The following is a 1,079,598-nucleotide window of genomic DNA, read 5'->3' as shown; positions in this document are numbered from 1 at the left end:
CCATCTCCATCTGGCGTGTGGAAAATCCAAAAGCAATGTGGGCAATCATTGCCCTATAAAAGCAGTTACAATCAACTATGATCCTTTGGTTCTGAGACTCCATTGATTTTTTATTCTTGCGAACAATGGCCAAGTTATCCCAAGAGAGTATATCTACTATTTCAGCAGCCATCAACTTGTTCATTGCCTGGCTCAAGAAAGAGGGCCAATCTTGAACTCTACAGGAAGATTCAACACCGAGTCCCTGTCTAAGCAATTCCTGCAGGGCTGCTATTGCCCCTCGTCTACGCTCAGCATTATCTGGCGTATGAGCCATACTTAGCAGCTCTAATGTGCAAGAGGGTGCAAACTCCTCTAGTGTTTCTTCTATCTGGAACAACTCAAAAAAGAAAGCGTCATTTAAGGAACATCTGTCAAAGACTCAAAAATGAAATGAATTTGGCTTAACGATTCTTGCCTGTGCAAGCAGGGGCATTTTCCCTAAAGAGGTGTTGCTCCTTAGAAGATACTGAGCACGAGCTAAAGCCTCGAATCCTTCAGATATTTTACTCTTCTCAAAACCACCCTTTGCAATTGAGCACTTTAAGAATGCATCCAAAATATAAATACATTAGAACTTAAAATGAAGCTCCTAGATATAATATTACTCTCTTCTTCTTGGTTAATTTCTTACTTCAGCTAGTGCCATAGAGAGAAGCAAATCATGAACATATGGTTTGGAATCAGAGAGTTGAAGAGCAGAACGGCCAATTTCCAACACCAATTTCTCTTCTCCAACCTGCACTAATAATGAGACCATCAATAAGAAGAAACGGCCAGGAAAAGAAATATATAAGAAATAAACACCTCTAAATTCTAATTAGCAGAACAAAGAGAATATCCACATATTTTTTCTTTTACTTTTCATGAAAGAAGTGTAAAGTACCTCTTGAAGAAGGCATAGAGCACTGGGTAACCAATTCCATGGAATAAAAAGAGAAGATCTTGGTGGAACTTTCTCCTTTATATTGCCAGCATACTCTGGTTCAAAGAGAAGTTTATCCCTCACATCCATTAACAGATCCTAGAAATCAGCAACAAGTTTATCCCCCACATCCATACTACTTCTGGAATTAGACATTATAGCAAAAAACTAGAACATTAAACATTTCAAAGCTACCTGCCGAGATACATTAACCCCTGTAGTGTATCCATCTTCAATCTCTGTATTTTTCAACTCCATTGCTGCTTTAACAATCTCATCCTTCTCAGCCTTTTCAGAAACACCTAGAATCTGTGTATTTATTGGGAAGATTGACATCACGACATACAGAAAATTGACATCATATAATTATGGAAATAAAAGATAATATTAGCTCAAACCCTTGTTTTGGATAGCTATGTCCAAAAATTATTCTGTAAAAGGAAGCACTATAGATAACATCCTATCCTCATGAGTTGCTGCCTTGATCCGATTATCAACACAACAAAGGTATTATACAAGTATTCTGCAAAGGATGCAGAAACTCCATCTTATCATTACAAGTTGATTTCATCCCAATCACCAACAAGCTAGAGGAAGTAGTATAGATACAGAACAATACGTTGAAACAACGACCAACCAATTAATTTACAGATAGAGAGTATTCAAACTGCTGGGATCAGGTCTGTACAAGAAGTCTTGACCTACTCTAATTTGGTTTGCCACTGAAATGGTGTTAAAGTCACTAGCAATTAGAATTTAATTCACTGTGACTGCAAATTATGTCATGGCACTAATACCAACAATCTATGCACTAATAGATAAGAGATCCTCCAGAGTCATCGGAGCTAACGTTTCTGAGAGTCCCATCCTCCTCCTATCTATATCTAATCCGTCAGCTCTTAAAGATGCCTACAGACATCTATTACACCGACGATAAGCATATCGATTACCAAATTATTAATTACGACGACCCAATGTAATTTTAGGCTCCATCTAAAACCGAAGAAATAAATCAAAAAATAGTCAGAGCTACTCCCGTTATTAATCCATAAAATAACAGCAAAAGCAACAAGAAAGTCAAACCGAATTCTCACCTGATAGCAAGTGACCGAGATCTCTACAGTGGAACGAGTCTGCCCGCGTTCCACAGTAGACGCCTCCGCTACTCTCAGTCTCGCCGATCCAGACACATATCTACGTCCAGATCCCGACCTAGCCCCAGAGGAGATCTCCTCAAGATCTCCTCCGCTACCTTTACCGGCGAAAGAGACCGCTCCACCGCCCCACGCGAGTGGTCTCTTCCGCTCTTCCACGACGCCATTCCCGAAGCCACGGCAATGCAGCGACAAACCGATCACGGGATGAGCTAACGCCATTGTCAGAGCCAAACCCTAATCAGCTCCACTCCCGAAGCAACACCCGCTATAACAATATGAGAACGAATGGAGATAGGGCTACGGTTAGGGCTTCGATTTCCTTCATTGATTTGGTCTCTCTACGGAGATTTTGGAGATGGAGAAGAGAAAGCGGAAGGAGACGACCGTAACGGAAAAAAAGAAGAAGAGAGAGAATAAAAGGAAAATAAAGCGAACAATGCGCTTTTCTCTAATTTATCCCGCGTTTGCTTTCGATTTTTCCTATAGCTATGCAAGGACTGATAAAGAAAGAAACCATCTTCGCGCTTTTCAAGGTTAGCTCGCATCGAACAAATAATAATTTCGCGCTTTAAGTTTCGCCATATTACTCGAACCTATTTAGACAAAAAAAAATTACTTTCGCCATCAAAATAACTACCTCATAGACCTTGGAAGTAAATTTGACTAAATTACAAATCCACCCTTTAACTATCTAATGGTGTAGGTGGAAGTGTTGTTAGCTTAATCAATAATAAGTTGTCAAACATCTAATTTAGCTCAAAAAGTTTTGCAAAGAAAGGATTTAGGATTGTGCATGTACAGAACCCAGTCTATATGCTACGTTACGTATTACCTCTTCAACTTGCTCTTCCTTTATGAATCGTACTTACTATGCAACTCCACAAAAGGTTCACTATTTGGCACGAAAACATAGATATATGGGCAACATTGCGTGCTGGAATAACTCAAGCTTTAAAAAGAAACAATACCTCCTTGTAGGCAGTAGAGAGAGAGCTTTCACTTGAAATTGGCCAAAATCAGAGAGAAGTTGAACGTAGATATACGAAATTTACGAAGACAAAATGTACAAGGAGATGACAAGAACCTTAGATTAACTTTACAGCTATTGTCACAACTGCAGAGAGGCTGCAAGTCTACATGAGAATACAACATCTGTAAAGATTAAAGAAATGGAAAGGGAGAAACTACAGCGTGGAAACACCGAAAAACACGGCTCTCGAGACATCTGATATGATAACCGTATGATACAAATTCATGATATCAAAACAAATTTTGAGGATTAAGTGTTAGGTAATTCAATCCTCACGCTGCTCATCAAAATGGGAAGATGCAGTTGGTGGTACTTGAGATTGATCTGGATTATCAGGCTTTCCCCTGGGCTTGGTCTTCAGCCAACTTTGGCGAGTCTTCTATTATTGATTTTTCTTCAACTTTGCTCTCTGTCGATAGTGTTTGTTCTTCAGTCTCCGATCTAATCAAGCAAGACAAAATCTCAGGTATGGCTTGTGGCTTCTTAATAAGATTAAATGGGATCTACTCAGAAATTTAATTTACCAATGTAGCAGTCTGCAAAATCTCTTTTTGTGATGCCAAGATATTAACTCACCTTAGTTCAGAATAACAATCCGTTAAATCCTTTATGGCTTTGCTAAATGCATGAAAAGCCATTTTCTTAACCTGAGGATTCAGATATAATAAAATTCCATTACAAGAGATCATATCAGATATGTAAAACATAAGAGGGAGAAAAAGAAGAACAAAAAGGTATTACATAAGCAGGTACAAGCATGCGGATTATAAATATAAAGAAATTGAATTAGAAATAGAAAAGTATATTAGTAAACCTCCAGCTTATCTTCGTTAGCCCTGTGCTTCTCAGGAAGTAGTCGAAATTCTTTTGTCAACCGAATGCACTCAGGGACATTTTCAGGGCTGACAAAATCAAGTGCCACTTTTATGCAGGACTGGGCAATAGATAGCAAAGTCAAATATCAGGGCAGAATATTGAAACCAAGATTAATTGAGCCAATACAAGAAATAAAGCAGACTTCATGTTCATCATACCTTCAAATTTCTCACTTGATGAGGGCACCCAGCTGGAATGAAGACTGCCTCGCCAAGCTTTTGCTCAAATGTCCAGGGCTCGATCCCTACACAAGCACAACATTAATCACTGGTTGAGATGCCTAACAAAAACAATTATCAACCAAATATGATGTCATTTGGTAAGGATCAATTAAAGCTCAACTCACCATATTCAGTTTTCAATTTCCTTTTGTGTTCCATTGTTAAATAGAAAGATTGATCATGAATAGGATGAATAACCTGTCAAAAAGTGAGTATTGCACCATATTCATAATCAAAGAGATGAACTGCTGTATCAATGTCCTATAAAGAAAAACAGGTGATACCTGTTTCACTGGTTGACAGAAGACAGTCCTAAATTCTTTAGCATGCTTCCTAAGATATTCTTCTAACTTGGCAGTATCTTCCCTCCGGAAAATATCCCATAAAGCACCACCTTCAGACTTCCTTCTATCCAACTGGTCATTGGATACAACAGATTCTTCAGTCTCAGTTTTACCTTCTAATGAAATATCAGGAGATTGGTTTAAAACTTTTATACTGGTTTGCACCTTATCCACACTATCTTCAGTTACTTTCTTTCTGACCTTGTTTCTACTACCAATGGGCCTCCCCCTCTTCTTCTGTATCTGACTAGTTGTCTTTTTTATTGAAGCATTCTCCTCCACATCTTTCAATTTTTCTTTATTATTCTCAATTTTGGTACACGACTGATCAGCATAATCTCCAAAATCTATCCCTCTGTGGCAAGATTCTACATTGCTAGTTTCCAAAAGAGAAAACGGCACATTATCATTGCATGGAAGTTCAATTTCGGCCAGCTTTTCTCCTCTCTTGGTTTTCATAAATGTGTCATGATTATATTCTTCTTCCTGCAATCTGATGCTAGGATCAGCAACTCCCTTCAAGAACTGAGATTCGGACTCCGTATCTGCAAAAGAGAGAGATACAAAATTAACTGGATTTGATTTGCACTGGGAGACAGATAGGTCTACACTACAAGTTTCATCAGTTTCTTCAGGATCATCAGAGGTTAAAGTGGAATGCGTATTCTTATTTTGGAAAGCATGCCCGAGATACAACCCTTCTTCGGGAAAATATTGACCATTTGCATCAATTTGTCCCATTTTATTATTGTTGAAATCATGAGATGAGGCATGTGACTTACTGGCCCCAGCTGCAGGACCTTTCATAGCTGCTACTGAACAAGTTCCTGCAGGTACTTGATGAACCTCTTCAATCTTCTCTCGCTCTTTTTTACACCCATTCCTATCAAACTGCTGGTCTTCCACTGAAGGAGGTCTATTTTTTTCCTCTGTTTCATCAGATAATGTTCCTTTTACTCTGTTGCCTCCAGATTTATCGGCACAGGAGCAACGAGATACAGGCTTTCCAGAATCAGGTTGATAAAATCCAGCAACTGCATTTTTGTCAACAACCACTTCTTCACCAACTTCAGGAATTAATCTTTCTCCTTGAGTTCCACAGGTTGAGCAAGAATTTGGTTTTTGCTCCTTGAGGGCATCTTCAGATCTCACACCATTTGCATGACAATTTTCAAGACTAGGAGATTTCTCAGAGACACACACCTTAGTAGGAAAGGTGACATCTGAATGAGAGACGATAGCATCCTTGAGTGACCCTGGCAAAGATAGTGACAAGTTAATTCCTGGATCTGCTTCTGCGGGATAAAGGTTTTCTTCTATATCTTGATTCCTGTGTTTCTTTTTCATTTCCATTATCTTGGAAAGCTGAGAGTCGGTGAGAGTTACTTCAGCTGTATGTGTTAAGATATTCACCTGATTGAGTGATAGAATAACACATGAAAAGAACTTCCTAATTAACACAAACAATGTGCCACACCAAACTAAAGGCAATAAAAATGGCAGCAAGAATAGCATCATGCAAACTAAACCTAGAAATATCAGACAATGCATTACAATTGTAAATGACATGAAATCAAAAATAAGCACGGCATATAAATTCCATAATTATAATGGCACAAGCAACAGCAAACAAAAGCATAAGCTGTCAAACTGCCAAACCTATCACTAGATATTAGATCTCATGAGCATTGATTAGGGCCCAAAAGAAATCATGGCAGGGGACAAGGTACAAAAGAAACAGGTGCTTTAGTATCTTAATTGACTAAAATCAAGCACTCAGATGCTTGAAGGCCCCGCTGACTCCCGAAGTGGGGAGGGCGGGCCAAATATTGATTTTGAAATGAATTTGATAAACAGCGAGAGGTGTAACCTCCAGGAAGAAGATACATACCGCATCAGACATATCACAATGAAGATTGGTGACAGAATCACCCCTGCCTAGCTCTTCAGCGAGTCCATAAGCAATGTAGGTTTTTGGCCCCATATCTGGCTTTAGAACACCTTCTGGAAGCATCTTTGCAAGATTAAGATGGCCATTCCTAGGATTTGTGTATTCAGGAAATGGCAAGGCAGTAATGAACTCAGCACCATGACGTGGTAACCGCTCCTCAAAGGAACTGGCTGGGGGCCAGTCTTTGAGTTTAAGCATCTCAGGCCATTGATTCTTATGAAACCGCCCTCGGGAATATCCAGTGAAAAACTGGTGAATGTTTATCTCAACCTGCAAAACAGCAAACATGTATTGTGTATCATATTATATTCTGCAGAAAGGATAACCAAACAGCTGGTTAACAAATATGTTCTCTAGAAATCAAGTGATCTCAGATAGAAAAGATCGCCAAAAATGGGGAAAAAATGCATGCATAAAATGATTCAAAAAAGGGATGCTCACAATTAGATATGGACTACTGTCATTGAATATACCCATCCTTACATAAACCACCTTTTGCTACGCGTAAAACAACGGTAATAAAGCAGAGCTACAATGAAACAGAATTTACCATTTCCTTTCAAACTCAGATTCTCATTCTTGTACAGTAAAACGCTTTCCAGATAAATTCATCTGAAGATTGACACAATTTCGAAATGATACTGATGTAACAATATTTCCAAACAACTAATTAGTTGATAAGAAATACTGTAACCAATAATTTTTATCTTTACAACTAAATTTAGCAATTAGCATAATTCAGTTAGCGTGAAAAATACACAGGTACAAGAAAAAAGTATTATTTAGACGAGCAAATGGCTTTCCTGTAACAAGACTTTCCAGTGGAGGCAAAAGAACAAATTTTCTTCAAGGGAGACAATTAATTTAGTTTCTCATGAATTTCATGTTCAAACTTAGTACCAAAAGGATATCATCTTAATCTCAAATTTTTCAGTATTAAGACATCGTAACTGACCTCACACCAGTCCAGGCAGTCAATGGACTTTACTGCCAAATTTTCAGATTTCGCCTTGTACCTTTTCTTCTCCCTCAATGCACGCCACATAACCATTGGTTCCCAGCTCAGGCCATATGTTAGCTCGAGCACATCACGAACGATAACTGGCTCACCCTTCATCCAATGTTTTTGAAAGTGTTCTAGTTCCCCCTGTTCAATATCTCTAGCAGTTGGACAATACAAATAGTTATCATTTGAGCCCTCCCTCGAAGAAGCTGGCCGCAATGATCCACTACTAGAATTTCTCATGTCAGATCCGGCAAAACAAGAGCACGGACTTTGAATATCTTGAAATTTGGTAAAGTTTTTGCTATTAACTATTGCATCAGCTTTCTCTTCTAATTCAGAGAGCAATGTCTCAGGAAACATGCATTTCAGCTCCAAAAGACAACTACCACAACCACCCAATTCCTTTGGTGGGCAAGGTATGCTGCCATCACCATTTGCTTTCCATATTCCCAGAGCACCCTTGTGATCTTCACCATCTGTAGGCATGTCAACATGCCTGCTAGAACTACCTCGACTTGCACGCTTGCTACGTGCAAGTTTCCCATGCAAATATTCTTTACCTCTGTCTTCATACTCCACAAGCACTATCTCTTCACCTCCAGGCATAAGACCTTCACGAAGCTCCCGACAGCAGCTAAGGCATAGATCATATGAGCAGCTATGGCAATTTCTGTGAAAATCAACAATAGACGTTCTGCAATTGTTGCTGATCAAATTAATTAAAAATCAGATGCTTGACGCTATTTAGATAGCCCAATCATATAATTTACAAAAGAAAGAACTTTACCAGTACATCCGCTCATTCTTTGCACACACAGCTTGCGACAACTTAAGTTTGCTAACTGGAGTATCTGTTAAAGGCTTAAAGCAAATGAATCACAAAAAGCAGGACAAACAAAACTCCATATTAAGCAGGCAACTTTACATCTAGCTTATGTTTTTTAATGTCATACCTCGAATTCTAGCCTCAATTTCCTTCTCTATCATTTGCTCCTGGTGGAGTTCTTTCATGCAAGGAAGTAGTAAGCGTATAATATAATAAGAATATCGAATTTGGTCGGCCTCTGAGATCTTCTTACTTGGAGGCTAAAGTTGAAACAGAATATGTCAACAGATAAAATTCACATTTGGCAGTTAATTCTAAGAAAGGAAAAATAAATAGTTTCTTCCTCAAAACAGACCTCGGGAAATCCTATCATGCGCAAGCACGCCTTACAATTGCAATTAGTACAACAAACTGGGCATTTTGCTGCAAATTCATCCTCCGATAACTGAGGATACCTATATACCATCAAAAAAGAAAATGCGCATAAACGAGTCAAAAATCAAAATATGAATCACGAGGGCAATTCAAGTCGATATGCATTTTACATTGCTAAGATGAAAGAAATATTATTGGCTAACTTTGATGCAGCAAAAAATGCAAATAATTGATAGGGATGGATTACTAACGTACCTGACCTAATGAACAGTAGGGCAGACCAATTTCATGAGTTGATCTAGAATGTTTTTCAGTGCAGATCTATTTTAGCATGGAGCCATGGATCAGACTTTACAAAAGATTGTAGGTATTGCAATCTTAATGCAGATGCAAATTCATGCTGCCCAAAAGAAGGGACCTGAGCTTAGCTATGTTAGGATTTATACAGCACTTATTAAAGGAGCTTCCTGTGGCTGAGGAGATTTTGGATTTGAATATCTCCTGCAGAAAGCTCCCTTTCCCCTATGCATACATTGCATCTCTTGGTCATATGCCTCTACCTCTCGTCCTCTTTATTTTCCTCCCCTTCCCCTTTCCATCCTTTTATCTATTTCCCTCTCTCCTCTGTGCAGCTAATGCGCCTCCCGCCATCTCCCTCTCTTTGCAGTTGCAACTGCTTCTTTCTGCCACTGCCCCCTCTTTTCCCCTGTGGCTGTTATACTCGTGTTCAACAGTCAACGACTACTGCTGCAGTTCTCATCAGTTAACATCTGCAATTGTTCCTGCAATCTTGCTCAATCTAGAAGGTCCCAGTTACATTTACAACTCTTTAAAGCAATTTTGTGGATTATAACGTGTTTCAACATCCCTACATTGCTCAGATGACTAGCTGAGATCCAAGCCTAAAATATTCTCTTTGAAGTCAATTTACAGAAACTTAAAATTCCTTTTTATAATTTCAGAACTCAAGGCCTCTTTCTTGGCTCAAGTTGAACATTTATGTTATTCATACCTGATACTAAAAAATCCTTTTTTTTAATTTAAACAACACATTTTGGATTTTATGCACTGCAATACGGTTTTTGGTAGGACAGACATGTCTAGGCTAATTACTAGTTCACCTGGTGATTGAGTAGTCAGCAAATTCTTATTTGCATAATTGCATCAAGAATTCATTTGAAAAAGAAAATGCAGCTGACACGCACATCTTAGGCTACTCACACCATTACACAGCCAGATTTGAAACAAGTAAATAAACAAGATATATTTCCCGTTAATCAAACAAACAATTTCTATTAAATTATATTTCAGGCATTTAACCCTCTAAAAGAGCAAACTATAAAAACAAAGAAGAGAATAATAACTTGGAAACCAGGAGGAGATAAATAGAAGATTTGCACGCACCAGCGAGTCATACAGGGCACACAGAAGCGTTTCCTCTTGCAAAGCTTGCACCACACCACCCTTCCTTTGTCATTCCTCTGACATTGATGGCACATAAGGGCATCTTCCCCAGTCAATTTTCCTTTAGGCTTTCCAAGATTCTAAAATCCAATTCCAACCACAGGAAGATGAACAAAACTGGATCAAACCAAATTAGACAAGAAATACAAAGAACAGTATACCTCATTCTTCTCTTCACCATCTCGGCGTCTACGAAATCTAGTCCTAGAAGCAATAGACAACTTATAGGAATCCTCCTCCACGGATCTCTTCCCATCCTTCGTAATCCGTTGAACACTTCGGTCATTGTTCTCCGAATCGTTCCTCTTGCGCTTCCTCCTGGACTTCGAAATCTCGTCCTTTTCCTCTTCTCCGTCGATCTACCACCAAAAAGATCGCTAAATAATCAAAGTTCATGAAAAAGAAGACACTAAAATATTATCAAAAACCGATTGTCACCTCGTCGCTCGACGATACATCGTGCAGAACCAGCTTCACGGGCTTCCTCCCACTCATATGTATCTCTTTCGCCCCCTCGACTTCCAGCTCCTCCGCTGCCTTCCCTCGAAGACGGAACGTTCGGTCGTCGCTCTCCTCCTTCCGCTCCGTCTTCTTCTCCTTCCCACAAGAGGCAAACCTAGCCGCGGGCTTCATGGAGCCCTTCATGTAGTACTTCTTGTAGTGCGCCTCGCAGAGGTCCACGCCGTCGGCCTTCCGGTTCTTGCACCGCCATGACTTCCCGTCGTTCCTGATGCACCGATCCGGCGATGGCGGCAGGGAGTCCGGCGAGGGGCCCATGTGTTAGCAGAGTAGTAGCAAGGAACCAAGAGACTTGGTGACCGCAAGGCGATAGGAAGAAGACGACCCTCTTATTTCGAGAGGGTTGAGGTTTACCAAATAGAGGGGAAACGGAGTGGGTTACGGGAAACGTGGTTACGTGGGATAGCTTTTTGCCGCCCCCTATTGGCGATTTGGCGGGCGATTTTTGATTTAGACGAATCGGGAGTCGGGACTAACGACGACGACTTTTTGAATTCGGAGAAAACCAGAGGCCGAGCCACCGGATTCATTCCCGCGTTCGATGGTTTTGGGAGCGCCGCAAACTGTATTTAATCAATCTGGATATTTTTTACAGATAACCCCCTAGATTAAATTTATTACATTTTTTAATCTAAAATTACGGTTCAAAGGCTCGCCACCTTTACCATACACGTTACCAACGCAAAGGTGCGTAATCCTCGTGCAAGGTGCAACAACAGATGGGCACCGTATCATCGGCAAATTTATGCGTTTTAAAACCTGGAGAATATAATAATTAACTCGCATGTCCACATCTAACAAATTACATAGTAATGAACAAGGCATTAACATTACTACTACAAATATATAATATATAAATCTAAGTCCACATCAATTAATCGCTATCCGATGTAATCTAACTCATAATAGCAAGCAGCTGCTTGCGCGACTGGCGGCTCCAGCGGTCGAAGCAACGCTGGAGGTTGGGCCAATCGGATTCGGATGCGGCGAAGTCTTCGACCCAATTTCGTAGTATGATCTCCTGGTCTTCCACGGGCAGCCCCGCGATGAGGTCTTCCGCTGCCCGCTCCGTCTCCCACCTCTCCGGCCCAACCACAACCGGACACGTCACCCCGTTGCTCGCGTAGCACAGGACGGGCAGCCACAGCGCCAGGATCCCGAACCGCACCTCCCTCGCTGCCTCCCATTCGCCTCGCCCCAGCTCTCGTATTAATATAACTGCCCATAGAAAACATTAATTTGCACATTGGCCCTCTCAGAAGTAGCAGTAGAAGTTATTTCTTAATTAGGCACCTGTGATTTTGACGATGGGACCCTGGACGCGCGGATGGGCGGTGAGCGCGAGCGGCGCCAATCCCGAGGCGAAGGCCCAACGGACGATCGCCTCACACGTGGCCCCGCACGCGCGTAGCTTGTTCGCGATCCACAGCAGCTCGTGCGCCAGCTTCTCCGCCTCCAGCCAGTCCTGCGGCCCCACCCCCGGCCCGGCCACGGCCGCATGCCGGTCAGGCTTGTAGCCCTCGAGCCACGCGTCGGTCGGGGGGAGGAGGCCGTTGAGGCAGAGGCGGATCCCCTCGTAGAGGCGGCGGGGTCCCGGGGGGAGGAGGCGGAGGACGCGGGACTGCCACGCGGAGAAGGAGAAGGAAGAGGAGGCGGAGGAGGAGACGGAGGAGTGCGGGGAGCGGAGGGAGCGGCGGAGGAGGTCGCACGTGCGGGAGAAGGCGGAGGAGAGGGCGGTGCTGGTGACGTCGAGGAGGGACGCGTGGCCGGCCTGGAGGTTGTCGTTCACGAGGCGGTCCGCCATTGCCAACACGTATTCATACTTGCGTGACGTGGCGGGGATCTCGTTTAAGATCCCTAGTATCTAAAGACAAATTAAACGTATATAGAACCAGCTCAAAATTCGGACAAAAGAGCAAAATCTATTTCTTTTCCCATATCACCGCCTATATTTTTTATTTTATCAGCAAAAACTTATAAATTTGATGTATCCTTATTAAAATTAACTAAAAACCACAATGCATCATAAAGACGAGTTTATCCCACCTCCTCAATTTGAGATAACAAAAATATAGATAAATTCAAGTTATGTACATTAACCACGATTATATATTCAATCGAACGACGCTCGAGTAATTTAGTACAAAAATTTCTGAATCTTAGGGTGTTATCTGAAAATTTCCATACCGAAAAACGAAATAATCACTTACATGTGTGAGAGATCTTCCAATCGCCGTAGCACTTGGATCCGACCCGCTCATCCCCCTACTCCCAACCCCACCATGATGCACCACCAGCTCCGAGGAGGACGACGAGGAGGAGGAGCACTGCGTCCCCACCAACCCATCAACGCTGAAGTCGATACTGGAGAAGACGCTACGTGGCGAAGGGAAGACATCCACCAACACGCGGAGAACCCAAACGTTGGCCCAGATGGTGAGCATGAGCAGGTGACGCACGTGGTCGATGGGCCTCCACCTCTCGCCCTCTCCGACCGCAGCCTCCGAAGCCGAGGAGGCGACGGCCATCAGCATCTTAGAGGCCGTGCCGGCCGTCGACACGAAGATGGAGTTCATCACCCCGGTTGGTTTCGCCACGATGAGGGCTCGGTCCATGGACATGGGTGGTAGCCTAGAACTACGAGATGCCATGGCCAAGCCTCTTTGTTACATTTTGGCTTTATGACGGGGGATTTATACTCGGGAGGCGCTAAGATAGGGACAAAAGAAGGCTACTGGCTACGTCAACGGTTCTTATTTTTTTCTTATTTATTGGGTAAGCTCGGTGGAGTTGTAAATAAGCTGGAAGAGTGCGGAGAGGAGGTGAGAGCAGGCTAGTGAGAGGCTTTTAATTGCATGCGTTTGGAGGAGGATGGGCGGTTGCAGACTTGCAGTGCAATGCGGTGGCCGACACGCTTTCTTGGAATAATTTACACAAGCACTTACCGCGAGAACAGAAGAAACGTGGGGCTCACCAACTTCCCACGTAGCCGATTTGGCCCCGTTCTTCGGCTAACCTGCATCTCATAACCTCGATCATGAATAAACAAAACTTTTTCTTGGCACTATCAGTATACGTGATTATATATTATATACACACACACACTCATCTACCCTACCTTTCTTACCCTGACATACAAATTTTTACAACCAAATGACTGTCTATTTCTTAAATTTGTAATTGAAGGGATACTTGAAAATCAACAGTATATAAAAAAAAAAGTGGGGAGAGCTGGGTCTATTATCTGTACGACTAACATTACGAATTAGACCATTATCTATAAGACTAATTTTTTAAGAATGTTTGTAAAAAATTTACGACGGGCCTACCTTAGTGTCGAACTAATATGCTTGCTTCATATAAGCTGGGTCAAAGCGTAAAGTTATTGCACCATCGGACTATTTCTCTAACCAAATATCGGGGAGTTGGTCTTTGAAGTCAACGCGATGCCTCATCCCGTTTCGAATTGATTCTGGCCTTGTGTGACAAGGTGGTATCTTGGCCGCAGGAGATAAGTGGTGTTTGATCACTCAATTGGTGCAGATAAATTCCAAAATCTTCAAATTGCAATTGTGGTACATTTTAAGGATGGGTACATCGTACATTCTCTCTATTATTGCAGTACAGTTTAAAGTTCATCGTACAATACTCCAGTAGTAGAGACGCGGAGATTTCTATTCCTGAAAAATATTTCACAAAATCCTACACTCGTTGAGTTGCTCTTGTGGCTATTGTTCTACAAAAGATCTAGAACTGAACCGATCAGCTACATTCTGTCAAACTCGCACCATTCTCCATCAGCGAGCTCATCCAACGACACGTGACCGCGCCCACGAGTTCGTCTACCTCTTCTCAAACGAGTGGACTCGAACGTAACCACGAAAACCAAAATCCGATCTCCTCCCTCCTCCCCACAAATCCCAACCCTTCGTTACGTCTCCGCCAATGGCGACCGCCTTCTCTAATCCGACCACCTCTTCACTCCGGCCTTTCTTCCCCTCTCTCTCTTCCTCCCGCCGTCTCGGCGTCGGCTTCTCGACCCGCCTCTCGCCGCCTCCTCTTTCTTCTTCCCAAGCTCGATGGCTGCGGACGCGGCGATTCCTCGACCACGTTGGTGTCCGAGTTCAGAGCCGAGGCGAGAGGAGGCGCCCGGTGCGGTGCGCCGCCGTGAGCACGATCACGCAGGGCGAGTTCGCGGGCGAGGTGTTGGAGTCGGACGTCCCCGTCCTCGTCGATTTCGTGGCGGATTGGTGCGGGCCCTGCCGGTTGATCTCCCCCGCCGTCGATTGGGCTTCCGAAGTTCGAATCTTGCCTTCAATCTCATTTTATCTTTGAGTAATTTATTGTCTTAGGGGAGTAGAGATCGTGCGGATTGCAATTAGAATAGAAGAATCCGAGTTAAATGAGGAGACATTCAATTGATTGGAATACAAGATTCCACTAGAACTAGACAAGCTTTATTACTTTGCTATTATAGTTGTAAAGCAAAGCTCCTACTTTTACTTCTTGAAGTATCATTAATTGCTAGCTTTGGTTTCTGCACAAATAAATATGATTGCAGAAACTAAGAAACACTTCTTTTTTTCCAATTTGCTAAGAATTAAACAATCAGGAGATAATTTCCAGGAAAAAAAAACCAGTACAGTATGGTTCTAATTGTAGAGGATATACTATGCACTACAAATGGTTTGGGTATATGAATAAATTCTATGTTCCTTAATGATGTTTGGAAATGCTGCTTGTCTCTAATTGGTGGCAACGACTGGATTTTGAAATTTCAGGAATACAAAGGAAAACTGAAGATTGTCAAGATTGATCATGATGCAAATCCTCAATTGATTGAGGAGTATAAGGTTTATGGCTTGCCAACCTTGATTCTCTTCCAGAATGGGAAAGAGGTTCCGGAAAGCCGAAGAGAAGGTGCAATGACAAAAGATAAGTTGAAAGAATACCTGGACGCATTGTTGGAGCCAACAACTGTAGTCTGATCTCCTTGTGTAACAACTGCATTTCAGTGAATCTCGATGAATTAATCATATCTGGTGACAGTTTGTCTTGTTCAACTTGCTGAGTCACCTTTTCTGAACCCATTGTAACAAGTTTTTCCTACAAAAGTCCTGATTGAATATGTACTTTTTGTGCTCTATTAATGGTAATAAGAAAAAGTTTTGTATCAATGGTGGACGAGTTCTATTGCATGTTTCTGTTTCATCTTTGAGCCTGACTAACTGATACATTATATTGGATAAGGTGGTGGTGTCACCATTGTGATCTCTGGAAGATAATGCTATTGTCTGAGTTTGTTGATGGCTGTTATCTACCATTTAAGAGAATGTTGATCCACGGATCATCCACAAGTTTCTTGTACTTTGTGAAGGTGAAGACACTGACTTAGGATTTATCGGCATTTCTTCAACTCTTCCAGTGAATATCTGATATGTCGTCAGATGTTACACAGATGGATATTGAAGGCCTCATCTAAAAGAGGCCATCAACCTTCCAAGTCCCGTGAAGTACACAGAAGCTCCAAGTTATGATAGCATGACTATGGACCACTGCCTGCCATGACTTGAATCCAACTAGACCCTGGCAATTTCTTTACTTCTCTACCTTCCATAAGTTCTCGCACCCTTCCTACTGCATCCCAATTGGATACATTAGCAAACATGTTGTACATCAAGACATATGTTGATGGGTCCTCCTCCTTTCCCAGTCCAAGTGCGTGCTTTGCTGCTCTCATACCACTATCTACATCGCCATGCAGCCTGCAAGCACTAAGAAAGGTTTTCCAAACTAGGGTTCCTGGTCTGAAAGGCATCTTTTGTATTAACTCTTCAGCCTCCTTGATGCGCCCCGCTCTTCCAAGGAGGTCTACCATACATGCATAATGATCTTCTCCAGGGTTAATGCCGTGATCATGCGCCATGGAATTGAAATATCTCCAACCTTCGTCAATTAACCCTCCTTGACTACAAGCATACAGGACACAAACAAATGTAATGTAGTTCGGTATAACACGCTCTGAAATCATCTCATCGAAAACCTCTAGAGCTTCCTGAGCAAGTCCATTATGTGCCAACCCCATGATCATCGTCGTCCAGGAAATGATTGACCGCCCTTTTATTGACCAAAAAACCCCCCTTGCACAGTTCATTGATCCACATTTTGCATACATGTCTATGAGAGCGTTATCGACACATACATCCACATCTGCTCCAAGCTTGATCCGATATCCATGTGCCTTCTTTCCTTCTTCCAAAGAAGCCAAGTTAGAGCAGGCATTAAACGTTGTAGCCAGTGTGAATTTGTTAGGTTTTATTCCAGCCAGCTTCATCTGATTTATGATTTCGAGAGCTTTAGCAGCCTGACCACAGTATAAGCAACCTGCAGCCATCTGGGTCCAAGAAACAACATCTCTTTCTGCCATCTCATTGAAAGCTCTAAAACCATCGATGAAATCTTTGCTCTTCAAGTACATATCCGCCAAGGAATTCCCGACACAAACATCATCCCCAACACCATACTTAACAAGCTGACCATGAACTTGCATACCACTTCTCAAGCATGCTTTTGCCGCTGACCCCGTCAACACACTACTAAACGAGAATTCATCAGGATGCACCCCTGCATGAATCATTCTGCACCAAAACCCCCAAACATCCGAGTAAGAGAACTGCAAGAAGCCTGCCATCATTGAGTTCCACGAAACAATATCTTTTATAAGAGACTTCTCAAAAAGTTTGACTGCATCCGCAAACTGCTCACCTCGAATCAAGGCGCTAAGGAAAGCATTCATCAAGAACACATTAGACTCAAATCCAAGATGAATAACTAATGCATACAGTTGCAGAGCTTGACCGGAATCACCCGTAAGGGAACTGCCATTGAGCGCTTTAACAAGTGTGTACTCATTGGACCTCACGCCAGCCCGAAGCATCAAGCGGAAGAGAGACAAAGCCTCATGAGGTCGGTCACACCGGACGAGGCTGCCAATGACAGCACACCACGAGATCACGTTTCTCTGAGGCATTTCATCGAACAACCTTAGGGCAACATAAGGATCACGGATGCACTTGAAGTACATATTAAGGAGGTGGTTCTGGAGGAAGAGGGAGGTGGAAAGGAGGGGCCTTTTGAGGAGATGGGCATGGATGGAACTGCCAAACTCGAAATGGGAGGTGCGAGTACAGCTCTGGAGGAGCTTGGAGTAGTAGTGGTCTAATCCAACTACTCCTTGGTCTAAAGGAAGGTCTGTCGTGCAATAAACACGAAGCAGAGCAGTTGCCGTCGATAATGGAGGTCGGTGGAAGAGGTAAGACGCGGCTGGCCATTGTGGCATTTGCTTTTCCCCGGGTCTAGCCGTTAATGGTTCGGAATGGTGACCGTTGGGTTCTTCTATCTTTTTCCAAAACCTAAAAGAATGGAGGATTTAGCCAGTGACATTGGTAGAGACTAATTAGAGCTTAGAGGCAAATGGTAAAGTTGTCAATGGGCTAAGTGGGCCAGGCCAGGTCCATAAATAACGTCCGAGGGTCCGGCTCAAATTTATTAAACGAATAATTCCACTTAGACCTATCACTATTTTCTACTTATACTCCTTTAAAAAAAAATTTGTTACCGTATATATAATTATTTTATTCTTAATTTAAGAAGGTATCTATATATATTCTTTTACCTTAATTTAAAGGTTGTATATGGATAATAAAAAAATTAGGAAATACATACGTAAAACAGTGATAATTTAGAAATTTTAAATTGAATTATCTCTTTATTAAAAGTACAAATTTTTTATTTATTATTATACAAAATCTAGATTATATTCTTTTATTAATGAGTAGTTTTTTTTTTTCCAGGAGAAGTGAGAATTTAAACCAAATAATATTAGGATTTAAACGACGGAGTACTCATACAGATACAGGTAGCCTATTTAACTATTTGAGCCTATCTCAAAGGATTATCTAGAGGGTAATTACTATAAGGATACAAAATGATCGAATTTTAATATTGACCAAGGAGTATGTTTATTAAAATTAATTCGATGAGTATTTTTAGGTATAATAAAGGCAAAAAATATACGAAGTTTTCATGAGTTTTACAATAATAAAATATAAAATTATATTTTCACTTCATGAAAACTGTGACTTAGTATTGCCTTCCATGTCCAAATAATAAAAGCGTATAATTTACCTCTTAAGCTATCTAAATCAAACTCTCTCTACTCTTCTGCTATATTACTAGTTGTTACATTAGATATTAATATAAGGTGATACCACGGGGTAAAATTGTAATTAACTAGAAATTAACTGCTTAATACTATTTGCAAATTGTTGAACACATTCGAAAATCACTGTACATTACTTATTATTTTATGTGATGCAAATTTTAATGAAACTTTTTGTCCTCGATAATCACACTTTTTTTTTTATTATTCATGAGGCCGAAGCTAAATATGAGCTGAATAAATGATCAATTCTCATTAGATATAAAGGTACTTAAGGTTTCACTAAGCTTTTAGTCAATATAGTAAGATATCTAATTTAGACGTCAAGTCATATACGTCGTCGAATAATTGTTCAAAAACAAACGTCATCAAAACTTGCTCCAAATCGTTACACTCCAAGCTGCTCCTCTAAGTCAACTGCGCTGTTAAGCCGTTGAGCCAAGCCACTAAATTATCAAATAATTTTTTCACAATATTGTTTAACATTAAAATTAATCAATAATAATCTCCTTAGTTATAAGAAAGATACGTATCAACTGTACTAGAGTTAGTTGGTCCACCATCATCACACTTAACAACTACTAGTGCTAAATGCTCATAGGCACTTAACGAAACTTACTCTTCTTATGATACCTAAATTACATAGCATACAACTAACTGCATTGAATTAAGCAGCCTATGATGACGATGGATGATCGTAATTAATAATTATTCTATATTTAATTTAGTTTAAATCCAAATCCCATTAAACAATAACCACCAAAGAGAAGATGATCCTAAAGTTGATTGTCCGCAAATGACGCGATAAGGACATAAATTCATGATTTGTTCTTAAAGTAACGTGATTAGAATAATGAGTAGTTGGCTGGTAGTGGGAATATCTTTTAAGATAGCAAACTAATACCCACTAAAATAATCGTTATATGTGTGATTAAAACTTATATAATTAATACTCGTGACATCTTCCTCCAGCGCGTAGAATTGTCGTCATTCCAAACGTTTTCTTCGAAAGACGACTTCAAATAAGAAGCTTCGAGAGTATAATCTTAATTCTTGCTGTGATTCTGTGACTAATTACGTAATATTATAGGAATATTTACAAAATCATCCTGTATTTTATTATTATTATTATTATTATTATTATTATTTACATACTACCGTATAAGTATTTATCATTAGACCACTGTATTTTATTTTAAATGTCTCAAAGATACTGGGAGTTAATTTTATCATATTAGCAATTAACGGAATAAATAATAATCCATTACATTTGAAGATAAATTTTAAAATACCTAAAATACCCCTTATTTAACTATAAATATAATTTTTTAAATGATCTTTTTTCTTCTATAGTTATCTTAACTCACCTACATGATAACGTACCATTAACAACATTACTACAGGGCATTTTTTTAGGCATTTTAAGCTAGATATTGAGGTTGAATGATAAATATCTATATAGTGTAATCGATACTAAAAATAAATGTATTACCACTATGTTTTTAAATTGACTATTTAAGTTTAGTTTTATTTATAATTAGTTATATTTTATTGATAGAAGATAATTTTAAAAGAGTTTTATAATTTTGGTGTCAGTTATGTTAAAATCTCATCATCAAAGGTCATGAAATAAAATTTATTTATATTTGAGCATGAAATATTATTATGCATCATTTACTCAACCTACGTGAAGATTGAAGAGAGAAGATTACACGCCAGTGATTAATTACTAATTATTTGCTGGAATCCAGATCATATTAATGGATCTCATGGGCCCATCCACTTGACCCATGTTTTGCTCTTAATTTATATTTATTTATCCACTTGCCATATGTTAATTACTACTGTTAAAGTGTCAACACTTTAACAGAGAAGCATAAAAGGACCTCATAAACTCTTATTAATTCATAGTTTATCCTCTAACAAAATAGTTATTAAATAACTGCCTATGTGTGAATGCACTTGCAAAAAAGAATACTTGTTCTTGTAGTTGTTGTTTTATTTGAATATTAAAAAAGAGAGTAAATTATAGCTTATTCTCTTTAATATTATAAAAATTAAACTCGTCATTGTTTATTTTAAACTTAAGCGCTTAATTCTCATGTGATTTCATATCAAACTATAATTATTAGTCGGTTGTTAACAAAAACATAATTTGATGTGAAAAAATAGTACATGCATTTTAGTCGGTTAGCGATAAAAAATATAAAATGGGAAAAATCTATCGAATTTATAGCAATTTATTTACTGTGAAAAATATTTGAACAAATGAATTATATTGATTCCAACATTTGCACCATTCCTCTCAGAATGAAAAGATCTAATAATTGCATCTTAATAAATATATACACAGGACAAATCAAAATTACAGAAAAATAAACTACAATTTGCTCATAGAAAAATGGGCTGACTTACTCCATACTAAGTATTTTACTAAAACAGAGATAAAAAAAAATTAAATAGAGATCTCAAGGCTCCACCTTCAAAAGATTATAACTCATTTGAGATTCTTTGGCCCCAGTGTGGAGTAGAATCATAGATTATTAACAATAATTCTATGTCTGAGAGAGTGATTAAGGAAATAAAGAGATGCTGCATTTGCTTAATTCCATTCAAAATAATATTAAACATTATTTGCTTCTTATACATATAATCCCTTTAGTGTATATACTACATGCACGATAAGAATTTTGACCAATAATGTCATTTCTCTATCACAGCAGTCGCCTAGATGCCGCTAAACCTAGGTTTCACGGATCATAATCGATCTGCAATAATAGACCACTAGTAATAGAATTTTTATTAATTTTTTTAGGGGAAAAATTAAGCGTTTGACTCACTCTATAATAACTAACTAAGACGGTTAACTAAATAGTTACCATTTTACCAAAGCCTATCGTTGTCATCCGACAAGAAAATTAGCCACCCCCAACCAACCACCAATCAAAATGGTCCTATCCATATTATATTTTATCCAAACCAACTCCCCCCTCGTCCCTCCTTGTAAGTGAATAACTACCCAAACTATGGACCCCCCCACCCACTCTTCTCCTCCTCTTCCTCTATGTGTACCCGAAGCTCGTGCGTACACCCAACTTTGGACCACCGGTACGGGACCCAACCGGTGGACCTATCGGACGCGCACCACATGTCAGCGACAGAGGTGGGTGGGCCCCGCGCTCCCTCCTGTAACAACTGGACCAGCTTTGTGTGGGTGGGGATGGACGTGGGTCCTGGATCCAGCGACCGCCACGTCACTGCTCCAGTCCAGTTAAAGCAGCAATCCCAATGGTCGCGTTTTCCATCTGCCTTAGAGAAAGAGCTTCTTCTTCTTTTATTTATTTATTTATTTATTTTTAAATTCGTCCAGTTCACTTTAAAGTTTAAATATGAATCACGACTTTTATATATAAATTGTCGAGGTGAAATTTCTGAGTAAAGTCTCTGGAGAGAGAGAAATTATCGAAGGACGACGACTTAAGTAAATTAGGTTTATTGAGAAAATTAATTTATACCTAAGTTAGCAGACACAAAAACCATCTTGATTAATTTATAAATTAATCATAATGGTTTAAAAATACCTTATTAGTATCGGAGATTAAAATCTGTAGAAATCTCTCACAAAAGGATCGTTCCTAAGTGCACTTGAATTACAATTATCTACCAGAGTTTTGCCACTAGTTAGCAGCATAATTGACCTCTTAACAAGTTTGTCAGATTTTATATATTTGACAGTATTTAATGTAAATTATAATGTAATCATAGTAGTATCAATTGTCTACTATATTGACATTGTGTAAGATGTTAATCAAAAGCTAGGAGCCCAATTGAATTCAGAGTGTTTTTTTAGCACTATAGAGCCTCATAGATATCCCAAATTTTTACAACCAGCACCGAGGAGAAATGCCCATGCCTGAAGCCAGTAACAAAAGGGACAATATTAGCTTGTTGAGCGATGAATTCACATTTTGCCTCTGTATCCAAGCGGTGGAGATTTATGCCTGATTATAAGATTAGTATGTGTATGCTTTATTAGACCGACATAAAATTGATAAATAGGAGCATGATTCATATCCATGATTTAAGTTTGATAATTTTTTAGTTTGAATTGAACTCAACCCAAAATGGGTTAACCATTGTAGCCTAATTATTGTACTCTACCACCTTAGCCGTCATTGGAGTTAATATTTGCTAAATTTTTGAACAAAACATTATGCTATATATGGAGGTAACTTTGACTCCATTTTGACTTTTTTTAAAAAAAGTATAGTTAATCCATGTCAAGGAAGGGTTTAGCCCTACTATGTAGCAGATGACTAGTCTAGACGTGTGACAAAAATAAAATCAATCGAAATCAATTGAATAATATGGCCCACAATTTTCTTAATTATAATTAATTTTTTAATTGTAATTGAAATTATGTGGGTCCCAGCTGTTGACACTAGAATTGGAACTTTTACAATATTATCCATCCATCCATTTATAATTGAAAAGCTTCGGCCTACACCTACCCCCTGTTCCGATCCGGGCCCCGCACTGAAGCGGGTCTGGACCAGCTGGACCCGGATCCAGTGGCAGGTGGGTAAATTTCGAGAAGCACAGTGCCCATTTCGTGACGTAGGTGCTCTCCCTTTACTTTCCGACGTCTGCCAATATCGTGGGTCACAGTATAAAGAAGCCTAGGTCGTGGGTCCCATTTCCCCATGTGCCCTTCCTCCTTGTCTCCACTGTCTCCTCCCTCTCTCAATCATTAGTCCTCTCCCTCCTCCCCTTCTCCAGCTCACTTATCTCCTTTCCTCCTCTATTCCGCTTTCTTATCCTAATCCCTGTTCCTATTCCTATTCTTATTCCTTTTCCTACCGGAATAAGCTATGACGACGCCGGATAGCGGGAATAACTTGACGGGGCCGGCGAAGAAGGCGCCGTCGAAGGACCGCCACAGCAAGGTCGACGGACGCGGCCGCCGCATCCGGATGCCGATCATATGCGCCGCGCGTGTCTTCCAGCTCACGCGTGAGCTAGGGCATAAGTCCGATGGTCAAACCATTGAGTGGCTCCTCCGCCAAGCCGAGCCCTCCATTATCGCTGCCACCGGCACAGGGACCACCCCGGCCTCCTTCTCCACCGCCTCATCCGCAGCCATACGCGGCGGCGGTGGCGCCGGAACCCTCTCCTCTCCCTCATCCACCTCTTCCGTTGCCCCCCCGGCCGCACACCTCGTCCCTGCACCGTTCATCCTCGGGAAGCGCCTCCGTGTCGACGAGGACTCTGGGGACAAGGACGAGTCCGCCGCTGGCGGAGGCGGCTGCGGCGCGGTCGGGGGGTTCTGGGCGGTCCCGGCGCGGGCCGACTTCGGGCAGCTGTGGAGCTTCGCCGCGCCGGAAATGATCGTGCCGCAGGCGAGCTTCTCCGGGAGGTTCGCCGGTGGCGGACAGACGGTGGCGGAGGCGTCGGCGGCGAGGGTGGGGAATTACTTACCCATCGCGCAGGGGCACCTGAACCTGCTCGCCTCGTTGTCGGGGGCGCCGCCGGCCACGACGGCGGCGGGGAGGAGCGAGGAGGAGGGGCGCTGATTTGGGGTCCTGCTTTCTAGGGTTAGGGTTAGGGTTCGGAATTTTTTAGTTTCAGAAACGTGTGAAAAGGTTAGAGCTTTGTGGAAGTTTGGTAGAAGTGAGTAGAGTCTTCTCATTTGTTCTTCTTGCCCTCTACCCTGGATGAAACAAGGTCGGTGGAAGGATTGCTGAAGGAAGGCTTCATGATTGTACAATTCTTTCTTTGCAAAAACTGCTGCTTTGGAGAGTATCAAGTTTCTCTAAAAGAGAGAAGCTATTTTGTGGGTCAGAAGGCTCTTTGTTTGCTTCAATTTGGAAAAATACTTCCATTGGAAAGAAGAGTGGATTGCATCAAGAGGATGAAATCAGGAAGAGGGGTTGGGAACTTCAATGTGTTTGTTTGTAGATTGGTGTGTGTGGCCTTCAGTGTCTCTGTTTATTTCTATGCTGGTGTGTGGAGAATTTAGAAGAAAATGCCTGCAGAAACCTTCTGATTTAAGCCTGTAAGTTCTCTATATTCAAGTCCCATATGTATTCTAAGTCAATTTTCTTGGATTTATTAGCATTGGGAATAACCATGTTGTCTTGTGTATTTATGGATTGTTTCAAGTTGTACGAGGGCAAATAAGAATGTACTTTCTCTTGTTCTCTTGTGTCATATATATATATATATATTCCTCTCTTATTGCACCACTTCTGCTAGCTATAAATGATCATCCTTCTTTCATCTACTGGTATTACAAGTAATTTTGTTTCGACTATGAACCATGACTGAATTAGGACACAACATTATTGCGATAGCTAAGTGGCAAACAAGTTCCATTTTGAGGAATCTCTTTTCATTATTGTTAGTGGTTTTTGTGATGTCAGCATTTCATAAATGGGACAGATATTGTCTTGAAGCCTTTCAGTTAGAACTTGTGTGGAGTCATTTCTTATTAGATGCTTCAATCTACTTTCTCATTTATCTTGTATTCAAATGAAGGAAGTGCCACATTAATTAGGTCGCCCTTTACATCTATCACACTTTATATTTATATTTTAACTTTATCCTAAACTTTGCTTTTAGTTCTGTACTTTCTAATCATGCTATATATATATTGGGCTTGTTGAAGATTGCACTCAAAGCCGCCAATGGCTTTCTGTTAAGAAGTGTCTCCTTTTGGACTAGTTTTCCCCCTCTCTGTTCAAGTTTCTACTCATTTCACATGATCGGTATGTCAATTGCTAGTCATTCTAATGGAAGATCATAATTTCCATGCCCGCGGCAGGACCAATAGCATCCTTAATTAGTATGTCAACCAGTTCTTTTTTATCTGGGCAGGCTTCTAAATACTGGTTCTTTCGTGCTCTTTGGATAAGGTTGGAAGTGCTAATAGATCACAATAAAACTTGGTATCTAGGAAACCACTATATCTCCTTTCATAGTTCAACTCTTTTTAGTGTCTGGAATGTTGGATGTAACACTGAAGAGTCTGAACATTACATATGGAAATTGAAATTTGGTGTGCAGCACCAATGCAGTTGGCGACCTTCAGGTAGATCAAGTATATCCTCTTGCAGTGTAAATAGTAGATATTGCCACTTTGCATGAATTTGGTTCCAGGAAATCCCAAGGCCATATCATTTATAGTCCAAAAATTTAATGGTAAGCTCCAACTTTAGACCCTTTTCTCGACTGTTATAATGTTTGTAATCAGTGAATTTTTAAGGCATTTTGTTGGGAACGAATGTCTTTTCTTCTCTAGTTCATTATGTCAATCATGGCCAGTATGATGCTTAATTCATTCTGCTCATCCTGACGTGCACACATTGAAGTGCGTGGAAATCGTGTAGGTCTAAATTTGTGGACAAGATTGGTATTAAAGCTGTGATCTTTATATCCTTATTTGCTTGTAACTTGACAGCGACCTGCATCTATCAATCGAACTTGTGAAATGAAAGCTGCTACAAAGTTTCGTATTTCTTATTTGATATTGGAACCTCTCTTGTATGTCCTATCATTTCGCATGCGTATCTGAGTATTTTGTATACATTTTGTTTAATTTCTTGATTAGTTTTATAAACTGTCAATGGACTAGGAAACATTGACGTGTTAACAAAATTATTTCTTGGAATCAATAGATTTAGGACTCAAAATTAATTTCGAACAAAGCCTGATCAGATCGGACCCAGGTTCGATCAAACTAACTCGGCTCATTTACACCCCTACTTAATTATAACTTAAGATTCGCATATTTTCTTATTCAGAGAAACACTACATCCACTTAGAGTAGAGGAGATCGATAGTACTAAGCTATTAAGCAAGGATCTAAGAGTTCACATATGATCCTCGATACATGGATCAGAGCAGCCTCTTCTTCCTGCTCTGCACCGTGTTGGTCGCCCACACCGCGGCACCGTAGATGACGACGTTGCCGTCGGTCTGCATGATGAGCCGGTAGCTATTCGGCCCGCGGGAGCTGTTGCTGGTCCACAAGACATCGCCGGAGCCGGAGAAGACGACGAGGTTGCCGCTGCTCTGCAGATCGGCGTGGCAGGAGCTGCCCTTCCTGCTCGTCCCGGACGCCCACAGAGCCTTGTTCTTGTTCACGTACAACACCAAGTTGCAGTCATCCTGCATGATGAACGTGTAAGGCCCGCTCTCCAAGAACTGCCCGGAGGCGAGGCTCTCCCCGCTGAACATGGTATCTTCGGCGGCGACGACGGCAGCGCCGGCGGCCACCGTCAGGACGACGAAGGCGAGGATTGTGGATGTGGACTTCATTCTCAGGCGACCAGGTATTGAGCTCTTTGGTTGGTTTTATAGTTTTGAGAAAGATAAGCTTCGGAGAGGGGATTGGAATAATTTAATTAGAGGAGCGCCAGATCACACAGGTTACTTCCGCTATTAATGCGACGCGTGTCTACTTAACATAATTAATCTCTAAAAAGAGATACAAAATTTATCTTTTAAAATACCTAAAATATTATTGCCTTTATTTCATACTCTATGGATAAACTATTTGCAAGATGCTGCTGGCAGTTATTGCTCGAATCCGACCAAAGAGCGTTGTCATCGTTAGGTAGTCAGTTAGATGATCATTTCTCAGCATTGGATGTCATTTTCTGTTGTATATTTTAATATTCGTATGTTCATCTGCACATGATAAATATTATTATTTTAGACTTAATTATATTTTCTTTATTTATATTTTTATTTAGTATCATTTTATCCCATGTACATTAAAAATATACAATGTCTCTATTCTCCCAATAGATAGTTAATTTTAATTTATCATCTAAGAGATAAAAAAATATATAAATTTTTTGATATATGCTAATTGTGTCTAAGGACTAAGGACTCTTATAATATAAGGACAAAATATTACTGGTCAAAATACAAGGAGGAAAAAGTATTTAAGTTATTTTTTTATTAGGAATAACTTAAGTTTTTAGATTAAGATGACAAAAAAGTTTAGATATGAAGATATATTCTGATTCAAAGTCCAATGTTAGTGGCCGGCAGGATTATGCATATGAAGAAAAAATATATTTGGTTAAATATATTTGACCCAGTTTATTTTGGATAAAATTGTTAAGAGTAAAGTGATTCTTTATTCAAACTTACATGGTTGAAACCAACACTTGCAAGTAAATCAAAATTTCAAATGGTACACAATGTATTTTAATCTAGAAATATTATTATTTCATGTGGTGGCAAATTGGCTCAAATAAATATGCATCTTATATCCAATTTCAAAGGGGCTATTACATCCCCAAAAAAATAGTGTTTTTTTTTTTTTTGCATGTATACTCTTAAATTTATTTAGTTATTTACTTACATGCAATCCTATAAAATTGATATTTAAACACATATAACATACCCTTTACAAATATGTTATTCGCATAAATCTTCTAATTACTTTTCAAATTTAAGTTTCAACAATTTAATAAGAATGAAAATATCCTTAATTAATATAAATAATCGAAAACCAGAACATTTTTAATAGTTAGTTAAGTCCGCATGGTATTCACACAAAAAGTAATTATTTTAAAGGCTATAGATGCAAGTATCAACTTAATGGGGGCTTACAAGCTAAAAAGGATTTTTTGAATAATAATAATAATAATAATAATAATAATAATTCAGTGCTCAAGCCTGCAGTCTTGTGTCTTTCGGGCTACCCAATAGCTATAATTGGGCCGGCCCAGTCCAGGCTTTATTCCAATTTCCAACCAAAGCTACAACCTTTTCCGGCTACCTCTACCTCGGTATAAGCCGATACCTCTCTCTCTCTCTCTCTCCAAGAAGCCCTTCACGTCATCGCCTTCTTCGCTCTCCACCGCAACAGCAGTCGCTAGGCCGGGCTTTATTCTCTTCTCGCCCTCGCCGAAGATTCTCCTTCCATAGCTAGAAAAGCTCTTCCGAGGAGGACTAAAAAAAAATCTCCCTTTTTAAATTTTTTTTTTTTTCTTTAGCTTTATTCGCCGCCGCTGTAACAGAGGAGATAAGCGAGATCCTCTGTTTGCCTTTGCGCTCGATCCGAAGCTGCTCTAGGGTTTCTTCTCGTACATGGCGGCTAGGGCATGGCGGAGCTCCGTGAGGGAGAAGTTGTTGAGGAGTCTGAGATGTAGAGTAGTGGAAGGTGGGTTTGGGTCGAGGCAATCTAGCTCGGCCACTGCGGGATCTGCTCCGAAGATTCCGCCTTCTTCTAAGAAGGTTTGAGTCGTGTTCTCTTGTTGGCATTTCATCGAATAGTTGTCGGGCTTATTAGTGTTCTTCTTGGGTAAGATAATATTAACGAAAGCTGAGTAATATGAAAAAAGACAGCTTTGGTCAGGGACCAGAGATTGTAGTCGTAGAATGGCAATGAAGGAGAAGACTTGCACTATTCCACTTTGTTCGTTCATAAGTTACAAACTTGATCTTTTGTCCTTCCACTTCATTATTTGGTTAGAAGTTGACCTCGTGTTTGTAAATTGACTTCTGTAAAGATGTTGTTTGGGTGAACCTGCCTATTAATTTAAAATACGTTATTTTGTACAATTCATAACACGTAGATCTTTTCTCTAGGTTTGGTTTGAATCTATTGGCCCAATTCTATAAATATGAAATCCTCTTTTTGTTGATTCTGTAGGGAAGGCTTTTAACTGGAGCCATGATAGGCCTGGCCATAGCTGGAGGTGCTTATGTGAGTACTGCAGACGAAGCCACATTTTGGTACATTACATTCAATCCTCAGATTGATATAGATGCTTATCTTTAGGAAGATCCACTTTCATTAAGCTTTAAATTGTATGATCTTCAATGTTATGCCATTACCATGTTGGCTTCAATTGGAGATTCTACTCAGGAGTTACAGTAAATGAGCCTTTTCTTGTTGTGGTACTCTTTTGTGGCATTTAAGAAATCTATATTGCTAGTTCTGTAAGTTTTAGTAGTTTTAGTTGCTCTATTTGATGTAGAAATTGGTTACAAGTCAGTTTATTTTTAAATTTCTATCTAATTAGTAATTGTTTACTCTTATTATATTTTGCAGTGGGTGGTTATTTAAGGCTACAAAAGTTGTGAACCCACTTTTTGCATTGCTAGATGCAGAGGTTGCTCATCAGTTAGCCGTGTCAGCTGCAGCTCATCGCCTTATTCCAAAAGAAAAGAGACCTGATCCAGAAATACTTGGACTAGAAGTTTGGGGACGGAAGTTTACGAATCCAGTAGGTCTTGCTGCTGGTTTTGATAAAAATGCTGAGGCAGTAGAAGGTCTTTTAGGGTTGGGATTCGGTTTTGTAGAAGTTGGGTCAGTGACCCCTGTTCCTCAAGAGGGAAATCCCAAGCCTCGTATTTTCAGACTGCGACAGGAAGGGTAAGCATGTATGTTGCATCTAATTTTCTGAAGAATAGTTTGTTACCGTTTGACCTTGTTGTATTTTAACTGTTCTATGGTAACAGAGTTCCTTTTTGTCAATCTGCCTGGACATGGACCTCTTATTACTGATCTACTTGTTCTTTTGCTTGGTTTTGTGACACTGGACAGCGCTATAATAAATCGCTGTGGGTTCAATAGTGAAGGCATTGTGGTGGTTGCAAAGCGTCTAGGCGCCCAGCATGGTAAGAGAAAGATGGAAGAAACTTCAAGCTCTTCATCCTCCTCCACTAATGAAGTAAAGCACGGAGGAAAAGCAGGCCCTGGCATTTTGGGGGTCAATCTTGGCAAGAACAAGAATAGTGAAGATGCAGCTGCTGACTATGTTCAAGGAGTTCATACTTTGTCCCAATATGCAGATTACTTGGTAGTTCCTAAATCATGATTACTTGCTGACAAAATCATCTTCAAAATTAACTACATGATGATCTTTTACTTCTTCCAGAGTGCATGCTTCTCTTTACATTTGGCATAACTGCATGGTCTTATGTTGTGATGTCATCAGTTACATCCATCGTTTAACATTCCACTGAACTGGAAGGGTAACCACGAAAGAAGGGTTGACTTGAGCTTTCTCTGGTTAAAAAACCTTCAGCTCACGTACTTGTTGGGCATATAGTATATGATTTGTTTTGTTCAAATTTGTCTCTTTTAATATAGCTTATCAAGAAGTTGATATCTTATTAAAATTCAGGTTATAAATATATCTTCTCCGAATACTCCTGGTCTTCGTAAACTTCAAGGAAGAAAACAACTGAAAGATCTTGTTAAAAAGGTTGAAACTTAACTTCTTTTTGTGCTTGCCCCACCAAGTGTATTTATTTACTAAAGGATTCTCCGAGTCTTTGACTATATGTGCAATATACAGGTCCAAGCTGCTCGTGATGAAATGCAATGGGCCGAGGAAGGTCCTCCACCATTGCTTGTGAAGATTGCACCAGACTTATCTAAACAGGACCTTGATGACATTGCCGCAGTAATAAACTTGGATGATACTTTTATTTTCTAGATGTACATTTTGTTTTTCAATTTTATATGTTGCATGATACTTTTATTTTCTAGATGTACATTTTGTTTTTCAATTTTATATGTTGCATGTTCTTATGATTTTTATTTCAATATATCTGTAGGTTTCTCTTGCCCTTCGCTTGGATGGACTGGTAGGTTCTCTGCATTGCTAGTTTATATCCATTCTCTTTCCTATCCACTACGTTCAGAGGGCATTATAACTGCATCTTCTTTTCCCTTTTATTCGAGTTTTTTTGTGTTCGACTTTTCTGCTGATTCTTTTTATAGTAACAGTGCCAAACCTAACCTGGTTGTTAGGCATACCATATTGCATGATGAGCATCACAGCTCTCTATTTCATCTATTAAGTGATAATTCTGTTGGAAATGATATTTGAATCAGCAATAAATGTCAGACTTGCACATATTGCCATTTGGACATTAGTAATACATTGCCCTCTTCGCCATTGCGGGCTTTCTCTATGCAGTAGCTTCAGTGATTCATTTTATTTAATTATTAATATCTCAATGTATGTGCAGATCATATCAAATACAACTGTATCACGACCACCTCCTGTAGAAAGGCACCCATTAGCTGGGGAATCTGGTGGTTTAAGTGGAAAACCACTGTATGATCTGTCTACCAGCATTCTCAAGGAGATGTATATCCTCACCAGGGTATTTTCTGCACTCTTGATTCAACTGAGTATCATTAATGCACTTCTTACATCTGAAATTTCATTATGAAGTTTCCTCTCGTTTTTATTATTACTATTATTATTATTTAATCCGTGGTTCAGTACTTATCTGGCGATTGCAATCTAACTCTGGACCTTTAACCATTGCAGGGAAAGATTCCCCTCATAGGCTGTGGTGGTATAAGCAGGTATTTGGTACTAAAATTACTTCTAATGATCTTGCATACATTGAACTAAAAAGATTATCAATTTATGTTTCTTAATTATGCAACATCCCAGTGGCGAAGATGCATACAAGAAGATTCGTGCTGGAGCAACACTTGTTCAACTTTACACAGCTTTTGCCTATGGTGGGCCGGCACTTATTCCCCAGATAAAGGTTTTTATCACCACTGAGCCTGCTTCAGTTTTTATGCAACTTTTTAAGGAACAGAGATATATCGTAGAAGTCCAAACTCTTTTTTTTATACACGTTTGACAGTTTATGTTAACGCTTCCATTTCTTCAGGCCGAGCTTGCAGAGTGCTTAGCAAGGGATGGTTTTAAATCTGTCCAGGAAGCAGTTGGTGCAGATTGCAGATAAGCTTTGCGGAGAATGTGTGCATTATTGCGGCTTAAATGTAGTTTTGCTGAAATCCAGCATATTTATTTTGAGGAGCAAGCTCACCCTAGTTTTATTTACAGACACTAACTTTTTGAAAAGAAATCCGGAGATGCAATTAATCACTGTTAAACATCAAGTTTCTCTAACCAGGCCTTACCCACTGTGGTCTGTGGGGCTGTCTGGTTTCTTATGTTTAGAGATAATATGTGTATTAAGACATGCATGTTTCTCTAGATATTAAATTTTAGAGAAACAAATGAATTGTTTGGTTGATTGTATTGTTATAGTATTTTTAAACACTTGCTTAATATGTTTTATTCATCATGATGCATTTGATAAATAACTTTTTGGTCGGTTGTATTTTATAATACAATTTTAAACATTATAATTATATAAATTTTTGTGAATTTTATATTTTGTAAGAATAAAAACACACCATACTTTTAGGAACAGATAACATTGCAAAATCTGGTAGTCATAAATTGCTCTTGGAGATCTAAAGGACTATTAATATGAGTCATTACAAACATAACAACAAAGATGGGAACTCAAACAAATCGTATAATAATAATCAACTTCCTAACGAAAAAAGAAGAGAAGAAAATCTTCACTTGGTGAAGAAAATAATTTCTTGCAACTCATGCCTTGTTACTGAACAAAATGGATTCTGGCAACAGATAAAGATTACCATTGAATATGCCAGTTTTATTCTCGCAGCTCATGTCCTATTTCTAATAAATTATTTGATGATAATTTGCCTCAAAACTGAAGAAAGCAAATGAATCAAACTATGGAGGTAATAATAATATACAGGTATTCATATTTTTGAAACTTATTAACTGGATTTTAAAGTATATTATATACTAATATAACATGATAAGTACATAGTCTTAAGAAACAAAATAACAAATTATTCATGGAATAGTAAACTTAGTTTTATAAAGGGTATACTTTATAGATGAACTTGATGGAGGTGAACTTCCTAAAAAGTAGGAAGACGTCTTCCTACGATTAACAAGTGTCATTAATATGATGCTAACCTTTTACTAATGACCGAATTTAACAGAAGAAAATTATCATAATCCACAGCGATAAGATATTAAGGCAATTATCTATCGTTCCGTGAATTGTGTCACCATAACTGTTATTAATTTCACACATCTTCTTTGAATTTTCTTTTGCGATATATAAACCTCTTGGATTGTTAAAAACACATCAAACACCCCTTCCATCAGTATTTTTTTAAATTTTATTCTCTAAATATTCTTACCTTTTGAGAGGTGATATTTTAGTCTTTTTTTTTAAAACTTTTTCATCTACGACATTAATGGGGGTAGTGAGGTTTATGCATAAAAGAAAAAGTTCTATGGAATAATAAGAGGGAGGTTGTATCTCTTTTATTTGCTCTTTGTAAGTTTCTCAGAATTGCACAACTATGACATGAAGTTTAAGCAGGGTTATGTGCTTCCACTGCATCTAAAGATGAAGAGAATGCTTAGTTTTATAGCTGCACAAAGATATCCTGTGTATCAATACGAATGAGAGACTCTCAGCAGTGCAAATTAGAGCTCATAGAGGTGAAAAGCTTCTTTTGGAGCACTTCACAACATCAACATTTAAACAAAGCAGCAACTGCTAGCAACAAGCTATTATCATCTCCTATCACACTATTAGCAGGTAAGCAATGCCTCCATTTGACGTGTATTATGGATGTTTGCTGGAAATCGCAGTGAAGTTGGTATGCTAATTGTTCGATAAAATGCCACAGAGACACACACAACATTCATCCGACTAGATTTTTCATCGTCTTGTTTGCTTATGTTGTCTTGGAATTTCGTGGCCAAGCAATTAAAGATGGATGGCAGAAGACCATTTACGTGACGAATCTAATCGAAGCCATTATATTTTTCTTTTTATTCTTTTGTTCAAACTGGTGCCCTGGTGTTGCTTATATCAATATTCATGAATAATTTTCGTTCAGAGCTTATCAACTGGTGTAACTTCACTCAGTATCATAAATCTCTAATTAGCAGTTTTTTCTTTAATTTTTTTTGGGAAAAGTGGGCCGGGCTAGTTATATCATGGGTTAATTATAATTTAAAATATTAAAAAAAAATTTAACTAACTACTTTGATCGATAAAAATGCTCTTACTTTCTCTTCTCTTTTTCGACTATTAATAGATTTTGAAGGAATTAGAGAAGATTATCTTAGAATGTAATATTTGAAGAAGTAATTATAAGGAGAAGATTGAAAAATATAGAAAGACTTTTATCCATTTATTAAATTAGTCAAAATCTTAAGATTATTTTTATCAGAATTTTTAGTGAAATATTGACAGTGATATATTTAAATAATTTAGACAGTGTATTTATGATACAGAGTGATATATAGTTTAAGGGGTTAAGATGTAATTAGCCTTTAACCCTTATTTTATTGAGTTCAAACTTAGCAGTTATCAGTAACACTAAATGTCATAAAATCATCTTTCATCTTCATAAAAATTTAGGCCATATAGACATAAATTGGAAGTAAAATATATGTGCAGATATAAGCTGAATAGAGATCTATAAGATGAAGAAACATTGTCAAAAGAAACCATCGATTCGAAAATGTTATTCTTTACTGATAGAAACATAGGAAATCAATCATCTCAAGGTTTGTAATTGTTACTTTTATTGGCCCAATAATTCAGACAAAAGAGAAAAGGATCTTTTGAGACTATAGTTTATGAGAAGAGACCTTAGAGAGTTCCTCTCTCTATGCCAATCCCTGATTGAGATTGGGAAGGCTAAGAATGTCTATCAGTTTTGTTCTAATATTATTCAGAAAGCTTCTGTGCAATTCCTTTAATTTTCTTTCCAAGGCAATTCGTCGTCGGAAGGTGGCTTTCGATTGATAGTCTTCTCTCCTGAAACAATCTTCAGAAGAAAAAAAGAAGTTAGAAAGATTATATTTGTGTGAAATAATCAATCGATATGGAATTTTATTGCTTTCATCTACAAAGAAAGAAAAAAAAGAACTTTGACATACAAAATTTCCAGATGCTGCATCTTTGTAGACGATGAAAAGATCCCCTGCTTCAAGTTCATGTGTCTTTGCAAAATCACCTGAAGAGAACATAAATACAAGGCAAAAAAATTGAATAAGGATTTCAAATAATGTGTGGAAATATATTTTAGGTTCAGAAATATATACCAGTAGCTTCAAGAACATACATTCTGCTGTTGTTGTTAGGCCAGAACCTGAGATAAGTAACATAATAACTTCATGAAAATAAAAGGAAGAGAAGAAGAACAACATGCAGAAGATTTATGCTCTATATTAATGCGAACTTACCGGTACTTAAATTTCCAAGTAACTGGAAGTATTAAGTCATCCATATACAGAGTCATTCCTTCTCTTTCAAATAAAGTAGGAAGATTACGCTCTGCATCCCTCTAAAAATTTAATTAAGAAGAAAGAAACATTACTCAATCATAGTATAATGATAAAAAAGAAAATTAGAGATTTTGATATGGGGATAGAGAAAAGGTACTTTGGGAAGTACTATTCTCCCAACATTTCCAGCATCACTCTTTGTCATTTCTTTGTACAGAACCATTTTCAAATCTCCAGCTCCTAACTTCAGCTAGATTATATACAGCAAAGGAAAAAAAGAAGTAAATGTATATATATCTAAGAATAAACTTATATATTACTCTCAGATATAGATAAAACAAATAAGCAGGGAATTCTGATAGCAATTCAGAACACAGAAAGTGAATTTATTGAGAAGTGTCTTACTACAGCGCTACGCCCTTCGAGGGAAGTCTCAGAGATTTGTTGCCCAGGAATCTGATCACTTGCTAGTTCTTCACCTTCTCTGGATTGGGCTAACTTATTTATCAGGATCTCCTGGAAAACAGCTTCTTTATGTATCAAAAAATTGATTTAAAGTAGCATAAATGACCTCAAAAAAATTTCTGATACTATTAACCTCTGAATTCTCTGTTCCCTGCGCAGTTAATGGTTGGTTTTGGAAAAAATCCAGATATACTGGAGATTCTTGAGTAGCAGTTGGCAGAAAGTCTGAGCTAGGCATAAAATTTGTAACATTTGAAGCTTCAAGAAGTTGATTACCAGTAGCAGTTAGTATGAACAAATTCACAGTAATGTTTAACACCAAAAGCAAAGAGGAAAAAAAAATATATATTGCGTTTGCAAACTCATACCTGATTGATCATATGCAGCATTATTTTCGACATGATGCATTAGAGCAATATTAGAAGCATTGTTGAAGTTGAACATATCAGTGTTTAAATCCAAATTCGACTTGCTTTTTGGGTAGTATCCATTGTCATATGAAGAAGAATTGAATGCATGTGGGCAGTTCATCATCTCTGATCCCCATTCACTAGTCACTGCTGGAGGAGCATAATTATCAGAGGGAGTTCCAAAGGAATTTCCACCTGCAGAGCCACAGATTTTTGTAGATAAAACTATGGAAAATGATAAATGAGCATCAGTTGTTATATGCATAAATTTCTACCCAAATATCAGCATAGGTTTTACATCTTGCATCACATAGCCTAAATGTGAAGATCATACATTTTTTTCGATCTAATAATTTTTTTTTTTTAATGCGTGTCGAGTCTAACTAGGAGGCTAAGTGCCGACTTAATAGACTTAAGACACCCGTTTTAATAAGGATAATATCTAGTCGTTGTCTTATTAGATTTTTATCGTATTTACTTAATAACTATAAAGCTCGCTCTGATACCATGCTAACGACAATTAAAAAGACATTATTATTATTATTATTATTATTATTACTATTATTATTATTATTATTATTATTATTATTATTAATGTTATTATAGCAAATATTAACCTGACGACTGTGACTGCAAGGCATGATGAGATAACTCTCCCTGCTCATGGTAGACTTGGCTGGGTATAATTCCACTACTTCCTTCTATACCATCTATTTCCTTCTTAACTCCCCATGAAGGCTCCATTGCCGCCGAGAAAGAAGTCGGGAAGAGATTCAGATAAGTAGATGTCCATGGTGGTGTCTGAACTGAATCATCCACTGCTCCATTCCTAAGTTTTTTTTTTTTTTGGAAAAAAAACACAAGTAGAATCTAATCAAGATCTAGGAATTAAAGAGAAGATTAGGACATGCACTGGTACAAGGAAGTGCATGTGGTTGCATGTAGTGCATGAGTTTTGCATGCGATTCTTACGTATAAAATAGAAGAAGAGTGCAGTTAGAGAGGAGAAGAGGAGGAGAGGTTTTGGAAATGGCTTCCATATATATATATATATATATAATGTATATATATTGGTATGGGATTCAGAGGAGAACAATAACCTATGCGAGATGCTTGGAAACGAAACGTACCAGCCGTTATTTTCCGAGCCAGTCGCCATTAATACACGGGAATAGCTCTCGGTTTTGAAGCCAGAGGCGAGAGTGGCGAGAGATTGATGAGAGAGAGAGAGAGAGGAGAGAAAGGAGAAGCCGAAGCTTATATGGAATGGAAAGTAGACCGCCAGGGATCCGCTCCTCTGGCGTCTGCAGCCTACGGTGCTTCTTTTCGCGTGGGAATTCGCCACGTCACTACTCCCGAGGCGTTTGCGATTTCCGCGCGGGGGGTGTTTCTGGAAGGAGGAGGGAGGGATAAAAGGGATGCTTTGATGGTGGCGCAGCTGTAAGAGGGACACGTGGACGCGTGTGGTTAGAGGGGGTGGTCTGTTGCTGTTTCTGGAGCGGGTGGAATGGTGCTGGCTGTTCGCATGCTGTCACTCTACATGCCTAAACTGGTCGAGTCAAATACATTCCAAATGGATTTTGTGTAAATCTTTTAATGGATTTAGTCGGATTCGAGAAGATAGGATGCACGAACCATACGAGCCACACCTCTTGCATTGGAGTCGTGAGTACTGTGGATGTTGGTAATTTCTCCTATGGAAATTTTATAAGAACTATATTTTTATTTTTTGCTTTTATTTAACTCACTTGAGGGCTATTTTAATTACTTTTTTTTTTTTGCTTTTAAATACAAAACGTGAGGGTGTTTTCTAAATATTTTCACTTATATAAGAATAGCCCCTTATTAGAACAAGAGCTCCATAGCAGGAATTGGGCTCACTATCTGGCCCGCACCAAGCCCATTTACTCCCTCCCTCCCTACTACTTCTGCTCGTGACTGTAATCGGATCCAAATCATCTTGGAGACGGATCTCAATTTTTTGATCCATTTAGTAAATCAGTTGGATTTGGTTAGAATAGCTTCGGATTGGACCTACCGGATCCAGATTTGGAGTAGATCTTTTAAGTTTTTTTTATAATTTTGTAGACAATGACTATGTTTTGGATTATTCTATTTCTCATGTAAAATATGATTAATCTCCGAAAACAACCTTCCAGCTATTATTATATTAGTTTAATATGTTAAGCTTATGTCATTCTTTATAAGATGATTAAAATATCATGCTCTAATTTTTGGCTGATAAATTATTATAATTAAATGATAAAAGTTGAAACTAGTTGCTTTAGAATAAGATCATTAATTTTTTTTAATAATGTACTAGTTATTTGTGAGGAATTAAATCTGATTTAATCGAATCTTATTCGAACCCGTACGAATATTGCAATTACCTATCCATTTAAAAATATAATTCGAATTTGCATCTCACAAAATTAATTGGATATAGATCCAATATCGGACCGAATCCGGTTTACACCCTACTCCGCTTATTATATGATCTTATCTCCTCCCCCATCTCCTCCTCCGCACCGTTGCCAAAAGGAAAAGGTGTCTTCTTCTTCTTCTTCTTCCTCAAAGCGAGGAGAGAAGGGAACAAATGCAAAGCGAGGCCATTGACCCCAAAAAGCTTAGGTAAGCTCCTCGTCTACACAATGGTGAGCTCCATTATTTGAAAAGACGGGTCGGCCTTGATCTCTCCCGCGTTTTCAGGATCCCTTCCTTTTCGTTCGTTTGGAATATTCGTGGTATTTATCCTTCACAAGGGATCTTATCGTCGGGAACGCTATCTTCGAATAACCTTCTGTTATTCGGGGATAAGTGGTTTGGATATCCCTTTCTTTATCGATCCGCGTTGGCCCCGCTCAGTCTCGTGCTCTTCTCGCTCTTTCCGCCGCCCATTCCCCTCTGTCGCCATTAAAAACGTTGCCTTTATCTAGAAGCTTGTAGGTCGGTGAGGTTAACATATCCCAACTAACGGAATAAGATGGTGGATTAATTAGTGTCTTTTGTTTTGCATATAAACCCTTCTAGAACTTCTTATTTGCATGTATAAGACCCAAATTTTCGACCTTTTCTGTTGTTTTGCAGTAAAGCTGTCAATTTGATATTTATCCGGGGCCAGGCTGTCAATTTGTTTTTTTTTGGCAGCCAACCTTCCTCCGGAAACATTGGGAGGTAACTTTGACCTTCCCAATTCTTTGGTCAACGCAACTCGTCATGGTAAGCCGAATCGTTTGACCGAACTGAGTTCGAACTGATTGACGTCTTCTTCTCTCCTCGGTGCTCTATATAAAACTCGTAACGGGGACGACTTCTACGACTACTCCTCCGATTTCCCACAATGGCGTCTCTCTCCGGTATCCTCCACCGCCCCCTCCCGGCCGCGGCGGCCGTGGCCGTGGCCGCCGCCGCCTCCTCTGACGCCCCCGACCGGTTCTCTCACCGTGGAGCATCCGACCCCAATTCGTCCTCCACCTCCACACCACCCCCACCCTCCACGTCAGCGAACTCGTCTTCGTGGCTCCGCCGCTTGCCGACTCCCAGCCTCTCCCACGTGCCGAATTCCATCTACACCCCATCCTCTTGTCCATTTGCCTCTCCCCCCGTGATCCAATCGCTCTACCACTACGCCAATCTCGTCAAACGCCACGATCGCAAGCAAGACATCGCCGCGATCCCTTCACAGCCGTCCGATGTGATGTACAAGTGGCATCTCCCGGATCCGGCGGCGGGTGACCGGTGCTCGTCGAAGACGGTGGTGGTGCTCCTCGGGTGGCTCGGAGCGAAGCAGAAACATTTGAAGAGATACGCGGATTGGTACACCTCGAGAGGCTTCCATGTCGTGACCTTTACTTTTCCTATGTATGATGTGGTGAGTTATAAGATTGGAGGCAACGCGGAGCAGAGCATTAGATTGCTTGCGAAGCATTTGGGCGACTGCGTCGCCGAGGAGAGCGAGAAGAAGTTGGTCTTCCATACGTTTAGCAACACCGGATGGCTGACGTATGGTTTCCATACATGTCAATGTGTTATTGTGATTAGTATTGTTGTTTGCTATCATGTGATTGAATTGGTCAGTTGTGTTTGTTTTCTTTTCAGATATGGAGTACTATTGGAGGAGTTTAGGAAGAATGAACCTTCTGTGATGGAGAAGATTAAAGGTTGCGTTTTTGATTCGGCTCCTGTCGCGGCCCCTGATCCACAGGTATTTACTTTTCTTGGATTGCTTGCAATTAGTAGTTCAGAATTTTGTAGCTCTTGATTCAATACGATTGCATTCTTAGCTTCTTGAAGGCATTGCCATCATCTCTTTTGCATTTGTTTGGAGAAAGTTAGTATTCTAAGAATTCGGTCCCTCTATATATTCTGTAGGTTTGGGCTTCAGGCTTCTCTGCTGCATTTTTGAAAAAGCAGAGCATAGCAACAAAAGGAATGCTCAAATCAGAAGATTTGAGGACAGACGTTTTGGTTGCTGATTCTTTCTTTGAACCTAAACCACCAGTTTTTGAGGCTGCTTTGTTAGTAGTCCTTGAGAAATTTTTCGATGTGGTTCTAAACGTCCCTGGTATTAACAGGTAGTAATTTTCTTCAACAGTACTATTTGTATCGAAGCTAAAATGTTATGGACTTTATTCATAATGTATCTACTATTTTATTGACAGACACTAACTAGTTATTTACTGCATCAACAGGAGGCTCTGTGATGTTCTCGATCTTTTGTCATCGAAGCAACCAAAATGTCCGCAGCTGTATATATATAGCTCAGCGGACAGAGTTATTCCAGCAAAATCTGTGGAATCATTCGTCGAGGCACAAAGGAAAGCTGGGCATGAAGTCAGGGCTTGTGATTTTGTGTCCTCGCCTCATGTGGACCATTTTCGAAGCCATCCAGGTCTCTACACTTCTCAGCTTACTAAATTTTTGGAGGACTATGTGCTCAGCTGTTGCAAAGATTCCTCATGAGAGAAAGTCTGCATAATATTCTGATATTGATTAATTCTTTCCTGGCTTGTAATCAACTCGCGCCAGGCATTACATGATTCAATAGGAATACCTCAAGTATAAATAGTGTATAAATCATGTAACTTCATTGTGTGATCAAACATCTATTTACAAAGAAAAGAAATGGAACTTACTCAGTTGTTCCATTTTCAATATTTGGTTTTATATATCTTGTGCAGTAAATTTAAGCCTCTGTTTATATCACCTTGCCATCAAATTCCTTTTTGTTTGAGAAATTTAGGGTAAATCTTGCTTAGCATCAAACTATTTGTTGGAAGACCAGCTACGTTCCAATTCATCTGTATGCCCATGCTATTACTACTTTAAGCTTGAAATTCCAAGACTATTTGTTGAATCTTGATCCATTGCCAGTTGTAAAGTATATCTTTTTCCGCCATTAAGCATTCAGATTGCTGGTGTTGCTCAAATAGTTCCAAATCTATAGTTGTTAAATGCTTGACATTAAACTTTGCTGGATATATATATATAATTTTTTCATTCTTCTGTAATGTCTATGCTTGCTCTTATCCTAACAGTTCAGAATGGGCTTTAATATCAAACAGTTATTGCCCATCCTGCCCAAAAAAGAGTAGTGTCTGACAATAATTGACTCGTTCCAATTCAGCATCTCTTGATTTCTCTTGCTATGCGAAGATATGGAAGTGAATTGCATTCATGGTCACTGTTAATTAGTTGACCATGTGTCATGAAGCAGCAGGAGCATTCAGCAGAGACTCATCAAAATTTCTGTCAAGTAAGGAAGATAATTAGTATGTAATGTCACTAAAGAGAGCAACAGTTGCAGCAAGAACAACAAGGAGCAGTGCAATTGTTGTCGACAGCACAACTAACATTTAAATTCCTTTCTTTAACTGATGCATCAGGTCTTTATCTTTGATTTGTTTTTATCCGGTTCATTTAGGGATATCCCTTTATGTTGAACTGCAGTTATTATCTGATAGCTCCTTGTTATGAACATGATTCCTCTTCATTCGGAATTGATGCTATCTCCATCTCTTGATGATCATCAGCATCAATTTTTCCAAATGAGGTGCATAGAAATTAATTGATTTCACCTGCAAATTCTATTCTATTCAATTTCGTCGATCCACTATACTTTGTTAACTGTAAAACAACTCTCCTTGCCAGTATTAAAGCAGTTATCGGTTACTCTGAAACTTTAAAATTCTTGAGAAAGTTACAACAGTGAATGCACAAAATTTGGACTAATATTACATTATAAGGTAAATTTCCAGAACGCTGTCGATGATGAAGGTTCCGATTTTGAGAATATATTCAAACTGGCTCTTCTACAAAAATTAAGAGCAATTTTACTGGCTCTTCAAACTAAAATTGAAGAGCAGCTTCACCCAGTGATTACAGGACTTCCAATTTCTTCTTTTCTTCTCATTCCACTCCATGTACAAAATTCTGCATAAGCCCCTCAACTAAAGTTACTATGACTAGAGTCAGAAATAGCTTGTTGAAGGTACTTTAGAGATCTTTTGTAACTAACAAAACCCATAAACCAAAACTCAAAGTCATCCACTGTGACAATCTGGATGTACTTCTGGTTAGGCTTATTTGAATTCTCACTTTGGCTGACTCTCTTTATCCTTCTCAGTGGGATGATAACCTGCCATGAAGTTAAAATTCAGTCAAGATCTGCTAAATGATTGCATGATTGGATTGTCTACAAGCAATCAAGTATGTTGGGTGGAGGATCATACACTTAATTCACTTTCTTGGAGCAATTAAGATCATAGCAGTAAAAATCTATGTAGGTTCTTTAAAGATATACCTTGTAGGGGATTCTGACCAAGTTTTCTTTGGAAGAAGTGATTGCGATAGATCTATCACTATGGAATGCAACTTTCTCATTTGAAACAAAGAGCATCCCTGCGATAGGACCAGCTGTGGTAGACAAATAACACTGGAAGGCCTTCAGCAACTTCTCCCCTTTTCCAACAGAGAAATTTTGTCTGTAGACACTCTCAATGCCTCCAGCTTGAAGGATTCTTGCACCAAGTTTCAACTTTCCTTTTACAGTTTCTGAAATTTTTGGTCCTAAACTAACTGCAATTCACAAAAGCATAAGAGATATATCACTTATTGGCTATGAATTATCCTGAAATATACCCATATCATATTTGATTAGCTAGTACTGGTTGGTATTTTAACATTTACGTAAAAACAATAATTTGGCTCAAGAATCTGGTTTACTATATGAAGAGCGGAAAAGTTACTGGCTTACCGTGATCTCGGATGCCTTGCGCAAAGGTGTCTGCTTTTTTGCTGAACTTGCTTATCCAATTAATTGCTGATTCTACCTTTCCTGCATATGAAGAATCCTGTTAGAATATTTCCCATAAACATGTAATGAACACTAAAAAACTTATAGTAAGATCATTAATACAAATGTACAAAGTCAACATGTAGATAGGCTGAAATATGGTTATTACTCTCTTTGATCTGGGAGGACTTATATGAAGTGGAATGTACGTGTAAGCTACACTCAGGAAGAGCAGGTCTCCTTCGCAACTTAGACGCGGAACTAACATTGCTCACTGGAATGCCAATGACTTGGTCGTGGCTAATGTTCTTCATGATGAATGAACCTCTAACTGTGATGCTTCAAATCCCTGGAAATTTCCTCTAGGAGAAGTTATTTGCCCAGGTCTACAGCAGAGAGGCCCTTTATAATGAGAAGAACCACTTCAAGTAAAAGGTAGGGTCTCTAAAGAAATCATTACTTTATGATGCACTATCACCATCATATCATCAATAAAGGCATTATCATGAAGCAATGAAGCAGAAGGGGGCGGGGGGGAGAGGAGGAAAGCTTCTGAATGCTAAATGCTTTTCTGCATCTTAGCTTTAATATGAACTAAGTGCAGCAGATTTCTTCACAGTACGAGGAGCAAAAGTAAATTTTAGCTCATAAACAACTGACAGCAGATAATCCAGTTAGGCATAAGAAATTGTATATATTGTGTGAGTTGAGGTGGGGGCAAATCATTTGCATGGGCTTCTTATTGTGGCCATAAACAAGTGTATCATTTTAATGGCAGGCCATGTGCTTAGTTGGTATGTGGAAGAGTACAGGACCCACCAAATCTAGGATTGTATCAGGCAAGATTCTTTTTTTTTTTTTTTTTTTTTGCAACTCATCCTTCTCACTGGATCGAAATGAGATGTGATATCCTTTAATTTCTTTTCTTCTCTGCAAGAAGCTTTGCTATCCTACAAAGGTCCATGCCTACATCCAGCATATCCACACAGCTCCGAGTCAGCGGCCTTTGTGCTGTCTTTAATCTTTATTTGGTGGGTGTCTTTGGAGAAGTTCACAAGAAGGCAAACTTTGGAGTCGGTATAGCTGTAAAGTGGATAGAATTAATAAGAGACCAACAGACCAACCAACTGATAGATTAAATCAATCATTAAAGGAAGGGGAACATAGCAACCTTCTGATGTAAGGAAAGCTCATGGAGTTTGCACTCATCTGGAGTGATCACTATCTGTCACAATCTATTGAAGGTAGGTTTATCCAAAGCCAAGACACTTCTGAATAGCTGTTCTTTTACTTAGTTCATGAAATCATTAGACGATTGATTGTCACCCAACCAAACAGCAGAGCATCAACACCAGACAACGCGGTGATACTTTCGGATTACAATAATACCAGACACATTCCTCAGAAATTATAGAGCAACACCAATTTCAACTGATCGATAAAGATATGCAGTCAATACAAATGCTAACATCGATATATCTTACATTGCATTTAGCATTTCGGATGATAGCGGTGTGCTTCAACAAAAATAGGTTGAACAGATAGACCATAAAACTAACTATACTAGCTGCCAGTGACATTTAACAGCCAGAACCAGTAGGTGTGGTCTACATAAATCTATCTGCTGTAACTTATTTAGAGACGACACATAAAAGTTGGATAAAATCCTAACGTGAGACTAACAAGTAAAAATAAGAGTCGATCTTACATGCGTGTAACAGCCACCTTATTACACAATGAGGAAGAGAATATAACAAGAACCCTATTTGTACCAGGTCTTCCTTTTTCTTTTCACTGGTTGAAAGATTTGAGCTGCTGCTTATCTGTGCGATGAAGTAGGATGCATTTGATAGGTCATCGGAGGGAGGTTCACTGGAGCACCAGGCACTACAGTTCCTGCGACGGGGGCACGAACCCCATAAGCCATATGAGGTGCGGCAGTAACAGGAAGAGTAACAGGAGTGCCAACTGCAGAAACTAGAGGGCCACCTACTGGCTGTCCAATAGTAGTGCCGTACATATTAACTCCAGGAGGCCCAGCCGATGGCTGAGAAGATTGCTTTGTAGGCTTCCCTGAATTTCCCACTGGCACATTTGTTTGACCAGTGATTGGGCCCTGAGGAGTTGATACATCTCCATTGCCGACACTGGTGATATCATGGATGCTTGATCGCCTCCTATCTTTGTTCATCGAGTTCAGACGAATAAAATACTTTTGTGCATGACTAGCCACCTGTGTTGGTGTCCTTGATATTACAAAGTTACGTGAAATGCTTCTCCAATCACCTTTTCCGTACTTGTCAAGACCAAGAAGAAACAATCTGCAGGGATCAAAATCAGGTGACCAATTCTGTAAGTAACAGTGATAAAATTCCTGGTGCTGGAAATCTATTCAATAAGATTGAAAATCTATCATCCTGGAGAAAATGATAGTAAGAGAATATAATTTTAAAGGTTCTCTTTTTTAAAGATAGTGAAATGCAAATCTGCTGCGAACGGATGGCATCTAACATGGTCATACTGAATCGGCTGACTACTTTTCATCCTTCAAAAAGAATACAAGACTATAAATGCAGAGAGAATATTCAGTTTAAGTTGATCACCTCACCTAATATAAGTTTGTTACAGAGAATATTACTCAACTTGGAACCATATCTAATTTTCTTAGCCTGAATAACATTAGCACATCTTATAGCTGCAAACACATCATAAAATCACTTCTGGAATACAATTTCGTACAGAATTATTCTAAAGGGTTAAAAATAAATAAATAATTAATTGATAGGCATGGAATATAAATCGCAACAAAATAGTGCATCAGAACATCGAAAAAAGACATGACAAAAGAAATATGTTCATTCTTCAGTTAAAGCAACAGATGCAAAATATATTTTGGATCCATGAGACTAATATTAAGCAAAAAAGTGAATCCTCTTGGATAAAAATCAGGTCCTCAACAAGACAAAAAGGATAAGGAAATCTTCTACCTTTCTTTATTATAGAAGGCAAACTAGGTAGATTTCGTGATTCAAATTCTAAAAGTGTGATTACCATGTAAACAAAGTGATACAAAGATATTACCTGGACTCCTATATTCTAATGACAAGCAAGAACTAGAGAAGCAATGCTAGTTGGGCTCCTCAAAGAGATTAAGAGAACATATTGTTCTATCTGTGTAGTAGTAGAATTCTAATGAAATTCTACTGCTTCCTTTTTCTCTTCTCTCTCTCAAAAAAAATGTGTTCATTAAAATTCACTGGAGGTCAAGACAAATAAAATATATTCCCTCATTGAAGCGGTACACTTGATACAACCAAAAGCACCAAATAGAAGGAGAGCAGTTGGGCAACTCTTTACATGCAACTGACTACTGTCATATCAAGTAGAATGCATTACTAATTTATAGAAGAAATGAACAATAGGATGAATGGGTGAAAAAGGTTAATCACATACAAAGTACAAGTCAAAATAGGAGTGCTTGAAAAATATAACAGATTACATGATAAATTTGGTACCATTAAAAAGGTGTACTGCACTAGAAGTAATTCAATTCCACCTTGAAATGCAGGCAGAGTAAATTGCTTTATATGGAGAGAGTCTGACATAGGAATTAAGTAGTTCGATACACAACTATCCAAGTTCTTATCAACACTGGCATGTTCTTAAGAGGAGAAATCAAAACAAGCTGGTTTAAAAAAAAAAGATATGTTATTAGCTCTGACTAGCCCTTCAGGCTTAATGTACAGTGCAAGAAGACCACTCCAGTGCTACATTCATCGGTGAAACTAGTGAGATAAGTGCCCTTATTGTTAGTTGATGCAAACATAATATTTGACAACTGTTGTTTTTGTCAGGTCATATTAGGCCAAAATCATAGGATGATGCGGCATATACAAACAAAGGTCCCCTACAACAACTTAGCAAATTCAATCATTCGTGCTGAATAAATAAGGCAAAGAAACAGTTCATTTGATTTCAACTTTGCAACTACAGTCTTTCAAAGGAAAGATCCTCTGTGTTCATATCTCACTTCATACACCTAATTCTGAAAAGATGCAAGTACCACATCGAAAATCTTGGAAACATAACACCCAAAATTAACAATAGTAAAACTTTATATAGTCTTTCGAAGATCAAAGCTGGCATTGAATTCAAGAACTGAATGAAGCAAAATAAGGGGGCACAGTGAAAGCCAGAAATCTTGTACGACTAACCTATATGGCTAGCTAACTATGTATAAACTAATTTCCCAAAACTGCAACAGTAAAACACGAATTTTGAGTCATCTAAGACTAATTTTCAAGATAAACTAAGCAAATTGAATAGAAAAAATAGGTCACCTATGCTCATCTTCAGTCCAAGCAATCCCCTTTCGGCGTTCCTGATCGGCCCTCGAGCCCTTCCCACCATGACTCGAATCCCCATGCGAGTGCCCGCCTTTTTTACCTCCGCCGCCGCCTTCTCCGCCTTGCTCGCCGCCGTCCGAGGCGGACGAATAGCTCGGCAACGGAACCCTTCCGGACTCGATCCCGTCAACGTCCTCGACCAAGAGCTCGTAGTGATTCTTGATTTCCTCAACACTCTTCCCGGGCACCGCCGCCGCAATTTTCTCCCACCTGTCACCGGAATCCTCCGGATTATCCGCTATCGCGTTCTCAAACGCCTTCTCCTGCTCCCTGCTCCACGACGAGCTGCTACTACTCGCCTCCTCCATCACCATCAATAACCCCGGATAAACTTATCCAGCGCACAGATAGCTATCGAATAACTTCTCGGATAACTAATAGCTGAAAGAAAACAGCTCAGAAGAGGCAGGGGAGGTAATAATTTCCGGCATGGAGATGGACAAATGTGTCAGAGGATAAGCGAGGGCGGATAACGCAACGGCGACGCAAAGAGCCAAGATTCAATCTTTGCACCAAAAAGGAGGAGAACGAAGCGAAAAAAATTAATTAAAAAAAATTTGGGTCTTTCTTAGGGATTCAGTATTAGGGATTGGAGATTGGAGATTGGAGCAGAGAGGAAAAACAGAAAGAGGGATGGATTCAGAAGAGACTTGTGAATAATTTGGAAGGCCAATTCCAGTACAAACCAAATCACATAGCAGGAGGACCAGGGGAGATATTTATTCCCATTTTTTACATTTGACTGTGCAGTAAAAAGTAATCGAGAATGCAGTCAAAACCCGGTAGTAGATACCAAAATTGGTCTTCACTTGGTTGAGAAGGAGAGAGCATCAGGTGGTAGCCAAATGATTTGATAAAAATAAACTATACTCCAATCATTTAGAGCCATTCATATTTACTTTGATAGCTACTTCTGTTTGCTTCTTTTGGACTTTTTAGAAACCAACCAAACTAGTCTAGTGTAAGATGACAATATTTATTTATTATGTATCATGTCTAGTGTCTATGTGGTTTAGACAGACCACATCAATGGAGCCTAGATCCAACTATCTTGTCACCCTTCCTATTTTCTGAACTCCTTTTATAGAAGGGCAGAGATTTAGTGAGAGCTGATCTATTTGAATCAATCTGGATATGCTCTTAGGTTTTGTTTTATTTGGTTTGAAGTTAAAGCCCTAAATTCGATTAACCACTCTTATTTCTCGGTCTTAATTTTTTTGATAGTAAATTTGATTAGATATGAAAATGATAATAAGATATATGATTACTAAAATGAATCAATTTATAGGGGTTCTTAAACTCAAAGCAAATAATGCCTTAGATATTCGCGATCCTTATTATGCTCAAATTGTAATAATACATAGCGTGGTTTTAATAGTGCACTTGAGTTAACTCATTCGAGAATAGTTTAATTTCACTCTATTAATAAATAGATGAAACTTTGGTAAAAATAATTTAAAAAATTTAACTAACTAAATAAATAAACAAAAATATCCCATCCTCTTTTCACATCCTTTAATCTTCTTAATTAGTGACCTTTACAATAATTTTTTTAAATATCAAACTATAAATCGATCTTCTAATAAGTTTTTTTAATAAATTTACTTCTATCTAGAGAGTAAAAGAGAAAGTAAAGGCATCTTTATCGATCTAATTAGCTGATCAATTTTCAAAATTTTAACATGTTTTTTTTTTAAAGGGGGGATGAAAGTTATATAATTAGCTCTATTTTTATCTTCCGGAGAAGAGGAATTTCGCCAGATAAATTAGTGCCCAATTCTGATAAGAGTTTGGATTTGGTCCGTGGATAAATCAGGAATAAAGTAGAATAATTCCATCCACTATCCGACAAGATTTAGCACCCTCTGATTTAGAATAAATGCATTAATATATTTCTACCATCCGAAGGGGATGTATGATAATTAGGACGTCCAAGCGTCCGAATCCATTAATATATATTACTCGTCATATCTCATATCCTGGACTTAAGTAGGAATAATCTTATCTTGGCTTATCCACCCTGATAACTTTATTAAACGAACAAAAATCGATAAGTTTTATCCCGATAAAATCGCGGGAATAAATATTCCTCTGTAGATATTACCACGCAGGAATAAAAACTTCACACCCACACACAACCCCCTCGGTGTCACGTGTGTCACGTGTGAATTAAAGCGGAGCCACCAGTGACCGTGGATGGTGGACAAGTGGACAAGAATAGTTGCGAAGAGGACAAGAGAGCGACACATTCCATGTACCAGGACCTAGTGGGGAAGATGGATTGTAGCAGGGGTATATTTGGGAATCAAGACGTAGTTTTAAAAACTTTTAATATGTCACGTTAACGTCTTCTATTTTTCTCTGACGCCTGAATCAGTGAAAGGCTACCGTATTCATGGGCTATTTATTTGCATAAAAAGAATTTATATTTTAGTAAATAGTAAAATTAATCTTTTGTATATATTTTGTATATAAATTATATACACTCTGTTGAAAAATTATATATATGTATTTAATGTAGAAAATAGATGGATTTAGTTTTTAAAGGTCTAAACTTATTATCGTTAAAAAACTGAGGGTTATTGATGCAAATGTCTTTGTATTTATATAGTTTTTTGTAGAGAGAAATTATATTTTATTACAAAGTGGTTAGGTCTAAATTTATTTTACTTATGTAGTTTATTTGTGTTAATTTATTTATTGCGATCTAGACTAAAGTGTAACAATTATTTTTTTAATATATTCGACTAAATTATATATCGAATTTAAAAATTCTTATAAAAATAGTTATAGATAATTAAATAAGCTTTTTAATGCATCTAAATTAATATGGATGAACTCTCGGATAAAAAATATACGATAATATATTATATTTTTTACTATATCTTTATCATATAAAATTTAATTAATATATTAAAGTTTATGAAAATTTCTATAATTTTATTTACAATAAGTATCTTGAAATTCAACCTATATTATAATCAAATATGATGAAAAAAATAAAAAAAATTTATATGGAAATAAAATGACACAAATAAAACTATAAGGGATAAAATAAATTCAAGTTCGTTTTTTAGAAAATAAAAATAAAATAAAAGTACGAATAATACCTTATATTTTCACTGAATTATAAATAAAGTTTTATTACTATTATTATTTATAAGTATAAATATCTATTTAACTAAAAAAACTAAGTTATACCTCATCGTTAAATAAATATATATAATAATTTGACATGATTGTTACAAATTAGACCTTCGAAAACAGCTTGGGGACAACCCAAAACTCTTTATTTCTGATAAAATATGATTAAATTAAGTCAGAGTGTTGCTCAATATTTTGTAACAAATGTGAGGTTTCATTTATGATAATAAAACATATAACTTTAATTATTCCTCTGTTTTTTTTTTTTCTTGACATTTAAGAGGAGTGTTAGTGGGCCAATTTAGATTTGGAGTTATGTCAGATGACCACAGCTCCACTAGCTCTGTCAGAAAATACTCTCAAGCATAATTTGCAAAGATTATTAGCTATTCTTAAACTATTCTTAATCATTTTTTACATAGATTCAAAAACCTTTTTTTACCACACTTTGATTTTTTTTACTATCTAATATCTATCTTTTTCAACGATGTTAGTAAAACATATTAGTGAATGACCATCTTACCTTTAAATTTTTTTTTTCCTTTTATCCACTATAAAATAAAATTAATATAATTTTAGAGAGTTAAAATTGATCACATAATAGTCAAGTAATACTCTGTTACAAATCGGCCTAATATGATCCGCAACGGTTCTGAAACTTGGATCCTAGTTTGATAGCTATTCAATGGCTATATGGATGCTAGGGTTAGATCTTGGTGTGACGGGGGAGAAATTGTGGAAGAAGGTGGTTAGAGGTTGAAAAAAGCCGACCAAAGACTTGGGCGGTGAAAAAAAGAAGATAGGAGAAAATGCCAATGACTAGAGACAAAGAGAAGGAGATAGGGCTAAAGCCAATTCTAATAACAAGATTAGATCCCAATTATAGTTTTCTCCACATATATATAGAAGCTCACCTTAAGGGCTTCTTAATTAACATAAACCCACTCCAAACAACCATAACAATTCTTAACTTAATCCACACTTTCGCCGCGGTGCGTTCGAACGCGGAATTTCCGTTATTTGTCGATGCGAACGTGATGCAAGCGTTCAAACGCACCATAGCAAACATTAATTTTATTGCTTCTACATACTCAACTAGATAAATTGGCTCATTCCCATTAATCCAATGTCGTGCATAGAGCCAATATAGATCGAATCGTATCATACTCTTAAGCAAAAAATTAAGATATAGGCATGTTTATTTGATATTTTTCTTAAGTAATATTAGATAATTCGGAAGGTCAAAGTGCTATAAAAAAATAAATAAAAGAAATTATATAAAAATGACCAATAATTTAGGGGTTAAGGTGTAATTATCCTAAAAATATTAAAATAGGAAAAAAGAATTAATACATTCGATAACGGGCGAAACGGAACGGGAAAAAGCCCGTTACCGGAAAGGACAAGGAGGCGAAGAAAAAGAGAGAGATCCCAAAACCCTTCAAATAGCATCTCTTCCCTCTTCCTAAATAGAAAGAAGCAATACGGCAGTTAGCTTCCTCGATACTTCTCCTCCCTCTCTTCTTCCTCCCTCTTTTCTTCTCATCCGTCTCGTTCTCGATGTTCTCGGGAAGCTCGGCCCACACCAATGGCTACTCCTCTCACGGGCGTCGGAGGCCAAGGCAACGCTCGAGAATGGCGAGAGACTATAATGGCGGAGGCGACGGATCATTTAGGGTTTGCTCTTATCCGGCGGCGTCTAATAGTAGCACTATTGCCACTGTGTCCTATGCGCAGCAATCCGATGGAGATAGGGTCGCCGCTTCGCACCGTGGGGAGTACGATAGGGTTTACTTTCAGTCGTATTCCCATATCGCGATCCACGAGGAGATGATCAAGGTATGTTCAATGGTCTTCTCCTGTTCTTGATCTGGTTTACCATCTCGTGGTTCCTGATTGCCATTGTTGTCCCAGTTACTATTGAGTCTATTAGCGGGTTAAAATTCTTGCCCTTGCTAATCGGCGCAATGCGGACGATTTCGATTTCGTTTTCCAATTTTGGTGGGATTTTGGGATTTGATCTAGGTTTTCTAATTTCTGTCAAATAGTATCCTAAATCTTTAATGTACTACAAACTTACCTCTTGGTTCTGTACTTGAGGTGTTCCGGTTTATGAGGATCTTAAGTAGTAATTGCGGATATTGAAGTAAGTAGTTTTGTCTTGATGAATGAGGAAAGGGAGCTTTAGAGTACATCATTGCACTATTTTGTTTCGTTAGATACTGAAGTTAAATTTTGATATCAACTAGGAATTACCGACTACCCAGTGTTATAATAACTTGAATTGCTGGCTTATACTTCATAGGATCATGTGCGGACTGATACTTACAGAGCCGCAATCATGCGTCATCAGAATTTTATTGCAGGCAAGGTAATGTTTTCTGCAGCATATGTAAAACTTTTAGTGGGAAGTAAACTCAAAGCATAACACTGTTAAATTGATTATCCTTCATCTGTGTAAATAATTTTACTGGCAGGTTGTCATGGATGTGGGTTGTGGAACAGGCATCCTCGCCATATTCTGTGCTCAAGCTGGTGCTAGACGGGTAAGCATGCTGCACTTCACAATTATTTTTTCTAATAAAATAACTGGGATATTGTACTACAAGGATTATCTCCGTTCATGATTCAGGCGCAATTTATCATGTCATTCCTTTAATGTTACATGGCAGGATCTTTAGTAACTGTAAATTTTTTTGTGATTTTGGAAATGTTGCTTCTTTTATTTTTTTTTTTAAAGCATCGGACTTTTTATTTCCTTTTGACTCCATTGGATTTGCTTAACCTTGCAGGTATATGCGATAGAAGCCAGTGACATTGCTATTCAGGTATATACTTGTTTTGCCATGATATTCTAATCTGAGGACAACAATGCTTTTCAATTGTTATTTTCGTTTTTCAATATTCTCTACTCTTTAGCTTATTGTAAATTATGTTTCAAATGTTTAAGAACAATCCCAAGACTTAAGAGTACTGATATAAAATTCTTACATAAATCTAGAAAACCTTAAGGCATGATTAAGATAATATTTTAAGTAGTGGAATTTGATCCATCATTTTCTGATAAATAGTTTCCTTAGTAGTTATTCACTTATTCTACTTTATAGTTATTGTAGTTCCCTTTCAGGAAATTTAATTACCTCTCTCATTGTAATAGGGAAGGTTAGATGAGATGTGTTTCTGATTGTTCCATTTAAATGATTTGCCAGGCTAATGAGATTGTTAAAGAAAACGATTTATCTGACAGGGTCATCGTCTTCCATGGACGAGTTGAGGTAAGGTTTTGTAACTTTTTTGCTGCTCCTATTCATGAACAGTGAAAATTATCCTGTTCATGATATAGTGCTGTAACTGGTTGGATCTTTCTGAGAAGTCTTATAATTTGATTAATTTCTAGACTTTAACATTACATAATCCATGTAGGAAGCCATACATTTTGTTCTTGCAAGTGTGAAGAAGATTCTTCTTTTTCCTGTTTTCTGTGGGTTCCTTTCTTTTAAATTTGCACCATTTATGTCAAATGCAGGACGTTGAGATTGATGAGAAGGTTGATGTCATAATATCTGAATGGATGGGTTATATGCTTCTGTATGAGGTATGTAATAGCCTCACTTCACAACTATGTTGAAGTTCATTATAGTGTTTTCATGTGTCCCAACACGGTGGGTTTAAACTAGAGAATCACACATGTAGAAATTCAAGTTTGAAGGTCATAAAATCAAAGTTTAAATACTTGATTTGATTACAAGGTCTAAAACTCTTGCATAAAAATGCCAATTTTTGAGGCTCTGTTGGATCTAGTACGCTCAAATTAGAATCTATATCCCTGAAAATGTTAGGATGCTTTGCACATAGAGCATCCTTATACATGTTGTAGAGCAAATTTAACCGTTTAGATTCCAATTCATGATCTTGATTCCTGAAAATAGGCTGTGTAAAATCTACGAATTTCAACTTATGCTTATTTCGAGCTCACTATAACTTAATTAACACCTGTTCGTGTGAAATTCATATTGTTCATCAGGTCATCCACATCTTTTTCTTTACTTCTGTAGATTTCTGATATCATTGATTTTCATTCAGAGTATGCTAGCAAGTGTTATATTTGCAAGGGATAAATGGCTCAAACACGGGGGACTTATCCTTCCTTCTCATGCCACGGTATTATTTTCTCACACTAGCTAATTGATAGCTGTAACTTATAATTTAAAATGAGGAAGCAGACATTTTTTAAAGGCTCAAAATGTGGGACATTACAGACATCAGCTCTGTAAGCAGCAAATAACTATAATGTCGCCATTGCCAAAAAATGTCTCCATGTGGGTACTAATTGCTTTCATCACCTTACCAGCTTATAGATATGAGAGGCTGATCTTATTTTGTTATATCATAGATATTAATTTAATCTTCTACAAGATCTTTTCTTTTTCTTGCAGCTCTACATGGCACCTATTACCAATTCGGAAAGATATCAAGAAAGCATTGATTTCTGGCGTGATGTTTATGGGATTGATAGTAAGTGAACACTAACCGTTACCTTAAAAGACTCTCTTCTTGCTGTTGGGTATCTTGGATGCATGACCATTATGGGGCTGCTGGAATGTTCAACATTCAGATGATTTGTTCATGACAAAATTGTTTAGTTAATAAATTTGGAGGTTCATGATGAGGGCTTATAATATGTGCTCTTCCTACTTCCTAGTATATTGTCAGCATAGAGGCACACGAGATTCCAGAAAAGAGATTGTATAATCAAATTGGAGTTATGCTAGTGAATTACCCATTAGCAATGGCACAATTAATTTTTGGCTCATGACTGCAGTGTCTGCTATGCTGCCACTTGCAAAACAGAGTGCATTTGAAGATCCCGTCACTGAGACGATCAGTGGAGAGAATGTTTTAACCTGGCCGCATGTGGTGAGTTCCCCATTTACTAATTGATTACTTCGAGCACATCACATGGTCAACCTTTTGACTCTTTTTTTTATCATAAAAAATATTGTTATCAAAATTTGATAGTCTGTTTTCAGACTTTCAGTTAGTTACATTACATTTCCTAGAAATGTTCCTTCCACACTACATGTGCTGCTAATATTATGTTGATACCTTATTAATTTCACGAATCCTGTGGAATTTGTGAGCAGGTAAAGTATGTCGACTGCTATACTGTCATGGCTCAGGAGCTTGAATCTATTACCACAAAATATAAACTTGCTTCAATGATGCGAGGTAAAGCTATGAATTGCATGCCATCTTTTAGTTGTACTAAAACACTATATACTTTAATTTTAGTGTTGTGTTATTATAATTACAGTGAGTATATCTTATTTAGTTGGCCTTTAAGAACTTAAAGGGTGAGTTTTGATTACAGAGTGGTTATGGTGCATAATCAAATGATATAGTAATTTATTTTTGGTTTATCTAATGCTATCTCTTATAATTGTAGTCTCATCTGTTAATAGAAAATATGTGTTGTTGTTTTGGTAAAATCTAGCTATTTTAATTTTCAAGTACAATTACTAAAGTTCTTTTATCTTAGGAGTCTGAATAAGATGTCTAGGATTTGTAATAACAATTAAGAAAGGCACAATATCCTTTAATCCAGCATCCTCAGTTCCTAAGTCTCTGCTCATCAGGAAAAATAGTCAAATCCATTGTTAATAGAATGTTTAAACATTTTCTCTCTTTTTCTGAAGCCCCTCTCCACGGATTTGCTTTCTGGTTTGATGTCGAGTTTGATGGGCCAGCAGTATTACCTCCCAAAAACCATTTGCTCTTCCCTCCTGGAAATTCATCCTCTGATTTGTATTCACATGGCGGCTCTATCCAGAGGAAGAGGCGGTGTAGAGCTGATGAAACAGTTATACTCTCCACTGCGCCTGAGGATGCTCCAACACATTGGCAACAAGTACTTCAAATTCACCTTATAGCACTATTATTCTCAATCTTCTAAAGCATAAGATTAACATGTTATCTTTTGCAGACCATTGTCTACTTTTATGATCCTATAGAGGTGAATCAAGATCAAGTAATAGAAGGTTCTGTGACATTATCTCAGAGCATGGAGAATCCTCGGTTTTTGAATATTCACCTTGAATACTCGTATGTTCTGATTCCCCTCTGAAGTTTGAATGATAGTAGTATAGCAGCCCGATTTCATGCTGGGCCTCAATGGCGAAACCCTCAAACATTCACATCAGCAGGAAGATCTATTGATAAGGATCACTTGATTAAGTGATGCTTAACAAATCTGATGAGTATTTGATGCCTCGCATGAAATCTGGCCTTATTGTATTACTTTCTTTTCCCTTGTTATGTTCTAAATTAATCCTCTAGGACAATTTGTCTTCTGATCTCACACGTATGGTATTCTGTGCTAGCAGTTCAGGTGGTCGATCCTTCATAAAAGAGTCTGTGCTACGATGATTGAACAGGGGGCAGCTAGTAAGGATTTCTGGTTGCTTCGTCTGTCCCACAGAAATTGTCTGACATCTTGCAAGAGCACCATCCAAAGGGATATCATAGCTTTTTGATGGAGATTGCTAGAACCAGGTGACTCTTCATTGGGTTTTTGAGAGATATTTATTGTAGAGTTTGAGCTTTCATCTGCAAATTTCCAAGGAAGATCTGCTATAGAGCATTCCTCCTGCATGAAGGGTGCTAGAGTTAGTGAAAAAACATAGGGTACGGTGGAAAAAGAAACGGGATTTGAATTGACCTAGAAAGTAGAAATAGATCTTTTGTAATTTTCTATTGATTTTACACGAAGGGAAAAAAATTCTTTAAATAGCTAAAGGTAGAACCTTTGATCTTTTTGTTTATGCTAAAAGAAAAGTTTTTGATCTTCTTGCTTTCTGGTGAAAACTTAATTTATTTAAGCTCTCTGCAACCAATATGTAAACAAGTGGCAGTGGCAGGTACTGGCAAGTAGACATACATTTTGGTAGATTAATCAAACTTGAAATGGGTGTTAAGAATCCAGTTCCTTCTGAGCCATTGCCATTCCCAAAATTCATGAAGAGAGATGTTGAACATGTCAAGGTGCTTACTGGACAAAGCGTTACTGTTGTCATAATGTGGGCAGAAGAGTGGACAAATCCCTTTGCAGGTAGGTTTGTGTCACCACCAGCCCATGATGTTCTCAGTGTGGCTTTCAAGGATAGACTGATGACAGTTGGAGAGATAAGCTTGCACTTTATGCAGCATGAAAATAAGGTACCTTTGAATCAAAGCAATTGATCCTAAACATAGGTGGTTTGGGGACTAAAGGAGAAAAGCCTGAATGACTCAGCTTGATTTCTTACCTTAGCTTTTTTAGGCAAACATGACATGATTATCTCTATATTTTTCCCATATGCTTTACTTTTTGATGTCTTTGATGAGCCACCTTAATAGATTGAGCAGGCATGCAGTGGTGAGATATAATTTATATCTCAATTCACAGTAAGGTGTTTTACGTGTGTAGCATTAGTTAGATTGTTGTTGCTCTTTTAAACTTGGTAAGGTAGGAATTTGAGTCATCACTTATCTTTGGTGTACCTATTGAGGTATTCGAAGCTTTATCTTTATTTATATAGTTGCTAGCAAAGAGGCCAGTTAAGATATTCAAATTATAACAGTGTATCTAGTGATGAAAATGAAATCTATGTTTCTATGATTAAGGATTATTAAAGTCCTATTTTTAGGGGTGGCCAACTGAGTATATATTCGACATCCTTAGCCTTGTATCTCTTGTCCTAAGGAACACCATCCTTTTAATGTAATAGTTGGAATCATAGACACGACTAGCTTTCTCAGTGCAGCTCTTTTGGAAACATAAACTCCACTTAGTGACTCTTAATAGATCCAAAAGCTCAAAAGGGCTCTGACCTATTCATGACTAAAGGAGGAAGTATTTGTATATCCTTAATGATGCTGATGCCACTTGGTCCAAGGACATGACCATGACCATGACCATGTCCATGTCCAAAGCTATTGTCTCTTCTTTGCATTCCTTGCTTTCTTACAGTGTCACCAAGGCTTGGCATTAGTGGGCCTTAGTCATTGAAGAAACCCAGGAGCTTGCCTCAATAAAGTGTGCCCCAAGACCTCCTTGGGTATTGGACTTGAGATGTTTGCTCAAACTTGGAGGGAGAGAGAGAGAGAGAGAGAGAGAGAGAGAGAGAGAGAGAGAGAGAGAGAGAGAGAGTTGAGTTTGTCCAGGCTTGGCTAAGGGCATCATCCAAAATGGCAGCAGTGTCACATGCTCTCTCTGGACTTCTCAGCTCGATCATGATTGTACATAGCTTGGAGACTCTAAGAAGAGTCCAGAGCTCACTAAGGTTTATATTTCACTTGATTTAAGTATGTAAGAAGCTTCTTCCTTGCAATGTATTACCTAACATAAGTAGATCATCACGTCAACCTCATCTTTCTTATATATAATAATCTCATATTGAGGTTTCTAGTATTAGTCTTAGGCAATAGCTTCATTTATCTCTCTCACTTGCATAGCCCCTCAAAACTATATATAATAACATCAAACTAAGCTAACACACTTATATAAATATATATATATATTAGTCTCATCATCACCTTAACAAGTATTGGGTCCAAATCCTACGAACCCATTTGCCGCGTCGAAGGTGATCTGGATCCCTTCCTGCTGTATATTTCCCATTATGGAAAGCCCCGACGACGCCGGCGCGAAGGCGAAGCAGTACGTGCCCGAGTCGTCCACGGGGATCATGTAATTCCTCGCCGGCAGCGTCAGGATCGCCCCCTCGCTGAAGTAGAACGATACCGTGGGCACCCGCACGCTCTCGAAGCCACCGAGATCATAACACGTGTCGAATATGGACACCTGCGGGCTCCTGGGCAGCTCCGACGTGGCGCCCACGAACGCGTCCCGGAGCGCCGCGTAGGCCGAGTCCGGGAGTCTCGTCACCGCCGTGCCGGTGTCCATGACTACCCCGCCGCCGCCGTCGCCGTCGAGCTGGAAAAGGTCCTCGAGGAGCGGTAACCTTACCCCTCCGATGCCGAGGCCCATCAGGCCCACGTAGTAGAACGAGGGAGCGCGCGGGTTGCGGAGGAGCGGTACCCACACCGCGCCGACCGGGACAGCGGCCGAGCGCCCGAAAACGAGCGAGCCGGTAGCCGACCCGCCGGCCCGGCTCACAAGGCAATAACCGAAGGCCGAGCCGGCCGAGCCGCCGAGTTGGCCCACCAGGGACATGGGCCCCCAGCCGAGGCCCAATAACCCTGCGGCCCCGACGAAGAGCCCCCTGTTCCGGTGCCCACACCCGATCGCGACGCCACTTACGACGGCGCCGTCAAAGGTCAACGTCTCGAGGGCGAGCACGCCGTCGGTGTACGACCCGTCCCCGTAGGACACCTCGTACCGGCACCCGCCGCCGTGGCACCTGCTGTCCGACACGGCGCTAGACATGAGGAGCCCGCATAGTTCCGAGTCGCACGGGACGCCGGCGAAGGAGGCCGACTCGGCCGGGTCGAAGACCGGGTCGGACTGGGAGTAGCACCTCTCGCAGGGCTCGCACTGGACCCAGATGACGTCACTGCCGGAGTCAACGACCATGAACTGGTCCTCCGGCGGGGTGCCGACGCCGACGCGGACGAAGTACTCGCCGCTGCCCGCTGTCAGCCCGGACACCACCTCGGACCCGAAGTCCTCTACCTTGTAGCTCGGGGAGAGGCGGCGAGTCACCGCGGCCGCACGTGCGGCGTCACGTGCGAGCAGTGAGGCGATGCGATGGCCATGGCTCCGATAGGCGTGGTTGGATAAGCTATCGCGGTGGAATAAGTTTACGGATAGGTTATCCTCGGTATGTAATATGTCGACATGGGTGTGGTTGTGGTGGTGATGATCCTTTGGATGGTGAGATGACTTGAAGGAGAGGTCATGGAGGTTTACGTGGTGGAAGTCGAGGGAGGAGGAGAGCAAGGGAGACGTCGATAAGAAGAAGAAGAAGAAGAAGAAGAAGAAGAAGAGTTGTCGCATTCTCTGTTACTTGGTTTGTTCATGGGATCACGAGGTGGAGAAGTGTGAATTTATTTAGGAGGAAAGGTGGGTTACGGTTTTGGCATTGTACAGTAATGTCTTATTTATATTTTAGAAATAAAATTATATATAACACCCTATATTCTAACTATATTATAAATAGGACTCTCTCTTTCTATTATTATATAAATGAAATCTTTTTATTTGCTAAAAATGTCGAGTAACACTTTTGAATAAAATTTAATTAATAAGAACCCGACAGAATGGAATAAAGTAGAATATTTCATTATTTTTCAAATGATATTTTTGTATTTTCTAAACTACTCTTATTTCACTCCTTTAGTTTGATTTTTTGATATTAAACAATAATAGTTTTGAATCGATTTTAGTTTTCACCATCTTAATTTGTTTATATACTGTTAGAAATCAATATTTTAGTTTCCTCTAAGTCATTTTGGAGGCTTAATTTAGTTCTAGAGTAAAGTTAATCTAACAGTCAAATATATCTATATATTAAATAATAAAAAAATAGGACTTTCTTTATAACATAGTCCAAATATAAGGTTTTATTTATAATTTTACCTATTATTAGAAATAATTTTGCGATTTAATCCTTGGGTTCCCACTATCTACAATTAAACCCTGCCCTATATACAAGTTTAAAGTGCAAAATCTCTTAAAATTAAGGTCCTATATGCAAGTTTCCCTCCTTGGGGTCATTAGCTGGGACCGGATTGTCTGCAAATCCAGTTGCATGAATTCCTAAACTCAGGGTACCCGCCGCGGGTTTCCATTCTATCCCATTCGGCAGCCAACGAACGGCTGATAAGTATCAGGATGCAGCGAATTCCTCCATTCGGGGCTGCAGATGATCCCTAAAAGATCAGTCTTTCTCTTTTCCCTCAAAATTTCCGAGAGTTGTTGATGGCAGCGAGTGATGTGGGTTTAAAGACTCTTTTCGATTTCATTTGCCGTCTGGTTGCTTTCATTAGACTGTCTTTTTGGTAAGAGACAGAGAGAGGAGATGAGGAGAGAGCTAATTGTTTCAGTGCATCAGTTTGTTGTGCTCAATGGATCTCAAAAGAAAAGTTGATAGCAACGTCAGCTGGTTGGTGTTTTAAATGTGATTGAGATCTCAGTATATATATATATATATATATATATATATATATATATATATATATATATATATCTTGTTAGATAACTAACTAATCCAATTGATGAAAGATAGAAGATGATAAAAAAAAAAGGAATAAATGAGGATAGATGATGTTTAAGCTCTCGACATTTATGAAAGATTTGCTATGATAATTTATACACGAAATCCTATCGTAGATAGAGAAGTGTGATAATGATAGACTGACAATCTCTTGTAAAGTTGATAGGTATCATTTCCTATGACTAATTATGTTATACGATTGCCTTCAAATCTAAACAGTTATCGTTAAGAAAATTGTTTAGTAGCTTTTGTGATTTAGCTCAATGGCTCGGCTGATGGACTCAGCAGTGCAGTGGCTTGGGGAAGCAGTTTGTGAGCGTGACGACTTAGAGCAAATATCTCGATAGCGTTTAATTGGGAGCATAGTTTAGCGGTGCACATAATTTGAAGTCTAAATGGTTTAGTAGTTTAGCTAAAGTTTGGTGGAGCCTAAGCATTTATATATCTACGAAGAGTTAGCCTTTTTATCTATCCCATATCTAACATTCGAGCTCTCGAATAATAGTAAAAATAATAATAATGGAGATAGCTGCAAATTTAATCCTCTGTGATATCCAAAATAATAACTATGTTCTTATAAAACAATAAGTGTAATATCTTACTATAAACTAATAAATATTATTATAAATTATAAATAAGAAGATTATTATGAAAAATAATATACCCTTTATCAAATTAACCTTTTATTTTTTAAAAAAAATTCATGACAATTATTTTGGAAACACTTCTATATTATCATATAATATATTTTATTGATAGTATGATATTTGATAATTTTATTATATAAATTAATTTTATTTGTTTAGTTATACTAATTATTTTATGGCAAACCAAACACTAAAATATGTAAATTTTAATATACACCTAATTTACATATAAAAAATACATATAAAGTTATCTTCAAAAGATCTTTTGCATCAAACAAACAAGAGCTAAACATTATGGGGGTAAAAAGTAATATTAAAAAGACCAGTCTCAGTTGGAGAACTGTACATTATATATGGCCTCAGGCATTGCAACTATTAAATAAAGGGTCTTTTTGCATGCCATCTACTAGCCATAGGCATGGCAGCATTATAATATACAGTTAAATGTCAGCATAATCTTCTGTGACTATATATGAGATCCTCTAAGTGGGTGAAGTTAGAAAGGCATCTCTCTTTTGTTTAATACTAAAGATCTCTTCCCTCTGATCACTGCCAACTTTTTAGCTCAATGAGTGCAAAAGGTTTCAATTAATGCTAAGCCCACAAATATATACAATGATACCAGAGCTTAATAATAAGTTTAAGCTGTAAGAGAACGATAACTCGAGAAATATATTTAAATTCGAACTTAGAGACTCTTCCTACGATGGTTTGAAGTCAAATTAAGGTATTGCAGTGCTAGAATTAATTTGAATGAACGAGCACCTTTTCTCATTCACTCACACTTTTAACCTGCCCAACTTACTAATACATTGATTAACCTTTTCAAATCCATTAATGGGGGGTTGAAACAAGTGGTCAGAATTTTAAAAGCCATGCTTAGAAAGTGAGTCGGATTAGTGCTGAAACAGGGGCCATGGCAGAGTTAAAGAACAGAGGGTGATAAGAAGACGACAAGATCAAATTCTGGTAGGGCAAATTAAAAAAAATAATTGAGTATTATTAAGTGGAGATGGAGTTTGTGGGATATGCACAGCATTCCAATTATTGAGGCATTAACAACAAGGAATTATTAGTTACTTTAAGCCCTAAAGTGCTTTCCTTCCCCCCCCTTTAAATAGTTTGGGGATATATGTATCTCTCAAACCCTGAGATGATGACACTGCAAGGACATTAGATATAGATTTTTGATGTCTATTATTGGGTCCTGATTCATTGCAAGCCTGAGCGCATCATTAAATATGTGTCAATGTATTAATTACATGTATCTGATAATTTTAATCGTGCTCGCTTTCATTCTTCGACCCATTGTATTTGATTTCTAGCACTATTTTGATTCAAGACGAGTTAGTTGCACCAAATTCTCTCCCTATATTATATGCATATGCAATCTTGTTTTAAGGAAAATAAAAGTGCTAACATGCAATTCAATTTAATTAATAGGTTTTCCATGATCTAAGAACCTTAAGGAGCTCAACAATGAGGCCCAATGAGTCGGCCCAATAGTAGGCCCATTCCGAGTTGGCCTTTCAGATTTTAGAACCTAAACTTGACTCTACTAGGCTCAAGCATGGGCTCAATAATTTTATTGGCCCATTCCGAATTAATTACTTTTCAACTCTCTCAATTATTACTCTGCATTATTTTCACCATATATATACCCTCTGAAATATTAAAACATTAAACTAACTAACTAGATGGACAAAAAATGCACTTACTCTTTCTTCTTGTATTAAAGTAAATTCTATAGGAACGGAGAAGATCGATTTAAAGTTTGATATATTGAGAAGCTATCATAGAGGCCGTTAAATGGGAGATCGAATGGTATAGATGAAGATAGAGACATTTTTGTTCATTAAATTTTAAAATTTTAAGATAATTTATATCAAAATTGCTAGCGAAACATCAATTTTATTAATACATTTAAATAGTTTAGGAGATGTATCCTTTAGTAGTATATCAAATAGTTGGGTCTGATTAATTCAGTCAGCACAGGAAAATATTTTCTTGCAAAATTCTCACTCTTTAGGGAGCTTCGATTCTTCAACCTCTTGATCGGAGAGATAAGACCTTACAATTGTGATGAGTGGTTTGGAAATCTTCAATGCTAGCTCTGAATTGGGAGCTATTAGGAATCTTACACTGTTTCAATAATAAAGCAAACACAAGCAGCACAAGCAAAACTCATGCTAAGGAAAGTATCAAAGCAAACACTCTTTTGTTAACTAAAATGGAGACTGGTGGGAATAACTTCTGTTCAAAAGTGCAGCACAAAAGCCATAATATGAGCAACATATCTATCAAATCAACATGAAAGGAAAAAGCCATGAAACCAGCAAATATGCTAACAAACCAAGATGAACACAGATGGAGAGAATAAAGTAGCAATCTTGATCACTAACTATGTTTCCTTTTGCAAACCATTATTCTAATGGCAATAGGGATTCTCTACAAAACCAGACTGTTGGAAATTTTTATTTTTTTTTGCACCCTGTGTATTGGCTGGCAGCCTTAAGTAGGATGTTATCCATCCCCTCATCTTTTAAGAAAAATAATCATTTTCTCATGTTTACATTAGTAAATCTATTTACAGAAAAAAAATACTTAGTTTTTAATTAAATACAAAGGATGTTATATTCTTTTTCTTAATAAAATACACATAATTTATATAAAAGATACGCATAAAGATTTATTTTTGCTATTTTAAAAGATAAATAGTTTCCGAATTCAAAAAAACTCATACAACATGAGCACTATCCCTTTGGCGTATCTATTTGTTATATTAATAAAGTGGAAAAGGAACAGAGACCACACTATCTAATTTGAGACAAACAGCTAACTAACCTCCCAAAGGAGGGACAGCCATTGCAGACCTTATGATGCATATTCTCTTGTCTAATGGACCACTCCTGCCAAACTTTTGTCCAAATTTGCACAGCTACTAGCAATGCTAGGAGTTAGTAACAGCATTGTTTAAAAACGAATTTTGTTACAAGAACTGGTCACCCAACTGGGATGATGAATCCGCGTAATCTCCACTGGTGATTGATCCCTGAGTTGTAAAGCTTGTAGGAATACTAATTTCATGTAAGTCTAGGCAATAATATGCTGCAAGCTTTGATAACATCCAGTGAATGATGAAGAAGATGATGATGATAATAGTCTTGGAGCAATCATCTCCTGCTTCCTCTTGGCGTGCAATTCCTAATGGAAACTTGAGTAAATTGTAGTTTACTCTTAGTGATTTGACTTGATTTTAACTTACATATCTGCATTTTAATGTTGGCCGTCATCAAATCAGACTGTTGTCGGAGTAATTAAGTCTTTTCATATGTCTGTTAATGGTCGACTAACAATTGCAGCTTAGTGAGGATGAATGAAAGGTAAGTTATAGATTTATCTTGGGAGCTTATAATGGCAGGGTTTTTGGTTCAGATGATAAAAAAAAATGAACAGAACTGCAATGTAACAAAATAAATTAGCATGTGAGATTCTCTCATCACCATGATTAGCGCAAGGAAAAAAACAAGCAGTGGTGGAAGTATAATTGAGGAAAAGTTTTTAGAGCAGGATAGTAAAGCATTTAATTTGTCTGTTCTTCTCAAGGAGAGGTTAGATTGGACTAATCAATTTTTGTCTGTTTGACTAGTGTTTTGGAGAAGTTCTCTCTCACATCCAATTTTGGTGCATGCATTAGCAAGATAAGATAGAGAGTCTAATTGCATTAATTGCTCATACAACAACTAACAAAATGAAAAACATTCTGTTACTTTTGAAAATAAAAAATTAAAGAACATACTCTTATTTAATTTTAAAATCTAAATTTTTCTTTTGTTCAAGGCCTTTAAAATTATTTCGCATCTATAGTTTTTTGACTCATCTATATGGTACTGGATGATTTTGATAAATTTCCCTAAATTTTAACCATTAATTAGTACTGTCTCTCTCTAAAAGGAATTTAAAAGAACAAAAAGAAGATAAAGAGATGATGAGTCTTGACTTTTTAAAATACTTACAGATGAAGTTATATGCCAACCAATCCATGTGAAGTTATCACATTTGTTAGTGCTGTTTGTTGCCTAGATTTCAGCATAATGAACTAGGTTTAATAATCACTATTAAATCACTCTTGTAATCACTGTAAAATTTGAAAGGCTTTCCATTCATATGACATAACATAGCAATAAAAAAACACTGCAATGAAAAAGAAGACAACAATGTTGAACAAAGTTGTCAAAAGATCTTCTACTAGTGAGTTTTTTTTACTTCTGAGCATCTCTACATTGCTTTTCTCTGATCATATTATATATGCTAAGTACACAGCTTTTGTTGTAAACAACTCTGTTTCAGCACTAATCACCAATTCCTACAGTAAACTCTCTCTCACTGCATCTCCCAGAAATGGATAGTTTTCAAACCAGTGTGCGCTCCAACGTTCAGAACCCTTTAAGGCCCCCGTGAGGTCTACATGTGAGCAAAGTAAAGGGAAGCATCTCCTCCCTAACTCTATAAATAGTTGGCAACTGCATCTCATCATCATAAGTCCTTCCTCCCCAAGTTAAGAAACTAAAAAAGAGCCACCTTTTTTATTCTCCCCTTCCACTTCCTTTGCTTCTTCTCCCAAATTCTGCAACCAAACAGACAATCTGATCACAGCCCAACTCCAGAAATGAAAAATTGTAGCAAGAATTTGGAGCTCTGGCATCTTCTTCTTCTTCTTGTTCATCTTTCCTTGTTCTCATCTCGAGCAATGGGTGATGGAAGTGGTGAGAGTCCAACCCCACCTTGCTCACCAGAGGACAGATCGGCCCTTCTCGGCTTCAAAGCTAGCATCATGAAGGACACCACTGGGGTCCTCTCCTCGTGGACTGGCCTAGACTGCTGTGGAGCATGGGAGGGCATAGAATGCCACCCCACCACTGGAAGGGTCATTGGCCTACAGCTACAAAGGCTCCAAAGTGGAGGTGGTAGTTCTCTTTTCATGAAGGGGGTCCTTTCTTCTTCTCTGGGTAGTCTCCATTTCTTGGAAGTGATGGTTATTAGTGGGATGAAGGAGATAAGGGGCAGTGTCCCTGAGAGCTTCTCAGGGTTGAGCCATCTCACCCAGCTCTACCTTGAGGACAATATGCTTCAAGGACCCATTCCTTCAAGCTTGGGCAGGTTGACCTCTTTGAAGGCTCTCTCACTTAGTGGGAATCAGCTTCAAGGGCAGTTGCCTCCAAGCCTGGGATCCATCTCTGGATTGCTTCAGATTAACGTGGGGAGAAATCTACTAGTGGGTCCTGTCCCATCCACGTATAGAAACCTCCATGGCTTGCAATCTCTTGATCTTAGCTACAACCTTCTATCTGGGGCAATCCCAGGTTTTCTAGGACAGTTTCAGAATCTAACCTTCCTTGACCTCTCAAACAACCGGTTTACAGGAGAGATGCCCATGTCTCTCCTTAGCTTGTCTAATGTTTTGGATGTCTCATTGAGTCATAACAAGCTCACAGGTGGAATCCCAAGTCAAATTGGAAGTCTAAAGTCCCTTAACACCCTCTCTCTCAGTGACAACCTCCTCACAGGATCCATTCCAGAATCATTTGCCAGGTTGCAGAAGCTATGGTATCTTAACCTTTCAAGCAACGGGCTTTCAGGTCCCTTGCCTAGCGGACTTGGGAAAGGCTTGCCTTCCCTCCTATCCATTGACCTGTCACACAGCAAGCTAGAGTTAGAAACCATTCCAGATTGGATAAGAAGCAGAGAGCTCAGAGATGTCCACCTTGCAGGATGCAGCATTAAGGGACCCCTCACCACATTCACAATGCCAGAATCCTTGAACTCCATAGATCTCTCTGATAACTATCTCACTGGAGGGATTGATCACTTCTTCACAAACATGACAAGCTTGCAGGACATCAAACTCTCCAACAACATGCTGAGCTCTGACATCTCACAGATATTGCTGCCAGATAGCCTTTCCTCCCTTGATCTTCACACAAATCAGCTACATGGTTCAATATCAGGTATCCTTGGCAAGGCTATCAAATCTTTAGAAGTCTTGGATCTCTCAAACAACAAAATCACAGGTGGGCTCCCAGAATTTGATGAAGGCTTGCGTCTGAAATGGCTTGCCCTGTCAAAGAATGGCATCACAGGCCAAATACCAAGTTCCATCTCAAAGCTAACTGGTCTAGAGAGGCTGGATCTATCTAGGAATCAAATTAAAGGTGTGATCCCTGAAAGCATGGGAGAAATGGTCAATTTGCAATGGCTAGACATATCATGCAATGGGGTTATAGGAAGAATACCAGATAGCTTCACTGGGCTATCCAACATTAGGCATGCAAGCTTCAGGGCTAACAGACTTTGTGGGCAAATACCTCAAAAAAGGCCATTCAACATCTTTCCAGCTGCAGCTTATGCCCACAACCTCTGCTTGTGTGGCCAACCTCTGCCACCTTGCAGGAAAATCTAATCAGTGGAAAGGTCAGCAAAGTGCTGACTAAGATAATACAAATCATATATGAGATTATAGCTTTGTTTAATGCAGTATTCTTATACATCCTTTTGCTTTTATATCATCTTGTACCAAGATTTATTAAATTCAAGATATCAAGTATAATGGAACAATTATTTCTTGTTATCACCCTAATCCTTGGTGGATGCAAATGCAGCAAAGTAGTTGTTGACAAGGTAACTGCAATTAGAAAACAATTCACTTTTTAGAAATCAAATTGTATGAACTAGATGCCACATTACATTATCCACCTAACAAAATTTTACAAATGGCAAATCAGAAAAGTTCCCTGCTTAACTGAGAAATGCCATATAGTTAAGCACTGAGAAATGCACATAGAGCAAATTTAATACAAGGCATTAACAAGAGTGCCATATTATAAGGATAAAATGTCATAGTTTGGAGATTGATTCAGCTCATGTTGAGCAATTGGTTCTTCAAAATTTACAGATAGAAATCAGAATTACTGCTCTAATTCCTTATCAAAACAAATCATCACATCTTGAGGCACATCACTCTTCTTCCTTATCAGCTCCTTCTTTCTCTGCACCTTCCTCCTCAGTCTCTTCTTTCTCTTCACTTTCCTCCTCAGTCTCTTCCTTCTCTTCACCTTCCTCCTCAGTCACTTCATTTTCCTACAAAATGGAGATAAAATTACTGTGAGTGACTATAAATACAAAGTAGGCTAAATATAATTAAAACATTACAGCTTTTAACAGTTTTTCACATACATCCTCCTCCCCATTTCCTGAATTAAGCTCCTCAACTGCTTTATCATACTCTGCTTTCCGCTCTGCAGCTTTCTCAAGGTAAGGCTTCTTCTCCTATCACCATAAAAATGAAACCCAATTAGCACATCGATATATATATATTATAGCATTATTACAAGGACTGTAGACATATACCCACCTCCTCTGTCATGGATTTCCACTTCTCTCCGCCTTCCTTAGCAGCCTTTACCCAAAGAAATAACACATAATTATAAGGACACATTCTAGATAATTAATACCATCAAAGTTATAATACAAGATAGAATTCACGGGATGACTCTTACTGCAGCTACTTTCTTTGAATCAGGATTTGCTTCTTTGTATATCTTCCTGAAATCATCCCTGTACCATCACATTTAAAACAAACTTAAAACTTCATGGTAGAAAATTATAATAATATACACATTAACGGATAGAAGAGTAGGAATCAATACATGAAGATGAAGAAAGCAGTGGGCGGGCGCTTGGGCATGTTGGGGTCTTTGGATTTCTTCTCTTTCTTCCCCTTCCTTTCCTTCCTGTCGGTAGACGGAGAAGCCGCTCTCTTCCTAACAGTCATATGAAACCGCCATGAGAAGACACCAAACTATCTATATAAACTAAAATAGAAATCGCTTACTTCTTGGCTGGCTTCTTAAGCTCAACGTCCTTCTCCACAACCTGAGCCTCTGATCCCATGAGTAAAAGATAATCCGTAAGAAAGCCATTTGAGATTAAGGTGTAAAAAGTGAAAATAGGTGATTGAGCAGAAGAAAGTACCCAAACTCATTCTGATCTTAGAATCAAGACTACAGCTGTGCATGTCGATGAGAACCACGGGGACGTCCTTATGACACGCTTCACTGCGACAATACCACAAACAAGTTGTAAGCATTACGATAACAACCTATTAGAAAAAGGAGATTAGAGAAAGAGAGAAGATGATACCATCTTGTAAAAGCGCTTCCATCTCTTGCTCGCTTCAGAGTCCCTGTCTCGGCCTCCACCCTCTTCCTTGCCCTTGGAGGGTTAGACTTTGTCGACGACTTCGCCATTGCTGCACACCAAAGTGTAGAGATCGAGTAGAGAGCAAGAGGTGGAGAAGACGAAGCGGACGTTATTGTAGGCTAATCGTGCGGCTTAAAAGAAGTGAAGGGGGCTCAAATTATTTCGTATTTGGCGCGAATAATTTTGGGGGAATTGGGGATTTCGAACTCGCGGGAAATACTTAGTTTCAAGGCGCCAATCCGAAGAGAAGGCTTCCTCTTCTTCCTGACCGTCGATGCCGTAGTAGATTGACGGCCGAGATTTCTTTTGGTATTTGCATTCACGCGCGAGAGCGGGAGGCGAATCGAATTAAGGTGGCGCGGGGTTGTTCCTCTTTCACGAGTGATTATGACCGTCCATTCTCTACCAAGATCAACACCGTTCATTCCCACCACTCTTGTTTACAGGACCGAAATGGATGCTCTTGGCCCATTTATTTATTGGGCTCTAATTGGGCCTAATCTCATGTTATAAATGAATTGTCACATTAGAAATAAATTATGGTGTTATAAACCTAAGTAAATTACTCTTTCTATAACTTGTTTAAAGCTTTCGAATTCGTATGTACTACCCTTGGAGGCTACGACTACGAGGTGGAATGCTTCTGATGCGACAGTGGACCCCACGCCATCTCGGTGACGTCACATCCGAGTCACTGCGACCTGTAGCGGTAGGCCACGCGGAGTCCCTAGGAAGCTCGGGCGGTGACCTGTGAAGGAGCTGCCGCCCTCTTTCTCCTTAGCCTTAGGGGTTTTGGATTCGTAGACGCGATTACCTCCACGCAAGGCTACGTTGCTTTCCCACACTATCTAGTAGGTGGCCATCTTTTTGTATATCTTAAGATTTTTGGCAAGCATTGGAAAATATAAAACGACTCACAACTAATTCATTTAATTGTTTTCTTGATAAACAAAGATATAATCTCATCTGCGGCATTAGTTTAATAAAATCCAAGCGAAATGCTTATGATGGGTGGATTGAGACATATTTTATTAAACTATCCATGTGATAGTTTAGACTAATAATTATTAGATATAAAAAAAGAAGTATTCTAAAATAAATTACTGCGATTTTAGACACTAATATCGATGGTAATTTCCTTTTCTTTATAAAACCCCGCGAGTTGAAGCGCCGTTCGATTACTATGCCGCCGCCTCTCTCTCTCTCTCTCTCGTCTCTCTACTTCCCCTGTGAGACCTCTTCGAGAATTGCGTGAAGAACCCCAGATCTAGGGCGCCGCCGCTTTTAGTGAGAATTTAGGGTTCCCTAAGTGGGGAAGTGGATTCCATGGCGCCGCGTCGCTGTCGCGAGCTTATCTATTCTTGTGAATGGAACCGGGATGAGATCGATTACTCCGTAATCTCCTGATCCCGATCTCTTTGTTTCGTTTCCATTTCGATAGTTTCCGATTTTGTTGGATGATTGCTTAAAATAGTTTGTTTGGAAATCTTCCACTCGAGCACAGTCGCGTACTTATCTCCAAGTATTTGTTATTCTTTCCTTTTAAGTATTCTTTTTTTGGTTAGTTATGGCGTCAATCAAAGTAAGCAGATATCTATTTATCTGTTGGTTTGTCTTTAACGTTTGAATCACTGTTGCAGAGATCAAGCAGAGCTTTGACGGTTCAAAATTAGCTTCTAGTGGGTGGAGAAAAGGCGAGCAAACAGTTGTCTCACAGAAGAAATTTCGATATTCTGTGAGTTTGGACTGAGTCGAATATCTTGGACAATATTTTGTGATGTGATACTCATTTTCTTATATTTGGTTGAGTACAAGCTAATTATCCCATGTGTCAGCTTTCTCCTTCGATTGCATACTTATAATTTCATGCATCAGAGTCATATACTGAATGAGTCGTCTTATAGGTTTGGGAAAAAAAAGTTTCCTTTGCCAGTGGTATGTTATATTCTCGAAATTTGATGGCAATTGCTGCCCTCTCTAATTACCATGCATACCTTTTTTAGTCTTAATTTTCATTGCCTGTGCCTTCATTTTCTTCTCTGTATTTCGTGTTCTATGAGATCTCATCTCCGTTTACCAGAGTGCTCCATGTAACTGCTACATAACCGGGAAACTTTTTAATGTAATCGAGGAATTATTGCTCTACTCTTGTATTCTGGATGACTCACATATTTTCTGTTTTCTGTTGGCTTCTTTGTTGGCGTCGTTGTTGGTCTTCATAGAAATTTGAATTCATCAATGATGCTTATCAGTTCTTGTTAAGTTGCAAGGGATGTCTAATGTTGTTCCACTGATCTAATAAGCTGATCTATTTTGGCAGAAATAGTTGAGGATATGGGATGCTTGGTGTCCACACTAAATGATGCAGGAGGAAATGGAAGAAGACCTGGAAAAATTGGGGAACTGGCTGTGTTTGTTCCAGGTTTACGCATCCCCAGAAATGTTGATTTCTATCAGCAATTGGGTGATAGCATACCAAAGAGTTTAGTAGAAAGCCTGGCAGCTCTTAGAACTCGGGTAGTAGCCATGGTTGTGCAGGCGGCACCGGCAGTTACAAGGCCTCAGCGCAAAAAGGCAATGCAACATGGTCCGTAAATTCTTAATTTCTTGATTATCTTTCTCACGTTTTTCTGAATATAGAAAATGAAGTATTTTTTACAATTACAGGAGGTTCCACATTGTCCAACCTTTTGCAGGCTCTGGAAGACTACTTGCCATTCCTACTAGGATTGGTAAAAGATGGTAATTATTAATTATTTATTTGAAAATTGTAATTGTGTCCTCTAAATCATTTCATTTATCATATCAGGACTACTCTGTTCCCCTTTCTATACCAGCTCTAATGGTTGGTAAATGCCAATCCATAATTTGCAGGTTTGAACCACAAGGTACAATTTGTGTGGGCTAACCAAGAAGATTATTCCGAGGTATGCCCTCTTTTTTAATGGAATTGTGGTGTCCCCTTTTGGACTGGAAATAATAGGCTTGGTTGTTGATACTTATATGTCTGCAGGAGACTGCAATGGCAAATGCTTGGTACGAGGTACTGTCAGTTCTGCATGTCATGGCTATGCTATGTTTATCAGAAGCCAATTTATTGCTCCTTCCTCCTACAAGATCTACTGATGGATATCCGCGAGATGTATCTAACGGTGGGTGCATTGATATAGCCTTCTCATATTTCTCCATATTCACTTTCTTCATGTAGTTTCAATTTGTAATAATGTCTACCCATGTTCTCATTCAGTTAATTGGCATATCTAATCAGAAGTTTGATAATGTCGTCTTGATCTCAGTGCCAGCTTATCCGAAGTGTCTTATATCATAGAAAAATTTCCCTTAACGTATATGCTGCTTCTAGCAATTTGGAATTTGTGGCTTCTGTTATCTTAGTAAGCATTAGATACTCCACTGACGTCGTCAAAATTACTAGTAATGTGCTGTATATTTCATTTAATGTCAATCCGGATGAGCATACCTACACTTCCAACACTTCCTTAGGCCAACCATCAATTTTTAAAGTTATATTCCTTTATGTTTATTAACTGAGATAATGTGATTCCTGTTTTCTGGATGCATATCTAGTCTCTGCTTCTGGCCTAATGACCTTATATAAATTTAATGAGTGCAACATGTCAAATCGTTGATTATTTTGTTTCAGAGAGCAGACAGGGCTCTATTGACAATTTCTTGAAGGCAGCAGGATATTTGAATTGTGCCATTCGGGTTGTCCTTCCTCAGATCCCACCTATACAGAGGTTTGACCACAAGTTTGTGTTTAAGTCCCTTACTGCAGCTAGCCACATTACTAATTACTTGTTTGAACATTTCATTTTCCAAGTGCTTCAATTAATAATCTATAAATAAGTATGTTCTCTATGATATTTTGTTATATAAATCCATGATTGCTCATGACAATTTTTCACTATTTCTATAACTTGCAGGAAAGATCTTCCGACTGACCTATCTGAAGGAGTCCTTCAGACTTTCTGCATGCAAGCATTGGGTCAGGTATGTACTTCTTTTTGTATTTTTTACTTGAGATGAAACTTCCAGATGTTTTCTTGAATATCTTTCACATCACTCTTTTAGATAGCCATGTCCAAACTGATGTTGTTTACCTGCTTCAGTGAATTTCTGGAAGCATTAGAATAAGATTTCTTAGTTGCTTGTAGAAGTTCAACTTTCTTAGTCTCTGAACAGTAACTGTGTAACTGGCATCATCAATATAGTTTGGAAGTGGTGTCAAATCTAGGAAGTAAGATCAGTAGTTAGATGTTTGATGGTATAGATAATCATAGTGTTGGGCAATTTAGAAAGTACATGCTTGAAAATTTAGTGTAGATCCCCAAGATGAGAATAGTGAGATAAGTACTTACATAGATGATCTAAGTACCCAAAGTTGATGTTTGTCATTCTTCCTTGTATTGGTAGATGATCTAAGTTAACCAGGGTGAACATGAAGTAGTAGTATCCTGATCCCCAAATTACGATTTAACACTGCTGCATTTTATCCAATTTTGAAGTTCTCCATGTTGAATCTATGTTAGATTTCTCAGCATGGACATTGACATTATATTACACTTTGAGAGAGGAAATCTAGGCTTGCTTCTATTGTTTCTCAGAACTCATTGGCCTTTTACTTACTTTTCTTGGAAATGATTTTATAGAGTAGTGATATCCAACTTGGGATAGCAATTGATAGTCCCAAGGCCACACTGGCAGTGAAACGGAGGTTAGCATGCGAAATGGTTGAGTGCTGGCAGCAGGTATTGAAACATTTATTACCCTACCCGAGATTTCATGGCAGTGATATAACTAGATGGATTTTGTCATTACAGGCTATGGATAGCATTGCAAAGGTTTCTATCACAGATGGTTGGGTTGAGAAGCATCGACTCTTTGTTAAATGGAAATATGTTGAAGCGAAAGTATGTTAACTATTTGTCTTCTTTTCTGAAAATGAATGAAGCTTTCTATCACTTAGAAGTGCTGCTAGCTTCACTGAATTGTCTTAGTAAGCCTACTTAGCCTGAAAATTTTCATCCGCCACAAGATAGCGCTTGCACATTGTCACATGCTAAGACTGGTGTGTCGACTTTGGCTCAAAAGTTATTGACACGGAGAAGTATGTAGGAGATAGCCATAAGTTCCTTTAAAAGTCATCTGATTCCGACCTATCCCTCTTTCTTCTTTCTTACCAACCATCATTAGCCCAACCCTGCCCCAAGGTCAATTTACATAGACACCATAAACTAGTATTCTTTTATGCTTTCCTTTGTCTATTTCTAGACAGTATTATTTTATCTGAATGCATTTTTTCAAGTTCCAGTACGTTTGTACTCTGTATCTTTTTGGGAAAATTGTATTTAAGACCATACGTTATGCAGTTATTATAGTTTATATCCTACATTTTGACCTATTTAGTTCAAACCCTACATTTTTAATTTATTCACCAAAAACACCCCTAAGTTAACTTTAACCCAATAACCCTTAACAGCTATGAATCTAAAATACCCTTATTGTTTCCCTTCTTCCCATAGCCCTATGCCTACATTCTCTAGCAAAAACCTATTGTCCCTGATGGTCTTCTTCTTCCCTCTTAGCACCCACCATATCCTTCTTTTTGTCTTCTTCCCTCTTTGTCATTAATGGTTTTTAGTCAAACAGATTGAGGGTTGTAACTTTGTTTGTGTGGTTAACTGAACCAGGGACTATGGTTACTTTTTGTTTGATTAACTAACATCAGGGTGTTTTTTGGTGAATAAATTGAATGTAGGGTTCAAACTAAATAGATAAAAAAAATGTAGGGTATGCATTAAATATAATTTTTCCTACTTTGTGTTGGAAGAGAAACATATATATGAGTTATCCTAGTAATTTTCTCATGACCATCAGGCTGCTGCATATTATTACCATGGACTCATCCTTGATGAAGGAAACACAGAGAAATCCCATCAGATGGCTGTTGCTGCTTTGCAAGCTGCAAAACAGTTCCTCATGGAAAGCAAAAGAGCCAACGAGACCTTCAATGCTATGGCTCCTGTGTCAAGGTAAAGGTCATGTCCTCTTTACTTGTCGTGGACAGATAGATTTTTCTTTTCTGTAGTATTTTTATCTGTGATAAATAGTTATCTAGGTTTTCTTCTGCATCATTATGGTATAGCCTTATTTTAGGGAGTCACTGACTTTTATTCTGAACAACTTATTATGCACACTTTGTTTCCTCATGTCTTTGTCCTTTTCACTTGTCTTCTCTTTTATTCTGCTGCTGCTTGCTTCTGACTCTGAACTGATTAGTGAATGCTTTGCTTTATTTCATTGATGCTATGAGCTATCAAGGTCATTAACTCATAGACAGTAAATAATTAAATATTAATTGCTTTACAGGAATCCTAATGGCTGGGGATATATGAAGCATCTTTCAGAGAAGATCCACAAGGATTCCTCCAGCATGATTCCTATTAATAGTGACCTCTACAGTCAAGAAAGGTAAATCCATCCCGAATGATTTTACTCTTGTCAAATATCTCGTAATTATTTGAATTGGGTCCCCTGATGGTCTTTATAGTTTGTACACATACTAAAATTATTCTTTAGTTAACATGATATCATGAATAAGTGCAATCTACTAGAATAATTTGTTCACATACTAGAATAATTTTGATGCTCTTCCTTTCTCTTCTTTTCTGTTAACTTTGACTTTTGAACCTTTTGAAAAAAAATTACTCGCAAATATGCATTTCCTTTATCAAGCCTATGATAAATTTGTTTCTTTTGTGGGATATGCAGGGTCCTTGAGATGGCACCAGCATTACCAGATTTTGCATTGGCTCTTAAACCTGATGACTATCAGCTCCCTCCACCGAATTCATCATGGAATGAATATGGTGTCCATCACTAGTTGCAGGAGGAAATGGAGAAGGATCAAGAGCTTAGAGTTTTCCCTATGATGTGAGGATGCCTTCAAGCCCCGCCCCCCCGCGCACCCCATCCAAAAAAGAAGAAAAAAGCTCGGCTTGTAAATGGGAGAGATTTGTTGTATATGGTGTGCGCAAAATATAATGTACAAAAGATGAAGAATGGAAAATCTAGTCAACTGAGCATGCTAACTGTGCCAAGGTTATTATCTATGCTTGACAAGTGATGCTTTCCAGGTTAGAAAGATATTCTTACTTTAGGATACAATTTTTTGTATTGATCCATATGCATTAGGATTGCCAGCAATCAGTGATAAAACGTTCATGTGGATTCCATGTGCTTGATGTTTACCTGAAGAAATCAAAATAGTAGCATTTGTATCTGATGCCATCTTGTGATTGCTATGTCGCCCAGATGTTCTCTTCTCTCTTTCTAATTTGATATATTGCTAATAGGGTGCATGAGCCGAACTAAAGTCCAACCGAGAATGTATATTTTTCTATTGCAAGTAATGATCTTTCCCTGATTAGGAAATTGATACTAATTTAGAGTCTTGATGTGTTCTTTGCTTGTCCAGAAGCAGGCATCTATTCTCAGATACTTTTGACCCTATTTGGATGTGATTGAGGCTTAACTTTAAACTAGTTTGGTGAGCATTAACTGATCGTCAATCTCAAAGCTAGTAGTTTAGGACAAATCTATTTTAATCTAATCGTTCTCTTTCTAATTTGTTTGTATCTAATATTTTCTATTTTTCAATTGTTATTTTTTTTAATTTTTGCAGGTTTGCAGAGTTTTCTTAGCGTCTCTAAGCTATTTATTTAGAATTTTGAATTAATTCTACCAATATCAAAATACTCATAAATATCTTATACCATGTTGATCACTACCTGTATTTCCGAGTTTAACCCCGGCACCATTAAATTTTCAATGTTCTTTGATAGAAGACACTTTGGAACTTATAACTAGTGTTATAATGTCCACCAATTTGTTCTGCTTCCACCTCTCTTATAATGAAAAGGAAATAAAAAAAAGGAAAAAAGAATAAAAACAACTTATATAAACCTACACGCATATATGATATAGCAATAAACCAAAATTAAAATAAATTTAATCTTATGTGTGTTCACCTCAAAACGTGCTAACTGCTCGATCTAAGGTTAATCGGCCCGACCAAACTATTCATCACCACGTTGGAGGGTCCTTTACCAAGTTGGTTGTGAAATCTTACCAACCTCTTATATCTCAATCTTTAATTTTGTCAATTTCACGGGAAGATTTCTGATGCTCTAGGTAACTTAAATTCCCTTGTTTATCTAAACTTAGGATACAATAATTTGGAGGGTCCTTTACCTAGATCGATTGGACAATTATGTAACTTGAGAAGTATAGACTTAAGCTATCTTGGCATCGGTGGAGATATCTATGAGTTGGTGGGTATGTTGGGTTGCAAATGGAACGAAATGGAGGAGATCATTTTGTCAAGTAACAATCTTCAAGGGAATTTATCGAACTGGCTACAGCAGATGACAAATCTAAAACATCTTGACCTCTATAATAATTCCCTCGTTGGGACAGTGTCTCTTGGGATTGGGAATCTTCACAATCTTAATTTCTTAGATCTTTTTTATAATTCTTTGCGTGGTGTCATTTCTGAAGCTCATTTTGCCAACCTGACAAAATTGAATGATTTTCTATTATCCTCCAATTCCCTAATAATATCAGTGGGCCATAATTGGATTCCTCCATTTCAACTTACCGCCCTTGCTTTAGGCTCATGTCAAGTGGGACCTCAATTTCCAGCGTGGCTCAGATGGCAAAGGCAAATAAATGAAGTAGATCTATGCAACACAAGCATCACAGGAATTTTGCCACATTGGTTATGGAGTTTACCTTTATGGTTTTTAGATCTCTCTTACAATAACATTACAGGGAGATTAGCGGTATATTTGAAATCCATAAATATTTTTGCTCTAGATTTGAAATTTAATAAATATTTTTTCTCTATTTTTGATTAACACCTGTATATTAGAATTTTATAATCTGACATTAATCTTATTATATAATTTATATGACTACTAATCAATTACTAAAATACTCTTAAAATAGTTTTGATCTAACCTACACTAGCCAAATTAAAATCATCTTCCCAAAATTAAATCATATCTCGTTAAACCTAATCCTCTTTTTGAAACTATACTCACCTCACTAAATCTAAATTCTTTTCTCCAAAATTAAACCGTACCCTACTAAATCTAAATCACATTCGTAAAACTAACTCTTACCTTATTAAATCTAGATCTTCTTTCCTAAAATTAAATCCTATCTCGCAAATTTAAAATCTCATTCTTCAAACTAAACCCTCTTTCAAACAGAATAATTTATAGTCAGTGTAATTTACCAAAATATTCTTTTATTAGTACTCTTCTGTTTGGTTATGGTTGCCTTAAATTATCTCTAAGTGTTATATAAAAATTATAGAAAAAAAAGTGTCAAATTATAAAATCTTCAAAAACATGGTGTTACTTAGAAAATAGAGAAAACAAAAGGTTTGATTTGTAAACTTTACTTTTTTATTTACGATGTGTTTCACCACCGTTTTCTTTCGTTCGTTCGTTCTTTCTTCTTCGCTCCAAAGTGATTTATTCGATAATAATAATTTGAGAATTATCTAAATTATTCAGCTTTCACACGTGATATAGACTTTAATAAATATACGAATCAGACTCAATTTTACTACCAATCTCCAGCCACATTTGATGATGGTTAACACCTCAAGTGAGAATTCCAAGTCTCTTGGTCAACATTGGAAAAATCTAGCTTCATGTCCATTCAAGAGTTTTCCCTCTCATTTTCAAGAAAAATAAACACTTGGATTACTGCAACTATGCATCTTCTCCCCAAGTGCAGGGATTTGAATTATAGGTGCCAGCCGTTCGGGCACGTTAGCCCACGACCGACGTCCAATGGTCACGGTTGCACTCACGCTAATTCTACGAGACTTTTATATACTTAAGTTTAACCGCATCTGTGATCGTTATTTGACGTACATCTAACGTTATGATTGTGCTTGATTTAATCCAGTGAGGTGATCGGATATATGTTTCAGACCAATTAGAATAATAGGATAGTAGTGAGTTAATAAAGAAGACTTCAATAGTTGAGATTTAATTTTGAGTTTTCAAACATCACTATACATATATAGTGGAAATTACATAGAAGCAGTCTATAAGTAAGTTGAGATAGTGTTAGAAGGATAGGATGATTTATCTACGTTAGGAAGAGTTTCTTACATCTGTGACATATAACTACTAATCAAGAGAGCTATGTCTTTGTCGATTTGTATAATTTGGTCTTCATTATTATGGAAGTCAAGAGAGTTTCCTACATCCGTGACATATAACTGCTAATCAAGAGAGCTATGTCTCTGTCGATTTGTATAATATGGTCTTCATTATTATGGAAGTCAAGAGCTTGACGAAAACTCCACTGCCTATAAAATAATGCAATTCGGAGCCATTAAACACTGAATACTGAATTCACATACAATGGCGACTCAGCATCACTTGCATCTTCTTCACTTCATTCTCATTCTCTCTATTATAGCAATCCAAACTTTCCCAGCATATGCTTGCATTGAGGACGAAAGGGACGCACTTCTCACCTTCAAAGCCGGCATCTCCGACGGCATCCGGCATAGCTTGTCTTCTTGGGATGAAGGTCAAGACTGTTGTAGATGGAGGGGAGTCGTGTGTGATAATACCACCACCCACAATATTTTAGAGCTCAACCTTCGCAACCCATATCAAGATTGGGATAACTGGACTGATTATGCATTGTCCGGTGAGATCAATCCATCTTTGCTTGCCTTAAATCACTTGACTCGCCTTGATCTTAGTAATAACAATTTCTCTGGCATCAGCATCCCTGAATTCATTGCTTCTTTCAACAATTTGACGCATCTTAATTTATCATATTCTAAATTTGATGGTAAAATACCTCATCAGCTTGGAAATCTCTCTAAACTCCACTCCCTTGATCTCTCTCGGTCAGCCTTTATTGGAACAGTACCTCCTCAGCTTGGGAATCTTTCTAGCCTACGGTATCTTAGTTTGAGTTGGGCATTTAATGATACTAGTACACTTAATAATGACAACCTTGAGTGGATTTCCCAATTAGCTTCTCTCAAGTATCTTGATTTGGAAGGAACAAACCTAACAAATGCTGTAAATTGGCTGCACATAATTAGCAGGCTACAATCTATAAAAGTGTTACTTTTGTCATTTACTAACCTTCCTAGTATTCCAAACTCTCTATCTTATGTAAACTTCACAAGTCTAACAACCCTTGATCTTTCAAACAATTGGCAGTGGAATACTACCTTACCGAGTTGGTTGTGGAATCTTACCAACCTCTCATATCTCAATCTTGAAAGCTGTCAACTTCACGGAAAGATCCCTAATGATCTTGCTAAATTGACTTCTCTCACCTACCTAAATTTTAAAGATAATAATTTGGAGGGTCCTTTACCAAGTTGGTTGTGGAATCTTACCAACCTCTCGTATCTCAATCTTGCATACTCTCAATTTCATGGGAAGATTCCTGATGCTCTAGGTAACTTGACTTCCCTCATTTACCTAAACTTAAGGGAGAATAATTTGGAGGGTCCTTTACCTAGATCGATTGGAAAACTACTTAACATAGAAGAGATCATTTTGTCAAGTAACAATCTTCAAGGGAATTTACCTAACGAGCTAGAGCATATGATGAATCTAAAACATCTTGACCTCAATAATAATTCCCTCGTTGGGACAGTGCCTCTTGGGATTGGAAAGCTTCAAAATCTAAATTTTTTGAATTTTTCTTCTAATTGTTTGCATGGTGTCATTTCTGAAGCTCATTTTGCCAACCTGAGGCAATTGAACAACTTGCAATTATCATCCAATTCCCTAATAATATCGGTGGGTCGTAATTGGATTCCTCCATTTCAACTTAGCATTCTTTCTCTACAATCCTGTCAAGTGGGACCTCAATTTCCAACATGGCTCAGATGGCAAAGGCAAATTGATGAACTATATCTATCCAACACAAGCATCACAAGCACTTTGCCACATTGGTTATGGAGTTTACCTATACAAGTGCTAGATCTGTCTTACAATAACATCACAGGCACATTGCCAGGATATTTGAAATCCACAAGATTTTTTGTTCTAGATTTGAAATTTAACAATTTGGAAGGTCCATTGCCCCCATTACCGGATGAACTCGTGTTCCTCGATCTCTCCAACAATTCTATATCCGGACCTCTACTGGAGTTGTTGCCATCATTCATATGTTATTTGTCGCTCTCAAATAATTTGATCAATGGCAGCATCCCATCTTCTATATGTGAACTTGCATCTCAGATGGTGGTCTTGGATTTATCAGCAAATCATTTGTCAGGAGAACTCCCACGATGCTGGCAACAGGGTTCGTTGCTGGAGATTATGAACTTTTCAAATAATAATATCACCGGAGAAATTCCACCTTCCGTTGGTTCATTTACTTCACTCCTATCATTAGACCTTAGCAACAACAACTTTTATGGGGAGCTTCCCTCGGAGTTGCAACATTGTAAGAATTTAGTTCTTCTTAACGTTGGCAACAACCACTTCTCGGGAAAGATACCGATGTGGATAGGAGAAAAGTTGTTGAATTTAGTATATCTTCAACTTCGCTCAAATATGTTTGATGGCAGCATTCCACCACAGCTTGCACAACTTACTGCCCTCCAAGTCTTGGATCTTTCATATAACAAGTTGTCGGGATCAATACCACGTTCTTTTGGTAATTTCACTGGGATGATCTCTTCTTCAGTATGGGATGGCAATAATGAAATTTCTATTGGGTATGATACTTTCATCGATAGAGATAGTGATGACTATTCTATGGGTTCTTTCATCTATAGAGATAATCTGCTTCTTGTAATGCAAGGAAAAGTATCTGAATACTCTGAAATCCTCTATTTAGTCAGGACAATGGATCTTTCAGGGAATAATTTGAGTGGGGTAATTCCTGAAGAAATAGGAGCTCTTCGGCATTTGAGAAATTTAAACTTGTCCGGGAATCATTTAACTGGAAGAATCCCAGGACAGATATTCGACATACTATATTTGGAATCTCTTGATCTTTCATCAAATAACCTTTCAGGTGCTATACCGCAAAGCATATCAAAATTAACATTTTTGAATCACCTGAATTTATCTTATAACAACTTGTCTGGAAGGATTCCATCCGGGAGTCAATTGGAGACTCTTAATGACCCATCAATCTATATCGGCAATGCTTATCTTTGTGGGCCACCAACTAGCAAGAATTGCTCTGGAGATACTGCGGCTCCTAACAGTACGTCAAACTATGCTAATGGATCAGAGACGTCAATATGTTGGTCATATCTTGGAATGGGAGTTGGATTTTGGGGTGTGTATGCTGTTTTGTTGTTCCATGGGATTTGGAGGTATGCTTATTTCCGGATGATTGACAATTTCTTTGACAACATATATGTGGCAGTGGCAGTGAGTATGAATAGGTTGAGAAATAAATATGGATGAAAGACCAAGTGTTTCTACGAGTAAGATATGAAACTGGAATACCTCTCTAATTCTCAATTTGGAAGTTCTTTGTAATGTCTACTTTTGCCTTGGTTTACTCCTTATTGTCACAATGTTTAATTTCAAAGCCGGTAGCATTTGAACAGTACTATCCTATGTTCTAAAAGAATGTAATAGCTCTTATTATGCAATATTAGTAAGTAATTACTTTTGGTTTATGACTCCTACCATTAAGCTTTATATTTTTATTTCTATCAATGTATCCTCATGGTTTCCTGGTGTTCTTTTTGTTGGCAAAAATGTCATTTTGGCGTTCCAACCTACCTTTTTTTTTAAGGTACTTGGCAAACAACAATAAGTGACGACCACCGAGTTCTTAACCCCGAAACTCTCAAAGGATCTACTTCTATTCGTGTATTATTAAATATGATATTCTACATCTTAACTATATTAAAGTCATCTCTTTTCATTATTAAAAAATAGAGCCTCATATTTGCTAAAAAATGACAGAACAATGCCCTGAATTAAGTTTAATTTAATATATAAATTAAAGATAGAAATTTTCATTAATGTATTGAGGACGAAAGGGACGCACTTCTCACCTTCAAAGCCGGCATCTTCGATGGCATCCAACATAGTTTGTCTTCTTGGGATGAAGGTCAAGACTGCCGTAGATGGAGGGGAGTCGTGTGTGATAATACCACCACCCACAATATTTTGGAGCTCAACCTTCGCAACCCATATTATTGGGATTCGCGGTGGCAGTGGACTAACTATTCTAATTATGCACTGTCCGGTGAGATCAATCCATCTTTGCTTGCCTTAAATTACTTGACTCGTCTTGATCTTAGTAATAACAATTTCTTTGGCATCAACATCCCTAAATTCATTGCTTCTTTCAACAATTCGACGCATCTTAATCTATCATATTCTAATTTTGGAGTAAAATACCTCATCAGCTCGGAAATCTCTAAACTCCGCTCCCTTGATCTCTCTTGGTCATACTTCATTGGAACAATACCTCCTCAACTTGGGAATCTTTCTAGCTTACGGCATCTTAGTTTAAACTATGCATTCAATGATACTAGGACGCCTAATGCTGACAACCTTGAGTGGCTTTCTCAGTTAGCTTCTATCAAATATCTTGATTTGGGAAGAATAAACATAACAAATGTTGTAAATTGGCTGCACATAGTTAACAGGTTACAATCCATAAGAGTGTTGCTTATGTCATCTTCTAGTCTTCCTAGTATCCCAAACCATCTGTCTTATGTAAACTTCACAGGTCTAACAACACTTGATCTTTCATTTAATAGCCAGTTCAATACTACCTTACCGAGTTGGTTATGGAATCTTACCACCCTCTCATATCTCAATCTTGAATACTGTCAACTTCACGGGAAGGTCCCTGATGATCTTGCTAAATTGACTTCTCTCACTTACCTAAACTTAGGATACAATAATTTGGATGGTCCTTTATCTAGATCAATTGGACAACTATGTAACTTGAGAAGTATAAACTTGAGCTATCTTGGCATCGGTGGAGATATCCGAGAGTTGGTGAGTAAGTTGGGTTGCAAATGGAATGATACGGAGGAGATCATTTTGTCAAGTAACAATCTTCAAGGGAATTTATCGAACTGGCTACAGCAGATGCCGGATCTAAAACATCTTGACCTCAGTAATAATTCCCTCGTTGGGACAGTGCCTCTCGGGATTGGGAATCTTCACAATCTTAATTTCTTGGATCTTTCTTATAATTCTTTGCATGGTGTCATTTATGAAGCTCATTTTGCCAACTTGACAAAATTGAATGACTTTCTGTTATCCTCCAATTTCCTAATAGGTGGGCCGTAGTTGGATTCCTCCATTTCAACTTAGCACCCTTGCTTTAGGCTCATGTCGAGTGGGACCTCAATTTCCAGCATAGCTTAGAGGGCAGAGACAAATAAATGTTGTAGATCTACGCAACACAAGCATCACAGGCACTTTGCCAGATTGGTTATGGAGTTTACCTTTATTGTTGTTAGATCTCTCTTACAATAACATTACAGGGAGATTGCCAGCATATTTGAAATCCATAAGTATTTTTAGTCTAGATTTAAAATTTAACAATTTGGAAGGTCCATTACCCTCGTTACCAGGTAAACTCGAGTTGTTGGATCTCTCCAACAATTCTATATCCGGACCTCTACCAAAGTTATTGTAGACATCAATATTGTATTTGTTGCTCTCAAATAATTTGATCAATGGCAGCATCCCATCTTCTATATGTGAACTTGCATCTCCGGAGGACCTAGATTTATCAGGGAATAACTTATCAGGGGAACTCCCACAGTGCTGGCAACAGGCTTCATGGCTGCAAATTATCAACTTTTCAAATAATAATATCACCGGAGAAATTCGACCTTCCGTTGGTTCACTTACTTTACTCCAAGTTTTGGACCTTAGCAACAACAACTTTTATGGAGAGCTTCCCTCGGAGTTGCAACATTGTAAGAATTTATTTCTTCTCGGCCTTGGCAACAACAACTTCTCATGAAACATACAGATATGGATAGGAGAAAAGCTGCAGAATTTAAAATATCTTCAGCTTCGCTCAAATTTGTTTGACGGCAACATTCCTCCACAGCTTGCACAACTTACTGTCCTCCAAGTCTTGGATCTTTCAGATAATAAGTTGTCGGGGTCAACACCACGTTCTTTTAGTAATTTCACTGGGATGATGACCTCTTCTTCAGTACAGAATGAGAATTGGGTGGGGTTTTTTGATATTAATATATTCACCTACAAAAATAAACTGCTTCTGGTAACGCAAGGAAAATAATATAAATATATTGAAATCCTCTATTTAGTCAGGGCAATGGATCTTTCCGGGAATAATTTGAGTGGGGTAATTTCAGAAGAAATAGGAGCTCTTCGGCAGTTAAACAGTTTAAACTTGTCCAGGAATCATTTAATTGGAAGGATCCCAGAAAAAATATTCGACATATTATCTTTAGAATATCTCGATCTTTTATCAAATGAGCTCTCAGGTGGTATACCGCAAAGCATATCAAAATTAACATTTTTGGATCATTTGAATTTACCTTATAACAATTTATCAGGAAGGATTCCTTCTGGGAATCAATTGGACACTCCTAATGATCCGTCAATATATAAAGGGAATGCTTATCTCTGTGGACCACCAAGTGGCAAGAACTGTTCTGGAGATCAAGCAGCCCCTACTACTACTTCAAACTACGCGAATGGATCTGAGATGATATGATTGTACCTTGGCATGGGACTTGGATTTGTCTTCGGATTTTGGATTGTGTGTGGTAGTCTATTATTCCGTAGGACTTGGAGGAATACTTATTTCCAATTGATCGACTATTTATTTGACAAAATATATGTGACAGTGGCTATAACTATGAATAAGCTGAACAAAAAATGGAGATGAAAAGACCAAGTTTCTTCCGTGAGTAAGATATGACAGTGGTGGATCTCGAAGTTTCAATTTGGGCAGCTTATGATATGTGTACTTTTCCCTTGGTTTACTCCTTATTGTCTGAATGTTTAATGTCAATGCCTGTAGCATCTGAACAGTACTACTTCGTGTTCTATAGTAATGTAATAGTTCTTATTATGCAATATTAGTAAGTAATTACTTTTGGCTTATGACTCCTACCATTAAGCTTTGTATTTTTATTTCTATCAATGATATCCTCGTGGTTTCCATTAACTTGATAATTTTATATTTATCAATTTACAACCTTCTTAAATTAATAAGTCTTCTTTCTTCTATCAGTAAACCAAAAGTATGAGACAACAGAGGTGTGCTTAATTATTTTGTTTCATATGATTATAGCCAAACTCTTCTGTGAGTAATATATTAACAATGGAGGATCTCAACCTATTTTTCTCTTTGGATACTCGGCAAGCAATAAGCACGGCCACCGAGTTCTTAACCCCAAAAACTCTCAAAGGAGCTACTTCTATTGGTATATTATTAAATATATTATCCTACATTTTAACTATATTAAAGTTATCTGTTTTCATTATTCAAAAACAGAGCCCCCCATATTTGCTTAAAAATGACAGAACAATACTCTGAATTAATTTTTCTTTTTCCTGGTATTTTTAGCTGTGATATATAGTTATCTAGGTTTTCTTCTGCATCATTATGGTATAACCCTCTTATTTCTAGTCTGAAATAACTTATTATATACGCTTTGTTTCCTCATGTCTTTATTTCTGCAGCTGATTGCTTGCTTCTTACTCTGAACTCATTAGTGAATGCTTTGCTTTATTTCATTTGATGTTATAAGGCATCAAAGGTCATTAACTCATGGACAGTAAATAATTAGATATTAATTTGTACAAATAATTTTGATGCTCCTCCTTTCTCATCTTTTCTTAGCCGTTCTATGAGGTTTATATATATATATATATATTTCTATTGCAAGAAATGATATGTTCTTCGCTTGTCGAGAAGCAGGTAGACATGATTATTGGCCGGATTCGAGCCGGGCGGGCTGGGCTGGCTAGACTCATCTTTTAGCTATTTTTAAAAAAATTAATTATTAGCTTATTTTTTAAAAAATATTTCTATTCCTTCATTTAAAAAATTTAATATATTAAAAAAATTTAAAAGGTGTGTTAAAAATTGTAAAACGGTATAGTACAAAAATTTTCGTTGATTTTTATTATAGCAGAATGGGCAAGCCTAATTGCAGACTAAACGGGCGAGCCAAAAGGACAAGCCAAACTAGTGGGCTTCCAAGCTGGGTCGGGCGTGCAAAAGGCTGGCTCATGCCGCTCAGGGGTAGTTCGGGCTTGGGCCGGGCCCGGGGCGAGCTAGGTCGATTGATAAGGTCTAGAAGTAGGCATCTATTCTCACATACTTTTGACCCTATTTGGATGTGATTGAGGCTTAACTTTAAACTAGTTTAGTGAGCATTAAAATGATAGTTTATCTCAAAGCTAGTAGTTTAAGACAATCTATTTAAATCTAATCACTCTCTTTCCAATTTGTTTACATCTAATATTTTCTAGTTATCAATTTTTATTTTTATTTTTGAAATTTTACTTTAGTTAAGAAACGAGCGTAGCTAATTAAGAGTTTTACCGCTCCAACGCCACCTATAATACGTGTTTTGTTTCTATTTTGAATTTTCTTGGCGTCTTCTAGAAGTGCAATCGTTTAGATAATTAGATTTTCCCAAGACCCTCCTCAATGACGTCCTTTTCTCATCATGTCCATCTCAAAATACATATTATTACTTAACAATTAAAATTCTACCAAATATCAAAATATACTCACAAATATATTATACCATGTTGATCCATTAAACCTTTAAATGTTCTTTTTATAAAAGAAAATTCGGAACTTACTACTAGTGTAATACAAAGTCCAATTTATTTTATGGTTCTACCTCCACCTCTCTCATAGTGAAAATAAAAATGAAAATAAAAAAAGAATAAAAACAACTTATATGAACGTATATATGATATAGAATTTAACGAAAATTAAAACTAAAACTTATAAATTTAATCTTATGTGTTTCACCTTAAACGTGCAACTGCTCGATCTAAGGCTAATCCGACTCCCGCTAGTCAAACTATTGACCACCACGTTGCACCTAACTTTGGCGGTCAATTTGACCAACTTCCACGAACCAAACTTCACCTTTATCGGCACGTCACCCTTAACGGCCAACGGTATGAACCCCTTCTCCTGCTGCTGCTGCAACTCCGTTATTAGCCCGCCGTCCAACTTTGTCTCTCCGTTCAGTATCACGTCGACCACCGTCGTGTTCCGGTGTCCCTGGTAGAACACCGGGAACTCCCCGGCGCAAAGGCTCGTGCCGTTGTACCACGCGCTAAGGCTGCTGCCGTCCTCGTAGTAGATCCCGATCCGCCTGTTCGGATTCCTCCCCGTCACCGTCACGTTGAACGTCGCGTGCGCGGTGAGGTTGGCGTCGACGCTGAAGTCGCTGATGGTTAGGCGGTCGACGGAGTACTTGGGGATCTTCGGCCGGAAGACGAGGTACAAAATCCCCACGATGGCGCCGATGAGGAGGATAAGCAAAACCAATGCGAGAAGACTCCAACACAAGCATTTGAAGCAGCGGCTCCTCTTCTTCTTACTGGGTGGTTGCAACGGCGGCAGCCGGTCGGTTGCTCCGCTCTTTTGCGACCGCGAGAAGGCGTCTAAGGCTACCGGAGCTGAAGGCGGGGGGCTCTCGACGTCGGCCGGATGAATTCTCTGGTGGTCTCCCATGTTTGAGAAGGGGGATTACATTAAGAGGTTATGATAGGAAGGTGGATGTTATATATATGATGATTCATACATGGATGGTTCTTGGATAGTGCATGGGGAGAATGTATAGAAATAGGATGAGAATAGCATTACGTCTTCAATTCCCAGTCCGATTAAAATGTTAGAGAAGTCGTTATTATCGTCTAGAAGAGTTTACACATGAGAGTTGGTGTTTTTAATAACTACTTTGCAAAGTAGATTATTTTTTAAAGGATATGTACGAAGAAGATATATATCATTTACTTTGGAAGCTTCTGCTGTTTGTTTGTTTGAATTTTAACTTGGCGTGGGTTGACCCAACTCTGTGGTTGGTTGGAAAGTAACGGCAGGAGATCTAGAAACGAGAATGGATAAATTATTAGTCTTTGACTAATTTTGATGATCTAAGCGTGCATGAGTTTCTTGTACTCCTGAATTGAGAAGCTAATCGACGTACTGTACGTGGTCTTGAATTGGCCTACGAGGGCTGAGATTTACCACATGTGGAATATAATTTTATTTAGATGCATTCAAATGCGGAACAAGTGTGTTCTAGTTTATCACTTTTTTTTTTATTTTAAATTTTATTTTTTGGCAAATTATAGAGGACATTTTTTTTTAATTTATTTGCACTTGATCCCCTTTGGTTCACATCAGTCGCAATCGTTAAGATTTTTTAATTAAGAATTAATAATGCACTCTTTTCTCTATGGAGTAGCTTGCTAAATAATTAAACTGTCTCGATCGATCGACATTAAATTAAATTACATTTTTATGGAAAAAAAATTAAATATAAAATAGTTAGGTGCTTAAGTTTAAGGTATAAATAACAAATTAAAATTGAAATTATAATGAAGTTCCAATTAAAATAATATCGTTGGGATTTGAACACCAAAACAGTCATAATATACGAGTTAATTCCTATCTCACACTATATTATTTACTTATCCCATATATTTTTTGAATTTAATATTTGAAAATATCCAAGTTATCTTTTGAAAAAAAAAAATACTCTTCAAGTGTATACAGCTCCAGAAAATAAACTTAAATTTATTAAGAACTTTTAAAATCGAAAATAAAATGAAAGCGAAACTAAAGCACACCAAATGCACCTCTGCTTCGAGTTGTTCTATGGATTTTCTTTTTAACTTCTACGCGTTTGAACTTAGGCTACATATGAAGTTTCATGATAGTGAGAATTCATGCATCTTAATCATTAAATAATAGCAATAAAAGTTATCTTTGTATTTTTTTTCCTTATTAATGTTCTTTTGTCAATAAACAAGAAATTTGTCTTCCAAAGAATATGGATGCCAATTCCTACTTGTCCTCTAAGAAAAGATCTCAGGGCGACGAGGGATAACGGGTCATATTTGAATCATCTTTTCTTCTAGTGAATTAAGTTTTTAGAAAATTTCTCAAGCAATTCAAAGTTTTTAAAGAAGTTGGTGAGTTAATCTTATTTATTTAACATTGCATAGTTAGATCTACATTAGGCATAAAGAAACAGTTTACTTTTTTTTTCTTCTCTTGAAATCCTAATTTTTTATCTATTCTCAATTGTGCATAATGTAGGCATGTCTATGATGATGGTCCCAAGTTGTTGTCTTAGCTTCTTAATTGTAGTAATTTGTACATATTAAAGCAAATATGTATATTGAAATGGCTAGTGGAAGTTATGTGTCTACCTATAGGGATTAGGATGCAAGCCTTAGCCTGAACTCCAAAATGCAACATGGGTGGCATAATGCAAATTAAAGAATGAGAGCGTAAGTTGGTTGCCAAATGATGAGGAGAAAGATGAAGACATGGCAAAGATTCTGAGATTGGCACTGGTTGTTGGGTGGTTCTGTTCTTCCTTTCTCTCTCTAGTTGGTAGGGAACCACAGAGCACCAACCAACTTATTTTTCTTCACAGAGCACCAAACAACCCTATTTACTTGTTTATTTTTCTTCTGTGAAGATCAAGCAAAAAGACCATGAGAGGCATATTTCTGATATAAGACACCATTCAATGATAAGCTGAGAATAAATATTACAAGGACATGATAGTTTTATCATATGATAAACCAATTTGTTTGATGCACATAGCCTATTATTAAGTTTTTATAGAAGGAAGGATACCATATTATCCAAAGAAGTTGATTACATTTTGAACTTCAGATACTACTTTTCAGGTAAAAAAGATACATTTCGGCAAAAAAGAAAAGACCCTCTTTTGAGGGCAAAAGCACTAGGTTGTCTCTCAAATATCGCATCCGTCATCAAGGACTTCGCATCAAAGTTGTTTTACAAAATTGTTGATAAGCTTCGACTACATCTTCAGCAGCATTCTCTCGTACTCATCGTGACGCCTGATATATTGGAGACAATCGTACAGCGAAAACTGCTTAACAGAACTCAAAAAAGTTCTGGTTGCTCTGATTTCGCTGGCTTCTTCATTAAAACAAACAGTGCTACGCGGTTACTGTGGAAATCAGGATGCCACTGTGTTTGATCAATGGAACCAACAAGGAATTCCTCCATTGCCGCCTCCAAGAAGCACTCAAGCACAACATCTACCAATCAAAGTGGCTACTGTTAGTAACTTTCCTTGTGCAAAATTAAGTTCCACATAAAGCTTTGAAGATTACCATTTCGGAGCTCTCCTGCAAGGAAGATTGTTGTGTCATACCCCGAAAGTTGGCTCAGAGTGATCAAGAGATCCTTGACTGCTGCTTCACTGTATATAACATCTGATCCCAGTACTGAAACACAAACTTTTGCTAATGTTAACCATTAAAAGTTCAAGAATGTCATATGTATAAGAACTTGGTTTTGAATGAATAGTTGTTTATGTGTTATATTCATCTACAAGATGTACATGCTCGTGCTAATTAGTTCTGAAGTTGACAACATTGTACACCTTAAATAAAAGCACAGATATGATATAGTTTTGCCAATGGAGAACAATACAAGCCCTACCAATCTCAGGTAAATGCTCTGCAATCTCGGGATCCAGATCGTCGCCCCATGTCAACTCACTCACACTCGCTCTCCCTTCTCCAACGTTGGCCTCCACATTCTTCTTCAGAAGCTTCAACCGATCAGGGAGATCAGTGAGCACAACCTCCGCACCCAGAAGTGCAGCTATACATCTAAACACGGAGAAAAAAGAAGTTACATATGGAAAAGAAAGAAAAAAAAAGAATTCTTCCTTTCTTAGGAATTATAACAAACATCTTGTACGCAAGAACACGTACCCGACGAGTCCACACCCGGAGCCAAGCTCGACAACTCTTCTACCTCGTAGAACGAGCCTTTTCGTATCGACTGCGTGCTCCAAGAACTTCCCAAGGACGACTCCACTATCCCACATCACCGCCCCTGTAACTCCAGGCGTGCTCTATCTCAGGAAACCAAAAAAAAAAATAGAGAGAATAGATGAGGAATCTAGTCGCGGAAAGTGGGACTTCCGGGAATTAGATAAAATCTTTCTTCTAATCTCTCACCACCGCTCTATTAAAAAAGACCAGTTTCTTCCCCCAAAAGTCCCACCTTTTGCAGCCGAATGTTAAAGGGGAGGGGAAGGGGAAGGGGAAGCGAGTTTCTGACCATGGAAGAGGGGGATTGGAGGATGGTGAGGTGGTGGCCCCAGGCGTCGAGGCGAAGGGTTTGAGAGGAGTGGCGGACGAAGGCGTTCTGCTTTTGGAGAGTGGGTTGCCGCATCGCCCAGAGTAGTAGTATCTCCTCCGCTGCTGAGTCCACCATTCGCACCGTTCCTTCGTAAAAACCCAATCTTGACGCCACCACCGCGCCGTCTTCTTCCTCCTGCTCTGCTGCTCTTTCCATGGCTCGGAGTCGAAGACGACGAAGCTAGAGTTTATCTAAATTGGGGTTCGGGTTTTTCGTTTGAACGTAATTTTCATTTAACACCCGAAATTTAATCACCTTCTCTGGCATGCAAATTTATATGCACACTAGTGTTTGTGTTCGTTATCTCTATTAGGGGGTTTTGTGTAATACCTTCTTGCAATGGGATTGTATTGCAAATACTCCTACATCATGTATTTACTTGTATATACGCCCTTATACCAATGAATATGAGTTTTTTTACATGTACACCCCTCTAAAGTATTTTATTCATGTGAATACCTTCCAAATTTCAACCTTTTGCATCAATATCTTTTAAGTTATTTTGATAATTATAAGTTAGAATATTAATAATCTAATTATCATAAGTTACATTAATACCAGTATATCTTAAGATGAATTAAATGTTACTAATAAATGACTTGCGGAACTCCCTCTCTCCTTTTTCATATTGGATGAGAGCAAAATTAAAAGAAAATAGATTATGTGGACATCAGTTATATTTTCGTTTTACACCCTCAGTTATGTGTTTATTTAGTTTAAACTCTTATCTTCTCACTACTTTTAATTCTAACCTTTTTTTAATTAATAAAAAAAAATCAGAATCAAATTAAAAATTAGAAAAAAAAATTAAACGCAATAAACACGTAGGAGTATATATATTTATGGTTGGGAGAATGCTAATTAAACAAGCAACGAGTTTTCCATTTTCTAATCTTTGCCAAAGCACATCTTTTTAATAGGTTACACAATAAAACATGCGGAAGGAAATTAACCAACCATGGGACAAAATAATCCCAATTTTCCAACCATAAATATCATATATCCTTTCTATAGCCCTCTTTATTATATAATTACTATCATATAGATCCATCATCATTTATGTTATATATGTAACGACTACGTACCATCCTACATACTCCCTTGCACCAAATCCAAATCCTTATTCGCTACCACTTATTCATCATCCGTCCTCCCATGCATGCGTGTCTTTACCGCCGGCAAACCACCGCATATCCGCTACTCATCTTACTGGTGCAATCTAACGTCGACGGCGAGACTTCGATCACCGGCGTCGCCTCCTCCGGCGAGAAGATGCAGCGGTTGCAATCCGTCGAGAGAAGCGACGACGCCGCGTACTTGTCTTCGCCGCCCATCACCGGCATCGGCACTCCCCGCTTCACAGGACTCTGGAAGTCCGGGCGGTAGGTCTGCCCTAGCACTCCCTCCACCTTCTCCGACAGCCCGAAGAACTTGAACTGCACCTCGAGATGCGCGAAGCAGTCGTCGGCGGGGACGCCGTACCCGTGGATCCGGTCGTCCTCCGCCGTGACCGGCACGACGGCGGCCATGAGCTGGAAGACCTTAGGGAGGGTGATGATAACGTTGTTGACGGTGTCGGTGCGCTCCACGTGGAGGCCGGAGGAGGCGGAGGACCAGGAGGAGAGGTGGCCGACGTCGACGTTGAGGGGCTCGCCGTCGAAGGAGAAGGCGAGGTGGTCGGCGGTGGGGTCCCAAGAATCGGCGGGGACTGCGGAGAGGGTGAAGGAGTGGGGCCCGAAGCGGACGCCGAGGGCCTGGATCCAGGTGAAGTCGCGTGGGCGGCCGGCGGGTCGGACGCCGATGAAACGGGCGTTGATCTGGAGGTCGGAGTCAGATACGAGAGCGAAGTGGCGGTTGGCCTTGCCGTGGAAGTAGAACATGACGCCGTCGCCGCCGACGAACCGCGGGTCGTAGCAGCCGGCGCCGTTGCCCTCGCAATTCGGCTTCCGCTCTGCAAATTAATAATGTAAATGTATTACTCTTTCCACACCATACAAGAATGAATGATTCAAAATATAAATTAAATAGAGTTACACGCAGTTTAAAATCAAGAACTATAAAAATTTAGCTAGGCTCTAGCACTACCGTACATCGACATAACCGATTGGTCTAAAAGCTTAAGCCGATGAATAACATACTAAATAATATATATATATATATATATTAAAACCGTTAGAAAGCGAAATAATCTTTATCTCATCGTATATGATCCAACACGCATGGCAAAAGTCAAGTGTTTTAAGTATAAGCTGCAGCTGTTGCTGCTGCTACTACTCACTCAGGCAAACTCCATTCTCGCACGTAGGGTTGTCGCAGTCAATGAAGCAGCCCTTGGCCTTGGGATCGGCTGGCTTGATCTGCGGGCACTGCGGCGGGCACGTCAGCGTCTGGTTGAAGCACGCCGTCGCCGGGTCGTTGCACACCATCGACTCGGGAGGGAACACCTTGCCCTTAACCCTAAAAGGCGGCGGCGGCGCCAAAATACCCGGTCCAGAGGGCGACGGCGGCGGTGGCGGTGGCGGTGGCGAAGGATTGCCGTAGAGGTCTGCATGGCTCAAGGCCAAGCATGCAAGTAGTAGAGATAAGAGTAGAATGGTCTCTTGATTGCTCATAGTTAGCAGTTAACCAACTCACAACACTCTACTAATTATGAGAAGGTTGAGATTAGGGTTTGAGGGAGGGGATGCTATTTATAGTAGATTTTGAGGAGTGAGGAGAATCTTTGAATAATTTCAACTGGGCTTAAGAAAGTCAAATGGAGTTAATTGCAAGTCTCCGCGTTTTGGTTATGTGATGGTTTTAATTTGTTCATCGTAATATGAGAGGAGTTAATGAAAGCATGTGGGTGCAAGTGGGTTTTGAAAATTTTTTCTTTTTCTTTTTCTTTTCGACGTGATTATAGAGGTAGAGATCCATTAATGACTCCCAAATTATAACTTGGGTGTTATTAATGGTTAAGAGCTCCCTCTAATATAACCTCGTACGTACCTATTGCAAGCTGTTTGACTATTTTTTTAATCTACATTATTTGATGACCGAATAACCTAATTAGTCAAGGGCTAATCATATAATCTGGGGGAGATAAATGAGGATTAGCACGGACTTTTAAGGTTTGAATTCATTATTTTCTTATATACTTAAGAATAATTATACATACACCTTTTGAAGTATCGCTTTGATCTCCTTAACTATATAATATTCCTTGCTCCCCAATAAAGTTAACAAAAAAACAAGAGATAATTATCTTATATTCAACTGGTCTCTTTTTTCTACAAAATAAAAATAAAATAGTCTCTAAAACACCTCAAAACTAATCACTTAATATTTTAAAAATATGTGCCATGGAAATTAAATTTAAAAAAGCTATGTGAAATTATGCAAACTATCCTTAAATAAAATACTTCTGTCGATGCACTTAGTCAAAGCTCGTAGATAGCCTTATCTTAATGCATCAATATATGGAGCCTATGTTAATTAACGTTTATAGAGAGTAATATAAATATGGCATTAATGGCCAAAATTAGTCAAGGGCCAGCCATAGCCTTAAAGCATTTTGATATGAGAACGTGAATAGTTAGCTGTGTCTTGATCATCACGAAAGATTGTTAATTCCTAGGCACATATAAACATAATCCTGGGAATTCGTGTGACAGGGTTAGTATACAAATTGAATCAAATTTCTCATGATCCAATGAATAAAAGAGAGATGCTTCCACTGTGATGATTTAATTTTTTTTTTAATGCAATTTTACAATGAATGGCATGTGATCATGAGATTAGATTTATTATGCAACGCCGTGGCGTAAATGCCATTGCTAGGTGAGCTATTTGTTTAATAGCTTCACAATTGACTACTAATCAAGTCCTCAATTAAGTGGATAATAGCAGCTATTAAACCCTAATTTTACTCAACAGTTGAGTGAAGAAATAGTTTTAGCCATATTACAGGCAATTAGTACAATCTAAAGAAGAATAACAGGAAATAATTTTAATAGCTTTGAAATGAAATATGTAAATAGGAGTGTAAGGGAGCTGAGCATGAAGCTTAAATTAAAATTAACTTTAAATCTAAATATTATATCAAGCTTTAATTAAAATTATTTTAATTTCAATCTAATTTTGAGTTAGAGTTGAGCTCAAAACTAAATGAGCCATCAATAAGTAATTTTAAATTTAAATTGTTTAAGCCTAAATTGAATTAAATTAATTTAGACTTAAATTAAAATAAAAACTAATTTGACTATATAAATATAAATATTATAAAAACATAAATTATATTATTATTATTTTAAATTTTATTAAGCTGAGCTTGATCAAGCCGGCTCATAATCAAGCTCGATTTGGCTCACTTTCTGGCCGAATTTAATCTAGCCTTATTGAGCAGACCTTGAGCAGTCTTAATTATTTTAACAGCCCTATATATTAATATAAAATAAATAACTATTTTAGGGCACGTTGTGTACTTCAGGAAAGCAAACCAAAAATGATTTTATAATTTTGGCCGGAAAATTATTGTAAGAGTATTCTTATATTAAAATCTCAACGGCACTTATTTAATTAAGACATAATTTTATGACCCGATAATTCGCAATCTCATTGAATAATATGGCCCATTAAATATGTGAATCCAACCCGTTTGTTTTGAAGCCGTTAATCACGAGGGTCAATTTGGTTAGACCAAATTTGATCAATTACCACACCTTCGAATTTAGATTGAATCAGATCAGAAATTGATTGATCCACATTTTACTATATTTTGTGCCGCACATAAAAAAATTAACCAAAATTATAGTCTAGATCTAAAGGTAGGAACAAAAAGAAGGGATCTAATTACAAATAACTCCAAAGACAGAATCATAAATTATTAAAACGCATGGAGTTAGTTGAAAATTTCACCGCATGATATACCTCATACCCACCTCCACAGTCAATATACAGGGCATCACTGTGAGGAAAAGCACCTGCACTTCAGATCACCATATAGGAATAAATTTAATTCATCAACCTGTTTGAGTTACTCATATTGATGCAGGTCCAAAACAAGCAGTATATATAGCAGATCATTAAATGACCTGAGATAATCTGAAAAACACAATTGCATTTCACTGAGAAGTGGACTGATCTCAGTTTAGACACTATCAATGAAGACTTCACCACATTGAATAGAAAACCTACCACTTGATCAATATCAAAAGATAGTAATTGAAGGCAGAGAGTTTTGGACCGACAACAATTGGCATGCAGTAACTTAAACTTATGATATTCCAAAAAGTGTAAAATAAAGCTCTAAACATATGGAGCTCTTTCTCAAATACCCAACTCATTATAGTGCATGTTGAGGTTGGAGAATTAACTGTTTCGGCAAAACAAAACAAGCAGGAAAATATGAAGTGCAGCATTATTGAAATCAGCGCCTGTCAATCATCTTCATTTCACGGTACAGATCTTTATGACAGAAGCAACACCGATGCGGTGCAGCACAACAACGGCATCGCCAGGCTTGCATAGCTCTTTCTGTACGGCTGACTTCAGTGCAGCCTCCAAGATCTCCTCTGTTGATTCTGAATCACTAGCCTTAGCAGAACCCTCAGCCAACAGTGGGATAAGGCCTCTATACATAAGGCTATGCCTTGCTGGGGTCTCATCACTGACCGCCCAGTCGAAGGAATCAGTAGTGAGTACCGGAACCACCACTGATAGGATCGGAACTCTAGGTCGATACTTTGCTACTAACTTTGCTGTTGTACCACCGCGTGTCAAGACAACAATCAGTACAGCCCTGGCCTTGTTCGCAGTTCGGACAGCTGAGGATGCAAGACTCTCCAAAGGACTCATGGGGAGAGGAGCAGACTTTATCATCTCCTTGAAGATGGCCTCATAGTCGAGGGATGACTCTGCCTCAATGCAGATTCGAGACATGATTTTCACTGCCAGCTCAGGGTAGGCCCCAGCTGCACTTTCACCACTAAGCATGACACAGTCGGTTCCGTCAAGAACAGCATTGGCAACATCAGTAGCCTCAGCACGAGTAGGCCGAGGGGACTTTATCATTGATTCAAGCATCTGGGTGGCAGTAACAACTGGCTTGCCTACAAGGTTGCATTTGTAGATCATCATTTTCTGGGCAAGGAAGATCTTCTCTACTGGTATTTCCATTCCAAGATCACCACGAGCAACCATAAATGCATCAGTTTCCCTTAAGATCTCATCAAAGTTTATAACACCCTCCTGATTCTCAACCTGCAAAATAACACAGAATGATCAAAAAATAAATTACATTCAACATCAGGATCAATTCACCAGAAGAACTTCAACATCAGTATATGAACCTGTTTCAAGATATCAAGACAATTGGGCCACTCTAGTTGTCGAGGTTTATGAAAAGAGGTGCTTAGTAGATCAATGCCAAGGTTCTAGTTATAATTTAGTAGAAGACAGCACGATAATTATGTAATCAGAAGTAATAATACTGTTAATTGTCACCATAAATCAACGTCTAAATAAAGAATTGCTGCTGAAAAAGATGTCAAAATAGAGAATACATAAGAAGAAAATAGAACAATTTGCTCCATCAAATACCAATAAAACAACACATTAACTCTAAGTAAGTTTCTAATAAAAACAGCATTAATGTTTATAGAGCTCATTGCTCAGATCAGCTATCACCTTATGAGAATTAGAACAGGATAAAACTATATGATAGTTGTAACATGAACGGGAAAAATAAAGTAAAATACAGAATGCATTCTACTAGCAAAAAGTACAGACCTTTGACATCAACTTTATTCGCTTTGCATAGGGCCCAAGAACCTGTCGAACATTTACGAGATCTGACCCTTTACGCACAAAGGACAGCGCAATTATATCAATGTTATTTGGGACACCCCATCCCAGGACATCTTCCTTATCTTTCTCAGTCAGTGTTGGAAGATCCACTACAACCCCTGGTAGATTGACATTCTTCCGCTCCCCTAACATCGCAGTGTTCTCACAGCGGCATCTCACCGTTCCAGCAGCCGGATCACAGGACAGGACAGTCAGGGTTATGGTACCATCGGAACACAATATTGTGTTCCCAGGCTTCAGATCAACAGGAAGCTTCTTGTAACTCATAGAAATCATCTTCTCATCACCCTTGATGTCATAGTCAGTAGTCACAATGAGTTCTTGGCCCTCCTTCAGCTTGATAGGTTTCCCATCCTTCAGAAAGCCGGTACGAATTTCAGGTCCCTGTGTCATCGTAAGCAAGAGAATAAGACGAGAATCAGCACATCATAGACCTCCAAATATAAGAATGGATGTGGCTCGCTCACTTGAGAATAACATATAGAAAACATGCTCAGTTGCAATCAAGCTAAACTTTATCAGCTCTCAAACATGAACTAACTTCAAAATTTTGCATGACTATAGAAGCTACCAAAATAATATGTCACAAATTCTTGAAGGAGAATGCTAAAGTGGTTACAAATCGACGGTGTTCATTTTAGAATAACAATATGTCGTGTTACTAGCAAGAAAGAAGTGGAGAGACAAGGATTTATACTTAAGATCCATATAAATATGTCATGTAAGTCTTTCCTGTTGGAAAATAACATCAAAATCAAAACCTTTTCCACTACAATCAAAGAAAAGCGTGCAAAATGGACAGACAACGACTCGGGTAACGAAACGGAATGGAAATCACAGCTCCCGTGCAAGAGAGGAGATACCTTCGTGTCGAGCATGACGGCGCAAAGGATCTGGGTGTTCTGCATCGCGATCCGAAGGTTTTCGAGCGTCTCCTGGTGGTACGCGTGGGTCCCGTGCGAGAAATTGAACCGCGCGACGTTCATCCCCGCCCTGAGAAGCTTCTCCAGCATCGGCACGGATCGCGACGCCGGCCCGAGCGTGCACACGATCTTAGTCTTCGGCAGCCTCCCGTCGTTCGGAAGCTCCTTGAGCAACCCTTCAATGTCTATGTTCGCCATCTTCCACTCACCAAATCAACCAAATCAACCCTCTTAAAAAGAACACGAATCGGAAGCCGCAATCAGATCGAGAGGTAGATGAGAACTTGAGATCGGAAACCCTAGAAATAATGGAGTAGGGTTTTGGATCAGTGGAAGCTCACCTCACCTACCTTTCTCTGTTTCGGTGGGCGTGAAGTCGCAAACTAGCAAGGAGGAAGGGGAACCTAAATCGCGACCACTGTCCGCCAGGCCACGTGGACGGAGGATATGCGGCGACCTAACACGAAAGCCGTCAACATGAGGGTATTATTGGAAGGCACCTCGGATAAAAGATCGATAACGGGGGGTTTATTCGGGGAATATGCCCTCGATAAGCCAGTTATTCCAGCGCCTTTAACCAGTCAAGGCGGCCCGCTGGATTTGTCACAGGTGGTCCTCTAGAAAAGTCACATCCGCGTGATGCCAATGATATTTATTTATTCTTTTATTATTCTAGATGTTGGAATAGGATCTTTGTGGCTTATCAAATTGATAATCTCCTAAATTACTGGGTAACATATTTATTTTTATTTTAATAAAGAAGGAAATTTTATTAAAAACACCTTATATTTTTGTCCTTATTAACATAGATTTTTTTCTCCTTCATATTTCCCAGTAAACAACTATCACGTAGATGAGTTAAAATAAGTAGAGATTAAAGTATTTTTTAAGGTAATAATAAAATGAGACTCCGCAAATGAGAAATATTTTAGATATTTTGGTTTTTATTTTGAAAACTTGAGGATAGAAAATGGGGATAGTTTATAGTAAACTTATATTCTAATTAGTAGTTGATAAGAGTTAGAAGTCTTTAGTAAAAATAGATAATTATTGTAATTAATGATGATAATGATGACACACACTCTTTCTCTATGAGAAAAATTGGAATGAGTCAAATTAGAAAAAACAGTCAATTTTAGGAAAATAGAGAAACTTCTAGAAAGTTGACATAAAGCGACTAGAAAATTGTTGCTTTCCGTTTATTTTTCCACATACCGGCGAGTCAAAATGTTTTTAAGATATTAAATATAAAATATAGAGGTTGAACAATATAATAGAGTCAAAATATAGGGTATGTTTAATAAATTGGTTAATTGCACTTTGGCTCCATTTGGCTCAATTTCATAGAACCCTTATATACTATTAACTTAAGCAACTTTTATCTCCTATCTCTTATAAAAAAAATTTAATTCAATCTCCAATTTAATCAAATATGATAATAAGAATACCGATTAGAACCGATCTAATCCGATCCGCAATGATTTCGAAACTTAGATCCTAGCTTAATAGCTCTTTAATAGCTATATGGATGTTAGGGTTAGTTTGTGGTGTGAAGGGGGAGAAGTTATTGTGGAAAAGGGAAGTTAGATGTTAGAAGAAGTCGACCAAAAATTTGGGCGGTGAAAGAAGGAAATGAGACTAAAACTAATTCTAAATATTTAACCCAAAATAAAGTACACATATTAGTTTGTTATTAACAAGAAGGTGAAATAACAATTCTATTCCTATACAATAATTTATAGGTGAATAGTATTTTCCTTTAGCATGAGAGTACTTTCGTCGTATAAATATGGTATAGTCATACTGAGGGTAGTAATTAGTTCTAGTTAGCCGAATTCGGGTCGAGTTATTGCAAACACGAATACAACCAATTTATTATATCATAATTTCTAAACATAAATACGACTTATTTATTAAATAAATTATATGGGTAACATAAGTTATTAAAATTTATATAAGCTATTTAGATTATAAATGTATTTGTTTCAAGTTAAATACGAAAACAAATTATCATATTATAAATAAGGTATTGTGGCATAAATGAGTTGATGAATCTGGTCATAAATTAATTGAGGTAATCACCCGAACACGACCTACTTAATAATCAGATCAGATCAGACAAATTGACCTATTTATCATTAAATTTGATTAAACTAAATCCAAACTCATTTAAAAGTTTGGGTTATTATGTCTGATTATTTGGTTGGATTAAACTTATACAACATCCGGTCCACACGGTGAAGTGCAATTTCCCCATAAAATAAATTATACTGTACGTACACACCTAAAGGAATAAGGAGGCAAAGGCGGATCCGGGCCAGGATTACGAGGTTGTTGGATTTTTCCGAGTAAGCGGATCGGATCCGAATCGCGACATTCGGTATGCCTTATTCCGGCGGCGGAGTTTTATCCACCGTTTTATTCCCTCTCTACTCCCATTCGCCTTCTAGCTATTCTTCCGAGAAGCAATGCTATCCAACTACTACTATCTTACGTCTCATCCTCCTCCCTCCTCCTCAAATGGAAATTTACCATCTTTATCTCGATCTACTCCTCTTAATCTTTGTCTCCTCCCTAACATTAGAAGTAGTAGATGGACCGTGAGTCGTTCGGCTTTGCCAAGGCGAGCAGGGAAGCCGAACGAAGAGGGAGGGGGAGAAGGAGAAGGAAGCAAGGGAGATACTGGAAGAGCGAAGAGTTCGGGGACGACGGCGAGGGGGAGGAGGCTGCTCAAGGTCAGGGAAGAGAAACGGAAGAGGGAGTTTGATCGAACGCACAACTACCCAACTTGGGCCAAGTCCGTAATTTTTTTATCTCTCTTTTCTCGTACTGTTGTGGTTCCACTGAATCCACAATGCACAGTAGTTGTTCGACATAATGCCTCACTCGCCTCTTTACTTTTTAGTAATGTCTTCGTCTTGAACGCTGTTGTATTAGTATTTATTCAAAGCTGTCACCTAATTTTGGTTAACAGGAAAATCACCTTTAGCTTTGATCTTGAGAAATAGAGGAAAAGGCCTTGTCTTTTTATATAATCTTGCTTATCGTAATAATTTTAAGTGCTGCTATGATGTTATTTTTCTTATTTCTTCTTCCCTGCTCTAAGGATATTGGAGGATGCATGCAAGGACGACACAGAGCTTCGTGCAGTCCTAGGGGATAGTATCGGAGACCCCGAGATGATGAGGAAAAGGGTGCGAAAAAGTATTTGGTAGAACATTCTTCATGAAATATAGCTGCACGCATAGCTGTTTTTGACAAGAAGTTATCTCTTCAAGTGACAGGTTGAGGAGAGAGTACGGAAGAAAGGAAGAGACTTTCAAAAATCCAAAACAGGATCAGTTCTTTCTTTCAAAGTTAGCTTTAGAGAGTGAGATAACAACTTTATGTTCCTTTGCTTCTTTGCCTTAAATATTGACATTGTCTTTACAGGGTCTCAATGCATATAAAATTGCAGTTAGAAATAAAAGAGGAACTTTTAGTTTTATGTAGCTCCTCCGTATGAAGATATCTACTTCTCAGTTCTTACAACCATAATCAGATTCTGAGAGTTCTCCATAGGAAGTTTGGGTATTTTCAAGGGTTCAATTGGCATAGGTGATGACATTCGCCTTCAAGTTCTGTTGAACTAATACATTCTGGTCCCATAGCTTTGAAGTGAAGAAACACTTATAATCACATCTCCTTGTTGCATATCATGGCATGTTTAACGCAATGACATTGAGATTACCTTTAGAGGCACACTTCACTTAATTCTTTTTATCAAAGGGACAGCTGTATTCGATCGAGACCTTTGCTTGGTGTGCTGCATTGCTACATGTACCTGCAGCCCTTTTTTTAATTAAATAGTGGCTTAGTTGTGTCCTAGATTTCGACATTAGTTCTTTCCAGCATTATTTTTCTTATTGTTTTCTTTTTGCAGCTTTAATCCACTGGATTCTTTTATATGGTTTGAACTCTATGGGGCTCCATCAGATCGAGATGTTGACCTTCTTGGGAGTGTAAATTTATTCGTCTATCTGTCTGGTTGCATTTTTTTAACTGGTTAGCAAAGAGTGAATGCTTAATCTCCTTTTGCAGGTAATTCAATCTTGGTATGTCATGGGGCGTTTGGGAGCCTTTAACTCTTCTAATTTGCAGGTTAGATTTCTCCTTCTTTAGATTTAGAAATATTCAGACTGGCCATCTGTTAGAACTGCGTAAGAAGAGAGGAAGTAGAAGATGTGAAATTTATGGAGTAATTAAGCCACCGAGAAGATCCATCTATAATGTCATTTAAATATGTTATGCATACATTCATTCATATATTTACAAGTATATCCTTATATGGAAATTTGAACCTCATCATTAGAATAAAGTTCTACCCGATGAACATATATGATGAAAACTTTTGAAGATAAAGAATGTAAATCATGATTGACATGCATGTTACTAGAATCAAAGGGCAAGTATATGGAAAGTGCATTATTGACACCTGTATGCTTAGATAGCTGTTGTAATCATGTTTTGTGTCTTTGATTTATCGTCACCTGTATGCATACAGCTGGCAAATTTGTCAATGGATTATAACCCCATGTATGATTCTGATAAAGCTTCTGGGATGATGCCTTCATCTTTCCATGATATCAGTGATGTTGAGTTTCAAGACAACTGGGGCAGAGTTTGGTAAGAGATCTGTCTTTGAATAATCTGTAGTTATTTACAATGCTTATGTAGCCTTAAAACAATCTGTTAGTACTTCCACTACAGGGTGGACCTTGGAACATCTGATTATTTTGCCGTGGATGTATTGCTCAATTGCCTCACTGTGTTAAGCTCAGAGTAAGATTGCTTCTGTGAAGGTGCATCACTTTCACTTCAGGTTCATGCTTCTAGATACAGTTGATGTTTACCCTGCTATGCTACCTTGATTCTCTGTCTCCAGATACTTGGGCATTCAGCAAGTGGTTTTTGGTGGTCGACGCATGGGTGATTGGGAAGAGGGCATGACAAGCCCGGAGTTTGGATACAAGCACTTCAAGATCTGAATATGATTCCTGGTCTCCACTATCAACTCCCAACAATTCAATCTACCATTGAAGAAATGGTACGAGGAGAGATGTCCTTATACAAGGGTATGACTGGATCAATTTGAGCTTCTTTCCTGCTTGCAGACATGCTTAGGAGGTTGCGGACTGATACGATGAACTGGAAGCATAAGAAATCTTACACAAAGTTAAGGAAACTATTCTGCCATAACATTGCATGGAATCATCTGGCCTACATAATGGAGAGTTCAATACCAACTTGACAACTGATCTTCTTCTGGGGTTTCTGAAGTAGACCTGTTTGTAATCTAAAGATGACTTTGAAAGATTTGTCATCTAGGCCTGTCTGTCTCTACTATGTCCACGAAGTTACCCCCTATCATACTTAAATTAGCAGTGCTAAATGCTAATTGGTCGGTTTGATGTTTACATATGTTTCAGCAAAACTCATATGTCAAGCGAAATAAACTGGCATCAAACAGTTACTGGTGTTGGGACTGAAATGTCTTTTGCTTAGTTACTGGTGTTGGGACTGAAATGTCTTTTGCTTGGTCAATCAATAGCCTGCTCCCTTATATAGACAGGAGATTCTTAATCCAACTTTGCAACATAGAAATTCTCACTTGACAGTGCAGAAAGGTACTATGGCATGTCATATGGAATCATGCAGATGGAGCATCAGAATAAAAACATATTGTTAATTTAATTCTGAGGCCTTCCTGTAAATGACTGGAGATGATCTAATCTGGAATGACAGGTGTAGCAAGCTGCTGTTTTGTTTCTAAAGCAACTGAGAATGCCTGAGGTATCATGAGCCGAAGATATACATATCAGGTGGGCGTAAAAGGCTCTAATAGATGAAGCTCAGGAGAAGACCATAATGTTTGACATCTAGTACCAAATTTCCTTTTTCAGGAATACTCTGCGTGCAACTAAGCTTTAGAAAGAGCCTCTCCTCGTCCAAGTTCAAAATATTGTTCAAGTGTTTGTATAATTAAATCCTTACATAATTTCCTTGTCCTTCTGTACAGTTGCTTTTCCAGAAAATAAGATGAATTGAAATGAACGTCATATAATAAATACATTTCAAAAGGGTGATTCGTGAAAGAGAAGCAGTAAATCATTTGTACGTATTTGTGATTCAGACTATACAAACGTTCCATATACAAGGCTACTTGGTATGCCACCACCTCTACTACTCATGCATTGGATTAAAGCGTTTTCATCTTTAACCCTGAAGCAGACATAAATCAACTTTCACGACATTGTGTTCTGATAAAGTGGAGACTCGATAAAATGGTGATTCTACGTAGTTGTCACGTTTCATGTCCTTGTGTTATCTAGCATTTTTTCAACGATATGCTTGCTCTTTTCCTCAATGTGGCGTCTCTTTTCTTCTAACTTGTCCCCCATCCTTTTCCCAAAATCCATCATCCTTGCTCGCCTGCCATTTTTTTTTGGCTTTGTATCGTCTTCGTGATGTATCACATTAAGCTCCTCCACTGTTACTATCCCCCTTGATGATGAAGCCATGGGAGGTTCCTGTCTGCTTTGGATACTGCTTTCTCGTGAACTCTCTGTACTCAACAGTGGTATCTTCAACTCCTCATTTGTGCTGCTATAGGAAGGTTGCCTGGATGAAACTGATGAACCATGAGAACTGGAGGACTCGGATGGGGGTTCCTTAGGTGGATGTTCAACATGTACTTCTTCCTTGGTGTCAATATAAGCAGAAGGCCCATTTCTTCTGTTGCTACTGTCCAACTTTGACTTTGGTTCCTCAGGTTGGGAGCTAGATATAACAGACCCTCTTGCATCAACAGTTTCTTGATTTCCCCATATAAATGGTGCACCCTCGCGTGAGATCCAATCGCCCTTATCTGCTAACATCCATGGAATGCAAACACTTTCACAGTTCGGAAGCACCAAAGTTTCACGGATTGCAGCCTACAAAAGCAATGTCGTTTTCAGATAAGATGTTTCTCATGATGCATTGCATCAGCCCGAAGAACCAAATTTAACGTGATAAATGACTGCCAAACACATAGTAGAAGTCCGAATTGCTGATTGAACAAGCAAATGATGAAGAAATAATTCATATGCTACCTTAAACCGACTGCCGATAAGCGAAGCAATGTGGGTATTGGTTATTTTTCGGTCCCCAACTGAAGATTCGAGGTTCCAAACAATTTCTGGCATCGACGGAAACCCAAACCACAACTGGTCAGAAGGTGGAGGCTTTATGTGTAGACGCAAAGTCCCCCGAACTGCCGTAACCTTTAGTGCCAAACAAAAAGGTACCTTTCATAGAAAATATTGATCATTGTAAGCCGCTGTCACTTCTTAGGGCATGTAACCCACATATGGAGTTACACAACTGGACTGTCAGCATATCTCCAGCATAGAGGTAAATTCATATACAAAATACTTATTCGTGAACTAGTTACAAGCTCTACAAAGAATACAAAGAAGTGCCAAAAGGTAGATATTCTTTTACTGCATCCAAAAATATATGGCTGCCATGGTTATACCTGTCTAATTAACTCCATATAGTAAATGCTAGATCATGAATCTAGCAAATAAAAAAGGACAGAGTTAGTGTATGAAATGAAAAAAAAATGATTTAATGTTGATAGTGCATTGCACAGAAAAAGAAAGGAAGAAATGGAGGCATCATATTTATCTACAGGAAAATTAACTATGAAATAGTTACTTCTGCGATTATGTAAAAGACCAGCAATTCGTTGAAAGCAAGGGATTTCACAACTACCAGATTTAACCCATTTTAAAAACTACCCAAATTTGATTTTGACTTTGTGGGCAAAAAGTAGAATTTATACAGCTGAATCATACCAGATCTTTCAATGTTAGCTGATGCCTAATGGAGCTCATAAAAGTTACAGTAGGCTGAATATTGCATAAAAATATCCATACTCTATCGATCACAGTTGATTTGCTTGGATCTTGAAAGATTCTGATAAACATAAGCTTTGGAAGCATTTAATTTACTTTCTCGGACTAATCAAATTGGATAAAGGTTCTTGCACCTTCTGTAACTACTTTACTCCAACAATGTGCAATAAGGATCAAAAGAGATGAAGAAAGAAACCTGTGAAACTTGGTCAGCAATAGAATGTAGGATAGCCTTCCACCTTGACATGTAAGTTGACGTCCAACTGGAGCTCTTTGTTCGTCTTAAATCATCTGAAAAATAAACAAAATTTCTGTTTGTACTAGAGATTATAGAATGAATTCTATCATCAATTTGGGTTTAGAGTATGACCTTTAAGGCACAAGTTTAATTGCAATCTATGTTAACATGAGAAAAATATGCATGTGGTAAAGTACATGGGAAAAACTTGAAAAATAAAAATGTCAAATGATGAAAGTCAGAAACAACTTTACCAGAAAGAAACGCTTGATGATACTTAAAGATTTGAGATATCTGTAGATAATAGAGTTCTGAACCAAGAAAGAACACTACTGACGTCATATGTTCATAGCAGTGTAAATACCAATTGGGCAAAAGTTCAAAAGGTTTTGATTCTATTATTATTATAATTATAATAATAATTATTATTATTATTATTACTATTATTATTATTATTATTTCAAGCCTTATCGAGCCAGCTCATGATCAAGCACAGCTCAATTATTTTCGAGCCTATTTTGAAGATCAGCTCGGCACATTTTCTAACCGAGCTCAAGCCGGTTTGATTACTTTGATTGGCCTACTACGAAGTAGACTGATATTTAAAAATTAAAGTTTTTACTCACTAAAGGGGTCCTAAAGGTGCAAATGCAAGTTGTTAAACATTTTAGATTTATAAAAATAAAAAGAACAGGAGAACAAAAATAAACTGCATTTGGACTCACCTACTTCCTCTTCTTCACCTTTGTTCTCTATTTGAACAGTTGAGTTACTTGAAGATTTCAACTGATTGCCATAATGCTCAATGCCCTCAAGAAGATCTGAATTAACATTGGCAATAGAATCTGTTCCAAAACTTGTGTTCATTATATCATTTTGCAACTCTGGTTCATGAACTTCAAGCCTTGTCTCAATGTCCAATACTACTCCATCAGAATATTCAAAATCAACTTCCACAGCCCACAACTCATTCAAGTTCATCGGGAGGAGCCTCATTTTATGAATATAAGGCGGAAGATTTCCAAGATCTAATTGAGTGCATGTAATTTCACCAATGTAAGTTGGGGTCCTCATATTTGACAATGAACGCTAATCAAAGGAAAAAAGTGAGAAAAAAAATCAGTACGGTATACAAGGATATAATCTATTTTTAGAGACGTGCAAGTGGCAATAACCTGAATGCGTGCTTTGATGGAATTCCTAATCTCAGAATTTCTCTTGACATCAAAAAATAGCCTTGAGACCAGTAAGTTCAAACAAAGTGAACCCTCATCTTGAACAGACTTTTCATCACAAACTGCATCAGGAAACATGGAAGGCTGGCCTTTATCACTCAAGGTAAAAGAAGATGGCGAACTAGGTTGCACCAGATCAGGTAATGAATTGCTGGAGGATTTTTCTTCTTGAGATAAACCAGAATAGGAATGCAATTTCTCTCCCATCTTTCTTTCAGCTTGTAGAGATGAACCTAAACTTGTTTTACTTTCTAAACCAGTCTTCGTAGAAGCCTTCTTAGCAAGCTTTTTCAGGAAAAGGCGTACTCTTGAAGATCCATCAACCCTATTTGTTTTGTCCATAGCCTCACCAAAAAACATTGCAGGCTTGAGAAAGCAAGGGTATTCAGCATTCAGAAGAGCAAGATAATTGTGGAACTCTTCACTCAACTGGGCATACCAGTGCAATTTTACCCTGTCAATACAGGATGCAAGACGAAGTGCTTTGCACCATGATTCCTTTTCCCAGGAAGTGTCAATATATAGATAGCATGTCTTACTTCTATCATAAACCACTGAATCTTTGCTTTCCAGTCTAATGGGATACCTCTTAGCCCTGAAAAAAAAGCAATATTAGATCTTGAAACTTGAAAGGCTATTTACCTATCTTTAGTTGGACAGAATGTGCTCTATAAAAATAGTTTCCAGTGTTTATCTATATTATGTCAAGCTAGATTTTGACAGAACTATTTACACAAAGATAAATGATAAATGATAAATCCAGATTAACTATTTTAATAGGCATTACAATATGTTTCAAGGGAAAAAAATGTTCAAATTTAAACATCTAAGTAAACTCTGTCTGTATCACAGGCAAACTACCTATTTGAGACATACTCTAGAATACACTCACCATTTCCGTGAAGATAGGTTTGAAGCAGAAACGGAAGCAACTGTACAGCCTGTAAGTTCAATAGTTGCTTGAGAACCATCAAGATCTGTCAAGATAAGCGAGTGATCTTTCAATTTAGCATACTTTTTGACAGGAAAAGCATCCATAATTTCCTTTTTCTTCCTTCGCTCTTTGGAACCTCCAGTTGCTGATACATCGCTACTAATCTTTGGAACGCTGTCTGGCTCTAATACCCAAACAACACCCTGTTCTCCGCAAACACATAAGATCAGTATATCCGGTCCACATAAGTACAGAAACAACTAACTCAACGTGCGTGGAGAGAAGAAGGTTACATAATCTTTATAGATAAAATAAAAACAACCATGTTCATATCCCGATACTAAATTTAGGTAACATTACATATGTTTTTTCATTTTGCTGTGCATGTCTCTAGCATATTCTCTTTAACAATTTCTGAGAAGCCAATTTCTCAAGTGAGCTTAAGCTTACTCTTATTGTGGCATGAGTACGCATGTTGTATCCACGAGGACTTCTACACTACTTGCCAAAGTTTTACAAGAAACACCATCAAGTTCCAATCTTTGTAGTAAGAGTAGAAAATTTACAAGCAGAAACCCAAGAAAAATTATCCAAATTTGAACGGATAAGTAGAAGAACACAAGAACGGAGCAGGAAAAAAAAACATCAATTGAATCTCAAAACTCCTGACCTGCTTGCTATACGGGAACGTAACGGGCCTTTCGCCATCAAGATCCCGTCCCTCTCCCCTTTCCGACACCTCGTTAGCCGCCTTCTTCCGCCGCAGCCGATCGATGACCCAGACAATAGCCAACGCCTCGACCGCCACGAGGCCCAGGAACCCGAAGAGGGACCCGAGCAAGAAGGCGGCGAGCATGGCCTCGAATCAAGGAAGAAGCGAGAGAACAACTCGAGAAGACGTAAAGAAGAAGACAAACTGAGGGAGAAGGAGAGAGAGGAATCGGAAGAAAGGGAATCGCTTTAATAATGGCGGGGAATGCGCGAGTCGCATCGGTTTATTCGTCAACGGAAGTCGAAGGGAGGAGAAGGGGATCGGGTACCGTCTCTTAGTTAGAGCTGAGGAAGGGGGGGACAGGGAGGGTATTATGGTAAAAAGAGTTGACTGGTTTCTTTGCCGTGGCTTCACAATTCCGCCGCTTTGGCAGTTATGAAGCGTGAAATGGAATGGAATTTTATTTTGGGTGGGAATTTGGGATCGGGAGAAGTGGAGAGCAACTGAGCAAGGCGAAAGGGATGAGGTGGCGCCGTGGGACGAAGTCCACCAGCTACTCCTTACCAACTTAGGAATTTAATTGATTTAGATTTAGAAATTAATGTCATATGACAAATGGATATTAAAAATTGGAATAAAAAAGAATTTAATGCCATATAACAAATAGATTTTAAAAAATTAGTTTCGAACGAAAATTAGTACAGCTAGGTTCCATGTGGTTGTGGGTTTGTTATCTTAGTAAATGTTTTCATTTATTAAACTGTTTTTAAAATTATCATTTCGCTCCTATTATATTTATACGGATTACACCTTAGCATGGTATTTTCTATGATTTAATGGAAAACAGGGGGTGGATTGTGAAATGGAATAATTCCTAATTATTATGCTCCGTGGGATTGGATTTAAGATTCGAAAGTAGTTGAGTTATATCATGGCAACACAGTAATAAGTGTATTTTTCAAATTTCTTTTACTACCAGACAAAGATATTCGCATCTAAGTGCATGAGCCAGGTTACTGTACAAGCATTGAGAGAAACACCAAAAATAAGAATTAACCAAAAAAATAACTTGGTGTGTGGGTAAAATTCACGGTTAGTTTGGTCGGCGTTGTACGATGCCGCCTCCACATCGAAAGAGAAAAAAAATGTGGGGGAATCCAGCGAAGAATCTGCAAGGTTATGCCCAAAAGGAATCAGGAATCTAAGATTAAGATGGGAGAAAATAAGACTTAAATGGTTAAAATGTTTACAATTAAGCCGCCGTGATGGACGCCACCGAGAGGGGATTCAATGATTAATTAACACTCTGCCTTGGGTTTTTGAATGATTTGAGTCGACGAGGGTTCCTCATATCCTCAGACTCTTCTTTCATCAAAAGGATCGGTCCACTCCTTGTCTTCCTTCACAGCTTTATTCCACCGATGCTTGAACTTTTCCAGCTCAGCTGTTGACTGCCTTCTAATCTGTCAAACAGGAGCATGAAGTTGATGACGCACACGAACTACTTTAAAAATTTAAGCGGTTAAAAAACGATAATTTTTATAATTTATATTATAATATTTTTTGTTTATTTCTGGACTTAAATGAATGGAGCCTTCTTAAATTTTACTGACAAGGTAAGGCAAGATTTGGAGCCAAATTTTTGTTTTTACATCATAATAACTCACCAACTATTCTAAAAGGAAAATTATTTTTCTATTTTATATTTTAACAATGATGATAAACAATTAATATCACATTCTAGAAGGAAGAATTATGTTACTGGTACTTACCTGGGATCTTAAATCCAAGGATCTTGTCTGTGCCTGAAATAAGAAAAATAGCGATCTGAAGTCATACCATGATGAAGTCCAAGAAGTGATAAAGAGAAAAAAGTTATACTAGAGACAATTTTTATTAGTGAAATGTGATGAAGAGGAATAAGATCAAATGAAGCTCCAATTATGTTTCAAAATTTCCTGATATTAATAAATTCTTATCAGTGAATAAATTCAAAACTGCCGGTAGTGCCATCCTTAGAGGATAAGAAGGGGTTAGCATCCCTCCAAATAAAGGAAACTAGATAATTCCTGAAGATTGGGGATTAACCTTAATAACTGATGGTCCTCCTAAAGATGGTATCCCTTGGTGAACAACGAATTCACTATCAATCACTCCAACTTTCTTAGTTCGATCGCCCTGAAATCCCAAATCTCATGATAAGTCCATTGTAAGTGCTTGCTGTATTCCTTGAATCATTTATCTTTATTACCTGAGCACAATAACCAAGTCTCATGTCCAAGCCCCATCCGTGAATCAGGTCATTCTACAAACCAAAAGGTGATAATACGTAAGTTTAACTGAGAATGAAAATAGTGCCTTAGATTATCAAGAAATAATAATATAACAAGAATTAGAAGAATTTTGCAGGAGGAAGCAAAGATAATAGCATTTGTCAAGCCCTTGAATGTAAAGCTCACGCATATATTGCATTCTATGGTAAAATTTACTACAGAAGAGAAATGATGAAGATAATCTATCATGTATGTCATATATATGTAAGAAAACACTTTAAACTATATTTGTCTAAGCAAAAGATAAACAAGATAGCACTTCATATAAACTGTCTACAAAAGAGGAACTTCTAATGGATTCTCTTCGTAAACAAATAGACCAGTAAACATTGATGTTGCACCTGAATGAGATGCCACACACAACGCCATGCTGCTCGAGAAAAAACTGGTGCCATCCCTTCAACCCACCTAATGGAAAAAGAATAAAAGTTAAATTTCAGATTAATGAAGGATTGCATTGGCAGGAAATCAAACTGTAGAAGAACTAAAATATATATCACAAACACACAAGTACGATAGATAATAAATTCGTTCAAGAAAGAAAATCATGAATAATAGTAATTAAACTGAGGAAAAATCTAGCAGCTAGACTGGCTGGCTATCTGATTAACAATCCATGTTAGTCAACCATATTAATTGGTTGCATCATTATTATGTTGCAGTCGAAAGCTCATGAATCTTGCAAGAAATTGCGATATATAACAGCAATCAGCAAAATAAGCAAGGAAATCTGGAAAACAGCAGTGTCAAATAGACAGCAACAAGAGGGGTAAAGAAATATGGCAAAGACATTAAACTTAATGTGGGAAGCCTATATCAAGTCAGTCAGGATGAGAATAACAGGTCCTTATAACAGACATAAAATCATAAATGAATATACTTGCAGAGGCAGCTATTGGCAGTTAATTTTTCATGTTCTACATGAGACCAAGTAAATCACTAATGGCTGCTAGGAAATTAGAGGTGCTGCAGTTTCCTGCGAATCAGAGTATAAATTTCTTGCAACAAGTTATCCATTATTCATGTATTAGATAATTATCAAAATTAGCAGAACCTTAACCAACTCAAGCACACTAGGTTACTAGTCTTGTGATACTAGAGTTACAGAATATCAATGAAAGAATTACATGCCACCCAAGTAGAGATACTTACCCTGTGCATGGAGGCCCTTTACTGTCATCAGTGCAATTGACACTCCCACGGAAACCATATATGCGCCTAGATAACACGAGAAAAGGATGAGAAATGCCACAAGAAATATCAGCAAACTTGTAAAGATTGCAGGAAAAATAAGTTAGTTATCTCTTAATTTACCGGTGGAGTTTCAACATTTTATTTCGGACTGTAATCCGGTGATGAATATCAGAAGATAGATCAGGGTCCAGTGCAGGCTGTGAAATTTCCAATCCTTCAGAAAACATTATCTTCAAATACCTGAACATTCCATCATTATAAAAGGTTGAGAGGAAATTCAAACTGAGGCAACAAAAACAATCAACCCTTAGTTCCAACTATTTCACGGCACAATACAAAAAGACTTGTAACTTTCAGCAGAAACTTGATCCTTTTAAAACCCTATATTTAGGGCTGCTTTCTAGAAAACCACAAGGAAAAACTTAATAAAAAGTTTGTGATAGATAGGAAAGGATGCAGGTAGATCCTCGTTTGCATGCTGCATTTTTTTAACCCGCCTAATAGTTAGTAATGCAAGCCTTTTCAGGCCATTTGTTAAGGGAATAAACTCACAATCAAACTAAGCACAAGCAGCCTAAACCATTAATGTGCAGAAGTGACAGTGCCTGCCTGATCAACAGAAACTTGCCTTTCAAATATGACATCTCAAAGAAATTGTCAAACCATAAACCTATTGCTTTCCAGTGCGGGAGTCCATTAATGGGAGGGGCAAGGATTCTAACATGTACTTAAATACCACTAAAAGATAGTTAATTATCACATTGTAGTGCATCCAAACAGTAAGTTCACAATAATGAGCACAGTTATACCTTCCTGGATGAAAATTCTCCACTCCTAGATCTTCATCCCACAAAAAGATATAGTCATAGATATACATAACATCTGGATGTAAAAAGCGTTTAGCAAACCACCTGGACAAGTTGCATCAAAAGTGTATCGATTATAGCTTCAAAGAATCAAAATGACATATAGTTAAATCATTCCATATACTCCACTCTGTCTCATTTGGGAAGAAAAGAAAGAACGGAACCATAGGTCAAATTTACTTGACAAATTGCAAAAGACAGCAACTCATAAAAATAGCAACCTCAAAAACAGGATAAAGAATAACCCTCCTAGTCGTTTGGTCCTCTCACAAAGATATCGTTCGATCTAAGTTACTATTTGATAGAAGAAAGTAGATTACCATTTTGTTTGATTATAAGCAAGTATATGTATTGCCTTGTTACTCCACTTGAGATCATGCCATCCATCCACATTCCCATCGTAATGAAAAAGTATAATGGAGCAATTTTCCATAAGAAACTGAAGTATGAGAATTAATGAAGTATTCATTAGCATTCTATAATATGTTGGAGATAACGAAAAATTAACATCTCTGACTAGATTGTCAAAAAAAATAATATATTATTGATGTACAAACCTTACTAACTACTTTATCAACATTCTGCTTCTGTGAAATGCCAACTGCCATTGCAAGGAGAGCAGTGTACTTATCACTAGTATCCTGCAAAAATGAACATAAATTATCTGGTAACATCTATTGCTTGAGCAAAAGGCAGACACCATGTATTACAATATATCTTAAGTGTCTAATAACCACTTTTACGGAAATTTTCAGAGACATATCTTTCTTCTCTCAGCTGTGAAAGAAGAAGAATCCAAAGGTGGTAAAAGAACAGACGAAATGAAACTAAAGGATCTTATGTTTCCAAATGGTAAAAGATCAATCGACAGACAAAATCCATAATGTGATGGTAAAAGTGATAGCCTTTTTTCTGGATTATAGGATCCTATCAAGAATCACATTGAACTATATAAAGCTTCACGAACATTTTAGTATAAAATTCTGCTATCACAAGCCGAAAATTCCAAAGTGATCAGGTCAGAAATATTGCACTTGACGAAAGTGCAGAAGAATCACACTTAAGAGCACCGAAATATTTAATGACTTAAACCATCAACGTACAACATAGATCGAGGGTTGCAAGTAGTTACTTTTAACCTTGAGGTCCGAAACAGAGGCTTCAAGTCCATATCAGACGTCGACTCCACGATCCCACGAGGCAACCCCTCGAGCTCGTTCCTCCATTCCCCCTAAACTCATACAAATTAATCACAGTAAATCACTACAAAAGAATCAAAACGCCAAAACTATGGGCTTCTACGGATCCGCACCTGGGTCTGCATCGATGGAGTTCGCCTCAGAATTATCTGATCAAAGATCGAGGTACGTTAGAAGACAGCGTAAATGGATTAGAGAGAGAGAGAGAGAGACCTTGAGGTGGTCGTGTTGGATCTTCATGGTGGAGAGGAGGAGGAGAGCAATTAGCACGGCGACGAAGCCGAAGGAGATGGGCGGCTTCATGGCGGACACGCGGAGCTAGGGTTTCTCCTTTTGGCTTTGGTTTCTTCTCGCTTTTAGAGAGAGAGAGAGAGGAGGAGGAGGAGGAGGAGGAGGAGGAGGAGGGAAGCGAACACCTCGCTTTGGTTTCCGGGAAGGTAGAGAGAGAGAGAGAAGGTAAAGGTGTCCGGCGCGCAAACAAGCAGAGAAAAGAGGCAGGGGATTGGCTGTACAGGGTGGTGTAAGAAAGGGTGGTCGAAGGAAGCAAATGGAGACTTGCCGCGTGGAAGAATGCGCGGAAATTGGTGACGTATATGGCAGCAATTAGCGGACGTTGAACTCGGGGTGTGTCCAGATTTTCTCCCAATTAATTTTAGGGAAATTTTATTTTGCCCCCTTATTTTTTACATTAATTTCAATTCACTTCCTTCTCTGTTTGCCTCTTCAATTCAATCCTTTTTTTTTACTTTTATTATTTTTATAAGATACTTTTATTATTTAGAAAGTACCTCCGGGCATATCTAAGCTGTGTAAAAGTATCCAATAAATAAAATATCAAATTTTTAGAAAAAAAATTGTTAAGAGATTAGAGGAGGAAGAGTTGTTTGGTTTTTATTAGGTGGCTTGCCACTTGCCAACGAGGAAAACCGAGTATAGTTTAAAGAGCTTAAATATAACTAACCTAATAATAATTATATAATGACGAGTTATTCGATAGACCCAAAAAGCAGGTATTTAATATAAAAGTAATACTATGCTTATAAACATTCTACAAACATGGTTACGAGATGGAGGGGGAAATAATTTTGTAGAATATTTTTATAAGATAAATAAAAAAATAGAAAGGTAAATATTTTCCCTTTAAGTTTATTTTGTAAAATTTATTGGAGAACAGGTGAGGCGCTAAATTATTTGGAAGAATAGGTTTCGTTAGTGTTTTAATTAACAAGCCCAATGGGCCGAACCAGGCCCCAAGTCTACCCCAATCTTCTTAGTTCCAACCCTAGAGTCGTGTCTCGGGTCGGTAGTCCTGCGGTGAAGGAGACGTCGCCGTCCTCCGCCGCCGCAACAAAGCTGACGGCATGAGGGTAAAGAAGCAGAAGCGTCATCGCAAGGTGGTGCGCTTCTTCTCCGCCTGCTTCGGCTTCCGCGAGCCCTTCAAGGTCCTCTGCGACGGCACCTTCGTCCATCACCTCCTCCTCCACCGCCTCGTCCCCGCCGACGACGCGGTGTCTCACCTCCTCGGTGCCCGTACCCTCCTCTTCACTACCAAGTCCCCTCTCTCTCCCTTAACTCTCTCTCTCTCTCTCTAACTCTTCGCTTGGACGCTAGCTCATCTAGTAGATTTTGATTTAGGTGTATAATCGCGGAGCTTAGGAGTCTCGGGGAGTCGCATAAGGAGGCTCTTGATGCGGCACAACAGCTCATCACTGCGAGGTTTTTGTCGGATTTTTTGTGTCTTTTGATTTGGTTTGTTCGATTGGTGGCGATGGTGATGAGGGTTTTGTTTTTTTTTTTTTTTAAAGGTGTGATCATGAGAAGAGGGTGAATGCGGCGGTTTGCATACAGTCGGTGATCGGAGAGGGCAATTCCGAGCACTTCTTTGTGGCCACGCAGGACGCCGATCTCCGGAAGAAGTTTCGCGAGGTTAGTGCTCTTTAGATACTTGAATTTACATAATCTAGGAGTTTATATTTATACTTCTTCTTTTTTTAACTCCGTAATCATACCTAGATGCGCAAAACTTTTCAATAATACCAGATTTTTCAAACTAATGTTGGTTTACTTTCAATTCTGGTTAGACTTTAGAGAAATTTACGTCGGAAGTAGTAAAACAGTAAAGATTGCTTATTTATTCATTGAGCAGTGTACCATGTGTTCGATCTATGGAATAAACTTTTAGTATGATTTAGTTGTTGTCTATCGAGAAACCATAGAGATAATTTTGGTGTAGTCAAACAGATTTTTATCTTTGGTTGGCAAGCCTTTGTGGCTAGAGAGGAGCTCTCATGCAAGTTTGCAATTATGCTTCAACATATTATTTATAGAGTGGAGAGATTTTTCTCGAGCATATTCAAATGGTGATGTATGTATTGTATAGGCACCTGATTTGTTGAGAGGAATATTTGACAATGAAGAGGTGGATAATCCACCATGACCTGTTTTTAATGCATAATGTGCCTAATGGTTCACATAGTCTAAATGTTTAAACAAGCAGCTAAATGATTTTCAAATTTTTGCATAAAAGATCATTGTGCCTTGTTTGTCAAGTGCAGGTACCTGGTGTTCCTGTGATGTATGGTCTTAGGAACTCCTTGTTTCTCGATCAACCTTCTTCTCATCAACGTGAATTTGTTAAATCTACTGAAGAGAAGCGTTTGCATATGAATGAATCAGAGTATCAAAATCTATATAAGAAGGAGCTAAAGGAAAATTTTGTAGATCAATCTGATGGAGCTGTTCAAAACCCGTCTATTGCACGAAGGGCGCTTGGTGTTACAGGGAAAAGCAAATTCAAGAGGAATAGGGCAAAGGTTAGACATTTTGATTGTCAATGCTCTTTATTACTCCTCCTAGCTGCCAATTTCTGAGATTTCTCAATATGTTACAGAAAGTATCAGTAATTTTCCTAGTGCAAACTATGTGGAAAATTATGTCGTTCATTATCAATTAAGACATGCATTAATAATATGGAGTTCATAAATGTTTTTCTCCATTGTTCTTTTTTAAGTATTTAGCATAAATGTATTGATGATGTTTTGTAGGGCCCAAATCCACTTTCATGTAAGAAGAAGAAGCAAAAATCTGATTCTTCTGTCCCTCGACCAAATCAGGTGTGCTATTGTCATTTTTCTGGACGGAAGCAAGCTTTCTTGTTTTTCTTTCTGTTCTGTTGTCATGTTGCTATCATTTTTATCTTCATAGGCATTCAAAATCTGATGAAATTACTGACATTGCTGAGAGCTAACTCTACATACATGTTCATTTAATTTTTGTTCTTCTGTAACTAGTTTGTAAGTAAGCAGGAAGAAAGGTCTTTGCTATTAGCTCTATCACGCCAGTAGAGGAACTATTGTATATGCAGGGTCTGAAGCATTCCAACTTTTAATTTCTATATCCAGTCCATAACTTGAACTCATATCTATTGAATGATCCGATTGTTCATGTAGTTCGTAGGTTTATACTTCATTATAGTTTGGCGAGTCACCTGTCCTTTTACAATGGCTTACTGTTTGTTCATGCAGGCTGACACAGCAGATGTTACTAAGAGAAAGAGGACTAGGAAACGTAAAAGAGGCGACAAGGGCAACAAACAAGGGGAGAGACGGAGCTAGAAGAACAAGGCGGTGCTCATGGTGCAACTAGTTTTCTTGCTTGTGTGGCATTAACTCGCAGCTGACATAAAATTTTCGCTGCGGCAGATGCTTGATATTGAGAAGGCTTTATCGGATGGATCGAAGCTGCTTTTTTTTTTGTACTAATGAAGATGGCTTCCAGAAAGTTTTGTTTGAGCCCTACAATTTATTCCTTCTTACTATGTTGCTTCTGAAACTAGCAACTAGAACAACTCTGGCAGTTGTGCCTGCTGATTTCGTTCAAATGCTGGTCTCATTTTGGTGGCAGATGTATGTATATTAAATATCGGTCCCCAAGAGAACGATTTGCATACTAACTCCTCCTCGTTAATCACATTAGCAAATATAGACCCAGAACTCATGTTTGCAGTTAAGGTCTTTATATGGTAACCACTAATCATAGGCATAAGCTCTGCGGAAAAGCACAAAATGCAAACTATAAAACCAAAGTAGTCCTTATTTGCAGGTAACATATTTTGGTCCATTCTTAATAAGGTTATTCTAAAGTGGATTTATCTTGCAAACCATTCTATCGCCAATGTTTGCTTAGTCTAACAAAGAAAAACCCCTACATCTAATTATGTACAGGAATCGCTGCTTTAGAAAAAGCTTAATGAAAGTTAAATCTTCATACTTATTTCCTTTTTAAAATATTATCATTGGATCAATCAGAAATAAAGTTCCAATAATCTCCACAGTAAACTTTAAAGCTATCAGTTACATAATGAAGATAGATACAGGCCTTAGGCAGCTAACCTTTACACACCTTACACACCCTAAGCTGGGTTCATATATTCAGAGCAGTTGTATAAGTCCACTCTTTGGTCAGCTCAACTGAAGTTAAAGTGTCTGGTTGATCTTTTCCACCGCCGTTAGCAAAAAAAAGTCGAAGTCCCAGTTCATCAGATCTTCTGATTCTAAGCTCCATGGATCACACAGTTTGGTTAGCATATTTAAGAGACATGAATAACAGGAGGATGAGTCTGTTAAGCTTCAGTGCCCAAAAGCTGCAGCTGTGCTTCCAGAGCTCAAAAGACCCCTAGCCCCCGGAGATGTTAGAAGGCTCACCGGATGCAGCTGAAATCTCAGCTGAGCGTGGAACAGAGAGAGAACCAAAAAGTATGGTTATCTTGTTTTGTGTTGCATATCTGTAGTATATGAGTCGGTCAATCAATTATAGAACTTCCTGAAGAGCAAGGTTCAGCTCCTGTGCACTCTTCCCTATGGATCCTTTTCTTCTGTTGAAAAATGAAACAAGACAGTGCATAAAAACCATAAACCTGGATGGACTTATCTAGATTTATACAATCAGGGTGACAAAATTTGTTCAGCAAACATTTGCAGCCAGAAATCTTACAAAACCAATTATGTTCATTTTTTAATTTGTTAGGTTCATATACAAGGAAAAGAGTTGCAGTACCCAACTCTTCTTCCTGCAACCTTAATTAACCTAGTGACTAGATTACTCACCTTGTGAGAGAAGAAAGCCTATGCTTGACCTTTTCCAGTTCAATGAAGCATAGATTGCATCGCTCCAGTCTGGAATGGATGGAAGATGAAGTATATAAATTAACAGCATACAAATTGAGATAAACGTACCAGCCAAATGAAACCAAACCTTTGTTCTCCTTGAAGGTCTACGCCAACAGATGGACCAGCTGATAAAGTTGAATGGATTACAGGACCAAATGTTCTGACAAGCTTTAGCAGCATTTCCAGGGAAATATCCAAATGCCTAAATTAAGGAGAGTTTGTAAGTATGGAACTGCACCACCAGTTATCAGAAATAGAATACCGTAAAAAACAAAAGCATTTTAAACATGTGGAAAGTCATTAAAGGTATTAAACATTAAAAGAATTATGTTCGATGCAGGCAACCTGTTCGTTGGACCACTTAAAAGTCAAAAGAAGATAAATTGATTGCAAAGTTGTGAACTAATGAGTGCTCATCATCAAGTTTGTACAATCTGGAACAGGAGAGAGTGATCCAGAGTGTAGCAGCCTTTTTGCTTAGGGTATGGAATGACTATCAGAAGGATGAAAATCAGGAAAAACAGAAGTTCAAAAGACACCTGTGAGTAGGAGTCCAGAAATGTAGCAGCCTTCGCATCATTCTGTATGTAGCTGAAACTCAGAAGATTCTCATATATAATTATGTCCGTCATGTGCCATTCCGCCGATAAAATCTTTAGGAGTGTCGACGTTTCATTTAATACCATTATTAATCTTGACAATACTTTCCATGTAATAGAAAATATATGCATTATGTAAGTTCACTGAACTTACTAATCACTTTTTGCAACTACTAACTTTCTACTGTTGAACCTAGAAGATATTTTCATATTCCCCCATAAACATCTTAAACTAACTAAAAAAGATCTCATAAATATAAAAACTAAAGAAACCACTTTTGCGTACATAACATATTGTGGCCAAGTTGTGTGCAATATGTAACAGAAAACTTAGACAGATGTACCAGGCATCAGTACAGAACAATGCATTAACCAATATTTGTTAGCAACAATGAGAACATGCAACTACCCAATTTTTTGGTGCCATTGGGACTGCATTATCCTAAAATATTAGATATGGGAAGGGCATAAAGCAGTAAATCATTCATGGCCTCCAAAATATACTATGCTAAAGAAAAGGTGATTACTGCAAGAAAGATGCTGCAGAAGTACCTATCCATTTTGCTCTCTAGAAGACTAGTGAGGAGCGGTAGGAGACAAGTGCATAATTCAAGTGTAATCGTATCACTTTTCTCCATCAGAACACTTAATACATCAGCGGAGACCTGCAGTAGATATATCAACATGAAAATCAAACTCTTCTTTAACAAAAACACAAAAGATCCACATAGAAAACCTACAGCATGATCAGACATCTTCTCCACTGCATTGAGAACACCCTTGATATCATTTCTCCTCCAAAGTTGATGGACTACCTGCCAGTTATGTAAAATATTAAATATCATTATCATGGTAAATAGTATATAGAAATGTTGGATGTCCTCTGTCAATCCAAGAGGCATCATGTATCCATTATTGTATCAAAATCATTGAGTCCTCTCACCCCTTGCGTCACCTTGAATTTCTCCATTATTCTACTATTCATTGTGGTTCTTCTTTTATCTCGTTATTTGCTTTTTAGCAATCCCATGTTCACTCAATAGATACCAAATTCAAATGATATATTGGACAAACAATTTGGGACGTATATATTCAAAATACTAGGATGACTAGTCTTTATTTGGATAAAATATTCGAATCCATCTTCCAATCGAGATCCGCAGCCACAAATAAACTTATCTGACTAAACTTGGATACTGTAATCAGATAGAATGACCAGTACATGGAACTCCTACAGAATATCTCATGGCTAATTGACACACAACCTCATAGCTGATTAAAGAGCAGCGCCAAGTGCGAAAGTTTATTCCTCAAATTTGAGGTTGCAAACTTGCAACAGACCTTAAATAATAACATGAAACAGTAAATGTTAATAAAAGTATCTTAATCAATCATTCTTTGATGGACAAAAATTTTATATTTAACCACTACTGTACAAAAAAGGGAATGCAAATATTATTAATATGTAGTCTAAAACCAGACGCTGTCATGTTCTTTATTCAAACCCAATGGCATATCAACTCTTCAAAGATGAATCTCATATAATTATGATCTACAAGGGTTTGATACTCTTTTTCAGAAAACCGATGACATCAACATCTCTGCTGAGTGCTGAGTGCTGAGTGCTGAGATGAATCTCATGTAATTATGATGTGCATAACCTTAACATCTATAGATCTGGGACAAATGTACGGATAAGAATTGTTAGGACAGCATAGAGTTTATAATCTCCAATGGACCAAAGCACTGATATCTGTAAGCAAATTGACCATTAAAATTACCTGTAACTTCGTCAACCGAGACCGTGCCACGCTGAGAAATAGTTCATGCTGTTCAATTATATCAGCAACGGCATCCGCAACATTTGCATAAACTTCTTTTTGACCAGATGGAGTCCTCTCCCTCTGTTGTAACAATATTATTACTTTGAGAAAAAGGAGTGTGTGTAAATTATGGTTTATAGAGAATCCATCTAAGGAAGATGACAAGAAAAATAAAGCCCAAAGTAAATTAAGGTTCATATTAGTGCATCCACATAAAGAAAGGAAATAGAAAAAGAAACTAAAATTTGGCTTTTAATTTACAACTGAAACCTAAGGTAGCTCTGGCTCATCATCCAGTATAAAAAATCTGTATTGAGGACTTGTAAGCAAATAAAAAACCCAAATGGTGCAAACTTTACTGAAGCTCAAGACCATAAAGATGCAGAACAAAGATTACACAGGACAAATTCAGTTAGTTCATATATGAGACAGATTAGATGAGAAGATATCCGCAATAATGCAGCCAACATTTGTACTGCATTCAAAATAACAAGTATGATTGAAGGACGTAATAAAGAATTGTTGGTTAACTATTTAAATCAACTAAACAAGAAATCAGTAAAATATGATGAGAAGTTAAAAGTAGTCTAGGCAGAAAACGTACAGAAGAATACGACATGCTTGCAGCAGCCATCATCACAGAAGAATTGTTTGGCTTGGGTTCCTCATAGCTAGGAGACTCCTCCCTGCCTTCCCAACTTGCAACTAGTGACCTTGTTCTTCCTACAACATTTTCAGAACAGATATGTGATATGTCAAGCCAGGCAATTTTGTACAAGCACAACCTCACAATAAGAAGTGAAAGTATACCTCCTCTTGAAACTTCCACAGAGCAGGCATTCCTAGGCTTGTGAACTCTTATGTTATCTACAAAACAGTATATAAGAAACTTTAGCAACATTACATTGTTTAAGTGATGTAAGTTATACCACTTTTGCACCAGCAAAAGAAACAATTCAATGATTTCACATTATCACATGTCAGAACTCAAGACAAAGAGGCACTTTTTCATCCAAAAATATGTGGAAAACTACGCAAAGTAGGAAGGAGAAGATAGCAAGTGTAAGTTCCATTATGAATGATCGACACCATGAAAAGTTTAGTTCATATGCTGCATTAATATTTATCTGATAAGAGAACTTGCAACAAAAGGAAGTTTCAAATGTAAAATCAAGTTCAAGAACCAAGTACATTTTGAAAAAGAAGTAGCTTCAAATTTTGCATGCATCAAAGAAGGATATGTAGTGTAAAACGAGCACATTAAAGAAGATTATCCTCTGTTCTTTGTTGAGAATCTAAGGTAATTTTTGGTTTCTTAAAGATGAAGAGTAACAATTAACTAGTTGGTTGCACACAAAATCTAACAAATTATATAGTTAATATCCTTCGTGCAGCATATTAGGAAGCATCAGAGAAGGCAGTCAAACATTATCCTCTGTTCTTTGTTGAGAATCTAAGGTAATTTTTGGTTTCTTAAAGATGAAGAGTAACAATTAACTAGTTGGTTGCACACAAAATCTAACAAATTATATAGTTAATATCCTTCGTGCAGCATATTAGGAAGCATCAGAGAAGGCAGTCAAACATAAACCAGATGACAAACAAAAAAAAACAATTAGGTGACATGATAAGGGGTAGCATCTAGAGCAACATATATAAGAAGATATACTCCATGTTGTTATTGTAGGTTTTCCACATACAATTTTCATGGTGGTAACTAGATCCCAGCTTCCTTGCAGCAATATCTTTAACATCACCAATATAATCTTCTCCAGTAGCCATTGTTTGGCTGACACCATTTCCAAAAGAAGAATAATTTTGATTTGTAACTTCATTTGATTCAGTGATTCTATTGCCCATATCAGCTCTATCTGAGTCATCTTTGATGCTTGACAACTTTCTGAAATCAGAGAACTTTGACTGGAGACTGTATGGTAATGTTCTTCCAGCAACGAGTTCTTTTCTGGATTCAGAGGCCAGTTCAACTCTTGAGTTAGTTCTGGGGGCAACCACAGGCACCACATCACCAATTTCTTTTCTACAATCGGGGGCCAGATCCATCCTTGAGTTTGTTCTTGGGACAACAACCGGAACTACATCACAAGCATCTTTTCTAGAATCAGATGCCACCTCCACTCTTGAGCTAGTTCTAGGGATGATGACAGGTACAGGTACCACATCGGCCTTACTCTGAATATTTGCTGTGCCATGACTCCTTGAAGAGTTCCTCTTTAGGGTGCTAGCATTTGATGCTATTGCTGAATTTGCAGTATTTATTTTAGCACCAGTGCTAATTCCAACTTTTTGAGGAGTACCAGGAGCACTTCCAGCTGCTTCAGTTTCAAAAATATGAGAAAAAAATGAAAGAAGGTCCAAACAGTCATACTACTTAAAGCATTAGTATGCATATATAGAAAACTCAAGAAGAAATCTAAAGAAAAGAACCTACAAGCCATAGATTTTGTCTCCTTTGCTGCATCTGAATTTCGTGAAACTGACGACTTCCCCACATTGTCCTTGATACTGCTGTCTGAATTCTGTGAAAGTGACAGTCTCCCCAGACTAGACTTTATGCTGCTGTCCTTTAGCAACAGTGGGTTAGAACTGGAATTAAATTTTGATTCTGAATGACCATTTCGCTTTGCAGAATTAGCCAATGCATATGGCTCAACATGCTGTCATTTAATAAGGCAGGGTTAATTCATCATGAAATATAACAAAATACATTCATAATCAGGTTTATATTTTTCTAAACTGGACATTAGCACACTCAAGCATGTTAAGAGGAAAAACAAGTTACATTAGACGGTACCGAGAGATCAATGACCCAAACTCCAACAAAACTTTGATTGAAAGAACATCCTAGAAGTTTCCCTTCATGGATGTTCAGATCTGATAATTTAGACCATCCCACATCCACAGCATCGTGACATCTTATTGGTTCCCAAGAGAATATCTGCACAACAACAATTAATGTTAGAAGTCAAATAATGTCCATCAGCATTTTAAATACTGCTTACCTTCAAATTTTCATGTAATCCACAGAGCAGAGTTCTTCCATCAGGACTGAACGTCATAGAACGTACCCCTGTTGTCTGTAGTTATATTTGAAAATCAGAAATTCTTTCATCATAATTTGATATAAAGTAGCAAAGACTGAAATTAAATACTTCTAAAACATTGGTTTCCAACTAAAAGTGATTTTATGTCAAGCTGGACAAGTCAGATCGAAATTGTTTGGGACAAGTATGGTAAAAGATAGGGTCAAGATACTCTGGCTTCAATCAAGTTCATAAGGTTGAAAATATCAAAAGCATCTAGAACACTCAACTATTGAATAAGGATAATACTTTATTGTTTTCTCCATCCTGCTTACATAGGCAACCCCAGTGGACACCAAACGAAAAAGGTCTAATTTTGTGGGTGCGGGTGCTCACATGTGTGCTATGTGTAAGTGTCACATGTACGGTTTTACTTATGAGTAAAATGGACAACTTACCCCAAAAATAGACAGTCCAAGCACACAAAGTTTGCGCTAGTGCCAAGGTCTCAAGAGTGAAAGAAAATATGTGCAGCCTTATCCCCATTTTTTGGGTGGTTATTTCATAGCTAAAACTTATGTGTTAAGTGTACCGTGTAAGAAGACAAACATTACACCCCTCCTTTAGAATATGTACACAAGCACAAAAGTATATAAGATGAAAAGTGGGGAAAAAAGAAAGAATATGATAAGCTTGTTCAAAAAAAAATTACATAGGAAGATCCACCATTACAAGAACGAAGCCTATCATGCAAGACTATTTAAGTTCCAAGGATCGAATATGAGAAGCATATTGGCTGAAAGACTTTCCATATAACTTCAAGTTCTTCAAAAGTCATAAATCCATACTCCCAAATAATGCTTTCTAATTCTAACCACCCAGTCACTTGTAACTTAATCCCTACCTAAAGAACTTATCATTCAAAGAAAGTTAGTTCAAATGGCACATTTAAAGAAGGGATTATTCCATTTAGGCCCCCTAAATTATTGTCTATTTCAACATACACTTCCTAGACTCTTTTTTGCTACAGATAGACTTCCTAAACTATTGGAAACCTTTAACCCCCATGACGCCATTGACGAAAAAAATGAAAAGACAAAATGCCCCTCCATATTCACATTCCTCTTTTTTTTTTGTCATGCCTCCAAAAAAATAAAGGCATAAAGGTCAAGAATCTACTCACATGTGAGTCCCGTGATAATTTATGGACGAAAAATAAGGAGAAACTAACTGAAAAGGGATTTGAGAGGTTTTCAATAGTTTAGGTGGTCTATGTACCAAAAATAATTTTCAAGAGGTATATGGAAAAATTGGGCAATAATTTAGGGATTCAAGTGAAATTATCCCTTAAAGGAAATATAAGTTAATACCAATCAAAACAAGATGAAAATTTATAGCCTAAAGGCTACAAGTCTTGAATCAATAAGATACCTCAGGCCCAGCAGATCCAATTAACTCAAAGGTTTCGAGATCCCAAAATTTAACAGTTCTATCAGCTGAACCTGTATGGGTTAATAAATATAAAATTAAGGAAAAATTAACAATGTTCTTGACAATTGAAAGCTATAGATGAATTTGCTTAAGAATAATTGAACCTACGTTCATTTCACATATGCAGCACAAACAGAATAGTGAATCTCACAGTAATAACTCCAGGATAGTCAAACTATAGTTACTTAGAAAAGAAAAGAATGCATGTTCCTATATTGGCGACAAAAAAGGAGATACATGTATATATTTTAATCCAACCCACGAGATGTACAGTGAATGAATTGCATATGTGCATAGCCCAACGGAAGTTATTTGTTTGACTAAAGGAATATCTTTTAGGTTCCCACATGCAAAAGTGTATGTATTCACTGAATTATATGGTAATCCATGCAGAATAAATTTTACCATTTACAAATCCAGAAATCCAAAATATGTGCAGAAAATGTTTAGGCTATTAGGCATCGTCTGAAAGCTCATCTTCACTGCTCTAGCTGATTTACATGCATGTATCCAGATTCTTTTTATCAATGTCGGTACGTATCGAAAATAAAATAATACATATAAAAAATGAATGAAAGGAAATTGTAAGGGAAATGACAGTGACCTAATAAGCATCATCTTTTTCTGACTAGTTTTATGCATCTGAACAGTCCAATGACATTGATAATACTCTCATTTTAAGACAAATCGAGATTCAGTCTAACCTGTTGCCAAGAGAAATTCATGGGGATGGAAATCTATGCACTGAATCTGACCCTCATGGCACTTGAAATCATGTAACATCTTCCCAGCTGTCAGATCCCATAGCTGTTGAGTGTTAAGATATAATTTTTAGCATAACAAGTAAGAAACTAACGCAATTAGGAATATCTACATGATTAGTTATTTTACTATATGCTATACAAAACATGATAAATATATCAGATAGTAATGGACTATGAGAAATATTCAAAAACAGTAAATAAATGCAAAGAATCTGTGAGCTTGCATTTGCAACCTCCAAGCAATAATCAAGGAAGAACTCCCAAGTATCACCTTCACGGTATTATCTTCCCCACCAGAAACAACCCACCGCCCATCAGGCGTGAATCTAATAGCATTAACCCCTCTAGTGTGGCCTTTGTAAGTGTGGATACATCCCTTCCTTCTAATATCCCATATCTTCAGATTTGTATCTGATGACCCTGAAGCGAAGAACTCTCCAAATGGATGGAAATCAACAGATATACAATTTGATCTGTGTCCTGTAAGAGTGCGAACAACTGCACAAAAAACAAGTCAAAATCAGCTAAACGACAGCAGATGGTCCTCCTGTAAAGGAAATGTTCTATAACCTGGAATATAAATTAAGCATCCATACTCTTTGCCTCCTCCAAATCCCACAATTTTATCGTGCCACTGGCTGCTCCCGCGGCAATCAAAACTTCTGAGGAATCAAAACTTACTGACTCAATTGCACTTGTATGTCCAGATAGACTCTACACATCACCACCGCAAGAATTCAGAATGAGTTCATTCTGCTGCTGAGGTATAAAGACTATATTTGTACAGCTACGTAGAAGCATATTTTGCAGACAGAGGGGATAAATACACACCAGTATGGAATTGGGTTTGCCAATGGCCCAGAGATTGACCTTGCAGTCCTCTCCTCCGGTGACAAGAACCCTAGAAGTCTTCCTCCCAATCTTGAGGCAATTGACATTGGAAGAATGCGCTACAAACTCCTCTAAATTTTAATCTTGGTCAAGGCATCCACTTTTAATCTACTAAAACCCAAAATTACTAAAACCCGTCACATTATCTACTCATACCAAGAGAGAAGTGCCCCAAAACATACTCCATTTTAATCAATCATATTCATAACCAAACGAACAACCAATCGAGAACTAACAAGTTTCTTTCCTCCAAATTTGATTCAAGAAATAACGCAAACCACAAAGGATACGTAGCTTGTAGGCGCGCTTGGTGGTCGTCATGAAGCCCTCGTCCCCGACGGATCCCACAAAACCTCGCCCCTGGTCTCGCCTCCACTTCTCTCATCCTAGATCCGAGCAATTCAAGAGCCCACGGATCCCAGCAAGAGCGTCCACCATTTCGGCCCCTTCTATAACCCTACAGAGATCTTCCTCCCTCCACGGAACCGCCGCCACTTAGCTATGGATCTCGGGAGAAAAGGCAAGAAGATATGCAACAAAGAAGAGAAGATTCCAGAGCTAGAGATATATAGAGAGAGAGAGACGAAGGTAGAGAGGTATCGGAATGCTCCTTTTTCTTGCCTACTTTCGCGTTGCTCGAAAGGTACACTAAGAGAGCGAGCAAGCGAGAGAGAGAGAGAGAGAGAGAGAGAGAGAGAGAGAGAGAAAAGAAGTGGAAGGAGGGAAGAAGAAATGGAGCTTTCGTTGGAGTAGTACTAAGAAGGGTTTGGGTCCCGATAAAAGAAAAAAAAAAGAATAAAATAAACCTTTTGCCCTCCTAACCACCTTTTCCTCTCTTTTTCAATAATTCACAGTAGGTGTACGGACTTTATCTTCTTCTTTTTTAAAAGGTAATTAAAAATTAATTATTCAGCATCCCTTTCATCCCTTGGAAAAAATACACCTTTTAAACTATTTAAATATATATAAATAATTTAAAATCTTTTACTAACTCAATAGATCCATAAAAATACCCTTATTTTGCTTTCATATATTATATATCACTTTCTCAATCATTAGCCTATATGACAGCTTCTATATTTATTATTCCAATTGTTTAGTTAAAATTCTAATAACTTTTCCATGAGATATATAACCATTCTCAATTTTTCCATTAATCTCAGAGCAAATGAAGCCTTGAGGCATTTATTTTATGATCATTTTATTTAATAGTTCAAATTATTAAGCTTTTAGCTGTTGATATCAGGAACACTTTTTATAATCGAACAGTTAATTAGTTCACTTATATTTAATTATTACTACTACTATTATTATTATATGAATAATTTATGCTATGAGACAAAGAGATTGTGAGCTAAAAAGAGTCTAATCATACTGTTGGTATGTCTAAATCCTGACCCCCTTCTTTCCCTCTCCCTGCACAAAAATATGAGAGGAAACGAACCATCAAAGAAGTTGACATTGCAACATATACGTAGGATGTATACTAAAAGAGAATGGTAATTAAGAGTTGGTATGTTTGACCTGCTTAATTATATGTTTAAAGATATCATTAAGGATAACACTATACCATATTAATATCCCTATATCCTTATTCTTCCCTCTTTTCTTGAAGAATATAGAAGAGAATGAATTGTTTTAACATGCCACTATATATCCCACGTCAAGTTTGGAACTCTATTTCTCCATAAAAAAATCAAACTCTAATATCATAATTTTGGTTCTTATATAAGATTTTCTAAGAATAATTTTATACACATCTTTTAGATATAAATTATGTATGTTTATAATTTTATTTGTATTTTAATAGTTACTTATAAAATGTAATAATTATCTTAAATAAATTTATATAAAAATATATGTTCGGTTACTACACTATAAATAAGTATATTAATTATATAAAATATGTATAATTTTATCGTATTCTTCTATGTATGATAAGATTTTATGCATAGTATATTATTTTACTTATATTATACTGAGTTTAATCAATATATATATATATATAAGTGAACGTTTGATTGCCGAATGTATTCAAAAGAAACTTAACTTATAAGTACCTTTTATGTATGAGGTAACCAGGAAGAAGGATTTGAGCCTAAGATTAGAGATATGTATCATAGTCTTATTATTCACGTTTGAGAGTAGGAAAAGGAGAAAAATACTCAAAATCCAATATGGTAATTTGGGCTGAAAGGGATCTAAATTGTTCTACCAACTGAGCAAGATTGCTAATAATTAATGAGAGTTGCAATGGTGGATCCATCTAACAAAGATGCCCAATATTATTAAAATTTAGGGGACCTGGATCACATAGGTCTAGGGTACACCACATATATGAAATCAGTCACTCATTTAAGTGTGTGCATATATATATATATAATTTAAAATTGATATGTTTATATATACTCCTGTAAAACATTTAGTTTTTATATGGATAAGGTTACGAGGAAATTAAATTTCGATCCATTCAACAGTAAAAAAATAAAATAAAAGTATCATTACTCTTTTTTTAGTACTCTTAATTAGGGGCATCTTATTTTTCCTCTATTAAATAGTTCAAAGGTTAGCATATATATTTTAATATATATATATATATATTTAAACTATCATCATTTTCTACGTATGACATTTAAATATATTTTTTATACATAATGATTTTCAATAAAAGAGATCAAGTAAAGTATTTCTGATAATTCAAAAAATTTATTATATACTAAAAATAAATTCAGGTTATCGTTATGGAAAAAAATAATAGTCCAGAGATAAAAATCTTATATATATATATATATATACGAAATTTAGAAGGATATAAAAAAAATAAGGTGTTTTTAAGGGTGTGTGTATATATAAGATTTTCCTGATGAGAAATTATTGGTGCCATAAATTTTCAGAATTTCTTGCAAAAAAGAAGTTATGAAATTATTCAATGGTTTTTTGTTTCTTAACTCAATTGCTCAGAAAGTATTGTGTGGCTTTTGTTATCAATGTGTCGGTGAAATATACTCATTGATCATACTATATTTTTTTTTATTGAATGGACATCATAAACAGGGGAAAATTTAAGAATATGACACCATGTACAATGAGATTTTTGTCATATTTTGACATCACCAGAGTGACATGCCAACCACTTAGAAGAAGCCATGCCGACTTGGTTAAGTTTTATTTTTATAGTAGTAGAAATATATTCCAACTATTTTATCTCAAATTTGAGTCACACTCTCCTCACTACATTAATCCAAATTTATCAAAAGTATTGTACTTATTATTGTTATTATTTTTAACACTCTGCTTCATAGTTGTATTTATTAGAACACTTATATTTTTTGTTTCACAATTTTATTAAGATAAAAGTACTCAGAATAGTACTTAAAAGTTATTTCATATTAAATACACAGCATGCTTTTCTCTCTCTTCACAAAGATAAAGTTGAAAGAAAAAATAGAAAAAAAAAGTCCGACATGCAAGCGAAACCCAAAATAATCGAGCATTACCCATAAAATGAAAAATTGGACAATGTATTTAATAAAAAATATCTAATTCATAGGATGGAAAGATATGAATTTCTCCATTTGGTTTGGGACTTTGATGTCTTATGATGTGAATAAATTATTAGGGCATGGAATGGAGTGGGAGGGACTGCAAAGGTCTGCCTTCCTGCATGGAAGCATTGATGATGAAGGTGTGGAGAGTTGATTATGAGGCCCATGCCACATACATGATTGCCATAAATGATATGGTATGTTTATTGTCATAGACCTGATTGATCGCATGAAATGTCTCAATGTGGATGTTATCATCATGCTCATGGCATGCACAAGATTATGAGCAAGAGAGGGATTACATTTTTGTGACAAAATTACCATTTTTACCCTTCAAACTATGACTTAGTATTACCAGTATTTTTGAAAAAATGAAAACATATAATAAGCTAAGAATATTAGATTGGTTGTAAATTAGACTAAGATTATAATTATTAATTTTAGCTAGAACATAAGGTTATATAGGAAAATATACTAACTTTCGATAGCAAAACTGATCAAGAATGTAACGGCAATTATGATATATTAAATGATTTTTGTGGCGGTATATAAAAATAACAGACTTTTTTTGAGAGTATGGTGTGATATTGGGTCGTGGTAAGGGGTAAAATTGTAATTTAGTATTTTTTTTAATTGCATTTATATGGATAACTGGGATTGAGTAGTTGGGTACTTGGGCTGGATGCCTGGTGGATTGAGGCCCAACCCATCTAATATTAGTCTGTGGAGAAATCGAGGGCCAAACCAAATATTTTGGAGAATGGAGGTGTGAAATTAAAATATTTTTTAAATAAAAATTACAAATAACACCGTATATTTGTCTGAATTATAAACACATAATATTATTTTTATTATTTAAAAATTTTCACTTAGACTTCTTAGCTAGCACTATTTTTTATATACACTCCCACTAAAAAAAAATTTAGAGAGTGTACTTAGGAAATGATAATAGTTTAAGAATTCTAAGTGAAATTATCTATATTATTTATAGATATAATGCTTTGTTTAAAAAAATTATAAAATCAAAATTATCAATTGTTAATAAAATAGGATCAAATTAAGTTTCTGAAATACTAAATCACATCCAACTATTGTTATTTAATCTCAAAAGTCACTAGAGGAGTGAGATAAGAATAATTAAAATAAAAGCAAAAATTGCATTTGAAATTAATACAATATTCTACATTTATTCCATTCCTTCAGAGTTCTTTCTAAAAGGCTTTATTTATGAATAATAAAAAGAGAGGACTTTATTTGTAATTTTCTCCGAAAAAAAAAACTTTATTTCCTTGGAAAGCATATCAACACGGTTTGATTTCAAAACAGCCTTGAATAGCACGATTGTTGGCGCGTGGGAAGAATTATTCTCGACTCTTTATTCGACCGATAACTCTTTTATCAAGCAACGGTGCGAATAAGTTGTTGGTGGCCTGCTTAGGGAACAATAGCTGTCCGTCCGAACGTGTTAATTAAGGAATATTAACATATCGAATCTAACTAGTGATTATAATGGAGAATTGGAATCTATCCATATGACTTATCCACTCAAAAACTTATATTTTTATAAAAAAATTTATTTATTTATTATTATTATTATTTTAACTAGACAAAGAGTCAACATTTTCTAGATACATACTTAGGCTCTATAAAACTTTTATCTGTCTAGTATAGGCTTTAAACTATATGCGTTGCTGAACAATTGCTCCGAACCATACGTCGCCGAGACTTACTTCAAACCGTCGCGTTGCCGAGCTATTTCTCCAAGTTAACCGCACAACCGAGCCATCAACTGAATCGAGCTCAGTCACAAAAACACCAAACAATTTCTCCACAATATTATTTAGAATTAGAATCGAACTCATAATCTCCTTATTATTTAATGCTTTGTGTTATGTTTAGGAATAATTATACTTAGACCTTCTTAACTATTATTTTTTTTATATACATCTCATGAATTTTTTTTGTGACATATAGAATTTCTAAACTATTAAAAATATCTCGCCATGTCTTCAAAATATACAAGTAAACATATCATATAACTTCATAATAATTTATGGATGAAAAAAATAATCAAAATCTAATGAAAAGAGCATACGAGACATTTTCAATAGTTTGAGTAGCGAATTCAAGAGGTCTAAATATAATCATCTCTTATTTTTATTATGCTAGAAATAAAAATAATATTAGAGTAAAAATTAAGACACATGAAATATCTCTCATTAAAGTTGTCTATATAACTCTATAGGAAGGGGCAACAATGCTATGGTAAAAGTGAATTTTTATAGATTAACTTACAGAAAGGTATTATAATTATTGATATATAATTAATTTAACTCTTACAACAATAAATTTTTTTAAGACAATAAAAAAACTAATACCGGTATTGTAATGTATTAATAAGATATCTAAAATCATATTATCCCTTACTTTAGATGATCATACTCAATAACCCAAATGGTAGAAGGCTCACATGCTTGGCTTTGGTAATGGCATCCTCTTGCAACCGACCACTTTGCTCTGTGTACAAGAAAAGAAAAGCAAAGGAATTGCACATTAGAGGGACCATAAAATACAGTCATTTTATCGGTCATAAACATTCGACGATTTTTAATTTAATTTAAAAATAATATAGAAAGATAGTTTTGAATAAAAATAGTTAGTTAGATGTATATAATCAATACGTTAATGTGTATTCAGACATTTAGCACCCTGCAATGGGTTGGCCGGCATTGAATTCAGTTTTCAAATTAAGCATCCAGTATTCTTCTCTTGGCTTAATTATGAAATAGAATCTAAATTAGGGTAATATTATTAAGCTTTTATTGGAGGCAAGATAGAGAGGTCCCCCCCCCCCCCCCATATGACAAACTTAGTTGTCATTGTACAAACTCACATTCTGGAATCTGGAGTCTTTGAGATCAAATCATCATTCCTATGTTTATATTTTTGGACCACCTAAAGAAGAATAGGGACAGGAGAGAACCCACTTATTGAATTGGACTGATCTAAGTTATGAGAAGGCTTAGATTAAAGTTCACTCTTCCTTTGAAATTTCTCTTTCAAGCATGGCCATGGTAGATAGACCTAAATTATAAGCATATAAATTTTCTTTTTATAAAGAATTCATCAAATATTCAGAGAATTTGAATCTGTAATTATTCAGCTATTACGATCGGCCTTACCTTTTCTATCAATTGATTTTAAAATATTTTTAAAAAAAAGATAGAGAAGTTGAGGATAAGATGATCATTTTTCGTCTAAGTCGCCGGAAAAGATAAATGAGGGGTTATATATAAAAATGGTGATAATTTAGGAGATTTATATGTAATTAATTGATCATAAGACAAACATAAAAGCTACTATAGCTTTCATTTAAGTAGGATAAGAGCATCAAATAGTACAATCAAAACCATCCTATGATCCTTTGCTTGAGCTCTGGTCCTCTGGACCACCTGCCCCTCAATGTTATTTTTCATGCCTTTCTTGCCAACTTTGTTATTCTCCATCCTTCAAAGGAGGCAGTGTCTGAGGTTGTGAGGTGTCAATCTGCAAAACAAATTTGTACATTATGGTCCCTCTGCTGCAATCCAATCCAACTTTTATTTTTCTAAATTGTCTAAATTATATATAGACCTAGTTATTTATGACATATCATAGAACGAGGTTCAAATTTTGAATTCAAAACCTTATATAATAATATTGGTTGAATATATTTTACTCACTTATAATTTTGATTAAAAACTAATTTTTGATTAAATTGTAATTGTTAGAGTTTTTCCTATGTACTTATATTCAAAATCACCTTACCTTCGTGTAATTTAAAGAGTCTCAAATCAGTCACTGTACTTATAACTAAATTAAGACCGTTAATTTTTTCATCCAAATTAATAGAGTGAGCCTAAAAAATTTAAAAATTAAATAGAAGAAAATACATTTCTCCTCGTATATAAATATTTATTTATTTCCAAAATATATTTATATATATATATATCTCTTACTTTCTAGATTGTGCCGAATATATAATAAATTTTATTAAATATGAGTTTTTATAAAGTTTAATAATTATATCACATGTAGCAACAAGATAAATATTCATTAAAAAATTAGATAAAAAATCTATCTATTTTGTTTAATAAATTTGGTTAGTTTTAGTCGTAAATTTTTGGTGCAAACTATGAGAGAGTAAATTTTTTTTTAATCCCAATAAGTATCCATCCATTAGTAATTATAAAATATTGGCTCTAATATAATATTAGATTATTAATACAAGAAATTAAGCTTCAAGTACTACGATGACAAGTCACCGTGGTTCCTAATCGATGCCAATAAGACCAAAACAAATTCAAACCCTTTCAAAGATTAAATCCCAATTCCCAAAGTTAATATACTAAGTTGACCTCCAACCATATAAATAAAAGCTCTGGGAATTAGCCAACCCCGTTGACTAAAACACCACAACGTGCTCAGGACTCCGTTCCGTTATTTCTTTGTTTCTTTTTCTCGTGTGACATGCAAAAGCCAGCGTTACAACTTACACAACTCGCCTCTTTTTCTATTATCCCCCCTCTACTTTTCGTAACGTGTAAACGCTCCCTCACGTATCAATATTCGTGCCGGCATCTCAAGTAAAGCCTCTCCACCCCTACGTCTCTTTCTTTAAGAAGACCTACATCGTTTAGAAAACAAAATATATATAAATAAATAATTACTCATAGATGCCTAAACTATTATTTATTTTTGTATAGGATTTATTTATTTATTTTGACGCTTTAGTCCTTAATTATCTAATAAAGTTCTAAATATAATTAAAATCTACATATAACACCCTACATTTAAGGGAATTAATTCCCCAATTCAATCCTTGCATTTCTAACTCAGGGGGATCAAACCACAAAACCGTGGGGGTTTGATTTTGCGAATATCGGAAGCTCAGGGTTTAAAGCGTAAAAAATGTGTTTAAAAAAAAGTAGGTTGGGCTGTTATTGGGTAGTTATTGGGTAGATGGGGGTGGCTTTAGTTTGGAATTGAGGGGACGGCAACAGAGGGATAAAAGGGCGTGACGACACCCGGCCGGCCATCCCCACGCGCATATTAGCGCACAGTGCTGCGATATTTCTACACCGTATCGGGTATCGGTATCGGAATGCCGTTGCGATAAATGAGGAACTCTGTAGCGAATCGGACGGTGGAGGCTGAGGGAGAGGAGGAGGAGGAGTTCTACGAGTCGTTGGATCGGATCCTATCGTCCTCTTGCTCCTCCACCTCCGCCTCCGATGATGACGCCGATCACCACCACCCCCAGCACCACCACCTCCGCCGCCGCTCCTCCCACCGCCTCCCTCCTCCGTCGGCGGCATCGTCGGCTGCATCCTACGACATATGGATCTCCGAGCCCTCTTCCGTCGAGGAGCGCCGCCGCCGCCTCCTTCACCAGATGGGCCTCGCCCCAGCCACTACCCCTACGGTGGACGTGGCCAGCACGCCACCTGTCGTCCCCCTGGATGATACCCCTTCCAGGCGGCAACCGGGGAGGTCCGTCTCGTGCGACGAGCCGCACCGCCTCCCCGATCCACTCGAATCCGCTCCATTTATTCGATCCAGATCCGACGGCGCAGTCAACGATCCCAACCTCGTTGCGCCGCCGCCTCTCTCGATCGAGTCCTTGGCGAGATCGGAGGGATTAGCGAAGAATCCCTCCAGCGATGACGGCGGAGATGGCGGTGATCAAGCGCAATGCCGCATCAAAAACCTGGACGACGGGCGGGAGTTCGTGGTGGAGGAGTTCCGTGAGGACGGAACTTGGAACAAGGTGAGGGAGGTGGGGACGAATCGGCAACTCACAATGGAGGAGTTCGGGTTACGCGTTGGCCGCTCGCCGATCGTCCAGGAGCTCATGAGGCGGCAAAATGTGGAGGACTCTAGCAATGGCGGTGGCTCCGTGAACCCCGGCATGGGGATGAAGGCCGGATCGAACCCTGCCGGTGGGAGATCGAAGAAGAAGGGGGGTTGGCTTCGGAGCATCAAGAATATGGCAGGATATCACAAGCATAGCCAGAGCAGCGACGATAAGGATACGTCGTCGGAGAAGGGTGGGAGGAGATTGAGTTCCGCCACCGATGATAGCTTGGAAGGGTCGAGATTCGGTGGCGGACATGAGAGGATCAGGATTAGGCAATATGGGAAATCATACAAGGAGCTCACTGGTGTTTTTATGAGCCAGGAGATAGAAGCACATAGTGGTTCCATTTGGTGCATTAAGTTTAGCTTGGATGGGCGATATCTAGCGACTGCCGGTGAGGATTGTGTCATTCATGTATGGGAGGTTGTCGAAAGTGAGAAGAAAAGGGAGTTGTTTGGAGAGGGAGCAGCAGGGGAGAATGGAAGTTGTAATCCATTTTTGTTGGCAATGGGTGATGGATCGCCGGAAATGGCGTTGTCATTGAGTTGTATTGAGGGGGTTCATGGGGAGAAAAAGAGGAGAGCAAAGGTCCCCAGTATCAGGAAATCTGTGAGTTCTGACCATTTGATTGTGCCAGAGAAAATATTTGCTCTTGCCGAGAAGCCTATCTGTTCTTTCAGGGGTCATGTCGATGATGTTCTTGATCTCTCATGGTCGAAATCTCAGGTGCTCTCACTTTCTTTGACTCTGCAAGAAGTTAGATTGTTGCATGCTAGCCTGGTAGTAACTCCCTTTTTATTCTGATCATGCTGAAAGTTAATTTACAGAAGCTTTCTCTCTTGGCAAATAGATGCTAGCTTGATATTAAATTTGAATGATTGTTGAGATTCATAGTTATTAATAAACAAGATTTAAGTTTCTTGGAAGCAACCGATGTAGAGTAGGTGGAACAAGTTTTAAGTTTCTTGGAAGCAACTGATGTTGAAAACTTATGCTTGATTGGATTATCTCTCATTTTTATTGCTGGGAAGCCATGTGCTGTACGCATCATCTGCATACATAATTACATTTTCTGGATAAAATTGTCAGATTGTTCATTAATATTCTTCTTGATAATCCTTAAAATGTTACAACTTATATATGGTATAGCGTGTCTACCATATTTGACTTGCCGATGCCAGTGTTGGCTTTTTTACTTCACACTGCCTTCAAGATGTTTGTCGATATATGAGGGACACCTAAGTTTGTGCTACCCAGTCTGGAGAACCATTTTAGAGGATCAAATTCGTCATGTTTGCTAGGTTATCAATTTAAAGATTGTCAAAATCTCATGGTAAAGAGCATGCAACTGTTCTTTACATATTGATTGCAAAAGGCATCAATATTATCACCTGCAGCATCACCTTAATTCCGGTAGCACAGCTGCAAGTTGAACAAGCATAATATACTAACTTCACCTGAGTCTTTTGCTTTTATAGGTTTATACCTTTTGCTTTTGTTCCTTCTAGTTCTTGCTCTTAGTTATTTATGTGTACAATTTGATAGAGAAATTGCTTTAAAAAGACAAAAGGATCATTTAGGTATTTAAATAACTGGATGTTCATTACTCATTTGTAATTAACTGAAATAAGCTTTTGGATTTTGTAATGCTCTATTCTAGTTGGTTAAATTCTTGTGATCACAGAATTTGCAAAAGGAAGTGCATTTGATTGAACAGTCTCCCAAAGATTTAGATACAATGACCACAAAAAAAAAATCAAGTTTAAATAAAATGAATTGTGGGAACTTAATGGTTGTCTATTTTTATGCGTACAGTACTTGCTTTCGTCTTCAATGGACAAAACTGTTAGGCTGTGGCACATTACTAGCAATGTGTGCTTGAAAGCATTCACTCATAGTGACTATGGTGAGTGTATTGGTGAAATTGTTCTCCCCTTGTATGTTTGTATTTTCTGATCCCATGGTTTTAATTTATCTATCAGCTAATGTTGTTCCCACTACTTGTTTTTGATACAGTGACCTGCATCCAGTTCAACCCTGTAGATGACAGATTCTTCATTAGTGGATCCCTAGATGAGAAAGTTCGCATTTGGAGTATTCCAGACCGACAAGTTGTTGATTGGAATGATCTTCATGAAATGGTCACTGCTGCTTGCTATACGCCTGACGGAAAGGTTTCATTTCTTCAAATTGCAATACCATTCAGTTGCCTTGAGCAACATTTAGATGCCTAAATTTACATTTCTTTCTAACACATTGCTCTATGATGTATCTTTTGGTTTCTGAAGGGTGCATTAGTGGGTACACACAAGGGGAGTTGCCACTTATTTGACACATCGGGTATGAGTAATTCCACTTATTTGACACTTAAATATACATACCCAGTGCCTCTTTCTCTTGCTTTTTTTACCGGAAGAAATATATGCATAGCTATTTGAAACTAAAATTGCAGAGAGGATATTTTTTTTTTCCTTCTGTTTAGGTGATCAGACAATGCAAAAGATGAAAAAAGCCTATTGATTTTCAGAATTTTTTTGTCTACCTCATTGCTTGGTTTATCTATTATGTATGATAGATCACATCATCTGTTTTCCTCTTACCTTGGTATTTTATTTCAGAGAATAAGCTACACTACAAAAGCCAGATAGACTTAAGAATCAAGAAGAAGAAGTCTAACCACAAGAAGATAACTGGCTTCCAGGTAGACAATTTTTTAAATGTAATTCTTTTATTTTTGAGGTCGTGTATGTTTATCTGTATTCTTTCACATTTCATAACTTTAAGCTTATAGCTCTGAATGAATGCTGATCAATTTCATAAAACAGTTCGCCCCAGGAAGCTCCTCAGAAGTTCTTATTACTTCTGCAGATTCAAGAATCCGTGTTGTCAATGGTGTTGAATTAGTTCACAAATTCAAAGGTAGAACTTTGGACATGACACTTATGGTTCTCTCTTCATTAATCATTCACGCTTCGTTATGTAACTTCCTTCAGTTCATGCTTTAAGATGACATAAACTCTATTCTACAGAGACTACATAGGAACAAATCAATATGTCACATCAACTGTATTAATTTCATAACACATTGATGTTAATCTTTCACGTATTTGCTTGAACAAAGGTTAACACACTGCAACTACGATAGTGGTTGGATCAGCATTTCTTGTTCTGTTTCCTTTCTTATTTGCCTAGTAACTTATTTAAGCTGGAATCATATTGGAAATAGGGTATATTGATCTATTTGGTAAAATATTAAGTGCAGCATTAACTAGTTTTTTCAATGAATACAGCATATTGACCTTGTATTGCTGCTCCTTTTCAGGCTATCGCAACACAAGTAGCCAAATCTCAGCCTCCTTTGCTTCAAATGGGAAGTATGTGATTTGTGCAAGTGAGGATTCGCATGTCTATGTCTGGAGATACGATCATAACACTCAACCAGGCAGAAACAAAGGTGTTGTTAATGTCACGCAGTCTTATGAACACTTCCACTGTCGGGATGTCACAGTTGCAGTTACTTGGCCTGGCAGCAGCACTGGGATTTTGCCTGGAGTCCATAGCTCTAGACGGAACGATCTGGATGGCATAGCAAATTCTGAGCAAGAGGTCCTTGCAGAGAATAATGAGCTTCATTCGCTTTTGCCTGTGTATAGGTGCACTAATAGCCCACTGCACAATAGCATCATCAACGCAAGCACCAATCACCTTGGCGATCGGAATTCTGCGACTTGGCCTGAAGAGAAGCTGCTAGCAAGCAAGTGCAACACCGAAAGCACTCCTGATCTCTGTAGTGTGGCTATGGACATGCAACGGCGGTCTGCTTGGGGACTAGTGATTGTGACTGCAGGTCGTGGAGGCGAAATTCGAGTATTTCAAAACTTTGGCTTTCCCGTGCACGCATAAATGCAATTTCTGGAAGAATGATATGTCCTGGTCCATTGACATCACAACATGTGTGTATTACTAAGTCTGTATAGATGGGTAGTTTTGAGTGAGGATTGTAATATTTTGTGAGTTTTCCATTGTTGTTCTCATACTTGTTTGTGCAATCAGCTCGCGAGAGCGAGATCCAGTTCAAGAACCACACTTCATATTTCAGTAAGTATCGGGCTTTCCGTAACCGCAGTGCAACCTATGAACAATGTAATTGTTCATATTTGGTTTCTCCTACATGAATGTAATAGAAAATTTGGTGCAATTTAAAGATTCATGTTTCTGATAGGAAGTGGTATGTTTGTTTTGACTCGTGTGAGAACACCAATGTTCACTAAGTTAAAGACTCACTCTACTTTTCTTTCGCATTTAGTCTCAAAATTTAGGTCTCACTTTGATTAGTGCATAAGATTTTATAAATAAGTGCAACCACGCCTATGTTCTTAAAATTCCCCAGGAAAATGGTGCCAGTGTTTACTGATAATAAAGTTCAAAACATATCAACGTAGAATCCAAAATATAAATACAAAAAATACTAGGGTGTAAGATGTAATATTACGAGTTGCCAATTGTCTTCCCTCTCTCTCTCTCTCTCTCTCTCTCTCTCTCTCTCTCTCTCTCTCTCTCTCTCTCTCTCTCTCTCTCTCTCTCCATGAGTTACAATCTTAGCAAATAAAGCGGATGAAACGCATATCACGAATACAACGATCAAATCCTCCTACTTCCTCGTAAACACAAACCACTCTCACAGGTACTTGGTCGGTTCCTCCGATCCAAAGCTATTGAACTCACCGATCTCCTCCCAGTAGTTTGGCGGCGCTTCCCATGCGCTTATCAAACTCGCGGCGTTCAAATCATAGCAAGAGAACAAGCTATTCCCCAAATCGTTGTTATAAGCGCTCATGAAATCTAAACCATCGCTGCCAAACTCGTCCGCCAGCGAAGGCGAAGAAGACCCCATCAACGGCAACTGAAGCGGGCGAAGCATCATCGGGACGCTCCCTGACTCAAAAGAGACTTCGGGGGTGGCGGCTGCGGCGGCGGGCGATTCGGAGATCTTGCGGCGCTTGCTCTTCCGAGCGCCCCCCAACGGGACGTCGCGGAGCGTGCCGCCTGCGGTCCAGTGGCGGCGGCAGGCTCGGCAGTAGTGCCGCGGCTGCGATCGGCTGTAGTTGTTGTAGTAGCAGAACTTGGTGTTCGACGAATCGCACCGCGGGCATCTCAGCGGCGCCGCCTTCGCCGGCTGTTTCAAAAAAGGTACGACATCCAAACATCAAGATCGCATCTCCACGCACCATTCGGCATGTAAATCCATGAAAAAAAAAAACAGAGAGAGAGAGAAAAAAAAACTCACAATTACCTGATTCCAGTCCTCGCCACTGTCAGAAGCTTGCTCCGGGTTGAGACCCATGGAAGGCGATTACGAGCAACTCGGAGTTCTTGGAAGCCGAAGGATGTGGATTCGCAAATCTGAGGCCAGAGGGAAGAAGAGGGCATGTCGGATTTGGAGTACGGCTGCTGCTGTTGTCCAGGTACGGGATTAAAAAAAAAAAAGTTATTCCGCTTATTATTCTTCCTCCTCTCCGGCTTCGTGCGCGCTAACCTACGTATATATAGACACGGGAAGGCGAGATTTGGGGGAGTTTGGTGCGAGTGGGGACCGTGGGGTTCACAGTGAAAAAAATAAAAAAATAAAAAATGATGCATTTCTTAAGCACTAAGGCGATGGCGTAGAACCTTTGCATATATATATATATATATATATTTATATATATGCAAATCTAAAAGACGGATAAGCACGATCCTCAAAGCGCGCACACACAGTATTCACTGAGCGGGCTAAGCATGTGCCGCGATTGTGAAAGGTCCGACGCGGCGCGCGTGGGCTTATACTACGGAAACGGAGTAAGCGAGGCGAGTCGGCTAATTGGGCGGACGACCGATGCGCCCCCCGCCCCGCGAAAGCGACCCGATTCGGGTCGCCGTACAGATGGGCGGTGGAGGATCCGGTGGTCCTGTCTCGAGATTGTGGGACCGCACACCCGATCGCCGACGTCGGGCGACAGACGTGACAGCTTGGGATATGGGTCGGTGGCGTTTGTGGGCGACCGCGGGGCCCGCCGTAGAAAAAGATAACGACAGGTTGGCTAATTTTGTCGTCTTCTTTGATATCTTTATAATCTAATATAGCTACGCTTACCTACGCTCAGAGAAAATAACTCGGGAGAGCTGTTGACCATTCCTTGATGGCAATTGCTGAGCTGGACAAAAATACTTATATTTAATAACTAAAGCTAGGTTTAGTTTTAGGGGTTCAAATGTTTCTTTGGAGAATTTTATTTAGATTAGTTTAAAATAATTAAGAACTAGAAACAATAAATGAAAACCTGCTGTTTAGTGGTTTGTGTTTGGTGGGTTCGAGGGCTCGTTGGGAAGTAATCTAGTCACTCAAGTTGTTTGTCTTGCATTGTTTTCTTTTCGTTATGCTTGCGTGGCGATGCGCAGGAGATCGAATGCAATTAAATTGTCGGCGCGTGTTTGTGACTCTTTCCCGGTTGGATCCACGTAATCTAGGGGTGTAATTGATTAGCGACAATATATATATATATATATATATATATATATATATATATATAGGTATCAAATTCGAATCAAAGTTTAAATATATCGGATTCGGATCCCTTGTGAATTTCTAATATGATAATCTTATTGTAAACCACTAAATCGTAATTCTTTTACACTCAATTATAATAATTTAGTAGCTCAAAATTAGAGCACAGTATGTTAATTATCTCACTAAATATAATGCAAACTTAATATATTAAGTAAACTTACGAAGGTTATTTCTCGATAGACTCGAGATTATTCATGCTATATAAGAAGTAGAGTAATCCATAGACTTCTAATAATATTATTTAATTATTGGATAATATAACCATTGTCTATAAATTTAAATAAAACCTTAAATATCCATTAGAATTCTATCTGAAGTCGAAGTTCGAATTCGTTAGGATATGGACCTAAATCTGATCCATTTATTAAGTGGACTGGAAAATTAAGATCCAAATCCGAGATAATTAGATTCAATCATTTCAAACCAATATATAGTGAATCCACATCCCATAATAAAAGTATGAAATATCAAATTTTTTTTAGTTAATTATGAGCCCATATATTGTAGGGTAGACAAAGTGCCTAGACATCAATGATATACACAGCCATACTCAATTTTTTTTTTTTATAATAACGAGTCTAAATCATATGCAAATAACACTTCATATCAATCACAATGCATCAATTGGGGGATATTGAACCCATAATTTTTATCATAAGTTAATAAGACCCAACTACTAAACTACAATGGTGGCTTAAATATATTATTCTTTCTACCTTCCATCTCCTTAGGATTCAAACTGTTTGTTGCAGTACAAAACACCAAATCAAACCATTTTATTTCAGTTTCAAGTCTCGGCCCAATAAAAAGTATCAAGCCCACATATAACTAGTTCTGGGTTCAAGTTTGAGCTCGAGGATAACCAAAATGAGTTAGCGGGATTAGTCGACACCTAGTTTGACAGTTGTTTAGATAAAGCAGTGAGGTGATTGAGAAGCTCATTTAAAGTCGACACGTCACCAAGAGAAAAAGGAAAAGGAAAAAGAAAAAGAAAAAGAAAAAGAAAAAGAAAAAGAAAAAGAAAAAGAAAAAGCTCATTTAAAGTCGAGGCTTTTTTTTTTTTTGCGTGTATAACCCTCAATAATTCCTTATTTATGTGCACTAGCTTTCTAAATTCAATAATCCCTTTTAACAACTATGAGTCAAATTATAAATCATTCTGTGTTTTAGAAGATTAAAAAAATATTCTCAAATTTAGAAATATACATATGAAAATTAGAGTTTGTTTGGTTTGAAGCTAATATCTGAACTTAATTAGTTGGTCTTATTTTTTAATCTTAATTTTTAAAAGAATAAACTTGATTAGGTATAAAAAATATATTTAATTACTGAACTAAATTAGGAGTTCAGAACTAGTTCAGGGCCTTCCCTAAACTCAAACCAAATACCTCTTGTTTGGCTCAATTAGTTAGTCTTAATTTTTAATCCTAATTTTTAAAGTTTAAATAAATAAAAAAAATAAAAAAATATTTTGGTTACTGAAATCAAATCAAGGGACCATAAACTCAAAGCATACAAAGGTAAGAACTAGAGGAGTATAATTAATGACCGTCAGAAACTATTTAGTTCTGCAAATTACTTTCACAGAGATTTTTTAATATAAAAATATAAATATTAAAAAAATATGTAAAGAGAGAGAGGACTATAAATTTTAATAAGTATAATTAAAATTATTAAATACGTGCAATTAATTGTTTTCGGGAATAGTCGGTTGTGAAGAACGTGCGATCGTCAAAATATTCCATCCCATTTATTTGGAGATACCTCAATTTATGAGAAGTGAATTCGTCCTTTTGAGGACTAAAATCGACAGTAGCTAGGGCAGCACTTGATCCTCCGATAGCATTATGCCACGTCATGAAAAAATATCTTGCTACTGCCGGTTTGGGTTCGATATGGAGCTTTGTCGGAGAAAGCAGCAATAAGCAATGAAACGATGAAGCCCCTCGTAGAAACTCTCATCCCATTGGTCCAGAGATCGTGTCTGTCAAATAGAAGACATTTTGAACTCGTGACGTGAAACCTCGCCTTATGTTTGGTCTTACTCTCGCAATTCGTTTGTTCCCTGATAAATATTAGGAGAAAAAAAAGGGAGCATTACAATTCGCACCCTAGTATTTGCCTGTTTACACTCCGGTCCCATGTTTTGGATTTTATTTTAGGAAATTCGGTCGGAATCACCTTAGTTTGCTGAAAATTACCTATTTACCTCTCATATTATCGATATATTAATATCTCTCAAAGTTTAATTTGGGATGTTGCCCGAGAATAGAGTTGCTGTAAATGTTAAACATTATAGGCCGTGATCATAAATCCGCGAGAATATAGGGTTTAAGATATAAGTTTCCAGAGAAAAAAAGAAGAGAACGCGGGGTCAATTCCTCTCCGCCGATTTCCAAGAAGGGCGCTTCTTCCTCTTCTAAGTCCACCCCTCTTTCGTGACTCTCTCAACTCCAGATCCGGAGAGCACCTCTCTCTAGACCTCTCTCTAGATCTTTCTCGGCGAGAGAAATGGGGTTGGTGGATCCCGAAGCGATCAGGAATGGAAGTGCGAATGGCGTGCCGAGATTCCCGGGACTGGGAGGTAAAGGGAAGTATAGGAGGATGGACGCCCAAGAAGAAGAGGTAGGAGAAGGAGGGGACTTAACGCTTGGGGAGAGCAGGAGGAACCAAACGAGGAGATATGTCCTCGCTTGCGCCATCTTCGCCTCTCTCAACTCCGTTCTTCTCGGTTATGGTGAGCATAGCCGCCGTTTAAAGTTGGAAATTTGGAATCTTTCGATCTACTAGTGCCTCGGAGATGAATTTGATCAAAGGAGAAATGCCCATGACCCATCTTGTGATTTGGTCTGTTTGATTGGACTTTTATTCTTTTTGATCTTTGATTGTTCCTTGGGTGATTGATTCGGAAAGATTCAAACTTTGTTGGTTCTCCTAATTCTGGTCAAAATTGGCAAGTTGACTTATCTAACATCATGTTGTAGTATTATCTGATCTTTTACTTTGCCTTGAGCATTGGATGTTTTATGTACTTTTAGCATGCTTTTTTTTTGACGTATACCATAGTGTAGAAAGAAGATGCACTATTAATTTGAACACTAGAACTCTTTATGTATGTGCTAATATTTTTTACAGAAAAGATTATGGTATTGTAGAATTATGCTGAAAGTTATGATGTATGTTCTGCAGATGTGGGTGTTATGAGTGGATGCATTCTATTCATTCAAAGGGATCTGCACATAACAGAAGTACAACAAGAAGTTCTAGTCGGGTGTTTGAGTATCATATCGCTTTTGGGTAGCTTAGCAGGCGGAAGAACCTCAGATGCTATCGGGCGAAAATGGACTATAGGTTTAGCTTCCATTGTGTTCCAAAGTGGCGCTGCTATAATGACTTTTGCGCCTTCTTTCCGAGTATTGATGATAGGTAGGCTGTTGGCTGGCATTGGGATAGGATTCGGAGTCATGATTGCACCAGTATACATTGCAGAGATATCCCCTGCTGTTTCGCGGGGTTCTCTCACCTCTTTCCCTGAGATTTTCATAAATCTGGGAATCCTTCTTGGTTACATCTCAAATTATGCCTTCTCAGGCCTGTCAGAGCATATAAGTTGGAGAATTATGCTTGCTGTTGGAATCCTCCCATCAATCTTCATCGGTTTTGCGCTGTTTGTCATTCCAGAGTCTCCTAGGTGGTTGGTCATGCAGAATAGGGTCGAGGAAGCAAGATCGGTGCTTCTGAAGATAAATGACAATGAGGAAGATGCAAAGCAGAGACTGGCTGAGATAGAGGAAGCTGCTGGAGTTGGAAGCGCTGACAAGTATGTGGATACAGCTGTATGGCAAGAGCTCCTTAGGCCTTCTCCAGCGTTATGTCAGATGCTGATAACTGGATTAGGCATTCAATGCTTCCAACAGATCACTGGCATAGATGCTACTGTATATTACAGCCCAACTATATTCAGAGATGCAGGGATCGAGTCTGACAACAAACTTCTTGCTGCAACTGTTGCTGTTGGATTTACCAAAACCGTGTTCATCTTGGTTGCAATCTTTCTAATCGACCGAGTTGGTAGAAAACCATTACTGTATGTTAGCACAATTGGGATGACTGTTTGTCTGTTTGTATTGGGCCTCGCTCTTTCATTGCTTGGACATGAGATGGTCTCAAAAGAAGTTGGTATTGGGTTAGCAATATTGACAGTCTGTGGAAATGTAGCATTCTTCTCTGTTGGAATGGGCCCAATCTGTTGGGTGTTGAGTTCTGAAATTTTTCCCCTGAGATTGCGTGCTCAGGCCGCTGCACTTGGAGCAGTTGGAAACAGAGTGTGCAGTGGCCTGGTTGCTATGTCCTTCCTGTCCATGTGCCGCGCCATTTCTGTTGGGGGTGCGTTCTTCATCTTTTCAGCTTTCTCAGCCCTTTCTGTGGTTTTTGCACTCATGTTTGTTCCTGAAACGAAGGGAAAAAGTTTGGAGCAGATTGAGATGTTATATGGATACGAAAGAGAACGGAAAGGACGAGAAGTGGAGCTTGGTGATGTCGAGTATCTGGTAAGGAAGGAATAACCACTCCTAGCGGTTTCACAGCTATCTGGTGTCTTGTTTGAGCTGAGCTAGATCCTCTCAGCTCTCCATTCTTTCTGAAGTTGCCATTTCTTCATCGGAATTGCTTCAGATACTCTTTTATGTAGAGAATATCCTATGGGCATTCATTCGTAGTATACAGAAGTCAAAAGTATTATTATTTTCTGACAGAAATTACAATTATGCAATTTCTCTGGAAACAGGCATTACAGTCTAAGGTATATGCATCCCTCCTTGAATATATGTAGTCGTTTACATTTATACAGCTTATACAGAGTAATGGTTTTTGAAGGTCAATAGCTCCATAGTTCATGGAGCAGTAATATCTCACTCTTATCCCTCATGTTTTAGTCCAAGCATTGTTCAAAGTGAAGTTGCCAGATAATTTGTAAATCAAATAAAGCCATATCAGATTATAATGGTCATTGAGAGGTAATCTTTTGCTCCAAATAAGTAAAAGGTTTTGAGTTAACTTTCTGAGGGGAAGATTGTTGCATGGCAATTAATTTGTATCCTGTACTTCTGGGTTTTTTGTGCCCTGATGTAAGCTTTTTTTTTTCTTGGGTCAATATTGTAGCCCTGTGCCTGAAACAGTTAAGCTCCTAAGAATTTACTGGAAAATCTTAGTCAATGCATGATAGATTTCAAATGTTTTGCAATCATCGTTGAGCCTTTTGCTTGCATATTTCAATCAGGTTAAGCCATTGCAAAGAAATGAGATGGACTAACTCCGACGTACACAAAATTTCATTAAGCACAGAAAGGAGAAGCTGTATGACTTCTTCTTTTTTTTTTTTTCTGAAAGAAAGGAGATACTCAGTTGTGCTGCTTCTATTTATACTTTGAAAATGAAATTGACAAAAATAAATCAAGTAATAAACATATCATCACAAACTAATAAAGACTAATACCTAACACAACAGAAACAATACAAAAAAAATTCTAATCCTCCCTCTCATCTCTATAATTTTCCTTGTCTTCTTTTTGTGATAAAACTTGGAAATCTGGCTTCTTGTTTGATGGCAGCTATGATATGTGTTGTTGACTGCAACTCCAGATAAGCTCCTTACTGCAGTGGCTGTGTATCTTGAAACATGGATCTCAACCTCATTTCCAGAGGATCAGCTAGCTTAAAATTAATTGCGACTTGTTACTACATGCATATTGTACATAATAAGGTGGAGTTGCATTTAAGAAAAATACAATGCAATCAACAAATGGTATCTCTTTCTTTCATTGAGCTAATGTAGGACAAATTAGTCAAAAAGAGAGAGAGAGAGAGAGAGAGAGAGAGAGAGAACAGAAAGGTAGAAACTAATGTTGCAAGGTATAACTTCCATCTGGACAAGAAGCTTGAGGACCCCCCTACTTAATATGATGCATTGAGTCCATCACTGCAAACAGTTATAATGTCAAAATAAGCATAGTTATAACCAGGGATTTATTGAACATCTATATTCTTCTAACTATCGAATCATCAATCATTTTTATAGGAAACAAGACAACACTCATCAAACTATATTTGTAAAATTATAGTTTCAAAAACCACATCATTTTATAGTTGATTACTAAAATTTTACAACAAAAAAAGAGACCACTTTTCAGCAGGTGAGTATCTCCCTAATCAGTACCTGTAGCTCGGAATTTCAGATCTTATATTCATGGACACGCATCCACTTCGGAGATGACCACTTATTCCCTTTAATCACGGGGCATGCACCTGCAAGAATCCAGTCATATTATATATTAACAAAATAGATGCTTGACATTTTTTTTTCAGTAAAAGATGATCTATTAACATGATTTGTAGCTGTTGCGCAAGAACAGTATAAATAATGAACAAAGAAAATGCAAGAAAGCAAACATGTTGTCGAGCATTACAACTAACCATGTAAACTTAATGGGTCAAGGGTGCCATCTGGCTTCATGCTCCAGAAGAGCACTGCATCTCCCATCTTTGGTTTGACAGAAAGGCCTCTCTTGCCACAATCAGATAGCTGATCATACCATGGTAGAGAGCTACTGTTAACTTTTGCATTAGGGAAAATTGTCTCACCCCCTTCTTCAACATCTGAACTGTAAATGTTTATAAAGACCAAACAATCAAAATGAGCATTTCCAAGAAATGTAATTTGATACAGACATAACTGATGGTAAGATGCGATGAGACATACAGATACATGAGAAGGGTGGCCATCCTCTGACCACCATTCTTCGTGTTGTATTCATCCGCAAAGTAGTCATAATGAGGCTCATATTTCTGCCCAACTTCATAATGCAGAATCTGGAGGCCCTCCCCATGATCTATGAAACACAAGTTGGTAAGTATTTAATATCTTAATCCAAGCACAGGACTTAAGGAACATAATGCGAGTATCTGCATCCAAATATTCATCCAAGAGAAAGAAAAGGAAATATTACTTATGTAAAAAGACAATGAAATAACCCTTGGACAAAATTCAATGGGATTCATTATTTCTCTATATATCTTCATCTTTCAATTTAATTCCATTCAAAATAAATCTTTCATTACCCTATATTAGGCGATTAAATCATACTACCAAGCATTAGAAACAATAACTTCCACATTCGTTTATGTATGCACACAGACAAATCACATACCGACAGGTATAAAGGTATAATCTGCTATCCTTTTCTCAATGGCTCGGATGATTTTGTCCTGTCCCCTTTGAAGAAACATGCCCGAGCTTGTGCGAACACTGGTCAAGAAAAAACATTCAGTACTAAATCAAAAAAAAAAAAAATTGCAGAAAAAAGTTTACTCTACACAAACCTGCTGTCTTTACTCTTGCCAGTACTGCTATCAACAACTGTTGACTTCATCATGCGAGGCGTTGCCGATGCAATCAGGTACTCACATTCCTCCTTGGACTGATAAGAAGTACACTAAAGATCATCCTTTATGACATTTTAATCAACTAGCATTCCTAAAGGCTAGTTCTATTTAGAAGGGGATTTTTTGCATGCATTACCCTCCGAATTTAATACCTCTATAAGTTCTTATTCGAAAATATACCCTCACAATTCTCAAATTAGGCTCTCTTTTTTGCGGTGCATATCCCTTAGGCTTAATGTTTTGCTCACCAATAACTAAATGCAGATCATTGTAAGAAAAGAGAGAGTGAGAGAAAGAAAAGAACTAATCAAAGTGCCGAACCAAGAAGTTGTGGTAGATGAAGGCTCTAGGCTCCCACGAAACAATCTCCGTCCATTGCTTTCCTCTCTCCCCCAATCCACCCCTGTTTGAAGTTCCAACCAGACATATACCAATCCAATCATCAAAATACCAAATCAAATCCAAATTGAAGCAAGCCAGAGATAGGAATCGATCTCACATCGTCTCAGTCGCGGATCTCCGGAAACGGGAATGCTCAACCTCTGCGTTTGGGGCATCAATGGTGGCAGTAATCGTGAGGGAGAAGACACCAAATGCGAGGAGCACGAGGAGGACCACCGACACCACCAGCATCGCCGCTAACGCCACCGCGTACGGCGAGGATTTCCCCCTCGGGAACACGTGGGGAAGCCGCATGCCCCTCATCGACGGCCGAGACGAAGCCATTTCAAGACGACGACGAGAAGTAAGATGAGAAAGATGTTTTAAATGGTAATTTCGTAGGATTTGATCCAATACGAGTAATATATAGGGGGCGGAGACTTCGTTCGTTTCCTGCGGCGGTAGCACGAGGTTTCGGGCAAACCGGAGGCAGAGGCGCGAGATTTCAAATCAGACCATTCTTTGCCGTTGATGTTGAAGAAGGTGACACGTGGATATCACCCAGCCGTTAAGGTGCATTATGGATGTTTCACTTTTGGAAGACGTAGTTTTGTTCGACGGTGGCATGTGGATCGGGTTTGAAGACAATTATCACCTGGATCCGCTAGGAGACGGGGCCAGCTGGCAGCTGCGGGTTACTCTCTCCGCGGGCTAGCCCGCCAGCAGTATGGGAATTTGACATGCATTTGAGAATTTGTGAAAAGAACCCTGCATTATCACTATTTGCAAATTGGGGCCCAATTTTTGTTATATAATAATTAAAAATAGAGATGGTTATATGCAAATTCTTTTTTTTTGGGGGGGTCCTACGTAACTAGGCAAAGCCAACATTGAAGTATGATATTCTCCACAAGCTAGTACAGTGAGTGGTTCCTTACCGTGAATGCGGAAATTTATTCAATTATTTGTTTACTTGGCAGTCATTTATTGGCTTCGAAAGAATCTTTTTTTTACTTTCACTCTGACAAGCATATAGTATGCATCAAATTCCTGGATAGCTGCTACAGGCAATCCACTACCCATCTTGAGGATAATTCCGTCATTTCGGCTCCACTACATAGTGCATACACCGCCCACCGTCCACATCGCTTTCCTCTTCCTATCTCCCAAATCATGGCTTCCTCCTTCGATTCCTTCTCCAACGACGGCGACGAGGTGATGCCTTCATCCACCCGACCCTTCGACGACGGCGGATACGTAGGATACGACCCCAGCCTCCCTTCTCAGCGCTTCGACGGCTACGCCTCCTTCGCTGGCGCGGACGAAGACGATTCCAAAGATCCGATCGGGATCTCCGACGATCATCCGGCCACCGGATTCGATGAGATTCACGTCTCCGGTGGCGCCGGCGGCGGAAGCTTCCCGCCCTCGCCCGAGGGTTACGGGTTCAGATCCGATCCGGTTCCGGGATACTCGGACGCGCCGTCGCCTTTCTCGATGCCGGATTCGAACGGCACGGGATACGAGGAGGTGGATGATGGAGGGGTCTTTGCTTCCAATGGCCCGATCCTGCCCCCTCCCACTGAGATGCAGCCGGAGGAGGGGTTTATTCTTCGGGAATGGCGAAGGTGAGGGTCTTTCTCTGTATATTTGGTTCTTCCATGCTCGATTTCACCTAGGGCTCTTTTGCGACATGTTGATTACTGCCTAATTAATGGGGATTTAAGATGATATGCTTGGATCTGCTTCTTTCTTGCTCGATTTCACCTAGGGTTTCTTTGGTGACGTAGCAATTTCTACTTAATTGCAGATGATTTAAGAAGATTTGGTCAGATTTGTGGGTTTTGTGTTCTTTGCTTTCTTCTGGGGTCCAAGAAAATTGTATTTAGTGTCTGCTATGTTCATTTCCTTGAGATATATTGTAGTTTCATCCGATTTTATTCTGATCTTAGGATATGTAGATTATCTTCTTTTGTATTGCATTGCATTATGGTAATATCGGTGCGTATATGCACGTTTAAAACACAGTTTCCTTTTTCCTTCTTTCGATTCTTATGTTCCTTTTCTTGGGTGTTATCCATAAGGTTCGATTTAAGTATATAGACTAGTAAATAGAATTTCGGAGTTCTTAAACTATCTACAGTATAAAATACCTTTTTTTTTCTGGTAGTAAGACTGTTTTATGTCTTGAATACTGTCCATGAATCACTAAACCTATGATAAATGAATGGATAACATTCTAGGATTTTTTTAGAGCTATAGTTTGGCTATTTCTATGTACACATGGATCGCCAACAAATACGATGCAGAATATTTCATTTTATGGCTTGTGAGAGCTGGCAAATAGGAATTAGCCTGTTCATAGGTTCAGTAATATATATTTTTCGTGGTGTTCTACTAACCATATGTGTTCTAGCCTGATGATTGTATTGTGTCTTAGACGAGTTTATGCTGAAATCATGTTATGCATATGTTCATTCATCAGTGGTCAGTGGTCTTCTTAGAGATGCATAACTACTGTAGGATCCAGTTCTTAGAGATCCTATCAGTTAGGGATTGTTGAGGCAAGACTTGTATTTCTAAATGTTAATGAAGCACAGTAATAGCAAAAGGTCTTGAGAGTATATTGTTTCCGGAGTTAAAAGGATGCTCATAGAATCTTAAAACTGTTGTATTATACGTGGAGGCACATGGTATTCTCTCTCTTATAAACTGCATACCAATTTTCTTGTTATTGCATAATCTCTTTATATTCATTGTTTGGGAAAGAGAAAGAGCAAGCTCCAACGTGTGAGAATAAAATGGTTTCATGGTGCCCACCATTCATATAAATGAAAAAGTTTCTTTATTGCATTCTGTTGTAGCCTATTAAATCCTGATACTAATTCCAGTTACCACATGCAGGCAAAATGCCATTGTTTTAGAGGGGAAAGAGAGAAGTGAGAAGGAGCTGCGAAACCAAATAATTGTTGAAGCAGAGGAGTACAAAAGAGCTTTCTACGAGAAAAGAAAACTGAACAGTGAGACGAACAAGACACAGAACAGAGAGAAGGAAAAGGTAATTAGCCTAAACTTTTGTCAATGCATGGTCTTTGTTTTCCCACCAGACAGTTCTGATGTTTAGGCTGTGCGTGATTTGTCTTCTTGGTCATCGCGCAGTTTTTCCTAGCGAACCAGGAGAATTTTCATGCTAATGTCGACAAACAATACTGGAAATCAATAGCAGAACTGATCCCCCATGAGATTGCCAACATTGAGAAGAAGAGGGGGAAGAAAGATCAACAGAAAAAGCCTTCCATCGTTGTCGTTCAGGGCCCTAAGCCCGGCAAGCCCACCGACCTCTCAAGGATGCGTCAGATACTGGTGAAGCTTAAGCACACTCCACCGCCCCACATGAAACCTCCACCTCCACCGGCAGTAGCCATGAAAGAGGGAGCTCCTGCAGCAACCACCACTGGAGCCAAGGGATCCCCGCCCACCAAAGAAGGCCCGACTAACAGCAATGCCGCTGGTAAGGAATATCCTTCAGGCCAGGCAGCTAAAACCACAGAGCCAAGCTCCAAAGCCTGAAACCGCTTTACACTGTAGGAATGCAACTGGCTAATGGAAATAAGACGGCATGGCAAAGTTTCAAGCTCAAATGAAACACTTCTCATATGGTTATTAAGTCCTGAATTATGTAGCTGTGTCTTGTATCATTTTGTAGAGATCTGTCCGTAGTATAGTGTCCTATCTTAATCTCCTATTAGGACCAACGAGATCTGTTATCCTATTTTGGATACATGTATTATGAGATATCTTTTCGTTGGATGTGTAACTTGAGAACTTCGAGATTATGTTTGAAATTATCCCTCGTTGTGCTTCATACCATGTAAAAGATACAGTCTTGCCTAAATCTACACGGCGGTATCAAATGCCTAACGGGTCGGATTGGCATATTTAATGAACCACAAATCTAATGGAACTAGTGGCTCAGATTCTTCCATGGATTCCTACTTTATTGGGCCGCAAACGTCGTTAATAGGCCATGCATGTTCGATAAATTTATGACCGAGAATTCCGATCAAATAGCTTTCGGAATCCGAAATTCAAGGGCCGAATAAGAAAAGGTATCGGGCCAGGAATTGTGAAATTTTATTTTCTTTTTGGGATAATGCACGATTATAGGATAAGTTGCAAGAAAGACCCGAACTAAGTGGGAAGTAAATATTGGCTATGCGACGATTCTATAATAAAACCTGTTAGAAAACAATCAATTAATAAGCCTTGCAAAAGGCTGATTTATTATATTTTCTCCTGGTAGGATTAGATAGTTTACATCCAGGTGCATTTCCTATTAACATACTCTGCATATCTTGTAAATAGTACTGAACACAAATAATTAAGCAGGACAAAATTGAATGTTTCTACTAATTCCCTGAAGACCACTAAATTCCGCAATAGGTAGTCAAGAAATTGTCATGCAGCAAACTTGCTCGCTGTATGTTGCGCGTCCTCAAGTTCTTCTCACCTTGGAATCATATCACTGAAAGTAATAGCATTAGAGGTGAATGGCGCAGTTGTCCCGCGGGAATACGAGTCCTTGAATCTGGAATTGCTTGAGTTTGTTGCTTTAGAAGCTTTAAATGTAGAGTCATCAACGTACCCCGGTGGTGTCAGCTCTTTCTCATTGAGTTTGATAGTTTTGGACATCATCTCTACAACCTGCTGTATGGATGGCCTACGTCCGGCTGCCGCTTGGGTGCAGAAGAGGGCAACTTTGATGTACTGGATGACTTGCTCTTCCGGATATTCTTTGAGCACCGGATCCACCGCTTCCTTAAGCCTCCCTTCTTCGTAAAGTTGCCATATCTGTACATTTGCATTTTGCATAACTGAAACTTTAGTATCAGAGGATAAGGGCAGCGAAGATAGTAAAATATGCATGACTCTGCAAGCAATGTTTTAACTGAGAAGTGATAAAAGTGAAATATGCAGACACTAAAATGTATATATTGAGATCTGCTCTCCCCATAAAAGCCTTGGGTTGCCCCAGCATAAAAAGCCTATAGAGGAATAAAAGAGCAAGATTGAGTTTATTAGCAAATGTTTCCCCTTATTTTCTCCCTGCTTTGAACCGGCAAGATCTCTATCAAGAAGAAAAACGAAGTATTGAGCTCAAAAACCAAGTTGTTTCCCTTATTTTACCCTAATAAATAGTATCTTCTGAACATCAGATGTTCACAATGTTTCCAATTCAAATAGCTGATGATATATATGTCAAGACACCTCCGAGCTGTAGAATAGTATTTTAGATACTTTCATTTCTTAATTCCTCAAACCAACGATATTTAACTTCAATTTGCAAAGACAGACTCCTCCTTCCATAAGTCTTTAGCAAGTGATGTTTAAACAAAATGACAGAATGAACAAATGTTTAGGAGTTACCCATTCTAAGAGAAGCTTGTCCATTTCTGTCCAGAGCATCTTTGAGCTACTCCTGCCACTCACTATTTCAAGTATAAGAACCCCAAAGCTATATATATCAGCCTTCCTGGTTAGCTGCCCGTGCAATGCATATTCTGGTGCTAAATAACCACTGCATTTAGATGAACAAATTTTAGTTACTGCAGGATGATAATCATCAAAGACTCTTTTTTTTCTTTTAATTATAAATCCAGTTACATTAAAGATTGGTTTCCTTGTCCTTTGATGCGAAAAAATAATTCAAAATCTTCCTTAAATTTACCACCCTTCATCTAAATATCCAATAGAAAAGAATTATGTGTAGTAGATGCTTGCATTCTTTCAAGTGTTACCATAAAAAATCCATTATGAGAGTTGTCTATTGCATTGCTAAGCAAACAATATGCAGCTTGATTCCCCTTTATCACAAGATGTGTATTTCTTATTGATATATAGATGCAATTTCTGTTTTCTTTTATAACAATTTTCAACTTAGCAATTTACAACTCTTGCATTATTTCAAGTATTACCATAAAAAATCCATTATGAGAGTTGTCTATTGCATTAATAAGCAAAAAATATGCAGCTTGATTCCCATTTATCACAAGATATTAATTTTTATCAATATATAGATGCAATTTTCTTCTTTCTTTTATAACAGATATCAACTCAACACTTTACAACCCCCTCAAGGGCAATTATTCTATGTTGCATTTCTCATTTGTTTTAACAATCTAGCGAAACCATGACAAAGAGAGTAATAGAGTATGCTACAATTTTTAATATTAATATATGAAAGTAAATGCAATTGCGATTCAGCAATGATCATCATTCCACATGATAAATGCATTTATGTACTCAAGAACCAAATGGATTCCATGTACTGAAGTGTTAAAGAACCAACTGCATCTTCCCATAAAAAATCACAATGAACATAGTTGCATTTTATTGCTTACGTTGTTCCAGCAACGCGGGTACTGATGTGTGTAATATTGTCTGGAAATAGTTTGGCTAAACCAAAGTCTCCAATTTTGGGGACAAAATTTCTGTCAATGAGAATATTACTAGCTTTGATGTCTCTATGCACAATATGTGGTTCTAGCTCTTCATGAAGATAAGCAAGACCTTTAGCAACACCCAGGCATATTGCAGATCTTGTGTTCCAATCCAGTTTACTTGGGTCACTATTGGGACCTGCAAGGTAGACAGTAATGAAAGATGAAGCTTCAACTGACTCCCAACCAAATGGTCGATCATTTGAAATAATCATTCTGGTGCATATTATATAGTTTTACCTAATAATGCATGATCGAGGCTATTGTTTTCTAAGTACTCATATATCAAAATTCGATTATCGGCTTCGACGCAGCAACCTACTAGTTCAACAAGGTTTGGATGCTTAACATTTGTGATGACATCAATTTCAGTCAAGAATTCCTTGACCCCTTGCCGTGATTCTGCAGAAAGTACCTTTACTGCAACTTCTTGTCCACTTCTAAGGGTTCCCTGACATATACAAAAAGCAGAAAGAAGTAAAAATAATAATCAAGTGCTACAGAGGGTACGCAATTGACTTAGAGTATGACAGAGAGACCCTGTAAACATATATACTTTGAGTTTTGACATCTGAAAGAAAAAATAATTTACTACTGATAAAAATATTACCAGAAAGCATTTACATAGCAGCTCAACTAGTGAGTGTAAAATACCTCATGCTCATGCTGCATGCAGGTGATTTATCCACAAAACTATTCTCTGCTAATTAATTCTGAGCAAAGTTAACTTATAAGTAGATAAATGGGGGTGAGTCACTAAAACAATTGGGGAACTCAGAATACACCAGATCCTGGATAAAGTCAAGTGTAATATTGAATTACCGATAATACGGATAATATCGCATACATGGGCCTGTAGAGGGGCCCCAATATTCAGGGGAACCAGTCTCATGAATTTCCACAGGATGACATGCAGTACTTTAGCTAACGAAATGTCTATATTTGAAAACTTAATATAGATTCACCGAGTGTTTCAAACACAAGAGCTGTATCATCAGAATATTTGAGGTAAAATGGGAACTATGAGACATGTATTAACCAAATTGGACATACTGATCTTACATTTTGAGATGCAATCAAGAAAAGCAACTTTGATTTCAAAACAAGTTCCAATTACCGATCCATGGACTTCATTCATAATAAATGTATCTCTCACATGTCACCATGTAAAGAAAAATAGTTGTCTAATATGCCTAGTTGCAAGGATCCAATATCAACGTTTACAATTCATATATCGTATTACATAACGTCTGACTAGACATTTAGACAGTCAATCAACACCAAACACATTTTAATAGTTAAGTAAAATTAGTTTTCCAATCTTCTCTTAAGTTAACTCGGCCAGGTAAATCAGAGTAAAACTGCTTACAGTCAACAGTTGCAAGTTCAGTGCCAATTCTATTAGTTTCTCAAGACACATCAAATGGCCAATTTACTGAGATGGCTATGAAAGGAAGGAACAAGAAAATGGAGTAAATCATGCGTACCTTGTACACTGTTCCAAAACCACCACGACCTATTTTATTGCCCTGGTGAAAATTATCTGTCGCTGATTTCAGCTCACCATAGGAGAAAAGCTTTATATTTTTATCCGAAGAAAAAACTGAAAGAATGAGGTTAAATCAATAAAACTACAGTATGTTAGCCATAATGGTGTCAAATTAAATGGCCTCATCAGCAAAATATCCAGAAAGATGTGGCAAGATGTGCTGTATCAACTTAAAAACAACCAAATGAGGCAATCAGATGACAAAAGTTATAGTAAAAAAGATTCTATATTCAAGAAAATATCCAAGGCATGGGTAGAGTCAACTGTAACCAAGGGAGGGCCACAAAACCCCATTAATCTTAACATATGAGTAGCTTTCTACAATAGGATTGTGAGTAAATTTCCATTGACTTGATTGGCCCTCCTTAGGATTTAATGACATTAATTGTCCCCCTTGACTTGAAAACTTTTCATCTTTTAGTGTCGTATAATAGCCTATGTTCTTGCATATTGTGATAGAGCATGTCATTTGGATAACCAGAGTGAAAATAAAGATCTTTTGGAGATCCATTTCATGTTTTGAATTGCTAATGAAGATGGGCATGCATTGGCAGTTTCTCCATAAGTTTGCAGTACGAACACTCAACAGAAGTTCAAGATGGATAATAAACAGTTGATTTTATTACAAATGGAAATAAATAAGTCCTTTTTTTCATAATTCGAGTAACTCTTATAGCAAATATCAACCACTCAGATATTGTTTCTAGCCTCTCTCTCATTGTTCTCTGCCAAATCCATGACTATAGTTGGCATTTATATCCTCCAACAACCACAAGTTCACGGACATTACAGTTCCCTATCACTGACTTAGTCTTTCCTCCTTGTATAGCCTATATTTCTTGGTTTCATAGGACACTCTACAAGCATTGTTTCTATCTACTATTATCTAAAAATAATCAAGTTATTAATGACTTGATGAATATGCCCCTTAACTTTGATCTGCGACAAGTATAAAATGTCATTCGGCAAATCATTGTAATTCATATAACTACTAAAGCTTAAATAGATCATCTTAGTTACTACCAAAATCAAAGTATAAAAAGAAATTTCTTCACGAATAGTTTACTTAATCTATCATCACAACCTTCCTTCCACTCATATTGCTTTCCAGTAAGCAAAAAACATATTAAGAATCTACCAAAATTTTCTTACCACGTAGGCTTTCTTGATGTTGGAGATCATTCCTTCTCTTGATAGGACGAAAGCAGCACCAACTCATATCAACTCGTATTACAGAACGTTATCTTCTGAAATTCTACTTATGCCACTTTTATTTTCCATAAAATTGCATTCTACAAAAACAAAAACAAAAAATATTACATATTACATATTACATAAACATCACAAAATTTCTTGAAGAGAAGATATACTAAGTATTTCATCAATCATTCCTCCATTCTCCAAGGGAGAGACATGCAAATTTTCATAAATCCAAGAACTCAAGAAAAGCGTAGTAAATTACTAAGTGTATCAAAGTTCTAAAATGACGCAATGGATTCCATTAAGACGAAGACAATCCACAGAAAGCTCTTGCCCATACAGAGCAGAGCCATCAATTTTCTACTCCATTCAAACCCTCACTTTGATCCATTTCAAATCAAAACCTCTTCGAAACCTTACAGATCCAAACCTAATGCGGACCGCTATCGCCAGCATTTCTCAAGAACATTGCACAGCGCGAATAATTTCACCAAAAAAAAAATCAAAAAATTTCAGATCAAACAGCAATTCGAAGAAAGATCGAACCTCTTGAAGACGGATCGTCCCCTCAGGACCTCCTCCTCTACCAAACTCTAAAGTCTAAACCCCCCCGAATCGTTCACCAACAGATCGATTGGAACCAAGATCAAGCGACCGAAACGAGACCCTAGCCTCCTCCTCCTCCTCCTCCTCCTCCTCCTCCTCCTCCTCCTCCTCCTCGCTTCGTGCTTCGTCGTCGGTGTGGAATTATTGGTGATGAGAAAGCAAAGAGAACTACCCCGCGAGTCATCGCACGCTATTTCGCTGTTTCTTTTGCACCTCTCGATCGTTCCCACGAAAGCCCGTCGACTTGAAGAGGACAACAGCGATGGTTCAACAGCCAACAGCCAAGGGGTCGGATCCATCTCGGCCGTCCGTTTTTGCCCAAGTCTACGATCATCGTCCGCTGCTCACGTGATATTATATTTTTTGTTTTAACAAATATTTATTTTAACTAAAAAAACCTCGTATTTGTCTTTATTATCATTAGTGCTCACTCTGCCGTATATTTATTTTCGACCCTAACGTTCGGTACTTTATCACAAAAACACCTTCAATTAAATTAATTCAAAATATTTCACCATTCTATATTTTATATACATCCAAAATCACCTTATTTAAAACAATCTCAAAATCACTTCTCCTACTTAATATTAAATTGTGATTGTTAAATTTCTTTTTAAACTTAACTGAATCAGAATGTACTAAAATAACCATAATAATTATGACTACAATAGTCCGAGGACTCAGTTAAATTTTATAAAATAAACTAAAATATATTATGTAAAATAATTTTGAGCATAAGTTTGAAATGGTAAGTTATATTTAACCTTAAATCTGATTAAAAAATTCAACATATTTTTTAATAAAATTATAATCTATATCTTATATTTTTATTATTTATAAATTAAATCATATAATTTAGCATTAGATTTGAACTAATATTGTTATGCTGTTAAGCATCTTATTAAGTCGGTTCGCTCGGTCAGATTTAATAGAAAAATTAATATTTTTATTTTAGTTATAAGTATAAAATTTATTTTAGTCATTAGTACGGGAACGTGACTTTTTACGTTCCAGGTGTAAACTAATTTTAGATATAAATACATGATAATAAATATATTTAAATCCAAAATTTAAAAGACTTTTACATAGTCAAAAATTTCGCCCAAAAATGATATGCATTTTGACCATTGCATTTGTGACTTGACAGTAGCATGCACTTGGACTTTTTAAAGGTTATAATTACGACACGTTACACATTTCCAGTCAAGTCGTGACTTTTTTGGTTTTTGCTTTCAGAGAGAAAATTATTAATAACACTTTATACTTTGACCATAGTATTAAATAACACTTTATTCTTTGACCATATTATAAATAAATCTCTGTTTAGTTTGAATTAAGTTTAGTTTAATAAATACCCAACGGAATAAATTCAAATGAGATTTTTAATTTTTTATTTGTCTCTAAACTGTTTTTTGTAATCAAATTAATCTGATACTCGGATTAACTTAAATATATCCATTAAATAATATGGTGTAGCTTAGTATTATTTTTTTTTATCAGAGAGAGTGCTCTATTTCAAAAAATAAAAATAAAAGGAGAGGTTTTATTTATAATATAGTCAAAATCTCTACGCTTCTAGATGGAACTTTTATCTTCGAAATTATTACTAATGTTTTTGTATATCACTAAATGTGCATCATAAATCTTTTTTAATTCTCCTTTAAAAGAATTTAGAAAGCACTGCTAAAAATCTTAGTGGGTAACGAAGTGTCTCAGCTACTATGATACCAGTGAAACAGCCACTTAATACCTTCTCGCTATCTTCAACAATGTGCCATTAAAATGCAGTGAGTTCAAACATCTATTCACCTTTATTAAATGAATACAAAACAAGTCCAAAGTCCAGATTCAAATTATACATTGCAAAGGAGTAGTGAATATGAAAGCATGCATGTATATATATATATATAGGAATGGGAGACACACTAATTGGTAGTAGATATCAATTAATGTGAGTCATCCCACGAGGCCCAATTGGCTGCACTTCCCACCCTTGGCATGGAGTTGATCTTGGTGTAGGTGTCCACCTTGAAGTTTGCACCACACATCACACCCTCACTGTCCACTCTTGGCATTGCCTTCATCTTGTTCATGGGGTGCTCAAAGCTCTTCAAACCTCCCTCACTGTGAAACATGCACCCTGCACCAAATACCAAATATACATGCATGTAAATACTTCATTTATCATATATACTTCACAAGATCATTGATTTGAATGCTATCCATTTCATATGAAAATGGGGCTGATGCACATTTTATTATCATAATAGAAGGCATATAATTTAGTAAAAGCCCCATATGAATTTTACTTTATTAATAAAAAAATAAGAAAATTGTAAGTAGAGTAATAATAATTGGATGATGTATAACATAGTGGGGATAATTAGTTATAACATAGGTAGCTCGCAGAAGAGGAAGTGAAATGAGCTAAAATTAGAACAGTCGAAAAGGAACTAGGAGTTCTTGATTCTACTTTTCTTTCACTCAAATTCTATAAAATGGAAAATGTCTCGAATATTTGATAATTATATTGAATAGAAAAACCATTTCATTTATTCTTTGCACACAGTCCTAAGCTATTTGAAAATATATAAGTTTTCAAATAACATTCTACATTTTTATTATTTTTTGATTAATATCTCTGAAGATCTTGTAATTTGACTCTCAATTTTTTAACTATAATTTTTTTTATAACAACATATTATTACTTTAACTAACTATATATTATTAATCCTAATTTAGGCTTACATAATTCTATTAATTAAATTACTAAAATACTTTAAAAATGTATAATCTTGCCCCCCTTTTAAGTCATAGCCCTTAAATCTAACCACCTCACCACCAAAGAGTAATTAGGCATTTTAAGAATTACATTAAGTATTCCACCAGAATATTTTTTGATTGGTACACTTTTATTCGAAAATAGTTGATTAGATTTAATTACCTTATGATCTCATGGATAAAAGCATAGAAAAAAGGAAGATCAAGTTACAAAATCTATAAAAATGAAATGTTAATAAAAAAAAAGATAAAATATAGAATGTTATCTGAAAATTTCTCATGAAACACATACCAGTAGGGAAAGGAGCATATGACTTGCCACAACCTCCCTTTACAATATCCCTATCGTCACAAATAACCACTGACCCATCTGCTGCAATGCCCCAATACAATGGAACTTCTCCCTCCGAACTCTACAATAGTATTAACATGCAAACGTATTGTTAATTGATCCCAAAACTTAATCTATTAAGTAATCATCGATCTTATCCTTGTAACTACGGATAAGATCGAACAACTGGAAGTATCCGGCAAAGGTATCATGCATGCAGCGTAATAACGTACCAATGCGGCGAAGACGGCGCCGGTCTTGTTGTCGTAGACGACAAAGGCGAATGAGCCGGAAAGATCCTTGACGACCTGGTCGGCCGGATAGGGCCCCCGGTCGCGGAGAGTCCGGTAGGCTTCGATCACCAACGTGGCCTCGTTCGTCGACTTGCAGCAGAGCCCGTACTGCTTTATTAGGCTGCTCAAGTTGTGCAAGCTCCCCACGAACACGCAGTAGATCTCATCGAAGCAACAGAACAACCTACGTGCATGGTAGAAGACGACGCCATGCACGCAACATTTATTATTATTATTACTCTTAATCATATTTATTATTGCACCAAAATCTCATATAATGATTTCGTGGATCAGGAATATGTACCTTTGGTGGAGGGAGGAGGGGCAGGTACTGTGGGCGGCGACGCAGGCGAGGGCGGCGCCGCCGCTGAAGGTGGCGGAGAAGGATTGTTTAGGGTGGGAGGAGTGGAAGTCCCTCAAGATCTCGTCGGGGTTCTTGGGCGGTCGGCGGACGGAGCCCGGCTTGCCGGAGGGGATGTTGCTGGATGACTCCGGGCTGTTCAGCTCCTGCGGAGGGTGAGCAAATTGCTTGTGGAAAATGGCCAACATCTTTTAAAACCTCTCTCTCTTTTTTCAAGATTTGAGGAGGAGGAGGAGAGTGATTGGAAGGACTAAGGAGCTTCTAAATTTGGGAAATTTTATGAGGGATTGATTGGAATTGGAGGCGATGATGGAGATGGATAGGTTATTGGTAGTTTTATACTGTGGATAGAGGTTGCACTTATTCTATAATAAAAGTCTAGCTAGATAAAGTTTGAGGATAAGGATCACGAGAATAGATGAAAAATAAAAAAAGGGAATAAATAGCTAGCAAATGGTTTCGTTATCCTTTTTCTTTTATAAAAGCAAACGGTTTCCCTTTTCGTAACGCTTAAACTTTATAAGCTTGTAATTAGAGATGTAATCCATCAAGTAATTAGATTTTTAACCTCCTAATAAAAAGTTTTTAAACTCTAAGCATGCAGTCTTACACGTGGAGCCTACGGTCGTGGCCTTATCCGTTGACGGAGATCCACGTCACCGCCCACCGTTTGAGGTCAGAGAGGTTAACCCGTGTACAAGCGCCACGTCAACGGACTTCGTGGGTCCCACTTTTCGGGTTTGGGGAAAATAGATTAATTTACATCCTAAATAATTAATCTCAATATATAAATTGCTTTCTTATAAATATTTATTTCTATCACGTCACAAGTTAATTTTTTTTTTAATTATTCGAGTAGAATATAAGACAACTATATCAATGCTTCCAAGTGTGAGTTAGTTTAGGTGTGCACAGTTAAATACAATACACGACAATAGGTTAATCATTTATATTCGACGACGCCAATTGTGTCTGAAATTAAATACTGGTTCGTAAAATTAAAGCAAGTGTGCCCAAATTTATTTCGGCAGAAATATTTTTAGGTCCTCTATTATAATTGTTATAATATGTTTTTATGTGTAGTATAGTTTTACTAGTGTTAAGTTATAATTTTCTCTATGGTTTATTACACTTAATTTTCTTTAAACTATCATTATTTTATATATATATTTTTTTACTATAGACTCCTAAACTAAGAAACTTTTTATAGCAATGACTCTTAAATTTAAAGGGTTTATGTAGACATATATTTTAATTTAGAGAATCTATGTAGATATAAAAAAAAATTATAGAGTGCATGACGGAAATTATGATAGTTTTTTTTTTCTGATAATTTAAGTGCGTGAGAGACCAGATATGAGTTGGATAAATAGTCAACTATTTTTAGATATAGAGACACTTAGACTCTATTAAATTCTAACAAATATATTAAGTCGTGTAATTTAGGTTTCAAGCTGTGTGCATTGTCGAACTATTATTCTGAACTAAATGCCACCGAGAAATTACTCTAAGCCCGAGCTAAGTCAACAAACAACTAAATAATATTCTCTATAATAATTATTTAAAATTAGAGTATATCTTATTAACTTCTTAGTCATAAGAAATGGACATAAAGGAGTCGTTGTTAAACAGTGATAATTTAGAAGCCGTAAGTGTATTATCCGATTGGGGATTGCATGGAAGATTGAGTTTAAGTTTGAAATACAAACGAAAAGGGATTCTTTTTTCAGAAAACACCCTGTTTCATTTAAATTTTGGAAGTGGTGTATATTCCGAGGGGGATAAGGATGGTGTCCTTGGAGGATACACGTCAGCTTGCCTCGATTTTTGGTGATCCGTTTTTCGTATTTTGGCCTTTTCCCGTTTTAAGCATGAATTCGTCCGTTACGTTCTAAGATATTTGTCACACATATTTTATTTAATGCTACAACAAAATAATTGGGTATACCAGTTCAGTTGTCGGGACTCATTAATTTATACCGAAATTTGCATATAACACCCGCTCTTTTAATAAAATTATAATTTATATTTTATATTTTTAATATTTATAAATTGAGTTTTATAATTTTATAAATACCTGTCGCTAAATCAGTTAGTTAAATTTAATTAAATTTCTGAGTTAAATTAACTATACTAAGAAAATTAGAAAAATAAACCAAGTAGGGCAATTTAGTTATTTTAGAAATAAAAATATTTTAAGTATTTTAGTTATTTTAAAAATAGGGAATTTTGTATATAACACCCTGCCTTGTAGCTAAATTTACATTTACACCCTACGTTTTCACTATTTATAGATCGAGCCCTATGATTCAATTAATATTTGCAGAAAATACCCTGCTGTTAGTTGTGTTAGCTTAACTTAACCAAACCCCACAGTTAAGTTAACTACACTAATATGATAACCGAAATACTCTCGTCTAAGTTACTCAACATATATACAATTTAACCCAAACCCAGCTTAACCTAACCTAACCTAACCTAACCTAACTTAACCTAACCAAACTTAACCCAATAAATACCAAAATCTATCTCAGATTTCAGAAAACCCTCAATGCGATCATTGTTAATTTAAATTTTTTTATTTTTGTTCTTCTTCGTATTAGAAATTCGAATTTTGCAAACACCCTTACCACAAGGGCAACTAAAGTTTTTGCCCACATCATTGCAACTCAAATTTGAGCTCATTGATGATAATATTAATCCTCTTGGTAGCTACATAAAAATTAAATTTGAGCTCATTAATTAGCTAATAGCTACGCCATTTTTGAAATCCATACTTTTAACATTTCAAATAGGATGTAGGTTTAGGGTTTAATCAAAAAAATTGTTGTAAAAAGTAAAACTCAAGCTGTGTCATTTCTAAAAACAGAAGCTATGCCATTTCCTAAATCTAAAACTAAATCTAAAAAAAATATCAAACCCAAGATAGAGGAGGAGAAGAGAGAGTTGTTAGAAGAAAAATCCTACATTTTCTTGATCAAAAGAAGCTATAGGGTTCTGCCCTAAAAGAGAGGAAGAGAGAGGAACTAGAAATAGGGAGGAAGAAGTAGAAGAGGAAGAAGAATAAGTGTAAAGGTATTTTCATCATTTAAGAAAATTAATTTTAAATTTGATAGAATATTCCCATCTGCCCAAACGGTGTTAGTTAAAATCTAACGCATGATGTATTCTGTAGATATTAATTAAATCATAGGGCTCGATCTGCAAATAGTGAAAACGTAGAGTGTAAATGTAAATTTAGCTAAAAGTTATGGTGTTATATACAAATTTTCCGTAAAAATAAAATATCTCCACTTAACGAAATATTATCATAATATTAGTTCAAATCTAACTAAGGTGTCTTTTTTGCAGATATTCGCTAAATCATATAGCTCGATTTATAAATAATAAAAATATAGGATGTAAACCACAATTACGTTATAAAGCAGTGCTGTATATAAATTTCTCTAATTTATAATAGATGTTATAAAATTTTTATTTCTTTATAAACATTAGGGTTAAATATTTTTAATATTTCTAATATTCAAACTATTATATATAATGATATATATATATGTATAGTTTGAATTCATTATAATAGATGTTATAAAATTATTGTTCGTTTCTTAAAAAATATTTATCTAGTTGTCCAATTTTATTTATAAAAATTATTAGCACCATTATCTAGCTTATAATCTACGGGCCTATAGGCTACCTCTTGACTTTTTATTTAATATGGAAAAATAATGTGAATCTTTAGCTATTAATCAACAATATCAATATATATATTAAATAAATGAGCTCGCCATTACTATGTTAAAAAAAATAAAAACTAGCCCACTGGCTGGCCGTCCTAAGTTCAATTTTTTGAATAGATGTTAAGACTAGTATTTTATGAAACTTTTACTATAGCATTTTATAGGGTATAATTTGGGTATATTATGACCATTTTATTAGTTAAGAGGGTTTAATCTAATTGTCAAGCTTATATTTGTGGAAGGGCTAGACTATTTTGTTTAGCTTACGAGTAATCTATAAACTCATAATCTAAAAAAATGTGATAAAAAATTAATAATAAATTTACAAGAAAGAGAAAAATATGCTCGAGAGGCTCAAGTTGATCTATGTCGAGCTTTTGTTGAATGATAAATTTAAACAATGTTTTTAACTGCAATAAAAAATATACGTCCATGCTTTCTATAAAACAATAGTGCTAATTAAGAGTATTCCAAACATTTGAATAGTGATATAACGAGAGGTAGACTAGGATCGAGAGAGCCGGGATTCGATACAGCATCATATGTCAGTCTAGTTGTGATGTTAGATGTATGATGCATTGATCCCACACATTTGACAATTTCAATCACGCGAAATAGGTAATATAATGGTAGGAATCTCACGGTGCACCTAGGCTGACATGTATAGAGAGTCGGCTCATATTGAATCATAATAGGGCGGGAGAAGGAGAGAAAATTGAACGGACTAGTATTTTGGGCCAGGCCAGGCTAAGGAACATGACCTCATTCTGGGCCCAGGTAGGGTTTGGTCAAATTTGGGCCTGAATTGGGTCAAGTTCCAATTATTTGGTTTGTGGGCATTCTTGAGCAACCCTAATTTCTTTCCAAGTAGCCCTAGGAATTGATAGTTATTTCCATACTCTTTTCAAACCACTAAAGGAGGTTTATTTAATTATATTAAATAGGGCTTAACAAGAAGCCAACGCTCTCTATTATTCCATGTCTCATACCATCCACAGCTATCCACTGGTAATGTCAGAATGTTGACATCGAAAGTAAAGAATGACCAATGTAAGTCAATGGAGATAAAGACACTATCTCCGTGAATCTAAATTTACGATCAGACCTAATTCCTTAGTCCCTAACAATTCCTTAGTTATATCTAACTAGAGTTCAAAGTAAATAGAATTAATTACACTTGGACTTCTGAATTGTTACCTATCTTGTCTCCTTAACTATTTAATATCTCCATCTCATTGAAGGAACAGCAATATAATAAAGTTTTAACGACCATTTTACCATTTAACTTTACTCTTATATAGATCATCCAAGAACCGCCATAGTATTTAAATAGTTTTATATAATTATTAAGGGTGATATATGCGAGAAGATCTACATGAAAATGTATAGTAATTTATTCCAACAAAATAATTAATTAGTGAGGTGTCAGTGAAGATGAAAAAAGAATTTAATATCTTAATAACCCAAATGCTCACACTGGGATTAAAGGCCAAGACAAGTCAAACCCTTATTATGAGACAGTCAGAGATCTCTCCAGTCTGTGAACAGAGTAAGCTATATATAGTTTATGCACTTATAACGCACAATTATTAAGTTAATCCGTCGTGCAAACATATCATAATCCAGCAAAGCAAAAAGAATTCAGACAATGCAGTGCATGTCGAATGTCATCGGCCATCTATTAGTAGCAACAAACAAGCCCTCGAAGGACAGTTTTTCTGGTAAATATCAATCGTGAAGAAACTGTCCATAAAGTGTCCTTATCGATCGGTAGTCCTTTCCACATAAAATATAAGCAATCATGAAGAAAAATATAGTAGTAGTACGGGGAGACTTAAATTTCGTCGCTCTTTTAATTTCTCATTACAAGACTTGTTGCCTGTCCATTGTCCAAAGGAGGAACAAACTGAGGCCAGAAGGGAAACAACCCTGATGTTCTAATACCAGCGGATGTTGGAAATTGTAAAGAAAAAACAAATAATTGTCGACGAGGCTGACGAGATACAAGTTCACCACCTCCAGATCCCAGAGAAAAGAGAAATAAAACAACTCCACGTTGATCACTCAAACCACGAGAGAAAGATTAGAAAACATTTCCAGAGCAAATTAAATTGTATTTCTTTTATAAAGAGAATAGTCATCTCTAAAATCATGCTGGTCACATTCAGGAGAAAAATTCTTTTAAAATATTTCTTAAAATTAAACTAGTTCGGACTCAAAACTGTGAGGGATATTCCAACAGCTGGGACGTACGTGCATGAGTCGCATTAAGAAAGAAAGCAAACTCTGATCAAAAGAAATACTTGAGGTAAACTAGTTCAGAAGCAAAACGGCATGGGATATTCCAACGGCTGAGACTGCGTTTGGCAAAACTTTCCGTGTCACAAACAACAAGGAAAGAAAAAAGATTAAACTCAAAGGCATCTTTCCAAAACATAGTAGAATATATTTGAGAATATATGTTAATAGATGATATTGAAAAAAAGACGAAGATAATAAGCAAAAAGTAAGGGAAAAAGAAGAAGAAAACAAGTGTGAATAATAAGAACAGAAGAAGAGCACTAAATTGAAAAGAGAGAGCATACATTGAAAGAAAATATCAGGTAGTAGAACGCAACTATTCACAATCCCTCGTCCACTCTTCCCTCCTCGTCCTCTGCTTCCTTCCCTCTTCGGCTAGACGAAGGATTGCTACGCCTCTCCCTCGAATGGTTGCTGCAAGTGCTCTCGGAAAACCCTAAGCATGTCAAGAAACCCCACGATCCCGACCAGCCGATACTCGTCGTCGACCACCCACACGTAGCTCACCCGGTGGGCCAACGCTTGCACCATCACCGCCACCAAAGAGCTCCCCGGATGGCACACGATCGCCTCCTCTGATCGTCTCCCCATCCTCGCCGAGTAGCTCCCCGTGGACCTCACCCTTCTCGCCATGGCCGGCGCCGGCGGAGACTCCTCGTCTGACGACGAGCAGGACGACGACGCCGAGGTTGAGGAGGAAGGCGAGGAGAAGTCGGACTCGAGAAGCTCGAGCATGCCGACCAGGCCGGCGTCGGCGAGGCTAGCCTTGACGGCGCGGACAGCGGAGTCGGGAGGGGCGCCGCCGCAGTCGATGAAGGCGATAAGATCGCCAGCGGAGAGAGTGGCGAGGGCGGCGGCGACTGACTCATCACAGAGGGCGAGGGTGGAGGGGGATATCTCGCCGGCGAAGCGGCCGTCGTCAGAGAGGACGGCCACGGAGATGTGGTCTGCGAGGGCGGCACGGACGAGGGGGAGGGCGGAGAGTGCCGGGTCGCGGTGGAGGACGGAGAGGTTGGCCCGGCTGACGACGCCGAGAGAGGAGACGGAGAGGGACGAGGCTGGAGATAAGAAAGCGATGGAGTTGAGGAAGAAGCGGACAAAGTCCTCCGGCGTTAACCAGCAGAGGTCGCCGCCGCCGGTGAGCTTCTTCCTCGATTGGATCGGGACCACCAGGGTATGCGCGCCGTCTAAGATTGCGTCTAATGCTTCCAATACGCTGCGAAGTCCCCAAATTAGAGCTCCAATTAGAGGTGAAATTAAAATATTAAAAATTTACTAAAAAATCACGTCAGACATTGTCCGGAATTTAAGATCAAGTTAGTGATTGGCGGTAGAATTCCCAAACGAACGAATATCGAATAAACGATCGTTCAAAAAATAACTCCGATCGAGAGGTTGATCGTATCGGAGAGGTACGAGAAGCTACAAAACCTCGAATGTGGCTCGACGCGGCAGACCAAGGCAGGATCCTTGGGGAGGAGGGCGGAGACTGGAGCATCGAGCGCGGCGGCCGGCGCGGATATGTTCTCCTCGGCGCAGAGGAAGCAAAGGACGTCGACCATGCACACCTTTCCGGTGACAGCCTTCTTCTCCGGCGAGTCCCAGACCCCGACGACGGCGTCCCCTCCTCTCTTGAGGGCGATCAACGCCTCGACGACGGTGGCAGACGAAGGCAGCGATCTGATCGCCGGCTTCCCGATGCAGAGGTCGGATACCTCACGGGACTGCAGGAGACTCACTGCCATGCACAAAAGAAACCCTACCTGTTGAGAAATTAACAAAGAAGTAGACGACGACCACGAGGAGAGCGAGGAAGCCGATAAAGGCCTCGTGAATCGTGAGGGAGACAGTGAGAGGAGGGGCAGGGTGGGTGGATGGGTATATATAGAAGGGAGTCACCGGAAGTGGCCGGTGGGAGATGGGACGTGGCATTGGCGATAGGCGGTTGCAGGGGCGTGTGGAGATATTAGATACGCGAGAAAAACGGTTACAGCTCAGTGGTGTTCAAGTATCTGGTAAAGTTTATTCAGGTCTTTTTAAAATATTTCATGATGGGTAGAATTTTCTAGATGCCAAGGATAATAATAATGATAATAATAATAATAATAATAATCGGTTAGAAACCATAAAGAATGTGAGACCAACTTACTGTCTGCGACACGTGTACAATCCACTACTCCGACGTGCCTGCCTACGCGTCTTACGACAACTCAGCAACGCCACGGGGCCCACTTACTCATCTAAAGCCTATGAAGTAATGACATCTCGGTTCAAAGTTAATTTCGAGTCTCAATCAGCTTAATTCAAGTTGAGCTGAAGCCGAGTCTAAGTGAGTATGCTTGGAATTCTTGTTTTATGTATAGATGAACTATATAAGAATAATTAGTTATCCCCCTCTTATCGAAACAATATATATGAAATAACTTAAATGAAAATTTATGAAGCATACCTACTTATAAAATATCCAAAGTTATTTTTAACTAATTTGCAGCCGAAGAAATAAAGAATATTATTTCACGTTTGAAAACAAAATGCTAAACTATATCTTGCTTAATATTAAAAAAACTATTTAACTTATTTATATAGTAAATATTTGTTAAAAAATTAATGTTAGAGATTATATAAACAGAATTTAAATGATAATAAATACAAAATGTAAGCTAATTTTAATAAAATGTTAAGAATGAGAGGAAATTTTTTACAACAGCGCTAGTGCTATTTTTTAAGATTTTAAATCCATGAGCTAATTATAAGTTAAAAGACGAAAAATTAATCTTCACAAATATATATATATATATATAGAACAACCTTTTCTATATAAATAAATAAATAATATATATTATGAGTAGGTAAGATCCTTGATATGGATAAGTGCTTTTACATTTTAATCCCCTCAATTATCATTATTTTTTTTAATTTTAAGAAGAAATTTTTTTCTTCTTATTTTGTTATAAGTAGATAAGAACAATTTAAAATTTAATATTAGGAGATGTTGATATAAAAACAACTATAAAAGTTACTTATAAATTTTAAGATTATTCTTATAAAATGTTTTAATAATTCAGAGAGTAGATATATATATATATATATATGTTTATTATTATTTTCAAAATAAGAATTGTTGAGGTTGGTAAAGCGTCATTAAGCAGATGGATAAAGTGGGTAGAGTCAAAGAGTGGTAGGTGGGCAACAAGATCGAGGTATGAATAAAGTTAGGGTACAAACAACATAGGCTGTCTCTATTTTTAGCTTACGGCCTACTCGAGATGATGAGCTATTGAGCCAGACCACCCATCGCAGTGCGTGGCAGTTGGGAGTCACGTGATGTGAGGACCACCGACTCCCGTGATATATGTGAAATAGTACTATAGGAGAGCACAGGGATCTCCCACGTGGGGGTTTGCAAGGAATGCTACTCTTTTGTACACTCACTACCTTTGCTTCTAGCAACTATAGAAAAAGATTTTAAAAAAAAGTTATTAATATTTTTTTGTTAATATTATAACATAATGAGAAATATTACATAGTTGAAGAGATTAAAATGCTATTAAAAAAAGTAAATAAAGAAAGACTGCAGGAATTGAGAAGAGTTGGAAGTGTGTAGGTATAAATTCATCTAAGAGATAAATATAGATGGCTCTGACGTTGTCATACCTCCTCATCTCCTCTCGCTAAATTGTTCTGGAATCAGCTATTCTGCTACCATCTGTTTGTCTTCAAATAATTAAAAAGCACTGCAGCATCTCTCCTTGTGCTTGAAGGGGAATAAGGGGCCTTTTAAATGGGATTCCAACACATGGGTAACTATTCAATAGGAGCATCTCAGGGGACATGGAGTTATTATCATCTGAGGATACTAAATTTTGACAGTAGACAGTGGCTAAAATGTTTACTTCTATCATTCAATGAAAGGCTGTAGTTGTTGACAAGATGCCATTTCCGTCCAGTAGATTCACGTCAGTCTTCAGGATGATGCAATTGTTTCACCAATCATTGATGTCTCCATCTGGACCATCAACCACAAAGCAAAGATTTCAGAGTGTCTCTCAGCCCACAAAAGATTTATTTGAAAGTTTATTGAGGCCAAGAATACCATTTTGGCCACCTTTGCCTGCTGCTTCACTATGGGTGGTAGGCTGCTACATCGATCATAATGCAGGGGGCTTGTATCAGATGCAGACATTCAAAAAGAGCTTGCAAAATATAGGATTAACACTCAAGCATGACAGATCTAAATGTCCTGTAAGACAACTGATAACTTCAAATTTTATCTATCATACAGAGTAGTATATCTTTTTACTGGATGCCACAACAAAGATTACTGCACAAAATGCCACTTCATATATATGGAAGATCATCAAAATCATGTGACTAGTCATCCTCCGGATCAAAATCCTTTATCTTCACATCAGCATCTTCTCCATACTGGATGCAATTGTCGATGTATGACAGTACATATTGTATGCTGCAAAGAAGGGGAGAAAGCAGAAGAATCAAATATGACATCTTTGCTGTGTCATTATTCTACGCGGAAGAGACCAATACATCTACTAATGTATTAGACCCTATCAGTGGAACACTTAGCAGTCATAGAAGCGATATTTTAAGCATTAGATTATGCTATCATAATTGGGGCAGAACTGCCATTAGTAAAAAAGAAGAGGAAAAGTTTATTAAAATCTTAAAAGCATTACAATCAAACTTGATCATAGTCCTATGTGATTTACAGCCACAGATAGAGTTCAAAGCACAATAGTGATTTTGATCTCTTAAGCAAAGTAGGACTTTTGATAATAAAGTTAGAGTGAAATACAAATGGAGACTGTCAACAATGATTTAAAAACTTTAAGACTGTCTGATTCAGATCACCCAATCATTGACTCTGCAAAACTCTATTAGATCCTTGAAGGCATTTAGGATAGGAGGAACAAACGGGGACTGTCATGAATGATTCAGAAATAATATTGGAAGGTTTCAATGTAGATAACTGTGCTTCTACTTTCTCGTGTATGCACCTCAATCAACTGGTGGCTCTCAATGGTAGTCAATCCAATTTTGTAAGAATGACACTCACGAAAATAATGAAGCACACTATATGTGAACTTCAGGAAAATATGTAGTGTTTGGCAATTATCTAATGGATTGGTCAATTCTAAAAGCAGAGGCCATAATGGGCGAGTCATTCAAACATCACGTTTCAACTTCACATATCAAAAGTGCAGTTGAAAGAATAAGTTGTTTAAATGAGAATATAATTAGCTGTAATATTTAAATCACAAAATGAAAGATTCTAATGACATCAAAAATACCTGCTCTCCTTTCTCAAGTCAAGGGGTACAAAATTCACCATGTTGAAGTCATCAACCTAAAATAAACAATGAAGTTATGAGGTACCATATAAAATTGGAAAGCAGGACTGAGGACACATGATAGCAGCAATATAAACATCAGTCTATGCTGCAGAGCCAAACTGCCACATATGAGGTGTAATTTATGAAGGGAATGTAAGATATAAAATTCTTCAACAAGACATACCAATCCGGCCAGTGCTTTATTCAGTTTTGCAAACTGAGGTGCCATATGCTGATTCAACTCTGACAGTAAAAATTCTGCCTCCGGATTTAGATACCTAACAGCAAACAATTGAATAAATATCAGAAACAAACATCCAAAGAAAATAACACTTGTACAAACTCTAGAGAAAGAGAACTTACTCCTCAATATCCCTTTTATTTGTTACCAGGTCCATTTTGGAAAGGATGTTAATATGAGGAAGTTCAAGCTGAACCATAGCAGAAAGAGATGCCATGCAACCACTGATATACTTGGTTACATCAGTGATGAACTGCAGCAGAAAGGAATATAATAAATTTAGGGTCTTTAGATGGATGCCAGATAGTTTCGAGGGATATCACACTGTAGTTTTCAAATCTACCTGTGAATCAAGCAAATATACAGCACAGACATTGAAATTCTTGCGTTTTAGATGGTCCACAAAATTCCGCAAAACTGGGACATGTGAAAAGAGTTCTATCTGACCTGCCAAAGAGAAAAACCAAACTACATAACTCACCACAATTTGCTTACAAGCCAAAATGCTATAGTGGAGGCACAGGAGCCTATTAGATTTACTTGCACAAAGTCTTGAGCAACTTAACTACACAAAATAGCATATTGTTTGAGAAAATGTATCATAGGCATGTTCTAACAATGGTTCCATTTATGATTATGAGCATTATTTTCAATGTAATAGAAGTAAAAAAAAAAAAGGGTCATGGGAAAACATATAAAATAGGATAACATGTCCAAAAATATATATGAGAAGATAAATAAAGGTCACTAAAATTTACCTGGACAGTCAAATACAAGATAATCATCATCCAAATAGTTGTCTAGTTCTTCCTCCAACCAGTCATCCAAATTTTCTTGAAGGGTTCTAATAGTTTCTTAAGGAGATCAATATTGAAGATAAAAACATAAAACTCAGCTGAACAAAACATAAGAAACAAGAAGAGATCCTATATTGAAGAATAAAAACATGAAATGCTTACATTCTCTATTTACCTTACCACGAAGCAATTTTGTGATAACTGATAACCAAATCAACAGCAAGATTATTAGAAGATTCAAACAACAGGATACTCCATACAGTACATAAGCCCTCCGTTTGGCCCTAATTCAAGCTCCTCCATAACATCATCCAACGAAATAAGCTCTCGGATATCTACATCGAGAAAAATAGCATCTTTAATAAATTTTCCACAAAAGAATCAATCAACAAAGGGAAAAAAAATCTTGGAAACATCATGATCACCCATAGCAACAGGATAGTCGAAATTCTCCGCAGCAGGATCAAGATTCACTATATGAATTCTCCTCCTCAGAGCCTCGCAATGCTGGTATAAGCTCGAACAATACGTCGACTGCATCGAAGAGGAGAATAAGTCATACAATAATACCAAGTACAATATCAAATAACTTCAAGTAGTTAGAAGAGATGCATCACCTTGCCGCTTCCGGCGGGGCCGATCACGAGTTGCGCGTAACCCATGGCGCACGACAGAGAAGAGGTCGCTTTTCGGAGTTATGCGATGGAGAAGTCGCAGAGGGAGGCGGAGTTAGAGGAAGGCGTGGAGTGCGGCGGCAGCGTAGGCGGTGCACCAGACGAAGGCGGCGAAGAGCATGCTTATAATAGTGGAGTATGCCATATCAAACTCCGTTCCGATTCCAACTCCCGACTCCCCGAGATCGGTGATCCTAGCGGTCGATCAGGGCCTAGGGCACGGATATATACTATATAGAGGAGAGAAGAAAGGGTTACCGGAGGCAGTGGTGATCCCCGACCCGATAAGTATTAACGGGTTAAAGGATCTAGCGTGTTAATGGGCTAATAAGGGTTTGAAGAAGTATATAGAATGGGCTGTAAGCCTGTAACTGTAAGCATGTAATCCAAAGCGGAATATGAGTGCAGTGGAGTTGGCTCACGATGGATAATTTTTATCGAAAACTAACCTAATTGTTTAACATAATTACTTTAAGTTTATCCACAAGCTAATTAAATTCGAGTTGGGCTTAGATTAATTGAGTTTAAAATTTGAGTTCGAGTTCGAGTTCGAGTTGGGTCGCATTTATACGCGCTTTGAAGTTAGGGGATCCTATGATACCAAGTTATTATCTTTGTGCCAACGACTTAGTATGCTTAAAAACAAGATTAACGTCGTTATTAGTCCTTTCAGTGTAATCTCCATTCTATCGCCTAGTCACCATCGTTACTGCAACCACTCTTTAATAAATTCCAATAGAGGTTCTCTGATAAACCCCCACCATCTACCTGAAATAGAAACATACGATTAATTAGGTAGTCTCGATATTTTAACGAAGCTGCGCACGAATAAGAGACTTTTGTAGGGACGTAAATGTAAAAAAAAATCCAAGAGAACCGTCCAAGAAAAGTTAGGCCGTGGGCCGTGTTCCACTAATCTGTTTCCAATTTTTGATTTTTTTCTCCCTATATTACATGTTATTTTAAATTGCACCTCCTTTTTATCTTTTAGTATATTCTTTTTATAAAAGTGCGGGAGTCGAACTAAATAAAACCGTAATAAATGAATAATATAGGGTGTGAAATTAAAAGCTCTCTTAAATATTATACCGACAAGGAACAAGCTACAGCGTTGTACGTCCACAGTGGTCCACAGTGGCATTTACGATATTATTCTCTGGACTAAGGATAATGATTTGCAGATCAGTAACCGAAAGAAGCCCCACTATCATCATACAGGAGAATTCCAACTTTCTACGACGGCAAGTAACGCGAGGACAATATTCGAGACCAATCCGCAACCAATAGAATCTCTTGCTCAGGTGGAGCCCGCAGAATGGATGCGCTCCTACGCCGGTAATTCAGTCGCGATGGTTCCTTATCGTCACCGCCCTACTGTTACAGTTGACGCGCGCGAATTCCATTGGGTCCACGTGGCGGCGAAATAGCTTTACTTTGCTCGGTCGTGTCACGCTTTCGCCTCCTTCCTAAGCGACGAACAAAGGGAGAAAGGTAAAGGTTAAAAAAAAGAGAAATTTTAGGGTATCGGAGGATCGAGAAGCTAGGGTTTGGGGGGGTTTCTTAAGGGAGAGGAAGGGACTAGGTTACGGAGTTGGTGCTGGATGATTGGATTTGGTGGAAGTGGGAGATGTTCCTCGTTTCCATGCGGAAATCGTTCAAGGATTCCCTCAAGGTGCTCGAAGCTGACATCCAGCATGCCAACACACTGTAAGTGACTCTTTTACGATTTGATCGCTCCCGATATGTGGAATTCTGTGGATTTTTTTTCGAGAAATAGGAGATTTTGTTGTCTAAATGGTTGTTGCTGGTCCAAATTTCAAAATATTTTGGTGCAATTTTGGAATTTTTGTCGGTGTTGGAAGAGAGAATTCTCCGTGCGGAGTATGAACTTGTGGTTTGGTACTAATTGGATGCAGGAAGTCTCCGAATGATTGATTTCTTAGGGCTAACTGTCGTAATCTTTCCAAATGCAGAATGACTTCTAAGCTAATTTGTACTTTGAGCTGCTGTTATTTATAAGATTGTAGAAGGATTTGGAGCTATTTGTTGAATTGCTCTGCTCTTCCAGCTAGAAAGGAGTTCAGCTCTGTTATTTGGCGCTCTTCCAGTACTATCAGTCACCTTAAAAAACGAAATGCAAATTGTTATAATCGTTGTCATCATACGCAGAACTTTTCTTCTCATCCTAATTGAGCTTTGTAATTATTTGAAATCGTCTTATCTTTAATCAAATATTTATTCAAGCATTGGGATTTTCATGAGGTTGGATGTCTTGACATGTTCAAGTAGTTTTTTTTTCCTACAGTAAACTTCTTGGTTAATATAAGCCATTGACCAACAAAAGATTCTTGTTGTGAACTTTTAGTATATAAATTAATATGATTAGGCCCGCTGGTGAGGAATATAGTTTATATATATATATTAAGGAATCTAGCTGATTGAAGAATCAAGTATTGCATATCATACCACCATATTAGAGGTTGAAGTATATATTCTTTTCTAAGAGGTTAAATGTATGATATTCATTACAGACTTGTATATCTTCTAAATTTATTTCACCATGAATTGCCTCAGTTTAGAAACAGAAAGCCATAAAGTATTAATATTCTGACTTTAAGAGAATGTTTGTATGGTCATACAAAAGTGATTATGCTATTCTCGTTGAATTAGTGAGGATACTCCTTCAATTTTCTTTAGTTGATTTGCTCCCTTCCGTTTATTCGCCCTGTTAAGGTGATTGCATCTCATCTTGTTTTTATTCTTTTTTTTTCCCCCTCTTTCAATTTCCTGATGTTACTTATTTTATTAAGTGGGACTACTCGTATTGTTTGAAGAGAGAAAAAACAAAAACACTATGTTTTGCTTCTCACTTATATTTGTTGCTACTTCTAATGTTCCATGCAAGGTGCAGGGCTTCAGATTTCCCAAGAGAATATGATGGTGCCTGTCTTCAGATGCGAATGTCATATAGTCCAGCTGCACACTTGTTTCTTTTCCTGGTGCAGTGGATGGACTGCAGCCTTGCAGGGGCCCTTGGATTGTTGAGAATTTTAATATATAAGGCAAGTACTCCTCAACTGTCCAATTTCGATGTTCTATGTTGCTGAGTTGCTCTCGATGAATTTATGATATTATTCATGTGTTGATGGAGCTTTCTTGTATAGGTTTATGTAGATGGAACTACCACCATGTCGACCCATGAAAGGAAAGCGAGTATTAGAGAATTTTACGGTATGAAATTCTGATCTTTAGTACTGTGATTTGGCCTCCTGATTTATATATTTGTGTGTGTGGGGGGGGGGTGTGCGTCCAAAAATGACATCAAATAATCACTTTGAGGCGTTGATAGCAGGCCCCTGATATGATATGTTCCATTTGGTACCTTTGTCTTATTCCATTCGTCTTTTGGCAGCTGTCATATTTCCATCTTTGATGCAACTGCATAAAGGAATCAGTGATATGGAAGATAAGAAGCAAAAGGCAGTCTGTATGGAAAGGTACAGAATAAGAGATGACGATAACAGGAGGCAATTATCTGAGATTGATGTTGAAAGAGAGGAAGAATGTGGGATCTGCATGGAGATGAACAGCAAGGTTGTGCTCCCAAATTGCAGCCATGCTATGTGCATGAAGTGCTACCGTGAATGGTATAAATATAATTACTCCCTCTCTCTCTGAGTTCTGCATCTTATAGATCATGGATATACCTTCTAAATATCTGGAAAAAAGAACCATCAGTCATTAGGGATCATACTTAACATCCCTGCCTCGCGCATTTTAGTATCAATTTACCTAAGTTAATGAGCTGATGAGTTCAGTTAGCTATTCTTATTGTAAGGACAATGGAGCCATGTCAAGAAAATGGTTGCTAAACCATTCTTATTGATTAATGGAAAATTGACTGAATATGAATTTGTATCGTTAGAGCCATGTAACTGCCTTCTTTTCTTTTTTCTAATTTTATGACACAGAATTTCCTATGATTCTGTCATCCTTACATTTATTGGGCTGCTCATCTGAGAATTTGTAATTTGACATCCAATCTGGATGTGTGAAATGGTTACTGCCATTTGTAAGTAAAGACCAGGATGTTGTGAATGCAGGCATTCAAGATCTCAATCATGCCCTTTCTGCCGTGACAGCCTCAAGAGAGTAAACTCAGGCGATCTGTGGATATTCACTGATACCAGAGACATTGTTGACACAGCAACAGTGACAAGGGACAATCTCAGGCGCCTGTTCATGTACATAGATAAGTTGCCTCTCATCATTCCAGGCTCTGTCTTCGAAGCCTATGATTCTCATGTGAAGTGATTTCCCGTCGGCGAACTTCGCCGGATTCTTTCTTTCATCAAAGTGAATGCCCTCTTTACTGAATCATGCAGCAGAAGATGAGGTCTCATTCCTTCTTCAGAGCTGCTGCCAAATTTTGAGCAGCTTGTGTAAATTGTACTCAGATTTTGTATATATTTGTACAGGGGTTTGGTTGGTCATGTAAGTTAACAAGCTTTCCTTTTATAATCAAAATGCTGAACTTGTGATGACCAAGTAAATAATTTATACTACTCACTGATGGCTTTGCTGTTTGTTTGTTGCATCATAATTTCGTCCCTGCCCCATTTTTGCATGTCTTTTGAAAACTGCATAGATACCTCCTCAAATCTAACCGTTTAGATTTTATTAAATTAGTTGTAAATTAATTTTTGAAATTAGGCATCATTACTTCCTTCGTATAAAGTTATAGAGTTCATCCCAAATTTATGAACAGCAGTACCATTTCTCCAAACATGATAGTTATAGTAATTAATTCTACAACCCCTTCTCTCCTGCTAGTGTAATAAGAGCTTTAAACTTGTACCCATCGGCAGAACACCATTAAAATGGGACTGCATATATTGTCTACCAAATCAAATCCAATTGTGATATATATTGGAAAGCAGGTTAACTACAATAGCATAAAGATACATATGATGCATAAACAGTTGCACGTATTTCGGATTAGCAATTCAAGCGCCATTTACAGTACTTTTTCCTGAAAATGTAACAGAAGTACATAACTGAGAACTCTCCTAACAAATCATACATTGCTTTTTTCTTTTCTTTTCTTGAGATAATGTAAATTAGTGAGATCGCGCTGCCTTATTTGTTAACCTGCAAACAATTACAGAGAATAAAAGTCATAAATTGGGTCATAAAGAAGCCAGAGCAGAAGAAACAATCAATATTGAGTTAAATTTCACCTTGTCATGGATTCTCACAGCCCATGAATCATTCTTCCTAGACAAATTAGGGTCAGGGGTATAAGCAGCATGTTGAGCCTGGTTTCTCAAGAGAGGCAGCCTTGCAGGTGCAGAATCATCATCACTGTCATAGTAACTTCCAGTGTCTGGTCCAAGAGCTCTGAGTACGACGGCGAGGAAGACGGATAATGCCTATAAATTAAGGTCAGATCATTTGATCATTAGAAAGATTAATCCACATGGAGCATTTTTCTTGATCAAAGAAGACGGTCACACGAGCTGACGGCTTTTGTACTGTAGTTGGTAAAATTTTCTCAACTGTTTGTATGTCGCATGATTACAGGAACTAAAGTGGGTGTATTTTTATAACAGGATTGTGTACTTCATGAAGACCTTGATCAAGGTAAGAAAACAGAGAAGCCTGAAGGAGGTTACAGAAGTTTGTTCAATGCAATCTTTAGAGTGGCATCCACATGTTGTATAAAATAATTAGTCGTGCTTGTTGAGGATAGATCTAATATTCACAAAGATTACCTGTGCAGCCACAACAGATAATCCTATCCATTTGCACATCTCAAAGTTTGTCCTGACAAAATTCTTAAACTCATCAAATTTCCCTGATGGGTCCTCTGGGAAATCCTGAAAGATTAAAGAAGAAATGTCAAAAGTGACCTAGATCATATGCATGAGATAAACAAAAATATTAATTTAACTAGGTCCATACCTCTTCCCAGTTCCTGTTCAGGAATATATCTGCGGTAATTGCAGCTTCCAGTATGATAAGCAAAAATACGAACACCGTGTACTAGATATCAACTTAAGGTAAACAAGAAGTATGTCATATGTCACCATGAGACCACAATTATGAGATAAAAATGATGATATATCACTTTCTGAAAAACTCAAGTACTTCGGAGACTTCAGTAAAAGTTGCCATCTTTCTAATAGATCAGGTGAGTGTATCCTTATTGTCTCTGACATCACTTGAGACAATTTGTGGTGCACATTATTATTGATACAAGCAACAACATCATGGTCAATTTCAATAGAAAGAACCAGAGAAACCAGATATACACAATAGAACAAAGACCTTCACAGAATATGATCATGGAAATGCAATTTGATGGAGTGCTACATAGGTCGCAAGATAATGGTATTAAAGTAAATCTAATAACAATGTATCTACTAAAGCAACTATGAAAATCTTGAAATTTATATACCCTACCAAATATAGAGGCCCATGATAACTTTAATTACCAATCGAAGCAACACGTAACAATAAGCAGCCTAAGTGAGTCAAGCGCAATTATAGGATTAGAGAACAAAAGTCTAGTAATTTTACTGTTCCTAAAAGGATACACAAGACAAACAATGACCATTTGCAGTTTCAGCAGCAATATGGCCTGAGCAAGTTATCAAACATACGAAGACTCCTAGGCCAAGAAACGTGTAAATAAACCTGCAAGACAATATTGACTAAGTCAGGAAAAACCAGTCTCCATAAACAGACATTTCTATTTGCTATCTATTATCTGAATGAGCTAAGTAGTCTCATGAAGTGGAACACTCATCCTGAAAAAAATTGCATTGCAAATGAAGAACTAGCATAGCAGATGGGAAAATCTACAGTATCTGGAAGAACAAAGATAACAAACTGCTAAAATATTTACTCGTAGACAAGCTTATACTTTCAAATATAGACCTCAAGTGAACTAGGCAATAAGATAACTTACGTAGCTTGAAGAAGTATCAGATAGCAGAATCGTGCAAATGAGTAGGGGTGTCAAAATAAACGAGCGGCTCGAGCTATGCTCAGGCTTAGTTCGGCTCGGCTCAGCTAAAGCTTGGGCTCGACTCGGTTTGGCTTGAGCTGAGCCGAGTCGAGCCTAAACCAGCTTGGTCAGGCTCGGTTTAAATATACTATTTATTAATTATATATATATATATATATAACCATTAGATCTTTGATTCAATGGCTACTATTATTCTATCTCTATCTAACACTAAACCTAAATCTAGTAAAAATCTTCCAACAAAGCCAATGCCCAACCTCCTCCTCCATCAACCGATTCCTCTGGCCTTTTCTGGCGGCCTCCATTGGTGTTGGCCTCAATCTCGACATCGGCCTCCTCCTCCATCATCGTCGGTCCCAGCGTCAGCCTCCTCCTTTATTGGTCTCCTCCTTTGGCAAGCCGTTGTCCCCGTCGGCCCCTCTCCTCCTCCTACTCCTCCTCCTCTAATCAAGCTCGTGTTCGGCTTGGACTTGGTTTGGCTCGGCTTGAGTTGAGCTGAGCCGAGCTTAAGTATTTTTGAAGGGCTCGAAATTAATTTCAAGTCGAGCTTGAGCTAGAGCCAGTTCGCTCAGGCTCAGCTCGTTTACACCCCTACAAATGAGGTGGAAGAGGAGATATGTTTTCGATTTCAAAGTGTCCAAAAACAAACAAGATTTGGTTTAGGGAAAAGAGAGTTCCTTTTAGATAAAAACCTCCACCGATATATTCCATTCAATACGAAATTAAAACAAAACAACCCACCAACTATACACAAGAAAAATCCAGAGTGAAATCTGAGATTTAGAGACTTATTTGTGCTTAGTCCCTTCAATTTCCTTCTCATTTACTACCATTTTACCACTGCCCTGCCCTTCAAGAAATAGAACATAAGCGACCATAACTTTAATAATGTTTCCACTTCATCTTTTGAATCTGATATCTTCAGTAATTGATTTCAACCTCATTAATAAAAGAAGCTATCAAGTATGGGCACATTACCTGAAGCAGAAAATGAGTAAAAAAGGGAAGCAACTAAGAATATATTTAATGCATGTGCTGTAATATCTCAAACATCATCTGAATAATGAGGCACCGCTATCTCGATTTTTGATTCAACTAGCCCTCCCAACCTCTTTCTTTTGCGTGTCCGGTGTACTTCAAAACTTAAGTACAAAACTAAGTGTATGTTACCACACTAGTAAAACCGTTGATGGGGATGACGACTTTCAAATATAAGTAGCTTATATGAAAATTTAAAAACTGCTAAAAAGATTATTAAGTCTAAGAGGAGAAATTTTTTATAAGTCGTTTTCAAGTTATAAAAACTTTTTTCTTAAGATTTAGCAATTTTATTAGTTTCCATATAAGTCACTAACCAGTAAGTTGCCGCTCCAGTTAGTAGTTCTGCAACTCACATAGTCTGGCATTTAAGTTTCTAGGTGAATTAGACACTTAATAAAAAATTTTGGCAGACTTATAATAGTAAAAACTCCAGCTGTCTCCATTATTGTCTAATTCAGTACCACCACCATTCCCCTCCCTCAAGTCCGTGAAATCATTACTACAACTACCAACAAATGGGAAATAAAGGCCAGAAGAACATATCGTACTCGGCAATGATTACTCTAGACACCAAAAGGGCTTTTTTCCGCCATACAAAGGCTACCATGGATATCCCCTCGTACAAACAGCACTTGAAAGAGTATTCGAAGTAACAGGTCAATTGAATCTAACACTACGGGACACTGAAAAGTAAACTATCAAGCATGGAAAAAAACCCTAAATGAAGCAAATCTATTTACCAGCAAAAAATTCAGTTTCCCATCAATTATATTAGCATCCTGAAATAAGCATAGAAAGCAGAACGGCGTAGAAAGAAGCAGATAAAAAACAAACAAAACTATCTTTCTAAATTGCCTGAAGCAACACGATGAAGATAAAAAGAAACGCACAAAAAAGAGGAAGAACCAAACAAACCATGGAAGAGGGGAATCAGAAGCGCCGGGCCAGTCCCCGTTGATTTGCCTATACCAAACCCGAAGCATCCAAAGGGAGTAGAGGATCATCCCCATCCCCACCAAACCAATCACCGAATTCACCAGCTTCAGCAGGGACTGCGTGCAACTCCTCACCATCCTCCCCATCGATCCTTCTCGGAGGGAAAGGATCAGTAGATTCAGTACCCAGATCACAAAATCGAAACTTTAAGGGGAAACCAAAACAAAATCGACCAGAAACCGATCGAAATCGAGATGGGTCGGTGGTCGAGGGTCAAGGGGCACTATTCCTTTCTCTTTTTTCTCCGAGAAGATTCTTTTTTGAGACAAAGAGGGAAGACGCGAGGTTTTCCAAGAAGAAAGGGATGTGCTATCTAAAGTCTGTTTAAACAAAATATCCGGATTATTATCCGTTCAAATATTTATCGGAGAATATATATGGGTTTATCCATCTGTTCACCCAACTCTTATTCGAATTCTGCAACATGATAACTACCCAATACCTACCCCAACATCAGTAGGTCATAGCTCATTAGCTCGTTCCACAGATAACTGGGGACGTTATTGGTACCAAGAACTACCCTTTTAGTTTTCCTGGATATTTTTAAGAGAGACAAAAAGGAGGACTAGAAAGTAACGAGTAACTTTTTATAGGGTGTTTATTGTAAAGCGGCTCTAAGGGCTTTTCCTTTGTCTTCGTCGATGGTCTCGTCGTCTCGTCTCTTTAGCGGCGTGAGAGAGACACTTGGACTTGTCCGAGTCCAGGAGATTCGTGCCACGATGACGTGGCATGAGATGATGAGGGTGTACTTTGTCAAAAAGAAAACTTTTACAAGTCACAAATATTATAGTGACCAATTTGTAAAAAAAAGTAAAAATAAAACTTTATTAGGGTTTAATGGTATCAACGTAATTATATCAGGGATGCATTCTCACTTAATGATCCACATCACTTGAATAGAATCCTTAAAAGATAAATTTGAATCCATCATCACTTAATTTTATTACTTTTAATAGGATACATGTGCCGAAACAATCATAATCATGCTTAAATATGAACAAGTACAATCCACAAATATCATTACAAGTCCAATGGGTGAACAATTGTGAGGCATGACAAAATATGTCAGCATGTTACATTTGGAAAAGAATCGCATACAATGTAATAATTTACACAGTACAACCCAATAATGGAAAAATTATCACTTCAATAATCTGTTTGTCACCATATCATTCACGGATTGAAGCACTCACATTTACATGTACAACAAATTGTCTGCTTCCGATCTCCTTTCCATGAATTCATGATGAGAACTGCTTAGAACTCTCGGAATAGGTTCAGTAGAATTCGAATGCCACTGCCATTCCATATGGGGAAGATTCCAAGATGTTGCTGTCTTATAAGTTCTTTTAACTTAAATCTACTCTTCCGTTCTTAATAAGATGGTAGAGGAAACTGCAAAGTGCAATTATTCTTTCATCTTTGTCGACGGAGGAAGTCCCGCATTTGTTGGTGGAGTTCTCCTCTTACTATTACTCTCATTTTCTTTGAATCCTCCCAAAGCAAACAACCATTCTCCCTTGCAAAATCAGAGCATGCTTCAAATAGTTCCTGCATATGGAAGTAATTGCAATAATTTGGAGAGTGCAGAGAAAAGAATAAGCTACAGTAGCTATGTGTCCAGGCAAAAGCAATCTGAAATTTCACCTTTGATGGGAAATCTTCATAAAGATGTGAAGGAATCAAGTCAACTCTATTCCGATCAGCTTCCCATAACCTAATCTGCATTATGATATGTTTTCATTTCGTCACATTAAAAGATTTAGGAGAATCTAATCCCCATAAGTATTCACCATAATGCAAAGAAATGACAAAAATGAGCTTAGACAATGCTACATAAAAATAAGAATAATTTATTTGTTCATCTCTCGAACTATCACCATATTTCACAATAATCTTCTGAACTTTTTTTTAAAATATATAATAACCCTATGAACTATTAAAAATACCTTATTTGACTTCTTCCGTTAAGGAGTTATTATGTAAAAAAAAAATTCAGTCATTAAGTACATAAAAAAAAGTTTAAAGAGTTATTATAAAAAATGGTTATAGTTCAAGAGGGTGTAAATAAAATTATCCCTAAAAAATAAACCTGATCTGTCACATTCTCTGGAACTGTGGGTGTCTTTTCTGCAACGCGAGGATGAGCATTCTGCTGAAGAAATGATATTATCTGAAAATAAATGTTAAAAGTTGATTCAGGGGAAAAATGTTAAAAGCTGCTTCAGGGCAAGAAGAACAACAAAATTAGAACCTGAATTCTCAGTTACAGGAATTGCTTCCATAACATGACTAACACAACAGATGTCTTGCTTTTGGAGTGAAAGATAAGAGTAGAAGAACTAACAGGTCACAATATATTACAGTGGAATTTGCAGAGATAAAGAAAAAGTAACTATTGTCGGAGAAAATTAGGATGCATTTACAATCAGAACTCCCAATTTATGCAGCATGAACTGAATAATTTAAAATGCTTATCTATCAGTATTCAGGTAGTGAAACTCACTAGCAAAAGACAGTTTATGGTACCTGATCAGCGCTGATTCCATTCTCAAATGCATTATAGAGACTTTCTTTTGTAATAGCTCCAACTATGAGATTTGGAAGTTGATATTCAATCCTGCAAAACAAGAAAAAGGTTTCCTCCATAAAAGTCACGGCTGTCACGCAGAAGTATGGAATTTAATATAACCATGGATCTAATAAGGTACCATATTTAAATAAGAGCGCATCCTGAAAAAAGTCTACACGGAACAGCATTCGTTGATTAAGAATAAATTCTAGTATCTATAAGGACCTATAAATTTCATATGACCACTGGACTTGAAAGATGCCTCAAGAAAAGAATCTTATGTCAAGCCTCACATACCTTGAGAAGAGTCGTAAAATTTCACAATGCAACTTGGATGTAGAGTACGCATACATCCTGAAGTTAGTTTCCACTACTACAAATCCCTGGAAAAGAATGGCACAGCAGTATTTACTATCAATGTATAATGAGAAGAAGGAGAAAAGAAATAGTACTCCATCCCAATAAGTAAATGTTGCCCATTTATTGCATGTAGTATTAACTTACAGGTCACTATAAATTTCATCAGTTGATGACAGAATGCTACACTAGAGGTTGGACTGTCATTTCAAATGCTAAAAGAAGATATGGGAAACTCCAGATAAAAATGTATGTTCAAGGCCTAGAAGAGCACATGAAGCCATAACCTGACTAAAATGTAAGTTGTGGAAAAGTATGCCAGAAGGTGATTAATATCAGATTTTGCTCGCTGCCCTGAAAGAGATACGTGGATAAAGATTCACAAAAGCAACTCTAGAAGTTGGAAAACATATCAATGCCAATGGTCATGCAATAACTGGGCAAGCAGAGGAATACACATATACAAGACCAGGTGACTATGAAAAAGTAAATCAGACAACTGTATAAAAAATAAAATGTCTTCTGCATCATAAAAATTATAGGCATAAAAAAAAACACAGAAATTCTTACAACATATTATAACAGCTTATACAAGTTGTCTGATAGAATGAAAAAAATTACCTCTTTGCGGGATGATGAATCTGAGAAGCCTATTGAGAGATTAGTAGCCAATTTGGTAGGTATGAACCAACTTTCTTTTCTTCCCTGTAACACATTTGGAACCTCAACTTTATGGTGCATCTAGTAACTAAGAAAAATGAGATATTTAAAAAAAAGAAAAAATAGATACCTGTTGCAGTTTCACCAATCCCAGATCTGCAAGGTCCTTAATGGCACTTCTTTGAACATCAGTTAGTGTATTCAAGTTATAAGCCTAGAACATAGGAGATAAGCATGATGAAAACTCACTAGCCACTACAATAAGTATCATGGGAAAAAGAAACTACACCAGAAGTGGTTTATTCAAAGAATATGAAATAAAAAATGATGTTCAGGACTTCTGATCAGCACTTGAGGATCTGTGTGTAACTATTTTCTTGTGCCTTACTCTCTAGTCTCATAGGACGCCAAAGCAGGGAGCACATCACATATATCCTTCTTATAACTTAGTTGTAAATAAATCAATACTAACAATTTAGGTAGGTAGAGAATTATATGGTTCCAAGAGTACCTCTCCTAGGGCATGAAAACTAAGCTCAAGGAGGAACGATATCAAATCTGTGGGGTCCACTCCACGATCCTGCATCATATTGCAAGCAATGAGAAAATAAGAATCTCAGTACGTGAAAGATGATAATTTTCAGTGAATAGATACAACAATAGCATGTCACCAATACCTCAGAGGATGAGATATATTCTCTTATTATGTACCACAATTGTGCATTAGTATCCATCAGCTGTTTCAAGAAAATATGTAAGAAGGTAAAAATGGAAAGTTTTTAAAAGTATTGCTAATGTCTAAGCTGACGCACAAGAAACTGGAAGCCATTCTCGGTTAACTTGGGAGCTTCATTTTCCCTGCAGATATTTATAGTTGACAACAGTATGTGAGTATTCTCAGTATGTTTGTCTTCACAAGCTACATGTACATAGCCCCAGTTATAGTACAGAACAACACATAGAATTTTACAGTAGAGAGTCTAAAGCTAGCACATAACTAGTCTACAAACATCATAAAACACAACTTTCAAGGCATTAATTAGATCTAAGTCTGTAACAGATCTAAATCACCTAAGAAGAAAAATTAAATGCCTAAGACCCTAATTCTTATGCTTATAAGTCTCACTACAGATGTGTTATATCCTGCAAAAAGGTTATTTATTTGAGATATGCATAAGAAATGAATCTCAAATAGTCTTCCAAACCATATAATTCACATCCAACAGTTTGGACTTTGCATTTATGACAACTTTTCTCTTTTCCCTAGAACAAACATAATACAACAAATAAAAACAGAAGGAACCTTGCACTCAAAAGTCCCTGCTGGAAAACTCTCATCATGGATGAATGGAAGCTGGTTGATCTTTCCACTTGAGCTGAATTTATAAGTTGCAATAAGAAGCACTGCATTTGCCACACAATCAATTGGAGTTTATCAAATAATTAGCTTACAATATTTAGAAGAGTGAATTACTCTGAACAACAAAATGATGATCACGTAATAATGAAATATACTGACACAAGAGATACATGGAATTAAGGAAGACAACAATTCAAGAAAACATAGTGCCAGAATAGTAACCTCCCATTGCTCCAAGGCATAGGCTTCTAGATCTTCTAATGTTGGCAATCTGACTGTGATATTTGAAGGCATTGGTTCTCTTGGTAATGTTCCACTGTAGTGACAAATGTTAGTTTTTGATTGAGAAAGAAAGAAAAAGTACATGCAGATGAAATCTTATGAAGATTGCTACATTTTGAGCAACTTTAAGACATATAAATGAGCGAGCTTAATACAAGTTTTGAGATGGTTCTATCAACAAGCTGAGCTCAAGCTTACATTGTCTCAAATTTATGTTTGAACATATGACAGATAATACTTAAAATGTTAGCATGGAGCTCAAACTTTCTAGCAAACCATAATAACTTAAAAAAATTGCAACACAAGCAAAACTGAGACTTACCCATATATCAAGTATGTTTGCATATTGCTCTGAAATTTCTGATTCATTTTATAACTCATCTCTTTTTTTCTGTCAACAAAGTTGAAATTAGTCAAGTGTAGAACAGATAATTTCCTTTTGTGATGGTAGCAAAAGATCACCTGATAGTTAAGTTAATAGCTTCATTTCCTAGACATCCTAGTTGTTTATTTGATATCACAATACACCAACCAAAATTCACCTTCAAGCTAGAGTACTAGGCAAGCCAACAAAAGAATTCTTCCAGAAAACAGCAGTCTTGTACTCTGCTGAGTTATTACATAAACATGGGTGAAAGATCTATTAATGCATGGATTCAAGACATTTTCTTCAAAAAACAATCTGAAAGTTTGATACAAAGAATGTCAATCCAATTCACTTGGGAGTATATAATTGTTCAGTCACAACAAGATGTCAACCCAATGCTTCCATTTCCTTACATTCCTAATGTAAAAAGGATTAGCTTAATAATTTGCTTGTGAGATACCTATCATTAACCTCAAGAATAACTCTTAGCTGAAGTAACTTGTCAATAGCTACTTTGTGTTTGGATAATCCATCTGCAAGCACCCATTCTTCCATTGATTTGGCCCCTACAGGAGAGTCGATGAATAACAGTTGCAAAGCATACTTCTTAGCCAGCGGCGGCAAAGACCTAACCAGAAGATCAGCCATTATACTTAAATTGATAACATTGTACTGGTAAATTTATGTCTATAACTAGTAAGCAAGTACTCCACTAATGGAATATCATAGTGGTGAGCATAGAGAATTCAGATAAATCAAGCCTATCATAAAATAAGAAGTCAATGCTCTATCTTTTTCGACTCTCTTTTTTATCAAATGTACTTTAGTTCAAAATATCTATCCCGTTGTTCGTTAAGCCAGAAACCTAAAATTTTCACTCTTTTAGATACTTCCAAAGAATTTTTTTAGCATTCCAGAGCTCTTGGGCAATGATCTCACATTCCTAATTGCCCAAGTACCAATAAGGAACCTAATCGGTGCAAAATATATCTCCGAGTCGCATTGAGCAAGAAACGGAAGCCATTAATCGACCTGAGAACGGCTTCGCAGATGAAACTGCTGTCGTATAGCTTGTCCAACTTCATGGCCGGCAGCGCCGCCACCATGTCCATGAAGTTCTTCGCCACGATCCGCACCTGCGGCATCTTGCTCCACTACAAATTTCGATCGGAAGGAAGGAGGAGATCGGGGAGGATTAGGGTTTTGAGTCTCCAATTTAACTTCTCTTGCAACTATTATTTGGTAGCTTATCGAATTCGCTATTCTCGGGGTCCGAGTCCAAACTTAATTCGTATTTGCAACTTGAACCCTATTTTTTTCGTATTGGTACTTTATGCCCTGGGTCTGGGTTTAAGTAGGTTTAATATTAAAAGCCGCGCTAGGGTTTCTCTCTCCTTCTCCCACTCCTTCTCCTCCTCTGCTCCTTCTCCTCCTCCTTGCGGCGTTTCCCGCTTTAGAGGATCCAATGGCGGGTAAGAAGAGGAAGGGAACCCAGCCACCGCCACAAAAGAAGCAGAATTCCAGCCGCGCCGCCCTCGACGCCGACGACTCCGTCGTCTCCAAGAAGCGGTCTCGCCTCCCAAAGCAACATCAATTCGAAGAGGAGGCAATCTCTCTATCTGTCTCTAAACTTACCTCACTTTCTCTCTCTTCTGCATCTGATTTCAAAGACGTCTCCTTTTTTTTTTTCCAGAAGATATCTTCGGACCTCAGCTCCAAGATTCTGAGGGAAGCCATAAAACAACAGAAGGAAATTGAACAAGAGACTGAGGATGGTAATCTGACTTCATTCTCGGCTGTATCCGATGCTCCCTCTGTTCACTCGGAGAGTGACGAGGAGGAGGAGGACTTTGATGGATTCGATGGGTTCTCCGAAACCCAAAGCCAGTATGATGGTGGAGAGGTGCGTTTTTTACCTCGGACTTTATTCCAAGATTGCTTTTTTGATCTCCTTATGGTACAGGATTAGTAATAATTGCTGTTTTGTTTAGTTGGAGATTGACGAGGAGGACGAGAGGGTTTTGGCGGCGTTCATGCCTAAAGACGCAGGCCCGCAGCAGACATTAGCGGATCTCATTATTCAGAGAATTAAGGAGAAGGATGCCGAGGTTACTTCTGGTTAGTTTTTTGTTTTTATGATTTTATCCTTTTGTTGATCTTTTTGAGGTTTTGTGATGCAGTGAATTGAGGCGTCCCTGTAGAACCTAATAGTTGACTCGATTTTTTTCTTCTTTCTGCACATTCTGTGAAAAAATTGAGTTTATTAAACATCGCTATTTGTTGGTATAGACTGATCTTATTATAAAATGATGATGTCCTATCATATTGCCTTCTGTATATTGCAGAAGCACGGCCAGTTCCTAAAATGGATAGTACTGTGATTGATCTATATAAGGGGTATGTGAGTCTTCTCTTTTCAATGATTGCAACTGTGAATATCTAACATCCTAGTTTTACTAGATGCTTGTGACATCTCATGTCTGCAGGGTTGGCAAGTTGCTACGTCGATACACTAATGGCAAAATCCCAAAGGCATTTAAACACATTCCGGCACTTGAACTTTGGGAGGATGTGTTATATTTAACAGAGCCAGAGAATTGGTCCCCTAGCGCTATGTATCAAGCAACAAGAATATTCTCTTCAAACATGAATGCAAAAAGAGCACAACGTTTCTACAATCTTGTCCTACTCCCACGGGTCAGGGAGGACATCAGAAAAAATAAAAGACTTCATTTTGCTCTCTACCAGTCACTGAAAAAGTCCCTATATAAGCCAGCTGCATTCTTCAAAGGAGTTCTACTACCACTATGCCAGGTATCTGTTGCATGCTCTGGCATAATCATATTATTGGTATAACTAAAGAAGATTTAAATCCTCATCTCAAGATCTCAAAGTGCCGTTCTAATTTACTCTTTTTAACTTTGCCTGTATGTTTCTTTGTGCTTTTACATGTTTTTTCAGCTTAGCCATGTACATTCAGACATACACAACAGAATGTTCTAGATTTTTTGGTCAAATTTTGTATAGGTAGCAACACGGAAGAGTTGGTGAAGAAATAACTAATTTTTGTATTGATACCAAAGTAGCTATTCATTTACGTAAGTTCCCTAATATTCCCTTATGCTAGTCATTTAGCTTTGGGAAACATCTTCAATTTTGAGACATATCCTCATTTTTCAGGTTAAACAGACAGAAGAAACAAAAGTTGCAAGATTTTATTCTCACCAATTAACACCATGTTGATTTTCTGTCTGGTCACTTTTTACATAGAATATGTATTTATTATCACTTGTGCGGGATGTCGGGACCATTAGTCAAGCCACTACTATAACTTTTATCATGAAAGTACCTTTTGCTTCTTTGATCCTATGCATCACATCAATATAGAATACTTCAATTAGTGGAAGCAATACCTCTCTTTCTTCGAGGCTCTTATGAAATCTATATTGTGGTTGCTAGTCGGGGACATGCACTCTTCGGGAAGCAGTTATTATTGGAAGCATTATTGAGAAAGTCACAATTCCTCCCCTTCATTCGAGGTACTATCTGCTAGCATTTTTTGTTAAGTCCAATCTTCGGGTTGATTGGAGGAACTAAGTAACAAATGTCAATTTGTTGGTGGATCCACAGTGCAGCACTTATGAAGCTGGCGGACATGGATTATTGTGGCACTACTAGGTAACCAAGTTTGTTTTGAAGTTTATACCCTGAGCTTTTTTATCCAAATTGTTTCTTCCATAAATGAGCTGAAGACATATAATTAGCACTTAAATATTCCTTGAAGTTTGACTTGTTTAATATTTTGGTGATTAATCCCTGAAATTTTGGATGTATGCATCTAAGTTGCTTTTCAACCATAATTTGTGATCAGTGGTCTTTCAGAGTTCAAACCCTAATCCTACATTTGAATCTGAATTACATTTATTGTCTGTACTGCAGATAATGTAATGGTATTTTATTTTGTAATGAGCTTGATCTTTTTTGTATCCCTTGTAATTGCAGTTATTTCATCAAGCTGTTTCTGGACAAGAAATATGCATTGCCTTACCGGGTGCTTGATGCTGTTCTTGCTCATTTCATGAGGTTCCGTGAGGATAGGAGGGTCATGCCTGTTATATGGCATCAATCACTTCTTGCCTTTGTGCAAAGGTTAGTAGTCAAGATTTGTTCTCTTATCAATGTTACTACTAATTGGCAAGGGCTTCAAGATTTAGCTTGGATATCATGTTAGTATCTCTGATTCCATGTGGAAGTACTTAAAAAACTTGAAGGGAGCATCGTCTATTCTACAGACTTGGCAGAACATTTACTTTTCATTTTGTCGAAAGTCCTCAGAAGTGGAAAACTAATGCTGTATGTCCCAATAAAGAAATTGACTTCTCCTGTAGTCTGTATAAGGTGTTATTAATTTCATATTTTATGTGGGTCCAAGAACTGGAAAAATACTTTCCTTTGGGGGGAAGAATTCTACATGGAAACAAAGTAGCGGCAAAAAGCACTTTTCCTTTTCTATAAAGTGGTATTCTCCATGGATTTTTATTTCCCAAACATTCTCTGTGGATCCAGATGCATTTAGATGAAAAGTTGCTATTGTAGTCTTAATATAGAATCTATTTTCTTTTTTTCAACTATGTTATCAATTAAAGGGCATATCATGAATGTTGACAATCCTCTTACTCTTGATGCATTTATTGTTAATCCATGGCAGGTACAAGAATGAACTGGAGAAGAAGGATAAGGATGCTCTTGATAATTTAATGCAATACCAGAAACATTATTTGGTATGACTATACTTTGGTTAAAAGATATAAAGCAAAAAGTGCAATTAGAGAAAAGCTAGCTGAATTATCTGATGATGTGATCTATCTTTGTCTCTGAATAGGTTACTCCTGAAATTCGTAGAGAACTTAAAAACAGCCGCAACCGGGGCGAGAAGGATGACGATCTCATGTTAATTGATATCCTTGATGAAAATACTCTTACATAATCTGTTGGGGATTACCTTTTACCTGAAAATCTTTGCTTACAATTATAACATTGTTTTTTTTTTCTCTTTAGATTCTTGTTCTCTACAATTTTTAGTCGTCATTCTTTTTTCTTTTCTTTTTTGTTTATGGAAAGGTATAGTTTGGATTTTTGCTCTCCACCTACCATATTAAACTGTTCCTTTGAATGAATTATCGGCACAACTCGTTTCCTTAACGGGCCTGCCTTACCTTCACCTATTTCGGTGATCAACAAACCAATTGAGGAAGATCGATGGGACTTCCCAGAAGTTCCGATGGAGGAGGATTAAAAGGTTTGGTCTACATATATTCTAATTCAGACTTTCTTTATTTTTCTCGTTGCTACGACAATATAATTATGATTTGTCTGATTCTCTTATTGCAGATGCTGTAGATGGCTCCTGTCCCTGGGCTGCTGTATTGATCATTCAAACAAGAACCGATTCCTTCATCCCTAACCACGGTGCAGAGTTAGCGCCAGTTCAACGGCACATTCACCAGTTATCTGTGCATTGCTTTGTTCATGGAGTATCAACAAGAAGGAAATTTATAATTTAAAAGTTATTTTCCATTGTACGATCATCATATGAGAGTTTTGTCCATCCAAATTTTCAAAATGTCATATATTTAGAAGGTTTTTTTATTATTGTGAATTAAATTGTTTTGAGGCTTTAATTCCAGCCTTGGCTTATGTTGTGTGCAAATGGCATCTTAAATCTAGAGGTATCATGCAGGATGATCAAGCCTGCAAGGAAACATTATTCACGAACTTACATCAACAATTGTTACTCTTGCTTTGGTGTAGTAATATTTATAAAATTGAGAAAAAAAAACATTCCTTACACTTGACTCTGTCATGCCATCAGGGTCCGTCATATCACTGGGATGCTTTAAATATCCATGGTAAACGTATACAGGTTTCTCCATGTTGCTTAGTATGCTTCCATGGAGTTGCAACCTGATCACGTTGCAATGCTCTAGACACTAAGATATATTAATTCACACTCGTCAGCAGTACAGTTTTATCTTCAGTAGGATGAATATACTCTCCGCCAATATATTATATAGTTAATTACACTAAGCCTCCCTACTATTATCATTATTCATATACACCCCTTGAATTTTTTTTATGACATGGAAGAAAATACTTATTTTTAATAGTCTATATAGTTTTTCATAGTTGATTATTTCATAGGAATATTTTTCTTAATTCAAGTATCCATGTGAATAAAAAAAAAAAAAAAAAAAATATATATATATATATATATATACAAAATAGTGATAGTTCAGATAAGCTAAGTATAATTATCCTTATATTATAAGGGAAGCATTGCTCTTTTGTAACACTAACATGCATCTAAATGCATTATGATGCATTATAACCAATAATACCAGGCAAAGGAAGGCAAACGATAAAAATATTTTATCTTCCTTGATACTTCATTTACGAGAATACATAACAGAAGCTCATGTAGGTTGCTTAGCCTGTTCTTCATTTTACCAGTGAAAGGAAGGAAGTTGATATGCCATTCACAAACAAGTACAATAAAAATCTAATGTAGGCTTAATTTATGCTACAATCTGGAACCCCTTGGTCAACCAGTGGTGTAAACTTGAGTTAGCAAAAAGTGTGGAAGCTTGGACTAAACAAAATATAGGCCAGTATGGGTGTTCTCTGTAGGAAAAAAAACTGATTGACTGAACACCATTATGCTTCCTCTGAATGAAGTATGAGCAATACAATGGTAACTCTATGCTGAAGTGCTTGGTAGGTCATCAGTATCAGTAATGGGCTTTGGATGCAATGGTGCTGGTTTGCTCACAGGGGGTGGCCTAGGCGGCCGGTTCGGTTTAACCTGCTCAACTTTCTCTGCAGGGATATCAAACTGCATATTGCGAAACAAACAAATTTAAGAACTCTGGAATGACAAAATTATCTAGACAAATAGCCTCCTACAAACAAACAAACAGAAAAGAAAAAACATGGCAAGACATCCACAAGTCAGTTACCCATCTGTCACTTTAGACACGTACCAAGCTCTTAAATATTAAAATTTCAAGCTTGGATAGGAACTAGAGAAATAAGTATAGTATATAATAATATATCCTCCAATTATGACAAGTGAAAATGCACTAAAGGGATTAAAATCTTAATGGAATGCCAAAGTTTCATTGCTTTAAATTAACCATGAATAATTTAAGTTCATGTCACAATAACAATATTTGCTACTTGTGAGTATACATAAAAGAATAGAGGATCTTATAACTCAAGACTTGTGCACATAACCATGTTTCCAAGTATATATTTCATTTGATTGCACTAAGAAATCAAGTTACTAACAGAAGAATTTTCTTTCCTTTTGCTACTTTTAAAACTTCTTCAAGAGAGAAGGCATTCCAAGCTTAAGTGAAAAATCTAACCTTAAAACCACAGCCAGAAACACAAGCATGAAAGCATTCCTGCATAAAAAAGACAATCGATTAGTACAAAGGATTAAAGTAGTAATATCAGGATCATTGATTGTTAATATAAGAAATTCACTATACTCGGAACTAGACGCAAGATCTTATTATCATCCCTAGGAGATAAAGATGAACTTCTATTGTGGCACCAAAAGATGACGGATATTAAATGCAGAAGTTATATTGGCCACTCTAGAAATAGATAGAGCCTACTTCAGTAACCACAATTCCATATGAAGAAAAACTGGCAATAATGCAGCCACGTGTTCTATCTAATGACAAGAGAGTAAGTACTAAATCGGTAGGACATGTAAGCACACAGATATTCCAAAATTAAATTTCTGATGTATTTCAAACCAGTCATAAATCACTTCAATAACAACCGAGCGAATAAGAAGACAAAACCACAACGACTGCGTCATTAATGTACAAACATGCTTAACTTTTCATTTCCAGCCCACAACTGGCTTTGCATTTAATCAATCAAAATATCAAGCTTAGGTACTTTAAAAGTTTAAATGCAATGCTAGGTCAATGCAACTCAAATTTCTTTGATTTAATTTATGTCAACTCTTTCTCTTTCTGAGCTTCATTCTCAAAGCAGTTTTACTTGAGTTTCAGTTTTTATGGTTGCAGCTACCCCTTATCGACATAGTTCACTTTTCTATACATATTTACATTCTGAAACGTAAAGTTTCATAATGTAACCATTAACCAAGTCCATGTAAGTAGATTCATGTAAATAGTCCACGTTACTGAACCCTAATAGCAGGATTGATTGATTAATTGAACTTGTAACTTTGTGGGAGTACAAATTTCTCACAAAGTATTGAGAAGATACCAATACTTCGTCATCTACTTTCGTGATACCAAAAAACAAAGAAAAAGAAAAAGGAAAATGAGAAAGAAGAGAAAACTAAAAAAATAATTGGTAAAAATCATTTGTAAAGATACATGCAAATGAATATATTTGACATAGCCTCTTAACCGTTTTATGAAGAATATGCAGTGCCTAAAACAGAATGGAGACTATTTTTGGTACAAGAATTGTCGCATATATTTCTAAGCTAAAGTTAAGGAACAAGATGTGGAAATCCACTATACAAAGGGACTAATAGGACAATTTATTTATCTTCCAAACAGGTCAAAAGTGAGCATGATGTTAACGACATGCAAACTGGTATCTGAGCATCATAAAGTAAGATACAATAAATTACTGAAGAGTAAAACAGACATGTAATAGTGAACCCATTGATGTCCAAACATGTTATGCGCACCCATATTTAATACTTTTTACCGATCCAACTTTTTCTTGCTCAAATAGTGTAGCATACAAATTTAACAAAGTTAAGAATTTTCATTAAAAATATGAGATTCTATATCCACGAAAAAGAAATAGACCGACTCACCAACGAATAACTATCCTCTCCTGGAGACCTATCAATGTATGCACTCCATTCACGGTCCTTCAAAACAGGATCTTTATAGCATATCTCGTTGCATTCACTAATACCTGGAGATTCAGAAAAAGAGTAATTATCAAAATACAAAAGTAACAGAAATATATAGTAGATAATCTCTTGCAAGTTATTATAAAGTCAGAGCTAAAGTAGAAAGGGCCACTTTTAGAAGGCAAGAATAAAAACCATATCCAAATAATGCTCTTCTCTTACTTCATTTTATACTCTTCTCCTTGAAAACGCAAGCGCTCCATTTAACGCAAATCTGGCTTTGAGTAGTAAACTAGTTACATGAAGAAAGATCTATTTATACTAAATCCTGTTGTTTCTAATATTCCCAAAAGAAAAATTCATCTACTAAGTTCTTTAAGGAAAACATACGTATTCTAGAGAAAGGGGCATCATCCTCTCATTCTTGATCTTACGTGTCCAGGATATATTAAGTATGACAACATTCAGACGAATGTACTCTTTATATGGAAATATATAAGCACCAGAAATTTCACGAACACAGGAAGAACTAGAAGAATCATGTAAAGTACGATTAAGATGCTTACATTCTTCCCAAGTCTCCCCATCCGTATCGCATCCTTTCTTGCAGAAGACTCTCCCTACGATAACCCAAATCACTTCAAGAATCCAGGACCAGAGAGAGAGAGAGAGAGAGAGAGAGTACTAACAAGGGATTTGGATGAGGTTGGCGTATTTCTTGGTGCAGCGATTCCCGCACGGGGGAGTCCAGTCCTCAAGAAACATCGTCGCCTCCGATGTCGCCGCCGCTGCCGTCAAGCGATCGGATTCTCCCCCTCGCCCTCGACCTTAGCTCCAAGAAGGGATTCGGATCGGCTCGCTCGTGGGAGGAGAGCGAGAGAGGGAGAAATCTCAAATGCGGCTGAACCGTATATTAGTTACCATGAGGAATATAAATAGACGGGTTTGGGTCCCAAAACCCGAAAGAAACGAGATCCGGCACGAGCATCGCATGCGCTTTTGCAGGTACTCGGGTCCAGTCAGAAGATACGCAGTAAAAACAAATAGAATATTCTGATTACATATGGTAGTTTTTGTAAATATATAAAATGGAGGAGCCTCCATGTAAATAAACCCGAATATGAGTTTATTTGCAAAAGCGACCCTTTTATTAATTTGTTTGTTTATTTCTTTTCTCGTCTTTCATAGTTTCATACGGTTGCTTTTGTAAATATACCCGTTAAAGAATAGTGGAGGAAGTCTTTTGTAATAAACCCGAAAATAAATGAGTTTATCTGCAAAAGAGACCCTTTTATTCCTTTATTTTACTTATTTCTCTAACGGTTGTTTTTTGTAAATATACCCGTAAAAAAGGTGGAGATGTAAATCACTAGAGTCGAGGAGGTTTTTCATAATAAACCCGAAATATGTGAGTTTATTTGCGAAAAAGACCCTTTAATTAATTAATTTTTTTGTTGAAATATGTGCTGGATTTAGCTAGGGTTAAGGTACATGGGTGAGTTAATAATTTGGAAAAGAGCAAAGCAAGGATTTGCACTCAGCAACTAGATTTCGAAGTTTCCACGGACAGCCGAGCTCTACCTTCATGATCTAGTGAATCTGTCTCTACCTCCACCGATCCTTGTTCCCTAGCCAGGGTCAGCCTGAGCAGTACAGCCCTGCTTTCGGCTAGTAGTGCCGAGTTCCCTGGCGTGGGCTCTTAAGCGACTTTCAGGAGTGCGCCTTTCGTTGACCTGAGCACAGCTCCAGCTCCCGCTTGATAGTTGCTCGGCGAGTAGGCGTCGTCCGCGTTCACCTTGATCCAGCCGGGGGTGGGGTCAACCATCTACATTCTTTCCTTGGCCTGGTCATCTTGGTCTTCGACTAGGTTGGCTTGGCGTAGTCCCGTGCAAGTTGCACCGCTTTGCGCACCACCATTCTCGCCTGGTCGTTGTCTCCCCGGAAGACCCTAGCATTCCATTATTTCCACACCGTCCAAAAGGTTGCTGCGATGCCTTGCATGCAGTATCCTTTGCTCGGTCCCTATCCCATTCCTAACAGAGCCAATTCGGTCCTACATGGCGCCCTTCGTTGGATGTCCAGCCCTGTTCACTTGCCATTTGGGCCCACACCTCCAACACGTATTTGCATGAGAAAAAAAAAGGTGGTATATGGTTTTCGGATGGATGCCACACAAGGTGTAGTTCTCGTTAGGCTCGATTCGGAGCACATGCAGATAAGCCCGAGTGGGCAATCTGCCCCAGCAGAACTTCCATGTAAACATGCGAACTCTCGGCGCCAACGGAGCTGCCACAAGCACTTGCCATCCTTGCCATCTAGGCTGACGGCAGGGCTGAAGGTAGGTGTAGATGGCTTTGGCTCGTGGCTCGCCTTCCCGGTGCGGTCACCAAATCCATTTGTCCGGCTCTGTGGTTGGTATATTCAAGGCCATGGTGATTTCGAAGGCGAGATCCTGCATCTCAGCCACTAGTCTAGCATTAGGCCAGCCTTTCGCCGGGATCAGGTCGCTCACTATCACCACGGCAGCTGCGAGACCATCACCCACCAATTAATTAATTTTGTTGTCTTATATATGGCTGATTTTTGTAATTATACCCTAAAAGAAGAGTATGGTGGTAGATGTATATAATGGAGGAGGTTTCTCGTAATAAACCCGAATGCATGAATTTATTTGCATCAAAGACCCTATTATTAATTAATTTGTTTTTTTCTCTGATCATCTTCCCTCCAAACTAACTGGATAAGAAAACGGCAATCTTGTACTCCGCTCGGTTGTATCACAACCTTGGTAATCTATTTCGCCATGGAAGCTCTCCATTGCTTCCTTACGGTACCAAAATCCCCTCCTATGCTCTGCTCTCCCGATACCCTACCCATTTGCACCTATCCCAAATCGACCGTTTCAAAACGCACTGGTGCAATTAGGGTTAGGACTTCGAAGTTCCTCAGCTTCCGCGTCTCCCATGTCCTTCGGAAGTACACAACCGAAGCTAGGTTTTCCGCGAATCAAGTATCAGGAAGCGAGAAGGATTGGGTTTCGGAGGATCTCCGGAAGGAGGCGGAGGAAACCCTGGAGTGGAGCTCCGTCTGCTCCCAAGTCTCCGCCTTTGCTTCCACTAGCGCAGGCCTCGCCGTGTGCCAAGGAGGGGATCTCCCGATTGGAGGAGATAGGGAGGAGAGCGAGAAGCTATTGGATCAGACGGCTGCCGCGGCGCTCCTCCCGCAGCCGTTGGATTTTTCGGGTGTTGACGATGTCTCGATAATTGTGAGGTCGGCGGTCGCCGGAGAGATGCTCGCCATTCGAGAGCTTTGTGCTGTCGTTCGGAGTTTACGTGCTGCAAGAAGGGTTTTTGAGCAGTTGGAGCAAGTCTCACGCGATTCTGATAGGTGCCAATCGCGGTACTCGGTTCTTAGTTTATTCTTGATTGGAGACTGGGATTCCTTATAGAATAGAGTGGAATAAGTGATGTTATAGATTATTATTTTTTTATTTTTTAGTTTTTAGCAACTTTATTTGTTTGGTTCCTACCCGCTTCCTGTGTTTTCATTTCTTCATGATTCACAATCTAGAGTTGATAAAATTTCCTTTATTTTTTGTTCCAACAGGTACTCTCCTCTTCTTAAAATACTGCAAGATTGTGATTTTTTGACAGAATTGGTTGAGAGTATTGAATTTTGTGTTGATTGCACCCTCTCTATAGTTCCAGATCGGGCTAGCAGGAAGTTGGAATCAATTAGAAAAGAAAGGAGGGGGAACATTGAGAGACTAAAATCTCTGTTGAAAGAGGTGTCCATGAAGGTATTCCAGGCTGGTGGTATTGACAGCCCTTTAATTACTAACCGTCGCTCTAGAATGTGCGTTGGTATTAAAGCTTCACACAAGTCTCTGCTTCCTGAAGGTATTGTTTTGAGTTCCAGCAGCTCGGGTGCGACATATTTTATGGAGCCAAGAGATGCAGTTGAACTGAACAACAATGAAGTTAGACTTCTTGGGGATGAGAAAGCTGAGGAGCTTGCTATTTTGGGCTTCCTAACTTCAGAAGTAGCAGCCTCAGAAACAAAGATCAGGCACTTGATGGAGAAGATTCTGGAGTTGGATCTTGCTTCTGCTAGAGGTGCATATGCCCAGTGGATGATTGGTGTGCGGCCGCATTTTAGTGAGGAAAGTGAGAAAAGTAAACCAGACACAACCCCAAAATATCTGTCAGTGGATATTGAAGGTCTCTGTCATCCTTTGCTCCTTGAACCTTCGCTTAGAAGGTTGCCTTCTTTTGTAGTGGCAAAAGATTCAAGCGCAAAAGTGTTAGATACAAGAGGAATGGTGGACTCTGAAGAATCTCCTGGTATCGAGACTCCTGTTCCTTTGGATATCAAGATAGGACATACAACAAAGGTAGTTGTTATCTCTGGACCTAATACTGGAGGGAAAACTGCCACTATGAAAACTTTGGGGTTGGCCTCTCTTATGTCGAAAGCTGGGATATTTCTGCCTGCTAAGGGTAGTCCTAGGCTTCCGTGGTTTAATCAGGTTCTCGCAGATATTGGTGATCACCAGGTAGTTTCTCTGTTTCTCTGAAGAGAAGGTATCTGTTGTGTTTTGGTGATCAAATTTGGTTTATTAATGAAACTCTTATTTTCTCGATTGAAGTCATTGGAGCATAATCTCTCTACCTTTAGTGGGCACATTTCACGTCTTTGCAAAATAATACAAGTTGCTTCAAAAGATTCTCTTGTTCTCATTGATGAGATTGGAAGCGGTACTGACCCTTCAGAAGGTGTGGCTCTTTCCACCAGCATTTTGCAGTATCTCTCTAATCATGTTAATCTAGCTGTTGTGACCACACATTATGCTGATTTAAGTCGTTTGAAAGCTGTTGATTCTCAATTTGAGAATGCTGCAATGGAATTCTGTATGGAAACCTTGCAACCTACATATCGTATACTATGGGGGTGTACTGGTAATTCCAATGCCTTGAGTATTGCTAAATCAATTGGTTTTGATCAGAAAGTGCTTGATCGTGCACAAGAATGGGTTGAGAAACTAGTTCCTGACAAACAGAAGGAACGCCAGGGCCTGCTTTATCAGTCTTTATTGGAAGAAAGGAATGTCCTAGAGTCTCGAGCAAGGGAAGCCTCATCAGTTCTCTCGGAAGTTAAGAAACTATATAATGAGGTATGCTTTTATAGTATGCCATGAATGCTTTTTGCATGTTATACATGTGACATAAGGCCATCTATTGCCAAATTATTTATGGGGAGAACGTTAAGGGCCAGTTATCTAAACATACTTTTTCTTTATGAAAGTTCCTTTTCCAAGCTTTTCCAAGCTTTTCCAAGCTTTTCTGCTGTCATGGTAGTGATGTTAATACCATATTCCTTCAAACTGTAATAATTTGTTGTAAAGTTTTAATTTTTAATATGTGAATCTTGGTAGCATTTCCTCAGTCATTATTGAATTGGGACTTGGGAGATGATACTGATTATTTTCTTGTGGACTTGCTAAATCAATAAGATTTGCTCTGAGGCCGAAGATCTCGATAGGCGGGAGGCAGCTCTGAAGCTAAAACAGTCTCAGTTGATACAGAATGAATTGAAGGTTGTGAAGTCCCAGATGGACTCTGTAATTAGGAGCTTTGAAAATCGACTCCAGAATTCAAGTCCCAGCCAATTTAATTCCATAATGAGAGAAGCAGAAGCAGCTATTGCTTCTATTGTTGCAGCTCACAGTCAGACTGATAATTTGTTTGATGAGGAAACAGAGAACCAGAGTTCATATGTACCTCAAGTTGGAGATAAGGTATATGTAAAAGGTTTAGGAGATAAGCTGGCAATTGTTGTTGAAGCACCAGGTGAAGATGGAATAACTATGGTTCAGTATGGAAAGATCAAGGTCCGTGTTAAAAGAAATGACATGAAACTGGTGCAGAAAAGCATAAAAGATACATCATCAACTATGTCTTCCTATGCAAAAGGAAAGGTTCGTTACAAAATTTCATGGAAGTGCTTATAATTTTTTTCCCCTTCACATTAAAAAGGAAAAACTACCTCTTTTCTCTTACTGTTTATTCTTCCCATATCTGGAGGAACATTTACAGACAAATCATCTATCTTGCAAGTTAGAGTAGTCTAGAAATCTCATGCCGATTGAAAATTTTAATACGCAGCAGCTTAAATATAAATATTTCAGAGCCCTTTGGTCCAATTTAGTTCTTACGTCTTATGATATCATTTGTATTTAGTCTAATAAATTGATCCTTGATTGGCCTTGGAACTTAAGGTTGCTGGATGGTTGCTTCTGTAGATTGTACAATTTGACAACTTTTGAATTCTGTCAGCATGATGAGGTTAGACAGCTTACTTATTATTAGTTTTGCTTCCTTCAGGAGCAGAGGCAACAGTCAAAGAGACCTATGAAGGCATACAAAGATAGGGATATTTCATTTGGGCCAGTTGTGAAGACGTCGAGGAATACGGTTGATCTGCGAGGCATGCGTGTTGAAGAGGCATCCCATCACCTTCAGATGACAATTTCAGGAAGCAAATCATACGGGATTCTCTTTGTTATCCATGGGACGGGCACTGGTGCTGTAAAAGAATGTGCCCTTGGTATACTTAGAAATCATCCTCGAGTGGCCAAGTTTGAAGAGGAAAGCCCAATGAACTATGGATGCACTATTGCTTATATCCAATGATATTCTGTTATATCCTTTTAAATGATGAAATTGTTGCTCTTACAATTTCTCATTGAGTCATAGAATTTTAGTTCTGACTTTGTGTGCTGCCTGTCGTCGAAGGAAGTCAGATGAAATCATAATCTTGCCCTGGAAGTGTAGGGTGACATTCAATGTGATGGAAAGACTTGCCCAGATTCCGAATGATGATAAATATGTCACTGCAAATCTTGTACATTGGAACATTTTTGTAAGCATGAGAGCATGACCCAGAATAGGAAAAAAAGTATGGTACATGTTTCAGAGAGTGATATTACTGGTGCCTTGATCCCCTTGTATTCATCTTCTGAGAAAGAGTCAAAAGAGGATCATTCATCAAACTTACATTTGGTTGCCTGCATTTGGACTTTTCTTTTTTCTTTTTTTCCTTTTTCTTTTGGGGCAAAAGACAAAAGTCCTATTTCATTGAAATATAAATCTGCATTTGGACTTTGAGAATGATTAATGTCACAACACTTGTATCAATCAATACTTTTTGTTCATTTCCATGATCAAAGACATCCCACATGATGTGTTAATATGCTCTCTTTATTGGTCTTCTTAGCTGAAATGTGGTAGGGTGTGACCTACCAGCATAATGGAGGATGTGAAATGCCAATAATTGTATGCTATCATCCCATGTTAGGGGTGCAACTTCTCACGACAGACATGTATTCATGGGGTCCCCCTAATCTATGATCTGGTACATATCCAAATTTTAACGTGGTAGGCCATCAAAGAAATGATCAGTTTGGCATATCTCAACTTTTCTTCTTTTTGTCTCTCACTAGAATAAAAAAATTAGAGGCCAAAACTTAGTTTTCTTCTTCTCACCATCTACTCAATTTCCGTATTAGTTCTATAACATAAAATTAAGAACAAAGTTATCCTAAAAAATTGAAAACTAGTTTAATTACTATACAAGAAAGAGCTCCAACCTAAATATCTCTTATTTATTTTAATATAAAATAGTGCTAAGTTGTTCTCTTGCTTTATTATCATTTTTTTTCCTCCTTTATTTCGGAATTTGAATATTAGAAAGTGGCCTAATCGTGAAGACCGACTCCCTGATCCTCCTCTGCAAACGACGTGCACCGTCCATCCTCCTCGTGATCCGCGCCTCGTGATGGGACAGGAACTACCTACCAGCTATGGATCCATCTATGTTGATGGGTTCATGTTCTGATGTAGACATAGAATGCCATAGTTTTTATTAAGATATTTGCATATTGACTCAGTTATTTTTAGATAATTATTTTCTGAGCAAATTACATTTTATCCCGCCAGGTTTGGACTAATTACAAGTTAACATTCAATTATTTTCAACTGAAACATTGAAGTGCTACTATATATTTTTTTTCACTCATAGTTAAAAGTACCATCATTTGACCGTACGTGAATTCTTAGCCTAAAATTTTAAATTATCTTTTTTTGTGAGTTAATTAATACATTGGAGCAAAAATACTTATTATTAACTCTATAATCTTTTGATCATTGTCCTTTTTTCACGCGGTGGATCATGTGCATTGCACGAGTGCACAAAACTAGGAGATTAGTGCCTAATCAAAGGAGTAAACTCTCCTGAAACACTGGTACTGGTCAGCTTTATGTTTTTCTTTTTGCAGTTTGACCCTTATTTTTACGAAAAAGTACTCTATAAAGTAGTCACTATTTATTTACAAGTCGCCAAACAGCAGGAGATCGAGGTCAGGTGGGATTCACAAGGTTTGACTGGGGAAGTGAACTCTCGACAGTCTCAACACACACACACACACACACACACACACACACACACACACACTCTCTCTCTCTCTCTCTCTCTCTCTCTCTCTCTCTCTCTCTCTCTCTCTCTCTAGATCTCGTGTGTGTGTGTATGTGTGTGTCAGAGGAGGGTTGCTGGGAACCAGGAATCTTCTCCTACTTCGCCGTCGCAAGCTCAGAAGGATAAAAAATCAAAATCAAAGAGAATATTGCATTTGGAAGAGCATTCGAGATCCCCTTTTCTTTGGTAAAGGTCTCGTCTTCGCGTGACAAGCCTCTATGCCTCTCTCCCTCCATCTCTGTTTGTCACTTAGTCCGTACTGTAGCCAATTGTGACCTTTGTAGAAGAGTTCTCGAATCCTTATTGAAGAAAGTTGCGATCTTCCATGTGGATATATTAGGGAGCAAAGAAAGTTGCGGTATTTGCTTGTGGGTTTCGTGAGAGGTCGAGGTAGAAGAAAAGGTTGTCATTTTGCATCTGGGTTTCTTCCTCTGCTAAGAGATCTTAAGGTTTGTTGGAAGAAGAAGAAGAAGAAGAAGAGGGGAATCATTCAGATTTTATTTTATTTTATTTTTTGCCCGCTTAATGCTTAAGGAGCATAAATATGGAGATGTCGAACCATGGGGGAGAGTTGCGGTCTTTGGCACTGACCCCTACTTGGTCAGTTGCTACGGTGTTGACCATCTTTGTGTTCGTTTCTTTGCTCGTAGAGCGATCCATCCACCGTTTAAGCTCGGTAAGTTCATACACTGCTCCTTTTGATGTGATTTACTATCTTGAGCTAATTATGTATCAATGTTGGATTATTATTCTGTTGTTTGAGTTTCAATGAGTAGAAGATTTGGTTGCACATAGTATGTTCGTGATTTGGTGTCGCGAATCATATGTTTGATTCATTGCATGTATAAGAATCTACGCAGTTGGATGATATATGAATTTTTTTCCATCATGTACTTCGTTAGTAGGACTTGTTTGCATTAGTTTTTTCGTTTTGTTTTTCTTTTAGAATAAGATATCGTCCTCCTTAAGCTTTTGTTTCTGTCTAATTGGGAAACATATTTGGTATTAGCTGTGGTATTAATCATAAGAAACTTGAAAAGTGAACATTTTTTTTATTCCTTTTTCTTCATAAAAAAGGAGGAGATAGGGGGCATAAAATCCTAGCACAAAATATATTGACATATTGTGCCACCCCAGATGTTTTGTAGCTTAATAGCAGTTCATCTCATTGAACTTAGATAATGGATATTGAGTCCTAACAGCTGCTTATTGTGTGTTCTGTTCTTTTCTAGTGGTTGAAGAAAACACACAGGAATCCACTTTTTGAAGCACTAGAGAAAATGAAAGAAGGTATACATTATTTTCATAATATTGGCTGCTCTTTTTTAGTATTTGAAATTGCATTCTAATAGTCGATTAGAAATGCTGGCAACTAGTCTCTCTCTCTCTCTCTCTCTCTCTCTGAGTTATTGCTTCAAGCTTGCTCTTGCTATTCTCGTTCTGCTTAATCAACTAACATTTTTGACTCCTGTGCTGCAGAACTGATGTTGCTAGGTTTTATATCGCTGCTCCTGACAGCCACTTCCAGAATGATCTCAAGTATTTGCATTGACTCAAAGTTCTATAGCAGTAATTTCTCTCCATGTACCAGAGCTGAGGTCGAAGATAGTACAACCACCGAAGATGTCCCACCTCTGGACCGTAAGAAGCTAATGAGTTTTGTTCTTCATCACGCATTTAGGAGGAGACTTAGTCAACTTGATCGGCCAACCTGTACCGAGGCATGTGATCATAACTATAAAAATAATTGAGATTCACTAGAAAATCTCTCCAATTCAATATTCTCTTATATCATAATGAATCTGAGATATTAGTTTCCTAGTTGTTTTAAGTTAACTTTTTGTGTATGCCTGCAAGTATTAAAATATAGATTGAGGGACTTGTTTTGCTTGATAGGATTTATCTCACTTTTCTTGCTAAGTTTAGCAGTAATCATTTGGTTTAATGTGCAGGGTCATGAGCCATTCGTTTCATATGAGGGTCTGGAGCAGCTCCACCGATTTATATTTGTCATGGCTATAACTCATGTATCATACAGCTGCTTAACCATGTTGTTGGCCATTGTTAAGGTGTGTTTCTCAGTGTATTGTTATCTTTCTTCTGGCTGTAATTTGTGCAAGAGCTTTAAATTACATGCTTCTGTCTCCTAGAGGGAAGACAAACTTGACTCATAATTGAAGATCTAACTTCTGAGATTACTTTTTTTTTCGAAATAATTTCTGAGATTACTTAAGTCTGTCTAATCCTCAATTTGCTCATAGATCCATACTTGGAGGAAATGGGAAGAAGAAGCCCGCAGGGATCAACATGATTCATATTCAGGTAAGATCTTTATGCCGTCAAAATATTTGACAAAGTGAACAAAGAGCATTTGCACTAGTAAAATGAAACAAGTGCATCAGGACATAATCAATGTTGCCTTAGATAAATCACTTGCAACAGACAAGAGTATCACTGTATCAGAATTGATGTGGACCTTCATTAGTTCATTCAGGATGTCTCACTTCAGTTAATAGTCTAATTTCATTTTTCAGTAGCAGCATATCTTTTTTTTATCTGTTCTGTTCTCATTATGGAAGTCACTTATGAAGAATCAGTGACAGCATATCTCTTTTCTCTGTTCTCTGTTCTATTCAATTTTAAGTCTCGTCCTGTTCTAATTCATTTTTCTAACAGAAATTACAAGAGCATTGACGATGAAGAGACAGTCAACATTTGTCAAACTTCACTCATCCATTTCATGGAGAAGAAATAACTTTCTTGTTTGGGTGGTATGTTAGATTTTGCTAAGCTATTGTGATAAATTAACTTTTATATTTCTAGAGAAGACAAGATTAGCTCTGTTGTCATTACCAATCAAAAGGAAAATAATTAATCTTTTACATAATTTGTCTTATTATTTGCTTGTATTGACGATATTTGTAATTGCTATTATTGGACTTGCAGACATGTTTTTTTCGTCAATTTGGTAAATCTGTTGTTCGAGCGGACTACCTTACCCTGCGCCAGGGTTTTATCCTGGTAAATGATATCTTGAGAAGTGACCTTTCTTGTGTTCCTTTTTTGGCTTATAAGGATATATTTTGCGCCATTACATTGTTTTTTCTTGCTCCTATTTTGTCGAATTTTAACACAAAAAGGAGCTGGTCTCCAATTTTAAACAAAATATAAGCAAAACAAGTTTTTTTTTCTTTCCTTTTTTGGTTGGAGGGGAAGGGGATGTAATAGTGGGGAGTCTGTTCCAGGCGAAGGACCCTCGCATATTGAGAAGACTATGTTGTAAATCTTCACTCGTATTTTTGCTTAGCTGTGTTGTTTGATCATTCCTTTTGCTTATCCATTGTTACAGAACCACAATCTTACATCAAGATATGATTTCCACAGCTACATGATACGCTCCATGGAAGAAGAGTTTAAGAAGATTGTTGGTGTGAGGTAAGATGCATGTCTTTTTGTCTCGTTATTTTATACGAAGCAGAGTATCAGTTTCTATTACTGCTATAGTTTCTGTCGTCTTGACTTCTGTACCCTTTACAGACTGTTCATTGTCTTATTACTACCATCCTGTGATGTTCTTGTCTCTAACTTTTGTACACTTCATTGAGAACTATCAGCAAACACCTAACCTCCTATGCTGTATTTCTTACTCTTGTAGTGCACCATTGTGGGGTTTCGTTGTTGCTTTCATGTTGTTCAACATAAATGGTAAGTCATGATTTTCTTTTAGACTGTTCTTTGGTTTAAGCATCTTCTATTAGAAATTTGTTCTGTCAAATCTTCGAAGTGTGCAGGCTCGTCTAATAAACACAATTTTTTCTCTAGTTGTTGGCATATACATCCTTGTTTCTGCACTCTTAAGTGTTTGATCATTATTCTAACTAAACCATCTTGTGTTGCAGGATCTAATCTGTACTTTTGGATAGCCATTATCCCTGTTACCGTAAGTACTGATTTGGAAACTGAAATGACCTTTCAGACAAATAATGTTTCTGATAGATTCTCGGTTTAAAAGAACTTATAATTTTTTTTCCTATATAGCTTGTTCTTCTGGTGGGTACGAAGCTACAACATGTCATTGCAACCTTGGCATTGGAGAGCGTTGGCATTAGAGGGTTTGAGGCCAGATTAAAACCACGAGATGATCTCTTCTGGTTTAAGAAACCAGAACTCCTGTTATCTTTGATTCATTTTATTCTTTTTCAGGTATGCCCAATTGCTATCTCCTGATTTGGAAAATATACCTGAAAGGTCATTTTAGTTTCTTTGGCATAATTTTCAAGTAGAAAATTGAATCCAATATCTCTGATATTGTTAACTCCTGCAGAATGCATTTGAGTTGGCTTCATTTTTCTGGTTTTGGGTACTTACTCTCTATCTCAAGTCCTTTTCTTGCTGCTAATTTTTAGAAACTTCTTAAAAAAATTGTCTCCCTCGTTATATTACTCCAAACAAGTTCCTGGCTGTAGAACTGTTTAGTCTAAAAGATTATTAATCTTGTGTTAAACTTGCAAACCATCATTGCTTACCTTTTCTTTTAGCTGATAGTTTAATTGTATTCATCTGCAGTGGCAATTTGGATATGATTCATGCTTTATTAGGAACCATCTTTTGGTATATTGCCGCCTTATATTGGGGTATGTGAATGCTGAATATGAAAGTTTAAAATATCTTTTTGTGATACCTGAAATGTTTTCACATCTCCATAGCAGTACAAGTACTTTCCTAAATCTACACATACTTGTCAGGTTTGCTGGCCAGTTCCTCTGCAGTTACAGTACATTGCCACTCTATGCCCTTGTCACACAGGTAGTAGATCATAATATATTATATACTCTATATTTCCTCTTTCCTGATGAGAATGGTTCTGCTTCAGCTGTTAAATGCAACTGTCTGAATTTGAATACATAGCTTCTTAGTCACAATTTTACAAACTTATGTTGGTTGATGGAATATCTAATTCATATTAGGGTCTATATGTTGGTAGACATTAGTTGGATTGAGGCTTTAACCATATGAAATGCTCGACGAACTGTCTGCCACTCCAAATATTGTTTGCACCCGTAGATCAAGACCGGACTGATGTAATTGAAGAAAGGGTTTATTTCAGTTCTTACATCCTTGTTTGCCGATACTTCCACATTGTGATTTCCATGATATCCTCTGATCTCTGTCATTGTGCTACTTTCCCATATTGTCAAAAGTTTGATCCTCTGACTTCCTGATTAATCTGATCATATAACCAGATGGGATCAAACTACAAAGCTGCATTAATTCCTCAAAGAATTAGAGATACGATCCATGGATGGGGAAAGGCAGCGAGGAAGAGGAGGAAACACCAACGTGGCATGGACGAGTCAACGATACGCACAGAAACTAGTACTGTTTGCTCCATTGAAGAAGACGATCAGGTGCTGTTCGAGGATCCCTCTTATATACAAATCGAGTTGCAGCCTACTACCACTACTACTACAACCGCTACTGTTACTACTGAGAATTCTCCTATCGGCGATGGTTATCCCGTGCATTGTAGCTACGACGCACCTCTCCTTCATTCCTCGATTTCTGTACCCTCCTCTCCTTCTCTTTCAAATCATTACAGAAATGGAATATCAAGGTCACTTTCGATGCCCGCATGGAGAAGGTAACTAACTGCATGAGGTTGTATACATGAAATGTATATGCTTATAATAGCTACCAAGATTGTTTGAAACAAGTTTGGTTAGACAATACTTTTTCTCTTCATTTTTACTTAGAAATATGAAAGGAAAAAAGGAAGGGTCAAGGAAAATTTTCCAATATCTTGGTCCTTTACTCTTGTTATTTCCCCTATGTATTTATATATGCATGTATGAAATGTCTCACTTGCAATGTCTTCATAAAAACTCAAGAGTGAATGATATCAACTCATGAACCATAAGTAATAATAATCTTGCCTTTTCTTTTTGGTTGACAAAAACCAGCAATCTTATTTCATTGAAACATAAAATAATTAACCCCAGTGTGAAGAATAACACAAGCAATCTCTTATATCAACAAGATAATACTGACCAAGCCAAGAGCAAAACAACTTGAATCAGATCTACTAGAAAAACAATAAATGGTAAACAAAAACCTCAATTACACCAAGGGCATATAAAATGTACTTAGACTCCTAAAGAAAAGAAAAAATATATATAGAAATTCTACTGCTGGCTCCAAACACTACAGCAGCCTCTGTATAAGAGCAGCGAGATTATTCGATGCTTCACAACCTTCCAGTCTTTAGCACAGTCTGTAAAAATTCTATTCTTTCTTTTAAGCCAAATACTCTATATCAAAGCCGCCAGCTAGATTAACAACTATATTCTTTATGCTATTAGAATATGAGAGATATTAGAGGTTCTAAGTGTAATTAACCTTTATAAATTAAACATTTTTCACCTTATAATGGTGGATTATTGTCTTTTTACAACAAAAAAGGGTGATAACAGTATTAAGGTCATTACCTCTTAAATCTTAATATAATAGAAACAATCCGCAACTAAATGCTAAATTAAGGCCGTTGAAAGCGCTTAAGCAAGCGGTTACCGTTTTGAGTCGTCGGTCAACGGCCCCAAGCGAGACACGTCGCAATCAGAACACCCTGGCAACCGTAAGCGCGCACCTCGGGATTCGCTACTTTCCACGCTGTTTCCACCTCGATCCAACGCCTTCTCTTTCGGTGCTCCCCCATAAAAAGGGGGCAACCCTGGAAGAAGAGAAATCAGAGTGACGAAAAGAAAACCCTAACCCTAACCCTAATCCTAATCCTCCAATCCCGGTCTCCTTTCTCCTCTTGCGCGAAGGTGATCGTCGAATGGGGGGTTTCGAGAAGCAGGTGAAGGAGCGGGCGGGCGAGCTGAAGCGCGCGTTCAAGAAGGGGATGAAGGCGGTGGGCCCGCCTTGCAAGAAGGGGATGAGCGTGGTGGGGGCCGCTTGCAAGAAGGGTTGGTGCAAAGTCCGCAATCTTAAGGCTTAGATTTCAGACGAGATCTCTCATCTCGTATTTCCTCTCCATTATTTGCTATCTTTTTTTTTATTATTATTATTCTTTGAGGTTTGTTGGAGATAAAATGTAATTTGGAGTCTATTAAGCGTCTCGTTGTAATTTTTTGCTTCTTTTTTTTTTGTTAGGAAGTTTGCATTTAACACCCTACATTGAATAGAAGTTGAAATTCCACCTTTGTTGACTTATGAATAGTCAAAATACACGATGCAAATTGTAAAATCGCTTAAATGAGGGGTTTGTATGCAAATTTGTCTTCTCCTTCTTCCCATTGGTTCTAATTGCAAAGTGGACAAAAGGGTGGTAGCTGGTTGGATCGACCGAGATTTTTTTAAAAATTAATTACAATTGTTAGGCTTAGTTTGATTGAAGAATAGAAAATTTTATGAATTAATTAAAAATTATTTTTTATAATTTATAATTAAACATCACTAAATTTAGTATAACTAATATTATGATAATTATTCTCCCATAGTATTACTACTGACATCATGGATACCAACCAAATAAGGCCTTAGAATTTCCATCCTAATTACCAAAACGTTTGGGGCTCGGTAAGATGCATTTAACCCTTTAAAAAAATTTAGCTCTTCAAGATCTGAGAACATAAGGAAAAATAATAAGTTATAAGTTGGTGGAATAATAAGAAAGTTACAAAGCAAAATAACTTAAGACTTGATAAGGCATCAAATATTTTGTTTCTGATATCAAACACATATAAAAGAGCATCATTGTAACCTAGTAAGAAAGAAATAGCGAACTCCTACAACAAAGCAAAAAAGAAGACCAAAAAAAAAAGGAAAAGAAAAATTGTGGCACAGACAGGAGGTAAATAGGTGATCCTTTTCTATCTGCTTGTGGATCTGAGAAGCCTAAACAAGGAAAAACAAGCAGGTTCTTAAGATCCTTGAGTTAGTCTCTGCATCTCGCCTTGGCCATCCAGTGTTTCCATGAGAAGGGGAGGAGCATACTGTGCATTTCCTTGATGCTCTTCTGCATCTTGGCAGAAGGAAAGTATGATGGTGTCAATTGACATCTCCACAACTGCAAAGAAAAGGGTTGCGACGATGTAACCAAGTCCCCAGGATACCTACAGGCCCACCGCCCACGCAAAAGAAGTTAGTCTCCAGTTTCCGTAAATATATGCACTTGTCAGTAAAAATAGTAATAGCGTATCGCGATTATGTTTAGTCCAGTAGGCAAGAATGATAGACTCGCCACCAGATATTAGGCGTGTGAAGTGTTCCATGTTATCTACAAATCTTTCAGCAAGATACGAGGAAGTCCATTTCTCTCTCTCAGAAAAAAAAGGAAGATATGAGGAAGCCAAAAGTACATTAACATGCAGGTTTCAGCATATTCTCACACAGACAAACTATTATGCTAGCACACTCGAGGAAAGGTTAATTGCAACAAAGTGGATATGGGAACTTACCAGCACAGGGAACAGAGGTGATGAGATCTTGTTGTGTGAAGATTTGTATTTGTGAGTATCCAACATAAGAAATGCGAAGAGTGCACAGAAGAGGCTGACGCACAACTTTCCAAGAAAGAGAATAACATCCCCAATGACATTCACTTTTCCAATGCGCAATATGTTGTTCATTATCAACCCCGTTGCAATTGTAGAAGCTTTACAGAATCCCTTTCCAGTGATAGCTATCTGTTACACCGAAAAAGGAAAGTAGGTCAGTTGGCATGCATTTACATCTCAACCATTCATAGTATTGTTGAAGTTTCTGGGAAACAAATATGCAAAATAATAATTTAAATACTTACCATAATATAAGCATTTCGATTTACAGACTTGATAGTCCAATCTATGCACCCTAGGCAACATTGAGAAGAAGAGGACATCATTTTCCCCATGCAGCTTTCTGGGGCAGTATCAGTAAGTTTCAACCTGCGACGAAGCGACTCAAGTATAAATCGTACCCACTCTACAATGGATACAATCAGCGAGCCTAGAGCCACAGATCCAAGACTGTACCGCAACAGCCTCTTCATGGAAGAGAATACAGGAAGAAATGGAATCTCTGGCTGCATTCATATAATTTGAGTCATTCAGTCAGAAGAGTTGGCATTTAAACTTCATGCATACAGATGCGGAACATTTCAGGAAAAACGTTTTCCCTTGTAACATTTTTCATGATTTCAAACAGTTAAAAATGAATAAACATGTAGTTCATGGCTTGCTAATGCAAGGAAAATGACCTAACCGCCTAGAGATTTATGGCTTCCAAGGTAGATGCCTTTTTGCTATTAGGCAGTATACAGTTGTATGACTATTTATTTTCCATGTATTGTGATTGTGATCATGATCATATGAGGCATCAACTAGTTGCCAAGATGCATGAAGCATTAAAAGGTCACGGATTACCTCATTAAAATTAAATTTACTTTTAATTCTAATACAGATCCAAGATCAGTGATTACCGATATTTCACCACGAGTCCAGTAGTACGAAGCAACCGATCCTGCTATTATCGTAGAAGAGCAAGCTATGATGAATTGTGTTGCCCAGTAACACCCAAATAGGTGAAAAAGAATGGAGATGCCAATATGCGGGGTATAATGGATGCTATAGCCACAACAACTTTCACAATTAACCCTGTTTGTTTTGAGGTCGTATGAGCAGCAATTGCCATTGCAATCATTTCTGAGAATTTGACCTGAGCTGAAAAGATGGAGCGCAGCAGAAAACCAGAACATGTAGAAGATAGCAAGGATGATGTAGGGCAGAATTGGAAAAATTATAAGAGCCTGAACTTCGCCTATAACCTTTGCAGCAACCTGTAAACAGGTCATAATGATCATTTTCTGTTCCTAAGTGATGACAAATACTCAATGTATAAGGAGATCTTGAGAACAAAATCTTTAATCTAAAAATAGTAGAGAACACCGTCTTCCCATCTCTGACAAATACTATTGTAAACATACAAATCAGATAAAGGTTTTGTTTGAAGAAACATTCCTGCTTCTGCACATGTCCCTGCTTGTCGAATGAAATCTAAATTTACACTGTAAATTCCTGGTAGGTGGCATCGTGAATTCCTTCTACTTACACATATCATGCTTACCTTTAGGACAGATGTTGCTATCAGGATACGTCGGATAATGGCTATTGAAGAGAGGAAGGCAACAATCATTATAATTGTCATCAGAACAGCTGCAGCACGAAGGTGATTTATTTCCTGGAACAAAGACAGTTCAGTTGGTAAGACAAAAGGGAGCAGATTTGACTAAAAAAGCGTTGAAGAGGAAGAATTTACCCGTCCACTTATGTTGACGTATGGGTCAGTTTCACCAATCACAACTGATAAGGCATCATTCCCAATCCATCCAGCTGAAAGCACAAAAAAGTTGATAAGAAGAAAGAATAACACTGATCCATTTAAAAAGAGAGAACATAAAGCATAAATTAAGGAACAATTTTCATTTATTAACTGCTGCTTATAAAATATTTGATCTGTGAAGATCTGGCTTGCTGGCTTCAGGTAGTCTCAAGACTATATATACATCACATGATATAGTATCTTTTCTTTACATCATATATCTCAAGGATTTAGGATACCACATAACTAACCTTTTGTATAGTAAAACATTGTAACAGATATTATAAGGGCATTGAAAAGAATCACTGTTATCCATGTCATCCCAGCAACAAAATGGCGAATCATTAGTAACCAGATTACAGATAGGAACAGTGGCAAGATTCCTCCACAAACTATCAACACAGGCCAGGACTTTCCGATATCTGCAACATACCTCTGTGCACCATACAACAGTTCATTTGTTAAGTTTATTTTCAGCAAATAATGAGCATCAAATTTAATAGCGACATGCATGCAAATCCAGAAATATCATTTAAAATGCAAAGCTACTCTGTCATATGTTTAAATTTTCAGACTGGCTGCTAACATCATCCTCAACAGAAGGATAAGAACATAAATTTTGGAAGTCTTGCGGATTTTGACAGATGGACTGCTTATAATTTTGGAAAATGCAAGAATGGAGATATGACCTCCATATAAAATTATAAAACAGTTTCATCTTTAAACAGAAACAGAAGTATGAGAGGAAAAACAAGAGAAGACCAACACGGTGATGTCACATATCCAGGAAACACTTGGTTGATTAAATATGTTTTAGCTCAATTTTCATAAGAATATAAAAGGAAATTACATAAAAGACACATTTTTATTAAGAACTTCCAGACCTTTAAGACAGCTGACCGAGAATTGATGGCCCTGTGGATATTTTTATCTATTAATATGTTCTCATCTATGCTGACACCACCCATCTGCTGCCAATGTCTCAAAGAAACATTAGATGCACGAGCAATATATTGGCAACTCCAGAAAACTGCATAACAGTAAAAGTATTTAGGTTAGATACTTATTCCTAAAATGTATCCGAAACAGATGCATCATTGGAAGAAGGGAGGTTATTCATTTGGTGCCTACAATCCAAAAAAACTAGAACACCTTCATCATTCTCTTAGACTTCCAAGAAATAGAATTATCGCAATGGATGCCAAAGAGCAAATACCCTGGATGGCAGATACATATTCACTCTTGAATTGGCAAAGCCATAACAAGATTTTGTCCCATTGGCTATAAAGAAATCAAATAAAATATTTAGCTGCTTCGTCAACAGCAGCTTAGGGGTCTTATGTAGTTCAAATCCAATCTAATTCCTAAATTTTCAGAAAAAATGAATCAGAATAGAAGAAAGTTATTTGATGTGCAAGTATTATATTTCAAGAGCTGCTACACTAACCATTTACACTTGGAAATATGACAGGGTAGCATGGGCCTTGCAACTGAAGAGAGCTATTCCTCATCTCTGGTGTGAGAAACTCAAAATAATCATAGTCCCTGTCAATCCAGTCATCAACTGAGAGGTGGATGTCACCTTCTGGATAGTCACAGACAAAGTTCACCCCATCTTCTGCAGGAATGGGGCATTCCATTAAGCAGATGGTTCTAGCATCAGCCAGATTGAAATGGCTGCTCTTCAGACCACTTAGGTAGACTTGGTTAGGATTCATCCAGTATTTAACCTCTAGTTCGCGCAAATCTGGGTCACCATGCCTGTTGCCACATATATTTCCTTTATAATCTAGACCATACGTCAGCCTGCATAAGATATTGCCATTTATTAATCACAAACCTCAAAAGGTAAGCAGAAGGTAGATAGACTAGCCAGTGGCAATAATGAGAAAATGTGGAATTCATGTTAAGCTAGACAAATACATAATCTTGCATTTTTATTTTATTGTTCATCTCAAAAATTGTTTTAAAGAATAATCAGAACAATCTCAAGCATAGAAATACCAAACCAAAAAGTAGAAAGAATAAATATGAAAAATCAACCACAAATATCAGCATTCCCAGATCCTGAAGACCACAATTAGAGAGAGAGAGCACCATAACTTTGATAATTTGCATATAACAGAAAGAAACCAGATCACCTCAAGAAATCAGAATAAATAATATTAACTACTGAAATCAACAAAATTTGGTCATCGCTATCAGCGTAGAATTTGCCCATCACAAAGCTTCAGTTAAACTGACCAATACATTCTCTCTGAACATCATAAGATTGCATAATATAAAGGGGCCCATTCCATGTCCGAAACCCCTCATAGTAACAATGGCCAACTTTTGACCAGGAAAGGTCACCATCTTCCACAACAACCTCTAGATCGCCTTAAATCAAACAAGTAACAATATGCCCACGGCAGAGCAAAATGGATATCTTGAATCCCAGATGAATTGACAGACCACCACCATTAGATACCAGTAAATTGTTACGATAAAATCCAGCAAGTTAGCGAATGCCACTTATAGGTATGAATCACTAAAGGTCCAGCATATTTAAATGGGGGACCATCTGAAAAAAAAATGCTTCAAGAACAAGAATGAGCTCATTGTGCTAACCAATCTAGCAGATAAGCTCAAACAAACACCAAAAACAGATTAAAAAACATCCTTTTGGATCTCTCATCTCAAGCTCTCTAGCCATCAACTTGTATAAAAAAAAAAGATGCTTCCACAGAATGCAATAATTCAGTCATACACAACACATCATTGCCAAAAACGCAGACGAGTAAAAAGAAGAAAAATTGGGAAAGAACCATTTGAAATAACCCAAAGAAAAAGGTTCAGAAAAGGCCATTTTTACCCCAAAAGTCGTTCTTTTTTAGTGGGTTTTCAAAGTAAGTAAGAGAGATTCACCTCAATGGGTTTCCTTGGTTGAATCCGAAGCTGGAGTTAACGATCATGGCGACCCAGAAGGCGATGAAGACCACGAGGAACACTAAATCACGACATTTCCGGTTGTGCCTTATGATTCCTCCTCCGACCTGCCCTTCACCGTCACTCCCAGCCGTCGGATACCTCCCAATGATCGCCCCCAGTGGACCCCCCATTCTTCCTCCTCCCTTCTTGCCCCAAATTTAGAGAGAGAAGAGAGAGAGAGAAGAGGAGTGAAAGAAGAAGTGAGTTGCGAGGTGGATTTGGTGTCTGAAAGCTTGAGAGAGGAAAGCAACTGCGTTCCGTTGTGCCGCAAGAACAATTTTATAGAGGAAAGCGACCGGGGTAGCCTTCGGTGGCCAGTCTTTTTTCGTTATTGCACTCACACCCTTCTCAAATTTTTTATTTGTCTATAACCCTCTAAATTTAGTATGTTAGTGTTAATATCTCTTAAAATCCTTCTTCAAGTAATTTTCAAATTTAAAATTCAACCACTTAAATTTAAAGGATGAAAATACATTTTTTTATGTATATATAATGTTCATATTGATACAGAATAATTACTGTTAGATATCAAAAATATTTGCATAAATATCAAAGTTAGTAAAATTTAATGTAAATAAATTAATTCAAAGGGGTATAACTGCAAAAATTCTTTTGGGGAATGGGGCATGGGGCTGCTTCTCATTTCGCTGGACTAGGTTTAGTGTTGCTATTAGAGAGTACAGTGGAAGCAAAGGTGGTTTGGGAATGGGATTGGGAGGGGCAAAAAAGAACTGTTTTGGGTTTTAGTATTAGATTAAGACAAGGGTTTGAATGCGTTTAATAAAAAAATCTATCCTAGATCGCTGTCAGCATCTTTGTTCTTTCACGTCACACGGTTGGTTTACTAGGGAATAAATTGAGTTAAGAACTCGACCTTTATCCAAATCTTATAAGATCTACTAAGATTTTAAGCTAAAATAGAAGTGTATTAAGTAGATCCATGGGAAGATTTCCATAATTTAAGTTACACTAACCATTTTGCACCAACTAAATCTAAGAATTTGTTATGTGCCCTCATTGAGTCGAATCGGGCATTTTAGATTTCTGACAGTGACTTCAATAGTTTCTAATCATTGGTGGTTGATGTTGGATGCAGTTAGTTATCATCTGACTCTTGATTAATTAGATGAGAGGGCAGTCCAATGAAGAGTTTTCAATTTAGAATTAGGATTAAGATTTCACGAGAGAGATTTGATCCAAGGATTCAATGGTTGTTCACAGTAGATGAACAACCTAACGAAAGTATAATTATCCAAGGGAACAAATACTGCCGGAAAGAAAATATTTAGACAAATACAACCTAATGTAGATATTTTCGAGCTCCTAAATTAGAATTTAGGCCTAGTTTACTTTAGCGAATAAGATTCATATTTGTTATTACTAAAATAATATTTTTATTTTAGAAATAATCATGCTTATGTTTACTTGTGTTCTAAAATAAGTGAAAATTATCTTTGATGTGATATAAAGTATAAAAAATAAAAAATAAAGTTAACATGAATACATTTTGATTTGTGTAGTATAAAATATAATTTTAATAAATAGTATTTGTATTCTAAAATAAAAATATTATAATGTTTAACTGTTATTTTAAAACAAAGAGTTATATTCTGTAATAAAATAAATTATTTATAAAGTAAATAGAGGCTATAGTAAATTACAACATAAGACAATGACCTTTGCAAAGACTACCTTCTCACACATCATTTACATGCATAAAAGAATTCAAAAGAAGAAGAGGAACACAACAATAAAGACTACGAGGAAGAGCCATAAATCGTTCAAAGCTTCCTCAATACGTCGCTGCCGCCGCCTCATCCTCTCGCCACCCATAGCAAAATGATATGGGTCAGCATTACACAATTCACCCATAGTGAGATTTCTAAACACCCACGGTAGATTTGCGGCCGCCGTCAAACCGATAACTCCCCTAGTGTGGTAAGGACAAAAGTGGAGATGACTGTGAGAGTAGTCATGATACCGTGACTGTTGCATTGGTGGATTGACATCTAAGTATGCATCCATGTTTGGTTGAGTATGAGCTTCTTCGTTTATGGTACAGAGCGAAGGTTGACTTGGTATCTTTGGATTTCGGTTAGATCCAACTTTTGAGCTGAGGCCTCGGCCGTAAAGAGGAATGAGAGAATTCTGTGAGATTACGGCTTTACAGACAGGGCATCGTTGTGAGGACGTGGAGTCCACCTGTAGCCACTTATAGATGCACGGCCAGCAGTAGAGATGGCCGCAGAGCGTGATGACTGGATCAACAGCGAACTCTAAGCAGATGTTGCAGTCGAAGTATGCAGCTGCCGATGATGCAGACAGCTTTGAGTCATAGCAATTGTTCAATGAATGCTGCTTGTTGAGTTCAGGCACCTCTGCTTCCATTATGCTTGGAAAAGATTAACACACAAGTAAAAGAGCAGATAGTCATTACAACTGATAGCTACTAGTAATAGCTCGATAAATCGTAAACATAGTTATGGTTTGTTGTTCTTATCCAGTAAGAGCTTGTACTACTTCTTAGAAGAAAGATGGAGGAGATGCAAGAAATAAGTAGCACGGAAGATAAATCTTTTCAAAAGAGAATTAATGCTACTCAACTTATCCAATCATTTGCCTGATAAGCTATAATGTCCTGCAATAAGAAACCACTGCAAGGCCTTTATCACAGATTCACAGTACCCTCCAGTTTTTACTAAAGAAACACTTCTTATGTACTTCAAGATTCATCTGAGAAATTTTTAACAATCCTATGTGAAAACAATAGTTTAATAAGATCCTTGCATAAGTCACTCCTTATCAGATATGAAGTTTGGCTCCTCGTCTGCCTCATGAGACCCTAGATCTCCAGATAATTGTGAGAAAATATTCTAAGTTTATACCACAAGAGACCCTTCCTCTGATAAGGGTAATTCCATCTTTAATTAATAGTAATTCTTTGCATGATTACATTGTGCAAATAACAATGCGAAGCATGGCGAGCAGGACAATTTGTGGTCCACTATAAGTGCATGAAAAGTGGCACAAAAAAAAAATCATCTGACATTGTGGTCCAAAACTTTATTGCTGAAAATTTCTCCACTCCAAACAGTAACAGGGCAGGTAATTAGTGTCTTGGAAGAGCCCACCTACTTAGAGCTATGTCTTTTCTTGCATGTCACCAAGGTTGGCATATCAAAAAAACAAATGGGCTTACATAGAGTATGCATTATTATACTAGCCACAAACCATAATTAGCACTTGTAAATGAAAAGTTACATAAGAGTTAACTAAGATGATTTAGATATGTCAGATAGATCACATCTTGCATTACGAGCGATTTCATTCAAGTAAAAGGTTTTATTGCGAAGAAAGGGAAGATCAAAGACTGATGTGATATAACACCTAAATTTGACAAGTATCCTTACATTAAATAGAGATGAGTGGAGGAAATAAATCCATATTGACCACAAGTAGTTGGAACTAAAAATGGGTTAGATGTCACATATGGAAAACATTACATGCTATGGTTGAAGGCACTTTTCGAGCTAAATCTACCCATTAATACCGAAACAAGAACAATTAGGTGGGGACTCAAGCTGCCAGCTGAAGAAATTAATGCTACTCACCTTTTTTCTTTTTTTGCGTGGATGGAGACTTGGCTCTCTGTACGGCTACTTAGAAAAGTCTGAGGTTTTAAAATACTGTAGGCGTCGTGAGATAAGCCAACCGCATAGACGCCTACGTCAGTGCCTATACGGATGCCAACAAATTAAGATGGTTCAAGACAAATAAATAAATAAGTAATGGTTAAAATTAGAGATATTTACATAATAGTCACCGAAAATTTCTAAGATATATTACGCCCCTATATTCTTCAAAATTTCATAATTATCACCAAAATTATTATATTTTTTTGAAAAATATTATTTCATTGGTTAAATCTGAATTATGATTAAAACACTACTTAAATCCAAAACAAGACTATCTTACTCTTATATGAATTATTAAAAATTGTTTAAAGACTATCCAATATTATACTCATTACCATTATACAATATAATATATCTTATTTTATGCAGACAAAATTGATGATAAATATTTTTATACTGAATATTTTATTTAATTATGTGTTTATTAATTTTAATAATAATATGTTAGGATTTTTTATTAAAAATTAATCATAATAGTTTATTCTTTTAGAAAGATTCTAGTGGCAATTTTGATATTTTAGAGAATATAGCGGCAATTATGATTATGTAATTTTTTTTTAATTAAGGCATAAGATAGTTAAAATAATATATATATATATATATATATATATATATATATATATATATATATATTCAATAATATTTATCTAAATATTTCTGTTGAGAACCATAGTAACCATCCACAAATTTAGTGAGATCTATGAAGTATTTGAATTTGAAGATCAAACTAAACAGTAAAATGGGTGCCTATACAGCAAGATGGTTATTTTCTAAACCAACTTTACACAGCTCTAATTTTTAATTTAGATTTCATTTGTGGTAGTCTCATACAGTTGAGAATTACTATGCATATTCCTTTCATCAAAACATTGCCATAACAACTATCAAGAATTATTTTTTCTTAATATTAAATTGCAATCAAAAGAGTCGACATATAGAAGAAATCTTTAAGGACAAATAATTCATCTACGTAGAGATTGACAAAATAAAACAAAACTAAATAGACATAGATTAAAATAAGTAAACCAGAACCATGATTAAACCCTAGCAATGCTACTAACTGCTATCCGGATCAAACCAATTATCCAAACTACGATCTCCACATAACCGAAATAATTCACAAAAATTAAAATAGATTCCCGCCGCTACTCTACTAGGACAAATTTTGGCCATTAACCCAATCGAAGAACTCAAATCAACAAAGATTCATCTCATCGTGCTATCTTACAAGTAACGACGCCAAAAATTAAAGCTAAAAGAAGAAAGAATTGAAGAAAAAACGACAACCTCAGCAGTACAAATCCAAAGCTTAAGGAGCTACGTAGGCTTTTCGATCGCATACCGATTAGACTTCGAAAGGGCGAAGAGGGATTAATCTCAAGTCCGGCGAGCTTTAACGCCGGAGATAGCGGAGAAGGACAAGAGAGGGAGAGGGAGAGAGAGAGGTAGAAGGAGGAGTATAATAACCGCCGTGGAGCTTTATTCCATTTCAACCCATATAGCCGAGGGTTGACGTATAAAGCCCGGTTTCCTCGTCACACGTGCCGGTAAACTCACGCGAGATGTAGCTCTATATCGTCGCCACTCGCCACGGGGTGGAAACGCGCGAGAAGGATACATTTCTCCGTGTTCGCATCTTTATCCGGAGCAATGCCCGGATAAGGACCGGTGAGCGAGAATAACTGTCCTATCCGCTTCGATCATCTTCATTCAGCATGGATAGCCGACTCTTATTCTTCGTGGTTAGCACTATTCTATCCACGCACTTAAAAGAGAAATGATATAATAAACTTCACCAAACCAAACACTGCAAGTGAATAATATTTTTCTGAGCGTCGTCGAGTCGAGAGAAAGGGAAAGAGAAAGAAAGCATCTAAGAGAGTCAGTTTGGTAAAGAATAGTGAGACTTTTAATCAAGTTAGGTGCCAGCCAACTACTCACATGTGTTAATTGTGTAGATTAGTCTACTAAGAAGAACAAAGTATGGGCGCACTTAAATTAAATAGTCTACATCTTAGTATCTTCTTAATTTGAAAATTTTATCTACTATATGAGTATTTATAATTTGACTCTTAAATTTTTTTAATATGACAAAATACTCTTGTCTTTAATTTTTTTGACGGAAATATATTATATAAATGGTAACTTTAATATCCTTAAGTAAATTTTTTAAATTAAATATATGCTTATTCTAACATTATACTCGCGACGATTGGGCTTTCACCAAAGGCCCAAATCGAGATCTAAATCCAAATGTGGCCCAAGTCAAAACAAACTTCGCTCCATAACGCTCTTCTCACTGCCGTCTCCTTAACCAAATTCCACATCCATCGATCAAACCCGCGACGATGGTGAAGACGGTGGTCGGCGAAGAAACTCAACTGAAGCCCTTGGAAGACCGCCTGTTCGGGTCTGGAATCCCTCCCGCGGAGGTATTTTTGTTATTTATCTGTCTATCTTCCACCCGCTTTTTCTACGATCCTTGTAACGATTTGAGTGATTTCTCGAACAGGTGGGACTAATCATAGGGAAATTAAGCCCCAACACGGATCGTGGACTGGTGTACGCTTTGATTGCTACGCCGCCCACGGATGGCGGAGGACCCGCTTGCTCTCTTCGATCCGAGGGGGAGAAGAGGAAGGCTGGATCCAAGGGCGGGAAGAGTTCGATGGAGACGGCGCCAACTCTTGTTATTGATGGGGATTGGGTTGCCGAGCACGCGCGACAGGTGACGGGAATTACTTAAGCGTGATTTGGTATCTAAAGTTTTGATTTTTGTTCTGAATCTTTAAGATCTTTAAGGTGTCGAGGATGCTGTTGGGTGGAATGGATGTGGTGGGTGTCTACGTTTGGGCCTCTGAGGGTTCGTTTAAGGCAACTTCACCTGCTGTGCTCTCCCAGGTTCGAAGTTCGTCTCTTTTATTCTTCTTTTTTCCTCTTCGTGGAATTTAGTAAGAAATGAAGGAATTGAAATAGGTGGTATTAATTTTTTTACCTCATAAGTTTCTCTTGATAACAGTTGATTTCACCTTTCATCCGCTTGCATACTATTAGTAGATTATGAATCAATTTTTTATTTTTTTAGATATATTAGCTCTTTTTTGTCCCAGCCTTTTCTTACTCGTTTTGTCAAGCTTTTTTTTACAGGTAGTTAGGGGGGTTGCCCAAGCATCTCCTTGGTATGACAGTGGATTTGATGAGAGGCTGCTCATTCACATTTCATATAGCCCAAGAAGGTGGTCCACAATGTCTTTCTTTCTTTATATATGTAACTTAAAAGTTTCTTATCTTTTATGTTTTCCCAATTCTGATTGTTCTTACGATATTTGCTTCTTAGAAACTAAGAGTAAAGTTTGCCATTTTTTTGTTGTTGCTTTTCTTGGAAAGTATATGAAGTGATTGTATCCTTGAAAGTTGGAAGCATTCTGCGGATCTTCTTTTCTGTCATGCTATGCAACTCATTGTTTCAATTGTGATTCATTCAACAAAAATCCACTTTCAATTTTATTTCTGAAGTGGTCATTTATTATAGTTGGATTGGAATTTTCAGTTCTTGTAGTTTGATCTATCTTGACAGGTGGGTATGTCGAATCTGTACATTGGGATCAAGTAGTCAGCGACCATGTGATTTCAAAATGGGCAAGTTGTTAGCTTCTGTTCAAGCTTTCAGATGCATGTATAATTTTGAAATAAGGTATTATTTGCATGTAAATTTCATGAGATTTGCGACTTTCCTGTTATTAGTATTCATCCCATATTTCCATGTTATCTTCCATTTTTGTCAATAGACTTCTAGCTTTTCTGCAGCCACAGTCAGCCTTGTGTAGAAGTGCTAGAGTATGTTATTGATAATTGCTATCACTTGATGTAGACCTCCATAAATTATATGAATGATTGATGTGCTTACTTACAATGTAGAAGTTTTCTTGTTTACTCTCATTTACTTGTACATGTTTTGCATAGATTACCCATTTTTCAGGTTGGGCCTTTCAATTCCAATACTTTTAAGAATGCTATTTTCAAGGGAATTAATCATCTTGCAAGAGAAGTACGAAGTGCGAAAGCCTTGGTAGATGGAGATCTGGTATGACACTCATCATTTTTCTATTGACTTCATTTTATAGGATTTTTATACTATTCAGGATGATGTCATTTCAACAATAAATAGGTTGTACAAAGAATACACAATTCATTATTTCATCAACAGAAAATCTTAATTCTGAATGGTGTATGGTTAAATTGAAAATTAAAATTTAAAAGCCTATGCCAGTTAATCTGTTGACTACTTATCCAAATTTCTATCTTCCCTTCCCCTACTCCTAATCCTCATGTATCAGAATTCATTATGTAGCAGTAGTTAGCATGGTTAGTTTGTTTAATGTTTCCTTTGTCAAAGGTAGCAGAGAAAGTTTTACACAGACTTCTGTTTTCTCTGTAAAACCATCCGCCCATCTTTCTTCCTCATGCTTGGCTTTTTCTTGTCGTGCTATTTGTATTATGTCATCTAGGTGTTGGAAGATCTATGCACCAAATCAGAGGGCCTTCATGAAGTTGAATTGCTTTCACCATTCAAGGAAGATGTGCCAGTGGAAGGTGTGTTGGCACTTATATTTATGAATGCCATACACTTCTTTTTCTTTGCATTGCATTTGAAACATAAGCATGAATATAGTAACGAGGTACACATATTTTTGTTCTTGTGCTAGTTAATTTTCCTTTATCATCCTGAGGGGCTAATAATATGTAATTCATGTAAAGCATGCAGTTCAGAGGAAGTTGCCGGGCTTGTGGTCTTTAATGGATCTGTTTGTGCCTCTGCATACTTGGGTCCTCGAGAACCTGTTTCAGAAGCTATATCTAATATAAAGGTACTTCATCAATATCCTTTTTAAAGTAGATGTATGTATCCCCACTATTTGGTACCAATAAGTGCAATTAATGTCCTGATTTGAAGCTATCAGAAGGTTTAAAAATGAATGATGTAATGCAGGCGTATTTCAAATGGTTTTCATCAAGTAAACAGTTGTGTTGCCTTTTGGAAGTACTTGGCTTCTAAAATCATCTTCTTTTGTAAAATCTTTTTGTAGTTTTGTCATATTAATAGTTCTAAGCAACCTTGTTTTTCCTTATTTTGTTAAGGCGGACATCATCACTAGTTTAAGAAGTAGACTAGATATCATTGCTGATGAGGTAGAAGGACAAGAGGCCAGAGCCAGCGAAGAATGTGGTGATGCATCAGCTGAAAAGCCCATTCATCAACTTATTTTACATGAATTAAGGTAATCCTCCTCAAATAATTTCGAGAAATATTATGTGCTAAACAATGTCTTATATTCAACATATTATATTCATAAACAACTTTTGAAGAACTTGAGCACTTCCAGCACTAATACTTTTGGACATGTCCTTGCCACTCTTCTTTTCCACTATAAATCTCCATTATTGTCTTCCATTTTTAGCATTTTATGCACAATAACTTCAGAAGATATAAATTTTTTGCAGTTGCGTTACTTGATTCAAGTGGTTATTTTTTGGAAATTTTTTCTTCATTTCCTAATCTTGCCCTCAATGTGAGAACAAAAGAAGAATATACTTTCCACTTTTCCAGGCACTAATACTACATGAGTGGCTCTTAACGACAAATTGTACTCTTTTGGAAACAGAAAACCTTCCTCTCTCTCATTTCCTAGAAGAGTTCTGGTCCCATGGTCAGCTGGCATCTACGTTTGTGACTACCTACAACCATCAGAGACTTTTGAGGTTTGGCTGTTCTTTTTACTACTTATAAGCTAAATGGAGTACTGATATCCACGACTTAATTCACTGCAAATAAAGTGCGTGTAGTATTCTAAAAGCTCATATTAAATGAATGATTTTGATAGGACAAACAATTATCTGAATGACTGAAACTAAGAGAAAAAGGCAAGGGACAATCATTGTTGATCATCTGCTGTCTCACACTTCCATCTTGGTTGCAGGATACAAAGGACCGCTGCAAAGAGATGTTATCCATGGAAGCTCCAATAGAGACATCTGCGATATTAGAACCAGAGACCGTAATGGCACCAGTTACGATACAGTCATTCTGGGACGTGGTCAATGGAGATGCAGCGACTACTATCAATTATTCAGAGAAGGGAGAAAGCTCAAGTGAACAAAAAGACATTGGGAAATCAAAAGGAAGGAATCTAAACTTTCTAAGTGCTATATTTTTCCTCTTATTGGCCCTTCTAGTTGGATTTGTAATCACTTCCCGTTGATGGATTTTCCCCACTCATGTAACAGTCTTCATGTTTGTTCCCTTTTTCTTAAAAAATTTTATTTTCAAATTGAAGTTGCAGAACTAAATAGTTCAGTTTATCGTTGGTGTTATCTGTTTCTTTGGCAGTTCTTCCTTGCATCATATGTTCAACATTCTCTCCCCATTTACCCCAGTTTCCATTGGTTATTTATTAAAATATTTCTACTTTTCATATTATATTAAATATAATACTTACACTATTATACCGATTTATAACTAAACAGCATATAATATAAACCAGATAAGCTCTTTTATGTAAATATAAAAAATAAGCATAATTAAACTAGCATGAAAGTTATTTCACTGTGAACACCATATTTGTTGAAAGTTGTATCAAGCTCAACCTCAATTCAATGCAATCAATTACACACACACAAAAAAAAAACCAAAATATACATTAAAAAAAAAACAATAATAAAGAAGTTTATTATGTGAAATCTTTCAGACCGGACCCTTGTTGGGGTTTATTTTACCAAAGAGTCCAAGATAGACCAATCTTTTGTGTGGACTAGTTTGAAAACCTAATACCACCCATGTTGACCCGTTTCAAACGGTCACAAAAGGCGCGTATCCTCTCATAGCCGCTCCAACTACCATCTCTTCATCCACCCCAACTCTCCACCCACCACCACCTCAGTCTAAAAATGCCAAAGCCGGCGGTGGTCTTCCTCCTCCTTCTCCCCCTCCTCCCCCTTGCCGCCTTCCACTTCCTCTTCTCCATCCCTCGAACTCGAGACCCAGCCTCCCGGTCCCGCCCTGTCCGCCGTCTCGCCCTCCACCGCCACCACCTGGCCTTCGACCCCTTGGTCGACCAACTCGAGCGGCGGGCCCAGGAACGCGGCTTGCACGAGAACCGAGGCGCCGCCGGGGCCAACAAGGAGGAGATCAAGCATCTCAATGAGATGCTTGACTTGGAGTACTACGGCGAGGAGGGCCGGCTTAATGCAACGGAGAGGTTGATGTCTCTGTTTCCTTTGATAGATAAGAATCCCAAGGACGGCATTGTCAACTTTGAGGAGCTTGAGGATTGGACTAAGAAGCAGGCCATAGAAAGACTGTTTTATAGCACAGAGACGGAGATGTGGAAGCATGACAAGGATAAAGATGGCATGATCACCTTATGGGAGTATTTATCTTACCTACCTAATCAAGAAATAGGTAATAATGGCCATCTTATTATTATATCCAAGGTTGCTTAACAAATACGGATAGAACAAAAAAAAAAATGCAAACAAAGAATAGTATCTTGATTGATAATAGTGAGGTTAGAATTTTGACTTCTCTTATAGCACAAAAATTATACGCCAATGCATTAGTCACACGCATATCTAATTATTCTTGAAAGATGTGAGCGAGTAGAATTGATACCGTCGAATGTGCAAATTTATGGTGCATCCTTATATAACATACATAATGTATACCTATACTATATGTTATCGCAGCTAAGTAGACTTTGGTTATAATCAATACAATAGTATGATTATAAAGTGGAACTCTAATTCTCTTTTACAAAGATTTAACATAAAATTGTGGTCCAGCCTTCTCTCTTTCGAACATTAAAAGTAAAAGAAACTATAATTCTGTTGCAAAACCAGTTAGTGTAAGATTGTAAAACAGAATCATTTGAATTTAGTAGCACTAGAAAGTTTTTCATATGTTCAGATTGGAGCAGTACTGGACATGGTAAACCAGGGTGGTGGAAGGAGAAGTTTCTGAATGCTGATGCAGATGGCAATGGATCTCTTGATCTCACCGAATTGAATGAGTAGACATTATTGATCTCCTTTCTGTTTATGGATTTCTAATTAGTATATTAATAAGTATTCTGATAGGGAAAATTAAAATTTAATTCCCTATAATTTGGCTTGATTTTAATTTACTCTCATGCACTTTAAACTTAAACACTTAAGTAGATAGATGAGTAGTTTGGTTCTTTTGATATCTATTTATGGTGGAAAATATTAGCACTTATGAAATACTGATAGTTTAAGTGCTTAATTTTGAAGTACAAAAGAGTAAATTAAAATCGAGCTAATGACAACCAATAAATTGTATATATATATTTTTTTTCTATCTTATGGAAATATTAATTTCCTCTTTGTTTAGTTTTCTGCATCCTGAAGACAGCAGCAACTTGAAAGTCCAATTCTGGCTGCAGAAGGAACAATTGAGGTAAAGGTACATGGTAATTAATCCATTACTGCAAATAAATTATATAATACCACCAGTGTTATGATGTTGAGAAGAAATAATGGGGTGATATGAAGAACATTGACTGATCTTTGCTTGTTGGATATAGACAAATGGATCGAAATAATGATGAGAGACTAAGTTTTATCGAGTTTCGTGATCAATTTCATGATGCATCTGAAACTGAAGAAGATGGTGATCTTTATGATCATCTCTCCAAGGCTGAGAAGAAGTTCCAAGATCTTGACACTAACAAAGACAAGTATGTACTATGTATTTGAAATTTCATGAGGATTTTAGCTCATAACAAGAATAAGTCAATCTGTAAATATGTCAAACATGAAACATAGGAGGTTTTACAAAATATTGGCTTCTGAAATTAGTGTTACAGATTTCTGACAGCAGAAGAACTCAAGCCCATCATGCAGAGTATCCACCCAGGGGAGCTTTCATATGCGACCTATTACACCAAGTACTTGATGAAAGAGGTCAGAGTTATATATTCTCTTATTAGATAATAAACTTTTTTTTAAAATAAAGTTACAATTTTGAAAGAAAAATATCATTCTTTGTTATTTAAAATGTGATCTAGGTTGACGATGATAGAGATGGAAAGTTGACGCTCGAAGAGATGGTAAAACATTATCTTACTTTCTATAACACAGTTTTCGACGATGATTCAGAAGATGACGATGCTGATGGTGACTATGATTATCACGAAGAACTCCGCTAACATACACATACATATATATATATATATATATATATATATATGCAATTTAATCACAATTTTTTATTAAGTCTTCTGTTCAAAATATAGGATGTTAATGGCCATTTCATTTACTTGTAGAGATTTACATAATTGACTAGATATTGATATATTTTTCTCTATTTTTAATTCCACTAATGCATTTATTTAGCAAAATACCAAAAGCACCTTGAACCTCGCTTATATTTGTCATTGGATTTTCAAAAAAATACCTCTAAAAAGGTTTTTTTATGGTCTAATAAAAAGCATTGGTAAAACAGACAGTGTGACTGGAATTAGCAGATAATGTAAGGGTGTGAAATACAAATAAAATAAAAAGGATCTCTAATATATATATTTGCCGGCTTCTTTACGAAGCCTGCGACGATATCAAAAGAAGTCGCCGTTTTAGACCAAATATCCGAGTTCGATCGGATCCCTAACGGCCGCGAGATCGATCAAACGGACGGCTCCCATCCTCCCAACAACAAGTCGCGCCCCTATTGGCAGAAGCCCGTAAACTCGTCTTTCCATTGGTCCACGTCATCCCGATGATGTGTTGTTCCCTCCGAAATGGACGTTGTGGATCCCACTGTGACTTCTCTCCCTTCGCTCCCTATAAAGCGCAGTGCGATCACTCTCCTTCTCGCAATAATCTGAGAGAGATCGAGAGAGGGATCGAAGAGGGAGGGAGGGAGAGAGAGAGAGAGAGAGCGCTTGGAGGAGAAGCCATGGATCGACCGATGCGAGCTCGCGGGTCCGCGATCTTGTTCGGACTCTTGCTTGCAGGTAGGTGGTGAACTGGCGATTCATAATCTATTCGAGTTCATTCTTGAACCGATCCGGTTGTTTCGGATCGGTCGGTTGCTATTGGTTGGTTGTTTTGGTGAATGTGATGATGCATGTAGTAGATCTATATTGGATTCTAGGTTTCGTTTATTTTCTCTAGATCGGCAGAGTTTTCGATCGATTTCCCGGTTTAGTGTTATGTCCCGACTCAGATTCCTTTATATTGGTCGACTAAATTCGGTTTATGTAGACCAGAAGTAATATTCGGTAGGTTTGTGCTTTATTTGCAATTATTCAGAGTAAGGAGTAAAGATGAGAAATGCCTTTCCATTTTGCGATATGTGAGTAAACTTCCTCTCTGTTTATGGAGTGTGAAGTGCTAATAAGAGTAGATTAATTTTGTTGAGTTATTTGATGCATTCTTTTATGCGTGCAAAAATGATTCTTTTTACATTTTTGGGTTATTATAGTTACTAAACGGTTGAAGTAAAGTTAATCTTGCTAATTTTAGCCTTTAGTTGGTTTATTGCAGGATAACTAGTGATTGGTTATTTATTAATTTATGATGTCTCTACTTTATTCTTGTTTACAAAGAAATAAAACCGTTAACTTTGAGTTGTACCTTATTCCATGTATAACGTTTATTGCCTATGACATGCCTTAACTATGATAAACTTATTGAATTTGTTCCTTAGGTTCTTTTTAAGGCAGAGATCTGCTCACTGCTCTTGCCCAATCATGGTATCCTTTGCATGATATACTCCTTATACGTTTGATCTATTTACTTCAATTATTTAACCTATCAAGTGGAATATTCACTACCACATGCTAGTCTACAGTAACTATGCTGTAGAAGTTCCTTATTTGATATGAATTTGTTCATACATGGCATTGAAGTTTTTGTAATCGGTGTTCTTTGCTTCTTGGGTTTGGAAAAAAGAAAGGTGTGTTCATTATTATATATTTTTACCTGCAGGATCATTGTTTGCATTTTCCATTGCAAAAGAGGAAGCGACCAAGCTTGGAACAGTAATTGGTATAGATCTTGGCACCACTTATTCATGCGTTGGTGTCTACAAGAATGGTCATGTGGAGATTATAGCTAATGACCAAGGAAACCGTATCACCCCGTCATGGGTGGCATTCACGGACAGTGAGAGACTGATCGGTGAGGCTGCAAAAAACCAGGCAGCTGTGAATCCTGAGAGGACCATTTTTGACGTCAAGCGTCTCATTGGAAGAAAGTAAGTCCAACTGTCAATATAACTCTTCATAATGTTCTAACTTTTATAGCCTTGCAACAATGTAGAATGGTAAATAATTCTTAAATTTCTTCCTCTCTAGGTTTGAGGACAAAGAGGTGCAGAAGGACATGAAGCTTTTCCCCTATAAGATTGTTAACAAGGATGGGAAACCCTATATCCAAGTAAAAATCAAGGATGGAGAGGTTAAGGTTTTCAGTCCGGAAGAAATTAGTGCAATGATTCTCACCAAAATGAAGGAGACAGCTGAGGCATTTCTTGGGAAGAAAATTAAGGATGCTGTTGTAACTGTCCCAGGTAAGAGAAATTATCAAGAAATTTACCTTTTTTTTTCTGTTATCATAGCACCACTAATCCTCTCTTATCTCACTAATTTACACATTATCTTCTCTGCTTTCTGTCATATTCCAGCATACTTCAATGATGCTCAGAGACAAGCAACCAAGGATGCTGGTATTATAGCTGGTCTGAATGTTGCTAGAATTATTAATGAACCAACTGCAGCCGCTATTGCTTATGGTCTGGACAAGAAGGGTGGAGAGAAGAATATCCTTGTTTTTGACCTCGGTGGTGGAACTTTTGATGTCAGTGTCTTGACAATTGATAATGGAGTCTTTGAGGTCCTGGCAACCAATGGTGACACACATCTAGGAGGTAGGATTCCTTTTCATAAGCAAATGAATCCATTAAAAGCAGCAATATTTCGTTTCAGTAACTGCTATATCACGAGTGGAGGATATAAACTCTATGATCTTATTATGATTGTTTTTCAGGTGAGGACTTTGATCAGAGAATCATGGAGTACTTCATCAAGCTGATCAAGAAGAAGCATGGAAAGGACATTAGCAAGGACAACAGAGCTCTTGGGAAGCTCAGGAGGGAGTGCGAGCGTGCCAAGAGAGCCTTGAGTAACCAACACCAAGTCCGCGTGGAGATTGAATCTCTGTATGAAGGGCTGGATTTCTCAGAGCCACTGACTCGGGCCCGGTTTGAGGAGCTGAACAATGACCTTTTCCGGAAGACCATGGGACCTGTCAAGAAGGCCATGGAAGACGCTGGATTGGAGAAGAACCAGATCGACGAAATCGTTCTTGTCGGCGGGAGCACCAGGATTCCCAAGGTTCAACAGCTTTTGAAGGACTATTTTGATGGCAAGGAACCCAACAAGGGAGTGAACCCAGATGAAGCAGTTGCATATGGTGCTGCTGTACAAGGAAGCATTCTGAGTGGAGAGGGTGGTGAAGAAACCAAAGGTACTATCATAACCTTGACAGTCTTTTACAGAAGTTAATTGATTAGGATTATCTACTTGAACTTTAGCATTAGAACTCACTTGTTCCTTCGACAAAATTTGGACACAGATATCCTTCTCTTGGATGTGGCACCTCTGACTCTGGGTATTGAGACTGTTGGCGGAGTGATGACAAAATTGATTCCAAGGAACACTGTGATCCCTACCAAGAAATCTCAAGTCTTCACCACCTACCAGGATCAGCAGACTACTGTCTCCATTCAGGTATAAACAATATTTGTGCTGAAATTTTTTTTATGTTGAACAATGCTGCTGATCAAAATACCATGCCTGTACACCATTAAAGTTCGTGAATAGTAGATTCACTGCTCATGAGTGAGCAAACTAAGTTATTACAATTCTGTAGGTCTTTGAGGGTGAGAGGACTATGACAAAGGACTGCAGGCTGCTAGGGAAGTTTGATCTGTCTGGCATTCCACCTGCTCCAAGGTTCGCAATCATTCATTTCATATATCTTTAAGACTTAGAACTCCTCAACCTTTTAGTTCAACTAAATAATTCTTCAATGTGATCAAACAGAGGCACCCCTCAAATTGAAGTCACTTTTGAGGTTGATGCCAATGGTATCCTCAATGTCAAGGCGGAAGACAAAGGCACCGGCAAGTCTGAGAAGATCACCATCACCAACGAAAAGGGTCGCCTGAGCCAAGAAGAGATCGATCGCATGGTTAGGGAGGCAGAAGAGTTTGCGGAGGAGGACAAGAAGGTGAAGGAGAAGATCGATGCCCGCAATCAATTGGAGACCTATGTGTACAACATGAAGAACACCATCAATGACAAGGACAAGCTTGCGGACAAGCTCGAGAGCGAAGAGAAGGAGAAGATAGAGGAGGCAACCAAGGAAGCACTGGAGTGGCTCGATGACAACCAGAACGCCGAGAAAGAGGACTATGAGGAGAAGCTAAAGGAGGTGGAGGCTGTGTGCAACCCCATCATTTCTGCTGTCTATCAAAGATCCGGCGGTGCACCTGAAGGCAGCTCTGACGAAGGTGATGATGACTCGCATGATGAGCTTTAGATGATTACATTCCAATCATCTGATGGATGCCAGAGATGAGACATGAAGCACACATGGAGTGAGTCAAGAGGAAACAAGGGAGAGCATTGATTGATTACATGCAACCTCCTTATGCATGATTTAGTCTTAGGATTATGAATTTTTATTCTTATTTTTATTTTTGAAACTAATATATAGTATCCAATGTACTCTTGCCTTGTAGAGATGCCATTTTGATACAACATTGAAATTTGAAACTGATTGAGTTCCAAAACATGCATCCTCTACTTTCCGGTTTCGTTTCTGCGAGTTATTATGGGGATTGATGGTTTTTCTTTTTTAAAGATATTTTTATCCCCGAATGTTTGTTTTTAATGCATTGAGCTCCTAATAGAGTGAATGCCAAATTTAAGAAAAGCCAGAGGCCGTTAAAGTACCTTACATCGGTAGAATATTTACAATAGACCTTTCCGTGATCAAGCATTAAATATTTGAGTTATGCTATCTATTAGTTTGGGATTTAGAATTTAAAACATCCTACGTTTTAAAGTAAAATAAATATTTGAGTTATGTTATTGTAAAAATAAATATAAAATTAAATTTTAAAACCAAATGAAGAGTATTTTAGACTTTTTTATTATTTATTTTTAAAGTAATCAAATATTTTCTATTCCATGTGTTTTTGAGACATTAAATATAAGATGTAAAAGTCAGACAGTAAATATCCATAGGTGTGAACGATAAAAAAAATTAAAACATTCTGATAAGTTTCCCTTGAATATTAAACTGTAAAAAATCATACATCAAAGTAAAACATAATTCTCATACAGCTAGTCTATATGACAAGTGTTACGGCTTGAAAGCCAAATTTCTTTCAGTTACTTGAGATCAGAGTATGAGCAACAGCATTCTCCTCATCATGAAAGCATTTTGACATAGAAGCTGAGAAGGTATATACATATGACAGCAGATTCCTTAGCTTCCAGGCTTCCAGGAAAAATTATTGCTTCCAGGAAAAATTATTCACTTATCTGATGTCATAAAATTCCATTGCGATTCACAAAGATCGAGTGGCGAATTCCCGTCATGATCCTTTGTAAGACGAGCAGCATGGTTTTTGACAAGCAACTCAGCAACCGCCTCCCGTTCACAAACAACAGCATAATGCAGTGGCGTTTGACCTTCATTGTCCTACAAGGACATATAAAGCAACGTTACTAGTCAGAAACAAAGTCAAAATTGACATAAAATTGATAAGGAGCTTAGGAGAAAAAACAAAACCATGATGGAAAAACAGAAAACATGAAGGCTATAGGCATATACTGTCATTCTTCAATAGAAGCAACGCATTTATATTCTCCAATAGAAAAAACTAATCAACTTTCCATGGACACAAACAGCACAAACAAACAAAATTTCAGCAGGCATTAATCGAGAGTTAGTCATCAAAATTGCGACTTCAGATACAAGTATACATTCTTTATTCACTTGGCAGCAGATGGATATGGCAAATTAGGTCCATCCACTCTCCTTGCCATCTGTAAAGCCATTTTCTTTTATCATTGTCCCTCCCCTTACGAGAAAACCAAGGTATATGCTATAGACAACACTAACTTATAGGTTCTTGTTCTATGAACCAAGTTTATGCATATACCTTGGCATTCACATCAGCATACTCATTAAGAAGAATTTCAACAGCATTAAGATGGCCTCGGTCTACAGCCCAATGCAAAGGAGTCCTTCCTTCACTATCTGCAAGAAGCACAAGACAAATCATGTAAAGAACAACTAATACAATAAAGGACTTCTAAGCTACTTTGAGACAAGGTAACATTTAATCCTTTGTCTTTTATACATAGACAAACTGGATGATATGATAAGCAGGCAAAAATATTTTTCTGGAAGAAAAATATTGCAGTAGTAACATGGCTTATCATAAGTAAAGGTCTGTCCTGACAATATGGGTTTCTATAGGGCACAACTCAAAGATAAGGCTCCAAATGATTTTTTTTTTTTTTGGGGGGGTGGGGGTGTGGCAGGATGGCTCTGAAACTAAATTAGACTTCTATCATTGCACAGTTCTTGCCCAGAGAAGAATCAGACAAGAGGAAATTGACATGAAAACACAAGGCCAGTTGGCAGCTGAATCATCTGGCTTCGTGACAGAAAAACAACTTGAAGGCAAACAGCAGCAGGTAGAATATATTAAGGCATATCTTTTGATCAGTAAAACAAGAGCCCTTGAGAAAAAGCAAACCTCTCAAATTTACAGAAACACCATTGCTGATATGCTTAAGTAAGTCGTTTCCAGCCCCTTCTCTTGCAGCAATGTGTATTGCATCTAAGGTTCTGGAAGAAACAACAAATTTTAAAACACTGATACTGCTAAAATCTGGAAATCACTACGCAGTGAAACAAGGGTGCTTACATAGGACTCCATCCTATCAACAAACTAACCTTAAAAAGCTCTTCCAAATGGAGATCAAAATGTAATTTGGGCATTGCATTTAGTTGCAAGGTTATTCCAAATCTTTAACATCCAATAGCAAGTTAAGCTTGTTTACATGTTACCTTTTAGTATAAAAGCAAATGAGAGAAGATTGCTGGACCAGTAACAAAATGCTATACAATTCCTTTTTTTAATGTCAAGGATGTCTATGCTTATTCTTTATATCCCTGATAAATACCATTAAATAATTCTGGCAAGACACTCTAGGAAAATGGACTTGGTTTTCGTGAAGAACCTTACAAATCATTCTCTGACTCTTCCTCATGTATAAAACTGCTGAAAACAGGGCCCATTGTTCCTTTTGCAGTTGAACTAGAAGCAGCAGCATCTTCATCTTCCCTTTTCTAGTTGGTAATAAAGAATGAGAAGTCTACTCGTAATAGAGAAAAGCAAAATATATGCACAAAGAAAACGTTAAGAGGTAAGAACTCACAGTAGAGGAACCATATGCCCAGGAAGGGTATAGCTGATTCACGATCATAATGTACTTCTGCATAGCTTCTTCTGGAGGCATTACACCCAATCGCTGCCACGCATTCCTTGCAGAGAGAGGTCACCAACATAGAAAAGAAATGAGCTTGAGTCACCTCGAGGAGAACAATGTGAAGTATTTGTGATGTAAATAACGAATAAAATTGGCCTCCGAGCATACATTTCGAACTAAAAAAAATAGCATTCAATCAGAGAAAACTATTGAAGCCGATATGAAAAATTAGGTTCAAAAACGATTTTAACGCAATTTCTTTTCCTGTTTTGGACCGGGATTATGATACAGGAATCCTAATTTCATCATCCAATATTTTAGCACTCCCTTGTTAACCATAACTAAAGCAGACGCAGCAAAAAGAATGAAATCTTTAAAACAAATAATTTTTTGGACTTGAATAAGTCTACCACTTGGCTCTCGCCGTGATCTTGAGCGCCGAAGGCTGCGGTGCCGTGCACGGCCCCTCGGTGGCAATCTTATATAGACCATAGAGCTCCAACTGCACCTCATTGGAAACCTTCGCCGACGCCCGGTCCGCCGCCGTGGCCGCCACGAACGTCGTCGCCGCGCTGAATTCCTCATCCAGATCCGTGCTCTCGATCCCCTCCCACTCGCTCTCATCGCTCTCCTCCTCTCCCCCATCCACCGATCCCTTCATCCCCGGGTCTTTATCTTCGTCAACCCCGCGATCGTTCCTGGATCCAATCTCAGAGGCATCGGGGAGAAGCGTCTCCTGGCGGACGACCTTGAGGTTGTCCTCCTTGAAGGAGATGACGGTGGAGATGAGCTTGGCGACGAGGAAGGAGAAGACGAGGCCGATGAACACGGCCTGGCCGAGCTCTTGCCAGTCACCCATGGTAGAAACCCCAATGCCGAAAGGAATCAAGCAGTACCAGAGGAAAGTTCAAGATCTGGAAGTGGATTGGGGAGGAGGAGTCACAAACCCTAGTAGGAGATTTGGAAGAGGAAAAGAAGCCAGAAAAGAGAGAGAGAGAGAGACGACGTGACTGTGACGAGAGGGAGTTACATATCCAGGGGGGGTTTTAATCGCAAAAGTTTGTAATTACTAAAATATAGGGTACTAGTTGCAAATTTTCCTAAATTAAAAGCAAAATATCAGCATTTGGAAACTGTTTTTTTTATGACAGGTGAAATTTATATTAAAGTAGTAAATTTGATTATATAGGGTTTCCTTATTGTTAGCGAGTATGATTCACCCTAAAGGGAGAGGGAAAGGGAAAGTTTCTTCTTGCCATCATTTCTATTTCTAACTCTACATGGGTGTGGCCTTGCGTTCGAACCATAAGAAGCCATTTCTTTAGAGCTGTGGCTTCTGTTGCAATGGTGGACTAGAAGCGCACGCAGCGACTGCCAATAGTTATCGGAATAGTTACACTAATAAGGAGGAGCATTTTATAAATTAAAATAGGATAATTACACTAATATGTTTTTAATTATTTCTCATTTTCACGTGCGCTAATTTATTTTTTTGGTCACATATTAACTCTCTAACTTTAAAAAACCTATAAAATACTCGTTCTTTATTTATTTTTTATAAAAAAAATACATGCAAGTGTCATATAGGTAATTATAAAACTATTTTATTCTTATTGTAGAAGAAAATTAAATGTAACATAATTATTTAATATTTCTTCTTAACACGGCGAGGTGAAAGATTTTTTTATAGTTTAGAAACTTAGTGAGTATTAAAATAAATAAGAGGGTGCATATAGAAATATACAGTAGTTTAGGAGTTTTAGTGTAATTATTTCAACAAACATAACGAGGAATTCATTTAATTCTTTGTAATACATGATACAAAGAATAGAATCATAAGATCCAATTCATTTGTGTCAAGAAAGTGATTCAGATCCAATTAATTTAGACCTAATCCAAACACATTTAAGTGATCAACCATTAAATATGTCTCTTGCAGTAGAAATCAAAGCAGTACCTCATTAGATTTGCGCCTAAATATTTGTTTCATTAGATTTGGATGGATGTTTTAAGAACTAATCAAGAAGTAAGCATACATTTAATAGGGATTTGGGGAGGTTAACAAATCCCTTGATCTCCAAAAGCATCTATAATTGTCATATAGTTTACTATCAAGGATTACCACCAAAAAAAAAAAGATTACATGCAGCAGCTTAACATCTAAATCATCATTTGATCTCTTCTTGTTCATGATTTCCTCCTCACGGGTTATATTTGCAGTTCTCGTAGCCTAACGAAGACAAGCAAATATAAACACCAAATTTAGTCAGATGCTTATCTACACAAATTCGATTAAAATAGATCAAAATATGGAGATAGATTGCTTTAAGCTTACTTGGGTCAATTGAGGTTATCATCCCCGTTTGTCCAAAATCACAGTCGAATGCATTCTGCCCAGAAGCGTGGAAGTAGGCATTCATGGCATAAGCTGCATGGGCTTGCACTGTCTCAGGAAAATAGCATTCACCTCCTGGTTGTATTGGGCTACAGTTGATCCCTTGCCCACAAACGTAGTCTAAGTTCTCCTGCAACGACATTACATCTGCGTTTGGCTTCGCAATGCACCAGTGCTTCACGTCGGCCGGGAGAGGGTTCATCGGATTCACCGTCGAGCTCACCGTGTTCTTGTCCGGGGCCTGCTCAATATTTTTGAATCAAGTGAGTTAATATCAAGAACTGACGAGTTATAGTGAAGTAGTGAAGACTTGAGACCTGAGTTCTTAGGAGACCAATGTCGTAGACAGGCAGCAAGTTAGTGTGGAACAGCCCAAAGTTCCTCTCCGACGAAGGGCCGGGCTTGAGATCCTCATTGAACAAAGAGAAGATGTATATGTCGAAAGTGCGGCCTGGCATGAGCGGCGTGCCGATGCCGGAGGCGGCATGGCGGATGAGGTTCTTGTTGTAGTCCCTTGCAAAGTCTATGTTCACGCCGAACTCCCATTCGTCTCCGACCGTCGGCCACCCGGTCTCGGATACGACGATGTCGATGTCGGCGAAGCCTAACCGCTTCATCGCGGAGTAGACCGCGTCGAGCTGCGCGTCTAGCATGTTCGAGTACGTCAGCCCGGTGTCTTTGTCCACCACCCCGGAATTGAGCCGGAAGAGGGCATAGTCAAGGGTGTCGACGGCGGAGCCAAAGAAAGGGTAAGCATTCACCATGAAGGGAGAGCCAGTAGCTCTTAGGAAGCTCAGCAATGGCTTAATAATCGCGACGTCGTAGCCGTCCCGGAATTTTCCGGCGGAAGGGGGAGTGGTGGAGGCGGAGAGGATGCCAAGGGAGTGAGGAGTGGAGACTTGAATCCTGTGTTGCAGAGAGACGCTTACAAGAGCAGTGTGGATGTTTTGCATGGCGGGAACAAGATTTTGAATTAGACTTCTATTGGCAGTTGAGATGACTTCATTGCCGACCAAGATCCGGGCTATGTTGGTGGCCGAGACATGAGGAATTATGTTGTCCCGGACCCAACGTTGTGCGAAAGCAAGGTCGGTGAGGTCCGGGATGAGGCGGTTGGCGACCGCCACGTCGACCGACAGTCCGGTATTGGCGAAGGCTTGCAACGTCCAGGGATCGGCGTCGAAGAGCTTGACGCGGTCGAAAATGGTGCTTTCGGAGAGGAATTGTGCGACTTGGGTTGGCGGCGGAAGATTCGTGGCGAGCTTGCCGTAGTTAATGCCAATGCCGGTTACCTCTGCAATTGAAATAAGAAGCTCTCAAACTGGTTTCAGAAGTTAAGCAACGTTGGCAAGAGGAAGAGTGGCACTAATTACCTTTGATGACGACGAAGGAGACTAAGAAGAGAAGCGAGAGAGTAGAGATGGCTGTAGGCATGATGAATGTGAGCAACCAGGAGGAGAGAGAGCAGTTAATAGAATAGGGAGGAGGTGCAGGAGACATTGTGGAAGAGGGAAAGTTCTTCTGGCAGATGGATTCTTTTCTTTGCGTTGGGGATGATATTGATGCTGCAAGATCTAGTCCTTTTGGATACTGGAAGTACTTGCTTTGGCCCCTTTAAATTCTTCCTTTCTTGACAAGCACTTCTAAATAGATCCATTGCCTCCCTCGATCCAAAGTTGTCAGAAGGAGCTGAAGTGAAATGGAAAACACAAAGTCTGCAGACAAAAAAACTATAGCTAGCCTTAAAATGGCAGAGCAAGCTTTTCCCTCCACCAATGAGAAATTGATAACAGCAATTGAGATTGCAAATGTCTATAAATGCATTCATGAGTCACTCATCACAAACGTTGCTACTTGGAATTTCAATCAAATTAGTTTTGTAACCTGGGTAATTTGCCAACCACTTAGGAACACAACTATTTTATAGTTCCTGAGTAATAAAAAAGCTTTCTAATTTGTACAAGGCCACTGCTAGCCTACAAAGAATAGATTACAAAGAAAGGAAAAGGAAATCAACATAATTCAGCTTTTGAACTGATCTAAGTGCAAACGAATTTGATATTTTTAGCCAGTGACAGCTTAGAACATTTGTGTCTGTTCCAGCTGCAATGTGCATGTGGCTGCACGATAGCAGCTCTTTTAGAGGATCTGCCACTCATCTTCACCTGTGTGGCTACCAATATCATTGTAGTTCTCCACACCAAAACTTTCACCCATTCCACTGTTGCTTGAGTCACCAATATTATCTGCCAGAGGATCTTGGTGGTATATTGGTTTTGCAGGCAGAAGAGACTGGGCAACAGTAAATAGCGGGGCTCCATTTGCCTTCTCTCCAAGCTCAGAAGCACGAGTGCAAAAATCTTCAAAATCACCTGGAATAATTAGAGAGAATCAAGTTCATGCAAAGCTTCTAACTAAACAGAACACCCCTTACTATGGTGCCCATAATCCAGGAAGATGAATAAACCTTTATCGTGGCAGTAGAACCCAATGGCCAATGAAGGGTCTATCTGGTCTAGTGGCAGATGCCTCACGATGCTGGAAGATGCAAAGCAAACATAAATAATGATAACCAGTCCAATAAAGATGGAAACAATATGTCTAGCTACTCGTAGTTCAAGTTGCCTAAATTTATCTAAGATTACAAAAATGTACCTGCAGTGATACGAAGAGGTATCAGCCTCCAAGTTGTCCTGCTTAATATCAACTGCCTGTGATTGCAGATTAAATATAATATCAACTTTGTACATAAAGCACAGGTGATCATTGTAAAAGTTTACTTTATTATTTCATACGAGCAAAGAAAGATGGCATACCATATAGGTTAATTATATCAGCAATCAGGCTGGTCAAGAGTCTCATATCCACTTTAGTTAATGGGTCCGGGAAAAACTTATTTTCACTTAGTTTAAATTAAATGATTACAAGGGTGAGGGAGACAGACAGAGGAGGAACTCCTCCACCTGCCATGCTAATGCCAATGAAGGCCGGTGCAATGTGCCAGCATGGGGTGTTTTGTGGCAGACATACATTTGTGCACATGCCAAATGATACCAAAATTAAGAAGCCAAAGACAAGTTTCAGCTGAAAACAAATGATTTCAGCATACTTATAGTATATCAAGATATCAACGTCCTACGAGACAACCAACTTCTAGGACACAGGATTTCGCCTAAATACAAGTAAAGGTAAATCTATTGGATAATCTGGCATTAGGATTATAACTGCGAAAACTAGTGAATTTATAGAGACAACCCGTATCATGGGATGAATATTATACTGGTCCCAGCAGCTTCTGCCATACATTTCAATATTTCTTCTTTCTATAAAGACTCTTAAGAGAATGAGCAACTATGGGAAGTACAATTAGCTAAATTAATTAAAATGACATGGTTATATATAAAAATATGACAAAAGACAAATAGAGCATATTAAATGATATACCAATTGGACTTCATGTGGATCCAGGTACAATGCTTTGTCATCGTGTATGCCAACAATGTAAGTTGATGCCCCAGGTTTCCCGCCTAAAATTCCCAGACTCTGGGGGAATGTGAATGTTTCCTTTAGAAATGGGATATACCTGACAGAATAATATAACAAAAGAAACATTAATGACAGCAGAGTGCAAAAGGCAAAAAAAGTTCTACAAATCCTAGATCTACGTGAAATGGTGGGAGTGAAGTCATCATTTGTCTATTAGATTATGAAAGTAAGCCCTCAAAGGCACTGCATAGTAAGTGTTACTGGAATCCAACTTATGGAGTTATGATTGCACAAAAAGTGTAGAATCATATAAAAGTTTGAGTGCTTTTTTTTCTCCTTAAAAGAAATATAATTGATAGTACATAAATTAACAATATTTTGAATCTGCTAAATTACCTTGGATTGACTTTGTCAAGTCCAAGAACCAGAGGAACTAACAAAAGAATGGGCGCCCAGCCTGATTGAACCTTGCTAAAATTAGAACAAAGTCTGGAAGCAACATCAAGACAAACAACAGGAGCTCCACCTCGTTCCCCATCCTCATCACCAGAAACAACATATAAAACCATAGGCAAGACTTCTTCTCCCTTGTCTTGGTCAACCTGATCCCTGTTTGTACGAATGAGGGTCTCCCAAGTACGACACACGGCATAGGGACCCAACCATGATCCAACAGCCAAACCATAACCCTTTCCAGTATGAATCAGATTGTGAATTGAAAAGGCACAAGCTTCAGAATCACCAAAGAGATGTAAAATCTCAATGTACTTTGGATCATATGGCTGCATTTTAACACAGGACCACCATAAGTAACCATACATAGCAAACTAATGATATTCATCACCCAGTCGCCCTCCGCAAGAAAACATAATTAGGTGCTCATTTTTGCACTCAATAAGCCTCACCTTCTCCAAGGGCTTCCTCCAAGATCTTCCCAGATGATGGAAAAGCAATGCCTGTGATATTCATTAAGGAACAACATTCTTAAGTTTAACAAGTCCATGCCTACTAATATATGTAACTAGCAGTAAAACAGGCACCTGGGCAACAATCATCTGACTGCTTCTGATCATGCAACCCCAGTTGACGTCACTAGTAAACTTCGAATCACCAATGGCGTTGAAACCTGCAAAAGATCCATGCTTACAATTACATCACCCATTTTATTTTTCATCCCAACAGTTTGATGAAAATCAGATTCAGCAGACACTAACCTTTGCGGTAAGTAATCCAAATTCTTGATGAAAAATCTTCTAAAAATTCAGCATAACTATTAGAAGGATCACCTCCGCTGGATGACTCCTCTGGCGAGAATCTGTAACACTTCCCAAGAAGCCATATTTCACCAGTCAAGCTTAGAGCATCAGCCCTGCACGTCCCTAGAAGACGCTCCTGGAGCCTCCTCATTGATCCACCACTCACAACCCTCTTTACAGCTGTTGTCCAGCCATAGTTTCTGGACTTTGCTACCTTTTTTTCACCAGAAAATGAGTCAGAGTGTGTCCCAAATATTGACAAAGTTGATGTGAGGACACTCGACAAGAGGGAAGCCTTCAAATGTTTTGAGCGACTATCCGTCTGTTCAGAATAAGAAGCTTCTGTCTCTCTTTCACCTGAATGAGATGATTGCCCTGCAGGAAATTTTGAATCCTCAGCTCTCTCAGGCAAGCTCATCATTACCTAGGAAAACATGCAAATATGCCAACTCTTACATCACTAACAAGGTTTAAAACCAAAAACTGGAGTCTGAATTAACTCTTCTAGAAAGTTAATGAAGCTGTTCTTGCAGCAATATCTCCAGATAAATTAAATAATATAAATGGCAGTAAAGCTCCAAAATTTGAGATCCACAGATCATTGGAGACATGATAGATTATACAAAAATTTATCTGGAAAATTCTTCTTCAAGATCCAAAAAAATTATACCCCCAGTAGTTGGTCTCACGCAATCTATCGGACAACATCTACAATCATTCACAGGGGGAAAATGCCCCAAAACTTCTCACCACTGACAGATTCAATACTTGTACTAGCTCTAAATTGCTATCTTCTCCAACAGTTCTATGATTCCTTAAAAGTAAATACCACAAGATAGGAAGAATTTGAAGCGTATGATGCTAAGAAAACCAAGATAAATTATACAAAATTTGACGGCGAACTAGATTGGAAAGGCAATAAGAGGAACTACCAGGGGAGAATCGACGATCCGATCGCGAGGGCTCTTAAGAGAAGTCTTCTCCGCCTCATGCTCGCGCAAAATCCATGGATGAGAGCGATCCCCAAGTTTAGTGCCCCAAAAGAGAAGCAAACTTGCGAGATCTTTCTGATCAGAGGAAGCGATCCAAGGAATCTCGAGATCTCTCTCCCTCTCTCTATAGAGAATTTAGAGATTGGGGGTGGGGGAGGGGGGTGGGGTTGGGTTTGGTCACACGGAAGACAAACTTGGATCGGATCCTCTCCAACCTCTCTTGGATCCTTTTGCCACGCAATCGACGGTCGCCCTTTTGCCACGCAATCGACGAACTTTATTGGTTCGGATTCAAATCAAGGCGGTATGTATCCGCAGCCCGTAGATATCATATACATATGTTTATAGTCCAAAATCCAACCTTTGCAGTAGTTATTTTGCCCGCATACCATTCTTATTTGCATGTATGTCACTCAATATTTACATATATATATATAGATTTTTACATAAATGTTGGTATTAATTAAAATTCTTATTTTTTTACGCCCATATTCCTCAAATCTAATTAATGAAGAAATTTAATAAACTTAACTACAAAAGCGGCGCTTTCTCAAAAGTAAAATTATATATATATATATATATATATATATATATATATATATATATATATATTTGCATACATTCTCTTTGCATATTTTAGCAAAATAAGCTCATAGATATTGATTGGATTTAGATTGAAAAAGACTCTGCTTCTTGTCAACATACTGTGTGAAAATACAAAGCCCCTATAGATGATAAGGACTATCACCGAAGACGTGAAAATACAAAGCCCCTATAGATGATAAAGACTATCACCGAAGACATCACTCTTCTACTAAAATGATACCAAGCATACAAAATTACTCATATTTTTCATGAGGCCAATCGTGCATCTGATTGGCTCGCAACTTGGGTCACTCTCAAGGCTACAGGTGCACCTATGTGAGAATTTTTCCACCTAAGCTTTTACAGTTCTATGCCTCATAGGCTTTTTGTAATCGTGGAAGGTAATCAATAAAAGTTTTATTCTCTATTATAAAAAAAGAAACTTTGAACTGGGTATCTATATTAAAAAAAACCTAACTTGGGATGTGATTAAGATTTACTTTTTTTTTTTTTTAACAAAAGGTCATAGCCCTATTTTGTTGAAATTTAAAACAGTAAACTGGTTTAATATCCAATTAAACACTAGTTTTAAATATCATAGATTTATGACAACTTACTTAAATCAATTATTCTCTCTCCTCTCCTCTTTCATTCAACTATTTTACATTTATTAATACACTTTAATATTATTTTATCAATGAAAAAAGACATCAATATGTGTAAACAGCAGGTTTTATCACCCTTTATTCTTAACATTTATTTTTGTTTGATTTGCACCAAAAACACCTAGATTTTTTATTTTGTCACTTAAGCCCACTTTATATTTTTATTGCATATTAAATATTTTCCCATTTTCTCTTCAAACTTTGCCTTGTTGAGCAGTAAATAGAAAGAATTATATTATACATTTAATACAATCTGACTTTCTAGTAAATTATACTATTCCGTGGCTTTTTGCCTTGAAAAGATACGAGTTATAGTAAATAATTATGAATTATATAAAATAACTGTGAATTAATTTAACTTTTTTTTAAATATACTATTATATCACTTTTGCCTCAGAAATACTTGGACAGTAATAAGTATTTACTAATTAATACAGACTACAAATTATTACATAACTTAACTAAGATCTACACCAGTATAAATTAGAAACTAAGTAAATTAATTACGAAATTCATAAAATTATAAGTGTTCAATGACGGTGAATTACATAATTAAATAATAAAATAAAATTAAGTATTATTTAATAACTACGAATTACGTAATAAAATTGTAAAAATTTAAAATTTAATGACTAAGAATTACGTAACAAAATTGCGTAAATATAACTACAAACTATCTCTCGATCATTAAACCTAAGAAGATGTAGATCAATTGTCAAATTTCTAGAATTATTTATTTATTTTTTCTCTAGTTTTAAAAATATTCACATTTTTAATCTCATCCCTTACCAATATTTAGTCACTATTAGAAGTAAATTCAGAATAGATATTTGTGATGATAAAAATAAGTCATCAAAAGTGATAGGAAGACAAATTTAGAAGTAAGAAAGAAAAAAGTTTAAGTTGAAAGAAAAAACCAAAATTAGCTTAACCGGTAAAAATAAAAATAATTTTTCACCATTAATTCTTATAACCACTGGCTATCTGGGTAGCTAATGGAAGCAGTCTAAGTTACGTAATAAAAAGGATTCCTACTTTTAAGCAGCACTAACAAACGAATAGTGCAGAATAATCACTTTAATTAATGGGGATAAGGATTTAAAGTGATCATATGGAGATGTTTCTAACACTATAATCCACCAAAGTGAGAAAATATTTTCTTTTAAATGTTTAAAGGTCAACTCTTACGATTCTTTCACGCCACCTCCTCCTAATTATAAACAATTATTCTTTCGAAAAGGACTCCTAATCATAAACACGCCAACTTTAACGTTTTATTCACAAGCTACCGTGGAAGCAGATTGTCTAAAATGCTCGTTGCAGGACTTTAATGCAGTCAATAATTATTTATTTATTTTATCATTAATACAGTGGATATATTATTATTTAAGAACCTAAATGCTAGATATGAACTATAAACCGTCGAGATTTGATCTAAGTCGTTGCGCTATCGATATGCTCCTCTTCTGAGCCAACCGTATCATCGAGCCACCAACCTAGTCGAGTCGTTAAGCCAAACCACTAAATAATTTTCTTTATATAACTGTTTGGAGTTGGAGTCGATCCGATGACTTTGTTGGTTGTAGGAGATAATATTCAATATATATATATATATATATTATTTTAGGGCCTGAATACTAGATATATGCTTGACAAAAAGCTAATTCTTTTTGGATACAAAGACATTAAAGCAACATCAAACTTTAGCCAATATACTAAGTGACATAGTTTAGACTTCAAGCCGTGTGCCTTGCCAACATTATTATTTCGAACCAAACGTCGATGATACATTGCTCTAAATTATCGTGCTGCTAAGCTACTCCTCTAAGTCAACCGTACTGTCGAGTCATTAATCGAGCTAAGTCATCGATTATTGAGCCAATCCACTGCTAATTTTCCATAATAATTATTTAAAATTAGAGTGGTTCCTGCAACCTCTCCTTGTTTGAAAAATACCTAAACTCTATGAACAGTGTAAGGTTGGTATTCAATATTTTTTCTTTTTTTTAATCATCGGTTGGTATTCAATATTCTCCGTGGAAAAGGACGGGTGCGACCACTCCATTTTGCAGCAGATCATCTGCAGCCCCGATTGCAGGACTGACTTAGCCGCCGGCCGTTATCTGCCAAATCATCCAGAATCAAAGTTTTTAGTAACAAATTCTTTCTTTTCAGAAAAAGAGAAAGTAGCAAATTCCTGCAGTATGAGATACAAACGATCTCTTTCCCACCGCCGGATCCACCCACACACTCTAATTCCGTACTCTTTCTGACCTATGCAATGATGAATTACAAAATTCCAAAATGCGTTGACAATAGGCTCTAGGGCTTTGAGATGTGCACATAAAACCCTATTTTAAGTGAATTTGCGGCTTATTCTACTAAAAGAAGCAGGATTCAAATAGATAAATCACTTAAATGTAGGAAGTCATAGGGAAAACTTCCAAGCGTCATTACCTCCGTCGTTTATAATAACCATCACTGACCAATGCTTTTTAGCAATCCCAACCCAAAATTCCCATGGCCAGCAGCAGCACCATAAACTCCCGTGACCCCGAGGTCGCCGAGATCGGCGCCGGTAAGCCCGAGAGGCCCACTTGGTCGCCGACTTTCATCTTCTCCAAAGCCCGCACCAACCTCGCGTTCCGCTCCAAATGGGCCGAGCTCAACGGCGCCATGGGCGACCTCGGCACCTACATCCCCATCGTCCTCGCCCTCGCCCTCTCCAAGTCCCTCGACCTCGGGACCACCCTCATCTTCACCGGCTTCTACAACGCCGTCACCGGCCTCCTCTACGGCGTCCCGATGCCCGTCCAGCCCATGAAGTCCATCGCCGCCGTCGCCATCTCCACCCCAACATTCGGCGTCCCGGAGATCATGGCCGCCGGGATCTGCACATCGGCAATCGTCTTCCTCCTGGGCGCCACCCGCCTCATGGAGCTCGCCTATTGGCTCATCCCTCTGCCCGTCGTTCGCGGGATCCAGCTGGCCCAGGGGCTCAACTTCGCCATGTCCGCCGTCAAGTACGTCAGATACGACCAGAATCTCGGAAAGGGCAAGTCTTTAGGCCAACGGCCGTGGACCGGGCTCGACGGGCTCATCTTGGCAATCGTAGCGGCGTGCTTTATAATCACCATTAGTGGCGCCGGTGACGAGGAATCCAATGACACGGCAACGACATCGTGGCGGCGGAGATGGAAGAGGGTGGTATCTTCCATCCCGTCAGCCGTGATCGTGTTCGTATTGGGCATAATTTTAGCTATAATCAGAAATCCGAGCGCGGTGAAGGAGTTAAGAGCCGGGCCGTCGGCTATCCGCGTGGTGAAGATATCAAGACACGCATGGAAAGAGGGGTTCTTGAAAGGGGCGATCCCCCAGTTGCCCCTCACCATCCTCAACTCGGTCATCGCCGTCTGCAAGCTGTCGAAGGACTTGTTCCCCGACAAGACGGCGTCGGCGACGTCGGTGTCGCTCACCGTCGGCGCGATGAACCTCGTCGGCTGCTGGTTCGGCGCGATGCCCTGCTGCCACGGCGCCGGCGGCCTCGCCGGGCAGTACAAGTTCGGCGGTAGGAGCGGCACCTGCGTGGCGGCGCTCGGGGCGGCGAAGCTGACGCTTGGACTAGTGCTCGGTGCGTCGATGCTTAGAGTGCTCATCGAGTTCCCCGTAGGATTGCTCGGAGTGCTGCTGCTCTTCGCGGGCGTTGAGCTCGCCATGGCGGCGAGGGACATGTCGTCGAAGGCGGAGGCGTTCGTTATGTTGGTCTGCGCCGCCGTGTCGCTGGTCGGGTCGAGCGCGGCGCTCGGATTCCTCAGCGGGATGGTTGCTCATGGGATTATTGAGCTGAGGAAGAGGGTGCTGTAATGAGATCTTGACCTTGTTGTCTAATTGTCTGGATTTTGTAATAAAAGTATTGGATGAAACTTAGTTCAAGAAGTCTTGAACTGTGAATTGATCCTTAGTTTGTTGAATTATTGGGCAATTTGTGTCGCTTTTACAATCTTATTGTATTTGATTTCTTATTTATCCTAACTCCATAATATGGTAGACGGAAAACATAAAAATACCAAAACACTCTTATTATTTATGATTGCGGTGATTTTTTTTTAAATATAAGAGTAAATATATCATATAGTTACCTATAATATTTGCATAAAATAATTTTTTTAATACAAAATATAATGGAAACTTAATCTTAGAAATATTTAAATATAATTATCATAAGGGTATTGTGGAAAGAAAAATAATTATTCAACGTGTCTAAATATGCATATATACACTCTTCGAAACATATTTATTTGCATGCATACTCTCCTAATCACTTTATAGGAGAGTATAGAAATATCATTAGAAGAGGAATACTTGAAAATATTATAATAAAGATATTTTTATTTTTTTATATTTAAAATTGTATAAATTTTAATACGAATACTTCTATGCATGCCAAAGTAACCACCTTATTCACAAACTACCAAGGAAGCAGATTGTCTACAGCCATCATTGCAGGAATTGCATACAATCCAGAGTTTTAACCCTCTCACCGCACCATTCCCCTGTTATGGAATGCCAGATCATGTCTCTCACCATGGATGGAATCAGAAGGACGTCTTCCAAAACGTGCGTGCATGAGGAACGCCCGCGACTGCGACTCGCATTAAAACCGTTCGACTCGCCCAGCGCCGGCATGGCCGGGGGAGTTTTATTTGCTTTATTTATTTCAAGAGGACAAGTCTCGATTTCAATCGAGAAGGGAGAAGGGAGAAGGGAGAAAGGAGAGGAGAGAGCGAGAGAGGAAGGAGGCGAGAAAGGATGGTGGAGGGGACGCTCGAGGTGCTTCTCGTGAGTGCCAAAGGCCTCGACGACGCCGATTTCCTCGGTAAGATCGAGTCCTTCCGCTCGTTTGTTGTTGCCCTAGTCAAGATTTTGGCCGCAAGTTTTAGATTTTTCTCGTCTAGATTTAAGTAAATAACAAGGGAAACGAGAAATGGAGAAGGATTGGAAGTATATTAAAGACTAATTAGAGTGAATTGTTTCATCTCTGATGCCTATTTATTTGTGTAATCGTTGAGCAGGTAAGATGGATCCTTATGCTATCCTTATATGTCGGACTCAGGAGCAAAAAAGCAATGTCAAATCAGGTAAGATTTCAGCAAAAAAAAAAAAAATTTGTTGGAAAAATGGCATCTTGAGCATTAACTTATTTTTCATTTAGAGTTAGCAAATTGAGTTTTTGCTAGTGGCATGAGATATTATGAGTTACTCTCTGCATCTAGAAAATGTTTGCTCTTCTTCTTGATTGATATAGGAGCAGGCAGTGATCCCGAATGGAATGAGAGCTTTAAATTCACTCTTTCTAATGATGTTGAGGAACTCACTATCAAGCTTATGGACAGTGATGCTGTTTCAGCCGATGATTTTGTCGGTGAAGCAAAGTGAGCGTTTCTCGTGAATATTAAACTTTACATTCCTTGATAAATTTTGTAAAATTGCATGTTGAGTTTGATGCAATAGTACACACAATGACTATGTTGATCTTGTACTTAGTTCAAGATGATGTTTAGCATTTTTCATATAATCTCAGGATTCCCTTGGAACCACTGTTTACTGAAGGCAGCATCCCTTCAACTGCTTACAGTGTGGTGAAAGATCAGGAATTCCGCGGAGAAATCAGAGTCGCCCTCACCTTCACTCCCACGGTATTCTTCGCAATCATTAGTGGCATCACGACATCATGAGTCTTATGCACTTGCAGTGAAAAGTTTTGTTGTCATAAAATAGAAAATAACTTTCTGACAAACAGAGCTGCTCTATTCCTCATTTCAACTTATGCACTTTACTTTCTGATGACCAGATAATGAAACACATTTTAGTGTTAGTCATGAAATCAGATTTCATCTTGGCTTATTTTGAATTTTTTTTTTCTATACACATAAAAAAATTTCAAAGAAATTATGGTTTTCTAAGGGACATATTCTGAATCCTTAATGCTGACATACAAAAAGGTTCCTCATTTTGATGAACTCAGTTTGCTGCCACAACCTTTTTCTCATGTCGTATGAGAAGAAGTTCTTACCTTTAGGACTAATCGTCAACAAAGTGACTCGCTTTGTGTTTCAGCACAAAACCTAGACAAGTTTGCGTCCTGCTACCTTAATCTATAAATCAAAGAATGATATTACTCTTGATGCTTCAGTCAAAAATCAAGTTAATTTATCATGAACTTCATATCATATTTTTCTCTTGCAGAAAAATTATGGGGGGAGAGTGCTATAAAGAATGCAACTATGGCGGCTGGAACGAATCATCATGAATGAATCATTTATTTTCAATATTCAGAATTTTTATGTTTGAATCCAACTGAATGGCTGTAGAATGGCCTTAAACTTCAAGTGACCTCTGTTTGTAAATGGTGTCCGCATGATATCTACTATTGAACATGCTGATATTTGTATACAATTGATGTACAACAATCTTCCTGCATTCTTAATGTTGTGAACTTGCTGGTTTTTGGTGCTTTTCTTGAATGACAATGTCAAATGATGGTTAACCTTTTAAAAATAAATTCTATGCGAGCATCCTCAAACTCTATACATCCAAATAGACAAAAATTCTATATTTTTCTTCAGACTGTAGTCTTACAGATTGAAGAACTAACCAAATCACTTGGAAGTTTCAGATCTGAAATGCTTTACTTTGGTAACTTTTGAGAACAAAATTCTCTAGCACCTTGCAGTTTGAGCCTCCAGAGATCTCCACTTCTCTTCAACTTAAGAAGAAGAAAACAATTGCTAAATATCAATTTCTAGGATAGCTTAGTATACATGCAGAATATTAAGGGCAAAGAAGAACTTGCATATGAGTTTATATATATAGGAAATATAAAAGAAGTAGCCCTTTATCTGGGTAAATATATTTACACCCCATTAGGGGCTTTTTGAGCTGGGCCCAAATCATTGGAAGCCGAACTCGGTGGTTGTTGGTAAATCTTAATTAGAAATTTAGAATACATATGAAGTAGTTCTTTTGTCTTTTGAATTAAGATTAACATTCTCATGTAATTTCCTATGAGAAAGAAACTTTTTTTTTTTTTAAATTACGGATTAAAAGCTAGACATACCTCTCATATATATTTTGCTGCATTCACACAATTCATATAAGAACTGATTACATTCCTACAAGTGCTATCATACATTATTCAGTCCAAATGAAACTTTAACTAAAGAGTATAAATACATTTGGGTCATTCAGCCGGAAAACCAAAATAATTTTCCATTTTTCAGATCACCCAGTTTTTGTTTCACTTTGCAGAACTAAACAAATCCAGTTATGCATCGCTCGAACTACTATTGTCGTGCGATAATTCTGCAAAGTGAAACAAAAAATAGTGCAAATGACCCAAAATACACTTTGGTACATACTTCTAGTATACACCATCTAAGAAACAACAACTTAAAAACACCTGCACTGTTACACACCCATATGCCATAGCTAGTCTTCATCTGGAACAAAATCAGTTGTGAAGAGGGTTTGGACCTTGAGGAACCATCCTAAAAGAAGCTCCATAAATCTGTTCAAATTCTTCATCACCTACTGCTTGAGATGGAGATATTCTTGAGACATGAACAGTACTGTATGCGGAAGGATGCTCACCTTTGTAGCTAGTCTCCATCTCCTTCCTGATAATTCTCAGCCCATGGTTGTAGCTGGATAACTGGCTTACAACAAAAAGTATCAGGAGGATACAAGACATAGGTGGCAAAGGCAAACTTTGATACTTCATGGTGTGAGAGTTTAAGAGAGAGAGATTTGAGAAGGGAGAGAAAAGAAACAGTTTGGAATAAGCTGAGCAAGTGTGCAGGCAGGTGGGAGGGTATAAATAGGGGGGCATATCACTTTTTTTTTTTTTTTTTTTTTTGGTGGTGAGAAGTTACTAGGTGATGAGGTCTCTAACATTGCTTGTACTTTTCCCTCTGGTATCATCTCTCATGGTAGAAAATTTAAGTCAAATAGGTGAAAGACTTTAAAGTTTCATAGTTGTATGACTCTCTTACAATCTTGCACCAAAGATATGTCCATTATTTTTCTCCAAGGGGAGTTGATAATTGTGCACTTAGGTGTGAATAATCAAACAGAGAACCCTCCAAATAACTTAAATTGAGGATAAAATAATTATATAATATTTTCCCTCCATGTTAGAGGAAAGAAAGAGAGATAAACTTCATCACATACTAAATGCATTTGCGGATAAAATCCAGTTGTCTGTTAGTATTTATGCTCCCAAAATAAAATTTAAAAAAAAAATACTAAATGCAGGTAGCTGGCAATGGGTTTGTGAAAGGAAAATTGATGGCAAATAGGTGTTGAATACACGCGGTGTTTGAATGGACCACCCATAAATAAATTAAAAGCTTCTTCTGTTAATTGCACATGCCAAGTGTACTAAATAATATCGCCATGGGAGGAGGATGCCATGGATGGCGAGAAGCAGGTGAGATCCCAAACCCCTGCTTTATAATTGGATGAGCATTTCATCAATGAGTGATGTTTGACATTCTTTCTTTCTTTCTTTCTTTCATGGAGAACTTATTCTAATAACGTATCTTATCTAGATTGGCTGAGCTAATATTTCCTAAATTTATCACAACTTTGTTGGCAAATTATAGTTTGTCTTCAAACTGAAGAACTACTAAAGTTTTCATTCAAAACTAACGATACAAATACCAAAAGAAATATATGATTTTTATCCAAAACTAACGATACAAATCTTCAAATTTTAATATAAAAAAGATGATAATACTTTCAAGATGTTTACCATGAAGAAGCTTTACAGTGATGTAGGATTGGGTAGTTAAAAAGTAGCCGAATCTATTGACATTGATATCTTTGGTGATTGGCCTAACAATTCCAGCATAAGAAGTCTCATAAGGATATATAATATTAAAGGGAAAGGACCTACTTGGAAAAGAAACCTCTTGAGAAGTTAACATATGCAAGACGTGTGGGTTTTTTTTTCTCTCTTTCTTCTAACTATAAAGTCCACATCTGCTTCCCTATTCCAAGTCAAACCACCAAACTTATATCCTTGGCGTGAAATAGTCTTAAGCATGATGATATAATTTTAAGCCTTCTAATTATTAGATAACTGATTGATCTAAAACTTAACTTAATATATAATGAAACAATTCCTATATTTTCTCGCGAAACTTCTTTTTATATAGTTTATGTATTTAATACCTTAAGCTTTTAGATCGACTAATTATATTTTAGATAGCAATTCTTGAGATTGGTCGTGATCGTAATACGCGTTGAGTTCCTTAATGCAACCAATTAAGGCATCCAACCAATGCCAGTTTGCAGTGTCTTTGTCACATACAAAGTAAGGTCTTAGTCACTATTTAAGGCTTGTTTGCATTCACATAAAAATCCCTAAAAGGTAGGTTAATGCCTCTCTCTCCAAGCAGTTGTTGGAAGATTTAGGCCAACAATTGAAAACGTTTTGTCTCCAATTCATCCATAGCAATCCAATATTTCATAGTTTTTTTAGTGTTTTGTTCAAGCAAATAAATACCTAGAAAGACATCCTCATTGTTAGATATTTTGTTGTCTATATTCATAATATTCTTTTCTCTTTTTTGGTTGTAAATATGCCATTTAGAAGGTTGATTTGCAATGTGGAGAAAAGGAGAGATAAAAAGGATATATTTTGCACAAAAAAAAGAAAAAAAAGAAGAAGAGAGAAGATATGCTTAGAATTGAAAAGTGGTGGTTATTTGAAAAGATACAGGTGGCCTTTTGCAAAAAAGTTTAAAGTTAGGAAGTTATTTGCAAAAAAAGAGGAAGTTCAAAGCACCTTTTTTCCTAGTAGGATGGTCCTATCGGCATTCAGCACCACTTTATGTTGATGTTTTAGCCTACATGAGAGGGTGTTGTAGTCTTGCAACACTTGGAACAGCAACATTAGCATACCTACCTCAAGATTTCTTGGTAACTAGTTTCTTTTTTAAAATTAATACTCCCTTAATGTTTATTGATCTAGCTTAGCTTAAATCTCATTTGGGTCTTTGATGAACATTGCTCAATTAATGCCTACTATTTGGGATAGCCTGATCATTACACACGCACAGATGTACAACTATCCTAGTTTTTTACTTTATGCACATGAACATAAACAACAGGTATATGGAAAAATAAAAGAACAATCAAAGCCATTCTCATAAAAGCTTAAATAGAGCACACAACTGGACTTGTGATAATAATTGCCACGGGCAACTGGAATTCAACTTGAGATGTGGACACATTATAGATGAGTTGAACTGGCATCCAAGCAAATATTTATTAAGAAGACATACAAATTAAAGGCACTTAAAAACTTGGATGTTATAGAACAGGTAATATGCATTACCGACATAATGAATCTACAACAAGGAATACTTTCTCAACATAATTAACGGTAGCTTAATATAGGTCTCCTTTGATGCTATCTATAAACGATCTTAGTTCTCTTGCCTTCTTCTCATGTTCTGGTGATGCATCATTTTCTGATTCACAGATATCTATTACCACTGTTTGACGAATAGGATTGCGACAAGTCACAACTTTACATGCACGAAGAGGAGGGGAAGGCGTGGACAGATCAATGACATCAGGTTCTACGTTTTCTATGTCAGCTGGCTTCTGGCAGTTAGTTGTATCAACAAGGGAACTGCTTTGTGATTCAATGCAGAGTAACAAGTCTTGGAGCTGTCGATCAACGTCACTTAATGTAACTTTAGCTGGTTTTCTTGGCCTTGGTCGTCTTTGCTTCTTCCCTTCATCCTTTTTTACTCTAAACTCGGCTATCTTTTCTGGGCAGGCACTGTAAGAAGAACAACAAAAATAACAAAACATGTTCATATGACTCAACAAGCATTAGGAAAATACTTGCAAGACAACACATGTCCTGTCTAGGAGACATCTTGATCTCAACACCAACTAATCACTGTGATTCCCTTGATTCAAGTTAATGTTTACCATATTTTATTAACACAAAAATTAGGAAAGCTCTGATTTGTGTATGAAGAGAAAAGCACAAGCTTAACGTTATTCTGAATTGTTTTTCAGATCACAGCAAAGCAGCCATTATTACCTTTCAATCAAATCGGAGGGAACTACTGAACTTTGGAGACCATCGATGCATTGCCAAGAAACCTCATAACATTCTCTTCCCTGAACTTTTCTCTGCTTCAGAATAGCAGATACAGGGCATGGAATTGGAATCTGCAGATTAGCAGGCCAGAGAAGGTAAACAACAAAGTTAAAGCACTACCTAGAGTTTAGGCCCAAAAAAGTTGCATATCAGGTGAACATTGAGTAGTACTCCATGCAAGGGAATTCTAACTCCCAAGGCTGATGATGTGGCACGCAGATTTGCAAACCGCCGTAGATCTCTCTCAGCGACCTTGGGAAGGATATATTGATCTGAAACAGAAATGGACCATTAGTGCAAATACATTTATGTGTGAGAGAGTGTAGAAGAAACTCAGCATAGTTATGCAATTCTATTGACAAATGAGCACAATAGCAAACAAGTTTTATATGCACTAGTTTGGGAGTCGGATAAAACCTGTCTTTTGAGGGCTCCAACCAAAGTATTGTTCACATATTTGTTGAAGTTGGGTTTGCAGAAAAGGATGCTGGGAGCACGCCCTACAAACAACAAGCAACTCAATTACCACTTACCACTTCCATACATTTAATAAGGGGAAACTTAGTGTAGTATGTGGAACTTAATGATTAGCTCTTTACCTTAATACAGCCTCAGAATCTGGTGAATGACATTTTGGGTTCAGATATGCATTGATGACTTCCAGAAACTGACCATCAGATACTAGATTCTGGACAGCTCCTGCAAAATATTTTTGTATTGAAAGGACATCATACTATAATAAAGGTTAACAGCAAGCTTTCATTCTGGAAAATGGAAGAGTTAGCTGTCTACTATATTTCCTCCTAGAGGCCTGTTAAGCTCAAAATATTAAATCCTTCTGGTAATGAGATTGTTCAATCCAAAGTATAATCAGAGATATAGTTGTTCATACTCTACAATTGACCACTTGGTAAAGCAGTGAAAAAGCAAAATAAATAGCAACAGAATCATAACATCAAGACCAACAGTTGATAAAATCTGTGACAGCAGGAAAGGTGATGCTAACTCACCAACATTACTTTTCTTTAGGCATATGTCATTTTCCTTGTTCACATCGTTGCTGAAATTCTTTTCTTTCTTCTTTTTCCCTTTCTTCTTTCTTGTGATTTTTAATATCTCAGACATAATCTGATCTAGGATAGAGTCATTTCCTATAGATTTAACAATCCGGCAAGCTGTTTCCTGCAGCATCCATACATCAAAAGTAAAGGAGTTTCAGAATAATCTAGTTTATACCAATTACCAAGTGGTTGATTGACAATAACGTACAAGTATAAAACAGAAAAACAATCAAGTGGAAATTCTTTAAATATAATTGCAGTATGGCTAAAAATTACAAAGACAGGATTCACAATATTCACACACGCTCAAACCCCCGTCTTTTCAAAAGGTATCTTAGTGTTGCTTACCGGTCCAAAGCCATGAACTCCATTAGAATAGTCACTGCCGAGAAGAAGAGCGAGACATATCTGAAGAGTCAAAACCAAAGCAAATACATCAGAAGTGAGATACAATAAATCACTCTATTGATCACATACAAATATACGATCTATAGCAGAAAGCCAGGAATCAGTAAATTACAGTGTTCTCCACTTTTTATCTCATATAACATGAAATAGCAATCAAAGAAACCCTAGGTAGCAAAAAAATGATGAAAAGGTCAATGAGGTCAACCTACCAGTGAATTCCTTCCATACCCAAGTTTCCTCTCTATATCTACAATCTCATAACAGGTTACATAGCCACCCTCTGCTAGTTCAGAAAGAGAAAAAAAGTAATAATCAAAACATCAAATTGCAAGATGGACTAATGGGCAAGATCAAAATATAATAGGTTTAAGAAAATAAAACTACAAGACCATAGAAGTTGCTACATGACACAGTATCTACTTTCCTAACTTCTCTTGATGTTCAAAAACTTGCCTAGGATTATATCTCTATATACTGTTTTAGCTCCAAAAAGGAAGATATCTGAGTCTGAAGTGAAGCATCCATCCTGAAAATGATGATAAATATTATAAAGGGACACACCAGATTGTCAAAATTACAGAAAACAAAAGCCACTTACACATAAGGATGCTGAATTCAGCAATGCACATTGTGCTTCTCCTTCCTCTATCCTGTTAAATGAAAAAAACAAAAAAAGATCTCTTGAAAAGCACAGACCTTCCTTGAAAATAAATATTCAACCTGCCAAGTGCCATCCTAAGAAGTTTTGTTTCTTTAATGGTAGTAAGAACATATACCCATCTAAGCATGGGATGCCGAGAGACATCCCAAGAAGTTTTGCCTCTTTAATCATACATGAGAATTCTGAACCCATGTTTCTACGAAGTGATGGGACTGCTTGTGAATTCGCCTCCTCTCGGGCGACCTGAAGAAATGAAGTTCTTGAACTAAATAGAAAAATGAAATTCAGAATCGTAGCTTCCAGGAGGTGAACTGACCTCAGAAGACAAACCCAATCGGCGCCTATAAGTGGACAATTTAATGGAAGGAATTGATCCATCTAAAAGATGCAGAAGGAAATTCGCAATATCATACCAAGTAAACAAAACAAAATTTATAGTAGACAAAAGGAACAGTTCATTTATAACTAAAGCTACAAACTTTAGCCTTCCTCCATAGATACACATCGATCGCCACATGAACGGCGTTCCCAATACCGAGAAAAACACAAACCCCACCTAAACTTACTCCAGAAAAACAAAAATCCACGTCCTAAATCCTCAAAATTTGAGAAAAATCACAGAAAAGTACCTGTAACAAAGATAAGGCTACAGTTCAAAGCAATTAGCGCCCTAAGCCTGTGAAACAAACTCCTGAGGTAGAGCTTCTCCTTGACGCAAGCCGGCGACCGACTCGCGTTCTGGAATTGGATCAACCAGCACGAGAGATCCACACACAGCTTCTTGTTCCTCCGAAATCAAAAGAAGGGAGTGAGGTGAGGGAGAGAGTGACCGGAAAAAGAATGAGTATTGCTTTAAACCGGGGGGCTTTTGTGTTTAAAAACTTACTGAAGATGATGGAGGGGGAGGGTCTTCTTGCAAGATTCCAAGATATCCCAAAGATTCTTCACCCCCATGGTTCGATCAACTTCGATCAATAAACGAAGTAGCGAAATTTCGAATCTTGCTCGTCGATGGAAGAGGGAAATCTCCGGGACTCGAAAACTTTTGAAGAGGAGGAAAAGATTAACTACTATTAACTCGCGAAATGACTAAGATACCCCTAACTTTTGGTCTAATTTTCACGTTCACTCCAAGGAAGAAGCATGTTATTATAGTCTCGACCAGGCCTAATAGTGTCAGTTTCGAAACTTTTGTAGGCATTATGTTTTTATTTTATTTTTCGGATTATTTTACACAACTAAAAGGAGTTATTTACAAATTTCTATCTTCTCGTGGATTTATTGCCAGAAATCATTTCAAATTGAGCTGTCTATTAAATAATAGAAGATATGAAAGAAGGAACAATAAAGACCAGCTCTATATTTGATCAAGTTATAATTCTTTCTAATAATTTTATTATTATAGAAATTAGCTTTTGCAATAAGTTATTTATCACCTGGTAGTTCTTATTTCTTGTGGATTTTAAACAACAAATACACCAACTTCATCATTTATAGGTGGACAACTTCCTACAAACCAAAAGTAGCATCAAAGCAGTTTTCTGATTTGCTTCTGCTCTTAAATCAACAGTCTCCTGGTCTGATTTCATCTGGAATTGCCAAATCCATCACCAAAAATATGGCAAAGTAACTTTCTAAAGAATTCAAACTGCGGTCAGCGACAATAAATCATCAAGAAGAATCGAAAAGATATCACACAGAGGAACAGGAACAATTGACATTATCTATATAAATTATCAAAACAACCATTAGGAACAACAAGGAAAAGAAAGTTACTACAATGAACAGAGCAAAAATGATATTACATCTGCCAGACCAAAGCCAAATATCAAGATCAAATACCTTCGATTTAAGGTAAATACTCTCTTCTACAAACGCAACAGTATTAGACATTTGGGCCAAATATTAGTAGTGGCAATTAATTTATGTCGCCGCAAAACTTCTTCTAACTGCCTCTCAAGCATCTTCAGGACCATAAATACCTCAGGCCTTAACTTGGAGGCTTCAAGTGACTGAAGAATGTTTGGTGCTTACTAGAAGACACGAAGCTTTTCAAATAGCCTGAAAATTGCTCAAGTTCCTTGGATGGTGCGATAGAACCTGAACCTGAAATTGCAGGAAGAACAGGAATTCGGCTTGGTGCAGTAAAGGTTACAGGTTGAGAGTGCGGTGATAACTCATTGCTCTTAGTAAAAGAAGTGTAAGGCTCGGGTCGCATAAATCTTGCAGGAACAGACCCTAGTGAAGCAGGTTTTCCTTGAGCAAAGGCTGCAGGATCTGGATAGGTAGGCAGCCTGGAAAAACTTGGAGGTACCGCCGCCATCTCCAAGCTGCTTTTAACAGTAGATGGCGGTTGGTGTGCTACTTTAACAATTAAAACTTTTCCATCAATCCTGTACCTATTCATACATGCCACAGCCCCAGCAGCAAAGATAGGATCAGTATATTTAACAAAACCATATCCTTTGCTTAAACCGGTGGATTTATCCGTGACCACTTTTGCCTCAGAGATGCGTCCAAAAGGAAGAAAAAGCTCAATTAGCTTATTAGTATTCACAGAATGGGGAAGGCAACCAATAAAAAGGTTAGCTTCATCAATTTCTTTCAGGTGTCGGCCATCAGACCCTGGCAAAGCATGCACTGGGGCATTGACTGTTGAAGTGGAAACATGAAGAGTTGAATTAGCTGAGGGAGGAAGGCTGCAATCCCCAACATCTGTAAGGAAGTTATCTCGATGAAGGCCTGTGCCAGATCCTGATAAAGTGTGTGTTGATGAACTAGCTATCCAGGATGAAGTCGAAAGAGGAGCCTGCACTAGTAGATTGGCCTTCCAGGTTAAAGGGGAAACAGGACTGGATGAACAAGCTAAGAGGGGTACTCTACAATTCCCTACCTCATCAAGGAAGTTAACTGCACGAGGGCCTGTGACTGATCCCGATAAAGCATGTGTTGGTGACCTGGCTATCTGAGAGGAATTGGGAACAGGACATGGTGATCTCGAAAAGAGGGAAAGGCCAGAACTCCCAACTTCTGCAAAGAAGTTAATCTGACGATCATGTGTGCTAGTACCTGGGGTGGATGCAATCAAAGGGCAACTTGAAGTAAGATGACTCGCATCACCACAGACATCACATGGGTCACTTGTTTCTGCTTTCTTCTGGACCGCATTTGAGTTTCTCTTTCTCCTTTTTATTTTCAACAAATCAAACTCTTTGAGTTGTGCACTCTTGAGTTCACCTGTTTCTGCAGGAACCAGTAGCTTCTCCACCATCTTCTCTGCAGCATCTATAGATAGTTGGGAATCTGCCTCTATGTACACATGCAAATCTTCATTCATCCAAAGCTCAGGTTTCTTATCCTTATAGTACCTGCGTTTTCCTTCCATAAGAGAGCTTTTACCCCTTATTGAAATCCTAGCCCCAGTTTCCTTCTCCATCATCTTTTGTCGCCGGCCACGGGGACCAATTATAAGGCCCACAAAGTTGTAGCCAGGATAATCTCTTTCAGGTATATATATCTTCTTGTACAGCTTTTGAGGTTCATTACTTGGAGGTTTAGAAGTAGCTTCCGTAGAAACCAGTAGCTTCTCCACCATCTTCTCTGCAGCATCGATAGATAATTGGGAATCTGCCTCTATGTACACATGCAAATCTTCATTCATCCAAGGCTCAGGTTTCTTGTCCTTATAGTTTTGGTGTTTTCCTTCCATAAAAGAGCTTTTACCCCGTATTGAAATCCTAGCCCCAGTTTCCTTCTCCATCTTCTTTCGGCGGCAGCCATGGGGACCAATTATAGCGCCCACAAAGTTGCAGTCAGGATAATCTCTTTCAGGTATATATAGCTTCTTGCACAGCTTTAGAGGTTCATTACTCGGAGGTTTAGAAGGAGGCTTCTTCTTAATCAACTCTGAAATGATAAATTGTCTCTGTGCAATGAGGTTTGCATGAATGCTAACCTCTGTTGAATTTACCGTGTTGCCTAAATCATTGTAAATTGGTAGTGGAGATGGAAACCTTGCATTCTCTGGTAGGTCAGCAACTGGAACTTCCTTATTTAGCTTCTGATTTATCTCATGAAGTTGTCTATATAACTTCTGATATTCTGGGTCAGAAAAAGTTCCAAATACTGAACTATTTGCAAAATCAGGTGATTCAAAGCTGGACCATCTGGTCTTCCTCTTTTTTGTGGCAACATTAGCTGCTTGGTCATTGATTCCTTCCCCCGTTGCCCATCTACTTCGCCTTCTTTCATCAGAATTCTCACTTGCCTCTTGCTCCATCGATTCAGTTTCAGCAATCTTTTCACAGGATTCATCTTCACTAGGTTCTTCCTCATCAGACTCCTGTCTTTCATTAAACTCTATTTCATAAGGTTCCTCCTCTTCATCAGTTTCTCCATCAGAATCATCTTCTCCAGATAATTCTTCTTCAGATGGCTCTGCTTCCTCACTAGGATCCTCTCTCTCATCCTCAGCATTCTCATCATCATTATATGAAGCTTTGTACCTCATCATACCGGGCTGCTTGCACTTTTGTAGTATTAGATACCAAACAAACCATTGATTCTAATGATGCTATATTCGTGTAGCAGTAAAATAAGCACATCTAATTTACTGATTTCTGCAATAAAACACTAACCGTCCTCCATATATTAAGATATCAAATCTAACTTATATTACTTGACAACCAGATAGATGGCTATCCATCTCTCGGAACAAAGTAACTAGGAGCTCCATAAATTAGGATTTAAGAAGAGAATTTGAAAAGCTAGAGAAGAATTTGACAGCCCTAACAGTTCCATACTCTGGAAGATCAAATTTTGCTTTCAGAAATCCATAAGCATATAGCGTATTCTCAAGAGAAAAACAGATCACTTCGAAATGGTAGAATGAAATCGAGTCATGAGATGAAGCCAACAGCCAAGGAAAAGGAAAAACAAATGCGCGCGCACGCACACACACACACAAATCACAATTTGGTCTTCTAAGAACAAATCAAACCTTGTAATCGGCGGGAGAGAAAAAAAAATAGAACGACGAAGAGAGAATCGAGAATTGTGTGTTTGGGCAAGACGAAACCCTTTTGTCGGTTGTCGACGAGAAGAGAACGGAGACGAGCGTCCTAATTGCGCCGTGCCATGGAGATGGAGGCCGTCTAAAAGGTCTGGCGAACAATAAAAAGAATGGGAAATTACATTTTACCCCCTTAGGCCTAATTCACTTCAGATCTCTCCGCATGGCTTTATTTGTGGCACTGCGATTATTTTAAATATATTAAAATTTTAATAAAATTTATTTTCTAACAAGAACTTTTAATTTAGATAAATACATTAAATTTTAATTTAAATATAATTATAATGAGGTACAATAACATAAATAAAACTACAGAAATATTAAAAGGTAAAATATAATTTCTTCTAATAAAAAAGAGAAAAATAAAGCATTTATTTTGCAATGACGCCCTTGTCAAAACTCAATTTTGTAGATACTCATATTTTTGGAATTAGTTTTTATATATAAATAGCTCTTAAAATCCTTATTTTTTTTTAAGTAAAGATATCTTTCGAATTTAACTAATCTTACCTACTTATTATAATAAATTATAAATACACTTATTACCGTTTTTATATATCTTTCCTCGTTGTTACGGATATTTATGTCTTTTCATATATGAAATTAGTAAGATCTTAATTTAAAATTATTAAACAGTAAGCTTAAGGTGTAACGTATTTTTTTTAATTATAATAAAAATAAGCTAAAGGGTATCCACACAAAATATATTAGTTTTTCAAGGCTATGTACTCAACAATAAAATTCTTGTTTATTAGTCAATGTCTTACTGTATTAAATCCACCTAATTAGATATGAATCTTAATTTTTTAATCCATATAACAAATGAGTCGATATAAGTGATTCAGGATCCAAGAAAATTATTCAGATTCCAATTTCCTTTTTCTTTTATGTACTTAAACAATGAATATATAATTTAATACTTAAATTATGCAAATATAAATACTTGACCACTCTAACTCCCACATCATATGGATAATTTCGAGTCCCTCGAAAAATATCTACAATAAAATTAATTTACTCTAATTTTTAGCTTATCATAATTGAATAATAAAATATGTGAATTGTGAGGGATTTCAATTAGGTGTATTATTTGATTGAAGTTGAATTCGACTCCAGTCCTACAATACAATTCGATAATAAATAAACTAAATATAGATTTTACAATTAACTTTTCGTTTATAGTTCGATTTGAATTCAAATCCAATAAAATTAAATAAATATGAATTCAAAATCTTCGTACATTTTCACTAATAAATGCACACCTATATAAGGCTATAAATTATAAAACCAGAGGGAGTTTCTCTAATTTTTAATTATAATTAATGATCCAATTTTATCTCTTAATTAATCTATATTTGTTATTTATGCCTCTCTACATGCAAAATCCTAGTCATCAACGACATTCTGGGTACGTTTTCAATAGATCTCCTCCCATTTCTTCTTCGCCTCGAGCTTGGAAGAGAGAAATGGCGGGCGATAGCGAAGGAAACGCTAGAAGGTTCTTCGTCGCGGTTCACGTAGGCGCGGGCTTCCACTCCCCTTCCAACGAGAAGGCCTTCAGGCGAGTCATGAAGCGTGCCTGCCTCGCCGCCGCGGCCGTCCTTCGGAAGGTTGGATATCCCAAACTCTCAAAATCCTAGTGGTCGCCTAGGGTTTTGCGTCCATGTCAGTGTCGAGTGGAATCGCTTCTCGTGATGCCGTGTCCCTCGTTCTTCCTCTCGGTGATGCTGTTCTCGCTCTTGGATGCGATCTTGTGTTTTCCAACATAGTCCATCTCCCATACGCCAAAACCCTAATGTTCTTCTAGGTTTCCCATTCATGTCAATGTCGTGTGGTTTCGCTTCTCGTGATGCGTTTAATGTGTTCTTGATCTTGGATGCGATCTTAACTTGTTTTCCAGCAATAGTATGTTTCTCAAACCCCAAAACCCTAATACTCTTCTAGGGTCTGGATTCGCTTCTCGGTGTCCTCTTATGAATCTCTTCTTGATTTTGGATGCAATCTTAAATTGTTTTCCAACATTAGTTCGTTCTATTTTTGAGACTACAATTTCTACATTACGTGGTCATATTTCTATGCCAAGTCTCATCTACAGAAAACAAGTTTGTAATTATGCATGTATGCTCTTCTTTCTTTTGACTTCACTTCTTTTTTTTCTTTTTTTTTCATTGCTTGTCTTTTCTCATTAAGGTATTTTTTCCTATTTTTAATTTCCGTAATATGTATCTTATTTGGCTCTCTTAGTCAAAATCTTGTCGACGTTCTTCACCGTCGTTGAAGTAAGGAGTAATTATGTATAATATATTTATGCATACTTCTAGTATGTCTGCAATCATCATTCTGCAGATACATCAAGTCTTGACTTCAATACTTTATAGCTAGATTAATCTGCTTAATTTGGAACTTTGTTGCTGTTTCCACATAAGCTTTGTATCATTCTGTAATATAAAAATCAGTTCATGCTTATGCTTTAATGAAATTTGAATTTTTTTTTGAATTTTGAATACAATCTATATGACATCGGTCTCAGATTCATATTTTATCATCATGCGACATTATTCTTTTATCAACCGTTAGTGTAAAAGCTGATCTCTTTTTCTTCTAGGATGATGGTGGAAGTCTAGATGCTGTTTCAGCTGCCATTCAAGTGTTGGAGGTCTGTACTTAGCTCTACTATCTAGTTACAAGCCTTACATTTCTTATCTCGATCTGGGAGTTATAAATATTTTTGAATCCATTATATTCTGAGTACGAGGAGGAGGATGAAAATTAATCCACATGAATACATGCTTCCATCATTTGATGCAAACCAACTCAGTGAAACAAGACAATTCAGATGATGAGAAGGTTATAAATAAAACCAATGGAGCATCATTTTGTGTAGTTCTCACGTCCTACATATTGCATTGGCAGGGAAACTTCATGTTATCTTCCTTTTGGTGGCAAATGACTACCTACAGTAAATTTTGAAATAAACTTGCTCACTAGTTCAATGTGCTAATACAGTAATACTATAACATGGAAAAAGGAATCCAATTCTTACTGTTCCATCTGCTTATTGTGTTGGAAAGTATTTATGGTACCAGCTTTATGTGCTTTCTGAAGTAGTAAGATGGCTGATAACCATTAATGATACTTGGTTGATATTTTATGTACTCTTCTCAATCGACTAGCTACTACATGGATGTTTTGTGTAAAAAAAGTATTTGTATCTAATCATTTTTCCTTTATTTCTTGGTCAAAATAAAATTTAAGCTTATCATTATGATACTTGGTTGTCTCTTTAGGATGATCCCATCACAAATGCTGGTCGAGGTTCAAATTTGACAGAGGGAGGTCATGTGGAATGTGATGCAGGTATCATGGATGGCTGTTCTGGAGCATTTGGAGCTGTTGGAGCTGTACGAGGTACTCTTAGATGGATATTTTGAATTTTCCCATAAGATATCTTAGGTGGCCTGGTAGCTTAAATAATATCCAGGGATGTAGTAAAATTTGTTTCTTGCAGCTATTGAGGAGATGCAGTTACAGTGCTGCACTGAGAAAGCCTTTTATTTATTGTAGATCAGGTGTAAGAAATGCCATCCAAATTGCTACGTACTTGGCTAAAGAGCAAATAGTGGGATCTTCATTGCTTGGTCGGATACCCCCAATGTAATGAAACAATTGTGAACTCCTATAATTTTTCCAACATTACATTATTTCTCAATTGTTTTATCATGCCAGTGTTTATAATTTGTACAGAAGATTTTTGTCTTAATAATTCATGCAAAGGCAAATTTTCCTAAAATCTTTCCATGGATGTCATGCTAGAGCCGAACAACTTGCTGCTGTAGTGCTCCATAAATTACTTCAGGGAACAGTCAATAGATATACAGTTACCTGATGTAAATCTAATTTGTGGGGGTTGCGCTCTCTGACTTAATGGAGTCATGAGCATTCATTGATTTTGATTTGGTTACACACTTACAGGAGTTAAAAATATTTTTGATAGGGATATTAAGAGGCTTGGTTACTTTGGTTTGCTCTAAAAAGATGATATACATTACTTTGGGGGAAAATGTAGCTGGCCTTATTAGAGCATCCTATGAACTACAAAATGACCGGTCACCTTTTGAGAAGCCTTTCTATCTGACCAAGTGGGATAGTCTTTTTATTCCAATTAGGATTTCCGTCGTTGGCCCTGTGACTTGGGTACATCTCACTTTTTTATCTTTCGGCTGGGTCAGTCCTACCTCACTCCCCAATTGCTTCAGATTTCTATTACGATAAATAAACTTGGAATGATATTTGTTCATCTTTGATCTGTCCGATAGACTACTCATCTATGCATGCTATCATGCTGATAAAGCTCTTTCCTTTTTGGGTACGGTTAGGTTTTTAGTTAGCGAAGGCGCACGTGAATGGGCAAAGTCTAGAGGCATCAGTGTGCCAGCAACTATTTCAGAAGCAAATGCGGTAAAAAATTTATCTCATCATTCTTTAACTACCTTATCCACTGTTAATTTACATCTAATCATATTTTAGATAATATTTAATACAGTGACCTCCTTCTTTCTTTTGCTGAGAATAGGCATTTTGGTTTCACTAGCTAGTTCTCTTTGTTTTCTAAAACAGTGGTTGGTGACGGAGAGGGCAAAAACACAGTGGATGAGGTACAAATCCATGCTTGCTATTACTAATAGACAGGATGAATGCTCTAGCACACTATGTCTGTCAAATTCTGAAAGAAGTGCAGTACCGTTGGCAGGATCAGGTATTATTTTAGTTTGATGAGAAAAATGATGAAGAAAGATCTATCCACCCATCTTTCATCCTTCAATATGTGACTGCATGCATACATATGTTCGTGCTTACACATATACCGATAGTTACTTGTGCTATTGCTTTGGCCTGGAAATTTGTTCACTCAGCCAAGTACGTACATGCATATTACGGTCACTCATCTTAGTTTCCCTTTTTTGATGAAAAGCTAGTTTTATACAAGACAACATTATGTAATTAACTAATTATATGAAGATTCTAACTAATTTCAGTTGTCTTTCATTCAGCTATTGAAGTTCAACCTTCCACTGATGTAAAGAAGACAAAAGTCACAGAAGCACATTCAATTGTGCAAGATGTTATTGAAGAGGATTGCATAATGGATACTGTGGGAGTAGTATGTATTGACACCTCTGGCAATGTAGCATCAGGGGCATCAAGTGGGGGTATTGCATTGAAGGTGATGAACTGACGGTCTTATGCTTCTGAATTATTTCCTTTCATCCTTTGCTTTTATCTGAAATTAATGCACACTTCTAAGTTCACTGCATCATGAGGTTGGTAGCCATGCCATCATGGTGGATCTAACTCTGCCCCTGTATAAAAATATTCTTATCATATCTCAGTGTGTTGGTTTAAGATGTACTGTTCAGCTAATTTTGTTTTTTCAGTATTAGATCGTCTTATCAGATATTAAGGTTCCACTGCAGGTTGATGGACGTATTGGATTAGCTGCAATGTATGGTTCAGGATGCTGGGCTTCATCTAGAGATCCATTTGGAGCTCCATTCATAGTCGGTTGCTGTGCAAGTGGTGCCGGTGAATATTTAATCAGAGGATTTGCAGCACGTGAATGCTGTGTGTCATCATCACTGTATGCTGTTATAACTTTTCATTACACTGCATCCTATTTAAGTTATTTAAGTTTATTCAGCGTACTTCTATGTAGAATTTGTCAGCAGGGCTCCTTTTTGGCAGATGTAAGCACCACACCCGAAACTGATTGTGTCCTTCACTATTACATAATTTCCATACTTTTTAGTATGTCTTTTTTTCTTTATAAGCATAGACATAGTATATCGTGATGGATTTGAGCTCAAATTGAAGATTGTCCATGTCTTTTAATTTTAACTTTGCTGTCTACTACATGCTACTATGCTAGACATGTTTTTTGCATTCTGTTATGGTTAGCACTTTCTAAATGATTTTCCTCATCAACACAGATCGCAGTCTGGTCCTGCTTCAGCTTGTAAGAAAATTTTGCATTCTGTGGTACAGAACAGCAGTCAGAAGTCCCATGACACAGGAGCTGGGGTGTTGCTGGTGCAGGCTGACACTCTTAAGGTGTTTATTTAACTTTCGACTATTTTCTTTTTCTGGATGATCTGCAATGGACTTGCTACCCATGATTTTTGTCTTTCAGATGGCAGAAAAATCATCTGCACTAAAAGCAGTCGAGCTTGTTGCTGCATACTCGTCTTCATCCTTTGGAGTAGGCTATTTTGGGAACTCTATGGATCATCCTAAGGTAAGTATACTCTCTCTCATCTCTCTCTCTCTCTCTCTCTCTCTCACACACACACACACACACACACACATGAATGCGTTCACATCTTTGTGTTCATGTGTTATACGTACATGCTTTCATTCACTCAGACCATAGTCTACCATATACATGTTTAAGCATATCTTTTCATGTATACATAGATATGAAACCGTGTCCTTGTGAAGGATCCAACTGAGTATAAGACCACAGCAGGATTCTTGTTACTTGAATTATAGACTCTTGTCCTCCCTTTTGCAACCTAAATTGTTGCAACTGTTTTATTTGAGGACGGGACTTCCACGTAGCACACCATTAGGATAAACAACTGTCTGTAGCATGTAAGTGTAAGTTGCTGCCTACAGCATATTGATATTAACTATCAATGTAGACAAACTTGATGATAGACTAGAGAGACTCAAAATGACAAGTCATGTCAGAAGTAGTAGTTATTCAACTCGCTAGAAAGTTGTAGTTACTTTTGAACATCTTTCAGTTGGTCAAATTTCTTGATTTTTTTTTTCTTTTCTTTTTCCTAATGGAAGTCACAAGCTATATATTACTTTTATTCCCAGGTATCTATACTTAGAGCTGCAGGAAGTACGGGTGACACCAAAATCAAACATTTTGCAGCTTGCATTGATCTTGATACTAAAAAATTGTAGGTGCCCAATGACCGTAAAAATCTCTGCCTTTTCTATGGTAAGAAGCTCAGACCTTTTCTCTAATGGGGTAAGATCTTGTCCCAGCGTTGTAGCTTTCAGGCAAAACACTGAGCAAGATATCATGATATCCTAGTTGGCTTAAAGATCTTAAGCGAAAGATGCCATACACCTCTATTGACACAAAAAAAGAACATTTTACAAGATCATGCTTTTCTTCACTCCTTATTTTCCGCATTATCTGTTGACTATTCTCATACTGTTATTTATCTATGTTGGCATTTGATATTTAAGTTACTGTACTCCTGTTAATTATGTTTTGTTTTTTTATTTTATTTTTTCATTATACAAAATGTCCTTGTAAAATGTTTAATAATAATATTTAAATATTTTCTCTTTATTTTGGCATTTGATATTTAATATTTATACAATTATGTTTTCTCTTTATGTTGGCATTTGATATTTAAGCTGTATAATAATATTTGTAGAATCTTTCCCTTTTCTCTTTATTTTGTTTATCTATGTAGGCCTTTCTCATGGCCATATGGAGATTGGGCATTGTTATAATTCATGTATGTGATGAAGATAAGAAAGAGCAAATTTATTACGGAAAGTTCTAAAAATCCTGCTGCAAGACTTGGTTAGCTTTTTATAGCATAGCACTCATGCCATAAGTAAAGCTGTACACAATGACACTACTTGTAGAATCATGCCATCCTACAAGATTAGACTCTAAGCACAAAATGATGGGGTTTTTTTTTCTGCTCAAAAAGCTGCCGAAGTTAAGAAAGGAGTATCCAAAACATATGTTAGATAGCGATGACAACACTTGGTGATATAAAATTCCTAACTTTTCTCTTCCCAGAACATAAGTCTTTCAAGATATTGAAGGAATATGTTTATTTGCATGATATTGAAAGAAAATGATTTTTTTTTTGTTGAGAAAATGTGAATAGCCAGTATAGCATAATGACAAATATTCCTATTTAATGAATTATCAGCTGTACAATTTTCAAAATTTGTGCTACGGAGTAGCTTCGTATACGTGTTCAGATCGCCAATGTCCCATCAACTGTATCGCTTTCATCATAATCAGTAGTCTGAGGTTTCGGCTTAGACATAACTCGTGAAAACCCATAACCAAGGGAGCTTCCACTTGTCGCACATAACTGCATAGATAGGTAAATAATCAAGAAGCGCAGGATGTAGTCACATTTTTTGGGGAATATTTGCGAGGGCTTAGTTTAATTTGTTTGCAAAGTCCAAAAGCAAAAAAAAAAACTACTGTGATGATACAGCAAGCAGGTAAAACATCATTAAATAATTAATAAGATCTCTAGTCGTTGCAATGATTACACACCTCTGTGAGCTCTGAGAGATGACGCGTCCGAAACTCATTGATAGTTGCGGCGATCTCTGATGTCGGTAATTTGGCCTGAAACAGGAGCATAAGTATCTTAATGAAATCTAAAAAGAAAAAGAAAGGTGCAGCTAATAGGTTTGACACTCAAATAGGAGAAAGAACATGTTGTATTACCTGTGCAAGAACGGCAGCTGCCAACTGGAGACTTGGTTCCAATGTCTCTGGGACAACCTTAGAGTTTTGAATGCTTAATCTTGTTAGAATAAGAAATATGACTTCAAACAGTATCTAAACTAGATAGGAAAGGACATCCTTATGGCCTTCTGTAATCAAAGAAACCATTGGAAGCACCACTTACCGCAGTTGCTCCGGCCTTCTCCAAATTTATACCATGATCAACATCATGAGCACGAACAAATGTCTTTATGTTAGGAAAATATTTGCTCAATGCCCAAACTGTTCTGTAATTGGCACCTGGAGTATCTAGAGTGATAGCAGCAGCACAAGCTCTCTCAGCCCCAACTTTATGAAGAACCTGGTAATATTATTTAAAAAGATGAGTCTAAATAGGATATAAAAAAAGCTCATCATAACTTTGAAACACTTCTCACCTCTCTGCTTCCTGCATCCCCAAAATAAACGGGTAAATCAAGTGCACGCCCAACAGCCACTCGATCACTGATATCAATTACACCAGAATCAATTCAAACATCACAACAAAAAGATTATTTGATCGGGGGCAAAGGGAAAAACCATTGAATGGATCCTTTTATTCACGCAAACGAAGAAGCAATTTCTCATATGCCAAATCAAAGAAACAACTAGTTTCCTGAATCTAGTTTGACAGACCATGACCTAATTTTCTTGATCAACTTGACCATATTCAGCGTACTGAAATGGATACAGATTAGACATGTCTGGTGGCATTGCCAGCACAACGAGTGATGCTATGGGTATCAAATGGCAAAGACATAGTCACTGCATTATTACTAGGTGACTCCAATGTATAAAAAATTATATCTATCATTTCTATATAAACTCTGGGCATGTAATTGATTTGAGAATCCATGCTTGGTCCAATTCAATTCTGCCACCAATTACCTAGCAAGTTTGATCTGCATGTCATCACTAGCCACTGGCCTACATCATTCACCCAGAAGCATGGACTGAATTTAGCATCCACCTCTACTGGTGGATGTGATAAACTCAAATATGAAGTCAGTATGTACTACATGGTAAACAGAGTTTTATAAGTATAGTTCATAGTTATTGTTGTGGATAGTGGACCATACCTTCTAACATCAAGTGCCACAAATGGGATTAAACGCTCTGAGAGAAGTTGGGCTACGATCTGGAACAAAAAGGTCAGTAGTTACCAATTCATTTAATAACAAGTATAATAGAAAACCAGCGTACTGATCTCTCCGACTATGGTTGCAACTCGATGTAAGTAAAATTGTAATGCACCTGCCCCACACGTCCAAATCCACATATGATAATATGGTCTTGCAAATCATCAGTCTGGACAGTCACATCAACAAAAAGAATTAAGAGATATAGGAAGATAACAAGTCATTTAACTGGAATTTAACTTCATACTAATTGGTAATAAAGCTAAGACAAGAGAACAAAACATAATCTCCAAAGATAAGTTCACTTTTCCTGGTACAAACTGTTCAACAGCTAATGATCACTAGGATAGCCAAGCTAAGAATATATTACTTCTGTGTAGGAACATACCTCACTTTCTGCTGGCAATAAACTTCTGACATCATGCTGCTCAAATTTAGAAGCAAGCAACTGGCCTCCCGCTGCTAACCATGGGGTGAGAGCCATCGAAATACCAACTACTAAAAATAACAAGGATGATAGTTGAGAGGACAGAATACCCTGCAAATATTGGTTACAAAACAGAATAATTAAGCTTTTAATATGCAAGGTTAAAGTAGCACAATAATTTTTCATCAGTTTTCTTGACTTATTGTGGAAATTAAATATCATGAACCATGATAGTCTGTACTATCATGCAGAGAGAGAGAAAGAGAGAGAGATGCACTACGATAGAAGTTCTCACTTAACCTAGCAACAGAGAGTGCTCTCTCAATGCATAGAGGAAATAGAGAAAAGCACACAAATTTTACATCTGTTGTATAGGTCACAACCTGATTGACAGCTTCTCCAAAAGCTACAAAAGCAAATTCTCCACCAGGTGCAAGTAGAAGACCAACCCTAACGGCAGCTATACTTGAAATTCCAAATATTCGACCTACTAAGACAACCAATATAGTCTTTCCAATAATCAAGAGACTTAATGTCCCTAGAATTACTGGAAAGTTTGAGAACAGTAGCTTTGGATCGATGGACATTCCGACCTGACAAATGACACAACCAAGAAAGGAAGATATTAAATCCAAGTAGCAAGCTTTCCAAAGAAATTGTTAGAAAGTTATGGAACAAGATGCAAATTATGGAAGACATGAAAAAAGAGCAATATTAAATTACACTATCAAAAGGTCATGGAACTTCTTGGCAATTCAAATATATATTTTCAAGAGAATTATTAAGAAAATGCAATGTTTGCTAGCAATTGTGAAATAACTACTAATTCACAGAATTATCACATACAACACTTACCGTCATGAAAAAGAGGCCTAATAGAAGGCCACGATATGGAGCAATATCTGACTCAACCTGTAAGGAAAATTCTGTTTCTGCTAACAGTAGACCAGCCAAAAATGCTCCTAAGGCCATTGAGAGTCCAGCCTGTTTGGGAAAGAATATCCAAATCAATATTTGAAGAAAATGCAAGAAGACAAAACTAGAGTGTACATACCCGTGCAGTAAGAAGACTCGTTCCAAGAATAACAAGGAGGGTATTAGCAGAAAATATCTCCGCATTCTGGTTTTCAGCTATTTGCTTATAAATTGGTCGAAGAAACTGCAGGTAGCAATACTGCAAATAGTCAGCAAACGCCTTGCAATGTGGACTAAGGACACTTTTATGTTCTTTCTATGGTTAAATTGGCCAAAGAAACTGCAGGTAGCAATACTGAAAATAGTCAGCAAATGCCTTGCAATGTGGACTAAGGACACTTTTATGTTCTTTCTATGGTTATATATATCTAACATAGCTAACCTGATGATTTCAATTAATCAACTGTTTGTCATGGAAATCTATTCCATGACCGGAACAAAGGGGGATAGAAACAATTTGTTAATGAACACAAACTATGAAGATACAAAATTTGCTTGATATAAGGATAAAAAGTCATTCATAAAAGCATCACTATATCGTAAACTATTGACTGCAGAATCCTGTTAATTGAAACAAATTTTCAACTGGAGCACATATAACAGTTATAATAGTGGTCTTAACATCAAGAGATCAAACGCAATTCATATGCAGAGGATATCAGACTAGTGCTTAAAAAGAACATTAACTAACATAAAATATCAAATTTTGTTGGGATTTTAAGCAAATAAAACTCGCACACCATTAACGAGATGACACTTATACTAAAGCATAAATTACCGCAAGCCAAGAAACAATTGGCCCCTTAAATTAAAATGCAAACATGCTGAATCACTGATCAAGATAGAGAAAATGTAATATGTCATTTACATCAAACAAGTGATAAGCTCACCAAGCGGCCTCCAGCAATTATAGCAGTGATGGCAACTATTGCCTTCACAGCAGCCACTCCAAGAGCTTCTGCTATTGCTTGGAAACCAACCTAAGAGGAGTGAGAACTGTTATGTCGACAGAAATAGAAGAAAAGAGAAACACAGTAGAAATGCATGGCCATAACATAGAAGGTACAATCCATAAAAGAACCAGCTTGATCTGAAATATTAATGTGTGCAAGTGGACAAAGCTTAGAGTTCATCTAATCAATGTTTATCAGTAGAAAACACTTTTCAATGGAGAAACGTAGTATAGTCCATCAGAATAGTCACCAAATTTTCATAAGTTTCTATAATACTCGGCCAATATTATATATGATAATATGAATGAGACCTAATAATTATCATTGCAGCACAAAACGGTATTGAATCTAGCTGATCATAAGTTTAACCATAGATACTCAAAACTATAATTTATGTGAATCCACAACTTAGCCAAGCAGAAAGATTAAAGTATCAGTCCATTGGGAGACCACTTTATGAAATGTGTCATGCTAACAGCCACCCGTCTTCAAAATAAATTAAAGGGATGATAAGTGTTGATATAAACACAATAGAGCAAGGAAATACAAGATAAAGTAGCAAATTTTACTCTAATAGATTGGTTAATGACTGTACCAGTGAACACGGTTAGTACTTAATAGGATGACCGCATCACTTACCTAAATCTTTAAATCAATTATGACAATATTGCTTTAATAAGACAAAATATGCAATGAACAAGGAGAGATTGATAATGTTAAATTAAAAATCCAAATGAAAGATGAGATAAGAATGATACCCCTCCTTTGGAAGAGTTAGGTGAAATAAGAGGTATCAGTATCAGCAAAACCACCACCACCAAATCCTGTAAAAGCACAAGGTACAAGAAGTCATTGAAAACACTGATCATGTTTATAACTTTCCAATGGTACAACAGTCAACTTCAACATAGATGAAAATAAAAATCAATCCACAAGGTGTCCTCGTAAAATCTCTCACCCAACAACAAACAATGAATAAGCAGCAGAGAAGTGAAAATTCAAATAGGATGTATTGAAGTGTGCATGTTTTGGAAAAACTGTGACTAATACACAAGTTGTGTGATCTACAAATTATGGACGACATCATACAAGTAATGTGCCTCCCAAAATTTTGAGGCCCATATAAATAATCTTAAAGCAGTAAGAGGAAATTTCAATTTGACAAGAATTAGTACCTGAAAGAGTAATACAGAAAAGGTAGCACGACCATGGCGTGATGTGCTCTCTCCTCGTTCTTGCAGCACCTGCAGAAGCACAAGTGAACAGATAGGATTATGTAAAGTTCACTGCAACTAACTAGAAAAGTTTAAATACAAGATACTTCGGTACGTATAAGATAGAGAATGTTATATGTCATCATTATTTTGACTTTAAAGAACAAATTTTAATGAATTATATATGATCTCATGATTCTCATATATAAAAAATAAAACAAAGCTCGCCCCATAATTTCATGCAAAATATTGTTCACAGAGAAAGGAAAATTATTGCCGATTGGCAACTAGTAAGTGTAACTTTTGACCTTAAATCACCAAAAGTACCTTCAAACTTCATTTGGAGAAAATTAATGAGTAATTTTAAAATTGATCGACCAGAAATAAGTAGCTAATAGACAAAAAAGACCCCGATAATCTGGAGATGGTTTATACCTGTAAGACAACGGCTGTTGATGACAAAGCTAGGCCATTACCAATAACAATTGCCGCAGGGCCTGGTTGCCCAGCAAAAATGTTGGCAATTAAGCCAACCGCTACTGCAGTCACCAGAACCTGAAAATTTCCATAAAACCATGAATGAAGAAAAAGACTTGCATACAATCACCACAATATAAAGGTTCTAGATTGTAGGATTACCTGAGCAGAACCCAAACCAAAGACATACTTTTTCATCGAGCTTAATCTTTCCACAGATAGCTGTAAATGTCAATTGAATATTTCAAATTTCTTTTCCTAATGGACAGCATCTGCAAAGAGCTTTCATGATACTACCTCAAGCCCAATATTGAATAGTAAAAATACTACTCCAAATTCAGCAATCGCCTTTGTCCCGTGAACATGCCGGATGATAGAAAGCCCATAAGGACCGATAAGAATGCCAGCAGCCAGATATCCAAGTACAGGACTACCTAGAAAAAAGCCACTGAGATCAAACACATGTAGAACATGAAATAAAAGCATTCAAACATGAACACTTTAACTTTTAGAAATCAAATATGAGAATTTTTGCTTCTATAAACAAACTAATGCAATGTGACCAATGAATTTACATTTTACATAATATTCTCACGGAAAGGTAAAATATCTCAAAGTGAAAGTAGTTAATCTCATGAACTTAATCTTCTATGCTTAACGGATCACGCTTTCACAGCAGAAAAATATGCAGTAAATAAACTACACTTAATAATGTAACAGTTTGTCGCTTACTTACAGAAAGTTTAGTAGCTTTTATTTATCTAACTGTGATTGAGATCAACTAGCATAATCTTATGTACTTTGGTCCACCCAATTTCAGTCATATAGCCCATAAGACAGTAACATTAAGAATTGAATTTGAAATTAGATGAAAATGTGATTTCTTTATTTATTGTGAGTAATGTTTGGCAAGGGTTTGTCTTTTGGTAAATTGTATGCACGGAAATTTCTTCTTAACACTGTCATTACCTATGCAAACCCCCTATGGCTTTCCCTTCTTTTGATATTTCTAGATAAATTAAACCCTGTATATATATATATATATATATATATATATATATATATATATATATATATATATATATATATATATATATATATCTGAAGGTTAGACACTTAATCCAGCAATGCTGAAAATGTTTATAAATACAACACACCGAGGATGAGAAACATCAAAAATTAAGATCTCAAATACAATGCTTAATATTAGCTCGCAAACTTGAAGCTCCCTAATGTAAAGGAAATTACATTTCATAGTTACCTACAGCATATCCAGTACCAAAATGGTTTGTTATAACTACTATCAAACTGCCTCCCTCGATATTATACCATCCTAAGGTATTATTTTTTAGCTTTTCCCTATAACACAACCAATTTTGAGATTAAACCTCATCATCAGCAGGTCAAGGAATTGCCATCAACTGCCTTATTACTTGCTAACAAGGCAGACAAACATATGAACACTGTATCTCTAAAAAGCAAGCTAAAAATAAGGAACTCCTAGAAATAGGTACAAAGAAAGTAAATGCATAACCACTAGTTTGGAGAGACAAAGAAATGCTGCACAGATATTGACATGGAATTACATAATGTACCATTGTTTGTGATAGTATTCACAGAGAAAATGCTAGCTCACCTCCAGGTATTTTCTGAAATGTAGGTACAAAAATAACACTAGCAAGCAGTAACCATAGCATGTCAAAAAGCGAAGCTTCTTCTTCATTTATCTGGAAAGTCATGAGAATGGCTTGTAAGGATTATATCAACAAATATATATACACTGCTAACATCAAAATACTAATATAATGATATATAGTGATGATAGAAACATTAGTTACAAACCCAAGGGAACAGAAAAATGAATACCTCTTGATGTGGTAAGAGATCAATGAGTTTCCTTATTCTCTTTGGAATCTTTCGAATTGCGTGAACAACAGGCTTTGCAGATGAGGTTACTTCCTCAATACCTGTGACTATCTCTGGTTGATGAAGCAATTGAGTGTTCTTGTCTGCTCGATTATTCAGAAAGAAGGCCCTAGGAGACCAAAGAAAATGTCAATAAAGATGGTGATCACTGAACTAATCTTCCATTTGTGATTATAGCTATAATGAGTGGAAGCACCAAATGCAGTGAAGATAGTCCATGAGTTAGATATTCCACAAGATATTTGCAATACTCTTAAAAAAAAGGGGGGAAATAAGATTTTCACTGAGGCTCTAAAATAATGAGATGAATAAAGAGATAAAGAACTTCTAATTGTAAGGTAGCTAAAATCAGCATACTTCTCAGAGAATATGTAACCGTTAATCTCATATATAGAATTACACAATCATTGTATTTCAAGCCTTAGCAAGTTGAACTTTTTTCAAAGTCCAAATGAAAATATTTTATAGGACCCATAAAGCATAAAAGAGCAAAAGTGATCCCAAAGCTAGGATTGGTATATTAATATTTGGTCCTTTGCCCATAAAGAATTTTGTCCTGAAACGCAATGATTTGTTAGTATAGGCACAAGCAATTTAGCAAATGTAGAAACAAGGTTTCTACAGCATATAATGGTCACACAGTATGGACAGATTCTTGAAACAAGAAGATAATGAATGAGCATAATTGCAAAAGAGGGCGATTCGTGCAACTTACCCCATCCCAAGAAATAATATCCCGAGAATAAGCTTTGGCGCCTGCTTCCTTGCGGAGGAAATGAGCTCATGGAAAATAGAAGCAGGAGTCAATTCTTCATCTTCTACCTCAAAAGAAAAGAAGGATGCAGAAAAGAACCGAGATGATTTCTTCAGCAATGCTTTTGGGGAACTTGGAGATGAAGAATTTTCTTTAGTCAAGTCCTTTTGCTGTACTTCTTGCTTCTTTGCCTGTGACACATTCTTTGCCTTCTCCAGCTCAGCCTCAGCTTCCTTTTGAGACTCCAAAATCAACTTGCCATTCTCTTGATCATGTAAGTCATCAAATGATTTGAGCTCTTCAACACTTTGGGCAGCTACATCACCTGTCAATAAACTGTCACCATTTAGCATTTCATCTTTTACTGTAGTAATATCACTCCCAGCATCTTTATTCAATTCCTCCAGAACGGACTCCTCACTGCTTAGCTGATCTTCGGAAGATGGAGATTGCAGCTCTGCAGGCTCAGCAGAAGGGATGGCCTTATCTGCTTTCTGCAATGCAAGCTCTGCGTCATTTACACGCTGTGTAGCCTCCAACTCAAGAGCCACTGCCTGTTCAGCCAGAAGCATTATATTTGCCACATCCTCCTCAGCCTTCAAAGCATTCAGCTGAGCCTTCTCAGCAATCTCACTCAACCTGTCCACCTCCTTCTGCAGTTCTGCTTTCTTGGTCTGTATCTGTCTCAACTCATCCTCACAATTCGCCAAGCTAGCCTGGCAATCTTTAATCTCTTCTTGAGCAGATCGAATTGCTTCATCTTCGTCAATCTGCAGAGCTGGTTCAGAAGATGCTGATATTTCCTTCATAGCTTCTTTAGCTAACTGCAACCTGGCTTCAGCCATGGAAAGTGCCATGGTGGCTTTCTGAACAGCTTCCTTAGCCGTGGTCTCTTCATCAATTATTTCCTGGATGACAGAAACGGAGGTACTTACATCTTGCCAAGCATTTTCTGCTTTGTCTTTCAAGGAAATTGCTGTTTCTGAAATCCTCTGTGCCTTCTCTTCAAACATTGTACTATTAAGCTGTGCTACCTCCAACTCCTTGCGAGCCTTTTGGAGCAATTCCTTCAGGTCTACTAGCTGGTGCGTGTCCTTTTCCTCATCCACTGAACTACTTGTCTCTGCATCACTCGCTTTTGTATCCTCATCGGGAGGCCTTTGCATGTCTTCGACATTTTGATTGTTACTTTCAATGAATGCTAAGGAATCATTACTCTGGCATTTTAGCAAGAACCGCGGCTTCACTGTTTTCCGATGGTTGAAGAAATGAGAATTTTCCAACCTAGCTGAACTCAGAAGAACAACCCGACCAACAGCTCCACCATTTCTCCTCCTCAAAGAACACGATCTATGGGCGACCTTAGTTCCCCCAATAAAACCCTGACCGATCCCTAACCACGCATTAGATGCCCTAGTAGTCGGACGAACGCCACACTTGACCGCACTCGATTGCCTAAACCCACATGACAAATCCATCCCTCCACTTCCCAATCAAGCAGCTCTGCACCTCCACCGCCTATTTGAAAGGGAATCCAATTCAAGAATGTCAACAGGAAACCAAGACAAACGCAAGAAACGGAAGACGAATTTTACATCGACAAGTAGAGCAAGTCAAATTTTCAGGTCAAGTATAAATTACGGAACCCTAAAAATAAGAAGATAACCGATTCAAGAACTGTGGATTCTAGCTCCAGAGCAGCGACTGGAGAGCGAATAAGAGAGGATTAGAAACGCACTCACCGAAGGAGGAGAGAGGGAGCTCAGTCGGAGGAGGAGAAGAACCGATCCAGGAAACTTAGTATTCGAGGTGGAGACTTGGGAGACATCGGCGAAAGTTTTGGGGATTATTTTGGGGAGTTGTTGGAAATGGGGAGAGCGGGAGGAGGAGAGAGAGAGGTGTCACGGAGGAGTGGAACGGAGCTCGGGAAGAAAAGGGAAAAAGAAGATCTTATTGGTCCGAAAGGCCGTTTTAAGAAATGGAGCAACCGTGACCCTGGGAAGTAGTTTATTTACGAGGGGGCATGGGGCATCTCTTCTATAATTCTATTTTATGCTTCCGGAATCCGGATTCGTTCCCTCCCTCGTGTGGTACTAACGGGAATATTCCATCGATGTGTCTCAAATTGATTTCGTTTATAATGATTTGGCCTTGATTTGTTTTCAAAAGGGCGTTTGGTCTAGTGGTATGATTCTTGCTTTGGGTGCAAGAGGTCGCGAGTTCGATTCTCGCAACGCCCCCCTCTTTTTTATTGCCCATCGGATGATTCAACTTATTTTTTTATACAAAAAGTCACTTTTTACATGGGAATAGTTCGCTAACTGGAGAAGTCATATAGTGTTACACCAAGATTCTCCATTATGGTACATTGAAAAGGCTCCCTAAAATTTTCAAAATCAGAAGCTCTTCTGGCAAAACTGATAAAGGAATGTCGGAGCATCTTCTCACCTACATTGTTGAGGATCAAGGGCAGTTTTGCTCCTCTGCTTGATGTAAAACTGCGACACTACAAGAAACATAAATAATGCCAGCTCCAGCAGGCAATACTATAAGACATCCTCCCCACTGTCAGACAGCTCTGGAACAGACCAAAGAGGTTGAATAATCAAAAATTTACATATGTATTGACAGAACACGATTCTCGAGTTTTATTCTTCCAGTACTGCAGCTACTGTGTGTTCAAACTTCATACTTCAAGTTTCAGGAGCGCATCCAACATAGCTTACCGCATTAAGTCCTGGGAGGTTATAGACAGGCATCTCCACTGCGACAACCCTATGGTCACTCAAAGTTGAGTGGCTCTGTTGAAAATGTTCACTGATGCGTCAGTAAATGTACTACACAGAGGTGCTACGCAAGGAAGCATTTTCCTGAACTGATGATAACTTGTAAATGACAAGTTGCAACAGAAGTATACATTCTGTACTGACAAAGTTAACAAAGAAAAGCCTAGGGAGTATAGATTTGCTGCATTTAGTAATAAACACAAATGAAGTACTATAGCAAATTAATAACAGCAACTTATGAGATGATAGAGCCTACCACCAATATTCGACCCAAGAAGGTGATTACCCTTTCAGCATCTTCAGTGAAAGCTCCCTCACTTCCTTCAAAGAAAATGAGATATTTACACGGTTGGTATCAGCCAAAACAAATGTAATGTTTGATATAATGTTGTGAAATGCTTCTTCCAATTCTTCAAACTTCATAGACAGAAAATAAGTTGAAGGATTCAATAAAGCTCCCCATGGTTCAAGCTGAGTCGGTATTTCTATCAGCTTATGTTCTTTGTTTTCCACGCGTTCACCCAACTCTTTTTCCAATTTGGCAGCCATAACAGCAGCCCGTGCAATGCATGTAGATGGAAGCTGCAAAGAATAAGGACCTCTCCTTGATGATCAATAAAGCAATAGAACAAGTGTATTAAAAATGCAATTTTGGTAAAGCATATTTTCCTGTTGGCACAAATACAGCTTATAAACAAAAATAAGCACTTGAGCTCACAAATTGCATCACCAAATTTTTTAGTGGTACACAATCAGCAGAATCTACAAAGACATATGTTGGCTGCTTATCGACGAGAATACCAAACGAGTTTAGAAGCGCTTTCAGTATGAAACCAGCTAACCAGACATATAATTGAGCTCCTATTGACCATATTAATAATATGCGCACCTTTATAATACAACCTAGCAACATCTGAGCAAGTTGCAGGAAAAAGAGGTGTAGCTAGCATCGAGAACTAAGAGTCCAAATTGGAAATGCACATTGTTTTCAAAAGTTTAAAGTTCAAACCAGACTAACCTGTGCGAGTCGGGCAACATTAAGTCCAAAGCTCTTATCTGATGCTCCACTGACAACTTTATAAAGGAAAGTGACTTCTCCTTGGTCTAGCTTCTCAACGCTGAACTGTGTCTTTGTATCTGTAACTTCTAAGGATTTCTGTGATGTCAGATAGGATACATGGTATGCCCCGACCGAACATTTAAATTCTTTCTGGATATCCATTATTTTAGGGTAGTGAGTGACAAAAAGAACCATGCATTTCTTCTCCTTAAGAAGATAATGTAGAGTTGCATAAGCGATGGCAACACCATCGTGCGTGCTTGTGCCTCGCCCAAGCTCATCAATAATAACCAGGGAGCACGAGGAGCAATTTTGTAGTATGTGAGAAGTTTCACTCAGCTCTTCAAAAAAGGTGCTTGATCCTTGCTGGATACCATCAGAAGCACCCATACGAGTGTAAATTCCATCAACCACATGCAACCTTGCTGAAGATGCTGGTACAAAGGAACCAACCTAGAGAAATCAGAGGCACTTCTTTGTGAAACAACTGTGGAAATTCAGATCAAGAAACTAAAAGAAAGAATGCAAGATGCCTTGTATATCATTTACTTCCCTCATTCCCATTGAACAAAGAAAAATAGGAGATAGAGGACAACCAAATAAAATAGATTGTTGCATTCATATCACAAGGAAATCAACCTCATCAACAAATATTAATTCCAGATATGAGTGCATTATTGAACTTACAACAATGGACAGATATCAGCAGAGCATCTTTTACAGAAATGTTTTCAATCAGCAATATCAAAATGACTATAAAGCAATCTATGCCTGGATGACAGTGCATCTCAGGTACAAAATATTTCCATAAACCGAAATTGTTTACACAAAAACTAAATCAGGTGCTCACTTGTATGCATAATCATGCAGATAAGAGACCTACATATACCTGGGCCATAATAGCTATTAGTGCAACTTGGCGAATATAGCAACTCTTGCCACCCATGTTTGGTCCTGTAATGATCTGACAATACTCACCATCTGCATGCAGGTTGGTGTCATTAGGAACAAAACTCTCACCCAATACAGAATCCAGAACCTGAAGGGACAATTCATCATAGTCAGAATATGTTTAACAGATTGTGTAAGGCAAAGATTGGAAAGTTTCTATGTTAAAACTAATATATGTTACCCAACCAGACGACCTTGACATTTTCTTCATTATCTCCTTTCGAAGGGAAAAAAAAAAGAACTCTCCATTGACAAAAATATCAGGTAGTTAAAGGTATCGACCTAACTACGGTTGCCACATTGAATGCCCAGTATAATACCGAGACTAAGGTTGCCACATCTTGCCATCCCAATTTCCATATTAGCAGAAATCTTTGCTTCCCATTTCTCTTGGTAGTTTTCTTTTCATTCTGTTTTTCGTTCTTGTAGTTCCTTCACATTTAAAAACATTTAAAATCTAAACTGAAGCATTAGCATATCATCTCCATTTCAATGGCCACTCATCTACTGCACACAATCTTTTAGAGCAACCTCAAGAAAAGGCAATTCAACATTTAAAAATGAACTTATGGTTTGCTTCAGAAGGTGAAGATAGGGAGATGCTGCAAGAGGCCTTTGCAGTCCAAACTCGTGATTTCCAATAATTCTACATACTATATACATTCACCGTGTTCTCATAGATGGGAAGGTCATAAATTTTGTATAGATGCAGAGACTGATGAACAACGATGTCAATTGTGCTTCAGAAGGTGAAGATAGGGAGATGCTGCAAGAGGCCTTTGCAGTCCAAACTTGTGATTTCCAATAATTTTAGATACTATATACATTCACCGTGTTCTCATAGATGGGAAGGCCATAAATTTTGTATAGATGCAGAGACTGATGAACAACGATGTCAATTGTGCATTTTCCCTCGCCCTCAGATATTGAAGGCAAATAGAAAAAACAGTTATTGACTCACCGGATGGCGACCACCTTTGATATAAATTTGACTTGGCTCTTCATCATTAACAAACACTGGTCGCACATAATTCTGCCAATATCATTACATAATGAACGTCAATCTGGAATGAACTGTGGTAAGAACAGTCTTTAAATAATCTTGACTTAAGATTACCTGGTTTCTTGAAAGAGTAGCAAGTGAATACAAACAGTCCAAGGCTGCTAGAGAATGAACAGCTGCTTGAAAATGAGAGTAGTATTTACCAAATCCCATTAAAAAGTTGTCCCAGGTAGTCCTGCAGACAACTGCAAGTTCTTCTTTAGCAAGCAATAACTCATCTAGGGCTTTTAAGACTTCAGGGGGATGATATCGAGTAGTTTTCTTGGTGCTACTAATTTTTACCCAATTTGAAGGAACCCTTGCATCTGAAGTCAGCTGCAATCACAACGGGGACATCATTTCATACCAAGGGAGAGAGGAGGTAAAAAAGCCAGACAGAAGCTGTTCTGAGCTTTAACAACTTAACTTAGCACGTGCAGTTGTGTATATCAGATATAAGAAGAGATGGAAATCTGGAAATTCAAGCCATCTAGCAATGAGCAACTTCAAGGATAACAAACAGATCATAGTTTATTTATTTAACTACATAAAAACAAATAACAATTGTTAGTTCGAACCTGTAAGAACAAAGATACTTCCTTAGGGAGATCCATTATTAGGTAATGCAGGAAATTGTTGTTACAGGTCACAAACAAATTTAACTTTGTCACTATACAATTAAAATAGTACTACCAGCATCAAATTTTAACCTTGAGAAATTCTTTAGATAAAAAATGCTCTGATCACGCGAATACCAGAACTCCTTACTCATTGAAATGGACCAACTGTTAAAGAAAATTTGATTGCATGAAATACGAGTCTTTCACAAACATTAAGAAAATTGAAAATTGAGCATGTTAACAAGAAAACAAGTTAGCATAGGATAAAATGAGTTAAAAGATTAGGACCAAATTACATATCTAACAATAAAGTAGAAATTTCGAATTGGTGGATGCAACATGCTGGGCATATGTCAGTTAAGATTAGATGATAAGAGAAGTGTTTGCTGTCACGCCTTTACTTTAGAGATAATTTAATCATCTTAACAAAATGTTAAACTTTTTTTCTTAAAAAAAATTGAGAAATAAATTACTTCTATCAAGTGTGTTGTCCCGGATATTGTCTTAAATTCCAAGTTGCGAATACCAAGCTGCTTTCGGAACTGAACAATTAATGCGTCCAACTTCTCTTTTGCCATATTGACAACTGTATGACCCCTAGCAACCTGGAATAGGAAACTAGGGTCACGCAATGAGAAAATATATTTGCTTGATCAAAATCAACACTCTATACCTCAGGAAACTGATCGTCGGAAGCAAGAAATAAATTCAACAAATCGCCTTGATCAGCAGCATCCTTGTTAAGACAAGATAGAAGTTTCACAGCATTAGCAATTATAGCAGAAGATGATGCCATACAAATTAGCCTTCTTAGCAGAGCAGACTTCACAGTTCTCTCTTGTGACAACACATGTTCATCATCCTCAACATGAAGCTTCTGTAGTTGCTTTCCAGATGCCAACATACCTTGAATGACCCCAATGAACTGTAGTAATAAACTTTATGCATCAGTAAGAAAGTAGCTAATGTAATACTGGAAAGATGCCAAATCATGATACTGTAGTAGTAAACTTTAAGCATCAACAAGAACGTAGCCAATGTAGTAGTGGATAGATGCCAAGTCGGCGAGTCATGATACAAAAGTATCATGAATGAGGATAAGGAGGATGGGAATCAAGTCTGGAAGCTATTTTCTGAATAGAACCAACTTATATCGACCAAGATCAAAAACTGGTGAATACCTAAGGTCCTAAACTGATCAGTTTTAGCCCATTTTAACACATTATTGATCTTAAAAAGGAAAATTTAGGCTGGTAAGACTCATTTCAATGACTCCCAACTCCTAAGATTCACCAAGTAATAGTCATTAACTACTGGGAAGACATGATAATCATATATTCAGATTACCTCTGTTGCTGTAGCTGTGCAGTGAAAAATTCTTGTTATTCCTCTTTGAACATCAGGTACCTTTCCTAACATCATCAAGACAGAGGAAAGAACAAAATTCAGCTCAGGTTGCATAACGGGATTGCAGGAACTTCCCACTTCTAGTCCAAGTCTGTTCTGTGAATTTCTACATGATCCCATAGACTGTGCAATCTCAGAAACCGCATCAAGACGAGCAGATATCAAGTTTCTATCACGTAAGGGATGAGTCAACTGCAAGAATTTCAAGCTTTAACAAATAAAAGATACCATATTGGAAGAACAGCACAACATATGCAGTCAAAATCTAACAGTACGCGTCTAGCCACATGAGAACTTTAAAATTTCTCCTTTTTTTCACATATAGTCATTGTTTTTTTTTTATAAAAAAAATGCCTTAATGCCTGGGCTCCCTCCTAGGCAGAATATAACTAGGATCCCCTTAGACTCAGCCTAGGTGACTGTCTTATCATCTCATATTATATTTTAGTATGTAGATTGACTTTAAAATTCAAAATTATTGTGCATGTTAATAAATTAGTAGATTCTAATGGCTTATTATAGTTCTTAACAAGAATGCATTACAGCATTAGTTTATTGTTTAAATTGTAGGTATTAATTTGAATTTTGCACGTCTTCTCTAACATAAATTTCTTTTATATATTTATTTTTAACCGTCTTGAATTATGGGTGTCTGCCTAGCGCCTAGGTTCTACATGATCCCTTATCCACCGTTTACCACCTAAAATCTTTTAAAACCTAGCTTATAATGTTAGTTGCATAAAGTTTGATACGAATGCGCATGCACGAGTATGTTTCTGCAGGTCCATATATCTAAATAATCTTACCCAGTGTTTAAAAAGTCTTGAACCAAATGATGTACATGTGTTGTTCATGGCTTGGAGAAGTGATCCTTCCATAGAACCATCATAGTTATTCTTCAGTACCTGAAAATAACCTCTTCATGAAGATTTCTGGAACGATATCAAACCAAGACTAATAGTAGAGGAACCAAATATCAGGTAACTTTATGATATATGTGAATGTTAAATGTGCTGTAAAAGTTTCAAGCAAAACAAAAGCAAAAACTAAAAATTAAAAAGAAAAAAAAAATTATATCCCTTAAGAGAACTCAGGTGCATCCTTTGGTCAGAAAGCACTTGCTACAAGTTGAGATATAATTCTAAAATGGAGAAAGCACGTAAATTCTGAAATTGAAGAGATTGATATATTAATTGCATTTTTTAACAAGATCTAACAGAAAAAAGCTATGCAGCAAAAAGTTCTGTAAAGAGGAAATGAATTTCACAAAAATATGGATGGTTTTAAGGACTACCTCGAGCTGATGAAGCGCATTTGCTGATAAAGTCATCTCAATGTTACTAGAAAAGGGCCGGAATGAAGCACCAAGACATATGACCCTTTCCAGACCAAACTCCTTGAGGTGCCGAATAGTCAACGCCAGCGCCTGAACAACTAACTCAGGCATGGCCAAAATGCCCTGCAAAAATTGTTAAAGTAAGAAACACACAGTCCAAGTTGTATCAAATAATAGCATGAGAAAAGACGTTCATAGGATATGAATATTAGAATAATTAAATTCAAATTGAAGAAGTTATCATACCTCAATTCCATAAAGATTGTTTTCCTCTTTCCTTATCCCTACCATTTCTGTACCATGTTCAGCATTCACAGCCTCATCACTTATTCTCTCATATAAAGACATCACATCAGCAAGTGCACCACCATCATTAAAACAATCACGTGAGGTGTGCTCAACTCGGACATTCGATGTAGGTCCAGCATATGCCAACAGTAACTATAAATAATTAGAACAAAAATTAAAGCAACTAAATAAAACCTCCATGAGCAATGAGCAAAAGAGAGCTCAAGAAAACGCAATAAAAAATAGCACATGTGGCATAATTAAGATGATCAACCTCTAACAACTTGGTGGAAACGTGATAAATAAACTTATAAGCATTGAACCGTAGCTTGTTTAGCTCATACAACCATACAAGTCAATGGAGGACAATTGCACGATAACAAATTGTAGGGTGCAACCCATTCAGGTGGGGAGTGGCACCATTCACAGTAGTCGTGAGTGGGGAGCAGTTTTGAAGCTTCCTCTGTTAATATTTAAAGCAGTTCCGACAGAAAAGTGGTACTTTTGCCACTTAATCTTTATATGGAAAAAATTAAGTGAACATTATTAGCTAAAATATTGCCTTACTTTTTACATCTAAACCATCATGCAACAGATCAACTCAATAAAACTTTTGAAATGGTAAGAAGCAACTCGAAACTCTGGAAATGACCATAAAAAAATTCTGGCAAAAGATAATAGCAATAATAATAGACACCTTCTCTGTTGCGGTCGAGAGTGGTTCCCCTAGAAGAATCTCAGCAGGAGACAAGCTCAGAATCACGGCCTCAAGTCCCGATCTCATCGCATTGTCATTAAACTCCCCATGAATAACTTCCCCAGTCGAAATCTCCACAGCAAGAATCCCAACCCGCACATCAAACTCCTTGCTTCCAACCAACACCTCCTTCTCCACAACACAAAGAAGGTAATTCCCGCCCTCCGCCCCTGCCCCTTCCTCCATTCCGGCCCCCATGTCCTCCGCCGCCTCGATTGTCGCTTTCGTATACAGCGCCGACAACCCCCTCGAGAAGGGCCCGAGCCGGTTCGCCCCGTGCGCCTTAATCGTCGCCGTCTCCGTCTGCTTCACCACCCCGACCTTGTACCCGGCCCCGACGAGCCTCCTCACGTGGAATTGCAACCTAAACGTCGGGACGCTCGCGGTGAGGAAATTACGATCGACGTGAGCGAAGATTCCGAGAACCCTAGCGGCGATCTCGGCGTCGTCGCCGAAGAACCGGTACTTGTACCCGACCTCGATCATCAAGAGGACGTCAGGATAGGCTGACTTGAGATCGAGGACTTGGAGTTCGAGGGGGGTGTACTTAGGGTTTTGCGGGAGGGTTTTGGGAGAGGAGGATGAGGAAGGGGGTTCGAGGAGTTTGGCGAGGAATTTTTGGTGGAGGGAAGGGTTGGAAGATGGGATTAACGTTTTGGGTTTCTTGGAGGAAGGGGAAGGTGTTAGGGTTTGGAGGCGCTTGGAAGGGGAGAAGGAGACGGTGCCGGAGATCTTGGGGGATGATTTGGGGAGTGGTGGAGGAGGTGGCGAAGATTGGGAAGCTACGGACGAGGGTTTGGGGGCGAAGAAGCGGGAGATGGTTTGCTGCTTTGGCTTCCCCATGGGAGATGGGAGAGAGGAAGAAAGGGCGGGAAGAGCAAGGGCCAAGGAGAGGGGTTTAATACAAACGTCGAAAGGAAGAAGGCGGTACGTGAGCCGGGGAGTGGATCCGCTGTGGAGGACCCAACCGCGTCCACCAATTAGGTTGTGCATGAGTTTGGTTTGAATTATCCCAACCTAGCGCGGATTCGGTGCAGACCGGTCGGTGCGAGTAGGTCGGACATATGGGTACGTGTTCACTGTCAGTTTCATATCATCAACATACAAGAAACCATTCGATTGTCGCTAATACTTGAGGTTAAAAGTTCGTATAAAATAATCATATAACTCATGAGAAGAGCAGTATTTTCTGATATTCCTGAACAAAATAAGATGAGCTTTATTTATGCATATAAATCAATGCACGAGCAAATAATAAATTTGTCTCTTGAGTGGTATTTAAGTGAAAATTTACGATAATCATTTGTTTTATTCTACTCACTCTGCTGCTAGTCCACAATAATGAGTTTAAACAAAATAGACATTATAGTTTTGTTTTATATATCTTCTCTTTTGAAATGTATCACTGAGTTGCCAACTATGTTCAGCTCAAGGAAGTGTAGAGACTTATAATATCCGAATGATAAAACTAATAAAATAGTGTTAAACTAAAGGATCATATTGAATGACTGTATATTTTACTTGATAGAATTTTTTTATATAAACAACAGCGTGCATGACTGTATATTTTAGATGCCTAAATTTATAAAATATCGTCCTTAATACTCAATAATTTTCTAATGTCTTAATTGTAAGTTTTTTAGCCGAATCTCAATTCATTCTCTCCCAAACCTAGCAATTCACCATTGATAATGTGCTCAAGAATAAATAAGAAATCAAATTTAAGCAACAAAATATAAACCAATTTGAGATTTAAATGAAAAGACGTAGTTATAACATAGACGTCAAATGCTATTTTATTTGATGCAAACTCACACAATAAGAAGAAACGATATATATATATATTAACGAACAATTTCCAACGAACATCGTATCGAACAAATAAAGATGAAGAAATAAATCAACATTATCGTGATATATAACTCAACTCCCATCCCCACCTTCTTCTCTTAATAAACGTGGCTTCCCCCCAAACCTCACGTAGCTAAGCAACTGCACTGAAACCCAAGAGGATCGAACACAACAATGGCGACGAAGAAGCTTCATTTCCTTCTCAATTTTTTTTAAAAAAAAAAAGAAAAAATATTAAAAGAAGTTAAATAACTTACTCCAATCCTTCTATTTTCCTGCACGAAAAAACTTGCAACACCCCATTGGATCCCCCGGCCACGAGCACTCCGTCCTCATCCTTCTCCCCTATTATCCCTTGCCTCCAAGTCACCGCGCTCACGAATTCGTTCCTCTCCCTCCTCTCACCGAAGCTTCGCACCCAGATCGGCATCCCCCATCTAAGATCGTACACGTACACCTCGTTGCTCTCGGACCCACTCGCGATCAGGCCCCCGGCCCTCCACACGCCCATCCCCACGAAGCTCCTCCCGTTCACGTGACCCCGGTACTCCCTCACCTCCCTCCCCGATTCCCACTCCCACAGCCGGTGGGTTCCGTCCGCCGCTGACGTCACCGCCTTCCCCTCCCCCGCGAACCGCACGTACGTCACCGCCCGCGAGTGTCCCTCGAGATTCGCGACTGGACCCCTCCCGATGGATCGCACGTCGTACATGTGGGCCTTGCAGTCCGCGCCGCCGACGGCGAGCCAGGGCCCGCCGTCCGGGTCGAACTCGACGCAGCATACGGCGGCGCCGCCGCCTGCTCGGGCGACCTCCCACCCGGCGGCGGGGCTGCGCGTGTCCCACACGTGGGCGGCACCGTCGTCGGATCCGGAGGCGCCGAGGCGGCCGTCGGAGGAGTAGTCGACGCTCCAGACACGGCGTCCGGCGTGTTCGTCGCGCTCCGCGACGACGGCGCGCCGCTCCAGGTCGTACTCCGTCACCACCCCGTCGTAGTCGCCGCATCCCACCACACCGCCGCTCCGCCACCGCACGCTGCTCAGCTTCGCCGGCACACAGAGGTACGCCTCGCAAGCCGACGTGTGGTCTTTAAAAATCGTCCCCGGTTCCTCCTCCTCCTCTGGTAGTAAACTACCGACGCTGTAGACTCGTATCCTCCTGGCGATGCCGCCGGTGGCGAAGAGGCGGCCGGAGGGGTCGAAGTCGATGGAGCCGATGGCATCGGAGGAGGCGATGGACACGGAGGCTTCGGAGGAGACTACGGTGGAGAGGTGGAAGTCCCATCGGCGGCGAGGCGGGTCTTCTAGCAGGTCCTCAGCAGGAGGAGGAGGTGGAGGAGGAGGAGACGAAGAGGACATGGACCATTCACAGAGCGGAGGGAGAGGGCGGTGGTGGCATGAGGAGGTGTTTGAAAAGATCGTACTAGCCATATAATAGGGAAGAAGAGAGATATAGTAAGAGGAATATTATACTGATTGATATGTTGGAACGGAATGGGCGGATCTACGCGGTGTCGTTGTTTTCTTAGTTTGATCTCGCTCGGATGACTAGAGAGAAAGATGTGTCTTAATTGAGACCTTGTTGTTGTTAAACAATTATCTATTGATAAATAATTACCTATACGGTACGAGAAGAATCGCTCCAATTTTTTTCTCCAATCTCGTAACCTTCACCGTCAAAATTTATAAATCGCGGCGTCAATCTTATTTGTAGAGTGTTTATAAATATAGCATTGCAATCCTTTTTTTTTATTATTTGAAAGTCCGAAATTTAAATATGAGCTAAACAAAAAGTTAACTCTCTCTAACATTAAGACTCTTTTGAGTAATATATTAAGCCGTGTTTGTCGCCAAACTAAATAACTACAGTCATTATTTTAAGTTATCGCGTCACCGAGCTGATTCTCTAAACTAACTGTATAGTCATCAAACGAGTCAAGTTATTAAGCTAAGTTATCACCAACTACTAATAAAATTTTTTTTATAAAAATTATTTACAATTAAAATTGATCCTGTAACCTTTTTAGTGAAAGGTACCAGTCAACTCTCTTATGCGATCTCTAGTTATATATCATTTCTTACATGCATGCATTGTCTCTGGATGGTGTGCAACTTCGGATGCATGGATTAATACTCGAGAGAGTTGTACTGCGAGGTACGTCAACATCCTGGAACTGTTACTTTGATTAACTAATGATATTGATAACAACGTAGTTAGCACTAACAAGGAACGAGGAAAGGAAAGAAGAAGAGAATAATATATCCTTGGAGGAAGTAGTGGAAACTTGTGGGCCCCAAGTCCTCCGGATTGGTGGGCCTTCGGAGTGGAATCGGAGATGAAGGCAATGGTCCACTCTACTGCAACACGCCGGACACCTGTGCCCCACCTAAGTAGAAACTTATTATTAGGCACGCGAAAGAGAAATTCGAGGATCTGCTGCAACCACGGGTGCAGGAAACGCCTGTCCTCGATCGTAGCTCTTCTTCGTTTCTGGACGCGGTGAGCTCCTACATCCACGGGCGCAGAGGGCCGACGTGGAGAGAGGGAGGAACGAGAGGTGGACGGTTCTGCGCGGCGATTGCAGTGGGACCCAACTTAGCGATATATATATATATCTATATCTATATATATATACACACTGGAACTATTAATTTTATTTTAGTGGTGAGATTTTGGTAACGTGGGGAAATATACGCCTGTCGCAATTCTCCTACCACTACTTTCTGGGCCCTCTCTCTCGTGAACGTAAGATCGTAGTAAGTTACATTTGACACTATTTCTCAACAAATAAGTCTATATGAAAATGAGTTATAGTTAAAAAAATAATTAACTATTTGACACTAAAAAATAATGATAATAGTAATTGAGAGTTACTATAATGATGTAACGACTAATTGACCACCCATCCAACAATTACCAAGGCGTATTTTGAATATTTATGTGTTTTTAGAAAATATTTTGTATTGCGACTGTAGCTGTTCACTCAATAGGTTTTCTGATGGAAAATTAATTATTTAATAATAATAATAATAATAATAATAATATAAGCAAAACGTTGGGTACTTTTTGTAAATTTGCATAATAGTAATATTAATTAAGAAGGAAAAGAGACAGGAGAGACCCACTTGTCTCGCTGTCGGGGGATCTTTCGGCGTATAGTAAAATAGCTGAGCTGCCAGTGGATCCACAGCCTTGAATATTGGATGCTGCCAGATTTATTGCAACAAAAAAGTTGTGACCTCTGAGGCCAAGCCTTTTTCTACATTTTTTTTTTCTCTTTTTTTTTTAATATTTTTGAGGTTTAATTGAGTTTTTGACTAAACTAAATCTTACTCCCAACTAAAATGCCAATCAATTAATTGTTATCTTAACTGCTGAAAGATTAAGTTAAAAAATTATTTAATCAGTACAGCATTTTTATTTAGGCTACAGTGAATTAAATCTCATTTAGTGATAAATTTAAATAGCAGTCAATTTCGATTAAAAAAAAATTTAGTGAGAATTATAAAAATATCCATCTTATATATGTATATATAAGATGAAACTTTAAGATACGTGAACGACGTGCAGGCACGTACGTGAGCAAGATGAGAACCATGGAATAATGGAGCAATTAGTTTGACTGGGTCTAACTAAACTTGCCAACCTAATGGGAGGTTGCAAGTGATCAACTAATTAACTAATTAATAAAGGGGGGCATAACTGTAGCACGAAGGTGCTAACCTTAATTAGATGAGATTTCCAACTACAACCCGCCGGCCACTAAACCTCTCGCACGTTTACGAACTGCCGTATCCAATTATCCATACCATAGATAGCAAGAACTTATTCTTAGATTGTATTCACACTATATATGGATGGATGGTATTTTGGAAAATTACAGTAGACTCTTCGATTATGGGAAGAGAGGAATATGGAAAATATTTTTTTATATCTATCCATAAGCATATCCCCAAAATAGAAGCGAGTGTAATGGTCCGAGTTGCTCGTCTTTATATAGTTTGTAAAAAGCGAGTAAAGGAGTGTACGTAACGGCATGGGCATATATATTTGCATTAAGTGACATTATCCAATCTCGTTCAAGTCGATAGATAAGACTGCCATGTAGATAGATATATATGCATGAGATGGCTAATGGCGTGGAGGTGTATATGTTCTCCTCTCTCATGGCCTCTTAACACCGACAATTTAGAGGCCTCCATTAGAAGGCTAGGTGGCATCTTCCATTACCACATAGGATTTGTGGCCAAACCTTGGTCTCTCTGTAGATCATTAGGTGCAATGCATGGCAATTTTTCTTAACTCGTGTGCAATTAATTTGTTGATCTCTTTCTCGAGAGCTTATTAATGAGTCACTGCTCATCATCTAATATCTGAAAAATGTGGGGAAAAGAGCACAGTAGGAGGAGTCTTCTATAATGTGGTTCATACTTAATGGTCTTAATTCCAGTGTTGTCTCTCTTTGTTGAGGTCAAATGAGAACATAGAAGAATGTCATAAATTTCATAGGAAAAAATTCCACCATATTTCTGGTTTTATCATCTGTAAATTAACGGTTTGCCGACCGCTGGTTATGCCTGATCAAGGTTTGATGCTTATAAGCAGATGATATTTCAATCTCGTACGCAAAAATTTGCCGTCATATTAAGTAATATTGATACATTGTAGTGCTTGTCCAAATATACTGAAACTGAGATGCTTAGAAAAAAAAATAATAAGTTTATTTTGTCAGAGAAATGGAACAATAATTTACAAATTAAATCTTGTGCTAATTGGATCTATTGAGCCTCAAGAACAACACTATGTCCAGTGCTCTTCCATATCCTTTTCTCTTCCATTTTTTCTCTTGCACTGACAGCCTCATTCCATTGGTTTGAAGCTGCATACAAATTTGATACAAGCGCATAAACTCCACCCTCACTTGTTTCTGAATGCATTATTCTCTCCATCACCTTCTCAGCTGATTCAATGTCATCCCAAATTCTATAACCACCAAGCAAGGCTCCCCACATTGCAATGTCAGGTTTATAAGGCATCTCCTTCATCACTTTCTGTGCTTCTTCGATGTGCCCACTGCGGCAGAGCAAATCAATCAAACACCCATAGTGTTCAATTTTCGGTTTGATGTTAAATTCCCTCTCCATTGAATCAAAAATATTTTGGCCTTCTTTGACAAATCCTCCGTGACTGCATGCAAATAATATGCTCATAAATGTGAAGTCGTTAAGCATTAGACCTTCCTTTTTCATCAAGTTAAAGAGTTTCATGGCATCATTGATCCTTCCATGTGTTGCAAATGCTTTGATCATCACGTTCCAGCAGAAGACATCCTTTCTGACCATCTTGATGAAGATCAGAAATGCTCTGTCTATATCACCACACTTGGCATACATTTCAACTAATGAAGTGCCAACTATAGCTCCTAGCTGAAGCCCATCAGTTACCAAGTTGAAATGTATCCATTTCGCAATCTCTACTTCCCCCAGGTGAGCACAAGCGGATAGAGCAGAGACCAATGTGAAACCATCTGGAATTATTCTCTCTGATTGCATCTGCAGAAAGAGATCAAGCGCTTGACGAAATTTCCCACATCGAGTATAACTCGAAAGCATGCAATTCCAAGACACCACATTCCTCTCCGGCATTTTGTCGAACAGCTTCCGTGACCCACCAAGGTCACCGGAATCAGCTAAAATTCTCAGCATCACAGTCCAGGACACCACATTCTTAGCTGGCATTCTCCGAAACAAGTCTCGCGCACCTTTGACATCCATAGCTCTAACACAACCAGAAAGCATCGAATTCCATGACACCAAGTCTCTCTCCGGCATCTCATCAAACAATCTCTGAGCAGAGTCAATGTCACCAACATGAACATACTCCGATATCATCTTATTCCACAACCCTACTGATTTCACCACCAACCCATCAAAAATTTTCCGCCCATCAACCAATCTATCCAACTCTACATAGAAATTTAACAGTGAAATCCCAATTTCCGGAATGAGGTCGAACCCCTTCTTTATAACCCGGCAGTGAAGTTTCTTTCCGAACCCAAACCCTTCAAGGCGAGTACAAGCATCCAAGACATACGGGTAGGTGAAGCTATTGGGCATAAGACCTCTCTGAGTCATTTCGCCGAACAGCTTGATGGCATTCTCGTGGGGGCCATTGTAGGAGTAGCCCCGTATCATGGCGTTATAGAGAAGGACGTGAGGGTGGCATCGTATCGTAGAGAAGAGGAGCTCCGCGTACTCCATGGATCCGAACTCGGTGGCGCGGCGGAGGAGGAGGGAGGAGAGGACGGGGAAGTCGAAGAGGGAGGAGGTGAGGAGGCGGCCATGGATCTGCTTCAGCTGTGGGAAGCTGCAGTGGATTAGGAGATGTGGGACTAATCGCTCGAGGGAGAGGAAAGAACTGCGCATGTAATGATGCCTCGGAAATCGTGCTTACTCCTTCGAAAACGATCCGGACTTTGAGGCCGTTGCTTTCTCCGGCGATTAGAGATGCAAGGATTTGGTAATGGGCTGCACATCTAATTGGGCCGCAATTTATTCGATATTAAATATTTTTTTAAAAAAGAATCTACTAATTACATCCCGATGCCCACTAACCGTGGCTTGCCAACACAGATAGATATACAGGATATATATATACCTGGCAAGGGGCATATCCTCATCCTTTGGTACGGCTCTTGTATTTTAATGCCATGGGTAATCCAGTACCACATGCCCCCCCATTAAAATTTATATATATTTTTATACCTGCACTCTCATTTATTTTTGTGGTAACTCCTCTCAATCATTTAATATTTTCTACTTTTAAATGATCATCTTTTCCTCAACTGCTCTTTTTTTCCCCTTTAAAATAAGGATAAAATAATCATCGAAGCTTCTAAAAATTGATAATGTGATGTTTTCTTAGTTATAAAAAAATTAAATGAATAAATGGTCGAGCAAGTCAATATATGATAAAAAATAAATGAGAGAATCTAACTGAAAATAGGCAATAATTCATAGGTAAATTTGGAGTATTGAAAGCGCAATCAACCCGTCTCCATTATACTAATTTAAGCTTTAATTTGTTGAGATCTCATCTGTCACGATATCATGGTGGGAATTTTTAATGTTTATTACCATATATCATGTCAGCCTCCTATCAGTTTAATTTATGTCAAAAACCACATTAGTCTACAACTATAGCACATGGATTATAGTAGGCATTAAATGCAATTAGACCATGGAAGCCTAGTTAATTTCCTATGCAAGGGAACCAAATAAAAATGAATTAAAAGCAAGAAATGGCTTCCTCACCTCCTCCTGTTTGATCTCTCCTTCTTGGATTCAGTGTTTCCATCTTAGTTTTTGTCAGCAAAAAGTATAATGCGACCACTTAATTTTGGCATAAATTAATGATAAGAAGTCTAATGCAAGACTTCTTATAGTTAGTTAATAGAGACATGGGGTGCTTGTGATGAGTTGTATTATTTGCAATAGCTCTTTCTTTTCTTTTGTATGTTTGTAAAGATTTAGAATCAACTTGCCTTTCTTTTGCATTTCTCAAGCAGACGACTTTCAATTGTATCATATTTAGTTCAATTTTAATCATAGGAGTCTTCTCGTTTTAAAGCCACGTGGTTTATTTGCTTGAGAAATAAACTATTTCTTCAATTATATGACTTCTTTTATCCTTAACAATTCAGAAGGCACTTTGATTCAAGAAGAATGCTGAAGTACAGAGGACAATTAATCTAATAACTTCATGCTCATATTTTGCTAAGAAGTTTTATTAATCAACTCATTGCATTCTGACGCAAATAATTTTTTATTGATTGAAGTAATATGATTCCTTTGATATTGAGTGCAATAGGATAACAAGAAAATGATATCATTGTCGCATGCCAGTCTAGAGAACAATTCCTAATAGGACCAAATTGGATACTAGAATTATGAATGTCATGCATATGCTTATTGTATCAAATTGCAAGTTTTCTTTTGCTCCTTAAACCAATAATGAGCTCATTATGTCGGTTCATGTATCAGCTTTCAGTTCAAAATGGAGATTTTTATATTCCTCGCCGCATATTTCTACTTTAATTCTGTTATTGTGCCGACAAATGAAGTGTAGATCAACAACAAAGAATCTTGTTAATTTTATGCCAATGTAACTGTTGTTTGATGCAATACTAACATGCATGCATTTGCGAGTTAAAAGTGATAAAAAAAAGTTGCAGATGATAAAAGAGTTTCTTTTTCGCGCATTTGAGTTTACTTTGGATGGATGGAAGGAAGGAGTTTACCTGATAAAATGTCATATTTAAGCATGAGAAGAAGGCGAAGACCTTCACATGCATGCATTCAAGTTTCTGAATCGCGTTTTTTGTATCCAGTTTGTTGGGCAATTTTGGAGGAATGATATCTTCAGACCCTCCAATTAAACAGTGCCAATCTTTTCCTTTACTTTGCATTGATTGTCTTCTAATTCCTAAGGCTTTGATGAGTCTTACCACCAATCATACCCACAATTTTGTATTCTTTTAGTCTCTAACTGCCTCTGACTGTCTGTGTTTATTCTCTTTACAAGAATTTATCTCAAGTAGGATACACTTAGCTGTCGGTTTTATATGCCCTCTGTGGAGGGGCATTTCCTTTTCTCGTCACTTCTTTTCCCTCATTCATTAGTGTAAATTTATTTAGCCACAAGTTTAAAAGTGGCAGGAAACCATTGACTTCCAAGCTACCATTCTTTGTTTGGATTTGGATATAGATTGCCAGATAGCCCACCTATGATTGAAGCATTGGTAACATATGACTTATTGGATGAACAGCTCATCCTTCATCTTCACCAGATAACTTTCATTACACGAGGCAGTTAGGCCTTGATTAGAACATTTGGATTCCATAGGTAAAATATTCTACAGCAGGAGTTCCAACAAATCGACAATTTGCGGACAATTGTCGATTCTTTAATTCCTTATGCATCTAGTGTGCTCTTTAAATCACAGTCCTCTTACCCATATGAAGCATCTCAGAGTCAGAGTCAAACTTGTGTTTCATGGGTCTTTCCTGAGTCCTTTCAGTGATAGATCTGAGAGCATTAGAAAGATTGCTAGAAAAAAGAAGATAAAAATGGTGCGTAAAACATGCGAAAAGCCTAAGATGAACTATAGAAAGGGGCTATGGTCTCCTGATGAGGATCAAAGGCTAAGGGATTACATCCTTCAGCATGGGCTTAGTTGCTGGAGTGCAGTTCCAGTAAAAGCTGGTGAGTTCTTGCATTATGCTCTTTTGCACTCAAATTCTTATTATCTTTTGCTTCTCAAACTTGTGATTCTCTTTCTGATTGAAAGTTATTGTATTCTTTTATCAGATTATTATCTGAATTTTCTGTAAAGATTTGTCGATTTTAATAGGCTTGCAGCGAAATGGTAAGAGTTGTAGATTGAGGTGGATCAACTATTTGATGCCTGGATTGAAGCATGGAGTGTTTTCTGGGAATGAGGAGGAGATAATAATAAAGCTTCAGGCAAAGTTAGGCAACAAGTAAGAAATATATCTGCATAAGATCAATGAATTTGACTTCCAGTATAACTTTGTTCTTTTCCTTTTTGAAAATAAAAAAAGAAAAAGATAGAAAAAAAGTAGCCTAACACTTATAACATTTGATCCCTCAGGTGGTCACAAATAGCAATGCATTTACCTGGAAGGACTGACAATGAAGTCAAGAACTACTGGAATTCTCATCTGCGAAAGAGAATTATAAAAGCTGAAGGATCTAATCCTCATAGCTCAGCAGTATCATCTCTAATAATTCCTAAAGAAGAGAACAACCAAATCTCAACTTCTGCATCCATTCAGACACAAGAATCAACTGCAATAAACTCAAACCAATCCATCAAGCCTAAGATTCTGTTTTCAGATTGGTTATCCTTCGACGTCATTAAATACCCGAGATCAGCGAGCTCGGAGTCGAGCAGTTCAGACATCAGTGAGATTCTAAAACCAGAAGCTTTACATGCAGACATGCAGTGTGATGAGAAATTTTCAGCTGTATGTGGAGATTGCAACAGTATTTACAACAGTGAGCTTCAAGCACAGTATGAATCGATTCAGATTCCAGGAGGGGAATTCTTTGATCTCATATCCATGGGAGATGCTTATAGCAACTTCAATTCATGTGATGATGTATTCTTTTGATTTTATATTAGGAATTTTATGAGCATGTGTAATTTTCCTTATAGTGGATGGAATTTTATGTAAATTTTAATTTGTAGATCAATCCGGTACTTATCGGATCCGGGTTGTGGATGTATCCAACCCGAGTCCGACGCATTGTCGACCGCCCTTAGTCGCTAACCAAACCATCAACCAACTATGTACAGCCGTCCGATCGACTCAGGCGAACTCCACGAAGTCCAAATCTGCGGGACTGGAGAAGTGATCCTCTCCATTATCGTATGCAGTAAATCTGTATGTCTCACTCAACATCCATTAAGAGGCTGCCAAGTATAAGGACGGATAAAAGTTTTACGTCTAGAATGCAGAGAATCCACTCAATTCGGTACTGGGACCCACCCATCCCTCGATACATCTTCGTAATCGTCGCCCAAACTCTAACTCGTTGCTCATCGGCATTTCTCCTCGATCCATCCATTTGTTTTCGCTTTATTTAACCAGCAATGGGGACAAACCCTAGCGTTTAGCTCCAAAAGCCCTCGTCTCGAGATCTCCAGACCTCCCATTTCTATCTCCGATCCGCTCCTCATCGATCCAAACAGGGAGTTTCGGCAGGAGAACACTAGGTGAGCGCGTTTAATTTCAGGGATTCACACCTTTTTCTTTTTTTTCAGTTCGATCTCGTTTTTATGCTTCAATCGACAAATAACTCCTGAATTCCTTGAATCTTACGAGCGTCGGTTTTTAAATCTGAGAAATTATCTGCCTGAAAAGGTTTGCCTTTTCCTTTGAGCTGTGTTATTGTTAGTGGATCTTAATAGAGTTTAGTTACTAATTCGAGTTGACTTGGAAAAGGAGCGCATTGATCTTTTTTACTGTTTGATTCTTTCGATAGTTTACTCTTGGCATTTTGGATTAATTTCTGTCAAGAATAGTTGACATGCATGTGTCTTCCAAGAACCGGTGTACTCTTATCACATATATATTCTTCAGTAAATAGCATGTGTAATCTTTCTTGTGTCACAGTATGCAAGGATAGATTTCTCTATTTTCCAACCTCGTCGATTTTGTTGATACAGGAATGCGGCATTAGTTGTCCAGTTAGTTTCGTTGTGCAGAACTGATAACAGCTTCCGAAGTAAGAGTGGATTATTGAGATGAATTCTTTAACGGTTTCACCGGCAATCAGTGGAGGAGGAGAGAGTTGCAGTTATGTATCTGGATCAAAGATTCACTTAAAAAGGGATTTCCTTGGGAGTGATCTGCAAAGAATTTCATTTCAAGGAACTAATGGAGTTTTGTTCAAGCATTTTGGGCAACCTGGTGGTAGGGCTTGGGGTAGTTTTCGTATTGTTGCAAAGATAAAAAAAGGGCAGAAGCATGAGTACCCATGGCCAGATGATATTGATCCAAATTTGAAAAGTGGACATTTAAATTACCTATCACACTTCAAACCTCTCACTGAGAAACCAAAACCGGTGACTCTTGCTTTTGAGAAGCCTTTGGTTGATCTAGAAAAGAAGATCATTGATGTAAGTTCTTTTTATCTTTGGAGTAGTCATTTTGACATATTTACCACATTCTTTACAGCCAGTAACACTCACCACTCACCAGAAAGCATTGTCGTTGATATATTATTTTTTGAAAAGGTGGTTTTAAACAAGAATGCTTATTTTTCCAACTGATAGCTACTTTTATTTATCTGATTAGTGTCTTTAGCCATTAAATAGCTCATAGACTATAGACACAAAATGTATTATAACATCATTTTGTTATATGATTAGAAATAATAATATTTGTTGTTCCAATGGATATATCTGCTGCAGTATAAAACTATGCTGCATATTGCTGTAATTTATTTGTGTACATCATGATCTTTCACCCTTAATTCATGTTAAGCTCTTAATAGATCATTAATAGGAAAATAAAACTTAGATGGTTAGTAACCATGCATAATGATTGACTGAAGTGGTAATATTGCATTTTCATAGCTTTGGTAACTAGGTTCTATTAATGAATTTACAGGTGCGCAAGATGGCTGATGAGACTGGCTTGGACTTCAGTGATCAAATCAATTTATTGGAAAGCAAGTATCATCAGGTTCTCTTCAAAACCATTTCCTTCTCTATCTCCAAAATCATATTTGAAACAGCAAACTAGTTTTGGTTCACTTGTATTTCATAATGACAAAAGCAAGTTGTTTAATATATGATTCCTTTTCATAAGGGAAGGGAGAGTGAACTCTAAACTATATTAGTCAAACTTGTAATTGAGAGAAGTAATACTTGTTCTGATGATATCCATTCTCATTTATAAATTTTGCAGGCTCTAAAAGATCTATATACACATTTAACTCCAATTCAACGTTTGAATATTGCCCGTCATCCCAACAGACCAACATTTCTTGATCACGTCTTAAACATCACTGACAAGGTATCTTCTCCTATCTTGTGCTTTCCTTTGTCATTTTCCAACAGTTTGTATGTTTGTGCACTATTGATGGCCTTTCTTGTTCCTTCTTTTAGTGGGTCGAGCTCCATGGTGACCGTGCAGGGTATGATGATCCTGCTATTGTTGCGGGTCTTGGAAGCATGGACGGGAAAAGCTATATGTTCATTGGTCACCAGAAAGGCAGGAACACAAAGGAAAATATTCAGCGGAATTTTGGAATGCCAACTCCCCATGGGTAATCAAGCTTGTCCTAGTTACGTCTAGAATTTAGATTGAAAATTAACTGAGGTTTTATGAGTCAAAAGTACTATGCTGCTTTCTATCTGTAGGCTAAGAACAACATATGTTTTGTTGAGAGCGTAAATATAAAGAGCTCTGTATCTTTCCCAATTTAGTTCTTTCATTCAATTGCATTTGATTCGTTCTTTTATTGAATACACAGCGAGCTGACTGGTATAATGTTTTGTTGCATAGATATCGGAAGGCCTTGCGCATGATGAGGTATGCTGACCATCATGGATTTCCCATCATCACATTTATCGACACGCCTGGAGCATTTGCGGATCTAAAGTCTGAGGAACTTGGCCAGGTATCATACTCTTCTATCTTATCTTGAATTTTGGAGTGCATTTTAACATCCTCATAAACAAATCAGCACTGGTAGTGCATTTAACATGGTTCAGTAAATACAGGGTGAAGCAATAGCATACAATCTAAGGGCTATGTTTGGCCTGAAAGTTCCAATTGTCACTGTTGTTATTGGTGAAGGTGGATCTGGTGGAGCCCTTGCTATTGGCTGTTCAAACAAGATATTCATGATGGAGAACGCTGTCTTTTATGTTGCCAGGTGATACAGCATTTTCTTTTATGTTGTATAATGGTGATTTACATATAATTTTGTAAGCACAATTTTTTTTTTAAAGAATAAGCTGTCTAAGGAAGGATGAAGATTTGCTGGTTGGGGGCCATCATGCTACAGATCTGAAAAAACAATGTTTTGTGTTCTGTCTTTGCTATATATCTTTACCAACTTGGTTTGTTTTGTACAGTCCAGAAGCATGTGCTGCAATCTTGTGGAAGACCTCTCAAGCAGCTCCTAAAGTGTGTAATCTGTTTGATTTTTTTACTTCTTGTGATGAAAGGCATTTCTTTTACTTCCGTACTGACATTTATTTGTTCAGGCTGCTGAGAAACTGCGAATTACATCAGGCGAACTTTGCAAACTCAAAATTGCTGATGGAATCATCCCGGTAAGATTTTTAAGTATACTGCCTCTTTGCTTTTGGTACTTGCTGATCTCTTTTCCTGTGGGAAGTTAAAATTATACTGTCTGTACTACTGCTAGTCTTTCTTTGTTTCGTTTATTTATTGCTAATTATTTGAGGATCAAATGTTCTCAGGAACCTCTAGGTGGTGCTCATACTGATCCAACCTGGACTTCCCAACAGATAAAGCTTATGGTGACAAAGGCCATGGAGGTATATCTTATTTCTCATTCACTTCTGATGAAGCAAAGAATCAGTTAAAATTTTCTTAACGAATCATGTTTTTAGCCCTGCTTTCATCCTTTTTTTTATTATCTATTCTCTTTTTCTGAGTACTGTCCTTCTCCCCTCCCTAAAACAAATAACTCACAACAGGTTCAATTATTAGAATTTCCCTGGTGCAAGCTGCTTGTTCTTTCAAGTCTTCGCTTTTAAAAGTTTTAAGATGAAATTATGGCAGGCTTGCGCTTAAATTATTCTCTGAGCTCCTTTATTTTTCTACTTTCACTTAGAATCCTTATCCAGTGAGAACTACTTGGGAGAATGATTGACAGTCATATCCTTTGAAATGGTTGAGAAGAGGCGCACAGCCCATTTTTTGGATAAACTTTATCTATTTCATTAGTTTTCAAGATATTGCAGAAACTTTGTCCTCTCATATCAATTACACAGTTCTCAGAAAATTAGAAATCCTTTTCCATTTAATGCTGCTGTAACATTCCATCTTTGACCTTTTAATGAATATGTAAAAGCAGTAAGTTAGACTGATTTTCTTTCTCTTCCCCTGTTCTCTTAATCAGGAGCTCTCAGCAATGGATGTAGATAGTTTGCTTGGCCAGCGGCATCAAAAATTCAGGGTGCTAGGGGGCTTTGTGGAAGGTGAACCAGTTGATCCAGAGAAGAAACGCAACATGAAGATGAAGGAAACTGATATTTCTCAAGTGACAGCTGACATAGAAGAGGAAATTCAGAATCTCAAGAATGCAGCAATAAAAGCCAAAGGCAAGATCCCAGCTCCTACGATCTCTGACGAGGCAATCGAGAAACTGAGACAAGAGATAGACAAGGAAATGACAAATGCCTTTATAGCTATGGGTCTGCAAGAGAAACTAGAGGCCCTTAAGATGGAGTTATCCAAATCCAATGCTTCTGATCAAACCCTTAGTCCAGCATTGAAGGAAAAGGTAGACAGGCTGATGCAAGAATTCAAATATAACCTATCTCTTCCTGGATCACATATGGCGTTAAAGCAGAAGCTTGAAATGTTATCAGATGCTGCCAAGCTGCAAGAGAAGAGGATAAATGGAGAGAAGCTGAAGAAAGAGATTAATGAGAAACTCCAAGAGAAGGTGAAGGGTAAAGTGGAGATCTTGAGAAAGGCACGGGAAAAGGTGGCAAAGGGAGAGAAATTGGAAGAGGATGAGATAAAGGAGGTCGAAAAGGCTAAGGGAGAGCTAGAGGAGATGTTGAAATCAGTGAATCTTGAGGTAGTGGGTTTTGGTAAGAAGAAAGTTCCTACAGCCCCTGCTGCACTAGAGGAGAAGTTAAAGAAGGCAGACTACGTGGTAAAGAATGAAATAGAGAAAGCGATTGACACGGCAGGTCTAAGATGGAAGATAGACGAGATGAAGGAAGAGATTTCCAGTGGATCAAACAAGGAAAAAGTGGAGCAAATGGAGAAAGAGATCAGAGAAGAAATTGCTGCAGTATTGGATATGACAGAGCTAAAGAAGAAGATCAAAACAGCAGTTGAGGATACTGTTGGAAGTCATGTAGAAGTGCCAGCACAGGAAACTGTTGCCGCCGGTAATAATTAGTAATAGGTTTTAAGGAACAATGTTGTTTATGCGAGCATCTTTTATAAAATCCATTAGTCCTGAAATAACTTACGCAAATTTCTCTGTTGCACTCTCTAAATATATGTGGTGGATTAAATTATTTGAGACTGTAATGAACCATATTTTGATATTTTGACTCTGGTAAGTTAATAAATGTAATTGTGAAATTTTGCATCTCAAAGGGCCAACATGGAGATCTAGGCATCTCAGTGCTGCTTTTCTTTTGGATCTTGTGAAATAGTATCATACAATGCTTTTCATTAGAATAAGTACCGAGCTATCAATTAGTATACAAAGTAAAATGCCTGTAGATTGTTGTTTGCAGTTTTGGCGAATATGAATACAATGCAATTTACAATATGCACACAGGGTTCTTTGCTCTCACTCATTATACTCCAATATTGTCTCATTACTTTTAATCTCTTGTTGCTTTGTTTCAATGCTCTAAACTTCTCTCCCTTTGCTGCTGATCAGCTTGGCTGTTCATTTGAACAGATGTCATGAAGCTCTTAGCACACTGTACTCTTCTAGGACAATGGTTGTCCACAAAAGGAGTACAGCAACCATTACAAAGATGGTAATTGGCATCCATTTCAGAGCAATTCCCTGTTCGTATAAAAGCCAAAACAGTATAAGAATCCCCTAAATCCTTCTCTTGCTCATCCCTACAAAAGATCAAATACCCTAATAATAGGACGCTTGTTTATTCCAGTGACAAAATCTTACTCACCTCAAGAACCTCAGAGCTCCATAAAGTGGATTTTGTTGAATTGACTTCTGATGAACTTACTGCAAAACCTTCTTCAAGGTGGGAAAAAAAAACTTCTATTATTAATCCAGATAAACTTCAAATTGGCGACAAATTTCATTGGGTATGTATCCTATCTCACCTGCTCTTTGATGCTTGCTGATAACTTTGGAGAATTCTTCTGTAACTATATCAAGATCTTGCTGTCTATCTGACTTCAACTTATTGAGATTGGCCTGAGTTCTTGTATCCACATACCTTCTTCTGACATTTCCAATCACATAATCTAAAGAAGATTTATTTTAGCAACATATTATTCCTACCAAAAATTCCAATAAATTCACAGAAGAAGACGTATGCGAAAAAGAAAAAAGAAAAGGAATTTTTTTTACCAAATCTTCTTAATGCATAGGGCATCAAGACTGAGTCCACCACCTCGACGTCCACCTTCTCGAACTCTTCCTTCAGATCGTTAAGATAATGGAATGCTAATTTTCTCGGATACCATGACTCACAGAGGGTGATGTAACAAACTCCATTTCCCATCAGGTAGCTAGAAAATTTGTAAATTAGTTTATTTTTTCAATCTATAATTATAACGATAAAAACAACCTCTTCAGTAACGAAGAAAGATACATGGAAACTTACTGGAAACAATGGTGATCGATGAGGATGGACATCTTGGAGTATTTTAGAGCTCCTCTAGAGATTTCCTTGAGAACAAGCTCAGCTTGCTGCCTATAGAAAGAAGAGACTCCATCCTCTTCATTCAAGTATGTGGGTGTTTGAGATATAGGCATCCCATCACTCAGCCTACCAACCAAAGTTAGTTTGACCATCTTTGAGATCAAAGTTTTCTTCAAATTCTTGTAATTGGAAACAGTCACTCTTGATTTTAGAGATGAGAGAGAGATAGATATAAGAGAAACTTCTATGTATGTATGTCTATATATATATATATATATGTAGGAAAGGAAAGAAGGTGGATGTTTTAGAGAAGGTAAAGAACGAAAGGGTGGCAAAAAAGTTATACCTTTTTTGTACCGAAAGAAATCTTCCAAAAGCCACTTCTTTCTAAAGTATTCATTTCTTTTGTTGCTCTTTACTTTTTAAATAACCACCCATGTTTCAGATTTATTACGAAATAAACGCCTTTTAGATGCTTGTAAATTGAGTCCTTTTTTTTTTGTTGAGATATATAGTCAAAATATCTTTATCTTTGTCAAGTGGAAAAATAGAGAAAGAAGAGGATATTTTTGTTAAAAGAAAATATATGCTTACAATATTTCTTATGATCTAATTAGATGGTTATTTGCCAATTTGTAAATATATAAGCAAAGGAGGAGTCAAAATAAATTTTAAAAAGGAATGTGGTTTTTTATAATAAGGTTGAAAATTTGGTAGTTATTTGCATAAAAACTCTTAATTTAAAGGATGCATGTTCACTAATATATGGTAGCTAGCTAAGAGACAAGAAGCAAGATACTGAAAAAATATATATATTTTAATCCTATTGGAGAGGTTGGGGCCAAAATAATATTACATGTTCTTAGAAAATAAAAAGAGCCATATTAAAGCTAAGATGCCCATTGGGTTTTATGAAGGGTGAAGGAAACTACAAAAAATTTCTACAAATTATTATTTAACTTTCATATCATGCAATTAATTTCTACTAGCATTCGTTCTCTTCTAAATTTTATATTTATGAATATACCTTTTAAAAATCTATAGTTTTTTTTAATAAAATATTAGATATTTATTATCCATTAAAATGGATACACAAACAAAGCACCATAAATTCACTACATTTGCACAAAACTGAGATCCTAAATAGACATTAAACAACGTAGAAAAAATATCATTTTCTACATCATCAGATGTCATCAAAGTTGTTGGCCTTCTCCTGCAAGCGAGTAGGAGTCACGGTGGAGATGACAATGGATGCACCTAAGAGAATGACGACTATGGCGGTGAAGTTGATCAACAAGGCTTCCATGCCATACTTTTGGAGCATACCCGAGCTCTCGAGGAAGGTGAGTTTTTCAAGAAATCCTAACTCAGCGTTGCCTACTGCTAGGATGAAGACGAACAGCCCGAATAAGACGTGCCAAGGAATGAGAGATCGTCTTATGGATAGCGTGCCTCCCGGATAAAAGAATGTGGTAAATCCGAGAATCCACTGAAAAGAAAATTAAAAGAGAACAAGATAAAAAAAAAATGTTAGATATTATTTATGTACATATAAATTGTAATTTTAACATTATATAAATTATTCTTTTGGACTCCTTCTATTATTAAGAAAATATTCATTTTATATCACTACCAAAATTTAAACTTTATTGTAAAAGCAAAACAGTTCCTCATTTTCTAAAATACATTGCAAAAGTTGTGATTTAGTATATAAATTAAGTGTATATATTTTTTATAATTAATATTTCTTATATTATAATAAAATGCACATAATTTATATGTGCAATATATACTAGAGTTTATTATTATAAATTAAAACTAAATAAAATTATATTACAAAAGCTCCAAGAGCTACGAAAAATATAATTTAGTCAAGCAAAAAAGGAGTCATGACTTATTTTTATACCTTACTTATCCCTCATTTTAAATCAAATTAAATTTTAAAATAAAAAATCAAATTATGTGCAGCATTAAACACAAATTAAATTATTTACCTGAAAGCCATATAAAGAGATAGTGCCGAGTCCGACCCATGAATGCAAACTATAGAGATTTTCAATTCCGCTCTCGTTGTGAAATTTGAAAACAGCATATATACCGACGCAACCAAGCACAAGAGCAATTGCATGAAGGATCAAATGGATCAGCTTTTTTGCATCTCTACTGCAAGGAAGAGCTTTGTAGCTCATTATTCCTGCAATTTATTGGAATTTTTTTGCAAAATAGATGATTAGAAACACTGCAATTTTAGTATTTTTTATTACCTCGAGCGTCTTAAAAAATAAAAGTGAATTAAGAAGATATATAAACTCACCTTCGCCACCCATGATAATAAATCCAATTAGCATTAGAACTGGGTGGACCTGAATTGCCAAACAAAATATGGTTAAATCAAACATAAAATTTTATACTTTGCACCCCGTTTTTAGTTTTTTTTTACTGTTACCTCCTTATACTATAGATATTTATTATTTGACCCCTAAGTAGGTAGGTCAAGTCTTCTCAGGATTCTACTCAACTCGGATTTGGTGTAAGTTCGGGGTGAACTCTATAAAAAACCACTTAACCTGTGGATGAGCTCTAGAAGGAAAAAGAAGAAGGGAGAATTGCATTTCACACCTCGTACTTTTAAGAATTTATTAGAGTCCCATGTTTCGGACTTTTATTCTTAGGTAATAAATGTTAATATGATTATTTTGCTCTAAGAAATTAAATTAATATAATTATTTTGAGAGTAAATACGCTGGAGTAGAGTTTTTTTTTTTTTACATGTATAAGCCTCTAAAAATCCCTTATTTATGTATACATCCCTCTGAAATCTCTTATTATATAGGTACCCTTTAAGGCCTTTGTTTTTGCATAGATACCTATAAAATTTAACCAACAATTAAATTTTGATCTATTTAATAATAAATAGATAATAATAGTCATTCTTTTTTTTTTGGATACGCTGCTCTCAAATAAGAGAATCTATGCCAAAAAAAATAATTAAAAAAAGAAAACAATCCTTGGCTGCAGCAAGTTCCTGCAACCAAGCCTGCAGCAATCCAAATTTCCAACTCTATAATTCTACAGACCGGAAGAGAAAGAGAGAGAGGGAGAGAGAGAGAGATACGTTAAAGATGAGTGATTTGTTTGTGGAGTGGAAGGCGAGTCCTCCTCGGAAGTGGATGCACCAAACCAACACCAATATCGCTGAGACCAACGCTAGGACGTGCGACACGTATGTGAACATCTCCATCTTCGTCTTCCCCATCTCTGTGTGTGTGTGTGTGTCTCTCTCTCTATCTCTTAAAAAGAAAAGGAAGAAGAGAGAGTTGTTTAATTAATGGAGGGAGGAGGGGGTTCGGAAATGGTTGCTCCTCATAATCTCTTTTTAACAGCCAACTACTGACCATTACTCGCCCGCCGATGGATTGGGTGCGGCGGGACCTCGTGTCCACGAGTGTCTTGCTGACGTCGCCGGGGCCGGGATCGCAACTCCAGTCCACGTCGAATTGATGACTCGAGCCCACATCGGATGGCTGATTGAAGTTGAGCGCCATGGCTCAGCCCAAGCCCGGCCCATATTGGCTGATTGAACTTAAATATGGGCTTTAAGTTTAGCCTTAAATATAGCCTAAACTTTGAGGCAAAATGAAATGGCTAATGACGGTGATGAAAAACATCTAATAATAATTATACCTCTACTAATTAAACGAACTTATCAATTTAGCCAGTAAAATAAAATAAAATAAAATTAGTAAAGTTCTTTTTAAGCGCGCTCATATCCCCACCTTCCTCTCCTCTCTCTTCTCCCCCATCTCATGTTAGGTCTCGAGGGGCAGCATCGATGGATCTGTTTGCCGACTTTAAAGAGGAGCTTCCGCCTGCGGCGATCGAGGGCGATGAGCGTCTTCTTCCAATTCCTTGTCTCCAACCACGACCTCGAGCCATTGGTCCGGTTCGCCTTCCCCTAGCTCTAGTTCAAGTTCTACCACTTTGGCTTAAATCGGATCCAAAACCTCATCTCCACCTCGGTCCGCCGCTCGGTTGTTAGTCGTACTATTTCAATACGGGGGTGACGGTGACGGATGTCTAGGTACACCCAACGGATTGAGAAGTGGATAGAGATCCACAAGGCCGATCTTGTCTAAGAGATGGGCTCTTTGCCGATATTCTAGCACTTGTTTGCAGGACACGTGGCACCCATCGAGCATAGGTAGAACCAACACGACGGGAACGGCCTCGCCCCCACCCCCCACACCCCACGGCCAATAAAAAAAAAAAAATATACAGTGGTTAACCATGGCCAGCCAATTATTGGTCGCAGAAATAACTTAGTAAAATTATGAAAGGAAGATATCACTTGTATAATATCTTCAATGGTGTTTTCCATGTTCCAACTGTCACTGCCATTGTGTATGGTATGTATAAAGACTTGCGAGTCAGTTTTTAATCAAGTGAGTCAAGGCTGCCATTAATCTTGTTCCAAAACGAGTTAACAATAATAGCAAGCATTAAATTTCTTCATCTTCTTTTAGGACAATTATTCCTCTCATTTAACCATAGACTGACACGGTATGATCCCAAAATTGGTTAGCCTTATCACATTCCAAAACTCACACACACACACATTTATAAATATATATATATATATATATATATATTTCAATGTCATGTTTGCAAATATAAATCGCTAATAGACATCCCTGCTTCACAAGTATATTCTTAGTCAGCATTCGGTTTGAAAGTGAGTTTCCATAGAAAAGTTCGAACTCTAGGGCCACTATCAACTCCTAAAGAAGGGTCCATTTAGTATCTCTTGTGAACTCAGTGCTCTTTTTCTTCAAAATACTATAATTGTCATTAAGATAATAGGATAAATTTTAAATTATTAAACATGGATAATATACGAATCTCACATGTTCTACTCTTGTTTTTTACCTTTTATTTTGTTTAAAAGACAGTTTGATTTAATGGACACACTAATCTTTTCAAAATGGCATGAATGCCATGATATGGGTATAGTAGTCATGTTGCTAATGATTGCTATGAGGATATCACTTCCCATTTGTTTTAAGAAAAGATTAGGAATTAAACATCAATTAATTACTCCTCTCTTTGGTTGATCTCGGATTTGGGGCACTAAACTGCAGGACTTCCTGATTGATCTGCATACTGCATTAATGCAAATAAAACCTCACTATTTTACCTTCTAGATTACAACTATCGAATCACTTAATTGCGAAACTTCGTATTATTGACTTCAAACTTCAGCGTCACAGATTCCTTATTTAAGAATATGTCGAGAAATAGCTCGAATAGACTATTCCTCCCACTTTATACATATAACTTATTCTCTTTATAGTGGCTTAAACAAATAGAGAATAGAGAGAGTGCTCACGTTATTCAACTTGCATGAGAGAGAGGCTACTTCCTCTGCTGCTCTTTATCGACCCTTCTTTCTACTACTCTTCGTCCCGATAGGGAGAATATATAAGGGGTCTCTACTTATCTGAGAAGGTATGAAGGGGTGGTTTGGTTCCGAGGGGTTATTCGAGGACTTATCCGAGAGGATTAGGAGCGGAATAGCGAGCATCAAGTCGTCCTCCTCCAAAGGAATTGGCTTCGTTATCTTTGCTCTTTTTATCCTCGTGGTTTTGATCTCCACGAGGTGGATCGACCGAGTTGTAAGTCCTCCTAAACGTCTTCGTTTGATTTGATTAATTTGGTTTAATTCCTTGGATTAAGATTAGTTAAAGAATTTAACATAGAAATGAGAAATCCGTTTGAATCCTTTATAATTTCAGTTCAATTTGCAAACCAAGGTAGGTGAGGAGGGAAAATTTTGTCTTTGCATTTATAGTCTCCTAATTTTTATATTTGCTTAATTTTTTTTGTCACAATCTTTATTATTATTTAAGAAATAGAATTTATATACATAAGAATTTTTTTTTATTACTTGAGGCAATTACACTTAGATCCCTAAGTTATGACCTATTTTTGCATGGACCCTTTATTTATTTTAGGATTTGAGTGCCTATATTTTTTTTTTTTACTTTTAGTTTAGTGCACATAATTTATATATAAAATTAACGCAAGAGCTAATTATTGTTAAGGGTGTAAACTATAAATATTTTATTTAATTGAGGGCCACTAGTGCTGTTCCATTTTCATTTAAGCCATCATTCGCCGAAGAAGACTACTTTTGGTCACTTATGACAGAAACATTAAAACGTAGATAGTCTAGGAATTAATGGAGTTTTAGATTAGGCTCTAAATAATAAATTTAGGATTTTTTTTTTAAAATAACACCTCGACTCTCAGCTATTTGTAGTTCCATCCCTCTTTTTGATCTACAATTTTCGTTTCACTCTTAATTCTAGACTACGATTTAACTCTGCAAATGATGTTAGAAAAATATTCTTGAATTCTTTTTTCTACTGTATAGAAGCAAAATTTGGGTATTTTAAAAGATAAAGTTAAAGTAATGTGTTAGAGCATAAAATCACACTAAAACACAGGGTCTTATTTGAAATCTTTTTAAAAGACTTTATCATAGAAATCTATCTGAATCCTTAAAGTAATAATTTAGGAAGGAGAAGTTTCTAAGTCAAAGATAAGTGGGGTTGCTGAGGTCCAATTTTGGCCACACGTCCAAGGGTCTTAAGATGCTAATAAAAAAGATATAGGAAGAGTAATAAATAGATTACTGGGTATAATTATATTAGAAGAAGTGTACCCCTTTCATTGTCACAATCAACAACACATTGCCCTTGATTTCTACAACGTCACTGCCAGTCTTCCATCAGGAATTCAAGACTTTGCTCTGATATCTTGACAACTGCCACAAGAATCTATGGTGAGAATTTTAGGTGGATTGGGATGATGAGATTATCTATTGAAGTGACATAATCTTTAGCCTTCATGGGCCATTTGATTGTTTTGTTTCTGTGACTCATCAAACAGAGAGTCAATGATTAAAACCCAGAGCATCATATTCAATTTGAGAGTTCATTATTCTATCTGAATTTAGACATACACCAACGTATTAATTATATATATTTAATAAATTTAATTATCGATCAATTTGAACAGTTTGAATGATAGATATGATACAATGACACAGATAGAGCACAACCAAGGGTTGAAAATTTTGATCTACTATGCATAGAGTCAATGAGAGTGGGAGACTTTTGTTGTGTGCTATGTGGGGGCACTAAAAACTCCACAAAGTGGTCCAATGTCCAAGCAATAGCAACAGGACTAGGTTTATAATTCTAGAGAATTGGATATTTTTTTTAAGTTAAATAAAAGAAAAGGAGGGGAAAACTTAGTAGTTTAGATATTTTTAAAGGTATGGTATATTATATTAGAGATGTAATATAAAAACGTCTTTCATAGTATAAGCTTTTCTATAGTTTTTTATGCAAATATATAACAAGCTATTAATTTTATTAATTCTTGATACCTTAGTTTACAAACTGCTCATTAATTGTATCATGAAGTAATGAATTCTTGCATGCAGCCTTACGTAATAAGCAGTATCAGTGGCAGCAACGCCGTTGCGAGCAAGCAGTACTTCCATCATCACACCTCTCCAAACTCACAGCCAATTACACTCAGATGCCCACTGAATGACACAGTCAAACCAACGTGCAAGAGAAGAACATCAACTGCAACCTCTCCCTCTCCCTCTCCCTCTCCCTCTCCGTTTTCGTCTCCTAGCTCTTCCTCTGCTCTACTATCCTCGCCCTCCTCTTCATCCTGCCCAGAATACTTTCGCTACATCCACGAAGATCTCCGGCCGTGGAACGCCACCGGGATCACAGTCGAGATGGTGGAGAGGGCGAAGAAGCACGCGAATTTCCGGCTCGTCGTGCTCGACGGCCGGGCCTACGTGGAGCAATACAGCAAAGCATTCCAAACTAGGGACGTCTTCACTCTCTGGGGCATAGTCCAGCTCCTTAACCTATACCCCGGCCGTGTCCCGGACCTTGACCTGATGTTCAACTGCGACGACATACCCATCATTAGGTCTTCCGACTACGGCCCATCGAAGCCGCCACCGCCGCCGGTCTTCCGGTATTGCAAGGATGGAGCCACTCTTGACATCCTCTTCCCCGACTGGTCCTTCTGGGGTTGGTAATATACGTCAAAGTTTTTAACACTTTCGAATTAAGATTATATAATTACTAGTCTAATAAGTATATATATATATATATAATTTTTTTTTTCTTGGTGGGGGGGGATCTATTAGGCCAGAAGTGAATATAAAGCCATGGGTGAAATTGGCAGAGGAGATCAAAGAGGGGAATAAGAGGATAAAATGGGAGGATAGAGAACCGTATGCCTTTTGGAAAGGCAACCAATGGGTGGCGAGGACTCGGCAGGATCTATTCAAGTGTAACGTCTCCAACGGCCGGGAATGGAATGCACGGCTCTTTACGCAGGTACGCACGCGGCTTCACGGCTCGTTTCTTTGTTGAAGTCGGCGACGACGAGTTGTTGCTTCGGCCGGTATAAAGCTGAATTCGGCGATTGGGTGGATGTTGTAGGATTGGGAGGGTGCGAGGCGAAGTGGATTCAAGGGATCAAACCTAGCTGACCAATGTGACTATAGGTATTCTACTTTTGGACTTTGACTAATTGCCGAAAAATTGCGAATTATAAATGTGTGAAAATATAGGGTGTAAATTGTAAAGCATTGATCCATAATGTTGATAGATATAAGATATACATCGAGGGACGAGCATGGTCGGTGAGCGAGAAGTACATCTTGGCGTGCGATTCGCCGACGCTGCTGGTCAACACTCCCTTCATGGACTTCTTCTCCAGAGGATTGATGCCAATGCAACATTATTGGCCAATAAGACCGGACCAAAAGTGCAAATCCATCAAGTTTGCCGTCGACTGGGGCAATAAAAACCACAAAATGGTAAGCTAATTCTTGCTAATTATTATTATTATTTTTTTGCAGCATAATACAATAAGTGATGTCCCATTTTGATTTGATTTGATAAACAGGCTAAAAGTATAGGAAAAGTGGGGAGTGATTTCATCCAAGAAGAAGTCCAGATGGAGTACGTCTACGACTACATGCTGCATCTTCTAACCCAATACGCCAAGCTCTTGAGGTATAAGCCCAGAAAGCCAGAGAAAGCCACCGAGTTTTGTCTTGAATCCATGGCTTGCAAAGCTTCAGGGTTGGTGAAGACTTTCCTGACGGAGTCCATGGCGAGATCCGTTTACGACTCGGAGCCATGCACGATGCCTCCTCCGTTTGATCCGAAAGAGTTGGAAGAGATAGCAGAGAGGAAGCGTAAGTCCTTGAAGCAGGTGGAGATGTTGGAGAAGAGAGATTAGTTTGGGAAACTTGGAAGATAAATTTGTACTACTTTTTGCAAAATTTAGGGCTCATATCCTGATAGAAATAAAAAATAAATAAATAAATATATATATATACCAGATTCTAAAATCACAACAATTTAGTTATGTGAGCAAAATCAACCTGCATCAAATCTAAATCCTCTTATCCTATTTAAAATATCATATCTTTAGCTAATACCACAGAGTCACGTATACCTATGAAATATCCAGAGAGAGAGAGAGAGAGAGAGAAGAGAACAATGGCACAATAGATATATTGGATGGAAGCGAAACCCTAGCAGAGAGCACTGGTAGGGCCGGTCCAAAAAAAGGCTCCCCCAAATTACCATTTCAAAATTCGAATTCCGCCTTAAACGTAAACTTTCCGTTATGCTGACAGCGCATCGTCGTTAAGAACACCCTGTCACGGGCAAACGGCAGACAGATAACCGTTAACTTCGCCCCCTTTTTATTTACTATTACCATCCTCTTCCCCACAAGTAGTCGCCTTCTTCCATTTCCAGATCTCCCTCTCTCTTCCTCCTCTTCCTCAGATCTCATCTCGATCCCGACCGCTCACCGTCCGATCTTGTCGAGATGCGAGAGATCCTCCACATCCAGGGCGGCCAATGCGGCAACCAGATCGGCGCCAAGTTCTGGGAGGTGGTGTGCGCCGAGCACGGCATCGATGCCACCGGCCGCTACGGCGGTGACTCGGAGCTCCAGCTCGAGCGAGTCAACGTCTACTACAACGAGGCGAGCTGCGGCCGGTTCGTTCCTCGCGCTGTGCTGATGGATCTCGAGCCAGGGACGATGGACAGCCTCCGATCCGGTCCCTACGGCCAGATCTTTCGCCCCGATAACTTCGTCTTCGGCCAATCCGGTGCCGGGAATAACTGGGCGAAGGGCCATTATACGGAGGGAGCGGAGCTCATCGATTCCGTTCTTGATGTGGTCCGGAAGGAGGCGGAGAACTGCGATTGCTTGCAGGGTGAGCTTTTAATTTAGTCGTTAGATTTTTTTGATGTATTATTGATGATATTTTTTGTGTATTTGCCTGAAGAGAAATTTGTTGCTTAGTTATTTATAGTTGTGATTCATACGGTTGTATTTTAGTTATCATCCCTGTTTCATACAATGCTAACATTCTAGAAATAATGTCTAGCTGTGCATATGGGTGTGTAATCACTGATGGTTTGTTATCATGGTATTATATACATTAACATTGAAAAGGAAATACCATTAGGTACTCAAGCTGAAGTTCTTTTTATTTTTGTTTGATTGATCATACCTTATGGTTTTGCACACTTTAGACAAACTCAGAAGTGTATAATCTCGGATGCATCTTTATTCATTTGTAGGAAAAATGAAAATGCTGGCATGTTGCCTATAATCCGTTTATGTTGCATAAGCTTTTGTGTTACCACAGAAGTTTGCATTTCTTGCAATTCATTCTTCACAAACATTTTTATTGCTGTTATGCATGATATTGTATATAATATTCACTTGCGCCTCTTTCAATTAAGTCATAGATGTCAAATGTAATAGTAAAGAGAGAGTGTTTGTGCCTTTAGTTTTATACTTTTGCTTTTGGAGTCATCTAAAATTAGGCTAAACATGAGAATGTTTGCCAATTAGTTGCATTCATTATTAAATTGTTAATCTGTCGTTGAGGATTCTTTTCTTGATTGCTGGGTACGGCTATGTGGTTTCTTACATGACTGCAGTATTGTTATCTATTCTCCTTCATTTTCTATAGTTCTATGATAATTATAAATAGATGATAGGAAGGAGTTGATTAGTTGTGTCTCAAGTATTCTCTTTACTAGTACTGTCTGTGGGTTTTGGGATCATCAATAGAGCTAGATACTTCAGAAAAACAAGATAATATCGGTAGATGTTATAGCCTTCTTAGTATGAGGTATTGCTGATGCTTTTCTTTTCTTGGTTTCTTTCAGGGTTTCAAGTTTGCCACTCACTAGGAGGTGGAACTGGTTCTGGCATGGGCACACTGCTCATTTCAAAGATACGGGAAGAGTACCCTGATCGCATGATGCTCACATTCTCTGTCTTCCCTTCTCCAAAGGTGTCTGACACAGTTGTTGAGCCTTATAATGCTACACTCTCAGTTCACCAGCTTGTTGAGAATGCTGACGAGTGCATGGTTTTGGACAATGAAGCTCTCTACGACATATGTTTCAGGACCCTTAAGCTCAGTACTCCAAGTTGTAAGTATCTCAACTGTGGCCTTCCTTTAATCAATTGAATTGTTTCCATGGTGTCTGAAACATAACATGAAACACCTTGAATGGCAGTTGGTGACCTCAATCACCTAATATCAGCTACAATGAGTGGAGTTACATGCTGTCTGCGCTTCCCTGGGCAACTCAACTCTGATCTAAGGAAGCTTGCAGTGAATCTTGTCCCCTTTCCTCGCCTTCACTTCTTCATGGTGGGGTTTGCTCCTCTAACTTCCCGCGGATCGCAGCAGTATCGCGCCCTCACTGTACCTGAGCTCACCCAGCAGATGTGGGATTCCAAGAACATGATGTGCGCTGCAGACCCACGCCACGGTCGCTATCTCACTGCTTCTGCCATGTTCCGTGGTAAGATGAGCACCAAGGAGGTGGATGAGCAAATGATCAATGTGCAGAACAAGAACTCATCCTACTTTGTGGAGTGGATCCCAAACAACGTCAAATCTACAGTGTGTGACATCCCCCCGACAGGGCTGAAGATGGCATCCACATTCATTGGCAACTCAACATCGATCCAGGAGATGTTCCGCCGTGTCAGTGAGCAGTTCACAGCTATGTTCAGGAGGAAGGCTTTCTTACATTGGTACACCGGTGAAGGTATGGATGAGATGGAGTTCACTGAGGCAGAGAGCAACATGAATGATCTTGTGTCTGAATACCAGCAATACCAGGATGCAACAGCTGATGAAGAGGGTGAGTATGAGGATGAAGAGGAAGGTGATTATGAAGAGGCTTGATCATCCTCCTCTTTTGGGTGGCACATCTCTTATCAGATATATCTTGCCAATTTCTATTTTATCGCTTTGCTGGTTTCCTTGTTCTTTTCAATTGCTTTGTTGATGTGTCTCTAGTTTAAGAAGCAGCAATTCTTAGCTGCTTCTGCTTTGATTGTACTGAAGTAATTTTGGCAAGACTGCAGTTTTGGAATGTAAGGATTTGAACCTATTGATAATAGGATGGCTGATGTCTTTGATGTGCCGCCACCATTATGTTTTTATTTCCTGGAAGGCTTGTCTTTAGCTTTTCATACTTCTTTTCTCCTTGTTTGTATTTGCCTTAAATACTACTGCAAATGTGAGGTGGCTTTACTACTTGCTAAACAAAGGTTAATTACAAACTGCTTCACTAATCATATAGAAACAGTGGAATGTGATGACATTAACCAAATAGTTGCTGGAACTATTCTGCATCTATTTTGAGAAGCCGAGTATCATTTTACTACCATCGCATGAGTTACTATTTGCAAATCAAATTCAGCACGGATGGGTTATGTTTGCATGAAATTGGTGTGCATAATATTATCATTCAACATTTGCTGCTGAGGATCGAGCTGTTCTTTACGCCTCCTGTCTCAAATATTTGAATCGTGACAGATTCCCCAGATACTTTCAGACATCCTCAACGGCGTGGGAATGATTCTTACCATTGATGACATACTCTTCCATATTATACAATTTCTAAATTGTAAAGTCGCATACGTAGGCCAGAAAGTCAATTGCTTTCGTAACCGTGTTGATTAAATTTGAAAAAAGAAAAAGATATACCAAGCCCAAGATAGTCAATACAAAGAGAAAGGTCTCATCTTCATGAAATCTAATTTAGGAGTTGGAAACACTAACAAGTAATCTTTCAAGGGTTTGGAGAATTTGTAGGAATAACCAACCATCATCCATGTAGGAAGTCATCAGAGGGATGGAGACAGAGAGAAACCTTGAGCTGGGTCTTCTTAATTTAGTAGCTAATTAGAAAATTATTAACAACTAGTAAGTATTTCAAGCAAGTATTTGCTGGGTCTTGTAACTATTTAAATGACGGCAAATACGTTTAACAGAACATAACATGCCAATTAAAGTATCTTATCTTTGATATTTGTTGGGCCGATCACATTGTTATCTTTTATTTTATCTTTTCTTACAAGTACTTGTACATCAAAATATACAACTCAGCCTCTCTATCTCCTTTTTTTTGTGGTCAAATAGCTGACATTCATTCACACACAGAGATTAGATGTCCCCACCGATGATATTTGTCAAGAAGCAACAAAGTTTGCTTGTAAAAGTATCTAATATTTAATAAAATTCTTGTCGGAGTGCTGCTATGTATGCATGATTTAACTTATTATAACCTGTTCTTTGAGAGTAATGGTCATTTTATTTATCCTATAGGTACAATGGACATGCAAACAGTGGATTAAAACCTAATAGTTGTGTTTGTTTTGTCACAAACTCTAAGGCCCATTAGGACCAATTTTTTCTTTTTTCTCTCCAGTTAGAAAAATAATTTGGGGTTCCTTGTCAAAGCTTCCTACTACTAGCTCATCTCAAAGGAGCTAAGCAAACTAAACTTTTTTAACAACAATTTCACTTCAAAATAGATTCTGTTTCAAGTCATTTACCTGCCTCTTTTCTCTCCCATGAATGGTATTACCATTCATGTAATGAAAACAACATGTTAAATTATTATTTTCACCATAATAAACAGAAAAAAAAATTCCCAAATTTCATGACGACCATACAGGTATGGTGATGATTTTTCTTAGCAAATTCATCCCTAATTTAACCTTCTTTCTATGAACCTTTCTTTTGGCTCGCCTGTCAAGTGTATGACTCACATCATTTAGTTTTAGTTTTATTCTGGCGGAGAATAAATCAATCTTTTTTTAAGGAAAATGATGTGTACCGTAATTAAGGAGACAGCACTAACAATTAAGCCAATCACCTATGTCTCTATTTAATAATTTCCTTTTGGTGGAGGTATCACATTGCAACATTTACTTACAGGGTATATGCTTTGAGATATTTCAATGATGCTTTTGAAAGTACTAAAAGAGTTTGGAATTATGCGTCTGTTTGAGAAGACCATAATCAAATTTTGTGGAGTTAGTCCTTGTCACTGAGTAACAAATAATGACATGCATGACAACTACTAATTAGAATTATTAATTTGCTTGGTAATTTATATGGAATCAGTTTTCATGATAACATTATGTTAAAATGAGAGGAGTTTGTTTATTATAGTTTCCTAGCAAATTTTTATTATTAGGAGGCCAAAAGGATAATTGGGTCAAATTTCATCAATGATGTCATGAGTAACAACTATAAATTAGGGTTTAAGAGTAACTCATTTCTTTTGACATTTCTCTCTTTATTATTTTCTAAGTCACTTAATTAAACCTAAACAAAAAGTCCATTTTAAAGATATCTTTATTTACTAATGTCTCATTTTCTGGAAGCAAGTTGGGGTCGACGTTGCTTTGGAAACAAGAGATTCTAAAGTTCCCAAAAATCTGGAAAGAAGCAAACTAGTCTTTGGTGTTTGAATAAGTCAATGTAAAAACGAGAACAAAGTCGTAAATTGTATTAAAAATTGGGCCACGTCTACTAGTTGATAAGAGATTCTAAGTTCGACGTGGTATTTTTTCTTCTTCTTTTTTTTAAGACCATTTTAATTCATCAGACCACACAATACTGAGGGCCTAAACCATTTTAACACACAGATCTACTTATGAAATAAAAATATTGTTAGAAAAAAATTAATAATATATATAACCAAGAAAAGCTTCGCATTATTTGAGCTTTTATAAAACCGAGGGCTAAAATGAAAAAAAAAGAGAGTGCGATGCCCCCCTATTGCTCTTTACATTTAAGCCCCTGCCCTGGGGGCTTTCGCGGGGGCCACAAAGTGCTCGGCCACTATCCGCCGTTGGATCTTACCGGTGGCAGTCTTCGGCAGCGAATCCGTGATGAAGACCTTCTTCGGAACCTTAAACGCCGCGAGATTCTTCCGGCAGTATCGCAGCACATCGTCCTCGCTGATCTCCAACGCCTCCCTCGGGATCACCGCACAATTTATCTACACGTATATTATTTATCAACGGCTCAGATGCTAAATATATATTATTTTTGCATATATAACCTTGTGAAATAACCTATTTTACACTTACCTCCTCGCCGTACTTATCGTCGGGGACGCCGAACGCCACCGCCTGCGCGATATCTGGGTGGCCCAGCAGCACCGCATCCACTTCGATCGGCGAGATCTTCTCACCTGCCAAAATTCCAAAAATACCCTTTTAGATCAAACGGCCAGAATCAAACCAAAATCAACCGTGTATTTCGATCAAAGCTCACCTCCCCGGTTGATGAGTTCCTTGATCCTTCCAACGAGATGGAGGTACCCATCGGCGTCCACGAAGCCCACGTCGCCGGTGTGGAACCACCCGAACTTGAACGCCGCCTTGCTCGCCTCCGGGTTGTTCTTGTAGCCGCTCGTCACGTTGGCGCCACGTATGCACACCTCCCCCGGCACGTCCGGGGGGAGCTGCGCCCCGTCCTCGTTCAGCACCGCCAGTTCCAGGCCGGCGGGCCGGCCCACCGACCCCGGCTTGTGCGGGCCGTCGGATGGGAGAGGGTTCGACGTCATCTGGTGGGACGCCTCCGTCATCGCGTAGGCCTCCAGAACCGGCGCACCGAAGGCCGACTCGAGCCGCTCGAGGATGGACGGCGCGAGCGAGGCGCTGCAGCTGCGGATGAACCGGAGCTTCGGGTAGCCGTCCGGCTCGGGACGGTTCGAGTGGCGGTCCAAGACGATTTGGTGGATCGTGGGCACGGCCGTGTACCTATCAGTATCAAATAGAAAAATTAACCAATTGACCAAACAATTAGGGGAAAAGTCGAATTAGAAGTAGTTGGTAACTTACCACGTGGCGGCTGCGGACCGCATGTCTGACCAGAAGGAGGATGCGGAGAAGCGGCCGGAGGCGGGGAGGGTGACGGCGGCGCCGGCGGAGAGGGAGCTGAGGAGGGCGGCGACGAGGCCGTGGACGTGGAAGAGGGGGAGGACGATCACGGTCGAGTCGGATTCGGTCAAGTGGTAAACGGACCGGATGTTGCTAACGGACGCCGCTAGGTTGCGTTGGGTGAGTGGGACCCCCTTGGGCCGGCTCGTGGTCCCCGAGGTGTGGAGGAACAGCGCCACGTCGGACGGATCGTTGGAGGATTCCAGAACAGACTCGAACCTCTCCGGGAGGGAGATCTGGAGAGGGCCGGCTGGGGAAGAGAGGGAAGCCGTGGCGTGGGGGATCCCGACCACAGCGGCGGCGGCTTGAGCCGCCGCGTTGCCCTCCGGGTTGGTCAGTAACAGAACCGACTCCGAGTCGGAGAGGTAGAACTCGAACTCCTCCTCCGTGTACGCCGGGTTGAGTGGCGCGGCCACCGCCCGCGCACGGATCACCGCGAGGAAGGCGATCACGAGCTGCGCGGAAATTTAAGCACGTCAACCAGCCGTCAGATCGCAAAAAAAAAAAAACGTGATCGTGGATCGAAAGCACGCACGTACCTCGACGGTGTTAGGGAAGGTGAGGGCGACGACGTCCCCACCGCGGACGCCGGCGGCAGCGAGGCGGGCGGCGGCGGACTCGACGAGGCCATCGAGCTGGGCGTGGGAGAGGTCGATCCTTCCGGGGACGGAGACGGCCCGCCGGTCGGGGAACTCCCCGGCGACCTTCTTCAGAATCCCGGTAAGGGTTTGCCCTTCCATGTTTACCTCACCACTTTCTCGAAACAAAGCGAAAACAACCCCGAAATAGGAAAGCAGACAAAGAGAGGAAAGTCGAATTAGAGAACGAGGAGGAGGAGGAAGTGGGAAAGGAGTCGAAGCATATAAAGGTGGGGTGGAAGACACGGGATACGAGGTAGGGACTTGGGAAGGTGGCGACACGTGGCGGGATTTGGAGGGAAGGTTTGGATTGGGAACGTTGGGGGTTGCGGTGATACCTTGGGGCGTGAGCAACCCGGTGGTTTCTAGTGACGCGTGCCGCTGACACGTAGGCGGATGAAGTCAAATTGGGGCGACGCTATACGGAGGGAATTGGGATTGGGAAGTGAGCGGGAGAGATTTGGTTGCAGTTTGGAGTTGTGACCTGCACCGAGTAGGCCTGTTGCCTGTGTGGCTGTGCGGGGAGATTTGGTTCATCTTCGGTAAGGAATGAGAGGGATGTCATGGGATTTCTCATGATCCATGTGCATGCATGCATGTCTGCTAAAACCAATCCCAGTAAATTAGGGCTGTTAAAAAAGCCAACGTAATCGACTCAGATCAGCTTGACTCCGACTCAAATAATAACTCAAGCCGTGCTGATCTCTAGACTCGAAATTATAACCGAGCTGAGCTAAGCTGAGGCACTTGCTCAAGCTCGGCTCGATATTATATATATAGTCATTCAAATTAGGTACATTATAATATATTATAGTAACTAGGATTCTTCATGTTATTTTTAATAATTTGTATTACTCTATGTGTTAAATACATTAGGATTCATATTTTTTAGTTATCTAGTTTTTAGAACTTGTTGTATTATGTATATTAGTGTTAGTCTAGTAAATTCATCTAACTATCGGGTTGGAGTTTAGTTGTGTTGAACTCGAGCTAAAAAACTTATTAAGCTACAGATGAGTTGTTCAGAAAAAAAAAATTCAACTCTCAAGCCAAGTCGAACTAAACCCAACTGGCTCAAGCTCCATTAGTTTACACCCTAAGATTCTATGCAAGTTAATGGATTGTCTTTTATTGAGGGAATCCACGAGACTGATTGAAGAAGATAATATGAGTCGGCACATCAATCATGCGTATAAACACTCTTGCCATCAATTTATTAATTAGCCACATATGAGACGCATGAACCTTTCATATCTCTAAAGTTAAAGAGAAGAATCCTCCTCCGAATCTCGTAAAAGAAGAATATTTTTTATTGGAGAATAACCCCGTTTTTAAATATTATCTTTTAGAAAATAATTGGTAATATCGCGAGGTCTTTATAGAGTTCCCTCGTTAATGCCTTCTAACACAATACTGGGCCCCCCAGATGCGTCAACTTAGTAACCTTTACGAATATAATAAAAGAGGAGAATAATAGTAACAATATATTTTTGTCTGTTAGCAGCCCAAATGGCCACTCGGCTAGTTCTAGTGACCACATGACATCAGCAACTACGTGTCGTCGTTGTCGGTAAGTGATAAAAAGTCGGTCCACTATTTAACACCTGGGCTCAGGCCCAAGCCCACGTGAACCGGCCCGCACCGGTTTGGTCCGCGTCTATGGGCCAGCATCAAGTTAGACCAAGCGTATGGTGAGGTGAGTTATGCTCGCCTTCGCAGACTTAACGTACACCTCGAATAGCGAGATGGCAGTACAACTTTATCCTCGCCTTCGCTGACCTAGTCAACGTACACCTCGAATAGTGAGACGGCAGTATAACTTTATCCTCTCTCTCTCTCTTTATCTTCCTTCCTACGTTGAGAAATCCATGAGAGACACGTAGACAAGGTGCACAGTAATGCCACAGGTAGATGAGGTGACAATTTATAGAAGGACCCAGAAATTTTATATATATTTTTTAAATAAGAGTAAATGGAGTGTAATTAGTAGAAAGGACCAGGGTCCGCGGATTGGACGACAAGGTGAAGTAAACGGTTAAGCTAAACCCTTATTAAATTATTAAGCAAATTTATCTACAGTAATTATTTACCGTTAAGAGTCTAACTCTACGCCCTCTTTTGTAATAGGGGGGAAGTACATGTTCTTCCATAGGGTGTTTCATGTAAAATTATACCAAGATCTCCCCTGTTACAAGAGGGTTCTCTGAAGTCCTAATTGCAGGAACCTAGTACAGTCAAAATGTCAGAAACAAGCTGATTGGCTGGCAAGAGTTCTACAGCAATTACTCATACAATGGAGGATATAGAAGATCCCTTGACTGCCCAGTGCTTCCACGCCGCCGACATCGCCACGTGGCGCACGTGACTGACCGACCGACCGACCTCGCCGACATCGTTCACGCTCAACACCAGGTTCGATGCGACTCTCGTCCTCATCCCACGTGGCTCTATGCGAGCCTCGTCGGCCGATCCTCCCTGGATATTTGACTATCTTTTCCGTTTCTTTTTTCATTTTAGCCCTCCATCTTTGTTTTTTTTTTTATCTCAGCCCTCCCATCTTTTGACATCGCTAAAATTTACTCCTCAGCGAAAGGAAACCATGTATCTATCCTTTTCTAATATTTTTTTTAAAGAAAGAAGAACGTTTGTTTTAACACGCGAAAAGACGCTTCGTTGAATGTGAGGGACAAATCCGTCATTTTCTACTCTCCTTGCGTGAAAGCATCGCGCTGTGAAACTTACCCGTTGCTCCGACTCCCGCACGTCGAATTTGACCCTCCTACTGATACTTATTTACATTTTTAAAAGAAAAAAAAGAAGAAAAGTAAATCCTTTCTTTGCAAATCAATTTATTTACAAATAGGACCCTAAAATAACACTAATTGTTAATCACCTAATCTTGGCTCGCGTCAGCATTAATTCCGCTGTCCCTCGTGTCCATACTATTCAAATTTCCTAACGTTGGGAGGACGTCAGTCTAATCCTTTGATCTTCTTTACATATCACTACCTGTATCTTACGCTTTTTAGGAATATCTCCTTGTTGACATATTTGCAAATCACCGGCTATTCAGGGGGTTTTGTTTGCAATGTGAAAAAGACGAATAAGGAATTATAAACGAGAAAGATTAAAATTATAACGTGATTATTCTTTTCGCAATATAATTAAATGTGAGGAGGTCTTTCGTAATAAGTTAAGACGAAGGTGGCAATTTGCAAAACAAAAGAAAAAACTCGAGCCCTCTAATAAAGATGAGTCGAAGAGAACAAAGAAAGGAAATAAAGGAGAAGAGACCAAAATGGAATTAGCTCTCACGAGTACGAGTAGAGATTAAAGTTTTCTTCTTTCCTCTTTCTCTTTAGGCCTCTAGGGTTCCTTGTCTTCTCCACTTCCACCTGCTCCGTTGCTTCCTTCTAAGCCGGTGTTGGCCATTGTTGACAATGCTTGCATCTCCATTTGAGAGGCCTCAGCTGGATTCGTAGTGCAAGGGAAGCTAAAGATCTCGAGATCGGCTTCAGATCGAGATCATAGGACGCGACTTTGAGCAGAGGGGGAGAAATTTGAGCGATCTGAAGGAGTTTAGCTTCGGAGGTGAAGAAACCAGCATTTTTTTTGGTTTTTGGCTTAGATCCTATCCTTTTTGTGTTGTTCTCCTTCGGAATATTCGATCTTTTTGGCATTTCTTCTGTCTATGTGGGATGGAGATGGATCTGAGCTTTTATAGGGGTTTCGGATCTGGAGAGTTTCCATCTTCAATTGATGCTTTCTATATCTTTCAGGAATCAATTATGTGATTAGTAATGAATTTTTTATTAGGCTTTAGCAATTGAGCACTTTATCCCACTAAAAGCGAAAGAGAAAGAGCCGTATCCATTCACTTTACTTTTCTAATTATAGTTGAAGTTTTAATTATTATCTCACGCTAAATGTTCGGATCTGGCCATTGCATCTTACAAAAAGGGTGTGCTTTTTTTATTTTTTTTTCTAAATCTTTTTAATTGCTTGGATTCAAGTTAATTGGCACTTATGTTTTTATTGCGCCTCTTTTTACTCCTTACACTTCCCTGTCATGCGAACTATTCTAGTAAGCACTAGGGTTGTCCAGGTTGTGCAAATCAGAGTTGAAGTCCTACATCTACTTCTTGTTTCTGATCAGTTGATGGGTTTACCCTTACAAATATTACATCTGCACATAATTATTGAAACTATCTGTCAGTAACTTAGCATGTCCTGATTTTTAACTAGGAATTGTACAGATATTTTGAAGAGTAAGCAGGCTGTTATTGCTTGATTCAGTTGCTCTGACTTGATAGCACCATTTTATTTTTTCTTCTCCTTTAACTTCATGTGCATGCTTAGCTATTGATATCTTTTTTTTTTATAAAAGTTTTTCAACAAGAAGCACCAACTGATGTTGATCATATGACGATATTGCTAATTTTTCTCTCCTAATCACTGTTCTAAAAAGTGATCTATGCGACCACCTAGGTATTTGCAGTCCTTATGCCCTAGGACCGGCATATGAATTACTCTATTACTATGGTACACCTATCTTGCCATGAGGTTATGCAATGCACATGACATGGTCAAATTGCTTTTCGTAGGATGTTTCTTTGTTATGTACTGTTTGCTGGAATTCTATTGAGAAATCTCCGGTTCAATGATATTTTCATTAGTTGGCTTAACTCAAATATAGGTAAACTTTTGTCTGTTGGCATTTAGGGCTTCTTCTCTTTTGCAAGTTTTTGTACTCCTATCCATGTTATTTCCTTTTCATTAGCAATTTTAGTAATTTAAGCATGAAATCCTGGTTATGCTCTTTGAATTTTATGTTTTATGGTAACTTCACCTTAATTCTTTTGTATTAGGGAGGAATTTCTTAATTGAGCACTGTCGACTTCCTGCCAAAGATGAGCAATTACAAGCTGGGTGTTGAAGTTGTAAGTGCACATGACCTCATGCCCAAGGATGGGCAAGGTTCTGCTAGTTCATGTGTTGAGCTTCAATTTGATGGCCAAAAGTTCCGGACAACAATCAAGGAGAAGGACCTTAATCCTGTCTGGGATGAACGTTTTTACTTTAATATTTCAGATCCTGCTTCTCTTCCCAACCTTGCCCTTGAAGCCTATGTGTACAACATCAACAAAGCCACACACTCCAAATCCTTCCTCGGCAAGGTCCGACTTGCCGGGACCTCATTTGTCCCTTTCTCTGATGCTGTTGTCATGCATTATCCATTAGAAAAACGTGGGATATTCTCCCGTGTGAAGGGAGAGCTAGGGCTTAAAGTGTTCATTACTGATGACCCCTCAATTAAACCTTCTAATCCACTTCCAGCTATTGATCCTTTCTTTAGTAATCCTCCCCCTAGCCAAGCACATCAAATGGCTGCTCATGACCAACAGTCTACAGTCAACCACCCCAAGGAAAACAAGTCTGAGCCAAGACATACCTTCCACAGTGTTCCAAAGGAGATCCATCAGCACCATTCTACGAGTCCAGTTAGTGAACAACCAGTTCAATATGCCACTGACCAGATGAAATCTGAACCTCCTAGGATTGTCAGGATGTACTCATCACCGTCTTCGCAGCAACCAGTTGATTACGCACTGAAAGAAACAAGCCCATTTCTTGGTGGTGGGCAGATTGTTGGTGGCCGAGTTATACGTGCTGAGAAACCTACCAGTACATATGACCTTGTAGAACAAATGCAGTATCTCTTTGTACGTGTGGTCAAGGCAAGAGACTTACCAGCTATGGATGCCACTGGGAGCCTCGATCCATTTGTTGAAGTGAAAGTTGGTAACTACAAAGGCATAACAAAACACTTTGAGAAAAAACAGAACCCAGAATGGAACGAAGTATTTGCTTTCTCCAGAGATCGGATGCAGGCATCAGTCCTTGAAGTTTTAATCAAAGATAAAGATTTGGTGAAGGATGATTTTGTTGGGATTGTGCGCTTTGATTTAAATGATGTTCCAACACGTGTCCCTCCGGACAGCCCGTTAGCTCCAGAGTGGTACAGACTCGAGGATAAGAAAGGGGAAAAGAAGAAGGGCGAGTTGATGCTTGCAGTTTGGATCGGTACTCAAGCCGATGAGGCTTTTCCAGAAGCATGGCACTCAGATGCTGTGACACCTACTGCTGGCATAAGCTCTCATATTAGGTCAAAGGTGTACCATGCACCGAGACTCTGGTATGTGCGTGTCAACATTATTGAGGCTCAAGATATCATTATACCAGATAAGACTCGCTTTCCAGACGTGCATGTCAAGGTACAGATAGGAAACCAGTTTGCGAGGACGAAGACAGTTCAAGCACGGACATTCAATCCTCTTTGGAATGAAGATCACATGTTTGTGGCTGCCGAGCCATTTGAGGATCACCTCATGCTCTCTGTTGAAGATCGTGTGGGGCCTAACAAAGATGAGGTGATTGGTCGTGTTATTATTCCATTGGCTACAATAGAGAAGCGAGCTGATGATCGCATTATCCATGGTCGGTGGTTCAGTCTTGAGAAGCCAGTTGCAGTTGATGTGGATCAGTTGAAGAAGGACAAGTTTTCGAGCCGGATTCATCTCCGTGTCTGCCTGGATGGAGGATATCATGTACTTGACGAGTCTACGCATTACAGCAGTGACCTTAGACCAACAGCCAAACAGCTATGGAAGCCATCAATCGGATTGCTTGAGCTTGGTATCCTTAATGCAGAGGGTCTTCATCCTATGAAAACCCGAGATGGGAAGGGCACATCAGATACCTACTGTGTAGCAAAGTATGGTCAGAAGTGGGTTCGTACTCGGACCATCATTAACAGCCTAAGCCCAAAATTCAACGAGCAGTATACATGGGAAGTCTATGATCCAGATACTGTGCTGACCATTGGTGTCTTTGACAATTGCCAGCTTGGCGAAAAGGGGACAAATGGTAACAAAGATGCCAAGATAGGCAAAGTTCGCATTCGTCTCTCCACTCTTGAAACAGGACGTGTGTATACTCACTCCTACCCACTTCTAGTTCTACACCCTTCGGGTGTCAAGAAGATGGGCGAAGTCCACCTTGCTATAAGGTTCTCATCCACATCACTAGTCAACATGATGTACATATACTCACGTCCCCTGCTACCTAAGATGCATTATGTGCGTCCATTAACTGTCATGCAGCTTGATATGCTACGGCATCAAGCTGTCCAGATTGTGGCAGCACGTCTGAGCCGAATGGAGCCACCCTTAAGGAAGGAAGTTGTGGAGTATATGTCAGATGTCGACTCTCACTTATGGAGCATGCGCAGAAGTAAAGCAAACTTTTTCAGGCTCATGTCAGTTTTTTCAGGCTTATTTGCAGTTAGCAAATGGTTTGGAGATGTGTGTGCATGGAGGAACCCTATCACAACCGTGCTGGTGCACTTACTGTTCGTAATGCTAGTGTGCTTTCCAGATCTGATACTCCCGACAATATTTTTATACATGTTCCTGATAGGTGTCTGGAACTATCGGTACCGCCCCCGGTATCCTCCTCACATGAACACCAAGATCTCTCATGCAGAAGCTGTGCATCCAGATGAGCTGGATGAGGAGTTCGACACATTTCCTACTAGTCGTAGTGCAGAGTTGGTAAGGATGAGGTACGATAGATTGAGGAGCGTCGCTGGGAGGATACAGACAGTTGTGGGAGACGTAGCAACACAAGGAGAGAGGTTGCAAGCACTGCTGAGTTGGAGGGATCCACGGGCCACAGCAATATTTGTGCTCTTCTGTCTCATAGCGGCGGTTGTGTTGTATGTGACACCATTCCAGGTTCTTGCTGTACTTGCTGGGTTTTACATCATGAGGCACCCAAGGTTTCGGCATAGGATGCCCTCAGCCCCACTAAACTTCTTCCGGCGGTTGCCAGCAAGGGCAGATAGTATGCTGTAAATAAGCTGACTGATGGGTAAAAGCTTCAGTCAGTCTCGTGAATTAGTCTGCTTAATTTGTCTTTAGGTTTTTATCATCTTCTGTTTATTAAATGGTTATAGAAGTGCATATTAGTGGGTATAGACCACAAACAACTTGTCTAAGTACTTGTGCATTATATAGTGCACTCGTTATGGATTATAGTGATCTTTCAAAATTTTCCACATGCATTATTATTCTTGACAGCGTTGAACTTCCGTGATTATGAAGTACTTGCAGGTTACTGACAGTGAGCATCAAACCTTGAACTACTTCTTTCCAGGTCGATCATGCTTGTGTGTTTTAATGCTTTTGTTTGTGCCTGATCTCCTCTTCCATCTTATTTGCTGCTATTATATTTGCAGATGCAGAGCTCTCAAACTTCCCAGGTTGAAACTTATGCAACAAATGGACCGATTTATCTATATTTGTAAGAAATTTTGCGAAATTGTTTGGATTCCAGTAATTAGCTCTTTTGCATAATTTTTTTTATTAAGATAAATTATATTGCTAATGGTGTAGAGGCTTCCAAAGAAACAATTCTAATTGTATGCTGATGAGGTTCTCTTTTTCCACTTAGAAGTGATAATTTTCAAGACCTTATCGAATAAGGTCTTCAGATATTCTAGAGAGATTAAAATAATCTAGACGAGGACGATAACATCTATTTTGCCACAAGAGCAAGAAGGCAAGGTGGGGCAAGAAATAATTATATGTGAAAGATGCACTTGACCTAATTTTTTTTTTTAATCTCATATTTATTTTTATTTATTTTTCAAATCTTCCAAATTGCAAGGCTTAGATATGCAATCCGAGTCCGAGTGGCTCTCTTGGAGATTTTGAAGATAAGATAGATGGATGGATACCTCTTACCTTCCAGAGATGTGCAAGTACTCGATTTTGGTAACTTTTTACTTCTGACCCTATCTTTTTAGCTATTTTCGATTTGACTCGTGCACTTTTTAGAAAAAAAAAATGGAGAAATTTATTTCGCTCCTTGTGTTATATTTCAACTGAAATTATTATTATTTTTTTAATTATATTTGATCAATTTATAAGTCGAATTTAAAAATATTTACTAAAGATAAAGTTATAAATAATTAAGATAAATTTTTTAAACATATCCAAAATAATATTAATTGGATTTAAGATGTTCTGTCATCCGAAATCTAATTGATATTATTTTAAATATTCTGAAAAGCTTATCAAATTATTTAAAATTTTGTCTGTAATAAATATTTTTAAATTCAACTTTTAGGTTAAGCAAATATAATAAAATAAATAACTGTTTCAATTTAAATAATCATAAGGTGTAAAACGAAACCAAATGGGTAAAATAAATTTAAATTTAGACCCAACGACAGACTTAAAATGTAATAAGTTTCCCGAGAAAAAAAAAACACCTACTGTCAGGGGGGGGGGAGGGGGTGTAAATTGAAATAAGCATATCATATAGGGTGTGAAATAAAAACAGAGTCCTGTTTTAAAATTTCCTTACCAAAGCAGACAATACCTAAAACTTGAATACCAAAAAAGTTATATTTTACTGTAGATCCAACTAAAGTAATTAACTGTTAAATATTTTACTTATCTAAAATTAAAATGCTGATAATATTAATATTTTCTAAATAAAGAACTTAGAGGATTAGACTAGAATATCGTTTTAATAAAAATACTAATTTATTAAAAAAATAAATACTCCCGGAGAGTAAAAAAGAACCACTTTACTAACCAACTATCGTAGAGAATTGGTAGGTACCTTCCCTCAAGGAGTTCAAAAGTTCTGACTCTAATCCCAAACAATATTGTGGAGAAATTATTTTGTGGTTTGACTCGATTCGGTTGATGGCTCGGCAGTGCGGTTAGCTTGAAGTAACAGCTCGGCAACGCTACGGCTTGGAGCAGGTTTCAGCAGCATTTAGTTCAGAATAATTATTTGGCTACGCATGTAGCTTGAAGCCTAGATTAGACAGCTAAAAGCTTAGTAAGACCTAAGTGCTCTGTATCTAGGGAGGGTTGGTCCTTAGTCCATCTCATATGTAGCCTTCGGACTTATGAATGATTAAAAAAAGTATTTATATTTAAATTTAGGTGTTATTTATTTTGATAAATAAATTTGAGAATAAACACCTTAAATATTAAAAAGCGGAAACTATTCTCGTAATTACATAGTACGTCGTGTAAACGCCGCAATTAAAAGCGCGGTTTACTCCTTATAAAATCCCAAAGATTCCAAACAAACCCAATTAGTCTCGTAGCTTTCCTCTCTCCTCCTCTCGTCCTCTCATTTATCCTCCTCTTCTTCCACGAATGGGCGCGAGTTCTTCGTCCAATATCGCTCGATCAATCCACGACTTCACCGTCAAGGTTAGATTTTCTTACATCCGAATTGGGTTTTGTTCACGATTCATCAGCTTTTTCGTCTAAAAAACCTTGATTTCTTCTTCCATTTTATTACAAGTTCCTAAATAGCTCTCTTTTTAAATAGTCTTCCCCTTTGTTTCATTGCAAACCTAGGATTCCAGGGGAAACGACGTGGATCTCAGCATCTACAAGGGAAAAGTCCTCCTAATTGTTAATGTTGCATCTCAGTGGTAATTCTATTGGGAAGCATTCGATTGATTTCTTTAGAGAATAAGCATATGGTGGTAATTAATATCTCCGATTGATAAAAAAAATTTATCCTACTTGTTACAGTGGATTGACTAATTCCAACTACACAGAGCTAAGTCAGCTATACGAGAAGTACAAGGATAAAGGTTTGGATATAAGTTTTAGGATTAAAATAACTATAACCCATTTTTACATAGATTCTCAACGTTATTAACAAAAAAAAATGTCGTCTTTTTTCTAAAATAAGGGTAAAATATTTTCTAGAGAATTTAAAATTAATCATGTGACAATTCTGATACTTTTTTATAGAAAAATCTAACGGATAACTAACGAAAGATATTTCGAAAGTTTTACATAGTTTTCTCAAACTTTTACGATTGCAATCTAAATTCTTATTCAAGTTTGATCTAAGTTTTTTTTTTCAATAAAATAGGTTTGGAGATACTGGCTTTTCCATGCAATCAATTTGGGGGACAAGAGCCAGGGAGCAATGAACAGATTGTAGAATTTGCCTGCACTCGATTCAAAGCTGACTACCCCATCTTTCACAAGGTAACTCTAGCTAATTCTACTCCACTTAAGTCGAACAATATAAAGTTTACAAAGCTAAGAGGAGTATAGTGTTAGAATTGGCACCCAAGAGTGCATATAATTCCTATTGGTTTTTATTAGGTTGATGTGAATGGGGGCAATGCTGCTCCTATGTACAAGTTCTTGAAGTCTAGCAAAGGTGGCCTCTTTGGAGAAAGCATCAAGTGGAATTTTACAAAGTTTTTGGTTGACAAGGAAGGGAATGTTATAAACCGATTCGCCCCGACCACGTCGCCGCTGAGCATCGAGGTATCGCCGCCAACCATCTGAACTTCTCTTCTTCCACCATTAGAGGTTGACGATAATCTTCTAATTTGTTGTTTACCTATTTGCGCAGAAGGATGTCAAGAAGATATTAGAGCTCCCATGAAGACAGTCTCTGTGAAGCCTGCAACATTGGATTTCTGTCATGAAGTCTCAGAGAGAAAAAGAAACTATCTATGTAGAATTGTTTGCAATTAGGGAGTGAAGTTTTTAAAGTTTGTTTTGGTGTCTCTATTGATGATAATGTATTGCAAAGTGTTTTATGGAAATATTGTGTAACATTATTTTGTTGATCAAAATCTAATAGTTATTATTATTTTTTAATGTGTAAAGAGCATGATATGAAAATTTGGAATACAAATTTATTTAAGTTTTTAAAGCCAGCGTTCGAATGCCCCAGCTCGAGGACAGAAGCTGCCTAATGGCGTATGGCCAAGGGATAGAAATCACAATAAGGTGTTTGAATGCTTAAACCTAAGGCATAATCACATTTTTAGGTGTTCAAACGGCCCCCATGGCGTTTGAGTGCATTTGACTGAGAGCATAAAATCCCATTAGGCATGCAAATGGCTTATCAAAGCCAGCTAATATGGGCTTGATCTTGCAAGTCTATAAAAGTCTTTGAATCCTAAAAGTGGACGACTTAAACCCTAAAAGCGGATGACTTAATGGAAGAATAAAAATTGAAGCCCCAGCAGAGAATTATTTGAGAGTTCTTCATTGATCAGAGACGAATACTACCTAATCGTTCCATTATCATTCATCGATACGACTGACTATCTCAAAGATCACTGACATAAGTTCGTTTGATCTCAATGATTATAGAGATCAGTTGAATTAACTACATGAAGCAATTTATTACGGGATCTAGCGAATAAGAAAACTTCATATACAATATTCAACGGGTAATTTATAAGCCATTCTTGTATTTGTTCTTTTATTATAGTTAATTTGATCCAAGTAAAAAGGATCAGTAGGTTTTCCACATAAATTTTCAGTGTTTGCATTGCTTAATATTTTTTAGCTATTATTTATTGTTAAATCTTCAAGATCATATTGTTTGTTCATATTAGGGTTAGCCTTAGATTTCTCATATTGATTGGTACTTTTGGATCAAGCAATCTGCTCCTTGTGATGTAACTTGCATGAAGACTGGATACAAATTTCGTAAAGACGAATGCATAATCTTTCAGAATCTTAATATGAAACCAATGTCTCCCACAAGCATTACCTTTTTATTAAAATATCCCTAAGAGCTGTCAATGGCTATGATAGCACTAAAAATTCAACATCAGGACACAAAAGGCTCAGTCAAGCATCTGATGCCTTTGTCTCGCAGCCAAGTTTTTTTATTAACAAAATGCGATCGTGTAAGCAAATGACGCGCTAATAGCAACGCCGACCTTAATCCATCTCAGTAGCAGAATGTTCACGACCTCGTGCGAGTCTATCCACCGAAAGCTGATCTCAAGTCAAGCTGAAAAAAAAGTTGGAATTTCTCATGTTCATCCACCTGGAGCCACAAGTGATCCATCAGACACTGAAGGTATTAGATTTTGATTCAGCGCAGTGCTGTCTGACATGTCTCTTTTGCCATTAATACGTTCATAATCTTGCACAGATTTAGTTTTGACCTTTGTTTTCAACCGTCCATAGATGAAACTACCTACTATCACCTGCATGTGTTATGTAAAAATAATAGGTAAACAAAAAGGCAAAGTAAAGATACACTAGCACACCAACGTATGCAGGACTTGAACGTAGCAATCACCTGAACAGTGGTGGCAGCTACAAGAGCTCCGGCTATGCCACCGCCAAATACTCGATTATCAGCGGAGGAGAGGGCTATACTTAGACCACCGCCCCTGACACGCGAACCGTCATTTTCAGCTAACAAATAAGAACCAGACAAGCCCAAAATCTCAAAGTGGCCCTGCAAGAGCAATAAGAAGAGGAGAGCACTGTCTCTAATATTAAAGATAGAAATGGAATGGAGACAGAGAGAAAGGAACAAAATGGAATTTCATCATCCTTGGGTCTAATGATCACTTCCAGATAATACGGGAGCTAATATAAAACAACCTATTTCAAACTATAACTACCAGGAAACAGGGAGAATAAAGGGGCCACCTCATAAGTAGCTATGCCACTAGAATTTGTAGGTTGATGGAGGCTAACTGTGGAAACAGCACCATTTGCTGAGAGGATGCACACAACCCTTGGACCCTGCCGTGAGAAGGACATTATCTTGGCTGCAATGTCCTGCAATAAGAACAAAGTGAATGGTAGTGCATCGTTTCATTCCAAAAACTATCTGCAAACTGTTGGGTTTAAATAAGAATGGGCTGACATATATTAAGAGAGAATAGTCAACAAATTATGATTTTTTTTTTCTTGTACTGTGTGTGTGTGTAAAGAATCAAAAAGAAAGGATGGCATAGTATGGAAAAGGGTAATCACTCTGAAGTATCTAAACAGAAGAGAAAGACATATAATAGATCATATTTTGTCTGCCTACTTTGAAAGACTCTTATCAAGTGATCGAGGTGAGGGGTACTTTGTCGCGGGACTTCCCGAGTGAATAAATCTAACGATTTATTATTAAGAGGCGGATAAAAATAGGGAATTGTTGTTTTTATCTATTTACTATTAGATATCAAAAGTATTAGTTCAATAATGGAAAAATGCCTAACATAGACACTAGCAAGATATATGAATTATTCCAACAGAATGGATTAATCAAGGCATGTCCTACCTCTCCTGGATGGGTTGTAATAACATGAGGGGTAAAGCCCATTCCAGCTGAACCAGCAATCCATTCCCCTAAAGAATTAGTTACCAAAATTGGTGTTACATAGTGCCAAAAAAAAAAAGTTTTTGTTATAAAATATAGATGCTTGCACAGTTGCACCATGAAAGATTGCTATGACTAAGTGACAAAATAGGATGTCAATTATTCAGAAAGATTGATATCAAATCTTGGACAATATTTACAAGAATTGCAAGGCAAAAGGATCTCCCAATAGATCTGGCACATGAGATAGATCATAAAAGAACACGGGTTTTTCTTCTAAATCATTTTCAAGCAATTGTTTATGGTATGGTAACTCACCTGACAAAGCCAACTGCTGCTTCTTTCCTGTTCCCGGCGGCCGCCCTCTACCCCGCTTTTGCAATTGACCACCCAGCCCTGACACCGACGCCGATGCAGATCCCGACAAAGAACCTGACCCAAATGTTGGACTAACTGAAGACAATGGAGAGAGCCCCAAAGACATATTTCCCTCCGGCCTATACTTCCGGGGTCTCCCCCTCTTCCTCTTCACCGTCTCCCCTTTGCCCACACTATTCGCGCTATTCTCCGACGACAATTGAGACAAAGATTCCACTCCAATTGCCGATCCCATGAACCCTCTAATGTCCGAAGATTCAAGCGGTAATCTCGAGCTCGAAATAGGCATTTGATGGATACTAGAATCAGCTCCATATATCGCCGGCTGTGATCCTGAACCAGAGCCACCTATTCCACCACGCTGAAGCAAATATGACAGACCAGATGCAAAAATGGCTTCCCTCCCATCCATGCATGGATTAAAAAAATTTCAGACACCAAAACGACTACTATCTCAATGTTCCACACTGAGAAAAGAGATGGAAAAGACTGCCTTTTTCGTCTAAAGTTGGGTTATTTGCCAATGTTGTTGAAATTTTTCAAAAGCCCACAAGATGAGAAGCATAAGATTGATACGAAACTAAATATTAAACCAAAGCCTTCAATAAATAAACACCATCCAAAGGAGGAAGTAGAGGATGGCAAACGAGAGAAGAATACCAATCGCGGTCGAATACCTTCGAAACGAACCCTAAAACGCTAAACCTTTTCCGTACTTATAGAGAGAGAGAGAGAGATGCGAATACTGTAATTGAATTGAGAGAGAGAGAGAGAGAGAGAGAGAGAGAGAGAGAGAGAGAGAGAGACCGAGGAGGGTACAAGTGCAAACCTGTTTCCGATAAGATTGAATGAGGATAAATATCATATCGGAACGGACGATATCTAAACGACAATTCTGTTACGGCTGACAGGATCCTCTGCGATCCGGACAGTGCGAAATAAGTCAATCCCACGTTGCCACTACTCCTCTTTGCGTGTATTTGTTAATTGTTAGGGATCCCTACATCCAGACCCCTGAACTATCTTAACCATTTTTTTTCACTTCTTTTTGTTAAATATTCATTAAAAATAATACGTAATTCCTAGTGGAAATCTGTAATTTTCTTTATCGAGTTAAAAAAAATTAGTTTAAATTATGGGGTAGTAATGGCAAATGACCTTTTAGCCAACTTGCTGCAAAGAATCAAAAAAATACAGCTTCTCATGAAAAGGAAATACCATCCAACCTGATGAAGAAACCAAGTCAGTTGACAGTAATTGCCAGATAATTCTGCACCTCAAATGAATAGGAATCCACTCCTTTCATGCCCAAATGGACTTAGCCTGCAATTGCTTGAGCTATTGGTTTCTAGGAACTCCTTATCCTAAAGCAAAAAAGGGTCCACAAATTTGCAATTCTGTAATCCATATCAAGCATTCTGCACCTATCAAAATAATCTCACACTCTTCTGCATGTCATCCATCACCAGGCTTGCAGGTTCAACCATTCAGACTTTGAAGAAGAAGCATTGCAAGGGACCATGAGGTCCTTCTCAGCTCCTACTTGATCCCCAAGTGGATAATTATTCACAAACAGGAAAAGAGAGCAACAGATCATGGACCAGGTCCCTAATCCTCAACTACACACTTCAAACCAAAATGAGAGGAGATAATGAATTTGATTTTGAAGCATTTGATTTTTCATACATCAAAAAGATGAGGTTAAGCTGCAATACAACTGACAATTATTAACACGCCATCCCGATCAATAAGTTGATGAGGCATATTGATGCCCTTCTCTGATATTGAAGCTCTACAAAGAGAACATATAAAATTCTAGCAAATGACTACTAAGAGTGATCAAATTTGGATATCTGACCTCTATACATAATTTAAAGAAGCAAAAGTTAGCCATGCACAATTCAATCTGACCAAATCACAAATCAAGTCAATTGCAACTATAGAGACCACAAAGAGGAAAGGGTTAGAAAGACTGGACTATAGGAAAAATGGCCATATAGGTCATAGCATTTTTGCAAGCTCTGGACAAATTCCAAACTTCAAGAGACACGAGTTAAAAGGAGAGCCACATAGCCACAATCCAAACACCAAAGCAGCATTGCCAGCCAACAACAGAATAGGATCAAAACTGCTGCAACAGTTTAAATTAAGAGTTGTCACTGCATCTACGACACTAGTGTAATAATTGCACCTAAAATTAAGCTGGGAAATAGCGAGAAGTTCCACTGCATGTGCACCACTATATAAAGAGTAATCAGTGCTACACAATCCAAGCCGTCATCGATCGATTAGCGATGCTCATTTTTTACAGTAAGCTGAGATTATTTATCAATCTCCATTGCTTGTGCTGCCTTAGCCTTTGCCAAAGCTGACAATTTAGTCTTCACCTTCTTTTTTCCAACCTTAAATTTGCCTTTGTTCTTGCCTTTCATGTCACTACTATCGACCTGAATCAAGAGGAAAAAAAAAGGATACGACAAAATTACCAAAATTATGAATGAGTGGTTCACCACACAAAAATTCCAAAGTTACATATCATGAATGCAATGTGCGGAAACATTATAAAGAAAACAAAATGTCTCATTATTCCGGAATCTTCTTGACAAATAACTAAGGAAGCAATGCAAAAAATAATAGTGGGAGACCGTTCAATTATGCTACCAGCATCTGATATCACTGTCTGGCATGTCAACAAAGGAGCATATTAAGACATTAGAAAAAAGAAGGCACAATAGATTTTGCATTTGTAGTATATCATATTTTGCAATACATGATACATCATTCAATCTTTCCAATCAACAAAATTCCATCTTTCTGTGCTTTTAGTTATAAACATGATCTATGAGATGAATCTAAATCAAAAAAACGAATACACAACATAAAAGAAAGAAAAAAACAACTTAATTGAAGTCCCCTAGTACATAAAAAAGAGAAGCGATTTACTACCTTCATCTTTGATTGCTTTGCTTGCAATTTCTTCGCTAGCTTTTCCCTTTCGTCCTTTTCTCCTGTTGTTCCACAAAAGGAGCCCAAAATTACAAATAAATCAGAGAATTTTTTTTTTAAAAAGAAAGAAAAAATAACTGGAATCAAATTAGACAGGCAAAAGGATATGATCGTTCGGGCGCTCACTTTTGAGGTCGAATTCGTGCTGTTTTTTTCTCCTCCCGAGATTATTCTTCTTCGACATCTCTCGATTTCGCCTGTCCAACAAAACCCTAAACTCTCGGTGAAGAAAGAGCAGCGGCGCACTTGTATTACGGAATTGCCACTATAAAAAGTCGGGTCTGTGCGAAAGGCGGTTTCGGGTTGGTCCCGAATAGTTCTGTGTAATAAATCCGACCCGATAAGCTAAATTAGGTCAGCTTATGACAAGATGAGAAGGAAACAAATAGATAATGAGAGAAATTTATAAAAAAAACAATCTAGGTTTTGCTTTTATTATCATTCAAACCCAATTATGAATATTTATCCTTTCACCATATATTTTACTTTTAATACCTCAAAAAACTATGTTATTAGTTTTTTTTAATAAATATTTATCAATAGATGAGTTAAAAATAACTATAATGTAGAATATCCTCAATATCCTTTAATAAGTTTTCTTTAAGATTAAGACAAAAATAAGACCAAATTTTGAGGTCAAATGAGATTTTTTGTTTTGAAATTTTAGTTTCTTTTCTGAAGTAATGGAATATTATCTATTCCATAAGTTTCTATTAAGTTAAAATTAACTTAGGTCTTTTAAGGTGTATTGAGACATTAAAAATCAAAATATATGGGTTGAATTTAAATAGGGATAGTTATCGTCAGCCTCCTTGAACTATCATCATTTTTTACGTACAATTTATAACTATTTTTTTTATTAATGCATACTCTCTCGCTTAAAAAATTCTTACTTTAGATAGTTTATACAGTTATATTTTTCTTAGGGATTTGTATAGATATTTTTCTTAGTTCAGGAGATCTATATGAATAATAAAAAAAATTCAATATATATACATAATAATAATAATTATAATTTATTGGGACTAAGTGTAATTATCCCTTATAAATATTTATATGATCGGGCATGAATAACAACAAAGGCAAAATGTAGGGTCTAATTTGGTAAATTTCCCTGAGCTATTATACTTAAAATAAAAGTATATAAATGGATAGTCTTTATTCTAAGCTATGACTTGGAATTTATACTTCAGATAATTGGAAGTATATAATATCTTTTTACTTTTATCACATCAAAAGAAATGATATATTTTTCCAATCCCTTGGAATTGGACCTTTGTTTGAAACCCACAAATCTGAATTAATAGTAATATGAGATATTTACGGTTTAAATATAATTAATTATCTTACATTAAACACGTACAGCTATAATATAGATGTATCCAGGAAGCAAATTATGGTCAATAATCCTCATTTTATAACCATACAATAGTTCCCATCAGAACCATTGACAAAATTTAAATTTAAATTTAAATTTAAATACAAAGAGAAATATACAACGATAACAACTTTTATTAATAAAAAAGTAAGTTCACGTATAAACTCAAACGTATAAAACTTCTTGGCAATATTTATATTCAAACCTCAACGAACAAGCCAAGATTTGAAGGACATGAAAAAGAAAAAAAAAAGTAGATTAATCCTAGAAAACCCTTATATTTTTCTAGGTTATTCTGCAAACCATAATAATATTAGGTATTTTATAGGGTTTTTTTTCGCATTTTTGATCACACTGGTGGCTCTGCCGGCGAGTTTGCAGCTTGGAACTTAGCAGGAGAAGTAACGACTAGCTCTCTACGAACAACTTTCTTCTTGTTGTTTTCGCATAAATTTGGGAGATATACACCTATAAAAAATTAAGAAAAAAAATTATAGAATTGCATATATAAGTAATATTTATAATATTTGTTATTCCATTCTATTTTGACTTAAATTTTTGGAGTAACTTTTTTTGTTTAGCATACCTTCGCCGGCAGCAAGATTGAAATAAAGATCAACAATGTTAGGGCAACTATTGTAGCACTCCATGGAGCATAACTTTCTTATGAATTTGGCATCGAGCAGCGAGTCTGTGGATATCCCCACAGCATAACGATTAAGTTGGCAAGCCTTTATGCACACATCGGACTCGATATAGTTCTTGATCCCCTCTGCCTCGATCCTCGAGGTTTGGCACACCAACACCTCTTGCAGCCCAGCCCTCTTGATTTGCTTCTCGAGTAGACACCGCAACCCTAACGACGACACTGCGTATGCACATGTGCTGACATCTAGCCTTTCACATGCGATATCTACTACTCCTATAATTTTGCTACAAAACTTAATAACATTTATAGATTTATCAAAATAGCTAAGCAATGTACACTATTGTAAGTATTACGCTACCTGATGCTCTTGACAGAAAACCGAGGAATGCAAAAACTAGAGATAAGAAGAATTTGGAGGCCATTCTTCTTTAACTGCTGAGAGATATAAGGAGAGAAAGAGGGGAGGAGGAGGGAGAGATGAAGATGAGATGCAATGCATAATTAGATTAATTTGGTTGGGTATTTATAAGACTTAGAAGAAGTGGTTTGCTTGTTTGGAACTATGGTAGAAGTCTTCCTATTAGGCATCTGTGGGTAAAATTATTTCTTCTCTAATTTATTTATTTGTTTTAAATTAGAACTGGCAATTTCTATGACCAACTCCTATGGGACCAAAATGAATAGGAGAAATGTTCAGTTGCCTAAAAGCTTAGCTTTTCATAATTTAATTCCTCATGATATCTTTTCCAAAACTATTATTTTTATCTCATTACTCATTCTGATGATATTTTCTTTCTTATTTCCTTTTAAATTTTTCTGAGGTATAGAGAAGATAACTGAGATGCCCATTTTGATATTTTTCTCATATTTTCCCTTTTTCTGAGGTAATTAACAGATGGTTAGTTCACTGCCTCAGATAACCAGAATTAAAAATAAAATTAAGCCAATTAAGACCAAGAAACTAGTAAACATATACCAATCAGATGTATAATCCACCATCAGAAGAGATACAAATTTATGCTTAAAAATGAATAGAGTAAAATCAAAATAATATCAAAATTATCATTATTTATACGAGAGAGAGAGAGAGAGAGAGAGAGAGAGAGAGAGAGAGAGAGAGAGAGAGAGAGAGAGAGAGAGAGAAAAGGAAAGAAAAAAAAAATCATACCGGAAAATGGATCTGCAGAGTTGGCAACAGATGGAAAATTTCAAAGGAATCGCATTGATCATCTACTACTTTGTTAAAAGAAGAAGAAAGATAGAGATAGAGATATTGATTAGAGAGATCAATGCGATCCCTTTGGAATTCTCCACCTGCTGCCTCTATATATATCTTCATAAGATGAACACATGCACCAACTTACTCTCTCTTCTTCTCTTCTCTTCTCTTCTCTTATAATGGAGTTGGATTGGAGACTTGGAATGGCTTAAAGTCCAAGTTAGAAGACAAAGGAGGAGAGTGAAAGCCACAGAGAGAGCTGAAGCTTTGCTGTTGCTGCTTTGCTTCACGCCTTGGACGTGAGGTGGGTTAGAAACAGGGAGGGCCCAACTGACCCAAGGTGCAATTACCCAAATGCCCTTCTTTGTCTGCCCATCGAGATCCATTGATTATTGATTATTGATTATTGATTAGCAGGGGGGGTAACTTGGTCATTTTAACGTGTGAAGGGTGGAGATAGCAGGACCGATGAAATATATAATAATGGAGAAGTCACTTTCTCTCACAGTTGGGGATTCCTTTTCTCCAAGCTTGCTGGTGTTTCGGTGCCCATTGCCATGGCGAATGGGGTCTGGCCAGGACGACTCTGGGGAATTAAATGATAGGAAACATTTGTAGCCAGGCATGCAAGCAAACAGAGACTGAGAAAGGGACCAAAAACTAATAAAGAAAAGAAAAAAAGAACTGTGAAAAGTAAACGAGTGTCTGTCTGAGGATTTCATTGCCATCTTTCTATTATATCTCTTAATGTTTCTGATCGTTAAAAAGTTTTGAATTTAAAATTTAAAACTTTATGGATATTACTCACTATGCTTACGTCACCATGCAGCCGTCTTGAGGTCCACGTGGCCTTTAACCTTTTTTTTTATTTTTTATAAGGTATTTGGTCTGGGTAACTCTTTTATTTTTAAAAAAAAGAGTATTATATATATGATTTAAACTTTAGAGACTCTAAAAAGCGTTAATGAACCCTATTATATGTGCATTGATCTATGATTAAGTCTTTTGTGCCCAAGTTGCAAAATTTTGTAACATTTTGGTTGGTACGACGGAATCAAATCAAAGTTCACGGATCCACTCGTGTTCGTGTAGTACCAAAACAGCAAAATCTCCAAACTCCTACTTTTGTCGTAAAAACCCCTGAAATTTTAGAAATACGAACGCGATTTTGTGAAGGAAAGAAGTTAAAAAAAAAAAAAGTCCAAAAGGAAAGAAGAAAACCACGAACACTACTCTCTCTTCAGTGAGGCCAAATCTTGGAACCGGCGGTCGCGATCGATGGCGGATTCCGCTGCCAACTGCGAGAAGGAAGCTTCACGACATCCAAATTGCGGCGCGGAAGAGAGGGAAAGCAATACGACTCGAAGGCGACGACGGCGACATTTTGTCCACGACTTACGAGGTTTTAAATTCCCCCCCATCAATTTCTACTGTTCATGATAAAATTCTACGGCGGTAGGAATACGAGACCCAGGTTTTAATTGCAGTCGAGTACGCAATAAAATATTTATCCTCTAATCGTATTACCATAATTCTAGGGTTTGAAAGGACGGCATGTCGGTACAAAAATACAAATAATTCCACCAGAAAAGTTTCTCCTTTTTTGCCAAATTATATCTCAGCTCGAAGCCTAGATCCCGATCCCTTCCTCGCAACCCCGATTCGATTCTAGAAGCAGAGCCAGGTAATTCCTATCTTCTTACTCTTCTCTGATTGAGCTCAAATTCGAACTCTTTTAGATAAAGATTGGAGTTTTTAGCGTGCTTTAGTGGATTCGGGATGGGTGCTCGGGTGTCCAAGATCACATGTAACTACTGCTGCTGTGCTCGGTTGTCCTGGTCCAAGATCACCTGTCGCTGCTGCTGTTGGGGATCGCAGTTCAAGAACACGGTACCTGAAGTTGCTGAGATTGGTGAGCATTTGGAATTACTATCTATGGAAAGTTACGTTATTCGGAAGCTGTGGGTGGTGATTGTGGTGTGTTCTTGTAGAGGTTGAGGAGAAGGGCGAGGGGTATGAGCTGCCTCCCTTTCAAGAGTTCACCTTTGAGCAGCTCAGATTGGCTACTTCGGGCTTCGCCGTGGAGAACATAGTCTCGGAGCATGGGGAGAAAGCACCCAATGTGGTTTACAAGGGAAAATTGGATGCACAGAGGAGGATCGCCATTAAGCGGTTTAATAGGACTGCGTGGCCCGATCCGCGGCAGTTCTTGGTATCTTGTTATAGATTGCTAATTAGTTCTTCCTTTAAATCTTTGCCATTCACGATAGGGAGGGCTTTATTGGAGATGCAGCATTGCTTTGTTCAAATTAGGAATGCTTGTAGTGTGATAGCAACCCTCTATAATTGTCTCTAGCTCGATATGGGATAGATACATAGTAGATGATCGCATGTATTTAGTCTAGTATTTTTTTTATTTGCACTTTGCAATGTCACCACTATCATTGGCTTACTCTTTTACTTTAGGAAGAGGCAAAAATTGTCGGTCAGCTTCGGAACAATAGATTGGCAAATTTGCTTGGTTGTTGCTATGAAGGTGAAGAGAGGCTGCTTGTGGCAGAATACATGTCCAATGACACTCTTGCAAAGCACCTTTTTCATTGTAAGTCACAGGCTGGTAGCGCTGCCATACCACCTGTGCTATTTCTTTCATGCTTATCCATAAATAATTATGCAGTCTGTAGGTTTTTTCTTTGATTAATGATGAAATCAATAGATATTTTCGAAATGAAGATCATGCTTCACCAATTTCTCTTAATCTGCTTCATTTTACAGGGGAAGCGCAACCAATGAAATGGCCTATGAGATTAAGGGTGGTACTCCATCTTGCCGAGGCCTTAGAATATTGCACTAGTAAGGGGCGTGCCCTCTATCATGATCTTAATGCCTATAGAGTTCTATTTGATGATGTAAGTGAGATGCCAATTGCCAAGTTATGCAAACATCATTGTGCATTTGTAACTCGCTAACTTGTATTAGTTTGGGGTGTTGCTTTGCAGGATTGTAATCCTAGGCTTTCATGCTTTGGCCTCATGAAGAACAGTCATGATGGCAAAAGTTATAGCACAAATTTGGCATTTACCCCACCTGAATATATGAGGACTGGTTGGTATCTCTTGAGATTTGTAATTTTCTGCTGTGAGAGAGCATGTGGATTATCTGAATGTACCAGTATTCTCTTAGTTGCCTTTCTTGTGAGCTTTGTAGAATCTAGACTGTGTTTCATTATCATGTTATACTGATTTTTATATTTGAGGCAGTCATACTTTGTCAAAACAGTTAATAAACCTTTAAACAAGACATGAGATTTTTTATATCTTTTCTGTTGACATTACATACCTTGCACTGTGTGCAAGATGATGAACTACGCATTTTTGTAGTTGCATTTTTAGTTCAAGAGTAAAGAGTTAATGTGTGCCCAGGTAGAGTAAATGATTATCTGTTTCCATTTCTTCTCACTTGATCTGCAGGAAGAGTTACACCTGAAAGTGTCATATACAGCTTTGGTACTTTGTTGCTAGACGTTCTTAGTGGAAAGCACATTCCCCCTAGTCATGTAAGTTCCATTTTCTATTCCCTTTTGTATATAAATGAAGTATATTTACTGTTGGAGTCGTCAGAAAGTCTTTTTTTATCTTATATATTTACAAGATAGCAGCTTGGCATTTCTAAAATTACTATCCAGATATCATCTATTCTCTGAAGAATACAGATGCACCTAAAATGTATCTTTCGTGCAATTGATGTTCTTGTCTCAATCTGTTGCTGTATGTGATTTGCTTCAAAATTTCTGTGCAGGCCCTTGACTTGATACGAGATCGTAATTTCAATATGCTGACTGATTCCTGTTTGGAAGGACAATTTTCAGATGAGGATGGAACAGAAGTAGTCCGTTTAGCTTCAAGATGTTTGCAGTATGAGCAAAGAGAGCGACCTAATGTAAGGTCGCTGGTGAATGCTTTGACTCCACTTCAAAGGGACCTTAATGTTAGTTTATCCATTTTCTCTGTCTTTACCTCGTACTTTTTGTTTTAGTCTAGATGAAGTTGAGCTAGAGTATCAAAGCTTGATAATGTTGTTTTTATCTTGAATTGGATACACGATAACATGATAGCATGTGCAGGTTCCTTCCTATGCTTTGATGGATATGCCCCCCGGTGGTACTTCTTCTTTGGAGTCTCTATCTCTTTCTCCACTTGCTGAAGCTTGTTCCAGAAAGGATTTGACAGCAATACATGAAATTTTAGATAAGATTGGTTATAAGGATGATGAAGGAACAACAAATGAGGTTTGTGCATGGTGTGGGTGGCTTGTTGATTTTATTATTTATAGCGGATATAGCCTCTTAAATAGTCGTCGCGATCTTCATCTTCTTATATGTAATGTGCACAATATTGTATAATGTTAGCCAGTAACAAGATATCGTACTTTAATTTGATAATCTCTTATGGTGTTTAAATTGCAATGAAAGATATAGAATGCTTTTAGAGTCCATAGTTGTACAATTCTTCCTCTTCTTTTACCCCTCAAATTTCCCTTCATTTCCACATTATGTACTGTGTCAATTTCGAGACCCTCGCACTGAGTTTTTTTATCCATATATTCCACTTCCATTGCATATGCACTCTTTCCGAGTAGAATGAACGTTTTTCCTCCATTTACTTTTTCTTTTTTTGAGAGTTGGATACTAATTATATCAAATCATTAATTTATCTTCTTGTAAATTTAAAATTTTTGAGATTTGGGAATGAAATAGAGTAATCAGAAAATGAACCAAGGAATTTTGTGCCACTCAACACTGTACACGCCGGCAGCACATCTCATGTCAGTAGCATACTGTTATTGAGAACCAGCCCTAATACAAGAAGGAGAGGCGGGTTGGAGAAGCACACTGATTGATGGGAGATGAAGGGTGAGAGAGAGGGAGAGAGAAGCACACTGAATGATGATTCATTACCTGATATTCTGCCCCTCTATTACAATGTAGTTAATCGTTCTTGGATGATACTGTACTGGTGTACTCTAGGGATCTTTATATATTATTTGATATTTCTTTCTTGTTTTGCAGCTCTCATTTCAGATGTGGACAGATCAAATGCAAGAAACACTGAACTCAAAGAAGAAGGGTGATGCTGCATTTCGACACAAGGATGTAAATACTGCAATAGAGTGCTACTCCCAGGTTGCTTTTTGTTTACTTACTGTTTGTTTCCTTGATCTTTTTAAGATGCTTGTACATCTGGAAACTTACTAATGATGAACATAATATGCATGTGTTTACTTAGAGAGACACTTCTATTGTTTGGGTATATCTAGACTTGTGTGTATTATTTAGCATATACCTGGGAGTTGGTGGAAGCCATTTACATGTTGGCTTCCCAGAATCATATTATGCATGTCATATATGTTTGTCCCAAATGATATTCCGCTTTTTTTCCTTCTAGATGTTACTATATATATTCTAATAATTCTAAGATCCTAAACTTCTAGAATGTACTAGGTAGTTGTAATATCATGTGAATGACATCAACAGACATTTAAATCGTGTTGCTAAACCAGAATTTTCCTTCCCTAGAAAATTCATGAAATTTAGAAATGTAATTGAGTGGATACAATATGCTATATGAGTTACGAGTCTTACCTGCACTACTCATCATCTGTAAGGGTGGAGGAGTGAAGAAAACCAGTAAGGTCCTTATACATAAACTTCCATAAAGTTATTCTTCCTGGATCTTTTTTGTATGCTATGCCTCTCTGTCTTGTTGTCAACCTTGCTTCTTATTTGGCAGCTTGTGGAAAAGAATATGAAGGCCTGTATATTGATGTTCTCCTCTGACTTGCAGTTCATTGATGCTGGAACTATGATTTCTCCAACTATTTTTGCACGTCGTTGTTTGTCATACTTGATGAGCGACATGCCCCAACAAGCGCTCAATGATGCCGTGCAGGCACTAGTCATATCTCCGACGTGGCCCACTGCATTCTATCTTCAGGCTGCTGCCCTTTTTGCACTTGGGATGGAAAATGAAGGTCGAGAAGCACTTAAAGATGGTTCATCCTTCGAAACAAAAAAGCACGGGTGACCTTAAAACAGACAAATCAAATTATGGTCGGTAAAATGTGTGCCAAAGTTTTAGGTCAGTGTCCCTACAATAGTGAAGTTGTGAAGGAGATTTTAAGGCACTTAAATCTTTAAGAAAAGTCAGTGATACACAACTTTTTGATACATCTTATGGATTTTCCTGTTCCTTTTTAGGTGTATACATGAAGAAAATCTTTTGGATACTGAAGCAGGTCTTGGTCATTCGCCAAGCGGCTCAGAGGTCTAACAACCTTATAATTTGTGTGAGACCCCTCCAGATGTATTTTTGCATGTATATATGGAGGAAATGACTGCAGTGCTACGAAGGAGATTCCAAATGAATAAGCCTATGTTACGAGGAAATATGAGAAAAATCTCCATCCTCTCTGCCCCTTGATAGCAAGTGTTGTTTTTTAGAGTGGCATGTGATTATGTGATGCAATATGTCTATTGCTGGTAGAGATGTATATCTTGTACAGCAGTGGAATGTTTAATTTGTCGTGTTTTTATTTCATCCTTTTGGATTTTTCCTAGAAACTCGTCTTAAAGGGCATATTTCTTGGACAAGTCAAGAATAATAAGTATTCTCTGGAAATGGCTGTGAAATTCTCTTTTGTATCTCTTTGATAATACTGAGGTAACACTTGGAAATGCTTTGAAATGATAAGGAGCTAGGGGTGAAAATGGGTCGAATTAACTACAACCCGATCCGCTATTCGATCCGACTCGGATCGGATTCGGATAAAAAATTTTTATCTGATTCGGATAGGGATATAATTTTTGAAAAAAATTTGGATACGGATTCGGATACGAGTCAGACATATTTTTTTGATTCGAATACGGATATTAGATATTTGTTTACTCGTATATTTTTTTAAATGATTTACAGTTTTTAGCTCGCTTATTTAAATAGTAAATATTAATATTGTTACTAATAATACGTTATATATTATTTATAGAGATTAATTTCTCTAATTTCATATATTTGACCTACAAAAAAATTATTTATTGTAAAACTCTTAATAATTTTGTGTTAATTATATCTATCCGTGTAATATTCATATTTGAATCTATATCCGGACTAAGAATATGGATCCGGATATGGGTTGAGCACTACCCGATTTGTATCCGATCCGTTTTCACCCATATAAGGAGCACGTCCAACCTGGATATATTAACAACGTTTGCTATCTGAAACTTTGATCTAGCAGAGAGTTTATGTTTATTTGTTCCTTTTCTTTTGGTATAACCTATTTAGTTTATAGTCCTTTTTAATTAGATGACCTGCCAGGAATATTTATTAATTTGCAATTAATTGCATTTAATTTTTTGATTTAGTATATAAAAGTGAGTGTTTATATTTTTCATAGTTGATACAATCCTTTTCTTTTGGATAGTAGACCAGTCGATACACATTTTGAATGCATACTAGAGTTTATTATTGTAAATTTAAAAATAAAATACTCTGTGGTTTTTGTATATTATTTATTTATCCAATAAATAACGGGTCCATAGCTCAGTGGTAGAGCATTTGACTGCAGATCAAGAGGTCACCGGTTCGAACCCGGTTGGGCCCTTCTCTTTTAATATTGCCTCCGTTGATAACTAAGATCTATTCAAAACCTTTTTCCTGTTGTCAATTTGTTGCTATTTTAATTGCTCCTAAATGGACCATCAATTTTCCTTTACCCAACTTTTTGTAATTTATTTCCATTAACTAGCATTAAATAATTAATTTCTTTCTTCGCTCTAGTAGCTATTAGATGATCAACATTCCAACAAAAGAAAAATTTTGGTAAAATAATTAGTTGCACTCTTGAGACAACAGAAGCATGCATCATATTGCCACAAAGTCATTTACATACAGATGCAGAATGTTTATTCTTTGTACAAGCATGTCAAAAGTTACAAACAGTACAAAAGAAACTTCCTACATGAACTAGGATCTCTCCTTCTTGTCTTTACGAACTTCCTCATCCGAACTGAAGAAAGAGTTCTTCAAGGAGACTTTTGCAGATTCTATAGCTTTCTTGATCTGAAATGAAACCTTAATGTGATAAGCACACAAAATTTAGAAGAGCAAAGTGGAAAGTTCTCCAAATTAGTTGAATTTGAAAGCCAAACTAATACATTAGTGTCTGACTATAAATTATGGGTGGAAAAACACCGCATAAATAAACTGGCCTCCGACTAAAAGTTCAGAGAGTGTGATTAAGATGCACAAAAAAATGTCGAGGAATTGCCGTTGATAACACCTCACAAATTGAAAGCTTTCATTATAGGAAAATGAAATAGATTAGGTCAGTGCATTTCCCTGAAGATTATATAGCTTTCTCTGAAGATTATATAGTTGAATTTGAAAACCAAACTAACATTAGTGTCTGACTATAAATTATGGGAGGAAGAACACTGCAAAAATAAGCTGGCTTCCAACTAAAATTCAGAGATAGTGAGTAAAATACACGAAGAAATGTCGAGGAATTGTTGTTGATAACACCTGGCAAATTGACTTTCATTATAGGGAAATGAAATAGATTAAGTCACTGCATTTCCCTGAAGATTACATAGCTTTCAGCATAAGGAAATAAAACCAGATGATGCCAGTGCATTCCATGCAAATAGTGTAATTGTCTGAACTGCTGTCTATGGATTCACATGCGCAAACAATGCAGTTTAAAAGCCCTAGATAGGAGCAAGATGCATAAGACTACTGAAAACTATCAGTTTTCAACTACAATCTCTTTCTAAAAGAATAGCATGTCCATGTACACAGACTTCAATATTTCTTTTGAAGGTTCCTTTTGTTTCGCTTCCTAGCATTTTTTTTATACATTTGTGAAATTTAAGTACTTATCTTTATGCTTTCTTTCACTCTATTTTTGCACCTCCAATTCTCCTTCTTCTTGAATTAATTAGATATAACCTACTATAACTTAATATTTCTAAGATCCTCTTTGATGGTAGCATCCAATTCTAGACTTAAATTTCATACATCAGTCATTGGCCAAAGCCATTCCCCGCAGATGATTAGGAAGATGATACCCATCATCCAATCCAGAAACCCTACCTTGAATCTTCTTTCTTCAACAAAATTTACTTATTTCTCAAAATATTATCACGAATTAGTTTTCATGTCTCTTATAAAAAAACAGACTTACTAATTCTACTGGACAAATTTAAGGAAAAAATAAATAATTCCTTTTATCAATTTAGGGTTTAGGGTTTTGCTACAATATGAAATTAACACAAACTAAAAGCACAGCCATCAACTAGAAACAAGACATCCACACGTATCGGACTAGTAAAAGTGCAAGAATACCAGCAACAATTCCAAAAATTAGAGAGTGAAAATAACAAGAAGAGGGGGAGGTAAAGAAGGGTAAGAGGAAGAGAGCTTACGGGATCGAGGACGTTGGGCTGTGGGCCGTAGTCGGCGGTGAGGAGAAAGTAGGCGGCGGTTGCGGTGGCCACCATGGTGGTCCGCCGGATCAGCTTGTCGGTCTTCCGATCCACCGGCATCTCCTCTCGTCTTGGTCGCTCATCCCTCGCGCCGTTGGTGCGACTTTAAAAGGGACGTTTTCATTTCACACCTTGTATTAGTGTATGACGTGTTTATTGCGTTTTACACCCTATCGTTTCACTATTTTTATTCAAGCCGCCCTTTCTATCAAATCACGGGTAACACCTTCTGGGGTGGTTTTTGAAATTCAATTGACAAATAATGTAAAGATAGTTTGTGGTTTAGGGTGTTATTAGGCATTTTAATAAAAATAAATTTGCATTTATAACCCTGCTTTTTAGCCTTTTTATGATTTAACATATTTTATTTTAAATATGTGACAAAATTAAGTCCTATATTTTATTTAAAATGTCTATAAAACAACCGCTTTAGATAAAGATCGCAAATTAGACTAAAATGTTAACTACTTCCTTCTCCTTCGTTCCTTCCTAGATACGAGATTGTTTTTGGCTCATTTTAAGGCTCCGGGACTTGATCCCCGTTCCGCTCGACTTTGAGTAATAGATTTTTAGTTAACTTAAAAATAGCCTAGTTTAGGTTTCTACTCGGGCTTAGTTCAGCTCAACTTGAATTTAAGCTCAGCTTAGCTCAATTTGAGCTGAGTCAAACCTAAATTCTAAAATAGGCTTAAAATTAATTTTAAACCGAGATTGAGTCGGACGACTCACTTGACTTAGCTTAAGTGAGAATATTTTGATAATTTTTTAGTATAATTAATTTATATTAATTAAATTTAACTATGACATATTTAATATAAAAAATTTGTATAACTCAATTTACAAATATTTAAATATTTAGCGTAAAATAGATTAAAAAATACAGGGTGTTGAATAAAAATATTCTTTATTAAAAGTCCAAGGGTCGAATTAAAAATAACAAAAACATTGGATGTAAATTGAAATAAATGTACAACGTAGGATGCAGGAAAATCCCTATATTTTTCAGGACGGATCGGACCTTATCAATTTTCTGAGCGAGATTTGTTAACGTTACCACTTAATTGAGTCAGATTTGTCAATCTAAGAGTAACGGACTAAATAAATGGAGTAAACTCACAATACATATTCTATACTGAAACATTGACTTGATCCTCTAGAATTAATAGTAAACTTTAGAAATGAGAAAAAAAAAAAGAAGCCTCAAGTTCCATCTTTCATTCTTAATTAAATCGAGTCAAGCCACTAAATCACCAAATAATTTCTCTACAATATTATTTAATGTTAGAGTTAAACATATGACCTCTTTAGTCATCGGGAATGTTCTAAAATATTATGAAACATCTAATAATTGTGCACATAATCATAGAACCCGCTTGGATTTGTATTTGTTATTAAGCATGAAATTATGGAATCAAAATCACCCACACCACACTTCAATTAATTGCGACATTTGAAGGCCACCCAGATCCAGATGAGGAGAAAAGATGAAATGAGACTGAGCTGCAACTGGGAGCCACTTGAGTTCTCTCAACTTTCCCAGTTGTGACGAGTTAGATTCCATCTCTGCCGGACACGGACAAAGTGAGATGATACGTGCAATGACGTTTTTACCCTTGGAAGGTGGCTTCTGTGGTCAAACAGATGAACACTCGTCTCTCATCTCATGTGGTCAAGATTTGAGCAACTAGACTTGAAACCTAATAATATCTTATATAATTATATATATATATATATATATATATATTGGATATTTCTCTACTCCACCACAAGATTCTTCCAAATTGCAGCTAGGCAAATCCCAACTCATAATGGATTTTAATTGGGGGAAAAATAATTCTCTCGGATGATGGGGTTGAATAATTGGATTAGAGCATGATGAACTCATAATTTTTTTTAATTAGAGTTACGATCACTTGTGCTAGTTGTTTGACATTTTTTTCTTTATATATGTAAAGAATGTAAAATTAATTGTTATAAATTTGCCGCTTATAATATCGTATTCATACATAACATTTTTTAGAATGTTATTAAGAAAATCTAAAAAAGTTCATCCATTTTCTAAGTTGCTTTAGGGCCATAAGAAACCTAGTTGCAAATAAAGAATGCAACAACTACCGGTCATTGGTGTTAATTACTATTTAACTAATTGGCTACTTTTAATGATTTAATTTTAGTGTTAATTTTTTTTCACCTCCTGAATTATTAATATTTTTCACAATGACCTCTTAAAAAAAAATTTTGATACACAATGAACCCTTAAATTATCAGAAATACTTCACTTGACTCCTTCCGTTAAAATTAATAAGTTGTTCACGGAACAACAATATAATAACAACAATACCCTAATATGCATGTGTAGAAAACACTTTTAGATCTTATCATCTTCTCCAAATTTCCACAGCATCCCACTTTTTCTCTAAAATTTTCAAACTTACGCCTCCATTAAAATAACTTCCATTTTATTCTTCATGATGTAACATCATATAGACCCGTTTTCCCTCTTTTTAGATTTTTAAATGAAAGTTAACCCAATGACATCTACTCGTATCAATCATATAGACCTTAAAAGCTTTCAACTAAAAGGAGACAACCCAAAATAAAAGAAAGCCGGTGGCTTGCCAAATCTTTATTTCATCCTCCTTCTCCTTGAGATTCAAGTTACTCCACGAAGACTCCTTAATTTGGTAAGCTTTTAAAAAATACATGAAAATGTAGGGTTTGAGATGATGGAAGAATAAATTAACAATGAATAGTGAAGGCTTGAGACCTCTCATTTCTCTTTCTAATATTGGGAAAGAATTTAAAAAATATATATTTAATATTAGCTAAACCACGTATCTCTTTTGCCATTGTAAATGGACGGGGTAATTTAGTCAATTCACTACTTTCGTCAATAGCATCGCGGGGTTAGTGTGTACCTAAAAAAAATTTAGGGAGTTATTGTGAAAAATAGTGATAATTATCACTTCAGGGTGAAAAGGAAATTATCCATTGATTTTATTTATGATGATAATTTTTTTATTTAGCTCTAAAATAAAGTTTTTTCGTAAATATTTCATAAATTGTGAGACGTGGCATCATCCTTTCTAAGGGCTGAAAAATTGATGCAGTATTTTATTTGTAGAGTGTTCATAAATACTGTTATAATATTGAACGCAAGCAATATTAATAATTTAAAAAATACCGAATTGCAAATATAGTGAAAATATATAAAAAGAATTCTTAATAAAGCTAAATATAGGTAGCTATATGCAAAAAGAACCGTGTTGTACTATTATCCGGCAGCAGTTAAATGGCATAGTAGGAAATAACATCATGTTCGAGCGCAAAGTCGTTTCCAAAGATAGATAAACGAAAGTCTCAACCGGCAGGCTCCTCCTCACAATTCCCAGGATGTGATCTCAACCCTCCGATCCGATACCGCCTCGGCATCGCGCGACACGTGTTGCCTGTTCCAATCCGCGAGAACCAAGAGGAAATAAAAATGTAACGCGAGGACGGGAAAGGAAGGCAGCTTCAAGAAGAAACCACCCCTCTCTCTCTCCCCGAGTCGGTTTCGTGGCAACGCCGCTACGCTTTTGACCGCGCATTGCTTGCTTCTTCGATGGTTAGATTCTCCCCAGGTTCCGTTCTTATCCTTTTCTCCCCCTCGAAGATTTTTAAAAGGACGAGTTTTTGTTATAAATAACGAGAAATCTCGACTTGGACCCTCTCGATTAGATGGTTGTTTGCGATTTTTGAGGTGGGTTTGGCTCGATTTTGGTTTGAATTGGCTTTTTTGCTTGATTTTTTTTTTGGGGGGGTGGGGGGTCGGTCCTGCTGTAATGGATAAATATTTGATTTTTATGCCTTTTTGTTTTAATTCCGTGCCTTTTTGATAGTTTTGTAGCGTCGAAGAAGGAGAAGCCCAAATTGATCAAAGAACGCGTTTTGAGCTTAGATTACTAAAGTTGGATCTGTGTAAAAGTGTCATTTTTTTGGTAAATTTTAGTTTGGTTTGGGAGATTCATAATGATGGCTGATTCTATCGGTGCGAGCACATCTCCTATTGCCCACCACCTGCTCTACCAAAAGATTAGCTACAGAGATTCCCCTCGCAAGCACAGATTGATGCCATGCCGGCTCCTTGTCAGAGAATTCGCCGTCCAGCGGTTGATTAGCCGTCCTACATCAAGAGTAATCCCCAAGCAGCGATCTTTTCGTCTCGCAGATTCTACCATCAAGTCATTAGCCATGGAGCTGACGAAGGAGGCACACCCTCCCAGGGACTATAGAGGAATACCTCGTGATCTTGACTACACAATTGATACTGGCTCAAGTCGTAGTGGGTCATGGCCACCTTCGAACAAGGCTGATAAGCCGAATCTCCACAACCCCTTGCTTCGACAAGAGCGGATGGGTTGCGGTTGGTTGGCCGTGATCTTTGAATGGGAGGGAGTGATCGTTGAAGATGACCCTAAATTGGAAAGGCAATCATGGTTGGTGTTGTCCGAAGAAGAGGGAAAATCGCCTCCTCCAGCCTTTGTCTTGAAGAGAATTGAAGGAATGAAGAACGAGCAAGCCATCTCGGAGGTTCTTTGCTGGTCAAGAGACCCCTCGGAGCTCCGTAGATTAGCCTCTCGTAAGGAGGAGATACACAAGAATCTTCAGGGCAGCGCGTTCTATCAGATAAGGTCTGGGTCTCAGGAATTAATGAGCACTCTTATGAATCACAAGATCCCCATTGCGGTAGCATCAACACGATCGAGAAAAATTCTCCAAGAAGGAATTGAGGCCGTTGGTGTGAAAAGCTTCTTCGATGTGATTGTATCGGCAGAAGATGTATATAGAGGGAAGCCTGATCCGGAGATGTTTGCATATGCAGCACAGCTCCTAAATTTTATTCCGGAGAGGTGCATCGTGTTTGGGAACTCTAATTCGACAGTGGAGGCTGCACATGATGCTTATATGAAGTGTGTAGCTGTTGCGAGCAAGCACCCAGTTTATGAGCTTAATGCTGCAGATCTTGTGGTGAGGCGTCTCGATGAGCTCTCTGTGGTTGACTTGAAGAACCTCGCCGATATTGACTCTCCAGAGTTTAAATCTGGAGAACCAGAACTGGAGATGGAGGAAGAAGACCAGCCTCCATCTTCAGCAGTAGGTGTTGATGATTTCTTCTGGTGACAAGTAGCATGTATAGTGTATTATTTCTGTGATCCAGTGCTTAATTGTGATCTCATCATGGTAAGCAGGAAATTGGGGCTTACTCTTTTAGACTGTAAATTCATTCTCAAATATATGCCCCATTTAGACATTGTATATATTGAATAAAATAAGGATATACGAATTGATTACAAGTTGATGATCTACATTAGGCTTCCTGATATGTCCAAATTCTTGTGCTATCTCTATATTTCTTTTCTAACATCAGAACGGTGCATATCATCTCTCTTTTATTCCGGGTTGATAGCTCTTAAAACAGAATATTTACTAGGTTAAGTACTTGAATACTTCAATGTAACCATGCTAAATCTCTGAAACAAAGATGTTCTCCAGGAATTTGTGCATCATCATGTATCTTATTGTTCTTATTGTGGCATGTTCTGATGCTTCATTTCCCTTTTCAGTGCTTATTATATATGTTTTCTTTCGTGTGAGATTACTTCTTGTTGTGCCTCAAAACATAATAGAATAGCCACCTGAGCTGGTCATTGACATGCTGTGTAGAATTATATCAATACTAACACAGGAAAGCTTGCTTATATTTCTTATTTAAGTTACACCGTATAGTTTTTATTGCATGCATGGCTGGAGCTATCTAGTTCTTCACATAAATAGGTTAAACATTTTCTGGTTCAACTTCGCAAACTTTCATTCTCAGGAACTTCATTTTATTTGGGTCTGTTCAAGATCAGACTTGCATATAATATATGCTTTATAAGTAGAACTGAGATTATCATATTTATATGGTTCTATTGTCAGTTGTGACAAGAAATTGATCAAGGAGCATGTTGTTTAATTCTTATTTGCTGCACTTCACATAAACAGAGACCAAAGGATGCACATTATGAGCCATATGGTAGATCTCAATTATTTGTAAACTTATCAGCAGCATTGATTTCATGGCGACGTAAATGATAGCACCTCTGGATGATTTCATGAATGAATGCAGGTATTATTGAGTGATTGATCCATGAGCAAGCATTTTAATTAGTTGTTTTTGAGCTGTTCTCTTTTTCATAATGGATACATGCGATGCTTCCATTTGCATTCTCAAGCATAGGGGTGAAAACGGGTCGGATTAACTCCGACCCGACCCGCTATCCGACCCGATTCGGATCGGATTCGGATAAAAATTTTATATCCGATTCAGATACGGATTTAGATACGGATAGAATTTAAAAAAAAAAAATCGGATACGGATTTGGATACGGGTCAGATATATTTTTCGGATTCGAATACGGATATCGGATATCTGTTTATTCGCATATTTTTTTAAATGATTTACAGTTTTTAATTTCCTTATTTAAATAGTAAATATTAATATTATTACTAATAATACATTATATATTATTTATAGAGATTAATTTCTCTAATTTTATAAATTTGACATATAAAAAAATTATTTAGCATAAAACTCTTAATAATTTTGTGTTAATTATATATAAATAAAATATTATAATTATTTTAAATTCAATCAATATCCGTTTGAGATTTGATCCTCTATCCGTTTAGTTAGGATATGGTTTTAAATTTTGCTATCAGTCTAATATCCGTATCCGAATCCGTATCCGGACTAAAAATATGGATCCGGATATGGGCTGAGCACTATCCGATTCGTATCTGATCCGTTTTCACCGTCATTACTTACGCTCACTGTGCAGGTATCTAGTAACTAATAACTTGCAGGGCAAAAGAGAAAAGAAGATTAGTTTCGAACTCTTGCAGGGCAAAAGAGAAAAGAAGATTAGTTTCGAACTCGATTAATTAATCTTATTTTTAACTCTTGGTTTTTTGAAAGGTAAATTTGATTAGATATAAAAAGTTTAAAAAAAATATTTAGTTACTTAGGGGTACTTGAAATGAAAAGAGTAATGAAGTTCTAATGATCTACTATTTCTGATCAATTTTTATTTTTAATAACGCTATTGTTTCTAAACTACTTTTTAAGTTACTATAATTATTGTCATGTAAGGACCACGTCAGCTAAACAATTTAATAACTCATTTTCTGAGATAATAATTTCTATTTAATATATCTTAGAAGAGAATCTTGCCCTAATATGAATTTTCTGATTAATAAAAATATAATTTTTTATTCATATTTAGTATTTGTTTGAAAAGAGATAAAAAAAAATACAAAGAAAATCCCCTGCTTGACCATTATTATTTTCAGATTCAAGTTGCATTTTAAAATTTATTCTTTCATGTGTAACACCAATTTTGGCAATTTCAACTCCAAAAGAGTGGACTAAAAATGAAAAACGAAACGATGGCAGATGGACGGCTACGATTTCCTCGAGATGCTTGGACAGTAACGACCGCGTATAAATATCTGAGCGAGGGTTTTGTTTTCCCTCCATATCCTCCTCTCGGCCATAAACCCTCAACCAACCCTAACCCTAATCCTTACCCCCTCCGGCGACAATGACTAAGGCTGCCCCTCCTGTCGCCGGAAACCTAGTCCTCATACTCGACTATGGCTCTCAGTATACCCACCTCATCACCCGCCGCATCCGGCAGCTCTCCGTACTCTCCCTCTGCATCTCCGGTACCTCCCCCCTTTCCGCCATCACCGAACTCCGCCCCGCCGCCGTCATCCTCTCCGGAGGTCCCTACTCCGTCCACGCCGACGGAGCCCCCTCCTTCCCCGACGGCTTCCTGGAGTTCGTGGAGGAGACCGGCACGCACGTGCTTGGCATCTGCTATGGGATGCAGCTCCTAGTCCAGAAGCTTGGCGGCGAAGTCACTGTTGGGGAGAAGCAGGAGTACGGAAAGATGGAGATCGCGGTGGAGAAGGGGGAGGAGTCTGGGCTTTATGGGAAGGAGGCGGCGGGAGGGCAGCAGACGGTGTGGATGAGCCATGGGGATGAGGTGATGAGTCTGCCGGAAGGGTTTGAGGTGGTCGCGAGGAGTTTGCAGGGCTCGCTGGCAGCGATTGAGAACCGGAGCAAGAGGTTCTATGGGCTTCAATACCACCCGGAGGTAAAAAGTTCTTCCGTAAGTTGTATGGATTTCACGTTATGATGCAGTTTGGTTAATTAAACTGTGTTTTTGGAGAATTTTTTTTACTGTAATTTGTTATCTATAATACCCTGATTGAGAAATATATATTTTTGGATTGTACTACTAACTTCTCTATATTTGCTGCATATTGGTCTCTAGAAGGGCAAATTAAGATTGTTGCACATGTTCATTATTTCTAGTGGCATTCCACTTGGGAAATCTGCCGCATATTGGTCTCTAGAAGGGCAAATTAGGAGTGTTGAACATATTCATTATTTATAGCGGCTTTCCACTTGGGAAATCTGGATAACTATTTTTTGTTTGCCCTTGTGGCCTCAGTAGGTTTCCACTATTAGAGAAAAAGGTAGATGTGTTAAAGTTTGGCCCTTCCTGGCATTCTTGAGTGTTACTGTGCCCTTAGTTGTTCTGCATGGCTTTCCCTTTGTACATCATGTGGTATGTATCTTTTACTAGTTAGTAGCTGATAGTTGTTGCCAAAATGTTTTCTGAATTACTACCCTGTAGAATTTGGTTGGCAATTTGTATTATTTCCATCCTGTTCTCTATTCAACTGGCTTTCTCTGTCTTGGTAGGTGACACATTCAACACTAGGAATGGACACATTGCGGCATTTTCTTTTTGATGTTTGTGGGTTAACTGCTGACTGGAAGATGCAAGATGTACTTGAGGAGGAAATAAGGACCATTAAATGCATGGTAGGATCAGATGAACATGTAATTTGTGCATTATCTGGAGGAGTGGATTCAACTGTGGCAGCCACTCTTGTTCACAAGGCAATTGGAGATAGGCTTCACTGTGTTTTTGTTGACAATGGTTTATTAAGGTTGCATCTTTATATAACTAATAAAACATTTGTTGAAGAAATGCATCGCTCATCATTTTCACGTTAATTATTTGGTGAAATCTAACATGGGTATCTGTTCTGCAGGTATAAGGAGAGAGAGAGAGTGATGACAACCTTCGAAAGAGACTTGCATCTACCTGTTACTTGTGTTGATGCATCAGCTCAATTTCTGAGTAAGCTAAAATGTGTAAAGGACCCAGAGGCTAAAAGAAAGATTATAGGTAGAGAGTTCATAGCCATTTTTGATGACTTTGCTCAAGAGTTGGAGCAGAAATTAGGAAAAAGACCCAAATTTTTGGTCCAAGGGACATTGTATCCTGATGTAATAGAGTCCTGTCCACCCCCTGGAAGTGGAAGGACCCATTCTCACACAATCAAAAGTCATCACAATGTTGGAGGTCTTCCAAAAGACATGAGGTTAAAGCTTATTGAACCGCTTAAGCTTCTTTTTAAAGATGAGGTATAGCTTGTCCTGTTCTCTGAGCACTATTTAGCTTATATAACTATAAAGATTTTGCTTGCAAAAGACATGAGGTTAAAGCTTATTGAACCGCTTAAGCTTCTTTTTAAAGATGAGGTATAGCTTGTCCTGTTCTCTGAGCACTATTTAGCTTATATAACTATAAAGATTTTGCTTGCAATTTAGAATTCTTGTTAGTCAAAAGAATCTAATACCAAAATTTGGTTTCTCTCTTTTATTGTTCTTGACCAGAATTCATTTATTTCTGTTAGCTTTTTGAAAAATATTTACTTCCATTATTTTGTAATACCTTGGTCCTTTTCCCCCTTGGAAGGTACGAAAACTGGGAGGTATCTTAAATGTACCGGAATCTTTCTTGAAGAGACACCCGTTCCCTGGACCTGGCCTTGCTGTTCGTGTCCTGGGTGATGTTACAGAAGGAAATGCTTTGGAGATTCTTCGTCAGGTTTTGCCTCAACTTAACTAAGTTCTGCATGTAACAACACACTAGAAGCAGAAGATTGTTTATTTTGGCTATTTGAATATTGAAGTTCAATTTCTGACTAAATTGGTGTTCCTAGGTGGATGAGATATTTATTCAGTCAATAAGAGATGCTGGCCTTTATGATTCAATCTGGCAAGCTTTTGCTGTATTTTTACCCGTACAATCAGTTGGGGTTCAGGGTGACCAGAGAACTCATTCTCATGTCGTTGTTCTTAGAGCAATTACGAGTGAGGATGGGATGACCGCAGACTGGTGAGTGATTCTTTACTTCCCCCAAAATATTCCTGTATTATTCTTTGTTTTCGGAACTTTACTTCTACTACTGTTTAAGTGTTTTTGCTTTACATGCTGAAGAGTACATTTTCTGTTGGTCAACGACCTAAGACAATTAGGTGATAAAATTATTTGAATTTCTAAAGACTACTTAAATAGAGAAGATATAAAGAAATGATAAATGGAGTGCTTGGAGGAGTGGTTCCCCTATACTTTGTTACCATTTACCAACAATCTATATAGGTATTGCTTTTAGCAATATCTTGGTAATTACATGCAAGTTTTAGCGTGTTTTATTATTACTAAATTTCTGCATTTCTACATGCTCTAATCCCTGTGTTAAGGATATCTGTGATATGTCTAAGACAATGCTTTTTTCCCTTCTTTTTCATCTTTCCAAGTTCATGTTCATTACTTTCACCATATGCTTCTTATCTCCATATGGCATTTTCTTTCTACCTTCAATTCTTATTTAAGTTTTCAACATTCAACTTGTATGCAGGTACTATTTTGACCAGAAATTCCTTGTTGATGTGGTTCGAAAGATCTGCAACAATGTTCGGGGCGTAAACCGTGTCTGCCAGGATATTACATCCAAACCACCAGCTACTGTTGAATGGGAATGATCTTTGCTTGCAATAAAAAATCACATTAGCAGTTGCTATCTTTTGCCCTCCACGATATAGCTTAGATCCAGCAATAAAAAAGAGTAAAAAGCTTGATCAAGTTTTAAATTGGTGATTTTTAAGTTATGTTAGTCGCATTTGTATCATTTTCTGCAAAGGCAGATTCATGTTTCTCTCTATTCTATATAGATAGTCTACTAACTCTGGAGGCTGGAGCACATTTATTAAGTGAAGTTTTTGGCCGTTCTGAAGTTCAAGCTGCTTCTTGGCTCTCCTTTTTTTATTTTTTGCCATACCAAAGGAACCTAACATTTTTGGGGCATGGGTTACTCAATGATTAACTTGTCTCACCAGTTGCCGTTTGATACATGTATGCTTTCATCAGTTGATGTGAGATATTGCTAATAGTCGGTGGGAACTTACTTAAGAAATTGTTATATTAAAATCGGCTATAAGAATTCTAAATTACTACTTGCCAGAGAAGTGACACTGTCAAAGAAAACCTGTGGGCATGAAGTTGATGTAAATATTTTAGAATGAGACTCATAAGTTAAACTTCCAGTCTTCAAAACTAAGTATTTCCATGCACATCTTGCAGTACAGTACTTGGAGCAACTCATATTCATGTCATTATGATGAGTTGTGATTATTACTCTATAAAATTTTGTGAGTATATATATATGCCAAACCAAAGAATAGCTCAAACAAACCATTCTCACTCTCTATCTCCTTCCACAAAAGATGTTGGAATTAAAGCAGAGTACTCTGCAGCTCCCAATCTTGGACATATCACAACCCCTGCTCCCTTCCACCATCTCCTCCATCTCACAAGCATGCAAAGAGTGGGGTTACTTCCACATATCCAACCATGGCATCTCCAAAGACCTCCTTGGGAGGCTCCAAACTTCTGTCAACTCTGTCTTCAATCTTCCATTAGATATCAAACTCAAAGCAGGGCCCTTGTCCTCCATTAACACTTACACTCCTCACTTCATAGCTTCCCCTTTCTTTGAAAGCCTTAAAGTCTCTGGTCCAGACTACTTTATCTCTGCTAAGAACTCAAGTGATGCCCTCTTCAGCCAACCCAATGATGAGTTCTGGTACGTGCAATACTCTTTCCTCTGTCCAAATATTCACGCACATACTTTCACACTGCTAACTCACGAATTGCTTAAAAAACTTAAGCTATTAGAGCAATATGTCTTCCTCATCTCTGGGCTTAAAATATTTTCATAGATTTAAGATATAGAATTAGAATTAAATAGGAGAAAGTTTTATATTTCAATGACAGATAGATGTGGCAGGATTTGAACTCAGAATTTTCTGCTTTCATAACATGTAAACTGGCTAATTACTCTAAAAGCATAAGGTAGCGATAGTTTTAAATGACTTGTTTCTCTTATGCGTCAGCGATGTGCTACAAAAGTATGGAAGCAGGATGATGGAGCTATCTAGAGAAATTGTGCTTATTCTCTTGAAGTGTTTGGGTAAGGGCCTAGAGACCAAGCACTATGAATCTGAATTCAGCAAGTGTCATGGATATCTTCGGATAAACAAGTACACGCCCCCAAATGACGTCGAAGAACATGAGGTTGAAGGGCTAGGGATGCACACAGACATGAGCTGCATAACCATCCTGCACCAAGATGAGATTGGGGGGTTACAGGCAAGAACCGGGGAAGGCGATTGGGTTGACATAATGCCAAGTGAAGGCACACTGGTTGTCAATGTTGGAGATTTAATGCAAGCTTGGAGCAATGGAAGGATGAGATCCTCAGCACATAGAGTCATGCTAACGAAGCCGGTTACGCGCTTATCGCAAGCTTTTTTCTGGTGTTTTGAGGATGAGAAGGTGATCTCAGCTCCTGATGAGATTGTGGGAGATGGAAATGAGAGGATTTATAGGTCATTTGTTTGCCAAGAATACATGAAATATAGAGAGAGCATTGAGCCAGGAAAGTTCGACACTGTTAGCTACACTGTTGATGGCTTTGCAGCAATCAAAGTAGACGTATAAGATGCTCATTATAAGGCTTTTATGTAATAAAGACTTGTCCAAATTCCAATATGCCATAGCAATCTCTATCTATGAGTGATGATAACTTTGCAATTGGGTAACTTGTTCATTATTAAGTCTCCAACATACACTTTCCTAACGTGCACTCAAAACACTTCGGCTTGAATAATTGTTCTTGAATGGATACCACCCTTACAATAACAATGAAATATGGGTCGAAAATATTTCCAACTTTCTGACAATATGATTACTTACTATAGTTTTTATTACAATTATTTATATGATATTTTCCTTTCCGAACATCACGTGTTTTGCATGTGCCCGGTACAACGAAGGTCACACTTAAGCTGCCTTCGTGTTCGTCACGTGTCTTGCATGTGCAAGACTAACCACCGCAAGGTCACGCTTTCTAAACCGAGGGGGAGTTCTCAGAAGCGTGCCTTGGTATCCACCCACGCTCGCACGATCTCAGCCGTCCATCGTCCACACGTGCCGCATCCTAGCCCGTCCGATCGCCAGCCCATCCCATGCGAAGGCATCCGTGCCAAACATAAACGGAAGCACGCGGCCGCACACGAGCGAAACCCTAACGCCCAAACCCGCTTCACACGAGCCTCCCTTCCTCCTCCGCCGTCGCCGGATTCCGACGAGCCTCCACCACCGCGATCGGCGATCTCGCCGGATTAAGACGGCTGGAAGGTCTCCGCTACCTTTGCTCCCTGACGCCGGAGATCGCCGGAGGCGAGGTGCCTCGCGACCTCGCCGGAGAATCCAGTTCTTGTCCAGGAGGGAGGAGAGGCCTCGGCGCTTAGGAGAGTTCTTCCCTTTCTCCAATTCGAGTCGAGCAAAGAGGAAAAGTTTGATTCTTCTAATTTATTCGTCTGTTCCTGCTCGCGTTCTCGTTCGATCGACCGAGATCCGGATAAGATTAGCAGGCGGGGAGCTCGAATCATAGTCTCCGTGCTAAGATCGAGCTATTCAAAGTCCTCTTCCCCACTAAATCTACGAAGATCTTGCTAAACATGGCAAAAAGGCGGCAGCTGCAGTAAGGATTTCTCTTGATATGGCGCAGGAGATGGAGAAGCTAGGAGGAACGAGCGATGAAGAGGACGACGAGCTAGAGGAGACGGAGATGGAAGTGAAGGAAGAGGAGGAAGAAGACGGCCGAGGGATCTCGGCCGCCGCGGCAGCGATGGGCAACAGAGGCGGCGGCGGCGGTCGGTACTTCCATCGGCTGCCGGATGGCGCCGGAGGTCAGATGGACTCGGTGTCGATGCCGAGTAGTCCGTCGATCAGGAGGAGCCGCCCGAAGGAAGAAAAGGAGAGGACAAAGCTTAGAGAGCGGCGCCGGAGGGCGATAACGGCGAGGATACTCGCCGGACTACGGCGGCACGGGAACTATAACCTTCGCGTTCGCGCCGACATCAACGAGGTTATCGCCGCCCTCGCACGTGAAGCCGGGTGGGTAGTTCTACCGGATGGAACCACCTTCCCTTCTTCTCAGGTTCTTCTCTCTCATCTCTATTCCTCTCTGGTCTTTGAGGTGAAAAAGCGAGCACAGAGAGTAGAGGCGTATACTTTGGCCTTTTCCCTTTTTTTATTTTTTCTATATTTTCTTCTCTGAAAGCAATTTTTGTTAGAGATAATAAACTAATTAAAAAGAGAATTTTACGCAAAATATGACGTCGGCGTAGGATAGTATTACTAGCAGTAAAAGTATTTTCTATTTTTGCAAAGGGATGGGTAATTTAGTCCAAGGAAATATTTGTCAATGTCAGTTACGGTTACAGTCCGACTTGGCTTTCATTCAAGAAACTGGCTTGTCTCCATCATCATCATCTTCTTCTTCTTCGAGAAAGAGAAGCCTCGTCCCCGTTTATTGGAGTCTCTCTCTCTCTCTCTCTCTCTCTCTCTCTCTCTTCCGAGATAGTAATCCTTAGAACCTTTCTTGGATCTGGCAATGTCGTCGAAACTAATCATGACCTCGCCTCGAATCCTTCTACAGACTGGTCGACCAACCGCAGCTCCCCCGGCGACGCCCCACTCTGCTGCGCCACCTCTCCGTGGCGTCTCCCCCGCCACCGCCGCAGGGTTCCGCTCCGTCGACCACCGGTCGGGACGCTTAAGAGGCATCTATACACCAGCACGCTGCCACGTGTCGTCTTCCGACAGGGCTTCCGAGGACTCTTCTCTCCTCGGCGGCTGCATGGACTCGGGTGCCGACAAGCAGGTCCTCCTCCTCCCTTTTCGCCGCTCAAACTCTACGATTTCAAGTTCTTTCTTTACTTTTTAACGACATTCTCTTCTTTCTTCTCCAGGTGATCGAGCGGGACTTTGCCGGAACGACTTCCATTCCGGTCTACGTAATGCTTCCGGTGAGATATTCTCTTTCTTTTGATTCTTCTTGGATTAGAATCTGAGGGCGCTTGGGCTCATCGATTGTGGTTTTGGTATGGTGTGATAGCTTGGAGTGATCAATATGAAGTGCGAGGTGGTTGATCCTGAGGGCCTGATGCAGCAGTTGCGGATCTTGAAGTCGATCAATGTTGACGGAGTCATGGTGGATTGCTGGTGGGGAATAGTGGAGGGTAATAGACCGTTGGAGTATAACTGGAAGGGGTATAAACAGCTCTTCCAGATGGTGAGAGAACTGAAGCTTAAGTTGCAGGTGAGTTTTATCGTCTCATTCTTGCTATCTGATAATGAACAGGTGGATAACTAGAATGTAAGGTGGTCTAGAAGAATCTTTCCACGAGAATGTCGTATTCGAAAGATTTATCCTGTTGGGTTGATAGATGATGGAATGGTCAATATTCCTGTCTAACTGTTCTCTTGTCTTAAATGGAATCATGACATATTTTGTCGTTGCAAAGTTTAGGTAGTTATGTCGTTTCATGAATGTGGTGGTAACGTCGGCGATGACGTAAATATTCCTCTTCCTCATTGGGTGTTGGAAATTGGAAGGAGCAATCCAGACATTTTTTTCACGGATAAGGAAGGGAGACGTAATTATGAGTGTCTTTCTTGGGGAATCGACAATGAAAGAGTTTTACTAGGCCGAACAGCACTTGAGGTACTGGTCGATCATAACTTTCTTATATGCTCTCTGATATTTCTTTTACTGATAGTTAATATTTTACTTAGTGTTCTACCAATCTTCACACAGAATCTTTATGGTGTTCTTGTTGTAAAGTTTACTCCAAAATTAAATTGGTAGGGAAATACCGTTTGCATGTGCATAGATCATCCACATTATTATTTGAAGTCTATGTTACATATTTAATTTCCTAGCACAATACAAAATTTTCTTTTTTCTTTTCCTATGTGCAATTAAGAAAACTGACATGTAAATTTTGGTCTCTGAGAAAGGGGAGAAGAGTATTGAGAAAATTTGAAGTGCAAGATGCCCAATGAATTTGTTAGGAAAATATGAAGGATTATAACTATTAATTGGATTTCCATATAGGACCATTCCAAATATAGATTCATGTGCAATATTTATTGATTTGACCTTTATCATTTCAAGGTTCAAGGGATAGCTGAACTGCATTGAAACAAAAGTTTGGTTTTCTGGCTTTGGCAAATATTTGGATCTTGAGCTTAGCTGTTTTAACATTTTGATTATTCCATATGTCATGTATTTTCTTTTCTTACAGCATGCTGAATGTTGTTGAGATTTTCCTATTTTGAAATGTCACTCAGTTTCTTGCATTTCCCACAAATGTACTGTAGGTCTACTTTGAGTACATGAGAAGCTTTCGAGTGGAGTTCAATGAATACTTTGAGGATGGCATCATCTCAGAAATTGAAGTTGGATTAGGCCCTTGTGGAGAGTTACGGTACCCATCTTATCCAGTAAAGCATGGGTGGAGATATCCTGGCATTGGGGAATTTCAGGTGAGTTCCGATTCCAGAGAGAAATCAGTATCACAAAACACACATATCTCCGATGATTTTGGAAATTTACCTTCTGGTGTATTCTATATGATGTCCTTATGAAGGCGCTTTTACTCTTTCCCATTGTTATAGTTTGTAGATCACTTGAAGAGTTACTATATTGTCCTAAAAGCAGTAAGATTATATTGATCAGAATCTCTCTCTATTTCAGTGCTTTGATCAGTATCTGCTCAAAAGTTTGAAAAAGACAGCAGAAGAAAGGGGCCACTCCTTCTGGGCTAGAGGACCAGAAAATGCAGGCTCTTATAATTCTCAGCCTCATGATACTGATTTCTTTTGTGATGGAGGAGATTATGATAGCTATTATGGTAGATTCTTTCTTGGTTGGTACTCTCAGGTTTTGGTGGATCATGCTGCTCATGTGCTATTGTTTGCTAAATTGGCTTTTAAAGATTCGCCCCTTGCTGTAAAGGTCAGTTTACACAGTTCGTGTATGGATGAACAGCTTTTCTTGATACTTATGTTTCATGGTGAATGAGAATATAAGTGTGGCCGTGCAGGCACTCACCTAATAAATTCATTTATATGGATTCTTTTTGTCATTCAATTTGTTGGTTGATATCTCTGGCCTTACAGGTTAAATGTAGTAAGCAGTAAGCATGGCTTTGCTTTTCTTCTTTTCCTTTTTGTTACTGGCACCATTTTCCGGCCAGAGTAGAACCTGATATCTCTCTGATACTGTGTAACTAGACCAATTCTGTATGACAACAGATTTTTTTAATCATTTGTTTCACTATTCTTTTGCTAAATATTATTATTTCCTTGATCCCGTTTAGAGGCCAACTGTATTTTTTGAATCATATATTTTTGTTGAAGTTTTTACAAAATCTTCCTTCTATTTGCACCTATGGTTGATTTAAGACTGGCAGAGCAAAGCTTTGTTATTTGTTACTTAGCTGCTTGTTTTCTTTATATCATTGTATTGAAGCTGATGAAAGAAATACATTTCCTTGATTCCATTTGTATATGTGATTGTTTTTGCAATTGGAGAAGTAGATTTCATTACTCATTAATAAATTGATTTTTTCTTCTCTTGATTGAATAGATATCAGGGGTTCATTGGTGGTATAAAACAGCTAGTCATGCTGCTGAATTAACTGCGGGGTTTAACAACTCGTCTAACCGCGACGGTTATGCTCCAATTGCGGCAGTGCTAAAGAAGTATGGTGCAACTTTGAATTTCACCTGTGTTGAATTACGAACATTGGATCAGCACGATGAATTCCCTGAGGCCATGGCCGATCCAGAGGGTTTGGTCTGGCAGGTACCAAGTTGCAGAGCTAGTTCTGGGTATTTAATTATATAAGTTTCTGCAATTTTTAAAAGGATGATTATCATCTTCAGGTGTTAAATGCTGCATGGGATGTTTGTATACCAGTTGCTAGTGAGAATGCCCTTCCCTGCTATGATAGAGATGGATACAACAAGATTTTGGACACTGCCAAGCCATATAATGATCCAGATGGACGACACCTATTAGCATTTACCTACCTCAGGCTTAGCCCAGTTCTTATGGAGAGAGAGAATTTTTTGGAATTTGAGCGCTTTGTCAAGCGAATGCATGGTAAACATCTGAACCTTTCTTCACTTGTCTTTTAAGAATCATTGTGCAATTCTTCTGTAGGATACATATCGATAGAAGTGTCCATGCATGCTATTGCTCGTGAGGGCTAGAAATCAGCGGCCTTTGTCAAATGCATTATGTGTGCTTCTGGTATTTGCAGATAAATATTCCTGATTTTGACTCGGCCTTTTATCTGTGAAGAAACTTCCCTTGGGACATCGAATTGATATTTATTTGCTTGACCAAAGGATAGATGAGTAAATAGAGAGTTTGACCCAGGATTTGGTGGATTGAAAGTCGAAGTTACAATGGGAGTTAATCAGAACAGAATACAACATGATTTATCTAAACAGGGAAGAAAAATGGCTCGTACAATAACACTACATGCATTTTGAACATTAAAATAATTTGAAAGGAACGTATCTGTTTATACGTGGAATTTTAGTTAAAAGCCAAGTAACCCTTCAACTGGTGGAGGACATTATTGAGTTTTGGACAAGTTTTGGACACAAGTTTGTTCTTGTTTTTTCCATGGCTGATCTCAAAAGGATTCAATTTTGACAACCTGAACTTTCTCTAAATTGAGACCACCGAGGAAGTTCAGGTGTGGCCCACCTACTGTGTTAATATACTTTTTCAGTAACAGATGGTATACACTTCCAAGTAAATTTGGGATGGCGAAAACTGTTTCCATCGTTTAATTCTCCATTCATCGTTGGGTCATTAAAAGTTGTACTTTGTCTTTCATCAGGTTTCTTTACAACTGTTAAATGGTTTGGGTGCTCTCTCTGTTACAGGCGAAGCAGTCCTTGATTTCCAGCTGTAGATTTAAAAGTATGAGGGAGAGTCAGACATGACTAATATATCCTAACGAAAGTTACCTTCCTCCACAAGGATCACATTTGCTTCTTTATAACTCTGGGACAATTTTCTGCAGTATTAACTTGAGGGGATGACTTTCCCGTGTGTAAAGAAATTCGATAACAGAGTAGAAACCTCAAACTTTAGTCTTCCTCTGCTGCTCTGCTTATTCTCTGGTAATCCTATCATCTTGTTGTAGCAGTGGTTGAATTAAATGCTACAATTGTAAAGGTGTTTCAACTTGGCATGTATCTTTTCGAAGCCAGATATGAAAGAAATCATCTTTTTTAAGATATATGCTTGTGTTTTTTTCTTTGAGCTTCGTGGAAGATGTTCTGCCCCATACTTGCATAGAAGTTCCAAACTAATTAAGTTTTCCTTAGAAATGCATACAAAAGAAACATTTGTCTTCATTACCATCTTCAACTGGTATACTTGAGATAAATTTCTCATATTGCAACTGCAGATACATGTAGATGTCTCTCAAGCTGTTTCTACTCATGGTATGCTCTTAAAAGACTCAAAAATCAAAAGTAATTGTAGCTCTTTGTATTCTATTTCTTTTGGTTGAGTTAGTCAAATTAAAAAGGCGTTCTTGTATTGTTATTTTATGGTATATACGATGCCTCTCATCAGCAGAGAAAACAGAGGAATTAACCGTGTACAGCTGAGTACAGGGAAAGTTTTATATGCAGACAAAAACCTTCATGACGACATTGAGCGTTTATGCAGACATAAACGTTTATGTTCTTAAAACTACACCAAAAATAAATTAAAGACCATGCGGCCTTCTTTTTATTTAACAAATCTCTTGAACCAAACATCAATATCACCAAATCAATGAAAACAGCAAAAGCACTGGTTATGAGCTACCAGGAGAGATTGACTTCCGAAGCACCATATGCCCAGATTCATCCTTCTCAAACACCCGCTCTATCAACTCGTCCCATCTCATCCTCTGCCGGCTGCTTGCTGATAAGGATGGAGAACCCTCTCCTCCCTCAGCAGACTTCTCGTCAAATGTACCATATGTCGACGGAGGCTGTGCATCCGGGACAGACAATGTAACAGCTCTCCGAAGTGCTGCCCTGTGTTCTTCATTGTGCTCTCTTTGAAGTGTCTCTTTTCGCTCCATCCTTTGCTTGGCAGGTATTTCCATTATCTCTTCCTTCTCTAGCATCAACTGCGCATGCAAATAGAAGGCGTTATAAATTTCTTTCATGTTGTAGTATGTTGAAGATCTCTAATCTGAAGCAATGTAAGAAAGAATGAGGTAAGACTTACATCTAAGGCCCTCTGGGCTTCTCTCTCTATCCAAATTATGGCATGGTCAGAAGTGGCATTGCAGGAAAGAACAATGTGTTCAAACCTTCCATCAACTGGCACTGCTGTTCTAACAACTGGTGGATATCTTCCACATCTGTAAGCAATACGGAGCAAAAAAAAAAGCTCTCTAGTCAAGGGGATTGAAGAGCATCTATATAAGCTTTGAAAATTTTGATTCTGCTTCGTTGTAGTATATATAAAGTTATAAACCACAAAAGGCACCAAGACCAGTATTCTTCTACTATGAAATTTTGCTATTGAACGTAAATGCGTAGAGCAAAGGGGCATTTTTGTTTTTGATGGTCTATGGAAACTGACTGTCTCCCAGTGGATCACTGATAAAAGAATCTAAAGAAATTGGAGTCCTCTTCCTTCGCGAAAAAGAATATAAAATTCATATGTGAATTTACTCAGTCGCACAGTAGTACACAATCAGGTGGACATTACAAAACCAACAAGCATGCAAGAGATGCCACTGCGAAGACTTGCACATTGCTTTGGAATGAATAAGAAAACAAAGTATTCGATAAACCAAACACCAAATTAATAGTACAGTTCTTGTTTTACTCATGGTCACTGTTGGAAACAACATGATCAGATTATTGTATGACATGCAAATACGCTTCCTCATTCGTGTGCCAGTGTTGTGAATGGTGTGGGGGTGACTGGAGTTGAAGCTTATGGAAAGTACAAGAGCAATCATACCTCAATGGCTTTCTCTCCACAATATGATATAGCCGACCTGGTGCATAAAGCCTCCTTGGATCTCTTAACATGACATCTTCTGGTATGCATGTATCTCTCAAGCATCTTAGACATAGCAGGCATGGCAAACTGTCGAAACAGAAAGATCATCAATCATAAACATGAAAAATGGAAGACAAAATCACAAGACAAATATAGCATCAACTTCTGATGATCGAAGATTCAAAGGTCTGCTAATCATACTGTACTACTAAATGATATTTGCATAAAGATTGAATTCGAAAGTAGCTGCAAAGAAAAGTCTTCCACTACTTACCACAGGATTGACTTGAATATATCTTCAAGAGGAGTAGCCGTCCGAGGCAAGAAATCATCCTGATATCAAAATGATTGACGTCAGACCATAGTGCATGCACTGGATAACCACAACTGGTATAAAAAGAATCTCATGTTTCAATCTGAGACAGTCAATTTATCAAACATGCCATTAGCAATTTTGTGATTATTAAGTAAAGAACCAACAATGAAAGGCCATGGATATTGTCACTTACGTTCAGCAGCTAAGGAAATGTTTAATTATGTACCTGCTGTAAGAAGAAGTAATGGTGCAGATTAACATTTCATTTGGTGTATAAAGCTAATTGACTAAGTTCAAATTGCCAAATAAGGGACGAAAGATAATTGTCTTATGATCTCTGACATGGAAAAATGTTAGTACAAATCAGGGAGATGTAAGTAACTGGCTTCAATTCATGTTTGGAGCTGCTTGAACTTTTCTTCAGTTCTTACAATTAAAATCTATTGCCATGGAAAACTGTCCTTATATATAGGACAAAAGAATTAAAATAAAGAGAAATTAGTGCAGCAACTTCCACCAGCTACCAAATGCTTCAAAAATATTATTGTGCTCTGTCTTCCTGAACTAAATTCACCTATTCATCTTGCTTAGATAAAATTTGCAGTTTGGAATTTGGTTGTTTATCCAAGAATATACTCATGCTCAGAAGCAACCATCCTATGACATCAATTCGAACATGAAAAGGATACCAAATTAGTTTACTTACTTACTTGAAGAACTATCGAATTGATCACATCGGCATATCTAACTGCCAAATTGAGCGACATACACCTCGCCGGCGCTATCGCAAAGCACCTAATCCTCTTCCTCGCTATATTCCCCATCTTATCCCTATTCTGCACCACCAGCATAGTAAGCATCGCCGCCACGCCGGACCCGAGGGAGTGCCCGGCGATCGTTAACATATAATTGGGATACCTCTCCAGCAATTCCTTCAAGACCTCACACTCTTGATCCAACAACCAAGCAGCTGCCCTCAAGAGACCATTATGCACATACCCACCGTCGAACTTCCTCTTCCCAAGACTGTTATCCAACAGCACGGCGTAGTCGCTCTCCTTCGCAAGATTAAGCCCTCGGATTGCGAGAACTATGTCGGAATGCTCGTGATCAAGGTAGATCAAGTAGGGGCTGACGCGGCCACGCGTGTCCTCGTACTTCTTGCGGCAAACGACGCACTGGGGATCCATGCCGTAGCCTTCCGGAGGAAACCATTGCGGGTTCTCGAGGTCATCCTCGTAGTTGCGGAGGATATAGCGGCACATGCGAGGCACGGGCTCGAACTCTTCCGGCGAGGCGAGACCCCAGGTCTCGCTGTCGTGGCCGGCGCTGTGGAGGCAGCGCTTCCATGCCCAGCGAGCGCAGGCGAGGCAGTAGACGCACTCGAGGAGGGGGAGGCCACAAACGATCGACATGTGAGCATCGAGAGAGATGAACTCAGGTGTTTGGGTTTCTAAAAAGATTGGATTTTGACGAAGATAGAGAGATTTGTATCAATCCAATACTAGAGTTCGATGAATCGAATTGGGCAAGAAGGAACAAAGAAATGGGTTCTGATTGAATCCTGAGAGCTGGAAGAAATCAAACAAAGATGATATTTTTAATGAAGAAATCTGTAACAAAGGACTAGTGAATCAAAAGGAACGGATCTCTTAGCAGTGGAGATTGGCATCATGGGAGCATATCCCTTGAAGAAAAAAAATCCATTGACTGGGATTATAATACTCTAGGATATGAATGCTAGTACCAAGATCACTCAACAATTTCAAATAGGAAAAAAAAATAGATTATATTCCTACATGTGGATCATGCATACGTACTGTTAAGGGGGTTGGTAGGAGCAGTTATGAGAAGCCGAAGTGTTTTAATCCGGAGAGAGAGAGAGAGAGAGAGAGAGAGAGAGACAAGTAACAACTCTCTCTCTATGATTAGTTTTTTGAGCAGCTTTGGATTCCACAACAAGTTGGTTTGTTTAAGAATTTATTCTACAGCTTGAAGAGAATATTCTCATCTGTCCAACTCTATGGGCCGCCGGGGCTTGAATCCCTTGGTGGGCCCCCAGTTAAATTAATCATAGTACCAGGCCCACCATTGGCGTTGATGCTCTCGTTATATTCTCACTTATTTTGCAGCAATTTTCCAAACTAGGGTCGTTTTTCAAACTTATTACGTGAATAGTTGTGTTTTTAAAAGATAAATTAAAATGGCTTTCTGGTGAATATGATTCACTCTCAAAGTCACTGGTCTTACACATATAATAAATGTATTATGTAGATAACAACACTGAAAGAATAGTCAAGTAAAGAATTGTTGATCTTAAAGGATAAATATTTCATCAAAAGTGATTTCATTTATTACTTTAAATACTTTAAAAACTCATCTATTTACCTAGTAAGATTAAAATATATTACTATTTTACAGATTTTTTTTTATATAGTCTCTAAATTTTTTAATCTAAATATTAAGAGACTCTTTTCAATTAAATCTATTTTTCAACTTTACTAGAGAAAACAAGTAAGTTTTTAGATTTTTTTTAAAGAAATACGTAAAATTATTCTCTGTAAAAATTAATTTTTTTAAAAGTTAACAATTATTTATTTGGGTACACTGTTATAAGATTATAACTGTGTGTTAAAAATTCACTGAAGTTAAAATGATTCTCTTTAACGAAAATTGGTTTAAGAAGTTCTGAGAACACCTATTTTTCTAATAAATTTAAAATATGAACCTGTTTTGCAAAAAAGTCAACATTAAGCATGCAATGCTGTACTGCGGAACAAATACATTTAAATACATCAATCGGTGTGCCCAAATCCCAATATATTGAAAAGAGAGTAATAATATTTTTATCCTTTTAATACTAAATAATCTTAAACTTAATTATTAGTTAATTATTGTAAGTATCTATATTAAAATAAAAACCAAATATTTTAAAAGATATATACATAAATAAACAAATTTGAGAGGGGTATACTGGAAAAACTCCCTTTTTATTTTCGTTTGATATAATAGAGTTTAAATCAGCTCCTTATTTTCCCCATAATTTGCTCTACTGAGTGAATTATTTAAAGTCGGACTATATCTTTGATTAAGTACTGGCCTGATATGTTGTAAATTAATACTCTCAACTTATGTGTTATATGATTAAAATTAAAATATGAATTTTGATGGCATCACTCTCCTTTCTTCATCACGTGTACAACAAATAATAAAATCATATAAATACAAACAATTAATAGTAATTAATCAATCCTACATCAGTGCTTAGTAGTATGATTACTTAATTAGCTTTAGATATTTTCAAATAAGTCCCTTATATTTTAGTAATTTCCATTTTGCTTTTAAAAAGCTAGAAGAGCCCGTAAATTCGATTTGATCTAATTTAGTATCTGAGTTTTGTCGATGAAATTTTACTATCCATCCTAATATACGAATTATAAAGCCAGTGATATTAAGTACTTATATATATATATATTTAATAAATCTCTCTAATCTTGTTTTTGCACATATTTTATTTATTTTTTTATAAGTTTCGTAATTATGTTAATACATTAATAAAATAAATACTATACGATAATTAAGTTTAATATTTGCTCACTATCCGTATTTAAATACGAAGAAAAAATATGAATAAGTATATAAGTTTACCGCCATTTGAGCCATATTGGGTCTCTTTTCACTCCTACAAAAACATCAAAAGATGGGGTATTAATTACAAAATGGGATATTAATTATAAAATTATGAAAGTATAAGGTGTCTTTTGAGAATTTTACTTTTGCCTCGAGTTGGGGGTTCGGTTTCTTGTTTGGTTTAATCTTTTCTAACACTAGCTTTCTCTTTCGATGGGGGTTTCGTTCTCGGCGCACAAGAGAGAATAAGAACGGCGAAGAAACCCAAGAAGAAACAAAGAGGAGAAAAGGAAGAGAAAAGGAAGGAAAGAATACCTTGACGACTCGATTCGGGGAGGAGGAGACGAGGATTCACGCTACGTAATCGGGTGAAAGGTCAGTTTCTTCTCGATTCCTCTTGCATCCCGACGCTTCGTAATCTCCATGGAGTCCGATCTCCGGTGTTGTTTTCTCGAACCGATCCGTTCTCTATTCGACGATCGAGAGATACTGCCATCCTGTTCTAATTCGTGATGGTTTTGGGCGAGATAGGACGTGTTTCCGTTTACTTGCGCGGTGTGAGGTAGAAAGAGAAGAAGAAAACCCTAGAAATGATCGAGTTAATGAATAATTAGGTTTTTGGATGGAGGGAATGTGATTTGGCCGGATTTTAGGGGTTCTGTTTCTATGCATGCAGCTCTAGTGGCTGCATGTGGATGTGTGGTGCGGCGTTGTGAAATTTGGCTGTGCTGGCTCTTCTTTATTTGGAAATTTTATGGAGGTTGGTGTCTTCCTTATTGTGCTGTAGTTGTTTATTTGAGGATGGGCCAAGTCTAGATTTCTTGAATGTTATATAATTTTGTGTGGTCCTACACCAATCAAATAATTGATGCAGCGATGAGAATAGGGGACACCAAGACAGTAGAAAGAGACATAAGAGTGGTATAGTAGTACAGAAAGGAAGTTTAGAGCTGTACAGGAATAGTTCTTAATCATGTTTATCTAAGGATTCGTCCATTGAAGAAGTCAATTATGTTAGTCAAACTCTTAAAATGACAGATTCTTGTTTTCCTTTTATTTGACTCGTCATATGAGTCTCATGAGCATCTCAAGTTAGTAAATGTATGGCAATTTTGTTACTACTTTCTGTGGCTGAGATGATTAGAATATTTTGCAGATTTGTAAAATCTTTTTGGGTTACTTACTATCATGATGTTATTCGAGTAAGATTAGCCAGTCAGTGCGTCTAATCATAATTAAAATAGTTGACTAGGAATCTGTTAAATGAGAAGCTTGCAAGTAGTCAAGTTTGGCTTGAAGTTAATGGAGCTGGACTTTTTTTACTTTGAGGAAGGTCTAGTCACTCATCGTTAGGTTATTTACAAGCCTTGTCACCTGTGCCCTTCAACATGTGGCATGCTCATTAATTTACTCGGACGTTGGCATGCTGGTGACAAAAAAGGTGGTTTTCAACTCATCATTTTAGTGTTAATACTTTTGATCTTGGGCTTAAGATAGTATTGGAGTTTAGGAACTTTCTTCCGAACATGTGCAGTTAGATATTTTTTCTCTAGACATGGATTCAGGATAGACTTGATATTTATCCTTTTATTTTTCTCTTAAGCATGTCATATGGTTGTTTCACATGGAACTTTCATTTGTTTACCTCATTCCTTTATTATAAATCAGTCAAACTCAGCTAGCTTTTCTATTTCCTTTTTCTTCCTTTTCTCTCAATTGCCTTTAGTTTTGGTTAGCACTTGTTGATCATGTCTAACAAATGCTGTTGGATGTCCTTTTGTTTCGCATGCTGGGATGAATTGTCAGTGACGTTTGCTGTTTTAATTACTTTCAGGTTTCTTTGCAGTGGAAGAAATCCATCTGCGAGCTGGATGTTTTCTGGAATGCAATGTTAGGAAGCTTGTTTAAATTCAACTGGTCTTTCTGTACTCAGAGATTGTATATCTCTAAGTAAAGGACAATCATCATTTTTGCATTTCTGTTAGTGCTATAGTCTATCTTGCAAGGAGTATTGAATTCTTTAAGAGTGAGGTAGAATAAAGGGAAAGATTCAGTGCTCAATTTGGATTTGGAAGTATGATAAACAATTTGAAGCACCAACCCAAGGATTGTCTTCAAGTGGAGGCTCTATAACCAAGTAAACATTCTGCTAGTATGGCACGGAAGATATCCTTCTATTTGATGTTCCTGCTGCTTCCTCTAGCCGAGTCTTTTAGCCAATCAGTGACAATGTTTTCTCTCGGCTTGACTGGAGAGTCGAATATATTATCCAGCTGGCCAATCTCAAGTGCAGGATCATTTGTGACCGTTGCACTTGTGCTGTCCTTATTCCTCATCTTTGAACATCTTGCTGTTTATAGTCAACCGGAGGTATTCTGCTACTGTTCTTTCACAAATTTCCGTTATTCTCATGAATTCAGAAAATGTGTCCTTATGTTGACCTAATGCCCATAAGGTATCATGTCGAAGATAGTTGCAGATTTGAACAGATTTACTGCTTTATATGTTTCAAGTTTATTGTTGCCTGTGCTACCTGCCAATTCTTCTAGATTCATTTGGTGTTTGCAAATTTCAGGAGCAAAAATTCTTGATTGGTCTCATTCTAATGGTTCCTATCTATGCAGTTGAATCGGTATGTAATTTGTAATTCAGATTTTATGACTCTTCTTCATTTCTTCCTTTCATATCTCACTAGTTGCACTAGATTTCATATCCTTCTTATGCCGGAATAACGGAAATGTATCCACTACATTTGTTTAAACTGTAAACCAGGGTTGTCATCTCCTGTTTCTATATGAGTTAATAACAGAAGAATAGTATTTTAAAAAATATAAAAAGAATAGTATTTTAGGAAATATAATGACAGACTTTTGATTTTTTTCTCCTTATTGGTCCTGTCAAGTGCATTTGCTATTCCTAAAATAGTATGTTTTCTTTTTGTATAGATTTTACAGGTCCTTGCTTATTCTTCACTGAACTATGCATCAGGATAGATCTATTTGTATTTTTGCCCAAAGTACTTGTATTTATTGTACTGTCAAATGAAAACTGAATAGCTGATGTCAGTGGTCTTTAGGGTGAGAAGAGAAGCTAAGCTGTATTCTTCCCATTTGACTTTCAAAAATGGAAGTTGAGTTGATAATTCAATGAATTTTTCTGTATCATCCCCCTTCTCTTGCTTGCATCATGATTTCACAAACTTTGAGGATGAGAAAACAGTACATAGAAGAAAAAGTTTCTGAAGACTGAAGAGTACTCCAATGTAGCCTACATGGTATAAACTATAAGCTAGCAATATCTTTTTTTTCCTTGTTTTAGGAGACGTACTTCTTTACTGCAACATACCAGGTAATTATGGTAAGTGCAGTGGGACAAACCTATGATCCCTATCCAAAATCATCTTTTTTAATCCAAAATCTTTGGATATCAAAAAGACTTGATAACTTCACCTATTAGCTTAACCTTTTACTGCTTCAAAATCTTAGTTTGACCTCATGCTAACTTTGTGTTCATTTATATATCGTGGATATTTCAAGTTTGATATTATGCTATTTCCCGAATCTTATTCATCCTGCAATTAAAGATTTAGCTTGTCAGTTTGTCTTAAGTACCTGAAATGTCTTCCTTTTAATCTTGAAGAAAAATTAAGAGCCATAGGCTTTTGCAGCCCAAGCATCTTATACTGTGTGCAAATGCCCTCTTGCTTTTCCTCGTTCTTTCTACGGAATGTAATGCATTATATGTCTGTAATATTCTGGAACACTAGCATAAATCTTTATTGCGTTCTTATATTTGAGTTATGCTGGTCTCTTTGAACTTCTCTATTTATAAACTCAATCATTTTCAGCTTTAAGTAATTTTTGCATTTATTTAATTATTCTGTTAGCTTTTATTAACATCAGATTAGTTATTGTTGCATTAAGTACCTTATCATTAACGATATTTCTGTTTGCAGTTCTTGTCGTTGCTGGACACAAATGTCGCATTCATTTGTGAAATAATGCGGGATTGTTATGAGGCATTCGCTATGTATTGCTTTGAGAGATATTTGATAGCTTGTTTGGGTACGTCCTTTTAACTTTTAACCATTTTGGTGGACTTCAATTTGATGTAGTGAGCTTACTCTATATCCTTCATCAATTAGCTATATCTACTTGTACACCCCCGGCTCAGTTTCTTTTCTAATTTTCCTATTGAAATGTGCTCATTTGTTTATAAGTTGATTTTGGTTTCCATTCATCTTGTTCAATTGGTAAATATTTTGTTTAAGGTGGCGAGGAAAATACAATTAAACTTATGGAGGCTCAGATTCAGACAAGTTCAAGCGCACCTCTTCTTGATCTTGAATATGGGGATGGAGTTGTAAGGCATCCATTTCCTTTGAATTGCTTTTTAAAGAACTGGTATCTTGGTTCCGACTTCTATCATGCTGTAAAAATTGGAATTGTTCAGTATGTAAGTATATCTTTCACATTAAGAAATTGTTCTGTCACACTTCCTGCATCCATCCTTTTCAGCTTTTGTGATCAAGCTTCATATTGTTTCAGATGATACTAAAGCCGATATGTGCTGTATTAGCTATCATCCTAGAACTCTTTGGGGTTTATGGAGAAGGAAAGTTTGGATGGAGATATGGGTAAGATTCTTTTTGGTCAATGTTCTCTTTTCATCATCAGTCTGTGTGATTATATCTATCTTTTCTCAACATTTATTTGATAAATTCTATCTCTTGCATGTGCCAGAGTTAGTTCTTGGTTTCAAGTATGACATATTACTTCGTGAACCAAACTATTGCAATGATTCTTGTGCTGACAAATATATTGCCTTTGTGCAGGTATCCATATTTAGCAGTTGTTTTGAATTTCAGTCAGACATGGGCTTTATATTGCCTTATACAGTTCTATTCTGTCACTAAGGAGAAGTTGGAACCTATTAAACCCCTGGCTAAATTCTTGGTGTTCAAATCTATTGTATTCTTGACTTGGTGGCAAGGTGTTGCTGTTGCATTTCTCTTTTCAACAGGAGCTTTTAAAGGCCATTTGGCACAAGAGTTGAAAACACGCATCCAGGATTATATTATATGCATTGAGGTACGATTTGATATATGTGTTCATCATTTTGGAGATGGCTGTCTCTTATGGTCATTTTTTTTTGGAAACCTTAGAGATGAAAATAATTCCTTGGAGTAGATTTTATCATCTACTTCTGTGAATAACTCTCCCTGTCAAGCCTATATTTTTTGTATGTCGCCTCTCTCTCTTGCATAATTTTTATTTTACTAGGAAGTAGCTACCAATTTCTGGGTTGATGTTAGGTTGGTAGGTTCATAGCTTGAAGTTGCAAGTCCAGCCACCTATATTGAAATCATCTCTGATCTCTCTCTCTCTCTCTCTCACTCTCTCTCACTCACTCACTCACACACACACACACAATCTTTTATATATATATATAAGGGATTGTGAGAGAGGTTCATTAATGCAGAAGACCAAAACAATCCAGAAGCAAAAAATTGATATGGCCATTAATATCTCTGTTGCAATTTTTGATCTTGTTGACCAATTATTGCATCCCAGATATGTATGTACTTGTAAAATTGATAGACAATAGTATATCTTTATTAGAGGAGGGAGGGGGAGATTAGTTTCTAGGTGATTGGCTCGGTAAAGTCCTTGGTAACAAAATTCTTGCTTAACAGATGGGGATTGCTGCAGTGGTTCATTTGAAAGTATTTCCAGCTAAACCTTATCGACGTGGAGAAAGAGGCATTCGTAATGTCGCTGTAATGTCTGATTATGCATCACTAGGAGCTCCTCCAGATCCTGAAGAGGTAAGAGAGAGTGGAATGTTAACAAAAATGCTGGTTGCCCGTCCTGATGATAGAGAAAGGCGGTTGAGTTTCCCTCAAAGTGTTCGTGATGTGGTCCTTGGAAGTGGAGAAATTGTATGTGATTATAAATGTATATTTTGTATTTGAATTTTTAATCCTTTTTCTGCCAGATATTAATATTCTGTACATATGGTGTACTTCAGATAGTCGATGATGTGAAATTTACTGTCTCACATGTGGTGGAACCGGTAGAGCGAGGTATCTCAAAGATAAATGAGACAATTCATCAAATATCAGAGAATGTGAAACAACACGAGAGGCGAAAGAGAAAAGCCAAGGATGATAGCTATGTTATTCCATTGCATTCATGGAGCAAGGAATTTTCAGAGGTTTATGATCATCTTTCTGAAGGAAGCATTAGCGACAGTGGATTGGCTGGGAAGAGTCACCAAGTGACAGCAAAATTTGCAGCTTCACATATCAGGAAATCAGATGCATCTTCGGATCGCGGATCGTTCGAGTTCAGTGGTAGCAGATGGTCCTAACAGGACCTTTCTGTTGATAGTAAACTGACCTTAGGACTAACAGCCAGTAAGTTTGTGCCTACTTTTGCTATCAGAGGTTCAAATCATTTTGATGTGATGTAAATATCCTGAATTCTTTGTGCAGATCGATGACCTTTAGGCACCAGTAATTTTTGTTTCAGGGGTTCCTTTTGGTTTTTCATACTGACGTGATTTGTCCATACGCCTTCTGGAAGTGATAGTGCATATATGGAATTTTAACTTGGTTACACTATTGTAATACTAATCTTGACAATTTATTGTTGATCACGTGAATTGTTTCTGATTTAGCTTCCTGGTCTCTTAAGGGGCTTGACTCATTTTTTTCAATAACTTGCCAGCCTTTCAAGGGAAAAATGAAGCTGGTTAGTTGGTCACCTGTTCATTTGGTGTTTACAATTGACTGTTGTAATTCCAAAAGAAGCTCTATATATTCAGAAACTTCTTATTGTAATTTAATGGTGAACTATTGATACACGTTGAAGCTGTCAGATATGATGGCCTTTTGATATTTTGCTTAGCTCTTTTTTAGAGTAATTAAATTGCTCAAGCTCTTTTTGTAAGTGAAATTGAGCATTTGGTCTCGTGACGCCTGTTTGCAATGCAAACACCTTTGAATTAGATCAGTAAAAACTTGGATTAACTAGAAGCAAATGAGAAGATTCTCTTTCAAATTCTGTGATATTAGGATTGGAGAGCTATACCTACCAAGGATCATTCGGACTGGACGGCATTTACTTTTGTGGTGTTCTGCATTCTAGGAGATTTTGAAGTGATGTTTATTGTTATTATTATATTACACAATTATAAATACATCTCTTTGGCAAGTCAACTAGGTGGCTATTTTCCCAATAGCGTATGTAATTTCTCATTCTTTTATTAAGAAAAACAACTCTTGTTTTCCACTGATAGAAAGGTCGTGACAGATTTGGTAAGGCTGAAATTTATGTATGTGGGCAATGTGGCGAGGTCATTTGGGTGATTTGATTTTATCAATATCTTGTTTACGAAGTCAGTATTGCTTTGAAACAGGGCTGCTGCCCACGAATTGGTAGAATTTGCCAAACAAGATTTAAATTTGGTCAGAGAAAGGTCTGAAAGACGGTTGCAAGCAAGTCTCTCGTGCCCAAGAAAAACCATCAGTCGATAATCTTATCAGAAAGAAACATCAATTGATAGGTTAGCCTAATATATCATACTTTCCAGTAAAGTATATGTAATACATGAAACACTTTGTAAGTGGATATCTATAGCAAGTAAAACTGTGAATATAGATGCTCCCGAATTTTGTAATATTCTTCACACAAGGGGCCTTCAATAACTATTTGTTGAGCACCACCAGAACCACCCTACAGACAAGGTCAGTTATGTTAGATATCAACTTATGACAAGTTTGATGACTTAATATTCAATTCTGCAGGTTATCGCTGTCTGATACATCTTAATAAACGTCTGAAGGTTGCAGTAGAAAAAGTGAAAACGCAACTTGCGGAGCAATGAACCATGTCCATATGCACAAGGAATAATAACTATAGCTTACTTACCTTCTGGACCGAATCACTGACCTTGCGCAGGGTGACGTACTCACCACACCGTAGAGCACCTCCAGCAAATTCTACCTGAAGAAAAGCACCAGATTAATTTAATGGTCGAACAATGTATCGGCATGCAGACAACTATATAAGTACTACATCAAGTGAACATGGAAAGGGACTGAAGAGATTAGAAAGCCACATTGAATGCCTTTGAATAAGAGTATCTATCAAGATAAATAAGTGGAAAAGCCAAACATCATAAAAAAGGTCATTTGATTATTTAAAGATTCATGTCATGCCTATCCACATCGAGTAGTATGGCTCTCAGTGGGTATACTTGCAAGAGTGGAGCAAACTGTGCTCCATCAAGTCCGTACTTGAACTTTGTCCTGTTTTCCCCATAGTACAAACTTCAACTTGAGGTTGTTTACAGTGGACGAATGTCCAATGATAATACCCGCATTAATAACCAACAAATCAAATGAAACTGAGTACCAAGACATACCTGGACACCTTTGTTTGCAAGAAACTGCTTCAAATCTGCCAATTTCAGATCTCCCACAAGAACAGATTTGTGAGTTGGGGCCTTCGATGTAAGAGGGAGCAGTGTAAGCATGTCATTTGTCTTTCCTACTTCCGCATCTGCCCATGAGATCTCATACTCACCTAACTGTAAAATAATATCTCCATATCTAAGTTCAAATGCATTAACCTTGATGATAGAAGCCAATAGAGATTGATTTATACGAACAGTTAGATTACTATAATTATTAAATATTTACTTAGAAACAACTATTCAACAATCTAACTGCAGACAGCCTTTTGATTACATAATCATGAAATGAACACAACCAGAAATCTTGTTACACTTATTAGATCTTTGATACAGGGTAGGTGTACCTTATCAATCACATAAGGTATATTGTAACATGTTTATAACATTATATGTACACTATATATCAGTAATGTGATAACAAATTATCCATTTTATGGATATACAATATCACAGTTTTATCAACATTATAGCATATCAAAGTATATGATTGATGACATCAGTACGGATTATGCAACACATAATATCATACGAATTATATTGGTAGTGAAGAGGATGAGTAATAAATAGGTAAAGTAATCCATGAGGGCAAGTAAACTGGAAACTTGACGACTCATTGGCTATTAAAACTTGGGGCAAAAGGTCAGAATATCTATCTTGATGACCTGTGAGCATTTGTAGGATAACTGAAATTGAACCAGAACTCAAATAGTTGTGGACTTGTCGCACAACCAAGCACATCTATATATGGTAGAGAACCCTCTCAATTGTTATTTACCTGCTTACTATCTACGCACTACTTATAAACATCTACACACTACTTGATGCTCAATGCCAGTGGCAGACAAAGAATTGCCAGTAATACGCCCTAATATTTTACTCAATCTGCAATAAAGGAAAAAATTAAAATAAAGCTGGATATGATCAAAATGTCCAAAAAAAACTAAATTTCTTACCTTCTAAAACAACATATGATCAGAATGTTTCAATGCAACTAATATTTCTCACCTTCTAAAACAGGATACAATTAAAGTTTCACAATAGAACTGATTTCTTTACCTTCTTAAAAAGCACATTACTCATTAACCTCTCTGAGAGCTGCACCTGCAGTTGTATAAAAGCATAAGCAGAGAGGATCTGTGAGCAACTTTCTGAGATACTTACTGACTATTCATCATCAATAGTCAATGCAATCCTACTGAAACTGCAGCACCTTAATGAACTAGTACCTTGTAAGCACACAAATCAGAAGTCACATCAATAGTTTCTTCAATTTGTGGGGCATAAACATGAGGGCAGACATGCTTCATGCAGTGCATCTTCAAATGCTCAGTAGCTTCTGCTGATCCATGCACTAGAACCTAAATAACAAATGCGAAATTTCAGTACAAAGTTGTGAAATACATATTAGCAAATAATAGAATAGTCATGTATCAGCTAAACAACATGAAAGCACTGATATACCACTAGGGCATCCAGTGCAGAAAGCTCTTGCATGGGGAGGAAGGATATATGCGGCCTTATCCTCATTTTCCAAAAGATTGTTTCCAAGAGTTAAACCCATAACCTCTTGGATGCAAGAGGCACGAATAGCAAGTGATGTCCTATGCTTATAGATTCATCAGAAGTTCAATCTATAGCTGAAATACAAACTAGTATGTCTTCAAAAGTGCTTACAAACAAGGATGGCCGTGCCATGGCAGAGCACGTGCCGGCCGTGCCACAAGAAAGGGAGAGAAAAAGAGAAGAGAGATTAATAATGCTTCACTTTTCGTTGTCACTGCTCGTCGTTGCTGCCGACCTCGTCGTCGCCCATCACAAGCCAACCCGAAGTCGCCAATGAAGGCACCCATCACAACGTCGCGGATGCCCTAGCCTCTGCTAGCTCGAGGAGGAAGGAGCGAGTCCGCAACTTAAGGTTTTATTCGAAATCGACTCGAGCTACTCCACTCGAGTCATCTTTCTTCTCAAGCCAACAAGGGCTAAGGCATCCGCGATGTTGTGATGGGCGCCTTCGTCAACAACCTCGGGCTGGCTCGCGACAGGCAACGATGACAATGTGTGAAGCATTGCTAGGAGAGGTGTCGTGTGGCACCCCTCGTACCACATGCCGATATGTTGTTGACACGGCTATCGTTGCTTACAAATAGTGCTGATAAAAGGATATTTTGACCACATTGTAGAGTTACAAATTAATTTTCCATAATTAACTCATCAAAATTAGTATTCGCACTATAGTAAGGAAGAAATCGATCATCGTAAAAAGAAAAGCAAAGTACTATCAGAGAGCACAATGGCAAGTATAAGTTAAAGCACTATATACAAGTTTGGTTCGAGTGGCATACAAGTTTCAAGGGAGCCACATGAGCTAAAATTGATTTTAGAGAACGACCATCAGACCGACCTTCAAAGTCCATGTAAGTCAAAGCACACTTCACTTGCACCTGAAATGACAAGAGAAAGCTTTGATAATTTTAAATATATAAAATGGAAGTGTACCACTAATTTCCAAGTAAAGATACATTCCTCTTTTAAACCATAGAAAAGGAATATCAGAGATTTGAAGCCAAATAACTAGCACTTTGCATGCACTAAATGGGAAATTACTATTATGTTGGATTCCACAAGTCAATCATAGTTACCTAAGCAAAAGCCTAGACAACCTTAAAATATTTTTAGCAGACTTTACTGGACACATGAAAAGAACAATAAGAGGGTATGGCTGTGACAGAAACACCATGTATTAATCCTTCAAAAAGATATAATCGAGAAGAAAGCAAGCAATTTGTTCTTCTAACATGAAATTATCGGTGTAAGATTGCGGAATATGAGATATACATAATTTTTGCTCAACCCAAATAATTTCAAATCCTGTTTGATGCAGGAAGTTACAAAGCTACCAAAACATGTCAAAAGAGTAACGGCTGGCAAGAATGAAAGGGTTTGATAATCTGAAAGATATTATGCCTTAGGGAATGAATTTTCAAGATTAAAATTAAGGCATTAATAGTCTAAGAAGTACAGTTATAGAGACGTAGCGGACGATTGAAACCACATGAAAAGGAAAGGATGCTACAAATTGACATAGAAGAAAAGTTTCACAAGCATATATGTTGAAGCATATTAGCTGGATATGGTGCTTGCAAGCAGTTTATATGGAACCAACATGCAAGGCTGGAATATGGAATCACAATAAATTGGAACCTATCAGCTTAAGACAGTATCAATCTCAGTTAACAGTGATGATCACTTGAAACTCCCCATCCAAGCAGCAATTATGGAAAGCCAAGTCTTGTTACAGTGGAACTGAAAACTTACGGTCATTTCATTTGAAACAATTTTTGATGGTGTTGAATCCAGGAGCAAGTGAGCTGAGCCTTCATCAAGCTTACCATCTAAACCACCACCAGTTCCCTGAAAACAGTGAATACATGATGAGAAAACCAACTTAAACAATGGAATTATATACTACCAATTGATTTAAACTTATGACTAATGAAAAAGCAAATTGTACTCTATGCAGGAGGTCGACAGAAGCAGTGTAGCAATAGAAAACAACCCACATTAGTTCTAGTTGTCATAATATGGAGTGGTAACAAACTTTAGTGAGATGCATGTGTGTTGTTTAGTGTTTACTAAAGAACTCTGCATATGAAACACTCAGAAATCAAAAGGGAGATCAGTTTATCGTGTAAAACAACAAGAATATAAATGACTTGCTTATCAAAATTCAGAAAAAGAAAAGAATGGGAAAAAGATCTCCCATCAGAGCCAACCCCCACCTCCACTTGGTCCAACTACCAGCATCAGGATTTCCATGTTCCATTTATAGCTCAACTCAATAGACAGACAAGGCTACTGTCGCTTATATTTGTCCATGCCAGTTGAATGAATTTTAAGCATTAAGTTCCTCTAGTACTTCTTGTCGGTATTAATGCAAAAAAGCCTTCATAAAATATCTATACATCCAGCATGAGGCTAAAACTTGTTAAAAGAATTAAAACATATAACATAGAAAATGAGCAAGAAACCATACTTGCTATAATTGGGTAGGTGGTCCACATTAAATTGTTCTGCTAAAGAAAATACCATCTATGAGCACATTACCATACTATGTAAAAGTGGGACTTACAAGCATGGACGCCTGATCCATGTCTTCTTCTTTAATAATGTAGTTGTCAGGATTGATGACCTCACCATAGTCATCCCATTCAGCTTTATTCTCAAAGAAGGGAAACATGGGAGCAACACTCGTGGATGGAGCGACAAATCCATCAATCAAAATGTCCAGATGCCCACCAAACCCACCAAAGCGCGAGCCAGCTACTGAAAAGTGCATAACCATGTAAATTTACGAATCTGACAACAACAAAATTAACTCAAATGCTAAATTGCCTACTAAAAAACAAAACCATATAAAATTTAAAGAGACCAGATTAGCCACTAGTGCTCAAGTTTATTGATTTTTAATAACCTAGAATCCAAGGAACAGTTTCAGTAACCATATGTCAGAAGTTCAAAGATTTTGCCGAATCTATGGACAAGAACTTAAATTGATCCACACCAAATGTGATTTGGGTTAATCATCTACCACTAACTTTCTCTGCTAAATGAACATATTTCCAATATTCTGTATATCAGTGCATGTAGTCTCAAAATACTAGAATATCTAACTTTTCTTGTGAATAACATTTCAAAAAGAAAATGGTAATAATGTCTAGTAACTAGAGCTTGAAAGAATTAGAATTCCTCAAGAACTTCAATTCCCAAATTATTCACAAAAGTGATTCACCTGGAAAATGAGAGTCATTCCCTTCCAAGTCAAATCATTTTAGGAATGACAGTTATAGAACAAACAAGAGTGATCGTCCTCATATGTATGGTAATATGAGCAGAATCATGATAGCATATAAAATTCAAATTAGACAACAATAGAGATCATCAAATAGACAAGTAATGCAAAGTAACTGCTCTTACCAGAGGATGAAATATGAGATGAGATGGCATCGATCACCATGGGATCAGCTACATTAGCATCTGATACATGAGAAGCCCTTAATTCTTCCTCTTTGCTGAGACTAGCCTTTAAGGCTTCTTTTTTTATTCGGCTTTGTTCTTCTTCATAGGCTTTCAATTCATCGCCAACTAAAGGAACTCTCTTACTCATATTAACCTTTACAGCTTTTGGAGGCGGATCCACTTGAAGCATACGAGCTAGTGTGCCAAACTACAATATGATCAACATAGAGGAATCAAAGAGCTGCTGAGAGAAGGGATAGGGGTACTTAGCAAAATTACGCGTAGATACATCATGAAGATGATGAATGGAGTTGATGAATCTGTGTTTATTATGTTTGAGTAATCATAGGTGTTTAGTCTACTTGAATATTTTAGCTGCTTGTCTTGATAATTGAGGGAGAAAAACAAATTGATGAGGACTCAAGATCATGTACCTAAGGCGAAGGCACACCACTGGACCAATTTCACTTTGGCTTAGTTATTAATGTGTCACTGGGTCTTAGTTAGACTTTGATTAGTTTCTTTATGTCTTTTTTTATCTTCTCGTATTTTCAAAGTATTTTCGGGCTAAATTCCAGTCCTTAGTTGTTGGGTTTGTTTTTTACTTGTGTTTAGATGATTTTTTGATGAAATAAAGACGGCTTGAAGCTTTCTCCAAAGGTTTCATGAAGATCCCTCCCAGTGTGAAATCGGAACCCCGAAGTGTGAAACCTAAGGTCTCTTTCCATAGATCTAATCTTTTTACACTCCTACTTTCTTCGACATTTCCAGGATATCATGAGACTTCTACAATTCTGTTAAGAGTCAGACCTTTCATATATTTTTATCTGGATGTCGTCAGCTTCCAAATGGGATCTTTCAGATTAGATTTCAGATTTCATCTTTAGATCCAGTTTCGGCATGGGGTTCCAAACATGGATCAGATTTCATCTTGTCATTGTTCCGGTATCAATTGACGGGTATAATGACTAGTAATATCCTTTTGGACCACACATCTTATTTATTATCCTTAGATCAATTGTTGCTGGTAGACTTATTCCATGCATCAAAATACTTGTTCTCACATAACCTTCTTTTTACAATAGCCTTTGCTGGAATTTTCTAAAACGTATCAATTTTCTGCACAGAAACCCATAAAATTGGCTATCTGTTAGCCTTAATTTCCCCATCTTCTATATTAGTAATTTTGTCTCATAATGAGTGAAGTATTCTAGTCAAATAAATTTCCTTGCTTCCAATGAACTAAGTCATTCTCTTGAAATCTAGGCATCTTGCTTGTGACCTTAAAATATAGCATAGTTTCGTATATTTATTTAAAGGACTTCCATTTGTCTAGCTTGCAGTTCTTTAAATTGTTTCTTTGCTGATTTCTCTTGTTTATTTAAATTTGTCCCGCATCCCATATAAATCTAGAACAGTTGTTCTAACATATGAAGTTTGCTCTTACATACAAATCAGTGTTGAAATCAATCGCAACTAGGACAACTAGAAATTTATGCAGGTCCCAACTACATGGTGTGTAATTCTACATTCTACAAATATGTGTCTTGTCATATATTCTTGTCAAAGACTACATGAATCACCTGAGTTATTTCTTTCTTTTACTTTACATTTTATGCAGGTCCCAACTACATAGTGTGTAATTCTACATTCTACAAATATGTATCTTGTCATATATTCTTGTCAAAGACTACCTGAATCACCTAAGTTATTTCTTTCTTTTACTTTACATTTTTGTAACACCAATAAGCACATGTATCAACCTACTAGGAAGACTCTCCTAGGATTTAAAGAAAGAACCTCTATCAGGGACGACTGTTAATCAATGGGCAACAACCTTTTTGACCGTTACTGAAATACTTCCAAGTTACCAATATAATGAAAAGACCAATAAAGTGAGTATGTCATCCGAAAACATACCTGGCCCTTTTCGGTAAAAAGCACTAGATTCTTTGTGTCTGTCGCCAATTCAACAAATATATCATGAGAGAAACCGACCTCCAGACTAGCCATGGATGCTAAAACTACCTATAAATTGCATATCAGCTTCGGACTTCAAAAGGACAACAAGTACAAGACAATCCTAACCTTTGGAACATCAGTCAATTTCTCAAGTTCGTTCTTGTTGATTATGAGATTAACATGCCTGCAAGATGCATAACAAAAAGTTGCAAGAAAGGGAGACATCAAAGTTAAGATAACATCAGAACTGCAACTTAAAGAAAGATAAATAAAGTTACAAACTTTGCCAAGAAATAAGGTGCATGATATTTTAAGTTCAAAAATATTCTTTAAGTAGTTCAATTCAGAAACATTCTAGAACACAACAATATTCCTAGCATCCAAGTTATTTCAATATCTTGTCACGTTATTATATGTTTATTATCAGTAATTGGACTTACAGCTCCAGAATGCTCAGAATAGCACCTCATCATCAACCGTGTTTTGTACAATAGGAAAAGATAGAGAGAAGACAGAAAAAAATTGCTACTATATAGAAGTGCATATTGAATGATGTAATAACAATAAGGAAGAAATAAATTCAAACTTACTTCAGTAGGAATGCATTGTCACGTGTATGTTCAAAGGACTTTGCTATCGAGTCACTCATCCACTCAAGGAAACTCTTGACATAATCAATTGTGCTTGTAGAAACATTCGTCAAAAAGAAGATGGGAAAACTTAAATGCTGCTGAGCCCAGTACTGAAATTTTCCATCAAATATAAAAACTATCAACTTAGCACAGATTTAACACAGATTTAACACAAATATAAAAAATTTCCATCAAATATAAAAAATTTCCATCAAATCGGAAGAAAAAGCACAGATTTAACACAGATTTCACCTGCTCCAGTATCAAAATAATTTCCAGTGCTCTCCCGGCTGTATCAACAGGAAGCAATACATTGCCATCAGCTGTCAGTGCTTTCAATATTGTATCTGTATGAAATATGTTTAGCTATTACCAACTATAGTTTGGGTAAAGGTTTGCCTGAAATTACAAATGCCAAGATAATAAAACTTGATATTTATTAAAATGCCCATAAAATATTGGAAATTAATAGAAAAGATGGAGCTGTACATGTTGTATCTCATCAGAATTCAGAGGTAAAGCATTTTTATTGCAGTCTAGTAAGTAACATATTAAAGTTTCATAGTTACAATTACACATGAATAAATGCTATCCAAGGCTATGCTTGCTGCCAGGAGCAGGAGAAAATTAAAAAAAAAAATCAGAATAATATAATTCTTTCATGTTCTCATTAAAAATTGTAGTATAAGTCCTGTGAAATAGCACAGAAAGTATACATGGGCATGATCGAGAGTGTCAGAGAGAAACGAAGATCCAAAAATAATTAGAACAAGTAGACAAAACATAGAAGGGAAGATTTTATAAGCTACCAATGAATTCTTGGTCCCTTTGACGCTTGTAAAGCTGATTGTTTAATGCGTTATATGCATCAGTTATCAGAACAGCTGGTCGTACAAAAGATTCTAGAACAGTCCCATTCAACTGCCTGAGAAGATTTCAGTGAGCTTAACTTCTATTAAACAAAATAAAGTTATCGTACTAATAAATTCCTAAGGAGTAGCACAAAAGAGAAATCCAACCGCTCTTTACGATGGTTGAAGTCAACTGCATATACTACATCTTCTCCATCTTTTGTTATCTTCCAGACGGTACCTCCCAGAAGATGTCCAGCCACATGAGGAGCAATAACAATTCCCTCTCCTTTATCTACTAACAACAAAACAAGTGAAACATCCAAAAAGTCTTAGGCTGAAGAATCATTAGAACTTTACCAACCTGAAAGATGATAATTCTGTGAGTATTTCAATCTAGTAACATTCTGAAAAGCAGCATCAACATCATCCAGACTATACAAGTCAAAATCTGAAACTTGCTGCAAAAGATGATTTCAAAATAATCAAGGTTCACTATAAAACAATACCACATAGTGGAAATTTTATAGATTATTATACAATGAATGCATCTTAACAAAACTAAGAAACAGAAATGTATTGATGTCAGACATTGAAAGAAAGAGACTAATAGTCTAATATGTTAATACGAGGCATAAATCAAGCTAAAAGATTTCATGAAACAATATTGATGCCAATCAGATGTCAGCAGGAGCTTACTTTTCGAGAAAGATAGTGATCATACATGGTCAAAAGACCAAGCCTATACACAGGTTCGGTTGAATAAACTGGAGCAGAGAGTCCAAATTGTTTCATAGCATATGGCAAAGCACCTAGATGAAGAATGTCTGGATGTGATAGCAAGATGGCATCAATTTTTGTTGCAACCCTGAAAAACTCAAACAAATTAGACGCTAGTGGTCTAGCTAAGATATATTGACATAGTAAATATTTTTTCAGATAACAAAATGATTTGTCTTAAAGCATGCTAATCAAGTCTGATGATTGAGGCTCTAAGGCTATTTCCATCTTTAAGTCCAAGAAAAGGGTGGTCATATATCCCTCCAGATCCTATTTTGAACCTTGAATTACCAGGAGTGCAAAGCAGTCCTATTTTGTCAAATGAGCAACAGACCTATCTTCTATCACTAAATCATGCCCAAATTTCTTTTAGTTCATTCTATGACTTGAGAAAGGTTTGGCACATGAATCTTCTCATTGGTTTCCAGTTTCTTAGGTTTGAATCCCTTCAGTCCCTAAATGTTGCTCCTCTTTATGGCCACCTTTGTTGCCAGACTAGGCTTTTTATATGTCCGTTCACAAACCCTATATCGGTCGTTGAAATCAGCCAGAAGATGCAATCCGAACCCAATTTCTTGTCCGTCGTACAATTTTTAGAAAGTTCACGCATATGAATCATCTTGATTTCTTCTCCGGTTCGAGTACCTTCAAGATCGAAACAGGTTGCCTTCAAATATCAATGCAGGTCAGATAAAATCTCACAATGCGTATCAAAACTTTCAACGATTCCTCCAGATCCGTCGCGAAATGGAAATAAAAAGGCCGAACTGAACAGATCGGATGGGAGAGACAGAGAAATGGAGAAATTAACCTGGATAGGGGTTGGAGGAGGTTGGGGTCGAAGAGGTCGTTCCACCCGCAGTCCATGAGGAAGTTGAAGCCATCGATGGAGAGGAGATAGCACAGCGGGTTCTCGCTGTAGACGCCGCACAGTGGAGTCACCTGCACCGATGTACCCATCGGAGAGAAGGTGAGTGAGAACTGAGGAGAGAGAGAAGGAAATTATTTCGGTGCTTCGGCGGGATCGAAAGGAAGAAGGGGTTTTGCGGAGGGTTTATAATTATACTTTATACAAAAGAAAATAAAAATAATAATAATTTGGGGTGTTGGGTTATTATTGTACTTATAACTCGCATGTAGATAATCTTTACCTATAAAGTGAGGTGGTCTGTAAGGAGGTCGTGCAAATTCGATTTATTTTTAAATATATTTTACAATTAAATATTTATTTATATATATTTTAATTAATTTTATATAAAGTAAGTCACACGACAGTAAAACTGTACATATTTTATAAGGAACAATTTTATTATAGTTAGCATATTTATTCATAATTAATAATTAAACACAATTATTTATATAATTTTTTTTAACATAATTATTATATTTTATAATCAAATAATAAAATTATAGATAGAAGTGTACATGAGCCGAATCTAAGCGACCAAACTCAAACTTAGCTTAAAATTAATTTTGAACATAACTTGAGATTTAGTCTTAGCACAGCTCATCTAAGCCAAGCCCAAGCATGAAATTTAATTATTTTTAAGTTAGGCTAAACTAAGCCTAATATTTAAGTCAAGTCAGACTAAACCCAAACAGCCAAACTTTAAAACGAGTCAAGAAGTATTTAATATATATATATATATATAATATTAATAAATATTAATCCCTTTTGAGCCAGTCAGGTTTGAGTCAGATTTGGCATGAAATTTAAATCGAGTTCAAAAATAAAGCTATGCTCAAATTTATTTATATCTTTTTATCTATTAAATTACCAATTTTTTTATTTACAATTATTGAAAAGTAACTTTAAAACATCCGCTTAAAAAACATGAGTTTTAAAAGATGTACTTATAAATTTAAAATTTAAAAGGGTAGAGAGATGCAAATAAGAAACTTTCGTCAAAATATAAACTATTAGATGTGTTAGTTTTGCTATCTAAATAGTTTGACATATTTACATCTTTTAACCATAAAGAAATTAGATTAAGATTTCGGAATAGACTAAAAACATATAGATTTAAATGGTCGCAATAGGGCCCAATTGAGAGAATAAAGCGAGAATAAAAATATCCAACTCCAGACTTATTCCTGGCCCCGCTGTGTCGGCACCGACAAGTGCTTTACTCGCCGACTTCCGATATCGTCTAGGAATCTCACAATCTCACCTAAAGTCGGCGCTCTCTCTTGACTCTTCCCACGATTTCTTCGCCCCTCTTTGCCGATCTCCTGTTGCCTTCTCGATCTCGGGTTTGGAGAAAAGCCTCAGCAATCTCGGAGGCGATAGCAATCACCCTATAGACCTTAAAACGCTTCTCGATCCAAGGTATCGAGATAGAGGTTTACTTCTTCTCTTTTCGAGCAATTTGGCGGTTCTTTTTCGATCTCTATGCTCAATTCTAACCCTAGATTTCTGTCTAATCGAGGGATTACGCTAATTATCTGACCTCTTTGGTATTGATTGGATGTTTGAAGAAGGCGTTACCCTTCTGATGGATGCGAAGGATGATGCTCCTGAGCAGCCTTCTACTGCGGTGGAAGAAAAACCTGCTGAATTTGATCCGAGCCGAAGTAAATTTCCTCTCTTCCACTTGTTGGCTAAGAAATTCGAGTAAAATTGTTATTGCCGCAATCTTAATTTCTTGTGCTCGTGTTTTAAGAGGTTGATTGGTTTCTTGTTTGGATGAAGATATGGAATGCAGGAATTGGTGTTAGATACTAGAAAAGTTTGTTTGATTTCTGCCAATGCTTTAATCGTTTGAAATTATGAAGATTGAGAGTTTTAGGATTTGATGCAAGTAGTACTTCTTTCGAACTATCATTTGAAAGTGGCCATGCTAGTGTTAGTAAATATGTACAAATACGTTGAAAGTAAAACAAGGAAGGAAATTACCCGATTAATATCTTCTGGAGTTCGGGTTTAGTTGATATAGATTTATTGCATGATGTTGCTCTAGACAACCTAATGAAATATCTTGAGTTTTAAGGAGCTTATGCTCTTTTTTTTTCTATACAATTAAATGGCTTCTGTCTGAACTCAAACCTAGGAGAGACTTTTATCTGGTTAAACTTGTTCTTTCTTAAGCCCTTTTGAATATTTTAGCAAAACTAAGATGTGAACTTGTGATCTTCTAACGCCATATTCTTTTATTCTTTAAGTGATTGGGATCATCAAAAGGAAGGCCTTGATTAAGGAACTTGCTGCTGCTTACCATGCCGAGTGTCTTTCCTATTGTAAGGAACTCCTGCAACTTCAAAGAAAGTGGGAAGAGGTCTGCATTATTTTTATACTAAGCTTCCAAATTTTTCTGTGCTATGCTTGACAAATCTGGAAATCTGAATACTAGATGACTTGTAATTATGCTGTACATTTAGCTGCCTTTTTGTATTATTCATGGCCATTTTTAACCACCGCTCCTTTTCCATTAAAAATGATGATAATTTTAATTTGATAAGCTCAACCATAGAGGATCTCTATTCGTTAAGGGATGTAGGTCTCACCTCAGGTATTTCTATGTAGATGAATCTCTAGCACATAGATCCAGATGCTGTATTCTGACTTTAACATTAATAAGTAGAGATACAAGAGAAATTGCCTCCTGCGCAATTGAGTTCTGTATATTGTATTTGTTTTATCTCAAGGAAAACAAGAGAGTGCTGTCAGTCTGTTAAGATTTGGTATTGAATCAGCATTCTTTTCGCCACCCAGTTGTTTACAACTTTCTGTCAGTATAGCATCAGGTGTCCAATTTTTGTGAGAGCTTGAGACATTCCTTGGTAATTTTTCCATGATAGAGGAGATGAACCCATATATCTGACTCTTATTAAAGTCAGTTGTATTACTTATAGCTTCATTGGCGAGGAATTTCAAATGTTCTTGAGAAAGATGCTCCTGATTTGCTTTTTTTCTTTTCTTTTCTTTTTCTTTGACATAGCTTTTACTAGTTTGAGTAATGTTTTCAACTTTTGTATTGTCACATGCCCATTATTCGTTCTTTCGACATTCCGCTGCTAGCTGCTCTCTCTCTCTCTCTCTCTCTCTCTCTCTCTCTCTCTGCTTCTCTTCCTCCTTTTGATATTGCGAACATGTTCTGCAGGCATCTGAATCTGTATAAATAATTATATATCAAATTTAGGATTACTTTTGGCTCAATCTCTCCTGACTAGATTCCAGGATGTTGGGACCTTCAAATGCAAACGTATTAAACTGGCGTTTTTGCATTCTTTTTCTTTTCTGCTCACTACTAACTGGTACTTCTGTTCTCCAGCAGCATTACTTTGAAAGAAAAGCTCTTGAAGATGCTAAGCCCTCTAAACGCCGGAAGAAGGGACTCAAAGGATTATAGATACTATTGCAATTATTTGTTACGGTTCCTGCTTGTATTTGCAGACATTTTCCTCGCTTTTGCAGTGACATACATGATTGTAAGATTATATTCTCGTACATGAATACCAATTCTGTCTTAACCTAATTTTATTTCAATTTAATTTTTTTTTAACCATTGTAGCCTGGTAAAAAATTTCTCTTTTCTGGAGATCTGTACCTCAGTATTCACAAATTAGTGTAACAGCTTACCTTGACCTCTATTAAATTTTGAACGTTACACATAGTTACATCGATCAAATCCAAATTTAAAACTCCATGACCACAAATATTTAGAATAGATTTATAGGGTGGATTCCTAATGAAAGGAATTCCCTCAAAAAATTGGCGTATGCTGCTTAATGTGGCGAGCACACGGTATTCTTTAGTAAAAGGCGAAAGAATAGTTCGCTTTGCGCTCACCACGCAGCTGCGTGAATCTGGAAAGTGGAACGACGAACACTATATATAGTGCTCTGATGTCCCTATGTATAAAATCTTGGCGATGTGGGATTAAAAAAAAAATCATTAGAGTGAATAAACTTTTGATTAATAAAAGATTAATGTTTAGAAATCGTAGCAAATAGCCAGTCTGGGTGGTGTAGTTGGTTATCACGCTAGTCTCACACACTAGAGGTCCCCGGTTCGAACCCGGGCTCAGACAACCAATTATATAAATTTCCTTTTTGTTTTGGTCTTTTGCTGCTTTTATTTAATGTTAATAACGGGTTTAAAATATATACAAACTTAAGTTTCTTTGTTTCCATATAGGATAGAGATTAAAACTATTATTGTTTTCTTTTAAATACATAGCTTAAAGTACTGAAACTTTATAAGTGAATTAAACTGAAGAGACGGAGAACACTTATCTTAGTTAGATTGGGTTAGACTTGTACTAGTGTTCCAGTTTTATCATCAATTACCCTCGGATTTTACTTAGTTTATCTCTCCATCCTCCTCTTATTTCTAACCAAGACGGCATGTAGATTGCAAGTAAAACTATTCTTCCAAACTACAAAGAAAACAAACAAACAAGTAGGCATTTCTAATTTAACCGGCTTAAAGTTATTCTCCAGTTCCTCGATTATTTCTTCCCAAACAACCAAAGTCCAACATATAGATCAAAAGAGTCCAAGAAGACTCACAGGGGAATACTACCAAACAGATACCGTGCATGAACTGTTCCAAGTCATTTGCCATCGCAGCTACATACTTTCTTGAGCTTATCTGCCGCCGAGTGATCGATAGAGTACTGAAATCAACCAAAAAATTCGACCAAAAAAAAAAGAAGTTTACTTCGTGAAATCTAGAGAGAAAAAGCGGTCTCAAGTGAGGACCTTGTTGAGGACCCAAGTGGTGTGGGTGTAGGCTCGACGGAGGAGGTCGGAGAGAGAGGTGGAGTCGTCGAGCTCGCGGTAGTTGACGAAGTTCTCGCGCGCGTACTTGGCGTAGTACGGGCGCGTCTCCGCTGGAAGTCGCCGCACCAGACGCATCACCTCCATGTACGCTCTCAGCCCTTTCTCCATCCCCTACTCCGCTTCTAGCGACTTGGGTTTTAGTTAATAAATATCATACAACTAAAACTCCTTTATTGATGAACCACGTAACAAACCATGATCATCTAATCCAAATCCCGACGCTCTTTTATATATAAAGTTGCAGTGTTGCACAGACGAGTCAATTCTCCTACAAATAAATCCGAGCCTAAATTTTTTACATAAAATGCTCTATTAAAAACTTAAATATTATCCACAAAAATTCGATTCAAATTCATGGATGGGTACTAGGACCATGATATAAATACTTCACTTACGTAGTAGCTCCGAACTGTATGACGAGCAAATACTTTAACACCCTATTATAATTCCCAATGCTTTTTTATTTACGAATTTATTAAGCACTAGAAAATCATGCAGTAGCTATGTATGCCTTTTTTTTTTTTTCAAAATATCTCCTTTAGAGTAAATCTATTTTATCTGATTCAGAATGATAAGAACTACCTCTCTGTTCAATCCATATATATCTTTTTGTTTATCCTATGATATACTTAAAGTCCAAATTCAAAACTTTTTTTTAAAAGATAGGATTCGAATATAATATATTGATTCAAAATCTATAGAGAGTATAATTTAAATATATTAATCCTTCTCAGTATTCAAAATAAAACCCAAAATAACAACATTTCTTTTATCACTCTCTCTAACAGGTTTTAAAAGGTAAGGTTTTAAAAGGTAATTAGTATAAAATTTTCTTTATAGTCTTAGATCTATCAGTGGGAATATTTGTATTTCATACTAAACATCTGTATGAAAAGGAGAGCTCTTACGATAGATATATGAAATTGTGGGGTAACAATCTGTAAAATATATTTCTAGACAGTATAGCAATTTCCTTCTTGAATTTAAGGGTATATGACGATTAGATGATTCATTCTTGCAAGTATAAAGCAAACTTTTACACACTGCGAACTGTAGAAACTAGAAACTTCATAAATAGCTCTAAAGCATAAATGTTACATTTGTTTTTCTTTAAATAAAATTACATGAGAAAAAGCCCTTAGCTCTATAATTTGTCTTGTGGAGTTCAAACCTCCATTAAATGAGCCTTTTCGTTTGACATTGGCCTGGAACCTTCCCATAGTTCTGTTAGGTCATTTCTTAACCATGAAAGGAAGATGACAGGTCCCAAAGTTGATGGCACCTGTATGACAAATAAAATTAGAAAGTTGGTCTTCTGTTGACATCAAGCCAGTGGAACAAGTTAGCATCTCTTAAAATTGAAACTAAAATGTAGAAGCAAATCATTTGGTCTTAGGGTGCATTCATTTATAAAAAGAAGAATTTGAAAAGAAAGATGTTAAAAAATCCATAAAAGGTCACAGATTCCCAAACAAGTACTAAGAACAGAGAGTAAGGAGAACTATCACACTTGCAGAATATTACTAAATAGCCTAAAAATTTACAAAAAAAATGTGTTATGAACTTATGATGTTTCGTGTTAAGCAATGCTCAGTTTTTTTTTTTCTGTTAAAGATAAAATATAAAAAATCATCTTTCTCTAATAATTTAAGTTTTTAAAGTAATTTATGAGTTAACATGCTATCAGAGCATAAATCCTAAGTTCGAATGATGTCAAACTCATCTATCATTTATAATATAAACATCCATTCAATTAAACCAAATTTATTACTTAGGCCCATCAAAACATTCTAGCTACAAAATGAGAGAGTATAAATATAAAATATAAAAATCATCGTTCTCTAATAGCTTAAGTCTTTAGAATAATCGGTGAATTAATATTTTCCATCCCTATTTGTAAAAACAACAAACGAGTTCAAGTTTCACACATCCTATTGAATAACTATTTTAAAACAACAACCAGTTTCACCAAGCCATTCGATGATGCTCACCAGATAAAGAAGAGCAGGTTGAGGAGACTGAGATAGAATACCAGCAGCTAAAGCAGTTACCAAGCCAATTGCATACCCAGATACTGCATACCATATATATTTCTGTCCTTTGGAGAAAGATGTATCCACTGGAATAGCCATTTCTCTATTTTTTTGGTGGTCAAAGCAGAGCACCAAAGCTAGAAGCATCCCTGGAATAGCCTTCAAAACCAACAAATAGGTGGTGATTATGAAACGAAAGCAAATGTAACCACATAAATGCACAGGTAGGACCACCACGCAACCAGTATAAGTTCTAGAAAGATCACAAAACTGACAGAAATAGATTCCTCTCTATTTTCGCGCAAAGATGACACCTGATGTCACTGGAGTTCCATACAAAGCAGAGGTTACAATGGAAAAGGTAGAAAGTATGCAATAGAGAATCAGTAGATAGACTACATGTTAACCTTTTGTGATCTATGAAATTTTCCAACAGTACATGAACTAGTAGTATTAGGGTACAAATGGTTTTGGTACAAAGGAGCACCCGTTCAGCGTCTACAAGGACTATAAAGGGCTCTGTATGCTGGAATTGGGTCAGGTATACAGATAGTAATGAATCATGAGGAAACATGATGACCTTAGGCCAGCATGGATGACCTAAGTGCTTCAAATATTGTGAGCCATAGCATGGCAAGGTGCAGTCCACTGTGCCATCAACACTAACTATAGTGCAGACTTTTGGCAAGTGTAGGTCTCTGGAAAAGTAATCCATTAAATTAGGAAAAAGCAACTCTACAGATAAATAAACAGAATGACCACTAGAACAAATAATCAATGTGTAATAGACAAAGACAAACTAGAAGAATAAAGACGCACAATCCCTGTGATGTACCAGGGGAAATATGCAGCACATTACTCAAATGTCTAGCTGGCAGGAGGGAAGACATTAAATGTTCACTAAGCAAATTCAGAATTAAGAAGTCTAACAATCATAAAATGCATGCAGTAAGAATATCATACCATGTCTCCAAGGCCCAACATCATGTACTCTCCGGCACTGCTCCCAGGAACTATCCCACCCATCAAATTCCTGGGGAAAACAAGCTTAACTGGAAGCTCTAGCTTTTTTGTAATCAGCTGCAACCCTGGAAGGTTCAAGCTGTTTGCGACTGTGTGAACTGGATTAGACGCCTTCTGAGTTGCAACTGAAACCATGACATTTGCTCCAAAAAACCTTTCGGAGAAGAAGACCCAGAATATATCGTACACGAACAAGCAAACAAGAAGCAAAGCACAAATCTTAATATTTGGTAGCCTCACGTGGCTAACAAAGGCAATACATATAGCAATTCCCAACAGATTGTTTAGCACCCAATTCCCAGAGACTAGCCATACCACCACAGTTCCTATACAGAACAACAATAAAGTCCCCTGCATTCGTGTGAATGATTTGGCACAGCACCTCGATACAAACGGGTCCATCAAATTGTATCGGGATTTGACATACGCAACATAAGGGGACAAACAGAAGAAGAGTGCCGAAGCCGATGCAATGGCTGTAAAGGCCGTAACAAGGTGGGATACGGATGAGAACAAATAGAACATTAATAAGAGGCTACAAGAGCTTGCAAGAGGGATCATAAGTGCTTGGGACCGGTCTAACGTGATGGAAGCCTCAGAAAAGTCCAGGTTCCTCTCCATCTCTTTGCCGTGATCTAGAGCTCGTGCAGCCGATGCATAGGTCACAAAAACCGCTGTTGCAATGAGAGTTAGCGATGCCGGTTCGAGCAAGTAGGTGAGCTTCCATATCGACTCCATAATAGTAAATTTTAGTACTAAAATTAGGTCTCCGTCCCTTCTCCACTAGAAATGGCAGATGTCAACGGAGGTTCTTCGGACTAACTTTTCTGCATAAAAAAAGTTCAGTGACTTGCTTGCATTTATAATAAGAAATAAAACCCTACGTGACAACTTCTCAAAATTTCTCTGAGAGTATAAAGTAGTACAAGTAGAAGATCGTGATTTATCTTACTATCTAATCGATCCCACTTCGTAAAAATTCAAAGAAGAGGCTCTGATTTAGCCGCCTAATTGGGTAAAAGTAATACCATTAAGAAAAAAAAAATCAAAGACCTAGGAGCGATCGAGAACCCAAATCAGCACCATTTAACGCGAAAAGAGAGGCACTCGAGTAAAATCTACCTCCAGATCTGCAAAATGAGAGATCGCTCACTTCAACGGCCATCAACCGAAGGAGAAAACTCAGCTGCGATCGCGGAATCGGGAAGCAAAAGGATGGATTAGGGTTTGGAGTCGAGGTAACGATCCGGACGGAGAGGGAACGTAAAAGGATCCCTTTGTTCCTCCCCTTCCGGCGAAAGGGGAGGAGTTGTTGTTAGAGGAGGAGAGAGGGGTCGAATTGGATCCTCCGACGACCACAACTGGAATCCGACTTGACCCCGGTGATGAGTGGATTGATTGAGTTATGGTGCGTGATATTATCACCCCCGTGCTCGGAGAACTGCACTTCAGGCGAAGTCGGCGGAGTTACAGTGTGTGATACATTACCTACCTGCCGAATTCTCTCTTCTTTACTTTTAGTCGGTATCTAGGCTCCAATTATTTGAAACCGGCGCAGGCTTCACTATTTGGTCTTCTTTTTGGAGAAAGAAAATATTTCCTTAGCCAAATACTTCAGTACTAAAATTTAGAATCCTAACCTAACGTGGTGATAGAAATAATTAGACCTTGATTGTAGGAGATATTATGGAGATAGAGTTCAATTTTAATTTGATCTCAATCTCTATATATGTTATCAATTTTTAGATTAAATCAAATCTTAAATTAATAAGAGATACATGTAAGTACTTAAAAAAATAATCCAGGAGATAGAATCTAATTAAACTTTCATCAAGTTAAATATAAAAAGCCATAAATGCTCCTATTCTGATATACATATATTATTATCAGTCAATAGTATATATACCTTTTGTCTGATAAATTACTAACATAATATATTGTCAAAAAATAATATAAACATATAAATATGCAATTTAAAAGAATATATACGTGCAAATATCAACTTTAGAATATTATATATATATATATATAAAAGATGTTTTTATAAGGATATACATACAAAAGAATACTAATTTTTAAACCAATAAGAAATAAATAATCATCTATTGAACCAATTATAGACAAAGTTTTCAATTTTTATATTATAATTTTAAGTATACCAAATCGTAAAAATTTATGTTTATTACAATCTCATAAACAGAGTATATAACAGAACTTTATTGTTGACATTATTTCAAGGTTAGCAACTAGAACAAAACTCAAGTACGTAAAACTTCGAGTTAGGTTTAGGGAAGACTGGAATGAATAAGGCAATTGCTATCAACGCAAGCATATTAATGTGGAAATTGAGTTCATGAGGAAGACTGAGATGACGACTCAGGTGGCTTTTTCAAAGAGCAGGATGACTTGAAGGCTTCGATCTGAGACTGACATTTCACGTAGTCCCCTTTGTTTTCCTCCAAGCATTTCTTAAGGGCTTCGACGTCGCATGGTGACAGTTTTTTCACACTGCTTCCTGGTTTCTCATCCATGTTCTTTCCCAAACAACCAACAAACTGCTCTATATATTACCAGATCTCAACTGTTTAAAGAAAAAGAAAAATGAAGTCAGAATGATAGCAATTATCAAATCACTAGTACTATTTTCTGGCTCATCTTTCAAATGTATTAAGAAATCCTCTATCAGAAGGACTCAAATGCTGTATAATTCATTTCTAGTAGATACTGATACTGGCAAATTTGTTTTTATTCGTGAATCATTCTATAAAGCTAAACTTGCTACACTATTAAGACAAAAAGAACAATATTTGTTGATATAACGGAGCAGAAAGTCAGCTAGATACAGTTCTAGGCTGACCGGCGCCAGAAGTATCAAAATGAAGGAGACAAAACAGGTCCTGGGGAATGGGGTCACCACCCAAACAAGAAACAGAAAGACCAGAAATTCCGCAAAAGTTTGCAGCCCAATTTGCCTCGCCATTCTGTTAAGATGACTAACTCAAAGTCCTTGAGCAGATTAAAAAGTTTCTGATAATGTTATGAATTCTCCAAGGAGGGCTTCCTCTAGAGTCTAGAGAAGCTGAGTCACCCTCAAACAACACGCATGAGGGAGACCCCTTGACTGCAAGCAAGCCATTGTAGACTGCCCAAGCTTCAGAAAAGAAGACAGAGAGCAACATGGTTTTGTTTGCACACATACACAGAGGAGACCACCATGGGGTTTCTAACACAGACCACACGATCATAAACTGAGTTCTTATCAAAGGAGCCATCAGAGTTTACTTTGATCCACCCTAGAGAGGGTGGTTCCCACCAGAGCCAGACGGCTCTGAACACTATTGAAACATTGAGACACCCTATTAGTAAGGTGATATCAACTGTTTCATGGGGGAAAAAAGATGAACTCACACTACTAAGAATTCAACAAATCCGAAGCCTATTCCAAGCCCAACTTTTGTCAAAGTCATAGGCTTCAGAAAAGAGCACATCATACAAATAAAGAGTACATCTTGTGCATATGTAGTGTATAATATCGTCAATCCTTTATTCAAACGCATTCGGATATTAAAAGCACTCGAGTCGGTGATTAACATTACGCCTAAGTACCATCTGTTAAATATACTGACGGAGTTGCGGAGAGCACATTAGGTGTTCGATAAATGGACTAAGCAAATTTGGCCAAAAAGCCTAATGAAACACTACGCTTAACACCTATTTCGAAGCAACTCCTTCAAAATCGATGGATTGAGGAAGATAACACCTTTCCAACATAGGAATCTATACTCTATCAATAGACACGAAAGGATGATATGAACTTCGAGAAGGAAAAGAACCCAAATAGATGAAGATAAAGGAACTCCATGATCCAAATTTGAGCATAGAATTTCACGAAGGCATAGATTAAAATGGAAAGAGAAAAAGGAACGAGAGATCTAATTACCTTTCTTCTTTTTTCTCTTCTCAACTCCTCTTAAGAAAAAAAAATTCCTCGAGCTCTTCTTTTTTCTCTTCTCAACTCCTCTTAAGAAAAAAAATTCCTCGAGCTCTTCTTTTTCAACCCTCGAATAATCATTAATCAATGAGCACTTTTTACAGAAAACCCCCTTAAATTCGTCCCTTTGGGCCTCGAGCCCTTGGTTCAGTTTACCTTTTACAGAAAACCCCTCCACTTTTAACCTATTTGGGTTGATGAATAATAGGGACATGTGCATTTAAAACTTCAAAGTCCAGATTTGTTAACTGTTATGTTTTACATTTTGAGCATTGCCATGATGTGAAACTTAATAAGCCTAAATGATGGGGTGTTAGTTACAAAAAATCTTGACCGTTTTTGATCTTGGAGTTCTTATCCCATTCGAAAAGGTCTCTCTCAAAGAGTTCCTCGTAAGTTACGTATTAGGTAATGTTAGGGTTTGCCATTGTCTTCTCTCTCTATATTACTACTTTGGTAGTGACAACATCGAAGGTTGCATAATTCTTGGGTTTTGCTCTTGGTTCCCTAGCGATGGCGACGGAGTCAACTGCGAAAGGTTTTCCTAAAGTGGTGAAGCTGGACAAAGCCTTCAAATTGGTAAAAATCGACTCTATAGTTGTAATTTTCTGTTTCAATTTTCAATATTTGTCGGAGAAGAATTCAGATTGGAAAAGGAATCTAGATGGTTTTGATCTGTGACTACCTCGCTTCTTCTTGTTTGTGTTCTTATGTGTGTTCTTTGTCGCATGAAAGATGTTTGACAAAATGCTTATGCATCCGTGCTCTTGATAAATAAAAAAAAGCATTTGCGTATGCTTGAATCCTTTCAAATTGCACAGCAGTTTGTCTATAATCATTGATGACTCTATTGAATTGTGACTTTCCAGGCTGAGGCATGGGTGAATAACATGAGTGGTTCGACTGCAAATGAACCAAGTGATAAGGAAATTGAGGGTCGGCCTTCAAGGTTTCTCTTGCCTTGTTCTTATTTTTCAATATATTGATGGTCAGATTATACTTGTTGTTGTCGAACTTAAGGATTTGCTTCATGGATGATTTGAATTTTGAAGGTTGGGTCTTGGAGCCAGAGTTACACCAAATGCAAAATTTGCACCTTCAACTGACCCAGTTGAGAGGAAATTGCTTGCGAAAGTGAATGCTAAGAAGAGACAATCTTCCCCAGATGTGGGGAAAACTAGTGGTACCAAAGAAAATGACAGTAGCGATGATGAGGCAGATGAACCAGAGAGCAGAACAAGTGCTTTTGTGAAGAAGAAGGTTGCGCCTTTGTCTACCTCCTCGTCGTCAGTGAAGAGAAGAAAATGACATGTTCAACTTTGTTCAGCTGTTAATCTCTCAGTGTAGAAATTCAAAATCAGAACCATATTTGCTTTCAAGTGTTCACCTGCCTGGATTTTGTTCAAGTAATTGACCTCTAGCTCTATTGATATGTATTTTGGTGTTTAACATTCTCTTTTTGGATCATTCTGCTATACTAATGAAATTGGTGCAATTATATTTGTGGGCCAGTTAGTTTTCGATATGCAGACTTTTGATTGAACTGCACAATGTTTGACTCTTTATGTAGATACGTAGTAGTATATCTGAAATTGAGACATATTGTATAGCAAATATAATACCTATTAATCATGTGACAATACTGATTAACCTGTGAATCAGCACATATCTGACAGCTTTAGAACGACTAAATTGGACAGTTACTTTAGATGTGTACCATGGTGCTTACTAGGCATTAACAGGGTAGTGCAATACAGCATATATACATAGACTTTTTTCTTTCTTTCCATAAGATGTACAATGATCTTGTTAATCACAAGAGCTTGAACTTTTATGTCAATAAATATTGACCTTATACAATAAAACATTATGATTACAAGCAGACGTTGAAAAGCAAACTTAACTGAGGCCAACGGAACTGAACTTCAGATTCTGATACGCAATAGAGCTTCCATTTCTGGTAGAGTTTTACGGGTCCTATGGCCACCCCGTGAAGCACTTCGAGTCGCAGTTGGTGCAACTCTAAAGCCCCGCCAAGGCCAGCAGACATACCTCACTCTTTGGCGGCTGCCACTGCTCTCCCTTCTGCTGAGGCTTTCCTCGAGCTGCCTTGTTAGCTCTTCGATCTGCTCCCGTAGCCCTGTGGACCTGCTGTCTGCCAGCCGGAGGCACGTTTCTGCAGCCGCTTGTGCAGCCATTGCAGTGGATGCTAGCTTTTCCTTCAGTTGTAGCTTGTTTTCTGCAACGTCCAGTGCTGCCTTTGTCCTTTCCAGATCTTCTCTGAGCAAAGCAACCTAGAAGAGAACGCATCAATCTACAGAGACAAGTTTGTAATCGTACCTAATTCACTTGATTACATCATGGATAAGTATTTCTTGGAAACGGCTGCCCACATTCTATAAGTTGTTTATTTTGGATACCAGGAAGTGCAAAAGATTGGGTTTATGTTTCTTTGCGCCTGTAGCCTCTGGAAACTATATATTTCAACAGCTGCAATTTTCTATATTTCTCTGAACATGGATTCTATTGAGGAGGTCATGAGTTAAAGGACATCAAAGAAAATGAATGTGGATTCTATTCAGTAATCATATACATAAGAGGGAAAAAATACGAGGTTTTACTGATCAGATTTCCAGCTCACCCATTGGATATCTGGACAAAACTCGTGCAAGTCAAGTGTAGTAAATCCTAGGATAGCCAGACATTACCTCCTTGTCGCGTTCCTTGATTGCAAGTTTTCCAGCTTCTACCTCCAATTCGCATGCCTCTCTCCATCTTGTAACCTCTTCCCCTGCTTCTGTTATCTCCATCATAAGCTCTTCAACCTTTGACGCAGTAAATGGAGAAGATTTTAAGGCTCTACTTAATTTTACAATTAGCAGGTAGGTGAAAAAAAAATGTTATTACATTATGAGCCAAAAGGTCTTCTCTTTCTTCCAAGTCTTTCATGTACTGTTCATTCTCGGTTATCTTTTGAGTTTGCGCATCCACAAGAATTTGCAAGTGCTCACAATCAGACCTGATGAAGGTTAGACAGTATAGAACACAATTATCTAACAAAACTAAAAGGGGCACAAAACAAATTTGTTTAAAACTATTTCAGGATAAGGTGTCTACTGAGTTCTTCTACTAGCTGGCGCAAATTTATAGTTAACAACATCCAATATAAGAAGGAAATCTCATTTTTAAGGTTGTATGAAAAGAGTATCAAAAGACATACAAGAACCCAGTGACTTCAGAAATGGAAGACAAAAAAAAAAACAAAATAAAGATATCTCCTCGAATTGGAATGCAAAACTTAAAAGTAGACAAGTAATAAGATTTGAAAATGAAGTACAAAAGACGAAAGATCCCCAAATAGAACCTAAATTAAGACACTATCACAATCGTGAAAGCTACAATAAATGTGGCAGACTATCCTAGTAACATTTTCACAACATACCATTCAGGCAATTGTGCACTTTAAGTTTGTTTTTGCTTCTAAAGTTCCCTAGACTTAAAGGAGAATAAGATATGTATAACTCTACATTGCCGATAAATGCTATGCGAAGATCCAGGATCATAAAACACAATAGAAGATTAGCATTGTTAATAAAAAAAAATCAGAGACTATCTTGTTTCAGTACTTAAAAGTCCAAACCGCTAATGGAAGTTACAAAAAACAAAATCCATAATTACTGCAATGCAGAGTACCTGGATTCTTCCAAAGCTCGTCTTAGATCATTGATCTCAAGCCTTAGATTCTTTATTATCTTTTCGACCATTGAAGCCTGTCACAATAAACTCCAAAGGAGTATAAATTATTTGAATACAACAGAAAGGATCTATACGTCCATTCCTAAATGATCCGTTAGCAAGCAAAGAACATGTTTCTTCCCTGCATATTGACCTTATGCAACATGTGTCGAGCATTCTTTACACATTCCATGGAAGAGCACGAATTTCCTAAACTTAGTTCTACAAGTTGCTTGCTCACAAGCTTTTTTGTTTCTGTTTAGTTGTGTACTAATATTTGCTAGATTCACTATGATAAGTGTATTGATAGGTAACAAGTAATGCTATCGACGAAGAACGCTTCAAATAAATTTCCACAGTACTTCATAAGTTTGTGAAGTAGATGAAAAACATACTATGAGGCATACATTTTCCATCGTTCTACTATAATGTCGGCAGACAAATAAAACACAAGCATATTCATTTTGTATCTTACAGATTTCCAATTGGACCTACATTACATGAATTTAGGAAAGCTTATGAACAACAGTAACTTCATGCTTAAAAGTTAAAATTTATGATCTCTCTCATAAGACATCTCCATTAACTAAACTAGATGCATGAGGTGAAATCAACAAAGAGGGGTGAAGTAGTCCATTACCAAACTAACAACCTCCGCCTCGCATTCACTCCCATCAGATTTCATGCAATCATTAGAACTACTCAGCTGATCAGGCTGTGACTCCCCACCAATCACCCCCATCACAAAACCAAACCCCACCTTCTGCAACCCCTTCTCAGCTATCTGCAAGATTGCACCTTTCCTCTGCTCAACACCGACCTTCAACCTATTAAGGCTCTTCTCTACTGCTTCCTTCTCCATAACAGCTATTCTTAGCAGGCTACTGATATCCCTATTCTCCTCTGTCAAACTTATAATGCTGTTCTCCAACTCCCTTTTCTCCTTCCTTCTAATCTCATCATAGCCGTAAAACTTAGATTCCACCGCAATTCCAAGCTTTAAAATCGATTCCATTTCCAAAGCTATCACTTCCAACCCTTCCTTCAAATCAGATTTGACTTCCTCACCTCCCTCTAGTTTCTCCTCACAAATCCTATACCCGATACCCTCCAATATCTTCCGCACTGGATGAACTGAACTAAGAATCCCACTCACAAGATACGACCTTTCCTTGGCAGCGAGCTCCGCCTCCCGGATCTTAATTCGGAAGTCGTCGCGCTCACTCGATACCTCCTCCAAGGACCGAGAAAGATCAAGATTACTGGCTCGGAGATTGGCTAGGGTTTCCTCAGTCGCCAAGGATCTGGACTGGAGATAGTTGTAGGAAACCCGAAGGGAATCGAGCTCGGCGAGGAGGGCATCGTAGGGGAGAGGAGGTTCCGAAGGAGGATTAGGTTCAGAGTCGTCGATCGGGGAGAGCTCAGGGGATCTATCCTCGGACGAGCCTCCCATGGTTTCAGGAATCCATATGGTAAGAGGAAATTAGGATTGTCGACCGCCATATTGAAGAGAAAACACTAGATTTCGCGGTTGAGGAAATCGCAGCTACCAGTCAAGAAGACGAGGAGAGCAATTGTTTATGGCGGGAAGGGTAGTTCAAGACCAGTTGAGAAGAGGAATTTACATATAAAACCTTCTATGTGGTCAAAATTTTATTCGGATCGTGCTTTTCTTTTTCTTTTTTTGTATAGGTTGGGATTGTGTTTAAGCCTAAATTTAGTTCTGTGGCTAAAGTTTTATTTGTTTCGTTTTACTTGTTATATTTTTATTGTCTGAAATATAATTGGTGTTATTTTTAATATATTAAAAAGCTTAGTAAATACTCTATAACTTTGTCGAGAATTTTTTAATCTAACTTATAATTTAATAAATATGGTAAAAAAAAATAACGATTTCAAACTTTGACCATAACCATAATATTTTTTAATCTACATAACTGTTTGCAAATTATATGTTGCTTCCTCTATAAATGATTAGACAACATTTGTAGGGGTGTAAACAAGTCGAGCTTGAGCGAGCTAGGCCCCTCCAGCTCAGCTCAAGCTCAACTCGACTCGAGAAGTGGAAAATTTTAGCTCCACTCGAGCTCGAGTTGGAAAAGTTGAGCTCGGCTCAGCTCCACTCCAGCTCGATGAGACTCAAGCTCGGCTCGACAGCTCGACTCATTAGGAAATATTTGGGGCCAGGCATTGATGAGGCGACAGAGTAGGGAGAGGGCCTCAGTGTTGTCACTGCAGCCTTATTGAAAGAAGCCCTCGCTGGTGGTGAGGAGAGATTGAACCACGGCCCCGCAAAGGCTTCTATTGTGGCCAAGCAGATCTCTCACACTGTCATCCTCGACCGCATTGATCATGCCTTGCTGCGACTCCAATGAGGCCGCTCGGTGCAATTCTAGTGAGGACGCTTGAGTGGTGGAGATAGGTTTAGGCGATGAGTGGTGACCGATGAAACGGTGAAGAGTGTTTGGGGTTTTTGGATTTCGATGTAGAAGGTTTGGGGTTGGGGTGTAGGGAGATAGCTCCGATGGGATTGGAGAGATAGAATTGGATTAGAATTTTTTTATATTTATAGTAACATTCAACTATTGGTATATATATATATTTGAGCCTAATCGAGCTGAGCCTAAGAGAGCCAGTGTCTCGGCTCGATAATACTTTCGAGCCTGAAATCCGGGCTCGGCTCGGTTTATTTAGAGCTTGAGCCGAGATTTTATCGAGCCGAGCCCACGAGCCTCACGAGTCCACGAGCTTTTTTGACGGCCCTAAACGTCCATAATATTTTTAATTTATAAATATAGAGGGTGCCATATAGTGAAAAATGCATGTTTAGAACTAAAAACTAAACAGGAAGCTACCTTTTTCTTTTCCTATTTTCAATTGAGTGATTTTTCAAAATTAAACCGTTGTATCGCATGTCAAGACCTTGTTTTATTTTTAATTTTCTAGTGCTCTCTGACTTTATACTTCATACTCTGCATATTATAACCTAACCAAGTGTCAGAACTTGTCTAAATGAATCATACGGCTTCCCCTAATAAAATAAATAAATAAATAAACAAATAAACTTTGGATACTGTATCACTTCTCTTTGTCCTAAATCCAAATGGGATTAAATGTGACAAGGACGAGCTAGCTAGATGCTCCATGAATCATAATTCCCCCAGCCTGCGAATGTCCTCCAACTTATTCTCCGCGTTGTAGTCCTCGCCGCATTAATAGCATGATTAGGATTTAGGACTACGGGAAGTGAGAGAAAGGAGTATCCAAAGTAAACATCTTGGGAATCAATGATTGGACTCCTCGGCGTAAAATTTTATTAAATCGAGCTACTTTGTTGTCTATTAGTTACATTTCAATCTCTCTTTCTCAAATTTAGACGACAAAATAAGAGTCGTCGACCGACAGTGATCTATCGGATAACACCTCAACTTAAATACTTAAATATTTTATTTATTTAAAAGTATAAAACTATAATATCAAAATTTAAATTTTAGGTGTTGTCTATTTTAATAAATAAGTTTTAAAATAGAGTTAGTTTGATCAAAAACTCCATAAAATAATGATGTTTTTGGGCCTATTTGTATAAAAAGCTCATTTTACTGAAACTGAGGGTTTTTTTTTTAAATGCTCTGATTTTTTTTTTAATCTGGATCAAATAGGAGATGTTGATCTCGTTTACTTTATTAAGGTAATAGATGTTCGTTTTTATTATTTCTAAAATAAGGGTTTTATTTCAGTAATAATTATTTTTATGTTCATTTATATTATGAAGTAAGAGTTTAATAATTATTTTTAATATGATATAAAGTGAAATAAAAATATAAGATTATTTTATTTTATTTTATAAAACTACACTGAATAATATATAAAATAAGTTGATAAAATATAAGGGTAAACTAGTAATTAGATTAATACGTGGTATAAGACATAATTTTGATGAATAATTGTATTATAGAATCAGATTATTACCATATTTAGTTGTTATTTGGAATAACAAAAAAGTTATTCATAAATAAACAGGAGATAAATAGGGGAGGGATCCAACTGCAATAAAAATATATATAAGGGGATATATGAAAATGACAATGAAAAGACGAAATTATGATTAGTGATTTTAGGAGGGTGCAGGACATAAAAATCTCCCGAACTGTAGACTTAAGTTTGCCATTATAATGTCCTCAAATGTAAAACCTTATTAAACCCAAACCGAGATGCTTTGGACTTCCTTTCTCTCTCCGTTTTCCACATGCCATTCTTCTCTTTTATAAGCTTTCCAACCCGAAATCTACCTCTAAAAGTTATTGCGAATCTCTCATGGCTTTCCCTCTCCTCTCCTCCCTGCTTCCACTCTACCAACCCCCTTCTCCTCATCTCTTCACTCGCCAAGCCGCTTCGCCTCCTTCTATTGCTTGTTCTTGCAACAACGAGCTCTTCGTTGGTTCTTCCAACCCCCAAGTTGCTTCCTTTCTTGAGCTCCATGAGGATTCCACGGCCGTATTGGAGAGACCCAGGTCCCAGATTCTTGATACCAACTCCAATCCCACTCTTGGGTCGTCCTCCGGTACCAAAATTAACCACTCTTTAGTTTCTCGGGGTAGAATCGTGGAGCCCGAGTTCCAAATGACCCTAGCCGAGCTGCTCCACGAGAGTGGAGTTTGCCCTGTTTCTATGTATGGTGATCTGGGAGTCTCCATCACTGGAGTCCAGAATGATTCAAGAAAGGTGTGTCCTGGGGATCTTTTCATTTGCTGCATTGGGCGTGAAACTGATGGACATCTCTATATCATGGATGCCATTGAAAAGGGCACTGTTGCAGTGATCTCATGTAATGAGATCCATTTGGATGAGATACCAAGTTGTGCTGCTGTCGTGGTGGTGGAGAACACTAACTCTCTCCTCCCTGTTCTTGCCGCGGCGTTTTACAAAAACCCGTCGAAGAGGATGGGGGTTGTCGGGATCACTGGTACTAATGGAAAAACTACGACGGCGCACTTGGTGAGAGCAATTCATGAGGCCATGGGATTGAGGACTGGAATGTTGGGCACTGTGGGATATTACATTCATGGGAACACCCAATTGGAAGCCCCTAACACGACCCCGGATGCGGCGATGGTCCAGAAGCTGATGGCAAAGATGGTGCAGAATGGGATTGAGGCAGTGGTCATGGAGGTCTCTTCTCATGGACTAGCGCTCGGAAGATGTGAGGAGGTAGATTTTAATGTTGCCGTTTTCATGAATTTAACTAGAGATCACTATGACTTTCATAGAACTGAGGAGGAGTATAGAAATAGCAAGCTTAAGCTTTTCTCGAAGATGGTTGATCCTAAACAAAACCGAAAAATTGTTAACATCGATGACCCGCATGCCCCATATTTTATAGCTCAAGGGAGTAGAGATGTTCCTGTCGTGACCTTTGCTTTGGAGAATAAGGATGCCGATGTATACCCACTAAAGATAGCGCTTTCATTAATGAAGACAAAAATCTTGATATACACTCCCAAAGGGATACTGCAGATTTCATCAGGGCTGATTGGGAGGCACAATGCATATAACATCCTTGCAGGAGTGTCTGTTGGGATGGCTGTTGGTGCCTCACTGGAGGAAATTGCTAGAGGGATTGAAGGGGTCAGCGGAGTATCTGGGAGATGCGAGCCAATAGATGAGGGCCAACCTTTTGGAGTCATTGTTGATTTTGCCCATAGTCCAGATGCTCTATCTAGACTTCTGGATAGTGTTAGAGAGCTAGGTGCAAGAAGAATTATCACGGGTATGCTGCTTCTCTTGGATATACATCCTTTATATCTACTTTTCATTTATGCCAATTTGAAGAATGGATTGATTCTTTCTCATTCATGCATTAGATATCAACACATTAGCCAACTCTTGTACAACTAATAATGCATATCATGTCAAATGTATCTTGGCTTAGATAATGGAACTTGCTACTTTGTTCTCTGATGCACATTTTCAGTCTTTGGTTGTGCTGGTGAAAGTGACAAAGGGAAGAGATCCATAATGACGAAGCTTGCTGTCGACAAGAGCGAAGTGGTCATTTTGACATCTGACAACCCAAAGACTGAGAATCCATGTATATCTACTTGTTTTTTTTTCTAAATCTGATCAATTTTTTCCTCTTATTATTGTTCAGATATTAGCCCTATTATCAAGTAATTCTACTAAATTTTTGTTGTACTTTCTTTACATTTTGTCAGTGGACATCTTGGATGATATGTTGGCCGGTGTTGGATGGACGATGCATGATTATGTACAGTATTGTAAGAATAACCGCTACCCATCTCTTGCAAATGCCCACAGGCTTTTTGTTCACGATAATAGAAGAGTAGCAATACGCGCTGCAGTAGCAATGGCAAAGGAAGGTGATGTAGTTGTAAGTTGACTTCCCTGCTGATCTCTATTCACCCCCTTATCAAGTCTTGGCAATATACATTTACAGCTTTTCTATAGGCACTTATATGCTTCTAGAGCAATCTAAAGACAAATAAAATCAAGCCTTTTCTTGAATTTGTCTTTCCTGCCCTTTTGTAAGAATGTAAGTTTTTTAAATCTCGTTACTGTCTTTTAAATAGGCCATTAAAAGAATCTTCTAAAGGCTAATAGCATCAGAGCAAGCTTTCACTATAATGATATTGCTCTCTGACATGGATCTCATGCTGCAGGTTGTTGCAGGCAGAGGCCATGAAAACTACCAATTACAAGGTCATAAGAAGGTACACCTCGATGACAGGGAAGAATGTAGAGAAGCTTTGAATTATGTTGACAAATTACACCGGGCAGGTTTGGGAAAACGAATCCCCATTGTGGTAAGTGAAGAGAAGTGCATTTGCTGCAGTTCTGTTGTGGTTTTGAAATAGTCTCTCAGTAAAGTGTTTCGCTCATTCTATTTGTACCCAAAAATAGTAACAATAATAGCTGCTTGAAATTTCTATCATTTCGCTATACCTACCACAGGTAATCAGGGAGCCTCTATTGTCCTTTCCTAGAGAGATTGAGGACTGGTGTACACCAGAAAGAAAGGAGTCATTTTATGCCTCACCTGTTCACTGATTGCTCCTACTGAACCAACAGTAGTGATTCTGGTATATGTTTTCCCCTTTTTATTTGAATATAAATATGCTTATGGTGTCTGCCAAACTAATGGTAAATTGCTCCTCTCAGTGTTTTCGGCACTTGATCCGTATTGGTTTTATCTGCTTGCAGAATCATGAACCACAGGATATCTTTTAGTATCCCTGCTACTACTGATGTAATTTGCGAATGCATCAATAATCAACTTTGACAAGTTGTTCTTCACCTCTTAACCTCACCTCCCAACATCATCTCTTGAAGTTGAGGTCCAGAAATTTTCTAATGATATTAAATGTAAGAGGAATCTGCTAATATATAATGTACATCTCACTGTTCCTGTTTTGGCTCATATTTTACAGCAGTAAATTGTATCTCATCAATGAAGTTAATGAAGTTCACATGTTACTGAAGACTGAGGAAGCTCTGCTTCTCTTATTCTCTGCGTGACGTATTGATGAAACACTTTTGATTGTTTTCTCTGTCAAAGGAGAGCTTGTAATTCCCCATATCACTAACATATATATATACATATATTGCGCCACTACCAAGTAGCCAACTGTCTGTATATCTTGTACAAGACTTGCTGCATTTACTAGATTTCACCATCCAGGAGCAAATGACACTTTGACATTGAGGTACAAAAGAAGGGGGAAAAGATCAATTTTTATTGGGGTTATATGAATATGTATGTATTGCTATTAAATACTTTCTGGCTTCTAACTAGTGATTGTAAGTAATAGCCATACAATAATGGAGGTATCTGTCAACAGATGATGATATCCACAAAGTGGAAAACTAAGGGCAGATCAATATTTTTTTTCAAAAAATGGCCAAAAAACTCTTGTAAAGAACTGGTGGTGTTGGAAGAGAAAAAGACAGAGCAAGGTATGCTTGAAATGGCTTGTCTTGCTCTATCATAGTGTTCTGTTACATGAGCATATCAAACAGTGGTAGTCTTGTTAGAAGAAGCTTACAGGCCTCTATATTTCCAAATTCTCAACATGCATTTAATAAATTTAATATATATATATATATCCTTTTCATTCCTTTCCATTCTAGAACATCACTTCTTGTTAGGTCTTACTATAAAATTAGGGAAGCATAGCTGCAAATGACCATAAAACTTTTAATTAAACTAGGATGAACTGCTAATGGCATGTTATCCATATTATAATTGCAATTTTAAACAGATCAAGTTGCTCAAATTTATACTCTATGTGCATGAGGAGTTACGGGCAAGCACTACTTTTTTTCTTTTTTCTTTTTTCTGATAAAGGCAAGCACTACTTCAGATCAAGTGTTTGACAAATAGAAGTCTAGTAGATTTAAATTTCATTTTGCTCTTCTGATAGCTCTACACTATAATGAGAGATTCCAAAAGACTGGGAATTTCAAAGACAATCTCTTCCTCCCATCACATTAACACTAATATCATTTGCTTAAGATGAAATAGAAATCAATTAGTTAATAGAGTTTATTAGGTTTTAAGATTCGAGAATTTATTTTAATGTTCTTTCTTCAGTATAATAACACAACAACACTATGGACTAAATTGCCAAGCTCGTGATTAAGTCAAACTCACGAGGAAAAGGTTTTGAGCTTTGAGATGCATAAGCATCGAAGTGTATGAGGAAATTTGGAGATAGCAACCTACATTTAAGAGAATTTAGAAATTGAATCCTATATATTCTTTTTTTTTCTTTTTGAAAATAGTCTCAGGACTAATATTAATTTGGAACCGAAGCCTATGAGAAGAGAGGGAAACACGAGAGGAGAAACTGGGAGGGGAGAGAACTGGAGAGTGCTCCAGGGGAAAAACAACTACTTTGAGAAGTTGATTCATTGAACGTGGACACTGGAACATTGTTTCTGGCTTTGATTTAATAAAATCACGTTATAGAAGCTGTAAACTGATGAAATATCCACTTTTTTTTTTTTATGCCATCTGCTAAAACCGAATTTTAGCGCTTCTTCCTCTCGACTTATAAAGACCGGAATGTGAGAATTGTGGTAGAAAAAAGTTTTTGGCGCTTCCAATCCCGCAATGGCGTTGAAGGAGGAGGAAGAGGAGAAGGTGGTGATGAAGGAGGAGAAGGTGTACGTCGCGGTGGGGAATGATGTGAAGGAATGGAAGGCAAATCTCCTCTGGGTGTTCCACAACATTCCACGGTACAAGAAGATAGTAATCCTTCACATCCATCGCTCATCCAAAACTATTCCGATTGGTATGTCTTCTTCCTTTGCTCCTACCTTCGAAAACCCAATTTAGAATCGTAGAAATAGTCAATGATTTGGAATAAAAATCACATTTTGCGTTCGTTTTCTTGCTATCTCTGATCAATCCGAAGAGTACCCATGTTTCCGTTCTGCGAATTGATGCTATGTCTCCATGGAAAGGAGAGTTCCTTTTGTTGGGTTTCAGTTCTTTATCTTTTTTATTTCTTTTTTCATATCGAGAACAGATTTAAAGACCCAAGAAACTGTATTCGATCTGAGCTGAGGAATGAGTTTAGGAACCTTGTTCAATAATATTGCAAGCAAGGTTTTCTCCAGTGGTCTACGGGGGGAGATAGATAAGGGAAAAGGACAAGTTTTTTTTTTTCAAGCTCTAAGTGATTCAATTATGCTTGTTTGTTTGTACTCGGAACTTTATTATCAGTTTCACTGAGAACAAATTCGAATTTTGCTTTTCTATTCCTTTGTTGGGTTGCAGCGGGAAGAATTTTGAGTCGATTTCTTATATCTTTACTACCTTAGAATATGTTTATTGTACATTAGCTGTCAAAAATTGTTTGAGTAAATCATTGTGGAGTTCTAATTGCAGTGGAAGGTTGTTGTCCTGCGGACCAAGTAAACGAGCAGAAAATTTCAGCATACAGAACGATTGAGACCCAGAAGATGAATCAAATTATTTCACACTACATGATGATATGCATGCGTGCAAAGGTCCATTCAATCTTCCATATTGTTCACAATTTTCCCTTTCATTCTCTTTATGACCATCAATGAGTTTAGTCTTTGATTAGCTTGATGAATGACTATGGTATCCATCTCTTTAATTTTAAAGTAAAGATGATGAATCATTCCTAAACCAAGATGCTACCACTTGTAGAAACTAGAAATCATCACCTAACAACCTTTGATGTCGCAGGTGCGAGCTGAGAAACTAGTTATCGAGATGGATGATATTGATAGAGGGATAGTTATGCTGGTTGCACAGCATGGGATTGCTGAGCTTGTTATGGGAGCAGCAGCAGACGAACATTGTACAAAGTATGCATTAGATACCCTTTCTAAATCATTTCATTCCAAAGAGCTATCAGATCTTTCCAGTGTTAGAGATTGAATTATTTCATAGAAGAATGCTATCGCAACATAAGAGGTGTTTGTATGAATTGATAGTTACGCTTATTTTAATAGTCAAATGCAGACAATATTGTTAGATTACTAATTAAATATGGAACTTTGGTGCACAGTGAAATGAAGATTCCATTCTCTAAGACAGCACTCAGTGTGCAGCAGCAGGCAGATCCATCTTGCAAGATATGGTTTGTCTCCAAAGGAAATCTGATCTACACAAGGCATGCCTTTAGTATAATTACTAGAAACTTATCTGATTTGACTTTTGCAATTTGCTTTGCCATTATGGCATATGACTTTTCTAATTTTGATAAAGAAAATTGTTTACTGTTAACTTTGAAGTAAAATTTCAGTTCTTATGAACCATACAAATTCATTTCATGCTCCACTTTAAGCTTTATCATTTGCCTTGCTGAATGCTGCATGTTATCGTGGTTGTGTCAACACTCAACAGGGAAGCTTGTCTTAGCGGATCCAGTACAGAAAGATCACAGAAAGCCAGACCAAGTTATACAACCAGCCAATCTGAAAGATCAAGTTCAAGATCCTTACCTGACGGGCAGGTTAAGTCGATCGACTTGATGTATGGCTCTACGCAAGAGGTTGTAAAGCATGAAACTGTCCAATGTAATTCAGAAGGAGGGACAATCAGGGAAGCTTCTCCTCATGAGGTAGGCTAGAGAAAGTTGCTGAAGTAACATCAGAAGCAGCTAGTAATCATAATGTTTGAGAATTTTAAGTACATTGACCAACAAACTGATAACAAGTGTATCCGCCAAGTTTTATTTTGAGTAAATCGTAGTTTTGCTTCTGACTAGTGCCTTGGTGAAATATGACCAGAGCATCAGAAGGTAATCATTTCCAGTTCAATAGTTTTAGGGTATAATCCATTATATTGTTTCTGCAGAAGGATGTTGCAGCAGATAATGTGAGGCATAACAATTCTCGACGCGTGAGTACTGTCACTTTTCTTTTTCTTTCTATTTTTGTTAATATCAATTACAAATTCACATTTTTTTCACAAATTCCAAGACAAATGTGAGGTTCCAGTCACAATTTGTTAGTGACTTAGTGTGTGATTATTGGTTAACTGTTCATAAACAGTATAAACTATGATAGGTCATTGCATAAGGAGCTTTGTTCTTTAATCTCGTATTTGCTGCTCATTTTGCACAGGGAAAAGAAATAGATACTCCATACACCAAAGAGATGATACAAAAGAAGACTGAGGAAAGGCTGACAAGAGAAACAATGGAGATTGAACTTCTTATAAGACAGAGACACGAGATCCTAGAAAAACTCCAAAAGGCCCGTCAGAAAAGGGCTGGTTTGGAACTTCAAGTCACCAAATCTACTCACATTGTCAAGGATCTCCAAGATAAGCTATCAATGGCCCATCGACTCCTCCTTACACTCGAGCAGGAACAGGAGGAGTTGCAGCAGGAGCGAGACAATGCAGCAAAAGAAGCTGAACAGCTTCATCAAAGGGTACAAGAGCTGGAAAACATAAACCTTGTAACAGAAAGCTTCTCAGAATTCTCCCATTCTGAGATAGAGGAAGCAACTAACAACTTCGATGAATCACTGAAGATAGGAGAAGGTGGATATGGAAGTGTCTACAAGGGGTTTCTTCGCCACACGGTAGTGGCTATAAAGATGTTTAATCCGCAAGGCATGCAAGGAAAAGCAGAGTTCTACAGAGAGGTAAAAGTAGTTCCAAAAGTGAATCTTGCTTGTAGAAATGCTTCTTATTATACCATTACATTGCACTATTACATTCATTCAGGAATGTGATATGACATAGTTGAAACGTTCATGTCAGCAGCTGGATGTTCTTAGTAGACTAAGGCATCCAAACCTTGTCAATCTTATTGGAGCATGCCCAGAAACCTGGGCTCTGGTCTATGAGTTTCTCCCCAATGGAAGCCTGGAAGACCGCCTTAACCGCAAGGACGACACACCACCTCTGGATTGGCAGGCACGCATGCGGATTGCTGCTGAGGTCTGCTCCGCACTGATCTTCCTGCACTCAAACAATCATCTGACCTTGATGCATGGAGATCTCAAGCCATCTAACATTCTCCTCGATGCAAACTTTATAAGCAAACTCGGTGACTTCAGTATCTACCGTCTTCTACAATCCAATGCCAAGACAGTCCTCTTCTGCTCCACGAGTTCTATGGACACATTTGTCTACATGGACCCAGAATTCCTTGCATCTGGAGAGCTTACTCCATCCTCCGACGTGTATTCCTTCGGTGTAATACTTCTACGCCTTCTGACCGGAAAACCTGCATTGGGGAGCATCAACGAAGTGCATGATGCAGTGGAAGAAGGACGGTTGAGTGAGATATTGGATTCATCTGCAGGTGAGTGGCCTTATGGGCAGGCCATGCAGTTGGCAGAACTGGGTTTGAAATGTTGTGAGATCAGAAGAAAGAGCCGTCCAGTTCTTGATGAGGAAGCTTGGAAAGTCCTGGAGCCCATGATGAAGGCTGCATATGTGAGAGATCCTCCGGATGGATACATGTACGACATTTAGAACACCAAGTAGATATGCATCATACCCATATTGTTCGTCTTTGAAATCCAATTGATCTCAATCTTAAGTAGGTTTTTCTCTCCTAATCTCTTTCAACTGGCAGCTCTTAATAGGACAATTCTGAAGTGGTTAGAGAATCTAACTTATTTATAATAAACCAATGGTATCATTCATTAATAAATGCTTACAGGATTATTTTTGTTTTATTCAGTATTACAAATTCATATTTAAATCGATAAAAATCCAAATTTATAAATTCGTAATATTTAAATCAATTAATAAAAACCTAATATGGTTTTAACCTTACCAACGAAAATAATGAATCACTAAGAGCATCTCCAATGCTTGCTCCAAATATGGAGCCAAACATGGAGCAAGAGCCATATATATTATAATAATAATATAATATAATATATATTATTATATTAGCTATTTTAAATTGATTAATAGATCATCTTAGCGTTATTATTTTTTATTAAAAAATATATGATTAGAAAACTCTCATCGAGATCTTTAAAATAAGATTAATATATAATAGTTTTAGAATTAATTTTAAATTACTAATTTTTTAATTAAACACATCGAAATAATTTAATATTAGACTCATTTTTATAAATAATAAAAAAATTAAAATTAACTCAAAAATAATTTAATATTAGACTCATTTCAAAGTTCTCGATGAGACCTTTCCAATGGTATTATTTTTGTTAAAAACTGATTAGTAAAACTAATTATATACTCAGTTTAACTAACTAAATTATTTAACAAAGGATAGAAATGAAATTAAAATTATTAAATATAACACTTATTGGGCAATTTTGGTATTTTCAAAAAGTTGATACGACAAATGGAGCCCGGCTCTATTTTCATGGTGGGGCTCCAAATTTGGAGCCCCACTATTCATGGCTCCAAATTTGGAGCCCCATTTAGAACTCGGTTGGAGCTCCATCGGGCTCCAAATTTAGAGTTTTGGAGCTCGGTTGGAGATGCTCTAAAATTGTAATGCCAAAATTATTAGTTGGGAACTAAAAGGATAGAATGATAAAATAAAATACGCATCAACTAAGAAGGTTCTTTTCAGGAGTTTGAAAGAAAGATCATAAAATTCGTTGGTGAGATTAAAAATCAATAAGAGAAAGATTAAATTTGAGTTTGCGGAAACGAACAAAAACTAGAGAGAAATAAAAATGATAATTTTCTGTTATCACCCGTGAATTGAAAGAACAAAAAAAAAAAGATAATAAATTGTTTATCAATGAAGCCAATGGAAAAGAAGGTTAAAATCGAAGTCGGCGCGGGATATCACGTAGGTTGCTTTCACCACCGCGTTAGGGATTCCCATCAAGGCATTAATTACTAAAATCCGAGTCGGCGTGGCGTGGCGTAACGGGAAAAGGTGCTTGCGGTAACGGATTAGGATCCAAAACCCATTATTAGCTAGAAAAATGGCAAAAGAACACTCTATTATTATCAGAGCCAGGTTTCGATCCTGGGACCTGTGGGTTATGGGCCCACCACGCTTCCGCTGCGCCACTCTGATTTGTTGAAATTAGGAATTGGTGCGGTATTTCATTATATAAGTTTAAATTAAATAAAAAGAAATACATAATGGAAGCACAGAACCCAAATCAAGTTTATATAATCTTACCAACCAACTTACCTTTGCTCAATAATTTAACTCGGTTGATGATTCAACGGTGGACGAGCAGTTTGGCAACGTGATGGTTTAGAGCAATATCTTAACATCGTTTAGTTCGGAGTAATAATTCGGCAACACACACGACTTAAAGTCTAAACTAAGACGAATTAATATATTGGCTAAAGTTTGATGAAGATCTTAGTGTTTTTGTATCTAGGAAGAGTTGGCTCTTTGTCCAACCTATATCTAGCGTTCGGGCTCTTGAATGTTAAAAAAAAATTTACATAACCTTAAAGACTAAACCAAGAGACAAAAAAATAGAGTTTATTATTTTCTTTTTTTGCACTGGACCTGAAGTCAGCCGAATTCTTTATAATATCACCATTGACTTTTTTTCTTTCAAAAATGCTATTTGATTTAGATACTAAGAGAGCTATTTTACTCTTAAATAAATTGTTTAGAACACTATCTAATCTTAGAATATATCATATCACAAGAAAGTATTTTTTTATATGGAAGAAATCAATGAAACATATCTTACACTCTAAACTATAAAATGTAATATATTGTAGTCATATATACATATGTTGATTTTAAAAGTTATCTATTATGAATATTCTATTAGAAAAGAGTCAAAAAAATTTGAGTGGCAGGCTGGCAACATAGTTTCACAATCCGAATTTTAAGAAATATAATATATTGGCAGCCATCTATTGGGAAATATTTTGTAAATATTCATTTTAATACTAATCTCAATAATAATATTAAAAAGAGTCAAATAATTGTAAGGTAAATTAAAAACACCCTACGATTTGGTGTTTTTTTTTTAATCTTAAGAGCCAATTGCCATCTAAATAAGTCAAATTAATTAGAGATGCAACATGACCATAATACCATTAAATATTTTAAGTCTGAGTAAAAATAGAAGATAAAGAAGCGATAAACCATAGGATTGGGATGATAAAATCCAACCTGTAAAGTGTGAATAATAATATAATGAAATTATAGGAGTGTTTTTGATAAATGTTCTTATAAAAATACAGTGGCCATTACGACAATATAAAAATTTCAGCGGCAATTATGTAAAAGTTCCAGTAGAATAAACGGGAAGTATAAGTAAAAGTTTGTTACGGTTGTTATATTATTAGGTTTCGGTTGACATTTGACGAGTCCTTCGGCGTAGTCACATGGTATGGTAGACAAGTTCATGGGTGGACGTGCTCTCCAGTAATGGACCTCCAGTTATTTTAGGTTTTTGTCAACTTGGTGCTTCCCTCCTGTTACCCTTTTCGCCCTCTCTCTCTCTCTCTCTCTCTCTCTCTCTCTCTCTCTCGTCCGCTTCGTCTTCGTCTTCGTCTTCGGCATCTTCCCGCTGCTTCGTTAATAAGGTTGCAAGGTATTGGGGAGTGATGGATTGGGGAAGGTTGTGGGTTGTCTCGTACGTCGTGCTCATCGTATTGCCGTTTCCTTCTTTGGTCAACGGGGGAGACATCATCCACGACGACGATAAGGCCCCAAAGCTGCCCGGATGCTCTAATAACTTCGTCTTGGTGATTAATCCCTGTTCTCTTTTAGATGTTTCCGTTTCCTTTGTTAGCTATGATTTCTTCGCTTTTGCCCGATATTTTGATTCAGTCGCGGGTTAACGAAATATTAATTTGATTTCTCTTATTTAGTTTGATCGGTTCCGTGCGCAAAAAATTAACTGGAAACACCGTTTAGGGTTTTCTAGCATCAATGTTTTTGTAGATAGTTATGATTGATTGCTTGTAAGTATTCGGAGGAAAAGAATGAAAGAATGGGAAAACCTGATGCTATGATTTAGTGATAGTTTTTTTTAATATGGAATTTGAGGTAGACTGTTTGTGTTGATTTTTGATATTAGCCAGCAATCTTTGAGAGTAGAATGTTGCACAAGAATTTTCCCGGTGGTATCTAGCTTGCTATACGTGTAAGTTGTGTGCGCGTAATTTTGTAAAGTTACTCAAAAGGAGGATGTTAGTATGCTACATATGTAATTTGTCCTTTTCTTTGCTTTGATAAAGATTACTTGGGTATTGAACATGACAAGCTTCTTAACTGCACCTCATTACAATCAATGAGGTCATGTCGGAGTGGATTGATGATAGACTTTGATTAAGAAAGGATGATAGACTTTTCTTCATGTATTTGTGAATATAATTAAGAGGGGACTTCTACCAGGATTCAAAATATTAAACAAGTAAGAGAAAGGATACTCAGCTACCCATTTGGTTCCGGCTTGTGAAACCTTGCCCTTTTTTATTGTTAATGCATTAGCAAAATTTGATTTTTGCCAACCGCTTCTTCCCCTGCATAGTTGGCTGTGGTGATTATATTTCGTGTTGTCTTCGTTTTTGTTAGGTAAAAGTGCAAATTTGGCTTAACAACACTGAAGAGAGTGAGTTTGTTGGTGTTGGTGCTCGCTTTGGTCCTACGATAGAGTCAAAAGAGAAAAGTGCCAACCGAACAAGGGTTTCCTTATCAGATCCTCCTGATTGCTGTACCGTACCTAAGAAAAAGGTTGGTCCATCTGAATTTATTTTGATAGGCTTGTTGCATTCATTTCTTTTGCAATCTTAAAATCCCCACAATTTCTTAGTTTGCTGGAGATGTCCTGTTAGTTTATCGAGGAGAATGCAAATTTACTACAAAAGCAAAGGTCGCAGAAGCTGCCGGTGCTTCTGCTATTATTATCATAAACAATCATAAAGGTATGCACTGCTTATTGAATGTTGTAGATAGAAGGAATTAAAAAATGCTGATTGTATCGGTGATATTCTCTATTCCTGGACATTTTGCATTTGTCACCATCTTTGACCTTACTCTTTCTAGTTTTTTTTTCTCTTTTTTCCACCTAAGCTTATTGCGACCCTCAAATATTTTGCCTCTATCCTGCAGAGCTATACAAGATGGTCTGCGATGAGAATGACACAGATCTGAATATACATATTCCTGCAGTTATGCTGCCACAAGATGCAGGTGCCAGCTTGGAGGAAAGTCTTAAAAATGGTGATTCAAGTAAGTCGTAGTATTTGGCGAGGCTCTGTTGTTTTTTGTTTTCCACTATGAAATATGAAGTGGTAAAATACAACTTCTAAGAATCCTTGTTTCATTTTTCATATTCCATGCTCAAATTAGTAAAGGAAAATTTTAATTATAACTTCTCAATGTTTGGAAACTTGTTATTCACCCTCTAGCAGATCATTTGATTCATTTCTTCTGTTCTTTTTGAATCTCTTGCATGTTTACTATGCAGAGCAGTATTCTTAGCTTTCAAGAAACTATAATTTAAAGCATTAATAACTAATTGAAATGCCATTTCAAAGTCTTCCACATGATAGTATGATACCAGTGGCATGATGCCATTAAAAATCTTATTTGTTGCTATTTAGTTATGGTTCTTATGTTATTATGGTTCCTATCTATTATCTTAATTCAATTCTTTACATTTCCTTCAGTTGCGGTGCAGTTATATTCTCCAGATCGTCCACAGGTTGATGTAGCAGAAGTATTTCTCTGGCTTATGGCAGTAGGTACAATCCTTTGTGCATCATATTGGTCAGCATGGAGCTCTAGGGAAACATTTATTGAACATGACAAGTTACTAAAGGTATCTGTCATTGAGTTTAGCACTTTTTTTTTACCGATTTTTAATCATTTAAATTTTTAGAGTAGTTGATGAGTTAATATAATACCAGAGCAGAGGTCATGAGTTCAAATCCTATTAGACTTGTATGTCATTCAAAGTATAAAAATCTTTAATCATTTAAATCAAGTTAACTTGTTGAGCCATCAAAATATCTTGGCATAAAAGTGATGGGGAGTGAAATATAGAATATAAGAACAACTGATCTTTAATAGCTTAAGTTTTTTAAATTTGTTGATTAGTTAATATGTTTTCCTTGGAGTATGTTACTTTATTCTTTTGTAGGAGCATTTTCAATCCTTTTGCAGTTTAATTGGTGGAATAAAGCTTTCAGGATGCCCAGGATGATGTATCAAACACGGAAGCTGTAGGTTCCAGCGGTGTGGTGGACATCAACACAACTTCAGCTATTTTGTTTGTTTTGATTGCATCCGGCTTCTTAATCCTACTTTACAAACTCATGTCTTTCTGGTTTGTGGAGGTTTTGGTGATTCTATTTTGCATTGGCGGAATTGAGGTTTGTTTTAACCTTTTTTATTGTTTCATACCAATTTCTTTTCTCATGACGATATGATGAATATATCACTATGTAATAGTAAATATTATGTGAACTTATTCATAAGTAAATAAATCAGTATTTCTAGCCATGTTTCTGAAGCACCTCAAGCTTAGGAAGTAGAAAGTTTATTTGTTACTCATGTTACTTTTAAAGGTGACCTGTTCATCAGAACTAGGGCGAAGGATTTTGTTTAAGTTATGTTGTTGATATGTGCCAGAGAACAAGGAATTAGCAAAAATTCTTGTCCTGAGTTGTTATATCCGAAGTGTCTGCGCTATATTCTCTAAGAAAATTGCAATAGATTTTGGTTTAATTTCCTTGCTCTATTTGTATTAGTGGCATTACTATTGAATGTTTGATACTTTGATTTATATAGCTGTTATGACTGTTTCGCATTGTTGTATACCCCTTGAGTTCAGGGCTATAGCCTTTTTGTTTATATATATATATATATAATATTTATACCACTGAATTTTTTTTCTGTTTTTTTTGTTTTGTTTGCTTCATATGAAGGAAAAATTAAAGGGAATACTACTTTTGCATCAAAAGAATTGAATATGTGTTGCAAAAAAATCCTTACTGAATCAACTAGCTTTGTAGTGAAAAAGGGGTTTTGCAGTTGTGTTTTCACTTTCATGCATATTACTTGCTCTTCTTTCAGTAATGTCTTTATCAATTGTGTATTCCTTGCTGCTTCAGGGCCTGCAAACATGCTTGGTGGCTTTATTATCACGGTATGTTGTGTCAGTTGATTTCTGTTGAAAATTGTTATGTAGTTAGTTTGAAGATTGAACTGGCAAAATATAGTGTTATAACTTGAAGAATTTAGTTTGTCCTGCACATTTACAAGTCTTGTTTATCCAAATTAATTGTACTTAATTATTGTTGGCAAATGTATTACGTAGGTTTTATTTTCCTCTGTAAGGCTGGAGTTATGTTGTTAGATGTCTTACTGAAGAGCATCCATTAGTGCTGCAAGTTTCCTGATCATTGCATTTTTTTTATTGGTCCCTTACATTCTCAGATGTCAATGCCATATATTTCCATTTTTTGTATAGGAGCTACCAGATCACATTTCTCCTGGTATCTGTGTTACTATGTCATCTCTAACCTAAGTCATGCATTATAAAAAGATCACTAATGTAAGGATGCAAATACAGAATAACCATTTAATATTAATATATTATCATCAGTATTAGATGCTACATGACAAGCCGGAGAACCTACCTTGATTACCTAAAGACAACTAGGTTGTAGTCTTATAGGTTGTCATCTTAATATAGTGCACATACGTTTTATTAGATTGGACCAAGTTACTGGGATGTGCAATCTTACATCCCCAACCATGAATTTTGTTATTCTATTTCTTCCAATTTTATCACTGTTTACATCCGAACTCCACAAAATAGAATTAAGTAGCAGGTTACTTTGTGATTGTGAAACATATTACCGAAAAAGCTGAACATTTTAGTGACATTTCAGAGAAAATATTTGATAATTGTTAAGGTGGGATTTTTGAACGTTTGTCCTCTATCATTTCCTTGACACATGTAATCAAAGATCAAGGTGGTAATTGCAAGCAAAGATTTCATGCTCATGAAGATGACACTGTTTCAAAGAATGCTTTTCTTTATCTATATGCTGACTTAAAATTCAAGATGTGCCTAAAGTAGGAATAGACTACTAGAACTTGTGTTGCATACTTTGGTTTTGTGCTGTGCTGCATCTTTCCTACTTATCTGGTAGATGATGTTATTTGTCTTATATTTATGGTTGCTAACCTGAAACCACTCATAACTTTCAAGACTGTGTGCTTTGAAGTGTCATTAACATAAGGTGGATTTGTATTTCCAGATGGTTTAAACATGCTGCGGATTCGTTCATTAAAGTACCTTTTCTTGGAGCTGTTTCACACCTTACCTTGGCTATCTCTCCGTTCTGCATTATATTTGCCGTTCTATGGGCGGTTTTTCGCCACATATATTTTGCATGGATTGGCCAAGATATCCTGGTAAGGATGTAGTACTCTTGAATAGCTGAGTTTGTCTACTACAATATAATCAATTATAAGCAGCTGCGCCATTGGCGCATTGTGCATTTTCAGTATAGTTTCCGCATTTCCTTTAACTATTATAGGTTTGGGACCGAACTATCATACGATACTACTTGTTCTCATCTGTGCTTTTGGGCACAGAGAGGAGATGAAACTTCTTTATCTCATACTGGCAATGCACTTATCAATAGTTAGGAAGAAAGGGTTGGTTATTTGTTATTATTGGTTGTAATTTGTTTCTGTCATATCTTTTGAGACATCATATTGGAGGTGTAACCTGGGCCATAATTTTCTCATCTTTGAGATGTCTCTGGCTAACTTCATATTCTTGGGAAAAGGCTCACATAGCCGGTAATGATGCACCTTGCTGTCTGGTTATACATTACTATGTGGTAGAAGACAATATCCAATTTAAGCTAGAAATAGTATCTTTTGCTGAAGATTGTGTTGTTCTGTCATAATTTGTGTAGTGTGGACTATTCTGTGCACTGGCTTATCAAATTCAATGCTGCTTATTTTGTAAATTTTACTGCTTTGACAAATTCAAAGATGGCTAAGTATGTGCCATCTGAATTCATGTTTTACATTTCAACTGATTATGGGATCATCACAACATTTTGTTCTCAACCAAATGACTTCACTCCTTGTCATCCAACAACAGCAAAGCTTTCAGTCCCAGCTATTTGGGACTATGAAGTGAAACTTGATTCTTAAAATGTTGTGCATTCCTTTTGAATCCTGTATCCTTTTAGATCGTTATTCTTAATTTCATGTGGGTCAATGCTCATTATTTTGCTTAATTTTTCCAATCAGGGTATTGCTTTAATCATTACAGTTCTTCAAATCGTGAGAGTGCCTAATCTCAAGGTATGCACTTTTGTCAAATTTTATGCTTTACATAAATCATACAGGTGCATTACTTATAATCTTTATGCATCTTTGATGTGAGGCAAATTTTATGTTTTTGAATGTCAAATGTAACATATCTAGTATCCTTTGCATAGTAAAGTAGGTTCAGAGATTTTGAGGTTTTATGTAGGTCCCAAAGAGAAGGATCTCCTATTGACATCATAGGCATTTTAATGGGCAGTTTTGCACTGAGACTCATTTTGTTTCAGCAATGAGCCATACCAAGGTCAAATGTCCTGAACATACTAGCTGAAAGTTTGAAAGACAGCTCAGAGCTGCCTACTTCTCAGGCTAGGTTGGGATTGAGTTAGATCATTGTTACATGGTTCAGTTTTCTTGGGCCCTAAATTTTAGGTTGAGAAAATCAGGCGGCTCGAGGCAGCTCATTGGCGACTCTGCGTCTACATACAGTAAGCACTTTACTTGGACTACCAAGTCAAATAGGCAGTAGTGAACTATGGAAGCAAAGGTGAAGCAGGGGAAAGAAAAATAATGGAAAAGACAGTTCATACTAATTTGAAAAGTTGATACTGGCCCCAGTGAAGATTGATGGATATTTTTTAGAGGCAGAAGAATAAACATTCTATTGGACCAGTCTTGTTTCACTTGGATGTTCATCCGAATTGTTTACAAAATCATGAGAAGTTTGCCCAGAAGCTTATTTTATTGATTAATAGTGTTAAAATGGATAAGCTGTATCTCTTGAGGAAGATATTAGTGTAAGATATTATTGTGTCTTCCCATACACATTATCCTTTCCTTGTCATTGGTACCGAACATGTCATGAATGTTCACTATTTGAAACCATTGTTGTTGGACATGACAGGTGGGCACTGTTCTTCTTGGTTGCGCCTTCTTGTATGACATATTTTGGGTTTTCATTTCAAAGAGATGGTTCCACGAAAGTGTAATGATTGTGGTAAGTGTTATCAAAAGATCGGTCTTATTCGTTAAGTGTGACAGTTGAAAGGTTACCTTACTTGTAGGCTGTTCTTAAAGGTTGCTCGCGGTGATAAAACTGGAGAGGATGGTGTGCCCATGTTACTTAAGATTCCTCGAATGTTTGATCCATGGGGTGGGTACAGCATAATTGGTTTTGGTGATATCCTCCTACCGGGCCTGCTAGTTGCATTCTCATTAAGGTTGATTTCGAATCTTATCCTGCAGTTCATTATCATGAATAAGACTAGTAGCTGACTGAAATTTTCCTTCATGTTATGCTGTTCTATCAGTTTCATTCCTCTGCCCTATCAAATTGTTTTAACTACTACTTGTATGAGCGTGACACAATTTGGATATTGTAAGGATAATAATGGTACTGTGGGCTTTCTAGTTGTATGGTTTAGTAGCTTAATATCATTCATCTTATTTATTTCCAGTTTTTCTGAAGTATGCATATTTTAGCTGGATGCCTGCTTTAAAAGGTTTAATGATCTTAAAAGATATATCACTTCAGGATGCTTATGAGGAACATTTAAGAGTTTGTAATGAATGTCTGTTTTGTCATTTCCAGATATGATTGGGCTGCAAAGAAAAACTTGCGAGCTGGATATTTCTTGTGGACAATGGTAGCTTATGGTTCTGGTAAAAGTTTTCTCTTTTCTTCTATAATAAGTAATGACTCTCTGAATTTGAGCATGTATGGTTTCGAATGGAAAATAAAATGGGATAATAGCAAACCTATTCTTTTAGTTGCTTTACAGGCGATTAAAGCTATTCTTTCTCTAAACATTGATCTTATTGTTTTGTCCTTGTTCAATAAAGAGATGAAGCTAGTAGAGATAAGTACTTCTGGATCATTAATTACAAAGTAAGAGTGGTTCCCTATTCTTTCCTTGTTTGACATGGCAGCGTAAAATGTAAGATAGTTCTGATTAGCTATCTGTATTCAGTTCAATACAATATAAAGATATACTCCTCCAATACTTTCTGCAGATATTACAATATTCTTCCATGACAAAGAAAATTCTCCTTTAGTTTCATTATTCTCATTAATAATATTAGCTACAATGATTATACTAATGCTAATGATAAATTTATAACAAGATCCTAGTTAGCAATTCTTATAATGCCATGTGCCTGAGCATTCACTCCATGTTCTTTTCTCTCAGGTCTTCTCGTAACATATGTCGCCTTGAATCTTATGGATGGACATGGTCAACCAGCTCTTCTTTATATTGTGCCCTTCACATTGGGTAAGTAATGGATTGATAAGCTAAAAAGGGACTGCCTTTATATTGAAAGTATTAAGAGATAGGGAATCCTATGTAGCAATGTGATTGTACTGCTACTCATGGGTGCCAATGGTTTGAGCCATAACATTTAGACCCTAACCAACTAGACTGTTAAATAAAGCCCTTGTCTGGCATAGGCCTGTGGGGCCAATAACCTTAAAACTGAATGAATTCAAGCTAGCTCCTTGTTTATAGCTTTTAGATTTAGCTAACTGATCTCAAGTTTGAACTGGCCCATATATTAAAAAAGAAAGAGGATTTCGACATTTTTCAGGTATCTCTTTTGAGTGCTAAACTGCTTTGCTGCCTAGTGGAGGTCCCCAGCTGAGTTCCATGGCTTATCTCATGTTAACTAGTTCTGAATGCTATGCAGGTACCTTTTTAGCGTTGGGGCTGAAAAGAGGTGAACTCAAGAGCTTATGGGCAAAAGGAGAGCCATATAAAGTTTGTCCCCACCTTCAACCTGCACAATAGATGTCTATACTTAGATTAAGCTCATGATATAGCGGATTGAGCCAATGTAATAATTTTACTACAAAAGGATTGAGTGCTTGATTTATGATCTTTGTGCATGTTCAAAGTGGTAGCAAACAATTACAGTGATGGCATATATAGAATTAGTAGTCATACAGATAAATCATCCCAAAATAAATTGTGATGGTAGACAGAAACATCAGCATCTTCCAATTTAAAGCCTATAGCTTCTGAAGATTGTAGGTACAAGTGAAGGATCAGTAAAGTTATGCTCAATTAATTGCATTTGATAGTTGATTGAAACTATTTGAAGGGGCCCATAGAAGATCAAAGTGCAGGGTGTTGACAGAAGCGTTATAAACAAGTCTTTCTTGTAAGAGTTATATATAGAATACTTCGGAACAGCATCATAATTAACTATATATATTCTTCCTTATCTCTTCGTAACCTCCATGATTAGTGAATATTATTAATAGTCTTCGATTTCTGGGGCGTCATCCAAAGGATGAGTTAAAGATAGACAATTCTGTGAATGTTACATAATTACTTGAAATAGATGAAAAGATTGGACTTTCTATCAAGTTCAAAGGAAAGCCGTAAAAGATATTGGAGAGAGTATTAGCTTGTTAATCCCCATTAATGCGATCATAAATATATGCACAAGGCTTACTTCACGTGCTACTAAAAATTAGTCGTCTGGCCCTTCGAGAACTAGCTACGTGTCGAACAGTAATAGGCAGGGCGGTTAGCGTCGTGAGGTAGTGCCACGTGCTCCTTAGGGAGTTGGTTTGGGCGGTCGAGTAGTGACGTGTCCTGTACGGTGCGAGGAAATTTTAATTGCTCCTTTTCTTTAAGGGGAGTTTTTCATTTGACTCCTAAATTTATGATAAAAATATCAAAACCCACTCCTCCTCCTATGTCATCCTTGTGGATTTATGAAACGATAGGACGTAAATTGTAATAAACACATAGTATAGGGTGCAAAATAAAAAAAGACCTTTCCTTCGTTTTCTAATGTTTTTTTTCTCATGTAGCTCTTTTTTCTCTTCTGATGTTAGAGTGGGTCCCAGCAGTGGGGGATCATGTGGCCAGAAATAGAGGAGCGGCGAGGTGAGCTGTCTGATATGATTGTAAGCTTTCTTTAGTGCTGGGGTTCTGATGCCCCACCTAATTGACGGTACATGTACCGCAAGATTCAATGCAGCGCCGGATGTAGGAAAACCAAGAGAAAAAACACTTCTTTCATTCTTTGCTCCTCTCAGTGGAAAATGACGACATTTAGGACATAAATTAGTCTAAGATTAGGGGACGCATGCATGTCGATATTTGTTTTTATATTTTAACGTGCAGTCAAATTTATTAATTTCTTTGACTTAATTGGATTAGGTCGGTTCGTTTTTCTAAGGAACTTGATTACGATGTGCTGAAATTTGAGGAGGAATTTTATTTTATTATATTTATATATATATATATATATATATATATGTAAATAATATAGTTTCTAGTTCAAAACTTTACCAGTGAGAACTTTTGTAACAAAAAAGCGCCATTTTTAATAAAATTTTAATCTAATTAGGTTTAGGATTTTTACATAATTATCAGTTAAAACTTTTAAAATATTATAATTATCAACAAAAAATTTTAACTCTTTCAGATGTACTGTTATAGTTAATTTATAACAGAATATCGATAAAAGATTATTATTACTATTAAAACACGTATAAACTTATGCGAGAAAATACTCTCTTTTTAAATTTAGAGTATAAAATATTTATCAATAATATTATAAAATAAGATAATATTTTTTATATTATGGCATTGGATATAATACTAAATTTATACAAGATAAAAGACTTAATTAACTATTTCGATAGCAATTATAATATTTTAAAATTTTCAGCGGTAATTATACAAAATCTCCTTAGGTTTTAGTCGACGAGGACTCAAGTGAAAAAAAAAATATATATATTAAGAAGAAAAAAAGAGAGGATATATAGCCGTTGGCCAGCATGCGAAGTGAAGCAGGACTTGTAAGTTGTATCACGCGCGTTACCCAGATGTCGCTTTCCGTAACGGTCGGTTCGCAGACGAGAACCGAATTCGCGGAACGGATCGGCTTTTGGGCACTCATGGTGAACATAAGGGAAATTTCACCGAAAATTCAAAGTTTGTAAACATATATTGCACATTTTATATGATTAGACCCTGGAATAATTCATATTCTTCTTATAATATTTCACGTCAAACATCTTTTGCCCTTCCCTTGGCCTTTTGCCACCCAATAAACCCCCCTAAATAACTCTTTAACCCTTCAAATCATTGGATGTTAAGACTTAAGACCCTAGTGTAATTGTCTGGACTAATTACTTCTTGGTTTATATGCACTTTTAGCCATCTATATTCTATATATTGCATGTTAATGTGCAGTTATAGATGGGACTAATAGAAAATCCAAGAAGAAAATTGGAAAGAATTTTAGGCATAAAAATTAACATAAGTCTACAAGAAAGATAAGACCAACCGACCACCCTGTCCACATCCTACTCTCCAGAACAATCTCTAAACCACCAATCCGAAAAGATACCAATTTTATTACTTTTTAAAAAAAAAATCTTATCTTTTGAGCCTTATTAGAGCTTGCTAGAAATAATTGAAGCTTAGTTTTAAGCTTAGCTTAGCTCAGGTAACCACAAAACAAAAGCCCACTTCTTTTTCCCATCTATTCCTCTATAAAACGTTCCCACTCAGCTCTCTTTATTCCTCACAAGCCTTTTTGTTATAGAGAGAGAGAAGAAGAAGAAGAAGAAGAAGAAGAGAAGGGAGAGATGGAAGGGAAAGAAGAGGATGTTAGGCTTGGAGCAAACAAGTTCTCAGAGAGGCAGCCCATAGGAACAGCAGCACAAAGCGATGACAAGGACTACAAGGAGCCCCCACCAGCTCCCTTGTTCGAGCCAGGGGAGCTCATGTCCTGGTCCTTTTACAGGGCTGGGATTGCAGAGTTCGTGGCCACCTTCCTCTTCCTCTACATCACCATCCTCACTGTCATGGGTGTGAGCAAGTCCACCAGCAAGTGCTCCACTGTGGGTATCCAAGGGATTGCCTGGGCCTTTGGTGGCATGATCTTTGCCCTTGTCTACTGCACCGCTGGCATCTCAGGTAAAAACCATCTTCCCTTTATAATTTATGGTGATGTTTTGTTTTGGTAATTGGGCAGGTGGGTCTCTTCATGCTCATGTAGATTTCTTCTTTTTCTTGAAAAATAAAAAATAGAAAATTAACATCTTTGATCTCAATGCTTTAAGTGCACAATCAAACAAGTTCTAAAATCTTTAGCTATCTTTATGATTCTTGATGCATTTTGTTTTGGTAAATGGGCAGGTGGGCATATCAACCCGGCAGTGACCTTTGGGTTGTTCTTGGCAAGGAAGCTGTCCTTGACCAGGGCAGTGTTCTACATGGTGATGCAGTGCCTGGGAGCAATCTGTGGAGCTGGGGTTGTGAAGGGGTTCCAGAAGGGGCTCTATGAGAGCAAGGGTGGTGGTGCTAATGTTGTGGCTCCTGGATACACTAAAGGTGATGGCTTGGGTGCTGAGATTGTTGGAACCTTCATCTTGGTCTACACCGTCTTCTCTGCCACTGATGCCAAGAGGAATGCCAGGGACTCTCATGTTCCTGTGAGTAGCAATCCATTTCTGACCCCATTTCACTTTACAATATTTTCCCTTGGAAGAATTTGTCTGATGATTCTTGAAAATTTTCTTGCAGATCCTTGCTCCCTTGCCTATTGGGTTTGCAGTTTTCCTTGTTCACTTGGCCACCATCCCCATCACTGGCACTGGCATCAACCCAGCCAGAAGCTTAGGAGCTGCCATCATCTACAACAAGGACCATGCTTGGGATGACCATGTAAATTTCTCAACAAAGGCCACTAAATTATTAATTTTAAAGGAAAAATTAAGTCCTTACTAACTACATCCTTAATTTGTTGGTATTTTTCTTCTCCATTTGCAGTGGATTTTCTGGGTAGGACCATTCATTGGAGCTGCACTTGCTGCCTTCTACCACCAGATAGTAATCAGAGCTATCCCATTCAAGAGCAGGCCTTGAGCCCATCAACCCACTCTGTGCTTATTGTGTTGTGGTTTATTTGAGATCTTAATCTCCTTTGTTAATCTATCTATCCTGGTGTTTATGGGCCTATCTATCTGTCTATCTATGATGATGGCCTTCTTCTCCAGCTTCAGTTTCATGTATCGCTGCACTCTGTGGTTGTTAATCAAGTGTGTAAATTAAGTACTACGACTACTTTTATAAAGTTTTCTTCAGCAGCTTCTAGAGTATATTATTTTTTGTTGATAGCCTTATCTTTCTACCTAATTCTATGATCACAAGTCCTAACATCGAGTTAAATTAGCCAGAAAATGGTACTAAAGAAAGATATGGATGAGAGAGAGAGAGAGAGAGAGAGAGAGAGAGAGAGAGAGAGAGAGAGAGAGAGAGAGAGAGAGAGAGAGAGAATATTATTGTTTGTTTAGTGAGGGGGTAAAGATGGTGGTAGTAGTTGGTAGGACAATGATGGCAAGTAATGGTGGCCTGGTGGGGGGAAGTGTTGCTGGATAAGAAAGGTAGGTTTTTTTAGGCAGACTGGCCTTGCACTTGCATTGTCTACTTTTGAAAGCATTTGCTCCTTTTTGTCTAGTCTTCAAGCAAAAGCAACGGCCCCATGTGTGTTGCAGTACACAATTCGAGAGAGAGAGAGAGAGAGAGAGAGAGAGAGAGAGAGAGAGACTATTGGGCTTCCAAAATTGGGCCTGGAGAGTCATCCTTAGTTTTTATGGTGACAAAACCTTAGGGTTTTTTTAAGGTCCAAGTGATACCAATAAGAAGTGCTCCAGTGAGGTATTTTATTGGCTAACGGAGTGCCTTCGGTCAGTGCCTCGTTATGTTGTGTTCTTCCTCTGTCCTGTTGGTTGACATTCTTCGATTCCAATTGTCACGTTGCCCTCATCCTCTCGTTCTTTTCCTATCACGACGGCAACCTGTGTTGCCGATGCTTTTGTCAAACCCTAGGATTTTATTTTATTTTGTGTTTGGCCTCGTAGTAAAGGTTTTAGTTTTAGGTTTCCCTTTTCTTGATTAGCTAGCTCTCACTCTTTTATTATTCGAAGATTCACGAGGTCACATTGTTAACTATTGATTTGACGGGATCTATTGGCCGACTCAAGGCTCTCCATTCTTGCGTATCTACCTATATGCCCTCGAGCTTGATACATTGTATTATTTATAGTGATGTTTTATTATAGATCGAGCATGAAGCTTGTGACAAAGGACCGTCTCTCTATCCTGCTCTATTTTGTGTATCAAGCTATATTGATGTAATCTTGAAAGCGCCCGTGAGCTTTTCACCAAAAGAAGAAAAAGACTAATATATCTAAACATATTCTCATTGAATTAAACATAGTTAGGTCTCATTTGTTTTGAGCTTAAAGACTTCTAAACTGGTTCAGTAACTAAACATATTTTTATCTTTTTCATATCTAATTAGAGCTTAGTCTCAAACTAAACAAGGCCTTAAAAATATGGTGTAAATTGAATAACTGCCGAGAAATCCGTTTTTCTTCTTCGGTTTTCTTCCATGTATTCCACTCCAAATTTGGCATATATTTTTCAAAAGCAAGTACTCTTTATTTTGTGTATAAATACCTTTCAAATATAACTAATTATTAAAATTTTACAAAGTTAACTGTAAAAAAATTATAGAAATACTCTTATTCTTATTTCAAGTAAGTGTATGTATGACTTTTCATCTGATAAATTATTAAAATTTTTGATTTATAGTTCGACAAAAAATAACCCGAAGGGTATTCATGCAAAAACTAATTTGGGCCTCCTGAAAACTATTGAGCCCATTCATGCTTAATCCAATCCTAAGTTAATTCTCTCGGCCCAGCACTGCCTTGCTGCTCCAATTTGGGCTTAGAAGGCCGAAATTGGATGCTTCATATCTAGGCTTTGAGCCCCATAATTCGGCTTTAAATTAAGCCAACTAAATTAAGCGAGTTTAAGCGTATTAAGCCGGGACCTTTTTACATTAAAAAATAATAATAATTAAAGAATTTTATAAATCATAACTCTCTCTTTTATCTATTTTGTGACACAATAATTTTATAATTCGGCCCTTATATAATTTTATTTAACACCATATATTAATATGAGCGGTAACAGCTAAAAAATATTTTATTATAATATATTAAATATTTTATAAAATACTTAAATTATTCATATCTCATTACTCCTCTCATTCTCTTCGACTTTGTTATCGAAGCGATTGAAGAAGAGGAAGGGAAAAGACGTGAAAATGTGAAGATAACATATGATAGAGAGGTGAGTGATTTTAGTATCAGTTAGTCAAAATAACGTCAATATATTAAATATAATTTATAAGAAAAAGTAAGAGCTCCGGGTACAAAATTATTAAATAAATTATAAAATAGTTATAATTTAGGGCAAGTCTAATGATTAAGCATGGCCTATTACTTGCGGGCTTGTCACATTATTATCAGTCACCTTCATGATGCTATAATGATAATGGCTTTTATCGTCCAAATTAGTCCACCTTTACGTGACATTTAAATAGTTTCCTTCCATTAATAAAAGTTGAGATTGTGATATGAATCCATAGTCCATACTCTGTTCACATATTTATAATATGAATCCATAGTCCATACTCCTTATAATTTGGCCACAATTTAAAATGTTTTATGGACTCGCATTTATGACACACACACCCTATTTGCATGTAGTTTTGATGTAATTATTAATTAACTTAGTAATTGCTAATTTAACATCAAAAATATTAGAATGTCTTTTTTTAATTTATCGTAATCACTTGAAGATGTTAGTTAGTTTTACACTTGTTACATCTTAGAGGCCAAAAATATTAAAAATTTAACGGTGATCTTAAATAGAAAAAATTAAGCAAAATTTATAAAGAGTTAATGTCACAACTTAGTCGGATTATAAGCGGATAAAAATAAAACCATAATTATAACAAAGTTCTCATGAGTTTAATTTTTCTTAAAAAATATTAAGTTTGATATCCAGTAAATATTTTATTAAAACATTATATATGGTTGTGATGAAAATAAAATCATTAATATATATAATGGATCCTATAGTATGCAGACTTGTGATGAATAATAATAAAAGAAAAAGATTAAAAAATAATTTTCCCTATTTATGAATATAAATAAATAATGGACCAATAAGTGCAGAATAGCCACCAATGGGTCCATAACTCCATCCCATCCCATCCCATCCCATGGAGGCATGGGCTATGATTCAGATGTCATTAGGGATGTCATCTAGCCGACTTTGATTTTGCCAAGCTTTATTTAAATTTAAATTTAAATTAATTTCAAGCTTAAATTCGAGCTCCTAAGTCAAGACTAATTTAATCCTGAGTCAAGTCAATTATAAAAAATATATATATATATTAAAAATATATTTAAACTAATAGAAATCTTTATTTTAGAGAAGATTTTTTATATAAAGTTTCATATTACTCATATATATTATTATCTTGAGGCTTATTAAGCTGAACTCGATCCAACCGGCTTAATCGAGCGGAGCCGAGCTCGAGCCGGCTCATTTAGATGGCACCCAGGCTAGTGAAGTGGTCGTCCCATAGATGGGTAGGCATAGTGTCAGTATGCATTACTTTTATCCTCACATCACCGACGTCTAGAAGGATATCGCTCTCTTATTCCATTATTTTGGACGGATAACTCTGCCCAACTCCGATATCTCTATTTATTCTTCCGACTCGAATAAGATTGTAACAGAGGAGAGAAGAGAGATGTGGCCTTTTGGTAGGAAAGGGCCGTCGGGGTTCTCATGGTACTCGACGGCGGAGGAAGTCACGGAAGGAATAGATGGCGCCGGTCTCACCGCCATCGTCACAGGTATCGACCTCTTTGGATCAGTACTTATCCTTCTGCCCTCTTTTCTCGGGATAAGATTTGAATTCTGTGATTGTGATTTATTGCAGGAGGATTTTACTTGAATTTTTTTTCCCCTAGAGTTTTGAACTGGAATGGATACTTCGTTGAAAAGATTCCTCTTTCTCTTTGTTAATAATTTGGATTCTGTTGAATAGACTTAAGCTGAGATTAGAAGTATGATGAGTGCCTATGATCGAAAACCTAATCTTCTATTTCTAAAAGCTTCCAGGATCAAGAGAAGAGCATACTAAACCCAAGTAAGATTTTGAGAGGAATTCTAAATTGGGCCATGGTTATTATCCAGGAGGGCTTTTTTTTTAATATATTTATTTTTTATATAGTGGTCATATAACTTTGCTCAATCCTAATGAGTTAGAAATATGCAAAATAACTACTTTGGGTGAATTAAGTTTATGTAGCTTACCGTGTCATGGTTTTCAGGAGCATCCAGTGGAATTGGTGCTGAAACAGCTCGTGTTCTTGCATTGCGTGGTGTTCATGTGATCATGGCAGTTAGGAACCTTTCTTCTGGTGCCAGTGTGAAAGAAGCAATTTTAAAGGAGGTACCCAATGCCAAAATTGATGTCATGGAGTTGGATCTCACCTCCATGGCATCGGTGAGGAAGTTTGCTTCGGACTTCAAATCGCGAGACCTTCCATTGAATATCCTCATGTAAGAATACTGTATAATGTGATTCAATGGGAAACAATATTTAGGTGAATGTTTATATTGATAGAACCATCGTGGTATCTTGCACTAATTCTAAGAGTAATGTGATTGTGGGCCTTCTTTTATTTTTTAACAGCAATAATGCAGGAGTTATGGCAACTCCCTTTTTGCTTTCGCATGATGGTATTGAGCTGCAATTTGCAACAAACTATGTAGGTATGAACCAAATTCTTCTCATCATTTAAATTGTTTTCATAATAAAATTCTAAGATTTTTTTTTGTGAGCTGTTGTAACGCTGTTTTTGGGTGCTTTTATTATCATGCTGTCCCTGCCTCATTAAGCAAAATAATAAAAAAATTATTTTTTTGCAATACAAGCTTTAGGATGACTTGGATCAGCATCAATCTGCTGAAATCCCAGCTGGTTTGATGATTGTTTAGGTTTTGAGCTTGATTGGAACCACTGAATGCGTTTCACTTCAATTTTGGATATCAATTTGTACAGTAGGAACCATGAAGTATTAATTAGGACGTATAAGCATTATTTGGAGCTGTGCCTATTTCTTGTATCTGTATGCCATCTGCATGCTTATTCATTGGTTATAGTTGATACTTGTTTGTTCTATCAAGTATTCAAGTTTGTGAAATTCTTCTATCTCTGCATATTATTTTGCTGTTTGTTTTCTGCCGCAACCCTTTTTCGTTTTCTGCCACCGCTGGATCTTTTTTAAGTGATGTTTCCAGTCTTTATGTGTTTGAACTTCAGAATTTCACCTAATATAGGTCTTCTCCAATATCTACTGTGACGTAGCTAACATTCCATCACTCCAATTTCCATTTACTTAGGTTGTAGATTTCTTTAGTTGAACTCTTCCTAATGCAAAATTTGAAGGTAGCTGATTTGACTGCCATGATTTTGCAGGTCATTTTCTTTTAACAGATCTTCTTTTGGAGAACATGAAGAATACATCCCGTGAATCAAAAGTAGAAGGAAGAATTGTTAATGTTTCATCAGAGGGACATAAGTTTGCATATAAGGAAGGAGTTCGTTTTGATAAGATAAATGAACAGTCAGGGTATGCGAAAAGTATAATTCTTTTCTAGGAATTGCTTTTAATGTATGTGTGTGTGTTTGCGTGATTCTTCCGTTTCAATTTATCCAGGTGATATAGTAGCTCGGACAATTGACTTATTTACTGTTATTAGTTTTTGACTGATTTATTAATCTACAGGTACAATAGTATTGGTGCATATGGGCAATCAAAACTTTCAAACATTTTGCATGCTAATGAGCTTTCCAGACGCTTTAAGGTATATGCACTGTGCTAGGAGTTCATCCAGTTATGTCACTGGCCAACATTTATGCATCTACTTTTCTCTGGAGAGTGATTCTCTATCTGATACATAATTGATTAAGAATATTTTTATATTTGGATTCTGATTCTCTATCTGATACCTAATTGATTCAAAATATTTTTTATATTTGGATTCTTATTTATTCCTGCATTCTGTATTTATTGACAAGCCTAGCAGGTCCAGTTTCCTAAAAGTTTAGATCTGTCTTTTTTTTTTCTAACAGAAACTAAAGATATGAGGTAGCTTTTGCAATATCAGTATAATTAGCTTTCTATTACCTTATTTGTTAGTATATAATCAGTCAATGAACATACAAACTTCTTAGTGGTCATTTCTGAAGAGTGAAGAACTTTTCAATATGCTCAGTATGACACCTTTATGTGAAGTTTCTCCAGCAACTTCCCCAAGCATGGTCACTAGTTTATGGTCGCTATCAAGAAATTCTGACACAACTAAGTGAATATAATATATATAGTAACCCCAATATTTTTGCTACATTATGAGGAATTGAATCATATCATCATGTTTGCAGAGTCATATCAAGTTAAAGACACAAAGAAGTTATATTTTAGCATATTTTACTATTTATGTGTTACCTTTCTTTGGCCAATCAGTTGGCATCTAGTGGGGCAGTCAAAAGATAATGGTTGGTAGACTGCATAAATGGCTAAATGATGCATTTGTCAAGGCTGTTTAAGAGTATATTTCTGCACTTTGATAGTTTAATTTAAATGGTCGGAAGATGTCATAGGTTCCATGCAAAGACATACTGTGATACTTCCTTCAGGGAAAATGGAATGCATCTCCATGTACGAAATCACTTGATTTTCTTTAACCTGAATAGTTCTTATATGTTTCTAGAATTGATGCTTTTGTATCTTCAATTGATTTTTGGTTAACTTTTTTTCCTCTAGGTGGATCGGTAAATTAGCTTGTGTACCTATAGGGATATGACATTCTGCTTGTTTGCTTAATGCAGGAAGAAGGGTTGCAAATTACTGCAAATTCTCTGCATCCAGGATCAATCATTACAAATCTTCTGCGCTACCACAGTTTTATAGATTGTAAATAACTCTAACCAACATACTAAGCCATGTCATTCTATCTAGTGTTTCAGTCAATTTCATGGAATTATGATAGTGTGATCTAAACATTGATTGCGTAAGTGTTTTTAAATGCTTTGCTTTCCAAATCCTCAAACATATATTTTTGCTGTTGTGATGCAGCTGCAAAAATTTCAGCTCTTTGAATATATGTCTTTTATGCATTTTAATCTACTTAACTGTTTGTAACTTTTAAGTCAAGTTTTGTATCTTTATATCAATGTTCTCTTGCATTTATCTTGTCGTGCCGAATGTAAAATTCCTGCTGATTAGTCCTATCTATGTTTTTATGCAGTTCTTTCTCGCACCTTTGGGAAACTTATCCTGAAGAATGCTCAGCAGGTAAATTAGATTAAGAATGCCACGAGGGAAGCTTCTTATAAAGCAATGTTTTAATAATGCTGCTTTACATTGAATGTGTTGCTCAATCATTATAGAACTAGTGTAAATAAGACCTCAGTTGCAAATCTCTTTACCTATATGCAAGACTTACAAGAGAAGAGGTAGCAAGCATATTTTGATTTCGAGACAAAATTCTATTCAACTTTACTTCTTCTAAGAGATCATCATATCGAAAGAGAAGTCCCTTTAAATTCCATCCACTGACCACCCAAAGACACTCTTATTTCTTCTACCCTGACTTGACTTCCCCTCACGGAAGTTCTTTTAGAAAAAGATATCTACTTATACTTGATAGAATTTGAGAAAGATGGAAGACCATTATGCGGTAACGGGTAAGACAGAAGATAATACTTTTAGTTATTTTGTAATGAGTTTAGATGGTTTTGTGGATGTTAACTGCCATCCTGCACCTTTTTTTCCCTTCTCTCACCTAACATGACTAATGATCATCATTTTTTTCTTAAATTTACAGGGCGCAGCAACCACATGCTACGTCGCGTTGCATCCTCAAGTCAAAGGAGTTGCAGGCAAGTACTTTTCCGACAGCAATATAGCTGAGACCAGCGCCAACGCTAAGGATGCCGATCTTGCAAAGAAGCTGTGGGACTTCAGCATTAAATTAGTTAGCTAAGACATTCAAGCTTGTGAAGATGTAAGAATGCCTACTCTGGCACCTTCTATTGTGTCTTTGTTTGCCGAAGAAAACTAAGCCCCAACATTAAATCCTACTGTTACAGATCTTGTAATGGTTCCTAAAAGCTTATCTTTTAATTGAACAGTTGCATTGAAGTGAGTCTGATGCTATCTCTATTCTCTACTGTTTAAAACTATGTTGCTCTGTTTAATAATGCCATGTTACAAGTAATGCAGAGTGAAATGTATAAGAATAAATTTAAACTAGGATCGTGCCACGTGGCATGCATCAAACGGAGTTCTGAGATGATTAGAAGAGCGAGGTAGGAGGCCCGCAATTTAGTCCCATATCGGCTGGTTCAAAAAGAGGGAGGACGTGCGACATCTATAAGAGGGAGGGATGGGGTAACGTTTCTCCATACTTACCTGGACGGGGTCGATGGGCGATCAAGAAGGCTCATGGCCTAGGGCAGCGGCCTCCATTGCACTTGGGAGGAGCGCTGGCTTACCATCTCCCCAAGTGGGAGAGTGGACGTCATAATTTGTGGTCGAGGGGGTACGCGCACGCGCGGCCCCTACCAACTCTAATCTAAATATTTTCTAGACTAATTTAGCGAATAATCTATGATTATTCGTGCTATGTTCTTTCTCTAATTTAAATATTTTCTAAACTAATTTAGCGGTTAATCTATGATTATCCGTGCTATGTGCTTTCAATAAATCCTAAATCTAACAGTTTTAAATTCAAATTAGAAAACGATATAATACTACTTTTAAATTACAATCTGACATGAGTCTACCTTCTTAACTCAAATTTAGCGATAATTTCAGATAGTATCTTACACTTGTTGTAATTTTATGATTAAGATGCTGATGTTAATATTGCTCATTATATATATTAAAATTATTTTTGAACCTCTAATTATAAAAATTCTCACACTCTCCGACTATTTATTTTTCTTAGTGTGATAATATTTAAACGGCTAAGGCTAATGAGTGTATGTAGGTTTATATTCTACCGACACTGATTTAATTAGAAAACTATTAAGTTCCTATTTCTCTAAAAAAAAAGAGGTTAAATAGGAGTGAAATAAATTCACCTAAAATTAGTTATACGACACTCGTATCCTATTTTAAATGAAAAAATAATAATATAAGGATAATTATAGAAGAATATTTTAGAGATTTTTATAGCTATGGAGGTTAAATTTATAAATATAATAATGAAGGAGCTCTATATATAAAATGACCAACAGTTAATTTATTCTAGGTGCAGTTATCCTCAAAATTAAGTTGTTGAATTCCACGCTACTCTAAATTTTTTTATTATTTATGAGCCTATATAAATTTGATAAAGAGTCTGACTTTTTTTAAATACAGAATCACTTAAATTTTACTAAATTTTTAACTAATATAATAAGCTGTTTAGTCTATACTTTAAGTCATATGCGTTGTTGAAATAATTACTTCGATCTAAACGCCGCCAAAATCTGCTCTAAGTTATTGTGTTGTCGAGCTGTTCTCCAAACCACCCACACTGTTGATTTATCAATCGAATCGAGCCGTTGAGCCAAATTATCAAACTACTAAATAATTTTTTCATAATATTATTTAGAGTTGAAATTAAATGTATGATTTTTTTGGTCATCGACTCTACTAGAGTTGGATCGGTTGCAACTCTAGGAATTACTCAGCTGATTACTGATCAACGGCTACGATTGCCTCGCTGATCCACTACAACGAGTGGCTGTTACGTCACTGATCTCAGACCCTCCCACCCTAATCCAACGGCTCACAGATTAAGATCGTCATCTCCGAGGTGAACCCAAGCAAACGGAGACGTGGCGCGACGAACAGCCGTTCGTTGGACGGTTATTAACAGGTGGTTACACATCGGAGCGTAACATCGTCGTTTTTTTCTCCCTTTTCTTTTCTTTTCCTTTTTTTTAATATTTTTTTCGTTCCACTTCCCGCTTTTGGAGGCCAGATAGTCCATGTGTGCTCGAGAAATACTTCCATTTATCCTCTCTTCGCCTCTTCCGCACCGGAGAAGACGACACCACATGACGACTTCTCCGAGATAAAATTCTATGATTTATCCCATCTAGGGTTTATTCCGCTCCTCTATTCGGGTTCCGTCTTCTATTCCTCGGATCGGAGCTTCGACCGGGTCCTTTCTAATGGCGATGGGGGCTGTGCTCTCGAGTAGGAGCTTCGGCTCGCCTCTCGTATCAGGTACTTTGATAACCAATTTTTTTGTTTTTTTCCGAATTTTGTGCAATTTTAGTTGGATACTTTGGGGAATTTTGGCAATGCATGATGCAGGTGGATGCTGCTTGACGATTGCTTAGCTTGAATTTGTTAAGAGAATAATTTTTTGATTACAGTACCTGTGATGTTTAGTGTTGAGTTCATGCTATCCACGTTATGCGCTTGATTGGAAAAGTAGACTTTTTTCACACTATTTTAATCTGAGTTTTAAGTCAATAAGTTGACTTGATGAGCATTTTTAATCGCATTCAGACAAGTCCCTTCGGAGTCAAATGAACCATTGCTTACATTGAAGGTTCAACAAGTTGAATTGAAGTTTAAACCTTGCTCTAGAAAGAAAACATCTAACGTTGTGCTTAAACAATTAAACCATAACGACGTGAAAGTAGTGCTGCATAGTGCATATATGGTTATTTTCATTTTTCTGTCACACTATAATTTCATCTGAATTATTCACTTGTCGGATAATATACTATTTGCTGTCCTGAATCATCTCATCTTTCCTATTAAAGTTCGATATGATTGATGACATAATTTGCATCCTGGGGATATTCCAACAACTCAAGCTGAAAAAGAGTGACTCCGAACTGATTTGATTTATATCTATCCAAATTAATAGTGTTAAAGTTATCTATGCAGGAAAAGAATATCGATTGAAGCGCACTACCGCATATGAAGGAAAAACGTATCCCTCTGCTCCTGGAGAGAAGTCTGGTTCGGGCATGATGCGCATCTTGTCTGCTAGAAAGGGAATTTCCTATGTAACTAGGAGTTCCTTTTCTGCAGTTCATATTAGTTGTGCTTTAGACCGGATAATTGCAACAAAGAGGCTCACGTTGCAAAGGGAAATGGCAGACCCTCTATCAAATTCTTTAGGGAAATTTTATATGGGAAACTTGCATAATATCAATCTCAAGAGAAGATTTCCCTCAAGAACGGTATGCTTTATTTCCTCAGATCCAGTAAATAATGGTTGGCTGCAAACGAGAAAGTTGGAAAATTTTCGTAAATCAGACAACCTGCAAGATCAATCAGAAACCCGGTTGGTGACTAGAACCCGCGTTGACTTCACACCAGAGCAGTATGAAATAACAGGATCACAATTTGATTCATTGAATTCCTCAGATGTGTCTAGTGAAGCAATTCTTGGTCCACTCAGTTCTTCAGAAGAGCAGAATGAAGTATATATAGTTGGAGGGGATGTGAAGGAAACATCTCCTTGGTGGGAGCAGTTTCCTAAGCGCTGGCTAATTGTGGTGTTATGCTTTTTTTCTTTTCTTCTCTGCAATATGGATCGTGTGAGTTAATCTTTACTTATCTATACCCATTTCCTTCTAGCATATTCATGCTTTTCACGTTTCGCCCATCCATTGAATTTGGTTAAAAATACGACCTGTGTTCTCCAAAGCTGATTGGATGTGAACCAGGTAAATATGAGCATTGCCATCCTTCCAATGTCAGCAGAGTTTAATTGGAATCCAGCTACCGTTGGCTTAATTCAGTCATCTTTCTTCTGGGGATACCTTCTTACTCAGGTCAGTCTTCATCCTTCAGCAGCGTCTATGCCACACAAACATGTGCACATAAATGTTCTTGATCTCATAGAGGCACTCTGACATTCCAAGACATTTAATCTTCCATCGATTCTTCTTGTTAAATGCAGTGTTGCTAGATGTTATATGCAGAGAGACATGATAAGGGGGGGAACTTATTGCATTGCACTTTTCTTCTTTTCAATGCAGATATATATTTTAGTCTTGACGAAATTATCAGCATGCTATTTGTGTATAAATTGTTCTGGACTTTCCTGGTGTCAATAATTTTTGTCTTGAGAAGATTTATCCTTGCCAACAAAGAGAGCATAATCATCCATTTGATATTTCTAATGCGTATTACAGGTTACAGGCCTTTAAGCACATTTTCTACAGTCTTTATTTAAAATAATAGCTTGATCTCGATTATTGGATTAAAAATGACTTGAAGTGAGCGTGTATTCTTGTTCATAAATAACTAGATAAAAATCTGCTTGCTTATGGACATACTTCTTAATTTAAGCATGATGTACTTCTTATGGACATACTTTTAAGTTTATTGATCATCATGACACTTATGCACAGATTGTTGGAGGCATTTGGGCAGACAAGATTGGTGGCAAGGTAGTACTGGGATTTGGAGTTGTATGGTGGTCAGTTGCAACAATTCTCACACCTATGGCTGCTAAACTTGGGCTTCCTTTTTTACTTGTTATGCGTGCTTTTATGGGGATTGGTGAGGTTGGTTTCTTCTCTTGTCTGTTCCATTCGCTGTTTACTCCTTTTGCTCTTAAATTGTTAAATTGTTAATCTTATCAAGTCTATCTTAATAAGTAGTTTCCCATCCACTATAACATGCTATGCTTTTATTGTAAGTACAATGTTTTCTGGCCTCTCTCTCTCTCTTCTCCCCGCCCCCCTCTTTTTTTTGGATACCTATAGATATTTGAAGAATGGTTTGATTTTTTTCTTGCAGGGTGTTGCTATGCCTGCTATGAATAATATACTCTCAAAATGGATTCCAGTATCGGAGAGAAGCAGATCCCTTGCATTAGTGTACAGTGGCATGTACCTTGGTTCTGTCACAGGGTTGGCCTTCTCCCCATTCTTGATACACAAATTTGGCTGGCCATCTGTTTTTTATGCCTTTGGGTCCCTTGGAAGTATCTGGTTTGCGTTGTGGCAAATCAAAGTAAGCCAATTTTTTGTTTAAGTTCTCAGGACTCCTACTCTATTACTGTGGCTTTTTTCCTCTGTTTCTTATGCATTTGGATCTGTGTGGTTTGCTTGCGACAAAAAGTTCCTTAGTGGATCACTAAGATATGTCAAGATGGTTCTTTAAAGATTTTATATCATGACTTCTCACAAATAGTAAACTAGTTTCTTCACTTGACTAGATGATCTGGTAGGTTTTTGCAGTCTAGCTCTTTTCTCCCCTTCGCCCTTGCTTCACATCATGTCTTTTTAATTTCTTTTTCACTTTATTTTCTTCTTTTGTTTCTCATCAGGCGCACAGCTCTCCAAAAGATGATCCAGAGCTTACTGCAGAAGAAAAAAAGCTCATCCTAGGGGGAAGTGTGTCGAAAGAACCTGTATCCTCCATACCATGGAGACTAATTCTATCAAAAGCTCCAGTCTGGGCCCTCATAATATCTCATTTTTGTCATAACTGGGGCACTTTTATCCTTCTAACATGGATGCCGACATACTACAACCAGGTGTGATTAACGATTCAAGCTTTAGCTGTATAAATTTTTTAGTAAATTTATTGTCCTCATTGTGCTGATATTAGAAAGTAACATCTTAATGAGGTGCAAATTAGTAATCTTTTGCTAATCTATTTGTTTCCAAAGGCTGTCAGATGTTTGTTTTCTTTCCTTGTTTTGTGTAATATTGATTTTTAATATGTGATGTGGTGCAAGCCAATGATATCCTATCTTCAGATTCAAATAGAAGTGATTTTCATTTTTATTTGTTCTTTAATTGATTTTATATGCATTTTACAAGTTTTGACTTTATTACTTTGTTCGCATTAAAATTGCTTGGGACTCGAGTTTTTCTTTTCGTGGAGATAACTTCCCATTCCGTAGACTTGACAAATGGGAAAAGGCTTTGTGGGGACTGTCATGTTATGTTAGCTTTGGTTATCTTAACTGTGTATTTTTATGTTATGTCAACTTGGTATTGCTATGTTATGCTGGCATATAGCATAATCTGTAACCCAACACCACAAAATTATATTCATAATCAGCAACTGCACCGCACCCTTATGCTGTCTTGCATCCTACGAAGGCTGCAACTTCTTACCGATACAATTAATAATTTGATAGATTAATACGACTAGAATCTCAAGTGAGTAGATGGATATTAACAAACTTAAGAAGTCTAATATGTTATTATGTCCATGTTGGTTGAGTACGCTTACTAACTCTGAGGAGAATAATAAAATCTAATCAAACATACTATATTGAAATTTTTACTATTGGTAGAAAGCACTTTTTACTTGTTCCTGTCTTTTATTAGTAATAACTCCTCGAGAAGGTATTCAGAGAACACCATTTTCTTTGTCTTGACACTTCCTGATACTTCTGTCTGTATGATGAACAATGACTACCATGAATCTCAGATCTAGTTTGTTATAAGCAGGTCTTGAAGTTTAATCTCACGGAATCTGGACTTTTTTGTGTCTTACCATGGTTAACCATGGCTGTATTTGCAAACATTGGAGGGTGGATTGCAGATACCCTAGTTGGAAAAGGGCTTTCCATAACAACAGTTCGGAAAGTAAGTATTTTGATCTAAGTTATTGTTTATTTTCTTGCGGATAATAGTAATAGTGGTTGGCACCAATTTAGTTTGAAATGAGCCAAGAATATATTTCTTTTAGTTGCACTCTTCACTTTTGGACATGAAGTGGCTAGAGTTCCAGTTCTTCATAGTAATCTGTTAATTCTCGATATCTGGTATTCATTGAGTTTTTTTATCTTAAATCTCTCCCCTCCTGACTCACTTGTGTTGCCTTGCCACAGATAATGCAATCAATTGGTTTTCTTGGACCAGCCTTCTTTCTGACACAGCTGAGCCATGTCCGCACTCCAGCTTTGGCGGTACTATGTATGGCATGCAGTCAGGTTTGATATGCTTAATATACATCCTTATTTTTTTTATTGGTCTTCAGCATAAGTTGGGTACCTTTAACTTGTTATTTGTTGTAATGCATTTACACTTCATTACTCCATCTTGGATGCTTTCGCTTTCGATGGAATATTTATTCTTCTTTCCCTAAGCCCTTCTTGAATGTTCAGATATCTTGTTTCTGAAATAAATCGTGGCAACTTCTCTTTTACCTCATTCTCCTTGGCTGGCTTGCTTCATTAAATGCATTTATCCCTTGTAATTTTTTTTAATGATATAAGTTCTCTAAAATAGCATGTAAAATTAAATATTCCATTTTTTGGGTGCAAGTTCTGTTTCTCTTTGGTTCATAAGGCAAATAAGCATTCATTTTGCTTTCTTTTCAGGGTAGTGATGCATTTTCACAGTCTGGTCTATATTCCAATCACCAAGATATAGGACCAAGATATGCGGTATGTTCTGTTTGATGTTCAGTTCTTTGTAATGAAGTTTTAAGTTTTTCAGTCATTGTCATGGCTGTAATGAAGTTATTTAATAGTATCTTTAGAAAAGTGAGATTATCTATCCTTAATCCTGGATCTTCTGTGATTATTTTTTTCTACTGAAATCACAGGGAGTGCTACTAGGACTATCAAACACTGCTGGGGTGCTTGCAGGAGTCTTTGGCACTGCTGTCACTGGCTACATTTTGCAACGAGGCAAGAACATTGCACAAACCGTATATTATTGTTTTCCTATCTTGTCAATTTACCATGGTTTCCATTACATATTTTTCTGTTTTATAATGACTATATTTTGTTTATTTCTCAAAATTTTAACTTGACAGGCTCATGGGATGATGTCTTTAAGGTTGCTGTTGCCCTTTACATCATAGGCACATTGGTATGGAATATCTTTTCGACTGGAGAGAAAATTCTTGACTAAGGAGCACACATCATAGATGCAGCTGCAGCTGTACGAAGTTTAACTATGCAAAGATTTCGGAAGAAAGAAATACAAGCCATATTCGGCAAGAAAGATAGCCATATTTGATTTTCTTTTTTCTCTTTCGCCATTTGAAAACACAGGAAATGTCATGTTACAACACCAGATTGGCAGTTCTACTGGCACGAGAAAGATAGAAGACTTTTCAAGGAAAGAAATAAATCCGAAAAACTATCGCAGCTAAGAAATCTTGTTTCTTTTGAAGGTTTCAGTTTTTCAGCAAGCCTCTTTTCTTAGAATCAATTAGCCTCTTCTCTTTTTTCTTTACTCATTCTAGGACAGACAGGCAATCGTGTCTCTTGACTCAGACTTGTGTTATGAGAACAAGCCGTCGCCATAGGGCATGCTTCCCTGCTATATTTAAAGCATATTGTGTTAGGCCTGAGAAGCTATAAACTTAATTCGCATGTAATCTCCTTTGGAGATAACACTGACAGCTAAATCTTATTGATAGCTTTATATCTTCTTTATGCTCTTTTGCTATTGAAATCTCCACAAATTTTGATGTTCTATCATCCATGTAAATAAAGTATTGAATCACTGAAAAAATTGTTCTGCAAAAGGCTAGGCCCGGCTCAAGCCTGGCCCAATTCAGAAGGACCTAACCACCCATTCACAATCTTAGGATAGAATCTTTGTTTGAACATTGCTATTCAACAATATCTACTCTATGCTCATCAAAATGCTTATGCTAAAAGATGAGATAAAAAGGCGGTTGGCTCCACCACCTGACCCATCACACTCCAAAGAATCCACCACCTGCAAGTAATCCCAAAGGGTGTGCTACATCGTGTTCCAAAATTCCCTTTGGCTTCTAGGTTTTGAGTGCTCTTCCTCAAAATGTCGTCTACTAGTGATGGGTTGCTGGGGGGACAAGCGTACATGGGTAATGTATCAATGTGACAGATCACCAAACGCACGCACCGGCACCGGCACCGGCACCGGCCTCGTCTTCATGCAGCCAAACAAGCATCAAACCGGACGAGGATTGCAACTGGTCCTGAGCCCACCTTAAAGTGCCAGATCGATTCTTGCTCGAGTTTTTTGAGATCCAATCATTCTCATTGTTCTCGTTGCAGATCACCATTCACCAAACACAAAAGCAATGAAAAATTCCACCCCCGAGGGCACCTTTCGCTTCGGATTCTAAGAATACGAGTCGCTCTCTCTAACAAATTGATTAATATCGTGTACATCATATAGTCAAATCATATAATATGAGCCTAACTATCAGAGCACATTATATTATTGAAGACTAACTAGTAAATATCGATCATCATAAAGTGATTGATATGATATCTTCTTTTTCTTTCTTTTCTTTTTTTTTAAAAAAGAAAAAAATCTCATTAGAGAGTGTTTTTAAAGCTTATTCAATGAATTTGCAAATTGACTCCGCTTTATAATCATATTAGCAATTATAGACTAAAATTCATGTTGTTTGCAAACAAGGTCTTTTATATACATTGCCCATAAACACAATGCGCACGTCTAAACCAAACTAGCCCTTGTTTCCAGTTAATATGGGCTTTGGTCCATCATTGCTAATGGGATTATAAAGTGGAATTATCTTACAAGTTATTATATTCTCGTAAATAATTTATGCCTGGTTGGAAAAATAGATATAAATTCTTTATCTCCACGTATTTTAGAGCTAATATTACTTTTATCCTTACCATATCTAGTGTATCAAATACAAGAGTTACAAATGGGATAGCACTCGGACGGTTAAAATAGCTTACATTTTATAAACTGGAACACTATTAAGTTTTCATTTTTGTTTTACAAATATATATATATATATATATACATATAGTTTGATGATTCCAAGAATGGCAAAGGCAGCCATGGCTTATCTGGCAATGGTCCTCCTGTAGACCCATCCCTTAATTGAGACTGTGGCCAAAGATGAGCATCATATAATAGATTGGAGCACTTTCAAAGTGTAGTCATCTCCATGATTAATTAGATTATAAGATTCTTCTTATATCTAATGTTTATATATATTATTGAGCCAAACAGTTGAATAGACCTTGTCATAATTCCACCATTCCATCCTTTACTGCCGACACCCAGAACTTTTCATGGCTCATCAAGTTCTCTTGCCTCACTTAGTGGATGCACTTTGTTTCAAATAAGGCAACTTAGGTTGTGAGATAGAACTTTCATAAAGTAGTAAGTATTATTAAGACATATACATACACATATATATAGAGAGAGATAGATAGAGAGAGAGAGAGAGAATTTATAAATTCTAACCATCACTTCAATGATTTCTATTAGCAAACACATATGTTGGAAGATATAAAATGATATATATATTATTTAGAGTATACCCTTATGCTCTTGTGACTTTCACTAGTGAGGGATTTATTATATTTTTCTATTCACAGTTCTATATAGGAGGCTTCTTTTTAGTATCTTTAGTTAGAAAATAGCCTCTTAAAATTATAAGATTGCAAATAAGTGAAATTTTATGGTTGCAAAAGTGAGTTTTTTTTTTCTTTTTCTGTTGTGTTTTGAGAGAAGTGAGAATTTAATTACATCGTATCTAAATTAACACGGGCTCTTTTATCATTTGTTGCAAAAATAAGAATATTATCTTTTATTTATAATTTGCTGTAATAAGAACTCCAAATAAAAATTTAAGTTGAAATTTTTTTTCTCTCCCATTAATTAAAAAGTAGAAAAACAAAAAATGCCGAAACTTTTACAATTTACTCCATTATAATAAAATATGCATTAAAATTTTAAAAAATAAATATAATTAAATTTTGTATGATTCTCCGTTAATATCATTAACGGAGAATCATACAAAATTTAAAATAAAAAAAAAAAACTCCTATGGCCTCTTTCCATGGAGTGCACGTTTCCATAACCAAAGTCTAGATGGAGAAAACCAAGTAACCCTAACCACCCACCTTGAATCATATGGACTTTGATGTTGATCATCTCTGCTCAACTAACCAACCCTCTCTCTCTCTCTCTCTAAACTTATATATCCATCTTTAAATCTCTCTTTATTTTTTATGAGTTGATTCACCCGAGTATTTAACGTAAGAGTAAGATAACGTCCTCCCATCCTTTCCCTTAAACCAACCACCTAATTCCCTCTTCTATTCCTCTTAATTAATTATTTATTTATTTACACAATAAAAGATTGTTTTTGTTCACTTTGAAAAATAAAATAAAATATCTAATATTCTCCTTATTTGAATTTGGGAACTTTTTCATCTTTTATTTTTATTCTAAAAATGGCATCTTTGGTTATTTTAACTCATTTATATAGTAACTGCTTGTTAAGAAAATTAATATTTTTTAGGCATGGAAAAAAGAGAGAGTAAATTACAGGTCTAATGATAAATATTCTGGCAGGGTGTAAATAATAATATAAGAAAAAGTAAGGATGTTTTTTAAAAAAAAAATTGCTCGCGATTGTTACAGCTGAGGGTCACATTGGTAATTTGGAACGAAAATCGCAGAAAAGGGTACAAGAAAGAGACAATTCCACGTGGCAGTGCGAAACATCTCGTCCAGTTACATGACGTGGACGCCAAGGAACGTGAAATTCTTATGCTTTTAATAATAATTTATTAAGTAAATTTTCAAATAACACCTTATATTTAACAGAATTTGATTTTACGAGAAAGTTAGGGCGTGATATCCCAAAAGTAAAAGCAAGCTTGTACTATAAATTCACTTAAAATTGAGGTGTTATATGCAAATACTTCTAAAGACGTAGCTACACCTCTAAATCTAATGCAATTATTTATAATTTATTTTAAATCCATCTCTTTCCCTTGATTCCTTTTATTTCCCATTGCTTCTTCGTCTCTCTACTCCTACAGAAGAAGCAAAATATATTTGTATATTTGATTTTATTTTTGAGAAAAAAAAAGGGGAACTGGAAAAAATTATTTCTCCGCGTTCTCTCCTTTATCCCTCTTCCGTCTCTATTCTAACTCTAAATCCAATTCTACTAGGGTTTCATCTACTTCTACGAGAGGTCGAGAAATCGAGCACCATAGGTCTAGGGTTCCGATCTCCGCCGCCATGCCCTCCTAGGGTTGGGGTTTCCCCGATCGAGAGATCGTTCTACAAGAAGCGGCGATGGCGGATTTCCGCCAAGACGTCGATCTCGAGTTCCGGCGGGGACTGGAGGAGCTGGTCCGCGGGCACCTCGATGGCTGCATGAGCGCCGCCCTCTCCTCCTCCTGCGTCGGCGACGATGATGATGACGCGGCATCCGTCGATGGTCGGCGGCGGCGGCGGTCGGACCTCGAGGGCGATGATCTCGCGGAGTCGTCCGCCGCCGCGCGCCGCCACTCGCGGATCCTTGGCAGGTGGGTGGCGCGCCAGGCTGAGGAGATGATCACGACGATGGAGCGGCGGAATCGTGAGTCGGAGTTGATGGCTCTTGCCGGTCTGCACACGGTTTCCATGCTGGATTCCTCCTTCCTCAGGGAATCCCGGCGGTCGCCGTCGTCGGTGGAGCGGCCGGTTGCTGCCAGGGCGCCGTCTATCCTCCAGATGTGGCGGGAGCTTGAGGATGTGTCCACCACCAGGGAGCGGAGGGCCACGGCGTCTGTTTCTAGCGATCCGAGCCGTGCGGAGAGGCAGGAGCTTCATGGTGGCTCCACAGCCCCGAGCGAGAGCGACTACAATGGGTATGGCCGGTGGGATCACGGAGCGAGACAGGACGATGAGGAGGAGGATCGAGGCTCTAGCCGGGAGCAGTCTCCAGATATTGGCGATGGTGAGAGGGAAAGGGAGAGGGAGAGAGTGCGGCAGATCGTTCGCGGGTGGATGACGGAGAGCCAGGTGGCGGCGGATGAGACATCTAGGATCTCGCCAAGGGATGAGAGCTCGCAGGCAGAGTGGCTAGGGGAAATTGTGAGGGAGAGAGTAAGGTTGGTGAGGGAGTGGGTGCAGATGACGAGCCAGCAGAGGGATGCCCGGGGTAACAGGAGGGGAGAGAGGGATAGGGAAAGCGAGAGGGAAGGGTCGGTCACCGATCAGGAGGAAGGCCCACCAGAGCACTTAAGGAGGGATTTGTTGCGGATTCGTGGGCGGCAGGCTCGGCTTGATTTGATCATGAGGATGGCAAGGGAGAGGCAGAGGGAGCTTCAGAGCTTGTCGGAACATCGAGCTGTTTCAGATTTCGGTCACCGTAATCGCATTCAGGTCAAGAGTTCAATCTTGACGGAGATATCTTTTTAATTAGGTTTAGCATGTTACAGTTGTAAATTTAGGAATATTTTCCTGCCATTATCTAAACGATAGAAAACTACATTAGGTCCCAACTTACTTGGTTATGATTTATCACTTACAATGCTTAGATTGGATAGCAGGCACTACTTCGAGGTAGATTCTTAAGAAATGAGAGACCAACTGAAGAGGAGAGGCCACCATCTCTGGCTGCAAGAGAGCTGGGTCAGCTAAGGCAAAGACACCCTGTCTCTGGTTTGAGGTACTCATTGCATATATTGTTGGTGAAAACCTTCTTATAGTTTCCTGAGCACTTCATCTAAGAACGCCCAGTAACCATTATGTTGTTTTTTCCTTTTTAACCAATAGTTATTTAGATACTAAGCGAAATTACAATTCTAATTGCATCTTCTTTTCATAGACACTGATTGAGTGAATCTTTGCCCAAAAAACTCTGTACCAGACTACCCATCATTGACCAAAACCTATATTTCAATGGTAACCGCAAGAACCAGTGAGTGCATATGCATTCTAAAGAATTATTTAATTTGCAGCATGCTAATATCATACTTTTATAACTACTCAGCATTTTTGTCTGATAGCCATTCAAATATTTGACGCTATGAAAAAAGATCACAGAGGTTAAGTTCATTCCTCAGAGCAATATCAAATTGTGTACCAGTAGTTCCATATATTAAATTGACCAAATTTAAGAATTAGTTGATTTCAAATATATTGAATATTATAAAAGGGAAAATTGCACAATGCCATTGATTCAGGATGTAGAGAAGTGGAAGAAACAAAAGTAGATCTATTTTATCAGTGAATGATGGTTCAAAATTATGAACCATTCACAGTTGTCATATATCTCGTCATTTCTGCTTCCGTACACTGTTCATATACCATCAAACTGTCAACTATTTTGTGTTCTTTGCCGGATCACATTCTGTTGCTAATCGTATATATATTTTCAGAATGGTTATTAATCTCATTGAACTACTCTTCACTTCCATTCTTGCTTGATAAAATTTCAAAATTCATAACTTTCTTGTCAATGAGGTTGCTTTGTGCTTTCCACCTTTCAGTTGGTATTCTATTGTGTTCTAGTTAAAAACTAAAAATAACACTATGCACTTCTTGTAACTAGGGAAGGATTTCGCTTCAGATTAGAGAATATTGTTCGTGGTCAGGCTGTTACCTTATCTGATACTTTAGCTGCTCAAAATGCCAACATTTCCACTGATCAATCTCAAACAAGCACCTTGGTGGAGGTACCTATTGATGACCAGGAAATACCTCAACCTAGGAGGGAGAACACTGATGATCAGCAAATGGAAGGGGCAGGGACAACAGATGAACTGGAAAGGAGCACTTCCAATGATATTGTAGAGCAAGACTCTCTAAATCAAGTGGACAGTTGGCAGCAAGAAGATGCAGAACATGAAAGAAGAGATTGGGAACAACCTTCTGAAGGTGGTTTTGATCAGTGGCATGAAGAGACTGGAGCAGAATCTGATGGCAACTGGCAGGAGAACCAGGAGTGGTCCCGGGAGACACCAGAAGATGAAGATGGTGAAATTAGTCATCTCCCAGAAGTGCGCGAAGAGTGGCATGATGATGAGTCTCATTTTACTGCAGAGAACTGGCAGGATGATAATTCAGATCCTCCAATTGGCCAACACTCGACGCCTATTAGAAGAGTCAATAGGTTTATACCCCCTGATGATGACAATGTGTATAGCATGGAACTGAGGGAACTCCTAAGCAGGTGGTTGCATCTTGTCTAAACAAAAAGGGGATTTAGTTCATTGTTGATAGTCACTCTGTTGTCATGTTGAAAATGTTCTACTCTTTTTGCAGGAGAAGCGTGTCTAATCTCCTTCATAGTGGTTTTCGTGAAAGTCTAGACCGATTAATACGGTCATACGTCCAAAGACAAGGCCGTGGTCCTCTCAATTGGGATCTGCCCACTCCAAATTCACCAGAGGAAAACCAGGAGCAGCAAAGAGATGATGAGAACCAGGAGATTCAAGATCCTGTTGACAGGCCTCCACTTGTGATTCCACCTCCACCTTTGCCACCTCGACAACCATTGTGGCACTCAGAATTGCATCATAACAATTGGTCCAGACAGAGCATGCATCGTTCAGAAATGGTACGTCATCTTTCTGCTAAATTCCATGGAATTTTGGAAGCTGTCTGCATTTTATTTCTGAACAATGTATCTGCTTTCCTGCCATAAGGGATCAGAACTGGAAGCTTTTTGGTTTATGAACACTTCATCCAATGAAGCTGAAACTGCCATTGGCATATATAGTTCTCATGGCAGACACACTGATCCATAGTTTTGGCACGTCAAGCTAATGCTTTAATGTATCTTACAGGAATGGGATGCTATTAATGATTTGAGGGCTGATATGGCTAGACTTCAACAAGGGATGAGTCATATGCAAAGGATGCTGGAAGCTTGCATGGATATGCAACTTGAGTTACAACGTTCTGTTAGACAGGAAGTATCTGCAGCTTTGAATCGCTTTGCAGGACAAGGTTTGTATATTGTTTCCCAGATTATGCTTGTTAATTTAATTGATGATGCCATGATGATTATACTATTTTCCCAGCCATGAAGTGAAATTTGAGTTGATACCTGATGTAGAACTTGTTACTCTGGTATCAAAGATGACATAGGACAACCTCTTGATTAATATTTTTCATATGACTTTAGAGTTTTGCACTTCAAACTTTCTACTCAGTCAAGAATCAATCCCATCAATGGAGGAACTACTCTTTGACTCCTGCAATGTGAGTGGGGGAAGAGGTCTTATTTGGTGATGTTTATAAGAGTTGTGAGTGCCATTTATAAAGCATCACTAGCAAAGGATTAACACAAACTTCAGGTTGATAATAATTGGTTATAAATAAGATAACAGCATGCTTTGAGCCAAAAGTAGTGCTGTTCAGGGACTATTTCTTAACGTCTTGAATTCTTGATAGCAGTATAGCAATAACAGGGTTAAAGTCCTATCTAGCTGAATATCCATGGGAAAATTATTTAGTTGAAGAACCAAAAATAAAAAGCCTCAACATGAGGGAAGCTTTACAAGCAATAGACTTAGAAGCTGCTTAGTACAAATAACTGCGGATGATGCTTGCTGATTCCAAGGACTTCTATACAAGACACTTGGAGATAATCAGCTTTACATGCCAAATTAATAGGAAACCTTAATGAAAGAGGTACATGGGCATCTCTATGCTGTGGACAATGGAAGGATCAAAATCAATTTGATATCTTAGAAGATTACTTGCAACTACTAGAAAATAATAATGCTGTCATCATGTTGTATTTGTTCACAGGATGGCAAGCAAGTCTCAGTGCCCACTGTATCGATTGTGGCAAAAAATGACATGCATTGGTATAGTATCTTCAGATTTTAATGTACATATAGTAAAATAAAACAATTCTATCATGAATCTCTCTGCCAGCATCCATAGTTTATCATTTAGTCCTCCGCAGTTCTCTATTTCCCTTTAAAAAAAGGACCTATATTTAGTAAAAACTTGTAATTCCTTTCTTCAGATCTAGTTCTTGCCTTATTCTATTGCTTCCTCGTTAATATTAAACTACCTGAAAACGATTCCCTGCAATACCAGTTATCCAATGCTCTTCCTAAAGCTCACAAGACCAATATTCCAGGGGTTACCAAGGAGATGTCAGATGATGGATCAAAATGGAGTCAAGTGAGGAAAGGGACCTGTTGTATATGCTGCGACACTCAAATCGATTCCCTTCTGTACAGGTCTTTTTATCTACCTTCTTCATACACATAACAAGGATCAAAGCATAGAGTAATGATACTAATTTTTGTTATTGTTGCGCCATTCAGATGTGGGCACATGTGCACTTGTTCAAAATGTGCCAATGAGTTGGTTCGAAATGGAGGTAAGTGCCCATTATGCCGTGCACCTATTGTTGAGGTGATCCGAGCATATTCCATAATGTAAAGTAGAAAACAGAGAATTTATAGAACCAAAAAAGGAAATGGAACAAGTCGCTGCATTGTGAAGTTTTGTTCTGTTCATGGGAGGAACCATTTGGTGGCTTCTTGTGTTCTTTTTTTTCTTCTGTATCTAGAAGTTTTAGTGTTTTCTCAAATCTGTTGTTCGTAATTATTCTTGCGACATTAAAATGTTCCGAGTGGCACGACAAACAGCTTCTGTTGATTGTTCATGGATCCGACAATTAACAATCTGTAATAAATTGTTCATTCCTCAGTTCTTCTCTACATCATCTTTTTCCAGGGCATTGCTTATTGTCAGATGAGATCTTGTGTTTATTGACTGGACTTTAGTCTCATTAGGTATGCCAGTCGTATGATTGGTCAAAAGAATTTTCAATTGAATGACGAATTATGCTTCCATTTGAGATAGGTCATAAGGATTTGCGGAGCACCGGGCCCCCCGGAGCCAGATGGATCGTTCTGTCTCCATCCAGGTAATTATTGCTCTCAAACAAGAATATCATGAGCTGGTGGTCAACGAACATCTTCTCCATACAAGGAAAATTCTAACTAATCTCGAATTATAATTTTCTTTTAAGAAGTGGAGAAAAACCCATGTTTGTTTGTTTTTATCAGGTAGGTCTTGTCGGGGTGCTATTTGGTTATCCAAGCAGCAGTAGTGGGCATATAAAATGCGACTCGGCTTGTGCATGTACATCTGCATCCCAATATTCCATGTAGAGCACATGGTAAGGAGGGGCCCAACATCTATTAGTAGATTTGGTGTTTCGGTCACAATAAAAGTGCTGAAGGGTATTTTGGACACTTTCTTAGGAACCCTAAATTTGGGTCAATACCCAATAGGTGTGCCCTTTATTGCTATTGTTGCCTTTGTCGGAAAGGGTCAACGGTCTAGTTCTCTCGAACACTTGCCATCCTAAACTTTCACTTCTGGTACTCCAGTACAGTGTAGAAGGAGTCCAAATAGATTGCCCTGAAACTAGGGAAGCCAGCATTGAGGGCGAGTTGCCGGAATTCTTTCTCCGAGCGTTCTCTACCCTGAGTTCTGTAGATGGTCATAACGAAAATGTCGTTCTCAAGCAGCGCTCGTGTCCTTTGGCTGCTGTCGCTCTCCTCCGGCAAGACGGGCTCGCAGGCAATCACCTTCCCTCCTTCCGGCAGGGCCTTGTAACAGTTCTGTAATATTAGCGTGCACTCCTCGTCTGTCCATGTTGTTAGCACCCACTGCAGGAAGATCATCAAATCAAACAACAAGCTTGTTTTAAGTCTTATGCCCTTATGCCATGAGCGAAATATTTCACTGACTTCTAAAATTCTATTGTGGGTTTAGGTTCCAGGCCACGTCTGAATTTTGTTAGGTTCCTTCAGAGATAGTCTGACTCTTATATGAGCCAAAGCCATAAGTAGACAGTGTCTGGATTGGAGGATAAGTTCAAATCCTCCATAAAAGTAGTTAATCACACCTAAATCTGCCAAAATGAAAAACTGTTATGATGACACAAAAATATCAAACAAAAGCTGTTTAGGCAACAACTTCATCTGGCATCTTGGTTCATATTTTCATTAGAGAGGGCATACAAAGGATTAATTAAGATACTATTAAGTTTTCACTTCTCTTAAAAAGAATAGTAATTCTTAAATTTTAAATATACATCTAACGATGTTAGATAAAAGACGAAGACCATGGGAAAGTCCATTAGGATTCCTAATCTTGTGAAGAACCCTAATTGTAAGGCACTCACAAATGATCGAACTATATACAATAACAAAACATAGACGGCTCATCTACAGAGCAAGGAGACGGCAGTTAAACAGAAGCAATTTAGCTTAACAAGGTGAGTTGTTTACCTTCATGAATATGGCGTCACCTGACGGAATGGACTTGAACATGTCGCCACCAACATGAGTTACTCCTGCAACAGACGAAGAACCACAGCCAATAATGTTTGCTATCGAAAGAAGAACTTGAACAAGAAACATGTGCCTAGAAATTAACAACTTTTATTGTCTTGTAGATAAGCCAATCCTTCTAGTAGTGCTGAGCAATGCTCCAGCTCCTTTCCCTCATTCTGCGTACATGTGAGGGATTTAATTATAGGAGTTCTATGTTGAACCCAAGATCGATCAGTGCAGACTGTCTTTGTCGAAGAAGTGCTTTCTTAGTGAGAGAACTTTATGTTGACCGGGTGATGAAAGAAAGTAGAAGGTTATAGAGAAGGAATTCCAAAATCTTCTTAACATCACTGCTGTGCTGACGATAAATCTTGATTTCATATATAAACCTCATTTTATTATCTAAACAAAAAGATTACATCCAATAGCGAACATGATAATGTCTTGTATTGTATTCCCTAGAACTAAACTTATCATCCATAGAACAAATTTCCACCTTAAACTATCAAAGATATGAATGTAAATAAGGTTTCTTACATTAATTATTTTAAGAGAAATTTATATATAGCACCCTGCTTTATAACGTAATTGTGATTTACACCCTATATTTTTACTATTTGCAAATTAAGCCCTCTGATTTAGCGAATATATGCAGAAAACATCCTTAGTTAGATTTTAACTAATACCGTCAGAATATTCAATTAAGTAGAGATATTTTTCTTTAAAATGACTTTATTTTTAAAATAACTAAAATGCCATTAATATAACTTAGTTGATGATATTTTCGTAATTTTATTTTTAATTTAGGTAATTTAACTTAAAGATTTAGTTAAGTTTGACTAATTGATCTAACAGCAATGTGTTTTTATACATATTTATTAAATCATAGGGCTCGATTTACAAATAGTGAAAATATATGGTGTAAACTATAATTCATTAAAAGACAGAGTGTTATATGCAAATTTTTCTTATTTTAATTTCTCTGCGTGCCCTTGTCAAAACCAAAACAGATATCATGAAACCTAAATCTAAACAAAAAGGAACATTACATCAGGTCAGTATCTTAGCATCAAAAATCTCAAAAGTATCTAAAATGTATCTGAGAAGTATCCATAATATTAATTTTATTTTTTACAATATAAACATTTAAGAAATTATTGATATATATATATATATATATATATATATATATATATCTGACAGGTATCTTATCTGATATGGCATCCAATAAGGATATGATAGAGAGTATAAAAAAATATGCGTGATTGTAAGTGTTACATGTCTTATGTGAATTTGTGGAGATTCCAAACTCAAAGCAAAAGTTAGAACGGAAAAGCAACCAGCAGCTACTACTTGTTCTAAATACTAGCTCCACCTGCCCTTTATTTAGAACAAGATTTCGTGCTATTAATCTTCTATCCTACTCAAAGGGAGGCGTAAATTTAAAGTATTTAGAGTGTGTTCTGGATTACAAAGTGGAATTAATTAGTTCTTAGTCACACATGATCCTCGAGGGGCTTTCTCCTCACACATGATGCTCTCTGCTCTGCTCATACTTGTCTAGCGGCGTTACCCCATATCCCAGAACAAAGAAAAATTTTCAATTGTCGGTGAGTCCCAAAGCCACCAAAACTCACGAGATACCTCATGGATGTATGCCATGATAACTCTTTGCCTTATCCCCAAAAGTTACCATCAGATGCGGACAGAAGAGACCTCAACTTTGGAATCTGGTAGCATATTATATATGTAGGTTATATTATATTTGCAAACGAACACTTTCTTATCGTTTTCATCATATCACCACTTTTAATTACGGAAAAACCAAACTCCTTTTTTATTTTAGGTTTTGTTAAAGGCCATATACTTTTTGTGCATAATAAGAGTAAAACGTAGTGGGTGATATGCACCAAAGAAAACAATATTTTTTTTAAAAAAAAGAGTTAAGGAAGGCCAACATACCGGAAATGGCAGGTGCTTCGGCGACGACCTCCGGGAGATCGAAGTTAATCCCAACCCTGATCCCCTTCACCCTCTTCAGGATCATCTCCAAGCACGCCCCGGAGCTCCCTCCCACGTCCACGAGCGTCTCGATCCCGTCCAACCCTAAGCCGTACCCATCAAGGAACGCCTCCATGAACGGCTCAGATACCCCCGCCATCGCCCGCTGCATCAGTGCGTTCGCCTCGGTATCCGTGCCGTAATAGTCGTAGGCCGCGACCCCGCCGTTGGCCCGCCGAAACGGCTCTGGACCGGTGGGGTCGAGGACGGACTCGTGAAGCAGCGGCCACGCGCGGAGGAGCGCGTCCTGGTGGTGCTGGAGGACGTACTCGGCGTACGACCCGGACGTGCCGGCGTCGGAGCTGACTAGAGTTTCTCCAATCGGGGTGAGGGAGTAGCGGCGGGGAGAAGCGGGGGAGAGGTGCTCGGAGAAGACGCCGTGGGAAGCGAGGAGGCGGAGGAGGCGGTCGAGGAGGGAGGGATCGCCTGAGGAGGGGAGGAGATCTGCGGCGGAGACGGGGGAGTTGGAGCCGCCCGACCAGATCTTGGAGGGGACCCCGAGGCGGATCACTGCGAGGAGGGCCATGGGGACGGATATCATGTTCGCGAGCTCCATCGCCGCGAGGCGAGGCGAAGACGATGGTGGATTCTTTGGCGACGCCATTGATGGATTCGATCGGAGTCGGCGGAGGAATGGGTTAAGTTTTCTTAGTTTTGGTGGTGAGGCGATCGACTGAATTAGTCATCTCGCTGTTTAAATACGATGCTTATATTCCTATTAACTTTTATTTTAGAAATATATTCTTATATTTTAAAATAAGAGTATAATAATTAATTTTATACGATAGAAGTGAACAAAAAATATTTAAAAAATATATGTTTCATATTTTATAAGATAATGATAAATATTTTTGGTTTAATATAAAATAAATTAAAATATATGGTAAGAATAAATTGATAATTAGGCCAGAGTTTATTACATAATAAAGAAAAGTTATTTCGGAAATAAACCTGGCCTGGTTTAGAAATGGCTACTACAATGACCGAAACTTCACTAGCAGAGTGATAAATACAAATAGTGAGCATGCAAGGTCGTAACTGTAAATACACTTTATGTAGGGTTTAATATGCAAGTTTCCTGCAAACGTACACGTCCATCCAATCAGATATACTGCTAATTTCTGAAGCATTGCGAGTGGTCGCCTGCTTCAAGGTGGTTGTACAAGTGTTCTTTTCTTCCCCCTTATTCCTGGATAAGAGTCTTATTCTCAGATAAGTTGTTGCTTAGATTAGTTAGGGGTCCTGAAACTGGGTTTTGGGCCCATTCCAGCCCAATAGGCCCATAAAAAGCTATAGACTATTGATTCCAGAAGCATAAAGAATACCACCAGATCTATATCCATGGGCCTACAAACAAATGGATAAGAGAAAAAGGTGAAGTAGAAGAAAAGATAAGCATGAAACTAATTTATAAATAACACCCTAATCTTTTAGTTTATCATCTCTTGCATCCTATTTTACTTTATCTTACAAAGACTTAACGTAGATGATTTTTTTATGCATTCAAACCCTTCAAAAAATCTTTTTTTTTTTTTTATCTACATACCCCTCAAAACACAATTTTTATATGTATACAGTTTATAAATAACACCCTAATTCGTATTCATTTCTCATTACAGTTTTAAAGAAGTAAATATATAAATTAAAATACTCTTTGAGTTGTTTTGGTTTTACCATTAATCTATTATGAATAATGTGCGATCCCTGCTTAAATATGAGCTCAAACTTTATAAAATATTTATGTTCAAATACATATTTTATTTCCAACATAGTAAGTAAATAAACGTCCACAATGCTTCTTCAGCTTATTGCATCTGCATCTGCATCTGGACTGACGATATATACCAATAGGAACAGTGCAATAGTATTATAGTCTAGTTCTCTCGAAACACTTGCCATCCAGAAATTTTCACTTCTGGTACTCCAGTACTGTGTGGAAGGGGTCCAAATAGATGGCCCTAAAAGTAGGGAAGCCAGCATCGAGGCCGAGTTGCCGGAATTCTTTCTCCGAGCGTACCCTACCCTGAGTTTTGTAGATGGTCATAATGAAAACGTCGTGATCAAGCAGGGCTCGTGTCCTTTGGCTGCTGTCGCTCTCCTCCGGCAAGACTGGCTCGCAGACGATCATCTTCCCTCCTTCCGGCAGGGCCTTGTAACAGTTCTGTAATATTAGCGTGCACTCCTCGTCCGTCCATGCTACTAGCACCCACTGCATGAAGACCCAAATCAAAGCAAATCAAACGGCAAGCATGTTTACGTTCCAGGCCACGTCTGAATTTTTGTTACGTGCCTTCAAAGATAGCCTGGCAATGGTACGAGCCCAAGCCATACGTAAACAGTGTCTGGATTGGAGGAAAGATTAATAGTAGCTCTAACGATAAAAGACTTGAATGGTGCATCCCACAAATGATCGAACTGAATGAACCAAATATTCAAGTACAATAACAAAACATAGATGGCTCGTCTTCAGAACAAGGAGAATGGCAATTAGACAAAGGCTATTTAGCTAATTAATAAGGTGAGTTGTTTACCTTCATGAATATGGCGTCACCTGACGGAATGGACTTGAACATGTCACCACCAACATGAGTCACTCCTGCAACGGACCAAGAGCCAAAGCCAATAGTGTTTACTATCGAAAGAACAACTCGAATAAGAAACGTGTGTGTAGGAATTAACAAATACTATTGTAAATAAATCAATTCTTCTGGTCAGTGAGAGAGTACTTGATGTTGACCGGGTGATGAAAAAAAAAAAAAAAAGTTGTAACAAAGATTATAGAGGAAGGCTCTTGAAAGCTGTAGAGTTGAAAACTATACGGAGTTCTTAAATGAAAATGATAACATTGAGAGAGGGGGGAAAGCATGAAAAGTATGAAGGGATTATATTTAGAATATTAGAGGTCTGGGAGGCAACGAAAAGAAGAGAATGATCAGAGAGATAATCAGCCAAGAATACAAAACTAAAAAGGAGGTCCCGAGTGACTAAATGTTAAAAGGTATTGGAGGGAGAGGAGAATAGCCTCCCGGGAGTATTTACCTACTCCTGGTCAGTCCGATGGTACGGCTATTAGGATAAATGAGAACATGTTGGAGTTTTTGGACAGTGTAAAATTCTTTCATTCCATGGCTTTACATGTTAGAAGTATAGAAAAGGAAAAGTGTTTGAGTTTTTGCGGCCCGGCCGAGCCGGAAAGCCCGACCGATGCACTACTCTCATTTATAGCTCAATCTAGAATATATATATTTTTATATATATATATTTTCATAGTTTTTTTAGTTCCACCTTAGATATTTAATATAATCAATATATAAGTATGTTCACATAAAAAATAACTAAAATATTATTATATTTAATCTATTATGCTCCAGCCCAATTATCATCTCTATGCGGAGGGCATCTCGTCACCGTCCGCTATCTCAAATAGAGAAAAAAACAAATAAAATTCTAGGTGGGTCCTAAGGTCACCTAAAATCACGAGATACACATGGATGATAACTCTTTGGCCCTATCCACAAAAGTTGCCATCAGATGCAGATAGACTGCCCAGATGATCTCTTGGTTATCTGACAACATATTCTATTTTTTATGTTATCGTAGAAATTTTATTCCAACCGCTTAGCATGCAGCTGCGTATTGATGCATAATTACAGACGTTATTCTTCCAATTGAAAGCGATAGCGAGATAGGGGACAAATAATATTAATTGCAGAAGACGTCGGATAAAGAATAGAAAAATGTGAAGCAACTATTATCTATGCCCACGTAGTATAGTAAACAGTTTTATGTCGGAAAATAATAATAATAAGAATAAAAGAAAGTTTTTTTTTTGTGCAAATTACCCCCATACGTTTGTATTATTAGAGGAAACGTTTTTAAGTTTTGCAAATTGACTACTCTTTATATATTATTATATATATATTTGCAGAAAAACACTTTCTTATCGTTTTCATCAAATCAGACGCCTTTCCCTCAAAACTCCCTTTTTTATATATGTTTTGTTAAAGGCCATATACTTTTATGGTTCATCTACCTTATAGTGTCATTTAAGTGGTTTTACTCCAGAGAGAGAGAGAGAGAGAGAGAGAGAGAGGAAAATTTTGGATCTGAGAAGATTATTGACGAAAAAGAATTGTTTTAGCAAATGTATACGAAAAGAACAAGGTCAGTTTTTTTTTTTCTTTTTTTTTGGCCAAAGAAACCAACGAAGAGGAGATTGTTTTTTGTGCATAATAAGATTAAAACGCAGGTGGTGATATGAAAAAAACCAACGTAGGAGTTCCTTTTTGTGCATAATAAGATTAAAACGTAGGTGGTGATATGAAAGACCAACGTAGGAGTTCCTTTTTGTGCATAGTGAAAGACCAACTTACCGGGAATGGCAGGTGCTTCGGCGACGACCTCCGGGAGATCGAAATTAATCCCAACCCTAATACCCTTTACCCTCTTCAGGATCATCTCCAAGCACGCCCCGGAGCTCCCTCCCACGTCCACGAGCGTCTCGATCCCGTCAAATCCTAACACGTAACCGTCGAGGAACGCCTCCATGAACGGCTCGGATACCCCTGTCATCGCCCGTTGCATCAGGATGTTCGCCTCGGGATCCGTGCCATAGTAGTCGTACGCCGCGACCCCACCGTTGGCCCGCCGGAACGGCTCCGGACCGGCGGGGTCGAGGACGGACTCGTGAAGCAGCGGCCACGCGCGGAGGAGCGCGTCCTGATGGTGCTGGAGGACGTACTCGGCGTACGACCCGGACGTGCCGGCGTCGGAGCTGACTAGAGTTTCTCCAATCGGGGTGAGGGAGTAGCGGCGGGGGGAGGCGGGGGAGAGGTGCTCGGAGAAGACGCCGTGGGAGGCGAGCAGGCGGAGGAGGCGGTCTAGGAGGGAGGGGTTGCCGGAGGAGGGGAGGAGATCGGCGGCGGAGACGGGGGAGTTGGAGCCGCCCGACCAGATCTTGGAGGGGATCCCGAGGCGGATCACGGTGACGAGGGCCATGGGGACGGATATCATGTTCGCGAGCTCCATAGCCGCGAGGCGAGGCGAAGACGATGGTGAATTCTTCGGCGACGCCATTGATGGATTCGGTGGGAGGAGGAGGAGGAATGGGTTTAGTTTTATTAGATTTGACGGAGAGAGATGGTTGGTGGTGAGACGATCGAGTGAATTAGTAATCTCACTGTTTAGTTTGATGCTTATATTCCTACTTATTTAAAATATAAGACTTCTATAAAAGGAATATATTTATATGTTTATATTTAGGCAAATAATTTTAATTTAATAGTTATAATAAATAATTTTTTATATTCGGTACTAAAATTATTTTATGTAAAAAAAAGACATATTACTCAAGAAAATTTGATTATGTGTGACTAACTTTTAAATTACAAATTTTTTTCTTATTTTTTATTGAGATATGATTATAATAAATATGATTATGCATTAATTATAAAAATTATTATTTAATACTAAATAATTTAAATTCCATTCTTTGGATTCAATTTAAATATGATTCTCAATCTCTATTTGTTATTAAATTTAATTTAAATCAATCTTAAAGTAATGAGATATATATGTAAAATTAAAGACATAAAATTTAATAAAATTTCATCAAGTTAATTATAAAAAGACATTAATACCCTTATTTTGATAGTTAAAGATATTATGTCTTATACTTGGTAAAATATTAAGATAATATGATTCCTAAGGTAATATATTTATAAAACAATAATTGCTTATTGAACTAGTAATATTTTTTGAATTTTTTACATTCTTATTATACCCTTAGGATCTTAACTGTTAGATTTTCATCTAACCGATTGATAAATAATTAACTCTACGGTACGAAAAAAGCGCTCTTAATTTTATGATAGAATAAGAGTATAATAATTACAATTTTTTTTTCTCAAAAACTATGTGATATGTTTAAGGTTACATTTTTTTTCTTAATTTATATTTCTATTGCAAATTCTCTTTATTTCCATTGATGCGAAAACTCTTCCTTATTAGGTGAGAGTGAGTGTGAGAGAAGAGTTGCGACAATTCTATTAGCTCTTCATCTTCGTCTCCGTCCTCCTCGTTATCATTTTTTTTTAATTATAGTATATTTTTAATAATAAAATTATTTTTAATTCACTTCTTTTGTTAGGATAACTTATTTAATTTTCTAAAATTTAATCTCAAATAAGAGTATCTTCGAATTCGACCCTTTAAATAATTTTCATATGAACTCCAATTAATATTATTTTATATGTGTTGAAAATCTTACTCAATCCTCTATAACTTTATCACTAAATGGGTATCTTATAATTCAACTATTTCAAAGGTTTAAAATTTACTTACATTGCTACCTATATAATTCTACAAATACCTATGTATCATAAGTAATATAATTAACTTTTAAAAGATAAATTGATCAGATAATTTGCAATAGAAACATTAAATAAGAAGAAAATGCAACCTGAAACATATTTCATTTTTTAAGATAAAATTCTCATAATTACATTTGATATAATACAAAATAAAAAAAGGTTTTATTTTATAAAATAAAATAATACATTTTAATTTAATATAAAATAAAATTAAGATATATATCAAGGATAAATTAATAATTTTGTTAGTGTATTATTCAAGATGTAATTTCGTATTTATAATATATAATAGAATTATTATGATATTTTAGAATAAGTTGTTGTATTACATAGTAAGAAAAATTATTTAGAAAGAGTTACTACACTACTGAAACAGACTTCAGTGGGCACAGGGTGCTAAATACAAATAGTGATAATTTAAGGTCTTAACTGCAAGTGCACTTTATAATGGGTGTACATATCCGCCCAATCAGATCTTCTATGTATGTAACCAATTGGATGGTTTTATGACACTTCTTATCGGATAAGTGTTCTTTTCTTCCCCCTTATTCCTGGATAAGAGTCTTATTCTCAGATAGGTTGTCGCTAAGATTTGTTACAGGTCCTGAAACTGGCTTTTGGGCCTATTCTAGCCCATGAGGCCCATAAAAAGCTATAAACTATTTATATTAAAAGCATAAAAGAATCGCCCCAGATCTATCTATCCATGGGCCTGAAAATAAACCCAAATATGGATAAGATTAAAAGAGAGTAGGAACTAAAACATGTAAGGAAATTTATAAATTACACCCTAATCTTTAGGTTTATTATATAACTCTCGAAACAAAAACTCTTATATATTATTTTTCTATAAATATCAGTTAGAGTTAACTAACAGTTAAAAAGAATAAAATATTTCTATTATAGTTTTCGTGGAAAAAATTTAGTTGACTTTATTTGAAAAATAATATGGTGAGTATTTATAATAACATTCGTTCTGAGAGGTGCATAAACGATAAAAAAATTTATCTTTAGAGATACATACAAGCAAACAATAGATTTTTTAAGAGTATATATATATACAAAAAGAAAATTCTACAATAAATATTAAAAAAATAAATCAAAAGAGTACCTTCTTATTAATAATTAACCAGATTAACCATTGCGTGCTTGATTTCACTTTCTCTGTGTTCGTTTTTAGTTTTCTTTAGTACGTGGAGAAATATTGCTTCTATGTGCATTGAATCCAAGTAATCTAAAAGCTTAAATCCATAAGACATCCACTGTTATATGGAAGCGTTAGGAAGAAACCTTAAAGTACATGCAGAAAATAAACCAGAAGCAACCCTCATGCATGCATGCACGAAATCTTATAAAAAAATAATGTCACGAGAGTAGTAGGTTCTTTTATATATTTTTATCTGGTGTCTGACGTGGACCCTAAACCCCTAACCATGCAACGAATGAGGTGCAAAAGACAAAGATGCACCCCCACCTTCCAGTGTCCCCTGCTCACCAAATGCCATGGCCCCATGACAATTGGATCTATTTTTATTTTTTATTTAAGGGCTTCGATTAGATTTTTTGCAGACCCAGATGCACGAATTCCTGGTAATCGAGGTACTTATCCAATCTCGACTTTGCCAAGTACCTGGATTGTAAAAATCTCGTGTAACTAAGTTCTCTTAAAATTAAAAGACAATGACATGCTTATTATTTGTGAGTCTGTAGGGCATATGTCTGATGTGCTCTGAATGTTATGTTTACTGCAGTGGTAGTGTTGACAATCTAACCATAAGCAGCAGTGACATAGCTGAGGGGGTATGTCATGCTGCTAGGTTTTGGGTTTTTATTAGCTATGATTGTGTGTGTGTATTAATTTCCCTTGTTGATAAGATCAAAAGTTTGTAGCTTAGTTAGAGGACCACGAGGCAATGCATTCAATTCTTTGGTGTTATCACCTGTGAGCTATTAGGTAAGAGTAGGCCCTCTTGCTTCAAATTTTTGTTTTTATTTTATCTTTTTTGGCTTAATTTTAATTTTTTAATGGTGCAAATTATTCCTAAACTTTTTGAAATTAATTACCTTTGGCGAAGGGAAGTTAACTTTTGGATAACTTTGCCTTTAGTCTCATTCATTGGCTTAACTATCTTTTGTTCTTTTATACTTTGGCTCGATATTACTTTGCTTTCTTATACTATAAAAACGTATAAATTTTTTCTTAAAATTTTAAATATGCAAAACTTTAGATGTCGTATGCAATAAAATTATCTCTTAGTTCTATGTAGTCGGAGGGAACACCGCCACACCTCCTCCCGCTCTAAACCATTTTTTATGACCACCACCACCACTTAGTCTTCATCATTATCAAATCGTCCACCACCGCCAGCACTCGTCCTCCACTGCCTCCTCCTCCTTCGTCACTTCCAATCCATCGATAACACCTCTAATTCCAAACACTCCTCCATAACCACCACCGCTAACTTAGTCTTCTCGGAGAGTTGTTTTTCTTCTTCCTTTAGCTTGTGGAAGAAGACGAAGGTAAAATTATTAAAAAAAAAAAAAAAAAAAAATATATATATATATATATATATATTCATCTTTACAAGAGTAATGTACTCTATTTGAAAATAACATATTATTCATGTGTTTACTATATGACTTATATATCTCACGGGCAGACTAATAGATTAGTTTAATTATAAAATTTTCAAAGTCTAACGTATAATTTGTATGCTTTTATAACATAAGTAATAAAAATGTAATTAAATATTTTTCCATTGCTAATCTGAAAAGGCTTTCGCAAGATATGATTTTGGTCATATTACATTTTAGAAAAAATTATCACAATAGATGATTGTGATAATCTTTTATTATATGAATGATCTGCGAAAATCTTATAGTAATAACTTGTAGTTTTCAAAAGATACTTCCAAAAGCGATGTCCCAAAATTAATCTCTACTCGTGTTACAAATACGACCTACACCACATGAGATCAACTTATATTAGAAGTCAAAAAGAAAAAGAAAAAGAGGGAAAATTCAATCAGATCAACTACTCCTAGCTGGAGGTCCCATCTGATGATGTGGCAAGACTCGGTTGGTGGAGTTGGTGTGCGAGTACAAACACTAGATTTGACGGGTCCACTGGGGCTCGTGAGTCACGAGTCGAGTTGTAGGTGAATAGATCCTATTATAAATAAATAGAGAGGTTTCAAACTAGAAAGTAAGATAATAATTAGTAGGTTAAATTGCTTTAAAAAGGTTTGATAAATGAATGGCTAGGAATAACTTTAAAAGTTGTCTCGCATTAATTATAAATTTATTAGAGTGGTGGTGTTAGTGTTAGCATCCGACGTACGTGAATCTGTCTAAGCTAATGACCCACCAATCTCATCAGTGAAGTTGCAATGTCCCTAATTGGACAAGCATGTGGGGCTCATGCAGTCACCAAACACCCTAGTGGAAGGCAATGTTGCAACACTTGGAACCCTAAAAGATTAATTTAGGCCATCTCCCCTAAGTGAACTAAAGAAAACAAAGTAACATTTGCATGGCTGGTGGATGGCAAAGGCCTACTTCTCTTTATACTATTATATATATATATATATATATATATATATATATATATACTACCTTTCATTTCAGAAGGTGATATCAATCTCACGCAAGTTCTTTATAGGTATCCACATGGTGTAGCTATTAGAGGAATAGTGTTTATGTTTGTTTTATGTGAATTTTCTTTCTAAAGGGTTGAGATGGAAGAGGAGGGAGACATTGCTTTTCTTTTATTCCATGACAAGGAAAGAAACATATGCCACTATTGTAAAGGTTAGGATAATGTCAGTCTGACCTTTTCTTTTCTTATCCTTTCTCTCTCCCCTCCTCTAGCTATTGGATAAGAGGGCAGAGGGTCAACAGTCCATACTGTGGCATGATTTTTCCTCTCTCTCTCTCTCCCCTCCCTTCTGTGTTATTACTTCAACACCGTCAAGGGAGTAGGTCTCTTCGGTATCCAGCAAATCCAGGAGTTAGGGCTCCACCTTCTTTCACTCTCTTTTTGGTTGTTTTTGGTCAAAAGTGGTACTGGAAGGTTGGAGTTGGGAAGGGGTTAAGCACCTTCTCTTCTATTTCCTTGGATAGGCTAAGGTGCTTGTTTGACTTTGGCTGTGGATATACTCTTGGGTCCTTTAGACTTGATACTTTTATCCTTATTTGTGGTGTAACTTATTTATAGTCAAAGTGTAAAAACTTGCCTTAAAAAGTTATCACTCTATTTTTTTCGTACATATATATATATATATATATATTATTTTTGTAATCGACGAAAAACTTAATGAATCAAATGGGCTTCCCCTGGAAAAATGTAGTTATAATATGGTAATAGAATCAAATGTATTGGAGTGGCGGCTATTTGATAGTCTTCTCTTCAATCAAAGCGCTTTTAATTAAATATATGATTAGGAACATTAATTATTGGTGGAGAGTCGGCTCCATGAGTCAATTCCAACTTAAGCATGTATACATATCAAGGGACATGTGTCTCCATAGCCTACACACACGTGGCACAGCCTGCGTTGCTGTTTGTTCCGCAACGTCGGATCCTGCAAGGCATGAGGTTGCAAGTCGTCCGGCTCACGCGAGCTCGTGGGTCTGACCAAGTAACTAGTCAACGTATGTCTGATGTGGACACAAACCAGCGCCCAAACGAAACCAACTGCCGAATTCACAGAATTCTTTGCCGGTTTTCAAACAGTTTCCTCTTATTCTCGTCTTATATATACTAATAGCTTTCACCATTCCCTCCCCCATCGCTTTTATCACACTTATAACTCTCTCTCTCTCTCTCTCTCTCTCTCTCTCTGTCTCTCTGTCTGTGTGTGCAAAGAAATGGCAATGGACTTAGTAACGGAAGGCAAGATGGATTGCATGAAAGGGGTGAGGCACCTATGTGAGAGTGGCATCACAAGGGTCCCCAAAAAGTACATCTTCCCGGCGTCGGACCGCCCCGATAAGAACGGGCGGGGAGATAGCATCAATAAATGCGAGATAAGGTTACCCACCATTGATCTCGCGCGGTTGCGTACACGGGAGCGGCCGTCGGTCCTCGAGGCCATGGCGAAGGCTTGTAGCGAATACGGATTCTTTCAGGTTATTATCGAATATTTCGTCTTGCTTATTATCATTTGATATTTATTTTTTAGTGAGATTAATGAGCGTTGTTTTTGTTGTTGTTGTTGTTCTTCTTCTTCTTGTTTGAGTAGGTTGTGAACCATGGCATTCCTTATGAACTTATAAAGGAAATGGTTAATGTGGGGAAGAGATTCTTTGAGCTCCCCTTCGAGGAGAGATCGAGGTACATGTCGTCGGATATCCGAGCTCCGGTGAGGTATGGGACTAGCTTCAACCAGGTGAATGACGGTGTGTTATCTTGGAGGGACTTCTTGAAGATCAACTGCCAACCATTGCCTAGCCTTCTTCCACAATGGCCCTCTTCACCAAAGGAGTTCAGGTGAGCCTTTTAATAATCATGGCCTCCTTCCTCTCTAATTCAGTTGTAGTAATTTTAGGCAGTTAATTAGGGTAGAGCTCTCTTCTGATGCCAATATACTATAAATGCAAGTCTAGTGGTCCAATAAATAGTAATAAATAGTGTGGTAGAGATGGACAACACAAAAAAACATGCAGATAATAAGGACCTATCATCGAAAAGTGGCAACTAAAGTGTGGCCTAGTGGTTGGTGCCCTTTGTCTCAAAACTTTATACTCTTCTTTCCTGTAATTTTAATTATATATATATATATATATATATATAGAGAGAGAGAGAGAGAGAGAGAGAGAGAGAGAGAGAGTTGAGAGAGGCTGATGAGCTATTTGAGATTTAGCAGTACCATATGCATGATTAGTGTTCAATTAATTAATTGTACCTTCCTTTTCATATATATTAAAACAAGAGCTATAACCTTTAATTACGACCTTAATTTACTTGCAGGGAAAGAGCTGTTTCATATGCTAAGGAGAGTAGGTCCTTGTTCATGGATCTAATGGATGCAATCTTAGAAACACTAGGGGTGGAGAAAAGTAGTGTACTCGAAGAACTCGAGAATGGCTCGCATATAATGGTGGTGAACTGCTACCCAGCTTGCCCTGAGCCCAACCTTACGCTTGGAATGCCACCCCATTCTGACTACGGCTTCCTCACCCTCGTCCTCCAAGACGAAGTCCAAGGCCTCCAAATCCAACATGGGGATGAGTGGCTCACCGTTGACACCATCCCTAACTCCCTGCTCGTCAACGTCGGTGATCATCTCGAGGTCAGTGGTTAATTTGATCTTATCCTTGCGTGTTGCTTTCACTCTGAGTTGTTTCTACGTGGAGATGACTCCTTCCACTAATCAGAGGAGTGCATGTGTCTTAAACTGGACCATTTCAAAGCTTCTGTGTACCAAAATTGATCCTTTATATCCTCCATTAATTGGGTCGGATTTTGGGTTCAGATATTTAGCAACGGGAGGTACAAAAGCGTGCTGCATCGCGTGCTCGTTAACGCTTCAAAGTCTCGGATCTCGGTGGCCTCTCTCCATAGCCTCCCGTTCGAGAGAGTAGTCAGCCCCTCGCCAGAACTCGTCGACGAAGACAACCCCAGGCTCTATGACGACACCGACTTCGCCGCTTTCCTAGACTACCTGGCCTCCCGCGAGACCAAGCACAAGAACTTCCTCGATTCCAGGAAGTTGACTCGTGGGAAGCCGCCTGCGGGGTAAATACGTCAACCCGTTTGACTTTCGCGAGGGGTTAACGAGTCGTCCACGTCGATGGTCGTAAGTGAAAAGGTCAACACAGGACAATTCACTTGAAAGGAGGATAATTGTATTTGTATATTAGTGGTCATCATTCCAAATATTTTTTTCCCATTTAAGTTGTGATAAATATATAATAATAAAAGGTTGTATGATGTGTTTGAGGAATTAATTGTTCTTCGGATTTTTTTTTATGAAAATTAAAAAGAAATCTCTTTTCTCTCTCCGGCGCTCAAATCTCTACCGGGCTGGGCTAGCGTCCCATTTAAAGTTAATATCTAACCGACTAACCCTACCCACATTAATAATCCACTAATCTGGATTTATACTTAATAATTTACCTCATAATTACTTAGAGCCTTAAATTGGCACATCAAATCTATAATTTTGATGTACTTTATTATAATATTTATTTTCTTTTGTAAATTAGAGAGATTAGTCAATAATTATCAAACAATATTAAGTTAAAATAAATAACATCCATAAAAAGAAAATCTCAGAGGAGTTTTTGTTTGTTTACCGACATGATATGCTTTCATGCCTTGACCACGAGGAACAATCCCTGTGGCTCTAATCATTTAGAAGAACAATTTACAGCAGATAGCCAGAGATATCATCAGATAAGGTTTCCTTTTTTACCCCTCATGGGCCATGGCCCACAACCTGAGAGTAGAGTTGCTTATTGGGCCATGGCCAGGCCTTCAGGTGAATTTAGACTCTTCGAGTCATATTATCTTTAATCAAGGGGCTAAAATGTTAATCCCAAATCCATGCTCTTTTTTATATGCACACCCCTCCAAAGTTCCCTATTTGCGCGCGTCTACCTTACATTTAGGTTAATTAGTGATATGTATCAAAATTCCGTAATTAAAAAGAATATATCCTGAGGGTTGGATTAATTATTATTCGGCTGGCGGTAAAACCGAGCCTTATTCGGCAGGATCTACCAATCGCCAGACTCTCACGTGCAGAGGTACGAGAACTATTTGCTAATTAACCCCCGATTATTTCGGTAATTTCGAAACAGTAACAAAAGGAAACGAGTCGACCGTGCTGGCATTTAATTCCCCCCCCCCGAACGGCATCCTATGCGGCTCGTTTTACTCCCGGGGACCATCTATCCTTTACGATCGGACGGCTCTAATTCGCCATCTTAATGCTCCAAAAGGGTATCCTATGAGGCTTGTCGGAAAGAGAAGAGAGATTAGAAGGGTCCCACATATCTCATCCTATCATAAAAAATATAATCTCCTCTTTCTTTAAACCAAATATATATATTCTTATATAAATTATGACCCTATCGTCTAAAGCAAGAAAAATTTGTAGTCACAGGCAGTAAATACCGTAATTTCGATTATGGCGAATTATTTTAAATGCCAATAACATTTAACCTATTAATTCCATACTACTCACTACTGTTTTAAGTGACTTCATTATGACTCAAAGGTAAAAGATGTGTGTGTGAGAGAGGGAGAGAGAGAGAGGATAAGGTAAGGTAGCTTCTAAAGGGCCCATCCAATTCAAGAAAGTAAAAAAGCCAAGGAGATCATCTTGGAAGAAAGCAGTCTAGTATATAGAGAGAGAGAAGAAGAAGAAGGAGCAAAAAGAGAGAACTATATAAACTCTTCTTAGTTCCTATCTTCTCTACCAAGCCACTCTTATCTCCTCCTTTCTAGCTCACATTCATATATAGATATATATATATATATATATATATATATATATATATATATATATATATATGTGTGTGTATATATCTATCTATACATATAGACTTTCTTTCATGATATTATAGATCTAAGTGTCAATTTCCATACCATCACCATGGCAGCCTCCTCTGAGATAGCCGAAGCTCCACTGGAGTTGATACTCCGGCCTATCGCGACATCATCCCAATCTTCCAAGGAAGACGATCATGGAGGAACACCAGCACCGCAAAATGACGCAGGAGATCAAGAATGCCGCACGCCCAGGTCGAAAGAGAGCAAGCTGCCATCGACGCCGAAGAATTGCCCTCCGGCGCCGAGGAAGCCGAGGAGGGTGGTGATGTGTAAGAGGAGGTTGATGAGAGATTTCGAGTTCATCGTGGTTGGTGTAGAGGAGTTGGACAACTTATTCCAACGTAGAGACCAACAAGGCAACGCGAAGAAGAGGAAGCTTCATGGTTAAGTAGAACAAGAATAATTTGGTTTATTTGTGTGGTTTTGATTTCATTTTAAGAAGGTCAATATACTATCAGATCTGATAGTTTTTCTTCTTCTTCTTCTTCTTTATTTATCTTTTGTCTTTGTGTTTATAGATATCTACCAGATTTGGTGTAACAAGATTGCCATATGAATTGGAGTTCTTCTTTGATAGAGATTTCTTGAATTTTTCAGCAATATATAGCACTTATTTATTGCGGTATATAACTTATACATTTACTTGAGGCATTTAATCTCGTTGGTGGTTAGTTTTGATAGTTATTGGAGTAGTTTAATGAACAGAAACTTATTTTAGTTTAAATGCTATCAAAGCCACGTTCATGTCTTATTTAATGCCCTAGGTCGGCGCTTAAATTTAATTATGCAATTTTTTTAAATGGTTAATTATGGATAATTAGATTAAATGCTTAATTTATTTATCGTAATCAATCCAGGGTAGGTATATATATGTATATTGCATTTAGAGCTTAATATTGAATAGAAACACAGCCATTAGCTTTAAAATTCTCACAATAATAAGATCTGGGACCGGCCGAGTACGGAGACTGCATGATCCGGAGACAACAGAGGACACTGGTGTTATGCCAGTTGCATGACGACACGTAAACCACGGGACCCACTTCCTTAGCTATAATTCTTCTTGCATATCGGGATCGCATCGACACGTGTGCCGGTGCCACGCATCCCGAGGACATGATCAGCTTCGATTGGATGGAATCCTAGGAACGGAAATAGGCACCAAAAAAAATAATAATAATAATTAAAAAAAATTGGATTATTAACAGGAATTGGAATTCTATTACAACATTTTAACCAATTATTAGGGTTTCATAATTTATCCAAAAACCTAACATAATAGTATAAGTTTTCATCTGCACTCGATTGCATATATCAATTGCACCTGCTCTAAATTCTACTCCCTCTCTCTCTCTATATATATATATTTAAAACATAATTAATATATTGATTATTAATTGGGCAAAATATATGACCCAAATATTATATTAGATAAGCAATAACAATTCATGCAATTTGGATTTGGGTATAGTTTGCAAGTCCAAGTCCTCCAGGTCCAGGTCCAAAGCATCCAACTCTCATGGAATCAAAATGGGCATCTAATGTCCAAAGCTAGGGAGCATGATTAAAGCCAGAGAGCCAGAGAGCCAGAGCCAGACCACCAGCATCTTAGACCACAAAACTTAGTGATGCTTAAATGGTTTTTCTCTTGGAAGGAATAAAGGTAGGTGAAACTTTTGGAACCAATATGCAAAACAAACACATATAGAGAGAAAAAAAAGAAAAGAAAAGAAAAGAAAGAGACAAAGTGCAAAATGAAGGGCTTTAATTAAGGAGAATAATTTTATTGCCTTAGTTGTTGTGGGCCCAATGTTGGCATATTTATGTATGGATGCATGCATGCATGCATTCTTATGATAGAAGCCAAAGGAAGTCACTGTCAAGCTGCCGAAAGATCCCCAGAGACTACTAGAAAAAGAGAACAGAATAAGAAGGTGAAAGAGTATTACTATTTCTTTTTATTTATTTATTTATTTATTTTAAAGAGAACAAACTACTTCCACTGTGATTATTCTAATCTCCATCTACTAGACTAGATATAAATTAATTTTGGTCACCCTTTTAACTTTTCAAGGGGAAATTAGTTGTTTTATTTTCCTCATTTCTTCCTAAGATTAGTAGTTGTTTAAAGGATATTGAATAAAATCGCCAGTATTTTAAATATTTTAGAAGCTAATCTCAGTATCCCTAATAGAATATCATGCTATAATATTAGTTGAGAAGCTAGATTATAAGAACCTCCAAGACAAGATATTAAATATAAAACTATTTGATTAATGAAATTGACAGATGATCATTAGACTAATGATTGTGCTATCTAATGTTGGATTAGAGTGCAAGATTAGTGTCTCTAGTGGTAATAGGTAAGAAGCTTTGTCATGGCCTTGGCATGTTGCCCTCTTTACTATTGTCTTTTATTATTATCAATTTATGATTGATTGTTTGTTATTGTCTTTTATTACTTTGATGATGTAACTTATCACTAATCAAACTAATAGAGAAATAGGATAAGCCAAGGAGATATGACACTAAATTTATGCTACCAAGCAAGATGACATTACTTTTTTGTTTATGGGTGGTTGTCTTTAATCTAGATTAATCATAGTTTAATTCCAGAAACAAATTTAAAGTATTAACTTATCTAAATTGATGTGGGCCAACTCTAATTCCATTAAAAAAAAAATCTTACATATTAGTGGCAATTTTTCTCTTATAAAATAAAAGTAAATTTATTTTAAATATTATATATTTTACTTTTAATGCCCAAAAATATCCTGAGATAATTTTAACATAACGGCAGATAACAAGCATAGAATATTATGCTACTTTTACCTTAATTTTAAAAACTTTCTCAAGGGTATTAAGATTATTTTGCATCTATTATTAATTTACCTTATCTATGTAGTAACTATTTGATAAGAAAATAAAAGTCGAAATATTTTGGAGGCATTAAAAAATAAGATGCAGGAGTTGAATGATAATAAAGACAAAAGGTAGGTTGCTTTTGATAAATATATATATATTTTTAAATAAAGAAAATGACTCATAAACTTGGGATATAATTTTGGGCCTTGGAATTATTCTCTGGGCTTTGGCTTTCCACAACACACTTCAATTTCTGGCCCAAAATATTTTATGGGCTTTTCTGAAAAAAAGCCCATTTAATAAATTGATTAAACTTGAGAAAATAAATTTATTGATAACCAAATGGATCAAGCCCATTATCCGGAAGCTTGGAATTTAACCACAAGTCCAAAAAATTTAATCAATAACTAATTTAAGATTAATCTTGGTAAATATTGTTAGGCAAGACCTTAATCTTACCATTAGGGTGGCATAATGGCATGACATTATGCCTTTGGACAAATTAACAACAAACAAGATCAACTAATGACAGCTTAACAACAAACAATATAATAACAAATTAACTTCTTTGTTATTCGCATGCATCCATTGCCTTTAGCCAGTGTCTTTCTAAAATTTTAGTTAAAAAAATATTTTGAATTAAATGTTACTGGCGAAATTAAAAAATATTCTAGACATTTTGAAAATAAAATAGTAAATAACTTCTGAATAAAATTGTTTCTTTATAAATAATTTACATTTTAAACTTTAAAAAAGAAGACAATTTAGTCAATTATTTAATAATTCTAAAAGAGTAAATGATTTTAATAGTAATTATGATGTTTTAAATTTTTTTAGTATTAATTATGTACAAAACCCAATATAATTGTATACATGGAATTGTTTGGCAAATAGCATTTAATAGTTCAGAAGAAAAGGAAATATTTAATACTACTTCTCATTCCCTATACTTCAAGCCAACCCAAGATCCCAATTTCCGAGGCAATACTAAAATCCCTTCCAAAGTTCTTGCAAGTAAAAATAAAAATAAATAAATAAGATTGAAGCAAAACAGAGAATATTCATCAAATTTTAATAATAAATAAATCAAAATGACCTAAAACAATCATAGGTATGTCGCTAATCTAACTAATTATATGCTAATTATGGGTAGGGTGTTAATTTAATAAAAGAGAAAGATATAGTGTGTGCTTTTTTAATAAATAAATAAATTTGCTCTGTGGATATGAATACTTCGTCTCCATTAGCAATGGGGGAGAGGATTTGGTGGGAAATAAATTCCGAAGGCGGTTGCTTTCTGTGATAGAAAGGCTTCAAATCGACAGTCTTCGCTTTCCTTTTTATGAGGATTCTCTCACTGTTGTTACTTTATAGCCTCCAAAGAGATGGCCAACTGCAACTTAATGCATTCAAATATCCACCCAAAAGGATAGACAACCATAAGATTAACAAAGAAAAGTTCAAATTTGTTCCCTTCTTGTTACTTCTGTTCTATTTATACCTCTTTATATTCTTCTTTTTCTTCTTGTTCTTCCATTCTTTCAATTGGGTATGGTTAGATTCTCTTTTTTTCCTCTTCTTCTTGTTCTACTCTCACTTCTCTGCGTCTCTAATGGCTCTGCAACGAGAGATGGATCTGAACAATGGGGCTATGCTCGAGTTAGACCAAGTAATGCATTCCTTTCTTCTCCGATCTTTGTTCTTGAGATTTGTTAAACAAAAAATTAAAAAAAAAAAAATCCTTGTTTTCCTGTGAATAATGCAGAAGCCCACATGTTCTGGTGGCTCTATCGCAGCCCGAAAAGAGTTGAAAACGGAGCAATTCCATGGCCTACGGTGCTCTGGTTGCAGGGTGGACCTGTAAGTCTCTCTCGATTTGTGTTCAAGTAGATTATTAGAAGTAATGATACGATTGAAGAGAGGAAAACAAGAATATTTTTTTTTTTGGTTCTTATGGATTTTTCGTATTGAGACAGGGGGCTTCTGGTGTTGGATATGGGAACTTTGGAGAGATTGGACCATTAGATACTAATCTAAAGCCTAGGGAATCTACATGGCTACAGAAGGCTGATCTCCTCTTTGTGGTGAATCTTTTGTACTAAAAATTTCTCTCTTTTTCTTGATAGATATGGATAAGTTTGTGTAGTTATCATGGATAATTTTATCCACATTGTAGGATAATCCAGTAGGAACTGGATATAGTTTTGTAGAGGATAAAGAGCTTCTTGTAAAGACTGATGAAGAGGCTGCAAGTGACTTGACTGCTCTTCTGAAGAAGCTCTACAACAAGAATGAGAAGTTGCAGAAAAGCCCACTTTTTATTGCGGCTGAATCTTACGGAGGAAAGTTTGCGGCCACCGCTGGTGTCTCGATCGTCAAGGCCATTAAAGCTGGAAAATTGAAGCTTAAATTTGGAGGTAAAATTTTTTTTTTCTTCATCTTTGGCTTAATTCATTTGGAATTGGGGTGATCGTTTGAGCTCTGTGAACAGGAGTTGCTTTGGGGAATAGTTGGATTTCTCCAGAGGATTTTGTGGTTAGCTTGTAGAACTATCACTTGTCGTGAGTTTGAATTCGATAAGATCAAACTTGGATAAATTCTGGGTCTTTTGTGGTTTCTATTGTAGTTTTCATGGGGACCTCTTCTCCTAGATGTCTCTAGGCTCGATAAGAATGGCGAAGAGCAATCAAACAAGTAGAGATCTGTTCTTTGGTCAGCAATATATTCTTGAGTTTTTTTTTCTTTTAATCTCTTCTGATCTTGTGAGGTATTCTATGTCAGTTTGGCTAGAAAAATCCAACATCAACTAGAGGAAGGTTTGTATCTTGAAGCAGAGAGCTCATGGAATGAGCTGGAGGGGTGGATCAGTTCAAGTAGTAACTTCGTTGTAAGAAAACTTTGGTCTATAAAATCCTCATCAAAGTTTTGTAGATTCTAAATATACTGATTGTTTCTTAGACTGCATGCAATAAACTTGCAGGATTTCTATAATTTCTTGCAAGACGACGCACCTTTTGGGTCTACGATGGCGATCGGAACATCGAAGATGTCAGTAAGTGAGCGTTATTCGAGATATCTGAGCTCTAAGGCTTCCTTCAATGGTAGTCTCAGTGATCTCATGAACACTGTCATTAAGGAAAAGCTAAAAATAATTCCCAAGAATGTCAGGTATATACGCATCTTTCTTTAATAATCGTTACAGTTAGGTCAAACTTCAAAATAAAATCATTAATTTTTTCGTTAACAAAAGTAAGAGTGAAAAAGATTTAGATGAAAGAAGCATAAGGCAAAAAGGAAGTTTTTTCATAATAATTTGATGTAAAATAAAAAGGGTAGTTTGATTATTTTGTATTCAAATTATCAAACCATAGATAATTGTATATTGATTAGAGCTATAAGAGGATCAAGTGATATAAACAAAACTTCAAGAAGTTAAGTATAAGTTGTATTTTCTCCTCAAAGTTAATATCTTGATATAAAGAAGTAATTAATTTTTCTTTCTCTTGCAGTTGGGGAGGACAGTCTGATGATGTCTTTGATGCTTTGAGACCTGCATTCATGAAACCAAGTATCAATGAGGTATAAATAAACAACTCCTTCTACACTCATAAGCAATTATCTCACAATGTTAAATTTCTCTTGCAGGTTGATGAGCTTCTTTCCTTTGGTGTTAATGTGACTATATACAATGGCCAGGTATTGAAATTAACTACAAACTTTCACACTTTGTGTATGAAGGTACTTCTGTCTATTGTTTTATTGGATTGGGTAGTAATTAAGAAAACCGTACGCTGTCGGTTGACCTGATTTAATTGACCTCAATGTACTTCAAATTTGAGCATTTAATACTCATGTGGTCCACACCAAGGTAAGCTCAAATTAGCTAAACCACATATAGGATATAAAGTAATTTCCTATTTATTGATATTAAATGATGATTTAGGGCCCACTAATTAAAATGCATGTGATATGTATATTTTTTTCCATTGACATCTCAAGATAAGGTGAGCTGACAAAGTAAGGAACATGGGCAAGCAATCATATTAGATGGTCTCTATAATGAATATGGAGCATTAGTTGGACTATTAGGCATGATTCTTTGAGTAATGAAGTTATTATATTGTGCTATGAAGACATAGTTAATCTTTGAGACAGCTAATAAACCAAAGTCCTCAGAAAGAAGAGTGTCTCTAATGCTAATCTTTTCTCCAAAGAAATGTGAGAAATGTTTTGGTTGTTGTGATGGCTTTTTCAAATGGTACCTTTGTTGCTCACCAACATTGCAAGTGGAATCTCCCTCTCTTGGGCATTGGAAAAGAAAAGTTATAAGCTAACATCTAAATTGCTCGAGTTCTTTCTCATTGTCCTAATTGATCAAGAAATAGATATCTTTGACCAAACACTAATGTTGGTCAATTTTGGCTGTGTGAAGCTTGATTTGATATGTGCAACCAAAGGAGCAGAAGCATGGGTTCAGAAGCTCAAGTGAGGCTATAAATAATCTATTAATCTCATGGCAAATTATTATCTATTGGCATATGATAGAGATGTGATTATTTTGGTTTTCTTTTTTTTTTTCTTCAGATGGAAGGGGCTAAAGAATTTTAACAGCTTAAACCGAGAGCCTCTGTATTGTGATGGAGATGAAACTGGAGCTACTAAGGCCTTTGTTAAGTCGCATAAGAACCTACATTTCTATTGGATCCTTGGAGCTGGACATTTTGTGAGTATTTTGTTTTATCCACTGCCTATGTGTACTACTTATTGCACATAATGCTATCATTATTAACAACTTACCACTTGCATAGGGGGGGGGATCTACTTGTAGGGCCATTTAATTACTTTTGTTGTTTCCTGGCATGCCATGAAGCTTTTAACTTAGAAGCATGCTTTTTTAAACGATTCCAAATGCTGAAATCAATGTAGTTCAATAGTGTCAATATTCACTGCCACCTAAAGAAACCGTCTGATTGTATTTTTTATGAGGATAGCGTAAGTTAAAATCGAACCACATAGGTATGAACTACTTCATTCATGTTGTCCTTTAAACTTCAAACTGTCCAAGTTGACTAAGTTACAGACATTAGCATGTCCAAATCTTTTCTGCATCTCCTAAAAAGGGGATGAATGCTCCTCACGTGGAGGTTGATACATCTTGGGGGGGGGGCACCTCTGAGGTGTGCATTAATGGAGGTGGTGGGATTTTGCCTTCACGTGAGTAGGAGATCTTGAACACTGTAGACACTGGTGAGCTCATGAGCATGCACAGGAAGTGCATGAGAGGACATACGAGTGCAGGTGAATGCAGTGGCTCCTTTTTAATGTGAATGAGAGTTCTTCTTTTATATATATATAGATAGATTTTTAATATAGTACAATCTCATGTGGAAGTGTCTTTGGTCTCATGGACAGGTACCAGTGGACCAGCCTTGCATTGCATTAAAGATGGTGAGTGACATTACCCAATCTCCAGCTGCTGCTGTCTAACAGAGATGAGGAGGTCTTGGAAAAGAGAAGGATGAATTATTTAGGAAGAAATTGGTTCATGTTCTATTTGAGCTTATTTTTTATATTCAAATTTTCTTCTGGGGTATTCTTTATAACGAAAAGATAAAAAGGAAAAGAACAAGACATCAATAAATTTTATAGTGTTTGGTGGCAGGTCGCATCGGTTCTTTTGTTGACCGATTGGTATGTCAGATTGTCTAACATTATTGAATCCAATAGGTTCTCTTCTTTCTTTTGCAGTCCTGGTATTTTTTTTTTCTCTGTTTGAGAAGTAAAAATTTAATATCATCTCAATTAACTTGATACTGCTAAGAAATACTTGTTACAGATAAAAACACAATCTCATTGGCATCCAATTAGTTCAGAGTTTTGAAGAATTTTATGACATATATGGTTTAAAATACCTTATAAAAAAGAAGACTTTTTCTGCAGCAAAATTTTCTCTGTTATGCCGAGGGCCCGAGGGAGAACTCTTTACAATTTACACAGTAAAGCCAACATCTACTGCCTTTGTTCACTATTGTCTACATACAAAAATCCATGGAAATTTCTGAACTGCATCTACATATATAATTGTAACACTTAATTAGTTTTCAATTTATGGATCTCGCAAAATTGCAAACTTCATTCTGACTTCATGTAGTACCTGTATTCTCTTTTACTATACTAGTGTTATAGGACTTGTTATGTCAAAAAAGGAGCACAACAAACATAGATACAATGAAGAGTTACTGTAATTTATCTATCTCTTTCTCCCATTTGAGCCCACACATTTGGCGGCCGAATGGCACGATAAGATTGTAACGCAAAACCTGTACAGTAAAAACATAAATCCATAAAGTTTTTTTTTGAAGAAAAATCCATAAATAAAGTTGTATGAAGAATACAAGGTCTGTATTTTGTGCATAATAAGGCAGAATGACAATAAGAAATGCTTCACCTTATCATTTATTTCACGCATCTGCACCTTGAGAACTTCGGAGTCCTCGTGCCATGTAGAGCCTTCATCTCTCATTCTGCTTGCCCATGCTCTCTTCAAGGCTGACCTCCATTCTGCGATCTTGTTGCGAATTTCCTTGTTCAGTTCTACCCATTCAGGAGCACAACCATTTCTAGAAAGGATTCTATACAAGGTGTCTTCTGCCGGATCTGCATGGGGATTTGTATTTAGGTCAAGAGGTTTCCCTTTTCCAGGCAGATTTTCAAAGTGCCCTTCTTCCATGGAATGCCATATTCTTTGTTCCACAACATTAACTATGTCAGTTTCCGACCTGCCACAAGAACAGAACAAACTTCAGATAGGGCCTCTCTGTATTCTTGGAATTGTTCTGTTCATCATTGTATCACAAAATATTAATAGCGTATTGGGATGAGAATCAAGCTAAATCCCTAATCACTGACTCCAGAAAACTGCCTATTGCTGCTCAGGAAACAAGAACTCAAGCCAACCACTCCAAAAGATGTTTAACTGGTGTATTTAGTATGGGAAATTTTTTTTTCCGGAAGTACCACTTAAAATAACCTTATCTATAATGAAACAAAGAAAATGGAAGTTCCTAAATGCTAGTAAAATTGACCGCATCACACCCAAAAAAAAAAAGCCCTTGAAACAAAAAGAGGGATCACCATGATAGAGTGCAACAATACCATATCATTTGGAGGCAGAAGTAAAAACTGAAAAGCCATTCCCCCTGGAACATGAATCTGACCACGAAAAGGCGCTCAAAGAATATTTTCGAAATCTTTAATGAGAAATATATAATTTCTAATATCCAAGTACAAACTCAGAAATTGAATTTCGAATTGCCCTAACCAACAATTACTTCCATATTCTCCTAAAGCCAGAAAAGAGCTACAGCAATCATTTTTTGCCTGCACCAGACAGCTCAAGTGAAACATGAGTTTAAGATATAATGTAGTTCAAGAGATAATAGATACAAAGGAATCCACATATTAACCCACAGCATATCAAGAAACCAGATCAGACAATTCAAGGTGCCATGTCGATATGCTCTTATTTTATGACTTTGCTCTAAATAATTATCCAGATATATATACAATGTTACACATCATGTGAGGCAGTTCCTTACTTACGCATACCTTGTATACTTGCATGGAGCAATGTGTTTGATCCTTCGAGTAGGAAACTAAAGATGTCAAAGCAGCCTAATATCATTCATCCTTCCTAATATGTGCTTACTTAAAGCTTGCAATGAGAAGACGGTATCTGATCATATGGCAGCATCAACACAACTAATATCACCCCGGAAATTTACCCCTTCCAGAAGAAGGTACTTAGATCAATCAATGCCTTAAGTAGAAGCTCAGGAATTTTAAAAGCACAGAATTCCTAATTAAGTTTGGAATAAAAGGACCCCATGTTACTTAGCTCTGAGCACAGATGAAGTGGCTTCAGACAGAGGCTTCTGAGAATCAAAATAAGCATTAACAGTGGAGACCTCGTCATAGACCATTTTTTTTACTCACTGCTCGTACCAATTGTTAATCAGGAGAGCTTACTCCTTGAGGACAAAAGAAATCCTAGATTGCTATTAGGTCAAATTAGCAGTACATTCCTAAAAGTTAGAATTTTAAACTTTTGCTACATCCATACTTCCATAGTCTATAGGCTTGTTATCCCCTTGCTCTTTTTCTTGGCTAGCCATCAGTACCCAGATCGTAACTATAAAAACTTTTATTGGCCATACACAAGCACCAATCATTAGTAACCTTAAGCAATTCTATCAAATTACCATGTAAAGATATTCATTAAACGATATAAAAAATTATATCAATTCTGAACGAATCTCCAATCTATCTATTCAATCTTAAATATGCTAAAGAAGATTTCATTACGAATTAGAAAAGGAAACCCTGAAAACAAAAAGGGGTGAACCTGATAGCATTAGCTCGGCCCCGGAGCTCGGGCGGAAGCTTACGATCGTTGACTGCGTCGATGACGGAGGAGAGGCGGTGGGCGTGCTTGCTCTGGTGGCTCCGGCGAGATGACGGGGTGGACGAGGAGGAAGAGGAGGGGGTCGTCGTCGTCGAGGTGGATGGCGTGGTCGAGTCCGAGTTGGATTCGAACCACGAAGAAGACCAAAATGGTCGGAGACTAAAGCGGAGGTGAAGGTCAAGGGCGGCGGCGAAACCCCGAGGAGGAAGACGAGTGGCGATCGCCACCGCCATTGACGACGAAGAGAGCTTGGGCTTGGATCGCAAATGCTGGCCCGCGAAGCCTTTAAAAGGAATTCCGGGATCTAATATTTTTCGCAAATTAGACCCTGAACTATGAGTTTATAGTGAAAATATCCTTACGTTGCTTCAGCAGAGGATATTTCCAAAATAAACCCAAAAGTTGGCTTATCCTCTGATTTAAATAATATAAGATTGAATATGATTTAGTTCAAAGTAGAATATAACACTGGTCCAATGGATGCTACGTACTTGATATCTTCAAATATTCTCTTTGATGTCACAATTTACATAGTTAGATGTCATTTTATATACAAGAGGAGGCGAAGTATAACTGGTTAGTCCTAGTATAAAGAGGGAAAATAATTTTACATTCAACTATATGAAGAAATCGTTGTGTCGTCGTCGATGAATCACAGAAATAAGATGGATGAAATATTGATGCCAGAATGAATCAGTTCCAGCCCATTAACATCTTTGTCACTCCTTCCATGATGCTGCTTCGTGATGTGGAAAGCTCATGATCCTCACCGAGATGAATTCTGTAAACTTCCCACTCCCTATCGCCGATAACATGCCTTCCAATCTCAGCCTAGAAATACAGATACATATGTTAGATTGGAGATGAAGTATGTAAATTGTTTGGCAATTATTTTGTTGCCATTTAGGGAAGGTAGAAGATGCTGGATTCTCATAAACAAAATAAATAGGGGATCAGCTTACCAAGAAGATGGGACTGTGGAGCATTTTGAGAGCAAGGGTGATGTCGTAGAACACAAGCGGCCGGCCCTTGCCAGATAACTCCACTGGATTCGCCACTAAAAGCTCCGTGTCAGGACCACGATTCACTAGAGTCACACGGAGTGGACAAGACAGCTCCATTCTCAGGCGAGAGCATAACGCCTTCTGCTTGTTTGGATCGACAATCTTCTTGCCATCTATTTGCACCACAAACAAATCTATCTCGCATTTCCCGTTTTGACTGGTATAGAATCGTCCATAAGAAATCTGAAAAGAAGAAAGTTTGCATGTTAATACGAAAAAGAATTATCTATGCTCCTGATCACACATTTCTATCACTAAACAAGTGTAGTAAGAGGAAATACACCTACAAAACACTGGTGAATCTTTATAGTCCTTGGTTTTCTGTTAGATTTCTTAGGTTATTACCTGGATATTGTAATCCTTCAAAGTCCTCATGATGTCATACAGGAGACCCTTATGGTCACCACACTGGATCTGAATAAGTGTATGAGCAGGACTGAGAGAATTGTCCGTTGTAACTGATAGATTTTTATGTGAGGAAGGAGATTGCCTGCTCGATGGTTCTTCTGGAAACTCTAGGCTGAACATCTGTTCTGTAATGGAAGGTGGCAAAGAAGAAGCTTGCAAACAAGCAGACATATCGGCACTCGCTAGTTCAATTTCACAACTTGTCATTGAGTCGCCTAAGGCCGCTTTTAGTTGATTACATGCCTCTTCTTTTCTGCTCTTTGTATGAAGAAGTTCCCTGATGCCATTATGGATATCAGTATACCATATTCCAAGACTTACGTTCTAATGATGTTTGAAATATCCGATAAGAAAACAAAAAAAAGCTACATTATCTGAAGAAAAACTTTTGGCACTACTTGTTAGTTAACCAACTCAAGCTTAGGAATCCAATGGCATGAATTTCCTCTGAAACATGAGATCAATCTAGAATAAGTATTCAGGAATATGGTGCTTGTACCCATATAATCCACGAAATGTTGTTCTGCTTCCACACAAGAATAGCTTTTCGAGCCAGTTTAGTTTGTGAATTAGTTTGTAGGGAAAAGGATGATACTTGTAACAAGATCCCTTTCTTAGCTATCAAATTAATGAGCTACTGAATTATTTGCAGATCAGTTAACAGAAGTTAACCAAAAGAGTACCAGCATCACAAGCTTTCTTGCTTAATGTCAAGGAAACATATCTGAAACATAATTGGCTAAGAAAAGAACACGATTGTCATATGGAAAGAGGATAAGAATGCACAGAGATAGCATGAGACCTGGTGTCGGTGATGAAGAAGAGGTCGAGAACTCTCCCATCAGGTGTGGTGGATACCTTCACCCTCCGGATTGTGAGCTCCAGCTCACATAGTACCTGGGTCACATCTGCCAAGCCCCACAAGCAATACAACTTAAATATCTTCCTACCTAACTTTGGTTTCAAGAAAGATCAAAAATCTAAGAAGCATTCTACTCATAAAAACCTAATCTAACCCACAAGGAGAAGACCTGTAAGTAACTAAAGATTTTGGAACCAGTCACCACTACATCATAAAGCCACAAAAAATGCACTTCAGTTGTCGAACCTGAAGGTATAGTATGTCATTATGAAATGTATTGATAATTTAATAAGATTAATAGAAACGTTCAGAATGACTTAGCTCCAGCATGAAGACCTTAAATAAATTGTATAATTGAAGATACCATCAAAAGTTCATTCATAAATCCAATCCACCACCACCACACACCCCCGGCCCCCAACAAAAAAAAAAAACTACTTTCTAGATTAAGAGATTTGACCGGCAAATGGGGAGTCTAGATCTCAAAAACAATAAATCTTATATTAGAACAAGGTTTATTCCTCTAACTTATCAAAGCTAAAAACCCATCAGATTGAAAGAACTTACAAGTATGTCTATCAAATACAACCAAAGAAGAAGAAGCTAAGGAGAAACAATCAAGATTCCATCAGATTCATTAAAGAAATAGCTCATATTTTCAAAAAAGATATCAAAATAAGGACCAAGAAATTACCATGCAAGAGACCCATTCGATCATAGCAGGAGAACTTAAGCAGAAAGATCTGCGGCTGCTGCTCCGCCGCCATCATCTCCTGCTGCCTCGAGTAGTAGTAGTCCATCAGCAATGGAGAAGCCACCATTGGGCAAACCCCCAACAACCTCTTCTTCAACAACCCCCACCTCGTCGCCTTCTCTCCCCTTTCCACCACCCAGAATACTAAGTAACACCACTTCCCATCCGTGCTCACATCTACTAACCAAAAAAAAAAAGGTAAATCGAAGTGGGTCTCACTTTCCAAGCCCCAAGATCGAATTTTTCACACAAGAAGCACACCAAAACTAGATTTTCTTTATTTTTTTTTAAAAAAATTCTTTTGGTAGGGGACAACTAGGTTTACCTCCCCTGACAATGCTCAAGCCGAAGAGGAGGATAACACGGCAGAGATCGCATCCGAGGCCGGTCTTATCCGGGCAGCTGATAGTTATCACGCTTGGATCTCCGGGCTTGTCCGGGGGTCGGATAAGTACAACATCGTCGCTGGGTATTCCCATCTCAATCTTCTCCTTCTCTCTTCGCTCTCCTTCGTCTCTCCCACCTTCTTCGATCCCCAAGATAGTGGGAAAGGCCTTCCCGGATACCACCCTTTGGATTCCTCAAAGTCTTCGTAGTACCCAACAAAGAACTCGAAGAGACTAAATGAATCAAATATAATAGATAGATGGATAGATACAATAAAGATTTCTGGGCCTGCTTTGCTTTGTTGCCATTTAAGCATAAAGAACCGAGAGGAGTAAAAAAAAAGGAAAGAAAAAAAAAAATTCACCAACTATAGTTTCGATCAAAAGCTCCTCTTTTTGATATATTTCTGAAATATAATCTTCCTATTTTTGAAATATTCCTAAAACAATTTCTTGATTCGTAGCGGATATTCGTGTCGTTACCTATGACGAGAAATTAGAATCTACTTGAAAATATTAACAATTCTACCCGCAAATGCCACGATATGCTATGAGGTATGCTTTGCTTTCCACGCTGACGTGTTAATCCACAACTTGCTCATATTTTCACTTTTATATTTTGCTATTATTCATATTATCATTCCACTTCTTTATTTTCCTTTTAATGTCTTAAAAATATTATAAATTAAAATTTTCACATAAAACAGGCTAAACAGCTAGAGTAGTGAAGAATATTTTATTACTTCTAAGTAAGTTTAATTTATAGTAAAATTAATTTATCGATATTATAATTATTTATTAAAACCGATAAATATTGTTTTAACTAATATCTCTGTTATTAAAAAAATTATGTTGAGTTTGTAATCTAATAATTTAAATTTTACATCAAATTTTTAATAAGCAAAAGAAAACAACTATTTCTAGCAAACTAACCTAATAAGATGCATCCGAAGAATTTTAATTATTGCGATTTAGTAAGTTAACGATGGAGATGGAGATAGAGATAGAGATAGAGATAGAGATAGAGATAGAGATAGAGACGAGACATCAAACAAGAGAAGGAATAAAGTTTTATAAGTATAGTGGCAACTAACCTAAATGGCCGTTTTCTACGCTCACACTTGAGTCCAAACTATGACATATACTTTGTATTCACTGAGTCAAAGGTAGCTCCCATAGATGTTAACTAAATTAATTTTTACACAGTGAAGGGATGTATGGAATTCTTGGTCTTCTTTAATCTTCTTGTGCCTTTTTTCCAGTGCTTCTTGCAGTGCATCAAGGCATGTATACTTGGTGTTCTTTAACCATCCTGTTCTTTTTCAATGATGATAAAAAAAATATCTAGACATTCTATCTGTATAATATATACTTTAGTTATATATGATCCCTATAATAAATTATATAAAAATATTTAAATTTTTTTTTATGTTTTATGTTTATAATCATTAGACACATATTTTATTTTTAATATCTCAAGAATATTTAAAATTATAATAAACTTAATTCATGCACATAGTAATTGCTCGTTAAAATTAAGAACTAATTAACGTCAGTGTGTTTTGAGATATTTAAAATAAAATACTGGGATGAAATATAGACAATGCATAAGGTGTTTCAAAAAATATCTACGAATAATATATTTATTGTTGTCACTTGGAATAATATATGCCTAATAGACATATAATACGAGCTTATTGGACACTTAGGGTAGCTATGTTGGGGATGAAAGAGAAAGAAATAGACCATTACCTAACTTTGATTAAGTTTATGGTAAATTAATGACCATAGTTAAGCTAAAGTCTTTGGCTCGCCCTTTAAGTAACGCTACTCTTTCTGTTATCTGCAGTTTATAATTTACGCCTTATACTTTTAATAATTGCAAATCAGACCTATGTTTTTAATCGATATTTTCAAAATATTTATGTTCTTTTTTTTTATGGTCAAAATCTCAAAGTAAGATACAACCAATTTGACCAATTACAAATGAAAGCAAGTTCTTGTCAATTTTTTTTTGAAAAAGATTAGAGTTAAAGCTTGATTAATATCATTTAAGATAATAAATTAAAAAGGTACAGGAAGATAATTAAATAATCAACAACATGCATTCCTCTGTGAAGAATAGAATCTCTTTGTGTAATTTATTTCTCAAAAAAAGCCAAAGGAAAGAAAGAAAAAACTTTAGAAGGCGTGGAAACCTTTTAAATAGACATAGCAAAAGCAGCATGAATATCACTTAATGTAGGAAGTCAAAAGCAGACTTAGAAATCAATTAACTCTAGTAGAGTTAGTAGGTATCTTCTCCATGATTAAGGAGGTCATGAGTTCAACTTCAATCCTAAATAAATTTGTGAAAGAATTGTTTGATGGTTCGGTGGCTTGACGGTTCAGTTATATATTGGAGGAATAGTTCGACAGCGCAACGACTTGGAGCAGGTTTCGACGACATTTGGTTCGGAGCAATTATTTGATGATGCATATAACTTAAAGCCTAGATTAAGCAGTTAAAAGCTCGATAAGGTCCAAGTGGCTCAATATTTAAGAAAGTTTAGCCTTTTGTCCAGCCCGTATCTAATATTTGGGCTCATATATAATAAAAAAAAAAGCAGACTAAAAAGAAAATCCCCAAAAATGTATCATTTTATGTTATGTTGGATAATGTATTTTTGATTTAAGTCGAGATATTTTGATAATTTTAATAGTATAATTAATTTAGCCAAAGAGTTTGATTAAGATTGGCTAACAAATTACGATCGTAGAGATTTATAAATATCAAAATACAAGGTGTTAAATGCAAATTTACTTTCCGGAATCGTAGCGATCTTATCTTAGTGATCGTGGATGGGAGGTCCCTTTTGCTCCGAGATCCTGAATAGATTTGGTCGGCCGCACGTGTGTGGACCAATTTACCCGGATCCGGTGCGCGACTCCAAACAGCATAGCTTGCTAGGTGTAGGCGGCAAGGAGCAAAAATTCCCAAGGAAATTTACACTTCAACTCCCTATGAGTTTTATAACTTTTCGGTTTACACCTTACAGTTTTTTAGATTTATATTTCGAGCTCTTATCATAACCTAATAGGTATCAAATAAATAATAATAATAATAGTCCATTAGAATACAAAATATAATTTTCTAAAAATATCCATTTCCTCTTGAAAAGGTGAGAGTATGAACAAATGAAAAATTATTCGGTTAAATATATTTATCTTTATGATCTTTATTTTATATTATTGTGCTTCTTTGATTATTTTGACTAAATTAAACTACAAACGTCTAATAGAGATAACAATATAACTTAGATAAATTGCAACTACATTTGAATAAATATATTTAACTCAATATTCATATATATTATTGATAAAGACAACACATAAATTAGGCCTCTCTAATATATAAGTTGGACATAGCAATAATTCTTCTAAAAATTAGATCACAAAACAAAAGGCTTGAAATTTTAAATACTAGAAAGAAGGTTTGAACCATAAATTCATAAAAAAAATATATAGTGCGAAATATATTGTTTTTAATATTTATCTATTTCATAAAGAATGAGTGAGTGGAGATGAAACGGGCTGGGCTCAACTAGGCCCGGCCCAATTACTTTTGTGGGCACGGACTATGATGGATTCTTCTAAGTTGGACCCAAATGTAATAATTTCTCACTGGTGTCTAAATTATTATTATTATTACTATTATTATCATTTATATATATACAATATAAACCAACTTTTATTTAGGTGTTTATGTTTATTATTAGCATGCATTAGAAACCGAAAAAAAGAAGAAGCAAAAAAGAAACGTTAAACACTCAAAACCCCGGTTCTAACGCTGAATCCAACATTCTCTAGCCTTCTGTTCACCATCCATTTCTCTCTTTCTCATCCTCTATCTACTTCTCCCTGCATTACTTAGAAACAAATTGGAATTTAGTATCATTAACACGTACGTACGTGAGCATATCATAGCCTAGCAAGCAAGGGGGGATAAAAAGAGAACAAATGGGAGATGTCGCACCTGAGCTTGAGAGGATATTTAAGCGTTTCGACGCCAACGGCGACGGCAAGATCTCGTCGGCGGAGCTCGGGGAGGCGCTCCGCACCCTCGGCTCGACCTCCACCGACGAGATCCAGCGCATGATGGCCGAGATCGACACCGACGGCGACGGCTACATCGACTTCGACGAGTACGTCGCCTTCTGCCGTGCAAACTCTGGTCTCATGAAGGACGTAGCTAAGGTCTTCTAATGATCTACCGTCTGCTATCTTCTACATTATTATTATTATTATTATTATTGCTTTAATTCTTGCGTTTTGCTTGATGTAATAGTATTTCTTTAAAATGAATTTATATTAAGATATATGATTGATTCCAATATTTCGACTGGCTCTTGTGTGTGTGTATATATATATATACACTAAGGTCCTCTATAGTGTTGGCCACTTGAGGTTTTGATATCATGCCAATATTGAACACTTTTTTTGCACAAATTTGATGAAGACCGAGAAGGAATCTGGCATTGAGATGGGATTTGGGGAGATTCTATCAATGATCAATTGGACACAATTGGCCCAAAAACGAAAGCAAGTGCAATAATGGAGTGGGATACTTTGCTGTAACCTTTGACCCTTGGACTGCTGGTGTTGGAATTGGTCTTTTGAAGGGACCTTGGTGATTTGTGGTGGTGCAATGGATTGAAAAGGATTGAAGCAAGAATAATGGGGTAGATGGATAGCTGCTACTTGACTATTTGCTAGTATTGTCTCCTTCCGTGATGATCTTAATTGGTAAAGCAATATGGTTGGTTCGTTCTAATACTATTACTTGGGCAATGATAGTCACTATTCTGGTCTTAAACATATATATTCTCTCACAGCAGTACAATATAATTTGAAGATAATAGGATTGTTTGGTTTATAAATGGTTTTATAGCAACTTGATGTGGAGGTTAAGTACGTACTTAAGTTTAAAGTTTAATAGCTAAACTAAAATCGAGTCAAACCACACGGCAATAACCTATAATTTGCCTACGTGAAAAACACTATTATTTAAAGTATTAAATTTAACACGATATATATAAAAGTATTAGATTTTTTTGTTCGTAAGTAAAGGATAAGGCTAAGATGGTTCCCATTAATGTTAATTATTCTAATAAACAGAAGTGCGTATATGAATATACATACACCAACATCCCTTCAAAAATGACCACCACTCGTGCATGCAAAGTTGAAACCCAACCTGAAGTGATATGTATACAATCAATAGACACATCTGTTTCTGGGTGCTTGGAGGCTTTATGAATCAACCAAGAGGATGAAGCTCGAAAACGTTAACATCTTTAAGATTCCAAGGAGAAGACAAATGGAAGCCAATTAATGGTCCTGTTTCTATCAGTGGATCCGAGTGTTTGGATGCATAATGATGAGTTTGAGATGAAACGAGGACAAAGTATGCCAAGCCATTTCCTAATGAGAGCATTCTGCTCGTCGTTTTCTCTTATTAATCCACAGTGATCATAATTAATATTGAGAAGTGAGAGGAATCGCTTTGCCTTCACTAAGAGGCCAAACAAATGTCACCAAGATGAGATTTAGAGACTTTAAATACACTTCTTTTTCAAAGTAGTTGTTGGCGAAGAGATAGAAAGAGGATCTATCTACGTTAATGGATGGAGGGGTTGCAGTACTCCTTTGATGTTATGGGAGAATCTTTGTATGATCCTTTACATTCCATTATACAGATATTTATTATTCAATCTTTGTATTTTATTTTTTTTTAAAAAAAACTCTTAAGTTTATGAATCAAATCTTTTTCTTATGACAATAATATGCTGGTTACATACTTATATGTCTACAATTGCAAAAATAACTCATAATAATATTTAAATCTAGTGCTTCCTTGTTTACTTTTTCTTCATACTTGGAGATTTTTTATTTTTATTTTCTATACATATATACACATTATGGTCCAGAGACTGCTCTTATTATAGATTGGAGCTGTCAATTGTCATCCTTCCAGTGAGATTCCGTCCCAAAAGAGAAGCATTTTGATAGCATATTCGCAATTTTACCAAACGATGAGGGCCTATCTGCTCAAGAGTTGACGCAGGATATTATCAAATTTATAATAAATAACTACGTCTATGGCCCAGTAAGGTGTGGTTCTTTTTTTTTCCTTTTTACGTTTGCAAATATCTAAAAGAGAGGAGGGTTTTTGCAAAAAATAAATAAAACTATCAGAGAAAAAGTAGTTAATTTTACAAAAAAGGGACCCTTTTTATTAGAAATCCTTCGATGGGACCATCCACCATCAACCCAAAGAACACTAACTAACAGGCAGCATCATCCATGACAGAGAGATTTGTATGAATGCGGAGAGGAACACAAGAAGCTGATCAGAACTTGTAACTACCCACTAATCCCTCTTTTCTTTTTTAGCTAAAACAAAGTGCAAAGGGCCAAGAAGTAAAAGAAATGAATGGTCCCATCTGTTGCCTCCCACATCTCTTTCATTTTTGATGCACCAGTGCCAGATCTCACTGTATTTTCTTGACAGGAATGGGGGTCTGAACTCAACTCACAAGGAAGAAGATGGTGGGTGGTGGGTTTGCTTTGTAGAATTTCTTTTATGATTTGAATGTGAACTTTATTCAAACTTTGAATCTAAATTTAAGTAGCTTCCACACATTAAGATACAGTGATTTTGAGTGTATCGAGGAATCCTATCATTTGTGTGTATGTGCTTTTAATTGTTAAGAATATAAGATTATAAGTAATATTTAGAGTAATTTAGTGCGTCTAAGTTCGGTCATGTTGTTGGATGTATATCATCGCATTAATCATGCGCATTCGACAAGTTTGATTACATTCGAAGAATTTAGGTATGCAGTGATAAAAAATGTCGGGATGAATTGATACGTGGCTGATAGTGATAGTGCGCCTGGAGTGACTTGCATGAGATCGCCCGACACCAAATCTCTATCTCTACCATATCGGCATTAACTTAATTTATGCATTATACCCTTTAGGCTGTGATTTGATAACTCAATTATTTTGATAATAAAAAGACAAAAAATACCCTTATCAAACAAAAATAATTAGAATATCTTTTTAGTTTCAAGTGACTGGGATATACAAGCGTATAACATAACTTAGAAGGGTATAAAACACTGAAAAAAAAGAAGAAGCCATCATTAGAAATGGTTAATTAACTAGTGAGATTGGAATTATGAAGGGGAAGTGGGGGGGATGGGTAGGAGTAGGATTTTATGGAGGATTAGTTACATGATGGGTTGTCTCAATCGAGGAGGGCAAGATGTCCCTTAAAGCAGGAGAATGCTTTGGCACCTGAAGACGCCCCATGAGGCGGATGCGAGGAAGAGAGAGAGAGAGAGAGAGAGAGAGAGGAAAGTGGTGAGAGAACTTTAATCTGGGAGTGGAGTAGTAGTGGAAACCACATTAAAATATATCTACCTCTCCCGGACCTAATCATAAAAGGCTCTCTTAGATTTAGCTCTGTCCTTAAATGAAAAAGAAAAAGAATCGAAGAAATGGATTAATTCCTTCTTTATAACAACTGTGCCAACCTGTTTGGGCCATAAATAAATAAATAAAAAAGAAGACTTAATTACTCACTAGTCCTTCTGAGAAAGAATGATACAATTAAAACAAATACAGGGTCCAAACAGCAAAATCACATTATATATATGTATATATAAAAAAAACTCTTGTCGTGCGACCTATCCGATCTCGCCATCTTCCTCAATTATGGTCGTCTAAGTTGATCGATCAACATCCCTCCCTCGTAGTGCGCTCGCCGCTGTCGCCTCAGACCACACACCAAAGAGCACGCACAAACACATGCATCTCACCATTCCATCCATCCATCCATCCATCCATGCCTACAGTTTAGTATTTTATTTATCAAATTATTTCTCTAACTCATAACAAAATCGTATAGACCCAATGAATATTTATAAATCGAGAGAATTAATGTGGCTCTTTTTTCCCCTTCTCTCATCCATATTTAGACCCCCCCTACCACTCCTCACTTCTCTACTTCTCTACTACCCATCTCTCCCTCTCTCTCTTCTTGGGACTACTTCTTTTGAAGTGGTGGTGGTGGTGATAGTGATCGGAGATGGCGGATGCCGATGCCAAGCAAATATGCGGCGTACCGGAACGGGTCCAGCTGCATGTGGCCATGCTGGCCCTGCAGTTCGGCTACGCCGGATTCCATGTCGTCTCCCGCGCCGCCCTTAACATGGGCATAAGTAAGGTCGTCTTCCCCGTCTACCGGAACATCATCGCCTTGATCCTGCTCGTGCCCTTCGCCTACTTCCTCGAGAAGTATGATGAACACTAACTCGTTTTATACATCTACATACATATATATATGTATATTTTTCTCATAATTAATATGTGTGAGTGTAGGAAGGACAGGCCAGTCATCACACTAAATTTTCTTGTTCAATTCTTCCTACTTGCACTCTGTGGGTACGTATTATTTACTTTGTCATCAGAAGTTGATATATATATACTCTTCTACGTTATTATCTTTGGTTCATTATTGAAGTATAACTGCAAACCAAGGCTTCTACCTACTTGGTCTGGATAACACCTCTCCGACCTTCGCCTCCGCCATCCAAAACTCTGTTCCAGCGATCACTTTCGTCATGGCCGCTGCTCTACGGTACGATGTTATTGTAAGAGCTTAAGCTGATGGAGAACAGTAGGTTTTAATCGATCTTATATGTAGGATTGAGAAGGTCCGTATCGATCGAAGAGATGGCATTGCGAAGATCATCGGCACGTTAGCCTGCGTCGCCGGGGCATCGATCATAACGCTATACAAAGGGCCGGCGATATTCGCGCCTTCGCATGCCCTAACTGATCGGACGAGCAGTATAGCTGCTACTTCCTCATCCTCATCGTCACCGCCTGCGGTCTTATGGCTAGGCGACGCTGAGGGGAAGAACTGGACGCTTGGGTGCATATACTTGATCGGACACTGCTTGTCGTGGTCCGGGTGGCTCGTCCTCCAGGCGCCGGTGCTGAAGAAGTATCCGGCGAGGTTGTCCGTGACGTCCTACACTTGCTTCTTTGGAGTCATCCAGTTCTTGGTCATTGCTGCCTTCATTGAGAGAGATGCCAAAGCTTGGATGTTTCACTCTGATTCAGAACTCTTCACCATCCTATATGCCGTAAGGAGTTAAAGATTTTTTTTTTAATTTTTTTTTTTTATACGCATGGTTGCATATAGTTTGCAAGTTGGATAGCAACTAGTATGCACCCTTGCAAGGGGGAATAGGTATAGAAAGCTTTACAAATTTTTTTTCCTGAATTCATAGTCTTCTTGGAAAAAGCTAGCTTTGGACTTGGCTGGCTTTCATCTTTAGAGACAACTAGTGGTAGACATAATGGGAGATAAGCCTTTATTTCATGCTTTCTCTTTAGCTTTTCAGATATTCATATAAAAGTTCGCAAATGGCATCATTATAGTCGAAACCAAATCAATATGTCACCTTACATCTCTTCCTTATTCATTTGCCATGCATCAAGGTAATACTTTCACTGGCCTTGAGCATGCCTAGCTAGTCCCATGAAATTGAGAAGTTATAAATCTGAATATATATATTCAGATATATACAAAGTTATCAGCTACGTACTGATCACTAACACAAAATATGAATCAAACTCTAGGGTTTCATCGCATCCGGTGTCGCTTTCGCCGTTCAGATATGGTGCATCGACAGAGGCGGTCCGGTCTTCGTCGCCGTCTACCAGCCGGTCCAGACCCTAGTTGTTGCCATTATGGCCTCCATTGCTTTAAGGGAGCAGTTCTACCTTGGAGGGTACTACAATACCTAATTTTTAACATACATGCATGATACAGAAACTATCAAGCTAGTTCTATCTTTAATTTGTCATTCTTTTAATTGTATGTACATATGCAGGATAATAGGTGCAGTATTTATCATAATTGGGCTCTACTTAGTTCTATGGGGAAAGAGTGAAGAGAGAGCATTTGCTGCCAAGGAGGCCACTGCATTGGTTTCTTCCAGTACTTATGATCATGATGGAGTTAGATCAACTCCTGCTTCATTTAAGTCTTCTTCTCTGGCTCAACCACTGCTGCCATCTTCCACCTCAGAGAACAATGTAGTCTAAAAGAATCACGTGTGGACTAATTTTGATGCTATGTTGTGAAGATCCAAGGAAAGGATGTATGGGGTTTGTGTGAGAAGTATATAGGGTTTTGGATGTGTTCACTTAAATTGTTAGGTTTGATTAAGTTGATGTGCTTGTGTTAGTACTACTTTGTTGATAGAAGCTATGAGGTTTGCATGCATGCCTTTGGTTTGTTTGTTATTGTCCTTTCCTTACGTATTCCTTGTAAGTTGTAAACTTGTGAAGGAGAATTAATCATAGCATCTCTCCTCTTTTTATAGCTTGAATTATTTGGTGATAAAGATAAGAATCTAAGATTTGCTGACTCAGAATAGTTACTCTCTCTCTCTCTCTCTCTCTCTCTCTCTCTCAACATAAGAATGGATTAATTTCTTTCAATGATGATGGATGATTCTGCAATAAGGCAGTGAATTTAGTGGGTTATATGCAAAAATGACACCACTTTTAAATTACGGAATGAAAATAAAGTTTCTAATCTCCAATCATATCATCCGTGAACCACTAACTTAAAAGTAGATTCAAATCTGGGGTCAAAGTTATATAAATCTTAAATGAAAAAAAACGAAAAATAAAATATAACAGTAACACAGGAAAAGAATTGATTGATCGATAAGAAGCAATTTGAATCTTAGGACTTGTCTCAATCCTTTTAAATGGCCTTTAATAAAATCCAACTTTCCACACAGGAATTCAGGCACTGTGGGGTTCCGTGAATATGCTTATTTGTAATAATAGATCATAACCTATAAGTTAATTATAAACTAAATAAATAAGTTAAGTTGAACAACTAAACTAAAGTTCCAACCATAAGGAACTCAAACCAGAGTTTTAATATGCTTTTGATCACAAATAGGTTTAATTATTACTACTTTTATTGTTGAAACATAATAAAGAGGAATAAAAAAGTTATCATAAAAAGATTAGTGCGTTCATGGTTAGATTGAGCTCATGTAGGTGATAAAGAAAGCTCAAAGAGCACTCCAGGAAACACGAGACCAGTCCATCACTATCTAGGCTTAGCCTTAGTGGTCCAGTTGACGTTAAATTTTCAGGGGCCTAACGATGAAACCCACTAAATATTATAAATCTAAACATCAAGGTCCACAGTGCTGGGTGGATATTTTCATTTCACACCTTCCATTATGAGTCTTATTCTAGTTCACGCCAGAACAACACCCTACTTATAAAAAAGTGAAATTAGAGGGTGTAAACAGTAAACTGCAAGTCTGTTCACTAATGGGCCGGATTAACGCCTTGGTCCAGGGCTCGTCCTAAGTTCTTCAAACCATTGTTTAAAAATTTACAAAAGACACACTCCTGAGTTAATTTTCTCTTATTAAATATGCAGGTGTCAAACTAAAAATAGTATAAAATAGAGGGTGCAAACGGTTAAATTGAGTCTCATACAACTAATTACACTCGTCCGCTAGTTTATGTAAACGTAAGCTTAATCCCGTTTTGTTAAGTACGTTGTGGCCTCTGATGACGATTAGAAGGAAAGGGATACCGTCCGTCCATTCCCCCGAGCCATGTTACGTGGCACCAATCAAAGGGAGTTATATATATAGAGAGAGAGACGAAGAGGTTTAGTCCCACATCGGCTGTTTGGAAACAGTGGAGGACGTCCGAGGTCTATAAGATGGAGGGATGGGTTGACGTTTCTCCATACTTACCTGGACGGGGTCGATGGGCGATCAAGAAGGCTCATGGCCTAGGTCAGCGGCCTCCATTGCACTTGGGAGGAGCGCTGGCTTACCATCTCCCCAAGTGGGAGAGTGGACGTCATAATTTGTGGCAGAGGGGGTACGCGCACGCGCGGCCCCTACCAACCCTAAATCAAATAATTTCGTTAATTCTGTGGTTTTATTATGATTACTAGCTGTTTTATTAAACAATTTATCTGATTTGAATTTTTAATATAATAGCAAAATGAAAAATAATTTTTTTAATGCTTGGTAATTCTCATGAAGTAGTAATCCATTAATTTTATAGTTTGTTGTTAAATGCTACTGAATTTAACATTTCTGTGTTATTATCACGATGGGTATCAGATTTTTAATTCCTATTTTCTTATTCTAACTTAGATTTAGAATAAGGGAGATGACCCTTTATCCTAACACTAAAAATATAGTTATCTTCTAAATTAGGGATAAAAATATGAATTAGAAATCTTTTTATCCATATTTTCTTAAATATCACTGAATCTTTTTATAACTAATAATCTAATTAATATTCCTACAATATTATTATTATTATTATTATTATTATTATCATACATACAAATCTTATCCCTATTTTCTTATTCTAACTTAGAATTGAAATAAGGAAGATGACCCTCTATATTAGCATTGAAAATTTAGATCTCCTTTAAACTATAGCTAAAAACTAACCATTATACTAGTTCTTAAAAAAAAGCCAAAATACTTTAGTAGTAATTATAATATTTTAAAGCAAGTAATGAAAATAAAGATAGTCTGAAAGTTTTTTGGTGGCATTTATGTAAATAACCTTAAAAATAATTGTAATGCTTGAATTCTATAATTCAAAAGCTTCCAACTGGATAGGGTATGTTTGACAATAATTCAGAGCTGCTATGTAGTTGGGCACATGCAAGTGCTTGCTATCACCCTAAAGAGAGGTACAACGTACTAAAATAGACGTCTGACAAAGTCTAATAAGGTCCTCAGGTTGATGAGCAACTTGCCCAAAGTTCTTAATAGTTCTGGCATTGCATCAAAGGTGGGCAACTCATTTATGTTAAATGGACAAAAGCCACCACTATAGTTCATAAATTGAATAGAATGGAATGGAACTACAACTACTATGACAGTTACAACCCAACCTCCAAGCTCATCTGTAAAGAAAGCAGCTGCCTAGAAAACAAGGGGAAAGACAAGTAAGAATAGCGACTCCTTACGGTCAATCAGAATTGTCGTCGTTGGATAGAGATGTAGATTGTATAATAACCTTTGCGCCAGAAGCAAGCCTGCAGGATTAAGATGGAACAATGTCAAACTGACAGCTTAAGAGGAAAATAAAATGACTGCCATAAGATAGATGGGGAGCATTTAACTTGCCTTTCTTCGATCTTGAATACCTTCTCCTTTTCTTCTTTGAATGATTCTAACCTCATGGAAGATCCTTTCGACGGGAAAGACTCGGACATCCTTCTGCTTCCAACCTTCCATGAACTGGGAGGTGTGGATCTGCTGCTTTCTGACCCTGCTGAGGAGTTCCTTCTGGCTGAAATAGGTGATGAAAATGTTTCATTATTTGACTGCTTGTATGGTGTCACTTTGATCATCTGCGGGAGACATTTTGAATTTGCCGAATGCGCTGAGCTTTCTGTATCCCGTTTCAAGCCAGGGATCCTGTAGGTTCTGCAAGATATTCCTTGGGAAAAGTAATAGAATCCAAAACAAAAGAAACAATAACACCAAGAGAGATAATTACTTCCAAATGGATATTTCGGACCCACGGGACTAATTGACCAATAAAGCAGGGGGTGTAACACATTGTGGAATAACATGCAAAAGTAATCATATCTGAAAATGAATCAGATCCTTCATAAAACTGTGTCATATAATAATGTCTATGTTCTACTATTTTGGAACATTTCCTTATGCCTTGACCTGTGGAGTAAAGATCCCAAATTCAAGCCAGCTATAGTGATAACTAAGGAATATGGACATGAGCTATTTAATTTGGAAAACCGGATCGAAATCAGATAATTAAAAATTTGAGATATTGAATCAGTGGTCCCGAATACTTTATCACAAGACAGCTATCAATAGAACAATATTCAGCTCACTTCTGATTCACTTTAAACCCAGAATAGAACAACCAGACAGGTGAGTTTTGGTCATGAACGATGAATTCAAGCTCCTCTAAAAGAAAAATGATTCACAGATTTGAATCATACAGAAAGGACTATAGAATATATTGTTGACAATTAGTTATGCCAAGATTACCTGTCCTCACTGACGGATGAAGAGCGTTCGAGAGTGGGGACCCGTCTCCCTGCTCCCTCCTGTATCTTTGTTTCAAGCAAGCTTCCACTGAAGTATTCTGCTTTTGGCCTCAATCTCGTCACCCTTGGAGTATTTGATATGTGATCACTATCCCCTGGTGTCATTGGAGATGAAAATGCCTGAGATGGATAGCACATTTGAGTAAATCTCGGCCTGTAGGTCGGCACAAGATCAATGCTTCGGTGACCCTTGACAGATATTGCACCACACGTAATTAGCTGCATAAGCAAATTTGGAGCCTTCAGCTTTGCCCCTTCAGGGACATAGAATTCCTCCTCCGCCAATGTCCTAAAGCTGTTCCTCTTGCTAACCTCAGCTCTTATTAGAGACTCTAACGTATCTACTGTGCCACCTGACAAAGCACTAGATGAAGTCGGTGGTGGCGATGCTTCGACTATCTCAGACCATTCTTTCAATCGAGGAGTCCGGTTAAGGTAGTGTTCTTGGAACTCAGGATCCGATGGCTCATCATCTGTTGAGACCCTCTTGATGCGGATCTCCGGCGGAAGAGTCTTATTCCCTTTATCATCAGTTTGGGTAGAAACATCATGAGCTACAAAGGGCTTGTAGACTTTGTACTCTGTTAGGCTTGGGGAGCTTGTCCCTGATGAGGGAGCATTTCTTTCCCTAATGTCCGGAGAGCAGTCACCGGAAGAGCCAGAATTAGGAGTGCAGCATTGCTCGTTCTCTCGGAGAGAAGAAATAGGAGGTGATGCTGCTGGTGGTGAAACTTTTGCCTCTTTAATAACAATGGGAGAAGATGAGTAAGAAGAACAACCTTCTTGCTGGTGTTTCAGGTTCTCATTCTTTGGGCTGCTTAAGCCATGATGTTGTTGATCTAAAAGAAGACCAAAAAAATAAAAAACATATATAAGATATATTTGGTTTTCAATTGAAGAACTCTTCTGGGTTTACTACTAGAATTAACAATTTAGAGGAGAAGATTCTCATTGGCAATTCGTAAAATACCTGGTGGGGATCGATCCAAGAGCTCGGAACCCTTGAGAATATACTCATTGCCCCGTGCAGGGAGAACCAAGTCGTCCTCGGAGAGGTCGTGCCACACAAAACCATTCTTGTAGCTCCTGCGACACCACTCCGCAGATTAATTTACCAATCTAGAAAAGCAAAGATACGGTTTTTATCATCTGGGTCCTCTCAATTACCTCTTACACGACCATGAATACATGGAAGCGATGCCCTTTCCTCGCAGCACATTTAGCCGGTTAATTACATCTACCCAAACAACAAAAAGAATTATCGAAATCAGACCAAAATGAATCCAAGATTGCTCCTTTATCCTTTCTAGATCTCATTACCTCTTAGATAGAGCCCGTCAGGAGAGGAGAGCGGGACTTCGATGAAATGGGGGTGCTCGAGGCGGCGATTCTGGCAGAGGTAATAAACCACGGGAATCCTCTTTCCCTGGTGTAGACTTGGCTGCTTCGGCGGCGGCTCCGACCAGACCTTGGTCCTTTCAGGGCTTGCCGCTTGCACCCCAAATCTCCTCGCTCGCGCCTCCATCTCTCGGTATCTTCCCTCCTCTACAAAGAGAACTCGCTTTTGGAGGAGAAAGGCGACACCTTTACTGGTGTCAGAGAAGTCCCATTCCAACTACCTCAGGCTGACAACTAATGATAGGAGTAGTAATGGTGGGTGGGTGGTTAGAAGTGCTACAGAGACATAAAAATAAATTTTTTTCTTCTTCTTCTTCTTCCTCACATTGGGATGAGATGGCTATGCTGAGTTATGGGCACTTTGAGGCATAGAAAAAGAAGAGGAGGGAATGAGATGGAAGGGGACCAATGGAGGCATTTATGAGTTTCTAATATGGATTGGCTGCTCATGTATGTGTATATTAATGTACTTCAACTAATATGTGATGCATTCACTCTAACAAAAAATAAAAATAAAAATAAGAATAAAAAAAACTAATGTGATGTACCATGCATGTACGTTGTTGTTGTTCCCTGCACATGCCATGAGTTCAATCACAGAGCTGGCCATTTGCAAATTGCAACTCTCCATGGCCCACATCTACAGGTCTTCATCATTGATAGAATTAGGATATTCTCTATAATAAATGACTTGGATGATGTGGATAAACTTGCATAGGCATATATCCAGAGAGGATTATAACATGCATCTTAGAAAGATAAAAGAAGGTGAAATGTATAATTGGAAGTTTTGGGTTGCTATATCTATATATTTATAAAGCCTAGAAAAGAAACTAGACTCGAGTTTGTGTGGCCCTACTTATGTCTGTGTTGGCGATCATATGATATTGATTTAATGTATAGAATCGATACATTGGTACGCAGATGATTAGTAAGGGGAGAGTGAAACTAGTAGAATTAGGCTTGGATGATGGCCAGGCCCATGGGCTTGGGTATTGGGCTTGGTCGGTTTTTGGGCCGGGTCGGGGTGGGTACTATGCCAAGATCCGGATCCGGGTCTAGATCAGTGCAGGCAAATCCTTCTTGATCCTCCTAACCCTACCGGGTTCCCGGGCTTCACCAGCCGCGGCTCCGCCCAGTCCACGGCGACAGCGATGGAGCAACCCCACTCCGTCCGCGTCCTAATCCGACCTCCGCCTCCTACTCCTCCTGCAAGTTCTTCTCCTCCCTCATCCGCCTCCGCTTCCTCTTCCACTGCTCCAAACCCTCCTCCTTCGAATCCCACCACCAGCACGGCAACTACCTCTTCTCCTCCTCTCGATGGCGTCGTGGTCGTCGGTTTCATAGGAAGCAAGCCGACCACAGACGTGACCCATCTCATAAACCGGATCCTCGACGCCGGCGTCTTTGGCTCCGGCGGGCTCGACAAGGATCTGGTCACTACCCAATCCGAGTTGGGTCTCGGAGAAGAGGACTGGTTCCGGTGGAGGAGGATTAGTTATTACCATGACCCGGAGAAAGGGATGGTCTTCTTGCAGTTCTCGTCGTTGGTCTCGCCGTTGGTGTTGCTGTCATTGTCCCAAACAGGTGGTGGGCATGATGGGGCGGCATCGGTTTTGGAGGATTGGGAAGCTGGAGACCTCCGCGGAATGCTCTTCATGTTCTCCGTGAGTCCTTTCTCTCCTTTATCTTGTTTTTTTTCTTTCTTTTTTCTTTCTTTTTGCTGAATTAGGTTTTGTGTGAATAATTTTAAGAACCTAGTAAAAGAATAGGGGCTTGCGGTGTTCGTTCTACTTGATTTTATTGAGTTCTTTAATGATGAGTTAGGGTTTGCGTGATTTTATAGGTGTTTTGGCCTATTGGCTTGTCCTTGGTCTATTAAAACCTATAATTCTACCGATAATAAAACCAAGTAGATTTTTTTGAAAAAAAAGGGAGTTAAGGTTATTCTGTGAATTGTATCAGGTGTGCCATGTTATTGTATTTCTCCATGAAGGTATTCGTTTCGATGTCCAAATTTTGAAAAAGTTTCGGATGCTACAAGCTGCAAAGCATGCTCTCTTACCATTTTTGAGATCACAAATAGCACCTACATTGCTATCCAAAGCACCTTCGACTCACTCACTGCCAACTGCTCCAAGAGCATCGTCTGCTTCCCCACCTAGCCGACGTGGTGGTTCTAAGAATCGACATGGTTCTGCAATTTCTTTGATGTCGGGCACAAGTTCTAATCCATCCGTGCTGCCGGGTCATTGCTCTCCGGTCATTCTTTTTGTTTTTGATGATGATCTAGTGGATGGGTCAAATACTGCACCCAGTTCAGAGGATTCTGGTGATGTATCACCTGCAAACCAGTCTTCTAGTATAGGTGGATTAGTGAAGCCAAACTCCACAAGTAAAGGTTCTGGATCTTTAGTAATGTTGGCACGGCCAGCGACCAAAAGCGAAAGCAGTTTCAAGAAAAAACTGCATTCTTCTCTAGAGGCACAAATTCGCTTTTTGATTAAGAAGTGTCGCACCCTGATTGTTGCAGAGCATGGTCATCTTGGTCCTAGAGGTGCTGGCAGTATGAGTTCCCTGCCATTGTTTACACTCGATGCAACAAGGGTTGTTGCACTTTTAGATAGATCTATAAATCAAAAGGGTGAACCATTGGACCTTGTGACAGGTCTTATTGAGGAAGCTTTGAATTCAAAATCACCACCAGATTTGCTTTCGCTTGAGAACTATTTCCAGCTTTTGAGTAATGATGACATTCAATCAATAAAGGATTTTATACTCAGGCAGTCTGACACACTAAGAGGTAGGGGGAGCCTTTCAAGTAATGCAAGCAGTGGATCTGTTGTTGGTGTTGGTATGGTAGCTGCTGCAGCTGCTGCAGCAGCTGCTTCAGCTGCTGCTGGGAAGCCATTTAGTGCACCTGAACTCCCAAGTTTAGATAGCTGGTTGTCAGTAAGTAGTATGATTCTAGCTGCATTGCTTTCTTTCAAAAGTGGCTTAATCAATGACGTGGGAAATATTAAGAAACCTTCCCTCCAAAGAAGTGCTAATGAGCCTCATGAAGCACAGATCTCTCCATTAGGAACTAGTGCTGTTGAAGCTGCTGTATCTTGCTTGGAGAATAGCAAAGGGATAAATATGAGGTTTTCTATTTCCTGGTGTGAAAGAGCTCTTCCAGCTGCTAAGGAGGTTTATTTGAAAGATTTGCCTGCTTGTTACCCCACTAGTATGCACAAGGCACAATTGGAGAAAGCACTCGAGGCTTTTCATTCCATGGTCAAAGGACCAGCAGTGCAAATATTCTCAAAGAACTTGGAAGATGATTGCAGATCAATTTGGGAATCTGGAAGGCAACTGTGTGATGCTGTGAGCCTAACAGGAAGACCATGCATGCACCCAAGGCACATTGTCAAGAACTGTAAATCATCCTCAGAAGATGTTGTAAAGCAACACTCGAGTGGGCATGTTTTCCTTCATGCATGTGCTTGTGGGCGCTCAAGGCGCCTTCGAGATGATCCTTTTGATTTTGAAATTGCAAATATCACTTTCAATTGCTTTGCTAACTGTGAAAATCTCCTCCCAACTCTTTCACTTCCAAGAGGAAACAAAACAGGACCTCTTCCTCTAAACAAGTGGCATCTGATGCGCCTCGGAGGAGCAAGATATTATAAACCATCCAAAGGCTTGCTTCAAACTGGTTTCTGTCCCACGGAGAAGTACCTGTTAAAGTGGACCATTTCAATTGGGAAACAGAACACACCGCCTAATGGTGCTACTGTTAAGTCTTCTGTGCCGAGTGTAGCTCCAGTTACTAGTACTGTCTCTGCTGTGGTTGAAGGGAAGTCTGGTGGAGGTCAGGTCCTGGGAGAAGCTAAGCCTGGAAAATTGGAAAATCCGAGAAAACAACAAGAAACGACAACAATTACTGACTCAAATATCAGCTTTGGTAAAGGTCTTCCAACCTTTACTTTGAAAAAACCTTTTTCTGAAGTCGTTGCTGGTACTAGTATAACGGATTCAACATTTCCTAGACTTCAGCAGAGGAAACAGAGAAGTAGTGGAGAAAAGGGTTTGCGACAACAAAGTATAGCTGATCAAACTGACGATCAAATTCATGCAGTAGTTTATGATCACCAAGGTACTCGAACTGAAAATATATCTGTATTGGAAAGCACAAATAGGACTAACAGCCAAACTGATGGAAATCCTTTTCTACAGATAGGTAGCAATATAGTGCCAGTAAATGTTGGCAGTGAAAGGCCAAAAGCAAGTAAACCCTTGCAACAATTCATAATCTACATTGGATTTGAACATGAATGTTCTTATGGTCATCGATTTTTATTGACCTCAGAGCATCTGAATGAATTGGGCTCTCCAAAAGTGTTGTCTGACAAAATGCAATCTTCTAGTGATGATATTGAAAGAAATTTAGATAATAAGAACAGTTTGCAGGACAAAGTGGTTAAAGGTTCTTCTGGATGGACAACTATGGCTGCAAAGAGTATGAAAAACAACAGACTGAAGGAATCATCGGTTAAAAGTAGCCAACAGCATGATAGATCATCACTGTTCGCTAGGACAGATATGGAAAAGTTCCAGCCTGCCGTACCTTCTAATCATGATGAAAATTATGAAGAGAATCTGCAATTTGTTAGATTAGACGATGGTGGAGGTGCATGTTCTCTCTTAAATAGGAGAGTGCCTATATATATGGATTGCCCGCATTGCAGGAGCTCTAGCAAAGAGGTCCACCAAAAAATCAAGTTTGCTAGTACTACGTCACAGCTTCAGCGGATATTTTTGGTAAACACTATTAACTAGCTAATGCTTTTTTACTTGCATGCATCCATAAGTAATGTTGCATATTTGGAATTTGGAAATTTACGTCATACTGGCAAGACCACAATCCCAGTAACTCTTTACTGTTGTCAAACTAATATACATCTAGGAAAGCATTTCAATACTAAGGCATCTTCACTTCTAGTCTGTGTGTACACATTATTAATTTCTTTAAAAATTGTAATTCCTCTTCTTCACTTGGTAATGCAGGTGACTCCTGAATTTCCTGTGTTATTGGCAACATGCCCAGTTGTGCAGTTTGAGGCAAGTACCAATCACCACGATGCCTTTCTTTTGCTAGTTGTCTCATAATTGTTCTTTGAACTGTAAGTATTAGTTGTGGTTATCTAATTTTCTAGCTCGAGATACTAACTCATTGTCAAACAATAGGCTTTCATATGTGCCCTCTCATAAACCTCCATAAGAACAACAATCTGCACTCTCTTTCTCATAAATAAAGTTTTATAATTATTTTATGATCATTGAAAAGTTCTGACTGTTCATTGCAGTAAGGTGCCTTGTACATGACTGCTAGGTAGGTAGATTGACAGTCCTTATGCTTATTATTTTGTCTAAGAGGTTTCAACGCACATTATACTCTATTAGGAATCTTGCCTGCCTCAAGGTATTCTGGACCGTGAGCAGCAATCACGTTTCAGTGTTGGTTGTCGCATTATTCTACCTCCTGAGAGCTTCCTTGTGTTGAGGCTTCCATTTGTTTATGGTGTTCAATTGGATGATGGAAGTCTGCATCCACTTAATCATCTCGAGAATCAACCAGAGCGTACTGCATGGCTTGTCGAAGGCACAGCTTTACAAGTTCTCTCACTGGGAGGTATGCATGATGAGGACAATCCAATGAAGTGAGGAATTCAATGTATACACAGTTTAGCACCTTTTGACCTCTGAAAGATAGCTGTAATTTAATGCATAGAGATCCAAATCACCCAAGGTGAAATCTGACCACTGCCTACCTCATGCTTTATTTAGGATTTATCCAACATATCTAACTTGGTTTGTTTTTTATGTTGTAGAAGATGTCTAGTGCTCGCTCCCGCAACATGGTTCTTGAGTCTCGACAGAGTCTATTCCTCTCAAGGAAACTCTGGTCAATAATAGATTGAAGTTTCTCCTACTTACTGAAGTATCATGTGCACATGATGAAGTAAATTACACCATCATTAACTTTCTTATACAAAATCATATAGTTTGACATTGCTTGTTGTTTAGCTTCATTTACCTTCTCGTTAATAATTTGACATTGCTCATTGTTTCTCACATGCAGGTATCTGAGCTTCCTGTATTATGTATTTCGCAGACAATATTCCATGTACTTCTTTAGATGAGCAACAGATGTGGTTTCATAAAGGCGAAATTGCTTAACGAAAGATTGCACCTAGGTGAGATGGCAGTGGGAACACCCCATCACCTATGAGCTGCGAGATCTCATTGTAATATATGCCACATTATGATTCTGGGCACTCTCTTCAATTTCATTATTAAGGAGACGTAGAGTATGTCACAGGAAATTGGTGCCCATGTGTTATTTACCTGTAAAAGTAGCATGCATATACATCTAACGGTTGAATTGTAAAGGCTTTCTTATTGCTCATATGGTTGTAAGTGCTGTGAGTGAGATGAAAAATATATACATCCTTAATTCATATGTTTTAGGTTCATGGTTAGCTTCAGATGTATCAGATGCTTTACATTTTAATTAAGATTATCCTTATTATAGCATATGGTTTGAAAGCCATATCCTTGAATCAATCATTGCAATTATTCTTTTTTTTTTACCAAAAATAATTTACACAGACTTCTAGAAAGATATAGAAGCAGGCCAATCACCACACCGTAATTGGTTATGGTGTGTGTCCACGAGCTATATAAAGAAAAGATAGAGCGAATTGAGTACCTTATCAGCAAGAGAGCAAAAGCCTAATCGCGCATCTCTGGTCTCGGACTATTCCAATGGCGACTCACACCATTCTCTCCTCTGCTACTTCTCCTCCTCTCGTTCGTCTTTCCTCTGCTCGCCCTTTCCACTCCTCCCTCGTCGGCAAACCCCTCAAGCTCTCCTTCTCCACGTCTTCCTCTTTGCACCTCTCCGTCGCTTCTCGGAAAACCCTCGCCGTCGTCGCCGCCACCAAGAAGGCCGTCGCCGTCCTCAAGGGTACATCCGCCGTCGAGGGCGTCGTCACTCTTCTCCAGGAAGACGATGGTCTGATTCCCCTCTTGTTCTTCTTCTTCTTTGAGCTCTCCTCCTTCCATTTTTGGCTACTTATAGTAAGTGGCTCTGTTTTGTTTTGGTATCAGAGTAACGTGATCGGATTTGGTCTCTCGGTGTGTTTAAGGTTTTAATTCGACGTATTTATTAGTAAAAGTAAGTGGCGGAGCTTGTCAGGTGGCAAATTAAAAGCTGGATTTCGAGAAAACGAGCTTCGTTTTTTTCCTATTTCCTATGAGCTCAGTTGCAAAGCGTAATTTTAGTAGGGCAAGCTTCATTTTTCCGTAGTGCAGATTACGGTGGTTAGGAAATATTTACTTATTTTTAATTATGGATTAGCTTGTGTTAGTTTTAGATTAAGATGTTTAGTGGTATATATCGGTTATATCCAACATTTCTTTTAAACAAAGCAACTTTCTGTAGTCTGCAAGATCAGAAATGTGTTGGTTTAATCCACTTGCAGCTGTAGAGTAGTTGTTATGTGTTCTTCAGATTCAATGGCACATACGATATTTTAAGAATACAAGAAGAAAGTTATGAAGTCATAACTACTGAATGGATAAATAGAAAAGACCCTGCATGAAATTCAAATGGGAAATTTACTATCATCTTTAGTTTGAAGGCCAAACCTTCTCTTATCTTCATGTTTGTTTATCAAATCCGACCTTAGACTCTCTAGCTAGTCATGTAGAGTTTGTTTTCCAAAAGCTCTTGAGCTCTGAGGAAAAGAAAATTTTGTCATGCTTGTAGATGTCAGATGAGTCTGGCTACTTACTCTCATTGTTGAAATGGTTCCAAATTTGACATAAGTTGATTTGTAGTATATTAGACATTAACCAGCTGATTCACTAGAAGAGACCACTATTACTACTATGATCTTTGTAACTGATTTTTGCTGTATTTACATGAAGAATACTTGACTATTTAATTGATATTCTATAAACAGTTTAGCTGCTTTTTGATTATACTATATCAACTCTTTCTTTTTACTTGTGGCAGGTCCTACAACAGTGAAAGTTCGTGTAGCTGGACTTACCCCTGGTCGCCATGGCTTCCATCTTGTTGGTGTTCATTTGCATGATTTGTTTTCTCTTTTCCCTTGTGTAACTTAGATGAATGACATTCTCTAAGTGTTGAAGTTCTCTTTTGCAGCACGAGTTTGGTGACACTACCAATGGTTGCATATCTACAGGTTTACTATCCATTTGAATTAGTATTTAAGCAGTTTGTTAGTTCATTTAGAATGAGTTAGTAGTCATACATGCGATATACTATTCTTTTTAATGCCAATTAAATTAGTTTTGCATGCACATGCAATGACAACTTCTCTATAACTATAGTTTGTTTATGTTTTGTCATTACGTGTATGGGTTGCTGATGGGTTGCATATTACTTGTCCACCAAGTGGCTTTATAGATTTTTATGCAAGTTTGTCTACAATCTAAAATTTTCCTTCTCTGATAAATGCCAGCTGTTTGGCACTAGATAGACAACGATCAAGAACAGCAACAGAACTTCTTCCTTCAGTAATTAACTGGTGAAGTCAAAATTCTTTTGGAGTTCTGCTACCTAGATTTGGTTCTATATACCTATTTCTTCCTTCAGTAATTAACTGGTGAAGTCAAAATTCTTTTGGAGTTTTGCTATCCTTGAGTTATGTTCTAGCTGACTATATATGATTGCGAAAAGAGGGTTCATGATTACCATGATATTTGTGACATCTTTGTTTAGGCATTTGGTATCACAATACAATAAATCCATCTCTCTAGTATCTTGTAATCAAATTATCTTTCACTTTGGGAAAGAAGATCACTCATATTTTGGATGTATGAGTGGTACTTTTACTAATAAACTACAATACTGTTCATGTAGGGCCACATTTCAACCCAAATGGCATGACACATGGTGCCCCTGAAGATGAAGTCCGTCATGCGGGTGACCTGGGAAACATAGTTGCCAACTCTGAAGGTAATATCGTAAAGATATGTCTAAAATTCCTTCTGCATTATGTAGAAATTGACTTGCTTAGTTTTGTTCTAATGTGCGAATGTAGGAGTTGCTGAGGCCACGATTGTGGATAACCAGGTAAAAGTTGAATTCTTGACATAATATGTAGATTCTAATTGCATGCTTATAACAATCCTTTTTCTTTTCTTTTTTTTCTTAAAATGCCTGCTTCTTTGTGGATGTGTATTGGCGGATGCATGTGTCCATATTATCTCCATTCTTGGAAGTTTCTGTAGATGCTTGCTAATGAGAAACCATTTACAAATTGTGGATTTCTTGTGCTGAAATCTTAGATTCCTTTGAGCGGATCAAATTCAGTTGTTGGAAGAGCATTTGTGGTTCATGAGCTTGAGGATGATTTGGGTAAAGGTAATATATATACTAATTAACCAACAATATTTTATGGAACTTCTTCTTCTTCTTCTTCTTCTTCTTCTTATTTTGTTTACAGGGGGGCATGAACTTAGTCTGAGCACCGGAAACGCTGGAGGAAGATTGGCATGTGGTATGCTATTGTTAGCAATTGTCAATTCCTAGAAATATGTTTATTTCTTTGTTCTAGTTTTTGGTGCCAAAAGATATCTTTATCTAAACTTTTTAGCACTTACATTCTAACTAACATTGTTCTCCATAATTTCAAGAAGAAAGAGTAGGAACAAGAGTTGACAACATACTTGATCAGATTAACTTAATGTGGTGTGGTCAAAAGAAATGAGAATGGGAGTGTTGTTTTTGAATAGATTCAAACCCTTGTTTAACTGATACAACATTTATCAAGAATTGAATGGTGTTATATGAATCATCTTCACATAATGCCAAATGTAAGGAAAGACTCAATAGGGATACACAAAGAAGAGTTAAAGCTTTATGATCAAATTTGTTATGAATGTTCTGTTTTTTTTAAGAGGATATAGAATGGAAAAGAGAATGACATGCATTTGAAGACTATGGCAGTATAAAGTGATTACATGGAGGGTCCAATCATCTAGCAAAGTTTAGTTTTTAAATTGGAGGCATTGTGAAAAAAAAAAATTTGTTGTACATGAATGATGACATGGCTGTATGATTTATCTAGAGTTAATATCTCTGAAGCATGGAGACCTAGGTGGAGTATGTTAACTCCGTTGGTAGTTCCAACTAAAAGAGGCATTTGAATAAGTAGTACTGCATCGTCTGGATGTACCAATTTTGCTTTGAGGAGGATGTTGAGAAAATATTGAATGTGGATTACACTTTGATAACATTGGCATCCTGAGTAGGACTGGCTGCCATATTTCTTATTTAGTGATCCATAGAGGTACACTGCATAAACTTGATCTTGAGGGACAAAGTAAGAAACAGAGATGTCTTAGCCAGACAAAAAATGGGTTCATGCTTGTATGAATTCTCTCTCCTATCTTCTATATTCTTTCCCATCAAGACATGTCTTTGCAAGATTTGTGATATAATGGTTCCTCTTCGGCTGAATCTTTGCCAAGTTTTAAATTTGCTTGAAGCTCAGTTCTCTTCATGTACAACTATGTGCCCAAAACTTATTGACATTGATGAACTATTATGTCATTTAACATGTCCTTTGATTACTGTTGCTTGTGTACAGGTGTTGTTGGGTTGACTCCTCTTTGACTGATTTTTTTCGTTGCGTTCGAGTTGCGGAAAGTGATCTGCAGAAACATGTTATTTTTTAGCCGAGTGCATCAGTTTAGTTCCTCCCTTGGGGAAAAATATCTAGTTAGGATCTCTATCTGTATGTGCTGATACTGTCATTGTATGTCTTCAAATAAAAACCTTTTTTCTGCTTTCTAGAAGCAGCAAACTCATGTTCACGTGTGCAAGTGAAACTTTCTTATGCCTCTGCAGACTGGGTCTTTTATGAGACAAGATAAAGAGGTTGAATCATGCCTTTCTCCAATGCTTACTTTCAAACCTTGTTGAGATGCATCTCTTCTGCTTGTTAGGCAATGTTATAAAGGCCAAAATTACTGAATAAAATTTAAAAAGCTTGTTGAGCCTGAAAAATCTTGCATCTTGCTAGGTCAGCACACAGAAATAACAGTGCTATTGATGTAGTAGTTCTCTTAGAGGCATTCACTTGTGGAGTAACTTTTATATTAATTTAATTATAGTTATTTTTTAAAAATTTGTGTGAGAGTGCTCATACCGATTTATACTATTACGGTCTTCCGTGGTGTAATTATTATAATTGATATGATATAAAAAGTAGATATATTTTGACAAATGATCAAAATAATTTTTATAATGAAATTGAGGAGACGAGAGAGAAGAAAAATAAAAGAGAGGTTGAAGTGATATCTTTTCAAAAATAAATAGTATTTGATAAATATAAAAATGTTAAAAGGAAGGGGGAAGAGAGAGGTAAGTATTAATAAATTAATATTGAGATAAATTTTTATATTTAGTTATATACTAATTAATATAAAGAGGTTAATACTGAAATAAACTTATAGCAATTGCACAAGCGAAAAGTCTTATTCTTGGCCATAGTTGCTATGCGTGTGACTAGCGAAGTCCATGGCTGACCACACACAAATGGTTTCATTAAATACTTCCTATCAGAATAAGTCATGACATGTTCAAATACGGAATCGATAATATTTTCAACTAAATTCATATTTATATTTTCCTCCGCAGTTTCCTTTCTCATGTCTTGGATAGCAACTCTTTCGATAACACGACTTGAAAAATGCAGAACAGGTGTTCGACATAATGTCGTGTAGAACAAAAACTACCAAACCGCGTGCTTATGTGGGAATGCGTTTGCGAAAAAGCTCGTCAAACTTCCTCCCGGTACCTAATCTAAGTTCTTATTTCTACAAATCCCCTCATTTCCACGTGAATTTAGACCCATCGATATATTACCATCGACCATTTTAGTGGCATATATATATTACTTGTTCAACTCACACCAACCAATCAACTGCTACTCTCCTACTCCTCAGACTTGAACAACAGCAGCAGCCACAGGGAATCTCTCTCTCTCTCTCTCTCTCTCTCTCTCAAAACTTCACCAACGTAGTAAAATTAGACCCACCGACATATCAGCCGGACTATTTTCGCACAGTGATCGAATCCTATAAGCCTATGATATCATGAATTAAAAATCCATACGATATCCTCCCATTGAAGCTGCACTTGTAATTAGTTCTAATTATACTTTACATGTAAATTAGTTTCTTATCCAGTTTACAGACCAAAAGCCCACCTGTTTGTCTCCCATTAAACACCTACGATATTATTTTCCTAAAAGAGCATCTAACACTGCACATGAGAGTAACAGCCCCACCACAAAGCCGAACGAGAAGAAAAATAAATATAAAAATTTATGATGCGAGACTCATTTATTAATAACTAAAGAAGGTTAAGTAGTTCGTAGTATTATTGAAATTAAATCAATAGCAAGGTAGTAGTAGTAGTAGTGGTGGGGTGGATAAATAATTAATGGAAAGCAAACCGCCCCCATGTGAACAATTTAACGAAGCTATCGAGCTACTAGTTTTGTGGTCGTCTCACGCAAAGTCTACACCCTGACTCCCTGCTTGCATTGCAATGCCAAAACGTGCACTTAACTGACACCAAAGGCTTTGATCAACTATACTTGTCTTTTGATATATATACTACTAAACTAGTTGTGTGGTTGACTGACTTACTTCACTGGCTTGGCTCTCTCTTCACTTCTAGCTTGCCAACCAATTGGTTCAATTATTCATTTCTAACACCTCTTAATTATTGTTATTATTATTATTATTATTTTTGGATAGATTATAAGCCCATTGGCTAATCATAAGCTAATCCTTGATGCTGTGACGTCTATGGTGGCGTCCTGCACTTCAATTTTTTTTTCTTTTTAAAAAGTAAACCCCATAAGAGTTCAAACCTTTGGATTGAATTTACTCGTTAACCCTCAGGAAGTATTATAAAGTGTATAAAAAAAGATCATCAAGATCAATCAAGGAGGCACGAAAAGGATCAACTTTTCGTGCGGATAACAATAGGATGAGTACCCCACTTTTGTAACTTTATCCGATGGCTGCGACTGCAATGACATAGATGGTGACATGTATATATTGCAAGCGTTATGCTAAGTTGGCATCTTTCTCTCTCCTAACATGTAATGTTTGATGGCATTTATTGATCAAAGCATGACGCTGATGCGTTAGGCAAAGAAAAAGTTGGGAGTCCAAAGTCTAACAAGATAAACATACGGATATATTTAGACTCTTTTCAGATATATATGATGAATAAAAAGATCGAAGCAAGTTATTGATGGCCAGTTTTGATATCTACTTGCCTCTCGTTTTCTATATTCTCTTTGGCGTTTAATGCGAGAAGAGAGAGAGAGAGAGAGAGAGAGAGAGAGAGGTGGTGGCTTGCAAACAAAACAAAAGGCAATAAGAAATAGAACCTGATCCACCCCTTTATCCCTTGGTGGAGGAGAAGCCAAAAATTAAGCAATTAATTGCCACCCTTCTTTCCATCTCAACTATCTCCAATTAATCTCACTATTATATACTCTTTGCCACAAATATAAAAGTGAAGTATATTTAAAGAATCCAAAGAATTGATCATAAATTTCAATAATAGACATAATTCACATGAACTCCCAATAAATTCCATTTTTTTTTTGAGAATTAAAAAAAATGGAAAGAAAAAGGTGTTAATGGTAAGATTTCAATAATGGCAGTCGACTAGAGTTGATGCTGAGAAGACTACTAGCGGCGGCGGCTTCTGGAAGTCGGGGCGGTCGTCGTCGGAGGGCGCCGGGAGGTTGAGATCCAAGGAGAGGATGGTTCTTTCTTTCTTGGACTCGGAATTGTCCGGCAGATTTATCGGTCGGTGCCGCCTCATGTGGCCGCCGAGCGCCTGGCCGGAGGAGAACTCCGATCCGCATATGGAGCACTCGTGCATCCTTAGCTTGTCACTGTTGATTAATTTGCCGCTCTTGTTGTTGTTGGTCGGATCCATAGTTGACTTTGATACAAAGTTTGTGCTCAGTCGAAGGACGCTGTCCTCTTTGTCCGCTGACGGCGGCTTCTTTTCCTCGATCTTCGGCTTTTTGTGACTAGTCCGGTGGCCGCCGAGCGCTTGGAACGAGGGGAAGCACTTATTGCACGTCTTGCACTCGTACACGTAATTCGAGGCCGCGGTCTTATCGATCCGATGGTTGGTTGGGATGGTAAGTCCACGGCCTTGGGCAAGGAGCATCAGGCAGTTGGCCATGTCCTGGTCCTCCTCGGTGGTCGTGAAGGTAGTCATGATCGTAGTGGTTGTGCTCCCGGAGAATTCAGCAGAAGAGGTCGATGAGGTCGGGGCTGCCGAGGCCGTGGGACGCGGGCGCTTTGTGCGCTTGCCCTTTGCGAATGCGAGGGTGGACTCCTTGCTATTGTCGTTGATGATGTTGTGGATATTGTTGCAGCTACTGCTGTTCCGAGAGCCCGTAGGAGTTTCCTCGAGAGCTTCCATTGCGCAGAAAATGGAAAAGGAAGGATATAATTGAGAGAGCACACAGGAGAGAGAGAGAGAGAGAGAGAGAGAGAGAGAGAGAGAGAGAGAAGAGAGGAAAAGAGAGCAATAGAAAGAGTGGTATCAAACAAGGCGAGTTTAGACTATATAGAAAGAGAGAGAAGAGAGAGAGAGAGAGAGAGAGAGAGAGAGAGAGAGAGAGAGAGAGAGAGAGAGGAGGTGGAGGTGAACGAGGAGTGGAGGGAAGTCAATATATATATAAAGTGAATGATAAGGGAGAAGGTTTAATAAAGAGAGGTGGGGAGTCAAAAACTCAAAAAAAGAATGGCTTTTGGTTAACCGTGAATTGGACGGGCAGCCTTCCCAAGCTCTCTCTCTCTCTCTCTCTCTTTCTCTCACACTTACTCTTTGTGGGAGATTAGGTGGAGATTGGAGAGGTGTAGAGTGAAGAGAGGAGAGAGAGAGATTAATAGTTGTTAGTTTCTATTGATAGGGAAAGGAGAAGAAGAGAATGGTCCTATTTTTTTGAGTAATTTGCACTTGAAACTTAAGAGAATGGGTTGGCTAATCACTGGTGGGGAATGGGGATGAGCTAGCTCATATAGTTATGATATAGTGGACCATCATAAATGCAAGGTAAAGAAATAAAAAATAAAAATAAAAACTCGTGTATTACACTCTCATGTCTGTATCATTAACAAGGAAACCCTAAAATTATTATTATTCCTTTTGCTAATTTTAGTGGATGGCATTAGGTTGTTCCCAGCTACTAGAGAGTTTACTTTTAGGTCACCCTCTCAAAGCAACCAGAACTAAAGATAGTGGATACCGGTAGTGGTGGCGTTGGTGCAGGCAACTACTATCTTAATATATAGGGAAAACCACTCGTATTTCTTTTTTGCTCCATTGATTCATCCATACTGTCTCTCTACCTCTGAAAATATTAAGGAAAATAATTAAACTGCCAGTTGACCTTGTTTAGTTTATTATATTCCTTTAATCGATTATGTTAATTTAATAGCCTGCAGTGGATTTGGATTAGTTAGCACACTATCACTGTTAAGCCACACAGATTAACTAGTTTATTATCAAAGAAATTACGAGAGTTGATCAAGTCAACGAAGAGATGAGTGGATTAAGCAGGAGAAAGATTCTTGGCGTAACGAACTGCTGTTTGTAATCTAGTTGTGTGTGGCACGAAAGTGCAAAATGCCAACTTCTCTCCCTCTCGTGCCATTAGGAGGTGGAGCAAGAAAGGCATATCTGGTTGGAGTTTTGCTTCTTCTTCTTCTTCTTCTTCTTCTTCTTCTCTTCTCCTCTTCTCCACTTCTCCTCCAATCCTCTAATATTAGAGTAGGAAAGATTATTCTTCAATTCATTATATTAACTACCTAAGCAAGCTACAGGTGATGGAGCATTAGTTTAAAGTCTAAACAAGGCGAGAGACTTTGCAACAAAGGGATATAACTCTAAAGAATTTATTAGAAGGATTCTTCTACACAACCTTTAAATGTGACCCACCAACAAGAGAATGTGACCACATAAAAGAAAGATACAAAGAGTAGGAAAGTGGGACACTTGAGAGTATACAAGTGAACACCTCCTATGCCTTATAATAATTGACACTATATCTCACGTTCAGAGAGAGAAAGAGAGAGAGATTGAAGAGAGATTTCTATAGCTTGCGAGCCACTCATGCCCACTGAGTTATTTGCAGCAAAAGAGCTTCCATTTTTTGTGGCACTTTGTATTATTGATGACTAGGATGGATATAAATCATCATGTTATTATGTATTACAGTATTACTTTTAGGTAAAATAGTACAGTAGGTTGGGTAATTAGTTCGCCAGAAAATAAAAGAAAGAAAGAAAAAATAAAGAGAAGAAATTAAATAAATTAAGAGCTGGCATAATCATAGTGAGGAGGTTTGTTAATGCCTTGGGATCAAGCAAGGGCCAGTTCCCAACTGGACTTCCAATCATTCACCCAAAGATTGCTTTGTTTGTATTATTGATTCGAAGTTAGTGGCGTGGATTTTGGGTAGAGTCAATGCCTCGACTCTTCCTTGTTAACTTATTATTATTAAGAAGAGAGTTATCTTTGTTAATGGATAACCATTACTTCTTTGATTGGAGGACAACCTTATACCTATGAGTTGTAATACCATGTGCTAGTGCTAGAGTTAAATAATTAATCAGAAAGAATGCAAGCTCATCATATGCAGTAATCTTTTGTCACATCATTATTTTGCTTGCACATATTTTCTTTTCTTTTTTGTTTAAATAAATTTGTATATAATATTTTACTCTTTTTTTTATAAAAGGAATTACATATTATAACATTTTAATATTTCCTCCAACCAAATGGATGATTACAGATGAAGGAAATTTGAGACCCCTGGAGAGGATTGAAACGTTTTGCTAGCCACAAGAAACACCCACTTCTTCACACGTCCATACATGGTAGACATAGTTGTTCTTAAAGGCTAGCTTTGTTCTTCTCGCTCGCTTGCTTGGATGTTGATGTGCCACTGGCACTGAGTAGCAAGTGGTAGCAGTGTAGTTGTTTTAATTAGTACCACAATATGAGATTGGAAGTTGGGAAGTAGTACGTGTACTTGTGATGCTATAACCTTTAACGACTATGACTTTATACCTACTCACTTTTAAGATGGAGTAAAGCCCTAGAGCTTGGGTGGTTATACTTGTCATAACTTATTTAATTTGTAAGAAAATTTACATTTAAGATATTTTAATTATTTATAAATCGGGGCATATATTTTAGTGAATATGTATAACTAAATGTTTACACTAACGTGGTTATTATACTAATAAAATTACTAGAATATCCTCAATAATTACATTTTATCCTCAGAGAAGAAACTAAGAATATTTTAGTTATTTTTAAAATATTATTTAGAATTGATGAAATATTCTTTTTATGCCATATGTCTAAATTTTGTAAGCATAAATTTAATTTAGTATATTTTCTGCACATAATTACTAAAATATAAAGCTCAATTTGTGATCGGGCCGGAGTATAACAAAAGAATATTGCGGGCCGAACTCTCTACCGGGTTGAGAAAGGGCCCGTTTAGTTTAAACGATTCGAACCTTCCCTTAACGGGTCCTTAAAGAAAATACCCTTTTAAGTGATGGGAACTCTTTAACGGGTCCTAACGAATCCCAGCATTGAAGGATGATACGATAATAAGTCCAAAGATGTGAATAATTTAATTTAGAAATAGTGATCTGAGTTCTGAAACTGTGAAGTGGCACGTCGACTCGGGGCATTTCTAATCACCTCGAAGTACTTTGTAAAAATTATTATATATTATAATAATTAAATAAGAAATATTCTATGTTAAAATATGTATATGAAAGATTTTTTTTTTTTTAGTTTGGCCAAGTAGTAATATTAATAGAAATATACTAAAATCTTTTGATGCCAAATAAAAGTTTCTAAATTAAAGTATTTGAATTAATGGATTGCCTGCAGGGAAATAAATTCTCATATTAGCTGTAATTTACTATATAACGCTTTATGTAATCAAATTCTTTTAATCTCCTAACCTTGACAAGCCTTAAGTACTCGCCAAGAACTTTTCATCACAACAACATATATCCAAATCTCTCCTAAGATGGATTTTAAAGCTTTCATCTTCTCCTTTCTCTTGCTTCTTGGAGGTAAGTAAATAATTAGATCTTGTAATTCTACATTATTCTCCTTAGGTAGCAATGCAAATATCTAGTATACGATTATATGTGCATGATTTGATATATATAAATGGATGTCTACTTACATCTCAGGGACTAGTGCAGCAACCCTAACGCTAAATAACTCCTGCCCTTACACCATCTGGCCGGCGATCTCGACCAACCCGGGCTCCCCGAATCCACCCGACGCCTACGCCGGCTTCGAGCTACCGAGTCGAGCATTGAAAACCCTAGACATGCCGCTGGTGGGGTGGTCCGGCCGCGCCTGGGCGCGCACGCTTTGCGCCGGGAACGGCCCAGGCAACGCGTTCACGTGCGCCACCGGCGACTGCCGTACCGGAAACATCTACTGCGGCGCGCTGCCGTCGGCGCCAGTGACCTTCATTGAGCTCAACCTGGCTGATGTTAGCCAAGGCAATACCAATGACTCGTATCAAGTTAGCGTCGCCGCCGGATACAACGTGCCGGTGTCCGTCGTGCCGCCGGTAGGGTTGGGATGCAGCGTCGCCAGTTGCCTTGGGAATGTGAACGCTGTCTGCCCGGAGAAGTTAAGGGTGGTTGGAGATGGAGGGAAGGTGATAGCATGCATGAGTGCATGTCAAGTTTTCCAGGATCCGGTGGAATGCTGTTTGGGTGAGTACAAAGGTCCGACCAAGTGCAAGCCTACACAATACTCTCAGATATTTAAGCGTGCATGTCCAATGGCTATGAGTTATATATATGATAATGCCTACCAGTATTGCAAAGGGGGGTCCAATTACTTGGTGACATTTTGTCCTGGATTTTAACCAACTTGTTATAATTTTATTGGCAGGTTGGACAAAGATGGGTGTTATTTTTGTAAGATTTCCATCCCTTCTGTTCCCCAAGTTGTCTTTAATAAAGTTATATTTGTTGGGAATTAGAAGGTAAACTTTACTCTAATCAGGATCAATGTACAATGCCTTTAAATTAAGAGAAATTTATCAAAAACATAATCTGAAACATATAGGGTTAACAATTTATTTCTCAATTTAGCAATAATAGCTGACCATTTGTTTGTTTAATTAAGTTAATTACATGGCATCAAGCTAAGATAATCTGAAACATATGAGATCACCTAGAACTCCTCTGGGGGATGGTGCCGGAGCTGGAAGGGGAAAAAGCCGGTGTCATCGCGGGTGCCGGCGGCGATGGTTCTGGAGGAAGGATATATATACCTGATCATTTAAAATCATAAAAAACAATCTGTTAGATAGTTGTAAGGATTAAAATTAGAATCAAGTCCAAGGACTTGAATGTAACGTATGGGCTAACCGCAAATTAGAAGGTTTTCAGGTGGTGGATCCTCTTTGGCTGGGTTTGGATCAGGATCATAGACTCTGATGTACATCTCCTGTCCCAGGTACCAGTTTCTGAGGCACTGAGATCGAAGGTTCCACATCCCAGGATTGTCGAAATATGCATACACTGCTGTCCATCCTCTAGGATACACCTGCATGCATGTACAAACTTTTATTAGTACCCCAACAGTTGAAGTTAGAGAGAGAGAGAGAGAGAGAGAGAGAGAGAGAGAGAGAGAGAGAGAGAGAGAGAGAGAGAGAGAGAGAGAGAGAGAGAGAGAGAGAGAGAGGAAGAGAGACCTGAACAGTAGAACGAACAACTGGATCAAGTAGATTGTATGTTTCCCTGGAAGCAGGGATCCATTCACCGATACCAAATCTACAAACCAAATGATTGAATGTGTTAGAAGACCATGGTTCATAGTGCCGGTTTCAGTTTTGAGCTGAATCTAACTGAAACAAAGATCAAAATCAACAATTTTGCTAGGTATACATTGATTCACATACTAGAACGAGTAATGTTCATTGATAAAATGACCGGCATTGTGAATTTTGATGATGAGGAGGAGGAGGATGCTTACCCGACAACATAGAAGCTAAAACCATCAAGATGCCAGGAATCCATAACATCGAGGCCATTCCTGAAGACAATCTCCAACCAGCCCTTGTGATCTCCACTGACCACAGAAGTCCCCAGTGCAACTTCTTCATTGACAGAACTAGTTGGGAAGACATCAAGCTGGTAGACTCCAGAGCCATTCGAAATATAATCAGCGAGTTTGAGTGGCGTCGATGGAGTCATGTAGGAGATGTTGTTAATGGCGTAGTGGAGACGATCATTTAATTGTTCTTTGGAACCGAGCAGGATAAATGTCTGTGAAATATTTACATTGCTCACATTGAATGTTCCCTGTGGATTAGGCCTTGCAGCTCCTTTTGTCATATTCCACCTGACAAACATAGTTGATCAGAAATGGTTTAATTACTTCTCTAGATTTAGTTTTCAACTGAAAAAAGTCTGATGGAAAATTATTCAGCACAAGAGATGATCGAATCCTAGTTCTCTTTATGAAAATACTATAAAGTTTAGAAACACACGACTTGAAGAGTGCATCTGTGCATTTGAGCAGCTAATCTACTAATGTCGTCCTTCTATGTTCGCAATGTAAAGTCGTCATACTTCTAACCTGATAGATCTTGCCTGATTAATTGAGAATTCGCGGTCCAGCTGATCAGGCCCTGGAGGAAGAGGACCCCCTAATTGTTCTACCGAGTTCTTGTAGTGCAACCTTGCAACTCCATTGATGTTAGGATAATCGCTTGTATCTACTTGAGTTGGACTAGCTACAATGTAGTACTCTGATTCCTTCTGGTCTGCAGTGAAGAGAATAGAGTATGATTGACCAACATGCACATCAAGGGAATCCAACAGTATCTGATCAGTGTAAGATCCTTCGGTCTCCACCAATGTCATTTGATGTCTCTGAATTCTGAAATTAAAGCTAGACGCAGTCCCGACATTCGATATCCTGAAGCGGTATGTCTTTCCTGCTTCGAGGAAAAGTGCGAAGAGATAAAAATAGTACTGAACAAGTTGAATCAATCAGAAATTTCATTAAGGTTGTTTTAGTTTGAAATGTAGATTAGTTCAGTTAAAGTTTCAGATATAAAAAGAGGATTACTCACCCTTTTCCACTTCAACAGACTCGTATTCTCCTCCCCAAGCATTGTCATAAGGGGCTTTTCCATTGATAAGAATGTACCTTTCTGGACTAGGAACTACATGCTTGCTAGCCACAACTCGGCGAACAGCCTGCACACATGAACACAAGCTGAATGACCAACAGTTTCAAATTATAACAGCTAACTTTTAATCAGATTCTAAGGGATCACATCCTATGATCATTTCAATTAACATAAAGTCCAAAGGGCCATAGAATCATGACACGAAAAAGGAAGCAGAATAATAATCTAAAATAGAGTACCTTGTAAGGGCTAGAATACCAATCCCCTATGAGAAGATTAAACTCTGTCTCTGGTCTGGCAAAAGGGACAGGAATCACGTCCCGGTTGTTGACTTGAATCGGACCAAATCCACCAGCAGCACTCTGGAAATTTGTTGAGGGGAAGTAGAAGAAGCTACCAATCTGGTCTTTCACCTGGAACACGTAAGTCCAGTTTCTACCAGGCTGAATTGGGCAGTTTGTTCCTGATACTCCATCTTGCCATGAGTTTAGCCTCTGTTGTATGCCATTCCTGCATCAAATCCTCTACTCTTAGTAGGTTAATGGTGAAGAACTAATTGTTCGAAAAGAATTAAAATTAAATGATCCATAATTCTAGATATAGTCTCATATGCTTACCATGTCATGAGCAGTGGTTCATCAAGGCTGTTGAAGATGTTAACACGGATCATGTCATTCGTAGTTGAATTGATCAGCGGTCCCGGGAACATTCCATTAATGGTAATAACCTGATAAATACAGAATGTAAAGTTTTCATTAGAATTCCAATCTACAAAATATATGCATAATATCAGTCATAATGCGCAAGATCAATATGCATACCGGTTGGCGGCTAAAAACAGGTCTAATATTCCAATCAAAGTTGACATGCCATTCGAGAAATATGTCAGTGGCTCCAATACCTGATGCAAGAAACAAAGCTACTAAACATGCCAGGGAAATCCATGGAGGTTCACTCTCCATGGCTGCAGATAAGATGGTTCGCTTGGAATTCTTCAGCTCTCTCTCTCTCTATATATATATAATATATATATATATATATATACATTTCAGAGTCAGTTCAGATCCCTTTTTTTAATTTTCTTGGACAAATGGTGAGTTCTGCACAACGAGGTGAGGAAGAGATAAAGGAGGAAGAGAAGCAACTCTAGCAATCGTTTATTACAATGCAGTAAGAAATTTAAGAGGATTTAGGCAACGCCGGCATATTGAAAGTTGAAACCTTGTGTATTCCGTCTATTAGCAGGTGATTTGTTTATTCCATTTCTTTTATTTTTGGTGTTTATCAAGAATGAGTTCAGTGGCTTTGTATTTAATACGAGTGGAGTCCAATTGAATAAACTTCTCTGAAGAATATATTTTTGATATCCCGTATAATTATCAGCAGTACATCATACAGTAGATCCCTTATCAATTATTATTAATGTTTGCATGCAGCTAATCCAAACCTATTTCCAGTTTTTAGTTCTACAAGCTGCTTTCTTGCAATAAAGAATTCTACTGCTCATGGTAATAAAGGGAATACATGGAAAATATTACATGCAACAACCAAATTGATTCAGGTTAAAGAATATCAACAGTTCTTTTGCCACATTCTTTTCAAGGAGGAAAAGGTTGGCTCGTACATTTACTTCCTGAACTATGACATCCCAGTAGATAACACAACTCAAGTAATGCTGCTAGTAAAGCTGAGTACTCGCACAAGTTTAACAACTTGATCCCTTTCCTGTACAAATTGAGAAAGGGTACGGGATGATCATTAGAAAGATACTGCTTACGTATTGAATTGTTCAGTTGAATGACAGATATCACAAGCAAGTGAATGGTTCACATGACAACAATCCAGGCAACAAATGATCATTTGAAACAGGTATTGAAATTTGGGGTGCAAGAAATCTTGAGACACACTGATGTCTGCCGCTCTGAATCTGCATATTTTTGCAAATCAGGAGCATTTGCTATGCAAAATTTCTCTAATTCAGTATCGATATTTTGTTCAGATCTTGCATAGATTGTAGGTGCACTGGATAGACACACATTGTTTACTAATTATAGAAACAATTCAGTAAGAATGCACCCCAAGGTACAGCTTCTTGCATAAAACTGCATTTTGAAACTTCAGCACCAATCTCAATCACTGATATTCATGAAAAGGAGCTATGGCAGATGCTATTGCTAAGGAAATAAAAATATACTGACCTTAACATAATACCTGAAGAAATTGTGATATGCAACCTGGTCGATAAAGAAGATCACAAGATCAGCATGTTGGACAAGTTACAAAGAGGAGATAATACAAGATGCAGTTAGTACTTATGACTCAGTGCCTCGGAATAGATCAACAAGTCATGCTAATTAAAAGGACTTGCCCTGAACAATTACACCAAGACATATTCTGTTTACAACCAACGATAGTTATAGAGCGAAGCTAAAAAAAATGCAGTGATGATGAAGGACCAGAGATAATGTCAGTTCAAGAATGTAGCAAGTCTTCATCTTAACAAGCTGTTCAGCATGCAGTGCAAGGAATGCCCCAGAAGTGCCGAATTTAATGCTCTCAACAAGAATGAAGTTTCCAGATGGCATGTTGCTTATAAATGACCAACAACACTTGGGATTTCTATACCAAAGAGAGCAAACACTATATATTTAGTAATAAATATGGTATTAAGAACACACCAGAACATTACCCAACTGATACTGAGGCAGGACTCATCTAGACAACAAATTGGCGCAATGATACTAATCTGTCTGCGTGGGGGTGCATTACAATAATACCTAAAATTTCTTCAGAAACAATAAGAACTCCTGAGGAAACCCAAAGTAGAATAAACATCTAAAACAATCAAAATAGGAAAAGCTCTTCAATAACCTAGCATACCAAATCCTCCTACTATTAGCTCACGAGGTCATTTTACAGGTATTGATCCCATCTTTGCAGTCACCGGTGAGATCATTGAATGTCTCCAACTGCTTCTTGCCTCTCAGGAACACTTCTGTATCCACCTCCCCTCTCATGTACCCATCAAACTCCACAGGCACACCATTGTTTAGGTTCTTGGTCTCCGTATACCATTCACTGTTCTCGCCCCACAATTCCTTGTAGTCATCGAGGAAATGGGTCGTGTACTTATCCTTCAGAGGATCGAAGAATGAGGTATCCGGCTCATCCGTCGCAATGTAAAGATGCCTTCCATCGTCAATCTTGTCTCTCAACGTAGCAAGCAGAGCCTCAGGTGAGGTGTCCGCCGCCAAATTCGGCCAGAGTGCAGTGTTCTTAGCCTTCTCCCCTCTCACTACATGCATGGAATCGAAATCCCAGTTCATCTTTGATGCGACCCCAGAGACTATATCCATCAAGCGGCGAGATTTCCAGAGGAGGTGCCACGGGCGCTGGATCACGGCCTCTGTCTCGCCCTCGCATACTCTATACCAATAATTATCCGGCTCCACCGCGCCAAACTTCCTCATAATAAGGGTATCCTTCACATCTGCCAGCTTCATCGGCGTAACATGGAAATCCTCAACGAGATGAAGGCTAAGCTTGTCCTTCTTCTGCCACAGATCCCAGTCTTGCCAAAACTGGCGCTGGTCGAGCACCGACGCCGAGTCCCTCAAGTGCTCGAAATCGAAGTAAAACCTAAAGTCCTTTCCCTCTTCGTCCTGTTTGGTGGAAGTGTACATGGACGAGAGGCAAATGCCGAGATCCATGACGAGGGTGCGATTCAAGTACTGGGCTTCGCCGAGAGAGCAGAGGAAGCTCCAGAGGTAATGATTCATACTTTTGCATCTATCGCCGCCACCGGAGTAGATGAGATACTTTCCGACGCTGAATTTGGTCTCCGACTCGACCACGGGGAGATTGTCATTGACGGCCTCACCGACCACCGGAACGACGAGTGCCTCTGGGGTCTCGGACGGCGTGGATTTCTTAAGCTCGAAGCCGACGGGGTCACCCTTTCCTCGGTTCTTCTTATTCTTCCTCTTCCGGGCATTGACGCCCGAGTGGTAGTCCCCGATCTTGGAGACGGAGTAAGTGCAAGTCGGCGATCTCGCGATCTCGAAGCGGCGGTAGTCCTTGTAGAATCCGGCGCGCTTGGCGTTCTTGGGGCGGAACCGCCACGCCATGTCGCAGCTGGTGTCAGTGTCGCCGCGGGTCGGCTTGCCGAAGCGGTAGAAGTGGATGTCGGCGAAGTTCTCGATGGCGCCGCGCATCATGAGGTGGAAGACCTCGGGATCCGCGCAGTTGATCGGCCCGTCGGCGTCGCAGTCGGGGGAATCCGCAGAGGTGGACTCGGTGTTTTCCTTTTCCTTGAGGTCGGAGAGTTGAATGACGGGGTCGGAGACGGGGTTCGAGGAGGAAGAGGAGGAGTTGAGGAAGTCTTCGCCGGTCTTGAGGGCCACGTCATCGGAGCGGAAGGTGGCGTTGGAGGTGGACGTGAGGAAGGAGGTGAGATGTGAAGAGGAAGGATGAAGGAGGGGGTCCTCGGGGTGGTAGGTGGCGGCGAGGATGGTGAAGACGAGGACGGCAACGACGAAGAGTGCGAAGCAGAGGTTGCCGATGAGCTGGAGCACCGTCTGGCCGAGGATCTCTGGCCGGAAGCTCGCCGGCCTTCCCAAAGGAGACCGGCTGGGATGCATCTTTTCTTTAATCTCTTCCTTGTTGAGATTTTGGAGGAGAGAGAGAGAGAGAGAGAGAGAGAGAGAGAGAGAGAGAGAGAGAGAGAGAGAAAGAATAGTGTTGGGATCTATAGATCTGGTGGTTGTTACACTCCCCACTGAGGACTTGAGAACAGCTGCATCTCTTCGTTTTCTCCTATTTTAAGAAAGAAGGGAGGTAGGAGTAAAACTCTGTAACCGTAAAGAGAGATCCGGACGGCCGCTGGTTTTCTCGTGTTAGATCTTAGTTTTTCAAAGCGAATTGTCCAAATAGACCCCCTACTTTTTAAGAGATTTGGAGTTAAAATGCTGTAGAATTTTTTAGGAATAATTACTCTAAAAAAAACACCGAAGTTATGTAATGTAACACAAAAATAAGGGTTGCACCTAAATATAGGCAATACTAAGTAAAGGGGTCTTCGTGTAAATTGTCCCCAAATTTTTTATCTCACCTCGGCATTTTCCGGGCTTCAACCGTAAAATTACTTTAATCTTCCGGGTGTATTTTAGAGTTTACGCCGTTACTTTTAGCATTTTCCCCTTTGTTTTTTCCCTTTTAACTTGCATATTTTAAGTAGGAAGATTCGCGGCACGCGGAACGGCGTCCACCCCCACCGACAGTTTAGTGAGACTGGTAAAACCCAGCCCAAATAAAACTCTTATATCTTTGACTAAAAATCCGAAGTCCTTTTTTTAAAAACAAATTTCAATTTTTACTTTTTTTTGCTTCTGCTTTTTAAAAAAGCCACTGTTGGATGTAATTGTAAATACATATATATAATTCCGGATGAAGATGTAATTATGCATAGAAGAGAGAGATGCCCACAATTTGGAGGAGATGGGATGGCTTTCTCAAGATCTTTCCTGCAATTGATTTTGGGATAGCATCTACGAATGCAACCTTTCTAAACTTTTATAAGGAGCCACCTGATACAAATTCAGTACGAGAATGCATGAGACATATAGTGAGTAGAAAATAATATCCGGAACAAATTAGAACATCATATAAACTAACAAACAATATATATTTCTTTTGGTGGATACGGAGAGAATTATACCATATAAAAATTTTACGCCCAGTGTGATGATTAGAGAGTTAAACCTGAGAGACAACGAACTGGATGTCATCTTCATTTGTTAATCCACTTCTAGACTTCACCACACAAGCCATAGGCACTTGCCCAGATTCCTCGCCCTCCGATCCAATATATAGTACTCGGATAATTAAATGAGCTTATGTTGTATGAATATTTTTGAGTTCTATTTTTTTTTTCATAGGCTACTACTAGAAAGAAGAAGATATACGCACAGTATTACTGCTGCATCAAGTATACGAGGATGTGTGAGAAGCAACTCTTCCTAACTCTGGAGGAGCAACCTGCATTTGAGAGCGGCATCTATTAGAGTTTTTATCTATATAGTAACCAAATAGCTCGGTATAATATTATAGTTAAATAAAGAATAGAGACATGGACGATCGAACTTAGATTGTGCTTGATCAACTCCTTGATGCGATACACACACGACGTGCAAGTATCCATCTTCGTCGAAGTACACTAGATCCCCTGTCCTCAGCCACCCGTTCACGCCAGCGCCTCCGACGTGGCTTCCTTAATTTTCTAGTTTGTTTTGAGTTTTAAAAATTTTCTAAACTGGTTAAGTAATTAAATATTTTTTTTTATTTTTTTTATATTTAATTAAATTTGTTTTTAAAAAATTAGACTAACTAACCAATGGAGCTTAATCTCAAACCAAACGAACCCCATTAGCCACAGCTCCCCTGGACCCATTCCGTTTCCTTAAGATCCTGCCTTGACCACTTTACCCTCGCGCCGTGGCCAACGAGATGTCGAACCGCTGCATCACCACCGTGGTCGCCCCGGCCGCCGGTAAACCCAGCGCGAAGAAAGCCAGGCCGTACACATGGAGCATCGGGAGAAACCTAGGTAGACATCAATATCCTCGGCCCCTGGTGAGCTCACCTCCGCGGCCCATTGCAACAGTGACACCTTCGCGATCAAATTATCATGCGCGAGCATTAACCCCCTTTGCTTACCCCCGTCGTCCCAGTCGAGTAGAGCATCGCCACCACGTCGGATTGGATCGCCGTCCTCCATCAGCTCCTCCGCGGAGGAACCTCCCAGGGATGTGAGGAGGACGGGGATCCCCGCAGGGGCAACCTTGTGGGACTCCTCTGGCGACGCGATTGCCATGACGGCACCGGAGTCAAGCGCCTGTCGAGTGATCTCCGCGGCGATGCAGAGGGGGTTGGCGGTGGTGATGACAGCGCCTGGTGCGAGGACGCCGAGGAGGATGGCAGGGCAAAGGACGGAGATGGGGCAGAGGAGGAGGACGACGTAGCGGCGCCGAACGCCGAGGGCGAGACGGAGGGAGGCCAAGGAGAGAGTAGAGCGGCAGAGTCCGGAGAAGCTGAGGCAGCGGCCGGTGGCGTAGTCGACGAGAGCGACTTTTACGTCGGCGATCTTGTGGGGAGGGAAGTGGGAGAAGACGAAGGTCGCTCCGTCGAGATGGGGGTCGGTTGGGACTCGGTGTCCCCGGCCGAGGCGGTGCAGAGACCTGTAGACGCTGGCCCGGTGGCAGTAGACGCTTCGGGGGTCGAAACCAGAGACGGAGATTGGGTTGGGGTCTTCTTCTTCGAATTAAGGATTCGAAATCCGCCATCCTTAGGGGTTGTAGGAGGAGGATGAAATTGGCACGAAGTTTTCGAGTGGGAATTGATGGGTTTAAAAGAAGATGGCGGCGTTGTAGAATCCGTTGGGGCAAATTGTCGAATAGGTAGAGAGCATCGAAAGCCGGAACGACGGTGGACGCCACGAATTGAATCTACATTGTATCCTTCGCATACAACAAATGGCCTCCAATCGAAAAGAATAACTTAGCTTCTTCTTCTTTTGTTTTTTTAATCAAAAAAGAATAACTTAGCATTTCTCCTATAGTATATAGTTAAATGGGAAAGGTTAATGCTCGATCCTATGCAAGTGAAAAATTTAGCATGGATGGTACTAGAAATTTAGCCTTAGGAGTTAGGAGACTACCAAATAGTTGGATAGCAATCGTCAAACACGTGTCCTTAATTTGTGAAGCCCGCTGGAGTTGAAGCCCAAAACCACCTGTAGGAAGACAAGCAATTGGGCCCTTACGAGATCTTCTCCAAATCCAATGGATCAGTACACGGAACTTGGATCGTGCTGTCTGCCACGTGTCGCTTGTGTGGCCTTATATCTACTATATATTTCAAACCAGTTACTAAAATCCAATCCCCCTCCCTATCCACCTCCTTTCCCACTCTTCTCCACACTTCACTTCTCCATCTCCTCCAACTATTATCCATGGCTTTGTCGGAGATCTCCTCTTCCTATTCCATGACCCAAACCCTCAACACCAATCTGTCCCCCAAACACACGACCTCTCTGAACTCTTACGGCTCTCGGCGGCGCTCCGCGCTGCTCTACCCTCGTTGCGCGCCGAGAATTCGCTGCTCTGTGGCGCCAAAGTGAGATCTTTCTCGTTTTGTCTTGTCTAGTTATTGTTCATTTTACTTTTGCATTCTTGGAATAAAAGTTTGTGAATGATTTCGTTTTTATCACAGCCAAGTCCAGACCCCAGTTACGACCGCCGTTCCGAGCGATGTCGTGAGCAAAAGGGAGTGTTATGGGGTTTTTTGTACCACCTACGATCTCAAAGCGGTAAATACTTGGTTACCTATGTTTTAAGCCTGAGAAATTGGTTAGTTATAATTGCTTGGTTTTGGGTTTTAGAAGGGTTAGTGTCTTTGTGAACCAACTATAGAGGATTTTCTAGAAATGTTTTGGCTTTGACAGCACGATGTTAATTGGTACATCAAAATTGAGTCTTCTTGATTCAAGTTCGTTTAGGAAAGATGAAGTTTGGAGGGTTGCAACTGATATTTAGGGCATCTAAGGAGGAGAAAGAAGGTTCTGAAATATCTTGGGATTTAATTTTAGTGGTAAATAGGATCTTACAAGATCTGAAACCATCATAGTGTGTCTTCTTGCTTCCTTGACAGTATCCTGACATATGTATTGGCCACAAATATCTGATAAAGGAAGAAAAAGAAACAGCTGAAAATGCCATTAATACTTGTATAGTTTAATCGACCAAGCATTACATGCAATTACAGCTCTGTCCGTCTTTATGATAGATCATTCCTGCATTTCTGGGAAGTTATGATCCCTTGCACGAGGAATGAAAATTTTGTTCTCGACAGACGTGTACTTCATGAGGCTTAATAATCATTTTACTCATATAATTGCTGTTAGTGTTGTTGAGAAAATCGAAGGAATACTATTTATCTTTCCATTATTTTGTGTGTTTTGAATATCTTTACTGTGTTTCCTGACTTTGGAAGAAAGCATATGTGAAGCGGAAATCATTTGAGAATTTTTTAATTATCCATTTAAGTAAGCCTCATAACTCTTTTGCTGCTTATCTTAATAATAATGTTTATTCCGAACAATTTATAGGATGAGAAGTCAAAGTCGTGGAAGAGTTTAATTAATATTGCAGTGTCTGGTGCAGCTGGAATGATATCTAATCATCTCCTTTTCAAAGTAAGGGGTCATTACTAAAGCTCTATTTATTGTTTGGCACTTTCATATTTAAGTAGGAAACCTGAGCATATACCTATTGCTGTTATCCACTATATATAATAGCAAGGCCTTTTCATTGTGAGATTATCTACTTGTAATTTTTCTTACTAAAACGCCGAACCTACTAAATCAAGGTATATTACTAATCATTGTTACTTAAAATGAAGTGCCTAAGAAGAACAGGATTTGCCTATTCACTGACAGTTCTCAGGCCAAAGTTTGAACTGAACTTTTAGGCTAAATTTACTAATCTATCAAATCCCTTACAAATAGAACGCATTCTTATACATGTGTTCTACATTCATGACACTACCTTTCGCCAATTCTGGTTATCCAAACTTCTCCGTATAATTGTTGGCTCTTCCGAGCTCATAATGTTTTCTTTTCACTGTGTCTTTCTCCTTTTTTGTTTTTTTTTAAAATTTAACTCAGTGACTTACCAGTAAACTGATGCAAAAGGTCTGTATGATCATTAGGTGCTAGTCACAAGTATGGTCACTGTGACTGACAATGTTAGTTCCAACTATTTGTGATCATAAGGTGCATCTTAGACTTTTATAAGTCACTTTCTAATTTTTGGCCTTTCATTTAAGTGGTGCCACATTTAGGAGTCCAAAGTCTACTTCAATTTATTTTTTCACAAAGATAAGGTATTGGTTACATTGTTGGGAGATGTAGTTATTCAATTATGTTCAATCAATGAACTAAAGAACATTTAATACTACATCACTTTTGCTATCATATAGCATTCTAATTCTTTATCTTCGGCTTCTACACATTTTTTCTGAAAAAATAAAATATATTTACTAGCTTGCTCCTGATGAAGGTTTTCTGCCAGATTTTAATTGATGCTCTCTCTTCATGTATGAACATGTAAACTGAACCAAATAACACATTATTGACCTTTTCACATGATATTACAGCTTGCATCTGGTGAAGTTTTTGGGCCAGATCAACCAATTGCTCTGAAGTTATTGGGTTCTGAAAAATCATTTCAGGCTCTTGAAGGTAGAGTTAGTTATCCTTGTTTGTATTGAATTCGTAATTCAAGCTACTATTGAATTTAGTAGGAGTTTAGTGGATAAAGAAGATCTGCTAATTTAATAAGAATTTCTCTCCATATTTTTATAATGGTTATTAATTTACAATTGTAGGAGTGGCTATGGAATTGGAAGACTCTTTGTACCCTCTGTTGAGGGAGGTAAGCATAGGAATAGATCCTTACGAGGTGTTCCAGGATGCAGAATGGGCACTTCTGATAGGAGCAAAGCCAAGAGGTCCTGGGATGGAGCGAGCTGACTTATTAGATATCAATGGGCAAATTTTTGCTGAACAGGTGTATTTTCTAAATAACATGTCTGCTTCTCACAAGTCTCTTTCAGGCTTTCTCATACTAAGCTTCTGAGTTAAATCCTATTCAGGGAAAAGCACTGAATGCTGTGGCATCCCGCAATGTCAAAGTCATAGTTGTCGGGAATCCATGCAACACTAAGTACGAACTGACATGTTTACATTTTATAGCATATTATTACTTATTAAATTGTATTGGTTATACATATTGATCTTGCCAATTTCATGTCAGTGCTTTAATTTGTCTGAAGAATGCGCCAAATATACCTGCGAAAAATTTCCATGCCTTAACCAGGTTGGATGAAAACAGAGCCAAATGCCAGGTAATTGATATGCAATTTTTCACTACATTATTATTGTTATGACAGCAATTGTTTCCATCCTTCTGAACATATCAATAGAGATGTAGCATACTTATATTAAGTACGATTTCTGCAGCTGGCCCTGAAAGCAGGTGTTTTTTATGACAAAGTATCAAACATGACCATCTGGGGAAACCACTCAACTACTCAGGTCAAAATTTAACTTTGAAGTACTTATCTGGATTCTATCATAGTCTTTATTAAATCTTAATTTGACAATTAAATGATGGACATCTACATGTTGATGGTTCTATTTCACATTCAACAGGTTCCTGATTTCTTAAATGCCAAAATCAATGGTATTCCTGTAAAAGAAGTTATCACCGATACGAAATGGTTAGAAAAAGAATTCACTGAAAGAGTTCAAAAGGTATATGCACGACGCATATCCGTTGATCGTTTGTCATGTGTTTATAAAACAAACACATGCAAATATTTGTTTTTCCCCTTTCACATCACATGATTTATATACAGCGAGGAGGTGTGCTTATCCAAAAATGGGGTAGATCTTCAGCTGCATCTACTGCTGTTTCAATTGTTGATGGCATTAGATCCCTTGTAACTCCCACTCCGGAAGGCGATTGGTTCTCCTCAGGGGTAAAATTTTGTAAAAGTGATTTCTATTCTTCTTTTTGTAATCAGAATTTTTAGCTTAGTGCTTCTTCAAAATGGGCACTATATACTTCAAAAAGGCTCACTTTTACTACACAATGGCAGGTCTACACCAATGGAAATCCCTATGGCATAGCAGAGGATATAGTTTTCAGCATGCCATGTAGATCAACGGTATGTGTTCTTCAAAGTTTTACCTTCGTTTTTGCAGTTTGCACGAAGAAATGTCTTACAAGTAACAATATTTCTTTCAGGGAGATGGTGATTATGAGCTAGTTAAGGATGTAATCATAGATGATTTCCTCAGAGAACGCATAAAAAAGGTAGGATTCATATTGGTTACTTCACAAATTTCCCGGCAGTTTTGCCTACCAAATACATTTAACATCTCTCTCTTTTTCTTTTTTTTAAATAGACTGAAGCTGAGTTGCTTGCTGAGAAACGATGTGTTGCCCATCTCACAGGAGAGGTAAATAGTGTCATTTTAAAACTCCTTATAACAGTATCTTCTATAGTTAATAACAAGAGCTTATTTTATGTCCATTTTTGCAGGGTAATGCATATTGTGATCTTCCTGAGGACACCATGCTTCCTGGAGAACAGTAAAGCATTGATAAGATATCTCATATTGTGTAAGAATCTGGCAAATAGAGCTACTGGGAGGAGCACAAGAGGCAACAGAAGAAGAAATGTTTCCTCATAAAAAGCTTCTTGATTTGTATATGCAATAAAATGGCACGGCTGTTTCTATTTGCACTGCAGATTTTGTGCCGTAACATGTAGTAACATATGCACCCACTTTGTTGTTTTAAGTGGATAGATTAAGGATTTCAACTTTGTATTCTTCAGGTTAAATCTTGGCCGAGATTTCAGATTGTATTGGTATCAAACAGAGCACAATCTTGGTGGTAATAGGCAAAAAGAACTTTAGTTTTGCAGAGTATATATTAACTACTTGAATGTAAAATATATCACCATAGAGTACATAATAGATCACAACACATACGGTCATAAGATCACCAGCTAAGAATTACTTCATTCCTATTTGCCTTTTCTTCTTCTCAGCTGCATCGGTTGCTTCGACCTGCATCTTTGCAGCCTGCAGGTCAGCTTCACTCGCTTCCTTCTCGTTTCTGGCTTTCGCCTTCTTCACCTAATAATTAGAAGTTTAGAAGTAATACTCTTACTAGTACTTAAAAAATTATTTACAATTATCGTAGAAGGGACATCTTTATTATTGTATAAAGTACCTGGCCTAAGACGATAGCTTTCAAATACTGCCAACTTTCCTGAAGAGAAATCCCAAAAGCGATCCCTTCCTTCTTCACCTTAGACGTGAACGAATCTCCTCTCTTTTCTTCTTCCATCGTTCTAGATGCCCAAAACTTTCAACGGCGAGTTGGAAGTATATGTAGAACAGAGGAGTGTGCCACGTATCTGGTCGGATGACGCGTGGGTTCTTGAGAGTTGCACACAAGGACTCAAGCTGATCCGTAGGTAAGAAAAGCATGATTTGATGCGATTTTGTCGATGAATTTGTTCGTAGATTTCTTTGCAAAACCAATCACTTTTATTAGTATTGTTGTTTGGGCTTTATTCAGATTGAGTTTACAAGGCAGAGAGGCATCATTTAACACAGCGCAGAGATCACGAAAATAAAGTTTCTATGATTTTTGGAACATTATATATTAGTTCAGCATTATGACTAATTGTCAGCAATAGAAATATGTGTTCAAAATAAAAATAAATAAATAAAAACCAATGAAATAATGAGCTCTCACTTCTCTCAAAATAAAATAAATAAACAAAAAAAATTGGAGGTTCTTGCAATAAAAGATGGTGGGAATTTCGATGTCGAATCACCACATCAATAGTTTCTGATAAAAATATAATCGCAGGAATATGAGACGCATTTTTTATAGCAAAAGATTTGTGAAATATAAGCACACAAAAAGATCTACACTTCCTTTATGACGAGTTTAGATAGAGTGGATATATGGGTTCCAGTGAAGCTGAGAAAGAAAACACAAGAAATTATAACAGCATCAAATGTATGTAATTCGCCAAAATAAATTTTCTTGTTGCAAGGAAAGTTTGCATTAGGTAGCTTGACAGCAGACGTAGCATATACGTCAATAAAACAAAACAAAACAAAAAATTCATTCAAGCAAACTGTTCTTGCTACTCCGACTAAGCAGACAATTGTTATCAAGTAGTAAATTAAAATAGTCAAAATCTCGAATTGCATATGAACAGGAGCTGACAGGTGGTGAGTTAAGTTTAACGGCAAAAACATGCCATAAGTATAATAGCATAGGTTATTTTAGAGGTTATATGATGCCATACATACAGTCCAAAACTTACAGGTCCATTTTACTCAAAACAGCTTAAATAGCTTAGACTACCAAGTCAAATGGTGTGCACTTGAGAGATGTAACCCCTGATTACCTATTACAGATACAAATACCCACTTTAAAGCTTACTGAGAGTAAAATTGCTGAGAGGAAGAAAAGATAGAAGCCACCTCGCAGCACCATCGCCATTGCACAACCATGCATCTTTGTAATTGGCTCAGAACAAACAGATGTTCTAGCAACATCACCAGCCATGCTGTAAGAGAGTAGGAGGTTGAAATCCTCATTCTTCTGCAATGGCCAGTTTTCTGTGCTGCCCGTCAATGTCACACCGCTTATCTGGACCATACCGGCAGTAACATGGATGGAGCTAGCTGGATGGGTTGCAGAGGTAGACTTCCCTGATGCAGCAGGAAATTCCGCAGCAAAAGCAGGTGGTGCAGAAATTGAACCCAACAAGTTTGCAAGACGTTTCCCAATAGAATTATCACTAATTTCATTCCTTTCAACATCTGGAGCAAAAGAAATTAGAAACCCTTAGGTTTAAAGCATCATCATGTTAACATGTGAATGGGCACTACCCTTCTCCCAGGAGAAGCTTAAGAATAGAATTTTTCTTAAGCACAGAGAACTTATTAACATAACACGAAAAGATAGAGTTGATTCACTGAATAATTATTTAACTACCACAGAATGATACCTGGCATAAAAGTGAGGTCCTTAGATTTGACAGTAAAGTGATCATTAACCTCAGATAGATTAACAGATGAAGATGCATCACACACAACGTTAGGTTCTATAGCCGTTGGAGTGGAATCACATGTAGTAACATTCACACCATCGACCTGCAACAAATTTGGCATATCCTAGGTAATGTCCAGTTAAGACAAAAGCTCAAGGCACAATTTACATATCCATAATATGCAGTAATAGATGAAACCGTACCCCATGCATGGAGTTGGACATGTCTGAAGCAGAAGGATTAACAGTCTCCAATGTCTGTGCAGAATCCATAATATCATAATGTAAATTATCATCTGTGGCATCAAAGTATGCCATCAACTCATCTACCTCATCAGTCCCAGATGCACCAACAGGAAGTGAGTAGACAAGTTCATTCGCTTGGACAATATCGTCCTTTGCAGTTGTTAGATCATCAGAAGCTGCATCATAAAACACCATGTTGCCATCAGCACGCTCACCAGGATTATTATCACCAACCAATAGATAATTCAGCATGTCATTAGCCTGAAGATAAGAGTTATCTTTAATTAATGGGCATGATTGCAATTGTTCTGGCTGACCAGTATTTTCATCCATAATGTCAAAGAACTCCTCAATATCAAGTAGCTCAAGGAAGTTGCTTTTCTCATCAATTCCATTCACAGAATTCTGATTATTGCATGGTCTTTCAACTGAAGGATAGTGCAAATTATCAATATCTGCAAAATCATTCAGCTCAACATATCCATCACTTTGGCTAGAAAGACTACGAGAACAATTCAATACACCAGCATTCTCTCCCATATTATCATGGAGTGTCAGGGTGTTCTGCTGCCCAGGTTCATCAATATGCTTGACCATGTCATCGATCAAACTTGGATTGTTCAGAACCTCCTCTAATGAAATATCAGGAACTTCTAGACAGTTGGTATTGTTGGGCCCATTATCAAAACCTGGTGCCAAAGGAGGGGCAGTCTCAGGTAGATTCCCCAGCTCCTGGTTAGAAATAGTCAATGTTATTAGTAAAGATAAACTCAGATGCATCAGTCAAAAAAAAAAAAAAAATACTGCACTAACTAATCAATTAGTTAAAAAGGAATAAAATAAATAGATGCAAAATACCTACGGTAATTGCAACATAGAAAAAAGCCATGCAGCAGTGTCGAGAATGTGAATGCAATGATAGCATAGTCCTTATCTCTGACCAAAATAGCTAACCTCCCTTAACGTAGACGATGGGGAAAATTTCTTATTTGTTGGATGTCCTCTGCAGGCTACTTAAATTAGACCTACTAACCTCATGTCTATTTGAATCTAATCAGCACACCCAAAACAGTAATAATAGACCAGCCTATACCAGACTACTACAACTATACAATAGTAAAATAGAAGAAACTGAAACCAGGGAATAACAAACACCATCGACCTTACCTGCAAAAAGTCATTCATCTGAAGGTATTCTTGTTCTCCTACATTGAGCTCATCATTGCCACCATCTCCGGTCATAGGGAAACAATCAACCTCTTCTTCCCACTCCTCCTCAACAAAAGGTGCCCCATATTGTGCACCATTCTGCGGGCCAGAACCATTCTTCTGAAAGATCCTGCAAACCACATAAGAATCCTGCGCGCCAACAAGCCCATATGATTAGCATAATCATCATCATCAACAACAACAAAAATTAATACAAACTCCAAAATAGCATCTTTAACAAAAATCACTCATTTACCTGAGCAATCCCAGCTTGGGCTAGCTCCTCTCCTTCGAGGCGGTATTCGTGCATGACCCAATTAGTCCTCTCACCTTTTGGGGCCCGACCTGCATGGAAGACCAGGGTCTTCTTCATACCCACAATTCGCGAACCACGGCGGACCTCGCGATCCTTTCCGGTCGTCTTCCAATACCCCTGCTCCGTTGCTCGGTTGGTCCGCGATCTGTTCGAGTACTTACGATCGAGTGGGCTAAAGAAATACCATTCCATGTCCCTGCTCCGAATCCGAGACCTCGATGGGAGGTCCCATGGCTCGCACTTGTAGAGATCGACCTCAGCGATGGCATCGACGCGAAGGAATCGACCCAAGACCTTTCTTTTGAGGTAGTAGCTCACGAGCTCTTCGTCAGTGGGATGGAATCGGAATCCCGGCGCAAGAAGCGCCGAAGGATTAGAAGGATTAGTCGATGAGGAGATGTCGTTCATCTGGGGTTTCGTGAGACGAAGGCGCAATCGAGAAGGAGGAGGAGACCAGATGGAGTAATCGAACGAGAGGAGAAATAATCTGAATATTTTTTTTCTCACATATTTGTTGGATTTGGGGTTGGATTTGGAGGCGAAGGAGACGAGGGTTTCAATCGCGAACGCGAAAGAGGGGAAGGAGTTTATGCGAACAAGAGAGCGAGTCCAGTCGTCATCGTATTATTATCATTACTCGTCTCGCGTCTGACGAGAAATATTTTTTCTCCGAGCTGTTCGAATATGCGGGAGTACGTGTAAAAACTTTATGGGAACAAAAAGATCCCGACCGTACATTCCTAATTTGCTGGGGTTGATGATTTCGAGCTGTATACTTGGAAGGGGGAATGTTTCATTTTGGCACGCCAATTTATGTGTTTATTTCATTTTACACCCAATATTTTAGAGGGAGATAACCTTTATTTTCAAATTACCCCTAAGTTATACTTAAAATTAAACTGTACCTTAAACTTTCGTTTATATCATTCTATCTAAAATTAAGCTATTAAATTTTTCTATCCAAATTTAACTGAAGAATTGTTTTAATTAATGTAATACCCTTATGATATATTAATAATTATATTAGATAAATAAATATAAAATTTCTATGCACATTATGTGATCAATGGTTAGGAAAGTTTGAAAATGTATTTTATTTTAAATTTAAAGATTAGAATACGGTAAGTAAATTTAATGAAAAGAAGAGAACAATTTTAATATTTTTATATTTATTATGGTGGAAAAACTTTCTCTCATAGTTTTTAATTAGGCAAAACTGGGCATTTTATAGTTTACCTCTTTTTGCATTTCATACCCCAGTTTATGTGTTTATTTTATTTGACATTTTGTCCATTTATTATTTTCAATTTGATCCTTACTTATTTTTCCATTACATCATATAACACGAACTTATCTTTTTTTCTTTTATAGACCAGGAAGATTCAATGGGATGTCGACATGGATTAGTTTGACTGTGATTATTTGATATATAAACCAATCGTATTAGAGGCATAAAAGAGACGGAGACCAAATCAACGCGGGATTTGTCCCACAATTGCGTCTACGCGGAAGGGGGTGTAACCGAACCGAGCTTGGCGCAGCTCTGATCTAAGTTTGAATTAAAATTATTTTAATTCAAGTTAATTTTGAGCTCTACCTTAAACAAGCCAATTAATAAATAATTTCATACTTTAATTAATTCAAGCTAAATTTTATGCACGATCAAACTTAAATTAAATTAAGCTTAATTTATACTTAAATTAAAATTAAAATAAAGCCTAATTGAAAAATATAAACTAATAAAATTAAAATTTAGAACTAAACTATATGAGGCCAAAGTATATAACAATCCTCTTATATAATTTTTAAAATATAATAAAACTAGTATAGTATAAAAAAATATTTACTTATATATATATATATATAATAATTATGTTGAGTCTTATCAAGCTTATTTGATTAAAGTGGTTCATAATGCTTAAAATTATTTTTAAGCCTATTTTAAAAATTAAAATTAGTTCAATTTATTTTCAAGCTGAGCTTAATTGCGTCCTTATCAAGCCGAGCTTGAGCGGGCTTGATTATTTTGACAGCCCTACTATTTTGATTATTTTGACAGCCCTACTATGCGGGCAGTTTCATATAGGTTATTATGGTTAGGTAGACATTGCAAGTTGGTTGCTGAGGACCAATTGCATAATATGGGATTTGATTTGGAGTTAATTTAAGACATTAAAACATAAAAAAAATTAGACACTAGAACATGCGTATGGAAGATTATCACGTTGCAATTTACACAAATAAAAGTAATGGCTCTAATTATTGAGAGTTGTGTGCTATCCAAGTTCACATCAAATAACAACCCAAGAAAATCTTTACATTGAATTGGATTGATATATCTATATCTAATCTAGAGGTTTACGAGTGATCAGTGCTGTGTTACAAAGAAGATAACAGAATAGTTTAGGTTACAGCAGCAAGCAATTAATGTATGGCAATCAATCTCCGCGAATCTGGTAGCCATTCAACTATAACTACAAGCAATCTAGTTCAGAAAGTTAAGACAGCATGAATGAAATTTGCTGTCACTTAATGGATATACCAGTACACCATCACATAGTTAATAAGAACAACATGGCTTAATAGTTTATACTGGGCATGCCCTCTAATTAGCAGTAAATAAGGAAGATCTTTCAAAAGGAAAACGGAAACCAACTCTGAGCCTTCTCTGCAAGATTAGAAACAGTAGGCTAAGCCAACTTCATCTTGGACTGGGGCTACATGTCTTCTGCTTAGCCTTCTCAATCAAAGGCTTTAGTTGCTTCTTTTCTGCGAGAATCTTGAGGAAGTTGAACAGGAAGGGTATGTAATTGTGCTTTCTCCTGATGTTTTCTGTCTTCCACTTCTTGAACTTTTCTTCCTCCATTATTATCTTCTCAGTCACACTCTCAATCCCAGACGCCACCTCTGCAAGTGATTTATTTATAGCTTCCACAGCAGGATTATGTTTACTAGCTGCACCCACATATTCATTCAGCTGCTGCAATAGATGTTCCCTCTTCTTCTGTAGCTCCTTGAGTTCAGCTGTGTATATCTCCTTCCTGTTCTTTATGATAGCCATCAGATTGAACCTAATCTCGCTTTGTGAGTATCGCTCGATACGTTCCTGGATTACTGGCTGTACCATGCGTAGCCAATCCAAGTCACCGGGTCCACCAGGGCATTGCCCAAGGCTTATGGGTCCTTCCTTCAGTCCATCTAGCTCATACAGAACCCCATCCACAGGCAGATAGCTTATGAAGTGGTAAACGTCGTCTTCCTTACCTGCAGCTTTCTGCTCTTCAGGTACAAATGGTTCTGGTCTTGCAAAGCTGTTATGAGCTGTTCGAATGGCTTCACTGTTATTAATAGCCAAGCCTTTGAGTTCTGGTGGGAAGTTCTTCGTGAAATCCTTTAGCATCAAGAGTTCTGGACCAATATCTACATCTGAACAATTCATGAGAATTGAAAGAATAGCTTGAGTTGCACAGGCATTGTTAATAACCTGCAAATGTACAATCAGCCTCATTAGACAATTGCAGAGTACATAGACACATCTACATAAAATAGCTAGGGATACAAACCTGGCTGGCAAAGAAAAGGTTAGGATTTGGATCCTTGATTACTAGGCGATCATCCTTTTCCCCGGGACGCCATTTAAATAGGAATATTAGCCCATAAACAGGCCTGTAAAAATAGAAATATTATTAAGTACAGAAAAAAGAAATAGAATTTCATATAAATGACAGCAGGTCAGATTCTGAACCGCAAATCATTAAGGGAGTCCAGATCCAGTGAATACAGTTCCTCCACCTGTTGGCAGAAAAAGATAGTATAGATTTTCATTCTTAAAAGGAATAGGTGAAGTGCCTATCATAATTGAGACACCGACAGAAACTAGTAAACTGATCGTGATGTGCTTGAATTAGAACTTAAACATTCTACTTAAGAAACAGAAAATAAAATTTAGAAACTAAAATAACCTATTGAAAATATTGAATATTTAGGAGTAGACTGTTGTCAAATTGCAATAATATAAAGGATAATTACTTTTTTACATCCTGAGCTATCACACTTTTCTACAATGACCTTCTGAACAAACTAAAATAATCTATTGACAGTATTGACTATTTAGGAGTAGACTGTTGTCAAATTGCAATTATATAAGGGATAATTGTTTTTTTTTACCCCTTAAACTATTATATTTTTCTACAATAACCCTCTGAATTTTTGGGGGGGTACATAAATAACCCCCTGATTTTTTTTTGGGTACATGCTAATTTTCTAACTAAAAAGGTTAAGTGAGATATTTTTAATAGTTCACAGGGTCATTATATACCCAAAAAAAAAAAATTCATGGGGTCATTGTAAAAAGTGATGATAGTTCAAGAAAGTGAAAAGTGAATTTTTCCTAAGATAACTGTGATTCACATCATTAACTAAAAGTATTAAGAGCTAAGGAAAGTGAAAAGAAGAATAATTTAAAACAGAATGAGCTTACTTGAACACCTTTTACTTGCATCTGTTGAATAAGTTCAGTAAAAACCCCTGGAAGACAATCCACAATCAGTTGCAAGGATAAAGAAGATTTTTTTGGAAGTCATAATCTTATAATTAGAATGAACGGATGAAACTGACGCCTGATAGTGAAACATGCAAGCATTTTCAACAACTGACTTGAACTAAAGCCATCAATATGATTCTCAATTTCTACTCAAGTCTTTTTCAACAACTAACTTGAACTAAAGCCATCAATATGCAGTTCAAGATAACTCATCCAGCTTTAATATATTTTTAACATGCAAGCATTTGCAATAGCACATTCTACACCCTGGCAAGTCTATGATGCCAAAAGCCCGACATGCAATGACGGACAGTTTTTCACAGAATGTTTTCTTGCCACTGTAAAAGCTGCAGAAACCAAGTATATATCTGGCTAGAAAAAAAAGGGATACCAAAGCATGATGCATGAAGCATGAATTCAGAACAAGGAATAGCACCTTGTCCGATTATTTAACATTTCAATTACTATATAATCAGATTCAATTATGGACTGTATGCTAAGTCTTCTTAATTCCCAGGTGAATCAGCCTATACTAAATTATCTGGCTCATTATCCCTGAGCATTACTGCTTGAATGAAGATATGGAATAGAGCATTATGTTTATTATCTAACACAGTTGCATTGTGAAGCTTGACGAGGTTTTTTCTTGGTAAATGCAGTTGTTCTGGGAGCATTATATAGAACTCATCACCTTATATAGGAAAAGAAAAGCACGAGTACATTACTACTCAAGTTCTAGATGGTTGATTGTATTATGAACCTTGTACGTGGAACTGAATCTTGTTATAGCAGAAGTCAGAAAGAAAATTAGTGAATATACCTGTACATAGATAAATGTTCGAAAAAGTACCTTGATATTACTTACTATTGAAGGCAAATACATGCACAAGATAACAAACAAACTCAGAACACTAATTAAATTGATTATGCTATGAAAGCAACGAAGAAACAGAAAACAAGAAATTTCTGGTAAATTATACTTCTAGATGATGCATGTAATAGCAGGCGTTGATCTTCAAAAATTAAATCCTGAGTGAATTCTATAAAGGAGCAAGGACAAGATGAAAATAGAGAAGAAAATTTCCCGACTTACTCAGATACATTCCAAATAAAACATTGAGTGAAGATAAAAGATAGATTTGCATAGATAACTTACCAGGATCGGACTCAATAGTGCACCAAGACATGATGAGAAATCCTTAACAGCTGCACAATGTAAGAGACGAATACCAAAATTTAGCACAATAATAAAATCTGCATCTTTTAATTACTCGGATGTGTATCTTACTACAATTGTGAGAATACAGCGTTTAAATCGACACGAAAAATAAAGGGCATGCAGTGATACACCAGCATATCCAACCGACTCTAATATTCGACTCTTTTGATTCAGCCAACGAAATCTTTCGACAAGCCTAAGGTACCCTAATCTGAACAACAACTACTCAACATTGTTTAAAATCCCCAAAACATACAGCCGACTTCAAGCCAAAGGAACCAACTTTAGCCCTTTCCTTGAATTTCTACTTCACGAATAGCAACTAGAAGCAGCTACTCTACCAGAATCACGCTAAAATTTCAACAAAAAAAAAGAAGAAAAGAAACAAATAAAAGATCTCACGAGAATGATCAGCGATTGCGACCTTGCTCGGAGGGCAGACTGCGATCTCCCGCTCTCTCGGTGAACCCAAAACCCCTAACAGTAGTTATTAAAACCCTAGAATTACAAGTAACGAGATGCCCTAGAATTATTAGAATATGGAGTAGAGATCGCCGATACCTTCTCTGCTGAGGATTGGGGGTTTTCAAGGAAAGAGTTATTAAGAGAGAGCGAGAGGCGAACTCGGTGATGGAGTCGGATAATTTGTATATATCCACCGTTGTATTTGTGAACTGGAATTGGACGGCCCAGATCCACCGAGGACGACCTGGTTAGCACAGTGATAGGTTAATTTGTTTGGGTCCGAGTTCCGACTCGAACTCGAACCCGATCCCTTAGATTAGATTAATGGGTTCGCCGTCAGGTGGACCCTATGTAAATTTGTGGAGAGCTATTAGATGGTTATGAAATTATGATTTCAATTGATACCTAACTAATTTATTTCATGATCAATCTTGACCGCAGCTCAAATGGACTCAAATATATTACTAAGAGGTGTCTCAACCAACCAATATCTCCATGAGTATTACTTTTATGAGAAATGACATTCCCTTTTGTCTACCACATATGATGAAGTTAGATCCTCTAAGATCTAAACTCTTTTTAGTACTACCCATGCTTGTAAACCCCCACCCCCCCTTTTTGTCATACAGATTAGAAGAAGGTCAAATAGCATCATAACTCTTTGCCACCCTTAACATTTATAAAGCCTTAGCGTAGGCATCTTCCAACCTCCACTACTTCTGCCACCCCTTCCACTACCTCTCCAAAAGCTCAGATCACAGTCATTATCACAAACACACACACTTCCCTTCACCTTCAAGATTCCACGCTCCACCTCTCCCTCCCAAAATTTGTATAAAAACCTCCCACATCCTCATAATATACTCAAAGCAACCCAAAAAATAAAATATATCAGTATGAGGGGAGCCACTAAGCCTCTCATATGGACTACTTCAGCCATTGCCATTGCACTAGTTGCCATTGTAATTTCTTCAAACACCTTTCCTCCTATCGTTACCAACAATCGCATTGGCACTCTAAGGGGCATTGTGGATGATATGCTCGACCGCATAGTATGGTGGAGCAGCCGCCACCACCATCACCACCACCCCCACCATAAGAAACCCAAGTCGGCTTGCGACGATCAGTACAAATGGGTGTCGGCGATGGCGGCCGACCGGAATGCGAGTCTAGTCCTGTCTGTCGGTCTGAAAGGTTGCGCAAACTTCACCAGCGTGCAGAAGGCTATCGACGCAGTTCCTGATTATAGCCCGAATAGGACGCTCATCGCCATTGATTCCGGCGTGTATAGGTTCGTTATAACTTACCAATTACAACATTGCTTCTGTTGATTTGTACGTAGTTGATGCAACGATAGGTTGTGCCCAATGGCAGGGAAAAGGTGGTTGTTTGGGCTAACAAGACGAACATCACAATGCAAGGCAAGGGCTACCTCAACACATCGATTGCATGGAATTCCACTGCAAACTCCAGCGGAGGGACAGTTTACAGCGCTACAATCTCAATCCTCGCTTTCAACTTCATAGCCTACAACATCAGTTTCCAGGCAGATTTATAAATTGCACTAAACTTTTGCTTCGAGTCTTCTCCTTACTCAAATGTTGTCTAATGATCAAACGCAGAACACAGCACCTCCCGCATCCCCGGGGGACGTCGGCGGACAGGCGGTGGCGTCGAGGATAGCCGGAGATCAGGCCGCTTTCTACGGTTGCGGCTTCTACGGCGCGCAAGACACGTTGCTCGACGAGCGAGGGCGGCATTACTTTCGCGAGTGCTTCATAGAGGGGTCCATCGACTTCATCTTCGGCAATGGAAGATCTCTCTATGCGGTAAACAAAGATCAAATCTTAATCAGATTCTGCTCAAAAGAAGAAGTGGTGGTCAATGTTCACTTACTGTGTGGGTGTGCAGGAGTGCAGTATTAGTTCGATAGCAAAGCAAGTGCAGGGTGGAACTGGGGCTATAACTGGGTGCATCACAGCCCATGGAAGGCAATCTGCCGCAGAGAAGACGGGGTTCTCGTTTGTTAATTGCAGCGTTGCAGGAACTGGGAGGATCTGGCTCGGCCGAGCTTGGGGGCCTTATGCCACTGTGGTGTTTGCGAGAACGTATATACCAAGCATTGTAGCCCCTGAAGGATGGAACGATTGGAATGACCCTACTAGAGACCAGTCTGTGGTTGATCCTTGCTGCTATGCTATCTCCTTACTAATTCATTCTTCAGAAGTAGACCACCATTCTAATCATAGATTAAACAAAAATACTAAGAAACTTCAGCCGAAAAATTGACGACCCTTGACCTTATTTTTTATTTATGTGCATGGTTTTTTCTTTTTAATCTTCGTTCAGTCATCGCCTTGAGAATTTGTTATACTTTCTTGTAGGTCTGTGTTCTTTGGAGAGTTTGAGTGCATGGGACCAGGAGCTAACAGCACACAGAGAGTCTTATATGCCAAGCAGATGGATCAATGCCAAGCAGCTTCCTTCATGGATATCTCATACATAGATGGCAAAGAGTGGCTGCTCCCTCCTCTTCAAAAAGATTGGATTAATCCATGTGATCCACGTCGACATAAAGAGCTCATCAAGACATTCAAATCAATGGCTGACGGCGAGAATTCTACCTCTTTAAGCTCAGAGAAGTAGCAAAAACAATTGATACTATATATATTACATATACACTAAATTATGTGCTCGATCTCCTAATAGAGATGGCATGATATGATGCAAACGAGAAAGTGGAGGATTTAATAAATATTTATATACACTTATATGGGTGTGCTTGATTTTTTATTGTTAAGGTCCAAGAAAAGCTTCGAGAGAGCAGAGACATCACTATAATTCTCTCGTATGCCTAGTAATCCATCTGTATTAATGACAAATTCATATGATAAAGATTTCCAAAACAAAGAATTATAGTGATATCTGAGATATTGAAATACCTCAATGATTTGCCTCAAGTAAATATCTCTTAATTCATCCTGGTTCATCCCAAACCAAGATGCGTGATAGTTTCAGCATTTAAACATTACAGAATATAAGTAGAATACAAAGGCTGCAGAACGTGCCTTTAATTTGTGCCTCAACCATGCACCATGCATGAAAGAATGTTTACAAGCTTGTTTTCTAGAATTTTTACACGAAGATATTTTCATAACAGCACAAGGGATTCGAGTTCTGGACAGCTCTTCAGTGATTCACCTCAATAATTCCTAATAAGTAGCAACCCAATTGCAGTGATAACAAGAGTCGAGGGAAACCCAAATCGCAGATGGCTGAAAAATGAGAGATTGTATCCACAATGTTGAGCTCCGCGAGCCTGCTCACAAACAATCAAGTTCGCCGCTGATCCCAGCAATGAGAGATTCCCAGCCACTGTGCTTACCCATGCTAGAATGAGCCATGCCTTGGTTTCTTCAGCTGGAGAAATATTTGCTGCTGATGCTGCTACCCGAGCTCCAAGCAAGAGAACTGAGAAAGAATGCAAGTCATAGTCATATTATTACTGTCTGTGGCACAGTAAAGTAAGAAACCTCTCAACAATGCCAGTACAATCTCCATATTGTTTCTGTGAACCAACATAAACAACTCTAGATAGGTTTCAGTTCTTGCCCATTTTGAGATTATTAGATTGACCCTCTTAACATTGGAAATATTACTATGCTTTAGCAATATCACTATGAAATGTCAAAAAAGGGTTTCAGTTGGCTTGCAGTCATAACTTTATTATCTGATGTTTGAATTCTGACAACAAATCTTATTATGCCACCATATGTGTCTGAGGTTGTATCAAGTTAAACAGTATAACAATATCCATTGAAAAGCTCTCCAATAGACAACTAAGCTGTGCATCCAGCACGATGCACTGAGAGTGCCTTTTAAGATTTTCCTTCATACATGTCAGGAGAACTTATATGTAGATCTACCACATAACCTCAGGAGGAGAAAAATGAAAAGAAGCTGCCGACACGTTTCGGATTCCAAGAATCAAGACAAACAGTTCCCTTTCTGGCTACCATAGTTCATATATCATCATTTGTGTGCTCCCCACTTAATTCTGCAGTATCCTTGGGAGAGTGGTAAGTACTCATATATTATGTCATCTTTTTCTCATTTGAGAAATGGAAGCGTTAACTATGGACCTAAATGTGGCATATGGTTTCATTCTTATAAACTATCAAAGACACTAGAAATCAAGTCCCCTGACTCTGGGAAGGCATTCAATAAGAATTCATCTAGCATTTTTGCAGGCCTTGTCAAATCATTGTGTCCGCTTATTATAGTTAAGAAAGCCAATGAATTTCAAAGGTGGTGAGAAGTATGACACCAACTGCCTGTTGACACATTAGGAACCTTCAGAGAAAGTTCAGGGTATACCTTTCGTGCAAATGCTTCTGCTTTAATGGTAGAATTATAGTCAAGCTCTTTTCATTAGAGATGCATGCACATAATATACTGACAATGGAACATCAACTAAATTACCCACAAGACTAATTTGATAATTACAAACAGGAGCTGGTTGAGATTGTGCATTTGACATACAAAGCAATAAACCGGCTACTGTACAAACAAAACTAAGTTAATGGCAATTGAGGAGCCCAAAGAAGGCTTACCAGTTGGTACATTGGAGGCAACATTTGAAAGGAAAAGAATAACCAAGGCAAGCACAGCTACTCCTCCAATACTGTCAATTTGGGCATATGGTTCCATGAAATCCCATAAGGCGCTTGGTATGCCAGTTTTATTAAAGCCATCAACAGTAATGAACATCCCACAGAAGAATAGCAATAACGAATAGGATACCTGGTTCAAATTCATGTCCGCTCAGATAATATGCTTTCAGAGAACAAAAATCAGACTGTACATTCATTCTATTAAAGATATACCCAAGAAAAACTTTTTCAAAACGATTGTTGCTTGATTATCTAAACTTCAAAATAGCCGCAAAGAATGAAAATTCTTGCATTTTGACAATAAGAAGTAGCATAAGACAGCCAGATCTGCTGGTTATAGCAATTACCTTCTCTAGGCAAGGACGAGCATCTTTAAAATCAAGCACAATGAGAGCGAGAGCAGCAGTTATTGCAGTCCACGACATATTTAGTCCTAATAGCATAGAAATGAGCATTCCAAGAGTCACAAGATAGACACATGTTTTCCATAACAATCTCTTCCACCTCTCTATGGGAAATTCCTTGTCTTCAGAAGTATGAATAGAAAATCTTCCATTCATACCATTTATCTGTCTGCCACTTCTCGCAAATCTCGACATACCTTCTTCTCTCATTTCATGAACCCTAACAGTGCTTTCCACCTCTTTCAATTCATCTGCAACCTTTGCAGATTCAGCTCCCTCACTGGCAGCTGATTGTACCGTTTGTATGTCATTCTCGCTATGACTTAATCTGCTCCTTAAATTTTCTGCATGTCCATAGTCTCCCTTTATTGAAGGGCTATGAATGATAGACTGGATGACTAAATTGTCATCCTGAGAACTCCTTGAAGATAAGTGCGACATCGTCGCAGGCGAAAAGCGGTGAGAAGTGACATCCTCTTCTGCTATTACTTCTGCTGCTGCTGCTGCAGCCACCTCTACATCCTTCTCACTTGATAACATCCTCCAGAAATAGCACAAAAGAATGGCAGCATTCACGCATATTCCCACAACCATAGCAGGAAGGATACCCAACACAAATTTCCCGAAAGAAATCTTACTCTGAACAGCTATAACAAGGTTCTGTGGGTTACCAATTGGAGTGGCGGCAGAGCCAATGTTTGCACTCGAAGCAAGTGCTAGGAGGAACGGCTGCGGCGGTAGATTGTTATGTCGTGCAATTTTGAGGATGAACTCAGTAAGAACGACACAGCAGGTATCATTGGTGAACAGAGCACTCGAAACCGCAGAAACAACACAGATCCTGCAGAGCAAGTCCCTGCTACCCCTACTCTTCCATGAGAGCAATTTACCCAAATACTTGAACATGTCAGCTCTCTCAAGATAGACACTTACAACCATGGTTCCGAAGAGGAGGCCAAGGATCGGGAGGTCGATCGCTGCATAAGCATCGTCGGCGGAAATTACGCGGAAGATGACCATAAGCATGGCACCCAGAAGAGACCCGGCAGTCCTTCCAATGGGCAGGAAAGGAGCCGCGGGGAAAACAGCGACAATCCAGAAGATGCCAAAGGCCATGGAACCTAGCACTACTTTTACAGTTGGTGCCATGACCATCTCTCTCTGGCTTGGGGATGCCAAAACCTCTGCTCTCTAACTTGGCAATATTATCTACAATTTGAAGTCCCAAAGAGCATAGACAAATGGGAAAACAGATTTGCTCAAAATACTCCCAAATTCTTAAGGGGGAAAAAATTCAAACACCATCTGTGCTCACTACGAAAGAACACAAGCAACAGAACATAAAGCAAGAAATAACAAGTGTACAACGATTTAAAAGTTAAGTAAACAGATGCCATCATTCAGAGGAGTTTGATACTTATTTGACACCACTAGAAGACGTCAAATTCTGCTTCTCAGGAGAACCCAAGATACAAACATCGCGGAAAGCCTACAAAACATCGCCAAGTCCTAAGCTTTCCCAGCAATTCTTGATCCAGGTATTCAAAGCAGGCAAACTTTTAGGGGAAATCTCGGAGTTCAAACACATCTACTCCAATCAAAGCACAAGAAGGACACAAAAAAATCAATTGATTATAGAGCTCGCGATCCCACCAGGTCTTTGGGGTTAACTGGATGACATGTGTACAGCTTTGCTCTCGTTGATTAAAACTGCTTTTTTTATACATATAGACATGTGGTATTTTGGAAATCGCCTTAACTATTCGTATAAGCCATTTAGGCTTGGACTGTTTCATCCGCCCTCTCTCATCAATCACCCTTGTGGGGGCGACGACGTTCATTTGCTTGGATCGAAACAAATAGTCGAGTTATCCTCCATCTGCTTGTCAACTTCAGGTTAAATTGAGTTAGATTTAACTATTGGTTGACTTTTATGGATATTCATGTAAAATTAAGAGTTTTAAAAGGTATTCAGGCAGAGGATGTTTTTGAGGGTGGTGCAAAAGAAGAAAAAAAAGCTTATTATATATTTATATCCAAAACAACCAGCTTGAATCCGCCAAATATATTACATGATCCTTAATACTATTCGAGTAACAGCAGGAGGACTGAAAGAGTATTACAACATACTACAGATCTAGTAGCAAGAGAAAAACAAAGTCCTCCCTCATTATTATCTAGTGATAAAGATCAAGGCTGTTTCTAAATTCAGCAAATGATCAAGTTAATCTCATCTACATCAACCATCCAAGATATCTGATTCCAAGTATAATTGCTCCATGGACCAGGAACCATGAATCCAGCAGGGGCTCTGGCTCACCGTCATATATGTTACGGAAGTAGAATGACAGATTAGCTAACTCCTTGTTGCATGGTTGGGAAGAAGGTCCAGTCCTTTTGATGTTCGTCCTTTTGAGGTTCGACTTCTGTTCCAACGACCTTCTCATTAGCCCACCAGTCAGAGCCAACGTTAGGCTCTGCAGAAGCCCCGTCGGAGTTGTCAAATTTGAATTCTTTAGCTGCTGAAAAGAAAAGAGGCCTTGCTCTCTCAGGCAAGTCATGGTAGGATTCATCTACACAAACTCCACTTCCCTTGATACTGTTAGCTCTGAAACTGTCAGTACCAAAAGGAACCTGCAAAGATTCTGAAGTAGCTTCACCTGAGCTTGCTGATCTCTTCCCCAGACAGCGGGCAACGTCTTCAGCAGTCAACTCAAATGATACTCTCTGATCCACAGCATATTCACCGTTCTGTGACCTGCTGGTAGAGTCTACCATTGGTGCAGCTGCTGAGATCTGGCCATCCAAAAGTGAACCGCCGTTGCGAGCATGTCGAGGCGCCAACTTCCGCATTGCAATTCCTTCAGCACTCAAGATCTTTGGTGGTTCAGCTATGGGGAACGAATGGAAGGAGCCACAACCAGAAGATTGGAACTCAAGATCAGGGAAAGGGGATGAAGTGCCAGAACAAGCTGAGCTTGGTGATATGAGGTGACCTATTGGGCTTCCTGGGTATAACTGGTAGGACTGAAACTCATTGCCATCATTCTTGCAGTTAGTACCAAGAGAACTCAAAAGTTTTGCAAATGGCACCTCCGGAGATGAGGGGGTTGTCAGATGCACTTGTTCTGGTGGGGGAGTAAAAGGAGCAGTAGAAGGTTCAGTTGTGAAGTTAGAGAAGCCAGGGGGGGAAACTAACTGAGTCTCATGGGCATAGGGCCCAATAGCAAAGATTGAAGCCGGGCCATTGGGGGAATATGAATTAGCTGAAAGAGCAGAAAAGGATAAAGGTACTGCAGGTGACTGGGCGGAAGAGGACGTTTCTGATTGGAGAAAGGAAGCTGGAGAGGAAGGAGGTGCAACAAATGGAAGCACCAGTGCTGGTGGATGGTTGGGGTGTTCAACTGCAGAAGCATCTGATCTTGGTAATGTCTGTTCAGGAACGAGGACCGCATGGCTGATGCGCCTGCCTTGTTTGTGAGACCCAAAGCACCAGTACAAACTGAAAAAGTTTGCCCATCTTCTCCTCTGCCAGTAAGAAATCATCAAAACTGATGATAATACAAACATACACGAAAATTCATCTAGTTAAAATAACAATATATTCTTAAGGTAAGTATGAAGCAGTCTAAAAATTTCTTCCAGCATATATAATCAAACAAATTTACCCACATCTATCACTTCAAAAAAAGTTCAAGTATTTATATCAATTTATGAATTCAAGCTACATTAATTTTGAGCAAGTTCAGTTCTAAGTGGTCCTTTTCTTTCCCTAAGCATGATAATTGACAGTTCTACCCAAGACAATAGTAATGAAAGAAAGAACTGTGGAAAGGAAACCTAGATTCTTTCATATACAAACTAAAATCCAATTCAGCTGTGAAAAATCGATCTCAGAGTTGATAACATTGGTAGAAAAAGCAAATAAGATTATTCTATAGAATACAATAAACAGTATTATGTTACATAATCGATTTTTTTTAAAAAAAAGTAACATGATGGGCATAACGATAGTCAGAGATTATAATTCTAAGCTGGCAAATGCACGATGCCGAATGCTTCCTATATTAGATAGGATGTCATGATTCATGAAAACCCAATTCAAAGAAATCCAGTGAACATAATATCAATACCAAACAGCCTGTTCAATAGCCCTGCTAAGTGCAAACTTCATGCCATCGCTGAGTAATATACTGCAATCTTCAATTAAATACATACAGTTGTACATCTGAATGACATTACCATCCACAAATCAAGCTGGAGGAGCACATACAGTACATTGTGAACATTCCTGAAGAACTACATCAAAAAGACCTAATCCATTTCATAAAACTTTCCAATTATAACACTGTTTCCCACTTTGCCAAAATATTCTCGATTTGAGTTTGATATCATAAGGTATTATGGTATTACCAATCCTTTTCTTTGTTCTTTGTTTGATCTCCAGAAAAATAAACATGAATTTGGAAACTCTAGTTGATCTTATATAATCAATTAAAGCATCAGAAAGAACTGAAAGCCAAAGATTGCTTTCAATTTCTTCCGCTCCACCAAGGAAACATATTTCAGAACTGTGTTTCACTTCCCACATTTAGCAAACCAACAATCAACTTCTTTTCCCAAAACTGGCACTCTTGCTGCAAAAATTGCTCATCAGCTAGACCACTAATATTCTCATACTTGACAAATTCAGAGTTTCATAGATGTACTTCCACCAGCATCCTTTGGAGGTGATGGATGACTGATCCGTAGAGCTGCACCCTTTATTTTAGAAGAATTTCTTCTGGCAAAGGCTACCACAGCTCTTCGTAATGACCTTCCTCTTGTTTTCCTCTGTGTTCCTTCACATTACTCTCACTCTCTAACATCTCTGGATTTTCCACTAATATAATCTCTGAATTTTTGGTTCAAGCGGGCTCTCTACAATGTTGTATCTATGCTTTACACATCGACAACTTCAGATGGCATCATAATTTTGTAAGGATGGCATAAAATAAATTTCTTGGAAAGCATATATTAGCTTTTGTTTGGGATTTCTGACATCATGGATTCATGATCCAGGCCAAAACCAGATAATTCTTTAAATATAAAAAATTGAAATCTTATAAAACAACGATCCAGAACTAAGAGATTCATCTCCATTGACTATTCCAAATGGATCACATCGATTTAGACTTTGACCTGGACATTTTGGGGCCAATTGAATCCTCTTGCGATAATTACCGACCAAATTAGCAGAAATGGTTCTCTATAAACACGATCATAAGCGCGAAAACACTATACATAAGTAAATAAAAGAAGTCACTTTTTCTTATCAATCCACAAACTTTTAACCTAGTCAAGCACGACTTCACACGAAACAACATACAGAAATAACGAAAAAAAAAGTTAAAGAATTAGAGCAGGAGAGAGTTGAGTACCTACCGGAACAGTGACTTGCTGAACCCTACTCTCAGCGGAAATTATCGCCGCCGCCGCCGCATTCACCGTCTCCACGCTATTATTTACTCCCCTCATCACCTTCCCCTCCCGAATCAAAACGAATCCAAGTCGAAAACCCTAATAAATTATCTCCCGATATCCTCAACGCCCACCGCGAAAACGAGAAGCCATCGACGTAAATCTCCGAAATCGACGCAATTGTCCTCGAGAGTAGAGATAAAACCCTAGAATTATTCTAAGCATTTGAGATAGATTACTTATTTGAAGGGGAATCTTAAAATTCTCTCTCCTTCACCACGAAGGTCAAACACGCAATTAGTTAGGTCGACGGGGAAATGACTTAATTACGTCGTTTGCCACTCGCGTAACTGCTACGTTAAGCTGTGGGAATCTAAGGCGTCCAACGGGAGACTCCGCCTAATGGACGGCCGAGATGGCTCGTCAGCTCGAAGAGCCGAGGAGCACGGTTTGGTAAATAAGCAGAAAAACAGTGGCGTCTTAGTAAAGTGAGGTCGAGCGAAAGGGGGGCTGCCACTCGTGCGCCTGATGACGTAATAATCAGCCTCGGAAGTCACGCTCTCTCCACTCGATGGAAGCTTACGCCCGCCATCCCTTCGTGCGCACAAGTGGGGCCCACTTACTGCCAACCTAATAATTAGTTTCTCTTTAGTAAAAAAAAAAACTAATAATTTAAAGTGACGAGAGAAATCACAATACGATATATATATACTACATTCTCAAATGATGATAATTCTAATAATGGCACTCGTCCATTCTATCACAGGGTAGTAATTGGATGTTTTAATTCCATTCAGTCCGACGAGATCTTCTGTTGCTTGGTATAATATCGATTTGGGAATCAATAATTTCTATTAAAAAATAAATAAAAGTTTAGAAGATATAAAGTGGTGGCGTTTACTTTAATCCAAACTACAAAGCATGCCTTTTGACTTCAGACATAAACCTCTCAGTGTTGTGTGTTAGGTGCATATGAATATAACTCTCAGGACCACAACACTGTTACTAGATATAGACCAAAGAATGGGACTTTTATGACGCCTTATATTTAGTCCTAACAGTAAGTAATTGTAATTGGGTGGTGTGTCTCAATCTATACTAACAACTAGTGTCTCATGGTGAGTTGTTAGCCGCTGCTCCATAAACTAAAATTCTTGCAATAAATATTCAAAGATTGTGATTTTGATGAGGTTAGTCTGAGTTTTTGAAGAAAATTAAAGCTAAAACAGTCCTTCCCCAGTGTGGTATATGGGATTAGTCAAGAGCATAATTAATTTTATGTACCCTAATTAATATTTATTCTTGGGTCCCTTGAGGATTTGGATGCATCCAAACGGCAGTGTCATATCAATTAGGGACTGAAGACCTAATTCTAACCTAAAATGCTGCCCATGCGGATAGGGACATCAGGATGGTAGTAAGCACACAGGTTATGCAATGAAACAGAATAGGACTTCTAAAAGTTCATATTAAGCTGCCACTTAAGACATCCATTTGAACTTGGTGTCATCTATGTTAGGTTACATCAAAGGACACATGGCTGGATTATGTCAAAGTTAATCGACTTAGTTTTCACATGAATCCATCCACATCTCTATCTAATTACTGCCTATCTTTATCTAAGCAAAGTAAAATTTGATGCAAAGAAAAAGCACCTTGGCATTCTTGTATTTTTAGGATAAGACCATTAGGCAAGTAAAAACACTAGTTGATAGCAACTAGGAAAGCATGGTTGTTGAGGCCTACATGGCAGAAGCCATGGCAGACATCTCACATGCTGCTATTGAGACCCGAGTGGAGGAACCTATTATTTGATTGATTTGGTGCCTTAAGAAGGAATCATTTGCCCAGGCATCACTCAGCTATATGGCTTTCGGCTCAATGTCTCTTATACCAAGGAGGAGATGTTGGTATAGCACCTTTATCAATTGCTAATGTGAGGATATGAGTTCAGAACTTTACTGTGTACCTGAAAACTTTGCAATGAAAATAGGCATGCAGCTTAACTCACTACTATACAAGATATCATGTTTGTGTACATGGAGAACAAAAATGAACCAGCATGGTGAATTATATAAAATTTGCAACAGATAAAAGCAGGCCCTTCCAGATCCAGATGCATCTGCAATGTTCAGTCTTATCAACTTAACTGATCAACAGTTTTCAAGGCTTTATTCAGTTAAAACCATCAGCAATTCTCAGCTGGGGCAACCATATAAAAATCATCAGCTGGGGCAACCATATAAGTATCATCAGCTAAATTCACGAGGCCCTTGGTAATTTATGATTTAGACAGTAATTGGAATAATTATTTAAAAGATATTTACATATGATAATGACAAGGTCAGAGTCGATATTTACAATACCTGAGCTCACAACATCATGTGAAAACATAACAATATCTTGTAATTAAAGTCAACAAACTATAGCAGTTTTCATAATCCACCAAGCATGAAATAGATACAATTGGCAAGCCCTTCACAGCCCTGCAGAAATTTCTCTTTCCCTGCTTTCACTTGAAATTTTTCGTCAACATCATCATCAGCAACAGACACCTTATTGGCCAAATGCTGCATCTCCACGGATCAAGGGAGTCCGCTGGTTCCCAGCAATCAAAATGCTTTTAAACCGGTTAAATGGTCCCATCATAAAGCTCACCTTCTGTCAGCATAACGGAATTGTGTCAGCAAATGAATGCCAGTGATGCGAGTAATTGATTGCAGTAATAACATTAGTCATGCATTGAAAGAAAATTGTACGACCAAAGGAACACTAATGTAATATGTCCTAAATCCTGCTGCATCTATATACAGATATGTGGAGAAATTTAGGGTAACCCATTATAGCTGCCATCTATTGCCCAAATTCTCATGCTGGCAAAGGTCACATAGTTTTGATGTACAACAGTTGGCACCAAAGCTATCATATGGCAAGTTCAAGTCACTGAAAATGCTACTTCAAGAAAAAAAAAACTAAAGAGTTTGTTTCTTTAAACAATACTTCTCACCTGGTGAAAAGAATATATGCTGCAAAATTAGAAGATACCAGTGTAACTGCCACTAGAAAGAGATACCAAACAGAGTGACACATGAAGTGTTTGTTGATCACAGGAAAGAAACTAGGATTATATATTCTATTGCCATCAAAATGTCAAGAACTAACAGTGCAATATCTCTTGCAGGATTCTATTGCCTGAAAATTTTGGTATCCCATGTTAGAAATCCAAGAAGTACAGTGACAAAATCAAAGAAACAGAAAAATCAGCCAACAATAAAAATGGGAGTAACCTACCTTAGATAGTATACCTAAAGAAAATTATCAACCATTCAATCAAAAGAAGACTCTACCCCTAGAACTACAGCTATTATGAAGCCAACAGTTAGAAGCTACAAGGGGAACTGACAGGAGTCAGGCGCAAATTCAGGTTCAATTGGACGGCAATTTCTATCTCTAGATCCCAGGGTCCTAATGTGCATTCCTCACGACAATAATAATGCATTTGTATCTCCAACACATCCAAAGAAAATGGGCAAGGTTAACTTAAAGCCTGAGCAAAAGACACTTAGGAGTATAATCATCATTGGTTGTGCCTTTGACCTAGGCTAGGCATTACATGTGCGCCTTGGAGCATCATCCAACCTAGAGGCACCTTTGTGTCGCACATTATAATCAATTGTCATTCTAGCTGGAAAGCTATTGAACGTCAGGTGGATATACTGAGAAAGCATTATACATATCAATTTAATTTATAGTACAAAGAAAAGCAATCAAATAACAGTCCACTGACAAAAGGATATGAATGACACCTTGGAATTAATACTCTAGATAATTCTTAATAGAGCTCAATATACCTCATTGTTGATGTCAAACTGCAGTTTAATTTGCTGAAGGTGCAACTTTTCTCTTTGCCATCGTTTCCCCAAAACTACAATACCCACTAAAGCAGCAGCCACAAAGACTGACCAGAATGTGTTTGCTTCTTTTGCATTATTATAAAAAATTACAGCCTGCCTCTTCCACCAAGCTTCACAGGGAAGGCCAGAGCTCTCATTTCCATCATCTTCCTTCGGAACAAAAGCATCAGTAGAATCCACAGGAGAATCTGGACTTGCATAACAAGGATTAATGGGTTCAACAACACCAACACTCTCACTAGCATGAACTGACCTGCTTATCTCTGATTCAACATGAAAAGAATCAAATCCAGAAGAGACGAGCATGACTTGTTCTTCCCCAACCAAGTTCAATCCTTGCAAAGTTTTGCCATCTCCAAACTCCATCTCACCAATGGAGAGGCTCTTTTCCTTGTCAAAAAACTGAATCCCATGTAATTCATCGTCAGATTTACTCTTATAACTTTCTTCACAGGTTTTCTCTGCTTCATAAACTCCCATTTCAGCAGAGAGGACATCTTGTTTACAGACCTCATTCTGGACCTTCTTGCAGTCAGTTTCTACTAGAAGGTTCGTGTGTTCATCAGTCGGTAATAGGAAGTGACCGGACATGAACATTGCATCAGAAGATTCATGTCCTTTTGCAACATTCTCAGAATCCTTATTCTCATCTGATTGCTCAAATCTTTTGGGGCCAGGAGAAGCAGCATATGTGGATGCAGTGAGAGACACAACCTCCCAGTCATTTCCTCGGGGAGAGATCTCCTCAGCTTCTTTCTCATTGTCAGTCATCTTTCAGAACCTATCCTCTGAGACAATGATCAGGCATATCAAAGATAACACTTGAGAAACACAAGGAAAAAAAATAAGTACTTTTTTTCTCCCGCCCAACTCACTTAGCAAAAATAAATACAACTAATTTCTTTTGACACAAGCACTGTGTTTTGTTTCTTAAAAACAGATAATCTATATTCTATCAAATAAACATTTAAGGATGAACTAGGCCCAGATTTTAAAAACAAATTAGATCTTTTAGTAAATATTAGGTCGGCATGCTTCTTGCCTGGTAAGGGCAGAGAGAAGCAAATTAAAAGACATAAATTACTTCACAAACTAAAAATCTAAAGAACACCCCAATACAGAAAGAAGTCCAGCAAACTAGCATGGAAAATATACAAAGCGAGCATTAGAGGAAACATGTGTACATCCAAATATTGCATCTCGGGAAATAAGCTTAAAATTGAAACATATTAGCTATTAAGATGTATCATAAGTAAAGCACAGGTATTTAAACTCCAAAATGAAGTCCAAAAGGTCAAATCCACTCGTTTCACTAGCTTCATCCATAAGGACAGGTACATACACAGATAATGGAGGGAATTAAACTTTGATCACAATAATCGATGCAATAAACAAACAACTAAATCTAATCCTGCAGAAAATTGGATCTCCTCAAAACAGAGAAATTCTTCTACTAAAGTAGACCAGCAAGATTACTACCAGATCAGAAATGAATCACTTTAGACATCCTAAAAGCACCCAAATCGCCAGATGGGCCGATTCAAAGACGCATCCCAGCACTAAGTTACGATAGACCAAATCGTATATCATGAGAATAAAACCCTAAGAGGACCAAAATCCAGGAGAATAAACTTAAAAAACGAAACTGCAGATCCATCAAACATCCAATTTAACAAATCTTAAAGTTCAGAAGATTACCTAAGAGACTCGATCTCGCAAGCGAAAGATGAGAAGGGACAGAAACCCTCGAGTTCGTTTCCTCGAGAGCTCGCGAAGCGAAGAAATCGTGCGAACAAAGCAATGGAGATATCGAGGTGGCGTTTTATTATAGCAAATGTACCGTAACTGACTCGACCGGTATTTCCCCGGTAAGGTTACCGGCTGTCGACGGTCGAAAGCGTTTACAGAAATGGGCCGTACTTATTGGGCTCGGTCCGATGTCCAAGCGATTCCTACTTTTACCCTCATTTTAGCTTGTTATTTTTCTCAAATAGATCGCGAGCCTGTAAATTAATCAATTATGTTTATAGAAAATTTGAGCTTTTGACTCTTATACTCAATTACTGGACTATAATGGTCGAACTATTTCAGACTCTTACTTTTGAAGGTTTTGAGGTTGCTTCTAAACCTAACGTAGATTAGGACATCTTAGATTGTCTTATTTGAATGTATACAAAAAAGAATAGTAAATTTAAAATGATATATACCGATAGATAATTATATTTATATATATATATATATACATAAAAAAGGAAATGCTATGCTTTATGATGAAAGTGATGCTATCTTGGCATCCGAAAGCAATACACAAACTTGAGGATTATTCTTTGTCGAAAGTCACAAGCACTTCCATAGTTCTTATAGACAGGAGGTATCCATGTCATATGACAATAACTCCTACCTCATTCAACCAAACCTTATCCTTGGTGAAAAAGAAAGAGGAATCCCAAATTAGCAAAGCATTCAATAATACTCTCTTAATTAAACAACCAATTTCCAATGTCCAGGCTCCATAAGATGACAAGTTTATTATTTCCTCCATTTCGAATCTCTCAGAAGTCATCACCTCCGTAGTCGCCGAATCCTCCGTCGTCGTATCCGAGATTGTCCTCCACCTTCTCCGCCGCATCGTCCGCGATCTTATCCTCCACGTAATCAACCCCCTCCGCTAGCGCCAGCCCTCCCAAAACCCCCGCCGCCGCCCCCACCGCCAGCCCCGTCCCCATCCCAAACTTCGATTTCTTCTCCTTCGTCGGCGCAGATCCGTACCCCGATGTCTGTCCGTACGGCGCAGATCCGTACCCTGGCGCCTGCCCGTACGGGGAGGCCCCGTACTGGTAGCCCGCCGGCGCGGGAGGGGCGTAGGGGTACCCGGCCCCCGCCGGCGATGGTGCGGAAGGAGCGTAGGGGTACCCGGCCCCCGCCGGCGATGGTGCGGAAGGAGCGTAGGGGTACCCGGCCCCCGCCGGCGATGGTGCGGAAGGAGCGTAGGGGTACCCGGCCCGCGCCGGCGCCGGCTCACCGTAGCCGTAGCCGTAACCGCCGTAGGAGCCCTCACCGCGGCGATCCGGAGCGGATTGGGCGTAGGGCTGCGGCGGCGCATAGCGATCGTAGTACCTCGCCGGCTCCTTGATCGTGATCTTGACCTCGAGCTTTCCCTGGGGCCTCCCCGAGGGACGTTTCAGCTTGAGGCTCCGCGCTGACTTGGCGCCAACGCCCACGTCGTCGAGGACCTCGCGGATCGGGATCCGCGCCGAGCCGACGAGCGGCTTGACTCCCTCGGCGGCTTTGGCATGGACAACGTCGACGTAGAGTACCGCTTCCTCGAGACGGCGATCGGGGGGGAGGGGGATGGAGAGCTTCTCGTCCCAGACGGGGCTGACGTCGTTGTCGAGATCGGCCTTGGTCGAGCACTTGGCGCCGCCATCGACCCACGCCACGGCGTACGGCTTGAGATCGCCATGGCGCCAGTTCACGTTCTTGAGGTCGCGCGCCGAGCCAATCGTGATCTCCACCTCATAGCGTGAACCCATCTCTCTCTCTCTCTCTCTCTCACGGAGAACTGGGAGAAGAGTAGAAGAGGAAAGGAGGACGGTGGTAATTTAAATGTTGTTCGGATTATTTGGATTAGACGCTGGAGTTAGAGATAATAACGAAAATGCCATCAGTAATTGGTGATAGATTAACATACTGGGGAAGGATTCTAGTGGGGAGGCGTGAAGACCAACAGATAATACTGGTGGGGGTTGGGTGTAGAAACTGAATTGGTCGCCGAAATGTTTCAAAATTTCGAACAAATAATTGATGCTTATTAATGAGTAGTTTAAGTACATATACTTGGTTTGGTAGTTTAATGTAATCAATGTAGTAAGCTTAGATGAGAGAAGACTATGGGCTGCAGAATAATAGGAATCGAAATGAAGGAGTTCTATGGAAATTTACATCGACAAGAGAATCGAATTTATTATAGTTACTTGGTATAGGCTTCGTGAGAGAGAGTTTACCCAATTCGACCGGTCAACATTGGGATGGTAATTGCGCAATTTCTCAGCAGAACTGAGGGCAGAATAGGAGAGAAGAAGTGGGATCGCCCAGCAGGCGCTTGTTGACCGAGTCAACGTTCACAGAGGATTCGGTAAGAGATGAGAATGCTGACCGCTGATTGTTGGTGACGTAAATGAATCCGCTAAATGGATAAAGCGTGTATGTATGGAATAGATGGGCTCTGACAACTTAAAATATAACATTCATATGGGCCCTCAACTGCAGCGAAAATATCGACTTTCTGGTAATTAGAACTTTTTTTAATAGACAACTCTTTATACACAAATAGATTAGATAATTGAACCTCACCCTCACTTACAGAATTAAAAAGAAAAAATCATATTCTAGTATAGCAAATATATATAATCACTTATTTCAATACTGTTCTTTTCCATTCCATCTATTACTTTTTTTAAGTAGACCAATCAACCCTGCGCCAATTAAAACCTCTATCAAGGGCTAATAAAACTCGACATTGAGCTGCAATGGTAACCTGAGAACCATTTATTTGGATAGAGCACCTGATCATTTCATTGGCGCAGGACAAATCCAACTTTATAATTAGTTCTCACAATTTCAATTGAGGTGTCTGAGTGGCTATGATAAAATGTTTATACTTATGATTTATGGTTCCCACTGTTTCTTTGGAAAAAATAATAATAAACAGCAATTTAAGTAGAGGTGCAACACATAATCGGACTATGGATTGTCCGCTATAAACAAGATAAAGTCACATACCAATATATCATTCTTTGTTCTTGCCGCAAAGTTTCTGTGGGAATGTACGTTAACTTACATGCTAAGCTTGCATATCACATTGCTATAACTGTATAAAGATAGTAACAGTGCCATCACAAGTTGCATTTCCCGAAGACCTTTTATGCTGCCAAGCTTTTAGAGGCGATCTCATAAACATTCTCAGATAGCCCGTTTGCCGAGATTATCATCTCGAGCTGCGCCTGTAAAACAAGATGATGTAGAGTTAAACTAGAGTTAATTATCACAACACTTTAAAACATGCGCACATGCCCAAAATTAATTTCCTCCTGGGAGAACATTGATCCAGGTCTCCGTACTTTATTTCATCTCAATATTTAGATTGAAGCTATATTAACTTTCCTAATGATTTTTGGCGCAGGCAAGGAAATCACTGACGTTAGCAGAAAATGGCATAACATAAGAGGCTGAGCTGCTGAAGCATATTTATCTTCAGAATAACAAATCACCTTAGCAAGATTTTGTCTTGTCTCATCAAAGCGCCGCCATCTTGAGAAGGCTGACACCATGCGAGAGGCCACCTGGAATCAATTCCAATAGGAAAGAGGCACAAGGTAGTAAGAGGTTATTGAATAGCAAGGTAAAGGACTTCTCCAAGAACAAAGGTAGCAGGATAATATACTAAGACCCATTTTGGCACTTCTGAGTTCTGTACTCCTAAACAAACCTGAGGGTTTAGTTTGTCCAGTTGCATCACAATGTCACCCAAAATCTTGTAGCCCGATCCATCTTTTGCATGGAAGTTGACAGATGATCCACAAAATCCTCCAATGAGTGAGTACACCTGAATCACAAGCAAAAGTGGTAATGTTGGTCCAATCAAACTGCCTATATGGCCCAACAATGTCTATTGTAATGGGCATATCTTACCTTGTTTGGATTGCGCAAGTCAAAGGCAGGGTGAGTCAACAGCTTCTGGACATTAGCGACATTCCCAGGAATGTCTGACATAGCTTGAAGAGCAAACCATTTGTTCACAACCTATAAAAACAGGACAGAAATTTAAAATGAGACAAAATCTTTGCGGAGAGAAATGTCATTCAATATACAAGCAGTATTCTTACCAAGAAGTCATGCTGCCACTTCTCATAGAAATCAGAGAGAACATCATCGCGGACTTGACCTGGATTTTGGGCTAAGGCTGCTAGAGCAGCAAACTGCTCAGTCATGTTGGTAGCAGACTTGTACTCATGCAAAGCAAGTTCAGTAAGCTCTGGTTCGTCGAGTGATGAAAGATAGACTGTATGTAATAATGGATAAAATATATTAGGTCTAAACTATTCCATTCCCATCCTTGAATATACAATGAAATAACATACCTAGACAGGTATTTTTCAGAGCCCGACGAGCCATATTAGGATGGTTGAACACATATGATTCAGAACTTCTATTACTTGTAACCTACGAGTAACAACAATTCAAGTCAAATTTAGAAAGGGGAGAGAAATATAATCATCACTCCTATAAAGATGAATTAGGCAATAAACCTCAAAACACAAAGAATGACTACTGATCGATGCACATGAAAGAACAAAAGGTCAGTATTGTTTCCATCAAAGGTAATCATCTGCAATTTTACTTAAGCTCATTATTGAATCCTCCTGTGTTCTCACAAAATCCTCCTATGAAAAATAATGACAAAGTGGCGCAAGTGTAATGTATTCGTTAGAGAAGAGAGCACTTAAAGAATAAACTATTAAGGTGTTCAAGATATTTGTCAGACATTTTATTATAGACTTAGAAGTCAGGACTGAAGTCAGTTGCAACTGGCAGGCATTTATTGAAGTTGGGAATAGTCATAGTATGAGATTCACTGATCAATGGATCACATATAATGAACTAGGGATTAGCGCATATGGAGTGTGATTCACAAACGGTCAGGTTAGTAACTCTTATTTAGAAATGGTATCACTATAAACATCATGCTTTTGTACGATCCAGAGAATTACAGATGCAGACTACATCTAACTACCACTAACGTAATTAATAAGATGACTGACTACAGATACATGCAAACCAAAAGTTCTTATCACTAATCCAAAAGAAAGGAAAAATAAGGAACAATGAAAGCAGAAATCAGCAAAAAGACTTACAGCAGCAAGGAATTCTTTTTTAAGTTGGAGGGCAAGCTGCTTTTTAATGAAGGTACGAACAGCATGCACCGAATCAGGATCTGCAACAACCATCATGTCCATGATCTCCCCTTCACCAGGCAAAGTAATTGCCTTTGCAATAAATTCCTAAAGATACCAAATAATTTAGCCACATCAGCAAACTTGATTTGGAGGTATGAAGCTTACAACAAAGAATTAATATTACTTTATCTAAGCTTGAATTGCAAAGGATGCTTCTGAGCCCCTCAACAAAATTTGGATTCAGAACCAATGGTTTATCTTGCTGAAAGTCAGCTACGAGACTGAGCATCAGTTTCCGTGCCAATACTTGACCAGCCTCCCATCTAAAGAACATTTATACAAAGAAATTTCATTAAAATTTTAAAATAAAATAATTTATTGTATTAAGGAAAAGATATAATCAGTCCCACCTGTTGAACTCATCAGAATCATGTGCAAGTAAGAAAAACAGATCACTGTCCGTCAGATCAGAATCAAGATGAATAGGAGCACTATAACCCCTCAAGATTGACGGAATTGGCCGCTCTGGTACATCAGAAAACACAAACTCTTCTTCCTTCTGCATAACAAATAGGCAAGTTCCACAAACTTAAAGAGCAAAGTATTGGTATCTCTTAAGCTGCTGCCTCAATTTTAGTCAGAAGAGAACAAGTGGATTGGTAGGCTCCAGTAGTATCTTTTACGTTACGAGAATAATTGAAAATTATCTTCTTATTGAGCTTTAAACCTTATTTAGCTTGTTACCCCTCATCAACACATACTGTAAAAGTTGGTAAGTATCACTCAGCACCAACGAGTTCACATCATATAGCACCAGAGAAACTAAACCTTACTATCTAAGCATCCAACATAATATGTCCAGTTGGTAAGAAGCAGCAAACTCTCATCTTGATGCTGATGCATAGAAGTTATAATATTATAGGTGTTTTTCCTAAAAAGTATAAATTGAATCTCCGATGAGTCAATTCTTCTTAACAAAAGTTACCTGAAGTTGTAAAAGGGGAATACTCAACTAGTAAAATGGTAAACCAAATGACAAAGAAAAATAGATCAAATGTTAAAAAAAAAAATAATATTAAGATCACTACGTGCAACACTGCTCAACCAGTAGAAAGGTCAACCACATGACAAAGAAAAACAGATCAAATGTAAAAAAAAAAATAAAGCTGAATCTTCATATCACTATTTGAGTATTTTCAAATGCACAATGTTGCACGCTCTACAGCATAGATGTTGGCTCCAGACCAGGAGCGCAGTTTGGATAGTTTTAGTAAAGTGATATTTATAAACTGTGCCAATATTTCAAAGGATGTCCACAGAAGGTACACCATGTAGAGGAGCATTTTTGCAATCTAAGGTAGAAAAAAGTTAAGAAGCAGAACTCCCTAATCCATTATAAATTCCTGACCTTTTTAACTTGAAGCACTGTTGTGAAGACAGGTTGATTTCCACGTTTGACTGTCTGCAGCATTCCATCATTGTAAACAGAAGTGAGGGGCATGTCTTTTCCAGTAGAGTCAAGGAGCCCAACAGCAACTGGTATGAACATTGGTTCTTTCACTTGTTGCCCAGGAGTTTGAGGCACATCTTGACTGGTAAAGTCAGGCAATTAAAACAAGATGGCCAATAATATTTAAGCCACTGAAGTGGCTTTCATATCTCTGACATGTGATATAGAATAATAGAACAATGTGAAAGACGCTATGTGCCAGAGGAATGGAAATTAACTCACATGAATTGAGACATGCAAGTGGAAATTAGAAAATATATCAACAAAAATCAAGTTGTTGAGAAATAAGCAGATAAAGCATAAGACGAGCAGAAAGCAGGAAAACTCAAGATGCCCGTATCATTATAGTCATAAAAATGGTTACAATTGTGCCTATAAAAAAATACCTTGTGAATTGGAAAAATTATTCGCAGAAACAGACAAGAAGAATGGGCTGTGGATGCAGAGAAGTGACCAAGAGATTAATGAATACCTGAACTTCAAACAAAATGTTCGTGCATCAGGATCATAAGAAGAAGTAACTTTAACGCTAGGCGTCCCAGCTTGAGAATACCTGTTGTGTACATCTTTCCCAATAAGAACAAATTTGTCGCAAGTTGGAAAAGAAAATGAAAAAGGAAAGGTCGCTACTACCATAATAGAAAGTTCGCAAAGTCCGCATCATTTGCATCACGCATAGCAGCAAAAAAGTCTTCGCAGGTCACGGCTTGTCCATCATGTCTTTTAAAATAAAGATCCATTCCCTGAAGTATCATATAAAGTCAACGGCCAAGAATCAGATAACAAAGAATTCTTTGTGCAAAATAAATCAACATTGGATTTGATATGCATTTAATTGTACTTTACATTAGAACAGCATGGTTAGTATGGTATCAATGTGAAATTTTGTAAGAACATATCTATTAGTTTCTATACTAGATATTCCAAAGGAGGTAGAATTTGTAGATCTAAAAATATCGACCAATCATACAATGAATGTCTTTAGGAATAAAAGTATGTACCTTTCGAAATCCTGAACTCCCGAGCAAAGTTTTGTACATTCTAACAACTTCAGCACCCTATATACATGTAAAGGACATTGTCATACTTTATTGTACATATAATTCTAGTTCAATGAAATAGAAAGGAACTGATGTAACAGATGAGTCAGACGAACCTTCTCATACACCTGCAATGAATACAACCGCAGCCATGAAATAAATGAGCCATCATGAGTTCAGATAATAAAAAAAACAAATGTCAAACAAAGTACTACACCGACATGGCTGGATAAGGAAGAGGAGAGAAGACATACCGTCACTGTAAGTGCAGCAAGACAGGATATTAAACAAGATTCATCAAAGGAACTCTCGTGTTGAAGACAAGAGAAACAAAATAAAGTAAGAAAAAGTCATTAAATCTTGTGCTGATATTAAAGGCTTCATATATAATTCTATGACATTAAACAAAGAGCGGCACCAACCAGTATAGAAGTTGTCCATCTGCCAATGGATAAAAAAAAGCACATCAAATCCCATGATTTCAGCAGAAATCAATGAATTGCTAAATCTTTCCAAAGGATATTCAAATGATTACCTTAATGTATGAATGTGGCCGAACAGGGTGTGCCATCGGACCAGCATCCTGAAAGTAAAAGAACACCATCAAGAAGAAACCATTAGCCCAACTATTTGGGGGCAGGACAAAGAGTCCCAATGCACAAGGCTGTGATATTTTCAGAGCACATAGAGGATAACACAGAAGAGAATAGAACCTGTGGAAATTGGTAATTTCGAAGTCTTGAGACATCAGCGATCCTCTTAACTGTACGGCTTCCCATGTCAGACGAAAACTCCTGCCAAACTCTTTTTTCTCAGAAGAGTAAACCAGGCATCTACAGCACTACAAAATCATAGAGGAATAGTATAATGTGCAAACAAGATACTAGAGAAAGCATAACCTGATCTCTAAAGACAGTTAATCCTTCTTTTAGACTTAGCTGGAACCAATCACGACATGTCACTCTGCAAAAATATCGGTACTCAAAACATTTTAGTTATGCATTTGGTATTAATCAGGCAACTATATTGAAAAGCCTACTCTAGTAAGAAGGTTGGCCTGAATCAGGATGCTGTAAAAGACAGCAAGATTGGCTTATGGAAGTCTATGCTCACATATTATCCACATATACAAGAATTTTAGTTGGATTTACAGTATCCATAACTATGATGAGAATGGGAAAAATGAGCAATCACACATATAAGCAGACACAAGCCAAAGATAGATCTGATAAGAGAGACCACAAGGATAGTATATAACTATATACATAAAATACTAACTGTCCATACCTGTTACCCGTCCAGTTGTGGAAATACTGCACATTAACCAGGTCAAGAACCATATTAGCATCAATCCAGAAATATAGGGAAGTAAAATATATTGCATAGTCGAAGATTCTTGTCTACAGAAAAATCTACCTCATGGCCAATCACTCCCAGAATTGCAGCATAGTCTCCATCTGAAGCAGTTTCAGGGGATGCCAGTACAAGCTTTGAGTTAAATAACTGTTGAGTTGTATTTTAAATGCCCTCAGTAAATTGTAAGACATGGAAGTAGGTTGATAGTTTCAGAAATTCTTACATTCAGGCTTTTGTTCTCCATGGCCCCCCTGAAAACAATAAAATACCAAGTTTCAACCATCTGCGTCTTCCTAACAATAAAATATTGTGCAGCTAACTATTTGAATCTTATACCAAGGAACATGAATAGGAGGATACCAATGCTAATTAACCCACAAAATGTTTATTATTATACTCTTATTTCTAAGAAACTTGGTGATAAGCTAGACCAATTTAATCACATGGGAACTCTGTAAATTCAACCTATGTTGAGCATAATACAAAACTGGTGAACTTTCACCACCGACCTTCCAACATTAAAATTAAGTTAAATAAAATTAAGGATTGATATATTAATGAATTAATAAGTATTTTAAGCAAGCTACTCTCAGTAAAAGCACTCTTTTTATATACAAACTAAGGGTAACATGGCACTGACAATATGTTAATGTTATACGTTTTTAATAATCTTCAGGATCAGTAGAAGTATCACAACATAACATTATCTCTGTCCCCTAGAATGATAAAGCTTACAATATGCTAGTGTAAATATAGCAAATCTTACATGTTAAAATCAGGAACAGCAACAATGTTGAACAAATCAAGATCATATTCGAGACCAAATACCTGTTACATGATAGAAAGGCAGAAAGTTGCATCAGAATCTAATAATGGCAGTAAACTATAGAAGAAGTACAAACATGAAAAATAAAGAGACTAACTTCTTCGTCCCACTTCATAGCTGCCTTTAGAGAGTACATAGCATGAGCAGTTTTTGGTACATCCTGTGCAGGGGTCCAGATTCTCAATATTACTTTCCGGCCAGAACAAGTCACAAATTCGTCATCTCTGCTTTCTAATTGACCGGCAACTAATGCAAACAAGTAACTAGGTTTCTTGAAGGGGTCTTCCCAGAGAGCATAGTGTTTTCCATCCTGCAGATTATAGGGCAGTTTATTGCAAGGTAAAACTGTGTTACTTGAAGGTTACCTTTATTTCATACTTCATATTGAATTTACCTCAAGATCCCCTTGCTCTATGAGATTCCCATTCGACAACAATACTGGATAGAGTGTTTTATCAGCTTCAATTCGACAAGTATATCTTGCCATCACATCAGGGCGATCCTGACGAAGCAATGATAAGTCAAAAGAAATTGCCATAATTTTATCAGCTTCATAATTTCATGCCGACAGAGAAAATGGTTAATCAATTAAATTCACTTCCGCTTGGGTGTATAGTTCCTGCTTTATTGCACAAGTCACTAGCAGATGTAAACCAAAACAAGCCAACTAAATAAATATCACATGCAAACTGCAAAGTGAGCTCGATGGTATGCAATATCCTTCTATAAGCTAGAGATATTGATGGCATGACTAATGTTCACATAGTAGCTTTACAATTAGCAAGCATTACCTGATAAAAGGTAATTTTCCGAAATCCTTCAGCCTCACATTGGGTACAGAAATTGCCAGAGGACTTGTAAAGCCCCTATGAATGAAGTAGAATATCAGTATTCAAGTTCAGAGTTTTGAGTCCAAGAAATATAACATTATAATTTGTACCTCCAATGAAGTATTGTTTTGGGGATATATCTCTGTGACAATTTCCAGCTTAAATGCACTAGTGGGCGGAGATGACAGAGTCAAATGATGTGAATCTTGTTTATATTCTGCATTCTACATACAATAAAAGGAGACAATAAGAACACTTCAGATAACAAGTTGATTATTTACTTCATGTAAAGCTAGAATAAAGCATCTTTCGTGACAAATTTAGTGAACTCATCATGCCAGACATGGCAGTGTCTGTTATGCAATCTGGTGAACTCATTATCATAGGCTTAACATTAAAAATGATCATTTTACTGCTTCCACATACAAAGTGAGAGACCTTATTTAGAAAGCAGAATACACTACCTAGCTGATAATGTCCAGGTACATATGATGATACAAAATAACAATGCCCCCTTATGTTAGTTCAAAAATGTTGAATTCTATCAAATTAATCAATTCACTGCGTGCAGCAACCAGCGTGTGGCCGGAGTAAATGATAAGGCAAAGATTTACTCATAGGTGTACAATACAAATATCATGAATTATCCTAAAATATATTTTGTAAACATCTCTCTGGTCAAAATAGCAGGTCAACTACTGGTTCTAATTACAATTACTTTCAATTTTTATAGCACTACAAGAAAAAATGCAAATCTTTTACTTGTAAAGACTAAAAAGGAATCGCACAACAGTTTTAAAACCACCACCTTCAGCTCCTTGTCATCAACTTTAATTGATAACAGCTTAAGATCATGCCCATGAAGAACAAGCGGACAAGAAATACCTGGTAGGAAGAAAGATAATAAGACCATTTTCTAGAATTGACTTCAGTTGTCATAAAATTTTTGACATTGGATTATCAAGAATGAAGAGACATAAAAACAGTTCAATAAGTATCACTTGAACCTGCTAGTGAACCCAAGAGTCCTGGCGATATTAAGACAAATGATCTAAAGAAATCCTACCGCTGAAAAGAGAACAATATTTACCTTCAACTCTGGGGAAAACATATATTTTCGATGATACTATGGTTTTATCTTCACCAAGTTGGAATCCTAAATCCACCTGTACAAATTTAAGATTCAAATAGAAAATTAAGCCGACTTAGAATTGTTATAACAAATTAGAAGGACCAGTAAGTCAACGATGAACATAAAGAAAAGTATTAGACAATTTGATATAGTTCCAAACCTCCAGTATGTAGTCCAAACTCAAGGTAATGGCAAGATACACTTGTGCTGATCAATGTGGTTAGGCAGTTGTAATTATTGATCAGCTGTGCTATGCTAACTTAAAGTACGATGGAATTCATGTTTAGGATGACATCACCCAAATCAGAAGCCAGACCAAACCAAGAAGGCAAGGCAAAAACAGAATTTGCATCAAAGTACCATTTGATTTATTGTGTTTTCTCCAAGGATGTATCTAGCATGTCCTTATAATAATTTAAGTATTTGTGGAAACATCAACAATTTGCATGAGGGCAAATAAACGCATAGATCTCATTTCCTAAAAATATTTCAGTAAAAATGTCATGAAAAAGTTGATGGCAGAGCCCTGTCCCATTCTGAGGTCCCAATGCTGGTGCACAAGCTTTTGCTAGTTTTTGCCTACCTCCTAAAGGCAATCTTGTTGATCCAAAGAAATTGGCAGGCAAATCTTATCAAATTACTGTATATCTAGATTCTCTGCCATGTTTCTTCATGAGGTAGCAGGACAGATTCACAGAAATGCTCCTGACAGAAAAGGTGGAAGGCCAGTCATCTTAGTGGCTAATGTCAACATGGTGGCCTGGCATAAAGGGTCCATATAACTTTATACAAGAAAAATCAAGTCTCCCCAGGTTTTTGGAGAGCTCTCCTCCAACATAGATTTAGTATTCTTGTTTTTAGTTTTGTTGATATAGGTTTCAGCTAGAAGAAAGATGAGCAACCCCAAGAGTATTATCGAAGCAAAACTTGAAGTGAAATAGTTGCCTTGATATTCTCATGTTTCACAAAAATTTGGACCCATCAAAGCAACATACAGAAAAAATAATAAAGAGCTAGAAACCCCATCTGGGATAAAGAAAGAACACAAACCCACATCAATAATCAAGATCCAAGAACGAAAATAGGCTGCCCACATAGCAGTCATACAGCACCATAATAAATAAAAAGATCATCACTTGTCTTCTTAGATCAGTCAAGGATAATAGAGGCATCAACTAAGAATATCCAGCTACTGTGTCAAAGAAATAATCAGGCTTCATGTAATCCTTCAAGATTCAAGTAGCATACAGGTGAAGATGCGTAACAGTCATACAGCAACATAATAAAGAAAAAGAACCATCACTTCACTTCTTAGATCAATAGAGGATAAGAGAGGCAGCAACTAAGAATATTCAGATACCGTGTCAAAGAAATAATCAGGCTTCTTGTAGTCCTTCAAGAAAATCTCCTTGGGAGTATCCATTTCAGGCTCTTCAGTTTGAGCAGGTACTGGTGTTGTTGCAACTGAACAAATTAACTTCTTGCGCACAAACTTAACGTTCTGGAATAATAGCATGAAATCAAGAGGTCAACAGAAAAATCACCATAGTTAAGCTAGATTAGCCAATAAATGTTAAAAGGTGAGGTACACTTCCTAATAGTAACATGATTCCCATGAAAGGTGTATAATAAAATACTAAAGCAAGTAATGCCACTAAGTGAAGCAAAATAGCCTAAGTCTCCTCTAAAGAAACATCATTTATCTGCAATTAATGATCCAAAAGTTGAGAAATTTTAGAAGATTGCCAATTGAAAGTGATAAAAAAGATGCAAATAGACTCACATGCGAAGATGGGGGAAGCAGAGATGTCCTTCTTATATCCTACATTCAAACTGAGTAAGATATATGCCAAGTTACAATACAAAGAGAAAAGGAATGCCATGGCCAACAAAAAAAAAGAAAGAATTTAACCTCCTTCCTTGTGGTCAAGGAATTGCTAGAGTAATCCTTTGTCGAGTAATTCTTTATTGACGAATCTATAGACAAGCTTCGCCGTCTATGATGAAACTACAAACAGTAACAGAGAGAACTATAAGTACCGTGGATTAGTAGTAAAAGGACATGTCATAGGAAGGCAGAAAATCAAACAAATTTGAGGATCTAGCAATCAAGATGCAGATAGTACAAAAGCACGCAATAGAAAATATCTGCATTTCAGAAGTTTCATGGTAGTTACAACTTAAAAACACTAAGGAAGTATTTCTTCTCAAAGTACATATATTACACAAATTATTCTGAGACTACTTCTGACATACAAAAAGAAATGCAACAAAAAGGACATTAAAAAAACTTTTTTTCCTACATATAACAACTTAAACTACAAATATATCAATAACAAGTGAGTCTAGGCGCCTACATTCAACAAGAAAATAATCTAATTCATGCAGTCTTTCAAATCAGCGAAGATACTGATAACATCAGACCTCAAATTAACTCAGATTTCAAACAATCACATGTGCTACCTAAGGACAAGTGTAGCATAAATATCCCAAAAAGCACCTCGCAAAACCAGCGCAAAACTAAAAAAAAAATGTCCATTCAACAAGAAATTCCATAAAACCAACTAAATGGGTTCAGATAATCACATGAAATGATGAGAACATTCCCAGAAATCCTGTCGTTACCAAACTCGAACCTTTGCACGGAACTATCAAACGGGCCATTTCGGATGAAACCCCGGTCACCTATCTCTGGTAGAAAGAATCGAATCATTCCCCCATAATTACACAAACAAACAGAAACGATCCAAAAGCGTAAAAACTTCGATCGAAGCGTCACAGCAATGTCATGAAACAAAATTTGATGAAAAGTTGTTATAATAGACAATCGATAACATCTTGGAAACGAGATACCTCGATCGCACTGCGTAGAACGAGGAGATCTTTTCCAAGTAATGGTAGTAGCGGAAGAGATAAGAAGAGGGGTTTCCGAAAAGCTCAGCAACTGGATGGGGTAAAAGGCTGAGAAGGCGTATATATATATATATCTCGGGTGAAGCGAGGTGCGACCCCTGAAAATGTTTGATATGACCGATATGTCCCACCAGTGGAGTTCCCCTAAAAATATCTCACCCGTTTAATTTCCCGTTCCTGCCCTTCGAGTTTAGTATTATTACCTAAAATGCCCCAGTATGTTTAAATTAGGACTTGATTTGTCTAGTAATTTTAACTATTTGCAAATTTTTATCATTTTGCACCCTACATTTTCTGTTTATTTAGGTTTTACGCTATCATTTAATATCCTCAATATGGAATCCCGCATTTTACATTGAAAAATAGAAAGTATCTTTCTCAGGGTTCTTTATGCATTAGAGCTGTTATTACATAAACAAAAAGTAACATCTAGGGGCTGTTGGTATGGTGTTTTTCTTATATTTTTTGGATCATTCTATGGAGTATGATGTGTTACATTTTTGTAAACATATATAATTCATAAAAGTCTATATAACTAAACAAATGGAACATTTGCATTAAAAAAAAATTTAATTTGTAAAATAATAAAAATAGACTCCAGTGCAATCTCTAATATAAATTATGTATATTTTATTATAATATATATTAGTTGTAAAAAATAAATATATTCAAGCCCAATTTATTATTATTGAAATCTCAAAGCTTGTTTTTGCAAATAGCCCGTAATCAAAAAACTTGTTATAAAATACAAAATAACAAGCATGTGTTTAACAAATGCAGTATTTTAAAATAAAATCAACTAAATAATCGATTTGCTCTTCTAAAAAAATATCTCTTAATACACATGTATCTCTAAATATTAAAAAAAAAACTCTAAATGTAAGAAATCAAACAGTCCATAATCCATTGTAAATCTAAAAATACTATCAAAACCTGACACTTTCCTGGAATATTGACAAAGGCAACCATCTCGATTGTTTCGAAAAAGACTCTTATCCTGTTTTGAAGAATTTAAAAAAAAAAAAAAAAAAGCAAATTTTGGTAGCTTGAATCCAATACTAAACCAAATTTTAAACCTTGTCTATGATACTGTATAACTATACAAAGGGAGTGCCAAAAGTGGACCTCATTTTTTCTTTCCCAATCATAAACAAAACTTCTCCATACATCTCCTGAGAAATCCAAGAGCATTAATCATCTTTCACTGAATGCTATGAATACAAGTAACACCTCTAGATGGATCATATTGCCATGCTGCCTATGCAAATCCCAAACTGGCTATTTTTTGCTTCTTTGGCATCCGACACAGCCATGATCGCGGTTAAAGGGTTCCGGCGTTACTTGCTCCGAGGGCTTGAATTGATCTGACTTGCAGCTTCTTTACTTCTTGGGCGAATACTACCTCAACAGGAATAGTGGAATTAATGCAACATACCCATATTTACACAACATAAAGCATCCACCAAGACTACTTACAGTATAGATATTACAATATCCAACGCCTACGCATAAGGTTCAGACTTCAAATACCGGTCATTTAATGCTAAGAGCCTAAGATCTTTGCATGTAATACCAGTCATTTGAGCAATTTGAATATCATTATAAGCATTAGATGGCTCATACCATCATAAACAGTTGATACACCCTTCATGCATTCAGAGGTTGCACTTCACCAGGGACAACTAGGGAGCCAACTAAGTCTACGTTCAGACCTCAAACACTGCTTTCTGATTGTTTTCATTTTTTTTCATTGTTAATAACTCACTTCCAAGTCATAAGTAAGCAAGATAAACATGGGAAACCGTCTATTGATATCAAGAAAGCATGAAAAATTTAGTGTAAAAAGAAAATATATCAGTATGTTGAAGTGAGATGTGAAAATACTTGACGGTTATGATGGTCTAATGTTCAAATTTTCGATAGATAAACACAAACGTAAAACATCAAGTAGTGTGCTCAGAAAGAAACAAGTCATAAAAGAAGTGCATCAGAAACTCGATCTACATCATCCATCATGATGTCCTCAAGGGGAATCCGAGTAGATTCATTATATGCTTGTTGTCCAAATAAAAGTATATAACATAATAAAATCCTGAAACTTATAAATTTACTTCAGCTTTTGATGCTCATAGGCCCCAAATGAGGAGTAAACAACAACGGTGTCTCATCTTTCAGCCAACTAGCCAACAAACTAATAGAAAGAAAAAAAACTTCAGCTTAATAAATTTACTCTTTTTCAAAAGGAAACCTCTACATGGCAACGTTTAGTTTTGTCAACAGAAAGATTGATATTGATGTGAAGGCAATAATACATAAAAGAACGAAACTCCCAAGCAGTGTGGTAGGAAAAAAAATCATAATTGAGAAGTCAAAACGTGAATAAATTATTGTACAACATGAATACCTCGAAATTAAAAATTGCTTCTAAAGCTAAAAGACCACAAATAAAGAGGTGGAGGAAAAGAAAACAGCATCAGAAACTCAAGTTGCATCATCCATTATTGTCCTGAAGGGGAATCCGAGTAAGTTCCTCATATGCTTGGTGTTCAATGAAAACATACTGACATTGCAAAACTTTTGCAAATATGCTTGACATTACATGCCCATATGCCAAAAAAGACGTTAAAGGAAAAGAAAGAAGAATGATTATAGATTTTCATGAAAAACCAACAAATGATGATAAATCCAGTAGCAAAGTAACTTCCAATTTATGAATCAACTCAACTGCAAAAATAAATAGCAAAGGGTTCAAAACAAACTGAATTTCAAGAAATTTTCATTTAAAACAAAAGTCCCAAACTTCTTCAGAATTCACTTTGCTAATAATGATATGATGTGACAACAAGTTGTCATTTATTCTAAGAGGATTAGAAATTTTATGCATTCTGACAACTTGAAGATATTTCTCAAGTTTATTTTAGTTTTATAGAGTGTGCTGACTTTAGCGATATTTTCTGTATGTGACAAACCGGATATTGTAAAGTAATTAAAAAAAAAACTAATCCTAAACAAAACAAAATAGTTATACCAACCAACATTCTATATCTCGCAGGATGTCTAGCATCTTCAATTATAGGAATAACATTTGTCCGCTTCTTTGCCATGTTAACAAGGTCCCTGCCACTTCTATGAGAAAACTCAACTGTAAAAACCGCCCATGTCTGCCAAGTGACACAAAATAAGACAGATCCCATGAACTTGAGACTTCACAATATTTACTGCAATATAGAAAACTTACAGGCCCAACAATGTCAGATACATGAGAGACAGTAGTCTCTAATGCAGCTCCAAGGTACAGCACTCGAGTTCCTGGAGCCTAGGTATAAACTAAATGAAGCAGCTCAAAGCATATGGATAGGACAGGGTCATGTAAAGTATAAACTAAGCAAGAAGTCGAAATATAACTGTGCAGAACGATGCCTTTGAACAAGAAGCCTCGTCATTGCAACATATGAATTTAAAACAGCCATAACTCAAAATTTTCCTTCGATAATCAGCAAAGGTAGAAAAGAAGAAGAAAGAGAGCTTACCATCCAAACGTTATCAGCACCGCCAATATTAGCTGCAACTAACTTTGAGCGAAACGGGTTCCACACCCTGTACTCGGCCTTCGTTCCATCCTCATTCTACAAACAGTAAGAGCGCCTTGATAAAGAAAATGCCAAACTAAACGAACCCCGAATCAATAACGAAAATGCTTAAGATAAATATAAACATGCACAAAAAAAAGCCTTTTGGGCCTCTTGCTCACCGGAACAGAGATTCGCGTCTCACCATAGACAGACTCACCAATCGCCATATTCTTAGTACAGAGAGCATTCTTCTTTTTCCCTCCGCAACGAAGGCCTTCTCTTCCTCCTCCTATACCCCATCGTCTTCCACCACCACCACCATCAGCTCGACCCCTGAAACTTCCACCTCTTCCACCACCTGGAAACAAGGAAAAGAAGGAGAAAAACTAAAAATATCGCATCAAAGTAAGCAAAGAGGTAACACTAGACTCAATTGTACTTACCTCTCGGGAGCCTCATTTTCTGCTCTTATTAGGTTAGGCGGCGAAGTACTTGAGGATCTGGGGAAGAAGGTGAATGTATAACTAACAAGTGAGAACTGAGCAGCATATAGGGTTTAATGGTGTGATTTTTTATATCGAAATTGACGCTGGGTTATATACTTATATATTGGAAGGCGATCTCTTCATGGCGGCGGTTAGATTTCGCGTTATCGTGGGAGCGTAATTTGGTTTAGGGGTTGACCCATCTTTGATTAATTCTAATCTCTTAAATCTCTCTTTTGCATTTTAATTTTGGAACTCGTAATTGGAAAAAATAATAATGGTTTGTATGGAGTTACAATCTCAAGCGCTCAAACCCTGCTATTCTGTGAGCATTATGAGTGATATTTTAGTAAATTTTTTACGATAGCATTAGATGCAAATGGTTTGAACTCTTTTTCTTAGAAGAGACGATCTAAGTATGCTCTCGTTCGTTTATGTCCAACTCGACGTGTGAAAAACATGCGACAATAAAAAGGAATTTAAAGTTAGTCTATTATACACAAAATTGGGAAAAAAAAACTCATAGGTTGTTGGATAAGACCGAAAAGTAGCCCATCCAAGGTTTTATAGAAAAATATTTATATGAGAGCTAATTATGGAATTTGGGCTCCTAAAATATTTTTGTATTATTTTTAAATTAATTGAACCTTAGCTCATTCATTGGGTCAACTTGTATTCATTGGGTCAAACTTGAATATGTTTGAATTAGGCTTCGAGATCAAACTAGTTTGAAATATGAAATTCAAGAGTCTCCGCGTTTGATCTATATATTAAAAATAGCTAATTTTCTTTATTTAACCTTACAAGTTCCTTTTGGACAGACTATGCACTATCGCAGGTATGCTCTCAAGAAATGCTTCAGTTGAAATCTCTTCTATTTTTTAACAGCTAAGAAGAAATAATCTTGTGACCCATCAAGTACTTATTCGTCTAAGATTCGGTTTGCCATCTGATTTGCTCAGAAATAGTATTGTCTAGAGACTCATTTCATCTAATATTTATAAGATAAAATCTCACTACGACATCATCAATTCTTCGATGTCAACCCTCTTTTGCCTGAATTTAAAAATAAAAAAAAACCTCTCTTTTCCCTTAGTTTTGGCATCTCAAATTCTCATCCCAGGTTATGCATCTCAACATACTCCATGCTATAAAAACCTCTCCATGAAAGGCTTTACTAGTCTTCCAAACTTGCACCCTTGGAGTTAGTTAAGCACATATTCTTCTAATGCAACTTTACTCTCCCGGTCATAAATTATTTCCCTTAATAGATTGACCTACTTGGAAACCTTTTTCTGCTCCTAGAGAGCAGTATTCATCTCGCCCAAGTTGTACAAAGTCATGGACATGCTTATCGCCATCATCTTTTGTGAAAAATGTGGAGGTTGTGCAATGCTAAGACCTTCTAATTCAAGGTCTTTGCCCCATATAAGAATTCTACTAAACTCTCTATCTTTTGGTAGAAATGGAAATATTATTGTTCGTTTAAAAGCACAATCTCATCCACCGAATTCTTGGCTCTTTTTTACTTGTAATTCTCTCTACCCACCACTCACATTTATCCTTCTTGTTCATTCCTTTTACCTTGATTAACTATGAGTATTTATGTTAATTATAGACTAGACAAAAAAGATAACTCTTAGTATACAAGTTGGACAAATAAATTGACTATAATGACCACAAATTATACATATATAACACTCTAATAATAAAATTAATTAAGTAATAATTCAAAGATACGATCGAATTACTAAGCTACAACAACATTCCAAGTCTCAAATAAGTTACCATATCACCAACAACATGCGGATTTGTTGTAGTCGAGTTAGGTTAAATTCAAATCAACACGAACATAACCCATTTGTTACACGCGAGTATTATAAAATGACCCTATAGTTATTAACCGGTCCACCTCTTTCATTACACATACCAAGTCACCAGCCCATTTATAACAAACGTATCAAACCTCATTAATTGCCTTATCACTCATATTGCGAAGGTCACTCACGCAATCTGTTAATCGATCAAGTATTTATTACGACGTTAAAAATTGACACCAAATTGAAACAAGTTTAAACCACATATATGGCTGTCATCATAGCAAAATCATGGGAGATTTTGTTGTTTAACAATGAAATTACAAAGACTAATCCTAGCAATCCCGTACAATGAATTTATCTATTATTAATTAAATGATAGTAACATAAAAAGCTGCCAAAGGTCAGGAAAAGGTCCCAACTTTCTTGCTTCTCAGACCCTCTTGATGAGTCCAAGTCAGCACTCAGAGACCCCACACTCCCATGTCCCAAGACAACGGCATCTATTGCCAAACCCCGTGGACGGCAATGGGGTTCGCAGAACGTCGCGCGGCGAGCAGACGTGCGTTTCCGTGTCCCCTACGTGATTCGTCCAGCTGGATCCTTCGTGGGATTTGGTGTCCGCTGTCCCGTGGGGGCACACTTGATTTCTCCCCATTAGTGTGAGAGAGGGAGAGAGAAAGGGGGAAAAATAGCAGCTGTAATTCCATTTATTGGCGGAGGAGTGGGACCCGCATCGGCAAACCGACAAATCTCAGATAGGCAGCGGTTTCCCGAGCGGTGTAGCCCCACGGAATACCGGATCCGCTTAAAGCAATCGGTGAAATAGGAGAGGGTGACCTATTTGCTTAAATTACGAGAATTACCCTCATAACTTTAGGAAATTCCAAGTTATGACCCTTTACACAAACATGTAACTATGTAATGTACACCATTATATGTGACAAAGGGGCAAATTAATGAATTAATTCTTCAACTCAAGGGTATATTCGGAAATCAATGAGCAACACGGTTTTGCGAGCAAAAGAGCGGTTTTCTCATTTCGTGAAAACTAGGGATACGTTCGTAATTGTTTGCAACTGCAATGGCATTTACTGCTTGTGTCACGGGCTTCTAACCCGGGGTTTATATAAAAATTGACGGCTCTCATCTCTTGTGAGGGCGTAAAAAAAAAAGAGAAAACGAGCGAAAAGAAACAAAGAAATAAAAAAAAAAGGAAACAGGGCTAGGGTTTGACTGCGGCACGCAATCGAGGGTTTTTAATCCGACTCCATCACCGGCTTCCTTCCTCGATCCGGTATTCCGACAAAAGATTCCCCTTCCGATCTGTCATTCCCCAGTTCTGGAGACCCAATTCCTAGCAAAGATTACCGGAAAACCGCTTCTGGTGCGTCAGATCTAAAAAAACCCCTCGTTTTTGGTGTCCGATCTCCGGATTTGTAGGGTTTTGGAGCATACCGAAGATTTCGAGCTAGGGTTGGGTTCTTGGTTATGCAATCCGGGGGTGGTGGTGGCGCCGCTGGGAACGGCCGGAACCCGGCGGCGCCGCCTACGCCGTCCGGGCGGCCTTCTCCTTCTTCCTCCGCTTCGCCGTCGTCATCTTCCTCCGCGCAGGGGCATCTAGGGTTTGATTCGATCCAGCAGCAGCAGCTGGCTTATAGGCAGGTGAGTGGGATTTCGTGCCTGCTCTCTTTTGGCTTTTAATCTCTCGTGGTCGGCGCAAGTTGCGGCGGGTGGTGTTTGTTTCCATATCTGGGGGAAAGTGGGGACGTGGTCCGGGGTTACTGTTTGTTTCTTTAATTTGGAGTGGAAGATGTCTCCGACTCCGTAGGATTCTGGTTGGCTTAGATTCTGTCAATCTCATGCAGGTCTGTGGGATAGACAATGACTTTGCGCAAAACCTTTCGTACTCATTTCTTCCCGTCTTTTCAGACTTCCTTTATTCTTTGGGGTTTTCGAGTTCATTCTGGAAGTTGTGGTCTTTCAGTTTCCAGTGGGCTTATTGAAAGTTTTCATGCTCGTTCGTCCTCTTTAATGCTCTTCTAAATCTAGCTCAGTTCTTGATTTGAAACTTTTATTGCTTTTCTGTTTAATATTGGGTTCGTTAGATGAAGAATGTGTAGCATTCCCTTTTATCTTTTGACCCCCCATTTTGTGCATGTTTTTGCTTCTGATTAAGATTCTTTCCCACAATTGATTTCGCATGAATTTGAAGGTTTTGGCAACGTATGAATTGTCGTTGCACCAATGGTTCTTTTTCTCAGAAATTTTCGTTGTCTCGGTTTGACTGTTCTTCATTGTTTCCGTTGAGAACCTTTTCTATAGGGTCTCTTAATAAGAATTTTATTGGGACTGCTTTTAAATCGTTTTGCTGTGTTCCTTTTGTTTGGAACTTATTTCATGTTCTGTTACAGTAGGTGTGGTTTGTGATTTTTATAAGTAGACATAGTTCTTGTTATATGAATCATTTATAGGTGGTTAAATTTCTTGCTTTGCGAACTTTCTGACTTAGATTTTTTAAGTGTTTTTTAATTTTTGTCTCTTAGAATTCCATTTTGTACTTTACAAAATGCTTCATCAAGGGCATCAAATTAGTTATTTAGAGGCAGATTCTCGGAGTTTGGCTCTAGATGTGAAGCTACATGACATAAACATGACAGAATGATTTATCAGTAGCTTGGAGATTTTGATTGAGGATTCTTCCTTTGTATCTATCCAAATTTTTCGCCGAATAAAACCATAAATTGCATCTTATTCTTTCTCTCAACTGGAAGTTTGTGGATAATTTCACTATGTTTGCAGTTGTATTTACTCAATGAGCAAATAAGAATGATCTGAAGTGCCTTTTAGTAAAATTAGTTATATTATTGCCTTGTTTCTAACCTTATAATCTACGTAGTCATGGCAGTTTGAACGTTTAAAGTTTTAAGTACCTCTTTTACTTGTACAATTACTTAGGCACTGCATCAACAAGAACAGCAGCGGCAGCAACGGCAGCAACATGAGCTAAGAAAAGCCGAAGGTGAAAATGTATTTTTAAGTTACCAATCCGGTGGTGCACACGGAGTGATGGGTGGGAGTAACTTTCCATCATCTTCGGGTGTTATTCCTCTGCCTCAGCCACCTAGGACGCACAACGATTTAACCCATCAGTCTAATCAACCTGGCGGCCCTCAGTTTCGTGAGGAAAACCAGAATACAGTTTTGCAGGCAGCTAAACAACATGTTCAGAATGCAAATCATCAAGCTTACCTGCAACTTGCTTTGCAGGCAGCTCAACATAAGTCTCATGGGAATATGCTGGCCCAGCAGCAGGGTAAAATGAATGTGGTTGGTTCTTCTGGAAGGGATCAAGAGATGCTTACCAACATGTCAAAAATGCAGGAACTTATGTCTCTTCAGGCAGCCAGTCAGGCACAGTCATCTATGTTTAAGAGATCGTCCGAACATTTTGCACACGCTGAGAAACAGATGGAACAAGGGCAAACTAGTGTGGAGCAGAGAAATGATCTAAAATCTCCTCAAATAGCATTTAGACAGCAGTTAGCAACGACAAATGTGGTGAGACCACCTATGCAATCTTCACAGTCACAAGCAAATTTGAGCAGTGTTACTAATAATCAGTTAGCAATGTCTCAGTTGCAAGCGTTGCAGACTTGGGCAAAGGAACACAATCTTGATCTGTCTGTTCCTGCCAACGTTAATCTGATTGCTCAAGTTCTGCCACTTTGGCAGTCTGCTAGGATGTCTGCAATGCAAAAGCAGAACGAGACTAGCATAACTGCACAACAGTCACTGCCATCTGGAAAGCAACAGGTTATGCCATCGCCAGTTGGGAGTGAAAATTCTGCACATGGCAACTCCTTAAGCGAGATTTCTGTTCAGACTGGCCCTTTAAAATCCCAACAGTCTCTCCCTCCTAACTCCATGCCGACTGGAGGGGAGACTAATGTAATGAATCTTAATAATATGCAAATGCAGCAGCAAATATCTGCTTACAACAGGGAGAGCCAAAATGAAAGGGTTGTTGGACCTTCAATGACAACTGGAAATGGACGGCAAGTGATGCATTTGCCACAAACATCTGGTAGCATAAACCAGGCCGCTGAGCCATCACATTCAAAGAATACTTCTTCGGTTGGGTCTGAGGCAGCTCAGATGCAATATCTAAGGCCCCAGCAACATTTCAATCGACCTGCTGCTCCCAGAATCATTTCCAATGAGACAGTGGGTCCACAAATTCCATCACAAGGTGTGTCAGCTCACATCCCACAAGAACGTATTGGGTTTACCAAACAACAGCTTCATGTTCTTAAAGCACAAATATTAGCTTTCAGGCGGCTCAAGGTACCACTGGGGTTTGACTTGCATTTAATCTGTTTTATTTTTTATTCTTTTGTATTTTATTTGCCAAAGTCTTAATGTATGCAAACTCTGACGAATTACTTATGAGCACAAGGACAAATTATACTCAAACGCTACTTTTCTCATTAGTCACTATAATTCCTGTTCCTGTTTACTGTGTGGCAGCGTGGTGAACGGACACTACCATCAGAAGTTCTTGAAGCTATTACATCTCAGCCATCTGATCCACAAGCACAGCAGCAGTTGCTCATCTTACCAGGAATGGTTAATCGGGAAAGGGTTGCAGTGAATAATGCCGAGGAGCATGTGAGACATACTGAGAGTAATCAGAAGGCTCCTGAGCATGCTTCATTGCTCAAAGGTCAGCGCCTGCCAAAAGAAGAGGCCTCTACTGGAGAAGAGAAAGCTTCCGTCGTGAGCAGCATGCACGGAATGGCAGCTACATCAAAGGAACCTTTGCTAGTTGGATCTATCTCAAAATTAGATCATAATAATTCCTCTTCTGTCAAATCTGAGCAGGAAGTAGAAAGGGGAAGTCCAAAGACATCAGTCAAGGGTGATTATAATGCTGAAAGGGGAAAATCTGTAGCAGCAGACAGTGGCACTGTGGATGTTGAGCAGGTGAAAAAACCGTCCCCCACAAGTAACACACCCTCTCAAAGAGATGTTACTAGAAAATATCATGGTCCAATTTTTGATTTTCCATCCTTCACTAGGAAGCATGATTCATTAGGATCAGTAACTGCAAATTACTCTAGTAATTTGACATTAGCTTATGATGTGAAAGATTTGCTAGTTGAAGAAGGTATAATTGTGCTTAATAAGAAAAGAACTGAAAATCTGCAAAAGATAAGCGGATTGCTTGCAGTTAACCTAGAAAGAAGAAGGATTAGGCCTGATCTTGTTCTACGGTTGCAAATCGAGGAAAAGAAACTCAGACTGCTAGATCTTCAGGCTCGTCTGAGGGATGAAGTTGATCAGCAACAACAGGAGATAATGGCAATGTCTGATAGGCCATACAGAAAGTTTGTTAGAGAATGTGAACGCCAACGTCTTGAGCTTTTGAGGCAAGTGCAACAAGCGCAAAAGGTCTTGAGAGAAAAGCAACTGAAATCTATTATCCAATGGCGGAAGAAGCTCTTGGAGGCACACTGGGCCATTCGCGATGCACGGACAGCACGCAATAGAGGAGTTGCTAAATATCACGAAAGGATGTTGAGGGAGTTTTCAAAGAAGAAGGATGATGGTCGTGACAAAAGAATGGAGGCATTGAAAAACAATGATGTGGATAGATATCGTGAAATGTTACTGGAGCAGCAGACAAATATTCATGGTGATGCAGCTCAACGATATTCTGTTCTATCTTCCTTCTTATCCCAGACGGAAGAGTATTTGCTCAAACTTGGTGGGAAAATAACAGCTGCAAAGAATTTTCAAGAGGTTGAAGAGGCTTCAAATGCTGCTGCAACTGCTGCACGTGCGCAGGTATTATTCACTTGAAGAATGGCAGAAAAGTTTCCATTTGGTTTTCATTTCCTTTTATGTCATACATTGTCCCAACTTAATATGCGTGTTCTCTTTCAATAGGGTCTTTCAGAAGAAGAAGTCAAGACTGCAGCAGCATGTGCTGCCGAGGAGGTAGTGATAAGGAATCGGTTCTCAGAGATGAATGCTCCTAGGGACAATTCATCTGCTAACAAGTGAGTTATCGGCTATGAATACTAGCTTTCTGCTCCTGGACTGTATTCAAGCAATTAATTTCAAATTTTGATCTTCTCATTCTAACATCAATCTTATATGAATGCAGTTTGTGTTTAAGGACTTCTTCTGTCATTTCAAAATCACTACTTTTGTTCTTGGAGCTGCTTTGTTTTAATCACATTAGAGATTTTGATTGTCTTTTAGGTATTATAATCTGGCTCATGCTGTGAATGAAAGAGTTATAAGGCAGCCTTCAATGCTACGTTGCGGAACTTTAAGAGATTACCAGCTTGTAGGTGCAAGTCCTATTTCTAATAGATTGCTTTTGTACATAGTCAAATTTAATCATCTTAGCTAGTGTCTATGCTTTTATCCAGGTTGGTCTGCAGTGGATGCTCTCTTTGTACAATAACAAGTTGAATGGTATTTTGGCAGATGAGATGGGTCTTGGTAAGACTGTTCAGGTTGCTTACTACCTCTCAACCTCTAAGTCCTATTCTTATCTTTTTCTTGCTTTCTATTGACGGATGACTGCTTTGTTCAGTTTTTATTTTTCTAGTGTCAATGATTTTCTTTTGGTCTATTGGCTGTATTGGGGCAAATTTTCTATGGTGCAATGTGCTACTGCTTTATATAGAATAGGAAAAGCAAATATTGTTCCCATTGTACTGCAATGATTTTTGGCAACTCTTGTTGACTTGCAGGTTATGGCATTGATTGCTTATTTGATGGAGTTCAAAGGGAATTATGGGCCACATCTTATAATAGTTCCAAATGCTGTCTTAGTTAATTGGAAGGTGAAGCTATTTAATTATTTCTATTATTTCATTTATGTTGTTTTTGTTAGAAATTTAAGGCTTTATTGCTTAACCTTTTATGGTTTCAGAGTGAATTGCTTAACTGGTTACCATCTGTGTCATGCATATTTTATGTTGGTGGAAAGGATCAAAGATCGAAGTTGTTCTCTCAGGCAAGATGCTTATCTATGTGCCTTTTCTATAAAAATGGCGCCTTCTGTGCTTTAGCCATATTTTTGTCATTTATGAAAGTGTCAAACCTTTTCATGCTCTTTTATGTCTAATGTATGCAAGTATCCAAGGAACATGATTTAAGAGCTGAACTGTATAGTTAGTATGTTCATTTGCCTATAACTCTATATAGTTGTATAACTGTTTATTTGTTTTCCATTGTATCAGTTTGGGTTAGCATAGCACTGTTATCATATATTATTCGTACAATCTGAGTGGAGAATATTTTCTTCTCATCTAGTTGATTGACTTTGAGGGCGGCACTTGGTATGGCATTAAGTCTTGCCCTTTGCATCTAAGAGGTCATGGGTTCAAGTTTTGAAAATAATCTTTGTAGAATTAAGGATTAGGCTGCTTACATCTCTCCTCCTCAAACCCTACATAAGTAGGAGCCTCATGCATAGGACGCCCATTTTTTGGTTACTGACTTTGTTTTTTACCTTAGTATAAACAAGGCTGTATAAGTGTTACTAATCAAAAGAGGAAGGAAAAACTGATGGATGGGGGGAAGCAGATAAGTCAAGTCTGGATGTAAGAATTGTGTCCACTTCTTGAAAAGCAATTTCTGCTATTAGTTGACAATATATTGGAAATTCTGTAGCTTATCCGATCAGATAACTTGCAATCCGAATAATTTGTGAACTTTTCCTGCTAATGAAATCTTTGCTGTAGAGCTCTCAAGGGACTAACTCCATGAAAAAGAAGCCATGTATGACCCAAACTCAGTTATTACCTAATCAATCTTTGGTCATAATTAAATGCTCCTGTTTGGTGTTAGACTGTTCTAGAACCAACTGTTCTTTAACACTTGGTGCATATGTTTAAGGTGTTAGTATCTCTCATTCTCTCTCTTAAGGGCCGATTTTTTCATGCATTGAGTTTGTGTGCCAACTCTCGTATCCATCAACTTTTATGCAATTGTCTCCTTTTTCATTTGAATGGTAGTGTGTGTGTGTGTGTGTGTGAAAAAAAGAACAACTTTAACATGCCATACTTGTGGATGATAGAAGTGAAATCTACAGATGTTAGGGGTAGAGAAGCAGTAAACTGTACCTGCACTGATCTTGGCCGTGTACCAATTCATCTTCTCTGAATTCTCTCTTTGCTTTGCAGGAGGTTTGTGCCATAAAATTTAATGTACTTGTGACAACATATGAATTTGTTATGTATGACCGATCAAAACTGTCAAAAATTGGTTGGAAGTACATTATCATTGATGAAGCCCAACGGATGAAGGATAGGGAGTCGGTCTTGGCACGTGATCTTGATAGGTACCGGTGCCAGAGACGGCTGCTTCTCACTGGAACCCCTCTCCAGGTATGCTATAAGTTATACTTCGATTCTTGAACTACCATTTCAATTTCTGGATTTCTAACAGAACATACTGAAATTTCAACTATCTACAGTAAGAAGTTCTAATCCTTTTCCTTAATATCGTTACTTGCTGACTGCTTGATTGAACAATGTTATCATTACCTCACATTGGAGCTCATGTATTTGCTTCTGAAGTAACTTTGTATAATAGTATGAGGATTTGCTAGCTCATATGGTTTTTGTTATATTAAATATGAATTCCTGATTTTCTGTTATGTCAGCCAGCATATCGGTTGCTTGTCACTGGCAGATCTTGTACGCTTATACATAATTAAACATCTGACAACAAATTAAGGAGGTGGCTCTTCTGTTGTTAATTTATTTGTGGACCATTCTATAAATGTGTTGGTCCAAATTCTTAGAATTTGAAATACTAATTGGTAATTGCAAAAGGTCGTCACTATATATTGCAGGGGTAAGCATTTTTTCCACATATATGTATGTACTTTCACATAGTCGCTATTAAAGAGCACAGCATGCATATAATAATTTTTACACTAGTCAAAGCATGGGCAGTAAGACTAACACTTAACCAGGAATATGTGGAGTATCATGTATTTAATGAAGGCTCCATGATGTCTTAGGTGGCATTTGGATGTAGGTTAGCTTCAAAACCCAGTTAGCTACTCTCATTTTTTATCCTTGAATATGTTACCTTAAACAGGTTTAGGGAAATTGAGTGTTTGTTGTAAATTGGGTTAGTGATGTCATCATTAGTTTTGATTTGACTTGAAAAAGTGATTCCTTAAACTAGAATAAGAAGTGAGTTTAGGAGATGTTTATGTCAATTAATCGAAGTATCCTTTAAATTACATTACTAAAAGGCTTGTCAAGAAAGCAAGAGAGAAGAAGGGATTGAAATGACAGTTGAATAAAGTAATATCATATCAAGAGCAAAATGATAATTTGACTGTCTTTAAATTGGTTTAACCTTTTGCTCTGAGTCGGATTTAGGGAGAAGTATGTTGACACCACGGATTCAAGTATTGGCCGATCCATATCCTTATTGCCGAAACGGATCGTCCGGTATGAATTTAGTCAATCCCCGCTTCGAATTGTCCGAAATGAAAGGCTGGTACAACCGATATGGCCAATACATATTGTTTTTCAAACACCTGATCCCGATTCTGAAACTGATACTTAGAATCTTAGTTGACACTAACTGGGTCTTAGGCTTTTAGCTGGTGTTTGGTTACAAAACTAGGTTAGTGCCACTAACTTGGTTTTTTGAAAACCCTTAAACCCAATCCAAATGGAGCCTTAGAGACTGAAATGCAGAAATAATTGAAGTTTCTAAAATTGATGTGCTAAAGCTGTTGGAACTATAAAAGTAGTAGTGCAAATTGACATGGATTTCTTTCCATCTTCTTTCAGATTAGTCCATATTACTTGCTCTTCCATTGATAAATAATGCATGCTATCTAGTTGGCACTTTGTTAAGTTGGAACTATTATGATAATACCCATGGTCTGTATTTTGTGACTGGAATTATTCTCCCCAGAATGACTTGAAGGAGCTTTGGTCTCTCTTGAATTTACTTCTACCAGAAGTATTCGACAATCGGAAGGCATTTCATGATTGGTTCTCAAAGCCCTTTCAGAAGGATGGTCCTTCACATAATCCAGAGGAAGATGATTGGTTAGAGACTGAAAAAAAAGTGATTATCATTCATCGGCTTCATCAAATTTTAGAACCTTTTATGCTAAGAAGGCGAGTCGAAGATGTTGAAGGTTCACTTCCTAGGAAGGTATAAGTTTCTTTGTTTCATGTGTATTGCCTTCTTTTCCCTTTTGATAGGCAATGATATTTATATGGCACTTGATTGTAGGTCTCAATTGTTCTGAGATGTAGAATGTCAGCTATTCAGGGTGCTATATATGATTGGATAAAATCCACTGGTACCATTAGGGTTGATCCTGACGATGAGCTGCGCAGGGTTCAGAAAAATCCGATGTACCAGGTTAAGATGTTTAAGAATCTTAATAATAAATGTATGGAGCTGAGGAAAGCATGCAATCATCCTTTACTCAACTACCCCTATTTCAACGATTATTCGAAGGACTTTGTTGTCAAATCTTGCGGAAAACTCTGGATTCTTGATAGGATTCTCATAAAACTTCAGAGAGCTGGTCATCGCGTTCTTCTTTTTAGTACTATGACAAAACTTCTTGATATTCTAGAGGAATACTTACAATGGCGGCGGCTTGTCTACAGAAGAATTGACGGGACTACTACTCTAGAAGATCGTGAATCGGCAATCGTAGACTTCAACAGCCCTGATTCTGATTGTTTTATCTTCTTGCTCAGTATCCGTGCTGCAGGAAGAGGTCTGAATCTACAGAGTGCAGATACTGTTGTGATTTATGACCCTGATCCTAATCCACAAAATGAGGAGCAGGCAGTTGCCAGGGCTCATCGTATTGGACAGAAGAGGGAGGTGAAAGTCATATACATGGAAGCTGTTGTCGACAAAATCTCAAGCTATCAGAAAGAGGATGAGTTAAGGAATGGAGGTTCAGGAGATTTAGAAGAGGATCTTGCTGGTAGAGATCGATATATGGGATCCATTGAAAGCCTTATCCGTAACAACATTCAACAATATAAGATTGATATGGCTGATGAGGTCATTAATGCTGGCCGGTTTGATCAACGAACAACACATGAAGAAAGACGGATGACTTTGGAGACACTACTACATGATGAAGAGAGATACCAGGAAACTGTCCATGATGTTCCTTCACTTCAGCAGGTAAATCGCATGATTGCTCGCAGTGAAGAAGAAATTGAGCTGTTTGACCAAATGGACGAAGATTTTGATTGGACTGGAGATATGGTGAAACATCATCAAGTGCCAAAGTGGCTACGTGCTAGTTCTAGAGAAGTAGATTCTATTGTTAATAAACTATCTAAAAAGCCTTCAAAAAACATTTTGTCTAGCAACCATGAATTAGAATCTGGTGACCTTTTCTCAGGTCCGTCTACTAGTAAAACTGAGAGAAGAAGGGGACGCCCAAAAGGTTCTTCAACTTCCAAAAGTTACTTGAATTACAGGGAGGTGGATGATGACGACTTTGATGATTCTGATGCTGACATAGATGAAAGAAATGCATCTTCTTTGCTCGAAGAAGAGGGAGAAATAGGAGAATTTGAGGATGAAGAATATAATGATACTGTTGCTTTGCTACCAAATAACAAGGATCAATTAGAAGAGGAGGTGCTGATTAATAATGGTGGTGGTTATGAATTTTCCCAAGCAATGGAAGGCATCAGAACTATTCATAGGTTTGAAGATGCTGGTTCAAGTGGATCTTCCTCTGGAAGTCGAAGAATACCACAGCCTGTTACTCCTTCAATGTCTTCACAAAAATTTGGATCTCTTTCTGCTTTAGATGCCAGACCAGATCCTCTTTCAAAAAGAACTGTATGTATCTAACTTCTCCATCGTTTATATCTTGTCCTTCCAATGAGTATTTTATATTTTGCAATTTTGCATCACAAGGTACGAAATCTTCTTATTTCCTTTCCCTGAAAATATGCAGCCAGATGAACTAGAGGAAGGAGAAATTGCGTTATCAGGTGACTCGCACATGGATCTGCAGCAGTCAGTAAGTTGGAACCATGACCGTGATGATGGTGAGGATGAACAAGTTCTTCAGCCAAAAATAAAGCGTAAACGTAGTATCCGATTTCGTTCACGATATACAACGGAAAGACTCCATGAGAAATCCAGTGGAGATAGGGCCTTTAACCAACGCGGTTCTCAGCTACCCTTGCCGACGGACAATGAATTTGATATGCCATTGAGGTCTGACCAGGAAGTTGAGGCATTCAAAGAGCCTCTTTCTGGAAGGCAATATACTAGTAATTCTTCTAGAAAACCGATACCTAATTTGCCTTCAAGGAAGACTTCACCAGTTGTAATGCAGAAGTCCGGCAGGTTGAGCTACTTTGCTGGGCCTCCGGAGGATTCTACTGACTGTTCTAAGGGAAGTTGGAGCAACAAGGTCGTCGGTTCTGCTGGTCCAAGTCTCATTGGCAAAAAGATGTCTGACAGTATGCAAAGGAAGGTAAACAACATTTCACTCCTGTCTTGTGTGGATTCTTTTTCTATATTCAATAGAAACAGTTTTCTACTATCTGTTGCACTGGGGGGACTTAATGATTATTCCACTAAAAGTTGCCTACTTAAGGACAAGCTGCCAACTTCATGCATGATTTCTTCTCTAGCTAAAGCTTTCGGTTTTTATTGCAATCCATAACATTAAGTGATGCATGATGTCCCATATTTTTGGTTGGCTGTGGATTGGCTTTGGCAACTTTATCCCTACTTTTATAGCCTGGGGAACATTTACATTTTTATATTGGATTTGTTGTAGAACATCCATTGCAAAAAGCTTGAAGCCTTAACATCGAATCATACTGATCCTATAGTTAATTCACATCTTTGAGATCCCCTCTGTCCCTCTCTCTGCCTATATGTATGAGAGAGAATAAGGAAATCTAACCAAGTTTTCCTTTTAACCCCAAAAAACTAAGTTGATAGTTGATAGTTGATACAGTAAAAATGGAAATTTGCCTTCCTCATGGACATTAGTTAATGGTTCATATATGTTAATTATGTGCAATTCTCGGCCTTCGAAGTAAATAAACAGAGGGATTGTCCTCTATCCAGTGCAGTTGTTATTATAATGATTATGGATATGTTTGACTTAGATGACTATGTATGTGACAAGTTCGAGTTAGGTCAAGCGCAAATTGAGGATAAGAAAATTATTTAAGATTGTTTTGACATGTCCAGAGTAATCAATATTTCCAGTAAGGAGAAATTATCTAATTCAGGCGAAAGTCAGTTTGGGAAGAGTGAAGATGAGAAGTGTCTTGGCTAGAGTAAATGAGAAACTACATAACACCATAATGGTTATTAAGGGATCTTCAATGCACAAACACAGAACTGAGTATGTATGAGTAAATCTCTTCATACTTTATTCCCTTTTCTGTATCTTTCTTGCGCTTAAAAGTTCGTTGGCTGAAGCTTGTGAACATCATTCTTCATGGTAATATTCCAACAATGGAGGGAAATATCCCACAAAAGAAAGACTATCTGCTTTCAACCTTTGTTGTTATAGTTTTTGGCTTTTTGCTACTATGGTATAGCTTGACTGTATTGGAACTGCCTTACATGTGTCCTATTGCGTGCTCATATCAACTGTAGTGCAAGAATGTAATTAGCAAGCTGCGGAGAAGGATTGATAAAGATGGCCATCAACTTGTACCCATGTTGTCTGAATGGTGGAGGAGGAATGAGAATTCCAGTCTCGTGGCTTCCACTAGCAGCCCCCTGGACCTACAGAAGATTGAGCAGCGAGTGGATGGTTTGGAGTATAATGGTGTGACTAACTTTATATCCGATGTGCAGTTGATGTTGAAAAATGTAGTTAGATATTGCAACTACTCTTCTGAGGTATGTACATCATTCTTTCTATATTCTCCTCCTAGCAAGTTCCCTTCAATTTACCATCTATACTTAAGATTGAAATTCTGAACTTTGTCTAGAACTACTTTGTGATTCTTTCTGTCAGATCGTTATACAAGTTTAAGTATAATTCTGTAATACTGCATAAGTGGTTCTCATTGACGTAGAATTGTAATTTATTCATATTGAGGATTTATTTTGCCATAGATGTAAGTAGAGCTGATCATTGGGCCTGAACTGCCCAAACTCGGCCAAACCCTGCTCGGCCGTACCCGAGCTCAAGATGGTAATGGGTGGGGGCTATGCCTTTGCCCACCTGGCCCGACCTGACCTGAAAGCCCAACTAGCTGCACCGGCCGGCTTGTTACGCTCGCATATTCATTTGGTTTTGTGGTCTTAGATTAGATATTTATTAAATTAGATACCACTATATAAGTATGTTTCTATGAGAACTAACTAAAATATTTTCATGGAGACCCACTACGCTTGGCCTGTTATGCTCAACCCAATATCTCATGGCCTAGTGGGCAATAACGGGTTATAGTATTCTAGCATAGCTCGACCTTATTGATTGGTGTGCCGAGGGGTAAACAAATACTTAAGCTTGATCGACACGAAAAGCGCAGCCTGAACCCGCATTGCCCGATGATCGCTTCTAGATGTAAGGAGTAATATCATGTGTATCCATTGGGAACATTCTCAGATTCAAGAAAATAGGCACCTAACACAGATTTGTGCATTTTGGTGGTTGTACTTTGATTGTAAGCCAATTATGCTTGTGAAAATTATCAAAAGCAATAGCTTTTCTGATAAAGAGATTATTTTTGTGACTACTGTAGTTTCATGGATCACTGTGCGGGTTGGCACAGGTGATGCACATCTTGCCAGTTAATTATCGGCACAGATATAGGGGAGTATCTTGTTACTCACTCATAGCTACCCATATTTATGCATGCCATTAGGAATTGCGCTTATCTTATTTTAAACAAATCTAATTTCAAGTTTCTTTCATTCTCTTGATCTCTTTGCATTTTGATGCTTGATCTATATAAAATATATTTTAAATTTTAGAAAATCAAAGGGAAACTTTGCTCTTCCCCTAGTTACCCCAACTTAGAAGATCCAAGAAATATTAGGGAAAATCATGAGATGATAACTGAATAACATATGCTATACTAATATCTTGTGTTGAAAGACTTTAATGTGGTCTCTAGAACCTAGTATGAAGCCATAGAAAGGTTCATAGATTGCTTTATTTTTTTGGTCTGTCAAGACTATCCTGTGTTAATGGCACACTGAATCAGCAGGACACATGCCAACTATCCGTTCCATCTCAAGCCAAGGTGGGAATGCCATGTTGACTAATGCTTTTTGTATCACAGCAACAGAGCAATCTACAAAAAACAATAACACAATTTGCTAGTATGCTACAAGTTGACATACAGACATTGGTGTATTATAAATTCTTTTTAACTTGTCTTAAATTTTTAATCTTCTGCAGGTGCGGCAGGAAGCAGGGAAGCTTCAAGACGTATTCTTTGATATCATGAAGATCGCTTTTCCAGATTCTGATTTCCGAGAATCAAGGAATGCTGTGTCCTTTTCGAGCCCTCTAGGATCTGCTTCTGCTGCTCCATCTCCGAAGCAGGCTCCTGGCAGCCAAAGCAAGCACCGTACACCAATCAGTGAGGCAGAGCAAGAAACTGGGCCTACCAAGAACTTATCTCGTGGGTCTACATCGATCGATGAAGGGAAGAACCGCGGGTTTCCTTCGAAGCTTCAAAGGGAACCCAGGCCTGCCAGTGGAAGTGGGAGAGAGCAGGTTTCTGATTGCACACCTCTATTGTCTCACCCAGGTGATCTGGTTATCTGCAAGAAGAAGAGGAAAGACAGGGAAAAGTCTGCAGTGAAGCAGAGGGCTGGTCCTGGATCTCCCTCTAGTTCAGGTCGAGTTGGACCGCTCTCTCCTAATCCTGGGAGAATGGGACCTGTGTCCTCCCCACACAGCATGAGTAGAAGTGTCAGGGCTCCATTTCAGAGAGATCCTCATACAGCTCAACCGGCAACAAATCCAGTCGGTTGGGCACATAAGCTGGTGCAACAGCCAGAGGGTGGGGGTAGTGCGTCCCCGGGCATAGGAGATGTGCAATGGGCCAAGCCTGTAAAGAGGATGAGGACAGATGCTGGTAAAAGGAGGCCAAGCCATATGTGATTTACAGTGTATATATATGTTGTCTAAATATTCTCTACTGTTAAAAGCTCGGCCTGCTGGCCCTTAGGTTGTACCGGTGGAAATTCCGCTTACCTCATCCGCCCCAATGCGCTGTCTTATCCTTGAAATCATCTCTCTCTGCCCTCAGGCTCAGGGGATGTGAGGAGCGGTGGTGGTTGTGATGTGATATGAATTTAAGAAATGAGGGAAGGAAATTGTTTCTGCATTAATTTTTAAAGAAAGAGAAGCTTCCATACAATTGTTATAATTTGGGTTCCATCCACCAATTAGTGATCATGAAGCTTCCATACAATTTGTTACATTTGTGAATTTTGTAGCTTTGAACAGAAAAATAGAGGGGGTGGATACCTACCGTGGATCTGCAACATGAGATTGTACCAATCATGAAATTCAATTTCCTTTGGCAGTGTCTACATCTTTTGATCTTTTCACCACATTGACAAACAGAAATTCTGCAGCTGTATGTCTGGTAATGCAGTCGTTCCAAGTAGGGCTTATATTTTTTGTTTTTGTTTTTGTTTTTCGTTTTTGTGTGTCTATTTTTATTCTTCACATGCTGACAGTTTACAGTTTAGGACTTCTTGACGGATTGTTCTGGAGTAATAGTTAGGAATAATTTTTCTAAAAGAAAACCTTGGGAATAATTATATTAAGACTCCTATATCCATACGCATCATGTCATATTTTTTTCGTATTAACCATCTAAACTATAGAAAACATTTTATCCATTAATTTTCTAAACTATAGAAAACTTTTTATTCATTGATGATGTTAACAGAAAATTTTAAATAATTCTTTTATCTATTACTTTTCTCTAGAAGAAAAGTAAAATGATTCTTAATGAGCTAGCATCTATTAGCTAATTTCACATAAATCTCCTTTTCTTATTTTTTCGACACTTTAACTTCTGCTCAATTTATAATAATTTTTAGCTCTCGACGATGTTCATAGAAAAATATCACATGCTTATTTTACTCTTAATTTTTCTCATGAAAAAATTTATTGTTTGGCACTAATTCCTCCTCAACTACTAAATAAATATATCTCTCGTCTCTCGGTGTTCATAGAAAATATCAAATATTTACTTTACTCTCAAAGTTTCTCATACAGAAATTAAATGAACAATTAACACAAAAAAAAAAAACTGAGAATATCTGTATAAAATTCTGCAATAATTAAAGGGTCCAGATGTAATTATCCCTTGACTTTGTCAGAGATTTTTTTTTTTCCATTTCACACCTTATGTTATACGTTTACTGCGGTTAAGCATCAATTTCTTAGAACATATAATAATTCTGTTTCAAGTTAGTTTTTGCACAATTAGGAGTGGAGGATAAGAAGAAAATATTTTCGAGCAGTCATAAGAAAATCTTGAAACCAAAGTAGCCATGGCTTGAGATAACATTATCACCCACCAGCTCCACATTTCACCATTTAGTCTTAAACTTGTCCAACTATGAGCTAAAGAAAATTATAACTAAGGAGCAATTGACATCGTATGCAGAAAGGAGAACTACCCAATTATTTTCAAAATCATAATAAATAGAATTGATAATAGAAAAATCTGCTTCTGAGCTAAGTTGATTCTTCTGGAAGCTTGGAGTCAACTTGTCCACCCCACAACCGCACGCGTTCAGAAGCTTGAACAGCCTGTGAAGTTTAGTAAGTAGTTAAACTATCAAGGTCCTTTGATTCAGAGCATTAGTTGCAAAATGTCACCATTCTTAATGGTGAAAGCTTTGTAAGCACTGCTAAAAAATATATTTAGTAATACAAAATATATGATAACCTTGGTTCACATTTTTCATTATACATTCTCCGATACAATGCTAAAGTTTTAGAAATACTGTGATTTTAATTCTTATAGGAAGTCTTTTGTTAGCTTATTGTTTTCAAGATTCCAATTTCTGAGTGACTAATATAGGATAGAGTAGCTATTTTACCTCGGCTTTCCAGTTAGTTTTCCAGACTATATAAAGTAGAATCAATGTTTGCAATGCCGTTCCGCAAAGCATGCCAGCCCAAATTCCCTGAGATCAATGTAACAATCTGTTAGAAAAGCTTATGAGAATAATAATGTAAGATAACAACACAATTTAGCATAAGTTATAGGTCTCATAACTCTTGTCAGTTCTGAATATTCTGTCTAATTGCCATTATGCCTTATTGAGGGGAGACAATTCCTACCGTTTATGTTTATGCAACTCTACAAACAAATGAGATTTCTTATGCAAAATTTGGATTCTCTTACAACAACCTTGTTTGTGTTTCATTGAAAAAGAACTACAAGTTAAGTTGTATTTTTTGTTTTTCGATCTTATTAGCTGAAGCAATCCTGCTCTGCCTGAAGCTTGCAGATACTTCATCAGACCCTACCCTTGCAGTTCTCAGAATACAAAATGTTTTATTAACAAGGAACACCGAGTCAAAAATTCTAATTACAAGGCTTTTATTAGAAGATGAAATTACCTGCACTCCCAATTTGAAGAAAGAGCCCAAAAAGAATCCCAGAGGAAGACCAAAAATATAATAGCAGCCTAAGTTAATATATGCTACCAGACCTTGCCATCCACCACCAACAGCCACTCCTGATTCACATAATAGATTGAGTAAAGATGAGAAACGTAGTTAGCTTTGAAACGAAGTAAAATGCTAATATATATATATTCTTCTTGTGAATCAATAGAAGAAAACTCTGAAGAATACCTGAAATCACAGGCTGAACGCTATTGAGCACCATAGTCACAGCGAGAAGGTATGCAATTTTAGCAACTGCACGTTGAAGCTCCTTGTCACCAGTAAATATAACAGCGAAATGGTTGCGAGATACTAATATAATTGCCATGGCGAGGAGCCCCAATGCCAGCGACTGGACAACCACCACCATGACAGCGTACTTGGTCGCCCTGGGCCGACCTGATCCTAGCTCATTGGAGACCCGAACACTAAGAACAGCAGCGGATTAAGATAGGTAACATGTAGATGACGAAGAAAATAAAGTGATTGCTTGTTCATGTACCTTACAGCAGCATTTAATCCAATAAAAAGCATAGCTTCCCAACCATTTATGTTCATGCTGAAACAAAAGCATGAATGTTAGTACAAATGCATCAATTAGAACGGCGAGGCGAGTCATCGCTGAGACTGAGAGCTCACCAGATCGAAATGGAGTCGATGGCGATCTCCGCATTGTCGAGGTGACCGGTGAGCACGACGAGGATCATCATGTACCAGATCTCAAGGCAAAGCATCACAGCCGAAGCGAACGACAACCTAACGAATGGCCAGAGCTCGTTGAACGCAGACCAAGACAGCCCTGTCCACCCATCCTTGCACCAGCCGATGACATAAACCACCTGAGACAAAGCCACCAACCACGCCGAGATGTTGAAGGCCACAGCCGCGCCGGCCAATCCCCAGTTGAAGACAAAGATGAAGAGGGCCGAGAGGATGGCATGAACTATGAGCGCCACGAAGGCAATCCAAGCAATAACAGTAACCTTGCTCTGCGCCTGGAGAAACTTCTGAGTAGGGAAATTGATAGCCGATGCAAATATCTGGGGAATGATGCTAATGGTGAATTTGCCGGCTTCGACGGCGATGGCTTCTTCTTGGCCTAAAAGCCTCAAGACAGGGGTGGCAAATACAAAGAGTGGACAGAGAAAGAATCCGGAGACGATGAGGATGATCCATGAACGTTGCATGTAGACACCAAGCATGGCGACCTGACCGGCTCCAAATGCTTGTCCACAGAGTGTCTCAAGTGCACTCCCCATGCCAAACTATACATCCATGAAAACAGAATGGGAAGTGCTGCTTAGCTACATATTGCAGGCTAAAAATCTTTTATCACAGACTAACAGCGATCAAAACTAAATTTAAATTTAAATTTCAAAAAGACTATTTTTTGCTATTGTATAAATTGCTTAAAATAGATCAAAAACTATCTAATTCTAAAAGAGTCTGAAGAAGAAAATCCCTGTCACATTACATTTTCACCCCTAGACATATAAAATATCATAGTACCCGATAATTTATTATTCGCTAGCGAGTGATATTGATTGGTACCGAGAAAAGAACCCGGAGTGTGACATCGCCATGGCAACAACCTGACAAACAAAAATAATAGACCACTTTTTACTTGTTAGTTGTGACGCCCGAGTTTTCTGCGAAATTTGGAAAGATTCTTGTTAATTTCATTTTACACCCCGTCCTTTTACTGTTTATAATAGTCCCCCCATGGAAACACCCTAACAGATAAATAGGTGTGAAAATGAAAAAGGTCCTGAAAAGTTTTAAGGTGTTAAATGCAAATTTCCCTAAACCCAGCCACACCTCCGGAATGCTTCTCACCCACTCTGCGCCTCTGCCCTTCACGAATCAACAACATGCCACGTAGTCCACGTCCTCCTTCCCCGGCTAAGGACGGGGACAAGATTCTAGAGAGAGAAAAGCAAATTTCGAGAGAGAGAGAGAGAGAGAGAGAGAGAGAGGGAGCTCACGAGGAAGCCGAAGGAGAAGTTGGAGACGACGGAGAGGGCAATAGAGACGGCGGAGAGCTCCAGGTTGCCGACGTGGCCGACGAAGATCTGGGTCAAAGAATTGTTCCCGTAGAGGCATATGATATTGAACGCGATGGGCGCAGCGATCACCCAGAGCCGCTTCGACTCCTCCACGAACACCCCCCACGCGTCGCCCACCGTGCGCACCTCCTTCTCATCATATCCGTCCGCCTCCTCCGCCGCCACCGTGCGCCCGCCATTGTCGAGGAGAGGAGATACCACCGTTCCCATCCTTCGTTCCTCTCCCCCTCTCTCTCTTATCTCCTTTCTGAGGTAATTTCCTCGCCACTGATTAAATAAAAGCTCGTAGATTGTAGTTGGTTGGGCTTTGGGATTTCCGGTTGGTTTCGGTGCCACGAAAACTGGAACGAGTGATGAAGTTGGTAACAAACAGCACGAAGGCCACGTGGTACTCTTTAACGCCGTTTTCCCAAAATTAAATATGGACCCGAATATAAATATTTTCTCTTTTATTTTGATTTTTCTTTTTTACTTTTAATTCAAAAAAAGAAGAAGAAGTTTGGTGCCACGAACGATGGATGCCGTTCCACGTATGCGCGAATTGTATTTTTACTCCAAAGTTTTAATAGCAATAGGATCTGGGGTCAAGCTAATAATGTTTATCGTTTGACTTTTTAAGATGTCGTCTTGTTTACTGATAGACACGAGGCATATCTTTACTGTTGCTGAAGCCAATAAGAGCTCGAGGCAGTGAAGAGGGAGAAGTCCAATCTCTTCATTGCCGTGCACATCCCTGTGGATCTTGTGTATACTCTGTCACCTAGTTTGACACTTTGTGAAATATTTAAGATTTGCATTATGGTACCTAATCAGAGAGAGTTACAAGAAACTTGCATGGTGAAAGGGCTGTGTTACTTTTGGGCAGCCCATCCAGATAGGGCTAGTAATCTTTTATGCCTTTATGGAGTGAATGTTTCTCCTCGTTCTGAGTTGGGATGTATTCTCGATTGATTTTTGATACTTCTAAAGCTATGATTCTTAAAAAGTGTAATAAATCCTAGCTCTTAATAACAAAAAGAATTTAAAAAAAAAATCAAAGAGATTTATACTGATTAGATTCTGAAACATAACAGCCATAAAGAATTCTCAAGTAAGACTACTATTATTTTGAGGATTTAAAAAAAAAATCCTCAAAAATATCTTAGTAAATTTGATTAGTGTGTGGGTTCTGCTAGAAAGTGTCTTTAGAGGTACTTTTCATAGCTTGATTCCTAGATTCTTAGGTTTAAGAGTTAAAGTTATATGCAAAAAATATAGGGGTTAATCACAAATAACTTTACACTAATTATGCATCAAAATCTGTGGCAACTAAAGAGAACTGCATGCCATAAAGATCCACTGTTTCCTCCTTGCAATTTGTCAATTAGGATGGTCCACTAATCAGCTGGTTGGGCTCAGGCATGGGCCAAGGCTTGCCCTCGAGGATTCGTCCCTGTGGCCTTCTGTTTGTCGTAGAGTAGTAGTACATTGATTTAGTGTGAATGAGATCGACCTAAATTGATTCAGAACTGGGGGCTGGTTGTAGAGAACTCTAATAAATGGACTCTAGTGAATACACAGCTATCTCCTTAGCCAGCATTACGTCAAAACCGTGTTCTCCTAACATGGACAATAGCTATCTCCCTCATTTCTCCACTTCTATGATCACAAAGCTTAAAGACGTGCACCTTTATCACCAACTCTAACCCTACTCCTAACTTCATCTTCCATGATGGAAAGTATTGAAGAAAAGAAGGAAAGAAAGGCATCAAATGACGATGATTCTGGCGCTGCGCAGTTCTACAAGTGCGTCTTCTGCAAGAGAGGACTCTCCAGTGCACAAGCATTAGGAGGGCACATGAACATGCACAGGAAAGATAGAGCTTCAATCTACGCAAGGAGGTCTAATCGAAGCGGTAAAAGCTCGCATTTGCGAAGGCCCAAGAGAATGCACGATGATGATGGAGTGACTGCAAGAAAGATCAGGAGAAGTGTTGGAGAGCAAGAAGAAGTGGATTTGGAGCTTAGGCTTGGCCTTGAGCCATAATTCTTTCACTTCTCGAAACAATTAATGCATTATCTTTTGCTTTATTGCTTGAAATACTACAGAGTTGATGATGCGTTTGGTCCTCAAGAAATATTAGCTATTGGGCCTGGGTCTGAATTGGCCCTAAAATCTTAGCAATGTTGTTATCTCTAATCTAGCCCAAAAAAGACAAGAGACAAAAGCTAATCTGTTTACATTTAGTAGCCACATACATCTATAATAATTATGCCAACAACGGTGTCTTTTAATAAATTTTTGGGCTACCGCAAATTGCTATTAAAAAAATGACAAGTCAAGAAAGATCATTAGTTTTATGTCTCCTTCCTTAGATACATCATTCTCTATTATATTAATTTTTCCATTTCTAGTTAACTAGTAGATAAAGTGGAAGAAGGTAAAATTGAAGGGGACCCAACTTAATTAGATGTCTATAATATAAAGATCACGGGTTGCTAATCAATAACTTGGAAGAGAGACACATGAGATATGCATCTCATAGCCAGCTAATTAAACTTCAAAGATTAACGAAAACTAGAGTTCCCTCCATCATCCTCCACTAATTAATCCTTAAGCATCTTTTAGTCACCGATATGGCGGTCCCCTACCGTATTCTTCGGGGAAGATTAGCTAGTGTTAGGCATGGTTCCCTACTAATATTTTTTTAACTAATTGTTGAGTTGTCCATTACTAATGCATGGTTAGTGGATTTGCTTTCGTGCTTATTCGATAACCAAGATGTTAAAAGTGGAGAAGCTACCAGCAAAAGCATAGTAAAGGAGAAAGAGAAACAAAAAGTGGGCAACAATTGGATGGTCTCCTAAGGTTACAATAGAGGATTGGAATAATCTTGCTAATAGGATTCATAGGAATTGAGGCTTTGGCATTAGAATTTTTGGCTACAAGTTGCTATAAACTCATAGGAAAGAGAAAAATATGAACGAGCTTTATTCTTAATCCATGTGAGGTGTGGTCCCAAATGCTACTAATTTGTTTTAGTGCTAAGTGAATCATCTAATATAGAATCTTTTTCAAGTAATTAACATCATAATTATATCTTCTCATAGCTAGCATTTACCAAGGAAGGCAAATGCTTGGTGTAAAGGAACATTGAAGATTTTATGATGAGAATTTACTAATTTAGTCCTGATCAATGAAGATATCTCTGACTCGGAGAGTTTCAAAATTCAACTGGCCTCTGGCATTCTTTAAGATGTAGAAAGAAGACCCAGAAGCTATTTAGAAGTTTCTAAACTCTTGACTCAATTGCTCGATCCCCAACATCATAAGGAACTGATGAGATCTAGAACGTTTCAAATTAAATGAGTAAATTTGAATAATTAGAACATCTTCAACAAATCAAACTTTGGAAGTATAGAGGAGGAATGTTCCTCCATATACGTGCAGCATGGTATGCAAAAATATTTCATGACTTTGAACAATTCCAGGGGCCATATGCATGTTAAATGACCAAAGGAAATCATAGCAATTAAGCCAAATTTTAATCATTAAACGCCACATCAAGTGTTCGGAAAGTTGCTTTTAACTATTCAACTAATCGTTCCATGTGCGAATTTTACTTGCCAAATTAACACTAACTACAAGCCGGTTAATTTTAATTAAGGGGAACAATTATAGCCAACAAGCTGCATATGAAAATAAGTAGACCAATTCAATGCAGCATAATATATCCATGGACTAACATCAAATCTTTGATCTCTTGTACTTTGGTGAAACCTTGACTATAATAGCTTGTCTTGGTGTCAAAATAGTCATAGAGGCCACCATTATTTATATTCATGCAAGAAATACTATCCTCCCCAGTATATTACTTATCTATCAACTGACGAGAGTTGGTAGTCCCACCCACCTTCTTGAAAGAGAAAGAAAGTGACATGATTGATCTCCAAGCCATTGTGTTATAATCAGTCACTCTCACTTCCACAGTTCCAAAAACTCTTAGCATAACAAGTAGTACTCGGAAGAAGGACAAATATCACAATCTCATCAAAGTCAATAGGTACATTTTTGACATTCTTATATATCTTTTAGAAATTAAACAATAATGTCTCATACTAGCATATATTGATTGCTTCTGCACCAATGAGAAACTAGGGATCAGAGATAACAATGCACATTACATGACACATACACAACTTTGTCATATTGAGCAACTAGCAGGCAACTTGTTGATTAATTTTAATGCTCAAAGGAGTATTAGTTTAAATTGCTCAGTTCAAGTATGTGGTGAAGAAATTAAGTTTTTATATCGTTTTGACAAATTAATAGGGTTAAACAAGATATGTTGAAGTAGAAAGTTGATCACTGATTAATTTAACTAATGAAGGGACTTCCCAATGATTTAACTAAATAGCATGTCATTATAACGTGCACCATATGCTTACTATGATTATTGATCAGGAAAAAGGTTGTCTAGAGATTATATTAAGCTAAATAGACCACTAAGACAATAGAAGTAAAGAGGTCGAGAAGTATGCAGTTACAAATAGTATGCACAATTTAATGCATCAATATCATCAGACTTCGGTTAGTAATATATAATCTATATATAGTTTGATAATGAATCAACCAAATGACCAATCTTTTTTGATATGTGCCAATTCAAATAAACGTATGGAAAGTATTTGATGAACAATATTTACTCTTTTTTCTTGAGAGACACCATTTCTTTTAAGTAAATGTTACTAGCTAATTACAAACACTAAATAGAAGCCTCGAAAAAAAAATGAAAACTCTCGCTAGCCTCATAATTGGAATTCTAGAATATAATTCAAAACCTTCACAATTGGAATTCTATTCAAAACCTTCATTATTGGAATTCTACGTATTCTTGGCTTATTCCTAGAATACAATTCAAAACCTTCATAGGAGGAAATTCTTCTCTATTCTAAGAGACCTAGAGTTTTAAATTGGAATTCTTTTATGCATACTCCTCCCATGATATATAACTACACAACAAATAGTTGGCAAACTTGTTCAAGAAACACAAATCTTTTATGGTAAATTTTTCTGATTTCGTTTCTGCATATATATATATATATTCAATACCTCATAATTTCCAGAAAGAACAGTTAGATGTCTCTCTATCCATTTTCAAGAATATCACCATGCATTTAACATGATAAATTAAATGCCAAACTAAAACTACACAAGTACTATGGCTATTTAGAACAATCTATCTAATTACCAACTGCAAAGGTTGTTTAGACAATTACCTAATAACAAGAACTTTTCAGAATCTATGTTAGCTGCGGAATCAAAGTTCTCATTAGCAGCCACAAGTTGTCTCATCTTTCTTTCTTCTCATTTTCCCTCACATTAAAGGAAAGCTATTCTATCCTCTATTCACTAGAAAGTCTCAATACATCTTATATATCTTCCATCATGATCTCTAGTAGTACTACTGGCACTGAGAAAGAACACAGCTTCAATAATGTGACAGTTGGTGCACTAGCTAGAAATTATTTCTATTTCTCATGAAGAATTAATAGCATCTGTTTCTTAGAGACATTAGCATATATTTCATTAATCGCGGTGAAACTGCTATCATTGCAAACATTTGATTATAGCTCTTATAATGTGTAGGTGAAAATAGAAACTAAGCTTGAGATCATGATATCTAAGAGAGCGAAAACTTATCTATGATCAATTTCGACAAGTAAAACGAAAAGAGATACATTTCTCTGCATGCATGTGAGATAATTCAATACATTAGTCCAGCAATTTGAAATCGATCACGGGTACTAGTATAGGATAAATTTACATGAATATATACTTCCTACGTTGTCATGAAGCGATGCATTGAAGTTCGTGTAAGTTTTCCATTAATCGATGCAGTTATGATTCCCAAAGTTTGCGCAAATACAACTCCTACTAAAACTATCACAGCAAACATAATTCCATGGTAATCTTTGTTAGACAACAACAAAGACTAACAATATCATCTATATATACTACCTAATAGAATAAAACAGTAGCAATACCTCACCATGATCATGATCAGCATCAGTTATCTTGAGACCTCCAATATTTCATGCAACTCCTCTCGATTTAGTACGGCGGCCGGGCATGAGCCCACGCGAAGGCGTCGCCGCCAAGTTGCCCGCCGTTCGGGACTAAATTCGGCGGGAGGTTAAAAATCGGCAACGCCGAGGGATCGGGAAGACCGCCGGGCCCGCCGGGCCCCATTAGCGGTGCGGAGACTCCGGAGAGTGGGCCCTGAGATCCGTTGCCGCCGGTGGCGGCCAAGCCTTCTTCGTCGTCCTCCAGAGGAAGCCTCTCGTACGTCGCGTTGGCGAAGGTTGAGGCGACGACCATGACGGGGCCCGCGGCGACCAAGGTGCCGACGACGCTCCCCCCGACGACCTGGCCTTGGCCGCCGGCTAAGTAGACTGTTAGCCCAGTGGAACCGGGAGGGGCCGGTCCGGGGAGGAACGTGCCGGTCAACGAGAGGATCTCGAATCGGCCGTGGAGGGCGACGACGGCCCCGGGAGCGGAGGGCTGGCGGAGAGCCACGTTGGCGACTGTCCCGGCGCCGCTCAGAACGCAGACGCCGCGTTGGCGGCGGCGGGCGAACTGGGCTATGGACTCAGCCACGTCGGCGCCGCCCGCGACCTCCATGACGTGGCTGCGGAGGGCGTTGGGGCTGTCGCGCGTCACGAAGATGGGGGGCTTCGGCTTGTTCTTGGAGCCCGGGGGCCGGCCTCGCGGGCGACGGTTGCTGCCCACGACGGCGCCCTCGCGTGGCTCGCTGCTGTTGTCCCTGTCCACGTCATCGCCTCCTCCTCCTCCGCCCCCTCCGCTTTGGTCAGCTTCTTTCGGTGGCGAGTCGTTATTGGAGCCGGAGGCCGCCACGTCGGCTCCCGGGAGGCCAAGATGGCCGCCCGTCCACCACCTGTTCGCCAGTTTGCCTAGTTAAAAGAAAAAAGGAAGAAAACAAACAAACAGACACCTCCTCCTCTGCTCTTCTATTCCACAAGACCAAGTACTGATCAGCGAAGAGAAGAGCAGCTATGCAGACTTTGGATAAAGTCTAAGTGATGGAGAAGAATAAAGGCTGCAGGAAGTGAATGAGATGAAGGGAATACATCGATCCTTTTTCTTTAATGTGTGTAAATATAAATATAAATATATATATATATATAGTAGCAATTGAGGAGCCGCGTATTATTTTCTCTGTTAACCAAGTGGTATATAATAAAAGGCAGGAGGAAGAAGACTTGGTGTACAGAGAGAGAGAAAGAGACTTTGGGGAGTGGATTATTATACAAAGGAGATGGTGGTGGTAATAAGATAGGGATTGGGTCGTCTTTTGAAGAGCTTTTGAGTTGTTGATGTTGTGTTGGTGTAAGTTTATAAGGTGCATTGAACTGAGTCTGGGTTGGGGTTAGGATTGGAGTAGACAGAGATATAGAGATCATAGAGAGACAGTGTGTTTATGTATGCCTTTGTTTTGTTGTGTTGGAAATTAAGGTTTCTTGTAGGACCGCGTGCGGATGGGCAGGTGGGGAGCACGTCCCTTTCGCTAACTACGACATCCCAACCAAGGAGAGAGAGAGAGAGAGAGAGAGAGAGAGAGAGAGAGAGAGAGAGAGAGAGAGAGAGAGAGGAAAGGAGGAGGAGAGAAAGAGAGAGATAGAGATGACCACCTTTCCTTTTTTTTTTCCTCTCTTTTGTTCCTTTGTTTGTTCTTGTACTACTATGATAAGAGTACAAATTCTCATATTTATCCACTCTTTCAATATCTAACCCACGTTTCCAGTTTATTTCCACTCTTGCTGTGCTTTCTATTGTTTGATAGCAGCACTGATAGAGATACATAATTTCTCTCAAGTGGAATGAGATGTCCCAGATTCAAACTCTCCTCGTCAAGAGAAACCATCACATTAAGATTTTAACCTATAGTTATACAAAATTAACTAGAAAGGTATGTAAACGAATACGAAATTTAGAATGATATATCACAAACAAATAAGAATCAAGTGGAAATGAGATATACTAAATTCAAAGTCTCTTCGCCGAGAGAAGCAACCATCGTATTGGTTAGCAATAATATCAAAGAGAGTAATCCCCTTGATTGACTTCTTAAAGCATCTAATTAAGTAACGGAGTCCTATTAATAACAGTTGTGACCCCCCCCCCCCCCCCCCAAGAGCACTTCTGACAGCACCAGTACAAGACCCAAAAGATTGAGATATCTAATCTAAGCCTGGATTTTGCCTAGATTTGTGTAATTAAACAATGCCTTCTTCCACAGTTAGGACAACTAAGTACATAGAAGAATGTGAAGCTCGCATCATTTTTGCATAATGAATAACCTACTCATGCAAAAACGGCCACACATGGTAATAATATTTCATTAGAAACTTTATCTCTAACCACCTTCTTTTCCTTCGAACTGAAGAAGATCATGCCTATATATATTGTTGTTGTTTTTTGTGATGTGGATTACTTAATCAACATTCCAATTGGGAAAATCTCCTGTGAAAGGTCAGTAGATGAATAGGCCCTCCTAGTCTTTTTTATTTTCATCTCTCGAGGTACCAAACTTTGATGTCTATAAAGTACGGAAACATTTCTTTATCCAAATCATTAAATTTTTTTCTAGTGCATGTATGAGGAAAAAAGGTTGGCTTCCCATAAATGTCTGCATACAAAGATTTCGTACTCAAAGTAAAGTAAAGATTTGTTCTCACAGTTATTTAACATGTGGATCTCCATGAGAGTAAAAAGAAGAAAAATATTAAAACAGTTAGATTCTTATTTTGAAAATTAATCTCTTCTAATAAGCCCACAAGCCAAGTTAACAAATCAAACGAATGGTCAATCTGCATCAAGAAACCCTAGATGTATACCTTAAAAGAAACAAAATTTACTTAAGTAAATTTCTCGATCTCTGACTATGTGATTAATGGGTTAATTTTATCTCAAGTGGTAGAGATTCGCATAGTATATTATTACTGAAAAGTGGAAAAGTTCAACTTCTCAAGAAGGAGAAAAAAAAAAGAAAAAAGAAGAAAAATTAATCAACGAATCAAGCATGAATAATTGAGATGGAACTCCACAGTTCCCTTTCCTTAATGGGTCAGAAGGCTCAGAGCTCAAGTAATACTTTAATGGTTTATGTCTAATTCTTTTAAAATAAAGCTACCAATAAGGCATGAAACCGGATGAGGTTTCACGAGAAGACATCTACTAATGAGTGTGTATATATATATATATATAAGAAGATAAAAAAAAAATGGAGATTCCTAAATGTAGTGGTCCCTAGCACAAGTTGCAAAGTACAACGGCTCCCCAACTAAAGATCCTGTAATGCTTAATTATTTAAACACCCAATTGCCTTGTTGCACCTGTGAATAGATAATAAAGTAGCAGCAAATATTAGAATTTAATAAGCATCGGTGGTGTGTGCGTGACACTCCTAACTGGGCTAAGAAAAGATTAGATTAATGTGAGAGCCGAATAATCTAAGATGGGTACAGGTAAGATGCACATGAGATGTGAGGTAGATGGGTGTGAATGGATAAATAAAATCGAATCTGGTGGTGTTCAAAGGTCTTACTTTAACCCATCTCCATGTGTCGCGAGGAGATGCCCAACTCTTCTCCACCTGGGAGGAGAGGGCTGCTATCAGACGGACGAGCCAACTCACCTGGATGTTGATGCAAATTCTAGGATGTGATAATAGAGGAGAGATAGCGAGAGAGAGGATTTAATAGGAGGATGTGCATAGATTGCAATGTAGTTAAGGATTGGTCAGCATAATAGTGGAAGGTAGAAAGGAAGGTTAACTGCTTAAGATAGTGGTTTGGTAGGAAGTGCCCCCACGATTAAAGCATCACAGTTTCAATAATACAAGTCGGTCAGCACCAAACTTGGGTTTGATCTTGGATCTTTATATACTTTTCCGATTTGAGTTTGCCAAAGCTGACTTATTCAAATGAGCACGACATAGTTCCCATTTATATCCAAAAAAAAAAAAAAATTAAAGAAAAGGAAGGAAAAGAAATGAATCAGCATCAAATTAGAGAAACATGATCCTTATGGCATAAACTCAAGAATATCCGGATTTTTGTATTAAATAATAGTTAAAAGGACAAATTGTACACAAACTTTTGTTTCAGAGTATTCGCTAAATGTTGTTTCGTATGAGGTGATATAATTGAGCACCTAATATGATAGTTTATCATATAACTTCTAAAGATGGATAGAACTTGCAGAATGCACCCTTAGTTCTCCTTGGTTTATGGACAAACCGAAAACAAAGTAGTTATTAACAACTTCAAAACATTTTGTCAGTATTCATCACTGAAAACATTTTCTTTTCTCCTTTTCTTTTTCTTTTTTGAGGAAGAAAAGCTGTAGTCAGTCAACCAAAGACATTCAGCGCATCTATAACATTCAAACCAATAACAGACATGATATCATTTCACATTGCAGCAATATGACAGGACTTCCAGAAGCAGGATAACAACACCATAGATAACCATAGACAAGACTTGCTTCATGATGTATATATTACATCCAGATATATTGGCATGAAAATACCAATAGAAGCATGCTAGGTATATTTGTCCTGCAAACATTTATAGCAGTACCTTAATATTTAACTCTGCTACTTGGTCAAGTAATATATGAGCAGGAAGATGGCAACAAAAGATGCTACAAGGGTAGCCATTCTGCGATTTGATTTGGTCTCAAAAACCTGCCATGTAAAGATTGGTGGTATCAGCAGAGCAGAAAAAAGAATAGCTGCCATAATGCGATGAGTATAGACATAAGTACCATCTTAAATCTGTCCACAGTTCCAGAAAGAATTCCCCTAGATGCATCCATATTGTTTCCCTGTATTAAACCAGGATCATTAGATGCATACATCACCCAAAGAAAAAAGGAAATATATGAGAGATGTTTAAGGGAACCGATGTAGATATAAACCGCATACCATTCTGTCCAGCATGCGGTTGTGACTCTCCACCTCTTCATGTATATCACCTGTCAACTACCAAAAGCCACTCACTTAATTAGAGACTGCACATAGATAAAAGAAACCAATCAAAAAAGGGCGTCTGATTTCAAAAAAGATCTACAAATTCCTGACTGCAGAAAGAAAATACAAATCACCAACAAAGAGGAAATTCCTGAGGCCCCACAAATCTATAAAGTGATTACAATTTCAGAAGTTCAAGCTGGATGGAAATTCTAATATTACTTCAAAATAGAGGTGACCTCACTACAAATGCTATTGTGGGGACTACTGTAAATATTATAACTCACTGGGCAACAAAGAATCAAAGATGACTTCATTCCATTAAACATCCGCCTTACATGGCACAAAAAAAGAAATTCACAAATTACACGAGTGATGTTTTAGCTGATTACCAACTCTTTTAGCTCATCAGGTGCCAAAGATGACTTTGCTCTATTAAACATCTAGCTTACAAGGATATGCCAAAAATGGACAACAAAAAGTTATAGGACATTTTCAGTCTAATACTGAAAAGATGATATGCTCAACATAAATCAACTTTAAGGTCCTTGCAAGTTGCAAATCATGCTCTAAGATTTCAAAGTAGCAAATATTTAGATGGTTGATGTACCAAAGAAGTGCCAATCTACATTATGTGCTTAGTATGATCTTATCAAAGAGCAATATACTATGATCTCTAACTTCATGTTAGAAAAAGAAATGAAGTTGCCACAGAACTAACAAATGAAATTCAAAATCTTAACGTTCTTTCCATTCCATTTGTCAAAACTTCCCTCTTACGGTAGTCAATTAATTTATCATTCCTATGGTGGTCAAATTCAAAAATAACTGGAAATGTAGATAACATAATTGAGCTAAGAAAATGTTCACAAATATGCCCTGTGAAATTTGAATCTTGTATAAACAGATATATTCAGCAACTCTACCTGTAAGGGCATGTCTTGCTGGTCTAGTCTAATCATTGTACATTCCCTCTTTTTTATGCTTCAACAGTGTAACTGTCCCTCCATTCCATGTGCTTTTGTATGCCAATGAATCCTAAGCAAGGATCCTTCTTACAGGCTCCTAACATTTTCCAGTACTAAACAGAGTTTTCTAAGGCCGGTAAAATAAAGCTGTTTCTATTGGTAGGCTCGTGATTTAATTGAGATTTGACGAATCAGAATAGCAATGCAGAGAAGGCAAAGCAGAATATCCACGGATGTTAAGGTCTCCTTGACACTGAGACAATGGGCTAAACTGACTAGGACAAGTAACATTTGCAAAATGAAACTACTGTCAGCTTTAAAATGTATCAAATTCAAGATCCCGCAATTTGAGTACTGAATCAGGATTCTAGCGTCAATATTAGTCCATTAGCCATCTAATAGAGAAGATAAGTAAAGAATAAGTCAGCAACATACTTGGTAAGCTAGAATATTGGCAAATCCATTAAACTGATAAGAAAGAACTTAGACCACTAGCCATGCTGATCGAAAAGGTTCTTAAGAAGTTATTAACAATTTAACACATTACTACTCTCAAATTTCTCCAAAAGATCAAATACGGAAAATATAATCATTAATAGGACAGAACTTACTCTCTTCAGAATATTGACTCTGTCTTGCAATCCTTCCATAGCTCGATCATTATCATGTTCATTGATTTCATGAGAAGAGTAGGCCGAGGATCGAATTCCACTCTCTTCAATGCCATCAAATAGTGCAGCCCTGCTGCTACGATAGTCCCTATTCCATTAAATGAAAAATATAAAACGAGAATATTAAATTAAATAAAACATATACAATGAGACCATTTTTTTTAAAATGATGTAACTATATAGCTTCAATAAAGGAGGAAAAGACAAAGTATCAATGAAGCTATAGAAATTGTTAGGAACAATATAATATAAAGAGAACCCATGCCCACATAGTGTATTTATATAATATGGTAATTCAAATTTCAAATAAACTGCAGGCTTCGTTTTTTCTTTTCTTTCCTTCTTTTGTTTTTTTGACAAGAATCTAAGGAATAGTATCAACAACCCGCTTTATGGGATGTGATCCAAATCCGTTAATATGATATATATATATATATATATATATATATATATATATATATATATAATAGGCTGCGCACCTTTTGGTATCAAGCATACCATGTAAAAGAGGAGAAGAAGAAACATACTATATTGCTTCAGTATCTGTGTATAATTGATCAGCCGTCACTTTTCAAATCAATAATCCTAAGCTACTAAATTCGAGTTGGTATGTAAATCTAGTTGCTAATTAAAAAAAGTAACAACGCAATTCCATTCTAGATGTACTTAGAGTCATGCTACTATATAAATACAAATAAAATAAATTCTTTATCACTTTGTATACAACTATCAAGTGTCAACATTATGGAGAATTATGCCAGCATTTTAGTGACCATGTAAGCAAATCTGAGCGGGAGAAAAGAAAGAGAAAAACAACTTGAAACTAACCTCCTTGAATTCATGGCTCCCCTGAAATTATGAGAAATTATTGCTTTCTCTTATAACAAGTCTTTGATCCGGTTCCGCACGCTGTATACCTTCTTCAAGAAGAGGAAGAAGAAAAGCTCCACGATCTGTATTCTTACTCTACATTTCAAGGGAAATCAGAATGTCCAGTGTCAACTTTCTATAAATAACCAGATCAACGAATATACTCAATGTGGTTCTCGAATCCAACCAAATTAAATCGGTTCTTTGTGATCTACGAGATATATGGGTTTCTCCAGTTATCAAACTAAAGAAAACATCACATTCAAGATCGATTGTTATAAACAATTATTCAGTTAGTAAATATTGCAATTTATCAGAGACTAAACCGACCGGTGGTGAGGCAAGACTATATCAAACAAGAATAAGAGTCAAAATTCTTCAGATCTGGAAACAAATCAACAAACCCTAACTCGACACGTTTGATTCAAGATGGACTGCTTCGAACCGTCGCTGATATAGAACTGGAGGAAGAGCAGAAGGACTGACCTTTACTCCAATCTGAGATTGAGATTGGAAATTATGGTAAAGGTTCTCGGAGCTCGTCGGATCTCGAGAGGCGCGATCTCGCCCGAGGTTTGGGGGGGAGACGGACGGAGGAAGGACGTGGCTATGAATAATCCACGTTTTTCGTGTTTTTTTTTCTTTTTTAACGTTTTTGCAAGAAGCCCCCTGTCATACGGTTAGCTTTTATAAATAATCTGCGGAAGCAGGTGTCAATTTGCAAATACCAGAAGATAAGTAGTTTTACGCAATAAAAGTACAATATAGGTACTTATTTGGAGAAAACTAATTCCCGTCAGATCGCGAATATATTGCAAATTCCCTCCTATATTATCAGTATTTGTAAATCAGAATTTATGCAAATAAAGTCCTTCATTTTACTTGTATTACGAAAGTGTGATGACCTGTTTGCACTTTGCGCCATCATTGGAAATAGGTGTCAGGTTTGCAAATGGGTACCAGAAGATGAGTTGTTCTGCGAAATAAAAGTAAAATATAGGAGCTTATTCCCAGAAAACTAATTTACATTTTAGATCCCGAATATAATTGCAAATTTCCTCCTGTATTATTGGTTTTTCTCAAATCAGAATTTATGCATGTAAGCGCCTACATTTTACTTTTATTAGACAAGTAATCATCTCCGCGTGTAAACTTACGCGAATGCACGTAAAGCGTTCGATCTAATGCCTCGAGCAATTCGAAGTCAATAGTCATAACCTTCTTCTTCGAGCCAATCTCCTCTGAGAACTCCATGGCCTGCGAAGGTTCCTTCCGATCGTCTCCAGAGATAGAAAAATTCCTCTGCCAGCGACTCCTTGATTCGTCCCAACCCATCTCAGAGCGCTTCCGAGCTCTCTTCTCCCTTCGCAATCTCCGTGGTGCCGCCCCTCGAGAAGCTCTCGTGCACGGTACCGTTCCAAAACCCTAAACCACTTCTTCATTAATCAATCAACTTAGCTATTATGGTTGCCCTCTTCGTTGCTTTCAGCTACTAGGGATTGTTCAAATTTGCTCGCCCACGAGGCTGCTTTCGCCCTAGGGCAAATGCAGGATGTTGATGCTATCCCTGCTTTAGAGGCGGTTCTCAAAGATCTCTCTTTGCATCCGATCGTTCGTCATGAGGTCAAATTTTCCTATAGAAGTATAAATTTAATTCTTTTAGGGTTAAAATTTACCAAGTATAATCATGTATAGTAGGCAGCAGAAGCTCTTGGAGCGATTGGGTTAGAGAGTAATACTTCTATTTTAGAAGAGAGCTTGGAGAAAGATCCTGCTTTGGAGGTGCAAGAAACATGTGAACTAGCTCTTAGACGAATAAGGGAACAAGCAAGCAGTAGTAGTGTAAAAGCTTCACCTTTTTTATCAGTTGATCCAGCTTTGCCGGCTATGTTTGATGCTTCTGTGGATCAACTAAGGTATGTTTTATTTGGATGAATGGTGCAAATGTCTTTCTTTGTTCGTGTGCTTAATTGTTGATTAAATTGGTGAATCTTGTCAAAGGGAAGTTCTCCTGAATGAAGAAGAAGGCATGTATGAGCGTTACGCAGCTTTATTTGCTCTTCGGAACAACGGTGGAGATGCTTCTGTCAGTGCTATAATTTCTTCATTAAGTGCTAGAAGTGCTCTTCTAAAGCATGAGGTCTGTTTGTTCTTTATCTCAAGCATGTGTCATGCATTGAAGTACTGCATTTCTTGACATGGATTGAGCTATTGTTCTTCGTAGAATGAATAGTTTGTAGGCTGTATTATGTCCTAGTGCTCTAAGACACCCTTTCTTCTATATGTGTATCATGAATCCCTTGATTATTTGTAGTTCATTTTTCCAAAATGCTTTGTGATTCATTTCTATTTGTACTTTTGGAGATTCTCTGGGGAAACTTGGCAATTTACCTGTTAACATGTTATATTAATAAATATGTGTGCCTTTTGTTTACCTCCTATTTCATCAGTTGGAACTTATTTTCCCATAAGCAAATCTGATGTCCTTGACACTTAAAGAGTCCCTTTGTCCATATCTTTTAAAACTTTCAGTATTATACTGTGTGGATTAGTTTCAGTTTTCATGTTATTGCTTTTGAGCACTTTGGTTAAACTTGTACCAGCTTTTTATCTGTTTCTGAAAAAAAAAAGATATTGATTTCTGAAACTGATTTATCTCATAATATAGTTATTGAACTAAACTACATCTCAGCACAATCATCTATTTTTTTTTTTCATATCTTGTTATTTTAGTAAACGTGAAGTTTTATTGAGTTGGTAGGTTGCATATGTCTTGGGCCAGCTGCAAAATAGAGCTGCTTCTGATGCACTTTTGGAGGTCCTTAGAAATGTGAATGAGCATCCAATGGTCAGACATGAAGCTGCCGAAGCCCTTGGCTCCATTGCAGGTACTTATTCTGATGGACCTTTTTAAGGAACAGTGTCTTATTGTCTTATTGTACCAATACATAATGTCAAGAATATATTTGGATCCTTACTTTTCTTATTCTCATCATGCTATAGATAGTAAAAGTATAGAACTTCTGGAGGAATTTGCAAAGGATCCTGAACCTATAGTTTCCCAAAGCTGCGAAGTGGCTCTCAGCATGCTCGAATATGAAAGATCAGGCAAGTCCTTCGAGGTAAGAACTAGGAGAGCAAAGTTCTTCAAGAAATTACTGCGTCTCCATATTAAAGTTTGACCTCTTTGGCTTCTCCATGCAGTACCTTTTCATGCAAACTCCTCAAGTGCAGTAGCTATGTATCTATGGCTCTGCTCTAATACATTTCTGTGTCGCATAATTGGAGATTGGTCTCTCTACATACTAAGTTTCCAAATGATTGCCCAGAGTGGTGGTTTTCTCCATGTCAGAGTGGCTTGCAAATGATGCCAACATCAGTTTACAGATTGGCTTGGTATTGGATCTGCAGCAGTTTTCAGTTCATCTGCAGTACCAGGACTTAAATATGGTGTCAGGCACCAAATATTAGTTTTTAAATCAAATCAAAACACTTAATTTTCGTTTCATTTTTCAAACTGTCCTTTTCTATCTATTTGCTGTTGTTGGGAGCTTATCTAAAAACTCTGGGAATATGTCCCGATAAGAGTGCTTGTATGCAAGAGTGTATAACTAAAATACAACTACTGGTGTGATCTGTAGCATGTTTGACACCTGCTACTATTTGTTAAACTTCAAAGATGTTCACTTCTATCGTTGTACACCATATGAACAGCATCAGAAAGAAAGATCATCAATCTTATTGACATAAAACTATTTTTACTACCTCTTGTTTAGTTTGCAAGGAATAATTTCATTTGACTACAAATCTGTTTCTTCTCTCTTTTGGCATTTGTGAAGAAATCATATTGCAGACATTCTAGTTAGAATTATAAATATCATGAACGCTACTGTTACTCTCAAGAGTTTATTTCAGGCCAGGCCAAGATCATGTAAAAGCAGAGCCCAATATATTAAAATTTGAGCCATCAGCCCATCGTCTCTCTAGTTGGGTTCCTTGTTAAATGCTATGAAGGTCTTCAATCAGTTGGATTTTAGATAAAACTTGTCGGATTATAATTTGGGTTTCCAGATTTTGCTGTGTGGTATGGATGGCTGTACACTGTTCGATGGTTTATAATTAACACTATTGAGTGCTTTGAGAAATGATAGAGGAGTCAACTATTATCAATTCATCGCTCAAGGACGAGGTGAAGGAAGAAATGCATATATATATATATATATATATAGATAAGGATCAAGTGGAGATTGTTATAAGGCAATTTGGTGTTTTCCTTTTTCAACTACTCGGTGTAGGTACCTTACTCATGACCAAGGAGGTTATGAGTTTAACTCCAACCCCGAACAATATTGTGGAGAAATTATTTTGTGGTTTGATGGCTTGGCTCGATTCGGTTGATGACTCGGCAGTGCGATTAGCTTGGAGAAACAGCTTAACAACGCAACGGCACGGCTTCGAGCAAGTCTCAGCGGCGCTTGATTTGGAGCAATTGTTCGACGACGTCTAGACTAGGCAGCTAAAGACTCGGTGGTCATTAAGTGCCTCTGTATTTAAAAAGGGTTGGCTCTTTGTCCAGCCCATATCTAGTTTTCGAGCTTATAAATAATTAAAAAAAAAATTACCGCGTGTCAGTAAAAAGATTCTAAAATATCTAAAATGACAATAAAAGTGGTGCCTTCATATTTGGAGATTATTGATCGTACAGTTTTGAGCTCGTGAACTTTTATTTTGGCAATGTGGATTCCCATTTCCCTAGATATGTGTACTATCATCAGCAAAGTTGTTTTTTTTTTCAGTCATAAGTTGAAACAAACTAAAACATAATGAGAAGAATTCCCTTGCCACATTTGATAGTGCTTTGCAAGAAAGTGTTATTTATTTTCAGTGTCTTATATTATTTGGCATGTGCTTTCTGTTTCTAAGTTGCTTTCCTTGGTCCACAATACTTCATGAATTTATTATTCCAACTTCATTTCTTAATCTCATGTTACCTTGGGAGGCTCTAAATTGATATCAATCTCTTTTATGGTCTAAATTGTACCTAACAAGCTGCTACTAAGGTATTAATAGATTGTACCATCCTCTCCTTTTCTTCTTCTATTCTTATAGGTAACAATCAGATCAAGTGGTTAGATTTCAAACTTGGTTACCTACTGTTAATCATTTAACTGCTGATTTCTAGCTTGATGAAGTCTCTTTAGCATGCTGGAAATTAAGCACCATGGTGGTCTTAACACTCACTTCCTTAAGGGACATATGATATCATTCACACAAAACATTAAAGTGTTACAGAAAATGACAGTTAAAAGAAGAGAAACGAAGAAACCAAGCATTATTAGTATAAAATTCCAATCAGGAAGAAAGCCTTTCCATATCAGACAGTCCAAAAGATTAGTATTCGGCGGAAAATTCATAGTTTATATGGTGATCACTGCATTAGACCTCTTTTTAACATATCATATACCAACAACACTACTCCTGAAGGCTATATTTAAAACAAGAAAGCTTTGGATGACTTCAAAGAAGACACCATCTTTTGTCACACCATCAATGCACAATTTCTTCTAAACCAGACATTATACCTTCCATGTCCCCCACCAGACCTGGCCCTTCCTATAATGCCCACTACCCGAAGACCAGTATGCAGATCAGTGTGTGAGTCTGACCATATCTCTTGACATGACCTCTGGATCTGGGCCTCCTTGTGGCGCATGCAAGTTTCTTCGTCGGAGATGTGCATCAGACTGCATCTTTGCTCCCTACTTCAGCTCTGATGAAGGCTCAGCTCAGTTTGCAGCAATTCACAAGATATTTGGAGCAAGCAATGTGTCAAAGCTTCTGCGACATGTCCCCCTTGCAGATCGATGTGAGGCCGTCGTAACTATCGCTTACGAGGCTCAGGCAAGGATCAGGGATCCAGTCTATGGTTGTGTGGCGGAGATATTTGCTTTGCAGCAGCAGGTGATCATATATTATGCTTGTCTGTAATAGTTTCTTACTTTCTTTGCTCCATTAATGAAAGGATAATCTCCTCTCTCTTATTTGATACCAGGTTGCAATCCTGCAAGCACAGTTGATGCAAGTGAAGGCTCAGTTGGCTACTGGCATTAAAGTAAGGCCACAATCGTCACAGGATCAGTGGCAAGACAACAGCACCAGTACTCCTATTTTCCAATCGTGTTCAGATGCACAGATCATGCATCCAAAAGGGCCTCTCGGTTGCAAAGATTATTGCTCACAAGGTGGAGTTGTGGTGCAGGAGGTGTGCTTCAAGTCGGATCATTGCACGAAAAGGAGGGCAACACAGAATGAGTTAGGGGAGCTCCAAGCTCTGGCTCTGAGGATGATGAAGAGCTAGTATACATGAGGAGGATTTGCCGTCCAATGGTAAAATAGAGATGCTAGTTTTATTGTCTGAACTGAGCTGTATTATATCATAAATTATATATCACCTTATTGGAAAAAATGGGTCTTTGTTTTCATTGGTTGAGAAGATGGTCATGGAAAGATTGATGTTGTGGACCTATGAATCCTTTTGGGTACCCATTCCCATGGGAAGTCATTTATCTTCGATGCCATGTCTGAATTATTAATTTTATAAGCACACTTTGCCTGCGAATTGCAGGAGATTCTCCTGCTCAAATACTATGTTATATTTAACCAGATAGAAGTAAGCTGGGCTAAAAATGCATCATATTGAGATCATCTCTGATTCGAACTTATTTTCTGGGCTTAAAAAAGGAATGACAGGAGGAGGTGAAGGTGAAACGAAACTTAAAAACAGAAGCAACTAGGAAAGCTGAAGCTCAGCATTTCCTCTGAAAGAGAAAAAAGAGAAAAAGCTGAAGCTAAACAGATGATATCAAACGGTAGAAGATACCAGGGTTGTACAAATTATCTTAACCAAGAAAAATTAGATAGAAGACGCCTATAAAATGGTAAAGTTTAGTTTTTCATTAGAAGAGAACTGTCTACACAACTGAAGAGTTATATCTTACCATCTTGCGATTAGACCAACTGCCGAAGATATCATAAAACAAAACAATCCCCCAAAAAAAATGGTAAAGTATCCTAATTTTATACACCAAATTTTGGATGCATAAAATGGTAAAGCATCCTCCTCCAGTATATGTGTGTGTGAGTAAAGGCATCAGTATCTATAACAACATACCAAAACACCGAAGCAAGTTCAGGCATCAGTACCCTTATGAAGTGGAATCTGCAATTTGAATCTCATGAGCCCAAGTACAATTTTCCTAAAATAAGAACCTTGTTTAGCCATGTTATAGTCCTGCTGCTCGTGTTAGTACAATTTTCTTTTCATCTCTTCAGTACTTACAAGTTGCAGATCTAGATGCACTACAAAAATGTGAAGTGCAACTGTTATCTATTGGAAACATTTGAACAGCTTAAGAAAAAGGATATCAATTTGTTTATATCAGGAGATGGTCGGAAGCCAATATTAGATATGTGAAAATAACTAGCAGATGCTACAGAGTGCATGCAAACCACTGTCAACAAGTAGTTTAAAGAAGGAACCCAGGTGACCCGGTGCCCCCAGATCTCGCCACCATCGTCTGTCTAGAAGCCCTAGTCCCCTCCTAAGGGGCCAGACCCAGATGTAACAACTCCTTATTAAAAAAATAGTTTAAGGAAATGATTAGATGACCTAGCAACTAGCAGTCTTTGCATCTCATATAAGAAATGAAAGAATTATGGCCACCATTATTCTTACACCTGTATCAAGTAGTTATTATGCAGCAACATTTGTTGAACATCTGTTACCATAATAAAACCAGTTAGTTATAAGAGGCAAGGATAATGCTGAATGAGCCTCAGGACCTGCTCAGAAAATATTCGGTATACAAGATTTAAAGATCTCAAATCTTAACACAAGCATCCAATCACAAATTTGATTTTAACCTGAAACCAAACTAAGTTTCATCTGTTTAGCCACAAATGACCCAAAGAAAAAACCTGTCACAAATTTCCATAAATTAGGATGGATTTAAAATTGAAATAAATAATGTAGAGCAGAAGACAAAGTACATTGAAAATTATCATGGAGATAAGTATGATTTTGTAATCCAGAAGATATTGAAGAAAATGTACTTATGTCATGGCAAGCCACATCTTCTTTTATAATTCCCAGAACAAGACAAGAAATGACAACTAAGAATGTCATGGAGACAAATGTTACTTTGTAAGCCAGAAGATTTGGAAGAAAATATACCTATGTCATGGCAAGTCTTTTTAGTTTATAATTCCTAGAACAAGACAAGAAATGACAACCAAGAATGTTATGTAAAGCACGGGCTGTGTTGGCGGGGGTGCTGACGACACCCATTAAAACCAACTCAAACGAGTTCAAAATGGCTTCTAACAGCATTCGACAACAATAGGAGGTCCCTCGAGCACTCCCACAGCAGTTGGAGAAGGTTAGAACTACCCATTCACTCGTCGGAGAAGATGATCCATTTGAAAGGGATCGTGATTTACTCATGATCCGCTTCGAGCGGATCGTTATAAGTGAGATTTGCTTAGACGGATCTAACAACAACCGTTATAAATTTGCTGAAGTGGATCATCTCATAAGATGATCCATTTAGGCCATGTTTGCTTTGAGTTTAGGGATTTCTCTTGAACTGATTTAGGGACTCCTGAACCAAATATTTTTTTATCTTTTTCATATCTAATTAAGTTTACTATCTAAAAAATCAAAACTAAGAAATGAGACTAACTAATTGAGTTCGAGCCGTAGTCTCAAAACAAACAAGGCCTTAGAGTCTTTATCCTCCAATCAAAAGCAGAAAAGAACGGCTTCTCTGATCTAGGGCACATCGTATGCCATGAGGCAAAAGATCTCAACAGTCGGGTGGCGTGGAACTAGTAAGGTATGTAATAGGCTTCCCCCCATTTTTCTCTCTTATTTCTTTTTTCTTAACATCCGTAGTGCTGGCCGTGCCATGCATCGATACAGAGGCGTGGTCGTGGCATGTTGTGTGCCTACAGCATATCCATCCTTAATGTAAACCACTCATACACCCAAATATCCATCCTTGATGTTGAAACTAAACACTTAAGTTAAATAAGATAAATTTTAAAACCACAGGTAAATTAAGACGCTCTCTATATAACCCTACTTTATTTTATTGCTTTAAAGCGTGCTAAACAGGTGTCGAGGAACCTTTGCAACATGTCAAGAACCATGCCTTCAATAGGTGTCAAATGTCAAATGCCAATTACCACATATATCATAAGTGTTGCATGACACTAGCTAGGTGTTGAGTGGCCAATGAGAGTTCTTCCCTAGTGCCCATGACATTGCTGGAAATAGATGTGCCAAAGCGGCACGACAATTATTTATGATCCATTTTAGTCACTCCCTTCATCCACCACATATTCTCACTTCATTGCCCTAGGCTTTCTTAATCCAGCATTACAAACAAAGTTTTCTTTTCTGTTCCAAAAATTTCTCATGAATACATATCTTATGTAAGGATTTTGTATTCACAACAATTTGTCGTAATAATAACGCTCCAAGACTTGTCCGCCATTTTTCTAATATTGATCGGTCTTATTATAAGAACTTACGTAGTTATGTTATAGTTGTAGTTTAAAACATAATTGATCTGAATTTATTTTAAATAATAGATCTGAATTTCTTATTTCTCTACTAATTTCATTTTATGAATTGTAGTTACTTAGCCTTTTCTACTCTTTATTTAGGGTACTCATAATATTTAGGTCAACGATGGTTGTGCCGACCGGCACGTGGCACGAGAGGTGTTGCACAGCACCCCTCCTAGCAGCGCTTCACTGAAGACTCTTCGTCGTCATTGTCGTTGTTCGCCACTCGCCGTCACCCGTCGTGCCTGAGGTCACCGATCGCGATGCGGATGCTCTAGCCCTTGCTGGCTCAAGGAGGAAGACGACCCGAGTGGGTTAGATCGATTTCGAAAAAAAACTTAAGTTGCAGAAAGGTGACGGCGAACGACGATGACGACGAAGCGCTACTAGTCTCCTTTCTCTTTTTCTTTCCCTCTCTTGCGGCACAGCCATCCATGATTTTAGATAATTCTTGTACTCTTAAATGTTTATTATATAACTCCTAAAGTAAATATATTTTATTCAATTCTTCCATATGGGAAGGTAAAATAACGGTCATATTCAATTCTCCCTCAATTTGGGCCACCAAACCAATTTGTGATATATAACACTATGGAAATGTTAGAGGCTCTATCCAAAAAAAACAATATAGCACTTTAGTGATGGTGCCCTTTTTTCTCACCAATCTGACCATTATTATTATTTTTTTACCCTCTCCTCTTTAAAGCAACAGAGGGTGTCATTATAAAAGAAATGGGTGTTTGATTTAGCCAAACATCTTTTCCACAATGCCCTTGCAGCACCCCTCAACACCTGCCCTTCATCCCATTGTGGGCTAGCTCTCCTCTAGGCTCTTCTTCCATCTTGTTAAGCTCCTGTTCCCCACTCCAAATGTGACTTCACCAATGGACATAAAAACCTCAACATCGTCTCTCCAAGAGCCACTGTGGGCTAGCTCTTCTCGAGCATCGTCTCCCATCTTGTCAAGCTCCTCTTCCTCACCTCCACATGTGACCTCAACATTGTCTCTCCAAGAACCACTTTGCCGCCTTTCTCAAAGTCATCTTTCACAAATCAGTCACCTCCCACCACCCACGTCCTCACCTCTTTTTGATTAAATGCTGGGCATATGTATCTCTTGGTAATAGTAGTAACATGAGATTAATATTTACATAATGGTAGATAAAACAAAGGCTTTTACCGACAAAAATAAAACTTTAGCAAGCCAAATTAATATATAGTTAACCAGAGGGATAAACTCCTAAAATATATTTGGTAACCCATACTGACCTAATTGCAAAACAAATACAATTTTCAAATACAATTTTTAATCGACTTACTATTCATTCTGTAATAGACACTTATAATGATAGTGGTGTATTTGACTCCACCACTTCTTCCATATCTTGAATCTTATCATTCCCTTCCCTCTTAATTGATCTCCCATCTTCTTCTTCATCCAAAACTTCCTCTTATACTTCTTTCCCTTTATCATCATTTATTGTGTTCTTTCTGTAAATATTGTGCCTTCCTCCATTCTGTGCTCTATCATCATTTATTGTACTCCTTACCCTTTATCATCATTTATTGTGTTCTTTCTGTAACCAATATTGTCTTTCTCCTTTTTGTGTTCTACACCACCATAAACTTTCCTTGGAATCTGTAATCTATCCATCAATCTATTGGTTACTTGTCCAAATTTTTCACAATCCAACACATACCTTTTATCCTGTTTGCTAATGAGACTCTTTACTCCAAAAACTTTTGCCCCTTGATTTCAAATCATCATAATTATCACCAATTTCATTTTCCTTTCCTTAAGATCACTTTTTGAATCTTCTTTCTTTCTTACAATTGTATGGGAACTGATCTTTTCACATACTAATTCAACCCAAAACCTGCCTTTCATTTTGTTACTAACGAGATTCTTTACTCCAAAACTTTTGCCTTGATTTCAATTTATCAAAATTACCACCAATTTCATTTTCCTTTCCATAAGATCACCTTTGAATCTTCTTCTTTCTTTCTTGCGATTGCATGGGAAATGATCTTTTCACATACTAATTCAATTGTGCTCATTCCTATATTTCCTTCCTCTGTTTCATGCTCTTCACTTTTCTCTATACCCTACTGCAGTCACCTTTCCTAAATCCTTCTTCAACCTTCCAATTCAATGTATTCATAATCTTTGCAACACCCTTTGGATCACTACAAGATATGAACAATATAGGAACTTCAAGGTTTATCTTTTGCTATGCTCTTTCATCAATTCCCTCCAAGGATCTAAAATTAGCAACCAATCGGGTAAATTCTACACTATCCAGTAGTAAACTGTAGCTTTTATTTTTTATCTGAATTACAGGACTTCTTTCTTTACATAATATATATTCTCTGATCCATGGTAAAGTACGAAGAACATCTAAAATCACCAGCACTTTCTTCACAACATGTTCCACTTTTTATAATATATGGAATTCCAGTGAGGAACTTCTATTGAGAAGACTGCTTATTAATTATTTCCACTTTCTATGCCAAAATCCTCTAATAAACATTAATGACTACTACACCTTCACAGATTCTCATGACTTTCTCATAATCATGAAAAGAATGATAACAATAACCAACTTCTTCCTCTATCAACCACAGGTTGCCTCTTTCTATCCACACCCTTAAACCAAGGGCACACCGAGTAATTATGACCATTATATACCTGGACATCTTTTTCCTTACATTCGAGGCAACCCAAGAAGTTAAGGCGATTCATTTCCTTCACTTATTCTTCTCTTCTCCTTTTAGTTCTTTGTTCATTCGGGTGCCTTGATCCCCACCAATAAGATTACACCCCAATTGTGACATTTAGATACTTGGTGATCATTTTCCTTGTATTTTGAGGCATCCCAAGAACTTTAGGACGATTCATGTCCTTCGCTTCTTTTCTCTTTTCCTTCCAGTTCTTTGTGTTCATTCTGGTCCCTTAATTCCATCAACCCAAGAAACTTTAGGACGATTCATTTCCTTCATTTTTTTTTTCCTTCCAGTTCTTTGTGTTCATTCTGGTCCTTTAATTCCATCAACCCAAGAATTTTAGGATGATTCCTTTCCTTCACTTCTTTTCTATTTTCCTTCCAGTTCCTTGTTCAATCTGGCCCCTTGATTCCACCAACCCAATAACTTCAGGACAATTCATGTCCTTCACTTCTTTTCTCTTTTCCTTTCAGTTCTTTGTGTTCATTCTGATCCCTTGATTCCATCAACCCAAAAACTTTAGGATGATTCATTTCCTTCACTTCTTTTCTCTTTTCCTTCCAGTTCTTTGTGTTCATTCTGGTCCCTTAATTCCATCAACCCAAGAAACTTTAGGATGATTCATTTCCTTCATTTTTTTTTCTTTTCCTTCCAGTTCTTTGTGTTCATTCTGGTCCTTTAATTCCATCAACCCAAGAATTTTAGGATGATTCATTTCCTTCACTTCTTTTCTGTTTTCCTTTCAGTTCGTTGTTCAATCTGGCCCCTTGATTCCACCAACCCAATAACTTCAGGACAATTCATGTCCTTCACTTCTTTTCTCTTTTCCTTTCAGTTCTTTGTGTTCATTCTGATCCCTTGATTCCATCAACCCAAAAACTTTAGGATGATTCATTTCCTTCACTTCTTTTTTCTTTTCCTTCCAGTTCTTTGGGTTCATTCTGGTCCTTCAATTCCATCAACCCAAGAATTTTAGGATGATTCATTTCCTTCACTTTTTTTCTGTTTTCCTTTTAGTTCCTTGTTCAATCTGGCCCCTTGATTCCACCAACCCAATAACTTCAGGACAATTCATGTCCTTCACTTCTTTTCTCTTTTCCTTTCAGTTCTTTGTGTTCATTATGATCACTTGATTCCATCAACCCAAAAACTTTAGGATGATTCATTTCCTTCACTTCTTTTCTCTTTTCCTTCCAGTTCTTTGTGTTCATTCTGGTCCCTTAATTCCATCAACCCAAGAACTTTAGGATGATTCATTTCCTTCACTTTTTCTTTTCTGTTTTCCTTTCAGTTGTTCAATCTGGCCCCTTGATTCCACCAACCCAATAACTGAAGGACAATTCATTTCCTTCACTTATTCGTTTCTCTTCTCCTTTCAGTTCTTTGTTCATTTAGGCGCCTTGATCTCAACCACTAAGATTACACCCTAATTGCGACATTTAAATACTTAGTAATCATTTTCCTTGTATTTGAGGCATCCCAAGAACTTTAGGACAATTCATTCCTTCACTTCTTTTCTCTTTTCCTTCCAATTCTTTGTGTTTATTCTGGTGACTTGATTCCATCAATCCAAGAACTTTAGGATGATTCATTTCCTTCACTTCTTTTTGTTTTCCTTTCAGTTCCTTGTTCAAGACAGTTCATTTCATTCACTTCACTTTTCCTTTCAGTTTGTCTTTGTTCAAGCTGGTCCCTTCATTCCATCCACTAAGATTACACCCTATATGAAGTTGCAATGCACCCTTGGCTCTTTCTCCTTTCCCTTTTCTCTTCAATTCTCACTCTCTTTCCAATTTATTTCTGAAATATTTCATCCAACAATCTGGCCCCTTGATTCCACCAACCCAATAACTTTAGGACAATTCATTTCCTTCACTTCACTTTTCCTTTCAGTTTGTCTTTGTTCAAGCTGGTCCCTTCATTCCATCCACTAAGATTACACCCTATATGAAGTTGCAATGCACCCTTGGCTCTTTCTCCTTTCCCTTTTATCTTCAATTCTCACTCTCTTTCTAATTTATTTCTGAAATATTTCATCCATTCGTCTTAAATCCCCATCCCCTATACCTAAGAGGCAAGACAATCACAAAATCAGGATTATCACAGAGGTGAAGTGAATTATAATATCAAATAAAAAAAAAACCTAAGGATTAACTAAGCCCGTGAAGATCTAATCAAGACTCAAGATGATTGGAGGACATTTATTGTGTTCTTTCTGTACTTCTTTCCCTTTATCATCATTTATTGTGTTCTTTCTGTAACCAATGCTACCTTTCTCCTTTCTGTGCTCTATCATCATTTATCGTGTTCTTTCTGTAACCAATGCTGCCTTTCTCCTTTCTGTGCTCTACACCACCATAAACTTTCCTTGGAATCTGTAATCTATCCCTCTATTTATTAATTACTTCTCCAGATTCTTTGTCAAAATCCACTTTCGACCTATCGATTGAACCATGGAAAGATGCATCTGGATGTAATGCTGAGATTCAGAATAATTCTTCACAACCCAACACTTGCCTTTTATCCTATTTGCTAACGAGACACTTTACTCCAAAACCTTTTGCCTTGATTTCAAATCATCAAAATTACTACCAATTTCATTTTCCTTTTCTTAAGATCACCTTTTGAATCTTCTTTCTTTCTTGCAATTGCATGGGAACTGATCTTTTCACATACTAATTCCCTGCGATCAATTGGGCTCATTCCTATATCTCCTTCCTCTTTCATGCTCTTCACTTTTCTCTATACCCTACTGCAATCACATTTTCCTAAATCCTTCTTCCACCTTCCACTTCAATGTATTCATAACCTTTGCAACACCCTTTGGATCACTACAAGATATGAACAATCTAGGAACTTTAAGGTTTATCTTTTGATATGCTCTTTCATCAATTCCCTCCAAGGATCTAAAATTAGCAACTAATCGTGTAAATTTTACACTATCCAATTGTAAAACTGTAGCTTTTAGTTTTTATTTGAACTAAACTATCAATTCCCTCCAAGGACATCGTTCTCTCTAATCCATGAGGAACTTCTATTGGGAAGACTGCTTATTAACCATTTCCACTTTCTACCCCCAAACCCCTCTAAGCTTTATAATGAGATTCCCGACAGACATCCAACCATTAATGACTCCTACCTTCACAGATTCTCATGATTTCCTTATAATCATAAAAAGAATGATATCAATAACCAATTTCTTCCTCTATCAAACCACAGGTTGCCTCTTTTTTATCACACCCTTAAACCGAGAGAACACCAAGTAATTATCACCATTATATACCTAGAGATCTTTTTCCTTGCATTTGAGGAACCCAAGAAGTTAGGGCGATTCATTTCCTTCACTTATCCTTTTCTCTTCTCTTTTCAATTCTTCTTTGTTCATTCAGGTGCCTTTATCCCCACCACTAAGATTACACCCTAATTGCAACATGTAGATACTTAGTGATCATTTTCCTTGTATTTGAGGCATTCCAAGAACTTTAGGACGATTCATGTCCTTCACTTCTTTTCTCTTTTCCTTCCAGTTCTTTGCAACAAGAGTTGCCTTCGTTTTTGGCGTTCCTTCGTAGATCTACGGATTTCACCCATACACACGAAATTCCACTCTCCTGTCTCACTCAAGTGAATTGGCTTTTTCTAGATTCTAGTCATATCTCAGTACTAGGAGAAATCACTGTGACAGGATTGCATAAATCCTAGGTAATAATCACAATATATGAGTCCTCGACTTAATTATGTTCTTCCTAACTTCGACATATCCCAAAGACTATTGCACAATGTTGCAGAATATTGATAAGTAGCAAACTCAAGTCTTCCTAGAAAATCCAAATCAAAGTATGAAGATTCAATCTGCATGATCCAAATTTGGTATGACTCTGAGATCTGTTTCAGCTCAAGTGACAGGTTCTAGCAAATTTGGTATGGCTACTGTATAGCCATGACCCATAATCCAGTAACATTAAACCATAATTTGTACATCATAATCGATAATTTCAGTTGGACTCCAATGGTTGTAATTATGTTACTCCCTAAATCATAGATCATTCATCAATATGCTTTATCTCGCATTAAAGCAAACTTTAATGCTATTATTCACTGCAGCACCAAGAGAATATTAAAACAACTTCATGTTTTTCATTTTCTTCAGCACTACGATTAGCTCCTCCAAATCTCACAACACCCTTTCCTTTAATCTTCTTTCATGAAACTTGAAATCTGCCGAACAATATCAGCTTTCAACCAGATTAAAAAAAATCCAACCTTCACGATTAATCTTCTATTAGAAGAAGTAAAATACTTCATAGAGGAACAAGTATATTTTTGTTAATATATTCTCCAACAAAGCATTTAGAACCATCTTGCTCAGTTTCCTCTGATCTAATCCTGTACAGTCTAATCCATTTGCCTTTTTATTCAGTTCCTCACAATCACCACAAGACATGAAGTAATAATTATCCAGCATTGTATCACCAGACTTTAGATCTAAAAAACAGGCAAAGCTGAAGAACTTAAGAATCATCACCAAACATGCGATCAGTTATAAGATATAGCGTGAAAAATCATATATTGACAAGTTCAAGAACCCATTACCTAACTCTGTCTTCCATTCTAAGATCTAAACCTTCAAATCCTACCAACGTTGCCAATCTTCAATAACACATTACCCACCTTTTCTTCCAATATAAGGTCTTAATCTGAAAATCATATGAACGGACACTAATCTTAAGAACGCATGGACCAATTTATCATCCAGTATAAGATCTTAACCTAAAAACCGAACCAAATTGGAAGAATTAAAATACCTAACAGAATTTTTCATAGATATAGAAAAGAATAGCAGGAAATATAAACGAAATCATTCCGAGAAAAATTATATCAAATTGGCAACCTTCACGACCGCATCACACAAATCTCAAACAGAGATCTTTGCTGTGAGAGACAATAAGATTAAAGGCAACGGAACGCATAACTGCTGACTGACAACCTTCAAGAACGAATACTCAAATCTCAAACAAATATCTTTGCAAAGACAGAGAAAAAGATCAAAGGAAACAAATCAGAAGAAATCGTACCAAGGGAGGAGATGAACATCAAGAAAGGGATTCGATCCATGAAAAAGTATAATGTTGACCTAATAAATAGATTCACTAATCTCTAACAAACAAACTAACCTAACCTGGGGGGATCTTGGACGTTTCTTGAAACAGATCTTTAACAAATCGGACTCACCAGGAGGGATCTCGGAACTTCGTGGGGGCAAAGCCTAGAGTTGTGTTACGTACCTTCTCTCCGATCTCGGAACACGCTTTTCTCCGATCTCTTCTTCCTATCGTCTTCTCCCTCTACGAACCGAGAGAGAGGGAAGGCGAAGAGAGAGACGAGGAAAGGAACAAGAGATCGGAGCCTCTTTTGAAAGAAAAAAAAAAAGAAACAAAGAAAGAAAAGATTTACGCCTCTACTTATCAGAGACATATGACCGTTGGAGAAACACGTGGTTAGGAGATGTTAATGTGCGATCGAATTAAGGGGCAGACATGTAAATTCGACAGTTTATTCCTGCCACATCGGCAGTGGAAGCGTCGAGCGAATTTTGTCTGCCACGTGGCCAAAATATCTTGTAAATAACACCCTGTATTTATTTATTTGAGTAAGATATTTTCAATTTAAACCCTGTACTGCTATTTGCAATCGCACCTTATATTTTGGTGATTTTTCGATAAAACTTAACACTTGGCAGCTAAGCAAAGCCTGGCAGCCTGACTGTATAAAGTTCGTGCACTCAGAGGATCACCTGCATTATACTCATAATAAGCACACTTGCATACTTTCTAATAGTCAAAACTCAAAAGCAAATCAAACCGCTGCTTTAGTTTAAGTGCTCTACTACTAGTGCAAAAGCGTTCTAAAATTAACTTGGAATTTTGCACATCAGCACCTACGTTTAGTTTAATTATATTTCTTTATCTCCCTCCCGGCGTATTATTGCGCAGCGTAGCCTTTCTCTCTCATAATCTATTATTATTTGTAATGTGTCGTCCATAAAGCTGGTCAACAATGACATAGGAAAGCTTTGTCATAATAGCAACTTCTAATCGCTATTGTCTCATAATTCTCATCATTGTCCAAAATTAATTGCGTTTAGACCCACTTAAAGACATCTTTATCACTTCCACTTTGGAGAAGCAAAAGAGATGGAGGAAAGAAGAAGAAGAAAGCGTTAATGAGGGAGTCAACGATGGAATCCGAGTATAACCCAATCTAACACAACTTTAGTGATAAATTCAAAAAAGGAGAAGAGAGGAAAGTTAAAACCAAAATGGCCGTGAATCTTATTTGCTAGTGTTTTATATTTGTCTTCTTATTATTAGCACTTATCCACAGCCTTCTGTTCCCTTCTTTGCTGATTAAAATATGAGAAAAAAGGACGCACACAAGCTGTATGTGATAATGTCCCTTTGAGCGTGCCAAAGCTCAGGTACAACATCCACTAATGATTTTAAAAAATGATTTTGCGGGAAAGGCCCATTTGTCAGCCTTGGCCCACAATTGCAAAGCTGGAGGACAAATCTTAGAACTCAGAAGACACCAGTATGATTTCATTGGGTCAAAGTTAATGGCCCATGAGCGCTGAAGTTTTTTTCTGTTTCTGAATTGCAAAACTTTTGAAAAAAGAATTGTTAGTGCCAAGTAGAGGAGATGGAGGATCGTATTAATGACCGTTATGGTTAATCGTATAGTTAAAGTATCTCTAAACTACAATAATATCATAGGAGAATTCTAATGTCAGCTAAGGTTATGTGCATCAGTCTACATTCCGCGGTTAAGGTTTAAAGAATCCAACTTCAGGATTAAATGGCAGATTTGAGAGTTTCCAGAAGTAGAGTTTTGAACTACAACGATTCAAGTAGCATTATATTAGTCTGCTTGACGACAAACTTTATGTACTCTGAAGAACTTAAAATTGCAATCACTTGTTCTTTATTCTGCTTCACAGTGCACACCATTTTCACATGTCCATAAAAAAATTCTAGCATCCAATGGCAGGGTATTCAATCCCTGAGGCTACACCAAATTTTAGTCATCATAGAGTTGAATATTATGAGATCAGACCTTGCTGTTCTACTTACTTATAGTTATAGTACATTGTTACAGATGATAAGTGTCATAGGGATTGAAGAAAACCAAATCTCTTATATGAATTTAAGGTGCTAATAGGGACTGTAGTTGAACATTTGAAGGCAAAATTTTTGAACATATGAATCCCACATCCACTTATGCACGATTGAGATACGCAAAGGCGACGGATTGAAGGTCCTCCATGTCATGATATGCACTTCTCCTATCACTTTCTTGGATGCCGAGAGTGGCCATGGCACAAGAAGTGTTGCCATCGACGTCGAACGACAGTTGATCGTCGGAAATGTACGAGTGAGGATCGTAACCTTGAGAAGATTGGAAGGAGGTAGAGTTGAGGAGCAGATTCTCATAGAAGAGCATGCTATCAGAATTCACTGGAGAACTTGAAGCGGATGGTTGTTGAGGCATCATTGCGTCCCTGCTTTCAAAGTGTTTGTTAATGAAACTTTCTTCTTCTTGAGGGCTAGAAGTGGAAGTAGAGCCATTGGCATAGCCTTGTGCTGCTTGGCCCTTGAGAGAAGCCAGTTGCGCTTGCAGATTGACAACCTATGCCATCAAAAAAGGAAAGAAGAATCCTATCAATGCTAATAACCGAAGAATTTGCATAGTGATGTGATACCTCTCAAGTCACATATCAACTTTTTTTTTTTTGTTGGCGATGATTGATATGCTCCTATGATTGATTCAATGCAGAGACTTACCTGCTGTTGAAGTGCAAAGATATGCGCGACGCAACCGTATATAGGATCTTGTAGCCTCGCCTGCGCCTCGTAGGAGATGGTTATCGCAGCCTCATACCGATCGGCGACGGGTAAGTGCATGAGGAGCTTGGAGGCATTGCTTGCTCCGAAAACCTTATGGATTGCAGCAAAATGAGCAGCCCCTTGCTCATGACAAAAGTAAGGGGCAAAGACACACCCCCTTACACACTTCCTCCTAAGGAACTTGCATGCTCCACAAGGAGAACCAAAGCCTGTCATCTTAATTAACTTCTGCACTCGGTACTACTACTACTGCTGCTGCTCTTAGTGTTTGTTAGTTTATTGATCTCCTCCCTTGTAGCCTATGCAGTGCAGTGAATCATCATCCCCTTGCTTATAAACACTCGGTTAGCATATTGGTGTTGAATAATTAATTTGAGATGGTCTCCTTAATGGCCTACATATTTCATTATTTTTGGCCATGCAGTCCCCCCTCCTTTCACCTCATCTCTATTTGTATACACATAGGACTAGAGTGTCCTCAAACGACAAAGGAGGTAACACTGACCCAACCCAACTCTGGTTGCTTGGTGAATAGGCCATTTGCTTGCTAAAATAGTACAAATTAGCTTGTTTAACTTGTGGTCTAATTCTGCAAATAATATACCAAGAACTAAGTCATCTCTTTTTTATGTTCACATATGTTTGATTACAGGCTCTTGTCACATGGATAGACCCTTAATGTGGTACAACAATCATATGATTAAGTCTCCTTAATCGCTTTCAATCGACTTCGCGTGCCGCTTAGAGGCCTAAAACATGTGGACCTATGACTTAATGATGTGCATCCTACTCTATTAATTAGGCTGTCTACTTCAATCCCAGCAGTGTTAGCTAGCTTCATGCCATTCCAACTAGTCTTAGTTTCAGACTCTGTGCTATTCTTGTGAGTCTTCTAATGATATAAAGGAATTTTGTTGAGGAAAAGTTTGACAAGCAATTATTATTCAAGGATATGGTAAGTTTCTAACTTACAACTGGTCTTATGCTTGTGTTATTCAGATCCTTGTTGTTCAAAAGTAAGTTCATGAGCAATTACTTTCAACTTTCCAAAGTTATCTTTGGGCTTAAACATAGTTATCATTGAATTCAAATGGTTAGGAATCATTGAGTTGGAGTTGATGGGGTCACTCTGGTCTGCCATTTTCTATGAAAGCTAATCAGAGAAGAGGAGATGGGCTTCATGCTTACATGGAGTTTCAGGTCTCCATTATTTGCCACATAACCATTAAGCAAGCAAAGCCATTTCAGAAGACTATATAAAAATGATTACTTACACCACCATATGTAGCTTAAATTAGTAGCAGATAGCATACCAACATCAAAGAGGTGTTGCTTTCCAGATGCCTATAGTTTAGAAAAGGGCAAAAGAACCCAATTACCTACCCCATCTGGCCTTTTCTCTCAGCCTTTGAGACTTGATACTAATCCACAAATGCAACTAATAATGGCTCAGGTGTTCCTAATGCCTACATTTATGTAGGTATTTGTTTGAGGATTTGGTACAGATAAAGGTTATATTTTTTTTCCTGACCTAATAATCATGTATTATTAGCTTAATAATCAATCTCCAAAATTAATGCCAGTCTTTGATAGCCTCCTATGAATTGTGGATAGGCCTATGATGTCAATTAGTGCAACTTTATTTTTATTTTTATTTTTATTTGGTGATCCATTTAAAGCTTCTTTCCTAGGAATTAGCACTCACTTGTCCTATAGTAGTTATAGTTCCAAGAAAGAAAGAAAGCCTGCCTAATAAGCAACAAAATGTTTTTTTCCAAGTAATTAAATGCAAGTTTATATTTACACTTGTCAATGGATGGGATTTTTATTATAAGGTTAGCATCAGAAAAGTTTAACAGAATCTGCAATGAGTTTCATCAACTTTATCTTATTTGATTAGGGAAAAGCCCAAGATAACTTGAGACAAGATAGCCTAACACAAGGTTATTCTTTTAATTAACAGTCAGCTAAGTAGTAGCATGCCTCTAAAGAGGACTTAGGTATTCACATGACTCCCTTTTCCTATATATCATTATTGCACTGTCTCCCAAATACCATTTAAAGTTTTTTTTTTTTAAAAAAAAATCAGTGTGTATAATAATTTATATATACAATATATATACTAGTGTCTATTATTATAAAATTAAATTGTAAAAATTATAGAGTTACAAACATTGGTCTACATTTTTTTTTCACTATTTTACAAATAAAATCCAAAAATACTTTGTTTAATCTCAGAAATTATGTTAGAGGAAAGAGATAAATGTAATTTCTATCTCGTCGGGTGTTTATTAAGTTAAACTTAAATCAGGTCTGACTTGATATTTTTTTAACCAAAGTAGGTGATTTATATGTTAAATAATAAAAAGAAATTAGTGTTTAATATCCTCTAACATCCAAAGGAGGAGCACTGAGCACAACATCACCAGACCTATCAAATCGAAGGGCCACCTGTGGGCCACGTGGAAGAGAGAGAGAGAGTATTGCAACTAGCAAATGGGCCCATCTCCATGACAAGGGGTGGCCCACCAAATGCTAGTCCATGTAAGCATCTAATGTTTGGACTTTGGAGTAGGGCCCATCTTGTAGGGAACCATAGGAAGTGGGAGTGAGGTGGCTGGGTTGGAAAAGGAGGAGACAATTCCAAGGAGAGTAGTAGAATGGAATGGGATCACCAAATTAAAAAGGCATTTTGGCCTCCTAATTAAGATTATTAACTTTGTTAATACTATAAGTACAACAGCTAATCCTGCCTAACAACTTCTTTTCCTTTTATTTTCTCTGTCTAATTACAAAAGCTTATGTATCATTAAAAGATATATAAAACTATTCTCTCTCTCTCTTCGCGTGCACATACATGTCACAATTCGAAGTTGGCTTTATTAATTTTACCTAATGGAATCCTAGGAAAGTAGAAGGAAAAGAATTTCATGTATCATTTTGGTCTAGATTAGATTATGGCTACATAGAATCTATAGACTTCGCCTCGTTTTACTTTTAAGTGAGTTTTACTCTTTTAGGTGTTATAATATTTGTATATTTATGTGTACAATAATAACTTAGGTTGGAAGAATCCTCCCCACCTCCTTTAATGTATAGTTGCTTGCAAGGAAGACCCACAACCCTAACCAATTTGACTATGTAGGTATATAAATATTAATCCTACATGTGCAAAATAGTTGCCTCATATCTATAGTTCTCTCAAATAACCTAACGTGTGATTAATTAATAATGAGGGTATCGTCACTAATTGCAAGGCATTTCGATCGATATATGGTCAAATTTGGCAGTGTTAGGGAATGCGACATCTTATGGCTGTGTAAAGTTTAAACAACTATATATAGCTAATCTTTTTACTTAGAGAAGGAATGGATTATGTATATAGCTAATTATATTTCAACACACGTAAACTGTACGTTGGAAGACTGGTCAAAGAGATCGAAAAGTCACGTGAGAAGAGCATGCTACGTGCATGCATGCATGATTGCTAAGGTTTGGCTTCAAGACTTGGTAGTTCTACTGATGATTTCTTGAGTAGGCCATGCATGCACATGCACATGCATGCATGAAGTATATATAACCCAAAGTTTAGGTCTTATGTCCTTATCAATCTTAGTCATAGCATGGTGGTGGTCATAGGAGAGCTTGATCTCCTCCTCCCTCCCCCACCTTGATGAGCTCTCCTTCTTCCTTAACCTCGGGGGAACACCGAAGGCGACACGACCGTCGCTGCCCTACGATTGCAAGACACGACGCGATCGGTCCCTTCGAGTGGATATAATTAGACTAGGTGTTTGGTGTTGTTAGGTGGTGTTTAACTTTGCATTAGATGCTTCACCTCTTGTCTCATATGGAGACATATTTTCCAACCATAGGACCCTCAAACTATATTAAAATATCCATCAAAAAAATCTCTTGGTATGTTCGTTGCAACTTGAAAGGAATAGTAAGTGGGACATGATCAAGAGAAGAAGAAGAAGAAGAAGAAGAAGAAGAAGCCAGAAGAGCCAAAGGTTAGAAGTCCCACCAAATGCGGAGACCTGTAGATGAAGGTATCAGATGAGACGAGACTTAGGAGAAAGCTCCCCCCCAGTTCTAGGGACTTGACTGCTAAGAGGATAGGTTGATTGCAGATCTACGCAAACGCGTATGCAGATCATTTTGGTCAACAATTCTAGAGTCAACCAAGTCATAGTCAAAGAGGCTACGTGTGAGTTTACTGCCGTGGGCCACCCCATGTCTCTTTGGTTGATCCATAATCAACGACTTCAATTGCATTCGAAAAGAAACGCAAAGGGTATATAGGATGTGATCAAACACGATTAAAATCGTCGAATCGAATGCGTGTATCCAATGGAGGTCGGCCCAGATAGAAAATCTATCATAGTTATATATTTGCAGGATATTTTATAAATTGCTCTTCCGTAGTTATTTCTAAAATTAAATTAATTTTTCTAAACTTTTCCTTGTATCATTTTACCTAGGTGAGTTGGACTAGTATGAAACTATTAACTTTTACACTATAAAGAATATATATCAAAATTACTCTTCTCCTTGTATGAAATTTATATATACTTACAACATCATATTCTTCAAATTTAAAATAAAATACACTTTTAATATTTTTATCTTCTTATAATTACAAAGGCTTACATTTTAGTTAGCATCTTCCTACCACAATGTAGTCATGGAAGGAAAAAAAAAAAAATATTTCAATAATCTTTAAAGTATGGGAAGAAGATTCACAGTTTTTATACTAGTCTAAATAGCAATGGGTGAAAGCGATTAAAATGACAGTTCAGAGGACTAGTTTGATTTTATGCATGACTTAGGGGGGCAATTTATAATTTACTCTAAACTGTAAATTGATGCAAATATAGGAGCCCATTTATTATGGCTCATTTAGCTCTTCAGGGAGCCCGGCCTCGTATTGGCCCAATTGTTGTAATTCTTAAAGTTTAGTTGCGAGCTCATCAGCAGAATTTTTACCCAAAAAATTTCGTTTCTTTGAGAAAGATGTGCGATCTCAAAGATTCCTTAACCCGTTCGCTCTGTGGCCTTCAAATTGCATCTTGCTGGAATCCTCTGATATGATCTTTAGGACCAAAACTCTATCCTTTTGCTATTCAAATCACCAGATCGCCTATCGACTGCAGCAATGCAACGCATTCCAAGAGCTGACATCCATTCATGCAACCATGATCAAGACCATTTCCAATCAGGATTCGTTTTTTATGAACCAGTTTATCACTGCTTGTTCTCGGCTCCACCAAACAAATTATGCGTTTCTGATGTTCGCCCAAATGGCTGAACCAAATGCCTTTGTGTATAATGCTGTTCTTGGAGGGCTCGTTCAGCATCTTGAATCATTGAAGGCCATTAGATTGTACATCGACATGTTGAAATCTTCAGTGTCCCCGACAAGCTTTACCTTCTCGTATCTAATAAAGGCTTGCTCACAGGTATCGGCTCTTGGGTTGGGAGAAGCAATTCATGGGCAGATCAGAAAGATGGGTTTTGGATCACAGCTTGTTGTTCAGACCGGATTGGTGGATTTCTATTCCACTTTAGAGAAAATTATGGATGCGAGGAGGGTGTTTGATGAAATGTTAGAAAGAGATGTTGTTGCCTGGACTGTGATGCTTTTCACCCACGCTCGTGTTGGGGATATGGATTCAGCAAGGACAGTTTTCGATTATATGCCACAGAGGAGTACCGTCTCATGGAATACTATTATAGCTGGGTATGCAAGGTTGGGCGATGTTGAGATGGCTGCTTGTCTGTTTGATGCAATGCCTAACAAGGACTTGGTCTCCTGGACCACTATGATCTCTTGTTATTCACAGAACAAGCGTTACAAGGAGGCGATCGAAGCTTTCAAAAGAATGACGGCGGTAGGAGTAAGTCCTGATGAAGTGACAATGACTACCACTATCTCTGCATGTGCCCATCTAGGTGCTCTTGAAGTGGGGAGAGAGTTGCACCTATTTGTAACCCTCAATGGATTCACTCTTGATGTCTATATAGGTTCTGCATTGGTTGATATGTATGCAAAATGTGGGAGCATAGAAAAAGCTCTGTTGGTCTTCTACAAGTTGGTAGAGAAGAATCTATTCTGTTGGAACTCTATAATTGAAGGACTAGCGGCTCATGGGCGTGCTAAAGAGGCACTAGATATGTTCTATAAGATGAAGATGGTTGGTGAGATCAAGCCAAATGGTGTAAGCTTTTTGAGTGTTCTAAGTGCTTGTACTCATGGAGGCCTCGTTGAAGAAGGCCGTCATATTTTCTCAAGCATGATAGACGATTATTTGATCTCTCCTGCGGTGGAGCATTATGGTTGCATGGTAGATCTTCTTGCCCGAGCTGGTCTCTTAAAAGAGGCATTGTGTCTGATACAATGTATGAAGATCGAACCAAACTCTGTCATATGGGCAGCTTTACTCTCAGGATGCAAAACTTGTGGCAACTTGGAGATTGGAGAGGTTGCTATGAGGGAGCTATTGGTTTTGGATCCTAGCAACACTGCACATTACATGCTTCTGGTTAATATGTACGCGGAGACAAGACGTTGGGCCGAGGTTGAGGAAGTAAGAAGGGCTATGAAAGGGAGAGGAGTGGAGAAGAGAGGTCCAGGATGCAGCTGGGTTGAGATTGATAGGGTTGTCCATGAGTTTGCTGCATGCGATTTCTCTCATCCCTCTTCTGATGACATTGTAGTATTGCTAGTTGAATTGGATGGACAGCTGAGACTTGCAGGATATTTACCCAGACCTGGATTGGATATTTCTCAGTTTATGTAATATTCCTTATTTAAAATGTTGATATTCTCCATTTTGTCGTGTGCTTTAAATTGTTATATACCATGGTTGTTCTTTTTTTGACAATACATACTGTTTTTGCTATTAAGTTGTTATACAGAACTACAGAAGAAAGACGCAAATTTGGGCTCGATCTGCCTAATATTATATTTTAGAGGGTTTATTCTGTCAATTTCCTAAATCCCAAAACCCTAGCCTCATCTCCAGATATAAATTGACCTAAAGCCCTAAACCCCTCAGACCCTCACTGAGCCGCCCATCTCTTACATCTCCTTCCTCATACATTCTCCCACCTCAAAAAGGTGAGATATCTTTCTTGTTACAAGCCACAATATGTTCTTCAATTCATTAGGATTGTTCTATTTTCCTTCTTTAATTTTTTGCAATCCGAGATAGATAGCGAATGATTAAAAAGCACATATCGAAGGCTTGCAGGCAATAAATCAAAAGCTTGTTGAGCTCAAAGCTTGTGCGATATTGTCATCGTCTTCGTATAAAATGATCTCCTGCAATCTAAATTGCGGAGATCATACTATGTCGACGGAAATCTTTTTAACTTTTAACCCATAAATCTATGCTCTTTTCTTCTCTGTTTTATATATACGTGGATGTCTTTATTTATGGATATATTCTAGTAGAACGAAGTATTAGTGATGTTTGCTGAAATGACTGAAAGGGAGGGCGACACAGAATGGCGAACCCCAAGGTGTTCTTTGACATACTAATAGGCAAGGCGAAGGCCGGCCGCGTCGTGATGGAGCTGTTCGCCGACGTCGTCCCGAAGACCGCCGAGAACTTCCGGTGCCTCTGCACCGGGGAGAAGGGGATTGGGATGTCTGGCAAGCCATTGCACTACAAAGGCTCCACATTTCACCGGATTATTCCAAACTTCATGTGCCAGGGTGGTGACTTCACTAGAGGCAATGGCACCGGCGGCGAATCCATCTACGGGCACAAGTTTGAGGACGAGAACTTTAAGTTGAAGCACACTGGCCCTGGTGTGCTTTCCATGGCCAATGCCGGCCGTGATACGAATGGATCGCAGTTCTTCATTTGCACGGCGAAGACCGCGTGGCTCGACGGCAAACATGTCGTTTTCGGGAAGGTACTCGATGGGTACAACGTCGTGGAGGACATGGAGAAGGCCGGATCCGAAAGTGGGAGGACTTCGTCGACGGTGGAGATTGAAGACTGTGGGCAGCTCACAGAGAGCTAGATCTACGAAGTGTTTTATTTGCTAGTTCTTGTGTTAAAGGTTGAGACACTAATAAGTTGTTGTCATTTCGTTGGAATGAAATTAACAAGCTTATAGTTGTTAAGCTTGAGACACTAATAAGGTAGCCAATGAATCATATTGAAGAACAATATCGCTCATCAAAGTTGCAATCAAATGGATCATAATTTTCACAAACCAAATACCCTCAGCAAACAATGGAAAATTTATTGCAGCATTCAACAAAGCAAAAAAAAAAAAAAAAGAAGATTTTGCATAGATTCGACCAACAAGATTGGATAGGAAAAGCCATAATCTCTTCACAAGATCTTCAAACCATCGGAGAAGCAAGAAGAGAAGCCATCCATCTCAGCCCTTGGAAGCACCAAACCGATCTCAATCCCCCCTTGCTCCTCTCGGCTCTCCGCAAGAGAGATCGTCCCAGGAGTCTTCTCTATCGACATCAACTCCACCTTCTTCGGCTTCCCCAATCCGAAATCCACGTCGTACACCTTGTACCGCGGCGAGCCGCCGACTGACATGGGCTGCGACGGGATCAAAGACATGATCTTTTGCATCCATCCCTCCGCCCCTTCCAAGACTCCGTCTTCCAACCTTTTGATGGCTCTTCCGATCGCCAGCGCCGCGGGGAAGACGCCGTCGTTCTTTAAGAGATCATCCATGGAGGCTTCCACGAAACAGGGACGAAGGCAATTGCCGAAGTACTCGCCGGGGACCGGCGGCGTGAGCCGCCCCCTGCACTCCACGGAGAACAAGAGGTGTGCGGTCTCCTTGTCGGAGTATCCTCCCTGAGCTTTTATCAAACACACCCAGGAGAACGCGCATGCCACCACGAACGCCGAGCAGTGCGGGGCGGCGGCGGCGCCCTCCGCCGCCTTGGCTAGTATTCCTCGCTTGAGTCTATCGATTTGCTCCCGCGTTAGAGAGAACGACGCGATGACCGAAGCTGGCTTAACGATGTTGGTAGTGTGTGGGGGAGGAGGCGGCGGCGCGTTGGCTGCCAATTGTTTCATTTCCGACCAAGTCTTCGAGTACAAGCCGTTGGTGTCGGCGATCACCGCCCGATCGTAGAACGGCGGCGCGATAGAAGACGCGCCCCCGCCGAGTTTGCAGATGGAAGACCATGTCTTGACGAAGTGGATCGAGCTAGAATCGTCACAAGCAACGTGATGGATTGCAATCCCGATGCTTATGCCGCGATTGGGGAAGACGGTCACCTGCAGCGCGGTTAGAGGAATCGAGCCGTCGTCCGATTTGGGCAACTGGGGAATTAAATCAAACAGCTTGGCGTAGTCGCGAGGGGTATCACCCGAGAGCTCGTCGAAGTCGGCGTCGGACTCGGAAATGAGGAAAGGGATAGAGTCGCCGTCTGAGTAGGAGTACTCGAACAGATCGGGTTGGAGAGACGACGGTTTGACGCGACCGGCAAGGAAGTGGAAGTGTTGTAGGGCGAGGGAGAGCGAGGATTTGAGGACGGGAAGGAGGTGGGAGACGAAATGTTCGACAGAATGCGTGAACGGGTAGAAGAAGAGGCGCTCGACGGGGCCAGTGTGGAGCCAGACGACGTCGAAGAAGGTGAAGGGGAGGGTGGAGTCCAGGACTGAATTGGGTGGCGGAGAGACTTGGATCTGGTCGAGGACTCGGATGGAAGCCATAGAGAGAGACGGACGGAGGAAGGAGACGGAGACCAAATTGCTTCACGTTGAATATGAATTGGATCTACCGCTCATAATCTCCCATTCATTATTGATGGATAGACTTTAACCATTACGGTGCAATTATAGTCGCACACCTATCTAACACACCTTCTTTTTAAAAAAGATAAATACCTAACAAATATTTTTCTTTCTTTCTTTTAATTTAAGCGCTAGAATGTTATTTCTAGCATTGTCTGATACAAAAAGACATTTAAATTCTATCAAACTTTTAGTTAATATACTAACTCATTCAATTTAATTGTGGATATATTACTTCAAGCTAAATGTCATTAAATCATCACTTCAAATCCTCGTACAATGCTCCTCTAAATTAACACATTAAATCAAGCCATCAAATCTAAATAATTTTTTGTTACCATAATAAATTGTTTGTGAATGGATCGACCCTGCGGCCCACCGAACTATATCAAAGTTTGGTGGTACCTACCTAACGCACTCAGTGGTGGAGAAAGCTTGAGAAGCCTTGTCTGAAGCAGTGCTGCAGGAATTTCCAGCATTCAATATATTAGCTTAGATTAGTACAACAGCTATGCTTGTGCTGAAAGCATGAATACAAATAGGGCCAATCTAACTTTTCTTTGATTTAGAAATGGCTTTTCTGGATCGAGTTCTTCATCCCAGGGAAATAAGAGAGTGAGTTCCAAAAAGTGCCAAATCCTGCGAGTTATTAAACTCTGTTATGTAAGAAAATCATACTAGACAATGTTTGTAAGAGAATAGAAACCAAATTCTTCATAACCTGTCTGAAGTTCAAAAGACATTTCGCGGATGACCAACGTGATTAAAATCATGCAAGAAGGGAGTGATCAATTGATCATAACCAAATTAAATGGAGAAGCTGCACAATGATTCAATGAATTGTTCATAATAAATATGGCTTTAGAACTCAGAGTTCTCTCTTTTTTTTTTGTTAAATCGCAATTAAAGATGATATTATATGCTTCAAAAATTCATACACAACCGATATCACAAATCCCACTCAAAACGAAGGGAAGAAGAGTTAAATCTAATGACATCCACACACAAAAAAAAAAACTAATTAGATGGGTAGAACAGCACTCCTCGAGCTTCTATGATGCCCAAATTTGAACAAAGATCTCCTTAATCTCCCTGAACTATTACTAATACTACTATTACTACTACTCTCGCCGTTAAATCCAACCTCTTGGATTGGTCGGTTCTGCTGCAAGATGGCCTGTACAGCCACATACATCTGCCAATCACTAGAGGAATCCATGGAAAAAGACCTCCTGATTGGTTGCACACCAAATTGCTCATCTTTGCTTCGTACATCAATGCACTCATCTCCCATGCTGCCTCCTTTCTTGAGCTTAATCCCCTTCTCCTCTCTCTTTCGTGGCAAAGATTCCATTTGGGTCATTGCTCGGTCTTGATCAATTCCACCATCTCTGATATCAATCACTACGTCTTCTTCATCCCGACGAGTGGTGGGGGCTACGAAGTGGTCTGCTAGAATTGGGGTGGTGGTGGTGATGGGCGACCTGCAAAGGGGGCAATTTGCGTTGGTTTGGAGCCAAGTGTCGATGCAATCTATGTGGAAGACATGGAGACAATTGGGCAATAGTCGAATCCTCTCCTCTTCCTGGAATTCGTTGAGGCAAACGGCGCACTCGTGGAAGGAGCTCTTCTCTGCGGCATTGGCATTGCCTCCTCTGTTGTAGCGAAATGTTGGGATTGCTTGAATCGCCGACTCGCCGAGGCCGCGGCCTACGATGACCGTCGAGTAGGCGTCCACGAGGCGGTCCTCGCGCCGCCGCCGGGAGCGCGAGAGGCGGCCGACGACGTCGGGGCGGTGGAAATTGAGGCAGCACTTGATCACGAAGATGTAGTAGCTCAGGAGCAGGATGGAGGTGGTCAGGATTCCGAGGATTGAAAGGGCGAGAATGGGGAAGCTGGTGTCTGAGGAGGAGGAATGCGACGGCGGCGGAGGTGGAAGGAGGGGAGCAATCTCTGGATCCATTAATGAGTTAAAAAAGAAAATTTGAGATTTTGGTAAGAAAAAGGTGAAGGTAGCTAGCAATGTAAAGACGCTGGAACGTGGGTGGAAGTGTAGGAAACTGAGATATGATTGTGGAGAGGAGTGTTTGAAAAATGAAAAAGAAGCCAACTTGAATAATGGGTCAGTTTGGAAATGGGAATCCAGGAGTGGAAACTTAGGAAGAAAGTGATGTCAAAAGCTTTGATGATGGCATGGAGAGAAGATAACAAAAGGTCGGTTGTTGGAAGGTTGGACTTGTGCTTGTGGTATTAGTGAAGGATTGTGGGAAACTGAGACCTCCTCCTCTTCTCTCTTCTCCTCTCCCACAACCCCACCTTTCTAGATGGGAATGCAGAGGATCCAAGATTGACCCAAGAAAGAAAAACAATTTGGCCCTCTTGTTGGTCAACAAGATTCTTTCCATAATCTCTCTGATAAGATAGTGATTAGACCTTGAATAGAAACCATTTCAAGATGTCCAAGACACTGCCTGAAATGGAGACTGATGGGTTTCTTTTTGTAGCTATACTGGAAGGTTATGTATAATATTTGACTGGATTCTCTTCCATTGAAGAGACTTCACACTACGGCCATAGCAGGAAGGAGACAACATTAGGTCTACTCAATGAACATGGCGATCACTGTTGCTCCTGTTACATTTTTCACCCCCCCCCCCACATAACAAAAAAAAAAACTGTCAATTAGTTTATAGGAAACTCTAATGCTCGTTATTAATGTTCATTAGAGACTGGGAAAAGGTACAGCGTTAGGAATAAGAAACTAAAGAAAGACCCCACAAAAGTCTACGATTGCCGGTGGAGTGGTAGCGAAATGTGAGGAAAGACTGGCGTTCTTGACTGGCAGAAGATTTTTTTTAAAAACAAAACAAAACAAAAGATTGGCAAGTCAAAAGCGTGTGATTTATTCAACTCAGAGTAGCAATTCCAGCACCAAACAAGCCTTAGATTGTGAATAGCAAAGAAACTCAACCCCTCCTCCACTCTCCTCCCTCCCCTCCGACTAGTCTACTCTGTTAACTCCGACACATGCGGGAAGAGTAATGATATTAAGAGTAGAAGGTAGATGGGACCATCTGCGGACTTTTACCAACATCAAATCATGGAATAGGATTGAGAGAAAGGAGCAAAAATTGGGAGTTTTTGATGTGATGTGATGGTAGAATGATCTTGTCTGGTACACGAATCTCTGGGCACGGCGTGCGTGGTTATTTTGAAGAGCTAGTTGTATAGCTATAGTCTATAGATTCTTTCACTTTGGCCAAAAGGTATTGAATTCTTTTAATATATTCAAGTGAACACGATCGATAATAGTCTAATACGTGCGACTAATAATTTGACACGCATTGACTACATGCAATCAGTCATCAAGATCGAAAATATATTTTGAATTAAGAGATGAGTTCTCAAATCACGTAATGGAAGTGAATATATACTATATATTGATATTTTTTTCTTTTTGGACAAAAGATAAGAAGCCCCGTTTGTGTTTCATTGTAACATTAAATAACATCTCTAACATAATACCAATTATTTACAGCCACCACATAGGCCCCCCATCTACCCAAAAACACCTACTGTCCATATAGTCTATCAACACTGAAGGGGCCAAAAACACTAAAATACCAAGTCCAGCATCATCATCTACCCACCAACAAGCTACAAAATAAACATGAGTTTAAAGCCAACAGAACAACTGGTTACCAGAACTAGAAGTTCATCACCAAAACACAATAGAAATTCTCCAGCCAGCATCGAACTGCCTAACCACCTCACTTTGAGCAATCTTCGTAGCCAGCTCTCCTTCACTGTCTACCCATTGTAAGTCTAATTTCTCCCTCTGTCTTTAAAAATTCAACTATTCCTTTCAAGCCAAAGGCTCAAAATTAGGGCCGCAATCTAGATCAGAAACAACTTAGCATCAATCCCCTTGGTAAACTTTCTTTCTTCCACAGACCATTCCTTCACATGATTTGGGAAGGCCATGAATCCAATAAACAAACTCATGTTGTGAAGGATTCTTTTCACATGCCAGCATTTTAAGAACAAATAATTTACTATTTCCTCTTTGGAGTAGAATACATAATCACCATTTCCCTTCCAACTTTTTTTGATTAAATTATCTTTAGTTAGAATTTTATTCTGATACATCAGTCATATGAAAGCCCAAACTTTTAGTGAGATCTAGCTTGACATGTTTTAAGTTTAATTATACGGGGATGATTGATTCATGGACTCTAGAATTATATAAGGATAATATATATATATATATATATGCTCAAATCTCATTCCAGTCAACCTATTCACAAAGACATGGGCCCCTTAAAACAGAAGAAAAATAATAATAAAGAAAGAAATGACCCCCCCCCTGTCTTAAGCCTTTGCTCATACTGCATTTTTTTTTTTTCCTTTTCCCCTTTGTGAGGAAACAAAAGTCTGGACCAAAAAGTTTTCTTTTTCTTTTTCTTTTAAAGAGTAAGTCTATACATTGTTATTGATTGGTTTGGCATAAGGAACTGTTGGAATTAGAGTCCAGGGAAAATTAAAATATTTTGTATATCTTATTCTATTTTTACCTATATTTTTTCAGGTTTTGGTTCCATACGACTAGATCAAATTGGTCTATTTACATGTGATATATATAAACTTAAGAGAAATATACACGTAGACAAGATATCTTAGAAGGGTCTTCTGCTGACTGTGAGTTATAATCATAAATATACAGCTACTATTTAATTCACACTAGCTAAAATAGATAAGCATCAAGATAGACCAGCACATATGAAACCTAGTATCTGATTGTTTATTTTCTCCATTACATAGCACACCACTCTATGTCTCTATTTGGTAGGATGCAAATTACATCGATGCAGTCTATTAGCTCTGGATCTTGTAGGCTTCCAGTACACCCTCCCTTTTACCTGCTACGTCGTAGTAAACACTGAGAAAATCTTTGAAGAGGAAGGATTTGTATAGTGGAGGGTTGTTTTCGTCGATGAGCGGTTGCGCCGGAGCAATCAGGCTATCCATTGCAGGCATGATGAAGGTGGCAATCGATGTTCTTGAAACAGATGAATTCGTCACAGCTCGATGCTCCACACTCTTCAGCACTCCATTAGTAATTATCTGTTCAAAAATGACATAGCTACTAGTATGAATGATATCCACGTTAGGGTAAGAAATATGAAGCAACTTAGTGCTTGTGAGCACTTTCACACAACATATATAAAAGTTTCAATTTTTATGATGATGAACCATAGAGAAATCTTCTGGATTGAAATCATAGCATTACTAATAGCTGAACAGCTCTATCAATCAACAAAACCTTTTTTTTTCTTTTCACAGGAGACTAACCTAACATTTCGAGTGGACTCATTAAGCTGATCAAAATGGTACTATTTTACAAAATTTGGAGACACCTCTAATTGGTGTCTGAAATTAACAGCAAAGTCATTAAGAAATGGATTGAAATCATAACAAAAGCTGAAAAGTCCTGCTTTTCCAGCAGATAACCTTAACATCATAACATTTAGATTGGAGACATCAAGCTTATCAAGATGATAGCCTTCGACAAAATTTAGAGACTAACCACTAGTTGTGTATGGAATTAACAACAAAGGCATTAAGAATTGGATTGAAATCACAACAAAAGCTGAAAAGTTCTATCAATCAACAAAAGTAACATTTAGAGTAGCCTCATCAATCTTATCAAAATGGCAGCCTACTACAAAATTTGGAGACTAACCTCTAGTTGGTGTCCAAAATTAACAACAAAAGCATTAGGAATGGGCTCAATACCAATCCAACTCCCTTTGTGGTTAATCTGCAGTCCACTAACAATCCCCTGAACAAGAAGGGTGATCAAATTCCGATCGCAATGAGGTGGCAATCCAAGTGTTAAACTCGGATCCGGACATGGCGCATAGTAATTCGCGTTAATAAGAACTTGGCCTCCACTTAGATCTCCTTCAAAGTAATCCTCCTTTAGCCCAAGTGCATCACAAATCAACTTCAAGAGCTTCATAGCAACCCCTCTCACCTCCACTATGAATTTTGCAAGAACATCCCTACACAAACACATGCACCATTAATTAAGGTATTAACACAACAAAATGACCACTAGATTTTACTTTAGATTACTGGGTTTCTCCGGCCATTCATGTATGACTTCTTCCACAGGGTAACAAGCAAGCTTTAAGCAATCCCTCCAATAAAAGGTTCCATCTTTTCCATACATAGTGCTCGCAAGGAGTCTATTAGTCTTGCTTGAATCCTCTGAGTAATACGGGGCCTTGTCCTCCATTGGCATCTTGAAGAAGTCCTCGGATACAACTATCATGTCATTGATCACTTGCTCCGCTACGCCATGGTTAACAACCTATACGATAAATTTTTTTGAAAAAGAACAGTACCGAATGGAGCGCGTCGACGCAAATTCAGTTAAATATAGGGTTCTAAATGCTCATTTCTCTAGAAAAGGAGGAAAGAGGAGATACCCACTTGGAAAAATCCGAATGCCTTGCCGGCCTCCATGATTTCCTGGACTATCTCATTGTGGTCGACGCCGTTAACCTCGCCGCCCCTGAGGTTGATGACGGGGAGAGTGATGGAGAGATTGACCTCTTTGCCCGGGCGTTTCTCTAGGGGAAATATGAATCTCTCAGGGACTGTTTGGTAACCTGCGCCATTGGAGAGGAGCTTCTCCATTCCCAAATCTTTGGGTTTTGGCCCCTTGTTATGTGTGGAGTTTTGGTATAATAATATAATTGAAGGGACGAGGGCATGTTTTGGTTAATCCGACAGAATTGGGTACGAAAATGTTTTTTTTTTTTTTCAATCAGTTCTTAATACACAAATTTTATAAATCACACCCTTGTATTTTGTATTTTATGATTCATACTAAACTCTAATGTTATTTTAACTAAAAGATATCGACCAAATTATTAAAACACTCTTCTTCTTTTTTTTATGCCCCTTCTTTAACGAAGTCATAAAAAATTTAAATATTTATAAATTATTTTATATATTATAACAGAATATTTATTTACTAATTAAACGGAGAGCATTAAATAAGAATTAAAAAAAAATAGAGCTTAGATTGCAAAAATTTTAAAGACAAAATATGAATTACAAAATAAATAAAATATAAGGTGTAATTTATAAAATTCTCTAAAAAAATAAGTTTACATAAAGTATAAATTATAAAATAAATAAAATATAAAATATAATTTATAAAATTCTCTAAACAAATAAGTCCAGTGGCAAAAGAAAAGAATAAACCCCAAGAGAGAAAGGGAAGACGAATCGATTGGGCCACCTGGCTGGGGTGATGAGGTTGTGAAATTGACACGGTGAGAGATATAGCTTAATCGAGCGAAAAGGACAGTAAGTACGGTGACGAACTGCCTCAGTTGGTGTTAATGGTGTGGCTAATGGAACCAAGAAGGCGAAGAGAAAAATAAAGAAAAATCTCCTGAGAGAGGGAGAAAAGCTATCCCATTCTCTTGCTACCAGAGCTAGGGAAGGTGAGAGGGGAAATTGCTGGCGAATTTCTAATGACAGGCCAGCAACCTTTAAGCAAGTTTGGAATAGTGTCCGGCTAGATTCGGGTTAGGGTTAACTAGGTCGGTGCGGCTTTCCCTTGAGAACGAAGACAGTCGGTGGGCATTTGTCTAATAGTACAAGAATAGAGGACCAAACTGCGAATAACTACAAAAATAGCTGAGGGAATTAAGGGGCATGCGTATTATTGCCTGTTTTTTTTTTTCACAGAAAGAAATAAATAATTGGATAGGAAGAGTGTTAGGGTTCATCACATCCAGAATGAGAAAATAACGAAAACAGGCAAGTGTTCTTCTTGTCTACGCAAACTTCGAAAACATATTTATTAATGAAATAAAGATTAAAAAAGGGATAAGGGGGTTAATTTGTTAAAAAAAAAATAGTAAAATTTATATAATTTTGGCTACATTAGTATAATTTGATAGATCAAGTAAGCACGTTATCAAGTCATGAACATAACTCAAGTAATCTTGAAAACAAGTTTTTTATTTGGCCAAATTTAAAGCGGAAGTAGAAGAGATTCAAAGTATCTACGACTCCTTAATCTTGAACATTTCGAGCACATCGTCTCTATCAGCTGCTGCCACATCATAAGCACTGAGGAACTCCTTGAAGAAGAAGGACTTGTAAACAGGAGGGTTCTTCTCACTGAGCAGTGATTGACCTGGAGCTATGAAGCAATCCATCTTAGGCATAATTAATGTAGCAATTGATGTTCTCGAGGTAAATGAGTTAGTCACAGCTCTATGCTCCACACTCTTCAGAACTCCATTAGTAATTATCTGCATCAACCAAAATGAAATTGAACCCAAGGAGAAGTTGAGAAGAAAGAGTTAATTAACCAGATTAATAGTTACCTCCAATTGATGCCCAAAGTTGACAACAAAGGCATTTGGGATTGGCTCAACATTGATCCAACTCCCTTTGTACTTGGCTTGCAGTCCACAAGCAGCAGTACCTTGTAGGAGAAGTGTAATAAGATGTCGATCACAATGTGGAAGTAAACCCAATGTTAAACTTGGATCAGGACAAGGTGGGTAGTAATTAATGTTCATTTGGGTCTTTCCACCACTAAAATCTCCACAAAAGTAGTCTTCTTCAAGCCCAAGTCCTTCAGATATCAACCTAAGAAGCTTCATGGCCACCTCCCTCACTTCCACTATGTACCTCGAGAGGAACTCCCTGAGTATTTTGGTGAAAGAAAGATGTGATTTTTAATCATCACGAGTGCGTAGTTTAAAGTTAACGAAGGATGGATGAGATAATTAATTACCTAAATTTTGGGGGCTTTTCCGGCCAAAGATCCATGACTTCCTCAAGAGGATAGCACTCGAGCTTCAAGAAATCCCGCCAATAACGAGTCTCGTTCTTATCATAACTAGTGCTCGAGAAAAGCCTGCAGGGTTTGCTCGAATCCTCCGAGTAGTACTTGGCTTTGTCTTCGATGGGCATGTTAAACAACTCCTCCGCAACGCTAATCACGTCACTCATCACTTATTCTTCTATGCCATGGTTAACCACCTGCGCTTTAACATCGTCAAATTAGAGGCTAATCTTGATTAACAAGTAGCTTAAAATTTTCCAAAATACCTCACCTGGAAGAAACCAAATTCTTTTCCGGCCCACATGATCTCCTTGACGATATCATCGTGGCTGTCTCCATGGAGGTCGATCACGGGAAAGGTTATGGAGGAGGAGACGAGGCCTTTCCCTGGTCGTTTCTCCGGTGGGAAGATGTAGTTTTCTGGGACTTTTTGGATACATGGGCTATTGGAGAGGAGCTCCATTTTAGAATTTTCTTCTTCTTCTCCTTCTCCTCCTCCTTCTTCTTCTTCTCTTTTAGCTCCAAATTGCTTTGGAAATTTGAGGAGAACGGCGAAGGAACGGGGAATAACTATTAACTAGTGATGAGATCCAACTTCTATCGATATTTAATAAGATAGTGGTTTTTAATGGGCCCAACTTTTATCCATATTTTTGGGCCGAGCTTATGGGGCTATAAAGCAAAAAATTTATCTCGTCTTTCATAATATTTTTGCATATATAACCTTTTAAGATTTATTATTTGTATGTATACCCCTCCAAAGTTGATATTTACATTTATATTCTCAAAATGCATTTTATTTTTATTTTATATACCTCTTAAAATCCATAATTAGCATTAATACAACTCAAACATAATTAATCATTGAGATTTTATCAATTTAACTAACCGATAAATGATATAAATATCATAATTTCATTGTAGTTACGAGTATCTATGTTTCTTTTCATTTGCTGAATTTGTAGGTGTTAAAAAGTAACCCAGGGTTTTGAAACATATGAACTCTAAGTATAAAAATTATGTTTTACTTTCTAGCTAATTTGTAATCTAATTAACCGATTAAACTACTCAAATTAATAAAATAGCATAGGAAATGAAAAACTTCATGATGATTCGTTCAGATAGTAGAAAATTAATATAATATCATTACAATTATATATTTAGAGGGTGAATCTGATTGGTAACAGGTGGAAAAGCACTAAATTAATATACATATATATTAGTAATAATCGTAATGGTCAACAAGGGTGTCCTTTTAATGTAGCCAAGAGTTATAATGGTCATAAAGGCCCAGCCACATCTTTCTGGATGAGACGCAGACTAATTGAAGTGGACTGCACTTTAGGATTGTAAATTAACTATTTACCAAAAACTTAAACTATAATATATCGTGTGAGAGTAGAATTTTTATAAGTATAAACCAATGAGAACTAGTCATGTGTATAGCTATCAAAACGACCTTGACATGATTCCTTAAGAGATTCCGACAAAATTAGACATTAGAGAGTGGAAACATCCTTTCAAAGTGTGTAATAGGACATAGTCGAAGATCAAACATTTAACCCACCTACTTACATAATCTTTCAAGATAAAGATTTAGATTAGTTAATTTATATCAGGTACGTAGCACCACTAGCCTAACTTTCCGACGTTATTCCATCGAACACTGATGGTTCTAGAAGACGATGAATGGATGCAATTCACCAACGGAAGTAGGAATATATCTCCTAGGACGTAGGACGTAGCACGTAGGGGATCAATACCACAAAAGTCCATATCCTCGATCTTGGCGTCATATGCCTGGACGAGTCACACGTCACAGTCATGACATCACTATATTATCTATATACATTTATACACCCCCAATATATTTAATTTCAAGTATGTGGAAAAGGGGGCACGAGAATTAAAGCTCAAAAAAGATATACACAAAAGATGGCGAGCATTTAATGCAATCGAACGTTCCATTCCATACTACTCCATAGCCATCGGTCTGACCGTTCCACGTACAACGTATCCAAATCCAATTCCCCCCCACCCAACTCAACAAAGATTCCCTGTCGCTTTCACACGTGCGGAATCTATGGAGCCCGCCATGAGGAACTCTCCTGTTTAAATCCAAGCGAGAGATGGACGTTTTTATTAGCCACCGCCGCCGCCTCCGACGTGACAATTTAGCACACACCAACAGCAACAGCAACAGCAAGAAGAAGAAGAAGAAGAAGAAGAAGAAGAAGAAGAAGAAGAAGAATGGAAGGGAAGGAGGGGGAGATGACTAAATACCGGGGCGTCCGGCGCCGGCCGTGGGGGAAGTACGCGGCGGAGATACGCGATTCGAACCGGCACGGGCAGCGCGTGTGGCTGGGGACGTTCAACACGGCGGAGGAGGCGGCGAGGGCGTACGACCGCGCCGCCTACGCGATGCGGGGGCAGCTGGCGGTGCTCAACTTCCCGAACGAAGTCCATTTGCTGCGGTCCAGCGGCTCCTCGTCGGGGGGCGGCGGCGGAGGGGCGGGGAGGGAGAAGATTGAGTTCGAGTACTTGGATGATGAGGTGTTGGAGGAGCTGCTCAGGACGGAAGAGGAGAAAGCCGGCAAGAATTAGTAATTGAAATTAACCTAGATTTCATGGTGTTTTAGTGCATTCCATGCGTCTCTAATATTGCTAGGGTTTGCCAACTTAATATTATGAAGACCAATAAGTTAATTAAGATGCATCTCTACTCTTTTGTGTGTAATCAATCTCCAGTCTTCTTAGTTCTTATTACTAGGAAGATGTAATTATACTACAATATATATATATATATATATATATATATGACGATGATGGGTTGAAAATTTTCTTCACAGTTTACAGTTACACTATATACACTCTCAAGAGAGAAGAGAGAGAGAGAGAGAGGCAGAGTAGTTAGTACAAGATGACCAGAAACTTAGTTTCCACAATATAATCCAAAGAAATTAAACGCTGAGACAAAATTTTCTAATAACTGTACCAATAAAGCGAGATTAATGTAAAATTAAGCTGATATTTACTCGCATCTTTCCTTCTTCTATCTTCCAATTGGTTCTAAAGCAAAGTACTCATATGATATTGTCCTAAAAAGAACTAAAAATAAGGAAAAATATGGTAGAGTATTAAATGATAAAAAAATAAATGAATTTGGGCTCGAATTAATGATAAAAATGTATGCAGTAGAGCTTTAATAATATGTAAACAAAACATGAGATATTTTTCTTAGTAAATTTTTTTAAAATTTATCATAAGTTGCTAATTATCTTAAACTCTTAATGTTTTTTCAATAAGATGTTTTTTTAAAATAAATTTCTTTAAAATTTATGCAGTAGAGCTTTAATAATATGTAAAAAAAGATGTGATGTTTTGATAAATTCATTTAAGATTCATTATAAGTTGCTGATTATCTTCAACTCCTAATGTTGTGTGAAATTCATAAGACTCAAGACATTTATTGTTATTATTAATATTTACTATGAATATTATATAATTATCACTGAAAAATTTTATGATATCGTAATAGTCAGCAAAACTATTGTGCTCTTTCAAAAATAATATTTTATTAGTTAAATCTAACTAATCATAATTAAAAAATAATTTAATTTTAAAAATATATTGTTTTGTCTTGTATAATTATTAAAAATAGTCTAAAAGTTATCTAATATTATACCCAATATCATAGTACAACCAAATATATCTTATCTTATGTGAGATAAAAATTATTGATAAATATTTTAACTCAAAACTTTGAAAATGAGGCTATTTTATTTATTTATATATGTTTATTAAATTTAATAGTATTCTATTAGAAATAAGCATAACGACAATTCTAAAATAGTGGAAAAAAATTAGAATGATGACATTTCAAATATTTCTAGTTGCAATTATGTAAAAATTCCTATTTATTATTGCCATTTGCTCGTGAGTTAATATCCATTATTCACCTATCAAGTGGAATAAAAGATGACAAGAACCTTATTCCAAATATTCAATAAATAGTTCAAAACTACTACAAAAGGGTGCACCTAATTGGCAATCAATCATTCAACATAAGTTTGAAAATTAGTTATACGACTAAATACCAAGTCTTTCAGGATTACTTTTATATGAATGGTGGGCATCAACTCGTACAAGAAATTGATTAACATTCGTACCTTTAGATCTCGTAAAGACTATATATATTCTAACTTCTTGGTCTCAGCTAACCAGGTAACTCTATCTTCTAAGTTTTAAACAGGAATATTGCATTTCAAATCTTTCTAGAAAAGATTAAATTCCAAAATAAAAACAGAGCTTCTAGAAAGGCTGCAGTGTGATCATAAGTGTGATGATAACAAATAATAATTGGATCGTGCAAAATATCGTTTTCCAGGGAACATGTTATATATATATATATATATATATATATATATATATATATATATATATACTGTTTGGTCTTTCGATTTGGAGAAGTTTGACTCACTTTATGAGCTTCAAAAAGGCATTTGGGCTCTTTGAACGTTCAAAAAGACGAAAAGGGTTTGAAATCGATGGTCAAATCTCGACTCAAAATCTTTTGATCTTTGCTTGACCACTTCTTAGCAGCCCGCACGGCCAAATATTATTTAGACTCGTGCTACAAATGTTTACTTTATATGATATCCAAAAAAATTTCATCATGGACTAATTATTAATGGAGAAAAATAAAAAGGTATATCGTATGTTTCGAGAACGGGGAAGTTCGCTATTCCACTAGGAGATAGATTAAGGGTATCTTTATCAACTTGTTCGTGCTTATAAAATTTATTATAATTTTAGTAATTTATTAATCCTACAGATTTAGGATTTGGGCTTTTATAAATGTGATCAAAATCACGATTAATTCACACTAAATCCACGGTCAATGGCTAATCCTATGGGCCACTAAATTGGCTTTTGAATGTAATTAAAATCGTCTATTATTAGGTCCAAACGGTTCGTACTGTCATCATAAAGTTGTTGTGTTGTTAAATCCCAATTACCCAAAATTATAATATCAACTGGCTCTTAGACATTCTCGTGCTGATTAAAGGTAGCATTTTGTACTAATTTAATGGGATCTTTTGGCTGTAAGTAGCTATGGTTAGTTGAAGTGGTGTACAACTGTAAATTAACAAAGGTTTCTATTACATTAGGATAATAACATAATACTATAATTAACTTTTATAATGAAGTCTCATCTCATTCTATTGTCCTGAGCAACTTTTTTTTTAAAGAAAGCCTGTAGACTGATGTTTTATTTATCTTGCAAATTATTACAACTTGATACAAATAAAAGAAATAGGACATCAATCCTTTAACAAGTCATACACTTAGCTTACAAGTAGACTAACCAAATAAATACGCACATTATCAAGCTTTGAACATAACCCAAGTAATATTGCAGAAAACAACGGAGATAAGACCAGGGGTGTCAAGCTTGTCGAGCAACTTGGTCAGAGCTAAGTCGAGCCCGAGCCGCCGAAAGATGCTCGAAATTAATATCGAGCCGAGCCTGAGCTGAAGCCGACTTGCTCAGGCTCGACTCGATCGGCTCGGTATAAAACTAAATTAGAAAACCCTAATCCCAAAATCTAAGTCCCACATCCCCTCCCCGCCTCCTACCCCAAATCTAATTTCCCCCTACTCGTCCCCTCGAACTGCCGCCGCCTCTTCCTCCTCCTCCTTCAACACTCGGCAGTCGGCAGTTCAGAACTTCGGCAGTCGACACCCGTGCTAGTCGTCTCCTCGAGCTGCCGCGGTGCCGCATCATCAAGTTGCCACAGACCCGCAGCAGTCGTCTCCTCTAAGCTTCGCCTCACCTTCTCCAAGCTGTCACTGCCGCGTCGTCCTGCTCCCGCGGCAGTCGTCTCCTCTACTCTCCGTCTCACCTTCCTTCTCCAAGGCGCCGCTGCCGCGTCGTCCTCCTCCCGCGGTAGTCGTCTCCTCTAAGTGTCGCCTCACCTTCCTTCTCCAAGCCGCTGCCGCGTCGTCCTCCTCCCGCAGCAGTCGTCTCCTCTAAGCTCCACGTCACCTTCCTTCTCTAAGTTCGGCTTGGGCTCGAATTAGCTCGGTCCAACTCAAGCCAGCTCGGCTTGAATGAGGCTTGATAATAGGCTTGTTTTAGGCTTGGGCTTGGCTTGGCTCGGCTCGGGCTCGATCAGGCTCAACTTAGGCTCGGCTCGAGCTGAGGCGAGCCGAGCCTGAGCAACAGCCGGCTCGCTCAGGCTCGGCTCTTTTACACCCTAGATAAGACATCCATCTTGAAAACAAGCCTTAGCAGCACCACGAGAATGAGCATTAAAAACCATAATAGAGACCGGTGTGGCGGGAGTGGATTGGTAGTAGGATGGGGGTGAGGGTAGGGGTCTTTGGCAATGAATAAATTAAGACCCTTTAAAAAAATAATTAAGCAGTCCCAAGTTTAATAATTACAACCAAATAAATTAAGACCCCTTTTTAAAAAAAATCACATTAATCTATACGATTAAATTAAAGGCCATTTCTATTATAAATGCTCATGCTCATGCTCATACCCATACCATACCCATACCAATAGATACTAATCTCAGCTTAATCTATTAATTTTAGTTAATCTAGATCCATTGTATCACGTGATTTGTTGCACAGATCTATTGAGTTACCCCAAAAGAGTAAGCCAATCATGGAGCCCTATATTAATATTAAAACTTTCATGTTGTTTTACCGATTTCTACTTTCTACCCCTTCTCGAGACCAAGTCTTAAATTGAAATTAATATTGGATGAAGTTTGAATTAAAATTATATTAATTTGATCTGATTTTAAACCTGAGTTAAGCTTAAGTTTAAACCGGCAGTAATTTCCAGTCCCAACCAATTCATCCAGAACTTAGAACTTGATCTGATTCCTAATCCTGTCAATAAAATCCAAGTTTTAGTTGCCAAAGTCGAGAATTAGACAGGTGAGGTCTAAGTAACAAGATCAACTTATAACTTTGGAAGCAAATAAAATTAAGACCATTCTTTAATCCCACTATGACCAAGTAAAAAGGTCATTCTCTGGTGTTCATACGCAGTACCAATTAAGAGATAATGATCATGCCTAATCTATTAGATTTATTTAATCTAGATCCATTGTAGGACGTGACGTGCTAAGATCTAGAAAGTTACTGATGGCTGCCCAAGTGGCAGGCACTAATTAGTTCATTCATGGGCCCACGAAGGAAAGTTAGTCAACGAGGTTACAGTGGATCTAAAGGTTCCTTTCCTTTTTTGGACGAAGAATTTGACTAAGAATTTGGTTCTTTTGGATTACTGAATGTAGAGTGTAGACTCTAATTAGCAGCTTGTGTAATCCTCCAAAGTTTCTTATTCGAGTGTAACTCTCTCTTTTTTTTGTTAATAAATTACGAGTCTATAGGCCCTACTTTAGTTTACTTTTACTATAATTATAAGTTAAAAATTTTAATAATTTAAAAGATTAAAAAAAAAGATAGGCACCATCACTTGAAAGTTGAAAGGAATGTATGAAAATAAGATCGAATAGAACTATTCGAGGGAAATTACTCCTGTGGTTTAGTTTGATTTCAATATGCTACCTGATATATCACTAATAGAAGGAGTAGAATGAGTAGTGATGAAGAGAGAAAGTTGTTTACTAAAGTGATTAATAAATTCAGTAGATTGTTAGATAGTTTTATTTTGGCTACTATGAAAGTTTTTTTCTAGATCGAATGCTTTTATTGGTAAATACTAGATTGGATCAACGAATATTGGTTTTGTATTCTTGAGTTTGTGATATGTTGATAAATAAATGGTGAGCTATTGAGGTGCATGGATAATCTACATTAGATCCACGGTTGGACTGGGATCAAGAAAAGCCTAACTGAAGGGGACATTAATATAACTTTTTCACCTAATATGGCTAATGGAAGAAAGATTTTTTTTTAAAAAAGTACAATTTATTTAATAATAAATTGTGAGCAAATAGTATTATATTTTATTTGTACTTATATAATTGATAAATTTAAATTTATATAATATATTTAGATTTTATATATGAGTATACCTAAGAAATTTCGTACGTTTACGTTTTCAATAGTTTATCAAGTTATAAACCATAAGTTGAGTTACTCTTGTTAGACACCTTTTAATTTATTTTCTGATAACTTTTTTTCTCCATTTCTTCCTTTATGGAAATTAATAACTAATTAATGTCATTATTTTGGTCCTCGGCATGCATGCATGAGACGACTTGTACTTTAGTTTACATGATAGCCAACTAATTAGTCTTAAAGCAGCTGAAAGAAATGGTCATCTGGCATCTTAAACAAGTCGAGTAATCCAAAACTCTCAATCTCCATCTGCCCACATCTCCAATACAATTACTCTCTCTCTCTATCTTAATTCAAATAACCATGTGATACTTTGTTCTTAATCTCCATCTGCCTACATCTCCAATACAATTACTCTCTCTCTCTCTCTCTCTCTATCTATATATATATATCTTAATTCAAATAACCATGCGATACTTTGTTCTTAATCTCTTTCTCCTTTTCGTTGATGTATCTATCTTGTTGTTGTTGAGGTATATAGTATATATACTTTCAAAAGTAGTCCTCTTGAGCATCCAGTTCAAGGAGCTGGGACAAAGTTTGATCTGTTCATGGGGGCACGTTATGATGTCAGGCGAAAGCGAAACATATTATCCATTTTAAGAGTAGGTGTGTTAATTGAGAGTGTCATATTAAATTTAAATAATTAATGCAAGAGCAGGTGACCATATAATTTAATTAAGCATGCATGCATGTTAGCTAGCTAGCTTATAAGTAACTAAGCGTTACTATATCATGCTAACGCAAAAGTCCTAACTGTCCAGAATGTCCAGCTTTTAATTATCTACCTTACCTAGCTATGAAGGTAAGTTATTATTATTATTATTATTATTATGTGAAAGATGACCTGGCAACAGAAGATGCGTGCATGAGACTGCGCGAATCTCTAGGAAGTCGGGAAAATGTGCCACGTTGGCTTATCATTTATCATATCCGCAGCGGTGGCGTCATCTATTTTGTCAGCATCTCGCCGCCGTACGTCATTAGGTCACGTGCGGCATCCCTGACTCGGGTCCCACCCTCTGCCCCAGGCCAATTACATCTCTTTCGTCCGTCCCTACTATTTTTAAGGCGACCCTATTTTGTCATTTTGGCCCCTCGCGTTTCCCAATTACCAGTCAAACTCCTCCATCTGTATCCACTATAAAGCCCCCGGGGGCTTGTGACGAATAAAATTCGAAATAATGGCATTCCTCCTTCAGTCCTTCTCCTCCTCCTCTACTCCCAAATCCCAAATGTATAATTTACATTTCCAACCCCAAATCTACGAAACCTCCTCGGAGTCGTCCTCGATCGGATCGCCCATCTCCCGGTACGACCAGCTGGAAGAATCCCTCCCTTTCAACGTGGACGACGCCGAGGAGATGCTGCTCTTCGACATGCTCTCGGAGGGAGCTACTCCAAAGTCGCCCCATGAGTGCGATGCTAAAAGTAGGGACAAGGACGAGACGAAGAAGGAGGAATGCAACCCCAAGAGCTGCTACATCGGCGTCCGGAGACGTCCCTGGGGGAAATTCGCGGCGGAGATCAGGGATTCCACGCGGCACGGGGTTCGGGTTTGGCTCGGGACGTTCGACAGCCCGGAGGCGGCGGCCCTGGCGTACGATCAGGCGGCGTTCTCGATGCGTGGGACGATGGCGGTGCTCAATTTCCCGGTGGACCGCGTCCGGGAGTCCTTGAAGGGGCTCCAATGGGAGGAGGAAGGTTGCTCCCCCGTGGTGGCATTGAAGAATAAGCATTCGATGAGGAGGAGGAAGAGGAGGAGATCGGTGGTCAAAAAGAATAATAGCAAAGTTATTATTAAAGAGGTGAAAATTGCGAACGTTGTGGAATTGGAAGACTTGGGTCCAGAGTACCTGGAAGAACTTTTAAGACTCTCGGAGGATCCAAATCTTTCTTCAATCTAAAACTACTCTCTCTTTTCTTTCTTTTTCTTTAACAAAAAAGAAAAAAACTTTCTTTCTTACTTACTTACTTTTGTTATCTTTTAATCATTTGAAACAAATTGCTCAATTCTTGTGCAATAACGTGTGAAAGAGTAGCAGTAGAGTTGGATCGAGAGGAAAGAAAGAGGTGAATGATTAGCAAGCACTAATGAGTCTAGACCTGAATTATTTGTGTGGGCCTACATTTGCTACATTCAACTCTTGGGTTTAATGAGACCATTGTCCTCTTCTTCTTCTTCTTCTTCTATTAACTACTCAAGTTGATCTGACTACCTAAGTTGATACACTTGAGAATTCTTAGTCTTAACTTAGATAATTATTCATGCAAGAGGGAATAGTGGATTGGCCTTTCGTCAGAGACTCAACACGGCCGAGTCAAAGTTCTAATGGACCCAATCCTAATTAATATTATTACAATATTGTGCATTCAGGAATTTATGCTTCTATTTATATAGTTGAGCATAATATTGGTCATGCTAAACCTAACAGTCCTAGCCCGATTATAACCGAGCATGATCTAATGGACCCAATCCAAATTAATATATTGCATTATTACACCAGCAAACAAACGCATGTTGTGGGCCATTGGGCCTTCAAAGTTGGCCTTTTATCATCAATTGCTATGAAATAAATGTGTCAAAGTTGCTTATTATAGTTCGTTTGAATGGAATAGAAGTACTATTCGCACTGCCTATTTACGGTAGCCTGGTCCACTCATAAGGTTTTTACGTACGCCCATGCATATATTTAGTGGGGTGCATTAATGGAAAACTAAGGCCTTTTATGATTTGGTCATCTTGGAATGTCACACTTTTGGACACCGATTGTCGACTCAGATGCATATCAACGTATTTATTATATAATCGTAATTGTACTGAAAAGCAAACACAATAAACCAGGCAATCAGATATACATAATTAATTTGTCGGCGTGCATTTGATCATGTGTCTAAATTGACCCGTATAAAATTGATCCAAACCAAACCTTGATCTTATTATTGATTGAATCCTCAACTTTTTTATTATCTATATATAACTTTTGAACTAAGAAAAATAGTCACATAGAACTTACGAAAGTAAGAAAATATTCGCGTATATCCCTCAATTAGAAAAAAAAAATTAACTACATGGACTCTCTAAGTTTTAAGAATGTTCTTAGTTTATGGGTTTACATGCTAACGAAAAATGTTTAGAGGATGTATGTATAAAAAAGGTAAGATGTAAATCAATATATTAATGGTACACATTCCATGATTTCTATCGTGCTTGGAAAAAAAAAACACAAGGAGACTATAAGATTTTAGTAAGTGCAATCAGGGCAATCAACGACGGAGAATCCAGACCGACCTACATTTTTATTCTCTAATTAAAATTAAATTAATATCATGACTCCATCTTTAGCACCTTGTTTGATGAAGGGCTCACCACAAACCTTCCCACATCTCTCGTACAATATTCAACTATCCATGATTCCATAAGATATAGTAAATACGTTATTGTTGAATTTGATCATATTAAGCTATTAATTATTGTCGGATATTGACATTTAAATACGCACCACTCTTTATTTTTCTCTTAAGCTGACACGTTTGCATAGATGATATAAAAAAATATCGATTTTATTGTGATGTAAATAATTATGCAGGATTTTATTTTTCTATGGCAACCTCTACACCCGGCGATGATATCGCGTTATGTGACTTCTTACTTCTTGCTTGTGATATATACCAATACCATAATTAAATATACGAATCCAAGTTGACTTTTATACGTTTGAGAAGTTTATATTCTTTCTATATACTTCCACTTGTTGGATGTGAGATTCTATCTTTATTCATTACGTATTAACCATGTACAATTATAGAAGAAATTTAATCGTAATTTAGATCCATATATATATATATTATATTTAAGATATTAGAAAACTAGTATTTTGTGGACTAAGAATAGGCCCATTAAAAAAAAATTCTTAGTCGGGTGTTTTTAATGATTAATAGAAAAGGAAGAATCGTAGATTTTAACAATATTATTATTTATAAATTGATCGTCGGAAATTTAAAAAAAAAAAAAAAAAACTAAGACACGTCAACCTTTTGACTAAGAAAATTAAATCAAACCTTCGAAATAGCCTGGAATAAAAAAGAATCGACCCAATTTCTAATTGAACATAACCAAATCGAGCCTCGAAATCTTAAGATAACACCAAATCTTGCAAGATTTAAAACTGCTGTTGTTTAATTTTAAAGATTGTATAATAATTTAAAATTTGAAATTGAAGAAATATTCCAATCTTAATCCGTGCCGTTGGTTGTTTGTTAATATTTTTTATAACAAACTGAGGGCTCAATTGCTAAATAATAGAAGAAATAGGGCTTTATTTGAAATAGTCAAAGTATAAGGTGCCATTTGTAATGTCTTCAGAAATGAAAAACTATGTCTATAGGGTTTAAAATGAAATATTCCTGGAAAAGAAGGTTGAGTGAATCCCAAACCGTCCAATCCGATCCTTCATAGGTCAGACCTCTTGGGAACGAATTAAAAATTTATAAAAAGAACCCAAAAAAGGTTCTCTGTTCTCTCATTCGAGCGAGCGAGAGAGAGAGAGAGAGAGAGAGAGAGAGAGAAGAATCTCGTCTTCGGGTATTCCTCTACCAGAGCAGAGAATACCCTGCGACCGAGAGGACAAGGGAGGAGAGAGAGAGAGAGATGGATCATGCTACTCTCGATGAGATAATACGGCGGCTGCTGGAAGTGAAAGGAGGCAGGCCCGGAAGACGGGCGCGGCCGCACCTCACGGAGGCGGAGATCAAGCAGCTGTGTGCAAACTCCAGGAGCATCTTCTTGAACCAGCCCAATCTACTGGAGCTTGATGCGCCGATCAAGATTTGTGGTAAATTTTTGACAACCTCTTTGAGATTTTTAGTGTTCTATGATTGGTTTGCGCAAGTTGGGATTTTGGAGTTGGGTTTTTGTTGGTTACTGATTTAATAAGTAGATGGTAATTGGTCAAAGAACATCTTGATTCTTCCTTTGCTATCTAAAGGATTAGAACTTTGCAATCCGTGGACTTTTTAGTTATTGGTATCTTCTATCATTCTCTGACTCTATATTTAAGTGTAATTGCACTACATGTACTCTTTTTATTCATTAATCAAATTATTAAGTTTTTTGTGATTCGTCTATTCGTTCCTTCTTTCTATGTTCTAAATCCATTCCTTGTTTATTTTCATCGACGAATACTATGTTTGCCAGATAACATTAACTATCTTCATAGTTGTTTGTCAACATTCAGGGTAACAGTAGATGTAGAACGCAAACCTCAACATAGACTTATTTGACTTACAAAAATTTCAGCCTCCTTGAAGATGGTCTCCAATTTTTTTACATTGCATCACTAGATGTAATAATACTGTGTAATCCGTAGCTAATATTCTATCAAGGTGCATGACTACATCAAGTCTTGTCCCATTTAGCAATTTCTTCGTCAAGCTGATTTCTGGCAGCTTTAGCTAATATCAGGGCTTTTAATGTCCCCATTAGTTAGAGACTGTACATGGATTATTTTGTTTCTTTCAACTATAATCTAGAGAATTAGTCCTATCGAACTATCATATTTTTTCATTATCTTCTTTACCTCAATTATTGTATGATATGCAAAAGCTCAACTTGATGTAGGACACCAGTTGCACATGTTGGACAAAATGTATATTCTATGTACTAAAATTTAGTGATAGTTTTTCAAGATTTCATTTTGGGCAATGCAATGATGGAAAGAGCTTAATTATTGAGTAAGCATAAGGACTTGGAGCATAAGGCAAGATTTGAATGTTTTATTGTAACCACTTAACCTGTTCCAGTTTTAGTGTTCTTGTATCTTCAAGGAAGCCTTTACTCAAAAGATAAGCAGATATTAATTATCTTACCTCTACGAAATGATTTGAGATGTAATTTTTATTTGGTTTCACCGCCTTTCCATTCTTTGATAGCTCATCAAATATCTATTCCATTAGCAGAAATCTTTGCAGTGGTCATTCAGGCTGACTTAGATGTAGCTACTTAATTCTTGATGGAGCATCATCTCCATGATTCTGTTATCTATGCTCTGATCAAGGTGTTCTGAAGGGTAGTTTGAGTCGGTGTTTAGGCATTGAACACTTCTCTCTCTTTTTTTCCCAGTGTTTGTAAATATATTGATTTCAAGCAGGTTCTTCCATACTTCTCAAAGATTAAATTGTCACTTTATCTTCGAGTGATATCTGTTTATGGTTACTCCATTTGGTGTAGAATACTGCGTAAACTAAGTTAATTCTTTCACTTTTCTTTTGGTCTTGTATGTTTTGTTTACTTACATGTATCTTACTTCTATGCTTTCTTTGGGCTCATAGGTGATATTCATGGACAGTATTCTGATCTTCTAAGGCTGTTTGAGTATGGTGGATTTCCACCTGAATCTAATTACCTTTTCTTGGGGGATTATGTGGATCGAGGGAAGCAAAGCTTAGAGACAATATGCCTTCTTTTAGCATATAAAATCAGATATCCTGACAAGTTCTTTCTCTTACGGGGAAACCATGAGTCTGCGTCCATAAACCGTATCTATGGGTTCTATGATGAGTGTAAACGCAGATTCAATTCAAAGCTCTGGAAAGTCTTCACAGATTGCTTTAACTGCCTACCTGTTGCAGCTCTAATTGACGGCAAGATTCTTTGCATGCATGGTGGTCTTTCTCCAGAGTTGGACAACTTGGATCAAATACGTAACTTGGCACGCCCTACTGATGTGCCAGACACTGGCTTGCTATGTGATCTTCTTTGGTCAGATCCTAGTAAAAATATTCAGGGATGGGGAGATAATGACAGAGGGGTTTCATATACCTTTGGGACTGATACGGTGAATGACTTCCTTGTGAAGCATAATTTAGACCTCATATGCCGTGCTCATCAGGTTTTGCACGAAACACTGCTTTTCACATTGTAGCCCTGAAATAAATTTAGTTCTTTATTAACTATGGTTTTATTGCTTGTTAGGTGGTTGAGGATGGCTATCAGTTCTTTGCTAACAGGGAACTTGTTACAATATTCTCAGCACCTAATTACTGTGGTGAGTTCAACAATGATGGTGCAATGATGAGTGTAGACTCGACACTTATGTGCTCTTTCCAAATACTAAAGCCTGCAGAATCGAGAGCAAAGTTTCATTGGTACCACAACTTCAGCTAAATCTGGAACCCCTCTCTACCAGGTACTTAAGTGCTATGCAACTTTTTGTGAAACACCTGGAGACATAAGTGCTAAGGAAGGAAACCAATAACATACCCCTACTCTTTTGCTTTGCTTTCTCTAGTTTTCAGCTGGTTCTTTAGAAACAACTGAGGCAGGCCCACCAGCTCATATAGCCAACTTGGGCACACCCAATGGGTGAAAATATTGAGCACTATATTGTAATGATATAGGTTTATGCTTCGATATTGTAATGTATATAAGTTTATGCTTCGAACTAAGGCCCTCGGATTGCATGCTCCTATTTCCAGCTTTAGGCACTCCTGTTATTTGAAACCATTGAATGTCTTTCATGCATTAATCTTTTGAGTATAGATAATACAATTGTATTATTTCAAGTAATATTGCCAAAAATGGAATTACAATAACGAGTCCACATAGATGAGTATTTAGGATTCTCCGTAAAAATAAAATTGATGATATAATTGGTTTATATGCCCTATAATGCTTTAACAAGATCTCTGTGCCTTTCCTTTGAGCTGCCTTTCTTTGGTGCAGAAGCATGAAAGCTAGCGATTGAGTTGGGGCCTTTTAAACCTGTTTGAGCCCAACCACCAAATTCTCGCAATCGGAAGCAAGCTATCTGATGTGGAACACTTCCTGATCCCTTTATGTACATCAATTATTTCTCGGCATTGGAATGAATTATTTTGGTTTCACTCTAGTGAATCTGGTTGAATATGACTTTGGCCATTAATCGAAATGCGAAAAAATCTCTTTAGGAGAAGTTAGCAGAACATTTAAAAGTTTCTTAAACAATATTGTGACACACGATAATATTCTATATATGTTTAGCATGCTATGCTCTGATTACTGCTTAGCTTGTTTGTGTGACTTGAAGTTGCTACTCTCCTGTGAATGGTTTACTAGTTGCAGTCTCTCTCTCTCTCTGAGTGGCTTTGCTGACGTCCAACATGATAAGCTTTGCATTCATACGAACATCTGGGAGGCAAATCTTGAATCCCTTCATGTTTCCAAGGAACACAAGACCTCGTGTCCACCTTTGCAAACTTTTGGTTGGTGAACATCCCACTTACCATACAAAGTAGGATGGTGGAAGAAGGATCTCTTATGGCCATCAAATCCTCACTTTTACTCCTAAGCTAGTCTTGACCCACTAACACAGTCGAGTGAATCTTATTCCATCTTTGATTTGTTTACTGGTGGAGGAGATGTGGGCCTCTCATTGTTGGCAAACAGAATCAGCAATCTCTAATGGTGGCGTTGTTGGTTCCACTTTTAGTCGAACCCCATTTCATTTCATGGAGACCTCTCTCTCTCTCTCTCTGTATATATATATGTATATATATATATATTGTGCTGAGAGGAATAAATCCAATCTTTGCTACCTCTTGGGCATAGAAAAGGGGAAATTAGGAGGAAAAATTTTGTGGCGTCTCGTTGCAGTTGCTATAATACTCAAGCACATTCTGGGGCTATGAATTAAAGCAAAGCCTCTCACCCAATGACGAACATTCTCATGTTTATATTAGTGGGAATTATTTACGACTAACTTTGTAGGAGTGTTAAAATTTCCCAAGTTTCACACCTATTAACCTTCTGACTTTATCCGACATAAGGAGAGAATCTGATTAAAATCAAATATCTATTTACTCTCATATATATTTATTGAGATAACCAATTTAAAATAAAAAAAATCTCTCACATATTTTTTGATATTATCCGAAATAAGGAGATAAAATCTGGTTCAAATTAAATTCCACTCTCCCATATATATCTTTCGAGATAATCTAATATAAAATCTGGTTCAAATTAAATTCCACACTCCCATATATATCTTTCGAGATAATCTAATTATGATAAGATCTCTTATTATCTGAGTTAAATTGCACTCTCTATTGTGTGTACCTTAAATATGATCTAAAAATAAGTTGTTAAATATCCAATATCACATAGAGAAATAATAGGAAATGAAGATTAAATCATTTTTTTAGGAGTGCAATTCATTTGAAATTCCATTTATACTCTTAACTGTATTAAGGCTCGATCCTAATTTCATGCCAAATGTTAAGCATATTAAGAGGGTATGGAGGAAGAGCTTTCTTAGTAATATCATGAGAATATTCCTCGAGTAGATACCAAAAACCTCCACTTTTTGATCTTTATATGTAACCTTCTCTATTCTCTCCTCTCTCTATCTCTCCTCCTTTGAGACCTTTTCTAACTCTCCTTCGTTTTCCGCGGAAGAGAGAAAGGTGATATGTTGATTGCTCTCTTATTATTATTTTCAATTTTTTCTTTTTGGTTTTCCGTCAATTTATATATAAAAACTAAACTTGTTAATTTCTTGTAATTGGAGAAGAGAGAAGAAATGGCAGGAGAGCAGTTGCAGGTGTTGAACGCCCTCGACGTGGCGAAGACCCAATGGTACCACTTCACGGCGATCGTCGTCGCTGGCATGGGCTTCTTCACCGATGCCTACGACCTCTTCTGCATCTCCCTCGTCACCAAGCTCCTTGGCCGGATCTACTACCACGTCGATGGCTCCCCGACCCCGGGCTCCCTCCCCCCTCATGTCTCCGCCGCGGTCAACGGCGTCGCCTTCGTGGGCACCCTCTCAGGCCAGCTCTTCTTCGGCTGGCTCGGCGACAAGCTCGGCCGGAAGAAGGTCTACGGCATGACGCTGATGCTGATGGTTCTCTGCTCCGTCGCCTCCGGCCTGTCGTTCTCCAGCACCCCGACGAGCGTCATGGCCACGCTCTGCTTCTTCCGCTTCTGGCTTGGCTTCGGCATCGGTGGCGACTACCCGCTCTCCGCCACCATCATGTCGGAGTACGCCAACAAGAAGACCCGCGGCGCCTTCATCGCCGCGGTGTTCGCCATGCAGGGCTTCGGCATCCTCGCAGGCGGCCTCACCGCCATCGTCATCTCGGCCGCCTTCAAAGCCCGCTTCCCAGCGCCGGCTTACGCTGTCGACCCGGTCGGCTCCACGGCCCCACAAGCCGACTACGTGTGGCGCTTAATCCTCATGCTCGGTGCGGTCCCAGCCGCGGTGACCTACTACTGGCGCGCCAAGATGCCGGAGACCGCGCGATACACGGCGCTCGTCGCGAAGAACGCCAAGAAGGCCGCCGCCGATATGTCGAAGGTGCTACAAGTCGAGATCACGGAGGAGCAAGCGAGGGTCGAGGAATCGAACGAAACAGAAGCGGCCAACTCGTTCGGGCTCTTCTCACACGAGTTCCGCAGACGCCACGGGCTTCACCTCCTCGGCACGGCCACCACGTGGCTCCTCCTCGACATCGCCTTCTACTCCCAGAACTTGTTCCAAAAGGACATCTTTAGCGCGATCGGGTGGATCCCGAAGGCGGCGACGATGAGCGCGCTCGATGAGCTCTACCGCATTTCGCGGGCGCAGGCTCTCATCGCGCTCTGCGGCACCGTGCCCGGCTACTGGTTTACCGTCGCGCTCATCGACGTCATCGGGCGATTCACCATCCAGATCCTCGGCTTCGCCATGATGACGGTGTTCATGCTCGGCCTCGCCATCCCATACCACCATTGGACCACCGCCGGGAACCACATCGGGTTCATTGTGATGTACGGCTTCACCTTCTTCTTCGCGAATTTTGGGCCGAACAGTACCACCTTCATCGTGCCGGCGGAGATATTCCCGGCGAGGTTGAGATCGACGTGCCACGGGATATCGGCGGCGTCCGGGAAGCTCGGGGCGATTATCGGGTCGTTCGGGTTCTTGTACCTCGCGCAGAACCCGGATCCGGCGAAGGCTGACCACGGCTACCCGCCAGGGATTGGGGTGAGGAACTCGCTCTTCTTGCTCGCCGGATGTAACTTCTTGGGACTCATTTTGACCTTCCTCGTGCCGGAGTCGAAGGGGAAGTCGCTGGAGGAGATGTCGGGGGAGAACGAGGAAGACGGCGATGTGGCGGCCGGGACGGCCAGTAACAATCGAACCGTCCCTGTTTGATTAATATGATCAAGATATCTTGAACGAGAGCAAGCTACGTGAGGCTTTCAAATCTTCGCTTTTCTAATTTGTTTCTCTTTTTCTTTACTTGAATTCATGTTAAATGTCTCAAAGGTTGGTTAGTTGTTCTTGAATTTTGGACTTAATTATAAGTAAAAGTATTAGTATTACTTATGCTAATTGTTTCTTTGGTTGAGGAGTTAAAAGAGTGGAACTAATCAATTGTGAAACATGGACATGGGAAAGCTCCAAAGGAGCACTTTATTATTCTGGGACCAGGTGACAAGACTAAAGTTCAATTGCGATCTTAGCTACGGCCTTACGTGTAGGGGAATTTTTTTTTTCGGTTTCAAGGATTCTTCCTTTGTGCTTTCCTTGGAACAAAGGTAAACAGAGCCCTTTATGCGGCCTTTTTAAGGAGAATATTCTTGCGTCTTCCGGAATATGCTGGCATTAATTGGTGGTGGTGAAAAGATTGCGGCCTCTAATGACCCGGGGGGTGAGTTTATAAATATATAATCTCTTGTTGGGCTCCTAATCCTGGTCGAGTAAAGTTTTTTTTTAAGAAAAAAAAAATTCAACTTAATGGGCTGGGACGGGCTAGAAATCTATTGAACTCACGATCATAAGATTAAATCCGAGCAGTACTTTTTAGATGTTCTGAGTTTGTTCACTTTTATAATCCAGAGGCACATTGGCTACTCTTTTCGCTTATACTCCCTTAAATCCAACCTTTGAACTGCTACGATGACATACAACGTTAGAATAAGCAACAAAAGAAAGGACTGCAAAAGCCCACCAAATTTATTTGGGCATTTCAAGCCACCCACAACCTAAGAAAAACTCTACACACACACACACACACACACACACACACACACAGCTCAAACAATTCCAACAACAACGTCACATCTACGTATTAACTGCGTAATACACCACACCCTTTTAATAAGGCAAACAAACTAATAAATAAGCTGTCGATTCTGTACTCTATTGACTGCCGTCGTACAACTTTTTCCTTCTATCCGATGTCCGAATACGAATACTATGTACAGAATAAACAAAAGAATAGTATTCCCTATTCCACTCCAGTCGACGTCTGAGGTGCATTAATTCTGGTTCACTATTCGAATACCGTCATAAACCCGGTCACCGAGGCGCTATGGACAAGGATATCTCGGTCGGGAGACTGAGCTTATCCATCCACGCCTTCGAGTCGAGGAATAGCTTCGATATCTTGGCCGCCACCCACGTCATATCCGGCCTCTTATCGGGCTCCGGATCCACGCAGTGGAGCGCCACCGCGATAAGCTCCTCCGCCGCCTCCACCGGAAACGAGTCTCGCAACCGCCGGTCAACCCACTGCCTCACCCTTCCCGCTTCGGCCGCCGCCGTCGCTGTCTCGATTAGCGAAATCCTCTCGGACTCTTTGCTTTGTTCGTCAAACCGGTATTTGATAGGTTCCTCGCCGGAGATGATCTCGAGGAGCACGACGCCGAAGGCGTACACGTCGGATCGCGGGGACACTTCGCCGCTGGCGATCACCTCCGGTGCCATGTAACCCCTCGACCCCTCGATCTTCCGTCGCCGGCTGCTCGATCTCTTTAAATCCGGCTCGCGAGAGCGGACCTCCCCGGCGAGATCGGCCGCACCGAAGTGGCAGATCTTGGCGCGGTGGCCGGGATCGGTGATGATGATGCCGGAGCTCTTGATCCGGTTGTGGATGGTGTTAGACTGGTGGTGGATGTACTCGAGGCCGTCGGCGATGTCAGCAGCGATCTGGATCCTGGAGATCCAGATGGAGAGAGGGGTGAAGCTAGCGTTCCGACTGTTGCGGAGGCAGTCGGCGAGGGAGGCGCCTGGGAAGAACTCGTACGCCAGGTAGAGGTGCTCGTCCCCGGCGAGGGAGGCGCCGATGAGGCGGAGGAGACTGGAGTGGTTGCCCTTGGCGAGGCGCGAGAAGCGGTGGGGGATATCAGCGGGGTCGCCGGAGATGAAGCGGCTACGGTAGACTGTGGCGTCGCGGCCGCGGAGCACGCAGCGCCATGAGGAGGAGGAAAGGGCGTTGGATCGGAAGTGGTTGGTGGCGGCAGAGATCTCGGAGTAGTGGTAGAAAACGGCAGCTTCGGGAAGGGAATCTCGGACGGCGACGAGGGAGGCGCGAGACTTAGGAGTGGAAGCAGAGGCGGAAGAGGAGGTGGTGGATGTGGAGAAGCCGGCGGCGGCGGTGGTGGGGTAGGAGGTGGACATGAAGAGGTTGGAGGTGGAAGACTTCGTACGGGATCTGGGAGTGGACGCAGCGGTGGAGGATTTGGTCTTGCACATTAGATGAGGGGTAAGCGATGAGGAATGAGAAACCATTAGAATCGTGGATACGAGAAATTTAGGTCAGAGTTAGGGTTTAACGGAGAAGAAGTGTGGAGAAGGAGGAAACGAAAAGGGACAGTGTAATCGCTAAGGAAGGAGTTGCGCAAGGTACACGTCTCCATGATTTTTTGGATTTGAATTTAATCAGAGCTTCGCCTAAATTTGCGAAAACTAATTCGGACCAGACTCTATTAAATATTATGATATCATACTAAAGTAAATTAAATTAAATTAAATTCAAAAAAAAAGAAGAAGGAAAAAGGTAGCTATCTTCAGTCCTCGCAAAGAAACTTTTGTGAGTATTAGAACCAGCAAGGAAACAGGCGTATAGTCAAGTGGATTGGTTAAAACTGAATCATGGATGATGATAGGAGTAGAAAAGACAAGATAATTCTACATTAGAATACTACTATTTACAGTTTTTTATAATTTAATTATATTTAGTTTTTTAATTTGTAATAATAAATTTAAACCGTGGATAGCAATGTTATTAATCTAAATGATAGGAGAGACAAAATAATAGTCTTGCGAGTAATGAAATTTATACTGTAAAATTTATTATTTATCGAATTCTGAATCATCTCTCACTCATTTCCTCAAATTTAGAAATTGAAAATGTATTTAAACATTCGAGCTCTTTTGTGGCTGATGTGTCAAAATAAAAAAATAATCTACAACAAAGAGGATTGAGTAAAAATACTATCTATATTTTTGTGAACTACCTATTTGTGAGATGTCATATGTGAAGAAACTTATTGAAAGAGTAGTTATTGCTAAAAGAATAACCGGTACATCCAAACATGATAAGGACTAGTTTTTCTAGCCAAAAATTAAATTAGAAGAAGGAACTAAATAAGTTGACTCTCGTTTGAGTTTTGATTTCATGTTTGGTCGGACATAAATAATAGGGTGCTAATTGATAAATCTAAATTTGTGGAAGAATTCAAGCATAAAATATCCTCTCTATTCTTGTGCTAGTAAAGTTGTAGGGTAAGGAGGCAATAAAAAAGGCCAAGAAGATGAATTAGTTAACGGAGATCAAGCATAAATTTTTATTTTGTGAGTCGTGAATTAACCACCATTTAGTTGTGAACTTTGATTGTTAGTTATATATGAGTAAGAGAGATATGCCTATTTTTGTGTGGTCTTGGGTTGAATAAGTCGAGACAATTACTTTATGATATGATACTCTTTATTTATTGTAATAAAATATTGCATTAGCAACTTTTGCTAAAATAAATAAATAATAATAAATTTTAACGTACACCACATATGTAAATTACGTACATTTTATTATAACAAAATATATATACTTAATTTTATATGCTAAATTAAATTATAAAAAAAAACCCCTTATATTCTGCTCCATCTACATTTATTCCCATTATCTCTCTGGGTCTCCTCCATGTCAATCTAATACTTGACTCTATCTCAATTTCTATCCTGATGGGATTTGGATTCTTGAAATTATGCAGCGGCAAACTGGGTCATATAATTTAACCGGAATCTTCTTCGGGGTCCACGGGAAAATAAAAAATGAGAGCCGGTGGAAAATTGATTCACTTGTGATTTATTGACATGTTTAGGTCCATTGGATATTAATTTTTTTTCAGTCATTAAAATAGTCACATTACTAACTATCAGGAGTACGTCACTGACTGACGTCAAGCCAATTTGTCATAATATATTAACCGAAGATTTTTATGTAATAGTGTGACAGATTCCGGTGGGTAGATGGGTAATGAAGAACCAGCGAGATTAGTCGCTGTTCATTTTCACCATATTAAAACGGGTATAATATATGATGGAATAGAGAAGGGGGTGAATTATGCTGTTACTCAACACTTAAATAGGAGAAATCTATTTTAACATACATGTGAATTAAAAGGGTGTTCTTTTTTAAAACTAACTTAAATCCATTAGCCTTACATGCTCCAATAGGCCCAAACACCATTTATTTGTATCCGGACCCGTATCCGTTAAGCGAACTCGGATCTATAAGTGGCGGCTATTAGGGATACGGGTTTCTCCTCTCTTTCGCTTCTTCTTCCTTCTCCAAGGAATCCTATCGAAGTCCTCTTCCATGGCTGCTGCACGCTTGCTGCAGAGGCGGCTTGCCTCTATCCTCCACAGAGATCGACCCCAATACTTCATTTCGCGAGGTTGGTTTACTCCCTCCCACCTGTGTTGATTTGGGGTTTTGCTTCGTTCTTCATGTTATATGCTTTTACTTTTGGTAGTGATGTTTCTATTGGATGGAAAAACAAACAAAAGAACTGGAAAATAAGATTTTATATTATTTTTTAATTTTTATGATTGATGGTTATTGTTGGAATCAATTATGCAAGCATAACAATTTGGTCATGTACAATCTTGTCAAGATTTTGCAAGTATTGAAGGTTGTAACTTGGATTAGGTGGGCACTTAGTCTGCACTTTAAATGTCTGGGCCTAACAATTCCTGAAAAGCAAAGAGTTTAGACAGTACTTCTGCCTTATGTAGGCTAGGTTTGCTTGTTATGAGATTTTTTCAAGAATAAGTTCCTTAGAAACATACTTGTCTACTTTATTTGTGGGGTACTACTATGTTAGAGAAAATTTACATGTTACCATTTGTCCCAATAAAATCGTATAGGAGTGAGGGCAATTGTTAATTGAAGTTGTTTGGATATTGATCCAAAAGGATCCCTGAGGTACATATTGAAGATGTCATTGTCACACATGCTTACCAAAATTGTTGATTTTTGAATAACATATGTTAGTGTGATATCCAATATGATGGTGGCGATCTCATCACCAAAGAGAATCAGGCTCTCTGTAGATTTTGCTTTGTTTTTTTAATGCTCTGTTGTGTCTTGTTGGATGGCGATTAATGCCTATTAAAGATCTTGTTAGTTATTTAAATCATTGGGGAAATTTTTGTTTTCCTTTTCTCTGGTAGGAGAGAAGATTTCAGCATCAAAGATGAACTTTAACTAAATGTTTGAACATATAAAATAAAAGTTGTTTGTTGGCTTGCATCATATGTCACTACCGAATGATGAACTGGTCGGACTTGCATGGTAGCTGATATCCTTCTTGAGGTTCATCTAAACATCTATCTACATCGTGGGCAGATATACGTGAAACTGATCATCCTGGGAATATCCTTTGCTTGCCATTCTATCTACCCATGGCCTGCCAGAGGATCATTTATTCTTTTCTTCTTCTTTTTTTCTTCTATCAAACTACTTTAAAGATGAAGGATGAAATTAGGATCAAACAAGGAGGAAAAGAACTCTTCATGTTCAAATAAAATTTATAAAGAGACAAATTGAAATAAAGCCCTTTGATGAAATCATATGTAATTTCCATGTGTAGTGGAACTCTTTAGAGGATTCCTAGTTATAGTTTACTGCTTAAACATACTGCTACAGGCAAGACTTTAAATTATCTCAGTTTAAGTAAATTTTGAATGTTAAAGCTGTGATTTATAACATATGTATGCCACTTTTTTTAAGAGAATTTGATTGATGATTTTTCCATTATCCTTTCTAAGTTAATGTTAAATGGCCACATTATTGTTTGTAAAGAAAATGAGCTTCACATCCTTATGTAGTGGAACACTTTCGAGGTTTTCTGATTTTAGTTTACTGCTTAACATACTGCTACAGGCAAGACTTTGAATTATCTCATTTTAAGTAAATTTTGAATGTTAAAGTCATGATTTATAACTTATGTATGTCACTATTTTTAAGAGAATTTGATTGATGACGCTTCCATTATCCTTTCTAAGTTTTTAAAAAAAAAAAATTTTGTTGACAAAAGGCAAAAAGCCAAACCTTTCTAAGTTAATGTTAAATGGCCACATTATTGTTGGTGAAGAAAATGAGCTTCAGATCCTCTTGTGAGGTTCATGATACAAAGTTGATTCTTGTTTGATGCATATTATCACTTTTCATCTTCCTTTAAAGTAGCCAGGCCTTCTTCTATGCAAAGTTGGTTTACCCCTCTAGGATAATGCAAGTCGCAAGACTTTTGAATTAAACACCCCGAACTCCTTTCATGTCCTTCTGCTTGGTTTTCCTGGGTTTGCCTTCTTGTGTGGGTCTCTGTAGAGACTGAGGAAATTACATTCAGGAAAAGCTCATACTAATGAATTGTTTGTTGCAGGATTTCCATGGCCTTTGAATGTAGGTATAAGAGGTACTCATATGAAGAAAGAAGTTAGTACAGATGAGGGTGTTGAGGACCCGAAATCTAGCTGGAATGATGAGAACCTGGTTTCTGGCTCAAGTGAAAGGGTTATCCCTACAGGGGAGTCCAATGTGAAATACACAGCTTTCTCAGATTTAAAAGCATCGAAAAGACATGATCTGGCCATGATCTTCACATGCAAAGTGTGTGAGACTAGGTCTGTGAAGACACTCTGCCGTGAATCATATGAAAAAGGAGTGGTGGTGGCTCGCTGCGGTGGTTGCAATAATCTCCATCTGATTGCAGACCGGCTTGGGTGGTTTGGAGAACCTGGAAGTGTCGAGGATCTTTTAGCAGCACGTGGAGAGGAGGTGAGGAGAGGTTCAGTAGATACGTTAAACCTCACATTAGATGATTTGGTTGGAAACAAGTCGTGATTACTTAAAGCCAGAGGAATTTTTGTCAAGGGACGCCGTTAAAATTTTATAGTACAAAGGGAAGGAAATTCTGTCTTGGCTTTGGTACTGCATTCTGGGATGCAAACGTTGAAATGGAAGTTCAACTCTTACTTCATTGGGATGTTTGTTATTATTGTAAGACTACTACTGTATCAACCATATAACCTAATGGAAAGATTTTGTTTTGTGAGAAATTTCAGGGAGACTGCTTACAACTGAGCATACCTATCTAGAGTATATTCGCCTCTGTGTACAAAGCGTATCCTGGAAAAATTTGTGAAAAGCAAGCAGAAGCCTGTCAAGAAACAAGTAAAAGCACAAGGAGTTTAACATGAAATTTGTGATCCAGACATTAGCCTGCGTGAGTGATGGAGAGGACACAGAAGAGCCAAATAATTTTTCCTATCAACTTTGTCTTCAGATGGCCAATGTTACAATAGCGACAGCCACTGGAAATATTCCTCTGGAAATACCACATGCCAACCAAGATTCTCTCCTTTAAAGTGGGCCTTTGCCTCTCACCTATTTCTTTATGCTAATGTTAGAGATCTACAAATAATTTCCATCAGATTTAGTGATCTTTGTGAAGAAATGTTATCAGCATTAGGCCTAGGATATGTGTGGATGGAAGAAGGTACATAAAATGTGAGGCTAACTTTTATGCTTTAGGCTAATGCATCTCATCCACAGAAAGAGATAGCACTGTGTAAAGGAACCGAAAGTTGGCCATTGGTGGAGTTCTTACTATAAAGAAAAGTGGGCAGTGTTCTCATCACAATCCCCCTTAGAGGTTGGCCCTTCAAAGTTCCCTATGCTTTTCTATTTGAACTAAAATTATTTTTTCGATTTAGGAGATTACAAGTAATAAATTTCGTACTAATCAATAGTTGCTGGGAAATTTTTGCCAAAGTACCGACTAAGAATGGTCCAAAATAGACAGTACTGCTCGGGCTCGTGCCGTATTTGACCACGTCTGACCTCACGACGACCCATATTTGATGCCTCCCACCCACCCAACTATTTCCTGCTGCAGACCAAAATTAAGTGCTTCACCAGAAGAAAGAAAAAAACAACAACAAATGCAGTCAATTCACACCATGCCGACGTTATTTTCGTTGCATAATTTCACATACGCTCCCAAACTATTAATAAATTTTTAATGTAAGGTGCTGTCTGCAAATTTCCCGTTTCCACCTTCTCTGGTGCGCGAGATCGGGGCCGTGAAAGAAGGGATCAGACGGTCCAGAATGGTCCTCCTGGTTTTGGGGCAAAAGAGGCCAAAAGACATCGGGCCCCACGACTGACGACCGTCAGATGCGTAGCAGAGGGTGGAGATTCCCTCCGGCCCCTCCCGTGATATAAACAAACAGAGGAGCCGCGTCGTGGAGCGGGCTCTCCTCCACCACCACTCCCAGTTTGGAGCGCGCACCAGAGCATCTCCACCGTACACGCATCCATCGCCCTCGACGGCGGTGATCGGGTACGGCCCGCTAACCGATGGACCCGTTCCGAGGCAAAGAGGAGAATAAAAGCAGGAGCCCTTATACAGTTATACCCCTTAAAATGCCTTAATTGGGAAAATACCCCTCAAGCTAACTTTTAAGGGCTTAGATGCGAAAAGCCAAAGCCCAGAGAGGGGGGGTGGGGGTCTGCGCCGCTACGGTTTTGCTCAGGTCTTATTTAGCCCGTGACGTCCGCAAAGATTCCTCTCTCTCTCTCTCTCTCTCTCTCTCTCTCTCTCTCTCTCTCTATAACTATTTGTTTCTATCTCTTTCTCTTGAGTCGCGGTTATTTCTTGGCTCTCACTTTGCGAGCGAGCTCAATTCATTCCTCTGTGGCGTCTCGGAGCCGCTTTGTTATTTCTTCTCTCTCTCTCTCTCTCTCGATAGAGATTCTCCTCTAGCTTTGCTTCGATCTGAAGTAAGTTCAACGGAATTTGGCCATCGTAGTGCTGTAATTTGGTTCATTCTCGAATGGCGGGATTGATGTAATAATGCTGGATCTCGATGGATCATTAGTGGTTTTTTATTGACCGATCTTTGTCTAATATCGCTTATTGTGATTTTTTTTTTAAATTTATAATTCGATCTTGGAGTAGCTTTACATTTAGTTTTGCTTCTTTCTTCCCCCCCTAGAAGATTTGTTTTCTGTGATGTTTTCTTGTCTGGATGCAGTTATGGAGTTCGAATTGTAGCTGTGCTTCACTTCTAGATTAGTTATTAGTTCTGATGCGATCGTTGTCTGATGTGATGGTAGATTTGAACTTTGTGGAATGTAGCTTGTTTTGATTCCTCCCGATAGATGAGCCTCTAACTAGATCTGGAGAATTTGGAGAGTTCGGATGATCTGAAATGCTATCCGGTTGTATCACGATGCTTGTTTTCGTAGAGCTATATCATTTCATAGTTGAAATTAGTCATAGTGGTGTTCAAACATCGACATGGTGACATGCATCTTGAACAGATTCAGTTGCAGATGCAAAATTTGAGAGGAAATGCTTAGGAAATGTATAGAGGACCAGTGGATCATGTTTAAGCTAATTCTTGATGCTTCTTTTGCAAAAAAGGCGAAAAGTGGATCAGTTTAGTTACCTTTTCCTGCTAGGCTTACCAGTTAAGCAATTAATATCCCTAGGTTTTCTTTGGAAAGCATCGGGCTCATCATCCAGCATCTTTTTGGTACGTACTGTCCTTTTAACTATGGACGCAACCATCGTTACTTAGGCCAACGTTTTTCTCGGGGGAGAGTATTCAAGAGGCATGCTTTGTTTTATGGGATCTTACATAGTAACAAATTGTTGAGTCAGAACAATCTATGCAGCTCGTAAGGAAGCCCACTCCCCTCTTCTGATTTAGCAATTACACACTTCTCACCATGGTCTTTTAATTGATGTCTTTTATCAATTTAACCCATAGTTGGCACTGGGACTCTTAGCACCAGAGTGCTGCCTCATGACTATGAACATTATGCGTGTATTACCTTGTTTTGTTAACTTGATTGGTCATCTACTTTTCAAATATATAGGAAGGCTTTGTAGATGAATCCCTGATTTAAGATCTTGGGTCTATCTATTTTATTCTTATAAACTATATTGGTAGATGGTGTAAGAAATATCAGCTCATAAAAATGTTATTTAATGATTTAATAGTGACTTTTAGGGAGATCAATGAATCATAGGGTTTCGAGTAATCTATTGATTCATTTTTTTATTATCATCCTAGTCACATGTATGTAACTCAGTATGACTTTCCTCTTACGGTGGAAATTCATGGATTGCATTTTCCCATATTTTGAAGCTAAATTTCATTTATGTCAGGGAATGATTCTGACTACACCAGATGGTGACTGAAAAGTAAACTTGATCAAGAATATAAAAAAGTTTGTCAGGGTTACTATCTAGTCTTTGCTGCACAAAATTATCCTGGAAGAGAGTAACTGCAGCTCATGATTATGTACGAGCAAGATCAAGATGTTCTTCAGTGGACATTTGACCCTTTTCCAGACCCATTTTCAAACTTTGCTTACTGTGGAGGAACTATTCAAAATGATACAAATTACTATGATAGCAGTTATGCTAGAGAAGGTAATTTTGCTATGAGACTATTGTCTTATTGAGAATAATGCAATTATTGCACATGCTACTCAAGAAGATTTTTCTGCAACTTGCTGTTGCAGAAGTATCTGGGTCTTCACAAGCCGATGAAGAACATATGCGCGTGTCCAGAATTGCAAATGATTGGTTTGGCCCATCTATGAGGAACTATAGTTCAGGTACTCAGATACTAAGAGTTTGCCTATCATAGTATATAGTTATCTCCTCTTGGACTCTAATTGTTTTTGTAATACGAACCTATATTTAGGAATTGAAGGTGGTGATGAAGAGGCAGATGATATGGAACCCTCCAGTTCATGTTCAAGTCCTGGTGAAAATTCATTCGAAGGAGAGGAATGGTCATTAGAGCTTGCAGATGATTTTTCTGAAATTGATGGTGAAGTGGGAAAAAGGTTGAATCAGATGGTTCCGATTCCCGTAAGTATTAGATATAGCATGGATTTTTTAAGAATGTCTTTCCCAACTATTAATTGCATAGAGAAATGTGAAAGGTGCAAATTTGGTCTGTATGCTCATGAAAGCTATCATTTATCTGTCCACAGTCCTTATAATGCTCCCTGAGGACAGAGAACAACTTCTGTACTTTCTTTTCTTCATGTCATGTGACCATCTGGATAATATAATCTTTGATTTCTCAATTGTGATATGACATTTTAGAATGATTAATCTTCTTCTTCTTTTTTCCAATTACTATAGCTGAACTGTAATCACTATAATTTGTTACAGAATAATTTCTAGTACTGCAGCATCTACGCACATGCTGATACTTTATGCACCTTGTAGACTTTTGTTCTAAAATATGGATCGTGTACTTCCAGGTTCTAGATATCCTGTTACCGTGTTAACTACTCTGTGGTCCTATGGTGGTAATATTTCACTTCTGATCATATAAAATATCAGTTGTACATATCCTTCAACCTGCAGTATCCATCCCACTTTTATATATTTTATTCACTTCTGATAAAACTTTACTATTGAATTTGCATATTTTCTGCAAAACACTAAATGCTTCTTTTGTGCAGCATGTTCCTAGGATCAATGGAGAAATTCCTTCTGTTGATGAAGCCACTTCAGATCATCAAAGGCTGATAGACAGGTATGACTTCTCATGACATGAACAGTTTAAAAGTAATTCCATAACAATCTCCTTAACTAGAAATAAATATTTTATAGTCATACTCTACTGTTATAGGAAGCTTGGCCTTTAGCTTCACAGTTTCTACAATTTCTTAACTTTTGGATTTAGTTGGCCCTAGAATATTTAGGAAAACGGTAAGTTGAGGGAGACTTATGTCATTGCTTGGTGGTGGACATGCAGAGTTCTGTTTTTCATGAAGACAAAGGTTGGATTCCTATAAAGGAGTTCAAATTCTGGCAAAGATGATTTTGGCAAACATGGTCCAGAATTCGAAGTGAAATTCTTGGAATCTTTCATGTAATGACATGTATGTCATAAGTCAGAGTTAATCTTCAAGTTGATGTTTTAGGTCTTCAATTCTAGTTGAAGAATAAGAGCTAGATGCTTTCATCTGTTGATCCATTGATGATTATCATAAGATTTTACAATGGATACAATATTCAGCCTTTCCTTTTACTCGAAAAAATCGACCAGAAAAGTTTATAACTTCTGGCATCTAAAGGTAATGTGGAGCAATATATAAAATTATTGAGTTGTAGTTGTCATGACTCTTTATATTGAGCGATTAGCAATAGATCAATACAGAACTAAATGAAAAGCCCAAACAATCCTCGATCAGGGCCTTTTGTGCCTGTCTTGTCTGACTATGATCTAACCAGTCATGGACTAAGTTTTGTCAGAAATTTTGGTTTTCAGAAAAATTTCCTCGGGTTAAGAGTTCTTTCAAGATCCAGGTATAACACGCCAATTTTCTAATGCTTCTCTGTGGATTCACTCATGAGAGAGATGACCTTGGCAAGCATTAACTCTATTCACCACAGTTACAGTTTTAGGAAGATCTACTATTTGATTGGTTCATAAGGGAACAAAGCTTTTCCTGAGTAATTAATACTGGTGATGGATTATTATATTGTTCTACCTAATATTTATATTATATATTCATTGGCACTTCAGTGCAGCTAGAAAGTGATATTGCCCTCAGCCCTTTACATGAGAAATTGAGTTGTAAGGTTTTATCTAGTTTACCTCATATATCTAGGATGAAGATTGCGGATGTTGTTATGACCATCATTTAATGACTCAATCTCTGTATATCCTTTCTGGATATTATTTTCTGATGTTATATACTACTTCTGTAGGTTACGATTGTATGATCTAGTTGAGCTTAAGGTCCAGGGAGATGGGAACTGTCAGGTTAGTTGCATGATCATTTCCTTTTAGTTATTATATGTGTATCATAGAGAACAATTATTAAAGCCTGGAAACAAATTAAATGGTCATGGATAAATTTATGCATGCTTGGTCTGATAATAATTGCACTTTTCAAATTATAGATTACAAAGGAACAGTTTTGGATGTATATTAATACAACGATATAATACATGCTTTTATGAGCTCTTTTCTTCTTTTTCTTCACTTTCATTAGTCAAAAACCGTTCTAGGTCTTGAAGTATACTGAAATAGTTCTGCTTAGCTTGTCTCATTTAGTATGCAAGCAAATTCAAGTTTACTCCATGGTTTATTAGACAATGGTCTTTGAGAAATTATATTTCCAGCAAGGGTACTATTCAATCTTCCTATCTATTTCTTCTATTAATGATAACCTGCTGAAGTACTATCTCAATAGTCAATGGTCTTTTCTTTCCTTTTGATATATCTACACAATCTTGAACTTTTAAGCCATAACAACAGTATGTATTTTCTGGCTTTCCATTTTCTGAAATGAAGTTTTTTTTTTCTGAAACTTCTTCTGTTTTCTTTTTGGTCTCTCAACTAACATGACTTCTCATATCCTTAAATTATGCAGTTTCGAGCACTATCTGATCAATTCTACCGTAGTCCTGAACATCACAAATTTGTCAGGCAGCAAGTAATTAATCAGGTCAGTTCTTCAGAGTCAGTACTGTTACTATTCTTATGCACATTTTCCATTATTACTTTTTCTACTTTATTGTGAGTCTGAATTTGTCATGCTTAACTCTAACATACCCTCTCCTTCCAGCTTGAGTCTCATCCCGAGATCTACGAAGGATATGTTCCCATGGCATATGGTGACTATTTGAAAAAGCTCTCACAGTACGCTCTTTTTCTGTGAAATACTTGTATGATTCTGGTGCTGTTTGGAAATATGTTTTCGTAATATATTAGTTGCATTCATGTAAAGCAGAAGTGGCGAGTGGGGTGATCATGTAACCTTACAGGCAGCTGCAGACTCGGTATGCTTTCTACTCTGTCTTAAGCCTAGTATTCCCCTTTCATATTCCTTAATGCAACCATATTCTTTACAATTAAATCTTGTTTACTTTAAGGAGGAAGTCAGGAAACCTTTCCCTGCTGCCATAGTCCTGAAGCTTGTCGTAGTTCAGGCATGACTTGATTGTGAGACTTATCTAATTTAATAGGTACAGGTAGAAAAAGATACTTTTGGGTTGCAGGAGATTTATGGCTTCATCCTCTTATTTCCAGGACCTTCTATTTTGGACAAGATACTTCAATCTTAATAGTGTGCATTAGTAATTGTCGTTTGGCACCCAACATTAACTGTTGGTACCCTGCCTTGTTGTTCTTTCAACTCTAGTCCTGCATTTCCTTGAAACTTTCCTGATAGCACCCTTGTTTAAGTTTAAGCCCAATCAGTATATCTAATCACATATTTGCATTTTTATTACCTCTACTGCACTATCAAGTTGTTCTGTTCAATGAATACTTTTTTCCTCCTATTGCACAACTTTCAGTAATTGGTAACATGTGTTTTCCCCCATGTAACTAATGTGCATATATACTGGGACCCTTGAATAATCTTTCATCTTATTGATCTTCTGCAGTATGGTGTCAAAATTTTTGTTATAACATCATTCAAAGATACTTGTTACATCGAAATCCTGCCAAACATTCAGAAGTCTAAGCGAGGTACGCTCCAAATGGTTGGTTTCAGCTGTATATTGTATTTGAGGCAGAACTAGCTAAACAATAGCATCCCATAACATTTACATAGGCAGGATCTCCTTATGTGAAATCTGAAATTTGTAACACTTTGATGTGTGCACTTCCTTTTTGTAATATATGCTGCATAGTCTGAAAGCATAATTACCCCTATTCATTTCCATTTCTCTGCACAATCATCTAGTTCTAAAATAAGTTTCTATTTTGCAGTCATATTCTTGAGCTTCTGGGCAGAGGTACACTACAACTCAATATATCCCGAAGGGGGTGAGTAAAGAACTCAATCATATGTTCAAACTGAAAAGTGTTACTGGTTGAATTGTAGAAAGCTGAACAGTGTGGTTCATGATATATGATTAGTAGATAAAGTGATTCAGACTAGCTAATGTTGAGAAACAATATACTTAATGTCTGGTTGTCTAAAGCATGCTCTTGGCTACATTATTCGCAGATTTGCCGACCTCTCAAAGAAAGAAAAAGAAGAGGTGGTGGCACTTTGGAAATAAGCGCTAAAGGATCAACAGAACCATAACAACAGCCTTTGCTTGTCTGATTTGCTGAGTGAGGCATATGCCCTCTGTTGTCCATTTTGTTCTGCATAAAGCTTGTTCATGCCTTATGGCACGCGGCCTTTGACATTTATTTGTTGTTTCCATGAATGTTGTTTTGGTGATATTATATCTGCAAATGCATGAAGATGGCAATATATTTGGTATTGGCGTGGCCTGTGCCTTTTCTAATATCAGGATTTAAACGTGTATCAGAGCCCGAAAGTTCAACTATACAGCTGACCCATTTGTACTATAGTTATGTTTGACTAGAATTGGGTTTGGCTCAACTAGCTTTATCCTTTCTTCTGTCCGTATCGTACTCTTCCACTCTTTGCCAACTATCTACCAATGTCCTTGCATTTGCTTTCACAGTTTTAGCATTGGCGGCAAAAGAAAGCGTTCGAGTGTGGACGGTCCAAATTGGTTTTAGAGACTTCGGATGTGGCTATGATCTTGTCCAATTGGACCGGGTTTAAAACAAACCGGTTGGATCCACATATGTAATCGGCTAATGGATCTTGTTGCTCTTAATTGACCCTAATTACTGGGCCTTTTATTATATAGGCCCCAACTAGAACTTTATTCTATCTAGCGGCAAATGACAAAAGGTTGGCCTGAAAAATATACAGACGGGAAAGTAACTGATCCAGGTCTTTTTACTCCTGGGCTACATTTTGTTAGGCCGAAAATTTTAGATGAGAACATGAGCGGGCTGGACCCAACAATCTCTGGGCTAACATGTTAGCGCATGTTAGTTAACGTACGCCGAACCCTAAAACCCGCCTTCTCCCACACTACCGAAGCATCGAGAGCTACGAATCTTCTAGAAGCTCCTCCTCTTCGTCTCCGCCAGCCGCAGTACTCCTGCTGCTACTGACCACCACCTTTTCCTTGAATCAATTCCACAATCGCATCGGAATCTCTCTCTCAATTCTTTTGCTCGAATGGCATCGCATGCTATCTCCTCCGCTTCTCTTCTCTCCCCTCGTCAGGTCTCTCTCTCTCTCTCTCTCTCTCTCTCTCTCTCTCTCTCTCTCTCTCTCCCCTTTGCGGTTACTCTGATCCATTTGCTGGTCTTTGATGCATTTAACAGTCTAACCTAAGGAGGCGCTTCGGGTTGGGGCAGAGATCGGGAGGATCCAGCTACCGGCAGCTGTCGGTTCGCGCCAAGGCAAAGGAGATCGCCTTCGACCAGAAATCCAGATCCGCTCTCCAATCCGGAGTCGAGAAGCTCGCCGACGCCGTCGGCGTCACACTCGGCCCGAGAGGTGCGAAATTTTGTCATAAACCAAGAAACTGTAGCTTATTTTGTTCTAAAAATGTTTTTATAATCATTCAAAGGTAGGAATGTTGTGTTGGATGAGTATGGGAACCCTAAGGTGGTTAACGATGGTGTCACGATCGCTCGTGCTATCGAGCTGGCCGATCCGATGGAGAATGCCGGTGCTGCCTTGATAAGGGAGGTAGGGAATTTTGTGTAATGATGCTTCTTTTTTTTTCCTCCCTTTCTTATGGTAAATAGTATGGAATAGAGGAGTAAATCGTTTGTTTTGAAAGGTTGCTAGCAAAACTAATGACTCAGCTGGAGACGGGACTACTACTGCGTGTGTTCTTGCTCGTGAAATTATTAAGTTGGGTTTGTTAAGTGTTACTTCTGGTGCGAATCCTGTTTCCATCAAGAAGGGTATTGATAAGACTGTGCAGGGTTTAGTTGATGAACTCGAAAAGAAAGCCCGGCCTGTTAAGGGTAGAGGAGATATCAAAGGTATCATTTTTGGTTGTTGTAGATATAATTCATTGCATGGTATCTTTCGACTAAAGAAAAGGACACAAGTTGACATTTTTCTTTCTTGTTTCAGCTATTGCAACCATTTCAGCTGGTAATGATGAAACTGTCGGTGAGATGATCGCTGATGCTATTGATAAAGTTGGCCCTGATGGTGTTCTCTCGATTGAGTCTTCCTCGTCATTTGAAACAACCGTTGATGTTGAAGAAGGCATGGAGGTCTGCTTCTTGCTGCTGTATTCAAGGCTGTCTTTATTCTCTGGTGATTCTCATGGGTGAAACAAATTTTTTGCAGATTGATAGGGGTTATATCTCCCCGCAATTTGTCACGAACCTTGAGAAGTTGATTGTGGAATTTGAAAACGCCAGAGTGTTGGTGACAGATCAGAAGATTTCTACTATTAAAGAAATTATTCCTCTATTGGAGAAGGCTACGCAGTTGAGAGCGCCCCTCCTCATTATTGCCGAGGATGTAACTGGTGAGGCTTTGGCAACACTTGTTGTGAACAAGTTACGTGGCATCTTGAATGTCGCTGCTATCAAAGCACCTGGCTTTGGTGAAAGACGGAAGGCGCTCCTTCAGGACATTGCCATTCTGACAGGTATGTCTCATTTTGTGTATTCTTGGAACTGTATCTTTTTGTGGTGCAAACACATAGCTCATGATTATTAGATCTTTCTTCATCACGTTAAAGTCCAGAACTTCAGATCCATTACAATGGAATTAAGTTTACTATGCTTAGGCTACCTATGGATGACACAGAATAGCTGAGACTAAAGATTTGGTTGTTGCAGGCTATCTATGGATAATGATTTAGTTTTGTTGTAGCTTAGGCTAGTAATATGATTCATTGGAATATAACCACTTGGCACATGATTGATTGATGCAATTTCAATTGTCTCAGTAACTGACAATGATAAAGGTCACAAAAGTGAATTAGATGTTCTTTCTGTAATATTGGAGGCAGTTTTTTGAGAGGAGTTGGATGCTATTTCTAAAATTGATCCTAGATGCATTGTGCAATGCAATTTTTATCTTTCTTTGTCTTTGCCATGTTTTACTCATTTACTGAATCCTACTATCTTTTTCTGTTGCTAATAATTAGTTGTGAGGAATTCTGGGACCAGCTTTTTGCACAGGCCTTCTCCTCTCTATTTGTGTGTTCATATGGGAGAATACTTGTCATTTAGGACAAACACTAATTGTGACCTTCTATTTTCCTGATTGGGTTCTGGAATTCACTTATTTATTCATTCATTCTTGAGGAGAACTTCTATCACGTATGATGAAGTGGATAATAACTTTTGTGCACCATTTCTCCTGTGGACTTTCTTTAGTTGTATGTTGTGTTTAGTATAAGATTTATGAGATTAGTTCTTGCTTATCAGCTCGCTTATCCTCATCCTCCTAAGCTTTTATTTCATCTTCTTTTTATTGTTGAGTGCTTAACAGTTCATCTATGTCTACTTAGGAGCTGAGTTACTTGCCAAAGATCTAAGCTTGTTGGTAGAGGATATATCTGTAGAGCAGCTTGGGATAGCAAGAAAAGTCACTATTTCTCAGAACTCTACGACCATCATAGCAGACGCAGCAACCAAAGATGAGATCCAGGCCAGAATTGCCCAGATTAAGAAGGAGCTTGCAGAGACAGAGTCCGTCTATGATTCTGAGAAACTAGCCGAGAGGATTGCTAAACTATCTGGTGGTGTAGCAGTTATAAAGGTTGGCGCTGCAACAGAGACAGAGCTTGAGGACCGCAAGCTTCGGATTGAGGATGCTAAGAATGCTACTTTTGCTGCCATAGAGGAAGGTATTGTACCTGGAGGAGGCGCCGCTTATGTTCACCTCTCCACCTGTGTTCCTGCCATCAAGGAGAAGATAGAAGACTCAGACGAGCGGTTGGGTGCAGACATCATTCAGAAGGTGAGATTCTTTACTCTTATAAATGATTCTAAATATCACATATCCTGCTCAAAGTCAGCTTTCTTTCTGATGTTTAATGGTTTTGATGAACCGATGGAAACTGCACAGGCATTGGTGGCACCTGCGGCATTGATAGCTCACAATGCTGGAGTGGAGGGAGAAGTGGCAGTAGAGAAGATCATTGACAGTGTCTGGGAGAGCGGATACAATGCGATGTCTGACGAGTATGAAAATCTAGTAGAAGCTGGAGTCATCGATCCAGCAAAGGTTACAAGATGTGCTTTGCAAAATGCTGCATCAGTGGCTGGAATGGTCCTAACTACTCAAGCCATTGTGGTGGAAAAGACAAAGCCAAAGGCAAAGGCTTCCGGTGGTACACCTCAAGGTCTAGCTATTTAAGCAGGTAGAGGTCCATTTGACCCCCTGGAGTTTGATTTAAGAATACCCTGAAAGAACTGCAGTAGTTCCTCTAAAGTATTAGGCATGTAATTAGGGAGCAATTAGTATAACCGCGAGATTATTCTCTGTTTCCGTTTGGATCAGTTAAGTGAAGCCTTTCTTCTGAACTTGAAATTGGTACTGATGCTTGTTAAAGTCAGAATTGCTCGAGTAATTCAAAAGAATCTAATTCCAGTCGTCCTCATAATTCAATATTATATTTTAAAGTGCATTCAGTTGAAGTGCAACAAATATGCAAACTTACAACTATAAGTGAAGTGATTGTATTGACGACTTTGATTAAATACATAACAATTAACAAATAATATATCAGTATATTATTCTATATGGTTCCGCATGTAACTTGTGAAACTGAAAATTTTCCAAAAGATATACAGGAAAGGATGGCATTTATGGATTTACACAAAACGAATAAGAAGTAACGGCAGGAAGGACTGAGTAGATCCTCGTTCATCAAACCCAGAATAACGTTCCGACGTGCCAATCAATGATGAAGTTGAACTACCGTGTGTGTGTTGAGCTACCATGAATTTTCCAATGCACAAATGCATGAAGTGGCTGCTCTCAATCATTCGAAATTGGGAATTGAGTCCCATCTCTCAAATGGCTCATGGCTATAGGACAAAGCCATTTCAACATATTTGGACCCAGAATCTGTTCATCACAAGGAGAGTATATAATATCAGTGCAGCTGCATTCATACAAAACGTGAACCAGATGCATGAACTAACAGAACACCAAAACATAGATTTATTACCAGGGCAAGATTGTTATATACACCAAGATCAAAAGGATGCCGGTAATTCTGACCAGTTTTCTTTGCAAGCCATTTTGCTCTAACAGCCTCTCGATACTGATGGGAGAAGAACACATAATTACAGCATGAAAGATAGTCGAGATAAGATTAAAAATGAAACAAAGAAGTTGAGATTAGGTACCCGACCTCTATGGTTGTCAAGTTATGGGCTAAGAGATAAAGGTGCCAACATAGTAGAGAGCCTAAAGTCAAGCTTAAAAACACCATGATAGAGCCAAACGAAATCTGCAAAGAAAAGTTGACTTTAACTGTATTCCAATCAGTAGAGTACATTTCTCACACGAAGAAATTAGTAGAGCAGAATATGCAGCATCCAATCATTAATCTCTGCTAAAGATAAGATGCTTGCATAATTTCAGTTTCCACATGGACATATGCTGAGACCAACTGTAAAATCATAGTGGAAACTAAAGCTTCTCAGGAAGTACGAAAAATAACTCGAAGGATGGCTTAATAATCAGTATAAAGACCAAGAAGAAAAACAAATTCCGAGTCCAGTACAATCAATTTCATTTATTATGGCAAATCATGATGTAATCTACTCACATAAAAGAGTTTTGGTGACATTCCATCAAAATGATGATCCTTTTGAAAGATGTCACATGTAAATATCACCTGAAAAATTAAAAAGATCAGACAAAATCTAACCCATTATCGTTACTATTTTCATATTTTGTTAGGTATTCAAGAGAATAATGAAAATTACACAAGGATGGGTATAAGTGTCACAGCAAGAATATCATATTGCATTTACAGAAATGTACAAACCATAGAATATATGGATGCTATCGCTGCATGAAAGACAAAAATGATGAAGGGCTTATAATTTCCATATCCCACACAATTGCTGATCCACACACAATGATGATCCTGCAACAAATGTTACATTCACAAAGTAAAGCTGAATATAGAGATGGATGAAAGCACAGGGCTAAAGGAAAAACATGATGTACCTACCATTTTTAACACACACCTTTTGCAAACTCGACAGTGGTGTGATCGAGGAGGTTTATACAAACGGCACTTGCCACAATATCTTGAATTTACACCATGCTGGAAATCAAATGAATTTTAGGACAGCATATGAACACTTAGCAAGTACAGTACAGTGTGCTTCATTTCTACAACATCTATTGCTCAATGGCATTATCCTAGTTAACAAAGAAGAGACATATGATCTTTATTTTTCCTGACTAAATATGCTTAGTAAATTGTAAAAGTTCTTGATATGTTTAGTAAACAAAACATACTAATGGAAGAATTTTATATCACAAAGCTGAAGCTCCTGGTTGGCAGAGCTGCCTTCAAGACTATACATGACACTTAAACTATGTACTTGAAATAAGTCCTTCCAACTCAAAGTAACTTATTGCAATCTATCCATGGTATGTAAACAATTTTCTCAAATTAACCGCATTAGTTTAGGCTTTTCAGCCCCAGTTCTTCGATTTAGAACCAGATTATTCTTTTTTTTTCCCCTTTTCCATCTTATTTCAATTTCAAACAAAACAATATAACCAATTCAGCCGAACATTCTGCAAGGATCTTTTGGTATAAACTTATAGATCCTCCTCTAGAGAATTGCGGAATATAATCTCCATATAGTTCCACTGAAAAATTATGATCAGTTTTCGTACTAAAAATCATCATAATGGACCATATCAAGCAACAATTTCATCGGAAACAACAGTTTTGTAAATTACCTCTCTTTGGGGATCCTCCATTTCGGGGGCAAACGACGAAGGGATCCCGCCGGGGTCGGTGAATGCGGCGACGAAGAACGAAACGAAGCACATGAACGCAAACCAGCTAAATATTACGGCGTTGACCAATCCAGGGGACGATCCGAGCCCTAACCAATCCCCCAAGACGACGAACACCGTCGCGTAATAAACAAAACCCATCATCAAAATCACGGCGAGAACCGGCAAGGAGAGGAATCCGCCCTTCTTCTTCCTCATCTCCGGTGGAATTCGGAGATCGAGGAGAAAAAGACGGCGAGGCTCGCCGAACTGGATCGAATACGATTTCTCGACTATTCCAGGATTAAACCGAATAAAATTACTCGGGTCATTCCATAATTGAATCGAGTAGGGCTTGGGTTGCAGGTGACCCGGACTCGTACTCGAACTCGAACTCGAACTCGAACTTAAATATATGTAGTTATTTAAAGCGATTATTATCTCCTGAATTATTATATATTTTCACATCTATCTTCTTATTTATTTTTCAGGACACACTCTTATAATTATAAATAAAAAATTCAAATACTTCTTTCGTTAGTTATTCATTAAAAATGTCACGAGATTAGTTTTAAATCATAAATAATATTATGTTCTTATTTAAAAAAAGAATAATAAAATTGAGAATAAAATAACATAATCAAAGGGATGAGAGATAATTAGGAGATTAATGCGTACTTAAAAAAAATGAAGGGGTATATGTAAAAATAGTCAATGGTTTAGGGTCTTTAGTCTTATTATTATTATTATTATTATTATTATTAATGTTGTTAAATATAAGTATAAGTTAGGGTAATAGGAATTGGGCTTGAAACAAAATTTGGGCCTCTAATTATCAATGGATCAGGCTTGGGCTTCAAAGTTGAGACTTTGATAGTGGCTAATTGGGCCGATTTCTTTGTTTAATACATCTTCTAAGGACATGCAATTAATATGTAATTAACTCACGCTAAGACTCACTAATAGTCTAATCCTCCTTAATAATAAAAAATTTAAGGATTTAAACATAATTAATTAGCGTTGCCCATGTGGTTGGCAGATGTTTCCACATGCAAATTAAACACCATCCATATACAATTAACATCATAACGTGCAACACTTACTATGAATCATTTAATCAATATATATATATATACTGTGAATTATGATGTATGTATGTATGTAGTGGTAAATTCACAAGACGACGTAATCGAACTGGCATAGACGATAGATTGGTCATATCATTAGGTAGGTAAACTGAAACTAAGGAAAATTTATTTAAAAAAATACTCCAATGTGTTGTCTTTATTATCATTAACACTTTATATACAATACAATATTTATTATTCGACCATGTGTTTTTTTTTTAATTATTGCCTTAAAAAACACTTTGATGTTTGTTAAAAGTTAGAATTCTCTAATCGGTTAGTTGCTTTAACTTAATTCAAACGGTGGAATGATAAAATACCAATAAAATATGATATATTTCAACAATAATGACTACTTTGTTTCAAGAGCTAGATCACAATTAGAAACAAACATAAGGACAGTTAGTTGGAGCCACACAAAAGTAGTCCAAGGATCTAAAAGAGAAAGAAGATCCTTTAGATCTAAGGAAGAAGGTGGGAGTGGTGGAGGACAGTCCACGAAAGAGTAGTAATTAATGGTACTAGGTTGTAGCCCACAAGAGAGGCATGGTGACCCCTCTGCTAGATTAATTAAGCTTCACATGTAGCTTGTTGAATCCAGTCAATAAGAGTTTGTTGCCTTTTTGCTAATCACATGCCACGTCAAACTGTTTGTGTGATTAACTGACTAATAAATGCGAGTATTAGGTGGCTAAATGGCTGTCTAATTCTTGAGAAGATGCTTCCAACGTCCAAGAATCTATCGATTCGATGTCAGTTGGAGTTTGCGAAGCTTGCAGAAGAAGAGCTGGAAATTAACTGAAAGAAAGCTAGCTTCTGATAGCATAGAACGAGACTGCATCAGTGGAATTAATTCATGTTATCATATGTCTTCTTCAGTAAGTTTTAAATGGATATGCACCTTGCTGTCATTTGATTTAAACAACTCTACTGCTTCTGTGATTCATATGGGTCATAATAGTTCATTGGCATATATGGGCTTCAGATTACACACTACATTCAAGGATTAATTGATCAGTTTTTCTTTAGGAGATATAGATTCTCCTTAATCATCAACTCAAGGATTTCTCTCGATTGGCCGGGCCTTTTCACTGACAGCAACATCAATGATTAATTAGGAATAGAATTTGATGCTTAGAGGATCTAGCAGGCTTGATTATCTTCTGATGGAAATTGTAATATTCTTGTATGATTACGACTAATCTAATATATAATAGGCCCGCAAGAAAACGAAGCAGCTATTAAGTTTGATTAATTATTCATATAAACTACATCTGACAAAGGCAGGACCATAGTACTGAAACTTTTGTTTATTTTCTTCTCAGCAACTTGCAAGTTGGCATTGATTTGTTTATCAAAGATGTCCTCGATTTACTTCCGTTGCTTTTATATTTCCCTTGGGTCAAGAGAGTCACATGAATCTTGTCGGCTAAACCTCGTTTTAGCTCTTCATGGTTAGATTGAGGTAAAAAAAAAATTAAAATTTTTTTAAAAAAAAAAAGAATCTTTAACTGTTTTCCTCGTAATCTTATCAGGGAATGTTAGTAATATGTAGACGACTTAAAAACAATTAGTACATAAAGAAGAAGAAAAAATGCTATCCATTGATATATATATCTTCTGCTAGTTTCAGAAGAATCAACGTAGGGGGTTTTACTGAGATGTAAAGAAAAGCATGTTAGCTCTCAGACTGAAATATCTTGAACTAGATGATGTTAAAGGTAGAAGAATCTTTAAATAATTTTCAATTATATCATGCAATGTACCAAGGTTACTAAAATAGCGGTCAAAAGGAAATTAGCAAGAGAGAAGCTTGCCATGGATCTATTACACAAGTTGGTAGATAGAGTAATCTATATATCTAAAGCCCTTTGATTCAAAACTGTAGTCTAACAGTACTTTTAAGTCTAGGCTTGCAGTGGAATCTCAAGTTTCCAACCTAAACTATTAGGATAAGTTTCAAAAGAGAAAACACCCAACAGCCGCGTAAACAATTAGTAATAAAGATTCGTCTTATAATTAGCCCTAGCAGCTTATTGGATTGAGAAGTACAGAATTTTTTTTTTAAAATATGAATCAAAGGAAAACCATCTAATCTGGCACACAAAATCAAATCCGTGAAACGGATAAAACCAGTGCACTATGATATGATAGTCAATCATAGATTTTGCCGAGTGAAGTGTAGAAAATTCTTACAATTAAGGGTGTTGAGAATCTACTTTTAAATATACATCTGATATGACAGAAATAAAATAATATAAAATAAGTATATTAATGACCATCGAAATTTGGCTCGAGTTTATCACTGTAGGAGAGGAGGTTTGTGGGAGGCAATCCCTCGTTTTAAGGGAGAAAAGTTCTCAATCTACATAATTAGCATGCCATTATTAATTCTTTAAATCATCATGGACGCAGCCTGAAATAAGAAATTAAGGCTGCTTAGGGCTACAATTAAGATAAACATAGATAGTACAATGCCACCATACAACAGCTAAGCTGCATCCAATGTGAAAAGCTATCCAAGACTAGTCCACCCTGAAATATTCAAGACCAGTAGCCTCCGCTTTTGTGGCTATATATACCACTTACAAGCTCTAGTCTTCCTCGTACCAAACAACACATAGAAGCCTAGATAGGTCTTAGACTCTTAGGCAGTGATCGATCCTTCTCTTATGCTATCTCCTATCCTAAGCCTTCTTACTCGTAGTAAACTTTGGTCTCTTTCAATTCAGAGACATACACACAGATCTTAGGAGATAGTTTTCAAACTCTCTTCGATTTGTGGGATTTGGGCGGTGATGCCCTTCTGCATCATCTCAGATACAGTATTGCCTCTGTGGGTCCCATCCACGTCGGCAGGCACTTGTGCTTGTTGGTTAGAAATGTGTGCATGGAATGGATCCTGCAGTCATTGTTGCTGGTGCTCTCTGACCTTGTTCTTGGATGCTATTTCAATCTCTAGAGATGGTTTCCTCCTGCTCTTTGCCTCCAATTTTTTTTCCCATTTTTCCTACCTCCGGCAGCTCTCACCGCCCTTTGTCGCCTGCACTGCCGCCTTGTTCTTGAGGCTCTAGCTAGACTTTTGCTCTCTCTCCCTCTCCCTCTCTCTCTCTCTCTCTCTATTCGACCTTGTTTCAGATTAGCACTTCTTCTTTTCTTCAAGTAGACTGACTGCTTTGGTTTCAATGATCACGCATAAGATTCAAACAGTCGGTATTTGTCGGCGGAGCATCACCAAGATTCACATAAATTAGGTGGCCTCTTCTGCACCAGATGAGAATCTTGATGATGCTGCATCGACAAATAAGCGACTATATATGTTGTATACATATATATACATATGCGAAAAAGAAAGGGCCTTTATCGTTTTTCACTTGTTGCCCGCCCTACTCAACAAGGTCAGATTGTTATTACTTCCTTCTCAAAAGTACATGTTTCAGAATGTTATTTTAGTTGACAAATTCTAATGAAAGCTTAAAAATGCCATATAGGTTTCTCATAATATATATATATATATATATATATATATATATATTGAGTTCAGCTTATGTGCTCAGTTGTTATTTTGATCTGATTATTGTTGTTGTTTTTCTTTCAAGATCAGCATATTTCTACTGAAAAATGTGCTTATAATTGTATGAGATTTGGAGTACATAGGGTTCTGATGAAGGTTCACTTGCTATTCTCTACTCTTTTGGATGTTAGTGTGTGGAGAATCAGATAAAATAACTAATTAATAAAGTACGATTCCATAAGATAAGATAACCTTTAATTTGATTCTACTGTTAAGTCTCTTGGATGTTCCTTTTTTCCTCTATATAGTTTTATGTCAATCTTTGTTGAATTGTGTCAAATTTTCATTGGGATTCAAATTCAAAAATATTTATACAACATTAGCTATTTTAATCGTCAGAGCACTATCTAATTGACTCGATTATATTAAATATTTTGCTTCTATCATTACTAAGCATGATAAGTATAACTAGATTATCTGAAGATTTTGAACTAAGAGATCAAATATGAAAAAGATAACATTTTTTATCTTTTAATTTGGTATAATCTCTCTGGTCGTTGCCAGATTGAGTTCAGGTACATAATGAAGGATATTGGTAAAATATTGAATTATTGATAATAATTAAAATAATAAAGAAAATAAGGACATGCAATAATTCTTTTCCTACTAGTTTATTTGATTCTAATTAAGAACCCAAAATTCGTAAATATGACGTCAGATCTGAGTCCTTCACTCATGCCTCGTGATTGCCAGGCAATCATGGACCGTCACAAATGTAGGACTCCATCCAATCATCGCCATACGTATCATATGACACTAATTACCCTCACACAATTTAGAAAGACGGCACTCTAAGAGACTCTCATTCCGGTATTAGTATATGAAATAAGGGTATTTATGTCCTTATGTTTTCTCTGCTACCAATCGACAAAGAAACGGTTCCCCTCGGGTTCGATTTGGGCTCAATGTGTCAATCGTTCGACGGCGGAAACGCTCGTTGGCTTCCACTTCGTAATTTCCACTCCCAACTCTCTCTCTTTCTCTCTCCAAAATCCCCCAAATCTCTCTCCTTTGCTTTATTTTGGTGAGATTTGACGATTTTTGAAGAAAAGGAGGCGCCTTGGCGAAGATTTCCCTCTTGGGTCTCTCCGCCTTATAGATTGTTTTTTTTTATCCTATCGGGTTTCCTCGACGAGGACGCAATCACCGATTTTGTTTTTGTATTCCTCCGGTAATCTCCTTGTCCAACAATTTTTGCTATAGTTTTTGCTTACTCGTCTCCTTGTTTCAGACGGGTGTCTTTTTTTTCCTTGGTTTTTGGGATGCTTCTTTGTGTTTTTGCTTGAGATGGGTTTTCTTGGAGTTGTTTTTGGGAAGAGATAGCAATGATTGAAGTAAGCTGTGTGAAATTTGAGCATGCAGAAGATGGATGACTGCTTTCCTTGACATGTTCGTCATAAAGTATTATTATTATTATTATTATTAAATTTTTTTTTTTTTTTTGGTTAAGGATGAACTTTTATCTCATATAATTGATGTATATGGTCTTATATCAATCATCATATTTTTCTCAGTCGTTCAAATCCTGTAGAAGTTTTTGAAGGATTGAGATCATGGAAACCTAAGGAGTATAATGTACTCTGACATGATATCTTAGACATTTCAGCTTATATTTTCCTTCTTTTATTTGATCTAAATTCTTTGGATTTTTTGCAGCGGTATAGATATGCTTCTTGCTGGCAATGTTTTAGTGTGTTTGCATCAGCCAATATGTATGTTTCTCCTATTTAGTGGTTTAATGTAAACGGACACAGAGATTGTTTTGAAGCTGTTAACTTTCAGGTTACCCTAGAAAACACTGTCGAGAATGTTGATTCAAGAGGGAAGAATCTAATGAGTGAACTACCTCTCTTTGCCAGTGTCCACCATAAAAAGACAACTGCTTATTAATTTTTAAATTCTTAGTATTTAATCTTTTATTTTCTTGTATCAGTACTGCTACAGGGGAAATCAGGACATAATCATGATGAGATAGTATGGAATGGACATTTGTAATTTATGCCGGGCAAGATACTTAATTTGTGTTCCAATATATGAATTAATAAAACAGTCAGCATAATTTAGAAATAACCACGAGGGCATTATTACAAGAGGGAATATTAACTGGTGAGCAAGAGGTCACATTGATGGAGATAATGGTTATGATTCTGATAGAGATTAGATAGGATTACATGGTTTAGACGTTTTCCTGATGATGTTCATACAGAACTACTTTTTATCTGCCTTTGTTAAGTATCCATAATTTTGTCTTTATTTGAAGATGCAAAGAACAAGATGATATAGGTTTTGGCTCTCCTATCTAACCTTTGGTAACTAATATGGCCTGCAACCAAAAGAATTATCTGAGATATGGATGCAAACTGAATTCATCACATGCTTCAATCTCATAGCAGCACATTTTGTTCTATCTAAAACATGAATTTGTTGACATGCCTTTGTCATGATTTCATTAAACTTGCTTAACAAATGAACATTCTTTAAGGTGTATTCTTGTATCATGATTATTCAATATCTCTGAAAGTGAATAATCATCATCTTTATGCAAGTAATACAGCCTTTTCAGTTGAGTAATATGGCTGTGGATCATCGTTGTTGTTCAGTGAGGTTTCTGAAGAAAAGATAATAAAACAGTTGTTCTAATGATTTCATTTAATATTCTGTATCAAACAACACATATATTTTACTTTTGATCCAATGTGGTTTAACTCTGCGTGTTCTATATATCAACCTGATGTGGTTACTTCTGTGTGTATATATATCACTTCAGCACATACACAAGTACCTAGTACATCATCCAGCCATTTTGAGGTCCATCTGCTCTCTGGGTCAACATCATATAAATGAGGTCAATCATTTGCTTTTTGGACTTATGGCATTCTGGATACTCACATAGGCATATATGCACATCGACTACTCGAACTCTTCTTTAAGGTGGTATAGCATCTTCTTCGTAATGTTTAGGTCATTTATCGTTATTGAGATATGTCGCAAAACACGAATGTGTTGTCCATGCTTTCTTCTGACACTATCTAGTTCATTCTCTAATGTTTCTTGAAGCTTGCAAGATCAGAAATTGCTGTTCATCTTTTACAGGATTTATTTTGTATCCAAACAAACATGACCTTTTGTCTTGTAATATTAATTGTGGACTTACTCAAGTTGATGCTTAACAATTAACACTGTGTGCCTGTCGCCACTTTTGCAAATGATTGTTCATCCTTTTCTTTTCTGAGTTAAGTACATTATGTTGTTCAGAAACTTATTTTCCTCTTTTTTCAGGTTTCTATACAACCTACAAAATCTCATTTATGGTTGAGCACTTGAGTGTCTTTTAGCCTGTTCAACTTAAAACTATGGATGGCCCAAATAGAAATGAAGTAAGCGTCATACTTTAGGGTTATTTTTCTATATTACTGTTGCCGGTTTTCTAAAGCTCCCGTTATGCAGGATGAAGTTACTGTCATGGGATTTGAGATTCCAAGATCACCTGCTTCAAGTTATAACAATCCAGGAGTTCAAGATGAAGATCGCGAACCCCCGCAAGTCCCTCCTCACCTGCAGCATACTTTGTTGAGCTTCCCAGCTAGCCAGGATGGTTTAAGCAGTCTCCCCATGCCTCAGAATTCCAACCTTAACCACCTCTACATTGAGAACAGAGAAAGCCCAAGAGCAGTGGTGGCTCTTGGCAATACCCAACGTTTTCGCTCGAAATACGTTACAGTTGTGATCTACAAACCTGTCAGAAGAAGATGAGCTTGATTAGCTCACATTTTCTATTTTTCTTTTTCTTTCTTTAGATGTTTGCTAGCTTATAAATCCCCATGGATCGAATTCTTAGATACCGTCTACTCCGTTAGCTGTAGCCATTAACATCTATTCGGTGTTCACTTTGGGGCTCGCTAATGCACCTGGTATTGATATTTAATTGATTTATGGGCTATTTTCTTCAAAGTATCTAGCTATATTGAAGCTAGAAAATGCTTATAGAGAATGGTATATTATGTTGGTGTGCATTCTGTGACCTTCTAAAATTAATATTCATGCTTCACGATAAGTACAAATGGAATCTTTTTTGTTAATCAAGAGGAAAGTCAAAGTACTCCGCTGTTTTTTAGATCGCTTGTAATATGTCTGATTAGTTAAATTATGTTGCTACTTCTGCCATCATATTATCGAAGCTGTTCTTAATTATTTCCTACAACCGACACTGCAATGTTTGGAAGAGCCAAATTACTTTTATCACACTCAAGAGCAAACCACTGTTTCAATGGCAACCGTTCTATAGAAATATATACGCGTGTGTGTGTATATATATATATATTTCTATATATCCATAGAAATGAACTTCTCAAAGATCCCAAAGGGCGAGCGAGATTTAGAATAAGAAAACGTTTTGCATCGACATCGTAGGAATTGTAAAGAAACGAGCACGGATTCAATGGTGTGTTTGAGAGAGCATCATCGCCACGACACAGTTCGACTAAGATATCAATTTAAGACTCCATTATTGGTGGGGTTTAGTAAGTTCATACCATTTGACTAACCATATGGCTACGTGGCAGACTTGTTTAAGAATAAAATAGCTTATAAGTGCTAAAAAAAGTTTGAAAATTAGAACTTTTTAAGAATCAGACTCTTAGCTTGTTTTTATATATAAAAAAAGAAGAAGCAGTAGATTACGAAACATAATAATATTTTTATGACCACACTATTATTACTCGCGATAGGAGGTTACAGATTCGAGCGCTCGTTAGAGTAAAAATTTTTGTTGAAAAAATTAAAATAAATTATATCTATGTGCTCAAAATTTAACACTTATTTTTTTAGCGATTTTCCATCCATCAGTAAAATGCATAACAAACCATATTTCAAACATCTTTATTCTGTTGGCAGCCAATGAAAAGACACCAACTAGGACAGTTGCAGGAAATTCCTACAGCCAAAGATGTAGGAAGTTAATCTGATCCTTGGAGATTCCATGGGACGGGGGCCACCGGCCACTTACGTGGGTCATTAAAAGAGATGCGGCGCCATGCCATGACCACATACATCTCTAATTTGAGTAATTTCCTTTTGAGACTAATAACAACAGCTAAATTTCCCATTTTACCCCTCTGCACTTTACACTGTCAACGCCCGACACCCTATAAATACTCCTCACACGATTCATCTTCAATTCCATCCCCACTGCTCTCTGAGTACTTCCATCGAACATCTTAAGAGCAAGAATACATAGACAGCAATGGCGGACGATGACATCAGCGCTCCGGGCTCCTCGATGCACGGCGTAACCGGAAGAGAGCCCGCCTTCGCCTTCTCGGTGGCGTCCGCTTCCCTCGCCGCCGACCCCGCCGCCGCCGCTAAGTTCTCCCTCCCCGTCGACTCCGAGCACAAGGCCAAGTCCTTCAAGCTCTTCTCGTTTGCCAACCCCCACATGCGCACCTTCCACCTCTCGTGGAGCTCCTTCTTCATCTGCTTCGTCTCCACCTTCGCCGCCGCCCCCCTCGTCCCGATCATCCGCGATGACTTGAACCTCACCAAGGGCGACATCGGCAACGCCGGCGTCGCCTCCGTCTCCGGCTCCATCTTCTCCCGTCTCGTCATGGGCGCCGTTTGTGATATGCTCGGCTCAAGGTATTAATCACACAAGTCCACTAATTCCAGACCCTATCCTTTCGTTGTTTATAATTCGATCCTTACTGCTTCAGGTACGGCTGCGCGTTCTTGATCATGCTGACGGCGCCAACGGTGTTCTGCATGTCTCTCGTCTCCTCCGCCGGCGGATACATCACGATGAGATTCATGATCGGGTTTTCTTTAGCAACGTTCGTGTCGTGCCAGTATTGGATGAGCACTATGTTTAACAGTGGGATCATCGGGCTGGTGAACGGGACGGCGGCGGGGTGGGGGAACATGGGAGGAGGGGCGACGCAGCTGATCATGCCGCTGGTGTACGACGTGATACGGAAGGCGGGGGCTACGCCGTTCACGGCGTGGAGGGTGGCGTTCTTCGTGCCCGGGTGCCTGCATGTGGTGATGGGGATAATGGTGCTCGCGCTTGGGCAGGATCTGCCGGATGGGAACCTTGCCAGGTTGCAGAAGAAAGGAGAGGTTAACAAGGATAAATTCTCTAAGGTTAGCTTTGCTAACTTACTAGGGAGTTGACTGAGAGCAAGAATTTTAACAGTAAATATATTTAAATTAGATGGTCGCTCTCACTTTTAGAGAACTTGTTAGGCAATAAACATATTCCACATTTATTAGGTTTGGGAATTTAATTAGTGCAAACTAATTAATTTTATAATTTAGAATGAAGAGTAAAGTCTCCGTAGTTTAGAGAGGGCCGCCGTATAATTAATTACCTATGGATAAAAATTAATCATCACATTGAAATTTAAAAGTCTCTTAGTATGTATCGATCATTAAAAGCTTATCTTTGGCGATTTTAACATTAATTTCCTGAAACTGTGTATGAAATTAAAGTCATACATCGAATATTAATAATTCTACTTGCTAATGGTTTCTTGAATTTTAAAAATTCTCAGGTACTCTGGTACGCCATCACCAACTACCGGACGTGGATCTTCGTGCTGCTCTACGGCTATTCCATGGGGGTCGAACTTACCACCGACAACGTCATCGCCGAGTACTTCTACGACCGCTTCGACCTCAACCTCCGTACCGCCGGCACCATCGCCGCCTGCTTCGGCATGGCCAACTTCGTCTCCCGCCCCCTTGGTGGCTACCTCTCCGACTTAGGCGCACGCCGCTACGGCATGCGTGCACGCCTCTGGAACCTTTGGATCCTCCAGACCCTTGGCGGCGCATTTTGCCTCTGGCTCGGTCGCGCCTCCACTCTCCCTGTGTCTATTATAGCTATGGTATAATTTTCTTTTCTTTTATATTATATATTATTTCAGACCAACAAATTATAACGTACATGTCTTTCAATAATTATTTTCAGGTGCTCTTCTCCATCTGCGCCCAGGCCGCCTGTGGTGCCGTCTTCGGCATCATCCCCTTCATATCTCGTCGCTCGCTCGGCATAATCTCCGGGATGACGGGGGCCGGCGGAAACTTTGGCTCGGGTCTCACTCAGCTGCTCTTCTTCACCAGTTCGCAATACACGACGGCCACCGGGCTATCGCTAATGGGAGTCATGATCATGGCGTGCACGCTTCCGGTGGCATTCGTGCACTTCCCGCAGTGGGGTTCGATGTTCCTGCCGCCGTCGTCGGACGTGGCAGAGGAGCACTACTACGGGGGGGAGTGGAGCGAGGAGGAGAAGAGCAAGGGGTTGCACCAGGCCAGCATAAAATTCGCCGTGAATAGCCGGTCGGAGAGGGGCCGGCGAGTCGCGTCAGCCCCCACGCCGCCCAGCAGCACGCCGGAGCACGTTTAGTGGGTCGAGATAACTAAATTTTTATGTGTGAAAGTAATTACTGTACAACAACTACTACTACAGTTTGCAAAGCCACCTCCGGTCTCGAGTGTGACATTATACCGGGTTTTACTTTCTTTCTTGTGTTCTCTTTATAAACTGATGCTTTCATCAGCTAGTCGAAAGATTATATCTTGTGATCAATGTCTCCCAAATAAATCCACTCTAAAGAAAATTACTACGTTGTACGGGAATATGTACCTTCGAATGAATGTTGTCTAATAGCTATAATTTGTTATTAGCTAGGTTGTTGGATTTACCTTACGTTTTCTCTTTCCTATTACTGGCTACAGCTACGAGGGCACCACGAGATGGCGTCGAAGGCCTGAAATTAAAATTGATCTAGCTTGTTCAACCTTAGACTATTCAGATATAAATTTTCTCAACATTAGGTCAGTATTTATTGGCTATAATATTTATTGCTTACCAAACATTTTAACCGGTCAGTGATGGTCTGACGGGGCAAAATGGCAGACGCATTCAGAATGACAAGCTTTAGCAAAAGTAATGTGCAAAGTATCCCAAATACCAAAATAACAAGAAAGGAAATTTACCCATACAAGAACCAAGCAACAAGACAACTAGAATCTGATCATAAAAAATAATAGAACAGCAGCAAAATGAAATAGCTAGGATAAGTTTAAGGTAAGAACTTCACAACTATGATCTTATGATATTCGAGCAGAATTTCTAAAATGGGCAGGTGAAATCCGCTTGCTGCCCTAAAAACTATCCTTGAGTTTAATACAGTAAACAGCGTGCCATAAAGTAAAGGACACGAGATAAACAGTAGCATAAGTTGTCTAAGAACACACTGTTATACTTTAATTGTATAAATCATCATCATCGGCAGCAGCACCGGCTGCACTAAACGGATCAGATCCAGTGGTACCCGTGCCCGTCTCTGACCTCTCTGAGAAGCGGAACTCGCTACCAAATCCCCTAGACTGCTGCAAAGTCTGAGCAAATGCCTGATATTTCCTGATGTCAGCATCACTGACGCTCCTCCGTGCAAACTTCATTGATTCCTCAAAATGAACAGCTTTGATCTCAGAAACTTCCTCAGTAACATCTTCCTCCATGGCTTCTGGATTCTCGCTTCTCCTCCTCTCCCTTTCAATATCCTGCAGCATATGTAGACACCACATCAGCTCTCCACTAATAACTTGCATTCTTCTAGTATATCAGATATAACATGTGATCATTAATTCAGGCATCAATTGGATGCATCAAGTCCATAAACACTTGGCAAACAAGCTTTTACCAGCACGAAGATTGGTAAGTTCATACCTCATAACATGACTGAAGGGAGAGATCAAATAGGAAGATTAGGTATAAATATCTTGTGTCCCAAGAGATGACTTGGACTTATTCAAAATTTAGGATAAGAAAATTAACAGAAATTTGATGGAACAAGCCTGTTTTGCAAGTTCATAAAATTACAAGGTGCAAGAAATGGTGGCCAGATGAGAACCAGCACTAAAGAGAAGGAATGAGAACATCCATCAAAGATTAGCCCACTATTCATTGTCAAGAATATTAAACTTACACCGATTGAGACAAAGCATGAGGCTTACCTTCTCAATGTTTTCTCTGATAGCATACTTGCAAGCTCGTTGGCAAATTTCTGTAATATCTGCACCACTGAAGCCTTGGGTATACTTAGCAAGAGCTCTCAAATCCACGTCTTTTGCAACAGGGGACTTCCTCAGGCAGGCTTTGAATATCTGGAGACGAGAAGCATCATCGGGCAAAGGAATATAAATTAACTGGTCAAGACGGCCAGGCCTGAGCAGTGCTGGGTCAATGATGTCGGGCCTATTGGTAGCTCCAATGATGAAAACAGTCTTCTTAGCAGACATGCCATCCATCTCAGTCAATAGTTGATTGAGAACCCTGTCAGCAGCACCTCCTGCATCTCCTACACTGCTACCCCTCTGCATTACAGTTACATAATTTTAACGACGAAAGACAGAATGTCAACCTATGTTGCAGAGCACAGATGCACACTAATGTCAGTGTATATGCGTAAGCTAGTGTAAATAAATTTGTGAACCTGAGTAGCAATGGAGTCAAGTTCATCAAAGAAGAGGACACATGGTGCAGATTGGCGAGCTTTGTCAAAGATTTCACGAACATTTGCCTCACTCTCGCCAAACCACATGGTGAGCAGTTCGGGACCCTTCACACTAATAAAGTTTGCCTGACATTCATTTGCTATTGCCTTGGCCAACAAAGTTTTGCCACAACCAGGTGGTCCATAGAACAGGACCCCCTTAGAAGGTGACATACCAAACTTCTCAAACTTCTCAGGATGCTCAACTGGATATTGGACAGTCTACAAAAACAACAATTCATTAGCTCCAACCATTTTGCAATCATTATATTGACATTGGACTGTCCAAGGAAAACAAATATCCAATGAATAGTTTGCTGTAACTGACATTTGCAGCTAAAAGTATTTAAGAACAAGTACTAATTTACCTCTTGTAGTTCCCTCTTAACATTATCAAGACCACCAATATCATCCCAACTAACATTGGGCACTTCAACAACCTGAGCAAGGTAGTTGAAAGTTTTGATTTCGCAACATAATAATCATGCATATATAAAATACTAAGAGAAACTTGGCAAGCGGGAAAAACATTTAACTTACAGTTTCACGGAGTGCAGAGGGATTGCTGGACCCAAGAGCTGTCTTAAAATGTTCATTTGTAACAGCCATAGAATTCAGTATCTCAGCATCAATAGATTCATCTTCCAAGTCAATTATGTCCATTTTCTCCCTGATACACTGAAGAGCAGCTTCAGTGCATAGTGCAGCCAAATCAGCACCAACATACCCATGGGTATCTTTAGAGATTCTTTCCAAATCGACCTGCATATATGGAAAAAGTTTGTGATATCCTGGAAAAATAAATGGAAGAAATGTTCACAAAGAAACAAGGCACAGGTGTTAATAAATGGTATTACATCCTCAGCAAGCTTCATATTCTTTGTATGAATGCGCAAAACTTCAAGACGTCCAACTTCATCAGGCACCCCAATATCGATTTCTCTGTCAAACCTTCCAAACCTTCTAAGGGCAGGGTCAATACTGTTAGGGCGGTTTGTAGCTCCAATGACGATGACATGGGCTCGAGATTTCAACCCATCCATCAGAGTCAAGAGCTGAGAAACAATTCGCCTCTCAACTTCTCCATGAGTCTTCTCCCTCTTAGGAGCAATTGAGTCGATCTCATCAATAAAAATGATCGAAGGTGCATTCTTTTCTGCTTCTTCAAAAGCCTTCCGAAGATTGCTTTCACTCTCTCCGGCTAGCTTTGACATGATCTCTGGACCATTTATGCAGAAGAAGAATGCACCTGTCTCATTGGCTACTGCTCTAGCAATAAGTGTTTTACCAGAACCAGGAGGGCCGTATAGCAGGATTCCTTTCGGAGGTTTTACACCAATTGATTTGAAAAGTTGAGGATGTCTGAGTGGAAGTTCAACTAACTCTCGAATTTGGGCCATTTGCTTACGCACACCACCAACATCATCATATCCGACTTCATCAAGTCTGTCCTCATCCTCCCTTTTCACAGGCTCACCCTCACAAAAAATTTCAGTGTCAGGAGCCACCACACAATATTCAGCAGGATCTGTCTCTATCACTTTGAATTCAACACTACGCATACCACCCCTCACAAGGAACATATCACCTTTCCTTACAGGGCGATATGCCTCAAGGAAATAAGCTGCAAAATATAATAAAATGTCATGATCTACAACATCTTTTTAATAAGATAGCATCTTTGTACACTTGCTAAAGTCAATAAAATAATTCAAGATAATTACCAGTGCAACTAACAATTAACCAGTTAGGTGCAAATGTTAGTGTCCTACATACCAACAATAATACAAAAGGAAAGAGAATCAAGTAACCATGGAAATATGTCCAAAGGCAAAAGAACCCAAAAATCTGTCCCTACAGTCAACGACAAGGTGAAATTTTACTATTGTACTAGCACTGGAGGCAGAATACTGATAATAAGTTACGGTTTTGAAAACAATAACAGGTGAGTACATGAACAATCAAGTTAATAAAATTATCAAAATTTTCTTAATAAGGAAAAAAAATAGAGAGCTCATTCCTTAAGTTCATTTAGTATTAGAGATCACTAAGATGCAATCTTAGTGCGCTCATTCCTTGAGCAATCTCTTATACAAGCTACTTGCAGGCAACTCAAGCTCGACTAGGAATCATGTGAGCCAGCTCAAACTTAGCTCATTTATAAACTAGTTGAACTTATCCTGGCTTGCTAAAACTCAGCTCATTAACTTTCCCACAAGCAACTACACCATCGAGAAAACTGAAATAACAATCAAAGCATAGCAGTTACTCAACATAAGTCAGTGAATAAGAAACTAGTGTAACATTTGGGGATGCACCTTCAAATCCTATTTACAACTTGTATGCCACTAAATAATGACAATTAATATTATTCCAAAACTTCTTCTTCTGGTACCACATGTCCTTCTGGTACCAAATCCAGGACATTGTTATACTAGAGCATTTAGCTCTGACAAAAGCAATGAAACAGTGGATCAAATAACTTGAAGAAAGAACCACCAACTGAATTACTGTTAAGAAAGAAATCAAGTACTACAAGCTCAAGAGATGTAGAAGCAGAGTGAAAGAAAATACATCTGTACATATCATTAAAACAAACTTACGTTTCAAATATGTGTCAAACAAGTTTCCTGTAATGCCTTCAATGGTATCATCCACAGGCAGTATATGGACACGCTTTCCATACTTAACATCCTGGCATTGATGGACAGACACCACATCTCCCAGCCTCACCCTGAGATTCGACCTGACAACCTTGTTCATCCTTATCTTAGGCTCTTCGCATGTGTCATCAGCAAGTGCAATGCAGATAGTGTCTTTCCTCTTCTTACCCTAAAAATGTCATTAATTGAAAAGTAGGTTAGCTTAGTTAAGAAGCCAGATTATATAGCACACAAACCCATCAACAATCAAAAAGCATCTCCTTTGCCAGAAAAAGGAATAATTCTAATTATTCCTATAGATAGATAAAAACGTGGGCCTAAAATTGGAAAGTTAAGTAGGAAATTAAGCTAAGGAAAGACCATTCCTTTATGTTTTTATCCTAAATCAAAACGTCGTGAACTACGAAACAAGTTAAAATAATAAACCACTATTTTAGATACAAACCATCGTATCGCAAATCTAAATTTAGCACAACCGACATCTTAGAACGAAACAATTCACAGCCAATCTTACCTTGATGAGAATTGTATCACCACGGAAAAGCTGCAGCTTTTCCATCGTCTCCGGATGCAGCGCCACGACCGAATTGTCATCGTTGGTCGCCTCATCGACGACCAAACGATTCGGGGCCTTCTTCCTCTCCAGGATCGCCGTGCTAAAATCCTTCTTCGTGCCCTTTCTGCAAATATTTCCAAAAGATCAAATCAAAGAGATCGAGTTATATATAACCCGTAGCCCAAAATCCAAACCCTAACGACCAAAATTTCATCATAGAATCGCAGGTCTTACGGATCCGACGAGGAAGACGCCTCTCCAGGATTCGCCATTGGATCGCAACTCGGAAGCAGAAGAGAAGGGAATCGACAGGAGAGAAGTGGAAGTAGCGAGGGCTCGGAGGAATAGGGGGTTAGATATTTATAAATAAAGACCTCGATCACTTCCCAAGTTAGGTTAGACTATGCATTTGTGAGGTGACCCGAGAAGAAAGCATCAGTCAATAGGAACCGTTGGATGGATATCAAAACTAAATGGAACGGCAGCGCATGGAATTCATACGTGGCTATGTGCCTATGTCAAGGTTGCTCACAACCGGATTCGGATCCTCTGTGGTGATCATAGAGATCCACGATTCGCAGCATTGCTAGCGGATCTGGTATATGTGGATCCGAATCCATAAAGTAAAATCTCCTTTAATTTACTAATGTCATTAAAATTAATCTTTCTTGGTCGGAGATGGCGTGGCAGGTGCCCCCACGGCAACGCCTGTTTTCATAAATATCATTTGATCATGGACATCATCCATCCATATCATGCACATAGACATGGCCATCATGATGTCTAGGTCCACTCTATCCGGTAGCCACTTGGAATGATTACATTGAGCCAGAAAGTGGGCCCACCTGATTAACTGGCCACAGTGTTCCTCCTGAAACGCATTTAATTCGTCTTCTGGCCTTCCTGAGCATAGCGGGTCGGATGATTGGGCCTCGTCCGGCAAAATTTCTCAAGCCCCGTCCTATTTGTCTCTTGGATTTGAACCTGGAACCAAATCCAAAATCCAAATTCTATTTTTCACTTCGATTTACTATGCTTGGATTAATTGACAACTTGATGTTAATCTTGTTATCCTTGAAGAAAAGCTGAATTTATTTACGATTAAATTTATTTTACTCCCTCCTATTTTAACAACAATATAAAAAGGTCCATGTTTTCTTCGTCCAATGTAGCAGGAGGGACCACCGCCGTAAACTTCTTTCCTCCTTCCTGCTTAATCGGTTCTTTCCTTTGTTGCGCGTTACCTTCTTCATTGTCTTCCAACCAGAACCTTCTCATGCTTCGCTCTCTTTGTCGGACTTGTCCTCCACTATTTCCTCAAGGTTAGATCCTTTGAAGTCAACATAGGTGCTCTCCTTCCTCAATGAGAGGGTAAAGTCTATCACAAGTGTCAACTGTAGTACTATCTCCTCCACCACTATTTGCTCTGTCGTCTCTTCTGCGGTCACTACAATTTTTTGCTTGCCAGTAGGGTGACTAATATCGGGTTCAACGTGTTTTATGTTTTGGTTTGTTTTTATTTTAATATTTTTCTTTATTTTGTAGTATAGTGGTGGTATATTTTAATAGTGGTTTGAGATTTTATGTTTCCAGTCTCTTAGCATTGCACAGAGTTGTGTACGCTGGATTGCGATAGAGCTGCAAACTAGTCTAAAGCCCAGTTGAGTACGTGTATTTGGTGCTAATTGATGTATTTCACCTTAGACCCTAGAACCCAACAACTATTTTTTTTTATTGAAATTGTAAAAAATTTCCCATCTTTGTTTGTGTGGATGTATCACCATTGAACTGAAACTATAATTGACTTAAAGAACACTACTTATGCTAAATAAACATATAATCAAAAAAAGAAGTCAGAGTGTTTTCAGTAATACCCAAAAAAATTAAAGAAAATTAAGAATTAAAAATTCTAACATTAAGAGACAGAGACACCGTCAACGTTGGATAAAATAACTAATAATTATAAACTTAGTTAAAACTTCAGAGGGTATAATGTTATATTTTCTAATAATTATAAACAGCGTTGGCTATTGAGCAATAAGCATTAGCTAGTACCTTGTAATAGTAGTTGGTATCCAATGCTAGGCGTTCCTCGGTGGAAGGCTGGTACAATTAGTGTAGTTGTACGCTAATCAGTTGCCCAAGTATTCGTATTCTATGTCTAAGAGTCTATTAATCTATTAATTATGCATTGCCCATCAAATAATTAATTACCTGTGGCATTTAATTCAGTTCAGAGTTCTCCACGTTCTCACATTAATAATTACCCTTGATTCAAGAATTGGTATTGGTCAAATCTTTGGACTAAGCTAAGTGATATATGGGTGGCAGAATATGCCTCTTATTCGCACTAAGTTTTTTTTTTTTAATTACTTATGGAGGTGAAATGCTTGGAGTGTTCTTGATAAACTAACCCATAATAAAAAAATTTATAGACAGTCCGTAGGCAAGTAGATCTAATTAATCAAAATGGTTATTACAAGCTTGGTAAATAAAAGAATATTTTGAAATAGTCCCCGTTATCGGTACGGCAAAAAAAAACAACAAGCTGAGAAGACATATATGATTTTAAAAAAATACCCACAAACACAACTGTAACTGTAGTTAGAAAAATAAAATAGAAGAAAAGTGATTCTAATTCCGTAAAATATTGTCTTCAACATCTAATCACCGATAAGGAAGAGAGATAACACGATAACAATGAGGACGGAGTGGCAAAGAGTAATAGCTGAGGACGGAGAGGTAGATGCAATTACAGCGAATTATGACAGTAAATAGAAAGGTGAGAGTGAGAGAACAAACGTGGTGCCGGTAGAAATTAAGAGAGATAGATAATAACATTCGAATAGTGTAGTTGACACTTGTAGATAAAAAAAAATCATAAGACAACAACGATAATTAGAAGTGAACTCTGACGATATTAAGAGAGAAGGAGAGAATAAAAGAGAGAATAAAAAGCATCCTTCGGAGAAAAGAGAATGCCTCCCCCTCTTATTTAGCTAAATTTGCTAGGAGATAGCGATGGAGAAGAAAATATTGATAGTAACACTGGAGAGAGAAAACCGGACAAGAGAGAAAATTTTGAAACCCTAGCAGAACAACTTTGTGGCCATATTTATTCAGAATCTGGCATTTTGTTTTTCGTTGGCAGAGAAGAGTTAAGCTTTATTTAAATTAAAATGAAAGACTATGGTCAGAGGAAAGATGAGTAGAAGTGGATGCGGAAGTAGGTGGTTTATTTTTGTGTACTTTTCCACCAATCCTCACTTTGCATATAAATGTGGTGGACTAAACGTGCCGCAACCAAGACAATTATTAATATTGGCATAAATTTTAGGTGTTGAATAAAATAAGATCATAAACCAACCATCATTCCCTGTATATATAAATATATACTAATCTACACCATCACCTAATAGCAGTTTAATCTTAATTATCACAGTCTTTCCAAAAAAACAAAAGTATTTATGATCAAATTACGAGAAGCTTTCTGATTGACACCGTCCAAAGCCCGATACGACCATGCAAAAAGGATTTACACCTTAATAAGGATCTCAAAATAGAAAAGAAAAAGAAAAAGAAGAGGACGCACTGGAAGTTGGAAACAAAAGCAAAAAATCTTTCAAAAAACTGTTGCCGTTTTGGTAGGAGTGCAAAATGGGAACGCCGTTTCACATTACGGAGCAGGCGTTGGGGTTCTCATCGCTAAACAGCTGCGGCGCGTGGACCAACTCGATGCGGGAACCATATGGTCCATATCCCCCGTAGTAGTAATCCATCCTATTCATCTCCGCCGCCGCCGCCGCCGCCGCGGCAGCCGCCGCAGTTGCCGGATTCGGCTTCTCCGGCTCCTTCTCCGCCTTCTTCTCTCCCTTCTCCTTCTTCTCGTCCTTCTCATTTCTCTCTGCCTTCTTCGGCGTCACGACCTCCACCGGCCGCTTAAGCTTTACCCTCACCGCCTCCGGCAGTGCCTTCGCCTCCATGGTGCCCTTGACGGTGACCAGATCTTTCTCGGCGTCCACCACCACTTGCTCCACTCCTAAAAGGAAGAGGGCGTTATGGTAAATCTAGTAACCACCAAAGGGTATATTCGTCAATGGAAATTCTTCTTTCTTCTTAATAAAAAAGCCTGCAGTGATTCGCTACTGTCAGATTTTGTACGCCCAGAAAGGGAAGCGTACTGATCCGACGGTACACAGAAGGCTAAGACTAACACTTCCGTCTTTTTTTTATTTGAATTACACTTATGCCTATATGTTCTCACAGAGAAATGCAGCCCAAAAACGTTCATGCATGGGTATTTTTGTCATTTCAGATTAAACATACCTTTAATTTTGGAGATGGCTCTTCGGATGCGCTGTATGCATCCGTCGCAGTGGAGCCCCATCTTTAGCACCACCGTCGTCACTACCACGGGCTAGAAAAGAAAATAAGAATACATAACACTACAGCACAATTTTGTAATAAAGATTAATCTGGATAAGAAAATTGGAAGGCGTGAAATTACGGGTTTGTCCTTATCCTTGGGCTTCTTGTTGTCGTTGGGCTTTTGCGGGTCATTTGGGGGCTTTTGGTTGTCGCCATTGGCGGTAGGGGCCTTGTTGTCTTTTTTCGAGGGTTTGATGGGGGACACGAGGTCGACCTTCTTCTTCGTCTTCGTTTCAACTCGCTCCCGAAGCTTCCATGGATCCATCTTCCCCACCACAGTGAGCTTACCGCTCGCTATCTCCGCCTTCACGCCCTCCACCCCTGCATAGCATCGGATAGCTTATTCATCGTCCTATTCGAGGTCATTATTCTCGAAACAGTAGAATAGAGATCTGGATAGGGATAACCTTCGAAGCCTTTGATGGATTTGCGGATCTTCTTGGCGCAACCCTCGCAATGCATGTCGACCTTCAGGACGGCGGTGATCGTGCCGTCGTTGTTCTTCTCCCCGGCGCCGTTCTCCTTCGTCTCCTTCGCCTCCTTCATTTCCACCCCCGCCGCCGCTTTTTTCGCTTCTCCTCCGCCACCTCCACCACTTCCTCCTCCGCCGCCTCCTCCTCCCTTCTTCTGCAGGGAAGGTAACCGAGCGTTAGATGTAAAAATCGCTATCTTATAACTAATCACCAATAGTTCGGCTCACCTTAGCCATGATCCCCTCTGTCTCTTTGTCTCTCTCGATCGCTCTCTCTCTCTCTCTCTCTCTCTCTCTCTCTCTCTCTCTCTCTCTCTCTCTCTCTCTCTCTACGGAATGAGGAGGTGGAGAGGATAGATGAGAGTGTGAAAAAGAAATGGGATATAAATAGGATGAAGGGGAGATGCATGAGTTATATCACATCTGGCAATCACCATGCATGCATGGAGACATGGGAGGAATTGGAAAGGCATGGATGCATCATGCGAGTAGGTGGGGCCCACATAAAGTGTGGGACCCTCAACGAGAGAAACGCCGCAAAGAGCGTACTTCTACAGACGTGGCGACGTATGAGTAGCTACTCCCCACAGGCTCAGGAGCCGATGGGCGATGGCCCAAGGGCCGAATGACCAAAATGGCCTTTCGCTTTTCGGATTAGCTATTGGGCTCTCTCTTCGGCTGTTATCCATACACGAGCAGCAAGTGCGTGCAATTATGATCCACAGGCAAAGGCTACCACTTTGGATAGGGGAAGAATAACTCCTTTCTCAGTTCATGCATTTGTTATTGGAAACAAATAAAACTTTATTAAGAAGAATATTGCAGGTTTTAATTCAAGATTCCACAGTAATCCACATATTCGTAAGTACTCAAATACGCAATCATGGCCCATTGGGCCTAGTGGATATGTAACGTGTCCAATTTCGATGTATATCCCCGACTTAGAAGTTAAAAACTGCGCACGACTTCAATGTTCGTTGCCGACTTCATGGTCGAGAGCTCCTTTCTTCTACTTCCCTTATTAATCGCTAGATCCTTTCCTTTCCTTATCCAAGCCACTATAATCTCTTTTATAATAGAACTATCCCAGTTGATTAGGTTCATAAGATCTCCCATCATCATCTATTTTGTCATCTTTTGACATTTCCTCACCAATGATATCACTCATCGTTGTTAGTAAACTGTTTCAAGATGGTGGTTGTGACCAATGTTTTCTATCATGGGATCCAGAGGCTTTTTCTCTCCTATGTGTCACCTTTTCTTTTCTGGCACTTTATGACTAAATAATCGCCATTTCTATCATTTGGCACAAGCTGTTGGCCTATCAGCCTGCATGTTTCATCTTATGTATATCTATACAGCTTTTGCAATTAAATGAATGCATATAGTATACATCTACTTCAGCAATATATTTATAGCAACATGAGATGCCTGAATTGAGAAACTGCACAAAAAATGATCATACTGTACAAATTAAAAATCTAATAAATTGTTCAGATTTCCACCAAAACTGCACACAAGTAATCATATGATACAAATTTCACAAGTGGGTTGATGATAACTAAACAGCCCCTTCAAGTAGTACCAAATACAATTTCTCTTATCATTCTTCTGCACTTTTCCAGTTCAATATTTTGTGCCTCCAATTTCCCCTCCAGCTGCCTGATTCTTTCAACATCTCTGATTCCATTCTCCCTCAACCGTAGAACTTCGTTGTTTGGTTGCACTGCTACGATCGAATTCGGCATCTCACCTATTGGAGGAGCAGAGGGCAAGGCATGTTGATGATCAAAGGATCTGTCCAAAGGCATCACCTAGAAAAATTTCAGAATACATTAGGACCTCAAATTGTAAAGAGAAAAAGAAAAAGAAAATTAAGGTAGCACTTAATTTTTTAGAGGTCTATACTAAGTTGCAACTCCTAATTATCTCTATAAAATATAAATATGATTTATAGATAGAGGAGTAGTTTGATTACTTTACTATTTATTTAAACGCTATTAGTTTTGAATGAAAAATCTAATGTTTGTTATTTTATCTTTACTATAGAGAATTAAACGTTTAAGTTTGGGAGAAATTAATCAATAATGAGATAATCACCAGCGAAGGATTTCCAACATGGGGTTGTGTTGCAGGAGGAGGGAGCTCGGTAGGGAAGACGACGGTCACCGTCTTCTTAGTTTTACTACTTAATCTTTGACGGAGTTCTCGCGCCCCCATCGTTCCGACGACCGTCACCGTGCCACTGTTGATATCTTTCCGAATCCTCTCCACCCCTTCGTATTTTTTGAGGGAATTCATGACCTTCTCCATCTTCTTATGGCAGCCTTTGCATTCGCACTGCATGTCAATTTGCAACACGACTGGCATCAATCCGTTGTTCATTTCTTCCATCTAAGATTTGATAACAAAAAACAGAGTAAGGACAGAGTAAAGTACAGTGATTCTTATCGTGCAAATAAGAGATTTATAGAATCGTATACAAATACAGTGTAAGACTAGTTCTGCACGCACCCAGTCAAAGACCCAGGCGTGTATTTTTTTTCCTTTTTTTTTAAAAGTGTGGACTTGCAAACTTGGCCACAAAGAAATATGGGAGAATCTTTTTCTCTTATCAAAACATTAGAGAGGTAGGTTTGATGGTTTCATTGTTGCGTGGGTGATTTTGTTTCTTGACATGATATTTTATTGCATGATATGCTCAGTGTTAGTAAATTTTTCTGAATATTATATTTCAACACTTAGCAGGTATTGTCCTGCCATTTCGGTGATTGAGAGAGAGAGAGAGAGAGAGAGAGAGAGAGAGAGAGAGAGAGAGAGAGAGAGAGAGAGAGAGAGAGAGAGAGCCTCGGGTGGACTACAAATACGACAGCAAGGGGATCACTGAGGCAGAGAAGGACAGGGAGGCCAAAGCACAACAACTTCATTGGAAGTTTACCTTGTTCACGTATTTGGAATGGTCTCGTATACTTACTGTGAGAGACTTGGGCTATAAGCAATGTAGATTTTGTGGTCTTCTCATATCTGCACTGATTAGCATGTTGCATTTGTTTCTTCTCTCTGTTTTTTTTTCTTAATTTCTATTTGCTCTGTTACTGTCTCTTATTAATTTTTATTTGCTCTGTCACTGTCTCTTTTTAATTTCTGTTAGAAAGGATACAGACTTTGGACGCCTTGGGAATAATTAAAGATGAATGAAGAAACTCTGATATAAGGAGTCGATACAATAGGGTTCCTCGTCCTAAGAAAATTTTACCTCGAGACTTTTTACTTTTAATTATATCAAATTTAAGGTTTTAAATTTTAAATTATTTGCTAGATGATATTTATTCAATTAGAAAGTTAAACAATAGCTAAATAGTAAGTGTAAGAGCACAGGCAAACACAATATTTTTAACGTGAAAAAATCTCTTATCAAACAAGAGTAAAAAACCTCAAATCTCTTTTTCGGGATCAAATCAAATAATTTGCTTGACTCTCCCTCAATACACCGTGTTTGGTGTCCAACCTTAGTGATCTCAAAGTTGAAAACCTACCTCTGTGATCTTTAGGCAATAGCAAACCTAATCTTAAATCTACTAGAGCTCCATCAAAATGTGGTATAAAAGCTTCACCATTCAACTCTTTCAGCTCTTCTTCTTGTACTTTCCCAAAATATTTTTTAATAGCCTCCCTAAAAGCCTTGATATTTTTCTCAAGACTTCCTTTTATAGTTCCAAAAAATAGGCTCTCCAAAAGCCCTAATTTAATGACAACTCGGACTGAAAATATTATTTTTCTACGCTCCATTCCAATAAATTGAATCTCATTCGAATATCTTTCCCACGTTGGATACAGTGAACTCTCGTTGGATACAGTGAACTCTCAAAAAAATTTTGTTCAAACGAATTTTAATCTTATTTGAACGGATTTCGAACAGAATTTTTGCAATACTATTCTTCAAACAAAAGCAGTTGATTTTTAAATGGGAAGAAGTTGTGCTATAAATTTTTAAAACAAACCTAAAGAATTTAGGTTATGAAAGACCTTAACACATTAATCCTTGTGTCCCGTTTCTAGCTACGTAGGTAGAATAATAGAAGCACTAGACATGGAATAAGAGGAAGAATATTCAAATATAAACTTCAGCAATAAATTAATAATTCACAGAACCACAACTGGAATCCAGGATTACAATTATTTAAAATGTTCATATCTCTTTTGAGCTCCTCAAATATATCCAAAATCACACCAAAAATTGTGTCAAAATATGTATACAAGTAATCGATCACAACATATAAAATATTTATCCTCACTTTTAAGAACTCCTTCAATTATTCTCCATGTATATTTCTCTTATCACCCTCCTGCAATACTCCAATTCCTCCTCCAGCTTCCTGATCCTTTCAGCATCTCTGGTTCTATTCTCTCTCAGCCATAAAACTTCATCGTTTGGTTGCACTGCTACAATCGAATTCGACATCTCACTCAATGGAGGAGCAGAGGGCAAGCCATATCCATGATCAGATGATGGTATGATGCTGCCCAAAGGCATCACCTATAAAGAAATATTCAAATATAAACTTCAAATTGTCGTTTTTATTTTTTGGAAAAAAAGAAGAAGAAGAAGAAAGGATTAAGATTGAGCTAATTACCTGTGAAGGATTTCCAACTTGAGGTTCTCTTCCAGTAGGACGGAAGACGATGCTCACCGTCTTCCTCGTCTTACTATGTAATTTATCACGAAGCTTCTGCGGATCCATCGATCCGAAAACCGTAATCATACCGCTGCTGTAGTCTTTCCATATCCTCTCCACCCCTGCAAATTACCCAAAACGACCCACCATTAGAACAACTTTAATCCTTAATCTTTCTTTCAGAGGGTAATTAAGAGAGAGAGAGAGAGAGAGAGAGAGAGAGAGAGAGAGAGAGAAGTATACCTTCAAAGTCTTTGATGGAGTTCATGCCATCCTTGATCTTATCAAGGCAGCCATCGCATCTGCAGTGCATGTCAACTTGCAAAACTACGGGTATCGAACCATTCACCTCTTCTACCTGTCAAGAAAGTATTAACGCAGTATTAGAGAGATAATAGAGTAATTAATCTTTAATTCTATAAAGCAGAGGATGGTCTCTTCACCATGCCCATGATCGCCATCCTCTCCCTACGCTCTCTCTCTCTCTCTCTCTCTCTCTCTCTCTCTTGAGAGATACATATAGATAGACAGATGCATACAATGATTAGGGCAGCATGATGTCATAATAAGTGGATGCATGATGCCATAAACTCATAAATGGATTTGGTAGATACTTACTCGCTAATTAATCGTTGGTCAAGATAACAGAGCAGAGCGAGCTGGATAAGAATAAACCTCTTCCTCATGAGTAAGGATTACTATTAAGTAAATAGGACTGCGGGTTCCACCGGGACACGTGTCGGATGTGGAGTAGGGCGTGGACTAGTGGGTCAAGCCGACCACCTTAACTGATAGATGTCCGGGCGGCGTGGACTTTGGATGGTCGGCTTTAGAAGTCTGTAAAACTATACATTTTTAATTAATTTATTTTTTTTAAAATTATGAGCATTTATATTAATTATAGATCAGACTAAAAGACTATTATTTCTCTAATATATAGATTAGATAATTTTTAACTATTTTAATAAGCGAGTTATAATGAGTACATGCACAAGTTTGCGAGAAGAATTAAATTCGTAACGTTGTTATAGACCAATAAAATTAAACCACTTTAGAATCTCTGTCTCTCATAAATTGCTGCAAGAGTACTGAATGCATATATATATATATATATATCAGACTAACAGTTGTAAAAAATACATATAAACCAGTCTAATGACAAGCAATAGGTTTGAACTAGTGGTAATATATTAAGGAAAATACACATAGAAGTTGGGTACATATATATATATATAAATGTATTTCATATTGCATGTTTTTTATATGTGATCGCCTTTTTCGGTAAAATCAATGGTCGAGATCTGCCGGAACACTTGGACATCTCCTCTGCGTCCCTTGATATTGTAATGGTCGTAATTTTCTGATAAGTAATTTCTTCATATGTGGTCAAAGATGTTTTCTGAAATAAAAAAAATAAAATAATAGATTGATATTAGAACTCCAAATTGTGGAACTAATTAATGTGTGATTATGATAGAGATAGAGGTAGACCTGAGTGGGATTTTTAAATTGGGGCAATTTTGGGAAGACAATGTCGACCTTCTTTTTGGTCTTATTTTGCAACCAATCGCGAAGCTTTTGCGCGTCCATATTCGCTACCACGGTCACTTTACCGCTCTTAATATCTTTCGATATCCGCGCCACCTCTGCCCATTATGCAAAATCAAATATTGTTATCAAATAGGTAGTGATCCTAATTTGCAAAATTGTAGATTTGTATGAATATCCTCTAAAATATTTTATTTATATATATGCCCTCACAAGTAGTTAAAGATATATATATATATATATATATATATATATATATATATATATATATATATGTGCTTTATTTTTCTTTCAAAAAAAAGAAGAATAGTTTTTTTTCCCATTCAGCATAGGTAATTTGTATACAAGTTTAATAAAATATAATAAAAAATAAGCACATATACCAAATCCGATAGAACTACAAAATATAATCTAAAAGGCTAGTCGAAAAGTACCTATTTTTATGAACAAAAAAGATAGATAAATATTGAGAGAGACCTTCAAAGTTTTTGATGGAGCTAATGGCTTTGTTGATCTTTTCAAGACATCCAATGCATCTGCAGTGCATGTCAACTTGCAGCACGAAGGACCTCCAAGAACCATTTCCTTCCTGCAAACAAGAGATAAGTAATCAGTTAATTAATCCAATCAAGCAATACATTAAGAAGGAAACGATAGCTTAACCATGGCCATGAATTGATATCAATCTCTCTCCCTCTCTCTCCCTCTGCTAAGCTTTGGAATATGGAAGAGTAGGAAAAGCTCTGAGGTATATATATATAGTGACACATATATGAGTGAGTAGGTCAGCATGACGTTATAAATGCGAGTAGTTGATAGATTCCTCTAACGGCCCATTAATTAAAATCTAGAACTTTGGAAATGAATCCCAGTTGCCATTAAATTACTTTGGTCTTCAGTTAATTAAATGAATATTTTTAAATTCCAATCGTTCTAACTTTCTTATAAACTCATATTCTATAAGTTCTATATCTTTATATGAGCATAATTTGAGACTTTAATTTATTTCGTTTTTGATAATTTTTTTCTAAATTATTTGATAACAACGAAGTGGGTATTTAGTAAAAGAACAGTTAATTATATGAACAGACGCTGGTTATTAATTAAGTCGTAGAGTTAGAGATGTCTACGTGTCTCAATCACACACGCGTGTGAAGTGATTAGGTACGTCATAATTAATTAGTGGCGTCATGACGGTTGTTTAGGTAGATACTTACTCGCTAATTAATGGTTTTAATTAACTTAAGTTGTCATTGTTCCACCTAAGTGATGGAATAAACTCCGGCATACCATGGGCACTAAGGGAATATCCGAGAAGTTGGATGGCTCTTTATTTAACTTAGGAAAGTTTATTAAAAGTAGATTCTATAATTCTTGCATTTAATTTTAATATCTAAACAACACCTTGAGTTAATATAACTCATCTATATGATCATTATCCATTAAAAGAGAAGGAAAAACTAACGTCAGATATTTAATATATAGATAGTAGGGGTCTAATGATGTACATGATGAGATATTTATAATAAAAGTTTCTTTACTTCTAGTGGAACAATATGCCATTACTTCTTCCAAATGCTTTTAAAACCGAAAAGATCCAAAAATAGGCCTGGATGTCAGTCTAAAGACAAGCAATAAGAATAGGATGCATACACTTGAACTAATAGTGAATGCATTAAGAAAAAATACACATAAATTGTTAAATAGAAATACTCATACACTAACACTATCCCATCGTACAATACGTGAGTACATACAGGATTCATATTGCATGCTTTTATGCTTTCTGTATGCGGTAGTCTTTTGAGAGTAATTTCTATGCTCTCTCTCCCCTGTATCATAACCTGCTTCGGTCCTCATATATAAACTGAAAATTTGAAGAAAGTTGCCTGTTAAATTTCTGGCGGAAAGGCCGGTAATACAAGATGGAGTTCAACATTAAAAAGCTCACAAAGTTCTGAACCATGTTTACCTGAAAATGAAATTATAAGAGCTCATTGCATGCTACCTTCTCGCAAAACATCGATCGTATTATATATTCTCTTATCAGCCTTCGCATGAATCTGTATGATCACAAGAGATTCAACCTAGTTGCATCCTACTGTAATCGAAAAATACATGACCTATACTTAAATGAATACTTTGAATCTACTATACGGATACCTTCTTATACAGAAATATGGCAGCGTCAATAGTTCCTTCAGCATACATAGACCGTCCACAAATATTGTGCTGGAACTCAAATGAAACTCTGATAAGAGAAGAAAATTATGCACAGTCCAGTAAGTTGGGAGCTGCTGGAGACTTCAATTCCATATAATTGAATCTCTTATAGGATGAGTAGTTACGTCTCATCGGGGGAAGTGAGATGATACAAGTGAAATGCATGCCCTCCCAGGTGCTCCTCGGGAACACCCACCATCTCTAGTTGTTTCTTTGGGTCTCTAATCTGTTTTATCTGGTCATAGAAACCATCAAAGGTAAAAAGATAAATGAAAGAGGATTAATAATACATATTATATAGAGAATTAGAGAATGATGTCAAATGTACCAAAGTTCATCATGACACTAAGTGAGATATGTTCTGCGCCAAAAAGGTGTCACCAACACAAGTAGCATAATTAGGATCCATGTCTCAAATCTTGGATTTAGATTAGAACCATGAAGACCCAGACACAATATTATTTAGCCAAAAAGTAACTAAAAGCTACCCATAGATATAAAACATCGAAAAACCTCATGTAGCACTGTCATGCCATTGAGAGGTCAAAATACATCGCACTTGGGTGTTCCAAGCCGTGCCAGTGGGCCTGGCACTGTACTGGTCAATGGTTAGCAAGCGCTGCGTTACTGGCACAAGAATATGTTAAGCATGGCATCATGACCTTACGTGTCAGACAGAAGAAAAAGGTTGTCACACTTGCAAGCAGCAGAACAACCGGAGTTAAGCATGAACATGTTGAGGTTAAAGTATTAGACTGTTTGAAAAGTTCTTGTTGACAAATCTGAAAGAAATTGTCTTATAGACAAAAGGTTCTTTTCAGCACGAAGCAATCATTTGTCATAAAGCCAATTTCCTTGACCAAGAAACAGTTTCTGGATATAAGAACTAAATCTAAATTGGTTGATGCTCACATCACCGATAAAATATTTAACAAAAGAAAACTACCAGCCAACTACAAAAGAAACATAAATATTCTTAAAATACCTGCTTCAGATCAAATGAGACACCCAACTTCTGAAAGCAAGAAACAACAACTTTAGCTGTGCCAGATATGTCCAATTTGCTTGCCTGATGTGACTCCATGACCTGTAAAAATGTTTACATTCAGCAACTTATGTAGGTAACAGAATAACAAAAATATCTGCAAAAAAGAGTCATAGAGTGCAGGGTTTGAACAATTGTAAATCTGTACCTCCAATTTATATCCTGAGAATGCCCCAGGAAACTGCTCAGCCATGATTTCCATGGCTGCAAGAAATGCAACAACCTGGGATAAAAGAAAGGATAACACACATAAGAGATTAGCTTCTCAGCTCTAAAAAATGACACATGGTTCCTTATTGACTAAATTTTCGAAATATACCTGTTTTCCCATCTGTGGAGATATGACTGCATACACATTAGCATCTTGTACAGTTTTATACAGCATTTGCCTGTCCCCACCAGTTGTACCCATTACAAAAGGAACACCAAGTTTGCAATAAAGTTCAGCATTAGCTGGATAAGGACAAAAAAAAGGCCTCATGCTTTAAAATGAATTCAATCTTGTTGAAGGACTGAACAATCTCAGAAACAATGCCAAGAAAACCTGAAATATACTTTTAAGATGCCTGACATCACTTCTAGACAAAGAAATTCTAACTCTTCATGTACATTGCACTTATAAGCTAGTAACAACAACCTCTTGCCCATATGCATGTACACCTTAGGAATAAAACATGCAACTAAGGACTAAAAGGAAACAATAGGATAAATTACCATTGACAGCCTCAGGTACAGTATAGTCGACAACTACAACATTAGGGAATTCATCAATAACTGAGGAAAGAACATGCTCTCTTTCAGATGGGCCATGTATGCGGATGTCTGTGCTACTAACTCGGACTGTTCTTCCAGGAATCCCCGTGCTGCTGAATGAGATAGGGACTAATTGAAGGCCAGCAGAAACTGCCGCTTCTGCGACCGCACTCCCAGTTTTCCCAGTACAACCATTCACCTAAGGAAAATAATTTTGAGGAAGATGAGACGAGAAAGAAAAGTAGCGCCTTCCAAATGACAAGCACACTTTTCTTATGGGTTTCAGTGTAATATGATTTGATCACATCTCTCTCTCTCTCGCAAAATTAGAATTTAGGGCATGAACGACTAATAAGTGGCAAATTAACAAATGGATAGCGCTGAAATTATCGCTGTAACGCCCAATTGGGACCGAAATCGCAACCTTTACACCATTTTAATTTCACTAGATCGTTGGGATATCGAGATGAACATGAAGTTAGTTCCTTTCAAACGACAAGTGCACTTCTCCTTCAGTGAGTTGCAAATCTAATTGAAATTCCACAAAATAACAAAATTTCGGTCATCTACGTATAAAATTTAAATGCTAACATGGGCATCCCTACCTCGGGACACCCAATAATGAGTCGCGAATTAGGCAATTAGAAAATGGGTAGTATTGAAACGATTAATGGTATCAAAATGCGACCAAAGTTGCAAGTTTTTACGTTCAGAGAGAAGAAGATCAAAGAATTAGATACCAGGATGGGGAATGAGACACTTGAAGAAGCAACCGACGCAGATGTTTCAAGCTTCTCCGCCATGATAGCTCTTAGAGCACCCCTTGTTCTTGGGTGTAGTCGAGGAACAACAATGGCAGCTTGGGGAAGCAACGAAAGCATCACTTAACTAGAAAGAGAGAAGAAGCTACGATTCAGAGGGGAGAGAGAGAGGGGAAACGACGGATGATTCATATAAAAGCGGCTTCTTGAACATGGACGAACAGGATGGTTTCTGATGGTCAATACGGACGGTTAAGATTGTTTTACCCCCATAGGAATATCCATGCGGCGAATTCGGAGAATGGCTCCCTCATAAGGGTTTTATTAAACCCCTTCGCCGCCGTCGCTACTCGATGTTTGGAGGGGAAGTGCCCGCATAGAGAAGTGAAGAAGGGTAGATTCCTCAAACCTAATTAATTCCTTTTCCTTTTTTTCTTTATTTTCGAACAATCTATCTCTTGCTATTTAGGAGTATGACTTGGGATCGTTAACTAGTTCTTTCTTCTTTATGTAGAGTAGATGTAGGAATGCTTATATAAGAAAAGCCATTTAACTAGTAAGAATGCTTTTGTTGTAATGCTCAAATTTTGGCTTGAGATTTGCTGTCCTATAGAATGAAATCAAATTATAAGAAGAAGAAGAAGATATCAAAAGAAGAAGTTTTGTCCAATATGAGTGTACAAGTATATTATAAGATATCAAAAGAACATTTCTTGTCAGAATTTGGGGCATAATGTTCTGTGGTTATAGACACCATATGCATGCACAATTTCGAAGTTGAGATCATTTATGTCTCTGCTTGTGTGCTCTGGTTCTCTGGCATAGAGATGTTGTAATGGTATACATTGCGCGAATCATTTAAAAAATACACCAGATGTACTCAGCGTCGTATGTAGAAAATAAAATGTTTACTGATGAAAAACAGCTTGTTTGATTTTTTATATTCTCTGTGTAGATATGCCCTGGGTATCCCTTTTCTTCCAACTATAGACTGAAAGGCCTGAAATAGACATGCTTATTGTCAAGAACTGAAAGCATGTAAACATCATGCCTTCATTGCATATGGAGTATTGGGTGCCATGCATTTATGCATAGCAGCAATTCTCACTATATCCACATGCCTTTCAGATAGGACCTCTGTTTACTTTCTACATAGGAAGATAACAATTCAAATTGTATAAATGGTATAGTAAAGAAAAAGTTTTAAGACTCGAGTATTGGGTGCCATGCATTTATGCATAGCGGCAATTCTCACTATATCCACATGCCTTTCAGATAGGACCTCTGTTTACTTTCTACATAGGAAGATAACAATTCAAATTGTATAAATGGTATAGTAAAGAAAAAGTATTAAGACTCTTTGTTGATGGCATATCACAATATACCATAAAAGAAAACGAATTCGACAACTGACTTGCGCAATGCACATTGATAATCATACTGCACAAATTCAAATACTATAGATGCTTGTATTATTTATTTTGAGAAACAATATGCATTTAAGCATTAAGATAAAGATCCATATACTATTACTATCTTTCTTATTTGGCTTACCTATGCATCTAAGCATCATTCTAAGTATGCTGCATGGGTTTTGCACATGCAATTTGCAATATGAGTACCATCTGACAACCATACATTATGAAGTTGACAGGACGAGGAGTGAGTATCAAAGCCCTTTAGCTTCTTCCACCTGCATTAAACTCTAGCAAGCAGTGTACTTCCACTTCCTTCTACATCAACTTGGGACAAATGTACCCACACAGCCAAAACCCATGATGAAGAAGGCTCCTGCTTGGAATAGCAAGTATATGTAGAAGTGGTCATGGTGGAACATGAGATCGTAGATTGCGCAGTATAAGAGGTATAATCCCATGAATAACTCCATTATGTGGATCCTAGAATTAGAAAAGTAGTAAGTAATCTCTTCACCATCATAATAAGTGATGCCCTTATTTTGATTGATATCTAAGGTATATTGATGATTTTGTATTACCTTTCTCCAGTGCGAGAGCGTGTTCTTCTAAGTAACTTGGTATTGCTCTTCGGCTTACTTCCCAGCTTCTCAGTGACGACCCACTCATTGACGCGATTCGCCTCTAGAAGTCCGATAATTGTTGCCTTTGAGCGATGCATGGACATCACATTCTCAAAGAGGATCCAGAATATCAGCAAATGGAACGACCTGTAGTTAATAGTGAGTAAACTTTTCTTCTTTCTTATGGTTATCAATTATTTAACATGTAAGAAGTGTAAGGAAAAAACTGCACAAGTACCTTAGAGTGCATATGACATTGAGGACACTGATGGTGGATGGAATATAGACAGCAATGTACTTGGGAAGATGAACATCTGGAATCAACACACAGGCTGGAATTACGATGCAGTAGAAGAAGAAAGTGACGAAGTGTGCAATGATCTTCCTCACGAAGAAGAAAGCGTATATCACATGAAATTTCTTCCAGACTGACACCCTCTGTAAAATGCAAAGAAGGAAACATAAGTAGAATGAGTAGAAGTTGTAAACTTTGTAGCAAAGAATCAGCTTACTATTATTAAAATTGTACATTTCGTTGTAAGCCTGAGTTACCTCGCAATGAACTATTTCCTTAAACATCTTTCTGAATAAATTTGCAGGCCCACAAGACCATCTATGTTGCTGATAGCGATACGCTTTAAATGTGCTTGGTAGCTCATTCTTTACCTATCAGACATTATTGGTGTTTGTGTAAAAGTTTGATGAGAAAATAAAATTATAGAGTTTGTTTTTCATATCATCTGTTTTTCCTTGTTCCTTTTTTCTTCTGAATATAGTTCTTACCGATAGATCTCCCACAAAAACAAACTTCCATCCCTTAAGGCTAGCTCTGACGGCGAGATCCATATCCTCCACAGTCGTTCGATCTTTCCATCCACCAGCATCCATGAGTGCTTGAATCCTCCAAACTCCAGCAGTCCCTGACGACGCAAGTTTCAGAAATTATTACTAAACTTTCGAAGTACATATATACATAATTTTTGTAAAAAGAAAACTATTACCATTGAATCCGAAAAATGAATATGTTGAAGATCCTACTTCTTGCTCCACGCTAAAATGGTAATCTAGCGACATCTCTTGGAGACGCGTTAGTAGACACTCATCTGAATTTACTGCAGAAAAGAAGTGCAAAGTATAATGTTCAGATAACCACCTTCTTGTTAATAAACTTGCATATATACAACACCATTACAGAACTATTTGAATCATGATGCTTCTTGCATTTAAAAGTTCTACCGATATTAACCCAATAAAAAAAAAAAAAACTAACCAAATTTCCATCTAGCTTGAACTAAACCTAGTTCAGGGTTACTGAGAAGGAAAGGTACTGTCCTCCATAGATAGTCTGCATCAGGCTGGAAGTCGGCATCGAATATAGTAACAAAGTCGCAATCTTTAACATAATGCTTCTTTAAGCCATCACGCAGAGCTCCAGCCTTGTAGCCATTTCTGTTGTTCCTGGTCTCATACTTGATGTTAATTCCTTTGCTGGCCCATATCTGGCATTCTAATTCCACTAGCTCCTGCATTCATAGGGAGTTAGAAACTCTTTAAGATAATATATAGTTGTTTGTAGGATAGATAGAAAAATCATTAGCGTGATTTTGTCACCTTAATGATAGGGTCAGTAGAATCATCAAGGACTTGAATTATGAATTTATCAGATGGCCATGATAATTCGCATGCTGCTCCGATTGATAAGCGATAAACCTGCCACAACAAAGAGTATAAAAAATACATGTTTATTTGTTGGAAAATTTACTCTATGTAAATCATGATCTAACACCATATCGAAAGCAATTTCCTGGCAGCATTTTTTTATGAAATTGCTAACATAATAAGCAAGACATAATAGAAAAGATGTCGTCTATGAAATAAAAGGTCAACTAGAAATTAATTGATTGCTTTAAATTGTAACTTTACTATGAAATAAAAGGTCAACTAGAATGAATTAGAAAGAATGCAACACTAGGAAATATTCATCTTTTTTTAAAAATCTTTTTTGAAAGAATTATTCATCTTTCAAAAGATTTATTTGCTTGATTGGTTACGTCGTTAGGTGTGGTGATGATATTTATGATATTGTCGTCGACTGAAACAACCTAGCCCTGAATTGCCGCCAGCTTACAGAGAGCGTGTCGAACAATTGAACCAATCCAACGCACACTTGCATGTCGAGCCTCTTTCTTTTTATTTCGTGTGTATATTTAATAACTATTAGAAAAAAAGAAGCTAATGTAAAGTATCTCTCAGAGAAAAGAAAATAAAAATCGAATGTTTCTTTCATATTAAATGTTATGTTAAAAAAAAAATACATCCGTTTTATACTAAAAACAAAAAAAAAAAGAAAAAGAAAAGTTAAAGCTAATGTGAGCCTTTTTTTTTTCTCTGATATCTCATCATGAGATATTTGAAGCAAGAAGTAAGAAATTTTTGCACCTTTATTAATAGTGATGTGTAACTAAACAAGATGATACAGTGGAAAGCCTAACAAAAAAGTTTATTTGTAAATCCATGGCTAAGATAATATGATACAAAGGTAGCATTAGTATCACCTCTTTCTCGTTGTACATAGGGATTTGCACCAAGACCATGGGGTGGCTGTTGCTGGCTTCAAGTTCTTCCTTCATGGCATCAAGCTTGTACTTAGTATACCTCTTCCTCCCTAAGATCTTCACACACATGATCACGACGGCCATGTAGAGGCGCTCGACGAACAGCATGACCGACATAGCGGCGCAAACATAGACCGCGGCTTGCAAGAGCGGCACGACGATCGGATTCCTCACTTGCTTCCATGCCAACCTAAGGTTATCTATCCCACCCGAGACTATAGGCTCTTTGAACACAAGGTCTCTCATATCCTTAGTGTTGTTTTTAGCATAGGTGATCACGACCCTCACTCTGGAGAATAAGTGGTGGCTAAGTCTATATCCACACGCGTTATAAGGAAAGGAGATCAATAGGGTGCATGGATATATATAAGCCAATATTGGATGGACAGTGAAAGATATACGAGATAAACTCAGAGAGAGAGAGAGAGAGAGAGAGAGAGAGAGAGTCATACACACACACGCTTTGCATGCAGGTTAAGGAGGGAATTAGGGAACGTAAAATGTCTTAAACGGTGGTATGCAGGCTATTTTTGGTTAACTGACTCACTTATCCAAGACTCTCTTATTTGCTTTCACACTACCGTGAGTTTTTCTCCTATGCATGCCAAAATCTCCTTATCCTTAATGAAAGCTCTCTACTTGCCATGTATCAAAAGTAGTTTAAAGGTTTAAAGTTGCTAGCTTTGTTTGTTATTAGCTTCGAGTTTAAGCTAAGATTAAGCATGCATGGCATACGAGTAGTAGCTAGAGCCGCAATGCTACGTAAGAGAGAAGCCATTGCTCTCGAGCAAGAAAGACAAGAAGGATTAGGTTGTGCCATTTATGGAAGTGGGATTAGATGTCGAGCTCTGGGAGTAGTAGTTGGTGGCATTGGGCTGGCGAGCTTGTCCTTTGCCGAGCTACTGCTTTAAAGCCAGTTATAATTAATTAACATCAAACAAGGGGAGATATATAAGTTGAGTACAGCTCACAGGATAAAGACGAGTACAAGAAAGATGTAGATACTTCGCATTCAAGTATTGCATGCCTATAAGTCATACGTTCTCACTCGGTTTAATTAGGGTAATCCAGGTGGTAGATGTTAAATTAAATTATACAAAAATTTATCAAAAACACTCCATAAATTACTTTTATATGAACATTTTACTTTGCTTGTCTAACTGTTAATATATTATACGGAAATTAGTGAGTTGACTAAAACTAGAGTTCTTGCATGCAGACGGATAGTGATAGATATGAGCTATCGGACCGTAACGTATGATTCAAAGGAGGCAACATTGACGTGCGAATAGTTATGTAATCACCTCAAACCAGGGAGACGAAGTTGGTGAGTCAAACACTCAAAGTTCTATGCGTTTTACTATTTCACGTAATATGTGAAAGAACTTATAACCAGGTGCAACTAATTAATGCACTACACCTGGATATGTTTAATAACAGAATAAAGTAACGTAACCTTATATCAATTGCATCTGGAAATTGAAAATTTCCATCATCACTACCAATTTCGTTTATATGGGCCGGGCTGGGCCTGATAAGAGTTATCGGCAGTACTATCAAGGATAACCCTATCAAAAATTAAGTAATCATACTTCTGAAATTAATAAATAATAGAAATTAAAAATTTTATGATTGCGAAAATAAAATCAATATATAATGAGCTTACTGTTGGTACGGATGAGGATAACGTAGAAATTTTAAAAATATTATATTTGAGTTAGATCGAATATTTGTTTTCTAGATTCAAAATAAACCCATAAGATAGGTGGTTAATTGCAAATTTCACTAATTGCTAATTGGGCCGTCCTATTAGTGGGCTTTAAATTCTTGACCACGGACGGACAGGATTTTCTTTCCTGGTTATAGCGACGGTGGAGATTTACTGTTCTTGTATAGAGATTCCAATGAGGTTTAAATCGGGACAAGACCTTCGTCATAAAGCCCCTAGGGTTTCCAAACTCCTAAAACGAAGAAGCCAACCGCTTTCCCGCCGCCGCCGCCGCCACCGCTTGGGGTTTGATCTCCGACGAGCAATTGAGAGATGGGTGGAAAGTGTCCGCATAGGAAAGTGAAGAAGCGGAGGCTCTCGCACAAGACCGCTCGCCGCACCAAATTCCAACTCAAAGGTGACGACGCTGTGTATGATGAGCTGTTGAAGCTGGCGGAGGAGAAAGAGGCGAAGCCATTGCCGCCGGATGAGGACCTTCCTGGGCTGGGGCAATTCTATTGCCTCCACTGCGAGTAAGATCAAGTTGAAAACTTCATTACTCAAATCTTCAATTGGATGGTAAAAGGGTGTAGCTTTGATGTGTTCTGTTTGTTTCAGTCGGTACTTTGCGAGCGAGGGCGTGATGGATGAGCATTTCCGGTCGAAGCGACACAAGAAACGGTGAGAGTTTGATAGATTTTGCTGTTGGATTCTTCATTTGATTGTAATTGCCCCAGTGATTTATTTTCTCTTATTTAGGTCAATTCATTTTACTAGTTATATATATGGTTAGATATTCTATAGCTTTGAGTACTTATCAACGGCAGGTTCATAGATTGACAAATTAGCCCTAATCAGTATGAGGAAAAAAATATTGTGTTATTCCTGAACCAGAACAGATCTTATTATATCGTTGTATGGCATTAGATAGCATAGACATATTGATTCAAGATGAACTAAGTCCTAAATCGTAAACACTTGCAAAATCTGTCATTTTTTTACTCAGATTATTTCTAATTTTCTACAAACCAAGGCAACAATGTTTGCATGAAAGCATGTGTATAACCAGATTGCACGTCTTCATTGGTGATAACAAACGATTTGGAATTGTTAAGACTTGTTTTCTATTAAGGGATGATTTTGTTTTGATATTAACTTTTTCCTTCAAGAAGAATTATCATAGAAGAAAGATGATAAGTAAGCATGTCCTAGAGGATGCTGTCCTGACACTGTTCAGGGTGCGGGTTCATAGTGGGCAGTTCTCCATATTGTTATACCTCCAATCCACTGGCCTTTTATTGGATTTCCTTTTTTTTTCCTGTCGATTAGGTTGGACCTACTCTATATCGGAGGAAGCTTAGTTGTCTGTGGTGCATTGTCTGGTTGTGGTTGGGAGCTGGAGAAAAGGATGTTGAAGGGGAGGGTTACTGTTTTATTGTGCATTTGTCCGCTTGGCGGCACAACCATGGTCTACTCTCGCTTGTTATCGTGCAAACACTAACTTTTGCTTCGATCGTAGTAGTTAGCAAAATAAATGTTTCTTGTGATGAGCAACCAATCTACCGTAGCATTTGGAAAGAAACTTGTGTGAGGACATGAAGATATCTTTTATCTGAAATTGTTATATGTTGCAGGATGAAGCTGATGAAGGGGCCTGCACCTCATACTCAACTAGATGCTGATCTAGCTGCTGGGATGGGAATGCCCGACAATGGCCCAAAGCTTATGTCAATGTAAAACCTATCCAGTTCTGCATGATTTTTGGCCTAAAATTTATTTTCCTCTACTGGTATGGTTATAAACTTGTAATCGAACGCATTAGCTGAGTATCTTTAGGTAATTCAGATGAGATGTTCTCTCAGTTATAAGTGGACAAAAGAAAAAGGTCTTTCTTTATTTTTATTTGTGACTCCATTTATTCTATTGGTTACTAGATTAATGTTATGTATGCTGATATCTTGTTCTTTACTATGTTATGGTGATGCAACAAGGGAATGCCCTTCCTATGTAGTGGGTTTTTATGTTCTAAGAAGTAGAAGAAAGGTGGTCCTTACTAAGATATATATATATATATATATATATAAGTGTCCAGTTATATACTTTTGCCATAACCTGGGTAACTGGGTTTGTTCATGTTCTCATTGTGGTTCAAATTTAGCCATGTATCATTTGGAATTCTCAATTTTGTGGTTGTTTTCTCCCATGCCATCAAAGTTTGCAGCATGGTTACTTGAATATTGAGCAGTCTTGGCTGTGCAAGATAATCCTATTTGGTGATAGTTCCATAAGATGGCTCCATGGGAACCAAGTTGGGAGTTGAATCTTCGCCATTCAGATTTAGATGACCATGACACTGAAATCATTTATGCTAGCTTCTTGTTGCAATTGCATTTATACTTTAATGAATTGGCAATAAGGAATACAAGTCCTGGAATTGCCAAAATCTTCTCGTTGGTGTGAATTTTTGCTAATCTATTCGACTACAACCAACCATATGAATTATAGGATCATTGTTTCTTTTTCAAACAACCAACCCATTTCGAAAGCTCTCTGGTTTTGATATAAAATGTTCAAGCTGTGGAACTGAACAGTGACAGTCTCTTGTAGATAAGGTAAGACGTAATCTTCCACAAGTAAGTGTCAAATCAACTTCAATTCAAATCATCCATCATTTTTTTTCTAAAGCAATCATCCATCATTCCAAGTCTTTGAATAGGCTGAGGACTCACTAGGTTTCTAGATTACTTTATTTCCTAGCTATAATGATCCCAAAAGCCTTGTAAAATTATTTTGAAATATTCCATGACCAAAGTGTATCTAATGGACGATGACATGATCTACGGTGGTCACCTCAGTATCTTTTTCTACCTTTTCCTGTCTCCTCTCTGCCCTCCTCGGTGGCTCACCCCAGAAGTCGTCGCCGAGTTGTAGATAAACACTTAGAACATTTCAGCAAAAAAACAAAACATATACTTACAACTTACGAAGTGACATGCACTCATATCTTATCTATCAAAGGGAGTATTTTCAAAGAACTCCTTAAACCATGGGCTTTTTATAGTTCGAACTCGCTCTGATATAAGATATAAATAATGAAAATTATAATGGAGGAACTAAAACAAAAATTATCTTAGTTGTAGTCAAAGGGAGTGGGTCGAGCATCACGTGAGCCGAGGCTGATGCTGTCCCCCGCAACTAATTCTCACGATGTGTACATAGTTGTCTCCTCCTTTTGTCACTTTCAAGCTTTAAAAAAGCACTTCAAACTTTAGTACCATGCCCACTTGTTTTACCAACTTAATGTTGGATTGGCATTTACTTTACATTAATGTCAACTATTAGCAGCTATCCCTTCTAGTCCAAGGTTACTTGAGCTAGATCATAGGGTCCATTCTTTGACGGGTAATTTATATTATAAGTCCTTGCTTAAGGAGTATGCATCAAATCTAAGATCTCTCTCTTCCTGATTGTTTTCGTAATATGCACTCCATTCGTGTTCTTTGTAGATAAATTGCCAGAGGAGCCAACTGCAGAGCGGTTTACGTTGTCCTAAGCGTTTTCTAATCAAAGATCCACGCAGCTTCCAGTTACAAACTCATCAGATAGTGTTAAAAAACCTCAAAGCAAGTACCCCCCTTTTTTTTAATAGTGTAAGGTTTACAAAATTCGTCCACTTCCTGGCCGACCACCCAATGTTTCTTTGAGATCTTAGTACTTCCAACCGAAAGCAAATGGTGGTCAGGTCAGACCCCTTTTGTTCCATTGCAACATGGCTGTGAGGAACGTCTAATGGCAACGAAGTCACCATATGAATGAAGACCTTTTTGGCAAAATGGACTAAATTGACTAAGTACATATCACATAGCAATATAATTACATGACAAATTTGATCCTTGCCTGCCCACAGCAAAAAAGAAAAGAGAAGAAAAAAAAGAAAAAAGAAAAAAGAAGTAGAAAACAAAACCCCAAAAACTAAAAGAAACAAAATGTAGAGATGTAACGAGTGATTTGGTTATTATCAGTTTCGAAATAGTGATTGCTTCTCCCGCCTCAAGTGACCGACCCTTCAATCCCCTTTCCCTCCCCCACTGGTGGACGGCCCCGGCGCGCCGGGCACCGCCGGCTTCGTGAGCCGCTGCAGCTGCAGCATCCGGGCGTAGCATCCGTCGGGGTAGTGGTTGAGCAGGTGCGAGTGGGAGCCCTGTTCCACCACCTTCCCCTCGTCGATCACCGCGATTGTGTGGGCGTTCCGCACCGTCGCCAGCCGGTGCGCCACCACGATTGTCGTCCTCCCCGCCCCCGCCCCCGCTCGGTCCAATGCCTCTTGCACCCACCGCTCTGACTCGGCGTCCAATGCGCTCGTCGCCTCGTCCAGTAACATAACCTGCGCTCGCTTCACTAGAGCCCGGGCGATGGCGATCCTTTGCCGCTGCCCGCCCGACAGCTGCACGCCCCTCTCTCCGGCCCATGTCCGGTACCCGTCGGGCAATGCCGATATGAATTTATGGGCGTTTGCCTGTGTGGCCGCCTCTACCACCTCTGCCTCTGTTGCATTATCCTTCCCGTATGCAATGTTATCGAAGATCGTCGCGGCGAACAAGCACGGCTCCTGCGGTACCACGGCGATCGCCCGCCTCAGCGATTTTAAATTATATTTCCTAATATCCTTGCCGTCGATTAGAACCCGGCCGGAGGTGGGCTCGTAGAAGCGCTGGACCAACGCGATGACCGAGCTCTTGCCGCAGCCGCTCGGGCCCACCAGTGCGAGCGTCTTGCCGGCGCGGGCGCGGAGGGTGAGGTCGTGGAATACCGGCGCGTCTGGGCGCGACGGGTAGGAGAAGTCAACGTGCTTTAGCTCGACGTCGCCGCGAAGGCGATCGGGCGCGGGTGCCGCGTCCGGGTCATCGGGCTCGACCTCCGTCTTCCGGTCGACGACTTCGAACACCGAGCGCATGGCGCGGCCACCTTTTATGAAGTCCGGAGCCAAAGTTAGGGTCTCGGCGGCGCCGTTGGCGGAGACCATGAGGACCATGAAGACTCGAATGGTCTTCGAGAAGTCGGAGATGCCATGTTTCACCAGCCATGAGGCGTACCAGAGACCCAAAGCGTAGGAGGCGTAGAGGAGGAATTGGGCTACGCCGAAGCCGCTTCCGGCGATCTGGCCCTTCCAGAAGCAGCGCCGTAGCGGACGCTGGAGGTTGGTGGCGAAGAGCTGCGTGATCTTGGCTTCCGAGTTGAACGCCGCCACCGTGCGTACGTTCGCCACCGCCTCTCCGGCGATCTGAGTTGCCTTCGCATGCGCGCCTTCGAGGTCGCCGGAGAATCCAGTCATAAACATTTTCTGCACCACCACAGATATGTTAGATTATAATTTGGTGAGGGAATTTATAACACTCGAAGTAATATCAGTTACCTGTAACACAGTGGCAGCAACGACGACTGGAAAGACGGCAATGAGTACTAAGGCAAGTCGCCATTCCAGGACGAAGCCGGCGGTGCAGGCGACGAGCATCAGCGCGGAGTTCTGCACGATGACGGAGATGCGATCGCCGATCGCCGACCTCACATTGTGGGCGTCGAGGGTGAGCCTCGCCGCGATTCTTGCGCTGGCGTTCTCCTCCCTGTCGAACCACGCGATTTCGTTGCGGAGGACGGAGGTGAGCATCTTCTCGCGAACTCGCTTCGTCAAGTTCTCGCCGACGACGTCCCAGAAGAGGTGTTGCAGAGTGTTGAAGACGAGTGCAGCTGAGGAAACTCCGATGAGGAGGTAGCAATATTTGCCAATCTCCCTGCTCATGTACTCGGGATCCTGAGCGTAATAGATGCTGAGGACGGCACTGAGGACGTAGGCAAACAGAGCACTGAAGGAGCCGCACACCATTGAACCAATTGAGCCGACGAGAGCATACGCCCACTCCGGTGAGTTCATCTTGGCGAGGCGCCAGAATGAGCTGGCTTGGTCGCGGAACGCGAGCTTCTCCATGCGATGGTTCGGGTCGAAGGAGAGGCTGAAGTCCGACGTCGAAAAGTCGGAGAGACGGCGAGAGTACGGGGATCTACCGTAAGATGAATTCCTAGTTATTATAGGGGAGCTCACTGAGTTCCGAGCACTAGACGGCCTGTTTGCAGAGTGGGAATTAAAAAAAACACCTTTGAAGTATGAACAAATGAAGCAAGAATTAGTTGTTACCGTGCGCTGCTTTTCCTGGCATTGATCAGGGCAGCTTCATGGGCTTGCTCTTGCATCCGGATCAACTTGGCATAGAGACCGTTTTCGCCTTTGGCCATGAGATCATCGTGCGTTCCAATCTCGGACACACTCCCCTGTTGAAGGACAGCCACGACGTCGGCCTTACGGATCGTCGACAGGCGGTGGGCGATCACGAGCGTCGTGCGCCCGATCATGAACCGGTCGAGGGCCTCCTGGACGAGTTTCTCCGACTCCGAGTCGAGCGCGCTCGTCGCCTCATCGAGCAGGAGGATCGCCGGATTCTTCAACATCGCTCTCGCGATCGCAATCCGCTGCTTCTGGCCGCCGGAGAGCTGTAGGCCCCTCTCTCCAACCTGCATTGCATGGTGGCATCAGTTGACTCAAACCAAGCAGGGTCAGACTTCACACACATAATTGTTTTACTTAGATCATTAGTTGCTTAGAGTCAAAAGGATGGTTTGTAGCTTGTGTCATTTAGTTCTTCTAGTCAAAAAATGATGTAAAAGTAAACTTCAACGGTCAAGTGAAGGAGAAAGTTATTCTTGGGATCAAGTTGGTATTCTGGACTACCTAACTACTCTTAATCAACATTAAAAAGGTTATTATATAGCCTGTTTAGATTGAGAAAAGGACCTCAAAAAGGAATCTTGTCATGTTACTTCATTTAGACAAGGTCATTTTTATCAGGACAGAGAAATAGCCTCCAGAGCAAGCCCTGCTGCTCAGAAGGGGGACCCGAGAAGTGGCCATGGTAGGGATATTGATGTTATTAGGGTGCGACCTCCACAGTGGAGGACAGAGAGCAGGAGCACAGCACAAGCAGACGGTAAAGAGAGTAAAAATAAAAAGGATTGGAGTAAGAGAAAGCCGGCATGAAATGATAGAGAGCTTTCAGTATGTTGGGTAAAGAGATTGGGGTTTGATCAGACCTGGGAATCATAGCCATCTGGTAGCTTTATGATGAAAGAATGGGCATTGGCAACCCTTGCAGCCTCTTCTATCTCTACTTGGGTAGCATCTTCTCTGCCCAAGAGAAGATTCTCTTTGATGGAGGTTGCAAAGAGGGCAGGCTCCTGGCTCACTAGCCCTATCTGCTGCCTTAGCCATCTCAGCTTCAGATTCTTCAAGTCATGACCATCAAGCAATATTTGCCCTAAGGAAGATAATAATAATAAGATTACAACGCAACTTTTAGCTTCTAGCATCACAGCCAAAATAGCAAGATCATCAAGAGTATCTGAATATTAAAAAAAATAAATAGATCATAAGATGCTCCATCATAATTTTGTCTCCAGTGCAATAACATATAGACATAAGACTACAAAAAGGAAAGCATAGGTTTTCTGTTGCTTGTTTTATTCATGAACAGTTAAATGTAATTACCCTTAAAATTCCCAATTCAAAGATGAACAGAGTAAGTAGGATGGAATAAAAAAATCATGCATTTGTTCATCTTCTTTGATCATTTACCTGAACTGGGGTCGTAGAACCTCTCAATGAGGGAAACCACAGTGCTCTTACCAGAGCCACTGCTCCCAACTAATGCAAGTGTCTTCCCGGCGGCGACACTCAGTGATAGATCGCGAAGGACCGGAACCTCCGGCCTCGACGGGTACGCGAAGTCGACATTTTTTAGCTCCACATGCCCTGTGACCGAATCCAGTTCGATTCCCCCCTCGCTGTTCCGATCAATGCTCGGCTTGTGGTCGATCGTCTGGTACATCTTCGCTGCCGCTACCCTCGCCTTTGCGAACGCCGTCATGCTCGGAGCCGATTGCCCGAGAGCCCTGTGAAGCAATACAAATCCAAATTATGTTAGACCATGTCTATTTCGACAAGCAAATGACACAAACAAATATGTTTGAGCTTTGTTTCTTACAATCCACCGATCATGACTGCAAACATGGTAGCAATGGCAAGCCCACCATTGGTGTGGTGATGTCGAACAAGGTATCCACCGTACCATAAGAGGAGAGCATAGCAGCAGAAGACAGTGAAGTAAGTAGCACCCAATCCAATACCCTTGGCGAACCCACTGCGGTAGCCGATCCTTTGGGCAACGCTTAATGCAGAGGAATAGGCCTGCATGACTCTGGATTCTCCCACAAAGGATTGCACTGTCCTGATTTGAGCCAATGCCTGGTATAGACGAACAAAATTGAGAACAAAGCTGCTAAATTTAGCTAAAAAGTATAATAAATAAAAAAAAACTCACCTGCTCTGCTATGTTGCTGGCTTTGGACATGGCATCTTGGCTCTTGGACGAGAGCTTGGTCAATGTGGCGGCGTGGGTGCCTCCGATGATGGCGATGAGGGGGACGACCGCGAGAGTGACGAGGGCTAACTGCCATGCGGCGGTGAACCCGACTACGAAGCCGGAGACGAACGTCGCCATGTAGTGGATCAAATTCCCCAACTGCATATCACCATAAATGCCAAAACATCAGCAAATCCAACACGAAATCTACATTGAATTGGGTCTCGGAATCTTTCGAAGGGGAAGCAGAACCTTCTCGCTGATGGCATCTTGCACGATGACGGCGTCGGCGTTGATGGCGTAGATTATGTCGGAGGTGCGCACATCCGTGTCGAAGTAGCGGACGTCTTGGTTGAGAGCGGCCTCCAGATACTTGATCCGCATCTTGGTCGACTGCCGCTCGCCGGTCCACATCCAGCAAGATATCTCTGTAGCATTTCGTCAAACACCATTCACAATCCTTCATCGCATCAAACCAATTGAAGCGCGATTCAAAACTAAAAGCTCACCGGCCCAAGAAGACGCCCAAATCGCGGCTCCGACGACAAGAAAATAGAAAGCGTACTGCAACGTTTCATTAAACAACGAGCTCAGAATTTATTCGACCCAAGTATAGTCGATCTAGAAGACAAGAGAAGCAAATCACCTTGACAACTTCGCGGACCATGACGTCGGGGTCATCGGCGTTGGAGCCGAAGGAGTTGACGAGATCCGCAAAGAAACGCAAAAAGACAGGAAGGGAGCAACCATGAATGATAGCTCCCACAGTGCCGATAGACATCAGAATACAGTCCAAGCCATCAGCGAAGCGAAACAACTCGCACAAGCTCACCGCCGGAGCAGCCGGCCCCGGCTTCTCGTCCTCCTCCGACTCCACCTTCCCGTTAGAAGATTCCATTTCCAAGGTGCGGGGAGGAGAAGGCGGTAAACTTGAAGCACTAGTAGTTACCAGTCCTCGTTCGACGACTCCAATTACTGGAGATTGCTCATGGTGGTCATGGTCGTGGTGGTGTTCCTCTTCTTGGTTGGCTGCGGAGTGGGGAGGAGAGTGGAGGTGGAAAGTTTGCAGCTCAGGGCGAGTCCAGTCTTCCTCCACCTTCGCCTTTATCTCATTCTCCTCCATCTTTCTCTCTCCTTCTTCAGCTCAGAGGCTCTCTCTCTCTCTCTCTCTCTCTCTCTCTCTCTCCTTTCCTGGCCTTTTTAACGACCTTTTCGTGTAACGTTCTCTAATTACGGCTTATAATTCCGCTATTTGTTTATGTTCTGGCTTGAGAGAGAAGGAAGAAAGGCGTTTGGAAAAATGTGATTTTCCAAATCACTACCCAACTAGTCGTTAATTACGGCAAACCTCTTTCGACAAATGTTTGCAAAATAACCCCTCCCATTTAGCTAAAACTGTAAACGCCAGTCTGTTTTATGATAAAATCCTAATCAGCTTCTACTAATATTACAAGGAAGATGCGAAATTGCAAAAATTAGACCTGAAGCCCATTATTGGGGTCATTTTCTTATCCATTTACCAAGTGAGGTCATGGTCGTCTATATCTAAATTAAAGGCGAAGAATCTATTTACAAATAGAATAGAAATAGTAACAAGGTTGGTGTCAATTTGCAAAATGGATACCCTACTACATAATACATTGGATCAAAATAAGAGGAGGTGGTAGCTCGTTGTCCCGACAAAAGGACGTGTGAAAACTGAAGAGGGGTTCAGAGGACTCAGGGGTGGGTTTTTTTGACCAAAGTTTGAGGTACTATTTTAGTGTGGGGCCCACTCAGAATCACTGTAGCACACTCAGTAGAAACCCAGCAATTTTACACATCCACCCTTGTATTTCTTACGTTATGTCCGAGAGACGAGGGGTGAATTTATAAATAGATATGTCAAGAGTGTGTCTGTGAAGTCAAGAAATGCTTCATAGACACTGCCGCACTGCTCTATCTCACTTGGGTTGTTTCCTGCTGCCATCTTCTCTCTCTCCCCATTAAATGCGGCGACTTCCACTCTTCTTCTGTACCATCTCCAATTTATTTTCCTCTTTAAAGACTTGCAGAAGAAGGGTGATGCAATAAAATTTGACCTACAAGCTCCATTTCATATAATGGACTCTAAGACCACTAATTGGATGGCCCAGTCAAAGTCAAAAAAAAAAATTTATTATAATTTAAATATTTTTGTAGTCTATTAGATTGGATAATACTGTCAACACTTCAATATTAGATTATATTCTAAATCTTTTAATTAAGAGAGATATAGTTGGGCCTTCAGAAACTAAGTAATGAGCAGTATTTTGTGAGTATTTATTTGAGAGCAAATGCAGTCGGCGAGGGTCGAAGGAAGAGCAATGATTCTGCAATCGTACGGTGGAGAATTTATCCAGCTAAGCGGCCGGTTAATCTAACAATTACGTTAGGCACCTTTGAATAGGGCGAGGATTTGCGCTTAATTACGAGAAGCCCCTGGATCTCGCGCACGTGATACTTGTATACGACGGACGAGTAATCTCGTACGTCCGATCGGTGGTATCCTTCTTGATTTGATTCCACTTAAAATTAGTGACAATTTAATTAAGATGGTCCTAATTATTCCATCCAATCTCTACTAAGAGTTTTCCCTTAAAAAAGAAAAAAGAAAAAAAAAAGACTCCTGTCAGCAAAAGCTCTAATCAGTGCATTTAACAGTTGCAAACAAGGATCAATTAGTCCTTCCCTTTCCATTATCTAATGTTAAAAGTATCATCCAAGATGAGTTGGATGCCAAAACTCTGACAACTACTAAGCTGTTTGTTTTCTTCTGCAGAGCCACAATCTTAGATAGGAACCAATGTTTACAAACAAAAGTGCTTGTGAAGTAATCATCTACATCAAAGCAATCACTACTACAGCAGCAGCAGCAGATGCTTATATTAAACAGTAGTACTAATCATAAGCACTGAGGCTAAAAGAAACCTCTTTAGAAGAACTTTTCTGGGTGTAAAGCAAAATAGTCAGCAGCTCACATCCTTTAGGTTCCATACCATTAATTAATCTAGTGATGCAAATCTCTGATTACCATATAATTATCATTCTTTGTCACCTCTTTCTGCCATGCAGCCTGGAGCTGGCAAAGGCAAACCTAGAACAAGTCAAAAAGAGAGATTAAAGAAGAGTATATATATATATATATATATATATATATATATATATCATTGAGAGCATTGTATCACATTACATACCACCATCTCTCCATTCATCTGCTTGCTTGTTTTCTTTAATAAAAAATGATCAGAAGGACGCCACTCAAAGCCCACTCAAAGGTGATTACTTGTGTGATATTATTTAATAAAGTCCCTCTTCCATGTGAGGTTCACTCACTCTTTGGTGGCCTTTGTCTTTCTCATGTGTTCCTCAGTAGAAACTTCCTCTTTTCCTCCTTCCTCTGCTTCCCTTTCTTCTTATACAATATACATTGGTATAGTGGTAATGGGGGGGTTTTAATGCCTGCCCATGCGTGTGTACGAAGTGCATTATTGTGTGAGTGCGCCAGAGTGGAATTGGATGGAGATTGCAGCAGTTGCAGTACAACTAGCTACAGTTTGGATCACATGTTGATAGATCTCTATATACATATGTATACACATCTCTGAATGCTTTCATCTGAACCAAAGAGAAGAGATGGGTTTACATTTATCTTGTCAAAGAGATCAAATGGATGGAAAAGAATTCAAGGTTACATCAAACATCACCCATGAATGGATCAATTTGCCAATGAATACCTGATAAGGCAGAGATATGGACCTGATACTTTGAATTGCCACTGAAAGGTAACATGTATTTAAAAGAGGTGAGATCACACAAGGCAAAGATTTTCTTTACCAATGCGATGTCACATTCAAGTTTGGTCTGGGTGTACTTTTGAAACAAATGGGAGAAAAAACACTTTACTGTAGATGTAAAATGATTTCAACATAGAGTAGATTATATATGATAAATTTTCAAGGAACTATTTATTTTCCCCCTTTTTTTGTTCTACGTTCACAGAGGTGAACTAAAATGGTGATTGCTTTTAGGGATAACACTCACGTTCTTGATTCTACTCATTGACTTGTTAAAGGTTTTCATTAACAGAGTCAAGTCAAGTGGTACAACAAATCACACAAACATCAAGCAAGTCAACCAAATCCTACTTCAATCTTGCAACTTAACTTCTCATCACAAGATTGACTCAAAGCTAATTCATGTGCTCCCTACTCAATTAGATCTGAATTAAGTAGCTTAACTAATCCCATAGGTGGGAAAAAGAAAAAAGTCATCCCTGTCTCTATATCTTAATTTAGTGCCCCCCACCCCCTCCTCCTATGAACTAAGTTATAATAAATAACTAATCTCAAGTCAAATGCAAGGCTTTGCCACCATCAAGGGCTAAACTTGTTTAGGGAGACCAAGTTTGGCTTTCCTTTTTACCCTTCTCAACAACATCATTACACCACGCATGGCTTTGTCTACCTCATAGACCCTACAGATGTCAATAACTACGCTAATAATGATCAATCTAAAATGATCCTCATTATAAAAAAGACAATAGTATTAATCAAACTTAGTATCTAATTTGTGGGAGGTGAAAATACTTTCAAAATTTCACTTATAATTAGACAACTAATGTAAAGAGATGGGGGGCTAAGAGGAGATTAGGTTTTGACCTCAGGCTTCCTAATGACAGAAAGTGAGGAATGTGCTCAATTATGGCTTATAATTAGTTCCATGGTGGTGTTTGGTCTCCATGTGAGTGTGTGCTGGAGTAGAGACCACCAAGTGCACACCTTTAAAGGCCTCTTAGGAGGCTTTTTGTCCTTTCCATGTGCCCTCTTCTTTTATTCCTCACCTTCTCCACTCCTCTCTTGAATCCCTTTGTTATAGGTGGGCCATTTTAAGTTTGGAGCTACCCGCAAGAACAGAGTAGAAGTAAAAGTCCCAATTCAGTAATATATGTAAAATGTGAGCTAAGAAAGTTTGAATCTTAGCTTTGACATCATATTAAATAACTAGTTGAGCTAAAATCTTACGTACCGAAGAAATTAAACCCAAAGGACATCACATGATGACTTATGTAGGACTTTGGGTTTCATCTAACAATGGCTGATGGACAAGATAAAAAAAAAAAAAGGGGGAGAAGAGAAGAGAAGATGGAAGGTTCCCTCTGATATGGAAAGAGACCTAGGAACTACCAAATGAATGGTGCCCTTATGGAAGGCCATGGTCCCATGTGAGGTGGGTCGCAAGGGGGGGTTTTGCTAAGCTTATTCCTGGTGCTCTCTGATCTAAAAGGCCAACTTTATATATCTCCAAGTTGCACTAAAGTTGTGATGGATATACTTGACCAACCAAAATGGCCCTAATTCTATGATCAGATCTTCCTCTCTTGGCACAGACAGGCAAAGTCCAATGTGGGTGGCCTCTCTCAATGGCAATTGGGACCACTATGTGAAGCTCAAGTCTCAAACTCTGTTAGTCTAGAATTTATTTTGGGTATTAACTTGTTCTTATTCTCATATATGAGATGAATGCCATTGGTGTCCAGTGGTGTCTGCTTATATTTGGTTTGAGAGTATGCCAAGAGGGGAGCATAATAGGTAAAAAGAAGAAAAATTCACTGGTATCCAATGATCAGTTTTGCAACATTATAGTATGTCAGGAAAAAATGGGCCAAGGCCCAATAAGTTATCGTTTATGGGCTGTGAGTACAATTGTAGGTCCAATTTTCTTAGATAGTCCCACATCGTGAAATTGATTAAGTATTCAAGCATTAATAGGCTTCGATCTCCACTACATATCGTCCCTTCGGGGACATCCGATAAAATTGGAACGATACAGAGAAGATTAGCATGGCCCCTGCGCAAGGATGACACGCACAAATCGAGAAATGGTCCAAATTTTTTTCCCAATTAGCGGATTAGTTATTTTAAATTAGGTTTTTTTTTCCCTTTTCCTCTTCGTTTTGCTTCCTGTTCGAAGTTAATTAGGTTTTTGATCTTGGGTCTACCTTATTTCTTATTTGGAGCTGCAGATTTTGATTAAACCCTACAAATTACCCATCGAAGCTAATTTATAGAAATCAAATGAAGCTCTTTTATAGTTTGAGATATTTTCTCGCATGGTAGCTGTTTGAGGAAATGCCTCTTAGTGGCCCTGTTTTGTTACATGCTTTAAACGGGAGGGGTAGTTATAGTTTGAGTTTTTGGAAGACAGATAAATGCTCAATTCTCTTTGTCTATTTTCTTTGAGTAGGAGAAATGCAAGCTTTGCAGAAGGATGATTCATCTCCTAGTGAATTTTTTTTTCTTTCAACTTGTTTTATAGCATCCTTTTTACCTCTGTACTCGCTCATCGTTATTAATTCGTGACCAATAGCATTATCTTGAATGGTTATCTTTCTCTCTTCTAATCCTTTCTTATTCTTGCTGTGTAGAACCTCTTGAAACATCTTCTGACTGAGATAATATGTCAAGATGTTTACTGTTTTCCCCTACTTCATGCACCCAAAAAAAGAAGATCTCTTTATTTCAGTAACAATGAGAGCTTTTTCTATTTTAATTACAAGTCATGCTAGCCAACAAAGTTGTGACACTGTTTAGAGGAATTGAACAAATAATTCCTTGTTCTAAGCTATGGTACTCTACAATGTGTTTTAATGTTAAGTGAGTATACGAATTCCAGTTTTTTTTTTTTTTTTCCTTCAATACCCACAAGTTCTTTTCCCTATCTTTCAATACTTCTCAGGTTATTACTAGTTTTGAAGTTATCATGTATGATGGGCCAATTCCTTGGGCCTTTTTATGTGGGCTACTCATATAAGCCCATACAACATACTCTCTAAAGTATAGCACTCTACATTAAATAAGAAAAACCAAATAAAATTGACAATATTTAGTCCAACTTATTTTTCAATCTGATGAATTCATGCAAGTTAAAAGAACAAGGTTAAATGCACTATGTTCTTGAGCATAAAATTATTTTACCCCAGTACAATTTTTTTATACTAATTCACTCTCTGTTTCTATAATTAAAGTGAATTTTGTTAGAGTTGTCATCCTAATCAATAGTAAATTATTAAAATGTTCATAATACTCGTCTTTCCAATAGTCATAAGTATAAAAAGTAAATTGGTCCAAATAATTATATAAGTGCAAAGTAACTTTATGCATAGTTATAAGACATTATGCATATAACCTAAGAAAAACGAGTTTAGTGGACTTCTATTTGGGCCATTAAAGATAGCCCAATAAGGATATATTCATGGGCTACAAAGTGGAGCGCTTTGAGAAAATATAGTCCCACATCGTAAGATGAATAAAATATTTATGAACTAATATATTTGGACTGTCACAAGGCTAGTGTCCCTTCGGGGACATCCGATAAAATTGGAACGATACAGAGAAGATTAGCATGGCCCCTGCGCAAGGATGACACGCACAAATCGAGAAATGGTCCAAATTTTTTTTCAATTATCGGGGTTTCACTCTCTGTTTTCAGTTCTTCGATTATAAAAAGGTTTTTTTTTTTTTTTTTTTATCCTGCGTCTCAGTTCGTTTTGTTATTTGGAGCTACAGATTCTGATTAAACACTACAAATCATGCATTCAGTCTGGTTTATCGGAATCGGATGAAATTACATGCGGCGGTGCCAATTTAACCTGGAATTTGCTTGCAATAAAACCATGTAAGTTGCAGTTTTCTTGCTTACATCTTTTCATGCGGATTAGATGTTTGAGGAAATGCCGCTGAGTGATGAGCCTATTTCTTACTATGCATTAAACGGGAGTAGCAGCTAAACATTGGAAGAGTTAAATGTTGAATCCACTTCGCTCATTTCATTTTCTTTTATTAGGAGAATGACAAGCTTTGCAAAAGAACATTTCATCTCCTAGAAATTCACAAATATTAATACTAATGTTTGTGGGATAATTGAAATCATGACCTCTGTCATAAATTAATAAGATTCAACCATTGAGTTACGTACTGCGACCATCTCATTGTTACTGATCTATGGACCAATAGCATTACTTTAAATTGTTATTTTCCCTTCTAAAATCCCTTTTAGAGTTTAGGGTTCGTGTGTAGTACCTCTTAAAATATCTCCTGAGTCAGATAAAATGTATGCTAGGATGTTACTTGTTTCTCTTTCCTTTATGCAACTCTTCTTTCTTTATTTCAGCAATAGTTCAGTATTTGAATGCTCTATCTCTGTAAATGTCTGATAGGATAATTTTGTTTGACATTAAAAAAAACAGATGATATTTGAAAGGGGTGATTTTTGATGGAGACAAACTAAAATCATTGTGCATACAGAAGCTCATCAAAGGAGTTGTTGCTTTTCTGATGTTTCCAATGAGTTCAATTTACAGTGAGCTTGCTGAACTCCAGAAATTGTCTTTTTCTTCAATTCCCACATAATATAGGTATGCATGACTTTGTCTAAGTCTAATATTCGAGATATTGGTGTAAATCTTTCTAATATAAATCATGATGCATGTAAAAGCGACAGATTTTGATATCACAAAAGACTTCCTTATTTATAAATTTGACTCTTTTGAATTATAAAGGACTTTGGTTGAGCTGCAATGCTCACAAAAGAAAGAACAACAAACTGAGGATGAGGCACAAAGTACTTCAATTTCCTAAGACAGTCCTTCCAGGAGTCCAAGTACTACACTGAAACTATAAAGTCACTGCCAAACTTTGGCCAACTTTTTTACAGCGTGGTCACTAGTTAAATTTCTCTTAATCATTTATATAGCATAGTCTCTTAATAAATGCAAACATTGCACTTAAGCCAATCACTAGAAAAGACATTTATGTATAAAAGAAGTGGTGCTTGCACCTGCCTCAGAATCCTGTTGAGGAACAAGCAAGAGAGAGAAAACACCAAGGTTTAGTAGCTGGCAAAGCAGCAAGCTAATCACACTGCACAAAGTACTGTGTGAAGTCAATGGATTCTCATATCTTAACATTTTTTTCTCAGCAACCAATCAAGTTCGAATCTCATGTCCTTTGTGCTTAGTTTTTTTTTTTTTCTTTCTATTTGGATATTTTGAATTATTTTCAGGGAGGATTCCCCTATCATTAACCTTATTAAAGGTTTATATCTATCTAATTTTCTTTTTCCCTAATGGGATTATTTCATATGGGTCTGTAGTCATACAAGCTTCCACTATTGCTCTGAAATCTTCTTCCTTGCTTAGGTAATTATTTGCTGTAATTACAGCGTACTGATGAAGCAAAGAAACTAATCTCTGTTTGAATCTCTTCCCTTGCATATTGTGCTTATGTTTATGTAAAAGATGAGTCTATTTATTTAAAGGACACCTTCTGCCGGCCTTGGTTTAAGTTGGAATTAATAAATCAAGCCTAATCTTACTGCTCGACACTTGGCTTTGGGTTACCTTGAAATTAAACCATGTCAAACTTTGAATTGCTTGTTTATAATTAAACTGAGCTCAATAATAATCTGCATATGAAATTTTGTTGCAGCCCGTACTTGACCAAATCCATGCAAATAAGTGAGAGTCAAACAAGGTCTCTTTTAATAGTACTTTTGTAATATTCAAAAGTATATGCACTTATGCACTATAGGTAGATAGATAGATAGATAGATAGATAGATAATAGATAGATATACAAGTAGCAACTCATTAGAAACCAAAACTATCCTTTGTATAGGGATTTGTTGTGCCTTGAGAACTGTGACTGACATCCCTCTTGTTTCTTATTAATGCACATACTTTGGGGATTATTGATAGCTAACAGACTCGAACTGGAATATTCAAACAAACCCATTTGGTATCTCAGCTCAAAACTTAGTGCCAAATTATAGTATATATATATCACGACACGACACGTTTCCTGCGGTGAAGCTGACCCCCATCCACTCCATGTGAATATGAATGAATATATTTATATATATATGTATGAAGATATATGTATCCATGCAGTGATATCTAGAACAAACAAAATTCATTATAATTTAAATGCCATTTGCACGAAAATTCAGAATGGATTTTCGTTTTGCAGTATTTTCAAAATTTTCCACTTTATTGAACTAATCAAATTTGATCATACATCTAAGCTGATTTTTTATTTACTATCTATGAATTCCGTAAATATTAACTAATCTCATTTAGCTACTTGGCACAGAATCTAGAAGTTCTCAAGCCCTCATTCTTAGTATACAAAGGAAGGACTGCTCGTGGAGCATGGACTTCTCATGACCAAAGATGGGCAAAAATTACTTACCATGATTCCTTATGTTATATGTTATTGGTGTTCGTTCCTTTCCTCAGTGTAATCAAACTGTTAATTGGCTTGCGAATACTAATTGGATTATATTTAATAATTTTTTGTTGAGCAATTATATTTCAAATCTTAACATATTTTAGATTTGAACGCTTTTGGTTGTATTTATATTAGAAAAATTTATTAATCAAAGTTTATGTATTTTTTAGCCCATCATTTTAACCAGGAATATATATATAGTTTTTTTTTTCTTGTAGAATATTTGTTATCGTTTAAGAGGATTATCTTTTACATAGTTTTTTGCGCTATATATCAAGATACATATCATGACCCTTTGTGCATATCAGAGAGATCACTACTAGCAGTCTAGTACTGCTGCCTTTCTGACTTCTGAAAGCACAAAACACTTCAATAAGTTTGAATGCTGAGAAGAAAGGACTGTACCACAAACCAAACATATCATTTTACAAGGGAAAAGCACACAAGAAAAGGCAACACGCACACTCTCTCTTTTAGCCAATGTTGTCATAATATGGTCTTTTCAACAAACATTTAGACACACAAACACACACAGAACTGTCAGAAGTACAAGAACCTCCCTTGGCTCTTGAGGCATGCACTGCTTGGGCCATCAATGAGGAGTCCAACATTGCTATTTGAACCAACCATATGCTTAGTCTCTTGCTCATAGTTGTAATTTTCAAACGAAATCTCTCCTCCTCCACCACCACCATCACCAAGTATTAGCTTCTGAGTATCTTCCATTCCCCCTCCAAATAGATAGCTCTCAAACCCTATTTGCTCACAAACATTGTTACACAGCTCATAGTCCATATCCCTCCCAAGATCAGAGGAGCTGCAGCTTTGCTCACCCCCAAACGTGAGAATAGTACTAGTGCCACTTTGATCATCTTTTCCCTGGATTAAAGGAGTAGAAGAAAGAATGGAGGTGTTAGAATTCATAACATACGGTGGGATTAGGATTCCTTCAAGGCCTAGTGGAGATGAGAATGTATCAGTAGTGGTCTGAAGAGGAGATGGGAAGAGCTGTGGCTTGATCTGCTGCTGCTGCTGAGATAGCTTTCTCTGGCTTTGGGGGAAGCCCATGAGCTTCTTCTTCAGCTTAGTGTTCCAGTAGTTCTTGATATCATTGTCAGTTCTCCCTGGAAGCTGTGATGCTATGATAGACCACCTGCACTAAATTCATACATATATAAGCACTAGAAAATTAATCTTCTGCTTCCATATAATGGGTGCATTAATTGGCATGTATATTGATATGCACGGACAAGACCAAATGAATGTAAGATGATCATCATCCCAGAAGGGAAATAAAGTGGCATATATAAATGTGTGTGTGTGTATATATATAAAGTCACTTCACCTGCTTCCTATGCTAGAAAAGAGATTGAGGATGATCCTATCCTCGTCATCAGAGAAGTCTCCATGCTTTATGTTGGGCCTCAGATAGTTGAGCCATCTTAGCCTGCAACTCTTCCCACATCTCTTTAATCCTGTTTAAAAAAAACAATCCATTTATATATATCTATCAATATTTATGTAACACACAAAGAAACAAATCTCTCTCTCTCTCTCTCTCTCTCTCTCTCTCTCTCTCTCTCTCTCATGAAGAATCTCTTACCAGCTTTGTGAGGGAGGGCAATCCAATTGCTACCAGTGCCGTGCTTCTCTATGTAATCCTTGAGCTTTCTATCTTCCTCTGGAGACCAAGGTCCTTTTTTCACATTAGCCTTATCACAGCATGGAGCCCTCCCCATTTCTCTATCTCTCTCCCCTTCCTCCGGTCCTTTTGGCTTTTATTAGGCCCTTTGAAGGAGACACTAGCTCTTTGGATACAAGAAATGTAGCTAGAGATAGGAAGAAGAAGAAAAGGAAGAAGAAGAAGCTAGGAGGACAACTCATAGGTATATTTAAAAGCTAGGAATTTTTTTATGTTACAGAGAGAGAGAGAGAGAGAGAGAGAGAGAGAGAGAGTATAGCTCGTCTGGTTTCAATCAGCTTTAGCCTCTTGGTTGGGCCACAGATCTCAGTCTTGGAGCTAACCTAGACTCTCTATATATCATGTGTAACTAAACAAATCCCTACACTCTTGGAGGCCCCGAGTACTTGTACCTCTCTACTTTGGCTACAGAATTAAAATAGTTAAAATGTAAGGCAACTAACAAAGTGAAAGGGATATGATTCGTCTTTTAATTAGTGGAAACCTTCCGAGTTCCAAACCGCAACATACAAATTTCTGTTAGGATCGATGTAACTTTCGTTACCGTAACCAAACGTTATGAAAACTAATTATAAAGATTAAATATAGGGTGTTTTCTCTATAGAAAATAAAATAAAAAATGCAACATGAGCCCTAAGATACTATGAAATATAAGTGTCTTATAATTTGTTCATTTTCCTTGAAGACTCCTTGGACTCAATCATGCAAGAGTTGTATACAGAGAGACCAACTCATCCCTTAGGTGGCCCATTAGACTATAAATTAATCAGTAAGAAAATGCTAGTCTTGGAGGTGAACATAAATCCAACAATGTATTAAAAGTCAAAGGTGTAATATATAATGGCATAGTTTGGAACCAAGAAATCCCACTTGCACCTATTAAATACTTCTCTTACGTTGCTTATAAGAAATAATACATAGGCATAATAAGCTTCCATGTATCTCATAAGAATTCAATCATTGATATCCAAACCTTGTATCCATCAAGGAGAAGAAGAAGGATTGTGACAACCTAACTACTAATTATATCCTACTCCCATGCAACTCAATTATACATGCAAAACCATCCATCCATCCAAGCTGTATATATAGAATTCCTAATGCACATCACTTCAAATAATACATGCATGCACTCGATCGCCATGTGAATCCTAAGTCGGTTGTCATTTTAAATGGTTGCGAGAACTCTTATCATCATCACTAAAGAAAATTTATCATGTTGATGCCTTCTTATACTTCTGTTCTATGTGCAACTATTGTTTTTTAATTCTAAAGTTTCTGTTAAAACTATCAGAAAATTAATCCTTTTGTCATCAATCCTTTTATATATATATATATATATATATATATAAGATTTGAAATGTTTAAGGTGATGTTTGTTTTAAGTTCAAGGCTAGTTGATCCCCAAACTTGGTTAGGAATTTCTAATCGTGTTCAGTACCCAAACTCAATTATACATATACTTTTCTAGATCATAATTTTACCTCTGAGATAACTTACATATATATTTTATAAATTTAATAATAATATTTTAGTATTATTTGCATGAAATATACTTAATTTTTCTAAAAAGCATAATTATTTTTCACATATTTATGACGCACACATTACTAAGAAGGATTAAAAAAAAATTGTTGCAAAACATAAAAAAGTATTTAAGTCTTTTTTATTAATATTAAAAGTAATCGTCAGGCTGTTGCATTCGTGTTAATCATAAGAAGATAAAATATAATTTTTTCCTTAATATATAATAATAATATCATATATATATATATATATATATAATATTATAATAGCCTCCTGTTCATGTGTAGCTAGGAAGGCAGAGACTTAGTAATATATTCATAGAGTGTTAGAAGATTCAAAGCGAGTACAAAATTTAACCATTACTTGTGGGTGATACAGACTGCATGAACCAGTAAAAGGCCATGACCATGCATAAAAACATATACTAATTGGATGCATTTGTCAAGAGAAATATACATAAATAGAGATGGACATCTAAGATGAGTTGTGTTGATGGGACACTCATTTTTTTTAAGTTCCCACCTGCTAGATTCTATATATCAACATAAATAAGGTGACCTAAGTATAGAACTCAACTATAATAAGCATCACATCCATCAAACGTCACGTAAATATATCTTTTATAGGCTTATCTATAATATATTTAGTTTATATTAGGAATAAACACAGACTACCGTTGTAATTAATATTGCTATGCTAGTGAAACCTAGCTTATAAATAAAAAAACTAGGATAATTTTTCTTCGAGGAAAAGGTGAAGGGTAAGTTTAAGGTTTGTTTCTAGGGCAGTAGGCAATCATCCCACTTTTTGCATCTTTGTCCTAATACTAATATTATATACTAACTCGGATAACTACCTTTTATTCTTTTAATCAACAAAGATAACCATAGGTAAAATAGAGTCGAGATAACTCATCGTGGTTAGTCCCGGATAAGGTCGGATAACTCCTCTTATTCAGCTTATAGTTTTTATGCAGTAGAGGACGGAGGACGGAGGACGGAGGTCTACCTGCTGGGGCCCGCAGCCAGTAAAATGACGCCACGTCAGAAGTAACGTCAGTGTCAGCGAGATCCAAGGTTGGCGAAAAGAGAGATCTCATGCAATAAAGTAAAAGAGGAAAAGGGAATGCGTATCACCGAAGGAAGGTGACGTCAGTACTTGCGTCCACCGGCCTCGGGATTCGGGCGGCTCCTGATCCGCGACCTTCGTAAACGAATGGTGTAAATGTTTCTTTTTTACGTTAATTTTAGGCATCTTGCCGAGAGAAATAATTGCCTCAATTAGTAACATATAAAAAATTGTTAAAACACTCTATATTTTATCTTTATTATAGTTCAGTAAATATCTATCATTTGATAATATATTTTACTTAAAATATCTTTTAAAATAAATGAAGAAATTGAAAGCAGAATACAAAGTGTTTGAATGATAAATATACATATGCGACGGAAATTAAAAACAAAAAGAAATAATATTTTAGCCAAAGTAAAATAGAAACATCCGACCTGCCGGATTCGAACCAGCGACCTAAGGATTACTGAGCACACTACAGTCCTCCGCTCTACCAACTGAGCTAAGGTCGGTTTTGAAATTTTTTATAATTTTTTATTGATTTATCTTATTCAAAATTTAAATTTCCCTATTAATATCATCGGGAGATTTGTATTTCCTAGTGAGTAAGCTGGGATCGTACTCTGAGCCTTAGCCCAAATTAATGGAATAGTAAAAGAATTACACCAAATCGAAGGGCTTCAGACTCAGGTTCAATCCCACCCTTTTTCACTAACGAAATAAAAAATCATAGAAAAGTTTGGGCGGCAAGGTTAATCTCTCTCTTTATATATATATATATAATTGCCATTAATTTTATTTCAGAATATCACAATTTGTATTATATTTATTAAATATATAATATTCATATAATGTATTGGTTACTGTGCAAAATCTTTATATATATAAGCAAACTGGGCCCAATTCCCATCTCAAATTGGGCCTACTACACTAGTGGGCTTGGGCTAAGTTTTATGGTGTTCGATGCCGTTCTGCGGTTTGGGCTGGGTTTCCGAATCTCGAGGCTGATCTAAGATTAATTTGCTTGGGCCAGTTAAGAAGTTGGTTCGATTATAGCGTCGTCAGCGAAGCCCTTCTCCTTTTTACCGTCTTGGAAGCCAGGATTGTCGGAGTGCGGCGGAAACCCTCTACGTCGAATGGAGGATACGAGGTAGTACTGCACGATACTTCTGGAACTAGTCTTGGATTGTAAGATTTGGTTGAGATATGAGCGGTTCTGGAACTGGAATTTAGCGTTTAGGTTTTCTTTGTGCTGGTAATTTGCATAAATCGAATTGTTGCTTAGAGTTTAATTAGCAGGAGTATAGATAGACTTCTTTTCTACTGTTTACTTGATTCATTTGTTCTACTTAAAATTGCTTTTAGATGAATGGCGTGCTTATGTTGGTGAGGCACGGAGAGTGATTTCATGATAATATCATACATATTTTTAAATTTGTCTATTTGGTAATTTTTTTTTTGCCAGATTGAATTCTCCTAGCACATCGGCTGTTACACTTGAACTTTTAGGGCACAAACTGCACATATCTCAGGTAAAAAATTTTAGCAAGCTTACCAGATTGAGCTGAACCATCTTAGCAATTCGTGCTAAAAGATCCAATATTTCAGTATATAGATCATCTTTTCTAGAGATTCTATCTTCTAATTAAAACTTTTCAATGCATTTGATCACCTTACCTTGCAATAATCTCCGGTGAAGTAATAGTTCTTATTACCCAAGTTAGTGTATCTAATATTCTTGTTGATGTATTTGATATTCTTTAGATATCTGTATTTGCAATCCTAGCACATATGGAGTAAATTTTTTATGCTGCAAATAGATGTTGTCTAGTTATACTAATCTATGTCGTAATGGCAGGATCCGAACTCTAAGCATCTTGGGACTACAGTTTGGGATGCATCGATGGTGTTTGTCAAATTTCTGGTAATGACTTGAAAGTTGTTGATTGTTCTTTTGATATAATTCGGAGTTACAAAAATATGATGGCAATTGTTGAAATGGAAAATCTAATTAGTTCAAGAAGAAGATGCAGTTCTCAGTAAGGGCAGGAAAACACAAAGGAAATTATATAGAAAGTGGAATACCTTTACACCTCCTTTGATCCAGCCCCTACACTAGCTACTAATACAGGGGATCATATTGGTGCAAGACTTTGTCCTTGGTCTTCTAATTCTTTCTTCAAGTGTGTTCAAATTTTAAACAACAGGTCCTACTTCAAGTATGTTTTGAAAATGTGGTTAGAGAGATCTTTGGGCAAAGGGTGATACAGATCTGACCTTCTCAAACTATAAGCACTAGTTTCCTGATTTATATGTGCTAACTTGATTTGTCTGTGTTAATACAGGAAAAGAATTCCAGAAAAGGAAGGTTTTGCCCATCTAAATTGAAAGGAAAACGTGTGATAGAATTAGGAGCTGGTTGTGGTTTAGCTGGGCTAGGTGAGCCCTTTGTACCGTATTTGATTTGCTAACCATTAGAAGAAATTGATGAATAGTGCCAACATCTCTATTTCAATTTTACACAGTAATGTCTTGTTATCTATAGGAATGGCGCTGCTAGGATGTGAAGTAATCACAACAGACCAAGTTGAGGTTCTGCCATTGCTTATGAGAAATGTTGAGCGTAATACTTCCTGGATCCTGCAGGCAACTCCTGATTCAGGTTGTTTGTAAATTGTTTTCGATAGATTTATGTAAGATCAGTTATCTTTTCCTGATCTCTATGTTTTGATGTAACTTTCTTCAAATTTACATTGTTATATTCCCTGTCCTATCTAATATTTTTCATGCATTGCCTCCACTGCTCAACACATGCCTAGGAATTACCTTGAAATTAGACCATGTCCACTTTGGATTGCTTGTTTATAATTAAACTGAGCTCAATCATAATCATAGTACCTTGCTAAGACATCTTTTGAAGCAACTAAAAACAACGTTGATATGTATTGCTTTCTCTATCTTGGGTATTTATACTATTTGATTTACTATTGGGGAAAAAATAATATAATGATATTATGGGTTTACATTATTTTACTGTTGAATAAAAAGTAGGTCTCTTCTATATGTTTGTAGCTTCCATTGGCTCAATTGAGGTTGCAGAGTTGGACTGGGGAAATCAGGAGCACATAAAAGCTGTTGGTCCTCCATTTGATTACATCATCGGTACTGACGTTGTAAGTCACTGGTAGTACATTTTAACTGTTGACTAACCAAGTTTCAAAGATTCTTGCCTAACCATCTATAATTTCAATATCTTATGAGCATAGCAATTAGTTCCTCTATATATGTATTCTTTAGTATTTCAATCCCAAAGCTAGTCAGTGCTCTCCCTAAGTCAGAGAATTTCCTTTTGTGACTTTTAATTTCATGGTGATTATTCCATTCATTGTCAAATTTAAATTTTGCTTCCTATCAAGTTTAGAAGGTCATTCAATGTTCCTGGGTCCATTAAATTGAATCTTTCAAATTAGACTATAGTAGGAATGCCCATGTTGACTTGGAAAACTGGTTTGGTGCTGGCTGGTAGCAACTATCAATTGGTACACTATTGTCCGAGGACTATTAAATGGTATGACAGACTTTAGACTCCTTTTACGAATTTGATGTAGTCATAATTTGCTATTGAGCAAACCACCTATCCTTATAATCCTTATCCAACAATCTTTTCACAATTGAATTAGTAGACTTCCTGGTCTTCTCTGAAAAGATTTGATATAATACTCAAATATTTTCCTATTTGTAATGCCTTAGCCTTCTAGCTTGCAAACAGTGCATTGAAATTCAAGCTCTCAAGCATTCTAGTGATGCGTGGGGTCAGGAGCAACTTGCAGAAATCAAAACATTTGTCCTGCCATTTCTACATAACATAATCATTTCTAATTTGGAACCTCTGTGAGACTTTCTTTTTATGTTGAAGGTTTACGCAGAGCATCTATTGGAGCCACTGATGCAGACAATTTTGGCATTATCAGGACCTAGAACGATGATATTGGTAATAGAGTACACATTTTATCAATATTTGAATAGTTTTGATGATATTCTAATTACTATTTCTACTTTAGTTAGGTTATGAGATCCGTTCCACCATAGTCCATGAACAAATGATTCAAATGTGGAAGAAAAATTTCATAGTGAAGAACATTCCAAAATCAAAGGTACATCTCCAGCTCAAATTACACTTACTTTGCTTGAAGAGGATTCTGAAAAATAGATAATGTTGCTGTTGGTGAAGTAGTGTACATCTAGTTTTGTTGTTAGTTCTTTGGTATTATATATACACCCTGCAGTTTTACCAGTTTAACAAAAAAAAAACACATCTTTAATGACCTTAAAATTTTGACTCTTTGAAATCTTATGGGAGTTTTTTTTTTTAAAAAAAAAAATCTGTTGCCTTTGTTTCTCATTATGTTGCAGATGGACAGTAAGTATCAGCATCCCAGTATACAATTATTCATGATGGAGTCAAAAGTCCAATCAAAATGCAAAGATGATGCATGCACTGCAAGTGAGATATCAACTTCTGGTCATGGAAGCGATGAGGACGATGAGAGATGCAAGGCAGGAGAAGGGGAGAACGCCGCAGCCAAGACAATATGTAATGGAAATCTTGTTGAATTAGAAAAAAAGGAGCTTGATGATTGGGAAATTAGAAGATGTGGAGCTATGGTTGCAAGGCTTCTACGCGACGTTAAGATAACATAAAATACATGGAAGTTGTTCATTGTGTGAATCCTGACTATCATAATGGAATGGATCCATGGAATGAATGAACTCTGGTCTCACAGCCGTTTCAGAACATTGGTAAATTCGGCATAAAATGCTCCTCTCTGCTTCTTTGATGCGATCTGAGAAGTTTGGATATACGATAATATTTGAATATATGAATCTATGGTGATATACTGATATGGTACGGGTAACAGCACGGAACGGTGCTCATGGACTGTATTAGGCTTAGCCTAATATAAAAATAACTGGAGCACGAATTTGAACAAGTCTTACTCGATTCAGTCTTAGACTAGTTTTGGACAGGGTTTGGGGTTTAAGTTTTTTCTGACCCGATCTAATTTATGCTTATATTGTTAGGTGGCCAATTACAGATGGGCTTAGTCATTCGATTTAGAATTTTATTAGAAATAAAATAGACTAAAATTAGGAACCAGATTATATAATTGGTCTCTCATATTAATTAGTCGACATTTAGCTCTATTTGATCGAGTTGCATATTGGGCTACGAGTCAATGGTGTTTTTGAACACTCTTATAGCCCCAACCTTATTCTCCGCTTACACAAGTAATACAAATTTCATCCCTTCTCTATCTAGAACACAGTTAAAAAAGAACAACTTCACAACTTTATTAAAACATATACATAGGTTTAAGTGGAGAGATTTAGTTTAGCACTACAATGCATGAAGAAAACAGCACCCCGACCACAACTAAAAAACCTTAATCATAACTGATACTAGAAGATATATACTTGTTTCCCTAAACGCTTGGAATAAGTTGGAAATGAAGCAACTATATATCAACGCCCTTCTCCAATACTTATAATGGCATTGCCCTCCACATTATGATCAGCAGTAGTATCTCCTGCAGGAAAGCTTGATGTTTCACCGAGTTCGCAATCCATCTCCTCTGAATTTGGCTGCGTCCATAAGCTCTGCTCCAACCTTCGCAGCCTCTCAAGTACTTCGGCGACTTCCTTCATTGTTGGCCTTTCCACACCTTTAAAGCTCAGACACCGATCGATAAGCTCTGCAATCTCTTGAAACAACTCCGCATCTCCTTCATGCTTAACCTGGTCGTCCAGAATCTCGAAGAACTTACCCTCCCTCATTGCCGAATTGAAATAGAAGACGAGGCTTCTCTCTTCCTCTGATCCCTCAAAGTAAAGCGCTCGTTTTCCAGTGAGAAGCTCTAATAGAACCACTGCAAAGCTATAGACGTCGCTTTTATCCGTCAACTGGCATGTCTGCATGTACTCTGGATCTAAGTAACCGCATGTCCCTTGCACTAATGTAGCTAATTGAGTTTCATCCGTGGGAGCAAGCTTTGCAGTTCCAAAGTCTGACACCTTTGCAGTTAATTGCTCATCTAGTAGTATGTTTGCGGACTTGACATCTCCGTGAAGAATAGGAGGGGAAGCCCATGAGTGAAGATAAGCCAATGCTTGTGCTGACTCTATGGCGATCTTTAGACGCGTATCCAACGGCATGGGCCATTTTACATTCACATCATGGAGATGGTGAAAGAGGGTGCGGTTTGATATAAACTCATAGACCAACATAGGAACTTCGACCTCTAAACAACAACCCAAAAGTTTAACCACATTCTTATGGTTGATCTGGGAAAGTATAAGCGTCTCCCGTGTGTACTCCTTAAGTCGGCTCTCATCCATGATCCTCGACTTCTTAACAGCCACTGTTCTTTTGTCTTCTAAAACACCTCCATAAACGATGCCCTGGCCACCACGTCCGATGATGGAGGTTTTGTCGAAGTTGTTGGTAGCTTTCGTAAGTTCTTCACGCGTATATATCCTGAAGGTGGTAGGATTGTGTGAGTTGATCATCTCTTGTTGCAAAAGAAGACCACCGTTCTGTTCAAAGAACTTCCTTTTGGTTCTACTAAGCTTATTCTTTTCAAATCCCAAGTATGCCAAAAAACAGGTAGCTACTAAGAAGAAGAGGCCAATGCCGCCGCCTGTTCATAGGACATGAGGGAGGAAGAAGAAAACCAAAAAAACCGTACGTAATTAAAGACGTCTTGTTTGTTACCTATAACGGGTTTGAGGAAATCCATTTTGTCATCTCTATGGCAACCGTGTCTCTCGTCAGCATTCCCCTTGGTTCCTCTCGGGCAAGTGCAGCTGTAGCTCCCTTCAAGGTTTGTGCACTCCCAAAAGCAACTTCTGTTTTCTCCCTTCGGCGCGCACTCGTCAACATCTGCCATCCCATTTATCCAAATAAACTACTAGTTAAGTGCATCTTAAGTTACAGTACAAGAAAGATGAAGTGTAATTATATTAACCTTGGCATCCATTGGCCATGAATGGGTTGCCCTCGTAACCTTGTGCGCATTCGCAAGTATATCCTTGAGGTCTGGTCGAGTTCTGGCAGACGCTGTTTGCACTGCGGCAAGGATAGTCCGGTCGGCGTTTTGCCTCCGGGCAGGATGCATTGGGGATGACCCAGTCGAGCATTACCGGGTACCCTGTTTTCTTAACTCTGTTGTTTAAGAAATCCTGTCCCGGGAGATCCTTCACACTGAAATTGTACCAGCCCTTCTCGACCAGCATGCCGAAGCTACAAGGACTGTATGTCCAAACGTCGGTGTGATTTAAATTCCCCAAAGTCACAATGAAATAGTCGAGACCCTTGGTGATGTTGGTCTGGCAGCAGCCCGCCCTCGTACATAAGCCGCCACTGGCGACGCTGTCCAGCTTCTTGCATCTCGACGAGCACCCGGACCCGTAAATATCATCCCCATTCTGTCCTTCGATGTAGCCGACGGTTGCGCAACCGATGGCTGTGAACACGTTGCGCGTGTCGGAAAACAGGTATGCCGTAGCCGAGATGTTGATCCCCATGTCGGACCAATCAGTATTGTTGTTCCCGGCGTAGCAATCGTATGCGGCGTCCTCCAAGAGAACGCGCACATTGGCCGGCACCAAGGATATCTCCAAGACCTGCATCTGGGTATTGATGTCGGGATTTATGAAAGGTCTAGGAGGGGAATAAGATTCGTTGCAGGAGACGTTCAAGCCCTCGACATAGCATCCGTCGCCGATGCCGAAAGGGTGAGGTACGCTCACGTCGCCGCACTTATCTCGGCAGCCCGGCAGTGATATGTTCGCGGCCGAGGCATCGCCAAGCAGCAACACTACCAATACAAGCAGTTTCATGACCATCTATGCTCTCCTCAAAGAGTAGTGGGATCGATGTATTATAGTAGAAGTGGTAGTTACTATTCGGTTAATTGACCCACCAACCTTGTTCTGTCCCTTGTGGAGCTTACTATCATAAACAAACAAACAAACAAACAAACAAACAGACAGGCAGCCAACGATGTCTCGATTCTTGAACATGGAAATGGCAATCATGATTTATAAAACTCTTCGTTGTAATACGTACCTGTTCAAGAAGTCATGCACTTCTTAAACTAACATTATCGCAAGTCAACTTAGTCGTCGCATGTGCTATAAAACTTTGTAGGTATTAATCATAAGATAAATAGGTGACGGCTAAATTGTTTTGATCTTAAAATCATACAAATATAACACCTTAAAAAACTCTGCTAAATATTAACCCTAACATTTATATTTTTTAAAATCTTATACTATTTTACTAAAACATAATAATTTTAATAGTGAGTTGAAACTATGTATATTGTTTTTGTTTCTGCATAGAAGAGAGAAATCTAGAAAATGTGCAACGTGTATTGTGAGGTTGTGGTTAGTAAAGTGGATAAAGTTTCAGTCACTTTAAAGTTGCTGCTAAGTCTTCAAACGACTTTAGCTTAAAGTTTAAGCTGACTTCATGCTGCACGTTGTTAAAAGATTACAGCAATCTTAAGTCTCCTTTTCGAGTTTTTGGCTAATTTAAGGTGACGATAAGAGATACTTATTTATAAGAAATAAAATAAAAAAAAATTACTTTTAAAAGATTTAATGCATGTCTCAAATTTTTTAAAAAAAATTACTAATATATAATTCTTAGAAATCCAGTAATGAATAACTGATATATCTCTGCACGTATTATATTGGAAGCTCAACCATTACATCAAGAGGCACTGACAGCTCTTTTGATTGCCATTGTCGATCGAACTGGAGGATTCATAGACAAACTAGCTTTATTTTATATACTGTTAAACATCTTTATTCCAAAATTTAATTATTCTACTTTTAAGTTATAACTCATCGATCTTTATTCCGCCTAATCACCAGAATAAACAACTCACTCCCCACTAATAAGAGGTGCCTCCGTCCAACCTCCAGAGTCTTTCATGCTCAGTCCATCCAAGCATGAGAGTTGCATTTTTATTGCTGTGTCATCTTCAATGGAATGGAATAAATATTAACCCCTTTCTTTATACACAGAATCCATCAATCATAATCATATAAAATAGATCATTTCAATGAAAATTTACAATCAAATTATTTCATTATATCCCTTCCGTCTACATTATATTTTGTTGGGTATATCTCATAGGGATAAATGATACGGATATAGCCTCCCACCTGTCCAAACTCGTCGTCTCTTTTGGCTTTTGAAATGAAAAAAAACTCGTCCGAACCTTGCGTGATTCAGACAAATCACTTAAGACCTTGTCTAATTTGTCGAAATTTAATTAGTTAATTTTATTTTTTTTTAGAGAGTGCATTATGTTAGATATAAAAAGATATAAAAATATTTAATTACTGAATCACATTAGGGGTCTCTAAACTCAAAATAAATAAGACATAAATATTTGTTAGGTTTGATACCTTTTACCAGAAAGACAGGAGATTTTTACTAACATTTTACACCCTCAGGGAGGGATGATGGTTGTTCATTGTCATTTATGATATATCTATAAATGATGCTTATAGCCGGTACAATGAGTTTATCTGCTAATGGACAACTAGTTAAGTGTTAATCTAGTGCTACGAGGGACCTGTGCACGTCCTTTAAAAATTTCAACAATTTTTTAGCCATTGCATATGATGATGTAGAGAAGCATCAAAGTATACGAGGAATAATTACTTGCCCTTTCCTGGAATAAACTTTACAATGGAATATTTGGTGGAGAACCACCCACTAAATCTATCTTTTATTTATTTAGCGAAAGAAACCACTACATCTATCTTAATCGGAAGTACTTTAATGCTCAATATCTCAACAATCATTCCCTCCCTAGCTTTTCTTGCCTTTTTTTTACACAATAATAATATAAAAAAAAAAAGGTAAAGCCCACCAACTTAGTATATCAATTACTAGGAATCTAAGTACGAATAAAGTTGAAAGGTGAATTGGACCACCACTTATTCTTCCAGGAGATCAAGTTCCACACTTCCACCTTTGCTTCCTCCTTTCCCCTCCCCGCTTGTTTTATACCATGATTACCATCAGAAGATTTGTGTGTGTAGTGAGTAAGCTGGGACCGAACCCTGAGCCTTAAAAATTAATGGAATAGTCGAACACTTTTACCAAATTAAAGGGCTTGACGCTCAGATCCTATCCCATCCAGCAGAGCTCTCTTCAAACTTAGATTGAAATTAGTTTCAAGTCTACCTAATGCTAAAAATTTCTAAACTAAGGTGGCATTTGGGTCATGCATAAACATACTTATTTATGAATTAATTAGGTATTCCTAAATATATTGTAAGACCAAACACTAACTTATATATTTTTTAATTAAATATCTGTATAAGATAAGTCATGTAACAAATTACATAAAATCTTATCCAAAATAAAAATATACTAAAATTATCATATTTTCTAAAATTAATTATTACAGTTAACATACTTATTCATAGTTTAGTAAACAAACGTTAATTACTGGGCCGGGCCTGGCTCACCTAAGCCCGACGTGCCGCCACATTCCTATAATTTTTAGCAGGACATTAGCTATTTAATTTATTAAATACCATAAATATCACTATGAAAGATAACCAAATTATTTTCGTGGAAGACCCATTACACTTAGCCCATTATGACATCATAATTCTTATAACACGACCCGTTATGCTCAGGTCAGGCCATTACACCCAACCTGACTAGTTGGCAGGCTGGGCTGCGAATAAATGCTGACCCGAAGAGCTCAATCTAAACCCCGCCCGGCCTGCCTGAGATTACCATTAAATTTATTTAAAGTAATCATTATATTTCATAACCAAACAACAAAATGCAAGTAAAATTATAGATGTAACTAATTTTATATTTAAGAGATATGCATAAAATTATCCTTAAAATAATTTATGCGAGAATCAAATAAAGAAATCTAGGAGAAAATAAAATTTCCAACCTATATGCACCTGCCTAGCATACATTAAATTTAATATACGAAAACTAAAATATCCATTTATTTTAGCAACTTATTAAAGAATGTATTCGTTTTTAAAATTATTTTATCTTGTGATTTATATTCTCAATCTTTCTTACTTTTAATGCCAAACATTATAAAAATTCCATAACGAGATAATATAAAAGGGCAGTAAAGTTAAAAAAAAAAAAAAACAATTAATAATTTTAATAGAAAATTATTTCATGTTAGTTTTGATTAAAAAAACTAACAATTTCACATAGATTAAACACCATAAAATATTTAAGGTACACAAATAAAAGTTTAGGGAGAGACTTTATAAATTTGACCTAACCATAAAAATTTCTGCAAGTAGCACTATATTTGTTTCCTAATCTAAATTTAACTCTAATATCGATTCAAATACTGACTCCTAATGCTTGTCAGATGCAAAAGATTATCATCATCAACATCTCCACCATCATTAGAATGTAAATTAGCAATCACAAAATCCTATCCTTTTCTTAAAAGGCCAATCACAAAATCTTATCTCAAAGGTCAGAAGGGAGAAAGAACAAGTCCTTTCGATTTTCTAAGCAACTTAAGTAACTGGAGAACAGTATGAAAAATTGAAAATGACAATGACTTGCTTGCCGTTGTCTTGACCTCATTTCTTCTTGTTATGTTTAGCATCTGTTTTTATTTTATTTTCTTTTAAACTTTGATAGAAAATAGCCTCTATTTTGCTTGGAGTACTCATCTTTTTCTCTAATGTACTTTCTCTTTGCAAATAACAAATAACAGCATCATTAATACCTGCGCACAGTTTCTCAACCACTGGCGTTAGCCGACAATTCTGCTAGGGTCTTCGGGCGCCGCCAGAGGCTTGCCTCCTCTCCCCTCCATTACTCTCCCTTTCTCTCTCTTCTCTTCATCTCCTCCTCGCCCGTGTTGATGATGATAATATTCTGCTCCATTGCAATTTTCCTGCAATCAGTTCTGTAGGCAATCTACCCCGAGACCAGACAAAGCTTCGTTTCAATTTCGAGATCGGGCTCGAAGCGAGGCTTGATGGCACACATAAAGGTAATGCATGTTTCATGAAGCTCTAGGATCCATGCAGGATAGGATGTCATGAATGTCAAAATCGAACGAGATTATCTTCTTTAATCTACTGTTATCCAACTAGTGACAACTATATTTATCTCGTGAACCTTAAGTAGTAGATTATAACTTGAGATAACTTTTGATAGATGTGTTTATCCCTATGTAGGACAAGGACAACATCACAATTAGATCATAGTAGATTATAAAATCTCAAGTACAAATTTCAAATGTAACAATGGTGAACAACACAACTGAACTTCTTTCCCATTCTTCTACTATTATAAACTGCAGTCCAAAATGTTAGCATATACTAAGTAATGACAAATTCAAACTGATACATCTTGAACTCATTAACCTGATACAAAGATAGATGCCCCCCTTTCAAGACAACCCAGATGAGATATTCATCCCTGCCATCGAAAGTAAACAAGCAAATAAATACTATAACTTGGATTCAAATTAATGGGGTTGGAAGAGGGATAAAAAAAAATCTTTTATAAATACCATTTTTATTGGATTATTTGAAAATTTTAACAGCAAATAAATACATAAACACAATCATCAAACCGATCGAAGAAGAAGGGTCTTGGAAACCCTAACTTTTGGGGACGGAGTGGAGGAAACCCAACCCTAGATCTGGGAGAGGAAAGGATGAGGGGGGAGGTCGTACCATGGAAGGGTGCTGGGGATTTGGGAGGAGGGAATCAAGCGATGTCGGCATCGTCGAAGTCGTCCTCGAAGGAGTTGAAGAAGTCGGCGTCGAGGGGGACGTGCTGCTTGTCGAAATCGGCGAGGATGTCGGTTGGGTCGGCGTCGTCGACTTCCATGCCGACCTGCTCCTCCTCCATGTCCTGCTGCTCCAACAAATAGGCGTTCGTCGGAGTCTTCATCTCTCTCTCTCTCTCTCTCTCTCTCTCTCTCTCTCTCTCTCTTCTCTCTTCTTTTGATTTTGTAGACAGTCCGAAGAAATTCTTTTTAATTTTTGGCAAAAGGTTGCTTATGTTATAAGTGCTAATTGGCTTTCTCTCACAAAATAAATAAATAAATAAATCTAGTGCTGTCTTAAAAAATAATATTTATACTTAGCACTTCAAAACTATTGTCATCCTTTGTCATATACACAAAGCAATTTTTTTTAATACCCACATAAATCGTTTGAGCCAAAAAAAATATCTATATAAATATCTTAGTTTAGAATCTATGTGGTATTTTTTAGAGGCTTATATAGTAACAATTTTAAAAGATGTTTATAAAAAATAATAATAGTTTGAAAGAGTTAAGTATAATTATAATTAATATTAAAAATAATGAAAACAAAAATGTTACTTGCGAGTTCAATTGTTGGATATTAGTAGTGTTCGGTGGAATACATCTCACGATATAACTATATTTTTGCATTCTCATAAATTTGGGATTAATTAACCCCTTGTTTCTTTTCTTTTGAGGTTTTTTCTATGTAAATTAAGATTTGATTTCTTATTTTAATTTTAATTTTGATTTTAATTCTGATTTTGATTCCGATTCTAAACCCAAGCTAGTTGGCTTCTATGCAAACTCAACTAAAAATAAATCTAAATTCTAAAATATAATTTAGGTTCGGCTCATCTATAATCGAGATAAGACCAAGCTGATCCTAATTCGAGCTAAAGCCATAAATGAGCCCATCCAAAATTTAAATAAATCAAGCTCAATTTAAATCTTAAATGAGTTCATTCAAGTTTAATGAGCCTAGCAAAATCTAATAATTATAAATTATACATAGTATAGTATATATATAATTTTGACAGCCCAGAGCCTTAAGAGCAAGAGTAATAGTACTATTAAGGCCTTTGATAAGGATCATGAGGTACTTTACAATGTTATTGATGATTGGGATATTCTACCTGGTAGAGCAAGAGGGTAATGCACAGCATGACCACTAATATTTGAATGATTCATTTAAAGAATAAATATCACATAATTTATAATGCTGCCAAACATAAATAAAAAGTCAATCAAAGTTCTACGTATTGTTGCTGTTCATCTTGGAAGAATAGAATAAGATCTTATTATTGCTTGGCTCCACCACTGTTTGAATCCAGGTTGTAGTCGTTGATCAAATTCTTATATCTCTTACGGAAAGGGGGGAAAAAGGTCAATAAATCGTAACAAAATGAAGAAAATATTCTCGCTGCTCCTCGTAGTTAATGGATGTGCAATTTGAACCCCAGGAAAACACTCATGGATCCAAGTACAAGAATGCTGAAGAACCAACTTCTTTGAACACCTCGTAATTCGCATCCATTTGATGGAGAGCGTTGAGCAGGAAAGCTGTCATAGAAACATAATATGTTGTAAGAAATTTAAATTATATCGTCATTTCTCTATCTAAACTAGTAGATTAAGAACCATATGCAACTTACCATTAATTGATGAGTTTTTTATGCAATGACTAAAAGATCTCAATTGCCTCACCTATTATTTGAAGTAACTTTTCCAACATCCGACGAGCACTTCTCAGGTTGTCGTACTATGTATATTTGATCTCCACTACTGCTTTCTCCATATAAATTCTGATTATGATGCCATGTCCACAAGGCAAATGTTGAATTGATAACCTGTTCAAGAAAACCAAAAATGAATAAGAATGTGTATCACACTCGGTAAATATTATAACTCATTAGTATCTGTAACATTCGAGGTGTGTCACTTGGTGTAACGATAAGGTTTTGCTCTTCTAAAATTTATGTCTGGAAATAGTCTCTTCAGAAATGAGGGTATAGTTATGAACCTCAAGAATTCCATGTCCGAAACTGCTCTCTCTAAGTGCACTCCACTCTGGTTGCTGAGTCCAACAAAATTTTCCCTTGGCAGGACCTGATGAGAAGTTTAAGTGGCAGACTCCTCCAAATTCTGGAATATTGTCACTTTCTGAAGGACACTTTCCAGGATCATCTGCATAGTCGATGTCAATTTTCTCAATATTTCCACCATCCCCCACAGTTATATAAACTGGCCCACAAGGATCCAATGTATAGTTAAACACTCTATTCATCCTCTCGTAAGCATGAACCTGTTAGATTTTTCGAGTAAAAAAGCCATGTCTATAGATGGACTAGACATATAGTTTGAGATAATTATCCATATCATGAATAGAGTTCAAGTTCTTACATGACCATTAAAAACAACATCAACACCATACTGGTATAAAAGCTCTTCCATTTCCAGTCTCATACACTCAAATTCCTGATAATGTGATGAATAGCTATTATACCAGGGTGAATGCCAAGCAGCTATAATCCAAGGGGTCACTTGGCGATCAACCTGGTGTAAGTCTACTTTAAGCCAAGAATATTGAGCACCTGCATTAATACACTGTAATATAATTATTACAGCAAGAAGCACAAAGAATAGTTGTAAAGATTTAAAGCAACAGAATAAAACTTAAGGAGTAAGAACAAGGTACTTGTCTGGTTGTAATCAACGTATGAACCCAGCATGATAAAATGCACTCCGCCAGCATTGAATGAGTAATAGAAGCTGCTATTGGATCCACACTCTTTTGAAGGAACAGAAAAACGAGACAAGTAAGATGCAAAAGTTGCCCCGCCGACTTGCGGCTCGATTTCGTGATTCCCCTCGATCACCATCATCGGAATCTTCGATGTCAGGGGTTCCATGAATCTACATCCAAATAAATGACAAGGATTTGTATACCAACATCAAGTAAAATGACAATTTATAAACAAATTTGTATTATATAACTAATTAACCTAAAAGCTCAAGTTATTAGAGAATAATAGAAAGATAAATATACCTTCCCCACGCATCCCAGCGTGGTTGGTAAGTCTCTCTAATGGGCGCATTAGGGAACGAACATGAGAAGCAAGAAGTTCCATTGCCACCTGTCGTCAAGTATTGATTTGCATAGCTCATGTCTCCCACCATCAAAATTATAGTAGGGTCGTTTTGAGCTAAGTGATCAATGGTAGTTGTAGAGTTGCTGGTGAGACCTAGATCCCCAAGAACTGCAATCCTATGAGGGAAATTGTTTGCTGAAGAGGAGGGCAATGTCTCAAACGAATGCTCTTCACTCAAGGCCATCAAGGAGCTATCCCCACATTTGTAGTAGTATCTTTTTCCAGGGTCGAGGCCTACAAAATGTACCAAAAGAATTCAAAAAAAATTGGACGGAGGATAATACCAGGTTTCAACTTTCAAGCACTCAAGGTGAAAAATATTGTTGACCTTATTAAGGATTGGTAATTAGAGCAGGCCAAACTCACCCCTTTCAGTTACCATGAGCGAGTCCGCTAGATATTTGTTAAATATAACATCTAAAAACAATCGTTCTTTAATATTTAAGTTTTTAGAGTAGTTGTTAAATTAATGAAGCATCTTAGCATTCATTTAAAATATAAAACCTCGGTCTTTTTAAATCAAGTCAATTTCTTCTAAGGATACTATCAGGTTTCATGCATTTAGGTTAAAAACGTTGTTGACCATATCAAAATGATGAAAGGATATATGTAAGAAAAATCGTTAAACTTCTTACCATCAATTCTGACATGGTGAATAATCCCTGAAGTATAATTCAATAAACCCTCGAAAGGATACAGTTGGCTGTAAACTTCCGCCGTCCCTCTCTTCACGAATGGATACTTTCCACTCTCTTCTCCATACCACACCTCGCTCCCCACCGTCGACGGATCCAAAGGCGTCACATTTGATCCGATCTTAGCATCACCTGCTCCCAAATCGAAATTAAAATCTCCAGTAAAACCCTAGATCCAAAACAAAACAAAAAAACATCAAAAAAAAAAAAATTTCCTAATCGAAAGATCGACAGCTGCACCTGTGATCCAAGAAACCCAGATCGACGTGGGGGAGAAGGAAGCGGCGATGGCGATCTGCTCCGGGAAGGGCGATTCCACCTTCTTCGCGAGGCGGGGGTCGTCGAGGGGGACGTCGTCGCTGCCCCTGCGGAGAGAGGGGTCGAGCCGCCGCGTCTCCGGCAGGAAGGGGCCGTCGAGGGTCGTAGGGATCGGCTTCACCGTGGAGATCCGCAAGAGGACGAGGAGGAGGAAGAAGAGGACGCGAATAGAGTACGTCATTGTCAACGACGGACATTGGAGATATTCTACTGTTTAAAAGAGTTTATTCTCCGGACGAAGTGAGAATATACTCTCGTATAGCACGGTAGACGAAGGCGACGCAACGACGAAGACGATGTTTACACTGTCCATGACGACGCATAAATCGAGCACATGCGAATAAGTTGGTTAAAGTGGGCGAATAGTGGACTTCGTTTTATTAAGAAGTACGTGCCTTATTCTTAACATGCTATCAGAGACGAGAATAGAAAAACTATTCGAAATGTAAGGTTGCTAAGTTGACCTGTGATAGAATAATTCTTAACAAACGAGAATAACATAGTTTGGTAAGACTTAGACGGATACACCCTTGAATATTTAATAAATTATGTTAACAGTGACGCCATGGCTTTGATCACCGTGAAGAAGATGATTAACGACGAGGATACCTTTTTGTATACGAGGATTAAGCAAGTTGGATAAGAGATGTATACGTGGATACCTTTTTTGGAGGCTCGACCAACTTGGTTTCTAATCAACCGCAGGTTAGCGTGTGATCTAGCTGTCTGTTTTCAGACGTGGCCAAAAAATTTATAATGTAGGGGGGTGATATGCAAAAGTACGTGCATACATGAAGATTACGACCATTATTATTTTAATGAAAGAAAGATAACAAGTATAGCGATAAAAGGATGGACCTCAATGGTACGATAATTGTAAGTTATTCATTTTCATGTACATTATTCAAGTTTTGATTAAAAATTTTTTATATTATAAGTGATAAATAAGTTATTTGAGTCGAGTTATTATGTTTTTATTATAAAAGAATTGAAATAATAAGTATAAACATGACCTATTTAATAAATGAGAAATCTGAATCAATCTGTTTGTAACTTGAATATTATTAATATTAAACTCAAATCTGTTTAAAATCATCGGATTTATAAAGAATTATCAGGTTGAGTCAAAAAAATCACCACCCCTGATTTTGGCATTCTAATGCAAAGAAAAACGGGTCACCTGTTCTATATTCTGTTTGGGCTCTTCTTGGGCCTCAATAAAGATCCCATTCAAATTGAGAATCCCCACCTCTTGGGCCTCCTACTGGACTAACTTGCCCAGGGGTGTGCTATAAATATCTTACAAAATTCTCCGACCGAATGATTTAATCACAACGGCGTTTACCGGTCAAAGGAATTAATATCACGGTGGGCTTCGGGCTCGTCCTAATAAGTACACTGTGACGATCCATCTCGCACCGTCCATTAAGTTAAACAACATGCTGTCTTAGCCGTCCGATGGTCGGTAGAGATTTCCTTGTCAGGCTCTTTAAGCTGGGAAGTACCCTGTACCCGTTCGGGAAGGGAATCAGATTAGCAGAGACTTCAGACGGTCAAAAAAGAATAATATTCATTAATGATTGGAAAAATTAGAGAGGCAATTACTAATCTGTGCAAATTATTGCCAATACCAACTTGTTCATATATTATTATGCAAGGTAGGTAGATTGTGTCGATATTTTTTTCATATCTTAAGTAAGAATAGTGGTTATTCCAATCAGGACACCAGATTGCTCTTTCTAATGGTTGAAATGATTAAAGGAAGCATCAGCATGCACCTTTTCTCATGTTGCCTTTCTACTCTTCCTCCCCTCCTCCACACCATTCTTTTCTCCTCATAGCAATACCCAAATCTAATTCAACTTTTTTTTTTGGGGGAGGTCGTACTATGGATACTGCTACTTTATTCCATCTGCTATCCGAGTCTCGAGTTTAACAGTCGAAGAATTAGATCACATGTGCCAGCTCAGAATAGCTTCCAAGTATCATACTTACACGACATAGATAGTTATGCGGGTGGATAACTCTTATCAAGAGAATAAGAACAAGGAGATACCAGGCCCACTTGTGGAATACCTACACATGCAAGCTCTGTAACGGTCTTGTACGAGATGGACGTCTCTTATCCACGACAAAATTTTACACCCATAGATCTAATCCAGACGTTGGGGAAAGCGTATCAGACAAAACGTATGAACGTTGCCCGTTGCCCGTTGCCGGTTGCCACCTACTTATTCTAATCTCTTATTCTTGCCGCGAATAAGTAAGAAATAGTAGAGCAGTACCCAAAACTTGCGCCTGAAGCAGGGGACTGTTTAGCTTTTAACTCAATCGAGTGCCCCTATATCCGTGGTCTTATTCTCGAATAATTGTCTTCTATTTATCCAAGAATGTAATAGTGATACAGGATAAGTTGAGTGTGCTCGGATAGCGTATTCGACAAGCGTGAAAGCGTGCGATGATGGGAGGCGTGGCGTTGGGTCGTCCACGATCCTCGCCGGGAAGCAACCCCAAATTATTAGTATGAGGGGTTTACGTGGTAATTAGCATATAACGAAACCTAAACACGCGCCGGGGAAACCGGCAATAGTCGGTACGGGGATCCTACGTGTGATCCCGACCGTGGGCCCCACTCCCCTCCCTTGGAGGAGTTTCTTTTTACAGTAAGACTAACATATAGGTGGTGATTTATATAATTAAAAAAAACTTAATTAGTTAATGAGAGAGAGAGAGAGAGAGTGGACGTTTACAGTGTCGTGTGAGAGAGTGGAATATGCTGCTTCGCACGTGCCGAGACACGAGATAATTGGTATATCGAAACCGTTATAACGGCGTCTTGAAGCAAGGCTCGAGGTCAGGCGAAGGTTAAGACGGTTAAAGTTAACCGTAGTTAGAGAAAAAAGCGAATCGCGAGCGAATCTCTCTATAAAGGTCATTCCCTCACACTCCATTGGAGCTACTAGCTCAGAACGTTCTTTTCTCTTCTTTCTCTCGTCTTCTCTATTCCTTTTTTCTTTATCAGAGAGCGGGAGAGAAGAGAGAGAGTGTGATAGAAATGGCAGCTTCTTTGTGGTGCGTTCGACTGCTACTTCTAGGGATTATGATTGTTACCGCGGGAGGACTCGGGTGGATTGGGCGCGAGCACTTCACCAATTCGAGGTGCATTCGATCCCTTTTGCCTAGTTTTTGTATAGTTTTACTCCAATGTGGCTTTAGCAAATCAATGCTGGTGCAGATTTGTAAGGAATAGTGATGGAATTGAAGGTTTTCCTGCAATGGATGGGATCTGTTTGCTCCCTCTGTTTTCTATCTGGGAAAACGGATTCGGACGTAGAGATCTCACCGTGTTCTTTGGTTCTTGCAGGATTGGGGGAGCTTCGAGAAGATCCTTGAGAGAGACGATGGCGAACGAGACGACCTCTCCGTCTTCTTCCATGGCAGAGAGGTCAGTACAACAAGAATCCCGGTTCCATCTTCTCGTAGGGTTTCTGGTCTCCTTCAGATCTGCTCCGTCGGTGCTATTCTGGGAGAGATCTGGGTCGTTAATTCGTTATAGTTCGTTCGTTCATTAGTTCCTCCCACTACGCACTGCTTTCTTTTGAAAAGAAATAAAGAAACCAATCAAATCAGACCTCTCTCTCTCTCTCTCTCTCTCTCTCTCTCTCTCTCTCTCTCTCTCTCTCTCTCTCTCTCTCTCATTCGTCCAAGATAAAGACCGTGGTCAATCCCGGTGAAGAATAAACTAGTAGGTGGATACGATTCCCGGGAAACGCGATCCCGTATTTGTTTTTTTCGATTTCAATTTCGTTTACTTATTCAGAATTCCTCCCATGTGCCGCCCTCGTTTCCCGCTTCGGTCGTTTGCTATTGATTCACCTTTCGTGTTTCTTTCTGTTTACTGGTTAAATTTAGTGATGGCAATTTGGTAAATCTGGTTAATGGTAGTTTTCTTGGATTCCTCGCTTACGCAGGGCAGTGGAGGGTGCAGTAGATGACCCTGAAGCGGTTGCTGCCATGGTATCTATGTAAGTATTTTGCATTTTAATCGTGTTAAAGTTTAATAACTGCCAGGAAGCTTCATTTTAATTCCAAAAATCCGCCATTAATTTATAGTTATGTTTGTCTAGTACTTTGTCTCACTACTCACTGTGCTTTAGTCTGCACTCTCCCATTCCCAGCACTTGATTATACACAGGCATGACTGTAGGAATTTGCTGCTACCTGCCGATAATTGGCAACCCACCAACAGAAGAAAAAAAAAGAAAATCTGTCTTATATAACCCAACTTTTACTAAGGAGATCTATTAGCTACGAATACAACCGTACTAATATGTCGGTGTGGTTTGGGAAATAAGACCCCATTCCACGGTCCACATGTGACCGTAATTAATCTCCCATCGGATTCCAATTTTACTCGAACCCGGAAAGGATCCGAGCTCATTCCCTTATCACACATGGGTCACGAGTAGAGCGACAGACTCGAGGGTGGGCTTATGCTTAAGCTCAATTCTCTTTTCACGTTGTCTGTCTGCTGCTCTGCTGCTCTGCTGCACGTCTACCAATCGGCCATTCCCACGAAAGAGTGCACCCGATCCCGTCCTCCCTATTAAATTGAGAGCATGTTTCCACGTTTGCCTCATTCAATTGCAACTGCTCTGGTCGCTTGCCTCTGGCGTCTCCTTCGTATGTAGAGTTGTACTTGCTATGATCACATTAATTGCTCACATGTTCTGTTTCTGTCCCATAACCTCTGTGGGTCTACCAGAAACTCACCGCTTTGTCTATTTAAATGCTTCTCATGTGAAAAAGTGTCCCACCAGTTTGGTGCCCCCTCATTCTAAAATACAGTGGTAGATAAGTAATTCCGTCCCCATGCTAAAGTATAGTCAATACAGAAGTGTACTTTTAATAATTTTAGATCGGAATTATGTCAAAAATATATATGCGGAGTTTAGGATATACAAAATTATAGCTCATTGAGCCTACTAACTGGGAAGGATACGGATTCCTATCAATGATAACGAAAAAAGAATTCAAATTCTATATGAGTTAATCTAAAGAATATTATGTCATGTCAATGGTGATCTTTTAATATATTTTTAAGGGTAATTATGATTATGTACAAGAGGCCCTAAATTATACTGTGGTTTAATTGGATTAATCAGGAGCATCGGCAACAGCACGGACCGGCGGTCCCTGGGCTACCTCTCGTGCGGCACCGGCAACCCGATCGACGATTGCTGGCGGTGCGACCCGGACTGGCACCTCAACCGCAAGCGCCTGGCTGACTGCGCTATCGGGTTCGGGCGCAACGCTCTCGGCGGCCGAGACGGCCGCTTCTACGTCGTCACGGATTCGGGCGACGACGACCCCGTCAACCCGAAACCGGGCACCCTTCGCTACGCCGTGATCCAGGACGACCCCCTCTGGATCGTGTTCAAGCGCGACATGGTCATCACCCTCAAGCAGGAGCTCATCATGAACAGCTTCAAGACCATCGACGGCCGCGGCGCCAACGTCCACATCGCCAACGGCGCCTGCATCACCGTCCAGTTCGTCACCAACATCATCATCCACGGCGTCCACATCCACGACTGCAAGCCCACCGGCAACGCCATGGTGCGCAGCTCCCCGTCGCACTACGGGTGGAGGACCATGGCGGATGGGGACGCCGTGTCCATCTTCGGGTCGAGCCACGTTTGGGTGGATCACTGCTCGCTGTCCAATTGCGCCGATGGACTCGTGGATGCGGTGATGTCATCCACCGCCATTACTATCTCGAACAACTACTTCACCCATCATAACGAGGTGATGCTCTTGGGGCATAGCGACTCGTACACGAGGGATAAGAACATGCAAGTGACCATAGCCTTCAACCACTTCGGCGAGGGACTTATCCAGAGGATGCCGAGGTACCACGTTTTGAAAAACCCTTTTATTTTTCTTGAAAATTTTCAATTTACGCCCTTCATTACTACTTATTCTTATTCAGACCCTATTGAAGCAAAAAAGGATGTTTTAACGGTCGGATTTGGGGAAAATTACAGGTGCAGACATGGCTACTTCCATGTTGTAAATAACGACTACACCCACTGGGAGATGTACGCAATTGGCGGGAGCGCGAATCCAACCATCAACAGCCAGGGCAACCGGTATCTTGCCCCAACCAATCCCTTCGCCAAAGAGGTGGAACCCAATCTACCATCAAACTCCTCTATCTTAGCCCTTTCCCACTACCAAGATTTATTAACAGTTGAATTCCACGTATAGGTGACGAAAAGAGTGGACACAGAATCGAGTGTGTGGAAGAGATGGAACTGGAGATCAGAGGGTGACCTGCTTCTCAACGGCGCCTACTTCACCCCCTCCGGAGCCGGGGCTTCGGCCAGCTACTCTAGGGCTTCCAGCCTCGGCGCCAAGTCCTCTTCCATGGTCGGGACCATAACTTCCGGCGCCGGCGTCCTCTCGTGCCGCAAGGGCCGCCAATGCTAGCTAGTGCATTCACCTCGACCTACGTACCCACGTCTCGAAAGATTGAATTATATGGTATTTTACAGTGTTACACAGATAGCCTACCCAATTGCATTCGCAACCTCCGCCTGCTTCCGCCGCCGTTAATCCTCGTGAGGCCGGTGCGGCAGTGTTGTCGACTTGTCATTGCTTCAGTTTTTTTTATTCGAGCACGTTTCTTCTGGAATCGCCCGTCTGTTGTATTGCCTCTGTCTTCTGTGTTTGTTCCTGCAGAATGTCATAAGATGATTTAGTTGGATATGGGTATTACTTTTACGTTCATACGAAGTTGTGATGCGTCAAATTATTTCAAGAGTTTATTGTAGCCGATGCATACTTATCCGAGCAAGCTGTTCCGCATTTATGATAATCTATCTACTACTCGGTTATCTTTGTCTTGTGATTTTTTTGTCTAAGCAGCTCAGATGTCAATTTAGAGTTTGTTACTGCTATCATGATTAGTTTGCTAGCTATGAATTGTATTACAAGCCTCTTCTATATCTTTATTGATAAGAGCCAAAATATGACAGGATTCGGCATGTGGGCCGATCATGTGCATCGAGTTGCACGCATCTTACAGCTATTATCGTGCTCGCTCTTATTTTATATCTCATATATTTAGCTATTTTAAATGATCATCATAGGATATAAATTTGAAAGAGAACATAACTCTTGAGAACCAGTTAAGTCGACTATGGTAAATAACATCCATTGTATGTGCCGAAACTCTGTTCGGTAAAGCTAAGAAAAAGTTGATATAGCTTATAATGCCGTGACGCATAGACTATATCTAATGATTTCGAGTATAACAATGATGTATCATGCAAGGGAGAAAGGGAAACACAACCACCATCAAATTTAATGTGCAACTGTTGATATGCAATGCATGCATGTGCTTCCAGGATTGACCTACAACACCCAACTGTGGACCTCCCCATATACGCATGTCGTTGGATGAGATATCATGTCACATCGATGGAGAGACTTTGCCAAGCTTAAAGCTCATGCAGTACTACTGCGCCCATCTCCATCCTACCGACGTCCAACAACTTGAACTGCTAGCTATAGAGAGATTCACTCTTTAGGGAGAACAAACCCCATCTCCATTAGCTCATTTTAAGCACATCACATGAACTAACCACGTCATGCATGCACAGTCCCACACCTATACATACATAACTTTTTGGGGGACGGCTCTTCATCGAATGAATCAGGCTAAGAAAGGGTTGCAGCTGTCAACCATTTGATGCATTTCCTTTTGCAAACGTGGGCCTCTTTGTCTGCCCGGGTTTATTGACGTCTACCTGTTTGCTTAAATGCTCGCAAAGGGGAAGAAAGGCTCACAGGCTTGGGTCTCCACGCCTTTCTTATGGGAAAGGGGCTTAGTATTTGAGGAAAAGCCCACTCACGTTGGGCCATCACTTCCAGCAAGCGAATTCGAAAATGTTTCAAAGCTATGGATCTTAGTGTAGCCAAGGTTGCGGATTTGATCCTACATCATAACAAGATTTCGTCTATAATATAATTCTATATATGGATGAGAGATTATGGATCTCGATGTGCTTTGAATGACTTAAAGAAAAGTTTTAACATTAAGTGCACTCTTAAGGCACGTACGGTTATAAGCCCTAGACTGGAATGGGATATTAAAGAGTTAAAAGTTGTGATACTAAATATTTTTAAGAAAACTAAGAGATTTCGTTCTACTGCAGATCTCAGTGTCAGTAGATCTTAGTGGTCCTAAAAACTGCACTGTAGTGCATTGATAAGGGTTCAACATTTTGTTCAATTCATAAAAAATTTTAGTTACTAGCACAAAAAATTAGAGTTAATTAATTTTTTTTTTAATTTTTTAATAGATCATAATCACATAAATTAGTTACAATGGATCTAACAGAAAATTCACATATAGTATTTCTTTTTATATAAAAAAAAGGCTAAAATATGGCTCTGCTTCGGTATCTACGAGTATGTTAAACAAAAAATATTTTATACACTGTCATCACTAAAACAAAAAAGAAAAGCTAATTAACAGAAAATTTAAAAAATATTAAGGCGGAAGGATTTAAACTTATAAACTCACATGAATAATAGGGACCTCAAGGGCTAAGAGCCTTCAATAGTTAGCCTCCCTCAATCAAAAGACTAGTGGTTTAAAGCACTGTGAATGTGATAAAGATCTATGTGAAGGTATTTCTTATATCTTACTATATATATAGATATATTTTTTTTAATAAAAAAAGAAACATGAGCGTGGCCTAATCTTTCTCAGAAGAGTAATCAAATCGAGGAACAGATAGTAATAGAGTTAGAAATTAGAACTTTAGAGGAGTCTAACAATAAAGAAACAAGTAGAAAGCTATGAAAGGACGAAGCATCCAATGGACACCCACCCACTAATGGCAACTGGAGAAGAGAAGCCAAGCGGTCAGCGGTCCACACCACCCTCATCTTACTTTTTTTCCTAAATAATTTCCACCCACCATCCCAGAAACCCAATCGACACCCACCTACCGTTGATGGGACCTACGTCTGTGCTATTTGTAGTTGGTGGGTCCAGAAAAAGAAACTCGACTTTGGTCTTTTAAGTGGGTGGTCAATCGAAAGATATCTATCATTATTTTTTCCCACAAAAGAATATATAGTAACACCACCTTAATATTCCAAACCATCTTCCTCGCACTCCAATGCCCAAAACCCTACTATTGTCTACTGCACACTTCGAAACCTCTCCAAAAACCTCGCCTTTTTTGTTCCCTTTCTCCTCCTCTTCTGCTCTCTGGTACTCCTCTCAGCAACAGCAATGGCATCTTTCTTCTCTCCTCTTCTTCTCTCATTCTCCTTCGTTTTCTTCCTCCTCCTCTTGTCTCCGCTCAAGTCGTCGTCGTCCTCCGATGTCCAACTGCTGCTCCGCAAGATAAAGCCGGCTCTCAAAGGCGACGCCTTGGACAACACCCAGCTCTCCACGTGGAATACTTCCACTCCTCTCTGCCTCTGGCGAGGCCTCCGGTGGAACACCGCCGACGGTGAATCGCTTCGGTGTGGCGAGCCCGATGTGCGATCGAACCTTTCCCTCTCCTCCGACCCATCTCTCCAACTCATCTCTATCCAACTCCCTGCTTCTGCTCTCTCGGGTTCAATCCCACCTGAGATCGGATACTTCTCCTCTCTCGAGTCCCTCTTCCTCGCTGTGAACTCTCTCACTGGGCCCATCCCACTTGAGCTTGGGAACTCCCCTTCGCTATCAAAGGTCGATCTTGGAGCCAATTCCTTTGATGGGTCTCTTCCTCCTTCGATTTGGAACCTATGTGATCGCATAACCTCGCTACGTCTCCACGGGAATAACTTATCCGGATTTATCCCCGATCCAGCAGGACCGAACTCCACTTGCGACCAACTTAGACTGCTCGATTTGGGTGGCAACCGATTCGAAGGCGGGTTTCCCCTGTTCGTCGCAAAATTTCGTGGGCTGGAGGAGCTTGATCTAGGGAGCAATAGGCTTACTGGGCTTGTTCCGGAGTCACTTGCGGAGCTGAGAAACCTTCAAAAGTTGAATCTTTCTTACAATAACTTTTCCGGCCAGCTTCCTCAAGCGTTTGGAGAGTCCAAGTTTGGGTTAGAAGATTTTCAAGGGAACAACCCAAGTCTTTGCGGCGCTCCTCTTGGGAAATGCGGGTCTAGTTCTGGTCTCAGCCCAGGAGCCGTTGCTGGTATTGTGATTGGATTAATGGCCGGGGCAGTAGTCCTCGCTTCAGTTTCCATTGGATGGGTGCAGGGCAGAAAGAGGAGGAACAGGGGAAGGAAGGGAGAGGGGGATGAGATGGAAATAGAGGAGGAGGGAGACGAAGGAGGCGAAGGGAAGCTGATGGTTTTCCAAGGCGGAGAGCACTTGACGCTCGAGGACGTACTCAACGCCACTGGCCAAGTAATGGAGAAGACGAGCTACGGAACCGTATACAAGGCGAAGCTCGCCGACGGCGGCAACATTGCTCTCAGGCTGTTGAGGGAAGGAAGCTGCGTTGAGTCGTCTTCATGCGTGCCTGTGATCCGGCAGCTCGGGCGAGCTCGCCACGAGAACTTGCTCTCCTTGAGAGCATTCTACCAAGGGAAGAGAGGAGAGAAGCTCCTCATCTACGACTACCTCCCCAATAGAACTCTCCACGATCTCCTCCATGGTAATTCCAATCCCCTCTCTCAAATTTAAACTCCTCGAACACCTTACGAACGTCAATTTCACCAACTGTTTGATCTGATCCTCTTGTAGAAAGTAGTGCCGGGAGGCCTCTATTAAACTGGGCTAGGCGCCACAGGATAGCCCTCGGAGTCGCCAGGGCGCTCGCGTACCTCCACACGGGGCATGAGACCCCGATCACCCACGGGAATGTCCGCTCCAAGAACGTGCTCGTCGACGAGTTCTTCGTCTCGAGGCTCACCGAGTACGGCCTCAACAAGCTAATGGTGCCCGCCGTGGCCGGTGAGATGATCTCCGCCGCCAAGTCTGACGGTTACAAGGCCCCCGAGCTCCAGAAGATGAAGAGATGCAACTCGAGGACCGACGTGTACGCGTTCGGGATACTCCTCCTGGAGATCCTCATGGGCAAGAAGCCGGGGAGGGCCAACGGCAGCAGGAACGGCGTGGGCGCCGACCTGCCGTCGTTGGTGAAGGTGGCGGTGTTGGAGGAAACGACGATGGAGGTGTTTGACGTCGAAGTTTTGAAGGGGATAAGGAGCCCAATGGAGGACGGGTTGGTGCAGGCGTTGAAGCTTGCCATGGGTTGCTGCGCCCCGGTGGCGTCGGTGCGGCCAGACATGACCGAGGTTGTGAAGCAACTAGAGGAGAACCGGCCTAGGAACAGATCAGCTTTGTATAGTCCTACTGATACCAGGAGTGAGATTGGCACACCATTCTGATTTCCTGAACGAACTCCAACAAGTTCTTCTCGAGAAATTTGATCAGTTCTAGTGACCCTTCCAAAGGAAGTAGGTGGTTTTAGATTAGAGAAGAAGACGTTGGAGGATTGCAAACGCCCAACTATATCTCTGTACATTGGATGTGAAGTTTAGTGTTTGATCATCCTTTGTTATTAGATTTGGCCTTCGATTGGACCCAATTGGACATCATATGAATGTGATTTATTATAGTTCTTAATTTGGTCACTTCCTTTTTGGCTTCAGATGGCTGTGTGAATCTGTTGATGTAGTACAAGTAAGTGGTTGTTGAGATCTAAACACTTCTAGTATCGATCCTACTTTTGAGAATAAAGAAGCTTCCATGTTCCATGCTTTTGAAGGCCAACGGGACTTTAGCTAAAGTTTCTTTCTTTATGATCCATTTCTTTTCTTTTCTTTTATATATAGATAATCATCTTTTTAGGAACAAATAACAATGAGTTTAAACTACGTAGCTATCACCTTTCAGTAAAAAATTACTAAATGTTATAAAATCCAACATTTGTAAGATAATCAAACCCATAATTTCTATCACAATCAGCTGAACTGCTGATTTGGATTGAGTTTGTATACTGAAACAAAAAATCAACTTTGCCTAGGTGGTCTCATATGCATCAAAAGACCGGCATGAAAGAGTCACTTTCCAAAGGGAAAAGAAAAGCATAGCAGCAGCATTGTTATCTCCTGCAATAGTGCTCATTGGAGGTGCAGCAATGATAGCAGACACCAATGTCGGCATAGAAGTCTACCAGCTTTTTAGACTCGAATGCTGCATAGGAACTAGGAAGAAAACCATGGGGCCTTGCATTTACTCCTGTCGACGGGTTTTAGTCAACAATACTGTACGTTGATGGCGTTTTTGTCTCAAATTTCAATAGTTTAGATGTGAACAGAAAGACCAATGGACATTTGGATGTCATTTTTTTTTGGATGTCAATTTAATTGCATAGAAGATGGGAAGAGGCACAGATTTTCAAGGTTTTAGTCTATTGTGAATACTATGAGAAAATGAGTGCTTTGATCATTCAAAAGCTTAGGCTTAAAAACTGGTTCCACATAGACAAATGAATCACATAATATATAAGATAATAAATTAGATAAACGAACCTACCCTTTCAATACACTGAGCCACATATGGGCTAACCATTGCATCGAACCGCTGCTTCCAGCTACTCCACTATCAAATCAAAACTCCAAGCAAATTGATATCGGGCTAATGCTCCTAGCTGTTGCACCTCTAAGCAGATTTTTCATACCATCTAACCATTGAGCCGTAAGAGCCGGAGCCATGCCATTACTTCCACCAACAAACAAATACAATGCCCGTGCTAGAGGTCGATCCTACAACCTCTTGTTGCAAGACGGTACTAATCATCTATGCCACGTATAGAGGTAACCATCAGGCGGGCCAGGCCAATTGGGTTGAGTAATTTGTTTATCAATATGCTCTCACGTGGGTTAGACAGAGCCGGACTAGAATAGTCTAGCCAATAATTGCCCACCGTCCTGTGAGGGAGTGAGCTCAAGCTAGGCGTGCCGGGTTGAGATTAATGGGGCGGTTGGGCAAGATGTCGAATGATAGAACAAGTAGATTGAAGATCAACATGGTTTAATCTAATAATCAAGACATTGCATTGCACTAAACATCAAAGATTTACTCCAAACCTCAAGCATTCGAAAGTGTTCAAGCTTGAACTACACACAAACTGATTCTTTGCCCTTGATTTAGTTTCTAGCATCCTCTATCTTCGTCTCCATGGTGAGAGTAATGGTGTCAGCACACACTGGGTGCATAACAGTGATGGCGAGCATCACTAGGGGTGATGAGTGGCGCGACGTCGTACACGTACACTTACATGAAGAATGCAATGATGTGTTGACGAAGAACGTGGTGGCGAAGCTAGGTCAATTTGGGATCTTGGTGAACTGCATGTTGCTGGAGCGCTGACGGAGAGCGGGTGCATTGTGGTAACATGTCGATAACTAACACCATCACAGCAACGGAGCACAGGATCACATTGTTCGTCAGCATGACGAGGAAGGTCATTAAGGCTGATGCGTCCATGAAGACTAGTAAGCTTCCTTTCTTTGGATCTCAATGAAAATCTAGATTTATATACTTCAAATCTAAATCTTGAATTAGGTAAAGTTAGGGTTTTTGGTGTTTGATCTGGTTAGGTAGTGGCAAGAAAGAAATGTTGAGCATGCAGGCTTTGAGCTGGGCCTTATGTTTCTGTAGACAGGCAGATTTTGGGTTGGATCAATGACGAGCTTCCAAATCAGGCCAGGCAACGAAAGGACTGCCTCGTGTCACATATTGGCAATTTATAGCCCAAACTGTGTCGAGCCCAAAGTTTGATTTAAGCTGAGCTTAGCCTATTCCAAATCAAGCGGAGCGAGGCATGGCCACATTGGGCCATATGATTACCTCTAGCTTTGTATGGTCGGTAGAAATTGAGCTTTTCAAATTAGGAGCTCAATGGTGCAATTGAAGATTATAAATATAAATTTCTTCTAAATGTTATGGTTGATATTTGATAAATTATTTACCAAAATACTATATAAACGTATGATTTTGCTCCCGCTGTGGTGTAATTTTGAAGAGAATTGTCTAGTTACGGACCTATAAAAATAGCCACACAGGGATAATTGACTCTTTTATCTACACTAATTAGCTTCTAGAAAATAATTACTTACACAATATTAATATTAAAAATAAAATAAATTACTGATTTGGATTGTGTGATTTGACAGGACGATCTTTTTTCTTTCTTTTTTACCACAAGGTCTTGGGGGAAAAGTCAACTTGGCGTAAAGTGAAATATTCCCCCTGTAGATATCCCTCAACCACTTAACGTTTTCTTGACTAAGGACAGATCGCATCTATCAATTTTTGTCCCTTATTCTAAATAATAAATAAATGGAAAATTAATTCAAATCTCGCTCTTACGATTTGAAGCATTTATAATGTTCTATGTGAATGATTCCATTGTCTCTTTCCAATAAATTTTTGTAGAAAAAAAAATTCCCTCGTAATAAACATATTATGTAGGGTGTGAAGTGAAAATATCCGATATAAAATATTCTTAGGCCTTGTTGGGCCAAATACTAGCCCAAGTTTCGGCCCAGATTTAAAGCCATATTTTCTTTAACAAATAGGCCTATTTTGGATTAAGGCCTACTTAGCCTTCCTCTGTTCGTCCTCGCTCTTTGAAATACTTCCTTAGTAGTTGCTCGGATTGCTCCTCGAGTTCGTACTCGCATCTTTTGGTTCCGATTTTCTCGAATTCTCCTACTCTCGTTTGCCAAGTTGTTCTTCTCTCAGTTGAATGCTTCGCCACGGAAGGATCGAATGGTGGGCTTCTAATCTTACTCTTTGTTATCAAACAATGGAACATCGAATTCGGTTTACTTTGGATATAGTTTATGATGGAGAATGTATGGTTCTCTTGGCTCTAATCCCCTTTTTTCATTTGGTTCTTCTTCTTCTTCTTCCCAGTATACAGCGAGTTGGATTTTCCCTATTTGGTGGATCCCGTGCCCGGATGAGAAGAAAACGAAAGAAAGAATGCTCATGGTCGAAGATGGAGATGCCATGAGATTCTGGTTATTTGTTCTCTCTGGAATTCTTTTATGTTGCTTGACTAATGTTCCTTTCTCAGACTACTAAATCCACTGGTGCTATGCGATGCATTTGTAGTAGATTTTGAGGAATTTAAGAACGGATGTTATTTAACTAATAGCATTAATCACCTAGCTGTAATCGTACTTTTGCTGGCCATCATGTTGAAAGCATGCAATATATGAATGTGTTTGGTACTTTACTATTCTGAGTGGATTTCCACACTTGTCATATCTGAAACTACTGGAAACTGCATACTTGACTTCAAATTTTGAGTACAGTTGATGTTTGTTGAGGTCCACGCTACATCAAATTTTTGAAGGAATTTTAATGATGCTTTGATCAAGAAAAAGAATGATGGTATAATCGTACAATACCTTGTGTTGCTAACATATACGCAATGGAAGCGTCATAATGTATTGAATATTGAAATTCTTGAGTCTTCAATCATTTTTGGTTCAGATCATTCAAATGAGTGGATATTATATCTTTACTGCCTTTCCTTGATTTGGAACATTTGAGTAAATTTTGTAACTGATTCAAAGGAAACTGTGTAATCTAAGATGTGGATTTTTCAACTTTATGCACTATGCTACACTTTTGCAGAATAGTCTTATTTATTACCGGTAATAACAAGTCTATATGTTCATTTCTATTTTAGACTGTATTGAAGTTTCTAAATTACTACGCTACTCTAGTTTTCAGGAGTCACCTGGACCTTATTCTTCATGTCATTTATTTGCTTTGTCATCTGTTGGGTTCCATCTACTCTAACCTGAGTCTTTTTTAGTATATAATGTATGACACACGTTAATACTTTTTCCTTTCAAAGTTATCAAGAATTTGCTATGCAAGCATTAATGACTTTTTGCAGTTCGTCTTGCGCTATTCTCATCGTAGCTTTACATATTCTTTTGTTGCTAGTTATTTTTCAACAAGTAGAAGATCAGAATCTAATTGAAGCTCCAATGAAATCATTCCAAAACAGTATCCAATCAGACCTTGATATAAGGATGCAGCCAGGTATCCCTAACTCTGCAAGTTATTTTATATTGACTTGGTTCTTGAATTATCGTCTTCGGGACAGTTCTCAAGTAAGTCGCTACATTTTTAAATTTCAGAATTTAGTTTCCTCTCAAAACCTTTATTTCTGAAATATTGTACTCACTAAGATTAAAGGATTGGCTATAGGAACTCGTTTGTTAACTTGTGAACTACTGGAGATGATATCATATTGGATCATCTAATGTGCTGGAAGTTGGTTGGAGTTCTAAACGGTCTCACTGGCTGCGTAAACAAAGTTATCTTATTTTTGAATATCTTCCAACATGCTTATGAAAGGATTGGCTATAGGAACTCGTTTGTTAACTTGTGAATTACTGGAGATGATATCATATTGGATCATCTAATGTGCTGGAAATTGGTTGGAGTTCTAAACGGTCTCACTGGCTGCGTAAACAAAGTTATCTTATTTTTGAATATCTTCCAACATGCTTATGATAATAAAATTGGTAGACTTTTTTTATGACATCAATTTTAGAGGGGTCTCAAATTTGTCATCCTACCTCCGAGCTACCTTCTTCACAAAAGCATATTAAGTAATTTTCTCTCTGCTTCCAGTTCAGGACTAAAGAGTTTGATTATTGTATCTACTACAGGAGATCAGTATCACCGGCCTTTCAGCTTGTGGTTCTGTTATCTTGCCTTCTTTTTTGAAAGTTTGAAGTGCGATCTTGGACCTGGATGAATGCTTGTTCAGGACATACATGTGGGACAGAGGTACTAGGATTCATTATAGTTTAAGGGTGTTGGTAATGCAATATCGTTTTCATTTTCTGAGTTGGTGTTAACAGGCATAAGATGCAATGATGAACCATTCAACTGAAAGATCTACCCAGCTGAACAAAGTCTCTAAGTAAGTAGTTAGCATATTTAGGAATGACAATTTTTATTTTTTGATCTGAACAACATCTTCAAACATCCGCTCTTATCTATGGTTGAGAAGCACATTAACCAGTGAAATTTGGTGCAAAAACATATTAGGATGCATATCAATGTTTAATTATGTGAGTCTCGTTTCATATGTCTGTATCATATAGTGCATGAACTTGCACTATGATGGACAGTTGGCTACTATGAGACTCTCTTCCTAATAATGAAATTCAAACACTGAAACTCTTTTTATGATATGCGTAATATGTTAAGGCATATGATTGGCAAATGTACTATATTCTCTGCTAACTGTTCTTATCTATTTAGTACCTGCTTAGTATGTTAACCTATTAATTTCTTGCTTAAATTTTCTACTATGGCAATTATTTAACTTGTGACAACTGTGTTCATTGTTAACTTTCTTTCATTTTTTCTTTGACCCAAGTAGATGCCACTCATTTTTTCCTCTCCTTAATTGTTTGCCTGCAATATCTTTAAATATATCCTTCATTCAATGAGTTGGATACCTGGATACAGAACTTATCCTGATTACTGAAATGGTAGTGTTGAATAATTTCATTATTTCGAGTGAGTTTTTGATAGATACTGTAACATGCATGAAATCTTGGTGACTTTGTGTTGCTTTTATCTTCTGATTTCTTCTGTTAGTTTTCATGATTTGCCGCGCATTCAAGAGTTGAGTCAGAAAAAGAAGAATTGTACTGCAAAATTAAGAAACAAAGGCTCGAGAAATATATGAAACTGCATTCTTAAATTCACGTTATTTTGCCATATGCATAGAGTATCTTGAGGAATCAATGATCAAGGATTATCTATCGTATTACAAATTACTTTTTACTCAAATAAAGCCATTTACAAATGGCCACAGAACTTACAGATACCTTAGATTTGTCGAGAGAATTTTGCAAATGGCTTTATTGGTCATCTTTCCTATGGTAAAATATGAAAAGAAAAGAAAATATAATTATGTTTCATCATGTACTCCTGGAATCATCTAAAAAGTAAAGCGTGTCATTTAGAATAGACTTAGTGACTAGTAACCTTCCATTTTTTCCTCTATGAAGTATGAACAACTAACTAAGTAGATGGAATGCTGGTATTTCCTTTTGAGTCATATGGCAGAAAACAGGATAAGTCATATATTAAAGAAGAGTATCAGGGGGGAAGAATAGAAGAACAAAAGGAAAGAAAAGTTGCCATAAGTTAAGCACATAATGTGCACCGATTTTCTTCCTTCATTGCGATATCTCCTTTTGAATCTCATTCACCCTTTAGTTTGATGTACCTGTAAAGAGGAGACCACACCATCAAAGGAAACCTAGGGGTTTCTATATTCAGAAGATGTAGTTCACCGCACATACCAACTATTATATAAGGAGACCTCTTGTTCCTACTTCCTATAGACTATAGAGACATACAACTTAGAGGCTGTTGTGCTTCATCCTTGTCTTCTTTCTCTCACCCTCGTGGTAACCTTCCTCTCCTACATCTTCTTAGCTGTTCTAGTTGCTGTCAACCTCATTGTTTTATTCATCTCAGTGTTCTTGTTTCGCTTTCTGAATTTCTTCCCAGCCAATAACAATCTTTTTGTAAATACCTTCTTTTCTTCGAAGTTTTCTTTCAACTTCCAAGGTTTAAGCTATTAAATAAATAAATCATATTATATGTTTATCTTGTTTGCATTTGATAAGTTTCTATCAAATAATGCACTTCTTTTACGGCTGTATGATTTCCTTTGCTATTTTGGTTCTTCTCCCACAGATACAATGAACGTTGACTTGAAAAGGAAGCTCATGGATGGAGGAAAGAAAGGGGAAAAGAGGTTTCCATGCAACTACTGTGATCGGATGTTCACCAGCTCACAAGCATTGGGAGGCCATCAGAATGGCCACCGTATTGAGCGAGAGACTACAAGGAAGGCTCAAGAAGAGGCTCATCTCTTAGCCATGCAAATGCCACCTCCCTTCCCATCTGCACGCTGTCCATCTTTTAGACCTATGAATCACCACATATTGTTGCAGCATGGCCATCAAAACCATGCTCTATCTCTAAGTCGCTTGGCTAATAGATCGATCCCGAGACTTCCTTACTGCCAACCTCATCGATCATTAAACTGTGCCCACGATGGAATGAGACCCAGACACCATGCCAGGTTTGCTTCTCCATATCCTTTTACTATCCCATATGCTAGAGGCATGGCAAGAGATGAAGATCCCAGGTTCTCTGCAAGAAATTCTACTACTGTTATTACTACTAATGTTGGAGGTGTGACAAGAGGTGGAGATCCAAGATTGGGATACCCGGCCCCTAGATTGGGATACCCTTACACTACTCCACATGTCGGAGAAATGGCAAGGAATGAAGAGCAACCGGTTTTTATGAACTCGGGTAGAAACTATAATGTTAATAATGGCAGATCTCATGTGTTAGCAGAGAGGGCACAGGTAAACATGACAGGACCATTGACTTCTATGATCGTCAACCACGTCAACCGTGGAGAGGTTTCTGATATCAAGAATGCAACTGAGAAAGAGATCGACCTCACACTCCATCTCTGATGGAAAAATCAGGAATTCTCAGTCGTTAACTGTTATCTGTTATATATGTGTTCGTCGTATGCATTATTTTCCCTAGTTTCTTCTTTTGGTGAGCATAGTTTATATTTATTGCACCGCGATGAGGATAACTTATGGTAATTTGTCATAAATGCATTTCATGGTTTCATCTCTTTTGAAGATCTTACAGATACTTCGACTATCTCGTCATTTGTATTACTTGCCTTTGATATGCTATGGATGATATAAGTTGAATAATAGTATGTAACATGTCTTTGCACTATATGACAATCTATCTGGTGTTATCCTATGAATGCATTTCAGCATTTGGTTGTGATTGCGTCCAACCAGCCACTGATATGCATGCAATTGCTGTTCTAAGACCAATCTTTCCAAAGAATTAGGTGCACTTGGGTTTATCGGTTCATGTTCAAGTTAATCCTGCCAGTTCACATCTAGCTCATCACTCAATAATTTCCTTTTTACTCTTTAATACTACTTCCTTTTCTGAAATCTATTCATTGGCAATGTATTACCCCACATATCCTAAGGTTTGCAAATTACACAGTTTCGTGCATGAACACAATTTAATCCAAGTCCAAGCTAATAATTTCTTTCTCAATCTTTAAATGTAATATAATTATTCCCTATTGGGCATAACTGATAACCCCACTCCTAGTCTCTCTCTCGATTATGTGCACTTAAACCAAACCCTTTCTATTTATCGCCAACTTAGAAGTTTTTTATTCAAATTAAACTGTCTTATTCCAATCATATTCAGATAACAAAATGGGCCTTGGATTAGCCCAAATCGTAACTGTTGAGAAAGCCCATTAAAATGGCCCACTCCGACTTACGAGGTAACCAAAGATTATAAAAGGACAACATTAGCCGAGCGGCACGCATATCGATGACCCCATTCCCATTTAATTTTAATAAAATGGTTACCTTAAGGATAAAATTGTAAACAGTGGGGTCCTTTTTGATAAATTTCTCCTATATACAAACACGTGACGTGGCAGTATCTCAGCCGAGCATAGAGAAGCGTAATCATCCTCGCTAACTTATATACAAGTTAACGGCCCGATTCGCTTACAAGACGAATCAGATGGCAGTTATAAGTTTCCCGCATAGAGATAATTATGCATTAGCAAAACTGACTATTACCAGTGCAAGGTCGGCCGCCGCCAACTTCGCCGTACTGCCCATACCGTTCCTTGCGGTCACTCTAAGGCGAATTATTGATCTTCAGCCGTCGGATGCCCCTTTGATCCCCATCGGATGGTGTCAGATCGACCCGCATAAAGTCGTGCGAAACGGTCATAAGTGGCGCTCTTATCCGGCTACCGCATGGCACATTGGCACTTGCGTGCAAGGATATACTACTCTATTCTGCTCTATAAATGACCTCGAGCCCTTCTGCCGATAAGTTCCAAGTAGCGTAATCGAGAGGGAGATCGAGATCGCGAGAGAGAAACAGAGAGTGAGAGATGGAGAAGGCGATCAACAGGCAAAGAATTCTTCTTCAGCATCTCTTACCGTCTTCCTCGAATGATTCGCCTCTGCTCTCGGTAATTGATTTTTCTTTCAATTGGATTCGAGAATTACCTCTCAACTAGGGCGTATACATTACTTATTCGTCGTTTGGATCGCGGGGTCTGTGTTGTCGATTTGATTCTGATGCGTGATCTACTTCCGTTCTTGATCTGATGCAATTTATCCTGATTTTTGCACGATTTATGAGAGGATTGGTTGTCTATTGACAGGCTTCTGTTTGTTCCGTGGGGGATAGTGCCGCTTACCAACGGAATTCCTCATTCGGAGATGATGTGGTCGTCGTGGCGTAAGTATTTCCTTATATTTTTTAGCTCTTCTCTTTAGTTATGTTCATTTTTTTCGTCTTTTGTTCAGCTCATTGGATATGCACTTACTTGTGGGTGAAATAAATTTAGACCCTTTATATAAGAAGGGAGGGGGTAAAAGGGCTTTGACCGGGAAACAGAATCCATTCTGCAACCATAAAAATCGAATTTTTCTATAAATAATTCAGCTCCGAATCTAAGAAATTGGAAGAAAATAATTTGTAACACAAAATTGAAACTGTTGCAAGTGTCAGGTATAATTTTTTCTTATCTCCTTTATGCTAAGAGAGCATCACACTAAGTGCCGGTAAGCCTTGCATCTTGCACCCCATTGTTAGTCCTGCAAACAGCCACTTCAGTGACGAGGCTAAGATTGAAGACATATTGACCTCCCCAGCCCCCACGTTTGCTGGTGCCTCTTGCATTTGGTTCCTTCTGGAAAAAAATTGATTTTTTAAGTTGCAAGATATATATGGATGTTCCGCTGCTTCTTTCTAAAATATGGAGTGCATGTGAAAAATTCACCTGCTCTGTTACGATCCAATAAAAATCAATATAAGTGAATTTGAAATGTAATATCTTCCGCCAGCTAAAATTTACCATGCTTTGTATTAAATCTGTACAAATATTTCATGATAGTCTTTCTGGCTTACTTCTTCCCTTTTTTCCCCCTACAATTCAGTGCTTATCGAACTCCAATTTGCAAGGCCAAGCGAGGAGGTTTCAAGGATACCTATCCAGAGGACCTATTAGCTACTGTTCTCAAGGTTTGTAAGTTCGATATTCATTTCCATCAATATGAATAAGTCAAAATGTTTCTAAACCAACTAACCGGAAATATTTTCCCTTAGGCACTGTTGGATAAGACTAAGCTAAATCCAACCGAAGTTGGTGATATAGTAGTTGGCAGTGTCTTGGCTCCTGGTGCTCAAAGAGCAAATGAGTGCAGGATGGCAGCTTTTTATGCTGGTTTTCCTGGTATTTTTTTTCCCATAATTTGATTTGTAGAAATTATCATTTTGCAATTGACATTAACTAGTTCTCCTTCGATACAGATACTGTTCCTATAAGAACTGTGAATCGTCAATGCTCGTCTGGCCTCCAAGCTGTTGCTGATGTTGCTGCAGCTATAAAAGCTGGTTTTTATGACATAGGTGAGATTCTGATTGAGTTAACCTTGTTCATGATCATCTTTCATTTATCTGCATTCATTTACAACTTTCTTTGCTGGTATAGGCATTGGTGCTGGTTTAGAGTCTATGAGTGCAAATTCAGTTGCTTGGGAAGGATCCGTAAACCCAAAAGTATGCCCTTGGATATTTTCCGCCTAGTTATTAGTGAGCCTCATATACTCGGCTTACCATTTTGCATTGATTCCTTTTCCTTTTATGGTGCTTCAGGTTAACAGTTTTCAGCAAGCACAAGACTGTCTTCTTCCCATGGGTATTACATCTGAAAATGTGGCACATCGTTATGGTGTGAACCGACAAGAACAAGATCAAGCTGCTGTGAGTTATACTGAAACATCTTAATGTTACTTTTTCATTCTTAGTTTGATGTATAAGATCAGATCTTATATTGAACTCCATGCTCAGGTTGAATCTCATAGACGAGCAGCTGCAGCAACTGCATCTGGTAAATTTAGAGATGAAATTGTTCCTGTAGCCACAAAGGTAAAATGCAGCTTGGTAGTTCTACTTGTGATACAAAGAATACTGCTTAGTGCATATAACAGCTGCTTTAAAATATTCCTCAACTTTATATACTTCTTTGGTTTGCTAACTTTGGATTCAATGCTATATTTTCGTAGATTGTGGACCCAAAAACTGGGGAAGAGAAACAAGTCACTATTTCTGTTGATGATGGAATTCGGCCAGAAACTTCAGTTTCAGGTCTTGCCAAGCTCAAAGCAGTATTTAAGAAGGATGGGAGCACAACTGCTGGTGAGTAGAGTTTTTTGTTGTGATTTCCTTAGGCTTCTTCAAGTTCTCTGGTTATATATTTATATATAATGAAATATGCAGGCAATTCTAGTCAAGTGAGTGATGGAGCTGGAGCAGTTCTCCTCATGAGGAGAGATGTAGCAAACAAGAAAGGGCTCCCAATTCTGGGTGTTTTCAGGTTTATTTTCACCTGCTAAATAGAAGATTTGTTTTATTTACTATGCTTTTGTTCAGCAATTTTATCTGCTTATGATCTTAAATGGTGGCAATTAGTGTCATACAACTTCTACAATTTTATGTAATAGATGTGAAATTTTGCTATAGATGCTTGCTTTGCAATTATAAGAGCTTAAACAGGATCATACATTAGCTGCTCTGCTATGGTTACCAGAAATTTGCTATTAATTTTCTCCAGCTGTATAGATGTGCATATTATTGAACTTTACAAGTATCATAATCAATTTTCTGACCTATGTAGGAGCTTTGCTGCAGTTGGAGTAGATCCTTCTGTCATGGGTATCGGTCCTGCTGTAGCAATACCAGCTGCAGTAAAATCTGCTGGTCTTCAAATTGAAGATATTGATCTCTTTGAATTAAATGAGGTAAATTTTTAGGGGATAACTATTTTGATCTTATTGTGCTGTATTATGATAATCAGTCGTGAATTTATCCTTCCTTTGTGTCTAGGCCTTTGCATCTCAATTTGTATATTGCTGCAAGAAGCTGCAGCTGGATCGAGAGAAAGTAAATGTGAATGGAGGTGCAATTGCTCTTGGGCATCCTTTGGGTGCAACAGGTACTCGTGAATTGATAATAACTGATCGTTTAGGTATTTAAGATATATTTTAGTTCTGAAACTTTGGAGGCCATTTTGATGCTTTGGCATAAACAACTGTTAAAATGTACTAAATTGTTAATCCTGTTGCACAAATTGTTAACGGTGTGGTATCTAAAATTTTAACGGTCATCAAAATACCATAACGTGAGAGCATAGATGACAGTGGTGTAAAATGAGTGTCTCTTTGGTTCAAGCTTTTTCTGTAAATAACTTGCCTTTTCTACATTTTAAATGTGGTGAGCCAGATGCATATTTTTCCTGGCATTCTAATGGCCATTTACGCATCCCTATCTGTCCACTGGAACGTTTGGCAATTTGCTGGTCTAGTTGATAGAGTCAGATGGTGGAAGTCTGTAGCTCCACTCTTCTGTAACCTATACAATAGAAACCACTTAATGTGCTCTCTTATCCTGTTGACAGGTGCCCGATGTGTGGCTACTCTGCTGAATGAAATGAAGCGCAGGGGAAAAGACTGCAGATTTGGTGTGGTGACAATGTGCATAGGTTGGTATACAACAACATTCCCCCCTTCTCCCCCCCTTCTCCCCCTCGTATTTACTGAGCTAATTATCCATTATGTATGCAGGCTCAGGAATGGGTGCCGCTGCTGTCTTTGAAAGAGGTGATAGTGTTGATGAACTCTCTAATGTCCGGCAGATCCAATCCCTCAACCTGTTATCGAAGGATGCCATGTAGTTCGTTCTTGGTCGCTAACGAAGCTACTGAATTCGATAATCGAAAGCTAATAATTTTAAGTCAATTTTAGTATTTCAAGGCTTTGGCTGATGATAAAAGATGAAGCTTTTACATGGTCTTCATCCTCCGTCCTATCTTCTGGAACAACGATATATAGTTCTGTGAAACAAGACAACTTTCTGGGTTCATTCACGTCCTGCTGCTCTCTCTCGTTCTAGTGATTTCTTAGTGCAAACATTTGACGTGATCAGTTATAATTTTTTTCTCTGTAATACTATGATGTATGGAGAAGAAACTTCTTGTTCACTTATCACTTTCAGCACACCCTATTCTTCCTTGTTTTATTTGTGTTCCAATTCTTGGGTAGCATTCTTTTTAACTTTCAAGTACAAGGTCAAAAGTATGCGGATCCAATCTAATATGTTTCTAAACCCATTACCTTTATTTTATTCAATCTAGGTTTGAGCTTCTTTGCTCCTTGTCCTATTAGTCCATTAGGTAGAGTTAACAACTTATTCGCAACTCCACACTACCCAACGACTGTAGCTTTCGTGCAATATTAAAGAGAATAGAACACCTAATCCACAAAATGGTCATTAAAAAACTCTTCCATTATCCACTTTGTTAGAATAGAAGCTAATGACACTCGGTGCGCTAACTTTATTGGTAAAAAGATAGGGCCATAGTGTCTGCATTATCCTTAGTGAGGAATAATATAATGAGCTACTGCACTAGTTTAATGGATGGAAATTTTTAAAGTTCTTAGAGAGTTAAAGTCTTGGAAATGAGAGATTACTAATAAAGAGCAACAGGATAAAGCTTTCTTGTTGCTTAAATCCAAAAACCTATAACATGTGTGTGCTTAAAGTAACAAATTATTTCACTTTACTTAAAGCCTTCTTACATCCCCTAATAATAATAATAACTTTTGTATCTCGCTTTTAGACTTTAATATTTTTTATTGACCAAGAAGTGAGCTGATTTAAACAGGTAAAAAGATTATATTTTTAGACAAGAGATTAATTTGATAGAATTTTAAAACTCGAAACTTCTACTCTAACACCATAATAAGCTACCGTTCTCTGACACACTAAAATCGCCCAAACTTTTCTGTGATTAGATATTGCGTTATTCATCTTAAATTTGGAATGGAGAGTGAATAATTAGATTACCATTAATGAGTTGTTGGAGCTACATAGAAAGGAAGAAAGAAAAGAAGTCAGTCAAGGACATAATGATACCTGCCGAAAGGAGAAATATTTAGATGGAGACTTAAGCACTTGTTTACTTTGAGTTGATGGGTCTCTAATATATTTTGTTATCTCTAACTAAGTTTATTATCCAATAAATATAAAATTAAATTGATTCTAATATTACTTTTGGTATGATCTAAATCTATTACTTTTTTATTGTTGAAGTTAAAAAGATATTTTAGTCCATTAATTTCATATATCTTTTCTTTTTCACGTTATATAAAGAATAAATTAATATCCCTCCAAATACTACATATAATGTAACTCTAATAAATTGGGTTAGTTCTATTTTTTTATATTAAAATATATTACTACTCAAATTTATTATCAAATAAAATCTATTTATTACGGTCTTAATAAAAATATTGAATTAATAAGTATTTTATTGTTTGGTTCTAAAATATTGGACCGATCAATATTTTATGTATGTAAATGTTTTTTTTAACTTCATCTTTTAGCAGATAAAAAAATTTTATTTGACAATACAAAGGCTAAACTAATTAGCGTTTTTTAAATATTAATTAGTTTAATATTTCTATTAAGACTACAATGAAAATAGACTTTATCGAGTAATAAATTCGAGTTACAGTATATTTCAGTTAAAAAAAAAAGTAATGTAGTTTGGTCAAATACTCGGTCCCCATACCAGGTATACTTTCAGGTCAATGTAACGGCAAATGGGGGGGGGGGTGGGTGTTTCTGGGAAACTTATTAGTGGTAATATCTAATTATGGCGTATCTCGGGGTCATCATGACGAAGATTCCCTTTTAGCATGGGCCCCACGACCAAACATTTGGGCGGTGGGTCTGCTCCCTTTACCCTCGACACGACCCCGCACCATCGATGCTGCCCGACTTCATTTTTTTTTTTTTCAAAAACCAACGCCACTACCCGAGTATTAGCATTCAAGTACTTGTGCGGGAAAGATGAAGGTTGTTTAAAGACATGAAATTTGCATATCAATACCCTCTGTTTAGGATAATTACGCGGTTCTAACTCGAGTTACAACTCTTGCACACTAAAAAGAAAAGGCTGAAAATAAGATAATTTATTAAAAATACCACGTGTATTATTTTTATTATTATTCATATTTTTACTGTATAGATATTTTGATGCATTAAAATTAAACTGCTTAGTAAAATCATAAATATCTAAGTTGTGATAATAATAATAAAAAATAAAATGTAAATTTGTTTTTGTTTTAATTTTCCAAAACAAAAATCGCTTAAACGTAGGGTCTTATTTGCAAATTAATCACTTTAACCATCGTTTGTAAGAAGGGTCTTATTTGAAAATATCTTCTCGGGAGATAGAGGTGTACAGTGCATAATAATAACTTTTACGCGGACGGACGGATTAGAAAAGATTTAAGCGTTTTATATTCGGACTTGAAATCTACGGCCCGAGGAATTTAATATGAGGGAAACTTTCGAGCCCCGCATATAAAAAGCCGGCCCCACTTGCTTCCTGGTCGCGGAAGCTTGTCGGCCCACGTGGCGATCAGTCCTCACGTGTTGGGCCTCGGGCCCTCCTTGTCGGCTTGTCGCCGAATGCTCTCATTTTGGTCTCGTCCCTCCCCCCTCCCCCCTCCCCCCACGATATCTCTCGAGATTTTGAACGAAGCTATCCTACTCGTCGCGTTTTTTCGTGAGGTTGACGTTTATGTACATATATCCGACATAGTTTGACGAGTTGAAGTCTCTACGTTAATATAGAGAAACATTTGAAATCTGTAACACATAAAGAAATAATTACTATTAAACATTACTTAAAATACTTATAATTAATTCAAGTCAAATAATATATACAGTATTAGGTAACTTTGAGAAATTCTCTGACTAATAATTAAATTATATACCCGGGTAAAGAAAAAGGTGAGCAGTGAATTGGTAACATTGAGGAACACTGGCCGGAAGAAAAGAAAACGATGATTCACTTAAAAAGCAAAGACATAGGGAGGACGTTAGTGGTTGGTTGCTTCTTTGCTCATTAATGGTTGGTCCCATGAATTTGTGGCTCTAATAAAATTAAAAAAATCCGTCCATGAAACAGACAGCATCTTCCTTTTGCCCACCCTCGAAAGTTTCAAATCAAATACCACTCCATCCAATAGGAAGAAGAAGACTCCTGACTCAACAACCACCAATCCTATCCTCTCTTGCCTTGGGACCACCGATTACAATTTACGCCACCACTAAGCTTCTTTAGGCGGCCCAAAAGATTCTATTACTATGTATAGGCTATAATAGTGCTTCAAAAAGTTGACATAATTTAGGGTAAGCTAGATATGATTAAAGTGAAGGGTGTTTGCAGTGTGACTGACTGTGTCTATCCGACATGAGTTTGTATGAGAGTAAAAGGAGATGAGATAAAAATTTAAGGGAAAGGAGGAGAAAACGAAAGGCAAGAGGTCGCTCACCCACAAGCCACAACAGAGGAGGACGCTTTGGTGCATTAATGCGTTGCCCAAAATATGGAAGCATAAATAGTGTGCGGGACCCACCAACGGATTTGAGGAGGCCACCGGCTAAATTGGAAGAGAACGCGGCTGGCATAAGTGGGGACCGGTATGTCTGCCCAATAAAGAGATGGGTTTATAATGGGTATAGAGAGGAGTAGGTGCTTTAATTTATTAGCACCTGTGCTGCCATTATTTCGAGCAGCACTTTGCAAGACCTGCACCTTAATTTTTAGACCCAGAATTGCACCCACAGGTGGCGCAGTTTCCGAAACCCTCTGGGCTTAAAAAGCGGGTCCGGTCACCTTCCTTCTTCTGAACTACCATCGTAGAGAGAGAAAGCGAAATCGAGAGAGAGAGAGAGAGAGAGATGAGAGGAGTTTGCGGGTTTGGCGGAGGCGTCGCCTCCTCGGAATCGATGACTCCGGCAACGGCGGCAGCGGAGGCGGAGAAGAGGAAAGGAGAGGAGGAGGAGGTGGAGGAGATTGAAGAGGAACGGGAAGAGGAGTTGGAGCTAGGGTTGAGCTTGGGAGCGAAGAAGGTGCCCGCCGGGTCCGGCACGGTGGCCTTACCGTGGGGTCAGGGGTGCCGCATACTCACAGCGAATGACTTCCCATCCATGGTGTCACGTGCCTCGCCCGTACCGTCGCCGAACTCGTCGGTGTCGTCGTCATCGGCCACCTTGGGAGGTGTCACAGGGAGTAAGAGGGCGGCGGCGCCGGATCCCATCTCGCCCGAGGCCGCTGGATCCGCTCACCGTCCCATGTGAGTTTTATACGCTACTCTCCTCGCTGCTATTCCCTCTATAATCCCATTTAACGCCTTTCATTTCTCCTTTTTATCTTAGCTAATATTCCTTATTTCTTCTCTTAAAACGCCTAAACGAAGGTCGTTTTCTGGACGATCTTTTACTATTTCGCGACTTTACTAAAAAAAAAGAAGAAATAGGAAGAAATTGTTATTTTAGTTCATGGCTTTCCTCTTTCCTTGCAATTTCTAAATTATAACCCCTGTATTGTCTCTTAATTCTCAATATATGCATTCGCTTGCATGCAATTTCTAGATGAAACCCTATAATATTGTTTCTTAAATCGTAATAGCACTTTGTTGCTTATACCTGGCTGGAATGTTTCTTTTTGGAAGCAGTCCAATGGTGGTAGGATGGCCTCCAGTGAGAGCCTTCAGGATGAACAGCTTGTTCAACCTCTCCAAAGATAGCAACCAAGAGGTTGATGCCACCAACCCTAAGAAGACCAACCACAACAACAGCATCAGTGGCAATGGCAGCTGCATCAAGGAAGGGAGTGGGATCAATGATCAGGAGAGGAAATCGCGGACCTCGGCGAGCTCTCTGTTCGTCAAGGTGAACATGGACGGAGATCCCATCGGAAGGAAAGTGGACCTCAATGCCCACCACTCCTATGAGAGCCTTGCTTCGTCACTTGAGCTCATGTTTCACAAACCTACCATGCCTCTTGGTGCTTCTTCTAGTTGTAAGTGGCTGCTCTTAAGTAGTCTATTCATTTATATTTGTGCTTTAAAGACATGTAGTTGAGCAATTACCCCAAAAATCACATTAGAAGATCTATTTGTAGTGCACAATTAGCTCAGAAAAGACAGTATGTTGATTAGATTGATGCCGATGTTGGCAGATGTTGCAAAGGCTTCGAAGTTATTAGATGGGTCATCCGAGTTTGCGCTCACCTATGAAGATAAAGATGGGGATTGGATGCTTGTTGGAGATGTCCCTTGGGGGTAGGATCTCCATCCTTTCTTTGCCTTTACCAGTATTTGTATGCAATTGATGTTAGTAATAGACGAGACGAGATGAGATGGTAGCATGATGATCTAATTAAAATCGAACTGTTATGGTCAAAATTATCTTTAGGCTTATCGCCCTACATCAACAAATTTGATGTTTGTGATAATATAATTGCTGTATTGTTGTTGATGATGGTTGGTTCCAAGACATTACTTCCCCTAATATGGCAAATCTTTTAAGCTCTATTGTATAATTTCTCTCTGCAGGATGTTTCTGGAGACTGTCAAGAGACTTAGAATCATGAGGACATCTGATGCCAATGGGCTTGGTAAGTCAGATCTTTCATCAACCTTGACCTGGATCCAATTGGAAGAGTCACTTCAATCCTTGTATATAGTACCAGTCAGGTTAATCAAAAGTTAGCCTCAATTAAGGGCATTATTAACATGATTCCTTGAAGATGGTCGATTTGTTAGTCCTGTAACGAAATTGGACATGGTCTGTGGTTTTCCCTTTACCATTAAATAAAAAGTAATGTTTCTCATGTAGAAGCAAGCAAGCTGCTGTTATCGCATAAGTTGGTTGATTCTTTGTCTCTTTGCTGCAGCACCAAGGTTTCGATCCTTCAATAAATCCCGCGGGCTGGTTGGAAGCAAGCATTCCTAGAAAAGTTCAACCAGAATTAACTATCTGAAGAGGTGATGAATGGACAAGAACTCTAGATATACAAAGAAGACTTAGAAGAAGAAGCATACGAAAATAGAGGATTTGAGAGCATGTTTTATTCCCTTTTTGTTTCCCAAGCCTAGGATCAGTCACGCTAGTGCCCATTTCTTTGATTTTGTCCTCTAGTTCAGTGTTATTGGGAAATTGTCCCTTCTGTTGGGTGATTTGTTAGCTACACCCATATGTTTCCCTTTTCCTATTAGTGCTACACCAATATGAACGGTATATGAATGTTGCTTCCAAATACTGTAAATATTTGTTTGTCTCTCTATTTGAAGGATGCAATCGTTGCTCCATGTTTCCTAGTGACATTTGATGATTTTGTGTATATTATCATTCTGCGCCGTGGTAGACTGCAGATCAGATTAAAATGATCCATTTAGCTTTATGTTCAATTTGGTCCCTAACAAGATGAGATTACTCAACGACGAAGGCAATTGAAAGGGAAAACTGATGGTGGGTGATGAGACTGGTTATTCCGGATACGTGATAATTGCTTTTGTTGATGTCGACTCTAGGATTCTCAACCATTTTTGCTCTACCCACTGATGCAAAAGCAATCCTTCTTAAGTTGGTATCAGTGGAGGGTACACGGGGCAACCAATAAAAATCGACTATAACACAATGTTCACCTTACATAAACCACCACTTTTAAGAAACAAAAGAATATCAAACAAGCTCTAATTTCACAGTAGTCGTCTTTTCATATTGATTATAAACATCAGTGAATGGTGAACAACTGTGTTTATAGCCTCGCGGAGACATTTAGCTTCTCCTGATGAGAAGTTGCAGCCTTTAGATGCCTCCTGAGGATCTTCCCTGAAGGAGATCTTGGGATGTACTCCAAGAAGATCACTTTCCTGATCTTTTTATAGGGAGCCACCTAGAAGAAAATAGAAAATTATTATATTCTCTCTCTCAAAAAGAAAAAGAAGAAAAAGAAGGTTATAGAATTTCTCGGCTATAAACAATTGCTCTTAAATTAGACGAAGAGGTAGTCATGGAAAACATAGTCTTACTCCCCATTATGCACAGGGCGATTCATGATTGTTACAATAACTTCAAGTATGATCATGTAGAAAAAACTTAGCTGTAAGTTTGCATTATGTCATTACCCTGTAACTGGGTCAAGCTTGCCTTTAGGATTTGATGAAGGTATTTCTATGATACTGGAGAATCTGTATAACTTAAACATATTGGTGCTCAAGAAAAAGGTTAACAGAAACATTTATCAAAATTCTTGCATTTTGAAAGCATTATATCGACATCAGTTATGCAACGCCTATCAATAAAATAGTTAGATATTAAACTGATCAGCTATCTTTGCTGGTCTACTCAAATTTATTAACACTGGCAATTAAAGCAGGAGGAGTAAATATGTTATGCACCTTATCCTCCAGAAAAGAAAATATATCATTTTCTTTGATCTTGCTTCCTTCTTTTCTCACCACGCATGCCATGGGAATCTCTCCAGCCTCCTCATCCGGATACCTAAAAAATTTAAAAGTAAAATACCTATATTACTTTATCACAAAAGATATTCAGAACTAGAAATTTCCTATAATAATAGCAATCTTTTTTGTTACAATGGAAGGACCTTGTTTGAGATTTTTCACTACCATCAGATAAATACTTCTAAATTGTATAAATTGGCAAGATGGGCTTCCAAAGGCCACCCAAACTGTGCCATATCAAAGCGTTTAGCAGCCTAAAACTTTAGTTGCACTATAACAGAGAACTCTTTGAATATTTGCTTCACTCACGATGTTACAGCAACATCTTGAACACCTGGATGGGAGGAGAGGACCTCTTCCAGTTCAGCTGGGGCCACCTACAATAGCAAGTTGCACCAATAGTAAATAAGTAGATGAAATGGACTATCCTTCATTAAATCATAAACTCAAAATTAGCACCTGATAAGCCTTGTACTTTATAAGTTCTTTGATCCTGTCGACGAGATAGACGAGCCCACGCGAGTCAATGTAACACAAATCTCCAGTTCGGAGCCAACCTTCCACATCAATAGCTAAAGATGTGGCTTCTTGATTATTCAAATAGCCTGGAAGCCGTGCGTTCATTCATTTATACATGCTGATAGAGTAGTGATAAATGTGCATGCATCCGTATAGATATTTATGCACAAGTTATATACCTTGCATGATAGAAGGGCCCCTAAGCCATAATTCGCCATATTTGTTAGGTGGAAGTGGCTTGCCCATACGCACATCGAGGATCTTGGCCTCCACCGAAGGTATCAACCTCCCAATGGAGGCATGCAGCCTTCCGCGAACACCATCACATAGTGTTACGGGCCCACATGTTTCTGTTAAACCGTAACACTGCAACCAATTCACAGCAGTTAATTTTGGAATATATTACATAAAAATTAAACCAGCTTAAATTTTTTAGAGTAGTTAATTAATATGGCATGCCTTATCTTTGTCTGAAAATATAAAACTTTAATTATTTAAATTAAATTTATTTTTTTGTGTATTAAAATATTTTAGATTAGAAGAAAAGAAGAGCGTTAAAATATAAAATATAAAACTTATTAGATCCTAAAATGTTTAACTTTTTAGACTAGTTGATTAGTTAATACCTAATAGCTAGCAACCACAAATAGGCAAGAGTTAAGTTCGACGAAAGAACAAATGTTGATTCTTAAATACATCACTAAGAGGAATGAATGCTCTGTTGAGTCCTGCAATTATGTGAGGCTACTATCCAATTTCAGTAGGAAAACAAATTTATGCCTTTCTCTTTTGATCTTGTTTTCATATCACTATTTGTTGAAACGTTCTCTCCAAGGTCAAAAACTAAAATTTGACACTTGGAAAAAGAAAATTTGTCACAATTTGATACTTGAATCATTTGTTTTGTAGGTCCAATTGTTGAGGTCTCACCTGATAACGAATGTTTTATGATAAAAAAATATATATTTTAGTTTTTTTTGTATAGATTCGCCTCCGGGCTTATAATATATATTTTTTCTTTTGTCAGGTAAACCGAGGTAGTGAAAAATATTCTTCAGTTGGAGGAAACGGTCAACCCCGGCAGCATCGTTATTTAAACTGATATTAGGACGCGCGAAAACTAATCAGGCAGTTTGATATAAATAAATAAAAAACTAATCACGCAGGCACTCAAACCAACCAACCGAAGCCGTCCGATCACGATCAGACGGTAGAGAACGAATCCAGAATGCGGAAACTCACCTGAGATAGCCTGATTCCGGGATAACACCTCCCAAACTTCTCCAGGTGTTCCCTCCCCAGCGGCGCACCGGAGCAAATCACCTCCCGCAGAGACCTCGACCAATACCTCCCCGCCGCGTGTCCCTTCCTTGCCATCATCACCACCATCGGCGGCACTGCTGGCAGCCTCGTGATCCGGTGCCGCTCCACCGCTGCCGCTAGATCCGCCACGTTGAACCTCCCCGCCGCCGGAGAGACTACAACCGCCGTCGCCCCCGCCGCCACCACCCCGCAAACGAACACCGAGAACCCGAACATGTGGTACATCGGCACCACGCACCCGTACACCTCGTCGTCACCCTCCCCCCACAAGTGCCGTAGCACGTGAGCCATCGCTATCAAGTTCCCTTGCGTGCTCACTACCCCCTTGCTCTTCCCTGTCGTCCCCGACGAGTACATCATCGCCGCCGGATCGGAGGGACCCACATCTGGGGATCCGATCTGGACCGTCGGATTCACATCTAGGTCCCCGATCAGGGTTTCGATCAAGACTAGATCCGGGCCGTCGGATCCGAGGAATTCGAATTTGAGCGCGAGATCTAAGGTTGTGATCACGAGGGCGGGGTCGGAGTCTCGGATCTGCGAGAGGAGCTCGGATCGGGTGAGAAGGGGGTTGGCAGTGGAGAGGACGGCCCCGAGGGAGAGGACGGCGAGGGAGAGTAAAGGGAAGGAGATAGAATTGGTGGAGACGAGGAGGGCGATGTGGCCGCGGCGGAGTCCGGCAGCTGAGAGGGCGGATGCGGCGGAGGAAGAGAGGCGGCGGAGGTCGGAGTAGGATAGGGAGGCGCCGGTGGAGGCGTCGACGAAGGCGGGCTTAGTGGGGGAGAAGTTGGGGGAATCGTTGGAGAAGAGGAAGTCGGTGAGGGAGGTAAAGGAGTGGAGAGGAGGAGAGGGGTAGAGGCTACGGTAGATGCCGGAGGTGGAGGAGAAGCCGCTGCCGTCTTCCATTTCCTTGCGAATGTCTGGTTGTCTACTTTCGGGAGGGAAGCAGAGGCCATTATAAAATTGGAATTGGGAGGGAATAATGGAGCTGGACCCGAGCGTAATAAATTGAAACAAAATCGTTATGCTTATAAAAATGTATATATTTATATATAATAAATACGTAAAATTTAATTGTATTCATAAATTACAACTTTTTATTTGTGCCGTTTAACGCCCATGTGGGTCTAATCAATGTAAAGCCGTCATTTTTTACGTCAAAAACCAACAGAAGAAGAAATCTATTAACATTATTATCATTATTTACTATTTTGCCCTTATTATTATCTCTCTTTTTTTTTAAATTAAAATATTTAAAATGTAAAAGCGAGAAAGATTGAAATGGAAAAAAAAGCACAAGACAAAAATAATTTTTATAAAAATAATAATTTTCAAATTAGTTAATATAAAATAAAAAAGTATTCTAATCATTTTATATTAAAAATTAGCGATTGTCAAAAAGTTACATATATAAATTAAAATTATAAGAGAGTAATACAAACACAAGCACATTTTTTATTTTAATATATTTCATATCTAATATATTTTAATATTTAATATTTATATTGAAAATAATTTTAAGTAATTATATTTTAGGACACATAATTTATTAGACTTATTTTTTATAAAAAATAAAAAATAAAAAATTTAAATTAGCTCAAAAATAATTTAATATTAGACTCATTTTAAAGATCTCGATGAGACCTTTCCAATAGTATTATTTTTTGTTAAAACCCGATTAATAAAACTAATTATATATTCAGTTTAACTAATTAAATTATTTAATAAAGGATATAAATGAAATTAAAATTATTGAATGTAATAATTATTAGACAATTTTAGTATTTCAAATGGTTGAAATGACAAGTGGAGTCGAGCTCCAAATTTGGAGCCCCATTATTGCTAGTTCCAAATATGAAGTTAGTTTTAGAGCTTCATTGGAGTTTAACCACGAGCCCCGGGTGTAAATTATAATTTCTCGGTAATAAAATAAAAATATTCTTTTGAGTTATTCTATATGGTGCTGAGGCACGTCAGACGTGACTCATAAGGTACTGGAAAGTTGTCAATTTATTTCGTTGACTTTATTTCTAGTAAGTATAAAGAACGTCGGATGTAATTGGAGATTTGACTATTAAAAGAAGTGGAGATATAACTCATTAACTCAACTACACCTTCACTGTTGGATGGATCCGGTAGTTGCAACCACTTCACTAATTTGTCACCAGGGACTAGTCTTATTTTTTGATCGTGCATAAATAACTTTATATACACATCTTAGATAAAAAAAATTAGGTATCTCTAGAATTTTACTCGAATTTTGTTATTTGATAATAAAACATGAGTAAAACTGTAATAATTATTTTAAATATAAAATTTGTGAGTAATTATAATTGATAAGACAATTTTAAGATAAAAAGATTAAAATACCCTCATAACTTTATATACACATCTTAGATAAAAAAAATTAGGTATCTCTATAATTTTACTCGAATTTTGTTATTTGATAATAAAACATGAGTAAAACTGTAATAATTATTTTAAATATAAAATTTGTGAGTAATTATAATTGATAAGACAATTTTAAGATAAAAAGATTAAAATACCCTCATAATATGTAGAATTAATTTTTGGCACTAGTATGTATTTACCGACAATTCTCTCCTGGTTTTAATTAGCCTTGTTGGTTTATGTTACTATGGCAGTGTATTATTAATAAGTGATATTATCTAGGTGATGAAAGAATACCTGATACAAAAGATAGTTATAAAAGAGAATATGTTAATCATTTCTCGCTAATTAAAATCTGCTTAGAAAATTTGCATGATTTTATACACACCTCTTCATGTGTGTAACTTATAGTATGACTTACCTGTGTATATGGTTCAATCAAAACATACATACACAAGTAAACACTAAGATATGAAGTATATTTTAGATAGATTTAATTTATGAATAAATATCGAGAGTACCATGTGCATTAGAGTTAGGTAGTTGTTGGGCATTTAGTTGCTTCCACAGTGCATGGCAGGCCCGTAAAGTCCCGGCAGCTCACAAACTGTACTATCCAATTGTGTGCTTAAAAAAAAAAATTAATCCTGTAAATAGTTGGATCTATCTAGGATTTATGAGTGGGATTGATTTCACTCCAGTAAATAGTTGAGTTCATTGAACCTCAAATTTAAAAACAATCCTGCCAAAGAACTAGATTGATCACCTTATGCAGCAGATCCCATGGTAAATCCACCCTATAGCATCTTAAAAGTGTTGCTACGAGGACAACGACACTAATTTTGTCAATGAATTCGATTATCACAACAGAAGTAGGGATCATACAAGAAATGGAAGAATAGGTCACTTCTCAAGAGATTCAGATTCTTGAGTGCAGCTATCGCAGCTGAAGAGAGCAGTGCTAGGAGGGGAATCAGCTGTGAGACTTATCCGGAGTGTTTGCTGCTTCGCGTCATTGGAAGGAACATGGAGAAGAGCCTCCATCATAAGTATATCCCAGTCATGGTGCCGCAAAAATGAAAAAAGACCATCCTCTGTGGCAAAATGTGAAAAGAGTTTTCATATTAAGATCCTAAACAGCATCAAACATAGCATAAAAACAATAAAAGTAATGTAATTGTCCATCATATCGTTCTCAACAATCTTATCCAACTTGATGAAAGATGTTGTGGAATGATTTGGAACATGAAACAAGAAGTTATTATTAGTGGATATCAGGAACTGATATTTAGCATAGAAATTTGGAACAGACAGCAATCCAAGGGAAATGCAGGCTAAAAATAATTTAATGGAGGCCTCTTTAGTTAATAGGCAATACATCACCTACTACAATATCTAACCACTGAAATAAAGGCTGACACTTGAGATGTCATAGGACTACAAGGTTACTTGTATACTAAATTTCACCTTCCTAGTTCTTGGACCCTATTAGAGTTTGCACAATGAACACTGCCCCTCACATTGAACCGTGCCATCATAATTGCATAATGCAAAACAGGAAGAATTGGTAACCCTAGGAAGAATTACAACTAAGCTTACAAAGGACTGCCTAGGTATAAATTTTGGCAAGAAACTCTATATCAGATATTCCTGATTGATCTGTGAGATATAAGTACAGAATCGAAAGGCTGGATGCAGACATGCAGTGTTAAGGTCATAAAGTCGTGATGAAGTATGTAACAGTATGTTTTACTAATGGCAAATTTTCAAAACAAATAAAGTTAAATTAGCAGGGAAATAGAAATTAGCAACCTCCATTTCGTATTGCTTTCAATTGAAAAATTGCAGACCCTTGTGGTCCGGATGCTGGAAACGTGCAAGACACAGAATTCCGTCGATGACCAACTGCAAGAGATGCATCATACCATGGGCCTCTAACAATTGGCACGCCAATAGACTCTATAATTTTTGGATTCTGACTAGCCTTTTCAATAGCCTTACTGAAAGAAATTCAATTAGAAATGGCAGTTGTAAGCATTCCAGTCATGAAATAAATCACATATTTCTTACCAGTTAATGTATCTAATAAATAACATCAGCTGTAATCTACATTTATCCATCTCAAAATATGATCTAGTAAAATGTATATAGCATGCCTAATATAATTTTAATTTTCAAAATTAAAAAACCTATTGGCAGGAATTTAAAACTTCGAAGACAAGGATTGAGCAATAAGGGGCCAACATATATATGAGCTGTTGAACTGTTCTGACAAAGCCAAATAGACACGCTACCGACAAAGTTCTTGTAATTCCTTTTTATTTTACTTGGCAATTTATTTAGCATCTAGGGTAAGTCCAGGACTTTATAGGCGGCCAGCTAATAATGCAAGTTGCAGTAATAATTGGTTCAAAGATATTGAAAATTAACATGATCAAATTCTTCTCGCTGATGCTTTAGATAGAGGCTAAAATAAATCTAACTATTCCAGTCCTAACTGGTGGCTAATTATAATCTAAGCAGACTAACATCCTGCATATAAAAGAGAAAGATAAAGCCACATTTCATACAAGCATACACATACATTGCGGAGAAGAATTAACTGCAATTTTGGGTCAAACAGAACTGTGTCGGCAAAGTCGAGCTTCATGAGAAACGAGAAGGACCAAATTGCAATTCAATCAATTCCAGATTTGGGGTTTCTGTGGTGACAAGTATGGTTTCAATTCAAAAGAATAATTATTGAATCCTACCTCCTACTTTTCCCCAAATACGCAAATTTCTGAACACAAACACCACGAACTCATTTCGAAGATTCACGCAATTCTCACCCAAAAATCAAAAGAAGGAATAGAGGGAAATAAGACCTGCTACATCCATGAAATATGGCGAGATCGTTGACGGCACTGAGAGCAAACCCTCCTGCGAGGCTTATAAGCCCAATTTGAACCGCCGTCCGACCCAAAGATCTCTTTTTGCTGCTGCTGCTACTACTATTACCGAGATTACTACTTCCTCTAGCATTCTCCGAGGAAGAAGAGAAGGATCTGATCCAAAAAAAAAACATTAGCTCATCAATTTCCACGAGTGAAGCGTGAGAGTAGTGAGATCGGACGAGGACTACCGAAGAGATCGGCGGGATCCAATAAAACTTGAAGCGGTATAGCAAGCAGAGTTATTGAAGGAGTTCAGGGAAAAAGATGCGAGCCTTCTCCCCGACATTTCTCGCCGGAAAGAGGAGAAGAAGAGAGAAAGGAGAAGGTTTCGTTTAGGCCAGTAGAGGTCAAATTCGTATCGGGTCGGGTCGGGTCGGCTGGGGTTCGGAAACAAATATTCGATTTTATAATTCTTATATAATATTTGATTTAACTGAGGAGTTATTTGAAAAATCAAAGTTCCACGAGATCTGACAACTAAATATATATATATATATATATATATGAATTAAAAGTTTTTTTTTTTAATTTTTAATTTTTAATTTTTGTCGAGCAGACTCGATGCCATTATCAACTTCTTCAAAAGAATGCCTTAATAGAGAATAGAAAAACTTCAAAAGAATGTTGAACAACAGAACAGTGATTGTTCTTAGACTTAGATTGGACTACCAAAGCCACGAACTTTTCCAGAACACCCTGAGGAAGAATTCTCCTTATTTGCTCCCCGTCTCTTTATCAAATCCTCACGCTCTTCCTTCTCTGCTAGCGATTCACCTATTCTGCTCTTCCACATCTCTGTTGCCTTTGTGAGCTCAATCTCTGCTTCCTTTATCAACAACTCCAGATCCAAATCCAAACTCAAGTCCAGACTCAAACTTAGAGTACCCCCTTCCACTCCCTTCCTCCACTGCTCAGCCTCCTCTGCTTTGCAGTACTTCTCTTCCAGCATTCTCAAGAACTCATCCTCTACCTTCTCGACGTCGAATTCGTCGGCGAGATCCATCAGTAGGCAGGGCTTCTCATCTTCGGGGCCGCCACTTTCGTCGTCGTCGTCGTCGTCGGTATTCGCCAAACCGTCGGACAGCGGCCGGCGAGACTTGGAAGAGATGGTTCCTTTCTCAATTGTGATGAAGTCTCCGTCTTCGTCGTCGAGCTGATCTTCTATCAAGTTTTCGATGGTGATGAAGCCGCGGTCGGATCGGAGAGAGGGGACTCTTCGAGCCGAGACGGTCACCGGCCGGCTTCTAAGGCAAGAAAGGTCTGGGAGGCAAGAGAAGCATTTGCTTTTGCTCTCCTTTTGACCTGCATTTTTGTTCCTTACAAAGTCAGCCAGCCATTTACATATATCCTTGAATCATTCAAAAACACTATAAAGTTATCAACTTACCATTCAAATCATGAGAGTTTTCCTCAATCATCCTAGTGTACACACTCAAACTCAGTGTCCCTCCACTTGCAACCCCTCCAAGAGCAAAGCTCATGCTCTTCCCGCCAAACCTGGGGTTCAAATTCTCCAGGGCTGCTAGCTCACTGAGATCGACATGGAATGTACCCAAATCGCAATCGGCGGCGTCGACGAGCGAAACCCAAATGGTAAAGCTCTTCAGTATCGAAACGATATTGTTTCCGCAGTAATGTAAGAAGATCTCATCAAAGTTAGCATTGCCTTCACTGACATGAACCGGGAAAGTGTGCTCCCCCTTGCAGCCTTTAGTCTTCCACCCGAGGATCACGACGCGGCCTTCCATGGCTGGCGGTAGGCCGGAGATGTGATGCACTTGGAGGCACACCACGCAGCGGGACCGCCGCATTCGGATGCCTTCAAGGTAATCGAGTAGCTTCCACTTCCAATTGCAGAGCACATTTTTTCTACTTGTGGTGGTCTCTGAAGAATAACCCTTGGACTTATGAAGGAGACCCAGCTCTTCAAGAAGCCTAGCTCCATGTTGGGTCTTGTCTGCCATGTTTAACACTCTGAAGGGATTGGAGTTCATGAAGTGGTGCTTAAGAAGAGCAGCTTGATTAGGAGAGAGAGAGAGAGAGAGAGAGAGAGAATATTACAGTAGTTTAATCTTGCATTGCATTAAAAGTGGCAGGCTTTAGAGAGAAGGGAGGTTGAGTGGGTCTCCCAATAGCTGGCCTTTGATCATGGTCATAGACAAAGTCACAGGGTCTTATCATACACCACCTAAGGGAACAATTACATGTGATGAAGAAAGCAAGAAAGATTAGAGAGAGAGAGAGAGAAGGAGAGATGATTACATATTTATATGGTCCCCCTTCTCTCTCTAATTATCATGGTCATTGGCCACTAAATAAACTAACGTCATTAGATTATGCAGAATTGCAAGGGCCAAGACCTCTTTTTTTCATGTACTTGGACATCCAGACTAGTTCTACCTGGAAGCTAGATTGCAGGTCCATCAACCACTAAATCAAGCTTTCTTTATGCAGCTGCTAGTTTCAAGATTCAAGCTTTGGGGCCAAATCTTGGAAGGAGGAGAGGAGCATGTGATTCAAGAAGATCACAATAATAAAAAGAAAAAGGAAGAAAGAGATTGTCCACTAGAATAAGTTGGTTGGTCACTGAGAGAGAACAAGGATGATCTCTTCCCAGGATTGGAAATGAATGTTCCAAAGCAATTATTTATAAGCTGTTTGCCTTCATCTTAAGCAATGGCTAAATCTACGGAAGTTTCTTGACATCTAGCATCCTACGTATCTCTTTAATCTATCAGGGACGCAGTCAAAAACCACTTTGCTAGTGATTGTTTACTTGGAAAACAGAGCACATCATCTTGAAAAATGCTAAAATTGCTCACCTAGGAAAGGAGAACTCCGTACTAGAGGTCGGCGACCTTATTATACGGTGTAACGAGGCAATGGCATTTGTGTGAAAGTTTGAGCCTCTACACTTATATAATGTACGAATATTATTCACAAGGATAGCAAATGCTATTGAGATCGAAATCCGACCCGTTAATTTGATCCGATTGGGACCAATTTGGGTGGAATTCAAGCAGCAGCAATTCGCCCAAACGAAGATAATTTAATTGTGTGGGCAAAATCGTCATTTGGAGAAAGCTTTTCAAGCCACGTGGAACTCCCGCGCGCTCAGGTGCACGGGTGGAGACTGGAGACTGGAGACACTACCGAGGCGGAATTACTGGGAGGCCCATCGCATCACGCGAGAGCACGAATCTCCACGCGCGGGTTTTCACCTCAAAGAGGAGGCGTGAGGAAGGAGTCGGCGGTCGATCGCCGGTGTATGGCTTCTTCCCTTCCTGGAGAGTTCGATTCTTCCTCGCCGCTCCTCGCCGCTCTCGATCTCTCCGTGTCGAACCCACGCGGCCACAAGGTTACTGACCTCCCTCTCTCTCTCTCTCTCTCTCTCTCTCTCTCTCTCTCTCTCTCTCTCTCTCTCTCTCTTAATCGTAAATGGAGCTTCCTCTTGTTTTGATCTGCAAACGTTACTTGGATTATTCGTTAGTGATTTAATTTAATTTGATTCTGCCTTCTTTTTCTTATTTGTACTTAGCCTAAAATGTCGATTTCCTTTTGATTTAGTGTTCACTGGATTTTTTAAGATGTAATTATTTTTCATCAGTTTGTATTTCACTGGATTTCTAAGGGTTCGGATTGGAATGGAGATTTTCTAGTTTGTGTCTTCCTTCAAGATAATATTTTCGTTTGTTCATGCATAAACGTGTAATCGGATATCTTCCTATTTTCGCAGAAAATGGAGGAGATGGACACCGACTTGGTGTTAGAAATCCCAGATACCCCTGAAAGATCTCCAACTGGTAAACCTGTTAATAGTCCATCTAGGCCTTCAATTGTTGCACTAGATTCTGAGGAAGTAGTTGGCGTATCCTCATCAAATAGGATGACTACATTTATAATGAAGCATGCCAATCTACATTTCGGTCAATCTTGTCCGAGCGAGAGCCATATTGTGCACGAAGATACCGAGAGTTTGTTTGAACAAGCGAGACTGGCACGGTTGCTTTCGAAGACCAGCAGTAGTAACCTTTCTCATCAAAGCAAGGGCTCAAAAGTTGATTCCCAGCAGAATTCTGTTTTAAGTCAGATTGAGAAGAGTGTAGAAACGACAAGGAAGATTGGGAAGGAACATATCTTTGAGTGTGATAATGGTAGAAAGGAGGCAGCGGTAAGATTGAGCAGAGTATTATACGCGCCAAATAGTTCTACTGAGAGATCAGAGAGTATAATTAGCACCCCTATGGCTAAAATATTTAAGGACAAGGGAAAGGAAATTGATCTTACTAATGATTCACAGGATAAAGCAAAAACAGTGCTACTAAAAGAATTGGAGCATGATGGGTCTCGAAGGAGTTCTGTGCAGAGGGGACTGATTCAGAATCACCATGCCTCTCCATACGTTACAGGAAAGAAAAATATTTCTTCCAGAGCTGACAGTCAAATTATCACTAGTTCTTCTGATGAACATGTATATTCTTCATTTACTGGAATTACCAATGGAGACAACATAAAGGCGACAAATAGAGGGTCAGAACCCAAGATTGGACGTGAACTCCAAGAACAAATACAGTTAGAGGCTCGTTCTAAGAATACTAGGCAGAGAAAGCTAGTGCGTAATGGTTTCATTTCTCCAAATAATGTTCGACATATCAGAAATGTGCCAAAACATGGAAACATTGGCAGGCCAGCATCGGACAAGCTAACTGATGTGGCTTCATTGAAGCATCTACACTTTATAAATTCTGGTTCTGAAGAGGATGACGGTGATAAAAGGAAAGAAATTACATCGAATAAAAGCATGATTCAGAACATGCAGCATGCAAGAGCCAATTCAGGATCAGACAGGTGTGTTTTGACTTACATAATTCCTACTGGCTACTACTTATGATCTCTTCTTTTGTTTTACCTGAGCAATACCAAAATTTGTGTCTAGCTATCACATCTTAATGTTTTTTATCCCTTCACAAGTTAGGAGTGAATAAAGTTACTTGTTTCTAAGTTGTGCACAAAGTCAAAACATACTTCCCTTCTGCTATTCTTCACCCCCTTTTACTGTATTGCCATTTTATTTAAATAAAATGAAGATTACTTACGATCTCGAGAAAATTGCATTATTTCCTGTTCAATTATGATTTTTGTTTTTTTAAGCTCTTTGTTAATAGATATCATCCAGTTTATCATGGTTCTCAACTTGTTATCACATGGCTGCCTGCAGGAAAAAGGGGGAGGAGGTAACTATTGCAGACATGGAGGATGATAATCCGCAATCTTCAAAGGACATGGTTCTGGAAGCAACACTGAATCATGAAGAAAAAGCATTCCAAGGTTCATCTCATGAGAATGCTAGTATTTTCAAGCGTAAAGATACTATTAGCTACTTATCTGGTCAGAACCATGAAATGACAATAGGACGCGGCAATTTTGTGAATCTTGTCCATGATAATCCTGAACCGCTCCTCTCTCAATTGGGGATAAATCGATGTCCATTCCATTTTACTTTGGAGACAGAATCAGAATCTGGAGCACAAAACAGACGACAAAATCAGATAACAGGAAAGAGGAAATGCAGCTCGAATCAATCCAATTTCGGTGAATCTTCCAGTTCACTTTTGGAGGTCTCAGAAAATTCCTATGTCCATGATTTTGACGGGCGTGGAGCTCAGGAGCTAAATATCCCAGACTTAAGTCATAGAAACTTTCAACTGGAACATGTTGGACTTTCTGATGAGACTGATCCAAGAAGTAGTCAGGTTAAATCAGATGAGATACTAGCTCGTCGACTCCAAGAGCAGTTTTATCAGGAATCACAGAGCTTCGAGTTCACAGAAGAGGTTTTACCCCAAATTTTTTTTCGTTATTGTTAATTTACCGGAGCTTATTGGTACATATTTCTTCTAAAATCTAACTGCTTTAGTTACTTGGAGGACTTTGTTCAAGTTGTGTTTCAGTGACGTAAGACAAAGTTGATATATGATTTAATACTTATGTTGGTAAACCATCCAATAGGTAGACGAAACTATAGCATGGACATTGCAACAAGATGATGCTGACCATGCTAGATCTATGGCGAGGCAGGATTTTTCTCATTCTGTAAGTGGGTCTAAGTTGGATATACATTATATATCCATTTAGTCTACTTTACATGTTTTCCTTCTTTTTATTTTTTAAGTTATTAGACTAAGATCATTAACTAAGTTATGAAGCGGGGTCACTCGTGCTATTAGTAGGCTTCACATGCTTTGGGATTTTGAGAATTCTCTAAATCAATTTTCTTATAATTATTATTTACCTCTTTTAAGTTATGCGTTTCACTGAAATTTGTTTTATTCTTCCTCAGAGAGACCGATCAATGGCACATTTATATGCGCACCGCCAAGGTTTTCCATTTCAAAATTCTTCTGCACTACTAACTAATCGTGATCGAGTTCCATCAAGTAGGTCCCAGTTGAGAAACTTTAGCAGTCCTGAAATGGACCGCGAGATGGTAAGGCTTTTTGGTAGGCTGGTGTTACTATCTTGTTTTATATTTATACTGACGCGTTACATGTTATAACACAGACAATCATCGCCCAACTGAGAAGAAACTTCAACAGTGACCAGATGGATCTAGAGATGGTGAATCTTACCTCAATATTGATTGTGATATGACAGATTGATTTTTTTCTACTTTTAGTTTCACATTATTTGCAGTCTTACCTGAAGTTGGTTACGCATTTGAAATTTAGTCACGCATCTTGACAATGCTGTTATATGTTTGTATACTTACTGTCAGTTTTTACAGTCATTGCTATTTCTTTGTTGTCATTATCTTTTCCAACAAAGATAATGACATGCATTTGAGAACAGTAATAACATGGATCCCTTGATTCTTGTGACATGCAGAGGCTTAACCTCTTGGAAGCTTTGGAAGATGCATTTGAGAACAGTAATGACATGGCTATTTCAGATGATTTTTCGCCAGACTCTTGGGATTTCAATGAGTAAGTATTAATGATTTTATTTTCATTTTCCTGTGTGTGAAGGATTCTTGTATTTCTATATTTTTAATCCTCACATCAACATCATTCTTCGTAGTTATCTCAATGATTTTGGAACATATATTCGGAAGGCTGTACAAAACCTTGTTTTTGGTGAATACTCTACAATCTTTTTGATTGTGCATAGATGCTCTGTCCTCTAGGTCTTATGCACCTTTGTTGTGGGTTTTCAACAACTTGATGTGGTTCCCTCTCAATAATGTGGAACTTGCACTGAAGAAAGAAATTGAGAATATTTACTTTCGAGTGACTTTTGGCATTTCTTTCATCCAGATTTTCTCCTCCCCCTTTTTGTTTCAGGGACGAGTATGAGATGCTGTTGACACTTGATGATAGCAATCATCAGCATGCTGGTGCTTCTGACACTCAGATCAACAGCTTGCCACTCTCAGTGATCCAGGTCCAGCTTTTCTCATTCTCTCATTTCTTGGAGAACAGAATTCAGTATACATTTGGTAGGAGATTAATATTACTTCTAATTTTGTTTGCCACGACCTTTCTCTTGTCTCAGAGCAGCAACTCTGAGGATGGATGTGCTATATGCCTGGAGCCCCCTTCTGTTGGTGATACCGTCCGCCATTTACCATGCTTGCATAAGTTCCATAAAGATGTAAATTCTTAACGTATTGCTTATTAATTTCCCTATGAAATAAAGAAAATACATGTGCTTTTGTATACTTGCTGATGCTTCTGTTGCTTTGCTTTTCCAGTGTATTGACACATGGCTCCGGAGAAGGTCTTCATGTCCTGTATGCAAGTCTGGAATCACATAAGTTGCAATCAGACAATTGATCCTGCTTTTGGAATCCCATATATACATACCTCCACTTTTTTGGAAGCTAATACAATGGCTGGAAACACAGCCTAAACAATGCCATAGCATAGTTATGTTTTTGAAGTTACATACAAGCTAGAGAAAAAAGAAAAAATCTGAGCCCAAGGCAGGAGGTGTTATTAAATTTGCTCGTCTGAAGGAGTTATGTCGATTAAATGTAAATTTTGGCAATGATAGCTGTAACCTTTTACTGTTTTACTGGTGGTCTTCGTTGGAAATGTTCCCAGTTTTACTTTCAGGGTACTCCTGATGCTTTTATGGCTTCTTACACATATGGTGGTAGCATTTGATAGACAACTAGAAATAAATTCTGGCAACGTGTGATCAATTTTACAGTGCCGTAGCATTATACTAATTTTTATTCCTGTCAAAAAATTTATCCTCAATTCAATTGTTACGACGAAATTTGAGAGAAGTAATGGATATATTTGCAACTATTGCTATTAGTAAGTTAGCATTGCCTACATCATCATGGTCACAGCGTGACATTTATAATACTCCAAAACTAAAAAAGCTTTGTAAGTTAAAAAGAAGAAGAAAAGAAAAAAAAAAAATCCTCAGTGGGTTTCAATATGAAAAATCGGAATAAAAATAAAATAAAAGAATAATTACATATATACCATAGAAAGAGAATGCACCATACGCCGTGTACCAAAAGGACATGTCTTGCTACTTGATAGTTGGTCATCAAAACCTATCAGAATTTCACAAGATAGCTTCATCTGATTACATGAGTCTGTCCCTTTTGCTGAAGTGCCTGCGACATAGAGCGTAACCTATCGGTGATCTCGGTGAAGGAAGGGCGAACGGCAGGATCAGCTGACCAACACTGTTCCATTAGTTTTCGCCACCCGCTATCACACCGCTCGGGGATAGGTGGCCGAAGAGTGTTGTTCAGAATTCCTCCTTCACAGTTAAAAGGAACAAATATTACTCTCAGAAGCAATGTGTACATGTGCAAATCCAACAAGAGAACTATCTTACACCCAGATATGTTGAATGTAAGTCCTCATTCTAGTAGCATATTGTGACAGATCCTAATGGAGTTACATAACTCCCAACAAAAGTACTCCATGTATAATAACAAATTAAAATTTTATTTACAAGGTAGGTCAATCTCACAAATTGCGCCTGAAATATGGTATAGGTTATCTGAACTGTGTTCTTTAACTAGTTTTATGATCTAGAATGTGTAAGCTATTCATCATTTCCTCAGTGCACTTGAAAATTTTCTTCAGTATGGTATAGATAATTTTATTCGAATGACAGATCAGAATATAGTCTCATGAAAACAGTAAGCGTCTGAACTTTTTTTTTTCTCACTCTCTTGAGATAATTAACGTCTTGACTAGACTAACTCATGTTGAAAAGATGTCCATGCTCAAAACAAGGCTTGATTCCTTAACTAGGTTGGATATTGTAGATGCTTTCCTGACTAATTGGTTTCCCCTGTTTGGGTATGACAGAAGATGACTCAGAAAATGTTGATAAAGATGATACTGATTCAATTTGAATGAAAAAAAATTGCAATACAAAAGTATCATAACAAGAATAAACCAATTCGCCACGTCTAGAATCAGATAACAAGAATATTTATCACATGAGAAACTTTAGGAAGTGCATTAAGTTTATTCAAATTAGCATGATAAATATTATACATTTGAATTATTGAGCCACAAATTCCATAGTTACCAAAATAATTACCGACATTATAAGTAGATTTACCTATGATTGCACCACAGTGCATATTCGCATAGGGCTCCTCGCTGGTAAGGATCTCCCACATAGCTATCCCAAATGAGAAAACATCAACCTGCAATATCTCATATAGTTAAGTCTTGCCTCGTGTTTAATAAGCTACAGAATGTTCCCATAAGGCTACCTTTTCAGAAACTCGGGTACTGCTTCCATTCAATAACTCTGGTGCCATCCATGGAAGGGTTCCACGTACACCACCAGAAACCAGAGTATTGCGCTTAATTCTTGACAATCCGAAGTCTCCAACCTGTAATGCAAACATCTAATGAAGAATAATTTTTTGACAAAGGTGTTCATGTATCATTAGTTTCCTTGCAACTTTCCTTTCTTTTTTTCAGGAAAAGTATTAGTAGGACCTGATACAGCAGATACAAATTTGGTGAAAAGAGAGGGTAGATATCAAGTACAAAACTAACTTGCTTTAAATGGTACATGGATAGGAAACAGAACAACTTAAAGATACTGCCAAACCACATATTTAATAAGTTCATAATATGGCTCCATCGCAATTAAGATAAACTCCTTAATACTACTAAATTATCAAGAATTTATTTCTGAAGTCAAACTGCACAGATAATGCCTCTGGAACTACCTTGCAAATTGGTCTGTGGGAATCTCTCAAATTAACGAGTAAGTTGTCGCATTTCAAATCAAAATGAACTATGTTCTTTGAGTGCAAATACTCCATCCCAAAAGCTGCATCCATTGCGATTATGAGCCTTTTACGACGATCTAGTGTTCTGCAAAAGCTATTTATTTTATATTCATATTCATGTCATAGTTTGAAAAAAGAAACAATGCAAATTATGCTTGACTCACCTGTCCTTCCTTAGTAAGACATGCCTTAGCGATCCATTCACCATGAACTCTGTTACAGTGGCCAATGTTCCTCCAGCCCCATCTGGAACCACACCATAGAAAGCAACAACATTGGGATGGTGGAGCTTTGAAAGAATTTGTGCCTCCCTCCAAAAATCTTTAGTCTACAGGACCAAGAGAGTAAGTCCCGATAGTGCACAAAGGGTATCAATTCATGAACTTGAACACATTAAGATTAACCAGAAGTTACTTGTCTAATATTGGGGGGATTAACACATAATAGAATTCTAGGGAAATGGTAGTCCAGCAAGCCAACAATAAGTGAAGGCATAGAAAGAGACTCGACTCGTAGAGATCTAACAATTCTATCCATAAAGAAAATTTCACAATGCCAAATGTGCAGTGTCTGTCCTAGACACATTGACAAATTATTACAATTAATAGCAAAACGGAACATATTTAACTAATAATAACTAATTAATTCTCATGCAAGATGCTCAAAAGGTGCTACATTTATATGTTAGTAAGATTATTTCATCTTAAAAAGGGAAAATAAAATGGAAATAATAATTAATTTGTACTCGAGAATAGTCCAACACACCAATTTCTCTTGTTCAGACAACCTCCCCGCAAAACAGCTTTTCTTGATCCGCTTAATTGCCACATCTGTTCCTCGCCACTTTCCATGATAAACAGTTCCAAATGTACCAGATCCCAATTCACGCAATTCTTCAAGATCAGCATTTCTTATGATCTGCTCATCAGAATCAGAATTTTAGTTTGAGGTAATTAGCAGCATATCACTATATGACTACATCACAAGAAAGAAATGATATGAGGCCATATATAGAAAGAGAATTTTCTATGGCTAAAAGAGAAAGATAATCGTCTATCTTGTTGTCTTATATTTGGTTGTTGGGTTTGCCTTCAACAAGCAAACAAAAGAATGCACATGAAAAGTCAGAGAAAGCCCATTAGCTCCAGAATATCAAACAGCTGCTTTTTCTATTCTTCAATAAATATTTCTTGGAGTCTACTCACTTGAGAGTTAACTCAGTGTATTTATGAGCCAAATTATAGAACTTGCTTGCTGTGATTGTGATATGTAATGAGTAGCTACTTATTTAGAAAATAAGCACAATTAGTCTCTGTATTTAACATACTAGCAAAAATAATCATAAACTCTGCCATAGGGTACCTGCAAACCATATACACCTGCTTCAATTTCCGCTATTGCAGCATCACTTATAGATCCTTCTACGTCTCTTTCATCATCTTTTCCATCCTGAAACATTAACATGGTAAACCAAATATAGTCCAAGAGAGATAAATGATCTGAAAATATTGGATATGTTGTTAAAGATAACGTCATGTAATACCTCACTCCTGGGTTCTGAAGTGCTGCTCCATGCAACAATCACTTTTGGCAATGAGGTAGTATGGGTTTCTTCATCTTCAGCAACCTCATCAAGTACATGTGGAATAATTGCTGGGGTAGCTGGAATGCCTGAAGGGACACTATCAGTTACATCTTCAACTGTAACCACTGCCTCTATCTTGATATTATCATGCATGCTACATGCAGGTTTAATATCTTCTTGATAAACAGAGAACCCATGTTCAAGTCCACTGACACCTGAATTAGGACAATTAATAGTGTCCTGATCAAGAAGAGAGACTTCTTTCTTTAAAATGTCATCCATGTTATTCTGAAACAAAGACCAAGTGGAAGGTTCTTTGCTGCACAAGTTCAGGCTCAGATTAGTATCAGTCAGTGTGGCAAGTGGACCAGAACTTTCAATTCCATTCTCTAGGTTCTTCTCCAAATATGAAGATTCAAAACAGGGTGGAATATCAGAAAACGGGTTATGGATTGATGTGCCGACTATATCACTTGAAATTTCATTTCCGTACTCTTTCTCCATTGTTTCAGCTGCTATTTTTGGGTTCAAAGATTCCAGAGAGCTTCTTTGCCATGAGACTGGAGGCTCTACAGCCATAACACTGACATCTTCACATGCAACATCACTATTCCGTGGATGAGATGACTTTCTAGGCATACTATTGGTGGTTTCATATTCTCTAACAGAAATATCTGCAGCGTATTCTTCCACTCTATTTCCAGAAAAATCCTCTAAATGAGAATCTGAATGAGAAGTACAATAAATGGTAAATTTAGGAACAGAACTCTCTAATTCCTCTAGCTCCTGTGAAGAAACACTGGTACGACATATACTTTGAGGGTTGTAGTCTGCATTAAGCAACTCACTCTTATATGTAGAATTATCTGGCACTGAATTTAAGTCAAGGTGATAAAGCTTATTCTGCTGATGAAGATCTATTTTGTCATCCATTTGCATCATCGTATCGCCAAGCAAATGATGTTGCGAGTAATGTTTGACTAACCCAGATTTTTTCCTATCAACACCACCTCTATCATGATTCTCTTCATCAGCACAATGAGCAGACTGGTAATAAGTTTCATCTCTTAGACGAAGTTCTGGTTGATCGGCATATGAAAATTTTGGCCTTCCCTGTGAGCTGCCAGGCATTGCACTCTCCATATTATAGGGAAGATCTGCATTGTTGAAGTATGAATTTTCTTGGCATGGTATTGCTCCTTCTTGCTGATTATTAAGAATTAACTTTTGAGAAAATGGCAGTGTAATGTCCAAGTAGGATTCTGCAAGTTCGGATAAACTGGATACAATCCTTTCACCTTTGTCATGAAGCATAGAATCAGAACAAGCATGAGGCATTCCTTGCAATGGACCAGTTGAATCATTGGATCCAGATATCCAACTAAATATATCATCTGGATTCCTAATTCCTTTTTCAGATTGACAAGATGTCTCTGCTGGAGAAGTTTTTCCATAATAGGTATATACACCCAAGTCGCTCTCATTACGAGTAAACAGAGGATTTCCTAATTTTCCCATCGGCCTGTGGTTTTGCAAGAACGCTCCAGGGAATCCAACTGACACCTCAACTTCACCATTCTTTCTCTGTTGACTCTTTGCTAATGCACCCTGTAAACAGAAGCCACTGTCAATCTCGTAATTGTTCCCTGATGGTTGATCTAAGAATTGATCCTTGAGTGGTTTCTTTTGAGAATATTCTGCATCTCTCTGTTGATTAGTCTTTGGAGAAAAGGGAGGTGATCCAATGGGCACTACTGCAGATTGTGGAGTAACAAAAAACTGACGAGAATGATGATGCATGAACACTGCAGCTGAAGGATTAACTCCGCCGCTGATAATCAATTGAGGGAAAGGAGAGTCCCTATGCGAACTTGGAGAGCTATCTAAATTATAGCCTAATTGACTAGACAAGCTGTTACCACTTGAGCTCTTTGTGGGACTTGGCTCTGCTATGTTATTCACTGCAACAATATATTTGTATTCTGAGTCAGTCTGCAACCTTCTAGAATCTAATGAAGAGTTTTCAGACTCACTTTGTGATATGAGAAATATTCGAAGTTTCAATGAGCCATCAGCCTTTTCAAGACCATAGTACTCTTCCATCATATTCTGAAGATCCTCATCTGAAGAAACAGATATCAAAGCATCAAGATCTTCACCAGGAAGCTGGTACTTGATGATGTGAGGCTGGTTATAGACCTTTAGAGTCTTTTGCACAAGTTCTTTCCAAGAAAGATTCTCTCTGATAGAGATGAGCCGAGTATCACCACCAACATATCTGAGTTTCCCATCAGCTGGCCTTGCCAAGATTTTCCCACCAAAGCTGCACAGGAACTTCACTTTCCAAGATTTGGGGCTTTCAGAGGTTCTAGATGTGTGTGGGTGGTTGTGATAAGCTTGAGAAGGCTCAGAAGATAAAGTAGGTTCAGTGTACTCATCTACACGGTTCTCAGTCATTTTTTGAGCTTTCTCGAAGGAAATTCTACTCGTTCTACCAATGTGTCCCACATTCTTCGCATTCGCCACACTCCCTTTAACCAAAGTGGAATTTGATGTATCAGAATAACCATCCGAGTCTGATCTCCTAAGCCCAAGAATGCCAGTGAGATCTTCGTAGCCTACATGGGAACTTTGACAATTAATATGGCCATTTTCAGCAACATTAGTGACAAGTCTATGAATTTTTACTCTCGGAGTTGCTCGATCTTGAAGAAAATCCACAGAGAATTCCTCGCCGGTCTGAACTGAAATGTTATTTAAGCGCATATCAGAAACTATCTCACTTGGGATGAACTGTGCATGACCTTCAGGAAACTTAAGATCAGAAGGATTGGGCATCTCACCACCCATGGTTCCAATAAGATAATAGTATCATCCAGAAAATCTATCATATAATCTTGCAAAATATTGTAGCCTCTTTCTGGCCCATCTTCAGAATTTCTGAAACATATGCATGCATAGTTCTCCAAAACTACGGCAATACACCTAGAAGGCCCAAAGATCAACGCATGTGCTTCTAGAACAGCTCAAATTGCTGCACGGTTCAACCTGCAGCTGGCTCATTGCACAAAATATTCTGCTATAACCAAGCTATTTGCTTCACCAAATTCTGCAATTCTCAAGATGAAATCAATTATCTGATTCAACTTATAGCAATACGAGTATCTGATATATCTGCCATCAATTTAGAGTATTAGATCATCAATCTATTATACATAGAACTAAGTATTGCAGATTAAAATCATCTGAGTGTTAAAATGTAAAAGTTGTCAGAAAACGAACAATGACAATACGAGTATCGGATATATATGACATCTGATCGTCGTTAATGAAATTCCCCGCCTATGGCCTTTTCCTCAGGAAAAAAATATAGAAATTAAGAGAATAAATAATAATGACAATGCCATCCGAATTGGCATTAATCAATTGGGCATAAGCACAATCTGATTGGGGAAAAGCTGGGAAGTGGTCAACAAAGCAGCGGAGAGCAAAAGTTTACTGCATTGAATCGATCGTTTCCCATGGAAAAACTGGGGCAAAAGTAGGAAGAATATGAAAACATGCAAATAGTAAGCAAATCAATAGCAGCAAGTCATTTCAAGATTCGATTTTGAGATCAAGAACGAAAACATCATAGAGGATTACAAATGGGTTTTCATCCAAATTTAATATAAAGCGAGATTCGAACCAGAAAAGCGGGGAGCAGTATGGCTCTTCCAAACGAGAGAGGGGGTAATCATGAGATAGTACCTCCTCCTCCTCTTCCACTTGGATCGATCGGGACTATCCACCGAGGAATTCGAGACAACTCTTAAGAGGGATTGAATTTTGGATAACAACCAGTTATTATTCAGGAATTTTGAGGTATATTTCGCGTTCGCTCCTGACGTTTCTATGGGGAAATTAGTGGGGGGATGAGGAAAAAAGCCGATAGCTTCGGGGTAGCGATTAAATAAGGGGCATTAAGAAGGACATCCTGAGAAGAACGCGGCATCAACGAAGGGGAACGCTGTAACGAGATTACCAAACCTTTCCCCTCTCTCTCTCTCTCTCTCTCTCTCTCAGCTTTCTCTCATTTGGCAATTGGCATGCAAACGCACGTGAGATGCAGGTTGGAGTTGTCAGGTGACATGGCTGTGAACAAATTAATATGTATACAGATAACATAAATCGAATTTGAATATGTTCAGGTTTACATAAATTTTGGAATAGACTTGTTTGTTAATCAAAACATAATTTTCTTATTTATACCCGTACAAAATATAGTGTCTAGTCTATTTGGATTTAATGCATGTACTTCTTATGAATACATATGAGGGATGCATGTTTGAAAGGAAAAAATTTCCCTTATTTTTAAGCTCGAGAGCACTTATTATCAAGAGATTATACTCATATTATGTAACTAATATCTTTTAAGGACTTATATACTAGAGGGCGAATTGTACAATTGTTAAGAAAACCTTGGATATGCTAGAGGGTGAATTATGCTCCTTAATTATTATTTGGTATTATTTTCACCTCCTATTTTATTAGAAAATTTTATGAAAACAATTCTTTTTAGCTTCTTCACAGCTATTTCATATTTTAAACTCTAAATTAATTTTTGTTAATTTCTTAAAGAATCTACTTCTAACAAAAGGAGAAAGTAAAAAAACTATTTTTATCAATCTAATTAGTTAGCTAATTTTTTAATATTTTTTAATAGAGTTTTTAACTGAGAGATTGAGTGATAGTTAAGGGTATAAAAATATAATTAACCATTTCTTCTCTCGTTCCACGACCGACCACGTAGGCACGGTTGATGTAGATAGCAAGAGAAAGACTGCAACTTTCGGTGAGTGGGTGTGGGGGCTACGAAACCTGCCGACTTCACAAGCTGTTAGAGGCCCCACATTTTAATCTTGTCCAGGCTCGCCATGTGGCATCCTGATTTAGTAGTTGTATGCCTCGCACGTGTCAACTTGAGTTCCTTAATTTACTTGCCGCATTACTGTCATCAAACACACTTAAATATACCTGAAGAAAATTTGGAAATATTATAGAAGGAGAAGACATTTAAGGAATAGGGCTCAAATATAGAGGGTAATATGCAAAAAAAGCAACCACCACATCAAAATATTAAAAAAAAAAAACGAAACTCAAACAGATCATACATCAAATATTAAATAGAACAAAATAATTTTGTATAAAATAACTGATTTGATCTGTTGCTTTACAAGTATTCAATGCTTGCACAATCTAAAGGAGAAAATTGCTAGAAAGTTTCCCCCTTCGATCACACTTCATTTGACTGCTTTACTGATAACACTGCCTATCAAAAGAATGCTGCCTAACTGTGTAAAGAAAGGCGTCTTAACAGAGAAGATTTAATCTCCTCCCAACCTATTTAACTTTTAACTACCTAGGGTAATAATTTTACACATATAACTGCCCCAAAAATAATAATAAAATAATACACAACCGGCTAGAAAGGAATACAACAAATGGTGGAAATGAATGAACTTTACAGCAAACGAAGAAAAGCATCTGCCTGAAGTATTAAGGGCATGTAAGAGCGCTCGAGGTGCCGCAGCCTTACTCCTGTAAAAATTGGAAAGCAGGGTTCTCGAGAAGCTCCTCGGCTGGTTTGACATCTGAGAAGTCCTTTTCCTGTAGGGAACTTGATATATCGTCGACTGAGAATGGAATGCTGCATCAGAACCAATTGATGCGCAATATAATCAAAAAGTGTCCAATTTATACCTCTCAAGAACTCAACCATATGATAAAATTGCACTCGAATATTCTCTTTTACCTGGAGTTATCATCTAGTAAGAAGGAGCTGCTATCTGCATTATTAGAATCCTCTGTCATTAGTACCCGCATGCTGGAAAGAACCTGGAGACAGACAAGGGAGTGACCTACCAATCAAATCCCTGATATTTAACCTTTAGGAAAAGCTTCCAAGTAAAATTCCCAGAGGAAGAACAGTGTAGCACAAAAAATGTTAGAGGGCACAAAAATCAGAGGTTTTTTCCTTTTAAACTTACACTTGAAGATACACTTTGAGTATTGTACTTATCATCCCAGTATTGTGTGCAAATTCTGTAAAGTTGTTGAACGCTCAAGATCTACAAGAAGATATAATTAGTATCAGTGGTATGTAGATACATTTTTGGTATTTGGTATGCACACACAACGCACGCACACGGGGCCACGCACACGCGCGGACACACACACACACACACACACATATATATATATATATAGAGAGAGAGAGTACCGGACATAAGTCATTAACTATCTCATCATATGAGATCCTATATTTCTGAAATATTACCTGCATATGGCATCAGACGTATCAGTAATCTGAAAAGCTGGGATGGTTGCAACTATTCAGATATCAAAATTCAAAATCACAATATTCCATGATCATCTTTATCAAAAACATGTAAAGAGACTTCCATGATCATTATGCAATAATTTGCATTCCAGACTTCTAGTCACATCCTCATTCAACCCAGAGTTATCTGGACCTTTTACTTGACATTCTGCTACTTAGCAACTAATGGACCTATATAGAACATATAACTGTACAACTCACGTAGAAGTTCTGTTTCAGCACAAGAGATATTTGGCAACTACAAAGTCATCGAAAGTAATAACTCTACTTCTTGTTGTAATTACACATACATCCCCTCTGACAGCTATTCATGTTAATAGATTGGTCATCCTTGCCTTTCTGCTTACTTACCACTTTCACCGGTTAGGATATCTACAGTAGTGCTTTTATGTGCTTTAGGGTGTAAATATGTATAGTTGATTGTAGCTGGAAAGTTTTGCAATCAAAACTCAACGCCCAGGCTTACGACCAAATCAAGCAATTTCCAGACTTGGTACTCTATTATACAAAAGATCTTACACCTCAAAGATCCTCTATCCTACTTTGCACTTAAAGCCTTAAAGGTATTCTATTTGTATTAGCCACTGCATATCCTAGAAGGCCATATATTTTCATCTCATATTTCAGGGAAACTAGTGAAATGCTTTGTGCATCAGCCAAATATGAGCCTTCACAGCTCAATGGACTTAGAACACAAAGTCCATTTGAAAAGTATGTATGTAGAATAGGAAGCTATTTTACAACGAACCCTTGTAGCAACTTCAGATATGTAGGTCCAAAGAATCATAGAATCAAGATTAGAAGAAGTTAGGATGCATCCAATTGACGTAACAAGGAGAAAGGAATGCATATCTTAAAAAATTGTATCAAGAATTAGACAATAGTTAACGCAAAATTAATGTGATATTGTCCAGATATGTCCTGAAACATATCAAATGCCTCCTAATATTTTCCAATGGCAACATGAGAAACATACCAAGAATCCCACAGCTTGCCTTATGTGCTTGAGTTCATCCCATGATGATCCAGAATACTGCAAAATGATAAATTGTAAGATTACATGAAAGACAAATGCCTTCATAACTAAATCAGATTACTACCTCTGCTTTTGCTTTTGCACACCATAGCTCCAGCTCAGCCAGACCAGCTTTCACATACTCTCCATTGCTGAAGGAGCAACACTCACGACGAAGGAGTAAACTGCAGACACAGAAGCAACGGCAAATGTTTACAAAAATATAACATCCACAGAGATGAAAAGGACAACTTCATAAGAGATCATCAACCTATTGAAAAGTTGTACATTGATGTACGAGAAAATCTGGGTAAAGATCTTCTGCGCCAAAATTGGCGGGACCTGAAATTAACCCACATAAAACACAAATTCGTCCATCTTTACTTGGTAATGCAAATTTCCAAATTATTGAGGTCTGCCGTGGTTGATTTGAGATGAACTTACATAGTTTTCTTGTAAAATTTTCAAAACATTGTTGAGTTTCTCAATAATGCTCTGCCAGTGGTTGGTTTGAGATGCAGTCCCAAATGAACGGCCAGTCCCTCTTAGCACACCTGTCTTTGCTGTTCTTGGAGCCTTAATAAGAAACATATCAATTAGACCAAGAATGATTTGATCAAATAGAGAAATTAGGCCACTAACCATGACCTCCAAAATCTAGAACAAGTAAAGAACAGAAAATGTCTTTGTGACTAAAATTCCAAGAGCAATTAATCAGCTGCAACATACAGACAGCAAAGGTCTAGCTGAATGTCAGCAGTATTAGTGTAGTTGAAGTCCCTAAGTTTTTGTCCAGATGTGTTCAAACAGGCCATTAATGTTGAAGCCGACTTTTATGAATAATCAAAGTACTTCTTTTCAGGCTAACTCTGCTAAAACACTAGTTTTCATGGATTATAGTACCAGGAAGAAAATCTAATCTATCCATAACTCCACAAAGTAACTAGTAAACTTGTATGTAGAAGATTAAAGAATCACCACACCTATCAACTCAAACAAGTCCTTGAAGATAACGCCAATTTCTCAGATTATTTCAATTTTGCTTAATCAGTTAAACCAAAAGCTTCTGTTATACCAGTTGACACCAATCACTCTTCATATGATGTTTCTTCTATATGTGAGTAATCTAATGTTTTTCTAGCATTTGATTTCTAAATTTATGATTTTTCCAATAATTTATAATTTTATATCATCATTTAGAATTTTGAATAAAAAATAGTTTGAAATCAAAGCAGCCAAAAAGTGTCATTTTTTTGGCAACCAACACCAATAAATTACTCAGAAGTTAGAACCTTTGTTACTTCTGAAAGAATCAGCAAAATATATATATATATAATCCTCAAAATATATATATATATATATATATATATATATATATATATATAAAAATAATAGGACAGATACCTGGATACATAGTGAAACCAAGGAAGCCAACTCCTTTTTCACATTGTCACGGATAATTCCATATATTTTCTCCACATATGCTGTGAGCTGCTGCTTGAAGAGTAAGGCAGGGTACTTGGCCTCAACTTGGCGCACTACGTCCAATCCATCCACATTAAGGTTTGCAAAAGATGCAGAGGAGCGAAAACCCTATGAAAACATGCCACGATACGGTAAGAAAATGAACTGCAAGCAGAATACAAAAAATCCAAGAGGGTTATAATTAATCACATACTTGGGTCATCCTCCCAAACAATGATGTTGGAGGCGGAGGCTTCCGGCGTGGAACAGCTCCAACTGCACCAGCAGCCTTAAGACTTCGTTGTAGCAAAAATAACAAACTAGACGCATTGGATAGCCAGTATGCAAGCAGGTTATTATTCTCCTCATTCTGGATCACAAATTTCACAAGAATGACCAACTAATGATACAACTTACCCATAGAAAAACATATATATTAGAACAATATGAACCACAAGTATGAAAATTTACATATAAGTTTCTAAATCAAGCACCGGCTATCATGTATCATCAAGGAAAACAAACAAATGAGATCATTAAAAGAATTTGATGACTGGAATTTACTTTACACATATTTTGTAGAACTGTGAACATCAACAATTAACTGTAAAGATCTACACAGATACTGGTAAATTTTCGAGCTATTTGAGTTCCAAAGTCATATATTTACAAGTTTTAATAAATAATCTATTCATTTTAATTTCTAAAATTAAAATCTTGCATGCAGATGGAAGCGCGTCGCAGAAGTTTACTTGACATTTAACACATGTTTACAAGTTTTATAAACAAGCTAACAGTTTTATAACCTAAGCCTTAAAATAGAAACCCAAAAATATCCTAATCTGGCAAAATATCAACTGGATCAGTGAGCAAGAACTGACATAATTATTATTAGAAAACAATTGTTTAGCCCAAGGAAACTCAAGTACCTCAATTGCAGAACCAATTAACTGAATAAGACGGTCAAAAACACTGGTCTTTTCTGCTTCAAATGACTTCCAATGAAGTAGACATTTGTATATGCTAAACGCAGCCACTGGCTTACCCTGACTAAATCCAAGATCTTTAGAGAGGCAATTTATAAGAGCATCCACATTCTCCTGCATAAAATACTGGTCGTCAAAACAGGAACTTAAAGTGTATCTGGCCAAATAAATAACATTTGCACATACATGTTGCCTCTCTATGTAAGATTTCCTCAATTTAGGATCACTATTAGCATAATCCTTAATAGCTGGAGGTGCACTTTGCGGTTCCTACAAAAAATAGTAATTCATGTAGCATGTGATGCATAGATAATGAAAGTTGTAAGTTTGTAACGATATATAGTGACAGATATGCTGTTATTACCTTTGGCTCATCAACTACATGATGACCATTTTCCAAATTCTACAAAATACAAACAAAACAGAATAAGAAAGATATAATTTTGAAACAAAAACAACGTTTATATTGCATCATTACATGTTTTGGAGTCACTGGAATTGATAGATGCTCTGACATGCTTTTTACAGGTGAATTCAGAAAGGCTTGCTGTCGGAGAATCTTATCTTCAGACTCCATATTAGAGAACTTCTCCTGAAGCCTGTCACAGGAAAGATATTAACCAGAAATGCGTTAACTTCATGTTCTGTATTCATAGGAAAGTCAGGTGCATGTTAGATGACAAAAGCTGGTTAATAAACAATATATAGCATGCTGTATACAAGGTATATTCATGTTTGGGTAAACAAGGCAGAATAAACAACAAGAACCTTAGCATTGCATTGTTCAAGTCAAGTAATTTTGACTCGGCTTCAGTTGCCTTTTTCAGCCTCTCCTCACTAATTCTGCTTGTTTCCTCATACTTCTTTTCCGTGTCTTCAATCTTCTTTTCAAGATTATTCACCAAAGCCTGTTGCCAAAGAACAAAATATGAAGAGAAGATAAAGAGAAAACAGATAGAAGGGTGCAGCAGAGATGCATTCCAATGAACAACAATTTGTTCCCTTAGATGATAGGACTTCATACTTAGATTAAAGCAAAGTTTAAAAGGGCAATTGAGGACAAAAAGATCCACTAGGCACAAAAATAAGCTCACCTTAAGCTTCTCATTTTCCACTTTGAGTTTATCCATTAATTCTGTATTGACGACAGGAACCTCTTTAATAACAGGAACTACCTCAGCAGCCTTTTTGGCAGACTCACGCTCCTTTACAAGCATATCTTTGGTTTCCTTAAATTGTTGTTGCATCTCATGCAGGGCAGTTTGCAGTTTTGTGTTTTCCTGTGTTTTTGCTTCCTCCATATCAGCCTAAAAACAGTCATCAACTGATTACCATGAGAATATGATCAAAAGAGGACAATATGAGAGTACCTACCAACAACTTACTCTAGCTTAATGCATACTCTGAAATGATCCAACATAAGATGCTACAGTAGGAATGAGACAGTATTGTATTTACAAGAATCAGCAGATCTTTTACAAGCTGAAGTGGCAGGAAAAGTAATCTAAGTAAAAGAAATAATCTCACGACCAACAATAGCCATGCCATTAGCACGGATCATGTCGACCACCGGCCGACACGGCACGGCACTGCACATCCGCGGCACTTGCCTGCTATGCTATAAGAGAGGGAGAGAAAAAAGTAAAGGACTATTCACTTTCCTCAGCATCCATTCCATCAACATTAAAATCTGAAATTATGCAAAATATAAAGAAAGATAACACTTGCATAAACATATAAAATTCACTTCGACTCGCCTTTGTCATATATTTCTATCTAAATTATGTTTTTAAATAAAAATCGTATATGGATGAGATCAAAAAAGTCAAAGATAATAATCAGTAAAATAGCTAACAAATAAAATGATGGTGTTACCCTCATGCGTTTCTCAAGTTGTAGCCTCCATGTAAGTTCCTCAACTTGCTTTTCCAGTTTGTTTTTCGCTGCCTGGAGAGCACCAGTTTCCCTTGCCGCCTGATAAAGAAAAAGGAAAAGAGAGAAGAGATTTATGAAATAAGCTATTATTAAATCCTTCATAGTCAAGAGAATTTAACCATCATGATCTAGAGTCCCAGACAAGATTTATCATATTTGCATAAAGATCTAGCTTCATAAACCCCCAGGCTAATATCAAGTTTTGGCTCATGCATGCTTGGAGGTAACATAGTGAAATACTTTATACAATGATTGGGTCCTGCGAGTACCACATGTTTAACTAAAGACCCTAATGTGTTCCAGGTAAAAAAAAGAACATCATAGAACATATAATTGTGAGAGAATGACCATGAAGTACAACTTTACGTAACAAAATAAAGTTATTTGACCCCACTTAAGTGCATAAACCACATGCTAGCAAGATTGATCAAAGTAAAAGTTACCATTTTAAGCTTCCGCAGTTCTCTTCTGGCAACCTTTCCTCTCCAAGCACATTGTGTAATAATTGTGGCTTTCCTTATTCTGGAATAATGCAGACGTGCCAAGTATTGGCGGCATTGACTCTAGAAAAGGAATAATGTCCTCAGTGAAAACAGAAAGGTTTGAATAACTTATCCAACTGAAACAAAAATGAGAATTTCTTCACTATATATATATATATATATTGTGAAATTATTGAGTATATATTTCAGAAACTAGTCGACTAGGAAAGTTCCAAAATTGTAAATGAGTCTGTATGTAAAGTATGCGAATATTGATGTTCCTGAGTAGACATGCAATTTTCACTTTCAGCAGTAAATAGGCAAATAAGCATGTTTTATATATGTGGTGTAAATTGAAGATATTCTCTTATAGATGACTTAACCTAATAACCGAGGCATACAAACATACATATATCTGCTAGTTCCAGAGTTATAGATGGATCTGTAAGAAAGAGTTTGCCAATACTGAAGTTTTTCAGGAATAGACATGCAATATTCTCTTTTAGAGTAAATATGCAAACAAGTAAGTTGCATTTATGAAAACAATTCAAGATAAATGAGAACTGTCAGAAATTTATAAATTTCTTGCACAGCAATTTGTAAAGGAATCCAGTTAAAAAAATATAACAGCTTCTCCTTTAAAGCAAAGCGCAGTCAGTTATTTGCCACATAGAATGTGCATATGCATGTGAATGTGATCAAAGAAGCAGCGCAAGGAAGAAACCCTCTGGGCTCCTTCAGAAGAATGGATTAAAAATATCAATCAGTTCAATCAACTTACCTGAATAATAATAGCAGCTCTCGTCTGCCGCCTGAAATGGAGCTCCTTGCGAGCGATCATACCACGTAAACCAGATTGGATTGTAATTGAGGAAGTTAACAGCTCTCTGTAAGCTTTCCTAGCAAAATGCATACGGAAGCATGTCTGGATCCTCAGAGAAGCAGCTTCCCTGCGAAGGTTTTGATAAACTTGTCTTGCAATTTGTCCTTCAAAAAAGAACATCAGTATTAGGTTTCCCTTAATCAAGAAAAAGCTATATCTATAATTTAAATGTAAGGAGCCAGTTATGCATGAACATTAGTTATAACTCAAAGAAGTATAGTTTACCTCTGCACACAGCCTGGATTTGTTTAGCAGATTTTTGCAATAAGATAAAACTTTTATTGGCCAAGAATGACCGAACTTTTCTCTGGATTAGGTTGGCAGCTCGTCCTAACACTTCATTCCTACGAGCATCAAGATCAGCCATCTGACCAGCTCGAAGAAATACTTTTGTCTTGCCAATCTGGAATTTAAATTTCAGGAATAAAATAATCTCAAAGTTCTTAATCTAATTTGAAGAACTAACCAATGGAACTAGTTGAATAAATGACAGTTTTAAAGTTAAATGATCCAATGCAGATATTTAGGACAGTCCACAGATATATCACATCCAAAAACCACCACAAACAGAAATCCAGTCAGAGATTTACTAGTTAACATGGATAATCAAGTGTTATGTTAACCATAAGGCCTTCAATTTACAATAAATAACTCTAGCATTTATCAACTAAAAAACTGTAATTAGGCTGTAATCTCCAATCAAGGACCTGTTGATCCACCAAAATTACCAGAAAAGATGGGAACAGGTGAAAAAGTTTATGAGTAATGGTAACTGAAGCCAAATCCCCAATCAATGCAAGCCGAGAGATTGTCATCCTTATTAATAATAGCAATAAGCCTTCATCCTACAAATACAGAAGGGTATCACTATCCTCAGGTTGATTTGGTGCATCCAACACCAGCTATTAAGTTGCACTACCCTAACAAGGTATAGCTGAGATATATACAGCAATCGCCCAATAAACTGGGTTCAATTAGATAGCCCACCCACCCCCCCTAATCCCCCAAGCCACCATCCACTAAACTGGATGTTTCATCCTTGCTGAATTGCAAGTGCATTTTGCAGTTCTCCTTGCAAATTTTGGCCTTTACTAATGCCGTTCCCAGCTTACCACAAATATAATTAGTATTTGTATATTATCCTTTATCTATATGGAAATTGGTCATCCATCTCAATTTGAATCACAGCTCTTTTTTTTTTTAATATAGCCATTTTTTAATATCTCCTATAGTCTTGATTTATGGTATAAATTTCATCCTATGTATCATTTGAATATGTCGTAGAAGTTAAATGCATCATGCCATTGTATAATGATCTGGCAAAAGAAAATAACAATATGAGTTTGCAGATCGTTGAACTCATGTTGCTTAGAAGAGAAAAATAAATACAATTCTTTATATTGTCTAATCTGTGTAATACCTGATAACCTTTGAGATCCACCTTCTCTAGCAACCTTTTTGTCGCAGTGACCTCATCGGAACTTCCGAGAAGAAAAGAGAAGGTTTAGTATATGAGACCAAGAAAATGTATAAAACCTATGACATGAAATCAAATTTGAAATACCTTCCATACACAACATCAGGTGCAAGAATGCCAAAACGGTCTATGAACTCATAGAATGTCCTTCTAGTTGGATACCCAGCACAGCTTATTCTAATTGCCTCCAAAACTCCCTAAAAGATGTTTTATGAATTTATGAATTTAACTCTGTAGAAAATTCAGAAGCTGACAGAAAATCTTACCCCACATCGAAGCTGCTGAAGAACATTTTTATGTTCGAAAATTGCAGGCTTCAAAAGGTTATTCGGTTTAACACAACGAATGTAGTGTGGTTCGGTGGAACTTAAAGTTTCTAGAAGAGCTTGCAGTTGTTGCTGCAGTATTATAGGATAAGTAGCATGTCAAAACCATGGAGGTAGGACTGCAGTCTATTTTGAATTGGAAAAGAGAACAGTTGTTTAAAACTAAACAGTTATGTACCTTAAACCTTGAGCCAATTGATGAAAATTTGGAAGATTTTGATGAGTCCTCAGAAAGTGGTGGAAAAAGGCTTGAAACAAATGAACATTTAGAAGCACCTAAGAGCGCCTGATGCTCAGCAACCACATAATCCTTATTCTTGTCTAAAAACAACTCTGTCTGATATGTAACCTGAATGAAGAAAGTCATCTTTCAAGCTCCGCTGAGTATAGTAAAAGCAACTAAATAGAAACAAAACAAAAAACAAACAAACACACACACACATAAAGGAGGAAGATAGACTCACATCACCAGCATAATGGCTGATGGTAAAATCTGAGCGTGATAATTTTGGCTTGGTGAAGCGTTTATGATTCTTAAAAGTTTGGTACATCTTCTGGGCAAATGTTTCATGTGTTGATCTTGGCAACATACTACATTTGAATAACAAAGGCAAAAGTAAGGCCAAGTTAGTCGGTTACAGGTTTTCTAGAGTCAATCTGTGTTTTTATTATAAAAGCAAAAGAAAGATAACTGCTATATATGCACAAACTTACCAAGCCTCATCAAGAAGAGCAATGATCCCACCAGGTTTCTGGAAGGTAAAAAATAAACATTAAAAGAAAACCTTGGTAAATGGCATCAGAACTGAAATGGACCCTGATCAAGTTGGCAGGCTTTAATAAAGCATAACCAGCTGACTTTTTGGAGGTGTAAATTTTCCATTACCATGGAAAGCCAAACTCTCAGTGAAATAGTCTATCAATTCAAAAACTACAAACCATTTTTGTACATCAAGCTTTAGTATGCCAAAATAAAGCTACTGTATTGATAAAAGTTGAATAAGTAGGTCCAAATCATATGTCAAAACTCAAAGAGACCGCCACTAATTAGTCACAGGATAGATCCTCATGACAGTGCTATTTGCGACATCGCCATTGAGATGACTAAATAGCAACAGCAACATATCCAAGTTGGAGTGCAATCAAGATACGTCAACTGATTGATGTACGTGCTAGTTGCCAAGAGCCCAAAACATCAATAAATCATTGATAAATTAGGATGAATATCAGGGACCGTAAAGCATGAAAAACTTTCATACATGTTTCTCAAAATAGCTGACCTAGCAGTACAAACAAACCTTTTCAATGAGATCAAGGATATCCTTGTTATCAATGAATTCGATATAACTCCAATTAATTTCTTCTTTTGTATATTCCTCCTGCTCCATTTTGAAAACATGCTGCACGAAAGGACATGTATTAGTTAGAGGGGTATATAATTGAGCATTAACCAATTTCGAAAATTTCATTCATAATGGTAACAAAAGTTCAAATACATAATTTACAAATTTCCACCTGATTAAAGTGTTGCTGTAGCTTTTCATTTGTCAAATTGATACAGAACTGCTCAAAGCTGTCAATTACAAATATATTAGTATCTTGACTAAACAATATACGAAAATAATGTAACATATTGAAAGTTAAATAACAAAATAGGAACAGTTCATATAGGAGGAAACTGAAGGCATAATAAGCAAAGGTTTCGCTGCGATGGTAATGCAATTAGCCAATTATGGGTTTAACCTATAAAGCAAGTATTCAGTCTACTAACATCCATAAAAGTCAAGCTCATTCAGCAGTAATACTGCAATATTGTAAACATATATTAGACATTTTCAAGAGTATTTGACATGTACATTATTCCCACTCGACTTGATCAACTTTGCTCTGCTGCAATTGTATACCAGGCATCCTTTTGCAACTTTGTAAATGAAAAAGTATTGTAAACTCTCTAGATAGCTCCCATCCATAAAGGGAAAAAGGACAACAGGTTTCATGAAAACATTTGATGCACTAGACAAGTATTTACTTGCTGCTGCTCAAGGTATGTCAGTTGGTTATCAACAGGCGAAGAGTGCCCTGGGCAGAGCCCTCTCCATGTGTTGTTAGCACATGGCATCTCAGCAGGGGAAGAGTCCACATGAACGTAGTTTACTTCCCTACATAAACTATTAATCCTGGGAATCATCATATCAACTAATGTCAATGCGCAAAAGTAGCTAGAAGCTCTTAAGGTCTACCCAGTTCAAACAGCAGGTTCATACATTACAATGACAACAAAAAAGCATACCGCTTAAGCACCTGTTTGTCTTGAAACTTTCGAAACCATATATATCAAGCACTCCAATTAAGCACTTTGAATTAGGATCTTGACCGATTGAATTGTTGATCTTATTCACAAGCCTGCAATCAGAAGAATTCAATATGACTACTTTATAACCTGAAAAGGACTAACAAGATAGTAAGAAGATGCTGCAGGCACTTACCAATCAAACAAACGTGAATATACAACTTTAGCCAGTGCATCTCTACTAAGAACCGCATTAGCTGGGTCCAGAGTTTTCACTATGTTCTCATCACGAGTTACAATAATACGCTTACATAGAGAGTCCTCCAGGGCCTTCACGTCGCACCTGAGGAATTTGGAGAAAAGTTGTTCTTTAGAACTTATGCTCCAACATGATATTTAGCCACAAATTTTATAAGAAGTAGAGTTACTTGAAGAGTTCAGCAGCAGTTCGTAAGTGAAACAATGATTTTTCATCTTTGGGCTTTGATGAATCAAATTCATTCCCATCTGCAAATTCAACATTTCCTAAATGGAGAATAGCTGCCACAATCCGGAAAATTGCATCCTAAAAGAAGAAAATTCCATGTGATAAAAAAATAAGGAGAAGAATAAGCTTAGGTAATAAATATAACAGATAATGAAATTCTCTTTCTCCATAATAGAGCAGTAAACCAACAAAAAAAAAAAGTACCTGTTCATCAGGGCTAATTCCAATAATATCCATGGCCCTTCTGGTTTCAAGATATTCCTTGGCATCATCTATGGCATCCAGCTCATAACAGTTGGACTGGTTAAGATAATGAAATGTTCTAGGATTTCTTAATTTATATCTCTCAATGTCCTGCAGTATATTACATTATTCAATTGTTAGCAATATTGAAAAAATACAGTTATAGAAAGCTTAGCATATAAAAGAAGCCAAAGAATAGGATAAAATAAAAAGACACATGATCACAGGTATTTATGAGGCATATTTCACATAATTATGGTAAACATTGTATGGATGCTTCTATCCCGGCAGAACAAATGAAATAGATCAACCATAAAGGTGAAAAAGAAGTGGAATAGGTTCCAAATAGTAAGCAAAGGGAATGTGTTACCCAAAAATTAAGGTATCTTTCATAGTTATTACTTAAAAACATTGGGCATTATTTGTGCTCTCTATTTGGTTCTCCATTGACATTTATTATGGATTTAAAGCTTTGGTCAGTTGCCTATATCTTATTCTTGCACCAAAAGAAGGCAAACCAACATTAGAAGGTCAGTGAAAACCCCAACTAAGGGGGCTCTCTAGCAATGTCAACTACCACTAGTAAAAAGAGAAGACAGACTACAGAAAAACAAAAGTCCCTTATTCTCAAGCCAGTGACATTGTTTTAACTTTCTGAAAAAAAAAAAAAATTGGAAGTTATTGCTCCATTCAAGCATATATCATGTCTGCATCGCACAACCCTGGTTTGACTTAAAGTTTGCAGCATGTTTAAGAGTCCAATGAACCATTGCATCTATAGGCCCTAAGTCTCTGGATTTCATTAATCCAATTGCTAATAAATGAGATATGTAGTACTTATGCATATTGATAGCCTTGAAGGCTAAGATATTCACATCAACTGACGAGTATCAACCTGAACCTGAAACTAGCCAATTACTGAAGCATTTAGACCCTAATGTTCTAGATACAAAATTCGTATTGCTAATAAAGTATTACAAAGCTCATGAATTATGAGTTATGACTACCATTACTGCCTGTAGATCATAATATCTAAATAATAAAAAAACTGCCAATGTTATGGCATTACCTAAATGCCAGATAATTCCCATAGCAATATCATGTGTCGACCAAGTTTCTTGTCCTATATTCTCCTACTTACAAGTAAAGTTCACCATATTTCACTTCAATAACAGTGTCAAGACTACATACCTCTGGCGGTGCAGCACAAAGCATGTAAAAACAATGGTAGTTCCTCTCAGGATCAGATAGTTGACAAACACGAGATCTTTCAAGCAGGTAAGTTCTGATGGCAGCTCCAGAAATCCTCCCATTCTGATCAAACTGAATCTCAACAAACTTGCCAAAGCGACTACAGATTTAGCATGCAGATGAGAACGGATGTTAAGCTACTTATAGACTTATATTGAGTACAAATTTCACGAGGAAATAAAAAAAACTAATACTAATTTTAATTTCCGCACCTCGAGTTATTGTTTCTAACAGTTTTTGCATTGCCAAATGCTTCAAGCACAGGATTGGACTGTGAAGAGAATCATAATTATTAAAGAACAAGCATATGTTGCAAAAATAAACAGGAAGGAACAAGCCATTCAGAGCAAAGCTCTGTACTTCAAATATATTAACATTAGTCAGAGGCAAGGTGATGTCGACAATATCGTACCTGCAAGACTTGTTGTTCCACAGAGCGACCCTCAGCTGCAGCCTTTCCTCCCATATACGCAAGATAACGCATGAGCATCTTGGTACTTTCTGTTTTACCTGCGCCACTTTCTCCACTTACGAGAATTGACTGGCTTATTCCATCATGAATCATCAGTCTGGATGAAGGAATACAGTCTTCATTTTTTAAAATCTTATACCCTTTAGTACTTCTAAAATATATTTAGCAAAATATTAGAGTACCTATATGCAGCATCTGCAACAGCAAAAGGATGGGGGCTCAGCTCACCAAAAGTTGCCCCTTTGTACTGCTCCATCATGTGGCTGTCATAGAGATGAGGTAATCTTCGAAAAGGATTCACAGCAATCAAAATATTCCCAGTGTAAGTCTGGTTATAAAATAAAAATGTAAGCGACCTGACAATGGAACAACTTAGCCTGAAAAACTAGCTGATAGAACAGAAGGGCAGAGAGATAGACACATAATGGTATACTTACATAGATTTCATTCATATCATATCGAGATTTTAAGTTCTGTAGAACCCCTGGCTCATGCAAATAGGCAAGCTTTGTCATGTCATCAACTCCACATGGTGCTGCTTCAGGATCTTTAGGGTGGACGCTGGAACTTTTAGCTGTGACCTACAGTAAAATCCAAGAATCATAATTCTACAGGTTTATTTATTCCGAACTGCACAAGACAATTCAAATAAGCTAGAGGAATCCAGAAACAACGAAAGAAAATCCTTTTGCGAATCAGTTAGCCATGGTAATGTTATAAAAATAAAAAATCAGAGAATGTAGGCAACAAGAATCAGCTTCTAAACTCCCTCCACAAACATAGCTCGACTTGGCAGAAAAATTAAGAAATTCTGAATGAACTCTATATGAAGGGACCGATCATGTAAGAAGTACTTACTGTTTTCCCAGAAGAGCAATGTATCTTAATATTATCACCGTTGACCTCCAAAACTTCGCCATCTACCCAAGCCTCATCAGGATCCTCGACCCAAACCTGAGTTCCTACTGCAATACTGACTTGAGCTGCCTGTAAAGGACAATACGACAGGGTTACTACCATCACCAGTCGGCCAATAATCAATTCAACCATTTGAGATTCTCGCAATATGACGTCACCGGAAAAAGAACAGAATCTAATGCAAGCACAAGAAGTTGTCGCTACATTTATCGAGATTGCAATTTTAAGTTGAACAAAATATAAGAATAAGCAAGGGAAAACATGATTCATCTCCGAAAATTCCCCTAAAACCAGCAAGTCTCTTGAATTATAGAAAAACTCCACGAATGGGTAATCACAGGAAAATATATATACCATACCATTCCAGATCCCGATGTGGTCGGACACTCAAAGCTCCTCGATCCAACTCCCTTTCACCCTCCCTAAACCCTAGTAAAGGTCCAACAAACGGCCAAAATGAACAAAATCACCAAAGCTATCAAGCAACCCCGAGATCCAGCCTTCTCCTTCGTTCCACCGAGAACCCCCTTATCTACAAAAAGCCAATCCCGCTTCCCCTCCTCCTGCCGACGCCTTTCTAGTCTTCGGACACAAAGACTCCACCAATGACCGAGATCGGCGCCGATTTCGGAATGCCGAGGATTTAAACAGCGAGAAGAACTCTCTTCTTCTCTCTTCCCTCTTCTTGTAGTCAGCGGCGGAATCCGAAGCGATCAAGCGAAAGAAGAACGGCTTCGACGCGAGGACGAGAAGAGAGAGAAGGATAATCCTTTGGCTTTCGCTTCCCCGATCTCACCACCAAAACCTTCTCTCCGCCGCCGCTCCCACCTCTCTCTCTCTCTCCCCCCTCTTTGTTCTGTTCTTTCCCCTACGCTTTCTCTTTCCTTCCACATGAAAACAGCTACGTAAACGACATTTAATTATTAAATCTCATTTTGTTACCTTTTCCGATCTTTTTCCTCTTTGCGGAAATCGTGGTGATGTTTTTCCAGGAAAGCCCCCTGTTTCCCGCGGTAATTACGACGCGTACCCTCGCATCCGCGCGAAATCTTTTCTTCTTTTTTTAATTTCCATTGTTTAGCTGGTGCTCGATGGGATTCAATTATGATGCTGGGATTCTTCTACGCGGTTCCGGCGGTGGTCGGTGGGGGCTATTTTGGTCAGAATAATTTATTTATTTTTAGTTTCAAAGAAGCAACCGTAAGAAATTTACGATTACTGAAGCGTTAAGTTATGTTTATAGTGAGATAATTAAAAATCTCCTAAGATACTTGGTAGTTAATATACATCGTATACTCGTATTAAATGGAAGTACCATCTAAAATTAAAACTACCTAAATTTCTCACAATTAACAAATTATATAAAAATATATTGGATAAATTATGCTTTACCTCAGCTTACTTTTGGCGACACAATTTCCATCTGCTATTAATACAATTTAATTTAAATAAAATAATGATTTTGAAATATTAAAAGAAAAGGTTTAAAAGTAAACCAAACTTTATGAGATAAATAGTTGAAGATTTGCTTAGCCTGTTAGGTCTCTTATTATTCTCTAAGCTAGGCTGGCATAATAATGTTGTACCTCCTCCATTTGTGATTATAATTACTACGAATTTTGTGTTAAAAGATTAATTGCCTATTTTATTTTTTCTTTTTTAATTTTTCTACTTGTGTATTAATTTGTAATCCAGTAATAATTTTTAATGATATGTGCATGCTGGCTCTTCCCAGAAAAGATAAAAGACGTTTATAGTTGAGAGAGTCTACTACTACATGAATAACCGTCTGATATATATGCCCATGTCTCCATAATCCGCGTGGTCCATCATCGATTGATGCCCATCAAGGCAACTAAAGGTCATTACATCAATCATTATCCCTGACATAGTGACATGGTCATTGGATCAATCACCCACTCCTGCGGAACTCCCACCAACACATCAACGGCCAAGAATCACGGGTGGGATATTAATTGAAACTAATTTCCACCTCTTACCCACCACCACCGTTTGATCAGAATCGCACGGTCCTCGTCCAATCCTTATCCCCCCAGTAACCCGGCGAGGAGCGCTTACATGGGCTGGGCCCCACTTCCAGGCCTCCGACGTTGCGTGTATCCAATTAACGGGTAAGTTAGACTCGAGAAGTAAGGGTATCCCGGTAATTTCAAGCTGTAGATTACATGGGGGGTCCACTTGCCGTCCCAGAAAAAAGTAACCCACTTTTTTAAATTTAAAAATCGTTTCGACGTGGGAGGAGGTTTCAAAAAAAAATCTCGAGATCGGACGGCTGAGATCGCCCACCGAACGAGATGGGGTGGGGCCCACGCGGAGTTAATTTGCGGTGCCGAGAGATTCCAGAACGGGAGTCACGGGAGAGGGAGATCGGACGGTTAGAGTTTGCTGATCTACTCGGACGGTGCGCTTACGACCGCCAGATCTGTCTCCGTTAATTGGGTGTGAGTCTTATACATGGTTAATATGTTGTAGAAGCATGAGTTTTGTGATATAATTCTCGAAAATAATATCAATAATAATATAAGGTATCTTGTGTTTATTATAGACTTATATTTTATAACTTTACATCATGCTTTTTGGATATTTTTGACCTAACTGGTCGTGATCGGTGATCCGTGATCGTATGTATGAATTAGAGTAATCACATTTGTCGAGCAAAAGAAATTAAATATTTTTATTTTTTTCCACTGTTAAATTAGTAAGATTGGATCTAAAAAAGCTAGGGGATGATAAGAGAGGAAAATATAAAGTGTTTATTTGTAAATTTGTCAGAAAAAAATATATTTGATAATGTAGTTAATATACCTTCTCTTTTTTACATTGTTTCTCCTAATCGAAGGCAGAGAAAAATATTGATATATATATTCCCTAAAATTCGATTAATTCTGCCAGGCTACAATTTAACGAGTCAAAAATATTGGTCGGCATGATAATTTGATGACCTTTTGCTGAAAAATACGTGACATAGTGGATAGCTAATAATAACCTAAAGTGACGCTTCTTTAAGACAAAATTATGACGTGGCAAGTAGTTTGTGAACGTTAGTGTCGCAGAATTATTAGTCAATTCTATATAACCAAACATTGGCTGGGAAGCCACAACATGTGATGAAGCTTGTCTCGTAATATAAGAAGAAAATTAATTTCATATATATATATAACATGTTATGAAACAAAACTTTGCATATAGGTATACTCTGACGTGCTAACCTTATTGTATTTTATGTTATTGTAATCATTGTTTACATTTTTTGGGGCGAAAATATAATTATATTCCGTTATACAAATTAAGTCTGAATCAACTCATTGATCACAGACAAAGAAAGCGTAACAAATGAGTACAATAATAATAATAATTATTATTATTATTATTGGGTCAATTATTTGAATGGACTACCATTACCATATAATAAGGATCTAACCTAGACTCCATAAATTATTGAACACATACATATATCTTTAATTATTTTCTATGACACGTTAATTCTCTTAACTATATAAAATTCTAAAATATCTTGTTTGATAATTATTTGTTTAATTTTTCTATTAAAAAAATAATGTGATCATTTTAAGCTCTCCATGAACTATTATACTTTTATTTTAGAGAAAGGAAAAAAAAAACTAAGATGATTATTTGATATTATCTATTTATATTGACAATTAATAAGGAGTCAAAGTGTCATAAGAAAACAAATAAAATGATCTATGTGAAAATGGAGTATAATTCAAAATTCTAGATATAATTAATTAACCTTTTTTATAACAAGTAATTTCATTTTTATAATCAAAGTCTTTTAAAGAACCTTTTGACCCTTTGTTAAGACGAACAGAAACAGACAAATGTACATAAACCTTTTACTCTGCATCTTTACATATACCGAGGTTGACTTTTATTGGCTGTAACAGTAGACTACGAAAAGACTAATAATATACGCGATTTAAATAAGCCTCCACGTGGCTGTTGTCGATAATCGCAGATCCTGGACAACATTAATTGTGTGTTTTCTATTTATTGTGGTTTACAAGACAAATAATATTCAACTACGCAAGTTTTAATATTTTCAAAATGGAGTTAAGTGAATGTTTTCGTTGAAATAAATTCAAATGGTGTGGTTTTTGTGATGCTTAATCTGTCATTTATAAACACCTTGAAAGTTATTTATTTTTAATGAAGTTTAGTCGTTAGTTTATTTTTTTATTTTTCTTCTCTGGTTAAAATAGAAAATTCTCGTCATCCCGTATATAATATATTTTATTGACATCAATGCTATGCTCGGATGCTCCGCTTCTATGGCTCTGACAGTGAGTTAAACAACACATAGACAAATAAAATGGATCACATGGAAGACTTTAATGTGACTAACTCCCACTGCATTTAATTGTGCAGCAACGTTAGGATGGTGACAAATACTATTTTCTCTTTCATATTAAGATGAATAATTTATAGATATGACTTGTTTCCTAATAAGTAGGTAAGACGTCTCATATATGTTTGAATGTAAAAGTTTGAACGCCAACATTTAAATAAATAGGTATCATCCAGTAAACATTCGAAGAGATTGTTACACACTGGGAAATGGTTCTATTGGGTCAAATGGTTTGCTACCTAAATACTTGCAGCTCCAATTAGAAGAGCAGTAAGCCCTGCATCATTAACCAAAACTGAGATAATGGAGATGCCAAAGAAAGCACGAGTGTTACAACCAAATAGCAGTGGGAGATACCTTGTGACTTGAGAGCTCCTAGCAATTCATTAGTTGTTTTCTGAGATATGTCAGAAAACTGGTACTGAAATGCACAACTTAGAAGGGAACTATTTCAAAAGCCTCCACACAGTGGCTTTACAAGCTTCTGAAATGGGAAATATATAGGACACAGAATATACTTGGACATGCCTTTATGATGAATCTCATGTTTTCCCCCCCCTCTAGTGCTTAATAAATGATAAATTGTCCTACATTCTCCTCACTTATTCAGGAAAACAGCTATCTCTGTTAGAGTTTGAGGTATTTCTCCAAGCAGCAGCATTTTTGGCAACAGCTGAACAAGATGCACAAATGCAAAATATATGCGACTAAAAGATCTTCCATCTGAAGCTCAGAACTCAGAACCTGTTACTCTTTCGCTGATAGTTGAGCCGAAAGCTGGCCCACCTTTACGGTAGCACATGAGAAACTCCACTGGGTAGCCTTTCAATTTGTGTGGTACAATTCCAAGATCGCTAAATGTTAGAGCTGCACGATACAAGGTCACGTAGTAAGAGAGATGCAAAAGGCAATGCTTGACTATAGCATAAGATGTTCCCAAAATATACCCACCATTTTCAGACACTACTGTATCAACAGTAAGAGAGTTGATCTGATCTAGATTGAATGTATCTGGGTTTGGCAGAGGAAAAGGTACTTTCTTCAGAAGGAACTCCCGAGGAGATGCAAGTGCCTGCAAAGCCAGCAATATATCGTTAGATGTCAACACATGCAGAATCAACAAGTAGCTTACCCTAAATATACTTTGAATGCTGATTCAAGATCACCATGAACATAGATTGAACGCTAGGAAGACATACTAGAGGCCACCTACTTCTTACAATTAACATTATAACATATAAAATAAAAGAAACAGTAACATCTCCAGGATGAACTAGAAATTTTCTCTGGAAAAGTAATGTATTTTTTCCTTACCCTTGCAATAGGAAAAGGAACCTTGACATAATGTGGCCATTCTCGTATCATGTCATACATCAGTTCAGCCTACAACATGCATCACTTTTAGTACAACTTCAATACAACTAGCTATAACTAAAGAAAATTAACCAACAAATATTTATTCCACATATCAAATTTCTTGACTAGTCTTAACTTCCACAAGAAAGTAATGATTCACAAGAATTACCAGTTGATGTACAGTAAAAACCTCCGGTCCACCGAGCTCATAGACCTTCCCCATGCTGGTACCATCATCTTTTAAGGAAGCCATAATGGCAGCAGCCACGTCGACAACATAAACTGGTTGAATCCTGCAGGCACAATTACAGGAGATGTAATTTGCAGATTTTCATGGATTTACTTAGTCGTGAACAAAGAAAATTGTTAATGTTTTAGCAAGAATAACTTTCTCAAATAATATCTAATTATAGAAGGGGTTACTGCAGCTTCGTAAGTACTTTGTAGATCCACCCCCTATGAGTGGGAGAAAACTCCACTTCTTTGCGAATTGTGCCCATCTATTCAAAATCCGATCTTCTGTGCCAATCATGACCCCAGGCTTCATAATTGTGGCCTGATAATTGTGAAACACGTTACAAATAGATAAGGCTTAATACAGCTAAGCAATTATGACTATTTACCTCCATGTGAGAGGCATGTCCCATGCAGATCCTACATAACACTTTTTACAGTTCAACCATTAAAAAGGCAGCAGTGGATTACTAAGGTTACTAGCTATGAGTATTTTTCTTTTCTTTTGGAACTGACAGAAACAGTAAATGTTCAAAACAAAGAAAACCCAACAATTAGACACATTGATCCTTTGCATGATAAGACATGTCAGGTAGCTCATGAAGGAATATCACTTCTTTTAAGCCAAGAAAGCATATATGATGTTGCAGGATCTAAAAGGCTCTGACTAGTTGGACCCAAAAGTTTCATTTTAAAAGACTTGTCAATCTGACAGATTAACCGCTGCAATCCCTTTAACTTAGTTCTCAACATGGAGAAGAGAACTTCAAACATAACCTCTCAAGTCCCAAAGATAATAATCTCCAATACCGCATATTAACATCTTAAATTTTGTTGCCAAAGTGAAAATCTGAGAACTAGGAATAAGACAAGTTCCCTTTTATTCTTCCTAGAGAAAGAGCAGTAAAATACTCGTATCATCTTGTATTGCAATAGTTGTCTCTAACACTTATTGCAATACACAGTTTAACAACTTAATAGTGTTGCTCCAAACTTCCAATTCAACAAGCCCAAACTCCGGATCAATTCTGACCCAATTACTACCTCAAGCTAGACTACATCAAGAAGCAAGTAATATTTGAAAGTCGCCATAAAAAATGAGAGGTAATCTCCATGGCTTAGATATCACTCTTGACCAAAACTTCAAAGCCCGTAGCAGGAACCTTTTTGACCTTGGCTATAGCAATAATTCACAAGGCCTATATGCTTGATGAATTACAAAAGTTAACAACCTTCCATCCTAATATTGCTAACCAACTATAAATGTAAAGATCAGACTGAAAGAAAGTAACCTCAGGAAACTCTCTTAAGACAGATTCCTCAGCTGCAGCCTTTGCCCTTAGCATTCTTGAGGGAGATGATGGTGATGCCCCTAGGCAAGACACTTGAATAAATCTCATGATACCTCCATGTTCTTTTGCAATCTGCATAGTATGTAAACAAGTTCTTACATTCTTTATTCAGAAAAGAAGAAGGTCGTCTAAGCATTAGATCACCATCATGCAAGCAAAGAAGGGAGTAAAAGTAGGAAAACAAATATTAAAATGCTAATAAATTATGCCCATAAAATCAACTTAGCATGGAGCCTAAAATAAAACACAATCTACATCAAGCCCATAAAAGCAGAAATCCAATCACGATAGCAGTGCATACAATGGAAAAAAAGTAATCAAATTCTCAAACTACTTTTGCATCCCGTAGGGTTTTACTTAGTTTCTTTTTACATCACAAATTGAGTCTACTCGCCAAAGTAACAACATATCAGGAAGCATCTCTTAAAGACCTAAACTATCAACAACTATCAAAAAGATTCAATATTGTAAGTGCTAAGAGGATCTGTGACAAAATCCCATATGAGGAAAACAAAATTTTCTTTTAATATTGTGATACTGTGGACTCACTAACATGCAAGAAGTTGGAAAAGAAGATGAAAAAGAGAAAAAAATGTATAAATAAAAAAAGAGTTCATGATGATCTCATTTATCATTGTATGATCATATCTCCCATATCTCACCCTGTTTAGCTCGTTCCCAAATATGCTAGGTTGCATCTGTTATAATAGTTACTTCTTACAATGATGCTACATCCAATAAGTTTAGCATAATCAACTATCTCTTCATACTCAGGCACTTACAAGCAAACCAAATAATGCTGACCATAAAAAAAATGTTTCAAAGGAAGCTCAAAACTCAAACAATAGATCTTCTCTCTAAAGTAAATATGCTCCAAATAAGCAAACAATGAATATATGAAAGTTAGCAAAAGCTTACCACTGCAAGTTGTTCGGCCATGGCATGATTAACTTCCTCAAAGCTGTAGTTTCTTGTCTCATACTCCCTTCCTGTCATTTCAAAAGCCAATAACTATTTTACTAGTATCCTTTAGGATAATGTGTTACAGAAGCCAAGCATAACATACAAACCGATGAGGTTCAAAACCACATTTGACTTAGCCATCACTGCTTTGATTGAACTTTCATCTCTTGGATTATATTTCATAGGGACAATCTGAAAGCACAAAAAAATGAAAAAAAAATGTCAAAATTTAAAAACTCTTCAGCAAAGTAAATTATATGGAATATGCAGTGTTTGGTGCATAAACTTAACACTATTAATAACTAAGTCTGCACCTGACCCAAATCGCCCATCAATTTGAGGTGCCGCTGAGAATCCTCAGATCCTCGAAAAGGAACAAGTACTTGAGAACCTAGTTTAGCTGTAGAAGGGCATAGACACTTCATGTTAATTTTTTGGCAAATGCGTAATATGATCATGAAATTTCCAACATCTTGATTTTCCATAGAAAACTGACAGAGGGATCTATAAGCAAAGTTCTACAGTGAAACAAGTACAGGACCACAAACTCAGGAATATGGATAGCTCATAGCTCAGAAACCGTTGTTTAACCGTCCAATGTTATCAATTAAACATCTTTCCGATTTATTCACATTTATGAATTAAGCATCCTAGGACTCACCAAGCTGTTGGACAACATAACGACCAAGAAATCCTGTAGCTCCAAAAACAGTCGCAACAATTCCACTGCAGAAATTTGCCAGTTCTAGTGAGGTGAATATGCATTTCAATGCCTAAACTGAATCCACGTTATAAAAGAGCAAAATTCCAGATTTCATCCCATGGTAGAATGTAAATGATCCTCCAATATATGCTCGTTCACGAATCTTCCATTCCAAGCATGACATTAATGTAGCAAAGGGAAAAAAAATTACCTCACCGACGACCTCCCACCCGTGCCCTTGCGGACGAGATACCCGGTTCCTTTGGCCGAAATGGTCGACACATATCGAGGGTGATCAATTCCAAACTCCGCCCCTATAAACCATCATTACGATCAAATACAATAAACCGCATAAATACTTGAGGAGATCGTGATAGATCTGGAGCAATTGTTCCCAAAAAGATGAAAATTTAACCCTAGGAACGACATGGAGTATAACATACCAGAACAGGAGAGGGGATAGATGGATTTGAAGGTGGCAAGAGCAGGCGATTGCTCGAGAAACCGCTGCCCCGAGCGTCTCCAAGTCGCCTGCATCATTTCGCCGATCGATCGAGAGCGAGAGCGACAGCGAGAGAGAGAGAGAGAAGGGAGTTCCGAAGCGGAGTCGAAGGTGATCGAGATGGGCAGTATTGGAAAGTATACATCCACGATATAGTTCGGCCCAAATTAGGCCCAAATATAACCTTAAATTAAAAGCCCATTAAGGTAATGGCTTCTATCATATGGTGAGGAAAGCCCAAACTAGGCCCATTTTACATCTAGACCCTTGGTCTATTTTCATACAGACCCTTCATTTTTTTTGTCGTAACATATTTATCTTCTTAATTATGAAAAACCTCTAAAATATTTTCTTTTTTTTAATATAAAACTATTTTATTTTTATTTTTATTTTTATTTTACATAAAAATTGAGGATAAAATAATTATTTGTTGTTTTTGTTAACACCATCGTCAGAGGGTGAAAAATCTATGTGTAGAAAATAAAAATCAATTAGATGGTGAATAGGAAAAGAGCAATAATTGGTCTTAGTCTAATTATTATTTAATTCTCAAAATTGTAATCATATCAGGGAAAATATGGAAGGTTCAGCTGCTGCCACGTCATTAGGTATGTAAACTATTCGTAAAAGTGTCCTTTGGCGAGGAAGGTTCGATTGTTTCGATTTGACTTTTGAAATAAATAAAGTAATTTTAAAAATAATTATCTATCTTAATTTTTTCCACTACCATTCTATAAAAATATCTGAAAAACCGACCGTCATCATCATCGATTCACATAGATTGAACAACTGTGATCACAACTTAAATTAAATATACATGAACATATAATTACAGTAGATATGATCATAGTCGTACGATGTACGTATAAAAAATTCTATCATATTTGTTTCAAAGAAAGTCTGCAGACTAAGAGTTATCATTCCGAGTGATAGTTACCGGCTAGGATAAGAGTTAAGAGATTATTGCATCAACTAATACAACAAACCTTAACGAAAGGGAGAAGAGAAATTCTCTTAATGCAAAATGCATTATGAAAGAATAGTCACCAATAGGATAAAAACTCGGTTGGTTAAAGAAGCTCATATTGTATTAAAAACACCGGGATTCAAATTATAGCAATATCGGTATTTAGTGGGACAAGAAAAATCATTGTCATTGCATGTGAAAGTGCTATTTGGCTCAACAAAAAACACCACCACCATTGGTTGAAGATCACATCAAACAAATGGGTAGTAAATAAAGAGGAATATCTCAACTTTATGTGATGTTAGCTATCACAAGGGGAATAATATTTCAAAATCAGGCTTGGAATCTTGCCTTAGACCCTATTAGTCATATCAACATCCCTTTTCCTCTTCAGGATAACATATCTTTTGCCTTTTAATTTGATTATATAATTAACTGCAGCCAAAAGGCTGGTGGATAATTAAATTATAGTTTGGTGCTTAATAATTATATTATACATCTGAGCAAAGCTCATCTCCTTTGACCAATGACCTCTCTTTCTCTTTCTCTATCTCTATCACTCTCTCTCTCTTAGATTAGCAATCATATGATCTCATGTGCTTCCATTCACAAAGTAAACAGAATCTAAAATGGTTAGTAGGAAGCATGCTGGATCCTTTCAAGTGTTAAGCATAGATTTAAGTTAAGTTTGGCCATATCTACATGCTTAACTAAGATACCTTCAAACTATATCAATGTAAAAAGGGGGAAAAATATATTAAGGTACGGCTAACCTTCTACTCTAATTTTTTTCTATTTACATAAATATATCGATATAATAATATTATATATATTTGAAAAATAAGAGTTTTTTCTAAGTGGAGCCCTAAGCGGCTGCCCAATCAGTAGCCTAGCAATTGAGCCGCCCCTGATAATATATATATATATATATATATATATATATATATATATTTCTCTCTCTCTCTCTAACTAATTAGGTAAATAGTTCATGAACCTTGGGGAGAGAGCATTTACTAGGACATACTCTTATTACTCTAATAAATTTAAAATAAATCGAAATAAAATGAGGCCATGAACTTAACTCTTGAAACCCTAAAAAATCTCTTAGGCTAAATCTTCTTGTTCCCTTAAACATTGAGGTTTCTTACTGCCTTAAAACATAATCATGCATGTCAAGAAGCATGTTCCTCTAAGCACAAGAAAAGATAGTAGTATTAGTTCTAAATCCTATCAATTAGTACTTGTAAATCATTTGCTTTCCATGTGATGCATCTAGGAAAAGGTTTTTAGTCCTAACCACATGGATACATATATATATATTAATATCATTACCAACATCAACACATGATCTCATGCACATTTCATGCCCCAAAATATTTTGTCTCGAAATAATAAGATTTCTCATCCTATAAATGCAAGGATTAATGGATTAAATAAAAATTATGATACCACATGCATACCTAACATGGGTACTAACTAACTCCCAACCGTTTTAAGTACCGACCAAATTAACCGAATCTAGCCCTTGATCGGCGGTCAAAGTTTGGGAAATTAAATCTTAATTTGATGAAGGTACTTCAAATGTATATGTTTATATACTTTTGCACATTTTATTTTCCTAATGGGTGAATTGGGTCAAGAATGGGAGAACGTGACGAAGAACAATTATTGGATTTCTAAGCAATTAATGTGGCACCAAATGATTATTCTCGTCATTATCCATGATCTTCCATGTGATTGATCATCTGAGATTCTTATTATAGATTCGAGAGAAATTTATATTTATATATATATATAATTTTAATTACAAGTTTAAGTTAATAAACGATTCAAGATTTAATTTTGAATAAGGAAAGTTTAAGCAAACATAGATTATTAGGATTTGAGTTCCCTTTAGTAGAAAGAAAGAAAGAAAGGAAAAGAGAAGAAAAAAAATTCTAGAGATTACTCGTTAATTAACACTTAATTAACAATGGCTTATAGGAAGCTACTACGAAGTTGTTATCAAAAAAATTGGGCATCATTTCACACGCATGCGCGAAACCCTAGCCGTAGGATTTTAATATTACGTTCGTGGAAAATATTTGGAGGCCTTGAGTGTACCACGTACTTTAATATCTCACTTTGTTATATTTATTTATTTATTTTTAAATATTTATATCGTTAAAGTTGAAACGATGTAAAAAAATCTTGCCATCGAGCTTGCTTCTATGATCAAAAAAATTAAATACACCGACCATGCAATGCGCCTCAAAAGTATCATAAAATTTAACTCAAAGAATGCATGCTAACACCAAAGTCCCACGTATATCTAAGCTAGCAAAGATCACACCAAAGTTTCTTAATTAATTGTTTCAAGTAAGAAAAGGTGGTAATATATAATGGGTACAAAGCTCACACATCTATGCACATCCATGATGCTTAACATTCTAATATCAATTTTGTATGTTGCTTTACCTACCTACCTTCTTCCCTATGCTATATCGATTCTAACTTTAAATAATTATTTTTAAAAAAAATACTAATAGTTTAATAATTTGACTTAACGATTTAACGCTGCGGTGACTTAATGATTTGAAGGAGAAGCTCGGCAGCACGACAGTTTTGAAACAATATCTCGAGGTGATATTTAGTTTGGAGTATTAGCTCAATGATATTTATGACTTAAAATCTAAACTAAATGATTTAGTATATTGGTTAAAGTTTGATGGGACTTAAATATTTATGTAAGCATTAGAAAAATAGGAGGAGAAAAAAATCGTTTGTGTGTTAGCTTTTGGAGGGCTTCTAACTTTTTGAAGCCTTGGTTTGGAGAAGTCAAGTGGGCAGGAGCAAAAGGTGGCAAAGATGGATGTACTCATTTCCCATGCCCTAGAGAGTATATAATTCAAGGACTTAAACAAAAGCCAAATCCCTATCCTATCTCAAAAGGAGAGAGAGAGAGAGAGAGAGAGAGACAAAGATAAAAATTAAAATTAAAATAAATTTTCTTTTTAACAAGGTTCTATGCACATGCCTCCCCACCATTAAAAACTTCACTCTCAAACAAGAGAGTGGGGCTTCACTAGCTATCACTCCTCTTCATTCCTCAAACCTCACGCCAAGATAAACAAACAAAAGAAGAAGAAGAAGATGAAGAAAAAGAATACATCTAACTCACAATTGATTTAAACTATTACAAATTGTATACCTACTTAGTAGTAGAAACCTACTGCATATTAAATTTTTGTGGTATATGATATTTTTCATTATAGAAAAAAAAAAGCCTGAAAAAATGGAGTTACTTTTATTCTCAGAGATGCAAAACTAATATCTCTGCCTATAATTCTCTTTTTAATCTTTAATTTGTCTACTTAATATATTTCTATGATCTGAGCATACAGAGTTTTTTAAGCTTATTTCTTTGTAAGCTTAAATTTAAGAGTAGAGTATTATGAACATAGGTGTACATATATAAAAGAATGTCTCGTGGATGTAAGAGAGTCGTGTAACCCCAAAAATTATCCGAGATTTTGTGAGAAGATCGATTGTCTAATATATAGTCTATCTTTTATTTTATGGATTAGATATATTGTATCTCATCTCATTAAATTTTTATATATACTTAACTATTAACGGAGCTCCGTCTAAATCATTAAAATGCCTCTGTTATATTCATTTAGGTATTTTGGTAACTTATTATATTTGTTATGACGAGATATTTTAGATAAAAACTCTGACCGTTTTATTTTAGTTATAAGTATAAGAATTTAGATAAAAACTCTGACCGTTTTATTTTAGTTATAAGTATAAGAATTAGCTTAGTAAAAAGAAAAAAAAAAGTATTAAGAAGGTAAATTAATTTTATGCACGGGTTAAAGTGTATTTAACCGCATTAATGGGTTAAAAATATGCAGCTAAAGTACACAAGAATAGAGAAAAGTGGTTAGCGAGATGGGTCGCGGGGAAGCGCCAACTGTAAAGGATGGATACCCAATGTGGCTGGTGGGCCCAATCTCCTTTCAGCCGGGCCCACAAGTTAAGTTGACCCGGACGCGCCACGTGGTAGCACCCGTGGGGCCCGCTGGCCGGCGCATCGCCACGCGGGCGTGGATTAAGTAGTTATCGCCTTATGGGTGTTTTTAACTGTTTATGCCTTTTTGGTTTTTTTTAATTTTTTTTTTTTTATCAAAAAAAAAAAAAGTATTTGGTTTGAAATAAGAGATAAAAATGATCAAACTGACCTTATTTATTTTTAATATAAATATATATATTTATAATTGTTATATTATCTTCTTATAGTTTTCTTGGCTTATTTCTTTGTAATCTTAACGTATAAAATGTTGTATTTACATATAATTGTTTCAAAACCTAGGATACTTTTTTTATGACGTATTTGTTTGATTTGTGCACAGAAAAAGAAAGGTTTTTAAGGGGTATCAATATAAAAGCCAGATAGATATTTTGAATGATGAACTCTTAATATACGTGAAATATGACAAACTTTTTTCTTTTTCTTTTTTTGTTGGTAAGATTCGAATTAAGATAACACTCTTATATCAATTGCTTGGTCAGCATGGGAATATCAGAAGGATTATTATAAGATTGCTATATATCAAGATACCTACTAATTAAGCAACTGCATATTTTGTCAGGTTCATCTTATGCTTGCCAGTTTGGCATAGAGTGGCTTCCAGTTTCCAATGCAATCTAAGCTGAAACAATTAATTCTGGGCTCACTAATGCTGCCAAATACTTCACCAGGGAAGAAGGTGCCTCTTTAAGTTTGCTAAAAAGAAACACCACCAACCGTAGCAATCGTAAGAGATGGGATCTTATAATTAGGTGGCCTTTGTACTTTGCTGCTTATATTTTTTTGGACTTGATAGTACATAAACAATTAATTCTATTCATCCTTTTCTTATGCTCTTACTGGTTCAGGACCACTCTTCATCTGGATGTAAAGAATTTAACAATGTTTTAATTCACATCATTAAAGCTAAAGGAGGGTTCTCCAGCTCTTGAAGAGTACTCAATATTGAGATCCTATTGACCCTACTGCGAATGATCTTATCAGTTTAGGGAATAATAGTTTTGCTTGCAACTCTGATTCAATTCTCTCGTCTCTTGAAACTTCTGACAACTTTGATACATTCGTTTTAGCTGGTTGTTGTAGTGCAAACTAGTTGTCTCTCTGACTGCAATCTTTTGGCCACTTTGTGAGCTCAGCAAATACGTTAGCACAGCAGCTGAAGCCATGGAGGATGGGAATCTAAAGCCCTTTAGATAATACTGGATGGAGATAAAGTTTTGAGTCAGAATACAGTCAGTACATTGGGTTTACTGCAAAAAGAAAAGGTACTGCAGATCACTGCAGAAGAGTTCAGTTAAATTTTTTTTTTTAAAAAAAGAAAAATTAAAGTGAAAAAAGAAAGGTTCTTGAACAACTAAAAGTTTCAGCAGTACCTTATCATTCTGACCATAATTTTTTTGAGGAATTGCGCTAAAGTTAGCTTTCAGATATCCAACCTTAGAGCCGACTTGATAGAGAAAAACCTTTATAAAAGAATAAAACCTTGGAAATTATATAATTAACTCGTGGTTGTTTCCTCTTGGCATTCATCTAGACCTTATCTCTATGTGCTGGCTGTTCTCCAAAATAGGATAGTGTGAAACCAGGGGCATATCAATAGTAATTACAAGATCTAATAGCTTCATTCAACTTTTAAGAGAAAATATGTATATATATATTTGCAATGGGAGTAAATATCTCGTCCTAGAAGAAATAAAAAATTTGCATAAAGAAATGCATGAGACTGGTAGGCTTATCATTTGCTGAGGACGCACCCAATGCAGTAGCTTCCACTCCATTACACGCAGTTCTCATGACTATTCCCACCCCCCTCCCCTCTCCCTCCCTCCTATTTATACTCCCTCCTCTTCCCCCACCCTTCTCCACTTTACTTAGCTTGATCCATTACCACCTACTAGCTACTACTATTCTACTACTCCTACCCAGCTAGATAGCTCTTCGATCATGGCGCATTTGTCCGATCACGAGGACCTCTTCAAGAGGAGATGCAAGTGGGTCAACGGGCCCCTCATCGTCGGTGCCGGCCCTTCTGGCCTCGCCGTCGGTGCCTGCCTCAAAGAGCTTGGCGTACCTTTCGTCATCCTCGAGAGGTCGGATTGCATTGCCTCACTGTGGCAAAAACGAACCTACGATCGTCTCAAACTCCACCTCCCTAAGCAATTCTGCCAGCTGCCGAAGCTCCCCTTCCCCGATGACTTCCCGGAGTACCCGACCAAGAACCAGTTCATAAGCTACATGGAGTCGTACGCTGCCCGCTTCGACATCAACCCGCAGTTCAACGAGACGGTGCAGTCCGCGAAGTACGACGACACGTGCGGGATGTGGCGCGTGCGGAGCGTCGTCGCAGCCGCCGGGGCGGCGGGCGGCCCGCGGGGCGTCGAGGTCGAGTACATATGCCAGTGGCTGGTGGTGGCCACCGGGGAGAACGCGGACTGCGTGATGCCGGAGGTGGAAGGGTTGGGCGATCTCGGGAGGTCGGTCGTCCACGCCGCCGACTACAAGTCCGGCGAGGGGTACCGCGGGAAGCAGGTGCTCGTGGTCGGCTGCGGCAACTCCGGCATGGAGGTCTGCCTCGACCTCTGCCACCACGACGCCTACCCTACCATGGTCGTTCGCGACTCGGTAAGCAAACTCTTAACCCATCCCCCTTGCAAACCTCGCTCTGATATCGTATCATATCCATTAACATACCAGCAATGTATGTCATACCAGGTTCATGTGCTACCAAGGGAGATCCTTGGGATATCAACCTACGAGCTATCCTTCTCCTTGATGAAATGGATGCCATTATGGATGGTGGATAAGATCTTGCTAGCTATGTCGAGGATGATACTCGGGGACGTAGAAAAGTACGGCTTGCGGCGGCCGGCGGCGGGGCCGCTGGAGCTGAAGAAAGCAGAGGGAAAGACCCCTGTTTTGGAGATTGGAACACTGGGGAAGATCAAATCCGGCGAGATCAAGGTGGTGCCAGCAATCAACAAGTTCTCACATGGCAGAGTTGAGCTCGTCGATGGCCGAGTTCTTGATGTGGATGCGGTCGTCATGGCCACAGGCTACCGCAGCAATGTTCCTTCTTGGTTGAAGGTAGTTAGATCTCTCTCTCTCTTCTTCTTCTTCTTCTTCTTCTTTTCCCTATTAATGTTCTATGTTCACGTTCTCATGTTGGATCGACAGTTATGGTAGTTAGGTGTCTGACGCCATAGTAGAGTAGAAATAAGAGGGGAAAAATGATAGAATTGACTAGCAATATTGACAATTATACCCTTGATATACAATGCTCAGAGAGGTATTTTCTTGTCATTTTGTTAAAATGGATGGTAGTTAGTGGTCGTTGGGGGGTGTTGCATGTTACCTAGAACTCATTAGACAAATCTTTGTGATTAATAAGGGGATTAATCTTTTTTTTTCTTCCTTTTTTCCTTTTTTTCAGGGCACAGACTTCTTCACCAAAGAGGGGTTCCCAAGGCAACCATTTCCAAATGGGTGGAAGGGGAAGTGTGGGCTTTATGCAGTTGGGTTCACAAGGAGAGGGCTCTCAGGTGCATCACTGGATGCTGTGAGGATTGCAGAGGACATTGGCAAGGTGTGGAAGGAGGAGACTAAGCAGGCAAAGCATATTACCGCATGCCATAGGAGATGCATCTCACAGATCTAATCCTTATGAATCAACAGTGATTGTATCATATAATAAGGATAACAAGAGATAAGAAAAAAAACATGAGCAAAAAAAATGAAAAGGAGGGAGCCCTCTCTCAATGGAGCTCAATTTTTGCACTAGGAATGGTGCATGATGTATTATAGAGGAAAGTTGACGATGATGAGGCTTCTTTTTCTTTCTTTCTTTCTTTCTTTCTTTCTTTTTTGTTTTGTTTAACTTTGTGGATCTGTAACATTTCTGTGCCTCTTTTATTTTCTTTGTGAAAATTATGCAACTATGTGGATCTGAACCATTTCTGTGCCACTTACAACATGACTAGAACTCTGGATGAGCCCTGCAACAAAGAAGCTTTGTATGCTAATGTGAACAAAGAATAATGTTACAACAAAGAAGCTTCAGGCTTGCACCATTACACTACAATTATCTTGGATTGGCATTCACCTCGAGAAACAAAACCATTTGCAGGCCCTGCAATAATTTTTCATTTTTCTAATACAATTATTCCCTCTCTCTGTCTCTCTTTCTCTCTCAATGTATGTAGGTGGATCCACATAGAGGCTTAGTGATGGCCCATGCTCCATTGTTCATATAACGCAGTAATGAATAAATAGTGGCATATGGTTGTACAGGCGCAGGCAAACATGCCCTCCAAGAATGCATGTGTCAGCAATTAATGCTCCCATTCCATATGTTTGGATTAAATGCTTTGTGTGGCTTCGCCTATAACGTTCAAAGTGCTGGTGAGGTATACAAAGATAAAAAGTTGCATCTAAGAGGGCCCAATGAATCTTTCAATGTGCTTCTTAAACATATGTGTGAAATGTTAAAACAAAATTCCACCCATAAATGAGATATATATATATATATTTTTTTTATTTTTTTTTTATTTTAATTTTCCATTTCCAATTCATGACTCCTTGACAGAGTTAAGCCTCATAAAGATAGCAAGAAGGTTTGGGTAATCCAACTTGCCTTTTGTTTTACTTAATTTGCATAAATAGGATTTTTTTTGTTGATAAAAGTAAATAAGATATTGTTGGTATATCTGTCATAAGTCACTCAAATGCATTAGGTCACGTTGTTGTCTCCCAAGTGTCTTTTTTCTTCACCAAGATCATCTACTCTAACCACCAAATATTAACCCCAAACAACAATAAAGTAGAATTGAACTCATCACCTCCTTCATGTGCTAATAGACCTAATCACTAAAATACAATGGTGGTCTAGAGTTCAATCTCTATACTCTTAGGTGGCATTTAGATATTGTTTAATTCCTACTACTTCCATGTCTTGAACTTGAATAAAATAGCTTAAACCGAATTAGAAAATTATGGTGTTGTTTGTCAACCGGTAGTAGTGTCAATGATTGTACTTAATGTGACATGAAAAAAGTAGTAAATTTAAGAGATATTTTGTCAAATGACTGTAAAACTCTTTAATGGATGGATTATATTATGTGGAAGAGGAGAGGAGAGAGAAGAATATGTTTAAGTAGATTGCTCTAAACCCATTTTACCTTAAACTGGTGTTTCGATGGTTTATAAATAAACCTAAACCACATCCAAACAAATGACAGTAAGGAAAAGGAACAATACATCATTACTCAAAAGAAGCCTACGAACTATGGTGACAAATATAGGGAAATTTTTTGACGCAAGAAATAATTGCTCAGACTGAAAAGACATGAGCGTTTTTTTTTTGGTAATTAAGAACTTCAATAAAAAGGGCAAGGTGCCTCAAAAAATTACAATCTGCTGCTCCTCCTGTGCAGTGCTAGACAGGTAGCAATAAAATTTCCTTCTCCATGGGTGTGCTTAATTTTAACTTTCGTAAAGGAAAGAAAGAAGTGTAGTATATCCTTAATAAGGTCTTTTGTGGTCTAGTTGCCTGCTCCTTTGGCCAAAAATTGAGTGAGCTGTTCGGAGTCCGTTTTGATGATCAAGTAGTGGATGAGATTTTCGGCTTACTCCAAAGCCTCGTGCACGACCTAAGCTTCAGTAGTTAGCGCACTTTCACAGTTGCCAGGAGCCCCACCTGCCAAAAATTAAAAAAAAAATTCAGCATCAGCATCAGTATCAGCATCTTATAAAAGTCAACCTCCTCCTCCCTTATCGGTTGTCGGGTCATTAGATGTTACCGGTGCATCGGCATTAGATGATCACAAATGTGATGATTAATTAAAGAGTTGCATCCCTCTTAGACATGATACGTGCTATCCCAGGAGATATGGATTAAATATGGTGATAAATCTACTATCAAACTAAAAAAAGGGTGAGACGCCACATGGCATTCATGGGCGAAAGGATGGTTCAGCTACCTCTGATCCATTAAATCTACTTAAAAGAAATCTATATATAGTTACAGTCGCAATGGTCTTGACTATGGTGCTTTGAAAGCCCAATAGAACGGTAGTCATAGATCATTGTATGTCATTACCAGGTGATATTCCGGAATAGTTTTTATTCGTATTGTCATTGTGACGAGGGTGAAATCAGTATTTGTAAGATCAATCTTGAAAATTTATGGTTGTGAGTGATATTTAGTCGTATTATTTAAGAACCTATTTAGTTTTCTACTTTTTGTTTTTTTTATTATTTTTCTAACCATTAGAAACTTATTTTAATTTTTTGCTAGTCTTAAAAATTTTAGGATTTTTGTTGCCTTTTTCTTATTGAATAAGTCTTAAAAGAAACTAGAACCAAAACAACTGAATGGATTGCTTGAAAATGCATAGAGTTTTGTTTATTATGAGAACGAAGACTGAGTTTTTGGCTCATGTTTTTATGTCGGCATATTATTCGTATATTAATATTTTGACAACAGGTTTTTTACTATTCGAATAGATGCTGTCAGTAGAAAACTTTAAATTGCTTCTTTCCTAATTTGTGCTTTTGGAGAAAGTCGATATCATTAACTTTTGTTAGCTTTTATATACCAACTTCTATTATTCTGCTAATTATTGCTATAATTTGGCAGTGGATTCTTTGATCATATCGTGAAAAAAGTTGACTTGTTACCCAACTTTCGCAATTGTCAGAATCTAGTAGTTATAACATAAGCCTGTTTGATATTACAACAATACAACCATATTCAACACCTGTTTGTTATACATGTTAGAAAGAATGACTGATAAGGTATTGGGTCCCATGTTTGTTATATCATGCAGAGAACGAATATTACATGGTTTGAAGAAAAGCCTGGGGTGGAAATTGGTGGAGAAAGAAATAAGTCGAGAGAGGAAAAGACAACTGAGAAAAGATAAGAGTAAGATCATGTAAGGAGTGTTGTTAAGGTTTGGGGATATAGGAAGTTCACCCTTACAGAATTGAACAAAGAATTAAATAGAAGAGAAGAAAGAAACAGTTGATTAGCTCTAGATGTGAGCAGAGCCCATTGCTTAGCTAAACTGTTGCAAGAATTCAATCTGTTTTCAGTCCAGAGGATTATCACATAAAAATCAAGCTGGAAGGTAGTACGAAAAGACGGTTCTTTGATGATCAAGAAATCCAAAGAATCAAAGTGAAATGAAGCAAGTTCTAGAAGACATTTTATAGTTTAACTGGTCAATATTTAGATTTCAACCAAGAATCACATTTTAAAGTTGTCAGGAAGTAGAATTGCTCAGTAAGAGGCCTCATGATAATTCTTTTTTTCTAGTTTTACAATTTTGGATTTGGAGAATGAATTGATGAAAGAACTAAACATAAGAAAGATCTGAAAATAACAAGATTTAATGAACGGCCATACAGGATATAAATTGAGGTGTAAGATTGATCTGAAGGAATAATTTAGTAAGAAATATAGAAAAGAGTGCAATATGTGGAGCAAATGGTGATGGAATTAGAAAATTTTATAGAGAAGCACCTAATCAGAAGATATCAAAGAACATTTTAGCAGAAAAAAGAATCACATTATAGATTTGAGTAAGAAGAGGTAGTTGATCATTCTGAGTTAGAAAATCAGGTGAGAAGTAAGTGGAAAGAATATGAGAATAGTTAACATAGAAAAAATTACGAGAACTATGAATGGAACAACCACATCAAATAGAAAAGTTAAGAGAAAAATTAGAAATGGTTAATGTAATATTCTTTCTATTTAATGTCTGGGAAAGACATTAAATAGAAAGATAAATTCTGCCAAAAAAATAGGACAGAAAGTCTGCAGTGCTTAAGAAACATGGAAAAAGAAGGATACAGCAAACAGGATGAGGATTTTTCAACCAAAATAAAACTCAACCTGTATGACATGAGAACCAGGATCAGGAAAGGGCACCCAAGAATATTTTTTTTTTCAGGTGGTGTTTTGGGGATGAGTTCAGTTCTATGCTGTTGAATGAAATATGTAATAGGAGTTATACAGAGTCAAGATGCAGTATATGGTTGTATTGTAGTAATACCAGATTCTGACCTTTGCAATTATTATGTAACATATCCTATACTGTTACAATAATTCAGGTAACTAGTCAACTAAGTGATGATTCAGAGAATCCACTGCTAATTTATAGCAATAATTGACACAATAAAAGAAGTTGATAAATAAAGCTGACAAAAGTTTGGATTGCCCCAGTGGAAATAACCACCATACTGACTTCCTCCAAAAGCACAAATTAGACGCAATTGAAAGTTCCATACTACCAGAATTTATTCGAACACTAAAAAGAAACATTGTCAAGACAATAATATACGAATCCATGCTGATATAAAAACATGAGTCAAAGATTCGATCTCAATTCTCATAAGAAACAAAACTTTATGTATTTTTGAGCAGTTTCAACCATTTTGGTTCTAGTTTCTTTTGGACTTTTTCAATAAATAAAAAACAAGAAAATCCTAAAATTTTCAAACTAGCAACAAATTAAAAAAAGTTTCCAAAATTTAGAAAAATAATAGAGAAAACAACAAAAGTAGAAAAATAAAGAAGTTCTCGAGTAACACAACTGAACATCACTCACAACCATAAATTTCTAAGGTTGCTCATGCAAATACTGATGTTGCCCTTATCATCACCACAACACGAGTAAAACTAGTACCGAATAGCACTCAATAATGTCATACGAAGAAATATGACTACTCCTATTGAGCTTTCTGAGCACATAGTCAAAACCATTGCTAGCCCAATAACTATATGTAGACATCTCAAAAATAGATATTAAGGATCAATGGTAGTAGAACCATCATTTCTCCTATGTATGTCATGTGGCCTTTCTTACCCTCTTGTTTAGTTTGATAGTAGTTTATCACTATATTCAATCACTTCCCTTGGGATATGATAGCATCATACATAAGAGGGATACAACTCTTGAGTTAATCATCATATTTGTCATCATTTAATATCGGATGCACTTGTAACATTCGCGCTAGAGTAGCTTTTCCTTGCATGCCACAATTTTCGCATCCTACAGTAGGATATTGTCCGACCATTTATTATCCCTATTATCTAGAACTTTATTTGACAACATATATGATCAACGGGTGCAACAAACTATCATCATCAAGTACACGAACCAAATCGATAAGGCCATAATCTTTGTTGCCCCTTTAGTTTCTTTCTCTTAATCTCATAATGACAAAACACTAATTTATTAAGCTCTTATATCATGAGTTTATTTTGAGGCTTTCTATGGATCAACAAAGAAGTAGATTAACTTATTATACAGACTGGATCATATTGTTTGACTTAAGATCTTGTATGGTGTTTGAGTTTAAGATGGAAGTTCATCCAAGCCATGCTTAGTAACCACTGAGATATAAAATCACGACATTTCATCTTTCATATTTTAGAAAACAAAACACACACAAGAACAAATATGTTGGACCCTAAGGCTCTTTTCTTTTCAGCATGAAATCATTTCTTGTGCCCACATTTCCCCCGTCTACTTTCTACTAAAGTTATTAGGCTTCTTGTGAATGATGATTTAGCCTTTTCTTTTCGTTTTCTAAACTATCCTGTCACCTTTGGATTATCAGATATTAAATTGATTGAACTCCAATAATTTATTTGTTAGTACTACATATTATTGTATATATGCTTCTTCCATCTCCCCAGTCATATCATGCCTTTTCTTATCTATCGACTCCTCAATATCTTAACCATCGGTCATTCTGCTATCCATGCATCTTTTTTCCGTTGAAATCAGTTGTAACCATGTACCTTTTTGAATTAGCATTTCTTCACCTTTCTAGACTTTCTTGCCCACTAAAGAACTTTCCATTCTCCAATCTTCTTGGAATCTATAGCTGAATATTATTATATATCTTCACACTATGATTGCTCACTAATGGTTTCACTTCCAGCTTTCCAGTTCCTCTCTCCTGACTTAACCAACTCCTCATACTGATCACCCACCACTTTCTTTTCACATTATAGATTCCCTAGAATAATACCTCTTTTCTGATTCTTCTAGGATTGGGCTCTGATGCCTTCCCAGTAGCTGCTTCACTATACTCTTTTCAAGTTCCATTGGAACCTCTTGTCTAGAATTCATATTATATTACCACTCATTTACTCCAAATTCATTTTGTATCTTTTAGCTTTCACCTTAATAATTATTATATATATCAAGTACAACCATTTCATCAATAGCCACTTTCAGAACTCTAATAATTGATTACAAGTCACCTAAATGGTATGAAACTATGAATATTACTAACATATGCAAACAACACCATCCAAAATCACCATTGCCTTCTTCACAGCATCATCCACCACTTTAACATCATAAAATACAACTAAAAAGATTTTAACCATGATTCATCACATCATCTTACAAACCAAATCCATTTCCTACCAGCTTTAAATCAAGATTCAATTCAACCTTTAACCATTGGAAATACAACCTCTAACCAAATCCATTTCCTACCAGCTTCTTCCTCTTGAAAGTTTGGGATTTCATGACAACCTTGAAAGCTATGGAGTCAATACAATAAGAAGGATCTGATGAAGAAGATATAGAAGCTTTGAAGCCAATGTATGTTAAAGGCATGATGTAACTGAAGATATGGAAGAAGTGGAGTCAAATGTACAAGGTCCCATGGAATGAAGCATTTTGTGATCAACCAAGTCAATCTCTAGATACCCCAAAGGTGGTATGATCCGAAGGATAAGAAAAGGTTACCTCAGCACCCAAAGGAGAAGCCTATTAAAAACTGAACATAAGATGAATCTAAAACAGAGACTGTTTATCAAAGAAGCAATTGCAAGAGGTGCGAAGGTGGCCGGATGAATTGGTCTACAGAATATACATTGAGATGGAAGGTGGAATGTGCAGGGGAGAATGACTGGTATTAGGTTATGGAGAAGTGTTGATTCTATGGAGAAGAAGAAGAATTGGAAAAGGGTATACTTCAGTAGGCAGTAAGAAGCATCAAAAGAGCAGACTGTCCCGCTAGAAACAGAAAAATTATCAAGTTGTCAGGTTATTTACAGCAGGAAAAGGAAAACCCGAAGCTCTTAAATATGAGTTGGTCAAACAGGGATGAAGAAAGTGGCAAGCGAGAAATTTTGGAAATAGTACCAAAGAAAATATAAGCTGGTTATGGTTGAATAATATTAACAAGAACCACAACAAAGCGAAGAGCGAGATAAATAAAAAGAAATACCTAGTGCAGCAGTCATTCTGTTATGGCAGGAACCAAAAGATTTGAGAAATCATTGGAATGGAAAATGGGAGATGGGAGGATGTTTTAGTGGTGCTAGATGGTCTGCTGTAAGAATAGGAAAACAAAACAGTGACCATTTTGATTGAAAATATTGTTGAGTTGGAAATGGAACTAGAAATAGATGGAAAGATTCCTTCTGCTAATTATGAACTTCCAATGAGCATTTTGAATTGTCCGTGCCTTATTTCTTTATTCTATTAAATATTTCAATCCAATGTTATTGGAATCTCATCTTAATTACCAATGTGCACACCACGGAACTTCAAATGAAACTCACTCCATCTTTCAGCATATTCCTTTAACCCTTTGAACACAGAAATTAATACATTCATCAAATGCTGATCCTAACATTATGGTTTCAACCATAATATCTTAATCCAACCAATCCATTTCATGCTCTTATCTAGTACTCACCCGTCTCGCAGTTTTCACAAATTTACATCGAACAAAAGTTTCCATCCAATTATCTCATCATACTAAAATGATTCTGTATCTAAAATAATGCTTCATGAATCAACAAGAATTGGATCTAGGATCACACTTCCCGTACAAACCCTAACATCAATTACGTTCAACATTCAAAAATTAGATGAACTGACAGTGTTTCTATAAGGACAAACAAGATTCTTTCTGCTAATCATGAATTTCCAGTGGCCTATATGGATCTTACTTTCTCTATCTGTCAAATATATCAAACTGATATTATGGAGATCTAATTTTAAATACCATTGTTTAACCTCAAATGAACTCTAATTAATTCCAACTCATTCTAAAGCATTTTCCTTTATCCCTCAGGACACATAACTTTACGCCTTCATCAAAAATGCTGATCCTTCAGACTTCTCTGGAGGCCAAATAGAATTCCATCCATGTAGGGGCTCCAAACACAGTTTCATCTTTATCCTACCAATCCATGTCATGCCATCACTTATCGCTCATTTGCCATGGCACATTCTTTTTAGATTTGAAACCTTCGACTTGCAAAAAATGTGACTCATTTCTAGTTCAGCTCATTCATCATCGATTGCTCAATCATCTTGTAGTTTTCACAAATTTAATGTCCCACTCCAAAATAAATGATATTATTTTGGCCAGTTTGATACTTTTGCTCACAATTTCTTATTCTTCTATCTAGAATCAAGCTTTTGGGATCAATGAGAATTGGATTATAAAAAGGAAACTTGGTCTCAAACAAGGATAGTCCAAATCATAAACCGCTAAAACAGTTGCATTTCTATATGGAGAAATGCATATCTCAAGGCGATGTTATCGCAATCTCATTGTGAATGCCCCTCAAGGAAACTCTGATAAAGTCCAAGTTATCCTTTGATGTTTACCTTTACCCCTTTGAATGCAGAATCTTACACATTCATTAAATGCTTATCTTTCAGACTTCTCTTTAGCCCATTTTGGCACCCCAGTGGCCGCAAAGGCCATCCTCTTGATCTTTGGAACAATGATCTTAAATTATACACATTACATCTGAGAAACAATTTACTTGGCACTCTTGGATAGTCAACAAGCCCTTCTCCCGAGCCTTTGCAAATAAATTCCTATTCTCACCAACTAATCCTTCAATATCAGAAGGACAAATTTAATTCTTGTCACTGTTTCAGCATCAGATGAATAATCTGCTCCTTTTCTTTAACTTATTTACCCTCTTTATTAAATCCTCCATGTAACCACCACTTTTATTACCAAATCTCTAAACAGATCCCTTGGCTCATAAATTGTCAAGAAAATACACTACTATATAGTTGCATTATAGCATTAAGATAAATACTTTTACCCAGAAAATAAAAGAATCCCTCGAATTCACAACTCCCAGCATCCATTAAGAGAAACAAAAGCAGATATAATAAAGGAACTAAAACAGATCAAGAACTTGTCAAGGCATCAAGAATTGGGCCAAGAAATGGTCCCACGTCTTCTTATATCTTGACTCATACGAACAATTTTCTGATAAACTCTAAACAAAATGCAGACTCATATTTACACGAAAGTATCACCTTGACATTGCAATATAGCATCAAAATAGAAACTAAATCAATCAACAAAGAAAAGAATCCCCCTTCCAAGATAGAACCAACTCCTCCCTTGCAACTCCCAGCCAACTCCCAGACCCAGAATCCAAAACATACCATAGCACTTATTATATCGTAAGTTAACTTCAACACATGAGAGAATATCGTAAATCAACTCAATAAAAGAATAGAAAAAAATAACAGAATACCTCTTCCAAGATAGAGGTAATACCAACTCCTCCATTCAAAATTCAAATCCCAACCAACTCTAAGAACCCAAGATATGTCATATAAAGAAATTGATAAGTTATTTGGCATTCAACAATATAACGAGGAATCAATGCGTGTATTTTAAATTACCAAAGAAATATCATTAAAAACTCGAAAGAAATCAAGAACGGCCCAAGAAAAGGATTCACTTACATGTTGTTGATGAATCTTACCTGCCTTGTGGGATGAAAATGCGTTATCCAGACGGCGGCGTTAAGTCCACCGCTGCGCTCCCCAATTGAACTACTCGATCGAAGAAGATGTTTCGTCTCAAATACCTAAGAGAAGACGACGGTCTTGCGTACGACCTCAGCGACGGCAAGGGGAGGGAAGAGGCGGAGATCGCGTCGTCAATCCTCCACGAGACGAGACGACGATGGGGAAGAGAAGATTGTAAAGAAAGTGATGAGTTATTTGGCATTCAACAAGATTACGAGGAATTAGTGGGTGTACCTTAAATTACCTAAGAAATATTATAACAATCATAAAGAACTCGAAAGAAATCAAGAACGGACCAAGAAAAGGATTCACTTACATTATATTGACGAATCTTCCCCGCCTTACGTGATGGAGATGCGTTCTCCAGAAGACGGTGTTCAACTCCACGGCTGCGCTTTCCGATAGAACTACTCGATCCAAGAAAATGTTTCTTCCCGAAGAATTAAGAGAAGACGACGGTCTTGCGTACGACCTCGGCGACGGCGAGGCGAGGGAAGAGGCCAGGATCGCGACGTCGATCCGCCCCGAGACGAGACGACGATGGGGAAGAGGAATGGAGAGAGGGAGAGAGAGGGAGAGAGAGGGAGAGAGAGGAGAGAGAGAAGAATGCAAACTGTAAGGTCTCCTTCGTGAGACAAATCAAATATATAGCTGCGTTCCTCCGTGAGAAAAATCAAATATATACCTGAACGCAGTCGGTTGGTCCAATTCAAACTTTTTTTTTTTTAAAAAAAAAAAAGTTTTTTTATAGATTAAGTGCCTTGGTTACAAAAAAAATCGGAGCAACGGTGAGGGGACTGCCCCCGAATCCAGAAGTCCTCTATGTGTTAGCGAGCGAATCTGCACATCTATTGGCTTCTCTAAACACATGGATGATGATAAGCTTTTAATAAAAAAAAGGTATCCGCCACAACAGATTTTAGCAACCGTGGTGGCCGGTATATTTCACATAGTATATTTTTTGAGGATTATTTGAATCAGCCTTAATCCAAATATTGGTGAGTTGATGCCTTAAAAGAACTTTCCAGATAGCTATGGCCTATGTAGCAAGAGTTGATTGTGCCACTATGCTCGTAGTACTCGGAAGGATTGGCTCCCATTAGGATGGCGGACCACAAAACTTTTACCTGCCTGCTCAAGGGGTCCATTGAAGGATCTATCTGCTTAACCCATCCCGGAGGCGGGGGCTCCCAATGGATGAAGTGGCAAGCTTGCATAGGGTGGTCCGCAGGCGGTTCATTTTTAAAAAATAAACCGTGCTAAAAGGGAGAAAGTAGGAGAAGTGAGACTATTTTTAATATACTTAACAAACTTATTAGGAAAACCTATTTTGGTGATGGATCCGGTGACCACCTCCCACTTGATATGGTCATAGGCTTTACTTTTATCATAATAAATTTACCATCACTCCTAGGGAAATTAATAGAATGCGCAATTTTCTGAGCTATGACAATATTATCATGAATATGATGCTCGGCTACAAAAGCCCGTTTGCTCGAACCCACCAAGGACTTTAAGTGTGGTTTGATTCTATTTGCAAGAATTTTTTGCCAACGGCCTATAATTCACATTATATAGAGATATATGCCTAAAGTCGCAAAACTTTGCGACCCTCATCCTGCATCCTCAGCTATATTATATTTCAATTGTTACTTGTTTGATGTTTTCATTTATTGTAATTCGATCTATATTTAACCGAGTGTGGAGTTTGTTTTAAGGCTATCGCTTGAGTTTTTGATCAAATTAGCCTTGCTCCAAAACTTTTTTTTACTAGAATGTACCACCCTCAAACTTATTTACCAAATGTGGTATAATTTACTGTAGCCATAAAAAAAACGCTAAACTGATCAGCATTTTTTCCTTAGCAAAAATGTTGATTTGTTCATCGTTTTATGTATATAAATTCTTTTAACTTTTTATTTTAGCAATTTAAGAAAAAAATTATCTGGCAATAAAAATGTTGCACTGATCAGTGTTTTTATTAGGGCTACAGTAAATTAGATCCTATTTAATAAATAAGTTTGAGGGTAGTGCATTTTGGTAAAAAATAAGTCTATTTTAGTCAAAAACTCCATCACCGAACCTCTTATTTTCATTCTCATATATTAGTTCAGCGTTTTTGTTAGGGCTACTATGAATTAGAACTTATTTAATAATTGAGTTTGAGGGTAGTCCATTTCCGTAAAAAATTAAAAAAATGAGTATATTTTGGTTAAAAACTCGCATCGCCCTACCTCTGTTTTGATTCTCATATATCATGTTGTAACGGTTTGCTAGAAGCTTAATAAACTACAAGTCTAAGACTTTTCTTATCTTATTTTTCGAAATAATGGAATTCAACCCAAACCGAGATCAGATGAAATCGATTTAGAATAGCCTCGTCTCTCCACTCCCCCATCTATCTATATCCTTCTTCTCTCACAGACTCACACTAATTAAAACGCCGCCACCTTCCTCTCCCCGGCGCCGACGACACCTATCGTCCCCCTCCTAGGTGAGCTTCCTCTCCGTTTTCTTTTCTCTTAGTCTCTATCTCTCTTATCCCTCCGCTGGCGCTGTCCACCTCAACCCTCTTCCTCTCTCTTCCCTTACCTCTTCTCTCTCTCCCTCGCTTTTCTAGGGCTACAGTCCCCTATTATCACTCGCGGTGGCTGCACTACGGCACCGCACCGCCCCCCGGTTTCTCTCGCTTCCGTCCCTACCTCTGGTCTCTCTGCTCTCTCCACCTCTATCTTCTTTCTTCTATGTGCTTTTGATAGCGTTAGGAATTAAAAGCTCTATTTTTTTTTTAAAATTCTAGGTGTAAAGAACTGTTGTGGAAAGTAGTTATTTGTCAACCATTAGAAATTCATTGTTACAAAATCTCCTCAGGATCTTATCACTGCTTTGATACATCAACTATGCATTGCATTTCACACCCATCATCTGCAGCTATATTTTGGCAGAATAGGCATGTCATCATGAGGAGTTCTTTATATGGATTTTCAAGAACATCATGGAAAAGTGGCATTTGGCGTACTGGCATTAAAGTGCTTAATTTAGATTTCAGCTTGACACCCATCCGCGTTCAGTGCTTCTCTTCTCGGAGTGCACGCACTTCACGGTCTGCCAAGGTGAATCAGCAGCCACCAATGGATGAAGAAAGTGAAGCATTCTATGTTGTTCGAAAAGGGGATGTTATTGGAATCTACAAAAGTTTAACTGATTGCCAAGCTCAAGTTAGCTCTTCGGTAATACACACTATTTTAATTGACTCCCATTTTACCCTACTTCCAGTGAGTTCTTCATTTGAGTGTATATGTTTACCAGCATATGACTTGATCGAGAATTTTATATAAGATGCTTTCTTCATGAAACTTTGACATTTCAAGGATGACATGAATTGCGACCAGTCTTCTAAGTTCTAATTCTAATTTATCCTCATATAAGCACCTTCAACCATTTTTTTCATTATTACTAGCTATTGATATCCAAACATGCACAAATTTTTTACATATTGCTTACTTGTATTTGTTAATATTGATTGTTAAATTTGCTATATTGATGCATTTAACTGGATACTGGATGCTGTTGCTATTGGTGTGATAGCCAATTCAGTCAATAAAATATATGTATGTTGCACTTTCTTTCATGTTTCTATGGCATAATATACTTCTCATTATATTAGGTATGTGATCCTTCTGTCAGTGTGTACAAAGGTTACTCTTTACAGAAAGATACGGAGGAGTATCTTGCTTCCCGTGGGCTAAAAAATGCCTTATACTCCATTAATGCAGTGGATGTAAAAGAAGATTTGTTTGGGAACCTAGTGCCTTGTCCTTTTCAGGTAACATTATGAAACACCATTCATCTTGTATCCTTATATATCCTTAATTTGTATAGAGGTTTTCTTGGTATTTTTGACCATGAGCTCTTTTTTCCAAAATACATTTTCAAACTCTTTATTGTCTTATTTTCTTAAGTGGCTATGCACATGCGGCGCTCCATGTATTTGATGGTTTTCTGATCTTAACTCCCAATCTTATATCCTTTTGTAAAAAAAAAATCGCAATTTTATAGTTTTGGTTTAGTCCAGATATGCCTTTGATTTGTTTTCCTTTTATCTCTCACACTTTTTCATTCAATTACATTTTTCACTGCTATCTTACCCTAATAATGCGCAGATGTTATAGAGATCCCTCAACTTGGAAGTTTTGAATTTCAAATTCCTTTTAAAATATCTGATCATTTCTTTGCAATTTATTAGATTAGAGAAATTGCTGTTTTGGATATCTTTGTTATTTTTGTGCTCTTGTTTAGTTTGTTGATGTTTGTGTTTTTGCATTTCCCTTGTCCGAGGCAGTTGAAATCAGCAATGACTTTACGGGAGGATTAAATTTTTTTTTTCATTCAGTGGTGAGAATTTCTGGCATGCAACTCTGAATTGATCAATGGAACGATTAAGTTAAGGAGTTCATTTCACAAATTGCTGCTACTCTCTTTCTGTCTTTTGATCATTTCAAACAGAATAGTTGATCACTGAGAATGATTAAGAGAGATAAGTACTAGATTTATAGAAAGTTAAGGTTAACCTAGGATGTTAGTGTTACGTCATTATCATATGTTGGAGAAACTAAAAGGACATATTTGTGATATCGGTAAACTGTTTTACCTATTGTACTTGTTGTGTCAGTCTACAAGATGGTGTTAGGTCTGTCATCCTTGCTATTAGATGCCTCAAGAATGTTGTTTTATCACATGTCAATGAACTGAAAGGAGGATTTATAATTTTAGTGGTCCTAAATAGGTGGCTAAAGTGACGAATAACAGGACAATATTGCCCGCATCACTAGAGCTAATAAATGTGCAAATGCAGCCATATATTTGGCTAATTCAGAAATCATAGCATTTATAGTGAAGATTGATGAATAAAGCCCATGCAGTCCTAGGAGTAATTCATCTTGTCATGGGAGGCCTACATGGATGTCACAGAAGATAACATGACACTGCTTCTTATGGATGCAAATAAATAACTGCTACCTTTTATTTTTTTCTTTCTTTTTCTTCTTGTTGTACTTCTATTGACATTCTTATTATTATGTACTTAATTGGGCACTCATGAAGTTGACTTGATGCCATTATATTATTGTTAACTTGTAATTTTGTCTTAATAGAGAGTGAAAGTATTCAAATATTACTATGGCTTATTAAGAAAAGATTGATAATCTATACTTACCTCTTTTCTTTTGGAGAAGTGATGTTCATCCTTTTCTTCCAGCAACCAGATGGGCTTGCATTTTTAGTTGATCGGACTAGCAAAAAGACATCCACATTGAAGAGGTCACAGGACATGGTGAATAAATTGGTAATACCCAAAATCAAGTTTCTATCTCCAATTATTAGATTGCAATAAACTGTGGGATATTGTTTGAAGTCTCATTGTGAAGGTTAAGTCAATTGAATATTTTTTCTTATTGGGTGAATATGTGCCTGAAGTCAATTTAATTACATGCTTGCTTCATGTATATTGCTCCTTTGGCATTCAGAAATCTGTCTTTGACATGGGGCTTTGTCCTCTGAAAGGATTGTTGGAAATTGTTTGAAATTGCAATGTATTTGTTGCAAGCTCTTTAAAAGCATTTGGGATATATGTGTGTTGTGTCATGCAGGAAGCAGTTGGTTCTACTTCCACCGCAACTGAACAGTCACATAAGCATCTCAAACTTGGTTTTCCTATTGAGCAGCATCCAAAATCTTTTAACTATGTGAGTTACTGCATTATTAATGCTTCACGCTTAAGCCTGCTAATGCTTCAGCTTCATGCTTAAGCCATGTTACTCTGCTTTTCTCTTGTGCCTGGTAAAGCTTCTCTTCTTATATGGAGAGTTTCTTTCTTTACATGTTCTGTAAATTTTATCTAGTTAGCCACTTGCATCACTTATTTGATGCGCTTCAGAAAGTCATACCTGAAATTAAGTACAATTCATTTTGATAATTTCTTAGATCTTTCTAAAGTTGCTGATCTTGCTTGGTAAGTCCTTTGTAACCACGTCAAAAGATAAAATAAAACAAAATTAATAAATAAATAATAGAGGCTTTGATTCTCTTAGGATATTATTAGGTGTGCATCAATCCAGTCTTACCAAAAGGATTTCCATTAGTTTCCCATCATGTTTTTGCTCAGATGAATTGCTTCAAAGATTATCTGTATACTTCAAATTCATCCACATTTTGATATTTCAATATTCTTCTAAAATTTATCTTAAATTCTCTTTCACCAACCCTGAAGTGCATGAGAACTTTCTGGGTCTATGCAAAAGCCATATTACATCTGAATTTTCTTTCACGCATATGTAGTGAGTAGTGAGAAGGTCTTCCATGGTTTACTCCTTGTCAGATACTGATAACTTTGACCATCTCTTGATGTGGTTGTGGCTTCTAAGATTTCATAATTGTAGATTCTTAACCAAGGTTTTCCTGTAAACCACAATAAATTTCACTGTCCTTCCATGAGTGAGGCAATATAATGGCACCTGTATTCTGCAAGTTCTCTATCTCAGGCAATCGCATGCCGATTTTCGTTGTTGTTAAGGATGAAAATAGCAAACCAATCTTGTTACATTTACACAAATCCATTTTGTTCATTCCCTTTCCAAGGACATGTTGTATATCGATTGGTTTCACACTACATATTTGACTTTAACTTTAGCGATATTTGATTTGATGCAGCTGTATTACCATAATTTTTTCATGCATTTATATTCTACAATTCTGTGTGGTGGGAGATATAATTTGCATATAAATGACAGATGTCTTGTATTCTTGAGTTTGATGGTGCTTCAAAAGGAAATCCTGGAAAATCTGGTGCTGGAGCAGTACTTCGAGCTGAAGATGGAAGCGTGGTAGATACAGATTGATTTCTTTCTTTTGTTGTTATTTTTCCTTCTAGGTCAACTTTTCTTACCCTAACAATTTAGGTTTTCCCATGTCCTGTGAATGAAGATATCTCGAATCCGGGAAGGCTTGGGTGCTGTGACCAATAATGTTGCTGAATATCGAGCACTAATTCTAGGATTAAAATGTGCCCTAAGGAAAGGGTTTAGACAAATTCGTGTTCAGGGCGACTCTAAGCTTGTCTGTAATCAGGTACATGGCTCAATACTCTGTGCTATTATTATCTGTCATTTAGAACCAGCCTGACTTTTCTTTTTGTAACCAGAACTTGAACAGCTTCAACGTCAGAGATAACATATTACCAGTGCTGCCAAATTTGTTAATTATCTTAGGAGTTTTAAGCTCTTTAATCTTACCCTATGAAGTCGAAGTCTCACTGGGATAGATTAGCAATATATATATGTTGTTAAGTTACTATTTTTCTTGTGGTTTCTAACAAGAGAATTCTAAGGAAATTTTTTAATCCTATTATGCAATGGTCATAACTATTGTTAAGTACTTGGATTGCCACTTTATCAGATGAGAACTATGAGAGCAATTTGCTTTTCTTCTTTCCACAACTGATCCTTTGATGGGTCAACAGTGTGGGTATGGTCTTTGTCCATTTGTGTCATCTTGACAATCTGGTGCCATCGTCATGCTCCAGTTATATCATTCCTGTGTTCATGTAGTTTCAACTACTGTCTGCTCAAGAAAATTTATCATGATCCCTCTTCACCTTTCTGCAAAGTACACTAGCTGCTGCTGTTTTTCTAATATTTTATGTTAATGCTAATTGTGTACATTCTGAAAAATAGGTAGAAGATCTCTGGCGGACAAGGAACCAGAATATGGCAGACTTATGTTTAGAAGTTAAAGCACTAAGGGATATGTTTCTATCATTTGAGATAAACCACGTTAAAAGGGTAAAGAAGTTAAAGCGCTGAAGGATATCTTTTCTGATAAGATACTAAAGTCCATCATGTTCAGCTTGAGTATCATTTCCTTGATAACCTATTTTCTTGCTGACTTATCTCTATTGTTACTGCATTCTGCACTTACATTGTTATCTCTGATTACTTTGAAGGAGTTTAATGCTGATGCCGATGCTCAAGCAAACATCGGTGTTGAACTTCCAAGTATGATGCTGTGTTTATTTTGTTGCATATAGAGGTTCTATGTGATTGCAGTATATGATGTTTGTCTTTCTGCAGCTGGAGAAATTCAGGAGGAATCTGGTGAACCTTCTTCATTGTGATGCTTATAAGTAGCTCTCCCTGTATTGTCGCATGCTTCTTGGGCACTACAGGAGAGATGCTGAGATCTGAGACTCCATTTTCTATCTTGACTAAGGAATTACTGAAGAACATTGGATACTTGGATTCTTCAAAATCTATTATTGAAGTGATTCATATACAACTTACACCTCGGGGTGCTGCCGCAATTGGATATCTTCGAATTATCTTTTGTTCAATCGACTAACTTCCAGTACCAGTCTCTCCACAAAATAGGTAAAACTGTGGTTATGGGCATTTAGAGACAAGTTCGTCACACCTTCATCAAGGAGAAGGGAAATGCCTGCAGTTTCGCCCCAGAAATTTTTATACTGTGGCAGCAGTGGAATGTACGATGCTATTTATCAAACTTCTCTTATCCAAAACATTTGTTAATTTTGACATATTTTTATTAATAAGTTGAACATAGACCATTCTACTACTGTTGGTTCTCCAAACTGGCTTTACAGTTTAATCTTCGTGAAATAAGAGGAAAGAAAAGAAAAAAAAAAATGAAACAGAGACATCAAATGGTTGCACAGACGAATCAATTGGTGCTTGTTAAATGTAGGGGGATTTAGAAGGGTCAAATTTATAGCACACGAGAAAACTTATTCCTGGCCTTGCAACTTTGCAAGGCACGGTGCAATCTTTGTCTCCCTAGTAAACAACTAACAAATTAGACTATATCTGTTGCAGTTTAGAGATTCTCATGGATTTCATCAAAGCAACACCACTTAGAAACTCACTGTCACAACTATTATTACACCACAAGAAACAAACAAACAAACAGCGATGAATCTAAAGCACTTAAAAATACAAAGAAAACTCTCTTTCCGTTACCTATAAATTGAAGCTCCTCCCACACTTTGCCTCAACTCACCACAAACCTCATCAATTACCATGGCAACTGCTACTACTCCTCTCACTGCTTCATTCCTCATCCTACTGATCACTTCAAACCTCAACCTTTGCAGTTCCTTCCGTTCTTACTCCCTCCACGGCCAGTGCAAACCAAGTGGCTTTTTACGTGGCAAGTCCGGCCACTGCAACCGAGCGCACGACTCCGACTGCTGCAAAACCGGCAAGAAGTACCCGCAATTCCGATGCTCGCCGCCTCTCAACGGCGACACCCGGGCGACGATGACCATCAACAGCTTCGCGGAGGGCGGCGACGGCGGAGGCCGGTCGGAGTGCGACAACCAATGGCATAAAGATAGCGAGTTAGTAGTAGCACTTTCCACTGGGTGGTATGACAGTGGAAGTCGTTGTCTGAAAAATATTAGGATTAATGCGAATGGTAACTCGGTGTTGGCTAAGGTGGTTGACGAGTGCGACTCGGTTCATGGTTGCGATAAGGAACACGACTTCCAGCCGCCGTGCCCGAACAACATCGTCGACGCATCGCCGGCGGTTTGGAAGGCGTTGGGGATTCATGGTTCGGAGGTTGGTGACTATCAGATCACTTGGTCGGATGAGTGATTGTGTTTATAGTTTGAAATCAAAGTCAACTTGAAGTCAAAATAAGTCATGACTGCAAAAAGATAAAAAAGTATTTCTAAAGACTCATCATGAAGTCTATCAGTCTATGTATGTAAAAGGTCGTAACCTATAAGCATCAATTTGAATTAAATACAATGATATTTATCAAAAACACCTTGCCTTTTACATTTATTATTATTTACACCCTATCAAATTTTGCCATATTTTGTCGTTAAAATTGTCATAGTCTTGAAGAGTAAAACAAATTAGTAGATGTTGAGAGTGGGATTTGAACCCACGCCCTTTCGGACCAGAACCTTAATCTGGCGCCTTAGACCAACTCGGCCATCTCAACATTTGTTATATGTAGCAATTATCTTTATATAAAATCTAGGATTTCAATAGTTAATCATTCTCTACTAGATGGGACAAGTGCTGGAGATCGATTCATCCAGCAATCAATCAGGATACATTGTACGTACTTAAAAGTTGAGCCGTGACCTTGAGCAAATCACAGAAAAGGGAATATATTACGATTAGCCTCAAGTGCCAACTCTCTTCAACAAGAGCAGCATTTAGTTTAAAGTAATTATCAATTATTCGACGACGTATATGATTTGAAGTTTATACTAGATAGCTAAAAAGCTTAGCGGAATCTAAAGTGACTCTGTATTAAGAAATGATTGACCTTGTCCAAGCTCATCAATGATAAAAAAAAAAGGGCGACAAATATATTTCGGCATTACGTCGAATCCTCCACGTGACCGGAATACTTAATCACATGGGACACCGTACTTAATCCGGAGCCCACTAAGTAATGACGTGTCACACTACACAGCCCTTAAGCTCTCCCCTTCAATGAATTTCCCACAACCCTGCACGCATCGGCATTCGGCAATGTCAGAGAGTGGTTTTGCAGTAATTCCTACATCCGTCTCTGCAGAGGATCCCGTCCCTGTGGTCGATGAAGTCAGATGGGTCATCACCCACGTGGGGTGCGTACATGGCCACCTCATTCATTTTGCGAATAAAACCCTAATTATCCCGCTTAACGCCCTTAATCTCGACCCCATATCTCCACTGTCATCTTATGCTTCTCTGCTGTCTCCTTGGGTAGATTGATTAGATTCCCGAACAGAGATCTAACGCTGTCCTGTTCTTTGACCACCCCCTCAAGATTCCCATTAGTTGGAGAACATGCAGGTAATTAATAGTAGGTAGTGCTTCTTCACATGGTTTAAACAATGATTAGTTGCATGTTATCTCACGTTACAAATAACTCTATCGCCTCGTTGCTAGATCCTTCAGTGGCTACTCATATCACCATCGCAAGACACTCGCTGTACTGCGATTCATATTGCTCGTATGGAGATCATCTCTTTTTGTTTCCAGTGATGGTATATTAATGGAGTACTTTTGATGCTCAAAAGAAATATAGAAAGGAGGTAGAAGTGGAGGAGGAGAGAAGAAGATACAAGGTTGTGTTGAAGAGGGGGAAGAGCAGGAGATGGGTTGTATACTGAGGCAGTGCAGTTGAGTGAGTGTTGGTGGTGTCCGAGTTATACTGAGTTAAGAATGGGCCAGATTAAGGCCGAGTCGGGGAGCGTGGGATGCAAGGTTCTGCCCATCTGCGACGCCGTCGCGGCCGGATCCAACGGCAGAGAGAGCACCGACGGATGCGAGATCAAGGATGGGCCGAAGATCCAGCGGCGGAGAACGGTTCCGAGAATGAAGGAGCTGCTGAGATGGGCTGCGAAAGCCAAGGCTCAGAACATTGGAAGCAGAGGATGGAAGGTGAGCTATAAAAAAAGATTAGCAAATTTTAGAATCTACGCCCTAAGTTGTGCTCTTATTATCATTCAACCCCTATAATTTGTTTTCCTTGAAGTGTAAGTAATATGTAGGCCTCGAATGAAGAAATAGTAAAGACAGGATCTTAATAATAATAAAAGCAAAAAGTAGGGTGTAAATTATAAAATTATATAAAACTTAATAGCTTATTATGTATGCATTGTCTATATTAAGCTTTTTCACATTAATTATCTCTTATTCATGTGACTATTTTGTGAGTCCTGCCAGATAACCTGATCAGTTCCTTTTTCACTAACCTTCTTGTTACTGCTGTTGTTGAAGGTGTTGCACTTCAGAAGCAGGCAAGATCTGAAAGACCCAGTTGATGATCTGAGTTCCAAGTCCAGTAAGATTAGCTTCAGATGGGAGGTAGGCAGCTGCTCGTCGACGTCGTCGGTGTACTCCGGGTTGTCGATGAATTCGTCAGCCAGAACTGATCAAATCTGCACCAAGAACTTCTCCAAACTTTCAACTAGCTTACCAAGTTCAGAATGTTGTGTCAATGCATTGGATAGTCTCAAGGCTGAACAACATGTGAAAAAAGCACAGTGGATAACTACAGACTCTGACTGTAAGTCTTGTTTCATTGTTTTTGTTGCATTTTACTAGCTCGTTTCAGTTTAGTTAGAGAAAAAATATAAGCCATTACTGCCTTGTGAAACTTGCAGTTGTGGTACTGGAACTTTGAAAAAGAATCAGAAGGAATTGGAGAAATATTGAAACTGATAAACTTCAGGCTCAAATGGTGAAGAAGCATTTCAGCAACTCCAAGCTGGAGCTATCAAATTTGGAGGATTCCATAAGGCATCTAGCACAGCATATTCTGAATCTCATGTAAATGATTAAATCAGTCTTCTTGTAGGTTCATGTACTACTGATCTCATTACCTCTTTAAAAATAAGTAGAAGTGGCTGACTCATGATGCTGATTCACTTTCAAGAAATAAGTCAATAACAGAACATTTGTATTAAGTTTACAACCATGCGAGTGAAAGAAATTAATGCGCATCAAGTTCCAGATGCCTGTATTGAAGACAAAAAAGTTTGATGATTATTTCTTGATATCTAGAATTCCAATATGCAGCTATATCTATTTCTTACTTGCATACAAGAATCAAAAAAATTTCTTTGATACTCCCGCGGTAGAAACCATCATGATCGTTGGGAAATTCTGATACGAGATAAGATGGTGTTCTCGTCGAGGCAATGGAGAGCATCGATCATGTGCATTCGTAGCGAGGCCGGTCCTTTCGCCGTCTCCATTCCTAGCTCTCCTGCCAAACCAAAGATAGAGAGAGCGCAGGAAGTTGCTTCTAAAGCGTTTGATGGATCCACAGCAACAAAGGCAGCTATTAGGGCTGTGACTGCACATCCTGTTGCTGTGATCCTCTGCATCATGGGCACCCCATTGCTTGCACCCACCACCTTCTGTCCATCGGTGACGAAATCTACGGCTCCAGATACTGCAACTATGGCACCGCTGGATTGCGCTAACGACTTGGCAGCTTCGACGGCATCTGTTGATTCATGTGCACTGTCTGCTCCCTGCTCATGAATTTTATCCAAGGTTGCATAACAAACAGAAAAAGGACAAGAAAAAGGTTCGATGATCATTCTGAAAATAGTTTCTTGATCAGTAATTTTGGTAATAATTTCCACTTCAACAGCATCTGTTGATTCATGTGAACTGTTTGTTCCCTGCTCATGAATTATATCCAAGGTTGCATGACAAACAGAAAAAGGACTAGAAAAAAGTTCCATAATCATTCTGAAAATAGTTTCTTGATCAGTAATTTTCGAATTAATTTCCAATTATTGTCCGAAATTTAGTTCATCTTGGCCGTATTCTTTCTATATCTCAGACTTTGCATTGCTTTTGTGAACTAATTATTGTACAAAATTTATGGCATTTATCTGAAAACAATCAAACGAATATTAACCATAACAAAGGATCATATTAGACCCCATTTGCTCAAATGAACATTAATCTTGTTAACAAGGTTGTTATAACCTTCTTTCACCACCCAAACTTTAGCAAGATAATCTTATTTCAAGTACAAACCTCTCTTCACAGTTACTTCACATTTTTTCTTTTTCCTATCCCGAATAAGCTTCGACAAACTTAGTATCAGTTACTCCTCGACGATAAAACTTCCACCTTGAATAAGAGCAGTGATTTGGCTAAGGCTTGTCGCCCTCTATCTCCTCTCTTCTTCTCTCGACCGTCGGCACAACTCCCCCCACCTCCAATTGAGCAAACTTCTTCCGTTGATAAGGTTCTCGATCAGTTTTTAACCCCCTTCTTCCCTTCTTAATTTCCTCCTCAATTTCTATTCCCTACTCTCACATCAACTTCTGCATTAATCCAGCCATTAAGGACAGCAAGCAAGCAATTCGAACTAAATAGATTAAGTTCGCACCTTGATCCCACGTGTCTGTCTCTCCTACCTTTGTTCAACCTTTGTTCAACCTTTGTTCACTGATTCGAAGATATATTCAGATCTACTAATCCAAATCTCAATATACTGAATTCATTAGCTACAACATATTAAAATTTCACATCATTCCAACTGCTCGATTCATCAAAAAATTTCTTGAAAATTTTATATTTGTTACGAATTCTCACTCGAGGTGATCGTAAATTCACTTCTTAAAAGGGAACGAGTTTCTCAGGGATTGTGATGTGTCCTCACCCTACTTTGGCAAGAAAAAATGAGAGCGCGAGGATCGTTTGACTTCAACCAATAAACTTACGGCCTCAAACACCTAAAAAGGAGTAAAAGGACAGAAAAGCCCTGAAAAGATCTCACCTTGGCATCCCGAATCCGGCAAGCAGAGGAGAGCGCGAGGATCTCGGAAGCGTTCCCCCGTATCACCGTGGGTCGCAACTCCACCAGCCCAAGGCACGTCCCCATCCGCCACTCGGACGCCGACACGGCCACGGGGTCGAGAACCCACGGGCGCCTTGCTCGCTCGGCGGCGGCCGCCGCGGCGCGCATGGAGGGGATCCAGGATTCGGCGAGCGTGCCCACGTTGACGCACAAGGAGTCGACGTTAGGGGTGAAGTCGTCAATCTCCTGGATTGCGTGAACCATAGCCGGCGATGCACCCGCGGCCAGGAGAACGTTCGCCGCTAAGTCCATGGAGACGAGGTTCGTGATGCACTGGACTAGTGGAGCTCGGCGACGAACCATAGAGAGGAGTTCCCATGCTCTCTTAGCCCACGATGCGGCCGCCGTCGCCGTCGTCTCGGATTCTTCGTCCATGATTAGAGTTTGGCAGGGGAGTTAGTGGTTAAAGATTATAGTGGGCTTGGGCCTGGATCGCGTTTAGTTTGGCCTCTCCTAAAGATGTTTTCATTTCGCACCCTATATTGTTGTATATTGTATGTTACATCCTGTCATTTTTTACTATTTCGTAATTCAACCCTAACTGTAATAGATAGATAATGTAAGGAGTGAAATGAAAAAAATCTCTTGATGGTATTGATAAATTTCTGGCTTTAAATTATGCTACGTTGCTGAATCAGACTTACAAGCTAAATTCTATTAAGCTAATACTCCAAACTAGTAGAACTTAAAACCTGCATCAACATGCTCAGACTAAACTATTTAGTCGAGCAAAGTTTAATCTGCTTGCATTTTTACAACAAAGAATCAATTTTCCAACTTGGGGTGGCAACACCAACCTTATATGTAACTACGTGCTACAGAGAGTTGGTGGATGAAGTAGTAGTAGTTATAGATAAGGATGATATCTCCACGAAACCTGAGGGGAGTCTGGCAACAACTCTAGTGTACTCTATTGTTCGTTAAAAACCACATTTTATAACAAATTGGTCTACAACATTAAGCTGTTTGATAATATATATATATATATATATATATATATATATATATATATATATATATATATATATATATATATATGTCACGTCTTTTAAGATTTTCCAATTGGTCACTCTCCTGTGAAGGTGAAGGATATATAGACGTAGATGCTTATCCTCTTCACAGACTTCCAAGCATCAAAGTACACACCCAGATAACCCTTGCACAGACTACTATGTATCCACTTTATAAACACCTGCACATTTATCTCCAGGCTCACGCGTTCTTGAGAAACGAAGCACAAGCCCAGATCACGGCACAAGGAGCTGGCCGAGTACTCAAGGCCAAGAAGGACACCAAAAGAGACATGCAAAGACTTTTTTTTTTCTAAATTATTATTATTATTAATTTCCTACTAGCTAGAATAAATAGAGGCACACGGACATATATATCTTTGAACAACACTGCGTTACTACTAATATAGCAAGCAACTAATAATAGTAGTATTAACTTGCTATATGATTCTAATTAAAGACTCTATATTAAAGGCATGCAACCTAGCTATTGCCTTATCGATCGTCACCATCAAACTTATAATTACACACATATATGTGTACAAGTATAGGTTTGTGTATCCCTGCTGCTTGCAGAGTATATATGTGTGTGTATATAATCTCTGCTCAAGTACACCAAGAGAACTGTAAAGCATCATCAAAGCTCATCAATTCACCAGCCAAGCACTCCCCATCGCAGTAGACCGTGTCATCAAACACGGGCACCTCGTGAAACGCCTCCAAGCCGAAATCCTCAGCCTTCGGCAAGCTCGTAATGTAGTCCTCAAAGTCATCTACTGGCTGATCACAAGAGAAAGGCGAGCCAACGGTAATCTCATGCAGCCCGACCATCACCTCGCTTGTAGTGCTCGACGCCAATGACTGGGACGGCGAGCACGAGGGCAACTCTGACGAGGGCACGGGCTCGCGTAAGTTGAGCCTGGCGCAGTCGCCGTATAGGTTGCGGGCGGCGGCGTCGTAGGCGTGGGCCGCCTCGAGGGCCGTGTTGAACGTCCCGAGCCAGAGGCGCGCCCCGCGGTTGGGCTCGCGGATCTCGGCCACCCATTTCCCCCACGTGCGCTGCCGGACGCCGCGGTAGGGGCAGAGCTGGTTCTCGGGGCCTCCTTTGCCTTTCATGCATCCCTTTCTTGACCTCCTAAGAGGGCAGCATTTCTTGTGCTTCTTCTCTTGTTCAGGTCCCATGAGGATAATAGAGTTGGAGAAAGTAGTAGAATAGTGGTGTGTTTTCGACCCTTATCTTGCACTGAACTAGAGAAGTGGATCAATGGTGGTGTGGGGGAATTTGGACACGAGGCCGTTGGCATCCGAGCTAGGGGAAGGGGGTTGAAGCCACGTGGGCGGGGCAAGGTGGGGTCCACGAGACGTTGGGTGAAACGTGGCGGGAGGCCGTTTTGTCCAGGTAGTGTTAGGGAGACGCTATGTGGCGGCGTGGAGGACGGGGAGCCAGATGGATTGGATGCCTCCTCATGCCTCCAGTGAGCGTGATTGAATGAGTGACATCAAGATCTTGGCGGCTCTGGCCGACAATCGAATTGGCTACGAGAGCGGTCGCAAGGTTTAGGTGCTTCTATTCCGTCTTATGGACGCGTGGACAAGTGGAACCGCTAAATCCGTACAACTTTCGTGTATCTGGTGAGTACGCATGTGCAGCCCAGAAGCAAATCTCCTGCAGTACTTGAATTGGGAATTCTCTACCCAGGCAAAAAAAAGAAAAAGAAAAGAAATGATTTGGTATATATCTGTAAGCATGAGTATATCCACAGAAGTTGTTGGATTTACAGGTACAATAAGATAAGATCTCACCTGTTTATCTCTCTTCCTTGCAAAAGCACTTACCATGTAACAATAGAAATTCTTAATCGCCACTGTAACCGAGTGAGTAGTAAAACAGGAAGAGTTGTTAATTTGAGATCTGTAGGCATGAACATCCTTACGTTTCACAAGTGCATAAGATCTGAAAGGCCCTGATACTAAATGTAAAGATCTCAAAATGAAATAAAGGAGGAGACTATAGATCTTATAGTCCTGTCGACTGTAGAAGAAGACAAATACAACAGCCGAGGATGCCATTTCCTGACATAGCTCATGCCGTTCTTCGTCAATCTTCCCATATTGTCACATTGCTGTACATACATGGATGAAGGCGCATTCAGTGATCGGCCAAAGATAGCCAAAAAAACATTCTGAATAGTTCAGAGCGGCAGCTGCTTCAACAAGGTAATTGATCTTCATGTAACCAGCAAATCAATGACAAATACAAAGATAAGTCGAGCAAGATCTCATATATTAGAATTAGAACTGTATCACTAGAACTTGGACAAAGTTCATGGATTGATGCAAGTACATGAGAGTACGTAAACTATGAATTAGTACAACCAACAACAATTTATAAAGAAATCGTAACACATTTGTGATAGATGGATATCACCAGTGGACAGAGTAATGCCAAAAGATGACAGGGTGATCATCTACTTACAGAATAAGCGATACTGGATGAAAAGATGGTGACGAGATGGAAGTATTCTGTTAGAATTTTCAGTCTTATGATTTGAATATGAATAAATGGAATTTATCAAAGAAAGGAATAGAAAACCTTTCACTCATAATGGCTGTTCAACCTGAACTTGCTTTATGGAGAGTCAGTTTGTACAAACACTAAGTACAAGCAGATTACCAAAACACAGTTTCAAACACCACTGCTATCAGCATTTCCATAATCAATCTATGGGAGAAGAAAAAATAAACTTGCTTGTCGAATTAATAACATTGATCACACGTTAAATTATGAAACAGCTATACTTCTGTACTCTGCTGTCTGCCTAATAGAAAAAGTAATATTGCTTACAAACTTCCAACAGGCTGAAGAGTACTCATCACCACATAAAAAAGCAAAGAGAACATAAATAACCATTATTTTCTCTATACATTTTCTCAGAATCTGATTTATATGGAGAAAGAGTAAATCTCCCTAATAAATCTGCACCATAAAGGGTAAACAGAATGACCACAATTTTGCTTGAATTCTTTTACTTGTCTAATCCGTCTGTCTCCTTATCCTATGCCGATCCCTTGGACCTAAACTATATTGAGCCCCAACTAGCGCTAACTAACTTTGACACTCCATATTTTGTGACAATTGTAGGACTCTTAGTATGTTGAACCAAAGTTCCCTATGATGGAAGGTTTAAAACTTTCAGCTGAGTGAACACCACAATAAACTTATCTTATGCCAGCGCCGAGCTGTTAATTAAGGCAATGGAAGGAAAATAACATGATCTTACTTGAAATCTAACAAATTTTATTGAGAAAACGAGTAGCAAACCTAGTAGAGATTCTTTGTTGGCAAGCTAGCTCAGTTAATTTAAATTCTCCACTAGGCACACAATAAGACTTCCGGAAAATTTCCCTCCTGTTGACTGGTGACGAAATGCTTAAAGGAAGCCCATTAGTTATTACATGCAACAATATTTGTGCCAATTCTTTCGACACAAAGTCTAGATTAATCACCCTGTCAATGAACTTTCAGATCAACTTCCATTTGGAAGTTAGTACAGATGTAAGCCCTACTGCAAATGGAACAAGAGATTACCAGCTGAATGCTCCTCACTGAAAAAAAACATTTCATGAGGCTAGGTTGCCCAAAAAAAGAGCACCACAGTGCCTTCAAAATCTATCAAAAACTGATCAGCTCCAAAAGGACATTTAGTATTCACTATTGGGTCAGCTTTCCAGTTTCCACTTATCCATCTCCTATTCCATAGTCGATGCTCAGTTCCCTCAAAGGAGGAATGTTCTCCATAGCAAAAACCATCAGGTGAGGATATGATTCATTGTCATGACCAAATAACACAAACTGCACAAACACATTTGGCCTGCCACTGTGGCTTATGTAGCAAGCAACATTCCTCTTACTTGACACGTCCAACAAATATCTCGGCTCTCGTAGACGAGGAAACACAGGTGGTGGTTCATCTGGTAAGGCATCAGAAACATCTCCCCACTCCTTCCATCTTTCAGGAAACCTCTTGGGATCAATTACACTACGGCCATCTACCAAAGCCTCCTGTATCTTTTCCTTTATCAGCACCTCACCACTGAACTCACAAATGAAAGCCCCAGCCTGGATCAAATCCAGCGACCTAACTCCCCATCCTGTCTCTCGCGACCGGAAAACCTCCAATCTATGCCTCAACCCCTTTTGGCTTACACGGTTTGGACAATTCGACGTGCAATGGCAAGAATCGCCGCATTCATACACTATCGGCCGGCCCCTCAAGAGAGTCCCATTTCCATCGTAAGCAAGCTTGAAATTGTTCCTCTTAGCACAGACGCAATCCTCCGAACACTCCAATGTGCACCGGCACCCTCTCCGTTTGGAAACAAAACGTGGGTATTCAGGACGAGGAAGGTACTCAAACAACCAAGGATCCTGCTCCTTATCCACGTCATTGAACAGGGGCACAGGAAAGGCCTCCATCTTCCTTGAAATGTCGAGCAGCAAGTACCCAGCAGGCCTCACTTTGGAAGCCAATTTGGCCTTCAATTCCTCTGCAAGCTTAAGAATCTTGCTCCCCAACACTTCTTGACCCTGAATCCTCAAAAGCTTGAATCTGTAGACTTGACAGCCAGACTTTCCAATGACGCAACGGCATTCGACGACTTTGTAAAGCCCGTCGTAGACGTAGACTTTTCCGGTGGGGCTTACCTCTGAGCTAAGCCCACGAACTACTCGGACTTCGACGCCATAGCTCATGCTGCGTTCTAGGGCTAGATTTCCGCGCTCAAGCTTCTGGTCTGCAGAGTGATGGATATCATTGCGGCCACGGCCACCACTCCCGGTATAGATGAGCACGTCATCGCTGTCCTCGTCGTCCTGGTATCCACCGGATGCGATGATGCTCGTCGCGATGGGCTCGCCTTCTGGGACCTGGCTCGCAGCGACGTAGTCGATGCCGGCCTGGACGGCGCCGTGGACTCCCACGATACAGAGCTCGGCGCGGTAGAAGAAGACATCGCCAATACTAATTCCAGGGAGGGAGCCGATGATCCTACGATCGCGGTGGAGCCATAGGCCGTGGTCGAGCATCTTCTTGGCAGCTTTAAGGTCGGAACGGGTACGGCGACCGGGTGGTGACTCTAACTCGCGGAGGCAGAGGGAGCGTAGGCAGTCGTAGGTAATCCGAGTGCGGCGGACGAGAGCGAGGAAGTGGATCCGGTCACCGGGAAGGAGTTGGGAGACGCGGACCATTTCGCCAGAGCGGGCGCGCTTCTTCTTGGGTTTGGCGACGACGAGGGCGGTGGAGGGGGTGGCGGCGACGGCGGCGGAGAGTTCGAGCTGGGCGAGGCGGAGGTAGCGGGAGAAGAGGGGGTCGTCGTCGGAGGCCGCGGGAATGAGCTCGCCGAGGAGGCGGTCGCAGAGCTCGGGGGTGAGGAGGGAGACGGGGTCAGGACTAGGGTCTGCAATGCCGCCATTGTTGGTTTCGAGGGGTTCGAGCTTGGGGGTGAGAGGAAGAAGGCTTAAGAAATCAAGAAGTGGAGACGAGAGGGGAGGAGAGGTGTCCATGGCGAGAAGAGGTTTCCCAATTACCTCATTTGGGTTAGTTTCTTTGACCATTTTACCATTCTTCCGTCGCTTTCGCTGATACTTACTACTCATTTGGGTAATTTTGAGGGGGAAAGGGAAATGTGGGAACCGGAGAGGATTTGAACACTGCCGGACATACATTGCGTAAGATTAGCATATTACCCATGAGATAATTAGGCGAATATGCGGATTCTCTACAATTCGAGTTGCATGCACTTTCTCTTATACAATATATCATCACAGCTCAGTTACAGGAACTTGTTGCATCTTGCACTGCATTGAATCCGTAGCCAGATTCGGATCCCTCCTTTCTATCTTCAAGCCCACACGTGGCAGCAGCCTGGTACAGAGCCCCCTCGTAGAAGTCTACTTCCTCCTCCCTCTCGGAGCGAGACAGCCACACTCTCTTGGACTGCGAAGAATCCTCCGGTAGAGAAGAGGGGAACTTGCTGGGGTTAGGGTTTAAGGCAAGATGCGGAGCGATCACTAGAACTAGGTGAAGATGCAAGGAGTAAATCTCCAATTCCAACTACTATCTAGTGGAAGACCCCCTTCTCTCACGATCCCCAATTCGTCTCCTACCCTTCTTATTGGTCGAAGAAGATCCCTAAGGAACTCCGCCTACTGTAAGTGTTCTGATTCTTGCTACTTTTACTTGGTTTAAACTGCTTAATCCTTTTCAATTTGTTGATAAAATTCTATCTCTTGCATTTGGGATGCAAAGACTAAGAATTCTGGATCGTTTTTGACCTTTTTGACGATTGGATGATGGTTTTCCGAAAAAGTAGCTATTTTTGATATTGAAATAGGAGCGTGCAAACGGATTAGCATAGTTTCAAATGATAGATATCATGATTGTGCTAAACTGAGTAATGGCATAACATCTTTGAAACTTGTCAATATATTTGAATAATTGCTTGGTTGTTTGTAGTAAGATGCGGATGCTTGTCAAGGTTAAGATCATTACGTCATAAAATTAGAGCTCAAGCATCCAATGCCAATATTGGAGCCGGGAGTTATGATGGGGGAGGAGGAACGGGCAGCCATGGAGATTTGATGGGTGCTTCAAGTGAAACTTCTCCTAAAAAGTGAGCGCTTCAATCATGTTCAGTTGATTGCTGTCCTGAATTTGAGACAAGTTTCTTGTAAAATATTATAATTCCCTACCATGTATAGTGTGCAATTGGATGCCATAGCTTACTTGTTTGGCATATGGTTTTTAATATAATTTTGATCATAACATGTACATGCTGTCTCTTTATCTCTGCTTACTAGTTTTTGCTAATTATATCTCCTATTAAACTGACATCTATGCAATGACAGAGTAAAGCCTCTTTCACGAGCTGGGTACCTGCTATCTATTGCCAGTGTGCTATTTATATGCACGGTGGCATTTTCTCTTATTGTTTTCTTCAAAGGACGACCTTCTGCAGTCATAGATGCACTTGCAAAATCAGGCTTTACTGCTGCATTTACATTGATATTTGTTTCTGAGATTGGAGATAAGGTAAATAAGTCACACAAGTAGCCCAAAATATTTTTGAATCTGGGAACCAGATTGTTTTGATTTGCTAGCAATTTCTTCCCAACAAATGGAATTAATGAAGAGTTTGATTGAATCTTCTTTTCTTCTTGCAGACATTTTTCATTGCTGCATTGTTGGCTATGCAGTATAAGAGAGCACTGGTATATTACTCCACCTGTTGATTTCTCCTGTTTCTGTGCACTGGTGCTTTCCTCAGCACAAATTATTTTTCCTATCACACAGTTTGTTGAAGTTTGTCATTTCTTCTGTACTCCTTAAACAGCCCAATTTTCTTTTTATTTATTGTAGTACGAGATAAAAAATGATTGATTTTGCATTTGACATAGACTTTTCACTTTGCTCTTTTCTATTCTATAGCTCTTTTTCTCCTACACTTATGTGGGTATCCGCTGACATCTCCTTATTTGTCATGTGTAAACGAGCAGGTTTTACTTGGATCAATGGGTGCTCTCTCACTTATGACAGTCTTATCTGTTATAATAGGCAGGATATTCCATTCTGTACCAGCACAGTTTCAGACAAGTAAGTTATCAACTATTGTTATGTTTCCTGAGGAATGAGAGATTGGTATATGAATAATGTCAGAGTAACAACTGAAATTATCTGTCGTTAACTATACTAGAATCTCATTTTGATGTAGCTTGACTTCATCCTTTCCACTGTAGAAACTAACCAGATTCTTTAGATATTAACCAACTATTCTAGTGGAGGCACTAAACTCCAACTCATTAGTAGAATTCAACAAGTGGGTCATCTTATGTAAGACATGAACCTGTATGTTTCTCTTATGGTCACTGTGCTTGTCCACTTCCTGAAATTGTTGCTGAGAAACATGCATTTCTGCAGCATTGCCAATTGGAGAGTATTCAGCAGTGGCTCTCCTAACATTCTTTGGTCTCAAATCAATAAAAGATGCATGGGGATTTCCATCAGCTGCAAGTAATAAGAACAAAGAGACTTCTGAACTCGGAGAACTTGTTGAAGCTGAGGAGCTTGTGAAGGAAAAGGTCCTCTCTTTCATAGACCAAGAATGTTTAAATTTTGCTTTCAATTTTGAATAAAAACAACTTCTTTTAAGCAATTTTTAAAACCTAGTTCTTTATTATTTTTTTCCCACGCAAACATGTTCTTTACGTGGTTGGTATCACCTAAACCCTTTTTCCATTCTTTCTGTTTCTTTGCTTGAAGATAGTCTATTCCAGTTGTTACCAGGCGTTGGGCTTTGGGACTAAGATCCATCTGTTTGATATCAATGATGTATAGAACCATTAGAGATCTGCAGGCTTACAGGATGTAGATGACAGCTGACATATGATATTTAAATTTGGAGGCTTCTAGACTAGATGCTTTGAGGAAGTAAAGTAACTAAGACAGGACAAAGACATAAAGTATTCATGTTCTCTTTTTTTTTTATTGGTTTTCCTGGATCAATTGACATGTACATTTAGTTTTTGTTTGCTGCCCTTCGACTGGATCCCTCTCAAATCCAAACAAGAGAAACCAAGAGCCAATTTGCATGCTTGTTGATGGATTGCTCCTGTTCGGATATTTGGAAAGAAATTTGCACAAACTTTTTGGTTAACATGATAAGCTCAACTTTTAATTTTAAATCACTAGCCATTTTGGTAAATAAAAAATTTGCACAAACTTTGCAACTTGTGTTATTGTCTATGTATAGTGGAGTGCTCTCTGGCTTGGGAACAGTAAACACCATAATTGCTTAATAGTATTATGATAAATGTCATGAACCCATAAGATAATACAAGAAAATGACCTGTTGCTCTCATGCTTTAATACCTTGCCTGCACTTGGTGACATGCCAAAGTGGTACTTCCTGCATATGCTCATTCTAGTTTACGACCTTCTCTTTCTATTTGCCTTTACATGAAGATGATATTTTAAACACCTTCAGGTAGCGAAGAAGCTTACCAATCCTCTGGAGATCCTTTGGAAGTCCTTCAGCCTTGTGTTCTTTGCGGTAATCCACATTTATCCCTGCTTGCATTGTTATTTGATTTTGCTAACAATGGAACCTACCAATAGTTATCTAATTGCTTGTGCAACACATGGAATAAAGTAAGTCTCGGTGTGAACTTCTGAGTATGCAATAATGAACGAGTCCATTGCATTGATTGCAATATTTTTTTCCTTTAGTTTTTATGGAATCTTGAGAAGCTATATATGTATAAGTATTGGATCTTTCCAGGAATGGGGTGATCGCTCTATGCTAGCTACAATTGCTTTGGGCGCTGCACAGGTAGTATCACTTGGAATACCGTTACTTTTATGTGGACCTTTCATTTTTCTATGGCCGGTGTAAACATAAGTACATGGTTTTCTCTACAGTCTCCTTGGGGTGTCGCTAGCGGAGCCATTGTCGGACACCTAATCGCGACATCAATTGCAATTCTAGGTGGTGCTTTCCTAGCGAACTATATATCTGAGAAACTGGTAAGTGGACAAGTATAACTTAAATTTCTAACTAAAGTTCTCATGCTTGCATTCGAATGTGTCCTTTGTCATTGTCAAATTTGTTAACGCACAACATCTTACGATCAGGTTGGCTTCTTGGGAGGAGTACTATTCTTAATCTTTGCTGCCGCCACGCTTCTTGGAGTTTTTTAATCTTTATGGAGAGTGTAAATGGAGTCATAAGAGCTTCTCAGTTTTGGCTATTCACACTAGAATGAAGGGGCTTCAAACTTCCATTCTTCAATGAGCCATTTGTTCCTTCGCCTTCCTTGTATGACATAGGATAACTAAAATTGATTTATGTGATGATATTGGAGTCTGTTAAGAGATGTAGGCGATGCCTTCATCGTTTTAACCTGAGATGAGGAAATGCCTCAAAATACATTCTATGCCAAGTTGCATGTCGTCAAATAAGTACTGAAGAGTATCATTTTGGATGGAAGGCCTTCTATTGTGCCTCTCACTCAACCTCAGCCTATTGGAATTGCCACCACAATCTAATGGTATGACCACATCCAAAGACTCACTCCTCCACTGCCAGCTCACCAAGAGAGACATGTACCAATTCTCTTTACACACACACACACACACACATTAAGAAAAGTTGAAAATGTAATTATACAAATGCCAATGTTAAAGGCTAAGTTTGTAAAAAATTTATCATGCCCGTGGGCAAAGTATTAGTTTTGTATTTTGTATTTTGTATTAGATTCTTCTATGTACACATTGACTTAATCCTAGAAATAACAAAGGCATAATAATATAAGCCAGAGTGTCATCTAAAGATAATGCATTCTAGAACCCTTCTCTCTCTCTCTAGAAACAGCATAACAAAATAGTTAACAGAAAACTAAATAAAATATCTACTAATTATCGTCCCGTGTGTTCCTTTTTCCTCCTTTAGCTTCTCCTTGCCTTCTCTTCTTCTTCTTCTTCTTCTTCTTCTTCCCCGGAGAATCCGAAGGTCGAAGGGGATTTAGGGTTTTGGTTCGCCGGTGCAGCCGAGAGCTAGGTTTTCCTAACCTTCGTTCAAGGAAGAGTGGCCAGAGGTAAAAGATGCGTCCTAGTTTTTGCCGGAGCACTCTCGCCTTCTTCATCAAGTTCCTCAACTTTCTACAAGGATTTGCTGGGATCTCTATCGCGATCTATGCGATATGGATGTTGAATCACTGGAATCGGCAAGGGGGAGATCTCGACATCAAAGACCTAAAAGATCTCTGGTAAATTTCTCGCCTCTCTCTTTTTGAACGGTTAGAAGTGCAGTTTTGCGAGAATCGTGAATTGATTGCACATTGTGTGGTAATTTTATTCGATTATTATTCATTGCGGTGGTTATAATGCAGGTTTGTTTGCGCTTCGATGGGGGTTGGGGTCTTGCTGTGTTTGATTGCATTCACAGGGCATGTCGCTGCTGAAGCAAGCAGCGGCTGCTGCCTTTGTTTTGTATCCTATCTATGCTTTTCTATTTTATTTTGATTGTATTTTCTTTTTGTTAGCTTCATTGAGCTAAAAAATTGAAGGAATTTGGCAACTTCTTAGTAACTGAGCCATGTTTCTCATATTTTTCAGTTAAGCTAGAAAAGATCACGAATTCCTGAGAAATTTTCTAGAAGTTCCTCAAACTATCTCCTAAAGTAGTCCCACTTTAAAGTGATTTCACATGCAATCTTAGAGTAGTCAATACACACCCACTTTAAAGTGATTTCACATGCAATCTTATAGTAGTCAATACATTAAATGGTAGATTTGTTTTGCACCAGTTGGTGCAGATTTAAAGAAACAGAACATTAAATGGTAGACCATGAATTTGGTGGAGGGATGATATGGTAGTTTCCTTGCTTCCTCAATTGGGAAAAGGTATCTAAAGCCGAAGGCTAGATATTACACAAATTCTGTGAAGAAATTGATAATCCAAGATCAATTTTGGGATAGACTTGCTTATTAAACATTTCTTCTGAAATACACTTTGGTCCACGAGGATACACTTTCGCATTTTTACCTCATACAGCTATCACTAGTTTTGCTTTTATACTTTCCATTCATATTTGTCAATGGATGAAGAAAGGTGGTTGTGATACTGCGTCACTCATGCTTGCTTTTTGTAAATCCTTGGTTCTTTTGCTAAAACCTATACTACCTCCATTTATTACATCCATATTTTCCTTAACTTGGATTTTTCAGTATGCAATATTGACCACTCTACTCATCTTGCTGGAAGCAACTTTAGCAGGTGATTTGATGTTCAATAAACATTGGCAAGAGGTAAAATATCATTTATGAAGGCCAATAGGAGTTCCAGTAGCCATACAAAAGGATGTATTTGTCCATGAATCCACTGCTATATTTCATCATTTTGCAGGATCTTCCATATGACGCTACCGGTGAACTCAAAAACCTCCGTGCATTTATTGAAGACAATATGGACATCTGCAAATGGGTTGGCATATCAGTGATTGTTATTCAGGTAAACCTATCCTTTTACCTAGAACTTGAAATTCTTTATTCTAACTATGTTGATTCTGTTTAAGATCAGTGCGAACATAGTACGTAGTTTTGATGATATCTTAAATTCCACCAAAAATATGAACTGCGTGAATGTCTGGTTACAAATGGCTGAACATAGAACCTTTTGGTACCATAACATTATTTTGTATTCTTTGAATTTACTTCTTTGATCTAAAGAAGTTGTTTAGCAGAATTCCAACCAAGCCTTTCAAAATATATTCTATTGCAATTACTTTCTTCTCTCTTGTGCCTTTTGAGTGTGATTTCTAGTGTCGCTGTTTCTAGATGTCTGTCTTTATATAAAGGATAGAGATCATATAAACATATCAGATGGGAACTAGATATCCAACTAATTTTGCATTTGGTTACTTACTGTTCTTTGACGTGCATGTGTAGGGACTCTCACTTTTCTTTGCAACGGTTTTGCGATCCATGGTGTCAACAAGAAGGGTGGACTATGACAGTGATGAAGATTTTGTTGTTATAAGGAGGCCACTTTTACACCCACAGGGTGTCACTCCATATGCTACAACATCTGTTGACAATAAAGGGTTTCACTCGGACATATGGAGTTCCCGGATGAGGCAAAAGGTACTAGATCCTTTAGAACATGAAAATTCTGTGGATGATATGTAGTTCCAACAGAGCAATTATCTGCCATAGGTTATTTCCACAGTTGATGTTCCAGTTCCCTGATGAAACTGTGAATATTTTGCCAAAAAAATTGCTTTGTGTTCAATTATTTGTTCTTTGTGCAGTATGGGTTGAACCAGAACGAATTCTCGCACAATGCTGCAGAACCTAAGGCATCAATTCCTTGATGAACAGCCAGCATAAGCACACAAGAGCTTCCAACCAGTGTTTGCAAGCAACTATTCTTAGGTTAGAATTGTTTTATCTCATTCCATTGTCTGTCATTAATTATCTTGTACATATGATGCTATTAATATCTCGTGCTGTTGATATGCATATATAATTGTATCTGGTCTTTGGAAGCCGTACATTTGGTTTGTTTAAAATATGTTTGAGTTTGCTATTTGTGGTTGATCTCTGAGTTCTCTGGCATCCTTGAGATTACTTTCATATTATTTATTTACCAGTGATGCTATATTTGCCCTGGGACAAGAACAAGAAGAGAATCTCCTCTGCTGAAAGGTATCAGTTGTACAGGATATAAATATTTTATGCAGGTTACAGTGAAGACAGTGTCATATGTTACACTGCTCGTTGCAGTAGCTGTCCATAGATGTCCATGATGGTCCCAATTTGGGTTAACACTTTACTGTGGCTGTTCTCTTCTATTTACCTTTTTTAACTTTGTTAATACCATTACTCTTGAGATAATTTTGTGGGATAAAAATGGTCACAAAAAGATCATCCATTTGATTTGATTGGGTGGGACAAGGGCACAAGGCTACTATGCCTAAACGGGTTGGGGAGTCTTGCTCATGGCTCTTGTGGCTAAAAAAAATTGCTTGCTGTCCTATTAAAATTAAGTCTCTCTCTCTCTCTCTCTCTCTCTCTCTCTTAATTATGTTGGGAAAAGCTTCTCATCAACAAAAAAGTGCCTTTCCTCTCTTCTTTTAAAAAAAGAAAGAGAAAATGAAAATATATTTTTTATAATTAAATATTAAAAATAGAGAAGTTTTTAAAAGTGGGTGTTTTTTCTCATTTTCTAGTAACTAAATACTCCCTTAGCAAGTTGTCTCTAATACCTTGCCCCAATTGTAATCTTGTTAATGATTCCATTTTTAACAAATGTTCTTTGGCCATCTCTTGGTAGGACTTTTGCTTGCCTTGAGTAGGTTTCATGTGACCTTTTCCAAAGCTTAGTCGATGCAAAAGTATAACGACTTTCTTATTGTTGAATGATACAGACCGTAATTCCAGTCCAAGGTCCTGCGACTTCAATAACCTGCTGCAGTCTGAGTTTGATAGCCACTGACAGGATGCCAAACATCTACGCCGTAGTAAACTCCTGCATCGGTCGCTGCAGGTGATCCGTTACGATAATTCTCAGCCAATCGATAAGTTATACGCGCAGAACACAAATCTCATAACGCTCGGTATCAAGCATCGCCGTCCAACGAACGTGATGTAACGGTCGTAACAGATGCGTCAGCTCTCTTTCAATCTACTCTGTCGGATCACCATACCTCCCCAGCCTCATTCTTTTTCTCTGTGCTCCATAGAACCCCCCCCGGAAGCCATCGCCATCCTTCCGTCTCAGACCTCTCTATTCACTGACGGTGCAAGTAAGCAACAATGGCTGAGAGCCGTGCTATTGTGCGCGCCGGTGCGGCCCTGTGCCCTAGCTTCAAGAACGCGCGGTGCGGTAACCGCCTGACTCTCACCGCCCTTTCCTTTCCGCTCCTCTTACCTTCTCTTCCTCCCTCTCGTCATCGGTACCGCATTGGAGGAGAGAGGAGAGGTCGAGGTGGATCCACGGCGATCCGATCGATGACTTCGTCCTCTTCCTCGTCCTCCTCTTTCGGGTCGAGGCTGGAGGAGTCGGTGAAGAAGACAGTGTCGGAGAATCCGGTGGTGATCTACTCCAAGACCTGGTGCTCGTGAGTTTGCGATATCCAGCTCATATCTTTCACTCTTCTTTCATACTTGGTTAGGGTTTTGCTTAACCTTTCCCCTTGGTTTGGTTTGGTCGGGAATGGAGGTATTCGTCGGAGGTGAAGTTGTTGTTCAAGCGGATCGGGGTGGAGCCGCTGGTGATAGAGTTAGACCAGCTCGGTGAGTTTTATCTTGTTCTGTTTTTCTTTCTTTTTGTTTGTGTAGCTTTCTTATCTTCTGGTGAATTCGCTGTTGATTTGAATCATCTAATGGTAGTTAGTGTTTATTGTGGAATCTTTTGGGTTTCGATTGTGCAAGTGTATATAGGATGACCAAAAGGGCACCCTGAAATTTAAAAAGATAAAAAGAGTAGAAATAATAAGAAGAAACAGCAGTAAAGCACTTGCTCCGGAAGCAGACTCTGAAGGACTAGTAGTTGGAAAAGAAGAGTGTTATTTGACAAAATGATAGTAGTAAACCCGAGGAAGGGACAAGAGTAAAAAGAAGAGAAATTTTATGTTAGAGGCATATAGTTGTTTTGTTGAACTTATAGTGAATTTAGTCTTAATGCTATCCCATGTTAGAAGTGTTCTACTTTGAAATTTATAGTTTAGGATTTAGGAGTTTACAGTCATTTAATTGCTCCTTTATTGCAAATCCCAAGTGATAGCAAGCACGACTTTTATAACACCATGAGCTCAAGTCCCAATGTATCCATGCCGTGTTCATTTTTCTACAAGGTGGTCATTTAGAAATCATTTTTGAATGATGCTGTGTAATATTAAGAACTACTTTTTATTTCTAATTTAGTGATATATCTGTGATATTGGTCCAAAATTTGTATATCTCTCAGGTCCTCAAGGGCCACAACTGCAAAAGGTGTTGGAAAGACTGACAGGACAATCTACTGTTCCAAATGTTTTTATTGGTATGTACAAAGTTTTGACATTTTGATTTTTTTTATAATACAACAAAGTAGATACTAATTCTCTTGCAGCGCTATCCTACTATCTGTTTCTGATATTTATTTAGGATCCGTTTGTTCAGGCTCCACTATGTATCAACTTAATGTTAGACACCTCTGGTTCCTCGATATTTTTTGAGCACATGATATACATTAATGGATATCAAGATCTTTAGTCTCCTTTAACATCTATGATGCTCTTGTTGGTTGATCTTTCTCGATTTGCGCAGAATTGATATGAATTCATAAATATCAAGTAATATTAAAGTCTACTTTATTTTGAATGTCTTTTTCACCTTCTTATTAGATGTGGAATTTCATAAATTGTTCTAAATTTCAAATTAACTTTGAGAGAGATTCCTTAAAGTGTGAATTTTTGGCCTGATGCAAGTCTGGCTTTTGAGTTTCGATTAGAAACTTGTTTCTTTGAGTAAAGCATGTTTGAGGAGTTTATGTTTGTGAAACTCTGTTGGAGGCCTTTTAAGATGACTCAAAATATGACTGTTCTGTTTTTGTAAGAGCATTCAAAGTCTATTTAAAAGGCCATTCATGATGTCTTATTATTCAAGGATGTAGAATCCCTAGCATCTTCAATCTTAACGCCCTGCCTAGACCTTAGAATAACCATGCTGGAAGTGGATAATTTCATATTCCAGTGAAGAGAGAGCAGCATGATGACCCCAACCAACCCTGAAATTCATCCTATTTTCTCTATTCCGAAGGATAAGTCTTTTGTCTCTTTTTGTCTCTTATTTTGTTGGACTCCAAAAATTGGTAACATACTGCTTAACACTGAGTGTGGCCTAGAAGAATTTTATCCTTCTCAATTTCTCCTTTGCATCACTGCATAATCGGATGCACAATCTTGGATTTCTCTGCTATAATTATTTGCCATTCTACTATTCTTGACTGTGGTTCACAACCAACTGTTTTAGGGTGATTTTTTTTAATTGGTTTTAATGATCTAGTAACTATACATTTTTGAATATGCAGGAGGAAATCATATCGGTGGTTGTACAGGTAATAACCATCTCCATTTATTTGTTGATCTACACAGTACAGGTTACTCCATGAAAAATTTCTCCAGTGGGGAGTTGTTTTTCTGACAGTTGAATATAGTTACAGCTTTTACTGTTTCTTGCAGAAAATTCAGCATTGTAATGACCAAAGTAAATAAACCTCAAATCGCAAAAATCTTCTAGAAATTTACCAAAGAAGCAAGAGTAATAATTTACTAGGTTAAGCTGGTGTTGTTGAATTATTGCAGTAGGTCAATTTAAAATTTCCAAACAAACTTAAAGATTGTGTGTACATTGTGAAAATATCAAAGTAGAAAAGATATCAAAAACATCAATGCACAGGGCTTGTATGACATTCTTCTATTGATTGCAGATACTGTGAAGCTTCACCGTAGAGGAGAGCTATCTACAATGCTGTCAGAGTTAAATATTAGCACCAACAACTTGTAACAACTTAATGCAGGTCCAAGAAGAAAGTATTTTGTCAAAGGGGCCCGTCAATTTTGTGTGCTATGACACCATTAGTTTCTTGTTCGTCTTAATTTGTTCCCCATAATTTATGTTATTGAACTATCTCATTTGCACTAGCTTTGAGCACTGGTGTAATCTCGGTGATATTGCTTGTGTATGGTGGTTTTATTTATGGATTCATTCAGTCCAATTGTGCATAGGAAATGGAAGACTGCACATTGATCCTATAATCTTACTAGGAATTGCATATTTATTTTCATCTCAATTACAAGAGTACTTTTATTTCCTATCTGCTTCAGATAGTATTTGGGTTTGCTATCTGGAATGTGTATTCCTGAGTTTTAATCTTTATCTATGCAGTTCGTGTTTATTAAAACGGTCAAAATAACATATTTCTAGGTTATGCTTGCTGAAGGGCGTTTTCTGATACGATATAGGGAGGGATTTAGTAGTCCAATGAACCAGAAAAATAACGCTGAAGTAACATAGAAACTAGAAAAGGTGGCTGTCTCCATTCAGAATACAAGGATATGCTGTTATGTTTCTAATCCTCAGGATGGATTTACATTCTTGTAATTTCGTAAACACTGTACGAGAATAATAATATCAATGGATATCTTCCTAGCATCCGAACAACTCGTGTCATATGTCGCCAGTAGGGTGGGAAATAGTGTTTATCGCTGAAATTCGTGTTAATAACACCACCAGTACACAATTTTAGATTGCGTATTTGATACTTCACTCAACCCACATCCACCTGGTCAAAGATTGACAAAATCAACCAAAAGGCAACCTTCCCCTTGAAGGAAAATAGATAAACTTGAAAATTACCTTATCGAGCATTAGAGGAATGGCATTTTCTCTTGTCCCCAGCAATGTACTGCTCCTACTGAAGTTGCTCACAAAGACTGCAAGTGATGGGCAAACAATTAAACTATGTATGACTACTAAAGGTAATGGTAGCTTTTCATGCTGTAGTTCATAACGAAGCTGAGGTCCAAAGTATGACTGACAGGTATTCTATGGATGAAAAGAATATAGAAATTTCAACAATCAATAGAATGAACAGTATGTGCACAATTGACAAAGCACCAGAAAATCTATGGTGCGTCCACATCCCTCCTGCCCTTGTTACCCATTTCAATGTTTGGACAGAATTAGCAATTTAGCATTTAAGAAACTGAAGTTTCGTCTATAGTTGTTAAGGTTTTTCTTAAACCATTTGAACGTAAGCATAAATCACACCTAGTAGCCATTTCTCTCTGAAAAACTTTCCAGCTGGGGAGGCAACGGTCAAATGGATGCCTTACATATTGTCTGTTGGTTTGACAAGTCAGTATCTAGTATTTCCTTAATAAATCAATATATGTTCAGAATAGTGAGAGGGCTAACATCTAAAGTAGCTTGGTAACTTACCTCCTCTTCTCATTTGCTTTTTCTTATCCTGTAATGCTTTTTCTTGAGAGATGATGGCATAACAGGACTGAAGCTTCCTCTACTCTACACATACCATGCTTTCAAGGGCACAATGCCTCACTGTCTACATTGCCTCCATATAGAGGAGATCTTCAACTTGAATGATTAAAACAGTTACGGATCATCATCGTAGGGTGTGCCAGAGACTGGTGGTGAAGGATAAATGACAATGGGCTTCCCGTGATGGCAAAATTCTTGAAGAACAGAAGTATAGTTTGATAAGCATAACTGACTGTTTCCTGTCAAATCCAGTCGCTCCAGATTACCTAAGAATAACAAGGGCACCATTAAGCTTGTATTAAAAATAAAATATGCACCAATCACTTCAAGGCAAGAAACAGGTTCATGCCTATAGAATTCTAAAAAGTGAAGAGCATGTCACAGAAGCAAGTGGCTGCCAGATCACACAAAACTGTTCAATTATAGCAAGAACCATGATAAACAACCATGTCTTCTTCTTGAAATAGAGAAACAAATTCTTGTCAGGATATCACAGAGCAATTCATGCGCTCTTCCATAAAAAGGCCGTTCTCTTACAGAATATTAGGAAATCTTTCTTTCTAACCATTTGAATAATATGTTAGGTTCACCTGTTGATTTCTTATGACTTGATAAAGAAGATATCAGTTCAGACTTCACACTCTGTTGCTTATTTCTTGATGCAATGGAATTTTTTACTGAATGTAAAAAGAAGTACAATTTCATACCTTTGGACTGCTTCAATGCATCTTGAATGATAGGTATGGATTCAGGAGGCATAATATTAGCTCCTGCATTAATGGCTACAAGATTTGGAGCTTGTGAAATAAGTCTGGACAAAAGATGCGCAGTTCTGATCCCGCCTCGATTTTTGCTGGAAAATGAACAGTTAGTAGGTAATTTCAATAATTTGATAACTTAAGATACATGTGGTAGTACCAGGGCTAACCTGATGTTGATGCAGGAAAGAGCTGTTTCTCTGGGCATTAGTTCCTCAAGTTCTTGGAAACCTGACGCTCCCAGTTCAATATCTTCAAGATTGAGCTCCTTTACACATGAGTTGCCGAGGAACTTCGCCAATGTTGCTGCTACAGAACTGAAATTGTATTACATAAGACAGTGTCCTCACAAGAGAAACAGCAGGAGAGAGTACACTTGTGTATAATGTTCACAACTGACCAGCCAAGATGATTATCTGCAAGAGAGAGCATGTTCAATGGTTCTTTCAAGGGCGGAAGGCTTCTTAATAGTTCAATCACCCCCATCCCAGATAGGTTGCAATTCTCTATCTTAATGTTTAAAAGAGGGCTTGCTTTTTCAAGAGCCTTTACAAAATAAGGAATAAGATACCTGCAAGAATCATTACTTCCAACGGGTCAGAATAAGAAAGATGCTATTTCCTTCTCATCATTCAAAAGAAAAGGATAGTAAATCAAATTACCAATATACATATCCCATTCTGGCAGCTGCCAAAATACAAGTGCAATGTTCCATTATTTTCCATCAAAGACTTGATTAGGGTAATAGTTACCTGATTCCTTCATCCGTGATTGGATTGTCACTTATATCTATACTCCTCAAGTTAGGCAATCTTGCCAAGATACTGCAAAGATCCTCGGCATCATCCTTATGAAAATTGTTTCCCCTAATATAACAATGATTATCGATATGGTCATATACTAATCAATTATGGAGTATGGACAATTACAAAATGAAAAGTGCATCAGATAGATGAATAAGAACAGAAAAAGGTTCTAGAAACAGATATAAGGAAACAGATTGATACCTTAAATTGAGAACTTTCAAGGACTTCATTGACATCTCCGATCCCAAAAGTGAAGAAATATTTGTGGATTTTTCCTCAATTTGAGAAAGCCAACCAATGAGCTGAAGGAACAGACAAAATCAGTTATCATGTTCATAATACTGATATGCTAAAGTACAAACAGGTACTGCTGACAAGCTACTTACATTGTTGTCTGATATCTCAAGGGTGACTAAACCACATGAAGACCCGAGGAGAGTATCGAAAATCATTTTTGCAAATTTTGGCTGCATCCTAGTATCGTAAAAACACAGTGAAGCCAAGGACCTGACTAATGAAAAAAATATTACTTGATTTTTCGAGTCACAGCATTTAATTGAACAAAATATCTGGCAGAAAGAAGATAGTGATAATTTACCCTCCTGAAGACAAAAGGGATAATAGACCAGAAGAAATGGAAGATGACTTGCTTTCAGAAATGGGTGATGATTTAATGGAGAAGCAGCGGATCCCATGAATTACAGACTCCTCTTTGGACATACTGTTGCAAATCTGATTCATAATAGTGGGGTAAAGAAGACAATGGATGAACTCGAGAGACCACAAGGTTTCCCTATGGTGGTTTAGAAGCATGCACACTCCATCAACCTGATGACATTATACAAGGAAAAGGTAAATCCTTGAAACCACTTGTCACAGCTGTTGGATCATTACAACAGCAACAACTATTGGATTGTTAGTATAACTTAAAAGAACAGATAAGCTGAAGTAAAGGAATTTGTAGAATCATCAGAAGATATTACAAAGCCACCTATTTGTGTATCTCACATTCATCTTCACCTTACACATGCCTCAGAGATAAGAGAGGCTCACAGAAATTTATCAATTTCCTGCTGAAATCTTACTTGTTCGATCTTGAAATACTACTACTAAAGCTGGTTCTTTCTATCTGCTAACTGCCTTACCGTTCTAGGACCAAGCAACTTATCAAGTCTGAATATGCCTTGGTCAAGAATTTTGCATCAGCTTCTAAAAATTCATTATCGGGTCAGCACTAAATTTATGATAGCTTAAATTTTCCTTTGGTCCTTTCTCAAATTCATGACTGCTCGACAAACAACCACATATTAGAAAGGGAAGGGATTCAACAATGAAATTAGGAGTACACTTCGAAAATTAGAATGCATTCCAATGGTAGTAGATTAATTACAAAACCGAAGGCTATATTCCATATAGTCTTCACAAAGCTCACAACGTACTCAAGGCTTTTAAGTGTCTACCCAAAACTGCTTTGATGTATATATAAGCATCTGTTAGAAATAGTGAAATGCCTTCTCAAATGCATGACAAGCATCAGACAACAGCACTATGTAAACCATATAGATCAATAATTGCAACATGAATAAAAATGAATACCTAAGCCTTCTACCATGTAGACCAATAACTGTTGTATGACTGGGATTCTATGATAAGACTACCTGATTTTTGGATTTTATCCTTACAAATGTCAGCTTTTGCAATTTGCTCTCTTTCAACAACTCCTGCAAAGAATAAATTAGACAATCACAAACATTTTACTTAATGTCCACTTTTTCCTATCCCATGCTAATTGCTACAGCATACAGAAAAGGATAACATGTAAAAGCAGCATACTATAGACGATCTTCACAGTGAACATGTACATGGTTCGACTTCTCAACCTTAAGAAAAAATCAACACGCTAATATTTGTTGTGTCAAGAAGCTTCAATCATAAAGGCCTAACACAAGAGAATAGATATTTATTTTGCAATCTTAAATGAAAGAATGATGGATATCTGCAAGATAAGGACCACTTTGAGCCTTTTAGGTTAATTGTACCATGACAAATTGTTCACAGGCAATTTCCCAATCAAAATTGAGATTATTAATATCTAATATTAAATGATGCCAAATTAGCTGAAATTAAGTTTGATCTTAACTCAGCTGATTCTGCTTCCACGGGAATAGAGACCAGATAATGGCTTCACAAAAGAGCATCTAAGAAGATGTTCTCTAAATGGCAGAACTACATCCCAAATCCCAAAAGAAGATGGCTGAAAAGCAAACCAACATCCCCCACCTATAAGACAGTAAATTATAAATTTATAATACTTACACAAGTTTCTCCAGAGCAAAGCACATTTTGAAGTCTCAGACATCTGCAAACAGGAAAAGAAGTTTGAAATTGATGATAAAATACATTAATTTTCCGCATATCATACATACACAACATTCTGGTCATTCAGCTTCTCCAAAAAGAAATGTCTATCGAGATTAGATACTTGTAAAAGAATCAAGTTCCAAAAGCCAAATGTAGAATCTTCACTAAGACGATCATAGCAAATATATGTTGGATAAGACAAACTGACAAAGTAAGCTATGAAACATTAAACAATAGAATGTGGCTATTGGATTTTCATGCAATGGCTGACTTGGTATACGTGCAGCATTACTAATGATGTACGCAATCTCTAAATCTCATATAGCAAATGAAATTAATAAACCTAACAGGTTCCTCACAAAATGTAGCAATCAAGATTATTTGGAAAACTCTTTTTATGAAAAGGATACCTTGCATAACACCCAAATCTGTTGCAGTGGTATGATAATTTCATACACTCATCAATCATGCTCCTAGGGCTATCAATTGAATATATGACACTATCTGCACAAAACAAGATGGAGCAGAAGAAGTAAAAGCTGCCATGGAAGAAAAGCAAACGTAACACCTGTAGGACTGTACTCAAATTCAATGAAAATTGCCTGGTTTACAATCATGACCCTCATGGTAACACTCTGCCTAACATAATCTACACTGAAATATTGATCAATGGAGTACCATAAGAAAGAAATCTTAAGGATTTGAAGATAATTATTCAGGTGGTTATTCAAAGTATGGAAATTATGATAAAAAGGATGATGTCTCTTTATACTGGATTTCTGTATGCCTGAGGAATGGATAAACAAAAACAAGGGAATAAGGATGAGACTGCGACAATTTACCTGAGATTGTTACTTCCCCAATATGCCCATAAAATCCAGGAAGCAAGGCAGTCTCTGCAGCTCCGTCTAAGCATCTTTAGAGAACCAAATAAGCTTATTTAAACCATCAGATTCAACTAGCCTTTTTCTATTTTTAGGTAATGGAAACAAGTAATCATACTATCATTAAAATTTTGGACATACTCCTGCAGATGCTTTTCCCAGTACAGTTGCTGCCAGTCTGCTGTGCAATTCACCGAGTTACATACTTCTGCACTCTCATCTGTTGTCATATATCTGATTGGCTCAATCTTCTTGGCATCAGGCCAGCGCTTATCAAATAGTTTGTTCCATCCCATGTTAAAATATTCGTACCTGAAAGTCACTATCTCCATTAATCACTTGCAAAATATCTTTGTTTTTCTTTTTTATATGTCACATGATTCGTATCGAACCTTCCACGTTTCTTCCCATGAATGGCGTTATCAGTCCTATATCCTCCAATACAACCATCGTTCAACCTGTTCATACAGGTATTGATAGCTCCGTGATATTTCCAAAAACCTAGTAAACTTAGTGCAAGAATATGCCAACGAATAATTCATTTTTATAACCACAACAAAGGAAACTAACATTTCATGGAGTGTTTGCAATGCTAGTGGAGGCAAGGTCATCACCAAATTATCAAGAAGATCCGGTGGAAGCTCAAGAACATCTTGCAAATGATCATATCCTAACAAAAATAAATAAATATATACAGTAAATAGCGTCAAGAACAAGGGGATCATTATTCACGTCTCATATTGTCGAAGAACATTATAGCACTAAACCCACCATTCGTAATCATCTCTATAACCGTTTTCACACACAAAGAGTACAAAGATGGATCCCCAGACATTTAAGTATATTTTTCAACACAACCACCTGGATATCTTAAACGCCGGTTAAATCGAGCCTGCAAAAACCATAGAATCACTTAAACTTTTGGAAGATGGTCGTATCGAAGTTGAAATCGTTTAATCAAACAAATACATACAACAAATAAAAAAGAAGCAACACATTCTTGGCAAAAAAAAGATAATAATAATAACTAAGCGATTGTTGAATCGAAATGCAAATTTTAGGCAAAAACTAGCGATATCCAGTGGGAAATCGCCGGTTATATAGAGTACAATAAGAAGAAAGCGAGAGGAAAAGAAGAGCAGAGGAGAGAGATCGAAACCTAAATTGGATCGAGCGGCACAAGAGAGAAGTGATTGGATCGAGCCAAAACGGACCTATTTATACGACATACCCGATCCGACCTGGATCCGAATTAGCTAGTCGGATATAATTTAGATCACAGGCAATTGATCTTAGAATTCGAGGCATGGACACGTAGAGCTTAGATATGCCGTACCCATGTCTAAATCTACGTCCTTGAACCAATCTCTAGACTGGAAAGCTTGAGATGGTATACATTATAACTTATTCTAGACTTGAAGCTCCTCTTTTGTATTTGGTTCAGGTGATATAACTGTTGTCATGGCTACACTTCTTCAGTGCTGATGCCTTTGGTAGTTGTAAGTTTTTAATTTGACAAGACGAGCAACCACCAGAGTTTCAAGAAGTAGGGCTGATGATGTACTACTATACTACAGGACTTCAATAGCTGGGGAAAAAAAATTAAAGTAGGTAGGAAGATTTAGTATTATAGCTATGAAGTTCTGAAGATTATTAAAAAAGAATTAAGTCACTTAATCAGCTTGTTTGTACTTTCTTTCAGTTTGCTGTCAAAAAGGACAGGAGGAATTTAGTAGCCGGAAAAGTGAGGTGAGTCAGAATGCTATTATGCAAGGACAGTTGAATTGGATCTAGCATCATATTAAAGCGGCATTCAGATCCCTTCCACTTCCATTCTGCAACTATAATCTCCTCTTATGTGATCGCGTTCTTTCTGCAAACACTTCTTCCAATTTCCGACGCGGCCCGCACCTTTTTGACATCCATTCAAAATAATCATTTAATTTATGCATGCACCTCCTATGGATGTGGCTCAGGCGAACACCTTGGAGCTGAACCTACAATGCCATACCTGAGCCCCGACCTTGACGGAGAAAAGCTACTTGTCGGAGCAAATTTCGCGTCGGCAGGGATTGGAATTCTCAATGATACCGGAGTAGAATTCGTAGGAGCAAATCCTTTTTTTTGTTTTTTTTTGTTTTAGTAGCATGAGCTATGATACAACTAGTAAATTAACTTGAATCAGACTTGCAGGCTAACTTGATAAGGATCACGAAGCAATTGCATTACTTTGAGCAGTACCAGCAAAGGCTGAGCTCCCTCGTTGGCAACAAACAGGCGAAGCGCCTTGTGAACAATGCACTCGTCCTGATCACTCTTGGGGGGAATGACTTCATTAACAATTACTACTTGCTGCCTTATTCTGCTAGATCTCGAGAGTTCTCCTTGCCAGACTACATCCGGTATCTGATATCGGAGTATGAGAAGATTCTTGCGGTATGTTTCATATCTAGCTATCTATCTTCTTCTGCCTTTTGCCTTTTAACTTAAAAGTGCACTGATGGATGTTTGTACATGTTACATATTCTTTTACCTTCCAATTATATGAGCATTATATTATGATCTTTTACAATCTGCTGGGTAACACTGTAGAGGCTTTATGAACTGGGTGCTCGTCACCGGGAGGGGCCCGCTTGGTTGCATCCCCGGGGAACTAGCATTCAGGAGAAGCAGGAACGGAATCTGTGATCCGGAGCTGCAACGAGTCGCAAAACAGTTCAATCCCGAGCTGTTACATATGCTGGGTGAGCTCAACAAACACTATGGGTTTGATGTCTTCATTGCTGGGAATGCTTTTGATATGCACATGAACTTCATATCCAATCCGGAAGAATATGGTAAGAGTTAAGCTAGATAACATCACATTTGTTAACAAGCTTAAGCCTTTTATTAGAGTGTTAAATATTAGTACTACTAATCAAGGTAGATAAACTAAGGAATAAAGTATCCAATTGGTCATCGATCTATGGTTAGGTTTTGTGACATCAAAGGTTGCATGCTGTGGGCAAGGGCCTTACAACGGGATCGGGCTCTGCACTATGCTTTCAAATTTGTGCCCCAACAGGGACATCTATGCGTTCTGGGATGCATTCCATCCCTCCGAGAGAGCTAACCGGATCATTGTGAACCAGATCATAACTGGATCCAAAGACTATATGAACCCCATGAACTTGAGCACCATTCTGACCATGGATGCACGAACCTGAGCCACTTCAAAGCTCGTCAGTTTCTTTATCTGTTTAGTACTCGATGGTATGCTGGCTTAAGGTAAGCTTAGGATTCAACTATCTATGGATATAAGATGCTACTCGTGGATTTTCCTCATGAATCAGGTCTCAAAAGATCGCTAGGAGAAATGATGTGCACTAAGTTGTCAGCAGTAAGTCGAAATGGAATTTATCGGATCTTATGGGAAAGCGGATACAGTATCTAAAACCAATTGAAATGCGGCAAGTAGGATTTAAAAATGCAAGAGCTAGCACTCAATTCAAAAGAATCAAAACTAAAGGGAAAGAAGAAAGATTGCAATGACCTATTGCCAACCCTACTTTAAGTGAAACAAAAAACCCAAATAACCTATTGACAATTCAAAAACTTAGATACAAGAAAACATCACAAGGATGGACATACAACATACCAATCCAACCTTACCTGATTATACATAAGTCACAAGATGAAAGAAAACAATGAAGGTGATTCCCGTCTACAAGTGTTCATACAATCATCATACACAAAGCCAGTTAGAACACAATGGGCACTTAGAAAAGTATGTTTCAAGTTTCAATTATACAATGGGCACTTGAAAAAATGTATAGCTCAAGAACACAATTGAGCACCGCCAAGTTCTAAATTACAATGTTTGACACATCTTTTGAATCATTGAGCTAAAACTTGGCTCAAATTACAGACGAATTATTAATATACCATTACTTAAAACGATATCTTTCTTTTACCTCAAGCTATAGACAAGTACAATCCTATACCGCTATTGACAAGAAGTCCCAAACCTACCAACCCGCAAACACCTGAAAAGCAAGGGGGAGAATCTTTTCAACAACTGATTATGTCAAGATAGAGTAAGGTCTGGGTTAAAAGTGAACTACCTCATTATCGTCAATCCAAGGCATGGCACAATATGTTTCTTCATTTGAGGCAACTCTGTGGCTCTTGTAAAAGGGGCCACTTTTTTGACATTTATCTTGCATAGAAAAATTGCTGAACTTTTGGTTTACAAGGAAGATGGAAAAGAAAATTAGGAGCACAATCAGCAAAAATCATGCCCCCAGAATAAAAGCTTGTATCTCTGACCAGCTAGATACTGTATAGAGAACACCAGACAACCCCTTCCAGGCAAATGATTCCTGCCTATCTAGTTGCCTTTGCTTATTTACCAAACCGGGGAACAATGGAACAAAAGAAACACCGAAGTGTTTTCCCACCCTCCTCAAGCTTGTGCTTGATCCAACCACGATACCTATGTCTGCTTCCAGTAAGCAAAGCAAATCTCCAACTGAGTCTCCTATGTACACGGACAGATATCTCTCATTGTTACCTAGCTTGTTTATGATAGATTTAAATGTTTCAACCTTGTCCAGGGGAGACTCCATTTTTCTGACAATTTCTCCAGTTGAAATAGATCCCTCATAGGCAAACTCATTTGAGTGTATGCTCAAATCATTTAGACAACCAACTGCATGTATGTTAACAAGTATATAACATCACCATAACGATCTAGAGGCAGTGTAACAATCTGAATTATTAAAAAACATTACTGAAAACTAATAGATATCTAATGCTGTGAGGGTAAATGGATACTGGAAGCTGATATCATGAAAAACAAAATTCAAGCAACAGCCTTAATTTCAGAAGTTTGGATATTAGAAATTATAATATTGATATACCAGTTCTAGATCACATAATAATTTTTTCTTGATCTCATCTGGAAGCTAATGTATTTCGAGAAAATTGCGCATCCACAATTTCAGAGATAAAAGGACATGATTACCCAAAGAATGATATTAACCCCATGAAACTCTATATCAGTGAAAGCATAAGAATGAAGGAAGAGAAGTACCTGATGAAAAGACCGACCTTATGAGGTCTGCACACCAACAATATGAAAGAACATGGAGGTTTACATTTAGAAATTCCTTTAACTTTACAAGCTTCTGGAAAAATTTTGCACAGCCATCTTGAAGAATCAGATGTTCCCCAGCTTTTCTTACATCATCCAAATTCATTCCCTTTAGCAATCCAGAATCAACAACCCAAGAATTTGCACGTTTCTCAAAATCAGAGAGCAGATGCAGATTTTCTTGTAGGTGGACATAATCAAATGCCTTCACTGAAAATAGGAAAATTGGAGAATAAATACAAATGTGAAAAGGTAAGGTTGTTGACAGACCATTTAGTTAATCTTTGTGTTCTTTACCCACATATGAATGCATTTACCTTCTTCTGATGATAGTAAACTTTCTATGCATTGCTCATATTCCTCTGTATACTGTCTAGAGAGAATATTCCATGAATTTCTCATTTCTGAGGATGACATCTGAGTAATAAATCTATCAGCCCCACTGTGATCTCCCTTCGATGCAATTAATATTGCAATCTCTGCTAGAATGGCAGAAGAGTCGACTACAGTACATGTTAAGTCAAAATCAGAGAAAACAACAAGTTGGTGCTTTGAATCATGGAATTTTGTCAAGGGAACTACAGCAGGTTGGCCTACTAATTGAGCAGAAAAAAACTCAATTTGTAATTCCATCGCTTGGTAGTATAGCTTTCCTATAACTTCAAGCTCCTCGCCAGTTAATGAAACACTTAGTTTATCAAGCAGCTCTTCTATTTGTGCAGCAGCGTCCTGTAACCGAAGTGAATGAAAAAGCAATGTAGTTCAAGTGTTTTAATCTTGATAAAGTTCAAAATATAAAACCTAGACAGCATACCTCAGAGCATTTACATGAGCAATTTTCAATCCACCTCTTATAGGGATGACCATTTTCATCTTGTTTTATGTACAATTGAAGCTCTTTGCCCAAGTAAGCATCAAGCCTCATGCAGGGGGTCATAGCACCTACTGTATATGCCGCAATTTTTGTCTTTTCAAAAGGAGTAACAATTTTTACAGGACCTTTCCCTCCATCAACCTTCCCTGAAGCTGTCTCCATAAGAAAATCTGTATACCTTGTTGTTGCGGGGTTAGAAATGATCTCCTTGGTGGGATCAAGTCCCCATTCCTGCATACTGGTTTGTTCAGAAAACTCTTTGAAAAGCTATATTCCCAATTCCAACAATAGTTTGAAAAAAGTATATTCTCACATTGAATTCTACATTTATAGGAATGACTGTCGAGGTGCAAGCAGTACGAGCAGAAAAGCATTGTTATAAAATTATCCAGCTGTACTAAGTGTGCATTAACTGAGAACTTTCAGGCAGCAGGGCCATAAGCAGAAATACAACAGTAAACTTTAGTTTCCCCTAGATTACACCTTCCTCTCTCACTATCTAACAGGACGTCAGTGACTTCATGATTTACTCATCTGTCAGCAGCCTACTGCTATATCTAGCTATCATGTATTGATAAACTGTGCCAATTACTTTATCTATCAATTTTGGTTACTGTGCCAATTACTGCTCCACCACAACAAACCAGCTTTTGGTGGAGATTTCGGAGGAAGATAAATCAAGAGAGGGTTAGGATACCGCAAGGTCATACAGGAAGATGTTATTAGCATTTGGACTACAGGAAGTAGAAACTTGACCCTCATAGAATTGAAGCAACAAAGGAAGGAAGGGAAGAGAAGATTGATTTCCGCCGAGGATCACATTCAAAGTTGATATGAATTAGAATTAGTCAGCAAGAGGCCTGACGATAAGAAGTTATCATCGAAACTTTTGGATCTTTGGAAGGAATAGATGAAGAACTAAACAGATAAATCTGAAAATAATAAGACTCTAAATACCGTGTTATGAGTGAGTAGAAAATCCAAGAGGTTTGAAGGTAACTACTTAGTGAATGGATGGTCTATATGATACATAGAGGTCAAAGGTAGAATGGGTATGGAGAAGAAGAATGAAATGTGGACCAAATCAATGACGACAATGGAAATATTTGAAGCAGATCAATGATGGAATCGGAAAAATTAAGGGGCCAACAGGAAGGAATCATAGCCCCAAAATAACCTCTACAATGAAAAAACTTTTATCATATTGTAACAGCATCTACAGGAAGAAAATGATACACTGTGATCATTTTGAGGATTTCTTCAATCAGGGAAGAAGTGGAAAGTAAGAAACCTGAGGATTGACGAAATACTACAAGAGAAAAATCTCGGAAGTTGAGGGAGACAAATTGGACTTAAAGGAAAAATAGAAATTTTAGTGAAGCATTTATGTGTGAAGATCGGAGGATGGAGACACTCCAAAATGATCGGAGGATCTAAAGTTTGTCGTAGTTCAGAAAATTTGGAAAGGTGAAATAGTACATAGAAGAATAGGATAAGGATTACTCTTTCAGGAAGTTCTAAAGAACATATTTGTGAGAAGAAGAGAATTGAGATAGAGTGGTGAAGGGACAACCGAAGAAGGATATTTCTTCGGTGAAATTTTTGGGGGAGCTCTTTTGTGTGTTAGAAACAATTATGCAATAGTGCTTGTACGAAGCTGGGATGTTGTGGTTGTATTGTAGTAATATAATACATGACTAAATTGTAACCATTTCAAAGATTTGGTGACAAAATTATTGTTTCAGGAAATTAGGTACCTAATCAACTTTGTTTCAAAAAACAATGATGACTCGTAGAAGCCGTATCCAAATTATACCAACAATTGATAAAATAACAAAAGTTGATGAGTATTCCTTGCCAAAATTAACGAATGCCCCAAAAGAAACCACAACCAACGAAACCTACAACAAAAGCACATATTAGAAACGAAGCAACTAAGAGTTCCCTAACAACAAGATATTCATGTCCTGGAAGAGCCTTATTGTCAGTATGATAATACATGAATTTGCTAACAAAAAAATGATACAACATTTTGATTTCAATCATCATAAAAAACAAAACATTTTAGATTTCAATCAGTTCCAATTGTTTCAGGCTTTCAGCTAAGGTTTCATTTTTTTTTTGTCTTTTTTAACATATATAAACTGCAAGAAAAATTCTAAATAAATATTACAACTAGTAGAAAATTGCACAAAAAAAACTAATTTAGAAATATAGAAGAAAATAAAATATCCATCACCACAAGGCCATAAAAATTCCAAGGTGATTATGCAAATATGGCTAGAGATTGTCATTAACATCATGACATGAGTAATGTTAATGATGGATGGCTATGTCATAAGTTGATTGACAATTTCATTGTGCTTGTCAGGTTGAAACAATATAAACTCTATAACTATATGTAGACCTCTCTAAGTAGATCTAAAGAATCACTCATTATGAGAAAATTCCTTGTTTAATCATGTCTTTATATGGCATCATCTATATGCCCCCTCTCCATTTTGCCAAGCTAGGTTGATACCAAATCCATGTCAAAGGATGCGTAGCATTATGTTTAAAAGGGGTAATTTTTGAGTTGTCACCACCATCTTTATCATTGTCATCATTCGATCTTTGTAACACACATAATCTTCATCATTATCATTATCATTGTCATTGTCATGTAAGGTATCTATCAAGATTGAGAATTACAAACTTGCTTAAGAATTTAAAACAATAAAATGGAGGATTTTATAGAAATATATTGGCAATGTGAGAGCTGAAATGGGCTTTGCCTGCTTTGATGGCGTATGGGGAAAAAGAAAAAGCCCACAGGAAAGCCCATGGATTGGCCGAGATTGTGACCAGATACAATATTTGGACTTGTCGTCGATCTAGATCTAGTGAGTTTGGAGAGAGATTGAGTGGAGTTGCCATGTAAGACGTGTCTATTAATCTTACGTTTGGCAGAGTTGTCGAGGGGGTGAGATATCTTGGTGAATCGCATCTCAAGGAAGGGAGTAGTCTTGGCAATCAAAAGAAGGTGAATAACAAACCTTTAAAACGAGACATACTACTTGGTCATTCCTCAAAAATTGCAAATCAAGAAAACCCTAGGGTTTCATTTATAGAGGAGAAATGTAGATGGTGGGTTGCTTCCAGTGTGGTGAGCATAGTCACTGGGCGAGTACGTGTCATAACAGTGTAATCTGCTAGAAATATCAGCAATTTGGTCATCATGCTACAGGGAGCAAACTGGGGAAGATGGAGGAGAAGAACATTTCTTTGGTTGGTTCATCTTGGATGCTCTTTCGAGTGTCTAAAGAAATGTGGCAAAATGAGTTCAAGTTGAAGAGATGCATGACAACAACCATTCCGTACCGCTCAAAATCTAGAGTTAGTGATGGATACTTTGTGGTCTTGGGATTATGTTTGGAAGGCTAGGGTAGTCACCGATCATGAATATGTGATCAGTTTTGCTTGGTGTCAAGGTGGATCTTGGAGTAGCAGTGGTGGTGTCTACTCACTGGAGGAAGGATTGGAAGATGATATGTAGAAAAGAACTTGTACGGATTCGATTATCAAATATACCTAGGGGTGAAAACGGATCGGATACGGATCAGATAGTGCTCAACCCATATTCGGATCCGTATTTTTAGTTCGGATACGGATTCGGATATTAGACGGATAGTAAAATTTAAAACCATATCCCAACTAAACGGATACGGATAATTTTCGGATAAAGGATCGGATCTTAAACGAATATTGATTAAATTTAAAATAATTAGAATATTTTATTTAAATATAATTAACACAAAATTATTAAGAGTTTTATAACAAATAATTTTTTTGTATGTCAAATATATAAAATTAGAGAAATTAATCTCTATAAATAATATATAACATATTATTAGTAATAATATTAATACTTACTATTTAAATAAGCAAACTAAAAACTGTAAATCATTTAAAAAAATATGCGGATAAACGGATATCCGATATCCGTATCCGAATCCGAAAAATATATCTGACCCGTATCCGAATCCGTATCCGAATTTTTTTCAAAAATTCTATCCGTATCCGAATCCAAATCTGAATCGGATAGAAATTTTTTATCCGAATCCGATCCGAGTCGGGTCGGATAGCGGGTCGGGTCGGAGTTAATCCGACCCGTTTTCACCCCTAAATATACCCCTTCATTGCTGGAACCACACACATTTATGAAGATTGTGGAAACATTTGGTACTTTGGTGATAGTAGATGAAAGAACCATGAGAAAGGAGAACTTGCATACGTCTAGATTGAGGGTGATGGTCAAAGATATTGTCAGTATATCGATTAAAAATAGTAATGATGGTGGAAAGTATGGTGTTTGAGATAAGATGTGAGACTGAAGGCAGTGAACAAAAGATAGAAGATTTTAAATCTTAAACTTGGGTCCATAGGGACCTGGCTTGGAATCAAATCAAAGTACCAATAGAGATTGGGACAGTTGGGGAAAAAAAAAAATCCTAGAATGGCTCTGGTGCGATGTTCAACTAAAAGTAAAAGAAGATACGAAAGCACCAGACAGGGTGTTTGTGAAAGGTTTCTGTGGAAGTGCAGAGGCAAGCTTGGGTTAAAGGTGATGTAAATATTTCAGTTACCTGAAACAATAATTCCTGACACTTCTTTACCAAATTCCTGACACTTCTTCTGGTTCCTTCTCCTTTCCTTTGAATTACTTGACCATTCCAGTTTTGTTCATTTGTAAATTTCCAGTTTCAATATCAAAATAAAAGGTTCGTCCGCAATGTTCTCCTGACCATCTACAATCTTCAGCCAAGAATTTTTTCCACATTGATTTTCTCCCCATGGCAGTCTTTCTCCACTGTAACATAATCAGTTGTTCCTCATTATTCTTTAGTAATTCCAAACATAATCAGCTCATTAAGTCCCTAAATTTTCAATGAAATAAAAAGGTCTCCTTTCAACTTCAATTACAAAATTTTAGATTTTTCCTCTGGAGCCTCTTCCATCTGCCCATCACCTTCTTTCCCTCATCCATAACAGTGATTTCACCCTGGACTTTCTTCTTAGCATCCTACAATACCTGTCAAATATTATTAAATGCTTCTACACTAGCCTCATACCTTCTTCCTTTCTTATTGAGCTCCTCTTCAGAATTTCTCTCTTTATCATCTCTTTCGGCAAATCATTTCGTTTTTCAAACCCAATTTTAGTGAATCTTCTGAATCTCCTCTTCAAGAAATCCACCCCCCTTCCCTTCAAACAATCAACTTTAAAACTCAAATCCATTAGTATTTCCTTTTTCAATGAAATACAAAGGTCTCCTCTTTCAATAAGCCTCTTCCATCTTATGCTTCATCACCTTCTACCCATAACAGTGACTTCGTCACAGACTTACTTCTTAGCATCCTTATTGATGTATCAAATATTATTAAATGCTTCTTCAGTTGCCTCATACCTTCCCTCCTTTCTTGTTGACTTCCTCCTCAGGATCTATCTCTTTACCATCTCTTTCAATAGATCATTTCCTTTTTCAAAACAAATGGTTGTGAATCTTCTAAATGTCCTCAAGAAATCCATCCCCTTCCCTTCAAACAATCAACTTTAAAACTCAAATCCATCAGTATTTGCAAACACAATCAAGTTCATTTAAGTCCCCTAATTTTTCAATGAAATACAAAGGTCTCCTCTTTCAATGAGCCTATTCCTTTCTTCTGCTTCATCACCTTCTAGGCTTCTATCCATAACAATGACTTTTCTTATTACATCCATAAGTGACTTTGTCCTGGACTTACTTCTTAGCATGCTCATTGACGTATCAAATATTATTAAACACTACTTCACTTTTCCAAACTCAATTGTTGCATCTGAATCTCCTTCTCCTCAAGAAATCTATCCCTTTCCCTTCAACGATCAGCTTTAAAACTTAAATCCATCAATATTTGCAAACATAATCAAGTTCATTTAGCCCTTTAATTTTTCAACGAAATACAAAGGTCTCCTCTTTTAATGAGCCTATTCCTTTCTTTTTCTTCATCACCTTCTATCCATATAAATGACTTTTTTAATTACATCCATAACAGTGACTTTGTCTTGGACTTACTTCTTAGCATCCTCGCTGAGGTATCAAATATTATTAAACACTACTTCACTTGCCTCACACTATCTCTTTCAGCAGATCCTTTCCTTTTCCAAATTCAATTGTTGCAAATCTTCTGAATCTCCTCCTCAAGAAACCCATCCCTTCCCTTCAAACAATCGACTTCTCATATCCATCATTAAGTCCCCTAATTTTGCAATGAATTACAAATGTCTCCTCTTTAAATGAGCCGCTTCCATTTTGTCCTGGACTTATTTCTTAGCATCCTCATTGACGTATCAAATATTATTAAGAGCTTCTTCACTTTCCTCATACCTTCCTCCTTTCTTGTTGAGTTCCTCCTCAGAATTTCTCTCTTTATCATCTCTTTCGGCAAATAATTTCCATTTTCAAACCCAATTGTTGTGAATTTTCTGAATCTCCTTCTCTTCAAGAAATCCATCCCCTTCCCTTCGAACTATCAACTTTAAAACTCAAATCTATCAGTATTTCCAAACATAATCAAGTCCATTAAGTCCCATAATTTTTCAATGAAATACAAAGGTCTCCTCTTTCAATGAGCCTCTTCCATCTTATGCTTCATCACCTTCTATCCATAACAGTGACTTTCTTATTACATTCATAGCAGTGACTTCGTCACAGACTTACTTCTTACATCCTCAGTGATGTATCAAATATTATTAAATGCTTCTTCACTTGCCTCATATCTTCATCTCTTTCAGCAAATCATTTCATTTTTCAAACTCAACTACTGGGAATCTTCTGAATCTCCTCTTCAAGGAATCCATCCCCTTTCCTTCAAACAATCAACCTTAAAACTCAAATCATCAGTACTTTCAAATATAATCAAGTTCATCCAGTCCTCTAATTTTTCAACGAAATACAGTCTCCTCTTTCAAGGAGCCTCTTCCATCTTTTGTTTCATCACCTTCTATCCATAACGGTGACTTCGTTTATTACATCCACAACAGTGACTTTGTCCAGGTCTTACTTCTTAGCATCCTCATTGGCATATCAAATATTATTAAACACTACTTCACTTGACTCATACTATCTCTTTCAGTATTTTCTTCCTTTTTTCCAAACTCAATTGTTGCGAATCTTCTGAATTTCCTTCTCCTCAAGTAAATCTTTCCCCTTCTCTTCAAACAATCAACTTTATAACTCAAATCTCCTCAATTGCTACATTCAGAACAGCAGGACAACTTTCAAGATCAACAGGAAATGAAAGGTCTTGCAAGTTTAAGATTAACTTCCTCTTTGTACACTCATCAATCCTTTCAAGGCTTCCATGAGATTGACTCATTATCAAGTTTCAACTGAGAAAGTCATCCTTATCCCATGAAAGAACTGAAACTTCTCACAAATCCATGTGGAGGAACATCTTTCTGATTGAACACATTCCTATTTCCCTTCCATGCTGAAATCGACGATACCACATTTTCCGTAGCCACAAATCCCATGTTCACATTCTCTGCGACTTCCAGGTTTCTATCTTTCACTCCCAAAGCCTATATCCCCCTAGCAATTTCAAGTTAATATGTTGATTCTGATTCAGAAGAAGCATGGAGCCGATAAGGTCATTGATTGCTTGTTTTGAGATATTTACCAAGGTTCTAGCTACTAGACTGAAAAACGTAGCTGGATTCTTGATGGCCTCATCCAGAAGTGCTCAAAGATAGATTGATCTTAGATTATTGATAATTGTGAGAGGAGCAAAGAAGCAGGACTTCTTTCAAAGATTGATCTGAAGAAGTCTATTACAATCTAAATTAAAAGACATCGACATGTTGAAATATAAGGGTTTGGTGACAATGGGTAAGAATATATATATATGCAGTTGTGAGTAAATGGACAAAGAGGTAAGGAGTCCGAATGCAGAAAAGGACTCAAAGCAAGGACTCAAGGAGACCCTTTTATCTCAACTTCTATTTGTTCTGTAGCAGATGGACCTAATAGAATGATGAACAAAAGCTCAAGAGAGAGGGTTCTTGATTATATTGGGATATAAGCTCTTAGATATGAGTTCACTTGGAGCTTATAAAGAAAGGACTATAAGGATGGAAAATCAGTTATCATCGTTGGGAAGAATCACAAAACTCGATTCAAATTTGAGTGCGCCCCGACTTACTACTTGTTTTTTTCTACTCCCAAATGGTGGAAGCAATATATCCTGATTTCTGTAGACATATTTTGGAGGGGCAAATGTTTAAGCTCTCAAGATTAACTCAACGTTGTAGGATGTCATATTTCTGGTGAAATGCTACAAATACTGCTGACACTTTTCATACGTACTACTTAGAACTGCTACTGTTTGATAGATAATTGGACAAGAGAAGGAAGACTGGAGGTATATCCTGTTTGTTTCACATGGCTCAGAACAAAAATGCCATGATAACTTCCCAGTGAACATATCAGATTTGGCAGTCAAACTTCATATTTATGTGTTGGAAGTGATACACAAAATGATTTGGATGAGTTCATGGATAGGTAGACAATTACAGAGTAACTAGGGAAAAGGAAAGGAGAATATGAAAGTGAGAATCAAATGGTAGTTTTACTATGAAGGCATCATATTGAATCTTCTTCTAAAGCCTCGAAGAAAATGACATCCTTAAAGATGTACTAGGGAAAAGGTAGACCTATAAGAATATAAGAGGTGTAGGCAAAAATTGTAACCTCTACATAATATCCAAACTAAGAGCTGCTCTATGAATATAAAAGCATAAATTGTATGTGCAAAAGGGTAATTTACCCTACTGATTTTAAACGACATAGGACTATAGCACAAAGTAATGATCCTGCTTGGAGGATAAAGATGTTGTTCTTCTGAAGATGGGTACCTTTCTTTTCTGAAGAAGGGCACCTTCAGTTCTACAACAAATGACTAATAGGCAACTCAAGCAGCTTAAGTCATCCTGATAACTTAACAACTATAATGTCAAAAACAGAACTAAATACAATTTAATTTTAATTGTGAAGAAAATAGAAAAAATCCCTACCACCGGCTCACGTTTCAGATATCAAATAGATGTAAAGATATTTATCCACAGGGCAGAATCCAATTCAAACATTTAATTCCTTTTCAAGTATTTAGCAGCATAAATCATCCTGATAACTTTGTGCAGATCAACTCCTAAGAAAATTTAGAATTAAAGAATAAAATGCTTCTATGATGTGAGGATCTTACTTGGATAACTGAATCGTGCATTTTAAGATCCTCCAGTATAGCTTGACTCAGCTCACGTATTGGAGCCTTAGCATCATCATCATCAGCACATTCTTCAGCAATCTCATATCTGAAATAAACAAGAGACCCCAAAATAGAAGGCGTCATCAACCACTTTTATAAACTCATACGCAAAATAATCAAAAAACACAAAGAAAAAGGCTCTAACCTGCTTTAACAGCCGAGCTCGAGAAAGAACAAAGATTTAAAAAAAAAAAAAATCAAATCCTAAACCATCGACAACTAGCCAGCAATAAATGCTAGAGAAAAAGGACCAAAAATAGAAGAATTAGGATTCCTCCAATTGAGCAAAAGCCCACGCACAATAATTTCTCCTTTGTACTACAATATAGTAATCATAACCCAAGATCCGAGATCAAGAAATCAATCGGAGGTACCGGATCCAAAAACCTAGCAACCAAAGCATCAAGGACTAGCGGATGAAAGAAACAGATCAAGAAAACCCCCCAAAAGGCGTCATCGACCATTTATAAACTCGTATGAAAAATAATCAAGAAAAGGCAAAGAAAGAAAGCTGTAACTTGCCTCAAGATCCGATGACAAGAAAGGAAAACGATAAAAGAATCCAAATCCTTAACCATCGATGGCTAACCAGCAAGAAACTCTAGAAGAAAAAGGACCAAAAATAGAAAAATTAGGATTCCACTAGAGCAAAAGCCCACGGACAAGAATCTCTCTCCTTCGTACTACAATACAGTAACCCCTAACTCAAGATCCGACATCAAGAATCGATCAGAGACACCGGATCCTAAAAACTAGCAACCAAGAAGGACTCGCTGATCAAAGAAACAGATCAAGAAATAGGACTAAAGGCTTACGCTTTAGCGAATGCTTTGAGGAAGTAGACGTCCTGAGAGATAAAGTTTCGGAAGGTCTCCAGCTCCAGTCCTCCCGCGGCCAAGCACACGAAGAACGGTGTGTAAGCAGCGAACACCGCCTCCTTCTGAGACCTGATCCAGAATCGCTTCGCCGGCGAACCTTCCTCCACTGCCATCGCCACCACGGCCATCTCTCTCTCTCTCTCTCTCTCTCTCTCTCTCTCTCTCTCTCTCCGCGGACGAATACGAATCTTGAAGAGGAGAAAGAGAAATCAAAAAGATCGAAAAGTTTCTTGATGACGGATCTTGAGGAGAAGCCCTCGTCTTAGGATTCGCAGGAGGAGGTGAGGTAGATGAATCGGGCAAGATTGAGAGAAGAGAAACAGATAAGAAACCTAAGTGAGTTGATGGAGGCACTGAATCCGGCGATCAAGAAGCCGGAGGTAGATGAATTGAGTAAGAAAGCAAAAGAAACAGATCAAGAGACGATCGGGGCGAGAGATTTGTATCGGAGATCAAGAATATGGGGTTGGCTTAGGGTTCTGAAAGGAAAGAAGGGCGGAGGAAACAATGGCGATGGAGAGGGGGAGAGAGAGAGAGAAGTCAGTTACGGTCTCGATTTGAAATCAGGAAGAGTACTAGAGAGGAGAGAAAGAGGAGGTATTTATAGGCGGCGATGGAGAGGAGAAGCGAAAGAATAAGCCGGCGGCCGGCGAGCCTTTTGCATCGTCTTCTCGTGCGTGCGATGGTAGCGACGCGCGTCGAAATCGGACCGGGTCGGCGGTTAGACGTTGGGCTTTTAGGTGGGTAGCTGTCACCTCTCAACGTTAACATATCCCTCGAATACCTTGCCCTCTCTTTTACCCAACAACTAATCATTAAATTTCGACCGTCCAACCGGTGTAATTTTCATCAGGTATTCTCCTAATTGTACAGAACCGCTCGGCTTAAAGCTTATCGACGGTACAACGTAACGATATACGGGAAGGATGTAGGTAGTACAGCAAAACTCTCGTGCTCTGCTCCTAATCGCTCGACACGTACTCCGACTTAGGAGCCGGGCCCACACTTTACGGAACCCAAGTCAAATATTAGTTCCTACTAACAGTTACGGCTGAGGTGGCCAACGGGGCCCAGTCATCCTTTTAATAAATGTACATAAATCCAGGTGCTGGAATTGTTGATATTACCAGGAATAGTAAATTTCTGACGGTGGATGAGATTAAAAAAGACGTTTTAGATGACGTAATGAGACTCAAATTAAATCGGTTTGCGCGCCACTTTACCAAGTGGGTCCACTAAGCGCCAAGCCCATAGCCCACAGGATATCGATTTTGGTTTTGTATTCTACTCCAAACTCCTTTTTAACTTCATGTTGCTGGACCCACACGTGTCGAATCAATAATGGGAAATATTTAAATTAGTAAAGCAAACTTGGTATCAAATTTAAGTTCTATATTTGTGTTTTAAATTCGGAACAAGGGAAGGTTGCTGTGGTGTCTTCTTTTTGAGTTTATTCTTTGGTTTCTGGACATACCAGAAGTTTCGTGCTAAATTATCTTAATAAAAGTAGAGTTTTATATTCTTATTCTTCTTCTCTGCCCTCGGTTCTGGAGTTTTATATATGAGTCTAATTATATATAATAATAAGTTCATTTATAGTGCGATTTTATAAAATATATATATACTTAATTTTCAAAATAAAGTTCACGTATAAATATTTTAAAAATAATAGTTGTAATTAAGTTGTAAAATCTCAATCTTCTCGGGGGCCTCTTCTATTTCAAAATAGCAATATTAAACTCTTATATGTACGTCTTTTACATAAATGATGCACATATAAAGTTTTCTATTTAAGGGCCCCATCTTGCCTCTTCATAATTTTAAACATGAAAAATGGATGTATTCCACCTAAAATACTAATGTATTTATCTTAATCTTACCGTGATAGACCAATATAAAGAAAAGAGGAAAAGAAAACATTCGTTGGGATGACGTTTAATTAGGCTTAATTAATTTTTTTGGCACCTAATCATAGTTAAAGGAAGCATTCTGGTAACCTGGAAGTCTGGTAGACAATACAGTGTGCTCCTAAGCTTTTGTCGGGTTGAAAACCACAGGCTGAATGCTTGGTCACGGGCTAAGTGCGGTAAACGGTTCATCCGTTCCTTTAGCGACGTCGCTGCGGCCTCCGCCACGACAAAGACACAACAACGCGATCCTCGAGGAATCAGGCGCTACACGTGTCAATCTCTCATCGTCCCTCCTCATGCTCCTCCTGCCCAATCTCAGACGCTTAGCCGCCTCCATTCTCCCTTGTTCCTCATCCCCTTCTCCCCGTTATCTCTACCGCGCGGCGATGGCGGCGGCAAACGGCGACGGCAGAGCGAGGCTGAGAGGGGTGGTATTCGACATGGATGGGACCCTGACGGTACCAGTTATCGACTTCGCCGCCATGTACCGGACGGTGCTAGGGGAGGAGGTCTACGCCGCCGCCCGAGGTGTCGGCGGCAGCATCGACATCCTTCACCACATCGAGACGTGGGGCCCCGGCGAGCAGCAGCGAGCTTACGAGATCATCGCCCACTTCGAGCGCCAAGGCCTCGATCGCCTCCAGATCATGCCCGGTTAGTGGTTGGTTGCCTTTGGTGTCTTATAGATCGGATTGTAGAGTTGAACCTAAATATATCATTTTTGTTGTTATTGCAGGTGCTCTGGAACTTTGTGGATTCCTTGATTCAAAGCAAATAAGGTAAAGTTTCAACTTTTTGTTGTCAAGGAATTCAAATATGGCAGTTTGCCATCATTTATCACTTGTTCTCTGCATGGAGAATGCTAATATTAATCTCAGTCTTGGATGTTCTTTGTCACAGTAGCAACAATTCTTGCAGCAAATAACTCATCAGGCTTATGCTTTTGCAGAAGGGGTCTAATTACACGCAACGTCAAGGATGCAGTTGAGTTATTTCATCAAAGATTTGGGGTAATCAATTGCACGTTTCATTCCTTTCTTTTCCTTTTCAGCAAGCTGCGCTTTTTCACTATCTAAAATATGTATGTGAGAGGGTGTGGAATGCATAACCAAGATTTGGGAGGAGGCCTATGAGAAGAACGATATTATCTGTTTTAGGGAATCTCGAAAGAGGTAGGAAAGATATGTGATAACATGGATGTTGTTTATGAATGGTAGGCACATGAGGCCTTAACAGAAGTTCCTTTTGGAAGAATCACAGAGCTTTCCAATAATGCTTGATCTCTGTCCGCCTCTTCACTCTTTCCAATGTTTTACCAAAAAAATATCTGCAATAAATCAGTTTTAGGGTCTGCAACTACTAGGTTCTTGTAACAAATTGCTTGAAAGTGTTCTATGTGGGATGCCAAAGCTTCAGGATATTGGGCATTAAGAACATGAAAGAATAACAATGCTACTATTTTTTTGATACTAAAATATGATGTTCAATCTTTTGTTAACTGCAATACTACTCCAACTAGTGGCTTTTTATGGTGTTATGTTACGTATTCCTGATTAAACTTTCTTATAAACTACGAATTCTTGTGAGTTTTGATATTCGCTTAGCATCAGCTATAATATTTTTCTTTCTGACAGTATATTTATCATTTTTTGTAGCTGAAGTTCATCCCGGCATTGAGCAGGGAGTTTCGGCCATATAAACCAGATCCAGCTCCCTTACTGCACATTTGTTCTACTTGGGATATTCCCCCAAATGAGGTCATGATGATAGGTGACAGCTTGCGAGATGACGTGAGTAAAGACCGTTTGGCTTTCTTTCCCTTTTGCTATTTGAATAAATTAAGCAATTTTGTGTTACTTGACCACTGCACATATATGCTAGTACTTAGCAGATCATTAAATCGTTGTTGTTAATTCTGACTTGAGGTAAAATGTGGTGTAATAGAGTACTCCGCTAAAACTTTCATGTTGTACTGGGCTGCAACAAACACTGAAACAGTTAAGTTTATTTAGTATCTTGAGTGCAAAACAGTTCTCATCTTTCTACTGCTCCTATTTGCTACTACGTTGCCATTTCAACGGAAGACCCTCAATCTTTGAGGAACCTTCTTAAAATTTATCTTATCAGGGAAGTTATCTGATATGTCTCATTAAGGAAACAAGACTACTAATCATGTCCACCACAACTATGAAACTTCTCCTTTATGGACCTATCTTAGTGCAATTAATCTGTGGCTTTTCATAAAAAGTAAGCAGTGGGAACATTTAACGATGCTTCGAGATCAGCTTATCAAGTGGGTCACAAGGTTAGGTGTTGCAATCCATTTATTTGTCATGTCGTATATGCCAAGGAGATGATAGTAATAGTCATGAGCTCAATATTATGAACTGCTACAGTTCTCATATCTTAAGACTTTGAAACTCTTGTTGTTTCACAACTAACAAAGCTGCCCTTAATCTTTTACAGGTTGTTTGTGGAAAAAGAGCAGGAGCTTTTACATGCTTGCTTGATGAAACAGGGAGGTATGGTTCCCCTGATTGTCTTGCCGATGATCTAAAACCAGATTTCAAGGTAACTTCACTTGTTGAAGTTTTTTCTCTTCTGGAAACCCATTTTGATTTGATGCCAGAATCACAAACAGCTAAGAGGGTATCAGACTCCAATTGAATATTTATTAGTCTGCAAACCTGGCTTATGGCCTTGATGATATTGAGTCAGATACACTTGCCATGTCTTTTCTTCGAGGCTAGTGGAACTATTAACTACTTTTATAGTTCTTTCCAAAGATCTTTGGAGAAGAAAACCCTTCGAAGAAGGTGACTTAATGTAACCTTGTGTTTGTATGAAGTACAGTTGCTTTTTGATCCAATGATGAACAAAAACTCTTTTATATAGATTGCAAATTGTTATCCACGGTTTCTTTTTCTTTTTCTTTCTTTTTGTTGCTATCTTAGTCGCAGTTTTGTGGCTCATTGCTCAATATGCGTATTCCAAAGACACTCTTGGTTACTTATGCAGTTATGCCACTTTCTTTTCGTTGCTATTCTTTTGCAGCTCCGTGGATCTCTATTAGTATGATGCTCTAAATGGAGATTCAAAATAATGCTAAATTTTAATAAAATATTTTAATATCAAATTCGATATGAGTATGTATTCATTGAGACCCAAAACAAATATGAGATCTTAAGATCCACAATAGCATTGGTGTCGAATGTTGTGCAACGGTTCTTTCTTTTTTCTTCAATCACATAGTTGGAATTGGAAAAAGGATATTGTGGTGGATACCTTTAGATACTCATCTTGCTGGAAACTACAAGAAAATTTAAAAAATTACTTCACTCACGGAAACTACCAACCATTGCATAAAGAGAATATTTCATCACAATCTGGAAGAAATTGGTGGATTTAATAACCTAACCCAAATTTCTGACATTTTGCATTCTAACACGTACTCAAATTTTTCTTCCAGGTGCTATCTCATATTTAAATTAACTGAAACAAAGATTTGAGGCTCAAACTAGCTTTATTTTTTTGAACAAGGTAACCAACACCTTCTTCATGAAAAAGTTATTAGCCGTTTTTTTTTTCCTGCTCCCCAACTCTTCCATATTTTGCATTTACCACTATGGAATATGCAGATCCTACTCACTATACAGATCCCGCAAATATGTTCGAGAACTTGCATTCTCTTATCCAGTAGCAAATTCATAAACTGGTCCTCGAGTTCAAACGTCTGACATACCGCTTGATCTTGTGGAGTACTCGGTGACTAGCTTTAGAAACATTGAAGATCGATCCTCCAACAGCCTTGATGGACTGTCAAACTCTGCAACTCTACCTGTAAGGATTCAGTAGAAATTTTCAAGTTTTAAGTAGTGAGAAAAATGATGATATTTGAATATTCCATAAAATAACAGAAAGATTAGAACTGGAAATGATGCCCTCTAACTAAAGATGATGCACTACAAAAGGTATTTCTTGGTCTACTTTTTTGAAGTATGTGTCAGCATTAAGTGCAATAATGACAATATCCATTATCAAAAGAGTGGGTAATCACTGACCATCACTGAGGACCAAAACAAGATCACTGTCAATAACAGTAGGGATTCGATGTGCTATGGTGCAGACTGTGCAATCTTTAAATTCTGCTCGGATGATCTTCTGAATAAGATTATCGGTGGCTGTGTCGACAGAGGCAGTTGCCTCATCAAGCACTAGTATCCTTGCTTTCTTCAACAGTGCCCTTCCTAACGAAACAAGTTGTCGTTGTCCAACACTCCAATTGTCTCCATTCTCCAGGACTGCAAAGCCAAAAAAGATTATCTTTCTTCAGAGAATGCAAAATATAAATTAAAAGAGCTTCTAAGCTAGAAGCATTGTAACATGAGAAGATATTTTTCCAATTCATTTAGTATGATGGCTAAGGCTTGTCCTTATGCATCATGGTTGTGCAGGTTCTAGTCACGGCAACATTCTTTCCTATAATGGGAATAAGACTGCAAAATCTTGCTCTCTTCTGACCTTCTGTTGGCTGAGCCTCACATGTTGAAATGCCCTAATTGTAAAGATCTCCAGAGAATGTCAATTATTTTAATGTGCAAAGACAAAAGAATAGCAATATACTTGTCAGTATCACAAATGAAGTGTTACAGTGCAGACCAATCTTAAGAACCACAAGGGAAGTGTTTTAAAGAATATGGAATTTCAGTTACAAGTGCTGTAAGATTATGCAATTTGGAACAATGCAGATGAAACAGACAGGGATATAAATTTAGATGCTGACTCAAAACACATGGACGGTTTAACATCTATATGTTCTGTCAATTTTGCTAGATTACCATAGCGAGAAATCTTGGATGATCAACAAAGTAAAAAGTTAACGCTGAGACATGTGTAATATATACCTGGACTGTCAAGCTTCTCCTCCTTCTGGCGGATAACATCTCCGAGCTGACATTTGTCGAGCGCCTGGAAGACACATAAAACAAGTAGAAATTAATTTATATTGTAGTGTCCCTCACTTGGAAAACGATGAGTGCACTTTTTTCTGAAGAGTCTGAATTTCACCTGCCAGACTTCATGATCGGGATGCTCTTCTAGAGGATCAAGATTGCCTCTGATTGTACCCTCAAACAAGGTAGGATCCTGTGGTATGATGCTGAGCCTGGATCGGAGATCATGGAGGCCAATGGAAGAAATGTCTATGTCGTCAATTAGAATTTTTCCATTTGATGGTTCAATCAGACGGAACAAGGCCTGTATAAGAGTTGATTTACCACTTCCAGTACGTCCGACAATCCCAATTTTCTTCCCACCAGGAAATTTGCAAGTAATGTCGTGCAGAACTGTAGGTAGACTCTCCTTGTAGCGAACCTTCGACAAGATAAGAAGAAAATAAAATCAATTTCATTTTATAAAGAATGACTAATCTTGAGAACACATTTGAGTTATGTTGGTAAATAACCAATATAAAGATTCTTCTGCAGAAGGTCATTGTATGTGCATCTTCAACTTATACCAAATAGTAACGAATCAATTACTTAATGGAACCAAAACCTACTTCCTAGGTTTACTGAATGGATGAGAATCATAATAACAAGAATAGATGCACTAGAAGTTAGAATTTTCATGTGAACCGGAAATGGTTGACCTTAGCATTGATGACTTCATTTCATAGAAAAAGATGGGATTGTAGGTTGGTAGCAGTAATTAATGAGAATAAGCTATTGGTTCTGTTTCTCGCAAGTCTATCTCACATGTGGAGGATGACATTACTTTCAAGGTATAATGACAGAAATCTTTATTTTGTACAGAGAATTTTTTTGAAAGGTTAGGTCATTCAAAATTGAATCATGATAACATATCTTTAGGAAACAGCAATGGAAGTTATTTGCACACCTTTAGATCAATCAGCTCAATGTTACCATTCTCCGGCCATGATGATGGAGGTCGACAGTTCTCAATGATAGGTAGTGCTTCTCCAGGAATTTGGCAATACTGATTAATGCGCTCAATGGAGATAACTTTATTTTCAAGTTTGCAAAAACTTAAGATCCACCTTGATAAACGAGCATTTAAATTAAGGCCATATGTTACAGCAAGCCCCGCCATACCTATAATGTCAAGAGAGCACAAATGATGGCTGAGAATGTTTTACAAAGTTTAATGGAAACAATGTCTTGAAAATTTTAAATTTGTAACAACACAGCATAAAAAGTGATGCTAACGAGTTTCAGTTTCAACATGTTCAGGAAAAAGGTGGATAGTACTGGAAAGGTTGCTTTAGAAGTACAGAGCACATACTTGGATCAATACTTCCATGTGGAAAGCTCACAAGGAGAGCCATGCAGAAAGCGAAGACAAAAGTTGACAGCAATTCCATGCGCAAACAGAGCCATTCCATCGCTGCGATACTGCAGAAATATGGTCGAGCAAAGCAATCAAGCAAGTGAAGGTTCCTCTTCATGAAGCGTTTCTCTTGACCAAAGCCCCTAATAACAGCAGCTCCTGCAATAGACTCTCCAAATAGATGGATAATAGGGGATTTTTGAATGCTGACAATCCTAACTAGTTCCCTTGATGAAGCCATATAATATTTCTGCAAAGAAGAACAAAGTTCTTTATCATATTTAAAACTAAAAATTGGATCGTAGGAAGAGTGCTGCCCAGTATAAGATATTAAAAAATCTATATTTCCACAAAAACAAAGATATACATGTTCACTAGAATTTGTTGTCTGAGAAATACATTCATGACAATTAACATATTCTGTTTACACTACTGCTGTTTCTACTCATCAATCAATCAGCATGCACATTATGATGCAAAAGGAATGGATAGTAGATTAATTGTGGCTAGCTTTCAGAATGTTCTGTAATGTTGTATTTTCATAGGGATGAATAGTGACTGCTGCATAGCTTCTCTCTTTGTAGACTTTGAGCAATAAAATATTATCTATTAAAACATACCTGCATCCATATGCAAGCAATCACCACGGGACAGAAGAGGAACAAAACTTGCCACGTAACATTTACCATCACACCAATTATACCAAGCAATTGTATTGTTGTTGATGCAAATCCACCAAGTCTGAAAGGAATATCAAGATCCACAACGCTTTGATCAACAGAAACCTGAAATTTAGCTAGCGAATATTATGATATCTTATGACAAGATCTGGGCATATTATATTTCCTCTTCCTGGAATGGCTCAGGAAAGAGGATGTTTATGACTAATTGCTAATAACTTACTCGATTCAAGATCCGTCCAGCAGGAGTAGAATCAAAGAAGGACATTGGAGCTCGAAAGACAGTTCTCACCATCTTTATAAACAACTTCTGTGCAGCTGCTAAACCAAAAGTAGCTACAAGAACAGCTCTGATGAAAACAAACCACGAGCTCCCAAAAGCAAGTGCCATATAAACAACTAAAAGAATCACGCTACTTGTTTTTGGATTATCTCCCTCTGTTTGAGGGTTTGCCCAGGCCATCCACCAATTGCCAGCTATCTGGAGCACCTGAAATGCTGCCTGTGAAAGGATAATTAAAGGTATCAACATCCCTTTATATGCTGCAGCCATGTATGACAAGTAAACCTTGAAACTGATCCTTCCTCTTTCCCGCTCTTCTTCTTGAACCAGCTGTTTTCTGCGCATACGTTTTGTTTTCTTTTTTTCCTTGATTGCTTTTTTATCAGATGATGATCCTTTTTCTGATATTTCATTATTCATACTGTCAATGTTGCTTTTACTTGATTTCAACCTCTTACTGAATAGGGAAGAATCTCCATTAGAAGCAGCATCTAAATCATCTGATGCACTCTCAAGGAGATCCATTGCTTCCATTGCCTCGTGGTGAGCTGAAACCAGAACATTGAAATCTGTTCCAGCTTTAAGAAGATCTTCATATTTTCCAGCCTGTATTATCCGACCTTCCTTAAAGACCTGAACAAGGTGAATGCAATAGGTAAGCAATATATTTGATGAGCACATTAAAAATACCAACTGGTTGTCCTTAAAATTACATTAATCACATGCTCTGACAGACAGTGATGATAAATAACAGTTCAATGAAGTTTTTCATCCAGCTATGGGAATATGGGAATATTATTTGCACAGGGATACATTCGTTATAAAACCATTTAAGAGTTCACGATTTAATCTAAAGCACGTACATATTAGACGCACACCAGACATAGGACAAGGATATGTTCAACCTCCAAAATATAGCAAATAGTTTGCCCAAATGGCCAAATACTGACAAGCGACAAGTGACAACCTAGGACCATTATCACTAGAGTATATGAAAACCACAATTCTTGAGCTTAGTTTGAATCCTCACTGCCTTCAAATCTGTAATTATTATATCAAAATTAATAGTGGCATTATAAACCTTAGACTGTAAACATGAAGCCGTTATGTGAGAGAAGCCCTATTGACCAGATGTTACCATTAACTCTCCAACAACAGGAAAGACAATCTCTCAAGCTACTAATTGGAAGCTTCTTTCTTTTCAGAGAGGAAAATTCATTCCCCCCACATAAAATATCTGAATCTGCCCATGGGAGCATAAAAATGTTCACATACATAGATAGAGAAGATGGTTCCATTACCATATCAGGAATAGTACTTCACTCTGTAATAAACACTGCAGGTGATGTCCTCATATTTTCTTCCATTGCGGATGAACTCTTTCAAAATTAAATTCTACGAAGTCACTCTTCTTACCAAGTTCATAATAAGAAGATTCTCTTCATGGCATAAGTTAGTATCTGGTATTCATGCTCCATAAGGAGGCAAAGTTAATGAATTACCCAGCTGTCAATTCCGCCACTTGCTTAATGCAACCTAACATTGTTCTCTTTGGATAAACAAGCCCATTCATCCATTGCAAGAAGTAGCTCTGCAAGTATAAGCAGATTAACTTGAATGAATAAGGGCATGATAAGGGTAACTAAAGTTGCGTCTCTGTAAAAAGATTAAACACGTAGTTCAACCATGCATATAGACATACAGATTGTTACAAATCAGAAGCAACAGGATGCAACAAACAAGACGTTCATGACCTCTTGTGATTTGCTTTTCAGACAATCTAAAAAACTAAGTGATGATTGTAACCATTTGGTGCAATTTGTTTTCAGGGAAATGGTAGCTTATTTTGTCACAGCTGAGCAGAGAAGACTAGAAACTACAAAGAACCACGAGATTGTCCACTCATAGCTATTAAAAACCATATAACGTACCATAAGAGATCTTTAATAGAAAGTTTCTACTACCACATGAAAATTTGTTAGAGTTGTACATTAGATTTCACAACATTTGCAATTTGTAGATTAGAATAAAATAAAAAACCACCAAAAATACCCTTATGTACAGAGTTGAAACATATCATCTAAGCGATATTACGAGAAGACATAGGAGTTCTTACCAGTATCATGTCAGCAGCCGGAAGAAACTCAACTTGATGAGTGACGAATATCACAGTTTTACCGGCCAATGCTGTCATTATATACTCCTGCAACATCATGTCAAATCAATTTATTTGAATTAGATAAAGTTCTTGAGAAAGAGGACCCGCGAGATGGAAAAAGATGAAAGGAACAGTTTGAATCACCTTAAACAGCTCAGTTCCCGTGTGTGCATCAACTGCACTGAAGGGGTCATCAAGTAAATAAATGTCAGCATTTTGATAGAGTGCTCTCGCAAGTTGCACCCTTTGCTTCTGGCCACCACTTAGATTAATACCCCTATCTCCAATTATTGTTTGATCACCGTGCGAGAACAGCTCCAAATCTTTCTTTAGTGAGCAAGCATGGAGAACACTCTTGTACCTTTGCTTCTCCATCGAACTTCCAAAAAGAATATTTTCCTCTATATTTCCAGACTGTATCCAAGCTGACTGCGGCACATAAGCAGCTGAACCACATACCTTCACCTGGAAAAAAAACATCCAACAGATAAAGGGTAGGGAATCTAAAAATCTCCAAAGAGAAAAGTTCAGGCAAATACTCAAAATTATTCACCTACCTCACCAGATATCTTTGGTATCTCTCCTAGTATGCATGAGAGAAAGCTTGACTTCCCAGCACCAACAACACCACATACTGCTACACGCATACCAGTCTCCACTTTTAACTGAATCGCTGAAAGTGTCGGCTTTGAAGAAGAAGGGTCCCAACAGAATTCTCCATCTTTAATTTCCACAGAGGTGTTAGTAAGGCCTCGAGGTACAGTGATTGTTGCATCTCCTTCCAATTCTTCCTCCTGTAGGAACCCTGAAATGCGATCCAAAGACACCTTCGTTTGGGCAGCCATAGAGACTAAATCTGGAAAATTCCTAAGAGGCTCTTGGAGAATTCTGAAGGTGGCCAAAGCTGAAAGGACACTCCCAGCTGTAAGCTCCTGGCCCAACAATATAGAAGTACCAAAAGTTACAACCGATACAAAAATTGGAGAACCCCAAAAGATGAAAGTGATCAAGGCTTGCGAATACAGGGCTTTGCGGAGCCATCCAAATTCTGTATTCCTCATCTCTTCTAGCTTTAATCGAAAACGGTCCTCCCAAGCGTGCAGCTTTAGGATCCTCATGTTTCTAAGACATTCAGATGTCTTTCTCATCCGGTCATCCTTGGCTGCCATTAGGTTATCCTGATACTCTTCTTGAACTTTTGCCACAGGAACTGTAATTAGAATCGAGATAATGGTGGCACCCAGTGTTGCAACACATGCCACTCCGACATTCTTATACAAGATTGCCAAAGCAAGAACTATTTGCAAAGGGAGCATCCATAAGTCATGAAGATACCATGAGAAATCTCCCACTCTTTGCACATCAACTGCCATGTAGTTCACAACCTCACCACTGGTGTGGCTTTGTCGGGCTGTGCTTGATAGTCTAAGCCCCTTCTGATACACCATAGCAGTTAATGCTAGCCTAACATGCATGCCCATTATATCTACTCCTAGATACCATTGACGAGTGGTAACCGTCTCTACTAACTTAGCAGCGAAAAAGATTGAAGCCAGAATGTAACCTTCATGAGGAAAAGCTATATTACCGCTCAAATAATCAACAAAATAGCTAATCATATAAGGTCCCACATATGTGACAAGAGTGCTCAACAAAGCGAAAACAGCATTCAGAGCTGCATCTTTCCAGCATGACTTGAAGATAGCGAATGCAAGCGAAGGCTGCTTCATGGGATCCTTCTCAGCTTTTGATTTCTCCCAATTTGCATTCACGATCTTATAGGAAGTCTTGGCACGGTCTTTCAGGGCTAATTGAGGTACATCATTCAGTTCAAGAGGCCTCTTTGCGCCGACAGACAACAGAGGACTGAGCCAAGATAGAGTTAAAAGGCTTAAAAGCCCTGCCTGATTATAAGGTGTAACATTCTGGCAACCCAGTTCCTCCTCTTCCTCCTCTTCAACAAGCAATGGCTCCTGAAGGCATCGATTGTCCCTAGTGAGTTTTACACCCGTAGCGCCGCGAATGGAGATAAGGCAAAGGAACGCAACTGCAGGGACTGCAGCACAGTTTGCTACCATATGTGAATTGTGACTAAAAGACCCATCCATGAACTCTTTTGCATCAGCGTAGCCATTATAAGCACACAAGGAGAATGACAAAAACCACCACAATCTCACCAAGAGTGGGAATTTCTCCAATGCCTTAGATTTGCAGTGGACTACCGATAAAGATAAAACAACCCATGACAGTGCTTGTACTAAAGGAGCAAATAAAACAGAATAGTCCTTCACATTGTCCTCTTTCTTCACCAATTTCACGGTTTCATATGCAAGTACCAGTAATTGCAGGACCAAAACATAAAAGCAACAGAAAGCCGAAATCTTAAACCAAGAACTGACCACTATCACTGGATCACCTCCTGAGCAGGTGCGAGATGGCATAGAATTCGAAGGACTCTCCTTGAATGTCGACGCCCACCTGAATCGATAGGAGAAAACCCACTTCAGAAATGAGGAGAGGAGGAAGAGAAGAACGAGCGATGAGTGCACGACAACCGAAACTTTCTCCGGCAAAGGGAGGCCATCGAAGGAGAGGTAGAAGGAGAGGTAGAAGGAGAAGGAACCCATTTGCGGGTGATGGATGTGGCTCACGAAGGAGGAATCTTTACGGCAAGATCTCGAAGATGATGAAGTGGGGCAACGGATTTCGGCTGTGAGCACTTCACTACGTTGGTGTTGGGACCCAGAGCCAAAGGAAGACGTGGCGAGAGGTTGCAGGGGAAAGACAAGGATGGATCAGAGCTGGAGAAGACGCGAGCGGTAATCTTCGCGTCTATCGAGGAACTTCAAATTGATTTAAGAAGACAAAGCCAAAGTTCGCAAGATACCAAGAAAAAGTTCCAATCTTGACAGAAAGGTCTCTCTTTTCCTTTGTCCTCTCCTGCAAATGCAATGGCATGCTACTTCCTAGAGCTCGACGACGCAATCATACGCGAGAGAGAGAGAGAGAGAGAGAGAGAGAGAGAGAGAGAGAGAGAAATCGGAATTGCTCTCTTCTTCGATGTTCTGCGATAATAGTCTGTTTGGTCCCTACAATGTTTATTTATTAAATAAAATCTCTCATCAGCGTTATATATTGCTTTCATTTCTTATAGGACATAGGAAATTTATAATTAACGCCCTATCTTTTCACTTATTTATGATCTATCTACCTACTATATTTTTAATGTTATTAATAAATTGAGACCTATACTTTTCACAAGATATTCGCAGAAATCATCACCTATTTTTTTTTTAACTTAATTTAACTCCTAAATTAAGTTAATTATAAATTATCAAAATACTCTTATCCAACTCAAAAATGTTTTACCCAACCCAAAACACTAAGATTTGTAAGAAAGGAGATTAGAGGGGAAGAATTACTGGTAATTATATAAATTCTCTTTTTGGGGAGAAAATAGTGGGTGGTTGGTGGAGATCTATACGTCCAATGCTGGTGGGTTGCCTGTGGTTTTCTATAGATTGCTTTGTTTAATGGCTAACATCAACGAAGCTACACCACGCCATCATGCAATGAGTTAATTTTTTTAAAACTTTGCTTGGACTAGTTGATCTTGGATGTATGTTCGTTGTTGGATTATTTATAGGGATGCAAGGATTTGAAAATGACTACAATTTTCTTTCTTGGGCATAGAGATGACTCGGATGAGGCTTGATTCCAGCATGGACTTTCTTTATTTCATACTCGGAATTGGGAAGTCATAAAAGGGAATTGCGTGAATGGAATTTTACGAGGATCGCACATTTGTGCTTTTTATTCGATTGGATTTATTTTTAATATATATATATAGTCTTAATCAGGTACAAGTAGTGTAGCACCCACCTAAGTAGTAGTCTTTTTGCGGATAACCTTTTTTTTATCTAATAAGAACTTTTCTAGTTTTAATATTTGGTTGTAGAAGAAAAATATTAAAAAAAAATTACTTTTTTCTACTAATAATAAATTTTTTTTGAAAGAAGAAAAAGAGAGAGAAATTAAATTACTTATCTTAACTGAAACTGAGTTCGAAAGTTATAATTTTTTTTATAATTGTAGGAGAAGAAGAGTAGGAGATCAGATAATATATCTTTAAAAAAAATGCCAACTTGCTATATATTATCAAAAGAGGAGGGGTTTTTTTTTTTTTTGGTGTGCAAAATCCAAGTATTTATATAATTGTTTCAAAGAAGGATAAGGGACTAGGTTTGGTGATGCAACGCAGCATGCTTGTCGGTTTTGTGCGATTAAAATATTTAATATGGCTACTTTCCAAAGTACTCTAAAAATTAGGTTGAATCATAACACCACATGCCCCCATTCTTAGGTTGAAATATGACAGCCAAATAATCTTCAAACGTCCGGTGCTGAAAAATCCTAAACACCTTATATTAAAATTATTATTATTTATATCATATTTAGCTAGTAAATCTAGTGGTTGACTCTGAATATACTAATTGGAAATAATATTATAGATAATTGAATCAACTTTTAAATTAATATATTAAATATATGCATGTTTTATTATATTTTTGATGTGTTCCAAAGCTTAGACGGTTTCAGGTAAAGTGATATAGTCAAAATTGTTAAAGAATTACGTAAATTTAGACCTAATTACAGCGAGTTAAAAAATAATTTTATTTTCCATCAAATTGAGTCCAACGTAAAGAAAAAATAAAAATTTCTGCCAGTGAGAGAGATTGGAGAACTCACCCAAAGAGATTTTATTCGATATTAATTAAGCGGCATTGTTTAACCGACCCTCTTCCACCTCACGCTGCTAGTGGATGTTAGCTAAATTTATTTCAAAAGTTTCATCACTAGACACGTGTCAGATCATCTATGTCATGCGACGGTAATAGGAGTATTAAGTGTGTCCATTGAGAGTACCTCCTGGTTCGTTCTTCTTGTGATGTCAGTTTCACCCATCACAATCTCACTAATGTATGCCTGTCTAATGATGTCCGTTAGCAAACTGTTTCCAACCACTGGTTTAGGTAATTGAAGCTAATAAGATCAAGCATAACGTCGAAGTCAATCTTATGAATGCAAGAAATTTCTGATCATATAGCAAATGTTCTTCAAAGATCCCAACTAGGAGTACAGTTTCGTTGAAATTGGAGTACCAATAACAACTCACAAGAATAAAGAATAATCCACATCGATTATTTGCGGCAATGAAAAAAAAATGAGCACCATGTTTTCAGCATCATGAACTAGGAAAAATAAAAAGAAAAAAAAAGGTGAGAAATACAAACAGATGCGAACTTCTTCGCTTAGGTTTTCACTATATTGTGTATAAAGCAGCAATGTTACAAAAGAGTCAAAATGGACATATTTTTCTCTGCCACCACCTTTTTTATATGACTTATATAGAATTACAAGAATGGGATATAAATACCAAAACTTGAGATTATGGGAAGAAAATGACTTTAAGGAGCTTGAAATAGCCGCTTTTGATAGTTAGCTCCTGCGAGTATATCATCCAAGAAGCCTCGTTGGGTACAAAATTGCCGCAATATGGAGAATAAATAGAACTGTATCCGAACAAAAAGAAAAACCACAAACCGAGACTCCAAAATCTCAATTTGATGGGGAACTAATAAAGTTACTCCGAAATCAGCCTGTCGGCTATCTCATGTGCTTGGCTTCTCAACATCACTATTATCACTTTCATCACTGCATATTGGAATCAGGAGATCAAAAAATGAACATTCAAAATAAATCAATATCTGTACATACAGTGTAATCCACATCAATTATGTGATTAACCAGCTATCTCACTGGGATGCTTGCCATTTATGACATTCATTTATTTTTATAGGTAAATGCTATTAGGTTTATGTGTCTAATCACAAATATAACAAAAATATGTTGCTGTTTGAGTATAATAAGTAGCAGAACCTGCTCTAAGCTAGCAAATTAATACATCCAAGGCTTGTCAGGAGAATATGCACAGTGGAGTACCTGTTTTCAGAAAGCTTTGCAAGCCTCTTAGCATCTAAACCTGTGATATATTTTTGAGAGACGTGAATGCTATCCGAACCTAAAAAGTATTGACAAATGCTGTCAGTGTCCTAACCAGTTATATAGAAATTCATCTGAAGGAAGGTATAAAACAATAAAAGTTTAGTCAATTTAGTCCCATGACAAGTTCAGGAATACTTGCCCTCTTTGGAGGAATAGAAGAATATTAGGTGAGAATAAGAACACTGGAAACCAAAATTCAAGATTCACATACGACTGCTATTTTTAATACCTTCATAAGTAAATGGTACGTTAGATGAAAATGAACTTCATCTCTATTGCATGGAATAGCAAATATTCACACTCTACATGCTAGTAAATTATTAGTTTCACAACGCAAAGAGGAACAATTGATATAACTATTTCCAAGTAAAAGTTATATTTCTACTTTGAAAAACAAATATGCTCTCTCAATTATTCTCATTTGCCTCAGGTCTATGATAGATGTCTATGCATGAAGAATAACTGCAACTCATTAGGGCCGGTTAGGCATATTAGCATGGAAAAACAAATTGCTGGTTTAGTAATTAACGGAAAGATGACTAAAAATCAACAACATTACTGCTTCTACCCACAAAGGAAAAAGGATTCACATAGGGGCAACAAGCTTCATTACAGAAGCCAACAAAGCACATTACAGAATAATCACATATAGCATGACCCACTTCGCAGGCATCTCATGTCTGGATGCTGTTTTGTGCAGGTTAGCTGGTGGCAAATTGGGGCTAAGAAATAATGGTTCAATCGGAATTCATGCCGATAAAAATAAAATTAATGCAAGGAAAGATAACCTTTCGCTAGTTGGAAAACATGCAGACAACAGCGTTCAGCAGCTAGGCGAACTGGTGTGCTTCCATCCTTCAGACAATCTGCAATTGCTGGGCCTAAGTTCGGAAGGACACAAGTAACAGCCAAAGGATTTGCCTGATGCCAATGATTGATGGATCAATATAGAGATATGCCTTAAACCATGCATCAAAAGGATTACAGACTACAATTGAATCATGCAGCATATTAGTTTAATCTATAAACCTTAGCAACAGCTTTGATGCAGGACAAAGATCTTCTCCTGACTTCACTGGAGCTGTCTTGCAAAGCTGAAACAAGTAACTGAAGAAGTGGTAGGGCATTTGTGTTTGATTCGTATTGGACCTGATAAATAAGTAGCCTCCCAACTGCCTTGACAGTTGCTTCACGGACAGGGAACTGTTCCCACATAGAAAATGGCTTAGACCAGATAACAGGATAATAAATGTAATAATATGTCTGCATTCTATAAAATACCTTATCATCCTTCAAGGCATCTCTAAGACGATCTGTAAGAGATGGGAATAGCACGGATCGACATATCATAGATGGACAATGTAAAGATATCGATGAGAATGTGAGCATAGACCCGTGTCTAACGAACCAGGCTGGTGATGCACCAAATTCACATAACGTTTGCACAAGATCCAAGAATTCACTCTCTTCCATGTACTGCCACCGTAAAACTCAGAGATTAGACAATTGACAGAACAGAAAATGCAAAATAATCCCCAGCAAAAAAGAATGCAAACTAATCCCCAGGAATGCAAGAAAAAGGAAGAAAAAAAAGTCAAATAAGTTCTTTTTTCTCATTTTTTGAGTTTGGAAGGACCATTGTAAACTCCATGGGAGAATAATATGCTGACATAGAACCTAGGTTCAGCTCTTGGATGTCGAATTAAGTATTAACTTTGTCAGCTAATGATAAAGCTAGTTTTCATGACAAACCTCTAAATAGAACATTATTTAGACTTTTTGTCATAGAATTTTGGACAACGAGCCACAGGATATAGCAATTAAAAGTCCAGTCGAATCTGTCATACCTGAGATAATGTGCCTATAACTTTTGCAGCAGAACTGCGGACCTCATCATCATCAACTTGTAACATATCTTTCAGAAGAATAGACCCACGAGATCTGATTGGACTGCTTACACTCTTTCCAGCATGCTTAATAACACCTTTAAGAGCAGTCAGTACAGCTTCCCTGACACCACCATCAGAAGTCTGAAAAGTTTTATAAATTAGCTGTTCACTGATATAGGGACAGCATAGGCACTTCAGAAAGTATAATAAAAATTACCTGTAACATGGACAGGAGATCGCTAACTAAAGGATCAACTCTTGTACTAAGCGCACTAAGCTTTCCTAGAGCGAGTGCAGAACTTGCACGAACAGCCCTGAAAGTCATGCAATTCAATGATTTGGGGAAAAGAGATCTACAAGCTAGAGAGAGAGAGAGAGAGAGAGAGAGAGAGAGAACTAACCTTGTGTTATCTAGCAGGCATTTAATAAATGTAGTTTGAAGCTGCGGAAGAAAGGGCTTAAGTGCAATCCCTCCTTTACTTATTATGATGGATAAAGTTGATAAGATGGCTGTTTTAACTTGCCATGGATATCGGTCACCTATGATGCGGATGAGAGGACTACAAGAAAATAATAAAAAGTGACCAGTGATAAATAAGACGCATATGTCCAGAGTCCACAATAATCTCTATGAAACAAAATAAGTAACATGCTTAACCAACACAGAAAGACATACTTGACATGAGCGCATAATGTATAAGCAACCAAATAGTTCGGTATATAAGTTTATCAGGTCAACATCTACCAATATCTGACACTAAGTCCTCTAATTTTATCAGATATATGGCTGTGACTTTAGGGTTTATGCTTCAATTGACATACCATTTAAGAAACTATTTTGTTGTAAAAGAGAGTGCCCCAATGCATGAGGTTCTTGCCTACAGAGTCTATGGAGGGAAGATTAGTTCAGCCTTGCCCTCATCTTTTGAGGAGGTTGTCACTAAGACTTGAACTCTTGTACTCTTGGATGCAAGGGCAAGTCGTACCATTGCTTCTAATGCAAGTAAAACATCTGAGGGAGAAACAGATATACAATATTCAAAAGAGAAAAACTAAAGCTTTTTTTTAGAAACAAAAAGTAGGGCAAAGTAAGTCCTTTTTAGAAATCAAAAAGGAAAAAAAAACTAAAGCTCAAATATAGAAACATAAATCTTATTGAGAGTAATGTTATTCAATCATCTGTTAGGAAATTATCTCGTCACTGATCATGTATCTAATAAGCCTTTATCAGATATGACCAGATAACATTCACTTTACATCTAATTTTACCATCAGATAGCATTCAGTTTAATATCTATAATTCAGATAAACATTCACTCTGACATCTAAATGCAGAAACTCTTAACATCTAATTTTACCGTCAGGTTCATACCCTGTAATAGGCACAACAAATTCCCTAAGCGTTTTCTCGCTTGTCAAATCAATCAACTCTCCCAATCCCTGAGCTGCTTGTTCACGTGTCTCAGCTGAGCCACTAATTAAACCCTGGAAGGTAGGAAACAATATAATTAAAATGTTTAGGACCACGCAGCTTACTTAACCTCCCCATTTGAATCTAACCAAAGTACTACGTTTTATACGGAGGACAACAATATAAACATGTAACCGAAAAATCAAGCTAGAACAATATAGACATATCCACAATATCAGAAATTACTATTTTAAGTATGGCATGACTATTACATATGATCATTAATTCATAATGTGAAGCCGAAATAGCTGAGGAGAGGAAAGGTTCCTTTTTGAGGGTACTCCTGGGAACAGATCCAGTGGAGACGGGGTGAGTCATTATATTTATATGATATGTATTATTGTATGAAATATAGATTTTTTTATAGAAAGGTACATACAATATGCCTAATTTACTTGAAAGAAGTTTGTCCTTCCAATTAACAAAAATGTTCCTTTCAATTTAGTTTATCTTTTAAAAAGTTCTGTGTGAGAAAATGCTATAGAAAGTGCTCATAAAAGAAGAGAAACAAGATGGGATAGGATTTCATACTAACAACAGTGTGGAAATGAAAACGAGCAACCAGTCAAAAATAAAAAGGCTTTGATTGGCCTATTCTCCATTTCTCAAAATAAAATGGGAACTAAGCTGACCAAAGTATATGTACAAATTGTTTGCAGATCAGTAATAAAACTCAGTTGAGATACCATGTCTTCTTAAGTCTTTTTCTTCCAGAATCACAAGACTATCAACCAAGAAACTTCCCCTTTTCATCCACCCACTCTTATATTCTTCTCTTTGTTCTTTTTTAGTTTATCTTTTAGAAGCTTTGACTATTGAACTAAGTCTAGTGCTGAAGGTTAGGAAAGAGAGAGATTAGATTGCAACATTGGTGCCACAAAGAACAGATAGTTACCAGATAACATGTCAGAATGATATTCCTTGGGTACTTCTTTTAACCTTCAGATTTTTCAGAATAAAGTTAATATTGCATCTCCGCAGCTATAACTGAAATACTCCTTGGATACTACAGAAAGTCCTAGAAGGTAATTTGAAGGATACACAACTTTTCGTCATTTCTGATTAGATCCAGAATGTTCTATTTTAGAAAATAATATTCGTTTGTTTTTATATAAGGCATGACCTATGGATTCGAAGAACGGTGTCCATACCTTCTGATTTTTACATCAAATTTGCTTGCTTTGTCTTACATTAGTAAGAATACAATATGGGGTATCTTGGACCTTGATTGTAGGATATACAACTCTGTAGCACATTTTACTGTTAGAGTTCAAGTTGAAACTCTGTATCTTAACAATTAGATTGGGTCATATCAAAGTCAAGAACGAGACGCAAGTATGCATTCTAAAGATGTAATTTCACATCAATCATGACTTCAAAGTTCCAATTAAAGTTCGGGTGATTTTAATGGACACAATGTTATCTCAGAGCTACTAATTGACGGATGGTAGCGTAAGGCTAAAATATTTATCATAAGGATTACCTGTAGAAAAATAGGAAGCAAAGGTTGCAGAGCTTTAGGGAGACATAGACCTGCTATAAGAATGGAACCTCCCTGCAATACCAGGTAGTATCAGTGGGACCATAAATCATAAAAATAAAATATTAAGGGATGAGAGACTTCCAATTGCAATTTATTCATAACAAAGACACTTATACTGGAATATTAGTACCTTTCTCTTTCTTCGCTCTTTATCTCTAGCTGTGGAGACAGCATCACGGACTAGCTTGATATATGAAGACAAATTTTCCTTAGGAATTGAGCTAACAACCCTTCCTAAAGCTTCCCAAGCAGCCTATTAATCAAAAAATAAGTACAAAAGATAATGAAATCATGAAGAAAAATCAAATTTCTTTTTGTTGTATTCACCGAAACTGTGGCTGCATCTGCATCGCTTAATAAAGTGATAAGTGTAGAGATCATGTTTGGGGCTTCATCGGCCAAATACAACTTGCTGTTTCTGAAGAAGTATCCTATCAAATAACATGAACCCCTTCTCATTGAAGCCTAAGAATATGCAACAAAATTTAGATTAATACAAAGAAACTACTAAATATATCTTATCAAGAATGTCTTGCAAACAAACCTGACTGTCAACAACTCCTTTAAGGAGCTCCGCTAATAAGGAATCAATGCCTTCCTCATCAATAACCAGTACCACAGTTTCTGCAGCTTTCTTTGCACAATTTTGTACATCCTAACGCACACACAAAAATCAGTAATATTATAAGCATTAGTAAGTTAACAACATATAGAAAAACTCATGAGCTAAGCTGCTTATAAATGAGAACTGCATGTTTTTCTTCACGATCTTCAAGGATTTCTGAATGAGTTCTGCCTATTAAACAGGTATAATGGATCTAATATTGAACAGTGGCATCAAATCACCACCACTCTGTGTATGGTCGAATAAAAGATTCAAGTAAAAACTAGAAAAGTTTCTCTTGTTTCATAAGCTGACTTATCTGGGGTTACTTCCATTGTGGATTGATGCATATTTAATTATCTATCATAACAGAGAAAGTAAAGGACCAGCATCACATGGATCATCATTACAATAGTGCGGAAGGGGAAGTAGGTAGATGATGACTGATGACACACCGATAACTACAGCATGATACTGCATCAGAATACATTGTAGCGACCTAATAAAAAGATGGTCGTATCATTTAAGAACATATACAGTTCTTCAAAATCCATCTATGCATTCTTGACCATATTAAAGCATGGCAGGGAGACAGTTAGCCTTCCATTTCAGGAACTCAATCCCCCCCCCCACATGACAGTAACTAGTTATAGAGATACATTATAAACTCTTGACAAAGTTGGTTAAATACCTCTACTAATGGGATCTAGGCAATGATAACCATTTCTATTGCCAGACAAGAGACAATAATACATGAAGTACATGATTAAAGGTCTATATGGGCCAAATCATAATAACAAATTACTGTAAGTATCAACAAATTTATCAATGTTTGATCACTTAAGAAGGCTGGAAGCACAAGAGAATCAAATAACATCAATTAAAGCATCCTAACATCTCACCACATTGTCATCATCCATTGCAAGTAACAAGGCTGGAAGAACAGTTCCAATGTGAGAATTTAGACCTGGTCCAGCAACCTCTGCCAATGCTCCTAATGCGTGGGCATTAAATGCACTGATAGCATAAAATGCATCAAAAAAAAGGTACGCTTACAGTTCCCAACCAGCAGAATGTAAAAAAAGGAGTGGAAAAGATAAAAGAAAGATAGATTACTCACGAGAGGGGAGGCCGGACAAGTTTGGGCAAGATATGGGGCAAAACAGCTGAAGTCCTGACACTATGCTTTGCAAAAGTTGTAATAAATAATTAATTATAAAAACAGCTCACTGATGACTGCTGATAACAAGATACAGTGCAACGTGGGAAAGAAGTCAAACCTTAGAATCTGTTTAAGGCCATCAAGGGCTGTATCCGAGGTTTCATTATCTTCTAAAGTGCGTAGGAGAGTGGGGACAATTTCATCAATAGCTTGCATTCCCGCACTCTGAATCAAGAAATTTAATAAGAAATTAATAATTGATCCATCATATATGAATTTCAAAATCAGCTAAAAGTTAAGTACCTTATAAAGAGTACTAAATGCTAAGCCTGCAGATTCACGAACCTCTTGTGTCCTGCCATGCACACAGATTTTACTTAGAATCTGTAATTAATGCCAATAAAAAGACAAGAGGGAAAAGCAAACCTATCACAGAGAGCAGTACGAATTGTAGGGATAAGCTCGTCCATAAAATTCAATAGCTGATGTTTACCAGCACTTGCCATCACCTCGCTCAAGCCAATGCATACACCCTAAAGGTATCAAGAAAGTTAAAGGACACGATAAAGAAAAGACCAATATGGTGGAAATCCTAGATCATGTGCAGATGTGCACAAACAGTAGCCTCGGTTAAGTAGACACAGATAAAATATGTTAAATAGACAAACTGACAACGTTTGTCTAAAAACTTATGAAGAAAAGAAAAACTCACATGCTTAAAGTTAACAAAACTTGATTTCATGCAAACACATATGTAAGAGGGCTACAGCAAAGATAGCACCTAAAAACTCTACAAGTGATCAAAGAGGTGAAATTTTCTAAAATTCAATCATAATTATTCTACTGTCTGCTCTAATAATATCATCAAGTTAGTAAGAAAAATCCTGTCAAAGTACTAAAAGGACAAGAAGAAACTACGCCAAATTGAACAATCAAACTTTTGAGTTAAAAGCAGAGTAATAGATTTAGAAAGCCTAACGCAGCACATAAATGCATCAAAAAGGATTTCATCTTCAATGCAAGTTTGATTCATTTTCCTTCACCGACCCATCTTTACTATACTAACCAGCATTCAGGCGCAGCTGGCAATATTCATTCAGGACCAACATATTAAGTTCATTCACTACTAACATATAAATTTGTACATCCCAGAATATCAATTGACAGATAATAGAATTACAATTATGGACTTAGTATTATTCAAATCATTCATTTCATCCACCATGATGCCTCCAAACCTCCAAACAACCAAGGCATGCACACAGAATGATCGTTGTCAAGTTTATCCATAGCTACGTCAGCAAGAAAACTGAACCACAGAAAAGCAGTGACAGAAATGCCACAAAAAAATGGCATAGCTCATATCATTTAGAAGTTCAATTGGATGTATCATGAAGTTCTTCACTCAAGAGACGCAAGAAAGCAAAGCATCCGGATCGATTTAATTTCACTTTATAGTAGGTTAACATCAGCTCCTAGTTGCAACTTCACTTCTTGTTCCAAAATGATCATTCTAACCTTTGGTGGCCATGTACTGTGCCATTAAAATACCAAGACCAATAAAGGGGACTTTATTGATGCTTCCCCTTACAGACCATGCCAACTAAGGTTAACTAGTTTGTCCTTATATTAACTAATAATCATCCTTCTGCTGTCTAATAAATAATAAGAGCTTGATAGTGTCATCTTCATCATCATCTCTCTAGTTTCGCGATATCCATATACATATAAAGTCCATCAAACTTGCTTAAAATTCATGTTTAAAGGCATTTATTATTACTTCCTATATTTCATAAAGGTCACCTGCCACATACATATACTAGAGTATGCGGAGAAAAGGTTAATTAACAGAAAGACATAAATACAAGCACATAATGAAAAAGTATCAACTTTCCCAAAGTAATATAACACTGAATAAGAATTTCCACATAATGTTACGTCGCTTATCCAAATAATATTTGCTAGTTTAGTAAAGGTAACAACTATTGGATAAGGATATAAACTCGAAGTGTTTAGCATGAAAAAAATGTCTTCAATGAGGTTAGACTTTAGAACTTGTCTAATGCATTCTTATGATAAGAAACTCACTTGTCTCCTGCTAGTATTTGGGTTATGTAGTCCTTGGGATAAAATTGGAATAATAGAAGGCAAAACTCTATCACCAAGTTTCCTGACAAGTTCACCAAGAGATCTTCCAGCAACCTAAATAGATATTAAGAAGATTCTCATCAAGTTCAAGCTCATAAACAATTTTAGAGAAATGTTATCACATTATAAATTTTGAACTCCTAGAGTACATAAAACAAATGAAGAAAAACAAATCAAACCTGTCGTCTTTCAGACGAAGGTGAAGCAAGAGATGAAATTAGTGTATTCATTAGAACTGGCATTATTTCCTTCAGTGTTCTTGGAGTATTAGCCACAATAGTCTTCCACACATGTATAGCAGCCTGATCAAACAACATGAATTGAAGAAGTCAAAATTGTCAGAAGTAATCTTCCACAATAAGTAAAAAATTACAAATATGAGTGATAGACACTGAAAGCAAGAAAGAAAAAGAAAAGAAAGGGAAAAACAAGTGGAACAGTAGAGACAGTATTATTTACCTGCCGTACAGACAAGCTGACATCAGTTCGGACCATATAAACTGCAGCAAGAACTTCATTGCGCTTGTCCCTACCCAGCACATCAATAATAGCACGCCCATGAGCCTCTGTACTTGCACCTTCATCATCACTGCCACCCTCAAGAATTGCCTTCCCAGAAGTTCCTGCAACCTGCAAATAGTACATAACCACATATAGCAACTTGTCTAAAAACAGCTTCATATGTAGTTATATACATTGTGTAAAAGGAACAATAAGATCTCCAACCTTGAAAAGAAGATCACCCAACAGTTCAACAGAACTCTGCCGAATACGCCAGTTATCACTGAAAATGCCTTCCTCAACAGCAGGGAGCAACAACGGTAATGACCTGATTTTGTATTCACAAGAGATGGTAAAAAAATCATTGGAATAAATAAATATAGCACATATGAAACAACATCAAGAAGGGATCTTATGGGAACAAACGTTGTTGCATAATGTTCCACAAAAACATGCCCAGCACAAAGTGCTGCATCTCGAACAGATTCATTTTCATCAGCAAGCCCTGAAAAGGTAACCCTGATTAGAGTCTTCCATAATGATCAATATGACAGGATATAATGCTCAAAATTTGACTCACCATCTAATATTGCAGGAAGAACAACTTGCAAATAGTTTTGAAACATAACTCCTAACGACCTCGGCAAGTACTATATGCCAATATTTTCAGTTAGATACATGGAGGAGAAATGCCATCATAATCATAAAGAGATAGTATAATTTAGGGTTACGAAGTTACCCTAAAAAGGGTCAGATGTCCATCGCGAACAGATGCCTTCTGATGAGAGCAATTCCGGATGATATCAGGAAGAATTCGCTCAAAATATTCTTTACCAAGCGCAGTCAAGACCTGAAAAATGGGACAATAACGGATATCTACTGTATTACAATCAAGAATGCAAATCAGGTCATGGTTGCTACAGCTCAGGCTAGTCATATTATCAAGGCAAGTGACAATTCTCTAGCTACTTTAGGAAAGGTTTCTTGACATGTGCTGCCAAGAATTCCATATTTTCCCCTACTTATCCTGCTTAGGACTCGATCACATGTGAACTAGGGTTGAAATAGAAATAGAAATTCATATTTATTATTACTAAAATGAGAAATTTTTTCTAAGAATAATTATTCCTATCTTCACTAGTATTCTACAGTAAGAGTGCAATAATTACTTTCGATGTGATATAAAATAAAGGAAAAAAATTAAAAGGGTATTTTATTTTTATAAAAGTACAATAAATATTCTTTAATTTGATATAAAGTAGATTGATGCCACCAGATAAATATCAATGGTAAATTAGTAATTGGGTTAGTGTATAGTATAAGATGTAATTTCAATAAATAGTGTTTGTATTCTTAAATAAAGTTATTATGATGTTTAGATGTCATTCTAAAATAAAAAGTTATATTACAGAATAAGAAAAAAATTATTCCTGAAGTGAATAAGGTTACGAAAGTTGTTGCAGCAGATACATCAATCTAATTTCATGTCTTTGTAACCCATAACATTCTTCTTTTTGTCAGTTGTCACCACTAACATGTCTAAGTTAAACTCACAATTTTGCTTACTGATTTTTAATTCCAAATTAGATCTGTGTTATGGGTCTTATTTTGTTTCCATGTCAGAAATCAATTATGGCGTCAGCAACCACCCTAAAATAGTCAGACTTGAGAGGCTTAGAATATGCTTCACATTCGGATTTTACTAGTAGGATCACATTCATACACTCCCTGACAAATATGGATAGCATTCAGCCATTAGCATATAGCAGCTTAAATTCAAACCAGATTTTCATTCCATGTATGCAGTAGTACTGCTAAGCCCAGATCTTATATAACCGATATAAATTCATGTCTAAATCTTGTCCTATCTCCATAGGGTTCATTTCTGAAATGAGTGACAAAATGTCCTTTCTCCATAGGGTTCTGTAAGCATTGAACTTTACCATTTATACATGTTGCATCATGTAGCTTATATCCATGTGATCCAACTGATTGGAAAATGTAGCATAAAGATACAAATTTTACAGATAAAAGTTGAAGCTACTGAAAACCAGTTGAAGACATAACATGGTCCAATGAGAGTTAAGTGTGTGGTTATTACTTTGTTATAGTAAGTCAATTAAAGGATGCTTTCTCAAAAGGGATAATTACACTAGCACCCCTCAAACTATTGCCCATTTCCACATGCAACCCTCATTTTTTTGTATACATTGGCCTCTTAAATTATGGAAAACCTCCCACCCTCTGGACAGTGTTAATGGAAAATTTCAAATGATCATTTTACTCTTAACTTTTCCCTTTCTTTGCTTAAAAATAAGAGTAAAATAGTCCCTAAAAAAACCTAACATTTGATCATGTGGCACTCATATGTCACATTTTAATGAACAAATTTGACGAATAGCTAGTAGAATGGGAATTCGGAGGCTTTCCATGGTTAAAAAGGTCAATGTATCACAAAAAAAAATGAAGGGGTTAATGGGGAAATGGTCAACAGTTCAGAGAGTCTAGGTGTAATTTATCTCTTCCCAAAATAAGGAAGTCATCATAGCATGATTCCCAAGAAAATTAAAAAGAAAAAGAAAAATATTTTAGCTTACACTTTTAAAGCTTTTATAAATGACTAGAATTTTTATAAAGAAATACATCTAAATTGTTAGCATTCCATCCTAGATAAGGAACTATCTAAAAATACAATTTAGTTTATCTAATTTTATGCCCTAAACTCTAAAGTCCTGAGATTTAGCACCGTCATTGCATCAAGCTACCATAACTCGACTACTGCAACCTATCAGGTCTCATGCATTTCCATTTAGGCAAAAAAAAATATTATATTGCTAATACTAGGAATAAAAAGAAGCATAAAAGTATTATGTTGTTACCTCGCTTAATCCTTGGGCAGCTCCAGATCGCTCAACATTACTGATGTCAGATTTGAGTGTATCTAATAACCATGCAACAAGATCAGGAAAGTTCTCTTCTCCCATTCCTTTGATAAGAGACCCAAGAGCTCTGGCAGCAACCGACCGAACTTCAGGTATAGGATCTACCAGTACCTATTGGATGAGCCAAAGTATCAATTCAACAAGTCAAAACATGTGAATGTGTGTAGTAGTGATACTACTAGTTCAGCGGGTGTCTGTATTTGTGTTTGGGTGGGGTTTGGGGGTTGACCTTCTTGACTTCAGGAAGTAGCAACCCAATGTATGGAATCATATCTTTTGGTTCAGTAACTAATGAACACATATTTCCAACTATCTGAGCAGCTTTCTTCTTAGTGTCGGCACTTCTCTCCCTCAATCCTCTGTGAACAATAGGTACCAATAATGCCAACGATGGTGCATCTATCGAGTTAATAAAAGTGGTCTGCACAAATATCATGAAGCATTAGAAAATTGACATGCTACATAGAGACAAAAAGAAGAATAAGACACAGTGCATATACTAGGCTTACCTGAAGAAGGATGTCAAGAGAGTGCTTTGTATACTCATTAGGGTCAGTGAGACCCAACAACAGGATTTGCACAAGAGCAGATATTTCAGGATTCTTGATGACACTCCCAACCTGACCGAAAGAGCATATACTATTATAACTAATGGCATAAGGATAGTGTTGTCTTAAACTTGAGTAAAGGATATAAAACCTGCTGGAGAGCTGTTTGCCCAGCTGCTTGGACTTTCGGGTGTGTGTCCGTCAGTACCTGCAATGAGATGATGTAACAAAACACAACAATAAAAACTAAATCTCTGTTGACAAATTGGACCGGGTTTTTTTGTTACAAGGAAACCTCTGTTAGCTTTGGAACAATCTTAGGTAGGCACTGAGAAAGTTGCTGAGGCGCACAGTATGCCATAGAGCCAAGAAGTTGGACGCTGCTTTGCTTAGTTCGCCATGCTTTATCCTCTAGACCCTGACCAGATCTAACAATATAAGTAAAGGAGGCTCTGATACCATAAATGAAGGTAAGAATCACAAAAAGAGGAAAAAAAAAACTGGAATAATTTGTTTGATCATAATGCAAGAAAAGTAATGTGATCCGAGTCAGATCGGACCGATTCACTGGGACATTGGATTCGATGAATCAAGTCTATTTCTCTTTTAATTATTTTATAATGTAAACCTTTAGAACAAGTCTAGTTAAGTCATATGAGCAATTTAGGTAAGTCTAAATAAGTCATAAAAACCCTTAAAATAATTCTAGTTAAGTTAAAGAAGTCTTTAAGGCAAGTCCAATTAAATCATGCAAGTTTTTAAGGCAAATCCTAATTTGAGTCGTTTTTAGAGCTAGTCAAATTATGACTCATTATATCTGACCTCTATATATAGAGAGAATATTTGATTATTCAAGCTTTGAGAAATTATTTTAGTCTTAAGTTATCTTAGGAGTAAAAATAATCTAGGGGTAGAAATACATAAATCTTCTTCCTCCACTATCTCCACCATCACCATCTCTCCTACAATCAAAATCCTCCACCTTCCACCCTCTCCATCTACCATCATTTACCCTAATCAAAGCCTACACTCCTTTGTTGCCCTTGTTGCAAATCAACTCTAATCGATCCGTAACAAAAAGCATATACAATTTCCCATAATCATGGCAATAACTGTTCATTCAACAATTTAAGCATTAGGGACCACAAACTTTTATGGTCATAAAATTAAAACAACATCAATTTGAGGAGATCTTACAACAATGATAATAGTTGAAATAGTTCCTATCACTTTCAAGGAAAATTGTAATACATAAACATATTCCACTAGTATTGCTGTTTCAAGGAGATTAAATATCAATGAATGTATGCAACAATATTCCACATAACACATCCAACAAAGAATAATCAAAAGTTCCACATAAGAAAGTTAACTCACATGAGCCAAAAGTCAAAAATAAAAAAGAGAAGAAAAATGAAACATCCAACTAATAAAAGTATAAACTCACAACTGCCAAGGGGTATAAACTCTACTTGAAAGAACAATTTGACAAATTGATCAAGATAAACGCTGAAGAGTATCCAATAAGCTCAAAGAAAAGCAGTATACAAAATGGAGCATCAAAAGAATGATATTCATCACAACACAAACAAGAAATACAAAACACCTTGAGAAGCGATGGGAGGATAAGCTTCACTCCATGACCAGTAAGTTGAGACATCATTGCTCGAGCAGCACCCTCAGCGGCATCACGCACCGCAAGAACTTGATCAGAGAACGAAACCAAAAGCAATGGCAGCATTTGAATCACGTAGCTGTAGAAAAGTTTTTTATATTTAAAATAGTAATGGATGCGAGGTATATGACTGAGGTAGAACTTATGTGGTAACTAGTTAACTTACGGTTCAAACAATCTGCCAAGCTTTTCACATAGGCACTCAAACGCAAGCAACGCTCCTTCACGAGATTTTGCAGAGTTTCTGGAATAAAAAGTAAATGCTCTAAATAGAATACCCAATAAAAATATAAGAGGTAATATTTTTCTAGATGAAGTATGCATATTTGGCCGATTGTGTAAAACAGGAGATCTTCCTGATAAAAAACAGTCACATAGAAAAGTCAATTGACCAGATATATTAAGGGGAAGAGAGCGGAACAGTAGATCTAGAACCTTCTTGTTAGGTTTAGAGCCCAATCTTCCCAAGGCAAAACCATATCATGGTTAAGGCAACTAAGTTGAAAACTCACTCCATTGGAAATGAACTATAACATTTAAAATGTCTAAAATCGTAAAATTATGTGGTTTCAATTTTGGAGATCCCCTAGCTGTCCAACAAGAGGAACAAAGTTATAAAGATTAAATCAGATGATACATTGTTATAAACTTTGACATGGTCTATGAGCATATCCAAAATTGTTGGATTTTTTTAAATATATTTCTAAATGTTTTTGCCTGCTGAGTAATGAACCCTAACCTTTTTTATTATTTTGCATACCAAGTGCTCAATGCCAACCATTGATTCCAACTAGTGCAGATAGATATAAACTCGAATCACATGATCTTTAGTTTTCAGACACTTTATATCATTTTGGTAATTTAGAAGGTGTGGAAACTGTGGATTCAACTCGGATATCGGTATGATAAATATTTAATTTCTAGATCATATCTTTGAGCCTTTCCCAACAATGTGAAGTCAGCTAGAGCCCAATCTACTAATGAGAAGCCTCCAAAAGAATTTTACCAAAATGAACCATGGTATACAGATGGCCACACATAGCGCATAAGCAGTATGCAGGCAAATATGCAGACGCCTATGCAGTTTAACAGTAAAATATATTACAGATATTACATATAGTAAAATACAAATTCTATATGGGTAAATACTAGTATACTACTATATCACATATATTCACATACAAGTTCTATTGAAAAGAAAATACCATATAAAACCCCAGAAGAAAGGTGAGCCAAAAACAAGTCACCTAAGGTCATAAACTTTCATATGTCATTCTCCAGGAAATTGCAAATGTATAATTTTTAGATGAGAAATTCTCGAGATCAAGACAATGAAAGTAAGATGACTGTGACTCCTTGCATTGAAAAACTATCATACAAGACTACACAAAATTATGAAACTAAACCTTTAACCAACTTCCCTTTCTTATCGAGATCTCAGAGAAATGAGTAGAAAAGACTTGGAAATTTTTATTGTTTGTAGAGCTTTCTTGTTGCATATGTTTGTCAGTTAAATCCTTTTAAGGAAACCCAAAATAATTTGCCCCTCCATCAAGGGCAGAACATGAAATAAATAATATCAAGAAGGATAGTAAACCTGTCTTCAAAACCTTCACGTAAGAGAACAATAATGCCATATTTCTTCAAGCAAGAAATTCCAAAGCCTTTAACTACCCCAGCAAGTCCAAATGCTGCTCCACGACGCTCCCCATACTTATCATTTTTCATCAATCGATCCAAAAGTCCAGATACAAGAACTTGGCCATCCTCCTGATTATAGCATGAGGAAACAAATTCTCAGCAGAAAGAAGATCAAAAAAACCAAACTATCATTATCGATGAGTTGATAGCAAAAATCGGGTATATCCAATTTTATGACAAGAAAATTTCACAAGGAACAGCAAAGAAAGCCAAAGAAAAGAACCAAACCATTGGTACTGCATAAAATTCAATTAAATCAAAATGCAGATAATACAGAAAAAAAAAGAACTCACGATCATAATTAGAAAATTATCTAAGAGATGATAGTAACCTTTTTCGAGACCATAAGTGGAGCTAAGCAGTCTGACACAGCTCGTTGAACAGCCTCTGAGGGAGTGTTCAGAACATCTAACAGCTTCTCAACAACATTATGGACTTTAGGGTCATCCTGTTAAGAATAATAAGATATCAAGCTAAAAACATTGAAAAATGGCTAATTCTAGATTCCAAGGAGTCAAGAAAAATAAACACACCTTTTCCAAATGTTTTGCGAGAGCTCCAGTGAAGATGACAACACCTTCCCTCACCAAATCGTATTTCTCTTCATCGGATGCCTATATGCAAGGCAAGAAACTTGCTAGTAAACCCATGAGTGTTGAGATGCAAGCCTCAAAATTCAAAAGACACTAGCTAATTGAGGGAAAGAGATGACGATTCCTTTATTCAACTTGACAAATGCTACATTGTCAATAAATCAGAACATACCTTTTTATTCAAGTAACTTTCAAAAATAGGAAATAACAAAGGAACATTTTCTTTTCCATGCTTATCAATAATCATGATTCCAGCATTTATCATTCTTGCACGAACATCCATATTAGGATCAGCCTGCAGTTCAAAGTACCAAATTGCAGAAAGCATCCCTCAGTCCAAAAAAATAAGAAGAAAAACTTAGATTCTTAAGTGCAAAAAGCCGATAAATACTAGCTGTTTCAAGATAAAACAAAAGGAAATAAATAAATCAAAACTTTGACTTTGTTCAGTAATTATGGAAATTTATCAACCCAATTGTTAACTCTACATTCAACTTTTATAAGAGATTGGAATTAGATTGGACAGTTAGCTTTTCAATGGAAAGGTAAATTTGAGAGGAAAAGATAAACCACAGCTATCACTATTTGACATTTGCATAAGGCCAATTGTTAACTCTATATTCAACTTTTATAAGAGATTGGAATTAGATTGGACGGTTAGCTTTTCAATGGAAAGGTAAATTTGAGAGGAAAAGATAAACCACAGCTATCACTATTTGACATTTGCATAAGGTCAGAAAAAAAATGGTATGAATTTCAAAAGTGCAAAAAGTTCTGATATGATTTGGCACAAGACGTGGACCAAACAGTGACACTATAACAACAGCATAATAGCATATACGAAGAGCTTCAATATTAAGCTTCACTAAAGCTTGTTGACATAATGTAGAGAGGGAGATCCATTTTGGTTCCTTTCCCCTCCTCTCTCCTTGATGAATCAAAAGAGAAGAGACACAATGAATCCGGAGACAGCTTCAGCTTGAGCATGGAGCAACACTGTCCAGGTGAAAGATAGAAGATAAGGTATGACTTATGAGATGAGGTCCAGTAGCTTTGTTTTGGGGGGTTTTTGGAGGGTGGAAGAACCAAAAGAAAAAAAGATATGCAAAAGAGCGGGGAAAGAAAATGAGAAAAGAGAGCAGAATGGAGGGGCCGCCAACTCCATGTGAGGTAAAAAAGGAATTAGAATCAAAGTTTTATAAGATCATTCCACTCAACCAAAGAAAAAGAAAAAGAAAAAAAAAAAAAAGAGGTATACAAGATCAAGCCTACTCACTACAGGCCATAGCAGATATTTTCATAATTCAAACTATAGTGCTGAAGTAGATACTGATATCAGAAGATATCTTAATGCATGAAACAGGAAATAACCTTCATTCGATAAAATCCAATCTACTTTCTGCTAAATCCAAAAGAAAAATGCTTTTGGACTCTATTTGGTAAAAATGGGCCAACAAGTACCAACTATTTAGTGCAGTACAAATTTAATGTAAGGTCTAGCACATGAATTTGGTGGATTAGAATGTCCAACAAAATGAATATAAAAATTTTTGTAACAAAAGAAGATCAAAGAAAAGGAGAAAAAAGAAATTTCATAAATAATTACAAGAAAACACCATGTCCATGTAAGGGATGGAGCAGAGCTAACCAGAGCACGTGATATCAAGAATGTCATCACGACAGGCAGATCTTTAGTTCTTAATACATCTGCAGCTGAGTGGAGTGCCAAAGCAACACCTTGTCTTCCTAACCAGCACGAATCTGCTAAGTAGACTCCATCGCCAAGATCTCGAATGTACAAGGAAAACAAAGTAGAAAGTGTATCCTGAATGCATTACAAACAGGAAAAAATAAGAAGTTTTTCAGTTGCTAGAATGGTTGTCATGCTTGGAACCTCCTATTGTGTTTCTACATGTACTATGTAGTAAGTTCATAGGACATCAGAGGAGAAAAGAGAAAAAAGAAAATTTTGATGGCTTTGCACAAATATATGGATAAAAAGCATACTTGAATTGTATCTGGACTTTCATCCAACGCAGCGGCTAATGCTTCTGCTGCAGCAACACGCACATTATAGTTGATATGGCAAAGTGCCTCAAAAAGCCCCGAATAGTCATTCCCGAAATCAAATGCATAACGATCCCATACTTCCTCTGCTAGTTCAGCTACTGCCTGAATATAACACAACGGTATGGCCACCAATTAAAAAGATACTATAGACAAAATTATAATGAAGCAGAAAATATCATATATCAAGCAATTTTTCATAATGGGAATATAAAGCTTCCAAGAACCTTGACAAACCTAAACAAATTTATATAACATAGTCTTGACCAACGATGGCCGTGCCACAGGCACGGACCGTGCCGGCCGACCGCCGCTCACCTGCCATCGCCGCTCGTCGATCGCCCTCACCCGAGCGCGTCGGGTGCCCTAGCCCGAGGGAGAAGATGAGATCGAGAGAGAGAGATAAGGTTATTGGTTAAAACTTGAGTTGCGGATCCAAATATATATACATATATATATATATATATATCGATCTCTCTCTCTCTCTCGATCTCATCTTCTCCCTCGAGCTAGGGCACCCGACACGCTCGGGCGACTACGATCGGCAACGGGTAGCTCGACGGCGAGCGGCAGAACTATTAGGAGGGGTGCCGTGCGGCACCCCTCGTGCCATGTGCCGGTACGCCGCCGGCACAGCAAGTGCCGACCAGCATGGCCATCCATGGTCTTGACACCCTATTTGATGCTAAAATATTAAATAAAAAGTTTACAGCCTCTTCCTTCAAAGAAAAATGCGTCCTGAGTTCAATCACCAGATTCACCACAAAAGCTATAATGAAACCCAAAGGTAATTCATCGTAATGAAGGATGCAAGAAAACTGACCTTTTCTGGATCATGTAAAGCAATCCAAAGACTAGTTGCAACCTGAAAATTCTGTTGCATAGAATGGCCAGAAACAGAAGGAATGCATTTTATTGCATTTAAACAGGCAAGTCTAACATGAACATGCTTTGAATAAACCCCACAAAGAGCCTGCATACAGCATAATTGACAGTACATTAATATGGCAACAATAAAGAGAAAAGGAAATATTACTTCATGGAAGGACTAAAGAAAACTCACGGCTGCCAGTTCATCCGGCTGGAGACCCAAGCACAGCTCATTTAGCATAGGGCTGATTGATGCCTGGTAAGCTGGAGTGACACCAAGTGCATGATAAAGAACCTGAAGGGCGGGTGGGATAAGGAAGAGTTGACAAGTAAGACAAAAGTAACCAAAAAAAAAAGGTTGGCACAATATTATCTATCATATGAAGGAAAGAAGCTGTCTAACCGACAACATCCGAGGTCTAGGAAGTGGCAATATAGGGTCCAAGTGCATAGATAGTATTTGAACCACATCATCATGAAGCACCGTCTTCTTTGAAGAAAGCAGAATCTTCTCAAGGATCTGGCATCAAAGAGAATAAATGTCAAGCAATATAGGGTTAGCATTAAGAGCAGCAAATCACCATATTGAAGGGATTCCAGACCAGAGAGAGAATATACCGGGAACACAAATGTAAATGAATCAGCTGGAAGAGGTCCAGCCTTGCATGCCACTGATAGCCCAATAACTACTTGTTCGAGAAGACCCAACGACGACCTCTTATGGTTTTCTCCTTCAGTAACAGGGGCCGTAAGCTCCCAGACTACATCAGCATCATTAGTAGAGATTATGTGCAGAGCAGCCGCAATCTCTGGTGCCCAGTTACAAAGAGGAGGTGCAATACATCGTGAAAGATTTAGCATGGCACGGAAAGCTGCATCACTTACTATTTGAGAACGCAGTAATGGTTCAACATATTTTACCTGTAACACAGAATTTAGAATTTGCAAAAGGAAGTTTTATAAAAGGATACTATGCCCAACTAGCTATAAAACAAAAATAAGAATACAGTGAAACAACAACTGTAAAAGAAGAGAATTAATAAGAGGCACCGATCATACCAATAGCATGAAAATGAAGTTTGAGTTTTGTTGAGGAACACCTTTAAACGTATGCAAGCACTTATTCAAGCTCATTGGATCATGCAATGGCATAGGCAATCCATACAAAATGGCAAAATTAATCCAAAATTTCTCATGCATAGCAGTCATATACTCGATAATTTGAGAGCAAACATGTCAATACATTTGTAGCTTATCAATAGTATATAAGCAGCATTATCTGATAAAACGGCAGTATGAATATCATAATACCTCATAAACTTGACTTGGATAAGTGAAATGCACTTTCTTACAGCTCAACATACAAAGTTAAAGTGATCCCCTTTAAGGATGGTCATCGTCAATCTGGTGTTTAATTAGTGCACTATGACAATTGACACTGACACACTTAAATTAAGTCCAAGACTAAACAAGAAGAAAGAAGAGGAGGTTTTAGTGCGCACAAATTGTTGCAAGCGCTAGGTATTACATGCACATATGCATGTGCCACTCAATATACAATATTATAAAATACAGGTTAAACTTAGAATATAAGGTCCAAGACTATACTGCTAGTTAATTGATTCTCGACCACTTTTATGCAGGGCATATATAAATTAAACTATGTTAATTTGCCTAATCGAAAAAGTTGGAGTAAACTGTCCAACAGAAAGAAAAAAAAAAGAGTATTTCACTACCACAAACAGGTTAGAGAACAAAGTAACAAATCTACAGTTAATCAAGAGCATTTAACACAAGAATAAAGACTAACAAAAGACAGAGCATCAGTTGCAAGTTCCGAATTTCTGACACTAAAGAAACTATACTTACCCACTGTATCACATCCAAACCTTTCCCCAGAGCACTCCAACAATGGCAAAAATAGGCAGAGAATACAATAAGACAAAATTGCATCAAGAATGTGAACAAGCCAATGAGGTGATTTCAAGAAAACAAGAAAACTAGCCCAGTAGCTTCTACCATATTTGTGATGGATAGTAGAATATTTAACAGAAGGGCAACTACATTTGCATAGGGCACCAGAAACTTGATGAAGTACTTGAAAAAAAAAACTACTTAACAGAGTAAACAAAAAAGACAAACAACATTACTGACACTAAGGACAGCCAAATGCTTACCAAGGAAGGCAGCTGACCATGCGTAAAAACTGGATTAGCAATCACCATTTCACCAAGAGCATTGAGCATCAAAGTGAGATTCTTCTGTACACACCTGACCTTTTCCCGGACTAATCCTTCCTCCTTCAGCAGAAGCTCCCTCGCCTCCTCCTTCGCACTTTTTGCCTTGTCTACATGGGCTACAAGACATGTTACATCAAACTTTAGTAAGGTCAGAAAAGGGTTTAAGCATTAATAAGAACTGGGAAAGAGACATGCCACTCTTCTTGGTAGCCTTCCCAGGATCTCTCCTCCCTGTGGTAATAGTTTCTCTTCTTCTTGAATCTCCGGCGCGACTTGATGAACTATCATCCTAAAAATGACACAATTATAGATTCATGACTGGACATTGGTGCTAGAGAATTATAGGCCATAATAGAGGATACTTAGTTGATTTACCCCATCCATTTCATCATAGGCTCGGAAACGTCCTTTGGCGAGTTTTGTGTTTTTGCTAGCAACATGCTCAGCAACATAAATGCCTTGCTCGCTTGATAGTTGTCCCTCTGGAGTATAAAAGATCTGGACAAACATGATGATAAGTTAACAGGATTTAAGAAGTACAGCTCAACTTATACACGTAAGTTTAGCATCAAAACAACAATAATGGAGAAAACAAAAAACAATGATCAAATTTTTTTAAGTACTTTCTTTTCAGTTAAATATAGATTACTGAATTTACTTGTCATGCAATCACAGCAATGAGCTTACTCTCCACTATCTTCATAGAATTGGCTGCAATTGGCTTTTAAAAATTGTTGAAAAGCGGCTGCATAGGCGGTGGCCGTGGGTCAAAATCCCAACATATGCATTATGCAGTCTTCAATTCTTCATATGCGGCCTGACCACATATAGACCGCATATACATATGTCCCTGCATATTGACTATCATCGACCACATATTGACCGCATATGTATATGCACTCTAATGTGCATATGGAAGTGTTATGTCGTAATATTGAGATATTTATAGTGCTTCATTATAATTTTTTATTGATTAATTTTGTTGGTGCAACTTTTCGTACTTGAAATATTATTGAGGAATTATATAATTATAAAGTAACATCATTGGTAGATAGAATAGTATGAAAATGATTCTCCATAAATTACTTTGCAACTTTTACCTAACTATCAGCTTGCTGTGCTAAAATATTCTATATACTAAATAGGTAAATTATATATAATTTATTTTTGATATTTTTATTGCTAGATGGCATGTGTCCACATATGCACCTGCATACTGCGTAGGTGCTACGCAGTCACATGACCACCCGCATACCATGGACGTCTTTTTCACAACATTGCTTTTAAATAACTTGCCCCTTGGAATGTCTATCACCAAATTGCCGTCCAGTAGGGTTCATCTTTGTGACATATTAGCCAACTCCATTTGCCATTTTAATAAGAGAGAAATGTTCAAGATGAGATTAAATAGGAATATTTTGTATTTAGAATTATCAAGCCAATGCTGTTAATTTATCTAGGATGACAATAAGATCAAAGAATGTAAATCACCATCATATTACAGGCATTCGGCCCTCAACATGAAGCCACTTAAGGATCCAACTAGAAGGATCTAGCAAATTGTATAGTCATCAACCAACAGTGTTGATTCTTTTGCTCAATTTCTTGCCAAGTAAACATAGAACAAGAGAGAAAAGAATGCAAAGGAGAATGTAAAATTGTAAATACAATTACAGGAAAGTTTTAGGATGCCAATGAGCACAAATGTAAATTTTTATGTAAGAGACTTATGGTTCAATCATTTCACCTTAATCTCATTGTCGGATAATTTATCATGTAAAGAGCGGTCAGGAAGTTGGTTGAAGTGCTGTAAAGAACAATGACAGAAATTGTCATGTTAATACTAGATAATAAATTCCTAAACTCTTTTATATTAATATTAAAACAAAAGAACCACAACTGACCTTCTCAAACTCTACAAATGTATCATTCGGTGTTATTGTCATCAATGTTGACAATGAACATAAGGATCCATGCTGTTCTAGACTATTAGAACTTAACAGACCAGCTGGTCCAAGCAATTCCTGGAAGAAACATTTAGTGACAGTAATGTTTATATTAAAAAAAATTAAGCCATCGCAATCAATGGCACAACAATACTTACAATATTCTCATAACATGGAATTTGCCTGGTAAATAGAACTGATCCAATATTTCAACAAAATTATATAAGTACCAAAATATTTGCATAGTTTGCATAGTTTGCATATCAGCATATTATCACATAATAGTTGTGACGTGAGGATGAAGGGCAACTCAATCAACATTCGAAGATCCACAAATCATCCATATTCTAAAATCTTCTCAAAGGAAGTTCTCACAGAGAAATGTTGTCTGGAATTTACCAAAGCACTAATGGAAAAAAATGGTGGTCAATGTAACTTAAAATTTAAAAGATGGCTTAATTTCACTGATCATTTGGCCTCTATCTTCTAGCTGAACTTAAAGAAAAAATAAAAGAAACCCCACCAAGTCCCTGGTGGTATCTTTTGCATAGCCAGAAAAGATTTTCAATATTGGCCATCACCTTGATGAACATACATCTGAATCCACCACTGGATGTGTCTACACTTTGTGGATGGTTTCTGAGAGGATTCTTTAGTCAACCTAAACCTGCAACAGAGTCATATGTTTCTACCGCATACTTGATGACCATACTTTTGAATCTACCACGAGGTATGTATCTACACTTTGTGGATGGTTTCTGAGAGGATTTTTTAATCAACCTAAACCTGCAACAAAGTCCTATCTTTCTACCACATACACGCTTAGCTTCTTTCAAAGGAAAGAAAGTCCCTTGTCTTGGGGGTGACCTTCTGAAAATTAGGATTATTTCTAGTCTCAAATAATCACTTGTAGCATATAGATGTAACAGATATTGAAATTCCAATTACTCAACCAGTGATATTACCTTGCAGACTGTCTCAACATTTGTAACAATTATATCAGCAAAGTTGTAACCATGGCGTTGCAAGTTTCTCTGAACCCTCTGTAGTTTTGGCATTTGAAAACACTAAATCAGTATATGACTGGAATACGACATATTACATTTTAAAAAGAAAAACAAAATGCAACATTTCTTGACAACAACAAAAACAAATAGAGTTACAAATAGGAAAGATGAAGTTACTAATAGAAACCAATCGAAGAAAAGGAGAAAAGGACAGGTAGATCTCATAGAGCAAATTTGATTATTTCAAAAAGATAAAGCTCTAAGGCCTTCTAAATGCACATCCATCAGTACACAAAATCCAACTATTATTTTAGGAAAACATGTTTTAGCTGAAGAAAGATACTAGATCTAAAATCTAAAATGTATAAAGAATGTTTTCTTCTTATTAAATACTAGTCTGGAACCATTCTTGAAAGAACACCACATTGCTTAAATCAATTAAATATTTTGATAAGAAAGACAATTTCAGATAACATATGCTTAAGAATCCAACTGATTTAACAGATAATATGAGTGGCAACCTTCAATATGAATCATGATATTGAAAACCAGAACTAAAGTTTCCATTTAAAAATATGGAAATCAATAAACACATTATATAAATGTAAAAATAGGAAGTCATGTATGTAATTATGTATAGTATAACACTACAGGTTAAATGTACACTAAGAAAAGGCATTTCGATCTTCCAAACAAAATGCACATTATGCGTACAAATTAGAACAAGGAACCAGTACGTAGTATTGATACATTCATCTTTGATGAGGGAAATGCTTGAATTGGCCATGCCTCCTAACAAAAGTTATCACAAAAGGCAAGTATCATTTTGAAAATAGAAATGATACTAAGCAAAATACTAAGCTATACCTTCCATACTCCATTATGGCGATTGCTGCTAGCAATGCAAGGGTGGTGAGAGCAAAATATAAGACGAGAATAAGATACTGGGCTACTGGCAATAGCAGCTGGCGCAATAAGAAGCAAGCACTTCACTAAGACCTCAACGGACGGCACAAAAGGCAATTGCAAGTCCACCGTACTTTCCATGTCACTGTTAAATTAAAAAGTACAAATACCTATGTAAAATTAATTAAGTGAAGAGCTTAAAAGATAATAATCTCGAAATCTAGCACTGGCAGATATTAAGATTAATTATCAGTTGTTGATGAAGAACTAGGCAGTTCTTTCAGGTCGGCAACAAACACTATAAAAAAGGATTCATGCACCACAACATTGTACACGGATACTTATAGAAGAAAGTACAGACGCCTCTTAGGAAACAGAACGTGCACCTTATTTTCAGGAGTGAGATCCTCTCAGCAAGTATTGACAACCAGTTCGTAAATTCAAGAAGAAGATCTTCAGCCAAACTCGAAGAGGTAGAGAGAATCTTTTCAGTAGCATAACGAGCTGCCTTTCGAACAATCCAACTTGGATGGCAGATTAGATATAGTAGCAACTGTACCATGAGAGAGAACAAAGAATAAATATCATAGTTTCAATCCGGATAATATATAGCAATCTTCCACTCAAGAAGTTCCATTTTTAAACTCCTAAGTTGCTTCAAACATATTTGACTGAAACAGTCTGCTACATCAATTATTTAAAGAAACTGTGAATTAATAAAGATTGTCCAGCAGAATATGCAGAACATATGTTAGTTTACCTGTAGCAGTGATCTTACAGAGAAATATTCCAGAACTCTGCAATGGAGAAAAAAAATGAGGTTTATGAACATGTACATTCCAGAAATTACTGCAATACAATCTTGATGGGCAACAAAGAATTAACAACCTAGGCAGGTGTTCGACAAGCAGAACCTCAAGAAGATCCACAAAAGTCATACAATCTTCATTTGATAGTTTTGAAATCTGCTGGGCCAGATAATAAAAAGTTAAAAGGTAATCTTTGATTAACTTGCTGCAAAGAATAGTGGGCCTTCCAGGAAGAAATGCACAAGACGTGATCAGATAGAAAGTAGTCTAGCTGGTCGATAATGATTTCCAGATTGTTTAAAGTACACTTAACCATTTCCTCATATAGACTGACAACAAGGATTTATATCTGACCCTGACTAATTTTGGCTCCAGATAGACCAATATAAAATCAGAGGACCAAAATGCTATCTGGTCCTTCTTCAAAGTAAAAGGAATATGCTTTTTATTAATTATTATAGCAAGGAAATTACCATTTGGGTAGATACCAGTGACGATTCATTTTGTGCAATCAACACCCAAAGCTTCTCATTGAGCATACTTCCATCTAGAAATTAATGATGAATACATTCATCAGCTACTATTCAAATAAACAATGAAAAATGTATTATGTTACTTTAGCATAAAAAAGCACCTGCTTTGGTATCAAGAGAGACAATTTTTGCTACCGAAAAGAACGCATAAATTCCATCCAACCTTTGTGTTGCTTTGGTAAAGCCAGTTTTTACTAATTGAATAAGAGGCTCCAGTAAACATGAAACCTGAAAATTAACTTATCTTAAATTCTTAATAAACTTTATAACTTTTTGGCAGCAATTAATGCTAATAAATTTGGTGCAAATGTACAAATGGAATAATGCAATGCCACTTTCTGACCCTCGTTAATGCATCGGAGTTCTTGCATATAGCCCGCAAGCATCTAAGATGCCCTTTTCTTAAAGTATCCTTCTCCTTCAAGCCAATGGCAATAAAAGAAACAACATCTGACTGAATAGCTTCAGGGGATTTTGATGCCCAAGAAGCCAAAGCTGACAGTACCGCCAGCTTTACTTCCTCAATTCCTATTATTAAACAAAAACATAAGATCTATCATCCACGTAGAGAGTCTAAACTAGATCAAGTGAAAAAGAAGAGACGCCAGATAAACCAGATATGTGATTTTTACCATCATCCCGATAACAGGATAGAAGAAAACTAGATATACAAGGAGCAATTTTGTTTAGTTGCTTTCCAGCTGGAGCCCTAGATAACTCTTGTAAAGCATTTATCATTCCTATTCTCTGGTATGGAAGTGCCAATTTTCCTTCTGACCCTGTTCAAATCAAGCCCGTTATTCAACTGGACAAAAAGTAACATATTTAGTTACCAACAATTTGAACATAGTATGTCTTGACAACCTCCTAGTACGGCTTTTACAGCATTGAACATTGAAGGTAGAGCATCTGGATCACTGGACATTTGGCTTAAGAAGCCGATAATAGCCAAAGCATTAGTCCTCCTTTCTTCATCAGAATGCCGAGCCTGAGGTAGGACAACTGATAGAAACTCCAGTGCATACTTGCTAAGGTCCAGCCTGACTGATTTTAATAGATTCCCAATAGATTCCAACACTATCTCCGGATTCCTTTTAAGCATTTTGATACATGACGGGACCACAACACTTTTAAAATCTTCATGCTCTATGTGCACAAAAAGTGATTGGAAGGCTTCACCAAGAGCTTGTGATGGCCCAGCTTTTGCATTTAAAACTGCTTTAACATACAGATCAAGGAATACAATCTGCAGAAATAAAAGCAATTGATCAAGATAATAAATCAGCTAAAATGTCAAAACTGTAAGGATCTCATTTGGGATTACAGGCTAGCCAGACAAGTTAAAAACTTAAAATGTCAACATCGCAGACACACAACATCATAACATAGTATACTGTAATGATGAGTCTACCTTGTATTCCCCAAACAGAGATGGGGCAGTAATGGAGAAGTCGAGTAATATTCTTAATAATGCAGGGCTATCCCTAATGGAAATCCTCGAATCCTTCAGTTCCTCCACATAGATCTTATATATTTCAAGAGACTGTAAACAGCAACAGGCAAGAAAATCAGGATGAGCTGAATCTCAAAAGTCATGTAATTTTCCTAGATAGAAGCTCATATTACAGATTGTAGGTACCTCTGAAAACAGATGGAAAAACATTTTTCTGCAAATCTGGCGCATATGAAATGGACCCTGCATGAGAACTTCACATAGGACTGCTTGTGCATTAGCCAATCGTGGGAACCCATTTTTTGACACTGAGGTAAAGCGACTCCATTTTAGAAGGAAGCATGACCATTTGAGAAGTTTATAGCATACTGCAGGACTTTGAATCTTCAAATGCTTTTCCATAGTCTGAACAAGGGTGGTAGCAAAGAACTTCATGAAGGTAGATTCCCCGAGAGCATTAACAATCAGATCATCCACTGCTTTTCTAGATGATCGGTCGTCGTATAGAAGCAATGTTTGGAAAACAATATCAACAATATGTGACGCAACATCAGACAACACTTCTGCACACAAAAGAAATTGTATTTCAATTCGGGTCTTGCTCTCAGTGTTTTTGAACAACCAACTTTACAATAACTTTTAAGGGAGCATGCAAATGAAACAAAACAAATACCTATTGGCAGGTGGGGAAGGGATGGAATTCACAAAATTTATAAATTATAACAACGCAGCATGGTGTAATCACAACAAAAGGTCACATAAATGAAGTTCAAGCATAATTTAGTTCAGCACTTCCTAGAAATAATACCATGAGATTAGACCGTTAAGGAACACATAAGAAACTTAATTTTACATAACAACAAATATCCATTTAAACTATAAAAAAAATATTAATTTGTTCTTTGAAATGTCATTTAAGATAAATTTTTGAAATACAACGTCCCTCTGCACTAAATAAGTGTAAAAAAAAACTACACCTACAAAAGAGAGAGTTCTCTACATAATTCCCCAAAGAGATATAAGAGACATAATTTCATATTCCTTTTGAGGTTAGCAGAGGCATCTGCTGTGTATCCTGAAAGTTTTAGAATCAATACGACAAATTGAAAATTAAGCAAACATAATTAAGACTCCCAGAAAGAAGCTCATTTTCAACATCACTTTTAATTCCAAAAAACCGCCACAATGGAGATGGCTAAAGAAATTCATAAATTTGCTTTGACCCGGGACAAATTACCCAACCTAGGTTATTAATACAAGAAGATTCCTTTACCCTACAAGGAACATTAACAAAAGACTACTACAAACAATGCATTCAGTCATTCCTAGAATTTGACTCTTTGGAAGAACCAACTAGCTTTGAGAAGAACCAGACAATCAGTAGGCAAGTACAGGAAATTACTATTTTCTAGATCAATAATCTATTCGAGTGAGTGGGCTCTATCTTCCAGCTAGGTAGGAGGTGAATGCTGATCAAAAGAAACGATATGTGTATTCCCAGGGACTCTCTTAGTTTGAGGTCACCAACAAATAAAATTTGAAGGTATTATCAGACACATTTGTTATATTTAGATATAAATTAACTGGAACTACCAGCTGTACTCTTCCCACTTCTCCTTGAAGCCACTAATATCCCTTCTCCTAACAAGTTGAAAGTAAACAGAAATGATCAATATCAAAAATCCTTCTGGCAGAACATAGACTGAAAGGATAGGGAATTAGTTGTTGATTAATGGTACGCTTGAGTCAGAGTTGATCTTCTATGTATTTCTGATCAACATATTAGGTAAATTTTATGATAGATAATGAGGCCTATTTAGAAAGGAAAAAAATTTGCCAATATTATGTTCCAAGAGGTATCAATTGTAACCTCTAATTAGGTTATATTCGAACGTTACGTCAAAAAGAAGATCCCGGTAGTCAAGTGCCAGTGCAGCCACAAATTGACTTCAATCAACCAATTGACAAGACGAAGCAACAACAAAATTGACAAAAAATTTACTACAACCGGAGGCAAAGGATCACCTGGGTTCTTTAATAAGGGCGGTAGAGTCTCGCGAAAGATACGAATCCGCTGCTTCGTTGAAGAGGTCGTAACCTCCTCGGCGGCAGCTCTCAACACCTCCATGGGCTGCGCCATCGGAGAAGGGAAGCCTAAGATCTTCCAAGAAACTTGGAGATCACCGGAGAAGACGAATTCTAGGGTTCCGTTTTGGCCTTTCCCACTAGCGGGGCTAGGAGCTCGACGGAATGGAGGATAAAGTACACGCAGCACACAGGGGAGAGCTAGGGTTTTAAGGGCTGGAGAGACGAATGTAATTGTTGATGACGCTAATAAGAAGGTCATACGGGATTTTGCAATTTAATTACATTTTACTTTCTTTTTTAAATTTAGCATAGCGTATATTTTTCAATAATAACCAATGAAATATTTATTATAATAGATTGTGCACAACTTATATATACATTATACATTAGATTTTATTATTATAAATTAAAAAAACTATATTATAAAATTAAACCCTAAGGGCATGTATTTTATAGTAATTTTTCTTAATGACCGGTATTTATTGGAAGTAGGCATTAGAAATAATATGATAATATGTGTTTAGTTGATGAAAAGTGAGAGAATAAAGTGTTTGAAGTTTAAAATCACTTCTATTAAATAATAATGATCTATTGGTATTTTATAAAAATTAAAAATATTTAGCAAAAGTGAATAATTATTATTAATTAATGATGACATTTGATATATAAAATTTTGGAAAGTGCAACTCTCTCTTTTTGGAAGTGTTTGATTGTTAAAATACTGAGGAAAAAAGTGGTCACTTTTAGAAATTTCTCACCAAAAAATTTGATCATAGAAAATAAATAAATAAAAATAATTTCCTTACCTATCAAAGGCAACTTCACCTTCTCACTTTAATTTTCTTCTATAAAATGATAAGAGTTATTTCATTGAACTTAGTCACTTTATTGAACTTATATGAACTTTCTTCTTTAGCTACAAAACACACCATTTGGCATATAAAATAAAATGAAGAAAGTTTGAGAGTCTAGGGAAGTGAAAACCTTCCCTCATACTCTATTTTCTTCATCCAAACATTATAAAATGGTGAGCCTCCAAAAAGTTGTTAATTTTTTCTCTATATTCTTAAAAAAAAAAACCAGGATCATAATAATACAAACATAAAGACAACTCGTTTATTAAATGGATTAAAATTTTTAAACACAAATACAACCAATTTATTAAACAAATTATACAAGTCATTTTATCGAATGCACAAGTTATTTCATATTGTTATAAATTATTCGAATTGTAAATGAATTTATTTCGATTGTAAATGAATTTTTTTTAGTTGTAGGTTTTTTAAAATGTTATAAATAGGTTAATTGGGGTTAGTCGAATTATAAATGAATTATCAGGACATTAATGAGTTACCAGGTTATATACAGGTTACCATGTCATAAATGAATCTACGACGGATTAATCAAATTGAACTAATAAATACGAACACTACTCATTTAGTAACCAGGTTAGATGGGTTGACCCATGTACGACCTAAATCTAATTAGATTAAACTCCCAAACTCATTTAAAAGCCGAGTTATTGGATAGGGTCAACTTTTGTCATCTATAGACACCACAAAAATTACATCTGAGGAGGAAACCTCCTAATCCCAAACACAATTGACAAAATAAATGTATCAGTTTCTAATCCACATCCTCCAACTCCAAGATCCTTTACAATTTTTCTACACTCCTTTGCAGCAGCCAACAGTCCAAACATCAGCAACATTTTTGGATAGAGCAAATATGCCCCAGATCCTCTTGGCCTGAAATAAAATCTGATTAGCAAATCAGTGCTTCAGAATCAGATGTTTTCCAATTTCAGTTTTTGACTGCAAGCTACAAACAACACTTACAAATCAATTTCTCTCAGCCAAATTATCCCCTGTGAGCATTCTATTATTGCATATGAGTTATGAAAAAGCTTTTACCTTCGAGGAAATCCCCAGCTTCCACAAAATACGGATTAGTCTGAAAATCCTCGCTCCATTATTCAAAAATTCATACAAAGAAACTAGTAAGTATCACCTACCCCTGTTTCAAGAATTTGCCATAACAAACACTCCTATTTCAAGCTATCATCAAGATATCTTCTGTACTGAAACTGAAGAAGGTAGATATTTGATAAATGTAATAGTAAAATACATAGGAAAGATAATAAATGCCAAGTAAGCCAGCCAAGCGTATATTTCTGATAGATATGTAGGACATTTTTGGTCCTTTTGGATACCATTACAGAAAATATTTCATAAAAGAATTCAAGCCTCTATTATATTTCAGGACAGGGAAAATGCTGACTTTAAGTTATTCGTCAACAAGTCCATATCTGATCCAGCCAAATGGAAAACTGAAATCATCACATTCCAATATCTTTTGCATCTATCCTCTACATATATAAGTTACAAGTGGGCAACCCAACAATAGATGAGAATAAAGCAAAAGTAAAGACTCTTGATTGCAAATTGGAGGACAAAATGTATAAAAGGTATCTGGGTTTAGTTCATCAGAAAGAAATTAAAACAAACTTGGATTGAAGAAGGATGATAAAAGCAAAATGGATCTTATCCTAACAACTGATGTCACTTGAAAATTAAGATCATGATGAGGAAATAATTTACACTGAAATTTGATCCTTACACGAGGTAATATTTGACCGTCAGCAAGAATAGAACTGAAAAAGATTAGTTCAAATAATTATACGGCCACTATTCAGATGTCACTGAAGGATTACCCTAGGAACAGCTTATCCCTCTAGTGGCAGGCTAAACACCTTAAAGAAGAAAATTTGCAATGAGATCAATGCACTGAACCAGGTGAAATGACACTGTTCAATGTACTAACCACTGCATACAAACATGTTAAGTAACCGTCATGTCATTTATATCCACGTCGCATCATATTTTCCTCAATAGCAGCTTGCTTATACATACTCATTTAATAATTATAGAATGCCGTATGCTGATCAATATATGTTTTGCCTTGCACCATTTAGCCTTCTCAGCTCCCCGCATTTAACTTATCGACGAGTATCTTGTTCAGAATTACAGGATTAGCCTTTCCTTTTGATTCTTTCATCACCTGAAAGTATTATAAGGGCATTTCAGAACTTGCAATAGCAAATGTTGGAGTAAAACCTGAAGTCATCTAATAACATAGGAGAATAGTGGATCTCCTATTATTCACATACCTGACCAGCAAAAAAACCTTGCAACTTGGTTTTGCCCCCACGATACTGTTGAAGCTGCTTGGGATTCTCTGCAAGAACCTTATCCACCAACGCTTCTATTGCAGCTGGATCTACTATCTGTAGATCCAATAACAAGATATGAGCTCTTGCAGAACTAAACCATAATTCTGTAAGATGATCCTTAGTGTTGACTATTTTGGGATTTGATCATTGACCACAACTATAACAGAATCAAGAATTTTAATCAAAAGAATGTTATTATAATATTATAGAGATATAATGCTACAGATGTTCATTTACTTGATCCGAACGTTGAAGAACAATAATAAGGAATTGTTCTAGTGTTCCTATGGCTAAAATGTTATGCAAGAACTGTCTACAGAATCCAAAAATCAAACCAAAATTTTGCATGTCAATAGAGATGGAATGCATAGTAAAATGTGACACAGAGAACAAATGTAGGGAGTTCATGTCAATAATTTAAATAGATTTACCTGAACCAAATCTTTCTCCTTTATCAATGATTTAACAGTTCCACCTTTGGATATAAGCTCAGTTAATATCTGCAAGTCACAGATTATTAATTCTTGAACAACAGGACCTATTAGAATCGAACATTTGGGGCCTAGATTAAGTGGCAAAATAAAAATAATACCTCCTTCCCTATCTTTCCACTAATAGTTCCCTTTTTAATGGAAGCTATTAGTTCAGAGAGTTCTTGAGGTGTTAGTTTGATTTCACTAATTGAAAGCTTTTCATTTTTCAGAAAAGCTGCAATATCACCCATAATCCAATTGGCAGCCAACTTTGCATCAGCACCGTTCCCAACAGTAGCATCAAAAAAATCAGCAACCTGAAAAAAAAAATCGTTGCAGTTTGACGCTTTAACAGATATTATGGAAAATAATCTTAAATGTTGTAAGAACTATAAATTTATTGAAGAGACTTACACTGTTATCATTAGCAAGGAAGAGAACATCTTGCATACTGAGTCCCATTTCCTCATAACGTCTACGCTTTGCTTCGGGTAGTTCAGGCAGTGACTGACGAATTTGGTCAATATACTCCTCAAAGAGAACAACTTCAGGAAGGTCAGGCTCAGGAAAATATCTGTAATCAGCAAGCCCTTCCTTCTTTCGCATTGTAACAGTTTTCTGAATAAGCAGTTTGAAAACAAACCAAATAAACTACACCAATGAAGCAAAAATGAGCCTATAATAGATACAACAAAAGCAAATACTGGTATAAACCTGAGCACCATCATCCCAAAGGCGAGTTTCTTGGACAATTTGGTCAAGCTGGCCCTGATTATTGAGAAGAATCTGCCTTGAAATCTCAAAATCTATTGCACGGTTCATTGCAGAAAAAGAATTCATGTTTTTTATTTCGACCTGCCAACAAAGTAACAAAAAGCATTTCATATATCATTTCTAGGATAAATGAATTACTCTTCTTCGTATGCTGGAAATAATAAAAAATAAGAACTTGCAAGAGAAAATTACTTAATATGTTCCAAAATAGTCTCTCCGACGATTATCAATGTTTTCCTCATCATGACTTACAAAGAGATGTAAGTTAACAGGTAACCAAAAAAAAAAAAAAAAATCAGTTCCAATGGTCATTTCAAATAATATAGGCCAGTGGCAGTGAATGTATGATTAAGTTCTGGATGCAGATAACCTAATAACTGAGTCCAATTTCCTCAATTGTAATGTCAAATTCATGTGAATTTATTCAAATTCAGAACTCCAGAGAACTGAAACTGTACTTCCTGTTCAGGGTTTCTGCAAATGAGAAAACTATCCAGATTACTCTTTTCTTGTACCCTTGTTCATTTGTTAATGATCACCAGGACTGCTAATTGTCAGCTAATGCAATCATATGTAATCAGAAAGGACCACTGTGAGTTGTACAAATTGTTGTACTAGAATTAGGATAGTTAAAAGATTGAGATCTAGTTACCTTTGTCCCAAACTCCAGTTGTCCAACTGGTCGAACAGAAACATTTACATCACAGCGAAGAGAACCCTCCTGCATATTTCCATTACTCACCCCCAAATACCTAACTAGCCGCTGTAACTCAGCGGCATACTCAGCAGCCTCAATTCCAGTTCTCATATCCGGCTCAGAGACAATCTCAAGCAAAGGTACCCCTGCTCTATTGAGGTCAACCTGCAGTACAATCACTATTCTCTCAATTGATTATGAGCATTTTGGAGCTTGCCAAAGGAAGAAATAGCTGATAAGTATTAAGTTGACAGAAGATGTGCAATGAGAATAAGTAGTGTTAGTGTACCTGAGAGTAGCTTCCAGACTCAGAATGAAGTAGCTTCCCAGCATCTTCTTCCATATGAACCCTGGTTATCCCAAACCTCCTATGCCCACCACCAAACTCTAGTGGAAGATCCACATCAATGTAGCCTCTCTTTGCTATGGGCATATCAAATTGAGATATTTGATAGCCTTTTGGAAGGTCGGGATAGAAATACTGCTTCCTATCAAACTTGGAAGTCATAGATAACTCACAATTGAGTGCAAGACCCAATTTCACGGCAAACTCAACAACTTTCGAGTTCACAACCGGCAGTGTTCCAGGGTGCCCCATACATATGGGGCAGATAGTTGTGTTGGGCTGTGAACCATAGAGGTAGGGGCAGTTGCAGAAAGCCTTGGTAAGGGTAGAAAGCTGAACATGAGTTTCTATCCCAATGACAGCTTCGTATCCTTGCATCTTTTGCTCTGACAATTCTTTGGTAGCCATTTGGATAGATTTTGAAGTTGTTCTGCTTTCATTTGTTTGGAGACTCTCTGCACGCACATTAGACAGTGTATTTGGGCGTTGCAGTGTGCAGAAAAGAGCACCATTTCTTCTGGAAAGTAGAGTTGATGAATTGAAGAAAAGATAGTTGGTTCTGATTCCTCGGAAAAGGATCAAAGCCATAATAACCAGTGATCACATGAAGTCTGCTCCAAAGAAGAACATATTAAGTCAATTAGCAAGCCAGAAGAAGCATCAAAAGATGAAATCTTGTACAATAAATTCTCTGGTAACTAAATTTCATCTCTACTATAACCAATGCACGTCCAGAAACAGAAGAAAAGTTGGGATTTTGGAGGAAGCCCACTTGATAACTTGGTCTCGCATTGCATCTTTTATCAGTAGTTGAAAGGAAAGCAGAGAAAAATTAGTTACCGAATGAACTCCAAATGTTCTCTTTCCGTTTTCCTCTATGTTAATTCTCCCAACTAAAATACACATAAAATCCATCATCAAGAGCAGAATATAAATTAAAAGGTGAGGTTTTCATGAAGTTCCAAGTGATAATCCATTACAGAAATTCTATTCTTGGGGAAAAAGAAAAAAAGGTAGAGGAGAAAAGAAGAAATAGATGTCAGGAGAACCCAAAAGAACTTGTTCCGAGAGACTTACAACTAGAGGAAGAAGGAGCGCGAAAAAAAGCTCTTTGGATTCAAGGTGTGGATAGAACTCCACTTCCACACGAACGGCGACGAATCTTATCGCCCCCTCCTTTCGTCCTCGAGCTTCGTCGGGTTTCGCGGCGTTCGCATTTGATCGACAAATATGCGGGCCGAAATCAACCCATTGCGACGGGTGGAGTCGTACAACAAAGCGGCCCAAATAAGGCCAGATCCACAACTTTAATGGGCCTTACCCAGTTCAAAAATGGGTGTGTGCGTGTGTGTATATATATATATATATATAAATATTTTTTTTAACCGTTAACTTATGGATGAAAAAAAATATATAATAAAATTGGTGTTTAAAACATTTTTAATATTTTAGTGGATCTATGTGCCACCAAAAAATATTAGGAGAGTTACATAAAAAAATATAATAGTACAGGTCAAAGTGTAATTAACTCTTAAAATAATAAAAATATAGGGTTGAAACTGCAATGAATATGTAATACTGGGTGTGAAATGAAAGTTTTCTTATTTCTTTATAGTAAGTTGACATTTGCACATCAAAAAATTATCTGATGGCAAATACACCCTTAAGTTATTTTTTATTGAATAATATTATTTTCAAAAAGATACTTATATAATATAATCTTTTTTTAATTTTTTTTTATCAATGAATGTAGGAGAACAAAGTGAAACAAATAAGTCAGAGAACAACCGATCCAGTGAAGAACACCGTAAGAATAAAGCATCATCAACACGACTAGTTCTACCTAGAAGTATAATCGACCCAATCCCTGATTAACTTGAATTAAAAACAATTTTAAACCTAAGTTTGAATTGAAACTACAAGAGTAGGTTTCTAAGCAATCTAAAGCCCAAGATTACTTGTTCCTAATCTTAGCCCATATAATTTGCAAAAGTGGGCCAAAGCTTGTCCGCAATTAACTAATAATAAGGTATAATTTATGGATGGCAAAATCCAAAGGCCATTTCTCAATGCAGGGCTGCTCAAAGTTTGAGAATTCTAAAGTCAAGAGGGAATCTGAAGCTTGGAATCACTCGAATATAAAATATTTCCTCTGACACACCTCGTGGATTTTTCCTCTCTAGACTATGATAATAATATGTTTGTTTTGATAAGATTAGTATAATATTTTCTTTAGACGTCCAGATTAATGAGATTTCTGCAACTTAATTCTATTTGCTTCTTTTAATCGTTATACAAAGATACGTATTGTCAATTGAAAAATAGATCGTGTGATTAGATTACAACAAGCCCATTTCATTATTAGCAATAAAAGTGTTGGATTTGTAGAATTAATTTGTTTAATATGTATGCCGATCGAAAGATAAGACGAATAGATATGCAGGAAAAAGCCCGATAAGATGGATTTATCCGAGAATATATTATTATGCTCCAAAAAAGTCCCGAGGGTATTGTCGTAAATTTGCATGGATTTGGCGCGTGCGTCGCGCCGCGGGCCGCGGTGTCTTCTCTTGCCGTCTAAGCGACGTCGTTACTTGGAAGAGCGCGAGCTACGTACGCGTAACAGCTTACCTAAAAGAGCGTGAGAATATCAACTTTTTACCTTAAAAAGAATTTTTTTTTTCTTCTCCTCCTCCTCCTTTAATTTTTAGTCTCTCAATCCACCACTGTGGCCGTCCGATGCCAGGAGTGTCTCCCACACCGACTTCATCTGGACCACTCATCTGTGGGAAAATGTGGGACCCTACTTGCCAAAGTTATAATCAATATTGCAATGGTAGCTGAGATATATAAACCCTCATACAAGATATCCAAACATGTCAACAAATATTATAAAAAAATCATTATAAAAGACGTAGAATTTGAGCGGACAAAATCAATGACCTCAGATTGACCGCATGAAGTCAGCTCACACTGGATCCCAATTCTGTATTCAATAGCCATTAGCTAAAACATTCTCGCAACAAGGTATAACCATTAGCTAAAATAATAATAATAATAATAATAATAATAACTTTAGTAAATTATAATTAGGCCAACCTTTCTAAGTATAACAAATATATAGTAGTAGTTACTTTATGCATGTAGTGGTAGGTCCTCGTATCATTAACACGGCTGCATGCTGTAGTACTCATGGATATAAAAGCAAGCCAGAGAGAGAGAGAGAAGGGTTGTCTGATTGTCTCTGGTCCACGAAAGACACTAAAAATGATAAGTAATTAATTAAAAATAGGCAGGAAGGAAAGAATGGAAGCCTCTTGCCTTGCCCAAAAGATTCACCAAAGACTTTCTCTCTTTTCTTAGCTTAGTAGCTTAGCTTTCCTCGCCTTCCACTCCAAACTCCTAGAACCCCCAAGATGGCAATATAAAAACGAATAAAAGACGACGCCCACCTATGCCAAAGCACTGTTATAAGGCAAGCCCACCGTCTTTATGGGGGTAATATTTATGTCTCTCAGCTCTCCCATTCAAGTTGTCATTAAGATTTTAGGTCGGTAGGTCAAGCTTTATTTAATTATACTGTGCCTTGAAGCCTCCCTCTCTCCCATCCTCTCCTTTGATACTTTTAACTCAGTTTATAGCTATAAGATTTGATCGATTCAATTAAACTGAGGACAACGCATGTTGTTAGGAAAAAGAGTTCTTGATGACTCTTTCTAGTAACTGAAATATTCTCGTAAGGTTTGGATTTCTCAATTAGACCTTTCATTTTATGTGGTATGATCATATAAAACGGGAAAGAAATAAAAGTCTTTCTATATTAGTTTATGTGGTAAATGGAGAATCACAATGAAATAAGAAATCAAATCAATTATATTTATAACATTCTTTATTTGGCATTATGACCGTATTTCCTTCACTCGTTTTACAGGTGCAACTGCATAAGGATTAGCTTTGATGGGCACGGTCATGATTGTGGCTTCCATCTACAAGTTGTAATGCAATTAAAGAAGGCCTGAGAGAGAGAGAGAGAGAGAGAGAGAGAGAATATATATCCAACTCTACCAAGAATAAGCAAGTTAGAGGAGAGGTCCTTTTCCTTGGCTCCTGTGATGTTTAGGATAGCTCTGATTCATGTGCGGTCTTTGTTATTAATACTACTAGTTAGAGATTTTAAAGGACCTCCTCCTCCTCCTCCTCCTCCTCTCTTCTATCTATCTGTCTGTCTATTTGAGCACTAAAACATATGTTGCTTTGAAAGGGGAAGTAGATGAGAGGTAGCTCAATGTCTTCTTCCCTCCAATCTATTGCTTCCCTTCTTCTTCTACTACTACTACTCGTCTTCATAGATGGTGATGGGAAAAAGGGCGTCTTGGCTTCTAATTCTGCTAGCATTAGGCGATTTTCCACTCTTAAGTTGGCTAGAATTCAGAGACACTTGGAAAAGATCAACAAACCAGCAGTGAGATCCATTGAGGTAAGTACACAAGTCCAGTTATATGATTCAAATTTACCCGTTCATTTTAAATAGTGTTGACGTGGTTTCTTCTTTACTTTTGTGTAGAGTCCTGATGGAGATACCATCGACTGCGTTCCCCAGCACAAGCAACCAGCCCTCGATCATCCTCTTCTAAAAGATCACAACATTCAGGTTCAATTTACTTTCCACTTGATCACCATGAAGAGCCTCTCAAGATATATACATACATATGTATATATATATGTTCCTCTATTAGCTAAGATTTGATTATATTGTGAATTGTTATACAGACAGTAGCACCTAAGATGCCGAAGTTCCAAGGCGGCCCACAGCCGAGAAACTACACCACGGCGGCGGCGGCCAGAAGGGCTTGGCAAGCGTGGCACCACGTCGGACACTGCCCGAAGGGCACGGTGCCGATACGAAGAACAAGAATGGACGATGTCCTCCGAGCCAAATCTTTGTTCCACTATGGCAAGAAGCAAGCCAAGGTTTCAGTTGCTAGGTCTACTGATGCCCCTGATGTGGTCAGTGGCAATGGCCATGAGGTATAATATATTATCTCATGTTCCTTTTTTTCTCTCAATTTTCAACAATTATTGGAAGAAGTTAGCCTAGAGCTAATGGAAGGAACATTCAAAGGTTATACTGTTCTAGACTTCAAAACAAAGCAATGAAGTCTATTGAGAAGGTTGGTGGGAAGAGGAACTGAGTAATAAATGGTGGTCATTTCTATTTCTCCATTTCCTTGCAATTCACATTAAAACCTTTTACCCTCTATGATGGTTGAGCTCAGAAGAGCATGGCATTGAATGAACTCCATGGCATTCAATTAGGTAGTGGAGGAAGCTATCATGGCTATATTTCTTTTTACACCTATTACATATACATACGTATATATATATATATACTGATTTATTTTGACCTTGTATTGGTATACATAGCATGCAATAGCATACACTGGGTCAGATACAGGAGAAGTCTTTGGGGCAAAGGCTACTATTAACGTCTGGGAACCATCCATTCAAGTGGCAAACGAGTTTAGTCTTTCTCAGATCTGGATTCTCTCGGGATCATTTGATGGCTCAGATCTCAATAGCATCGAAGCTGGATGGCAGGTAATAATTTCTATTTTTTTTTTCCTTCTTCTCTTTGAAGTTTGCACCTTATAAATCTTTGTATCTTATCCTAAGTTCATAATAAATGAATGCCATATCAAATAATTCCTTACTCAATTCAGAATATAATTATTACCATAACAAGTATCTGATCTTTTATAGACCCACTTCTTTTTAGAAGTCAAATAAAGATGATTTTTGCCAAACTTATTTCAATGCAAAACTTAGAGGGCTAGTGACCACAGTGCCATTGACATTTAATCACCCCACCATTCATGGAGAAATTGGCAGAAGAACTTTTAAGACCTTTCTAATCCTTTGCCTAATCACATGGTATATATATATATATATATATCTAATGTTAGATGTTTAAGATTTAACTCATTTAATAGAGCTATTTATTGTTAACCAATGAGATGATCAGAGTGGTAGCACATGGGTGCCATAAATGTGATGATGCATAAGGTCAGATAATAATGTGCTTTACGTATATAATAATAATGTCAAAGCAACATAGAAATATTAAAATCCTTAAGTGAAAACCTTATTGCATACCTTAATGATGCCAAGGCCTATTTAGAAGATCTTTGCCAGCAACATAGATGACATCCATCATCTAATCTCTCTTAGTCATGATCATGATACCCCACAACAGCATCATTGCCATGTTCACATTCTGACCAAGTTAATAATTTCAAAGGCATATCTACTAACATCACTCAGAAACCCTTAGTTACCTTAGTAACTCTATCTTCCTACATATCCACATTAGGGAAAAAGATTGAAGTCAGACCACTCAATTAATTGCTGAGTCCTTGTTCAGAATCATCATAAAGAATAATCAAGGAATACTAGTGTAGAGTACCTTTCATCATCAAAGATATGTCCCATGCATGAGATAGCTGAGGACTTAATAGGATGGTCCAAGTAATCTTCAAGATATCTAAACAATTGATTCAGAGTTGAATATATGGCACTTGAAAATCCTTCTGTAGAACAATTTGGAGTCACTTGAAGTTAGTAAAGTTTGGAATGGTCATCTGAAGCTTTGTATTTCTTTCTAGTCAGGTCAGCCCTGAGCTTTACGGAGACAGCAGGCCAAGGCTGTTCACATATTGGACGGTGAGACATCCAAAACTTGATTAGATTCCATTGTTTCTGCAAGCAAAACATATAAATTTCTAATCAAAATGGAATGGCTTGATGGTGAATTCATTGCTAGTTTCATGCTTTTGATGCCACAGAGTGATGCATATCAAGCAACAGGTTGCTACAACATTCTATGTCCAGGATTTGTGCAGACTAACAACAGGATAGCCATTGGAGCAGCGATATCTCCGGTGTCGGAGTACTCCGGCAGCCAATATGACATCACCATCCTCATATGGAAGGTATAAATTTCTAACGTTTGCCACACAAAAAAGAATATTAACCATGAATCTAGAGAGCATGGCAATTTTTTCATGCATCCTGTTGTTAAAGTGGGGTCTTACCATGTTATGGCTGTAACAGGGGTAACAAAGTTACATAACTTTTAATGCATACAACAGCAATATGACATGGCAGAGCCTGAGAAGATTGATTGTACAAACTTACCATTAATTTCTCCACAATGCAATAAATTCTAGCATCTGCCCATAAATGGCATCATAACTGATATACCTACTCTATGCATTATCTATCCAACAGATATTTCTCCACCTTCTTTCCATTTGAACATCAAGTTTGAAAATGTTAGAATTTACGTGCTTAAGAAAGGGGAACTTTAAACTAATAAGAATTGGCAATTAGGCTACAGGACCATGCATTTGATTGACACTGGAAACATAATACTGTTCAGGATCCAAAGCTTGGTAATTGGTGGATGAGCTTTGGGGACAACATGCTTGTTGGTTATTGGCCAGCTGAGCTCTTCACACACCTCTCAGACCATGCAACAATGGTGGAGTGGGGAGGAGAGGTGGTGAACATGAGAACCAATGGCGAGCACACCTCGACGCAAATGGGGTCGGGTCACTTTGCGAGCGACGGCTTTGCGAAGGCGAGTTACTTTCGCAGCCTAGAGATCGTCGACTCCGATAACAGCCTGACTGCAGTTCAATCCATCTCAACTCTTGCAGAGGACACCAATTGCTATGACATCCAGAGTTATTCCAATGCAGACTGGGGGATTCACTTCTACTATGGAGGACCTGGGAACAATCCCAAGTGCCATTGAGTTCATGTTGCTAGTTGCTATTCTTTCTTTCATGGAGTGAGGTTGATCACCAAGCCTCACTACATTAGTCTGATATGAATGTACTAATCCAGTGGTCTTTCTAAGTTTCTTAATTATTTTGGACCCCATGGCAACTGCTATGGGGGTTTTGTCCCTCTTTTGTTGCAACTAGTGTCTCATACATAATATATATATTGTGCAAAGTTATTCTTCGATCAGTTTGAGAAGTTTTCACACCGCACCTGACAAAAAGTAATGGAAATTAACAAAGGACTATATTTTCGAACCAATTGACATCAAAAGCTTAAACCACATGCTTAATTAGAAACATCTTATAGAGAGGTATAGGTAGGACAATACTGGCGGCAAATGACATCTGTTCCTCCTCACTAGTCTCGTTTTCTTTTTCTTCTTTTTTGGTTAACAGTATCAGGAAGAACAGCTGGTATTCTGAGTACAAACAGTCTCTGTACACTCCTTTAAATTTCTTTCTGATAAGAATAACAATGCAGAATATATGGCATTTTGACTCATTACTGAGACTTGGGAGTGCAGTTAAGAGTCTTCCTCACTCAATCCTTAATTAAGTAACATAGGCCCATATGCCCATGGAAACAAAATTTACTACTAAGTGGGCATGGCTTTCCGGACCTGGTTGCTGTCAGGCAAAGAAATAAACTTGTAATGTCAAAGTCAAGGCCAGGTGAGGAGGGTTGGGAAGCACGACAAACAGCCCTGATTAATTACCAATGGTTGTGGGAGTGAATGCTGAAGTAAATAGATTAGTACCTTTGTGTGTAGGTGGGGCAGAGACAGCAATATGCTGTCAGGTTTGTGGGGCTTTGGGGTGGGTTCTTAAAAGTTTAATGGCTACTTGCCTAGATGTGGAGGTGTGTGTTATTGGGGAGAAGAGAGGAAGAGAAAGTGGAACAGGAGAAAGACGTGGTGAAGTGTGTAGGTAGATGCTTTCTCGCTGTTGTTTTGTTTCTCTCCTTCTGTTCTTTGCTCAATCATCATAGCAAATGAGTTCAAAAAATTAATAAAGCTGGTGTGATTTTAGGAATAATAAGAACATTCACCGAATTATAAATTTGTGCCGCATCCGGCGACGAGATTATCATCGCCGCAGACTTCAATGGTGGTGACTCAGGTAAGAGAAAGCCCATATCAAACATCACCTTAAGGGCAAACCCGGCGACTGCATTACTATCGGTGACGAGTTCTAACTCATGACAAGCAGAGAAGCTCAATAACTAGTTGATGGGCTGACCGTGATAAGTAGTTTGGGCCCTTATCAAGAGAGGAAATGGAAGCCCGTGACGGACATCTTCTTACGACCGAAGCCGGCGGCTTCATTTTTTATCGCTGACGAGTTCTACTGATTGCCGTCGATAGAGAAAGAAGCATAGCGACTGGTTTATGATCAGAAAGGCCTGGGACGAACTTTTCGGGCCAGTTCTAGCCTGTTCAGAAGGGTACTCATAATTAAGTGTGAGTGACCCTATGATCTTTATCTCTATCTCAATGAGTATTTATCTCTATCTGATGAAGAGTAATTGGTCATTACAGGCCCTGCAACGGTGCCACCTAGAAAATCCCCCACATTTCAATGGAGCTTAAGACAAATGAAGCAGTTTAGCCTTTTTATTTTTCCTAATTCGATTGTAATTAATAAATGCCATACCTGATATGAGCAATCAAAACCTACTTTGTGATACAAGGAACCTACTACAACTACTATAACGAAGGTCAAAGGTGAAATATATGTGTGAATATATATATATATATATATATATTGGCAGTGATCTCAAATATTCAATACTAACTTTCCCTCATTGGAAACCCAAATAAAGGGTACACAAGCAAGATGAAAAAAGAAACCCCCCAAAATTATTGACTAACCATGAGAAACTGCAGACACCAAAAGCCAAAAGAATAATCATGCAAATTCTACCTGCAGCTTTAGCATTGTGGTGAAGACGATAAATATTTACAATTAGTGGTTTTCACGAAAGCGTAAGAACAGTTATCTCTCAAAGAAAATTTGGATGACTTGTATCAGAAAGTTTCAAATAGATCGAGAACTGAAAGTGATGAGGAAGCAGCACTAAAACTACTAAAAGAAAAGGAAGATTATAAGAATGAGAAAATTCCACAACATCTAACATTTAGTTACCATAAGCAAGTCAATAGTATATCTGGCGTCGATTAAAAAGATACTCCTTGAGTTGACAAAATGCTCAAAACAAATAAGTAACAACATTCCACAACTTCCAAAAAGCCCAAAAGGGGGTAAAGACCTAGTAAGATGAAATAATGGCAGCTTAGTAACCACCCTTCAGATCATTAACCACATCATATGGAATAGGAGTGACGGTCTCGAGTGTAGCACACTCAACCATGAAACCAGGTTTGGGAGCTTCGGGTTGCCGCTTCGTGCTGATAACTTCACCGCGTGCCTTGGCTTCTGCCTTCAGCTGATCATTCTTTTTCTTCCTCAACTGGAAATCTTCGGTGCATCGGGAAGGCAGGACATGCTCCACACGAACATGAATCCTCTTCCTGATAATTCTATTACCAACCTGACCAATTACAAGTATCCAGTGAAATTATAATAAACAAGCCAGTACAGTAAAGAAGCTGACAAGTAAAAGATGAACACCTCTAGAAAAAGTATTACTAACTCACATCCTCTGATGAACTGGTTTGATATAACTTACATGTGAAAGCAACAGATGCAACCACTCTCCCCTCACATTCATTTAGGTACTATACGACTAAAGAAAACAAATATTTTTTGAGAGAAATCAAATTACAAAATTTACAGGAAAAACAAAAAAGGTCACAAATTAAGAGTTGATAGTTGACAAACATTTCACTAACTAAAAGTTCTAAAAGAAAATTTTAGATGAATACTAAGACAATCAAGCAAGCTAACTTTGGATGCAGACAATTCAAACCAACTGAAGTAAATCTAGATATCTTGTTTACCACATAGCAGTTAGCATAAATCAAAATAAAAGTTAGCATGTAAAGAAGTTAAATTCATCTTATACAAACATAGGTGATGAAGAATTAAAATTGAACTGCCAGATAGTGTCTTCTATAGGAGTCCAAGAGGGCATCAAATAACTAGATATAACGGATTGTTATCTGCAACAAGTAACTGTCTATCCATCATTTTATTTATGAATTCCCCGTATCCTTCAATCCCCCTCAACTGTCAATTTTTGAACTCTTGCATCTTCTATCACTTAGCATTAGGTTCTTAATGCTACAAAAGAGCCAAAAACAAGGTAACAGGAATTTTGAGTCGAGTTTCTTCGATCCATCATCACAGTTAATTACTTCGTATAGAAATCTAAACAGCATGAAACGGTCGTTTAAACATATGTCTAGTCTTTTTTGGCTTCTTTTTCAATCAAATCTGTCTAAACTTTTCTCTTATATCTCTAGGCATTCATAGAAGCAACACCTCAATCAACCAATCAAAATACCTTCCACTCCTAACGAGATTAAAAAAATCTACATCCCAATGCAGGCATCTATAGAAATCCTTCTACTTCCACTATATTGCTCACAGAAGTCAAGAACTCTCGCCGATGTTACTGTAACTGACTAATCCGACCTCGAATTCGAATCAAAACACTAATCACTGGTAAGTTATACCAGCAACATCGAATCAAACCAAAATCATAATATCGAAGAAAGATCTCAGCTATTATTCCGGCATCCATCTCGATCTGACCAAATAAACGCTACTGATTCGAATCAAAATCTAAACACATACCTGTTTGTTGATCTCGACGCCGATGGCGCGCTTGGTGACGTTCCAGACTTGTCCCGTGCGGCCGTGGTAGAACTTGTGGGGCATGCCCTTGTGGACGGCGCCGTTAACCTTGACGTCGACGTAGTCCCCGATCTTGAACGTCCGCAGGTAGGTCGTCAAGGGGATGTAACCCTTCTTGCGGAAAGGTCGGGCGAAGAGATCTCGAGTCCGAGAACGGAGACCATGGCCGGCCGGCATCGCCGCCTAGGGTTTTGGTAGTGGAGGCGCGAAAGAGAGAAAAGAGTGAAGACGAGATAGGGTTTGGGAACCTTTGGGCAATTTATAAGGAGACTATGTGAGTGGTCCTTTTTACCCCTCTCTCTTGGTCTATGTATTTAGAAAAGGCCCAAAGCCCAACAACTAGGTACGGCAACGGGTTATCGGGTCGGATCTATGCCGGATCTAATGTCACGGATTTGGAACCTCAACCTCTCTTTGGATTCTCTCTCTCTTAAGATAGAAAACTGGATCTTAAAAAGGTTTCTATGCAATTGATAATTGTGTTTTCTTAGTTGGGCTGGCTTAAATATTTAATTTTAACGCAAAAAAGGAAGAAAAAGCAATTATTTCATATGAAACTATAATTAAATTTATTCTGATATTTATGATTGCTGAAGATTTTTGAAACAATTTAGTTCCAATATTTCCAACATAGAGTTTTAAATCGACTGCAACTTCTCTCACTCTCTCTCTGAGTTCAATTTTTCTTCCAACTCATCAACCTTCTCGGCAGGCAAATTTTGCTTTGATTCCTTCTAGTGTTGCTGAGAATTCTGTGGCTCTGGCGAAGTATATCTATCTCCCTGTCCCTTCTTATTCCCTCCTTCTCCATTGCTTCTATTTGTTGTCTGAGTGATTCCATGGAGTCCTCCTTAGCTTTCAATTTCTTCTCAAGTCCTTCGACAAGTACTCCTTGCTCAACTCCCCAGCACAATCTCTCCCCTGCAAAAGAAACCACTGTTGTAAGTTAAGGGATAAGTACAGTCTAAAACACTCGTGAATTAACTATTGCTCACTTTTTCTTTTTTTTTTTAATCTCAGAGTAACTTAATTTTACCTTGATGAATTCTCTGAATGAGGTCGTCGAGCTCGGCCTTGATGGCGAGGTAGAGCTGCTTCCACTTCTCGACCGCCGCCTCTCGCCGCGCTTGCTCCGCCTTCATACGCTCTACGAGGAAGTTGGAGCGCAACTCCTCCGGAGTACCTGCTGCTAACTTGTCTTCTTTCTCTTCCTTCCATCTGACCAACCTCAGCCTAGCGATCTCCTCCTTGTCCTTCTGCCACTCTTGCATCCACGCCTCCTCCTTGCATGCAAACAACGTTACGTAGTGGTAGAATGCTTGCACCTCTTGCTCTCTCGCACGCCTCATCTCCTCTATCTCTTCCTCCAGGACTTGGATTTTGGCCCTCAAAACTTGGCGTCTCTCATGGTGCTTACTGTTGAACTTGCTAAGTGCAAGACCCATCGCTAGCAACTCTCCTCTATGAGATCACTCTATTGGTTAATTTTTGCTGGTGATAAGGAGTCGCGAAGAATGTGGTGCTAGTTTGTGATTCTTTGGATGGTGATGGACAGGGAGAAAAGAACACACCATTAAAACCATTAATGGAATTAATTGGGATGCCAGCGTGATGATCAACGTTTGACTAATTGTGTTAGTCCGGCCCTTGCCCCCCCCCCTATATATACCTAAACCTCAGTTGACATAATTACATGACCAGAGCTAATAGGCATTATTTACAGTAGGCCCGATGATTTCGGAACAAAGCCCGACTATCACGGATCGATTGACCAGTTTGCCATTTTAAAGGGAACTTTGTAAAAACACCCTATAAATTACTAAACTATTATGGGTGTTATTTGGAACTTTCCCTATTTTAAATGGCATTCTTTTTGCTGGGTTGGGCTAATAGATATTTTTAGCACGTGATGGGCCTAGTGGCCCATTAAAGGAAAGGGCAGATCCGTTGTAGTAGATGATCCGATCGCCTGCAGCGCAAAATGCAGGAGTATCGTACAATTCGGATAGTAGTGTTAATTAAACCAATAATTTAGAGGCCAACGATCAGCAACATTAAATTCCTACGTCTGTGGATGCAGCCGATCAACTCCAAGACTTGTAACCCGAATCTATATGTTATCCACACCCCCACCACACTCACCACTCACTAAAATCAGATATCATCACTTTCCAACGCCCCCCAATTTCCGATTTGCTCACTTTCACGGGAAGTCGCAATACGAGGTTATAAAAGTAAGATGATGAAGCTTGCTCCCATTCTTCCCTGCTACAACTCCCATTCATTCTCTTTCCTCCCTCGAAGCTTCTCGAATACTAAATCAACAACCCTTCCAAGGTTTCTCTCCTCTCCCTAGATCTCTAGATCTCTCTCTTTCTCTCTCTATTTCGTGTACATGGCTGCTTGTAGAGCTGAGATGTCGTCGTCGTCGTCGTGGGCGGTGGAGATGGAGAAAGCTGCGAGCTCGCCGTCTCTTCCGCCTTTCCCGGATAAGCGGGTCGTGGTAAGTACCGACTCTTCCTCGATGATTTCTGCTCTGACAAGTGAGCTACTTCTCACTTGCTGAAGCTTGACTTCATCTCCTCAAGTTGGGATGCGGGGCGGTGTCGGTGGATTACTTGGCGACCGTGGCGTCGTTCCCCCAACCCGATGATAAGATCCGAAGCTTGAGCCTTAAGGTATCTTTTGACATCAATCTAGCGCGAGTGTACAATTTTGTTGCATTAGGTCCTTAATTTGCAATTGAAATGTCGAGTTTGGTACATTTCCACTAGTCATGTCAACCAGCGAGAATGTACGTGATAGATCTTTACTTCTTCCATATCTAGTCTTCTAAATTTAGGAGAGATGCTTGTTTACTTGGTTGAATCGGTTTAGAATGGAAGATTCTTCTTAACTTGTTATGTAATCAGGTAGAAGGAGGAGGGAATACAGGGAATGCATTAACCAGTGCAGCTCGTCTAGGTTTGAAACCTACGTTGATTTCCAAGGTTTTGTGTTATTCTCATTTCTGTAGGGCTAAAATTTGTATATGATTTTCTTTGTTATTCCTGTTAATTTTTTTAAAAGATTTGGTATTGGAATTATTTAACAAATGATGTCTATTATTATTTGCAGATATTCTTACTGATGGGTTTTCCTACTCTCCATCTGTAGGTAGCTGATGATGCACAAGGGAGAAATGTGCTAATGGAACTTCAAGCTGATGGAGTAGATGCTTCTCATATAGTGGTAAATGCCTCTTTGTTTAGATTGGCAATACACTAGTAAAGCATTTTTCATTATTGTAGAATGATTTGTACTTGTAGAACACATTTTCTTCTCTATGTTCTAATATGTAAAGCATGAATTTTTTACCTTTAGTTATAAAGCTCCTTCTGTTTTGATGATATAATGTACGGATGTAACTCAAATTGAAGAAGAAAAGAAGAAAACCTTGCCGACATAGTGAATTAGAAAAAATTCACCAAAAAAGAAAATAAGTTTTTGTTAAAATATTTGATACACATTACATTTCTGAATCATCACATTATTTGGATTTCTTCCTTATTTCATTAATCTTTTTCCAGGTAGCTAAGGAGGGCAATTCACCATTTACCTATATAATAGTCGACAACCAGACGTAAGATCCTTTCTTATTTTCCATTTTGCAATTTCAATATGCTTTTAAATTTGTGATACAGTCCAAGATAATCTGGTCTGGTGTATCACTAAAACTGGTTTAGCTAAAAGTATTGCATGGTTCTATCGTATTGAAGCTATGTATGCAAGAAACATCATGTTTTATGTTTGAACTTTGAACTGACCTCAATCCTAAGGCATGTCACAAATTGCTCCTTATGCAGATTATGTTTATCTCATATGGCAGTAAAAGATTAACATTCTATGGTGGGAGCCTATTTGTTGAAAAGGAGATATCAGTTCATAGTATTTTCTCTGTGTGTCTTCCAGGAAAACTCGTACTTGTATACATACACCTGGTTACCCTCCGATGCTACCAGAGGATCTTACTAAGACTAGCTTGTTTTCTGCTTTGGAAAATGCAAATCTTGTCTACTTTGATGGAAGATTGCATGAAACTGCTCTAGTTGTTGCTGAAGAGGTAATTTTCACTAATTCTACCAGCTAAGCACTTTTCATTACCTCCTCATTTTGTGTTGGTTGATATTTTAATTGTTGCAATGAGGTAACTCGATTAACTCCATCTGCTTCATTATGTGTTGGTTGACCAGCTGACTTGGATGAAAGTTCTTACCAATTATCAAGCAATTAGTTGCGTGTAGTATAAGAAAGCATACTTCATAATTTTTCAGGCTTAGTTGTTTCACACCAGTTCACTTTACTTCAAGATCTAAAATATAATGCAAAATAAACTGTACTTCGAAGGGCCACCTTCTCTACTTACATCGATCTTTTCCTATTGACCACACATTATTTGCCACACTGGCTGAATAATGGCTTTTGTCTTTCTTCAAGGATTGAGCTCTATTTTCTATTCCAAGAAAACTCTACCTCTAAGTGCTACCATCTCGACTAACAGATTGACATCTGGTTCATTGCCTGATATGTTAGAACCATAAAATTTATGTGTGCCTTTGTCTTGAGACTTGAGTTACCTTAATTCTAATCCACACTTAAAAAAATTTCCCTGGTTGAATGGCATATTGTTCGGTTTGTTGCCTGATTTGTTGTAGCCATGAAAAACTCTTGCATGCTTTTGTCCTGAAATATCTTAGTTCTAATATACCCTTATATATCTTATCTTCTTTTCTTTCTTCCTTTTCTCTGCTTACAAATGTGATATATCTGTATTATTGAATCCTCCAGTGCAGGCAAGCCAAAGAAAAATTCCTATTTTAATTGATGCAGAAAGAAAGAGGGAGGGATTAGATGATCTTCTTAATTTAGCAACTTTTGTTGTGTGCTCGAAAAGATTTCCTCAGGCAAGCAGATTCCTTATAGACAAATTTCAATGGGTTTCCCTACTATTTTTGCTCATTTACTCATGATGCTGCCAAGAATTATACTTCGACCATGTATGTAGCTTATGATTTTGAATTGATAGCACCGTCATGAACTCATAATTCATTGGTTTTGGGTAGTTTTTCTCTAGTAATGTCATTATGGTATTGGAGTGAAACACACCTTAATAGCAGATGACTTCTTAAATCCCGGGAGAAATAGGAAGTTAAGGCTCAGTCAGCAGCCTCAAGGTGCTGACTTGTTCTAAGCATCTTTGTCATACCCAGAGTTGGCAAACTTTTCTTGCTTTATATGTAGGCCAACCAATAAGTTTTACTTGTCTCTGCTAATCATTTTCCATGGATTATGCCCTCATCATTTTTAGACATATCCGTTGGCGAGCTTATAGCCTTATACCATTACTTGACATTTGATCTTTCTAAATATAATTAAGTGTAAATTACAATTAACCCATATGTGGTTTTGCTAAGAATCAAACTACTCTTCTGAACTTTTATTTGTATCGCTTTGCCTCCTTGTGGTTTAGTTTAGTGTAAAACTATTAACATGTCTATCCAAATTTAACAGAAAAAATACAAAAATAATTAAATTTGAGAGAATTTTTCTACTATAATAAATATTAATTGATGGAAAGTTAATAGTTTCACATTAGTCTAAACTATATGGGGCAAAGTGATACAAATAAAAATTCAATCGATGATTTAGTTTTAGACATAACCAGAAAGATTAATTTGAAATTCACCCTATAATAAAATATCTAAACCACGAAAACAACCTCCATTAGTTGCTGATTTAGAAAGCAAGTTATGCAGCCTCCATTAGTTTTAGACATAATCAGAAAGATTAATTTGAAATTTACCCTATAACAAAATATCTAAACCAAGAAAACAACCTCCATTAGTTGCAGATTTAGAAAGCAAGTTATGTACCTGTTTTAATATGCTCTGATGATATTACTTTAGGTTTCATAGAAACTTGGAAAATTGTTTGCATAAATCATTACAAAATGGATTACTTTAATTTTTTATTTTATTGATTATGCTAATATTATACAGGCTTGGACGACAGCATCATCTACTCCAGCTGCTTTAGTGTCCATGCTTTTAAGATTGCCTAATCTAAAGTTTGTAATTGTGACCCTTGGAGAGGAAGGTTCCATAATGCTTGAGAGAAGCGTAAATGGTGAGTGGCAATAGTTATACTTTGCAGCATCGTCTTTTATCAGTTATGTATTTCTAAAATGAAGGACAAGAACAAATATCATTATTTTATTGGGTTTAATAATGAAATTAGATATCCAAGTGTACTGCTACTTAATGGTACCTAACGCCTAACAGATGCTTCTGAGAAGGAGGAAACAGATGTAGAGAGTTTACTAGAATCACTAAAGCAGAACATTGATGCGAGTGCTACCACTCCGATGTGCATTTCTTCAAAGGTATACTTCGGAAGAAAATGATTCTTCATATATTTTCTTTATCTAGGTTCGTGCAAAATGTAATAGATTCTGATCTGGTGTGTATGTCTTTCTAGAGTTTGAGGATTAGTGCAGATGGTATTGGTGCAGTGAGTGGGAGGTTGTTTCTAGGCACAGCGGAAGTGATACCTCCATCAGAGCTCGTTGACACCACCGGTGCTGGAGACGCATTCATTGGAGCAGTCCTATATGGTTAGTGGATAACATTCTTATCTTTTCTTTATTTACAACTGTGACTTGAACCATAGAATTTTCTTTGCTTGAACCAAAATATCTTAGTTTCTTGTGTAAACTAAATCGAACTGGATGCTCCGTCTGGAATCATCTGATTTCCTTTTGGATGCACAGAGGAGAAGGTACATGATCTAACACATAAATATCTACTATAATATGTTATCACTTTCATTAACCACCTCCTTCAAGGTGATACCTCTAGCATTAATTTAATATCTTGGAGTCACGACACTATCTTTTCATCACAAACTCAGAATGCTATTTTTAGTTCCATCAATCAAGGCCTCGGTAGGGATTATCTTTGATGTTTTGTTAGGTCACTTGTGCTGTTTTATCTCATGACCGGTGTACTGATTTCTTTCTTTTATTCTATTAGGTATATGTGCCGGCATGTCACCTGAGAAGATGCTGCCTTTTGCTGCACAAGTGGTATCCCACCTTCTCCTTCTATCCACTATCTTTATAATACTACTGTCAAGAACAAGTGGCGACGCTTTTTTTTATTAAACTTGCTGATGGTTGACATCAACTAAGTGCAGATAATCTGCAGAATCCTCGATTGTACATATCTTGTGAATTCTACTCTTAAAGCCGATCTTTTTTGGCCATTGGTTGCAGGCTGCTGCTGGGTGCAGAGCTTTAGGTGCCAGGAGCGGTCTACCTTGGCGTGCGGACCCGCGGCTGGCTCCCTTTTGGTCATAGAAGACTTTGCCCGTGGTGTTTGTATGAGATGGGAATCTATTGACCTTATTTGATGGAACACTTAAAGCTTCTGTATGACTTTCATAATATATCTAAGAGGACAAATTACACATACCATGTGGGATGGCTCGATTACAAATATCTCCCTCTATTTTCGTAACCCTTTTAACTTTTTGTGGCTTAGGCTTAAATGCAACTATTAATTTCTTCACCTACGTTTTATAATGATACCAACTATTAATCCTATTAAAAAAAATCATTTTTATCATTTATGATAAATAAAGGGTTACACTTTGCATTTAAAAGCAGTTATCTGGGGACCAAACAACAGTAGTATAATATCCCCGATCTAAAATCATCTCATTGCTTACGTTCAGTATGGATAATGTCAGAATTATGTCCTTATTCCTTTCGCCTAATGATTCCCTATTGGCATGAAATTGCCAATGATGACGACTCTTAAGTAGGAAATAATGTAGACATGCCGACATAGCAAACTTCCCACCTTTGCAGGGCCAACCCCATCCCATCTCAGACCGGGCAACCGAATCAATTGATTAGGGACGGCAAGGAGCCCTTTTTTCTTTCTTCATTTTTATTCTCTTTTTATTCCCCCTCCCCCTATTTTTCCATCTTTCCAGCCATAACCGATTGCACAATGTGTCAGCATTCTTTATTTTTTTGAGAAAAAAAATGTGTCAGCAAATGTGAAATGAGTTGAAGCCTAAATCTGTTACCAATGAGACAAATTACTATACCAAAAGGTGCAGTCTACATGTAAGAGGCAAGTGAATAACGACATTATGTTGGCTAAAACTAGCAGTAACTAACTTGAGTTAGAAATATAATTTTGCATTGAAATCCAAGATCTGAGATACAGGGATAAAGTTACAACACATAGAAAGGCATCTCCAGGTCACTTCATTTCTGAAAATCTTTCCCGAACCCACCTCCGCACCTGAACAAAAATTACAACAAAACGTCAAATTATCAGTTTGATATATTCTCATATCATGATCTTGGATTTTCAGAAATAGTTCAACTTCGAGAAGATTTGCTTACAAGCCACCCATGACTTCTTGGATGCAAGCTTTACCCTCAAACAATGCGCACACACAGACACAGACACACATAATAGGTTACACTACAATTTCTAAGTATAACTTCTAAAACTTGTAGTACACATCGAGATTCTAAAACCTCATCCCAATGTGGCAAAAAGTGAAATCAATTAATCCCTCTTTATTTTGGGGTATTTTTTTTCGGTAATCTCGTGGCATACTTGATGGCTAAAAAAATGTTTAAAAAGTTGAAACTTTTTCACAATTTGTAACATAAAGTTTAGTATATGTGTATGCATAGGTCAAGCCTAACTGAGCAGATGCTAGCTCGAGCTCAGCACATTTAATAAGCAAGCAAGCTTGAGCAGTGAGTAGGCCGAGCTGACAAACTTATGACACCTCGCATTAGGAACTTATCAATTAGGTGCTTAAAAGTACATGGGATTTCAATTAGGAACTTATTTGGATACCTCGGCATACAACTCAAGTCTCTGATAGCTAACAATAACAATCAAGACTCAGAATTATTATGTGAATGAAGCCACACAAAAACAAGGACAATTATCAGCCCAATTAATACAATTAATACAAGTGGAATAAGTGTGTAATCTAGAACTGCTATAAGGAAGAAGGTAAAAGTTATTACCAGGAATAATGGACACATGATCCGCGTATTGGTAACAATTGTACACTTCAGCACTCTAGGGCATATTTCTGAATCTACAAAATAAAGTACAAAAGAGAAGAAATTATAGTTCTTGCTGTTCTGTAGCTGCTGCAGCCATTCGTGAAACATATTATCAGAAATTCACAACTATATGCTACCAGAACTGAACAAAGATTAAACGATCAGCTAAATAAACCATCGAGAGTGCTAAGAAAAATGCCATAGAAAACATAAATTTTAAATTTTCTTAAATGTAGTTTAAGGAAACAAAATTTGGCAAGCAAGGAGCTAACTAGTCATCTGCTATATTCGTCCTAAGTGCAAATACATGAACTTGAGATAACAGTCTGGTAGCAAGGAGTACCAATTAGTTTCTCCTGACCAAACCTGTATTTCAGAACATCAGCAAGGAATTCATTTAGGTTCTACAAGTATTGCACTTCCATGCCTACAGGTGCTCTGTAGTGTTTCATTTTTCTTTCACCAATTTACAACTTTATTCGTTCTCATCCTTGCTTCATGCTCATTATCATCCAGTTAATACTTGGAAGGTTCTAAAATCGAGATTACATCTATTCCCAATTTATTTAATGGATAGTGCTCTCCAAAGCAAAGCACCAGAAAATTAACAATTGATAGCAATGTGCAAACGTATTCATAACCATTTATTATCCACCTTCCCATTTATAAATCTTATTATTGCTGGCTTGTTGTTGATGGTGATGACTGCAATACCTTCTATGCTTACCGAATTAAAACGCTAACAGATAACTATCAGTAACCATTGCAAAAATTTATTGCTTCATGCATGATCTTCCTCCTCTTTGAAAAAATAACCATCTTTATCTATGAAAACATTTTCCATCCAGTCAAACTTAACAGCAACTAAGTCCTAATTAAGTAATACTTTTATCACTATTTCTTGGGAACATAATATTATCTACTTCAATTTTCTTTGATTAAGATTCAATTGCTATATGCACTTTAGCTAGTTTTGAAAAATGCACTGAAGAAAAAAAAAGCAGTAAACGGGAAAAAAGGAAAAAAGAAATAGAGGAGTTCCTATAAATACAGAAATACATAGCAGAGAACCTAACCCTAATACCTCAAGTAAATTTTCTTCGAGTAAGATGTTTGCCCCAGTGCAGCTGGTATCTTGTCGGCCATCATACTGAAGAATCCTAAGCTTGCCTTCCTGCATTATTTTTCCACGTAGAAAAATTAGGAAGTTCAAAACAAAAAATTGTTCTTTAAATATGACTGCCTGAAAGTTGTCACCTTAGTTCCATATACAAGACCTCCTCCAGCTAAAGGATGAAAGCATGCAACATTAACCTCATCTTCTGCACTAGGAAGAACTCTTACAAGCTCCATATCCGAAACTCTATACACCTGAAACCATTTTAAGTTTATAACTAAAATGATGTCAACAATACACAAAAAAGAGAGCATCTACTGAACAGTTAGTAACGAACTCTTCTAAATTTAAAATGGCATTATCACTTCCCTCTTAAGTATCTTGTCTCATCATGTGAGATTTGAAAAGACCATGGTAAAAGTACTCAATCATCATAATGCATTATGATGGATCATACTCCAGATAATTATATGTCACAATAGACAAGATAGACAAGTCTACCAGAAAAAGGAAAAAAGTCAGATGGACCAGGAAAGCAGTGGAAAACACTTTCCAAATTTATTACAGAAATAATTGCAGCCTAACCACAATACACAAAATATGGGATGGCCATTCCATATGTATTGCAGGGAAATAGAATAAGAAAAATGCTCCCACAATATGGTCAAAGATTCTCGAAATTGGTCATGTTATTGCAATGTTCTTTTCTCTAATAACTAAAGCCTGATTATATTTATCAGCGTTTTTAAAAGTGTTCTACACGGTAGCCTAGGCGTGGCGGCCCATGGGGTGCCCCGCAAACAGGAGTGCCAAGAAAGAGAGAACACTACCATGGGAACGAGAAAGAGGTAGAGGAGAAGAGATTCCAGATAGGAGTGGCAAAGGTAGGCAAGAGGAAAGGGATAAGGGGATTTGATGCTAGAGGAAATAAGAGGTTAGTTCCACCCTTTCAACTTTTTTGTTCTGCTTCATGGCTATTGTAGTGGCTAGTGGAACGAGCAGAACTATTTTATTCTTCAAAAGGTGGCTGCTAGGGTCATCCTATTGTTACTGACATGCTGATTTGCTAATTCTTTTAAGCAATTCATTAGTTTACTGCTGTGTTATTGCTAAATTTATGATTGATATAGTGCACTATTAAAAAATGTATATATATACTATCTTAGTATGTATTATATATCATATATGATTTTTTAAAATATATATTAAAAATGCTAGACCGTCTTAGCGCCCACTTTCCACACAGGCGCTATATGGTGGGGTGACTGCCCGCAACCCATAACCGTCTTTCAAAACATTAATATTTATATTTCCTCAAGATCTGTGGTGTATATTTAGAAGCAATCTTTTTATTAATAGCAGCTAGTTGTCCCTTATGTTTTTGAGAATTCAGATTGCTGCTCCTTTCAGAGAGTTAGTACCTAATGATTGCAACATAGTGTATCGCTTACAACTTATATAATAGATAATCATGTAAAATATTAACAAAAGCAAATGTTATATTCTCTCTATGTGATGATTTTTTCAATCTACACAAGTGAATATGGCAACTAATCAAATCTACCTCCAAGATAGTGTATATGGGTATTGCAGTCTCTCCATCAATGACAATGCTCCTAAGAAGTGAATTATGGCGACGGCCATATGCTAATAATATGTGTTCTGAAGTAGGGGAGAACTGCAGTGAGAACATGAAAAAGATGTTAGACATAAAATATGACAACATTGAGTTATCATGATTAAATGCAGGAGTATACATATATATATATATGCATTTTCATGCCACTGAAGGAGAGAGAAATGAAAAGATAACATCTAATTATGCTGGATAGCACATAAGGATGTCAAGCCAAAAAGTAATCTAGATAAATAAATAAAAAATTCCTACAAGAGCAGCTAACCTGAATAGAAGTCAAGCAATGAGCAGCTCTGATTGCTCTTGAAGCAAGCACCTTACCAAACCTACAGAAAATGGGAGAATCACAAATGTAGAAATATTTCAACACAAAAAACCAAACATACTTTTGATAAAAATGACCAAGAAGGCAAGAAGTGATATCATCTTACGTTGCCTCTTCAAGAGAGTAAATGCGAAGCTCATATATAACTTGGTGAGAGGAAAGTGGGTGGTGCGTGGGGGATGTTGCAGCCCCTGTAGCATCAAGTTGCATCTGTGACTGGATCCCAGGCTCACCTTCCATCTGAGGAAGCAAACATGCAACACAAGCTACCAAATATCGTCCACATGGAGAAAAGTGGGCACCCATTTCGCTGCCATTATTGTAAACATGTAAGTATTCACATAAATGATGCCATTGCCAACCAAGTGCATAAATTTTGACAATATACTTCTTTGTGACCGAGGCAATAACAAATGTACAAACACAGAAGCAGCAGACTTTTTTTGGCACAAATTTAGATATGCATAGGACAATTGATTCATTGCCAAATGATATTCTGCTAGGGTATGAAATTCAAGACTAAGTACACTTTCAACAAGAACAAGATTTCATTGCAATTAATAAAACAGGAATTCTCATATCTACAGTCAAAGAAAATGCAGCAGATCACCAAATACAAGGAAAAATATATCACTCTCAACACTTCTCAGAACCGCTACATTAAGGAAAAGCTCGAGTATACTAAAAAAGAAAATGAAATAATTTCTCTAATCAAATGCAGCAAGAATACCTGCAAAGGACAGCGTGAGATATAGTTAATCGGCATGTTTCTGGATCCAATGGGGCACATGGATCTTGTATATCATGAGGCCATATTCTAAGCTTCACTGTACAAGGTAATTCAGCAGCTCCTGCAGCAGCCAATGATGTAGGAAGTTCAGATTCAATACTACGGGAACCAGGGCGAGGCTCAGATTCATCCATCTGAGTACTAACAAACGAGCCAACTTCTCCAGAACCAACAGAAGCCATTGGACGGGATCGAGACCGATGGCGAGAACCTGATTGCCCAGCAACCCTAGAATTTCCAGTAGCAGTTGCCATTGAAGAGGAAGCTACTAGAGCTTCAAAGTTATGCGTAGGCTGAAATTCAGGTGCCAAGTAATTGGATCTAGTTCCACGAAGGGATGAGTTTCCCTGGAGGGTGTTGTGAACAGGTGTTGCAGAGTGCACACCAGTATGAGTTTGACCCATTAACCAACCTTGCAAAAAGGGCAGCTCCCAGCATGGCGGATCACCAAAAGGAACAAACTGATGAAAGTGCCCTGCCTCTGCATTTCTTAAAAGCATTTGAAGGTCAGAACTGGCAGAAGTGGTAGAGGAACTTATAGCAGGAGCATCATTGGCGCCAGGCCTAGGTTGCCTGATAGGTACGGTAATTGCAAACCCATTGCAGTGGAAAGTAGACATTTGTGAACTGCTAAAAGCATCCTGTCTCTCGTTACTTCCAGCAGGGATTCTTTGCTGTGACCTAGTGTTAGCCTGCCCTTCAATCCCAGCTTGCAAAGAATTGGGGACTGCATCTTCTATTATAAAGTTAGAGCCAGAAGGTTCCTCCGGGGATATATCCATAGGGATCACTATGCGGTCACGCTGGTTTCCACCATCAGAATTTGTTAGACGCTGAGTTAGAGATTCTTCTCTCTGCTGCTCATTGGCTGAGCCACCACCCCTGCCGCTGTTATGGGGAGATGTTCTTCCATCATCCTTTGAAAGTGTTGGACAGAACAAGCAAGGAGAAGGTACAAGAGACACTCTAGCCTCAGGATGCGGAAGAAGATTTGAATTGACATTTGCAAAAAAGACAGCCGGAGGAGGATAGTGCAGATATCCAGAAGATGTTGCAAGTGTCAATGGGGAATCTGATGAATTAAGATCATTCACCTGTATGAAGCATCAAATGAGTTTCCTCATCAAGTAAGAATTAACAGAGAGAAGTCAAATGTGAAACTAAAAAGTTCCACCTCTGCAGTTAGTAGAAATGGAGCAGCGTGGGGATGAAAGTGCACAGCTCTCAACGAACGACGGGTTTTCAGTATAATTGTCGGGGAAGAAGCTTCCCCTCTTCTGTTGTACTTCCATATGTACAGCTGGAAAGTTCAATTTGAGTTCAGAAAGAATTTTCAACTATCAAATGAGTTAATACAAGGAAACAAATTAACTCACTTTATGACCAGAAGCCACAGCAAGAAGTTCTCCTTGCGCGTGAAAAGCAATAGAGGCAATTGGACGATCTGCAAGTAAGAAAAATAGAACAAAAGTGTATTGGTAAACGAATAATAAGGTGAGTAAAATAAATATCAGGACTTTAATGTTGCTTTAAATTGCCATACTATGATACTACATAAAATTTTTTGCAAGAGATATTACAGAAATCGCGTGACCCTATACAATCTGCAGTATGGGCATCCCAGAGGCGAACTTCATGATCCAAACTTCCACTGGCAAGTATTTCCGAATATAAAGGATGGAATCTAACCTGCAGATGATCAGTCAGATAACATAATGCTTCTAGAAGCTTAAAAATAAAGGAAATTTTGACTGTGCACGTTGAAATTAACTATATTCTAATATCGTACGATGCAGAAAAGCATGAGATGCTATGGAAAATGTTTAGAGGAAACACCAAATACTTGACCATTTTTAAGCGATGATTAAATTCTAAAGCTAAGCTGCCGAGAAAGTGAAAATTCTTCGAGTTTTACATGTAAAACTCAATATATCACATAACAAGATAATCATGTTTCACTGAAAAAGAAACCCAAAGAAAATATCCGTCATCTGAGGGGGCAAGTAAATGGAAGCACCTAAAGCCTCTATAAGTATTAATGAAAGGAAGTATCAAGAACGTATCAGGAACAATTACCAAAAAACTAAAAAATAAGACCTCATAAGCTTTTTGACCAAGTAGCTAGATTCCACAGATATGCATTTGTCTTAGACAAACCGAAAGTTCAGAAGAACACAGCATGAATTGCTGTGCTGGCTAAGTTAAATGTCGAGGGAGTCACACCACCCAATGCCTACATTTTCTTATTGCAGATATATTTCATGTGATAAAGTACAAATATATTAATATATTTAAATCAGTGCTTAAAAAAAAGAATCATGAAATAATGTAGACATACCACCCAAGGAGTCCGTCGATGACCGCTCAACACCTTCAAGCAGTTTCCAGTTTGGCAATCAATTATCTTCACGGTGTGGTCACCACTGGAGACAAAATCAATTAGTCCAGGAAAAGGCTACAGCTAAATCTAAAGTAGGACAATCAACCTACTGTGTCGAAGCAAGTGTTTTTCCATCAGAACTAAATGCTGCTGCAATTGTCGACCTAGGAGGCGGCAGAAGGGGACAATACTTGGCTGACAAATGACGCAATGACTCTGATTCTACCCTGAAAAATGAAAACATAATGCTTAAAATGTATGATAAACAAAAGCAACTTCTAGTTCTAGCATTAAAATTAGTTCTCTAAAAGAAAGTTCAGAAATTATCAACTGTTATAAGTAAAATGGAATACTGAAATTATTCCTTACCATGAAAAGAGAGCATGTTTTGCATCTGCTACTTCACATCTTAACTCAATGAGATCAGCTTCATACTCTGAAGTTCCGTGCCAAAGCCTTTTCGTACTACGTTTGGCTCGAGGAGATATCTCCCTCCCAATTAACAACTGAAAGACATTTCTATAATGATGGGAAAAAAGATCGTGTTTCAGCAAAGTGATTCACGTGAACAAAGTGAAGTTTTAAAAAAACACTGGACCAGGTATGGTCACAGATAGACATATCAAACCAATGTCAAGAGTAACATTTCTTTCACCTGCTCCTCAATCTTGCATATGATGGAGATTGTGAAAATGCAGGATGGGAACTAGATGGTGAAACCGATGCTGAGAAAAACTTTGCATCATCTACCTGAGGTTGTGTCATTTCATACTCTCAACATGCTTCTCCTGAAATGATTTGACAACACAAACATCAAGTTGCAAATTTCATCCAGAAGAAACAATGACAACTGTCAGGACTGAAAGAGACCCGTTGATACATGATCCTAGAGTTCTTTGTTTGCCTGATTCTTCTCTGTTTCTTACCTTGCTTTCTTAGCTCGTTCTAAATTCTCGTAGCAGGATTAAAATCCACCATGCAAATACTATGAGCTATACGCTACAATTTGCTATTTTCTTGGTATCATCCTCTTAAGACTATTATGTAGATATTGGTAAGAACCTTAAGATCTACATTGTGCTATTTTCTTGGTATCGTCCTCCTAGACTATTAAGTAGATATTGATGAGAACCTTAAGATCTACAGTATGCTATTTTCTTGGGATCATCCTCCTAAGGATTGAACAGGTCTCAATCGGCACAATCCTTTCACATAATAAGATTTGGGATAGGAAAGAGAAAAGAATCCAAACATGAGAATAAATGAACAGCAATAAATCTAAGCCAGAACCTACAAGGTTATACCAATAAATTTTCAATCTTTCTCTAAGTTCCCGATGAATCCAAACGAAAAAACACCAAATTCAATTCCTAAAATGGAAAAAAAATAAATAAGTGAAGGGAATGAACCAAACTACAATATTTCAACAGAAATCCACATAACGATGGATCGGGATGGGGACCAATGGCGACGAGATTACCTAAACAGCTACGAGCTCAGATCATAAGCGATGGATCGCGGCCAAGAAACGCGGAATTCTCCCTGCAGCAAGATTCAAGAGATCGCGATGATGCAAAGGCTTTAAAGAATAGGGTTTCCTCGTGAGGCACGGCTCGGCTTCTCCCGGAGAAAGGACTTCTAGGGTTTCGAGGCAAATGGTTTGGTGAGGCGTCGTGTTCTCTCCGGTATCTAACCACGGCGAGAGACGGATTTGAATGGAGAAAATAGCGAGATGTAAAAGAAAACCTAAATCGAGGGGAGCGGAGCGTCAGATCAAGATCGCGTTTAGACGTGTTGCTATTTTTGACCGTGCGGTTCGGACCGGGCCACCCGAATAAATCGGTCGTTGCAAAAGAACCAACAAAGCCACAAAGGCGGCTCGGACATGAGACCCCCGATCCTCTCCAGGCCCAGTTGCAGGAATTGTCTCCATGCGGATCAACGTAGGATCACATATTAATATGCGGCAGAATAATTCTTAGGTTTATTCGGACCCTATTTTCGGAGGTTTTTGCAAATTAATTTATATTAAAATTTTTATTTAGCATACAAAACTAGATGTATATATTTTTTACTATCGATGCATATTTTATTATAATTAAATATACATAATTTATATGTGCGATATATACAATATTTTAGTATTATAAATTAAAAAAAATCAAAAATAAATTAATTTACAAGACTTAACTCATACATAACTTTTTCAAAAATTCAAAAAAAGAAACTCATACCAGACGTCTTCCTTTCTTGGTTTTATTATTAATATTACATGGCAAGATTTTTCAAGAAAAAAAAAAGAGAGAAACAAGAAACAATAGCTACTTCAGATGTTCTTTAATAAAAAAGCTACTTCAGATGTCAAAAGAGAAGCTCTCTTTCCACCGAGAGAGAGAGAGAGAGAGAGAGAGAGAGAGAGAAATTCTATTTGATTCTTTGTGTTTAATATTTAAAACTCATCCCAGTGCATCTGGTCTAAGAATAGATTAATAATCCAATCTGATTCATATATACAACTTAATCAGCTTCATTTTCCAGCAACAATGCACGTCAGGAAAATTGATTGCAGAAATAAAAATACAGGAAAACTTGCCACATCTGACAGGAAGTCTTCCTTAAACAATCAATATTCAGGAGAATAATGGAAAAAGTTGTCACAAAGATTACGAATGTAGAATGGGAAATATTGCAACTGATCAAAACTATAAATAAATTAAAATATAGTTGCCAATTCTTTAAGATGGGTCATCTTGAAAATAGTTGAGCTGTACTAAGATTGCAAGGAGATGCTGGATCCTTGAGGCAGCTACAAAACCCATCTTCATCCATTGGAAATGATGTTGGAAGTGGATGGTCCGGGATTATTCCAACCTAGTCAAAGATCATGAACAAGAACAAATTAAAAGACAATTTGAAATTCCCTCTTATTTATCTTATCAGATTTATTGGCTTATTCATGACTCAGAGGTGAACATGAGTTGGCATCAACAGTTACCGTACTTCTCTTTCTCTTTTTCTCCAAAGTCTCACCATTTATAGAATCTCTAGAGTCTGCTCCTCTCAGCTAATATGTGGCCTCTAATGCATGGTATAACTTCAGCCATATATTTTGACCAGCTTGTAGGAAACGATAACCCAGCCAGTCAAAGAAATTACGCTTCAAAGAAGCATTCTCCACTTCGAAATTAACTTTGGATCTAATTTTTTATTTTGGCTCAACTCAGCTCAAGTCGAGTAGAGCCAGAGTAGAGCCAAACCAGACTCGAGCTTGAATCGAATATATTATCAAGCCGAGCTAGTCCGAGACTCCAAGCCGGATCGAGCCCATGCCTGAAATTAAGTTATTTTCAAGATGAGCCAAGCCGAGCCTATTTTTCAAGCCAAATCGATCGAACCTAAGTCCAAGCCGTCAAGCCTCAAAATAAGCCATTAGATTAAAAATCTAATAATTATAAATATACTTATACATACTATATATAATATTATTTTCTTAGCTTAGCCTAAGTGAGCTGGCTTCATCTTAAGCTTAGCTCGAAATACAATTTGAGCCCAAAAATTTGTTTAGGCTTGACATTCCTTGCTCTAGCCAATTCCACATGGTGAGATCAAGTTTTGATGATGACAGTATTTGCCGTGTTATATTTCATGGTATTAGAATATTATGTTCATCTGACACAATGCTACTAACCTTGTTTATATCGGTATGGGCAGGTGTTTCATACCGAGCCACTGTAACGGCTAAACCAGATCCATCAGAGAGCTCAAAGACTGACTGGATCTTCCTGTCCATGAAAATAGTGCAAGTTACAAATTCAAGTCTTATAATGGGGAAATAAAAGGAGAAAGGAAAATAAAGACAGTAAAGCATCGGCAAACCCTTTGCCATATGTTGGCTCCCCATATAACACTGCTCTTTTGTTGTCCTTTAGTGCTCCAGCTAGTATCTCACTTGCACTTGCCGTTCCTCGATTTACCTAAAATATATTTCAAGATAAATGTAGCATATCATGTATCAGATTATGTGGTGCTCCACAAAATACAATGATAATCAGGTGATAGCACAAGGGGGTGTGCTGTACTGCCGTATCAAAGTTTTGATGGTTCAAGTGCTTCTTTGAAGAGATCATACCAGGACTACTAAAGGTTCTGATGGTGCAATAGAATTGATTCCATCTGCCTCGTATATGTCACGAACCCCACGGCTATCACATATATAAACAATAACTCCTTTGTCCAACCTAATCAGCAAGATAATAGTATTAATTAGTTTGCAACATAATAAGGTTGCAGTTTTAACAAAAGAAGAGCTTATAGTAGCAACTCAGCATGCCGCTATCTGTATAATTGTTTGCTTCATTGCTCAAACCTTAAAGCAGATAGACCTGAATCAAGACTGTTGTACATGAACTACTTATGTCCAACAAGGCTTTATAGAACGCTTGTATTCAAGAATCACAAAGCATTTGGATGTGTCTAAAATGAGGAGGAATCTGGAAATGATTTTTTTTTTGGCCCCAAAAGTTTGTATCCAACATTCAGGCAATTGCAAAATATGGCTTTACATACAAGCCAGCTTAACAAGAGTTACAAGGCTAAAAACATTAATGAAGAAACACACAACTACAACTTTAGCATTTTGTTCTTATACCTAATCTATATATAAAATAACTTGGTTAGCTGTATCCTGTATGCAATACAAATGCACAAAATATGTAGTTGAAGAATATGGTTCTGCAGCTTGAAGAACCCATTTGTGGAAAAAAGAGAGCACCCCATAGTTTATTACAAGAGCAACAAGAACTATTGGGAATAACCAATATGCATCTTCCTGCTGCTTTCTTCAGAGCCCTACTAATATTTTCATGAATGATCTTTCCAGCATTGTAGGAATAAGATAATATGCAGTACTGTATATAGCAAAAGAAACAGATGAACTAACTCATGTAGTAGCATGACTTCTGCAGATAAGTAAGCTCTGTGAAGTAGCTTACCAAAATTTTGCAATTTCAATTCCTTCAGGAAAAAGTCCACCACTGCAATATGTCATTTTATCAAGATCTTAGTTCATCCAACTATCCAAGTTTAGAAAAGATGCTCCTACAAAAATTGGTCACCTGTTATTCCGCAGATCCAAAACAAAGGCCTTCACATTGTTGTTTCTTAATGTTTCAATGGCATCCTTAACAGCTCCTACAAGGACCAAAAAAAGGCGAAGAGGAGAAACTCAGAAATAAAAATTCTGAAACTAGTTGCTAACTATGATCTATCAGCCACCCCTGATAGCAGTTTCTGCTATACTAGGCCAATTTGGTATGCTAGTACCATAACATGAGATTGTCAAATATAAAACTAGTACCTGAGGCATTTTGATTAAATGATGTTAATTTGATGTAGCCAATTCTCGAGCTATCCGTTTCAGAGCGTGTAATCTCACATAACCTTGTCTTCACTGGGTTTAATGTAACTTTTTCTCTCCTAGCATCAGATTCACATATAAAGCATTTACCACAAGAATATCATAGATTAAAAAAATATTCAAAGTCCTGCAGGAGAGCAGATTAGGGTGCTGGAACAAATATTCACACAAGCATCAAAAGATAATGGAAAATAGCTTACTTCAGAAGAACATGTCTAATGTCAGATCCACTGCGAATGACTAAATCCACAGAACTTCCTTCAGTACCCCTGCAGGAGCTCGGAATCAAAGGAACAATCAGATAAAGTAACAAATCTGCCTACAAATCAACAAAGAGAATTATCAAAAGAAAGTATTATTTGCTGATAGCTTAATAACACATAATTGTTAAAGCTCCAGTCCTGTTTATGTTTCGTAATGTACTACAGTTAGAACTGAAAATGAAAAACAAAATTGTTCTTTTAAAATAATTTTATTTCTTAACTTTTCCATCTGGATAAAAAACATCTATGCTATTCCTTTCCCTGGAGGGACTTATTTTTTATATGAAAGACTTCTTAACTACAGATAATAAATTTATTTGGCCTAGATAAACTGAAATTTAACACAATTCTAGTTTTATATGAATTATCAATACTCAATGGAATAATATCTTGAAATCTAGAAAATTAGGAATACAAAATCTAGTTCCAAACTTAGAAACAACTTATAACCCACAAATAGCTTGGCTGTAGAGTTAACAACAACTTGCATAAACAGCATACCCCTCACATAAATACGAGACCTGAGGTATATTATAAGGACGAAATATTTGAAACTAAACTGTAAGAAATAATAAAAAGAAAATTTGCAAGTGTATGTCTTTACTGTAAACGTTCTGCCGCATCATATATATCCATGTCCTCTGTACTAATATCATTAATTGCCAAAATAATATCTCCAGGACTTATGCCAGCCTTGTTAGCAGGACCTCCTGGTGTTGATGCCATAACAGCAAGGCCAGTGGGTGATCCATTAAGCACTGTAGGGTAGCCAATTGACAAGCCTACGCCTGTAAGGGCGCCTTGAGTGCCAGACTGCCTTCAAACAGGATAATGACGAGTCAGATGTAGCTTCATATCATCGCATTTATGTATATGACTAATACTTAAGAGAAAAATGAGAGTCATACCCGCAAGCTCTTGAATTTCTCAGGTTCTAGAAATCGAGTGAAAGGATCATCAAGGGTAGAAAGCATTTTTCTTATAGCCGCATCTGAAAGGTAATTGCAACAGTTTAGCACAAACCACAGAAAGTAAAATTATTACAGATATACAGCATTCTAACAAACAGAAATTTCCTTGTTGCAAACTTGCAACTTCTTAATCATCACTACAGATCTTAATTCATAAAAGAAAGCAGTTATGACAGTAGTCACAGTACTATCAGTATATGCATTACAAAATGAGAAGCGCTGTCAGAAGGTGTTGCTAGAGATCTTTTTTTACGGATTCTCTCGAGCACAAAGACTAGGTAACTTTGCAAGTTTGCATTGACTTTCTTTCATAAAAGCTAAAAGACCTATTCATGATTTACTCATTTACAGAATATACCTCAAGAGTGAGATGTATGATGTAAAATATTTTTTTGGCATGAGGTGGCAAAAATAATACCAAGTAGACCATCTTAAAAGACTAACAGCAGGCACCTATGTCAACTAATTTATTGAATTTTTCTCTGTTAGTTAATTGATCAACTAAAAGATACATGCCAATGCATAAAAATAGAAAAGGATGAGATAATACATGTTTCCTCCCGTGTATTCATTGGTTCATTTCGCAGTGCAGTTTCTCTAAACCTAAACCAACTTTGGCCATTGAAGGTTTTATCAAAATATGCACGATCGACTGTCCTCCATGCCTCCAAGAAAAGTAGATTTTCCTCTGTAAGCGCCCCTGTTTGAATATCAAACAACACACAGCTAAATATGTAAAGCTATGAAACATTGTTCTTTGAGCAGAAAATTCAAAAGGAGATAGTTGCAATGTAGGTAAACTTACATGACGGTGTCTTATTGATACTAACAGACACTGCTAATACAAGCATCATGCCCACTACCATGTGAATGGATATAATGGAAATTTTGTGCTTGAATTTCTCTTGCCAACTGGTTATTCTGTGAATCCTGTTACCACGTCCCAAACAACTGCCAAAGCTTATAAATAAAGCAATATACTTAGAAGAAATACTCTTCAGTCCTCGCAATATCTGAAAAGTGGAGCTACATCCTAAAGCATCGTCAACACTCTTCACTACTTCGTAGAGCCCTGTTCTTCTGGTAGAGTTGCAAGCCAAACATCTTAGAGGAGGACCGACGTGTCCTATAATTATGCTGGAGAACTGAGATTTCTGTAAAATTCATCATCGTCCAATTAGATAGGTGACGCCAACAAAGAAGCAAGAGACTAAATATTCGCACAGTGTGTCGATTCCAAAGATCACATACAAACATCTAGAAATCGTGATTATGGAGATTATTGAAGAAAATAAAGTTGAAATTACGCAACGTTTTCTCTTCAACAGTATCATCCAATCAGTCAACATTTCCTCAATCGTGCATTCCACGATTCATTCATGACTACCAGTGTACAGTCCCATAAATTCCAAATAACTCTTTCAAAGACAATAATCACGCAATGAACCAACCCTATCTTTCACCGTATCAAATTCTTCCATCAGCAAACAAAAACACTTTTACCAACTCTAGGCATAAATTAATGGTTGAATTCGTTGCCAATTCCAATCAAAAGAGGAGCAAAGAAGAAAGAAGGGATCGCATTCAAAATCTGAGAGATTACTCCTACCTGAGGATTGCAAGGAAGCCTCCGAGCGAGGAGGAATCGGCTTGTTTGGGTGTCGTTGGTCCTGGAAGAGGCGGAGACGAGGAGGAGAGGAGGAGAGGCGAAGGAAGAAGCCGCGACATCCATCCCCCTCGACGAATGGTGAGGAAGAGGTGGCCCGAAGGGCTCCACTTATCCCGAATGCACTTTAAGTAGTATGACGATGTTGCAGGCGAAGCTACATTTCAACTGGCTCTAGCGTCTTCTAGGCCTAAATTTACTTGCGGAATTTTACTCTTATTATATTAAAATTATTTGTTTTAATTCATTTATATGTCGAATTTTAAAATACATAGTTAGATGTAAAGTTGCATAGATTTAAATAAGCTTTCAAATTTATCTAATTATTTATAATTATATTTCTAACAAATATCTTCGAATTTGACACATAAATTAGTTAAATATAATGAAAAATAATAATGTTTCAGTTTAAATATAATTATAAGGGGGTTGAGTGATACTAATAAAACTATAGAAGATAAAGTGAAATTAAGTCTAAAGACCGAAAGAGAAAGATGAGAAAGAAAAAAAAAGATTAGCATTAGATTTAGATTTAGATTTAGATTTAGATATAGATATTTACAATTGTTTAATTGTTGCCATCAATTAAATTATTACATTTTCAGATATTTTCTGCTACTTTCCGGTACTCTGTTTTACAAATTAACTTTGGAATAGATTCATGATCACAGAGAATGATCCCTTTTGTAGCACCGACCAAAGAAAAGAATTATCCTGTAGAAAAAGATGAGCTTATAATTTTTGCACGCAGTCTTGTGAGAAACAAAACAAGCTACGTTGATCCATAATTGATACAAGCTGTTCTATGTGCCCACTCACAGGCCTTTCAGCACTAGAAATCAGAAAGGATACACTATTATTTAAACCGGTAATAAAGCCGAAGAGATTTTGTAACAAAAGTTGCATCATCAAATCTAAGTCGAACACAAATCACATCATAAAAATTCCTAGGAGGAAACAAATCTGGTGTCTAAACTCAGAAACAGAGTGAATTCAGCAATCTTCCACATGAAGAGCTTTGCAGGGACCGTGGCAGTCTTAATGATATGGATGCCCAGAAATCCGACACTGTGATGGGATGCCATCTCGTTATAATCCTCGCCGCAATTTTTTGGCGGTGTCTTTGAACTCCTTTGTACGTGTTGTGGTAACCGAAGATCATGAATTTCTTTACACGTGAAGAACTTCTTCCCTACCAGACGCCCGGGTCCTGCTCTGGTACCTATGCCAGATGCCTTAGTTCTTGATCTTTGTCGGATTCTTCTAAAAAATCTGCGCCAAATTGCATGAGGCATGTCTGGATTAGTTTATTGACATTGGCATTAAGAAACAGATCCAGGAGAGAAACAATGTCATAAAATTTCACAAACCAGACCAATGGCTATACAGCAAGAAGTCTGTACCACCACCATCATTGATTGTGCAATAATAGATAATGCAACCCTGGCCCAATTATTTCCATTAGCACATATCCTCTAGTCATTCCAAAATGAGGAAGAAAGAAAGAAAGAAAGAAAGAAAGCTATCCAAAAGAAAAGGTGAAACTATTTACATGCAGGAGTTGCCTATCTTAACGCGAAGACCATAAAATTCATCTAAAATATTAAAGATGAGCCCCATCTATCTGTTTCTCAAGAGTTGCATCTCATACAGAAGAGGTAAATGTGACCTGAAAAAGATTCAGTAAGCAGATCATAAGCAGCAACTAATCAACTATGATAACTATTGACCCATAATTTGATTGATATTGATTTCCCCTTCAAGGGAGTATTCAGGGAGGTTCATCAAAGAAGCACCGTATCTGAACAGGGAATTTATATTGTATCATAACTATGGCCAGCATGCAACTAATAAACGCTGGCAAATAATTTTCCGTAGCTTGAAAGTTCCAGTTTCAGTTTCGAATAGTTTTGATCTTGACAATTATAACATAAAGGAAAAACCTCGAACTAAGCAAACCAAATCTCTTCCTTCTAGCAGCAATTTTTTTTTATATAAAAGAAAAACTATAGTTATGATTTTATATTGTATAAAACTATGGATCCGATCGATATGTTTCCAACCAGAATCAAATGCTGCTAGATGATCGATTTGGATATTGGTTTTTATAAACCAGATGATCGATTCCGATCAGATTACACACATATATGATGGATTGCACTGTTTGTAACTTTTGAAAATCATGGATAGAGATATAACAGACTACAAAATAACTATGAAACATTTCATTAGTAATTTTTAAAAAGCAATGAAGAAGAGAGGAACCTCATTGATGGCAATCAGTGGGCCAGTACTCGTTTTCACCTTCTTTAATTTCCTCAAGAAATACCTAACAATATATAAACATACATCAAACAGCTGAAATTACTAAAACGAAGTAGCATTACAACTGAAAGGTGGAAGACAGGCTTACCAAATCCATAATCACAATAACGGATCAACACGCAAACACTATCAGGGCATCAATACAACGTAAATCTAGAAATAAATCCCAGTAAATAAGATCAAATGAGCAACCATTTACGCAATTCGATAGATGGGATCGCTAGCTATTCCTACTCCACTCATACATTGCAACATCAAAGTAATATTACAACACTACTTAGAAAATCTGAGCTCGGAAATCTTTTTAGAACATACAAACATATCGAAAGGAAGAGGAGTAAAAGAGGATTCTTACCCTAAAGTTCCCCATGGATCGAAGTCTGGATTTCCGACGCGGCCACTCGAGACACCACAGCCGCCGCCCTCAGAAGCTGTCCTTCACGCCGAGGACCAAAAAATAAAATAAAATAAAACAACGTTGCGGTGAGCGTGGATCGAACACGCGACCTTCAGATCTTCAGTCTGACGCTCTCCCAACTGAGCTATCCCCGCTTTTGTGAAGCATAATAATTTTTTTTATTTTTTTCAATGATGTTTTTTATTTAGATGTTTAAATAAAACTATTCCTTTACATTGTTACCACGTATTTGCTAAATAATCTATGGCATTCATTTTCAACGTAGATCTCTTCTCGATACATGACAAAATAATCCACCTCTTTTGAGTGCAACCTTTTTGTCTTTGAAATGATCGATGGGAATCATATACTTTTCATCTCATTCTAGGCCTAATGAAACTTTATAATGCAATAAAGATTTATATTTGGTTTTATTTGGCATGCTTCTGCTTTGGATTCTAACGTTACGCTTGCTTTGCATCATTCCTATTCTTATATTGTAGATTGGATCCATGCATAACACAAACAAACAAAAAATATTCCCTAATTGTTGCACTTGATTTACCAATAATAAGTATGTTCAATTATTCAACGATTATAGTGCTATAACTATTACATAATTTATACACAATTTTGACCGAGTAACTGCATTTTAGTCGTATGTTAAATTATTATTTTAACTCTACCTCACATTACCTATAAGGGTTAATTACTCTAACATCTCCTAAAGTATACCTGATTTTTATAATTTCTAAACTTTTTTAGATTGCAATGTCATCTTTAAACTTTCGGACAAAGTGAAATAGGCAACGACGATGATGAAAAACGTGTGATGACCGATTATACCCCTAATAAGTCAACAAAATTCGCATCCATCGATGTCGATCACCTTATCGGAGTACGCGGGACAATGCTGTCGAGCTCGTGGAAGTTTGGACAAGGCTGGAGAGCACGACCTTGCTCTCCGCCATTGCCGAGGCTGCTCGACTCCTTGTTGGCGCACATGCACAAGCGATTGATGAAGAAGACAAAGGCTAAACAATGCAACCTTGCTTGCTCCCATTGCCAAGGTTGCTTGGCTCCTCGCTGGCATACCTGCACAAATGGTTGATCAAGAAGTTGGCCAACTGATGCTTGGCCGTCGCAAGCCGACAATGGGGAGGCAATGTCGGTGATTGGCGCTGGTGAAAAGGCAGTTGGCGACAATGAAGGAGCGATTAGTGATGGTGAAGGGGAGAAGTCGACGAGGCTACATGGGGAATGAAGATGATTTTTTTTATAATGAGTTAAATTTAATAATATATATATATATATTTATTTATTTATCTTAATTTAATTAAAGATTTTATGAGAGTATTTATATTATTTTAGGATTAATTAACTGCCACATAAGCTAACCTAATTTTCTAATGGTAGACTAATAGAAGTGTTACATTAAAATTTTCTCAAATTTTAGGAGTGACATTGTAACCTATAAAAATTAAGAGGTCTTCGTGAAAACCGAGTATAATTTAGGAGTGTTAATCGTAATTAAATATACCTATAATTATTACACACTATATTAATATTCAAATATACAAATTTAGAATAATTATGCTGGTATTAGACTTAGTTTAAGGTGAACCAATAAGTACAGGCTGTGAATCATAAATTATATAAAGACAGGGTGTGGTGTAATTTTTCTTATTACTGTAAAACTACAAATCACACCCTATACTTTGAAAACATTACAAATAAAACCCCTTCTTTTCATTATTCAAGTATGGGCTGCTTTATGTAAATGATAAACATAGAAGGCGTTATCTGTAAGATTGTCAAAATATAGGGTGTAATTTTCTTTATTATAGAAAACTAATGTCCTCCGAATGATCAGACTCCAGTGAAGGCGACACCTGTACCACCACTAGAATCGACGGCGCAGATTTCACCATCTCGGGTGTCCCGGACGCGACGACGAGGGTTATCAGATATCTCACGCCACGTTGCGCCACCACTAAGCCGCGAATCGCGAGTACGGAGAGACTGCCCTCTCTGCTCCCTCTTTTCCCTCTTTCCCCCTCGTGCGCAAGTTAGCCGCGGGCGCTTTTTAAAACGCGTTGTTCTCTAGAGAGAGAGAGAGAGAGAGAGAGAGAGAGGGAAGAAGAAAGGGGAGATAGCAGCGGAGAAGAGCGAAAGAGGGCAAAAAAAAAAAAAAAAAAAAAAAGAAAAGAGAAAAGAGAGATCCATCTCTCTCATCCCTGTATCGCTTTGCTTCGAATCCACCGAGTGGCGATTCGCGGATCTCGTTCGGATACATCGATCGCGTTGTTCTTCTCTTTGGTTCGGATCTAGGGCTTTCAACGGGGGAGCTCTAGGGTTAGTGTTTCTTTTAGATATTTGCATCTCTTTATGCTCGTCTAGGGCATATAAATGGCGGCTATGTTTCCCGGTCAAGTCAGTGCTGTTCAGGTAAATCGAAACGAGTATATTGATGAAAGGAACCTTTTTTTTTTGCTGTTGTTGAAGATTTATTGCTTACCTTTCGATGGTGTAGGTTGGGACCTTCTTCGTGGGGCAATACTATAATACCCTGCAGCAGCAGCCAGGTCTCGTGCATCAGTTCTACAATGATGCGAGCACTATGATGCGCATTGACGGTGATGCCACTGAGACGGCTACTGGGATGGTGGTAAAATTTTTCTACCCCATATATCTTAGTTAGCTTACTGAAGTATTTTTCTTTTTCATATGGGATCCTGAATTAGTGTTGCATAAATGAGAAATATGCATCACATTGGTCGTAATATATGTCTTTAGGTGTGCTGATTATTATTTCTCACTACGTATTTTTGTGCAAATTCTGGAATAGTTATTTCTAGTCTAATTGATACTGCCATTTCTGTGCATTAATCAGTAACAGAAACCCATTATAAAACTATGCCTTAAAGAAATAGCAGTAAATAAAGGAATAATGCATGAAAAAGCACATCCTTCAAGCAGTCTTTATGGTAATTCGAATGTAAAATCTAACTTTACCATATTGCATGTATTCAAGGCACAAACAATTTGGCAACATCCAAAATCCTAGATAGGTGCATGTTTTTGTGCTTAGCTTAATTTAACAACTTTATTATATTAATATGAGTTTAAGCATTTTCATCGTCACTTGCTAATCACAAAGCGATACATTACTTCCACGTAAACTGTTCATTTTTTTAATTTTTATTTTTGACAAAAAGGCTGCAGGTATTTGGTTAAGCTACTCCATCTATATAGTTTGAGACAGCTATGAATTTTTTTCTCTCAAACTATTCTGTTATTTTAGCAGCTAAACGATTCACAGAGAACTCATGCAATTCTTTCTAGCTTTAGTGACAGCCTCTTGATTTTCTTAACTTCAGTAATATTTAAGTTATTGTGTTGCTTGATTCCATCTGCTTTCAAAATTATCGTGTTTGGACCATCCTAAATGAGTTGCATATATAAGTTGTAGGTTGTGCAATTTTGAGCTTTTCTGTTTTTCACTAGGTTAGTATGTAGGGGTGAAAACGGATCGGATACGGATTGGATAGTGGTCAATCCATATCCGGATCCATATTTTTAGTCCGGATACGGATTCGGATACGGATATTGGACGGATAGTAAAATTTAAAACCATATCCTAACTAAACGGATATGGATAATTTTCGGATAAAAGATCGGATCTTAAACGGATATTAATTGAATTTAAAATAATTATAATATTTTATTTATATATAATTAACGCAAAATTATTAAGAGTTTTACAACAAATAATTTTTTTGTATGTCAAATATATAAAATTAGAGAAATTAATCTCTATAAATAATATATAAAGTATTATTAGTAACAATATTAATATTTACTATTTAAATAAGCAAACTAAAAACTGTAAATTATTTAAAAAAATATGCGGGTAAACAGATATTCGATATCCGTATCCGAATTTAAAAAATATATCCGATCCGTATCCGAATTTTTTTCAAAATTTCTATCCATATCCGAATCGGATAGAAATTTTTTATCCGAATCCGATCCGAGTCGGGTCGGATAGCGGGTCGGGTCGGAGTTAATCCGACCCGTTTTCACCCTTATTAGTACGCCATAGTATTATGTATATCTGCACCATGTTATTTTTCTGTTCATTTCTTTGTACTATATTTTAGCTTTAGATTTGAACTTCTTTTTACATTTATTGGTTTGCAACTGTTTGTGCTCACTTGCATTAGTTCACATATACTTTCTCCTTTAGAAGTATTTACCATCAATGATAACATTTGATTTTGTCTTTTGCAGCAAATCCATTCTCTTATAATGGCCCTTAATTTTGCCCGGATCGAAATCAAAACAGCTAATTTTCTGAGTTCATGGGGTGATGGCGTCTTAGTGATGGTTTCTGGTGTTCTGCAGACTAGAGAGTATAATGCTAGAAGGAAATTTTTTCAGACATTTTTCCTTGCTCCTCAGGAGAAAGGATATTTTGTTCTAAGCGACTTCTTTCACTTCCTTGACGAGGATCAAATTCATCAACCAGCCGTACCAACTCATGAAAGTTTTGAAAACAATTTAAGTACATCCAATACAATTCCTGAGGCAGGTAGATTCAATACTATTGTTAAAACTTGACATTACTCATCAGAGAAGATAAATATTCTTATGGCTCTAATGTTTATCTTTTGATAATTTGCTACTGAGAATAAGTGAAATGTATGTTCTCTAATGTGAAATTAATTATACAGCTTATACTTTTTAGTGATATTAATCATCAGAAAATTTGGGGAAAGTAGACAAAGTTTCTTTATCATACTGCTGCAAAAAATTGACCTTAACATTCATTTTATTGTCAATATGTTGATTAGTAAAAAGAAATTGTGTTGGCAGCTTCTGTTTACTCTCATGGAGGAGAAATACAGACCGAAGAACTGGCACATCCAGTGCAGGCGGAAGAAAATGAGGCAGATGCTGAGTACAACTTCCCTGAGCTGCAACAGCATGTCTCTGAACCTGATGACTTGATAGATGAATCTCCTGCCGAGGAGGCTGTTCCTTCATTTGCTAATCTGACAATCACAGCACGGGACCCATCTCCTGTACCTGCAGGGGAACCTATGGGAGAACCATTAAAGCAAACCTATGCTTCCATCGTACTTATCACTTCTTACAACCAAATAATTTCCTATGATGCATACTTATATCTGTTTGTAAATAAAAATAACAGCTTTCGTTCCCAATTAAGTGGTGTTGCTTCAGCAGTTTCGTCTGCTTCCATTTCTGTGCTGTTTCTGATAATATGAATATTGCAGCTGCGGACTGCAAAAGGATCTCAAACCGTATCTCAGCCACCTGCAACTTTTGATTTATATCAAGTGCCACCGTCAGTACCCCAGCAGACCACGGTACTGATTGGACTAGAGAAGTCCACATATGAGGCAGTGGAGGACATTGCAACACTAGAAGATGATGGTTAAGTTCTTCAATGCTTATATAGAATCTGCAGTCTGATTATTTGTTTGTGCTTTTATCAAGTACTGAAAATTTGATGTTGTTTTGTTTAGTTGAGAGTAAATCAGTTTATGTGGGAAATGTACCCTCTTCTGTCTCGGAATCTGATCTGGAAAATGAGTTCAAGAACTTTGGTAGAATCAGACCTGATGGTGTTGCCATCAGAAGCCGCAAGGTCCAGATGTAGCCCATTTATTTTACCGTCATGCTGGAAGGAAATCTAATGTCTAATACAATTTTGCATTATATGAATGTGCAGGATTCTGGTGGTTACTATGCCTTCGTCGAATTTGAGGATGCTATTGGAGTTAAGAATGCACTAAAGGTAGTTATATATTTGTGGCACTTAATCTTCATGTAATGGTTTTGAAATAGTGAATTGGTATTTGATCGCATCAAAATAGTTCAAGTATTAACTTGTTACTGATGTTCTCATGGTGATTCTATGTTCTATCAATATAATGATATCGTTGCTTCCCTGCTTATCCCTTGTTTGTCATGCAGGCATCACCATTACAAATAAATGGGTGGCAAATATATGTTGAAGAGCGGAGACCTAATAGTGGAGCATACCGAGGAGGAAGTGAGTTATTTATTACACCTTACTACTTGTACATTCTTTGAGTTCTCAGAATCAATTCATCAATAAATGTGGAAACAAAGTTGTTATTTGATAGGATAGAACGCTCTCTGTATTATTTATCCTAGTATCTTTAAAATCTTCTCATATCTTATGTTTGGCTATGATTCTTAATAAGCATAGCAACTCTTTGGTTTACCTATATGACTGGTCTTCTCTTTATCTTTTCTATGAATGTGCCAGGATGAATAGATTCAATCTATTCAATTTGTTGGTCAAGTACTAATCAGTTAATTTTTCTTGTAAAGCATGAAATACGAAACCAAAAGCATAATTGTGAATATTTTATTACTTAATAAAGCATGCATCAGCACAACCTTGTAGTAATACTGGATATTTCTTCTTGTCATTTGACTTTATCTGTAGTCATGTTTAGGACAATAATCTTGATTTAATTGTTCATGTTCCCTTCTGTGCGCAGGAAGGGGCAGAGGAAGGGGTGGATATCAGTCAGAGGTGCCCAGGGGCCGCTTTGGTGGTCGGAGTTTTGGACGGGGAGACACCGACAGGGAGTATAACAGCCGGGCAAGGGGAAATGGTTTTTACCAGCGAGCTCCGAGGCAAGAAAGGGGCATACTAGGAAATTAAGTTGCAATGATATGTCAACAGAGACTCTACACCCATTACCATTAGCCGCATCCGAAGTGTTATTTTTGTGAGGAACAGTGAGCAGTAGCTACTGAGATTTATGAAGCACTTGTGTTGTTTTTATGTCCCTGGAAGACTTCCATTTGAACTTTCCCTCGTATTGTTACAACTTATACTTTAAGAGGAAGTGGAGCCATCCTTTTGGTGTGGGTTTCATTTATGCATTCTTCTTCCCTTGTCATTTGAAGGCCAGCTTTTGAGTTGCAAATCATGAAGTTTCATTTATAGCCTTTATTTGTCCCTCTCTCACATAGTGGCATACTACTATCTGAAAATGGTACACGGCTTTATTTCCTTTTAATCGCATTTTATTAAAGTATTTTCTTTTAAAATCGTGCATAAAAGTAGCATCGATAACTAGGTGAAAATAAGAGGCAGCGGAACAATGAAAAAACAACATATAAATATAGTTATAATTTTAAGCAAACATGAAACACCCCGTAAAATAGCTATCAAAATTTTCACCAAAGTACAAAAGATAAGTTGTTATAGCCCCTTTCATTGAGGTAGGGTTTTCTTTTCCTCCAAATTTGAAGGTAGAGAACTGTATTTTAATATCCATTCTAACTAATGCATTTGATTGAGAGCTTTTTAAAATGCTGTACTAAAAAATACATTAACTAATCCAAAAATCATTATTTAATTTAGTATACCAAATTTGAAAAATAGCAGTTTGAAAAACTAATAAGACCAAGCTGCTGTCTTTAGCATCTATTTAAATCAAATAGATGTCAAGACTGCATCTAGTGGCTCCTCATCACTTATCTTTCTCTCATTTTAATCCAAACCAACCCAACCCAACCCAACCCAACCTTACCCAAACCCAAATCTCCGTCTATCTCATTTCAATCCAAACACAATCCTAGCCCAATCCTAACCCATCCCTCTACTCTCTATTCTAACTCTAACTCATGTTTGATCTTCTCTCTTCTATTATCCTCTAATTAAACATCTGTTAACTAAATATCTCGTTATAAAATACCTAACTAAACATCGTTATGAAATACAATGAAGCAAACAAACAAGCCATTTGTTTATCTAGATACAATATATAGAAAAATATATATACATTTCTTAATACACATGTATTTCTATATACAAAAAACTAATCTACCCCAAAGAAAAATCAAAATACAGTATATTAGTTTGAATAATACATGAGACAATATAAGAGGATTTATTATAAAAATATTGTACTTAAAATGTGTTAGTACATCATCTTTATAAACATCATGCCAAATAGCCCTATATAATGCACAAAAATTAAGAGGAGGAAATGCAAGCATAGAAACAGAGTAACAAGGAATGTTGCATAGAAAACTCAGATCAATTCAAGTACTGCTTTAAAAGTTGTAACATGACAAAAGCCAAAATATGCTTCAACATAACTCAAGCAAATTAATATCCAGATAATACAATCAAAACAAGTGCTCCAGGTCCAAGCTAGATTGATTCCTACTAAAATAGCTATCCTTTAACTTGTAGAAGCAGCAGCTCCTCTCTTCCTTGGAGCAGCCTCCGTTCCTGAAACAATGAAAATGAAAATCGCAGATTATTTACCAGGTAGGTAAATTTCTCCAGCAGCCAAGGAAAAAAATGCAAGGCAAATTTTGTGGGTAAACAAATTTAAGGCATTACAACTGAACTCAAGAGTAACTAAATTCTGATGTAATGATTCGGAATGATTGTCTGTATCAATAACATTTACTAAGAAAAGGAACATTACAGACCTTCTCTGAAGTTGCTCTTGAATCTGCGAGGTACATGGCGAAGGTACCTCATCCTTCCAGTGCCTGTGGTCTTCCTTCTGATAGCCTTCACACTCCAGTTATCTGTAACAAATTTAACCAGGATGACGGCCTATAAAGAACTAGTAAGCAATACAAAGTCATACATACAACAATGCTTTCTACAAAAATGACAGTTTGTTGATAAAGAATAACACATGAAGATACCACCTTTTACTTATTTGCTTCAACCTACAATCTGTAGACAGTTCAGCACTAGATAGATGAGCAAATATAAAGAGTATTGAGTAAGAGTAGAATTAACTCGGCCAGACGTGGTACATAAAGTGTAACGAGGGAACTAATAGGTCTAGCTTCGACACAAGAATCAGTAAGAAAGATACTAAGAAATAGATTGATAGGCACCCCCACCTCTAAGGAGGCTTGTATCAAACAATATTATCCTCATGATCATACTGAATGGTTCGCAAAAAGAAGAATTGGAAATACGGTCAGATTAAGCAAGGAAGGGAACAACCATATAACCAAAGATAAAGACAAACTACTTAAAATTCTTAAGCCAAATGAAATAGACATAGTAAATAGAAAAACAAACTACATATGAGATTACTTAATCCTACGCTGTAAGTTTTCTAATAACAAACATGATCAGATATGATTGGAGAACGACTCCTAGCATCGACAAAAACTAAGTTTAAATCAACTGATCTAGTTTAAACTTAGTAGAAAAGGCCAATATACACAATAACGTAATTGTTTAGAAAGAAGCAGTAAGTATACCAAGCCAAATACCTACGTCTTACAACTGGAGAAGAATAGCGACTGCAATATTAAGCAGACCAAGAATCCAACTACGGAATAACAAGGATGAGAAGGCCGATAAGAGGCTTACACTTGCGAATGCGAGCAGAGGGATAACCGCAGGAGGAGCAGGTGCTCTTCTGGAGGTGGAAGCTCCTGCGGCCACACCTCACGCAGAGTGTGTGGGTCTTGTTCCTCCGCTTCCCGAAGCTACCTGTGCCTTTACCCTGCCATGAGAAAGAGCCTTTGGGGTTAGGATTAGGTTCGAAAGAATATGATGGAGGAGGAATTAGGGTTAGAGTTCGCGCATTTGTTTACCATTTCGCAGCGTTCTCGTCTCTCTCTCTCCCCCGAGATCGGTGAGCGGCGTCCTACGAAGAGATCAAAACCCTAAAACGAAGAGGAGGGCTTTTATAGCCACTTATTTTGGTCGACTTAGCAAATTACGTGAATACCCTCTAAAATTGCAGTGATGGTGATATTTTACTTTACGTATAAATTTAATTTTAGGAAATTGGCATTCAAGCTTCCATAGCATAGTGGTAGTGCGTTCGCTTCGTAAGCGAAAGGTCGCGAGTTCGATCCTCGCTGGGAGCTTCATTTAATTTAGTTTTTATTATTTTTATAGTTTTTTGGTTAAATATATTTTACCTACTTATTAGCCATAAAAATAAATAAATTGCACGTAGACTAATCGTAACTCGAAAGTGGTGTACAGATGCTCAGGTCCTGCCGCAAATTTATGCTTCGCTTATTAAAAAAAAAATTATTTATGCTTCATTCGGCTGCAATAACACCATAAGTTAAACCGAGTCCGCGGAATAACAGAATCGATCCTCCCCATTATTTTATACCTTTCCCTCCGTTCTAAGACCAAGGACACGGTCTAGTGTAGGTTGTCATTGAGACATTAAACCAAACAGTTCGAGAGAAGAGAGAGATGTTTATGGTTGGCCATTCCTCTTCTTCGAAACCCTAAACTTATACCGTGCTCCCAATAGCATCCGGATTCTGAGTTTGCCCTTTGATCGAAGCACTTGAGATGGTTCCAACCTTGCTCTAGGGTTTTCTCGAGCTGTTGAATGCTCCAGGTACATTAACTGATCGAAGAAGTCTTGCTTCAAATGAGCTATTTCTACCTGCATTTGGTTGCAATCTCTCTCATTTCTAACAGAAATGTGATACTCTCCATACGTTTTGATCTACTTAGTTGGATTGACCCGTGGGCATTTGAAAATGGCGTCGAAAACTGAAAGAGCACGGGCGGCGTTGAACGCCATGAAGTCTCTTGGGTTCTCCAAGAAAGTTGCAACTCCTGTTCTGAAGAACCTACTTAGTTTGTATGGTAACAAGTGGGAACTCATCGAAGACGAGAACTATCGAGTTCTCGCGGATGCCATACTTGACATGCAGGTGAAGTTATGGCTACCAAAATCTTGACTTGGTATAAATAGTGCATATGCTTGCTAAACATGTTATCTTTTTCAGGAGAACGGTGCCCAGGACAAGATGGTTGATGATGTATGTAGTACGTTTTCTTTGAGTCTTACTTCTTTCCTTATCTCCATATGGAATGTTAACCGTTTGGTTAAATGTTGCAGGATATGGATGGTAAGAAGAAGGAAGTTGCGGTCGATGATGACCAAGAGCCTCTCAGAACAAGAGTAAGGATTAGGCAAGAGGATCAAGATCCTTCGCCTTCAATGTGTATCCCTGATTTGCCTGATGAGACTCCATTGAAGAGGCCAAAGCTTGAACCAGGCGAAGAGCACATTCAACACAGAGAAGCAGAGGTGCATTCACCCCGGAGGGCTCTTAGAGGCAAATCTATTGAACCGCCTCAACCTTGGCAAGAAGAGCAAGCAATTATGCAAATGTCACCTCAGCCATCTCATACATCTGGAAAAACTGGGACAGTTTCACCTGAAACAAGTCGAAGGGAAACTAGAGCTTTAGCTCGCGCACGTCAAGCCAGCCTACAAGCTCAGACAACTTCACTTGTGGTGTCTGGAGGAGAGAAAGATTTAGGGAATGGGAAATTGGTAAATGCCATCTGTCTGAAAGAGCCAAAGGCTGAACCAGGGATAGAGATTCGACAAATGATTGATGCATCTGTCAGTCATACTGGTTCAGTAAGAACAGTGCTTGAGCCATTGAATAGGGACTTTCCAAATGATGAGGCTCCTCTTGCGTTCATCTGTCCTCCTCACTCAGCTCCTTCCCGAAGCAGAGGTAGTCAGTTTCTCATGATGTGTTCTCATCACATCATTATTATGCTAGATTACTCAACTTCTTCACCCTTCATTTATCTTCTTATAATTGTTTTCTGTTAATTTTTATATCTGATCTAACTGGATTGATATGATGTTCTGTAGATGATCAAGGTCAGGGAATCCAAGACGATTCTCTAAGGAACATTCCTACTTTGCCAACAAATGTTACGAAAACAACAATAGATCAGCATGGGAATAGTGAGGGTGGAGAAGAGTTTCCTATCACCTCTTGCCAGACTAGGAATAAAGCTGAATTAGTGAACGTGCAAGAACCATCTTCTACTAATGTTGATATAGCCTCCTCTGCTAATGGAGAGGTCAAAATTTCATTAACTTGTAATACAGGTCGCTCTAATTTTCAAATGCCGAGCTTAGAAGCTGTCTATAGGATGGTAGAGGATCGATGCCTCAGGTCATACAGGATTCTGCAACCTGACTTTTCTCTTGGCAACCTCATGAATGAAATCTGCCAGTGTGTTTTGGACCTCAGTAATGAAACAACCACAAATAATCAGGAGAATTCTGTAAAGGTAGATTCTGCAGTGGATTATCTAATAAGATCTGGTGTACACAATATCACTGGTAGCATGGGCATGACTCCAAGTGGTGTTTCCAATATTGCAGATCCAAAATGTTCAGGGACGTTAGCCAATAATGATGGAAATGGTGGAAACCAAAGAGGCAAGAGCACGAAGGAACCTCCACTTATTGGAGCCTCAGAAAATAGGCCAGAGGGCTCAATAGTTGTCCAACCACATCATCTTGCGCTTGGCGATGTAAGACCCAATCATGATGTAAATGACATATCTAAAGGGGAAGAAAGATTGCGAATTTCAGTTGTAAATGAAGTAAACAGTGAAAAGTATCCATCTTCTTTTAACTATATACCACAAAACCTTATTTATCAGAATGCTTATGTTAACTTCTCTCTTGCTCGGATCGGTGATGAAGATTGCTGCTCTGATTGTTTTGGTGACTGCTTGTCTGCACCAATACCTTGTGCTTGCGCACGAGAAACTGGAGGGGAATATGCATACACACCAGATGGTGTGGTTAAGATGGAGTTCCTTGAGGAATGTATCTCAATGAACCGTGATCCTCAAAATCATCATCATATTTATTGTAAAGATTGTCCTCTTGAAAGGTCCAAAAATGAGGCTACACCTGAATCCTGTAAGGGGCATTTAGTCAGAAGGTTTATCAAGGAATGCTGGAGCAAGTGTGGGTGCAACAAGCAGTGTGGCAATCGTGTTGTGCAACGAGGTATCACATGCAATTTGCAGGTAAGGTTTCTTCAAAACTTGACTGAATTTTTATGTTATAATTCTTTGAATATGATTTTGGCTTTCTTCTATTTTACTTTCCTCTAATGGAAGAAAGGTACACAATCTACCTGCCAACTAATCTAATTGGAAAGATGGTAAGACCCTCTCTTGCCTAGTTCTAATTTTAACAGGATGTTTGGCACCACTTTCTAGAGGGTTGACATCATATTAAGTATCAAATTGTAAATATATTTTATTTCCTTGAATCTTCTCAGTCATGAGTTGTTCTCCAACTGGCCCCTATTTTGGGACAAGGTTTGGATAAAGTAGGTTTTGCTTTAAACTTGGATCTGTATATAAGCGTATTTCATAATTTCGACTTTCTTCAGTCTCCATATCTATTAAATTGCACCCATGTAATTTTTTTACCTTTCAGGTGTTCTTTACATCCGAAGGAAAGGGCTGGGGACTACAGACACTTGATGAATTGCCTAGGGGTGCTTTTGTATGTGAGTATGTTGGTGAGGTGTTAACGAACATGGAACTTTATGACCGTACAGTGCAGAGCACAGGCAATGCAAAGCACACATACCCTGTGCTTCTGGATGCTGATTGGGGCTCAGAAGGTGTTTTGAAGGATGAAGAAGCCCTTTGCTTGGATGCAACATTTTATGGAAATGTTGCAAGGTTTGTTAACCACAGGTATTCATTCATTCCTTAATGTGTTGTTTGCTATCTCCTGGAAAGAAGTTACAGCAATATAATAAAGAAAAACTTGATATAGGTAGGCAAAACCTGCTGCTTCAAAATGATTGCGATTTTTGGAATTTGAGAGAAAGTTGAAGTGAATATAGAGAGTGCAAAATATGCTGCTGTAACTGATCTATATATTCCTAGTTCTTGCAAATCAACTGAATTTTGGTATATGAATTTTCTGTTGACTGACAAAAAAAGAAGAGTTTGGACTTAAATCATCCACAGTTTCTCTCGTGATCTTGATCATTCAAGTGCTTTAGGTGTTATGATGCAAATTTGGTTGAAATTCCAGTTGAAGTGGAGACACCAGATCATCACTATTATCATGTACATGACCTAAGCTGCTGCCTCCAAATTTGTAGTCTTTTATATTCAAATTAGCACCAGCAAGTTCATGGTCTCAAGGCTTCATATTGTTTGTATCATGCAGCTTGCTTTTTTCACAACAAGAAAAGTAGAAGCATTCGAGGAGCTAACATGGGTAAGCTGCATCGCAGTTGTAGCGCATACTTGTCTAGGAAATTTAACTTTTATCCAATACTGCAAATATGTTTTATTTATTTAATTCTAACTTATTTGTTATTTAAAATTACTCTTCGCTGTAGTTTTTTTTTGTCTCTGATGGAATTCCAATAATTGTACTGATATATTGATTCACAGTCTATTTGTCTTTCTACCTAACCGTCTGGCCATCATTGTATGCATACACATTTACCAGATGAAGATCTGTTGAATCTAAGATGCATGCTTAAACTAAAAATTGCAAAAAGTTGGGAGAAGACCCAACTGGTTATTACTATTATTGGCGAGAGGGGAAGCTCAGTTATTCATCTATCAATAATCGTGTTATGTCTTGATCTGACCTACACCAACCTTGTTTGCTGCTTGTCTTATAACATGCTGATAAGGAACGGACTTCATGATAGTCAAAACAACCTCTATTTTCATTAATGAGTGAGCATAGACTAAACCTTTTTGGAACTTGAGAGAAAGTGAAGTGAATATAGGAAGTGCAAAAGATGCTGTTCTCTGATACTGTTAGGTTTGTCAAGTAAGCTTTCCTATTCTTCTCTGGTACCAGCTGACATTTATTCCAGCCAACTCCTAAGCTTAAAGATAGTGCCTACATCTTGGGCTCAAGTTAAGGTAAGCTCAGTATTACCTGGAGCTTAATTGGAACATGTTTGTAGCATTTAGGATTTAAATTCTATCTCTTGCTGAAAGCTGATAATTTCTTGTAATCAAGATAGCATGTTGTTTCTTGATATCCCTCATATGGTTTGTTTGCAGGATTACGGAATTGATTTTGATGATCATGATCATCCTATCAAAGCATTCCGATGTAGATGTGGAAGTAGATATTGCCGAGATCTGAAACGTACAAGTATGCTCTCCTAATTCTTTTAATCTCAAACATCAAGCTATAACTATTTTGAGAAGTTTCTTAGAATGTCAGAGTTATGACATTATTTATTAGCAATTTCATCTCTCCTTCAGTATGCTTGAAGTAAGTTGGTCATTTTTCTTTTCTTTTCCTCCAGCGCATTATCTTCACATGTCATTTGCATATGAAACTTGCATGTACATGAGTTCCAGCACATCCACCAGCATGCAAGCTCTGGCATACAAATTCCCGTAGCACCATACCTCTACTTGGTCACTAAATTTCTAATACCGACCCTCAATCCATAGAGAAATGCTTATAAAATATCTGCATAACGGGGGTAAATGTTCGTTGTACCCAAAGATAGGGGTCAAAATTTTGACCTTCTTTTCGGTGTTAAGGCAACTTTCCTTTTCATTTGTGTGCTTCCCATCAGCACATATATTACTAACTTTAAGAGAAGAAATGCTGTGCATATCTCAAAGGCTCTTATGCTATGCGTAACTATTAGATTTATTTGTCCTGCTTTCAATCTAATTTTCTTAACATCCTCGCCTCCAAAACTAATCTGATATTTTCTTCTCTAACAGAGAGTAGACGCAAGGCATTAGTCTTGAAATGAGCGAAGAGGCACTCACCAAAGATGTCAAGGGTTATTTTTGGGAGCAGAGCTACGAGTAGCTTATTTTTGAAGGCATGTACTGATACATGGTAAAATCTTAATCTCATTTTGCTTGACCGTGGTGTACTCTATAGATGTTTTCAACTCCTGTAGCTCTAGGTACGGTAGTTAAGGTCATGGAACTGCTACAAATGAGCTGTGGAGTTCTGTAATTGATGCTTGAATAGCCAAGCACTAATTTATATAGATAGAAATTGACCAAACTTATTTGCAGTTTTGCAGATATCTACAAATATGAAGAACATGTAACATGTTACAATGTAAGATCGTACATCTACATTTCTGTGAAGAAGTTGAATGCAATTAGGTTCCACTCAATGTATACTAGAGTTACAGATACTAGCTATATCACCAAAGATAATAAGCATTCAGTCTCACTACTCTTAGAGACTTGATATTGACACAGGTTCTCTTGTAGTATTACTGGATAACATTTCATTTTTCAACCGCTTTTAAACGATACTCGAAAGGGTTTATTAATGGTTATTAAGTAAAAATCCCATCAGAATTCTACAGTCCGAAATGAATCCCTCACAATGTTTACGCAGCTAAGCAAAAAACTGGCCATTCTGGAATGCCATCAGCATAAGAATACGATAAAAAGGTAACCTATAATGCAAAGACCCGTCGGCCATCACATCTTATATAATTAGGCAAGCAACTGATAAAATTTAACCTGAAGACACTAAAATCCAGCAAGTAGAATGATTCCAAAATTCAAAACAAAATTAGAAGGTAAAGTCAATCTTCCTTCTTGTCCAAACACTACTAAAACACTCAAATTTCCTTGCATAAATGCAGCTAACTACACCATTACACGATGGCATTGGCAGCGCTAGCAATTCTAGGCCACAGATCAGCACACTCCTTTCCGATAGGTCCTGTGATAGCAGACCCTGCAGAGAACCACAACACCACAATCACTAAAACTGGATTCGAACTTCATATTCATTTTTTAAAATCACTCCAAACTAAACTAAATAAGTCAAGTTTGTAATAAACTCAACTATATCCATTAACCCAGCAAAAATGAATAAACATGATCACAGCAATCATAAGTTCAATGTTATAGCTAACGAATTATGTTTGCATTCAAAAATCAAATGTTGAGGGAATCAATTTCACGTACCCTTCATTTCTCCCTTGGGGTTAACAATAACTCCAGCATTATCTACAAAATTGGCATATAAATAGCAAGATTAGAAACAAATTTGCATAAAGCTAATAATATTAGAAAATTATAGTGTGTCAAACAAAGTAAAACATGACAAGATAAAGCATAGAAAAACATCAAACGGATTATGCTTTCAATTATTTTGTAAACAAAAAGAAAATGACGGGGAACATAATATTCCTTACATGCTGCTGCACAAGTGACAATATGCATAAACTTTATCAATACTATTCAAAATGCTTCTTTATCCAACAAAAAATAAGATGATTTGTTCATAAAATGTACCAGGAGACAGGTAACATGATGCAAAATTAAGAAAACATCATGCTGTTTAATACTGGTTGAATTCATTTATGCTTCTCACTGAGAAATGACCAAACAGAGGCCACTCTTTACAAGTGTCGAAGCAACTCTTAATAGCTCTCAATAAGTATCGCCGATTATAAATTGGTAATAAATACAAACGATATGGTTGAAAGAGAAAACAGCTTAATAATCTAAATGGGATTGTATTTATCACAACTATCAGAAACATGCTATCATAAAAAAGAACACAATACCTTCAAAGTACATGTATACACCATCCTTTCGGCGCCAAGGCTTGCGCTGCCTGACGATGACCGCAGGCATGACCTTCTTCCTGAGGTCAGGCTTTCCCTTCTTGACTGTAGCCATCACCATATCTCCGACACAGGCCGAGGGGAGCCGATTGAGACGGCCCTTAATTCCCTTCACTGAGATGATGTAGAGATTCTTTGCGCCCGTGTTGTCCGCACAATTCACTGTCGCTGCCACCGGCAGACCCAGCGACATCCGGAACTTATTTCCGGCGCTACCTCCGCGCCCTACATAACATGAACCAAATAAACCATATCCATGGACCTAAGCACATAGCAAACAACCAAAAGCATATACTACACCTAAATAAACTTACAACATAATTTATCTACAAAAGAAAGCAAACTTTAATCTGACAAGCAACATATAACCAAAATATACTATTCAGAAACTATACTTTCTATTTCCACGGAATGCATCACAGATCACAGAGAGAACATCAAAAGTTAGATCATTCCTTCCACCCTAAACCCTAAACCCTAAATTTCAACAGCAATATAGGAAGCATCGACAAAGATCCAATCTTGGAGGAGGTTTCTACCTCAGTGGATCTGATCTCATTGAAGTAAGCATGAGATCTAGTACGTAACACGGTAACAGTGATGAGATGAAGAGAACAAAGCCCATGACTAAAACACAGTTCTATGAGATTAATCCCCAAAACTATGAACAAGGGGGTCGAGAACCACTTTACCTCGCTTCGACATCTTGGAGAGAAAGTGGAGCGTACGACGCCACGCCGGAGTTGAAGCGAAGGGCGAGAGGTACCAATTTTATACGAGGCGAATTCTAGGGTTTTCGTTCTGTGTCGATCAGGTAAATTACCATTACACCCTCGAACCTTGTTCTCGTACGGTTTTGCATTTCAGACCCCACATTATGCATTTATTTCTGGTCACATCCCGTCTTCGCATTATTTTTAATTCAACCCTTTATTGTTCTATTAATCACATAAAACACCTTAATGGGGAGTTTTCTCTAAAAATCCAGTGACAACAGCGGTTCAGATTGTCTTTTAGTAATTTATTAAAATTTAGGCGTCGAATTAAAAACAGTCAAAGGAAGGTTGACGTGGTCAGCCCATTACCAAGTTATTTGGCTTCTTTGCCTGTGGTGACCCAGAACTCGTCGCCGAGTTTGCCCTTAGGGAGATATTAACGTTTAGTATGGGCTTTCCATTGAAGTCTGCAACGATAATGATCTCGCCGCCGAGCACGGCACGAATTAAACGTTACCCCCCAACTTATAACTTTTAGAAAAGAGGAACAAATTTAACGAGCTTTATACTTACTCATCTACGTTTTCTAAAAATCACATAAGCCACACGTCAGCGCCTCGTCGGCGAACGGCGACTACCCCGACTGGCGGCGGCGCATCGACGCCGGCTCGGAAGCTTCCGACCGCTCTTGCGATGTTGAACGCGAAGGGATTGGATTCTCCGTCGATGGGGCTTTATGATGAAAAGGGTTAATCGCCACCGTCCGCGCAAACCAATGGTCAATGGATTAAATCCTGGCCGTTGATGTTTCAGAAATCTCGTTGAAGCCCACCAAAGTAGAGAAGATCTTTAGTCAAAAAAGAAAAAGAAAAAAGCACTCGGTAGTTTATCCTCTAATTATCGTTATAATATTATATTGAATGCTAAGTAATATATCATACAAGAATTGATGCTTAGGATTGGAATTAATACTATGACCTTTTTAATTAATAATAATAAAAAATATCAACCAACTTTATTAAAATTAATTAATTATAAAAAAGAAAATTATTCCCCATTGCTCACCTAGTGGAATTCTAAAGCACTATCTTACATGGAATCATCATCCTTTTGAAAACTTTTTCCTAGAGTCTATGTATGAGATCCATCACTTGAAAGCAAAAGTGATCTGATCTTATCATCTTGTTAAACTTTTGCCAAGGCTCTGACTAGAAAGGCAATAAAGGCAGCCTGAGACCATTTGACAACCAAACGTATAGATTTCTTTGTTCGGTGTCTTTGTGTCGGAGAGTTGTATATATAAGCATCTAAGCTGGTATCATTTGAGAGCAAGTTAGTTCTACAAGACCAATTTATATATATATTGATGATCAATTGGAGTAGCATTGGGAGCAAGAAGATGGAAGCAATGAAGTTGGAAAAGAATGAAGTGATTCTGCTGAGCATTAGACACAGTTCAGTGATCCGATGGTGGCGGCGATCGACGAGCAAGAAACAAATTTTGTCGAAATTGAGGTATCGCTGGAGGAATGCGATGAGATCTTCGCGAAGGCGCAGCACGAAATTTGCTTATGATTTAGAAAGCTACTCTCAGAATTTTGATGATGGATGCATCATCCATCCTTGGAGCAAATAGATTCTGAAGTAATTAATTATAGTTTAGCTCTTAAGAGGGTTAGGGATTAAGGATTTGCGGATCTTTGTAGGGATAGAAGCTGGACTTTTGTAATTTAATTATATTAAAATTTTTACTTTAGCATATATAATTGAATGGATGTATATTTTGTACGCACAATTTATTATATATATATATATATAATACAAACTAGAAATTTATCATTATAAATTAACAAAATTAAATATAATTAAATTGCTTCTGGAAATTTCAATTGGTGGATGCATAGCTGTTAGATTCTTTTCAGCTCAGCTCAGAGTTTCAAATATTATTCATCAACTTAAATTTAGTTTCAAAAGAGAAAATAAAATTAATATATAAATCTCTGATATTTCTTTCGTTCTTTCTTCTTCTGGTCTTTAATTATTGTTCAATGGAATAAATAAGATAACGGTATAAAAAAATTGGAGACAAAACAATGGTATAAAGAAATTCTTTTATTATCTTAAGTAATTATTTTAATCATAAATTAATTTTGATTACTTAAAAGAATATAAAACAGCCAGAAAGGATCTATTAAGTAAAGCACATTGGTTTTGTATCCATCCATCATCCAAACCATAGAATGATGACAAGATTATCATCCACTAAACTTCCAAACATTACCATCATCCATGGGAATTTTGCAGATAAACCCAAAAGGAGATTTTTATTTTTTTAGGAATTAAGAATGCATCAAATATCAAATGATAAGGCTCCTAAATTAATTATACCGTGGTGCCCCTAAGGTGCCATCAGCAGCATAACACAAAATGAAAGTAAACTTATCTAACATGAGTCGCCAACCATTTGACAGCACAGTTTAATTATCTAAATATATGATTAACAGTAATTTTGTTGAAAGTGCCGGAGATGCCTCTATGCAACACTAGATAGAGGCATCTCCGGCCATCAAAATATCACCGGCCAACAAAAACAAAATATCAGAGTCAGAATCTCTACAAAGTCAACCTACTCACAATCTTTTACACGCAACACCGTGATCTTTTATAATATTATTAGTATTTGACATTTTAGGCTACTATTGCCTTGCCTTGGTCGACTTGTCCACTGTAGATAATAAACCAAGATTAAGAAATTATAGCAGCCAGTGGATGGTTTAATTTAATCTGAAAGAGGTAATTAATGCCTAATATTTGCTTTAATTTATACTGTTCAAAACCAATACATGGGAAATGATATAAAATTATTTGGGATAAGTTAAACAAATGTTTTGAAAAAAGATATTAAGCACGTCGAGGGGCTTAGATAAGCGTTCTTGTTATGCAAATGATATTATTTAAAGTAGTCAATTAACATCAAAAGATTCCATCTCAAAGACTTTGATTTAAAATAACGAAATATTCTCTAACAATACGGGCTCTAAATCTAATACGAATGTATATACGTAATTTGTCTCCCATTGCTCGTCGTTAGAGGGGGGGTTTTACTCCTTTTGAGATGGAACTCGGATTCCTTCTCCTTTCCTCTCAAAAATCTCTCCTTTCCATCACTTCTCCATCTATAAGACCGCTATTTGATTCAAAGGAGGTAAGATTACGAGAAACCCACTTCGATTTTGCACTATGCTATCTTTGTCTTTATTGTTTTCTTTCGATTTCGTTCGGTTGCATTTGATGGCGGCTGAAGAATCCTTCTTTTGGTTGCATGTAGATTTTTGGATGAGAGTAGGAAAGGCCCAATTCGATCCTGCCTCTCCTTTTGCTTATAACTAAGTCGAATTAATTGGACTGAGGATTCCTTCTGCATGTGGAAATATATTGGGTTAAAATTTTTTAACTTGTCATGTGAAATCTACTCTAACAGTGTTTGTTACCGAGACAGGATGATAATATTGATGAGATTTTTTTTTTCTTTTTCTTAATCTAAATGATGGAAATGGATTAGCTTCATTCAAGATTTTGGTTCCCATAAAATGATAGGCGGAAAAAGTCCCAATCTGATGCTACTGTTAGTTTGGATTGTCAACCAATTTATAGCATGTGGCCCATGTCCCATGCTTCGTTATCCGTGCTTATGGTGGAAATAATGGTATATTTTTGTGTATTAATCTCTTATGAACTTGCAGTCTATTTTGAACTTTTACGCTTTTATGACAAGGCTCTTTCTTTCTGTTTTAGTTAAATGTTCTCATACCACAGCTCTAACTAGTCCTATAGAACTATAGAGGACATCACATTCAATCGATAATGCCCTCATATTTTACTGCTAATGCATAATATAATGAATTTTTTAGAAGAGTCCTGCTTCATTTCTTGTTTTCATTTTCGTGGTTGAATCTAATTTATGATACTCCATATACAGGGCCAACGATACATGTAATTTATAGTTTTCTTTGTTTTGGAGAACAAGGCAATGACAGTTGTCATTCTGCAGATTAGAAGGATAAAAAAGATTGTATCTGAAGTGATATAGGTTGACCAATTTTATCTCTGTAGGAATCAAAATGAAACAATTTCATAACAGAGGCATTCCCATGCTTGTTTCCTCATCTTTACACGTTCGACCTTCCCCTATTGAAGAGAAGTATCCCAAACTTCTGGATTCTCAACAGGCTTTAATGGAAATGGAGCTGAGAAAAAACTCTTTGGCACCACTCCAAAACCCTCTGATGTCCAATAATGGGGTTTATGGGTTTTCACTTTCAGCAGCTCCAGTGTTCGATTCAGATCTTCATATTGACGCAATATCACCTCATGAGAAGCATACTTTCGATGCTCCATATATTTCAAAATTGTCAGATCGCAATTCCTCCTTGCCCTCCACATTTTCATTATATTCAGCAACATGCCAACCTTCATTGAATACTTATCCTGAAGAATCTGCTGAAATTACTTGGCGTCCAGAATCAATTCAAGGAATAACTGATTACCCAGATCATGTCAATCTCAACAATCAAATCCAAGAAAATCACATTACTAATCCTGGTGACATCAATAAGCAAGATGAATGGTCAGATTTGACGGGCTTAATTAATGAAAATTGGAGGGAGCTACTGGATGATAGTGATACCACTGAATCTCAGACAAAGGTTTGTACATTTGCATATTAGACTTGGAGATTTACTTTTATATGATGCTATGTATATTATCTGTGAGAGATAACAAGATGTTTAATACTATGAAGTTATGGTATGTGAATACAACTAGCAGATTGGTGAAGTAAGTTCATCAAAGAAGAAAACTAGTTCTTATAAGTGTTTATGGTATTAATTAATGCTTATTATGAGGCTAAGGAGAGGACTATTATAGTATTAATTAGTGCTTACCCAGATTGAGCACTCCTCTTGAACTTATATGACCTTCTTTTTATAGGTAATACATTCAGCAGTTCATGTGCCTGCAGACTTTTCAGTTCAGAATTCACAAACCCATCTATCACTTCCTTCCCATTCCAGTGAGCTTTCTAATGCCACTGGTCCATCTTCTTCTACAAATGCAGCTCCAGCCAGGTCACGAATGAGATGGACACCAGAAC

The 1,079,598-nt window shown here is 37.9% G+C and overlaps 191 protein-coding genes, 10 long non-coding RNA genes, 16 other non-coding genes and 2 pseudogenes across 326 annotated transcripts in view; 102 read left to right on the top strand and 117 right to left on the bottom strand.

Moving 5' to 3' along the window:
• The window catches only part of LOC140801052 (plastid division protein CDP1, chloroplastic), a 6,084-nt gene extending 3,464 nt beyond the window's left edge, over positions 1-2,620 (bottom strand). Inside the window, exons 1-6 of one of the 3 annotated variants that reach the window (XM_073156047.1) lie at positions 2,059-2,620; positions 1,160-1,273; positions 926-1,063; positions 674-778; positions 458-580; positions 2-370 (exon numbers count right to left, since the gene is read on the bottom strand). In XM_073156047.1, coding sequence (XP_073012148.1) covers positions 2-370; positions 458-580; positions 674-778; positions 926-1,063; positions 1,160-1,273; positions 2,059-2,340 — 1,131 coding nt within the window. In that variant the 5' untranslated portion in view covers positions 2,341-2,620. Of the gene's footprint in view, position 1; positions 371-457; positions 581-673; positions 784-925; positions 1,064-1,159; positions 1,274-2,058 lie in introns of those variants that run through there. The other 2 variants (XM_073156048.1, XM_073156049.1) reach the window with 2 other exon arrangements.
• Positions 2,621-3,195: 575 nt separating this feature from the next.
• LOC140801051 (lysine-specific demethylase JMJ26-like) lies at positions 3,196-11,131 on the bottom strand. Of its 3 annotated transcripts, XM_073156045.1 has the most exons (16): positions 10,653-11,131; positions 10,376-10,573; positions 10,155-10,294; positions 8,731-8,830; positions 8,503-8,635; positions 8,337-8,400; positions 7,499-8,255; positions 6,484-6,813; positions 5,375-6,005; positions 4,758-5,137; positions 4,533-4,664; positions 4,374-4,446; positions 4,186-4,271; positions 3,966-4,085; positions 3,728-3,798; positions 3,196-3,592 (listed from the first exon to the last, which is right to left on the bottom strand). In XM_073156045.1, exons 1-16 carry the CDS (start codon positions 10,989-10,991, stop codon positions 3,484-3,486), a joined length of 3,663 nt encoding a protein of 1,220 aa, XP_073012146.1. In that variant the 5' UTR covers positions 10,992-11,131; the 3' UTR covers positions 3,196-3,483. The 3 variants fall into 3 exon arrangements, with proteins under 3 accessions (XP_073012146.1, XP_073012145.1, XP_073012147.1); XM_073156044.1 differs by having other exon boundaries at positions 4,533-5,137; positions 10,653-11,130; XM_073156046.1 differs by lacking the exons at positions 10,155-10,294; positions 10,376-10,573; positions 10,653-11,131 and adding an exon at positions 9,006-9,703 and having other exon boundaries at positions 4,533-5,137.
• Positions 11,132-11,497: 366 nt separating this feature from the next.
• On the bottom strand, positions 11,498-13,384 carry LOC140801102 (uncharacterized). The gene is made up of 3 exons (XM_073156102.1): positions 12,944-13,384; positions 12,027-12,597; positions 11,498-11,951 (listed from the first exon to the last, which is right to left on the bottom strand). The coding sequence occupies exons 1-3, from the start codon at positions 13,382-13,384 to the stop codon at positions 11,629-11,631; spliced, it is 1,335 nt and encodes a 444-aa protein (XP_073012203.1). The 3' UTR covers positions 11,498-11,628.
• Positions 13,385-14,267: 883 nt separating this feature from the next.
• LOC140801433 (putative pentatricopeptide repeat-containing protein At3g15130) lies at positions 14,268-18,188 on the bottom strand. The gene has a single exon (XM_073156554.1). It carries the CDS (start codon positions 18,070-18,072, stop codon positions 16,279-16,281), a length of 1,794 nt encoding a protein of 597 aa, XP_073012655.1. The 5' UTR covers positions 18,073-18,188; the 3' UTR covers positions 14,268-16,278.
• LOC140801434 (thioredoxin X, chloroplastic) lies at positions 14,679-15,910 on the top strand. Its single transcript, XM_073156555.1, has 2 exons — positions 14,679-15,032; positions 15,515-15,910. The coding sequence occupies exons 1-2, from the start codon at positions 14,679-14,681 to the stop codon at positions 15,719-15,721; spliced, it is 561 nt and encodes a 186-aa protein (XP_073012656.1). The 3' UTR covers positions 15,722-15,910.
• Positions 18,189-23,646: 5,458 nt separating the features above from the next.
• Positions 23,647-25,199, top strand: LOC140800759 (transcription factor TCP7-like). Its single transcript, XM_073155591.1, has one exon. It carries the CDS (start codon positions 23,826-23,828, stop codon positions 24,525-24,527), a length of 702 nt encoding a protein of 233 aa, XP_073011692.1. The 5' UTR covers positions 23,647-23,825; the 3' UTR covers positions 24,528-25,199.
• Positions 25,200-26,718: 1,519 nt separating this feature from the next.
• LOC140800758 (mannose-specific lectin-like) lies at positions 26,719-27,363 on the bottom strand. Its single transcript, XM_073155590.1, has one exon. It carries the CDS (start codon positions 27,271-27,273, stop codon positions 26,851-26,853), a length of 423 nt encoding a protein of 140 aa, XP_073011691.1. The 5' UTR covers positions 27,274-27,363; the 3' UTR covers positions 26,719-26,850.
• Positions 27,364-28,743: 1,380 nt separating this feature from the next.
• LOC140800756 (dihydroorotate dehydrogenase (quinone), mitochondrial) lies at positions 28,744-33,045 on the top strand. Its single transcript, XM_073155589.1, has 11 exons — positions 28,744-29,208; positions 29,627-29,709; positions 30,029-30,352; positions 30,524-30,779; positions 31,107-31,187; positions 31,281-31,388; positions 31,543-31,572; positions 31,960-32,097; positions 32,268-32,305; positions 32,397-32,496; positions 32,626-33,045. The coding sequence occupies exons 1-11, from the start codon at positions 29,062-29,064 to the stop codon at positions 32,698-32,700; spliced, it is 1,380 nt and encodes a 459-aa protein (XP_073011690.1). The 5' UTR covers positions 28,744-29,061; the 3' UTR covers positions 32,701-33,045.
• Positions 33,046-39,498: 6,453 nt separating this feature from the next.
• On the top strand, positions 39,499-42,130 carry LOC140800905 (uncharacterized). 5 transcript variants are annotated; one of them, XM_073155830.1, is made up of 5 exons: positions 39,499-39,607; positions 40,124-40,978; positions 41,075-41,180; positions 41,348-41,550; positions 41,668-42,130. In XM_073155830.1, the coding sequence occupies exons 2-5, from the start codon at positions 40,317-40,319 to the stop codon at positions 41,936-41,938; spliced, it is 1,242 nt and encodes a 413-aa protein (XP_073011931.1). In that variant the 5' UTR covers positions 39,499-39,607; positions 40,124-40,316; the 3' UTR covers positions 41,939-42,130. The 5 variants fall into 5 exon arrangements, with proteins under 5 accessions (XP_073011931.1, XP_073011930.1, XP_073011929.1 ...); XM_073155829.1 differs by having other exon boundaries at positions 40,064-40,978; XM_073155828.1 differs by having other exon boundaries at positions 39,500-39,922.
• A 1,017-nt stretch (positions 42,131-43,147) lies between these two features.
• LOC140800907 (GEM-like protein 7) lies at positions 43,148-44,904 on the bottom strand. Its single transcript, XM_073155832.1, has 4 exons — positions 44,440-44,904; positions 44,232-44,312; positions 43,779-44,053; positions 43,148-43,613 (listed from the first exon to the last, which is right to left on the bottom strand). The coding sequence occupies exons 1-4, from the start codon at positions 44,582-44,584 to the stop codon at positions 43,422-43,424; spliced, it is 693 nt and encodes a 230-aa protein (XP_073011933.1). The 5' UTR covers positions 44,585-44,904; the 3' UTR covers positions 43,148-43,421.
• A 774-nt stretch (positions 44,905-45,678) lies between these two features.
• On the bottom strand, positions 45,679-49,402 carry LOC140800906 (transcription factor SRM1). Its single transcript, XM_073155831.1, has 2 exons — positions 48,611-49,402; positions 45,679-46,591 (listed from the first exon to the last, which is right to left on the bottom strand). Exons 1-2 carry the CDS (start codon positions 48,988-48,990, stop codon positions 46,090-46,092), a joined length of 882 nt encoding a protein of 293 aa, XP_073011932.1. The 5' UTR covers positions 48,991-49,402; the 3' UTR covers positions 45,679-46,089.
• A 3,875-nt stretch (positions 49,403-53,277) lies between these two features.
• On the top strand, positions 53,278-58,666 carry LOC140801493 (probable protein arginine N-methyltransferase 6.1). Its single transcript, XM_073156652.1, has 13 exons — positions 53,278-53,659; positions 54,126-54,191; positions 54,298-54,366; positions 54,613-54,648; positions 55,030-55,095; positions 55,347-55,415; positions 55,904-55,981; positions 56,257-56,335; positions 56,643-56,737; positions 56,965-57,049; positions 57,517-57,728; positions 57,804-57,922; positions 58,204-58,666. The coding sequence occupies exons 1-13, from the start codon at positions 53,381-53,383 to the stop codon at positions 58,244-58,246; spliced, it is 1,296 nt and encodes a 431-aa protein (XP_073012753.1). The 5' UTR covers positions 53,278-53,380; the 3' UTR covers positions 58,247-58,666.
• A 1,548-nt stretch (positions 58,667-60,214) lies between these two features.
• Positions 60,215-61,949, bottom strand: LOC140800972 (protein ASPARTIC PROTEASE IN GUARD CELL 2). Its single transcript, XM_073155924.1, has one exon. It carries the CDS (start codon positions 61,815-61,817, stop codon positions 60,396-60,398), a length of 1,422 nt encoding a protein of 473 aa, XP_073012025.1. The 5' UTR covers positions 61,818-61,949; the 3' UTR covers positions 60,215-60,395.
• A 5,960-nt stretch (positions 61,950-67,909) lies between these two features.
• LOC140800692 (uncharacterized) lies at positions 67,910-70,314 on the top strand. Its single transcript, XM_073155469.1, has one exon. It carries the CDS (start codon positions 68,353-68,355, stop codon positions 70,141-70,143), a length of 1,791 nt encoding a protein of 596 aa, XP_073011570.1. The 5' UTR covers positions 67,910-68,352; the 3' UTR covers positions 70,144-70,314.
• An 88-nt stretch (positions 70,315-70,402) lies between these two features.
• Positions 70,403-72,349, bottom strand: LOC140800978 (high mobility group B protein 7-like). Its single transcript, XM_073155938.1, has 8 exons — positions 71,883-72,349; positions 71,715-71,797; positions 71,575-71,623; positions 71,390-71,503; positions 71,240-71,297; positions 71,095-71,139; positions 70,917-71,009; positions 70,403-70,820 (listed from the first exon to the last, which is right to left on the bottom strand). Exons 1-8 carry the CDS (start codon positions 71,987-71,989, stop codon positions 70,698-70,700), a joined length of 672 nt encoding a protein of 223 aa, XP_073012039.1. The 5' UTR covers positions 71,990-72,349; the 3' UTR covers positions 70,403-70,697.
• A 680-nt stretch (positions 72,350-73,029) lies between these two features.
• On the top strand, positions 73,030-79,245 carry LOC140800868 (uncharacterized). 2 transcript variants are annotated; one of them, XM_073155765.1, is made up of 13 exons: positions 73,030-73,337; positions 73,583-73,677; positions 74,263-74,529; positions 74,610-74,684; positions 74,817-74,869; positions 74,956-75,094; positions 75,604-75,700; positions 75,887-75,953; positions 76,613-76,711; positions 76,784-76,873; positions 77,841-77,995; positions 78,333-78,434; positions 78,735-79,245. In XM_073155765.1, the coding sequence occupies exons 3-13, from the start codon at positions 74,277-74,279 to the stop codon at positions 78,844-78,846; spliced, it is 1,242 nt and encodes a 413-aa protein (XP_073011866.1). In that variant the 5' UTR covers positions 73,030-73,337; positions 73,583-73,677; positions 74,263-74,276; the 3' UTR covers positions 78,847-79,245. The 2 variants fall into 2 exon arrangements, with proteins under 2 accessions (XP_073011866.1, XP_073011867.1); XM_073155766.1 differs by lacking the exons at positions 76,613-76,711; positions 76,784-76,873 and having other exon boundaries at positions 73,045-73,337.
• Positions 79,246-82,401: 3,156 nt separating this feature from the next.
• On the top strand, positions 82,402-85,671 carry LOC140800691 (receptor-like protein EIX2). The gene has a single exon (XM_073155467.1). It carries the CDS (start codon positions 82,412-82,414, stop codon positions 85,451-85,453), a length of 3,042 nt encoding a protein of 1,013 aa, XP_073011568.1. The 5' UTR covers positions 82,402-82,411; the 3' UTR covers positions 85,454-85,671.
• A 1,435-nt stretch (positions 85,672-87,106) lies between these two features.
• Positions 87,107-88,721, top strand: LOC140801100 (uncharacterized; annotated as a pseudogene).
• A 2,054-nt stretch (positions 88,722-90,775) lies between these two features.
• Positions 90,776-91,931, bottom strand: LOC140801220 (NDR1/HIN1-like protein 6). Its single transcript, XM_073156230.1, has one exon. The coding sequence runs from the start codon at positions 91,716-91,718 to the stop codon at positions 90,978-90,980; it is 741 nt and encodes a 246-aa protein (XP_073012331.1). The 5' UTR covers positions 91,719-91,931; the 3' UTR covers positions 90,776-90,977.
• Positions 91,932-93,809: 1,878 nt separating this feature from the next.
• LOC140800653 (uncharacterized) lies at positions 93,810-95,660 on the bottom strand. The gene is made up of 5 exons (XM_073155414.1): positions 95,331-95,660; positions 94,979-95,121; positions 94,701-94,873; positions 94,370-94,483; positions 93,810-94,294 (listed from the first exon to the last, which is right to left on the bottom strand). Exons 1-5 carry the CDS (start codon positions 95,565-95,567, stop codon positions 94,137-94,139), a joined length of 825 nt encoding a protein of 274 aa, XP_073011515.1. The 5' UTR covers positions 95,568-95,660; the 3' UTR covers positions 93,810-94,136.
• Positions 95,661-96,272: 612 nt separating this feature from the next.
• LOC140801127 (uncharacterized) lies at positions 96,273-98,077 on the bottom strand. The gene is made up of 2 exons (XM_073156135.1): positions 97,690-98,077; positions 96,273-97,362 (listed from the first exon to the last, which is right to left on the bottom strand). The coding sequence occupies exons 1-2, from the start codon at positions 98,021-98,023 to the stop codon at positions 96,581-96,583; spliced, it is 1,116 nt and encodes a 371-aa protein (XP_073012236.1). The 5' UTR covers positions 98,024-98,077; the 3' UTR covers positions 96,273-96,580.
• Positions 98,078-100,569: 2,492 nt separating this feature from the next.
• On the bottom strand, positions 100,570-103,808 carry LOC140800810 (pyruvate kinase, cytosolic isozyme-like). Of its 3 annotated transcripts, none has more exons than XM_073155680.1 (4): positions 103,531-103,808; positions 103,121-103,410; positions 102,180-102,641; positions 100,570-101,651 (listed from the first exon to the last, which is right to left on the bottom strand). In XM_073155680.1, the coding sequence occupies exons 2-4, from the start codon at positions 103,376-103,378 to the stop codon at positions 100,839-100,841; spliced, it is 1,533 nt and encodes a 510-aa protein (XP_073011781.1). In that variant the 5' UTR covers positions 103,379-103,410; positions 103,531-103,808; the 3' UTR covers positions 100,570-100,838. The 3 variants fall into 3 exon arrangements, with proteins under 3 accessions (XP_073011781.1, XP_073011780.1, XP_073011779.1); XM_073155679.1 differs by having other exon boundaries at positions 103,522-103,662; XM_073155678.1 differs by having other exon boundaries at positions 103,121-103,681.
• Positions 103,809-105,600: 1,792 nt separating this feature from the next.
• LOC140801417 (uncharacterized) lies at positions 105,601-108,710 on the top strand. Of its 3 annotated transcripts, XR_012111446.1 has the most exons (9): positions 105,604-105,977; positions 106,287-106,374; positions 106,465-106,550; positions 107,103-107,181; positions 107,261-107,320; positions 107,724-107,845; positions 107,930-108,001; positions 108,105-108,266; positions 108,334-108,710. XR_012111446.1 is itself a non-coding variant. In XM_073156530.1 (8 exons), the coding sequence occupies exons 1-8, from the start codon at positions 105,649-105,651 to the stop codon at positions 108,205-108,207; spliced, it is 939 nt and encodes a 312-aa protein (XP_073012631.1). In that variant the 5' UTR covers positions 105,601-105,648; the 3' UTR covers positions 108,208-108,710. The 3 variants fall into 3 exon arrangements, 2 of the variants coding, with proteins under 2 accessions (XP_073012631.1, XP_073012632.1); XM_073156530.1 differs by having other exon boundaries at positions 105,601-105,977; positions 108,105-108,710; XM_073156531.1 differs by having other exon boundaries at positions 105,601-105,977; positions 107,930-108,021; positions 108,105-108,710.
• Positions 108,711-109,309: 599 nt separating this feature from the next.
• LOC140801416 (uncharacterized) lies at positions 109,310-114,670 on the bottom strand. Its single transcript, XM_073156529.1, has 7 exons — positions 114,198-114,670; positions 113,486-113,730; positions 112,534-113,188; positions 112,084-112,447; positions 111,317-111,411; positions 110,314-110,508; positions 109,310-110,154 (listed from the first exon to the last, which is right to left on the bottom strand). The coding sequence occupies exons 1-7, from the start codon at positions 114,381-114,383 to the stop codon at positions 109,531-109,533; spliced, it is 2,364 nt and encodes a 787-aa protein (XP_073012630.1). The 5' UTR covers positions 114,384-114,670; the 3' UTR covers positions 109,310-109,530.
• Positions 114,671-115,185: 515 nt separating this feature from the next.
• Positions 115,186-120,341, bottom strand: LOC140801369 (uncharacterized). 2 transcript variants are annotated; one of them, XM_073156447.1, is made up of 14 exons: positions 120,045-120,341; positions 119,945-119,980; positions 119,765-119,863; positions 119,190-119,273; positions 118,953-119,071; positions 118,576-118,677; positions 117,887-118,006; positions 117,725-117,790; positions 116,914-116,980; positions 116,491-116,544; positions 116,328-116,417; positions 116,012-116,044; positions 115,490-115,702; positions 115,186-115,408 (listed from the first exon to the last, which is right to left on the bottom strand). In XM_073156447.1, the coding sequence occupies exons 1-13, from the start codon at positions 120,132-120,134 to the stop codon at positions 115,595-115,597; spliced, it is 1,068 nt and encodes a 355-aa protein (XP_073012548.1). In that variant the 5' UTR covers positions 120,135-120,341; the 3' UTR covers positions 115,186-115,408; positions 115,490-115,594. The 2 variants fall into 2 exon arrangements, with proteins under 2 accessions (XP_073012548.1, XP_073012549.1); XM_073156448.1 differs by lacking the exon at positions 118,576-118,677 and having other exon boundaries at positions 120,045-120,310.
• Positions 120,342-121,057: 716 nt separating this feature from the next.
• On the top strand, positions 121,058-123,733 carry LOC140801418 (uncharacterized). The gene is made up of 6 exons (XM_073156532.1): positions 121,058-121,383; positions 121,467-121,547; positions 121,637-121,757; positions 122,387-122,644; positions 122,876-122,944; positions 123,356-123,733. Exons 1-6 carry the CDS (start codon positions 121,193-121,195, stop codon positions 123,443-123,445), a joined length of 810 nt encoding a protein of 269 aa, XP_073012633.1. The 5' UTR covers positions 121,058-121,192; the 3' UTR covers positions 123,446-123,733.
• Positions 123,734-124,080: 347 nt separating this feature from the next.
• LOC140801415 (katanin p80 WD40 repeat-containing subunit B1 homolog KTN80.4-like) lies at positions 124,081-134,118 on the bottom strand. Of its 6 annotated transcripts, none has more exons than XR_012111444.1 (19): positions 133,899-134,118; positions 133,549-133,679; positions 133,314-133,431; positions 132,989-133,215; positions 132,658-132,760; positions 131,894-131,964; positions 130,442-130,516; positions 130,234-130,377; positions 129,871-130,096; positions 129,122-129,754; positions 128,232-128,288; positions 128,026-128,144; positions 127,380-127,502; positions 126,339-126,413; positions 126,151-126,263; positions 125,085-125,201; positions 124,937-125,005; positions 124,535-124,704; positions 124,081-124,383 (listed from the first exon to the last, which is right to left on the bottom strand). XR_012111444.1 is itself a non-coding variant. In XM_073156525.1 (18 exons), exons 1-18 carry the CDS (start codon positions 133,927-133,929, stop codon positions 124,641-124,643), a joined length of 2,508 nt encoding a protein of 835 aa, XP_073012626.1. In that variant the 5' UTR covers positions 133,930-134,069; the 3' UTR covers positions 124,081-124,640. The 6 variants fall into 6 exon arrangements, 4 of the variants coding, with proteins under 4 accessions (XP_073012626.1, XP_073012627.1, XP_073012628.1 ...); XR_012111443.1 differs by having other exon boundaries at positions 130,222-130,377; positions 133,899-134,069; XM_073156525.1 differs by having other exon boundaries at positions 124,081-124,704; positions 130,222-130,377; positions 133,899-134,069.
• An 8,106-nt stretch (positions 134,119-142,224) lies between these two features.
• Positions 142,225-147,277, top strand: LOC140801419 (uncharacterized). Its single transcript, XM_073156533.1, has 7 exons — positions 142,225-143,778; positions 144,868-144,958; positions 145,069-145,226; positions 145,341-145,392; positions 145,671-145,753; positions 145,878-145,971; positions 146,375-147,277. The coding sequence occupies exons 1-7, from the start codon at positions 142,312-142,314 to the stop codon at positions 146,953-146,955; spliced, it is 2,526 nt and encodes an 841-aa protein (XP_073012634.1). The 5' UTR covers positions 142,225-142,311; the 3' UTR covers positions 146,956-147,277.
• Positions 147,278-147,505: 228 nt separating this feature from the next.
• On the bottom strand, positions 147,506-148,703 carry LOC140801205 (dof zinc finger protein DOF3.6-like). Of its 2 annotated transcripts, none has more exons than XM_073156206.1 (2): positions 148,346-148,703; positions 147,506-148,228 (listed from the first exon to the last, which is right to left on the bottom strand). In XM_073156206.1, exons 1-2 carry the CDS (start codon positions 148,394-148,396, stop codon positions 147,731-147,733), a joined length of 549 nt encoding a protein of 182 aa, XP_073012307.1. In that variant the 5' UTR covers positions 148,397-148,703; the 3' UTR covers positions 147,506-147,730. The 2 variants fall into 2 exon arrangements, with proteins under 2 accessions (XP_073012307.1, XP_073012306.1); XM_073156205.1 differs by having other exon boundaries at positions 148,340-148,570.
• A 3,325-nt stretch (positions 148,704-152,028) lies between these two features.
• Positions 152,029-154,901, top strand: LOC140801272 (probable polyol transporter 4). The gene is made up of 2 exons (XM_073156297.1): positions 152,029-152,396; positions 152,849-154,901. Exons 1-2 carry the CDS (start codon positions 152,171-152,173, stop codon positions 154,222-154,224), a joined length of 1,602 nt encoding a protein of 533 aa, XP_073012398.1. The 5' UTR covers positions 152,029-152,170; the 3' UTR covers positions 154,225-154,901.
• A 467-nt stretch (positions 154,902-155,368) lies between these two features.
• On the bottom strand, positions 155,369-157,872 carry LOC140801273 (probable prolyl 4-hydroxylase 3). The gene is made up of 8 exons (XM_073156298.1): positions 157,599-157,872; positions 157,421-157,502; positions 157,037-157,134; positions 156,865-156,962; positions 156,417-156,546; positions 156,131-156,318; positions 155,874-155,962; positions 155,369-155,636 (listed from the first exon to the last, which is right to left on the bottom strand). The coding sequence occupies exons 1-7, from the start codon at positions 157,823-157,825 to the stop codon at positions 155,889-155,891; spliced, it is 897 nt and encodes a 298-aa protein (XP_073012399.1). The 5' UTR covers positions 157,826-157,872; the 3' UTR covers positions 155,369-155,636; positions 155,874-155,888.
• A 677-nt stretch (positions 157,873-158,549) lies between these two features.
• Positions 158,550-161,345, top strand: LOC140801363 (clathrin light chain 2-like). The gene is made up of 3 exons (XM_073156439.1): positions 158,550-159,108; positions 160,385-160,538; positions 160,640-161,345. Exons 1-3 carry the CDS (start codon positions 158,654-158,656, stop codon positions 161,048-161,050), a joined length of 1,020 nt encoding a protein of 339 aa, XP_073012540.1. The 5' UTR covers positions 158,550-158,653; the 3' UTR covers positions 161,051-161,345.
• Positions 161,346-161,736: 391 nt separating this feature from the next.
• Positions 161,737-167,576, bottom strand: LOC140801202 (putative serine/threonine-protein kinase). 3 transcript variants are annotated; one of them, XM_073156199.1, is made up of 7 exons: positions 167,276-167,576; positions 166,682-166,821; positions 165,468-165,583; positions 164,221-164,431; positions 163,882-164,119; positions 162,908-163,058; positions 161,737-162,331 (listed from the first exon to the last, which is right to left on the bottom strand). In XM_073156199.1, exons 2-7 carry the CDS (start codon positions 166,746-166,748, stop codon positions 161,987-161,989), a joined length of 1,128 nt encoding a protein of 375 aa, XP_073012300.1. In that variant the 5' UTR covers positions 166,749-166,821; positions 167,276-167,576; the 3' UTR covers positions 161,737-161,986. The 3 variants fall into 3 exon arrangements, with proteins under 3 accessions (XP_073012300.1, XP_073012301.1, XP_073012302.1); XM_073156200.1 differs by having other exon boundaries at positions 165,468-165,523; positions 167,276-167,553; XM_073156201.1 differs by lacking the exon at positions 165,468-165,583 and having other exon boundaries at positions 167,276-167,553.
• A 1,536-nt stretch (positions 167,577-169,112) lies between these two features.
• On the bottom strand, positions 169,113-171,409 carry LOC140801203 (stem-specific protein TSJT1-like). The gene is made up of 4 exons (XM_073156202.1): positions 171,045-171,409; positions 170,681-170,924; positions 170,409-170,529; positions 169,113-169,475 (listed from the first exon to the last, which is right to left on the bottom strand). Exons 1-4 carry the CDS (start codon positions 171,287-171,289, stop codon positions 169,282-169,284), a joined length of 804 nt encoding a protein of 267 aa, XP_073012303.1. The 5' UTR covers positions 171,290-171,409; the 3' UTR covers positions 169,113-169,281.
• A 5,854-nt stretch (positions 171,410-177,263) lies between these two features.
• LOC140800725 (CBS domain-containing protein CBSX5-like) lies at positions 177,264-179,115 on the bottom strand. Its single transcript, XM_073155538.1, has 2 exons — positions 178,571-179,115; positions 177,264-178,355 (listed from the first exon to the last, which is right to left on the bottom strand). Exons 1-2 carry the CDS (start codon positions 178,882-178,884, stop codon positions 177,530-177,532), a joined length of 1,140 nt encoding a protein of 379 aa, XP_073011639.1. The 5' UTR covers positions 178,885-179,115; the 3' UTR covers positions 177,264-177,529.
• A 2,218-nt stretch (positions 179,116-181,333) lies between these two features.
• On the bottom strand, positions 181,334-184,556 carry LOC140800726 (uncharacterized). Its single transcript, XM_073155539.1, has 9 exons — positions 184,146-184,556; positions 183,954-184,062; positions 183,782-183,863; positions 183,490-183,575; positions 183,075-183,178; positions 182,854-182,984; positions 182,675-182,768; positions 182,449-182,504; positions 181,334-181,604 (listed from the first exon to the last, which is right to left on the bottom strand). The coding sequence occupies exons 1-9, from the start codon at positions 184,188-184,190 to the stop codon at positions 181,511-181,513; spliced, it is 801 nt and encodes a 266-aa protein (XP_073011640.1). The 5' UTR covers positions 184,191-184,556; the 3' UTR covers positions 181,334-181,510.
• Positions 184,557-185,663: 1,107 nt separating this feature from the next.
• On the top strand, positions 185,664-188,799 carry LOC140800724 (E3 ubiquitin-protein ligase AIRP2-like). Of its 2 annotated transcripts, none has more exons than XM_073155537.1 (5): positions 185,664-185,909; positions 187,114-187,264; positions 187,367-187,433; positions 187,615-187,849; positions 188,306-188,799. In XM_073155537.1, exons 1-5 carry the CDS (start codon positions 185,830-185,832, stop codon positions 188,514-188,516), a joined length of 744 nt encoding a protein of 247 aa, XP_073011638.1. In that variant the 5' UTR covers positions 185,664-185,829; the 3' UTR covers positions 188,517-188,799. The 2 variants fall into 2 exon arrangements, with proteins under 2 accessions (XP_073011638.1, XP_073011636.1); XM_073155535.1 differs by having other exon boundaries at positions 185,665-185,909; positions 187,108-187,264.
• A 298-nt stretch (positions 188,800-189,097) lies between these two features.
• LOC140801033 (tetraspanin-19) lies at positions 189,098-193,765 on the bottom strand. The gene is made up of 6 exons (XM_073156021.1): positions 193,192-193,765; positions 190,802-190,901; positions 190,167-190,247; positions 189,977-190,081; positions 189,443-189,634; positions 189,098-189,353 (listed from the first exon to the last, which is right to left on the bottom strand). Exons 1-6 carry the CDS (start codon positions 193,356-193,358, stop codon positions 189,342-189,344), a joined length of 657 nt encoding a protein of 218 aa, XP_073012122.1. The 5' UTR covers positions 193,359-193,765; the 3' UTR covers positions 189,098-189,341.
• A 501-nt stretch (positions 193,766-194,266) lies between these two features.
• Positions 194,267-200,132, bottom strand: LOC140800894 (general transcription and DNA repair factor IIH subunit TFB2). 3 transcript variants are annotated; one of them, XM_073155807.1, is made up of 15 exons: positions 199,903-200,132; positions 199,331-199,498; positions 198,826-198,894; positions 198,444-198,537; positions 198,165-198,265; positions 197,674-197,719; positions 197,539-197,598; positions 197,373-197,441; positions 196,992-197,075; positions 196,823-196,906; positions 196,142-196,227; positions 195,802-195,892; positions 195,365-195,445; positions 194,920-194,994; positions 194,267-194,823 (listed from the first exon to the last, which is right to left on the bottom strand). In XM_073155807.1, the coding sequence occupies exons 1-15, from the start codon at positions 200,013-200,015 to the stop codon at positions 194,689-194,691; spliced, it is 1,356 nt and encodes a 451-aa protein (XP_073011908.1). In that variant the 5' UTR covers positions 200,016-200,132; the 3' UTR covers positions 194,267-194,688. The 3 variants fall into 3 exon arrangements, with proteins under 3 accessions (XP_073011908.1, XP_073011907.1, XP_073011909.1); XM_073155806.1 differs by having other exon boundaries at positions 194,267-194,994; XM_073155808.1 differs by having other exon boundaries at positions 194,267-194,994; positions 199,342-199,498; positions 199,903-200,057.
• A 105-nt stretch (positions 200,133-200,237) lies between these two features.
• LOC140800893 (bystin) lies at positions 200,238-204,580 on the top strand. Its single transcript, XM_073155805.1, has 12 exons — positions 200,238-200,476; positions 200,564-200,773; positions 200,862-200,988; positions 201,216-201,267; positions 201,357-201,684; positions 202,330-202,409; positions 202,501-202,548; positions 202,873-203,019; positions 203,579-203,651; positions 203,753-203,828; positions 204,087-204,169; positions 204,262-204,580. The coding sequence occupies exons 1-11, from the start codon at positions 200,336-200,338 to the stop codon at positions 204,164-204,166; spliced, it is 1,362 nt and encodes a 453-aa protein (XP_073011906.1). The 5' UTR covers positions 200,238-200,335; the 3' UTR covers positions 204,167-204,169; positions 204,262-204,580.
• Positions 204,581-205,289: 709 nt separating this feature from the next.
• LOC140801010 (uncharacterized) lies at positions 205,290-208,694 on the bottom strand. Its single transcript, XM_073155988.1, has 5 exons — positions 208,480-208,694; positions 208,357-208,410; positions 207,749-207,852; positions 206,298-206,336; positions 205,290-205,762 (listed from the first exon to the last, which is right to left on the bottom strand). Exons 1-5 carry the CDS (start codon positions 208,553-208,555, stop codon positions 205,628-205,630), a joined length of 408 nt encoding a protein of 135 aa, XP_073012089.1. The 5' UTR covers positions 208,556-208,694; the 3' UTR covers positions 205,290-205,627.
• Positions 208,695-210,503: 1,809 nt separating this feature from the next.
• On the top strand, positions 210,504-214,959 carry LOC140801514 (uncharacterized). 2 transcript variants are annotated; one of them, XM_073156695.1, is made up of 5 exons: positions 210,504-211,177; positions 211,397-212,345; positions 212,439-212,963; positions 213,303-213,767; positions 214,174-214,959. In XM_073156695.1, exons 1-5 carry the CDS (start codon positions 210,594-210,596, stop codon positions 214,480-214,482), a joined length of 2,832 nt encoding a protein of 943 aa, XP_073012796.1. In that variant the 5' UTR covers positions 210,504-210,593; the 3' UTR covers positions 214,483-214,959. The 2 variants fall into 2 exon arrangements, with proteins under 2 accessions (XP_073012796.1, XP_073012795.1); XM_073156694.1 differs by having other exon boundaries at positions 210,504-211,189.
• A 1,314-nt stretch (positions 214,960-216,273) lies between these two features.
• Positions 216,274-222,144, top strand: LOC140800589 (MLO-like protein 14). 3 transcript variants are annotated; one of them, XM_073155340.1, is made up of 15 exons: positions 216,274-216,998; positions 217,555-217,612; positions 217,802-218,043; positions 218,275-218,391; positions 218,584-218,644; positions 218,999-219,093; positions 219,269-219,343; positions 219,672-219,757; positions 219,978-220,027; positions 220,222-220,262; positions 220,361-220,525; positions 220,647-220,682; positions 220,889-220,956; positions 221,068-221,128; positions 221,566-222,144. In XM_073155340.1, the coding sequence occupies exons 1-15, from the start codon at positions 216,867-216,869 to the stop codon at positions 221,965-221,967; spliced, it is 1,689 nt and encodes a 562-aa protein (XP_073011441.1). In that variant the 5' UTR covers positions 216,274-216,866; the 3' UTR covers positions 221,968-222,144. The 3 variants fall into 3 exon arrangements, with proteins under 3 accessions (XP_073011441.1, XP_073011442.1, XP_073011443.1); XM_073155341.1 differs by lacking the exon at positions 220,647-220,682; XM_073155342.1 differs by lacking the exons at positions 216,274-216,998; positions 217,555-217,612 and having other exon boundaries at positions 217,808-217,963.
• A 1,853-nt stretch (positions 222,145-223,997) lies between these two features.
• LOC140800588 (choline transporter protein 1) lies at positions 223,998-229,880 on the bottom strand. The gene is made up of 10 exons (XM_073155339.1): positions 229,589-229,880; positions 228,129-228,487; positions 227,566-227,711; positions 226,933-227,116; positions 226,619-226,692; positions 226,427-226,540; positions 225,783-226,139; positions 225,126-225,386; positions 224,782-225,009; positions 223,998-224,436 (listed from the first exon to the last, which is right to left on the bottom strand). Exons 1-10 carry the CDS (start codon positions 229,780-229,782, stop codon positions 224,245-224,247), a joined length of 2,109 nt encoding a protein of 702 aa, XP_073011440.1. The 5' UTR covers positions 229,783-229,880; the 3' UTR covers positions 223,998-224,244.
• Positions 229,881-231,324: 1,444 nt separating this feature from the next.
• On the bottom strand, positions 231,325-234,802 carry LOC140801048 (E3 ubiquitin-protein ligase RMA2-like). Its single transcript, XM_073156039.1, has 3 exons — positions 234,689-234,802; positions 233,263-233,386; positions 231,325-232,043 (listed from the first exon to the last, which is right to left on the bottom strand). The coding sequence occupies exon 3, from the start codon at positions 232,037-232,039 to the stop codon at positions 231,377-231,379; it is 663 nt and encodes a 220-aa protein (XP_073012140.1). The 5' UTR covers positions 232,040-232,043; positions 233,263-233,386; positions 234,689-234,802; the 3' UTR covers positions 231,325-231,376.
• An 823-nt stretch (positions 234,803-235,625) lies between these two features.
• LOC140800590 (uncharacterized) lies at positions 235,626-239,706 on the top strand. Its single transcript, XM_073155343.1, has 11 exons — positions 235,626-235,778; positions 235,859-236,074; positions 236,149-236,247; positions 236,494-236,582; positions 236,924-237,040; positions 237,310-237,430; positions 237,855-237,939; positions 238,105-238,214; positions 238,486-238,625; positions 239,010-239,106; positions 239,325-239,706. Exons 1-11 carry the CDS (start codon positions 235,695-235,697, stop codon positions 239,604-239,606), a joined length of 1,440 nt encoding a protein of 479 aa, XP_073011444.1. The 5' UTR covers positions 235,626-235,694; the 3' UTR covers positions 239,607-239,706.
• A 585-nt stretch (positions 239,707-240,291) lies between these two features.
• LOC140801098 (uncharacterized) lies at positions 240,292-242,571 on the top strand. Its single transcript, XM_073156101.1, has 6 exons — positions 240,292-240,805; positions 241,310-241,412; positions 241,754-241,819; positions 241,947-242,099; positions 242,229-242,325; positions 242,430-242,571. The coding sequence occupies exons 1-6, from the start codon at positions 240,292-240,294 to the stop codon at positions 242,568-242,570; spliced, it is 1,074 nt and encodes a 357-aa protein (XP_073012202.1). The 3' UTR covers position 242,571.
• Positions 242,572-243,239: 668 nt separating this feature from the next.
• On the top strand, positions 243,240-247,219 carry LOC140800844 (luminal-binding protein 2). Its single transcript, XM_073155736.1, has 8 exons — positions 243,240-243,374; positions 244,351-244,618; positions 244,719-244,933; positions 245,048-245,290; positions 245,410-245,889; positions 245,998-246,152; positions 246,295-246,377; positions 246,468-247,219. The coding sequence occupies exons 1-8, from the start codon at positions 243,317-243,319 to the stop codon at positions 246,964-246,966; spliced, it is 2,001 nt and encodes a 666-aa protein (XP_073011837.1). The 5' UTR covers positions 243,240-243,316; the 3' UTR covers positions 246,967-247,219.
• A 476-nt stretch (positions 247,220-247,695) lies between these two features.
• On the bottom strand, positions 247,696-251,232 carry LOC140801206 (acyl-CoA-binding domain-containing protein 1-like). Its single transcript, XM_073156207.1, has 6 exons — positions 250,349-251,232; positions 249,888-249,993; positions 249,695-249,798; positions 249,203-249,294; positions 248,600-248,697; positions 247,696-248,136 (listed from the first exon to the last, which is right to left on the bottom strand). The coding sequence occupies exons 1-6, from the start codon at positions 250,795-250,797 to the stop codon at positions 247,969-247,971; spliced, it is 1,017 nt and encodes a 338-aa protein (XP_073012308.1). The 5' UTR covers positions 250,798-251,232; the 3' UTR covers positions 247,696-247,968.
• Positions 251,233-251,904: 672 nt separating this feature from the next.
• Positions 251,905-253,953, bottom strand: LOC140801029 (glucan endo-1,3-beta-glucosidase-like). Its single transcript, XM_073156015.1, has 4 exons — positions 253,707-253,953; positions 252,651-253,627; positions 252,274-252,574; positions 251,905-252,168 (listed from the first exon to the last, which is right to left on the bottom strand). The coding sequence occupies exons 1-4, from the start codon at positions 253,831-253,833 to the stop codon at positions 252,140-252,142; spliced, it is 1,434 nt and encodes a 477-aa protein (XP_073012116.1). The 5' UTR covers positions 253,834-253,953; the 3' UTR covers positions 251,905-252,139.
• Positions 253,954-254,171: 218 nt separating this feature from the next.
• On the bottom strand, positions 254,172-258,220 carry LOC140801028 (cysteine protease ATG4B-like). 2 transcript variants are annotated; one of them, XM_073156013.1, is made up of 9 exons: positions 258,008-258,220; positions 257,034-257,450; positions 256,860-256,945; positions 256,725-256,775; positions 256,216-256,601; positions 255,778-255,916; positions 254,989-255,044; positions 254,801-254,871; positions 254,172-254,705 (listed from the first exon to the last, which is right to left on the bottom strand). In XM_073156013.1, exons 2-9 carry the CDS (start codon positions 257,224-257,226, stop codon positions 254,473-254,475), a joined length of 1,215 nt encoding a protein of 404 aa, XP_073012114.1. In that variant the 5' UTR covers positions 257,227-257,450; positions 258,008-258,220; the 3' UTR covers positions 254,172-254,472. The 2 variants fall into 2 exon arrangements, with proteins under 2 accessions (XP_073012114.1, XP_073012113.1); XM_073156012.1 differs by having other exon boundaries at positions 257,034-257,499; positions 258,008-258,217.
• Positions 258,221-261,718: 3,498 nt separating this feature from the next.
• On the top strand, positions 261,719-263,317 carry LOC140801014 (molybdate transporter 1-like). The gene has a single exon (XM_073155993.1). The coding sequence runs from the start codon at positions 261,838-261,840 to the stop codon at positions 263,179-263,181; it is 1,344 nt and encodes a 447-aa protein (XP_073012094.1). The 5' UTR covers positions 261,719-261,837; the 3' UTR covers positions 263,182-263,317.
• Positions 263,318-263,952: 635 nt separating this feature from the next.
• LOC140801250 (elicitor-responsive protein 3-like) lies at positions 263,953-265,832 on the top strand. The gene is made up of 5 exons (XM_073156265.1): positions 263,953-264,193; positions 264,390-264,455; positions 264,623-264,749; positions 264,899-265,013; positions 265,564-265,832. Exons 1-5 carry the CDS (start codon positions 264,127-264,129, stop codon positions 265,588-265,590), a joined length of 402 nt encoding a protein of 133 aa, XP_073012366.1. The 5' UTR covers positions 263,953-264,126; the 3' UTR covers positions 265,591-265,832.
• A 605-nt stretch (positions 265,833-266,437) lies between these two features.
• LOC140801263 (uncharacterized) lies at positions 266,438-267,031 on the bottom strand. The gene is made up of 2 exons (XR_012111402.1): positions 266,968-267,031; positions 266,438-266,884 (listed from the first exon to the last, which is right to left on the bottom strand). It is a non-coding gene; the product is annotated as an uncharacterized lncRNA (long non-coding RNA).
• A 2,530-nt stretch (positions 267,032-269,561) lies between these two features.
• On the bottom strand, positions 269,562-273,720 carry LOC140800584 (single-strand DNA endonuclease 1). Its single transcript, XM_073155333.1, has 14 exons — positions 273,519-273,720; positions 273,262-273,419; positions 272,949-273,010; positions 272,748-272,875; positions 272,570-272,621; positions 272,425-272,497; positions 272,181-272,251; positions 271,912-271,971; positions 271,513-271,684; positions 271,102-271,201; positions 270,920-271,002; positions 270,674-270,774; positions 270,443-270,573; positions 269,562-270,172 (listed from the first exon to the last, which is right to left on the bottom strand). Exons 1-14 carry the CDS (start codon positions 273,584-273,586, stop codon positions 269,773-269,775), a joined length of 1,659 nt encoding a protein of 552 aa, XP_073011434.1. The 5' UTR covers positions 273,587-273,720; the 3' UTR covers positions 269,562-269,772.
• A 619-nt stretch (positions 273,721-274,339) lies between these two features.
• LOC140801406 (uncharacterized) lies at positions 274,340-277,792 on the bottom strand. 2 transcript variants are annotated; one of them, XM_073156510.1, is made up of 2 exons: positions 277,632-277,792; positions 274,340-277,151 (listed from the first exon to the last, which is right to left on the bottom strand). In XM_073156510.1, the coding sequence occupies exon 2, from the start codon at positions 277,143-277,145 to the stop codon at positions 274,623-274,625; it is 2,523 nt and encodes an 840-aa protein (XP_073012611.1). In that variant the 5' UTR covers positions 277,146-277,151; positions 277,632-277,792; the 3' UTR covers positions 274,340-274,622. The 2 variants fall into 2 exon arrangements, with proteins under 2 accessions (XP_073012611.1, XP_073012612.1); XM_073156511.1 differs by having other exon boundaries at positions 274,340-275,441; positions 275,526-277,784.
• A 1,309-nt stretch (positions 277,793-279,101) lies between these two features.
• On the top strand, positions 279,102-285,080 carry LOC140800863 (putative threonine aspartase). The gene is made up of 11 exons (XM_073155758.1): positions 279,102-279,313; positions 280,309-280,359; positions 280,991-281,111; positions 281,273-281,357; positions 282,080-282,161; positions 282,321-282,459; positions 282,755-282,927; positions 283,178-283,341; positions 283,691-283,811; positions 283,891-283,995; positions 284,586-285,080. The coding sequence occupies exons 1-11, from the start codon at positions 279,170-279,172 to the stop codon at positions 284,673-284,675; spliced, it is 1,275 nt and encodes a 424-aa protein (XP_073011859.1). The 5' UTR covers positions 279,102-279,169; the 3' UTR covers positions 284,676-285,080.
• A 425-nt stretch (positions 285,081-285,505) lies between these two features.
• LOC140800862 (K(+) efflux antiporter 2, chloroplastic-like) lies at positions 285,506-296,038 on the bottom strand. Its single transcript, XM_073155756.1, has 21 exons — positions 295,856-296,038; positions 294,075-295,631; positions 293,300-293,468; positions 293,070-293,160; positions 291,731-291,867; positions 291,596-291,655; positions 291,392-291,511; positions 290,918-290,986; positions 290,501-290,566; positions 289,680-289,769; positions 288,869-288,973; positions 288,670-288,798; positions 288,198-288,407; positions 287,776-287,925; positions 287,503-287,556; positions 287,328-287,386; positions 286,647-286,713; positions 286,394-286,570; positions 286,210-286,266; positions 286,033-286,107; positions 285,506-285,841 (listed from the first exon to the last, which is right to left on the bottom strand). Exons 2-21 carry the CDS (start codon positions 295,589-295,591, stop codon positions 285,722-285,724), a joined length of 3,522 nt encoding a protein of 1,173 aa, XP_073011857.1. The 5' UTR covers positions 295,592-295,631; positions 295,856-296,038; the 3' UTR covers positions 285,506-285,721.
• A 243-nt stretch (positions 296,039-296,281) lies between these two features.
• Positions 296,282-296,353, top strand: TRNAP-UGG (transfer RNA proline (anticodon UGG)). The gene has a single exon. It is a non-coding gene; the product is annotated as a tRNA-Pro (tRNA).
• Positions 296,354-296,376: 23 nt separating this feature from the next.
• LOC140801420 (DNA mismatch repair protein MSH3) lies at positions 296,377-305,257 on the bottom strand. 4 transcript variants are annotated; one of them, XR_012111450.1, is made up of 14 exons: positions 304,301-305,257; positions 303,562-303,756; positions 303,274-303,438; positions 302,786-302,884; positions 301,920-302,171; positions 301,246-301,497; positions 301,046-301,177; positions 300,028-300,288; positions 299,872-299,943; positions 298,849-298,998; positions 297,918-298,412; positions 297,156-297,481; positions 296,840-296,914; positions 296,377-296,691 (listed from the first exon to the last, which is right to left on the bottom strand). XR_012111450.1 is itself a non-coding variant. In XM_073156535.1 (13 exons), the coding sequence occupies exons 1-12, from the start codon at positions 305,201-305,203 to the stop codon at positions 297,182-297,184; spliced, it is 3,276 nt and encodes a 1,091-aa protein (XP_073012636.1). In that variant the 5' UTR covers positions 305,204-305,257; the 3' UTR covers positions 296,377-296,914; positions 297,156-297,181. The 4 variants fall into 4 exon arrangements, 2 of the variants coding, with proteins under 2 accessions (XP_073012636.1, XP_073012635.1); XR_012111448.1 differs by having other exon boundaries at positions 297,186-297,481; XM_073156535.1 differs by having other exon boundaries at positions 296,377-296,914.
• On the bottom strand, positions 305,257-307,839 carry LOC140801421 (WD repeat-containing protein RUP1-like). 2 transcript variants are annotated; one of them, XM_073156536.1, is made up of 2 exons: positions 306,469-307,839; positions 305,257-305,439 (listed from the first exon to the last, which is right to left on the bottom strand). In XM_073156536.1, exons 1-2 carry the CDS (start codon positions 307,638-307,640, stop codon positions 305,259-305,261), a joined length of 1,353 nt encoding a protein of 450 aa, XP_073012637.1. In that variant the 5' UTR covers positions 307,641-307,839; the 3' UTR covers positions 305,257-305,258. The 2 variants fall into 2 exon arrangements, with proteins under 2 accessions (XP_073012637.1, XP_073012638.1); XM_073156537.1 differs by lacking the exon at positions 305,257-305,439 and adding an exon at positions 306,180-306,357.
• A 3,149-nt stretch (positions 307,840-310,988) lies between these two features.
• LOC140801097 (pentatricopeptide repeat-containing protein At1g09190-like) lies at positions 310,989-312,635 on the bottom strand. The gene has a single exon (XM_073156100.1). The coding sequence runs from the start codon at positions 312,633-312,635 to the stop codon at positions 310,989-310,991; it is 1,647 nt and encodes a 548-aa protein (XP_073012201.1).
• A 2,428-nt stretch (positions 312,636-315,063) lies between these two features.
• LOC140801276 (transcription factor LAF1-like) lies at positions 315,064-316,454 on the top strand. The gene is made up of 3 exons (XM_073156301.1): positions 315,064-315,474; positions 315,623-315,752; positions 315,884-316,454. The coding sequence occupies exons 1-3, from the start codon at positions 315,186-315,188 to the stop codon at positions 316,404-316,406; spliced, it is 942 nt and encodes a 313-aa protein (XP_073012402.1). The 5' UTR covers positions 315,064-315,185; the 3' UTR covers positions 316,407-316,454.
• Positions 316,455-316,824: 370 nt separating this feature from the next.
• On the top strand, positions 316,825-322,113 carry LOC140801348 (acetyl-coenzyme A carboxylase carboxyl transferase subunit alpha, chloroplastic). Its single transcript, XM_073156423.1, has 11 exons — positions 316,825-317,011; positions 317,465-317,917; positions 318,411-318,485; positions 318,711-318,818; positions 318,911-319,071; positions 319,311-319,425; positions 319,529-319,683; positions 319,886-319,937; positions 320,018-320,086; positions 320,237-320,314; positions 320,902-322,113. Exons 2-11 carry the CDS (start codon positions 317,543-317,545, stop codon positions 321,916-321,918), a joined length of 2,205 nt encoding a protein of 734 aa, XP_073012524.1. The 5' UTR covers positions 316,825-317,011; positions 317,465-317,542; the 3' UTR covers positions 321,919-322,113.
• A 147-nt stretch (positions 322,114-322,260) lies between these two features.
• Positions 322,261-323,610, bottom strand: LOC140801350 (25.3 kDa vesicle transport protein SEC22-1). The gene is made up of 5 exons (XM_073156425.1): positions 323,336-323,610; positions 323,080-323,240; positions 322,830-322,973; positions 322,670-322,740; positions 322,261-322,545 (listed from the first exon to the last, which is right to left on the bottom strand). Exons 1-5 carry the CDS (start codon positions 323,524-323,526, stop codon positions 322,438-322,440), a joined length of 675 nt encoding a protein of 224 aa, XP_073012526.1. The 5' UTR covers positions 323,527-323,610; the 3' UTR covers positions 322,261-322,437.
• Positions 323,611-324,494: 884 nt separating this feature from the next.
• Positions 324,495-326,735, bottom strand: LOC140801349 (probable ascorbate-specific transmembrane electron transporter 1). Its single transcript, XM_073156424.1, has 4 exons — positions 326,493-326,735; positions 325,692-325,740; positions 325,372-325,571; positions 324,495-324,866 (listed from the first exon to the last, which is right to left on the bottom strand). Exons 1-4 carry the CDS (start codon positions 326,631-326,633, stop codon positions 324,561-324,563), a joined length of 696 nt encoding a protein of 231 aa, XP_073012525.1. The 5' UTR covers positions 326,634-326,735; the 3' UTR covers positions 324,495-324,560.
• A 1,947-nt stretch (positions 326,736-328,682) lies between these two features.
• LOC140801479 (uncharacterized) lies at positions 328,683-332,840 on the top strand. Its single transcript, XM_073156633.1, has 6 exons — positions 328,683-329,049; positions 330,888-331,504; positions 331,620-331,812; positions 331,918-331,982; positions 332,087-332,297; positions 332,387-332,840. Exons 1-6 carry the CDS (start codon positions 328,885-328,887, stop codon positions 332,723-332,725), a joined length of 1,590 nt encoding a protein of 529 aa, XP_073012734.1. The 5' UTR covers positions 328,683-328,884; the 3' UTR covers positions 332,726-332,840.
• Positions 332,841-333,126: 286 nt separating this feature from the next.
• Positions 333,127-335,969, top strand: LOC140801480 (tubulin beta-1 chain-like). Its single transcript, XM_073156634.1, has 3 exons — positions 333,127-333,719; positions 334,687-334,956; positions 335,044-335,969. Exons 1-3 carry the CDS (start codon positions 333,326-333,328, stop codon positions 335,721-335,723), a joined length of 1,344 nt encoding a protein of 447 aa, XP_073012735.1. The 5' UTR covers positions 333,127-333,325; the 3' UTR covers positions 335,724-335,969.
• Positions 335,970-338,504: 2,535 nt separating this feature from the next.
• Positions 338,505-340,661, bottom strand: LOC140801481 (probable CoA ligase CCL9). The gene is made up of 5 exons (XM_073156636.1): positions 340,324-340,661; positions 339,686-340,239; positions 339,117-339,604; positions 338,930-339,033; positions 338,505-338,838 (listed from the first exon to the last, which is right to left on the bottom strand). Exons 1-5 carry the CDS (start codon positions 340,522-340,524, stop codon positions 338,629-338,631), a joined length of 1,557 nt encoding a protein of 518 aa, XP_073012737.1. The 5' UTR covers positions 340,525-340,661; the 3' UTR covers positions 338,505-338,628.
• Positions 340,662-343,643: 2,982 nt separating this feature from the next.
• LOC140801478 (FT-interacting protein 3-like) lies at positions 343,644-348,541 on the top strand. The gene is made up of 2 exons (XM_073156632.1): positions 343,644-344,013; positions 345,291-348,541. Exon 2 carries the CDS (start codon positions 345,333-345,335, stop codon positions 348,336-348,338), a length of 3,006 nt encoding a protein of 1,001 aa, XP_073012733.1. The 5' UTR covers positions 343,644-344,013; positions 345,291-345,332; the 3' UTR covers positions 348,339-348,541.
• Positions 348,542-348,676: 135 nt separating this feature from the next.
• On the top strand, positions 348,677-349,278 carry LOC140801484 (uncharacterized). The gene is made up of 3 exons (XR_012111458.1): positions 348,677-348,786; positions 348,940-349,049; positions 349,153-349,278. It is a non-coding gene; the product is annotated as an uncharacterized lncRNA (long non-coding RNA).
• Positions 349,279-350,569: 1,291 nt separating this feature from the next.
• On the top strand, positions 350,570-352,148 carry LOC140801483 (probable phospholipid hydroperoxide glutathione peroxidase). The gene is made up of 6 exons (XM_073156640.1): positions 350,570-350,723; positions 350,874-350,950; positions 351,054-351,115; positions 351,403-351,521; positions 351,642-351,809; positions 351,898-352,148. The coding sequence occupies exons 1-6, from the start codon at positions 350,667-350,669 to the stop codon at positions 351,928-351,930; spliced, it is 516 nt and encodes a 171-aa protein (XP_073012741.1). The 5' UTR covers positions 350,570-350,666; the 3' UTR covers positions 351,931-352,148.
• Positions 352,149-353,002: 854 nt separating this feature from the next.
• Positions 353,003-355,852, bottom strand: LOC140801040 (AT-hook motif nuclear-localized protein 11-like). Its single transcript, XM_073156031.1, has 5 exons — positions 354,937-355,852; positions 354,580-354,647; positions 353,955-354,086; positions 353,596-353,757; positions 353,003-353,500 (listed from the first exon to the last, which is right to left on the bottom strand). The coding sequence occupies exons 1-5, from the start codon at positions 355,406-355,408 to the stop codon at positions 353,330-353,332; spliced, it is 1,005 nt and encodes a 334-aa protein (XP_073012132.1). The 5' UTR covers positions 355,409-355,852; the 3' UTR covers positions 353,003-353,329.
• A 1,124-nt stretch (positions 355,853-356,976) lies between these two features.
• Positions 356,977-358,240, bottom strand: LOC140801041 (uncharacterized). The gene is made up of 3 exons (XM_073156032.1): positions 358,129-358,240; positions 357,943-358,004; positions 356,977-357,443 (listed from the first exon to the last, which is right to left on the bottom strand). Exons 1-3 carry the CDS (start codon positions 358,184-358,186, stop codon positions 357,318-357,320), a joined length of 246 nt encoding a protein of 81 aa, XP_073012133.1. The 5' UTR covers positions 358,187-358,240; the 3' UTR covers positions 356,977-357,317.
• A 1,418-nt stretch (positions 358,241-359,658) lies between these two features.
• On the bottom strand, positions 359,659-360,688 carry LOC140801264 (uncharacterized). The gene is made up of 3 exons (XM_073156284.1): positions 360,388-360,688; positions 359,967-360,302; positions 359,659-359,848 (listed from the first exon to the last, which is right to left on the bottom strand). Exons 1-3 carry the CDS (start codon positions 360,449-360,451, stop codon positions 359,730-359,732), a joined length of 519 nt encoding a protein of 172 aa, XP_073012385.1. The 5' UTR covers positions 360,452-360,688; the 3' UTR covers positions 359,659-359,729.
• Positions 360,689-362,428: 1,740 nt separating this feature from the next.
• Positions 362,429-367,936, top strand: LOC140801344 (probable serine/threonine-protein kinase BSK3). 2 transcript variants are annotated; one of them, XM_073156408.1, is made up of 13 exons: positions 362,429-362,650; positions 362,787-362,932; positions 363,008-363,160; positions 363,240-363,460; positions 363,715-363,850; positions 364,024-364,157; positions 364,248-364,353; positions 364,719-364,804; positions 365,047-365,235; positions 365,372-365,536; positions 366,317-366,430; positions 367,092-367,385; positions 367,505-367,936. In XM_073156408.1, exons 3-12 carry the CDS (start codon positions 363,028-363,030, stop codon positions 367,329-367,331), a joined length of 1,524 nt encoding a protein of 507 aa, XP_073012509.1. In that variant the 5' UTR covers positions 362,429-362,650; positions 362,787-362,932; positions 363,008-363,027; the 3' UTR covers positions 367,332-367,385; positions 367,505-367,936. The 2 variants fall into 2 exon arrangements, with proteins under 2 accessions (XP_073012509.1, XP_073012510.1); XM_073156409.1 differs by lacking the exon at positions 362,429-362,650 and having other exon boundaries at positions 363,018-363,160.
• Positions 367,937-368,835: 899 nt separating this feature from the next.
• TRNAC-GCA (transfer RNA cysteine (anticodon GCA)) lies at positions 368,836-368,907 on the top strand. The gene has a single exon. It is a non-coding gene; the product is annotated as a tRNA-Cys (tRNA).
• Positions 368,908-369,146: 239 nt separating this feature from the next.
• LOC140801011 (uncharacterized) lies at positions 369,147-370,907 on the bottom strand. The gene is made up of 2 exons (XM_073155989.1): positions 370,730-370,907; positions 369,147-369,365 (listed from the first exon to the last, which is right to left on the bottom strand). Exons 1-2 carry the CDS (start codon positions 370,847-370,849, stop codon positions 369,270-369,272), a joined length of 216 nt encoding a protein of 71 aa, XP_073012090.1. The 5' UTR covers positions 370,850-370,907; the 3' UTR covers positions 369,147-369,269.
• Positions 370,908-374,320: 3,413 nt separating this feature from the next.
• On the top strand, positions 374,321-376,137 carry LOC140801482 (5-amino-6-(5-phospho-D-ribitylamino)uracil phosphatase, chloroplastic). Of its 3 annotated transcripts, none has more exons than XM_073156639.1 (2): positions 374,321-374,396; positions 374,671-376,137. In XM_073156639.1, exon 2 carries the CDS (start codon positions 374,801-374,803, stop codon positions 375,950-375,952), a length of 1,152 nt encoding a protein of 383 aa, XP_073012740.1. In that variant the 5' UTR covers positions 374,321-374,396; positions 374,671-374,800; the 3' UTR covers positions 375,953-376,137. The 3 variants fall into 3 exon arrangements, with proteins under 3 accessions (XP_073012740.1, XP_073012738.1, XP_073012739.1); XM_073156637.1 differs by having other exon boundaries at positions 374,321-374,412; XM_073156638.1 differs by having other exon boundaries at positions 374,361-374,531.
• A 2,203-nt stretch (positions 376,138-378,340) lies between these two features.
• On the top strand, positions 378,341-381,979 carry LOC140801372 (uncharacterized). Its single transcript, XM_073156450.1, has 6 exons — positions 378,341-378,972; positions 379,587-379,837; positions 379,943-380,318; positions 380,653-380,784; positions 380,900-381,075; positions 381,599-381,979. The coding sequence occupies exons 1-6, from the start codon at positions 378,415-378,417 to the stop codon at positions 381,720-381,722; spliced, it is 1,617 nt and encodes a 538-aa protein (XP_073012551.1). The 5' UTR covers positions 378,341-378,414; the 3' UTR covers positions 381,723-381,979.
• Positions 381,980-382,430: 451 nt separating this feature from the next.
• LOC140800881 (gibberellin 20-oxidase-like protein) lies at positions 382,431-383,809 on the top strand. The gene is made up of 2 exons (XM_073155787.1): positions 382,431-382,822; positions 383,133-383,809. The coding sequence occupies exons 1-2, from the start codon at positions 382,464-382,466 to the stop codon at positions 383,737-383,739; spliced, it is 966 nt and encodes a 321-aa protein (XP_073011888.1). The 5' UTR covers positions 382,431-382,463; the 3' UTR covers positions 383,740-383,809.
• Positions 383,810-383,886: 77 nt separating this feature from the next.
• Positions 383,887-390,416, top strand: LOC140800878 (beta-amylase 2, chloroplastic). 2 transcript variants are annotated; one of them, XM_073155784.1, is made up of 10 exons: positions 383,887-385,243; positions 385,745-385,969; positions 386,058-386,114; positions 386,204-386,407; positions 386,618-386,812; positions 387,472-387,636; positions 387,848-388,108; positions 388,742-388,960; positions 389,041-389,260; positions 390,058-390,416. In XM_073155784.1, the coding sequence occupies exons 1-10, from the start codon at positions 384,803-384,805 to the stop codon at positions 390,084-390,086; spliced, it is 2,016 nt and encodes a 671-aa protein (XP_073011885.1). In that variant the 5' UTR covers positions 383,887-384,802; the 3' UTR covers positions 390,087-390,416. The 2 variants fall into 2 exon arrangements, with proteins under 2 accessions (XP_073011885.1, XP_073011886.1); XM_073155785.1 differs by having other exon boundaries at positions 389,421-390,083.
• Positions 390,417-390,770: 354 nt separating this feature from the next.
• On the bottom strand, positions 390,771-394,470 carry LOC140800879 (uncharacterized). The gene is made up of 5 exons (XM_073155786.1): positions 393,221-394,470; positions 392,469-392,527; positions 392,153-392,281; positions 391,406-391,541; positions 390,771-391,304 (listed from the first exon to the last, which is right to left on the bottom strand). The coding sequence occupies exons 1-5, from the start codon at positions 393,923-393,925 to the stop codon at positions 390,984-390,986; spliced, it is 1,350 nt and encodes a 449-aa protein (XP_073011887.1). The 5' UTR covers positions 393,926-394,470; the 3' UTR covers positions 390,771-390,983.
• Positions 394,471-396,352: 1,882 nt separating this feature from the next.
• LOC140800567 (protein LAZ1 homolog 1) lies at positions 396,353-402,800 on the top strand. 2 transcript variants are annotated; one of them, XM_073155306.1, is made up of 10 exons: positions 396,353-396,515; positions 397,975-398,510; positions 398,716-398,772; positions 400,096-400,204; positions 400,411-400,595; positions 400,688-400,776; positions 400,975-401,230; positions 401,836-402,081; positions 402,171-402,558; positions 402,637-402,800. In XM_073155306.1, the coding sequence occupies exons 2-9, from the start codon at positions 398,295-398,297 to the stop codon at positions 402,510-402,512; spliced, it is 1,500 nt and encodes a 499-aa protein (XP_073011407.1). In that variant the 5' UTR covers positions 396,353-396,515; positions 397,975-398,294; the 3' UTR covers positions 402,513-402,558; positions 402,637-402,800. The 2 variants fall into 2 exon arrangements, with proteins under 2 accessions (XP_073011407.1, XP_073011406.1); XM_073155305.1 differs by having other exon boundaries at positions 402,171-402,800.
• Positions 402,801-403,682: 882 nt separating this feature from the next.
• On the bottom strand, positions 403,683-414,987 carry LOC140801334 (cleavage and polyadenylation specificity factor subunit 2). 2 transcript variants are annotated; one of them, XM_073156387.1, is made up of 18 exons: positions 414,674-414,987; positions 413,782-413,950; positions 413,447-413,543; positions 413,251-413,377; positions 413,041-413,156; positions 412,484-412,578; positions 412,190-412,341; positions 411,726-411,783; positions 411,558-411,665; positions 409,596-409,845; positions 408,751-408,944; positions 407,937-408,032; positions 406,964-407,062; positions 405,848-405,979; positions 405,678-405,722; positions 404,571-404,735; positions 404,075-404,149; positions 403,683-403,879 (listed from the first exon to the last, which is right to left on the bottom strand). In XM_073156387.1, exons 1-18 carry the CDS (start codon positions 414,820-414,822, stop codon positions 403,778-403,780), a joined length of 2,229 nt encoding a protein of 742 aa, XP_073012488.1. In that variant the 5' UTR covers positions 414,823-414,987; the 3' UTR covers positions 403,683-403,777. The 2 variants fall into 2 exon arrangements, with proteins under 2 accessions (XP_073012488.1, XP_073012489.1); XM_073156388.1 differs by having other exon boundaries at positions 408,751-408,941; positions 414,674-414,903.
• Positions 414,988-416,023: 1,036 nt separating this feature from the next.
• Positions 416,024-418,337, top strand: LOC140800674 (uncharacterized). Its single transcript, XM_073155444.1, has 4 exons — positions 416,024-416,205; positions 416,341-416,436; positions 417,025-417,137; positions 418,134-418,337. Exons 2-4 carry the CDS (start codon positions 416,358-416,360, stop codon positions 418,209-418,211), a joined length of 270 nt encoding a protein of 89 aa, XP_073011545.1. The 5' UTR covers positions 416,024-416,205; positions 416,341-416,357; the 3' UTR covers positions 418,212-418,337.
• A 205-nt stretch (positions 418,338-418,542) lies between these two features.
• On the bottom strand, positions 418,543-418,660 carry LOC140801532 (U5 spliceosomal RNA). The gene has a single exon (XR_012111480.1). It is a non-coding gene; the product is annotated as a U5 spliceosomal RNA (small nuclear RNA).
• A 158-nt stretch (positions 418,661-418,818) lies between these two features.
• Positions 418,819-418,892, top strand: TRNAV-CAC (transfer RNA valine (anticodon CAC)). The gene has a single exon. It is a non-coding gene; the product is annotated as a tRNA-Val (tRNA).
• A 378-nt stretch (positions 418,893-419,270) lies between these two features.
• Positions 419,271-419,857, bottom strand: LOC140801155 (LYR motif-containing protein At3g19508). The gene is made up of 2 exons (XM_073156159.1): positions 419,566-419,857; positions 419,271-419,480 (listed from the first exon to the last, which is right to left on the bottom strand). Exons 1-2 carry the CDS (start codon positions 419,752-419,754, stop codon positions 419,418-419,420), a joined length of 252 nt encoding a protein of 83 aa, XP_073012260.1. The 5' UTR covers positions 419,755-419,857; the 3' UTR covers positions 419,271-419,417.
• An 840-nt stretch (positions 419,858-420,697) lies between these two features.
• On the bottom strand, positions 420,698-424,093 carry LOC140801236 (signal peptide peptidase-like 1). Of its 2 annotated transcripts, none has more exons than XM_073156246.1 (4): positions 423,825-424,093; positions 422,643-423,529; positions 421,638-421,838; positions 420,698-420,928 (listed from the first exon to the last, which is right to left on the bottom strand). In XM_073156246.1, exons 2-4 carry the CDS (start codon positions 423,438-423,440, stop codon positions 420,812-420,814), a joined length of 1,116 nt encoding a protein of 371 aa, XP_073012347.1. In that variant the 5' UTR covers positions 423,441-423,529; positions 423,825-424,093; the 3' UTR covers positions 420,698-420,811. The 2 variants fall into 2 exon arrangements, with proteins under 2 accessions (XP_073012347.1, XP_073012348.1); XM_073156247.1 differs by having other exon boundaries at positions 422,643-423,524.
• A 770-nt stretch (positions 424,094-424,863) lies between these two features.
• On the bottom strand, positions 424,864-426,755 carry LOC140801165 (uncharacterized). The gene is made up of 2 exons (XR_012111391.1): positions 426,643-426,755; positions 424,864-425,283 (listed from the first exon to the last, which is right to left on the bottom strand). It is a non-coding gene; the product is annotated as an uncharacterized lncRNA (long non-coding RNA).
• Positions 426,756-426,967: 212 nt separating this feature from the next.
• On the top strand, positions 426,968-428,204 carry LOC140801367 (uncharacterized). Of its 2 annotated transcripts, none has more exons than XM_073156444.1 (4): positions 426,968-427,101; positions 427,205-427,272; positions 427,563-427,642; positions 427,746-428,204. In XM_073156444.1, exons 2-4 carry the CDS (start codon positions 427,207-427,209, stop codon positions 427,999-428,001), a joined length of 402 nt encoding a protein of 133 aa, XP_073012545.1. In that variant the 5' UTR covers positions 426,968-427,101; positions 427,205-427,206; the 3' UTR covers positions 428,002-428,204. The 2 variants fall into 2 exon arrangements, with proteins under 2 accessions (XP_073012545.1, XP_073012546.1); XM_073156445.1 differs by having other exon boundaries at positions 427,025-427,085.
• Positions 428,205-428,437: 233 nt separating this feature from the next.
• On the bottom strand, positions 428,438-431,922 carry LOC140801366 (uncharacterized protein At3g49055). 2 transcript variants are annotated; one of them, XM_073156442.1, is made up of 5 exons: positions 431,069-431,922; positions 430,387-430,463; positions 429,601-429,712; positions 429,402-429,518; positions 428,438-428,987 (listed from the first exon to the last, which is right to left on the bottom strand). In XM_073156442.1, the coding sequence occupies exons 1-5, from the start codon at positions 431,879-431,881 to the stop codon at positions 428,619-428,621; spliced, it is 1,488 nt and encodes a 495-aa protein (XP_073012543.1). In that variant the 5' UTR covers positions 431,882-431,922; the 3' UTR covers positions 428,438-428,618. The 2 variants fall into 2 exon arrangements, with proteins under 2 accessions (XP_073012543.1, XP_073012544.1); XM_073156443.1 differs by having other exon boundaries at positions 428,438-428,973; positions 431,069-431,912.
• Positions 431,923-434,631: 2,709 nt separating this feature from the next.
• LOC140801467 (UDP-N-acetylmuramoyl-L-alanyl-D-glutamate--2,6-diaminopimelate ligase MurE homolog, chloroplastic-like) lies at positions 434,632-437,924 on the top strand. 3 transcript variants are annotated; one of them, XM_073156609.1, is made up of 6 exons: positions 434,632-436,195; positions 436,400-436,516; positions 436,641-436,816; positions 437,106-437,249; positions 437,398-437,525; positions 437,647-437,924. In XM_073156609.1, exons 1-5 carry the CDS (start codon positions 434,743-434,745, stop codon positions 437,491-437,493), a joined length of 1,986 nt encoding a protein of 661 aa, XP_073012710.1. In that variant the 5' UTR covers positions 434,632-434,742; the 3' UTR covers positions 437,494-437,525; positions 437,647-437,924. The 3 variants fall into 3 exon arrangements, with proteins under 3 accessions (XP_073012710.1, XP_073012711.1, XP_073012708.1); XM_073156610.1 differs by having other exon boundaries at positions 437,605-437,924; XM_073156607.1 differs by having other exon boundaries at positions 434,638-436,195; positions 437,398-437,924.
• A 1,076-nt stretch (positions 437,925-439,000) lies between these two features.
• LOC140801123 (U-box domain-containing protein 33-like) lies at positions 439,001-443,467 on the top strand. 4 transcript variants are annotated; one of them, XM_073156129.1, is made up of 8 exons: positions 439,001-439,739; positions 440,339-440,460; positions 440,666-440,787; positions 440,991-441,062; positions 441,329-441,545; positions 441,782-441,826; positions 442,051-442,578; positions 442,697-443,467. In XM_073156129.1, exons 1-8 carry the CDS (start codon positions 439,559-439,561, stop codon positions 443,414-443,416), a joined length of 2,007 nt encoding a protein of 668 aa, XP_073012230.1. In that variant the 5' UTR covers positions 439,001-439,558; the 3' UTR covers positions 443,417-443,467. The 4 variants fall into 4 exon arrangements, with proteins under 4 accessions (XP_073012230.1, XP_073012229.1, XP_073012228.1 ...); XM_073156128.1 differs by having other exon boundaries at positions 440,991-441,095; positions 442,700-443,467; XM_073156127.1 differs by having other exon boundaries at positions 440,991-441,095.
• Positions 443,468-444,884: 1,417 nt separating this feature from the next.
• Positions 444,885-444,956, bottom strand: TRNAM-CAU (transfer RNA methionine (anticodon CAU)). The gene has a single exon. It is a non-coding gene; the product is annotated as a tRNA-Met (tRNA).
• Positions 444,957-446,343: 1,387 nt separating this feature from the next.
• Positions 446,344-455,114, top strand: LOC140801332 (signal peptide peptidase-like 4). The gene is made up of 14 exons (XM_073156386.1): positions 446,344-446,605; positions 447,438-447,596; positions 447,676-447,787; positions 447,975-448,094; positions 448,535-448,686; positions 449,057-449,239; positions 449,981-450,015; positions 451,136-451,292; positions 452,148-452,201; positions 453,070-453,162; positions 453,243-453,385; positions 453,757-453,827; positions 454,355-454,438; positions 454,851-455,114. Exons 1-14 carry the CDS (start codon positions 446,465-446,467, stop codon positions 454,949-454,951), a joined length of 1,605 nt encoding a protein of 534 aa, XP_073012487.1. The 5' UTR covers positions 446,344-446,464; the 3' UTR covers positions 454,952-455,114.
• A 2,459-nt stretch (positions 455,115-457,573) lies between these two features.
• LOC140801365 (aquaporin PIP1-2) lies at positions 457,574-459,288 on the top strand. The gene is made up of 4 exons (XM_073156441.1): positions 457,574-458,107; positions 458,330-458,625; positions 458,717-458,857; positions 458,963-459,288. Exons 1-4 carry the CDS (start codon positions 457,777-457,779, stop codon positions 459,056-459,058), a joined length of 864 nt encoding a protein of 287 aa, XP_073012542.1. The 5' UTR covers positions 457,574-457,776; the 3' UTR covers positions 459,059-459,288.
• A 3,398-nt stretch (positions 459,289-462,686) lies between these two features.
• On the top strand, positions 462,687-467,278 carry LOC140800715 (short-chain dehydrogenase TIC 32, chloroplastic-like). Its single transcript, XM_073155517.1, has 8 exons — positions 462,687-462,915; positions 463,396-463,627; positions 463,761-463,840; positions 464,547-464,700; positions 464,857-464,935; positions 465,960-466,044; positions 466,379-466,425; positions 466,958-467,278. Exons 1-8 carry the CDS (start codon positions 462,810-462,812, stop codon positions 467,114-467,116), a joined length of 942 nt encoding a protein of 313 aa, XP_073011618.1. The 5' UTR covers positions 462,687-462,809; the 3' UTR covers positions 467,117-467,278.
• Positions 467,279-467,536: 258 nt separating this feature from the next.
• On the top strand, positions 467,537-467,696 carry LOC140801526 (U1 spliceosomal RNA). Its single transcript, XR_012111474.1, has one exon. It is a non-coding gene; the product is annotated as a U1 spliceosomal RNA (small nuclear RNA).
• Positions 467,697-469,023: 1,327 nt separating this feature from the next.
• Positions 469,024-475,510, top strand: LOC140801441 (probable anion transporter 4, chloroplastic). Its single transcript, XM_073156562.1, has 11 exons — positions 469,024-469,353; positions 470,029-470,687; positions 470,817-470,924; positions 471,507-471,662; positions 471,898-472,113; positions 472,430-472,639; positions 473,568-473,705; positions 473,951-474,052; positions 474,443-474,508; positions 474,670-474,754; positions 474,883-475,510. Exons 1-11 carry the CDS (start codon positions 469,299-469,301, stop codon positions 474,978-474,980), a joined length of 1,893 nt encoding a protein of 630 aa, XP_073012663.1. The 5' UTR covers positions 469,024-469,298; the 3' UTR covers positions 474,981-475,510.
• A 3,369-nt stretch (positions 475,511-478,879) lies between these two features.
• On the top strand, positions 478,880-484,517 carry LOC140800963 (uncharacterized). Of its 2 annotated transcripts, none has more exons than XM_073155912.1 (7): positions 478,880-480,221; positions 480,389-480,507; positions 481,393-482,013; positions 482,106-482,400; positions 482,630-482,792; positions 483,940-484,042; positions 484,130-484,517. In XM_073155912.1, the coding sequence occupies exons 1-7, from the start codon at positions 479,148-479,150 to the stop codon at positions 484,245-484,247; spliced, it is 2,493 nt and encodes an 830-aa protein (XP_073012013.1). In that variant the 5' UTR covers positions 478,880-479,147; the 3' UTR covers positions 484,248-484,517. The 2 variants fall into 2 exon arrangements, 1 of the variants encoding a protein (XP_073012013.1); XR_012111335.1 differs by having other exon boundaries at positions 478,912-480,221; positions 483,897-484,042.
• A 552-nt stretch (positions 484,518-485,069) lies between these two features.
• On the bottom strand, positions 485,070-488,898 carry LOC140800771 (nicotinate N-methyltransferase 1-like). The gene is made up of 3 exons (XM_073155609.1): positions 488,120-488,898; positions 486,113-486,177; positions 485,070-485,488 (listed from the first exon to the last, which is right to left on the bottom strand). Exons 1-3 carry the CDS (start codon positions 488,820-488,822, stop codon positions 485,189-485,191), a joined length of 1,068 nt encoding a protein of 355 aa, XP_073011710.1. The 5' UTR covers positions 488,823-488,898; the 3' UTR covers positions 485,070-485,188.
• Positions 488,899-489,923: 1,025 nt separating this feature from the next.
• On the bottom strand, positions 489,924-493,348 carry LOC140800772 (nicotinate N-methyltransferase 1-like). The gene is made up of 3 exons (XM_073155610.1): positions 492,592-493,348; positions 490,750-490,814; positions 489,924-490,427 (listed from the first exon to the last, which is right to left on the bottom strand). Exons 1-3 carry the CDS (start codon positions 493,292-493,294, stop codon positions 490,128-490,130), a joined length of 1,068 nt encoding a protein of 355 aa, XP_073011711.1. The 5' UTR covers positions 493,295-493,348; the 3' UTR covers positions 489,924-490,127.
• A 6,033-nt stretch (positions 493,349-499,381) lies between these two features.
• On the top strand, positions 499,382-501,536 carry LOC140801152 (probable 2-oxoglutarate-dependent dioxygenase SLC1). Its single transcript, XM_073156157.1, has 4 exons — positions 499,382-499,719; positions 499,833-500,080; positions 500,561-500,882; positions 501,066-501,536. Exons 1-4 carry the CDS (start codon positions 499,459-499,461, stop codon positions 501,330-501,332), a joined length of 1,098 nt encoding a protein of 365 aa, XP_073012258.1. The 5' UTR covers positions 499,382-499,458; the 3' UTR covers positions 501,333-501,536.
• Positions 501,537-507,266: 5,730 nt separating this feature from the next.
• On the top strand, positions 507,267-511,761 carry LOC140800768 (serine carboxypeptidase-like 51). Of its 2 annotated transcripts, none has more exons than XM_073155604.1 (13): positions 507,267-507,683; positions 507,780-507,874; positions 507,991-508,098; positions 508,191-508,431; positions 508,506-508,549; positions 508,641-508,708; positions 508,796-508,901; positions 508,995-509,182; positions 509,524-509,593; positions 509,660-509,710; positions 510,447-510,499; positions 510,599-510,737; positions 511,427-511,761. In XM_073155604.1, the coding sequence occupies exons 1-13, from the start codon at positions 507,566-507,568 to the stop codon at positions 511,499-511,501; spliced, it is 1,356 nt and encodes a 451-aa protein (XP_073011705.1). In that variant the 5' UTR covers positions 507,267-507,565; the 3' UTR covers positions 511,502-511,761. The 2 variants fall into 2 exon arrangements, 1 of the variants encoding a protein (XP_073011705.1); XR_012111304.1 differs by having other exon boundaries at positions 507,431-507,683; positions 510,599-511,312.
• Positions 511,762-512,090: 329 nt separating this feature from the next.
• On the bottom strand, positions 512,091-514,730 carry LOC140800770 (uncharacterized). Of its 2 annotated transcripts, XM_073155607.1 has the most exons (4): positions 514,419-514,724; positions 513,170-513,226; positions 512,463-512,793; positions 512,091-512,334 (listed from the first exon to the last, which is right to left on the bottom strand). In XM_073155607.1, the coding sequence occupies exons 1-4, from the start codon at positions 514,709-514,711 to the stop codon at positions 512,251-512,253; spliced, it is 765 nt and encodes a 254-aa protein (XP_073011708.1). In that variant the 5' UTR covers positions 514,712-514,724; the 3' UTR covers positions 512,091-512,250. The 2 variants fall into 2 exon arrangements, with proteins under 2 accessions (XP_073011708.1, XP_073011709.1); XM_073155608.1 differs by lacking the exon at positions 513,170-513,226 and having other exon boundaries at positions 514,419-514,730.
• Positions 514,731-514,947: 217 nt separating this feature from the next.
• Positions 514,948-518,483, bottom strand: LOC140800769 (ACT domain-containing protein ACR10-like). Its single transcript, XM_073155606.1, has 6 exons — positions 517,892-518,483; positions 517,507-517,743; positions 516,753-516,858; positions 515,888-516,227; positions 515,441-515,725; positions 514,948-515,309 (listed from the first exon to the last, which is right to left on the bottom strand). Exons 1-6 carry the CDS (start codon positions 518,043-518,045, stop codon positions 515,172-515,174), a joined length of 1,260 nt encoding a protein of 419 aa, XP_073011707.1. The 5' UTR covers positions 518,046-518,483; the 3' UTR covers positions 514,948-515,171.
• Positions 518,484-521,732: 3,249 nt separating this feature from the next.
• LOC140801265 (polcalcin Phl p 7-like) lies at positions 521,733-522,327 on the top strand. The gene has a single exon (XM_073156285.1). It carries the CDS (start codon positions 521,952-521,954, stop codon positions 522,195-522,197), a length of 246 nt encoding a protein of 81 aa, XP_073012386.1. The 5' UTR covers positions 521,733-521,951; the 3' UTR covers positions 522,198-522,327.
• A 3,589-nt stretch (positions 522,328-525,916) lies between these two features.
• On the top strand, positions 525,917-528,406 carry LOC140800820 (protein WALLS ARE THIN 1-like). Its single transcript, XM_073155700.1, has 6 exons — positions 525,917-526,298; positions 526,383-526,445; positions 526,525-526,641; positions 526,708-527,152; positions 527,652-527,803; positions 527,906-528,406. The coding sequence occupies exons 1-6, from the start codon at positions 526,090-526,092 to the stop codon at positions 528,117-528,119; spliced, it is 1,200 nt and encodes a 399-aa protein (XP_073011801.1). The 5' UTR covers positions 525,917-526,089; the 3' UTR covers positions 528,120-528,406.
• Positions 528,407-529,805: 1,399 nt separating this feature from the next.
• On the top strand, positions 529,806-529,965 carry LOC140801515 (U1 spliceosomal RNA). Its single transcript, XR_012111464.1, has one exon. It is a non-coding gene; the product is annotated as a U1 spliceosomal RNA (small nuclear RNA).
• Positions 529,966-530,828: 863 nt separating this feature from the next.
• On the bottom strand, positions 530,829-533,959 carry LOC140800819 (protein SOSEKI 3-like). Its single transcript, XM_073155699.1, has 6 exons — positions 533,491-533,959; positions 533,338-533,407; positions 533,141-533,256; positions 532,112-533,009; positions 531,218-531,520; positions 530,829-531,126 (listed from the first exon to the last, which is right to left on the bottom strand). The coding sequence occupies exons 1-6, from the start codon at positions 533,693-533,695 to the stop codon at positions 531,060-531,062; spliced, it is 1,659 nt and encodes a 552-aa protein (XP_073011800.1). The 5' UTR covers positions 533,696-533,959; the 3' UTR covers positions 530,829-531,059.
• A 694-nt stretch (positions 533,960-534,653) lies between these two features.
• On the top strand, positions 534,654-540,071 carry LOC140801237 (uncharacterized). 2 transcript variants are annotated; one of them, XM_073156250.1, is made up of 6 exons: positions 534,654-535,235; positions 535,534-538,371; positions 538,618-538,671; positions 539,014-539,359; positions 539,445-539,572; positions 539,693-540,071. In XM_073156250.1, exons 1-4 carry the CDS (start codon positions 534,723-534,725, stop codon positions 539,272-539,274), a joined length of 3,666 nt encoding a protein of 1,221 aa, XP_073012351.1. In that variant the 5' UTR covers positions 534,654-534,722; the 3' UTR covers positions 539,275-539,359; positions 539,445-539,572; positions 539,693-540,071. The 2 variants fall into 2 exon arrangements, with proteins under 2 accessions (XP_073012351.1, XP_073012349.1); XM_073156248.1 differs by having other exon boundaries at positions 539,442-539,572.
• Positions 540,072-540,271: 200 nt separating this feature from the next.
• On the top strand, positions 540,272-544,550 carry LOC140800838 (superoxide dismutase [Cu-Zn], chloroplastic). Its single transcript, XM_073155729.1, has 8 exons — positions 540,272-540,628; positions 541,634-541,695; positions 541,787-541,826; positions 542,507-542,602; positions 542,688-542,719; positions 542,935-543,010; positions 543,093-543,146; positions 544,239-544,550. The coding sequence occupies exons 1-8, from the start codon at positions 540,379-540,381 to the stop codon at positions 544,262-544,264; spliced, it is 636 nt and encodes a 211-aa protein (XP_073011830.1). The 5' UTR covers positions 540,272-540,378; the 3' UTR covers positions 544,265-544,550.
• A 2,649-nt stretch (positions 544,551-547,199) lies between these two features.
• Positions 547,200-548,338, bottom strand: LOC140801016 (zinc finger protein ZAT5-like). Its single transcript, XM_073155995.1, has one exon. It carries the CDS (start codon positions 548,117-548,119, stop codon positions 547,328-547,330), a length of 792 nt encoding a protein of 263 aa, XP_073012096.1. The 5' UTR covers positions 548,120-548,338; the 3' UTR covers positions 547,200-547,327.
• A 3,571-nt stretch (positions 548,339-551,909) lies between these two features.
• LOC140801096 (glucan endo-1,3-beta-glucosidase-like) lies at positions 551,910-552,623 on the top strand. The gene has a single exon (XM_073156099.1). It carries the CDS (start codon positions 551,910-551,912, stop codon positions 552,621-552,623), a length of 714 nt encoding a protein of 237 aa, XP_073012200.1.
• A 270-nt stretch (positions 552,624-552,893) lies between these two features.
• On the bottom strand, positions 552,894-557,488 carry LOC140801095 (monocopper oxidase-like protein SKU5). The gene is made up of 12 exons (XM_073156098.1): positions 557,360-557,488; positions 556,742-556,830; positions 556,534-556,628; positions 555,725-555,804; positions 555,521-555,630; positions 555,143-555,413; positions 554,844-554,970; positions 554,345-554,705; positions 553,739-554,107; positions 553,458-553,536; positions 553,132-553,309; positions 552,894-553,034 (listed from the first exon to the last, which is right to left on the bottom strand). The coding sequence occupies exons 1-12, from the start codon at positions 557,486-557,488 to the stop codon at positions 552,931-552,933; spliced, it is 1,992 nt and encodes a 663-aa protein (XP_073012199.1). The 3' UTR covers positions 552,894-552,930.
• Positions 557,489-557,519: 31 nt separating this feature from the next.
• LOC140800966 (uncharacterized) lies at positions 557,520-559,810 on the bottom strand. Its single transcript, XM_073155917.1, has one exon. It carries the CDS (start codon positions 559,541-559,543, stop codon positions 557,804-557,806), a length of 1,740 nt encoding a protein of 579 aa, XP_073012018.1. The 5' UTR covers positions 559,544-559,810; the 3' UTR covers positions 557,520-557,803.
• Positions 559,811-562,823: 3,013 nt separating this feature from the next.
• Positions 562,824-567,461, top strand: LOC140800744 (malate dehydrogenase [NADP], chloroplastic). The gene is made up of 14 exons (XM_073155561.1): positions 562,824-563,075; positions 563,172-563,268; positions 564,067-564,153; positions 565,116-565,200; positions 565,347-565,528; positions 565,614-565,684; positions 565,775-565,865; positions 565,981-566,055; positions 566,173-566,274; positions 566,379-566,501; positions 566,622-566,690; positions 566,771-566,839; positions 566,932-566,985; positions 567,069-567,461. Exons 1-14 carry the CDS (start codon positions 562,912-562,914, stop codon positions 567,120-567,122), a joined length of 1,323 nt encoding a protein of 440 aa, XP_073011662.1. The 5' UTR covers positions 562,824-562,911; the 3' UTR covers positions 567,123-567,461.
• A 1,329-nt stretch (positions 567,462-568,790) lies between these two features.
• On the bottom strand, positions 568,791-571,991 carry LOC140800743 (NAC domain-containing protein 53-like). 2 transcript variants are annotated; one of them, XM_073155560.1, is made up of 6 exons: positions 571,323-571,991; positions 571,025-571,216; positions 570,175-570,589; positions 569,816-570,033; positions 569,571-569,715; positions 568,791-569,382 (listed from the first exon to the last, which is right to left on the bottom strand). In XM_073155560.1, exons 1-6 carry the CDS (start codon positions 571,788-571,790, stop codon positions 568,961-568,963), a joined length of 1,860 nt encoding a protein of 619 aa, XP_073011661.1. In that variant the 5' UTR covers positions 571,791-571,991; the 3' UTR covers positions 568,791-568,960. The 2 variants fall into 2 exon arrangements, with proteins under 2 accessions (XP_073011661.1, XP_073011660.1); XM_073155559.1 differs by having other exon boundaries at positions 569,816-570,589.
• Positions 571,992-573,875: 1,884 nt separating this feature from the next.
• Positions 573,876-577,782, bottom strand: LOC140800883 (ubiquitin carboxyl-terminal hydrolase 2). 4 transcript variants are annotated; one of them, XM_073155793.1, is made up of 7 exons: positions 577,706-577,770; positions 577,547-577,621; positions 577,082-577,131; positions 575,863-575,909; positions 575,128-575,174; positions 574,946-575,048; positions 573,876-574,866 (listed from the first exon to the last, which is right to left on the bottom strand). In XM_073155793.1, exons 3-7 carry the CDS (start codon positions 577,110-577,112, stop codon positions 574,084-574,086), a joined length of 1,011 nt encoding a protein of 336 aa, XP_073011894.1. In that variant the 5' UTR covers positions 577,113-577,131; positions 577,547-577,621; positions 577,706-577,770; the 3' UTR covers positions 573,876-574,083. The 4 variants fall into 4 exon arrangements, with proteins under 4 accessions (XP_073011894.1, XP_073011892.1, XP_073011890.1 ...); XM_073155791.1 differs by having other exon boundaries at positions 577,569-577,621; positions 577,706-577,752; XM_073155789.1 differs by lacking the exon at positions 577,547-577,621 and having other exon boundaries at positions 577,706-577,782.
• A 679-nt stretch (positions 577,783-578,461) lies between these two features.
• On the top strand, positions 578,462-580,380 carry LOC140801339 (putative pectinesterase 14). Its single transcript, XM_073156402.1, has 5 exons — positions 578,462-578,900; positions 578,984-579,155; positions 579,232-579,438; positions 579,521-579,780; positions 579,994-580,380. The coding sequence occupies exons 1-5, from the start codon at positions 578,506-578,508 to the stop codon at positions 580,253-580,255; spliced, it is 1,296 nt and encodes a 431-aa protein (XP_073012503.1). The 5' UTR covers positions 578,462-578,505; the 3' UTR covers positions 580,256-580,380.
• A 142-nt stretch (positions 580,381-580,522) lies between these two features.
• On the bottom strand, positions 580,523-584,385 carry LOC140801338 (silicon efflux transporter LSI2). Its single transcript, XM_073156401.1, has 3 exons — positions 582,630-584,385; positions 582,223-582,412; positions 580,523-581,080 (listed from the first exon to the last, which is right to left on the bottom strand). The coding sequence occupies exons 1-3, from the start codon at positions 583,839-583,841 to the stop codon at positions 580,812-580,814; spliced, it is 1,671 nt and encodes a 556-aa protein (XP_073012502.1). The 5' UTR covers positions 583,842-584,385; the 3' UTR covers positions 580,523-580,811.
• Positions 584,386-584,691: 306 nt separating this feature from the next.
• On the bottom strand, positions 584,692-588,436 carry LOC140801317 (uncharacterized). Of its 2 annotated transcripts, none has more exons than XM_073156358.1 (2): positions 588,111-588,436; positions 584,692-586,237 (listed from the first exon to the last, which is right to left on the bottom strand). In XM_073156358.1, exon 2 carries the CDS (start codon positions 586,230-586,232, stop codon positions 585,039-585,041), a length of 1,194 nt encoding a protein of 397 aa, XP_073012459.1. In that variant the 5' UTR covers positions 586,233-586,237; positions 588,111-588,436; the 3' UTR covers positions 584,692-585,038. The 2 variants fall into 2 exon arrangements, with proteins under 2 accessions (XP_073012459.1, XP_073012458.1); XM_073156357.1 differs by having other exon boundaries at positions 584,692-586,214; positions 588,111-588,425.
• A 1,990-nt stretch (positions 588,437-590,426) lies between these two features.
• LOC140800882 (ATG8-interacting protein 1-like) lies at positions 590,427-593,872 on the bottom strand. The gene is made up of 3 exons (XM_073155788.1): positions 593,759-593,872; positions 591,998-592,848; positions 590,427-590,807 (listed from the first exon to the last, which is right to left on the bottom strand). The coding sequence occupies exons 2-3, from the start codon at positions 592,829-592,831 to the stop codon at positions 590,703-590,705; spliced, it is 939 nt and encodes a 312-aa protein (XP_073011889.1). The 5' UTR covers positions 592,832-592,848; positions 593,759-593,872; the 3' UTR covers positions 590,427-590,702.
• Positions 593,873-594,304: 432 nt separating this feature from the next.
• LOC140801402 (uncharacterized) lies at positions 594,305-595,887 on the bottom strand. Its single transcript, XM_073156506.1, has one exon. The coding sequence runs from the start codon at positions 595,591-595,593 to the stop codon at positions 594,613-594,615; it is 981 nt and encodes a 326-aa protein (XP_073012607.1). The 5' UTR covers positions 595,594-595,887; the 3' UTR covers positions 594,305-594,612.
• Positions 595,888-596,774: 887 nt separating this feature from the next.
• LOC140801403 (puromycin-sensitive aminopeptidase) lies at positions 596,775-608,665 on the bottom strand. The gene is made up of 34 exons (XM_073156507.1): positions 608,564-608,665; positions 608,297-608,401; positions 607,623-607,718; positions 607,494-607,532; positions 607,071-607,211; positions 605,669-605,744; positions 605,387-605,463; positions 604,689-604,802; positions 604,540-604,614; positions 604,143-604,250; positions 603,846-604,058; positions 603,689-603,750; positions 603,146-603,173; positions 602,983-603,069; positions 602,854-602,879; positions 602,466-602,529; positions 602,280-602,360; positions 602,102-602,149; positions 601,973-602,007; positions 601,854-601,931; positions 601,683-601,719; positions 601,528-601,584; positions 601,160-601,269; positions 600,999-601,079; positions 600,425-600,608; positions 599,427-599,575; positions 599,201-599,339; positions 598,975-599,121; positions 598,201-598,282; positions 597,946-598,121; positions 597,752-597,862; positions 597,549-597,665; positions 597,331-597,402; positions 596,775-597,063 (listed from the first exon to the last, which is right to left on the bottom strand). The coding sequence occupies exons 2-34, from the start codon at positions 608,372-608,374 to the stop codon at positions 596,983-596,985; spliced, it is 3,069 nt and encodes a 1,022-aa protein (XP_073012608.1). The 5' UTR covers positions 608,375-608,401; positions 608,564-608,665; the 3' UTR covers positions 596,775-596,982.
• Positions 608,666-609,705: 1,040 nt separating this feature from the next.
• LOC140801256 (rRNA 2'-O-methyltransferase fibrillarin 1-like) lies at positions 609,706-612,751 on the bottom strand. Its single transcript, XM_073156272.1, has 4 exons — positions 612,639-612,751; positions 612,375-612,553; positions 612,154-612,249; positions 609,706-610,021 (listed from the first exon to the last, which is right to left on the bottom strand). The coding sequence occupies exons 1-4, from the start codon at positions 612,652-612,654 to the stop codon at positions 610,004-610,006; spliced, it is 309 nt and encodes a 102-aa protein (XP_073012373.1). The 5' UTR covers positions 612,655-612,751; the 3' UTR covers positions 609,706-610,003.
• On the bottom strand, positions 610,607-610,680 carry LOC140801522 (small nucleolar RNA snoR60). The gene has a single exon (XR_012111470.1). It is a non-coding gene; the product is annotated as a small nucleolar RNA snoR60 (small nucleolar RNA).
• Positions 611,093-611,164, bottom strand: LOC140801521 (small nucleolar RNA snoR60). Its single transcript, XR_012111469.1, has one exon. It is a non-coding gene; the product is annotated as a small nucleolar RNA snoR60 (small nucleolar RNA).
• A 2,901-nt stretch (positions 612,752-615,652) lies between the features above and the next one.
• Positions 615,653-630,918, top strand: LOC140800659 (ATP-dependent helicase BRM). The gene is made up of 14 exons (XM_073155425.1): positions 615,653-616,162; positions 617,456-618,844; positions 619,028-620,347; positions 620,450-620,562; positions 620,768-620,855; positions 620,941-621,027; positions 621,268-621,360; positions 621,450-621,533; positions 622,705-622,908; positions 624,467-624,712; positions 624,794-626,386; positions 626,505-627,032; positions 628,178-628,426; positions 629,940-630,918. Exons 1-14 carry the CDS (start codon positions 615,989-615,991, stop codon positions 630,648-630,650), a joined length of 6,879 nt encoding a protein of 2,292 aa, XP_073011526.1. The 5' UTR covers positions 615,653-615,988; the 3' UTR covers positions 630,651-630,918.
• A 1,124-nt stretch (positions 630,919-632,042) lies between these two features.
• Positions 632,043-635,618, bottom strand: LOC140800587 (protein DETOXIFICATION 35-like). Its single transcript, XM_073155338.1, has 7 exons — positions 635,174-635,618; positions 633,828-634,453; positions 633,691-633,747; positions 633,378-633,616; positions 633,141-633,259; positions 632,615-632,701; positions 632,043-632,321 (listed from the first exon to the last, which is right to left on the bottom strand). The coding sequence occupies exons 1-7, from the start codon at positions 635,462-635,464 to the stop codon at positions 632,247-632,249; spliced, it is 1,494 nt and encodes a 497-aa protein (XP_073011439.1). The 5' UTR covers positions 635,465-635,618; the 3' UTR covers positions 632,043-632,246.
• A 1,347-nt stretch (positions 635,619-636,965) lies between these two features.
• Positions 636,966-637,280, top strand: LOC140801094 (protein LATE FLOWERING-like). The gene has a single exon (XM_073156097.1). The coding sequence runs from the start codon at positions 636,966-636,968 to the stop codon at positions 637,278-637,280; it is 315 nt and encodes a 104-aa protein (XP_073012198.1).
• Positions 637,281-641,095: 3,815 nt separating this feature from the next.
• Positions 641,096-642,484, bottom strand: LOC140801062 (AT-hook motif nuclear-localized protein 20-like). The gene has a single exon (XM_073156062.1). The coding sequence runs from the start codon at positions 641,916-641,918 to the stop codon at positions 641,349-641,351; it is 570 nt and encodes a 189-aa protein (XP_073012163.1). The 5' UTR covers positions 641,919-642,484; the 3' UTR covers positions 641,096-641,348.
• A 3,216-nt stretch (positions 642,485-645,700) lies between these two features.
• On the bottom strand, positions 645,701-649,461 carry LOC140801305 (bet1-like SNARE 1-1). Its single transcript, XM_073156335.1, has 6 exons — positions 649,286-649,461; positions 648,758-648,895; positions 647,870-648,017; positions 646,246-646,302; positions 646,086-646,145; positions 645,701-646,005 (listed from the first exon to the last, which is right to left on the bottom strand). Exons 2-6 carry the CDS (start codon positions 648,769-648,771, stop codon positions 645,916-645,918), a joined length of 369 nt encoding a protein of 122 aa, XP_073012436.1. The 5' UTR covers positions 648,772-648,895; positions 649,286-649,461; the 3' UTR covers positions 645,701-645,915.
• Positions 649,462-649,972: 511 nt separating this feature from the next.
• LOC140801304 (deoxyhypusine hydroxylase-B-like) lies at positions 649,973-652,563 on the top strand. The gene is made up of 7 exons (XM_073156334.1): positions 649,973-650,208; positions 650,289-650,422; positions 650,498-650,715; positions 650,801-650,939; positions 651,561-651,687; positions 651,803-651,921; positions 652,004-652,563. The coding sequence occupies exons 1-7, from the start codon at positions 650,052-650,054 to the stop codon at positions 652,034-652,036; spliced, it is 927 nt and encodes a 308-aa protein (XP_073012435.1). The 5' UTR covers positions 649,973-650,051; the 3' UTR covers positions 652,037-652,563.
• A 1,915-nt stretch (positions 652,564-654,478) lies between these two features.
• LOC140800736 (LOB domain-containing protein 16) lies at positions 654,479-655,442 on the top strand. The gene is made up of 2 exons (XM_073155549.1): positions 654,479-654,760; positions 654,852-655,442. The coding sequence occupies exons 1-2, from the start codon at positions 654,479-654,481 to the stop codon at positions 655,155-655,157; spliced, it is 588 nt and encodes a 195-aa protein (XP_073011650.1). The 3' UTR covers positions 655,158-655,442.
• Positions 655,443-668,219: 12,777 nt separating this feature from the next.
• Positions 668,220-669,362, bottom strand: LOC140801215 (LOB domain-containing protein CRL1-like). The gene is made up of 2 exons (XM_073156222.1): positions 668,995-669,362; positions 668,220-668,839 (listed from the first exon to the last, which is right to left on the bottom strand). Exons 1-2 carry the CDS (start codon positions 669,271-669,273, stop codon positions 668,429-668,431), a joined length of 690 nt encoding a protein of 229 aa, XP_073012323.1. The 5' UTR covers positions 669,274-669,362; the 3' UTR covers positions 668,220-668,428.
• A 4,628-nt stretch (positions 669,363-673,990) lies between these two features.
• Positions 673,991-675,891, top strand: LOC140800870 (pentatricopeptide repeat-containing protein At1g06143). The gene has a single exon (XM_073155768.1). It carries the CDS (start codon positions 674,148-674,150, stop codon positions 675,858-675,860), a length of 1,713 nt encoding a protein of 570 aa, XP_073011869.1. The 5' UTR covers positions 673,991-674,147; the 3' UTR covers positions 675,861-675,891.
• A 180-nt stretch (positions 675,892-676,071) lies between these two features.
• On the top strand, positions 676,072-677,214 carry LOC140800872 (peptidyl-prolyl cis-trans isomerase CYP19-3). Its single transcript, XM_073155770.1, has 2 exons — positions 676,072-676,180; positions 676,555-677,214. The coding sequence occupies exon 2, from the start codon at positions 676,570-676,572 to the stop codon at positions 677,092-677,094; it is 525 nt and encodes a 174-aa protein (XP_073011871.1). The 5' UTR covers positions 676,072-676,180; positions 676,555-676,569; the 3' UTR covers positions 677,095-677,214.
• An 85-nt stretch (positions 677,215-677,299) lies between these two features.
• On the bottom strand, positions 677,300-678,896 carry LOC140800871 (anthocyanin 5-aromatic acyltransferase-like). Its single transcript, XM_073155769.1, has one exon. The coding sequence runs from the start codon at positions 678,765-678,767 to the stop codon at positions 677,412-677,414; it is 1,356 nt and encodes a 451-aa protein (XP_073011870.1). The 5' UTR covers positions 678,768-678,896; the 3' UTR covers positions 677,300-677,411.
• An 867-nt stretch (positions 678,897-679,763) lies between these two features.
• Positions 679,764-681,418, bottom strand: LOC140800669 (RING-H2 finger protein ATL16-like). Its single transcript, XM_073155439.1, has one exon. The coding sequence runs from the start codon at positions 680,809-680,811 to the stop codon at positions 679,870-679,872; it is 942 nt and encodes a 313-aa protein (XP_073011540.1). The 5' UTR covers positions 680,812-681,418; the 3' UTR covers positions 679,764-679,869.
• A 2,208-nt stretch (positions 681,419-683,626) lies between these two features.
• On the bottom strand, positions 683,627-685,607 carry LOC140801023 (2'-deoxymugineic-acid 2'-dioxygenase-like). The gene is made up of 4 exons (XM_073156003.1): positions 685,347-685,607; positions 684,977-685,224; positions 684,592-684,913; positions 683,627-683,972 (listed from the first exon to the last, which is right to left on the bottom strand). The coding sequence occupies exons 1-4, from the start codon at positions 685,551-685,553 to the stop codon at positions 683,724-683,726; spliced, it is 1,026 nt and encodes a 341-aa protein (XP_073012104.1). The 5' UTR covers positions 685,554-685,607; the 3' UTR covers positions 683,627-683,723.
• A 1,163-nt stretch (positions 685,608-686,770) lies between these two features.
• Positions 686,771-688,297, bottom strand: LOC140801225 (2'-deoxymugineic-acid 2'-dioxygenase-like). The gene is made up of 4 exons (XM_073156237.1): positions 688,004-688,297; positions 687,682-687,929; positions 687,266-687,590; positions 686,771-687,190 (listed from the first exon to the last, which is right to left on the bottom strand). Exons 2-4 carry the CDS (start codon positions 687,897-687,899, stop codon positions 686,939-686,941), a joined length of 795 nt encoding a protein of 264 aa, XP_073012338.1. The 5' UTR covers positions 687,900-687,929; positions 688,004-688,297; the 3' UTR covers positions 686,771-686,938.
• Positions 688,298-690,003: 1,706 nt separating this feature from the next.
• On the top strand, positions 690,004-690,336 carry LOC140801093 (ethylene-responsive transcription factor ERF095-like). Its single transcript, XM_073156096.1, has one exon. It carries the CDS (start codon positions 690,004-690,006, stop codon positions 690,334-690,336), a length of 333 nt encoding a protein of 110 aa, XP_073012197.1.
• A 6,689-nt stretch (positions 690,337-697,025) lies between these two features.
• Positions 697,026-697,868, top strand: LOC140800920 (ethylene-response factor C3-like). Its single transcript, XM_073155855.1, has one exon. The coding sequence runs from the start codon at positions 697,026-697,028 to the stop codon at positions 697,746-697,748; it is 723 nt and encodes a 240-aa protein (XP_073011956.1). The 3' UTR covers positions 697,749-697,868.
• Positions 697,869-700,345: 2,477 nt separating this feature from the next.
• Positions 700,346-703,886, top strand: LOC140800919 (serine/threonine-protein phosphatase PP1-like). The gene is made up of 4 exons (XM_073155854.1): positions 700,346-700,676; positions 702,172-702,731; positions 702,815-703,028; positions 703,565-703,886. Exons 1-3 carry the CDS (start codon positions 700,493-700,495, stop codon positions 703,004-703,006), a joined length of 936 nt encoding a protein of 311 aa, XP_073011955.1. The 5' UTR covers positions 700,346-700,492; the 3' UTR covers positions 703,007-703,028; positions 703,565-703,886.
• A 1,343-nt stretch (positions 703,887-705,229) lies between these two features.
• Positions 705,230-707,195, top strand: LOC140800918 (inorganic phosphate transporter 1-6-like). The gene is made up of 2 exons (XM_073155853.1): positions 705,230-705,282; positions 705,390-707,195. The coding sequence occupies exon 2, from the start codon at positions 705,399-705,401 to the stop codon at positions 707,013-707,015; it is 1,617 nt and encodes a 538-aa protein (XP_073011954.1). The 5' UTR covers positions 705,230-705,282; positions 705,390-705,398; the 3' UTR covers positions 707,016-707,195.
• A 969-nt stretch (positions 707,196-708,164) lies between these two features.
• LOC140801092 (lysM domain receptor-like kinase 3) lies at positions 708,165-709,376 on the bottom strand. Its single transcript, XM_073156094.1, has one exon. It carries the CDS (start codon positions 709,374-709,376, stop codon positions 708,165-708,167), a length of 1,212 nt encoding a protein of 403 aa, XP_073012195.1.
• A 2,007-nt stretch (positions 709,377-711,383) lies between these two features.
• Positions 711,384-714,209, top strand: LOC140800609 (uncharacterized). The gene is made up of 2 exons (XM_073155364.1): positions 711,384-711,544; positions 713,534-714,209. The coding sequence occupies exons 1-2, from the start codon at positions 711,466-711,468 to the stop codon at positions 713,992-713,994; spliced, it is 540 nt and encodes a 179-aa protein (XP_073011465.1). The 5' UTR covers positions 711,384-711,465; the 3' UTR covers positions 713,995-714,209.
• A 1,567-nt stretch (positions 714,210-715,776) lies between these two features.
• LOC140801233 (OVARIAN TUMOR DOMAIN-containing deubiquitinating enzyme 12-like) lies at positions 715,777-722,449 on the top strand. The gene is made up of 12 exons (XM_073156244.1): positions 715,777-715,935; positions 717,332-717,598; positions 717,691-717,786; positions 717,876-718,045; positions 718,651-718,724; positions 719,906-719,960; positions 720,574-720,648; positions 720,769-720,842; positions 720,934-720,982; positions 721,592-721,676; positions 721,920-721,976; positions 722,161-722,449. The coding sequence occupies exons 2-12, from the start codon at positions 717,460-717,462 to the stop codon at positions 722,220-722,222; spliced, it is 936 nt and encodes a 311-aa protein (XP_073012345.1). The 5' UTR covers positions 715,777-715,935; positions 717,332-717,459; the 3' UTR covers positions 722,223-722,449.
• Positions 722,450-723,027: 578 nt separating this feature from the next.
• Positions 723,028-726,616, top strand: LOC140801374 (ruBisCO large subunit-binding protein subunit alpha-like). The gene is made up of 8 exons (XM_073156453.1): positions 723,028-723,252; positions 723,354-723,528; positions 723,602-723,723; positions 723,818-724,025; positions 724,120-724,265; positions 724,342-724,648; positions 725,519-725,970; positions 726,079-726,616. Exons 1-8 carry the CDS (start codon positions 723,205-723,207, stop codon positions 726,367-726,369), a joined length of 1,749 nt encoding a protein of 582 aa, XP_073012554.1. The 5' UTR covers positions 723,028-723,204; the 3' UTR covers positions 726,370-726,616.
• Positions 726,617-726,669: 53 nt separating this feature from the next.
• LOC140801375 (probable protein S-acyltransferase 15) lies at positions 726,670-729,313 on the bottom strand. Of its 2 annotated transcripts, XM_073156454.1 has the most exons (7): positions 728,950-729,313; positions 728,204-728,299; positions 728,015-728,116; positions 727,793-727,861; positions 727,373-727,471; positions 727,187-727,282; positions 726,670-727,083 (listed from the first exon to the last, which is right to left on the bottom strand). In XM_073156454.1, the coding sequence occupies exons 1-7, from the start codon at positions 729,205-729,207 to the stop codon at positions 726,994-726,996; spliced, it is 810 nt and encodes a 269-aa protein (XP_073012555.1). In that variant the 5' UTR covers positions 729,208-729,313; the 3' UTR covers positions 726,670-726,993. The 2 variants fall into 2 exon arrangements, with proteins under 2 accessions (XP_073012555.1, XP_073012556.1); XM_073156455.1 differs by lacking the exon at positions 727,793-727,861.
• Positions 729,314-734,587: 5,274 nt separating this feature from the next.
• On the top strand, positions 734,588-737,640 carry LOC140800604 (uncharacterized). Its single transcript, XR_012111278.1, has 3 exons — positions 734,588-734,860; positions 736,969-737,066; positions 737,137-737,640. It is a non-coding gene; the product is annotated as an uncharacterized lncRNA (long non-coding RNA).
• Positions 737,641-738,869: 1,229 nt separating this feature from the next.
• LOC140801228 (high-affinity nitrate transporter 2.1-like) lies at positions 738,870-741,311 on the top strand. The gene is made up of 4 exons (XM_073156240.1): positions 738,870-739,323; positions 739,398-739,824; positions 740,235-740,570; positions 740,654-741,311. Exons 1-4 carry the CDS (start codon positions 738,932-738,934, stop codon positions 741,089-741,091), a joined length of 1,593 nt encoding a protein of 530 aa, XP_073012341.1. The 5' UTR covers positions 738,870-738,931; the 3' UTR covers positions 741,092-741,311.
• Positions 741,312-741,769: 458 nt separating this feature from the next.
• LOC140800733 (cell division cycle protein 48 homolog) lies at positions 741,770-746,906 on the bottom strand. Its single transcript, XM_073155545.1, has 9 exons — positions 746,700-746,906; positions 746,424-746,589; positions 745,850-746,078; positions 744,104-744,870; positions 743,787-744,008; positions 743,615-743,686; positions 743,187-743,468; positions 742,708-743,067; positions 741,770-742,254 (listed from the first exon to the last, which is right to left on the bottom strand). Exons 1-9 carry the CDS (start codon positions 746,735-746,737, stop codon positions 741,955-741,957), a joined length of 2,436 nt encoding a protein of 811 aa, XP_073011646.1. The 5' UTR covers positions 746,738-746,906; the 3' UTR covers positions 741,770-741,954.
• Positions 746,907-749,820: 2,914 nt separating this feature from the next.
• Positions 749,821-751,674, bottom strand: LOC140800637 (heavy metal-associated isoprenylated plant protein 3-like). Its single transcript, XM_073155399.1, has 5 exons — positions 751,594-751,674; positions 751,301-751,520; positions 750,973-751,214; positions 750,792-750,882; positions 749,821-750,504 (listed from the first exon to the last, which is right to left on the bottom strand). The coding sequence occupies exons 1-5, from the start codon at positions 751,600-751,602 to the stop codon at positions 750,137-750,139; spliced, it is 930 nt and encodes a 309-aa protein (XP_073011500.1). The 5' UTR covers positions 751,603-751,674; the 3' UTR covers positions 749,821-750,136.
• Positions 751,675-752,829: 1,155 nt separating this feature from the next.
• On the bottom strand, positions 752,830-758,261 carry LOC140801091 (uncharacterized). Its single transcript, XM_073156093.1, has 7 exons — positions 758,253-758,261; positions 758,067-758,178; positions 757,533-757,687; positions 757,294-757,440; positions 753,880-753,975; positions 753,466-753,759; positions 752,830-753,179 (listed from the first exon to the last, which is right to left on the bottom strand). Exons 1-7 carry the CDS (start codon positions 758,259-758,261, stop codon positions 752,940-752,942), a joined length of 1,053 nt encoding a protein of 350 aa, XP_073012194.1. The 3' UTR covers positions 752,830-752,939.
• On the bottom strand, positions 755,476-756,628 carry LOC140800636 (heavy metal-associated isoprenylated plant protein 5-like). The gene is made up of 4 exons (XM_073155398.1): positions 756,485-756,628; positions 756,285-756,399; positions 756,000-756,163; positions 755,476-755,902 (listed from the first exon to the last, which is right to left on the bottom strand). Exons 1-4 carry the CDS (start codon positions 756,500-756,502, stop codon positions 755,675-755,677), a joined length of 525 nt encoding a protein of 174 aa, XP_073011499.1. The 5' UTR covers positions 756,503-756,628; the 3' UTR covers positions 755,476-755,674.
• A 944-nt stretch (positions 758,262-759,205) lies between the features above and the next one.
• Positions 759,206-762,519, bottom strand: LOC140801244 (probable 4-hydroxy-tetrahydrodipicolinate reductase 1, chloroplastic). Its single transcript, XM_073156259.1, has 9 exons — positions 762,351-762,519; positions 761,572-761,809; positions 761,177-761,310; positions 761,006-761,080; positions 760,798-760,899; positions 759,938-760,047; positions 759,753-759,840; positions 759,562-759,652; positions 759,206-759,456 (listed from the first exon to the last, which is right to left on the bottom strand). Exons 1-8 carry the CDS (start codon positions 762,489-762,491, stop codon positions 759,584-759,586), a joined length of 957 nt encoding a protein of 318 aa, XP_073012360.1. The 5' UTR covers positions 762,492-762,519; the 3' UTR covers positions 759,206-759,456; positions 759,562-759,583.
• A 142-nt stretch (positions 762,520-762,661) lies between these two features.
• Positions 762,662-765,143, top strand: LOC140801246 (uncharacterized). 3 transcript variants are annotated; one of them, XR_012111398.1, is made up of 4 exons: positions 762,662-762,765; positions 764,019-764,235; positions 764,378-764,568; positions 764,696-765,143. It is a non-coding gene; the product is annotated as an uncharacterized lncRNA (long non-coding RNA). The 3 variants fall into 3 exon arrangements; XR_012111399.1 differs by having other exon boundaries at positions 762,664-762,765; positions 765,009-765,143; XR_012111397.1 differs by having other exon boundaries at positions 762,665-762,765; positions 764,378-765,143.
• Positions 764,110-769,816, bottom strand: LOC140801243 (glucomannan 4-beta-mannosyltransferase 1-like). Of its 2 annotated transcripts, XM_073156258.1 has the most exons (10): positions 769,809-769,816; positions 766,965-767,214; positions 766,021-766,119; positions 765,680-765,932; positions 765,411-765,521; positions 765,193-765,329; positions 764,962-765,075; positions 764,648-764,847; positions 764,368-764,556; positions 764,110-764,269 (listed from the first exon to the last, which is right to left on the bottom strand). In XM_073156258.1, exons 1-10 carry the CDS (start codon positions 769,814-769,816, stop codon positions 764,110-764,112), a joined length of 1,521 nt encoding a protein of 506 aa, XP_073012359.1. The 2 variants fall into 2 exon arrangements, with proteins under 2 accessions (XP_073012359.1, XP_073012358.1); XM_073156257.1 differs by lacking the exon at positions 769,809-769,816 and having other exon boundaries at positions 766,965-767,270.
• On the top strand, positions 768,948-770,680 carry LOC140801245 (zinc finger C2H2 protein ECU02_0310). Of its 2 annotated transcripts, none has more exons than XM_073156262.1 (3): positions 768,948-769,265; positions 769,351-769,413; positions 770,367-770,680. In XM_073156262.1, exons 1-3 carry the CDS (start codon positions 769,066-769,068, stop codon positions 770,467-770,469), a joined length of 366 nt encoding a protein of 121 aa, XP_073012363.1. In that variant the 5' UTR covers positions 768,948-769,065; the 3' UTR covers positions 770,470-770,680. The 2 variants fall into 2 exon arrangements, with proteins under 2 accessions (XP_073012363.1, XP_073012362.1); XM_073156261.1 differs by having other exon boundaries at positions 768,954-769,265; positions 770,062-770,680.
• Positions 770,681-772,553: 1,873 nt separating this feature from the next.
• LOC140800885 (ABC transporter B family member 1) lies at positions 772,554-778,428 on the bottom strand. The gene is made up of 10 exons (XM_073155795.1): positions 777,847-778,428; positions 777,710-777,764; positions 777,453-777,628; positions 777,159-777,359; positions 776,823-777,082; positions 776,414-776,730; positions 775,873-776,096; positions 774,923-775,296; positions 774,146-774,851; positions 772,554-774,073 (listed from the first exon to the last, which is right to left on the bottom strand). Exons 1-10 carry the CDS (start codon positions 778,321-778,323, stop codon positions 772,799-772,801), a joined length of 4,065 nt encoding a protein of 1,354 aa, XP_073011896.1. The 5' UTR covers positions 778,324-778,428; the 3' UTR covers positions 772,554-772,798.
• A 4,583-nt stretch (positions 778,429-783,011) lies between these two features.
• LOC140801518 (U6 spliceosomal RNA) lies at positions 783,012-783,114 on the top strand. The gene has a single exon (XR_012111467.1). It is a non-coding gene; the product is annotated as a U6 spliceosomal RNA (small nuclear RNA).
• A 1,414-nt stretch (positions 783,115-784,528) lies between these two features.
• Positions 784,529-785,755, top strand: LOC140801232 (uncharacterized). Its single transcript, XR_012111396.1, has 3 exons — positions 784,529-784,663; positions 784,787-784,895; positions 785,467-785,755. It is a non-coding gene; the product is annotated as an uncharacterized lncRNA (long non-coding RNA).
• Positions 784,573-784,675, top strand: LOC140801517 (U6 spliceosomal RNA). Its single transcript, XR_012111466.1, has one exon. It is a non-coding gene; the product is annotated as a U6 spliceosomal RNA (small nuclear RNA).
• A 2,151-nt stretch (positions 785,756-787,906) lies between the features above and the next one.
• LOC140801174 (uncharacterized) lies at positions 787,907-789,563 on the bottom strand. The gene is made up of 3 exons (XM_073156176.1): positions 789,110-789,563; positions 788,852-788,981; positions 787,907-788,659 (listed from the first exon to the last, which is right to left on the bottom strand). Exons 1-3 carry the CDS (start codon positions 789,243-789,245, stop codon positions 788,047-788,049), a joined length of 879 nt encoding a protein of 292 aa, XP_073012277.1. The 5' UTR covers positions 789,246-789,563; the 3' UTR covers positions 787,907-788,046.
• A 2,671-nt stretch (positions 789,564-792,234) lies between these two features.
• On the bottom strand, positions 792,235-792,318 carry TRNAY-GUA (transfer RNA tyrosine (anticodon GUA)). Its single transcript is given in 2 exon segments — positions 792,235-792,270; positions 792,282-792,318. It is a non-coding gene; the product is annotated as a tRNA-Tyr (tRNA).
• A 537-nt stretch (positions 792,319-792,855) lies between these two features.
• Positions 792,856-796,708, top strand: LOC140801321 (uncharacterized). Of its 7 annotated transcripts, none has more exons than XM_073156368.1 (9): positions 792,856-792,956; positions 793,272-793,338; positions 793,665-793,730; positions 794,152-794,245; positions 794,352-794,468; positions 794,879-794,979; positions 795,723-795,797; positions 795,868-795,960; positions 796,220-796,708. In XM_073156368.1, the coding sequence occupies exons 1-9, from the start codon at positions 792,943-792,945 to the stop codon at positions 796,505-796,507; spliced, it is 915 nt and encodes a 304-aa protein (XP_073012469.1). In that variant the 5' UTR covers positions 792,856-792,942; the 3' UTR covers positions 796,508-796,708. The 7 variants fall into 7 exon arrangements, 6 of the variants coding, with proteins under 6 accessions (XP_073012469.1, XP_073012473.1, XP_073012471.1 ...); XR_012111413.1 differs by having other exon boundaries at positions 792,867-792,956; positions 795,872-795,960; XM_073156367.1 differs by having other exon boundaries at positions 792,867-792,956; positions 794,352-794,471.
• A 425-nt stretch (positions 796,709-797,133) lies between these two features.
• On the bottom strand, positions 797,134-799,922 carry LOC140800887 (wall-associated receptor kinase 5-like). The gene is made up of 3 exons (XM_073155797.1): positions 798,832-799,922; positions 798,579-798,746; positions 797,134-798,504 (listed from the first exon to the last, which is right to left on the bottom strand). Exons 1-3 carry the CDS (start codon positions 799,709-799,711, stop codon positions 797,330-797,332), a joined length of 2,223 nt encoding a protein of 740 aa, XP_073011898.1. The 5' UTR covers positions 799,712-799,922; the 3' UTR covers positions 797,134-797,329.
• A 4,167-nt stretch (positions 799,923-804,089) lies between these two features.
• Positions 804,090-804,887, bottom strand: LOC140800890 (uncharacterized). The gene is made up of 2 exons (XR_012111324.1): positions 804,581-804,887; positions 804,090-804,320 (listed from the first exon to the last, which is right to left on the bottom strand). It is a non-coding gene; the product is annotated as an uncharacterized lncRNA (long non-coding RNA).
• Positions 804,888-805,822: 935 nt separating this feature from the next.
• Positions 805,823-809,112, bottom strand: LOC140800888 (purple acid phosphatase 23). The gene is made up of 8 exons (XM_073155798.1): positions 808,745-809,112; positions 808,445-808,636; positions 807,707-808,043; positions 807,356-807,573; positions 807,061-807,251; positions 806,681-806,962; positions 806,365-806,507; positions 805,823-806,220 (listed from the first exon to the last, which is right to left on the bottom strand). The coding sequence occupies exons 1-8, from the start codon at positions 809,001-809,003 to the stop codon at positions 806,094-806,096; spliced, it is 1,749 nt and encodes a 582-aa protein (XP_073011899.1). The 5' UTR covers positions 809,004-809,112; the 3' UTR covers positions 805,823-806,093.
• Positions 809,113-811,726: 2,614 nt separating this feature from the next.
• On the top strand, positions 811,727-815,735 carry LOC140800886 (probable pectate lyase 8). The gene is made up of 6 exons (XM_073155796.1): positions 811,727-811,981; positions 812,187-812,267; positions 812,794-812,847; positions 813,988-814,734; positions 814,870-815,008; positions 815,093-815,735. Exons 1-6 carry the CDS (start codon positions 811,878-811,880, stop codon positions 815,312-815,314), a joined length of 1,347 nt encoding a protein of 448 aa, XP_073011897.1. The 5' UTR covers positions 811,727-811,877; the 3' UTR covers positions 815,315-815,735.
• Positions 815,736-817,991: 2,256 nt separating this feature from the next.
• LOC140801464 (putative kinase-like protein TMKL1) lies at positions 817,992-820,453 on the top strand. Its single transcript, XM_073156603.1, has 2 exons — positions 817,992-819,507; positions 819,597-820,453. The coding sequence occupies exons 1-2, from the start codon at positions 818,136-818,138 to the stop codon at positions 820,241-820,243; spliced, it is 2,019 nt and encodes a 672-aa protein (XP_073012704.1). The 5' UTR covers positions 817,992-818,135; the 3' UTR covers positions 820,244-820,453.
• A 3,051-nt stretch (positions 820,454-823,504) lies between these two features.
• Positions 823,505-828,695, top strand: LOC140800647 (uncharacterized). Its single transcript, XR_012111290.1, has 6 exons — positions 823,505-823,637; positions 823,782-823,888; positions 824,829-824,927; positions 825,563-825,683; positions 825,758-825,819; positions 827,619-828,695. It is a non-coding gene; the product is annotated as an uncharacterized lncRNA (long non-coding RNA).
• Positions 828,696-829,767: 1,072 nt separating this feature from the next.
• On the top strand, positions 829,768-834,095 carry LOC140801297 (3-ketoacyl-CoA thiolase 2, peroxisomal-like). The gene is made up of 14 exons (XM_073156326.1): positions 829,768-829,983; positions 830,179-830,255; positions 830,957-831,041; positions 831,126-831,252; positions 831,330-831,428; positions 831,511-831,578; positions 831,675-831,782; positions 831,870-831,947; positions 832,085-832,217; positions 832,299-832,395; positions 832,696-832,819; positions 832,905-833,013; positions 833,476-833,559; positions 833,642-834,095. The coding sequence occupies exons 1-14, from the start codon at positions 829,903-829,905 to the stop codon at positions 833,749-833,751; spliced, it is 1,380 nt and encodes a 459-aa protein (XP_073012427.1). The 5' UTR covers positions 829,768-829,902; the 3' UTR covers positions 833,752-834,095.
• Positions 834,096-837,325: 3,230 nt separating this feature from the next.
• On the top strand, positions 837,326-840,247 carry LOC140800950 (auxin-responsive protein IAA10-like). 2 transcript variants are annotated; one of them, XM_073155895.1, is made up of 5 exons: positions 837,326-838,228; positions 838,610-838,956; positions 839,116-839,218; positions 839,492-839,553; positions 839,833-840,247. In XM_073155895.1, exons 1-5 carry the CDS (start codon positions 837,834-837,836, stop codon positions 839,889-839,891), a joined length of 966 nt encoding a protein of 321 aa, XP_073011996.1. In that variant the 5' UTR covers positions 837,326-837,833; the 3' UTR covers positions 839,892-840,247. The 2 variants fall into 2 exon arrangements, with proteins under 2 accessions (XP_073011996.1, XP_073011995.1); XM_073155894.1 differs by having other exon boundaries at positions 837,367-838,228; positions 838,607-838,956.
• Positions 840,248-840,497: 250 nt separating this feature from the next.
• LOC140800949 (putative 4-coumarate--CoA ligase-like 8) lies at positions 840,498-844,224 on the bottom strand. The gene is made up of 6 exons (XM_073155893.1): positions 843,167-844,224; positions 842,104-842,290; positions 841,865-842,010; positions 841,715-841,782; positions 841,340-841,442; positions 840,498-840,834 (listed from the first exon to the last, which is right to left on the bottom strand). The coding sequence occupies exons 1-6, from the start codon at positions 844,151-844,153 to the stop codon at positions 840,697-840,699; spliced, it is 1,629 nt and encodes a 542-aa protein (XP_073011994.1). The 5' UTR covers positions 844,154-844,224; the 3' UTR covers positions 840,498-840,696.
• A 2,087-nt stretch (positions 844,225-846,311) lies between these two features.
• On the bottom strand, positions 846,312-848,918 carry LOC140800673 (uncharacterized). Its single transcript, XM_073155442.1, has 4 exons — positions 848,763-848,918; positions 848,506-848,685; positions 847,451-847,638; positions 846,312-846,732 (listed from the first exon to the last, which is right to left on the bottom strand). The coding sequence occupies exons 1-4, from the start codon at positions 848,858-848,860 to the stop codon at positions 846,542-846,544; spliced, it is 657 nt and encodes a 218-aa protein (XP_073011543.1). The 5' UTR covers positions 848,861-848,918; the 3' UTR covers positions 846,312-846,541.
• Positions 848,919-849,149: 231 nt separating this feature from the next.
• Positions 849,150-850,699, bottom strand: LOC140801235 (uncharacterized). The gene is made up of 2 exons (XM_073156245.1): positions 849,962-850,699; positions 849,150-849,876 (listed from the first exon to the last, which is right to left on the bottom strand). Exons 1-2 carry the CDS (start codon positions 850,566-850,568, stop codon positions 849,230-849,232), a joined length of 1,254 nt encoding a protein of 417 aa, XP_073012346.1. The 5' UTR covers positions 850,569-850,699; the 3' UTR covers positions 849,150-849,229.
• Positions 850,700-851,721: 1,022 nt separating this feature from the next.
• On the top strand, positions 851,722-856,705 carry LOC140800815 (uncharacterized). 4 transcript variants are annotated; one of them, XR_012111313.1, is made up of 10 exons: positions 851,722-851,932; positions 852,311-853,422; positions 853,793-854,408; positions 854,584-854,667; positions 854,915-855,061; positions 855,136-855,192; positions 855,460-855,557; positions 855,915-856,014; positions 856,131-856,224; positions 856,325-856,705. XR_012111313.1 is itself a non-coding variant. In XM_073155693.1 (10 exons), exons 1-10 carry the CDS (start codon positions 851,843-851,845, stop codon positions 856,385-856,387), a joined length of 2,466 nt encoding a protein of 821 aa, XP_073011794.1. In that variant the 5' UTR covers positions 851,722-851,842; the 3' UTR covers positions 856,388-856,705. The 4 variants fall into 4 exon arrangements, 2 of the variants coding, with proteins under 2 accessions (XP_073011794.1, XP_073011795.1); XM_073155693.1 differs by having other exon boundaries at positions 856,126-856,224; XR_012111314.1 differs by lacking the exon at positions 854,584-854,667 and having other exon boundaries at positions 856,325-856,647.
• Positions 856,706-856,854: 149 nt separating this feature from the next.
• On the bottom strand, positions 856,855-864,521 carry LOC140800814 (uncharacterized). 3 transcript variants are annotated; one of them, XM_073155689.1, is made up of 9 exons: positions 864,136-864,521; positions 860,406-863,621; positions 860,225-860,311; positions 859,628-859,780; positions 859,027-859,190; positions 858,800-858,956; positions 858,332-858,454; positions 858,175-858,262; positions 856,855-857,355 (listed from the first exon to the last, which is right to left on the bottom strand). In XM_073155689.1, the coding sequence occupies exons 2-9, from the start codon at positions 863,295-863,297 to the stop codon at positions 857,168-857,170; spliced, it is 3,852 nt and encodes a 1,283-aa protein (XP_073011790.1). In that variant the 5' UTR covers positions 863,298-863,621; positions 864,136-864,521; the 3' UTR covers positions 856,855-857,167. The 3 variants fall into 3 exon arrangements, with proteins under 3 accessions (XP_073011790.1, XP_073011792.1, XP_073011791.1); XM_073155691.1 differs by having other exon boundaries at positions 858,800-858,947; XM_073155690.1 differs by having other exon boundaries at positions 860,406-863,556; positions 864,136-864,463.
• A 1,087-nt stretch (positions 864,522-865,608) lies between these two features.
• LOC140801444 (myosin-6-like) lies at positions 865,609-882,133 on the bottom strand. 3 transcript variants are annotated; one of them, XM_073156566.1, is made up of 39 exons: positions 881,418-882,133; positions 880,999-881,127; positions 880,578-880,721; positions 880,323-880,468; positions 880,081-880,237; positions 879,881-879,939; positions 879,609-879,768; positions 878,379-878,528; positions 878,116-878,252; positions 877,884-878,030; positions 877,699-877,800; positions 876,913-876,970; positions 876,696-876,797; positions 876,112-876,149; positions 875,862-875,988; positions 875,576-875,746; positions 875,338-875,469; positions 875,159-875,268; positions 875,015-875,075; positions 873,820-873,997; positions 873,493-873,698; positions 872,673-872,792; positions 872,170-872,268; positions 871,389-871,601; positions 871,063-871,202; positions 870,773-870,893; positions 870,659-870,697; positions 870,481-870,564; positions 870,238-870,408; positions 869,523-869,678; positions 869,249-869,437; positions 868,289-868,420; positions 868,116-868,186; positions 867,930-868,029; positions 867,806-867,862; positions 866,710-866,766; positions 866,477-866,557; positions 866,242-866,324; positions 865,609-866,136 (listed from the first exon to the last, which is right to left on the bottom strand). In XM_073156566.1, exons 1-39 carry the CDS (start codon positions 881,418-881,420, stop codon positions 866,022-866,024), a joined length of 4,545 nt encoding a protein of 1,514 aa, XP_073012667.1. In that variant the 5' UTR covers positions 881,421-882,133; the 3' UTR covers positions 865,609-866,021. The 3 variants fall into 3 exon arrangements, with proteins under 3 accessions (XP_073012667.1, XP_073012666.1, XP_073012668.1); XM_073156565.1 differs by having other exon boundaries at positions 865,786-866,122; XM_073156567.1 differs by having other exon boundaries at positions 865,786-866,122; positions 880,323-880,424; positions 881,418-881,949.
• Positions 882,134-885,803: 3,670 nt separating this feature from the next.
• On the bottom strand, positions 885,804-890,672 carry LOC140801445 (NADH dehydrogenase [ubiquinone] 1 alpha subcomplex subunit 9, mitochondrial). The gene is made up of 12 exons (XM_073156568.1): positions 890,497-890,672; positions 890,265-890,367; positions 890,012-890,076; positions 889,665-889,750; positions 889,458-889,542; positions 889,306-889,376; positions 888,328-888,459; positions 887,242-887,357; positions 886,971-887,094; positions 886,760-886,828; positions 886,397-886,517; positions 885,804-886,312 (listed from the first exon to the last, which is right to left on the bottom strand). Exons 1-12 carry the CDS (start codon positions 890,591-890,593, stop codon positions 886,176-886,178), a joined length of 1,206 nt encoding a protein of 401 aa, XP_073012669.1. The 5' UTR covers positions 890,594-890,672; the 3' UTR covers positions 885,804-886,175.
• A 6,753-nt stretch (positions 890,673-897,425) lies between these two features.
• On the top strand, positions 897,426-899,544 carry LOC140801073 (probable indole-3-pyruvate monooxygenase YUCCA5). Its single transcript, XM_073156074.1, has 3 exons — positions 897,426-898,216; positions 898,307-898,678; positions 899,025-899,544. Exons 1-3 carry the CDS (start codon positions 897,539-897,541, stop codon positions 899,247-899,249), a joined length of 1,275 nt encoding a protein of 424 aa, XP_073012175.1. The 5' UTR covers positions 897,426-897,538; the 3' UTR covers positions 899,250-899,544.
• A 1,218-nt stretch (positions 899,545-900,762) lies between these two features.
• LOC140800630 (uncharacterized) lies at positions 900,763-910,215 on the bottom strand. 2 transcript variants are annotated; one of them, XR_012111288.1, is made up of 3 exons: positions 909,740-910,082; positions 909,378-909,667; positions 900,763-901,286 (listed from the first exon to the last, which is right to left on the bottom strand). It is a non-coding gene; the product is annotated as an uncharacterized lncRNA (long non-coding RNA). The 2 variants fall into 2 exon arrangements; XR_012111287.1 differs by having other exon boundaries at positions 909,378-910,215.
• Positions 910,216-911,736: 1,521 nt separating this feature from the next.
• On the top strand, positions 911,737-918,051 carry LOC140801454 (uncharacterized). 7 transcript variants are annotated; one of them, XM_073156585.1, is made up of 11 exons: positions 911,738-911,917; positions 912,044-912,130; positions 912,374-912,653; positions 913,091-913,249; positions 914,681-914,767; positions 915,072-915,167; positions 916,212-916,304; positions 916,405-916,548; positions 917,154-917,261; positions 917,423-917,474; positions 917,550-918,051. In XM_073156585.1, the coding sequence occupies exons 3-11, from the start codon at positions 912,384-912,386 to the stop codon at positions 917,591-917,593; spliced, it is 1,053 nt and encodes a 350-aa protein (XP_073012686.1). In that variant the 5' UTR covers positions 911,738-911,917; positions 912,044-912,130; positions 912,374-912,383; the 3' UTR covers positions 917,594-918,051. The 7 variants fall into 7 exon arrangements, with proteins under 7 accessions (XP_073012687.1, XP_073012686.1, XP_073012685.1 ...); XM_073156584.1 differs by lacking the exon at positions 912,044-912,130; XM_073156583.1 differs by lacking the exon at positions 912,044-912,130 and having other exon boundaries at positions 912,369-912,653.
• Positions 918,052-918,512: 461 nt separating this feature from the next.
• LOC140801090 (putative ripening-related protein 1) lies at positions 918,513-919,091 on the top strand. The gene has a single exon (XM_073156092.1). It carries the CDS (start codon positions 918,513-918,515, stop codon positions 919,089-919,091), a length of 579 nt encoding a protein of 192 aa, XP_073012193.1.
• Positions 919,092-919,365: 274 nt separating this feature from the next.
• TRNAL-AAG (transfer RNA leucine (anticodon AAG)) lies at positions 919,366-919,446 on the bottom strand. Its single transcript has one exon. It is a non-coding gene; the product is annotated as a tRNA-Leu (tRNA).
• A 704-nt stretch (positions 919,447-920,150) lies between these two features.
• Positions 920,151-922,007, top strand: LOC140801267 (uncharacterized). The gene is made up of 4 exons (XM_073156288.1): positions 920,151-920,294; positions 920,391-920,885; positions 921,225-921,513; positions 921,611-922,007. The coding sequence occupies exons 2-4, from the start codon at positions 920,667-920,669 to the stop codon at positions 921,628-921,630; spliced, it is 528 nt and encodes a 175-aa protein (XP_073012389.1). The 5' UTR covers positions 920,151-920,294; positions 920,391-920,666; the 3' UTR covers positions 921,631-922,007.
• LOC140801266 (hydroxyethylthiazole kinase) lies at positions 921,876-924,250 on the bottom strand. The gene is made up of 2 exons (XM_073156286.1): positions 923,752-924,250; positions 921,876-922,486 (listed from the first exon to the last, which is right to left on the bottom strand). Exons 1-2 carry the CDS (start codon positions 924,205-924,207, stop codon positions 922,094-922,096), a joined length of 849 nt encoding a protein of 282 aa, XP_073012387.1. The 5' UTR covers positions 924,208-924,250; the 3' UTR covers positions 921,876-922,093.
• A 1,198-nt stretch (positions 924,251-925,448) lies between these two features.
• Positions 925,449-926,024, bottom strand: LOC140801089 (dehydration-responsive element-binding protein 2C-like). The gene has a single exon (XM_073156090.1). It carries the CDS (start codon positions 926,022-926,024, stop codon positions 925,449-925,451), a length of 576 nt encoding a protein of 191 aa, XP_073012191.1.
• A 2,285-nt stretch (positions 926,025-928,309) lies between these two features.
• On the bottom strand, positions 928,310-930,562 carry LOC140801504 (histone-lysine N-methyltransferase family member SUVH2-like). The gene has a single exon (XM_073156678.1). It carries the CDS (start codon positions 930,496-930,498, stop codon positions 928,582-928,584), a length of 1,917 nt encoding a protein of 638 aa, XP_073012779.1. The 5' UTR covers positions 930,499-930,562; the 3' UTR covers positions 928,310-928,581.
• On the top strand, positions 930,509-934,881 carry LOC140801505 (GDT1-like protein 2, chloroplastic). The gene is made up of 11 exons (XM_073156679.1): positions 930,509-930,570; positions 930,670-931,052; positions 931,358-931,514; positions 931,750-931,933; positions 932,065-932,112; positions 932,398-932,494; positions 932,819-932,979; positions 933,885-933,950; positions 934,179-934,229; positions 934,319-934,423; positions 934,532-934,881. Exons 2-11 carry the CDS (start codon positions 930,929-930,931, stop codon positions 934,595-934,597), a joined length of 1,059 nt encoding a protein of 352 aa, XP_073012780.1. The 5' UTR covers positions 930,509-930,570; positions 930,670-930,928; the 3' UTR covers positions 934,598-934,881.
• Positions 934,882-934,924: 43 nt separating this feature from the next.
• LOC140801506 (tetraspanin-18) lies at positions 934,925-937,985 on the top strand. Its single transcript, XM_073156680.1, has 6 exons — positions 934,925-935,664; positions 935,788-935,887; positions 936,626-936,706; positions 936,804-936,908; positions 937,346-937,540; positions 937,708-937,985. Exons 1-6 carry the CDS (start codon positions 935,501-935,503, stop codon positions 937,768-937,770), a joined length of 708 nt encoding a protein of 235 aa, XP_073012781.1. The 5' UTR covers positions 934,925-935,500; the 3' UTR covers positions 937,771-937,985.
• Positions 937,986-938,826: 841 nt separating this feature from the next.
• On the top strand, positions 938,827-942,255 carry LOC140801507 (monothiol glutaredoxin-S10). The gene is made up of 5 exons (XM_073156681.1): positions 938,827-939,519; positions 939,621-939,694; positions 940,368-940,442; positions 941,472-941,498; positions 941,871-942,255. Exons 1-5 carry the CDS (start codon positions 939,215-939,217, stop codon positions 941,945-941,947), a joined length of 558 nt encoding a protein of 185 aa, XP_073012782.1. The 5' UTR covers positions 938,827-939,214; the 3' UTR covers positions 941,948-942,255.
• A 170-nt stretch (positions 942,256-942,425) lies between these two features.
• LOC140801319 (uncharacterized) lies at positions 942,426-949,521 on the bottom strand. Of its 5 annotated transcripts, none has more exons than XM_073156362.1 (19): positions 949,413-949,521; positions 949,025-949,145; positions 948,824-948,923; positions 948,646-948,711; positions 948,395-948,565; positions 948,212-948,285; positions 947,780-947,873; positions 947,325-947,367; positions 946,667-946,729; positions 945,607-945,836; positions 945,395-945,515; positions 945,210-945,310; positions 944,955-945,068; positions 944,603-944,773; positions 944,373-944,519; positions 944,152-944,297; positions 943,385-943,710; positions 942,800-942,876; positions 942,426-942,725 (listed from the first exon to the last, which is right to left on the bottom strand). In XM_073156362.1, exons 2-17 carry the CDS (start codon positions 949,086-949,088, stop codon positions 943,559-943,561), a joined length of 1,857 nt encoding a protein of 618 aa, XP_073012463.1. In that variant the 5' UTR covers positions 949,089-949,145; positions 949,413-949,521; the 3' UTR covers positions 942,426-942,725; positions 942,800-942,876; positions 943,385-943,558. The 5 variants fall into 5 exon arrangements, with proteins under 5 accessions (XP_073012463.1, XP_073012464.1, XP_073012465.1 ...); XM_073156363.1 differs by lacking the exon at positions 949,413-949,521 and adding an exon at positions 949,227-949,350; XM_073156364.1 differs by lacking the exon at positions 949,413-949,521 and adding an exon at positions 943,214-943,285 and having other exon boundaries at positions 949,025-949,220.
• Positions 949,522-950,123: 602 nt separating this feature from the next.
• Positions 950,124-951,929, top strand: LOC140800857 (GDSL esterase/lipase At5g33370-like; annotated as a pseudogene).
• Positions 951,930-951,993: 64 nt separating this feature from the next.
• LOC140800855 (bifunctional TH2 protein, mitochondrial-like) lies at positions 951,994-965,214 on the bottom strand. 3 transcript variants are annotated; one of them, XM_073155748.1, is made up of 7 exons: positions 964,418-965,214; positions 963,540-963,648; positions 954,202-954,492; positions 953,705-954,116; positions 953,328-953,597; positions 952,357-952,943; positions 951,994-952,278 (listed from the first exon to the last, which is right to left on the bottom strand). In XM_073155748.1, the coding sequence occupies exons 1-6, from the start codon at positions 964,606-964,608 to the stop codon at positions 952,528-952,530; spliced, it is 1,689 nt and encodes a 562-aa protein (XP_073011849.1). In that variant the 5' UTR covers positions 964,609-965,214; the 3' UTR covers positions 951,994-952,278; positions 952,357-952,527. The 3 variants fall into 3 exon arrangements, with proteins under 3 accessions (XP_073011849.1, XP_073011850.1, XP_073011851.1); XM_073155749.1 differs by having other exon boundaries at positions 954,202-954,499; positions 964,418-964,438; XM_073155750.1 differs by lacking the exons at positions 963,540-963,648; positions 964,418-965,214 and adding an exon at positions 956,019-958,047 and having other exon boundaries at positions 954,202-954,499.
• Positions 965,215-966,484: 1,270 nt separating this feature from the next.
• Positions 966,485-969,301, top strand: LOC140800856 (haloacid dehalogenase-like hydrolase domain-containing protein At2g33255). Its single transcript, XM_073155751.1, has 5 exons — positions 966,485-967,044; positions 967,127-967,169; positions 967,340-967,400; positions 968,046-968,180; positions 968,857-969,301. Exons 1-5 carry the CDS (start codon positions 966,543-966,545, stop codon positions 969,055-969,057), a joined length of 942 nt encoding a protein of 313 aa, XP_073011852.1. The 5' UTR covers positions 966,485-966,542; the 3' UTR covers positions 969,058-969,301.
• A 428-nt stretch (positions 969,302-969,729) lies between these two features.
• Positions 969,730-978,934, bottom strand: LOC140800797 (ABC transporter C family member 5-like). 4 transcript variants are annotated; one of them, XM_073155653.1, is made up of 12 exons: positions 978,747-978,934; positions 976,417-978,337; positions 976,004-976,324; positions 975,818-975,904; positions 973,642-974,334; positions 973,359-973,523; positions 972,694-972,988; positions 972,289-972,503; positions 971,458-971,763; positions 971,295-971,358; positions 970,452-970,691; positions 969,730-970,228 (listed from the first exon to the last, which is right to left on the bottom strand). In XM_073155653.1, exons 1-12 carry the CDS (start codon positions 978,815-978,817, stop codon positions 970,116-970,118), a joined length of 4,491 nt encoding a protein of 1,496 aa, XP_073011754.1. In that variant the 5' UTR covers positions 978,818-978,934; the 3' UTR covers positions 969,730-970,115. The 4 variants fall into 4 exon arrangements, 3 of the variants coding, with proteins under 3 accessions (XP_073011754.1, XP_073011755.1, XP_073011757.1); XM_073155654.1 differs by lacking the exon at positions 978,747-978,934 and adding an exon at positions 978,415-978,571; XM_073155656.1 differs by lacking the exon at positions 978,747-978,934 and having other exon boundaries at positions 976,417-978,650.
• Positions 978,935-981,146: 2,212 nt separating this feature from the next.
• Positions 981,147-1,012,842, bottom strand: LOC140800829 (protein ILITYHIA). Of its 7 annotated transcripts, none has more exons than XR_012111317.1 (60): positions 1,012,559-1,012,832; positions 1,010,720-1,011,096; positions 1,010,492-1,010,623; positions 1,009,945-1,010,326; positions 1,009,713-1,009,859; positions 1,009,424-1,009,608; positions 1,009,182-1,009,308; positions 1,009,021-1,009,094; positions 1,008,624-1,008,706; positions 1,008,499-1,008,535; positions 1,008,125-1,008,291; positions 1,007,700-1,007,883; positions 1,006,791-1,006,868; positions 1,005,784-1,005,903; positions 1,005,627-1,005,686; positions 1,004,255-1,004,377; positions 1,004,075-1,004,168; positions 1,003,817-1,003,995; positions 1,002,258-1,002,560; positions 1,002,043-1,002,159; positions 1,001,833-1,001,934; positions 1,001,593-1,001,742; positions 1,000,710-1,000,874; positions 1,000,351-1,000,527; positions 998,875-998,997; positions 998,643-998,723; positions 998,441-998,557; positions 998,006-998,178; positions 996,575-996,652; positions 996,340-996,487; positions 995,029-995,151; positions 994,885-994,941; positions 994,695-994,805; positions 994,415-994,606; positions 994,123-994,296; positions 991,983-992,093; positions 991,824-991,893; positions 991,670-991,748; positions 991,469-991,571; positions 991,202-991,372; positions 990,922-991,044; positions 990,683-990,796; positions 989,021-989,127; positions 988,898-988,949; positions 988,713-988,819; positions 988,553-988,612; positions 988,335-988,449; positions 987,373-987,483; positions 987,156-987,293; positions 986,959-987,081; positions 986,769-986,840; positions 985,187-985,299; positions 984,216-984,374; positions 984,032-984,128; positions 983,773-983,935; positions 983,207-983,401; positions 982,955-983,128; positions 982,714-982,846; positions 981,863-981,941; positions 981,147-981,574 (listed from the first exon to the last, which is right to left on the bottom strand). XR_012111317.1 is itself a non-coding variant. In XM_073155717.1 (60 exons), exons 1-60 carry the CDS (start codon positions 1,012,671-1,012,673, stop codon positions 981,532-981,534), a joined length of 7,887 nt encoding a protein of 2,628 aa, XP_073011818.1. In that variant the 5' UTR covers positions 1,012,674-1,012,842; the 3' UTR covers positions 981,147-981,531. The 7 variants fall into 7 exon arrangements, 6 of the variants coding, with proteins under 6 accessions (XP_073011818.1, XP_073011817.1, XP_073011814.1 ...); XM_073155717.1 differs by having other exon boundaries at positions 983,773-983,955; positions 1,012,559-1,012,842; XM_073155716.1 differs by having other exon boundaries at positions 983,773-983,955; positions 1,003,817-1,003,986.
• A 2,340-nt stretch (positions 1,012,843-1,015,182) lies between these two features.
• Positions 1,015,183-1,019,401, bottom strand: LOC140801465 (glutamyl-tRNA(Gln) amidotransferase subunit B, chloroplastic/mitochondrial). 2 transcript variants are annotated; one of them, XM_073156604.1, is made up of 10 exons: positions 1,019,221-1,019,401; positions 1,018,984-1,019,036; positions 1,018,087-1,018,754; positions 1,017,753-1,017,962; positions 1,017,041-1,017,181; positions 1,016,741-1,016,944; positions 1,016,446-1,016,643; positions 1,016,285-1,016,353; positions 1,015,791-1,015,907; positions 1,015,183-1,015,681 (listed from the first exon to the last, which is right to left on the bottom strand). In XM_073156604.1, the coding sequence occupies exons 3-10, from the start codon at positions 1,018,729-1,018,731 to the stop codon at positions 1,015,601-1,015,603; spliced, it is 1,665 nt and encodes a 554-aa protein (XP_073012705.1). In that variant the 5' UTR covers positions 1,018,732-1,018,754; positions 1,018,984-1,019,036; positions 1,019,221-1,019,401; the 3' UTR covers positions 1,015,183-1,015,600. The 2 variants fall into 2 exon arrangements, with proteins under 2 accessions (XP_073012705.1, XP_073012706.1); XM_073156605.1 differs by lacking the exon at positions 1,018,984-1,019,036 and having other exon boundaries at positions 1,019,221-1,019,382.
• Positions 1,019,402-1,022,162: 2,761 nt separating this feature from the next.
• Positions 1,022,163-1,026,177, top strand: LOC140801312 (protein neprosin-like). The gene is made up of 7 exons (XM_073156343.1): positions 1,022,163-1,022,620; positions 1,022,708-1,022,794; positions 1,022,914-1,023,171; positions 1,023,568-1,023,741; positions 1,024,810-1,024,863; positions 1,024,986-1,025,132; positions 1,025,582-1,026,177. The coding sequence occupies exons 1-7, from the start codon at positions 1,022,414-1,022,416 to the stop codon at positions 1,025,957-1,025,959; spliced, it is 1,305 nt and encodes a 434-aa protein (XP_073012444.1). The 5' UTR covers positions 1,022,163-1,022,413; the 3' UTR covers positions 1,025,960-1,026,177.
• Positions 1,026,178-1,028,101: 1,924 nt separating this feature from the next.
• On the bottom strand, positions 1,028,102-1,030,094 carry LOC140801294 (large ribosomal subunit protein eL21z/eL21y-like). Its single transcript, XM_073156324.1, has 2 exons — positions 1,029,750-1,030,094; positions 1,028,102-1,028,541 (listed from the first exon to the last, which is right to left on the bottom strand). The coding sequence occupies exons 1-2, from the start codon at positions 1,029,984-1,029,986 to the stop codon at positions 1,028,284-1,028,286; spliced, it is 495 nt and encodes a 164-aa protein (XP_073012425.1). The 5' UTR covers positions 1,029,987-1,030,094; the 3' UTR covers positions 1,028,102-1,028,283.
• A 263-nt stretch (positions 1,030,095-1,030,357) lies between these two features.
• Positions 1,030,358-1,031,423, bottom strand: LOC140801302 (uncharacterized). Its single transcript, XM_073156330.1, has 2 exons — positions 1,030,846-1,031,423; positions 1,030,358-1,030,730 (listed from the first exon to the last, which is right to left on the bottom strand). Exons 1-2 carry the CDS (start codon positions 1,031,252-1,031,254, stop codon positions 1,030,486-1,030,488), a joined length of 654 nt encoding a protein of 217 aa, XP_073012431.1. The 5' UTR covers positions 1,031,255-1,031,423; the 3' UTR covers positions 1,030,358-1,030,485.
• A 529-nt stretch (positions 1,031,424-1,031,952) lies between these two features.
• On the top strand, positions 1,031,953-1,037,319 carry LOC140801388 (uncharacterized). Of its 3 annotated transcripts, XM_073156484.1 has the most exons (13): positions 1,032,006-1,032,146; positions 1,032,219-1,032,312; positions 1,032,398-1,032,487; positions 1,032,722-1,032,799; positions 1,032,966-1,033,040; positions 1,033,379-1,033,431; positions 1,033,761-1,033,911; positions 1,034,642-1,034,752; positions 1,035,848-1,035,974; positions 1,036,130-1,036,230; positions 1,036,326-1,036,461; positions 1,036,880-1,036,932; positions 1,037,122-1,037,319. In XM_073156484.1, the coding sequence occupies exons 1-13, from the start codon at positions 1,032,049-1,032,051 to the stop codon at positions 1,037,203-1,037,205; spliced, it is 1,251 nt and encodes a 416-aa protein (XP_073012585.1). In that variant the 5' UTR covers positions 1,032,006-1,032,048; the 3' UTR covers positions 1,037,206-1,037,319. The 3 variants fall into 3 exon arrangements, with proteins under 3 accessions (XP_073012587.1, XP_073012586.1, XP_073012585.1); XM_073156485.1 differs by lacking the exon at positions 1,032,722-1,032,799 and having other exon boundaries at positions 1,031,964-1,032,146; XM_073156486.1 differs by lacking the exons at positions 1,032,398-1,032,487; positions 1,032,722-1,032,799 and having other exon boundaries at positions 1,031,953-1,032,146.
• A 617-nt stretch (positions 1,037,320-1,037,936) lies between these two features.
• Positions 1,037,937-1,047,043, bottom strand: LOC140800990 (uncharacterized). Of its 2 annotated transcripts, XM_073155964.1 has the most exons (17): positions 1,046,683-1,047,034; positions 1,045,858-1,045,990; positions 1,045,572-1,045,721; positions 1,045,313-1,045,429; positions 1,045,161-1,045,245; positions 1,044,403-1,044,511; positions 1,044,199-1,044,266; positions 1,043,997-1,044,122; positions 1,043,235-1,043,916; positions 1,042,763-1,042,883; positions 1,042,139-1,042,342; positions 1,041,973-1,042,033; positions 1,041,636-1,041,749; positions 1,040,212-1,040,325; positions 1,040,039-1,040,128; positions 1,038,913-1,038,986; positions 1,037,937-1,038,163 (listed from the first exon to the last, which is right to left on the bottom strand). In XM_073155964.1, the coding sequence occupies exons 2-16, from the start codon at positions 1,045,965-1,045,967 to the stop codon at positions 1,038,960-1,038,962; spliced, it is 2,178 nt and encodes a 725-aa protein (XP_073012065.1). In that variant the 5' UTR covers positions 1,045,968-1,045,990; positions 1,046,683-1,047,034; the 3' UTR covers positions 1,037,937-1,038,163; positions 1,038,913-1,038,959. The 2 variants fall into 2 exon arrangements, with proteins under 2 accessions (XP_073012065.1, XP_073012064.1); XM_073155963.1 differs by having other exon boundaries at positions 1,042,763-1,043,916; positions 1,046,683-1,047,043.
• A 581-nt stretch (positions 1,047,044-1,047,624) lies between these two features.
• On the bottom strand, positions 1,047,625-1,053,665 carry LOC140801311 (carboxyl-terminal-processing peptidase 2, chloroplastic). Its single transcript, XM_073156342.1, has 13 exons — positions 1,053,462-1,053,665; positions 1,052,658-1,053,006; positions 1,052,403-1,052,552; positions 1,051,790-1,051,872; positions 1,051,486-1,051,694; positions 1,050,819-1,050,887; positions 1,050,559-1,050,677; positions 1,050,317-1,050,392; positions 1,050,194-1,050,235; positions 1,049,332-1,049,440; positions 1,049,079-1,049,176; positions 1,048,891-1,048,984; positions 1,047,625-1,048,073 (listed from the first exon to the last, which is right to left on the bottom strand). Exons 1-13 carry the CDS (start codon positions 1,053,582-1,053,584, stop codon positions 1,047,948-1,047,950), a joined length of 1,647 nt encoding a protein of 548 aa, XP_073012443.1. The 5' UTR covers positions 1,053,585-1,053,665; the 3' UTR covers positions 1,047,625-1,047,947.
• Positions 1,053,666-1,054,271: 606 nt separating this feature from the next.
• Positions 1,054,272-1,056,364, bottom strand: LOC140801154 (uncharacterized). 5 transcript variants are annotated; one of them, XR_012111384.1, is made up of 6 exons: positions 1,056,199-1,056,364; positions 1,055,932-1,055,996; positions 1,055,784-1,055,847; positions 1,055,071-1,055,187; positions 1,054,889-1,054,961; positions 1,054,272-1,054,790 (listed from the first exon to the last, which is right to left on the bottom strand). It is a non-coding gene; the product is annotated as an uncharacterized lncRNA (long non-coding RNA). The 5 variants fall into 5 exon arrangements; XR_012111383.1 differs by lacking the exon at positions 1,055,932-1,055,996; XR_012111387.1 differs by lacking the exon at positions 1,055,932-1,055,996 and having other exon boundaries at positions 1,054,894-1,054,961.
• TRNAF-GAA (transfer RNA phenylalanine (anticodon GAA)) lies at positions 1,056,323-1,056,395 on the bottom strand. The gene has a single exon. It is a non-coding gene; the product is annotated as a tRNA-Phe (tRNA).
• Positions 1,056,396-1,058,231: 1,836 nt separating this feature from the next.
• Positions 1,058,232-1,063,187, top strand: LOC140801005 (nuclear transport factor 2-like). The gene is made up of 9 exons (XM_073155984.1): positions 1,058,232-1,058,688; positions 1,058,774-1,058,908; positions 1,060,534-1,060,834; positions 1,061,119-1,061,381; positions 1,061,541-1,061,700; positions 1,061,793-1,061,914; positions 1,061,999-1,062,064; positions 1,062,244-1,062,322; positions 1,062,801-1,063,187. Exons 1-9 carry the CDS (start codon positions 1,058,650-1,058,652, stop codon positions 1,062,965-1,062,967), a joined length of 1,332 nt encoding a protein of 443 aa, XP_073012085.1. The 5' UTR covers positions 1,058,232-1,058,649; the 3' UTR covers positions 1,062,968-1,063,187.
• A 1,148-nt stretch (positions 1,063,188-1,064,335) lies between these two features.
• Positions 1,064,336-1,065,996, bottom strand: LOC140800828 (large ribosomal subunit protein eL37x-like). Its single transcript, XM_073155711.1, has 4 exons — positions 1,065,895-1,065,996; positions 1,065,668-1,065,803; positions 1,064,758-1,064,859; positions 1,064,336-1,064,551 (listed from the first exon to the last, which is right to left on the bottom strand). Exons 1-4 carry the CDS (start codon positions 1,065,895-1,065,897, stop codon positions 1,064,502-1,064,504), a joined length of 291 nt encoding a protein of 96 aa, XP_073011812.1. The 5' UTR covers positions 1,065,898-1,065,996; the 3' UTR covers positions 1,064,336-1,064,501.
• Positions 1,065,997-1,066,101: 105 nt separating this feature from the next.
• On the top strand, positions 1,066,102-1,066,173 carry TRNAT-CGU (transfer RNA threonine (anticodon CGU)). The gene has a single exon. It is a non-coding gene; the product is annotated as a tRNA-Thr (tRNA).
• Positions 1,066,174-1,066,451: 278 nt separating this feature from the next.
• On the top strand, positions 1,066,452-1,072,254 carry LOC140800763 (probable inactive histone-lysine N-methyltransferase SUVR2). Of its 4 annotated transcripts, none has more exons than XR_012111303.1 (11): positions 1,066,452-1,066,667; positions 1,066,787-1,066,989; positions 1,067,065-1,067,097; positions 1,067,178-1,067,808; positions 1,067,952-1,069,132; positions 1,069,551-1,069,816; positions 1,070,131-1,070,197; positions 1,070,301-1,070,351; positions 1,071,161-1,071,254; positions 1,071,845-1,071,965; positions 1,072,159-1,072,254. XR_012111303.1 is itself a non-coding variant. In XM_073155598.1 (10 exons), the coding sequence occupies exons 2-10, from the start codon at positions 1,066,813-1,066,815 to the stop codon at positions 1,071,874-1,071,876; spliced, it is 2,532 nt and encodes an 843-aa protein (XP_073011699.1). In that variant the 5' UTR covers positions 1,066,452-1,066,667; positions 1,066,787-1,066,812; the 3' UTR covers positions 1,071,877-1,072,139. The 4 variants fall into 4 exon arrangements, 2 of the variants coding, with proteins under 2 accessions (XP_073011699.1, XP_073011700.1); XR_012111302.1 differs by having other exon boundaries at positions 1,072,151-1,072,254; XM_073155598.1 differs by lacking the exon at positions 1,072,159-1,072,254 and having other exon boundaries at positions 1,071,845-1,072,139.
• A 294-nt stretch (positions 1,072,255-1,072,548) lies between these two features.
• LOC140800764 (large ribosomal subunit protein uL14) lies at positions 1,072,549-1,075,150 on the bottom strand. The gene is made up of 4 exons (XM_073155600.1): positions 1,074,423-1,075,150; positions 1,073,671-1,073,955; positions 1,073,066-1,073,107; positions 1,072,549-1,072,832 (listed from the first exon to the last, which is right to left on the bottom strand). Exons 1-4 carry the CDS (start codon positions 1,074,433-1,074,435, stop codon positions 1,072,750-1,072,752), a joined length of 423 nt encoding a protein of 140 aa, XP_073011701.1. The 5' UTR covers positions 1,074,436-1,075,150; the 3' UTR covers positions 1,072,549-1,072,749.
• On the bottom strand, positions 1,073,388-1,073,521 carry LOC140801529 (small nucleolar RNA snoR137). Its single transcript, XR_012111477.1, has one exon. It is a non-coding gene; the product is annotated as a small nucleolar RNA snoR137 (small nucleolar RNA).
• Positions 1,075,151-1,078,121: 2,971 nt separating the features above from the next.
• The window catches only part of LOC140801006 (protein PHOSPHATE STARVATION RESPONSE 2-like), a 3,128-nt gene continuing 1,651 nt past the window's right edge, over positions 1,078,122-1,079,598 (top strand). The window contains exons 1-3 of the mRNA XM_073155985.1: positions 1,078,122-1,078,152; positions 1,078,560-1,079,152; positions 1,079,436-1,079,598. The exon at positions 1,079,436-1,079,598 is cut by the window's right edge and continues 48 nt beyond it. Of these exons, the coding sequence (XP_073012086.1) occupies positions 1,078,568-1,079,152; positions 1,079,436-1,079,598 (748 nt within the window). The 5' untranslated portion in view covers positions 1,078,122-1,078,152; positions 1,078,560-1,078,567. The remainder of the gene's footprint in view (positions 1,078,153-1,078,559; positions 1,079,153-1,079,435) is intronic.

Source organism: Typha latifolia, chromosome 14 (assembly GCF_019914945.1).
Source record: "Typha latifolia isolate L0001 chromosome 14, TyphaL0001v2, whole genome shotgun sequence".
In the NCBI taxonomy this organism is placed as follows: Eukaryota; Viridiplantae; Streptophyta; class Magnoliopsida; order Poales; family Typhaceae; genus Typha; species Typha latifolia.
The sequence above is the reverse complement of the archived record's forward strand: the minus strand, read 5'-3'. Positions and strand labels throughout refer to the sequence as shown.

Bases quoted from the DNA above. Each gene is read 5' to 3' on its own strand.
- LOC140801051 (XM_073156044.1), bottom strand. From the start codon at position 10,991: ATGGGCCCCTCGCCGGACTCCCTGCCGCCATCGCCGGATCGGTGCATC. The intron at 10,574-10,652 runs GTGACAATCGGT...TTTTGGTGGTAG, and splicing joins ATGTATCGTCGAGCGACGAG to ATCGACGGAGAAGAGGAAAA. The intron at 3,593-3,727 runs GTGAGTTAATAT...TTGCTTGATTAG, and splicing joins GATTGTTATTCTGAACTAAG to ATCGGAGACTGAAGAACAAA.
- LOC140801102 (XM_073156102.1), bottom strand. From the start codon at position 13,384: ATGGCATCTCGTAGTTCTAGGCTACCACCCATGTCCATGGACCGAGCC. The intron at 12,598-12,943 runs GTAAGTGATTAT...ATTTGTCTTTAG, and splicing joins TTGGAAGATCTCTCACACAT to ATACTAGGGATCTTAAACGA. The intron at 11,952-12,026 runs GTGCCTAATTAA...TTCTATGGGCAG, and splicing joins TCCCATCGTCAAAATCACAG to TTATATTAATACGAGAGCTG.
- LOC140801434 (XM_073156555.1), top strand. From the start codon at position 14,679: ATGGCGACCGCCTTCTCTAATCCGACCACCTCTTCACTCCGGCCTTTC. The intron at 15,033-15,514 runs GTTCGAATCTTG...TTGAAATTTCAG, and splicing joins CCGTCGATTGGGCTTCCGAA to GAATACAAAGGAAAACTGAA.
- LOC140801433 (XM_073156554.1), bottom strand. From the start codon at position 18,072: ATGCCACAATGGCCAGCCGCGTCTTACCTCTTCCACCGACCTCCATTA.
- LOC140800759 (XM_073155591.1), top strand. From the start codon at position 23,826: ATGACGACGCCGGATAGCGGGAATAACTTGACGGGGCCGGCGAAGAAG.
- LOC140800758 (XM_073155590.1), bottom strand. From the start codon at position 27,273: ATGAAGTCCACATCCACAATCCTCGCCTTCGTCGTCCTGACGGTGGCC.
- LOC140800756 (XM_073155589.1), top strand. From the start codon at position 29,062: ATGGCGGCTAGGGCATGGCGGAGCTCCGTGAGGGAGAAGTTGTTGAGG. The intron at 29,710-30,028 runs GTACATTACATT...TATATTTTGCAG, and splicing joins GCAGACGAAGCCACATTTTG to TGGGTGGTTATTTAAGGCTA. The intron at 31,389-31,542 runs GTAATAAACTTG...ATATATCTGTAG, and splicing joins ACCTTGATGACATTGCCGCA to GTTTCTCTTGCCCTTCGCTT.
- LOC140800905 (XM_073155830.1), top strand. From the start codon at position 40,317: ATGGCGTCTCTCTCCGGTATCCTCCACCGCCCCCTCCCGGCCGCGGCG. The intron at 40,979-41,074 runs GTATGGTTTCCA...TTTTCTTTTCAG, and splicing joins AGCAACACCGGATGGCTGAC to ATATGGAGTACTATTGGAGG. The intron at 41,551-41,667 runs GTAGTAATTTTC...CTGCATCAACAG, and splicing joins AACGTCCCTGGTATTAACAG to GAGGCTCTGTGATGTTCTCG.
- LOC140800907 (XM_073155832.1), bottom strand. From the start codon at position 44,584: ATGAAGAACATTAGCCACGACCAAGTCATTGGCATTCCAGTGAGCAAT. The intron at 44,313-44,439 runs GTAATAACCATA...CTTCATATGCAG, and splicing joins GTCCTCCCAGATCAAAGAGA to GAAAGGTAGAATCAGCAATT. The intron at 44,054-44,231 runs GTAAGCCAGTAA...TGTGAATTGCAG, and splicing joins GCAAGGCATCCGAGATCACG to TTAGTTTAGGACCAAAAATT.
- LOC140800906 (XM_073155831.1), bottom strand. From the start codon at position 48,990: ATGGTGATGGAGGAGGCGAGTAGTAGCAGCTCGTCGTGGAGCAGGGAG. The intron at 46,592-48,610 runs GTGACCTATTTT...TGATCCCTGCAG, and splicing joins TGGACTGAAGATGAGCATAG to ATTGTTTCTTCTTGGTCTTG.
- LOC140801493 (XM_073156652.1), top strand. From the start codon at position 53,381: ATGTTCTCGGGAAGCTCGGCCCACACCAATGGCTACTCCTCTCACGGG. The intron at 54,367-54,612 runs GTAAGCATGCTG...TTAACCTTGCAG, and splicing joins CTCAAGCTGGTGCTAGACGG to GTATATGCGATAGAAGCCAG. The intron at 56,336-56,642 runs GTAAGTGAACAC...TCATGACTGCAG, and splicing joins TGATGTTTATGGGATTGATA to TGTCTGCTATGCTGCCACTT.
- LOC140800972 (XM_073155924.1), bottom strand. From the start codon at position 61,817: ATGCGACAACTCTTCTTCTTCTTCTTCTTCTTCTTCTTCTTCTTATCG.
- LOC140800692 (XM_073155469.1), top strand. From the start codon at position 68,353: ATGAAAAATTGTAGCAAGAATTTGGAGCTCTGGCATCTTCTTCTTCTT.
- LOC140800978 (XM_073155938.1), bottom strand. From the start codon at position 71,989: ATGGCGAAGTCGTCGACAAAGTCTAACCCTCCAAGGGCAAGGAAGAGG. The intron at 71,298-71,389 runs GTATTGATTCCT...GTGATGGTACAG, and splicing joins ACTGCTTTCTTCATCTTCAT to GGATGATTTCAGGAAGATAT. The intron at 70,821-70,916 runs GTATGTGAAAAA...TCCATTTTGTAG, and splicing joins CAGGAAATGGGGAGGAGGAT to GAAAATGAAGTGACTGAGGA.
- LOC140800868 (XM_073155765.1), top strand. From the start codon at position 74,277: ATGGGATGCTTGGTGTCCACACTAAATGATGCAGGAGGAAATGGAAGA. The intron at 75,954-76,612 runs GTATGTACTTCT...ATGATTTTATAG, and splicing joins GCATGCAAGCATTGGGTCAG to AGTAGTGATATCCAACTTGG. The intron at 76,874-77,840 runs GTATGTTAACTA...CATGACCATCAG, and splicing joins GGAAATATGTTGAAGCGAAA to GCTGCTGCATATTATTACCA.
- LOC140800691 (XM_073155467.1), top strand. From the start codon at position 82,412: ATGGCGACTCAGCATCACTTGCATCTTCTTCACTTCATTCTCATTCTC.
- LOC140801220 (XM_073156230.1), bottom strand. From the start codon at position 91,718: ATGGGAGACCACCAGAGAATTCATCCGGCCGACGTCGAGAGCCCCCCG.
- LOC140800653 (XM_073155414.1), bottom strand. From the start codon at position 95,567: ATGGAAAGAGCAGCAGAGCAGGAGGAAGAAGACGGCGCGGTGGTGGCG. The intron at 95,122-95,330 runs GTCAGAAACTCG...TTCCTGAGATAG, and splicing joins TCCAATCCCCCTCTTCCATG to AGCACGCCTGGAGTTACAGG. The intron at 94,874-94,978 runs GTACGTGTTCTT...CTCCGTGTTTAG, and splicing joins TCCGGGTGTGGACTCGTCGG to ATGTATAGCTGCACTTCTGG.
- LOC140801127 (XM_073156135.1), bottom strand. From the start codon at position 98,023: ATGAGCAATCAAGAGACCATTCTACTCTTATCTCTACTACTTGCATGC. The intron at 97,363-97,689 runs GTGAGTAGTAGC...ATTAATTTGCAG, and splicing joins CGAGAATGGAGTTTGCCTGA to AGCGGAAGCCGAATTGCGAG.
- LOC140800810 (XM_073155680.1), bottom strand. From the start codon at position 103,378: ATGGCGAACATAGACATTGAAGGGTTGCTCAAGGAGCTTCCGAACGAC. The intron at 102,642-103,120 runs GTATCTCCTCTC...ACGATGACACAG, and splicing joins CCGTCATGCTCGACACGAAG to GGACCTGAAATTCGTACCGG. The intron at 101,652-102,179 runs GTCTGTACTTTT...GTTATTTTGCAG, and splicing joins GAATAAAGTTGATGTCAAAG to GTTGAGAATCAGGAGGGTGT.
- LOC140801417 (XM_073156530.1), top strand. From the start codon at position 105,649: ATGCTATCCAACTACTACTATCTTACGTCTCATCCTCCTCCCTCCTCC. The intron at 107,182-107,260 runs GTAAATTTATTC...CTCCTTTTGCAG, and splicing joins ATGTTGACCTTCTTGGGAGT to GTAATTCAATCTTGGTATGT. The intron at 107,846-107,929 runs GTAAGAGATCTG...CTTCCACTACAG, and splicing joins GACAACTGGGGCAGAGTTTG to GGTGGACCTTGGAACATCTG.
- LOC140801416 (XM_073156529.1), bottom strand. From the start codon at position 114,383: ATGCTCGCCGCCTTCTTGCTCGGGTCCCTCTTCGGGTTCCTGGGCCTC. The intron at 111,412-112,083 runs GTGAGTCCAAAT...TTTATTTTTCAG, and splicing joins AGGTGAAGAAGAGGAAGTAG to ATGATTTAAGACGAACAAAG. The intron at 110,155-110,313 runs GTAGCATATGAA...TTGCTTTTGTAG, and splicing joins TTATCGGCAGTCGGTTTAAG to GCTGCAATCCGTGAAACTTT.
- LOC140801369 (XM_073156447.1), bottom strand. From the start codon at position 120,134: ATGAAGCCGCCCATCTCCTTCGGCTTCGTCGCCGTGCTAATTGCTCTC. The intron at 119,981-120,044 runs GTCTCTCTCTCT...ATCTTTGATCAG, and splicing joins TCCAACACGACCACCTCAAG to ATAATTCTGAGGCGAACTCC. The intron at 119,274-119,764 runs GTAACTACTTGC...TCATTTTTGCAG, and splicing joins TTCGGACCTCAAGGTTAAAA to GATACTAGTGATAAGTACAC.
- LOC140801418 (XM_073156532.1), top strand. From the start codon at position 121,193: ATGAGGGTAAAGAAGCAGAAGCGTCATCGCAAGGTGGTGCGCTTCTTC. The intron at 121,548-121,636 runs GTTTTTGTCGGA...TTTTTTTTAAAG, and splicing joins CAACAGCTCATCACTGCGAG to GTGTGATCATGAGAAGAGGG. The intron at 122,945-123,355 runs GTGTGCTATTGT...TTGTTCATGCAG, and splicing joins CTGTCCCTCGACCAAATCAG to GCTGACACAGCAGATGTTAC.
- LOC140801415 (XM_073156525.1), bottom strand. From the start codon at position 133,929: ATGACGACCACCAAGCGCGCCTACAAGCTAC. The intron at 125,202-126,150 runs GTACTTCTGCAG...TCCTTAATTTAG, and splicing joins CTAGAGAGCAAAATGGATAG to GCATTTGGATATTTCCCTGG. The intron at 124,705-124,936 runs GTGAGTAATCTA...ATTTTTCAACAG, and splicing joins AGGCTTTCTTCTCTCACAAG to AAGAAAAGGATCCATAGGGA.
- LOC140801419 (XM_073156533.1), top strand. From the start codon at position 142,312: ATGAGGAACTCTGTAGCGAATCGGACGGTGGAGGCTGAGGGAGAGGAG. The intron at 145,393-145,670 runs GTATGAGTAATT...ATTTTATTTCAG, and splicing joins CCACTTATTTGACACATCGG to AGAATAAGCTACACTACAAA. The intron at 145,972-146,374 runs GTAGAACTTTGG...GCTCCTTTTCAG, and splicing joins ATTAGTTCACAAATTCAAAG to GCTATCGCAACACAAGTAGC.
- LOC140801205 (XM_073156205.1), bottom strand. From the start codon at position 148,396: ATGGGTCTCAACCCGGAGCAAGCTTCTGACAGTGGCGAGGACTGGAAT. The intron at 148,229-148,339 runs GTGAGTTTTTTT...TTTTTGAAACAG, and splicing joins AGGACTGGAATCAGGTAATT to CCGGCGAAGGCGGCGCCGCT.
- LOC140801272 (XM_073156297.1), top strand. From the start codon at position 152,171: ATGGGGTTGGTGGATCCCGAAGCGATCAGGAATGGAAGTGCGAATGGC. The intron at 152,397-152,848 runs GTGAGCATAGCC...TATGTTCTGCAG, and splicing joins CTCCGTTCTTCTCGGTTATG to ATGTGGGTGTTATGAGTGGA.
- LOC140801273 (XM_073156298.1), bottom strand. From the start codon at position 157,825: ATGGCTTCGTCTCGGCCGTCGATGAGGGGCATGCGGCTTCCCCACGTG. The intron at 157,503-157,598 runs GTGAGATCGATT...AACTTCAAACAG, and splicing joins AGATCCGCGACTGAGACGAT to GGGTGGATTGGGGGAGAGAG. The intron at 156,319-156,416 runs GTATGTCTCATC...AAACATTTACAG, and splicing joins GCCACCCTTCTCATGTATCT to TTCAGATGTTGAAGAAGGGG.
- LOC140801363 (XM_073156439.1), top strand. From the start codon at position 158,654: ATGGCTTCCTCCTTCGATTCCTTCTCCAACGACGGCGACGAGGTGATG. The intron at 159,109-160,384 runs GTGAGGGTCTTT...TACCACATGCAG, and splicing joins ATTCTTCGGGAATGGCGAAG to GCAAAATGCCATTGTTTTAG. The intron at 160,539-160,639 runs GTAATTAGCCTA...GTCATCGCGCAG, and splicing joins AGAACAGAGAGAAGGAAAAG to TTTTTCCTAGCGAACCAGGA.
- LOC140801202 (XM_073156199.1), bottom strand. From the start codon at position 166,748: ATGAGTTGGTGCTGCTTTCGTCCTATCAAGAGAAGGAATGATCTCCAA. The intron at 165,584-166,681 runs GTAAGAAAATTT...TCATTCTTTCAG, and splicing joins ACATCAAGAAAGCCTACGTG to TTTTTTCTTCGGATAAAAAT. The intron at 164,120-164,220 runs GTAAAACTATAT...TCTACCTTGCAG, and splicing joins CCTCGATCATGCATTATTAG to GTCCCAATAGTGACCCAAGT.
- LOC140801203 (XM_073156202.1), bottom strand. From the start codon at position 171,289: ATGTTGGCCATTTTCCACAAGCAATTTGCTCACCCTCCGCAGGAGCTG. The intron at 170,925-171,044 runs GTACATATTCCT...CCATGCACGTAG, and splicing joins CCCTCCTCCCTCCACCAAAG to GTTGTTCTGTTGCTTCGATG. The intron at 169,476-170,408 runs GTATGTGTTTCA...TATTTGGTGCAG, and splicing joins ATATGCTCCTTTCCCTACTG to GGTGCATGTTTCACAGTGAG.
- LOC140800725 (XM_073155538.1), bottom strand. From the start codon at position 178,884: ATGGCAGTGAGTCTCCTGCAGTCCCGTGAGGTATCCGACCTCTGCATC. The intron at 178,356-178,570 runs GTTTTGTAGCTT...GGGACTTCGCAG, and splicing joins CGCGTCGAGCCACATTCGAG to CGTATTGGAAGCATTAGACG.
- LOC140800726 (XM_073155539.1), bottom strand. From the start codon at position 184,190: ATGGGTTACGCGCAACTCGTGATCGGCCCCGCCGGAAGCGGCAAG. The intron at 183,864-183,953 runs GTGATCATGATG...TTCTCGATGTAG, and splicing joins CGACTATCCTGTTGCTATGG to ATATCCGAGAGCTTATTTCG. The intron at 183,576-183,781 runs GTATCCTGTTGT...AGAAACTATTAG, and splicing joins GGGCTTATGTACTGTATGGA to AACCCTTCAAGAAAATTTGG.
- LOC140800724 (XM_073155535.1), top strand. From the start codon at position 185,830: ATGTTCCTCGTTTCCATGCGGAAATCGTTCAAGGATTCCCTCAAGGTG. The intron at 185,910-187,107 runs GTAAGTGACTCT...GTTCCATGCAAG, and splicing joins ATCCAGCATGCCAACACACT to GTGCAGGGCTTCAGATTTCC. The intron at 187,265-187,366 runs GCAAGTACTCCT...TTTCTTGTATAG, and splicing joins TGAGAATTTTAATATATAAG to GTTTATGTAGATGGAACTAC.
- LOC140801033 (XM_073156021.1), bottom strand. From the start codon at position 193,358: ATGGGGAGGATGGTGAGGAGTTGCACGCAGTCCCTGCTGAAGCTGGTG. The intron at 190,248-190,801 runs GTATCCTTTTAG...GTTGATATCTAG, and splicing joins ATGGTCATTGTTTGTCTTGT to TACACGGTGTTCGTATTTTT. The intron at 189,635-189,976 runs GTAATCTTTGTG...CTTAATTTATAG, and splicing joins TATCTGTTGTGGCTGCACAG to GCATTATCCGTCTTCCTCGC.
- LOC140800894 (XM_073155806.1), bottom strand. From the start codon at position 200,015: ATGCCGCAGGTGCGGATCGTGGCGAAGAACTTCATGGACATGGTGGCG. The intron at 197,720-198,164 runs GTTCCTTCTGTT...AAATATCTGCAG, and splicing joins CAGGGACTTTTGAGTGCAAG to GGAAAATGAAGCTCCCAAGT. The intron at 197,442-197,538 runs GTATTGGTGACA...AATATGATGCAG, and splicing joins AATATATCTCATCCTCTGAG to GATCGTGGAGTGGACCCCAC.
- LOC140800893 (XM_073155805.1), top strand. From the start codon at position 200,336: ATGGCGGGTAAGAAGAGGAAGGGAACCCAGCCACCGCCACAAAAGAAG. The intron at 203,652-203,752 runs GTATGACTATAC...GTCTCTGAATAG, and splicing joins AATACCAGAAACATTATTTG to GTTACTCCTGAAATTCGTAG. The intron at 203,829-204,086 runs ATATCCTTGATG...GGCCTGCCTTAC, and splicing joins TGACGATCTCATGTTAATTG to CTTCACCTATTTCGGTGATC.
- LOC140801010 (XM_073155988.1), bottom strand. From the start codon at position 208,555: ATGTTTCTTGAGGACTGGACTCCCCCGTGCGGGAATCGCTGCACCAAG. The intron at 208,411-208,479 runs GTTAGTACTCTC...GGGTTATCGTAG, and splicing joins CAACCTCATCCAAATCCCTT to GGAGAGTCTTCTGCAAGAAA. The intron at 206,337-207,748 runs GTGAGTCGGTCT...TTTTTTATGCAG, and splicing joins GAGAGGATAGTTATTCGTTG to GAATGCTTTCATGCTTGTGT.
- LOC140801514 (XM_073156694.1), top strand. From the start codon at position 210,594: ATGGAAGCTCTCCATTGCTTCCTTACGGTACCAAAATCCCCTCCTATG. The intron at 211,190-211,396 runs GTACTCGGTTCT...TTGTTCCAACAG, and splicing joins TCTGATAGGTGCCAATCGCG to GTACTCTCCTCTTCTTAAAA. The intron at 212,346-212,438 runs GTAGTTTCTCTG...TCTCGATTGAAG, and splicing joins CAGATATTGGTGATCACCAG to TCATTGGAGCATAATCTCTC.
- LOC140800589 (XM_073155340.1), top strand. From the start codon at position 216,867: ATGGAGATGTCGAACCATGGGGGAGAGTTGCGGTCTTTGGCACTGACC. The intron at 216,999-217,554 runs GTAAGTTCATAC...GTTCTTTTCTAG, and splicing joins CCATCCACCGTTTAAGCTCG to TGGTTGAAGAAAACACACAG. The intron at 220,263-220,360 runs GTAAGTACTGAT...TTTCCTATATAG, and splicing joins TAGCCATTATCCCTGTTACC to CTTGTTCTTCTGGTGGGTAC.
- LOC140800588 (XM_073155339.1), bottom strand. From the start codon at position 229,782: ATGGGGGGTCCACTGGGGGCGATCATTGGGAGGTATCCGACGGCTGGG. The intron at 228,488-229,588 runs GTGAATCTCTCT...TATCTTATGCAG, and splicing joins AACCAAGGAAACCCATTGAG to GCTGACGTATGGTCTAGATT. The intron at 226,140-226,426 runs GTAAGCATGATA...ACCTGTTTACAG, and splicing joins TAGCAACATCTGTCCTAAAG to GTTGCTGCAAAGGTTATAGG.
- LOC140801048 (XM_073156039.1), bottom strand. From the start codon at position 232,039: ATGGAAGCAGAGGTGCCTGAACTCAACAAGCAGCATTCATTGAACAAT.
- LOC140800590 (XM_073155343.1), top strand. From the start codon at position 235,695: ATGGTGAAGACGGTGGTCGGCGAAGAAACTCAACTGAAGCCCTTGGAA. The intron at 237,940-238,104 runs GTGTGTTGGCAC...ATTCATGTAAAG, and splicing joins GGAAGATGTGCCAGTGGAAG to CATGCAGTTCAGAGGAAGTT. The intron at 238,215-238,485 runs GTACTTCATCAA...TATTTTGTTAAG, and splicing joins AAGCTATATCTAATATAAAG to GCGGACATCATCACTAGTTT.
- LOC140801098 (XM_073156101.1), top strand. From the start codon at position 240,292: ATGCCAAAGCCGGCGGTGGTCTTCCTCCTCCTTCTCCCCCTCCTCCCC. The intron at 241,820-241,946 runs GTAAAGGTACAT...TGTTGGATATAG, and splicing joins CTGCAGAAGGAACAATTGAG to ACAAATGGATCGAAATAATG. The intron at 242,100-242,228 runs GTATGTACTATG...TTAGTGTTACAG, and splicing joins CTTGACACTAACAAAGACAA to ATTTCTGACAGCAGAAGAAC.
- LOC140800844 (XM_073155736.1), top strand. From the start codon at position 243,317: ATGGATCGACCGATGCGAGCTCGCGGGTCCGCGATCTTGTTCGGACTC. The intron at 244,619-244,718 runs GTAAGTCCAACT...CTTCCTCTCTAG, and splicing joins AAGCGTCTCATTGGAAGAAA to GTTTGAGGACAAAGAGGTGC. The intron at 245,890-245,997 runs GTACTATCATAA...ATTTGGACACAG, and splicing joins GGGTGGTGAAGAAACCAAAG to ATATCCTTCTCTTGGATGTG.
- LOC140801206 (XM_073156207.1), bottom strand. From the start codon at position 250,797: ATGGGTGACTGGCAAGAGCTCGGCCAGGCCGTGTTCATCGGCCTCGTC. The intron at 249,295-249,694 runs GTAAGGTTCTTC...TGTTTCTTCCAG, and splicing joins GAAGAGTCAGAGAATGATTT to AACCTTAGATGCAATACACA. The intron at 248,137-248,599 runs GTATATGCATAA...ATGTCCTTGTAG, and splicing joins ATGCTGATGTGAATGCCAAG to GACAATGAAGGTCAAACGCC.
- LOC140801029 (XM_073156015.1), bottom strand. From the start codon at position 253,833: ATGTCTCCTGCACCTCCTCCCTATTCTATTAACTGCTCTCTCTCCTCC. The intron at 253,628-253,706 runs GTAATTAGTGCC...TTTCAATTGCAG, and splicing joins CTCCTTCGTCGTCATCAAAG to AGGTAACCGGCATTGGCATT. The intron at 252,575-252,650 runs GTCTCAAGTCTT...AATATTGAGCAG, and splicing joins TTGGTCTCCTAAGAACTCAG to GCCCCGGACAAGAACACGGT.
- LOC140801028 (XM_073156012.1), bottom strand. From the start codon at position 257,496: ATGATGAGCTTGCCTGAGAGAGCTGAGGATTCAAAATTTCCTGCAGGG. The intron at 256,946-257,033 runs GTTAGTGTCTGC...GATCTTTTGCAG, and splicing joins TTGGATTACTTACCGCAAAG to GTTTCAACGCCATTGGTGAT. The intron at 255,917-256,215 runs GTAATTTAGCAG...TTATTCTGTCAG, and splicing joins CTTGACAAAGTCAATCCAAG to GTATATCCCATTTCTAAAGG.
- LOC140801014 (XM_073155993.1), top strand. From the start codon at position 261,838: ATGGCCAGCAGCAGCACCATAAACTCCCGTGACCCCGAGGTCGCCGAG.
- LOC140801250 (XM_073156265.1), top strand. From the start codon at position 264,127: ATGGTGGAGGGGACGCTCGAGGTGCTTCTCGTGAGTGCCAAAGGCCTC. The intron at 264,750-264,898 runs GTGAGCGTTTCT...ATATAATCTCAG, and splicing joins GATTTTGTCGGTGAAGCAAA to GATTCCCTTGGAACCACTGT. The intron at 265,014-265,563 runs GTATTCTTCGCA...TTTCTCTTGCAG, and splicing joins CCCTCACCTTCACTCCCACG to AAAAATTATGGGGGGAGAGT.
- LOC140800584 (XM_073155333.1), bottom strand. From the start codon at position 273,586: ATGGGGGTGAAGAATCTTTGGGATATCTTGGAATCTTGCAAGAAGACC. The intron at 272,876-272,948 runs GTCAGTTCACCT...TCATTTCTTCAG, and splicing joins GATTGGGTTTGTCTTCTGAG to GTCGCCCGAGAGGAGGCGAA. The intron at 271,685-271,911 runs GTAAGCAACACT...TGGATGCTGCAG, and splicing joins GAGTTCATGGCTTTGGACCG to GAAACAGCTTGCCGGATTGT.
- LOC140801406 (XM_073156510.1), bottom strand. From the start codon at position 277,145: ATGATGAGGTACAAAGCTTCATATAATGATGATGAGAATGCTGAGGAT.
- LOC140800863 (XM_073155758.1), top strand. From the start codon at position 279,170: ATGGCGGGCGATAGCGAAGGAAACGCTAGAAGGTTCTTCGTCGCGGTT. The intron at 279,314-280,308 runs GTTGGATATCCC...TTTTTCTTCTAG, and splicing joins CCGCGGCCGTCCTTCGGAAG to GATGATGGTGGAAGTCTAGA. The intron at 282,162-282,320 runs GTAAAAAATTTA...TTTCTAAAACAG, and splicing joins CTATTTCAGAAGCAAATGCG to TGGTTGGTGACGGAGAGGGC.
- LOC140800862 (XM_073155756.1), bottom strand. From the start codon at position 295,591: ATGGATTTGTCATGTGGGTTTAGGCAATCGAGTGCGGTCAAGTGTGGC. The intron at 286,571-286,646 runs GTGAGAAGTGTT...TAATATTACCAG, and splicing joins GGGATGCAGGAAGCAGAGAG to GTTCTTCATAAAGTTGGGGC. The intron at 286,108-286,209 runs GTAATACAACAT...CTCCTGTTTCAG, and splicing joins CAGCTGCCGTTCTTGCACAG to GCCAAATTACCGACATCAGA.
- LOC140801420 (XM_073156534.1), bottom strand. From the start codon at position 305,203: ATGGGGAAGCCAAAGCAGCAAACCATCTCCCGCTTCTTCGCCCCCAAA. The intron at 301,498-301,919 runs GTAATCTGAATA...TTATTACTACAG, and splicing joins GCACAGCTACAGCAACAGAG to TTCATTGGGGTCATTCAAGG. The intron at 298,413-298,848 runs GTATATGTAGGT...TGATTTCTCTAG, and splicing joins TAATAGCTATTATGGCCCAG to GTTGGTTCCTTTGTACCAGC.
- LOC140801421 (XM_073156536.1), bottom strand. From the start codon at position 307,640: ATGGCTAGTACGATCTTTTCAAACACCTCCTCATGCCACCACCGCCCT. The intron at 305,440-306,468 runs GTAAGTTATTTA...TGAAACTGACAG, and splicing joins AGGAAAATAGAAGGATTGGA to TGAACACGTACCCATATGTC.
- LOC140801097 (XM_073156100.1), bottom strand. From the start codon at position 312,635: ATGCGCAGTTCTTTCCTCTCCCTCGAGCGATTAGTCCCACATCTCCTA.
- LOC140801276 (XM_073156301.1), top strand. From the start codon at position 315,186: ATGCATCTAGTGTGCTCTTTAAATCACAGTCCTCTTACCCATATGAAG. The intron at 315,475-315,622 runs GTGAGTTCTTGC...CGATTTTAATAG, and splicing joins TGCAGTTCCAGTAAAAGCTG to GCTTGCAGCGAAATGGTAAG. The intron at 315,753-315,883 runs GTAAGAAATATA...TTGATCCCTCAG, and splicing joins CAGGCAAAGTTAGGCAACAA to GTGGTCACAAATAGCAATGC.
- LOC140801348 (XM_073156423.1), top strand. From the start codon at position 317,543: ATGAATTCTTTAACGGTTTCACCGGCAATCAGTGGAGGAGGAGAGAGT. The intron at 319,684-319,885 runs GTGATACAGCAT...TGTTTTGTACAG, and splicing joins GCTGTCTTTTATGTTGCCAG to TCCAGAAGCATGTGCTGCAA. The intron at 320,315-320,901 runs GTATATCTTATT...TCTCTTAATCAG, and splicing joins TGGTGACAAAGGCCATGGAG to GAGCTCTCAGCAATGGATGT.
- LOC140801350 (XM_073156425.1), bottom strand. From the start codon at position 323,526: ATGGTCAAACTAACTTTGGTTGGTAGGCTGAGTGATGGGATGCCTATA. The intron at 322,974-323,079 runs GTAAAAAAAATT...AATCTTCTTTAG, and splicing joins CTATGCATTAAGAAGATTTG to ATTATGTGATTGGAAATGTC. The intron at 322,741-322,829 runs GTGAGATAGGAT...CCCACCTTGAAG, and splicing joins CAGCAAGCATCAAAGAGCAG to AAGGTTTTGCAGTAAGTTCA.
- LOC140801349 (XM_073156424.1), bottom strand. From the start codon at position 326,633: ATGGGGAAGACGAAGATGGAGATGTTCACATACGTGTCGCACGTCCTA. The intron at 325,741-326,492 runs GTATCTCTCTCT...TTGGCAATTCAG, and splicing joins ACAAATCACTCATCTTTAAC to GTCCACCCAGTTCTAATGCT. The intron at 324,867-325,371 runs GTAAATAATTTA...TTTTCTTTTCAG, and splicing joins TCTCTTTATATGGCTTTCAG to TGGATTCTCGGATTTACCAC.
- LOC140801479 (XM_073156633.1), top strand. From the start codon at position 328,885: ATGAAGGGGTGGTTTGGTTCCGAGGGGTTATTCGAGGACTTATCCGAG. The intron at 329,050-330,887 runs GTAAGTCCTCCT...TCTTGCATGCAG, and splicing joins CGAGGTGGATCGACCGAGTT to CCTTACGTAATAAGCAGTAT. The intron at 331,813-331,917 runs GTACGCACGCGG...TGGATGTTGTAG, and splicing joins ATGCACGGCTCTTTACGCAG to GATTGGGAGGGTGCGAGGCG.
- LOC140801480 (XM_073156634.1), top strand. From the start codon at position 333,326: ATGCGAGAGATCCTCCACATCCAGGGCGGCCAATGCGGCAACCAGATC. The intron at 333,720-334,686 runs GTGAGCTTTTAA...GGTTTCTTTCAG, and splicing joins GAACTGCGATTGCTTGCAGG to GGTTTCAAGTTTGCCACTCA. The intron at 334,957-335,043 runs GTAAGTATCTCA...CTTGAATGGCAG, and splicing joins TAAGCTCAGTACTCCAAGTT to TTGGTGACCTCAATCACCTA.
- LOC140801481 (XM_073156636.1), bottom strand. From the start codon at position 340,524: ATGGAAGGGCAAACCCTTACCGGGATTCTGAAGAAGGTCGCCGGGGAG. The intron at 339,605-339,685 runs GTAAGTTACCAA...TGATACTGATAG, and splicing joins CGGTCCGCAGCCGCCACGTG to GTACACGGCCGTGCCCACGA. The intron at 339,034-339,116 runs GTGAGCTTTGAT...GAATTTTGGCAG, and splicing joins GGAACTCATCAACCGGGGAG to GTGAGAAGATCTCGCCGATC.
- LOC140801478 (XM_073156632.1), top strand. From the start codon at position 345,333: ATGAGCAATTACAAGCTGGGTGTTGAAGTTGTAAGTGCACATGACCTC.
- LOC140801483 (XM_073156640.1), top strand. From the start codon at position 350,667: ATGGGCGCGAGTTCTTCGTCCAATATCGCTCGATCAATCCACGACTTC. The intron at 350,724-350,873 runs GTTAGATTTTCT...TTGCAAACCTAG, and splicing joins TCCACGACTTCACCGTCAAG to GATTCCAGGGGAAACGACGT. The intron at 351,116-351,402 runs GTTTGGATATAA...TCAATAAAATAG, and splicing joins CGAGAAGTACAAGGATAAAG to GTTTGGAGATACTGGCTTTT.
- LOC140801040 (XM_073156031.1), bottom strand. From the start codon at position 355,408: ATGGATGGGAGGGAAGCCATTTTTGCATCTGGTCTGTCATATTTGCTT. The intron at 354,648-354,936 runs GTGAGTTACCAT...CTAATTCTTTAG, and splicing joins GCAGCAGTTGGCTTTGTCAG to GGGAATGGATTGCTGGTTCA. The intron at 354,087-354,579 runs GTAGGACATGCC...TTCTTATTGCAG, and splicing joins TTACAACCCATCCAGGAGAG to GACATTGCAGCCAAGATAAT.
- LOC140801041 (XM_073156032.1), bottom strand. From the start codon at position 358,186: ATGTCGAAGAAGAATAATCTCGGGAGGAGAAAAAAACAGCACGAATTC. The intron at 358,005-358,128 runs GTGAGCGCCCGA...GTGGAACAACAG, and splicing joins GCACGAATTCGACCTCAAAA to GAGAAAAGGACGAAAGGGAA. The intron at 357,444-357,942 runs GTAGTAAATCGC...CTCTTGATTCAG, and splicing joins CAAAGCAATCAAAGATGAAG to GTCGATAGTAGTGACATGAA.
- LOC140801264 (XM_073156284.1), bottom strand. From the start codon at position 360,451: ATGGCCTCCAAATTCTTCTTATCTCTAGTTTTTGCATTCCTCGGTTTT. The intron at 360,303-360,387 runs GTAGCGTAATAC...GCAAAATTATAG, and splicing joins TTTTCTGTCAAGAGCATCAG to GAGTAGTAGATATCGCATGT. The intron at 359,849-359,966 runs GTATGCTAAACA...AATTTTTTATAG, and splicing joins CAATCTTGCTGCCGGCGAAG to GTGTATATCTCCCAAATTTA.
- LOC140801344 (XM_073156408.1), top strand. From the start codon at position 363,028: ATGGGTGCTCGGGTGTCCAAGATCACATGTAACTACTGCTGCTGTGCT. The intron at 363,161-363,239 runs GTGAGCATTTGG...GTGTTCTTGTAG, and splicing joins ACCTGAAGTTGCTGAGATTG to AGGTTGAGGAGAAGGGCGAG. The intron at 365,537-366,316 runs GTTTGTGCATGG...CTTGTTTTGCAG, and splicing joins ATGAAGGAACAACAAATGAG to CTCTCATTTCAGATGTGGAC.
- LOC140801011 (XM_073155989.1), bottom strand. From the start codon at position 370,849: ATGCCGGTGGATCGGAAGACCGACAAGCTGATCCGGCGGACCACCATG. The intron at 369,366-370,729 runs GTAAGCTCTCTT...GTTTCATTTCAG, and splicing joins AGCCCAACGTCCTCGATCCC to ATCAAGAAAGCTATAGAATC.
- LOC140801482 (XM_073156639.1), top strand. From the start codon at position 374,801: ATGATGGCTGATTCTATCGGTGCGAGCACATCTCCTATTGCCCACCAC.
- LOC140801372 (XM_073156450.1), top strand. From the start codon at position 378,415: ATGACTAAGGCTGCCCCTCCTGTCGCCGGAAACCTAGTCCTCATACTC. The intron at 378,973-379,586 runs GTAAAAAGTTCT...CTGTCTTGGTAG, and splicing joins GGCTTCAATACCACCCGGAG to GTGACACATTCAACACTAGG. The intron at 381,076-381,598 runs GTGAGTGATTCT...ACTTGTATGCAG, and splicing joins GATGGGATGACCGCAGACTG to GTACTATTTTGACCAGAAAT.
- LOC140800881 (XM_073155787.1), top strand. From the start codon at position 382,464: ATGTTGGAATTAAAGCAGAGTACTCTGCAGCTCCCAATCTTGGACATA. The intron at 382,823-383,132 runs GTACGTGCAATA...CTTATGCGTCAG, and splicing joins CAACCCAATGATGAGTTCTG to CGATGTGCTACAAAAGTATG.
- LOC140800878 (XM_073155784.1), top strand. From the start codon at position 384,803: ATGGCGCAGGAGATGGAGAAGCTAGGAGGAACGAGCGATGAAGAGGAC. The intron at 385,970-386,057 runs GTCCTCCTCCTC...TTTCTTCTCCAG, and splicing joins ACTCGGGTGCCGACAAGCAG to GTGATCGAGCGGGACTTTGC. The intron at 386,115-386,203 runs GTGAGATATTCT...ATGGTGTGATAG, and splicing joins CGGTCTACGTAATGCTTCCG to CTTGGAGTGATCAATATGAA.
- LOC140800879 (XM_073155786.1), bottom strand. From the start codon at position 393,925: ATGTCGATCGTTTGTGGCCTCCCCCTCCTCGAGTGCGTCTACTGCCTC. The intron at 392,282-392,468 runs GTAAGTAGTGGA...CTGTTTCGACAG, and splicing joins ATATTCAAGTCAATCCTGTG to TTTGCCATGCCTGCTATGTC. The intron at 391,305-391,405 runs GTAAGTCTTACC...TTGCATGCGCAG, and splicing joins AAGCCCAGAGGGCCTTAGAT to TTGATGCTAGAGAAGGAAGA.
- LOC140800567 (XM_073155306.1), top strand. From the start codon at position 398,295: ATGGCACGGAAGATATCCTTCTATTTGATGTTCCTGCTGCTTCCTCTA. The intron at 398,511-398,715 runs GTATTCTGCTAC...TGCAAATTTCAG, and splicing joins CTGTTTATAGTCAACCGGAG to GAGCAAAAATTCTTGATTGG. The intron at 400,777-400,974 runs GTAAGATTCTTT...GCCTTTGTGCAG, and splicing joins AAGTTTGGATGGAGATATGG to GTATCCATATTTAGCAGTTG.
- LOC140801334 (XM_073156387.1), bottom strand. From the start codon at position 414,822: ATGGGTACATCGGTGCAGGTGACTCCACTGTGCGGCGTCTACAGCGAG. The intron at 411,666-411,725 runs GTTAGGATTGTC...TGCAATTTATAG, and splicing joins AATTGACTGATGTTCCAAAG to GTAGTTTTAGCATCCATGGC. The intron at 408,033-408,750 runs GTAAGTCCCACT...CACTGTTTTCAG, and splicing joins TGGATCAGGCGTCCATGCTT to GGAACTGGTGGTGGTTTAGA.
- LOC140800674 (XM_073155444.1), top strand. From the start codon at position 416,358: ATGGATGCGAAGGATGATGCTCCTGAGCAGCCTTCTACTGCGGTGGAA. The intron at 416,437-417,024 runs GTAAATTTCCTC...TTATTCTTTAAG, and splicing joins TGAATTTGATCCGAGCCGAA to TGATTGGGATCATCAAAAGG. The intron at 417,138-418,133 runs GTCTGCATTATT...TCTGTTCTCCAG, and splicing joins TTCAAAGAAAGTGGGAAGAG to CAGCATTACTTTGAAAGAAA.
- LOC140801155 (XM_073156159.1), bottom strand. From the start codon at position 419,754: ATGGAGAAAGGGCTGAGAGCGTACATGGAGGTGATGCGTCTGGTGCGG. The intron at 419,481-419,565 runs GTCCTCACTTGA...GGTTGATTTCAG, and splicing joins CCACTTGGGTCCTCAACAAG to TACTCTATCGATCACTCGGC.
- LOC140801236 (XM_073156246.1), bottom strand. From the start codon at position 423,440: ATGGAGTCGATATGGAAGCTCACCTACTTGCTCGAACCGGCATCGCTA. The intron at 421,839-422,642 runs GTATGATATTCT...TTGGTTTTGAAG, and splicing joins TGTTGGGCCTTGGAGACATG to GCTATTCCAGGGATGCTTCT. The intron at 420,929-421,637 runs GTGAGCATCATC...TTTGTCATACAG, and splicing joins AACCTGCTCTTCTTTATCTG to GTGCCATCAACTTTGGGACC.
- LOC140801367 (XM_073156444.1), top strand. From the start codon at position 427,207: ATGGCGACGGAGTCAACTGCGAAAGGTTTTCCTAAAGTGGTGAAGCTG. The intron at 427,273-427,562 runs GTAAAAATCGAC...GTGACTTTCCAG, and splicing joins TGGACAAAGCCTTCAAATTG to GCTGAGGCATGGGTGAATAA. The intron at 427,643-427,745 runs GTTTCTCTTGCC...TGAATTTTGAAG, and splicing joins ATTGAGGGTCGGCCTTCAAG to GTTGGGTCTTGGAGCCAGAG.
- LOC140801366 (XM_073156442.1), bottom strand. From the start codon at position 431,881: ATGGGAGGCTCGTCCGAGGATAGATCCCCTGAGCTCTCCCCGATCGAC. The intron at 430,464-431,068 runs GTAATGGACTAC...TTATTGTGACAG, and splicing joins AGGCGGAGGTTGTTAGTTTG to GCTTCAATGGTCGAAAAGAT. The intron at 429,519-429,600 runs GTAATAACATTT...ACTGCGTCAAAG, and splicing joins AAGACCTTTTGGCTCATAAT to GTTGAAGAGCTTATGATGGA.
- LOC140801467 (XM_073156609.1), top strand. From the start codon at position 434,743: ATGGCTTTCCCTCTCCTCTCCTCCCTGCTTCCACTCTACCAACCCCCT. The intron at 436,517-436,640 runs GTATATCTACTT...ACATTTTGTCAG, and splicing joins CCCAAAGACTGAGAATCCAT to TGGACATCTTGGATGATATG. The intron at 437,250-437,397 runs GTAAGTGAAGAG...TACCTACCACAG, and splicing joins GAAAACGAATCCCCATTGTG to GTAATCAGGGAGCCTCTATT.
- LOC140801123 (XM_073156127.1), top strand. From the start codon at position 439,559: ATGGCGTTGAAGGAGGAGGAAGAGGAGAAGGTGGTGATGAAGGAGGAG. The intron at 440,788-440,990 runs GTATGCATTAGA...TTTGGTGCACAG, and splicing joins GCAGACGAACATTGTACAAA to TGAAATGAAGATTCCATTCT. The intron at 441,827-442,050 runs GTGAGTACTGTC...CATTTTGCACAG, and splicing joins GGCATAACAATTCTCGACGC to GGAAAAGAAATAGATACTCC.
- LOC140801332 (XM_073156386.1), top strand. From the start codon at position 446,465: ATGGATTGGGGAAGGTTGTGGGTTGTCTCGTACGTCGTGCTCATCGTA. The intron at 446,606-447,437 runs GTGATTAATCCC...CGTTTTTGTTAG, and splicing joins GCTCTAATAACTTCGTCTTG to GTAAAAGTGCAAATTTGGCT. The intron at 453,163-453,242 runs GTAAGTGTTATC...CTGTTCTTAAAG, and splicing joins ACGAAAGTGTAATGATTGTG to GTTGCTCGCGGTGATAAAAC.
- LOC140801365 (XM_073156441.1), top strand. From the start codon at position 457,777: ATGGAAGGGAAAGAAGAGGATGTTAGGCTTGGAGCAAACAAGTTCTCA. The intron at 458,108-458,329 runs GTAAAAACCATC...GTAAATGGGCAG, and splicing joins CTGCACCGCTGGCATCTCAG to GTGGGCATATCAACCCGGCA. The intron at 458,626-458,716 runs GTGAGTAGCAAT...ATTTTCTTGCAG, and splicing joins CCAGGGACTCTCATGTTCCT to ATCCTTGCTCCCTTGCCTAT.
- LOC140800715 (XM_073155517.1), top strand. From the start codon at position 462,810: ATGTGGCCTTTTGGTAGGAAAGGGCCGTCGGGGTTCTCATGGTACTCG. The intron at 464,936-465,959 runs GTATATGCACTG...TGCTTAATGCAG, and splicing joins AGCTTTCCAGACGCTTTAAG to GAAGAAGGGTTGCAAATTAC. The intron at 466,426-466,957 runs GTAAATTAGATT...TTAAATTTACAG, and splicing joins TCCTGAAGAATGCTCAGCAG to GGCGCAGCAACCACATGCTA.
- LOC140801441 (XM_073156562.1), top strand. From the start codon at position 469,299: ATGGCGATGGGGGCTGTGCTCTCGAGTAGGAGCTTCGGCTCGCCTCTC. The intron at 470,688-470,816 runs GTGAGTTAATCT...GATGTGAACCAG, and splicing joins TTCTCTGCAATATGGATCGT to GTAAATATGAGCATTGCCAT. The intron at 472,640-473,567 runs GTGTGATTAACG...TGTTATAAGCAG, and splicing joins TGCCGACATACTACAACCAG to GTCTTGAAGTTTAATCTCAC.
- LOC140800963 (XM_073155912.1), top strand. From the start codon at position 479,148: ATGGCGGATTTCCGCCAAGACGTCGATCTCGAGTTCCGGCGGGGACTG. The intron at 480,508-481,392 runs GTACTCATTGCA...TCTTGTAACTAG, and splicing joins CACCCTGTCTCTGGTTTGAG to GGAAGGATTTCGCTTCAGAT. The intron at 482,014-482,105 runs GTGGTTGCATCT...CTCTTTTTGCAG, and splicing joins CTGAGGGAACTCCTAAGCAG to GAGAAGCGTGTCTAATCTCC.
- LOC140800771 (XM_073155609.1), bottom strand. From the start codon at position 488,822: ATGGCGTCGCCAAAGAATCCACCATCGTCTTCGCCTCGCCTCGCGGCG. The intron at 486,178-488,119 runs GTATGTTGGCCT...CGTCTGTTGCAG, and splicing joins CGAAGCACCTGCCATTTCCG to GAGTAACTCATGTTGGTGGC. The intron at 485,489-486,112 runs GTAAACAACTCA...ATCTTCCTGCAG, and splicing joins GTGACGCCATATTCATGAAG to TGGGTGCTAACAACATGGAC.
- LOC140800772 (XM_073155610.1), bottom strand. From the start codon at position 493,294: ATGGCGTCGCCGAAGAATTCACCATCGTCTTCGCCTCGCCTCGCGGCT. The intron at 490,815-492,591 runs GTAAGTTGGTCT...GGTCCGTTGCAG, and splicing joins CGAAGCACCTGCCATTCCCG to GAGTGACTCATGTTGGTGGT. The intron at 490,428-490,749 runs GTAAACAACTCA...GTCTTCATGCAG, and splicing joins GTGACGCCATATTCATGAAG to TGGGTGCTAGTAGCATGGAC.
- LOC140801152 (XM_073156157.1), top strand. From the start codon at position 499,459: ATGGCAATGGACTTAGTAACGGAAGGCAAGATGGATTGCATGAAAGGG. The intron at 499,720-499,832 runs GTTATTATCGAA...TTGTTTGAGTAG, and splicing joins GCGAATACGGATTCTTTCAG to GTTGTGAACCATGGCATTCC. The intron at 500,081-500,560 runs GTGAGCCTTTTA...ATTTACTTGCAG, and splicing joins TCTTCACCAAAGGAGTTCAG to GGAAAGAGCTGTTTCATATG.
- LOC140800768 (XM_073155604.1), top strand. From the start codon at position 507,566: ATGGTTAGATTCTCTTTTTTTCCTCTTCTTCTTGTTCTACTCTCACTT. The intron at 508,902-508,994 runs GTAAGAAAACTT...ATAAACTTGCAG, and splicing joins GTTCAAGTAGTAACTTCGTT to GATTTCTATAATTTCTTGCA. The intron at 509,711-510,446 runs GTATTGAAATTA...GGCTGTGTGAAG, and splicing joins TGACTATATACAATGGCCAG to CTTGATTTGATATGTGCAAC.
- LOC140800770 (XM_073155607.1), bottom strand. From the start codon at position 514,711: ATGGCGGTGGCGATCGCCACTCGTCTTCCTCCTCGGGGTTTCGCCGCC. The intron at 512,794-513,169 runs GTATTGTTGCAC...TTCTTGTGGCAG, and splicing joins TTCTGCCTCCAAATGATATG to GTCGGAAACTGACATAGTTA. The intron at 512,335-512,462 runs GTGAAGCATTTC...TTTACTGTACAG, and splicing joins TGCGTGAAATAAATGATAAG to GTTTTGCGTTACAATCTTAT.
- LOC140800769 (XM_073155606.1), bottom strand. From the start codon at position 518,045: ATGGGAATACCCAGCGACGATGTTGTACTTATCCGACCCCCGGACAAG. The intron at 515,726-515,887 runs GTAATAACCTAA...TCTTCTTTTCAG, and splicing joins TGAAGGATTACAATATCCAG to ATTTCTTATGGACGATTCTA. The intron at 515,310-515,440 runs GTAAGCTGATCC...CTGTATTTCTAG, and splicing joins TCCACAGTCCCATCTTCTTG to GCTGAGATTGGAAGGCATGT.
- LOC140801265 (XM_073156285.1), top strand. From the start codon at position 521,952: ATGGGAGATGTCGCACCTGAGCTTGAGAGGATATTTAAGCGTTTCGAC.
- LOC140800820 (XM_073155700.1), top strand. From the start codon at position 526,090: ATGGCGGATGCCGATGCCAAGCAAATATGCGGCGTACCGGAACGGGTC. The intron at 526,642-526,707 runs GTACGATGTTAT...TCTTATATGTAG, and splicing joins GTCATGGCCGCTGCTCTACG to GATTGAGAAGGTCCGTATCG. The intron at 527,153-527,651 runs GTAAGGAGTTAA...ATCAAACTCTAG, and splicing joins TCTTCACCATCCTATATGCC to GGTTTCATCGCATCCGGTGT.
- LOC140800819 (XM_073155699.1), bottom strand. From the start codon at position 533,695: ATGGAGGCGCGAGCGAGGAGATTTGGGGTGCAAGCGGCAAGCCCTGAA. The intron at 533,408-533,490 runs GTAATGAGATCT...TTGTTTGGGTAG, and splicing joins TGACGGGCTCTATCTAAGAG to ATGTAATTAACCGGCTAAAT. The intron at 531,127-531,217 runs GCAAGTTAAATG...TTAATCCTGCAG, and splicing joins GTATTCAAGATCGAAGAAAG to GCTTGCTTCTGGCGCAAAGG.
- LOC140801237 (XM_073156250.1), top strand. From the start codon at position 534,723: ATGGAGCAACCCCACTCCGTCCGCGTCCTAATCCGACCTCCGCCTCCT. The intron at 535,236-535,533 runs GTGAGTCCTTTC...GAATTGTATCAG, and splicing joins GAATGCTCTTCATGTTCTCC to GTGTGCCATGTTATTGTATT. The intron at 538,372-538,617 runs GTAAACACTATT...TTGGTAATGCAG, and splicing joins AGCTTCAGCGGATATTTTTG to GTGACTCCTGAATTTCCTGT.
- LOC140800838 (XM_073155729.1), top strand. From the start codon at position 540,379: ATGGCGACTCACACCATTCTCTCCTCTGCTACTTCTCCTCCTCTCGTT. The intron at 541,827-542,506 runs GTTTACTATCCA...CTGTTCATGTAG, and splicing joins CAATGGTTGCATATCTACAG to GGCCACATTTCAACCCAAAT. The intron at 542,720-542,934 runs GTAAAAGTTGAA...CTGAAATCTTAG, and splicing joins CCACGATTGTGGATAACCAG to ATTCCTTTGAGCGGATCAAA.
- LOC140801016 (XM_073155995.1), bottom strand. From the start codon at position 548,119: ATGGAAGCTCTCGAGGAAACTCCTACGGGCTCTCGGAACAGCAGTAGC.
- LOC140801096 (XM_073156099.1), top strand. From the start codon at position 551,910: ATGTCTACTTACATCTCAGGGACTAGTGCAGCAACCCTAACGCTAAAT.
- LOC140801095 (XM_073156098.1), bottom strand. From the start codon at position 557,488: ATGCCATCTGGAAACTTCATTCTTGTTGAGAGCATTAAATTCGGCACT. The intron at 555,631-555,724 runs GTATGCATATTG...TGTATTTATCAG, and splicing joins CTGTTTTTAGCCGCCAACCG to GTTATTACCATTAATGGAAT. The intron at 554,108-554,344 runs GTTAGAAGTATG...TATGTTTGTCAG, and splicing joins AATCAGGCAAGATCTATCAG to GTGGAATATGACAAAAGGAG.
- LOC140800966 (XM_073155917.1), bottom strand. From the start codon at position 559,543: ATGCATCCCAGCCGGTCTCCTTTGGGAAGGCCGGCGAGCTTCCGGCCA.
- LOC140800744 (XM_073155561.1), top strand. From the start codon at position 562,912: ATGGCTTTGTCGGAGATCTCCTCTTCCTATTCCATGACCCAAACCCTC. The intron at 563,076-563,171 runs GTGAGATCTTTC...TTTTTATCACAG, and splicing joins CGCTGCTCTGTGGCGCCAAA to CCAAGTCCAGACCCCAGTTA. The intron at 566,275-566,378 runs GTATATGCACGA...ATTTATATACAG, and splicing joins TCACTGAAAGAGTTCAAAAG to CGAGGAGGTGTGCTTATCCA.
- LOC140800743 (XM_073155559.1), bottom strand. From the start codon at position 571,790: ATGAACGACATCTCCTCATCGACTAATCCTTCTAATCCTTCGGCGCTT. The intron at 571,217-571,322 runs GTAAATGAGTGA...GTTGGCGCGCAG, and splicing joins CCCAAGCTGGGATTGCTCAG to GATTCTTATGTGGTTTGCAG. The intron at 569,716-569,815 runs GTACGGTTTCAT...AATTTGTTGCAG, and splicing joins TGTCCAACTCCATGCATGGG to GTCGATGGTGTGAATGTTAC.
- LOC140800883 (XM_073155789.1), bottom strand. From the start codon at position 577,112: ATGTCTTGGTGCACTATTGAGTCCGATCCTG. The intron at 575,910-577,081 runs GTAAGTTATCTA...ATTGTCTTCCAG, and splicing joins CACTATTGAGTCCGATCCTG to GGGTTTTTACTGAACTTATT. The intron at 574,867-574,945 runs GTTTGTATCCCT...GTACATTTGCAG, and splicing joins ACCTTTTCTTTGCCAGCCAG to GTTATTAACAATGCCTGTGC.
- LOC140801339 (XM_073156402.1), top strand. From the start codon at position 578,506: ATGAGGGGAGCCACTAAGCCTCTCATATGGACTACTTCAGCCATTGCC. The intron at 579,156-579,231 runs GCAGATTTATAA...GATCAAACGCAG, and splicing joins CCTACAACATCAGTTTCCAG to AACACAGCACCTCCCGCATC. The intron at 579,439-579,520 runs GTAAACAAAGAT...GTGGGTGTGCAG, and splicing joins ATGGAAGATCTCTCTATGCG to GAGTGCAGTATTAGTTCGAT.
- LOC140801338 (XM_073156401.1), bottom strand. From the start codon at position 583,841: ATGGTCATGGCACCAACTGTAAAAGTAGTGCTAGGTTCCATGGCCTTT. The intron at 582,413-582,629 runs GTAATTGCTATA...AATTTGAACCAG, and splicing joins CTCGTCCTTGCCTAGAGAAG to GTATCCTATTCGTTATTGCT. The intron at 581,081-582,222 runs GTAAGCCTTCTT...ATTCTTTCTCAG, and splicing joins TGCCTCCAATGTACCAACTG to TTCTCTTGCTTGGAGCTCGG.
- LOC140801317 (XM_073156357.1), bottom strand. From the start codon at position 588,203: ATGAGGGGAGTAAATAATAGCGTGGAGACGGTGAATGCGGCGGCGGCG. The intron at 586,215-588,110 runs GTAGGTACTCAA...TCTTACTGGCAG, and splicing joins TTCAGCAAGTCACTGTTCCG to AGGAGAAGATGGGCAAACTT.
- LOC140800882 (XM_073155788.1), bottom strand. From the start codon at position 592,831: ATGACTGACAATGAGAAAGAAGCTGAGGAGATCTCTCCCCGAGGAAAT. The intron at 590,808-591,997 runs GTATATTGAGCT...TTATGCTGACAG, and splicing joins AGTTTGACATCAACAATGAG to AAGGTGAGCTTTATGATGGG.
- LOC140801402 (XM_073156506.1), bottom strand. From the start codon at position 595,593: ATGGGTTCACGCTATGAGGTGGAGATCACGATTGGCTCGGCGCGCGAC.
- LOC140801403 (XM_073156507.1), bottom strand. From the start codon at position 608,374: ATGGCCCGTTTGATAGTTCCGTGCAAAGGTTCGAGTTTGGTAACGACA. The intron at 601,270-601,527 runs GTACATACTTTT...ATGATACTTCAG, and splicing joins GGAGTTCAGGATTTCGAAAG to GGAATGGATCTTTATTTTAA. The intron at 600,609-600,998 runs GTATTCATTAAT...TGACTTTACCAG, and splicing joins ACATTTTGTTTGAAGTTCAG to TCAAGATGTGCCTCAAACTC.
- LOC140801256 (XM_073156272.1), bottom strand. The intron at 612,250-612,374 runs GTGAGCAAGAGG...TACTGTTTGTAG, and splicing joins AGACGCGAATCTCTGTTCCG to AATGAGGATGGAACGAAGGC.
- LOC140800659 (XM_073155425.1), top strand. From the start codon at position 615,989: ATGCAATCCGGGGGTGGTGGTGGCGCCGCTGGGAACGGCCGGAACCCG. The intron at 620,563-620,767 runs GTGAGTTATCGG...ATTGTCTTTTAG, and splicing joins GACAATTCATCTGCTAACAA to GTATTATAATCTGGCTCATG. The intron at 622,909-624,466 runs GTATGCTATAAG...TATTCTCCCCAG, and splicing joins TCACTGGAACCCCTCTCCAG to AATGACTTGAAGGAGCTTTG.
- LOC140800587 (XM_073155338.1), bottom strand. From the start codon at position 635,464: ATGGGAACGGTGGTATCTCCTCTCCTCGACAATGGCGGGCGCACGGTG. The intron at 633,748-633,827 runs GTGAGCTCTCAG...CTTTTGTTTCAG, and splicing joins ATCGACTCCATTTCGATCTG to CATGAACATAAATGGTTGGG. The intron at 633,260-633,377 runs GTATTCTTCAGA...TATGTGAATCAG, and splicing joins CGTTCAGCCTGTGATTTCAG to GAGTGGCTGTTGGTGGTGGA.
- LOC140801094 (XM_073156097.1), top strand. From the start codon at position 636,966: ATGGAAAGTATTGAAGAAAAGAAGGAAAGAAAGGCATCAAATGACGAT.
- LOC140801062 (XM_073156062.1), bottom strand. From the start codon at position 641,918: ATGGAGGTCGCGGGCGGCGCCGACGTGGCTGAGTCCATAGCCCAGTTC.
- LOC140801305 (XM_073156335.1), bottom strand. The intron at 646,303-647,869 runs GTAAGTTCTGTC...GGCTTTTGGTAG, and splicing joins GAGTCAATATTCTGAAGAGA to TTGACAGGTGATATACATGA. The intron at 646,146-646,245 runs GTATGCGGTTTA...GGTTTAATACAG, and splicing joins ACCGCATGCTGGACAGAATG to GGAAACAATATGGATGCATC.
- LOC140801304 (XM_073156334.1), top strand. From the start codon at position 650,052: ATGGCCTGCGAAGGTTCCTTCCGATCGTCTCCAGAGATAGAAAAATTC. The intron at 650,423-650,497 runs GTCAAATTTTCC...CATGTATAGTAG, and splicing joins ATCCGATCGTTCGTCATGAG to GCAGCAGAAGCTCTTGGAGC. The intron at 651,922-652,003 runs GTAAGAACTAGG...TTCTCCATGCAG, and splicing joins GATCAGGCAAGTCCTTCGAG to TACCTTTTCATGCAAACTCC.
- LOC140800736 (XM_073155549.1), top strand. From the start codon at position 654,479: ATGACCTCTGGATCTGGGCCTCCTTGTGGCGCATGCAAGTTTCTTCGT. The intron at 654,761-654,851 runs GTGATCATATAT...ATTTGATACCAG, and splicing joins TATTTGCTTTGCAGCAGCAG to GTTGCAATCCTGCAAGCACA.
- LOC140801215 (XM_073156222.1), bottom strand. From the start codon at position 669,273: ATGACAGGCTTTGGTTCTCCTTGTGGAGCATGCAAGTTCCTTAGGAGG. The intron at 668,840-668,994 runs GTAAGTCTCTGC...TTGATGGCATAG, and splicing joins TCTTTGCACTTCAACAGCAG to GTTGTCAATCTGCAAGCGCA.
- LOC140800870 (XM_073155768.1), top strand. From the start codon at position 674,148: ATGATCTTTAGGACCAAAACTCTATCCTTTTGCTATTCAAATCACCAG.
- LOC140800872 (XM_073155770.1), top strand. From the start codon at position 676,570: ATGGCGAACCCCAAGGTGTTCTTTGACATACTAATAGGCAAGGCGAAG.
- LOC140800871 (XM_073155769.1), bottom strand. From the start codon at position 678,767: ATGGCTTCCATCCGAGTCCTCGACCAGATCCAAGTCTCTCCGCCACCC.
- LOC140800669 (XM_073155439.1), bottom strand. From the start codon at position 680,811: ATGGATCCAGAGATTGCTCCCCTCCTTCCACCTCCGCCGCCGTCGCAT.
- LOC140801023 (XM_073156003.1), bottom strand. From the start codon at position 685,553: ATGGAGAAGCTCCTCTCCAATGGCGCAGGTTACCAAACAGTCCCTGAG. The intron at 685,225-685,346 runs GTGGGTATCTCC...TTTATCGTATAG, and splicing joins AGGCATTCGGATTTTTCCAA to GTTGTTAACCATGGCGTAGC. The intron at 684,914-684,976 runs GTAAAATCTAGT...GTGTTTGTGTAG, and splicing joins GAGAAACCCAGTAATCTAAA to GGATGTTCTTGCAAAATTCA.
- LOC140801225 (XM_073156237.1), bottom strand. From the start codon at position 687,899: ATGAGTGACGTGATTAGCGTTGCGGAGGAGTTGTTTAACATGCCCATC. The intron at 687,591-687,681 runs GTAATTAATTAT...CAAAATACTCAG, and splicing joins GAAAAGCCCCCAAAATTTAG to GGAGTTCCTCTCGAGGTACA. The intron at 687,191-687,265 runs GTAACTATTAAT...TGGTTGATGCAG, and splicing joins ACTTTGGGCATCAATTGGAG to ATAATTACTAATGGAGTTCT.
- LOC140801093 (XM_073156096.1), top strand. From the start codon at position 690,004: ATGACTAAATACCGGGGCGTCCGGCGCCGGCCGTGGGGGAAGTACGCG.
- LOC140800920 (XM_073155855.1), top strand. From the start codon at position 697,026: ATGGCATTCCTCCTTCAGTCCTTCTCCTCCTCCTCTACTCCCAAATCC.
- LOC140800919 (XM_073155854.1), top strand. From the start codon at position 700,493: ATGGATCATGCTACTCTCGATGAGATAATACGGCGGCTGCTGGAAGTG. The intron at 700,677-702,171 runs GTAAATTTTTGA...TTGGGCTCATAG, and splicing joins TGCGCCGATCAAGATTTGTG to GTGATATTCATGGACAGTAT. The intron at 702,732-702,814 runs GTTTTGCACGAA...ATTGCTTGTTAG, and splicing joins TCATATGCCGTGCTCATCAG to GTGGTTGAGGATGGCTATCA.
- LOC140800918 (XM_073155853.1), top strand. From the start codon at position 705,399: ATGGCAGGAGAGCAGTTGCAGGTGTTGAACGCCCTCGACGTGGCGAAG.
- LOC140801092 (XM_073156094.1), bottom strand. From the start codon at position 709,376: ATGGTTTCTCATTCCTCATCGCTTACCCCTCATCTAATGTGCAAGACC.
- LOC140800609 (XM_073155364.1), top strand. From the start codon at position 711,466: ATGGCTGCTGCACGCTTGCTGCAGAGGCGGCTTGCCTCTATCCTCCAC. The intron at 711,545-713,533 runs GTTGGTTTACTC...TGTTTGTTGCAG, and splicing joins CCAATACTTCATTTCGCGAG to GATTTCCATGGCCTTTGAAT.
- LOC140801233 (XM_073156244.1), top strand. From the start codon at position 717,460: ATGATTATGTACGAGCAAGATCAAGATGTTCTTCAGTGGACATTTGAC. The intron at 718,046-718,650 runs GTAAGTATTAGA...TCTTTTGTGCAG, and splicing joins ATCAGATGGTTCCGATTCCC to CATGTTCCTAGGATCAATGG. The intron at 720,983-721,591 runs GTATGCTTTCTA...GATCTTCTGCAG, and splicing joins TACAGGCAGCTGCAGACTCG to TATGGTGTCAAAATTTTTGT.
- LOC140801374 (XM_073156453.1), top strand. From the start codon at position 723,205: ATGGCATCGCATGCTATCTCCTCCGCTTCTCTTCTCTCCCCTCGTCAG. The intron at 724,266-724,341 runs GTCTGCTTCTTG...AATTTTTTGCAG, and splicing joins ATGTTGAAGAAGGCATGGAG to ATTGATAGGGGTTATATCTC. The intron at 724,649-725,518 runs GTATGTCTCATT...ATGTCTACTTAG, and splicing joins GGACATTGCCATTCTGACAG to GAGCTGAGTTACTTGCCAAA.
- LOC140801375 (XM_073156454.1), bottom strand. From the start codon at position 729,207: ATGAGGAAGAAGAAGGGCGGATTCCTCTCCTTGCCGGTTCTCGCCGTG. The intron at 727,472-727,792 runs GTGAGTAGATTA...TTTTCTTTGCAG, and splicing joins TGTCACCAAAACTCTTTTAT to ATTTCGTTTGGCTCTATCAT. The intron at 727,283-727,372 runs GTCGGGTACCTA...TTCTCCCATCAG, and splicing joins ATAACTTGACAACCATAGAG to TATCGAGAGGCTGTTAGAGC.
- LOC140801228 (XM_073156240.1), top strand. From the start codon at position 738,932: ATGGCGGACGATGACATCAGCGCTCCGGGCTCCTCGATGCACGGCGTA. The intron at 739,825-740,234 runs GTTAGCTTTGCT...AAAAATTCTCAG, and splicing joins ACAAGGATAAATTCTCTAAG to GTACTCTGGTACGCCATCAC. The intron at 740,571-740,653 runs GTATAATTTTCT...AATTATTTTCAG, and splicing joins CTGTGTCTATTATAGCTATG to GTGCTCTTCTCCATCTGCGC.
- LOC140800733 (XM_073155545.1), bottom strand. From the start codon at position 746,737: ATGGCGAATCCTGGAGAGGCGTCTTCCTCGTCGGATCC. The intron at 744,871-745,849 runs GTAAGTTTGTTT...TATATTTTGCAG, and splicing joins GTTTGACACATATTTGAAAC to CTTATTTCCTTGAGGCATAT. The intron at 742,255-742,707 runs GTAAGCCTCATG...CATATGCTGCAG, and splicing joins TCAGAGAAAACATTGAGAAG to GATATTGAAAGGGAGAGGAG.
- LOC140800637 (XM_073155399.1), bottom strand. The intron at 750,883-750,972 runs GTAATTTCACGC...TTTCTTTTCTAG, and splicing joins CCAAGGATAAGGACAAACCC to CCCGTGGTAGTGACGACGGT. The intron at 750,505-750,791 runs GTATGTTTAATC...TCTTCCTTTTAG, and splicing joins AGCCATCTCCAAAATTAAAG to GAGTGGAGCAAGTGGTGGTG.
- LOC140800636 (XM_073155398.1), bottom strand. The intron at 756,164-756,284 runs GTATACTTCTCT...GGTAATTTGCAG, and splicing joins CTCCATCAAAGACTTTGAAG to GGGTGGAGAGGATATGGAAA. The intron at 755,903-755,999 runs GTAATTAGCTCA...ATTTCTTTATAG, and splicing joins AAGTTGGAAATCCTTCACAG to GTGATGCCTTTGGGCAGCAT.
- LOC140801091 (XM_073156093.1), bottom strand. The intron at 757,441-757,532 runs GTCTACCTCTAT...TTTTTATTTCAG, and splicing joins AATTTAAAAATCCCACTCAG to AAAACATCTTTGACCACATA. The intron at 753,180-753,465 runs GTGATTATCTCA...AAATTTTTCTAG, and splicing joins ATGTTGGAAATCCTTCGCTG to GTGATGCCTTTGGACAGATC.
- LOC140801244 (XM_073156259.1), bottom strand. From the start codon at position 762,491: ATGCTTTCGTTGCTTCCCCAAGCTGCCATTGTTGTTCCTCGACTACAC. The intron at 761,311-761,571 runs GTAATTTATCCT...GTCCTTATCCAG, and splicing joins TGTACCTGAGGCTGTCAATG to CTAATGCTGAACTTTATTGC. The intron at 760,048-760,797 runs GTATTTTAAGAA...TTCTATGACCAG, and splicing joins TCTCATTTGATCTGAAGCAG to ATAAAACAGATTAGAGACCC.
- LOC140801243 (XM_073156257.1), bottom strand. From the start codon at position 767,270: ATGAGAGACCTTGTGTTCAAAGAGCCTATAGTCTCGGGTGGGATAGAT. The intron at 764,848-764,961 runs GTAACTCAGGCT...TGCATTTTACAG, and splicing joins AGGAAATAGTTCATTGCGAG to AGGGTGTCAGTCTGGAAGAA. The intron at 764,270-764,367 runs GTAATACAAAAT...TTCTAATTCTAG, and splicing joins CGCTCTCGCACTGGAGAAAG to GATCCACATAATGGAGTTAT.
- LOC140801245 (XM_073156261.1), top strand. From the start codon at position 769,066: ATGGGTGGAAAGTGTCCGCATAGGAAAGTGAAGAAGCGGAGGCTCTCG. The intron at 769,266-769,350 runs GTAAGATCAAGT...TGTTTGTTTCAG, and splicing joins TTCTATTGCCTCCACTGCGA to TCGGTACTTTGCGAGCGAGG. The intron at 769,414-770,061 runs GTGAGAGTTTGA...CCTGTCGATTAG, and splicing joins TCGAAGCGACACAAGAAACG to GTTGGACCTACTCTATATCG.
- LOC140800885 (XM_073155795.1), bottom strand. From the start codon at position 778,323: ATGGAGGAGAATGAGATAAAGGCGAAGGTGGAGGAAGACTGGACTCGC. The intron at 777,360-777,452 runs GTTCTGCTTCCC...GGTGATATGCAG, and splicing joins AAGATGCCATCAGCGAGAAG to TTGGGGAATTTGATCCACTA. The intron at 774,074-774,145 runs GTAACTGATATT...GTGGTGGTGCAG, and splicing joins TTGCTGCCACTGTGTTACAG to AAAATGTTTATGACTGGATT.
- LOC140801174 (XM_073156176.1), bottom strand. From the start codon at position 789,245: ATGGGGAGGGCTCCATGCTGTGATAAGGCTAATGTGAAAAAAGGACCT. The intron at 788,982-789,109 runs GTAAGAGATTCT...TTTTTTAAACAG, and splicing joins TGCCCTCCCTCACAAAGCTG to GATTAAAGAGATGTGGGAAG. The intron at 788,660-788,851 runs GTGAAGTGACTT...AATTTAGTGCAG, and splicing joins TTTTCTAGCATAGGAAGCAG to GTGGTCTATCATAGCATCAC.
- LOC140801321 (XM_073156367.1), top strand. The intron at 794,472-794,878 runs GTTTGTAAATTG...ATATGTTTGTAG, and splicing joins GGCAACTCCTGATTCAGGTT to CTTCCATTGGCTCAATTGAG. The intron at 795,798-795,867 runs GTAATAGAGTAC...TTTCTACTTTAG, and splicing joins GACCTAGAACGATGATATTG to TTAGGTTATGAGATCCGTTC.
- LOC140800887 (XM_073155797.1), bottom strand. From the start codon at position 799,711: ATGGTCATGAAACTGCTTGTATTGGTAGTGTTGCTGCTTGGCGATGCC. The intron at 798,747-798,831 runs GTTAATATAATT...ATGGGATGGCAG, and splicing joins CATGGCCAATGGATGCCAAG to ATGTTGACGAGTGCGCGCCG. The intron at 798,505-798,578 runs GTAACAAACAAG...TCCTATGAACAG, and splicing joins TTTCCTCAAACCCGTTATAG to GCGGCGGCATTGGCCTCTTC.
- LOC140800888 (XM_073155798.1), bottom strand. From the start codon at position 809,003: ATGACGTACTCTATTCGCGTCCTCTTCTTCCTCCTCCTCGTCCTCTTG. The intron at 808,044-808,444 runs GTAAGAAGTTTA...TACATTTTGTAG, and splicing joins TCACCATGTCAGAATTGATG to GCCTCGACCCTGGAAAAAGA. The intron at 807,252-807,355 runs GTACCTTGTTCT...GTATTAATGCAG, and splicing joins CGTTGATTACAACCAGACAA to GTGCTCAATATTCTTGGCTT.
- LOC140800886 (XM_073155796.1), top strand. From the start codon at position 811,878: ATGGCAGCTTCTTTGTGGTGCGTTCGACTGCTACTTCTAGGGATTATG. The intron at 812,848-813,987 runs GTAAGTATTTTG...TGGATTAATCAG, and splicing joins GTTGCTGCCATGGTATCTAT to GAGCATCGGCAACAGCACGG. The intron at 815,009-815,092 runs GTGGAACCCAAT...TTCCACGTATAG, and splicing joins CCAATCCCTTCGCCAAAGAG to GTGACGAAAAGAGTGGACAC.
- LOC140801464 (XM_073156603.1), top strand. From the start codon at position 818,136: ATGGCATCTTTCTTCTCTCCTCTTCTTCTCTCATTCTCCTTCGTTTTC. The intron at 819,508-819,596 runs GTAATTCCAATC...ATCCTCTTGTAG, and splicing joins TCTCCACGATCTCCTCCATG to AAAGTAGTGCCGGGAGGCCT.
- LOC140801297 (XM_073156326.1), top strand. From the start codon at position 829,903: ATGGAGAAGGCGATCAACAGGCAAAGAATTCTTCTTCAGCATCTCTTA. The intron at 829,984-830,178 runs GTAATTGATTTT...GTCTATTGACAG, and splicing joins ATGATTCGCCTCTGCTCTCG to GCTTCTGTTTGTTCCGTGGG. The intron at 831,253-831,329 runs GTATTTTTTTTC...CCTTCGATACAG, and splicing joins TTTTTATGCTGGTTTTCCTG to ATACTGTTCCTATAAGAACT.
- LOC140800950 (XM_073155894.1), top strand. From the start codon at position 837,834: ATGAGAGGAGTTTGCGGGTTTGGCGGAGGCGTCGCCTCCTCGGAATCG. The intron at 838,957-839,115 runs GTAAGTGGCTGC...CGATGTTGGCAG, and splicing joins TCTTGGTGCTTCTTCTAGTT to ATGTTGCAAAGGCTTCGAAG. The intron at 839,219-839,491 runs GTAGGATCTCCA...TTCTCTCTGCAG, and splicing joins GTTGGAGATGTCCCTTGGGG to GATGTTTCTGGAGACTGTCA.
- LOC140800949 (XM_073155893.1), bottom strand. From the start codon at position 844,153: ATGGAAGACGGCAGCGGCTTCTCCTCCACCTCCGGCATCTACCGTAGC. The intron at 842,011-842,103 runs GTATATAACTTG...CACGGCTTCCAG, and splicing joins GGGCCCTTCTATCATGCAAG to GCTATTTGAATAATCAAGAA. The intron at 841,443-841,714 runs GTGAGTGAAGCA...TAAATTTTTTAG, and splicing joins CAAGATGTTGCTGTAACATC to GTATCCGGATGAGGAGGCTG.
- LOC140800673 (XM_073155442.1), bottom strand. From the start codon at position 848,860: ATGTCGGGGAGAAGGCTCGCATCTTTTTCCCTGAACTCCTTCAATAAC. The intron at 848,686-848,762 runs GTAGTCCTCGTC...TTTTTGGATCAG, and splicing joins GGATCCCGCCGATCTCTTCG to ATCCTTCTCTTCTTCCTCGG. The intron at 846,733-847,450 runs GTTGCTAATTTC...ATTTTGCCACAG, and splicing joins GAAAGCAATACGAAATGGAG to AGGATGGTCTTTTTTCATTT.
- LOC140801235 (XM_073156245.1), bottom strand. From the start codon at position 850,568: ATGAACTCCAATCCCTTCAGAGTGTTAAACATGGCAGACAAGACCCAA. The intron at 849,877-849,961 runs GTAAGTTGATAA...ACAAAAATGCAG, and splicing joins AAACTCTCATGATTTGAATG to GTCAAAAGGAGAGCAAAAGC.
- LOC140800815 (XM_073155693.1), top strand. From the start codon at position 851,843: ATGGCTTCTTCCCTTCCTGGAGAGTTCGATTCTTCCTCGCCGCTCCTC. The intron at 851,933-852,310 runs GTTACTGACCTC...CTATTTTCGCAG, and splicing joins CGAACCCACGCGGCCACAAG to AAAATGGAGGAGATGGACAC. The intron at 855,193-855,459 runs GTGAATCTTACC...TGTGACATGCAG, and splicing joins ACCAGATGGATCTAGAGATG to AGGCTTAACCTCTTGGAAGC.
- LOC140800814 (XM_073155689.1), bottom strand. From the start codon at position 863,297: ATGGGTGGTGAGATGCCCAATCCTTCTGATCTTAAGTTTCCTGAAGGT. The intron at 860,312-860,405 runs GTATTACATGAC...TTAATGTTTCAG, and splicing joins CTTCAGAACCCAGGAGTGAG to GATGGAAAAGATGATGAAAG. The intron at 859,781-860,224 runs GTACCCTATGGC...TCTGATGAGCAG, and splicing joins CAGGTGTATATGGTTTGCAG to ATCATAAGAAATGCTGATCT.
- LOC140801444 (XM_073156565.1), bottom strand. The intron at 875,989-876,111 runs GTAAGTTTGTGC...ATTCAAATGTAG, and splicing joins GCTCTTCTTGATGAGGCTTG to TATGTTGCCAAGATCAACAC. The intron at 870,894-871,062 runs GTTCTTGTTGTT...TTCCTGTGACAG, and splicing joins TTGAACAATGCAATGCTAAG to GCTTCAGGAGAAGTTCTCTA.
- LOC140801445 (XM_073156568.1), bottom strand. From the start codon at position 890,593: ATGATGCAGGCGACTTGGAGACGCTCGGGGCAGCGGTTTCTCGAGCAA. The intron at 887,095-887,241 runs GTACTTACGAAG...TTGTGCCTGCAG, and splicing joins ATAGGGGGTGGATCTACAAA to GATTCAACCAGTTTATGTTG. The intron at 886,313-886,396 runs GTGGGTATATTT...TGTATCGTGCAG, and splicing joins TACAGTAGTGTCTGAAAATG to CTCTAACATTTAGCGATCTT.
- LOC140801073 (XM_073156074.1), top strand. From the start codon at position 897,539: ATGGCGCATTTGTCCGATCACGAGGACCTCTTCAAGAGGAGATGCAAG. The intron at 898,217-898,306 runs GTAAGCAAACTC...ATGTCATACCAG, and splicing joins CCATGGTCGTTCGCGACTCG to GTTCATGTGCTACCAAGGGA. The intron at 898,679-899,024 runs GTAGTTAGATCT...CCTTTTTTTCAG, and splicing joins ATGTTCCTTCTTGGTTGAAG to GGCACAGACTTCTTCACCAA.
- LOC140801454 (XM_073156580.1), top strand. From the start codon at position 912,324: ATGCATTGCATTTCACACCCATCATCTGCAGCTATATTTTGGCAGAAT. The intron at 914,768-915,071 runs GTAATACCCAAA...TGTGTCATGCAG, and splicing joins AGGACATGGTGAATAAATTG to GAAGCAGTTGGTTCTACTTC. The intron at 916,305-916,404 runs GTAGATACAGAT...CTGTGAATGAAG, and splicing joins GAGCTGAAGATGGAAGCGTG to ATATCTCGAATCCGGGAAGG.
- LOC140801090 (XM_073156092.1), top strand. From the start codon at position 918,513: ATGGCAACTGCTACTACTCCTCTCACTGCTTCATTCCTCATCCTACTG.
- LOC140801267 (XM_073156288.1), top strand. From the start codon at position 920,667: ATGGGCCAGATTAAGGCCGAGTCGGGGAGCGTGGGATGCAAGGTTCTG. The intron at 920,886-921,224 runs GTGAGCTATAAA...CTGTTGTTGAAG, and splicing joins TTGGAAGCAGAGGATGGAAG to GTGTTGCACTTCAGAAGCAG. The intron at 921,514-921,610 runs GTAAGTCTTGTT...TGAAACTTGCAG, and splicing joins GATAACTACAGACTCTGACT to TTGTGGTACTGGAACTTTGA.
- LOC140801266 (XM_073156286.1), bottom strand. From the start codon at position 924,207: ATGGACGAAGAATCCGAGACGACGGCGACGGCGGCCGCATCGTGGGCT. The intron at 922,487-923,751 runs GTGAGATCTTTT...ATTCATGAGCAG, and splicing joins GCCGGATTCGGGATGCCAAG to GGAGCAGACAGTGCACATGA.
- LOC140801089 (XM_073156090.1), bottom strand. From the start codon at position 926,024: ATGGGACCTGAACAAGAGAAGAAGCACAAGAAATGCTGCCCTCTTAGG.
- LOC140801504 (XM_073156678.1), bottom strand. From the start codon at position 930,498: ATGAGTAGTAAGTATCAGCGAAAGCGACGGAAGAATGGTAAAATGGTC.
- LOC140801505 (XM_073156679.1), top strand. From the start codon at position 930,929: ATGCAAGGAGTAAATCTCCAATTCCAACTACTATCTAGTGGAAGACCC. The intron at 931,515-931,749 runs GTGAGCGCTTCA...ATGCAATGACAG, and splicing joins AGTGAAACTTCTCCTAAAAA to AGTAAAGCCTCTTTCACGAG. The intron at 932,980-933,884 runs GTCCTCTCTTTC...AAACACCTTCAG, and splicing joins AGGAGCTTGTGAAGGAAAAG to GTAGCGAAGAAGCTTACCAA.
- LOC140801506 (XM_073156680.1), top strand. From the start codon at position 935,501: ATGCGTCCTAGTTTTTGCCGGAGCACTCTCGCCTTCTTCATCAAGTTC. The intron at 935,888-936,625 runs GTATCCTATCTA...TGGATTTTTCAG, and splicing joins GCGGCTGCTGCCTTTGTTTT to TATGCAATATTGACCACTCT. The intron at 936,909-937,345 runs GTAAACCTATCC...GTGCATGTGTAG, and splicing joins TATCAGTGATTGTTATTCAG to GGACTCTCACTTTTCTTTGC.
- LOC140801507 (XM_073156681.1), top strand. From the start codon at position 939,215: ATGGCTGAGAGCCGTGCTATTGTGCGCGCCGGTGCGGCCCTGTGCCCT. The intron at 940,443-941,471 runs GTATGTACAAAG...TTGAATATGCAG, and splicing joins TGTTCCAAATGTTTTTATTG to GAGGAAATCATATCGGTGGT. The intron at 941,499-941,870 runs GTAATAACCATC...TATTGATTGCAG, and splicing joins TCATATCGGTGGTTGTACAG to ATACTGTGAAGCTTCACCGT.
- LOC140801319 (XM_073156362.1), bottom strand. From the start codon at position 949,088: ATGTCTGGGGATCCATCTTTGTACTCTTTGTGTGTGAAAACGGTTATA. The intron at 948,566-948,645 runs GTTCGATACGAA...AGTGACTTTCAG, and splicing joins CATGGGAAGAAACGTGGAAG to GTACGAATATTTTAACATGG. The intron at 946,730-947,324 runs GTAAGTATTATA...TATTCTTTGCAG, and splicing joins TTTGCTCTGGAGAAACTTGT to GAGTTGTTGAAAGAGAGCAA.
- LOC140800855 (XM_073155748.1), bottom strand. From the start codon at position 964,608: ATGGCCGTGGTGGCGATGGCAGTGGAGGAAGGTTCGCCGGCGAAGCGA. The intron at 963,649-964,417 runs GTAAGCCTTTAG...TGTTTATTTCAG, and splicing joins CTCAAAGCATTCGCTAAAGC to ATATGAGATTGCTGAAGAAT. The intron at 952,944-953,327 runs GTACTTCTCTTC...ACATACATGCAG, and splicing joins AAGGTCGGTCTTTTCATCAG to TTGGTTGTCTAAATGATTTG.
- LOC140800856 (XM_073155751.1), top strand. From the start codon at position 966,543: ATGCTTGGTCACGGGCTAAGTGCGGTAAACGGTTCATCCGTTCCTTTA. The intron at 967,401-968,045 runs GTAATCAATTGC...CATTTTTTGTAG, and splicing joins TATTTCATCAAAGATTTGGG to CTGAAGTTCATCCCGGCATT. The intron at 968,181-968,856 runs GTGAGTAAAGAC...AATCTTTTACAG, and splicing joins GTGACAGCTTGCGAGATGAC to GTTGTTTGTGGAAAAAGAGC.
- LOC140800797 (XM_073155656.1), bottom strand. From the start codon at position 978,486: ATGGGTTCCTTCTCCTTCTACCTCTCCTTCTACCTCTCCTTCGATGGC. The intron at 976,325-976,416 runs GTAGGTGAATAA...TTTTTTTTCCAG, and splicing joins TACCAAAGATATCTGGTGAG to GTGAAGGTATGTGGTTCAGC. The intron at 974,335-975,817 runs GTAAGAACTCCT...CACCTTGTTCAG, and splicing joins CGGCTGCTGACATGATACTG to GTCTTTAAGGAAGGTCGGAT.
- LOC140800829 (XM_073155717.1), bottom strand. From the start codon at position 1,012,673: ATGGCGCAGCCCATGGAGGTGTTGAGAGCTGCCGCCGAGGAGGTTACG. The intron at 994,297-994,414 runs GTCAACCCCCAA...CTCATCCAATAG, and splicing joins TACTTCCTGAAGTCAAGAAG to GTACTGGTAGATCCTATACC. The intron at 992,094-994,122 runs GTAACAACATAA...CCCATTTTTCAG, and splicing joins CTGCCCAAGGATTAAGCGAG to GTCTTGACTGCGCTTGGTAA.
- LOC140801465 (XM_073156604.1), bottom strand. From the start codon at position 1,018,731: ATGGCTTTGATCCTTTTCCGAGGAATCAGAACCAACTATCTTTTCTTC. The intron at 1,016,945-1,017,040 runs GTTTATACCAGT...CTGCTTATTCAG, and splicing joins TTTGGGATGATGGTGCTCAG to AAAACTGTTACAATGCGAAA. The intron at 1,015,908-1,016,284 runs GTAAATCTATTT...TTGGATCTACAG, and splicing joins AGGAGAAAGATTTGGTTCAG to ATAGTAGATCCAGCTGCAAT.
- LOC140801312 (XM_073156343.1), top strand. From the start codon at position 1,022,414: ATGAGAGGTAGCTCAATGTCTTCTTCCCTCCAATCTATTGCTTCCCTT. The intron at 1,022,621-1,022,707 runs GTAAGTACACAA...ACTTTTGTGTAG, and splicing joins CAGCAGTGAGATCCATTGAG to AGTCCTGATGGAGATACCAT. The intron at 1,023,172-1,023,567 runs GTATAATATATT...TGGTATACATAG, and splicing joins TCAGTGGCAATGGCCATGAG to CATGCAATAGCATACACTGG.
- LOC140801294 (XM_073156324.1), bottom strand. From the start codon at position 1,029,986: ATGCCGGCCGGCCATGGTCTCCGTTCTCGGACTCGAGATCTCTTCGCC. The intron at 1,028,542-1,029,749 runs GTATGTGTTTAG...GTAATTGGTCAG, and splicing joins GCGTCGAGATCAACAAACAG to GTTGGTAATAGAATTATCAG.
- LOC140801302 (XM_073156330.1), bottom strand. From the start codon at position 1,031,254: ATGGGTCTTGCACTTAGCAAGTTCAACAGTAAGCACCATGAGAGACGC. The intron at 1,030,731-1,030,845 runs GTAAAATTAAGT...TTTCTTTTGCAG, and splicing joins CATTCAGAGAATTCATCAAG to GGGAGAGATTGTGCTGGGGA.
- LOC140801388 (XM_073156484.1), top strand. From the start codon at position 1,032,049: ATGATGAAGCTTGCTCCCATTCTTCCCTGCTACAACTCCCATTCATTC. The intron at 1,033,041-1,033,378 runs GTAAATGCCTCT...ATCTTTTTCCAG, and splicing joins TAGATGCTTCTCATATAGTG to GTAGCTAAGGAGGGCAATTC. The intron at 1,036,231-1,036,325 runs GTATACTTCGGA...ATGTCTTTCTAG, and splicing joins CGATGTGCATTTCTTCAAAG to AGTTTGAGGATTAGTGCAGA.
- LOC140800990 (XM_073155963.1), bottom strand. From the start codon at position 1,045,967: ATGACACAACCTCAGGTAGATGATGCAAAGTTTTTCTCAGCATCGGTT. The intron at 1,043,917-1,043,996 runs GTGGAACTTTTT...TGCTTCATACAG, and splicing joins CATTTCTACTAACTGCAGAG to GTGAATGATCTTAATTCATC. The intron at 1,040,326-1,041,635 runs GTAGATTTGATT...AAATGGTTTCAG, and splicing joins CCATATACACTATCTTGGAG to GTGTATAGAGTTTCGGATAT.
- LOC140801311 (XM_073156342.1), bottom strand. From the start codon at position 1,053,584: ATGGATGTCGCGGCTTCTTCCTTCGCCTCTCCTCCTCTCCTCCTCGTC. The intron at 1,051,695-1,051,789 runs GTATGACTCTCA...GTTTGAAGGCAG, and splicing joins AGAAATTCAAGAGCTTGCGG to TCTGGCACTCAAGGCGCCCT. The intron at 1,050,393-1,050,558 runs GTACTAGTTTTA...TGGTCCTTGTAG, and splicing joins ATTTAATCAAAATGCCTCAG to GAGCTGTTAAGGATGCCATT.
- LOC140801005 (XM_073155984.1), top strand. From the start codon at position 1,058,650: ATGGCGGCTATGTTTCCCGGTCAAGTCAGTGCTGTTCAG. The intron at 1,061,915-1,061,998 runs GTCCAGATGTAG...ATGAATGTGCAG, and splicing joins TTGCCATCAGAAGCCGCAAG to GATTCTGGTGGTTACTATGC. The intron at 1,062,323-1,062,800 runs GTGAGTTATTTA...TTCTGTGCGCAG, and splicing joins TGGAGCATACCGAGGAGGAA to GAAGGGGCAGAGGAAGGGGT.
- LOC140800828 (XM_073155711.1), bottom strand. The intron at 1,064,860-1,065,667 runs GTAAGCCTCTTA...AATTTGTTACAG, and splicing joins CTCTGCTCGCATTCGCAAGT to ATAACTGGAGTGTGAAGGCT. The intron at 1,064,552-1,064,757 runs GTCTGTAATGTT...TCATTGTTTCAG, and splicing joins CAAGAGCAACTTCAGAGAAG to GAACGGAGGCTGCTCCAAGG.
- LOC140800763 (XM_073155598.1), top strand. From the start codon at position 1,066,813: ATGGCGTCGAAAACTGAAAGAGCACGGGCGGCGTTGAACGCCATGAAG. The intron at 1,066,990-1,067,064 runs GTGAAGTTATGG...TATCTTTTTCAG, and splicing joins ATGCCATACTTGACATGCAG to GAGAACGGTGCCCAGGACAA. The intron at 1,069,133-1,069,550 runs GTAAGGTTTCTT...TTTACCTTTCAG, and splicing joins GTATCACATGCAATTTGCAG to GTGTTCTTTACATCCGAAGG.
- LOC140800764 (XM_073155600.1), bottom strand. The intron at 1,073,108-1,073,670 runs GTATTGTGTTCT...CCAATTTTGTAG, and splicing joins TGTATACATGTACTTTGAAG to ATAATGCTGGAGTTATTGTT. The intron at 1,072,833-1,073,065 runs GTACGTGAAATT...GGTTCTCTGCAG, and splicing joins CCCCAAGGGAGAAATGAAGG to GGTCTGCTATCACAGGACCT.